Raw genomic sequence first — 1153433 nt, forward strand, 5'->3', positions numbered from 1 at the left:
CACACACACCCATGCCCGAGGCAGGATTCGAACCTGCGATAGTAGCAGCAGCGCGGATCCAGACTAAAGCGCCTAGAACTGCTCGGCCACAGCGGCCGGCTATTTAATAGTCACTAGATGCGAGGCAATACCCTCTACATCAATAAGAATATAATAATTCCAATCCCAAAGAAAGCAGGTGCTGACTGATGTGAAAATTACCGAACAATTAGTTTAATAAGTCACGGATGCAAAATACTAACGCGAATTCTTTACAGACGAATGGAAAAACTTGTAGAAGCCGACCTCGGGGAAGATCAGTTTGGATTCCGTAGAAATATTGGAACACGTGAGGCAATACTAACCCTACGACTTATCTTAGAAGAAAGATTAAGGAAAGGCAAACATATGTTTCTAGCATTTGTAGACTTAGAGAAAGTTTTTGACAATGTTGACTGGAATACTCTCTTTCAAATTCTGAAGGTGGCAGGGGTAAAATACAGGGAGCGACAGGCTATTTACAATTTGTACAGAAACCAGATGGCAGTTATAAGAGTTGAGGGGCATGAAAGGGAAGCAGTGGTTGGGAAGGGAGTGAGACAGGGTTGTAGCCTCTCCCCGATGTTATTCGATCTCTATATTAGGCAAGCAGTGAAGGAAACAAAAGAAAAATTCGGAGTAGGTATTAAAATCCATGGAGAAGAAATAAAAACTTTGAGGTTCGCCGATGACATTGTAATTCTGTCATAGACAGCAAAGGACTTGGAAGAGCAGTTGAACGGAATGAATAATGTCTTGAAAGGAGGGTATTAGATGAACATCAACAAATGCAAAACGAGGATAGTGGAAGGTAGTCGAGTTAAGTCGGGTGATGCTGAGGGAATTAGATTAGGAAATGAGACACTTAAAGTAGTAAAGGAATTTTGCTATTTGGGGGGCAAAATAACTGATGATGGCCGAAGTAGAGGGGATATAAAATGTGGACTGGCAATGGCAAGGAAAGCGTTTCTGAAGAAGAGAAATTCGTTAACATCGAATATAGATTTAAGCGTCAGGAAGTCGTTTCTGAAAGTATTTGTATGGAGTGTAGTCATGTATGGAAGTGAAACATGGACGATATCTAGTTTGGACAAGAAGAGAATAGAAGCTTTCGAAATGTGGTGCTACAGAAGAATGCTGAAGATTAGATGGGTAGATCACATAACTAATGAACAGGTATTGAATAGGATTGGGGAGAAGAGAAGTTTGTGGCACAACTTGACTAGAAGAAGGTATCGGTTGGTAGGACATGTTCTGAGGCATCAAGGGATCACCAATTTGGTATTGGAGGGCAGCGTGGAGGGTAAAAATCGTAGAGGGAGGCCAAGAGATGAATACACTAAACAGATACAGAAGGATGTAGGTTGCAGTAGGTACTGGGAGATGAAGAGGCTTGCACAGGACAGAGTAGCATGGAGAGCTGCATCAAACCAGTCTCAGGACGGAAGACCACAACAACAACAGATGCGAGGCAACTACTTTGTTGACGCTTTTCGACTGCACTCATCTTAAGGATATCTGGAAAAGGTTACAAAAATCAGGAGTAGCACAGAGATGGTAGCTAAAAGACAAGCAAGACAATACAATGAAGAATGCATGAAAACCACGTACCGAGTCAGGGAGAAGAATTTCATGCAGGCAGTATGGGATCGTGTGTGCCGCGCGGGATTAGCCGAGCGGTCTGAGGCGCTGCAGTCATGGACTGTGCGGCTGGTCCCGGCGAAGGTTCGAGTCCTCCCTCGGGCATGGGGGTGTGTGTTTGTCCGTAGGATAATTTAGGTTAAGTAGTGTGTAAGCTTAGGGACTGATGACCTTAGCAGTTAAGTCCCATAAGATTTCTCACACATTTGAACATTTTTTTGGATCATGTGAATATGATAGATTTAAAACTAACCCTCTGCCAAGCACTTAAATGTGAATTGCAGAGTAGTCATGTAGATGTAGATGTAGAAAACGTAAGTAGGTGCACAAGGCACTTAATAATGCCTGAGATGACAAAATAGCCAATAGATGGCCCTAGTGGTATCATATCGTGTATTTATAACACATGGAATATGACAAGAATGGCTGTACAAGAGATAAACGAGAACAACATAAATAAAAGGTAATAAATATACCAAAAAGGACAGTCCTCAGATAAAATGTCCATACTTGCAGTTGCATATGCTGTATGGTGACGTACCCGTGGTCTAGGGGTAGCGTCTTCGATTCATAACCAAAACGTCTTCGGTCCCGGGTTCGATCCCCGCCACTGTCTAAATTTTGATAAATAATCAGCATTGGCGGCCGAAGACTTCCGGCATAAGAAGTCAGCCTCATTCTGCCAACGGCCTTGTCAAAGAGGGCGGAGGAGCGGAAAGAGGTTCCGGGCACTCTCTTGTCCTAGGGGTGGGAAATTGCCCCTAAAGGCGGAAAAATCAGCAATGATTAACGACATGAGGATGCAGAAGGCAATGGAAACCACTGCATTAAAGACACGTAACGTGTATCCACAGGACATGTGGCCTGTAATTGAAGAAGTGTCATGATGATCTCTCCATTGGCAAAAGATTCCGGATCTCCGGGAGGGGACTGCCAAGGGGGAGGTTACCATGAGAAAAAGATTGAATAATCAACGAAAGGATAACGTTCTACGAGTCGGGGCGTGGAATGTCAGAAGCTTGAACGTGTTAGGGAAACTAGAAAATCTGATAAGGGAAATGCAAAGGCTCAAACTAGATATAGTAGTTGTCAGTGAAGTGAAGTGGAAGGAAGACAAGGATTTCTGGTTAGATGAGTATCGGGTAATATCAACAGCAGCAGAAAATGGTATAACAGTTGTAGGATTCGTTATGAATAGGAAGGTAGGGCAGAGGGTGTGTCACTGTGAACAGTTCAGTGACCGGGTTGTTCTAATCAGAATCGACAGCAGACCAACACCGACAACGATAGTTCAGGTATACATGCCGACGTCGCAAGCTGAAGATGAACAGATAGAGAAAGTGTATGAGGATATTGAAAGGGTAATGCAGTATGTAAAGGGGGACGAAAATCTAATAGTCATGGGCGACTGGAATGCAGTTGTAGGGGAAGGAGTAGAAGAAAAGGTTACAGGAGAATATGGGCTTCGGACAAGGAATGAAAGAGGAGAAAGACTAATTGAGTTCTGCAACAAGTTTCAGCTAGTAATAGCAAATACCCTGTTCAAGAATCACAAGAGGAGGAGGTATGCTTGGAAAAGGCCGGGAGATACGGGAAGATTTCAATTAGATTACATCATGGTCACACAGAGATTCGGAAATCAGATACTGGACTGTAAGGCGTACCCAGGATCAGATATAGACTCAGATCACAATATAGTAGTGATGAAGAGTAGGCTGAAGTTCAAGACATAAGTCAGGAAGAATCAATACGCATAGAAGTGGGATACGAAAGTACTAAGGAATGACGAGATACGTTTGAAGTTCTCTAACGCTATAGATACAGCAATAAGGAATAGCGCAGTAGGCAGTACAGTTGAAGAGGAATGGACATCTCTAAAAAGGGCCATCACAGAAGTTGGGAAGGAAAACATAGGTACAAAGAAGGTAGCTGTGAAGAAACCATGGGTAACAGAAGAAATACTTCAGTTGATTGATGAAAGGAGGAAGTACAAACATGTTCCGGGAAAATCAGGAATACAGAAATACAAGTCGCTGAGGATTGAAATAAATAGGAAGTGCAGGGAAGCTAAGACGAAATGGCTGCAGGAAAAATGTGAAGACATCAAAAAAGATATGATTGTCGGAAGGACAGACTCAGCATACAGGAAAGTCAAAACAACCTTTGGTAACATTAAAAGCAACGGTGGTAACATTAAGAGTGCAACGGGAATTCCACTGTTAAATGCAGAGGAGAGAGCAGATAGGTGGAAAGAATACATTGAAAGCCTCTATGAGGGTGAAGATTTGTCTGATGTGATAGAAGAAGAAACAGGAGTCGATTTAGAAGAGATAGGGGATCCAGTATTAGAATCGGAATTTAAAAGAGCTTTGGAGGACTTACGGTCAAATAAGGCAGAAGGGATAGATAACATTCCATCAGAATTTCTAAAATCATTGGGGGAAGTGGCAACAAAACGACTATTCACGTTGGTGTGTAGAATATATGAGTCTGGCGACATACCATCAGACTTTCGGAAAAGCATCATCCACACAATTCCGAAGACGGCAAGAGCTGACAAGTGCGAGAATTATCGCACAATCAGCTTAACAGCTCATGCATCGAAGCTGCTTACAAGAATAATATACAGAAGAATGGAAAATTGAGAATGCGCTAGGTGACGATCAGTTTGGCTTTAGGAAAAGTAAAGGGACGAGAGAGGCAATTCTGACGTTACGGCTAATAATGGAAGCAAGGCTAAAGAAAAATCAAGACACTTTCATAGGATTTGTAGACCTGGAAAAAGCGTTCGACAATATAAAATGGTGCAAGCTGTTCGAGATTCTGAAACAAGTAGGGGTAAGCTATAGGGAGAGACGGGTCATATACAATATGTACAACAACCAAGAGGGAATAATAAGAGTGGACGATCAAGAACGAAGTGCTCGTATTAAGAAGGGTGTAAGACAAGGGTGTAGCCCTTCGCCCTTACTCTTCAATCTGTACATCGAGGAAGCAATGATGGAAATAAAAGAAAGGTTCAGGAGTGGAATTAAAATACAAGGTGAAAGGATATCAATGATACGATTCGCTGATGACATTGCTATCCTGAGTGAAAGTGAAGAAGAATTAAATGATCTTCTGAACGGAATGAACAGTCTAATGAGTACACAGTATGGTTTGAGAGTAAATCGGAGAAAGACGAAGGTAATGAGAAGTAGTAGAAATGAGAACAGCGAGAAACTTAACATCAGGATTTATGGTCACGAAGTCAATGAAGTTAAGGAATTCTGCTACCTAGGCAGTAAAATAACCAATGACGGACGGAGCAAGGAGGACATCAAAAGCAGACTCGCTATGGCAAAAAAGGCATTTCTGGCCAAGAGAAGTCTACTAATATCAAATACCGGCCTTAATTTGAGGAAGAAATTTCTGAGGATGTACGTATGGAGTACAGCATTGTATGGTAGTGAAACATGGAGTGTGGGAAAACCGGAACAGAAGAGAATCGAAGCATTTGAGATGTGGTGCTATAGACGAATGTTGAAAATTAGGTGGACTGATAAGGTAAGGAATGAGGAGGTTCTATGCAGAATCGGAGAGGAAAGGAATATGTGGAAAACACTGATAAGGAGAAGGGACAGGATGATAGGATATCTGCTAAGACACGAGGGAATGACTTCCATGGTACTAGAGGGAGTTGTAGAGGGCAAAAACTGTAGAGGAAGACAGAGATTGGAATACGTCAAGCAAATAATTGAGGACGTAGGTTGCAAGTGCTACTCGGAGATGAAGAGGTTAGCATAGGAAAGGAATTCGTGGCGGGCCGCATCAAACCAGTCAGTAAACTGATGACAAAAAAAAAAAAAAATACTGTATGGTTTTAGCAATGGCGCAAATCATACGCTACTTAGGGTCTCTAATTTCGTAATCTAATTCCCGAATTCGCCATTAACGTTTTACAAACAGCCAGCATTAATTACAATACTGAGTGTGTTTATGTATTACAGTAAACGTAACGGAACAATGCAAAAAAAAAAAAAATGGCTCTGAGGTCATCTGTCCCCTAGAACTTAGAACTACTTAAACCTAACCAACCCAAGGACATCACACACACCCATGCCCGAGGCAGGATTCGAACCTGCGACCGTAGCGGTCGCGCGGTTCCAGACTGTAGCGCCTAGAACCGCTCTGCCACACTGGCCGGCGGAACAATGCAGCGCTTCACACATCGAAAACATCACGCACAAATTGCACGAGACACTAAAAACGTCCCTGAAAATGGGAATGACTTTCGGAAACGAGGAGTGCGAGAAATAAATAAAAAGAAAACCCTTGTTGGCACCGAAAAGCTATTTTATAAAGAAAATGTTGTTTTTATTATAGCTGGACTCACCGACCGTTTACCATTTGTTATCGATAAAATTTGAAAAAAAAACACTATCTTATTGTAACTGGTTATTCGCTTTCACGAGGCTGTGCTGAAAAGTAGCGCCTTCAATTTTTATGTGAAAATTCTTAAAGATTTTTAAATAAAATAAACGTTATTACCATTCTACATCTTTATTCTGCATGTCTACATTTTTATTTCTCAACATAGTCACCCTGGCCATTAACACATTTCTTCCATTGAGAGACCAGCTTGCTGAATACCGTTCCTATAGAATATTTGACTTTGTTGACGAACCCACACCTCACCTCGGCTTGCACCGCTTCGTCACTGTCAAAGTGAAGTCCTCGAATGCGTTCATTAAGTTCTGGAAACAGACAACATCGGATGGGGCCAAGTCGGGACTCTGTGGAAGGTGACGGACGATAGAGAACCCAAGGCGTTTCAGATGTGGCAGTGCTCGAATGTGGCCTAGCATTATTATGCAGAAGGGGAGGGTGCACCATGTGTAGACGAACTCTTCGAATTCGAAACTCGATTACAGAATGCTGTGTCTCACGCACCGATATAGTTACGTTACACACTGACATGTTACACGCCGCAATCCGGAGCCCTCTAGCGGCAGATGCTTCGTATATGTAGACAGGAGGAATAGATGTATAGTGTCAATAACGTTTGTATTATTTAAGAAGCTTTAAGAGTTATCAAATAAAAAATTCGGAGGCATTACCTTTCAGCTCGTCCTCGTAAAAAAAAAAAAAAATACTAATTACGTGCCCAAAAATACTGACATGCTGAGATTGATTTTGATCTCAGTTTGATTTTTTCCCAACCCACGAGAGCAGTTAGGGATGTTTTATAACTTTTTTCTATATAGTCCAATACGGACGAGTTTAAACTGGGCCGTTCATCTGATAATGATTAGAATCATCCAGAAAACCTTAGTCGGAACGGGGTAGGTTACAACTAATTTTATTTTTTTCTGGTCAATGTTGTCCATTTGCTCAGACAAACGAATGTGAGTGTGTGCAACATCTATTACAAAATTATAACAATATTTATTTCTTTTGTTTCCCTATCCGAAGATCTAGAGTCATTATAGAGACCGAATACTTCTGTCCAGATCTCAGAAAACTGGAAATGGAGTTGCTAATTGGAAATATACAAATAGATAATACTAGTTCTATAATCTGCCCTACAGCCAAAGGTAATCTCCAGAAAACCTTCGTCTGAACCAGGAATTGGAACTATTTTAATTTTTGTGACACTATGCACCAGAGAAAAATCTGAAAGCCTAATGTCTGTAAAGGAATCTTATAGTGTATATCACACGGTACGGTCGATAACTTGCTCAACATATAAGGCTGTAGACACATGCAAAGACAAGAAAGTGTCACTCGATTATGTTTCGGGAGTGCAGTCAACTGTCATTTTGTATCACGCGCGATATTGCAACTCGACACCACCACATCTCTTCACATGAGCCGTCGAAGACCGATCTCGGCTGTTAGGTTGAGAAATTTACTGGTGTATCGCGCATGCGTCGAGATCGTAATTGCAAGACCGTCCCTTCAGGCTCAGCGTCTTCGACGGCGGTAAGGCGAAACTCAGATGTGCGGCGGGTTGCCGCTCGCTATCACTCTAGGCGTACACTGTAGTCTCCGTTGATGGCAAATCGTGGAAGCAGTGGCTTTCCTTCTCTTGTGCCTTAGACCAAGCATGTCCGGCCCGTGACTGGTTTCAGTCCGGCCCGCGGAAGAATTCGTGAAAAAGCAAGATGCACGCATTGTACTCCAGTCGTGATACATTTCCGGATATTCGCCATTCTATTATTATTTATCCAGTTTGGCGGCTGTATAATACAGCCATTGTATGATAAGTTCATGCGATTTAGTCTGTTAAACTTTTTAAAATGAACAAAGATATAATGGCATCATTTATTTAGTGTTACAGAAACAACCCTTGCCTATGCGAACAGTCGCAACTATTAAAAAAGTGATTGCTAATAGTGTTTGTGGATATTAACGCACTAAAGTTCAAAAACGCTAAGGACGTGTCTATGGCTGGAAATCGCAAAATTACTCGTAGTTGCTTGTTGACTGGGACTGACTGTCTCATTGCCGTATTTTGTTTTTCTGTTCGTTCTGGTATTAACATTAGTAAATTACTCTTATCCACTTTGGACATATTAGAACACTGCAACAGTTGACACTGAAGGTAATTTGTTACGAATTAGCTGCAACTAGTTACCTTTATACTAGTTTATTTACAATGATGACATCTTTTGATCTTGACACCTCGTCTTCAGATGTTTATTCGCGTGTCGTGAACATTGTTTCTTTGCTAAAGGTGTTGCCGAATTTTGCAATGGGAGTTTTTGAGACAGCTACCACTAAACATTGTAAGTAAAGAACGAATCTTCACGACACTTAAGTAAATGTAAGCATTTGAGGATGGGGTCAGTACAAAATGAATGGACTCTCAAAACCGTAAGTTTTGAGGCATACTTTGCTGGCTTGGGGTATCGGGAAAGGGGTGCCATTCATATCGGTGCGTAACATCGTAAAAATTAACGTCACGGTCATTTTTTGAGGGTGTGAATCAGGCCTGCGGGTTTCCTGTGCCTGCCTTAGACCATTGATGATACAGACTACTCATGACGTCGTTATAATGAAACAAACAGCTCTGTCACTAGTGACAGGCGACTTATGGAATACTTCTCAATAATAATAGCATTTCTGGTAAAGGTTTCTTTACTGTGGTTAAATCTTGTGCAGTATTTGGTTGCAGCGAAAGACATGTGAAAGGAAGTAATATTTTGTTTTGCAGGTAAAGTAATTTTAAAAACAGGATACAGTTTGTGTACACATTTCTCCATATTAAGTCAGTGAATTTACAGGCCGAAGGTGAGGAGTGATATCATTGTCTAGCAGAAGAGAATGGTCTGCTATTTGAGAGTATTTATTTGTGTCTAATTCGAATTAAGTGTATAGGGCCATTACATTTATGTATTTTGCAGTAATACGCTTGTCCTGAGATCTAAAATATGATGAATGAAAATTTTAAAACAACAGAAAATTAACATCCAACTCACTACAAGAATTTTCTCAGTAACCAATGTTTTCTAATATATTATTTTTCTCATTTTGATACTGTTTCGGTATCTGTACGGAATCAAGCAAAAAGTCAATGAAACGTAAAAGCTTATTTTCTGTAAAAACCGGACATTATGGAAAGCATGCCATTTCTTATAAAAGCGTCAAAAAACATTTCACAAGTTTCGTTGAGGTGTCGTCAAAAAACTAAATACTTCCTGCCAAACTGACATTTTGTCTTCTGCTCCTGTTTGTTGCCCTTTCCACGGTGCCAAATGCAAAAAGGATAACCATCGCAGAAGTATTGTGAATTTCGAAGAAATGATGTTAAGTGTACTACTACTAGTATATCAAGTCGATCTGTTGTTAAACTCAGTGCTTGATTTCAGTTTTACACTAGATAAACTGTAACTTTTGGCTCCACTTTGCGTAGTGCGTAATGATAGAAACTCGACTTTTAATCTCCCGTCACGAGACTTAGATGTTGGTTTCAAATCTTAACACGGCGGAAACAGAGCCGCGTGCATTCCTCATGAATCTGTGGTCTAACCGTTACCCAACTAATAACTTGTTCACTTTGGAACATATATTGTGTTCGAACACTATGAACTACCTTAAGCATCGTTCTTGTGAAACACAACTAGCTCTTTACATGATATTTGTGTGCTATTAACAAAGTATTACAAATTGATTCCGTATTTCTAGATTTCCAGAAGGCTTTTGACGCTGTACCTCACAATAGGCTTGTAATCAAATTGCATGCTTACGGAATATCCTCTCAGTTATGTGACTGTATTTGTTATTTCAAGTCAGAGAGGTCATAGTTCGCAGTAACTGACGGAAAGTCATCGAGTGAAATAGAAGTGATTTCTGATGTTCCCATAGGTAGTGTTATAGGCCTTCTGTTGTTTCTTAACTATATAAACGATTTAGGAGACAATCTGAGCAGCAATCTTAGATTGCTTGCAGATGATGCTGTCGTTTGTTGTCTAGTAGAGTCATCTGAAGATCAGAACCAATTACAAAACGATTTAAATAAAATATCTGTATGGTGCAAAAATTGGCAACAATGAAAAGTGAGGTCATTTACATGACTGCTAAAAGGAATCCGATAAATCGACCAAATGTAAATGCCGTAAGTACAACTAAATTCCTAGAAATTACTATTACGAATAGCTTAAATTGGAAAGAATACATAAGAAATTGTGGGGAAGACGAACCAAAGACTGCGTTTTATTGGCAAAACACTTAGAAGACGCAACATATCTACTAAAGGGACTGCCTTCACTTCGTTTGTCCGTCCTCTTTTGGAGTACCGTTGCGCGGTGTGGGACCCGTACCAGATAGGATTAACGGAATGCATCGAGAAAGCACAAAGAAAAGAAACACGTTTTGTATTATCGAGAGGAGAGAGTGTCACGGACATGATACAGAATTTAGGGGTGAACATAATTAAAACAAAGACGTTTCTTATTGCGGCGGGACCTAATCACGAATTTTCAATCACCACTTTCTCCTACGAATGCGAAAATATTTTGTTGACGCCGATCTACATAGGGAGAAACGATCACTATAATAAAATGAGAGAAATGAGAGCTCGCACGGAAATAAGTAGGTGTTCGTTTTTTTCCGCGCGCTGTTCGAGAGTGGAATAATAGAGAATTATTGTGAAGGTGGTTCGATGAACCCTCTGCCAGGCACTTAAGTGTGATTTGCAGAGTATCCATGTACATACATGAAAAGGTTGCTGCCGATTTCATTCCCCATCCTTCCCCGACACCACCTTATGTTGTGTCTTTAATCTTGCTTCCCATTAGTCCTATTCAGAAGAAGCTGACAGCCGACGTGATTCTACGACAGTTCAGCTGCATATGGCACGTGTTGAGTTGAAACATCATTATTCGCGGTGAACGACGGCCAGCTCTACTCTCGAAACATCACTGAATAATCAGTACGACAAGAAAATTTCAAAATTCACACCAGTAAGACTTGGGATACAAAAGATCAAGTTACAGTGAGCCGGAGACTCCTGCGTACAGCAGTGGCGATGAAGCGACAGACTCCGCTGTTGAGCTGGCGCCTGGTTGCGAGGTGGGGAGCCCGTTTCCCTGATGCTCTATTTAGATGGGGGCGAGTCACGCTGTCTGCAGTGCGATGGGAGCAGACGGGCAGATACAAGGAGCGGGTTTGTCCCACTTGCTTTCGCCGACCCTGAAGGCAGGCATTTATATTCCCGCTTCTGCCAACTTTCTAGATATTGGCAGGGATACTCCGATTGGAGACCTCAACAGTGCTGGACGAGTACGTGCAAGAAATAGAACAGGTGCACCGAGATTCTGTATAGAAATCAGACCTTACATACATACTTCTGTTCTCCGTCACTGGGACACGCATAGTAGTCGTCGATGTGGCGCTTTGTTTCAAACATGGGAGGGAAACATTCACCATAGCACGTTAGTGGACGATTCTTTTCTTTTTTAGGGTTCCGCAACTCAATCGCTAAAAACGAAAGCCTCATGGAATCACTTTGTTATCCGTCTCGTGTCTGTCTGTCCGATTGTTGAAAACCACCTTTCTCAGCAACGGGCAGTCGTATCGAGCCACTCACTAATGTCTAATGTCTACAGTCCCCCCCCCTTTTTTTTTAAATCTCATTTTGTTCGTTTTCGTTCGTTGAATCTGCTCGGGGCGGACGTCGCAAGACACCCGTTTCAGTTCGTCGTTGATCCATAAACTCAGTTTTTTTTATTACAGAGTGCAGCTAACCCTCTGACCGAACACGCTGAGCTACCGCGCAGGCTGGCCCTAGGCGATGACAGAAACTGATGCTTCTAAGTCAAAGATACGGCCATTTATGTCAAACTCACTCATCAAACCCCACAGGGTACTTCCTATTGACGTGGAATCACGAAATTAGCAGGAAGCAAGGTTGCATGACACAATCAAAGAAAAAAACCAAAATTGTTAAATTGTACGTATATCAAACAAAAAAAATTGTTTGTCATTTCTTATCCGACTGTCTGTCTGTCCGTGCGTCTGTTAAGACCACTTTTCTCAGGAGTGGGTAGATGTATAAAGTTGAAATTTATGTCACATATTGTGGTGTAAGGTCTCTTGGCAATGAAATAAATGTAAGTCCTTCAGTGAATGCAGTCAAATGATACGGCCATTTACGTCACATATTTTCACGGTAGAAAAATTATTAATCAAAACCCGGTGATCTGGAATCATGAAATTTGGCAATAAACACAGTATAACTAAAGGAACAAATCTTAAAGTGTTAATTCGTAATCATACCACAGAAAAGAACTGCTTGTTTGTCCGTCTGCTATGGCCCATTTTTCTCAGGAGCGAGTAGATGTATCAATTTGGACGTTATGTCAGCTACGGTCTATGGTCCTTGCTGTGGGTAAAAAAGTTAAACTTCCAAAGTCAATGTGACCAAGAGATACGGCCATTTATGGCACACATTTTGTTACTCGCGAACTCACTCGTTAAAACCTATAGGGTACTTCCCGTTGACCTAGAATCATGAAATTTAACAAGAAGCAAGGTTTGAACATAGAAGTAAAGGAAAATCCGAAAATTGTTTATTTTTGTGTGATAAAATTAGAAATACACTCCTGGAAATGGAAAAAAGAACACATTGACACCGGTGTGTCAGACCCACCATACTTGCTCCGGACACTGCGAGAGGGCTGTACAAGCAATGATCACACGCACGGCACAGCGGACACACCAGGAACCGCGGTGTTGGCCGTCGAATGGCGCTAGCTGCGCAGCATTTGTGCACCGCCGCCGTCAGTGTCAGCTAGTTTGCCGTGGCATACGGAGCTCCATCGCAGTCTTTAACACTGGTAGCATGCCGCGACAGCGTGGACGTGAACCGTATGTGCAGTTGACGGACTTTGAGCGAGGGCGTATAGTGGGCATGCGGGAGGCCGGGTGGACGTACCGCCGAATTGCTCAACACGTGGGGCGTGAGGTCTCCACAGTACATCGATGTTGTCGCCAGTGGTCGGCGGAAGGTGCACGTGCCCGTCGACCTGGGACCGGACCGCAGCGACGCACGGATGCACGCCAAGACCGTAGGATCCTACGCAGTGCCGTAGGGGTCCGCACCGCCACTTCCCAGCAAATTAGGGACACTGTTGCTCCTGGGGTATCGGCGAGGACCATTCGCAACCGTCTCCATGAAGCTGGGCTACGGTCCCGCACACCGTTAGGCCGTCTTCCGCTCACGCCCCAACATCGTGCAGCCCGCCTCCAGTGGTGTCGCGACAGGCGTAAATGGAGGGACGAATGGAGACGTGTCGTCTTCAGCGATGAGAGTCGCTTCTGCCTTGGTGCCAATGATGGTCGTATGCGTGTTTGGCGCCGTGCAGGTGAGCGCCACAATCAGGACTGCATACGACCGAGGCACACAGGGCCAACACCCGGCATCATGGTGTGGGGAGCGATCTCCTACACTGGCCGTACACCACTGGTGATCGTCGAGGGGACACTGAATAGTGCACGGTACATCCAAACCGTCATCGAACCCATCGTTCTACCATTCCTAGACCGGCAAGGGAACTTGCTGTTCCAACAGGACAATGCACGTCCGCATGTATCCCGTGCCACCCAACGTGCTCTAGAAGGTGTAAGTCAACTACCCTGGCCCGCAAGATCTCCGGATCTGTCCCCCATTGAGCATGTTTGGGACTGGATGAAGCGTCGTCTCACGCGGTCTGCACGTCCAGCACGAACGCTGGTCCAACTGAGGCGCCAGGTGGAAATGGCATGGCAAGCCGTTCCACAGGACTACATCCAGCATCTCTACGATCGTCTCCATGGGAGAATAGCAGCCTGCATTGCTGCGAAAGGTGGATATACACTGTACTAGTGCCGACATTGTGCATGCTCTGTTGCCTGTGTCTATGTGCCTGTGGTTCTGTCAGTGTGATCATGTGATGTATCTGACCCCAGGAATGTGTCAATAAAGTTTCCCCTTCCTGGGACAATGAATTCACGGTGTTCTTATTTCAATTTCCAGGAGTGTATTTCTTTCGTCATTTGTTCAAAATGGTTCAAATGGCTCTGAGCACTATGGGACTCAACTGCTGTGGTCATCAGTCCCCTAGAACTTAGAACTACTTAAACCTAACTAACCTAAGGACATCACACACATCCATGCCCGAGACAGGATTCGAACCTGCGACCGTAGCAGTCGCACGGTTCCGGACTGTGCGCCTAGAACCGCGAGACCACCGCGGCCGGCTCGTCATTTGTCACCCGACTTTAAACTCAAAATTAAAAAATTCTCGAAAGTCCTGGACTCACCGGGACCGATATCTTACCAGTATCAATGTCGATAACAGGCAAAGATTATCGAGATTCTCGATTCCTTGGATCGATGAACTGTCTATATACATAACTGAGTTTGTACTGAACACTTAGACCCCAGTCCTACTCGCACCGGGCCAGTTTTTTATGAAACTTACTCACCTGGTCATCTATTTGTCTGATACGGCATCTTCAGGTGCCTGTTACCTTTTACAGTAACTGAAACAAAATCGCTACGGACGGTGCTGTTCACCAGAGGTCGATACGTCGGACATTACCCTTGAACATCTGATCCCAAATTTTTCAGTTCTAAGGATGTAGATTTTTTCTCGTTTATTGAATAAGTACATTGAGTCGAAACAATAAGTGTTTTTATCGTAGCTTTTGTCAATTAAAACTGCAGTTTCGAAAAATGAACCTGAATCCTTTTTTCGCTTTCTTGAGCAAATACAGAGTACAGCTCCTATTGGTTTATACACTTTGTTCACCGTAAATTTAACACAGAAGTTAACGATGCACAATGTATTTCCTCACGTTTGTTGTTCCCTTACTGAAGTCTCGTTCCGCGAAACTCGAGTACAGTCACTGAAATCACGGCCCCCCGCAAAGCTGCCATTTCTCGTATTATTCATAACTTCGAAGAAATTTCTGACTGATGCCACATTTCTTCATATCGCCGTCGGCATATTTATTGTGTATCTTAGTTGCTTTTCCTTTGGGGCAAATACTTAAGTACTGCTGATCTCAGCAACGTGTCCCCCGTCCAATAATCTGCACACCATCGACTTCCTTTTGCTTTCACGTTCCACTACCTTTGACATCTGCACTGTCACTATTTTCCCCTCTCGTCGCTTATAATCTTAATTTTGTTACAGCAAGTTTCCACTGTCTGCAGTCACTTCCACAAAATACCCATGAGTAGGCGTACGGAGTGATTCAAAGTGGTACTATTACATAAAGTTAATCATGAGTAAGACAGACGCCAGATTGACATCCATTGAAAGAATTCCCAATAAATGTAGTCCGTCAACAATGAAACGAGCTTATAAAATATTCACTCCTGCAGAACACGTAGCAACTACACAGATTTTCATAGCGCACTCTAAACGGCAGGAACTTGCGTTTACAACTAGCCGAATAGGGAAAGCGACTGTACAAAGCGGTTTAAAACAAGGACCACAAGAGTTGCAACCTTAACACTGTGAAGGGCAAAACCAGTGAAGACTTTCAGTGTTCTGACGTTCCTTATTGGGTCATTCGTTCTAGAATAAGTGGGCCTATTTCCAGTGGCAACACATCTGGTACAGATGCACTGCGCCCGACGATCAATCTTTGATATTGCAGAGAGAGCGCTTGTTTATATTAGGGTTGAATAATGTATAAAAGACTCAAATAGCTGGGCCTAAGACGGTCGAATCAATCTCCACGTGCGTTTCCTGTAACAAAGGAGAATAAGTAGAGCGACTGAACCTCCAATCTGGAATCCGTATCTGATATTTCTTCACTATGCTTCAGTGCGACATTAATATCAACGTTTAATTAGTGATTGTTTGTGTGTATCTGACACTGCCAATTCTGTCCATGTGGTAAAGGCTTACTAGTTTTGCAAATGTTTCGGTAGAGTGCCAGTCTGCTGTTGTGCGCTGATGTGTGACGTCAGTAGGGACTTCTGGCTATCGTGCTTGTATGTTGGGGAATGTGTGATTTCATGAGTGTTATGGTATTCGCTTAATTATGTTTGCTCAGTGAGTGATTTGTAAGTAAAACTGTCCTGAGTGTGAGAAAGTAATGCCAAATCGCGCTGTTGTTCGCTGTAATGCTCATAGGGGTATCAGAAAACGGATTAAAGCAGTGCTTCACGCTTTCTTTTGCAATGCAAGTTCACAAAGGATCTGGCCACGAAGTGTTGAAGTGAAGCCACTGTGATTGTTGCAAACGCTTGAGTATTCTACCCTCAAAAACATGACTTGGAACAAGCATCAAATTCGAAATAATTTTTGCCCAGCTACATGCATACGGCAGTTTGTCCAGAGAAATGGTGTCATTAAGAATCTGTGTGCCAAAATTATCGAGCGTTTCTCCAACGTTTACCACAAATAATTAAAATTTACGACAGTATGCGATGATCTATCCATTTGTCTTGGCTGTTATCGAAACATAAGACAAAGAAAGCAGAGTAAGTTCATCATCTCAAACCAAGGAAGTGGATTTGTCATCGGGTTTGTGCATAAATGAGCAACTTTTGTGTAAATTAAGTTGTTCGAGAACTTAGATTAGTCACAGAAGTCAAGCTCCTCTGTCAGTGTTTGTTCAGCAACATTAGAATCCAACTACCTAACAGGAGGATACGGATACCGATGCCAAGGTTTGCCTTATTTTCCAAATCGCATTCCAGCTTTCCTGAACAGAATTAATGTTTCTTTCAAAATGAATTCTATACAGCTGTTAAAATCATTTTTATGGGTGAATTTCAAGAACATGTGTTAACATTCTCCTTATAAAACTTTCTGGCAGATTAAAACTGTGTGCCGGACCGAGACTTGAACTCGGGACCTTTGCACTTGCCCGCGAACGGCAAAGGTCCCGAGTTCGAGTCTCAGTCCGGCACACAGTTTTAATCTGCCAGGAAGTTTCATAACAGCGCACACACCGCTGCAGAGTAAAAATTTCATTCTGGATTCTCCTTATACTTTGATAAAAAAAATCCAAAGGGTATTGGCGCGACTAAAAGTATAACAATATGAGTGGCAGCGAGATTAACTAATTCAAATGTTTTCTTGAATTACGGCATTTACATAATTAGTTGAGTGAAAATGATAGTGTCCACCTATCAGTTGACGACTAATGAACTTGTGACATAGCCAAAAACTAGTGCGATACCTAGATCTCATTTTCTCGTTAAAAATTTTCGCAGAGACAACTTAGAAAATTTCCTGATCAATTCCAAAATCCAGTTTGACAGAAAACTGCATAAACAGACTACGCATTGCATTTTATGAGCTCCGTATGTGTTTTAAAGAGATGCTTGCTCGAATATGTTTTAAGTCGCCAATGTCTGTTTGAAAAGTGGTCAAGCTACAGAAAGTAACAGCAACGTTCTAGCAGTAGCAGAACAGCAACTTACATTTCACTATTTCAGTAGAAAATGCAGCATTTCAAAGTACAAAGTGTATATGCGCGGCCCAAATTTTTTAGCGCTGCTCGCGACACCGAGTCTGTTCCTCAGTGATGTCACAGCTTCAGCCTGCAGAGCTCAAGAGAAATGCGGGCCCCACAACAAACCAGTGACATTACTCCAGATGCATTGCCCGACATACGTCACGAATGAAATGATGATGAAATCAAGACTCTAAACTGTCAATAGGCGTTGATATACATCAACGGGGACAGTTGAAAATGTGTGCCCCGACCGGGACTCGAACCCGGGATTTCCTGCTTACATGGCAGACACTCTATCCATCTGAGCCACCGAGGGGACAGAGGATAGTACGACTGCAGGGATTTATCCCTTGCACGCTCCCCGTGAGACCCAAATTCCCAACTTAATGTCCACATACTACTTCGTAGTGCCCCTGCCCATTACACTCATTACTCGCGGCAGACAATCTTACCGGGTCCCGTAAGAGTTCGGGAATTGCGTGTGCATCCAGCACTGAAGAAGAAGGTCAATAGCCGGTTAGCCTTAACTGTATGAAGATGGTATCTGTTCTTTCGGACATGTCCGAAAGAACAGATACCATCTTCATATAGATCACGAACGCTCGTCTACGTCCGGGGCCAGTTGGGAAATCAGTATGTAAGTGAAAGGGTACCAAGTAAAGTCCTTTAACTTTGTCATTTGTTATCGAGTGCTTGACAGTATTTAAACTAACAGCTATGAAGTATTAAATTGGTGTGAAACAGTAAGTCACTCTCCGCCGCAGACACTTGTTGCAACTCGTAAGATCTGTAGTGCACGTTTTCCTGCCCACCACAGAGAGTTCGGGATGTATGTTGGGTAAGGCAACTAGTGTGACGTCACAAGATCGTTACGGGGACCCACATTTCCCATGGGCACCGGTCAGCCAATAGCTTACTGCCCAACCTTAATTTTTAATAGGGAACTTGAATTTCAGTTACCTGCACCTCTCTTGTTTACAAAAGGCGTTTGCTTGATGAGGTGCGTTATTAGCAAGTTCCTTTACATCACCTGAGATGCATTTTGAAGGGGTTCACAGCTAGCGCATTAAAAAGGTCAAAACCACGATTTAGAGATGTGATCGAAGTAAACGAAAGTATCCTAGGAGTCACGGACTCTTGAGAATTTCATCACATTTGTAACACATTCGCAGCGTTTCCCAGGACGGAACGCACAATGCACGTCTGGTTAAGCTGCGCGGACGTGACTCGTGAGACAGGAGCGCGGCACGTACCTTGACGAGCTGCTGTATGGAGAGGGAGGAGGCGCTGCGCATGTCCTCGCACGAGCTGTGGTGCTCGGCAGTGAACACCGAGTCGTGCGACACGCTGAGCCCGGCCGCGCCCAGCGGGCCGCCGCCCACGCCGCCCGGCGCGCCGGCGCCGCTCCTGCAACAGACGCCGCCACCTGCTGTCACCGCCGGACCTCGTGATACCATCAAGCCTAATGCTCATTAGGAATCCTCCGATACCAGCGGGTATCGATCACTTCATTTATAAACAACAATAATTTGTGGCAAATCGATGTCTGCGTAAACCATATACACTCCTGGAAATTGAAATAAGAACACCGTGAATTCATTGTCCCAGGAAGGGGAAACTTTATTGACACATTCCTGGGGTCAGATACATCACATGATCACACTGACAGAACCACAGGCACATAGACACAGGCAACAGAGCATGCACAATGTCGGCACTAGTACAGTGTATATCCACCTTTCGCAGCAATGCAGGCTGCTATTCTCCCATGGAGACGATCGTAGAGATGCTGGATGTAGTCCTGTGGAACGGCTTGCCATGCCATTTCCACCTGGCGCCTCAGTTGGACCAGCGTTCGTGCTGGACGTGCAGACCGCGTGAGACGACGCTTCATCCAGTCCCAAACATGCTCAATGGGGGACAGATCCGGAGATCTTGCTGGCCAGGGTAGTTGACTTACACCTTCTAGAGCACGTTGGGTGGCACGGGATACATGCGGACGTGCATTGTCCTGTTGGAACAGCAAGTTCCCTTGCCGGTCTAGGAATGGTAGAACGATGGGTTCGATGACGGTTTGGATGTACCGTGCACTATTCAGTGTCCATTCGACGATCACCAGTGGTGAACGGCCAGTGTAGGAGATCGCTCCCCACACCATGATGCCGGGTGTTGGCCCTGTGTGCCTCGGTCGTATGCAGTCCTGATTGTGGCGCTCACCTGCACGGCGCCAAACACGCATACGACCATCATTGGCACCAAGGCAGAAGCGACTCTCATCGCTGAAGACGACACGTCTCCATTCGTCCCTCCATTCACGCCTGTCGCGACACCACTGGAGGCGGGCTGCAGGATGTTGGGGCGTGAGCGGAAGACGGCCTAACGGTGTGCGGGACCGTAGCCCAGCTTCATGGAGACGGTTGCGAATGGTCCTCGCCGATACCCCAGGAGCAACAGTGTCCCTAATTTGCTGGGAAGTGGCGGTGCGGTCCCCTACGGCACTGCGTAGGATCCTACGGTCTTGGCGTGCATCCGTGCGTCGCTGCGGTCCGGTCCCAGGTCGACGGGCACGTGCACCTTCCGCCGACCACTGGCGACAACATCGATGTACTGTTGAGACCTCACGCCCCACGTGTTGAGCAATTCGGCGGTACGTCCACCCGGCCTCCCGCATGCCCACTATACGCCCTCGCTCAAAGTCCGTCAACTGCACATACGGTTCACGTCCACGCTGTCGCGGCATGCTACCAGTGTTAAAGACTGCGATGGAGCTCCGTATGCCACGGCAAACTGGCTGACACTGACGGCGGCGGTGCACAAATGCTGCGCAGATAGCGCCATTCGACGGCCAACACCGCGGTTCCTGGTGTGTCCGCTGTGCCGTGCGTGTGATCATTGCTTGTACAGCCCTCTCGCAGTGTCCGGAGCAAGTATGGTGGGTCTGACACACCGGTGTCAATGTGTTCTTTTTTCCATTTCCAGGAGTGTATTACGTTCATTGGATATGAACTGAACAATTCTATTGTTAATTAACAAAAAACATAAATACCTTAATGTTATAAAGTTGTTAACTAAGAACTCTGCATTAAATTTTTTGTAACATTTACGTAAAACATGCGTAAAGTAAATTTAAATACATTGTAAGGTTCAAGAGAAAGAGCTTCACAAACTGAGCAAGTCAATAATGCATTGGTACACATCCGGTCCTTACACAAGCAGTTATTCGGTCTGGCATTGATTGATAGAGTTGCTAGGTGTGCTCCTGAGGGAAATCGTGCCAAATTCTGTCTAACTGGTGGGTTAGATTGCCAAAATCCCGAGCTGGTTGGATGGCTCTGCCCATACCACCTATATATAACTCCTACTGAAAGAGCACGTCACAACCTACATACATACTCTACATCCCACCTTACGGTGCATGGCGGAGGGTGTCTTTTACTATTGCCTCCAAATCACTTTCCTGTTCCACTGAAGTGATGGGAGAAAGACGCTTCCGAAGCAGCCCTGATTCTTTTGATCTTGCCTTTCCAGTCATTACCCGGGATGTACGTTACTGTCATCAGAATCATTGTGTAGTCACTTGCTTTCTCAAAAGTGTCTTGCGAAAAGTACGTCTTCTTCACTACAGGGATTCTCATTTGGTTCAAATGGTTCAAACGACTCTGAGCACTTAACATCTGACTTAACATCTGAGGTCATCAGTCCCATAGAACTTAGAACTACTTAAACCTAAGTAACCTAAGGACATTACACACATCCATGCCCAAGTCAGGATTCGAACCTGCGACCGTAGCAGTGGCGCGGTTTTGGACTGAAGCACCTAGAACCGCTTGGCCACCGCCGCCGGCTTCTCATTTGGTTCAATATGGTTCAAATGGCTCTGAGCACTATGGGACTTAACTGCTGAGGTCATCAGTCCCCTAGAACTTAGAACTACTGAAACCTAACTAACCTAAGGACATCACACACATCCATGCCCGAGGCAGGATTCGAACCTGCGACCGTAGCGGTTGCGCGGTTCCAGACTGTAGCGCCTAGAACCGCTCGGCCACTCCGGCCGGCTTTCTCATTTGGGTTCACGGAGAATTTCCGTAGTATTTGCGAGTTGATCGGAGCTACCGGTAACAAATCTAGTGGCACACCTGTCACTTGCTTCGATATCTTCCCTTTATCTGACCTCGTGGAGATCCCAAACACCAGAGCAGTACCCAAGAGTCGTTCGCATAGGTATTCTGTAAGCGGTCTCCTTTAAAAGACGAGCTACGCTTTCCTAGAATTCTACCTATAAACTGAAGTCGAACATTCGCCTTTCCTAAAACCGACCTTACGAGCTGCCGCGCGGGATTAGCCGAGCGGTCTTGGCGCTGCAGTCTTGGACTGTGCGACTGGTCCCGGCGTTCGAGTCCTCCCTCGGGCATGGTTGTGTGTGTTTGTCCTTAGGATAATTTAGGTTAAATGTGTAAGCTTAGGGACTGATGACCTTAGCAGTTAAGTCCCATAAGATTTCACACACATTTGAAACTTACGAGCTCATTCTCCACATCGCTTTGGGAGGGATGTCACAGATAATCGTATTCATGCAGCACACCAGAAATACCGTATCTAAACAATAGAGGATTTCTTAGCTACTCGTCTGCATGACCTTACAGTTTTCCTAATTTTGTGCAATTCGCCATCCATCACACCAAACAGAAATTCTGTCTAAGTGATTGTGTATCATCCTACAGTCAGTCCACGACAACACTTTGCATAGACTTCAGCGTCATCACGAACAGTCGGAGATTGGTGCTCATCGTATCCACCAAATAGTTTATGTACATGGAGAACAAGAGTTCCGTGGGACACTCCTGAGAATATTATTGTCTCCGATGAACACTCGCCGTCCAGTCAACGTAATGGGCTATATTGCTTACAAAAACTTCGAGACACTCACATATCTGGGAATCTATTCCATACGCTCGTACTTTTGTTGTAATAAATGTGACATCGTGTGAAACTCTCTCCGGACATCTAGGAATATGGAATCTGCCCGTTGCCCTTGATCCATGGTTCGCACGGTATCATGTGAGAAAAAGGCAAGCTGAGTTTCGCACGTGCTACGCTTTCAAAATCCGAGCCGATTTGGGGACCGAAGCTATCCTGTCTCAAGAAAATTTATTTTTAGATATTCATTCGACGGGTTTCGGGTGTTTCAACCATCATCAACTAAAAGAAAAAAATAGTAACATTGTTGGTTTAAAAATGCATGTTTCTCATAGAAGACATTCCCATGTACCAAACGTAGGAATAGTGAAACATAAAATGCAACATAATCAGATTCTTACAAACTTTTGAAAAGCTTAGGTAAATTATACACGCACCCCTGATAATTAAGAGGCGACTGACATCCTAGGCCTATGCACTTACAGATGTCCGAAGAGGCGTCCTAGCCAGCAACACCACACCAAGAAACAGCATAAGATTTGTGACGTCAAAATATGGAACGGCATATTTGTGACGTCGTAACATAGAATTTTACATTTTCGAGCACTCCCTAACGTCAAAAACGGAATAACCCACTACAAATTTTCGTTAAGTGCTACAAAAAGTGAATCAATTCGACGTAAGGCTTTACTTTAATGCGCCGGTACCTTGAAACAGCGCAGTATGCAAGCTCAATTATGGGAAACCAAGTACTGGAACCCCGCTGTTTCAAGGTACCGGCGCATTAAAGTAAAGCTCCCATCATTCCGAAACTGATATTCCGCTTGGAACATAGTGTTGCCTTCTTCCAACTGACTTATCCAGATAGCTGTTCAACGTGGACGCTGAACTACTTTGCAAAGAACTGATAAGTGACAAATAAAAATTCAAGAACTGACCGGACTGGCGCGTTAAATATACATAAATTACCTGTCGTTTTGGGTACGATTTGCTACAATAAAATGTTTAAGAAGCGTTAGTGGTTAAAAGTGCTATAGTATCTGTGAATGTAAAATATTGATGGAAATAAAAATCTCTGTTCGCGTTATACTCAACAAATGACAATATGCATCTGCAATGAAAAAAGGCTGAAATACAAATTTTGATAACTATAGCAACACAGCAACACGTGCATGGCGTAATTGGTGGCGTAATCCTTTCGCAACTTCGAAGTCCGAGCTACATTCCTCTTGGAATATGAAAACGAAATTACTCACAGATTTTCTGAACTTTGTTAACTTTTTCGGATATATTACAGTAAATTTCGACAAGGAGGAAACTGAATATTATTAAAGTTTTATTTTCAACGCAGCAAGCGCCTTTAAACGCTTTAGAGCTTCCGCGCTGTTACACAAGGTTTTCTCAGTCCGTCTTCGAAAATCTTCAATGAAATTAACGCAGATGTTTTGCGCATGTCACCGAGCGATGAGGCACAGTGCTAACACATTGGGCTCATTTCTGGAGGACGTCCTGTGGCTGCACGAAAGGCATTATTCAACATGGTGGCGTTGCTGTCAGGGCTGCTCCGAGCCATAATCCGTAGGTAGCGGCCATCCACTTCAGTAGCAGCCCTTGGGCGGCCTGAGCGAGGCACGTCATCGACAGTTCCTGTCTCTCTGTATCTCCTCCCCATGACCGAACAACATCGCTTTTGTTCACTTCGAAACACCTAGACACTTCCCTTATTGAGAGCTACTCATGGCACAAAGTGACAATGCGGCCCCGATCGAACCGCGATATTGACCTTCAAGGCATGGTTGAGCTACAGACAAAATGAGCGGTGTACCTCCTTCATGGTGGAATGATTGGAACTGATCGGCTGTCGAGCCCCCTCCGTCTAATAGGCGCTGCTCGTGCATGGTTGTTTACATCTTTGGGCGGGTTTAGCGACATCTCTGAAGAGTCACAGGGGCTGTGTCTGTGATCCAATATCCATTGTCAACGTCTATCTTCAGGAGTTCTGGGAACAGGGGTGATGCAAAACTTTTTTTTATGTGTGTATTATTTGTTTTTGGATGGCAGGCGCAGATGTGAAGGAGTTACGATGTAGTTGGTACCCATCACGGTGATGCTACCTTTTGGTGGTGAGACGTAGTTGTGCCCGCATCTCGTGGTCGTGCGGTAGCGTTCTCGCTTCCCACGCCCGGGTTCCCGGGTTCGATTCCCGGCGGGGTCAGGGATTTTCTCTGCCTCGTGATGGCTGGGTGTTGTGTGCTGTCCTTAGGTTAGTTAGGTTTAAGTAGTTCTAAGTTCTAGGGGACTTATGACCACAGCAGTTGAGTCCCATAGTGCTCAGAGCAATTTGAACCATTTTTTTGAGACGTAGTTGACCAGAGCTTTGACGACGAGTATTGCCTGCCCTCACGTTCCCATGCAGTTCGACATCGGGTCACTGTCACACCTGAATGCTCCACAAATGTGGATATTGCACGAATCGACAAGCTGGCCAAATGGAGACCCAAAATGAGGTTCCTTTTAAACTATCATGTGCTGACAATGATGTCCCACACGCGTACCCGGCATCTCTCGGTCCGTCACTGCTATCACTCAGCATCTGATGATGTTTACGCCCCTTATATGCCTTTCCAAGACCGATAACAACATTAAAGAAGAACAGCACTAATGCTCTTTGGTGGGTGTTCTACGTGTCACAGAGAATTTAACCATATCCGACTCTGCTTTCTGGTTGCCTGTCGGCCAGTGCATCTGACTTTGACGTATCTGTTGGTGCTACTGTACTGCTACGTATCGGATAACTTGAGAAAATAGTGACTGAAAATAAATCATACGGAATTGGCCTTAAATGTAGAACATTCACATAATCTTTGGCTGATGTAGTACGTTCACCAACATTTGTGCCACTTTTTCAGTATTTTTTGTTTTTACTGTATCCAACCAATGAGGTTTCCCTTTCCCCTTTACCATCTCCTGTAACATATTAGCATGCTCAACACAAACCATATATGTTAACAAGACGTCATTAGTGTCATCGTGATCTAGGGGTGTTTACTTTTGTTGGGATAATGAGGATGATTGAAGTTTCAGAGATTCAAAGTTTCTTTGAGGCCACCCTGCTGAGTGAAAATTGAGTATTTCGATGTTTACAGGCAGTGACAATAAGATACAAGTCGGCCACGTGGCTGTAAAAGGAGACGGAAGTAGATTCTGCTTGTTGTCTACCTAGTTAGTCGGAAAGCGAGAGTATTTATACTAGGTAAATACACTAGCTGTTATCACTTGCGGCTCGTTAACTAGCCCTGTAACCACGCTTTTTAATGTGCCCAAAAATAAACAACTTTGCTGTGGTAGGAGCAGTAGAAGGAAGAAACTGTAGGGGTAGGCAAAAATTAGAGTAAGTAGAGAAAATTTTCAATTATGCTTGGTTCAGCAAGTATATGGAGATGAAGAGCGTAGTACAAGACAGGAAAATGCAGAAGACAATTAATGACTTTCAAAAGAATGCCATTAATGGAAGATGATCGAGAAAGACTCCGTATCCGTGAAGTATGTTCGACCAATTGCTGTAATTTTTACTTGAGACTATGTTCTGCAAAACCCTCATACTATTTCATTTGTTGGGAGAATGTAAGCCATCTTGGTCCAGTCCATGGCCAACTTAGGCAGAGGTGAAATGAGGAGTGTTCGTTTAGCACTCCTTCCACATATGAAGCACTGTGGGTGTAATACGAATATAGTCTTAAGTCGTAATTACAAAAACTGGTCTCAACTTACTTTACCATTCAGTTACAGAATTATAACCGCACGCCGCAAAAGATTTCCCAACATTTATAATTATATCGCTCCGATCCCACATCGATATAAATGTAGAACAAGGAACACTCGGTATCTGTTGATCTTCAGCTGTGAGCACAGTATGATAGTGGAAAACAAATTTCTAATTATAACGTCCTCAGGAGTGTGTTAGCTTCCGTTTACGGAATCTACGAAGCTGTCAGTATTAGTCATCGCAAGTTTCTTTCAGCGGAAAGATATGAACGTTGGCGTAGCTGTAGGACAATGCATTCTTCTGCGAACTTTACAGACTCAGCTAAGTACCAATAAATCATGAAGGAGTTTGTGGTTGACCTGTTTGTGTTATCGTGAATGCTGTACCCATATCGTGCATCACCCCAGTGATATCACATTTCAGGAAATGAGCTGCAACACGTACTCCACGTCTTATGCTATTCCTGCTATTTCGGTAATTTCCCCGCCTCGAAGGCGTTTGGCATCTATATAGTCGCGACCACCGTACGATTCCATGTTACAAAATCACTGTTTCTGCTGTTGTTCTGCTCCTTAGCCCAAAGACTGGCTTGATGCAGCTCTTCACACTAGTCTATCCTGTGCAAGTCTCTTCTTCTCTGCCTAAGTTTTGCAACTGACGTCCACTTAAATTCGCGTGTCCTCTCATCCTATCCCTTCTTTTTATCAAGTTCATAAATTTCTTTATAGATATCCAGTATACCATCTAATCCTCAGCATTCTTCTGTAGCATCATGTTTCACAGCGTTTGAGTCTATTCTTATCTTTATTGTTTATCGTTCACGCTTTATTTCCGTATTACATTACCTTCCAGATAAAATTTCAGAAAAGAATTCGGTCGAAGGTTTATATCCCGAAAAGACTTCTGTCTACAGTTACACTCCAGAGAAACACTTGCAGAAAGATTTCCTGATGCCTAAAATTATATTGGTTTTTAACATATTTGTATTTTTTAGAAACGCTTTGAATGCTACTTCAAGTTCGTATTTTATATCCCTTTTACTTCAGCCATCATCATTTAGTTTTCTCATGAAAAAACAAACAGTTCTACTAATTTTAGTATTCTATTTCCTAATCTAATACTCTCAGTATCATCTGATTTAATTCCACTCTATTCTTACACATTTGTTGATTTTCATCCTATAACCTCCTTTCAAGACGCTATCCATTCCGCCGAGTTGATCATCCAAGTCTGCTGCATCTGACAGAATCACAATGTCATTGGCCAATCTCAATGTCTTCTTCTTACCGAACTTCATTCAATTCATTATGATTCATTAATAAAAACAATGTAGAAAGAGATATTGCCTTTGTTAAATTATCATTTTTCACGATCTTCAGCTGATTGACCAAAGTTTTTCCTGGATAAAATTTCTTCCTTCCTCGCAAATTTGCATGTAATTAAAATATGAAAGCAAGTTAGTATATTCAAATGAATAAAAGTTACGGAACACGCGCTGTCGGATTTTAAATGGAACCGTACACGCAATATTTTCATTTCAAAGTTTTTAACATCCTGAAGAAATAGAACTTGAGTGGATTTCGGAGAAGACATTATCGTGCACCCCATTGACGTATGTGGTTGAAATGCTTTATCAACCTAGAATCTGTGATTACATGTGAAAGACCCGTGATTCACTGTACCGAACCTCATTACTAGAATTTTTGACTCTACAAAACATTCTAAATCGAATTACTTTTGAATACATTATGGGCACAACAGTGATCAATGTCTTATAAATAATTACTATTAAAAACAGTCTTGATCACAATTTATTTAACAAGGTGACCGGTTTCAACCACTACTGTGGTCATCTTCAGACCATTGAGTAGGAACCTCTTTCTTCAAGGAAAGAGGTTCCTACTCAATGGTCTGAAGATGACCACAGTAGTGGTTGAAACCGGTCACCTTGTTAAATAAATTGTGATCAAGACTGTTTTTAATAGTAATTATTCTAAATCGAGTCTTCTAAGTCGAGAGCTGACGATTTTTCGGAATTGTAGACAGTCAATCACACATGGTGTGCAATTCCGTACTGAAGACTAAATATCATGCATAAGCAGGAGAAAATCGCTGGGTAGCCGCGCGGTCTTGGGCTCATTGCCACGGTTCGCACGGTTCCCCCCGTCGGAGGTTCGAGTCCTCCCTTGTCATGGGTGTGTGTTGTCCTTAGCGTAAGTTAGTTTAAGCTAGATTAACTAGTGTGTAAGCCTAGGAACCGATGACCTCAGCAGTTTGGTCCCATAGGAACTTAACACAAATTTCCAAATTTTCCAAAGCGCGATAAGCGAAACATAATAAAAGCAATGCATTTACTATAGAAGACGGTATTTAAACTCATATCATTCGTGAAATCTTACGAGTGTCATTTTTGTGTGTGAATATTAATTGCTAGGTTGTGAAACAGGTTCCAACCACTAATGTGATGATGAACATCTCGTCTGAAACGATGATGTGATTTAAATATTTCATAAATTTACCAGCTCGTAACTTTTTCTTGGTATACAATCACGGTCTCTCGATAACTTGAATTCTCTCGTACGTGGGTCGTATCCGTACTCCGATATTTGTGACGTTAGTCAGAGTAGCCCATCAGTGCGACTATTTAAGTCTCAAAACGTACCGAAAATTTTGAAAGATACTTCCACCGCTATTCCAATATTTTTTCAGAATGTTGTCAAATCATTCTATACGTGCACCAGATGTTTATTGTTCTTACACACATTTTTTAAAAGAGACATAATTTTTTTTAATTTTTTAAAAATTTTCCAGGAAATAAACATTATGATTTATATATTGAAGTTAACAGGTAAATGATGGAAATTTCCATCAATAAAATAAAAAGAAATGGTGATACATAAGGCGAAATTTTTACCTCAGATTACCGGAAAAGTGGCCATATCCAAAGAATGACGGTTTGTTATGGCCGCCAAATTAGAGAAACAACGGAGAGCAAAGCAAATAGATACAAATGGGACCATGTCGAAAATTTAGACGTGCTGTGTTCCGTTACTCTGGACTGAAGAACACGCCAGCTACGAAATATGGTGAGTGATGGGGAGCAAGTGATCTGGTGTATTCTCGTGCACTTAAAAAGAAGCTTTCGTAGTGTTTTAATGACCCAAGCCACACCCAATGAGTTCAAAACACGCGTTTTCCATCGTCCTGTGCATAAGGCCTCTTACGTTGCCGATTATAGAACGATTACATATTGGTAGAAGAGCCAATATCAAACGTTCTTTGTCTTAGAATGTAATCATGCACTCGTAAAAGCTACAAGAAAGACAAGAGCATTTACTTTCCCCCCAAGCAGATGATGGCCGTAATTTACGACTCCAGGCAGTTATTTCCAGTTATTTCCTTCTAAGATTGGTTAAAGAGAGTTAAAAGCACCTAGGAAGGACATGCTGTACGGGTGTGTGCCCAGTAAAGTGAAGGTCCAAGGTGAAGTATTATGACATAAGAGATTTGTCAAGTGAAGTGCGTGCGATCATGAGAATTTTAATTCCAAGTACATCGATGCAAAGAGAAATTAAGAGAAAGCTGGATACCGCTTGACTTTTAAGAATCTCAAAACAGCTGTTTGCATTGCAGGATAAATTGTGATTGCTGAAAACCTCCAGGGAACCGGAGTGACATACAAGAGACTGTCAATATACGGAGTACGTACAGCAGAAAAAACTGTGAGCTAATAACTGGAATACTGAAAGAAGGTGTCGATCTGCGAAGAAATCGAAATTTTTCAAGCTACTGTTATACCCTTAATAGCCATCGGTCAGCGCACAACAGTGCATGGTACCAATATGTTGTTCTATTCATCACATGCATTGACCATTGATCACTGACTTGGTGCATTGACCATTTGTATACCTGTCGGAAGAACGGGCATACTGTAGCTATCCTACAGGAGAGAGTCAAAATTTCAACATTACCCACTTCCTGCCGCCAAGGCGAACTGAGCAAATCGGTTGGTTCTTTTGCATTAGGTGTGGTCTAGGGTAGTCCTTAGGTGGCTTATAAAAGCACCATATGTTCATGGGCACGAAAAGTACCAATTGTTGGGATGGCTACTTCTATCTTTTCTACTCAACGTAGGTCGTCGAATTTTTCATGATATGTTATTCTTAAGATAATGTTATGCAAGAACTTCGAAATTTTTTTCGATTTCGCTATCGTTACCGAGCTCCACCCGTTCAAAGTTAAAGTACTTATGCAGAAAAAATCAAAAGACGAGCGTTTTCCATGAACTGCGATCGATGAGCAAAGTACCCAGAAATGTCTTAAAGAAAACGATTTTATATTTATTCTTCATACATACGTGTCACAGTATATAAGCGTGTCGAAGTATATTAATAAACTATCAAAACTTTACTGACCTGTAAAATTCGTTTCTTATAAACTGTAGATCCGGCCGTAGCAAGGAAAAGAAGGGAACCAGCGGAAAAATGCTGCTGTCAGGGCACAAAAAAGTGGTGAATGTATTTCTCTCACAGAAAAGTAGGAAACCAATTGTCTCAATCCTTATTCCACCTTCCTCACCAAACTTTTATGCTCTTTGTGCTCCAACAGGAGCATTTTTCCGCTTTTGAATAATTGAAGAAAGCCAGTAGGTATGTGTAAGGACCGAATGGTGCCAAGTGTTCCATTATGATTATTACTAAAATTAATTTCATCTGCTAGCAAAGAAAACGTCAAGTAGGATTCCTGGATAGATGTAAGAGAGGACTTAAGGACTGCTCTCACATAAACTAACTAATAAACAACTTTCCCGTCGTTCTATGCGAAATACCATATCAACTAATAAAAAATAACTGCATAAATAAAACTAAGTTTACTATATTAATGATTCGACTGGTCGCGAAATGGAAACCACAGTAAAAATCCGATGAAGTTTTGCACAGGTGTGTTGGGCAATGTCTCTAGTATGCCCGTCGATCACATTACGTCGTTATTTTTAGTTCTGAGCACACAGGGAGCACATAAAGAACAATAGTGTCTCCCGCCAAGCACGAGGGCCTGGTGAGAAATTTCGCCTGAAGCTATGCAGCCAATATTACATAACTGTCGTGCGTTTTCTTCTTCAAGACAATTCTCAGCCGCATCAGCAGGGGCAATGAAGATGCTCCTGTATCGTTTTCAATAGGAAATGTTTGATTACCCACAATACAGCCCGTAATTGTCTCCCTCTGAGTTTCATCTCTGCTCACATGAACCACTGGCTATGAAGACAACATTTTGGCACAGTTAACGAGCTGTAGGCCAGTGTAGAGAAGTGGCGGAAAGCGCTGGCAGCTGATTTGTATAACGAGGATATTGGAAAGTTGGTACAACGCTACGACAAGCGTCTAAGTCGGATCGGCGACTATACAGATAAGTAGCTGAAAGTTGTAGCTAACTTTTTCTTTTAGGTAGAACACTTGGGTTCATGGTTACATCTCCAAGAGATTTATTTCTTTCATTTATTTATATTTATTTCTCTACTCCAGTGGGAAGAGCTGGCCATTTGAGATACAGTTCCTTGCAGAACACGGTTCTTTTCAGAAAACCCCAGCCAACAGGAATGGGGCTAATTACAAATAGAGAATATTTGGGAGGGTATTAACAGCTCCTATCTGCTTTACAATGAAGGGAAACCCTCTTGAAAGCCTTGATCCGAAGCAGATGAAGACTATTTCACATTCTTCTGGAAAGTTCGCACTTCCTCACATTTTGTCACAGGTTCTTTATAATGTATGGTATTTCAATAGTTCTACTCTTGTCGTTTCTACAACCTTCAAGTATGAACCGTGTATCTTGCCGATGTGGATGGCTTGTGCGACTCAACGATACAGACAAACGGAGGTAGGTGCATCCACAGGCGTGGGTACTCTTTGCAGGGGCCTGACAAATGTTCCCTTTAAAGGGTAGTAGTCTGAATGACGCTAACCTTGTAACATTAACCAACAGGAGCTTGCTATGCTGGTTCTGAGAAATTCTGAAACCAAGGGAAAATAACAGTTAAGCTGCCTCCCCCCCCCCACCCCTGTCTCCAGGCATAAGCTATTCTGTGTGGCTTAATGAAAACGACATCCCGTTGACTGAACTATTCCAGACGTAAATTAGTCATCCATTCAGACCTCCGAGTCGGAACTACTCAGGAGATTGTTGTAGTCAGAAAAAGCAAATCTGGCGTCAAGGATCGGAGCGTGGAATGCTAGATACCTTAACAGGATAGGTAGGTTAGAGATTTTGAAAATGGAAATAGATAGATTAAAGTATGATATGGCGGGCATTAGTGAAGTGCGGTGGCAGGAAGACATGATTTCTAACCAAGTGAGTGTATGATTTAAGTACAAACAGAGGTAATGCAGAAGCCCGTCAAACAAAGATTAAGAAAATAGGAATGCGGATAAGCTATGTAAACAGCAAAGTGAACGCATTATCGTAGCCAAGATAAACTAGGGAAGCCAATCCCACCAAAATAGTACAAGTATATACGCTTATAAGACCTGCGGATCATGAACGAATTGCAGCAATGCACGAGGAAGGAAGGAAAAATAATAGTAGAATATGGACGGTGGAGGGGGGGTGGGGGGTGCGGGGAAATGATAGGAGAAACCGCTTGATAGCATTTCGCACAGACTATAATCTGATCGAGCATAATTTAATCATTGCCAACGCTAAATTTATAAATAATGAAAGAAACTTGTATACATGGGAGAGACCTGGGGACAGTGGAAGGTTTCAGATGAATTATACACACATCAAAAAACGTTTCGCATCATCCCGGTTCCTAGAACTCCTGAAGATAGACGTTGACTGTGGATATTATTGCATCACAGACTTAGTCCCTTTGACTGTTCAGAGATGTCACTAAACACGCCCAAAGATGTAAACAACCATGCATGAGCAACACCTATAAGACGGAGGGGGTCCGACAGCCGATCAATTACAGTCATTCCACCAGGAAGGACGTACACAGCTCGTGTTGTCTGCAGTTCAACCATGCCTAGACGGTCAGTACCGTGGTTCGATCTCGTCCACATTATTACTTTGTGCCAGGCAGGGCTCTCAACCAGAGAAGTGTCCAGGCGTCTCGGAGCGAACCAAAGCGATGTTGTTGGATGACCGCTACCTAAGGATTATGGCTCGGAGGAACTATGACAGCAACGCCACCATGTTGAATAATGCTTCTCTTGCAGCCACAGGACGTCGTATTACGACTCAAAATGTGAGTAAAAGGCTGCATGATGCGCAACTTCACTCCCGACGTTCATGGCTAGATCCATCTTTACAACCACGGCACAATACAGCGTGGTACAGATGGGCTCAACAACATGCCGACTGGTTGACATCACGTTCTCTTCACTGATGAGTGTCGCATATGCCATTAACCAAACAATCATCGGAGACGTGTTTGGAGGCAACCCCGTCAGGCTGAACGCCTTAGACACACTGTCCAGCAAGTGCAGCAAGGTGGAGGTTCCCTGCCGTTTTGAGCTGATAAACACCTGCTGGAACGTACGATGCTTATGCAGTATGGCGCTCCACCCCATATTGCTAGGCGCGTGAAAGATCTCTTGCGCGCGTCGTTTGGTGATGATCGTGTGCTCAGCCACCACGTTCGTTATGCTTGGCCTCCCAGGTCCCCAGACCTCAGTCCGTGCGATTATTGGCTTTGGTGCTACCTGAAGTCGCAAGTGTATCGTCATCGACTGACATCTCTAAGGATGCTGAAAGACAACATCCGACGCCAATGCCTCACCATAATTCCGGACATGCTTTACAGTGCTGTTCACAACATTATTCCTTGACTACAGCTACTGTTGAGGAATGATGGTGGACATATTGAGCATTTCCTGTAAAGAACATCCTCTTTCCTTTGTCTTACTTTGTTATGCTAATTATTGCTACTTTGATCAGATGAAGCGCCATCTGTCGAACATTTTTTGAACTTTTGTATTTTGTTGGTTTTAATAAAACCCCATGCCATTCCAAGCATGTGTGTCAGTTTGTACCTCTCTATCTACATTATTCCGTGATTTATTGAGTTTTCGAATTTATACTGACTTTTTGATCACCCGGTAGATCAGGAACAATAGAGGGCCTATAGCACTTCCTTGGGGAATGCTGAGTATTACTTCTGTTTTACTCGACGAATTTCCGTTGAAATGGTTCAAATGGCTCTGAGCACTATGGGACTTAACATCAGAGGTCATCAGTCACCTAGATCTTAGAACTACTTAAACCTAACCAACCTAAGGACATCACACACATCCGTGCCCGAGGCAGGATTCGAACCTGCGACCGTAGCAGTCGCGCTGTTCCGGACTGAAGCGACGACTATTACTACGAACTGTGACCTTTGAGGTGAGTTGCAAGTTTAAAAAAATCGCGAATGTGTTCACACACAACAATTTTTGGGAAAATATTAAATTTGCTGAGGAAGGTAAAGTGAGACAGATGGTACCCCACTTTTCAGTCAGTTTTTTTTATATAAGCAGGAACCTATTGGCCTTTTTTTGGTGCTCCGATAGGAGCATTTTTTTGCTGGACTTGCTATACCGCATTTATTCGGCTCCGTAGGACAGCTGAACGAGTCCTGTGTCTGCAGAGTCCATGGTAACTCACCTGCGGCGTGCGGTGGGCCCATCGGCCGCCAGCAGTTCGCTGGCGGACCGGCAGCGCAGCTGTTCCTGCTGCAGTTGGTCGAGCGGCGCGCCGTCCGCGTGGTGGTGGTGGTGGTGGTGGTGGTGCGCGTGGTGGTGGTCGTGCAGGTGGTGGGGGTGGTGCGCATCCTCCTCGTCGGAGCGGCAGCCGCCGGCCGCCGACCCGGCGGCGCCGCCGCCGGCAGGGGCCGCCTTGCGCCGGAACATGCGCCGCAGCCCTCGCAGCGGGTGGAACCGCCGCCGCTTGCCCTCTGCCAACACACCGGCACCGGCCGCGTTACGACGAAGGCAATGAGCGTACACTGCGCATGCGCGACCGCGTGTCTATGATACTGCTAGGGAACAACGGGGCTAGCGCAAGAAGTGCTCCATAAAATAAGAAGTGCTCCATAAAATTAACTGTAGACGGCAGTGAATTTTTCCCTTTATTGTTTCATCCCCCTCGCCCCATATGGCAGTTGACCAAATGAATGTTAGACACAATAAAAGGAGAGATCGTCAGTTTCATAAGTTGGAATATAAAACGCTCATTTGCTGATTAATTAAAATATTGACATAGATGAAATGGTAAATGAATGCTACACAAAAGTATAAATGACGAATGGACAGTTAGGTAAGTGCGTAAAATCTATGGACGCTACAAATAATGCAATACCTTCTCTTGCTGACAGTACGGGTAATGTAACGGATGATGATAAACAGAAGGTCGAAATTCTAAAAACTCTTTTACGGTACAGTACTGCAGCACCATTCCCCCTTTCAGTTATCGAACAAACGCATGGATGGCTGACATAGTGTTTAGTGTATCTGGGATTGTAAAACAGTTAAAACCCTTAGACGCCAGGAAGGCATCTGGCCCAGACGGTATCCCCCCACCATGAACCATGGACCTTGCCGTTGGTGGGGACGCTTGCGTGCCTCAGCGATACAGATAGCCGTACCGTAGGTGCAACCACAACAGAGGGGTATCTGTTGAGAGGCCAGACAAACGTGTGGTTCCTGAAGAGGGGCAGCAGCCTTTTCAGTAGTTGCAGGGGCAACAGTCTGGATGACTGACTGATATGGCCTTGTAACACTAACCAAAACGGCCTTGCTGTGCTGGTACTGCGAACGGCTGAAAGCAAGGGGAATCTACAGCCGTAATTTTTCCCGAGGGCATGCAGCTTTACTGTATGGTTAAGCAGATTCAGAAGGATGTAGGTAGCAGTAAGTACTGGGAGATGAAGAAGCTTGCACAGGATACAGTAGCATGGAGAGCTACATCAAACTAGTCTCAGGACTGAAGACCACAACAACAATAACAACGCCATAGTCCCGCAGCGATCGTAGGGTCGGCGTGGTTACAACGGATATGGCAACGTTAGTGTTAGGAATGGCCGGATGCCATTCCTGCCGCCACCCCGTACCCCCCAGGACGAAATCAGTGCACCCCCAACTGTCTGCGTCTAGTGTAAATCGTGAAATAGTGCGGCTGTGTTTCAAATGTCTGCGACGAGTGTAACTGAGTCGGAACGTGGGGACCAGCCCGTTATTCATCTATCGGGATGTGGAAAACCGCCTAAAAACCATATCCAGGCTGGCCGGCACACCGGCCCTCGTCGTTAGTCCGCCGGACGGATTCGATCCGGGGCCGGCGTGCCTACCCGAGTCCAGGAAGCAGCGAATTAGCGCTCTCGGCTACCCCAGCGGGTGTAACATTATATGTTGACGATGCTACAAATATAGCACCATTCTTATCCATCATCTATCAGAGGTCACTGGATCAGCGGAAAGTTCCTCGGGACTGGAAGAAGGCCCAGGTCATAGCAATCTATAAAAAGGGTAGAAAATCGGATGCACATAATTACCGGCCAATTTCACTGACGTCGAATTGCTGTAGAATCATAATGACCTTTCTAGACTGTGAGGAGCTCTTCTGCAGAAACCAGCAAGGTTTTAGGAAATAGCGGTCAAGCGAGACACAGCTGGCCCTCTTTCTGCATCATGTACAACAGATTGTAGACGCCGGCTCCCAGGTCGATGCCATATTTCTCGGCTTTCTAAAGGCGTTCGACTCAGTTCCGCACTGTCGCTTGCTCCAAAAAGTGCGCGCTTGCGGTCTATCGGATGGCATATGCGGTTGCATAGACAGTTTCCTTTTAGACAGAGAGCAGTATGTCGTCCTCAATGGGGAGACTTCAGCAGAAACAAGCGTAACTTCAGGTGTGCCCCAGGGCAGCGTAATAGATCCGCTGCTTTTTACCATTTACATAAACGATCTGGTTGATGGTATTGACAGCGGCATTAGACTGTTTGCCGATGATGGTGTAGTCTACAGGAAAGTAGTATCACACGAAAATTGTGAACAAATCAATGAGGATTTGCGGAAAATAAATGCGTGGTGTATGGACTGGCAGTTATCTCTCAATATTAGCAAGTGTAACCTACTGCGTATAACAAGGCGAAAATCCCAATTAAAGTACGAGTAAAAAATAAATGGCTAGTCTCTGGAAGCGGTAACATCCGTCAAGTATCTGGGTGTGACTATTCGAAATGATCTCAAATGGAATGATCAGATTAGACAAGTAACGGGCAAGGCGAACTCTAGATTGCGGTTTATTGGTAGAATCCTGAAGCGATGCAGTCCTTCAACAAAGGAAATTGCTTACAATACTTTACTTCGTCCAGTCTTAGAGTACTGTTCGTGTGTATGGGACACTTACCAGTTGGGTCTGATTCAAGAGATTGAGAAGGTCCAAAGAAGAGCAGCACGATTCGTGACTGGTACAATTAGCCATCGCGAAAGCGTTACAAATCTCATTGAAAGTTTGAAGTGGGACACACTTGCAGATAGACGACGCGCTAAACGGAAGGGGCTGCTCACTAAATTCCGAAATCCGATCTTCGCCGTGGTTGTAGAGCATATACAAGGGCGGTTCAGAAAGTAACCTCCGATTGGTCACAGTGCGGGTTGTGGGGGGAGTAGCGACGCCATCTGTGCGTTCACGCACTCAACAGGTCAGTCTGCATCAAGCTGTGGTCGAGTGAACGTCGTACCTGCGCTAGTTTAGTTTTTGTGGCAGTTTGAAATGTGTGCTGCAATAGAAAACCCCGCCAAATGTGAAGTACGTGCTGTCATAAGGTTTTTTACAGCCAAAGGATATTCTGCAGCAGCTATTCATCGTGAGCTTTGTGCCGTGTACGGACCAAGAGTTATGAGTAAAGGAGTTGTCCGTGAATGGGTACGTTTATTTAAAAGTGGACGAGAAAACGTTCATGATGAAGAGAGGAGTGGTAGACCATCATTGGTGACTGACGAACTCGTTCAGACAGTTGATGCAAAAGTTCGTGAAAATCGACGTTTCTCAATGTCGGAGTTGTCTACTGGTTTTCCACAGATTTCTAAGACTCTCTTGTACGAGATAGTGACAGCAAGATTGGGTTACCGTAAGTTCTGTGCACGATGGGTGCCCAAAATTCTTACCGACCACCACTGCATTAGACTTTCTGTCACGTTATGAGGACGAAGGAGAACCATTGTTAAACAGAATCGTGACCGGTGACGAAACCTGGATTAAGTACGTGAACCCTGAGACAAAAGAACAATCAAAGATGTGGGCACATTCAAATTCGCCTACCAAACCAAGAAAAGCCTCGCAAGATTTTTCTGCCAGAAAACTGATGGCAACGGTGTTTTGGGATGACAAAGGGGTGTTGTTGGTTGAATTCATGGAACGTGGTACGATCAAGTCGTGTACTGTGAAACAATAAAAAAGTTACGACGGGCTATACAGAACAAACGCCGTGGTATGCTGACTTCCGGTATCGTTTTTTTGCACGATAACGCCCGTCCTCACTCTGCTCGCAGAACAACGGCCCTTCTTGAGTCCTTCAAGTGGGACGTTATCAACCATCCACCTTACAGCCCAGACCTGGCGCCAAGTGATTATCACCTCTTCATGCATTTGAAGAAATGGCTCGGGTCACAGCGGTTTGATGACGACGAAGAGCTCAAAGATGCGGTCACAGGCTGGCTCCAGGCACAAGCGGGTGATTTTTATGCAGAAGGAATTTCAAAGCTTGTGAAGAGATACGATAAGTGCCTCAATCGCTATGGAGACTATGTAGAAAAATAGTGCAAAGATGTAGTTGTAAGATGTATATATTAAAATATTTTTATTTAACTTGGTGTATTTTTTAAATCAACCGGAGGTTACTTTCTGAACGGCCCTCGTATTATTATATTATATTATATATTATTATCACCAACTTTCAAATCGCGCAATGACCGCCTCGTACTGAGGCGTTCAGACAGTCGTCTTTCCTCCGCGCGATCCGCGAGTGGAACAGAGGGGGGATATGACTTTGGCGCGAATTGTGCCCTCCGCCACACACCGCTCGGTGGCTAGCGGAGTATATATGTAGATGTAGATAAGTGGGGGAGTGAGAAGTATTCAGCAATACATGAATGCTCTCGGTGTTCACTCGTCTGAGAAAAATTTGCGTGGAGTTACTACCTGCCTCGTCTATTCTGGATGAAATTACCTCTCTCTTGTCTACATAAAAAAAGGAATTCTGCCTTCACCTCTGAACAACGGTATGTTTTAGGCGTCTTCATGTACGCGATTCAGTCATTTTAATGTGACCAATGCCTATGTTCGACGTCACTGCGTTGTATTGCCAGCGGTAATAAAAAGCTTAACAACCAATGAAATTCAGTTTAAGAGAAGCCTAAAGCATTTATTGGTGGCCAACTACTTCTAGTCCATTGATGAATTTCGCACTAAAACTAACTGATTAGTATGTATACATATGTATCAGTTCTTCACAATTTCAGTGCAGTAATGTGTTCGCGTCGACATTGCTAACGCCCTTGAAACGTAGATCCGATCGAAACGGCTCGCGGAGTGGCTAGTAAAAAATGTATATCCTGGTTGGTTGCGATACTTCAGGTCCCATGTATCGACTAATTCCATCCCGTTGACCAGCTCCCTAAGTTCTTGGCTAGTAGTACATATATATATATATATATATATATATATTTATTTATTTACTAGCCACTACGCGAGCCGTTTCGATCGGATCTACGTTTCAAGGGCGTTAGCAATGTCGACGGTGGACGCAGAAATATGGCCGACAGCATTTACAGACCACGAGGCATATATTTGTACGGTTAACCTTGATAGACAGCAGGTTTCGAGACGGCGGGGTACTTGGAAGATGAATGTCTCCCACCTGCGAGATACAGAATGCCGACGCATGGTAGAGGACGCGTGGCATGGCTGCCTCCGTCGACAAAATTCTTTCGCTTCTGTCCTGCAGTGGTGGATCGAGTGCGCAAAGCCAGCTTTACGGAGGACGTTAATAGGTTACGGGAAGGAGGTTTCTCAATGGCAGCGCACGACCACTGAGTTTTACTTTACGGCTCTCCGGGAACTGTTAGCTCAACCACCTACACCAGAACGCCAGACGGCCGTCCACCGAGTTAAGGCGAAGCTGGTACAACTTGCGACGCAGAGGATGGCAGGTACGATGATACGCGCGAGGTCGCAGGATTTCCTGCCCAACGAGGTTCCCTCGATGCATTATGTGATAAAGGAAAGACGAAGAAGACGCAGGAATTTAATACATGAGATCGATCTCGGCGATGGCCGTCGTTTTACAACACAAAGGGGCATAGCACAGGCGTTCACGGATCATTTTAGCAGATTCTATGCGAGCAACGGGGAGGGTCAGAGGGAGCTGGGGAACGTCCAGGAAGAGATCCCAGACGCGACGAGTGTGAACGGGGAAGCGGACGGGTTATCTGAAATTACGTGTGAAGAGCTGGAGGAAGCGATTACACGAGGTGCCTGCAACAAGTCCCCAGGTCCAGACGGATTCCCGTTGGAATTTTACCGTGCCTTTGTGACCATTATGACACCGATGTGGCTATGTATGTTTAATGAGCTTCTGCGGCAAGAAGTACCGGTTCACATTCAATTCACGGAAGGGCTCATGATACCGATACCGAAGCCCCGTGGTTGCAAACGGCCTTGTGATTGTCGCCCCTTGACCCTCCTGGGAAGTCGTATCAAAAAGTCGCTGGAGAATCAAATACATGCCGATCCGACTTGTCTTGGCGGCATCAGTAATATCCACACAGCCTTGGGAGACTATCGTGACATCGTCGCCCTCGCGGCTGCGTGCCGCCTCCGGGGGGCGATGGTTGCAGTAGATTTCGATCATGCTTTTGATCGCGTGGATCATGTGTACCTCGCGACGGTGATGAACAGGAAGGGTGTCTCGCCATTGTTGACCAATGCTGTGATGCGGCTGTTGCACGGTGCCAGATCAGCGATGGTGGTCAACGGAGGGAGAACTGAGTATTTTAAGATCTTAAGATCAGTGAGACAGGGTTGCCCCTTGTTGATCCTCCTTTATGCGATCGCCTTAGAACCGTGCCTCGCAGGCCTTCGCCGCCGTCTTACCGGGATCTCCCTACGGCATTTATCATTCAAATGCAGAGCATACGCGGATGACATTGTGTTCCTCGTTCCTCGTACTGAATGAGGGGGAGGCTCAAACAGCACTGGATTGGCTACAGACGTATGGGATGGCAACTAGAATGTGATCAACTACCGAAAATCACAATTCATGCATGTGGGGCGTGGACTAGAACCAGGGACGGAAAGACCCTTACCTGCGGTGGAAACCCTCCGCTGTTTGGGTATCGCCTTTCATAAAGAGACAGCGAGAACGGCTGCGGACAACTACCGAAGACTGTTACTCAGAGTCCGCACGGCAGTACGACTAAACGCCCTACGGTCGATGGATATGCTGCAGCGAGTGTTACTCGTCAACCTTTATCTCGCGCCCATGATGTGCCACCTGACACACCTTCTCCCCTTGACGCGCACGATGGCTATGAGGATTCAGGCGGCTTTTGGGTACTATGTGTGCCTGGGACAACTCTTTAAGGTACAGTACAACACGCTTACCCTCCCAGCGCGAGAGGGGGGCGTTGGTTTAGTGAACGTGCACGAGAAGGCGTGTGCCATGTATATTAATACTATGCTCAAACGGTGGTGCAACAGGAATCACTCGCTTAAGTGGACGATCATCGAAGAACTCGTACCAACTTCGCATCTTCCTCCAGTCAGTGTCGGCCATATATCGCCCCCTTTAACGTATGTGCGCACGTTCATCGTGGAACACAGTTACGTACGAGAGCGTTTACCGACGACCCGACAGTTGACAGCGAAGGACGTGTACCATCTGCTTCTTCGACAGATCGCCCGGAATAGGGTGGAACGGAAACATCCAGCTGTTAATTGGCACGTGGTGTGGCGCACGGTCCACCACCCCCACCTACCTACAACAGTCAGATCAACATGGTACATTGTCGTCAACCGAAAATACCCTACAAATGATAAAAAGTACGCAATACATTTGGCGGATTCGCCCTTGTGTCAGTAATGCGGCGTGCTGGATACGGACGACCATCGGCTGGTCTGCGGCGAGGCATTGGCTGTCTGGACTCTCGATACAGCGGTCTGTTCTGCCATAGTATTTTTTCCACAGGAAACGTATTTTCCGCGTCATAAGACGAACGCAGTGGCGTGGTTCACAGGTATGACGGTCCATTACTTTTATTTTTTGAATATTTATTTTGGTGGTATTATTTTTCGTTGTTATTTCATGCTGCATGGTAGGACGGCAGCGAGGTTCCTTCCAGGACAGTTATCATGTGTCAGGACGCACTATGTTTATTTTGTGAATAATAAAGGTTTCTGTTTCTCCTGCATTAAAAAAAATAGAAAAAAAAGTGGTCAGCGCGACAGAATGTCAATCCTAAGGGCCCGGGTTCGGTTCCCGGCTGGGTCGGACACACGTACGAACTTACTGAACATCCTGGATTACTGGCAATACTTGCAAGATGGACACACAAAACTATTACGGCTACAAAAGTACAAGGAATGGTATGCCAATTTTCTAGTAACGGTTTTTATGGACCCGCCATATACTTGGGGTGTGCCGGGTGCGCAAAGATGAGCGGCGGTGCTTTCGTTGTGAAACCGACCAAGTAAAGTGATCGACTAAGAACACTATGCGAGTATGCGACCTACGAAAAACTCACGCTTGCACAGTTAGGAAATGGATGTACTTCAAATTTTGTTTTCATATCTATAAACACTTTTCTTTAGGGTGCCGGAGGTGGCCCCACTTTGACTTCGTTGTTATTTCATGCTGCATGGTAGGACGGCAGCGAGGTTCCTTCCAGGACAGTTATCATGTGTCAGGACGCACTATGTTTATTTTGTGAATAATAAAGGTTTCTGTTTCTCCTGCATTAAAAAAAAATAGAAAAAAAAGTGGTCAGCGCGACAGAATGTCAATCCTAAGGGCCCGGGTTCGATTCCCGGCTGGGTCGGAGATTTTCTCCGCTCACGGACTGGGTGCGGTGTTGTCCTAATCATCATTTCATCCCCATCGACGCGCAAGTCGCCGAAGTGGCGTCAAATCGAAAGACTTGCACCCGGCGAACGGTCTACCCCACGGGAGGCCCTAGCAACACGACATTTTTTTTCAGTAAGTAAAAAAAACGTTTTTATTTTAAATTCAGTGCATTAGTATTTGTAAAATGACTCTTTCATATAGCGTTCATTAAAAAATGACGATCATTCCACTTGGGACCTGTGGAATGGTACATTAGCTTATTTGTTTTAGTTGTAAATATTTGTCATGTATTGATGTTTCTCTGACACGTTCCACATCCCGGAGGACCTCCTCACTACGGATCAGTTGGAATGAAAGTAAATCTAATCTAATCTAATCTAATCTGATCACTCACAGACGGCAGGTGGCAGCACTAGTGCTGGCCTGTCGGGCTACCGCAGAAAAAAAGTGCAGTCGTTGTTTTAGTGCAATAAGGAGCAATCTGTCATCCAAACAGGCATGATCATTGGCTTTCACGCAAGGGTGGAAGCACTTACGAAACGGCTTATTTTGTCAACTGTTCGCGCGCCGCCATGGCTAAAGTACATGGTGCGTGGCAAAAAGGCGCTATCCAAAACGTTCAAGAAGCAACTGTCCTGCACCACGAGCCGTAGACGACAGGGGTGTAGAAGTGCAGCGTTTGAGCAATAACCGCTCAGATAAACCAAGAGGCTACCAACAGTGTCTCCTCAACGACTGTACAGCTAAAGTTGCTGCGTACGCTCCGGTGCAGCAGACGTCTGACAGTTGTTCATCGGCGGCGAAAGATGTAATTTGCACGCCAGTACCACAACAGGACCTCCACTGAGCGGTGATAGGTGCCTTTTTCAGATGAGTCACGTTTCATGCTCCATCACCGTCAAACTCTGAAGGCAAACACTCTGCTACAACTGCCACTAGGGTCCTGGCCGGAAGAGGGTCAATTTGTTTTCCTGGGCACGAGGGCTTCTACCAGCAGGACAATGCAACGTCTTATACAGCTTGCAATGTACGTGAGTGGTTCGAAGTGCGCCAAGATGGCTCTACCATACTCCCCTAGCCACCATACATAACAGATTAAAACCCAGTCGAGCATCTGTGGGGCCTCCTCCATCGCACTGTTAGCGCCGAGCATCCTCAACGGATAAACCTAGCGCAGCTGGATACGGCACTGCAGTCGGCATGGCTGCACATCCCTGTCGGTACCTTCCAGAACACCATTGACAGTCTTCTTGCTCGTCTTGCAATGGGCCGCATTGCAAAAAGTTTATATTCCTCCTTTTGACAGGTTATCACATTAATGTGAGTGGGTAGTGTATTAAGGACCTTCAGCTACACCCATCCATGTAATACTTCTTTGGTTCATCAAACATATTTCACTTCGCTATATGTTTGTCCATCCCGTGAATTCCATTGTGGTCCCGGATCCTCCATGTATATACCGGGTGATCAAAAAGTCAGTATAAATTTGAAACCTGAATAAATCACGGAATAATGTAGATAGAGAGGCAAAAATTGACACACATGCTTGGAATGACATGGGGTTTCATTAGAATCAAAAAATTACAAACGTTCAAAAAATGTCCGACAGATGGCGCTTCATCTGATCAGAACAGCAATAATTAGCATAACAAAGTAAGACAAAGCAAAGATGATGTTCTTTACAGGAAATGCACAATATGTCCACCATCATTCGTCAACAATATCTGTAGTCGAAGAATAATGTTGTGAATAGCACTGTAAAGCATGTCCGGAGTTATGGTGAGGCACTGGCGTCGGATGTTGTCTTTCAGCATCCCTAGAGATGTCGGTCGATCACGGTACACTTGCGACTTCAGGTAACCCCAAAGCCAATAATCGCACGGACTGAGGTCTGGGGACCTGGGAGGCCAAGCATGACGAAAGTGGCGGCTGAGCACACGATCATCACCAAACGACGGGCGCAAGAGATCTTTCACGCGTCTAGCAATATGGGATGGAGCGCCATCCTGCATAAACATCGTACGTTCCAGCAGGTGTTTATCAGCCAGGCTGGGGATGATGCGATTCTGTAACATATCGGCGTACCTCTCACCCGTCACGGTAGCAGTTTTGCTATCCAGCGCCACCTGTCGGTCATTTTGTGAACTTTTTTTTTGTTCTAATAAAACCCGATGTTATTCCAAGCATGTGTGTCAATTTTTACCTCTGTATCTAAATTATTCAGTGGTTTATTAAGTTTTCAAATTTATACTGACTTTTTGATCACCCTGTACACTACTTTTCAAAATTTTTCTACCAAACATCCAGGGGGATAGATCATATCGGGGGAACAACTTTGTTCGAGACAAAATGTTCGCTGGCGCTTCCCTACGACGCAATGTATCTCTTTATTCAATTCGCCGGCTCTGGGACGGCGAGGACTAGGAGGATCTACTAACAATGTGTGCTGCATCCGCAAACCATCTACCTCAATAAATTGATAGATTAACAGCGTTGGGTCGACTTTTTGAAACAGTGATGTCGGTTGAAGGTCCAAGGAATAACACCCTGCAACTAGTCATCCTTATAGGCCCTTGTTTGCGAGTAATCGTCGAAAAAAATTTCGTAATTTCGCGTGATGCTATATAGATTTAAAAGTAATAACAATTCACAGCCTGGTTGGGTACCATAATGGTTAAGATACTGGCCTCATAGGTAAAAGGATGTGGGTTCGAAGTTTGTTAGGTGCTTTGCAATTTTTTATTTTTAAACTGTTATCGAAATAACTTGATCATTATTTTTAATAAATTAATTGGTTGAAATGTAATGTTTTTCTACTCCTTGTCACGTCATATTAGTCATCATATGAAATACAACATCTCATTTTTAGTCTTATCAGTCTTTTTCCACTTGCAATCCTTGTTGATGTAATTTGATCATTGTTACGTATTAACTTCGATCTAGTTGCTTCCATTTTGTCATATTACACTTTCATACATGTTATTGCATTCATTTTTTTCTATTTCTGATATTGCTTCAATCTCATTTTACTTGCAGTCCCTCATTCGTTTAAATTATGATTCATGTTGTTTTGACCATTGTGCAGTAAGAATTTACGTTTTAAATGTTTGTATGATGGCTAGCATCCAAAAAGATGTACTTTTGTAACGAAAAATACAGCCTTGCACTGTCCATATAAATACATTATTTCAGCTTTTGTTTTTTAACCAACAGATCGGCATTTCCAAACGTTTAAACATTATGATAGATAAATTAAAATAATTAAATTCACGCGCACAAAGATTCCAAGTAGAAAAAGAATGATAGGAAGAAAAAATAGGAACAATTGAAGAACCTAGAACAACTGAAGAACCTAGACCATTGACTAAAATGATGTCTTAAGAAATACAAACAAAAGAAATTGTGTGTTAATCAGTCACTAGAATAAAAACAGTGATCAAAGTCATTTAGATAAAGATTTAAAAATGAAAAAAATCACTATACGTTACAAAATTCGAAGCGACAATCTTTTGCTTGTGAAGTCATTACCTTAACCATTACGCTACGCAACCAGCCTATGAATTGTTACAATTTTTAAACATGTAAAGCATCACAAGAAATTACTAATTATTTTTCGTCGGTTACTTGCAGACGATGGCCCACCAGGGTGACTGGTTGCAGGATGTTATTCCTTGGACTATAGCCAACATTGCCGCATAGTTTGTTTCAAAAAGTCAATTCCACCGTTGAGGACCTCTCCTTGTAAGTGGAGAAACGTATTTTAGAAGCTTCACCTAACCCCTTGCATGCTGAAAATAGGCAACGCATATTGCATACGAACGCCGGAGAGTGCCTACACCATGGCGCCTCTCAGGGTTATAACTAATAATGAAATACGCCAGCACCGTCGGAAAGCTTCAGTGAACATTTTGCGTCTGACAAAAACTGTTCCCCATGACGTGATCTTTCATACACATTTCATGCAAAGACTTTGAAACACTCTATACTTATGCACATTTTGGGTTTGTCTCTACCGTGACTTATGAAAATCACAGGAAACTACAAATTACGGTCATCAGTCAACATTTATTTTGTATCCAATATGAGTTTCCGAGGGTTAAACCTACATAATCTCTTGAATTTATGTCATTTAATGAGATATATATAAAGTCATAATGGAAATAAAATAATATCCTCTATAAATTAAATCAGACCGTTTAATATATAAAAATTAAACTTGGAAACATTTAATATTTCTAATCAAATAAGAAATGTATTAATATATTTCAGTTTACAATTTCTGTTCAGTTAAAGTGAAACTCATTGTAAATAAGAACACACACACACACACAGACAGAGAGAGAGAGAGAGAGAGAGAGAGAGAGGTGGTGGGGGCAGCATAATTATTAATTACTTATTACTGACTATGGTTCAGCCCTCCGCTGTGCAGATATACAGCAGACGCACATGTAGTATTCAGAAGTCGTATGAGATGCTAATGCATTATCTGCGCTTATCGCAGAAGAGATCTTGTAATATAGAATTCTATACCACAAAAAATATTTTACTGGACATAGCGAACTAACATATTGTCTCTTCTATTTTACATTTAATAGCAGTCTATTAGTCCCTTGCGCACTGTATTGTAATCTTTACGAAGCTGTAGAAGCTTTTTCTGGAATGATTGTCAGGGTGTCAAGAAGTCCTTCCAGGTCCTATCCAAGGCTCATCTCCTCTCTGCGTTCTGAGGAATATTTTGTTTGAGTGTCCTCCTCTCTCTCTCTCTCTCTCTCTCTCTCTCTCTCTCTCTCTCTCTCTCTCTCCCTGTGTGTGTGTCTGTGTGTGTGTGTGTTTGTGTGTGTGTGTTTGTGTGTGTGAGTGTGTGTCTGACAAATGCGCCTATAGCTAGTAGTTTAATCTTCAACATATCAATATGATCAGCTTGTATCACAGATCCACAGTCCATAGGTTAAACAGTTTAATTAGCAAAGATGCTCTTGTCCTGGTCTTGAAAGTCTTGCCTGTTTTCACGCAGCAGACGATACTAGTCCTGGATGTCTATTCATCAGTGTCTGGTATTTGCCCGCCTCTCTGTCATGTTCATCCAGACGACTTCTTTCTTTCCATCTGACATCACGTGTCGCATTGCTGCTATCTCTTCCTGTGGTTTTCTTTAGGGACCTTTGGAAGTCAAACAGTAGTGGCATGTGTCATCCATAATTAATAGAGAAACGAAACCGTATCATCACACAATACAGTAAATACTGCTTGTTATAATAAAGGATGGCGTGTAGAATTTGTCAAGATGATCCAGCAAAATTATATGAAAACAAAGGAGATATATCAATGGTGAAGTAAATAATGTCTGCTACAGTAATGTAAAAGATATTGCAAATATACCGCTTAACAAACCGATTGAGGCGTCAAATAGAAACACAGAAACGGTAAACACGACACAAAAATATCTGAAGTTAATGCTAGTAGATAAGGATGAAGGAGAGTTACAGTTCAACTTCCCGTCGTAGATGGCTAAGGCGTCGGGGTTGGAGTACTTGCTGTGGAGACGTGGAGAAGGCGTGTACTTATCAGCGGAACCATCTCAGCATTTGCCACGAGCGTTTTAGAGAAATGGAAAACATAAATCTCTCCGCTGTATAGTTTCTCTGAGGGTTGTTAGACCCCCCGCATTATGGTATATCCTGTCCCGGCGTTTGGACCGTGGTAAGTTAGTGCTGTCGCCGATCAGGGATGCGCGCTTGCATGACAGAAATGGTAGTGGACTGCCTACGAAAACCGGGGAGTGACGTTCGCGATACGGAATATTGCTTGACTTGTCACACATGTTCATCTGAAAATACCTCTAGCATTCCGTGAAGTAGACTTCACACGTTATATCAATAAATACAATAAACAGTGAAGGATGTAATTATGCATTGCAGTCCAAAACAGCAGTCCCGAGGAAAACGACAAAAGCACGTAGGGGAGGTCCTCACAAACTTTGGCTAATGTTTTTCTGGAACAAATGGCTCTGAGCCCTATGGGACTCAACATCTGAGGTCATAAGTCCCCTAGAGCTTAGAACTACTTAAACCTAACTAACCTAAGGACATCACACACACCCATGCCCGAGGCAGGATTCGAACCTGCGACCGTAGCGGTCGCGCTGTTCCAGACTGAAGCGCCTAGAACCGCCAAGCCACACCGGCCGGCTATCTGGAACAGTCTGGATAGATAACTGCTTAGAATGTAGATGGTTCAAATGGCTCTGAACACTATGGTACTTAAGTTATGAGGTCATCAGTCCCCTAGAACCGCTCAGCCACACCGGCCGGCTTTCTGGAACAGTCTGGATAGATAACTGCTTAGAATGTAGATGGTTCAAATGGCTCTGAACACTATGGTACTTAACTTATGAGATCATCAGTCCCCTACAACTCAGAACTGCTTAAACCTAACTAACCTATGGACATCACATTCATCCATGCCCGAGGCAGGATTCGAACCTGCGACCGTAACTGTCACGCGGTTCCAGACTGTAGCGCCTAGAACCGTTCGGCCACAACGGCCGGCTTTAGAATGTAGATAAGGAAACGCATTCACTCAAGAAAACTGGCAAACTGACTGGCAATTTTAAACAGTGCCACAAAAAGTTGTAAGTTCCAAAAAGAAAAAGAAAAAAAAACAACGAAACTAGAAATCCAACAGAAGAAGAGAAAGAAATTCTGTGATTCGCTTATGCTCTGCAACATCTCTGAGGCGACTGAAACAGAAAACTGATGGAATTTCATAAACGAGGCGTTTTTTTTTAAGCGGGTCATAAGAAAGAGGAGCGGTTTTTTAATAATCCTGCTGATGCACACGTCTAACGATCGCCGGTAGGAGATTATTCGATGAATAGCGCGTGTCGTCATTATCGATCTTGGCTTTCAAGGGTGCGATAACGTTATCGCTTGGGACGTGTTATCAGCAGAAAAAAACACGGTTTCCTGGTGCTTCTCAAAGTGTGATGAGTGTCTGGAACAGGGTCAGACAGCGCTGTTGTAAAGCAAAACCCATTTACTTTTCTAGTTTACAGTAGCTGCTTTTATAACGCTATTCGATCACATTAATTTACAATTGCTTGATTTTCCTAGACCAAATTAATAAAATACTGATAGAGTTCATTCCGCAATGGCCTCAGTGACTCAAAGCCAAAAAACAACAACAAATTGTTTTCAGTTGCTCATAATACAAGGGGAAATATGGCGACCACTCACGGGAATTACCCTGAGCCATCACATACAGGGAGTGGGCACAAATATGGAAATACCGAAGACACGACACATTACCATGCCTAACTCGGTGTAGGAAGACAACTGGCATTCAAAACAGCTTGCAGTGGTCTAGGAACGAATAAATACATGTTCTGTATGTTTTTCGAGGGAATCTTATACCATTCTTCCTGCAAAATCATCGCAAGTTCAGGTAATAATGATGGAAGTGAAAAGTGACCATGCAACCTTCTCTCCGCAGCAGACCAGAAAGACTCGATAATATGGATACCCGGTGACTGGGGTGGCCTGTGAAGACGCGACAATTCATCTTCGTGCTCACAAAACCAATCACGGACGATGCGAGCAGTGTGAAGACGGGCCTCGTCGTCTTGGAACGCAGCGTCACCACAGAAGAACAAACATTGCACCTTGGGGTGGACCACAATGGTCGCATGGTCACAAAGGTCACATAATCCTTGGCAGTAATGCCACTTTGCAAGTAACCATGCTACCAATGGAACACCACTGTATAGCTGCCCAAATCATCATCGTATGCCCGCCATCCTTCACTCTTGGTGCTTCTTGAGACAAAAAACACTTCGGCTGTCGTGGTTACGGAAACACCAGCAAAGTGCCAACTTTCGAAGTCATTTAGCTGCGATGTAAGGCAGTCACAACTACACAGAACTATATTCTGACCACGACGGCAACTTCCGTGTATTGATGACATTGCACAGGTGCCGCTCGTAGTTAAAATAGAGCAGCATAACCTCCAGCTCGGCTAGCATCTGCATTAATAGTCGAGGGCGGATTTCTCGCATTGTTTCTACATTTTGGGCCAACCCCTGCAATTTTAACCACTGATCATCTAAAACTGCCTCGTTAAAGTGTCCAGACAGAAGGTCCTACTCGACAAAGGAAATGCAATAAAGTTCAGCAGCTTGGTGTAATTAACGTCCCTGTTTACTACTAAATGATATCTTACGGACGTTATGGAGCTACCAAATGACGGAGAGCATTAGGGAGTGGTGGCACCTCATCCCGCGCCACTTGCTGGTGATATTGAAAATCTTTGCCGTGTTCTGCCGTCTGAATAGCGCCGGCTGCGGGCCCTGGTAATGACTCTGCATTCACTGCCGATCGATCTGCCACACCAAGACTCAGAATAGAGCTTTCGACGAGCAAAAAGAGAAAAAAAAAAAGAGTCATTTAAAGAGCATACCACTCCGCCAGTAGCATTGATACTGTAAAATGTTGTCGTCATACGTCGTTCACATTCCATTCCGTCAGTTATGTAGAATTTAATAAACATTTTTTATTTTCTTTGCCCTATGGGGCCATAAATTTTCTCTCCTTTTATTTATTTACGTTATAGCAATTACGATTTTGTGAAGTTGCGTCGATCTTTAATGGATTGTAAATGAAAACACAAAAATCCGTTGTATTCGCTCCCCTACGATCGGTACGTCCTTTTACTGCTATTTGACGACTCCCTTAAATATGAAAAAATATACTTAAAAGAGAATACTATTGGAAATTTACTATTTATGATCGTTCTCCATTTAATAACGCCGAGCAGCGTATTTGCCATCTGTTGTTCCATGGTTGATATTCTCCATGCTGAAAAGTTTCAGTAACACTTCCTACATATAAATAACAAAATAATAATAGTAATAATAACAATAACAACAATGAAACAGATATAAATCATTGGAAGCTAGATGTTCAGTCTGTCCTCTTTCCGTCGTATCCGATACATTATTTGTTGCTCCCACTAAGCACCGACTCGCGATACAGCACTTAGCTAGGTATTTCCTCCCTTTCTGCCAAATTTTTTTCCATTCTTTCACGCTACAGTTTTCTTTGTCCCTCATATATAAATTAGCTGCGCCCAATTATCGCCGTTCCTTCAATACTTTAAAGATATCTTCGTTTTAAATGTATTCATCAGATATGTCCATCTGTTTTTAGGTCTTTTGAATTCTTGTTGATCTATTTATTTTTGTTTTCTTTGTTGTTTCCATCGTAAGATGTTTTTGTGAGTTGTGCCTTGGAGTTTTTAGATTTTGCTACAATTCCTCTTCGCTTTTTTTAAAATATGTAACTGCGATTTGCATCTGTTCTCACCTACGGAATTGTTGAAAGACTTTTATTTCTTACTTGTTTCCTCCTCATACGCCTCTGCTTAAGGAGTAGTGATACGTTTTGCTGCGCAGGATACTTACAATTTTGCTATTGCTATACAGTTTCTTAAATTTCGTTTTATGAAAATTAACATTTTATTGCAGAAAAGCGTGTATTCTGTCTAATGTTCAGTGGCTCTGATGGTACTTGCGTCACTAGTCAAGCCATTGGTTTATAGCATTTCTCCAAGATATGAAACGTTTCCATGTCACCAATGTTTCCAAAGTCTGGCTGTAATCTTTTTTGGGTTGTCTGAAACGTTGGGTATGAACTTCCGTTTGGATGTGGGGATCTGTAAGTTTGTTTTCTCATTTTTCTCTATGTAGTGTATTGAATAGTGATTAACTTTACGTCTTTAGGAAAATCAGCTGCACAGTTTACAACACAGGGACACTTTAGTTTGTGGCTGTTTTTTTCGTTTCTAGTTCTGGTGAATGAATCCTGCTTCTTGGAGAGCTTTTTCCAGTTTCGAACGACTTTTTTTTCAAACACTTAACCAAACAGCTAAGCCGACAGTCGCCCTTCTCGTTATGCTCCTGTTTTACTTTCGAGAGATTTAGAAATAAAATTCACGTTAGATTTAGTATTTATGGGAGGTTTTTTTAAACAAAGTCAGAGTGTTAGTGGAGATCATATATGACCAGTCCTTACAATCAAGTTACCTTCTTAAATATAGTCTTTAGTGCAAATAAGGGAGTTAAAAATATGGTTAACGGTATTCAAGGAATCTCAGAAAGAAAAATGATACTTATTTTAGAAATCAACTGTAAATACATAATGGAAATCAACCAGGTCTGTGCACCATTAGGGTCACATCTGAAGGAAAGGTATTGCAGAAGCTGATAAAAGACAGGGGATACCAATATAAGATTATAAAGAGGAATTTTAGAGCAAAAGTATGTCAAAACTAGAGAAAGACCTAGAGTAAGAAAAATAAATGTGACGACAGAAGTGAAAGAAGTCACGCAGTAGTAGAATTTGTCGACTGGAACAACATATTATTTCATAAAGAATAATAGGAAATGGATTTAAAAAAGAGGAAATGAAATTGATTATATTTATCAACAAACGAAGTTATATTCGATGCGACAATATTAAACAGCTGCCCGCATCTCGTGGTCGTGCGGTAGCGTTCTCGCTTCCCACGACCGGGTTCCCGGGTTCGATTCCCGGCGGGGTCAGGGATTTTCTCTGCCTCGTGATGGCTGGGTGTTGTGTGATGTCCTTAGGTTAGTTAGGTTTAAGTAGCTCTAAGTTCTAGGGGACTGATGACCATAGATGTTGAGTCCCATAGTGCTCAGAGCCATTTGAACTCAATATTAAACAGCTATAGAATTTGAAGTTAGCACAGAATAATAAGACGCAGCCCGTAAATAGAGACACTGCTAGAAGGAAAGAAACTAGCAGCCATGGATGAAATTTAGATTCCGAGAATTTATTTACAAAAAGGAAGCTATGCCACATACAGTTAGGCAACAAGATCAGCGTCTTAGAGTGTCAAGATTATACCAGCACAGAAGAAAGGGGTAGTTGTATCAGGAAGTTACTTAGGGAAACGGTAAAAGATATTTCATGCATAAAGAAGTCAAAAGAAAAGCCAGTCACAAATTGAACAAAGTAACTATTGAAGAGAAGACAAATGCATCCAGTACACATTAATAAGCCGAATTAAAAAAGCTATTCAGGAAATCAGAGAAGATATGAGAACATGAAACGAAAGTTTAATAACAATTTATATATATCGTTCAAGACATGATTGAGAAATGCAGATAGTTAATAGGGAAAGCTATGATATTGCAGAAATTTTGCCGGACGACAAATTTAAAGCCATTGGAGGAATGAAGAACGGAATGAAACTGGAAGATGACGATGTTCTAGTACATTAAAGATGGAGAAAAATACATGCACTTGTAAAACTATTTACGGAATGCTCAGGAAAGGTGACGAATCCCAGAATCTGGAATTATGCTGTAATTGTAATATTCACCAAAAAAGGTGACAGAAAATATACAGAGTGTTTCAGATATGGTGTTTTTCCCTGTAACTTACAAAATCATAGCAGAAAGGGATATTTATTTAGATAGGTAAACAAAAGAAACGTTACAGTTTCGACAGAGATATGAACATAGTTCATTTAGTTACTTTTCAGAGAGTCACAGTACAAGTTATAATTTTTGAAACAGAAGATTACTTCGTTTTCTTTCTGATATATTTAAACCAATTGTGTATGAATTAGTTTAAATCTCTTTTCTGTCAGTTACAGGGAGCTAGAAACTGGAGTTTGTTACTTTATCATACCACATGATAGATCTTGCATTGCTCTCCACAGCAACTACTAAACCAACTCCGTTCTTGTATTTTATTATTTTGTCAATTTTTCTCAGGTCATCTTTGATGGGTTGTGTGTTATCTAAGTAAACGCTGGATATGAAAAATCGGATTTTTTTTTTACTATTTCTACAAGTAGTGCATTTTCGTCGGACAAGTGACTGATCATTACGGAATCCAATATCTTTGTTGGTTATCAGTAATGCTGCCCTTTCCCTTGTGTCATCTGCGCTTAATATCTCGTAGCCTCTAGTGATTCCACCTAAGGTTAGTTGATAACAGTATGGTTCTTGTATGAAAGCGATGGCAATCTGATATTGCACAATAAGCTGCATTAGGTTAGCTGTTGCAGCTCAGGAGTGCTGTAGATTTATTTGTATGCACTTGATTTATTTATGAAGAGACCAAGTTGTTCAGCTTGTATTTGGTGTTGCCATTTGTGATAATCAGTGCTCTGTCGGCATTGTGTACTGCTTACTTCGGACATGTCCACGCTACTGCATTGTTCTTGCTCGACTATAGAAGTGACGAACTCGTATCTCATTTAGTGGCCGCTTCTTTTTTAACCGCACTTAACAATCGCTGTAGATGACAAAGTTTGTCGGCTGCTTTGGTTTTTGTAAGTTTTTTATCAATTAATTGTTGCAAAACCACAAAATCTTTAGTGTACTCTTTTGCAATTGGAAGCATTGTTTTGTCGCTTTCAGAAAAGCTTTGAATTCTTTTGAAGATGTGAGGTAATCTTTATGGATATATTCCGCCAGTGGCGCACCACTCATTGAGGAATCTGATGCTGACGAACCACATTCGGATTCCGTATCTATCCTATCATTGGTTTGCTGTGTAGCATCACATGTAGGTAATGTGTCAGTAATAGTTAATGCGCCTGACGCTCTATGAGCTTCAGTAGTACATTCGCCAGTCTCACTAAATTCACATAAGTTGTTAGTTTCCATGAAAAAGACATAACAGTTTCATTTGACAGATTTTTCATTGGAAGAAATGTTGTTAGTGAAGACTGAACTGTTGACAGCATTCTTATTAAAACTGAAATCAGATCGACGTCTTTTAGTGTGTTTAGGTGGTATTTCTGAAATTAGGGGCCAGAGTCAGTTGCGTGTTGCTCTTTTCCAGACCGTGTACGAGGAGGAGGAATTTTATCAACCACTTCTTGTACCGACGGTGATATTTCTAGTACTGCAGTACAAGAGTCAGACGTCTTTTGCTCTTTTCCAGACGCTGTGGGATGCTGAGGAATTTTTGGAGCTGGTTCTTGTTCCAAGGGTACGGATTTTTGTTTTGCAGAGTTGTATACCCAAGAAGGAAATTCGGTATCACCATTTGGAATAGATAGTAATTGCGACTACCTTTCCTGATTTGGCCACTACCTTTGCAGTGATGCCATACAACGTCACCCATGGTAAAACACACTGAAACAATATTCTTCATAGGAGATCTGCATCGTGGATGGTACTTTGCTTAAATAATCGAATATGCATTGAGCAGAGCGAACCGTGGAGTCGGTTGGAATACCTCTCACATGCCCTAGTATACGTCCTCATTTAGACATTTTGCCAACTATTGCAGCATTAGTAATAAATGGAAATACATTAGAAAAAACAACACGGTTACTGGCTTTTTTAAAACGCATTACTGACGTCATTGTCTCTTAAACATACAAGTTACCCTCTTGCAGTAATCAATCCACATTTTCAACAGTTCTTGTAAAAATACGAATCTTGCCTACAGATATGCGAGAGCAGTGCGTAATATTGCTGCCAGAAATTGTCACTTACCAACTTCAGATAGTCACCTATTACGGTATTGAGAACATTGCCGTTGATAACAGCTTTTTCAGGTGAGATCGCGTTATTGGTAGGAAGAGATGATTGCTGTTTCGCTGCAGCAGCCAGTGTTTGTTGAGAAGATTCAGTCGTGGAAGTTTCAATAGCGCGCTCATTTCCGCGCACGTTCGTAGCTTCGGTGTTCACAACAGCGGAATGTAGCACCATGCTGTGACCGTCTAAGGATCTCGTCATGCCGAGCAAGCTGGCCTATTTAACGCGATTACGGAGGAGCGGTGTCCTCTATACTAAAACGAATTGGACGATAGTGACTCTTGTGAATTAGACTATAACACAGTAAAGTTCACGAACCGTAACAGTTGCTTTCAGCCACTGTTTGAAAAACTTGCAACAGCAGACAGACACACGTGTCGTTGCTAGTCAAAGATCTTCAAATGAGGCACATCGTGCTTTATAATATTAGTGGCATATTCTTTTGCCCAAGACGTCAGAGATATCGTGACTTGTGTATTTTTTTTTTTTTTTTTTTTTTTTTGATTTTGTAATGTGTTCGATCTCTACATTTGTTTCGCTTATTGCTAATAAATAGGTAAAAATTCACTCGATATAAATGTGAAATGTGTAAATATTAGCCGGCCGCTGAGGCCGAGCGGTTCTAGGCGCTTCAGTCCGTAACCGCGCGACTGCTACGGTCGTAGGTTCGAATCCTGCCTCGGGCATGGATGTGTGTGATGTCCTTATGTTAGTTAGGTTTAAGTAGTTCTAAGTTCTAGGGGACTGATGACCTCAGACGTTAAGTCCCATAGTGCTCAGAGCCATTTGAACCATTTTTTGTAAATATTAAACGTATTAAGTCTGTTTTGTTTCGCCTAAAAAATTACTGATAAAATGTTAGTTCCTTTTAGGTCGGTCTGTTTCTTTAAGAACGCTACTCGGATCCATTTTTCATGTCAGTCAAAAGTTCTAGTTCTTCTGGAATGTTCAGATATTTGCGTTCATCAGCAGATGAATGACATCGAAATGGCATACACAACTCTTTCTGCCTAGAACGGTAGGAAATTATTGTTCAGCATCAGATGTAGAGTAGCATCTGGGGACAACAGATAGTCTCTCTCTTTAAAAATATTTCTTACCATGTTTATTTAATAAACACATAGTGAAATTTTACGGCTTTCATAATGCAACCGCATTACATTAGTAACGCATCACACTTGTTCTCAAGACCGACTATCCTTATAGTAAATCTGTTACAATAAGGTGAACTTCCCTTACGTAAGTAAACTAGTTCGTCGGGACACTGAAATGCCAGCTGTCATATACATCACAGGAGTAACAATGGCTGCTTTCTCAGCAAACTTGTTACCCTTGGCGGTGCCTTTTATAAGCAGAAACCCGGAGTGGCCGCAGAGGTGGCCTGATGGTTCGCCTCACGTGACAATGTGACCCAAACGCACAATTCCATGTATTGTTTGTCCACAATAAGAAGAGTTTTTGCGCTGGAGTTGCCAGCAGCGGAGGAAATGTGCCAAGTCAGATGACGCATAGATAAGTATCAATTGTCTAGGGATCACGGCGGCTGATATTCACTTGTTCCTGATAGCAGTCATAGCTCAAATTCACTCTGTGTACGACAGAGCTGCAGTAGCCAAAGGTGTATACTGCGAACTGCGCTGTGTGATATTTTCGTGGTTTAATCACCACCACATTTTAAAATAACTGGAGGGACCGTCCTTGGTTCGTGGCGAAGAATTTCTGCTCCGACACTGGAGGCGACCTCTGTCACTTTTGCTTTCGTAGAAACTCGAAATATGGGTGTTGATGTCTGTACTGCGAGCATTTTCTGTGCTATGTCCCTTCATAGCCCCCCTCCTCAACCTGTGGCGGTCACTGTGCGAAGCAAGGTGCGTATCTTTCCGATTCAGGCAGCAGACAGCCGGCTTGTATGAAAAACCTCGCGTTAATCTTTCAACAACTAAACTTCGAAACATTTGAATCATATATTTTAATAACACATCAATACGCTTAGGAAAACACTAAAGATCGCAGGAATTCTTTTTATTCCATGATTACCGGTTTCGGCGAAACTAAAGCCGCCATCATCGGATCTTAGGACACATAGAGGTTACAACATCAAAGCAAACAATGGTGATATTAATAGTTGCCCATAACACGCAGGCCTTACAAAATTGTCGTAAGTAGCACATAGGCGTCCAAGAGAGATGACATGAAACTGTTAAGTGTCTCCTTCACATACAAGGGCAAGCTTGATACTACCTAGTATTTTAATACTTGCGCTTGGTGTGACCCATCTGTCCGCTGTTACAGCCCGTGGTAGCTGACAGAAACCCATCGCAGCAACACGACGCGTTGTTGTGTAATCCTCGGGATATGTGCGATGGATATTGTGGTACGTTGCAGGGCAGCGCTGTATTAGTAGAAAAAAATGGTTCAAATGGCTCTGAGCACTATGGGACTCAACTGCTGAGGTCATTAGTCCCCTAGAACTTAGAACTAGTTAAACCTAACTAACCTAAGGACATCACAAACATCCATGCCCGAGGCAGGATTCGAACCTGCGACCGTAGCGGTCTCGCGGTTCCAGACTGCAGCGCCTTTAACCGCACGGCCACTTCGGCCGGCTGTATTAGTAGAGGCATGAACAATAGGATCGTGTGTACGAGATCAGAGAAACGCATATTACTGATGAAAGACATTTACAAGCCTGGAAGTTAGTTGAATGACTGTCTGACTGGAGCACTGCAAGACGTATTTACAGCGTATTCCCAAGCATCGGAAACAGGCTCAAATTCCGCGACATTGCCTCTGCTCGAGGTATGGTGCACCTATTAACAGGTCAGGGTCCATTTGGATCGAGTGGAATGTAGAAACACACCAATCTGTGATTGTGGAGGGGAAGGTTCCGCTCATCATGTGGTCCTCACGTGCCCCTTTTTCAGATAGCGAGAGACTACAGACAATTAGAGTGCGATCAGCAAACAATTGCTGTCTAAAGTCAGTATGATAGTACATCTGACGTCTAAAAGGCAACTGCTTAACTTTCAGTGTAAAAGATCAAGTGGATGCTCAGAGTATCAAAATAATGTCTTCAGGTCACACGAAGCGTTTTCTCAGTTATAGATAATGATAGGGACATATAGGTCCGCCCCGATAGCTGAGTGGTCAGCGTGACAGATTGCCGTCCTATGGGCCCAGGTTCGATTCCCGGCTGGGTCGGGGATTTTCTCCGCTCAGGAACTGGATGTTGTGTTGTCTTCATCATAATTTCATACCCATCAGGCGCGCAGGTCGCCCAGTGTGGCGTCGAATGTAATAAGACCTGCACCAAGGCGGCCGGACCTGCCCCGTAAGGGGCCTCCCGGCCAATGACGCCAAACGCTCATTTCCATAGACACATATACATTTAATTAAGAGGAACTTCAAATACATATAAAAATAAAAAAATAAAATAAAAGGTAAATAAAAATGCTATGGCCACCCACACCGGAATGCGTGGACCCGAGGATTGCCTTGGCACGCACGTACCAGTGCAGTTGATGTTCAGTAGTGTAGCAACAATAGGTTTAGTTATAGTTAGTCGGCAAAACTTCGAGTTCTTCCGCGGCTTCCAGTAGCATATCTAGTAATGTAAGACGGAAGTCATTCTCTTGGAACGTAAGTCAATTTCCTTTATTTTATGTTTTTTTTACTGATTTTTACTTTTCAAATGTTCAGTTTTATTTCTGCATTAATATTACCAATGGTTGCTGTTAACATGGTTTACTACTACACACATAATATAAAACAGTGGATGTCATCATCATTAAACGAATAGAATATGTACGACTTGTTTAGTGTTTACAGATAACAGGTCTAAAATTCGTAGCGATAAATTGAATTGAACTGTTGCCTACGGAAGTGCAGTATTGGAAATGAGTATAAAGGCAGAGTTCGTATGAAAGTACAGTGTCTGAAGCATACGTGTATCAAATTTACTACGAAAGTAGTATATACACTCCTGGAAATTGAAATAAGAACACCGTGAACTCATTGTCCCAGGAAGGGGAAACTTTATTGACACATTCCTGGGGTCAGATACATCACATGATCACACTGACAGAACCACAGGCACATAGACACAGGCAACAGAGCATGCACAATGTCGGCACTAGTACAGTGTATATCCACCTTTCGCAGCAATGCAGGCTGCTATTCTCCCATGGAGACGATCGTAGAGATGCTGGATGTAGTCCTGTGGAACGGCTTGCCATGCCATTTCCACCTGGGGCCTCAGTTGGACCAGCGTTCGTGCTGGACGTGCAGACCGCGTGAGACGACGCTTCATCCAGTCCCAAACATGCTCAATAGGGGACAGATCCGGAGATCTTGCTGGCCAGGGTAGTTGACTTACACCTTCTAGAGCACGTTGGGTGGCACGGGATACATGCGGACGTGCATTGTCCTGTTGGAACAGCAAGTTCCCTTGCCGGTCTAGGAATGGTAGAACGATGGGTTCGATGACGGTTTGGATGTACCGTGCACTATTCAGTGTCCCCTCGACGATCACCAGTGGTGTACGGCCAGTGTAGGAGATCGCTCCCCACACCATGATGCCGGGTGTTGGCCCTGTGTGCCTCGGTCGTATGCAGTCCTGATTGTGGCGCTCACCTGCACGGCGCCAAACACGCATACGACCATCATTGGCACCAAGGCACAAGCGACTCTCATCGCTGAAGACGACACGTCTCCATTCGTCCCTCCATTCACGCCTGTCGCGACACCACTGGAGGTGGGCTGCACGATGTTGGGGCGTGAGCGGAAGACGGCCTAATGGTGTGCGGGACCGTAGCCCAGCTTCATGGAGACGGTTGCGAATGGTCCTCGCCGATACCCCAGGAGCAACAGTGTCCCTAATTTGCTGGGAAGTGGCGGTGCGGTCCCCTACGGCACTGCGTAGGATCCTGCGGTCTTGGCGTGCATCCGTGCGTCGCTGCGGTCCGGTCCCAGGTCGACGGGCACGTGCACCTTCCGCCGACCACTGGCGACAACATCGATGTACTGTGGAGACCTCACGCCCCACGTGTTGAGCAATTCGGCGGTACGTCCACCCGGCCTCCCGCATGCCCACTATACGCCCTCGCTCAAATTCCGTCAACTGCACATACGGTTCACGTCCACGCTGTCGCGGCATGCTACCAGTGTTAAAGACTGCGATGGAGCTCCGTATGCCACGGCAAACTGGCTGACACTGACGGCGGCGGTGCACAAATGCTGCGCAGCTAGCGCCATTCGACGGCCAACACCGCGGTTCCTGGTGTGTCCGCTGTGCCGTGCGTGTGATCATTGCTTGTACAGCCCTCTCGCAGTGTCCGGAGCAAGTATGGTGGGTCTGACACACCGGTGTCAAAGTGTTCTTTTTTCCATTTCCAGGAGTGTACATATAAGACATAAACATTCAATAACGAATTACATAGTTTCTTTCATAACAGGATTAACAAAATTAGGCGTTTGCATTTCCTGAGTGGAAATCAGTATAAGGTCACTCACTGTGTTAGTGCACTGTTAGTACTCTGTCCGACCTCTGTTCTTCTTAATTACCTCAAAAATGTTGTTCACCATTGCTTTTGTTAGGTTTGTAGTTCTTCAGCTCACACGCAGCCTCAATTTGCCTTACATTGTGATAAACATAGCTTGCAAGCATTCCTCAAAGGTTTTCCACGGGGTTCAAATCCGGGCTGCGTGCAGGACATCGATATCTTTATCTTCGAACCATTATTGGTTGTAGCAGAAACATGAACAGACGCATCATCTTGCTGAAACAGTAGGCTTTAATTCCTCAATTCCTCACACATTCTAATCAATTCTGTCTCTAGCATCTCAGTGTACATGTTAGAGATTATTCTAGCGCTCAGCCAAGCAATGCAGAAGGCTCCGCAATTCATAACACTCCCACCAACAAAATTTCTGCTCATTCTTACCTGCTAGTCTGTTCCCAGACGTGCCAATAACGTTTAAATCGCCCCATTCCATGTAAATTAAACTTCTCATCACTGAAGATCATGTTATTCCATGCTGAATTCCACGACATATGTTATGCAGAAACTTCAGTTTTGCCTGTTCATGTTTGGGTATTAGATAAGGTTTCCGGAGTGGTCTGTTGAACGCAAGTTGTTTGTCATGTGACAAAATTTGTCGTACGTGTCTGGGAATTACAGGCGACTGTAAATCAGGAACAAGTCGAGAAGCATAACGGTTTGTGTCCTTGCTTTGCACGAAAGTGAGTGTTTCGATGCCACAGATAATTTTATACTATGCTCATATTTTCTGTCCATATCTTGCGCCCAATCTAAAGAAATTACCGGTCTCTGTACTTGAACGATTCAACTTCTTGGCGATTAGACAGTCCATTTCCTTTCATGCACCGATTTTTGTTTTTTCATCACACGAAAACAATTTTCCTCGTGGCCTTATCGCAGTGGTGGTTTCTGTACACAACGCACACTGTCAGTAATGGTATCAGTTCCCCATCTGCAGTCGACACACTTACACACACACTGACACTGCACAGAGACGAATTCCACCCTCTGCCACCTGAGTCGTTGATGTCATGCTGTGTTCTGTACTACTGACATCAAACGCGATACCATTTGAATGCAGTTGTCGACATACTGGATCTCATACTATTGCATATACACTGTGCACAACTATTCCAACCACAATGTTGGACCGAGCGAGGTGGCGCAGTGGTTAGCGCACTGGACTCGCATTTGGGAGGACGACGGTTCAATCCCGCATCCTGATTTAGGTTTCTGTGATTTCCATAAATCGCTCCAGGCAAATGCCGGTATCGTTCCTTTGAAAGGGCACGGCCGACTTCCTTGACCGTCCTTCCTAATCCGATGAGACCGATAACTTCGCTGTTAGGTCTCTTCCCCCAAACAATCCAGAAGCACAATGTTAATTTTCCTAAAAATACGGCTGTGTATTGATTTCCACTGCTGCAGAATAGGGTAGCGCCCTTTTTCGGTGATTCACATACTCTTACACGCGTGGCACGGTCACAGGTGAAAAGTGCATTACTTACACGACCTTGCTGGCTGAGTATCGGTGCGACACGCGACCGTGATACGACCATGATCAAATGCGGCGATATCGCGCGTCTTGACCATCCTGCAATCGACTTTCACGCCAACGCCCAGGCCAAGGTGTGACGACATGACAGTTCTGTGACACGGCGAACTGTTCTGTTCGCTGTGTCGACAGGAGCGCATTCTCTCCAGGTCAGCAGTTACTGTACTTCTAGCTCATTTACTTTTTCCTATGATGTGTGTGTGTGTGTGTGTGAGAGAGAGAGAGAGAGGGAGAGAGAGAGAGAGAGAAGGATAATTCTGTTCAACTTGCCGCACCTTTCTTAAATCCTAGATCGATTACGACCGATCGTTACAGTTCAGAACTACTCTGTTCATCATAGCCTAAATTCTACGTAGTAAAAGTTGGTTCCGATGTACCAAATTAGGCTCTTTCGACCAATACAAAAATCGCTTGAACTTATTCGTTCCTTTTCACACTGATCCTTTCAATTATAGTTTCTTTTTCAGGTTTTTACCTATGGCAGAAGTTTTGATTTCTCTTTTAGAAATTATGTCCAGCTTTGCTCAGAAGCGCTAAAGCTCAGAACCAGTTCTCATTCGCAGTGACACAATAACTAATGCAGCAAAGCTTGATATGACAACACTGCTGCTACTTCAATCGAAGTAGGAGGTCAAAATACCTCGCTTCTGACTTGATTATTAAGCTAATTAAAATATTGAAAAATTTATCAATAACTTTTATGACACTTTGCTTAAACAAAATCCAACAACAGTTCTGTAAACCTTTCATGGTACGGGATGGTTTATTTATTTATTTATTTAACCTGGCAAGATTAGGGCCATCAGGCCCTCTCTTACATCTAACCAGGCATTCTACTTATTTTACATTCATATGTTTTAGTAGGCATGTTAAACTACATCTAGTATAAAAAGTGAAATAAACAATTTGAAAGGTACACCTGGAAAAATACATACATATAGAGTTTATATTCTTAGATCACAAGTACTGTTATAATTAGACATTATTGAAGAGACAGATTTTATATAGGAGTGCTGGCAGCAGGGAGTATGAGGGAGACTCATGGTGAAGGGAGGAGAGAATAGAGAGACATGATGAAACATAGTTAAGGAAATATAAAGGAAAAGAAGATTGCGTGGCTAATAGAGATAGATGAAGAGGAAGGCATCTCAGGAGCAAGATAGGAGACGCTAGCTTTGCTATTTGACAGATGAGGGGATTGCCCTTGTACATTAATTTTGTGGAGAACTTTATGAGGATGATAGTAGGAAATGCTTCAACTTCTTCTTAAAAGCAGCAGGAGATTGAATTTTGCGGAAGGTAAGGGGCAGTTTGTTCCAGAGGCGGACAGCGGCAACTGAGAAGGAGTTTGCAAAAGTTTTTGTTTTGTGAGTGGGCACAGTTAGGATACCAAATAAGAGTGACCTCGTGTTTCGATTATGATGACATAACAGGTTTTTAATCTCTGAAGCAAGGTACTGGGGTGCTTGCGCGACGAGGAGTCGGTGGAGTAGACATAGAGTGTGGTAGTCACGCAATTTGTCCGGCCGCAGCCACCCTAGCTCGGAGTATGAAGCACTAACATGATCATATCGGCGAATGTTGCAGGTGTAACGCACACAGGCATTCATGGTTAGCTCTAGCCGTCTTTTGTTTTCACTACTCGTGCCTTGTTGAATCACATCACAATAGTGGAGGTTCGGTAGAACGAGTGCTTGCACGAGCTGGCGTTTCAAGTCCTGTGGAAATATGTTCCGAAACGTTTTGAGAGCATAGAGACAAGCAGACGTCTTTCGGCTCACTGCGACTGTATTCTCCGCCCAGTTGAGATGCTCATCCAAAGTTACACCCAAGTTCTTCACTGTTTTCCGATATGGTATTGGAGTACCGTCGAGCAGAATAGAAGGTAGCCGTTCGCGGAAATCTGAACTTATTAATTTCTGATGGGCTATTAAGATTACTTGCGTCTTTTTTGCATTTAGTTTAAGCCCCAGGTTTTTCGCCCATGTCACTACTGAAGACAGATCATCATTCATCTGAGCGATTGCAGTGTTTACATCTTCAGGTCTGACGCTTAGGTAGAGCTGGAGGTCGTCGGCATAGAAATGATATTTACAGGAGGACAGAACCGACGAAATATCGTTGACATATAAAGAAAACAAAAGTGGTCCTAAGACTGATCCTTGGGGCACTCCCGAGTTTAATGAACATGATAACATTCCTCAGTTTTTTATTTCGTCATTTTTCTAGCGATTCTTATTTTTGTATGTTTTTAGCACTTTCCACACATTTCAACGATGTTTAATCGAAAAATTATAAACACACAGTGCACGCGACCAGAACCGACAATCCATGAAGGATCCCCAGTGTCATTTGGACGCACTGAACTATCTGTATTATAAACCATCAACGGACACGAAATTTGCATGGTAGTTGATTTGACTCAAAAGACAAGTCTTAATTCTGGCGCATTGCTTGAGAGACGCCGTGGCAATGACATCACTAACCAGTAGAATGAAAGCAGTAGCCTCAGCAGAGGTGGGGGGTCTTTTCTGGCAGCATTAAACAATTAATTTATCTTAAACAAACCATGTCAAGAATTAAATCCTTTGAATAAAATCCAGGCGAAAAAGATATGCTACAAAAGACAAAGCATTAAAACAAACAGAAGTTAAGCGCAAACAATTCACAATACAACTCTCGAAACGAGTATCCTGAGAATCCTTTAAACTGTGAACTGCTGAACCTGCACATATAAATAATAACGCCTTAAATTACGCACGAGCCAACAAATGAAGCAGGCTTTGGATAAACTATCGCCAAAATTATCAAAGCAAGTTGTCTTAAAGTAGAAAGAGCAATAATCTTTTCCAAATCAAACTCAAATTCGGCTCACAAACCAGTTAGAAATATAGTTATACAACCAAGTAATCATAAGAACGAACGACAACTATCCGTATCTAATATTGGACTAAAACGAATTAATAAATAAGTACCAGCAGTAACAAGAGTAGCGGAATGAACTAACGCAGAAACAGGAGTAGGAGCAACCATAGCCGCACGAAGTCAAGAATAAAAAGGAATCTCAGTTCTGTTAGTCATAGCTGCCAAAATAATAAATATAGTAATAAGCTTTATTTCAAAAGAATTTGAGATAAAATGGTAATAATAAATATAATTTAAAAAAACCAAAATTTAACATTCAAGCAATCGAAATCAAAATAACAACATCACCGTCCAACTACTTCTTGGTGTTGCCATTTCTTTTCCCGTCAGAGTAAATAGTTCTGGGAATAGTATTTTATACTATTTTGGTCATAAGAACTGTGGAAACGTGGATGTGCGTACGTTTAACATGAGGACATTTCCAACGCTATTATCTGCAAATTACAGGTGTATCGAGAAAAGGACACTCATTCATTTTCATTTTCCGCGAATCCAGTTATGGCTGTTGATGTGTTTGCTGGTGATTGACAGTCATGTCTCGTAATCTGGAAGCGATAAAGTGCTTTGACAGGAGCTGGGTGTGTCTAAAAGAGATCTTGGGGAAATGGAATGATAAAAATAGGCGTGTGACTTCCAGACTGAAGAGCAACATATATCGTTTGCGATGATGTTCTAGAGAGAGCTCTCGGAATGCGTAGCTCCTTGAAACAATTTGTTACATACACTGATGAGGGAAAACATTGTGATCGCTGCCCGCAGCGAGATTCAATGCCCCCTGCTGACGAGGTGAACACGTGAAGCGGAAAGGAATGTACGGGGGAGGACAAAAATATAGAAGCACCGAACACGCAACTCATTACCATGCCTGATACGGTGTAGGAAACCCTTTTGCATTCAGAACAGCTTCCAGTCGTCTTGGAATGGATGAATACAGGTCCTGTATAATTTCAAGGAATCTTATTCTTCCTGCAAAATAGCGGTTAGTTCAGCAAACGATGTTGGAGGTGTGTAGCGATCACTCACCCTTTTCTCCGAAGCAGACCACAGAGGCTCAATAATACTGAGATCGAGTGTTTGTGGTGGCCAGGGGACATGCGACAATTCGTCCTCATGTTTACTAAACCAGTCCTGGACGATGCGAACTTTGTGGACAGGGACCTTGGAACATAGCATCACCATTGTGGAACAAACGTTGTAACGTGGGATGGACCCGATCAGCCAAAATGGTCGCAACGTGACATGAACGCCGCCATATTGAAATGAGCAGTGCGCATGCGCGAATCCGCGTTTAGCGATTAAGTCCCGTTCAATGATACCAATAGAGCTGGCTGGCAATGGATGGGTGGCTGTAGCAATTGTACGGTACCCAGGACACAAAATGTCTAAAGTTGAAGGACTAGAGGCCTTTTATGATAGAGACATTATTGCCTATCGTACATGGTAACGTAGGATGGACCCGATCAGCCAAAATGGTCGCATACCTTGGCAGTAATGCGACCTAGCAGCGTAACCAAGGGGCCGGTGGAATACCACCATATGGCTGCCCAAATTCTCAAATAAACGCCTGCATGTTTCCCTCTTGGGACCTGAACTCGGCCACAAGTTGGAAACAGTGTGAAACAAAATTCATCTGGGCATATGACATTCTCCCCTTGCTCCACTGTCCAAGTTGTATGGCTTTGGCACCTCTTTTGTTATTACGGGCGTTTGCGTCACTGATGGGTAGCTTTGGAATTCCAACTCGCCCAGCAGTTCACTGTTTCTGCACCTTCCTCAGTGTTGTTTCGGTGCTGACAGAGTTTGCGAGTACGACAGTCAGTTCTTCAGTGACTTTTACAGCTGTCGTACTCTTATTTTTCATCACAATCCTCTTCGATCACCATCTGTCACGACCACTCAGACACTTTTCGTGCCGGCCGAAGTGGCCGTGCGGTTAAAGGCGCTGCAGTCTGGAACCGCAAGACCGCTACGGTCGCAGGTTCGAATCCTGCCTCGGGCATGGATGTTTGTGATGTCCTTAGGCTAGTTAGGTTTAACTAGTTCTAAGTTCTAGGGGACTAATGACCTCAGCAGTTGAGTCCCATAGTGCTCAGAGCCATTTGAACCAACACTTTTAGTCTTTTCCTGTAAGCGGCGTAAATCTTCGATACGGTGCCTCTTGAAACACCAAACACTTGGGTTACTTTCATTACGGAAGCACGCACCATACCAGCACCAACAATTTGACTACTTTCGAATCCTATGAGCCCAATATGATATATCCACAACTAAACAGAACAATGTTCTGACGACGACTGACACTTGAGACGTATTCGTGGTCTAATACAAAGGCAAAATTTGCAGGCTTGGATAACTTTTGCATTTATGTTCAAGCGTTCTTTTGTCGTATTGATGTTTTTGTCCAACACGAACGGGATGGCTGAAGAGCGATTTTTACCCGCTGCCGGCCCGCCCCTTGGTGGGGAGTTGAAATAACAGTAAAGATAAAAAAAACGAGAGATATTCTTGCTTCGATACGGGCAGTAAAGAAGGAAATCCACTGCCATAAGCGACTTTAACAAGGGGAACGAGCATCTAAGAAATGGCGAAGGTGGTCGATTGTTCGCGCGCTACTGCCGTGAGGACCAATGGAAAGTTGTTGAAGTTAAAGCCACGAGTAAACGAGATGTTGGACTTGTCCAAATCATCATAGAACATGGAAATCGTAGGCTTGTCCAGTCTGTAAAGCACGATAGGCAGCGAGCCGTAGCGCACATTGTTGAACATAGGATTCCGCCGCAGACGACCCCTTAGCTGACCCAACGACACTGTCAGTTACGGTATTATGTGTCCCGTGCGTACGTGTCTAGTGTTTCATACGTCCCAAAACCTACGAGAAAAAGATGAATCCATGAGACGCAAAACTGCTGCTGTACTGAGTTCCAAAAGTGAACATCACGCTATTAGGCAAGCGGTCATGACGTTTTGGCTCTTCAGTGTAGCAAGGGACTTAATACAGGGTGTTTCAAAAATGACCGGTATATTTGAAACGGCAATAAAAACTAAACGAGCAGCGATAGAAATACACCGTTTGTTGCAATATGCTTGGGACAACACTACATTTTCAGGCGGACAAACTTTCGAAATTACAGTAGTTACAATTTTCAACAAAAGATGGCGCTGCAAGTGATGTGAACGATATAGAAGACAACGCAGTCTGTGGGTGCGCCATTCTGTACGTCGTCTTTCTGCTGTAAGCGTGTCCTGTTCACAACGTGCAAGTGTGCTGTAGACAACATGGTTTATTCCTTAGAACAGAGGATTTTTCTGGTGTTGGAATTCCACCGCCTAGAACACAGTGTTGTTGCAACAAGACGAAGTTTTCAATGGAGGTTTAATGTAACCAAAGGACCGAAAAGCGATACAATAAAGGATCTGTTTGAAAAGTTTCAACGGACTGGGACGTGACGGATGAACGTGCTGGAAAGGCAGGGCGACCGCATACGGCAACCACAGAGGGCAACGCGCAGCTAGTGCAGCAGGTGATCCAACAGCGGCCTCGGGTTTCCGTTCGCCGTGTTGCAGCTGCGGTCCAAATGACGCCAACGTCCACGTATTGTCTCATGCGCCAGAGTTTACACCTCTATCCATACAAAATTCAAACGCGGCAACCCCTCAGCGCCGCTACCATTGCTGCACGAGAGACATTCGCTAACGATATAGTGCACAGGAGTGATGACGGCGATATGCATGTGGGCAGCATTTGGTTTACTGACGAAGCTTATTTTTACCTGGACGGCTTCGTCAATAAACAGAACTGGCGCATATGGGGAACCGAAAAGCCCCATGTTGCAGTCCCATCGTCCCTGCATCCTCAAAAAGTACTGGTCTGGGCCGCCATTTCTTCCAAAGGAATCATTGGCCCATTTTTCAGATCCGAAACGATTACTGCATCACGCTATCTGGACATTCTTCGTGAATTTGTGGCGGTACAAACTGCCTTAGACGACACTGCGAACACCTCGTGGTTTATGCAAGATGGTGCCCGGCCACATCGCACGGCCGACGTCTTTAATTTGCTGAATGAATATTTCGATGATCGTGTGATTGCTTTGGGCTATCCGAAACATACAGGAGGCGGCGTGGATTGGCCTCCCTATTCGCCAGACATGAACCCCTGTGACTTCTTTCTGTGGGGACACTTGAATGACCAGGTGTACCGCCAGAATCCAGAAACAATTGAACAGGTGAAGCAGTACATCTCATCTGCATGTGAAGCCATTCCGCCAGACACGTTGTCAAAGGTTTCGGGTAATTTCATTCAGAGACTACGCCATATTATTGCTACGCATGGTGGATATGTGGAAAATATCGTACTATAGAGTTTCCCAGACCGCAGCGCCATCTGTTGTTGAAAATTGTAACTACTGTAATTTCGAAAGTTTGTCTGCCTGAAAATGTACTGTTGTCCCAAGCATATTGCAACAAACGGTGTATTTCTATCGCTGCTCGTTTAGTTTTTATTGCCGTTTCAAATATACCGGTCATTTTTGAAACACCCTGTATGTACGCTACCAGGATGAAACTAACAGCATTTTCCATAACAAGTCTGAAGCAGAATGTTAAATACCATAACACAGTTCTTAATACAGTTCGGAACATGGCTGTCTTTCAGCAACCGTATACAAGTTTCAGTTGAGAAATAACTCAGCCAACCGGTTGCAAATAACTGTTTAATACATTTACCTAGCTTCGACAACTCTAAGGATGTGTTCATCAGAATGACATTTTAGAAGCCGTAAATTTACACTGCGAGAAGGCAATAGTCGAAGTTTAGAGCAGACATGCCCAAGTCAAAAATTAAAAGCTAAAAACATTCCAGTCTTTGATACGTACGCCTTGCAAGGAACATGTTGTATAGTTACGGAAAATATACAACATGGTCGTTCACTGTCCTACTTGGACTGTAATATGCAAGTGAAATGGAATGATCGTATGGCTTTGTTGGCCGGGAGGCCCCATGCGGGGAAGTTGGGCGGCCGTATTGCAAGTCCTTTTTTTTTTAGTTGACGCCACTTCGGCGACTTGCGAGTCAATGATGATGAACACACAACACCCAGTCATCACGAGGCAGAGAAAAATCCCTGACCCCGCCGGAAATCGAACCCGGGACCCCGTGCGCAGGAAGCGAGAACGCTACCGCAAGACCACGAGCTGCGGACAATATGCAAGTAATAACATATAATTAAAAACTCTATAACGATCTCGTTGTCTTTCCTGCTGATTTGAACTACTATACAGTTCTCAATTTTCACCAGCGCGAGTTTGTTGAAACCGGGCGATGTTTCGACAAGTGCCACTCTCACCATCTTCTGGCGAAGATGTTCATCCGCTTTGAAATCCGAGAAATTTTTATAACTAGCATAACTGTAATATTTATTTTATCGAGAATGGGCTTTCTTACTACGTGTCGAGCACACGCTGCGACGATTACACGTGACAGTTTAAAGCGATGTCCTGGACTGGTACTTGAATACATCCCGGTCTTTCTCTGGCAGTGCTCTACCAATTGCACCATCAAAGTATGGCTCAGGCGCTTTTATTTTTTATTCACTTTATTTCAAATGGATTCGAGTAATGACCCATACAACCAAGTATAAAATTCATAGGCATGAGGGAAAACGAAATTGTGGTTGCTTTCTCCTCATACATAGGACATGATGAAGAAAATTTTTAAAATTAATATTTGTAGGCGCTGTTTTCATGAATATAAAGTCACTGAACATTTTGTCAATCGTAATTAAGCTTTTTTCATGAACTAACAAGTTAAGGAACCAATCAGGTTAGAAACACAAACTTAATGTATTACTAAATATCACTTTTACATAGACTTACAAGTTTATAAATGCATATATAGATACGAGTGTTCAAAAACTCTAAACGAATCGAAAAGTAGTCATCAGTTTTGTGTTCCTCGTAGTGTCTTCACCTTCTGTTTTTCAAATTTTACACACCCTAACAACAGATGCAAGAGGTCATCTTCAACAGTACAGTAACTGCAGTTCAAAGACGGTATTAACTTTAACGGGTGTTTGATTTTGTTGGTAAACATACGGCTACTCGTAATCTGTTAATGATGACAATTTCTTCCGCTCAAGACCAATATTGAGAAATCATTGCTTACGATATATGTTTCATTGGATAGCACAGTGCCAAGTTTCAAAAGTTCCACCTGTTACAAGCTATTCCCCACTCGTTGGAAGCCTCGCAGAGGCCCGTATGTTCCGACAGACAGTTGTTAGCGCAGTGTCCCCGAAAAACTTTTAAAGGGGTAGTCCTGATTGAAAATTTCAACATAACAAAGCGACTTTTTACCTTCAAATATTTTCTGAGATGTCTATTTTATTGTAGTGTTCATCTCAAGTTGGCCAGAAACTCCGTTATCGAGTTCAAAAACTATTTGTGAAAATGTGTCTTCGTGAACCATTCACAGCGAGGAAAAAAAATAGTCGTCATCATGTCCAGTGTAGCAACATGTCATTTCAACGTGCTCGGAACTGAGATGAGACCAGCCTCTTACAACTTCTGCACAAAAGCAGACAAAAAGCGTATCGAGCGAGCAGAACAGCGGATGACAGAAGCTGCCAAAGAGGCCCGCAGGACCACCACGGCCACAATGAAGATGGAGGAGGACCTATATGTTTAACTTAACTACAAAAGGTGTAATTTAAAACTTGGATGTTCTACTCAAAGCCGTATTTTTCACATTGGCAGGACACATAACTTGAGAACGGTACGTAGTGCCTTGTTCGCAATTTGATGCCGGCATTCTAAATTCTCTACCAGTCATACGTAGCCGTTTTGCGATACTTCAAAAGTTTACTTTCAGTGTACGCTTTTGTCTTCAATTTTTGGGAGAAGAAAATGACATTTTGTTAGAAGTTAATTTCTTTAATTATACTAAATGTGCTGACAGAAAGATGCTGAAAATGACTTATACATATTTATTTTGTTACAGATCCAATAGGAGGGCTTCGGGATTGACGCCGGTAACCAATGTTACGACATTCACCTATTTTTCATGCGTTCATTCGTTCGAAGAGTGTGAATCGCGTTAAAAACAGTTGAAATATTTGAATACGTCGAATACATTTCATTTCGTCTCTTCCTCCATCTAAAATTGCATTTGTTGATAATTATATGAACTGATATCTTGAACGCAGATTTAAATAATGAGAGACGACAAAGCAATTCGCTAAAAGATCACATTTTCTGAAATAGTAAACTGCTCTAAGAGAGACGTGCCAATTTTTCCTCGTGACGGCATTCCGTCTGCTGAATACAAAATCCTGTGTTCACGCTATAATGTAACTGCATACTATTATAACAGAGATATGAACTCTGTCGTATGAAATTGTATGCTAAGACACTGCCGAGTTTACTCGTGAAAAAGGAAGGGTGTGAACGAAGCTGAAATACTTTCGGATATTAGTGAAAATGAGTATTCAGATGTTCCTAGTGGGAATAAAGATTCGGATGACTGTGTGAATGAATGTTTTTATGATTCTCAGGGCGATTCCGGTGACAGTGACGTCATTAGACCTGTAAAAAACAGTGGGGCGGCGGCGTTTTCAAGTGATCTCGCCAACAACGGTGTAGCTGATTCTGTTCTTGCGAATTATTTGTTTTGTCATAATGTTAACGGTAAATTATTTATTGTCGATGGGCATCTACGCAGAAATGAATATTAAAGTAATGTTAGTATACACAAAAGAACACACCTGTTCCAAAGCTTTTAAGGTTAACTTTGACGCCAGAGAGTAGGTATCACGACTGTCTTATGTTCCATAATACGGAACAACGGACCATCGGCGCTCTTTGTTCGATTATTTTTGATAGCAGCGTTTTGAACTGTGAAACGTAGCCCAGGATTGGTGATTTTGAAGGAATCACATTAATTCATAGTTTAGAGAAAATTCCACTGGGGCGGATGAGCATGTTTTTCAATCGTAGAAATACAGTTCGCTATGCTGCTGGAGGTGCCAAAGTTGTTGAAATTACGCGCATAACTCGCGTGAATTGATGTTGATGCTGCCATATGTTACGACCGAGAAACGTAAGCCATTTATATATTTCTGTTCGTTGTAGAATATCATTGGTGTAATTATGCGAGCGCAAAAATGATAATATTTAAAATTTTTGCAGCCCTCAGTTGTTCATTAACTTCCCCCAAATTTCAATCACCAATCTTTTGTGCAGTACTGTTGGTATTGAAGCTATTAATAAATAAGCTTCCTGGCCATAGCAAGTAACTGTCATTGTCTGTTAGTTTACTTAACGACAAGAAGTAAGATTCTAATAATTGTAATGCTAAAATTTGTCTGTATGCCCTTAAGTAACTCCCACAGCTTTGGGTAGAGGAAAGATTAAAAGCATGTCTTGCTCTGCTTTGGTATGCTACATTCAGTTTACTAGATAATCATATGTTTCAAATTCATTTCGTCAACAATATTTCTGCTACAGTTTCTGTGACTATCGACACCACAAAGGTACGTAAATCAATGTCAATGTGATTAAGCTTACAGTGGCTTTCGAGTAAATAAGTCATTTATGAGTTGAAGTTTTCGCTCCATTGGCTTTTTTTGCGTAATATTCGACAACAATCAAACTTTGCTTATCTGACGTAATTAGTGTTTCGTTAACAAATTAATGGTTAAGGGACCAGGTGTGTTGTTTTCATAAGTTACATTTTTCAATAACGCAGTAGTATATTTGTTTTCAAACACAGTAAATTTGACAAAATAGGAATTTCTGTGATCATTTACATAACATTTCACGCAACAGCTAAGGTAAAGCACGAAATAACATTTATTTTTTGCTAAATTGTTAAAAAGTTACGTAATCCTTTGCCTGCCGTTATTCCGATCGTTCGTCTGGCGTAACATCTATGAGAAAGCAGTTTTAACTGTTTTTCTGACATACCTTTATTCACAATTCAAAAGCACGTCTTGAGTTCAATTGTTTAATCCTCTGGTTCAAATAATGTCTCTGGCAAACAGCGCTCTAATTTACCAGCATAATAAGCAAAGCTTTGGGAACTGCATATAACAATATTTCTATTAAGGTAACACTTCGCTTCTCACATAAACGGAATAAGAATCTAACTTTACGCAAAACGCCACCTACCGCTACAAAAAGCACGAAAAGATATTGCATTTCTTCACACAATCAAAGGTTTCTGTATTTCATTGTTTCTCCGTCAACAACCTTTGTTCCGTCAGATATAAAACGACAGTGACAGGAGAAGTGCAGTACCGGTGTATAAAAAGCTTGACATTGTTTAGCAGAGTATACATAACACAGCTCCTTTCGACAATAGCTGCTAAACCAGAACATGTAATTTGGACGCACTGAACATTTTAAGTTCTAAGCTTTAACACTTGGCTGCATGTTGCTACATATCTTCCAGTTTTAATTCTTATTCTGCTATGTACGTCTAAAAAATGATACTATTGCTTGGGCTTTATCCGAGCATCCTGTTATTGATGTTTATATCAAGTTAGATGCATGAGGCAGAATGACATGCAGAGGAGAATGAACATTAAAGACAAATGAAGATGCACGAGTTATTCAAGTGCCGTATGACAGTTTAATATTTGTAGGAAGTCATGTTACATTCATCACGTATCTCCGAGCGGTAGAACGTACTAGTATAGGTATTCTGCTGTCTTGCATGCTTATCTTGTTGATTTTTCGATCTAAGACTATAATAGATTTAGTAATATGCCACTAAGTTTTCATTGCTATTTCTGGAGGTAAGCCGACACCTTTAGACAACCTGTATGATCCAGTGCTGTATTTTTAGTTGTTGCAGAGTGAATTCAACAACTGTCGTTCTGGGCCACTTATTTTTATTACCGTATACTGTTATCACAATGTAGGCGATAGATGCAGTGACGCTTAGCTGTCTTAAAGATTTTACCATTTCTCTTCGAAGTATAAGTAGTTAAGAGTATATCGTGACGATGAGAGTGAGTAGGATAGAAGTCACTCACAGACATCTTTCGATTAATATAACGTAGATGACGTTGCTTTCAAACCAAGATTTCCTGTTTTGAGAGTGAGGGAGTTTATCTTATTTAAGAATTGCATAGTATTTGCTGCAAAATGTATCTCTTTTCGTTAACAGTTATGCTACATTTCTGCAGAGAAGCACATCAATCTCATCGTTTTACAAAATTCTATATCAGTATATTTCCTCGTTTATATTTCTGAGAGTACTATATATTGCAGTGTCAAATTAAATTAATGGCTATATTATTTGCGTAATCTTTATGGTACTATGGAAAGAGCGTTGTCTTTGTACTGAAGTGTCAATATTTAAAACGTGATTTGGTCAAATATTTATGTTATTCTATTTAACAGACAACAAAGTCGTCTGTGCACAAAAGAGAACTGTGTACATCAGTCGTAGAGAATTGGGAAAGTTGGAACATTATGTGCAGTAGCTGATCGCTTATGTCTGATTACTGGCACGAGCACTTATTTCAATTTGTCAACTTACCGATAGTAGCTGCACGTTAGATTTTATCGGCACCGGTGACTGCACAGCAAAGAGCGCGGTATCAGGATAGTCCGATAAAAAGCACAAAACACAATCTTCAAGTCAGAGAAAACATTCTGGAATGAGCCACTTATAAGAAAGATTTTGCCGTCATATCTGCATCAGAAAAGGGAAAGCTGCGCTCTAGTTTCGTAGGAACTCTTATTCTCACTGCATTGCCTTGTTTTGACAGAGATGGGTGTTAATTTTTTTTTAAAGGGGGGGGGGGGTTGAATAGTACAGTTTTAAACTGTCGGTTTGAACCTTGTTGAAAGTTTCGGTAAAGAACTTTATTTTACACATTACACGGGGTGTTCCGAAGCCATGTTTTCCTTCCTTCTGTTGCGAATTTAATGAATTAGAATGAGAATTGGGACCATATTTAACCGAGAGGATAGAATTTTTGGCGTTTGAAAACATTGGTGCGGGACAGTGAGTTCAAATATTCATCTCCTCTCTTAGGATTGGACTACACTGTTACACTACGCCAGAGAAATTGATTAAATAGTGTTTAGGGTGGTGTGCATCACTAATTCTTGATTCGAAGTGTTTAATTCTTCAACTGTGTTTTCTGAAAGCTATTCTGATCAGATGATTCGTAAGATGCAGTTTAGCCATAATAATCAGTCACGCAGACAAATCATCTTTTTACACACGGTAACTTGCACGTAGTACTCTGCTAGTTCTACCGAGACCTCTGATATTTTCCGCAATTAATGATGTTGGTAGCGGGTCCTGTTCAGTCACTATCTGACAGGAGCTACGGAGTGGGTCGTCGTACATGTCCTAAGTGTGTGATTGAAGAGGTGACTTTTTTTAAATTTTCGTTGAATATATTCTTTCTGATGTGAACACTTATTTTGTTTGTCTCAGTTTCACAAAGATATTCATCACTCACTTCCAACCTAAACCAAAAAGACAATCCATACTCTTCGGTTCAACGTAGTTGGTCACTAACTCCGGAAACCCTCTTCGCCTTGCTAGTCACACGCTCGTAATAAAAGTTTCTTCCACAAATTTGGTTCGGCTTTTCATGATCCAGACAGGTTTTCTCTGGTGTGTCCATCGCTATTTAGCCACCTCCCCACGTGACAGTTAGGAGAGTTATCTTTATACAGCTCTCATAAAAAGCTTTTATCTTTAATCCGAAGGGCGATAAAATATTAATCATTAAACGAAAACACACAAGGACTGATGATTTTTTGCGTGTATCGCAAATTACGACGCTGCTTTTAATTTTCGGTAGCTCTGCTTATCCTGAGGACCAATTACCAAGCTCTTATTTTGAATCCGCTTCTAGTCAGTCCTCTCAGAGCGCAAATGCAGCACCTAAACTACGTAATGGAAGTAAAGCAAAATAAATTCATAAAAATTACAGATTACCGGAGCGGGAACGTTATAAAATCTCATATTTCTTAACATCTGTACCAAGTGTTTTGCTGCCCAACGACATGTTCATACTTTGCTCCCGAAGTGGATTTATAAAAATATGCCTATAGATTTATCGACTTTCGATAGTATTCCACCAGATCAGACATGGAATAAGCAATTTTGAGGACACTGTGCCAAAAAAAAAAAAAAATAAATAAATAAATAAAATAAAATAAAATAAAAAAAATAAAAATAAATTTGGTATTTTAGTCTCTCTTGGATACGTTGTGATACAGTTAAGGCCAAAATAGTGACTCATTCACAGTAGACAGTTTAGGGAAGGCTGGTAAAGCCTTAGCAAAGCGACCGTTTGTTTACGCTACCGCGTTTCCAGAAGTAGCTACGCATGATGTACAATTTATTTCATTGGTTGCTGCACTGCTTAGTCACAGGCGCCAAAACTTGTTCAAATGTTGCTATTGTGGAGCACACATTTCTGGATTCCATTGCATCACAGGAAACTATAGCTATCTGGAGGTTACTAGCTTTTATTGAGACTGACTACAGGTAAATGAATTACAGCGTTACAGAGACTAATAGTTAGTAAATGTGTACGTACGTGGCAACACAAAAATCGTACAGTTGCTTCCCAGTAAAATGATCTACGGACGTCGTGCAAGAAGCTAGATGCATGTCACACGCATCATAAGTGAACGTAGAGAATGAAATGTTACAAGAGGTGGGCAGATGTGAACAATTTATTCTAGAGCTATGATTAGGTATTCCAGACAGATGATGGAAACATCAGAAAAAGCATTAAATGCTTTACAAAATTTTATTATCACCCATGGAATGGATATAGTGAAAAACCATATAAAATGAAATAGGTTTCATGCAGAACCCTTAAATGTTGTATAAATGGTATTTTTTTCAAAAAACTCGTTATGCATAAACAACTTGTTTGGTGACACTCCTAAATCAATGCGTTAAAATCTGAAAGTGCAACAGCTACGAGTATTTTGCGCTATTTATAACGTAAAGAATAACTTCCCATACATTTTGAGCCGTGCAGCAACAACACTGCGTTTAAAAGAACTGCCCGCAACACTCATACACCGAAAAATAGTAGAATGTAGTGTACAAAATATGAAAATGGTCTATACGTAAGTTACAGACTAATTAACAACAAATTTAATTGCATGACACACATTCCAAAATGCATATAAATCGTACTTCGGTTACGTAGTACTGTTTCTGTGACACTTCGTGTGGGGTAAATATGAGCAGTGCTTTGACACAGGGATTTTGAAAACTTTTTATTAAATCAGAAGTAACTTTAATGGCGTAACTAGGATAACTGACGCCCAAGACTAATCTCTACTTTACGCCCCTCAAATCTATCTATCTACCCATCTACATCCATACTCCGCAAGCCACCTGACGGTGTGTGGCGCCCTCTAAACCCCACCCTTCCTGCCGACATCACCCTATTTTTGTTTAATCCTCATAGCTGCTTAGCCCGTTTATTCGTTTACTGAGTTCAACACAACTTTACGAATAATTAAAAGCTACATTTTTCAGCAATCCTGCTTTGTCTTATTAAATTCAAAACAGGGAACAACAAACAGCCCAACATTGGAACTAAAATGCGATTTTTTTACTATTGTTTAATTTTCGTCAATGCAAAACCGTACAATATAAAGCAACACATGAAAAGTTTATTTTTATATGCTTCCACTGCGTTGGCCCACTTGGAATAATGAGAACGGATCCATCTAGTAGCTCAAAAGAAGGCACGAAAGCCTCTGTAGAAAGAGAAGTTAGGTCTTGTGGAATTGTTGCTCAGTATAGCTCAATTCGAAGCCCCCCAAGACTCCCTTTCTTAAATATCCGTACCCTTCCCATTATAGCACCCTCCATACCATTCCCGTCTTCTTCTTTTTCTTCCCTTCTATTTCCTCATGTTCTTTCCCTTTCCTTTTCCACTTCATATTTTTTTCACTTTTCGCGAAACTGCGTCCCAACAGAAACGGCGCCCAGGGCAGGCGCCCCTGCCAAATTCTAGTTACGGCATCGGTTAATGGCAGTGTTAAGCTCGAAAAGCGCAGTCTCACCTCCACGTACGTCGATAAATTCGTAAGATCGCGACCTCGTCGGCGGAAGCGGCATCTGGTGGAGGTTCCGTTAAGAAATACGCCCAGCAGGTGAACAGAACCGGCGGACGGCCATTGGCGACGGACGCAAAAGTTGCGGCGCCGGGCCAACTGTGGACTGGCGTGGTCAGTGACGAGTTCGATAAAGCACCGCGGCAGCTGTGGCCTATTGGCTGATAACGGCCCATATCTGTGTCTGCGCCGCTGTCGGCATAAAGAAGCCGCACGAGCGCAGGTACTTGAAGCAGATTAAAGAAACACAGTCGCTAATGAGCAAGGCTGAGCTTGAGGTTCAGCAGTAACAAAAACATACTAGGCATCATTCCCAGCAGACACGACTACCTACAGCTGAATACTCAGCGCTGCTGACTCTATAGAAGAAACTTCTCGGTAGAAAGGACTTGGAATGGGTAATGTTACGAAAAAATGGTGAGTGCCCTAAGCACGTGCGACGGATCACACAGAGATCCATCGCGTCAGATATCGCTGCACTCCGTCGCTCGCGGTGAACCCGCCACAGATAAGCGATTTGCCAAGCAATTTTAACCATATTTGCGAGCGCCACGAACAAGCGAACATTCCCATGTGTACATAAATGAATTTGATTGAACTTGACGGGTTTGCAGAGGGATGAAAATAATGCAATACGATTCACTTTTAAGAGGTAAAACTCACTCCGAAAGGTAATTTGGAATGTTAGATTTAGAGGGAAATCTTCGAAATTATTATGGATAAAAGATGTGTTTCATATACAAGTTGAAACGTAACTAACGTTCTTGCAAAATGTATAATAAGTTTTTTAATAATTAGAAATTTTACTTAATACCCCACAACCATTACTTAATTCTGAAAAATGAAAACTTTTGTTAAAACATAAATTAAGAAAGCTTCAATACCACATTCATAAATGTGGTGATACAGCTGTGATTAATTATTATTCGAATTATTTTTTCTACTCTTGTTTTGTATTTTTAACTTTTATTTTACGTTTTAAATTCATATTTTTTTAGTTCCCCGTTTTGTATTTTGTTACTGAAAATACTAAGTATCTCATTATTATGATCCAAAATCATTCCAATAATGATAATCTGCACAAACAATGAACCAAATTTCTTCCCATAATACACGCGATCCAACGCAATATGAAATAAAATTCAGCAGGACTGAAAATAATATGAATTTAAAACATAAAATAACAATTTAAAATATAAAACAAAAATAATTAAAAGATAATTACAATAATAATGAAAATTTAGATACATTAATTATGTTGAAAATACTCTGACAGCACACTGTGGACAGCATATCGCCCAAAAATGGTATTCCAGAAACAAGCTTTTTTACACATGGATGGATGTGGCACGAAGGCTTCTTTAGTTTATGTTCTAATAAAAAAAATTAATTTTCAAAATTAATTAATGGTGATGGGATATACTGCAAAATTTCAAATTATTACAAAGTTGACTATACAGTTTTGAAGAACGTTAATTACGTTTCAACTTCTAACAGAGAAACATTTTTTATATATCACGGTTTCGAAGATAATCCCTTAAGAGCTTAGTTACCAAATTAGCTTTTGGGCTGTGTTTTATCCCTTAAAAGTGAAGCTGCACAAAAAGGGAAGAAATATGTATTGCATTTTTTGACCCCTCAATATACCCGCCTAGTTCCACCATCATCAAGTTCTGGAAAACCAGGGTTGTAGCTTATTGAACTGGTTTCCGAGCTCTTTTCTTGAGAACTCTAGGATACTTTCCAGAACATATTACATTTTTCAGTGACGCCAAGTTAGTAAGGTACATCTTCCCAATGCGCAAATAAAACCGTGTTTTTTCAATTAGTCCTCAATTCCTTTCTCATTAATAATTCTTGTAGTTTAACTGCAAGTATTTACACAATTTGTTTTAAAAGCGGCAGGAATCTACAGAAATATTATCGATTGCAGCACTGCAATTACTGTAACTCTTGCTATATACCGTATAAGGGAGGGTTAGTTTATATGAAATGGCAAAGGACTAGAATATAGCTGTATAACAGATGTGCCTTAAATATCCAAATTAAAATCTCTACTTAGTATTACAGTGCCTCATGCCGTTTAGAAATTATAAACCTTAATAATGCGGGTAAGTGTTTCATAAATAACTTCAGATCAACAGATGGAGCTCGGTGTATTGTGACCGCTACGGTCGCAGGTTCGAATCCTGCCTCGGGCATGGATGTGTGTGATGTCCTTAGGTTAGATAGGTTTAAGTAGTTCTAAGTTCTAGGGGACTGATGACCTCAGCAGTTAAGTCCCATAGTGCTCAGAGCCATTTGAACCATTTTAACATGAGCAAAGTAGAAAGAAAACACACACGCACGCACACACACGATTAATATCTAGAGAACGAGACGCAACCAGACAGCAATATTGCCACACATCACATGCCATTCATCTGATTTCCATGCGATCAGCCGTCAGCGACCGATTGCTGCGATTTGTCCACAAACATTCAGTCTACGAAGCGATAGTATGCCCGTGCTTTGGATCGCTGCAATCCGCCGCTTGTGCGTGGGTTCCTTTATAAAATGAACATCAACAAGAGTAAAGTAAGGGTAATGGAATATAGTCGACATAAATCAGGTGAAGGAAATAGATTAGGAAATGAGAAAGAAGTTATATTAGGAAATGAGACATTAAAAGTGGTAGATGAGTTTCGACATTCGGATAGCAAAATTCCGACCATGGTCGATGTAGAAGGATATAAAATACAGGCTATCAAAGCCGTTCTGAAAAAGATAAATTTATTAAACTCGAATATAAATTTAAGTTGAATGTTGAAATGTGTGTGAATTCCGAAGGGACCAAACTGTTGAGGTCCCCAAACTTACACACTACTTCAGCTAACTTACGCTAAGAACAACCACACCCACCCACGCGCCAGGAGCACTCGAACCTTCGGCGGGAGGGGCCGCGAAAACCGTCACATGGCGCCTCGAACCACGCGGCCACTCAGCGCGGCTAAATATGTTACGCAGTTTTTCTGGAGGTATTTTTCTGGAGAGTAGTCCTGAACGGAAGTGAAACGTGAAAATAAACAGCACAGGCCAGAAGAGAATGTAAGCTTTTGATATGTGTTGCTGTAGAATAATACTGAAGATTATATGTTTGGATCATCTAAGTAATGAGGAGGTACTGAAGCTAACTCGGTAAAAAGAAACAAATAACGCAACTTTACCTGTAGATAGGACAAGCCGTGAGACATCCAGAAACCGCCAATTTGGTAGTGGAGGAAAGTGGTGGTGGGAGGAGGGAAAATTGTAGGAAACTGAAGATCGAATACAATAAACAGGTTCATTTGAATGTAAGTTGCTGTATTTACGCAGTTATGAAGCGGTTTTCACATGATACACCAGCGTAGAAAGCTGCGTCAAGCCATTCGTCGGACTCTAGACCACTACAACAACAAATATCCATGCAGGCGGCAAGTACCACAGCGCACAACGATAACTTCTGAAATAACCCAACCAATAAATAAAACTTCGTAAATCCATTTAGTTCCTAACACCTAGCTGGCCAAAAGAGTCACTCACTCACATAAACTGGACTAGTGTCAGTGAAGCGGGGTACATTAAATTCTTAATATAATTAACATCAAAGATGCTGATTCGTAAATCTTAGTTTCATCGCCTTCAACAAAAACTTAGTTAAACTATCTCTAAATATCACTATAAAGCATAATCTACATCAAGGATTAAACCATCTCTGGTTAGTTTTACCCTCAAGTACTTAACTCTATCCATGCTTTGTTTGGCGGACCGATCTTCCTACATGGCATTTGCTACTACTTAAACAGGGTTTTTTGGTTTTCTGGTTTCTAGCATCCTTGTTGCAAGCTCTTTCTATCTGTTTTAGTAATTCACTATTCCTCATTAAAATTATATATTTTCAACTCTTTCCTGATATCTTCATTTCTATTCCTATCAAGTAATATATCACCAGCTGCCACCTTCAGAATCTGTAATCTAGTAAGCGTTCAACGCTCATATCCATACAACAACGTTGGAACTTCACTACTTTATAAACTTCGAGTAATGTTACCCTTTTACTACTTTTAAACTGCCTTCTGATTATGGCACATAAATACCGGAATACCAGCCTACATCACCGTTTCATATGTACGTAAAACCACACCCAAGAGAATGATTTGTTAACTTGTTATGTTGTTTCGATATGAATGCCTATTTTGACCCAAACTGGCTCACACCATCTAAGTAATAAAATTTTCATTTCTGATGTGAGGGAATTTAAATTACACTTGTCTGCTAGTTTCACGAAAAGGTACAGCCCAGTATAGTGGATCATCTCCAGTCCAAACTAAAATCATTTGCTTGGCTGCAAAAGAGTTTGTGTCTAGCGTAGCGTTATTTCTTTTAACATGTTTTAGCAGTAATTTTTGCTATATAAATGAGACAACATATAAATTAAGGAGAGTCTATTATAGAGAACAGTGTCTAAATACTTGATTTCTCTATGCATTTAATTCAAAATTTTTGTATATCTCCTTTCATAAATACTGTGTATTAGTCTAATTAAATGCTGTGGAAATCCCTAAATTTAGTTCATTGTAGTTTATTGCAGCTGTGAATGAGCTATAGTCGAAAAACATGTCTTTTTTTACAATTAATTTTATGTTTTATTTTTTTAAATGTACGACACATTTAGAGCCTTGGAGTCTCATTTGCAGATGATTAAAATTATTATGTTGTACATATTTGTACTTTCTCACAAACTCAGATATGTGTACGTATATTCTCGTAGTTTTTTGACTTAATATGACTTCATTTAAATGCATAATAACACTGTGAGTTTGTCAAAAAAGCTTATCTAGCTCCAGATCAACATATCAGTTAGTAGCGCCTTTTTTTAAATACATGCACGTAAGGTAGGACAGCACAGTATACCGTCTATTTGTACGCTATTTGATCTGGTGGCTGTATTCCACAGTCATTTTATTGGACATTCTTATGGATGTCAGAAGAAATATATATGTAACTCTGCAACGGATAACACAGCCATACACATTAAACAGCAAAATTAAAGACAACTAATTGGAATATGTGGAACATACATTATTAATCCAAGTCCTTTGCTGTCTCTGACAGGACTTGAAAGAGCAGTTGAACGGAATGGACAGTGTCTTGAAAGGAGGATATAAGATGAACATCAACAAAAGCAAAACGAGGATAATGGAATGTAGTCAAATTAAGTCGGGTGATGCTGAGGGAATTAGATTAAGAAATGAGACACTTAAAGTAGTAAAGGAGTTTTGCTATTTAGGGAGTAGAATAACCGATGATGGTCGAAGTAGAGAGGACATAAAATGTAGACTGGCAATGGCAAGGAAAGCGTTTCTCAAGAAGAGAAATTTGTTAACATCGAGTATAGATTTAGGTGTCAGGAATTCGTTTCTGAAAGTATTTGTATGGAGTGTAGCCATGTATGGAAGTGAGACATGGACGATAACTAGTTTGGACAAGAAGAGAATAGAAGCTTTCGAAATGTGGTGCTACAGAAGAATGCTGAAGATAAGGTGGGTAGATCACGTAACTAATGAGGAGGTATTGAATAGGATTGGGGAGAAGAGAAGTTTGTGGCACAACTTGACTAGAAGAAGGGATCGGTTGGTAGGACATGTTTTGAGGCATCAAGGGATCACAAATTTAGCACTGGAGGGCAGCGTGGAGGGTAAAAATCGTAGAGGGAGACCAAGAGATCAATACACTAAGCAGATTCAGAAGGATGTAGGTTGCAGTAGGTACTGGGAGATGAAGAAGCTTGCACAGGATAGAGTAGCATGGAGAGCTGCATCAAACCAGTCTCAGGACTGAAGACCACAACAACAACAACATTATTAATTCAGAATTTCTTTCAGAGCAAACAAACTGAACAGTGGAAAGTGAATCTCATCAAATTACAGAAAAAGAAGCCACAGCAGACTGAAGAGAGAAATGTGCTGAAACATCTCAGAGAAGTGGTACAACAATGTGTTCTATATCATTTTGAAAATGAATTTAAAGGGCATAATTAAAGAAAATGAAAATATATACGCGCAGATAATTTCATCGCAGATCAGATTCTATTCTCCCAACTTAACTCGTAAGGGTGGATTAAAAAAGAAAACTTCTTCAGCGCAAAATAAACCCATGTGACTAACATCTCTCAAAGGTTGTAGCCGAAGTCCCGAAACACAGGGTACGCTATAGACATAACTACATGGGGAATTAAATCCTTTTCTTCTTCTAGACTTCAAGCAACAGGCATTTCCTTGTTTGGGTACCACCTTTTCCTCCGTCTTTCTTAACACTTTCTCTCTTTAATGTCAAATCTTTGTTGGATTTTGAGAGGTAGTCTTTGCCTATTTATTCTTCTACTGTGATTATTTCACCTTAATCTGTTTTCCCTGATTTTATTTACTAATCTCTAGATGTTAAGTTCGTTCCTGATACCTTCATGCCTGATTCTCCTCTACTAAATGATTTCACTGTTCTGATAAATCACATTTCTCCTGGCTGAAACCTACGCTTTGATTTTTTTACGTATGACTCACACGTTAGTTTCATAATATAATATTTAAGTAACAATTGTGTTAATATAACATTTCAATCTGATCCCCTTCCGTGTTTTGTTTGTCAAACATCTGTCTATGGTTCCAAGTTAGATAGTTAATTGCGCAAAAGTTTCATGCTAGTCTGCATAGTTCAAAAACAGTCCTGAAACTTTCCCGAACAGAGACTGTAGTAACAGTGCGAGGACACGTAAACAATTTAACAGGTTGCTTGGGTGCAATACTTCAGACGCCCTGCAAGTTTGTCCCCCGTGAAAAGTGATCTTGTCTCACAGACGCCTAAAGACACTGGGAAAGACCCTGTATGCAAAAGTAAGAAGTACAAAAAGTTGACAGTGCGGACGTGTGAAAGCACTGTACAGCGTACTTCACGGATGATTCTATTCTGTACTGTTCTGGAGCTCGCCCAGAAGCTGACAAACAGGCAAGCCAAAATGCATTCTGCACCAAAATGCAAAATTGGTTGAAAGAGGGTGAATCCACAGCTACACTGGTGTCCAGTGATGAGGAAACATTCCAGATAACCGGGAGATTCATTATAGTCATTTAGGATACGGAACACAGTAAACCACCATGTTTTTATGGCACAAGAATATGATTCATCAAAAGTAGGTATGTGAACTACACTGACAGAGCTTTGACTCATAGAAAACGGAACTTTTGATACATTAAATCCTACAAAAAAGTAAAAACACTAACAATCGGTTCAAATGCTCTTTATTAAGAAAAAAGTAGCTTCGTCACCGGCTGAGAAACGACAGGATCATTTTGAGACGGCTCTTCACGTTTAAATTTGCATTTAGCTCATGCTGTAGAAGCGACGTTTGCGGTTTTTCATTGTGGCGAAAGTTCTATAGGGTGATTGTGAAATGAAATGAGCGTATGGCATCGTTGGCCGGGAGGCCCCATCCGGGGAACTTTGGCCGCCAAGTGCAAGTCTTATTTCGGTCGACGCCACGTTGGGCGACTTCCGCGCCGGTGATGAAGATGGAATGATAATGAGGACAACACAACGCCCAGTCCCCGAGCGGAGAAAAATCTCCAATCCGACCGGGAATCGAACCCGGGCCCGCTTGCATTGGAGTCGAGCACATTATCAGCCAGCTAAGCAGGCGGACAGGGTGATGGTAACCTACAGCAAAATTACGATACAAGTGAAACGCCTAACAATGAACTAAAACAACGGAACCAAGTGCAGAATTAGTTTTGTGTTACTAAAATTGAAAATCCTGTTGTCATTAAACAGCGCTGTAGACCGCTTTTGAAGAAGTTTGTATTTCATGGAATAGTAATAAACATTAAGCACTTTTCTGAAGTATCAGGATCTTGTTCAGAAACTAAATGCTGCTTTATTTACGATTAGAACAGTATCTGAAATAAGTGACATTTCAACACGAAAAGTAGTCTACTTCGCATATTTTCATACGCTTATGTCGTATGGTATTATTTTTTGGGGTAATTCTTCTGATTCAAAAAGGGTATTTTTGGCTCAAAAACGGGCTGTTCGAGCTATGTGTGGTGTAAGTTCGAAAACCTCTTGTCGACCCCTATTCAATAGTCTGGGAATTTTGACATTTCCCTCACAATATATATTTTCTTTAATGTCGTTTGTTGTTAGCAATATTAGCTTATTCCTAAGAGTTAGCAGCTTTCACTCAGTTAATACTAGGCAGAAATCAAATCTGCATGTGGAATGCACTTCCTCGACTCTTGTGCAGAAAGGAGTGCAGTATTCTGCTGCATCCATTTTCAATAATCTACCACAAGAACTCAAAAATCTTAGCAGTAGCCCAAACACTTTTAAGTCTAAACTGAAGAGTTTCCTCATGGCTCACTCCTTCTATTCTGTCGAGGAGCTCCTGGAAGAGCTAAAAAATTAAGCAAATTCCAGTGTTACATTGTTGATTTTCTTTATTTAAACTTACGACTTCTCGCTTGAATATGTTTCTTATATTTCATTTTATCTGTTTCTACAATCGTGTTATAATTTCATGTATTGACTAGTTCCATGATCATGAAGACTTCTCCTTAATGTGGTCCCACGGAACAATAAATAAATAAATATAAAAACATTGTTAACAATGGCTGGATACTGTTTTTACTTTTTGTAAGAATTAACTTGTGTTTGTATAAATTACGGTCTCAAAAAGCCAGTTCTCGACAAAACAGGAGAAATTTATGAAAACGGTGTGTCATTTCATAATATTATGAATCGGATATGTTATTTTAGTAAAGGCGAAATCAGATTTACACAGCCCTGTCCTTTTCTGACCAGACCTGTACCTTTACGTAGGTGTGAAACATTGTCCAGATGTAGCGCAGATTTCATACTATTTCTAGAATTTATTGACGGCGGGCCAGAACTCCAGCATTTCTACGCGAGACAGTAAACGAAACTGTTGTTGTTGTTGTGGTCTTCAGTCCTGAGACTGGTTTGATGCAGCTCTCCATGCTACTCTATCCTGTGCAAGCTTCTTCATCTCCCAGTACCTACTGCTACCTACATCCTTCTGAATCTGCTTAGTGTATTTATCTCTTGGTCTCCCTCTACGATTTTTACCCTCCACGCTGCCCTCCAATGCTAAATTTGTGATCCCTTGATGCCTCAAAACATGCCCTACCAACCGATCCCTTCTTCTAGTCAAGTTGTGCCACAAACTTCTCTTCTCCCCAATCCTATTCAATACCTCCTCATTAGTTACGTGATCTACCCACCTTATCTTCAGCATTCTTCTGTAGCACCACATTTCGAAAGCTTCTATTCTCTTCTTGTCCAAACTGGTGATCGTCCATGTTTCACTTCCATACATGGCTACACTCCGTACAAATACTTTCAGAAACGACTTCCTGACACTTAAATCTATACTCGATGTTAACAAATTTCTCTTCTTCAGAAACGATTTCCTTGCCATTGCCAGTCTACATTAAATGAAAGTGAAGGTGAACAGTGCGAACAAGGGACTAACATACTGCAGCCAGGTACCAAAAGCCGAACTTGACATAAAATGTGACGAACGCAAACATATAGTGCGACCTATACACAACTGCATTCAAATGTGCTCCTACGAAGTGCGAATATACGGATACAACAATTTAATAAGACATTAAACTAATTTTACATCAGGTACCTTTCAGCCAGAGGAAAAATGCCGAACAACGTCCTTGTTCAGTAAAAGGTGATAAGAGCAGAAAGCAGTATAGCGAGATAAGCGGTGGAATGTCGATTAATTCCCACGCGTCGTAAGTTCCATGAGCGGAATATTTCATCTATGCCTTCACAGTTTCTTCCATCCACTTTTTTACGACAGCGAAAAAAATGTTTTAAGATCGGTAATATTATGAGATATATCACGTTCTACCGCAAAGATCCCTCTGCTAATAGTAGATATTCAGCGACAGCCAGTAGAATGTGTTCGCTCTGGTCAGGGGGAATAGTGAATTTTGGTCTCCCTCTGTTTCCAGTTTGGGAAGTTTTAAATATTTCTGCAACAACACGGCTATAAACAGCTGCAAAAGTTGGGACAGCACGCACTTGTTTATTTTTTGAGGGCAGGCCATATCTCCACAAACGGTTCTACATGAGACAGTTAACGAAAGTTGATATACACTCTGAGGCAAAGGTAAAAGAACTACCAAAAAGGAATTATCAGAATGGGACGGAGATCGGCAGATGTGATTTACATGTACAGACAAATAAATGATTACTTTTTCAGAAAAATTGCCTCTTTTATTCAAGAGGAAGAGCTTCCCAAATTGAGCAAGTCAATAACGCGTTGGTCTATCTCTGATCCTTATGCAAGTAGCTGTTCTCTTGGCATTGATTGATAGAGTTACTGGATGTCCTCCTGAGGAATATCGTACCAAATTCTGTCTTGCTGGTGCATTAGAAATCCCGAGATGATTGGAGAGCTCTGCCAAATGCTCCAAACGTTCTCAATTGGAGAGAGATCCGGCTACCTTGCTGGCCAAGGTAGGGTTTGCCAAGCACGAAGGTAAACAGCGGGAGCTCTCAAAAATGGCTCGGAGCACTATGCGACTTAACTTCTGAGGTCATCAGTCGCCTAGAACTTAGAACTAATTAAACCTAACTAACCTAAGGACATCACACACATCCATGCCCCAGGCAGGATTCGAACCTGCGACCGTAGTGGTCACTCGGTTCCAGACTGCAGTGCCTAGAACCGCACGACCACTCCGGCCGGCGGGAACTCTCATCGTGCCGGGCTGGCATTTTATTGTTGACATGTAAGCTTAGGATGGCTTGCCATGAAGGACAACAAGACAGGCCTAGAATATCGTAGACGTACCACTGTGCCGTAAGGGTACCGCTGATGACGACTAAAGGGGTCTGTTATGCAAGGAAGTGACACCGCGGACCGTTACTCCAGGTTGTCGGGTCGTATGTTGGGCGACAGTCTGGTTGCTATGCCACTGCTGTCCGGGGCGTCCAGAGACACGTCTTCATCCTGGAATCTCATTGTCTGGAGTAGAGCTGTTTCCAGTAGTGAGTCTCACTTCGAACTGAGCCTCGATTACCTGCGATGATGTGTCTGGAGACGGCCCGGATAGAGGTGAGATACCAACCAACGCCGCTATACTGCCCGCCAACCAGGAGTGAATGTTTGGGCTGCCATTTCTTTTTCTTTTGGTTGCCATCCGCTGCATCCGTACAGCACAGCCGCCGGTCCACGATATTATACGCTCCGCTTTATTGCCCTTCTTGGCAAGCCATCCTGGGCTTCTATTTCAGTGAGATGATGCCAACCCGTATACCGCGAAAGTTTCTACTGTGTGTCTTCGTGCTTGCCAAACCCTACCTTGGCCAGCAAGGTCGCTGGATCTCTCCCTAATGGGGAACGTCTGGAGCATCATGGGCCGGGCTCTGCAAACAGCTCATGATTTTGATGATCTATCACACCTGTTGGACAGAATTTGGCACCATATCCCTTAGGAGGACATCCAACAATTATATTAATCAATGCCAAGTCGAAAAACTGCTCGCATAAGGGCCAGAGGTGGACCAACGCGTTATTGACTTTTTCAGTTTGCGAAGCTCTTAGTCTTGAATAAATCTCCATCGTTTGTCTCTGCTTGTACATCACATTTACCGATTTCAAACCCATTCGGATGACTCCTACAGGGTGGCCTTTTTCTTTCCTTTTTCTGTTAGAGTGTATATTGAGCTTATATTCCAGATATAATCAATATTTAATTCAGTATTTCGATTTCTGCGACCTCAGACAAATTGTATTTGACGTCTTGTTAATCTCCCCATTATAAATAAATTTTGTTTCTCGAATCTTGACAAAAGTTGTATCGATTTTTTTGATAAGCTGCCAACTGATTAGAATGAGGGAAACTCCTATTTTGTTTTGTTAATTCAGCATGGAGCACTTAAGTTTACGTAATCTGAATGTACCATTCATTTATCATGTCTTCCTGGTGTTACAGCCTGGCACGTAATACACTTGCTGTTGTCTACAGTCTCGTCATTATCATAGTAGGCGTAAAAGTCTGAGACTGCGCGTTGATTACAGCGAATAGTTTATCGACGGTTGAATATTGCTAACATGGCAATCGCCCCAACAAGTAAGCTAATAATGAGAAAACATTTTGTCAGAGCTTCCACAATAATGTCCAGATTGAGGACAGATAAACAGACGTTACATTACAAGTCAGTTGTAACAGAGTTGAGACAATGTTCATAATTAAGTCCTACGGCAATTATTTTAGCTGCACGCTGTGGTAAAAATGGTTTTAATCATTTTCGTTTTTCATTATCATTACCGATAATATTTTTCAAGAGACGTGATGTCATACGATGGAATGTTGATGTGATGTAATTCTGTGGTCATATTTTCGAAAATAGCAGCAAATGATGTCAATATTTCTTAATCATGCCTCGGGTTAGAACTTTTTTCTGTTACTTTGCAATGTCGTGTGCGTGTCAAAGATGCTTAACTTCAGCCATAGATCGTATTCCACGCTAAACTAACCACTACAAAAAGCAGAGTATATGAGTTTACAGGTCGGATGATCATGGTATTATCAATTTATGTAGCAGCGTACCAAGAGCGCTGGCTTAGTGCCAAAGCCTCGATAATATAAGATCGTATAAAGGAAAATGAATGAAAAAATACCTTAACCAACAAGAGCTCGCGCGATAAATTAGTGAATGCGGGCCCATATGGCCTCACGTGGGATCATATCTAGAGATGCGCTTACGGTGGTCAATTCAGCCTTATAGTTCGACACAGCAATATTTCAAGAAGGCCCTAAAAATTACTGTCTCATTTCATGAGATAAGAAGAATGACGTGAATACATCTACGTCGTCAAGGCTCATATTGTTGTCATGTAATTTTTCTTGCAGTTCAGAAATAATAAGCAATGTAGTTGTCCTTAAGTAAGTATATTTATACCCACATATCACTATAAATTGTGTGCTGATTGGTGCATGGTGTACAAGAAATGATTTTCCCCAGCCCTGTTCTGTTCGAAACGTATGATGGAAGGAATCGAATCATTTGGTCTCGGCACAAAATGGTTCCTTTAATTTTTCCAACAGTATTTTACGAACAGGATGTCTCATTTCTCTCAAAGATTTCCACCTGAATTCGTTAAACATCTTAGTAACACTCTCTTGCAGACAATGGTCAGATTCATCCGCAGCAGCACGATTACTTCGATTTGACCCTTCAGACTGATTTGATAAGTATCCGCACAACTCACGCAATACTCAATGTGGGTCGCACTATGTATCTTGTAGAAATCTTCCAATAACTACAAATCTTTCGTTCTCCTTCCAGGTAACTGGTTATGTATCTTAGTTTCGTATCACGTTTTCCGACGCTACCGAAGAATATTTAAAAGAAAGGAAGATTAGAGTTTAAAATCCAGTCGATGACTGGGGTATTTGAAAAGGAGTTTGGAAATCTTAGAGCAGAAAATGGCCCGTCGGTTTTTCAAAAGAACCATCCTGGAATACATGTTAGCGAATCATAGGGAACCTACGGAAAATCTCAAACTGGACGACATAGATACTTATTGCTGACGATGATACTGAATCGAATATTTTTTTTTCAGTTCATTGACAAGTATAAAAACTAGGATATGATACAAGTACCCCAGTTTATCGACAAAGAATTTATAAAACATGTTTATAAAGACATTTGACTAAAGTTTTAACATAGTTATACAAGCCTAGCTTCGTTACTTTTCGTACACTATCGTTCGAAGGGAAACGACTGGTATTTTTTATAATTTATTTGCTTTCATGCAGCAATCTCTACAGTGAATTGTTAATTATGAAGATATGAACATAATGACAACACAACACCCACTTCTAGAGCCTAGAAAATCTCCAACTCGACAGGGAATCGAGCCCTGGCCCATTTGGTAAACCATCCGCTGCGCTGACCGCGCAGCTGTCGAAATACTTGACGGTTATATGGCTAGCATTAAGCATGTACGCTATCAGAAGGACCCAAGACATGACGTAGACGATGTATGTCCTCATTAAAAGTCATAGGTACGGTTCTACAGATCTCAAATGAGAGGTTATTTGGCTGGTCATAGCATTTGTAATTATCCAGGCTTTGTGTTAACCAGAAGACTACATTTTTTTCCTCCAATTTATTTTCATTGACTTGTACTTACCGGAGTTTAAAGCAGGCTGGTAATCTATATATATATCCCGGCCGTTGCGGCCGAGCGGTTCTGGGCGCTTCAGTCGGGAATCGAGCTGCTGCTACAGTCGCGGGTTCGAATCCCGCCTCGGGCATGGATGTGTGTGATGTCCTTAGGTTAGTTAGGTTAAAGTAGTTCTAAGTCTAGGGGACTAATGACCTCAGATGTTAAGTCTTATAGCGGTCAGAAAAATGTTAAAATATGTGTGAAATCTTATGGGACTTAACTGCTATGGTCATCAGTCCCTAAGCTTACACACTACTTAACCTACATTATCCTAAGGACAAACAGACACACCCATACCCGAGGGAGGACTCGAACCTCCGCCGGGACCAGTGGCACAGTCCATGACTGCAGCGCCTGAGACCGCTCGGCTAATCCCGCGCGGCTCATAGCGCTCAGAGCCATTTGAACCATTTTAATCTATACATAAACCAGGAATACTGTCTGAGTATATCTAATTTCCTTACTTTCCGACAGTACCTGCGTGCACGTTAGAGAATCACTAGTAAGCAGTCATGTGCTGGCTTTTTCATCTGATGCAAGACGAATGTTTGTACTGTATTGTTGTCGGTAACATCTTACTTACCGTTTATTCAGACTAAGGGATGCCATTCGGATAACAAATTGGGTTCTGTGCCAACCATTCTTCCAGTTAACCATTTTTCCGGTCAACCACTTATTTTGTGCCACATTCTATATATTTGTTTCTTTTTCCTGTTAGGCAATAATGTGGCACACGGCTCTGAAATTTTATAGGAATATAGGAAAACGCAATGACCTGCTACCCTGCGTCAACGAAAGCACTTTTAAGTGCTACGAGGAAAGACTTTCGTGCTGGTTGCCCATCTTTATATGGTCTCTGGAAATCCAGCAGATGACTCTGGTTTCAAGGTTACAATGCAACAGCAAAGGCAATGATCAAGTAGTCATACTGTCATTCTGTATCCATGGTCTCAGAACAATATGGAAATAATAATAGCAAAAATAAATCAAGAACTGAGGCCAATTATTATACTAGTGGCTACATGCCTTGCATCATCATATGAACACCTAATTGATGTACAGTTTAAGGGTATTGGTACAAAAGATGGAACGAGTGTGTAAAACGAGCGTTGTTTTCTGTGACAAATAACTGAAATAAATGGCAATACTTCATTTTTCCAGTGGTGATCTGGTAAACAATGAACGTCAGAGGTGAAGGTTTTTGTTATTTTTTATTCGCTCTTAATTTTGAAGTAGTCAGCAACAATGACTCATTCTTTTATCACGTCAGCATAGCATTCGAGCGTTTCTCTTTTTCTGATTTCTCATGCAACAAACCACACAACCCCATATAGAGTCCCGGACACCATACCTCTAAATTTGACAGACAATAAAGATAGTTAAGCGGGCAGAAAAACGAGAAATGAAGATCTAAAAGGCTTCATCTCCATATCTTACTACAAATCAAGCTACGTTCGGAATTACAATAATCATCCATGGAAGTCACATGGTACGGATCAAAACAATGGAATGGATTGGATTGGATTGGATTGTTTGGGGGAAGAGACAAAACAGCGAGGTCATCGGTCTCATCGGATTAGGGAACGACGGGGAACGAAGTCGTTTGGCCCTTTCAAAGGAACCATCCCCGCATTTACCTGGAGCGATTTAGGGAAATCACGGAAAACCTAAATCAGGATGGCCGGACGCGTGATTGAACCGTCGTCCTCCCGAATAACAATGGAATGCTTACCAGTAATACGTCTTTACATTCTTCTTCCGACCTTCTACGAAGTGGAAAGTTTGTGCTTGTATCTTATGAAATGCTTCTGCAATTTAGTGTTGTGTTCCTGTTTATGATGGATATTGGAATATAAGAAGTAGATGCTTAAGGCCGTCGTCTTCGAATAGCCTACTCCTTTCGAATAGCTGAACTGTCTTGTCAAGAGAATCGAATGTAATCGTTCGATGACACTTTTCAGTCTGCACTTAACCGAAGATATTGACAACTCGCCTGGAGAACAACCAATGTGATCACTGTCTTTCTCAACCCCTTCCCTTTCACGAAATTACTCGTATCTTCCTGTGTGAGGACTCGAGGCACTTATCTTGTGGTCCATTGCCACTTAACATGAAAATTCTCGTCATTGAGTCTACCAACGCGGGTATTAATAGGCTGTAAACACACCTTGAGCTGATAAAATGCAGACGGGAAAAAATTGCGTTACAATACGGAATTAATACACTCCTGGAAATGGAAAAAAGAACACATTGACACCGGTGTGTCAGACCCACCATACTTGCTCCGGACACTGCGAGAGGGCTGTACAAGCAATGATCACACGCACGGCACAGCGGACACACCAGGAACCGCGGTGTTGGCCGTCGAATGGCGCTAGCTGCGCAGCATTTGTGCGCCGCCGCCGTCAGTGTCAGCCAGTTTGCCGTGGCATACGGAGCTCCATCGCAGTCTTTAACACTGGTAGCATGCCGCGACAGCGTGGACGTGAACCGTATGTGCAGTTGACGGACTTGGAGCGAGGGCGTATAGTGGGCATGCGGGAGGCCGGGTGGACGTACCGCCGAATTGATCATCACGTGGGGCGTGAGGTCTCCACAGTACATCGATGTTGTCGCCAGTGGTCGGCGGAAGGTGCACGTGCCCGTCGACCAGGGACCGGACCGCAGCGAAGCACGGATGCACGCCAAGACCGTAGGATCCTACACAGTGCCGTAGGGGACCGCACCGCCACTTCCCAGCAAATTAGGGACACTGTTGCTCCTGGGGTATCGGCGAGGACCATTCGCAACCGTCTCCATGAAGCTGGGCTACGGTCCCGCACACCGTTAGGCCGTCTTCCGCTCACGCCCCAACATCGTGCAGCCTGCCTCCAGTGGTGTCGCGACAGGCGTGAATGGAGGGACGAATGGAGACGTGTCGTCTTCAGCGATGAGAGTCGCTTCTGCCTTGGTGCCAATGATGGTCGTATGCGTGTTTGGCGCCGTGCAGGTGAGTGCCACAATCAGGACTGCATACGACCGAGGCACACAGGGCCAACACCCGGCATCATGGTGTGGGGAGCGATCTCCTACACTGGCCGTACACCACTGGTGATCGTCGAGGGGACACTGAATAGTGCACGGTACATCCAAACCGTCATCGAATCCATCGTTCTACCATTCCTAGACCGGCAAGGGAACTTGCTGTTCCAACAGGACAATGCACGTCCGCATGTATCCCGTGCCACCCAACGTGCTCTAGAAGGTGTAAGTCAACTACCCTGGCCAGCAAGATCTCCGGATCTGTCCCCCATTGAGCATGTTTGGGACTGGATGAAGCGTCGTGTCACGCGGTCTGCACGTCCAGCACGAACGCTGGTCCAACTGAGGCGCCAGGTGGAAATGGCATGGCAAGCCGTTCCACAGGACTACATCCAGCATCTCTACGATCGTCTCCATGGGAGAATAGCAGCCTGCATTGCTGCGAAAGGTGGATATACACTGTACTAGTGCCGACATTGTGCATGCTCTGTTGCCTGTGTCTATGTGCCTGTGGTTCTGTCAGTGTGATCATGTGATGTATCTGACCCCAGGAATGTGTCAATAAAGTTTCCCCTTCCTGGGACAATGAATTCACGGTGTTCTTATTTCAATTTCCAGGAGTGTACATGCTGGATTAGAAGAACAATGAAATATTTCCGATTAAAGTCGGATTCTATTTACGTTCTCCAAATAACGGAATCGACATAAGGAATTCAGTAGGTAAGATGAAGATTTAAACTGTTGAAAGTTACACGAACTTTTTAAAAGCACGCAAAATTTCAACCTTGTAGTTGTAGCTCTCTGGTTGCGGAATATACAGCCTAGACAAAATAAAAGTGGCCCGGAAAATATTTGGAATCGACTATTGTTAATAAAGATGAGAACTTTCCATCACAAATAGATGTTGGATTCCGCGAATTCGGTGCATCAACCGGTTGCTGTCAAATGCCTGCGCATGCGCGTCTCCTGCATACCGTATTCCGAATACTTCACTGTGTCAGTAAGTCTAAAGGTGCGAGGAGAGAAGACGTGTTTAGTGACCAGTTGAATGGAACACAAAATGATGCAGCGACAAAATGAGACGGAGCGAGCTACGTGGGGAATAAAAACCGTAACTGTCCGAAAACAGTTTAAACAGCAAGAAACATTGCTCGAGTGAGGAAAGCCTGGAACGAAGTCCGACGAAATCTGAAAGATCTTTATCTGTGCAAGTGGGAATTCAGATATCGTGTCAAAACATTATTAAAAAGGATGTACAATTGTATTCTCACATATTTACTGTTAGAGTTCTACTACCGTAGGCTATCATACACTACCATAAGTGAGGGTAGATTCCGTTTGTTTTCCTTGTAGCCTTGGCCACTTAGGATCATCCTGGTGATTTGCATACCTATCGAGCTTTAACTCATAGCGATCGCTTTGTTTACGTCCGTGATTAGTGTCATGCTAGATTTCCCTAGAAACAGGAAACGGCGATTCGTCTAGAAACTGAATAAGGATATACAAAGGGCCACATAACCCATGGAACATTTTTGTTCAACATACATATCCTTCTGTCTCTTACTTAAAAATAAATATTATTTATAGCAAAAGTGAAACTGTCAATGTTTAATTCAGGTTTTACTCGAAAATTGTTGATTCGCAATGTGAAAAGGAGGGATGTTCAACTAAGAAATTAAAGAATAATACAGATTTGTCATTAGCGCTAGAAAACGCGTTTTTATCAGGGAAATGATAAATCAAAAGAAAAAAATAGACAAATCAACGGAAAGAAACATATCAAACATCGCTTCAATACTTCGTCGAGTTTACATAAAACATGTCCCCGTTATTCATAAACAATTTTCGCATTTATCGACAATAACAGGAAAATCTTACCTTTGATCATGATGATGAACGTTCTATAGAAAACAGACTAACAACAACAATTATATAGAGCTTTTTATATTTGTGCGTTTAGACCATACTTGCATCGAAAATTACTGCTATGGTCACATAAAAGAGAAAAAGTTACGCGATCAGCTAATTTTTATTGCTTACAAAATACTATTTATACTCTGTAAAAATATAAAATACAAAATTTAGTAACATTGAACGATGTGCGGTCCTAATTATAAACAAAGCAAACAACCAACCAAACAAAACAAAAAAAAAAAACAAAAAATCAAAGAAAAATCGTCGGCTTCTAGTTCCTCTCTTACACATTCATTTAGGATTCTCTCCCTACCAATAGTATCGGTAATCGCCCTATTTCCTAAATTATTTATATACTGTAGCTAAAGTACCGTTGTGCATAAGTTAAAACGTCCAGACGAACTTTCGCATGTTGAGTTCTGCCGGCGATTTCTGAGCAAAATGGAATCAAGATCTTTGACTCTTCAGTTTTTCATTTCTGAAGATGGTCTGGTCTGGTTCAGCCTGTCATGATAAGAGAACTCACAGAACACGTGACATTATGCATAAGGAAATCCCCCTATCAGTACTTTGTAGAGCCTTTGCACAATCTCAAGATCGGCGTCTGATGCGCAGTGTCATGTCCACATCGTAACACGATTCTGTCACAAAACTGTTAATGCTAACGGCATGTGTAGAATCTGTTGAATCCACATGTGGATATTTTCAACAAGACAGAGCATAAGCACACAACATCTTGACAACGTTTTCACTGGTACATGCGGTTTTCGGCGACGAGAGAACAATCGGCAGAGGCAGAGCAATCTCCTGGCAACTTGGATCGTGTGATCTCTTTTCCCGTGATTTTATCTCTGAAGTAAAAATTAAATAATCCTACCACCCTGGAATAGCTCCCGCTGAACAATGAAAACGCTATTGCTGCTATCCGACAGGCAGAGATGCTAAGTGTTTTTCACAGTTTGATAAATCGAGCACTGCGTTGCATCGTCGTGAATAGTAGCCATTTCCAACATCTTCTGTGATGTTCATTAACAACAGCCCATCTAGCATCAGTCTTACTGTAATTATCGGGCCGAACGGTTCTAGGCGCTTCAGTCTGGAACCGAGCGACCACTACGGTCGCAGGTTCGAATCTTGCCTCGAGCATGGATGTGTGTGATGTCCTTAGGTTAGTTAGGTTTAAGTAGTTCTAAGTTCTAGGGGACTGATGACCTCAGATGTTAAGTCCCATAGTTCTCAGAGCCATTTGAACCATTTTGTAATTATCTTCCGGGATAGTTTTATTTCGCCAATCTTGTATTAAGGTTGTAGATGAGATGAGTAAGCACACGATATAATTACTTTTGATTTCTGTTCGGTGAAATTACTGACAAATATGGGAAGAGGCTATAAACAGGTACACTTTCCATGATGAAAAGACAAGTGTGCCGCAGAAATATGGCGTTAAAACGAGAAATTTTTGGCCTTGATTACTGCAGTAACCTCTTCGAGCCAACGTTAGGCCCACACACCGTAGAGAGCGTAAAAATGAATTAAAAATGATTACACATTTATTACACATTTTCATGAAACAGTCGAAGAAGGGGACACACACACACACACACACACACACACACACACACACACACACATACATATACGAGTGGTACCCTACCCCTACCCCCACCCCACCCCCCTCCCCAAAAAAAAAAAAAACTGGAATAACACTGCCGTGGGCGGGTCTTGTGTAGTACGTATTTCTGCCGCTAGGCGTGTTTAGCCCAACTCATTTCCAGTTCAGTGCTGCCTGTGTTTTCGATCTGACTTGTTCTGTTCATCTGCAGTGGTTGTTTTTACTAGCGCTGTTTTGTTATTGTTCCGTTTTTTATGATGGCAAGCTTAAGTGAACGTCGTGCAGCTGTGAAATTTTGTTTTCTACTCCGGAAAAATGCTTCTGAAACTGTTTTACTGTTGAAAACAACTTACCAAGATGGCACTATGGGAAAAAATCAGGTGTACGAGTGGTTTGGTCGATTTAAAAATGGCGACATGTCGATTGATGATAAACCTCGTTCTGGACGTCCATAAACTGCCTGAATCGACGAAAATATTGAAAAACTTCGAGCGCTTGTGTTCACAGACTGTCGAAAGACAACTGATCGACTGTTAGAGATTGCGCAACAGTGTTCGTCAAAAAAGACCCGATTTGTGGCAGACAGGAGACAGGTTCTTCCACCACGATAACGCACCTGCCTACACAGTCACCTCTGTTAGTTTCTGGCTAAAAATGGCGTGGTTCCGCTGCTCCACTCGCCTTACTCGCCTGACCTGACTCCCTGCAACTCCGTATCGCGCATGGAATGACACCGATTTGACAGCATTAAAGAAGTCAAGAAAAAACCGAGGGAGCAGCTGTCAGATATTTCTAAAGATGGCTACAAAAATGTTTCGAACAGTGGAAATACTGGTGGGACAAGTGTATTAATTGTAATGGAGTGTATTTTGAAGGGGATAAAGTTGTTTTGCAAACACTTTGAAAATATATGGCTTTTAAAAAAATAATTCCGGATTTTCTTTTTTTGGGTACTCCCTCGTACGTAGGGTGTCTCTCGAAGAGATGTCACGCGCATTTTCTCTGGTGTTTCGGCAGATAGCTTTAATTTCCTGTTTGCAATGCGTGCAGGCGTAAGCCCAAACGCCACTCATCACGCCTTTCATACGACATGTGGTGTTGACAGAAAGCGTCGATTTGTTGCCAGCTACAAAGAGTGTGATTTTTAAAGGGCAATTTTATCTGCCCTTTACTTAAAGCGGTCCCAAAATTAGTCTATTGGAATATTTATTTTATCAGTAAATATTAACAATAACAGTAAAATGCGATGAACAACCAGTACTCCAGCGCGAATGATGGGCGCTACTGTATGACACTAGCAGTCAGGACAGGCCACGACGGTGCTGTTGCCGCTTGGGTACTGGTTATTCTTTGTGTTTTACTGTCGCTGTAAACACATATCGCTAAAAGAAATATCTGACTAGACTAATCTGGCGCCGCTCCACAAGAAAAGCGAAATTGCAGATACCTGTCGAAACACCAGAGGATAAGCGCCTGACGACTCTAAGGAGAGACACCCACTATATAGAGGGTGATTGTTATTAACGTTTAAAAACGCCATAGCGACGACGATGAAGCTGAGACAAGCAGTTTAATATAACACACCGGACCTCAAATGTTGGGAAATATCTTAAAAATAAGTGACAAATGTTGAACATGTGACGTCACATCCGAAGTAGGACGGTATTTTCGAGTCCAAGCGTGAAGGGATAACTGAGTGATGCAGTAATTGCACTCAAGCAAACTGTGCAAATTTCGAACACCTTTTGTAAATGTAATATGTTGCAAATGTAGAACTTACAAAATTATTGTCCTCGCTGTAACCGAGCAAAAGTTGTTCTTATTTTGTGTTTCTTTCCATTTCTCCCTTCTTTTTATATTTAAGGACATTAAGTAGTAAAGAAAGCATGGATCATTTACTTGTAGCGACGCAGTTCGGAAGTTTATACTTATTTACTTGCGACACAAAATGGCTCTGAGCACTATCGGACGTAACTTCTGAGGTCATCAGTCCCCTAGAACGTAGAACTACTTAAACCTAACTAACCTAAGGACATCACACACATCCATGCCCGGGGCAGGATTCGAACCTGCGGCCGTAGCGGTCGCGCGGTTCCAGACTGTAGCGCCGAGAACCGCTTGGCCATCCCGGCCGGCTGTGACACAATACGGTAGCTTTTTATTGTACTGTACTTGCAATAAACCGACTGAGACTACGACATCGGTAAACAAATTAATACCTCAATGTAAACACCCAACTGTCTCACGTAATGAAAAAAATACTGCCTGCTAGACACATGACTCGAACCCTGAGCCTCACACGCTAAAGGTGCGTACGTAGGCGTGAAGCCATAATGAATACTTGATTTGGGTTGAGATGACCATGTGGGACAGATGGATACGCTCAACCGCTGCACGAGCGGTGAGGTACGTCATCTATTGACGGCACATGTTTAACATTTATCATCCACTTTTGGGGTTTTCCCGTCATTTGCGGTCCCATGTGTCTTATATTAAATTACTTGTCTCAGCGTCATCTACGACGCCTCGGATGTTTTTAAACGTTATCAAGAATCACCCTAGATAGGAGAAACACAGAAAAAGAGAGAGGGAAATAGAGAGAGACAACGAACGACGTCACTGGTGTGTTGGTGGGACCACCTTCTTCGTTTACGGTCTGGCGAGAGCTAATAAACTTGCAGTGGCATGGCGATGGTCAGTCAGCATCAACTGCGAAGCGGCTGTAAACACCCACGGCTCACTGAGATCCCTTTGTTGGGGATGCAGTGGCTGCGGCCTGACCACGCAGCTGAAGTAACTTCTTCACTGGAAAGTATTTCAGGAGGTAACGACATGAACAGTAGCGAGTTGAACAGTAACGAGATAAATAATTCGTATAAGACGATAGTACTGCTGTAATCAAGCCCAAAGATTTCTTGCCTTAAAGCTATATTTCTAAGAAATACCTCAATCGTTCCAACTGACAAGTGACATTTGACTCTCTTGTCGCGTAATAATGGAAAGTGTCGAAGTTAATAGTGGATTCTCATATTTGTCAATAATTTCACTAAACACAAAACAAAATTTATTATAAAATGTGATTACTTATTTTAAGAAGAAACAAGAGTCGACAGGGAAGAGACAGGAGAGCCAGTATTAGAGTCAGAATTTAGAAGAAATTTGGAAGACGTAAGATCAAACAAGGCAGAAGGGATACACAGCATTCCATCGAAATTTCTAATGTCAATGGAGGAAATGACAACAAAACGACTATTGATGTTGGTGTGTAAAATGTGTGAATCTCGCGATACATCATCAGACATTCGGAAAAACATCACCACACAATTCCGAAGTTAGCTAGAGTCGACAAGCACAATCAAGTTAACTCCTCATGCATCCAAGTTGCTGAAAAGAATAATGTACAGCAGAATGGAAAAGAAAATTTAGGATTTGTTCGATGACGATTAGTTTAACTTTAGGAATTCAAAGCCAACAGAGAGGCAGTTCTGGCGTTTTGGTTGATAATGGAAGTAAGGCTGAAGAAAAATCAAGACACGGCCATAGGATTTGTTGACCTGGAAAAAGCAAGATGTTCGAAATTCTGAGAAAACTACGTGTAAGCTATATGGAAAGACTGGCAATAAATAATATGTATGGAAACCAAGAGGAAACAATAACTCTGGAAGACCAAGAACAAAGTGTTCCGATTAAAAAGGTTGAAAGAGAGGGATGTAGTCTTCCACCCCAAATGTTCAAACATCGAAGAAGCGAAGACGGAAATAACAGAGAAGTTCAAGAGTGGTTTAAAATTCAAGATGAAAGGATCTCGATGATACGATTCTCTGGTGACATTGCTGTCCTCAGTAAAATGAAGAAGAATTACAGGATATGTTGAATGGAATGGACAGTCTAATGAGTATATAATGTGGACTGAGAGTAAATCGAAGAAAGACGAACGTAATAAGAAGTGAAAGAAATGAGAACAGCGAGAAATGAACATTAGGACTGATGGTCACAAAGTAGATGAAGTTTAGGAATTCTGCTACCTACGCAGGCAAATAACCAATGATGGACAGAGCAAGGAGGACATCAAAAGCAGACTAGCACCGGCAAAAAGGGCTTTCCTGGCCAAGGTAAGTCTTCTAGTATGAAACATAGGCCTTAAAACGAGGAAGAAATTTCTGAGAATGTACGTTTGGAGCACAGCTTAGAATGGCAGTGAAAGATGGAGCGTGGGAAAACCGGAACAGAAGAGAATAAAAGCATTTGAGATGTGGTGCTACAGACGAACGTTAAAAATTAGGTGGACTGATAAGGTAAGGCATGAGGAGGTTCTGCGCAGAAACGGCAAGGAAAGGAATACATGAAAAACACTGAAAATAAGAAGGGACAGGGTGATGGAACATCTGTTGAGACATCAGGGAATAACTTCCATGGTACTAGAGGGATCTGGGGATCTGTGGAGGGTAGCAACTGAGGAGAAAGGAATACACGCAGCAAATAATTGTGGACATAGGTTGCAATTGCTACTCTTGAGATGAAAAGGTTGGCACAGAGGAGGAATTTGTGGAGGACAGTATCAAACCAGTCAAAAAAAAAAAAAAAAAAAAAAAAAAAAAAAAAAAAAAAAAAAACACGTGGTACTATATCTGCCTGCATTTAACACGTATGTTTCCGATATACGCGACTGAGACGGAAATAGCTGATTATCACTAACGATAACTGAATGAAGGGGGATTCTCTTGTATTCAGTTCGGTAGCGAAAATTTTTAGCGTCTAGGCTGGTAGAAATCCACAGGAAGGCCTCAGCCAGTTGTAGGAAAGGCAGTTCTTTCTTCGCTCGCTATCGCTACTTTCATTGTGGATGTATGTGAGTTATGTCGCATGTAGAGTGAAGGTGAGCTTAATGGATGCGTGTGTAGTGTAGCGTTATGTGTGTTGCATGATGATGATGATGATGATGCTGAAAGAAGGGAGAGCGTGCAGATTGAGAGGTTTGGAAGTTAATCCAGCATATTGGTGCAAAGACTGCTGATAACGAACTGTACGCCACCATTTCTTCCCCCTTGTTGGTCAAATACTGGCAGTGAAAATTTTGCCCACCACCTGGATTCGAACCAGCATTCCTCTGAATTGAGGGCCACCACTCAGGCGTGCATTACCTACCTCGGATACAGATGCAGGTCATTATTTATGTGACATAACAAAATCTGTCAATTATTTTGAGTTGTTGCTGTTGATAATTCTCGTGTTTTCTTTTTTTAATGAGATCCACCACTCATTAACACTGTCGTAAGTATTTTGACGGGGACTTATGACCACAGCAGTTGAGTCCCATAGTGCTCAGAGCCAGTATTTTGATGTTGTGTGGTTATTTTAGCATATTTTCTCTGCCAGTATTTGGCCAGCAAGGGGAGGAGAAGTGGTGGCATAAGGTTCCTGATCACCAAATTTTGCGCCAACGTCCTGTTTTAAATACGAAACCTCTCCATAGTGTCTCATAAAGTGACGGCTTGATGGTGATCCGCCCGCCAGTTAGGGACCTTAAGCATGGCGGCCCCCTTGGTGCAATTCGCGAAGAGTAGGCTATATACCGGCACCGGGGTTCACGCTCTTGCTTATCTCAACATCATCATCATCAAACACAAACAGTACACCACACACACAAACATACACACACACAGTACATACATGTAGTATTGCAAATAGCGTGTAATGGAGCACGTTGTAAACAAACAAAGAACTGCAAATTTATAAAGCATTCCGTTCACCAAAACCAACATTTGATTTTGATTGTATGTGTTACGCGGGCTTCTTCCACACTCTGAGTACTTGGCTTTACATTCGCATGTCACCTCACCATAACATATGTAACATTTCTCACATCACTGTCCTGCATGAAAAGCGTTCCTATTTCACAGATTAACTGAAGTTATATTCATATTTTACACTAAGATCAATGTGTGACATTTATATAGTACCAAACAAAATTATTTTAATTTCATACGTCCCTGACAGATTCGTCATACCTAAAACCACCGCGGCTGTGTAGACGAAAAAGTATACTGCGTTGTTGCTATGATTCGCAGTGTGTTAGACATTTTGAACTTTTATTTCCTTCTTCTTTCTGCATTTCCATCCTACCACAAACTTGCTGTGACCTACACGGTTGTAATTTTTTCTTCTCCTTCACGAGTGTCGCGCCATATTCGAACATAAATTCCTTGAAAGTTATTTCTTTGCTGGGATCTTGCCCACATTCTAAATATAAATTAATTTCCTGCACTCATGTCATGCCATAACCGATGCATCATTAGGAAGCAACCGAATACTGTTTTTGTCACACACGGTAAAATAATTGATCATCGAGTAAAAAATAAATTAAAAAAAACATTGGAGTTTATGTCGTCCACGAGGATTTTAGTCATGGAAACGTCTCTATGGAATCAAGGAAATAAAAAGTCATTTTAGTATTTATGGGTTATTTATCTGTCAGTCGTGTCAAGGCTTCATCAAGCGATAGCTTATCGCATTCTGAGTACTTCCATCTAAGCACGCAGTCAAGTAATGAAGCTGTCAAATGCGCTTTTGAGCGTTGATCTCCGATATTTGCTTCTTGTCGAGGGTGGGCGCATTAATTTAGTAATATGCTGTTTTCGTTTGTTTTCTAATATAAATGACATTTCTTTAGAAGCTGATGTTATATGCATAAGTTATTAAAGGTCCTTATTTCTCTTATGACAAGATTTTCGTCATCTCTGTTGTACGAGGGGCGTTCAGTAAGTAATGCAGACTTTTTTACGAAAGCAGGTTGGTTTTATTCAGGATTCCAATATGCCACATTGCTGCCCACTCTTTCAGCTACAAAACCCTATTTTTCAACATAATCTCCGTTCAATGTGATGGTCTTACGCCCCCTTACTATATCGCTGGTGAAAAAATGATTGAACATATGGCATCATTGGCCGGGAGCCAAGTGCATGTTTTATTTCAGTCGACGCCACATTGGGCGAGTTGCACGCCTTTTTGACCGAACGGTTCTAGGCGCTTCAGTCTGGAACCGCGCTGCTGCTACGGCCGCAGGTTCGAATCCTGCCTCGGGCGTGGATGTGTTTGATGTCCTTAGGTTAGTTAGGTTTAAGTAGTTCTAAGTCTAGGGGACTGATGACCTCAGGTGTTAAGTCCCATAGTGCTTAGAGCCATTTGAGCCATTTTTGATTAGGATGAATGATGATGAGGACAACGCAACACCCAGTCCCCGAGCGGGGAAAATCTCCAACACTACCGGGAATCGAACGCGGGCCCACTTACATGGGAGGCTAGCACGCTACCACCCAGTTAAGCAGGCGGACAACGCTGGTGAACTTAACGATATTAAATTTCGCTATGCAGCCCTCTGTGTATATATATGGATACCGTCACATACGTTATACTTCTATTCCCCGCGGCCATGTAGACAACACAACCTACCATGAGATCGACTAGAAGAAGACAGTGTTATTGAGACTAGTCGTAAATAAACAATTGCATATTGCAGTTTTTTGCACCCCATGTCTTCTCTTTTCAAGATCACGGGAGATGTGGAGCACCCACAGTACAAAAATTCTTATACGCGAGTTCTTTTGTTATTTCACACGCACTGAAATCGCCTTCTCTCGCAGAGGATCAGTTACGACGTTCCGTTACGTTCATAGTGTAATTTTATTTTATCTATTATTTTACCCATTATAAGCAGTTGATGAAAGGCTCTGTCTGTAAAAATGGGTTAGTGTGATATTAAAAACTCGTGTTGTTGCCAGTCAAGATTTTCTTTGTTTATTCCTTGCAAGATTCATTTCAGGAAATAATTACCATTGCTAAGTGGACTTTTCCTCTTATACTATGGCAGTTATGTGTGATGTTTTCGATGTGTGAACTGCTGCATTATAACACTATCTTCTTCTGTATAAAATAAAAAAATATGTACAGAACCCATCATGTACGTAATGACAAGCAGTTGTAATGCAAAGATAAGTTTCCACATTCCAAGACGCTGTTTTATCATTTATCTTTTAAAACAAACAAAAAAAGAGCTACTGTACATCTGCCACTATAAGATTGGTGTCACTTTATTCTCTATCTTCCTTGGTAATACAGAAACATTTTGTTAATAGTAATTAATTGTGCAGAGATGTTTAATTTAGTAGATATATTCGAAACACACACTTTTATATACCCTCAGTCAATCACAACTGTAAGTTATTTCACAGTAGGCCGATTTAAGCAAGACTGCAATCGCCATTGTTCAATGACGAAACGATTTGAGCTTCATGTTCGCTCTTTCACTGAAAATTTTGCATCAAAGAAAGAACCTAGCTTTGTATGGACGAAGTCCAACTTCAGTTTCCTTGCTTTTCTTACACTTTCACGGTGTAGAAATTGTATCGAAATTTCACGCACAAAAAGTCGATGAACAACTGATTCGTTGACGCACTGACCTGGACATACAGCGGTGGGAGAAAAGGAATGACGTTATTTAAGGCCCTAATAATTATAATGAGAATCAATCCCATCGCTGTTGGAACATGATTTCATGACATTGCAAAACGTATATGAAATTTTCGAATCACTCGCATATTTAAATTCACTTAGCTGGAGAAGATTTTCTTTGACGTAATTTACATTAACTTGAAGGCACGTATCAGCTTATTTTGCATTATTTTAAAAAAAACCTAAGGGTAACAGAATAATGTAGCACCGCACACAACGAAACCAACATGCATAAAGGCTGTGATACAAGAAAAAAATTGAAAAAAAGTCAAATATTTTGCGAATTTTTTTATCTAAAAGTAAAAAATGAAATACACTTGAGAAACATTTCACATCTTTTGGAATGATGCTCGAAATCATGTACAGCAATATTATGTCAACGGACGAATATCCACTAGTACTCTTTAAAACTCTAAGTTATACGTCAAACATTGAACTTCAAATTCTCAGTCGGCACCTCATTTGCTGTATATGATTTCGAACATCTTTCAAAGGCGTGTCAAATGAGTCTCTAATCTATTTTGATTTTTACTTTTAGACAAATAATTTCACAAAACATCTGACCTTTTACTTTAAAAATTTTTCTTAGTTTCAACTTTTGTTCTTAATTACCCCGATTCTCTTAAGTCATTAAAACTTCTTTACAAAAGTAGAGCTCAAGGTGGTCATTTTGAGACCCAACTGCTCCATTTCTCACACTTCGTTTGCCTATGATAATTCAGACAAAAATCCACTGCGTGATTTCTAGGGAGTGTTGTTTCCACTCCGATCAAACATTTGGCCAAATACAGCACATTGGGAATAGAAATTATATCCCGAAACGCGTCATGCAGCATCAAAGGTTATTAATAAGAAACAAATTCATCGTACAGCGTAAGCTAAAAAAAAAATATTAAATCGTATATGAATAGAGGCTTTCTCTGAAAATTGCACTGGTAAAATCTTCTAAGGAAATCAGGTGAATAGGATCTTCGTTTCGGAGCGAAGTTTCGACAAGTTTCTTACTTTTCATCTTTGGGCGAAGAGCAAAATTATGGAACTTGTAGGAACGTCGCTCTGAAACGAAGATAGTAATCGGCTGATTTAACGAGACGCACTCATCAACATATTAAAACCCTGACTTATCACAATCGCCAGAAGAAGACGACTATAGAAAAGGTAGTTTTCATTATACATCATTTTTCGGACATGAATCCTTCGGAGTGAAAAAACAACAGAAGACTGAATTAACGTACCGGAAGACGCTGTATCTGTTTTGTCGGAGACGATAGAGCAGACCACTTGGGTGACCCAGCGCACGACGCGGATAGCCAAGACCATTGCGCGGTGGTTCGAGCTGCACTGCGCGAGGCACTCGATAGGGTAGGGTAGGGAAGGGCTACTCACCTGGCAGGGATAGCCCTGAGGGCAGCCAGGCGGGGTGCAGGAACCAGGGCTCCGGCGTGACGGCACGCCGCATCGCCCTCCCTCCTACTGTCGCCGAAGCCGACGCACCGCGCAGCCGCTCTAATGGGATCCCGGCCCTTATTGGATTACGGAGCGAGCGAGTCCGCCGCCCGCTGCTGTTTATGCAACAACTGCCTCAGCTAGGTAGTGGCCAGTGTACTTGCAACGTGATGCCCCCAGCACTGACGAATATTAACATCTGCTTCTGATCAATCGTATTTAGACACCCCGGTGCCAACAAGGACGTAGACTCATGCCGACTCCAGTGCCGTGGCGATAGGCTTCTCAGTTGAGGATCCATGGTACGTACAGCACGATCGAGGTGTCTCATAGATTCTTGATCGTGTTTAAGTCAGGGGTGTCTCGTGACCGGGGGAGTGTGGTGAAATCGTCCTGGTGCTCTCTGAACCACACTCATACACGACGAGCTATGTGACACGTTGCTTTGCTCTGTGCCCTGCTGGTAGATGCCATCGTGCCGAAGAAAACCAAACTGCATGTAGGGCTAGACATGGTCCTTAAAGTTGGATGCACACTTGTTTTGATACATTGCCACTTCCAGAACGACGAAATCACCCAGGGAATGCCACAAAACATTCCCCAAACCATAATGCTCCAATTTCTGGCCTAGACCCATCTGACTATTGAAACTGGGTGTTTGGTTTCGGATGTTTCACGCCATACACACCAATGGACATCTGTCTGATGGAGCATAAAACGTGATTCATCTGAAAATGATACCTGTCGCCGCTCAGTGGGCGTCCTGTTACGGTATTTGCCGGTATTAGCATGCAATTCCAGCCTTCGTCGCCGATAAAGAGCAGTCAGCATGGGTGCACGAACCAGGGGCCCTTACGCAACAACTTTCGCTAAATGGTCAATGAGGAGACACTGTTGGTAGCCCTTGGTTCATCTGGGCTGTCAACTGCTCAACAGCTGCACGTCTATTCGCCCGTATACATCTCCGCACACGTCGTTCACCCCTGTCATCTATGGCATGTCGTCCACCACAGTTGCCTCGGCGCCGGGTTTGGATAGCGCCGTTTTGCTATGCACGGAGTTCTTTAAGCACAACGGCACTCGAACTCTTTACAAACTTAGCCGTTTCGGAAATCCTTCCCCCCGTGCCAAAAGCCAATGATCATGCCTTTTTGGACGTTGGGTGAATCCTTCAGTTTCCGCATTACGACAACGACTACACTGTTTTCCCAGTCCCCTAACATGCTTAACATGCTTCATACACTTTCCACTGCTAGCGTTGTCACAGGTCCCCTCAGAGTGGTTACGGTACGCTGACGTCGAACTTAGGTGGTGGTCAAATTAATGTGACTAGACCTCATATGTTGGCAACAGAGAAACAGTGCGCTGAGTGATTTCGGACGTGAACCAGTCACTGGACGTCAGTTGAATAACTGACCCATTAGTGACATTACAACCATTCTAAAGTTGTCCAGGTCGAATGTGTGACGTGAATGTGAAGTGGAAATGCGTAGGAACAACCAGAGCGGAATAAAGACCAGGTAGACAGCACGCACTGAGCGATAGGGACCGTGGAGCTTGCGGTATGTAGTTGTAAAAAATTGCATGAAATGAGCGAAAGGGTCTAATTGTGATTTTTCATGTTCTACCAGACAGTTAGAACAATGACCTGATGAAAAGTGACTGGAAGCAGCAATGCTTGAGAATGGTACCTCTCCTGCTCCTGAAGACGTGGTGAATGCGTATGTCAACAGGAGTAATTTGGTAATTGTCGATGGGAGGATGAATGCTTGCCAGTATGTGGTAAGGATGGTAAAACTTGTTTTAACAGCCTCCATGACCAAGGTAACAAATGGCCTCTTCCAGTAGTGAAATTCAATATCCATCACTTGACGTTATCAAAAACGCCTTGATCGTTGACCGGCCTTCCCACTCTCCTGAATTCTTACTGACGGAGCGTGTCTGGGATGGGCTGAAAAGACGTATACTTTCGTTTCCATCTCCAGCCATCAATCTTCACTAAATGACATAGCCTGTATTTCTAGCATGGTAAGACATTCCTCGTGATAGCACTCGAAGACTGTCTACTTCCATGTCATAGCGAATGCACGACTACATTCGTGCTCGCGGGGGAGACGCCTCGTGCCAATATTGACGATGCGTATCATTTTCGGGTCGCATCATAATTAACTGTTTTCACAATATCAGCCACGCGGGACTGTCGAAGGCCCACAGTCAGTCGCACTGCGCTGTGCAGCGACTAATCCTGTTGTATTATTAGAGTGTGATCGCTGGGAGGTAGACGGTTTGAGGCAGGACGAAGTGTCGCCAACGTTTTTAAAGGTGCAAGCGTGGCAATGAGCGTCATGTCATCAGTAAATAAAGTACCCATTACCAGAAGAATACCTTCCAGCGTATACCGTGGGAGCAGTAGAATACAACATGTAGAGAAAACCGATGGGCACTTTAGATATACTGGTCCTGCTCCTTGTCACTACCGATTTAAGGCACCAGTAAGTGTATACAGAGCGAAGAAGGCGCTACCATGACCAAAACGTTTTCGAGCGCGACATTTGCAGAAGGTGTGGCGCTAAGCTTTAGGCGTTGTCAGTTTGACTGACTTTTAAGTTCAATTTAATGGAAATGATATCGTTTGCAAGATTGTCACTTTGTCATTCAAGTGCTTTCGAGGTTACAGCAAAACATTTCCTTGTACAGCTTCAGTTGCTTTTAATACCCAAGATTGTGGCTCGGCTGGATAACCAGTTTATTGTCCACTTATCAATAGCTTTAGTGCGGAGATCAAAGTTTCCACCAAGTCCTTCAGGGCTGTATGCAGCATCACAGTACAAGAGGAACCAAAGTTTCGGCCACTATTGGAGTGCCATCATCAGCGTTGACTTCTCTTCCTGCCCCTATCACCCGCTGCCAATAAAACTGTGAAACGCGTCGTGTGATTGCACGTCTGGATTGGGGAGGTGCTACGGATCTATGTTGGTTGTAATTTAAGTTTTAATTTTACTGGATTGACATTATGAGAGGGAGCTACATTCTATACCCCGCCGTTTCCGGTGGCTGTCAAGCCTAGAGATCCTCGTGTGCCCGTATATTGGCTACTGCCAGCAGCCGAGACAATGAACGCTTGTAGTCATCCGTCATTGTGATTCATTTTAGCGCACCTGTTAACAAAATTTCTTTAAAAAAAGATTTGCACCAGTGCATATCCGCGTGTTGGCTTTGACTGAAAGGAAGCAGGGAATGAAATAAAAAGCCTTATGTAGCTATAAAAAAAGAAATGGAAAACTTAATAATACTTTCAGTCTGTTGTCTTTTTAAAAGCGTATTCACTTCATCAATATACATTTCGAAATACAGCTTCATCATCATGGGTTCAGCTGATTATCGAAGGACCTTCACTGCGATATCAACACTCCAGGAAAGCCTATTCGTGAATTTTGCTGACTTCTGTTGTGTCTGATAATTTAACGAAGGAAGTTCGACATGATGTATACGATATTGTGTGAAAATACGTACCGAAAAACGATAAGGGTTATAACGCAATATATCCTCGAACTGAGAGACCACATTTCTGTCTACAATGGTAGCAGGAAAACTTAGTATGTTAAGAGATCGCAAGTGAAATCGATAACAGCAAAAGTATGGAGAAAATTCGCCATTCCGAAATAATTTCTCCCAAGAAGACATTACATAATCTTAAAATTCGGAGCACATTTGTGTCTAAGGTGAAGTCAGCAAACAATTACGTCACAAGAGAAATGGGTAATTGCGAAAATACGGATAAAATTCTCCGATTCTAATTCATTTCTCCAAAGGAGGCCTTAGTTCTCCTTCGATCGACTGTCTCATGTATGCGGAAAAGGAAGGCGTAGAAAAAGCAAAATGTACTGTTTCCAGTACCGTATTTGTATTGCCAAACAAAACATTTTCTTTCAAATATTTTTTCATAAATCATGGTGGTAGATATTTTCAGTGATATGCACCATATTGCAGACCAGAAGATGACAGTTACAACTGTCGTAACCGGTTTTCAGTAATTAAGACTAATTTATGTAATCTTGGCTATTGAAAGGTTTTTCACATTTTTGCTAACGTGGGCAATACTTTTTACTGAAATCAGTGGTGCCTCGTAACCACACTTTCGGATTATCTCGCAAATCGTTCGTTTGCGGATCCATGTTTACTGGAACGTATTTGTTTTTATTTACCGTATATTTTCACTCGCGTGAGTTTTCTCGATTAATTATGATACTTTCTGTATACGTCCTGTACTTCTTTATGGTCCCATTTCGTTGAACACCAGCACCACCATTATTTTACAGAAAATCAACATCATAATCTTTTATGTATTTTTAACTAACATCTTGCTGCATAAATATCGCTACTCGTGTCCGTATTTTCTTGAGCAATAATTGTGTTCTTAGACGAATTCTGGAATTAAAGAAAATTTCTTGTTTTTCTCTTTGCCCGTACGTGTAACGGCTAAGAATACGTTCGCGGAGGATACTCTTCTGTGTTGCACTAACATCTACACTGATGAGTCAAAACATCACGACCACTGCCAACCGAGAGGTTGGATGCCGCCTCGTGACGTTGTGGCACGTGACGCACTGTGAAAAGTATGTAAGCATAGCAGAGACGGATGGGGATGCTAGCGAAGATGTAGAAAGCAAATGGGGAAACACACTGAGATAAGCGACTTTGACAAAGTACATGTTATTATTATGTAAAACTTGTGAACCAGTATCTCGAAAACAGCGAAGCTGATCGAATGCTCACGTGCTACTATCGTGAGCATCTACGGAAAGAGGTAGAACCACAATGAAACTACCACTAGGCGCTAAATGGTTGGACCTCCACGACTCTTCACAGAAAGTGTGGGTCGGAGGCTTGTCTGCTCTGTAAGTAGGATATACAGTGATCTATAGCATCTCTGCCGAAAGAGCACCATGCTGAAGCACGCACAAGTGTTTCGGAACACACCATTCGTCATTCATTGTTGAACACGAAACTCCGCAGCAGACCACCCTTACTTGTTCACATATTGACCCAACAGCATTGTCAGTCACGATTGCAGTGGACACGGGATCATATGGATTCGATCGCCGATCAGTGGAAACGTGTAGGCTCTTCGGATGAATCACATTTTTTGCTACATTATATCGCTGGTCGTCTCCACAAACGCCGGGATCGACGTGAACGTCGACTCGAAACGTGCAGCGCGCCACAGACGCAGGGTGGTGGGAGCAATGTTATGCTATGGGAGACACTCTCCTGGGCTTGTATGGGACCTGTCGTAGTAATCGAACACAGGTTGACAGCTGCGAACCACTTGCATCCCTTCACGCTTGATGCCTTCTCCGACGACGATGCCATCTTTCAGCGGTATAATTGTCCGTGTCTCGGAGCCAGAAGCGTGCTGCAGTGGTTTGAGGAGCACTGTAGTGAACTCACGTTGATGTCTCGGCGACCAAATTCGCCTGATGTAAATCCTATGGAACCCATCTGGGTCGCTATCAGGCACCATTATTTCCGCGTACGCGGCCCGTTACTTACGTGGATTACATAATCTTTGGGTAGACATCTAATGCTACATACCCAAAAACATGCCAACAAACGATCGGAAGCGTGATACGCAGAATCAGTAATATATTTCGTTCTAACGACGGAAAAACAAGCTATTAAGAAGGCGATCAAAATATTTTGGGGCCGGCCGATGTGGCCGAGCGGTTCTAGGCGCATCAGTCTGGAACCGCGCGACCGCTACGGTCGCAGGTTCGAATCCTGCCTCGGGCATGGATGTGTGTGATGTCCTTAGGTTAGTTAGCTTTAAGTAGTTCTAAGTTCTAGGGGACTGATGACCTGAGATGGTAAGTCCCACAGGCCATAGGGCTCAGAGCCATTTCAACCAAAATATTTTGGCTCATCAGTGTAACTGTTCATAAATTTACGAAAGGACTGCACCCAACAGAAACTGTAGCGTAAAATAAGCACTCCTTTAGTGAACTGGGCTGCTGAGCAGAGAATGAATTATTGCCGGGTTATCAAGTGTCGCCGTTCCCGTTTGAAACTATCGCTCTGCGTCATTCATACTTACTTGATATATTTACAGTGGCCTCATCCTTCATAATCAATCACACCAAAAAGCGGAAGGAAATGCCAGTGGTACCGATTATGTTTGCTTTAGGATATATTACTGTACTTCAGGAGGTACGAATGGAGTATATGCTATTTGCGCTAATCATACGCAATCACTACATTAAAAGATGAGAGATTTCATGGAGTTACGCTTTTACTTTTAGCTGTCTGATTTTTACAGATGTTGAGGAGGGTGGTTAGGTATCACATGAGGTCATTCCTGGCAGATTTCGAGGCAGATCGGTCAGCAGAAATGGGCTACCCTTTTCTTCTGAGATAGTCATGCGTAATAAGAACATTCGCGATTCAAATTAAAATTTCCTAATCTTATTAAAAAGAGCCAGATGATAATCCTCAATATTCTACAGGGTGTTTCAAAAATGACCGGTATATTTGAAACGGCAATAAAAACTGAACGAGCAGCGATAGAAATACACCGTTTGTTGCAATATGCTTGGGACAACAGTACATTTTCAGGCAGACAAACTTTCGAAATTACAGTAGTTACAATTTTCAACAACAGATGGCGCTGCAAGTGATGTGAAAGAGATAGAAGATACGCAGTCTGTGGGTGCGCCATTCTGTACGTCGTCTTTCTGCTGTAAGCGTGTGCTGTTCACAACGTGCAAGAGTGCTGTAGACAACATGGTTTATTCCTTAGAACAGAGGATTTTTCTGGTGTTGGAATTCCACCGCCTAGAACACAGTGTTGTTGCAACAAGACGAAGTTTTCAACGGAGGTTTAATGTAACCAAAGGACCGAAAAGCGATACAATGAAGGATCTGTTTGAAAAATTTCAACGGACTGGGAACGTGACGGATGAACGTGCTGGAAAGGTAGGGCGACCGCGTACGGCAACCACAGAGGGCAACGCGCAGTTAGTGCAGTAGGTGATCCAACAGCGGCCTCGGGTTTCCGTTCGCCGTGTTGCAGCTGCGGTCCAAATGACGCCAACGTCCACGTATCGTCTCATGCGCCAGAGTTTACACCTCTATCCATACAAAATTCAAACGCGGCAACCCCTCAGCGCCGCTACCATTGCTGCACGAGAGACATTCGCTAACGATATAATGCACAGGATTGATGACGGCGATATGCATGTGGGCAGCATATGGTTTACCGACGAAGCTTATTTTTACCTGGACGGCTTCGTCAATAAACAGGACTGGCGCATATGGGGAACCGAAAAGCCCCATGTTTCAGTCCCATCGTCCCTGCATCCTCAAAAAGTACTGGTCTGGGCCGCCATTTCTTCCAAAGGAATCATTGGCCCATTTTTCAGATCCGAAACGATTACTGCATCACGCTATCTGGACATTCTTCGTGAATTTGTGGCGGTACAAACTGCCTTAGACGACACTGCGAACACCTCGTGGTTTATGCAAGATGGTGCCCGGCCACATCGCACGGCCGACGTCTTTAATTTCCTGAATGAATATTTCGATGATCGTGTGATTGCTTTGGGCTATCCGAAACATACAGGAGGCGGCGTGGATTGGCCTCCCTATTCGCCAGACATGAACCCCTGTGACTTCTTTCTGTGGGGACACTTGAAAGACCAGGTGTACCGCCGGAATCCAGAAACAATTGAACAGCTGAAGCAGTATATCTCATCTGCATGTGAAGCCATTCCGCCAGACACGTTGTCAAAGGTTTCGGGTAATTTCATTCAGAGACTACGCCATATTATTGCTACGCATGGTGGATATGTGGAAAATATCGTACTATAGAGTTTCCCAGACCGCAGCGCCATCTGTTGTTGGAAATTGTAACTACTGTAATTTCGAAAGTTTGTCTGCCTGAAAATGTACTGTTGTCCCAAGCATATTGCAACAAACGGTGTATTTCTATCGCTGCTCGTTTAGTTTTTATTGCCGTTTCAAATATACCGGTCATTTTTGAAACACCCTGTATGTACATTCACAACAACTAAACAAAAATAATATAACAAAAAGGATGTTTTAGAGAAACTCGATAAAATCTTGGGTTTGAGATACCGTACTCAGAAAGACCACGTCTTCCACTAAGGAAAATCGTGTACAGGATGGCGGGTATGGGCAGGCGGTGGGCGTTGTGGAATAATAGGGTAATTTTTAGAGAAAGGCCATTTATTGGCTAAAGCATGATGAAAAGGGGCTACATAGGCCTAGGGAGGTGAGGGTGAGCCAGAGCTTATAATTTGGCGAACATTGTTCGCAAAGCTACCGAAAGTTGTTGTCTGCCAAAACTAAGTCCACAGTGCCGCAGCACCGGGAGAAGCGGGAGATGTTCAATGCTACAGGGCGCGCATCCGACTCGCGGGTGAGCAAGAATACAAGAGAGGGGGCCCGGCGACGGGCGGCCGGGTATATTCGACGCCGGGTAAAGTGGGTTAAAATAATTTTCTTACTACCTATTTCAAGGTAAAGTGTTTCCCCCGACCCGTTGTATGTAGACGGTATTTCCAATGTCAGACGATTTAAGACTAACGGCTGACCTCTCCCACGATGTACACTATCTGAAGCAAAGTATCGTATTAGCGGACGCTAATATGGGGTGCGTCTACCCGTCGCATTATGACGACTTGAATTCTTCCGGCGGCGTTTCCCTTGAAGTGTTAGAATGTCTGTGCAAGAATAGCAGCCCTTTCTTCCTCAAGAGCCGAAACAAAAGAAGGTAGTCATGTTAGACGCTGAGGTCTGGAGCGAAGTCGATGTTGTGTCTCATCTCAAATGTGTTCCATTTGTTTTAGCTCGGAACGCTGGGTCAGCCAGTACATTTTAGGAATGTTATTATCCGCAACCCATTGCCTCACAGACGCAGTTTTATGACAGAGTACATAGTTATGTTGAGACAAAAAATCATCCTCTCCGAACTATTTAACTGTCTGCAACTTTGCTGCAAAATGTGTATTTATACCTCCGCATTTAGCATTTTCTTAAGCTCAGCGAGGAGACCACACTCTACACGAGTAACGCCTCCATATCATAACACTACCTCCTTCGTGCTTCACTGTTGGAAGGCAACGTTCCGCGCGCGTTCGCGAGACCTTTCCATCGGTGATTCACAACTCCGAATCACTTGTTTCCTGACATCCACTGTACAATGGCGTCATTCATTGCACCGCCACAGCGTCGCGTAACACTGGCTACGGCAAAGTGCGGATTATGAGAAGCTACTCGATCACTGAACACCATCCTTTTGAACTCCCTACACACTTTGCTAGCTGTACTCCTTGGAGCACTTTGGAACTCACGAGGGATTCCTTCCGCTGATGCAAGCGATATATTATAATCATCCTCCGCAGTGCTGGACGGTCCCTGTCCGTCAGTGAATGATATCTTCCTGGTCTTGATTTAGCAGTGTGTCTTCGCGTTTCCACTTCACCGACGCGTCACCAACTTCCGACTGGGGCAGCTGTGGGAGGGCTGAAATGTCCATAATGGATTTGTTAGTTAGGTGAAATCCAGTGATCAGTCCGCGTTCGAAGACACCGATCTCTTTATTTATTTATTTACGAGTCAAGTTCCGTTGGACTAAATTAAGGAGCAAATCTCCATGGTCATGTAACGTGTCAGTAAATGAAATTACAACATAAAAGTAATAACAGATAAAAATAAATGTTTATGAACCGGAAAAAAGTCAGTCCATAAGTTTAAGTAAACGCAATCAACAATACAATAAGAATCAGCTTAATTTTTCCGATATGACAACAAAAATATTTCTTTTCTTTCCCAGTGCAGCAAGCGAATAACATAAACAAAACTAGGTCCAACTAAGAATGCTTGTAACCTGCCATCTGAAGATGGATTTGTAATGAAAAATCCGAAACCGGTCATGGTCTGAAGATAATAAACCTTTTTAAACCATACATGTGGCTGGTAGCTGTTTGTTATATAAATTATAAACCTCGTTATATTCTTCTTGAAGTCTGAGGGTATTTCGCCTGTCTCATACATCTTGCTCACCAGATGGTAGAGTTTTGTCAGGACTGGCTCTCCCAAGGCCGTCAGTAGTTCTAATGGAATGTTGTCTACCCCCGGGGCCCTTGTTTCGACTCAGGTCTTTCAGTGCTCTGTCAAACTCTTCACGCAGTATCGTATCTCCCATTTCATCTCCATCTACATCCTCTTCCATTTCCATAATATTGTCCTCTAGTACATCGCCCTTGAATAGACCCTCTATATACTCCCTTCCACCTTTCTGCTTTCCCTTCTTTGCTTAGAACTGGGTTTCCATCTGAGCTCTTGATATTCATACAAGTGGCTCTCTTTTCTCCAAAGGTCTCTTTAATTTTCCTGTAGGCAGTATCTATCTTACCCCTAGTGAGATAAGCCTCTAAATCCTTACATTTGTCCTCTAACCATCCCTGCTTAGCCATTTTGCACTTCCTGTCGATCTAATTTTTGAGACGTTTGTATTCCTTTTTGTCTGCTTCATTTACTGCGTTTTTATATTTTCTCCTTTCATTAATTAAATTCAATATTTCTTCTGTTACCCAAGAATTGTGAGTTAGAAATTGTAAAAACTGAGTCTTACTGTGATTTAGCGTTAGTTTATTTTCTAAAAGCCATGAACTTAGGTCTGTTTGAAACTGAGCCAATGCTGCACACAGCATCCTTTAATACCAAGCTAGTGTCATCAGCAAAAAGAAATATTTTAGAGTTAGCCATAATGCTAGAGGGCATATCGTTCATATAAATAAGGAACGGAAGTGGCCCCAACACTGGTCCCTGCCCCCCCCCCCCCCCCCCCCCCCACTTAACAGTACGCCACTCAGACCCCACATCACAGCCATTATCAACATTGTGAATAATGACCTTTTGCTCACTGTTGCTAAAGTAAGAGGTGACCCAATTGTGAGTTGCTCCCCATACTCCGTAATGGTCCAATCTCTGGAGCAATATTTTGTGATCAACACAATCAAATGCCTTGATTAAATCAAAAAATATGCCAAGCGTTCGAAACCTTTTGTTTAACCCATCTAGTACCTCACAGAGAAAAGAGAATATAGCATTTTCAGTTGTTAAACGACTTCTAAAGCCGAACTGTACATTTGACAGCAAATCGAGTGATATAAAATGATCGATTATCCTTACATACAAAGCCTTTTCAATAACTTTTGTAAAAACTGATGGCATAGAAATAGGTCTAAAATTATCTACATTATCCCTTTCTCCCCTTTGATAAAGTGGCTTTACTACTGAGTACTTTAATCGCTCAGCCGGCCGCGGTGGTCTAGCGGTTCTGGCGCTGCAGTCCGGAACCGCGGGACTGCTACGGTCGCAGGTTCGAATCCTGCCTCGGGCATGGGTGTGTGTGATGTCCTTAGGTTAGTTAGGTTTAATTAGTTCTAAGTTCTAGGGGACTTATGACCTAAGATGTTGAGTCCCATAGTGCTCAGAGCCATTTTTTAATCGCTCAGGAAACCGATCATTCCTAAAGGAAAAATTACAAATATGGCCAAATACAGGGCATAACATGTGTAGCACACTACTTTAATATTCTACTAGACACTCCATCATAACCACCCTGATGTTACTGCTTCTCTACTTATAACACTTCCGTCTGCTACTTCTATACCATAACCTCAAAACTGGAGGCAATTTGCAAATCAGAATAATTTTGTTAGAGTGATAATGGTATAAAGCAACAGAGCAGTGTTACCCTCTGAGAGGAATTTTGTTATGTTGACCGTGTTGTACCTAACGGGGGTGGCTTATCGGGAATGAAAGTCAGAATTACGTAAATATTTGAACAGTACGAACAAAATTTTGCCTATCTGCACTGTTTAACTGAAAAAGAAAACGGTCGCCAGCCTTACTAGGCAAGAGAATGATTAACATCCTCGTTTAAGACAGTAGGTATAAGTAACTATAACGGACAAACACAACCTAGACTTGGCCACACGCGAGTGCAATGAACTCTGACACATACATATGTTTTAAGATTGAAGCTAACAACTGGAGCAGCACAAACTATTTGCAAAATTATAAGAAATACCGAAACACCCTACTACTTTCAGGCTTTAAAGAAATTATGGTTTTTATAATTAGTGGTCTTTCCATTAATTGTTACCGAGCATTAACACAATAGACAAACTGTGGATCCTTTTATACTAGTAATATGCACTTCTAATATACAAGAGAGACATACACTTAACAAACATGAGTATACAAAGTTTCACAACTGCAGTTTTCCACTTCTACTACAGTGAAACACAATGTTGGCAAAATTGCAAGAAAGTAACTCACCTTTTAGAATTTACTACAGACAGCAATGTGATCATTTACTAAGCAAAACTTTATAAGCCTCAGTCTTAAGAACTTTTAATTTGAAGTTGGCAACAACACATTAATAAGCAGTTTTACTAGGAAAATTATTTTCAGCAAGCATCATTAACTTTAACTCACTCTCTTGCCACATTAACTTTAACTTTCTCTTTACTATGTTCAAGAGGCATTAATTAGAAAAAAAGGTCTTTAATGTTCTTTCAGTAGGGACACTCGGATATCACTTTAGCTCAAACGGAGAGGAACCTGAGAGGTGTTATAATAAGGAGAAAAATCAAGGTACGTACTTAAATTCAGATATAAATTACCTTATATTTGAGCACACTAACACATCCATTAAGCTGATCCTTCACTGTACATCATTGTAGTATTCCGATGCAATGATTGCGCAATGTGGTGGCGATTGCATGTTGGCAGGTGGAATGGCAGGTAGAATTGCTGGACTCTGTCATTTCTTGGTGGCGATGATAGATACAAATTCCAGAATAGTTTCAGCTATTTATCCATCCATCCGAGGCATTGGAAAGTAACAGAAAAGCCTCTCTCTCGGAATCAGCACAATATGCAATTTTTACATGGCAGTGCACAGACTCGTAGCTCGTTCCCGACTCGTAGCTCTTCCCCGACTGACTCTTGTTCCACCTTTTCTACATAGGCCAACCACAATTTGCGCGCGCTACACAGTTCTGTTCCCGAGGGGAACCACAACACCTTTTACATACAAACTAACTAAGAACCCTAAGTGAGGATCAGCAGTTTACATAACAGCAACCAAACACACTAAATAAAACAGAACATTTGCACATATCGACATTTCTACAAAAAATTATTCACACAGAAATTACAATTATATAGAGTAAGTTTTGTTCCCTCCAAACGGGACAAAGAATTTAAATGACAGATACGCTACATTGCATAGAATCAAATCATGACATCAAAGTTCTTACAAATAAAGGAGTATACAGTTTTGTGTTATTGATTCAAACAAACACATTTACAGAAGCTCAGCAATGTAACATGAAATGAAACAAAAGCAAAATAAATCAGTACAGCATTAGAGCTATGGTGTTCCATACTGACTGTGCTCCCTGCTTCCTTTCATATTGGCAGGTCCACCTCTCGTGAGATTGCGTGGTCAGTTCCGCATTACATAGCGGTGTCCGGGTACCTTTTGATAAGGTAGTGTAGTTGCAAACATACTGTTGAATTTTTTATTTTATGCAAGAAAGGAAATTGAATCAAAATACGAATATAGGTATGTGTGTGTGTGAGAGAGAGAGAGAGAGAGAGAGAGAGAGAGAGAGACTCTCTCTCTCTCTCACACACACATACTAGAGACAGAGAGAGAGAGAGAGAGAGGGGGGGGGGGGGGGGGGACTGTAATTGTGAAAAACGAAACGCCGTCATTGACGAGTAAGTTTTTTGGGACTAGGCAGTACTTGTTCCCTTTAATAGAAAACTATAGATTTTATGCTCACAAATGGAGTTAGTGCCAGAGTTTAATAATGGTGGCTGCCCTTGTAGTCACCAGGGGAAACATTTGTTTTTGTCCTACCGTGTCGTTCTGTATGTTTGTTTTTTGTTATATTGCTATTTAGCTCCAATATATCGTCATGTTTTGTTGTATATTGTTTCTTCTATTAAGTTTAATGGTTGGAAATATGTCGTTTCCTGCTGATGTCAACTGCTCCAAGGCAAGGCTGTACAGAAGATAGGAATTAGGCCAGTCCATAAGCTCACCCTCCCTCCCCCGAAAGTCACACTGCATACCCAGAAAACCCTCACATAACTATCCTTTCATCTATAAATAATACCTTAAAACTTCTTTCCTTTAATCTTTTGATAACCTGTTCGTTTAATACCACATCTGTGCACTCAGTTTTTACATGGGCGTAGGCTTCCAGTGTCGTTTATATATAGTGTTATTCACGAAGATATGCAAATATTTTAATATGTTATTCTACAAGTAATACCAAAAAAATGTTCGTATAAACATAGCTCCGCAAATGTTTGGTTATAGAGTTACGGCAAATAGAAGATTTTACCTGAAATTTAGGAACTTCGATAATATGAAGCTATCGCAAATCTGTACGAGGTTAAATTAAAGCACGATTTCCATTTATTCTGTTGTTATTGGTCTTATGAATCTAATAAAACATTTCCCAGACGTATATCAGCAGTAGTTTTCCAGAACATTGGGAGAAGCAAATATTACTAAACAAGTAAACGTCTTTACTTTCCATTAAGCAAATAGAAACGTTTATGTCATTGTTGGCAACCGTTAGTGAGTTTTTTCACTCGCTTCCTACTAACCTTGAGCGAGTTATTGTACGTACACTGCACAACTTCCTTAACACTGAGCTCTGCTTTTCCGGTTTAACATGAATTCACGTGTGCTATGGTACTCGTATTAATGAAAACAGATTATCTGACACATTCATACAGTTTCAGTTAACATTATTAACAACATTTTTCCAAAATTAAATTGTCTACAAATTTCTTGAAAACTTTGTACAATTGTCTGGAATTTAAAAAACAAATTGGGGCAACTAGTTAATAAATTAAAATTTTTTCGAAAGTACTTCTTTGCTTGTCTAGATGTCCTGGAAAACTACTGCAGATACACGTCTGGGACATGTTTTATTAGATTCACCAGATCAATAACAACAAAATAAATGGAAATCGTGCTTTGATTTAACTACGTACAGTTTTGCGATGGCTTCACATTAGCGAAGTCACTAAATTTCAGGCAAAATCTTTTATTAACCGTAACTCTGTAACCAAACATTTGCGGACCTATGTTTATATGAACTTTTTTCTTTAGTTCTACTTTTAGAATAACATATTAAAATATTTGCTTATCTTCGTGAACCACCCTGTATATAATTCTTCAGGTGTGAGAGCATGTTGTCGTTATGCATATTAATTTAGACGCCATCGCAGTTAATCGTCATCATAATTAGAATATTTACTAATTTTTAACATGATTGAAAGCACAACATTAATTATTCTTCCATTTTCTCCCTTTCCGATTTTAGCCTAATCCATGCCCCACTTCCATATACACTGATGAGTCAAAACATTATGACCACCGCACACCGCGACATCGGGTGCCACCTGGTGGCGTTGCAGTCACGTGACGCGGTGACAAAAGTAAGTTAAGCGGAGCAGACACGGACGGGGGATCATCCTAGCGAAGATACGGGCTGCAAATGGGGAAATGCATTGAGGTAAGCGACTTTGACCGAGGAAAGATTATTATTACGCAGAGCATGTGAACGAGTATCTCGAAAACGGCGACACTGGTCGAATGTTCACGTGCTACTATCTTGAGCATCCACAGAAAGAGGTAGGACAGCGAAACTACCAATAGGGACGTTTAACTCTTCTCAGAACGAGGGGTTCGGAGGCTTATCTGCTCTGTGAAGTAGGATATATGGTGCTCCCAGCCTAACCTCTCCCTAACTCCCTTCTCCCCCCCCCCCCGAGTCCTTTTGTCTTCCCGTCCTCTGCCTTCCCCACTCCCTGTCGCGTTTGCCCAGCACCCCGCAACCCTCTTATGGGTCCTCATCCTCCATTGGCTCCTTTCCCCCCTCACCCCTTCGCTTTTCCTCACCATCCCCCCTTTTTTTATTTTCCCATCATCTGACCAGTTTCCCCCCACCTGCTCTCGGCTGTGGTATGTCATATTTTAGTGCAGTGTTCCAGTGACTGTCCAGTGTTTGTTTCGTCTTTTCCCGTGTTGCGAACAGACACCATGCTGTCGCTGGGTGTGAATTTTATGTCTTTGGCGAACAGAAACCAGACTGTCGGCGTGTTTTTTAATTGTCTGTCTATTATTTTACCTGTCTGCTTCATATGTACCTTATTAGCATAATCATCCCTTTGTTCTCTGTTTTAAGTTCCACGATTTTTTCGCCATGTTACCCTTTGCCTCCGATTTTGTCGCCTGTTTTTTGTTATATATTATCTTCTCCGTTTTTAAAACAAAGTCTGTAGGCTGAAGGCCGGCATACTAAGCTGCTGCCAGCCCTTCCCCTTCGGGGGGAATAGAAATTCAATAAAGAAAAAAAAAGAAGATAGATGGTGATGTGTGCAATCTCTGGCGAAAGAGCACAACGCTGGAGCATGCACAAGTGTTTCGGAACACTTTGAACATGGAGCTCTACAGCAGACGACCCCTACGTGTTCTCATGTTGACAAAACGACATCGTCAATTGCGATTGCAGTGGGCACGGGACGATCGGGATTCGACCGTTGATCACTGCAAACGTTTCGGCTCTTCGGGTGAAACACATTTTTGCTACACTAGGTCGATAGTCGTCTCCACAAACGCCATCATCGATGGGCTCGGCGGCTCGAAATGTGCATCGTGCCACGGACGCAGGCTACCGGGAGCATTATTATGCTATGGGAGACATGCTTCTCAGCTTGCATGGGACCCGAGGTAGTAATCGAAGACAGGCTGACAGCTGCGAACAATCTGTATCCCTTCATGTTTGATGTCTTTTCCGACGGTGATGGCGACATTCGGCAAAATATTGTCCGTGTCTCGGAGCCAGAACCATGCTAAACTGGTTTGAGGAGTATTGTAGTGAACTCACGTTGATGTCTCGGCGACCAAATTCACCTGATGTAAATCCTATGGAATCCATGTGCGTCGCTATCGGGAGTCATCACCGCGTACGCAAGTCAGCCGATCGCAGAATCAGTCATGTATTTCGTTCCAAAGATGGACAAGCAAGCACCTAAGCAAGTGGTCATAGTGTTTTTGCTGATTAGCGTACATGCTGTGTTACAACTGTATAATGGCAGGAACGTCCATGTCAGTACCAACAAAGCCTCACTTCCTGTGGCAAAGTGTTGCTAAAGTCATCCTTCCACATTCCCTCAAAACTGAGAGTGATGGTTGCACGTAGGGCGAGGGAGCAGCGTTTGGGATGTGGATTGAATATTAATGTCTGTCTCCGTACGTTGTTCTTGCGTAGCTACAGTGCTTTCTTCTGGCTACGTTAACAGAACATGCCATCTAGTGATAACCAAGAAGAGCACCAACGATTACACCAAAACAGAAAATCGCTATCGGGAGTCATCACCGCGTACGCAAGTCAGCCGATCGCAGAATCAGTCATGTATTTCGTTCCAAAGATGGACAAGCAAGCACCTAAGCAAGTGGTCATAGTGTTTTTGCTGATTAGCGTACACGCTGTGTTACAACTGTATAATGGCAGGAACGTCCATGTCAGTACCAACAAAGCCTCACTTCCTGTGGCAAAGTGTTGCTAAAGTCATCCTTCCACATTCCCTCAAAACTGAGAGTGATGGTTGCACGTAGGGCGAGGGAGCAGCGTTTGGGATGTGGATTGAATATTAATGTCTGTCTCCGTACGTTGTTCTTGCGTAGCTACAGTGCTTTCTTCTGGCTACGTTAACAGAACATGCCATCTAGTGATAACCAAGAAGAGCACCAACGATTACACCAAAACAGAAAATATTTACGGCTCACGGTAATTGAAGCCACATTCTTACGTGTTTCGCTACCACGGCTTTATTAAAAGTAATTAAGTGAAATTTCAACTGCAAGAGAGTATCCGGCGTTGATTTTTTTATTGTTTAATATTGAAGTTAATGTCCAATGACGCATTTATGGAGAACTATTCAGGGATGGCTCTTCACTAACGTAAGTGAGCATTCACATGGGAAATGAGTATCGTCCATACGCATGAAAAAGTTTACAAAACATGAAAATGACATATAAATTTGCTACAAACTCTAGAACAGACAAAATGGATTCGTTTAAAACGTCACTATTATCTGTACATGGCAAAAAAAAAATTAATTGATAAGTTATTCTTGCACAAAGTCCATTATTTTCTCTTCCTACAAAGCAAAACAGACATACCGTTTCCACTGAAATTAGGCATGCTTTGCACAGTGATCTTCTTCAAAGTTCAGAAGCATTTCTTTTTTATCTTCTCATTGATTTTGTTTTGTAGTCTGTCAACTATTTCGTTGGCTTGGCTGGTAGCCCAGACCGAGTTTTGCAGTTTTCATTTATTATATGTGTACTTGGTGCGGACTATCTATCTAGGGATTTTGAAGTGTGTTTTTGTTTGATGTATTGTAAAAACTGAAATCTGTACATGCCTATACGTTCAGTTCGTTCAACTCTAACGGGCTCTACGTTTGTGCGTACTTCCTACTGTTTTAAAGGGCAGGTTAACTTCTGCCGCCGGCCGGAGTGGCCGTGCGGTTCTAGACGCTACAGTCTGGAACCGAGCGACCGCTACGGTCGCAGGTTCGAATCCTGCCTCGGGCATGGATGTGTGTGATGTCCTTAGGTTAGTTAGGTTTAAATAGTTCTAAGTTCTAGGCGACTGATGACCTCAGAAGTTAAGTCGCATAGTGCTCAGAGCCATTCGAACCATTTTTAACTTCTGCCAGGGTCAGCGGTAGCTACGGGTATCGTGCGAACAACTGTCAAAATTATGCATGTTTCTGAAGAAGTGGTTTCCAGGTCATTTAAATTATGAACTGAGGAAGGCTGGCAGTCGTATTCACGATTCTTGCCTTCTCTACGCAAATTTCCAACTTATAGCACGCTGCAATGCAGCGTCCCTCGTCCAAAAAAAAATGGTTCTGAGCACTATGGGACTTAACATCTGTGGTCATCAGTCCCCTAGAACTTAGAACTACTTAAACCTAACTAACCTAAGGACATCACACACATCCATGCCCGAGGCAGGATTCGAACCTGCGACCGTAGCAGTCGCGCGGTTCCGGACTGCGCGCCTAGAACCGCTAGACCACCGCGGCCGGCTCTCGTCCATTAACCCCCTAATCACAAATTATTGATTATCGTAAGAATTCGGACGATATTAGTACATCCACACTGAAGGAAATTTTTTGGAAGGTCGTGCTGTCACAGAATTTAGTATCTGTTCTGTCGGACATAGTCGAAAAACAAACTTCTCACGCAAAGAGGTCGTATGTTGAGTACCATCTCTTTACTTCCACCACTCACCCAATTCACTGTTGTTGGATTGCGCAACATGCGTCTGACCTGTCTCTCACTATAACCATTGTGACGAAAGTAGCTTCGAGATGGGCTAATTTAGTTGGCAAACTTTCAGGGTCTGTGATGACATGGATCCTGTGAACCAAGCTACGAAGAACATATTGCGCCGGATGGTGACAACTATCGACCTGAAGGTACAGGTCGGTGTGAGTTGCCTTCCTGTCAGTGGTATGTCCCACCGTGCCATCAGTCTTCTCTCTGACCAGCACATCCATAATGCAGGGCATCTTCGGATGGGTTTAATTCAGATATTCCAAAAAACTGTTTAAATTCTCACTTTCATGAGACCAAACATCTCATTGCAAGTCCCTTACAGAAAAACTGAGCCACACTGCTTCTACAGCCGTCCAGTATTGCGAAAGTGTTGCCGGTGCAAGATTTTGTGCACGAACTGATCCCTCGATTATGTCCCATAACTGTTCGATTGGATTTAAGTCGAAATATCTGGGTGGCGACATCACTCGCTTCAATTGTCCAGAATGTTCCTCAAACCATTTGGATTTAAGTCGAAACATCTGGGTGGCGACATCACTCGCTTCAATTGTCCAGAATGTTCCTCAAACCATATGGATTTAAGTCGAAACATCTGGGTGGCGACATCACTCGCTTCAATTGTCCAGAATGTTCCTCAAACCATTTGGGTTTAAGTCGAAATATCTGGGTGGCGACATCACTCGCTTCAATTGTCCAGAATGTTCCTCAAACCATTTGGATTATGTCGAAATATCTGGGTGGCGACATCACTCGCTTCAATTGTCCAGAATGTTCCTCAAACCATTTGGATTTACGTCGAAATATCTGGGTGGCGACATCACTCGCTTCAATTGTCCAGAATGTTCCTCAAACCATTTGGATTTAAGTCGAAATATCTGGGTGGCGACATCACTCGCTTCAATTGTCCAGAATGTTCCTCAAACCATTTGGATTTAAGTCGAAATATCTGGGTGGCGACATCACTCGCTTCAATTGTCCAGAATGTTCCTCAAACCATTTGGATTTAAGTCGAAATATCTGGGTGGCGACATCACTCGCTTCAATTGTCCAGAATATTCCTCAAACCATTTGCGAGCAATTGTGGCCCAGTGACATGACATTGAGGTATGGGAACATGAAGTTCATGAATGGCTGCAGATGGTGTCCAAGTAGCCGAAAGTAACCATTTAAAGTCAATAATTGGTTCTGTTGGAGCGCAGCACCCAGTCCTTTGCAAGTAAACACAGCCTACACCAATATGGAGCCACCACCAGATTGCACAGTGCCTTGTTAGCAACTTGGGTCCACGCCTACGTGCAGTCCGCGCCATATTCTAACACTACCATCAGCGCTTACCAATTGAAAGCGGGACCCATTTGACCGTGCCACGGTTTTCCAGTCGTCTAGGATCCAACTGATACGGCCACGAGCTCAGGAGGGGCGCTGCAGGCGATGTCGTGCTGTTATTAGCAAAGGCACTCGCGCCGGTCGTCTGCTGCCACAGCCCACTAACGCCAAATTTCGCCGCACTGTCCTAACGGATGCATTCGTCGAGCGTCCCACATTAATTTCTGCGGTACTTTCACGCAGTGTTGCTTGCCTGTTAGCACAGACAACCTTACGCAAACGCCGCTGCTGTCGGTCGTTAAGTAATGGCCGTCGGCCACTGCGATATCTGTGGTGAGAGGTGATGCTTGAAACGTGGTATTGTCGGCACAGTTTTGACCCTGTAGATCTCAGAATATTGAATTTCCAAACGATTTCCAAAATGTAATGTCCCATGTGTCTAGCTCCACCTACCATTCGGCGTTCAAAGTTTGTTAATACCCAACGCGCGGCCATAATCAGCTGAGTACAAATGGCAGCTCCACCAATCCACTGCCCTTTCATATCGTGTGTACGCAATACCACCGCCATCTGTATATATACTTATCTCTACGCCATGGCTTTTGTCACCTCAGTATATTATTGCCAATCTATTTATGGAAGTTTTCGGGGAACGTGTCTTGGAGTAGGCGACAATGAAACAAGCGGATTGATCTTTCGAATTATGACTTGCACTGTCTTAAAGAACGCCAAGGCGAATACAGAAGAGCTACATGTGGTGCTATCAAGAGTATTCAAAAGTGCACTCAAGTCGGTGATGAAATTTATGAAAATCAAGTTCAGTGTTAATCATTAGCCTTTGCTTAACACATTCTGTCAGTGCTTGTTGCTGTGCCTCCGTAACCATCAAAAATTGGACTCACGTTATTTGGAATATTTTGTTCCAACCCGTGTGTACCACCACCTCCTGAAATATTTAGTACTGTCTGACAAATTCGGCATTGCCTGGATATCTATTCTTCCAGTTTTCTACCGAGCGAGGTGGCGCAGTGGTTAGCATACTGGACTCCCATTCGGGAGCACGACGGTTCAACCCCGCGTCCGGCCATCCTGATTTAGGTTTTCCGTAATTTCCCTAAATCGCTCCAGGCAAATGCCGGGATGGTTCCTTTGAAACGGCACGGCCGATTTCCTTCCCCGTCCTTCCCTAATCCGATGTGACCGATGACCTGGCAGTTTGGTCTCTTCCTCCAAACAACCCAACCCAACTCAGTTTTCTAGCAGAAACGAAAACGAAAAATGAACTGTTTTTCTGCCGGCCGAGGTGGCCGAGCGGTTCTAGGCGCTACAGTCTGGAACCACGTGAGTTTCGAATCCTGCCTCGGGCATGGATGTGTGTGATGTCCTTAAGTTAGTTAAGTTTAAGTAGTTCTAAGTTCTAGGGGACTGATGACCTCAGAAGTTAATTCCCATAGTGCTCAGAGCCATTTTCGAACTGTGTTTGTAGTGTAACATCGAAAAAATTTCAGTTCCATATATTCGTAAAAACATCTTTGAAATTATGCAACAGTCGTACAAAGAAATGTGAATAATGTTCAAATGTGGAAGTACAATATCCTAGATAATTTCTGTGGGCTGGGCGCAGCTGCTTCGCGTGTCTACAAGGCGACTTTGGAAACGTCTCTATGGCAATGTCACTTCAGTAGCTCTAGAGACGGCTATTGCTTTCACCTACATCCGTTTGTGTTACGCAGTTCAAAGCTGTCAAAAGAACTGCCAGGTGTCAAGGATTTCCTTTAGTTGACTCGACTGTAGGAGTGTCTTTGTAGTAAAGATAACTTCATGCATCTTGCGGCATTTTTTCTCGCGTCTCAGTGTTTGAACTATGTATCGTACTATAGTATATTTGTGAGGGCATATTCAGCAGCATATTTGTATACTCTTCGCGAAATATGTTGCAAATAGAGCTAGTAGCAACCAAAGTAATAAATTTAAAAGCCATGCTTGACGCGGCCGTTTTTCACGCATTTCAGTGTTTGTGAGCATATCTCTTGAAGTATGTATGGTACCATGATACAATTGTGTACGTGCATTTAGCGTCATATGTGGATACCGTCTGCGAAGTTTACTGCGAATAGAGTCCGTAGCACAGAAGTAATAAATTTAAGTACCACGGATGACGCGGCAGTTTTTCTCGCATATTGTTGTTTATGACGTCATACCTCCTGAACTTTGATAGGTGAGTGGTTCTTTCCACCACAGCGATTGTTCTCTGACGTTATGTGTAGCATGCTTGGTCCAGATCGATCCAGTGATTTACAAGGAGACGTAAAACATACACACATACGTACATACACTATGTGATCAAAAGTGGTATCCGGATACCTGACTGAAAATGGCTTATAAGTTCGTGGCGCCCTCCATCGCTAATGCTGGAATTCAGTATGGTGTTGGCCCACCCTTAGCCCTGATGATAGCCTCCACTCTCGCACGCATACGTTCAGTCAGGTGCTGGAAGATTTCTTGGGGAATGGCAGCTCATTCTTCACGGAGTGCTGCACTGAGGAGAGGTATCGATGTCGGTCGGTGAGGCCTGGCACGAAGTCGGCCTTCCAAAACATCCCAAAGGTGTTATGTAGGATTCAGGTCAGGACCCTGTGCAGGCCAGTCCATTACAAGGATGTTATTGTCGTGTAACCACCCCGCGACAGGCTGTGCATTATGAACAGGTGCTCGATCGTGTTGAAAGATGCAATCGCCATTTCCGAATTGCTCTTCAACAGTAGGAAAAAAAGAAGGTACTTAAAACATCAATGTGGGCCTGTGCTGTGATAGTGCCACGCAAAACAACAAGGAGTGCAAGCCCTCTTCACGAAAAACACGACCACACCACAACACCACTGCCTCCGAATTTTACTGTTGGCACTACACACGCTGACAAATGACGATTCACCGGGCATTCGCTATACCTACACCCTGCCATCGGATCGCCACATTGTGTACCGTGATTCGTCACTCCACACAACGTTTTTCCACTTAAATCGTCCAATATTTACGCTCCTTACACCAAGCGAGGCGTCGTTTGGCTTTTACCGGCGTGATGTGTGGCTTATGAACAGCCGCTCGATCATGAAATCCACGTTTTCTTGCCTCCCGCCTAACTGTCATAGTAATTGAAGTGGATCCTGTAGCAGTTTGGAATTCCTGTGTGATGGTCTGGATAGATGTCTGCCTATTACACGTTATGACCCTCTTCAACAGTCGGCGGTCTCTGTCAGTCAACAGACGAGGTCGGCCAGTACGCTTTTGTGCTGTATGTGTCCCTTCACGTTTGCACTTCACTATCACATCGGAAACAGTGGACCTAGGGATGTTTATGAGTGTGGAAATCTCGTGTACAGACGTATGACACAAGTGACACCCAATCACGTGACCACGTTCGAAGTCCGTGAGTTCCGAGGACGTCCCATTCTAGACTCACATGACGTGTAATGACTACTGGGGTCGCTGGTATGGAGTATCTGGCAGTAGGTGGTGCACCTAATATGAAAAACGTATGTTTTTGCGGGTATCCGGATACTTTTGATCACATAGTGTATGTACTCACATACATACGCTGATGATCCACAACATTATGATCACCTGCCTAATAGCTTGTCTGTCCGTCTTTGAAACGAAGTACATCACTGAACCCGCTCCGACTCTGGCAGTTGCCAACAGATCCGAGGCCTGCAGAAAACTTGCAACTCGTGGAGGTATATGGCATTATATGTCTACGCACAGGTCATGTAATTCGCGTAAATAACGGGACGCTGATTTGCGTACGTGGTGGTGGCGCCCGCTAGCTACCCAGATTTACATCAGGCGAATTTGGTCGCCGAGACATCAACATATCAACGTGCGTTCGCTATAATGCTCCTCAGATCACTGTAGCACGCTTCTGGCTCTGAGACACGGATAATTATACTGCTGAAAGATGACATCATCGTCGGGGAATACATCAAGCGTGAAGGGATGCAGGTGGTTCGCAGCTGTCAGCCTGTCTTCGATTACTACGACAGGTCTCATGCAAGCGCAGGAGAGTGTCTCCCATAGCAGGATACTGCTCCCATCAGCCTGCGTCCGTGGCGCGCTGCAAAAATGGTTCAAATGGCTCTGAGCACTATGGGACTCAACTGCTGAGGTCATTAGTCCCCTAGAACTTAGAACTAGTTAAACCTAACTAACCTAAGGACATCACAAACATCCATGCCCGAGGCAGGATTCGAACCTGCGACCGTAGCGGTCTTGCGGTTCCAGACTGCAGCGCCTTTAACCGCACGGCCACTTCGGCCGGCGGCGCGCTGCACATTTCGAGCCGCCGTTCACTTCGATGGCTGCGTTTGTAGAGACGGACATCGACCTATAGTAACAAAAATGTGATTCACCAGAAGAGCTGACACGTTTCCATCGGTCGACGGTCGAATCCTGATGGTCTCGCGCTCACTGGAATCGTAATTGACGATGTCGTTGGGTCAGCATGTGAACACGTAGGAGTGCTCTGCTGCGGAACTACGTGTGCTCCGAAACACTTGTGCGTGCACCAGCATTGTGCTCTTTCGGCAGAGATGCTATAGATGACTATCTGTCCTTTACAGAGCAGACAAGCCTCCTAACCTCACTTTCTGTCAAGAGTCACGTCGTTCAACCATTTAGCGCCTAGTGGTAAGTTTCAGTGTTTTTCCGCCTCTTTTCGTAGATGCTCACGACAGTGGCACGTGAACATTCAACCAACTTTGCCATTTTCGAGATGCTCGTTCACAGACTCTGCATAATAATAATAATCTTTACTTTGACAAAGTCGCATATCTCAGTGGATTTCCCCATTCGCATCCCACATCTTCGCAAGGTGGTCTCGCGTTCGTGTCTGCTCCACTTACATTCTTTTGTTACCTCGTGACGTGCCCGCAACGCCACTAGGTGGCATACAACCTCGCGGTGGGCAGTGGTCATAATGTTTTGGCTTATCAGTGTAAATACGTACAGCCATTGTTGTAGTATGCATGGATTCCGCCTGAAACGCTACATACACGCAGCCGAAATTGCTGGAGATATTTGAAGCTATTTCGGTGCGACCAATCAAGGAACGCTGTCTTGGTTGCAGCCGTTTGAAACTGGCGTCGTTTTAGGCTCTCATTCGGGGTTTAAAAACATCGATCTCCCACCTGTTATTTCAATTTAGTCAGCTGTGCCGTATAGCAGTTATAATAAATCTAAAGCATACATAATAGACAGCATCGGCGATAAAATCGAACTATGCGGCAGGCTTTATTCGTTCGTACGGGTCCTATATATCCACTCTCTTGGTGTATGATTACACATCCGTTCTCCAGTAAGTAGCTCAGGTTTCTAGTAAATGTCGTCAGAATGACAAGATCGTGTAAATGCGCTAGTTTCAGTATGATAAACATTATCTCAATGCCAGGAGGACCTAATCTTTGAAGTAGCAGCTTACTGCGAGGTCTATAAATTGCTGCCGAGAAGCATGTAGCTACAGCAGCTGTCCGTGACAGCTGTCCGTGACCTAATGCAATTCTAGCGACTATGCCCCTGAGCTACGTATGTTTCACAATCGACGGCGTTTTTCGGTTCGACGGCGTTTTCCGGTTCGTGTTTCAGGCAGCCGCGCTCGACGAACGCAAAGATGAAAAACATAGTGAAACCAGAGTGCGGTATCGCGTTGCCCTGCACGGAGCGTGCCAGTAATTTCGTTCCGGCGCTCTCTGACCCGATGACCTTTCCCAGACCTCTGTGCCTCCGACCGCTGCTCCGACTGTGGCAGGTGCCAACGACTCAGAGGCCTACACGGAACTTGCATCCATTATTTATCATCCCAGTGACGGTAGCGTTCTTGTGCCACGCTTTCGGAACGCTCATAATGCCAGTGGGAATATCTCAACAACAGTATGCACGTGGAGTATTGACAGGGATCAAAATTATAGATTCGATTTGTTATTCAGCAATAAGTTGCGGAGTGTTTCTATAGTTGCTTTTAATTTCCCTTTGTTGGCTCGAATGTACCACGTGTACCGGTATGAAATGAGCGTTAAGATACAAATGTGTCGATAGGGAACATTTGTTGTGAACGAGCCTAACGTTTTTGTTTGTTTGGTTGGTATGACATCCGTCGAAGATATTTAGTATACATCAAGTCATGGAACAAACAACATCATATGTTTTCATCGTGTTAACAATGTCGAATTTTGTACCAGAAAGTGATGATTTGCGGAAAGCATTAATTTTTTGTTTTCATTTAAAAAAAAAGTGCTGCAGAGTCGCATCAAATGCTTGTCCAGGCTTATGGTGATCATGCTCTATCAGAAACGACATGCAAAAAATGGTTTCAACGGTTCAGGAATAATGATTTTGATGTAAGAAATGAAGAACGTGGACGACCATCAAAAAAGTTCGAAGACGCCGAATTGCAAGCAATATTGGATGAAGACGATAGTTTGAGTCAGAAGCAAATAGCAGCAATGCTAAATGTTGCACAACAAACAAAATCTGACCGTTTGAAAGCTATGGGAAAGATCCAAAAGTGTGGAAAAAGGGTGCCACACGAATTGAATGAAAGACAGATGGAAAACCGAAAAACCATTTGTCAAATTTTGCTTCAAAGACATGAAAGAAAATAAATTTTGCATCGAATTGTTACTGGCGATGAAAAATGGATTTATTTTAAGAATCCTAAACGGGAAAAATCATGGGTTAATCCGGGACAACCATCAACATCGACTGCAAAACCAGATCGATTCGGCAAGAAGACACTGCTCTGTGTTTGGTGGGTTCAGAAAGGTGTGGTGTATCATTAGCTTATAAAACCCGGTGAAACCGTGAGTACTAATCGCTACAGACAACAAATGATCAACTTGAACTATGCATTGCTCGAAAAAAGACCAGAATGGGCCAGAAGACATGGCAAAGTAATTTTTTTACACGACAATGCACCTGCACACAAAGCAAAACTGGTTCAGGATACAATCAAAACACTTGGCTGGGAGCTGCTACCCCACCCGCCGTATTCACCAGACTTGGCGCTTCCGACTACCATTTGTTTTCATCAAGGGGACACGCATTGGCTGAGGGACACTTCGATTCCTATGAAGAAGTCGAAAATTGGGTGTCTGAGTGGTTTGCTTCAAAAGACGAACATTTCTATTGGCGTGGTGTCCACAAATTGCCAGAAAGGTGGTCAAAACGTATAGAAAACAATGGTCAGTACTTTGAATAAAATGTTTTTACTTTTCAATTCAAAATTAGTGTTTTATTTTCACAAAAAAACGCTCATTTCATACCGGTACACCTGATAGTTTGAAATTTTGAATAAAACTCTTGTGGGCCAATAATCGCATCATGGCGTAAATAAAACACACATTCAAATTGCTTCATGACGCTCATCTTCTGTTTAACGAAGGCCAACTTCATTAGTCGCTGGAAAGCCGGCGTAGTTTATAGTGTGAGCTCGTCTCAGTTTATGAAGTACTGACCGTCAGCCGGCCGGTTCTAGGCGCTACAGTCTGGAACCGCATGACCGCTACGGTCGCAGATTCGAATCGTGCCTCGGGCATGGATGTGTGTGATGTCGTTAGCTGAGTTAGGTTTAAGTAGTTCTAGGTTCTAGGGGACTGATGACCTCAGAAGTTAAGTCCCATAGCGCTCAGAGCCATTTTTGAACTGACCGTTAGTCGTAATACAAATTTAATCGTAGTCGGGAGATATGTAGACTTTACATGTTTACTCGACAAATCACTCTGCAGTCTCCGGTGGTCAGACGCGGTTCCAATGAGGGGAAGGGACGGGTGTGATTAGGGTGACGATATCCCACCACGCTCCCAAAAAGATTACTAAAAGCGTTTATATTTTTACGTATATAAAATTCATAATTTCTCATCCAATTTCCGGAGAATAAAGTAGAATGGACACTTCTAGTCTCCATAAATGCTAGGAAATTCTAGAAGTTGCTTGCATGAGGGCCTGTCCACGTGGCTGGGCTTTTGGCCTAACCGCCAGCAGGTAAAACTTCAGACAAGAAAGGTGCTCATTGCAGGCTGAGCATACCTACTGTCAACAGCAAATTCAAAATGACCCGTGAGTCCACAGGCAGGAACTGCAAACCACAGGAAGTTGTTGAATAAGGAAACAGATGAAGGAAACAACCTCTGCTTTAAAAAAAAATAAAGAACGGACTTGAGCGAGTAGGACTCAGGTTCTGAGGGGACCATACAGACTTAATTATGTATGTATATAGATAGTTCATGTACAGGTTTTGATGCGTGAGTTTGCGAGTATCAAAATATGTAACATAACTGGCCGTATCGTTTGGTAGCATTGTCTTAGAAGTTTACATTTCTTACACTGCTAAGGAACCGTACATTTTAGTATCTGACATCAATTTCAACTTGGTACCTCACACCGTTCCTGAGAAAAGGGAGCCTTACGGAAAGATGTTCATGAGAAAAACATACTGTTTAAAAGACACACCAAATCCACAATTTTGAAGATAAGGCAATATAATTTTTTACCCTGCTTTACATGAAATTAATACATTTACTGTTAAGTTTCTTGGATTATATATATTTAACTTTTTTATGGAATTTAAAAATTTTATCATCAAATAATAATTTATGTACCTTTTTCCAGAAATGTCTTGAGAGAAATTTCGCATCTTAAAACCCATTCTCTTCCACACCATCATCCTCCCCCCGTTTCCATCATAAGTTGCAGTTCTGACAACTATAGCAGATGATAATATCACAAAACAAGAATTGCTTCTTCATAAACAAAGCAGCTAGTTTGTTATTGTTTCTAAGATACGGAACGGAGTCATAGTTGATCTACGAAACGAAAGAGTATGTATCACAGCCTTCGAGATCCATCCGGTGCAAGTTAGTTTGAAAGTAATCCATGGAATCGTTGTTCAAAGAGCTAGTAGTTAAACATGAAAAGGTTTAAATACCACTACCAGGTACAAACTTTGGTGAGAACTAAATGATTTACTTAGCGACATGTTTCGAGGTGATACTTCATCATAAGGCTATGTCGGCATTACAAGTACTGACGTGTTGCATCAAAAACAGGGCATAGCAGGAAGGTCGCGTCAGATATTTAATTACCATTCAGGCACTTCGGATGTGATTTCATCATTGAAACTTTGGAAATTTATTATCCATGATTTCTACTAAAAACAGATAACAATTTGAAAATTGACGTTTGGTGTCAGTTTCATAAACGTCCCACCTTAACAGATGGACAGACAGACAGACGGACGAAAAATGCAAAAGGGTTTTCTTTGTTGTGATGTAATTACGAACTAACAATTTTCGGATTTTTTGCTTTACTTGTTCTGTGAAAAAGTGATTCTTGTCGAATTTCATGATTCTATGTCTAGGGAAAAATCGTACAGGTTCTGATGGGCCAGTTTGCGAGCATCGAAAGACGTGACATAAATTACTGTACTTTTTATGTGTGCCGGACCGAGACTCGAACTCGGGACCTATGCCTTTCGCGATCAAGTGCTCTGCCACTGAGCTACCCAAGGACAACTCACAACCCGTCCTCACAGCTTTAATTCCGTCAGTACCTCGTCCCCTACCTTCCAGACTTCACAGAAGCTTTCCTGCGAACCTTGCGCAACTAGCACTCCTGGAAGAAAGGCTATTGCGGAGACATGGCTTTGCCACGACCTGGGGGACGTTTACAGAATGAAATTCAGCACACACTCCTCTGCAGAGTGAAAATTTCATTCCACTGACGTGGAAGCTTAACTTTTTTTACACCGCCAAGGGACAGTAGACTGTAGTATATGACCTAAGTTTCACCTTGATACTTAAACCTGTTCCTGCGAAAAAGGGGTCTTAACATACGGATAACGAAGAGATCCTGTAAGGGTTACATTTTCACCGACTGAGGAACAAAATCCTAAAATTACAGAACCACTTTCCCAAAAGACGCGGAAACTGCTCAAAGAAACAGCATTGCATTCATTTACGAGCGCGCGCACACAGACACACACACACACACACACACACACACACACACAAACACACACACACACATAGCTAGAGTCTGCAAACATGTGTGTGCAATAGTGGTGCTATGTGAAATATTGATAATATTGATTATATTGCGAAAATTGTGATGTTGAATTTTACGTACACGGTCTTGACACATAAATGCGACCAACGTCAGTGTTGAACTTCAAGTGCAATAACCACTCACAGACGACAATTGGCAGCACTAGCAGTGCAGGGACACGGAAAACAGTGCGGTCGTTGTCGTAATGAGGGATCGGAGCTATTTATATGACGTCCAAAAGGGCATGATCACTGGCTTTCGAGCCAAGGGTGGAAGCATTTTCGAAACAAATATTTCTAAACGGTTCGCGTGCCGCCGTGGTTAAAAATATACCGTGCATGGCAATATGGCACTATCCAAAATCGGCACCGAGGGCACTGTGGTGCACCGTGGGCCATATATGACACAGGTGAACGGCTGCGGAGAAGTGTACGCGCGAATAGACGTATATCTGTTGCGCAATTGACCGACCAAGTAAACCAAGGAGCTACCAACAGTGCCTCCTGGACTACCGTTCAGTGAACACTGCAGCGTATATGCGTCCGCAGCAGGCGCCCGGTTTATGCACCCATGCTCACTGCTGTTCATCGGCGACGAAGCATGGAATTTTCACGCCAGTACCGTAACTGGACATCGTCTGAGTGGCGACAGGTTGTCTTTTCAGGTGAATCACGTTTTTTGCTCCTTCGGACAGCTGGGCGATAGCGCGCACAGCGGCGTGAAAAGTATGAAAGCAAACGCCCTGTAACAATCGCTAGCATAGCTGCACATATCTGTTGGTACCTTCCAGAACCTCCCTGACTCTCTTCATGCATGTCTCGCAGCGGTCCGAGCTACAGAAAGTGGTTATTCGGGGATTTGACTGATGGTCACGTTAGTATTACTGGACAGCGTAGTTTTCTGTTATTAAAAGGTAAGGTCTGTGGCGCAAGTCCATGATCGGACTACCGGCCTGGCTGCAGATAGAATGCAGCGCTTCCATCTATCGCGGCACTGTACCCTCGCCTCGACTGGCTTTTATCCCCTAGAAAGATCCGAGTTACTCATATTGACAGTCGGCAGAATGGACCTACAGTCGTCTTAGATGGAGAGGAACGAGAAAAAATCCTTGCTCCTATCCAGCATCGAGTCCCTAACCCCCATGGCCGAAGTCTAGTGTTTTACCCGCTAGTCCGCCAAACCCAACTTTTGATTCTACACTGAAGCGCCAAAGAAGGTGATATAGGCATGCGTATTCAAATACAAAGATATGCAAACAGGCAGAATACGGCGGCGATATAAGACAATAAGTCCTTGGCGCAGTTGTTAGATCGGTTACTGCTGCTACATGGCAGGTCACCAAGATTTGAGTGAGTTGGAACGTGGTATTAGAGTCGGCGCACAAGCTATGGGACGCAGCATCTCTGAGGTAGCGATGAAGTGTGGATTTTCCCGTACGACCATTTCACGAGTGTACCATAATTACCAGGAATCCGGTAGAACATCTAATTTCCGACATCGTTGCGGCCGGAAAAAGATCCTGCAAGAACGGGGCCAACGATGACTGAAGAGAATCGTTCAATGTGACAGAAGTGCAACACTTCCGCAAATTGCTGCAGATGTCAATGCTGGGCCATCAACAAGTGTCAGCGTACGAACAGTTCAATGGAACATCATCGATATGGCCTTTCGGAGCCGAAGGTCCATTCGTGCACCGTTGATGACTGCACGACACAACGCTTTACCTCCCTTGTGCCCATCAGCACCGACATTGGACTGTTGATGACTGGTAACACGTTGCCTGGTCGGACGAGTCTCGTTTCAAATTGTATCGAGCCAATGGAGACAACCTCATGAGTCCATGGACCCTGCATGTCATCAGGGGACTGTTCAAGCTGATGGAGGCTCCGTAATGGTGTGGGGCGTGTACAGCTGGAGTGATACGTCCAGATACGATTCTGACAGATGACACGTACGTAAGCATCCTGTCTGATCACCTGCACTCATTCGTGTCCATTGTGCATTCCGACGGACTTGGGCAATTTCAGCAGGACAATGCGACACCCCACACGTCCAGAATTGCTACGGAGTGGCACCAGATTCTCTGTGTTGCGACACGTCTGCGTGCTCGCGGGGGTCCTGCACCATATTAGGATGCACCAGTTTTTTGGCTCTTCAGTGTATTATAAGTCTTAAATCAACTGTGTGATGTATGCTCATCAAAACTGTAATTTCTTGGAAGATATTCTACACAGATATACTAACAAGGGAAAGTTACGGTAATTGTCGCGGAGAATAGAACAAAACTATTTTTGTTTTGTTATTAACTAGAAAGAAAATCTCTTTACACTGTTTAAGCTGCCATGCTGCAACAGTATTGACAGGAGAGGGACGAATATTTGAAGCAGTAATAGGTTTCTCCTCCCTGCCAGAGCCTTCCACTTAGTATCGCTCTGCAGTCAGTGCCGTGGTCACATGGGTTTGTGTTTGCTATTACAGTCCATCAGATTACATATGTTGTGTAAGAGGATTATTACAGAATTAATAAGTGTTTCACCCTGGACAATGAAACATGCAGTAATAGATAAACAGTTGATGGTGTTCTTCGGTACTGCAGAACATGTATCCAGGAGAAGAGCGTCTTATTTATGAACAAATAATGCACCACTTGACAGAAGAGGATGTTGTAATACCACAGGTTAATACATTTTCAATAGACGAAGAGGCATCAGATGAAGAAAATTATAGTGCCTTTGCAGTGAGGGCTGAAGCAATGTCACCAGTGGCTAATTTGAAGGGAAGCAGCGGCTCACCTTATCAGCCATCACATCTAAGAAAACGAACTAAGTTCCCAGAAGGATATCTTGCTGGTGCTTACGAGATACGAACAAAACAACCAAAGGAAAAAAAATGGAAAAGTTTATCCTCCTTGTCTGTGTCATCCTGGATTAGCAACTGATATGACATCGTGCCTGAAAATTACAACAGGCTTGGCACAGAAAAGGGACAATAAACAGGAAGACTATGTTACAAAACTGTGAAAACAGCCTAAAATAAGGTCATTCGTTAAATCCAAACATTCTGCTGGATATGATAAACCGTGAATTGTGTTATCATTTTATAGCAAAGAGAAACGAAAACGCAATAATACAAGACCGCACTCTGTGCACTGAATATAAAGAAGAGAACTGACCGTCACAATTAACTACAGTTCAGAGCTTCCAGCTCTTGGGTAAAAAAATTTCAATGTAAGAATGAGATTGTCGATCGCAAAATAAGCGTCAAAGCTAGCAAGCGGTTGGTTGAAGCAGACGCTGGTTTTCAACAAAAAGCTTATCAATTCGAGAGAAATCAGCTCTCTCACTCAAAAAAAAAAAAAAGTCTGTTACCAGATCAAGATATTAATGATGACCAATCAAGACATAACAAAGAGTTACCATCTGGGCGACTCTCGCAGTGAAGGGAAGCAAGCATGTCTTTTGTGCCGTTGGACCCATTGTGGCAACCGCACATTTTTATATGACAATGCCTGGCACTATGATGAATAGTACGTTGAAGTCTCATTTTTATGTCCTCGTATCGAAGCCCACCGGCTATTTTCCTGCAAATATGAATATCAATTTACCAAAGATGAAGGCGTTTGCTAGCAAATCTGCTAATGTGCCAACGAGGGATTTTAAAGTCTGCGTACAACAACTAATGTGGCGAAATATATAAGAAGAAACTAAAGCCCTTCTTTTGGTTCACTCCTCGACAGCCAGTAAAGATGACGAGCTATACAACCACACATTTCTCGAAATCGTTGAATTCATGCAAGAAGCTGGTTCCAACAAAGTGCACAGGCATTGTGCAAGCTGTTGACGTTTTTTTCTTCCGACCATACAAAACTTTTTTGAAATTTACCGCAGATAGAATTATGGTATCATCTGACAATGAAATTAACATATGTAATAGACCACTCCTCATGCCTTCAATCTGTTGTGTGTTTCCAGTTCTCAGCTAAGTGATTCTCCAACTTAATGAAATTTGCATTTTTTTCTATGAGGCTGAACCAAAATCTTTCCTGGTGTCCTTCAAACATCCTTGGAGTACTGCTTCGAAGAAGGATTAGGGAAGAGTATTTCCATGAGAACTTTAACCAACCCATTTTCATCAAATGTGCACAGTGCGAGAACTGTCTGTGCAGTGACCATGCCGTTATTACTTACCAAGGGGAGAATGTGTGGCCTGGAGGCTCGATACAAGCATTTCAGAAACTTTAGGGTGTTCGAGGAGAATTGTAGTCAGTGTTTTCAACATGTGGCGAAACCAAGCTGAAACCGCGTCCAGACGTCATGGGTTTTGGAGGCTACCCCTCACCCCTCACTACAGATGTCGGAAGTTGTAGGGTGGGCAGACTGGTAAGACAGGACAGTCGGCGAGCTGTGGTGGATCTATCATCAGATTTTAATGCTGGGAAGAGTATAGGTGCGTATGAACACTCCTAACGATGGCCCTCCGCAGCCGATGACCCATGCATGTACCAATGTTAACATAACGACATCGGCAACCACGACTGAAATCGGCACGTGACCATCGGCACTGGACGCAGGTGCAGTGGCAGAGCTTTGCAAAGTCTGATTACTCCCGATACCTTCTTCATAATACCGTTGGGAGGGCACGAATCCGTCGTATTCCAGGGGAACAGCTCCTTGACACGTGTACGGCGGGACAGAGACAAGGCGGCGGCTCCATTACGCTTCGAAAAACATTCATGTGGGCATCTGTGGGTCCAGTGGAGCTCGTGCAAGGCACCACGACGGTCAAGGAGTATCGTGCACTGGTTACAGAGCACGTGCACCCCTTCATGACGATCACGTTCCCCGACGGCAGTGGCAATTTTTAAACAATATAATGCACCATGTCACAAGGCCAGGAGTGTGATGGAGTGGTTCGAGAAACACAGTGGCGAGTTCCAGTTGATGTGCAGGCGCCCAACTCGCCATATTTGAACCCGTTCGAACAAATCTGGGATGTGACTGAACGTGGCATCAGTGATCATCGCCCCTTTCCCTGGAATTTACGGGAATTAGATCGCTTGTGTGTGCAGATGGGGTGTCAACTCCCTCCAGCGACCTACCAAGGTCTCACTGCTTCCAGGCCACGACTCGTCGCCGCTGTTATCAGTGGCAAAGATGCACATACCAGCTGTCAGGTATGTGGTCATAATGTTCTGGGTGACCAGTGTATATTTTGTTGCTATATTAACTGCGTTATTATGAATATAATTTGCGCGAGAACATAACGTGACCTTCCCTTGTAAGCACTATGTAAATACGTAAACTAATCATTCTCATTGTTATTATTACAGCAATAAAATATTTTATATTTTTATTTTTTATTGATATTATTTTTTAAATCTTTGTTACATTAAAAGTATGGGGGATAGGATGCAGTTTGTCCCTTCTTTCTCTCCCTTCCCTTTCCCCCAACCGCAAATAGAATTTGGTAACACCCACTCCTCTCGATCGGCGTACTTTATCCACACCAACGGCTTAGGCTGCTTCGTAGCAACCTTACCGCATTTCTGTTTCGTTCCATTACCATGATGAATGAGGAGAAGAAAGGAATGCCGCGCGAGGTAGCCGCGCGGTCTCAAGCGCCTTGTCACGGTCCGTGCGGCTCCCCTGTCGGAAGTTAGTCCTCCCTCGGGCGTTTGTGTGTGTGTGTGTGTGTGTGTGTGTGTGTGTGTGTGTTGTCAGTTAGTATATGTTAGATTAAGTAGTATGTGGGCTTAGTGACCGATGACCTCAGCAGTTTCGGCCGGAGTGGACGACCGGTTCTAGACGCTACAGTCAGGAACCGCGCGACCGCTACGGTCGCAGGTTCGAATCCTGCCTCGGGCATGGATGTGTGTCATGTCCTTAGGTTATTTAGGTTTAAGTAGTTCTAAGTTCTAGGGGACTGATGACCTCAGAAGTTAAGTGCCATAGTGGCAAACTTCACCAGTTTGGTCCCGTTAGACCTTACCACAAGTTTCCAAAAGAAAGGAATGACAGAAGCAACAGAAACGCAATGAAGAACAAAGCGTTTCGTTAAGGGTTCGTTTAGAAAGTGCGAAAGCGTTAGGGTGGTGGTCCTTCAATTCTAATAGCTTACTCTACAAAAGAGGTGTCATGCACCACGGAGAAGTTTACTGGTAAAACTATGAGAGTGCACATTCAAGGAAGAGTCAGCCAAGGTATTGCTTCCACCTACATATATCTTACTAAAAGATCACAAAGTTCAAATTAGAGTGATTGGAGACCAATAGTCGTTCTTCCCGCGCACCGTTCAAGATTGGCTACGAAGGGAGGGGAAAGGAGGGGGGGGGGAGGGAGGCACTGACAGTGATGCATGGAATTCTGTCTAACTCGACGTAATAAGGAATAAGGCTTGCAGAGACATTTTCTTGGTTTTGAGATTAGAAACAACTTTTGTAGCACAAATTTCGTGAGGTTAAATTATCGTTTGGTGTTACTATTTCCAGTGTTGTTAGGCTTCACCACTGTTGCGAACGACGTGGACTGAAATATGTCGTTATTTCAGAACTGTGTTCGAGTATTTTCTTTTCTTACTTGAATCTGCGTGAAACCTGTGTAATAATAGCAAGAATATCGCTTTAATCAGCCTACAGGTGCAACTGAACTGCATCAACGCTTTTGAACTATCTGAGTCAAGAAATTAATATAATGAAGTCAGAGGCTGTGAGAAATCTTTTATTTACTTTGCAGTGCACTAGTTTCAAATCGGAAAGGAAAGAAAAGAATCACTTAATTTCGCTATGTTTAATTTCCGCGGAGAAAAATAAAGATATTGTTTCGTTCTGCAGCGAATTTTGTATCTCATGTCTTGGCTTTTCCCGGAAGTAGGAATTCATGAGAGACATTCGTGCGAAGTTTTGCAACTGGTCCAACTTGCTGGTCTTGACTGCTACCGACGTATAGCGGTGCCTCCACCCACTGGCGCCCGTGAGTTGCGTAGACAAAGTCCAGCTCACCTCTTGAGTGCGACGAACTTTGTAAACATACGCCAACTAGCGCCCGAATGCGTGTCACTGACCCCAAGCCTCTCACTGCAACACAGTGTTGCTCATGAAATGTACTGCGGTACGCAAAACGTTTTCGTTTCTGATACATCGTGACATTTTCCGAAGAAATACCTTTTGCTCGGAATGCCAATGAAAAGCATTACTAAGAAAAGGTTTAAGAGCAGCGAAGCAGCCTACAAGAAAGAGTGCCTGTGAGCATCGTAAAGCTTCACCTAGCAGTTCGTCTGGAGGAATATAATTCTGAAGAGCATCATTCAGCTCTCTGCGCGGTCAAACATTTAGATTTGCTGCCGTTCCTGTGAATTATTCAAGCTCAGAACAAGTATGGGTCGTTCAAAAAGATCGCGATCTGTTTTGTACACATTGTCCATTTGGGGTACTGCATCGTCTGTAATGATAATAAAATTCCAGCCCCGGATCTACGATATTTCCGAACCGGGGAAAGAACCTGATAAACCCCCCTTTCCCCCCACCTCCTCGATCGTTTGAGATAGGATGTAAAAAATTTGAAAAAAAAAAATCGATTCTTCAAAAGTATTTTCATTCTGTAGCGCACATCTTTCTGAAGAGTTTGATATATAAAACATATGTTCGAGGAAATTTGGGACATGTTATTGGGTCTTAGTGCGTCAAAGTGCAGTTTCACGCCTCTTCACCCAGCATTTTTCTATTGCATAACGCTGTACTTTGCTCTGTGGAATTCAGACGTGTATGTTTTGTAATGGAGGCCATCAAAGCTATATTCAGGGCAGTGGAAATTAGAATTTCATGTGGTGCCTCTCTTGCTCCCAGTCAGCCGGTTGCCGGTTTGACACCTTAACCCCCCTCCCCCCCCCCCCGCCTCCATAAAAAAGCTCTCAATTAATACTGGGTGAGATTGTTTATAGCAGGGAGAATAAGAACGCTTCAGAAAATTTGCGGTCTTTACTGAATGTGACCTAGTAACTTTCTCTTTCTTTTGGTATAAAATTGACTATAGGAAACATAAAACAAGTGAAGACAAGAGACAAGAAAGACAGTACAGAGCCGGCCGCGGTGGCCGAGCGCTTCTAGGCGCTACAGTCTGGAACCGCGCGGCCGCTACAGTCGCAGGTTCGAATCCTGCCTCGGGCATGGATGTATGTGGTGGCCTTAGGTTAGTTAGGTTTAAGTAGTTCTAAGTTCTAGGGGACTGATGACCTCAGACTTTAAGTCCCATAGTGCTCAGAGCCATTTGAACCATTTTGACAGTACACATTTCTGCAATCATTAGGTACCAGCATTTTTTCTCTCTAATCTTGCTACAGCTTTACACACCGTGATTTCCTCTCTGCGAAAGAATCTATTACCTCATTATAGTTCGTCAAAAGTTTTTCTACATGAAAAATCAAAATGTCCTTGTCTAGTATTGAAAAAGCTGTTAATACGTTAGACTGATGTGGTTTCTCGATTTGATTACGTCTATTTTGTCACTGTCTGCTACATAAAACAAAGTAGGTCTTTCTGATATTGCAGCAATTTTAACAAACGCAGACGCGAGACTGTTTTTTTGTACCTCATTTACATAAATAACACGACAGAATATTATTCACGAAGTAGCAGTATCAAATGCCTATTAGTCCTACTACAAGCAAAAAATTTTAGGTTAGGAAATAGTTTTACATTTCATTCATAAGATCCAGTTCCTCAAGCATGAGATCGAAAATCAGTAGTACGAAATTTTTATGTAAATTTCGAATCGTCATTTTCCATATAACTTGTGTGATGTTTCCGTTTCTTCTCCTTCCTCGTTCTAGCAAACAATCTTATCATCACCAATTCTGTAACTATTCCTGACTTTGTCGAAACTCACTCTCCGGTTAACTTCACTAGCGCCGCCAGAATCACCGGTTTAGTTATCCCGCGTCCTTTCTCCGGTTAGTCGTTATTACGTGTTCGTACAACGCGTTTTCCGAGCTATTCCGAGAATAGAATATAAGCGGCTCCCATCCGGGGACTGTAAAACTGGTCCTTGGTAGTGTGGCGCTCTGGCAAAAATTTTCCGTCAAAATTTCAATTTATTGGATACACCGAGAAAGTATCTATAATCTTGCTTATCTGTTATTCCCATTCGTCGTTTATTTCCACTCTGGTAGCCTGAACGTATGGATTTAACTAATAATCATAACAACGCTGATCATTCGCACACCCAATCAACCACATAAACAAACAGCGTTTGGCATTTGCCCTTTCGGGTTTATTCGGCTCAGTCCGTACAGCCGCGTCCCCTTTTTTCTACGGTAAAGTTTATTTCTAGATGCGACGGGGGTTCCCACGGCAGAGATATCACGTATACTATGCACGCATTCAAAAATCAGCTTATGATTCCACTTAGAATGTGTACAAAATGTTCAACAACAAACTGGGATGGGTTACAAAATCATATGAATAATGGATAGACCGACATGCGCTGAATGCTAGGCGCTTTGTGAAATGTTTTTTTCTTCGAGAATATGAATTTGGCGCCCCCTGAAATTGCCACCCGGGGCAAAAATGGTACACCGGTTTGCCCCTCCACTCCCCTCCCTAGATCCTAGGCCTGTGAAAACCCCTGTTTCTCCGTGACTCTGTGCAAGTCTTTAAACTCGACGTCACTTTGCGCTCTTTAGTGTCTCAAGCCTACCTCCGTAATCCAACAGGAGAAAGGAAGCTACAGTTTAACGTGAAATCCGAACCACTTGTCATTCCTGGCGAATCTTGACGAATCAGAGAGGTGAAGGCTAGGTTAAAAGCAAAACGAATACGCCGTGGTCCGGCTGGAATCAATCGCGCGACCTTTCATTTTCCAGTAACGCACTATACCTCCTCGACCACCAGACCCAACAACGCCTCTAATGACGCCTATGGCCTCCGACCTGACGAATTACTGTCCTAACCAATTAAAATAATACATTTCGCTAAATACAGAATCACGAAGGAATTTGGTAGACTAAACTTCGAGATACGTCCTGTAAATGTTCTGGAAAATTGTTCGAAACACCTATATTGAGTGTAAGTGAACTTTGGATAACAGGAAAGAAAGCACGACGACGAAGATCACGACGATAAAAAATAACAGCCGCAGAAACGAAATTTCTAGTACGTGTTACCTATAGACCATATAAACTCCCGTACATCCAAAAAGTTTCGAGAGTGGATTAGTAAAAAAATAGATAAAAGTTTAAACGCTGGATTTAAAGCTTCAGTCTCCCCGCACGTAAGTACAACAGACATAACGTGAGACTTTCAGTCAAGTCCTTGATTGAGAAGGCTCCTGCGTCACATTGGCTCGAATGTCAGTTATGTCGTCATATGGTTGACCTTCATGTCAGTTTATGCATATTGTCGTTTTGTGGTAGATTCGTCACCTGTGATTGTTTTTTCTAGAAGAAAGTTGTCCGCGTTTTTCATTTTAATCAAGTCGCGGCATGCGTTCACGTATCGTTAATTTTATTCGGGAGTAAAGATGTGCCGGACAAACTTTACAAACACTTTTCTTTATTTCGAAACATTTTGGAAAATGTATTGAACACATGATTTAGAGATGTTGCTCTACTGCGATTTGTGCCACAACAGCGTTGACACACTACGGGCGCACGTCCACAACTCAACACTCCTTGCTCGCAGTTGGTCGAAAGCACGCACATCTATTGTTACAATTGTTAGTTCAAGCTAGGAATAAAACCAGCCCGGAAACTTTTTCAGTGGCTAACAGAGAGCATCATGACTGATACAGGGATTAGTGACCACAAGGTGTTGCAGCTAGGCTCAATACCGTTTCTTCCAAATCCACCAGAAACAATCGCAAAATAATTTTATTTAAAAAAGCGGATGAAGTGTCACTAGGAGTCTTCCTAAGAGACAATCTCCATTCCTTCCGAACTGACTATGCAAATGCAGACGAGATGTGGCTCAAATTCAAAGATACAGTAGCGACAGCAATTGAGAGATTCATACCTCATAAATTGGTAAGAGATGGAACTGATCCCCCATGGTACACAAAACAGGTCCGAGCGCTGTAGCAGAGGCAACGGAAAAAGCATGCGAAGTTCAGAAGAACGCGAAATCCCGAAACTGGCTAAAATTTACAGACGCGTGAAATTTGGCACGGACTTCAATGCGAGATGCCTTTAATAGGTTCCACAACGAAACATTGTCTTGAAATTTGGTAGAAAATCCGATGAAATTCTTTGTGTTTTCTGAAATTCCTTCACCAGGGAAGACAATGGAATATTCCAGAATTTGAAACACGAGCAGCTGCTAGCATGAGTTTCTTAGAAGTAGATACCTTAGGGGTTGCGAAGCAACTCAAATCGCTTGATACGGGCAAGTCTTCAGGTCCAGATTGTATACCGATTAGGTTCCTTTCAGATTACGCTGATACAATAGCTCCATACTTAGCAATCATATACAACCGCTCGCTCACCGATAGATCTGTACCTATAAATTGGAAAATTGCGCAGGTCGCACCAGTGTTAAGAAGGGTAGTAGGAGTAATCCATCGCACTACAGACCTATATCATTGACGTCGGTTTGCAGTAGGGTTTTGGGGCATATACTGTATTCAAACATTATGAATCACCTCGAAGGGAACGATCTATTGATACGTAATCAGCATGGTTTCAGAAAACATCGTTCTTGTGCAACGCAGCTAGCTCATTATTCGCACGAAGTAATGGCCGCTATCGACAGGGGATTTCAAGTTGATTCCGTATTTCTAGATTTCCGGAAAGCTTTTGACACCGTTCCTCACAAGCTACTTCTAATCAAGATGCGGGCCTATGGGGTATCGTCTCAGTTGTGAGACTGGATTCGTGATTTCCTGTCAGGAAGGTCGCAGTTCGTAGTAATAGACGGCAAATCATCGAGTAAAACTGAAGTGATATCAGGTGTTCCCCAGGGAAGCGTCCTGGGTCCTCTGCTGTTCCTGATCTATATAAATGACCTGGGTGACAATCTGAGCAGTTCTCTTAGGTTGTTCGCAGATGATGCTGTAATTTACCGTCTAGTAAGGTCATCCGAAGACCAGTATCAGTTGCAAAGCGATTTAGAAAAGATTGCTGTATGGTGTGGCAGGTGGCAGTTGACGCTAAATAACGAAAAGTGTGAGGTGATCCACATGAGTTCCAAAAGAAATCTGTTGGAATTCGATTACTCGATAAATAGTACAATTCTCAAGGCTGTCAATTCAACTAAGTACCTGGGTGTTAAAATTACGAGCAACTTCAGTTGGAAAGACCACATAGATAATATTGTGTGGAAGGCGAGCCAAAGGTTGCGTTTCATTGGCAGGACACTTAAAAGATGCAACAAGCCCACTAAAGAGACAGCTTACACTACACTCGTTCGTCCTCTGTTAGAATATTGCTGCGCGGTATGGGATCCTTGCCAGGTGGGACTGACGGAGGACATCGAAAGGGTGCAAAAAGGGCAGCTCGTTTTGTATTATCACGTAATAGGGGAGAGAGTGTGGCAGATATGATACGCGACTTGGGATGGAAGTCATTAAAGAAAAGACGTTTTTCGTCGCGGCGAGATCTATTTACGAAATTTCAGTCACCAACTTTCTCTTCCGAATGCGAAAATATTTTGTTGAGCCCAACCTATACAGGTAGGAATGATCATCAAAATAAAATAAGAGAAATCAGAGCTCGAACAGAAAGGTTTAGGTGTTCGTTTTTCCCGCGCGCTGTTCGGGAGTGGAATGGTAGGGAGATAGTATGATTGTGGTTCGATGAACCCTCTGCCAAGCACTTAAATGTGAATTGCAGAGTAATCATGTAGATGTAGATGCAGATGTAGAGAGCAGCCAATAGAAAAAAGGAAACACCACCCAGACCGAACTGTATATCTCCTGTTATCAATGACAGCGAAAACTCAACTGATATCAGACGATCGGGAAGCACGTGATGCGTATGCCAGAGATCAACAAGAGGTCAAATATCTATTCTTGAAAGTACTAAGGAAAAGTAGGCGGGAGACAAGGGTTTAACATGTCGATGGCAAGCCACCATCACAGACGGAGCATTAAGTCGGATACGTCCAGGATGGAAAGTTGGAAATTTGTAGCAAGGTCTATGGGACCAAACTGCTGAGGTCTTCGGCTTACACACTGCTTAATCCAGCTTAAATTAACTTACGCTAAGGATAACACATACCCATGCCCGAGGGAGGACTCGAACCTCCGGCGGGGGAAACCGCGCGAACCGTGACAAGGCGCCCCTAGATCGCACGGTTACCCCGCGTGGCCCGGGATGGGAAAGAACTCACTTCGATCTATAGCTATTCTACTTTCAAACTCCCTAAGCTACCTTAGGTGTGTGGCGGAGGGTACATCGGTTCACTCTATCATTTCCCCACTCCCTTCCCATTCACGAATACATTGTGAGAAGAACGACTCTTGGTAATTTCATTTCCCTGTCGTTTCCGCCATCGATATTTAGCGGGATGTATGTAGCAGGAAGTAAATCTTTACCTAATATAGCCGCGTGAGGTCACTTAAATGGCGCGACCTGCCCATCAGTGTCACTCCAATCATCTACGCCAGAGTAGACTCATTACAACGTCGCGCCATTTCGACGAAGTAACCAGGGTGGCAACCGCAGAACGTCATGTAAGTTCAACTCGCCAAAAATGAGAACAAGACTATAATATTTTGATTATTTCTTCTTGCAATGTACGCTCTTGGCGTTTAAACAGTAAACAAACATGGTTCACAACGCCTCTCTTGTACCATGTGGCACTGGAGATAGATGAGTACATTCATGATGCACTAACGATTACAGAATGAATCCGTGACATAATACCCTATTGTTTTTTGAATTTGATAAGGATTCTAAATATTTTAACAATTCCCAAGAATGAATTGCACTTGTATTCTACACGCCGTCTCCTTTAGAGGTGAGCTACACTTTCCCAATTCTACCTGGTAAGTGTACGAAACTAGCATGAAATACTCAAGAACTGGCTGTACGAAGTTTTTGTTTCGTGGGCCCGTTACCTTTCTACATCAAAATACATACTTTGCAGGCCACAGTACGGTATGTGGTGGGGGTTACAACGTACCACTACTTGTCATTTTCTTTCCTGTTCCACTCGCAAATATGCTCAAAACCACGAATGCCGGTTCAGTACATTTCCGCAACAATGCCTCGCGAAAAGAGCGTCGTCTTCCCTCCAGGGATTACCATTTGCATTCACGAACCATTTCCACACATACTTGCATGATGATCGAACTTAACTAGTAACAAATCCAGCAACCCGCCTCTGAATTGCTTCGATGTTTTCCTTTAATCCGACTAGGTGAGGATTCCGAACATTCGAGCAGTGCTAAAGAACAGGTTGCCCTAGTTTTCTATACGCCGTCTCGTTTATGGATGAGCTGCTGTTTCCCAAAATTCTCCCAGTAAAACGAAGTCGAGTATTCGCCTTCCTGCCTACCAACCTGGCGTGCTCATTCTATTTCAAATCGCTTTGCAGTGGTACGCCTAGGTATTCAATCAGTGTGACTGGGGCGCTTAATCAGAATACCACCAATAACATGCAAATATGACTTAATACACTCAGTCACTGGTTGCCAATAGTCTTATCTAAGTCCAAAGACTACAAATTGACATTGTGATCTCTTGCAGGAGCTAAACTGCGGCTCCTTTCCATGTAATGTACGGCTAATGTTACAAAAACAGCAGAAGGACAGAGCTTGGAACAGGAAAAGCGAGATTCCTCTCTTAAAGCCTTCGATGTAAACGTAAATGAAGTTTTTTTTTAAAAAAAAGTTCCTAGATCATTCTACTGTAAAGTTGTCACTCTGTACGTCATCAGATCACACGTGATTGCGTATGACATGTAGTTCTAGTTAGTTACTCTTAATGTTCTTCTCAATTATATTTGCAATACTAGTATCAAGTCCACAAAAATTTGGATGCGTTTGTCATCGGCTGTTTTCTTGGGTAGACCTACTCGTTTTGTGTGTTCTCAACACTTTTGTGTTCAGGTGCAACGTACTTTCGCAACGATATCTTTGTAGCAGGCCCTGCGTAGTGAAAATGCAGACTTAACTGTTGTTGGTCCGATATACAGGCAGTAAATAAATCTCTTCCCAACTCAAAATTCGATGATTATGTTTGGTTTGTGGGGCGCTCAACTGCGCGGTCATCAGCGCCCGAACTCAAACATTAGCGTCTGCTAGAAATGTTTTGATCAAAACCTGCCAGCTTGCGTCCTTTATGGGTGTATCAGTCATTCTAATTATCGTCTGAAGTGTACAAGACATATTTTCTTTTCTATTCAAGAACGTTGGGTGCGCTGATTAATTATACTTTATTGGTTGTATTTCTATCATTTGAGTAATTTCGTATCAGTCGAACTCAAAAAGCTCTCTAGCTGCACACTCTGAGAAGCAAAATACGATCTCAGTATTTTCGGGAAGAGGGCATAGACCAACTATGAATTTCATCAGTCCTATTAAGGAAAATGCTGGATTATGAAAGCAACCTTGTCGTGTAACATATTTCTCTTATTGTTTATTCGAAATATATAACAAAAACAAAGTTAAATTAACGAAGCTAAATCCGTCGTACTACTGGATGGAATACACATTTAAGACCAGAGAAACGTCTGAACACGTTTTCTTGACACTATCCACGAATGCACTGCAACGCTTACTACCTAAAACAACTGTTGTGTGCGTATGATATAAATTAAGAACAAGAAACAATCGTAAACAGCAGTCTGCCAATGTTTTGGTGCATCAAATATGGCGGCGCCGGCTTCAAATCAACCTACAGCATAAGTATGTTGCGCCATATCACCTTGTTACACTTCCGTGGGACATCTCAATTATAGCTATTTAACACTGTGTATACTGAGCTAGGAAAATACGTTGTCAGTGGGATTATCTGGCGTTTCTGGGCATAAGCTATTAAATAAATATTTTACCTTCTGCATTCCCTATCTTGATGTAATTTCAAGCCTTTTATACCCTATTTTCTCTTTGTGTCGACGTTTCAAGTATTGTCAGTGTAATTTGTATACCAACATTCCTACGACTGCACGACTACTGCTAACGCTATCTGCATGCGGCGACTGCGTGCCACTCCGTGGCTCGCGCCATCTGTGAGAGAGCTTTTGAACTACGTCATCGTTGCGCCTGCACTGTCGAGCCATCTGCTCGCGTCTGTTACAGTACCAGTTCACCGCCTTCCCGCGCAGTGGAGTGAGGTTTAATTTTGTCCGGCTGCCGGCATTGAGGCTTATGGACTTCTCCCGTAGACTGGCAATATAAACGTCTCTGGCGTTCGCGAAATTTTCTGCTTTTGAGGAGTTTACTGGGACAAGCTTACTGTTATGGCTTTTCTCAAACCACACTCATGAACCGTCCAGAAGAACTTCAAATGAAAACGAGACAGATGACAAGAAAGTTTTTATTTAAAAAGTAATCGCCGTAACCGTTTATTCATTTTTTTTTCCACTGTGAGACAAGACGGTCAATGCCTTCATGGGAAAATGTTTGTGGATACCTACAGAACCTGATTATACCCATCTGTGCACTTCGTCCGACTTAAAAAAAAATGGTAATCGCAAGACAGGAACTGTATGGAGGATAAGGGCTTTCCAGCGAAACTTCTGTAGCTTACTAGAAACAACCTTGGCAACATATGGACCCGTCTCCTTAGAGTCCCGTGCGATTTACATATTTTTGGAGCCATGAAAAAAGACATTTGTGGATTTGCTTCGAACGAAGAAGAGCACGGCTATGTACGATCATGGTTCCGTAGGCAACAGCAGACATTTTTGCACGAAAGCTATGTCGTCTTGTCTTACAATGGTAACAATGTATAAGCAATTACATCGATTGCTATTGAAATAATAAACAGTTTATTTACTTTTTTCCCATCTCTCTTGTTTTCATCTGACTGTCCCTTATACATTTAGAAATGTCCCTTCATGGGAATCGTGAAGAGTAGGCATGTAGATGTAGCTGTAGCAGCCTAATAATTATTACCACAGAAGCAAATTATTCCTCTTACTTTCCACTACCGAGGTGAAATATTCAACAATAAAAAAATACCCACTCAGTTATCACAAAACTTGAATGTAGATAGACCAAGATCTCGATAGCGCGAAGTAAGGGAACGGTAAGGCACACGATTCGTATTCAGTAATAGGGCGGTCTAGCCATTCAGACCTAGGTTTCCCACATACATTAAGACAAATGCCAGGAGAATTCATTCGAAATCAGCAGACGCACTTCCTTCGTCAGACCGAGCTTCCGTTCCGTCTCTAATAACCTTGCTGTAGACGGGACATGAGTCCCTGACCTTCTCCCTTCTGCATACTAGCGTACTCTAGACAAGAGCTTCCTCTGCTCGGAGAAGCATGCCTACGTGACGAGACATGTATACTACTAGAAAGGCCAACCCGGATACCTGTACCAGTTGGTGTAGTGCCAACAAATACTTGATTTTCAAAATTTCGCGTAATTATTGACCAAATTTAAAAATTAGAAATGCTGTCCTAATCCACTCATTAAGCGGTATAATCTTATGTTAATGCAATAAGACAAGTATTGCAGCTGGAACTGCCTGTTTGTGTTGAGGCAACGTAGCCGATGGCGCCAAAATACGCTGATTTCGTTCGTCTATTGTTTAAGAATTAGAGAACTTAGCGACTCCCGATAAACTTTAACCATGATTTCAAACCTGTACGAGACTTTTTATTGCTGACAAAATGACGAAAGGGAAAAAAATTATCGTTTACTACACGTTCACTGTTAGTTTACCCATGTTGAGCTCGAAGGGAGCAGAAGTTAGTTTTGTGGCGCCCTGGTAGGCATGACATGTTATGTTATGGAAACAATGTTTTGGCGAATTGTGATGTACATAGTAATTTTAATTTTGACGTGCTAACGCTTGCTCATTTCATGTTTTACATACCGGGTGATCAAAAAGTCAGTATAAATTTGAAAACATAATAAACCACGGAATAATGTAGATAGAGATGCAAAAATTGACACACATGCTTGAATGACATGGGGTTTTATTAGAACTACCCTATATTGCTAGACGCGTGAAAGATCTTTTGCGCGCGTCGTTTGGTGATGATCGTGTGCTCAGCCGCCACTTTCGTCACGCTTGGCCTCCCAGGTCCCCAGACCTCAGTCCGTGCGATTATTGGCTTTGGGGTTACCTGAAGTCGCAAGTGTATCGTGATCGACCGACATCTCTAGGGATGCTGAAACACAACATCCGACGCCAATGCCTCACCATAACTCCGGACATGCTTTAAAGTGCTGTTAACAACATTATTTCTCGACTACAGCTATTGTTGAGGAATGATGGTGGACATATTGAGCATTTCCTGTAAAGAACATCATCTTTGCTTTGCTTACTTTTTTATGCTAATTATTGCTATTCTGATCAGATGAAGCGCCATCTGATGTACATTTTTTGAACTTTTGTATTTTTTTTTTTGTTCTAATAAAACCCCATGTCATCCCAAGCCTGTGTGTCAATATGTACCTCTCTATCTACATTATTCCGTGATTTATTCAGTTTTCAAATTTATACTGACTTTTTTATCACCCTGTACATGGAAATTCAATGGAAAAATGTTATGTGTAGCTGGCACTACGGTGGTTTGTAATAACCTTTATGAAGAGCTGAAGATGGTAACCTAGTTTTACCGAACCAAGTAAAGGTTTCTTACAGCGATCTCGGCTAAGAAGTTCTTCTCCTAAGTTAACTTTCGTCATTCATGCAGCAGAATTTCAGGGTCAAGCATGACGTTTTAATTCATAACTTTATCTGCGTCCGTTGCGTCGTGTACGTCATGAAAGGACATTATACATTTTGCTATGAGACCAAGACTCTGCTGTGTTCATTTATGTTGTTTATCACTATAGGCCTATTTCAGTGTGATTGCCATCTTCCGGTTATCTGTGAAAAGTACGTAGTCTGGTACGACAATATTTCAAATGTTGAAGTAGATAATTTAACACACTATAAAATTATCGTTTGCTACGTACATCAGGTGGTCTTGATAGCCATATGACATCGATGTCTCAGTTGCTGGCTCATTACTATATAAGTTTGCTTCTTTGATGTTGACGGTGTCACACCTTTGCTGGTTTAGTTACTTGTGAATTTATCTAATTATGGAAGTTTATTTCACAATGACGTTACTTGATAGCTGCATTGGCAGTTTAGTCAACGAAGTTATATGGTTAAAGGCTATTTGCTTCTACGGTATTCTGTAGTCCATATCTTTGTTCTTACCATATTTGCTTATATGATTCGTGTTTATGTCGCTGTACGTTCATATGTAATTTAATCCACCATACGTAAGGAAATAACGTTAACAAGAGAATTATCAAAAATATATATCCGCTACATGTGTAGGAATGATATCTTACAAAATTACAGCGTTACTAAAACACACTGACATAAAATTTTCATACCAGCCACAACACGATCTTGCAACGCTACTACACTACGGGAAAAAAACAAATATTCAAATCCAGGCTTATATAAAATTAATTGTAAAGGATGTGATACATTCTACATAGCCCAAATTGGACGGAATTTTAATATTCGATGACGAGAACACATCAGAGAGAGCGACGGCAACCGATCAACTATCTCCCACCACTTGGAGACAGAACGACACACAGCAGACGATATAGAACGGGCTGTCGAGGGTTTACACACTGCACAAAAAGGGCCACTAATGAATATTCTTGAAGAGATCGAAATATATCCACACACGCAAAATTACTCTCAAGAAATTCTAAATGAACAAATCGATTTGAAACATACACATTACACAGAAAATTTTATCGAAATTATCCTCCCAAACACGAGATAAGTAGGTAAACAAAATCTGAAAATTTATCAGAGATCATCTCACCATGAAATAAAAAATAACCACTAGAAAGCGTTCGTTTATGAATAAAACAACATCGGGAAATTTTCATAAACCTCGCACAATACGACGCTATTTGACAGAAGAAATTAAAAAAATAATTTAATTAAATGTGAGCTTAGTACCACATAAAAGCGAATCACAAATCGAAAGGAAAAGGAAGAACCTTTCATATATGGTGCAGACGGAAGTACCCTCTGACATGCACTTCACAGTGGTTTGGACAGTGTAGATTTAGGTGTAGATCTCCGGTCATATTCTGTGGCGTCCTGTAGGGATGAATGATTGCTCAAATGCCACTAAGCATGCTGTAATAGTCTAATCTTGTCCTGCTGGTTCCTATGGGAGGGATACAAAACGGGTGGTAGGATATTTCCAGATTCCTCACTTAATACTGGCTCTTAAAACTTTGTAACTAGGATTTTGCGCAACAGATTCCGTCTTCCTTCAAGCGTCTGCCGGTTCAGGACACATTTATTTATTCACTTATTTGTTTATTTATTATGTTCCGTGGGATCCAACGAGCCAATAGGATAATAATGGCTGTAGTGATCAGGGTGGGTAAAATATCCACTTAGTTTCATTCTCTTGGAGACTGCTGCAGCCTAGTAGAAATCATTTAAAACTATTCGAAGAGAGCGAGGTTTTGTCAGCGAGTTTCGTGGTCGTATGTGCACACTACTCTGAACTGAAATATCTTTCTCTACATCTGATCTATGACAACTGACACATCTGTTCGCGCGTATTAAAAAAAAATATGCAACTAGTGATAGTCAGTTGCTACTATACTGGTAAAATGTTGAACTTTAGTCTTATAAACTACATATTTATGAATTGCCTAGGTAATGTAATTTCGTTCGTTACTGCTCGTTGTACTTCCTCGTAGCGGTCGTCACAGAACATCCGTTGAAGTTCGTTGTTAATCCCTTCACTCAGTGTTTTTAATACAGAGACCAGCCAGCTCTGTGACCGAAAACGCCGAGCTACCGTGCCGGCAAATAACTTATGCTCAGAACAACACACACACACATGCCCGAGGGAGGACACGAACCTCCGGTGGGAGGTGCCACGCAATCCGTTTCATGGCGCCTCAAACCGCACGGCCACTCCGCGCGGCAAGGGCGTACTGGCCAGCCGCCACTGTAATGCATTTACTCTGTGTCAAGACAACGGAACTGATAATAAGACAAAAGTAGATCATAAAATAAGTATACTAAGGCATTCCTGTATTGAAAACTTAGTGAAAAGTTAGTTTCTCTTACTACAGTTGTACAAGGGCGTGCTGAAAAAGCAATGGGCCCAGACTTTTTATTCTGTTCACAGTATCGGTTGAGGCATTACATGTCATGCACATTACTCGCCGACTTTCCCGCTTCACTAAGTTGCAACGCTCTGCCGCTAGAGGGCTTCGATCTGTAGTGCGTAACATGGTGGCGTGTAATGTAACTACGTCGGTGCGTGAGAGACAGCATGCTGTAATTGAGTTCCGAATTCGAAGAGTTCGTCCACGCAGGGCACACCCTCTCCTTCAGCATGACAATGCCGTACCACACACGAGCTGTGCACATCTGCAACAATCCGACGCTTTGGGTTCACTGTCATCGATCATTCTTCATACATTCCTGACTTGGCGCCATCCAGTTTTCATCTGTTTCCAAAACTTAAGGAACACCTACGAGGACTTCACTTTGATGGCGACAAAGCGGTGCAACCAGAGGTGATGTTGTAGCTCCGTCAACGAAGACAAACGTTTTACAGTGACGGCATCAACAAACTGGTCTCTCGTTGGTAGAAATGTGTTCGTCGCCAGGGTGACTATGTTGAGAAATGAGTACGTAGACATGAAAAACAAAGATATAGAATGTCTTATTTAAAAAGCTTAGTAGTTGTCACATAAAAAATTCTGAGGCGCTGCCTCTCATATGTTACGATGTCATCAAATTATTTAAGAAAATAACATCAATCTTGGGATTCCCAAGCTACGCAACACACGCTGGATGACGTAAAAAAGATGCTGTTTTTTTACAGCAGCCAAACTATTCAGTGTCCCAAGAAACACTTTTTAAAAAAGAGTACTTAATAAATAACATGATGTTACTGACGACAAGGAGATTCTGGGGATCTTCAGATATGTGTTTGACTAAGAGCAAGAGAGTGTCTTGAAAGGAGAACATCAACAAAAGCAAAACGAGGATAATGGAATGTAGTCGAATTAAGTCGGGTGATGCTGCGGAAATTAGATAAGGAAATGAGAAACTCAAAGTAGTAAAGGAGTTTTGCTATTTGGGGAGCAAAATAACTGATGATGGTCAAAGTAGAGAGGATATAAAATGTAGACTGGCAATGGCAAGGAAAGCGTTTCTGAAAAAGAAAAATTTGTTAACATCGAGTATAGATTTAAGTGTCAGGAAGTCGTTTCCGGAAGTATTTCTATGGAGTGTAGCCATGTATGGAAGGGAACCTTGGACGATAAATAGTTCGGACAAGAAGAGAATAGAAGCTTTCGAAATGTGGTGCTACAGAAGAATGTTGAAGATTAGGTCGGTAGATCACGTAACTAATGAGGAGGTATTGAATAGGATTCGGGAGAAGAGAGTGGCACAACTTGACTAGAAGAAGGGATCGGTTGGTAGGACATATTCTGAGGCATCAAGGGATCACAAATTTAGCATTGGAGGGCAGCGTGGAGGGTAAAAATCGTAGAGGGAGACCAAGAGATGAATACACTAAGCAGATTGAGAAGGATGTAGGCTGCAGTAGGTACTGGGAGATGAAGGAGCTTGCACAGGACAGAGTAGCATGGAGAGCTGCATCAAACCAGTCTCAGGACTTAAGACCACAACAACAACAAAGAGCAAGCGCTCCTTTAAGTTTATCTCATGCCTGCATGCCATGTCCGAAGTTTGAGAGCTTTAGATAATGGATTCCACGGACGATCTGGACGTGTTTCCACCAGAAAGAGTAAATTTGTAATACTGTATATCATGAACTGATATATATATATATATATATATATAATGAATTTTGAATATTATTAAGGTAAATACATTGTTTGTTCTCTATCAAAATCTTTCGTTTGCTAACTATGCCTATCAGTAGTGCCTTCAGTAGTTAGAACCTTTTATTTAGCAGGCAGTACTGGCGCTCGCTGTATTGCAGTAGTAGGAGTAACGAAGATTTTTGTGAGGTAAGTGATTCATGAAACGTATAGGTTATTGATAGTCAGGGCCATTCTTTTGTAGGGATTATTGAAAGTCAGACTGCGTTGCACTAAAAATATTGTGTGTCAGTTTAGTGTTGATCAGAACAAGTAAAGAGAGAACTGTCTGAGTACGTTCAGTTCTGCTCAGCTGTTTGAAAATCAGACATAAGAGGTTTATCAGCACTGGAATTCTAAAATTTTTCTAAGGGGATGTTTCAAAGTGCGTTTTCACAATTCCCATTATTTCAACACGATCCAAAATTATTATTGACATACGTCTACGTGACCACTCTGCAATTCACAATTAAGTGCCTGGCAGAGGGCAAACGTTGTAGTGTGTTCGATCCAACACGATCCACTTCATTATAACTAGTGCCAAATCCTGCATTTGGCACTCGTAGATTGTAATTCAGCTTTAAAATCGAATGTCAGATTCATTCCATTCCATAATAATTTATTTCCGTTTCAATAGCCACTGCAGTTCACACTGACAATGTATTCACATCCAGGTATTTTCGGTCTAATGAAGTTGCCATACATATTGAAACGAGCCGTATGTTAACAAAAGTATATTGCAGTCGAAACGGAAATAATTTCCATGTTACTAACACTACTGTGATTGCTACATCCCAGTCACCATTTAATTAATCAAATTTAGCAATCGAATGTAAACTACTCGAATCAACAATTTGCACGTACTTTAATCGCAGGAATAATTATCGCGATCAACATTATACTGTACCTGAATCTGATGTAATTTTCGTACGCAGTTGAGTCTAGTAATTGACATTAACAAGAGCAGTTGCTACTAAAGGATGCACACAGTATTAAAATTAATCACTCCGACGTAATTCATCTTTTTACGGTCGTAATCCTAATATTTTTAACTGATTTAAATATCGAAACATAGCGAAAAACTGCAATAGCTAGACTAACACACGTATTTGTATACCCTACGTATAGCTTTTGTATGTTCCAGAAAACTTACTTTTTTATTTTTGGGTACCAGGCTGTTACCCTATTTCTTATTACAATAATATAACTATCAAAGATGTTAATGTAGCAATCTAATGTGTACAGAAGCACACATGCTGCAACCGAAGCACAGGTTAAGTCTGCCATCTACTTAACAGACAACATACATTGCCAATGTATCCACGAAAGTAACGGCATTTCTTGAATCTAAATTAAACTGGGGATATTCCACTCTAAACCACTAATTCATCCAGGAGTGTGTTATTATACAGTCTGTCGTTATAGAAGCAGTCAAAAATCTGAACAACTGATGGAACATGTTCGTGTAAGAACAAAATAGATGTTGAATACAACTGTAACAAAGTATGTTCAAACTGAAGGCAAGAAAGCAGTCAGTCGCAAAATCCGTAGTTTATTTCAGATCTAGATTTAAACTATAACATCGTCATCATCAGTGCATTCCCACCGTGTCAGAACAGAAAAAATGACAGTAGCTTTTATGACATTCAATGGATTCCAACTTAGTTAAGAAGTATCTATTTGTCACTGGCCTTAGAAATACACTTTTTTTTGTTGTAATTATTGCTTACCTGTTCCAGTGCATACCGTATTATAGTCGCCAATTGAGTCACGTATTTTGAAGATCAAAATCGATGTGGTATATTTCTGAAAACAAGTCTTTAAACATTATTATCGAATTACTCATTAGATGCCAATGTCGTCTTCATCAAGTTAACCAGTAAGGACCCCTGACAATCTTAGTCTGCCAGTAGTGTTCGTAATCACCGGTAGTAAAAGCTATTTCATTTTCTGAATTTTATCCATAGTAATATGTACAACCTTATAATACAGAAAAAGTGTTGTTTATCTAACAATTATTGTAACGCCGCTTATTGAAAGTTTTACGCATTAACTTGCAAATGATAATTCCTTATATGCGGCGAGTGTTCATTAGCGATTCACAGATTAGTGTCTCTAGCACAGAAACCCAGCAGGAAGTGTTAGACACAGTTGTTAAGGTTGCACGCATAGGCAATGAACCTCAGCGGTACGGTGACACGTAATAAGTATATGAATAATTAAGATGTAGCTGTGGATTCGTGATATGTTAAGGTTCATTAAATGGAAATACAGTATTTAATTTTTTGGAAGTTTTAGACAGTAGATTCGCTCTGGCAACAAACTCAGCAAAAATAATTTGTGCGTTGTACTTTTTAGCGGAAGACAATAAAAGGCGAAGACACCTGAAAGATTCAGAACATGCTACGAAGCGAATAAATTACAAGAAACCACCACGCCTGTCTTATCACCTGTGCTAAGACGCTATCCTTGGTGGGATCGGCCGACGAAATCCCCAACATTTCTCTCTCTGAGCACGTAGTTGCTAACTCTGATAGGATCCCGTGACCGAGGTACTGACAGCCTGCTGCCGATCTTTCAACGTGATCGCCAACAAATATTAATAAGAGGACCTATCAGCCGAAGGGAAACACAAGTTTGTGGGTTGAAGATAGCACGAACATGCATTATCTTACATTAAACAACAAATGGCAGGCAAATCACTGATCAGCTGCTAAATAAAGACGTATAATAGGTCTGCGAAACTTTTTAGAAAATTACTTTTGTCTGAAAAGTAAGTCATGAGTACATTAACAATGAATTTTTTTATGTGAACCCACACCAATCCAAACTGACGCGAATGTGATTTTGAGGAAAACGTTAGATCTCTGGAATAAACAGTACAAATAATGTGTTGTGATTGCGTTGTCATTTAGCCTGATCGCGGACGCTAAAACTCTCATAATAAAGGTATTACACATGGAAACAGAGTATATGCCGTTAAGTGGAGGGGACATGATGGAGTAAAGCTTTGGTCTCCTTATCAGGTCTTACGGATCTCGTAGGATCTGCGATACTGCTTGTGACGGTCTATAGAATTTCACGACTCTTGCGGCTTGGGAGGAGAAGGTAAGTTACGTCGCAGTGCCAAGATTCACCCTCTCCCTTCCTTTCAATCCATATTCACCCGTAACAAAACAAACATAACTCCACAAAGCTCAGGCACTGAACAGGCAGTCAAAACCACACGATAAATTTGACAGTTGGTATACCCCAGTCACCACGTTGAACAAATAAGGGGAACAAAAAAGAAACGCGTTTCTGAAAATGAATCTTTTACTGTCTAATATAAATTTAATTCTCAGAAGTCTTTTTTGGTGGTATTTGTATTGAGTGCCAGTAAGGAAGTGTAACATGGACGATAATCTGTTTGGACAAGAAGACAATAGCTTTTGAAATGTGACGCTTCAGAAAAATGCTGAAGTGAGTACATCGGATGATTAGCAAGGACGTACTAATGACAATCGGGGAAAAAACTTATGGTACAACTTGAGTAAGAATAGGGATCGATAGATAGGACACATTCTGAGGCGCCAGGGAATCATCAAATGGTTCAAATGGCTCTAAGCACTATGGGACTTAACATCTTATGTCATCAGTCCCCTAGACTTAGAACTACTTAAACCTAACTAACCTAAGGACATCACACACATCCATGCCGGAGGCAGAATTCGAACCGGCGAGCGTAGCAGCAGCACGGTTCCGGACTGAAGCGCTTAAAATTGGGGGGCCACAGTGGCCGGCAGGGGATCATCAGTTTGGTAATGTGGGGCGTAGAACCTGAAGAGGAAAACCAAGACGTGACTGCAATAAGCAGGTTCACTTGGATGTATAAGGACAGTCAAATGAAAATGGAACACCTACCGCAACGGAACCATGCAATAGGTCCATTCAAAGGTAATCACCATACGAGTTAAGACATTTACCCAAATGGGACACAAGAATTTAGATTCCTGCTTTGTAGAAGGGGACTGGTCACTGATGGATCCACAACCGCACCCACTCTTTCATATTCTCGTCCGACTGAAACCGAAATTCATGCATGTCTATCTTCAGGTCGTCATAGATGTGAAAATCACACGTGGAAAGATCCGTGCAGTACGGAGGATGTTGCAGTGTTCCCCGACCAAGTCTCTGAAGTGTATCACCACCTCATTGTAGTGTGGGGGCAGGCATTATCGTGCAGCGCGTCGTATTTTCTGCAAAGCGTCTTCATGGCACTGCCTACTAATTGCGGTTGCACGCTCGAGGAGCTCGACGAGGAAAGGGTCTCTGTAATCGAAGGAGGTCATCAAGATCTTACTGCAACCTGTGTCAACACCTGTGGATTTCTTCGGGGTTGGGTTGGGTTGTTTGGGGGAGGAGACCAGACAGCGAGGTCACCGGTCTCATCGGATTAGGGAAGGACGGGGAAGGAACTCGGCCGTGCTCTTTCAAAGGAACCATCCCGGCATTTGCCTAGAGCGATTTAGGGAAATCACGGAAAACCTAAATCAGGATGGTCGGACGCGCTATTGAACCGTCGTCCTCCCGAATGCGAGTCCACTGTGCTAGCCACTGCGCCACCTCGCTCGGTGAATTTCTTCGGCGCTGGCCGGTGTGGCCGAACGGTTCTAGGCGCTTCCGTCTGGAACCGCGTGACCGCTACGGTTGCAGTTTCTAATCCTACCTGGGGCATGGATGTGTGTGATGTCCTTATGTTAGTTAGGTTTAAGTAGTTCTAAGTTCTTGGGGACTGATGTCCTCAGATGTTAAGTCCCAGCCCGCATCTCGTGGTCGTGCAGTAGCGTTCTCGCTTCCCACTCCCGGGATCCCGGGTTCGATTCCCGGCGGGGTCAGGGATTTTCTCTGCCTCGTGATGGCTGGGTGTTGTGTGATGTCCTTAGGTTAGTTAGGTTTAAGTAGTTCTAAGTTCTAGGGGACTGATGACCATAGCTGTTAAGTCCCATAGTGCTCCGAGCCATTTTGTTAAGTCCCATAGTGCTCAGAGCAGTGGATAACGCCCGCCACCACACTGTCAATCGGTCGAATGTTGCCCTTAAGAGGATTGGCTGGGAAACCCTGCAAAATACTCCGTACAGCCTGGATCTTACACCGTGTGATTTTCACTTCTTTAACTACCTGAAGAAAGGTATGCGTGGCCGTCGGTTCCAGTCGGACGAGGAAATGCAAGACTGAGTGCGGATGTGGAACCGTCAGCGACCGACCGCGTTCTACGAAACGGGAACTGAAATTTTCATCACCCAATGGGGTGAATGTCTTTACATATGTGGTGATTACTTTCGAGTGGAACCATTACATGGTCGTCGTGTGGCGGGTGTTCGGTTTTCATTTGATTGCCCCGCATAGTTTACAATAGCTATATAGACTAGAAAAGGCTGTTAAAGGATAGACGATCGCAGAGACATGGGTCAAAAAAATGGTTCAAATGGCTCTGAGCACTATGGGACTTAACTTCTGAGGTCATCAGTCCCCTAGAACTTAGAACTACTTAAACCTAACTAACTTAAGGACATCACACACACCCATGCCCGAGGCAGGATTCGAACCTGCGACCGTAGCGGTCGCGCGGTGCCAGACTGTAGCGCCTAGAACCGCTCGGCCAGAGACATGGGTCAAATCAGTGTTTGAACTGAAGACCGCAACAACAAAAGCTCGTCAAAGGAAGGCAACGGCAAGTCGCTTCTATTAGAGCAGTAACGGTGGATTGTTCAAACGCTCAATGCAGAAAATGGAACTGATGTTAATGACGAGTGATCGAAGATCACAGAAATTGCCATCCGGAGCTAAATACCACCTACGACTGCTATCGCGGAACTGGGTTTATCTCTGACAGCGCTGTGATCCCTGTGGGCTTATGCGGTCTGTAGGGGCGGCGGGGCGCGTGCCGCCTCCGCCGCGAGAGCGCGGCGTGGGTGGGATGAATGAAAGGCGTGCGCCGAATGCGAGAGCGGCCGCGCGCCTCGCGTTGCATGACGTCACACGCCGCAATCGATATGCACGCCCGCACTGCGTAGCGACCAGCTGTTGCTGATCCTTTCAGGAGGTGGCAGCTGGAAGACAGCTTAAGGCTGCGTTCACAGCGGCACCGACAGCAGTCGCCAGACACTGTCGCCAGAGGTCGCCCGATAACAATCGGACGACAGCTTGGTCACAGTGCGTCCGATCCTCTCCGTCAATTTTTGGCGAGATCTAGGGGGTGAAGTTAGTTTGGAATCTATTGTACCGTGTTTTTAAAAAATAATATCGGGGTTTTTAGGCTTTGTGGTTCTTATGACATCCAGTAGAACGTCAAATGAAAGAGAACATGCAACAGTTTTTCTTACAAGTGTTCACACGGCACATATCGACTCGATAGGCGAGTTCTTCCCAAACCTTGATCACTGTGTCTGGAGTAATTGTTGCGGCAACTGCTTCAGTCCTGTTTCTTAAGTCGGGTAGATTGGCTGGTAGCGGAAGCGCACGCACGTGATACTTTATGAAACCCCAAAGGAGAAGATCGCATGGCGTCAGATCGGGCGATCGTGGAGACCATGCGAAGGAAGCTCTGTCATCCGGCCCCCTGCGACCAATCCAGGGGTCGGGTACAACGTCGTTTAACCAATCGCGTACCGAGTTATGCCAGTGGGGCGGAGCACCATCTTCCTGCCAAAGAAAGTTCTGTGGTTCAGGTTGGTTCAAATGGCTCTGAGCACTATGCGACTTAGCTGCTAAGGTCATTAGTCGCCTACAACTTAGAACTAATTAAACCTAACTAACCTAAGGACATCACACACAACCATGCCCGAGGCAGGATTCGAACCTGCGGTCGCTCGGCTCCAGACTGTAGCGCCTAGAACCGCACGGCCACTCCGGCCGGCTCTGTGGTTCAGCTTCTTCCAGTTGAGGTTCTAGTGCCTCATGATGAGAAACACCATTTACGGCTGCTCCACCGAAAAAGAAAGTCCCATAAACTTTCCGCCGGCTAAGGGCACAACAGTACCATTTCGAAGAGATTTGCTGACCTCCACATGCGCACGTTATGTGTGTTCACACTTCCACTAAGGTAAAATGCCGATTCTTCACTAAGACGACACGATCCAGAAAATCTTCGCCGCCTTGCAGCAACATTTCGTTTGCAAAATTGGCACGTAAACCATATTCGGTAAGCTTTAGGGCTTGTAACAGCTGGAAACGATAAGATATATTAACAGAACTGTTTGAGTTGCTCTTCCATTTGATGAATTATTTATAATTGTTAGTTGAACATAATGAACGCTACAAGGCCTTAAAAGCACCATATCCATCTTGGAACGTCCTTTATATATGAGTGGTTTAGATTTTAACTTAGGGTGGAACGGATACTGCGTCGCTTCTGTGCTTGGAGACGACTGCTGCACTGCGGTTTTTGCAATTAAAAAGACGCCGAATTCACGTGAACGAGGTCTGTCTGTCTCGAAAAGAACATAGTGAGTGCTGTAACTCCGTCCTCAGTTATCGGAATAACCAGCCAAGTGTTACAAATATATAAGATGAATGGAGATACGTTCTGTTACATACTCAAGGTGATTCTTGGTGTCCTTGAAAAGCGATACTAAACATTCTGTTTAGCTGTATCTATTTGAATTTGTGCATCATACGTCAGTTAACCTTCAATGACCGTTCTTCAGCATAAGTGCGGATGAAAAGGATAAAGTTTGGAATAAATTACCCTGAACACCTAAAGCACTGAAAATGGAACCACATACAAATTTCAAAACACTTGATACAACAGAATCACCACCATACTGGCACAAAAAACGCAGGTAAGCATTATTAATTAATTAATTAATTAATTAATTAATTAATTAATAATTTGTAGACAGTTAACACCCACCTATCACAACCAAAAAAATATCAGTTACAATACGTAAAGCGTAAGATATGCCACCCTGCTCACTTAAAATGAGATTATAATTTGCTCCTAAAATATCAGATAAAGATTTTGCGTGCTCATTTTTTCCAATAAACTTGCGATTTCGGTCCATAGATTCCAAAGTATATCGCGATTATGATATTTTTCATCCTCAGGATGCCGGAACCTGATTCTTTCTTAGAGAACACTTTTCACCTTCTCACAGTCCATATCCGTATGTGGGAACGTCTGTTGATTTCACCGAAGAAAAATATTGATCTCAATTTCATCGATTGATTTCCGAACTCAGTACGTTTGGGTGATGAGCTCGGCTATTGTGTGACCACGCTTAGTGCCGTATTGATGAGATAGGCAGCCTTCGACCAATGTCGGTCGTCGGCGGAATCGACCGATGTCGGTGCCATTGTGAGCGCAGACTAAACGGTGCGAGTCTATGCTATCTATGCATCCAGATGTCATCACCTTCTCCTTGCGTTGCTACACTGAGGCAGAACATAATGATCATCTGCTTCATAACGAGTTCGTCCACCATTTTAACGCAACGCAGAGGCGATTCTGAGCTCTTGATAGGTTCCCGAGATACATGGTACCCAATGTCTACCTACAGATCTCGCAAGTCCTCTAAATTACTGGCCACTGGTTTGCAGGCTCGAAGCTGGCGCCTGATAGCGTCCGCCGGACGTGTTCATCGGGTTCAGATGCGGTGAGTGTGACGGCCAAGACATCAACGTGAGTTGACTATCAACCTCTGTAACACGATTCTTTGTTACACGGGCACTTATCCTTCTGGAATACGCTATCGCCATCGAGGAAGATATCGAGTATGAGTGAATGTAGGTTGTCCCCAATAATGTTCACATAATAAAATATTTTCGGATGTCGAGCAGTGACGAGTGGTTAACTGCCCACGAACTTCGGCAGTGTGAATTCCGCTGTCGAGAATGTTTTGTTAATGAATATCGTTGCGAGAGCATGTATTCGTAAGATTCACATAGTCCACAACTGTCATGGCGCCTTTTATTAGTGCCACAGGTATCATGTAAGTCTTCGCTAGTCATGGTGGATCAGTTCGGACCAGGACTCATCACTGAAGACAGTTCTACTCCAGTCAACGTGATTTTAGGCAAAAGACGCGTGTGGAGACGTCCTGGACAGCGGAGGGATACCAACCTGACTGTTGCTCCCCATTTGGCCTGACATCCAGGAGTGACGGTCTGGGCTGTCATACATTCATGTTCATAAATTAAGGATAATGCTGATACATGGTGAAACAACACTCTGGTGGGCGGTTTGCGGGTTTAAATCACCTCGGGATATGACCATGCAGTGCATTTGACCTGCGGTCGTCGCACGGTGGCGCTGGCAGCAGTCCACATACACAGAGGTGTGTTGGTGCATGTCAGAGTACGTTGCAGCGAGTAAGTGGGCAGACATTTTCAAACGTGCTTATGGTGACTGTGTGTTGAAAATGGCTCAAAGAACACATATTCGTGACGTTATGATGGGTAGCATACTAGGGCTACTGGAGGCTGGTCAAACACAGCAGGTCGTAGCAGGGGCCCTCCGTGTGCCACAAAGTGTGACCTCAAGACTATGGCAACGATCCCAGCAGACAGGAAACGTGTCCAGGCGCTACAGTACAGGACGTCCACAGTGAACAACACTAAAAGAAGACAGGTATCTCACCATCAGTGCCCGCAGACGGCCACGGAGTACTGCAGGTAGCCTTTTTCGGGACCTTACCGCAGCCACTGGAACAGTTATCTCCAGACACACAGTCTACAGACGACTTAACAGACCTGGTTTATTCTCCCGGAGACCTGCAAGGTGCATTCCACTGACCCCTGGTCACAGGAGAGCCCGTAAAGCCTGCTGTCAAGAACTCAGTACATAGTCATTGGAACAGTGGTCCCAGGTTTTGTTCACCGACGAGTTCAGGTATAGTCTGAACAGTGACTCTCGCCGAGTTTTCATCTGGCGTGAACCAGGAACCAGATACCAACCCCTTAATGTCCTTGAAAGGGACCTGTATGGAGGACGTGGTTTGATGGTGTGGGGTGGGATTATGATTGGCGCACTTACACCCCTGAATGTCTCTGACAGAGGAACTGTAACAGGTCAGGCGTATCGGGACGTCATTTTGCACCAGTATGTCCGCCTCTTCCGGGGTGCAGTGGGTCCCATCTTCCTCCTGATGGATGATAACGGACGGCCCCACTCAGCTGTCATCGTGGAGGAGCACCTTGAAACAGAAGATATCAGGCGAATGGAGTGGCCTGCCCGTTCTCCAGACCTAAACCTCATCGAGCAACGTTCGGTCGACGTATCACTGCACGTCTTCAAACCCCTACGACACTTCAGGAGCTCCGACAGGCACTGGTGCAAGAATGGGAGGCTATACCTCAGCAGCTGCTTGACCACCTGGTCCAGAGTATGCCAACCCGTTGTGCGGCCTATGTACGTGTACATGGTGATCATATCCCATACTGTTGTCGGGGTACATGTGCAGTAAACAGTGACGTTTTGCAGCACATGTATTTCAGGACGGTTTTCTCAACTTCTCACCAATACCGTGGACTTACAGACCTGTGTCGTGTGTGTTCCCTATGTGCCTACGATATTAGCGCCAGTTTTGTGTAGCGCCACGTTGCGTGGCACCACATTCTGCAATTATCCTTAATTTATGAGCGTGAGTGTATTTTGTAATAGTTTTTTGGTTGGGGTGGCACACTTACAGCACAGTGGTACGCTGATGATATTCTGCGCTCCGTTTTTATGCCCTTACCGGCAAGCCATCCTTGGCTTACATTTCAGCAGGATAATGCCCGCCCGCACACGACGAGAGTTTCTCCTGCTGTCGCCGAGCTTGCCAATTCCACCTCTCCCCGAGAATGTTGGGAGCTTGGTGGGAAAGGCTCTCCAACCATCTCGGGTTTTCGACGATCTGTCTCGCCAGTTGGACAGAATCTGACACGATATCCCTCAGGAGGACGTCCAGTAGCTCTATCAATCAATTCCAAGCCGAGTAACTGCTTGTTTAAGGGGTAGATATGGACCAACGCGTTACTGACTTGCTCAGATTGTGAAGCTATTTCTCTTGAATAAATCATCCATTTTTTGTGAAACTGTGATCATTTGTCTGTGCATGTAAAAAATTCTTTGGCTATGGTGAAAAATGAAAGCCTAGGTCGAAAGTAGTCAGCAGAAAACTTCCTTCAGCACAATTTACGCAAAAAACACTTATGCTTAGCAGGAAACAAAAGTAAATAACGAAATGATAATTAAATCAAAACCCTAAGCTGTCGACAGGGGTTGATATACACCAACGGGGGCAGTTGAAAATGTGTGCCCCGACCAGGACTCGAACCCGGGATCTCCTGCTTGCATGGCAGACGCTCTATATTTTTTATTGTTTTTTTTTCATTTTGTTCGATATAGTTCGTTGCGTTTAATCTGGGCGGTCATCACAATACATCCGTTCAAGCTGATCGTTGATTCATTGACTCAATTTTTTTATTACAGAGAGCACGCAGCCCTCTGATCGAACACGCTGAGCTACCGTGCCGGCGAATCCATCTGAGCCACTGAGGGCACAGAGGATAGTGCGACTGCAGTGATTTATCCCTTGTACGCTCCCCGTGAGACCCACATTCCCAATTTAATGTCCACACACTACATTCGCAGTGCCGCTGCCCATTACACTCATTACTCGCGGCAGACAGAGTCCCGTAAGAGTTTGGGCAATGCGTGTGGATCCAGCACAGAAGAAGGTCAATGGCCGGTTAGCCTTAACTATATATGAAGATGGTATCTGTTCTTTCGGACATGTGTAAATAACGTTCAACTACTTTAATTGTTTTTGATCACTGAATTCTATGAAACACAGTAAAGGCTAATAAAGTGCTTCACGGTCCTAATTACGCCTAATAATAAAACCCGGTTTCCTTCATCGTCCATTATGCTGCATGTAATACGTCGGCCGGTTCTGATCAGCGCTGGCGGAGAGAAAGGGTAATTATGAAGACGCAAGTGAGACTGGTTGAGACGTGATAAATCTGGATACGGCAGAGGCAGTCGGTCGAAAGACTGGTGTGACCAGAAAGGTGGCTGTGTGGCTGCCATGTGGGCAGCGAGAGTGAAAGCAAGGCTGCTCCTCCAGTCGGAGACGTACTCGCGGGCTCGGCTAGCGCTTAGTTCCAGGTGGCTGGCGGCTTCTACTTTCTCCCTATGTGTAGGTGCGTTAACCCCTCTTGAATTCATTATACGCAAAAGATATCACTTTTACGATGAGGCAGTAAAAGTAGCGAACTGTTTGATATACAGTAAAGGTGGGCGAGGTACGTAACTCAGTACGTGAACTTGTTTGTTGTAATATAGACGAACTTAGGTTTAAAGCGTTTACAGTCCGATCCTAATGACTTCCACGCTGCTGCGTAAGGCCGTGGCTATGACAGTGTTTACGACTTTTATCGTTTATTCTTTCTTGTTCCTTTAAACAAGCCGGCCGCTGTGGCCTAGCGGTTCTAGGCGCTTCAGTCCGGAACAGCGCTGCTGTCACGTTCGCAGGTTCGAAGCCTGCCTTGGGCATGGATGTGTGTGATAGATTAGTTAGGTTTAAGTAGTTCTAAGTCTAAGGGGCTGTTGACCTCAGATGTTAAGTCCCATAGTGCTTAGAGCCATTTGAACCTTTAAACAAACACCTGGTGACTCAAAAAGAAAGAACACATTTCAGTTATTTATTATAAACAAACTATAAAAGATAAGAACATATCGCGTATGTCAATGGGTAGAGGGAAGTTCACAGTGTAGACGCAGGTGCGTTTTCGTTTATTTGTTCTGAAGTTACGTCTGTCTTCTTCGGCATTCGGCAAGTAAAGACTTTTAGTAACGTCTCATTTGTATTAATAAATCTTTAACTACGCAAAGAATTTGCTCCTGTACTTCATGAAGTAATAATAATGACCGTGAGGTAACGCCAGCGGAGTAAGGAACGTGCTTGTGCAGGTGTTGACCTCTTACGCACGCTGGCAGAGAATTTTCGCTTATAGTGGCTCATAATTCGGCGTTTAAGCGCGAGTGCTTTCGCGTGTTGGCGTTGGCTCTAATGGGAAGGAGGAAAAGATCCCCATTCTACCGCCCCCCTCCCCCTACCGCACTCCTCACTTAGCGTGCGTGAGTTTGCATGGCTGCGTGTGCTAGTGCGTGCGTGAGTGCGGCAGTGTGTGTGTGTGTGTGTGTGTGTGTGTGTGTGTGTGTGTGCGCGCGCGCGCGATGCTTTTATCGTGCCGCGGCGCTATGCGCAGTATTCGCATTCTCCTCACACGTGCTCAGGTGTAAACAAGGCCTGCGCACAGAGTTAATGGCCTGCTGCCACACGTAGTAATACGTGCCACGTGTCCGCGCGACCCGCCGCATGCCAGGCACTCCCAATGACGAATTACGGACGTCGTGTCTCCTGTATACCAGAGCACACGGTGACCCAGTAGCCCAGCGACAGATTACGACAGCGTTACTAGGTGCTTACAGTGCTTTGGTTCACTGTGAAACTAGAGAGTTTGGATAGTTCACCGCCCAGGTAGAGTAAACGGTAAAAATGCTGGAGGGCTTTTGACGATGACTGATGAAGTGTAAGAGTGTATGATTCTCAATTCTGTCGTATGTCATTACGTAGATAAAATTATATGAATTTTCGATAAAAAATCTGAAGCGATACATAGAGTTAAAGTGATAACTATACGAGTTTCCAAAGATTTTGGGGGAATGGGGAGCAGCAGTTGTATCAGTTGGAGGTAAGGAACCATGGTGCCGTAACCAGTGTGTGGAAAATTTGTAATATCTCTTTATATTCGATGAATTATTCTGAAACAATTCTACCCTTGAATGACGTTTACTAATTTTCTATCTTCATACTCGCAGAATCCATGCGCAAAGTAGTTTCATACAATAGCTATGCCATGAACGCATAATTATTCTTTGTAGTACTCTCTCTGGTGGTTGTTAGAAAAAAAGCTTCCGAGATTGTCTTCGTGCCGATTAGCCTGAGCATTGTTTGAAGAATTGTAATCTGAATATTGAGATTTATGACAAAGGTAACTGATACGAAATTGTACGATTAAAAGGATATATATATATATATATATATATATATATATATATATATATATATATATATATATATTGCTCCTTCATACAAAAGGTGTGTAACAATTTACATTATTTGACATTTGAGAATTAATGATATTCATCGATGTATTGCGTAGTTGTTAATCAGAACGGAACTTCCGAAAGACTGGATACGAACCTGCATTTAATAATCTTAGAGCTCCATCAAAGCCAAATATCCACTTAATCTTAGAGCTTCATCAAAGCCAAATATCCGCTTGATCTGAGGTTTCCCGACTGATTATACAACGCTCCCAAAAATACGAGGCATTTCATTTGTACAGATTAGCAGACTGCCGCAAAGCACGAGCCTGCAGAGAAGAAGAATCATCTCGTGATTTCATTCTAACAAGTAAAATTTCTGAATCATTTTGAGTGACTGAGTTATGACTGTGTTTCCTATTATGAATGATTGATTGCTAGAACGAATTGAGAACTACGTAACTACATAATTACATAGATAGGAGGAAAAATTACAAATTGTACACATACATGAGATAATGTGAAATCTTTCATCCTGAAATAAATGGTTGAAATTTCGTCGAAAGTCGATTTAAGAAGTATCCTTAATTTATTGGTGGTGACTAGTTTCGGATATTGTGTCCATCTTCAAACAATCTGTCTTCCTAAGTACTTAAAATACAATCATTTACTGTATTTTAATGTATTTTAAATAGTTATGTAGAAGGATGGTCTGAAAATCGTTGTATATTTCCGAAAATAGGAATGAGATTTTCACTCTGCAGCGGAGTGTGCGTTGATATGAAATTTCCTGGGCAGATTAAAACTGTGTGCCGGACCGAGACTCGAACTCGGGACTTTTGCCTTTCGCGGGCAAGTGCTCTACCAACTTTTTTTTTTTTTTTTATCTCATTTTGTTCGCTTTTGTTCGTTGCATCTGCTCGGGGCGGACGTCGTAAGACATCCGTTTAAGTTCGTTGTTGATCGATTAGCTCAGTTTTTTTTATTACAGAGGGCTGCTAACCCTCTGACCGAGCACGCTGAGCTACCGTGCCGGCAATGTAAAGATATTAAATTTTTCACTCGAGGGAGGAGTTGAACCTAGGACCTCTCGTTCCACATCTGCTCACGCTAACCACGGGACAACGGCGCTCCTGACCAACTGAGCTACCCAAGCACGACTCACGCCCCGTCCTCACAGCAAGGTACTGGCGGAAGTAATGCTGTGAGTCTCCGTTCGGCACACAGTTTTAATCTGCCAGGAGGTTTCATGTCCGAAGATACTTATCACCAATACACAAATGAACGTTGTTAAAGCAACTGTCGAGGGAAAAGTTGTTGATCTATTTCACCTGCAGCATGCTGGACGCCCGTAAAATCGTTCATCTGTTGACGAAGACAAAAATAGTCTCAGTTCACTGATTCCCATAAAAGCTGCAACATCTTGAATGTGGCATGCAACAAACGTCGAATAGACGTGAATTATACCAAGTACTTGACAAGAATATCTCCTTCTCTATGACACACACACACACACACACACACACACACACACACCCTCACTCACACACACACACACTGCAATTTCAGAATTGGAATGTATCTTCCAAATATTCCTTGCCTCACTCCCAGCTCACTGGAATTTTAGCAGAAAAGAACCGAGAGTTTAATAACGCGTGGCCTGAGTTCTTATCTAAAGCATGAAACATGCACGAGAAGACAAACTAGGGCCCAGGCAACGAGCGCACATTCGATTACAGTTCACAGCACCTGACGAAGACAGTAACGTCAGTAGCTGAAATGTTGAGTGCAAAAATGGAATCGTGAAGTCTCCTAAAAACACGCCATCGGTCAGTAAGGAAGTGTGTGACGTCACTCACCCTGGCGGCTGGTCTGGTCGGCGTCGGGCGGCGGCTCCTGCGGCGACGACTCTCGCACGCACGCCATCAGGTTCAGCGAGTGGCCCGTCGCTGCAGACATGGCCCCTCTGTCTTCTGCTCTGTGCCGCGATCACTGCTACACCTGTGGGCAAGACAGTTATCCTGTCATTTCTTTAGTTACTAGTCTATTCCCCGCGGCTTCGCCTATGCGCGCCTATAGAATGCATCTCCTCTCCTCCACTCTGTGTCCACCCCTTCCTCCCTCTCTCTGTCCACCCCATCTTCCCACCACTATATGTTTGTCCCTTCCCACCCCCTCTGTCTCTCCATTTCCTCCTCCCCCTCTCTCTGTCCATTTCCTCCTCCCCCTCACTCTGTCCATCCCTCATTCTGTCTATCTCAACATATCCCCAGTCATGCTCAACAGCAAGTGTAGCCCCTGCAATACAGTTCAATACCAGGCTGATACTACTCCCACAACATGTGTGTCATGCACAGCAGACTACACATAAGGGGCATGAAAAATTATTTATTTGCCCCTGATGTACAGGCTGCCCCGCAAAGCAGGTTGATTTGGCAAATCAATATTATTTCCACACAACATGCCTGTTGTGCAAGACAGCCTATGTGCCAGTACCTGTGAAAAATACATATTTGCTCCTATCTCCAAGCCTATTGGAGCTAAGAGGATATAAACACTACGGTGCTGATGTTCACGATGCCAATTACTTCTGTGCCAGATTTGGTTGAAATCGATCCAGGGGTCTGAGAGGAGCTCCCAGACATACACATGTACACACACACACTCTAACTTATATATATAACTGGTTTATTGCTCACTGCGTTACTGAGCCAGTAATGGTTTATGAAGTAACATACAGTCACTGCAGCAAATGCTCCAATCGCCAAATGGACAGCAATGTTAAAACCCATTTTAAAGAATATATTAGCTGTTCTAGACAGAGCTATCAATCAATTACAGCAAAACATGTAGACGGAACAGGACACAGTGCCACAATAAACGACAGTCTTAAAGTTCTGCATAATTAGGATTAAATCATGGACAGGCAGAGATTCCAAAATCAGATAATGGATTAAGGCGTACCCAGCAGCAGATATAGACTCACGTAAAAATGTAGTAACGATGAAGAGTAGGCTGAAGTTTAAGAGATTACACAGCAATAATCAGTGTGAAAAGAAGTGGGATACAGAAGTGCTAAGAGATGAAGAGAAATGCTTGATGTGCTCTAAGGTGATAGGTACTGAAATATGGAATAGCTCAGTAGGCAGTACTGTTGAAGAGGAACAGACATCTCTAACAACGGCAATTACAGAAGTTGGGAACGAAACCATACATACAAACAAGGTAACTGCGAATAAACCATGGGTAACAAAAGGAATACTTCAGCTGATCGATGAGAAAAGGAAGTACAAAAATGTACAGGGAAATTTGGGAGTACAGAAATACAAGTCACTTAGGACTGAAACGAATAGGAGGTGCAGAGAAGCTAAGGAGAATGGTCACAAGAAAAATGTGAGGAATTCGAAAAAGAAATGATTGCCAGAAGGACTGACTCATTAGATGGGAAGGTCAAACCAGCTTTCGGTGCAATTAAAAGCAAGGGTGGTAACATTAAGAGTGCAATCGGAATGCCACTGTTAAATACAGAGGAGAGAGCGGGTAGGTGGAAAGAGTGTATTGAAGGCCTCTATGAGTGGGAAGACTTGGCTGCTGACAGGATATGAGAAGAAGCAGGAGTTTATATAGAAGATGTATGGAATCCACTACAAGAATCAGAGCTTAAAAGAGCTCGACTTAAGATCAGGACTTAAGCTTTGGAAGACTTAAGATCAAATAAGGTAGAAGGGATAGATAACATATCATCAGAATTTCTAAAATCATTGGGGTAGGTGCTAGAAAATGATTGTTCACGTCGGTGTGTAGAATATATGATTCTGCCGATATATCATCTGATTTTTGGAAAAATACGGTCCTCATAGCTCCGACGACTGAGGGAGACGACAAGTGAGAGAACCGTTGCACAAACAGCTTAACAGCTTATGCATCCAAGTTGTTCACAAGAAGAATATACAGAATGAGAAAGAAAACTGAGGATGTGTTAGATGGCTACCAGTTTAACTTTAGTAAAGGTAAATGAACCAGAGAGGCAATTCTGACGTTGCAGCTGATAACTGAAGCAAGGCTGAAGAAAAATAAAGACACGTTCATAGGATTTGTCGACGTGGAAAAAGCGTTCAACAATCTCAAATGGTGCATGATGTTCGAAATCCTGAGCGAAACAGGGGTAAGCTATAGAGAAAGACGGGTAATATGCAACATTTGCAAGAGCCAAGAGGGAATAATGTGGAAGACCATGAACGAAGTGCTCGGATTGAAAAGGGTGTAAGATAGAAACCGAACGGAATAGAACCGAAGCATTTAAAAAGTGGTGCTACCTACGAATGTTGAAAATTTGGTGGTCTGATAAGGTAAGGAATGAGTGCGCAGAATCAGAGAGGAAAGAAAGATGTTGGAAACACTGACTAGAAGAAGGGGCAAGCTGATAGGACATCTGTTAAGACATCGGGGAATTACTTCCATGGTACTAGAGGGGACTGAAGAGAGTAAAAACTGTAGAGGGAACCACAAACTAAAATACATCCAGCAAATAATTGAGGACGTTGGTTGCAATCGCTACTCTGAGATAAAAAGATTAGCTGAACTTCACTGACAATCATTCGGAGATGTTAGCATGGACGAAAACAAGAAAGAAGTCTAGCAAAAATGGGCTCTAAAGTGCATACATTAAGAGCTATGAGCACTTGCTCATCTTCGCTACTGTGAAACATCCCCCTTTCTGAACAAGTGTTAATAGTTCGTAAAGAACACATTTTAGAGTGCATGTTTACAAGACATTTTTCTTGTTTTGGTCCATACTTTTCCTCCCTCGCCCCCACAAAAAAAGAAAAAAACAAGGAAGGAAAGAGCTTGTAGAGGAAGAGATGCGTTTCTCAGTATCAAAGACGAAGAACTGCTCGTTGCTCTTGAGGTACGCATTTTTAGAGCGCGTATTTGCTAGACTCTTTTTCTTTCGCTAGTACTACCACCTCTGAAAACTTGTCGGTGGAGATATAGTTCATCTCTTTATAACTTTTTAAAATAATGTTTATATAGTTACTGTGAAAAGCAAATTGACGACGTCTCTGTTATTGCAATATACCGGGTGATCAAAAAGTCAGTCTAAATTTGAAAACTGAATAAATCGCGGAATAATGTAGATAGAGAGGTACAAATTGACACACATGCTTGGAATGGCATGGGGTTTTATTAGAACCAAAAAAATACAAAAGTTCAAAAAATGTTCGACAGATGGCGCTTCATCTGATCAGAATAGCAATAATTAGCATAAAAAAGTAAGACAAAGCAGAGATGATGTTCTTTACAGGAAATGCTCAATATGTCCACCATCATTCCTCATCAATAGCTGTAGTCGAGGAATAATGTTGTGAACAGCACTGTAAAGCACGTCCGGAGTTATGGTGAGGCATTGACGTCAGATGTTGTCTTTCAGCATCCCTAGAGATGTCGGTCGATCACGATACACTTGCGACTTCAGGTAACCCCAAAGCCAATAATCGCACGGACTGAGGTCTGGGGACCTGGGAGGCCAAGCGTGACGAAAGTGGCGGCTGAGCACGCGATCATCACCAAACGACGCGCGCAAGAGATCTTTCACGCGTTTAGCAATATGGCGTGGAGCGCCATCCTGCATAAACATCGTACGTTCGAGCAGGTGTTTATCAGCCAGGCTGGGGATGATGCGATTCTGTAACATATCGGCGTACCTCTCACCCGTCACGGTAGCAGTTACAAAACCAGAATCACGCATTTCCTCGAAGAAAACAGGCCCGATAACGGTAGATGTGGTAAATACAACCCATACCGTGACTTTCTCGTCTTGCAGTGGAGTTTCCACGACAGTTCTACGATCTTCGGTAGCCCAAATTCTGCAGTTGTGGGCGTTGACACACCCTCGGAGCGTGAAATGAGCTTCGTCGGTCCACAATACGTTACTCAACCAATCGTCATCTTCCGCCATATTTTGAAACGCCCACACCGCAAATGCCCTCCGCTTCACTAAATCGCCAGGTAACAGTTCATGATGCCGATGGATTTTGTACGGATAGCATCGGAGGGTACGCCTAAGTGCCAACCAAACAGTAATGTATGGAATGCCGGTGCGACGTGCGACTGCACGAGCGCTGACTTCCCCGTGCATAGACGAATCAGCTACAGTCTCCACTTCTTCATGAACTGTCTCAGCAGCATTACGCCTTATGCTCGGTTGGACACTACGGGGTCTATCGTCTAAACAACACGTGGCTTCGAACTTCGAAATCATTCTCGCCACAGCTGCATTTGTCAACGGACCTTTACCCGTTCGAATCCCCTTCCTATGGCGGTAGGATCGTAACGCTGAACTAGCACATTCCCCATTCTGATAATACAGCTTCACTAAAAGCGCCTTTTCAGGTAACGTCAACATGCTGCGACTGTTGGCGCATCTGATTCTCTCTCTCATTACAGCTCCTTGTATACTCGATTGTCACGCGCAGTCTCTGAGGTTTTGCTATCCAGCGCCATCTGCCGGACATTTTGTGAACTTTGTTTTTTTTTCTTTTTTGTTCTAATAAAACCCCATGTCATTCCAAGCATGTGTGTCATTTTTTACCTCTCTATCTACATTATTCCGTGGTTTATTAAGTTATCAAATTTATACTGACTTTTTGATCACCCGGTATTTTGTCGACCAATATCGCAGATGCGACAGCAAAATGCGCAAAAAACATTACAGATCACTCGCATGTAGATTAATGGAAACAAGCTTTGTTATGACAGCCATCTTGTTTTTGATGCACAGGAGAGGTAATTCTCGTTGTGTTTTATGTATCCTTTGCAAGCATGAGGACAGTGGTTAAACAAGATCCAAGGAGCTGCAGCAATGGAGGGGACTGAACATACCACATGAAGTGATTTTTTTAAATTTTTTGTGAACATTATACTAACATACGAAGTGAATATCCCTCACATTGAGTTCTCCATGTCTTTCTCCACAGAATAACCACAGCACATGACAAGACTTTACAGGACAACTTTAGTATCTAGGCTTACTTTTGTTAAATGTTTTTGTATTACCTTTGTAGCCTGAAGATGAGGTTCGTCCTCGAAACACGTTGCTTCATTAAATAATTTAAGTAGTCAACAAATTTTAAATACGAACATTTTAGGTTAGGCTTTACCGTGACTGTTATTGACATTAAATGAAACAACAAGTTTACTATTACCAGTCACAGTTTTATTTATTTCCACGACGCGTTTCAAAGGTTTAAACCTCCATCATCGGGTGCATTTACATTAGTATGAGTGCATGTTCCTGTCTAATGTAAATCCACCCGATGATGGAGGTTTAAACCTTTGAAACGCGTCGTGGAAATAAATTAAACGGTGACTGGTAACAGTAAACTTGTTGTTTCATTTAATAGTCAACAAATTTTATTACTGTTACTGCATTCTGAAAAACCTATTCACTTTTCATTTTCTTCCTTATACTGTATATAAAAGGCTTCAGAACACCTATTTTCCTGTGTAACTTACAAAATAGTAAGTGCAAGGAATATTTATTTAAAAAGATAAAGGTAAGAAATGTTGCTCTTTCTGCTGAGTTATGAAAATAATCCCCTCAGTTATTTTCCAGAGAGTAAGAGAAACAAGTTATAGTTCTTGGGATGTGGTTTGTCTCACTTAACTAAATGAAGAAAGGCTATTTCCTTTTTTTTTTTTTTTTTGTGAAGCGACTTCAGTGGCGATTTGTGATGTTATTACTGCATATATGCCGTCCTGGAGTAATAAGATCACGAATGGCCGCTGAAGATACTTCGCAAGTTAAATGAAGCGGAACGCGTTGTCACGATACAAACAGCCTTTAATTAGTTGCATTAGACAAGCCACATGGCAAAAACATAGAAGTAACTAAAAAGCGACAGAAAACATAAAAAGTGACAAGTTACAATTTTTTTAAATAGAACGTTACTTTCCTTCCATCATGTAACTGAAGTGTTTAAACCAAATGTCTACATTTCGATTTAAATAGTTGCGACATAGTCATGGTTAAACATGGTTAAACATGGTTAAAATCCATAAATTATTTATTTTATTATAAATACAGTCATGGACTACAAATGTTTATTAGTCAGGTTATTAATTTCGGTCAACGATGAACATCTTCAGACCTGAATAAATGCAGTACACTACGCAATTCTTGTCATTGCGTATTTTGATAGTAGAGTCACATTAATTAACCGTACAAGATTCGTCAAAAAATTAAAAATATGAAGAAGCTTATCTGGCTAATTAATGTTACTCTGCCATCAAAATACGCAATGACACGAATTGTGTTGAATACTGCATTTATTCAGGTCTGAAGATGGTCATCGTTGATAGAGTTAACAGCTTGATTAATAAACATCTGTTGTCGGTGACTGGTTCCATAATAAAAAAAATTAATTCAGTTTAAATCAAATTTCTATCAGTTTTAGTTAGAGAGCTAGAAACGTTCATAGTTTGAGCTATGGATGAAACATGCTATACATAAATGGCTTAGTTCAGATGGGAGTTCAGCTGGCGGATAGTTCATTTAAGTGAGATGTTCAAACGACTGCTCGTTTTCCCGAATGCACAAATGAATGCGTTTCCTAAACGACCTGCCCATTTTGGAGGCTTGTCGCTCCGTGTCCCCAACGACTGTACATCTCGTCTACAGGTCGGTTAAAAGCCGCACTGAGTTGTGCATTCAGCAAAAAGTACACTCGCTCGAACACCTCACTTAAATGAGCAAACCCCTACCAGAACATCCATTTGATGAGTTTTGTACATCATCTTGGTTGCACCCGTCCCCAATACTTTCAACGTTTCTAGCTCCGTTAGTGAAACTGATAGAAATTTGGTTTAAATTGATTTGTACATAGCTAGTTTAAATACCTCAGTTAAATGATGGGAAAAAGTAAAATTGTGCTTAAAAATTGCATTTCTTAGGTATAACTTTCCGTAAAATAATTAAAAAATTTAGTTTCCTAATTTTGCTGAAAGACTATCTTTTCTTACGTTTGACTAACTATATAAATATTCCTTTCACTTATTATTTTGTAAGTTACAGGAGAAAACCTGAAACACCCTGAATCTAACCGGAACTGGCATGAGGGCAACAATCAGCTGTGAATGTCGCGAAATGGACGCGCCATACCACGTCCTTTAGTTTAAGACATATCAAGGGTCGCTAGGTACGTTTTAAGAGGCTAACATACTTACGATGTAGAGTAAAAGAGAATTTTTATATTCTTAATCTTCCAACTGAAGCAACCGATAGCAGAAAACACCTAGCGTCCCGTATTTCCACTGTTCCAGTCCTGCTCTCATTCATCAACTACCCAGTATCGAATATTTTTACTTCTTATTTATTCTGGGACCTGTTATATCTCGTTCTTTATCTAAATAATGGCAATCGAGTTGGATTGTGATATAGTTTCACAGCCTCCAAAAGTAAGCTGCACCTGTCTGTGACGGCACTAACATTTGTATGAGTGATACATTTATTTACATATAAGGCTGCTACTCGTACAGCAGAATCAGATGGGATAAATTGCCGAGAAACTTCATAACGCTTTCTGCAATTTAGTCATCATTGCGACTGAGTCTCAGACAATCCTCACAAAACGCAATATTTTTAGAGGTTACATCACTAGCGGTAACACATTAGCCCTCACCCTCAAGTTATCAGAATTTTGGAACCTACGTTCCATTTTTCGACATAATATGAAAAAACGCAATTAATAAACACATAAGCAAATAATTTAATGTTTACGCCCTAGAACTGAAACTTGTCCTGTATGATCAAACTCGTCGGAATATGGAATGTGACCGAATGGTTGGATGTGCACAATTCTCTGAGGCTTCATCAAGACTGAGTTGAAAACTATGACGATGAGTCGGACGCGCTGCAGCTGGTACCGGCTAAAACACTGGACCTCGCTTCCACTGTAGCTATTTGAGGCAACATGTGGCAGTGAAAATGTAGCTTTGTTTTAATACATGCAAAACAGGGCGTAATTACCGCTCCTCTCTCTGTTTCGTGGCAGTATCGTTTCACACGGCACTCAGGAAAATGTAAACATGCCTTCACTAACTACACCATATCGTTGCACCAGCTTAATAAAAGTGAAGCAATGGACTGACTGTTTTAGCTGTGAGACCGGGAGGAAAAATCGTTGAGAAATCTACTAAAAGAACTGTTATACATAAATCTAGTTCATCATCGTCATTCATTACTTCTAGAGCCTGAGTGAACACCAATCCAACCCTCCCACCAAGGAAAAAGGTCATACCGTTACCGGGAACCTAAACTTGGTATTTCGCATGGACATAAGATATGCTGCCCGCTCTGCAGCCAATTAAATGAAATTATAGAATGAAATATTAATGGAGGTATATACAGAAAATAGTAACACAAAATTTGAGATCTGATGCACAGACACGAATAATGTACCACAATTATGAAAGTTGTAACCTAATAGTGGCAACTATTTAGTTACAGCTTATACAAAACAGATACATGTTTCAAATTTTTACTGTCGTTGAAAGTAGTCACCATAATTGTATATAACCCATTGCCATCGACGTGGAAGTTGTGTTGATAGTTCGCGTGAAGCGGTCTATTACCCAACGAACTTCGTAACAATTCTGAAGCGAATGCCGTGAAGTGCTTCCTTCATCTTAGGAATCAACTTCTAGGCACAAAGGCCTAAGTCCGGAGTGTATAGTGGGTCGTGCAACACAATCCAGTCCCACTGATAGAAAAAAATTGTCACAACTTATGCCAAATGTACCCGAGCACTGTCCCGTAAAATTATGTGTGGGCCCTGCAGTGCCATCTCTTCTTTCCTTAAGCTGGTAGCAGGATGTTTTCCAAAAATAAACAGAGAAAGAAGTGGCAACGCTTTCTACAGGACCCGCCCATCAATTTGCAGGACAATGCCCGGAGGCATACAGCGCAAGTTGTGAGATATTTCTTCGTTCAGTGGGGTGGGAGGTGTTGTATCATCCATCGTACTCACCAGCCGTAAGTCCTTGTAATTCAACGTCATTCATAAGATGAGGAAAGCACTTCACGCCATTCGCTTCAGAACTGCTACAAAGATTCGTCGGGCTATACACCCCTTCGCTCGAACTGTCACCACAACTAGGTCTGCTAATGGATCCTACGACTTCCACATCGCTGGCAACGGACTATACGCAATGCTGGTGACTAATTTGAAGGACAGTAAAATCTGAAACATGTATTCATTTATGATAAATTCTAAATAAATAGTTTCTACTATTAAAGTTCCAACCCTCGTTTTAACATAATGAGTATGTGCACTGATCTATTGGAAAAGATGTCACAATTACGTTACAGGAAGTGGAAAACGACGATGTACTAGAAACAACAGGCAGGCAGAATAATGAACGGGTTAGTGCGATATCTGCAACGATATCCAGGAAAAGCCGATGTGGCAGAACTCATTCCTCGTTGAGGAGATTAGCACAATATACAGCCCTCAAAATGATTCATCCGATATCACAAGACTACATTTTCTACTTGAATGAAGTTAGCAACTAGCAGTGTATTTTAACTCACTCATCGGAACTATAAGTTTACCTCGGCGCCAGTTTTAATTTGCCGGTTCATTTGGTTGCCAGAAGGGAACTGTGAACATTCAGCGACAGTGTTGTTCCCGTCAGGACCGACAGCAAACCAGTACCAACAACAATAGTTCAAGTACACATGCCGACGTCGCAAACAGAAGATGCAGAGATAAAGTACATGAGAATATTGAACAGGTAATTCAATAAGTAAAGAGAGATGAAAATCTAATAGCCATGCGTGACTGGAATGTGGTTGTAGAGCAGAAGAAACAAACAGTTTCGGGAGAGAGGAATGAGAGAGAAGAAAGACTGACTGAGCTCTGCAATAAATTTCAGCTAGTAATAGCGAATACTCTGTTCAAGAATCACAAAAGGAGGACGTATACTTGGAAAACACTGGGAGACACGGCAAGATTTCAATGAGTACATCATTGTCAGACAGAGATTCCGAAATCAGATCGGCTATCCAGGAGCAGATATAGACTCAAATCGCAATTTAGTAGTGATTAAGAGTAGTAGGCTGACGTTCAAGAGACTGGTCTGGAAGAATCAGTACGCTAAGAAGGAAGAAAGGAAGGAAGATCGGGTTTAAAGTGCCGTTGACATAGAGGTCATTACAGACGGAGCACAAGATCGGAGTGTGTCAAGGCCGTGCCCTTTCAAGGGAACCATCCCAGCATTTGCCTGGAGCGGTTTAGGGAAATCACAGAAAACCTAAATCTGGATGGCCGGATGTGGGTTTGAACCGTCGTCCTCCCGAAAGCGAGTCTAGTGTGCTAACCACTGCGCCATCTCGCTCGGTAATGCGCAAAGAAATAGGATATGGAATACTAAGGAATGAAGATATACACTTGAAGTTTTCTGAGGCTATAATTCTGCAATAAATAGCTCAGCAGGCAGTTCAGTTGAAGAGGAATGGACGTCTCTAAAATGGGGAATCACAGAAGTTGAAAAGAAAAATTTATGTACGAGAAAGGTGACTGCCAAGGAGTCATAGGTAACTGAAGCATTACTTCAGCCGATGGAAAACAGAAGGAAGTACAAAAATGTTAATATAAATTAAGGAATACAGAAATACAAGTCACTTAAGAATGAAATAAATAGGAAGTACAGGGAAGCTAAGACGAAATGGCTGCTTGATAAGTCTGAATAAATCGACAAAGAAATGATTGTAGGAAAGAGTGACCCAGCATATAGAGAAGTCAAAACCAATCTTCGGTGAAATTAGAAAAAAGGGTTGGGACATTAAGAGTGCAATGGGAATTCCACTGTACATGCAGAGGAGAGAGTGAATAGGTGGAAAGAGACGCTGAAGGCCTCTGTGGGGAAGGACTTGTCTGATAACGTGTTAGAAGAAGAAGCAGGTGTCGACAAGGATAAGACAGAGTATCCAGTACTACAATCAGAATTTGAAGGAGCTTTGGAAGACTTAAGATCAAATAAGGCAGAAGGGGTAGGTAACAATTCATCGAGTTTCTAAAATCATTGAGGGAAGTGGTAATTGACAGCCGACAACTGTGAGAATTATCGCACATTCAGCTTAACAGCTCATGTATCCAGGTATCTGACAACTATAATATACAAAGGATGGAAAAGAAAATTGTGGATGTGTTATATGACGATCATTTGGCCTTAGAAAAAGGTAAAGGCACCAGAGATGCAGTTTTAATGTTGCGGTTGATAATGGAAATAAGACTGAGGAGAATCAAAACACGTCGACCTGGAAAAAGTGCAATATGTTTGAAATTAAGAGAAAAACACATGTAAGCTCTAGGGAGAGACGGGGAATATACAATATGTACAAGAAGCAGGAGAGGACTATAAGCCTGGAAGACAAGAATGACGTGCTCTGATTAAAAAGGGTGTAAGACAGTCTTTCGGCACTTATGTTCAATTTATACATCGAAACAGCAATACCGGAAATGAAAGAAAAGTTCAAGAGTGGGATTAAAATTCAAGGTGAAAGGATATAAAAAAAAATGGTTCAAATGGCTCTTAGCACTATGCGACTTAACTGCTGAGGTCATCAGTCGCCTAGAACTAGAACTAATTAAACCTAACTAACCTAAGGACATCACACACATCCATGCCCGAGGCAGGATTCGAACCTGCGACCGTAGCGGTCGCTCGGCTCCAGACCGTAGCGCCCAGAACCGCACGGCCACTCCGGCCGGCGAAAGGATATCAATGATAAAGTGAAGAAGAATTATAGGATATGTTGAATGGAACGAACAACACAATGGTTACAGAACTTGGATTGAGAGCAAATCGAAGAAAGACGAAAGTAAAGAGAAGTGCCAGAAATGAGAACAGCGAGAAATTTATCATCAGGTTTGGTGGCCGCGAAGTAGATGAAGTTTAGGAATTCTGCTACCTTGGCAGCAAAATAACCATAATGAGGAGGACATAAAAAGCAGACTAGCATTAACAGAAAGGGGCATTCGTAGCCAAGACAGATTACGAGTACAGTTAAAGAAGAAAATACCGTAATTATTTTACATCGATCACCGCTGCAACAAACTACAGTACCACGACCATCGTGGATCTATGTTTACGACGCCGCTCGTTTCACATAGCACACATTCTTTGCTCTGCGTCTTATCAGGAAATTCCGCTGTAGAGTTTCTCGGAAAGAGTTCCACAATCTGCAGATCGCAGCACTGTTGTCGCAATGTGCTTCAAGATTTATGAATCGTCCAGGTCCGGTGAAAGCATAGTTTCCCTCCCGAGTGCAGGCAAAATTTTTGCTGTGAAGTTTCTTTTAGCTTCGCCAGAGACTTGTTTTCGCTGACCTCTTTGAGAGGAAAGACATTCCGTTTAGCGAATGGAATTGTGCTGTTTCCGTTCGTATATAGCTTAAGGCTATAGTGAAACGGCAGAAAGGATAACTGGCCGAAGAACAGGACAGTATCACTGTTGATTTAAATGGAAGAACTATATATGGTAGAACATATAGGGGCAAACAGTTCATGAGAAAAGCACTGCACAATGGTGAAATAGTTAATCTCTTAAAATTCAATCATATGAATGTATCACCGACTTCTCCCTCGGAAATTAAGAAAATTTCGTATTCCTTCAAAAATAAAAGCTTACATGGATTTTGTGGTGTTTCCATCATAGTACAAAAGATGTGTTGTCATATAATAAGCCCTGTCTTATCTGAAACATGTAATGCATCATTTACTCAAGGCATTTTTCGAGAGCGATTGAAATGTGGATTGTTAACCCTCTCAATAAGAAAGGTGACAGGAGAGATGTCAATAACCATCGATCAGTTTCACTACTGAAAACATTTTCCAAAATTTTCGGTAGATGGTGTGACAGTATCGCACAGCAACAATAATATCCTCAGTAAATAACAGTTTGGATTTCAGAGTAGTTGTTCTAATAACAACGCCATTTACATATTAATTCACCAAATTCTACATGCTTTAAATAACACAAGAGCACCTGTCGGTATTTTCTGTTACCTGTCTGGGGCATTTGACTGTGTGAACCACTATATCCTCCTAGATAAACTGTGGGTTTGTATAGTCGATGGTACAGCCAACCAATGGATAATGTCTTTCCTAATCAAAAGAATGAAGAAAATTTTACTTCGTAATTCAACCTGTGTAATCAGTGGAGATACCACTGACTGGGACAAATCAGACTGTTTCTGACCATCCCATGGCTTTAGAAACCGCATTCTAAGAGGACTTGCGGCGTAATACGTACGGCACTGATCAGATCATGAGAAGATAACTACGCTGCAAAGAAGAAGATGTACCACAAAATTTTGCCCCAGTCTACCAAATGTTGCAGGGGAAGAAGTTCAACAAAATCCGTATCATAATTCGGCAGGTATGAACGTTAAAAATTGCTGGCATACCTCAGAAAATGCCACACATCCATAGCTATAAGTTAGCGACATTCGCATCTCGGTATATTGACTCTTCTTTTTTTGGGATTATCCTCTGCCTTCACGGGGTCGGCATGTTATTCTGGATTTAGCAAATATAGTAAAGTAGTGAGTGGTATATTCCTTTCAGATCGGAATTTTATTTCTGGAGGAAGGAAAATTTTTATTTATGCGGTAATGCTCCTAGGTGAATTTTTAATGATTTTAGAAGTAAGATTTATACAAAAACATGCACACTCGGCTTCATTTTATGGACTAAAATAACTAATTATGAAATATTCTCTATTGTAATAAATAGTAAAATGATCAGTCAATAATTTCCATGCAAAATAACTACAACGATATTCAATTGTACAGTGGAACATAGCGAACCAACCACATCCATGTATTCTAGGGGTCACGACCTGCTGCATACTGTTAAGACCTACCGCGCAGAGCTACGTTGTCTTGCTCATATTTTCACAGTGATGTCCAACAGTTGGCAGCACGTGCGCATGATGAAAAGATTGAATATTCACAAAGCTGTATCTCAGGTATCCACTGGGAAAAAATACTTTTGTTGTAGCCAAGACACAGTAAGATTTAATGTACCCAATTGTAGCCAAAGAGTCTGAAATGGACAGGGTGGCCAGATACCCATCCAGTCGCCCTCCCTCTATCCCTTTTGTGTATCCGATCAATCTTGCGTCTAGTGTTTTTTTTTTTTTTTTTGGTCATCAGTCTACTGACTGGTTTGATGCGGCCCGCCACGAATTCCTTTCCTGTGCTAACCTCTTCATCTCAGAGTAGCACTTGCAACCTACGCCCTCAATTATTTGCTTGACGTATTCCAATCTCTGTCTTTCTCTACAGTTTTTGCCCTCTACAACTCCCTCTAGTACCACGGAAGTCATTCCCTCATGTCTTAGCAGATGTCCTATCATCCTGTCCCTTCTCCTTATCAGTGTTTTCCACATATTCCTTTCTTCTCCGATTCTGCGTAGAACCTCCTCATTCCTTACCTTATCAGTCCACCTAATTTTCAACATTCGTCTATAGCACCACATCTCAAATGCTTCGATTCTCTTCTGTTCCGGTTTTCCCACAGTCCATGTTTCACTACCATACAATGCTGTACTCCAGATGTACATCCTCAGAAATTTCTTCCACAAATTAAGGCCGGTATTTGATATTAGTAGACTTCTCTTGGCCAGAAATGCCTTTTTTGCCATAGCGAGTCTGCTTTTGATGTCCTCCTTGCTCCGTCCGTCATTGGTTATTTTACTGCCTAGGTAGCAGAATTCCTTAACTTCATTGACTTCGTGACCATCAATCCTGATGTTAAGTTTCTCGCTGTTCTCATTTCTACTACTTCTCATTACCTTCGTCTTTCTCCGATTTACTCTCAAACAATACTGTGTACTCATTAGACTTTCATTCCGTTCAGCAGATCATTTGATTCTTCTTCACTTTCACTCAGGATAGCAATGTCATCAGCGAATCGTATCATTGATATCCTTTCACCTTGTATTTTAATTCAACTCCTGAACCTTTCTTTTATTTCCATCATTGCTTCCTCGATGTACAGATTGAAGAGTAGGGGCGAAAGGCTACAGCCTTGTCTTACACCCTTCTTAATACGAGCACTTCGTTCTTGATCGTCCACTCTTATTATTCCCTCTTGGTTGTTGTACATATTGTATATGACCCGTCTCTCCCTATAGCTTACCCCTACTTTTTTCAGAATCTCGAACAGCTTGCTTCATTTTATATTGTCGAACGCTTTTTCCAGGTCGACAAATCCTATGAAAGTATCTTGATTTTTCTTTAGCCTTGCTTCCATTATTAGCCGTAACGTCAGAATTGCCTCTCTCGTCCCTTTACTTTTCCTAAAGCCAAACTGATCGTCACCTATCGCATTCTCAATTTTCTTTTCCATTCTTCTGTATATTATTCTTGTAAGCAGCTTCGATGCATGAGCTGTTAAGCTGATTGTGTGATAATTCTCGCACTTGTCAGCTCTTGCCGTCTTCGGAATTGTGTGGATGATGCTTTTCCGAAAGTCAGATGGTATATCGCCAGACTCATATATTCTACACACCAACGTGAATAGTCGTTTTGTTGCCACTTCCCCCAATGATTTTAGAAATTCTGATGGAATGTTATCTATCCCTTCTGCCTTATTTGACCGTAAATCCTCCAAAGCTCTTTTAAATTCCGATTTTAATACTGGATCCCCTATCTCTTCTAAATCGACTCCTGTTTCTTCTTCTATCACATCAGACAAATCTTCACCCTCATAGAGGCTTTCAATGTATTCTTTCCACCTATCTGCTCTCTCCTCTGCATTTAACAGTGGAATTCCCGTTGCACTCTTAATGTTACCACCGTTGCTTTTAATGTCACCAAAGGTTGTTTTGACTTTCCAGTATGCTGAGTCTGTCCTTCCGACAATCATATCTTTTTCGATGTCTTCACATTTTTCCTGCAGCCATTTCGTCTTAGCTTCCCTGCACTTCCTATTTATTTCATTCCTCAGCGACTTGTATTTCTGTATTCCTGATTTTCCCGGAACATGTTTGTACTTCCTCCTTTCATCAATCAACTGAAGTATTTCTTCTGTTACCCATGGTTTCTTCGCAGCTACCTTCTTTGTACCTATATTTTCCTTCCCAACTTCTGTGATGGCCCTTTTTAGAGATGTCCATTCCTCTTCAACTGTACTGCCTACTGCGCTAATCCTTATTGCTGTATCTATAGCGTTAGAGAACTTCAAACGTATCTCGTCATTCCTTAGTACTACCGTATCCCACTTCTTTGCGTATTGATTCTTCCTGACTAATGTCTTGAACTTTAGCCTACTCTTCATCACTACTATATTGTGATCTGAGTCTATATCTGCTCCTGGGTACGCCTTACAATCCAGTATCTGATTTCGGAATCTCTGTCTGACCATGATGTAATCTAATTGAAATCTTCCCGTATCTCCCGGCCTTTTCCAAGTATACCTCCTCCTCTTGTGATTCTTGAACAGGGTATTCGCTATTACTAGCTGAAACTTGTTACAGAACTCAATTAGTCTTTCTCCTCTTTCATTCCTCGTCCCAAGCCCATATTCTCCTGTAAACTTTTCTTCTGCTCCTTCCCCTACAACTGCATTCCAGTCACCCATGACTATTAGATTTTCGTCCCCCTTTACATACTGCATTCTAGTGTTATCCATGTGAAAGTATGACCTTTTCGACTGTTTCCGAATCGTGTAACTGAGGAGACACTGGAACCAGCCCGGTATTCTGATGTGGGGAACCATCTCAAAACTACATCCAAATTGACCATCATACTACAGCTTGTTAATCTGCCGGTCGGATTCGATCTAAGACCGACACACGTCCCCGAACCCCCAGAATCGGCGTACTAAAGCGCACGGTTATCCGATGGCGTCACCTCTACACATTTACTCGCAGGGGATGTATTTGCGTGGCTCCTCTTACCTGCCTCAACCTGTCTAAGATGCACTACATTTTCCAGCAGCTGGAGAACTGCATTCGTACTCCGCATTTTGATTTCATGTACCGTGGGTGGTAGTAATCTGCTACGATGACTCAGCATCGTGAAAGGCGGGAATGGACTCCGCGAACCATACTGTAGCGAAAGTGCAGGATGCGCGCGCGATTAAGGTGATGACGGACGCTTGCTTCTGACCACTCATATAGCGACTGCAGTGGTTCAGCTGGGATGAGAGAGCGTCTACCCGAACGGCGAGGACGCCTCACTTTTACTTAATGCTTCCCGGACGTTCTCACTCATGCTTTCTCCTTCACTAAATAGCGCTGATGTACTACCAGTGGCGAGTTTGTCCTCCATGAGTTCTGTGTTTTCCTCCACCAACAACTTATGGTACGAATGAGCATGCACAAGGTGAAACAGTACCAAGCCGACAAAATTTTGCAGGTTCTTTACTTATACTTCCTGAATATTTTGGTACGAAGGAACCGTTGTCTCCTTTGGCTCGTTACAGAGCAATTGCATTTCGTATGATTTTTATCGACGTGTATCTTCGTATCTGCGCTGCAACAAAAATATCGGCACAGCAGCGCAACTATCGGCTTTTTTCTCGTTCACTAACGGTTCTTGCTGTTGAAAACAGTAATGCCCACTCTACTCGTCGCCCTAAAGCTTGCATTCAGTACTTCTCTCTTCTGTCCCGTTTTAGTGTGAGTTGACATTGACGACGATACACAGGTGTACGGATGGGTTTACTGGTGCAGCTTTGGACGTGTATAGATTCACTGAATGCTGTGGAAGAGCAACATCGAGACGATATCCTGAGTTGTTTCCATACCAACGGCAACCACGTTAGATTATTTCGGCGTCTGTACGCAGGCTCCAATAAAATCACAATCCTGTTTTAGAATGACAGATACCGGTACTGACTGCATACTTTTTGTGTTTTCGATGTTGTGAATGTACACTGAACGAACCACCATAAAGGAATTATCTGAATGGGGCAGAAGTCGGTAGATGTGATATAGGGCCTACATGTACAGAGAAACAAAAGATTACAATTTCAGAAGAATTGGATGATTTCTTGGACAGAAAAAGCTTCACAAGTCCACTTCTGACACTTACGAAAGCAGATATTCCGTTTGATAATGATTCATAAAGTTATTGTATGTCCTCCTGAGGGATATCGTGCCAAATTCTGTCCAATTGGGGCGTTCATTATCAAGTCCAGAGCTGCTTGGAGGGCCTTGCACTAAATCCTTCATACGTTCTCAGTTGTAGAGAGATCCGGGGCCTTGCTGGCCAAGATAGATTTTGGCAAGCACGAAGGCAAGCAGAAGAAACTCTCGAGGGCGGGCATTACCTTGCTGTAAAGTAAGCCCAGGATACACTACTGGCCATTAAAATTACTACACCAAGAAGAAATGCAGATGATAAATGGGTATTCATTGGACAAATATATTACGTTAGAACTGACATGTGATTACATTTTCACGCAATTTCGGTGCATAGATCCTGAGAAATCAGTACCCAGAACAACCACCTCTGGCCGTAATAACGGCCTCGACACGCCTGGGCATTCAGTCAAACAGAGATTGGATGGCGTGTACAGGTACAGCTGCCCATGCAGCTTCAACACGATACTACAGTTGATCAAGAGTAGAGACTAGCGTATTGTGACGAGTCAGTTGCTCGGCCACCATTGACCAGACGTTTTCAATTGGGGAGAGATCTGGAGAATGTGCTGGCCAGGGCAGTAGTCGAACATTTTCTGTTTCCAGAAAGGCCCGTACAGGACCTACAACATGCGGTCGTGCGTTATCCTGCTGAAATGTAGGGTTTCGCAGGTATCGAATGAAGGGTAGAGCCACGGGTCGTAACCCATCTGAAATGTAACGTCCACTGTTCAAAGTGCCGTCAATGCGAACAAGAGGTCACAGAGACGTGTAACGAATGGCACCCCATACCATCACGCCGGGTGATACGCCAGTATGGCGATGACGAATACACGCTTCCAATTTGCGTTCGCCGCGATGTCGCCAAACACTGGTGTGACCATCATGATGCTGTAAGCAGAAGCTGGATTTATCCGAAAAAAGGTCGTTTTGCCATTCGTGCAGTCAGGTTCGTCGCTGAGTATACCATCGCAAGCGCTCGTGTCTGTGATACAGCGTCAAGGGTAACCGCAGCCATGGTTTCCGAGCTGACAGTCCATGCTGCTGCAAACGTCGTCGAACTGTTCGTGCAGATGGTTGTTGTCTTGCAAACGTCCCCATCTGTTGACTGGGGGATCGAGACGTGGCTACACGATCCGTTACAGCCATGCGGATAAGACGCCTGTCGTCTCGACTGCTAGTGATACGAGGCCTTTGGGATCCAGTACGGCGTTCTGTATTACTCTCCCGAACCCACCGAATCCATATACTTCTAACAGTCATTGGATTCCACCAACGCGAGCAGTAATGTCGCGATACGATAAACCGCAATCGCGATAGGCTACAATCCGGCCTTTATCAAAGTCGGGAACGTGATGGTACGCATTTCTCCTCCTTACACGAGGCATCACAACAACGTTTCACCAGGGAAAGCCGGTCAACTGCTGTTTGTGTATGAGAAATCGGTTGGAAACGTTCCTCGTGTCAGCACGTTGTAGGTGTCACCACCGGTGCCAACCTTGTGGGAATGCTCTGAAAAGCTAATCGTTTGCATATCACAGCATCTTCTTCGTGTCGGTTAAATTCCGCGTCTGTAGCACGTCATCTTCGTGGTGTAGCAATTTTAATGGCCAGTAGTGTATGTCCTCACCGGTCATAGAGGCTCACTTCGAAGCGGGACTCATCACTGAAGACAATTCTATTCCAGTCAATGAGATTTCAGGCCGAAGATGTGCCTGGAGACGCCCCGAACAGCGGACGGATACCAACCTCAGAGTGGCCGCCATACAGTCCGACATCCAGGAGTGATGGTCTGGGTAGCCATTTCATTTCATAACGGGATCCCTTTGGTTGTCATCCGCAGCATCTTTAAGTACAGCAGTAAATCGACGATGTTCTCATTATGTTCATTAGGGTGCGTAAGATAAACAATCCTGCAATGTTCGAATACAGCATAAATGGTACGCTGCTTCAATCGGACAAAACGTTGTTAAACGACACGAGATAACAGGTGTATGACACCAGTCCTAGAGAAAGCGGAAGGCTTACTACGGTTTGTTGAGAGAAAGAAGGGAAAGTGTAGAGCGTCTATTATGGAGATCGCATGCAGAGCGCATGTGCGATCCATTCTTCGATACTGCTCGAGTGTTTGGTATCTCCATGAGGTCGGATTATAGACAGCGAAACCATTCAGAGGCGTGCTGACAGTTTTGATCCAGTTGATTTGACCACTACTAGAGCTTTACGGAAGTGTTCTATGAGTACAGATGGGGATACGTGGTGGGAAGATGACGACCTCTCAGCTAAGCGCTGTTGAGGAGGTTTGGAGAAACAGCGTTTGTAAAAGACTTCAGAACGATTATTCTGCCGTCCACATTAACAGCAGTGTACGGCTCTACCAATTCATTTATTTTTTTATGTAATTTTTGTTGAAGTTATTTGTATGTTGTAGGATGTTACTAGCGTGAGTAACATATGCGCGCTTACAATAGTACACAACGAAATTATAGTTCCCTTAAGGACTGCAGTGATTCTACTAATTTCATATGGGCGCTGCTAATCTCGTCGTTGAGCGCCCCTAATTCCCCCCCCCCCCCCTCTCTCTCTCTCTCTCTCTCTCACACACACACACACACACACACACACACACACACTACGGAACCGAGCTTCTGCTACGGTCGCAGATTCGAATTCTGCCTTGGGCATGGATGTGTGTGCTGTCCTTAGGTTAGTTAGGTTTAACTAGTTCTAACTCTAGGGGACTGATGACGTTAAGTCCCATAGTGCTCAGAGCCATTCTCTCTCCCTCCCTCTCTCTCTCTCTCTCTCTCTCTCTCTCTCTCTCTCTCTCTATCACACACACAAACACACACAAACACACACACAAACACACACACACACACACACACACACACACACACACACACACACACGATAGCAACAAATGGTTCAAATGGCTCTGAGCACTATGGGACTCAACTGCTGAGGTCATTAGTCCCCTAGAACTTAGAACTAGTTAAACCTAACTAACCTAAGGACATCACAAATATCCATGCCCGAGGCAGGATTCGAACCTGCGACCGTAGCGGTCTTGCGGTTCCAGACTGCAGAGCCTTTAACCGTCTGGCCACTTCGTCCGGCTCGATAGCAACAGTGCACATAATTAATATTACGGATTTAAGATTTGAGAGTCATTTAATTACAAAGTTCTGAAGGGCAATACTACCGGCTCATCGTTGTTAAGCAAAATAATAATGGCATTTCTTTCAGAAAAAACATCATCTTCAGAGAATAGTTAAGGGAGCGATAAGCAAAAACCGGAAAGGACAAGATAACGTCTCTCTGCGAGAATAAGAAAAGTGTAACCCACAAATGCTTGTGTTGGATCACCGTTACAACACGCCACGACTTTCACAAATAACAAAAAACCTTTCGGTTCATCCTGTTGCTTCCCGTTTCATAGAAAGTAACTGTCGTTCCGGCAAGGTGCAGCGAGGTTTTTCAGATGACCTGTGGTGCCGTTTGGTCACACCAGAAAAAGCTACGATAGACAACACGTCGTGTTAGTTTCTCCTGCTTCTTATTCTCCAGTATTTGCAGTGGAGAAAACTGTGCGCCTATTATAATCAATTCCATTTTCTTGAGCTAGGTATATACTGGCACGACTGGGAAAGGCTGTCCATATCATCACGTAAGTTAATGCCTACTGTATAAAGGGAGGTCTCAGTATAGATATCTCTAAGAATATGCTTCGAGATATAATGTCAAAAATTTCTGTTTCTGACCCTCAACGTTCATCTCAGCCTCCGTGCCCATCGCAGAAAATGACTCTGTTTCTACTTCGTGAAGAAAGACTAAACTTAAAATGAAACGTAATATCTATTGTGAAAATGGACAACACTAAACTGTGTATTCGCTGTACTGTCTTATAGTTAGGTCCAAAGAGATCTGAATACAGTGATATACAGACAGCAGTTGGTTTACCTGAGGATGAAAGTATATCAGTTTACGAAAGAATATGGATGAAGATATATTAGTTTTTAATTTTTTTAATAAAAAAAAGGAAGAAAGAAAGAAAGGAAGATTGGTGTTTACATCTCATCGAGAAGTCATTAGAAAAGGAGTACAAGTTCGTGTTATGGAAGGATCGAGAAGGAAACCAAAGGAATCATCCCTTAAGGGTTTAATTTGGAGGTCCGTACAGCAATTTGAACAGTCGTTCTCCAGAATGAGAGACGGATGTGAAAACCACTGGAATAACTCGATCGTCGTTTCTTCTACGAAGATAGTTTTATGTAATTTATTAACGTTAACTTACTGTTAAAAACATTTTACTGTTAGCTGGAAGATCCGGAGTGACTGGGTTCAGACGCCTAGCTTTAAAGATTTTTTTTCTTCGCTAATAATGCCACCTTTAAATCGGAAAATGTGGGAGCTGAAGTGCGGGTGCTATGACGAACGCATGTCGACTTTTGTTTCGTATTGTTGATGATGAATTATCTGGAATGGTGCAATGATGGCCGTCCATGTGAAAGACGCATCATCAACTGTGTCACGTGACCTCGCTCTGAGACATTGCAGAAACGTCTGAAATTTAAACCAGGATACTGGAGCAATGTCTAGTCATCATTAACGTTGTACCATCATCTCTACTCCTCTCACCGGCCAAACACTGGCGGGGGATATTTGTTTCGCCACCGGGATTCCAGCCGTCTATCAGCGCCAAGCGCAACCGCATAGAGGTATCGGTGACTTCAGTTACCGAGGATGGCTGACAGACTATAAGTAGAACGAAAAATGGTTCAAATGGCTCGGAGCACTATGGGACTCAACTGCTGTGGTCATAAGTCCCCTAGAACTTAGAACTACTTAAACCTAACTAACCTAAGGACAGCACACAACACCCAGCCATCACGAGGCAGAGAAAATCCCTGACCCCGCCGGAAATCGAACCCGGGAACCCGGGCGTGGGAAGCGAGAACGCTACCGCACGACCACGAGATGCGGGCGTAGATCGAAAAGCACTGTTTTATTTTTACTAGGGAACAGCCCTACAGCAATTTTTCCACGTTCCCAGTGGATATAATTCAACAAACAATGGTCACTGGTTCGTAACGATTTCACGCGGACTGAAGAGTTGACAGTGGTTATCTTACGTGCAGCCCTGTCTACAGGGTGGTTAAAATTAAACTTTCGCTATTTGACCCAGTGTAGATGGCAAAGTATGTAACGCATGGTTACCCAAGTTTCAGGAACGATGTTCAGACTGTTCACTGCGTTGTTAGTAGTGTCAGTGTTGTGACTTACCGTTAAGCACCGGTACTGGTACGGCGAAGAAGGGTTGGAACACAAACAGTAGTATGCATTACGGTTGCAGACAATCACGATAGGTCTGTACAGGGTGAGCAGGGCTATACTTGTAATGCTACTTTGTCCAAACAATAACAGTGCTGGTGCTCTTCGCGAGTATAGACGCATTAATGGAGTAAGGGGAGCTCCTCTTTCCGCACTGGGATTGATGCAAAAGTTCGAAGTAACAGGAGATCTGGGAATTGATTGTGGATGAGGCCAACCGCAAATTGTGCCACACGTTGTTAAAGACGTTACTGTTGCAGTGGCTTAGAATGCTGGGCTCACTGTGCGATCTTCAAGCAGAGCACAAGCTGTGTCGCGACAGCCGAACACACCATGATCCATCATTCGAAAAGCACTGCGAACAGTTGTGAAATGGTATCTCTAGCGCAGTTCCAGGCTGTCGTGGACGCAGGTGGTAGTCACATTGAGCAACATTCATAACCTGGAAGGTACACATGATACGCAAATAACAAATAATGTTACCATCTCATGCGGAAATGAAAATGTGTTTCTTTTAAGGATTTATTTGTTGTTTCTCCTCCACATGTCCTCACAAATGTTTCCACGAAATTTCAGTGTTCAATTTAATTTCATCCATATTTTGCAGATTCAAATGTGACTGTAGTCAATACACTGGAGATATGTTGATGATGATTTGCTTCTATGTGATGGAACAAAAGATGAGATCGAAGAAGTACTAGCAGTATTCAATTCATTCCTCAAAAACATAAAGTTCACAATAGAACATGAGGACAACAAAAACATGAATTTCCTGGATCTTAAAATCACCAACCATCAACAAAAACGTAAGTTCAGCATACACAGAAAACACACATACACAGACATAACACTGGACAACTCATCATGCCATCCCACCACACAGAAACATGCTGCATTTAAGTCCATGCTACACAGAATACACTCTCTTGATCTAGAAGGAAACACCCTCAAGAATGAGGTAGATACAATAAAGAGCATTGCCATAAGCAATGGCTACACAGCCAAACCAATTGACAATTTAGACAGACAAATACATAAAAGCAAGACAAACAATGACAGCACTATGAAAGAAGAGAAAATATTCGCTAGTATCCCATACCTGGGCCCCATATAAAAAAGGTAATCTTTTTTTTTAAAAAAAAAACAAATGTAACAGTTTCATTCTCAACTACTAATAAATTAGGAAACTTATTCATCCATAACATAAAATCAAATAAGCAGTCCGCAGCGTGGTCGTGCGGTAGCGTTCTCGCTTCCCACGCCCGGGTTCCCGGGTTCGATTCCCGGCGGGGTCAGGGATTTTCTCTGCCTCGTGATGACTGGGTGTTGTGTGATGTCCTTAGGTTAGTTAGGTTTAAGTAGTTCTAAGTTCTAGGGGACTGATGACCATAGATGTTAAGTCCCATAGTGCTCAGAGCCATTTGAACCATCAAATAAGCAAATATAAACAACAGTGGAGTGTACAAAGTATCATGCCCCAGTTGTACTGCCTACTATGTAGGGAAAACAGGCTAAAACTTCAGAACCCGTTTTCAAGCACATGTAAATGCTTTCAGGCTCAGCCACTCTGAAAAATCAGTCATTGCACAACATATGTTGGAAACGAAACATTTCATCAACAATCTAGAAAACGATTTGGTGGTATTACATAATGAAGCCAATGGTAAGACCCTAATTCTGTTAGAACAACTGGAGATACACTTCCACAAAATCAAAAAACCAGAATGGATGTTAAATGAACAAACAGATTTCGCCAGCAACAGCTAAAACAGTAATTTTAAAGATCTATTCTAAAGTTATTTCCTGCATACGTCAATTGTTTCCTGCATATGTCAATTGTTTAATAACTATATCTTTAGCACTATGAAGAATTCATCCTTGACCACACCATGTGCAAAAACCTCTGTGAAGTGTTTACAAACATGTGTTTGCGAATGTGCCACTTGCATGAAGTGATTTGCTTGAAAACGATGGAGGAAAAAACTTACGCTGTTACTAAAACTTTAAAAACGCTTTTCTTGGATTATTTGGTAAGTTTACACTATTCATTTTTTCCACTGTTTCGCACGTAATTTCCGCGTCTGACTAACGAAATTCATAACCTAACATCAAACCTTTTCGTGACAGGAATATGCATTTCATCTCATTCAGGAGAACAAATAAAGCATGTATTAAGACGAATTACACCTGAAGATGGACCCACAGGGTCCGAAATGCATCGTTTACTGAATAAGACACGAAAAATTGTGATTGAAGGGGTTTTTTTAATTCATACCTCGAGTGTATTTCAGTGTCCTATCATCACTCGTTCGTCATGGGGCCCTCTTAAGTAGTGAAAAGTTTAATTGCAACCCTCTTGTACTTCTGCGCGCTAGCCGGCCCTGTGTCCGAGCGGTTCTAGGCGGTTTGGAACCGTGCTGCTGCTACGGTCGCAGGTTCGAATCCTGCCTCGGGCATGGAGGTGTGTGATGTCCTTAGGTTAGTTACGTTTAAGTAGTTCTAAGTGTAGGGGACTGATGACCTTAGATGTCAAGTCCCATAGTGCTTAGAGCCATTTGAATCATTCTGTGCGCTCGTGAGATTGCGTGTGGTTGGTTTTTGAAGAGTTTATTTCGTAGGCACTTTGCTTTCTTTACCCGTTGTTACAAATTTTTTGTCAACTACTTTTTAAAAAGTTCCAGTGCGCACACGACAGAATGATATGTTATTAGCGATACGGATAATTAACGAAAGACAATAGTACAGTATCTTTCCAAATAACGCACTGAAGGCATTAGATTACTAAATTATGGAGCGAAAACAACGTGGAATGTGTTCCTAACAAACGGGGTAATTCTCTTTTCTAGTTGCAGGGAAGGCGACTGACCGAGTCCAGTTTATTGAGAGAGTTCTAGGAAAGTGTAGCGCACTTAAAAACGGGCCCGTGTGCTGAGCACATGCCTGACACACTTATGAGTGTTGCTCGAGAGTTGGGGATTCTCACAGGCCGGATTAAAGGAAGGCGTTGAAGCAGCTCAGAGGCATGGTGATGGATTTTTTATCGATTGGTTAGATACGTACGAGTTACCTACATGTTCGGTGAATTTAGAGGGGAATCCTTGGAGGGAAGAGGAAGACTTTCAGCGAAACGCTATTCCCGAAGTTTATAATTCAAACACACTAAGGATTAACAGACGAAATTATAAAAGATAAAGGAATTAGACAAGGAGACTCATTAAGCCCACTACTGTTCAACTTAATAATGGGCCACCTCACTGATGCCCTAAGAAAGAAACCACACTATAAAATGGGAAATAAAGTGGTAACTACTATATGTTACACTGATGATGTTGTACTGATAGCAAATAATGAGGATGATTTACAAAGCGCACCTTACGAACTAAATAAAACAGCTAAGCAATATAAAATGGAAATCTCATCTAAAAATAACTAAGAGTGTGATAATACCAAATCACATGTAAGATATGAATTGGAAGTAAGTGGTATGTCAATTGAACAAGTGATGAGATCTAATAATCTAGGAACTATTATCAGCAGCTGTAAAGACTTAACCACGGAAGTGAAAAGCGAAGTAAGAAAGACAGTTTGGGATTCCAGGTGCCTGCAGAATACTGTATGGGGAAACAAGTTTGACAACGGATGGAAAATGGAAATATATTAAACAAGGGTGCATATATGAGCAGAAACTAGAGCAGAAACGAAAAAGATAAAACAAAAGTCAACGCCAGTGGAAATGAAGGTACTAAGACACATCCAAGGCGTAAGCATGTGGTACAAAAGAACAAATGGATCGATAAAGGAGTAGTGTGGAATAATCAATAAAATAAATGGATGAAGACAAGGAACAGAAATTTGAACGCTCATGCATAAAGGATGGACCCCACAAGACTAGCTAAAATCTGTATACAAGGACGCCCGCAAGAGAATCGACTACCCTGACGACCAAGCAAGTGGTGTAACAGCGGTTGAGGCAAACAGGGAAAATTTTAGTCAACAGCAGACAAAGAAGAAGAAGAAGAAGAAGAAGAAGAAGAAGAAAAAGAAGTTCAGCGAACCATTATTTGTAACAGACTGCATAACGATTCTATACTACGAGTGCAGTTCTGCGACGTCAAATTGTTACTGTAATTTGTGAACAGTTAATTAATTGCATCACTTTTGAATCTTTACTTTGTAGTAAAAGAACTGTCTATTAATAGACAGGGTGGCTCACTTAAATGTTTCTGCGCAAATATCTGTGAAACAGCGATAGAAAGTGAGAAACGACTTCTGCAGGTATGAATGTAAGGCAGGGGTCATGAAAGTAAATACTATGAGACATTCTAAAACATAAGAAAATATTATTTTCAACGGAAACTTATGTTTTTTTTTTAAATACACATCCCATGTTATGTCTTACGCAAACAAGAAAAATCGCAATACGTTAACTAAATCCTGCAAAATGCAAAGTGAAGATGACGCTTCAAATAAACGGAATCCTCCGCTGCTGCACATTCCGAGATGCAGGCGTGAACCCCATACTGCTCGTAATCGCGATGTGATTAACGTACTACGATGCAACAAACACTGTAGTTATTGCTATTATGAATTGGTCTGGAAACAATACAGATGTCCAGCCACACAAAATGAAAAATATGGAAAGGGTTTGTTGGTTCATGCTTTATCGATCTTTAGTTCAGTACTAGAATGGACCTAACAGTAACGAAAAACCGAATATTTCCGGCCAGGGTAAACATAATTAACGGCTGACCAAAGATCTAAAAGACAGGTAAATGGCAGATGTAAGTAGTTGTGTGACTGAACGTCTGTATTGTTTCCAGTCCACTCAATAACAGTGCAAATAGCAACAACTACAGCGTTTGTTTCATCGTAGTACGTCAATAACATCGCGTTTACGACAAAGTGGTTCAAATGGTTCAAATGGCTCTGAGCACTATGGGACTTAACACCTGTGGTCATCAGTCCCCTAGAACTTAGAACTACTTAAACCTAACTAACCTAAGGACATCACACACATCCATGCCCGAGTCAGGATTCGAACCTGTGACCGTAGCGGTCGCGCGGTCCCAGACTGAAGCGCCTAGAACCGCTCGGCCACTGCGGCCGGCGTCGACAAAGTGGTGTTCACGCCTGGATCGCGGGATGCGTAAAAGCAGCGAATTCCGTTTTTATTTGAAGCGTCAGCTTCACTTTGCAATTTCTCGGGATGTAAGTGACTTAATGCGATGCAATCACCGCCATTCTCTTTACGATTTTTCGCATTACTGAAGACAAATATGTAATATGTAGTGTCAACTTAAAAAAATGTAACTTTACGTTGAAAATATATTTTTTGGCGTTTTAGAATGTCTCATAACGTTTACTTTCATGAGCCCCTATCTTTCAGTCATACCTGTGAAAGTCGTTTTTCAAAATTTATTGTCGCTCCAGAGATATTTGTGGTGAAACGTGGACCACCTTGTATACACGTAGATCTGTTTTCAAGGCATAAGCATTAATACAAAGTTCTTACACTACAGAGTAAAGATTCAGCTGTGATCCAGTTAGTTATCTTTAATTTAAGCAACGATTTTATTTTTGCATGATCTAAACTGACTACAAAAGATAATGTTAGTGAGAGAATCTGCGACATGCATAACTTATTACTGAGCACTGAACCTAGTACTCTGTGTTAAAAAGTGCGCTGTGGTCTGTGTGTAAGGGTCGGTTTCTGGAGATTACCAATTATGTGCTCTACTTTACCCGCGGTTACTCCTGTTTGAGTGCGTCACTACTTTCATGGTGACGTTTCGTGGGAAGGTAATTTAATTATTGAAGAAACACACACTTAGTCATTAGAGTTGTAAATTTCTATTGTTAACTTTGCATTCTCGGCACCAACTATTAATGTACAAAACTACTAACAATTGTGCAACATTAATTAATCACGTTTGATATTTTGTCGAACACTAACATCATTCCTGTACTTGTTGCATAATTTTACTTTCAACACTCGTATCTTCTTTGGATGGTCGACATTCTGTCCTAAATGTCGACTTTATCAGTACTTTGCACGCACTTCGACATCATGCGTCACCGCCCGGTTCAGTACTACCGCCCGACTCACACTGACTTAAGCTTCCTTCCGCTGGGTTGGTATACTTTCGTCGCACGCTGTGATCCCATGAACAGCCCACCGTGGATAATAACAACAAAATATGCACCCTTCGTGTGGTCGTCAGAGAAGTGCTATACTCTGCTGGACAGTTCCTCTCCTTTTCGATACTACTACCAGCAAACAGCCTCATCAGAGGGGGCACTTATTAAAGGGTGAGTTTAGACATTCATCTACATAGAAAGGGTCTTAATCATTTGCGCATTAATAAAAGTGGGAGGTGAAAATGGTTCAAATGGCTCTGAGCACTATGGGACTTAACATCTGAGGTCATCAGTCCCCTAGAACTTAGAACTACTTAAACCTAACTAACCTAAGGACATCACACACAACCATGCCCGAGGCAGAATTCGAACCTGCGACCGTAGCGGTCGCGCGGTTCCAGATTGAAGCGCCTAGAACCACTCTGCCACACCGGCAGGCAATGTAAGGTGACGTCTGAGGTCTCCGATGATAGGATCACCCTACTAGTCGCCAACGTTCATCTCCCGTAAGGACAAAGTAAAGGGGATAATGGCCCGTACAGAGGATTACAGGCAATATTTTTTCCATCCCTTCATCCAGTGGAACAGAAGAAGGAATTGAAGCTTCCTGACAGATTAAAACTGTGTACCGGGCCGAGACTCGGATTCTGTGCTCTAAGAGCACTTGCCTGGGAATGCAAAGGTCCCGAGTTCGAGTCTCGGCCCGACACACAGTTTTAATCTGTCAGGAAGTTTCATATCAGCGCACATTCCGCTGCAGAGTAAAATTCTCATTTAGGAGAAGGAATTACCAGCAGTAGCACAAAGTAACCTCTGCTAAGCAATAGTTAATGGCTTGCGGAGTAAGTATGTAGCTGAAGATAGCGCAACGCGCGACTGGTGGATCACTGTAAGCCAGAGATCAGGGTTCAAGTCCCAGTCCGGCAAACAGTTTCAACTTGCCACATACCAGCAACATTTTTAGAGAAATACATTTTTGGAGCTTCGCTGTTTTTTTAAACAACGTAATTTCAGGTACAATCTGCGCATTTGTTCATCCTTTAAGAAATCATTAGGTCATTTACACAAAATACATTCATCTTCCTATGCCTGCGGTTCGCCTACATATGCAGAAGGACCAGGCATCGGACGGGCGCTTAACCCCTCTGTAACGTATTGGAGCTACGTGGTAAAAGTAAATTATTGACTAATGTGCAGGAGTGTTATAGGGGTTGAAAGGCTTCTATTTTGAACGGATGGTTTCAATCGCCTTTTGCCATTGTTAGTACTGTTCTGTGTGCCATTTCCATGACAGCTGTTTGAGATTACATTTGCGCATACGTAACTTGATGTTTCATCAGTGAGTACTTCAACTGTATCGCTTAAGCCACTGAAGGCCATCTACTTCTCTTTAATTCGGAAAGACGAGAATATTTTGATTATTTGTGATTGAAAAAGCAACTTCAGTGCTATAGAGAGCAGGAATAGGGCAAAACGCATTAACAAACTTGTTATCAACATAGCCCATGATGTAACGGAATGCTCAAGGAGAAATAAATTCATTTATATGCTTTTTATAAAAGTTCACGCATGCCTTTTGTACAACGAAACGGTATACCTGTTGGCCAAGAATGTTGCTATATACAGAGATTACCTTAGATCCAGTTATCTTTCACCTATTTCTTAAATTAAGTAAAAATGGATTTCAGGCGCTAGTGGAAAGAAAAATAGTAGGGTGGAGTTCAACTCTAACACACATGTAGAGAGGTCCCAACGGGCTTTTCATCTAGCGATTACTAACAAGGAGTTACGAAATGCGAGGGCGTGCTAAAAACTAGTGTCTCAAAATTTTGTATGTGAAACTCGTAACAGCTTTTTAAATAAAACAGACGTTATTAACGTTCTACATCTTTACTCTTCATGTCTACAGATTTCCAGCCTTCTGCCGCTGCATGGTTCCGAACTGTAGCGTGTAACATGGCGCTGTGTAAGGTAACTATGTCGGTGCGTGAGAAAAGCATGCTGTAATCGAGCGTCGAATTCGAAGAGCTCGTCCACACATGGGGCACCCTCTCCAGCATGACAATGCTAGATCACACACGAGCGCTGCAACATCTGCAACTATCCGACTCCATGGGTTCACCATCATCTATCACCCTCCATACAGTCCCGAATTAGCCGCATTTTTTCATCTGTTTCCAAATTGAAAGAATACATTCGATGACTTCATTTTGATAGTGACGAAGAGGTGCAAGCAGAGTTGAGGTTGTGGAACCGTCAACAAAGTCAAACATGCTATAGTGACAGCATCAACAACTGGTCTCCCGTTAGGAGAAATGTGTTCGTCGCCAGGGTTACTATGTTGACAAACAAATACAGGTATGTGAAGAATAAAAATGTAGAATGTTAATTACGATTGTTGTATTTAAAAGGCATTAACACTTTTCGCACAAAATTTCGGAGACATTACTTAGCAGCACGCCCACGTATTTGATTAATATGAAATCCAAGTACAGATTCGAACTGTGGAAAAGATAACGAAGCAAATGACCGCAGCCACGAGTTGACTGTGTGCATAATCAGTGAGATGGCAGATTTGATAGGCAGTTTCCCCACAACAAAAGAAATTTTCTCCGCGATTCCGAAGGGACTGAAGTGTTGCCAGGGATGAGGACCACAGGATGAGAAGATCCTGATAATTTTGAGAGTGCTGAAAATCAATTTTTTTAAAAATAGTCGCAAGACTGTGTGTTCGTTAAGAAGGAAGAAAGGAAGAGTTGCCTGTATACTCGCTTCCTGGGCACACCTCCGCTGAACGATACGTTTTTTTTCTCTGTCTCTGGATTGGTGCCTCTATGACTTAGCCAATGTAAGAAACGTCCACCTTCCGCTCAAGAGCAAAATAGCAGATGATGTTAGCTACGCCTCCCCTGTAAGATTGGCAGCAAGCACTAAATTTTGCAGGGAAGGCTCGCCGAATAAGAAAATAAAACCGACGTTTACACACTCTTGAGGCACTGTGAAGCAGCATGTAGTCGCGGTCGGTTGGTTTCGTTTCATCATGAAAATTGGGGTGCAAGCTGCAACATGTGATGAACTCATTGCCTCGAAGTAAGACGTGTACTGGAAACTCAAGGTAGGAATACAGTCGTATCTCTACAAGATGCACGCGATTTCTGCGATCGCTGTAACAACGCACACTCGCATCCGGTTCTGCAAACAGCCGATGCTTCAGTGGTAAGCGACTCCTACATGGGCCCGCGTCCTCGTTCTCGTCTCTACAACACTCAAGGGTCATTAACTTGTTATTTATTTTCTTCAGACTGGTCTCTCTCTCGATACGTCTAGCAATTTTCGCCAAGTTGAGGAACGAACTCTCCCCGCTATTTTCTTTGTATGCTACTATGTATTATTTTCTCATGGATATCATGCTTGTGCCAAATGTACGCCTGCGACTGCATGCGCTACCCAATATGTTCCAAATCGCCGCGCATAAAAACGGGTGCATACCTCGGGTACTGTTGGTGACTGAAATGTAGGGTCCAGTGTTTTGGATAGCCCTTGGGCTAGGAATCACTTGTATACCCGACAGAAGGATCGTCTTACTGTAATTATCCTGCAGTACAAGGTCAGAAAATATTACGCACTTTCTTCAGCTTAGGCAACTGGAGCAAATCGGTTGGTTCTATTTGTACTAGGTGTGATCCACGGTGCGCCTTAAGTGGCCTATAGGAACGGTTCCTGAGAAAACCCAGAAGAAATGACTCTTGGACACCAGAATCGAGCCTCAGATTCCAAGACGGCTATGCATAGCAAATGGCTGTAATTTTTACGATATATTCCTAAGATTCTGATCTCAAACAATCTTTCAAATGCTCTCGATATCCATTTCCGATATACAGAGGTTCAAAGCTACCTTACTTGTACACATAAGATGTTGTTGTTGTTGTGGTCTTCAGTCCTGAGACTGGTTTGATGCAGTTCTCCATGCTACTCTATCCTGTGCAAGCTTCTTCATCTCCCAGTACCTACTGCAACCTACATCCTTCTGAATCTGCTTAGTGTATTCATCTCTTGGTCTCCCTCTACGACTTTTACCCTCCACGATGCTCCCGAGTACTAAACTGGTGATCCCTTGATGCCTCAGAACATGTCCTACCAACCGATCCCTTCTTCTAGTCAAGTTGTGCCACAAAATCCTCTTCTCCCCAATTATATTTAATACCTCCTCATTAGTTATGTGATCTACCCATCTAATCTTCAGCATTCTTCTGTAGCACCACATTTCGAAATCTTCTATTCTCTTCTTGTCTAAACCATTTATCGTACATGTTTCACTTCCATACATGGCTACACTCTATACAAATACTTTCAGAAACGACTTCCTGACACTTAAATCAATACTCGAAGTTAACAAATTTCTCTTCTTCAGCAACGCTTTCCTTGCCATTGCCAGTCTACATTTTATATCCTCTCTACTTCGACCATCATCAGTTATTTTGTTCCCCAAATAGCAAAACTCCTTTACTACTTTAAGTGTCGCATTTCCTAATCTAATTCCCTCAACATCACCCGACTTAATTCGACTACATTCCACTATCCTCGTTTTGCTTTTTTTATGTTCATCTTTGGATTTTAATACCTACTCCGAACTTTTCTTTTGTTTCCTTTATTGCTTGCTCAGTATACAGATTGAATAGCATCGGGGAGAGGCTACAACCTGTCTCACTCCCTTCCCAGCCACTGCTTCCCTTTCATGTCCCTCGACTCTTATAACTGCCATCTGGTTTCTGTACAAATTGTAAATAGCCTTTCGCTCCCTGTATTTTACTCCTGCCACCTTCAGAATTTGAAACGGAGTATTCCAGTCAACATTGTCAAAAGCTTTCTCTAAGTCAACAAATACTAGGAACGTAGGTTTGCCTTTCCTTAATCTACCTTCTAAGATAAGTCGTAGGGTCAGTATTGCCTCACGTGTTCCAACATCTCTACGGAATCCAAACTGATCTTCCCCGAGGTCGGCTTCTACCAGTTTTTCCATTCGTCTCTAAAGAATTCGCATTACTATTTTGCAGCTGTGACTTATTAAACTGATAGTTCGGTAATTTTCACATCTGTCAACACCTGCTTCCTTTGGGATTGGAATTATTATATTCTTCTTGAAGTGTGGGGGAATTTCGCCTGTCTCATACATCTTGCTCACCATAGGGTAGATACATAAGATACGCACGTAATATCCGGTGTGAGGCGAAAATGTAGTTTGTGAAGTGACGTAGCACGGAGAAATATGCTGTAAGGTGTCTCCGTTATCATCAGAAGGGCTCTAGGTAACCACAAGTTGTACTACTGAAACACGTGCAAAATTTATTTATACATAAAATCAGGGCTGAAATGTAAAATTAGTTTTGCCTTATCTCAGTTGCACATAACTAAACTATCAAAATTTCACAGAACGATTAACTTCTTTTCATATGAGTGATATGTCATACTGGAGCACGGAAAAGAAGAGAACCAGCGGAAAAATGCTCAAATCAGACCACAAAAATGGCGAATATGCTCTCGTCTATTAAAAAGCTCTGACTGAAAAATGGAGTACCAGCTGCCTCATTCTACCTTCCCCAGCACCTTTAAAAAATTTCCAAAAAATTTTGGCATGCGAACATACTCGCAGTTTTTTATGCTATGACAGTAGAAGACAGTGGCAGTGGCAAAGAGACGGAAAAGTTATAATTACTGGAAGATAGCAGTCAGTGGTTCAGTTATAGAAAGAGCGGAGGAGACAATTGCAGTGTGAGAGTAAGAGAGGCACACAGTGGCAGTGGAATACACTCCTGGAAATTGAAATAAGAACACCGTGAATTCATTGTCCCAGGAAGGGGAAACTTTATTGACACATTCCTGGGGTCAGATACATCACATGATCACACCGACAGAACCACAGGCACATAGACACAGGCAACAGAGCATGCACAATGTCGGCACTAATACAGCGTATATCCACCTTTTGCAGCAATGCAGGCTGCTATTCTCCCATGGAGACGATCGTAGAGATGCTGGAAGTAGTCCTGTGGAACGGCTTGCCATGCCATTTCCATCTGGCGCCTCAGTTGGACCAGCGTTCGTGCTGGACGTGCAGACCGCGTGAGACGACGCTTCATCCAGTCCCAAACATGCTCAATGGGGGACAGATCCGGAGATCTTGCTGGCCAGGGTAGTTGACTTACACCTTCTAGAGCACGTTGGGTGGCACGGGATACATGCGGACGTGCATTGTCCTGTTGGAACAGCAAGTTCCCTTGCCGGTCTAGGAATGGTAGAACGATGGGTTCGATCACGGTTTGGATGTACCGTGCACTATTCAGTGTCCCCTCGACGATCACCAGTGGTGTACGGCCAGTGTAGGAGATCGCTCCCCACACCATGATGCCGGGTGTTGGCCCTGTGTGCCTTGGTCGTATGCAGTCCTGATTGTGGCGCTCACCTGCACGGCGCCAAACACGCATACGACCATCATTGGCACCAAGGCAGAAGCGACTCTCATCGCTGAAGACGACACGTCTCCATTCGTCCCTCCACTCACGCCTGTCGCCACACCACTGGAGGCGGGCTGCACGATGTTGGGGCGTGAGCGGAAGACGGCCTAACGGTGTGCGGGACCGTAGCCCAGCTTCATGGAGACGGTTGCGAATGGTCCTCGCCGATACCCCAGGAGCAACAGTGTCCCTAATTTGCTGGGAAGTGGCGGTGCGGTCCCCTACGGCACTGCGTAGGATCCTACGGTCTTGGCGTGCATCCGTGCGTCGCTGCGGTCCGGTCCCAGGTCGACGGGCACGTGCACCTTCCGCCGACCACTGGCGACAACATCGATGTACTGTGGAGACCTCACGCCCCACGTGTTGAGCAATTCGGCGGTACGTCCACCCGGCCTCCCGCATGCCCACTATACGCCCTCGCTCAAAGTCCGTCAACTGCACATACGGTTCACGTCCACGCTGTCGCAGCATGCTACCAGTGTTAAAGACTGCGATGGAGCTCCGTATGCCACGGCAAACTGGCTGACACTGACGGCGGCGGTGCACAAATGCTGCGCAGCTAGCGCCATTCGACGGCCAACACCGCGGTTCCTGGTGTGTCCGCTGTGCCGTGCGTGTGATCATTGCTTGTACAGCCCTCTCGCAGTGTCCGGAGCAAGTATGGTGGGTCTGACACACCGGTGTCAATGTGTTCTTTTTTCCATTTCCAGGAGTGTATAATGACAGTGACAGAGTGGTGCTAGTAAAAGGGTGAAGGAGACAGTGCCAAAGGGGGGGAAGGGAGGGGAGGAATAAAATGAAAGAGAAAGTAGAAGTGGGTGATAACCAGGAATAATGTGAGACAGAGTTCTATGACATTAACAGCAAGGAAGAAAGAGAGAGTCACAGTGAGAAGAGATAGCAGCAGTGGGAAGAAAAGAATAAGATAGTGGGAGCAAGAGGGATACAGTGCCAGTGAGGGGAAACTGTAGTAGTAGAACAGAACGAAGGAGACTGTGATTGTGAGACAGGAGGCAGTGACAGTTAGAGAGACACAAAGAGTTAATGACATGAGTTGGGCTGAATGACTGATTGAGAATGGGTTAATGGGAGTTGATGGATATGAGCGACCTACAACGGTGGACTGGTGGTTGTGACCTAGTTACAGTTAGGGGGACTTGTGGGAGCGAGAGGTGAGTTGCATGTTAGAACGTGTGCGAATACGCTCGCATGTCAAAATTTTTGTGAAAAATTTTAAAGGTGCTGAGGAAGGTAGAATGAGGTAGCTGGTACTCCACTTTTCAGTCAGAGCCTTTTAATATACAGGGGCATATTCGCCTTTTTTACTCCGATATCAGCATTTTTCCTCTGGAATGGTCTATAATAAAAAATTTAAACACACTACTGTTGAAACACCGGTTGTAGGTTGCAAGTTCCAATGCTGAACGGTCAAGGAGACAGATATTTCGAGTCCTAATATATCTGAAAAATTGCAGGAAGGAGTGGCACAGTTGGGCGTAAGATTGTGTCCGTCAGTAGACTTCAAATGGCTCTGAGCACTGTGGGACTCAACATCTGAGGTCATCACTCCCCTAGAACTTAGAACTACTTAAACCTAACTAACCTAATGACATCACACACATGCATGCCCGAGGCAGGATTTGAACCTGCGACCATAGCGGTTGCGCGGCTCCAGACTGAAGCGCCTAGAACCGCTCGGCCCCACCGGCCGGCTGTCCTTCAGTAGGAATCAACACATTAATTTAGAGTTGTCTTATTAAATGTCGCACCGTACCTTTTTCGCTTGTTGATTTCGTCAGAAGTGGTGACGAAGCAATACCGTAAATATGCCCTGGATCATTCCAAGTGAAGATTACAAACTGCACAGACCTCGCGTAACTTTGCCTCATAACACATCAGTTCACCGCGGAGCTATCTTTACAATCATTCTGACGAGTTTCAATCCCGACAGCTTCCCTTCTGATTTATATAGCCCACAACTAACACATTCAGAGATATGCCAATGCAATAATTCAGATGTTGGAGATATTAATAACTTCATCTTCGGTTGTTCCAAGTTCCAGCAACATAGAGAGCTATCCTCTAAGAATGAGATATTTTAGAGTATCAGTCCCTACAAGCACTGCTACTACAGAACGATTTATTTTAGGTAGTAATAATAAAATCTGACCACAATCTTTGAATAAAGGACGGGGGGCGTTGAATAAGTAGTGCAACAATAAGTAATCTTTTCCTGAAAGCAAGTTGGTTTTAAAAATGGTTCCCCTAGACTTAGAACTACTTAAACCCAACTAACCTAAGAATATCACACACACCCATGCCCAAGGCAGGATCTAAACCTGCGACCGTAGTAGTAGCGCGGTTGCGGACTGAAGCGGCTTGAACCGCTCGGCCACAGCGGCCGACGGTTGGTTTTATTCAAGATTCCAATACACGATATTATTCGCCACGCTTTTAGCTACAAAACCCTACTTTTTAGCATCATCTTCATTCATTGCGACGGCCTTAACGCCATCTTACTGGGGTGGACTGCATGTGTGCCAACGTCTTCCTGCATCAATAACCTCTCCGTTGCGCTCGTACTGCTTTCAGCGGAGTTCATCCTTCATTGGGCCAAACAGGTGGTGCGATATTCGGGCTGTATGGTGGGTGAAGAAGAAGAGCCAAATGACGTTTATAAGCTCCTCTCGGTTGTGCAGACTTTTGTGAGACCTTGTGTTGTCATGGTAAAGTTTGTTTACCTTTCTTTGTGTCAACAAACACGCTGAATTCGTTTCTTCGATTTCCTAAGGGTGTCACAATACACTTCAGAGTATCGTTGAACCTGGGGATCGATATCAAACAGCATAACCCCTTCAGTGTCCCAGAAGAGCGTCGTCATTGGTTTACGGGCTTAGTGTGCGCCTTAAACTTTGTCTTCGGGCATAGTTGGCGTGGCGCCACTCAATGGATTGCCGTTCTGTTTCCGGTTCGAAGTGATGGATCCATGTTTCATCGCCTGTGTCCATATTCGACAAAAAAATTGTCACGATCAGCCTCGTATCGCGCAAGCATTTCCGCACAGACGGTCCTTCGTTGCTCTTTATGGTCTTCTGTTACACGGCAAGGAACCCAAAGCGCCCATACTTTTGAGTACCCCAACTGGTGGTCGAATTTGTCAGCACTACTAACAGAGATGTCCAGTTAAAATGTAAATGTCGCGTGACTAGGGCCTCCCGTCGTGTAGACCGTTAGCCTGGTTCAAGTCTTTCGATTTGACGCCACTTCGGCGACTTGCGCGTCAATGGGAATGAAATGATGTTGAAGAACGCACAACACCCAGTCATCCCTGACCCCGCCGGGATTCGAAGCCGGGACCCCGTGCGCGGGAAGCGAGAACGCTACCGCAATACCACGAGCTGCGGACAGATGTCCAGTTGAGCAGCGAGATATTTGATTATGATCCGTCGATCTCCTCGAATAAGAGTGTCTGCACGTTCCAGCATTGCCAGAAGTCACAGCTGTGCGCGGACGCTCGGCACGCGGGAGATCGGACATGTTTGCGCGACCTTGTGATGATGACAAACGTCTCGCCCATCGCTCATAGTGCTTTTGTTCACTGACAGGTCTCTGCAGGCATTCTGCAAGCGCCTATGAATATCTGCGATGCTTCGGTTTTCCGTCAAAACAACCTCAGTGACAGCTCTCTGCTTGGAACGAATTTCCGTTACAGACGCCATTTGAAAGCTACGCTTAGACCCCGCGCATATCGGAACTTCGTGAAACTACAGGAGCTGAGGCGGGAATATCCCACGATGTCCCACAACAAATTCCGCATTTTTTCAACCGAAATTGGCCGAGAAAAAAACTAGTTGAACGCCCCTGTTATAATCATCTTATATTTATAAACACTTTTTTTAGGAAGTAGTTGTTAGTTCTGTGTTTATAAATCAAAAAAACTTCTTCTTTTTTCCGTAATTGAGAAATATTACTTAGTTATTTTAAAGTTTTTTATTTAATTTGTATGTTGTAAAGTAGCTAGGATGATTGCAGGTACTAGTAGATGGGAACAATGGCAGGAGTGTGTCCACAATGAGGAAATCAAAGAAAAACTGGGAATGAACTCTATAGATGTAGCAGGCAGGGCCGACAGGCTTAGATGGTGGGGTCATCTTACACGCATTGGAGAATCAAGGTTGCCCAAGAGACTCATAGGTTCAGCAGTAGAGGGGTAGGAGGAGTCGGGGCACCCCAAGGAGAAGGTACCTGGATTCGGTTAAGAATGATTTTGAAGTAATAGGTTTAACATCAGAAGAGGCACTCAATAGGGGATCATGGAGGAATTTTATAAGGGGGCTATGCTCCAGACTGAACGTTGAAAGGCATAATCAGTCTTAAATGATGATGATGATGTATGTTTTTGAAGAACCAGTTTTTCTGATTGTTGATACCTATATAGCATAATTGTTGAAAGCTCAATACTGTAATTTCTGATGGCTAAATAGTCTACACATGCTGAACGCAAAAAAAGAAGAAAAAATATCTGCAGTGCTTTCATGGCGGTCGTTTGTTGCTGCTGCCTCTTCAGCATTGGTAGCCAGACAGCGTGGTAACGCGGAAGGGGCTTGCCTGCGGAAGACAGAAGAGAGAGAGAGACGGGCAGAAAGAGAGCTAGTGCATAACGGTCCGTCCCTCCCAATATGGCGGCGAGTGCTCCGTGCACTACGAACGACGCACGGCGTCCAGTCGGCGCGGCCCTGGTATAAGCATCCGAGTACGGCTACAGCAGACTGCTGCGCCCCGGAACTACGTGTCTGTGCGTGCGCTGTGTGGCACCAAGCAGCCTGTCCTCGACGTGCATACAAATCCATGAGGTCGTCTGGATCACATAGCAACATATGCTGTTGTGTTGACATCGACGGCTCTTGATCGCGAGTCGAGGTGACGAGCGGTAGTTGTGGATAGGTGTTAGAGGCAAGTAAGTAAGCACTATAAGTCACAGTAGAAAGCCAAACGAACACAAAATGTACGGAGAGGACAGACGAAAGTTCTGTCTGGCGTAGCTCAAGGTAGTGCGAAAGCGCAGCTGCAGATCAAGATTTATACGCCTAGCGGCCGAAAGTCAGAGAAAGGCACAAGGACGCGTGTTGGTCGTCGGCTGTTGAAGCCTATGCGGTACGTTTGTCTCTGTACAGCCCTTCTAGATATGGGTTCCTGGCGCAACACGTTCACATCGGTGAAGATATGTCTCACATCAGATCGTCGATCGCCTCCGTGTGGCACTTCGGGAGGCGACGTGATGCCCTATCAACAAATATTTGTGGTTGTCCTGTGTGTCGGTTTACGCCAACAGAAACATTGTCTCTGCAATACTGAAGTACCGCCCATGGCATTGTTGTTCTCGGATACCCGAATTCTTGTATAATCTTCGATATGCTACGACTCAAGCTTCTTCCACCGACTACTATCCCGTGTTCAAAATCGGTTAACCCGCAACCCTCTACCATGTCCACTAATGTTTTTGTGTAACAGACTGGGAGGATACTGTGTCTATATCCGAGCCATAACCGCACCAAGCTGCATCATTCCGGTGTCATACGCGGCACATCTTTAAACGAGACACCCATTTTGGCTTCTCAGTTTAAATAAGTTGGCCGGGAGGGGGGGGGGGGTTACGTCTATAGTTCTGTGAGGCATTTCACTGATCAACGCTCTGTAGACTCAGTAGGATTGCCTTCTGAGTTCGAGAAGGGACAAAATACAAATTCAACTTTTGCTGAACATTTAATTACACAAGGTAATTCATCTGGCCATACCGCTGTCGTTTTATGCAACCCGCAATGTTATATCTGACCAAGTGCGCGATTTTCACGTTCTCTTCTTCGCTAATCGCAAACAATTAGTGTAACAGAAAAAAATTACTAGGACCTTTCTGCAGGAAATTCACTGTAGTTAAATTGTGTATTGTGACACGTTTTCGTTGGAGGTCACGGTTTTCGACTTATTCACGTAAAACGTTCAAAAATGACCTTCAAATTTACCTCCACCCCTACAGTTGTCTCTCACCAGTCAGGATTTCATTACGTTGTTCGATTCCCTCCTACTACAGTACTAAAATCTCCTTCTACAGGATCTATTCCAGATATTCGCTCTTTGATCTCTATTTATTGGACTATTACGCCATCTGCATAGTCGGCTATTTATTTAACAGTGTTAATTTGAACGTGCCTTTGAGGGTAGTGAAAGACAAATGACTTTCGTAAACGTTACGCTAAAGCTAGTTACGTCGACAGCCGATCCAAACTTAACTCTCACAAACACAGTAGTTTCGAAGTCAGCTGGGCTGACGAATACGACGATGTAATTGCTTGTTTTAAAAAAAACTTAAAACTCCTCCCGAACAGGCCATGAAGGCCCAACGGTACTGACCGACCGCCGTGTCATCCTCAGATCAAAGGCGCCACTGGATGCGGATACGGAGGGGCATGTGGTCAGCACACCGCTCTCCCGGTCGAATGTGTTTCCGAGACTGGAGCCGCTACTTTTCGATCAAGTAGCTCCTCAGTTTGCCTCACAGGGGCTGAGGGCACCCCGCTTGCCAACACCGCTCGGCAGACCGGATGGTTACCTATCCAAGTGCTAGCCCAGCCCGACAGCGCCTAACTTCGGTGATCTAACGGGAACCGGTTTTACCACTGCGGCAAGGCCGTTGTTTGTTTTATGCTGTTAAAATTCATAAAATTTACAGAAAAGTCCATTTTACAATTTGTAAGTGCTCTAAGACAGCAGGCGAGTAGATGAAGACCAAGAAAGGTCGAATGTGGGAAATACTTCGTGTAGTTGCAAATTTTTGTATGGTGGTAGAAGGGAGTGCCACGAACAATGTACTATAAATTCTGACTGATGAGGGGTGTGGGTTGGGGTGGAGATATGTTTGAAGGTCAGTTTTGTAGCTTTTATTTAATAACTAGTAAACCGTGGACTCCAATGAAAATGTATCTCAGTACAAAATTTAACTAAATAAAATTTCTCGCAAAACAGGGCCTGTTTCATTTCAGGGCCTTTTTTTTTTTTTTTTTTTTATTTTATTTTTTTTTTTTATTTTTTTTTTTAAAGGACTAATAGCGTGCGCGTAGCGGGCGAGAAAATATGAAAATCTCTCGTGTGGGTCCACCACTGGACATAGACGAGAGAGGCGAGCGACAGGTGCAGAGATTTGTATGGGGAATCGCCGTGCAGTTGTTGAGCAACTGACGGCCCAGATGAAGCAAGGGGATACCAACAGTCTCTTCTCAACGACCGTTTATCGAACATTGCTGCATATGGGCCTCCGCAGCAGACACCTCGTTCATGCCAATGCTGACTGCATTTCCTCGGCGATGAAAGCTAGAATTTACACGCGAAAACCGCAACTGGACGTCCCAGGAGTGGAGCTAGGTGGCCTTTTCAGATGAATCACGTTTTATACTCCGTCGGATAGGTGGTCGTTGGCGTACACGGCTTGAAACATCTGAAAGCAAACACTTTGCAAAAATCGCCGGAGGAGGCACTCTGGGTGACCTCGTTATTCTGGAAGACACAATGACTTAAGTGTGCATCTGTCATTTGGCACTCCCCCCCCCCCCCCCCCCCCGCAAGCAGTATGATTTTCATCGGCATGATGACATTTACTAGCAGGACAGCAGTGGAACGTGTCACACAGCTCGCAGTGTATGTGCGTAGTTCGAAGAGCACCAGGATGACTTTGCTGTACTCTCCCGGACATCAGACTCGCCTGGCCACCCAACTGATGACCTTGGGCCTACCTCGATCGGGCTTACGAGCCACGGATACTCATGCAAGAAACCTAGCTCAGCTGGCCGCTGTGCTGTAGTCGGCATGGCTCCACGTCCTGGCCGGTACTTTCCAGAACCTCAAAGACTCTCTTCCTGCACGTGTCGCTGCAGTGCTCCGAGCTACAATAGGTGGTTATTCAGGCTTTCGTCAGATGCTCATATTAATGTAGCTGAACAATATAATTCGACGTACAAAAAAGGTCGTGTGACTGGGGCCTACCGGCAGGTAGACCGTTCGCCGGGTTCAAGTCTTTCGATTTGACGCCACTTCAGCGACTTTCGCGTCAATGGGGATGAAATGATGATGATTATGACAACACAACACCCAATCCCTGAGCGGAGAATGGAACCCGGACTCTTAGGATTGACCTGTCGCGCTGACCACTCAGCTACCGGCGGCGGACAATTCTACGTTACATTTTTAACACAATAAGTCAAGTATTTAAGTTAGAAACTGTGTATATCTCTTGAGGCAGCTTAACTCACGGCGCCCAGATTATCGAGGTTCTGTTCACCCAGTATTTGAAATGAGAGCACTTCGCGACTTCCAACAAACTTTACAAGTTGGTTCAAATGGCTCTGAGCACTATGGGACTTAACATCTTAGGTCATCAGTCCCCTAGAACTTAGAACTACTTAAACCTAACTAACCTAAGGACATCACACACATCCATGCCCGAGGCAGGATTCGAACCTGCGACCGTAGCAGTCGCGCGGGAAACTTTACAAGCAAACTTTTTCCACGATGACGACCCCAAAACTAAAGAAAGGAAAAGAGTTACTTGCTTACTACAATTTCACTGTTCATGCAGTAAAACTTCATCAGGCATGACATTTTAATGTACTGCTTCTATAGTATTAGCCTTATTCGCAATACTTACACAGCATATCGCAGGAAAATGGTCAGTATTCAAGGCTTTGACAGGAACGATGATTCGAAGCAAAAAAGTCTGCGAGCAGTGGACTCTAAATTGCAAAAGTTATGACATTCTATACATGGGAGTACGATTCTTTAACTTTCTACAGGTTGCGCGTATGTGTGTCTATTAAGCGGTCGCATCTTGCGCAAAGTACAACACATTGTTTTTCTTCCATATTTGGTTTTACTTCGCATTAAATATATTAAATGACATATTTTAACTATTTTGATCAAAATATAATGTGCTTTCGGTGTATAATTGTATTAAATAAACGGGACTGAAGGAATTTTATGTGTCTTACGACGCAAGTTTATCAAGCAGCCTTCATTCCTACTAGGTTATGCTATCATCAAATCGAAGAACTCCTATATATTACTAGAAACCTGCAGAACTAGTGGCCGCTTTCATAAGTGTTGTTGCTGTCCATCCTTTGCCCACAACACTACCACATTTACCATTCGTCTCTTTCTGAAGCCGATTTGAACAGGGATAGCGATAGTGTTCAATAGCCCTTCACTGGTTAGGGCAGTGCAATCTCAGCATCGAGGATACACCGGACGTAAATTTTCGATTTTTGAATTAGTGTCTCTTCGAATTGCAAATGTTCAAATGTGTGTGAAATCTTATGGGACTTAACTGCTAAGGTCATCGGTCCCTAAGCTAACACACTACTTAACCTAAATCATCCTAAGGACAAACACACACCCATGCCCGAGGGAGGACTCGAACCTCCGCTGGGACCAGCTGCACAGTCCATGACTGCAGCTCCTCAAACCGCTCGGTTAATCCCGCGCAGCTCTTCGAGTTTCATCAGTCACGTTTACATAGAAAAGTTTCGTAAATACATAAATTGGAGGGGCGGAATCTCTTACCACTCTTCTTGGACCAAGTAAAATTTGTACCGTATGTTTCCTAAATTTTTGAAAATTTGATAAACTTGATTTGCACCATTTCATAAATTCATTCTTCCCAACGTAATAATCTTGATCTCTTGTTTCATCTTCCTCCTCTCCGTCACTACCTTCAGCTTCAGTTTCTGAATAGTGGTCAGAATGATATTTCTTCCTTACTAAAATCGCAATCGCTTTTCTCAAAATTCCGAGTTGATCGATTTTGAGCTTTTCTTTTATTCTCTTCTCGTTCCAGTTCTTGCGAAGTCTAAGAATATCTTCAATTTTTACAAGCCTCTAGTTTATAAAAATATCCCGAATGTGTACTACTCTACTGACTAAGATTAAAAATAAGAAAAAAAGAATTGTATCTATATTATGCATAGAACAGCTTAATGAAGAATCAACATGACCGAGAATAGTCTGAATGGGAGTGCTCGTGCGTTGATTCCGTACACACAAGTACTGACTAAGTTGTTTATGGGCAGAAAAGTAGCCGCAACAAAGGGGGAGTGGAATAGTTGGCAAGAGGAGAATAGTCACGAGGAGTAGCTGTCAGCCGGCCTTTGTGGCCGAGCGGTTCTAGGCGCTTTAGTCTGGAACTGCGCGACCGCTACGGTCGCAGGTTCGAATCCTGCGTCGGGCATGGATGTGTGTGATGTCCTTAGGTTAGTTCGGTTTAAGTAGTTCTAAGTTCTAGGGGACTGATGACCTCAGATGTTAAGTCCCATAGTCCTCAGAGCCATTTGAGGAGTAGCTGGCGCTATTATTCCGAGAAACTTACCGGAAGCGATGGGCAGTTAAAACAGGCCAGGTGGTGTACAAAGTACAACGGCGGGCGCGACCAGTGGAGAGTTATTAAAGAATCGTGAGAGAGGGTTACTACTGCCAGCGAAATCGGACTATACAGCGCACACACAGACTTTTAAGCAGTCGTCCTTCCCGTGCTCCACGTGCGAATGACCCGGAAAGGAACTCTTAAAATGAGTTAAAACGTGAAGTGTTCCTCTGTTCACAGCAGTCTGCACAGAATGGATGTAGATGAAGAATGATTCGGAACCCCTTGCGATCTGGCGTCATGCCGCTGACAAAGGAGAGTGCAGTCTGGAGAGGGGCAGTGTGAGCGCTGGGACGCCACGTGGCCGTAACCAGGCCACGGGGTCAAGGCCGGCGCCCCGGCTGCACCCTCAAGGTCGCGGCCGCGCCGGATCGATGTTGCACTCGCCGGAGGCTGCGTCGCTAGGCAACCCGCAACCCGCAACCCGCCCACATCCGTCACAGCCCCGCTCTTCTCGCCGCAACCCGCCTACCGGCAGGCGCAAATCTTCCCCACTTTTCTACACCGCTAGATCGAACACAAACGTAGGCAAGAGTCGACGGGAAAGGGTGACAAGGACACTACGGAGATCAATGACCGGTACCCTGTTTTGTTTGTATCTTGTCGTTCCTCTGCAACAACAGTTATTACTCGACAAAGCGAACCGTAGACCCGACCAAGCGGAAATAAGTTGATCACGTGACTAGGCACAGCCACGATCCAGTTCATAGCAATGGGCGTCGCTACCCTGCAGTACAAGGATGGAAAGTGATGGCAGAAAATACTGTTACGTGCAGCCGTGACGGCTTCTTGTTAACGTAGTTAAATTCGTTTATCAACACAAGGAAAAAAAGAGTGACAGTGCTGACAGAGAAACTTACAGGACATCTTCATACATCTACATCTACATACATACAGGGCAAGCCACTGTATACGAGTGCATGGCACAGGGTACTCTGTACCACGACTAGCCCTTTCCTTTCCTGTTCCACTCGCAAAGAGAGCAAGGGAAATACGGCTGTCTGCATCCCTCCGTACGACCCCTAATCTCCCTAATCTTTTCTTCATGGTACTTACGCGAAATGTAAGCTGCCGGCAGTAGTATAGTTCTGCCGTCAGCCTCAAATATCAGTCCTCTAAATTTCGTCAGAAGAACGACGCCTCTCCTCCAGTGATTTCTATTTGACATACAGAGGGGTCCAAAAACATGTATCCACTGTTTAAAAGTCCATAACTGGCAAACTAATTGACGGAGCTGTCTCATCTTTGGTAGTGTAATAGTTTGTAGTTCCGGCAATCGCCACACAAGCTTTGTATTGCGTTGTTTTGTTTTGTCGATGACAGTCGCCAGATAGTCTGTGTTTTGTTCTTAGTTGCACCTAGTTACTCGAGTAAACATGGCTGGCGCAAGGCATACATTCGATGAAAGGAAGTCAGTTTTGAAGTGGTATTTTGAGTACGAAAACATTGATGAGGTTCAACAACAATGGCGAAATGAGTATCAAACAGAGCCACCGACACGTTTAACGATTCGTCGCATTCGAGACAAATTTGAGGCCGAAGGCTGTGTTAAAGATGTACACAAACAACGATCTGGACGACCTGTAACAGTAACAAGTCCAGCTAACTCCCGTCGTGTGTTAACAACAATTCGCTCGCTCACCACAGAAGTCTGTGAGACAGTGTGGTCGTGAAACTGGAGTGAGTCGCTCAAGTGTTCGGCTAATTTTGAAGACAGCAGAGTGGAAGTGCTACATCCCACGATTGCTACACGCAATGAACGAGGACGACCCAGATCGTAGAATGGGGTACTGCGAGTGGTTTACTAACATGGTGCGCAACGATGAAGAGTTTGCAAAGATGATTGTGTGGTCTGATCAGGCGCAGTTCAAACTCAATTGTACAGTAAATGTTCACAATTGCATCTACTGGGCCGCCGAAAATCCGAACGTCCATGTAGACCAGGGCCGGCCAAACGCTGCACAGTGTGCAGACGTGCGGAAGTGCTGCACATGTGCGCACGTGTACGACAGCAAGCGACAGCGACATCTGTTATTAGACATGTGTCCTAAATGAACGGCGGCGGCTCCACTTCCCTGTTTATGTGGTACAAGCAAGAGCGCAACATACCCAGTCTCGTTTACCCCTGGTGACCGTAACCTTAACAGAGAAGTACTGAGAAATGGCAGGTACCGTGAAAAAGCAAAGGACGGGAGATCTATGTTCTCAGTCGTTTAAAAATGATTGGGAACTGCAATTCTTTTTTGTAGCCGTTGGTGAAAACTCACAGTGTTTGCTGTGCCGCCGAATAACAGGCGGCTAGCGTAAGTTTTCAATTGAAAGACACTACAATACATATCACAAAGACGAGTGTAGTGTACTCAACAGTGAAGAACGGCAAGCAAAATTAAATGTCCTTAAGAAAATGGATGAGACACATCAACTCGATTTTACTGTACGTCAAAGTAACTGATACTTCTTGAACTCTTAGTTTTTTGTGTTACATTTATGTCTATTTTACTGTACAATGTACTGTTTTCAATTTTCCATAATGACAACCACACTAAATCTTCACTGCGAGAAAGCTTTAAAATCGCGTTCAGAATTGCACAATCTGGGAAACCCTTTTCCGAAAGTGAGTTTGTGAAAGGGTGTCTGATTAATGCTGCAGAACTTTGTGTCCCACGAACGTTAGCAGGTTTCAAGAAATCAGTCTATCCAAACAAACAGTGACAAGACGTATCAGTGCTATGGCCGGCGATCTGCACAGGCAGCTGATAAATAAGGCTAAAGACTTTGTTGCTTTCTCTGTTTCGCTCGATGAAGCAACAGATCTTACAGATACAGCCCAGGTTATGATATACATACTAGGTGTCGATAACGCACTTTGTGTAACAGAGGACTTTTGGACTTAGTACCTTCGAAAGGGACTACTACAGGTGCGGACTTACTCCAAGTTGTCGAGCAAGCGATTGATGACGTCGGTATGGACTGGAATCGGTTAGTCTCAGTGACCACAGATGGAGCACCATCAATGCAAGGCCATCAGAGAGGACTCATAGCACGGATGCGCAAAAAGCTAGGGCGCACAGACGAGACGTTGTATGGAATTCAATGCATTCAGCATCGAGAGGCGCTTTGTGCAAAATCAGTAACGTTAGCAAACGTCATGCAAATTGTTGTGCGTACTGTAAACTATCTCAAGACACATGGGCTTACGCATTGCCAGTTTCGCCGGTTCTTGGAGGAATTAGGAGCGGAGTACGGCGACATACCTTACTATACCGAAGTACGCTGGCTCAGCCGAGGTAAAATGCTGAATATATTTTTTTGATTTACGTTTGGTCATGGTAACATTCTTACATGAGAAGGGAAAAAGTGAACCTATGTTGGAAGACCCTTGTTGGATATCAGACCTTGCATTTCTCGTGGACATTACGTCTCACATGAACAACCTGAACGTCAGTTTGCAAGGTGAAAATAATTTAATTTCTGACATGTTGGAAAAAGTAAATGCCTTAGAAAGGAAGCTTGCGCTTTGGGAGAGCCAGCTATTGACAGAAAACACCGCACATTTCCCGACTCTTGGACTGGTCCATGAAAGTGCTAGATTTCAAAAATACGTGTCAATAATTGTAAAAATTAAGGAACAGTTTCGAGCGGGATTTGGGCCGCGCGGGATTAGCCGAGCGGCCTAGGGCGCTGTAGTCCTGGACTGTGCGGCTGGTTCCGGCGGAGGTTCGAGTCCTCCCTCGGGCATGGGTGTGTGTATTTGTACTTAGGATAATTTAGGTTAAGTAGTGTGTAAGCTTAGGGACTGATGATCTTAGCAGTTAAGTCCCATAAGATTTCACACACATTCGAGCGGGATTTGGAGATGTTACGAGTTTGTCTCCTGTTATTCGCCTCTTTGCTCGACCGTTCTCGTCGTCAGTTGAAGATGCTCCGAATGATCTACAGATGGAACTGATCGACCTACAGTGCAATACAAGGACAATTTCTTTGCAGTGCGAAGTACAAAAGAATTCTACGAAAATTTTTCACAACAAGAATTTCCACGCCTGTACCGAGAAGCCGCAAGAGTTATGTCCATGTTCGGGTCGACATATGTTTGTGAAAGATTTTTCTCGGTGATGAAAATGAATAAATCAAGGCTTCGAACAAGCATAAGTTATGAAAATCTTCGCAACTGTTTGCGTTTGTCAATGAGTCGTGCTTTTGCGCCCGATATTAACTATATCATTTTTCATGACCAGTGATAAACGTGTTTGGATTTATTCCTTTCATAATTAAAAATTACTGTTTACTAACTGTGCATTATTGCCTCAAACTGTTCCATGTTACATTATTATCAGGAAAATTGGTCATTAAACAGATTGGTCCAATGTATACTTACATTTAGGGGTTCTTTTTAATGTGTGAAGGGCTACGCTCAGCTGAAGTCGATAAAACATAACATTCATCAATTGTCGGTTATTATACGGATTTCAGACGGAACTGATGAAAGATATAGCAATAATGGCATTGAAATAACAGGTGATCATCGAGAGATCTGCGGTTATCATTCTGTTCAGAGGTCAGTGAGACAGAAATTATGTGGGTGTAACTGAGGGCACCGAGAATTAGTTATAGGAAATCTTGCATTAGTTTAATGTTATTTGAAATCATGAATAAGGTTCATTGGAAGTCGCTAAGTCCTCCTTTTCTTAAATACTAGATCAAAAACATTACGCGTATTTACGCGCCGTCAGTCAAACTGCCTTAATAAAAACCCACGGTTGTTAACTGTATTACTTGTCTTACTGGGTTAAACTGTTAACATAAAAGTAGACGTCTCAGTGAGTAGACTGTGACAGTATTTTAAATGTTTAATACACGAAATACCTTCCCATGGTTGGCTTGCAAGCTGTGGAAAGAGCACTAGAATGCTCCGGTACAGAGTATCCCAGCAAGTGAATAAAGCGACATCTGTGGGTAGAAACATGCACGACATGAACGCTGACGGCTGCGGCGTGCACGCTGTGACCCGGAAGTTGCACATGTGCAGGAGCACCGCACGCGTGCAGAATTTCTGGCCGGCCCTGATGTAGACAAAGCCGTGAATTTACCAGGAGTAAATGTGTGGTGTGGGTTGTCTTACCGGGTCTTGATTGGGCCATTTTTCTTTGACGGCACAGTTACCTTTGAGGTGTACCTTCAGAAGCTTCAGACATCCATTTTACCTGCCATCCGAGACTTGTATGGAGACAGAAGAGTTTGCTTTCAATAAGATGGTGCCCCAGCCCACTATCAAAATCGTTTTAGGGCGTATCTCGACGAAAATCTGCCAGGAAGATGGATAGGCCGTAGAGGTGCTATGGAGTATACACCACGTTCCCCAGACCTAACTCCTCTGGACTTTTACCTATGGGGAACACTAAAGGACGTCATTTATCGACAAAAGCCACGCACATTGGATGAACTTAGAGAATCCATCGTACATTCATGTGCAAATATCCAACTGAATACGTTGCAGTCAGTAGTTCGTGCTGCAGTTCGCGTCGTTTGTGTGTGGATGTTAATGGTGACCATTTCGAACACCTAAAGTGATATCTTAGAGTTGGACTTTAAGCTACACTTTCACCAAAAATGAGAGAACTCCGTCAGTTAGTTTGCAAGTTATGAACTTTTAAACAGTGGATACATTTTTTGGACCCCTCTGTATATGCATGAAGATGGTATCTGTTCGTTCGGACATGTCCGATGAACAGAGCTGCATGGTCACCGATGGTATCTGTTCTTGCGGACATGTCCGAAAGAACAGATACCATCTTCATATAATATAGTTAAGGCTTACCGGCCATTTGACCTTCTTCTTCTGTGCGGACGCACAAACAGTGCCCGAACTCTTACGAGAATCGCCGGCCGAAGTGGCCGCGCGGTTCTGGCGCTGCAGTCTGGAACCGCGAGACGCTACGGTCGCAGGTTCGAATCCTGCCTCGGGCATGGATGTGTGTGATGTCCTTAGGTTAGTTAGGTTTAACTAGTTCTAAGTTCTAGGGGACTAATGACCTCAGCAGTTGAGTCCAATAGTGCTCAGAGCCATTTGAACCATTTCTTACGAGAATCGGCAGTAAAGCCGCGAGTAATGAGTATAATGGGCAGGGGCACCATGAATATAGCGCGGGACTAAGTTGCGAATGTGGGTCTCACGGAAGGCATGCCAGAGATAAGTCCCTGCAGTCGCACTATGCTCTGTGTCCTCGATGGCTCATTTGGATAGAGTATCTATCATGTACACAGGAGATCCCGGGTTCGAGTCCCGGTCGGGGCACACATTTTCAACTGTCCCCCGTTGACTTGTCTCAACGACTGCATGCAGCTAGGGGTATTCATTTCATTCTAATTTCCATTTGAGTCCCCGAAGCGTCCCCGTAATACTTCCGTGTTGTTCGAACAATAAACCGGTAACAATCCTACAAGCCCGCCTCTGAACTGCTCCGATGTCTTCCTTTAATCCGACCTGGTATGGATATCAAACACTCGAACAGTACTTAACAATGGGTCTCACTAGTGTCCTTTATGCGTCTGCTACATAGATGAACCCCATTTTTCTAAAGTTCTCCCAATAAAGGGAAGTCGACCATTCACCTTCGCCACTACAATTCTTACATGCTCATTCCATTTCATATCGCTCTGTAGCGTTACGCCTGGATATTTAATCGACGTGAGCGTGTCAAACAGCCCACTACTAATGCTGTATTCGAACAATATGGTATTGTTTTTAATACTTATCTGCATTAAATTTCATTTTTCTACATTTAGAGCGAGCTGACGTTCACGGCACCAACTAGAAATTTTGTGTAAGTCATGCTGTATGCTCCTACAGCTACTCAACAACGTAACCTTCCCAACACCAGCAGCATCATCAGTAAACTGCCGCAGACTGCTGCATACCCTGTCTGCCAGATTACTTAAGTGTACAGAAAACAACAGTAGTCCTATCATACTTCCCCGGGGAACTCCTGACAATACCCTTATACCCTTACCTCTGACAAATATTCGCCGACGAAGACAACGTACTGAGTTCCCTGATGTATAATTCCATTGGGACTGTATGTTGTATCGGTAACTGCTAAGGTCTCAAGACAGGTTCTTCTGTAATTTCGAAACTATTGTACGGAGTAAAAGTGAAGATATGTGTTGGAAGTTATCATCACAGTACATGTTACACCTCATAGAATATGTTGGATTATTATGATATGGCCCTACAATGTTCGAATAGTTTGCACTAAAGATGATCACACAGTGACCGAAATCGATCTGTAAAACAAAGGATTTCAATCTTTACGACCAATGCTGACATTTATCCAAAATATACTGAGTTCCGTTACTTAAGAAGTCTTCGAGCCCTTTACATACCTGGGAACCTATTTCATATATACTGTACCTTCGCTAACTGTCGGCATTGTGATACCCTGTCAGATGCTTTACGGAAACTAGGAATATGGAATCCGCCTGTCGCCCTTCATCCAAATGCTGTAGATGACGAAGTTGATGGTGTGTAAATTCTGAGTGGAGCTGGATTGAAGTATCTAGTAGGAGAGTACACACAATTAATATCCCATTGACAATATTGCCAAATGTGTTTTTACGCGGTAATTTCTGTGATTTCACGAACAACACACCAACATTTCAAAACTTCAGAGATTTTGCCGCACAGAACTGGACTTGAAAATTAGCAAGGTAACTCAGAGAAAAATGTTCTCTCTATGGCATACATTACCAGAATAAAAAAATCGTCATGTGTGAACAATATGACACAATTTAACAAAAAAAGCATTCCACATTACATTTTAAGAAAATAGTATTTGAATTAACGCAGTTTATCGCGACGAAATATGGAATCATAAACATTACGAAACGTAAAACCCGTCCACAGGCCCCTGCTGCTGCATCGGTACGGACCGACCTCTGTGTCATTCTCTGCCAATGGCATCATCACACTGCTCTCCCGGCCATTGTTAGTGACCTGGAGTACTATTGCCCGGTCAAGCAGCCTTTCAACCATCATCACGAGGCTGAGTGCACCTCGATCCAGTCTTCCCACGAAGGGGAAATCCCTAGCAGTGCCAAGAATCGAACCTTATTGGGGATACTTTCTGTTTCATTCATACATGGAGTGTGGGAAGAGTGACTGCTTAAACCAAATGAAACTATATAGTTCCAGAGACCCTTTCAAGTCTCAAATACCTGTGATGTATATGTTCGGAAAGTGTCTTGAAAGGAGGATATAAGATGAACATCAACAAAAGCAAAACGAGGATAATGGAATGTAGTCAAATTAAATCGGGTGATGCTGAGGGGATTAGATTAGGAAATGAGACACTTAAAGTAGTAAAGGAGTTTTGCTATTTAGGGAGTAAAATAACTGATGATGGTCGAAGTAGAGAGGATATAAAATGTAGACTGGCAATGGCAAGGAAATCGTTTCTGAAGAAGAGAAATTTGTTAACATCGAGTATAGATTTAAGTGTCAGGAAGGCGTTTCTGAAAGTATTTGTATGGAATGTAGCCATGTATGGAAGTGAAACATGGACGATAACCAGTTTGGACAAGAAGAGAATAGAAGCTTTCGAAATGTGGTGCTACAGAAGAATGCTGAAGATAAGGTGGGTAGATCATGTAACTAATGTGGAGGTATTGAATAGGATTGGGGAGAAGAGAAGTTTGTGGCACAACTTGACTAGAAGAAGGGATCGGTTGGTAGGACATGTTTTGAGGCATCAAGGGATCACAAATTTAGCATTGGAGGGCAGCGTGGAGGGTAAAAATCGTAGAGGGAGACCAAGAGATGAATACACTAAGCCGATTCAGAAGGATGTAGGTTGCAGTAGGTACTGGGAGATGAAGAAGCTTGCACAGGATAGAGTAGCATGGAGAGCTGCATCAAACGAGTCTGCGGACTGAAGACCACAACAACAACAACAACATATGTTCGGACTGAAGCGAAGAATGAAATTTTATACCAAGACCAGGATTTGAACCCAGGTCTCCTGCTGACCACTAAGCTACTGAGACGGACCTCACAAACGTCGAATTGTGAATAAATATTTGCAAAGTGATACTGCATGAGGGATATTGACAAACAGCAGCACCAGTTAGTGTTTTGTTGTGTAGGGCACTGGCGTGTAGACGTAGAGGGTTCAAAAATGGTTCCAATGGCTCTAAGCACCATGGGACTTAACATCTGAGGTCATCAGTGTCATAGACTTAGAACTACTTAAACGTAACTAACCTAAGGACACCACACACATCCATGCCCGAGGCAGGATTCGAACCTGCGACCGTAGTAGCAGCGCGGTTCAGGACTGAAGCGCCTAGAACCGCTCGGCCACAGCGGCTGGCTACGTAGAGGGTCTGACAGGGGTTCTCTTGTAAGAAGATCCGTGTGTACGCTGTTACAGCCTCGCCGCCATGTCTGTAGGGCGTAAACAAGACGGTGCTCCTACCCTGGCCGGATCTGCAGTTCGGTTTATCTGGTAACACCGTAAGATTCGAAGATGCATACTGTCAGCACCTCTTTACTGGAGATGAAGAAACAAACAGTATTGGTTGCAGAGTTGTAATTACTATTTATTTACCATTGCGCGCTTCGCATGATTAAGGCATCTTCATATGGGCTGGGATTAAATGTTTTTAGGCACATGGGATACCGAGCACACGAAACGTCGCTGCACCCAAGACTTTTCGCTTCTTCTACCAATAAATGAGATTAATACGATCTAGACTGTTTTTGTAAGTATAATTGTGAAAATTGATTGCTGTTTTTCCGAATAAATTTTCGAAAATGTGTTTGTTTCTTCATTGTATATTACTGATTGCTGTACCATGCCCGCTATGAGTTGGAAAAAGTTCTTTACTGCAGCTTTCTTTCTGACTAGCCTTTGTAAGTTACGGTTCAAGTCAAGAAGGAAAGTAATATTTTTAACTAAAAAACTTTTTATTAGGAGAAAACCTTGCAAGTATTTCCGATGTTCTACGAAATTTCGTTGAACCTCTGTGCACTTGGTCCATTTCTTGACAAGCTTCCAGAATTTTCTGGTAACGTGTAGGCCTACTGCTACTCTTGAGACGCCTCCACTACCTCGCCACCCGACGAAAACTTGGATTTATATTTACATGGAGGCCTACACAACATCAAAAGGCTGCAAGCCATTCAGAAGTGCATGGCAGGGGTACTGAGAAGTGAATCAGTTATTGGGGATTCTCCCCGTTTCATTCATATATGGAAAGGGGGAAGAATGATTGCTTAAAACAAATGAAACTATATGGTTCCAGAGATCTGTTTAAGTCTCGAACATCTATGATGTGTGTATGCAGACTGAAGCGACCAATGTCAATTTATACCAAGGCCAGGATTCGAACCCAGGTCTCCTGAACATTGAGCAGATGCGCCAACCACACCCTGGTTCTGTGGCTTTGTAGAACTTCATGGGCTACCCCAGCACGCCGCCACCCCCCCCCCCCCCCCCCCCGCCGCCCCAGCCCTTTCAAGCCAAATTCCCATTCACATCTAATCTCTCTTGTATTCCTCCAACTTGAACAGCATTGCAGAGGCTCTCCAATGGTATTGGAATAGCAACTATAGGTGATTAGGTGATAAGTTAGTCGGTGTGGTTGTGCAAAGCCACTGTGCCAGGTTGGTGTTAGCGCACCTGTCTAGTGAGCAGGAGACCTGGGTTCGACCTCCGGCCTTGGTACAAATTTTCATTCATCGCTTCACCCTGCAAATATGCATCTTAGAGTGCTTAAATGCCTCTCTGTGAGCTGTAATTAGTCTAATCTTGTCTTCGTGATATCGACAGGAACGAGATTATACGGTTGTAGTACATTTCTAGATTCTTCAGTTAATGATGGTTCCTGGAACTTCTAAAGTAGATTTTCGCCGAACAGTTGTAATCCATCTTCAACTCTCTGCTAGTTGAACACCTCAGTAACGCTCTCCCGCGGGTCCAACCAACAATTCGTGCTGCACATCTTCGTATATTCAGGTCAATTTGTTTGTCCTATTTGATACAGTTCCTACACACGTGAACAACAGTCTAGGATGGATGCTTCGTAAGCTGTCTCCTTCGTGGACGGATTCCTAGTATCCTCTCAATGAAATGAAGTCAGCCACCTGTCATACCTACAACTGAGCCAAAGTGATCGTTCCATTTCAGATCCCTACAGATTCTTACAGCCACTTCCAGTTGTGACTTATTGCTATTGTAGTCATAGAAAACTACATTTTTGCTTTGTTTTCTGAAGTGCACAATTTTATATTTTTGAACTCTAGCAAGTATCCCATCGGGATAATCTCGTGAAAATCACTTCGAGGTAGGTCAAATCTTTACGATGGTTTCTCTAGCAGCTCAAAACCAAGGTTTCAATGCACTTTCTTGTTTTCATAGCAGTATTATGATATTTTCCTGATGCAAAATCAATCGTTTTGGAAGTTCTGCTCTCCTCCTCATTTTGGGTTTGGGTTTCAGATCCCGCTGTAGTTGTCATTACCCATTGTTTGACCTGTAGGAGTTTAACGAATCAGCAGTGGGCGTATCATATCGTAAAATACTGCCATTATCAACTTTCACTGCAGAAGCATGATTTGTGAACGTTTCTACTGTAGGTTAAGATGGACGTCTGCACGCCATGCTTTGCCGCTTTCTCTGTAGTACGTAAGAGTGGACCTGCGTCTCATCAACTGTTACTATGGGACTTAGAATATTTTCTCCTTTCTATTCAAAGCGCGTTAAATGTGGTTTTGCCGCGGTCTAATCGAGTGAGAAACGAGAATGTCCTGTAACGAGTCAATGGGGACCTATCAATCTTTTACAGTACTGAACTTCACATTTCAAAGCGTGCTACTCGTCTTATTGCTGTAATCATCACTGTGAATGTTGCGCATCAATGCAGAGCTGTGCTCGAAACACAAATCTTGATTCTAGTCGTAAAAGCTTATGTTTTGAGCAGAGATCTGTATGATTAAAAAACATGTACAGCGTGGAAGATAGAATCAAACGACAGAAGTCAAGTTGTGACAAAGACGTTTCTCCCCGTTCCTGGTCCCCCCTTTCTCCACTTGCTTGGGTGCACGTATATTTCTTATGGAACATTTTTGGGGGCTTTATGTTATTGGTTCTTACCTGTGTTAATTACTTTTGGTTTACTATTGTCTCAATATGCTGCTCTCCTCTCTTGCCCTCCTGTTATTTCATGCCCTTTCCTACCGCCCTCGAATGAATTATGCGATTTGTTACTGTATTTTTGCGTGTACAATTACAATTTCATGTTGGTGTCAATTTGTTCACTTACCACTGTGAACGCTATTAACGCCACTGCTGTCGTACAACCACGCCACCAAGTGGCAGGTTTCGATAGTCATATTTTGTAACGGCGACTCATCGTTAGTTGAGGACTAATGGTAAGGTCGTACGCATATAAGGCTACACTTTGTATGAATTCATTTTGTATGGTAGACGTATTTTCATTTTGAAAGTTTTTATGGCGCCCTCAATATCTTTACTCTTAATGATTATTCTACCACACGATAGTTCTCTCATCACTTTGTATTTCGTATGATAGACATTCTGACGATGAGTTACACCTGAGACACATCAGATGCAGTATGATTCAGCTACCCCTACCGCTGTGGTTTTATGTACCCCGCAATGTTACATCTGGCCTTCGCAAACAACGCACGAGATTTTCGTATTATCTGCCTTGCTACGCGTAAACTATTAGTCCTATAGTAAAAATGAGCAGGATCTTTCTGTAGGAAATTTAATGTAATTAAATTTTGTACTGGGATACAAGCCGGCTGGAGTGGCTGAGCGGTTCTAGGCTCTTCAGTCTGGGATACGTTTTCGCTGGATGCCACGATTTCCCAGTTATTCACGAAAAACTTGCAAAACTGACCTTCAAACGCACGTACATCTCACACTCACCCCCCACTACCCAGGTTATTTGCTATGTTGTACGTGCCACTCCCTTTACAACTGTACAAAAATTTACGAATACATGAACGACTGTCGATATTCGGCCATTTTCGCTATCTACTGATTATTAATTTAATCCTGCCTGTGAGGGTAATGAAGTACAAACGACTCTTGTAAACGTTACGCTAAAACTAATTACGTTGCAATTCTATCCAGGCTTAACCATTGCAAGCACAGTAGTTTCGTAGTCAGGAGCTCCGACGAATATAACGAAGTAATTGTTTATTTCATGCTGTCAAAATTCACAACATTGTTAAGTAAAATTTACACAAAGTCGCTTTCACAATTTGGAAGTGCTTGCCTAAGCCGATCAGTGAAGTCAAAAATGGTTGCATGTGAGAAATAATTTGTGCAGCCGCAAATTGTGGTACAGCTGTAGGAGGAAGTGCCATGAACAACATATTAGGAATCCTGACCGTTAAGGGCAGAGTGTGGGAGTGGGGTAGTGTTTGAAAGTCAATTTCGTACGCTTTTTCTGAATAAATCGAAAACTACAGCCTCTAACGGAAAAGTATCCCAGTACAAAATTTAACTACATTAAAAGGGCCTGTCCATTTTTTCTGTAGGACTAATAGTTTGAGCGTAGCGAGCAAGAGAATTTGTAAACCTCACGCGTTGGTTTTGAAGGCCAGTTACAACATTGCCGGTTGCATCAAACGACAGCTTATTATCAGCTGATTCACCCCGTTGAACAACAAGTGACCTGCTCACTTCAACCGATCCATTCAGCAGTGATGTAGGAAGTGCTCTCGGAAAGAGCACAAACTTTTAAATTGTGGTGTTACACAAGATGATTGAAAATCTGGTGGATTGATCGAGATAAAGAATGAAGACGATCCTGTAAGAAGTAAAACAGGAAAAAACACGTAATGAATCAAAGAAATAGAAAGATTAGGCACATAAAATGTAAGTCGCTTCTGAAAGATACGGTTGATGGTGGAAGAATAGCAAGAGCAGGCAAGCCTGTATCCTACAGAACCTTAAGGAAATGGTGGATGAGAAGAGATCTTGGATTGTGGGCATGTCTTCCAGAAGTAGAACGGGCCCGCTCGCAAACTGAAAGTCATTAGGTCGTGAATCAGGCGGCGGTATTTCCAGGGGAGCGTGAAAATGCCGCCTTGGCGATTTCGTAATGGCACGACATTTCCGCTGAGTCGCAAATACCGCTGTGGCATCCCCCGCTCCGAGGGTTACTAGCCTCTATGCTCCGTGGAACAGAAGTGCTTTCTCACTATGTCTGTGATTCCGAGCTTCATTTAACGCAGAAGTCTGCACTTACCTTTGATTCGCCGCGACTGTATGAAGCAGAAAATTTATACCGTCTTCACATGCTGTGTAGGTCACGTTCCACAAATTGAATTGTCTCTTGTAAGGTTTTTTAGTCATATTCAGCAGTTGTCTGACTGAACTAGGAAAAGGATTTGCGTCAGTCAACTGCCCTGATAATGGGTCCAGATGTGCTACGCAGAAGAAAACAGAGATTTACGTATTTAATCAAGGAAAAGGATTTGCGTCCGACAAGCGCCCTGATAATGGAACTAGACGTGCTACGCAGAAAAGAGATTTACGTATTTGCTTACGGAAACGAATGTAACAAATACTGAGCGAATAATGAACCGCAGATGCTAGTATACAAATTATTGTTTTGTTTTATCACCCAAACCCGCTTCAGCATAGCTGTGGCATCCTCGGTGTTTTTTAAATATTTTCCTTTTATTTTACAGTGTGTGCGGTTGATTATGGTTGGCAACCACAGGACAAACACACTGTAGAATAAAATAATTTAAAAAACCACTGAGGATGCAACAGGTACTTTCAAAAAGTCGTACCCATCCTTAGTTCATTGCCATTTTTCTACAAGCACGTGAACAGCGCTCAAAACTCCGATGATGATGATGATGATGATGTTTGGTTTGTGGGGCGCTTAACCTGCGTGGTTATCACCGCCCATACAAATTCCCAACCGTAGCTCAGTCCAGACTCGCCACTTTCATGAATGATGATGAAATGAAGAGGACAACATAAACAGCCAGTCATCTCGCGGCAGGTGAAACTCACTGACCCCGAAGGGAATCGAACCCGGGACCCCGTGCTCAGGAAGCGAGAACGCAACCGCGAGACAATGAGCTGCGGACCGAAATTCCGACATGATAATACTAAGCTTCCTAGTCATGTGCTGATGTGAAGTGGGAATTACTCACAGGGAAAAAACTACTCATAGAGGACAGTGCAGCGATGAAATGCTGTGGAACAACTGTAGTTTCACATGACATTCTAGCCAGGAAAGTAATTATGTTGCATCTGTCTGTGGCGTGCGCTTCGGACTGTGTGTTGTACATTTAAAGCAGATTTGATGGCTGTTTACCCATCTTAGCGTTCATTGCCGGTGACACACAGGAAACGTGGCGTGTACTCCAAGATGAGCTGGATGTGATATTGTTCTATCCTGCAAACTTTCCGAGAAAGAGAGAGAGAGAGAGAGAGAGAGAGAGAGAGAAAGAAAGAGAGGGAGGGAGGGAGAACAAAGGAAACAGACAGTAGCAGGTACGGTGTAACCACGCCCGAGGGTTTTCAGTGAAAACACCGGAGTAAGCGATGCGTTACATAGACAGATAATAGTCGTACGTTTACATGGGGGATCCCAAATGCGACTTTCCTAGTACTGCTTCTGGCTGTCTTGTAAACACTCTTAACGCAGATTTTAGAAACGCGGTTCTAGATACAGGGTATCTATCGTCTTCCGTAATATATTTGCGACCCGTTTTTAAAACGTACCCCTGTTGTACGTTTTGTTTTGAAAAATGTCCGTTGATCTGGACTAAGTGACTTTTTGTGCTGCTAAGGAGAAGCGTAACAGGTTAGATTGAGCGAGAAGTTATCTGCCTCTTATACTTAATTGAAGAGAAATATCTATCGTGCTGACAGGACAGCTTTCCAGATGCCATTTTAGAAAAACAGTTGAAGATCGGGAAACCGATTCGTAACTTAACATTCAACATCACAGAGAAGAACGGTTGGTGAAATTCGGTTCTTTCTGCCGAAACGTAAGGACAAGGAGCGTTCAATAAGAATGCAACACTTTTTTTTTTAAAGGTAGGTTTAGTTTTATTCAGAATGTCAAGACACCATACTATTCCCCACTCTTTTCGCTACAAAATCTCCTTTCAACGCGACAGCTTTACGCCACATGATGCCCGCATGGTACCAAATTAGTGGTCGGTGAAGAGCCAACGTCTTGCTGCATCAGTAACTTCACCCTCATCCGCGAACTGCATCCCGTGGTGTGCATCCTTCATTCGGCCAAACAGGTAGTGCGAGATCCGGGCTGTAGGATGGATGAGGAATAACACACCTGTGACGTTTTGAGAGTTACCCTCGGATGCACAGACTTGTGTAAGACATTGCGTTGCATTTGCGTTTGCATTTTTGTGGCGACGAACCCGAAGAAGTCGTTTATTCGATTACCTAAGAGTATCACAATACACTTCAGATCGTTGCACCATGAAGGAGGGCATGAAACAAGATGACCCCTTCAGAGTCTCGCGATCCACAGTGTCAAGAATGTGCCAAGAATGCCAAAAGTCAGACGTTACCTCTCACCATGGACAGTGCAGCGGCCGACAGCCTTTACTTAACGACCGAGAGCAGCGGCGTTTGCGAAGAGTTGTCAGTGCCAACAGACAAGCAAAAATAACCGAGAAATCAATGTGGAACGTGCGACTAACGTATCCGTTAGGACGGGGAGGTGAAATTCGGCGCCGGCCGGGGTGGCCGAGCGGTTGTAGGCGCTACAGTCTGGAACCGCACGACCGCTACGGTCGCAGGTTCGAATCCTTCCTCGGGCATGGATGTGTGTGATGTCCTTAGGTTAGTTAGGTTTAAGTAGTTCTCAGTTCTAGGGGACTGATGACCTCAGAAGTTGAGTCCCATAGTGCTCAGAGCCATTTGAGCCATTTTGAAATTCGGCACTGTTGGGATATGCCAGCAGACGATCGACGTGCTTTTGCTAACAACGCGACGTCGCTTGCGGCAACTCTCCTGTGCCCGAGACTACAGTACATCAGTTGGAGTCAATACAACTGGATAACCGTGGCTTGGTCGGATGAGTGCCGATTTCAATTGATAAAAGTTGATGGTATAGTTCGAATGTGGCGCAGACCTCACGAAGCCACGGACCCAGCTTGCCAACAAGGCACTGTGCAAGCTGATGGTGGCTCCATAATCGTGTGGCCAGAGCTTACAAGGAATAAACTGGGTCCTCTCGTTCATCTGAACCGGAAATGGTTATGTTTGGCTACCTGAAGACCCAAACAACGATAGAATTTTTGTGGGTGACAATGCGCAATCTCACCGGGGCACAGTTGTTGGGAATTGGTTTGAAGATCATTCTCGACTATTCAAGCGACAGATTTGGCCAACCAGATCACCCGACATGAATCCTATCGAACATTTATTGGACATAATTGAGTTGTCAGTTCATGCACAGAATCTTGCACAGGCAACATTTTCGCAGTTGTGGACGGATGTAGAGTCAGAGAGTTAGCATGGCTCAATATTTCTTTCAAATGGTTCAAATGGCTCTGAGCACTATGGGACAGCATCTGAGGTCATCAGTCCCCTGGAACTTAGAACTACTTAAACCTAACTAACCTAAGGACATCGCACACACCCATGCCCTAGGCAGGATTCGAACCTGCGACCGTAGCGGTTGCGCGGTTCCAGACTGAAGCGCCTAGAACAGCTCGGTCACAGCGGCCGGCTCAATATTTCAGCAGGGGACTCCAACGAATTGTTCAGTACACGCCACGTCGAGCTGCTGTATTACGCCGCGCAAATGAAAGTCAGACACGATATTAGGAGGTAATCCATGACATTTGTCCCCTCAGTACAAAATTGTATAAGAGAAACACTGGTCCTCAAGAGAATGAGGCGGTGCTCGTTCGAATACCACCGCGAAGTTACGTGCTAGGGATAGAATTCACACCAGCGATACACCCCTACCTAAGAACAGACGGTTACAGGAGTTTGACGTTTTGTTTTTTCTGTACACCACTGGCTACAGAGTTCAAAGTCAATAAAAAAAACTTAGAAGTAAGCAGATATCTAAAGATTTAGATTATTAACCCATCACCTAATCTCTTGAGATGCTCTAGGAACGCGTCATTGGTACTGTTTTCACTCTGGTTTGCTCGTTATAGAAGTTGGGAAGAAGCCCACCAATGTTTCCTTTTATGTCTAGCAAACAGAACGCAGAAGGTCGTCTTACAGCAGGTGGGATAGCGTACTTCTGAAATCCACTGCTTCTCTTAATACACGGCTAGGATCTGCCTCTAAACCTGACACACTACTTACTTTTTTCTCTTTGTTAGTCACATGTCGTTGTGAAAGACAGGAAAAAGACGGTAATTTTTTTTAGGAAACAGGGACGTTGATACTTGTCGTTTAAGAGATACAGTTAGTCGCTAAACAAATTGTGTATAGATTCTGACATGAACTCCCGTAACGGAGAAATGTCACCACAACACAGCGATCAAATAACCAGGGAAATAGAACGTTTTAAATCCATCACATTCAAGAGAGATCAGATGCTTTGTTGAGATTAATACACTAGGGATGTTGTGCACAAACTGAATGTTGTCATCTTCACTACAACAATAATCTCTCCTGTCGCTGACAGCTAACCACGAAAGTGTCTTTACTTTGACTATTTCCCTACACTGTCTCTTACGGTATCAAATTCCAGTGATTGCTCTGCGCATTCACAAAGATAACAACATCCTAGAAATGGCCGCATGAAGAATTGCGGTTCTAGTTCGCAAACGTTGTGTAGGTCGGTCTGAAATGTCTCGGAATCCGTCTGTGCATGCTCGTAGTTACTTTCTCACGGCATGTACGGTTAAAATGCGAACACATTCAAGAGGACCTGCAGCATTCACTCAGTTGTACGGAAAAGCTGTTTACATCTGGAGTAGACATCGTTAAACATTGTACAGAATGGTGTATTGTATTTCGCAGATACTAATTTCAATAGGCTTCTCGCATATCAGGAAAGCCTGAGTGATAAACTGTAGCTTTTCAAATCATGATAGACACTCTTATTCTGTACAAGAGTCCCTCGAAGTTCAGTATACTCTTTCGCATAATGCATTAGTTCTTGTTATATGCAATCGCAAAGACCTTTCTCCTTGTTTTTTATTTTCTTATAGTTTATTTTTAATTTTTAAATTGTTTGTCAGTAGTCTGTATGAATTATGAAGCGGATTCGCTTAAGATTTTCCTACATACCCTTCTTGCTGTATGTTCCGAGGGCGTACTATAAGTCAACAAGTGACATATTTATGAAGAGTGTCCAGACTCCCTGCCATGTAATATTAATTTTTATTTCTTCCACTTTCACTACAGATCTGCTTCGGCTAAATTGGCATTATTGAGCGACCTGCTGTACAATGAGGGTGACATTATTTTCATTATAGATATTTATTTTATGGTAGAACATTGAGCATGGATTGCTACTCACATATATTTTGTCTCGATGGATCGACATATATAACATCACTGGCAACTGTATTTTGATTGTCGTTCAGCCCGCATCTCGTGGTCGTGCGGTAGCGTTCTCGCTTTCCACGCCCGGGTTCCCGGGTTCTATTCCCGGCGGGGTCAGGGATTTTCTCTGCCTCGTGATGGCTGGGTGTTGTGTGCTGTTCTTAGGTTAGGTAGGTTTAAGTAGTTCTAAGTTCTAGGGGACTTATGACCACAGCAGTTGAGTCCCATAGTGCTCAGAGCCATTTGAACCATTTTTGATTGTCGTTCCACATTTGTTGAATTAAGACAGTAATTAATTTGTTATGACTGTAATTTGCCTACAGTGTCACATGTTTACAAAATATAAGCACTGTTATAAGCACTTATATCTATGGTAGTTGTATGTTTGTGGTAGTCTATGTGTATAGCGATCGTAGGTACTATTACTTTATAGGTGTTTGTTGGGTAGTTTTTTGCATATACATCAAATAAAAAAATCCTCCCAACAAACACCTATAAAGTAATAGCACTTACGATCGCTATAAACATAAATTACTACAAACATACACAAACCATTGGTATACGTGCAACCAAGTAAGTGCTTATACGGTAAACGTATGACATCGTAGCTCTAAAACTGTCAAATTACTATCATAACTAATTAATTACTACTTTAATTCAACAAACATAGAAAGAAGTCAAAATTCATTTGCCGACGATATTATATGTATGTCGGTCCATCTAGACGACATATACGAAAGTTGCAATCCATGCTCAATGTTCTATTATAACATAATTATTTTATAATGTCAGCCACATTATGCCGCAGATCACTCAGTAGTGGCATTTCAGTGAAAATGAAACAAATAAAAATTAATATTACACGGGAACGAGTATGGACGCTCTTATAATTTATATTACCCTGATGCGGCACTAAAAATGGATAAAAGTTAAGCATTCTGCGATACATCTAGAGCGGCTAGACAGGAAATTTAACGTTGGGCGTCCCGTGGCGAGAGGTGCTGGCATGATAATAACGTCAAATATTTGCTCTTCGATAGAGAAATCGATTTGAGCCCCTTATCACTGTCCAACAAGCACCGGATGTGCGTTGCGCACAGAGGGTGCAGCGTTCTAGCCTTCGAATACGGTACCAGTAATAACAAAAGCTTCAAAATTTCGTTAACTGCCTTCTGCAGCAACACTTTTGCCTTTAATGGCGAAAGAACTGCCATTATTGGACAGTTATGAAAATAAATACATAAATTTAATTATTATCGCAATACACAGAGTATAAATTTGAACAAGACGTACCTTATAGAGACAAATTCAACCACAATTTCAAAACAAAGACAATCGTGCACTGCATACAAAAATGGTCTAACTGCGGATATTCGTAACATATGAAGTTGTTCAAGCTGCAACCGTTACGGAGCAGTATCTACTGGAAACGTAAAGTTGGGCTGCAGATGTAGCTACTGTACGTATGCCAGAAATGAGAAAATCGTATGTGGTTTCCAAAGAAACCACGTCGTCGGGAAGGGTTAAAGGTTTAACGCAACAAGTCAAACATTAAAGTTAGAAACTGCGTGCATGTTTTGAGGCAGCATAACGCACGAGGCGCTAATTACCGAGATGACATTCACTCAGTATTTGAGAAAAAGAGCACATAGTGACTTCCGGCAAACTTTAAATATAATTGAAACCCCAAAATACTCAATCGCTTGTCAAAAAAATGTACATTACAATTTGTTGGTAGAGTGTCATCCAAATAGGCAATATTTAGAACAAACAAGAATCTAATGTGACTCCAAACACCAGAGAGAAATTTAACCACAGAGGGAAAGTAGTCCCTAATGAACGAAAATAAAGTTATTCCACTGAGAGGCGGCAGGAATGTCCAACAGTTTACTAACCTGGGCCACACTGGAAAAAGACGAGTATTTTGGGCCACACATAAAGCACTTAACACGAATAATAACTGCTGAAGAATGGAAAGAGAGGGGAGTTATATAGTTAAATTAACTAATTTAGAATTTATTAATTTACGATTCTTTATTCTAAAAATGCAAACTGGGGTTAATTTGACATTTTGTATACGAGATTTCATTACTTTCATAACTCACACAGATGGAATGTTATAGATTTCCTTTTATTCCGAGAGTGTGAGAGATTCTCCTTCTCGGTACTTGTTTTGGGTGGCACGCGGTCCATGGAAAGCGGGCTGGACACCCTTGTGCAAGCATTCTGCGGCGTGGGCAAGCGATGTGTGTTGGCTATAATTCGGTCACCTGTTCCGTGTGAAAGGTCGTACGCCGAGCTTCTGAAATATCTTACTCCGCTTAGAGACACGCGTTCCTAAGATTCTCTTTTTGAAAATCACTCAGTCAATTTACTGGGGTGGATAGTATGGAGATGAAGGACACCTGCTTAGTTGACGCTGCTAGTTCGGTGAAATCGAGGGACTGTAATCTTCCGCCATTTTTGTCTCTGGTTGAAGAATTCGAAATTAAGAGCCACTAGAAGAACCATCCTGAAGAGCTACAGAATAAACTAACAGACATACATTACTCTACACTTCCCAGTACTGCTAAGCCTAACCGATTGCTCAGTGCAAATTTGTTAAGATCTGCCCCACTATAAATACATTCCTTAATTCTTTATTTCAGAGTTCCTTGAGTGTGGATGTGTTTTATATATTTAGAATTAGCAACTATTTTCTTAGGTGACGATAAATTCTTACTATTTACGGTTGTAACAATATGCACAGAGGAATCGTTGTCAGTAGCACTACACATTGGACAAATAACTCGAAGGATATGTCACAAAAACAAATAGCCGGCCGTTGCGACCGAGCGGTTCTAGGGGCTTCAGTCTGGAACCGCGCTGCTGCTACGGTCGCAGGTTCGAATCCTGCCTCGGGCATGGATGTGTGTGATATCTTTAGGTTAGTTAGGTTTGAATAGTTCTAAGTCTAGGGGACTGATGACCTCCGATCTTACGTCCCATAGTGCTCAGAGCCATTTGAACCATTTGAAAAACAAATAATTAGAAAAACAAATGGCAGAAAGGAATGCTCTTCCATGTAGACATCTTGTCTGTAAATGCAGTATCCCAGGAGCGTCCGTTTTCGTTGCCTAGTCAAAGCCTGAGTATAAACTACAGTTGAAGAAAATAGTGTGCAGCCATCTTTTCTAAACGTAGCTGTAAATGCAGACAACAATTCAAATTTGATTTGTAAGTTTGTACCACACATTTCCTACTGACAAGACGAAAGAAAACAAAAGACGCATCACGGAGGAATCCGAATGGGACGGAAATCGGTAGATGTGATGCTGGCCAAAAAATGATTACAATTTCAGAAAAATTGAGTAAGTTAGTACCCCGTTGGTCCACCTCTGGCCCATATGCAAGCAGTTATTCGGGTCGACATTGATTGACAGTTTTTTGGATGTCCTTCTGAGGGATAACGTGCCAAATTATGTTAATTGGTGCGCTAGATCGTCAAAATCCCGAGCTTGTTGAGGGGACCCAGCCCATAATGGCCCAAACGTTCTCAATTGGGGAAAGATACGGCAACTTGCTGGCCAAGGTAGTATGTAGCAGGCACGATAATACGCAATAGAAACTCTCTTCGTTTGAGGGCGGGCATTATCCTCCTGAAATGTGAGCCCAGAGTGACTTGCCACGAAGGGCAACAAAACAGGATGTAGAGTATCGTCAGCGCACTGCAGTGCTGTAATGATGACGCAGATGACAACCAAAGGGGTCCAGAAATGAAATGAAATGGCTCCCCAAATCAGAATTCGTTAAAACCCATTCCTGTGACCACTCCTGTTATGTTTTTAGTGATTATATGTACATAGAACCCGGCGGCACACCGTACGTACGTTTCTGTTAAAGTAGAGGGCGGTGAGGGAGCGGGCGAGCAGTGTGTATACACGAATTATGGTGCATAAAATAGTCTACTCTGTCACTTTTTATGTCACCAGCACGATGCTTTACGCATGTGATTTTAATGACTTGTCCTACTGCTCTTTATTGGAGATACCCTTCTCTTTTTTAAATAGTACATAAACTACTTCATCGTTTCTAATTTGAACGATTTTCATATTTTGCGACACCCTGAGTCACTTGTATTAAGGACTTAGTTGACTGAGTGGCCCTTACGTATTTAGTAATCAATACGGTTGGTAAGGTCTCAGACAGAATACGGAGAATTTGAGCTTTTCAAAGTTGTCAAAAAGTAGCAGAAATGTGAGCATGTTTCGTCCAGGTAAGAGGACAGATTAAGATACTGGTAGGTCGCACAAGGTAAACCAAAATCCATACCAGAATGAAAACCGTCTGTGTTAAAAATTTTGCCTACCTCGGGGATCTCTAGCACGTAGAACTGAGGTCAGATCATGGAATATCTTGCATAAGAGGTGATTAGAGATTGGTATTCTTTGCACAATACATCTGTAAGATGGGAATTGATGACGTCGATAGTTGGAATTCACCTAGTTCCAAAGATTAGTAGGAACTGAGCTTTTCTGCCATCGTTTTTGCATAATTTGTAATCTCTAAAAGAACTACAATAAAAGTGAAAAACTAACCCTGAAGCTTTGTCTGTTTGGCATTTTTTACCCTTTCAGATAAACACCTATGTGTGAAGTTAAATTTTAAATAATGGCATAAATGGCTGACCTTCTGAGCCCGAAATTTTTCTAAATGGCTAGTCCTCAGAGTGTTCAGTGGCTCATCAAAGCAGTTTGGTGTCACAAAGTGTTGCATAATTTCGTCCTAAAACCTTTGACACACTTTGTGGTAGGCAGACGCTTTTGTGTACATTGTGTTAATTTGTAAATGGCGCATTTTTTTGAAGCTGAAGTTTTATTTTGGGATTATTGTCTCGTTAATGTTTTGTTCCTGCAGTATTACGCAGCAGTAGCGCGCTAAAGTAAAACTATTCGTTAGAATATCAGTTCTTACCAACCAAAGTTACAAAAATTTATCTGAAAACTAAATCAATGAAAAATTTTCGGAATTACAAAAAAAAAAAAAAAAAAAAAAAACAGGGTTTCCTCATATTTTTCGGATGAAAAATCCCGTATTTTTCCTGGATTTCTTGGTTGTGCCGCAGCACGGTATCGATACAATATTATTAACTGGTATACTGAGGAAGACTCTATGCACATCAGATGAGATTAACAGTTTAGCATTAGTAGGAATTTTCGCTTTATAAAACTTAATTGTTAAATCTAAACTATTCTTAATAAACTGTTTTGCTTTGAAGTTAAGTTTTTTTTTTGTTGATAACACTACTCTTTCCGCCTACATTGTCTAGTGGGGCTTCAACTGCTGAAGTCACTTGTCGACCTGGATAGTTGTCTTCAAGAAGCTTAATTACACCTTGAAGTTGAGGTACACATTGATTCATTTATCAGAGATGTTGCTAAGAAACTCAAGTCACTTCGCAAAAATTACTTTAACAATTGGCGAAACAGTGTTTTGTTTGTATTTAATCATGTTTCACCGAGTACCCCTAGTGAAACCAACAGAAAATACAGCGTGTTTAGAAAGTCCAGGAACACTTTGAAAAAATGTATTGTAGCCGAATGAGTAGCATTACAATGTAACAGCATGCATAATTTGAAAGAGTGACGTATAGTTCCACATATGATCACTATGTGGTATCGTAATCAAGAACGCGTTTTCTGGAGCTGAGAGTTTCTGTTTGCTGGAATTTGACAAAACAAAGAGTGCAACGGATGTCCAACGAAAATTTTGGATGAAGTACGGGAATACAGCACCAATCAGAAAGGCGATCTACAGTTGGCACCTACAGTTCGTTGGGACTGTATGATCGCGTGACAAGAAGAGAAGTGGTCGATCAGGTGAGAATGCAAACGACATTGAACGAGTGAGAGAAGCTTCCAAAAGAAGTCCGGCAAAATACCTACACAGAGCTTCCCGTGATTTGGAAATGTCAACAACGACTGTGTGGTGTGTTTTGCGTACAAAATTAAACATGAAACCACACAGAATACAGTTAGAGCAAATTTTACATCCTAAAGACAAAGACCAGCGATTCGAGTTTTGCTTTTCCTTACAGGTCGAAGATGATAGTTTTGTCAATTCAGTAATTTTTGGACGAGGCAACATTTCATGCAAATGGAGCAAAAGACAGACACAATTGCAGGATTTGGGGAACAGAAATTTGTTGAACACGAGCGAGATTTTCCGTAGGCCAATGTCTTTTTATTGCGCCATGTTCATATGAAAATTTGTAGATCTTTCTTCTTTGAAGAACAAGCAGTTACTGGTGAGTCCTTCCTCAGATGATGCAGAATTAGTTAATGCCATTGTTGCAAACAGAATCAGAGAAGTTTGTTGTGTTGTTAGATGCAGCACCTACACATTTTCACCGTGATGGTAGGGCGTATCTGAACACAGTATACCCAATCGCTGGCTTGGTCGTGGTGGAAGAACAGACCAATGTGTGCTAAAATGTGTAAGTAGGCTGTTTAGGTTTTTATGTTGGTAACGCCATGTAGCGCTCTATATGAAAATCACTGACTGTGCTGTGTGCAGTCTGTGGCTGGTTTCCATTGTTGGAATATTCGCCATTGTAGCGTTGGGCAGTTGGCTGTTAACAGCGCATAGCGTTGGGCAGTTGGAGGTGAGCCGCTAGCAGTGTTGGATGTGGGGAGTGAGATGGCGGAGTTTTGAGAGCGGATGATCTGGACGTGTGTCCATCAGAGAGAGTAAATTTGTAAGACTGGATGTCATGAACTGATATATATATATATATATATATATATATAATGACTTTTGAACACTATTAAGGTAAATACATTGTTTGTTCTCTATCAAAATCTTTCATTTGCTAACTATGCCTATCAGTAGTTAGTGCCTTCAGTAGTTTGAATCTTTTATTTAGCTGGCAGTAGTGGCGCTCGCTGTTTTGCAGTAGTTCGAGTAACGAAGATTTTTGTGAGGTAAGTAATTTGTGAAAGGTATAGGTTAATGTTAGTCAGAGCCATTCTTTTGTAGGGAGTTTGGAAAGTCAGATTGTGTTGCGCTAAAAATATTGTGTGTCAGTTTAGTGTTGATCAGAATAGGTAAAGAGCGAAATGTCTGAGTACGTTCAGTTCTGCTCCGCTGTTTGAAAATCAAATAATGTAAGAGGTTTATCAGCACAGTAATTTATTAATTTTTCTAAGGGGACGTTTCAAATGGCCTCCCAGGCCTCCAGATATTACCCCTTGTCTTATGTTTAAGGGGCTATCTAAGGGATCTTGATTACGCCCGTTTTCCAGCTAATGGTGTGGAATGGGAAAGGAGAATTGGACAAGCAAGAGCCACAGACTCGGAAGATATGTTGGCCTGGGTGTGGCAATTGTTGGATTATTGTGTCGACATTTGTAGGATCACATATGGTCCCCACATGGTGTGTATGTCACGTGAATGTTGTTGAAAAGCAAGTTTACTCTTTCAGATTATGTATATTGATACTTATTGCTACTTTGTAATGCTACTCCTTCGGCTACAATGAAGTTTTCAAAGCGTTCCCAGACTTTGAAACACACTGCACTCTCTGGGTGCTTTCTTGCTCCGAATTCGACTACAGTTTTGCAACAACTACGATTTAACTATGTTTTTTCAGCGCGGAATTACTGCAAGCGCAGGGCGGACAGTGAAGAGATTCGCCGCTGTTCCGCAGTTAACGGTTCGCCAGCGCCGCTGGCGGCAGAATGCTAATGCTCGTGTATTAGCATGGGCCGACCGGAAGTGGCTGCGGCACCAGAGCGAAGCCCTGCGGCACGCCATCTCGCCACAGACCGTACTGCGCAGCGGACAATGCACTCCCCCACCTACAGGCAACGGCGTGCATCTCTTGTAATGTCAGCCGCCTCACTTCATTCCCTTTTATTACGCTAGTTTCTAACTAACCTCATAAATCTTTTTAACTGTTCTGATCATCTGAAGGCGGGATGTGATTCTTCAATTTCTCCAGGCGTATTTTATGACGAAATAAATCTCGGTGAACAGCCTGGTATGAGTGTGCATAGGACACAATATTTCGGCAGTCGACCACGTTGCCATCATCAGGTGCGCACCTGATGATGGAACGTGGTCGATTGCCGAAATATTGTGTCCTATGCACACTCATACCAGGCTGTTCGCCCGAGATTTATTTCGTCTGAAGGTGGGATTGTTACGTAAGTAAGCTGTTCATGTAAGTAGGCTGTTTAGGTTTTTATGTTGGTAACGCTACATAGCGCTCTGTATGAAAATGAGTGAATGTGCTGTGTGCAGTCTGTGGCTGGTTTGCATTGTTGGAATATTTGCTATTGTAGTGTTGGGCAGCTGGATGTGAACAGTGCGTAGCGTTGCACAGTTGGAGGTGAGCCGCCAGCAGTGGTGGATGTGGGGAGAGAGATGGCGGAGTTTTGAGAGCGGACGATTTGGTCGTGTGTCCGTCAGAAAAACGAAATTTGTAAGACTGGGTGTCATGAACTGATATATATATTATGACTTTTGAACACTATTAAGGTAAATACATTGTCTGTTCTCTATCAAAATCTTTCATTTGCTAACTATGTCTATCAGTAGTTAACGCCTTCCGTAGTTAGAATCCTTTATTTAGCTGGCAGTATTGGCGCTCGCTGTATTGTAGTAGTTCGAGTAACGAAGATTTTTGTGAGGTAAGTGATTCATGAAAGGTCAGTCAGGGCTTTTCGTTTGTAGGGATTATTGAAGGTCAGACTGCGTTGCGCTGAAAATATTGTGTGTCAATTTAGTGAAAAATGGCTCTGAGCACTATGGGACTTAACATCTTAGGTCATCAGTCCCCTAGAACTTAGAACTAGTTAAACCTAACTAACCTACGGACATCACACACATCCATGCCCGAGGCAGGATTCGAACCTGCGACCGTAGCAGTCGCGCCAATTTAGTGAAGATCAGAAAAAGTAAAGTGAGAAATGTCTGAGTACATTCAGTTCTGCTCAGCTGCTTGAAAATCAAATAACGTAAGAGGTTTATCAGCACAGTAATTCATTAGTTTTTCTAAGGGGAGGTTTCAATGTACGTGAACTAAAATCCGCACCTAGATCTCTTGCTACAGTTCTTAAAAATAAGTAAAGCCTCTAGAGCTGTGTCCATAGATAGAGCTTACTTTGAAAACAAGATCATCTGAGACTTCGTCAACGCATCAACATAACGCCAAAATGAAGAAATCTATGATTGACAATATTTTTATAGTACTTATTTGAGTGACTAATCAGTTGTCAATATCACAACTATTTGTCGGTTTAATCCACCATCTTTAAAGTTACATTGACTCGTTTCATGCTTCTAATTTTTTTGTTTCAGAATAAAGTAAAAAATAGGCAAGATGACTCGTTTTGCTAAGTTAGGTAAAGAACGAACGAAAAATGCTTTAAAATGATAGTTGACGGAGAACATGGAGATATCTAATAGAACCAGAAGATGATGTCGCAATGTAACTACATAAAAAATTAGTATGTTTGTACCATTCTTTACTTTATTTCCATCAGTATTCTAAACTACTTGTTTTTGTTGCCAGTTACCATGATGCGTTATTATGATGTCCTCACTCAAACTGTTTAGTCATCAGACAAATTATTTACCTAATAAAGTGCTCGTTTCATGGCACGTTCAGTAAAAAAAATATACACATAGGCCTATGTGATGTATTTAAAAAACGTGTGACTTGTGTAATAGGGGAGGAACAAGAGGGACTGCTAGATACCACTAGGAAATGAAAAGCTAGCGTTAAATGACGGAAGCTTGTTCAGTATTCCACAGTGACAACGTCCAACGTGAGAATTTAATAAATCCACAAATTCTTGAAAAATTCTTTCTTGTCCGCATTTGTCTTCTTCTCTCTTCGGCACTACTGATGGGTGCGGCCCGTCGGGAATCGTAACAGAAACAGGTGGCTTTTGAATGCATCGTGAGTCGCATTGATTAATTAAGTTCGGGATGCCACTTCGTAATTTTATTAAGATTAGTTGCTTTGCTATAGTATGAAAATTACGTCGTTTTAAGAATGGTTGGTTGGTTGATTTTGGGGAGCGGACCAAACAGTGTGGTCATCGGTCCCACTGGATTAGGGGAAGGAGGTCGGCTGTGCCCTTTCAAAGGAACCATCCTGGCATTTGCGTGAAGCGATTTAGGGGAATCACGGAAAACCTAAATCAGGATTGCCGGACGCGTTTTTTTTTTTTTTTTTTTTTTTTTTTTTTTTTTTTTTTTTTTAACCAATCCTTTGCCCGCACCCAGCAGTCCCATACGCTTTAGCAGCCGAATCAGTTTCATAAGACATTTAGTACATTTTACATAAGGACTCGACTTAACGAGATCTGCGAGTCAGTGCTAAGTGACGCTATGGTGCGCAGCAGTGAGGTAAGTACACCCTTCTACATTCAGAAGTTATCAGCTGGTTTCAAATAATTCGACAGATTAGGAAGTTCACGGAATTTATAATATGCTGCCACAATTATGTCTTCTCCTCAGATCTTCTACACATTCTTGTGCGCCCTAAAACACTAATCATCATTCTACACATTCAAACTACAATATATAACTGAGCTGGCAGTCTGTTGCTTCATAAACTGCCTATCGCAAGGCAGGTCTTCCTCCCCCCCCCCCCAGTGTTAATAATTGATCCTAATTATTTTTCTATAAATTGTTATTGCAACGTGACTAGTTTTGTTGCTGAATGTGAGGCTAATCTATCACATGTGCCAAAATAGTTCGTCCCAACTTAAGTTACAGATGGCCTAGACCAGCGGATGAAAAAAATGTCTTTCCAAAGTCATGCTGATGACTAACAGCCACTAGCCGAAAGGTCGGTTTCGTTCGCACAGCAAACCTTATGTTTGTGGTATTCTTCAGTGACGGGCGCATTCCCCTTAGCCAAATTAGAGATGTGCCCGAATGTCTCAGACGAGATTACCTAACTTTCCCTCTTCCACGTCCCCTTCCCTTCCACACCCTATACCCCTCAAGTATCTTACAATTCCAGTATCTCAGTCTGTGTGACGTCTAGGAAAGAAGAGTGTTTGAAAAGTAAAACAGTTTAGAGTTAGCCACATCAGTGTTTTGAAAATCCTTCTTTTGATATCCGAAACTCGCGCCACTGCCCTTGACAGAGCCGCATGCGGCGCCATGACGTGGTGAGAGTCATTTATCAGAACGGCGGCTCACTCGCCCGTCTCTTATCTGCGCACGCCTCACTGGAGGTTCATCTACCCGGCGCCTTGATGCCTGCTCCTATCTCCACATGACGTGCTGCGGCCTCAGTGCCGGACCAGGAGTTCTGTACAGTAATCGCCTGCATCCCACATGCGTTTCCCAGCACGTGTCAGTAACGATCGAGTACAAATATCTAGCCCAACTGACGTAGAGGCAACGCTCTGCAATTGTTATTTACAGCTGTCAGATCACTGTATTACGTACGAGATACAAACAAGCCTTACAATTTAAATCCGAAACAAAATTCTACGTAAAAGTTACGGACAATATTCAGGCTGTATCACAATTAATATTGGAAACCGACCACATATATGCAAACCGTTCCCTCTCTGCGAAGGGTAGCTCTAATCACTCTGAGTTAACACATACGTAAAAAAAAGAAGTACGATCACAGTTACGCATCTCGCCTGTACAAATCCACCTAACGAAAAATTCAAATTTTGTGTTCAGTGTTACAATGAATAGGCAGTTCGTAATTAGGAAACTATCGCCATTAAAAAAAAACCGGAGGAATAAAAACCAATAATGTCACCCTCAAACACACAGCACGTAAGAACAAAATCGAAAGGAAAGACGTGTAAAGCTTCGAACGCAGAAATAATAGTTAAAAATGCTACGAATCTCAAACGCAAAAGATTTATATATTTGACAACACTACGAACATAGAAACAATAATGAATGAAATCGTTTGGAAAAAGAAAATTTGAGACTTATAATCGAGACTCCCGATTCCTGGAATAGATGAACCATCTGTATACATACGAGGGTAATCCCAAAAGTAAGATCTATTTTTTTTATAAGTACATCGACCTGTTTATTTCTACAATGGTTTACATTAGTCTAAAGCTTGAACATTTAGCTATTTTTCGACATAATCACCATTTATGACGAGGCATTTTTGTAGACGCTGTGGCAGTTTTTGTATGCCCATGTTATACCAGCTCGCCGAAATGCTGTTCAGAAAGTTATGAACCTCTTCTTTCACCTCGTCGTCGGAGCTGAATCGCTGGGACCACAATTAACGCTGAAAGGTCCTGTGAGACTCTGAAAAAACTCAAACGGGCAATTCAGAACCGGAGAAGAGGAAAGTTGAGCAAGGACGTACACATTCTCCATGACAACGCTCGTCCACACATCGCTCGGCAAACCGTTACTCTCTCGCAACAGTTTCAGTGGAACATAATCACCCACCCACCCTATAGTCCTCACTTGGCGCCCAGTGACTATCACCAGTCTCCTAGGTTAAAAGAACATTTGGCCGGAAAGCGATTCAGCTCCGACGACGAGGTGAAAGAGATGGGCGTCAGAGACGACTGTCACGCTTTGCCTATATCAACAAGTTCCTAGCGAACATTGTGAAGCTAATTGCATACAATGGACATCTGGAGTCTTGTGCCTCGCAAAAGGCCATTGCTCCCAGTGGCACACAAAGCTGTACCTCATGAATAGGCCTAACACCACACACACTGGGCAGTGGCTGAGTAAAGGAGTGTAATGTTGTCCGGCGATTCGCGATTTGACCTATTTTCACACGATGCGAGCGCACAAGCGCCCCAGTGAGGCGACTGATCCGCATTATGTGAGTCGGGTGTAAATCAGGATGGAGGGCATTCTGTGATGGTTTGGGGGCCCATTCATTCAGATTGTGGTAACCGAAACAGGGATGTTTGTTTCAACATTATCGATGACGAAGTGTTGTTCTTCTTCTACATCTTCATTATTATACTATGGCCACTCCTGGTTTGATGAAGATTCAGGCAACCTATCGCAATTCGACTAGCGTGGAAAATCATCCGAGATTAATGTCGCAGAACACTTCTGGCACTAAACATATCAACAAAAGTTTTGCACCATCCATTTATTTCGGAATAAATGACACAGAAAACCAAAACGTATTTATTTGCAATGAGTCCAGATCACAAAAAAAAGTTTAACGACAAAATGGTTTGTTTCCGGTGGGAGGTTTTTCACAGAACACCAGAGTCACGTCAGTAGGTCGTAGAATGTCTAAGGCTCGGATGCAGTCTTCAATCCGTCGTGGCATACCATCAATGACATCATCAAGCCAGCCCTGGTCCCAATTGCCCCACTCTTCAATATCGATTCTGTGGTATCATTCACAGATCGATCAAAATCGACAACGGAGATCGATACCACAGATATTTGCAATGTCTCACTGCAATCTGAAACAACGAACGCTCAACAGCGCACTCGCATAGAGGTCAATGTGGAGCCGAACATGGAAGCGCCCTGTCCCAGTTCGTGACCTCAGCTGAAGCAATCAACATTATCAATTAGGAATATAGAATGTTATTCAAGTCTCTTATGAATGTTGAAGATTGTATTTCAAGAGAGCAATTTGTTTATTAGTGAATCAACTGATGCTGAACATCAACATGATGACAAATTCAAATGGCTCTGAGCACTATGGGACTTAACATCTGAGGGCATCAGTCCCCTAGAACTTAGAACTACTTAAACCTAACTAACCTAAGGACATCATACACATCCATGCCCGAGGCAGGATTCGAACCTGCGAGCGTAGCGGTGGCGCTGTTCCAGACTGACGCGCCTAGAACCGCTCGACCACACCGGTCGGTCCAACATGATGGCAGTTGTAAGTTATCTTTTTCTTTGTGGACGCATGACTGATTCTCTTTGAGAGACTTTTCTTTTTAGGTGAAGGATGTACATATGAAATATTCTCCGTGTGAAGAAGACTACCACCGTCTTGGTGTGGTTGACGATAACTTCGTTGACAAGTCCCTTGGTGAGCAATTCATCAGTGTGTATGCCCGATGTAAAAAACGCAGTAATATTTGCGTCAAGGCTACAGACTATATGAGGCTTAGTCGGGAGGTCATTGATGTATAGGTTGAAGGGCAGAGGCGAAATAACGGAACCCTGTGGAAGGGTTTCAGTGCAGATCTATTGGCATCAACGGTGACATAGAAAGTTCTTCCTTGCGAAGGCGAATGAGCTGCAACTCGGTGATTATTTTCTGCTAAAAACCGAATTGTTCCGGTAGAATAGTTTCATGGTCCCGGAGGCACTGAGTCAGTTTAGCAAGCAGGACCCTCTCTAGTATTTTTCCGGAGCGTCGGTAGCAGGCAGATGGCGCGGCGATTTGTTGGCTGTACAAGGTCATGGCCAGGCCACGAAATTGGGATGACCGTCTTCTCAGTCTTCTGCTGGAATTTGAATTGTTCTAGCTGAATAATTCAATGGTCCCGGAGGCACTGAGTCAATTTTCCAGGCAATACCCTCAGAAGTATCTTCGTGAGTGCGGTAGCAGACAGATTGCGCGGTTATTTATTGGTTGTTCAAGGTCGTGGTCAGGCTACGGAATTGAGACGATCTTCCCAGTCTTCCAGGAGGGTGGGAACTATGCGTTGACCAGACAGTCATTTATGATTCGTGTCGGGACGTCCACCGTCGTCCGTGAGAGGTGTCGTAAGTCCACATTGGTGATCTGGTCATTTCCTAGCGTCGAGTTGCTCGTCTTACGGATAAATTTGGCCACTTCTCCAGGTGTCTTAAGCTGACATTGGTCCTGAATGGGCTGTAACCGGAACCGTGTAGCGAAGTCCCGAATCCTTTCATCATATTCATTGCCGTCACCACCAGGGTCCTGTTGGTCATTGTTGGGGTTCGTCATGTGCTGAGTGTAGGCGTCGGCGAAGAGTTGCACTTGAAGCACAGCGTCGAAGATAGGTCCGTCAGGAGTAACGATAGCTCGCCTAAATGGCTTCTGTTGCCTCATAATCTGACCTTACGATCGGTGTAGGGTCACAATAGCAACATACCTGCACGATATATCGGAGCGATGCAAAACTTTTGTTGGCGTTTGTATTTGGAGGAGGAGGTGAAACTTAGCAATCAACATTGCTGCAAGTTTGTAGCCCAACGAGATCTAATCACCAGTAACTGGCTCCTGCTGGATATGGCATACCTGAAGGAACTTGTGGACTCTCATTTCTCGTCGAACTGAGTCCATTATCAAGACGTGATGTCAAATACAAAATCAAATAGGGGTAATGCAGGAGTAGGTTTAATGATGAATAAAAAAATAGGAGTGCGGGTTAGCTACTACAAACAGCATAGGGAACGCATTATTGTGGCCAAGATAGACACAAAGCCCATGCCTACTACAGTAGTACAAGTTTATATGCCAACTAGCTCTGCAGATGATGAAGAAATTGAAGAAATGTATGACGAGATAAAAGAAATTATTCAGGTAGTGAAGGGAGACGAAAATTTAATAGTCATGGGTGACTGGAATTCGTCAGTAGGAAAAGGGAGAGAAGGAAACATAGTAGGTGAATATGGATTGGGGGGAAGAAATGAAAGAGGAAGCCGCCTTGTAGAATTTTGCACAGAGCAATTCTTAATCATAGCTGACACTTGGTTCAAGAATCATAAAAGAAGGTTGTATACCTGGAAGAATCCTGGAGATACTAAAAGGTATCAGATAGATTATATAATGGTAAGACAGAGATTTAGGAACCAGGTTTTAAATTGTAAGACATTTCCAGGGGCAGATGTGGATTCTGACCACAATCTATTGGTTATGAACTGCAGATTGAAACTGAAGAAACTGCAAAAAGGTGGGAATTTAAGGAGATGGGACCTGGATAAACTGAAAGAACCAGAGGTTGTAGAGAGTTTCAGGGAGAGCATACGGGAACAATTGACAGGAATGGGGGAAAGAAATACAGTAGAAGAAGAATGGGTAGCTCTGAGGGATGAAGTAGTGAAGGCAGCAGAGGATCAAGTAGGTAAAAAGACGAGGGCTAATAGAAATCCTTGGGTAACAGAAGAAATATTGAATTTAATTGATGAAAGGAGAAAATATAAAAAAGTAGTAAATGAAGCAGGCAAAAAGGAATACAAACGTCTCAAAAATGAGATCGACAGGAAGTGCAAAATGGCTAAGCAGGGATGGCTAGAGGACAAATGTAAGGATGTAGAGGCTTGTCTCACTAGGGGTAAGATAGATACTGCCTACAGGAAAATTAAAGAGACCTTTGGAGAGAAGAGAACCACTTGTATGAATATCAAGAGCTCAGATGGCAACCCAGTTCTAAGGAAAGAAGGGAAGGCAGAAAGGTGGAAGGAGTATATAGAGAGTTTATACAAGGGCGATGTACTTGAGGACAATATTATGGAAATGGAAGAGGATGTGGATGAAGATGAAATGGGAGATAAGATACTGCGTGAAGAGTTTGACAGAGCACTGAAAGACCTGAGTCGAAACAAGGCTCCGGGAGTAGACAACATTCCATTAGAACTACTGATGGCCTTGGGAGAGCCAGTCATGACAAAACTCTACCATCTGGTGAGCAAGATGTATGAGACAGGCGAAATACCCACAGACTTCAAGAAGAATATAATAATTCCAATCACAAAGAAAGCAGGTGTTGACAGATGTGAAAATTACCGAACTATCTGTTTAATAAGTCACAGCTGCAAAATACTAATGCGAATTCTTTACAGACGAATGGAAAAACTGGTAGAAGCGGACCTCGAGGAAGATCAGTTTGGATTCCGTAGAAATGTTGGAACATGTGAGGCAATACTAACCTTACGACTTATCTTAGAAGAAAGATTAAGAAAAGGCAAACCTACGTTTCTAGCATTTGTAGACTTAGAGAAAGCTTTTGACAACGTTAACTGGAATACTCTCTTTCAAATTCTGAAGGTGGCAGGGGTAAAATACAAGGAGCGGAAGGCTATTTACAATTTGTACAGAAACCAGATGGCAGTTATAAGAGTCGAGGGGCATGAAAGGGAAGCAGTGGTTGGGAAAGGAGTGAGACAGGGTTGTAGCCTCTCCCCGATGTTATTCAATCTGTATATTGAGCAAGCAGTAAAGGAAACGAAAGCAAAATTCGGAGTAGGTATTAAAATTCATGGAGAAGAAGTAAAAACTATGAGGTTCGCCGATGACATTGTAATTCTGTCAGAGACAGCAAAGGACTTGGAAGAGCAGTTGAACGGAATGGACAGTGTCTTGAAAGGAGGATATAAGATGAACATCAACAAAAGCAAAACGAGGATAATGGAATGTAGTCAAATTAAATCGGGTGATGCTGAGGGGATTAGATTAGGAAATGAGACACTTAAAGTAGTAAAGGAGTTTTGCTATTTAGGGAGTAAAATAACTGATGATGGTCGAAGTAGAGAGGATATAAAATGTAGACTGGCAATGGCAAGGAAATCGTTTCTGAAGAAGAGAAATTTGTTAACATCGAGTATAGATTTAAATGTCAGGAAGTCGTTTCTGAAAGTATTTGTATGGAGTGTAGCCATGTATGGAAGTGAAACATGGACGATAACCAGTTTGGACAAGAAGAGAATAGAAGCTTTCGAAATGTGGTGCTACAGAAGAATGCTGAAGATAAGGTGGGTAGATCACGTAACTAATGAGGAGGTATTGAATATGATTGGGGAGAAGAGAAGTTTGTGGCACAACTTGACTAGAAGAAGGGATCGGTTGGTAGGACATGTTTTGAGGCATCAAGGGATCACAAATTTAGCATTGGAGGGCAGCGTGGAGGGTAAAAATCGTAGAGGGAGACCAAGAGATGAATACACTAAGCAGATTCAGAAGGATGTAGGTTGCAGTAGGTACTGGGAGATGAAGAAGCTTGCACAGGATAGAGTAGCATGGAGAGCTGCATCAAACCAGTCTCAGGACTGAAGACCACAACAACAACAACATGTCTCCTGGGGTCAGTAATACTTCGTCCGGCGCTCAAGCGCTGACTTTCGCCCCGGCAGGCGACGCCTTGGCAGTTGTCCAGCTCGGCAACTGGGCGGCCGCACGCACCTGGGCCCTGCGCTGCTCACGTTTTACGCGTCGCTCCAGTGTCCGGCCCTGGCCGGTCCGGCGACTTTCGCTTTTCCTCGCCGCAGCGCCCTGCCCTGTACTAAAGGAGCGAGTTTCGCTCTCGCCACAGTGCGTAAAGCATTACGCAGGCGCGAGAACCGCCAGCCACGTTTTGCAGAGCAGCCTCCTGTTAATTACCCGAACACGTATATGTATTTTAACCGAGCTATTTGCGCAACAACAGAAGTTCTAGAGCTATGTTGGCGAGTCAAGACACAGGCTTCTTACTGCAAAGTCCAGTTTCTTATGGTCTCTCACCGAGCGAGGTGGTGCAGTGGTTAGCACACTGGACTCGCATTCGGGAGGACGACCGTTCAATCCCGTCTCCGGCCATCCTGATTTCGGTTTTCCGTGATTTCCCTAAATCGCTTCAGGCAAATGCCGGGATGGTTCCTTTGAAAGGGCACGGCCGATTTCCTTCCCCGTCCTTCCCTCACCCGAGCTTGCGCTCCGTCTCTAATGACCTCGTTGTCGACGGGACGTTGAACACTAATCTCCTCCTCCTCCTCCTCCTCCTCCTCCTCTTATGGTCTCTTGAGTGGGCAGCGTTTCGTGACAGGCAAATACGGAAGCTTATCTAATCAGCTGTTCCAGATTGCTCTTCCGTAGCGTGCATATGGAGTACCATTCTCAGGTGTGCGACTGGATTTTTGATTTCAAACGCAATATTTTTGGAATAACGAGTGGAGCAAAAATTTTTTTTATTCATTTTCACATCCTGGTTCACAGAAATATCACCTGAGATTTAATTTATCTCTAATGGAATGGGAAGAATTGCGCTATAAAAGTGCTTTCTGTGTTATCGTCCAGAGAGCGGTGCCACAGCAAATTCGGCAACGCACATTGATACCACAGGCATTAGCGATGTCTCGTTTAAGTGCGCAACGACGTGTGGGAGAAGCTAAAGAAGACACATCCTCTCTCTCAGCACAGAGTCGCCCTCACATGGAAGTCAGTACAGAGCCGCGCATGGAAGCATTCTGCCCCAGTTCGTGACCTCAGCTGAAGCAGTGAACATCAATGAGTAGGACTAGAGAGTTATTCAAGTCTCAAATGAAAATGTATATTTGTAAATGTTGAACTTTTTACTTCAAGAGAACAATTTGTTAATTGGTGCTAGAAGTGATACTTTATTAGTCAATGACAGATGTAAATTATTAAGCACACCTGTGGCGAAAGATTGTACCAAATTAAGTGAACCTTTTTATCGTTCACGTAACAAAGTTAACTAGTACGCCATGTGTTCAGATGAGCCACCTCCCAGACCAATCAAATCACCCACAGTTACGACCGGACGATTTGTAGTTTCGTCTGGTAATAACAGTTTCTGAGCTCGAATTCCGTCCTGGGAACTTCTTTACTGATCGCTCTTCCGCAACATTAACGTTGTATTCCTATAGCTGGATCTTCATCAGCCTTCCACATATTCAAGTGCCAAGTTCACGCAATGCTGTTATCCGAAGCACATACGGGCAGACTTCATGTCTAATTGTAGAATAATGTAAGAAACTTTCTTTTGTTAGAAAGCCATTTCATTGCCTGTAACTATGATAACGTGGGAAATTTTCATTTGTTAAAGAACCGTTACATTTCTCATAGCTATCTCCTTTCTACTCCACAGCTACAACGCCTGCTTTCCAGCAATTTTGTCCATTGGTTAGCAGGAGTTATTCACTACTTCTGTCTGCTTTTCGTGCATCTGTGGCCAAGATCGCTACATTATCGTATATGGTGCAGCATCCATCCCGATATTAATCGAACCAGTAGTTTAAGAAATTCTTATTGTTTGGATTTCTTCTGCAAGGGGAGAAAATACTTATTTATGAAATTTCTGATAAACAGAACGTAATAACGATGTAATTTTGGTAAAAATCGGGAAACAGTCGTAGTAGCTGTGTAAATATCATAATGTGCTTAAAAGTAGGTTCAGTAACAGTCTTCTCAACGTTTCGGAACCACTTCAGGATCTTTCTTCGGGTTGTTCTCTCGACTGTCCTCTGCATGAAAAACTTGCCTTTGTAAGGTAACAAAGTAGACTTTATGTCAGTGTGCACAAAATTACCAGTCGAAAATAATCCTTGAGGTTTACTTTTGTGGTAACTCCGAAGCGTTGGGAAGATGACGCAACAAAGTTCAAATTTATTAAGTCACTATCACCTGTCACTGAGAACGGAAGAAAACCGGAATGACAAGATAAAGAACTGAATCTCATTTCTTTCTTATGAGCAACCAATCTCGTGCCACTTTTCTCTTTTTATCTGAATAAATGAAATGGTTTTTTGTCTCAAGGAAAAGCAAATATATCGTTGCATTGAACTTACTGTTGTGTAAAATTCGAGAGAAATAGATGTGAGGTCTGTATTTGTGGGACCGCAGACTGATTGTATATTGCTTGCAGAATGCCCCTTTTTTTCCTCCAAGCAATTTTCTTCGCTTTTCGTCAGTGTTTGTGCTACAAAATTAAAACGGTTACTGAATTACTTATCCCCAATTTACCGTTAACTCTGTAATGACCGAGCCTGCCCCTAAAATAGGCCGCATAATCCAGCGCGGTAACGATAGAGAGAGACAGCGTAATCTCAGACGTAGCTGCGCTCGATCTGACGGCAGTTAGCAGCACGCGATGTACTGGGCATCCCCTACTGCGCCGGATCTGACAGCTGGGTAGCGGGTGCATGCACGTAAGCGGCAAAATTCTGCCCTCCTCAGTACACTGCTGTGTTGTGGTACAAAACAAATACAAATGTTGTTCTATTTGTTCCCAATAGAGCGACCAAGAGAAGAATAGCGAACTTCATAATATCAAGAAATAAACACGATGAAAAGCAAAAAAAAAAAAAAAAAAAAGAATTACACACAGATGACATCATTATAATATAATACCTTGTGACACTATCTCTAGTCTCCATGACATCGAAGAACAGAGTCAACAAGTTTCTTCGGATATACTATATCCAGCTGAAGATGCTGATTGGTGATTAGATACCCTTGAGTCCGCATTGTGGAGGATATGACTCAAGCCACAGGAGGCTATGTGATCTTTTGGGAGTGCATTTCGTACAATGACTTTGACAGACACCGTAAGGTACACGTGAACGTGACACAGGTTATTTGTTTCTGTATTATCGGTAATCAAATGTTGCCCTGTCTTCTAAATCTGCATGATAAATGTACTGTGGACACTAGTCACTCCTGCGATGACAACAGCCATACTTGCGGGTATGGTCGCATACATTCGTGGTTTGACAAACACCTAGGCACCTTGTGCTACCTTGGATGGCCCGCTAAAACGCACAATCTTAATTTCATAAAAAAATAAGCCAAATGCGAATAGCACTCGCGCACTGAGGATTCCGTACATTGGTGTGCAAAACTTACACGAAATGTGCCTCAGCCAAGTAACATAGCTCGATGAAACTTCGACCATTCACAGAAACAACTGCTACAGTACAGTACGAGAGTGTACTGAAAAGTAAAACTTCCGCATTTTTTAAACATAATAAACGTTATTAACATTCTACATTTTTATTCTTCTTGTCTACATTGTTATTTCTGTAGTCACCCTGGCATCGGACACATTTCTCCCAATGAGAGACCAGTTTGTTGATACCGTCACTGTAGAATGTTTGACTTCTTTGACGGAGCCACTAGCTTACCTCTGTCTGCACCGCTTCACCACTATCAAAATGAAATCCTCGAAGGTGTTCCTTAAGTTCTGGAAACAGATGAAAACTGGATGGCGCCAGTCGGGACTGTATGGAGGCTGATCGAGACATGACCACAAGGCATCGGACTGGTGCGGAGGTCGCAGCGCTCGTGTGTGGTCTGGCATTGGCATGCTGAATGAGAGGGTGCTCAAATATGTGGACAGTCTCTACGAATTCGAAACCCGATTACAGCACGCTGTTTCTCATGCACCGACATAGTTAATTTATACACCACCATGCAGCACACTAGAATTCGGAGCCCTCTAGCGGCAGAGGGTTGCAAATATGTAGACGCCGAGAATAATATGTGCAGTGTTAATAATATTTATTTAATTTAAAAAGAGTTAAGTGATTTCACATAAAAATTTTGGAGGCATTATTTTTCAGCAAGCTGTTATATAAAAGGAAACTGAAAGAAATTCGCAGTGAGATGACTACAAATGACTCTTTACTCAAAGACAAAGATCACAATGAAGTCACCGCGATTTATGATCGTCCCTTGCACATTACATTCTTAAGGGGGGTAGGACGTCAGACGGGCCGACTTGGAGCAGGAGAGGCACCACAGAACATTTTAATTTCCACTGTCTATACTTTTACAAATAAATTCATAAAACTTTAACAGCATGACCAGGAAGGATTCACGATTCATACTCATAGCAGTGGAAGCTCAACAACGTAACAAAACACATTTCTTTTACATGTGAAATTTCATAATTTTTTCACTTACTAATGGCTGCATTTGTTGCTATAGTTACACTTTTCTTCCTAAGTAAGAGATTCAGCATACAAACCATGGTTACAGGTGTATGAAACTCTAGAAGTTATTTAATTTATGAAAAAATGAATGAACTGTTACATTTTAAACTTCATGTTTAGAAAAAACTCAAGTCTTATAGTTAATTATCTCAATTTTTTCCACAGTTTTTAATAGATTTGGAAAATTCTAGAGTTTCATACACCTGTAACTACTGTTTGTATGCTATGAAATATTTATCGAAGAATCTCTCTTACTTAGGAAGAAAAGTGTACCTATAGCAACAAATGCAGCCAGTAATAAGTGAAAAAATGATGAAATTTCACATGTAAGAAAAGGTATTTTGCTACGTTTTTGAACTTCCACTGCGATGAGTGTGAGTCCTCAACCCTTCCTGGTCATGGTGGCAAAGTTTTATGAAGTTATTTGTAAAAGTATAGGCAGTAGAAATTAAAATGTCATGTGGTGACTCTCCTGCTCCAAGTCGGCCCGTTTGACGTCCTACCTCCCTTAATAGGATGTGAGATCACCACCGACGGCAGTCTATGCTCTACATGCCCACAAGCTGGCTACAAAGTTGATTGAAGTTCTTGTAGTAGGGCGTTCTATTCTTGCACCAGCGTGCTTGAAAAATGCTGGATGGACGTTGGTGCATGTGGACGTGCTACAATAGGTCTCCCCGATGCATCCCACATGTACTGGGTGAGTTTAAGTGGGCGGAATGGGTAGGTCAATCCATTCGCCGAATGGAGCTCCGCCGCCTGGGCATTTCGATGTGGTCGCGCGTTGTGGTCCATATAAAAGAAGCCATAGGTGAAAGAAGATGAGAAAGGAGTACGATGTCACAATAAGGTCGAGGGGAGTGAACCATGTTCAAAGATTTGGAGATCAGTACATCCAGGCGACATTGTCTCCTCACACTGTAACACCTGGACTATCAGTTCCTTCTCGACAGTGTTCCTTGGTGTATTACGTGGTCCCATCTCTCGTCATTCGATAGTACGTATGCACCTCGGAACACTGCCGAACATAATCGGGTTGGTGGACCAGGTATTATGTTGTGGAGAGGCATAACGCATGGTCGTACTAATATCCAAATTTTTGAACATGGTACAGCCACTGGTCAACGTGATTGTGAGACTGTCCTTCTTCCCCATCTGCGTCTCTTCAGGGGTGGATATGGCCCTGACTCCTTTCTTATAGATGACAATGCTCGACCGCGTCAAACTGCGCAGGTGGGGCTCTTGGAACGAGAGGACATTAGGTGAATGGACTGGCGTGACCGTTCCAATCTAAATTCCATCGACCACGTGTGGGATGCATTAGCCAGACGTACTGCATCACGTTCGCATAACCATCGATAATCCAACGGTTGCCAACCACGCTGATGGAGGAATAGAACCCCTTACGACGAGAACTACTTACCAACGTTGTGTCCAGCGTGGCAGCACGTCGCAAGCATACACTGCCGTCCCTAGCGCTCACATATCCATTTAAGAATCACGTCCCGCCTTCTGTAATGTCAAGGGGACCATCATGAATCACGGTCAATCCAGTGTAATTATTGTCTTTGAATAAAAGTGACATTTGTCTTCGTTTTCAGCTTATTTATTTCAGTTACCTTATGTAGCATACTTATCAGTTCTTCCCATGTATGGTCCAAGATTCATCGAGGTATGTTACTTGGTAGTGCCACGTCATGCGGAAGTTGGTTTCGTCCATAAGATTCACATACCAGTATAAAAAAAATCAAGCTTAGGTCACGTTCTCCTGCGAGTCTTGACACCCTACCACTATCTCTTGAGCTTTCGATCAAGGCTGTCTTTTCAGCCCATAGACGCCCTCTACATCTCCTACATTCTTATGCGATTCTAAATCTCTGGTAATTGTGTACCATCTCCCTGAGTTTATCTCAGTTTCCTAACGTTTTTCCTGGAGTTCATACTTTGTAGACCTTATGCGTATTCTTGAAAACATCTCAATTTTATTTCCTTCAAGGTTACAAGTTTCCAGATCCTTTTCATCACCCAGTAAGTGTTTATTCTGTACACATGCCCGTAGAATAGCGGCCTTCTGTTTCTAACTGATGATTTCAATGGCTCTTGCACAGCTCTTGGGTAGCCCGTCAACACATCTGTTGCCTACATAGTTGCCTCAAAATCCTGACACTGGACACACATTCGGAAGGAGGACGGTTCAATCCCGCGTCCGGCCATCCTGATTTAGGTTTTCCGTGATTTTCCTAAATCGGTCCAGGCAAATGCCGGGATGGTTTCCTCGAAAGGACACGGCCGACTTCCTTCCCTAATCTGATGAGACCGATGACCTTGATGTTTGGTTTCTTCCCCCCAAACAACCCCCACCCCTCAAAATCCTGCGTTCTCTTCTGTCATAACTGGCTGCCTAAACCTCTTCCTCCTCAAAGTTTCTGTCTCTGATACATACAGAATGATCCTTCTAGTGTAATTAGGCTCCTATAACGTCGTACGTTATTCGTTTATTTTGTTAAATTCGAGGAAAACTTAAGATGAGGCAAGATTTTCCGAGCGTTTTAGAGGCAGAACATTTGCAGGCGCGGCATACAGCCAACGTAGTTGTAATCTAGGAACCTTTCCATCGTTAACTTCAATAAGCAATACGAAATTTGACTAGATGGAGGCGGACGGGGACATGAATTATTAAAGCACGAAAATTTCCTAGCTGCAGCATTTGCCGCATACGAATTTGCGAAGAAAGTTATATAGTTTGTGATGGATATTAAAAAGGTTATGCAGCATTTGCCGCATACGAATTTGCGAAGAAAGTTATATAGTTTGTGATGGATATTAAAAAGGTTATGAAGTGTATCAATTTACGTTCATACTTTGGACTTTATCTCCAAATACTGTTATACTAGCAGCGAGAGGCAAGTGAAGCAGAGACCGTTTTTTAAATATGTACTTTCTTCATATTTGTTCTCTTTTTCTTTTAAATAAATTCGTCTTATAAAAACATAGTTTCTTTTTGTCTTCAATCAAATATGTATAACCTCAGCTGTAGCATCGTTTGTGGGTTTTCCATGATTTATTTTTTTAGTGCTATTAACATTAATTTCAGAATCGATCGCGAATACATTATTGACGATGTCACAGCAGTGGCAAAAGGTATTTGTCTGATGATGGAGCAAAATTATATTTTTCTTATCTCCAACAAATTTTTAAGTGAGTGCATGGGAAGCTATGAGACCAGTTGCAGGTATTCAAGATGGTTTGAGTTATGTTTCAGTTATTGATGTTTGCTGTGAGAATTCAACATGCCACTGAGTAGCAACGAAAGAAATTATACAAATATGTAAAGATTTCTTTCTAGCTGTGTCCTTTGCAACCTCCAGATGAACACAATATTTTGTGGCAATCATTATATATAGAAAATTAAACACATAAATGTATTTCGTGGAAAACTGTCTTACAATAGCACAGACATAAAATAATATCTGCAGCGTAGTTATTAATAACAGCAACAATAACATAGAAAAAGATTCGTACTGTGAATGATTTTAATGAACATCTGGGTTTTAGTATGCCATATCAACAAAACATTGCAACTATGCTGAACTCTCAGTTTTCACATAAGACAAAACACAAATTTAACGCCTGATGAAATGTTAACGACCTGTTTTTCTTATAGAGCAAAAGCTTGCCGATGAGTTGGTCATCTCTTCAACCGTAAGTTACGAAATAACAACAATCAGGAACTTCCACTGGTGCCTCATTTCATCAAACAAGACAACCTCTGTTTAGAATTGTTTCTATATCGAAAATAAAATGCTGAGAAGTTTGAACTTAACAGTTGGGGTACTCACCTCCCGGCTTAGCTCATCTTGTGTAGCCAGCACGTAGAGACACATTCCCCTGAAACAAAAGTAAGCAAATTCTATAAATTGCTACATATTTTCCTGCAGTTATGGTTCATTAATTCTAACACCTATTATGGATGAAATTATTTAGAGGAACGTTTCCTGCTTGTTGATGTACAGCACTGCGTAAACACAAAACAAAAGAGATAACGGAGAGGATGACGAGAATAGAAACCTGAATAAGATAGAAGTGTCAAGCGAGTGGGACTTGAAATATTTAAATTAGTTTCAGTTAAAAGCAGAAATTAAGAACTTGTTCTTTCATTATTTGGGTTAGGAGGTTTATACTTGTGCAATGTCTTCCTCTTTTACTTGGCCTTTATCCCATATCTTCATAGGGTTAGCATATTAGTCTGGATCGACCAAAGAAAGAGGTAGAGGGGTGGCTGGGTGCCCTCCCTGTCACCAGGCCTTCCCAACTGCCACACTCCCCCCCCCCCCTCCCACCAACCCCTCCTCACCAACTCTCGGAAGCAGCGTTCTAACGCGAGCAACTATCCGTGTGGGTTATACTGGAGCAATAAGAATAAAACATTTGCCACATACGAAGAAGCTTGTCTCGTCCCGACTGACGCATCTGACAGGATGGCACTCGAAAGTCAACAAAGATTACTGCATGATTTTTTCCCTCCTTCCTTACTTGCTACTATTTTGACAATGGGAAAAAAATGAGAGGTAATTAAATTTGAGCGAGGAGAAGCAAGTATCTTCCTGCTAAAATAACTCTTGGAGCGCTCCTTAAAACGTTGTCGGAATGTTTCTTGTAATTACGACCAAAAATACAGCAACAGATTACATATTTAAACATAAACAAAAAAACAAACACCGTCAGAACAGGACTTTAAGGCCCAACGATACCGACGGGCCGCCGTGTCATTTTCAGCCTTTAGGCATAACAGGATGCGTATACGGAGGAGCATGTGGTCAGCACACTGCCCTTCCGGCCTGTCAGTTTTCGTGACCGGTGCCGCTACTTCTCAGTCCTGCAGCTCCTCAATTGGGCTCACAGGGATTGAGTGCACCCCACTTGTCAACAGCACTCGGCAGACCCGGACGGTGACTCATCCAAGTGCTAGCCAAGCCCGACAGCGCTGAAATTCAGTGATCTGACGGAAACCGGTGTTACCACTGTGGCAAGGCCATAAGCCACATATTGGAATACAAGCATTTGTAAAACATATTGCTATTACAGTTAAATTGTTTTCAGAAACGTTCTGATCCACGAGATCGTAATCAAAACTCCCGGACATTTTCAGCTATACTGTAAACTTAAAGTCGGAGCTGGAAAATAATAATAATAATAATAATAACAGAATTTTTTCACTCTTTTCATTAGTTACTCACTATTAGTGATTTCATTGATATTTTTAATTTAATAGGGACGAAAAAACATAGATTTTCTAAAGGGGCAATATCGACTAATGAGTAATAATACAAGCTTTTTTTTTTTATTCGTTCGCAGTTCTATAGAAATCAAATTCAAAAACACACTTCTTTAAACCGTGAAACGGAATTCCAAATTGTGGACTTCGTAAACGGAAGTATTGTAATACACACATAAAAAAAAGTTGTGCATCACCCTGGTTCCCAGAACTCCTGAAGAAAGACGTTGACTATGGATATCGTTTCACAGACACTGTCCCTTAGACTGTTCAGAGAAGTCACTAAACCCGCCCAAAGATGTAAACAAGCATGTATCAGCAGCGCCTATTAAACAGAGGGGGTCCGACAGCCGATCAGTTCCAGTCATTCCATCAGGAAGGAGGTACACGGCTCGTGTTGTCTGTTGCTCAACCATGCCTAGACGGTCAACACCGCGGTTCGATCGCGTCCGCATTGTTACTTTATGCCGGGGAGGGCTCTCAACAACGGAATTGTCCAGGCGACTCGGACTGAACCCAAGTGACGTTGTCCAAACATGGAGGAGATACAGAGACAGGAACTGTCGATGACATGGCTCGCTCAGACCGTCCATGGGTTGCTACTGCAGTGGATGACCGCTACCTACAGATTATGACTCGGAGGAACCCTGACAGCAACGCCACCATGTTGAATAATGATTTTCGGCAGCCACAGAACGTCGTGTTACGACTCAAACTGTGCGCAGTAGGCTGCATGACGCGCAACTTCACTCCCGCGTCCATGGCGAGGTCCGTCTTTGCAACCACGACACCATGCAGCGCGGTACAGATGGGCCAACAACAAGCCTAATGAACCGCTCAGGATTGGTATCACGTTCTCTTCACCGATGAGTGTCGCATGTGCCTTCACGAGACAAGCGTCGCAGACGTATTTGGAGGCCACCCAGTCAGGCTTAACACCTTAGACACACTATCCAGCGAGTGCAGCAAGGTGCAGGTTCCCTGCTGTTTTGCTTTGGCATTATGTATGGCCGACGTACGACGCTGGCGGTCATGGAAGGCACCGTAAAGACTGTACGATATGTGAATGCCATCCTCCGACCGATAGTGCAACCATATTGGCAGCATACTGGCGAGGGCATTCGTCTTCATGGAGGACAATTCGCGCCCCCGTCGTGCACATCTTGTGAATGACTTCCTTCAGGTTAACGACATAGCTCGACTAGAGTGGCCAGCATGTTTTCCAGACATGAACCTTATCGAACATGCCTGGGATAGATTGTAAAGGGCTGTTTATGGACGACGTGACCCACCAGCCACTCTGAGGGATCTACGCCGAATCGCCGTTGAGGAGTGGACAATCTTGACCAACAGTGGTTTGATGAACTTGTGCATAGTACGCCACGATGAATACAGGCATTCATCAACGCAAGAGGACGTGCTACTGGGTATTAGAGGTACCTGTGTACAGCAGTCTGGACCACCACCTCTGAAGGTCAGTTCATAATTTACGTTATTGAGGAGCCTGAAGTAAACAGCGAATAAAATAATAGATCAGGTAAGGTTCCTGTGCTAACAAAAGACTCCGTGGAACCGCAGTTCCACTCTCTTTTCTATTGCTAAAAGGGTTCGACGACGAAAGAGTGCCGCTTGCGTCAAACAGTCGGGATGCCAATACCAGTATTGTGTTAGAAACTCATTCTCACTCCCCCTCTTTGTCGAGCGCATTACGAAGACACTCCAGAGGTCTATAAAATGCGCATACAAATCGTACAGGCGGCATTCTGCTGTGAAACAATCGCGATTTCATACGGCGCAAGGAAGCGAGCGGAACACGTCGCTAGAACCAGCAGACAAGCATTCTGCCTCGCCTCAGGTCCTCGCTCCCTTTCACTTTCTCACAAAACCCTTTCAGTGCGGCCCTGTCGTTCGCAAGGCGAGCTTTCTCTGCCGCGGAAAGCGACGAACAGCCACTGAGGTAATGCGGGACTTACCATGGAGGAAGACACATTCATGGCAAAAGGAACAGATAAAGCTTGGGAAAGTGGAGGGCGAACTCAGTGCTCGAGTCCAATGCTGCTTTTCACAGCGATAGCCTGAATTCGGATGGTAAATATTTCATTGTGTCGGTAGTTCCTACGTTACTTACTTGTCTGTAACCTGGGTTCCTACGTTACTTACTTGTCTGTAACCTGTCCAACCTCTCTGCTCATTGTTATGAATCCGTCGGCGAGAGACACACATTGCGAGGACATGTGGTCTAGTGATTCAATAACAATGTGTCGATTCTCTTCATTTCCAATGAGGACAGCGTGTGTGAGTTCATTGCATTAGTATCATCGCCTTTTTTCCTCGTATGCTGTAGAATAAATTCTTCATTGTACTACGTAATAATATTACTATCAATTTACAGTGTAGAATTTTTAAATTAATAACATGTTACAAACACTATGTAAGGTGTCAGGCAAATCCAACACCTTCCATGAAAACCCTGACATGATAGCAAATCCGACAGTATGTCACATAGTTCCGAATAGATCCTGACATTAAATTAACCAAAGTAATACGATCAACGAGTGAGCAAATGGAATACCACAGACTAACAGAAGAACGCCTAAATACATGTCATACCTTCCCACCGTGAAACAGACGCAGTTCCGAGGGGAGAAACGAGAACAGAAGCCGAGAGCAGAGTCGTGTAGGCTAGGAGGCCCTACGATAAGGGACGGACACCCACATCGTCAGCCGACCGCCAAGACCACCCCAGCCCATGTTAAAAGATAGAGCCCTCCAGAAGAACAGTATTGATCTTACGATAACACTAAAAGGGCCCCACCAGCTGCAAGTTTTAGCGTGAGACTATACGCGTCTCTGTTACGTAGCAAACATTAAAAACATTGCCCCACCACGAAAAGTATAACGTTTCTCATTGGATAGACAGAAGTTTTGTAGGCGGAGCTTAAGGTTAACATTGAGACCCTGATTGGTCAGTTGAAAACACAGCCAGATAGCTTTTCTTAAACTAACTTTGGTAAATTGTAGTAAGGAGAAGTTAGAAGGAGTTGCTTCCGAGACGGCGAGGTGTGTGGAACTGCGCCGCCCACCGCCCCCTGACGCTGCCTAACCAACAACAAGGTAATGAACGCACGCGATGCCGCATAAGAGTGCATAAGGCTTCACTCAGAACTGCAGAGGTCTGATCTGTTACACCCCCTTTTTACGTAATACTAGTGTCGATCATCAATTAAACTTTGTGGTATTCACATTTGCTATTAGAAGTTAAAATCTGAAACGCGATGATTTTTCTGTTATATAATTATTGAGAAGCCACATCAGCCACTATAATTTATGACAAGTTAAATAAGTAATTAAAGATAATTGAGGGTCACTGTAGACCATTTTGATAGTTTTCTCTTTCATGAAACTTAATTTAAACCTAGATTATATATATGTGATATGGCATAGGTTATCCTTCAATCCATTATAGAACTTGAAACCCATTCACGGACTATTTGTTCACATTTTTGTTGAACATAGTTGGTTTTTATCATCCTGTATTAAAATATTTCCTTTCATCAATAGCGCAATTTATAAACAATGTTCTGTGAGTAGAATAAAAATTCCAATGGTAAACTTAACTGCTTTTTCGACGTTATTTTACCAGCTAACTAAAAATAGTAAAGCCTTGAACCCCTTCCACTAAATTTAGTTAGTATTAAGATTCTTTTACAGGGAGTGCAGTGGAGCTGACGCTGAAATCATTAAGTATTTGATTATATCATCGCTAGTCTCACTGAACTCTTCTGAACTCTACACGTCATGTGTGGTCTGGCGTCTCCTTACCAACAACAGGTCCCAGGTTCAAACTAGTCAATTCCCTAAAAAACACGCTCAGAGCGTCGTTGCACGAAAGTGGTAGGGAGACACGACTTAGAACAAACAGAAACCACGCAGAACCTGTCCTACCTCTCTGCTCATTGTTATGAATCAGTCGGCGAGAGAGACACATTGCGAAGACATGTGGTCTAGTGATTCAATAACAATGTGTCGATTCTCTTCATTTCCAATGAGGACAGCGTATGTGAGTTCATTGCATTAGTATCATCGCCTTTTTTCCTCGTATGCTGTAGAATACATTCTTCATTGTACTACGTAATAATATTACTATCAATTTACAGTGTAGAATTTTTAAATTAATAACATGTTACAAACATTATTTTTTCTTTCCATTTTGTGGAAAGAGATACTTCGCAGTTGGTGACATTTGGATGAGAGCAGTCGAACTATGTCTAGCATGTTTACCACCAAATGGAACTGCTACACAACATGGATCTTAAATTATGTCACCGGATTAAAAAAAAAAAGATACACATTTCATACCTGTTAACGTTTGTCTTACAGGTTACAGATAAGCTCTACTGTTTTCATTAATGCTGAGAACTGTAATTTGGAATAAGATGTTATTAACTACCTATTCTTTCCTCGTTGTCTCCTAAATGATCCTAATAGGTTATGTGTATCTCGTAAAATGCAACTGTTTATATATGGCTGAGCTCAGTCTTTACTTATTTGCTTTATCTCGTGAAGGATACAATTCATGTTTTATTTATGTTTTTCTTATGGAAATAATTACGCTGATTAGCGTTTTGGTGCGCGTCAAGCAATTGTGAGGCAACTATAATTTTTTGTGGTGTGGAGAGTAAAATGTGATTACTTATAATTCTAATGGTCTGAATCAGTATTGTTATTTAAACATGGCTATAATTAATCCCTTTTTTCATTTTGTTTCAAGTGAGTAACCATTTTTCGACAAAAGACAGAGCGGTCAGTCCCCTTTAAAGTTACAAAGCAACTGTCATGATGTGAAGAGTGAGAGGAATAATTTTTCTTTCTTTTAACGAGAATGTGATCGTAATGAAATGAAAATTTTTATCCTTTATTATTTGATTATTTCTTGAAGAAAACGTGCAGCCTATTGAACGGTTTACCAAAGCTCTTTCAAAATTATTTATGCCATAAAGATATTTTTACAATACAGAATGTCACAAGAAACAATCTGTGTAATTATCACTGAACTTCGAATCACTCTGAACCCTGATGCCTCACTTTCTTATACCAGCTGGTGCAACATAGAATGGTGAGTACATGTAGCGGAAGTCTCATTACACCACGAGATTCCGCAAAAAAGTTGTTTTATAGTTTCTCTTTAAATGAGAAAGAGTGAGTACTTTGCGATAGCCTTAAGTTAAGGTTCCTTTAAAATAATACCCCCTGATTTTATGCCATAGCCGCGCGGTTTGAGGCGCCATGTCACGGATTGTGCGGCCTCTCCCGCCGGAGGTTCGAGTCCTCCCTCGGGCTTGGGTGTGTGTGTTGTTCTGAGCATAAGTTAGTTTAAGTAGTGTGTAAGTCTAGGGACCGATGACCTCAGCAATTTGGTCCCTTAGGAATTCACACACGTTGGAACATTTTCTATGCCCTGGCAATTTTATGTCACCAACGGTGCCGTTAAGTTGCAGACGGCTAGCAAATAAAGTCCTGGTTTTATGCAGTTCAAATACCCGGCCAAAGGAAACGAACATCGTTTAAAAATAACACTCACAGGAAAGTAGAGTAGTTCTGCTGTATGAGTGTAAAAAGTATTTAATAAAAAAATTGTCCGACTCATTGTGACGCGTTTCTAATTACCGTTTGGGAATCTTAAGGGTGGTTCGCGATGTTATTCCGTGACATCAGCTAAAGCTACTGTCTGATACAAGCGACGCCTCGATCTGTCTATCACAGCCGTGTTTTACAAGAAGCAGTTCAATGGTTACGCAAACACAGGATGAGTACTGAGTGAGGAAACAAGTTACAAACGGTGATTCCTGACAGGAACGAGAATAAAAAAGTTTTATGTCCCGAAATGGATGGTGAGTCTGCAGTAGTACATTACATTACACATTACGTGGTAATAATTTCTTCCACCTTACAAAACCACCATTTGAATGTAAACCAAAAGTAAAAAAGACGGCTGAGATTGCTAAACGCCCGAACAGTTCTAATGGTGATGATGTCTTTAAAACACCAGTGTCATGACTACCTGCTCTCAATTCTACAGAGGACGTTGTATGCGTATGCAAAAGTAAATACAGACAAGGCGCCATTTGGCGAACGCTTCCACCAGTCACGGAAACGGGACTCAAGAGGTAATGGACAACATAAATGACGAAAAATCATAGGATACTGCAAGTTCCACAGTGCACCCGAATGAGTAGTTAGTTTGCGGAAGAAGGCCTCAGCAAGAAGACTGGAACGTCGTATCGGAAAATTTTTCAATGACGACACAGTAACGTTATCAATATCGGTCGCGAAGGCCTACGTTCCGTTATATAAAGTTAAATGTTGCCATTACTTTAACCTGGTACGGAGATTTACAGCTAACTGCAAATGCAAATAAATATGAGCTGTGGACCTCAAAACGTAAAATGTAACCATTGTTTCACCTGCATAATCGGGGAAAGCAAATGTAAAGTTTCGGTTCAAGGACAAGGTGAAAGTTGTTGTTTATGAGATTACTGTGCATTGTATACTGTCATCTTCGTCGTGAAATCACTCCGAAACCATTCCACTCTTAGGGCACTGTTCAAATGTGTGTTAATTCCTAAGTGACCAAACTGCTGAGGTCCCTAGACTGACACACTACTTAAACTTATTTAAACTAACTTATAGTAAGAACAACGCACACACCCATGCCCAAGGGAGGGCGGGAGGGGCTGCGAAAACCGTGACATGGTGCCTCTAACAGCGCGGCCACTCCGCGCGGCGTTAGTGTACTGTATTCGTTGATCAAAACATGTAGATTGAGCCTTACGAAAACTGAATCGCAATTTTGGAAGTGCAGAATGTTGAACCTAGACCGCTGACTAACGTTTTCTATATTGAATTGTTATATAATTTCTCCTACATCATAATTTAGGGAGGAGGGCATGACCAACACATCATCTCAAAACCTGTGCCATGTACGTCGCACGGCCACCTAAAATGTAGTGGTCAGCTTTTAAACTAATTTTTGTCCTCTTGCCGTGATATATTCAGTTAAAATATGGCGTAATGAAAGTTACTGTGTCTTATTTATGAAGAAGAAATTACGAGAATGCATCAGAGAAAATGGTCTATACAGAGGCGAGTTAAAAGGACTTACTCTCTCTTCAGTGACTGGAAAGAACTACGCCACAGTCGGATAGTTGACTTGACCACCCACAGTTTGTTCTTCCGCCTTTCCAGGCAGTCCTCTTCCCAGTGATGCGCTATGTAGCTCACCCCTAGCTAGGTAACAGTGGGGAGAGGAAGCCTTATATTACGCCTATGTATGTACACTACAAGCGTCTTTGTCTCCTGCATCCACCGGTTCCTTGTTCCATCCACTTGTCCTGGTTACCAGCAGAAAGTCACACCTAGGTGTCACTGACTGTAATGCATTAACCTCGATCCTCGACGTTTAAGCTGTGACCACATATCACTTACGTCTGAGATCAACTCAAGGGGCGGCGAGATTTTTAATCAGACAGCAAGTTAAAAAAAAATTAAGGAGATCACAGGCGGAATTGCCAGCTTTATTCTGGCATTGTCACACTGTGAACTGTACCATCTGCTATAAACAGGGTGAACCATCTAAAAATTGCACCGCCAAATTGCGGAAATGGAGAGTAGAGTGCTACTGACGTGCGGTTTTCACAGAATTGATAGTCAGGAGCTGAAATCGATTGCCAATCAAAAGTCTTATTGTTAGCTAGTCAACAGATTGTAGAGGTTGGATGGCGTGTACAGGTACAGCTGCTCATGCAACGCCGGTCAACTGCTGTTTGTGTATGAGAAATCGGTAGGAAACTTTCCTCATGTCAGCACGTTGTAGGTGTCGGCACCGGCGCCAACCTTGTGTGCTCTCAAAAGCATCTTCTTACTGTCGGTTAAATTTCGCGTCTGTAGCACTTCATCTTCGTGGTGTAGCAATTTTAATGGCCGGTAGTGGACTTAGAAAATGCATTTATTGCGCAAACACGTAACTTTTTAATTCGGAAAATACCTACTGACATTAAAAAACTAAAAGCAGGGTAAATTAGAAAGTCAATGGTGTTTGTTGCAGGATTCTAGTGTGAATCGTTTACGGGATGTTGTAATTTGAAACACATCTGTGCAGTCCAACCTGCGTAGTCACTAAGTACGATGTGTTTTGTTTGCTTACAGTTGTAAGTTGTGTGTTGTGTGTTCCTTGAATGCATTGTGACTTGCTAGTCAGTTAGTGCCTGACACTTTAAGCAGCATTTACCAATGCTCATGTGCCCATGTTGTGTGGAGAATGTGGGAATAATGCAATCGTTCTTGTGCAAAGAATGCGGCAGGATATCACAACAGACGTCGTTAAATTATTTATCAACATCTACAACCGGTTACGTGAAAATGGTAGAGTAACACCTATACAACGTAACAGAAGGAAACAAGTGACGACAGAAGAGGGGGAAATTAATGTTCTTGCTGCTGTTGCAGTTAATACGCTCGTTAGCTCACGTGCAATCGCACGAGGAAACGGCGTGAGTTAGGCAAGTGTCCTACACACTCTCCATCCCTATCACGTCTCTCTCCATCAAGAGTTGCACGGAAACGATTGTGAAAATAGTGTTAGATTCTGTAGTTGGGCATTAATACAGGATACTCCAAATGTATCATGTATCTTGTTTAGCGATAAGCCACATACACTAATCATGGCCAGGTAAACCGCCTAAACATACACTATTGGTCTGTTGCAATCCCCATTGGCTTTGTCAGGCGGACCGTCGGCGTCCAAGGAGTGTAAACGTCTGGTGTGGGATGGTGAACCATCAGCCCATAGGCCCGTGTTTCATAGACGGAATACCGAACGCGCACAAGTATCGGAGCCTCCTAACATATCATCTTCCACGGATGCTAGGAGACGTCCACTCGCAGACTAGGAGGAACCTGTGGTGGCAACAAGATGGTTGCCCAGTCCCCATGAAGAACTACAGCATGTCTTAACGAATTGTTTCCAAATCATAGGACTGAAGACAGAGAACCTGTGCCTTGGCGGAACCTTTGCCCGGGTTTGACGCCTGTAGACTTTTTTCTGTGGAGAAAGCTGAAAGACGTTGTCTGTAAGGAAAAACCAGCTACAGCCTATGATAGCAACGACGTATTACGGCATCTTGCTCGGCCATCTCCGCTAAAATGCTAGCAGGTGTGCAACAGTCGTTCCACACCAGACTGGAAGCGAGTATCGCCACTGCCGGTTGTCATTCTAAACACAAACTGTGACGGTCAGTTGTTCCGTTACTGGTCAGAATCCAAATAACTAGTGTATGCACTTGTGTTGCTCTATAGCGTACGCTCACACAGATATTGTACAACTGTCGGTGTTGGAACTTTTCAAAATACGATACTACGTAAACAACTCCCTGTAGAATCTTGCAACATACACCTCTGACGTTCTGATTTACCTTACTTTTTGCTTGTTAATGTCAACAGTCATGGTTCAATTAAAAAGTGTGTATTTGCCCAAAAATACGCTTATTAGAATTATGACAATCTGTTGATTGCCTAACAATACGAGCCGCAGACTACCAATCCATTCTGTGGAACCCGCACATCGATAGCACTTTCCATTTCCGCGATATTTGCGGGGCAAATTTTAGGTGATTCACCCTGTACAGTCATTTGAGTTAAATCTCTGTGATTCGTAGCGTGGGTTCACTGATTGATCACAAAAGCAGTGAGGGCATACGAGAAGAGCTGGGAGTTGATAGCATCATCGATAAAATAAGGAAATACAAGAAAAGCTGGTTACAAAATTTCTTGCGCACGCTGGAATGTAGGGTAGGTAAAACAGTTTGGCAATACAAACTGGTAACACAAAGAGGATAAGGAACCCAGGAAAACGTGGCAGGACGAAAATATTGCTCGAATTCAGGATTTTTCCTCTGTACTGGAATGTAGTAGACAAAAGGGCTTTCCTGAAATGAATAAAGCATACATTGAAGTTTTAATTGATATTCTTATTGAAAGATATTAATGTCTTCACTGAGTAATTGCGGTTTTCCTGAGGCAGCTCTGAAAGGAGGTAGGTCGACTGTTGTCGCTGTAACTCCGTTTGTTGTTATCACTGTTCCTTGCAGATGTAATTTTAGTTCATCGTATGGATTTTCAAACAAGAAAAAAAAGGAGAAATTACATATACTGGGAAAAGTGGCCATTTTTGGATCCCTCTTTTTTGGCCGAAAAATATACTAAATATGAACATTAAAAAAATTGGCTACGATAAACTGAAGAGAATTTCATTTGCTTCAAGGGAGACCAAAAGTCATTAAAATCGGGTGAAAACTGTAGCGTGGGCGACGAAAACCATGCCGAAAAACATGGTTTTGAGGAAAACGCGTTTAAAGTATGACAAGTATTTATCATATACGTTACAAACGAAAGGAGTAACTGGAGGACAATAAAACAAGATAATCATCCTAATTAACATAGGTCCGGAAAGCAATGGTTTCCCCTGTTCGACATATTACCACTGAGTACGTGAACACCTCATAACAGATCCTTGAAGATCCAAATAGGAGATAGGCACTTAAAGGGGAAACACACTACAACAAGTGCTCCAAATGGCTACCGTTCACTGAAGGCCGACTTCAGTACGTTTACCCATCAAAGTCTGTGCACGTTCAAACATGCGTTCACAACCATCTGCGTTGCGTTCCTGGAGTTTGTCGACGCTATCGACAGTACTGGAATACACCAAATATTTAAATATTCCAACACAGAAGCATCCAACGGTCCAAATAGCGAGATCTGTGACGGCATGCCATTGGCGATCAACGATCCATACATCCAATGTCGATTATCTGTCATACGTATACCCAAACATCCACATGAAAGTATGCCGGAGTACAATCATGCATATACCACATACACATCCTTCCATCAGGCATTTAACACATATTCATTCTTTCACCAAAAGGAACATCATCAAAATAGTCGATTAGCTTGTGTTGCAGGAAATGGAAGGTAGAAAATTGGGCTCTAACAGATCATCATCAAAAGCTGCCCGAACTTTAAACGGAAATTTACGGTGATGTGCCGTATCAGTTGTAGCATGTCGGCTTTCATCAGTCCAAACGTGTACATTCGGGTAAAGCATACTTCGTTTATAAATTACACGTGCACAAGGAACTGTGAGTCTTGTGCACATTTTGTAAGAACCCACCGACAAGAAGCAACGCGAACTGGAAATTCGCACGCGACAGGGGGCTTGCTCACTCTGTACATAACATAGGCACAAGTGTTCCCGACCGAGCGAGGTGGCGCAGTGGTTAGCACATTGGACACGTTTTCGGGAGGACGATGGTTCAGCCCCGCGTCCGGTCATCCTGATTTAGACTTTCAGGCAAATTTTGTGATGGTTCCTTTGAATAGCCACGCCCGACTTCCTTCCCCATCCTTCCCTAATCCGATGGGACCGATGACCTCGCTGTTTGGTCCCCTCCCTGAAATCAGCCAACCATCCAACCACGCGTTCCTCATGTAGTATCCACCATATGGTGGAGGACGAAACGCGTTCTGCTACAGCGGTACTTCTACACTGTCCGGCCACATTAACGTGACCACCACCTGCGTTCGACGCCAACGCAATAACCACTCACAGACAGCAGGTGGTAGCAGAAGCAGTGGAGGGCACATAAAGCGTGTCGGGGGGAGTGGAGGGAACACGGTAACGGTCGTAATGCGGAAACGGATTAATTTATCTGACGTCCAAAAGGGCATGATCTTTGTATTTCGAGCCAAGGATGGAAGCATTTTCGGAACGGCTAAGTATGTAAATCGTTCGCGTGCCGCCGTGGTTAAAGTATACCGTACATGACAAAATGGTGCTATCCAAAACCGGCGCCGAGGGAACTGTAGTGCACCACGGGCCATAGATGACAGGGGTGAACGACTGCTGCGGAGATGTGTACGGTAGAATAGACATGCAAGTGCTGAGCAACTGACCGCCCAGGGGGCTACCAACAGTATATTCTCCATGTCCGTCCAGCGAACGTTGCTGCGTATGGACTTCCGCAGCAGGCGCCTAGTTCGTGCACCCATGCTGACTGCTGTCCATCGGCGACGACTGGAATCTGCACGCCAGGACAGCACCTCGTCCACTGAGTGGCGGAAAGTGACCTTTTCGGATGAATCACGTTTTATGCTCATCGGACAGATGGCAGTTGGTGTGAACGGCGTGAAACGTCTGAAAGCAAACACACTGCAACAATTGTGGCCGGTCCAAGCTGGAGGAGGGAATCTTTTCGTGGCAGTCCATGGGTGAGGTCTTGTTCTGGAAGGTTCAGTGTATCAGCACAAATATACATCTATCCTTGGCGACAATGTGCAGCTCTATATGTAGTATTTTTTTTTTTTCCTCTGCACGATTGCATCTACCAGCATGGCCATCCACAGGACAGCTTGCAGAATAGTTGCGTGATTCCAAGAGCACCAGAACTTGCCGTACATTCGTGGACACGAAATCGCGCCATGGATTCTCAGTTGAGAAACCTAAGCGTTGCTGGCCACTGCACTGGAGTCGCCAAAGCTCCACAACCGTGGCAGGACCTTCCACAACCTCACTGTCTTCCTCCACGTCTCGCAACGGTCCGCGCTGCAATAAGTGGCTATTCAGGCTTTTGAGAGTTGATCCCATTAACGTGACTGGAACTTGTAGGACAAGTGCACGGCACTGCTCGGCTTGTAATACACGCTCTTCCATTCGAAATGTCGACACCGTTCGTGGTCTGCCTGCATGCTGCGTGTAGGGTTTTAAACGGTGGTGGAACTTAGTGACCACTACGCTATCTGGCTGTCTTCTCTGAGGATACGCTTCGTGATAATATCTTGCTGCCTACCTTGCATTGCATCAGCATGCCTACACATGAAGTGGATGTCAGCCATTTCATTTGAAAATGCGAATGGAGCCAAGGCAACCGCTTCAAATGCTACACGTGCACAGAGTTTGCTGTTCAGTCTGGGAACTGGTACATAAAACATATAAATTAGCAGTGTTGTAACTGTGGCCTGATTACACACTTGCAAACGTCGTATCACTTTGGTTCAGGACTTACATTTATTAGGATTATTTGCTTGTTACATTAACTTCTGCCTGCCCCTTTCGTTTTACTTATTCAAACGCCCTATAGAAGCGGGGAGGTTAATTACTCAGAGATCTACGAGGGAGAGTCAATATTCCTGAGTTTAGATGTATCGCTTTAATTAGTTTGATAGATGTTTATTCATCCATAGATCATTTACAGGAGGCCTCTTTGTGTTCGCTAAAAGTACAGACTGTACTTGTGCTTGTGTCACGGGCCTCTAGATGTCGGGCGACAATAGCAGCAGCAGCAGTGGGTGAGATGGCCAGCGTAGACAATTGACCGGAGGGTCGTCACTTCCTGATTACCGCCGCGGCGCTACACCAAGGGCCTGTCGGCGCGCCTGGCGGAATGCATGGGAACGCCGTGGGAAATACCACACCGGCTCCGCTTACGAGAGCTGACCAACTAAGAAACTTACAATGTCTACTACTCATTTTTTTATTGAAGGGGGGGGGGGGGGATGTCACGGATTTGGGTTCTAAAAGTCCATTTCTCTAAACTATATTTTCTTCAACTAGAGATTTTAGCCAAAGCACTGAAATCCTGCAAGTATAGGCTTTCCCACTGTGTCAGGAACACTACAGCCCAGTGTGTTTTTAATAGCAAAGACAAGATCCAGTTATTAGCCAACAGTGGGGTATACAGAATCACCTGCTCTGATTGTGACAAATTTTACATTGGTCAGTCAGGCAGAGACATATCAACTAGGCTGGCTGGCTGAACATGAACGCAGCTGGAGGTTGCAGAATTCAGACTCTCCATTTGCTGAGCATGTACTGAGTGAGGGTCACAACTACCAGCCAGTGTCCCATGTACTTCACTTAGCAAACAAAGGCCATAAACTCAACCTGCTGGAAGCCCTGGAAATTAACAAACATCTTGCTCACAGTCCAGATCTCATCCTAAATGACCAGACATAGCTCAACACCTCCCCTCTCCTAAGCTTCATATAATCATCTTTGTTCATTACCTCCCACAGTCTCTCTTCCTACATATTCCCATTTTCCTGTATTCATTAAGTGGTTTTGTTTTGTTGGAGTTGTCTTTGTATTCCACATAGACTGTAGTTTCAATAGTTAAGGCTTTCTTTTAACTGGTACTTGTATTACTGTCCATGTTTAACACCCCTTGTAGTTGTCTCATCAAATACTGTTCATATTTTACTTTGCTCATTTATTTAATGAAAACTGTTACACATCTACTGCTTTGATTATAATGTTAATGTTAAAATGCAGTACCACCACACTCTCAAATTGTAGGTTCTCTCAAACACTTCCATTTTCCTGCATTTATTTATTTCTGTTTATCGTATTGATATTGCTTAAGTTCCTTATGTATTCTGTATTTACATTGATAACTCTTCTTTTAACTGGTTGTGTATCACTCTCCATGTTTCATACCTCCTGATGCAGTCTTGGCTTCTACTAATTTTATTTTATTTTATTAGTTATGTCTATTAATAGAAACTGTTATGTAGGTATGCTATTCCTATTTTGTGCTAAAGGTTTTCCTGTCTACTCCATTGTTATTTATGTTCTGTTCAATTTTTACTTTTTCATTGCAAAGATGTTACTTACTGTATGTTTCTACTTCAGTCTAGATGTGTTACTACTCTTCCAATGTTGTTTGTTAACATTTAACTTCTTTGGTCATAATACTCAGTATATGTCTGAAGATGGCCTTGTAAGCCGACAACCGGTTAACAATAAAAGTAATATTGTAGAACAAAAGCAAACTGGTGCTTTTCATTTATTATAATGTTGTTCTACGAAGAACCGACGTAACATTCTGTTAATATAGAGTTTATTTTATGTTACGTAAAAATTGTCTGGGAGTAGTAATAGAAATACCTTTAAAATACTAAAATTTTTTTATCTGCATTTGTAGCCAAGTCCACCTTTTCAGACATTTGGGAAACTCCTTGTTTCAAGCAGTTTTTTATTAGTGTAAATTCTTTTTCCTTCCGATATCTTTGATTCACAACTACATCTTTCGCTGAAATCTATATCTTTGGCTGACAACTTCCATGCGTGTTGTTTGCTTACGTTTCGATAATACGAACACGTATTTATACGTATATATGGTGAACAAAAATGCAAAACCTTTACGTGGAGCTGGCCAGAGTGGCCGAGGCTTCTAGGCGCTTCAGTCTGGAACCGCGCGACTGCTACGGTCTCAGGTTCCACTCCTGCCTCAGGCATGGATGTGTGTGCTGTCCTTAGGTTAGTTAGGTTTAAGTATTTCTAAGTTCTAGAGGACTGATGACCTCAGAAGTTAAGACCCATAGTACTCAGAGGCATTTGAACCGTTACGTGGAAGTGAACAGATGTAGGTCTTCACAATGGGATGTGGAAAACTGTGTATAAGAAATGTAGGTTCAATGGAAACAGTTTAGAGGCAATAAGGCGTGTTTGGTGTGTAATTTATTTACACAAACTATGCACCGACTAAACGCCGGCGTATAATTTATGCTCAGAAGATGATTTGTGTAAGCATAACATAAGAACTGGAACCTATTCACATAAGCATTCATTACAGGAACCTGTTATGAATAAAATTAAGCTCACATTCACTTTTCTTGCGAATCCTCATATACTGAGAAAGTGTGTTCACGGGTATACACAGAATGCAAATAAACGCCTAAATAATTTGAGTTGGATCAGATGCTCAAAGAGAAAATTCTGTGGACTTAATGAACTAAAAATAGATCTGTAAAATGAAGTTTTATATTTCAATGAGGGAAATGATGGAAAATATGAAATGCTGTGTAGAGCTAATGTTTACTGAAGAAGCGTTTTGCACCATCAATCAGAGCAGGATCAACAAAGCTGACAGAGCACTGTGTGACGTGCAAATACCGGCCATACAGATTACAAGGAGAGAGCAGAGAAACCTCGGGGATCAGGCGAATCAATATAGAAGATTTTAAAATATAGATAAGTCTATTATATGTTGAAATATTGTATATGAACTAAACCTTTACACCACTTTTTCTGTTTTATATTTTTTCTTTATTAGAAACCTTTTCTCACAAAATTTATTAACTAAAGCAATGAAATTTTCAGGAGCTGTTTAAAGCATATCGCTGTCTCATTGGAACTAAAGAATATAATATCCTTTAATTAAATCCTGATTTAAAGGCTGGCAGCTTAGAAAAATAACTTGATTTTGATTGTGCATAATTCAAAACATTGTAAATAATAAAATTTTAAACAGAGATTCATTAAAGTATTTCAAGGATATTACACTCCTGGAAATGGAAAAAAGAACACATTGACACCGGTGTGTCAGACCCACCATACTTGCTCCGGACACTGCGAGAGGGCTGTACAAGCAATGATCACACGCACGGCACAGCGGACACACCAGGAACCGCGGTGTTGGCCGTCGAATGGCGCTAGCTGCGCAGCATTTGTGCACCGCCGCCGTCAGTGTCAGCCAGTTTGCCGTGGCATACGGAGCTCCATAGCAGTCTTTAACACTGGTAGCATGCCGCGACAGCGTGGACGTGAACCGTATGTGCAGTTGACGGACTTTGAGCGAGGGCGTATAGTGGGCATGCGGGAGGCCGGGTGGACGTACCGCCGAATTGCTCAACACGTGGGGCGTGAGGTCTCCACAGTACATCGATGTTGTCGCCAGTGGTCGGCGGAAGGTGCACGTGCCCGTCGACCTGGGACCGGACCGCAGCGACGCACGGATGCACGCCAAGACCGTAGGATCCTACGCAGTGCCGTAGGGGACCGCACCGCCACTTCCCAGCAAATTAGGGACACTGTTGCTCCTGGGGTATCGGCGAGGACCATTCGCAACCGTCTCCATGAAGCTGGGCTACGGTCCCGCACACCCTAAGGCCGTCTTCCGCTCACGCCCCAACATCGTGCAGCCCGCCTCCAGTGGTGTCGCGACAGGCGTGAATGGAGGGACGAATGGAGACGTGTCGTCTTCAGCGATGAGAGTCGCTTCTGCCTTGGTGCCAATGATGGTCGTATGCGTGTTTGGCGCCGTGCAGGTGAGCGCCACAATCAGGACTGCATACGACCGAGGCACACAGGGCCAACACCCGGCATCATGGTGTGGGGAGCGATCTCCTACACTGGCCGTACACCACTGGTGATCGTCGAGGGGACACTGAATAGTGCAAGGTACATCCAAACCGTCATCGAACCCATCGTTCTACCATTCCTAGACCGGCAAGGGAACTTGCTGTTCCAACAGGACAATGCACGTCCGCATGTATCCCGTGCCACCCAACGTGCTCTAGAAGGTGTAAGTCAACTACCCTGGCCAGCAAGATCTCCGGATCTGTCCCCCATTGAGCATGTTTGGGACTGGATGAAGCGTCGTCTCACGCGGTCTGCACGTCCAGCACGAACGCTGGTCCAACTGAGGCGCCAGGTGGAAATGGCATGGCAAGCCGTTCCACAGGACTACATCCAGCATCTCTACGATCGTCTCCATGGGAGAATAGCAGCCTGCATTGCTGCGAAAGGTGGATATACACTGTACTAGTGCCGACATTGTGCATGCTCTGTTGCCTGTGTCTATGTGCCTGTGGTTCTGTCAGTGTGATCATGTGATGTATCTGACCCCAGGAATGTGTCAATAAAGTTTCCCCTTCCTGGGACAATGAATTCACGGTGTTCTTATTTCAATTTCCAGGAGTGTATAACAGTTTTAGGACAGCACAATAAAATTTTCAAATTGATTTCATGATTAGGAATTCAATTATGGATTTTTATAAAAAGGCAATCTAAAATTTAGAATACAGTATTTGAGGTAAAATACTAATCCAGGATATTTTACTATATTTTCCGATTAAAATATAGCTGTTTTTCTTTGTAGGTGCAAAATTTAAGATCTCTACCCTACCAACTGTGACTGCAAAGGGTTTTTAGAGAAACGTTTACATTTTCGGTAGCACTCCCCTTTTTCACTTTTAACGACCGGGACTTCTTTTTGCACCAAAGAACGAAATACTAGTCGCCTCTAGGAGACGGCACGCTAATACTGTGTAACATCGCCTCTAGCTCTAATCATGGCCTCAATTCATCGGCAGCTCGTGATCTAATGGCTAGCCTTGCTGCCCTTGGATCGCGGGGTCCCAGGTTCGATTCTCGACCGGGCTGGGGATTTTCTCTGCCCGGGGACTGGGTGTGTGTGTTGTGCTCATCATTTCATGCTCATCATCATTCTTGACAGTGGCAAAATTGGACTGAGTAAAGAAATTGAACTGTGTGAAAAACTGGGACTTTGTATGGGCACTGATGAAAGCGGGGTTGAGCGCCCAGCAAAACCAGACATCATCATCATCATCATCATCATGGCCTGAATTCAGCGATGAAGGGTGTCCACAGGCTTCTCTGAGTATTCCCTGTCCAGCTGAAGCCACTCATTGTCTGACAGGTTCTGTGGTGCTAAGCTTGAAGGGATGTCGACTACTACGTTCCACGTTTCTCTTCCAAATAGACCCAGACTTTAATGTGGGTTAGGACTGAGTGAGTTAAAGAGCCAATGGACTAGCGTACCTGAGTGTTTGCCAAACCATGAATGTGAGTGTGCAGCCCTGTGACAACGGCTGATGTCATGTGGTAAGACAGGAGTGTCCACAGCATACTCATAGTGAAGATGCAGAAGAAAGGGTAACTCCAAGAACACTTAAATTAAGATCCTGGTTGATGTTAGCGGAATCCTAAAAGAGTAGGCCCAAGGCTCTGTACTAAAAACACCTCCTCATCACCACCTTCGGTCTGAGTCCTACTCTCCACACATCGAGGTTAAACACCTCATTGAGAGGCCCGTGCGCTCGACGTACTGTCAGTCCAAAAGAGGCAAAGAGAGTAACAGTACCCGTCTCCAGTCAACTACCGTCCAGTTCCTGTGTTCTTTACATCTGCATAGATACTACGCAAGCCACCATACGGTGTGTGGCGGAGCGTACCCTGTACCACGTCTAGTCATTTCCTGTTTCACACGCAAATAGAGCGAGGGAGAAACGACTGTCTATATGCCTCCGTATGAGCCCTAATTTCTCGAGTCTTATTTTCGTGATCCTTACGCTCAATATATGTTGGCGGCAGTAGACTCGTTCGTCAGTCAGCCTCAAACGCCGGTTCTCTAAATTTTCTCCATAGTGAAACTTCCTGGCAGATTAAAACTGTGTGCCCGACCGAGACTCGAACTCGGGACCTTTGCCTTTCGCGGGCAAATGCTCTGCCATCTGAACTACCGAAGCAGGAGTGCTAGTTCTGCAAGGTTCGCAGGAGAACTTCTGTAAAGTTTGGAAGGTAGGAGGCGAGATACTGGCAGAAGTAAAGCTGTGAGTACCGTGCGTGAGTCGTGCTTCGGTAGCTCAGATGGCAGAGCACTTGCCCGCGAAAGGCAAAGGTCCCGAGTTCGAGTCTCGGTCGGGCACACAGTTTTAATCTGCCAGGAAGTTTCATATCAGCGCACACTCCGCTGCAGAGTGAAAATCTCATTCTGGAAGCATCCTCCAGGCTGTGGCTAAGCCATGTCTCCGCTATATCCTTTCTTTCAGGAGTGCTAGTTCTGCAAGGTTCGCAGGAGAACTTCTGTAAAGTTTGGAAGGTAGGAGGCGAGATACTGGCAGAAGTAAAGCTGTGAGTACCGGGCGTGAGTCGTGCTTCGGTAGCTCAGATGGCAGAGCACTTGCCCGCGAAAGGCAAAGGTCCCGAGTTCGAGTCTCGGTCGGGCACACAGTTTTAATCTGCCAGGAAGTTTCATATCAGCGCACACTCCGCTGCAGAGTGAAAATCTCATTCTTTCTCCATAGTGTTTCTCGAAAAGAACGTCGCCTTCCCTCCAGGGATTCCCATTTGAATTTCCGAAGCAACTCCGCAACATTTACAGCATATCTGTATGATCTATTACTGTTCATTTGCACTTTGTTATACGTATGTTTATCTTGACATGGTTCTTATATTTTGGGAAATATCATTTTGACTACTGGATGTCATGAAAATGGGTCTCGACCCAAAACGAGTCATCAAGCAAATAAAAGTGAAATTTGCAATTTTGACTGTCTTTTCAGTTGTACTGATTAACACAAATTGCTGCCTGTACAATTACTCCAGCATGTCGGAAATTTATCAACAAGCACTTGTTTTGCGTATAACGTTCGTACAGAAATTATATGCTACTCTTGGACGTGATGTGTACTTCTGTGTTCTGACCTGATTTAGCTACTTTCAATATGAGGTGCAGCAGATGCATTTATAATCTATGTACGACACTTCATGGCTGCAGTCCGGAACCGCGGGACTGCTACGGTCGCAGGTTCGAATCCTGCCTCGGGCATGGGTGTGTGTGATGTCCTTAGGTTAGTTAGGTTTAAGTAGTTCTAAGTTCTAGGGGACTTATGACCTAAGATGTTGAGTCCCATAGTGCTCAGAGCCATTTGAACCATTTTTTGAACGACACTTCATGGAAACCCGAAGACGGTTAGCCTCCAATCGAAGTCTGTTGTCGAAAATAATCTCTGAATATCGGTACACCTGTAGGTCCTTCATATCTACGTTGTATACTTGTATCTTAATCTGGCGTGTAGCTAAAAGCTTTGCTCCGTTTATTCCAGCAGTGCAAAACAAATTTCTTAGTCCCTTAGAATATTTCACTACAAGCAACTTGCGCTACTGGTAATCATACACGTCTTTCAAAATTCTTTTCATGATGTTTTTATTTAGAATTTTATCTGTGCATTCCAGGTTTAATAACATTCCAAAGCGTTTTAGTTGAGTGGTTTATAACAACTTATATTCTTGTCTAGCCTTTTCGAGAATATCACTTATTTTACTTCATTTTCATTTGTTACAGATCGCATTCCATACCGAAAGATTTCGTGACTTGAATGTTAAAAATTTAACCGCCCCACGACGCAGAAATCACAAAAGACGGAACCTTATGCAGAAAAAAAAAAAAGTGGAACGAATGTAGTTACGGTCCGTGTGGAGAAACCATTCCAGCACGCAATTAAAATGATTTAGGGAGACCACGAAGACCTGAAGTTTACTCACACAGAATACTGTACAGCAAAGCGTTCTCTGCTGTGGGGTCAGGCGCAGAGAACAGAAACGTCCCGGGAGATGAAACTTCTGGTTGTTACCGAAAACTCGTTAGAGGTGTACACTATTCATTACAATTCATCATAAATTAAAAGACCGCTTCGCATAGTTTTAGTGAGGCTAAACAGGAATTCTCAGAATAATGAAGCTCGGAAAGCCAGCGAGAATGCCACAAGAACAACAGTTACTCTCACACTGCGTGGCTTTGCGAACAAACTAAATTTGTGGAAACACAAGTTAAGAATTTCTCTGCTTCTTGAGTAATAGAAGTAGACATTCATAACAAGCTAAATTCAATTAAGGGCGTTCTGACAAAACTACAAATGAATCCCCCGGAGGGATGGAATAATGCAGATTTGACAGATAATAAAGCCGAGTTCTTGAGGATAGGGCTGAAGAATGAGATTTAGCAAAGTTAGTGACGCAAGCTTTAGAGTTTTCCACAAAGGAGAACAAATTTCAATGTGATTGTTTCAGAGCCCTCTCGTTAATTAGGAGCTACAACAGGCATCTGGAAACACAAACCAAGACAAATATTGTTGTTATAAACATGCAAAGTGCTAACTACCTCAGGGAGAGCAAGGATAGTGGATGGCAGACTCCGCTCCTGTTTGTGATCCGTGTCTATGAGCACAGTACCACCAGAAATATCTCATGCGATTTCCGCGATAACATATGCGAACATCACTATGAAGCTGACTCGTCACTACACTAAAATAAATTGATTACTAATACAGCTGGTTTAGTTCTTTAAGTACAATGCTGTCAGAAATAAGAAACTGCGCATAATATGCATCTTGTACAGAGTTTTGTGCATATTTAATTTCATAACGAATGTGTAGAGCAAGCTCTTCTACAGCTCTGGGTTCCTTCCAGGTGCATCCCAATACGCTGGCAACAAGGCAAGGGTGTTTAGGGTGTTTCAGAGTTTCCTTAGTGTCTAAAGCGGGGTAGGGTGGAGGGTGGAGTTCGATCTATTGTAATTTATTGCTGGAAGAATACTACTCTAGTCAAAATTAAGTAACTAACTTCCCTTGCACGTAGTTACAGTTATACTTGCGTTTCCGTATAACGAGGAAAACTGGCTCAACGTATACTGGAGTATAATACTCTTTGTATAATTTGTATGTAGATAGACTGGAGTCTATTTAAAATATGTCACACCTTCTCCCCCACCCATCATACCAACGCTTTATTGTGAAATTCTGTATAGGAATACGTCCCTACCTTTAGTAAACTTCTGCAGATTTCTAGCCGCACTAATTCTGTTACCGAGCGAGGTGGCGCAGTGGTTAGACACCGGACTCGCATTCGGGAGGACGACGGTTCAATCCCGCGTCCGGCCATCCTGATTTAGATTTTCCGTGATTTCCCTAAATCAGTCCAGGCAAATGCCGGGATGGTTCCTCTGAAAGGGCACGGCTGACTTCCTTCCCCATCCTTCCCTAATCCGATGAGACCGATGACCACGTAGTCTGGTCTCCTTCCCCAAACCAACCAACCAACTAATTCTGTTTAACGACTTTTAACATTTTATTTTATTTGTTCACTTGGCTTTATAACTTTCTTGTGCAGCACTACGTTTTAGATACCTTGGGTTTCTACATTTTCGTCGTACAATTTTCAAAGTTATTCTTCAGTGTTGTACTGTGTTTCAGGCTTACAGATCGAAACAGTTTTCTTAGTTGCAGCCCATTCTGTAAGAACTGTAGTGTTTGTTAAGGAGAAAGCATACTTCGCCTGAATTAATATCTCATTTCGGGTATCTTTTGTAATTTTTTGTTCTACATTTATTCTTATTTTTTGTTCTTAAGTAGAAACCCGTGCCTGGCAACCTGTTTATGCTATTTCGGAGGTTTGTTTCCTTGTTTCAACTGACTAAGGCGTTGCCTTGAAGATAGCGAAGCAGTATTAAATTCCTTGGCGTCTAAGTTCTTTTTCACACATTTCCCACTTTACGCTGGACGTATTCTGCGTCGAAGAAGGAAAGAAAACTTAATCGCTCTCTTACACGGTCTGCAGCACGCTATCTGATCAAAAGTATCCGGACACCTACTAGCGGACATTGATATGGAGTCCGTGACCCTTCGCTTTTATGACAGGTTGAACTCTGGTGAGGACGCTTACAGTCAGGTGTCCAAATGTCTATGCTGGAATGGCAGCTCATTCTTTCTGAAGACCTGAAACCAGAGAATGTATGGCGCCTGGAGCGAAATCGGCATTCTAATTCGTCCCAAAGGTGATCCATTGGTTTCAAATCGGGCTTCTGCTCAGGTCACTCCATTTCGGGAATGTTATTATCCACAACTATTGCCTCACAGATGTTGCTTTATGACAGGATGGATTGTTATACCAATGTAAACTGTCACCGTCTCCGAACTATTCTTCTGCAACATGCAGTACAAAACGATGTAACATATATTCAAATCCTTCCACATTTAACATCTTCTTAAGTGCAATAAAGAGACAACAACCCAACCACGAAAACTACCCCTATACTATAACACCACTGATTTGTACTTCACTGATGGCACTACCTACGCATGATAGCAAGTATCGTTCTTCAGGTACTGTATGTTCAAAAACACAAACCGCTTCATCGGACTGCCACAATGTATAGGTGAGTCATCACGCCAAATCAATCGTTTTCACTCTTCCAATGTCCAGTGACTTCGCTGTTTTCACCATCTCAAGTGACACTTAGCATCGACTACAGAAATGTGTCACTTACAAAGAAGTGCCCAGCCCGCATCTCGTGGTCGTGCGGTAGCGTTCTCGCTTCCCACGCCCGGGTTCCCGGGTTCGATTCCCGGCGGGGTCAGGGATTTTCTCTGCCTCGTGATGGCTGGGTGTTGTGTGCCGTCCTTAGGTTAGTTAGGTTTAAGTAGTTCTAAGTTCTAGGGGACTTATGACCACAGCAGTTGAGTCCCATAGTGCTCAGAGCCATTTTGCCAAAGAAGTGCTCGACCATTGTTCCCCATTATTTTTAACTCTCTATGCACATTGTGCCGGCTGGACTGATGAAAGCACTTTAGAAGTCTTGAGTGATTCCTTCCGCTGGTTACATGCAATTTTTTAAAACCGCACCTACTGCTAAGCTCGATAGTCTCTGTCTGTCACTGCAGGAGGTCTGCCTGGTCTTTGTTTGTTCCTTTGCGGTTCCACTTCACAGTCACATCACCAACAGTCGAAATGGGTAGCCTTAGAAGGGTTGAAATGTTTCTGTTGGATCTGTTACTCAGGTCACATCTAACGACTTGTGCACTTTCGATGTCACTGAGCTCTGCTGACCTACCCATTCTGCCGTTACTGCCTCTCTACTGATAGCACAATACTCCTCGTGTCTAATTGTATTGGCGGTCCGCCCCCGATAGCCGGCACGGTAGCTCAGCGTGCTCGGTCAGAGAGCTGGTTGGCCTCTGTGATAAAAAAACTGAGTGGAACGATCAACAAACGAACTTTAACGGATGTCATGTGACGTCCGAAACCACCAAACACAACGAACAAAATGAAAAAAAAAAGTGGACAGACTGTCAATCCTAAGGGCCCAGGTTCGATTCCCGGTTGGGTCGGAGGTCTTCTCCGCTTACGGACTGGGTGCTGTGTTGTTCTAATCATCATCATTTCATCCCCATCGACGCGCAAATCGCCGAAGTGGCGTCAAATCGAAAGACTCGCACCCAGCAGACGGTCTACCTGCCTAGGGAGGCCCTAGTCACATGACATTTACATTGTATTGGCGGACGATACTCCTCGTGTCTTATTACATACGGGTGTCTGAACAGTTTTGATCGATTAGTGTACATACTGGCGTTTTTCAAATCTTTTCATCTTTATCAGTCTTCACTGTTGTATAAAATACTGTAAATTACTCATTTGTCTCAATATATTTTCTGACAATTCCGACTGTGGTATCACGTATCGATACTACCCAGCAGGTTCATAGCAACGGAATTGCAAGTTCCCGTTAGATGCCGATAGCGGTCGCGCGGGATCTGGTGGATCCAATGGTGCGCGCCCGCTGCGCCAAACCTGCAGCAGCTCGCTCCCACGTGCGCACTCTGCGGCCGCAGTATAAGACGGCCAGAGACAGCTACTCAGTCCACTCACGCTCGGAGCCACTTCGCTATGCAGACGCCGTCTAGTCGCCACTCCGACGCCATCGTGGTGCTTCAGTGCAGGGAGGCTCCTACTTGTGGATGTTGATGAGCTGGACACTGTTTTGCTGCATCATTTGTTATCAGTCTTTGTTCGCTTGGAGAAACATAAGTTAAATAAATCTTCTGTGTACTATTATTAACTTGTCTTCTAATCATTTCTGCTCCTGCCCAGCTTTCGTATAACAACAGCTGCCGCGCTACCCTGTAGCCCTCCCCACTCCTTACCGTTGTATACAAAAGCATACACAACTCCTGTCTCCTTACATCACTGTCACTAACATAATTATAATGTAAATAACAGGTACCTAGATCAATACTGTTTTTTTTTCTCATACAGTGGTATCAAGTCGCCCATAAAGGTGCTTGCCTTAAGCACAGTTAATGCCATTTTCTACGTTCAATATCGTTATATCGTAACATTGATTCTATCTCTTACACTGAGCTCCAGTGAGATCGTGTGACAGGTAATGCCATTTTCTACGTTCAATATCGTTATATCGTAACATTGATTCTATCTGTTACTCTGAGCTCCAGTGACATCGTGTGACCCACAGTGACTGGACACACTCTGCCTTAAGGACGTGTGGTGCCTGGACTCGGATTAATTTCCATTACTGCAACATTGTGGTTGAAGAAAACCTGCAAAATGAGAACTGAAACACTTCACACACGACCTGCAGCTGCTACTAGCAGCATCTGCCGATAATATCCACCAAAAAGAAAAGACAGGGTAACAGTTGAAAGGCAGTATAGAAAGAAGTCGCACAAGAAACCCACACATAGGTTTTCCAGGGAATGCTTTTCAGAAGTAATGTATGTCGAAGCATGATTGACATGTGTTAAATCTGAGATAAGTTATTTGGCGCTGAAGATGGTTTAAGACTGAGATAGTAGCAGAATAAATATCATTATCACAGACAGCATAGTCTAATGCATTTTGTAAAATGAGAATGCTTCGCTAGCTTCACTTTGACCCACGAGATAGCATTCAAATTATCACTATTCTTATGCGGCTAATAAGCACCTGGCAGCCATCTAGCTGCTTTCAGAAAGACTCCGCGAACCAGTTCTGGAAAATGAGCACTGCTAACACTTCACACACGACCTGCAGCTGCTACTAGCAACATACACCGATAATATCCATAAAAAAGGTAGGATAACAGTTGAAAGGCTGTAGAGAAAATAGTCACACAAAAGCCCCTTACATAATAGTTTCCAGGGAACTGAAATTTTTTGTCTTCAATTACAGCACGCCAGGTCTGCCACTTTTATCAAACGCCACATCCAGTTAGCTGCTTGCTCTGTCTCTGATATGAGGCTTGTGACTGGTGAACACTTGCTCGCTCACTAAATCGATACACTCGTCCAGAAAACTAGAAAAACGGAATATCTCTGCTCGCACACGTGAACAGACTTTTGAATTACGCTGTCTACCCACACCAGTATGACCACCAGTCAAAAGCACAAATAACCACCTTCTGCACTGTGGACCACTGTCAGATGTGAAGGAAAAGTGTCAGTGAGGTTCTTGAAGGTATCGACACGGATGTGGAGCTATGTTGACTACAGTACAGTGACCAGCTGCGCCGGCCGGGGTGGCCGTGCGGTTCTAGGCGCTACAGTCTGGAACCGCGCGACCGCTACGGGCGCATGTTCGAATCCTGCCCCGGCCATGGATGTGTGTGATGTCCTTAGGTTAGTTAGGTTTAAGTAGTTCTAAGTTCTAGGGGACTGATGACCTCAGAAGTTAAGTCCCATAGTACTCAGAGCCATTTTTTAACCAGCTGCGCTAGGTTTCTGCTGAGGATCCACGGCGTGAACCAACCGATCGAAGTGATCCCACAGAGTCTGTAGTAAGGCTAAATACGGGCAGTTTGGTGGCCAGGAGAGTACGGTAAAGTCATCCTGGTGCTCTACGAAGCACACACGTAGATTTGAAGTGTGTAACGCGTTCCATTGTCCTGCTGGTAGATGCCATCGTTCAGAGGAAAAACAAAGTGCATGTTAGGGTGGACATGGTCCCCAAGGATAGATGCAGACTTGTGTCGATCCATTGTACCATCGAGAATCACATCTCAGGCAGGAAATGCCAGAGAAAATTCCCCAAACTACAATGCTCCCTCCTGCGACCTGAACGCTTACGACGATTGTTGCAGCGTGTTTGCTATCAGACGTTTCGCGCTGCACACGCCATCGGCAATCTGTCCGATGAGCATAAATCGTAATTCATTTGAGAAAGACAAATGTCGCCACTCAGTGTACGCCCAGGTGCGATACTGGCGTGCAAATTCCAGCCTACGTCGCTGATGAATAGCAGTCATCATAGGTGCATGAACCACGCGCCTACTGCGGAGGCCCATATGCAGCAACGTTCCTTGAACGGTCGTTGAGGAGATACTGTTGGTATTCCCTTGGTTCATCTGGGCGGTCAGTCGCTTAACAGTTGCACGTCTATTCGCCCATACACATCTCTACAGCTGCTCCTTTTTTTTTTAATTTATTTATTGAGTTTCAATTCCCCCTGAAGGGGGCGGGCTGGCAGCAGCTTAGTACGCTGCTCTTCAGCCTACAGACTTTGTTATAAAACAATGAAGATAATAAATAATAAAAGCAGGCGATAAAATCGACGACTTAAATGATAAAATGGACGAAAACTGTGGAACTTAAAACATAAAAAAACGGTTGGTGATGCTAATAAAATACACAGGAAGGAGACACGTATGATAATAGATAGACAATTAAAAACACGGCGACAGTCTGGTTTCTGTTCGCAAGAAGGATAAAAATCACACCCAGCGACAGTATGATTTCTTTTCGGAACACTTTGGAAAGACGCACAACACTGAAAACTCACTTGAACACTGCACTAAAAAGTTGGCACAAATATGACACACCACAGCCGAGGGCAGACGGGGGGAATCTGGACAGATGATGGGAAAGAAAAGGGGGGAAGGAGAGGAAAAACGAAGTTGGGGGGGGGAGGGGGGAAGGAGCCGACGGAGGACGAAGACACATAAGAGGGGGAGGGTGGCTGGGCAGACGCGAGAGGGAGTGGGAAAGGGCAGAGGAGGGGAATGCAAGAGGACTCGGAGGAGGGGGGGGGGGAGAAGGGAAGCAGAGAGAGGATAGGCAGGGGAAAAACAGGATGGAAGAGGGGGAAGAAGGAGCCTGAGGAAAGGACAGAGGAAAGGAGGGGGAGATGAGGCTAGAGTTGATAGGAGGGATAAATGGAGGGAGAGAGGGCATCATCTGGGAGGGTTAGTTGATGGAAACCACCTTGAGAAAGGAGATGAAGGGTGTAGAGATGGAGGGTAGGGGGGACACAACGGTGAAGGTGTGGAAGAGAGCGGGGGTTGGAGAGGAGAGGAGCAACCAAGGGATGAGGGGGATCAAGGCGGCGGGAGGTGTAGAGTATGCTCCGCAGCCGTTATTCACGCCTGTCATTTCTGGACCGAAGTGCATCACATCTACCTCGGCGCTGTTTTGCCATTCACTGTATACTTCAACCACTGTGGCACACGAACTGTATACATACTTAGCAGTTTGGAAATACTTTCACCCTCATCCTGAAAGCCAATGATCATGCCCTTACGACAAAGACTGCACTTTTTTCGCGTACTCCCGACACGCTTTATATACCCTCCGCTGCTAGTGCTGCCACCTGCTGTCTGTGAGTGGTTACTGCACGTTGACTTCGAACATACGCGCTGGTCACAGTAATGTGATTGAACCGTGTATTTCAAAGCTTTCCGTGGTCGCAGAACAGCTTCACACATCGCTGAGGATCCCTCAGTCCCTACTCGATACAAACAAGGCTCTCACACCATCACCTCCTCCCTACAGGGGCTTCCTACGCTCGCCAGAGCTGTCGGCCGACGTCCTGTTTTCGCGATCTCCCACCAGCTCCGCGTAATTGCTTCAACAGCCTGGACTTTCAGCGAATCAGCCTTCAGAGCAGAATATTGGCAGTCATTGGTGAATTCTTACTTCCGCTAATAGTTTCTCTAGAATGTATTGCTTTCCTCCAGGAACTTTAAAAAGTGTCTTTGGAACAGGTGGTAGAAAACGCCTTCCCTGTGGGAAAGTCTCAAGCTCTTCAGCGAGCCTTGTAAGCCTCAGTTTCAACCCATTTAGGAGGATTACTAAAAAATCGACCCTCCATCTCAAGGCTGGGCAAAGCCCCTCCCTCACGGATACTGGAAACAAACTCAGGCATCCACAAAAGGGCAGAGAAAGAGTCTGTGGCTGCGGCCAGGAATGATGTGTTACTGCCGGCCGCGGTGGTCTCGCGGTTCTAGGCGCGCAGTCCGGAACCGTGCGACTGCTACGGTCGCAGGTTCGAATCCTGCCTCGGGCATGGATGTTTGTGATGTCCTTAGGTTAGTTAGGTTTAAGTAGTTCTAAGTTCTAGGGGACTAATGACCACAGCAGTTGAGTCCCATAGTGCTCAGAGCCATTTGAACCATTTGATGTGTTACAATACTTCCTTGTGCTATGCCTAAGGCGTTTGGAGAATGTAGCAATATTTCATTTTAAGTATCCGCCGGTGATATATGTAGTAGAGGGCTGAGCGGAAAATGAGATGAAGTAGGTTTGGCGAGACGCTGAGAGAGCGACTGAGCGCGAGACGCAGCTATGTATCGTGGCTGTCCTTGAACCTGGCTACCGCTACGGAATGCGCCGTGTGCCGGAACCCGCCTGCCACTGAACACGCGATGCGTATGTTTCTTATCCAGAGCGGCTCGCGGTGGCTGCACCCGCACCGGCGAAGAGGACGAAGGCCGAAGACGACGACAGGTTTCTTCTGAGAGTCGCTCTACCGAAGTATATCGCCCCGTCCCTTGTGCTCAGCAGCGATCTGACTTGGCAGTTTTGTAATGACGTCAGCAGGCATGTCTTTACACATGACCACTCACGCTGCGCGTAGTACTTATTTCAGAGCCGATGTGTAGACAGACAACGTGAATCGAGTGTTGCACGTTGTACTAAACTGAATGGAGACTTGTTTGACTGCCAACTAATGTGGTTCCAGGACTACATCTTGCACAGCTTCAAGAGCGTGAGACATGGATACACCCATACTTTCCGATTCACTGAGAAGGGAACCTCCCCATCGCACCCCCTTCACATTTAGTCATAAGTTGGCACAGTGGATAGGCCTTGATAAACTGAACACAGATCAATTGAGAAAACAGGAAGAAGTTGTGTGGAACTGTGAAAAAATAAGCAAAATATACAAACTGAGTAGTCCATGGGCCACATAGGCAACATAATGGACAATGTGAACTCATGAGCGCCGTGGTCCCGGGGTAGCGTGAGCAGCTGGAGAACCAGAGGTCCTTGGTTCAAGTCTTCCCCCGACTGAAAATTTTACTTTCTTAATTTTTGCATAGTTATGATCTGTCCGTTCGTTCATTGTCGTCTCTGCTCACTGTAATAAGTTTACTGTCTGTGTTTTGCGACCGCATCGCAAAACCGTGCGATTAGTAGACGAAAGGACGTGCCTCTCCAATGGGAACCGAAAATATTTAATCGCAAGGTCATAGGTCAACCGATTCCTCCACAGGAAAACACATCTGATATATTCTATACGACACTGGTGACGGCATGTGCATCACATGACAGGAATATGTTGTCGACCCACCTAACTTGTACACTTGGCGAATGGGTAAAAAGATTATTCTACCTTGCCCGATTTAGGTTTTCTTGTGGATGTGATAATCACTACCAAAAAAGTGATGAAAACATAAGGGTTTGTCACATAAACTGAAAATAAAAAATTAAACTTTTCACTCGATGGAAGGTTTGAACCAAGGACCTTTCGTTCCGCAGCTGCTCACGTTATCACGAGACCACTGCGCTACCGCGTTCGCAGTCTCCTTGATGTTGCATATCTTCGCATGAACTACTCAGTTTGTATATTTTGCTTATTTTTTCACAGTTCCACACAACTTCTTCCTGTTTTCTCAATTGATCTGTGTTCAGTTTTTCAAGGCCTATCCACTGTGCCAACTTATAACTAAATCTGAGGGGGGTGCGATGGGGAGGTTCCCTTGTGAGAAGAGTATGTTAGCGGTTACTTTTCATTTTACCCTGTATTAAAGATCCACCTCGTTTCATTGAATGGTAAATGGGGCGGATGTCTCACTGTACGCCTCTGACCGAGCTCTTAATGGACAAATTTTGAAATTTCCTGACGGATTAAAACCGTATGCTGCGCCACGATTCGAACGTCGAGTCTAACCTTTCATAGGCAATGGTCATACCACTTACTCTATCCCGTTACATAGCACAGCATATTCTCAGCTTCTATTCTGGCAGTACCTTCCTCCTATCTAAATTTGTCTGCAGATCTCTCTGATACTGACAGTTATGAGGAAGAGAGATGATGCTTGAAGTTTTCTAAGCAGGTTCAAAGTCGTTAATTAACTTGTCATTTGCCAAGCCATTCTTACGCGACTTCTTAATCGCATCTCTGCTGTAAAGGCGTCATGTACCAGGTTATCGACTGCCTAATATGTCACACCCTTCGATTACTCGAATAAAGGTATGCCCGCTAGCATATACTTGGGAGGCGGCATTGTGTACGGTCCAGTCAAAGATCTACGTGAGCTTTATCTACATTTTCAACTATACTCTGCGAACCACTGCGAAGTGCATAGCAGAGTTATTAGGGCGTTTTCGCGTTCCATTCACGTATCGAGTGCGGGAAAAAAGACTGTTCAAATGCGTCTATGCACGCTGTAGTTAATCTATCTCATCTTCACGATCCCCGTGGGACCGATATGCAAGGGGTGCAGTATATTCTTAGACTGATCATTGAATGCCGGTTCTTGAAACTTTGTTAGTAGACTTTCTCGGTATGATTTCCGTCTGTCTTCAAGAACCTCCCCGTTTAGTTCTTTCGTCATCTTTGTGACGCTCTCCCACATGTAAGATAAACCTGTAACAATTCATACTCTTCTTTTCTGTATACGTTCAACATCCCTTGCTAGTCCTCTTTGGTACGGATCCTACACACTTGAGCAATATCTTAGGATGCACCGCACGAGTGTATTCTACCAGTAAACCTGCTTTATCTACGACTGAACCTATGCGATAGTCCCATTTCATGTCCATACTAAGTACTCCTGGTACACCCAGATATTTGTATGAGTTTTCAGATTCCCACCGTCTCACTGATACTATGTTCGTAGGTTACTATGTTTTTTCCTGCCCAATTTTACATTCCTGAGCACTTAAAGCAAGTGACCAATCTTTTCACTGCTTTGAAATCTTATCAAAGTCTGACTGAAAATATTACAGCTTCGTTCAGACTATACTTCCTTGTAAATAACTGCATCAACTGCGAAAAATCTGAGGTTACTGTTAATATTATCTGCAAGATCATCGTTATACAACATGAATAGCAAGTAACTCAACACACTTCCCTAGGGTACATCGGAAGTTATTTGTATATCTGTCGATGAATCTCCAGCCAAGATAACATGCTGCGTCATTCCTACCAAGAATAACGTATTTGTAAAGCCCGTTGAGCATGGACAAATCACTCTGCATTCTGCTTTGGATGGTTATATTGGCTGTTGGCTCGTCTCGCCACTTCCACATTTTGCTATGGATTGGTGTGGCAGCTTGCTGGTGGGTTGCACTTGCAGCTGAGCGTAATACTTTATTTGCAACACTTTAAATGTGCTATCACTCGTGCCCGCATCTCGTGGTCGTGCGGTAGCGTTCTCGCTTCCCACGCCCGGGTTCCCGGGTTCGATTCCCGGCGGGTTCAGGGATTTTCTCTGCCTCGTGATGGCTGGGTGTTGTGTGCTGTCCTGAGGTTAGTTAGGTTTAAGTCGTTCTAAGTTCTAGGGGACTGATGACCATAGATGTTAAGTCCCATAGTGCTCAGAGCCATTTGAACCATTTTTTTGCTATCACTCGTGTTCAAACTTCCGTTGTTCAAAAAGACAAATCGCTGTTCATGCACGTAATACAGTTTCGATTTTTTGTGCGTTCATCCGTACGGTAGGCGTACTGGCTGCACATTATCATTAATTCATATGTGACCAGGATTTGGAGATGTGTCTAGAAATTTTCTTGGTTCAATTTTTTATGTATCGTACTCCGTTATATCACGTGTATCACAGAACAAGTGTAATCTCTTCTGTTGTTACTTTTGAGTCTCTATAATCAGAATTTAGCCAAAATAATTACTTGTTTTCCTACCGCTGTCACTTAATGATGACCATGTTATTGTTAGATTGCACACGTGTTTGTGTATTCACTCTCGTATCTGTATTTAATCTGATCAAGAATTTCAGTGTGAAAGCTGCCTTCAGCAAAAATATCAATCAGCGCAAAATCAAACTGCATACAGCAGAAGCCATTTTCCATTTATTTACACGTATTTACAGCCGAGTAATGGTTCAGAGACTCTGCTGTTTACCAGGTTATGTTCGGCGTAATTATTATATTTCATATTCTCGTGCGGGCAGGTGTTAAGCTAAGCTATCGGACTGAGGGTCACATTCTCGTAGGACTTGATTTACTTCCAAGAGAGATCAATCATTGTTGTTGTTGTTGTGGTCTTCAGTCCTGAGACTGGTTTGATGCAGCTCTCCATGCTACTCTATCCTGTGCAAGCTTCTTCATCTCCCAGTACCTACTGCAACTTACATCCTTTTGAATCTGCTTAGTGTATTCATCTCTTGGTCTCCCTCTACGATTTTTACCCTCCACGCTGCCCTCCAATGCTAAATTTGTGATCCCTTGATGCCTCAAAACATGTCCTACCAACCGATCCCTTCTTCTAGTCAAGTTGTGCCACAAACTTCTCTTCTCCCCAATCCTATTCAATACCTCCTCATTAGTTACGTGATCTACCCACCTTATCTTCAGCAATCATATGTCCTCTTAAACAGGTTATTAAACTTCGAGAAGTAATTCTGATCATAAATTCATTCAGACGTTCATACATGCTCCATTTCTTTCCGTTCGCAATGTAAGCATCCCCTACTCTTCAGTATGTTTATAAAATGGTGGTCAGATAGCGTTATAAATTATTTCTTGAGTGAAAAGTTCAAATAAATGTGGCACATATTCAGGGCATTTTACTGTACGTCCCATGTTCTCATGTACTTAGTTCAGTTACAAGAAAGAGTAGGAGGCTTACAATATCACTCACGAAAGTGTATTTCTTAGGGAGTCTGCCACAAAGTTTTCATCATTTATGTTACACTCTCCCCTGTCCTACACTGCTGTTACCATCCGCATCATCTTTATTTGCAGACGCTCGACGTTCCATGTTTAGCCAATCAAAATGTGGGCAGCATTCGAATGTGTTTCGATAGGCGGTACAAGTGTTTTGTATGTAGTCTCGTTCATAGACAAACTGCAGTTTCTCAGTATCCTTAAAGCCATAGCTTACCATTTGCTTTGTCTAAAACCAACCCAATGTGAACGTTCCACCTCATATCACTACACACTGGTACTCAGAAAAATTTATGTCAAGTGACCAATGCTGTACTCATTAATGCCTTGTCAGGGGGTAACATTCGTGAACTGCGTTACATAGTTATCCTTCAACTTATGAGTTAAGTTACTAGTCATTACGGCAGTCCGCCACATAGCCTAGCAAGAAAGTGAGGCACTCAAAAAAGGAGGTGAAAATGAAATGATAACTTCAAGAGGTTGAGGGGGTGTGTGATGTTCTTTCAGTGATTACAATATGGAATCAAATTTACTAAGAATATAACAGTGTGAGTCGACATATTAGTGTGACGTTGCATCGCTTGCGTTAATTCGTTTGCGAAGTGTATCATTAAGCCGTTTTATCTTCTCCTGAGGCAAACTGTACCACAACTGTGGTAACTGATTCCTGATATCCTGGATAGAGGCACTGGGATGTTGCGTTACGAGGTGGCGCCACAATTGTTCTGTCAGGGACAGATCTGGGGGTATTACTGACCACGGGAGTATATCAACATCTCACACTCACGGTTCATAGAGACAAGAGCCGTGTGTGGACGAGCAGCATCCTGTTGACAAATGGCACCATCCTACTAATGATGTTTGGTTTGGAGAGCGCTCAACTGCGTGGGTCCTGCTGACAAAGCGTGGGTCCTGCTAACAAATGGCACCACCCTACTGATGATGTTTGGTTTGGAGAGCGCTCAACTGCGTGGGTCCTGCTAACAAATGGCACCATCCTACTGATGATGTTTGGTTTGGGGAGCGCTCAACTGCGTGGGTCCTGCTAACAAATGGCACCATCCTACTAATGATGTTTGGCTTGGAGAGCGCTCAACTGCGTGGGTCCTGCTGACAAATGGCACCATCCTACTGATGATGTTTGGTTTGGGGAGCGCTCAACTGCATGGGACCTGCTGACAAATGGCACCATCCTGCTGATGATGTTTGGTTTGGAGAGCGCTCAACTGCGTGGGTCCTGCTAACAAATGGCACCATCCTACTGATGATGTTTGGTTTGGAGAGCGCTCAACTGCGTGGGTCCTGCTGACAAATGGCACCATCCTACTGATGATGTTTGGTTTGGGGAGCGCTCAACTGCGTGGGTCCTGCTAACAAATGGCACCACCCTACTGATGATGTTTGGTTTGGAGAGCGCTCAACTGCGTGGGTCCTGCTAACAAATGGCACCATCCTACTAATGATGTTTGGTTTGGAGAGCGCTCAACTGCGTGGGTCCTGCTGACAAATGGCACCATCCTACTGATGATGTTTGGTTTGGGGAGCGCTCAACTGCGTGGGACCTGCTGACAAATGGCACCATCCTACTGATGATGTTTGGTTTGGGGAGCGCTCAACTGCGTGGGACCTGCTGACAAATGGCACCATCCTACTGATGATGTTTGGTTTGGGGTACGCTCAACTGCGTGGGTCCTGCTGACAAATGGCACCATCCTACTGATGATGTTTGGTTTGGGGAGCGCTCAACTGCGTGGGACCTGCTGACAAATGGCACCATCCCACTGATGATGTTTGGTTTGGGGAGCGCTCAACTGCGTGGGACCTGCTGACAAATGGCACCATCCTACTGATGATGTTTGGTTTGGGGAGCGCTCAACTGCGTGGGACCTGCTGACAAATGGCACCATCCTACTGATGATGTTTGGTTTGGGGTACGCTCAACTGCGTGGGTCCTGCTGACAAATGGCACCATCCTACTGATGATGTTTGGTTTGGGGAGCGCTCAACTGCGTGGGACCTGCTGACAAATGGCACCATCCTACTGATGATGTTTGGTTTGGGGAGCGCTCAACTGCGTGGGTCCTGCTGACAAATGGCACCATCCTACTGATGATGTTTGGTTTGGGGAGCGCTCAACTGCGTGGGACCTGCTGACAAATGGCACCATCCTACTGATGATGTTTGGTTTGGGGAGCGCTCAACTGCGTGGGACCTGCTGACAAATGGCACCATCCTACTGATGATGTTTGGTTTGGGGAGCGCTCAACTGCGTGGGTCCTGCTAACAAATGGCACCATCCTACTGATGATGTTTGGTTTGGAGAGCGCTCAACTGCGTGGGTCCTGCTGACAAATGGCACCATCCTACTGATGATGTTTGGTTTGGGGAGCGCTCAACTGCGTGGGTCCTGCTAACAAATGGCACCATCCTACTGATGATGTTTGGTTTGGGGAGCGCTCAACTGCGTGGGACCTGCTGACAAATGGCACCATCCTACTGATGATGTTTGATTTGGGGAGCGCTCAACTGCATGGGACCTGCTGACAAATGGCACCATCCTACTGATGATGTTTGGTTTGGAGAGCGCTCAACTGCGTGGGTCCTGCTAACAAATGGCACCATCCTAGTGATGATGTTTGGTTTGGAGAGCGCTCAACTGCGTGGGTCCTGCTGACAAATGGCACCATCCTACTGATGATGTTTGGTTTGGGGTACGCTCAACTGCGTGGGTCCTGCTGACAAATGGCACCATCCTACTGATGATGTTTGGTTTGGTGAGCGCTCAACTGCGTGGGTCCTGCTAACAAATGGCACCATCCTACTGATGATGTTTGGTTTGGAGAGCGCTCAACTGCGTGGGTCCTGCTGACAAATGGCACCATCCTACTGATGATGTTTGGTTTGGGGAGCGCTCAACCGCGTGGTTATTAGCGCCCACAGAAATACCCAATCTTTTCACTGTCCAGTATCGTCACTTCCCGAATGAAGATGAAATGATGAATACAATACAAACACTCAATTCCCCGTCTGACAAATTGCCCGACGTGGTCGGGAATCGAACCCGGGACTTCGTCATCCAAGAGCAGCAATGCTAGGCATTAAACCACGAGCCGCGAACACTATGATACTGTCGCCTGAGTGCTGAACACATGTGGACGCAGGAAGTCTGTGACGTACCGTTGTGTCGTCAGAGTTTCCTCAGTGACCTGAAATCACACCCGATGGCTACCCACACCGTGACGCCAGGTTTAACACTTCTGTGCATCTCCAAGAATCAGATACCTTTCCAGATCACCGCCACGTTCGCCGATAATGGTGGTCCGAGGTAGTGCTGAACCGCGATTCACTGCTCAACACATCAGCAGTCGATGTTTCCCAGTCATGGTATCACTCCAAACACAGCTATTGTGTTAGGGTGTTAACGGCAGCCTACGCATGGGACGGAAATTCTCTAGTCGGACTGCTGTTAGCCTTAAACCAGTGTTGTGAGGTGACACGGAATGTTGCAAGGATTTCATTACTTTCTCTCTGATGGCACACGCAGTTGTGAAGGAGTTGCGATGTGGGTGGTGCACAATACGGCGGTCCTTGCTTGTGCTGGTCAGACATGGTCGAGAGGAAGCTCGACGAGCAGGCCTATCCCCATTTTCGACGAGCAGGCCTATCCCCATTTCCTATGCAGTCCAACATCGGGCACGTTCACATCTGAATACCCCACAAATCTGAACACTGAACGGCTCTACCAGTCGGTCAAACGCAGATCTAACATGAGACCGTTTTCGAACTACATTCATGTTCAAAAAAAGAAACAGAACACTTTGAACGACCGGAGATAGGACGTTCGTATTCACAGGAAATGTGCATTAGTACGTTCTGCACAAATGATTAGCATTTGAACCATGTCGGCTCGCAGGTTCAAGGACAACATCGATATCTCTGCGCAATAACACCTACCGGTAAAATGTGCCTGTGTTTCTCGTTGTCGCTATAAATCGAAGACGATGGATCAGTGTGATTTGACCAGATGGGCAGGACGTCGCGAAGAAGTACGCGCGAACCGTACCGTCCAAAATTGGTTCAAATGGCCCCAAGCACTACTTAACATCTGTCATCAGTCCCCTAGACTTAGAACTACTTAGACCTAACTAACCTAAGGACATCACACACACCCATGCCCGAGGCAGGATTCGAACCTGCAACCGTAGCAGCAGCGCGGTTCCGGACTGAAGCGCCTAGAACCACTCGGCCACAGCGGCCGGCTGTACCGTCAGATCAGTGAGTTTGAATTGGCATGATATAATGTGATGCATCCATACTGGCAATTGGTGCTCGTGTGGGACGAAATGTTGCGGCAGTGCAACGGGCGTGTTCAGAATGGTTCACAGAACACCGTAGAACACGACGAAATTGGTCAGGTCGCACCACCACCCAACCCCCTCCCCCCCCCCCTTCCGAGAAGATCATCACCTCATCCGGATGGCTTTGCAGGACAGGTCTGCGTCTTCCTCGGCTCTAGTGGAACTGAGTAACACATCGTGCACTATCAGGGGTGACAGTCCGTGGCCGTTTATTAAGGCATGGGTTACGTGCGCGTCGTCCTCTTCTCCACCTATCTTTGAGGAATGCGCGGAAACATGCTAGACGGCAGTGGTGTACGGAACGACGTGACTGGCGACGGGAATGGCATTAGACAGTGTTTTCGGACGAGTCCAAGTTGCGTTTGTTTGAAAATGATGGCCGCATTTTCGTTCGCCTCAGGCAGGGGGAGCGACATCACAGTGACGGCATTCGCACAAGACGTACAGTGCCAACTCAAGGCCTTATGGTGTAGGTCGATATTAGGTACAACTACAGCTCACAGTTTTTGCATGTGCACAGCACTGTGATCGGTCTGACCTACGTGAAAGACATACTGCGACCCGTAGCCGTACACTTTCTGCACGACACCCCAGACACCATTTTTCAGCAGGACAGTGCCCAGAACTTTCGTTTCATATTACGATGTTTACTACTGGAGCCACCCAACTCGATAGGTATTATCAGGTAAAAGTACGCATAAAGTCGTTTACTAGTGGGAGGAAAATTTCTTTTCATAAAACTCAACTAAGTCGCGAGAACGAAAACGAGCAAGTTCTTTACGTCGTCTCAGTCGAGTTCGCGATGCCGACGAGCGAGGACGATGCGCGCGCGGCCGGGGCAGCCGCCTCGGACGCGCCGGAGTCGGCCGCTGGTCGGTCGGTTGGGCCTGGCCCGCCCGACGCCCCAGCGGCCGCTCCACACAGGACGGATCCCAGGTTGACGACCCAGGCTACGGCACCGGTTCATGACAGGATAGAACGACGATCGACAGGCGCTATTCGACCGCAGAAGACTACACACCACACGGCGAAACCGTATTCGGACGTCGGCCATACATCACATCACGATGGACGCAGCAATGAAACGACCGCCAGAACTACGCCAGAAGACTCGATATAAGTCGGGAGGAGGACAAAGAAACGCTGAAGGACATACAACGCCTGATCCGCTATTCACGGGAAACGCAAGAGCAGGATAACGACACCTCTCTGGCATCTCCATCTGTGGACTCAGATGTCGAATAACAGCACTCCCACCAAACGGTCGACGACGCGGAGATGGCAGCGGCCTTTCCAGCAGAAAACGACAACGACTCTCCACACGCAGAGGGGGACTTTACGCTCGTACACAACAAACGGCGCAGAAGCAACGCATTAGCCAAGGACTTAGCCAACCCGGCTAAGAGACGAACGGAGACCATCCCCACAACGAACCGATTCGCCCCACTGAAACCTCAAGCTGCGCCTCCATCACCCACCAATAAGCCACAGGCACAAACTTCTAATGCCGCAGAAACCGTGGACAGAGACAAGAATGTGCTTCGCAAAGTGCCCCCAGTCACAATTCATTACACGAAGGATGACGTTCACCTCAATGAAACGCTCAACGGACTTCTAGAGTTCAACCTTAAAGCTATATACCAAAAGGACCGCATCAAATACCACTTTGAGTCCTTCGAAGACCAAAGACATGCAATAAAATTCTTCACGAACCACAGCTTCTCCTATTTTGCGCATCAAGCACCAGACGACAGGGAACTGAAAGTAGTTGTCAAACGCCTTCCGGCGGAAGTTACCGAAGAACAACTTTACTATGCCCTCAAGGAAAAAGGCTTCAAAGTGCTACAAGTCTACCAATTTAAGGAACGCGACGCGAAGACGAAACAATTGATACCGCAACCTGTGTACCGAGTCACCCTCCCATCCGGAAAAGACAGTGACAAGATATATGATGTCAAATACCTGCTCTACACACGAGTGATAATAGAAACCTATAATAGTAAAGAAGGACCAGTCCAGTGCCGACATTTCCAACGTTTCGAGCATACAGCGAACTACTGCAGCATGCCAGCCCGCTGCGTCCGCTGCTGTGGCTCCCATAAATCATCGAATTGTACCCATCCTAGGACGGCGCCCCCTAAGTGCGCCAATTGTGAACAAGAACATCCAGCGACCTTCCGTGGCTGCCCCAAATTTCAAGAACTCCTACGGAAATATACTAGAAGGACACCAAAGAAGTCGACCCCACAACGGCCTATAATTGTGAAGAACTCGGCCATGGCAGCGATTCCGGCCACCCAACAACAAGCGGCACCTCTCCCTGTGGAAACAATCGCCTCTCGACCACAACCGGCACCCAGAGTGACTCTACGACAGACAAGACAACAGCGCTCTTACTCCGAAGCAATACATGCTCATCCACCGACGCCAACACCTGCGGAGACATCATCTGCCTGGTCGACCACCTTTACACCAGCGTTAACAGAGATTCTTCAACTACTCACCGCCCTCCAGCAGAAGCTGACGTCTATCCTCTCACTTGTAGAAAGCGTACTGTCAGCTTTTCAAACACCCTAAATGGATAGACGGCATCACACGAGGAATCTTAACTTCTGCATTTGGAATGCCAACGGCCTGAAACTGAATAAAATAGAATTCACGTTCTTACATCGCCACAAGATAGACGTAGCATTTGTCTCCGAAACACATCTCCGCGAGTCAACCGACCTCCGCTTGAGGAACATGCACATCTACCGGACGGACAGACGGGACCAACGGGGTGGAGGGACCGCAGTTCTGATCAAAAACTCCAGACTTTAGAGGCCACGGCAGTAACAATCCACACGACGCTCGGAAACATTACCTGTATTGCGGCTTACCTTAGCCCAAAGAAGCCTCTCCACCCAGAAGATCTTTACGCCGTTACAGAGGGTTACGACAAGATCCTCCTTGGAGGGGATCTTAATTGTAAACATGTTGCCTGGAATTCCCGTAAGACTAACCCAAAAGGACATATGTTGTTTGCACTGGCTGAGAATTTACATGTTTCCGTCCATGGCCCACGGGAACCGACGGGGATACCTTACGTCCAGACACAAGACCCTGATGTTCTAGACATCACAATAATCAAGAACATCAACCCGAATCTCCATCTGCGGACGCTGGATGATCTTTCGTCGGACCACAGACCGGTGTTAGGACTCATAGAGAGGGCTACTTTGCAACTCCCACTGCCGACGACAAGAACTTACGACTGGCAGCAGTTCCAAACGTACCTCAACAACAATGTGCGACCAACCCAGGTTGTTACTACCAGAGAAGCGATTGATGTGGCAGTCGCAGTACTCACGAAGAAGATTAACAGTGCGAAACAACGAGCACTCACGGAGCGCCTGCAACCAGAAGTCAATTATGACGAGTCTCCACCACCACTGCAGGAACTTAAGACAAGGCGCAATCGATTTCGGAAACGATGGGTCCGTTACCGCCATCCGTACGATAGACGGGAGACTTACAGACTAACCCGAGAACTCCGGCGGAAGGTTCAGGACTGGAAGCAACACACGTGGGAACTCAAAATGGACAACTTTCTATTACGCACCAAAGATGAATGGTGAATAGTTAAAAGTCTCAGACAGCAACAGCCCCCCAAAAGGGCAATTCGAGGACCCCATGGCCTCTTGTACGACTCACTGGCGCAGGCGGAGCTGTATGCGGATACATACCAACAACAGACGACTACGCCCCCCAAGGAGGATGGAGATGATGCACTCCACCGTGCAGAGGAGGACACAGCGGCGGAATGGGAAGCTATTCGGGACGCCCCGACTAACACTATGCCCCGGCTGACAACGCCGGAGGAAATTCGGAGGATTATCAAGTATAGCAAACACACCTCACCTGGAACAGATAGAATCAGCAATACGGAATTGAAACACCTACCGAGAAAGCTTGTTGTGCTTCTCGCCCGGATAGTGAACAGCTGCCTCAGGACTGGATACTTCCCAGAGGCATGGAAGATTGCCAGAATAGTGCCAGTACCAAAACCGGGCAAGGATCTCTCACACCCTGACAGCTACAGACCCATAAGTTTACTGCCGACGCTGGGAAAGGTACTGGAACGTGTCCTACTGAAACGCATGCTGGACATCCTTGTGGCACACAACATCATCCGACCGGAGCAGTTTGGTTTCCAGGCGAAGCTATCGGCTGAGTTACAACTACTGCGGCCGGCCGAAGTGGCCGTGCGGTTAAAGGCGCTGCAGTCTGGAACCGCAGGACCGCTACGGTCGCAGGTTCGAATCCTGCCTCGGGCATGGATGTTTGTGATGTCCTTAGGTTAGTTAGGTTTAACTAGTTCTAAGTTCTAGGGGACTAATGACCTCAGCAGTTGAGTCCCATAGTGCTCAGAGCCATTTGAACAACTACTGCGCATCACGGAATCTATCCAAGAGAATTTCAACAAGAAACGACATACTATTGGAGTATTTCTCGATATAGAGAAGGCTTACGATAAAGTATGGCGACGCAACTTGATCGTCAAGCTCCGACGTACCACTCCCCTACCAGACTGCTATTTAAAACTTCTCGACAATTTTCTTCAGGATCGCAGATTATATGTTCGCATTGATGACAAGTATTCAACAACACGGCCTGTCCTTGAAGGACTTCCACAAGGATCGGTCATATCTCCACTGCTGTTTAATTTATATATTAACGACCTTCCGACGGTGCCACATGTTACTGCCAGTTTCTATGCCGACGACACAGCGCTCCTGACTGCAGGCACCAGAATGGACCACCTCGTCACGCGGATGCAGCGCCAACTAGATTTAGTGGACCAGTGGACCCACATGAACAAAATAACGGTCAATGCAGAGAAAACCAAAGTTATTTTCTTCACACGTCGGAGACCCATCGTCAGTGAACGCCTACGGATATTAGACCAGCCACTCCCCTGGGCAACAACTGTAAAATACCGTGGAGTGCATCTGGACGCCAAACTGTTGTATAGTCATCACATTATGGAGAAGAAGACGTCTGGCCTCAAAATGCTGGGAGCTCTCCTCCCATTTCTGCCGGCCGCTGGTGGCCGAGCGGTTCTGGCGCTACAGTCTGGAACCGCGCGACCGCTACGGTCGCAGGTTCGAATCCTGCCTCGGGCATGGATGTGTGTGTTGTCCTTAGGTTAGTTAGGTTTAAGTAGTTCTAAGTTCTAGGGGACTTATGACCTCAGCAGTTGAGTCCCATAGTGCTCAGAGCCATTTGAACCATTTGAACCCATTTCTGAAGAGCTCATACCTCAGCCAACGCACGAAACTCCAGTTGTACCATGCCACAGTCGAACCATCTATTTTGTATGGATCGACCTCTTGGGGTACTACGTGTGCCACTAACTACAAGAAGTTACAGGTTGTACAAAGCAGATGCCTACGATGGATCACTGGAACCCAATGGTGGATCCGAAATCATGACATTCATCGAGCCTTAAGCGAATCTTACCTCTCAGACAAGGTCAAGGAGAAGGCACGAACCTTATTTCGGAAGTTGGGCATGATACGTGACAGTACACCACAACTCACCACAGTAGGTACGGTAGAACCCTTACGCAACCACAAATATAAAGTTCCGAAGGCGATAGTATTTGAGCCTCCGTAAATGATATCCCTACGTAATTCTCCATAATTTAAGGACATATAGTCCTTTAACACTTCTACACACATGTTTTCAAACACACACCAAAAGCAACGAGTTAAAGGACCCTTCTGTGTGCCCAAACTAAAGCTGAAAGAAGAATAAATAAATAAAGAAAAAATTTTTACCCCTTCCATTCCCTACAGAAGTAAAAATCAACGAAGTTGATCAGACTTCAGCACCACCACAAAAAAAAAAAAACAAAAAAAAAAACGGCGTCTCCTAGAATGGTTACCGGCGTGTAGGATCACGATAGCCTGACCGCAGAGACACCTATCGGTGCCTCCGGTAGTACGCCGTCCACAGCCAGTCTCTCGAAGCGCGGGTCAGACCCGCAGGCGCGCTGTCGTGCTGTTGTGTCCCTCATCGCCATTGCTGTCGTGACTATAGAAGACAGTGTCTTCAGGGACGCCATTCCGAGCGACAGTTTTTGCGGTCGCGGTTAGCGGCAGGCAGGCAGACGGGACAGGACTGGTGTAGCCCGCCAGCTCGCTCGCGCGCTCGGTCGCTCGGTCGGCGCGCGCCGTTAGCTCCCCCAGCAGTACAACCCGTTCTCGGCAATTAGCGGCGCTCCGCCGTCGCGCCTCGCGAGTCGCTTCTTCCCAGACGCGGCGTGACCCGCTCTCGTTCCTGTCTGCTGCGAGGACTTCCCAGCTAAAGCAGCTGCGCAATTCGACAAGAAGAAACTCACGTGGTCACATAATACCTCTAGAATCTAGAGCAGTGGTTCCCAGTCTTCTCTAGACCGTTACCCCTAAGTGCAGTCACATATTTGCTAATTCACTCCCCACCCCTCCATCTTTTCACTCCCATCACATCACGAACTTAAGTGACTACGTAAGCTTTGGAATGAAAAAATAATTCTCTGTGAACACTTTTAGTTTTAAAATAAAATGATGAAACTTGAATGCTGTTGAGTACTTCTTGGTGTTTTACCTTGAATGCCACATTTCTTTTCCATGTCATGTGTTGTGTTCGTGTAGAAAGACAGAGAGTATGTATGTGTATGTGTTTGAAGGAATTCTTCTTTCATTGGATACTGCCTTTATCCCGCACTGTGCACGGGGTCGGCAGGATTAAGTACGGATGGGCATGGTGAATTTTAAGGGGTGGCCGGATGCCCTTCCTGCCGCCACCCCATAACCCCCCCCCCCCCCCCCCCCCAGGACGGAATTAGTGTCCCCCAGCTGTCTGCGTCTAGTGTAAATCGTGCAATAGTGTGAATGTGTTTCAAATGTCTGCGAGTCGTGTAACTGAGGCGGGACGTGGGGACCAGATCGGTATTGACCTAGGAGGATGTGGAAAACCGCCTAAAAACCACATCCAGGTTGGCCGGCACACCGGCCGTCGTCGTTAATCCGCCGGGCGGATTCGATCTGGGGCCGGCGCGCCTACCCGAGTCCAGGAAGCAGCGTGTTAGAGCTCTCGGCTATCCTGGAGGGATACATGGCAAGGTGAGTGGGATGTAAGTGATAAGGGACGTAGACTGCACGACTTCCTCCATGACATAAGGGAGCGGTTGAGAATGAGACATATCGATCCTAGCCGCGGTATGGTACATTTCTTAACCGGGCACGGACCTTATCCCACGCACTTAAACCGCGTGAGTCTGAGGCAGACACCTACATGCACATGCGGGGAAGTAGGTTCCCCAGAACACACTGTCTTTTTCTGAGGGCAATACGCGAACAATAGACATACACTACACTTAGATTACACAGATACAGACATAGATATATACACCGCAATAAGAGACGAAGAACAATGGGCACAATTAAACGCACTGACAAACAGTATTTCAAAAACAAGACATGAAGAGTATATGCGGACACGACATCACAGACATGCCTATGTGCAGCGTAACAACAATCTCTAGAGGGTGGACAGCGATACCTACAGTGACAGCGAAAATAGTGACAATGAGGAGGAACAAGAGGAGGAAGCTGAGATGTGATAGTAAATAAGCAAATTGATGGCAATCTAGCCAAGAAAACACCAAATGCTGTACATGTATGCACACCTAATGTAGTTAATACATGGGATTAGTAACAAATAGGATAAGAAACAATATTTCTCTATTAATAACCATTTGTGTGTGACTGGCGGTCAACGGCTCGATGAAACCATTCCGAGGTATTCACCGTCAGTCACACTCGGTGATGGTACTAACATATCTCTCATCTATCCTATCTTCTTTTTATATTCTTCTTAAAAACAACAAAATTTTATTTATATTTCAACCTCAAATTATTGTTATTTTGAACCATTCTTTGTACATGTTGTAGATAAAAAAAGGAAAGAAAACTGTAAAAAGATGAAAAACGAAAATTGTAAGATGTACGACCTGTTTTAAACTTCAGGTAACAGGTCTATAATTTGGCAATAAATAAATAAATAATAAAATATCCTGGAGGGTTATGTGTCAATGAATGATGAAGCAATTCCCGCTGCGTCATGAGTGCTACCTACAGCTCCTTCTCAGATAAGAAATCTAAATACCCAGCTATTTCACTGTGAGTGCAGACACTTGTTATTACAAAACATGCTACCCTTGCATTACTCCTCTCCCTGGCGGCATTTGGCCGTTGTGGCCGAGCGATTCTAGGCACTTCAGTCCGGAACCGCGTTGCTGCTACGGTCGCAGGTTCGAATCCTGCCTCGGGCATGGATGTGTGTAATGTCCTTAGGTTTATCAGGTTTAAGTAGTTGTAAGTCTAGGGGACTGATGACCTCAGATGTTTAGTCCCACAGTGCTTGGAGCCATTTGAACCTGGTGGCATTTGTTTCACTTGCACTCTGTATCCCCCATTTAAAATCAATCAAGTTAAAATGTGTGCACTATAATTATTGTGCGTAAATCGCTCGACTGTTGGACTCCTTATTGCTCAAAATGCAGAAATTGGAAGACTTCGGGCTGTTAGTGCTTTGTGCCTGATTACTTTAATAATAATATGTATACAGCACTATATTAGCCCTTATGTGGTTACTGTTGTGTCGTGCTGTCGATTCTGCTCTATTGCAGCATCAATCTACAACTTGGAAAAGACGTTTTCATGCGATATCTCTTACGTGCATACGAGGGGCGTTGGTAAGTAATGCAACTCATTGTTTCTGAAAGCATGTGGGTTTTATTCAGGAATCCAATACACCACATTGTTCCCCACACTTCTGGATAAAGAACCCAAGTTTTGAACATAATCTCCGTACGATGCGACGGTCTTACTCCACCGTACTGGGAGGCCCTCTAAGCCAGCGTAATACCATTCTACTGTTCGACGTAGAAGCCATCGTCTTGCTGCATCGATGATCTCCCCATCAGCCCCACGTACTGCTTCCCGCGGAGTGTATCCTTCATTGAGCGAGATGGCGAGATGGCGCAATGGTTAGCACACTGGACTAGCATTCTGGAAGACGACGGTTCAGACCACCGTCCGGCCGTGCTGGTTTAGGTTTCCCGTGTTTTCCCTAAATCGCCTCAGTCAAATGTCGTGATGGTTCCTTTGAAAAGGCATGACAGATTTCCTTCCCCTTCTTTCTCTAATCCGATGGAGTCGATCACCTCGCTGTTTGGTCCCCTCCCCCAAATCAACCAACCAACCAACCGACCTGTCATTGGGCCAAACAGCTGGAAGTCGGGAGGTGTGTGATCCGGGCTGTAGAGCGACCTTGTTGAAATGATGACAGACGCCTCGCCCAACGACTCACCGTGATTTTGTACACTACCAGATCTCCGTAGACATTCTGCAAGCGCCTATGAATAGTTGTGATACTGTGGTTTTCCGCCAAAAGAAACTTAATGACAGTTCTCTTCTTGATACGCACCTCCTTTACAGGCGCCATTTTGAAGCCTACGTATAGCGCCGGCATCTACCGGGATTTCATGAAACTGTACAGGGTGAAGCAGGAATATTCCACGATGTCCTACGACAAATTCCGCATTTGGCTGATAAGAAAAATGTGTTGCATTACTTATCGAGCACCCCTCGTATCCCAATTTAACCATCATCGATGTATCTTGTAAAGCACGAAGTATGTGTACGCGGGTCACTTGGAAGCCTCTGGTCTGTACTGGTAAATTTAAGTTTGGAGCGTATAGTATGAGAGGACTCACTGTCCTCTCTTTATAGCCATGAGACGGAACACAACTTTTACGTGAAAATACTTTATTCCGTGCTACCTTACAAGTGCACAAAATGATATTCAATAATATCATCAAAAGTTGCCCGCGAGCTGCGAACGTTTACTATCGAGACTTTCGTCTGCTGGCTGCAGTGTCTTCAGGCTACCCGAAGCTCCGCTCTCAACGGATGCTCGCCAGCACCTGCGTGAACAAAGGATCTGGAACTTCCAGTACCGCACACATAAAGTTACAATATTTCCCGACAGGGAACGGATTATACTGGACAGACTGTCCTGCTCGGTTTGCAAAATGCCGCTAGGTGGCACTTGGAGTGGCAAGTGACTTACGGAGCTCAATAGTATATGTGTAGTGGACGAACCTGTAACCTCCGCAACACAGTCTGACGTATTCATACTAGTAACTGACAAAAAAGTGATCGATGATAACTTATATAATCAATGTTAGACTCTTACAAAATTGTGATAACGGTGATGATCGTTTAAACATAATAACAACCAAACCGGTTTGGTTTCTACCCCCTCATAAAACTTAATTTTCCCCTAAGAAGGGTAATTACCCCCAGTTTTGGAGCCACTGCTCTAAAGTCTAGATCCACTAAAAAATACGAACGGTAATCAAGCTCTTAATTATCACGCGAAATAATAAATTTCGGTAGTTTTGTTTTGTTTTGCAGGTACATCCGGGTACATTGATATCACCACACCGCAGTACCGTAGCAAGCCGCTACACAAGCGAAAACAAAATGTTGCAGCCCACTGATAAAGTTGAGAATTGTGCCGCTATTCGTTTTCAGCACATCAAGGGGAAATTCGCTGCAATAATGCAGTATGAGTTTGTGAAAGTGTACGGCAACAGCGCAATATCAAATGGTACAGAGGTTAGCGGGAGCAGATGCTCCCACCAGTGTGGCCCAACTACTCTGAATGTCGAAGAACAATTTGGCAGACCATCTCTCTGTCTCTGAAGAACCGGGAATCCAAAGAGAAGCGGTGGTCCTCGTGCTCGAACACCGTGGTATCATAAAAGCGATAGAGTGGAAAAAGTGAAAATTCAGTCCTGAACCACTTTTCAACGTCTTGCACGACATTACCAACATGAAAGAGGTCACCGTCCACTGGGTTCCGTGACTGCACACACCCTGTCAGAAAGACTGGGTCGGCAAACCTAGATGACTTTTTCAGCCACCTAATCACCAGATAGTGCTGGGTGTATCGCTATGACCCCGAGACAAAACAGTAATGCTAGCAGTTTAAAAATTTGGATTCACCACAGCCGAAGAAGGCGAAGGCCCAACAACCTGCGGGCAAGGTGATGCGGAGTGTTACTTGGGACTGCCACGGTGTGGTGTTAGTAAATTGTGATCGTGAGGGGCCACACACTCATTTAGAAATGCATTGTTTTGATACTAACAGATTAAGATCGTCAGGGGCCAACTGTTACAGGAGCAATCAACCGCAAGCTTCTGACGGGGCTATGGGGGGCTTGTCATGACGAAGCGCCACAGGAAGCTGACCAAGCACGGGTTTTTGCTTCACAACAACGTCCCAGTTCATTTTCCTGCTGACTGAGTCGTACTAGTTGCTTCTTTGAACTATCAAATTTTGCGTCACTCACTCCCCCCCTCCCCCAGTCCCGGTATACTCCTGACATGGCGATCAGTGATTCTTCCTCTTTCCTCATATGGACAAACCGGTGCGTGACAGGCATTTCCCGAATGACGGCGAGTCCTTTTTGAGGTAGAAAATGCCGTGAACAGACAAAATACAGACTTCTACAATAAAGATCTCCGTCAACTCAGTCATCGTTGCGAAACGTAAGCCTCTTTGAAGGGTGAATATGTGGGGAACGTATAACACCATCAGCAACTTACAACGTCGCAGCATGTTACCGAACGGTATTGGTTGGGGTTCAGGCATCGAGTACACACCACTTCATACCTCGCAGCACCTTACGTCAAAAAATGCAAACAACTCAGCTGATTATCCCGAAGCACTCTTTTGATAGACCGTTCCATTTATCGGAAGTAGGAGGGTTACCAGAAGGTAATGAACCGCATTTTTTCTTCAGTGATTCTCTATTGACCAGAAAGAGAATTACACACACGGAAGAATGGTGTTTTATCTACATAGCCTGTATTTTCACGTAATCTCCATCCCGTTCTATGGCCTTCCTCCAGCGCGAAACAAGGGCGAATATGCTCTGTCGGTACCAGTCCTTGTCCTGGTAGCGGAGCCAGTTCACCACTGCGTGAATCACCTCCTCATCGTCCTCAAAGTGTCTTCCACAAATGGCATCCTTCAGTGGCCCAAACAAGTGAAATCCGAGGAGGCGAGGTCAAGTGTGTCAAGTGTGATAGTTGTGGATGGTCTCGCGACCGCTGCAAATCGTGGAGTTCCGCCGAATCGCCTTCTGATGACCTCACCCTCCGTGCCCAGTGACTAACTGCACTTCTGTCGACAACAGATACTCCATAGACTTTGCACAAGTGTTTGTGAACATTCCTCAGTTTCTTTCTCTGCAGTGAAAAATTCAGTGACGACAGAACGTACATCACGTACAGACGCTATTTTGCCCCTGTCCTGCCGCTACGCAATCTGTCGGAAGTGACGGAAACTTGACACGCTCTCACAGGAGACTTATAATAAAACATACGTAATGTTTCGCATTGGTAGCATTGTTTTCGGCTGAGAAAAAAAAAAGAGGAGCATTGCTTTCTGGACAACCTTTGTAGCCGAACTATTATTTCAATATTTACTAGCCAGTTTCGGGCCGTGGCCATGTTCAAATTGCGAAAAGACATTGATGACGTGTATGCTGCCCTATTTAAAACCAATTAGTGTCACTTGGGAACATCACACTGATCCAGTAGTAAATACGGCACCCTCTTGAAGGTCACATGGTACGCAAAGTTTTGGTGTCGACAGGGTGTCTACCAATGGCACCTGCAGGAAACTTGACAGTATGAGCACACTTATCACTTCGACTTTGCAACCCCTCTGAACTGGATGCATGCGGCGTTTCGGTTGGGACGGGTGTCGTACAGCCGTTGTATTCTCTCCTGAGACGAGGTGGCCGACAACTGTTGTAACTGGCCCTTGATGTCATGGATACTGAAACTGGGATAGAGTTGACTTCGGAGCTGGTCCCACGCAAGTTGGAACAGATGTGGGCATCATGCTGGCCAAGGGAGTACCTCAGCATCACGCAGGCAGTTCGTAGACGCGCGTGCCACTTGTGAACGAGCGTTGTCCTGTTGAAAAACGGCACCTCGATACTGTCGCATGAGAGATAACATATGAGGGTGCAGGATGTCGGTGACGTATCGTTTGGCGTAAGAGTTTCGTCAGTCACTCAATCGCTATCACCCGTGTCTTGAAGTCATACTCGATAGTCCCAATGACACCAGAAGTAACGCCTCTGTGCCTCTCCAAAACTATAAGCGTGGAACGTCTCCCCAAGTAGGCCACCACACTTGCCGACAATGGTCACAGGGATAGCGGAGAATCACGATACCTCGCCGAACACAGTACGACGCCATTCCTCACCAGTCCCTGCGGCCTGGTCACGGCACCAGTCCAGTCGTAGCTGTGTTGTGGCGTTAACGACAGCCTACGCATGTGACTGTGATTCCGTAGCCCGGCTGCCGCTAGTCTGCGAAAAATGGTGCTGGATGAGATTGAATGTTACAGGAAGTCCGTTACTTGCCCTTGCATGACAGACACGAATGTGAAGGGTTACAGTGTGCTTGTTGCACAATACGGCGATCGTCCCTTTTCGTGGTAAAACGTGCTCGTCAGAATCTTGAGGGTCAGTGTACCTGTTCTCAAGTTCCCATGAAGTCCCGTACCGTCAGACCCGAACGCCCCACAAATCTGGATATTGCCCGATTCGATCTGCTGGCCAAATGAAGAACCGCAATGAAGCCCCTTCCAAATTCTATGAGGTGGCTGTATCTCTGCCTCAAATAAGTACTCAACATCTCCATGACCTTCCCAGTGATCACTCAACATCTTGTGCTGTTCACGTCCCTTAAAAAGGGTTGTCAGAAACGGTATGAAAAGCTTGTAAGGTTGTTGCAGGGCAGAATGTGCTGAGAAATAACTATTTAGAAAAAAAGTTCGATACGTTCCGGCGCTTCCGATTTAACTAGCATCGAGAGTGTCATTAACCAGTCAGGTCGCTTCGCGCGTAAATTCAAGGAGTTGCACGCACTAAAATGCGGTAATGTACAGACGTCAGTGAGCCCATGAGTTACCACTTATTCAAATGCTTATTACCAGTTAATATGCGCCTTTATTGGAAGTGATAAATTGTAACTAGGTTTTTTCGGTTTGAGGAAACCGAACGAAGAAAACGTTTGGCGACACTGTCTCTGGCAGGCCACTTGAATTTGCGCGCAACGACCAAATTGGCTAACTTTAATGCTGACCGCGCAGCATATCGAATTTTCTTCTAAACAGTTATTTCTCAGCACAAATGACCCTGCACCCTATACATCCTATCAGACCTGATGACAACACTAAACACGATCGTCGGTGATTTGTACGTGTACGAAGATGCATTCCATCTGACCACCTCTTCTGGATGCTCACTTTCTTGTCAGGCACTGTACGTTGCTTCATTGCCACATAGTAGGACATGTTACGTGTCTATTGCCTTAAAAAAAAAGCACCCAGTGACAGTGACAAGAGAGATAGCAGAGAAGCACTTACTTTAGTTTACTTTAACAGGCGTTTCCACTTATCAGCAGTTACCTGCTCTCAGATGCCACAAACTTGTGTTCTACTAATCTCCTTCCGACAGACCTTTCCCTTTCCGTGGCATTGGCTGCCGTTCCCCTCCACGTTGCCCTCGACTTTCCTCATCTCCTTCTCCATGGCGGAGACAAGTTGAGCAAACACTGTGGCCGTCGCCGTTCCTCCATCCGACGGACGTGTCCATACCAACTCAGTGCTCTAGCATAAATCCTATCTGTGACTGGTTCCACTGCATCCGTCTCCATTCTTATGTATTTATTCCTCAGTCTATCCAAGCGGGACGCTCTCATGCTCCGTCGTCATGTACGACATCTTCCATTCTTGGGGCATTTCATCTCTTTGAACCAATTTACTAAAAATATTACTAATGCTGCGATTACTTTAGGTCCTCCACACTTCAATAATTCCATTACTATACTCCAGCACCGGCCGCCTTTCCATTTTTGAAGGGCCTAGCAGAGTTCGTTATCAGCCATTTCTTCCACAGGATCAATCTCAACTTCATTCTGCTCTTTTCGAATCTCTTCCCTATCCTCTGTAAGGAGATGTTTAAAATGTGTCTTCCACACAGAAATCGCAATCATTCCAGCTCTAATTCCAGCAGGAACTCTCACTTGATGTACAAATTTCCAACCTTCTAATGCCCTGTTGTACCCAACTAAATGTACTACTTGGCACGTTTCTTCTCCCACGACGCATTTTTTAGCTCGGAAAACTATCCGTTTCACTTCTGCTTTAATTGTGCTGTAATGATCTCCTTCTATCAGAGGAACAACACGATGCATATTTCGCTGTACATGGCTCTTTGTCAGATGTAGGGCGGGGGTGGGGTGGGGGTAGGGGGGCGGGAGGGTTTGGACAATGGCCGCTTCTTATGGGAGCAAGTGAAGCCAAGACCCTCATGTTCATACTCGGTGGGAAGACAGAGGTAAAGCCAGTCATATGTCTTGCGCAAAATCGAACTTACCAGGAATCTTAACAAAGACAAATTCTTCTGTCGGCTGGAACTTGCTAACAAGACCCGTTGGATTAGCAGCATGGGAGGAGTCACTGCAGGAGATTGTCTGAAGCCAAAAGCACAAGAAAGGGCAACCGTTTTCATGGTAGAAAAGGACAGTGTTACGGAGGAGACGTGTTGTGCGGCACTCTCCGTGAAGGATTGCCTCTGCTTCTAGCGTCGAGTATGTGCGCCACTCAGGTTACCATCGCCGCAGCAAAGCGCGATGCAGTTTGCAGGTAAACTCACAGTGAGCAGAAAAACCCTGGCGTCAACGTACACTGTATAGAGCCACAGAAGGTGGTGCTAAAATGAAAATCACACGAGTAACTACGTGAAAATGGGACGTCGTCGATATCAGCTGGCCGTATGACTGTGTTCATAATACAGGCAAGTCAAAAAGTTGAATTTTAAAACAATGGAAAATCCAGGTTGGAATGTAAGAACATTATGAAAAGGTAAGTTGCTACTCACAATATAGCGGAGATGCTGAATCGCAGATAGGCAAAACAGAAAGCCTGTCACAAATAAATCTTTCGGCCAGTAAGGCATTCGTCAAAAATAGGCGACACACATACACACACACACACACACACACACACACACACACACAGTCTCAGGCAACTGAACCACACTGTGGCATGAGTCTGCTGTCATGTGTGTGTGAGTTGCATTTGCGTGAGTTTGTGTGTGTGTGTGTGTGTGTGTGTGTGTGTGTGTGTGTCGGAATGCAAGTAAACTTGCACAGGAACAACGTTCAGAATTCATCAATCATTTCAAAAACATTACTTCCGTACCGGCAAACATTGTAACGTCCCTGATATGGGGTCAAGTATACCAGACATTTAAGGTCATCAGTCTCCTATTCACCCTTCACTCCGCCCCCTCTCCGGGACAGAGTCAGTGTACCCCATCTGTCTGTGACTACAAGAGAGGTCTCCAGAGGTACGATCGACTTTTTGAAACCATCTATACGATGATGCAGGTTAAGGTCCCAGGTACCACACCCTGCAGCCATTCACCCTGGTGGGCTCTCGTTTGCGAGTAATTGACAAAAAAAATTCTGTGCGATACTAGACAACATTAAAAAGTTTGCGTTACACAGTGTGACTGAGTGCTGTAACACAATGTTTGTATGACGATAATCGTGCAAAAAAATAAAAAAAAATGCACGGCTGGTAACGTTATTCACACCACTGCACATATGTAGGTAGATTATTTTATCTTTTGTTTTTTAAACAACAGATCGTCATTTTCAAGTGCTTAAAGTTTATAATAGATAAACATAACTCAAACACATATCTGCGTGTCAGAAGCTGTGGTGTCCAATATCATCAGGTACAGTGAGTTTTTTTTTATTTTTAAATCTTTATCGAACTGCCTTTGATCATTATTTCTATTGATTTAAATGTAATTTTTTAATTTCATTTCTCTCTCACATAATTTTAATCGTAATATCAATCTCTTTATTTGCACTCATTTTTCTTCCCATCATTCTTTCTTCACTTGAAATCATTGTTCATGTGGTTTTAATTAATTTTATGTATTAATTTTGATTTAATTTCTTTTGTTTTACCTCACTGTTTTTCAATCCACATTATAACATTCATCATATCCATTTCTCATTTCGCGTGAACTTAGTTTTACTTGCAAACCCGTCTTTTATTAAAATTCTTGTCTGTGTTGTTTTGTCCATAGTGCAATAGGTATTTAGGTTATGTTTTAAACGTTTGTATGGCGATCAGCGAGAAAAAAAAAATAAAGATGCACAGCTGGTAACAAAAATACATTTTCACTCCACTGCACAAATGTTCAGATGTACAGGGTGAAGCGAAATTCGTACGCTCGGGCTTCGCAGCGCGACTCCGCAAATGTCAGCGATAAAGAAAGGCCTGTAACAAAATTTCGTCGCGAGTACATGCGTCAGAAAAAGGACGTTAAAGAGTGGCAATAGGGAAACACTGTAACCACATGTATGGTAATTACGTCAGTCAGCGCATACTAGTCATGCTGTATAGTTGGTGCAGTCGATAGAGTTTGGGGGTCGTCATGCAGAAGGTGGAGGGTTCGACTCTGGTTTGGGGCGCATATTTTTTATCTGCTAATTTCATTCCATACTGTAATATACATCGTTTCTTGGGTCACATGTATCCTAAATTTATAACATTTTGTAACGCTGAACATAACAAAAACGTCGTTGATATAAGAAACAGACAGTTGAAACAAATGACCTGTTATAAGACAGAATAACTACAAAAACAATATCAATTTCGAGATGATAAAAATGATAGCACATTACAATAAAACATCATTTAATTGTCATTTATACCACATGTAATATGAGTGCTCAGATGTCGCACATTAGCAACCAGTGACAATAACAATGTCCATATTTATGACTGCATGACCTTCACAACAGAATGCGTTGTCCTAAGAACAACAGATGCTCAAAGCGACCTCCCTGACGTCTAAACATTGATCAACCCTCGGGATCATACAGCTCTGGATCCTTCGCAACAAAGCTCCGTCCACAGAACAAGAGCAGCATAAACACACGCTACCAGTTGCTCCAAATTCATCGGTGGAATAGAGTACACGTGCTCCTTCAGGTGTCCCCATAGGAAGAAATCCAGGGGATTTAGGTCAGGCGAACGTGGTGGCCATACAACTGAACCTCCATGTCCGGGCGAGCCATTTCCCTGGAAATGTTCTGTCCAAATATTGTCGCACATTAATTCCAGAGTGTGAAGGTGCACCATCATGTTGGAACCATATTCCCTGTCGAACATGCAGAGATACATCTTCCAGCGCATCAGGCAGGTCCGCAGCTCGTGGTCGTGCGGTAGCGTTCTCGCTTCCCGCGCCCGAGTTCCTCGGTTCGATTCCCGGCGGGGTCAGGGATTTTTCTCTGCCTCGTGATGACTGGGTGTTGTGTGACGTCCTTAGGTTAGTTAGGTTTAAGTAGTTCTAAGTTCTAGGGGACTGATGACCGTAGATGTTAAGTCCGATAGTGCTCAGAGCCATTTGAACCATTTGAAGCATCAGGCAGATAGTTTGAGAAGAATGCATGACACATTCGTGCAGTCAACTGGTCAGGCAACATGTAGGGGCCTAAACACCTGACCCATCCACTTCAGGTCGAAAGAAAAACCGCTTCCACCTGCAACTGGAAAATCGACCGTGACATCCACACTAGCGCGCAGGACTTGCACACTGATGCGGTCAGGAAACGATATGTCAACAATGTATGTATGAATCTCTCGATACACTGCACAGAATACTGTATCCTCGGGCTGCACTGACACTGTCCAGTCTAGAGTAAACAGCAGTCCAAAGAGCCCAGAAAAGGAGGAAAATGTGAGTGTCTTTTAATGAACTTGTGTCTCTGGCACCCATGTGAAAGAACTAACTCCTCCAATGACACCCGTCACGAGTTGCTCACTATAGTCGCGAGAGTCGACCAACAGTAGCAACAGAGGTGTAAGCGCCTACCCCTGCAGGCTGGGCGCCTGGGGCTTGCCGGGGCGGCTCGTGCGCCATTGTGCGCTTCGTTAGCTTGGAGGATCTCTCGTGCGCTGCAGTGGCCGGACTAACAGGCGGTCGCGCGGCAGGCATGCGGCCAATCTCTTTTATCTCGCGGAGTGCGAGGTTTTAATCAGCGCGGCGCTCATTAGACGGCGACAGCCCGAGCCGCTGGCCTTGTGCTGTGCTCTGCTCAGCCCTGTACAGTACCTACCGACACACTTTGATGTCGCTCACAGCCTCCGTGGGGCGGCGTGACACCCATACCTCAGGAGGCGAGCTCCTCCTGCCTCACAAACATTGACATTTCTGTAGTATTCACAACGTGGGAAAACTGCCAACGCTGCATCCCGACTTGGATCTTCCTCAAAATTCTCTTTCACCCACAGAGCAGTAGAGAAGATGCATATACGAGGGTCGTCCACAAAGTAAGTTCCGTTTCTATTTCTATCCACGGCAGCGCTACGATCGCAGTTCCGAGCATGCGCGGCATTTACTCTGACTCAAGCAGAAGAAATGTACGCCACTTTTAGGTCGCTGCTACCGACGCGTCCTTTGTAGTGCTTCTTTATAATGTCAGCCGTAATCGAAAATGCCGCCACGTGAGAAATCAGATCTGTGATTCGTTTTCTAAATGCAAAGAGAGTTAAATCAAAGGAAATTCATCGGCAAATCTGCGTGGTTTACGGAAAAATGCTATGAGTGAATCAATGGTTACAAGATGGGTCAGACTGTTCAATGGACGTGATCAAGTGCACGATGAAGAACGAAGTGGACGCCCGTCTGTGGTTACTGATGAACTGGTTCGCACAATTGAAGAGAAGATCAAGCACAACCGTAAGTTTACACCTAGTTACCTTGCTATGGAAGTTCCGCAAATATCACGATCACTCATTCATGAAATTGTCATTGAAAAATTGAAGTTTCGAAAACTTTGCTCATGTTGGGTACCAAAAATCCTTACTGAACGACACAAAAACAACGGATGGGCAGTGTACTTCAGATTTTGACACGCTACAATGAAGAAGGCGTTGGTTTACTTTCCCGGATAGCCACGGGGGATGAAACTATGGTATCGCGCGATACCCCTGAAACAAAACGACAATCAATGGAATGGAGGCACACTTCATCCCCAACAAAAGTTAAGCATGAGCAAATCTAAGCAAATCTTCACACCTCGAAAATTCATGTGCACCGTTTTTTGGGACAGAAAAGGCATTTTGCTGATTAATTTCTTACCACGAGACGAAACAATCAGTGCACTTGGTTACTGCAAGACCATTAAGAAATTGCGCCGCGCAATACAGAACACCGCCGAGGATTAATGTCAGAAGGTGGTGTTTTTTTTTTTCATGATAATGCCGGACCTCACAGAGCGAATGTGACCAAACAACTCTTATGGAATTTCACTGGAACGCGTTTGATAATCCTCCTTACAGTCCGAACCACGCTCCTAGCGACTTTCATCTCTTCCTACACCTAAAATCTGTCCTTGGTGGTCAACACTTCGATGAAGATGAGCTGAAAGAACATGTTACCACATGGTTGAATACACAAGCGGCAACCTTCTATGAAGAAGGCGTACAAAAACTTGTGCCACGCTACGACAAGTGCCTACAAAATTTCGGAAGCTATGTAGAAAAGTAGTTTAACAGTTGCAGATTTTTGTACAATAAATATTTTTTTAGTATTTGTTTTATACAACCAAATGGAACTTAGTTTGTGGACATACCCCGTAGAATTGTAACACGAACGATAAATTCGAGGTTTCCAGGCACCTACCCAAAGGATTGTCAGAGGTATATGCTGAGTGAGTCCTCTGATCAACCATATCTCTTCAATGACAATCTGTTGTTGATTTGTTACCCAGCCAAATGAGTGTTCAAGCTGATTTGTAGGGTCTGTGCGTTTGGAGACATATCTTTTAAGGGAAGAAAAAGACGTCACACAACGAATGAATCGGTACATGTGATGTACATGTGCAGACAAGCAAATGATTACAATTTCAGAAAAATTGTATGGTTTATTCAAGAGAGAGCTTCACAAACTGTGCAAGTCAATAATGCGTACTGAGGGATATCGTGTCAAATTCTGTCTAATTGGAGCCTTATATTGTCAAAATCCCGGACTGGTTGGGGTGCCTTGCGCATAACGCTCCAAACGTCCTCAACTGGGGAGAGATCTGGTGACCTTGCTGGCTAAGGTAGGGTTTGCTCATCACGGAAGCAAGCGTAGAAACTCTTTCCGTGTGCGGGCTACATTGAGAAGATTCTACGAGAGTCAGTCGAGCTTATTGGGCAGAAATTTGACGAGAAGACCACCGAATTCTTTAGGCATGTCTTGACCTCAACGTATTTTCTGTTTAATGGGGAATACTACGAGCAAACGGATGGAGTCGCAATGGGCAGCCCACTCTCGCCGGTGGTCGCGAATTTGTACATGGAGCACGCCTTGGCGTCATCCAATTGGAAACCTACTTGTTTCTTCCGTTATGTCGATGACACGTTCGTCATCTGGCCCCATGGTAGGGACAAGCTCCTGGATTTCCTTACCCACCTAAACTCCATACATCCAAACATCAAATTCACTATGGAGACCGAATCAGAAGGAAGAATGGTCAAGAGAAGAGCTGATGGTACCCTGAGCCACGGTGTGTACAGGAAGAAAACGCACACTCACCTGTACCTGCATGCAGACAACTGCCACCACCCTTCTCAGAGGAATGGTGTACTAAAAACACTAGTACACAGGGCGCGCAGCATCTCAGGGGCAGAGAAACTGCCCCAGGAATTGGAACACCTCAAAACCTTGTTCCGAAAAAAAGGGTACTCGGAATGGCAGAATAGACGCGCTCTCCGTCCCACCACCACAGCACAACCTGTGGAGACGAATGAAGTCACGGAAGAAGGGGTAGCCACTGCCTTTATTCCGTACAATAGCGCACTATCGGAAAAATCGGCCATATATAAAAGAAACACCGAGTTAAAACCGCCTTCTGCCCACCCAATAAAACACGGGCATTACTGGGAAGTGTGAAAGATGACCTCGGTTTGAGGAAGGCCGGCATATACCAAATTCCCTGTGAGTGTGGGAAGACTTATATCGGACAAACAGTACGCACCATCGAAGATCGTTTCCGAGAACATCAAAGGCACACTCGACTGAAATATCCAAATAACTCGGCGGTAGCAGAGCACTGTTTGTCCGAGGAACACGAGATGGATTATGAGCATACCAAGATCCTGGCTCAGACCTCTAAATATTGGGACAGCGTTATAAGGGAGGCTATCGAAATTCGCACCAGGGAAGATCTTATGAACCGAGATTGCGGCTACAATCTCATCAAGGCTTGGGACGCGGCATTGAATGTAGTTAAGAAGACTTTCAACAAGAAGTACGAACTGGCGACCAGGGCGGACGTAGCAAGCACATCGACGCTACGACAGATTCTGACGCCCACGTCTTCGCGACCGCCGGCGCGCGGGCGCGGACGGCGTAGAGAGCGGCCCGTGGGTGGAGGGGATTTAAATCGGCCCCCTGCCCTCAGGAGGTCAGTTCGTCAGCGCACCTGACGATGGCGACATGTCTGATCGCCGAAATATTGTGCCCGTTGGACAGTATGAAACGTCAGTATACCCGTGGAATGTTCAAGTCATCAGAGTGTTTATCATTATTCTCGTTAATAATGTATGTTGGAATCATGAGGCAAATACACAGTAACACGTAATTCAAGATCAGAAATGGGAAAAAAAATTTTTTTTTGAGTGTTATTATATTGGAAGCTTGTGGAGCAACAAGACTGATGTAGGTACAGGACTTGTGGGTCATATTGGTTTACGTTTACAACCGGTTGCGTTTATCGAAGTATAGTTAATACAGATAATAAGTGTGTAGATGCCCGAGGCCTAAGGTGCTTCTTCTTCTCCTTATTCTTACAGAGTGATGTAACGCAGCAGTTAAGACGCTTTGTGACGAATATTGCCAAAATAGCCGATCCGACCATCCAGATTTAAGTTTTACGTGGTTTCCTCTAAATCAGTTTCTGGAATGTGGAATTGGTTCTCCGTCGATTGGGTCACAGCCGATTGATCGCCTTATTCTAATTCAGTCCGCCCTTGAGCTCCTTTTACAGTAACCTAGTCGTCGACGAGACCTGAAATGACCACCTTCATTATTCGATTCATTCCGCTCTTCTTCTTGACATTCTTTTTGCTTTTTCGAAGGCCATACATGGTGCATTAGTTAATACAGGGTGTACATAAAGTTCGGGAACACTTTCAGTTATTTATTACACAAGAACCAAACATTGTACAGATATCATACATATGTCATTTTGAAGAGAAAACCTGAAAGTTTTAATATTTAGTTCTTGTGCAATAAATAATTGAAAGTGTTCCCGGACTTAATGTACACCCTGTACTTGTTTTGATGTTCATTTCTGTGGTTCGACTTCCTGTTATTACACTATCACTTCGGCAAAGAGGGGAGACAAAATGACGTTAGTCATTATGCACGTGTGTGTGGATGCGCTGCTAACCTCCGTTTGAGAACTCGATAATTTGTTTCCCCGACATATTATTTTACGTGTCCGATATTAAACTTTTTTATTGTTCACGCATACAGCAACATAATTTAAGACTGAACTAGGTATTCAGAGGCTCCTTACGTTTAAATTATGTCCTTTTTGCGCTTGTCTTCTTGTAACGCAGTGACGCAACATTAAAAATTTTCTCATTTCCGTTACTGCGGATTTACTGCTGCTCTTCGTTAACAGACGTCGGAAAGGCTATCAGCATGAAGTGAGACAGATGTAAAGACGTGGTTATTGAACTCTAACAACTAACCGGAAAGGTGAGAAAATGTACTTAACAGCGAACTGTTACATAAGAGTGGTGTTCAACCCTCATAATAAATACATAATAATAAAAGTGAAGGTTTCATTAGAGGTCATATTACGTCGTAATCGCATTTCCTGTCGTTATACGTCGTATTACCCTCGCATCAGAATACAATGCTTCCATCATACTTGGCTAGGAGTGCTTGAAGCAGCATACGAGTGCAATTACGTGACACTAAATAGTGGTGCATTGTCTCGTACTACTCTGACAGTAAAATCCTTCTGGTAAAGGAATGCATCGTGGCTTATTGTCGTGTATTAAATTCTGTGACACGAATAAAACGTCTACTTTGCATTAACAGGCTTTTATTGTGAAGCTCATTCCTATGTCTGCTTCCTTTGCGAAGAAGTAATGGAGCCTCTGGGACGACAGCTTCTGGGAAGATATAGTTTCTTGTCTATTACAGTAATGAGGAACCGTCGACTGTTTGTAACCCGGCTCTTCCGCGAGGAGAATGCTGCGCGTAGCAGGACGGCCGTCGCTTCGAATGGCACTCCCCTTTGTCAGAGAAGATCCTCTTAATCCTTTTACATGCCTGGTCCCTGTATAGGTCGCGCTGGTAAATGAGATAACGTTCGGACACTAAGCGAAGGAGAAAAGCTAATCTACCGAGTGGGACTCACTTCCCAGAGGGCCGGAGTCTCCTTGATGAAGATTACAGCCTAATTACTTTACCTCAGATGGATAATTGTTTGTCTCATAACTCTGTGGAACCACTTACGTATACCCTCAAGGCGACTTTGTGACAACTACGGACACATCGCCTGCTCAAAGAACATATAATTTGCTACCTAAAATGCCTCTTTCAGTTGTGTCCGACCAGCTGTTTAGTCAAAAACTGACGTCGAGTTTTTGTGTGTAGGAATGACCTTCGGAACAGGATTGTGATCGTAAGTCAGTGGGGGAGTGGATGCCGGAACAAGCAGCTGCATGCGGCACTTCCTGATTCGTGTTAATAACACACAGTGGATGCGTACAAGTGAAAATATGCTCAATTCGCTCGACGACGCTAAGCAAATAACTCTGCCAGTCGAGCCTGGAGGAAGTATCGTATTTACAAAATTATGATCCGTCTCCGCTTGGTCCACTACTGATACTTCTTGTGCGATTTTGTGACCATGAAATAATTGTAATGTGATTCTTGTAACTATAAATTCTGTAGTTTTATGTCCTTCCGATTTGTCATTTATGATATCTGATCAACAGTATCCGGGCACTTGTTAGTAGTGTTAAAATTAAAAGAACTAAACTCCATCCAAACAGGCCACGGAGGCCCAACGGTAGTGACCGGCCACCGTGTCATCTTCAGCCAAAAGGCGTCACTGGATGCTAAAAAAAATGGTTCAAATGGCTCTGAGCACTATGGGACTCAACTGCTGAGGTCATTAGTCCCCTAGAACTTAGAACTAGTTAAACCTAACCAACCTAAGGACATCACAAACATCCATGCCCGAGGCAGGATTCGAACCTGCGACCGTAGCGGTCTTGCGGTTCCAGACTGCAGCGCCTTTAACCGCACGGCCACTTCGGCCGGCGCTACTTCTCAATCAACTAGCTCCTCCGTCTGCCTCACAAGGGCTGAGTGCACCCTACTTGCCCACAGTGCTCGGCAGACCGGATGGTAACCTATCCAAGTGCAAGCCCAGCCCGACAGCGCTTAACTTCAGCGATTTTACAGGAACCGGTGTTACCACCGCGGCTGATGTCCATTAATATGGGATGTGTCTACACTTCACCTTTATAACGACGTGAATTCTGGTGGGGAGACTTTCAATGGGGTGTCTGGATGCCCGTGGAAGAATCGAAGGCTATTCTTCCTCAAGAGCCAAAGCCAGAGAATGTAGTGGTGATTGACGCTGGGGTCTGGAGCAAATTCGACGTTCTCACTCATCTTAAAGGTGTTCCATCGCGTTGAGATCAGCACTCTGGGCAGGCGAGTCAGGATTGTCATTGCCTACAAAACGTTGCCTGACATACGCTACTTTATGACAGGGCGCGTTGTCATACTGATACGGTCATCGTCTCCGAAATGATTCTGTACTGTATGCAGTGCACAGTTCTGTAAAACGTGTTCACATCCTTCCTCATTTAGCGTTTTCTAAAGCACAATAATGATACCACACCTTAAACCTGAAAAACACCCCCATACCGTAACACCACCTCCTCCGAATTTGGCTGTTGGCACTACACATGCTCGCAGCTAGCGGACTTTAGGCATTCGTCAAACCCAAACCCTACTATCGGGCTACCACAGGGTAGAACACGATTTATCACTCCAAATCACTCGTTTACAGTCATCTACGAGGGTGTTTGAAAAGTCCGTGCAAAAATAAAAACTACTTACGTCTTTAGGGTTAACCTTTTTTTATTTTTCGACGTAGTCTCCTTTTAGAATCAAACACTTCGTTCAACGCTGTTCTAATTTGTTGATCCCTTCCGAATAATAGCAATTGTTCAAGTCTGTAAAACAGCTATTAGTTTCTGCAATCACCTCCTCGTTTGAATAAAACCTTTGTCCCGCCATCCATTTCTTCAAATTGGGGAACGAATAACTGTCCGAGGGGGCCAAGTCTGTGGAATAGGGTGGATGTGAAACGGATTGGAATCTTATTTCCATTAATTTTACGACCACAACTGCTGAGGTGTGTGCTGGTGCATTGTCGTGATGGAAAAGGAATTTTTGCGGTCCAATCGCCGGCATTTTTCTTGCAGCTCGGTTTCCAAACGGTCCAATAACGATGAATAATATGCACCTGTAATAGTTTTACCCTTTTCCAGATAGTCGATGAGGATTATCCCTTTCGAATCCCAAAAGACAGTCGCCATAACCTTTCCGGCCGAAGGAATGGTCTTCGCCTTTTTTGGTGCAGATTCTCCCTTGGTAACCCATTGTTTAGATTGTTGTTTGGTCTCAGGAGTATAGTAATGTATCAGTGTTTCACCCACAGTGACGAAACGACGTTTAAGGGCCTGCGGATTCTTCTTGAACAGCTGCAAACCATCCTTTCAACACTTCACACGATTCCGTTTTTGGTCAAGCGTGAGCAGTCGCGGAACTCATCTTGCGGGTAGCTTTCTCATGTCCAAATGTTTATGCAAAATATTATGTACCCGTTCATTCTAGATGCCCACAGCACTGGCATTCTCAGGCACCTTAACTCTTCTGTCATCCATCGCCATGTCAGGGATTTTATAAACGATTTCTGGAGTCGTAATCTCCATAGTGCGTCCAGAACGTTCAGCATCACTTGTGTCCATATGGCCACTCCGAAAATTTTGAAACTACTTATGAACTGTTCTAATCGAAGGTGCAGAGTCACCCTCATGTTTATCAAGCTTCTCTTTAGTCTCATTAGGCGTTTTTCCTTTCATAAAGTAATGTTTAATCACCACACGAAATTCTTTTTTCGTCCATTTTTTGACAGTCACTCGACTTCATTGATTCACACGAATGTCAAACACAAAGAAATATACCAAAACGGCTGAAACTTGGTGTGCGTTCTTTCCAAGGACGCTACTAAATAAAAAATGACCTCGATACGCGCCGGTGATGCCATCTCTCGGACTTTGCATGGACTTTTCAAACGCCCCTCGTAATGTGCAGTGGCGTCGATCTCTACAGTGTGTAAACTATCGTGTAGCTTCGACTACAGAAATGTGTGGATTATGAGGAGCTGCTCGATCACTGTAACACAATTTGTTAATTCCCTGCGCACATTCACCGTGCTAGCTGAATTGCTAGTAGCACTTTGCAACACACGAGTCATTCCTTCCGCTGTCCGCTGATTTCGTGCCTTTTTTTACAACCACCCTCCATAGTGATCGACTGTCGCTGTCCGGCAGTACATCAAGTCTGCCTGTTCTCGGTTTAGCTGCGTTTGTTGCTTCAAGTTCCCACCTTACAATAAAATCACCGACAGTCGACTTGAGGAGCTTTAGAAGAGTTAAAACGCCCATCTTGCATTTGTGGTCAGCTGATATCCAATGACTACTCCACGCTTCATAGTCATCGACCTATTGTGCTTTTTGTGTACTGACGCCACAGTACTTCCTGTCATACTGGCAGACCCTCCTCTCGCGATATCTACGCCGAGGAGCCAAAGAAACTGGTACAGCCGCCTAATATCGTCCACCCCCCCCCCCCCCCAAGCACGCAGAAGAGCCGCAACACGACGTGGCATGTACTCGACTAATATCTGAAGGAGTGTTGCAGGGAACTGACACGACGAATCATGCAGGTCTGCGCATAAATCCGTAAGAGAAAGAGGGTGTGAAGATCACTTCTGAACAGCACGTTGCAAGACATCCGAGATATGCTCAATAATGTTCACGTCTGGGGAATTTGTTGGCCAGCGGAAGCGTTTAAATGCAGAAGAGTGTTCCTGGAGCCACTCTGTAGCGATTCTGGACGTGTGGGGTGTCGCAGTTTCCTGCTGGAATTGCCCAAGTCCGTCGAAATGCACAATAGACATGAATGGATGCAGGTGATCAGACAGGATGCTTACGTACGCGTCACCTGTCTGAGTCGTATCAAGACGTATCAGGGGCTCCATATCACTCAAAATGCACACGCCCCACACCATTACAGAGCCTCCACCAGCTTCAACAGTCCTCTGCTGACGTGCAGGGTCCATGGATTCACGAAGTCGTCTCCATACCGGTACACATCCATGCGCCCGATAGAACTTGAAATGGCACTCGTCCGACCAGGCAACATGTTTCCAGTCATCAACAGTCCAATGTCGGTGTTGACGGGCCCAGTCGAGGCGTAAAGCTTTGTATCGTGTAGTCATCAAGAGTTCACGAGTGGGCCTTCGGCTCCAAAAGCCCATGTCGGTGATGTTTCGTTGAATGTTTTGCACGCTGACACTTGTTGATGTCCCAGCACTGAAATCTGCTGCAATTTGCGGTAGGGTTGCACTTCTGTCACGTTGAACGATTGTCTTCAGTCGTCGTTGGTCCCGTTCTTGCAGACTCTTTTTCCAGCTGCAGCGACGTCGGAGATTTGATGTTTTCCGTATTTGTGATATTCACAGTACACTCGTCAAATGCTCGTACGGGAAAATCTGTACTTCATCGCTACGTCGGAGATGCTGTGTTCCATCACTCGTGCGTCGACTATAACAGCACGTTCAAACTCATTCAAATCTTGATAACCTGCTATTGTACCACCAATAACCGATGCAATAACTGCGCCAGGCACTTGTCTTACACAGGGTGTTACAAAAAGGTACGGCCAAACTTTCAGGAAACATTCCTCACACACAAAGAAAGAAAATATGTTATGTGGACATGTGGCCGGAAACGCTTACTTTCCATGTTAGAGCTCATTTTATTACTTCTCTTCAAATCACATTAATCACGGAATGGAAACACACAGCAACAGAACGTACCAGCGTGACTTCAAACACTTTGTTACAGGAAATGTTCAAAATCTCCTCCGTTAGCGAGGATACATACATCCACCCTCCGTCGCATGGAATCCCTGACGCGGTGATGCAGCCCTAGAGAATGGCGTATTGTATCACAGCCGTCCACATGAAGAGCACACTCTACATTTGGTACCGGGGTTGCGTAGACAAGAGCTTTCAAATGCCCCCATAAATGAAAGGCAACAGGGTTGAGGTCAGGAGAGCGTGGAGGCCATGGAATTGGTCCGCCTCTACCAATCCATCGGTCACCGAATCTGTTGTTGAGAAGCGTACGAACACTTCGACTGAAATGTGCAGGAGTTCCATCGTGCATGAAACACATGTTATGTCGTACTTGTAAAGGCACATGTTCTGGCAGCACAGGTAGAGTATCCCGTATGAAATCATGATAACGTGCTCCATTGAGCGTAGGTGGAAGAACATGGGGCCCAATCAAGACATCACCAACAATGCCTGCCCAAACGTTCACAGAAAATCTGTGTTGATGACGATTGCGCAATTGCGCGCGGATTCTCGTCAGCCCACACATGTTGATTGTGAAAATTTACAATTTGATCACGTTGGATTACATACTGACGAAACTAAAATGAGCTCTAACATGGAAATTAAGTGTTTCCGGACACATGTCCACATAACATCTTTTCTTTATTTGTGTGTGAGGAATGTTTCCTGAAAGTTTGGCCGTACATTTTTGTAACACCCTGTATAGGCGTTGCCCGCCGCAGCGCCGTATTCTACCTGTTTGCATATCTCTGTATTTGAATACGGATGGCTATACCAGTTTCTTTGGCTCTTTAGTGTAGTAGTCAATTCCGCACTACAAGGGGATGTCCAGGTACTTTTGATGCGGTGGTGCGTATGGGAAAGAGAAGTAGAAATAGCCCTGCAAATATGGGTTTGCTCAAAAGTGCAAAATGTTTCATTTCTGTCAGCATTACACGAATATAGTTACATTTTCTGAATTCACACCCTGCAACGAGCTCTAAGAAATAAAATTCTGTAAGGGTCTCTAAATAAGAGTTATGGGCGTTTCGCTGTATTTTGTGATTTGGTTTAGTCTTATTTGCACCAAAGTCGGCATTACTCTCACATAACTAGTGAAACTGCGGCTGCAGAAGATACGCATCAAGAAACAAAACGACAAGATATTCTGAAGCAGACGGATGAAAGCACAGTCTGCATTTTTTAAGCTAAGCGAAAGACACACAAAATTACTCGTTTAAATCACTGACGTAAATTTATAGTGAAATTATCTAACATGTATTGGAGCACATCTGTCTCTTCTTCACATCTGATAAAATGAACCGAGCGTATGGCATCGTTGGCAGGGAGGCCCCGTTCGAGGAAGTTCGGCCGCCAAGTGCAAGTCTTACATCAGTCGATGCCACACTGGGCGATTTCTTCGCCGGTGATGAAGATGTTGATGAGGACATCACAACACCACTCCACTAACGGAGAAAAATCTCCAGCCCGGCCGGGAATCGAACCCGGACCCACTTGCACAAGAGTCATCAACGTTACCATGTAGCTAAGCAGGCGGACTTCTCATCTGATATCGTGTTCTTTACAGAAACAAGGTCTGCCTCTTTTTTTCTTGGTATTCACTAGAAGTGTCATGCGCCACATAACCACTGTGTCATAAAATCTCTTTAAATGCAGAAAACGAATTACTGCTCGAGGCTCCACTTTATGAATGAGCTGCAGCATAAATTATGGCTCTCTTCGTGGTGCGCTACGGTACTATGGTTCGTTGATTTCAGTGTCTACCAGGACTGCAGAAATGTAGCCACAACCAAACGAAAATTAATCAAGTAATTTTATTTTTCCGAAGTGGCTGTTAAAACGTAAATTGTGCCTCTTACATCACGGGTAATGGCTACGACTCCAAATTTAGAGAAATTCGGAATAATACAGAGGGGGAACACACATTCGCGATTTCCGCGCGCTCTTGATGAATGGAGTACTAAGGAGGAGATCCTGAATGATAGTGGTTCAGTATGTAGCAAACAGTACGCTTGACAGCAAAGAATAGATGCGCATGTAGATGTAACTGTGCGACAAAAGTACCTCAGGGTTCTGTGATAGGAAGCCTGCTTTTCTAAGTACTACGTTGACACAAAACGAAACGAAACTACAAAGGGTGGACGAAAATATTCAAACACCAAAAACATAACACATTACCATACCTAATACGGTGCAGGAAAACCGTTGGCATTCAAAACAGGTTCAAGTCTCCTCCGTATGGATAAATATACGAGGGTAAGTCAAATGAAATCCTTAAACTTGTAATAACAAATCGAAATTTTGCGCCATTGTCATGTAAGTTGGTAAGCGTGCTACAAACAGCGTGCAGAATGGCCTGTAGGTGGCAGCATAATGCAGATGCACACATACCGTCGCAGTATCAGTATAAAGATGGCCGCCCCACTTGCGACTTGCACCAAGGAAGAACAGCTTCTGTTATTCGGTTTTTGCGTAGTTAAGGTGTGAAACCTATTGAAATTCATCGACGAATGAAGATTCAGTGCGGTGATGCATGTTTGTCACAGCAGCAAGTCTACGAATGGAGTAGGAAGTTCCCAAATGATGTGACTTCAGTGGAAGATGCTCCTCGTCCAGGCCAGGCACAACGAGTTGTGACTCCACAGAACATTACAGCAGTTGAAGCCATAGTGAAGGAAAACCGCCGAGTGACTCTGAATGACATTGCAGCTTGTTTACAGATTAGTCATAGGTCAGAACACCACATTGTGCATGATGTGCTCCAGTTTCACAAAGTGTCTGCAAGATGGTTGCCACAGCAGCTGACTCCTGAAATGAGAGAACGAAGTGTTGATGCTTGTGAAGAACTTCTTCGGCGCTTTGAATGAGAAGGTGGTGGCTTCCTTGTAAGAATCGTTACTGGGGACGAAACCTGTGTTCACTTCCACCAACCGAAAACGAAGAGAGCGAGCAAGGAATGGCATCAAAACCAAAGAAGTTTTGAACAGAACCATCAGCAGGGAAGGTCATGCTGGCTCTCTTTTGGGACGAAAAAGGCGTCATTTTGGGGCACTACATGCCTAGAGGGACCACTGTCACCAGTGCATCAAACACTGATCTCCTAAAAAATCAAAGCGACGTGGATTGCTGTCAGCAGGTGTCCTTTTGCAACACGACAATGCAAGGCCCCACACTGCCCGTACAACAGTTGCAACAATCATGGACCTGCATTTTGAGTGTCTTCCTCATCCACCATACTCACCAGACCTTGCCCCAAGTGATTTCCATATGTCTGGACAACTCAAAGACGCAATGGGAGGAAATAAGTTCCGTTCTGATGAAGAGGTACGCCACGTGGTGCATGAGTGGTTGCGCGGACTATCAAAAGAATTTTTTTCTAAAGGAATTTATGCACTTTGTAAGCGCTGGAGGACTTGCATTGAGCGTGGGGGAGATTATATTGAAAAGTGATACAGCTTTGTACCGCTTCTGCACAATAAATAATATTTAAAAAGATATTTAAGGTTTTCATTTGACTCACCCTCGTAGATCCTGTATGGTTTTCACGGAAATCTTGTACCATTTTCCCTGCACAATAACTTTTTCAGGTAACTATGGAGGTGGATAGCGATCTAGCACCATTCTCCCTAGAGAGGACCACAAAGAGGTCCGGTGACTGTGGTGTCGAGGGAAGATGCGACTTTTCATCCCCGTGCTCACAAAACCAGTCCTGGAGGATGCGAGCTGTATGAACAGCCCCCCCCCCCCCCCCCCCTCGTCTTGGAAATCACTCAGGAACAAACGTTGTACGTCACTAGTGGGGATCAGACACCGTGCCATGGGATGTACCCGATCAGTCAAAATGGCGACATATTACGTGGCGGAATGCGATGTTGCAGAGTAACCATACTACCACAAGATGGCTGCCCAAATCATAACCGATCCCCCGCCACGTTTCACACCTGGGACGTAAACGCGAACAGAAGTTGGAAACCAGTGTGCAACGAGACTCATCCGACAAAATGACTTTCTTCCATTGTTCTGCAGTCGAGGTTTCATGGCTTCAGCATCACGGTTTTCTGATACAGGCCTTTGTATCACTGATCTGTCGTTTTGGAATCTCATCTCGCCCTGCAGTCTAAGCTTATGGAGCTCCCTTCGCATTGTTTTTGTGCTGACAGGGTTTGCGAGTGAGACATTCATTTCTGCAGTGACTTTTACAGCTGTGGTCCTCTCATTTTCGGTCACAGTCGTCTTCAGTGACCATTGTCACGATCACTCAACACACACTTTTGCTCGCGTTGTGACTTAACAGACGTTTTTTTTCTGCATTCCTTGTAAGCGATATAAATCTTCGATTTGCTGCCTCTTGAAACACCAAATACTTCGACTCCCTTGGTTACTGATGCACCCACCATACGAACAACAATTTGCTCACATTCAAAGTCACTTAGCTCCGACACAATGCACTCACAACTGCACAAAACACTGTTTTGAACACGATTGACACGTGAGACATGTGGAGCGCATTTCACAGGTGCCGTTCGTAGTCAAATACAGCAGCACAGACATCACGCTTGGGTAGCATCTGCATTTATGATCAATCGTGCACCAACCCTTCTACTTTTATTGCTTTCGAATATTTGTCGTGGTGTTTCATTGCTGCACAGATAATGCTGGAGCAGGAAGAAAATTTTGCGACACGCAGGCGAATGTTCGTCGATGGCTTTATTTGAAGAGTACATTTATGAACGCAACTCTGTCCACAAAAATTTCAAGTGGCCTTAGCAGGAAAAGTTGCTTGTATTCAGCAGCAGGTTTTGAAATGCGTGCGAGCGAAACGCAATCAAGGCTCCCACATTACTCGAGGTGTTATCAGAATGAAGGCGCTGGTGGTAAAGAAGAATTTTCCATCTGCAGGCGAGGAATTCAATGCGAGTAAAGGCTATTGTGCCGGTATGACGAAGAGGGAGGACGAAGAGGGAGGACGAAGAGGGAGGGGCTTCCGTAGTGGCTAAGTACAATGGTAGCCCAGCTATTTGTCGCGGTGTTGTATGGGGAGCTAGCTGATTTTCAGCATCAAGTAATCAGTCTAATGAAAAATACCGTGGTCTCCGAGTAAAAACACTCAAAGTGTCATTTATCTCGAGTGTAACCATTCTCGTCAAATCAAAATAAACTGCTGCTTGATTTCGTTTCTTCTTATATTACGATAACTCAAGCAACTAGTTTAAAAGTAATATTGTTACCCTTTTAGGATGTCTCAAAATATTTTATATCAATGGGACAAGTTGTCGGACTGATTGATGAGAGTTCGTCGAATGTAGAGAAAGTAGAAGTCTTCTCAAAGTGCTTTTTTTTTCTTTTTCTTCTTACTTTCAGGTTCGTTTTACTGTCGGCTAAATTTGGTGACTGCGTAGGATCGCAGCTGGTGCACCTGACACTGGCACGAAAGTAATGGATGGTACGACTAGTACCATGCTATCAAACAGCACTGAATTGGCGAATGCTTTGTTCGGCTTTGGTCTGTCTGTAAGTTTTCACAATCCGATCTAGACCACACGATCGCTGTCATTTACCCATTGTTAACCACGAAAATTGAATCTGGGAAGCAGCTTAAACAATAAAAACTAATTGAGACCTCAGGACCAATTGGAGACCATGTCAGCTTCAGTACTTATGCCCCGTCAATTCAAAATTTCGAGGCTGGAACAATAAAAAAAAGAGAAAAGTTAAGACATTTGTCTTACTGCTACAGGTACTCTACGCAGGCTCCCCTCACTTGAGTACAGTGCGCAAAACATTCATACAATCACGTGAAGCCGTCAGAAAAATGCTTCTTCGGGATGTTATTCAGATCGCGCGTCGCAGTGGCTCCAATATCGGCTATGTCATCAAGGCGTTGACCCTCCACTTTGTCGTTCTATGGTAGGTTCGTATTGACTATACCGTTTACTGATCGATTCGTACTGATAACACGAAATCTCGTCACCTTTGGTGATTTTTTCTAAGGAAAAAAATTGTCTGCCTTTTGCATTTCAGTCAAGTCGCTGCTGGCGTCCATGCGACGTTGTTTTTGTTGGGGGGGGGGGGGGGGAGGGGGGGGGGAAGGTTGTATAGGACAAACTTTACACACACTTTTCCCTTCTTTAGAACATGCTGGAGAATGTCATGGACTCTTGATGTACAGGTGTTCCTCAGTTGCGATCTGTGACACAACAACGTTGACACACTACGGCCGCACACCCTCTATTTAAAAAACACTGCCTGCTCACAACTGACTGGTCGGGAAGCAGATATGTTGTTTAACGTTGATAGTTCAAATGCCACCGTAGTTTGACGTTGCTTCTACGACAGGAATAAAATCAAGTCTCGGAAATACTTGGACGGACAGTCTCATGACCGTAACTTATCGCACACATCTCATTGGTAAAAGCAGATGTAGAATATAGGACTTTTCATACTTTTACATATATTTATTTCTACGTTTTTCAGCTAACTTTCGAAGAGTACAGTCTCGTTAGAATTAAGAGTACTGAAAAAAGCAAGAAATTCGGAAACATTAACACAGTTAACATTTCAGTTGTCTCTCAGGCGGGTAGCCCACGTGGACTGGTTCCTTCTGCGCTGCAAAAGTATTCCAGCCAGAGAACGCCTGACCACACCTGCTGCTAACAACGAAGCTGACACGCCCACACTGTTGTCCCGATACTTGCAGTGTAAAACAGATGCAAAGGACAGCGATTTGGGGGGGGGGGGGGGAGGAAGGGGAAGGAGAACTCAAACGAAATGCCGCCGGAGACCGAAGGTAAAAATGGTTCAAATGGCTCTGAGCACTATGGGACTTAACATCTGTGGTCATCAGCCCCCTAGAACTTAGAACTACTTAAACCTAACTAACCTAAGGACATCACACACATCCATGCCCGAGGCATGATTCGAACCTGCAACCGTAGCGGTCATGCGGTTCCAGACTGTAGCGCCTAGAACCGCACGGCCACACCGGCCGGCGACCGAACGTAAATTATGCCAAAATATTCAGAAAAATATACCTGAACAACTTCCAAAAATTTATCGGCGGATCCACTCTGCATAAAACCTAAACAGGCATTAATTGAAGGAACGATGAAGATAAATTCCTTTTATGAACGATTAATCCCGAATTGCACTTTATTTCAGTTGTTGTCTAATATGTATTTAGAAAAGTCAATGAATGAGATCTGTGAGTCTATAAAACCGTGTGTATGTATGTTCCAATTCTCCTCCTAAAAAAGTGGACCGATTTCAGCCAGACTTGGTACACATATCCCGTACTGTCAGGCAACAATCGCTGTGGGAGTAAGAATCTTCTACCCGCCATAGTTCAGGAGACATGACGCCATAAACAGTGAGAAACGTGAAAAACTGATGCATCATGCACGAAGTTTAAATTTTTTACTTCTGTGCTACAAATTCTGTTCAAATGTTCAAATGTGTGAGTTCTTAAGGCACCAAACTGCTCAGGTCATCGGTCTATAGACGTACACACTACTTAAACTAACATAACCTAACTTATGCTAAGAACAACACATGCACACCCATACCCAAGGGAGGACTCGAACCTCCGGCGGGAGGTACGAATTCTATTGTCAATAAATTTCGCAGACAGTATTTACATATGACGCTAAACGCACCAACAAACTTATGTCACTGTATGACACATCAATCGGGAGATATGACGTCATAAATACGGAGATGAGAGGAAAAATGCCGCCTCATGCATGAAGTTTTAATACATCTATTCTGTAGCACCAAGACAGTCTCAAAGATGCGTCAACATAAAGAAATCCCTCCACCTGGCAGTGCTTCTGATAGCTTTGAACTGCGAAGCGAAAACGGATGTATGTGAAAACAATAGCCGTCTATGGAACTATGAAGAAGCTTTGCCGTAGAGAAGTTCACAAAATCGCGTTCTAGGCACGCGAAGTAGCAGCTTCCAGCGCACAGAAACACTATATTTCTTAATTTGGGTACTCTACTTAGACACCTGTACATTATGCATATTTTTTGTATGACTGCTTCATAATCCCAAAGGTATTTTCACGAATACATGCACATGAATTGTTTCCGATAGCACACTGCGACCACAGTTCATTTTTTGTTTTCGTTTCTAATAGAAAATTGGCAGAATGAATACCCCCGGCAATTTCAGGTTCGTCAGTTAGAACGAAATAAAAGTTCACGAGATAACAAATATCAACAGTTAAGTTCGTAGATTCGCAATGCATTCATATTTTTGTAGTGGAATGATTTTTGAGTTGAAGTTTTTCCCATTATGTGCATAACTCATAGTCAAACACCAAGTGCTAAAGCTGACACGCCTAAGATACGGGCGTTTTCCACTCAGCGAAATTTTGAAATTATCTTGTCACAATTGCTGAGCCAACTAAACCAATCAGGTTTATCCGATGAAAGTCATTGGCGGACAGTTGGCTCGTATCCTCTGTTTTTGTAGCGAAGTATCCAGATGCGTAAGTCATGATAAGGATAAGCCCCAACATCATCCCGCGATTGTCACTGTGAGGTTGTTGCGTGTACAGCGGATGTGCATGGCATAAACAAGGGCACTGAAATGGAAACCTTATCTCGCGGGTAGCAGCGCAGCGCTGGCTCCAGGCGGCTGTTACGAGGACGGGGTAGGACACCTGTTGGTTGTCTGAGTCGCCAGTATTCGCCTCGCACAGCACCGTACGTGCTCTGTTGTACTTTCATGTGCTTGGTAGCCCCTAGACTCGAGAATATTAAGAGGATTGGGGCTTAAAGTTCTGCCAACAAGAGGCCATAAAAAGTACAGGGTGACCCAAAAGTCCGTTAACATATGAAAATACACTAATTCACGGCATAAAGTAGGTAGACAGGAAAACTTGACAGAAATGCCTGAAATGACAAGAAGTTTGACTGAAACCAGAAACGAGTGCAAAAACTGGCTAACAGATGGCGCTGGACAGCAACACGTCAGTGACGCCGCGTGAGAACGCCCACATTGCAGAATTTAAGATACTGAAAGTCTTAGAACTGTCGTGGAAACCGCACTGCATGACGAAACAGTCACTATGTGACATGAATTTATCACATCAGTCGTGATACGACCTTTTTTTTTTTTCGAGGAAATGCGGGGTGCTGGTTTTCAGAGTGTCAGCATGAAGAGTGCGAGGTACACCAATATGTGACAGAATCGTGTCGTCTCTAGCCTAGCTAACGACCACCTGCTTGAAAGTACGACTTTTATGGAGGATGACGGTCCACCCCGTATTAATACAAGTGGAGGGATCTCCTGCGCACATCGGTTGGTGAGGATCGCGTGTTGAGACGCCACTTCCGTCATGCTTGGTACCCAGGTCCCCAGACCTCAGTCCGTGTAATTAATGATTGTGGGTAGAGTTGCGCTGTACCAAAAATGCGGTTCGGTACTTTTTGTGCAGTACATAAATGACACAGTGAATGTTAGGAATAGCGTCCATCCTCGCCCGAAGACTACATCAGCACCTCAACCTGCACCGCCTCCTCGCCCCTACCTGATGTGGCTTCCGACCCCCCTCCTCTGCTGACGACCTCCTCCTCCATCTCACCCACCTCCTCTCTGGCCAACTAAATTCCTGTCGCCCTGTCATCGTCGTATCCCTTGACCTCTAACGTGCATACGACCATGTCTGGCATTCTGGTCTCCTTTTCAAGCTCCAAACCTTCGCTCTTCTCGTCAATTATGCCCGTCTGATCGCCTCCTTCCTCTCCCGTCGCCCTTCCTATGTTACCATAAAAAATATTGACTCCTATACTTTCTACCCCTCTGCCAGGGTGCCCCAAGGCTCCGTCCTCTCCCCTATTCTCTACCTCCTCTATAAGGCAGACATGCTGTCACCCCAACCTTCCATCCACCTACTCCAGTTTGCCAATGACAGCGCCTTCCTTGTCCTTGCCCCAACCCTCCAACACTCCAGTGCCTTCTTCCAATCCCACATTGACCTATTCATCACTTGGTGCAACCAGTGGCTGCTCAAGGTCAATCCTTCCCAAACCCAGGCAATCGTCATAGGGATCACGACCCCTTCCTTCTGTATTCAGATTTTTATCTTACCATATATGGCCGCCCCATTAACCTCACCTCCACCCTCAAGTAGCCTACCTAGGTGTCACCCTCGACTGCCGCCTTTCCTGGACTCCCATCTCTGGACAGTCCAAGCTAAGGGACGTACCCGACTCTGTCTCCTTAAACTCCTATCTGGCTGAACATGGCGTTTGGACCCCTCCACTATCCTCCACACCTATAAATCCCTCATCCTCCCCATCCTTTGCTATACCTATCCCACCTGGATTTCCTCCCCTCCCACCTACTATTAGTCCATCCAAATCCTTGAATGCCATGCCCTTCACCTCGCATATTGCATCCGCCTCCCTTTCCCCACACGGATCCTTTATGAGTTGATTCCCTTCCCACACCTTCTCGTTTTCCTCGAACAGATACGGATCCTTTACACCTCCCGCAAGCTCAATCCCCCACACCTATGTGTCTCTCCCTTCCTTGCCCATCCCAGGCCGCTGCCGTGCCTGTATTCTTGCATCCCGCCTGCTCTCCATCTTCATCCTCTCCATACCCTTTCTCAAGGTGGCTTGCGCCAACTCCCCCTCCCTGATGATGTCCTTGTCCCCTCCATCTACCCCACCTACCAGATCTGACTCTCCTCTCTCATTACCCCTCCCCTTTGCTGCCAGGACTCCCTCTCACCTTCCTTTCTCCCTCTCCTTTCTCCCATGTCTCCCACTTCCGCCTCCCTGGGCTTCCAACCCACCCCCTGTCCTCTCTCCCCCACTCTCCCTTCTTTCTCTCACTGGCTCCATGGCCCCCTCCTTCCCAAACATCTACCTTTCCCTTCCACCCAAAGGCAGCCCCCCCCGCCCCCTTCATCAGTGTGTTGGTGAGTGCTCAGTGTTTCCTTGCATCAGTGTTTCTTCATTTTGTGCTACAGTGTTTTCATCAGTGTCCTCCTACGTTCATGTCTCCAACTGGATGCCTTCATCTCTTCTACATCTACATCTACATTTATACTCCGCAAGCCACGCAACGGTGTGTGGCGGAGGGCACTTTAAGTGCCACTGTCATTACCTCCCTTTCCTGTTCCAGTCACGTGTGGTTCGCGGGAAGAACGACTGTCTGAAAGCCTCCGTGCGCGCTCTAATCTCTCTAATTTTACATTCGTGATCTCTCGGGAGGTATAAGTAGGGGGAAGCAATATATTCGATACCTCATCCAGAAACGCACCCTCTCGAAACCTGGCGAGCACGCTACACCGCGATGCAGAACGCCTCTCTTCCAGAGTCTGCCACTTGAGTTTATTAAACATCTCCGTAACGCTATCACGGTTACCAAATAACCCTGTGACGAAACGCGCCGCTCTTCTTTGGATCTTCTCTATCTCCTCCATCAACCCGATCTGGTACGGATCCCACACTGATGAGCAATACTTAAGTATAGGTCGAACGAGTGTTTTGTAAGCCACCTCCTTTGTTGATGGACTACATTTTCTAAGCACTCTCCCAATGAATCTCAACCTGGTACCCGCCTTACCAACAATTAATTTTATATGATCATTCCACTTCAAATCGTTCCGCACGCATACTCCCAGATATTTTACAGAAGTAACTGCTACCAGTGTTTGTTCCGCTATCATATAATCATACAATAAAGGATCCTTCTTTCTATGTATTCGCAATACATTACTTTTGTCTATGTTAAGGGACAGTTGCCACTCCCTGCACCAAGTGCCTATCCGCTGCAGATCTTCCTGCATTTCGCTACAATTTTCTAACGCTGCAACTTCTCTGTATACTACAGCATCATCCGCGAAAAGCCGCATGGAACTTCCGACACTATCTACTAGGTCATTTATATATATTGTGAAAAGCAATGGTCCCATAACACTCCCCTGTGGCACGCCAGAGGTTACTTTAACGTCTGTAGACGTCTCTCCATTGATAACAACATGCTGTGTTCTGTTTGCTAAAAACTCTTCAATCCAGCCACACAGCTGGTCTGATATTCCGTAGGCTCTTACTTTGTTTATCAGGCGACAGTGCGGAACTGTATCGAACGCCTTCCGGAAGTCAAGAAAAATAGCATCTACCTGGGAGCCGGTATCTAATATTTTCTGGGTCTGGGTCTAGTGATGGCCACCTTTGTGTACACAGTGCCTTCTGTCGAACGGCTTCTAATCATGTAATGTTCATCATCATGTATTACCATGCTTTTTATGCCATGCTTTTTATGTTCTATGTCTTCTATGTCTATCTGCTGTATCTATTGGTTGAAGAGCGGCGTATGTAGCACACTGCTGGCCCACCTCACACGAGGCATGAAATTACAATAAAGAAAAAAAAATAGGAATACCAGTAGTACTGCTAGGGAAAGAAATATAAGTAAATGTGATTGTGAAGAACGGAGCGTCGACGATTTTTCTTTGTTTTTGTTTAGTTGTTTGTTTTGCACATAGCTAGAACCGCACATATTCAGTGATAGTCCACTGCTATTTCATGTCCTTATAGAGAATAAATCACATTTTATAAGTAATAAAAATTAGTTGATCGCATAACTTCAGCGCTTTTATGATACTAAAGTGGGTACGTTTGATGCAAATGCAGTTTACATGCATAAACATAGATCTATATCATTCTTGTGGGCTCAGTGGAACGTTGTTCATCATGTTCAAAGGCAAGAGTTTCCTGTTATTATTGATAAAGGTGAAAGTTGTTTATGAGTAACAGAAACACGTTTTATATAAACTCGACGAAGTATTGAAACGATGTTTGATATATTTTTGTTTTGAATTTTTTGAATTTTATATTTTTTGAGGAAATTTAGTTTTCTAGTGCTTTACGATAAATCTGTATTTTTTCTACGGGATCCCTCGGTTTCTTGTTACTAATCAACAGCTTTCGAATAAAACCTGAGTTGAACATCGATGACTTCATTCTTGCGATAAAAACTGACCGCTTCCGGTTTCTAAGAGAATCTAGTAAGACACTGACACATACGTAAACAAAGTGATCGATATGACGTACAGTCCGATAGGTATGCATTACAGACATATAACACACAGGTAACGCGGGCAAAATCTTAACTGACCAGGGCCACTAGGAAAACTATTGTACTTTAGGTTTACTTATATGGTCTATTGTAGCCTACGGTAGTTCTACAACTCTAGACGTGATGTTACGTGAAGACGCTAGTCTACCACGATCATCTGACCTAATTAGGAATTCTAAAAGATATCCGATGGCAATTTCTCACCATATCAACTGATATGCTGAATAGTGCTGTTCACAACATTTCCCCTTGATTACAGGTATTATTGATGAATGATGGACGAAAAGTTGAACACCTGTTATATAGAACTCAGTCTTTGCTAAAAATCAATTTTCATCATACAAAAGCGATAAGTATCATATGAGTACCATCTTTTCGTAATTTTACGCAATTTTTTTTTTTTTGGATTCGAAAAAAAAATGTTCAAATGTGTGTGAATTCCTAAGGGACCAAACTGCTTAGGTGATCGGTTCCTAGACACACTACTTAAAGTAACTTGAAATAACTTACGTTAAGAACAACACACACACACCCCACCCCTTCCTCCGTCGGTAGGGGCCGCGCAGTCCGTGACATGACACCCTAAACCGCGCGGCCACTCCGCGCGGCGGATTCGGTAAAACCCCATGACTCTTCAAGCATGTGTATCAATTTGTAGCTCTCTACCTTCTTTATTCCGTTAAGCATTTCGTTTGGCATTGGAGTGTTGACAATGCGGATATGTGAATTATTTTATTTGATTGTGCATATGATTCCATTTAGTTGGTGGGTCGCTGGAGTGTAGTGGAGGCAGTCAATTTTTGAGGAACGGCGTTACATTGAATATTAATGAATATAAAATGAGAAATTAATGCAGACGATAGATCAGTGGGAGAAACGAGAGGATGCCTATGAACCATTGATATAGATGAGAAAGATAGTAATAAGGAGTGGTTAAGGAAGCAATGATCGGATTTATATTATTGTACCATATTTCATCCAAATTTTCTTGATTTTTATGGGAATTTTCCAGAATGTCACTGTTCCATCCAAAATTTTGTGGTTTTCACGGGGAACATTCTAGAATGACTCTAAGTAGTGTGAAAACAGTACTAAACAATTCTGACGAGTGCCAATGGGAACCGTAACTGTTACGGCTGAAATGTATGTCTAAGTAAAAGTGACTGTATTTACATATCTTGTTCGCAGAGACACTGCACAATGGGCAAAAACTGTCAATGATACGAGAGCCATCATGGACAACAACTGCACAGGCTTCAGCCGCTCAACACTTCCTGCTACTACCAAACCTGACTGACAGCTCAGTTCCAGTTTGGTAAGTTGTGCCCCACTGCAAATCGGGGTTAAATTATTTGTTTATTTCATAGTTCTGTGATTTCGAATGTGTTTCTTTGTCTAGTTAGTATTAGCAATTAATCGCTTGCCGGCCGGTGTGGCCAAGCGGTTAAAGGCGCTACAGTCTGGAACCGCGTGACCGCTACGGTCGCAGGTTCGAATCCTGCCTCGGGCATGGATGTGTGTGATGTCCTTAGGTTAGTTAGGTTTAAGTAGTTCTAAGTTCTAGGGGACTGATGACCTTAGAAGTTAAGTCCCATAGTGCTCAGAGCCATTTGAACCATTTTTTGAATTAATCGCTTTTGCTGTTGATGTTTGTGTCATTATACATACACAAAGGGCTAATAACCCTAAGCTTAGGTCTCAAAAAAAAAAAAAAATAAATAAATAAAATAAAATAAAATAAAAATTAAAAAAAATTGTAAAACAGGTGGGAAAAAGAGTGTGTTTTCTCCGTACCATTTGTTTGTAACGACAGGAACAGTGAATGTTTTTTAATGTGGTCAAAGCATTAAAGATGACAAAGACAACAACTTTTCGAATGTTAGGTGACAATAATTAATACCGTTGCGTTAAACATTTACAAAATAATTTTTCAGCGTGATTCATAATGGATGGGACGAAAGAAAGTATTTCTTCGACTACAGTTATAAACAGTACAGAAATACACATATAGACTGAAAGGTAAACTCTCACAGTTCCTATGGACGTTCACGAATGTTCAATGTGGGGTTTAGTTGTGACACGGCACATGTCTATCTGGTATTGTATTTTCTGCCACATCTGTTCGAATGCAGCTCAATCAACAAAGTTAACTGTACCGACTATCTTGTGCCTTAGCTGCTGAAAGTTCTGCGGAAATGGGCGTAAAGGTCAGACGAGATGGGGGGCAGACGGAGCACAACATGAACGGTACATCATTCGACCTACCCCTATGTAAAATGTTCGTGGAGGTGATTGCGTATGAGATTATGCCAAAGAAGCGGGGTTCCACCCTGCTGCAAAATGAAGTCAGTTATCTCTTCTGTCTACTGAGACAACATCCAGAGAGACAGCATATCGAGATAGGTTATGTCTGTAACGTTAAATACTGTGACGAAGACAAAACCAAAGACTGCGTTTCGTTATGGCACAGAAAACGTTAAGTTTCGGAGAATCCCGTTCATGTTCCAGAGAGGCATCTGGGTTTTATATATCCCAATTCTCAAATTACGGTAGTTCACTTTGTCAGTTAAGTGAAATGTGGCTTTGTCAGAGAACATAAGTCTATCTGCAAAACCTTCCGCCTCCATTCGTGCTTGAAAATCTATACGTAATTGTATCTGATTTGGTTTATCGGCTGGTTTTAGCGCCTGCAACATTTGACTTCTGTAAGCTCTGAAGAGGGGCAGCAGTCTTTTCAGTAGCTCCAGTGGGAGCAGTCTGGATGATTGACTGATAAACCAAAACAGCCTTCCTGTGCTGGTGCTGCGAACGGCTGAAAGCAAGGGGAAACCACAGCCGTAACTTTACCCGAGCACATGCAGCTCTACTCTTTGGTTAAACGATGATGGCGTCCTCTTGGGTAAAATGTTCCAGAGGTAAAATAGTCCCCCATTCGAATCTCCGGTCGAGGACTTCTGAGGAGGATCTCGACATCAGGAGAAACAAAACTGGCATTCTAAAGATCGGAGCGTGGAATGTGAGATCCCGTACTCGGTCAGGTAGGTTAGAAAATTTAAAAAGAGAAATGGGCGGGTTTAAGTCAGATATAGTGGGAACTGTGAAGTTCGGTGGCACGAGGGACAGGACTTCAACGTGAATACAGGATTATAAGTACATAGTGAAATGCGAGTAATGCAGGAGTTGGTTTAATAATGAGCAAGAAAATAGGAATGCGAGTAAGCTACTATGAACAGCATAGTGAATGCGTTATCACAGTCCACGCCTACCACAGTAGTACAAGTTTAAATGCCAACTAGCTCTGCAAATGATAGATTGAAGATATGTACGATGAGATAAAAGAAGTTTCTCAGGTAGTTAGAGGAGATGAAAATTTAACTGTGATGGGGGACTGGAATTCGACAATAAGGAAAGGAAGAGAGGGAACAATAGTAGATGGGTAAGGACAGGAGGAGAGGAATGAAAGAGCAAGCCACCTGGTAGAATTTTGTACGGAGCATAATTTAATCATCGCAAACACATGGTTTAAGAATCACAAATGAAGGCTGTATACGTGGAAGAGACCTGAAGACACCGGAACGTTTCAGATTTATTATATAATGGTCAGACAGAGATTTGGGAACTACATTTTAAACTGTAAGACATTTCCAGGGGCAGATGTGGGCTCTGAATAAAAATGTATTGGTTAGGAACTGTGGAGTAAAAATGAAGAGATTGGAAAAAGGTAGGAGTTAAAGAGAAAGACCTAGATAAAATGAAAAAACCAGAGGTTGCTGAGAGTTTCAGAGGGAGCATTAGGCAACAGTTGACCAGAACAGGGGAAAGTAATACAGTAGAAGACGAATGGGTAGCTTTAAGAGACGAAATAGTGAAGGCAGCTAATAGGTAAAAAGCAAAGCCTAGTATAAATCTGTGAATAACACAAGAGATGCTGAATTTAATTTATGAAAGGAGAAATTTAAAAAATGCAGCAACTGAAGCAGGTGAAAGGGAATACAAACGTTTAAAAAATCATATTTACAGGAAGTGCAAAATTTCGAAGCAGGAATGGCTGGAGCACAAATGTAAGGATTTAGAAGCATATTTAACTAGGGGAAAGATAAATACTGCCTACAGGAAAAATAGAGAGACCTTTGAGGAAAACAGAAGCAGATTTAAGAATATCAAGAGTACAGATGGTAAACCAGTCCTGAGTAAAGAAGGGAAGAGTGAAGAGTGCAAGGAATAATTATACAAGTGAGATGAAGTTGAAAGCAATATAATAGAAAGGGAAGTGGATGTAGATGTAGATGAGATGGGAGATATGATACTGCGAGAAGAATTTGACAAGGCTCTGAAAGATCTAAGTTGAAACGAGGTTCTTGGAGTAGACGATATTCCTTCAGAACTACTGATAGCCTTGGGAGAGCCAGTCATGACACAGCTCTTCCATTTGGTGTGAAAGATGTATGAGTCAGGCGAAATACCCTCAGATTTCAAGAAGAATGCGGTAATTAAACCTGCAAAGAGAGCAGTTGCTGAAAGATGAGAAAATTGCCGAATTATCAGTGTAATAAGTCATGGTTACAAAATACGAAAACGAATACAGAAGTCGACCTCGAGGAAGATCAGTTTGGATTCCGAAGAAGTATAGAAACAAGCGATGTTATACAGACCCTACGACTTACTTGAGAAGGTAGGTCAAGGAAAGACAAGCCTATATTTTTAGCATTTGTAGATGTAGAGAGAGCGTTTGATAATGTTGAGTGGAACACTCTCTTTGAAATTCTGGAGGCAGCGGTGCTAAAATAAAGGAAGCGAAACGCCATTTACAACTTGCACAGAAACCTTAGAGCAGTTACAAGAGTCGAGGGTCATGGAAGGAAAGCAGTGGTTGAAAAGGGAGTGAAATAGCGTTTTAGCCGATCCCAGATGTTATTCAAAGGGTAGGTCTACATTGAACAAGAAGTAAAGGAAACCAAAGAATAATTTGGAGTAGTAGGAATTAAAGTTGAGGTAAAATAAATAAAAACTTTGAAGTTAGCTAATGACACAGACAGCAAAGGGCTTGAAAGGGCACTTGAACTGAGTGGACAGTTTGCTGAAAGGAGAATATAAGATGAACATCAACAAAAGCAAAACAATGACAATATAATATAGTCAAATTAAATCAGGCGATGCTAAGGGAATCGGATTAGGAAAGTACTTGAAGTAGTGGATGAGTTTTGCTATTTGGGCAGCAAAATAACTGATGACGGCCGAAGAAGAGAGGATAGAAACTGTAGACTGACAATGGCAAGAAAAACACTTCTAAAGAAGAAAAAATTTTTGACAACGAATACAGATGTAAGTGTTAGGACGTCTTTTCTGAAGCTATTTTTCTTGAATGTAGCCATGTATAGAAGTGAAACATGGACGACATACAGTTTAGATAAAAACAGAATAGAAGCTTCCGAAATGTTGTGGCACTGAAGAATGCTGAATGGGTCGATCACGAACTAACAAGGAGGTACTGAATAGAATTGGCGAGACAAATTTGTGGCAAAACTTGACCAAAAGATGGGATCGGTTGAATGTTCAAATGTGTGTGAAATCTTATGGGACTTAACTGCTAAGGTCATCAGTCCCTAAGCTTACACACTACTTAACCTAAATTATCCTAAGGACGAACACACACACCCATGCCCGAGGGAGGACTCGAACCTCCGCCGGGACCAGCTGCACAGTCCATGACTGCAGCACCCTAGACCGCTCGGCGGATCGGTTGATAAGACACATTCTGGGACATCAAAGGATCACCATTTTAGTATTGGAGGGAGGTGTGGACGGTAAAAATTGGAGAGGGAGACTAAGAGATGAAGATAGCAGGCAGATTCAGAAATATGTAGGTTGGAGTAGTTATTCGTAGATGGCGTAAGTTTGCGAATCTCTTGTAGACCCCTGTTCACTAGTCTGGGTATTCTGAGATTGGTCTCTCAATACACACATGCTTTATTGTCGTTTCTTGTTAAAAAATATCAGCTTATTCCCAAGAATTAGCAGCTTTCACTCAGTTAATACTAGGCAGAAATCCAACCTGCATTTGGATCGCACTTCCTTGACTCTTGTGCAAAAAGGCGTGTAGTATACTGCTGCATTTATTTTCAATAAGCTACCACAAGAATTCAAAAATCTTAGTTTTCAAATCGAAACTGAAGAGTTTCCTCATTGGTCATTGCCTTAATCCTGTTGGGGAGATCCTTGAAAAATAAAGCTGATTCCTATGCTATATTGATGACTGCGTTTACATAAACTTATGGCTTGTCTTTTTTGGGTTCAAAAACATTTTATTTTAACTGTTATTACGTTTATGTTGTAATTTCATGTACTGACACGTTCCATGGCCTTGGAGGCTTGCTCTTCAATATGGTTCTACGGAACTAGACGTGTTAAATAATAAAATAAAATGAAATAAAATAAAATAAAATAAGAGGCTTGCACAGGTTAGAGTAGCATGGAGAGCTGCATCAAACTAGTCTTCGAACTGAAGACCACTACTACAACACCAACAACAGGCTTTGAAATTCAGACGCTTGTGCAACACGCGCCATACTGTTGACTGCTACACATTCACTTCTGTGCTGGCAGTTCGCGTGGATTTTCTGGGGCTGCTTTCGTATATCGTACGAATGTTCTCCACCACTTCACTCCTGACAGATGGCCGTCCTGTGGTTTTCTTCTTGCATACATGTGCTGTCTCCTCGATTTGCTTTGCCTATCTGGGAATCGTGTGACTGTGTGGTGCCACTTTACCAAACTTGGCCCCAAATGTCTTTGAACAACGATTATTGATGATGTTTTGCGAATTCTGTGACAAAGCTCCTTTTCTATTGTGAATGCAAGTATTTAGAACACTAACGCCGGTGATGACCAACAACGGCAACTTTTAATTGTTTCGCTGTTGCCAACTGAAACTGTGACAGTTAACCTCCAGTCTATATGTGTATTTCTGAAATAAAGTCATTACTGTGGTCACAAGTATACTTTATTTTTGTCCTGTTTATTTTCAAGCACCCTGCTTATTGCCGTCTTGCGGCATTTTCAGGTGTAAATATATTCGTACAACAATGGTGTACAACAGCTTTGTTTAAACCAGGGCGAGTTTACACGCTTATGTTTACACTAAATTGTATCTACATAGATTAAATCGACCGACTGTGAGACATACACTATAATAAGTGCACTTACAAGTGTCACAGAGTTACGGAAACACTTTCTACAGGCATCTTCCTATCGCTTGCGCCGAATTTAGCGCTGAGTGTTGTGTGACATCGCTCACAGCAGAGCGTGTGCCTTGTCGTCAGCGGTCTGTGATTCGTGTAAACAACAAACACAGCTGCTTGTCCAGGATATCACTGTTTTCCTTGCTGATGGCATAGAGAACAATGGGGAGCTGAGTTGCGAAAAAGCTGATGGATTGTCTGTGACTGCGCAGGTCTCTCTGTAAGGCAGCATTGGATTACATCCGTCGATGTTGTCAAGCATTACACTTATATTGTCGATGATTGGTATGAAATGCTACAGCTGTTCAGAACGGCGTAATAAAGTGTTAGCCTTGATAATCTACAATGTAAGATCTCTATAAAACACGGGAATGTCTGCAATCGACACAACATAAATTACGCAGAAGTATATTAAATTTAATATGTAGACTAACACACCCTTACAGCGTGAATGATAAAAGGAAGATAACTGGGCTATCCATGAAAGTTATATGTTTCAATATTTCGCATGTGCAACGTTTCCTCAGCCGTTTTCCATAGACGTTACGAACGATAATCTTAGATTTTACAGTAACAATCTGCATTGTTTGATTGAGTTGTGTAAATACCAGCTTCGTGAGGCTGTTATTGATCCAGACGGGCTGCAATACTCTGCCGTTGAGTACATGAGTACACAAGGCCGAGGGCGGATGTTCATTAGGTCGAAGCTGCGGTACCACGTAATTTTTTGCATAATATTATTTCTTGACCTCAATTTAGCCGCAGTCTTTATGTCCAGTTCTGTGTTGCCTATACTATTACTCTCATAAAAGCAAATGGATTCAGTTTTAGCCGGCCGGTGTGGCCGTGCGGTTAAAGGCGCTTCAGTCTGGAACCGCGTGACCGCTACGGTCGCAGGTTCGAATCCTGCCTCGGGCATGGATGTGTGTGATGTCCTTAGGTTAGTTAGGTTTTATTAGTTCTAAGTTCTAGGCGACTAATGACCTCAGAAGTTAAGTCGCATAGTGCTCAGAGCCATTTGAACCATTTGATTCAGTTTTGTTAGGGATCAGTTTAAGGCCCCAGTAACGAAAGTGTTGTCTCATTTTACTCAGGTAACTATAATCCTTCGTAACTACGAAATATGACCAGAAAATGGGTGACATTGGCGAAACTAGCGACTTTTAAATACAAACAGCGATCGACAGACAGAAAATAAGCCTATTTTTATAAATATCGCGGATAACTCCCTGTAATAAATATGTTCAGTTTTCATTACATTCCTAATTACTGATGGATTTGTCGTTGGTTCTCCAAGAATTTCGTATAATTTTTCGTGTTGCTTTTATCTCATCAGAGACGGACGCTATGTATAAACATAGTCCACGGCCATTAATCACGTTTATGATAAATTAAAAAAAGGAAATGTAAGTGGCATACGGAATTGTTGTCTAGGATATCTCGCGGAGTGGATTCAGCGGCCTGTGGGTCAGGGTGTCCTTCCTCCTCACACACCGACTCCTGTCCTTCAGGATGTAACTGAATTGTATCATACGTAGTCAGAGTGTAGCTGAGTATTATGGATGTGTGTGTGTAGGACACAGATATTTTTGTGTTGTATGATGATGAGAAGGAGGGGATCAAGGTGAAACCTGATGTCGGCACATGGCTACTCTTCTCGAATAGGACCAGGGGGCCTACGAGCCTAACGTCCGCATCCGACTGGCGGATTACTAGCAACAGCGTCACATGTAAATACTTGTTTTGTAAGTAAAACTGCCTTTCCTTGCTGTTACTTACTTTATTTATCCCATACGCGTTTCGCCTTTTCCTGTTCTAAGGCATCATCAGTGGAATCTATAACGATACAGTTTTCTTAGTTATAGATTATCAAACAGTTCACTTCGCGATTTTTTGTAAAAAAAGGTAATTACTTACGATTTGCTGATCTGCGTTTCCTCACATATAGTCTGGAGGTCGCACTACCAGTGCAGTGATAAAAGTGGCAGTGCGACCTCCAGACCAGATGTGAGGAAACGCATCGTAGGTAATTACTTTTTTTACAAAAAATCGCGAGGTGAACTGTTTGATAATCTATAACTAACAAAACTGTATCGTTACAGATCCCACTGATGTTGCCTTAGAACAGGAGAAAGCGAAACGCGTATGGGATAAATAAAGTAACTAGCAGCAGGAAAAGGCAGTTTTATTTACAAAACAAGTATTTATATGCTTGCTCCGGGGGATGGCCACACAACAACCTTGAGCGTCACCTGTCTTCACTTCACGAGATCGTGCAGAGAGGTAAGGAATGTAATCCAGGACATTGGCGTAAAGATGGTCAGGAACTTAACACCATCTTCTCTCCTCTCCTTGCTGGCCAGGTACCGGCAGAGAAAATTCCATCCACCACCAGGAATTGAACGAGCTTATTTCCGAGCCGCGCGCCACCGCACAGGTTTTAGTGACATTAGCTAAGCTTTTTCCTCTTTGCTTCCTCGTCGTCTTTCGTCGTCTGGGAGAGATCGGTTCTGTAGGATTGTCACAAGACGTTTCTGACAGCCCATCTATCAAAACGTTTTTCAGTTTTTAGTTTTCCGTACATCAATCGGTAAAAACGGAAACCTTGTAAGATCACTTTACTGTCCATCTGTTTCTCTGTCGGACTGCTACAAACCCTTTTTTTTTTTAGGAACGGGAAGACGTATCAAGTTGAAATTTATGCCGCACACCAAGGCTATGGTTCCTTGTAAGTCAGTGCAATCTAAAGATACGGCCACTTATGTCACACATTTTAGCCGGCCGCGGTGGTCTCGCGGTTCTAGGCTCTCAGTCCGGAGCCGCGCGACTGCTACGGTCGCAGGTTCGAATCCTGCCTCGAGCATGGATTTGTGTGATGTCCTTAGGTTAGTTAGGTTTAAGTAGTTCTAAGTTCTAGGGGACTGATGACCACAGATGTTAAGTCCCATAGTGCTCAGAGCCATTTGAACCATGTCACATATTTTGATATTCGCAAACTCACTCATCAAAACCCTTTGATCCAGAATCATGAAATTGGGCGAGAAGGAAGGTTTCAGTGTACGACTAAAGGGAAAATTCGAAAATTGTACATCTATAATTATAACACACTAAAAAATTTTTTGTCGTTTGTTAACCGACTGTCTGTCCGTCCGTTTCTTCTCAACGGATAGAGGTATGAAGCTGAAAACTATGTCGAACACTAAGCTCTACGGTCCGTTGGTGGTGTGCGAAATTGAAGAGTCTAAGTCAGTGGTTCCCAACCTAGGTGTAATTGCCTCCCGAGGGGTAAAATAAAAACTGAAGGATTCGATTCTGTTTCGGTCACGAAACTAAATTATTTTCAAAAGATCACTAGTGTTATCACAATTTTGTAAGACTAATATTGATTATATAAGTTATCAATAAACACTTTTTCTTCATTAGCAGCATTAATCCTCTGCAGGTTACAGGTTCCTCACATAGTCCACCCACTACACATATATGTTGTGCTTTGTCCTGTACATTGCTGATGATAAAAGTAAGACAGCCGGCCGGGGTGGCCATGCGGTTCTAGGCGCTATAGTCTGGAACCGCGCGACCGCTACGGTCGCAGGTTCGAATCCTGCCTCGAGCATGGATGTGTTTGATGTCCTTAGGTTAATTAGGTTTAAGTAGTTCTAAGTTCTAGGGGACTGATGACCTAAGAAGTTAAGTTCCATAGTGCTCAGAGCCATTTGAACCATTTTAAAAGTAAGACGCACACGTGACAAATGCTAAATTGTAGGTAGTACCTGCAGTAGTCCAGAAATTGCTTCATTACTGTCTTCGAAGCAGATAAATGAATTAATTGACGACGGCCGCTGTGGCTGAGCGGTTGTAGGCGATTCAATCCGAAACCGCGCTGCTGCTACGATGGCAGGTTCGAATCCTGCCTTGGGCATGGATGTGTGTGATGTCCTGAGGTTAGTTAGGTGTAAGTAGTTCTAAGTGTAGGGGACTGATGACCCCCGATGTTAAGTCCTATAGTGCTTACAAAAAAAAATTGACAGCACGACACAACAATAACTACGTAAGGCTGTACATAGTATTATTGTTATTATTATTGTTATTAGACTGGTTAGACACACAGCATTCAGCAGCCTGAAGTCGTCCAGTTTGTGACACGTCAGAAGTAAGAAGTCCAGCAAACGTGTGATTGACAAACGGTAAGTATAGTACACACATTTGAACTTGGTTTATGTTAAATAGGGTTGCAGTATACAGGTCAGGCAAATGCTGAAATGAAGAAATGAAGAAGAGTAATGCAGGAGAAGTACGTTTCGTAGCACTAACTGTGGGTATTTAGCTTTCTAATCTGAGAAAAAAATGTGGGTAGCGCTATCTTTCATCATTCAATCTAACGCTTCCCCGTCACACACACAAACTAAATGTCATTCATCTTTCATCATTTTAAAAATAAAAGTGTTCCAAGAAGAAAAGTCTTTCATTCTACAGTTTAGTTAGGTGCTAAAGTTGGTGCAGTGGAAGGAGAGGAACAAATAGTAAGGGAAGAGGGGTACTAACGAATGTCTGATTGTAATGTACTCAGGGGTAATGTTCTAAGAAAGGTTGAGAACCACTGGTTTAAGTCAATTCAATCAACAGATACTGCCACTTATGTCACATATTTTGAAAATCGCTAACTCACTTATCAAAAACTATATAATACTTTACGTGACCTAGAATCATGAAATGTGGCAGGGAGCAAGGTTTCACAATACAAGTAAAGAAAAAAAATCAGACAATCAATAATTTGTAATTCGATCACACGGGAAAAATATTTTTTTTTCATTTGTTATCCGACTTCAAACTTAAAACGTTCTCGAAAATCTTGGAATTCCCCGGATTGATATCTTGCTAGTATCCATATCGACAACAGGAAAAAAATCGTCGAGATTCTCGATTCCCTGGATGGATGAACTGTCTCTACATAAATAATTACGTTTGTACGGAACCCTCAGAGCGCCAGTCTTACTAACACCTGACCATTCATTTTATTACAGAGTGTGGGGCTGCACCCTGAAAGGACGCGCTGAGCTACCGCGGCGGCCGGCTACGAAGGCTGGTTACGATAAAGCGTTTTGTTTACGCAACATTCTGTTTCGTTCTATTAGTCGAGTAAAATATTACTGCTCCTGGGAGTGAAGACGCTCCGGTCGGCTTATCGCGAGTGAGCGAGTGACCGAATTCGATAGGTTCCTCTCAGAGAATGCTGATGAAATAGCTCCATATTTAGCAATTACATACAACAACTCGCTCTCAGAAAGACACTTACCTAAAGACTGGAAAATTGCTCAAGTCACATCAATACCCAAAAAGGGAAGTAGGAGTAATCCGCTGAACTACAGGCCTATATCACTAACGTCGATTTGCAGTAGGGTTTTAGAACATATACTGTATTCGAACATTATGAACTACCTCGAAGAAAACGATTTATTGACACATAGTCAGCACGGATTCAGAAAATATCGTTCTTGTGAAACACAACTAGCTCTTTATACTCATGAAGTAATAAGTGCTATCGGCAGGGGGTGTCAAATTATTCCATATTTTTAGATTTCCAGAAGGCTTACGATACCGTTCCTCACAAGCGTCTTCTAATCAAACTGCGTGCCTACGGAATATCGCCTCAGTTGTGCGACTTGATTCGTGTTTGGCCGGCCGAAGTGGCCGTGCGGTTAAAGGCGCTGCAGTCTGGAACCGCAAGACCGCTACGGTCGCAGGTTCGAATCCTGCCTCGGGCATGGATGTTTGTGATGTCCTTAGGTTAGTTAGGTTTAACTAGTTCTAAGTTCTAGGGGACTAATGACCTCAGCAGTTGAGTCCCATAGTGCTCAGAGCCATTTGAACCATTTTGATTCGTGTTTTCCTGTCAGAAAGGTCACAGTTTGCAGTAATAGACGGAAAGTCATCGAGTAAAACAGAAGTAATATCCGGCGTTCCCCAACGACGAAGTGTTATAGGGCCTCTATTGTTCCTGACCTATATTAATGACATAGGAGACAATCTGAGTAGCCCTCTTAGATTGTTTGCAGATGATGCTGTCATTTACCGTCTTGTAAAGTCATCAGACGATCAAAACGACTTGCAATATGATTTAGATAAGATATCTGTATGGTGCGGAAAGTGGCAATTGACCCTGAATAAAGAAAAGTGCGAAGTTATTCACATCAGTACTAAAAGAAATCAGCTAAATTTCGATTACGCCATAAGTCACACAAATCTGAGGGCTGTAAATTCAACTAAATACTTAGGGATTATAATCACAAATAACCTAAATTGGAACGTTCACATAGAAAGTATTGTGGGCAGAGCAAACCAAAGACTGCGATTCATTGGCAGAACACGTAGAAGGTGCTACAGGTCTACCAGACAGACTGCTTACACTACACTTGTCCGCCCTATTCTGTAGTACTGCTGTGCGGTGTGGGATCCGCATCAGGTGGGACTGACGGATGACATCGAAAAAGTACAGAGACGGGGAGCTCGTTTTGTATTATCGCGAAATAGGGGAGATAGTGTCACAGACATGATAAGTGAATTGGAGTGGCAATCATTAAAACAAAGGCGTTTTTCGTTGCGACAGGTTCTTCTCATGAAATTTCAATCACCAGTTTTCTCCTCCGATTGCGAAAACATTCTGTTGGCACCCACCTACATAGTGAGAAATGATCATCACGATAAAGTAAGAGATATAAGGGCTCGCACGGAAAAATTTAAGTGCTCGTTTCTCTCGCGTGCCGTTTGAGAGTGGAACGGTAGAGACACAGCGTGAAGGTGGTTCATTGAACCCTGTGCCAGGAACTTTATTGTGAATAGCAGAGTAATCACGTAGATGTAGATATAAATGCAGAACTGGCCTGAAAGCGTTGATAGTGCAATGAGTTTTACTTTGTCAACACTGTACTTGTTTATTGTAGTAACGTCACAGCGTGTTTCCTACAATGATGAAGATCAATGACATCGTGGTTGAGTAGCAACTGGCCGCCGAGACGTACTTCAGTGACACATTTCAAGTACAGTCTACAGAAGCTGCAGCTCGCTACTAGGGGAAAGCGTGCAGTAGACGTGAATTGCCGTGGCCCCAGCGAGAGAGGGGCGCAGAGGAGGAAGTGTGGCTCGGGTCAGAAAAGGCGTCACCAGCTGCGCGCATTCCTCGGTTGCGTAAGCCCGGCGCGGCAACGCACCGCGCCGCACACGGCCCTTCCCGGCCGCCGCGCCGGCTCGACGCCACGTCGCGGACGCTCAGCTGACTCGCAGGAATGCGGGCCGCCTCCCACGCGACGCGCTGTGCCGTGCGAGCACCGGCAGCACCGGCCTGTCTGCCAAGCTATCGCGCCGTCCAGTCTCCAGGGAGGGCCGAGCTGACTGCCTCGCTACCTGTCGCAACTCTCCAGCTTACTCGTATCAGAGGACATCTTCAGGTGACAACTGACTGTCGCGAACAGAGATAAACATGACGTGCGGCTTGCACAGATCTTATTTGTACAGAAGATACAGAAATGGCACAGTATCATATATAATTGCAGAGACTTCGGTCTAAGACGTGCTGTACGATGTAGCCATAGTTGCATTATGTGTTGAAAATGGTTTCCATGTGCCTCGACGCATGCGGGTACGCGCCGCAGCATGTCCTGTTCCACACTTTCACATCGGCCAGGCCGCATATAAGAGATAAACATGACGTGCGGCTTGCACAGATCTTATTTGTACAGAAGATACAGAAGTGGCACAGTATCATACATAATTGCAGAGACTTCGGTATAATACGTGCTGTACCATGTAGCCATAGTTGCATTACGTGTTGAAAATGGTTTTCATGTGCCTCGACGCATGCGGGTACGCTCCGTAGCATGTTCTGTTCCACACGTTCACATCGACCAGGCTGCATCCGAACAGTGTCAAAGACAGCATGAATACTTTGCTCCAGTGTCTCCACATCTGGAATGGGTTCTCCATACACGATACTTTTGAGATGACCCCATAAACAAAAATCTCACGGAGTGAGATCCGGTGAACGAACAGGCCATGCAACTGGACCCCCCTCGTCCGATCCATTGACCAGGGAAGACACGATTGAGATGCGTCCCGACGTTGATGGCGAAGTGGGCTGGAGCAGCATCACGTAGCAGCCTCAAAACACTTCGAATCATCAGTGGCACTTCTTCCACCAGGGAAGGCAAAGTCACCTGCAAGAAACGCCAATTGTTCCGGCCAGTTAGGCGACGTGGAAGGAAGGCTGATCGCAAAATACTGTCGCCAATCATCCCGCCCACCCTTTGCCATTTGTCTTTCCGTAAGTAAATATAATGTCGGCAAGCTCTCGATTCGAATACGGAACCGTTGTGTACAATGCTGTATCACATACACTACAAGGTGAGTCAGCAAGAGAAGTGAATCGGATACATTACCTATTATTACGGCAGGAGAGGGCGCTAGGGCATGAAGTATGAGGCATAGTACCTCCCTCTAGGAGGAAACCATGCTTACTGTAACTGTGGCACCATGGTACAGCGCGTATTAGATCGCAGTCTCTGTAACAAAGTATAACTGAATAAATGGTCTCTGGCATGGAAACCACGCATTTTCGGACATGGTTAATAAGTTCTTTTCTTTTCCCTATCCTCTCATCGATCAATTCCTAGAGTTTGTACACGGTGGAAAAAAATCACGCTGAATAATGAAGTACTATTGGAAAAATGCTGCAAGAAACTAATTTAGATCTTGATAAGATTTGAGAGCGGGACAAAGCTTGACAGCTTGCTTTAATGTTCAGAAATATAAAACTGCGAACTTCACAAAACGCAAAAATGTGGTATCCTGTTAATTACTACTCTGGCCTTCAGTACAAAGAAATGTTTTATGTAGTTCTCCACGACAGCTTATCCTTATTCTGATGAACATTACACGAGATATACAACGAAGCACATACACAGCTACTTTGAACTGCTTCAACACGCAGTGTGATAAAACAGAGAATGAGTAATTTTGGTGCTATGTACCCTCGGCCATGCACTGTACAGTGGCTTGCGGAGTATATTTGTAGATGTAGAACTGGCACATGCTTGAAAATAGACGTCAACGATTCCGCGTAACGTATTTAGAAATCTTAGAGCACCATTATTTGGTAACACATCTACGTGTAGCAGGCAATGCGGGATGGAGAGCCAGGCTCGACGACGACTCCCAGAATTTTACATAACAGTGCACAGCTGTTCCTTACATACGAAGGCGTGCTGGAAAGTGCTGCCTCAGAATTTTTTATGTGAAAACTCTTAAAGCTTTTTAAGTAAAACAAATGTTCTTAACAGTCAACATCTCTATTCTTCATGTCTACATATCTATTTCTCAACACAGTCACCTTGGCGACGAACACACTTCTCCCTCTAAGACAGCAGTTTGTTAATACCGTTACTGCAGAATGTTTGAATTTCTTGACGGAGCCACAACCTCTCACCTGTGCATGCACCGCCGTATCACTATCAAAGTGAAGTCCTCGAAGATGTTCTTTAAGTTTTGCAAATAGGTGAAAAGCAGATGGGATTGTACGGAGGACGACCAGTGACAGTGATACCAAGGCTTACGATTGTTGCATCAACATAGTTACGTTACACACCGCAATGTTACACGCTATAATTCAGAGCCCTCTAGCGGCAAACGGCTGTAAATATGTCAACCTGAAGAAGACAGATGTTACAATGTTAGTAATGTTTGTTTGATTTAAAAAGCCTTAAGAGATTCATAGATTACTTTTCGGCACGTCCTCGTACAATGCACCATCTGCCATGCATTTCGCAGTGGTTTTCAGAGAACGGATGCGGGTATAGAAGTACTCGGCTCTTCGCTTAGTTTAGGGAAATAGCAGTGAGCGTCGGGTGCAGGAATGCTCGTCTCTTACGTCCAGCCCTTTGTGCGGCACTCAAATGGCGGCGGGTTAAGCTCGAGAGATTGATTGAAACGAGCTTGTGTCGCCTCGATAATTTCCCATTACGTTGAGAATTTCGCCGCTCGGAATCGGAAAAGAGAAGCTCTTTAGAAAAATCAACGAAGAGATGAAATTCCCGCGCAAGTGAGAAATAAAGAAAAAAAGGAATAAAAGTCAAGTCTGCAGTGCGTAATTACTTCGCGGTTGACTACTAACTTGAGAGGGACGCTGGTCAGTTTAGTAGCAAAAACTCAAAACTAACTAACCTTTAGGACGTAGAAACAAATACTGTGTTTTTTTTTTTTTTTAATTTATCTATGTGCGGAATTTTCACGCCAGCACTTTTGGCCAGCTACGTTTCATCCCACGTGTGTTTAATTTAAAGGGAAAGACTTTTTAATGCTTACCAGTACTTCTTCATCAACATATACGACATTGACAGCCACCATTAGTGGAAAAGTAGTACAGCTCCTTGGCACTTTTTTTGGTTGTAAGATCGCTCAGCCTTCAAGCGGAATATAATAATCCAAATTTCAAATAAGACAGGTGTCAGTATTATGGCACCATCGCTTTAATGAACATGACCGGCTGCGAAACACAAACAAGAATTATTTATAGAAGAATTGAAGGACTAGTAGAAGCCGACCTCGGTAAATATCATATCAAATTCCGCAGAAATGTAGGATAAACTCAGGCAAAACTGACCCTACGACGTGTCGCTAAAGACTAGTTTAACAATGACAAACTTACATTTATAGCATTTGTAGATTTAGGGAACGCTCTTGAGTGTATTGACTATAATGCACTCTTTGAAATTCTGGGGGCAGAAGCGATAAAATACAGAGGGCGAAAGGTTATGCAATACTTGTACAGAAACCAATCATAGGAGTCGAAGACACGAAACTGAAGGAGTGATTGAGAAAGGTGTGACAAAGGGTTTTATCTTAAGCCCCCGCCTCTTTTCCTGCTATTCAATCAGTACACTGAGCATGCAGCAAACGGAACCAAAGATAAGCTCGCAAAGAGAATTAATGTTCGAGGAGAATAAATAAACATTTTACGGTTGCCAACGACGCTGTAATTTTGTCATATCTGCTCCACTGAAAGGACGGAACAGTGCATTGAACAGAGGTTTTCAGGTGAACACCAACAAAAATAACAAAGGGGACTAGAGTGTAGTAGAACTAAATCAGGCAATGGTGATGTAATTAGATTAGGAAATTAGACACTAGAAGTAGTAAATGAATTTTACTATTTGGTCAGTGGAGAAGATATACAATACCGACGGACAACAGCAAAAAAGCAATTCTGAGAAACACAAATATTTAAACGTTTAACATAAATTTAAGTACTAAGTTTTTTTTTTTGCAAGTATCTGTCTGGAACGTGAAACGTGGGCGGTAAACAGTTCAGACCAGAGGAATAGAAGGTTTCGAATTGTGGTAGAATAGAAGAATTCTGGAGATTATATAGGTAAACAGAGTAACTAATGAAATGGCACTGAATAGAACAAAGGAGTATAGAAATTTATGGAACATCGTAACTAAAAAAGGGATCAGTTGATAGGATGCTTCCTGAGACGTCAAGGTATTGTTAATTTGGTGATAGAGGGAAGTTGGAGAGCGTGGGGGGGGGGGGGGGAGGAGGCAAAGGGGACATAAATTGTTGAGGGAGAGACCGAGAGTGCCGGCCGGTGTGGCCGAGCGGTTCTAGGCGCTTCAGTCTGGAACTGCGCAACCGCTCCGGTCGCAGGTTCCAATCCTGCCTCGGGCATGGATGTATGTGATGTCCTTAGGTTAGTTAGGTTTAAGTAGTTCTAAGTTCTAGGGGACTGATGACCTCAGAAGTAAGTCACATAGTGCTCAGAGCCATTTGAGCCATTTTTGAGACCGAGAGTCGAATACAGTAATGGCTCTGAGCACTATGGGACTTAACTTCTCAGGTCATCAGTCCCCTAGAACTTAGAACTACTTAAACCTAACTAACCCAAGGACATCACACACATCCATGCCCGAGGCAGGATTCGAACCTGCGACCGTTGCGGTCGCGCGGTGCCAGACGGAAGCGCCTAGAACCGCTCGGCCACATGTTTTCTTCACAAAAATAATAAATCTCAACTGAATATTAAGCCCACGTTAAAACTGATCTAGTATTGCAGCCCACGACCAAGCAGCATTCCGCAGGTAATGGCCTTTCGGACCAACTCACAGTATCAGCTTGTGGCAAATGTCATATAACGAATACTTCTCCAAAGCGCAAAGTGTCAATGAAAAACCTTTGAAATGTGTTTACTTTGCCGAACAGGAAAGCAGTGCCCATTGAGTGTTTGGAAATCGCTCCAGTAAACAGTTTAATAGTGTCACTGTCCTTGAACGCGACGAATTCTACGCTACAAAGCATGAAATATCGTTTCATTTTTACATCTTTTTGTTGATCCCTGGATGCACTTCCTCCTAAATTCGAACTTAACAGTTTGATATTGCTGTATAGCCCGAACAAGACACAGCCAGGTCAAAAGCACAACAAACGCAAAGATGTAAGCTCGTGCCAGTGACATAGAGACTCGCCACTTGAATGAGTTCCACCAGCGCCGCGGGCGGCGCCGAGGATGAAGATATCGACTTCACCTCGGCCAATTGCCGGCCCAGTGCAATCCGCCAATGACTGGACGACAACGGACAGAAGCCTACTCGGAAGACAGAATGGTAGCTCTCCCGCACTTCGTTATAGATCATCGTTCAAGGCTGACTTAGACACGGAACGTCGTTTAGTGAAGTCTTAGGAGTGAACAGACAGTTGCAACTTCATTTGCTATGTACTGTGAAGTTCACCTACAATTATTTGCACTTAGCCATTGAGGGCCTATTTTGTACTACATTACATGAGGTGTTGCAGATTTAATCATTCAGTAAGTCACAAAGAAAAGTAAACCGTTTTAACTCATTTGTGTCACTTTGTTCTAATTTGTCGGAGTGTTGTACCGCCTTAATTCTCCTATTCCCTTACCCAATACTGGGACATAGCTGTGTAACAGTGGCAGGGAGAAATTGTCTTAGAGGTGTACTACAACAGAAACCGTTTCACGAACTCACAAACTCTGCCTCCACAGCAGTAGCTACGAGGCCTTTACAAAAATTGCGACGAGAGTTTACAAAAGACATAAACTTAAAATAGCATGAGCACTCCACTACTAACTAGCTAGCTTCTTACTGGAGTGAGATGTAATGATTTGTTACACAAATGCAGGAGGATGCCTCAAAAAAAAAGTGGCAAAGGCGAAATCAGTGTGAAGAACGGGAGTCTCAATATGACACCATCCAGATCACATTAGATAGCACTGTTGTCGGCTAAACAGAGGACAACTCATATCATGATGTTCTACAATGTCGCTCCATAAGTCGTTTAAAATTCAAAACGACTCCCTTGAATTTACCGTGATCTGCATGTAGTTCTGACTCGTTCACTAAGTAGATCACGAATCTGGACTAGCCTGCGTCAGACAAATCTCCCTATGGACACCACAAATTACGAGGTTATCGTACAGTTTTTAAAATACTAACTGTTAAATATTTGAATGTTTGTCGTAATAGGTCAAATAAAAGCCGGACTAGTGGGAAACATATTTATTAAACACGGTGGCTAGTCTCACAGTATACAACATGTTACACTCATGGCTGCCAACTACAGAGTGACTGCCGGGACCTTTGGACTCCCTCTCACACCACTTGCCTGATGCCACATCCGCCAGCGACGTAGGGTGCGCTCATTGCACCATTGCAACCTAAAATACACCTCTGAACATACTCAGGGTGATTTGGCTGCTGTTACCAATGGGTTTTATGCAACACACAACGCCTTCGAAAAACACGTACAAATTTTTCAGATTCTTTCACTCGCTATGCGCAGACCGTTAGTCCTGCAGGAAAAATGAACAGGACTTTTTTGTACGAAATTTAATGTAGTTAAATTTTGTACTGGGATATGTTTTCTCTGGAGGCCACGATTTCGAGTTGTTCAAGAAAAACTCGTCTGAAGGTCACTTATATACGTTTTTCTTGAATAATTCGAAATCTGTTGCCTCTAGTGAAAACGTATCCCAGAACAACATTTCACTGCATTAAATTTCCTACGAAAAGCTCCTGCTCTTCTTTTCTGTAGAACTCTCAGCTACTGGTACTGAACGAGAGAAAATGAGGCACGGTTTTTGAAGGTGTTGCAGGTTGCATACAACTCATAGAGAGGGGCAGCCGAACCATCCTGAATGTAATTAGACTCACAGAAGAAAGCATCACGCTCAAGGTCAAGATCATTTTATTGAGAAGTGACGTGAGAGGTAAATTCGTCATTATAGGAGTATGTGACAGAATTCTAACCAAACGAAATATACATATCGCGGTAAAGGGTGCCAAAATAGTCGCTTCAAACACACAGCGGCAACACAGTGTGTATTCTCGCACGCAAACGGTCATAAAGGTGCCAAATGACGTTCTGCATCCGAAGCATGTGGCACCTTTTGTTGCAAGTCAGCAATGGTTCTGTAGCCTCCGGAGAACGAAAAGTTCAATTGGCGAGAGATCCGGTAATCTTGCTGATCATGGCAGTTGTACACCACAAAGAGCGCGTTGGGTTGCGGTAGTCGTATGTGGGCATGCATTGTTCAAAAAGAAGCAACACCAGTCTGGCTGAACATGAAAGGAATTGCCACCTCGGACATATTGATAAATCGGCTGCAGCGGAACATGTGTTTCAGGAAGGTGATCATGAAATAAAGTTTAGTGAGACGACCGTCATAGCAAAGACGTCGCATGATTATGCGCGAATGTACAGAGAGGCCACTGAGATTGCCAAACACTGTAATAATTTTAATAGAAAAGACGAAGGCATTAAGCTGGATAAGGTATGGATGTCAACTTTGCAGCAACAGCGTGACAATCGATTAATTTCAATTTAGAAAGTTGGCAATATCAGAGATCATAGCACAGCGATGTCACGTGATTGACAGCGGCACCCTCGGGATGGCTTATATATATGGCGAAATACGGTGCTCATTCGTGCTCTCGATCCTTGAACGCCATGCTCTCCGCCTCGCCTATCGCATCCGTCTCCCCTCCCCCATGTGGATCCTGTACGACCTTATTCCCTTCCCCCACCTCCTCCTTTTCCTTGAACGGATATGGATCCTGTACATCTCCCGACAACTCGATCCTCCTCACCCGCCTGTCTCCCCCATCCTCTCCCACCCCCGCCCGCTGCCGTGCCTGTATTCCCACGTCCCACCCGGTCTCCATCTCTTCACCCTCCTTACCCTCTCCCACGGTGGCTTCCGCCAGCTCCCCCTCCCTGATGATGCCCTCCTCCCCTCCATCTACCCCTCCTACCAACTTTGATCCTCCTTCCCTCTTCCTGTGTTTGTTCCTTTGGGCACCCTCCCTCCCTCCCTCCTCCATTTCTCCCCACTCCTCTCCCGGGCTTCCCCTCCCCTGTCCCTCTACTCCTCCTCCCATCTCCTCAGCCATTGGCATCTTTGTTCTCCCCTCTCCATCCCCCCTCACCCTTCTTCCCCTCTTGGCAGGTCCCTGGACTCGCACACGCTACATGGACTTTCGCGCGCTGGAGATCATCGCCATCAGTGTCTCGTGTGTGCCGTCGTGTTTAGTGTTCAGTGTGCACCGTCGCACTCCATCGTTCACCTGTGCCATCGCCATATTCAGTGTTTGTGCGTCGTGTCAACAGTTTGCAGTGTGGATTATCGTCGAGTGTGAACGGCTCCATGTTTGTCTTTATGTGTCTACTGTTTTATTGCTCGCCGTTCTGTAACTTAGGTGTATTCTTTCTGTTTTTTCTCATTGTGTATTCTATGGCTGAAGAACAGCATAGAATGCTGCTGATAGCCTGCCTGTTGTACAGGTTTTAAAATAACAATAAAGAAAAAACAATCGTGCTCTCGTTGCAGTTCGCCGATTGTCCTCGGAGGCTGCCTTCCGCAGTCGAAGGCGGAACCTCAGGGGAGAGTCTTATGTATTTACCACGGCATCTTTTTAATTTGTTCTTCAACATAATATAACCTCTCCCTTCCTCCAAAAAGCACTGATACCTGCCAATAACAGTACTAATGAAAGTGTTGTCTTGCTATTGTGGTCCATAACATGGACTAACGATAAAACAGAAAAATCGTTTTGACTTGAAGTTATTTACACCCGGAGGGTCTATAACGAAAGCCTAACAACAACATGAGAGTGTAGCACAAGGCAGAATGAATACAAAACTTTACAGAACTAACACTCAGTAACATTTTGATCAGAAATAGTTTTTAACACACAATCTCCTCACCATCAGTATTGTAGTATAGTCGTTATAATCTTTCACACAAACTTTGTTGGAGGAGACTTCAAAAAGTAAACATAAATATCTCTCACGGATTAGGCGTGGCCGATTGCTGTCTACAAGGCAGTACGAGGAGTGACATATAGTTATTACGGGTAGCTGAATATCGGTGTGCATATCGGAGCTCCGGAAGAAATTGGAGAAACGGTGGAGGGGGAGCCGTCTGCGAAAGAGTGACTAACAGTATGCTAGCCGGCCGAAGTGGCCGTGCGGTTAAAGGCGCTGCAGTCTGGAACCGCAAGACCGCTACGGTCGCAGGTTCGAATCCTGCCTCGGACATGGATGTTTGTGATGTCCTTAGGTTAGTTAGGTTTAACTAGTTCTAAGTTCTAGGGGACTAATGACCTCAGCAGTTGAGTCCCATAGTGCTCAGAGCCATTTGAACCATTTTTGAACAGTATGCTAGCGAAACACGACGGACAGACTGCGGAGCACAGACCAGAAGAAGAACAAACAACTTACAAGGGAACCTCCCCATCGCACCGCCCTCACATTTAGTTATAAGTTGGCACAGTGGATAGGCCTTGAAAAACAGCCCGCATCTCGTGGTCGTGCGGTAGCGTTCTCGCTTCCCACGCCCGGGTTCCCGGGTTCGATTCCCGGCGGGGTCAGGGATTTTCTCTGCCTCGTGATGGCTGGGTGTTGTGTGCTGTCCTTAGGTTAGTTAGGTTTAAGTAGTTCTAAGTTCTAGGGGACTGATGACCATAGATGTTAAGTCCCATAGTGCTCAGAGCCATTTTTGAACCTTGAAAAACAGAACACAGATCAATCGAGAAAACAGGAAGAAGTTGTGTGGAACTATGAAAAAAATAAGCAAAATATACAAACTGAGTAGTCCATGTGTAAGATAAGCAACATATAGGGTACAGTGAGCAAAGGAGCGCCGTGGTCCCGTGGTTAGCGTGAGCAGCTGCGGAACGAGGGGTACTGCGTTCAAGTCTTCACTCAAGTGAAAATTTTACTTTCTTTATTTTCGAAAAGTTATGATCTGTCCCTTCGTTCATTGACGTCTCTGTTCACTGTAATAAGTTTAGTGTCTGTGTTTTGCGACCGCACCGCAAAAGCGTGCGATTAGTAGACGAAAGGACGTGCCTCTCCAATGGGAACCGAAAACATTTGATCGCAAGGCCATAGGTCAACCGATTCCTCCACAGGAAAACACGTCTGATATATTCTATACGACACTGGTGACGGCATGTGCGTCACATGACAGGAATATGTTGTCGACCCACCTAACTCGTACACTTGGCGAATGGGTAAAAAGATTCTTCTACCTTGTCCGATTTAGGTTTTCTTGTGGATGTGATAGTCACTCCCAAAAAAGTGATGAAAACATAAGAGTTTGTCACATAAACTGCAACAAATGAATGCAACAGTTTCACAGTCGCACAGTTTTCCATGTGCTCTATCAAAACATATGTTTTTGACGTTTTCCAATTTTTCCGTGTGTAGACCGTCAAATCCTGCAAATGTCCAAGCAAATCTGAACATGTCCTGGAATTTTGGAGCGCGAAGTTGATTATGTGTGAGTGCCTGAACTTGATAATTGTCTGAAAATAAAAAATTAAAGTTTTTACTTGAGGGAAGACTTGAACCAAGGACTTTTCGTTCCGCAGCTGCTCACGCTATCCACGGGACCACGGCGCTCCTGAGCCTAACCTGTCCTTGATGCTGCTTATCTTGCGCATGAACTACTCAGTTTGTATATTTTGCTTATTTTTTTTATAGTTCCACACAACTTCTTCCTGTTTTCTAGACTGATCTGTGTTCAGTTTTTCAAGGCCTATCCACTATGCCAACTTATAACTAAATCTGAGGGGGGTGCGATGGGGAGGTTCCCTTGTTAGAAGACAACGGGTGCTAAGCGAAACCTTCGCCCCAACGATGACGACAAGGTTCAGAGCAGCGGAGAAACAAATCCAAGACGTAAGCAAAGAGAATAACCGGATGACAAGCAAGGTATTTATCAGACAGTCCCAGTAGATTCGACAATATCAAGTGTGGGCACTGAACTGACCAGCTGTTCTTTTTTTGTCCTTTATTGTTATTTCATTCCCTTCGCCCCTTACGGGCGAGGGGTGAGCTGTCAGCGGTGCATTATTCCGCTTTTCAGCCAAGCGAATTAGAAAGTGTAGAATGAGAGAACAAAATTTGTGGCTGTTGTTGTATTTTAAATTAAAAATCAAAGACTAACAGCTGAAGGATGAAAATATATACATTTTAAAAACACATCACAGAAATATGAAATACGTCTGATAATTAAAAAAATAATAATAAAACACTGAATCACTGCACTTGTACTTAAAATCTGAAAGACCTGCGCTGGGGGAGAAGTATTGTGGGAGGAGAAAATATGTTCCATAGTGGTTCAGAGGTGTGGGTAAAGTGGTGGGAAACTACGGAGATGATAGGTAGGAGATGAAGTGGATAGTGGGAATACAGAAGGTGGGAAAGACAGAGAGTGTGGATGAGTAATAGTCTGTGGTGAGGGTAGTAGTACCAGAAGAAAGGGGTAGGCGTAGGTGGAATGGGAACAGGAGAGAGGATCCCTAATGTGGAGGGGATAAGTGGGGAAGAGTTAAGGCGTGGCAGCATACCAGGGTTGGTGATCAGAGGCGAGACACTAAAATTCTTGGAATGTAGTTTTCGGATCCGAAGGTGTTCCATGTGGGTGAGGAGATGGGGTAGGAGGGGGGGGGGGATTTGATAAGACGGTATCGGATTCATGTGGGGGAAGGTAAACGGATGCAGAACGCGAGACGGAGTGCATGGCGTTCGAGGCTCTAGAGGGACTTAAAGATCTTAGTTGGGGCACCGGCTGTGCGCTGGGCGGCTTCCTATACAATCGGCCACGTGGAACGCTATTAGCTGTCGTATTCAGGTGGCGCGAGACGGTGGCGCTCTCGCTGTACGCTAACGATCATTTAAGTCCGTCTCCGCTGGGGGGCATTCAACCTCGCGGCGTTCGATACCAGATCTATGGTGGTGGGACATGTAATCAGCACGTCCCTAATCCCTCCAGCCGTTATTGGCAGCAGATGAATCTTGGTGATGCCGTTACTTCTTTATTCATGTAGCTCTTTTTTTCTGGCCTTATATGGCTGGGTGGAATCCATTCGAGACCTCCCTACCACCGAACAAATCAGAGGAGGCTTCGGGAATGGAACACGTGGCCTTCCGCACCGAAGGCAGCGACGCTAAAGATTCGGTTCGGAGGCGGCCTTCAGAACGTAAATTACACTTTGTTATGACAGGCCAAGCATATGTTACTGGATGCTGTACTACACGTTAGACTGATACAGATACATGACACTATTTTAAAGACCAATTCTCTGTAAACAAAGGTAGGAATCTTTCACCAACCGTTCGCATCATCCACGTCTGTGCGTCATAAGATAAATTAGTGGTACCATTTAGATTAGATTAGATTAATTACTAATTCCATAGAACCACAAAAGAGGGGATCCTCCTGGATGTGAACATTTAATTTTGTCCATATACTGCCAGAATTTCGTATTGAATATGTGTGCAATTTAGATTCTTTGCCCACGAGAATCGGACTGTGTCGCTTACTTCAGCTTTGGAGTACTTTCTCATCCCCATTCTGTGACACAACTTTTATCCGTAACACAGCAGAATGTGTCTGCAGGAAACCCGGAACAGGTGCACTCTTCGGACAATGCGTCACTCGGAAGTCCCTACTTACAAGCACTATTCCTTTTTAATTTTCATTTGAAACCGCATATGAAGAGGGAAAGAGTCGTGGAAGAAGATTCTGTATAAAGTTACTTTTTCTCGTAGCACACGAATATTATATTAAAAAATAGATGCTCTCGATTTTTAAAATGAAGCAGTTCTCTATGTCACCGAAAACAGCGCCATCAAGTAGTATGCTAACAGCGCCATTTTTTAGGTCGTACTCATGTGAATTAAGCTGCACTGTTTCCTTGTTTGTACCTTCCATATTACAGGTTGAAGAAGTTTACATGTAATTGTAAGCTCTTTGAGGGTACTCACCTTGGCCTGCTTAAGATCCCAATTGCTGTCTGGGCATATCCTTCAGCACAGCAACCTGCAGATGAAGAAGGAATGTATTAGTGGAAAGTAAAATCCGGCAGTCGTATACTGTCCTAACTCTAAATCCTCCTTGCTTTTCGGTAGTGGTAGACCGTATAGCTGGTTCATCTATTTCAAAAGACATAGTGCGAACCAGCAAGAGAGTTAACGTAGTACCCAAAGCACTGGAGTAACATTTTGGAGAAGCGGGATACATATCTTCGACCAGCCACTCGCAACTACAATACATATATATTCGCTTAATTTCACTGAACATACGGGAATCCGTCGGCCCATGGCTTGGGCCCTCGTAAGTTCAACTCGATCTCTAAACTGAAGAAAACACTTCACGGCATTCGCTTCAAAACTGCTACAAATTCGTCTGGCAATAGACCGCACCGCGCGAATTGTCAACACAACTGGCACTGCTAAGAGTATTCTACGACTTCCATGTCGCTGGCAACGAGCTATACACAATGCTGGTGACTACTTTGAAAGTCAGTAAAACTTTGAAACACGAATCTATTTTTTACGAGTTGTAAATAAATAGTTGCCACTATTAAAGTTCCAACCCTCGTATAACATCTAGAGGATGGAGTGAGAGCCCGCAGTTCGGAACATCTTTGTAAGAATGGGACTCTGCCGAACATTGGGTCCACAACAACTAAATGCTTATGCAATATAAGATTTGTCGGGACTCACGAATGTAAATAAACAAGAAGTGAGAGAAGGAAATTTGACTGTTTTACTGAGATCCAACTTCATTGGCCACAGGAAGAGATTGAGAGTGAAAGGCCTTTTTTTCAGTACAAAATGGTAGGAAGCACGTAAACTGCCTGAAGCAAAAGACAGGAAAGAGGACCAGCATATCTTAAGGAATCTTTTTACTGGTCAGCACTCAGAATACCTGCAGCGCAACCAATCCGAACAAAGTAAAGAATGCAAATCACATATATATGAGTCTTCTTTTCAAGAGCAGTTGGTTCAACTTCAGACTTCTCCTCCGCCGGCCTCCATAGCGAACAGGGTGCATCTCCATGTAGATTAGCTAAGGTATTTACAAAGATTTCGAGATTTCTAGCTGACTTAAACTTAGCCACAAGCATGGGTCACTGGTGGGCCGCCAGTGACTGATCTGCAGCCGCTTCAGCCTTCACGTACGTACTGATATGGTAAGTTTGAGCCGTAACAGCTAGGTGATCCATACGGACAGTAGGCTTTTTATAGAATTTCAGTAACTTCAGGCTTCACTCTGAAGACTTGCTTTCAGCTTTGTATGACAAATATTCTTTTACCTCTGATAACAGGTGCAACGCATTCCCTTCTCTAGCGGTATCTATCGTTTATACCAACATCACGACAATCGCGGTACAACTACACCGATACAATTGTTTTATTTTGATATATGATTATATTATTTTACCCCATTCTCTTCAATCAGATGTGCCAAGGTTTCACTTTCGAAATGCTACTGCTCGTCCGAATATTTATGACTCACTTTGATGTAATAATTGTGTTTTATATTTCATTTAGTAGTCATTCAATTCCTAATTCTACATTTTGGAGGGTTTATAATTAATCTCTGTCAGATAACAGGGCGAATTAGCACACTTATAGACTACCCAACCCGCATCGACTAACACCTGTCGTAGGCAGTATTCACGAAAGTTTCTCCTAAATCGGTAAAATGCTGTGGCAGATGCCTACTAACGGGAGCTAATTGGAACTTCGTTGTTTTCTTACATTTTGCCTCATTCTTGTAAGTTTAAAATGAATTGTAATTGTCGTTTGAGAAACATTCTTCCCATACTTTTAATTTATTTACCATAAATTCAATTTGGTCTTCCGCTTCAGATATTCGGAAAGCTGCTGTTATTCTAAAAGTTGCTGGTAGTTAATATTCCAATCTATCGACAGGTCGTGAATTTAAATGACACATTTTCTGTTCCCGCAAAACCAACAACATTTCACTTGCCGACATTTGCATGGTCAGCTCTTCTCGCAGAACAGCGAAACAACAAAACCATCGAAGTCAAGACACGTTTCCTCCTTCAAGATATGTTCTGTCTGTATGCTACGTGAATCTAATCCAAACATTTGAACGTATTCGCTAAGAAACGTTTTGGCCTAAACCTTTCTAGATGCAGTTGCTAACCCCTTATACAACTGTCTCGCTCATGCTCCCGGTTAAGAATGTTTGGTCTGGGACGTATTACTTCTGGAGCTTCCGCTATATATAAAAAAATCACCAGAGAGAGAAAACATATCAGTGCTGTACGACTGACAATGCAAAGAATCTAGGAGATGTAGGTTGTTTCACATTGCCTTCAGCCCTACCGAACAGGGCAGTTCCAAACCGAGATTAATTATGGGTTTTCATCCTCTTTTTTCGATATTTGTTAACATCTATTCACCTTGGGAAGTGGCAAGGAAGAACATCCGAATGGATGCTTACAGAAGTGTCCTATTCCTTCACACAGTAATTCACTGAAGACAGCTTTATATAGACGGCGATTTAAAAGTTCTCGTTCGAAGGTCGTGTAGTATAGGACCGGTGTCCCGAACAGACAAAAGTTCCGTGAGCACAGAGGAAATCATCCGATCGACTCACCATGTTGAAGATACCAGCTTGGTAAAACACCGTGTCCTACTACCTGAAGATTCCCCAACTGCAAGCTGTCGTCCGACAGGAGTCGTCGAATCCTGCCTCGGGCATGGGTGTGTGTGATGTCCTTGGGTTAGTTAGGTTTAAGTAGTTCTAAGTCTAGGGGACTGATGACCTCAGATGTTAAGTCCCATAATGCTCAGAACCATTTGAACAGGAGTCGTTGACCCTGCAAGGCCCTTTTCCAAGGGAGTGAAGGCTTGATGGTCGCAAGCGCAGAGATCAGAACTATAGGGCGAGTGCTCGAATGTCTCTCACTTGAATTGGGGCCACTTCTGCGTTCCAGCATTTGCGATATGGGGACGTGCGCTATGAAGAAGCAGCAGCTATCTTTGTGGCAGTTTTCCCAGAAGTTCGCGTTAATTGCTCAAACACATTCTTCATTGTTCGACGGATGTCTACCTGTGTTTGTCCTTCGGCAGCCAAGAAAAGAATAACTGCACGTTGGTCCTGTTTGGAAGCACTTAGTAATGACGTCGCCGTAGTTAACATGTCCGTATTTACCGCAAGCACATCGGAAGGACACGAATGCCACACTATTCCCTTGCCGATAGGTCTACGTTGCATATATACTGGAGCAACATCCTCAAATTGAAACTTTTTGATCGCCCCTTATAATTTAATCTGTTACCCTGTGGCCAGAGGATAAATAAAGAGGAAAGATGAAGACCACCTACAGGAAAATTAAAGAGTCCTTTGGAGAAAAAAGAAGCAGCTGTATGATTATCAAGAGCTCTGATAGCAAGCCAGTACTAAGCAAAGAAGAAAACGCAGAAAGAAGACTGAGAAGAATGTGTAGAAGGATTATACAACTGGAATGAACATAAAGATAATATTATAGAAAGGGAGGAGGTAGTAGTTGAAAATGACCTGATAGACATGATATTGCGAGAATATTTTGACAGAGCACTTACAGATCCAAGTCGCAACAAGACTATGGAGTGCACAATGTTCCATCGGAAGTATTGAGATACTTCGGAAAACCAGCCTTGAGAAACCTATTGCACGTGGTCGGCAAGATATCTGACACAGGCGAAATAGATTCAAACAGTGCGGACAGGTGTGAATGTTCCCGAGCTATCACTTTAATAAATAATGACTACAAAATTCTTATACGAATTACTTACAGAAGAAAGGAAAAACTGATAAGGCCGACCTCGGAGATCAGTTGGAGGTCGATAGAAATTATTACTGACCGTACGACTTATCTTAAAAGGTAGGATAAAGAAAGGTAAACCTATTTATACTAACTGTAGATTGCGGGAAAGCTTTTGACGGTGTTAACTGGAATACCGTTTTGGTATTCTGAAGGCAGCGAAGATAAAATATGGGAAGTTAAATATAATCTACAACTTGTACAAAAACAAGAGTACAGTTACATGAGTTGAATGATATGAAAGGGAAGCAGCAGCTAAGTCCCATTACCAAGACAATTTATTCTCAGGTACATTTCTACATTGATTTCGAAATAAAGCGCCGGATCTAATGTGCAGTTGGAGGTAGCAGTATTCGAGGAGGAAGCTATTCGAAAGTAGACGTTAAAATCATTTTTATGGAGCTACAGTTGACCCGGTATCCCACGTCGTCAAGAGGCTCTGAATCTTGAAACTAATGCCTGTATGAAGCACCTGGAAACACGAAATACGGTGTATCGTTAGGGATTCTCAAGGAGGAAACGCACCTGGAGGATGAAGATGAGCCTAAAGAACATGTAAAACTTTCCAAAAGTGAATATCGTAATTGATGTAGGCTTGCTTGAGGTGAGCTTATTAAGCGAGAATATGAAAGCGAGCACGGGAGACCCGGAAGTTTACAAGCTTTTTCAAGAATGTAACGTCTTATCGCTCTGCTCAAGTATTATTCAGTACGTGTTGAAATCAGAGGACGAAGTGAAACTTTCGTGTCAGTATCCGTTCAACTGACCTATATTTAGCGTCACAGCTCCAAACTTTTTTGAATTATCTCCTTGAAATATTGAATTGCAAACTCTGGTTGCTTCTGTTCTTTAGTATTCAGTCGAAAGTCCCTTCGGCACTGTGATCCTCAGGATACAGGACTACCGTCTTAATGAAGGATTATAAAAACCGTCCTGGCTTGTTCTCTGCAAAACGGAGAGCTTTATGTGGAGAATATCGTAGATTTATATCAACTGTAGTTGAAAGTACTCTATTAATTATATTGACTAGCTGATAATTTACTATAATATAAGGACTTAGGTGAACTAAATTGCAATAGGTTGTTAGTCTAAATGTAGTATAATTTTCTTACAACTTCAGTTATCAGAAGAATGAAAATGCATACCACCCATCCTTTCCCTTGTCATTCCAGATTTATGCATCACAGTACAAAGACGACTCTGCACAGGAAGTCAATGGTAGGTCACCTCGCTCGAGAATTTAGCACGAAAATAAAAAGTGTCTACCACATTGCCAGTGAATCTAGATCTTTACATATTCATATTTTTATATACGTGTATACCTTCTAAGAGAGAACATACCAGAATACCAAAAACGCTAAAAGATTTTTCTGAAGACAAAATAAAAAGTGCAATACGCTGTTACAGGCCCGTAGGTTTAATCCAAGAAGCAGATCATAATAATGACACTGATATAGCCTGGCTACAGGAAGTGGTCCAGGAAAGACGGTGTGCTGTTGTGGAACTGAAAGGTGGCTACACTGAGCCACAGCGCCAGAGATCGCTAGAGAACATTGTTCGCCCGCCTCCACTGGCAGAGTGATTATTGAGATGTCGTAGTAGTCAGTGCTTGTCCAGGACTCGTAGTAGTCAGTTCGTGTTCAGATGTGCTAGTAGAGAGTGCTTGCTGAGATGTGATACTGAAAAATTCTTGTTGAGATGTTGTAATAGCGAGTCGGTGTGGAGATATATTGTAATAATTTGAGTGCTTGTCATCAATATATGAAGGTAACGAAACTTGATTTATTTTTCATTATTTCCATGTTTTAAATAATGCGTCATTACAGGTTCAGTCAACAAAGCATCTGGCTTGTGTTCTTGGATTAGAGTGTAATTGTGGTTCTCTTGAGTAATTATGGTATTTTTATTTCCTTTAATTAATTCAGTATAAATGTTATTTAAAAATTCTTGTGTTGTTGAAGAAGAACCGTGCCAGATGCGTACGTTGAGTCACACTCCCACACACAGAACAGTTACTCTTGTGCTTGTTGTTGCGTTGGTTTTATAGTTGCTGGGGACTTAATTAATTAATTGTGTTAATGAAAATTTCCATTTCATTCCTTGTTGTTGTTCTAAGCAGTCAGATAGCGTAATAATAACAGTCAGGGCCAACCGTTTACGAGACTTCGTAACCGGACAGACAGCTGCTAAAGCAAGAAATCAAAATCATTTTCATTACATTTAATTAAGCCCCCATGCACGTGGCGACCCTGCCAGGATCGTCCCTTGGAATTCTTCTGATTGTGTAGACAGTAGTATTGTTGTAGTAATTTGTAGTTTAGTAATTGTAGTCTATATTGCATGTGTAGATTTGGTAATTAGCATTCTTCTAATGGTATTTTTCAAAATTTAATTTTTATTGCCTTGTATACGCGTTTGACGATTTAGTGCAATTATTTCAATTGTTCGTTAATCGTGTTTGAGGGAAACATTTCGAGTGAATGATTGTTGGAGATAAAGTGTCATTGTGTGCAATTTTCATATAGTGACGAGTTTTGTATATTTTGTAAATGATTACGCGATCAATGAAAAAGGCAAAAATGATGAATAGTGAGAATGACGAAATTGTTAACATGGCGAACTCGCCAACAGAGGAAAACAGTGTGATGAATAATGAAGTGGAAAACAATGTAATAAGTCGGGAAAATAGTCCGGAACCATTTCAAAATTTTTCTCAATCAGAAAATTTACAGAATATGAGATTAACGATAGAAGATTCTGAAATAGTATCGAACACAGATAGCTTTACAGCTATGACGAAGGAAACTGGTTTTGCGGGAAATGTTAGGGGCGAGAAGAATTGCGAACCGGCTACTATGGAGCAGTTGATGGGTGCAATATTAAATCTGGGATCACAAATGGGAACAATGGTAACACAGATGGGAACAATGGAAACACGAATGGAAACAATTAAAACAGAGATAGGAACACTGTTAGACTCACGAGAATCTAAATTAAGAGCAGCGATAAGAGGGTTAGGCTCACAAATAGGAACAAGTAAAACCGAGATGGGAACAATGGAAACACAGTTAGGCTCACGAACAGGGACATGTTTCAAAAACATGAAAGACGAATCAAAGAAAGAAATTAGAGAAGAAGTACAACCGGTTTGGAATGCTCACAATAATAGCTTAATTTCAACAGAAATCAGAAAAGAGGAACAGGACAGAGAACGGGAAGAAAAAGATCGCGTGATAGTACAAAAATTTTCAGAGTTAAATTTACAACGTGCACACGATAAGGAAGAAATATTTGAGAGAATCGAGGAATCCGTAACAAATGACTTAACGCAACAGTGTGAACAGTCAACTACTAAATGTGACAATACCGAAACCCGAGTTGCGACACTGACGGAAGACGTAAACTTATCGCAAAGAGTTGAGGAGATTCCAGATAAATTGACAAGTCTTAACTTAAATGGGGACAGAGATTCAGATGATACAGCACCATTGCCATTTGCAGAAACCGAAGAGTACCAGAACATAAATAAGCATGTTGAAAATCAAGGAAAAGTTAATGAACGCGTCAAAAGGGAATTTGAGGCATTACAAAAGCAAGTCAAACAAATTGAAGGGGAAATCGTAGGAAAAGACAGTAGAAGAAATTTAGAATCACAGATAGCAGAGGGCTTTGAAGAAGATAATTTGTTTCATTTACGGGATGCAGCAAGAGAGCGCCAGGCGCGCGAACTTGACAATAATCGACATTCAAACTGGGACAGACGCGGTAGGTCTTTGTCGCCACGAGGCGGAAACTTTGACTATAAACACTTTTTGACTGTTCGGAAATTTAAGATCTTCTGCAATTCTAGGAATGACATACGTCCATGTTCATGGTTGGATCGATTTACGTGCGCACTTCCGCCAAATGTGCCACTAAGTCACAAACTGAAATTAATGTGCAGCTATTAAAGTCCTCAGGGGATTCACTACTCTAAGTGAATATGTGCCGTAGCGAGCATAGGGCCCCGAGCTGTAGTGGTGTTATTTCCCTTTTAGTTTTCTGCACCGCTGCCTACTCTTTCACTATTCTTTGCATCTATAAAAACAACTCTTCTACTATCCATCTATCTAGACAGTAGGTAAACAATAACCGGATTTGACTGTTTTACCCAAAAGTGACTTTGGAAATTACCGTTTGGATTTACTATATTTTCTGCAGCATTCATTCGTAGCTTAAATGAAATTTTACCTGTTTATCTTCGTGACAATATTACTTCATATGTTAACGATATTCTTATTGCTAAACGTTCCTGGAATGTGCATAACAAAATTTTTGGATTCATTATTACGTATTTTTGCAAGAGTTGGCATCACAGAGAACTTGGAAAAATCTGAATTTGGTGGTCGTTCTCAGGTGAAATTTCTCGGTCACATTATTTCTACAGAAGGTATTCTTCCTGATCCAGAGAAACTAGATGCTATTCGTAATTATGCTGTTCTTACCACAAAACGTGATGTTCGTAGTTTTCTTGGTGTCTGTAATTTTCTTAGACGCTTTGTTAGATTGGACAATTTGGCCACACCTCGCTTATGTGAATTATCTGGAAAAAATTCTAATTGGTGTTGGGATGAGGAAGCTCAATCAGAATTTGAACAACTTCGTGATGCTTTAGTTGCTGCTCCACTTCTTTCACATCCGGATTTATCTAAAGATTTTTGTTTGGCGACGGACTCATCATACAAAGGCCTAGGGGCACATTTATTTCAAGAGATAGAAGAAAACGGCGTTGTAGTACAGAAGACAATTGCATTTGGAAGTCGTGTTCTCTCTAAATCCGAAAAGAATTATTCGATTACGGAACTTGAAGCTTTGGCTGTTGTTTGGGCTTTCACAAAATTTCGCACATTTTTGTTTGGCAGACATACTAAGGTTTACACCGATCATCGAGCTCTGGAATTTCTTATGTCGACAAAATTAACTCATGGCAGATTGTCACGATGGGCGTTGTACCTACACGAATTTGATTTTCGTATTGTTTACATACAGGGATCTTCAAATATTGTTGCTGATGCTTTATCACGTGCACCTATGGGTTTGAAACAATGTGCTGAAGAGGACTGCAAAGAAAACCATTATTGTTTGATGTACATTCAAGGTGTTGCGTTTGAGAACTTTATTTCATCTTCGCTCCAGGACATCGCTAAGGAGCAAAATAAGGATCCAATCTGGAAGGACATTAAGGAAAAGTGGAGGAGAAAGGAAAGCGTAGCGATTAGCCAGCATTATTTAGTTCGCAATGATATTCTTTTCAAACGAAAATCGGTCGACAACTCTGTTTGGTTAGTTTGTATTCCTGATGAGTGGGTCAATAAATTGATTTGGTACACACATTTCAGTTATGCGCACTTTGGTCCCAGAAAATGCTTTCATAAATTACGAGAAAATTGCTACTTCAGTAATATGGAAAAACGTATTCGATCTGTTCTTGCCAAATGCAAATTATGTCAAAAGGCTAAGCCGCCAACAGTTTCGCACAGAGCACCGTTGTTTCCTATCATTCCAGCGAAATTAAAGGACATGGCTGCAGTCGATTTGTTCGGTCCAGTGGTTCGTTCTACTAATGGTTTTGCGTACATTTTCGTAGCAGTGGAACTGACATCAAAATATGTGTGTTTTACACCGTTACGCAAAGCAACAGCTCGTTCAGTATCTAACGCTTTCATCAAACATTTTCTTAAAGAAGTTGGTCATGTTGACAAGGTTATATCAGATAATGGATCACAGTTTCGCTCTAAAATTTGGCTTCGTACTCTACGGCGTCGGAAAATTAAACCAATCTTCATTTCACTTTTTCACCCTCAGTCTAATGCTTCAGAGAGATGGATGAAGGAAATCAATAAATTGTGCCGTCTTTATTGTCATCAGAATCACAGAACTTGGGATCAGTATCTTCATATTTTTCAAAACATTCTGAATGAACTTCCTAATGACTCAACTTCTTTACCGCCTCTATTGATATTAAAAAATAAAGTACCAACAAATCGCATTTCTGAAATCGTTCCTTTTCCGCCTTCACGGAAACTGCGGCATTCTGAAGTTGTCAACCTGGCTCTACGAAATATTGCATCTGCGGCTGCTAGAAGAGAGAAATCAGCTAAACGTCCTGGTCGTTTAAAAATTTTGTCAGTTGGTCAGAAGGTGTTAATTAAGTCTCATCGTTTGTCTCATAAAGGAAAAGGCTTATGTCATAAATTTTTTCTGCTTTATAACGGTCCATATAGAGTTCGCAAAATTATTCATGATAACACTGTTGAAGTAGAAACTCTTAAATCACGACGCTCTAAAGGAATACATCATATATCGAACGTAAAAATTTTTGTGGAATGACATACTTTAGAGAAACTAACAGCTACATGTAAACATGCGGAGAATACAAGGATACAGCGCCGTGTTCCGGCGGCGGCACATACTCAAAGCAACAGTCAGTCTGCGCGCCGCACAAGGCAGTCGTTGACCGCAAACAATCACTTCCTACGTCACGCGCCTACAGCTGATCGAGCGCTCAGTGCGAATGCACTGACAGACGTAAATAAATACACAGTTTAATTTCTCCGAATAAATTCTGTATAAAGCTATAAGGACTTCATAAATTATGTTATTAACGTTCAGTATTTTTCAGGATACGGTTGTATAAAGTATTTAAGACCTTCAGGTAAATTCTGTGCGTGTCCGACGTTAAGACGACTTGCTTTGGAGAAAATTTTCAGGAAGAACGTCATTTCGAAGAAGAAAGTAATAGACAAAAAAAGGTAACGGTTAATTGAGTTTATTTTTCAGGTAACATAATTCCACTTAGGTACGTACTTTAGACGTAATTTGCTGCTCGCGATTACGTGATTCATACTTTGTGCTAATTTAATGTTCTATGAATTTACTAGTGAAGCGACGTGCTTGCGCACATTAACTGATTTTGACAATGATTGACTAATGAACAGGGTTGTTATTTGTATATATTATGCATCGCTTGGCTGCTATGCTTTTTCACTGACGTCATATTTTTTTTTAATTATGTGCCAGCTGTGCTTATTTATTTAAATTATAATTGTCACCTGATTAATTGTGCTGATGTGGTTAGATATGTAAGTTACACTTTGTGATTTATCTGCTTGCGCCTTCATGTTTACTTATTAAGATTACATATGAACATTTATTTGCTTATGTCGATGCGATGCTAATGACCTGTTTATTGTGTAAGGCATGTTTGCTGCTGTGCGTATGGATTGCATATTTACACGTTTCTGTTTTGTTGTCATAACTACTCTTCAATTTAGAATATAGAAATGCTGATATACTGTGTACGTACATAGAGTTTAGGTCACACTATGGTATTAATTGTAGATTGTTCGCTTGGCAGAGCCTCGTTGTAGGGATTGTGCTGCATCCACTTGTTGACATTCTGTTCTCTACTGGTATATTTACTCGCTATTGCATGTTTTGCTTACGCTCAGTGCCTTATATTTTTAAGATAAGAAAATGAACTGCTATAATTCGACGAACGACATTAGTACAAGAAAGTCATAGAAGTCACATGAGCTGAGGTTTTATGGAAGCTGTATAAATTTATGCTAATAGGAAGGAAGCTAACGACATGACATACCAAAACTAGGTTTAGACCATTGACAGTATTACACTGCATTTTTCGTGAGCAATTGAAATAGGAAGTGACACTTGACACAAAAAATACTCCACATGTTTGCTTCTGCTTTGATTCTTGAAGTGGTGTACACACTGTGAAATATTATGATCATTCACACTCCGTAATCGTACTTAATTACTGAGAGTTATTCGAACTAAAGTCTGTTAGAGGTCATGTATGCATTTATTTTATTTAATGATGGACAAGGAACCAAAATGTATCTTATAATTTATAATGAGTAGAAAATTTGGGTCAGATGGATTACACAGAGGTTGTGTGTTGACACTGTATCTTCGGATTGTATGGATGATGAGGTTTGCATTAGGATTTTATCTGTACTGTTCGAGGAGACTGACTAGAGGAAGGAGTTGCTGTGGAAGCGAAATGATATTGGTGCTGAGGTTTATATGTTATCGACGTATTATTGAGGTATTGAGATTGGGTGAAGTTGATGATTATTGGAGTTTTGGTGGATAAGAGGTAAAGTAAGTGAGGAAGATTAAGTGATGATGATTGGAGTTTTGGTGGATAAGAGGTAAAGTAAGTGAGGAGCATATTCTTTTTGTTGGTCCATATGGAACAAGGAGGATGAAGATGGCAGATTAGAACACCCAAGTAGAAAGAAGATTGCCTACACACACACTTTGTTAAATCAATCAGCAGTATACACTTTTTTTTTTGAAGAGAGGAAGTATTTGCATATCTTGGCTCACTGACAGTTGTTCAGCAACAGTACAATGTGATCTGGCTTGGCAAACATTGGTCTTGACATGATGACTATGACGTTGACTTAACTATTATTGACTGTTATACATTGCTGCCACTAGTACTTGGTACACATGATGAACATCAAATCTTGGACAGAGTTACATTTACACAGTTAACACTATTCAATTACACAGTAGTACTTAATGTGGATGAAAGATGAGTGGATGTGTTTTGTGTGTTTTCCTTTTCTAATCCTACCCACCTATCTCCTAAATATTATTTTATTTGTTGGTAGTGGCTTGCACTGACACCCATAAATGTTATAGGTTTACTGGTATTTGTGTATTGTAATAGTTAATGTGACAATTAACTGATATCATTTGTGTGTTTATTATGATTTGTATGTTTAGTGTAAGAGCATTGATTATATTTTGTTAAAGAAATTGTATGTGCATTCAAACTATTGTTCATGACTGAACTGTCTCAGTAGTTATGGTGAATAGTATGGACTGTTACTTGCACCTTTTCTACATGATTGGTGCTACAAGGATATGTTTAATTTCTGCTGATGAACTGTGTGATCAGTGATTGTAAAAAAATTATGGACTGTTACTTGTACCTTTTCTACAATATTGGTGCCACTAGGACATGTTTAATTTCTGCTTATAAACTCTGATGAACAGTGTGATCAGTGACAGTGTATTTTATGGAACTGCTTCTGCTGAGAAATGTGACTTGTTGCTGTGTGTACCTGCTCAACATTGCTGGGTACCACTGATGGACTGCTTCTACTGAAATGGTGTTACTTGTTGATGTCTGCACCTGCTCAACATTGCTGGGTACCACTGATGGACTGTTTCTACTGAAAAGATGTCACCTGTTGCTGTGTGTACCTGCTCAACATTGCTGGGTACCACTGATGGACTGTTTCTACTGAAAAGATGTCACCTGTTGCTGTGTGTACCTACTCAACATTGCTGGGTACCACTGATGGACTGTTTCTACTGAAAAGATGTCACCTGTTGCTGTGTGTACCTGCTCAACATTGCTGGGTGCCACTGATGGACTGCTTCTACTGAAATGGTGTTACTTGTTGGTGTCTGCACCTACTCAACATTGCTGGGTGCCACTGATGGATTGCTTCTACTGAAATGAAGTCACCTGTTGCTGTGTGCACCTGATCAACATTGCTGGTGCCACTAATGGACTGCTTCTACTGAAATGGTGTTACTTGTTGGTGTCTGCACCTACTCAACATTGCTGGGTGCCACTGATGGACTGCTTCTAGTGAAAAGATGTGACCTGTTGATGTCTGCACCTGCTCAACATTGCTGGGTGCCACTGATGGATTGCTTCTACTGAAATGAAGTCACCTGTTGCTGTGTGCACCTGATCAACATTGCGGGTGCCACTGATGGACTGCTTCTATTGAAAAAATGTTACTTGTTGGTATTTGCACCTGTTGACCATTGCTGGGTGCTACTGCTGGAACTGTCAACTGCTTATTCTTGGGCTATGGAAAGCGTTTATGTGAATATTTGTATAAACTGATTTTTTGTGTATTACTGTTTGTGGAAAGTTATGAGACTCTTACTTGCACATATTCGTCATTGCTGACGCTATTGATTGAACTGTTTAACCACATAATACTTGTGTAAACTATTATGTAAAGTCACATGCATGAAAGAATTTGTATTGCTTACTGTATTCTATATAATAGGTTATTGAAAGGTCAGTGCAAAGCCAAAATTTTATCTAGTTATATGGTATTTACGTATTAATATTATCTTTTATTTTTGTCTGTATTTTTTTGACGAATTTGGTGGTATTTTCACCACCAATGCTGGCAAAAAATACCATCAAATTCTAGCCGTGGAGGAAGGGCATATGAAAGGTGGCTACACTGAGCCACAGCGCCAGAGATCGCTAGAGAGCATTGTTCGCCCGCCTCCACTGGCAGAGTGATTATTGAGATGTCGTAGTAGTCAGTGCTTGTCCAGGACTCGTAGTAGTCAGTTCGTGTTCAGATGTGCTAGTAGAGAGTGCTTGCTGAGATGTGATACTGAAAAATTCTTGTTGAGATGTTGTAATAGCGAGTCGATGTGGAGATATATTGTAATAATTTGAGTGCTTGTCATCAATATATGAAGGTAACGAAACTTGATTTATTTTTCATTATTTCCATGTTTTAAATAATGCGTCATTACAGGTTCAGTCAACAAAGCATCTGGCTTGTGTTCTTGGATTAGAGTGTAATTGTGGTTCTCTTGAGTAATTATGGTATTTTTATTTCCTTTAATTAATTCAGTATAAATGTTATTTAAAAATTCTTGTGTTGTTGAAGAAGAACCGTGCCAGATGCGTACGTTGAGTCACACTCCCACACACAGAACAGTTACTCTTGTGCTTGTTGTTGCGTTGGTTTTATAGTTGCTGGGGACTTAATTAATTAATTGTGTTAATGAAAATTTCCATTTCATTCCTTGTTGTTGTTCCAAGCAGTCAGATAGCGTAATAATAACAGTCAGGGCCAACCGTTTACGAGACTTCGTAACCGGACAGACAGCTGCTAAAGCAAGAAATCAAAATCATTTTCATTACATTTAATTAAGCCCCCATGCAGAACTTACCAACAAACATACTATGTTCCTTCTCTGAGGTGGACATTAAGATGGACTGTAAAAAAGTGATATATAGTCGTTTTTCATTTACCCTGGCAAGAAAAATTGCTCAGTTTGCTTTTCTGGGAAACAGAAATCGCCAAGTTGCGCCGTTATTGCCAGAAATAAACGCCGATTGGTGGATGGATAAATCACGAATGTATAAAACGACAGGTGTCTGAATGGGCCACTATGTTTGGATTTAGCTCTGATAATGCTTCAAATCATTCGACGAGTTTCCATTTATCCTATGGAAGGTTGAAGAGAACATACAAGAACACAGAGGTCCCGCGGAAGCAAGGGAGAAAGAAAGCTTTGAGTTTAACGACGAGACGGTTAGTGACAGAAAAGAAGATTGGACTTTGGAAGGGTGCTATGTTCTTTTTAAAGAAACCATCCTGGCATTTGCCTTATTTTATTTTAGGTACTACCACACAAAACTAGAAAAGATAATTTATATTCTGTGTAAAAAGTATGAAAGTCGGTTTCATCAAGAGTTCTCGGAAGAAAAGAGATTTCCGTAGGGATGCAGAGGCAGAGAGGAGAGAGAGAGAGAGAGAGAGAGAGAGAGAGAGAGGAGGATGAGGATGTAGGGCATTGCTGTTAGAGAGATACGTGGGAGCTCATAGCTATGAAATATTAATTTCGAGTGCCCTACGGTCCGTAGTAGTATGGCTACCTACCTGGCAATTTTTGAGAGTACTGGCGCCAGTAGTTTATTCTCGTGTGACTGGCGCGACAATGACAGACGCCTGTGTGCCGCTGTGGAGTGGAACTTGCAGGTCACGGGTTTCAGGCCGTAAAATATTTCATGAAGGAGGCCACGGGCTAGGTGCCGTTGCTGCATAAATGATGGCGACTACAGTACCGGTCCACCCTCTTAGCGGGAGAACAGCCGGTGGTATTGGGGGTGGAAGGGGCAGGGAGGGAAGGAGAGTGGGAGGGAGGTGGGAAGCCAGTTGACCCCCTCCTGCTCCAACCCACGCCAGCAGAGCACGCACCAGCGACAAGCCACGCGCCCCGTTCTTGATGGACTACGCACGCAAGTGCAGCTGGCACTCACGCGACGACCGTCAGCTGCTCGATCGATCACCTTCGATCATGCGACCAGTTCAAAGACCTCAGAACTCAATGCGGCGTAAAGGCAACAGTTACTAAATGGCCATTTGAAACACGGACACAGTCCATGCATTCGAACGTTCGCTTCGTATGGACTATATGTGTAGAGGAATAATTTCGGTGAAGATACAGAATTGCATTGCCAGGTAGTAGTTGTTGTTGTTGTGGTCTTCAGTCCAGAGAATGGTTTCATACAGCTCTCCATGCTACTTTATCCTGTGCAAGGTTCTTCATCTCCCAGTACTTAACTGCAAACTACATCCTTCTGAATCTGCTTTGTGTATTCATCTCTTGGTCTCCATCTACATTTTTTACCCTCCACGCTGCCCTCCAATACTAAATTGGTGATCCCTTGATGCCTCAGAACATGTCCTACCAACCGAACCCTTCTTCTAATCAAGGTGTGCCACAAATTTCTCTTCTCCCTAATTCTATTCAATACCTCCTCATTAGTTATGTGATCTACCCAACTAATCTTCAGCATTCTTCTGTAGCACCACATTTCGAAAGCTTCTATTCTCTTCTTGTCCAAACTATTTATCACCCACGTTTCACTTTCATACGTGGCAACACTCCATACAAATACTTTCAGAAACGACTGCCTGACACTTAAATCTATACTCGATGTTAACAAATTTCTCTTCCAGAATGAGATTTTCACTCTGCAGCGGAGTGTGCGCTGATATGAAACTTCCTGGCATATTAAAACTGTGTACCAACTGAGCTACCGAAGCACGACTCACGCCCCGTCCTCACAGCTTTACTTCTGCCAGTATCTCGTCTCCTACCTTCCAAACTTTACAGAAGCTCTCCTGCGGTTCGCAGAAGAGCTGGTAATTACTTTAAGGATAAAAATATGGAAACACCAGAACACAACATATTACCAGTCTTAACAGAGTGCAGAAAACCGTTGGCATTCAGAACAGCTTCCAATCGTCTCGGAGTGAATAAGTGTCCGTATGGTATTCAACGGTGCCTCGTACCATTCTTGCTGCAAAATAGTGGAAGGTTCAGGTAAAGATGATGGAGGTGGGTAGCGATCATGCACCCTTCTCTTCAAAGCAGACCATAAAAGCTCACCGCGCGGAGTAGCCGCGCAGTCTTAGGCGCCTTGTCACGGTCCGTGCGGCTCCCCGCGTCGCAGGTTCGAGTCCTCCCTCGGGCATGGGTGTGTGTGTTGTCCTTAGCGTAAGTTAAAGTTGGATTGAATAATGTGTAGGCTTAGGGACCGATGACCTCAGCGGTTTGGTCCCATAAGACCTTACCACAAATTTCCAAAAAAATTCCACAAAGGCTCAATGATACTGAGATCGACCGACTGTGTGTGGATAGAGAAGATGTGACTATTCATCCTCGTGGTCACAAAACCAGCCCTCGACGATGAGAGCTATGTGAACACAGATTCACAACTGGGGAATAAACATTGTACGGTGTGATGGACTTGATCGGCCAAAATGGTCACATAATCATTGGTAGTAGTGCGACCTTGCAGAGTACTCAAGGGGTGCACGAAATACCACGATATGGCTGCCTAAATCATCACTGAACCCCTGCCACGTTTCTTTTTTGGGACGCGAAATTGACCAGGAGATGGAAAGTGTGAAACAAGACTCATCCGACCAAATGACATTCTTGCACTGTTACGGGCATTTGCATCACTGATATAACTATCGTCCTCATACTTTCCACACAATCCTCTTCAATGACCGTCTGTCACTTCCTTTCGAGTTTTGATTTAGCGAATGATGTTTTTCTGCCTTCTACGTATGCGGTGCCGCTTGAAACACCAAATACTTCGGCTCCCTTGATTAACGGAAAACCCAGCGACGATTTGCCCACGGACGAATTCACTCAGCTCCGGCATAATGCACCCACAACTACACAGAATATTGTTCTGATCACGACTGACACTTGCAACGTAATGAGGGTATGGGACAGGCGCCGTTCGTGGTCCAATACAGCGGCGTCACTTGCCAGCTTGGCTAGTCTATGCTCAAACATGCATTCCTCGCGATGTTTCCATATTCCTGTCCCACCCCCATAGACCAAGGGAAAGACAGTAAATATTGCTACTCTTCTATAGAGAATTTAGGTTAGGTTAAGTTAAGAGAACAGCAATCATCGGAGTGGATTTTCCTTGTTATTCGACTTGTTTACTGTCAGCTCCAGCCAGCAGATAACTTACGTTACGGTGGGTATTTGTTGTGTGGGTACCTGTAGTGTGTGTTAATTCAGAAGGGTCGAAGTCAGTTTTGTGTTACTTTTTAATGACGTCATGTTCACATGAGTGGCCCACTGTGCTACGTTTCTGAACTGCGTTTGAAGAAGGGAAGTGGATTACCGAAGAAAAAGATGTAGGATTGTATTTTTAAAAATGCGTTCTTCTGTTCATATCTTCATAATGAACAAAGATGCGAGGGGCGTTCAGTAATTAATGCTCCACATTTATTGCGAAAGCAGGTTGGTTTGTTTCAGGAATGCAATACACCATATTATTCCCCACTCTTTTGGCAACAAAACCCTATTTTTCACCGTCACCTCTCTTCAATGTGCCGGTCTTCCGCCATCTTACTGGGAGGGGCTGTACGCCCAAATGATACACCTCGACTGGCCGACGTCGGAGCCAACGTCCTGCTGCATCAGTGACCTCCCCATAATCTTCGTACTGCTTCCTGCGGAGTGCACCCTTCATTGGGCCACATTCCTGGAAATCAGAAAGTGCGAGATCCAAGCTGTAAGGTGGATGACAAAGAGGAGACCAACGAAGTTTTGTGGGCTCCTCCCGGGTGCACAGGCTTGGGTGAGACCTTGCTTTGTCACGAAGAAGTTCGTTCGCATTTTTGTGGCAACTGCTGAAGTCGTTTCTTCAGTTTGCAGAGGGTAGCGCAATACACTACCGAGTTGATCTTTGCACCATGAGGGAGGACAACAAACAGAATAACGCCTTCAGGGTCGCAGAAGGCTGTAGCCGTGACTTTACCAGATGAGAGTGCGATTCAAAATGGTTCAAATGGCTCTAACCACTAAGGGACTTAACATCTGAGGTCATCAGTCCCCTAGACTTAGAACTACTTAAACCTAAATAACCTAAGGACATCACACACATCCATGCCCGAGGCAGGATTCGAACCTGCGACCGTAGCAGCAACGCGGTTCCAGACTGAAGCGCCTAGAACCGCTCGGCCACACTGGCTGGCTGAGGGCGCGGCTTTGAACTTTTTCTTCAGAAGAAAGGTGGTGCGGTGCCATTCCATGGACTTCCGTTTTCCTTCCGGTTAGAAGTGATGAACCCATGTTTCATCACCTGTGACGATGTTCGATAAGAAATTGTCACGATCAGCCTCGCAAAGCGTAAGCAACTCCGCACAGATGGTCCTTCGTTGCTCTTCATGGTCTTCTGTTAGTTGGCGAGGAACCTAGTGGGTATCACCTTTGAGTACCCCAACTGGTGGACGAGTGAGTCAGCACTAACAACAGAGACGTCCAGTTCTGCTACGAGATGTTTGTGATCCGTCGGTCACCTCGACTGAATCAGAATGTCCGCACGTTCCAACACCATAGTAGTCACAGTTGTGTGCGGCCGACCGGCACAAGAGAGATCGGACAGGTTTGTGCAATGATGACCGACGCCTCGACCAACGACTCTCCGTGCTTTTCTTCTCGGCCAGGTCTCCGTAGACCCATAAATATCTGCAATGCTCTGGTTTTCCTCCAAAAGGTATTCAGAGATAGCTCTGTTCCGAAGCTACCTCTGTTACAGACTCCATTTTGAAGGCTACGCGTAGTGCCAGCAGCTATCGGAACTTTAAGAAACTATAGGAATTGTTGTTGTGGTCTTCAGCAGTCCTGAGACTGGTTTGATGCAGCCTTCCATGCTACTCTATCCCGTGCAAGCTTCTTCATCTCCCAGTACGTACTGCAACCTACATCCTTCTGAATTTGCTTAGTGTATTCATCTCTTGGTCTCCCTCTACGATTTTTACCCTCCACGCTGCCCTCCAATACTAAATTGGTGATCCCTCGATGTCCCAGAACATGTCCTACCAACCGATCCCTTCTTCTAGTCAAGTTGTGCCACAAACTTCTCTTCTCCCCAATCCTATTCAATACCTCCTCATTAGTTATGTGATCTACCCATCTAATCTTCAGCATTCTTCTGTAGCACCACATTTCGAATGCTTCTATTCTCTTGTCCAAACTGTTTATCGTCCATGTTTCACTTCCATACATGGCTACACTCCATACAAATACTTTCAGAAACGACTTCCTGACACTTAAATCTATACTCGATGTTAACAAATTTCTCTTCGTCAGAAACACTTTCCTTGCCATTGCCAGTCTACATTTTATATCCTCTCTACTTCGACCATCATCAATTATTTTGCTCTCCAAATAGCAAAACTCCTTTACTACTTTAAGTGTCTCATTTCCTAATCTAATTCCCTCGGCATCACCCGATTTAATTCGACTACATTCCATTATCCTTGTTTTGCTTTTGTTGATGTTCATCTTATACCCTCCTTTCAAGACACTGTCCATTCTCTTCAACTGTTCTTCCAAGTCCTGTGCTCTCTCTGACAGAATTACAATGCCATCAGCGAACCTCAACGTTTTTATTTCTTCTCCATGAATTTTAATACCTACTCCGAATTTTTCTTTTGTTTCCTTTACTGCTTGCTCAATATACAAATTGAATAGCATCGGGGACAGGCTACAACCCTGTCTCACTCCCTTCCCAACCGCTGCTTCCCTTTCATGCCCCTCGACTCTTATAACTGCCATCTGGTTTCTGTACAAATTGTAAATAGCCTTTCGCTCCCTGTATTTTACCCCTGCCACCTTTAGAATTTGAAAGAGAGTATTCCAGTCAACATTGTCAAAAGCTTTCTCTAAGTCTACAAATGCAAATGCTAGAAACTTAGGTTTGCCTTTCCTTAATCTAGCTTCTAAGATAAGTCGTAGGGTCAGTATTGCCTCACGTGTTCCAACATTTCTACGGAATCCAAACTGATCTTCCCCGAGGTCGGCTTCTACCAGTTTTTCCATTCGTCTGTAAAGAATTCACGTTAGTATTTTGCAGCTGTGACTGATTGAACTGATAGTTCGGTAATTTTCACACCTGTCAACACCTGCTTTCTTTGGGATTGGAATTATTATATTCTTCGTGAAGTCTGAGGGTATTTCGCCTGTCTCATACATCTTGCTCACCAAATGGTAGAGTTTTGTCAGGACTGGCTCCCGCAAGGCCGTCAGTAGTTCCAATGGAATGTTGTCTACTCCCGGGGCCTTGTTTCGACTTAGGTCTTTCAGTGCTCTGTCAAACTCTTCACGCAGTACCGTATCTCCCATTTCATCTTCATCTTCATCTTCATCTACATCCTCTTCCATTTCCATAATATTGTCCTCAAGTACATCGCCCCTGTATAGACCCTCTATATACTCCTTCCACCTTTCTGCTTTCCTTTCTTCGCTTAGAACTGGGTTTCCATCTGAGCTCTTGATATTCACACAAGTGGCTCTCTTTTCTCCAAACGTCTCTTTAATTTTCCTGTAGGCAGTGTGTAACTTACCCTTAGTGAGATAAGCCTCTACATCCTTACATTTGTTATCTAGCCATCCCTGCTTAACCATTTTGCACTTCCTGTCGATCTCATTTTTGAGACGTTTGTATTCTTTTTTGCCTGCTTCATTTACTGCGTTTTTATATTTTCTCCTTTCATCAATTAAATGCAATATTTCTTCTGTTACCCAAGGATTTCTACTGGCCCTCGTCTTTTTACCTACCTGATCCTCTGCTGCCTTCACTACTTCATCCCTCAGAGCTACCAATTCTTCTTCTACTGTATTTCTTTCCCCCATTCTTGTCAATTGTTCCCTTATGCTCTCCCTGAAACTCTGTACAACCTTTGCCACCTTTAGTCAGTTTATCCAGGTCCCATCTCCTTAAATTCCCACCTTTTTGCAGTTTCTTCAGTTTCAATCTGCAGTTCATAACCAATATATTGTGGTCAGAATCCACATCTGGCCCTGGAAATGTCTTACAATTAAAAACCTGGTTCCTAAATCTCTGTCTTACCATTATATAATCTATCTGATACCTTCTAGTATCTCCAGGATTCTTCCAGTTATACAACCTTCTTTTATGGTTCTTGAACCAAGTGTTAGCTATGATTAAGTTATGCTCTGTGCAAAATTCTACCAGACGGCTTCCTCTTTCATTTCTCTCCCCCAATCCATGTTCACCCACTATGTTTCCTTCTCTCCCTTTTCCTACTCTCGAATTCCAGTCACCCATGACTATTAAATTTTCGTCTCCCTTCACTACCTGAATAATTTCTTTTATCTCATCATACATTTCTTCAATTTCTTCATCATCTGCAGTGCCAGTTGGCATATAAACGTGTACTACTGTAGTAGACATGGGCTTTGTGTCTATCTTGGCCACAATAATGCGTTCACTATGCTGTTGGTAGTAGCTTACACGCACTCCTATTTTTTTATTCATTATTAAACCTACTCCTGCATTACCCCTATTTGATTTTGTATTTATAACCCTGTATTCACCTGACCAAAAGTCTTGTTCCTCCTGCCACCGAACTTCACTAATTCCCACTATATCTAACTTCAACCTATCCATTTCCTTTTTTAAATTTTGTAACCTACCTGCCCGATTAAGGGATCTGACATTCCACGCTCCGATCCGTAGAACGCCAGTTTTCTTTCTCCTGATAACGACGTCCTCTTGAGTAGTCCCCGCCCGGAGATCCGAATGGGGGACTATTTTACCTCCGGAATATTTTACCCAAGAGGACGCCATCATCATTTAACCATACAGTAAAGCTGCATGACCTCGGGAAAAATTACGGCTGTAGTTTCCCCTTGCTTTCAGCCGTTCGCAGTACCAGCACAGCAGGGCCGTTTTGGTTAGTGTTGCAAGGCCAGATCAGTCAATCATCCAGACTGTTGCCCTTGCAACTACTGAAAAGAGGGCTGCCCCTCTTCAGGAACCACACGTTTGTCTGGCCTCTCAACAGATACCCCTCCGCTGTGGTTGCACCTACGGTACGGCTATCTGTATCGCTGAGGTACGCAAGCCTCCCCACCAACGGCAAGGTCCATGGTTCATGGGGTGGACTCTTATAAATTCCATATGGTTTCTGTACAAACTGTAAATAGCCTTTCGCCCCCTGCATTTTATCCTTGCCACCTTTAGAATTTGAAAGAGAGTATTCCAGTCAACATTGTCAAAAGCTTTCTCTAAGTCTACACATGCTAGAAACGTAGCCTTGCCTTTCCTTAATCTTTCTTCTAAGATAAGTCGTATGGCCACTATTGCCAGGAGCTGAAACGGAAATAATCCACGAAGTCCCGCAACAAATACTTTTCCTACAACCGAACTGTCCGAGAAAAACATGTGTTGCATTAGTTATTGAGCGCTCCTCATACAAGAATGGCGATTATGCTGGTTGTAGCCCTGGCAGATAAACAACATTTGTTTGATACTTTTTTTTATTTTGCTTCTGGAAAAAAGTTGTTTGAGGTGGACAAGATATACGCAACACCATCCAAGATGTTGTTAGTAGTCGTGGCCTTTGTGCCGGAGAGTAGGCACGTGAACAACGCTCCGTGTTCGCCAGACTTGTCCCGTTCGCAGACACAGCCTACAGATCCGTCTTGACGGTTTAGAAAGACACTGAGCAAAGCGCCCAGTGGTCTGCGATTAACAGCGTATGCGCACAAGAGCACGCGCACTGAGACTAAAGCAGGAAAGCTCGCGCACCACAGAGCGGTCGTTGTAACTGCGCAGTCTGCGCCCTGTGTAGCTGTAAGGGCACTCTGTGATTACCCGACACTCAGAGAGTCCAAAGCGCTGTGTGCTCTTCGCCTGCTGCGGTAATCGTTCGTCCTAAATACCCAGCCTCTTATTCTGCTCCAGTAAGAGCCTCATTTCTTCAAAGAACACTGAGCTCTCTACAGTCTTTTCTTTGAAAGCGTCCCTTACAAGTGTAATCTGGTTTCCAACACTTCCGCAGAGGATATTAAAACTGGCGTTTCTAAGTGTGCACCTGGAAACTACTGCAGTGCTCTAAGTTAGGTTTTCTCTTCACAGTTTTATTTTTCAGTGCGCAATGTTAACTCAACATGCAAAAATATTCCGATCATGGAGATATACACACATAAAAAAAGTTTTACATCACCTCGGTTCAGAGAGTTCCGAAACCTGTACAGAAAACTGGAGTAGAGATCAACATAAACATCATTTTCGCCATTTTTATTGCTCATGAAAACCACACATTGCATGTTGTACCACCATACAGTGAGACCTTCAGAGGTGGTGGTCGAGACTGCTGTACACACCGGCACCTCTAATACCCAGTAGCACGTCATCTTGCATTTATGCATGCCTGTATACGTTGTGGAATACTATCCACAAGTTCATCAAGGCACTGTTGGTCCAGATTGTCCCACTCCTCAACAGCGATTCGGGATGGATCCCTCAGGGTGGTTGGTGAGTCACGTCGCCCATGAACAACCCTTTACAATCCATCCCAGGCATGTTCGATAGGGTTCATGTCTGGAGAACATGCTGGCCACTCAATTTTAGCGACGTCGTTATCCTGAAGGAAGTCATCCACAAGATGTGCACGATGGGGGCGCGAATTTTCGTCCATGAAGACGAATGCCTCGCCAATATCCTGCCGGTATGGTTGCACTATCGGTCGGAGGATGGCATTCAGGTATCGCAGAGTCGTTACGGCGCTTTCCATGACCACCAGCGGCGTTCGCCGGCCCCACATTATGCCACCCCAAAACAACAGGGAACCTCCACTTTGCTGCACTTCTCACAGTTGGAGTCGTTACACAACGTCCTGTGGCTGCACGAAAAGCATTATTCAACATGGTGGCGTTGCTGTCAGGGTTCCTCTGAGCCATAATCCGTAGGTAGCGGTCATACGCTGCAGTAGTAGCCCTTGGGCGGCCTGAGCGAGGCATGTCATCGACAGTTCCTGTCTCTCTGTATCTCTCCTCCATGTCCGAACAACATCGCTTTGGTTCACTCCGAGGCGCCTGGTCACTTCCTTGTTGAGAGCCCTTCCTAGCACAAAGTAACAATGCGACTCGATCGAACCGCGGTATTGATCGTCTAGGCGTGGTTGAACTACAGACATCATGAGCCCTGTACCTCCTTCCTGGTAGATTTAAATGATAGGCTGTCGCCCCCCCCCCCCCCCCCCCCCCGTCTAATAGTCGCTGCTCATGCACGGTTGTGTACATCTTTGGGCGGGCTTAGTGACATGTCTGAACAGTCAAAGGGACTGTGTCTGTGATCCAATATCCACTGTCAATGTCTATCTTCAGGAATTCTGGGAACCGGGATGATGCAAAACTTTTTTGATGTGTGTATTATGACAACTTAGCGCTACAGGCTAATACTGTATGTTGCTTTGAAGCCGATGACTTCATATTGGAAGCCCCCAAGCATCAGCAGACCACGACTGCTTCTTGTTCTTAATTTTTGTCGTTTACACGTGACAGTTTCTTCAAACAGTAAATATTCCATGCTCTGGTAAATAACACAGCATCAACAAGGAATTTTAAGACTTTTCCGGTTTAAATGTATATTTGATCCAGTAATACGGCGCATTTTGTCTCGTTAATGTAACTTTTTTTGCGAATTTTATCCATAATGGATGCAGTTGAACTCCGTGACTGTTCTGTTGTAGAGTGTAGAACAATAACCGCAACCAGTCATAATAGAAAGTGATTTTATTTATTGTACGACCCATCACGGGCTTGTGCCCATCTTCAGATTGTTTACACTGAATTACATGTTTCTGTGCTCAATATTGGAGATTACTGTTTAAATAAAAAACAATTAATAACTGATGACTAAATGGACCCAACTGAATTAACTATAAGTTTCTAAGTGGCATGTGTTCTAGGTATTGTAGTGCTTGCATACAGCTGGAGTATCCAAGTCGTTCCCACATTACATTCATCACATTGTTAAAAAAAATTTCGATTTTTACACATTATTATATTAATGCGTAATATACAGTCAATGTCCAAAACATCGAATATTTTTCTAAAAATGTGATGAATGTATGCGGAGACGACATGAATATTCAGCTGTATGTAAGTAGCATAATACTTTAAAACACATGTCACTTCCAGTTGTTTCAGTTAGGTATATTTAGTCATCATCATATTATTCGCTTTTTGTTTAAACAGTGACCTTCAGCACTGAGCACTGGAACATGTAAATGAATGTAAACAATCTGAATATCAGTACAAGCCCGAAACCGGTCGTGTATTAAATAAAATAACCTTTTATTGTGACAGGTAGCAGTTATTATAATACACCCCACAACGCTGTTTCGAATAAACAGTGGGAAAAACATGCAATTTAACTTGGCTTCTTTCGTAGTCTAGCATCTTCCTTAATATGGACTGACGAAACTCTTGTTCGGTGTATGTGTTTTTCCGAAAGTATTGACAACATATCTTCCTATGTTTTGGTCAGTTTAGAAACTTTCATTCTCACTGTGCTCACCCAAAGAGCTTTTAAAGTTGAACTGATAGGAAGCATGAAGTCGAATGACAGAAATAAACCGCTAGAGTGAAAGTTATCAGCGCAATCAAAATTCATGTATATAAAAGAAAATATCGTTTGAACGAGTCAAATTACGAATGAAATGTGATTACTTTACATTTTAGACTTTAATCAGAATAGTGAACCAGTAAATGACGCAAGCAAGCATTTCAAATCAAACCACTTCCACCAGAATATAACGTTTGGGGCAGTCGACATGGTATACGTAGGCTGCAAGGCTGTGACATCATCTGAGATCCCCTTTATGCTTCTATAATTACGATTCGCTGTGTTCCTGTTATTAAAAAACAGTACCAACGAACCTCAACTAACTTTACTTTTATGCACGCCGGTTCTCTTAAACCGCTTAGCCTGGAAAAACGCATCCACCTGATATTTTTGTAGAACTTGTTACTGATTTTTAAATTAAAGTCGTTCTACCTTTAGCACATCAAATATGTTTGGAGATTCTTTACCAGGAATAATTTTTTATTAACTTTTATATTACGTATCACTAATAATGATACCATGAATAAAAAGTCACGATCTTGGGTCTTCTTTTCTTTTAAATTAAACCAGTTTTTAATGCGCAGATTAAATTACGTTCATTAATATTTAATCCTTCAGATTACAGTAATGAATATACTCTTTATTGCAGATCAAAATATGAGACTCAGCCAAAAACATATCTATCAGCGCAGATTGCTTAAAAAATCAGGGATAGAAATGTTCATGGCTCCTCTCTACTATTAAAAATTCAGCTTTGCTATAAGGGGCAGTCAAATGAAGGCGATACAGATGGGAAAACATTAAATAAACTGTTTATTATTCAAAAGTAACAGCAATAATTGTTAGTACATTTATCCCACTGTGAGACAGGACGGTGAATGCCTTCACGGAAAAAGTTTGCGGTTATCTATGGAGCTACGACTGTACCCAGACATATAGTTCTTCGTATTAAGCAAATCGACGGCAACAAATGTCTTTCTACAGGGCTCCAAATATATGGAAATGGCATGGGCAGAAATCGGGATGTGTAAAGGCTTCCCAGTCAAACTTCTGCAGCGTATTCGAAACAATCTTAGCAAAATATGGAGAGATCCACGCTGCAGAAATTTCTCTGGGAAGCCCTTACACATGCAAGTTCCATATTTTTGGAGCCCTGTAGAAAGACATTCGTTGTAGATTTCCGTCGGACGAAGAGGTGCACGTCTCGGTAGAATCATGGTTGCACAGGCAACAGCAAACTTTTTTCCATGAAGGCATTTACTGTCTTGTCTCAGAGTGGGATAGATGTATTAACAAAGAAGTATAATCTCTAATTTTTCTCTCTTCGTTCTTGAGGACCAGTAGGCAGTAGGTTGCGGATCTTATGTTTCCAGACTTTCAAAAAGACTTTCGACGCAATACAACACTGCCACATATTAGACAAAATAAGTGCATACGGAATAACTGAACAGATTTGCGACTGGACTAAAGTCTTGTTAGCAGATAGAAGGCAGTACGTGAAAGGGAGGTGGAGGGTCATCAACGGAAACCGAGTATCGTCCGGCGCTCCTCACAAAAGTGAGATTGTTGAGGGGGCTTCTAAACGACAAAAGTGTGACCGGTGACCGTTGGGGGGGGGGGGGGGGAGGGGGAGGTCGCGATGTACAATATACGCATGCACTGGTGAATAACATACGTAGGCCTGCGAGGCCGTTTGCACATGAGGAGTTCTGCACACAGTGGTTACATTGTTAGGAAACAGTTACGAAAAGCAGAGACCAGTAAATGATTAGCGCCTGATACAGCGCATGAAAAATGACTCTAAACCTAAATACACTATCTGATCAGAAGTATCCGAACACTTATTAATGAGCTTTAATATGGAGAGTGAGCAGGCTTCGTCTTTGTGAGGTCTTAAACCCAGCTGCGGACACTTTCAACTTGGTACCTGAACGTCTGTGGAGGAATGCCAGTCCATTCTTAATGAATAGCCGAAACCACAGGGTAATGATGTTGGACGTTGGGGTCTGGAACGAAGTCGACGTTCTAAGTCAACCCAAAGGTGTTCCACTGGGGTCAGGTCGGGACTTTGAGCAGGCAAGTCCATTCCAGAAATACGTCCACGAACCATGGCCATACTGGATGCCCTATTCCGAATTGTTTCCGAAATAGATCACATTTAATGCTCATTTGTTTTTGGGCTAGTGGCGTGCATGTCTACCCCACCTAAACTCTTTGACGTTTTCTTCTAGTCCAACCTACCTCGTTGCTTTCAACCTGTTCGCTGGTGATGACTTTTTGCCTTAGGAATAGGAGTGGACTCAAAGTTAAATCCTGTGGGACTCTGTTTGCGATATCTCCCCAGACACTAAAATTTTCTAGCTGTCCAGTATTGTTCGAATTATTCAGCATACCTTCTTGCAGTCTGTTCGTTAAGTATGATTCAAGCGAGTTGTGTGTAATGCCATCAGTTCCGTAAATAACAAAGTACATTAAATGTGTTCTATCTCAGAAACCACTCGAAATATGCCCCATGTCTATATGAAGTTTTCTGTTTCAAATCAGTGTTTTGGTCATATCGCTGGATACCGACCATTCCTCCTGGGATACCTCGTATAATCCGCATCGTCTGTGATGTGGGATACGAGAGTATATACTGAAACGAAAGGGTCAATTATCAAGCAGCACGAAGAGAATACTTCCTCAATTCAAAGTCAGAGCCGATAATCCATTTCGCAGAATAGCGTTCGCTCTTTGCTCTTCTGGGCATACTCGCCTGAACGTCAGACGTTGATCTAAAGGAGTGACAATCGCCCTCATGCACTGTAGAGAGATTAATCGCATCCCCGCCCTCTTCGTTAAGGTGGGCATTGACTTCTCCGGCCAAGCGGCAATACCGACACGAACTCCTGCCTTACCGGGGCGTTTCTGAGGCTATACCGTTGATAGCTTCTACACGGATGACGTTCAGATAGCGTCCCATGCTACATTTTCGTCCCCGATGTATTATCTTTCAACTGGCCACCACGTCATATCGGATCACGACCATCGCGTCACGTACTCGACGAATGATCGGTAGCCAAATCGACCGTGAAATCGAGGTACTTTGCGTGCGCAGCTGTTTCTACAGCACAGCCGTCACGCTCCTGTGAAACCAAACGGCGTACCCCTTTCTTCCAAAACTACAGTTGCAGTCAGTATAATCTTGAATACTGTTAGTAATTATAAATCTTTCCATTTCGGACACCACTGGATTCGTTTTTACAATTTCTTGAGAGTAGCACAACATACTTCGGAGATCGGACAGGTTTGCGCGACCTTGTTTCGATGGTGACAGACACGTCACCCAACGACCCACCGCGCTTTTGTTCGCTGCCAGGCCTCCGTAGACACACTGCAATCACCTCTGAATATCTGTGATGCTCTGGTTTTCCGCCAAAAGAATGAGAGCTCTCTCCCTGGAATTCACCTCCACTACAGACGCCATTTTGAAAGCTACAAATAGTGGTGCCATCTATACGGAACCCCATGAAACTATAGCGACTGAAGGGAGAATATATCGCGATGTGCCACAGCAAATTCCTCATTTTTTGAACCGAAACTGGCCTAGAAACAGATGTGTTGCATCACTTATTGAGTACCCCTCGTATGTTCACAGAAGTACAGATTTTTTTTTTAATAAGCTTGGAGTATGGTAAACGCTACACCACAATTAGCAAGTCACCATTTCAATGTCGAACACACCAGACACAACAAAGCAATGAATATTACAGTGCAGTTATTCTACCAGTATACTAATTCAGTGTACATTGATATAATGGATTCTGGTTGTTCTCGTATCTGGAAGCGCCTCATGCGATAACGGCATAATATTGTTCTTTCAATGATACCTCTCTCAATAACAGACCTCTCCATGTAACATCCCCGATGAGTGAATGAAAACATTAATCTTATTACACAGACGTTACAGCGTACATTTACTGAATGTTTGACACAGTTTCTTACTGTGTATCACTTCAATTATATTTGAGTCGGAGAAAATGTTCTTTTTTTAATAAATATGGGTTTTTGTGCAGGTCACTGTTATATCACTACAAAGAACTACAGTTATGACAATGTCGGAGAAAGCTGTCAGCCATGATGTATAAGCAGTTTCTGTTTCGATTTTGATGTCACAAAAAATGATCGTAGATTTTTATCTATTGGTTTCGCATTCCAAGATTGAAATTTTTTTCTTCGCACAACACTGGTCATTAACAGACTTGGATTATGACCACAAGCTACAATGCTGTTTCAGGAAAGTGCAGTAATTCGAATTAGTCGTGCACATTTCGGGGGTCAGTCGTAAAGATCGTCTTATCGGCGAAACAATGAAGAGTAACTCCACGCACTGCATTGTAAAGCAATAACATGTCACTGCGGCATTCGCCAGTAAAAATTTTACCGCCCAGTTTCCCTACAGAACACCGCTGGGCTGTTAAATTCAAGTTGGTGCACTTTCTTGATAAGTCAGAAGCTTGGCAAACCAACAACATACACGAAAACCCAATGTATATATGACACAAACCTGAGAACAAAACATCTGTAGATACAGTAGAGTTTATATGATGTCAACTTCTGTGAATTTTTACGAAACTAAAGAAGGGTGCAGAAAAAACAAATGCAGATAATAGAAAAGTGTATTTTCAAAAGCCGTAAAAAGCGAATGGAGGAAAGGAAATCAAACCTTTGTCGAATGAACTCTACCGTCAACAAGAAGAGAAAGTAGCTGTCTTCTCATGTAGAAAGGAGAAATCAGTGTCGCAAGTGCGTACGTAAAACATCACATCCTTATGGTTTTAACTCTAAAGGAATCGAAATGTGAAAAGCATTATGTATGTAAAACAATTACGGAATCACCACTGATGATGCTTTACCAATAAAGCAAAACACGTCTCGTGAAAATGTTTCCTAATTTACAAGACGCTTAAGACAAGAAAAGTCGATAATAATTGTTATAAAAACAGCTAGTGCTGAGGATGAATTACTGAATGTGAACGAGCAGCGTCATTTTTTCCACCAGCAGGATCCACATATACACTAAGCAATCCACCGAATGTGTTCGGCGCACTGTATTTCTAGTAAGCACTGTCCCCCTTCCCTCTTCCATTCGCCGGCCGCGGTGGTCTCGCGGTTCTAGGCGCGCAGTCCGGAACAGTGCGACTGCTACGGTCGCAGGTTCGAATCCTGCCTCGGGCATGGATGTTTGTGATGTCCTTAGGTTAGTTAGGTTTAAGTAGTTCTAAGTTCTAGGGGACTAATGACCACAGCAGTTGAGTCCCATAGTGCTCAGAGCCATTTGAACCAACCTCTTCCATTCACGAATGGCACGTAGGAAGAACGAACATAGGTAAATCTCCATACGAGAATTAATTTCTCGAATTTTCTTGTAGTGATCATTTCGCGAGACGTTTAAGGGAGAGAGTAAGATGTTGCCCGCCTCTTCCCTGAACCTACTCTGTCGGAATTTCAACAGCAGACCCCCCCCTCCCCTCCCCCCATGATGCACAACGCCTCTCTTGCAGCGACTGCCACTGGATTTTTTTTAAGAGTAAACATCCATTTCACTGCCTATTATATTTATCTTTTTTTACTATCCAGATTTCAACTTTTATGCCATTTTTTGACTTATGCATCTTAAAGAGATGTTCAAAAATGGTTCAAATGGCTCTGAGCACTATGGGACTCAACTGCTGAGGTCATTAGTCCCCTAGAACTTAGAACTAGTTAAACCTAACTAACCTAAGGACATCACAAACATCCATGCCCGAGGCAGGATTCGAACCTGCGACCGTAGCGGTCTTGCGGTTCCAGACTGCAGCGCCTTTAACCGCACGGCCACTTCGGTCGGCTTAAAGAGATGTGTTAGCCTTGTTTATCTGCTTTGGACTGCCTTAACATACATGACTTAATAATGGTCTAAGACTTCTAGCATCGTACTTGATAGGGGCAGAAAAGCCGAAATATGACAGTAAAATATATATATATATATATATATATATATATATATATATATATATATATATATATATATATAATGCACAGCCAAATGGCGGTTTACTCTTTTAAAAACTATTGTGTGACGGTGGATCAATACCATCTAAAACTTTTTCTGCCACTAGAGTTAGTTGAGCATTTGCGTACGTAACACTACGGGTCCGATTGAAAGATCCCTTCTTCGTTGGATCTTGTCTATCTCTTCTGTTATTTCAGCCTGTAAAGGTCATAGACTGATGAGAAATACTCGCGAATCGGTTGAAAAAATGTTATGCAAGACTCTTCTTTCCTAAATAAATTAATTTTTCGTAAGATGCTTCCAATGAAATCAGCCAGCCGCCCTCTTTTACTATAGTTTATTTTATGTGGCCATTCCACTTTAGATCATTTCTGATTTGCTTCCTCCCTATAGCCAACTGCAATGTCTGCAAACAGCCTCAAGGAGCTTCCGATTTTATCTACTAGACAACTTATGTACAACTATCTGTACCCGGCCACGCTTCGCTGCGGCTCACTTTGCTTAAATGGAAAAAAAAGAAAAGCGAATACACACGTTCTGACATGTATGAGAGTTAGACATAACTCCTACTGTACGTCCTAATCTCGTTCCCTCCCCTCTGTCTATCCATCTCTCCCTCCCCCCTCTCTCTCCATCTCCTCCTTCTTCCCCGTTTCTCTGCCCACCACCTTCTCAGCCTCTCTCTGTCCATCTTCTCCCTCTCTCCATGTCCTTCTGCCTCCTCTCACTCCCCCCTTTTCAGTCTGTCACCTCCTTCCTCCTCCTCCTACCACCCCTCTCTCCCCATCTCGTCTTGCCCCCTCTCTCTGTCCACTTCCTACTTCCTGTTTTCTATGTCCGTTTCGTGCCACCATTCAGTCCACCTCCTTTTGCCCTCTCTCTCTCTAAGCCTGAGCGTTGTTTATTGTTATTGCAAATTCAGATTCTTTAGTAGTGTTCTAATCATAAACCAATAATCACTAAATACACTTTCTTGTTTGCTAACAACGTTTCACTATTGTATAATTCACATATTAAAAAGCATATATTCTAAATGTGTCTAAACGTTTATTATGGTATCGTGTGAAAACTTGAAGTAAATAGGAAAGGTATTTATTGAAATTTTTTGTAACAATTTTTCCGCCTTATACATTAAATACTCTTATATTATATATATTAAAAATATACATATATTAAATGATTAGGTACCTAACAACACGAGCGTATTAGGCGTCAACGATGTGTCAAAATTTGAAAGCAATCAGTCAAGAACTTTTGGAGATACACGATTTTGAACAGACGAATATTTGCATTTTTATTTATATAGATGGTCACACACAAAAACAGGAATTTAAAAAAAAATCTATTACAAGAATGGAATACAACAATTATTTATTTTTCAACGTAATTTCCCTCGAATTCTATGCTCTTATGCCAGCACTGGCAAGTCCCTCAATTCCATGTGTAAGGAGTTCTTGGGGGCGTACGTGTAACTAAGCAGTTACGCACTACTGCCTGGATTTCATCATCATCAGCGGACCTTGACCCACTAAAAGGTTCTTTCAGTGGGTTAAAACTGCGTTAATCTGAAGGTGATAGATGCGGGGAATAAGCGGGATGAGGTAAGCAGACGAACTTCAAGTGTCCCCGCATACATCCTTGCGCTTTTCTTTCATTCCTGATGTCAGATATTTTGGAACCCATTCGCGTACACTTTCTCCAACAAAAGTGCGTCATGAACAATATGGTGGGCTCATCCGACACGAATGTTCATCGTCGTTACAATACCACTCACTTGGTTTCCCGTATAAACTCATGAACTCAAGCAATGTTGTTCTCCGTGACTGTGCAGACAGAGTGTTCTGGGTGTGGCGAATATTCCACACTTGTTACATACTGTAGGAACTTATATGAGCACTCGTACACATGTGTTCGACTCACAGAACTTTCATCGTGTTGCAGTGCCATACGACGGTGAATTTCGATAGGCCGGTCGTGTGACCGAGCGGTTCTAGTCGCTTCAGTCCGGAACCGCGCTGCTGCTACGGTCGCATGTTCGAATCCTGCCTCGAGCATGGATGTGTGTGATGTCCTTAGGTTAGTTAGGTTTAAGTAGTCTAGGGGACTGATGACCTCAGATGTTAAGTCCCATAGTGCATAGAACCAGCCAATTTCGATAGGTTCCAACCCTTGAGCTAACAGAAATCTAACGACACTCCATTGTTCCAAGATGTTACAAACCAGCACGCGTGCCACCATTGTCTTTCAATGATTCCCAGCATTCTATTCGCGAGGCAGGCGTGCCAACCCAATTTGACAATAGTTCTAGGACACCAATAAAAACAACAAAGAAGCATAAACTTTCGTATTTTTTATACAACTTTTCCGGTTATTTCTTGAATTGACCTCGTATATTGTAAATAGTATAGGTCCTTACACATTACCTTGGTATACTCCTCAGAATACATTCACATCTGACGATTCTTTTCCATAAAGAGCGAAGTGTTGTGTTCTATCTCCATCCACTTAAAAATCCGTTGGATAGTCGGTAAGCTCGTATTTTGCAGCGATCAGTATCAAATGCCTCCCTTGAAGTCAAAGAACGCGATATCGGCCTGGACCCTGTTACCTATGGCAATCTCGATCGTGAACGAACCGCGCTGAGGAAATCTTCGTTCTCCGAAAACATCATAACGTGTGAGCGTAAAACATGTTCGATAATTATACAAGAAATATAAGACAGTAATATAGGCCTATAATTATACACTGGTGTCCAAAATTAAAGCAACAAACGGAAATTTTGCAAGGCTGCGTTTATGTTGCTGCAAAACAATATAAACTGGTGATAATGTAGAAACAATGTAAGGAATACAGAACGTAAACAACTGCAACATGCATGACGGTAGACAAAAATGTTCTTCATTTTTTTTCCAACATAACGGATTTTTACACACTTTCCGACACCTGGTTAATGTGCTCCGTGTGGGGTGTAATCACTTCTGGCAGCAATAAAGGCTGATAAAGATGGGGCATGCTGCGACTGACATCATCAATCTCATATTGAGGCAATAACGCCCATTCTTCCTGCAGAGATGCTCGCGAGTTGCTTGTGGATGCTGACGTGATGCAAGCATTCTCCCTACTGTATCGCAGACATCCTCTATGGGATTCAAATCGGGACACCGAGCAGGCCACGCCATGCGTGCAATACCTTCGGTTTCCAAGGAAACATCAACCACCCGTGCTCTATGAGGTCGAGCATTATCGTCCATCAGTGCGAAATCTGGGTCCACAGCATCTCGCAACAACCGCTCATGAGGTTCCGAGATCTCCTCACGATACCTGACAGCAGTTAAACCTTGCCGATTCTCCTGTACCAGTTCATGAAGAGGTGTTTGTGTCAACATAATCCCTGCTCATACCATAAGGGATCCTCCTCGATACCAGTCTCTGCCCACAATGTCTGGGTCCCTAAATCGTGTTCCAAGTTGCGCCCAGGTGCGAATCCATCGAGAATCACTCTCCAGACCAAATCGAGATTCGTCTGTAAAAAGAACATAGGTACACTCTTCGACAGTCCAGGGGGCATGTTGACGACTCCACTCTAGACGTTTCCTTCTGTGAAGACGCGTCAGAGGTACACATACAGCAGCTCTCCGACAGTAAAGGTCACTTTCCTGAAGCCCTATGTACATCGTTTGCCTCGTTACGACACGTCCAGTTGACGCTGCGAGGTCAGATGCCAATTGGCGTTCAGTACTAAGGCGGCACCGTCATGCCCTTGCAGCCACATAACTGTCCTCTCTTTCTGATGTCACACATGGTCGGCCCTGTCCTGGTCTTCGGGATACAGTTTCGGTCTCTATAAAATGTTGCAACATCCGAGAAACAGCATAACGATTCACAATAAGTCATCGGGCCACATCAGTTTGCGACTGTCCTGCTTCCATTCTTCCTATGGCCCTCCACAGTAAGGAGTCCGTAGGCGTCTTCTCTGTGCCATACTGCATCGTCTGTACACAACGATTGTGGATGTGGGACTACCCGGCAAACACTAAATCGTTCGACAGGTGCCCTGACGTCATCGCTGGCGTGGCTGTCCGTTGACCGAAATGCCATCTTTCGTGCAGAACACGACCGTAAGAACATCTGTTGACAATTTGTATTATTAAATTATGAAGTAGGCACAGGACGGGAAAATAGCGGTTTGTTGCTTTAATTTTGGACACCAGTGTATGAATCTGTTCTACGAACTTTCTTAAAAATGGGGTGGCCGAGCGGTTGTAGGCGCTTCAGTCCAGAACCGCACTGCTGCTGCGGTCGCAAGTTCGAATACTGCCTCGGGCATGGATGTGTGTGATGTCCTTAGGTTAGTTAGGTTTAAGTAGTTCTAAGTCTAGGAGACTGATGAGCTCAGATGTTAAGTCCCATATGCTTAGAGCCATTTGAACCATTTTCTTTCAAAACGGGGATGGCCCGTGTTTCAGATCGATTCTCTAGAGCTCTGTAGCCACGGCGCTGTAGTCTCAGCTGCGGATGAGTGTAGGCCTATCAGTCATTACAGTGACGAGCCGTCGGCAGCCTGGCCAAGCGATACAGGTAGCAACACAGAGCACAGTGCCTGGACTGATGCTATTCCGTGACAGTAATTGCAAAGTGCTGCGTGTGTGCAACAGTGCCGACGATGCCTCAAAACACGAACGAACGCCCTCCTTTCTGCGCAGTCGTGGAACGTCAGCAGACGATCTCTCATTCGTGCCAACTACTCGTTTCCTTCACTAATTAATGCAAATTCGAAGAAGAAAAATCGGCGATTACACGTTTCAACTTCGTCAATTTATCGACTTGCGTGAAAAGAATACGTGAATTACAACAGTCCTTCCAACTTTCGACAGTTCTGCCGTTCATTATGCTTAATATTACGTTAGACCAGTCACCTGCAGTAGCAATGAAGGATTACATAGATAAAACAGAGTAGGGGTTTGGCAAAAAAAAGTTACACAAATAAATAATAATAATGATTATAAAACATTCCACATAACTACTTCACACTACGTTTTTTTTCCTTTTCTAGAAAAACTTACCCCCAAGCTATGCATTGCACAGTACTAACACCACTTCCTGTTTCTGAGCTTACCATCTCACTCATTATAGAGCGATGCTGACTCAGTTTTTCAGGATAGCAAATGGGAAGTTGTGGTACAGAAAATGGCCCAGAGATCACCAGTGTGTGTGAGTGTGTGTGTGTGTGTGTAGTGAATGAAGTATTATGAAACAATGTGTGTGTAGTGTGTGCAGTGACTGATAGTGAGATAAGACTGAACAGTATGGCATACGCTATTTGTAAAAAAGTATTATATACTAGGAGTAAATCTAATGATTGTCTCTAACTAGAAGTCTGTAAATGTATGTGTATACGAATTAGCTTATTTTAAATTGGTCCAAACTTGTAAATACTTTGACATATCCTATATCCTTGTAAAAAATCTACGGATCAATAAAGCTACTACTACTACTACTACAGATGGGGTTGCGATTGGCACTACCAACTCTATACAACACGATTTTCTGATACAAAGCTATTCGTGCATCTTGTTAATCCTACTGTCATTCGCTTTAGCAAGATCCGCTTCTTTGCATTTTGGAACATACCGTTTCCACCTTTTGTTAAGGTAAGTGGGAGGAGATGAGGGAAAGGGGATAATAATTTTCATGCCCTTGCTCTTACGGCGTACAATCTACTTTTTCTTCAGTTTTTCAACTTAATTTATCGACATTTGGTCCAGCGAAACTTTACAGCCATCATTGAGCGGATAGATAATAAAAATTTCTTAAGGACCTATTAGGGCATAGGTCTCTCTCCTGTCTAGCAGTTCTAATTAACTTCCAGTTCGACACTATTGAGTCTAGATCTACCATTATAGCTTGGGTTGAGCATTAAATCACACAAAGCCGAGAAAATATGTACCTATATGGATTCTATGTGTTAAATTTTCGAGAAGCTCGAGTCACGTGCCAAGTGACAAAAAACAATCTCACATGGGTTACTTGGGGACGTTTGTGGCTATTTTGGTGATTTTGTGCTGCGAGCAAACTATCTGCGACGGAGAGAAATCCTCAGATACACATTTAGTATGCGCCCAAGGAATTGTTTGCCCCACCTCCACTAAAATTTCATATTAATGATTTAGCAGACAGTACTAGCTGCAGTCTCAAATTAAAAGCCAAAATCCTAAAATTGTGGATATTTTACCGTGGTTATTTATTTCATTGGACAGTTTTCATCTTAAAAAGCCGTCAGCAGACTATGATTAACAGTATCACATTGTCAGAGATAAGATATTACCTATGTGAATCTGTCATCCAATAAATCGGTTCTCGACAGTCTGTCAGCCCAGCGAAAAGATTTTCTATGACAAGTTGAAGAACAACAGTATGTGGATACAGCACAATAGCTACTGGAAAAGTATGTTGACCAGCAGGAATAAAATATCACCTGGAAGGATTCTCGTAACTTCTCATTAATGTGGCGCAGGGTACTAAGGTTGTTATTACAGTGCCAAAAATCGCTGACAGAAATTCATAAACGCTTCAACCACATTCCAGTTTCCTTAGTACAACATCCAAGGTTTTTAATACCTACCTCACACATCATCATTAACTAAGATCTTATACAGAAAAAGAACAGCCCAACACACAAAATGAGTATTTGATAGGAGCAACGTTCAAAACTTCGTCTAGACACTGTGTTAAGCTTTCTACGATTTCCCTAGACCACTTCAGATGGAAGCTGTAATGTTTCCAAAGCCCATTCTCAATATCTTCTCCCATCCATGTAACGTATGAGTTACTGCAAAACCACTCGAATTAACTGTAACATCCATTACTTCGTTTTTAATTTACATTTTGAAAAACATTTTCAAGTTTTCCCAATGTTGGCTATCGACTGAAACTACAAGTGACTTCCGTAAAACGAACGCTCCTACTGGGAAGCGCTAAATTCTCGTTACCTATTGTACAAGTCATAATAGAGAAATTGTAAAAAGAAAAAATGGACAAGTACATGAATTTTAAAGAGATTTAAAACTATTCAAAAATTAATGTAGTGGTACACGAACTTAAATTTCTTCTCTTGAATATTGGACGCATTAGGTCTTACTGAAAGATCCTTGAGACTTCTCAAAAATTGTAATAAGGCTCTTTGAAATTTTATTGTTGGGTTAAGCCATAAATTTCCATAACTTTTTTAATACCGAGTCTTATAACTTTCAGGTTTGTTACTTATTAGTAACCACGGAATACGTAACAGTAATTTGTAGCAGTCACTTCCCTCAGGAGGTTTCTCCCATTAGATCGACGATGACCTCTCGAGCACGTAAGGTCGTACACTGCTACGGAACAGGAAATAATCAAAATAAAACTTATTTTACGCCAATCACTCTTCATTATTAGGAGTTCGATAGTCAGTGTTTATTGTTACAAGTTATGAACTATCATATTAGGTAGATAAGGAACGTAAAACATAGTATCATTAGGCATGAAACTCTGCAAAGCATTTGTTTTGCAAATTTACGTTATATTCGCGGCACATTTTGAAACTTTTATTACTACAAAGCCCACATCTTCTTCTGACCTGACCAATGAGAATAATACGTTGACTTTGTCAGGTCGCAGCAGGTTCGTTGTCGATCCTGAGGACATATATGAATTAAATGCTATTAAATCATTTTAGCCTTAAGCCAATGAAACACTCTGATTTATTGACGTTAGATACTTTACTCTGACCTTAAATGAAACAGTCATTAAATAAACTAACACTGCCATCCGTAGACGAAGGTCGTCTCCTATACACTGGTACAATCTCCGATATAACCTTAAGGAATGTTCTTCTTTTTCACTCGACATTTGAAGGAAATAACTGATCACACAGTTACGTCTTTATGAGTCAAAGAATACAAGCAAGGCAAATACTTATCTGCTGCTCATCAGAATTACCTCAGAAATTTGATAGCAACTTAACAGTGAAGATGTTGAACAATCTCCAGTATACGTCTTCAGTGTTCATGTGATGTTGGCGTTGAAGGCAACACAGCCCTTGTATGTAGTTACTCAAATGTGGGGAAGGGAGGGAGAGAGAGAGAGAGAGAGAGAGAGAGAGAGAGAGAGAGAGACAGACAGACAGACAGACAACCTAGACGCTCTTCATCGACTATACAACATCTCGAATTGTGAGGACATTCTGAAACTGAAAATAACATCATCGCAAACGTTCGCTTTTCCTTATAGTTCAACGACTTGTTTTAAAATAAGTCAGTCGTGTGTTTGATAAGTTATATCAGCTCTTCCAAATAAACAAACACCGCTGCAGTCGCCATAGGTCGTTCTCGGCAGTGCGCCAACACTTCTGCACTTTGCGCTGGCGATGACTCAGTAGTGACTTTGTATAGCCAGCTCCCAGTTTGTTCCGTTCTACTCGCGAGTTGCCCGTGAGACGCACGCAGCAGCATGTTCTGAAGTAACGATTCTTTATGCCATGTGACATGAATGCCAATTAAGGCTCAAGAGCAGGATTAAAATTCAGTATGAAAAGATATCGGTGATAAGTTTAGCTGATGACTTGCTATCCTCAGTGAAACTGAAGTAGAGCTGCACGACCCGTTGAATGAAATGAGAGCAAACCGAAGAAAGATAAAAGTAATGAGGGGTAGGGGAAATGAGATTTACGTTAAACATCAAACTTAGAGGCGAATATGTAGACGAAGTGAAGGAATTCTTCTGCTACCTTGGAAGAGTAGTAACACATGACGTACGAAGCAAGGAGCAAGGAGCACACAAAAAGCAGACTAGTCCAGGCAAAGAGGGTATTCCTGGCTAAAAGAAATCTACTGAGTGACGCGCGGAGTGGCTGCGTGGTTAAAGGCGCCATGTTACGGACTGTGCATCCCCTCCCGCTGAAGGTTCGAGTACACCCTCGGGCATGCGTGTGTGTGTGTGTGTGTGTGTGTTGTTCCCAGCAAAAGTTAGTTTAAGTAGTGCGTAAGTCTCGGGATGGATGACCTGAGCAGTTTAGTCGCTTAGGAATTTACACACATTTTTCGACTAACTACCAAACACAGACCTTAATTTGAAGAAAAAATTTCTGAGAATATACGTCTGGAGCTCAGCATTGTGTGGTCGTGAACGACAGGCTATGGGCAAACAGGAAAAGAAGAGAATCGAAGTTTTTGAGATATTCTGCTACTGAAAGACATGAGGAATTAGGACGTTCTCCGTAGAAAAAACGAGGAAAGGATTGTGTGGAGAACGCTAACAAGATGAAGGGACAGGATAGTGGAACATGTTTTAAAGGGCTTGCACGGTTATAATGTGAGCTGTAGAGAATAAAAACTGTAGGTAAAGACAGATATTGGAATACATTCAACAAATAACTGAGAGCATATGGTGCAATTGCAACTCTAAGAAAAAGAGTGGAGGGCTACATCAAGCCATCCAGAAGACTGCTGATGATCCAAAAAATTAAGCATAAAAAAGTGTCACTAATATATCAAAAAGGTCTTTTTGGCTGAAGATTCTCGGGGTCTGTAGGTCACTCTACAAAAAGGTAAGATTGATTATTCAAATAAACTGATCTAAAAAAATAGCGCAGAATATTCGCCTACAGGAACTCAGGAGAGCCTACGGAAGAATTCACGAAAGCTACAACAAACAATGTCCCTCTACACGTACAAAAATATGACAGTACAACGTAGTTATCAAACCAGAAGCCCTGTGTACCAGACAAAAACATACTTCACATAAAATGTAACACGAAAAACATCCTGAAAGTGGAATGCAAAATTACAAGAACATTCTCTGCCCAAACAGAACGGAAGGCGGCTACAGAATAAAATTCCCGAAAACAACAGGAAATTATTCAACCTCGCGGCAAATAGAAATTAAAATTTTGTCGAACATCCGTAAACTCGCAGCAAGAAGACACTGTACAATAAAGAATATTTATTATACACGTAACTCTGAAAACTATATCCTGGATCCGTCGGAAGTTTTAGACAGAAGATCGTACAGCAACAAACTGACAGGTGGGAGTTCAGTCTTAGAACTAAGCAGTGAACGAAACAGTAACAAAACTGACTGACGAAAGACAGAGAATTCGCGGAGAAAAAAATGTAATTTTCGTGACGATGAAGAAAAAATCAATTATACAGCTTTTCTTGATCCAATAGGGCCAAACAACCTATAACAATAAAAATAATAATAATAAGTTGTAAGTTGAAAGCGATAAACGAATAGCTACTACTCCGCGTCTGTAACAAACAGTTGCATTACCTTTAGTTACCATATAGGAAGAATGAAAATCGTGAAGGATTCTGTCACAGCAGTTTCTTCTGTCGCTTATAGGTCAGCTGAAAGCTGCCGCTGGAGCGATCGTCAGATTACGGAAATTCAAGAATGACACCAAGGAAAAAGAAAATGGAAAACGACACGCAGGTTCCATGTTCCTAGATTTGCGGACATCGTTTGAAACGGTGCCCAACTGCAGGTTGTTAGCGAAGGTACGAACATTTGGACTAGGCTCCCAGATATATGTCTCGAAGACTTCTGGAGTAACAGAACCCAGTACGTTGTCCTTGACGGCGAGTGTTCATCAGCGTTAGGTATCGTCAGGAGTGCACAGTGCTATTTTCAAGTTTACGCTTCCAAGTTTGACTTCTGTCTTTCTAACTGTCTGTTCATCCTGCATTATTGTCTTACCCTAGTCGCGTCATACCAGGAGGAATCTAGCAAAGAATTTTCTAGGTCCGTGCATCTGATGATGGTCTTCAAAAATTCAAATGGCTCTGAGCACTATGGGACTCAACTGCTGAGGTCATTAGTCCCCTAGAACTTAGAACTAGTTAAACCTAACTAACCTAATGACATCACAAACATCCACGCCCGAGGCAGGATTCGAACCTGCGACCGTAGCGGTCTTGCGGTTCCAGACTGCAGCGCCTTTAACCGCACGGCCACTTCGGCCGGCGATGATGGTCTCCGCTCATCTCCATTTCATCTTCGAACGGTTACTATTACAACGTAAACTCTTGTCACTGTTCTTTTCCAAAAAAATAGTGTTTCAGTATTTTCTCAATAATCTCAACACACTTTTTTCCACAATTCGTAGAGCAACTCCCTGTTTTTGAGTGGCTGGCGCATTTAAGATACGCGTCTCATTATTACGGATTGCAACTGTCAGTACATACCCTTTAGGAATATCAGAAGACTTATGTGATGTTATACATGTTATTACGATCATGAATATTACACCATCAGTCACTAATAATACGAACCGAAAGAGAATCTCGCTCTGGGGCTCCGACAGAGCAACAGGAAATAATGTTTGAGTGTACCATACCGTCGACATCAATGACATTAGAAATGAAGACCATTTGATCGAGGTTGGTAAATGAATTCAGTAGTGGTCTTGTTTAAAAAATAATCCTAACGTTCGTTTCAAGTGATTTAGGAGAACCACGGGAAAATCAGATCACCTGTAGGTTCCAACGCTGCCATTGGCCTGTCTCTAACAATCTGGATGTCGACGTGACGATACACTCTTAATTCGCACCTTTTGCGGACAAGAGTCGAAAAATTAACAGTACTTCATGTTCACTGGAAGCATTATTCCGAACCGTTTAGCTGACTCCCAGAAGTAAAAGTGTGAAAACTCGCATTTGTCGATTTTTTTGGGAATGCTGCCAGAGATTTCGTTGCTCTCGCACGCAGTGTCTACTTTCGCGCGCTGCTCGCCAGCCCACGTGCGTTACGCAGCACTCGCCGGACAGTGGAAAGTACCGTCGTGTGAACACACTCTCTCTTGCATCCACTGCTCTCACACCAAATATACACTGTGTCCCAGAAATGTTGCGACAAACTTCTAGGGGAGGTGGGGCACACGATAAGGATTGAGAACTGCATAGCAATCCACGGCCGCGAATGTCGTCGTACGCCGGTACGTGGTGCTGTAGACAAGAGTATTGGTGAGGAGCGCCGTTAGATGGTGTTGTACGCGAGAGTACTTGTGAGGAATGTGAGTACATCCTCATTCGAGGACTCGGTTCCAGACATGCACTTAATGTGTTGAATGGCTGACAAGGAACCCATTGAATGTGAGGTCGTAAAAAGGCCAATGATGTTTACAGCATTCGACTCCCCACCTATTGTGTACCATGCAACCGCAATGTTTGCTGCTGATGGCAGTATGGGTCGGGGCTGAAGGTATCCAGTGGTGACAACAGCATCAGACTGCGGAGCGCAGCTGAACTGCTTAGTCGACGAGTAACTCACAACAGTGCTACGGTGATAGTGGTATTGAAAGAAAGCAGAGCAATGGCAACGATAAAGAAAGCAAACATTGCATCATATCTGAAACAGTTGACGAATTGATATTTCGTCAGAAAGGAACCCAAGGAATTTCGCATATGAAAAGTTAGCGTTTCTGCAAGCGTTTCAATGGAATATGTGTCGTATACGATCGACCGTGCGGGGAATGTACACGAGGAGAACAGTTATGACTATACGTGATTAACAAGTGAAAATGATACTGAAACAGGTGTCGACTCAAGTCGTTCATCGTCCTCGGCGGACAGGGAGCCCCAAATTCCGTCTCCAATGAAATGTATTAAGGGACAGTCGTCGTCAAAGGAGCGGGTACTAAACATAATTACGTACACGTAAGATCATCCGCAGCATAGTAAAAAAACAATTATGAATATATTTCGAAGAAGCCAGCAGCAATATGGCCGTGTATTGCATAAGAAAAATTACTGATATTCAAGAGAGAACAAGGCGCATTTGTTACAAAACTGATGTTTGCGCGTTTCAAAGCTGCTCGATACATTTTACAGGATGTGCTTTTTAGTGACCTCCTATGTTATTCACAACATATTGCGCGCGACATAGAATACAGTGATTTCAAGGGAAGCAGTGGACGGTTGCGTAACTTCAGACAGTGTTACAGAATTGGAAGACGTAGGGTAACGAACTTTCGAACAAAGCGTCAAGTTGACGATGGACAGCAAACTGCGGAATCGGCCCGAAAATTTGTAGATGAGATAAACAAACTTATCGCATCGTTTTGTACGGAATTTGTTTTTAGCACCGGCCAGTCGGGATTTAAAGAGGAAATGCGTATGAAAGGAACCCTGGAAATTAGAGGTACCAAGAGTGTTGTATCAAGGTCAACAGACATCAATGCCATAACGCATCTGTATATTATTGTGCCTACTGTTAATCTGGATGGCAAATTGTCTGGAAAGTTATTTACTATGCTGCGAGAAGTTGGAGGTGCTGTCCCACCTACGATTCTTTCTCGTGTGCGTGATCTTGCTAGTGCAGTGGGAGTGGGAAAATGGGCCAAAGTGAACTGCAACTATGGTACGCGTACTGCTTTTGGCCAATAGCTGGTTAAAATAACTTGCTTTCGCTTCATTCCTGGCCTGCGTATAAAAATCGTACTACTGAAAAGTTTGTGACATTGTAGTTCATACCACCTGGAACCACTGGACAAATTTAGCCTCTGAATGTTTGTTTTTTCCGTGTCTAGAAAACATATTATCGCACTATCTACAGCTGCGCCTCAAAGGATAGCCGGTTTCACAATAAGCTCCACGACGTACTGATTCGCATTCGATTGCCATTACATTCCAGCAGTTCGCATCACCCCGTTACACTAACATGATTTTCCGTGCATTCCTTAAGAGTGGATATCTAGCTGAACGTCCTGCTCGTTTATAAGTCCCAAGGAGTTCGCCTTCGATCTTGACGGTGCGAAACTCTATAATCTGTGTGGTGCGCCATTTTTCATTCGGTGTTTTTTGTTTTGATCACTTCCTGATTGTCGATGATGTCCATTTTGTGAATTATAATGCATCAGCCCATAGAAGGTTGATCTCTGTGCCCCCCGGAGACTCATTTTTTGGCGCCCTCCTGAATCACATGGTGAGTCATTAGCAGCTAATATTTTTCATGCCATAATTGTAAACACAACACTTTCAAGTAAGCCTTACTAAAGACTGAACTTGTGACCTCGCGCTCAAGTGGTTCCTTGTGAATGCAATGGACGAGCCGCTGCGTGTATTTATCGAGAACAGTTATCAGGCAGACATGAACGGCACCACAGTTTGTTTGTACATCTAGATCGAAATTTGTACGATTACGGGCCATTAAGAAGTGGCATGGCTAGTGAGAGCAAGCCACGAAGGCGCGTTCTGCCGTTAGGGAGGAAAGTGTGTTCAATGCCGTAGAGACTAATCCAAGTTCCAGCATACATTCCGGTAGTTCTGACTTAAGACTGTACCGTAGCAGCGTCTGGCATGCTTTGAACGCAGTGTCCTTACACGTTTTTCATTTCCATAGGGTGCAGTTCTTGCACCCTGATGACCATCTTGCACGAGTGCGTTTCGTACAGTGGTTTCTGCAACAAATTGGCCGAGATATGAATTTCCCAGCTTATGTGTTGTTCACTGATAAGGCCACATTTACTACGGATGGGGTATTCAGTCACCACAGTGAACACTTTTGGGTACCAGAAATCACCCTCGGTGCGTGCCACCACGCGGCGCAACATCGCTTCACACTCAATGTGTGAGTGGGTTTTATCGGCGACTGCTTAGTCGGGCCGTACGTTTTACGACCCCTCTTGACCGCCGCAAATTATCAGACCTTTCTAGAACAGGTTCTTCCTGGCTTGCATGAAGATGTTTTAGCAAATGTGACGTGCAGCATGTTGTTCCAACAAGATGGGGAGCCTGCTCATTTCGTACTGGCCGTTCGTAGGCACTTCAACAGGTCATTCCCACATGGAAGGAGTGGGCGTGGTGGACCAGTTTCTTGATCCTCATGCTCACCAGATATATATGGAGCCTTGATTTCTTTCTGTGGGGCGCCAGGAAATCTCTCACGCAGCGCGATCCTATGGAGCCAGCAATGTATCTAGTCGCAAGGGCAGTCCGAGCAGCTGCAATGAACCTCTCGGTGCATCAGGCTGCTACAACCAAAGAACCTGCCGGTGTGTCCGAGTGTGTCCGGCAGTCAGCGCTCAGTCGGTGAGAGGCATGCGTTTCATTTGTTGGTGCAGACGTCGAGCATCTGCTGTACCGTTAGGGCTATATTCATGTCGTGCACCATTTGTACTCATTATGTCCAAATGAAACACTCTCTTGCTTTCTTTTCGATCGTCGACCGCTGCTACCACTTATACCTGACGGTTGTGTCTATGGTTTGCTACGTAATTCTCAATCTTTATGATGATCCCCACCTCCCCTAGAAGTTTATCGCAACATTTCTGAGGCAATCTGCATTTGTCTCGGAGTATGCGTATTGCTGATAATGGGTAACCAAGCCTGGAGTGTCACTGAAGCATAGCTAACAAGTTCGAACTTAAAAATTGGATTACGAATCATGGCAAAGGGTGTGGGGCAAATCGTTAGAGGAAGGAGAATAGACTGATTATTATTCAACAACAGCAATTGGTTCAAAATTGACCATGTCGATTTCAGTTAGGGCATTGTGGACTTCTTACCGGAAAGCGAACCGCGTCCTATAGATTTAAAAAGTGTGAAGCGTAGCCACGGAACTATATACCTTGCGGAGAATAAGCTAGCTGCGATCATGCAGTCCTCAACTGTAACAGCAGGAAGAGATACGCTGGAGTTACATCTAACTTCCTGGACGCTATAAGAACCATTAAAATGTGCAGAAATCGAGAGCGTGGCAAACATACTGACGGAAAAAAATCGCAACTCCAGGGAGGAATTGTGTGACATAATCGGAAGTTTGTAGGCGTGTTTCTACATCTTGTAATTTTTCCTCCTATCTATGTAATTATGTAGTTATGTAGTTCTCAATTCGTTCGAGCAATCAATCATTCATAATAGGAAACACAGTCATAACTCAGTCACTCAAAATGATTCAGAAATTTTACTTGTTAGAATGAAATCAGGCGATGATTCTTCTTCTCTGCAGGCTCGTGCTTTGCGGCAGTCTGCTAATCTGTACAAATAAAATGCCTCGTATTTTTGGGAGCGTTGTATAATCAGTCGGGAAACCTCAGATCAAGCGGATATTTGGCTTTGATGAAGTTTAACCTTCCGACGAAGTAATCGAGCTCTTGGATTATTAAATGCAGGTTCGTATCCAGTCTTTCGGAAGTTCCCTTCTGATTAACAACTACGCAATATATCGATGAATATCATTAATTCTCAAATGTCAAATAATGTAAATTGTTACACACTTTTTGTATGAAGGAGCAATATATATATGTTTCCCTTTTAATCGTACAATTTCGTATGTTATCTTTTGTCATAAATCTCAATATTCAGATTACAATTCTTCAAACAATGCTCAGGCTAATCGACACGAAGACAATCTCGGAAGCTTTTTTCTAACAACCACCAGAGAGAGTACTACAAAGAATAATTGTGCGCTCATGGCACAGCTATTGTATGAAACTACTTTGCGCATGGATTCTGCGAGTATGAAGATAGAAAATTAGTAAACGTCATTCAAGGGTAGAATTGTATCAGAATAATTCATCGAATATAAAGAGATATTACAATCTGAAAGAAGAAGTCTATTCGGATTTCACGCCAGTAGTACAAGAGTGACGTTAGAAGCGCCACTATGAAGATACAAATCAGCTTTGCTTTCAATAGAGGCTGGTGAGCGTTTGTTACAATCAGACGTGGTTAGCTGATGTTACTCGAGAGTGCCTTTAGGGCGTCAAAGAAGGCATTACCAACACCTCACTGAATTTGAACGAGGTCGTGTAATAGGGCTAAGAGAAGCTGAATGTTCCTTCTGCGATACTGCAGAAAGACTTGAATGTGGCCACTGTGCTGCCAATGGTGATCACGGGTCTATGCGGTCGCAAGAATGCCGATCTCCGGACGGCCACGTGGCATTAACGAGAGAGAAGACCATCGTGTTCGACATATGGCTGTGGCGCATCGTGCTGCATCTGTAGCAGCAATTTGAGCGGCAACTGGCACCACAGTGACACAAAGAACTATTACAGATAGTTCAATATCAGCTCCGAACAGATGCCCTGTAACGTGCATTCCACTGAACCCAAACCACCGCCACACCACCACGATGTGCGACTTCATTGGTGCCAAGCGAGAGCTCACTGGAGGGCAGCGTGAAGCTCTGATGTGTTTTCTGATGAAAGCCGGTTCTACCTCGGTGTCAGTGACAGCCGTGTGTTGGTGAGAAGGAGGCCTGTTGAGGGCCTGCAACCAACCTGTCTGCGAGCTGGACACGCTGGACCTACACCTGGAGTTGTCTGGAGTGCGGTTTCGTACGACAGCAGGAGCACTCTCGTGGTTTTGCCACGCACTCTGACTGCAGATTTGTACGTCCATCTGGCGATTCACCTGTTGTGCTGCCATTCACGAACAGTATTCCAGAGGGTGTTTTCCAGCTGGATAAAGCTCTCCCACATATCGCTGTTGTAACCCAATATGCTGTGCACAGTCTCTACGTGTTGCCTTGGCCTGTCTCCAGTTGAGCACAATATGGGGCATTATCGGACGACAACTCCAGCGACATCCACAACCAGCGTCAACCGTCGCTGTATTGACCGACCAAGTGCAACAGACGTGGAACTTGGCTCTGAGCACTATGGGACTTAACATCTGAGGTCATCAGTCCCCCAGAACTTAGAACTACTTAAACCTAACTAACCTAAGGACATCACACACATCCATGCAGGAGGCAGGATTCGTACCTGCTGCCGTAGCGGTCAGGCGGTTCCATTCTGAAGTGCCTAGAACCGCTCGGTCACTGCAGCCGGCACGTGGGACTTCAACCCACAACCAGACATAGGGCACAATGCGTGCACGTTTGCATGAATGCAGTTATACCGGTTATTATTGTACCAGAATTTCACATACACAATGGCTTATCTCTCGATCTCATTACCCTGTTTCATTACTCTACATTAATTGCTTTTTGGTGTTGTGATTTTTTTCCATCAGTGTTGAGCCTCAATATGCTACTCAGGACGAAAAGCCACACATACGTTTACGGAATTTCGATCACGCCACACGCAGAAATCAGCGAGTCAGGCATTCTCTGTCATATTATCTTATGGTTAACTAACATGTGAATTATCAACCATCACAGTAATGTACGTCAATGTGCACTTAAATACACCTCATGTCCAGTACTGACACTCTCCAGCAACACGTAAATTCATTTGTATATAGAAAACTGTGTGCCATTCGATTATGAACGATATCGTTCTAAACATAGTTAAATATTTTCGAGGTGATTGAGTGCTAATTTTACTCCGCGTTTTAAGAATTATTGAAATAAAAGCACGATGCCGGTGACTGCTGTGCTGCCTTCGCATTCTCGTGGTCCACAATGCCCATTTAACTGTCACATGGACTGTCTCGACTGTTTTAATTTGTTTGTTACTTCTGAGTGTAATGGGAACTTACGCAAGTTGCATGTTACGCGACAGTTTAACGTAAGCCATGCATGTTAAAAACTTCCGCTTCTTCTAGTCCATTTTATTCCTGCTCTTCTACGACAAGAGGAATAACATAAGCCAGGTATGCAAGATGTAGCAACGGGTCGTAAGTTACGATGTTCCGCCATACATGGTAAGCACATTACCCTCTGTACATGTTTTTTGCAGACTTTGTTCCATAAGCAAAGGATGCTAGAGAGTGTTTTGGTAGAAACAAGGTCCATAACCTCCACTAATTATCCGAATTATCCGCTACATTGATCACAACTGGGAAGTTTAACATACCCCCTTATTTGGCTTTTATTACTACGCAGTTTTTTTAAAATAATTATCAGAAATACGTATCACAGGTAAGTATCGATGAAAAGACATGCAAATTACAAATTATGCAATACATAAAAAATAATTTAAAGGTAATCATGTATAAATGCATGGTAGATTACACCATGGACATCGAAAAGCGTGTGATCATAAGATTAAGAGAGCTGCTTGAAGTAGATCTTATAGATGATCGTCAGCTGTTTATTTTTATGCTCAGTGCTACCGGTGTCGATCAGTAGAACATTGACAAGCCGAAGCAAAGCGTAACCAGCTTGCCACTATAACTATAACATTTGGACGCACATCATTTCTGGAGGTTACCTCTGGATCTTGCGGCTCCAGAGCGTAGGCTATTGAGAGCACGCAGTGTACTCCAATTCTCTTGGCGGCCGGGAGAGATGTTTCTAGATGGTTCAGGATATTGAGAATCGTTTACACCTTGTACTTTCTATATTTACGTTCTTGTTTTGGATGGAGTCGTTTGCAAGGTGGTACTGGTTTTACGTGAAGCTTTCTCTGCACTGCGGTCTCTGGGCAGTTGGTACACTATCATATAACGGATGGCTATGCCTGCGTGACCCAATTTGTTCTTTCCACACAGGCAAGAAGCCCAAGATGGATGTTTGGGAGAGCAATAGCTGCTAAATGTTATACTTTGGTAAGTAGTACAGACCGCAGACATCGGGTGATAACTCCGCACGTTTAATCCAATGGTTTGCCGACTTCTGTGGTTTAGGCGGGTCTGTACCCCACAAGGGATAATTAGCTCGCCAAGGACTAGCAGGCTGATGACGCTGTTGTTCTTAAAATGCGTTGCTGAGGGCCCCATGGGCTACCGACTGTCTCTCTTAATACACTACTTCTGGTTTCCACTTTCAGCTGCGTTTGGCAATGCTGCTTCTAAGTCAAGGTGCGATCAAGTGTGACACCTAAATGTTTTGGGCATTATGAAGGATCCAGTTGTACTTCCTGATATGAGATTACTGATTTTACAAAGCACGTGTCTTTATTTAATATCGAAAACGTATAGCGATTTTTAAGTGGATCTGGACGCAGTTGGCAATTATTGTAATAAATACCCATCTTCAGAGGTCATGTCAGGTGAACTCCCATTGTTCCAAAGGGCTTAACCTGAGCTGACAAGATCATCTGCACAAAGAAAACTCCTAATGTGCTCAGGAATTGGGTGATCCTCTCTCTCTCTTTCTAGAGGCTACATTATGTAGCATAATTTTTTCAATACGAAGCAACCAGTATAAAAAGAAGACTTACATAGTGTAATCCACCGAAATGGACGATCTCGGGGAATTGTGTGTAAGTCTTCCTTTTTATTCTTTCGACTAAACGACGACTGGTTGGTTAAAATGTCATAAGCACCCAGCATAAAGGAAAGGCACTTCCAGAAAACATGAGGCTAATCCATGTAACATGGCCTCTAGCCCTGACAGTAAGCGTAAGTCCGACGAAGTTGAGACTCCAGAAGTTTCTTTATGTGCGTTATACACTCCTGGAAATGGAAAAAGAACACATTGACACCGGTGTGTCAGACCCACCATACTTGCTCCGGACACTGCGCGAGGGCTGTACAAGCAATGATCACACGCACGGCACAGCGGACACACCAGGAACCGCGGTGTTGGCCGTCGAATGGCGCTAGCTGCGCAGCATTTGTGCACCGCCGCCGTCAGTGTCAGCCAGTTTGCCGTGGCATACGGAGCTCCATCGCAGTCTTTAACACTGGTAGCATGCCGCGACAGCGTGGACGTGAACCGTACGTGCAGTTGACGGACTTTGAGCGAGGGCGTATAGTGGACATGCGGGAGGCCGGGTGGACGTACCGCCGAATTGCTCAACACGTGGGGCGTGAGGTCTCCACAGTACATCGATGTTGTCGCCAGTGGTCGGCGGAAGGTGCACGTGCCCGTCGACCTGGGACCGGACCGCAGCGACGCACGGATGCACGCCAAGACCGTAGGATCCTACGCAGTGCCGTAGGGGACCGCACCGCCACTTCCCAGCAAATTAGGGACACTGTTGCTCCTGGGGTATCGGCGAGGACCATTCGCAACCGTCTCCATGAAGCTGGGCTACGGTCCCGCACACCGTTAGGCCGTCTTCCGCTCACGCCCCAAACATCGTGCAGCCCGCCTCCAGTGGTGTCGCGACAGGCGTGAATGGAGGGACGAATGGAGACGTGTCGTCTTCAGCGATGAGAGTCGCTTTTGCCTTGGTGCCAATGATGGTCGTATGCGTGTTTGGCGCCGTGCAGGTGAGCGCCACAATCAGGACTGCATACGACCGAGGCACACAGGGCCAACACCCGGCATCATGGTGTGGGGAGCGATCTACACTGGCCGTACACCACTGGTGATCGTCGAGGGGACACTGAATAGTGCACGGTACATCCAAACCGTCATCGAACCCATCGTTCTACCATTCCTAGACCGGCAAGGGAACTTGCTGTTCCAACAGGACAATGCACGTCCGCATGTATCCCGTGCCACCCAACGTGCTCTAGAAGGTGTAAGTCAACTACCCTGGCCAGCAAGATCTCCGGATCTGTCCCCCATTGAGCATGTTTGGGACTGGATGAAGCGTCGTCTCACGCGGTCTGCACGTCCAGCACGAACGCTGGTCCAACTGAGGCGCCAGGTGGAAATGGCATGGCAAGCCGTTCCACAGGACTACATCCAGCATCTCTACGATCGTCTCCATGGGAGAATAGCAGCCTGCATTGCTGCGAAAGGTGGATATACACTGTACTAGTGCCGACATTGTGCATGCTCTGTTGCCTGTGTCTATGTGCCTGTGGTTCTGTCAGTGTGATCATGTGATGTATCTGACCCCAGGAATGTGTCAATAAAGTTTCCCCTTCCTGGGACAATGAATTCACGGTGTTCTTATTTCAATTTCCAGGAGTGTATGTATCAGAGCTGCTAAATTGAGGGATGTATGTATGCTGCGTTTTACCTGCTGTTCGCAAAGTTTTCTACGCAGTTAATATCAGATGATACACCGTCCAGTCACATTAATGTGGCCATCTGTCAAATGCCTGAATACTCACCGCTACCAGCGCAGACGTGTAAGAAGAGAGTCAGTAAGTTTCTGGAAGGTACCGACAAGGATGCAGAGCCGTGTCGAGTCCAGAGCCTTGGAGGGCTGCACAGATTATCTACTGCGTTTAAATACGGGTGGCCGGAGAGTACGGCACGCTCATCATAGAGCACTTCGAACCACGCACGAATAACGCGAGCTGTGTTGCATCGTCCTGCTGCTAGATGCCCAGGGGTGGATATGGTCCGCATGGATAAATGCGTACTCTTATTGGTCCATTGTGCCTCCCAGACCACCTGTTGCAGTGCCGTACATGCCACCGACCATCTGCTGACCATAAAACGTGGGTTTTCTGAAAAGGCCACCTGTCGCCATTCGTTCGGCATCCAGTTGCTGTGTTGGCGTGCAGTAACAGCCATCGTCGCCGATAAACAGCAGTCAGCATGTGCGCATGGACCAAGCCCCTGCTTTGGAAGCCCATATGCACCAACGTTTTCCGAACAGTCGTTGAGGAGACACGTTTCATAGCTTCCTGGTTCATCTGGGCATTATTTTCTCAACTTTTAGACGTCTGTTCGCTCGTACACACCTCCACAGCCGTCGTTCACCTTTATGATCTATGGTCTGAGCTGGACCACATCTGCCTCGACACCAGTTTTCGATAGCGTGATTTTGTCGTGCATGTATATTTTGTCATCTGTATTTTAACAATGGCGGCACGCGAACAGTTTTCAAACTTGGCCGTTTCGGAAACGCTTGCAACCTTGGCCTGAAGGCCAATGATCATACCTTCTTGGAAGTCAGATAAATCGCTCCGTTTCCGCATTACGACAATGGCGGCACCGTTTTCCGCGTCCCCCTCCTCTCTCCAGTGCTAGTACTGCCACCTGCGCCGGCCGGAGTGGCCGAGCGGTTCTAGGCGCTACAGTCTGGAACCGCGCGACCGCTACGGTCGCAGGTTCGTATCCTGCCTCGGGCATGGACGTGTGTGATGTCCCCCCCTCTCTCCAGTGCTAGTACTGCCACCTGCGCCGGCCGGAGTGGCCGAGCGGTTCTAGGCGCTACAGTCTGGCACCGCGCGACCGCTACGGTCGCAGGTTCGTATCCTGCCTCGGGCATGGACGTGTGTGATGTCCTTAGGTTAGTTATGTTTAAGTAGTTCTAAGTTCTAGGGGACTGATGACCTCAGAAGTTATGTCCCATAGTGCTCAGAGCCATTTGAACCATTTTTGAACTGCCACCTGCCGTCTGTGAGTGGTTATTGCACGGTGACGTGGAACATAGGCGGTAGTCACATTAATGTGACCGGACCGTTTATAACTGGCCACTGTAGTTGTGAGTGTGTGCCTGAGGAAAGTAATTGGGCAGTGTGTGAATATGGCTCTCGTCATCTTGGAATAAAGGGCTATTCGCAGCATAATTATCACTAAGATGTACAAGAAAGAGCGTTATTCGGTTACCGAGAATGTTGAAATAAACGTCCCGGTCCATGTATACGTCAACCTGAATGAGTGGTCCCAAATCACACTACGAAAGGCATCTTAAACACCGGAGAACCCTCTCCGGCCTGAACTACACTCTCAACACACTGCGAGTTAGGCGCCTCGTTGGGCAGTTGGTGCACTGCCCGATGAAGTTATTTTAAGAACTTCTTACTAGTATTTGAAAAAATCGCACAGTAATAAAAGAAAAATGAAAGGATTGTTTATTCCACCCAGTGATGGGTATTTATTTGGCAGAACGGTATCATCCACATGACGACAGGGAATGTTTGCTGTGTCTTACCACCATAATTTTTCCTGTAAGAGACATGGAACATCTCTGGGCTGTGTACGATACACTCTTCCACAGCTTTTCTGGGTTCTTGAGAAATCGTCTTCCCTTGATATGTTCCCTAAGCTTTGGGAACAGATAATAATCTGAGACGGCCAAGTCAGGTAAATTGGGTGGATGTTTGAGGATTATACAGTGAAGATCTGCCAATTCTGGTGTGTGGCGGCCGCCTTGTGCGGACGGACATCGTCTTGCAGATACAAAATTACTTTCCTCGGCTCTCCTAGACGACTGGCGACCAACTATTGCTTCATTTTGTCGAGTAGTTCAGCAAAGTACTTTTTTGTGATAGTTTTACCATGTTGTAAGTAGTCGATAAGTAGGATTCAAACTTTATCACAGAAGATGGCTGCAGCAACTTGCCTGCTGATCTTCGTGTTTTGAACATCTTTACATGTGGACAAACACTGCGTCTCCATTCTTCGAACTGTTCTTTTGTCTCTGTGTCATCCATGGTGACGATACGATCAAACACTGCTATAGGACACCGGCGAAATTGGACCAAAATGGACTGTGAAGCAACCAATCGTTCACGCTTTTGGAGATTTCTCGTGTCCAAAATCTCATGAATAATATGGCCCATAAGTTCTCGGAATATGCACTCCGGGAACCTCTGCTATCTTTTCAGTTGTAATCCCCCGAGTATCCAGGCTTGTGGAATGTTTCCGGAACTGTGACTTGAGTTGGTCTTCCAAGACTCTCTTTTTCTTCAGTGCTGAAATGCACTGCATTAAATGCAGCAACCTAATTCTTGATAGTGGAGCAAAGAGGGCGGTTACCATCTAGTGTACCAGACGTATCATAAACTTGTTTGGTTGAGTTCTTTTTCTTAAAAAAAAAAGATACTTAATCACAGTACGACTCTCTTACACTGTGAAATATTTTCTTCCGCCATGTTCACTTCAAACCTCCACAGAAAAAATATAAACCATTGTTACCGCTACGCAATTACAATCACATACAATGTAAACAACCAGGTTTGATGTCAGAACACCATAATTCATCGGCATCAGTTTTAACTAGGAAAAGCCGAGGTCTTATCAGCACGCTCTCGTACAACAACGTGGACACAGCAGTCTGTGTGATGGCTGTCGAACTGAACTGTCGCATTTGCAAACCCTGGGAAGCTGCTGAATCGTAGGCAAATGCGAAACAGGTTGACGGGGGAATTTGGCATTACGGCGTAGTACACCTGCTGTTGAGGTCGCTATTGAGCGGTGTTGTGAAAGGGCTGCCCGTTACTGATGGCAGCCACTGGTGGACGCAGCCATTGCCGCCCAGACCACACCAAGGTCGACCGGCCATCAGCGGCGACCTTGCTCCGCGCTATTCTGGTTGCCGGACGATGCTCGCGGCGAGTACAAAACCAAGGACGCCCTTCCCATCATGCTCCACAATCGTTCCGAATCACAAACCAGGGCTTCGCCTGCTTCCGCAGCCGAAATGTCCACGTGTGGAAGGGCGAGCCCAGCGAGGGGAACGGGTGAGTAGCTGCCTCCCAGCGCCCCTTCCCCACCCCCTCTAAATTTCGCAAGCCGATTTTGTATCGTTTCCCCCACACGGTCAGACATAACAATTCAGTTTCACTTTGGACAAAGAAGGAATACATGATGGACTGTTACTAGTAACGGGTGTATCCAGAGCCCCAGCAGAATGCACAGAGTGGTTGGCCACAAGTTGCCGACAGCATGGCTGCCAGCAATCCTAGCCAGTAGCCTCCCAAAACCTCGGTACGCTAACATAAACAAGCGTTCACGACAGAACTGCCATTGGCACCGACGTCTTGTCGCAGGAATACGCCGTCCCCGTTCACAAGCTGCTGAATCACTGTTGCCTGCCAGTCACCTGCTAGGTTAGCCGAGGCAACAGCCTTCTGTACAGCCGCTACGTCACAGGCATATCATGACTGAACTGTCCAACGACGTCCAGGTAAACGGTGTAGGCTGTCGCGTGACAACCAGAATAGGGAAGAACAACTGCACGAACCAACAGTTTGGTCGCTCTGAAGAGGAGACCGCTTCAAAGACAGTCGAAACGTCGATTTGAAAAGTATCAAAATAGCGCGTCCTAATGTCGAAAACAATTTATTACAAACTCAATATCAGTTTCAAGAAAGCAATTACGTGTAATGGAAAGTGTAAGGAGAGCTATTACGGTGAAATCTGACTAAAACTGTTTTGCCATTCGTCTCTGTTCTCCTTGCAGCTCAAAATGGGAGATGTCTCTGGAGTCTAAAAGCTCCCTGAAGAGCTGTGCTTCCGTTCGCGAGGTTTCTTTTCGCGTTATGAACTAATGCAAATATCTATGACAACTGGGAACACAGGAAGCATTCACACGTATCTGAAAGTTGTCTACTCTACAGAAACATAATGATCTCATAAAAACTGTTATTAGGTGCTTATGAAATTTATTATGGCCGCAACTCGGCACCAGTTATGTAGTGAGTGTGCTATGCTACACTCCCCGTTGGGCCCCAGCTATGAAATAAATGGATTTTAATAATATGTCCATACTGGGCACCAGTTATGTCGTGGTGGAATTTTAGATTTATTAATTACAATTTAATTGCACACGAGTGCAACGAAAGAAAATTAACAGTAGAGACTAAGATTCAGTATTTTGCTATAAGTTTCGGTCGTTTAGTTCTTTCTGATGAAAGACCAAAGTGGGTGGTGCGGAAATCTAACGATGGATGGTGATCATGAGCTAGATTTTCACTTTCTGATGCTTATAGATTACCACTATTCCTACACAGAATTCCTCGGAGTATCCGGAGGTAAGTTCCGAGCATAACTACAGGTATCAAGGGCTCTACTCTAGTATAAAGTAGAAGTCTTTTCTGTTACTTATTGATTAGCAGTTATGGAATATACTATTTACCCCGTGATTCTGAGTGCATGATAAACTAAGGGTGCCGCTGTAGCTTGCTGAGTAAGTCGAGATAAATATACAAATTGTACAAGAACCAAAGTTGAGTTAAAGGTTGAAGGACATGAAAGAGAAGCAGTAGCAAGGAGGAGGTGAGGCGGGGTTGTATCCAATCTCTGATGTTATTCAGTCTGTGCAGTGGGTATTCTGTGAAGGGAGAAATTTGGAAAGGGTACTAAAATTCTGGGAGAAGAAATAAAAATTTTGAGGTCTGCTGAAAACTTTGTAATTCTGTCAGAGACGGTAGAAGACTTAGGAAAGCACCTGAACAGAATGGATATTGGTCTGGAAAGTGGTTATAGGATGAACATCAACAAAAGAAAAAAAAGGAGGAATGGAATCTGGTCGAATTAAATCATGGAACGTTGAGGAAATTAGACACTAAAAGTAGTAAACGAGTTTTGATATTTGGCCAGCAAAATCATTGGTGATTATTAATGTTAAATAAAAATGCAGACTGGCAATAAGAAGAAAAGCATTCCTGAAAAAGAAGAATTTTTGAACATCGAATGTTAATATAAGTGTTAGCAGGTCTTTTCCGATGATATTTATCTGAGTGTAGGACTGTATGAAAATGAAACATTGTCGATAAACAGTTCTGACAAGAGCAGAGTAGATTCTTTTTGAAATGTTGCGCAACAGAATAATGCTGATGATCAGATGCGTACATCGAATAACTAGTGAACTAATCTAGAGGCACCGTATTGAATGGGGAAAAGGAAATTTATATCACAACGCGACTAAAGTAAGAGCTCGGTCGAAAGGACACGTCTACATATACCGCAAGCTACCTTACGGTCCATGACAGAGCGTACAATATAACACTACTAGTAATTTCCTTCGTTGTTCCACTCGCAAATTAGAGCGAGGGAAAAACGAATGTCTATATGCCTCCTATCTTGGTTCCTCGGTCCTTAAGCTAAATGTACGTTGGCGGCAGCAGAATCATTGCACCAGTTCTCTAAATTTTATGCACAGTTTTTCGCGAAAAGAAAGTCGCCTTCCCTTCATGGATTTCCATCCGATTTTACAAAGAATCCGTAAAACCCGAGTGTCGATCATACCGATCACAAACCTACCTATACGCTTCGGAACTGCTTCGATGTCTTCCTTTAAGTCGACCAGTGTGACCGAGCGGTTCTAGGCGCCGCAGTCTGGGACAGCGCGACCGCTACGGTCGCAGGTTCGAATCCCACCTCGGGCATGGATGTGTGTGTTTGTTCTTAGGATAATTCAGGTTAAGTAGTGTGTATGCTTAGGGACTGATGACCTTAGCAGTTAAGCCCCATAAGGTTTCACACACATCTAAACATTTTGAACAGGAGAAGCTGCCATTCTTCACACCAAATATAAGTTCTGTCTAACTTTCCCGTATCCTGCTATAGTCACTCAACAACGATACCTTCCCGTATACTACAGTGTCATCAGCAAAGCGTCGCAGATTGCTACTGACCCTGTCAATCAGATCATTTATGTATGCAGAGAACAAGAGCGGACCAGCCGTACATCCCTGGGGCACACCTGAAGATCTTCTTGTCTCTGATAAACACTCGCCGTCGAGGGCACATCTCGAGGCACAAACAATCGCCAGTTTGATAATGGGGGAAGGGTGGTTAGTAAAAATTTTAGAGGCAGACCAAGGCATGAATACCGCAATCAGGTTCAAATAGGTGACGGCTGCAGTATGTACGGGATGCCAGCCAGTCAAGAAATATTTTAGGAAATTGGTTTAAGAAATTTGTTTCAAAGGTCTAGTCAAATCTTTACAAGTGTTCTCCCCGAATAACTTACGCCTTCAAAACCGAGGCAGTTCTGTCCAGCTAAAGCGCTGACAAGTGACGCCTTGAGCCCTCTGCTGAAACTGCTAGCTGCCATTGGTTTTAGCCAATAGCGTGCGTGGCATACCGATCACGTATGTGGACTCTGGAGTGTTTTGCGGAGCCGAATGCAGTTGCCTCTCTCTCTCTTCAGACCTCGAGCAGAACAGACGTCTTTTTGGAAGGCAGAGCCTCTGGCTCTGATTTTAACGCCCGGCCACCAACGTAAGTTAACACGAACCGCTTCCCCTTTCGTTGCCCATTTCAATTAATTGTTCGACCTCCTAGACTGGCCTAAACTTGGTAACTTCCGGCCCTAGGCGTGTCCCTTGTACACCGTACATTGAAATACATCCTATTTGTTGTACCTAATTTCCTGTTTTGTCATTTAACGGCAGCCCTGGATGCCCAATCTCAAATCCTTACCGCTCGACCTCCTGCACACTGCCACCACGAGGCATATGTAACAACCGCCTCGCCCCTTTCCCAAATCTTGTATACATTTACAAGTAGTTGCACAGAGAAAAGCAGGCTTAAGGAGAGTGCTCAGAATTCTACACAATGTCTGGTAGTTGAAAGTTATTTGATTATTGATCTGAACTGGCTGAAACTGGTGTTCTGAAAGGAAACTAAACCCTCAGGCTTAAGCAGAGTTGCATTAAACCAGTCCCCCGACTGACCACAACACAAGAAAACAGTTCAAAGTTCTGTGTAGCGCTTCCAATAGGGACAACTGCTGTGTTCAGTCCAACTTTCGGGTTCATGGACGCTTTACCTTACCGTCTCTGACGATACAGCTAATGGCTCTCTCCCCCTCGTGAGATGGGGAGGACTACAGTGCGCGTCCTGTGCAGCCTCGGCACTCGCCAGCTACCAGCTGTTGCGGTGTCTGCGGATGGAATGCGAATGGCCCCGCAAGGTGACTGTTCTGCTCCGAGGCGCCGGCCTCGCTCCGCCGGTGCGCGACTCCGCTGGAGAACCATCCTCTCCAGCTGGAGGAGGCGCCTCCCGCTGGAGCGCTTCCCTTAGCAGCGTGGAAGAACGTTCGTACCGTGGCGTACGCAGTACAGGTGTCTGCGACTAACGCGACCCTGCTACGAGTAGTTAAGAGCCCACTTCTATCAGCGGAGTAATTGTAAAACTCCGGACTAGATCAGCTTTCTGAAATACACTACTGGCCATTAAAATTGCTACACCAAGAAGAAATGCAGATGATAAACGGGTATTCATTGGACAAACATATTATACTCGAACTGACATGTGATTACATTTTCACGAAATTTGGATGCACAGATCCTGAGAAATCAGTACCCAGAACAACGACATCTGGCCGTAATAACGGCCTTGATACGCCTAGGCATTGAGTCAAACAGAGCTTGGATGCCGTGTACAGGTACAGCTGCCCATGCATCTTCAACACGATACCACAGTTCATCAAGAGTAGTGACTGGCGTATTGTGACGAGACAGTTGCTCGGCCACCATTGACCAGACGTTTTCAATTGGTGAGAGATCTGGAGAATGTTCTGGCCAGGGCAGCCGTCGAACATTTTCTGTATCCATAAAGACCCGTACAGGACCTGCAACATGCGGTCGTGCATTATCCTGATGAAATGTAGGGTTTCGCAGGGATCGAATGGAAGGTAGAGCCACGGGTCGTAACACATCTGAAATGTAACGTCCACTGTTCAAAGTGCCGTCAATGCGAACAAGAGGTGACCGAGACGTGTAACCAATAGCACCCCATACCTTCACGCCGGGTGATGCGCCAGTGTGGCGATGACAAATACACGCTTCCAACGTGCGTTCACAGCGATGTCGCCAAACACGGATGTGACCGTCATGATGCTGTAAACAGAACCTGGATTCATCCGAAAAACTGACGTTTTGCCATCCGTGCATCCAGGTGCGTCGTTGAGTACACCATCGCAGGCGCTCCTGTGTGTGATGCAGCGTCAAGGGTAACCGCAGCCATGGTCTCCCAGTTGATAGTCCATGCTGGTGCAAACGTCGTCGAACTGTTCGTGCAGATGGTTGTTGTCTTGCAAACGTCCCCATCTGTTGACTCAGGGATCGAGACGTGGCTGCACGATCCGTTACAGCCATGCGGATAAGATGCCTGTCATCGCGACTGCTAGTGATACGAGGCCGTTGGGATCCAGCACGGTGTTCCGTATTACCCTCCTGAACCGACCGATTCCATATTCTGTTAACATTCATTGGATCTCGACCAATGCGAGCAGCAATGTCGCGATACGATAAACCGCAATCGCGATAGGCTACAATCCGACCTTTATAAAAGTCGGAAACGTGATGGGACTCATTTCTCCTCCTTACACGAGGCATCACAACAACGTTTCACGAGGCAACGCCGGTATGAGAAATCGGTAGGAAACTTTTCTCATGTCAGCACGTTGTAGGTGTATCAGAGTATCAGAGCAATTGCGCGACTGGACTGAAGAGTTTGTAGCAAACAGAACATAGCAAACATAGCATTTGCTTTTCAACGGAGAGATGTCGACCGACGAAAAACAAACGTTTAGCGAACCACAAAGCAGTGCTATAGGACCATGACTTTTCACAACATACATCAACCTTTAAGCTCCCAATTCCTTAAGGAATCTAGCTTTCATGAATGAAACAGCTTCAGACGACTGATTTGTTTACAGATGAATTAATGTATTAAATACACTCTGAGACAGAAAAAGAAGAAAGACGACACACCACGAAGAAATTGTCCGAATGGGACGTAAATCGGTAGATGTGATGTACATGTACAGACAAACAAATGATCAGAATTCCAGAAAGTTAAATGATTTACTCGAGAGAACGAGCTTCACAAATGTCAATAAAGTGTTGGTCCAGTTATTCGGCTTGGCACTGATTGATAGAGCTGTTGGATCTACTTCTGATGGATGCAGTGCGAAACCGTCTCCAGTTGGCGAGTTACATCGTCAAAATACTGAGCTTCATGGAGGGCCCTGTCTATAATGCTCCAGACGTTCTCAGCAAGGGTGATCTTGTTGATCAAAGAAGGGTTTGGCAAGGAAGAAGGCGAGCAGTAGAAACAATCGTCGTGTGGGGCAGGCGTTATCTTGCTGAAATGTAAGCCAAGGATGGTTTGTTATTCAAGGCAATAGAACGGGACGTAGAATATCGTCGACTTCCCACTGTGCTGTAAGGGTGCGACGGATGACAAGCAAACGGGTCCTGCTATAAAATTAAATGGCACACCAAATCATCATCATTCCTGGTTGTCGAGTCGTCTTGCGGGCGACAGTCTGGCTGGTACCCCATCGCTGTCCAGGGCGTCTCCAGACACGTCTTATCAAGAACGCATGTCATAACGTCAGCCACTTCACAGATGTATATAAAGTGTACTAAGCAGCTGTACACAGTGGATTTTTAGTATAGTTATCTGTGAGGCATAATTGGAAACTCTCTGCCAAGGGCATATTGAGTGACAGCATGGCAAATATGCTTAATACAGGGTGATTCAAAAAGAATACCATAACTTTAGGAATTTAAAACTCTGCAACGACAAAAGGCAGAGCTAAGCACTATCTGTCGGCGAATTAAGGGAGCTATAAAGTTTCATTTAGTTGTACATTTGTTCGCTTGAGGCGCTGTTGACTAGGCGTCAGCGTCAGTTGATGCTAAGATGGCGACCGCTCAACAGAAAGCTTTTAGTGTTATTGAGTACGGCAGAAGTGAATCGACGACAGTTGTTCAGCGTGCATTTCGAACGAAGTATGGTGTTAAACCTCCTGATAGGTGGTGTATTAAACGTTGGTATTTCAGCCAATAAAGTTTTTGGTCCCTTTTTCTTCGAAGGTGCTACTGTAACTGGACTACAGTATCTGGAGATGTTAGAGAATTGGCTGTTCCCTCAGCTCGAACAAGAAGCACAACAATTCATATTTCAGCAGGATGGAGCGCCACCACATTGGCACTTATCTGTCCGTAACTACCTGAACGTCAACTACCCGAGACGATGAATCGGCCGCCGGGCAGCCCGTGACAGAGCACTTCATCACTGGCCTCCAAGAAGCCCTGATCTTACCCCCTGCGATTTTTTCTTATGGGGGTATGTTAAGGATATGGTGTTTCGGCCACCTCTCCCAGCCACCATTGATGATTTGAAACGAGAAATAACAGCAGCTATCCAAACTGTTACGCCTGATATGCTACAGAGAGTGTGGAACGAGTTGGAGTATCGGGTTGATATTGCTCGAGTGTCTGGAGGGGGCCATATTGAACATCTCTGAACTTGTTTTTGAGTGAAAAAAAACCTTTTTAAATACTCTTTGTAATGATGTATAACAGAAGGTTATATTATGTTTCTTTCATTAAATACACATTTTTAAAGTTGTGGTATTCTTTTTGAATCACCCTGTATTAAAGATAAACGGGGTCTCTTTTTCTTTTTATAAGTACATAGACCTGTTTATTTCTACAATGGTTTACATCAGTTTACAGCTTGAACATTTAGCTATTTTTCGACATAATCACCATTTCTGTCGATGCATTTTTGTAGACGCTGTGGCAGTTTTTGTATGCCCATGTTATACCAGCTCGAACCTCTTCTTTCACCTCGGCAGTTCGTAATTAGGAAACTATCGCCATTAAAAAAAACCGGAGGAATAAAAACCAATAATGTCACCCTAAAACACACAGCACGTAAGAACAAAATCGAACGGAAAGACGTGTAAAGCTTCGAACGCAGAAATAATAGTTAAAAATGCTACGAATCTCAAACGCAAAAGATTGATATATTTGACAACACTACGAACATAGAAACAATAATGAATGAAATCGTTTGGAAAAAGAAAATTTAAGACTTATAATCGAGACTCTCGATTCCTGGAATAGATGAACCATCTGTATACATACGAGGGTAATCCCAAAAGTAAGATCTATTTTTTTATAAGTACATCGACCTGTTTATTTCTACAATGGTTTACATTAGTCTACAGCTTGAACATTTAGCTATTTTTCGACATAATCACCATTTCTGACGAGGCATTTTTGTAGAGGCTGTGGCAGTTTTTGTGTGCCCATGTTATACCAGCTCGCCGAAATGCTGTTCAGAAAGTTATGAACCTCTTCTTTCACCTCGTCGTCGGAGCTGAATCGTTGGGACCACAATTAACGCTGACAGGTACTGTGAGACTCTGAAAAAACTAAAACGGGCAATTCAGAACTGGAGAAGAGGAATGCTGAGCAAGGGCGTACACATTCTCCGTGACAACGATCGCCCACAGATCGCTTGGCAAACCGTTGCTCTCTTGCAACAGTTTCAGTAGATCAGAATCATCCGCCCACCCTATTGTCATGACTTGGTGCCCAGTGACTATCACCTGTTCCCTAGGTTAAAAGAACATTTGGCCGGAAAGAGATTCAGTTCCGACGACGAGGTGAAGGAAGAAGTTCATAACTTTCTGAACAGCATGGCGGCGAGCTAGTATGACATGCGCATACAAAAACTGCCATAGCGGCTACAAAAATGCATAGACAGAAATTGTGATTATGTCGAAAAATAGCTAAATGTTCAAGCTGTAAACTGATGTAATCCATTGTAGAAATTAACAGGTCTATGTACTTATAAAAAATAGGAGACCTTACTTTTGGGATTACCATCGTAGTTAGTCAAAAAAGTCGTAATTCCACAGTCGTGAGTATTCATCATTATAAATGCAGGAAGCTGTTTTTGTTCTGGCAGCTGTACTAAACGGTTCTCTTCGTGAAATGTTGCACGAAGATCGGCAGAAATCGGCGTAAAGCACCTCAGCCCCCTCAGAGTGACACCGGAAGACTTTCGCCGAACAGCAAAGAATCCTAGCGGTTGGCTCGCTCTCCTCAGGTCAGACAAGAAGTGGGGGGCAACGACCGTTCCAGCTCGCGGCTGGCGCTGTCCGCACAAGTACATGGGGTGCCAGGCACTGGGGAAACACTAATGGTCACCCGAAAGCTGGATCAGCACATTTCCCAGACAGCGTGTACGTTCAACATTCTGCGAAGCGGCGGAGTCCAAGAGACAGTCTGTGAGAGGGTGAGTGCTGGATTTAGAAAGAAAATAGTGAAGGTAGGTCTCGCTACATCAGACACAGCAAGAGTTCAGTTAAACAGTTCTTTTAGATAGGAGCTTACTACGTCCTCCCGGAAGAGGGGTATCGTTCAAAAGCTACCTCGGTCTCTGAATGGTCTCACCATCGACGGAACGTTAGATATAAATCTTGCTTCGTTTTAAAAATTGGGTAAGTTGGGCCTCATACGAAGACTTAGGTGGTTGTGAGGTGAGACTTCTTGCCGGGCTATAATAATTCTTCATGAACCATTTCAGGCGAATATCACGACGATGCCTAGAACAGGGTTATGCCTAGCATAACTACTGCTTGATGCCGTTTTTTCATCCAAGCTTTCCACGACTTCCCTATTTGAGAGCGTCTCTTTTCACTCCTAAAAACCGACATGTAATTAGCTACAAATAAGATTATTTCAACATTTTTTTCTTGAAAAGCGAATACTAAACAAATTCTTGTGTTAACGGTCGTGAAATGGCAGTCGTAACAGAAAAAGCAAATAGGCTTCTAGAGATTAAGCTCCAGATAGCAAACTAACAAGATATGAGGCAGTTGTGTACGCTGCGATAATTTGGACACCTAGTCTTCTACGTGAATTGTCCTACAATATAAATATTGACTAAATTTTTTTTATACAAACTATGGATGTTCTACAACAGCAATAAATTTTTTAAGCTCTATCATCCTCAGAAACAACAGCATGTTGGTGAACAACTTTGATATTTTCCCAAAATTTCGATTTAAATTTAACACCCTTTTCCAAGTAACAGAAGTCTTGAGAAGTGCAACCGATTAGTGGCATACAACGCTAAATGCTATTACTGAATAAATAAAAAGGTAGGGTGTAATGAACAGAGGTATAAATTTGGACTGCAGTATAAAAATACTTTCAAAGTAAACAGAAATTTGTAACTGATTAATTTAACTGTAATAACTCATAAATAAATGGCAGGGCTATATAAATAAGAACTTCCATCTAAACATTTTGTTAAAAGTAAACTAAAAGCCTGTAAGAGTAAATTTTCAAATATTCCAGAACAGTAACAGACAACCAGTTGATAGAGAATGGTACACTTTCAGCTGTTCAGCTTTCATATTGTTGTGTTGGCAGAAGAGCCAACACCGTGTTACGAGAGGAGGCCGAAATGCACGCGTCTTAGCTCACGCAGGCTGGCGTGAGGAAGGAAGAACTATACTGACGTGAGGTCTGGAACATGACAAGGAATTAGAATTCAGAAAGCGGACGAATTTAGGTTGATACCTAACTTTAATCCATTAATGATGAACGTCACTCTTGACGGTACATGAGTCACAATATTATCTGTTCAGAAGACATAGTAACTGACTATGGCGCCTTGCTAGGTCGTAGGAAATGACGTAGCTGAACGTTATGCGAAACTGTCGTCTCAGCAAATGAGAGCGTATGTAGACAGTGAACCATCGCTAGCAAAGTCGGCTGTACTCGTACAACTGGGGCGAGTGCTAGGGAGTCTCTCTAGACCTGCCGTGTGGCGTCGCTCGGTCTGCAATCACTGATAGTGGCGACACGCGGGTCCGACGTATACTAACGGACCGCGGCCGATTTAAAGGCTACCACCTAGCAAGTGTAGTGTCTGGCGGTGACACCACACATATTACATGTGAAAATGATGGCACTAATAAACTGAATAAGTTTAAAATAACATGTCCAATAACGCTTAGAACATTAGGTGGCAAGACAGTAAAGGATACAAATTTAAAATTTTATAACCCAATGCCTGTCTCCATAACAGCACACGGACGTGAAGATGACTTACGATTAAAAAAGAAGAATACAGTTGGTTGAAACAACATTTTAAACAATATATAGAAAGGAAACAAAATGTCAACATATTTGGGGAAGACAAGTAATCAATTAGAAACCAACAGGAAAGACAGACGTATGTCGAGCGAATAACAGATGGCATAAGTGAAGACGAAACAGGGGCTCGGAAACTAGTAAGTGAAGCGAAGAAGAACATGTGACTACACATTTGGTAAAGCATCGTACTATCTGGCAGAACAGAATACGCTGAAAATCAAGAAAGAATTTTTAAAAAATGTTTGAGTAAGATATGTTGGATGTTACGAGAAGTGTAGTGTAATGTCTGAGAGAATTTGGTTAAGTTCAGAAAAAAATAATATTAAGTTGAGTGTGACCGTTCATATGCTTGTTGATCCCAATGACTTTCGTAATTTGTTTCCTAATTGACGGATACGGTAATGTGTCTAGTAATCATGACCTTCGTTCAGTCCATTCTCGGCAAATGTATAGGCCGACTTTGATAACTTCATTCTACGCTCAATGTTCAGCCAGTTTAGTTGCTACAAGGAGCTCTCGACATCCAAACTGTAGAGCTGCTTAAGGAGATTGGTCCTCTTTGTTTGCTACAAGAAAAGTCATTCTCACTCTCACCTTTACAACCGACTTCACCCTGTTGACGCAAAAAGATTAAACCTATTCTTACACCAGGCTGTCACATTTTTTACTTGGGGTATATTGTAACGGAATGAAATTAAAAGTAGTCCCTGTCAGCCGATTCTGACCACTGAGTCCAGGAGGTTTATCTTGGTTGAAAGACACATGCAGAAATTGATAAACCTTCCAAATGTTCCCATTTGGGAAGTCTGCTATTTGGCTGCAAAGTTTCTGAGCCTCCAACGGGTCATTACTCAAACAGCCCACTCTACCTTTGGGGGTGGGGAATGAGAATACAACAGCAACAAATTTCAAACGCACATACACACAGTTTTGATTTTTGACTGAGATAGTGGTCAACACTGACCCACAAAATAAAATAAGTTCAGTCACTCCTAGTCCGACCAAGGTTATCGGAAGGTTTCCCTTGGATGTACGGAAAATGCCAGAAATGGTAATTCGACTTATTCATTACCATTGCAAATCTCTCTGCCATACTTGTAACTCATCTGCTATTTGATTGCTGAAAGGAAGTGAGACTCCATAATGGGGTGGATCCCAAAGAGCATGCTATACACTTTGTAACAGAGAATGAAAATAAAAAAGTGGTGTGATAGTTTCCATTCTTCAGTCCTTGTTTACTGCTACCTTCTAAAAACAGCAATTAGGCAGCGATATTAGGTACAGTAGTGTTCTAGAAAAACCCTTGTTATAGCCGCATTTCTACTTTTTATCTGCGAATTTATTGCCCTAGTGGCCACAGTATCACCTACCTACACCGTTGTTACTATTTTGAGTATCTCTTGTAGTGTCTGGAGAGACATTTCGGGGTAACAATTCGGAACTCCTGAGGCCTCGACTTTCACGGTCCTTCGGAATTTTGGAGACTCCTTACTGGGTTTCGTCGTTTTTAACTGAAGTTCGTTTTTGGTGAGTTTTGTATAGTAACTTGTGTCCGAATAAAATTTTCAAAACACCAGCAAAATGAGAATCTCCCGCAAACATACCGGTATTGGTGAAATTTTCTTTAATACATTGGAGAAAAACGCCTTATTAGTGGATAAAGAATTTTCGAATTTGATTGTTTTCTTATTATAACCAGCGTGTTATGAAAGTACATAGTTTCAAGCAGCGGCACATTGAAGGATTATCAAAAACGTCGTTCTTGGTACTATTCGTTATAATTAAACGTCAGATAATAACGTATCTTCAGTTCAAGCCTTCATGATATTTAAGTTATGTCACAATCGCCAGTTGCATGAAACCACCGTAGTGTAATGGATAAAAACATGTTCGCGTCCTGTTACTTCAAAATCCGTTTTTTTATTCACCTTTGAGTTTCTAAAAGATTGACGTCACACGTTCGTGATCGAACGCTCCACAACGCGTGAGATGGACGTGGCATTCCAAAACATTCGCGTCGGGCTGAAGTAGAGGTTACGCTTTTCCTTCACCACTGAGTAAGTTTAGCTCTAACTTCAGTTGTTTACAAATTTATTAAGTTCTACATTCACGTAGACAGAATTGCGGATTTAAGACAGAGGTTAAAGTTCAAAATGGTTCAAATGGCTCTGAGCTCTATGGGACTTAACCTCTCAGGTCATCAGTCCCCTAGAACTTAGAACTACTTAAACCTAACTAACCTAAGGACAAGACACATACATCCATGCCCGAGGCAGGATTCGAACCTGCGACCGTAGCGGTCGCGCTGTTCCAGACTGTAGCGCCTAGAACCGCTCGGCCACTCCGGCCGGCAGAGGTTAAAGTATTCGCAAGAATAATTCCGAAACGTACTAAAAATGCTGTATTATCAGGTTTTCCTAAGATTCCTTCATCAACCACGAAAGTTCTGACTTACAACCAAAACGCGAGTTGGAGCCTGTCAACATTGAATCCAATAACAAATATATTCAACAGTATTTATTAACTTGTCTCAAGAATACACGTTTATTTTTAGAAAAAGGGAGAAATTATTTTCAGGGGTTTGTAATTTGAGCAGGTGGGATTTTACATATATTTCTTCCAGTACCGGATTAGCGAATCACTTGGATAACTCCTTTTATTATTGTGATTAATGACGTAAAATGCGGTGTCTGGGTGAAAAAAATGAGAAATAGTGTCCTCCATTATAAATAAACTAGACTTTGCGGTCCAGACAATCCCAAATCACGAGAGTCAATAGCAGCTCCTGTAGTTCCCGACACAGCGTGTCTGGTCAAAATGATGTCACGTTTGCCTCAGGTGTTGTGCACTCAGTGTTACCCTGTTACCCGACAGTTCGTAAAGTACTGTATCGGCTACAGCGTTCCCTTTTGTATGTGTGCGAAGTCAGTGGCAGGCAGTTAATCAGGGAAAGGAGGCAGCGGCTGAATGCTCGTGGCACAAAGCAAAGCGAAATGCAGGCTGTTGCGTAAGCCATGTTTACCAACACCGCTCGAGTTCAGGCACCCCGCTCATCGACCAGCGCTGATTCGCCACTGCGTCCCTTCCCACGGCCCCCATATCGCTAGCCTGCCACGGAAATTAACTGCTGAGTCAAAGCTTGCTTTGTCTCACCGAAGCGCGGATAGTTGGAAGAATAAGTATTTGGATGGCAGCGGGGCTTCAGACGTGGCTATACCAGTGATCTCATAGAAAAGAAATTACAATGAAATGAATACCTCTAGCTGCGGGGACAGTTGAAAATGTGTGCCCCGACCGGGACTCGAACCCGGGATCTCCAGCTTACATGGCAGACGCTCTATTCATAGGAGCCACCGAGGACACAGTAACGAGTATAATGGGCAGCGGCAGTATGAATATAGTGCAGGACAATAAGTAGGAAATGTGGGTCCCACGGGAGGCGTGCCAGAGATAAGTCCCTGCAGTCGCACTATCCTCTGTGTCCTCGGTGGCCCAGATGGAAGCCGGCCCGGTAGCTCAGCGTGTTTGGTCAGAGAGCTGGCTGGCCTCTGTAATAAAAAACTGAGTGGAAGGATCGACAAACGAACTTGACCGGATGTCATTTGACGTCCGCAACGGCCAAACACAAAAAAAAGATGGATAGAGCGTCTGCCATGTAAGCAGGAGGTCCCGGGCTCGAGTCCCGGTTGGGTCACACATTTTCAATTGTCCCCGTTGATTTACATCAACTCCTGTATGCAGCTAGGTGTATTCATTTCATTGTAATTTCATTTTAACAAGCTGCATGGTCACCGATGGTACCTGTTGTTTCGGACATGTTCGAAAGAACAGATACCATCTTTATATACCTTATAGAAGAGAGTGAAATAAAAAGCAGGTCGAATTAAAAAAAGAAAAACTTTCTTTCACACTGTGTCTCTTGATTGCCCATAATGCCTTTTCTGGCGTTACAGTAACCAATAAGTAGTGAGTGTGGGTTTAGATGTGACTGGGAATTAGCACTGAGGAGATCAAACGCGCTGCTCACAAAACGTCTTGCTGTTAGCGGTTAAGGATGTTGCATAGCACATACTATCAAAACTATACGGACGCCTATTAGTGGACTTTAATATATGTGTCCGTCCTTCGTCTTTGTGACGAATTCCGCTGGGGATTCTTTCAACGAAGATTTTATAAGTCTCTGAAAGAATGACATCCCATTCTTCCTCAAGAGCCAAAACCAGATCAGACAGTGATGTTGGACGCTGGGATCTGGTGCGAATTCGACGTTCCAGCTCATCCAATAGGTATTTCATTGGGTCCATGTCGGGACTCCAGGGAGACCAGTCCATTTCAGGAATGTTGTTGTCCACAAATCATTGATACACAAATGTTTCGACAGGGTGCATTTTCATGCTGATAAAATCAGTCATGGTCACCGAATTCCTCCTCTAGTGTATGCAGTATACAATGCTATAAAATATGTTAATATCGTTTCGCATTTCGCATTCTCTTAAACGCAATAAAGGGAGTACACCGTAACCACGAAGAACACCAACGACTTCCTACTTCGTACTACAAAGGTGATATTATACATGGTGGCAGGTAACGGTCCCCATGCATTCACCAAAGCCAAACCCTGCCATCAGATTGCCACAGAGTGTATATAGCACGATTCTTCACTCCAAATCATTCATTTCCAATCATCCATTGGGCAGCGGTGTCTCTCTTTACTCCACTTCAGGCCACGCGTAGCACTGACTAAAGTGTGGCTTATGAGGAGCTGCTCGACCACTGTACCCCATTCTAACTCCCTATGCAGTGTCACCATGCTAGCTAGACTGCTGGTCGCACTTGGGACGAGTGATGCCTTCCGCTGATCTCATGCGATATTCCACACCCACTCTCCGCAACGTACGACGACGCCTGCCGTCAGTACATGAGGTCTTCCTGGTCTTGGTTTAACTGTGGTGGTTATTTCGCGTTTCCGCTGCACAGCCACATTACCAGCAGTCGACTAGGGCACCTTCAGAAGACCGAAAACGTCGCTGGTGGATTTGTTACTCAAGTGACATCCAATGACTAGTCCTCGTTCGAAGTCAAAAAATGGTTCAAATGGCTCTGAGCACTATGCGATTTAACATCTGAGGTCATCAGTCCCCTAGAACTTAGAACTACTTAAACCTAACTAACCTAAGGAGATCACACACATTTATGCCCGAGGCAGGATTCGAACCTGCGACCGTTGCGGACGCGCGGTTCCAGACTGAAGAGCGTAGAACCGCTCGGCCACTGCGGCCGTCCGTTCTAAGTCACTGACCTTGCCTGACCGACCCATCCTGTTCTTATTGCTGCCGTATTGGTAACACAACAGTCCCGGCCTCCTTTTATACTTCCACGGCAGCGTCTCGTGGCATCTGGTGGTCGATTCCGCATTACACGGGGCTGTCCGTATACTTACGATCAGGCAGTGTAGGCGCAGCCGCTGCTAACGCCAGATCAGCTGTTATCGGAAGCTTTTCTAATGATTCCTCCTTTGTTCTGTCAACCATTGCACGTGCTCCATGTAACATCAACCTACGCCTGGCTACGGACTTGGATGTTACGAAGGTTGCCCAGAAGGTTATGGACCGCCTTTTTTTTCTCAGCCGCAAACACTGCTACGACAGAAAAACGTTACGTATATATTATTTGAAGTCTCATGAGTGAGCGCGCCAAGTTTCCGTCACTTCTGACAACAGCGTAGCTGCAGGACAGTTTCAAAGTGGTGTCTGTAGGCGATGTATCGTCATTGAATTTCTCTCTGCAGAGAAAGAAACCGTGGGGAATATTCACAAACGCTTGTGCAAAATCTATGGAGCAATTGCTGTCGACAGAAGTATAGTTAGTCGCTGGGAACGTAGGGTGAGGTCATCAGAAGGCGGTTCGACGGAGCTCCACGATTTTCAGCGGTCGGGGAGACCATCCACGGTTGTCACACCTCAACTATCCCCCTCGGACTTCCACTTGCTTGGGCCATTAAAGGATGCCATTCCTGGAAGGCATTTTGAGGACGACGAGGAGGTCATACATGAAGATTACATGGAAAAATAGGGTGTGTAGATAAAGCACCATCCTTTCGTGTGTGTAATTCTCATTATGTTCAGTAAAGAATTGTTGAAGAAAACAAATGCGGTGCTTCACTTTCTGGGCAACCCTCGTAGAACTGTTGTTCTACTAGACGACGTCGCGTGAATGCCTGGTATCTTCTGTCTAGACTATGATTGTGAATTTCCTTTAATCTCCGCTGTTGACGACCCAGATAGCTTACGTTTTATGCTTGCTTAGAGAGAGTTGAAGATCTCAATCCGTGAAGAAACAAACATTTATCAAACGGCTAACGACGACGATGATGCTATGGTCGCACAGATCCTGTTGGTGAATCATCGAAATCTGCGGCCGTAAGACGAAACGACAAGTTTCCATTGTAAACTCCACTCTAATTAGAGGGGCTCGTGGACTAGCTCCAGCGACCTCGTCGCAATAAACGAGCGCCTATCTCCGCCCTTGGATGGTCTGCCTGGCCCACAGAATGGGGATCGATGCTATAGGCAGGGCAGGGCGTGGGCCCTCAATAGGCGACGGCGTGTTTGCCTCGGTTTAATGGAGCGTCCGGGCCGTGGAGGGCTTTGAAAAGCGCGCAGCCAGCCAGCCAGCTGTGAGGGGCTAACTGGGCGTTGCCCGGCCGCCCACCAGCACAAAGGCGCCGCGGTCTGCTCTCGTGCTGGAGTGTCGCCCATTGATGGATGCGGCACTCACGTCGACCTCCGCAGAAGCGCTCTGCTCCTCACGGGAGGCCACTTCCTCCTGTTGCTGCCTCACTCCCCAAACAGAGCAAAAAGAGACAAAGAATGCGAAATCCTGCACCTTTTATAGGCATGTCACCTGTCCTCCAAAATAAAAAAAATGTAAAACCCCTTCAAGCATTAGGTTTCACACCTGTTCCGAGTGGCAGACTCCTTCCTGTAAGGCAGTACAAGGAGCGATCTATGACTGTGCGACATGTGATCATCGTACCCGTCCAGTCATTATTGCCAGTACTTGAATGCTGATGACGCCACTGTTTTTCTCTTCAAGCAGTTCCTCATATGGCATCGCGAACCCAACGGGACCCTGTTCTCGATCCCCCTACCTCAGAATAAATCTGAGGAGCTACTGGTAATTGGACACAGTCCTTGTGAATCAAAGCCAACGACGCTGGCCTACGGCTGTAGAGGCAATTCTAAATAAAAGACATTTCACTAAAAATATTTATACGCTAACCACCTGTCAAAAGCATCAGTAACCACCTTTTGCAGTTCAGTTCGCTGGGAGACTGTCATATAGCTTCTGGAAGATGCTGGCAGGAATGTGGAACCATGCTGACTTCAGTGCCGTGACCAGCTGTGCTAGGTTTCACAACTGAGGATCCATAGCGTAGAGAGCCCAATTGAGTGGTCCCACGGATTCTCGATTGGCTTTAAATCTGGGGAGTTTAGTAAAATGGTTCAAATGGCTCTGAGCACTATGGGACTCAACTGCTGTGGTCATCAGGCACGGTTCCGGACAGCGCGCCTAGAACCGCGAGACCACCACGGCCGGCGGGGGGGGGGGGGGGGGGGGAGTTTAGTAGCCAAGGGAGTATGGTAAACGTATCGCTGAGATCTCTGAAACATGCACATACACTCTGAGTTGTGTGACACGTTGCATCGTCCTGCTGGTAGATCCCATCGTGCCAATGAAAAACAAATGCCGCGCGGGATTAGCCGAGCGGTCTCGGGCGCTGGAGTCGTGGTCTGTACGGCTGGTCCCGGCGGAGGTTCGAGTCCTCCCTGGGGCATGGGTGTGTGTGTGTGTGTGTTTGTCCTTAGGATAATTTAGGTTAAGAAGTATGTAAGCTTAGGGACTCATGACCTTAGCAGTTAAGTACCATACGATTTCACACACATTTGAACATTTTTGATTTGAAAAACAAATTTCGTGTAGGGGTGGACGTAGTCTCCATCGACGTATCCATACTTGTGTTAATCCACAGTACCTTCCAGAATGACGAGATCACCCAGCGAATGCCACGAAAACATTCCCCAAACCATAACGCTCCCTCCTCCAGCAAGGACCCTTTCAACGAAGGTTGCACGGTCTTAGAAATCACATGTTTCATGCCATACCCACCAATGGCCATCTGTCCCATGGAGCTTAAAACGTCATTCATCTGAAGCAGTCACCTGTCGCAACTCAGTGGACGTCCAGTTGCGGTACTGGTGTGAAAATTCCAGCCTTGATCGCCGATTACAGCAGTCAGCATGTGTACATGAACCAGGTGCCTGCTGCAGAGACCTGTACGCAGCAACTTTTGTTGAACGGTCTTTGAGGAGACACTGTTTGTTTACCCTTGGTTCATTAGGGCGGTCAGTTGCTCGTGTAGGGGCGGACACAAAGTAAGAGCATATGGACTATCAGACCAATTGTGTGATTGGATTGAAGAGTTCCTAGATAACAGAACGCAGCATGTCATTCTCAATGGAGAGAAGTCGTCCGAAGTAAGAGTGATTTCAGGTGTGCCGCAGGGGAGTGTCATAGGACTGTTGCTATTCACAATATACATAAATGACCTCGTGGATGACATCGGAAGTTCACTGAGGCTTTTTGCAGATGATGCTGTGGTGTATTGAGAGGTTGTAACAATGGAAAATTGTACTGAAATGCAGGAGGATCTGCAGCGAATTGACCCAAGGTGCAGGGAATGGCAATTGAATCTCAATGTAGACAAGTGTAATGTGCTGCGAATACATAGAAAGATAGATCCCTTATCATTTAGCTACAAAATAGCAGGTCAGCAACTCTAAGCAGTTAATTCCATATCTTATCTGGGAATACGCATTAGGAGTGATTTAAAATGGAATGATCGTTGGTAAAGCAGATGCCAGACTGAGATTCATTGGAAGAATCCTAAGGAAATGCAGTCCGAAAACAAAGGAAGTAGGTTACAGTACGCTTGTTCGCCCAGATAGGGTTGATAGAAGAGACAGAGAAGATCCAACGGAGAGCAGCGCGCTTCGTTACGGGATCATTTCGTAATCGCGAAAGCGTTACGGAGATGATAGATAAACTCCAGTGGAAGACTCTGCAGGAGAGACGCTCAGTAGCTCGGTACGGGCTTTTGTTGAAGTTTCGAGAACATACCTTCACCGAAGAGTCAAGCAGTAGATTGCTCCCTCCTACATATATCTCGCGAAGAGGCCATGAGGATAAAATCAGAGAGATTAGAGCCCACACAGAAGCATACCGACAATCCTTCTTTCCACGAACAATACGAGACTGGAATAGAAGGGAGAACCGATAGAGGTACTCAGGGTACCCTCCGCCACACACCTTCAGGTGACTTGCGGAGTATGGATGTAGATGTAGATGTAGATGTAGATGTAGATGCTGAGGGACACGATCTCCAATAGATGTATCCGAACTTGTGTTGATCGACTGTAAAATAAATGGTTCAAATGGCTCTGAGCACTATGGGACTTGGCCGGCCGTAGTGGCCGTGCGGTTAAAGGCGCTGCAGTCTGGAACCGCAAGACCGCTACGGTCGCAGGTTCGAATCCTGCCTCGGGCATGGATGTTTGTGATGTCCTTAGGTTAGTTAGGTTTAACTAGTTCTAAGTTCTAGGGGACTAATGACCTCAGCAGTTGAGTCCCATAGTGCTCAGAGCCATTTGAACCATTTGAACCACTATGGGACTTAACATCTGTGGTCATCAGTCCCCTAGAACTTAGAACTACTTAAACCTAACTAACCTAAGGACATCACACACATCCATGCCCGAGGCGGGATTCGAACCTGCGACCGTACCGGTCACGCGGTTCCAAACTGGAGCGCCTAGAACCGCACGGCCACACCGGCCGGCGATCGACTGTACCTTCCAGAATGACGAGATCATCGAGTGAATGCCACGAAAACATATGCCATACCATAATGCTACCTCTTCCAGGCCGGACCCTTTCAATGATTATTGCAGAGTGTTAGTCATCACACCATACCCGTCAACGGCCATCTGTCCGATGGAGCATAAAACGTAATTCATCTGAAACGGCCACCTGTTGCAACTCAGTGGATGCCCAGTTACGGTACTGCCTTCATCGCCGATGAACAGAAGTCAGCATGTGTACGAACAAGGCACCTGCTGCGAAGACCATACATAACAACGTTTGCTGAACGGTCTTTGAGGAGACCCTGTTTATAGATCCTTGGTTCATTAGGGCGGTCAGCTGCTCAGCCGTTTTACGTCTGTCTATTGGCCACAGCTGTTTTCCACCCAACATCTATGGCCTGTGGTGCAGCACAGTTGCCTCAGTGCCTGTATTGGGTAGCGCCGTTTTGCCATGCACGGTATACTTTTACCATGGTTACACGCGAACAATTTACAAATGGTTCAAATGGCTCTGAGCACTATGGGACTTAACATCTATGATCATCAGTCCTCTAGAACTTAGAACTACTTAAACCTAACTAACCTAAGGACATCACACAACACCCAGTCATCACAAGGCAGAGAAAATCCCTGACCCCGCCGGGGATCGAACCCGGGAACCCGGGCGTGGGAAGCGAGAACGCTACCGCACGACCACGAGCTGCGGACAAAACAGTTTACAAACTCAGCCATTTCGGAAATGATTCCACCCTTGGCCTGAAAACAAATGATGATGCCCTTTTGGACCTCAGATAAATCACTCCGTTTTGCATTATGACAACGATTGCACTGGTTTCCGTGTCCCTCGAAACGCTTTATGCCCTCTCCACTGCTAGTTCTGATATCTGCCGTCTGTGTGTGGTTATTGCACGTTGACGTCGAACATACACATTAATGAGACTGGACCCTGTATTTCTACATATATCAATTTTCGAATTTCTCAACTAAGTCTAAAAATGCTAACAAGGGAAAGTCCTCATCTCACCCTCATCATATTTAGTGGTAAGATAACCCGTCAAAAACTGAAGGCAGATCAAGCATGAACACAGGAAGAAAGTGTACTGAACTGTGAAAAAAAAGGAAGAAAAATAGAAACAGCGAACGGGCCAAGTTCAAGATATGCAACATCAGTAACCACGGCGTTGGAGTGTGAAGGGGGAGATTCGTGTTCAAATCTCCCTCGTGCTCCATATTTTTTTTCCTCACAGTGTGGCCGTGCGGTTCTAGGCGCTTCAGTCTGGAACCGCGTGACCGCTACGGTCGCAGGTTCGAATCCTGCCTCGGGTTGGATGTATGTGGTGTCCTTAGGTTAGTTAGCTTTAAGTAGTTCTAAGTTCTAGGGGACTGATGACCTCAGACCTTAAGTCCCATAGTGCTCAGAGCCATTTGAACCATTTGAGCCAAGTGTACGTACCTCCTATGTGTTCTACGCAAGTACCACATGTTACGTACGACTCTTGCTTTTCGTTTTGTATGTTTTGACTCTTGCATTCCTTTGTTCTAACATATTTCACACCCGTTTATTTGTTGTTTTCATTTCTGTGAGAGGTCTATGGGGCATCTCTCCTGCTCCGCTATTCACCACATTTACTTGCGACGGTAATATATGTTGTGGACTGGCAAGACAGCCAATCCACAATGGACGGGAGACCGAAAGGCACGCGTTAAGCTCACGCAGGCTGGCGTGAGGTCTGGAACAGTACAAGGGATTGAGTCTAGCAAATAAAGTACAGGGTGTTTCAAAAATGACCGGTATATTTGAAACGGCAATAAAAACTAAACGAGCAGCGATAGAAATACACCGTTTGTTGCAATATGCTTGGGACAACAGTACATTTTCAGGCGGACAAACTTTCGAAATTACAGTAGTTACAATTTTCAACAACAGATGGCGCTGCAAGTGATGTGAAACATATAGAAGAAAACGCAGTCTGTGGGTGCGCCATTCTGTACGTCGTCTATCTGCTGTAAGCGTGTGCTGTTCACAACGTGCAAGTGTGCTGTAGACAACATGGTTTATTCCTTAGAACAGAGGATTTTTCTGGTGTTGGAATTCCACCGCCTAGAACACAGTGTTGTTGCAACAAGACGAAGTTTTCAACGGAGGTTTAAAGTAACCAAAGGACCGAAAAGCGATACAATAAAGGATCTGTTTGAAAAATTTCAACGGACTGGGAACGTGACGGATGAACGTGCTGGAAAGGTAGGGCGACCGCATACGGCAACCACAGAGGGCAACGCGCAGCTAGTGCAGCAGGTGATCCAACAGCGGCCTCGGGTTTCCGTTCGCCGTGTTGCAGCTGCGGTCCAAATGACGCCAACGTCCACGTATCGTCTCATGCGCCAGAGTTTACACCTCTATCCATACAAAATTCAAATGCGGCAACCCCTCAGCGCCGCTACCATTGCTGCACGAGAGACATTCGCTAACGATATAGTGCACAGGATTGATGACGGCGATATGCATGTGGGCAGCATTTGGTTTACTGACGAAGCTTATTTTTACCTGGACGGCTTCGTCAATAAACAGAACTGGCGCATATGGGGAACCGAAAAGCCCCATGTTGCAGTCCCATCGTCCCTGCATCCTCAAAAAGTACTGGTCTGGGCCGCCATTTCTTCCAAAGGAATCATTGGCCCATTTTTCAGATCCGAAACGATTACTGCATCACGCTATCTGGACATTCTTCGTGAATTTGTGGCGGTACAAACTGCCTTAGACGACACTGCGAACACCTCGTGGTTTATGCAAGATGGTGCCCGGCCACATCGCACGGCCGACGTCTTTAATTTCCTGAATGAATATTTCGATGATCGTGTGATTGCTTTGGGCTATCCGAAACATACAGGAGGCGGCGTGGATTGGCCTCCCTATTCGCCAGACATGAACCCCTGTGACTTCTTTCTGTGGGGACACTTGAAAGACCAGGTGTACCGCCAGAATCCAGAAACAATTGAACAGCTGAAGCAGTACATCTCATCTGCATGTGAAGCCATTCCGCCAGACACGTTGTCAAAGGTTTCGGGTAATTTCATTCAGAGACTACGCCATATTATTGCTACGCATGGTGGATATGTGGAAAATATCGTACTATAGAGTTTCCCAGACCGAAGTGCCATCTGTTGTTGACAGTTGTAACTACTGTAATTTTGAAAGTTTGTCTGCCTGAAAATGTACTGTTGTCCCAAGCATATTGCAACAAACGGTGTATTTCTATCGTTGCTCGTTTAGTTTTTATTACCGTTTCAAATATACCGGTCATTTTTGAAACACCCTGTACGTAGCTTCTGGAATACTTAACTTTAATCCATAATTGGTGAACAACTGTCTGACGGTACATGAGTCACAAGATTAATAGCAAATGATAATGGCGCCTTGCTAGGTCGTAGCAAATGACGTAGCTGAAGGCTATGCTAACTATCGTCTTGGCAAATGAGAGCGTAATTTGTCAGTGAACCATCGCTAGCAAAGTCGGCTGTACAACTGGGGCGAGTGCTAGGAAGTCTCTCTAGACCTACCGTGTGGCGGCGCTCGGTCTGCAATCACTGATAGTGGCGACACGCGGGTCCGACGTATACTAGCGGACCGCGGCCGATTTAAAGGCTACCACCTAGCAAGTGTGGTGTCTGGCGGTGACACCACAATATATTCTTACCACGTGACTCATATTCTATAACCAGCGTATAGTATGACAATTCTCAAGACTACAAAAGGAGAACTGACCCGTCAATGACCGGACGGAAAGTTCATAATTTTGTGGAAAAAAAAAAAGACTCGGATACGAGGTAGATTTCAACATGGATTTCCCGCTTTGCAGTTCAGCGCCGTGACCGCACAACCACGATGCCGTGGTTCTTGCATTTCGCTCAATGTTGCACATCTTCAGCTTCGAGCGTTCACTGTTTCTATTTTGCATCTTTTTCACAGTTCAGTACACTTTCTTCTTATTTTCATGCTTAAGCTGCGTTCAGTCTTTGACGGGTTATCCACTGACCCATTTTAGCACTAAATCTGAAAGGGGGGGGGGGGGTGCAAGGCGGAAGCTTCTCTTGTATGGAATTCTAGAAAATTACATGCGGTATTTCTGTTGCTTGTACAGAAACAACACTGTAGTTGCAACAGTCGTAGGTCTGGAATGAGTAGAAGGAACGAAACAGATCTTTGTTTCCTTTCCTTACCCTTTGTCCCATCTGGTATTAGGTCAACTTTTCAGGATTTGGCAAATTTTATTTCATAATATATAACTGTGGTCGGTTTCCTGTCCTCATGCAACAGCTGTCAAGTTAACCTATGGGAAGCCCGCCCGGTTGGCCGTGCGGTCTAACGCACGTCTATCCGGGCGGGAAGCAGCGCCTGGTCCCCGGCACGAATCCGCCCGCCAGATTTGTGTCGAGGTCCGGTGAGCCGGCCAGTCTGTGGATGGTTTTTAGGCGGTTTTCCATCTGCCTCGGCAAATGCGGGCTGGTTCCCCTTATTCCGCCTCAGCTACACTGCGTCGGCGATTGCTGCGCAAGAAAGTTCCCCATGTACGCGCACACCACCATTACTCTACCACACAAACATAGCGGTTACACTCGTCTGGTGTGAGACGTTCCCTGGCGGGTCCACCGCGGGCCGAACCGCACAATAACCCTGGGTTCGGTGTGGGGCGGCGGAGGGGTGAAGTGGATTGCGGTAGTCGTCGTGGGGTTGTGGACCACTGCGGCTGCGGCGGGGACGGAGCCCCTCCGTCGTTTCTACGTCCCCGGCTAACATAACATAACATAACCTATGGGAGGGAAGTCTTGTGCACCGTTTGTCTGCAAGCTTCGTTCTGTATGTTACCATATTTTAACAGTTTGTGTATCGCATTCTCTCAGGCAAAAGTTGAGGACCAGCCCAGCATTTGCCTTAAAGAGGGTGTGAACATGCCTGAAAAACGCAGATAGGCTGGTCAGTGTAGCAGCCATGGTCGTTAAACCGCCCCGCAGATACGATCTGCTTCTGGCTCACATCTCCGCCTCGCAAGCCAGCGCTGTGCGTTGCGCTATACAATGTCAGCTGACTGAAATGCTTATGTATTCAAAAGGCGAATATCAACAGAAGTGAAACAAGAGTAACAGAACGTAAACGAATTAAATTAGACGGCGCTGACAGAATTAGATTAGGAAATGAGAGACTGAAAGTAGTAGATATTTTTTTCTGTTTGGGCAATAAAATAAATGGCGAACGCCGAAGTAGAGAGGACATCAAGTCTGCACTTGATGTCAAAATGTGGCAATAGGAAGAAAAGATTTTCTACGGAAGAGAAACTCGCTAACATCGAATACAAATTAAAGTGTTAGCATGTCTAGAAGTGAAACGTTGTCGATGAACACCGCAGATACGAACAGAAGTACAGGCTGACAATCACTGAACTATGTAAAATAAAATCGTCATTGCTTCTGAACGGTTTGCGTTAGGACGTTCAAACTGCACGGTTGTCCGCGGAACATGATGGCAATTACTATGCGCATGCGCACGTGCCTTGTTGTAGTCGGCCATTTTCATTTGGATGGGTTCGTCAATGAGCAAAATTGGCGCATTCGGGTGGCTGCGAATCCGCATTTCGTGGTCGAGATGTCTCTTCACCCTCAACGGGTGACTGTGTGGTGTGCAACGTCCAGTCACGGAATAATCTGTGCAATATTCCTTGATGGCACGTTGACTACCGAACGGTACGTGAAGGTTGTGGAAGATGATTTCATCCCCATTATCCAAAATTATCTTCACTTCGACAAGATGCGATTCTTGCGAGACGGAGCTCGACCTCATCGAAGCAGGAGAGTGTTTTCTGTCCTGGAGGAGCACTTTGGGGACCGTATTGTGGCTCTGGTTATCCAGAGACCGCTGGCACGGGCCTCGTTTGGCCGCCATATTCTCCGAATCTGAACGCATGCCACTCATTTTTGCGGGGCTGTATTAAAGACATGGTGTACAGCAATAACGCCAAAACCATTGCTGAGCTGAAAAGAGCCATTCAGGAGGTCATCGACAGCATCGATACTCCGACACTTCAGCCGGTCGTGCACAATTTCGCTATTCGTCTGCGCCACGTGATCGCCAGTGATGGCAGGCATATCGAACATTTCACAAACTAAATCCGAATATCTGTAGTGACGTTTACATGTTGAATAAAGTGTGTGCACGCCCTAGTTTGTGATTAATTTACGTTTTTTTCATATAGTCCAATAATTGTACCCTGTGTTTGAACTGCCATAGTATAGTACGTATACAATAGTATAGAACGTATACAAATTATCTCGTTAATAAGTAATTTAAAGCAAATACAATGGTATTATTTTGTGATAAGATAATATAAAAAATGAGTCTCTTATCCGTGATAGACAATTTAGCTTCGAAAACTAGTGAGAAGTAATCGAATCGAATTTGAGAGAAAAGAGGCGATAAGATGAAAATCAACAATAGTAAAACAAGGATAATGAAATTTGGTCGAATTGTATTAGGCATCATTGAAGGTATTTAATTAGGAATATTGCTATTTCAGCAGCAAACTAACCGACGATGGCAAAAGTAAAGAGGACATAAAACGCCGTCTGGTAATAAGAAAATTTACTCATAGACGAGTCCCCTGCCGCACTTTCTGTCAGTAGTTTGGGCTAATTTCTGGAATTCCTGTAAGGATTTACGTAGCGTTTTCACTAACACAGAGACTAGCTAAATCCTCTGATCGAACACGCTGAGCTACCGTGCCGGCAACCATTTGGCTATTCGTACACGCCTTACGGCCACACGCTAACTGCCGTATGTCAACCAGCACGCGTCTACGACCTGTAGTAGTACATTCATTATGTATATTTCCATATAGGTCTGACGTGCTACTGAAAAGTCGCTTGCCCGGTATCGGCAGGTAAATACGATATTGCAGTGCCTGTGTTATTGTGATTACGATACAAAGTCCCTTTGGACATGTATGCATGCTGTGTTATTCTGATTATGATGCAAAGTTACTTTGGACATGCATGCATTTGCAAAGGAAATCAGAATAACACAGGCACTGTCCCAAATGCGTCACAAGGTGGTAGTGGGGTAACGTTCTGGGATGGCATTACTTGTTCGACACTTTCCTTGTCAACTCCTGTTAACTCAGACACTGCTCTGATTGTTAAACGGCGATCTTGTCGAACAAGTTTACCGATTTTTTCAATGTTTGCATCAGTTTTTGCTGACAATGGTCTGCCAGTGCGAGTGTCATCACTGGTGTCTTCGCGGCCATCTTTAAATCGTTTAAACCACTCAAACACTTGTGTTCGCGATAAACAATCATCGCCGTACACTTGTTGTAACATTACAAACGTTTCACTTGCAGATTTTCCTAGTTTGAAACAAAATTTGATGTTAACACGCTGTTCTTTCTGTACACTCAACATTTTCCGACGCACAGACAAAACGTCAACTACTTAAAACAGACGCCACGGGCAGACTGAGTGCAGGAGGCAGATGAAACTCGAGCAGTAGGCGGAGCGAGAGTCACGTGACAGGCCACGCGACTTTCAGCCTTATTGCATTCGTTTTATTGTTTCACCAGTACTAGTCCGGTTTTTTTTCTAGCCACACCTCGTATAGTGCCAGATATCTACATGTGAAAAAAAAAGAAAAGAAAACTAACCACTGGTCTGTTTTGTTAATCGAGAAACATACATAACACAGTTAAAAACACCGATCGTTTTGTGGTTAAATGATATTGATGAATTTTGCACAACCTAACTATCAGACACTTTTTTATACACAGTTAAAGGTCGTAACAGGTTCGCTAACTATTCCGCAAGAAAATCGGCACTACATCGCGCCATTTAGCGTATATTAGTGGAACTTTACCACCAGACAGTATAGTATATTAAACAACCAACTGAGAGCCAGCAGAGGGGCTGTAAAACTTTTTTTGTATGAATGGTCGAAGAACACCCGGTATACAGTAGTGTGTTGTTTCAGCTGGGTACATTAAACTCGACAAGATTGTCGCTATTGACATTCGCAACGTTTAATGGACGAAGTAAAACGGTAGGAAAACGGCAAGGAGAGACGTGAAGCAGAGTTTGAGCTTCAGAGCAGGCCTGCGCGGACGCAGACGGGAACGCCGCAGTGTATCGCGGAATGCCGCCGGCAGTTATGTCAGCGGCCGGGCGAAACCTTCCGGTGTGCAACACGGCTACGGCGGCGCCTGTCTGCTTGTCTGCCCTCCAAGGTCCGCTGGCCGTGTAACAGCCTGGCGCGCCGTGGCCGGCTCCTACCACTGCCGCCCACCGCGTGTAGATAAGAGGCACCGCTAACTTTAGACGCGGCTGCGTGGTCCGCGTTTCCGCCGCCACCGCGCATGTCCTCAGACACTTCGCCACTCAGCGGACACAGTAGTACCCGGTGGTCGTAACTAAAGTGCTGCAACTCATGGAGATCCTTGGTGGGCTGTAATTATGGTATGGCAGGGAAACTTGGTAAATACGCTAAAGCCTCAAACGGCAACCGATTTCCGCTGGAAAAAAATTAGTTCAAATTTTGGCCTCCAGGTGCAAATCTGGCGCTGTACACTGTTTGCATTACGGTATGACATCCGCGCTGTCATTTGAGAAGCCACACGACGGGAATGGAAATGAGCGTTAGGCGTCATTGATCGGGAGGCCCTTTACGGGGCAGGTCCGGCCGCCTTGGTGCAAGTCTTATTCCATTCGACGCCACATTGGGCGACCTGCGCGCCGGGTGGGGATGAAATGATGATGAAGACGACACAACACCCAGTCACTGAGCGCAGAAAATTCCCCGACCAGGCAGGAATCGAACCCGGGCCCGTACGACAGCAATCCGTCACACTGACCACCCAGCTATCGGGGCGGACAGCCATACGATAATTACGGCCCACACCCGATCTCAGTCAGTAGCTGCACTTTAATTATAACCACATAGTACACTGCCTCTTTCATTCAAAACTCAGAATACTCTGAGAACTGAAGCGAGGGCAGTTTCCAGTTAAAAGAACGTAACAACAAAATTTTTGAATTATCACGAGGATTCGCCTGAAACTATGTAGCAGGTTAAGTTTACCGGACCAGGATTCGCGCCTAGTACCTTTCTTTTTGCAAGCAATTCCCTTACCGATTATGCTATCCACGACTCATGCCTCGCCGCCAAAGCTTTACTTTCGCCAGCACCTCTAGCTTCCAAACCTAACTGAAGTTCTCCTGCATACTTTTTCAGTCTCGCAATGAATTTTATCTTTCTCTCAACTATATCGACTACTTTTATGATATTGATAACAAGAGCGATCCTGTCACACTTCCCAGACGTTCTCCTGACGATACCTTTGTCTCTGACGAACACTCGCCGTCCAGACAACGTACTGGGTTCTATTACTTAAGACGTCTTTGAGCCACTCACTTGCAAAAATGTTCAAATGTGTGTGAAATCTTATGGGATTGAACTTCTAAGGTCATCAGTCCGTAAGCTTACACACTACTTAACCTAAATTATCCTAAGGACAAACACACACACCCATGCCGAGGGAGGACTCGAACCTCCGCCGGAACCAGCCGCGCAGTCCATGACTGCAGCGCCTAGACCGCTACTCACCTGCAGTCCATTCCGTCTGGTCGACCTTCGTTGACGGACTACACAGTGTGAAACGCTCGCGGAAAATCTAGGAATATGGAATTTACCTGTTGCCCTTCATCCTTGGTTCGCGGGATATCGTGAGACAAAAGGGCAAGTGGAGTTTCGCACGAGTGATGCTCCGTAAATCTGTGCCGATTTGTCGACGACGTACATATCCTTCGTGGAATCTATTATAAAGACGAGCAATTTTTGCCGCTAACTACAGACAGGTTTATGCAGAAAGTATAATCGACAACATCTTCACTCACATATACTCGTGCTCTCTTACAGGACACATCTATTTCACGTTTGTTCCTCCACAAGGCACCTGGGGGATGCATTTTACGTACCACCACCACTTCCCTCCTTGCCTGTTCCAGGAGCGAATCGTGCACGGGAGAACGATTGCTGGCATGAATCCGCGGAAACTTCCAGTCTTATTGTTCCCTAATGGTTCTTGTACACATTATACAAGGTGACTTTTACGACCGTGTTCAAACTCGATGGACTGATCGATGAGGGGATATGGAACAAAAAAGGTTTACGAACTTATGTTCGGAAATGCATGGTTGCTATGGTAGAGACCATTTGTTCAATCATACATTGTTACAGAGACTGTTGTCTAATACGCGCTGTACCATGCAGCCACGGTTACGGTAAGCATGGTTTCCTCCTAGAGGGTGGTACTGTTCCTCATACATCACGCCCCAGCACCCTCTCCTACCGCAGTAATTGGTAGTGGATGTGATACAGCGTTGTACACACTGGTTCCGTATTCGAATCGAAAGCTTGGCGACATGGTGTTTACTTATGGAAAGGCAAATGGCAACGAGCGGCGGGCAGCAAGGTTGTATCAGGAGACCTACATCGTCGACAACAACCACAGCATTCAATGTTTGCAACAGTGTTTCGCTGTTCATCGTTTCAGGAAGCAGGAAATCATAAAGGACGTACCCGAAACGTTCGGACACAGGCTTGGAGGAAAATGTGATTAACACTGTGGAAGGCGACCGCCGTGTCAGTACCAGGCAGTTGGCGCGCCAGTACAGAGTTAGACAGACGTCCGTGTGGAACATTCTGCATAACAATTGTTACTACCGTTATCTCTCACAGCATGTGCAGGGCTTACTAGCGTAACAGTTTTGAGCAGTTTTCTTACTGATTTCTTCGCCAGGCAACATGAGTCCGGAATTTATGTCGTCCATCCTATTCACAGACGAGGCCACCAAACGCGGAGTGGTATCTTCAACTTTCATAACAGTCATCTGAGGGGTAGTATGCAGAACACCCATGATATGGTGACAGCGTACCATCAGCCGGAATGTGTGAGCCGGGATAACTGGGGACCGTATTTTCGGATCAGTGTTCCTTCCACGTCGGCTAACAGGCCGGAACTATCGTCTTTTCTTGCAGGTGACTTTTCATTCCCTGTTGGAAGAAGTGTTATTGGTGATTCGAAGGGCTATGTGGCTGCTACATGATGGTGCTTCAGCCGACTTCGCCCTTAACATCCGGACACATCTCAATCGTGTCTTCCTGGTTGATGGATAGGATGAGGGGGTCCAGTTACATGGCCTGCTCGTTCACTGGATCTCAACCAGTGCGATTTTTGGTTATGGGACCATCTCAAAGGCATCTTGTATGCCGAGACCATTTCAGATGTGGAGACACTGGAGCAACATATTCCTGTTGAGCCACATGGAAACCATTTACACACGTGGATGTATACAGGGTGAAAAGTATTTAAGCCGGCCGCGGTGGTCTAGCGGTTCTAGGCGCGCAGTCAGGAACCACGCGACTGCTACGGTCGCAGGTTCGAATCCTGCCTCGGGCATGGATGTGTGTGATGTCCTTAGGTTAGTTAGGTTTAAGTAGTTCTAAGTTCTAGGGGACTGATGACCACAGATGTTAAGGCCCATAGTGCTCAGAGCCATTTGAACCATTTTTGAAAAGTATTTAAACCGACAAACTCTGGGAGGTTGTAGGGGACATGAAAACAAATATTTTTCCCTAGTGTCATTTTTTCCTATGAGGATTATTTAAACCATTGGAGGCCCTATTACGCTCTTCAGTTGTTAGAGGCCGTATTACGATCTTCAGTTGTTAGAGGGCGTATTACGCTCTTCAGTTGTAGGCAACTACTGTCTACCAGTGTAGTAGCGCATTGTCTCTGTTTACTAATGTAGCGATACACCTGGAGTGAGTACACTGATATGGTTAGTGCGTACTACGTAGCGCACCACAACGGACGAGCTGCACAGCGGGTTTATCAACAACAATATCCTAATCGCCGTATCCCGCATCATACGACCTTTGCTGCTGTGTACCAACATCTGCGCGAGACCGGGTCACTTAGCAGATTACCTGGACAGGGACGCCGTCGCACGGTAAGAGCGCTGCAATTTGAGGAGGCTGTCTTGCAGCATGTGGAGCGGGATCTTCAGTCAGCACTCATGCAATTGCGCGTAACATGGGGACGAATCAGACGAATGTAAGAACAGTCCTTCGAGAGCAATTGTAACGTCCATTTCACTTACAGCGTGTCCACAACCTGGAACCAGTTGATTATCCACCCAGAGCACAGTTTTCGCAGTGGTACCTGGAACAGTGAGAAATGCATCCTACATTTCTAACCTCTGTGTTGTTTACCGATGAATCAACGTTCGGGCGTGATGAAGTCTTCAAAATGCACAATTCGCATGTTTGGAGTGAGGAGAACCCACATGGCACAGTTACTAGCGGTCATCAAGTGCGGTTCTTCGTAAACGTGTGGGTCGGTGTTGTTGAGGACTGTTTAATTGGGCCGTATCTGCTGCGTAGGCCATTAAAAGGCAGGCACTTTTACAATTTTCTCGCCAGAGCATTGCCAGAATTGCTCGAAGACGTCCCACTCCCTATAAGACAACACATGTGGTTCCAACATGACGGGGCGCCGGCACATTTCAGTCGTCGTGTGTGTCGTTTCCTGGACCGACGGTTCCCAGAAACGTGGTTTGGCAGAGCTAATCCTGTACCAGGGCCTGATCCCCAGATATGTCCCCTCTGGACTTTTTTGTGTGGGGAGAGATGCGCAGCCTTGTTTACGCTACTCCTCTTGCATCAGAAGAGGATCTGGTTGCCTGGATAGTAGCGGCAGCAGGAACAACTCAGGACATTCCTGGTATTTTTGCCCGTATCAGACAGAACACGATCCGACGGTGTAACCTTTGTTTACGAGTCAATGGAGGCATTTTTGAAAATCTACTGTAATTGAAATTGAGTTGTGTTAATGTGTTGTCTCTTGATATAAAAAAAATGGGAAAGTATTTGTTGGTTTAAGTAATTTGCCGCCATAGAAATCTTCCTCTACCGGTTTAAATACTCCTCATAGGAAAAAATAGCATTAGGGAAAAATATTTGTTTTGATGTCCCCTACAACCTCCCAGAATTTGTCGGTTTAAATACTTTTCACCCTGTAGAAAACCGCATATAAGACCGCAGGTCTCTGGCAAGAAAACTATGGATTTCCGGACGTAAGTTCATTAGACATATTTTGTTCCGTATCCTATCATCAGTCAATCTCTAGAGTTTGCACACGATGGAAAAAGTCACCCTGTGTATTATCAGTCTTTCCCTACAGCTTACACCTGTTTCTCTTAGAATTTCGAACACCTTGGAACATTTTACACTGTCAAACTCTTTGGGCTCGCGCAGTGCGCGGAGGCGGTGGGTGGGTGGCAGAGCCCTAGATCGGCCGGCGGAGCGTGATCGCTGGCGCAGACAGGCCCCGTTTCGGCCAGTCCAGTTTTGCAACGCGGCCTCGTTCGAGGGCGGCGCAGCGCAGCGCGGTACGGCACGAAACAACGCGAAGCACACACTGCCGCGCCACGACGCAGCAACGAAACCAGCAGCGGCCACCACTGCGCTCTACTCCCAGGTTCTGTGTCCGCCCGCCGAAGGACGCAAGCGCCCACTGGAAATACGTGGTTATATCTACATGTTGCAGACACGTCTTAATAAAAATTATTACGTCTTACCTACACTCACGCTCTTAAATTAAGGATAATTGCAAAATGTGGTGCCACACAACGTGGCACTACACAAAACTGTCGCTAATAACATAGGCACATAGAAAACACACGCGACACGGATCTTACGTCCACGGTATTTGTGATAAGTTGAGAAAACCGTGCCGAAACACATGTGCCACAAAACGCCACTGTTTCCTGCACATGTACCCCGACATCAAAATGGGATATGATCACCATGCTCACGTACACAGGCCGCACAACGGGTTCGCATACTCTGGATCATGTCGTCGACCGGCTGCTGGGGTATAGCCTCCCATTCTTGCACCAGTGCCTGTCGGAGCTCCTGAAGTGTCGTAGGGGTTTGAAGACGTGCAGCGATACGTCGACCGAGAGCATCCCAGACGTGCTCGATGGGGTTTAGGTCTGGAGAACAGGCAGACCACTCCATTCGCCTGATATCTTCTGTTTCAAGGTACTCCTCCACGATGACAGCTCGGTGAGGGCCGTGCGTTATCATCCACCAGGAGGAAGGTGGGACCAACTGCAACCCTGAAAAGGTGGACATACTGGTGCAAAATGACGTCCCGATACACCTGACCTGTTACAGTTCCTCTGTCAAAGACATGCAGGGGTGTACGAGCACCAATCACAATCCCACCCCACACCATCAAACCACGACCACCATACAGGTCCCTTTCATCTACCGAGCGAGGTGGCGCAGTGGTTAGCACACTGGACTCGCATTCGGGAGGACGACGGTTCAATCCCGTCTCCGGCCATCCTGATTTAGGTTTTCCGTGATTTCCCTAAATCGTTTCAAGCAAATGCCGGGATGGTTCCTTTGAAAGGGCACGGCCGATTTCCTTCCCAATCCTTCCCTAACCCGAGCTTGCGCTCCGTCTCTAATGACCTCGTTGTCGACGGGACGTTAAACACTAACCACCACCTCCAGGTCCCTTTCATGGACATTAAGGGGTTGGTATCTGGTTCCTGGGTCACGCCAGATGAAAACCCGGCGAGAATCACTGTTCAGACTATACCTGGACTCGTCCGTGAAGATAACCTGGGACCACTGTTATGACCATGTCCCACTGTGTTCTTGACACCAGGCTTTACGGGCTCTCCTGTGACCAGGGGTGAGTGGAATGCACCTTGCGGGTCTCCGGACGAATAAACCATGTCTTTTCAGTCGTCTGTAGACTGTGTGTCTGGAGACAAATGTTCCAGTGGCTGCGGTAAGCAAGGCTACCTGCAGTACTCCGTGGCCGTCTGCGGGCACTGATGGTGAGATATCGGTCTTCTTGTGGTGTTGTACACTGTTGACGCCTCGTACTGTGGCGTCTGGACACGTTTCCTGTCTGCTACAATCGTTGCCATAATCTTGAGATCACACTTTGTGGCACACGGAGGGCCCGTGCTACGACCTGCTGTGTTTGACCAGCCTCCAGTCGCCCTAGTGTTCTACCCCACATAACGTCATCAAAATGCGTTCTTTGACCCATTTTCAACACACAGTCACCATTAGCACGTCTGAAAACGTCTGCACAGTTACTCGCTGCACCGTACTCTGACATGCACCAACACACCTCTGCGTATGTGGACTGCTGCCATCGCCACCGTGCGCCGACCGCAGGTCAAATGCACCACATGGTCATACCCGGAGGTGATTTAAACCCGCAAACCATTCACCAGATTGTTCTTTCACCATGTTTCAGCATTACCCTTAATTTATCAGCATGAGTGTATATCTTATTTGGCAACATCACTTTCAAAGTACAGGAGGCGGGCAAAAATACGGAAACACCAAGACACAACACATATGATGTCTAATACGGTGTAGGAAGACCACTGGCATTTAAAACAGCTTCCAGCATCTCGGAATGGGTAAATACCAGCCCTGTAAGGCTTTCAAGGGGACCTTATACCATTTTTCGTGTGAAAAAATGGCAATTTTAGATAACAATTATGGAGGTCGGATAGCAATCACGCACCTTTGTCTCCAAAGCAGTGGCTCAATAATATTGAGATCTGGTAACTGTGGTGGCAGAGAAGAAGCGACAATTCGCCTTCGTGCTCATGAAACCAGTTGCGGGCGATGTGAGCTGCGTGGAAAGACGTCGTGTCGTCTTGTAAAACAGAATTACCACCGGGGATTGGTTGGTTGGTTTGGGGCAGGGGACCAAACAGCGAGGTCATCGGTCCCATCGGATTAGGGCAGTGTGGGGAAGGAAGCCGGCCGTGCCTTTCAAAGGAACCATCCCGGCATTTCCCTGAAGCAATTTAGGGAAATCACGGAAAACCTAAATCTGGATGGCCGGACGCGGGTTTGAACCATCGTCCTCCCAAATTCGAATCCCGTGTGCTAACCACTGCGCCATCTATCTCGGTATCACCGGGGAACAAACATTGTACCACGGGCTGGACCTGATCAGACAAATAGTCACACAATCCTTGGCAGTAATACGACTTCGGAGAGTAACCAAGGAGCCCATGGCGTATCCTGCTGCCCAAGTCGTCACCGAATCCTCGCCATATTTTACTTTTGGTGCGTAAACTCGGCAATAAGATGACAACAGTTTGAAACGACACTCATGCGACCAAATAAATTCCTTCCATTGCTTCAAAACCCCGGCTTTACAGCTTCGTCACAACATTTTCCTGTTACTAGTATTTACGTCACTGACGAGGGTTTTTGAAATTCAAGCTCACCCTGCAATTCCCTGCTTCTGGAGCTCCCTTCGTTTTGTTTTGGCCCCAACAGGATTCACGAGTGCATCACCCAGTTCTGCAGCGACTTTTGTAGCTGCCGTCCACTTATTTTTCATCACAGTCCTCTTCAATTACCGTCTGTCACTACCAGTCAACACACACTTTCGCACGCGGTGTGACGTAGCGGGTGATGTTTTTCCGCTTTCCCTGTAATTGGTAGGAAACTTCGATACGGTGCCTCTTGAAATCCCAAACACTTCGGCTCAGTTGGTTACATAAGCATCCACGATACGAACACGAACAATTTTCCCAATTTCGAATTCGTTCAGCTCTGACGTAATGCACTCACAACTACACAGAACAATGTTTTGATCACGACTGACAATTGCAATGTATTGAGAACATTACATTCGTGCTGCTGGTGATCAAACACAACAGTGCAACCTGCACATTTGGAAACCATCTGCATTTATGTTTCAAGCATCCTTTTCTCGCGGTTTTTCCATTTTTTTCCCGCCGCTGTATCTGGAGACCGGGTATCTCCTCTGCAGGAATGTTGTTGACGACCCTTCTGCTCTGTTGGTACAGTAGAGCCAGAATGTAGTAATTACCAGCGCTCAGGCTGATATCGTGTTCCTTGCTTTCCGGAAGACATTCGACACAATTACGCACTGTTCTTCAATTAACAAAATACGAGCGTGTAGAATATTAGACAAGCTTCCTTATTGGATTCAAGAGTTCCTAGCAGGGAGAGTAGAATTCATACATAAAAGTTGTTTCGGACGTACACCAAGGGAGTATTACAGGACCATTATTATTCACAATATACATACGAGGTGCTATCCAAAATTTTCCGGACTGGTCCTGCCATCTGTTGAGAACCTTACCTTTGAAATAATGGTCACCATCACCCTCGAAATAGTTCCCATCCGCACACACACACCGGTCCCGGCGCTTCTGTCACTGGTCAAACGTTTTCTGGAAGTCCTGTTCTTTGAGGGTGTTTATCACCGCCAGCGATGCTTCTTGAATCCTCTCTAGAGTGTCGAACCGACGGCCTTTCAACTTGAGTTTCAGTTTTGGGAAAAGCGCAAAGTCGCAAGGTACCAAATCTCGCGAGTACAGTGGGTCGGGTACAACCGCCATGTTGTTTTTTGCCAAAAAGGTCCCGGTGAGCAAGGACGTGTGACAGGGCGTGTTGTCATGATGCAGCAGCCATTTCCCTTGACGCCAAAGTTCGGGCCGTGTCGGAGCATATTTTCACGGATCTGTCGCAAAACGTCACAGTAGTACGCGGAATTGACTGTTTGGTTGGGTGGGACGAATTCTTTGTCCACAATTCCCTCGGTATAAAAAAAAAAACGATGATCATGCTCTTCACTTTGCTCTTCACCTGTCTTGCTTTTTTTGGGTCTTGGGGAGCCCAGACTCTTCCACTGGGACGATTGTTGCTTTGTCTCTGGGTCACAACCGTAAATCCAGCTCTCGTCGCCGGTGTTAAGCCGTGACAAGAAGGTTGGATCATCAAATGCGGTCTGACACGCTGTTCTGTTTGCGGATCCATCGTAAAATCGCCACACACCAAACACAGAGTATTACGGAAATCACTGTGGACAAGCAACACGTCCTCGCAGCTGAATGCCACTCTGCAGACTAAATGTAAGTCTCATGTGACTAGGGCCTCCCGTCGGGTAGACCGTTCGCCGGTTGCAAGTCTTTCGATTTGACGCCACTTCGGCGACTTGCGCGTCGATGGGGATGAAATGATGATGTTTAGGACAACACAACACCCAGTCCCATAGTGGAGAAAATCTCCGACCCAGCCGGGAATCGAACCCGGGCCCTTAGGATTGACATTCTGTCGCGCTGACCACTCTGCCACCGGGGGCGGACACTTCGCACACTGAGTCATCAGATATGCAGCTCTCGCCACCTAGCGGTGCAAGGATTTACTACTCCTACTTTCCAGATGGCAGCACCACTCCCGAAAATTTTGGATTCGACCTCGCAGTTCACCTAGTGGGTAATATCAAAAGGTCCACGAGGCTGTTCGTGGATGATTGTGTTGAGTATGGAGATGAAACAAAAATGGAAAATTGCAGCGAAATTCTGGAAGACCTACAGAATGTTGACGCTTCGTGCTGGGGTTGGCAGCTCACTGTCAACATCAACAAATGTAACGTACTGCGCCTAAATCCATTGCCGAACAATCAGTGAAACAAGTCTGGTCAATTATGTTGTTTACGCTTCGCACACGACGGCAAGGAGAGGTGGGATACAGAGTGGTGTGGCAACTGTCGTCGTAGGAAAGCTGGACACGAGCAGAAATGATAAGCGAACAAGTTAACACAGTAAACAGAAGATTTACTTAACTTACATTTCTCCAAATGTACGAGGACTAGTTACACATAACGCAGCAAGAAACAGAGTCCAGCTATCACAATATCAACAAGAAAGAGGCCTTCTAAACTATGCGTAAGTGACGGCGACTGAGCTGCGATAAGATGGTGACTGAGTTGCATCTGTGGTGGAGAGGCTTCAAGTGTGAGTGGGCAGTCTGGCTGCCGCCGCCCGTCCCACATTGTGGCGGAGAGTGCTCGCGGTACCGAGCTGCTCGAGGCGTCACTCAGCAGGCGTGGCCAGCGGGCGCGCTCCACTGGGTCCACCCAGTCCCACACGACAGCTATCGGCGTCTGACGGAAGCTTGCAGTTCCATTGCTTACTTGAAGAAGCCAGTAGAGTGGTATCGCTATGTAACACCACACATTAAATACCTTGGGTCCGCAGCTCGTGGTCTCACGGTAGCGTTCTCGCTTTCCGAGCAAGTGGTCCCAGGATCGATTCCCAGCGGGGTGATGGATTTTCACCTGCCTCGAGATGACTGGGTGTTGTTGCTTCGTCTTCATCGTCATCATTCATCCCCATTACGGCGGAGGAAGGCAATGGCAAACCACCTCCACTGGGACCTTGCCTGGTACGGCGGTGCAGGTCTCCCGCATCGTTCCCCTATGCTCTGTCAAGGAGTATGGGACTTCATCACCATCAAATACCTTGGGGTACGCGTACGGAGCTATTTAAAGCAGAAAGAGCACATAAAAGTAGTCGTAACAAAAGCGGGATTAGTTGGAAGAATCCTTAGCAAGTGTAGCCTCCCCACGAAGGAGACAGGTTACGGAATCCTCGTTCGCCAATACTCGAGTATTTCCCACAAGTCTGAGACCCTTCCCGTATAGGATTGATAGAGGAAAAGTAGAAGATCCAAAGTAGAGCAGCAAACTTCGTTACAGGTTCGTGTTTAGCAAGCATGAAAGCATCACGGAGATGCTCATCCAATTCTAGTGGCAGATGCTATAAGAGAGGGGTTGAACAGGGTCTCCATTAAGTCACTATCATTTCAAATATCGGGAGAAAGCGCAATTTTTTATCTGGTATGTAAAACCGAGATCTGTGACAACGGTACTTCGGAAATATCGACGCCACTGTGGGAGGGAACCATTGGCAAAAACAAGTATAGCCGGCCGTTGTGGCCGAACGGTTCTAGGCACTTCAGTCCGGAACCGCGCTGCTGCTACGGTCGCGGGTTCGAATCCTGCCTCGGGCATGGGTGTGTGTGATGTCCTTAGGTTAGGTTTAAGTAGTTCTAAGTGTAGGGGACTGATGACCCCCGATTTTTAAGTCCCAAAGTGCTTAGAGCCATTTGCACCATTTTTGGAAAACAAGTATAATGAAGTGATTCAGAACTTTAAAGAGACAGGCCACGAAGTGGGCGTCCGCTTGTGTCTCAAGCACATGTTAACAGACTGCGAGCTGCATTTCAACGCAGCCCCCAAAAATCCAAAAATCAATTCGTCGTGCATCACACGAATTGCGGGAAGCTGTAAGTGAACGGTTACCTCTTTTTGCACTCGCCCATTCCATTGTGGCCTCCGTAAATGCTAACAATCACTATCTGAAAAAGTGCCCGTTTTTAGATGAAGCAACGCTCTACATTTCTGGGTATGTGAACAGCAAAACGGTTAGGATTTTGGGCTCCGAAAACCAACACAACACACTTGAGCTTATCGCCGATAGCCCGAAGGTTTGGTGTGGCCTAATTTTCTTCGCAGAAAAATCCTTAACGGGAAATTGTTACCTGGACATGCTCGAACGGTCTCTGCTAGGCACAGATCGAAGAGCTGCAGCAGTTCCAGTATGATGGTGCATCTTCACACTGAACTTCGAACGTGGGGGGTGTGCTGAACGACATATTACATGAGAGACTGGAGGGGTGGCGATGGCCCATCGCATGGCCCTCGCGCTCTTTCGATGTCAGGCCATTATATTTCCTTTTGTCAGGTTACGTCCAAATCTGTGACATTCCTATCGACTCAATGAAGTACTCGAACTGTTTATTCTACACACATAGGCAGAGCTCGAATATCACCTTGATGGTCTACGAGCGGCGAGTGAGGTGACACTTTGACATTCGGGAAGAAGAAAAAAAAAAGCTTCGAGAGCTGCTAAACGTTTACGACATACCACGATCTCTAAGAGAGCCAAGTTATGATTTTTTGAAAACGTAGAAGAACTCAATGGATACCCTGCACATCACAGTGTGGTTTAGGGTTGGGCAGACGACACAGTTTTCCCGATACGTCGCAGCGTTCGATACAATATCGAGCCTGTTCGATCAATTAACATTTGACTCGCCGACCTCCAAAAAAATTACTTTACAGACCTGTTTTATTTGATTATGAGAGAATAATGGTTCACCCTTTTCCCTCACTTAATGACAGGATCTCGGCTTTCTGCCCCGAGTCACGTGACTTACATGTTGGCTTCAGACCTCAACACGGTAGCAGTCTATGTTGTCTATGGTCTGTGTATGGACACGAGGAGTCGTTTCTGAAACATCCCCTTGAGATCGTTGCAACAAATAATTATTTGGCACCTAATTCCCTTACGGCTACTTTAGGCTGCTCTGAACGCACACTTGGCGCAGTCAAACGATAACGGGTCATTCCGCCTGTTTACGCGCAGCGTGCACGGAGCCAAGCTACAGCGAGACGCTGGAGGCACTGGTATCGGAAAGGTGGCGTCGAGGTCAGAGGAGCGCTGGAGGCAGTCGCCGCTCACCGAGCGAACTCTGAGGTGCCGGTTGGCCGTGGCTCGGCAGGGGAAAGCGCGCTGGCCGCAGTTACCAGAGCAGCGGCGTCGTCACGTGACCGGTTGCGTCATCGCCGGCCACGGGCCGACTTGTTGGCAGCAGATCACGGGCGCGCGGCCGACGCGCGGAGCGGCTGGGACCGTGCACTGGGGCCATTTTTAGTCCTCTATTCACGGCTTCGTAACACCAATTCCAAAAATAAGCAGGTACTCGCAAGTGTGAATATTACGATCTATCCGATCAATAAGGCCGGTATTACACTATCAAATTTCTTTGTCCAATATCTTTGTCCAATATCTTTGTCAAAGATATTTGATAGTGTAATAGGGACTTTGTCAAATGTCGTCCAATATTTGATCAAATCTAGGGCCTCGCTGTATATTTGATCAAAGAAACCGCTTGTCTTCTGTTCACTGCAATGTGACATGTTACCACATGGAGCGCTAGCATCGCTGCAGCGTTCTGTCGTCTGTAGTGTTTTTATAACCATTGCCGGTAAATACAATTGGTGTGTGCCGACAACTACAAAATTAATAAAGATGTCTGAAGCTGATGAGACGCTTTACAACGTGAGGCACCCTGAATACAAAAATAGATTAAGAAGATTGGAGACCTGACCTGACCTAACCTAACCTAACCTAACATAACATAACCCTCTCCTGTAGCAAGGAATCTGAGTGTTACAGTGAGCCCGTCTTCTGAAGACGTAGCAGTTCTTAAGTGAATATTGTGCTTTGTGATATTAGGATACACTTCATTGAGCACATACAGAAATGTATGCTCATCCATTCTTAAGTAATTGATGTACGACTTGACGTCTTCCACTGTAAGCTCACGTAACAAGTTTTGTTGAATGCTTTTATCGTGTCGTCGTAAAACCCACGGCTTCACCCAGATTAGATTAGTTTTTCGTTCCATAGATCCGTGCTGAGGAGATCCTCGTGGATGTGGAACATGTCGATTTTTTTTAAGCTGAAATAACAATACTAATAGTATGAATAAATACAATACACCATTTGTTTCTATTGATAAATTTCATTAAGAAGTAAATATACTGAGAGGCAGTAGTTAGTATATCCAGTTCTTTGAAGAGGTTTCTGTAGGACGTCCGTGAATTTACTCCACAAATAATACGTATTACACGCTTTTGGACTCTGAAAACTTTTGTTTGACTTCAAGATTTACCCCAAAATATTATCCCATATGACATTATGGAATGAAAGTAGGCAAAGTATGCAAGCTTTTTCATTTTTATGTTGCCTATGTCTGCTAACACTCGAATTGCAAATACAGATTTGTTAAGGCCTTTTTGCAGTTCTGTGGTGTGCTCCTACCAACTGAATTTATTATCAAGTTGTAATCCCAGGACTTTTAAGAGTGTCGACCTCGTATGTATGGTTCCATTTTTCCCCCACTTCTTTTCCGCATGTGCACACAATGCAAATAGGGTACGTACAACTGCTGCGGTTAATAACAAGTTGTTGTCAGCCATCTTGAACTTTGACGAAAAATTTGATGACAGTGTAATACCCCTTCTAGCGCTACGTCAAAGATCTTTGTCAAATATATTGGACGGAATATTGGATCTCATCTTTGATCAAATCTTTGACAAAGAAATTTGATAGTGTAATACCGGCCTAAGGCATGCTTGCAAAAAGCTGACTACTTTTAGAAGAATGGAAAAATTGGTATAGGTCGATCTCGGGGAATATCAGTTTGGGTTCCGGAGAAATGTAGGAACACGGTAGGCAGTACTGGCCTTACCTTAGAGAACAGACTTGGCGAAATGCTAACCTACACTTATTGCATTTGTAGATCTAGAGCAGCTATCGCCAAACAGTCGGTCGCGAGCTACTAATAGCTAGCGGACACACTTCCGGGAGATCGCGGTAACGTTGAGATTAGATAGCCTGGATTGGTCCACTGAGCTCAGACCGATTTCACGGCGACAACTACTTGCTTCTTCTGCGCAACTGCCGTTGTTAGTCAACAATACTACAGGGTGGGCGAGAAGTCCCCGTACCCCTGTAAACCGTATTTTGTATCAAATGTTCTTGTGCAGGTAAATCGCTATGTTGCTTCTTATCAGTTGTTGGAATCAGTAGTTGGAATTCATGTTTACATGTTTTCGCAATAGCATTCGAGTTTTAATATGTAGCTACGGCAGATGTGAGCGGTCGTAATTATACCACTGACAAGGGGAGGCCGCCAATTGTGAAATTCAGATTCGATTCATACTGCGCATAATAAAAGCTCATGGCCAGAGGTGTAATGTGGCAAAGCACCAAGATTCACTTCTCAGCCGTTGTCGAGAAAATCGACAGTTAAAAGAAACCGTTGCGGTGAAATACTCTCTACGATTAATAATTTTCTACAGCGTCGTGGCGCAGCGGTAAGCTGTTCGGGTTCGTAATCCGAAGGACGCCGGATCGAATCTCGCGCCGTGCAACCTTTTTTTTAGTATTTTTTTGTAATTCAAATATATATATATATATATATATATATATATATATATATATAATTCCCGGCAATCAGTTGCAACAATTATGCATATAATAAGTTGTTTAATGTCGTTTGTCGTGGAAAAACTGGCGACTTCGAACATCATTATGTTTTCCGCAAACAAAGTTGTATTTCACAAATGTTATTAATTGTCTTCATAATGTTAACCACGTACAGTTAACGGAAGACGTAGAAACGATATTCCGAAACGAATACGTATAGCGTAAGTCAAACGTTCGAATTAGATTAGAGACCCCACGAACACAAATTTTCTGTGGCAGGTATGAAATACAAACTCCGTTACTCGCTCGTTACACTTGGACAGATGTTGAATGGGCCGAAACGAGCCGCCGCGTAACAGCGTAGTTGCGTGCTAACTTCGAAAGAAGGTAGATGCGGTCCCTAGCGCAACTTATAACATCGTCGAAAATCAGTGCGGACGGGAGAGCTTTGGTACAACCTGTTAAAAAAACGGAAAAATGGAGGCGGTACAATTGGTGAGCGATCCGCCTTCACCAACATGCATAAGCAATTCATTAATAGTATATATATATATATATATATATATATATATATATATATATATATATATATATATTGCATGGCGCGAGATTCGATCCGGCGACCTTCGGATTACGAACCCGAGCGCTTACCGCTGCGCCACGACGCTGCAGAAAATTATTAATCGTAGAGATTATTTCACTGCAACGCTTCCTTTTAACTGTCGATTTTCTCGACAACGGCTGAGAAGTGCATCTTGGTGCTTCGCCACATTACACCTCTGGCCATGAGCTTTTATTATGCGCAGTATGAATCGAATCTGAATTTCACAATTGGCGGCCTCCCCTTGTTAGTGACAAATGTGTGGGTGCACGAACAACACACAAAGGCAGACCATGAGATACATTATGAGAGCTTTCCAGGAAAGATTAAGTAGGGCTCCACGCGAAAGGCAACATTTCTGGGTTGGGAAAGACGCACTCTTGCTTTTGGCAGTATTAGAGACATGTCGCAGAGTGATAGGAAGAAGAGGCTAGAAGAAACATATCCTGGAGTCTCAGCTGCAGCTGAACAATCACCTGTGAAGTTGACGCATAAACTTGCTTCGGAACACTGTGCACCGAGGAAACAAAGAGAGATCACATGAAACAAGATCTGATGGTCGGACCTTTTCGACTGTCGTTCGTAAACAAGTTGTCGGACACAGACCGGAATGAGCGCATTTCACCGTGCCGTGCTTTGTTAATTCAATTTATAAATGCACTGAACCGTGCCAGGATCATCTTTTCATATGAGCATGCCATTTATCGTTGCTCACGTGCTAGAAAATCCTCATTACACAGTCGAGTTAGAAAAATACCCACCTCACGCAATGACATGGGCACCGTTGACATCACAACGTGTGCCTGCACCGCACTGTCTTGAAGGGACTGTGAATGGCGCATATTATTTGCACATGTTACGAAACTGGTTAATACCTCAGCTTGAGGAAAGGGGTCTAACAGAACGAGACGGAGCTCATTCTCTCTACGCTTTTGGAGTCCGCGAGTTTCTAAGTGATCACTCTGCAGGCGGTGGATAGCTTTTGGTTCATCAGCAACACCAACTCGCTTCAAATGGCCGCCATGAAGTCCTGACCTCACCACACCTGACAACTCGTTATGGTGAGTTATTAGGTTGTATGTATCTGCACGTTGTTATGCCACAAAAGAAAAACTGTGCAATGCTGTTGAGGATGCATTTCGCACTGTGACAAAAAACATGCTCAAATATATGTCAGCAAAATATGGAGGCCTTTGGCAATGTGTTTACAGCAAGGTGGGGAACGTACCGATATATTGAACATATTTGTTTACTTCTGACGTTAACATACGACGCTGCCGCCGTCTCTTGCTTCCATGTTTATGTCCTCTTCAGTACAAGCAGGATTTTAGAACGTCGGCTTAATCAGTTGATCACTTACATAATGGCGATGTCATTAGCGGCAGATTCACACGCCAGCACGTGTCGCGCATGCACCACAGGTAGTCGATACCGACCACCTAGACCCCTACAGTTTCATGTAGGATAGATAGTGTCGCTATAGGTAGCCTTCAAAATGTATGTAGCGGAGGTGCGTTCCAAACACAAAGCTGTCATTGAATTTCTATCGGCGGAAAACCAGAGCATCGTCGCGCGGAGTGGCCGCTCGTTTACAGGCGCCATGTCACTAACCGTGCGGCCCCTCCCGCCGGAGGTTCGAGCCCGCCCTCGGGCATGGGTGTCAGTGTTGTCCTTTGCGTTAAGTTAGTTTAAGTAGTGTGTAAGTCTAGGGACCCATGACCTTAACAGTTTGGTCCCATAGGAATTCACATACATTTCAACATTTTTGAACCAGAGCACCGCAGCCATTCATAGGAGCTTGCAGAATGTTTATGGAGACCATGCACGAACAAAATCTCGATGAGTCGTTGGGCGAGACGTCTATCATCACAAAAAGGTTGCGCGAACCTGTCTGCCGTGCGGCCGCACACTTCTGTGACCCCTGCAGTGTTGGAACGTGCGGACACTCTCACTCGAGGTGACCGACGAATCACGATCAACCCAGTCGCTGCACATCTAGACGTCTCTGTTGGTAGTGCTGACACACTCGTCCACCAGTTGGGGTACTCAAAAGTCTGTGCCCCTTAGGTTCCTCGCCACTAATAGATGAACAGAAAGAGCATCGAAGGACCATGCGTGCGGTATTACTGATCGTAAATTTTTTTTGTCGAATATCGTGGGAGGCGATGAAACATCGGTTCATTACTTCTAACGGAAACTAAACGGCAGTGCATGGAATGGTACCATGCTGCCTCTGCTCTGAAGAAAAAGTTTACGCCGCACCCTCAGCCGGTAACGCCAGGGCTGCGGTATTTTGGTAATCTGAAGGAGTTATACTGTTTGACGATCAACTCTGAACTGTATTGTGCCACCATTAGAAAACTAAACGAAGGACTTCAGCGCCTTCGTCGCCACAAAAATGCAAACGAACTTCTCCTTCTCCGTGACAACGCAAGGCCTCACACAAGTCTGCGCACGCGACAGGAGCTCACACAACTGCAGTGGACTATTCTTCCTCAACCATCCTACAGTCTGTATCTCGCACCTTCGACTTGTGACTGTTTGGTCCAATGAAAGATCCACTCTGCAGGAAATACACTCCTGGAAATGGAAAAAAGAACACATTGACACCGGTGTGTCAGACCCACCATACTTGCTCCGGACACTGCGAGAGGGCTGTACAAGCAATGATCACACGCACGGCACAGCGGACACACCAGGAACCGCGGTGTTGGCCGTCGAATGGCGCTAGCTGCGCAGCATTTGTGCACCGCCGCCGTCAGTGTCAGCCAGTTTGCCGTGGCATACGGAGCTCCATCGCAGTCTTTAACACTGGTAGCATGCCGCGACAGCGTGGACGTGAACCATATGTGCAGTTGACGGACTTTGAGCGAGTGCGTATAGTGGGCATGCGGGAGGCCGGGTGGACGTACCGCCGAATTGCTCAACACGTGGGGCGTGCGGTCTCCACAGTACATCGATGTTGTCGCCAGTGGTCGGCGGAAGGTGCACGTGCCCGTCGACCTGGGACCGGACCGCAGCGACGCACGGATGCACGCCAAGACCGTAGGATCCTACGCAGTGCCGTAGGGGACCGCACCGCCACTTCCCAGCAAATTAGGGACACTGTTGCTCCTGGGGTATCGGCGAGGACCATTCGCAACCGTCTCCATGAAGCTGGGCTACGGTCCCGCACACCGTTAGGCCGTCTTCCGCTCACGCCCCAACATCGTGCAGCCCGCCTCCAGTGGTGTCGCGACAGGCGTGAATGGAGGGACGAATGGAGACGTGTCGTCTTCAGCGATGAGAGTCGCTTCTGCCTTGGTGCCAATGATGGTCGTATGCGTGTTTGGCGCCGTGCAGGTGAGCGCCACAATCAGGACTGCATACGACCGAGGCACACAGGGCCAACACCCGGCGTCATGGTGTGGGGAGCGATCTCCTACACTGGCCGTACACCACTGGTGATCGTCGAGGGGACACTGAATAGTGCACGGTACATCCAAACCGTCATCGAACCCATCGTTCTACCATTCCTAGACCGGCAAGGGAACTTGCTGTTCCAACAAGACAATGCACGTCCGCATGTATCCCGTGCCACCCAACGTGCTCTAGAAGGTGTAAGTCAACTACCCTGGCCAGCAAGATCTCCGGATCTGTTCCCCATTGAGCATGTTTGGGACTGGATGAAGCGTCGTCTCACGCGGTCTGCACGTCCAGCACGAACGCTGGTCCAACTGAGGCGCCAGGTGGAAATGGCATGGCAAGCCGTTCCACAGGACTACATCCAGCATCTCTACGATCGTCTCCATGGGAGAATAGCAGCCTGCATTGCTGCGAAAGGTGGATATACACTGTACTAGTGCCGACATTGTGCATGCTCTGTTGCCTGTGTCTATGTGCCTGTGGTTCTGTCAGTGTGATCATGTGATGTATCTGACCCCAGGAATGTGTCAATAAAGTTTCCCCTTCCTGGGACAATGAATTCACGGTGTTCTTATTTCAATTTCCAGGAGTGTAGTACGTGGACGATGAGCAGGTTACTCATGCAGGAAGACATTGGCTCCGACGTCGACCAGTAGAGTGTTACAACGACATCTACATCTGCATGGTTTCTCTGCAATTCACACTTAAGTGCCTGGCCGAGGGTTCATCGAACCATTTTCATACCATTTCTCTACCATTCCACTCTCGAATGGCGCGTGGGAAAAAGGGACATCTAAATCTTTCCGTTCTAGCTCAGATTTCTTTTATTTTATTATGATGATCATTACTCCCTAAGTAGGTGGGTGTCAACAAAATATTTTTCGCATTCGGAAGAGATTGAAATTTTGTAAATAGATCTCGCCGCAAAGAAGACCGCCTTTGTTTCAGTGACTGCCACCCCAACTCGCGTATCATATCAGTGACACTCTCACCCCTATTGCGCGATAACACAAAACGAGCTGCCCTTCTTTGCACTTTTTCGATGTCCTCCCTCAATCCTACCTGGTAAGGATCCCACACCACGCAGCAGTATTCCAGCAGAGGACGGACAAGTGTAATGTAGGCTGTCTCTTTAGTGGGTTTGTCGCATCTTCTAAGTGTTCTGCCAACAAAGCGCAGTCTTTGTTCCGCCTTACCCACAATCTACATCTACATCTATACTCCGCGAGCCACCTTACGGTGTGTGGCGGAGGGTACTTATTGTACCACTATCTGATCCCCCCTTCCCTGTTCCATTCACGAATTGTGCGTGGGAAGAACGACTGCTTGTAAGTCTCCGTATTTGCTCTAATTTCTCGGATCTTTTCGTTGTGATCATTACGCGAGATATATGTGGGCGGTAGTAATATGTTGCCCATCTCTTCCCGGAATGTGCTCTCTCGTAATTTCGATAATAAACCTCTCCGTATTGCGTAACGCCTTTCTTGAAGTGTCCGCCACTGGAGCTTGTTCAGCATCTCCGTAACGCTCTCGCGCTGACTAAATGTCCCCATGACGAATCGCGCTGCTTTTCGCTGGATCATGTCTATCTCTTCTATTAATCCAACCTGGTAAGGGTCCCATACTGATGAGCAATACTCAAGAATCGGACGAACAAGCGTTTTGTAAGCTACTTCTTTCGTCGATGAGTCACATTTTCTTAGAATTCTTCCTATGAATCTCAACCTGGCGCCTGCTTTTCCCACTATTTGTTTTATGTGATCATTCCACTTCAGATCGCTCCGGATAGTAACTCCTAAGTATTTTACGGTCGTTACCGCTTCCAATGATTTACCACCTATGGCATAATCGTACTGGAATGGATTTCTGCCCCTATGTATGCGCATTATATTACATTTATCTACGTTTAGGGAAAGCTGCCAGCTGTCGCACCATTCATTAATCCTCTGCAGGTCTTCCTGGAGTACGTACGAGTCTTCTGATGTTGCTACTTTCTTGTAGACAACCGTGTCATCTGCAAATAGCCTCACGGAGCTACCGATGTTGTCTATGTGATCTTTCCAATTTACGTTGCTCGTAATTGTAATTGCTAGGTATTTAGTCAAATTGACAGCCGTTAGATTTGTGCGATTTATCGTATACCCAAAATTTATCGGATTTCTTTTACTACCCATGTGAATGACCTCACACTTTTCTTTGTTTAGTGCCAAATGCCACTTTTCGCACCATACAGAAATTCTCTCTAGATCATTTTGTAACTGGAATTGATCGTCTGATGATTTTACTAGACGGTAAATTACAGCATCATCTGCAAACAATCTAAGGGGGCTGCTCAGATTATCACTTAGATCATTGATGTAAATCAGGAACAGCAGAGGGCCTATGACACTACCTTTCCGAACGCCAGATATCACTTCTGTTCTACTCGATGATTTACTGTCTACCACTACGAACTGTGACCTCTCTGAAAGGAAATCACGAATCCAGTCACACTACTGAGACAATACTCCACATGCACGCAGTTTGACTAATAGTCGCTTGTGAGGAACGGTATTAAAAGCCTTTTGGAAATCTAGGAATATTGGATCGATCTGAGATCCCTTGTCAACAGCACTCATTACTTCATGGGAATAAAGAGCTAGTTGTGTTGCACAAGAACGATATTTTCTGAATCCGTGTTGGTTATGTATCAATGAGTCTTTTTCTTCAAGGTTATTCATAATGTTAGAATACAATATATGTTCCAAAATCCTACTGCAAATTTAGGTGAGTGATATGCTTCTGTAATTCAATGGGTTACTCCTATTTCCTTTCTTGAGTACTGGTGTGACCTGTGCTACTTTCCACTCTTTAGGAACAGACCTTTCGTCAAGTGAGCGGTTGTGTATGATTGCTAAGAAAGGCGCTATTGTGCATGCATACTCTGAAAGGAACCTGATTGGTATACCATCTGGACCGGAAGTGATTTGAGTTGTTTCGCAACACCTAAGATATCTATTTTTATGTCACTCATTCTAACAGCTGTTCTGGTTTCGAATTTTGGAATATTTACTTCTTGTGGGCATATAGACCCTCCCTGTAAGATGGCGTAATCCGTGGCACTGAACAGAGATTTTGTTGAAAAATAGGGTTCTTTAGCCAAAACAGTGGGGAATAAAACCAATCTGCTTTCAAAAATAAATGTGTTGCATCACTTGTCCAACGCCCCTCGTATAACCCTCTCCCAGCACGACGAGGTGTAACCGTCACGGTTGGGTTGCACAACACGCGCACTTAGCTCCTCACGGAGCACAACTGCAGTTTCCGCCTTCTAGTGACAAGCAATTACCTCTACAAGACGCACTTAACATACTACTGTGCATAATTGCCGACAGTCTCTGCTCTGGAGAAACGAGGGAGATCGGGCGCGCGAGCACGCAACGCACAACAAAAGCCTGTCAGGCTCGCAGCTCATTCCGCTTCACGACAGTTCTTTCCGACTCGTGTTTTCCCCTTCCCACGTCCTACATTTGTCGCTGGGTACATTATTCATTCGTTCCTCTGACAGGACATCCTAATGTGTTTCCTGCCTCATTCTCTGTACACTTTCACCTTCGTTGGTGTACGAGGGCTGTTTTTTTTTTTTTTAACCTCCGATTGGCTGTAAATAAAAGAAACATGAACAGAAAATAATAATTTTATTACCAAAAGTACAGCAAAGTCTTAACTTATTTTTCTACATAATCGCCAAAACGATTGAGGCACTTGCCACACCGTGACACGCTTTTCGATGCCTTCCTCGAAGAATGTTGCCGCCAGTGAGGACAGGTAAGTCTTGACGGCGTCCTGAAGTTCTTTGTTAGTAGCGAAGCGCTGCCCACCTAACCATGACTTCAGTTCTCGGAACAGGTGATACTCACTTGGTGCTAGGTCCAGGCTGTATGGTGGATGTTCGAAAACTTCCCATTTAAACTTTTTAAGGAGGTCTTTTCTCATGTTGGCACTGTGTGGTCGGGCGTTGTCATGGATCAAGACAACGCCACACGAAAGCATTCCTCTGCGTTTGTTTTGAATGGCTATGCGGAGACGACGTAAAGTTTCACAATAAACTTCCTTGGTTATCGTCGTAGCTTGCTCCATAAAGTCCACCAGCAGCACTCCTTTATGGTCCCAAAACACAGTGGCCATTGTTTTTCTTTTCGTCAGTGAATGTTTAAACTTTTTTGACTTGCTTGGGGAAGCTGTGTGCATCCACTGCTTTGATTGTTCCTTTGTTTCAGGATTGTCATAGAGGACCCACGTTTCATCGCCAGTAACAATCGACTTCAAAAAAACGTTTCCCTCATTGGCATAACGTGTGAGAAACGATAATGCTGACGCCATCCTTTGCGTTTTGTGGTCGGTACTCGGCATTTTTGGGATCCAACGTGCACACAATTTCCGATAGCCTAGGTCTTGAGTCACAATTGTGTACAAAGCAGATCTTTAAATGTCTGGAAATTCATCAGACAGTTCGCTGGTTGTAAACCTTCGTTTGCAAATCACCGCCTGATCAACACGCTCAGCGAGGCCTAGAGTGGCGACAGACTTGCGACCTTGTCCACCTTCACTATGGACGTCTCTTCGTCCTCCTTTAAATTTTCGACACCATTCCCGAACACTACCATCACTCATAACGTTGTTACCATAGATGTTGCTCATTCTGCGATGGATTTCTGCAGCACTACATCCTTATGCTTGCAGAAAACGGATTACACTTCGCAACTCACATTTGGCGAGAGCATCGAGCGTAGTTGCCATGTTTACAAAGACGTAGCTCGGCTACAACTGACAAACTGCAGCTGAAAATGGCAGATGTTGTGGTGGGGGAGCTGCGCAATCGCATGACGCGCAGGTCCGGCCCCTCCCTACCTCTTACTTGCTTATATGGACGATCGGAGGTTGAAAAAACAAAAAACAAAAAAAAAACAGCCCTCGTATAACGCACAGATAGGGCGTAACGGGTATAAGTGCAAATTTTTCAATATGTGACTGAGGACGGTGTAGTGGACACCATTAACTCAGTATTTAGATTATTTTCAGGCTAATAATTATAGCTGTTACAAGAATTATATTTTTAGGTTCGTTATTACCTCCAAGTACATGTGGCAAGGGCAAGCCATTAAAGCTTATTTTCCTATGAGCTGCTGGTCAGGTGTTTATGTGTGGACACGTGGATGTAAAATGGTTAGCCTATACTGACAGGCGTAGTCCACTTAGAGCAGTTACGACTGTGTAGAAACCGTCAGGTCGTAAAGTTCGTGACGTTTTTGTGGGAAGACTGTTCGCACAGAGAAGAGACAATTAACAAACGTGTGTACGTATTAAGGTACACAAATAATAATATATGCACTTACACCCGTTTTATGTGCGCACATTATGTGTGTTCACATTTACACTTAGGTGAAGCCGACCGATATGACCGAGCGGTTCTAGGCGCTTCAGTCCGGCCGCCCTGCTTCGGGCATGGATGTGTGTGATGTCCTTAGGTTAGTTAGGTTTAAGTAGTTCTAAGTTCTAGGGGACTGATGACCTCAGGTGTTAAGTCCCATAGTGCTTAGAGCCATTTGAACCATTTTTGAACTTAGGTGAAACATTGATTCATCACTGACGACGACACGATCCAGAAAATCTTCATCGTCATGCAGCAACATTTCGTCTGCAAAGTTTGCACTTAAGCTGTAGTCTGTAGGCTTTAGAGTTAACGGCTGCAAACGATAAGGACGTAGTTGTAAGTGTCACGTTAAAAGTGTCCACACAACGACACTGGAATAGCTAATTCACTGTCATTGCGAACCGATATCTTGGGGCCACACGTGAGACTTTGTCACTCATTCAACACGTTCTTCAGTCTCGGAATAGAGATGAGAGAATGCATGCGCACTTGCATAAGTATACAAACAACACTGTTTGAGTTGGGATTCCATTTGATGTATATCGTTTACAGTCGTAACAATGAAATGTAGTGGAATTTGCAAATATGGACATCCATCTGCTGTGTAATGGAATGACGACAATGAAAATCTGTACCGGCCCGAGAATCGAACCCAGATTTACCGCTTTACGCTAGAGGTTGCCTTCCCATTAGACTAACGGAGCACACTCATGACCAGACCCAAACTTCCACGGTCAAGAACGTGTGTACAACCTGCACTCATACATTCACTACGTATATTTCTGTACAGGAGAGATATTTTAACTGAAATGTCTTCCCTGTACGGGAATAAAGATAATGAGTGCACGAGTGTAGGTTGTAGTCACGTGCTTGACACCATATGGAACTTTGAGTCTAGCCGTGCGTCGTATTCGGATAGCCTAATGGTAAGGCCATCGCTCGCGTAAAGCAGTAAATCTGGGTTCGAGTCTCGGTCCAGTACAGATTTTCATTGTCGTCATTTCATTATACAGCTGAGGTTGAACATATTCGCAAATGCGAATACCTTTCACGATTTTCGTAACGGCTTTAGTCGCCACAGGACCTCTTCCTTCGGACATACATGCATGCCCGAAAGAACTTTGCATCGCTCTTCCGACCGACACAGGCACTGCAATATCACATGATATTTGTAAGTTGAGTATAACTGATGCTACAAAGCCTTAAAACCTCAGCTACCCATTTTGAAACACACAGTATCACCAATAACTCGTTTTAACATAGTACAGTTAGTAGCCTTTTGGAAAACAGTCGCCGCCTCTAGTTACCGCGTGAAAATTACTCAGACTAACTAGAGTCCAGCCTAACATGTTAGATAACATAAATGGATATTCCTTCAGCGCTGGGCGTAGTATAACAATAATCATAAAAAACACATTCTGATGTGTACCACTTGACTTATTCACGAGCAGTTTACCGTCTTCCCTTGTCATCCTCAGGTAACTATTTTTTGTAATTACACTGAAGAGCCAAAGAAACTGGTACACCTACCTAATATCGTGTAGAACCCACGCGAGCAAGCAGAAGTGCCGCAACATGACACGTGGCATGTACGACCAATGTCTGAAGTAGTGCTGGAGGAAACTGACACCATGATTCATGCAGGGCTGTCCATAAATCCGTAACAGTACGAAGGGGCGGAGATGTCTTCTGAACAGCACGTTCCAAGGCATCCCAGATATGCTCAATAATGTTCATGTCTGGGCAATCTGGTGGCCAGCGGAAGTGTTTAAACTCAGAAGAGTGTTCCTGAAACCAGTCTGTAGCAACTCTGGAATTGCCCAAGTCCGTCGGAATGCACAATGGACATGAATGGATAGAGGAGATCAGGCAGGATGCTTATGTACGTGTCACGTGTCAGAGTCGTATCTAGACGTATCAGTGGTCCCATGTCACTCCAACTGCACACGCTTCACACCATTACTGAGCCTCCACCAGCTTCAACAGTCCGCTGCTGACATCCAGGGTCTATGGATTCATGAGGTTGTCTCCATATCGGTACACGTCCATCCGCTAGATACAATTTGAAACTAGACTCGTCCGACCAGGCATCTTGTGTTGACGGGCCCTTGCAAGGCTTAAAGCTTTGTGTCTTGTAATCGTCAATGGTACACAAGTGGGTTTTCGGCTCCGAAAGTCCATATCGATGATGTTTCGTTGAATGGTTCGTACGCTGACACTTGTTGATGGCCCAGCATTGAAATCTACAACAATTTGCGGAAGGGTCGCACTTCTGTCAGGTTGAACGTGAAATTGTCGTTGGTCCCGTTCTTAAAGGATCCTTTTCCAGCCGCAGCGATGTCGGAGATTTGATGTTTTCCGGATTCTTGATATTCACGGTACACTCGTGAATTGGTCGTATGGGAACATCCCCAAAAAAAATGGCTCTGAGCACTATGGGACTCAACTGCTGTGGTCATAAGTCCCCTAGAACTTAGAACTACTTAAACCTAACTAACCTAAGGACAGCACACAACACCCAGCCATCACGAGGCAGAGAAAATCCCTGACCCCGCCGGGAATCGAACCCGGGAACCCGTGCGTGGGAGGAACATCCCCACTTCACCGCTACCTCGGAGATGGTGTGTGTCATCCCTCGTGCGCCGACTATAAAACCACGTTTAGACTCACTTAAATCTTGATAACCTGCCATTGTAGCAGCAGTAACCGATCTAACAACTGCCCCAAACACTTGTTGTCTTATAGAGGCGTTGTCGACCGTAGCGCCGTACTTGAATACACATGCCTATACCAGTTTCTTTGGTGCTTCGGTGTATTTGGAACCGTATAGTAAGAAGTCTTCAGAGCATCTTCTCTAAATTCATTAAGAAGCGGCCTCTAGATTGTGAGCCGCAACTTATCTCTGGGGCGGTTAGTGTGTCGGCTCTTTCTTGTGCCCGCGCTTTGCCGCGGAGCGATTGGTCGCGATCGCATGTACAGGGTGTTTCAAAAATGACCGGTATATTTGAAACGGCAATAAAAACTAAACGAGCAGCGATAGAAATACACCGTTTGTTGCAATATGCTTGGGGCAACAGTACATTTTCAGGCGGACAAACTTTCGAAATTACAGTAGTTACAATTTTCAACAACAGATGGCGCTGCAAGTGATGTGAAAGATATAGAAGACAACGCAGTCTGTGGGAGCGCCATTCTGTACGTCGTCTTTCTGCTGTAAGCGTGTGCTGTTCACAACGTGCAAGTGTGCTGTAGACAACATGGTTTATTCCTTAGAACAGAGGATTTTTCTGGTGTTGGAATTCCACCGCCTAGAACACAGTGTTGTTGCAACAAGACGAAGTTTTCAACGGAGGTTTAATGTAACCAAAGGACCGAAAAGCGATACAATAAAGGATCTGTTTGAAAAATTTCAACGGACTGGGAACGTGACGGATGAACGTGCTGGAAAGGTAGGGCGACCGCGTACGGCAACCACAGAGGGCAACGCGCAGCTAGTGCAGCAGGTGATCCAACAGCGGCCTCGGGTTTCCGTTCGCCGTGTTGCAGCTGCGGTCCAAATGACGCCAACGTCCACGTATCGTCTCATGCGCCAGAGTTTACACCTCTATCCATACAAAATTCAAACGCGGCAACCCCTCAGCGCCGCTACCATTGCTGCACGAGAGACATTCGCTAACGATATAGTGCACAGGATTGATGACGGTGCCGGCCGAAGTGGCCGCGCGGTTCTGGCGCTGCAGTCTGGAACCGCGAGACCGCTACGGTCGCAGGTTCGAATCCTGCCTCGGGCATGGATGTGTGTGATGTCCTTAGGTTAGTTAGGTTTAAGTAGTTCTAAGTTCTAGGGGACTAATGACCTCAGCAGTTGAGTCCCATAGTGCTCAGAGCCATTTGAACCATTGATGACGGCGATATGCATGTGGGCAGCATTTGATTTACTGACGAAGCTTATCTTTACCTGGACGGCTTCGTCAATAAACAGAACTGTCGCATAAATGGGGAACCGAAAAGCCCCATGTTGCAGTCCCATCGTCCCTGCATCCTCAAAAAGTACTCGTCTGGGCCGCCATTTCTTCCAAAGGAATCATTGGCCCACTTTTCAGATCCGAAACGATTACTGCATCACGCTATCTGGACATTCTTCGTGAATTTGTGGCGGTACAAACTGCCTTAGACGACACTGCGAACACCTCGTGGTTTATGCAAGATGGTGCCCGGCCACATCGCACGGCCGACGTCTTTAATTTCCTGAATGAATATTTCGATGATCGTGTGATTGCTTTGGGCTATCCGAAACATACAGGAGGCGGCGTGGATTGGCCTCCCTATTCGCCAGACATGAACCCCTGTGACTTCTTTCTGTGGGGACACTTGAAAGACCAGGTGTACCGCCAGAATCCAGAAGCAATTGAACAGCTGAAGCAGTACATCTCATCTGCATGTGAAGCCATTCCGCCAGACACGTTGTCAAAGGTTTCGGGTAATTTCATTCAGAGACTACGCCATATTATTGCTACGCATGGTGGATATGTGGAAAATATCGTACTATAGAGTTTCCCAGACCGCAGCGCCATCTGTTGTTGAAAATTGTAACTACTGTAATTTCGAAAGTTTGTCTGCCTGAAAATGTACTGTTGTCCCAAGCATATTGCAACAAACGGTGTATTTCTATCGCTGCTCGTTTAGTTTTTATTGCCGTTTCAAATATACCGGTCATTTTTGAAACACCCTGTAGATTGTGGTAAAGTCTGTTATGTTGTTTCAGGTATGTTGTATAGGCCACCTACTTAAATCAGCTGATAGATAAAATTGCAATGAAAATGTCTTACGTGCTTTAAAATATTGCAGTTTCAATTGAGAACTTCTGGCTTATTGACTGTTTGAAAGGCTGTATGTTAATATCTGATTTAACATCTTGCGTGCAAAAGGTTGGCTGGCTTCACAGTGGGCGTAAAACGAGCCATATTCGAATACTTTAAAACTGTGTACCCGACCGAAACTCGAACTCGGGACCTTTGCCGTTCGCGGGCAAGTGCTCTACCAACTGAGCTACCGAAGCACGACTCACGTCCGGTACTCACAGCTTTACCTCTGCCAGTACCTCGTCTCCTACCTTCCAAACTTTACAGAAGCTCTCCTGTAAAGTTTGGAAGGTAGGAGACGAGGTACTGGCAGAGGTAAAGCTGTGAGTACCGGACGTGAGTCGTGCTTCGGTAGCTCAGTTGGTAGAGCACTTGCCCGCGAAAGGCAAAGGTCCCGAGCTCGAGTCTCGGTCGGGCACACAGTTTTAATCTGCCAGGAAGTTTCATATCAGCGCACACTCCGCTGCAGAGTGAAAATCTCATTCTGGCATATTCTAATAGTTTGTTTGAAGTTATTGTTTTCTAAGCCGGCTGGACTGAGCCCCACGCGTTGCCGCGTTACCATTAAAAGTAGGTGGGTCTACGACAGTGGAAGGCTATTAAGTTTGAGCAGTACTGAGACTGATGCATGTTCAAATGGTTCAAATGGCTTTGAGCACTATGCGACTTAACATCTGAGGTCATCAGTGCCCTAGAACTTAGAACTACTTAAACCTAACCAACCTAAGGACATTACGCACACATCCATGCCCGAGGCAGGATTCGAACCTGCGACTGTAGCGGTCGCGCGCTTCCAGACGGAAGCGCCTAGAACCGCTCGGCCACACCGGCCGGCACTGATGCATGTATTCTACCTTTAAGAAATTTTTTCTGATTTAAATTGTAGTTTGTAAATAACGTTTTTGATATTTTAAACTATTCAAAAGATTTGAGACCGCCAAGCATGTTAGTCCCCTGTAAAATAACTTTGTTTGAATTATTTGTATTGAACAAGTAGAGCATCAGTAGTCTTTTCTTAAAACTTCTTTTTTTTTTAAAAAAAAAAGCTATATTTTGCAACTAAGTTTTGTCACAAGCAAAAGCATAAGTTCCAAGTTAAAAAAAAAAAAAAGCAAGTCACTGCCATTTGTCTTAACATGAAATATATATTCTTAAACGTTAGCCTTGTTGCTCTGCAAGAATTTTTCTGAATTTTTGACTTTGTGTATTATCTGAACAAATAGTAAGTTGTAATATCATCGTGTCTTTGTGCTATTACCAGCGCTGTTTGTGTCGATGCCTGGTGAACAACATTTGTTGTTGGGAATCCTCTACGGACTTAGTCCTTTCACTCCCCACAGCCTTGAGACCTGCTAGCAACATCCGTCATTCATTGCGAAGCGATTTTCTTTCGTTAAATGCGCTATCATGTTACGCTAGTCGGATTTTTGTTTTTTTGATCCATAAATAATATGTGTCACAAGTACATACACTAAACCAATTATTTCTTTTGCACAAATGGAAAGCAAAGATAGTTAGTCCATTGACTATTCTGATGCAGCACTTCGAATTCACTTCAAAAACAATTCGTTCGACCTATCACGCAAGAATGAAAACAGGTATTTCAAAAAGACTAACCTGATTTGACAAGAGTATATCTTCTACATGAATAACGATGGAATAAGGTATCTTGGTCTGATAGTTCATTGAAATTTGACTGCCGATTTTGCCTCCCCAGTCGTCAATAGATATTATGATGGCTGCAAAGCCGAAACTAGTAATCAGTTTTGAAAAGGGAGCATGCAAATGAGACATCGACAATTTGTAGACTAATTCGATACAAAAAGAAAGACGCACAGGTCTCCTTCGCAGATCCACACGGCTCCTTTTCGTTAACGACAGAAACCTGGGATGAATTTTAACTTATTCAGCGGAACTAAAAGTTTACCTTGGTGCCAGTTTTAAACCGTCGGTGGAAGTCTCCCTGGTGTAGCTCGCTTGCTCAATCGTTCACTAACCAAAGTGCGTCGAGAGGACACGGTAATAACGCAGCAGCAGAAGGAGACTTTTGCGATCGTCATTTCAGCCATGCCGTGTGATTTTCGTCGGTAATAAGTCACTGGATCTCCTACAGCTTCGACGGTGGCACCACCAGAATTAAGATACTGGTTGTTAATGTAAGTCTGCACGCCATCGCAGCCGAGAGTTAGCCATCTTCTGCAGCAACGTTTGTGTTTCAAACCGTTCAGATCCCAGCTGCTATGAACCCTTCATGGTGGTAATAAACAGCAGCGTGTTGACTTTTGTGAATTCACTCAGACCAGATAGTTGGAAGATAACAATTTCCTTCCTCGTTTAGTGTGCAATGATGAGGCTGCATTCCATTGAAATGGAAAAGTGCACCGCCACAACGTAAGAATATTAACTACACAGTGTAAGTAGCCTGTTTGTATGTTGGCACCGCTATAGACTGTGTTAATATCGCTGGCAGCGCCCTGCGCCCTCTGCAAGAGATTATGTGGTTGGACGGACTGGCAGTTAGCGAGTGGATAGGGAAGAGTATGGACATGATATTCTTAGTGGAGACCTTGTGTTGGTAGGAAATGCATTGTAAAGTGAGATGAAATGATGTGTTTATAAGAAAATACGCAAGGAAATGTACGACGATGGATGTTTGGTTGATAATGCTTGCGCAGTGGAATTATTGACAACTATATAATTTTTGGAACTGGATGTCACACGAATAAGGTAAAATTTTCTAAATACATTGCTTGCTCTTCAACAAAATCTTTCTTTCGCTAACGACATGCCTTCTAGTAGTTAGTCTATAGTTAGTTAAAACCTTTTATTTAGCTGGCTGTAGTTGCTACTTGCTGTTATTTCTGTTGTTCATGCTAAGAAGATTTTCTGTGAGGTAAGTGAGTTATGAAAAAGAATGGGATCTGAACTTTTGAGATTCGTGACTGAAATGAGTTTAGGCTTTTAGGATTTCTTGTCATTCTTTTGTGTTAATTATTGGAAGTCATGTTGTCAATATATAGCAGTCAGATTGCGTTGGGCTTGTACATTGTGGGAAACAAATGACTTGTCTTTGTCAGGGAAAAGTCTCTAGATCAGTGTTTAATAAAAAATAATTAAAGAGGTAGTTTCAACAGTGGCCAGACACCATGAGAGAGAGAATAAGAATATTGACTACACGTAAGAATGTTGGCTACACAGTAGCCAGATACTACGAGAGAGAGAGAGTGAGTCTCCAAAGCTCGGGTGTTTTGTATCGTTTCCCGATGAAAGACTGGCGGCCCGTTCTTTTTTTGCGGAAAGATGGTTACAGAAATCCTGAGATGTTCAACATCTGGATTCTCCCACAATAGCGAAATCACGCCAGAAATTTCATTCTCTGATAGAATGCAGCATCACCTGGATGTAAGATCATTCCGTAAAAGTGAATTGTTTCAACGGTGGATCGACCGTAAGCAGAATACGCATCTACCATTGCACAGTTGGCTGCCAAGGTCACTTTTTAGGGTATTGTACCTCAATCGTATCGCTTTATTGTCTGTCCCTGTGTCCGTCTTTGAAGACCCGTTTTTCTCAGGAACAGGTATAGGCATCAACAAATATTAAGGTTGAAACGTCCCCTTAGAAAAAACTATGAATTGCTATGCTGATAAACCTCTTACGTTATTTGATTTTCAAACAGCTGAGCAGAACTGAACGTACTCAGACATTTCTCTCTTTACTTATTCTGATCAACACTAAACTGACACACAATATTTTCAGCGCAACGCAATCTGACTTTCAAAAATTCCTGCAAAAGAATGCCCCTGACTAACAAAAACCTATACCTTTCATGAATCACTTACCTCACAAAAATCTTCGTTACTCTAACTACTGCAATACAGCGAGCGCCAATACTGCCAGCTAAATATAAGATTCGAACTACTGAAAGCACTAACTACTGATAGGCATAGTTAGCAAATGAAAGATTTTGATGGAGAACAAACAATGTATTTACCTTAATAGTGTACAAAAGTCATAATATATGTATCAGTTCATGACATCCAGTCTTACAAATTTCGTTTTTCTGACGGACACACGTCCAGATCGTCCGCTCTCAAAACTCCGCCATCTCTCTCCCAACATCCATCACTGCTGACGGCTCACCTCCAACTGCGCAACGCTACGCGCTGTTCACATCCAACTGCCCAACACTACAATAGCAAATATTCCAACAATGCAAACCAGCCACAGTCTGCACACAGCAGTGATTTTCATACAGAGCGCTATGTGGCGTTACCAAAATAAAAACCTAAACAGCCTACTTACATAGTCTATGGCCCTTGGTGGTGCAAAAAAATTTACGTTTGTTAGTTCATTCAAAAGATACCGCCATTTATTTCACATATTTAACAGCCGCAAATTCACCAATCGAAGCCTATATATGAATTACATATCTAGACAATTAAGTTAGTACGCAACCCTCAAAGCACAAGTCCATAGCAATAGCTTAGCAAACAGATACGATCGCAGAAGCGGGACGAGTTTAAACATCTTCTGGATGTTCGTTGTTTGTCAGATGGAGGGTACATTGGGTATCTGTGAAAGCTAGACACAAATTTAGATTGCAAACGCAATTTTAAAAATCACCACAAGGTTTCATGGGCAGGCACTAAAAGGTACACCGTTGTGAAATAAGACCGTTCGTTTGGAGAAAAAAAAAGTCGTTACAGTTCTACGCGTATGTTAAAATTTGCTGCAAGTTTCTTTCTTCTTTAGTTAAGAGGGTATAATCGTGTGGAAACTCGTTGCATTTCGACGTGTACGTACCTACGCAAATCTGCTGGATCTGGTCAGAAATGACAGACGCAAGATATACATAATTTCCAATAGTTCCATGTCGGGTGAGGTGCTAAAGTAGTGCACTCCGGGGCGCTGGAAGACTTCAGCTTTGCCGTCGCCTCCACTGGCAGGCTCCTTCGCGAACGTGTGACCCAGGACGCCAGCTGAGACGAGTCGCTCGCGACTCTGACGTCACCAGCTGGTCCGCGCCTGCCGCAAGTGCGAAATGCGTGCGCCTCTTCGCCGCACGCCGGACACATCTCCTTTAACTCGGCGCGCAAATTTTCGCTTTAAGCGGTTTTCTTTCTGAATGTTAACATCAGATACGTTCGCGTGACTGAGTCGCAGAGTCTTGCACGTTCAACTGTGCTGCTGAACGTTTCACTCAGAGTATTCCAAAGGAAGAGTAATGACAAGAAGTTTCCAGGTTTTCACGTTTTGTTTCTTTTCATTTTTACCATCGAAACGAATTATCGCTAAAGTAGATTACCTTATGAAACGTCGATATGGGTGACAAGGTGCTATGACGCAGGCCCAAAACTGCTCCCTGGAGACCAAATTTTTCTGTAGTATAAAGGTCAAATCAACTATGTGACGTCAAATGAAAATTTGGTAGCGTAACTGGCACACAAATCGCCGAAGTGGTATCGGATGGGAAGCCTCGCGCTAGGCGGGAAGGGATATGACGTTTCTTCTATTTTAGAGAAATGAAGGCAAGACTAAAGTTAAACGTGTGCACCGCTATATTTACAGAACCCTCCATAAGAATTTTTCTAACAACTTTACAATGCATAGTCAAGAGACGAAACATTTGCGAGAGATGTTTACGGTAAATAACACATTTCGAATTAATAACAAAAAAAAATGGCTCTGAGCACTATGGGACTCAACTGCTGAGGTCATTAGTCCCTTAGAACTTAGAACTAGTTAAACCTAACTAACCTAAGGACATCACACACATCCATGCCCGAGGCAGGATTCGAACCTGCGACCGTAGCGGTCTCGCGGTTCCAGACTGCAGCGCCAGAACCGCGCGGCCACTTCGGCCGGCAATTAATAACAGTTCCTTTACTTTAGTCTTCGAGACTACATTCATGCTCATAAATTAAGGATAACTGCAGAATGTGGTGTCACACAACGTGGCACTACACAAAACTGGCACTAGTAGCATAGGCACATAGGGAACACACACCACACAGATCTGTACGTCCACGGTATTGGTGATAAGTTGAGGAAACCGTCCCGAAACACATGAGCTACAAAACGCCACTGTTTCCTGCCCATGTACGCCGACATCAATATGGGATATGATCATCATGCACACGTACACAGGCCGCACAACGGGTTGGCATCAGGTGATCGAGCAGCTGCTGGGGGTTCTTGCACCAGTGCCAGTCGGAGGTCCTGAAGTGCCGTAGGGATTTGAAGACGTACAGAAATACGTCGACCGAGAGCATCTCAGACGTGCTCGATGGAGTTTAGGTCTGATGAACAGGCAGGCCACTCCATTCGCCTGATCCCTTCTGTTTCAAGGTATTCCTTCACGATGGCAGCTCGGTGGGGCCGTGTGTTATCATCCATCAGGAAGAAGGTGGCACCCACTGCACCCCTGAAAAGGCGGATATACCGGTGCAAAATGACGTCCCGATACACCTGACCTGTTACAGTTCCTCTGTCAAAGACATGCAGGGGTGTACGTGCACCAATCATAATCCCACACCATCAAACCACGATCTCGATCATCATCATCAGTTATCTGCTATATTAGCAGGTCCTTTGCCTCTCCATTTTCTGCGATCCACTTCTTCCTTCTTAATGCTGCTGTATGTTGTACCGTCCATCATGTCACCCAGTATCTGGAATCTCTTCCTTCCTCGCTTCCTTTTCCCTTCTACATAACCTTCTAAAACTGTTTTTATCAGTCCGTCATTCTTTCTTAATATATGCCCAATCCAATTTCTTTTTCTTCTCTTTATTACATCTAGTAACTGTCTTTTCTCTCCCACTCTTCTCAGTACCTCTTCATTTTTTACTCTGTCCATCCAACTTATTCTTTCCATCTTCCGCCATGTCCAGATCTCAAAAGCCTCCAGCCTTTCTCTGTCTTTTTTCCTCATAGTCCATGTTTCAGCGCCATATTGAACAACACTTCATACAAGACATTTTATGAGTCTCTTTCTGAATTCTCTGTCCAGACCGCTGCAGAAGATTCTCCTTTTCTTATAAAACGCCTCTTTTGCCATTGCTATCCTTGTTTTAATTTCTGTGGTGCACTTCCAGTCGGTGTCTATCCTGCTTCCAAGATACTTAAAATTTTGCACCTGTTCTAGTGTTTCTCCATTCAGCACAATTTTTATTTCCTTATTTCCTCCTATTGCCAATACTTTTGTTTTATTTGTGTTAATTTTCATTCCATATTTTTTCCCGTTAGTTGCAATGGTGTCCACCACATCCTGTAATTCTTTTTCCCCTGTGGCTAGGAGGACCATGTCATCAGCAAATCTCAAGCACCCTACTCTTCTTCCTCCAATTTCTACTCCTTTGTCATCTAATGAGCATTGGTCAATCATATTTTCCAAGTACAGGTTGAAAAGAGTAGGTGATAAACAGCATCCTTGTCTTACTCCTTTCCCTAGTCTGATCCAGTTTGTACTTTCTCCTCTCACTTTAACTGAAACTTTTTGATTAAGGTATAATGAGTTTATAAGTCTTCTGGTATTCCAGTCCACTCTCTTTTCCCTCATAATAGTCGCCAGCTTGTCCCAAACCACATTGTCAAATGCCTTTTCTAAATCGATGAAGCACATATATAGGTCTCTCCCTTTTCCAATAAACCTTTCTCCCAAGATTCGTAGGAGCCCTATTGCATCTCTGGTGCCCGTATTCCGTCTAAAGCCAAACTGCTCCTCGCCGAGATTCTCCTCTAATACTTTTTCAAGTCTTTTATTAATTATTCTTAACGTCGCTTTGGCTGCATGTGAAATGAGGCTGATTGTCCTGTGCTCGCTGCATTTCTTGGTTCCTTGTTTTTTCGGTAATGGAATCATTACTGTTGTCAAAAAGTCCTCAGGCCATTCACCACTGTCATATATTTTATTACATAACCTCAATATTTCTCTTATTCCATTGTGGTTCAAGCATTTTATTATTTCTCCCGGTATTGTATCTGTACCTACTGCTTTGCCATTTTCCATTATGATGGTCGGTCCTTTCTCTTCATCACTTACAATGTTGTGTGATTCAAGTTCCAGAGTTTCTGGTTTGCTATTTGTGTCATGTAGCTCTTTTATATATTCTTCCCATCTCTGGAGGACATCGTCACGATCTTTGTACACTACCTCTTCGTCTTTACTCAAAATTTCCATAGTAGCACTTCCTGCTCTGTTTTGTTCCCATGTCATAGTCTTTACTCTGTTGTATAGTAAGTCGTACCTTCCCTTCCTGTCCAGTTCTTCAATTTCATCACATTCCTCTTTTAGCCAGTTTTTCCTAGCCTGCTCTGTTTCTCTTCGCAGTTCGTTATTTAACCTTCGGTATATCTTTCTTGCATCTTCAGTGTTCTCGTTTTTCAATTTTCTTCTCTCCTCCATCTTGGAAATCATTTCTTGTGTGACCCATGGTTTTTTTGACCTTTTCCCCTTTTACATATCCTATATTTTGCTGTCCTGCTTTAATGATTCCTTCTTTCAGCATATTCCAGTACTCGTTGGCATTATCAGGTGCTTCTTCGTCTCGTGATGTGCTTAGAAAGTCCCGAGACAGAATTTCTGTAATTTGTTCTTTGTTGGACCTTTGTCTTCTCTAAATCCCACTTCTTCACCATTGTCGCCTTTTTCAGTTTTTTCATTCTTATTTCTATTTCTGCCATAAGTAAGTTGTGGTCACTATTAATATCTGCACCTGGTAATGTGTGCACCTTCTTGATTCCATTCCTGTGTCTTTCTTCTACCAGTATAAAATCGATTTGGTTTCTGTATTTATCCCCTGGTGATTTCCAAGTGTAGAGCCTCCTCTTATGGTTCTTGAACCATGTGTTTGCCGCTATCAGCTGCCTTTCCCTGCAGAAGTCAATTAACCATTCACCTCTGTCATTTCTCTTTCCAAGACCATGACTGCCTACTATGTTTCACTCTTTCCCTTCTCCCACAATGGCGTTCTAGTCTCCCATTACTATTTTGCAGCATTTTTTATTTTCGTCCATTATTCTCTCTATTACACTGTACGTTTCCTCTACAAGTTGGTCATCATGATCTGAAGTTGGCATATACACCTGGACAATCAGTAAATCTTTTTGTGCTCCTTTCAGCCTTACACCAATAACCCGGTCATTTGCATAGTCTACATATTCCACACATTTAGCCAATTCCTTTGTCATAATCATTCCTACTCCATTAATTCCTTTTACTTCTCCTCCTGAGTAGTAGAATACATATTCATCTGACTGCAACTCTCCATGTCCATTCCATCTTACCTCAGCAACTCCTACGAGGTCCATATGATTCTTTTCCATCTCTCTTTTAAGGTTTTCTAGTTTTCCTGCTTGTAGCAGAGTTCTGACATTCCAGGTACCAATTCTCGTTTTGATTTTTTGCCTCCTTTCAAGTTGTCCTCCCCCGGAGATCCGAATGGGGGACTATTTTACCTCCGGACACTGATTTAATATGAGAGGAAGCCATTTTTTGTGCATAAAATGGAGACTGCATTATGCAGGGAAGATAATCTGCGGTGGTATTCCGTTGCCTTTCGCAGTTCTAGAGGCCGCTCCTAACATGGGATACAGACGCCTTTTGCAGCCGCCCGCTCCGGGTCAGACGCTGCATGAGAAGTATAGGTTGGAAAATGAAAGACCCCTAGCCCTCGAAACCTAATAGCGTCAGGGTCGTAAAAGAACAAGAGCTGGCCGAGGGTGGCCAGATAGGAAAGATAAAAGTGAGGAGCCTGGCATAAGTAAGTGGAAGCAATGCCAGGACTCAGCTCGGGGCCCCGTGGTCGCCAGCCACATATCACTAGGTGTGACTCCCTGAGGAGACGATCTCGATACAGGTCCCTTTCAAGGATGTTAAGGGGTTGGTATCTGGTTCCTAGTTCACGCCAAATGAAAACCCGATGAGAATCATTGTTCAGACTATACCTGGACTCGTCCGTGAACATAACCTGGGACCACTGTTCTAATAACCATGTACTGTATTCTTGACACCAGGCTTTACGGGCTCCCCTGTGACCAGGGGTCAGTGGAATGCACCTTGCAAGTCTCCAGGCGAATAAACCATATCTGTTCTGTCGTCTGTAGACAACTATTCTAGTGGCTGCGGTAAGCAAGGCTACCTGCAGTACTCCGTGGCCGTCTGCGGGCACTGATGATGAGATATCGGTCTTCTTGTGGTGTTTTACACTGTTGACGTCTCGTACTGTGGCGCCTGGACACGTTTCCTGTCTGCTGGAATCGTTTCCATAATCTTAAGATCACACTTTGTGGCACACGGAGGGCCCGCGCTACGACCTGCTGTGTTTGACCAGCCTCCAGTCGCCGTAGTATTCTACCCATCATAACGTCATCAATATGTGTTCTCTGAGCCATTTTCAGCACACAGTCACCATCAGCATCTCTGCGTATGTGGACTGCTGCCAGCGCCACCGTGCTACGACTGCAGCTCAGATGCACCACATGTTCATACCCCGAGGTGATTTAAACCCTCAAACCGCCCACCAGAGCGTTGTTTCACCATTTACCAGCATCAAACTTAATTTAAGAGCATTAGTGTAGTTCAACGTCTTCCACAATGTTTCTCCCTCCTGTAAGAAAGTCTTAATTTCTGCGTACTCGTTGCACCCTAAGTCCTTAGTAATGAGTAATAAATCGACACCGATGAGCCGAAACATTATGATCACTGTAAATTTCGAGACTGAATGCCACCTGGACCGTTGTGGGCAGGTGCTGCGGTAAGGAAATGATATACGCGGAGCGGAGACGAATGGGGAATCATTCTAGCGATGACATGGGTCGCAAATGGGGAAACCCAGTGATAAGAGCAACTGTGGCAGGAGCCAGAAATTCGTGGTCCGGCATCTGGGAGACGGCATATCGGAAAAGGCATCCGTCGGCCGTGCGCGTGCTGCTGACGCGAGCGTCGATTGCAAAGAGGTTGAAGGTCGGAGAAATAACAAGGAGGAAACAAGGTGTTTGATGTCCGACCTCATCACAGAACATGGAGATCGGAGCTTACTGACAGAACTGACAACAAAGTAGGCGTACAGTGCTGATGCATGGACAACTGTTCTGGAGCTCGCAGTTCAGCGCAAGTTGTTGAGCATGAGGCTCCTCAGCAGATGGCAGCTGCGGGTTCAAATACGATTACAGTGGGCACAGTATTGTGGAGATTAGAAAGAGGTTCAATGGAAACGTGTCACTGTTTGGATGGATCACATTTCTTACAACAGCAGTGCGGTGGCCGTCTCCGGATACGCCGTCACTCAGTCAACGACTGCTCGAAACAGGCACCGTGCCACCGACACAGGTCGGTGGGGACAGTATTATGGTATGGGGCACATTCATCTGGGCTTCTATGGGACCTCTGGTACTAATCGAAGGGGCTCTGACAGCTGTGGACTACGTGAACATTATCGCGAAACAGTTGCATCCGTTCATGTTCGGTATCTTCCCCGGCGGCGATAACATCTTCCACAAGAAAAATTAATGTACCCAAAGGGGGTCTCACACTGAAGTGGAAACAGTTTACTTAACATGTCACAACTCGGATTCCAGAAGGGCTGCTCGACTGAGAATGCTATTTATACGTTCACTCATCAAATAGTACGAGCCTTAAATAATAATATATGGCCAGTTGGTATTTTCTGTGATCGTTGCAAGGCGTTTCATTATGCAGATCACAGTACTCTTTTATAAAAACTCATGTTTATGGAATTGATCGATTTGCGTGTAGTTGGTTTCAGTCGTACTTAGCAAACAGAATTCAAAAAGTTGTGCTGAGTGATTCATGCTATGTTGGAAGGGTAGAAAATTTTAGTGACGGGGGACAAATCACAGGGTGAGTCCTACTTGATTCAATTTTGAGTGCAATCCTATTCCTTGCATATGTGAATGACCTTCCACTTAACATTCAACAAGCAGAATTGCTACTTTTTGCAGACAATACTAGTGTTATAATAAATTCCATTAAACAGAAAGTAATAGAAGAGATTGTACTTGATAGTATCCAAAGCATTATAAAGTGGTTCTAAGAAAATAGACTTTCCATAAATTTTGAAAAAAAAATTTATATTCAGTTCGCTGTGGCAAACAACTACTACTGATGTAGCACATGAGCGGGGTCAGTAAATACACCAGAATGCTCACAATATTTGTGTATACATGTTCATGAAAACCTGAATTGGAAGAAGCATACTACTGAGCTTCCCAAAAAATTAAGTTCAGCCACTTTTGCTTTTCGTGAAATTTCTAGTCTTACAAAAAAACGAATTGACCTTCTGACATATTTTGCATATTTCTACACAGTACGGTCTTATACACTTACACAAACATGACCAGTAAGAATAATATGTGGTATTCTCTCACCGATACCGTGTAGGTACCTCTTCTATTAACAGGAGCTGGGCATTTTAGCTGTGGCGTCATTGTACATATATTCGCTAATGAAATTTGGCATAAATAGTTCATCCCAATTTGAGAAGAACAATGATGTCCATATCTACAACACTAGAGGGGAAAAATGACCTTTATTACCAATTATTAAAGCTGTCAGTTTCATAAAGGAGTTCCATTTGGGGCAACAAATTTTTTTTGTCATCTGCCCTATAAAATAAAATGTCTGGCGAGCGGCAAAGCAAGTTTTAAATCTAAGTTAAACTCACTTCTCCTGGACAACTTCTGTTCCATTGGCAAATAACTTCTTAAAAACTGTTAGGCAATAAAAACGTAAGTAAAATCTATGTTTGTGAGTGTAGTTGCACGGGCAGGACGAGAAATAAGTATTCATTAATGTCAACACTACATATCCTGAAAACTGACTCTTTCCACATCTTTTTGATAAAAGAATTGTTCAAATGATCTAAGGAACATGTAGCTAACTAATTAGTAGTCTGTTCAGATTCAAAGTTTCGATAGAACGCTTGTAAACCAATATTCAATTTCTTTCCAGTCATTCGGGCTTGGAAGTTGGTTATCTCGTTACTTTTCCACTCACTGGCGTTAATTCGAATATAGGGTGATTTCCTCGTCGTTTGTATACGTATGACCACGTAAAGTCGCATGGTGCGTTGAAGGGCACTTGGGTGCGAAACATGAGATTTTGTATACATTTTATTAACAATATACAGGTTATTCAGTACTCATATAATTTAGAATTCTTAGCAACTCGTTTCTCACCGTTCTGAGCTTCGTTCAAATCATTAGATGCGTCCACTTAAGAACTACGTTTTGGAACGAATTACGTTTTGCTTTCATTAGATTTCAAATACAGAAAGAATAAACTGCCTTTAGAGGTAACGGCACTTTCTTGTTTTTAAATGAAATTTTCAGGTAGCCAGCCAGGTAAGTTGGTGTTGCAGTGGAACTTCATTTCAAATGGACGCAGTGACAGATACTTCGATATTTAGCTATCACACCAGCTCGCATCTTTCCAACGTATAAGATGTTGTACGAGACAGGGTGCAGGTACATTTGCACTGCACGAATTACACCTACATACTATGTGTTCATAGACACAGATAGCGAATAGCTACAGGAGATCTATTGTAAGGATTATGGTTTTATTTTCGCCTCTGTTTAGCTAGCGTTAAACATCACTTTGAACATTATGTTGCTCGTTGACAAAGTTCCTTGTCACTACGAAATCTAAAGCAAAGCAGGATAGCGTTTGTTCTCTTATGGGTGAGATTTCTTGTAAAGGCGACTGCTTACGGTCAATGAAAAGCGGGGTCAGAGTCTCTTATGAACTCACAGCTTAAAGCATAAAGTAGTGAAAGATTTCAGAATGTACAGCTAAAAGTATTGTTACGGAAAATACATGCAACTACGTTTTTCTGCATCTTTGAAACCACGACCCTTAATTACACACGCTTAGAAAAATGGTTCAAATGGCTCTGAGCACTATGGGACTCAACATCTTAGGTCATAAGTCCCCTAGAACTTAGAACTACTTAAACCTAACTAACCTAAGGACATCACACACATCCATGCCCGAGGCAGGATTCGAACCTGCGACCGTAGCAGTCCCGCGCACACGCTGAGACATTGTTTTACCTTTAACGAGTGACACTGATTGAAAACGCATCACGGATAAACAATACAACGTGGAAACTACAACCCCATTCTGTATGCACCTGACAACATAAACACGCATTGTTTACGAAGGTTTGTTAACATCAAAAAAGGTTCAGATGGCTCTGAGCACCATGGGACTTAACATCTGAGATCATCATACCCCTAGAACTTAAGAACTACATAAACCTAACTAACCTAAGGATATCACACACATCCATGCCCGAGGCAGGATTCGAACCTGCGACCGTAGCGATCGCTCGGTTCCAGACTGAAGCGCCAAGAACCGCTCGGCCACAACGGCCGGCCTGTAAACAGTCAGCTGTGTAACCTTAGCCATATGCAAATGGTTTCCGCCAGTAATTTAACACGTGGTCCTTCAGTACTAGTTTATAGCTACTTAGGCATTTTGTGGCCACAGCGTCTCGTCGTACCACTTTCACCACTACGCTGAAGCCAACCAGCGCGCATGCGTAAAACATCTCGCAACGAACGAGAGAAAAAGTGGCTGTGAGGAGAGCAGTGGAGAGGAGGAAAGGAGAGGGGGATTTAATTTCCGGTGTGTCACGTGACTCTTCCCGCTCTCCGTGTCCCACAAAACCAGACGAGGCTCACAGTTTTGAGCGCTGATACCAGAGAGAGAGAGAGAGAGAGAGTATTTGGTTTTTAGCTGAGTTTCTCACTTTGCTCAAAAGAATATGATGAGGTTTTACCCTCATAGGCGGCCTCTGTAATAAGCTGCGTCTACGTGCGCTTTTTAAACTCGGCAGCGAAGCCTCACATTGAAGATCCTACAGAACGTAAATTCTCTTAACCTCTGCCCTTTCTTTTTTGCCCGTCCGCATTGCCCTGTCCCCCCCTAAACCCTCTCTGTAATTATCTACGTCTCTCTGCTTTGATTCAGGCTTCCTCTTCGTCATACACGCACCACCGCCTCTCCTTCAAAAACAGAACGACGTTCTTCTTTTTAGTGCCTTTGGTAGCTAGCGCACCATGCAGCTATCCTCGCAACGCTAAGTATTACCAGAAAAATTCGTTAATACAATATTCTTATGCGTTTTACTGTTTACTGTATTAATGCATTTTACTATTGACGTCACACAGCGATACCTCACAGGCCGATGTAAATTACTTTAAGTTATTGATAAAAACTGATGGTGATTAAAAGGTTATTTCATCGGCCGCGTTTGTTGGTTGTTAAATATTACTATCTTCAAATACGTACGAACAATGGAGCACCACCTGCACAAAACAATAAGTAGTTCAGAAAACCTTTCTGATGTGCAGTTCGATTTATGCGAGATAGTGAATAGACCCACGCAACGACTGTTCATCAATGGCGCAAATGCGACGCACATCAAATCCACTTTCTCGTCTCTCAAGTTGTCACACTGTTTGAATGAAGCTGCTTATGTATTATATAAATTACAAGAACTAAATTTTCAGACCAGTTTCACTATTATTCGTCGCACAAATTTTGTTGTCATGTCTTCCTAGTTTTCATATTGCGTCTGCGATTTGAACAGCAGAATACTTACAAGACAGCTAACGAGAGATTGTAGCTACATAGTACATCACCTGACGACAGAAAAGAGACTTTGCAGTTAAATTATAAAGAAATACTTCCGTAATACTAAAGTTATAACGTGATGGTCTAAATTATCGGAGTGTCCGAGCGGTTCTAGGAGCTACAGTCTGGAATCGCGCGACCGCTACGGTCGCAGGTTCGAATCCTGCCTCGGGTAGGGATGTGTGTGATGTCCTTAGGTTAGTTATGTTTAAGTAGTTCTAAGTTCTAGGGGACTGATGACCTCAGAAGTTAAGTCCCATAGTGCTCAGAGCCATTTGAACCATTTTTGACTAAATTATCATGGGGAAAATCTACAGTGACAGTTTAAGCGAATTACTGCTGTTGGTGCCCTACAAACAAATGTAGAGTAAGACACGAAAATTAATGATAATGAGGAAATCTTCTATGTGTGTGACGGCTATATTCAAAGACCACTAATGGCACTGATGACAACGCCCCCAGTAGCTGAATGGTCAGCGTGACGGATTGTCAATCCTCTGGGCCCGGGTTCGATTCCCGTCTGGGTCGGGGAATGTTCTCCGCCCAGGGTGTTGTGCTATCCTCATCGTCGTCCTATCATCCTCATCGACTGCAGGTCGCCGAAGTGGCGTCAAATTGAAAGACCGGCGCCCGGCGAACGGCCTTCCCGACGGGGGACCTTAGCCATACGATTAAATAAATAAATAAGCGCTCTAAAAATCTAAACACTAACGAAGACGACTAGATTGCGACACTAATATTGTGGTAGTTAGACTTAACATTCCAAAACTATCCAAGAAATTAATTTTGTGACGGAATGCCAAATTAAAGGTACCTTAATTCTTGCTCAGTTTTCTACATCCTGTAACCGAAAATGTTTCTTAAGTTATCGCATAGCCTGATTTTAAACAGCGAGCACTCACTAAAGAGATTCAGAGACTTCATCGTATGTCGTGCATACGAGGGTTGTCCGGAAAGCAAACTACGCTTAAAAAATATTTCAGAACCATTATTTTGAATTAAGGCACTTCAAGAATCTTTAGGAATTTGGCGCCAGGTTTGCAAATGGACTGAAAATTTCTTGACAGGGTGTACGCTGCGTTTTGTCCTCGATATATAGTCATCTGTGTTCACTGAAGAAGTATATGGTTTGTCCCATGCAAGTTTTAAAAAGCCACGACGTGTCACTAACTATGTAATGGTAAATATTAGGTTCAATTTTGTTGTAGATAACGCAGTATTGCCATAATTCAATAATAACTGCCAGCGAACTCTTGATGTTTGTGATACGAAAAGTTGCGCATTTCATGAAACGTAAAACAAGACAAAACATTTACCCTTGGAGAACTGAAACAATGAGTCACAACTGAAGACAGTGTATGAGAGTAGCAATGTGTAGCGATATGAAGTGGAAAGGCTTTAGTGCTAAAGAGTCATTAGGAAGTTTCTTGGAGAAAAAGCTTAGACGGTCATGTTTCGCCAAACCCATTTCGCTACGGTCTTCTGCTGTTGCCACCTCCCTGTAGGCAACATCGCCAAATATGGCCGCAGAAAAGACGACAGAGCGGAATAACTTGGAAATTAAAACTAAAAGCATCGAACAGACACTAATCTTGCAAGTAAAACATATGATTTAAGACAATCTCCATGTGTATCACTAATCTGCAATTCACAGCCAAGTGATTGCAGAGGGTTCACACAACCACTTTTAAATTATTTCTCGATCGTTCCACTCTCGAATAGCTTATGGGGAAAATGAACACCTAAATCTTGCCGTGCGAACTCGGATTTCTCTTATTTAATTAAAATGGTTATTTTTCCCGGAGTAGGTGGGAGCCAACAAAATACTTTCGCATTCGGAGAAGAAAGTTAGTAACTGATATTTTGTGAAAAAATCTTGCCGCAACGAAAACCGCTTTTGTTGTAATGATTAAAACACCAAACGTGTTCTGGCGTAAAGTCAAGCACCGGCACTCCAGGCGGGAACGTTAGAGCAGAGAGGGTTGTCAGGTGACGTCAGTCAATTGCGCGCAGACCGACCCCTCTCCAGGACGATAATGCTACGGCAGCGCCCTCTACACGAAGAGGACATAAGTGCCGCACCATCTGGCCACGGCCCAGTTCTGCCGGTTCTACAAGTTATACAGCTGTGAGTTCAAGAAATGCATCGAGACTAGTTATGGCCCTTGTACTTTGTAGCACTGTCTATACTGAAGAGATTCTTTATTTTGTCTGTCGTCCTTTGCGTGCGACACATCTGTATTTCACAAAGTTAAATAGTGTAATAATTTCCTTTTGTAATAAACTTCATTAATACGAAATATCCACGGGTGTACTGCCGGTCTACAGTGTCCAACGGGCACAATATTTCGGCCATCATACATGTCGCCATCATCAGGTGAACTGACGGACTGAGCTCCTGTGAACGTGCCGGCACGGAGATCCGTACACTATGGCTGCTCAGGTGGAACTGGGTTCGGTCGCGGCGGCGGCGGATTTAAATACCCTCCGCCCGCGGCGCGCTCACTCCGCCGTTCGCGCCCCGCGCCACGGTCGCGCGGTGGAACAGATTGCGACGGCGTCTGAGATGACGTCGGTGTGATGGCTCCGTCCGCCGTGGTCGTCACAACTATACATTTGCTCGATTTACTCTTGATTAACCCAATCGCTGGTTCCCACGCCTTGCTAAGATTATAGCCACAGTCACGATTTATGAGGTCGTCATTGGTGCGAATTTCGATGGCCTCTCTAACAACGCTGTCCCAGTATCTCGACGTCTGTACCAGAATCCTCGTGCGTTCATACTCCATAGCGTGATTTTCCGACAAACAATGTTCAGCGACCGCCGACTTGCTCGGATACATCAGTCGAGTGTGCCTCTGGTGTTCACGGCATCGATCCTCGACGGTACGCATCGTCTGACCAATATACGACTTGCGTTGTTAGAGAGGCCATCGAAATTCGCACCAATGACGACCTCATAAATCGTGACTGTGGCTATAATCTTAGCAAGGCTTGGGAACCAGCGATTGGGTTAATCAAGAGTAAATCGAGCAAATGTATAGTTGTGACGACCACGGCGGACGGAGCCATCACACCGACGTCATCTCAGACGCAGTCGCAATCTGTTCCACTGCGCGACCGTGGCGCGGGGCGCGGACGGCGGAGTGAGCGCGCCGCGGGCGGAGGGTATTTAAATCCGCCGCCGCCGCGACCGAACCCAGTTCCACCTGAGCAGCCATAGTGTACGGATCTCCGTGCCGGCACGTTCACAGGAGCTCAGTCCGTCAGTTCACCTGATGATGGCGACATGTATGATGGCCGAAATATTGTGCCCGTTGGACACTGTAGACCGGCAGTACACCCGTGGATATTTTGATTATCAAATACGCCGGGAGAAACTCAAGAATCACTTCATTAATACGATTTGCTTGAATTGTTGTCTAGTGATCCGATAAAGCAGGTTTCCATATCTGACGAGTCGGCAGGAAACAACAAAATGCGCTTATCATATCCCTGACACTCTCTCCCCTATTTCGCATTAGTACGAAACGTGCTGCCCTTCTTTGAAATTTTTCGATATAATCCGTCATTCCTAACTAGTAGGGTTTGCATACTGCGCAGAAGTACTTCAGAAAAGGACGGACAAGCGTAGTGTACACAGTCTCTTTACTTGATTAATTGCTTCTTCTAAGTGCCCTGCCAGTGACACGCAGTCTTTGATTCGCCTTCCCCACAACATTTTCTATGTGATCGTTCCAATTTAAGTTTTTCGTAATCGTAATCCCTAGGTATTTAGTTGAATCAACAACCTTTAAATTCGTGTGACGTAGGGTGGAACCGAAAATTAAAGAATTTTTTTGTAATTACTCAAGTGGAAGACCACACAACATCCATTATTTAGGTTCAAATGGCTCTAAGCACTATGTGAGTTAACATCTGAGGTCATCAGTCCCCTAGACTTAGAACTACTTAAGCCTAACCAACCTAAGGACATCATACACATCCATGCCCGAGGCAGGATTCGAACCTGCGACCTTTGCAGCAGCGCGGTTCCGGACTGAAGCGCCTAGAACCGCTCGGCCACAGCGGCCGGGATTATTTAGGGTAATCGCCACTTTTCACATCAAACAGATATCTTTTCTAAATCATTTTGCAAATGGGTTTGATTTGTGATGACTTTACTAGAAGGTAAACGACAGCATCATCTGCAAACAATCTGAAAGGGCTGCTCACATCTTTTACACCTATTTTATAGATTAGGAACAGCAGTGGGGCTATAACACGTCCTTGAAGAATGCCAGATACCACTTCTCTTACACTCAAATTCCCGTCAGTTACCACGAACTAAGCGCTTTCTGACAGCAAATCACGAATCAACTCGCACAACTGAGGCGATGCTAGACAGGCATGCAGTTTGATTAGAAGCCGCTGGTTGTGAGCAAAGATGGCAAAAGCCTTGTCGAAATCTACACTCCTGGAAATGGAAAAAAGAACACATTGACACCGGTGTGTCAGACCCACCATACTTGCTCCGGACACTGCGAGAGGGCTGTACAAGTAATGATCACACGCACGGCACAGCGGACACACCAGGAACCGCGGTGTTGGCCGTCGAATCGCGCTAGCTGCGCAGCATTTGTGCACCGCCGCCGTCAGTGTCAGCCAGTTTGCCGTGGCATACGGAGCTCCATCGCAGTCTTTAACACTGGTAGCATGCCGCGACAGCGTGGACGTGAACCGTATGTGCAGTTGACGGACTTTGAGCGAGGGCGTATAGTGGGCATGCGGGAGGCCGGGTGGACGTACCGCCGAATTGCTCAACACGTGGGGCGTGAGGTCTCCACAGTACATCGATGTTGTCGCCAGTGGTCGGCGGAAGGTGCACGTGCCCGTCGACCTGGGACCGGACCGCAGCGACGCACGGATGCACGCCAAGACCGTAGGATCCTACGCAGTGCCGTAGGGGACCGCACCGCCACTTCCCAGCAAATTAGGGACACTGTTGCTCCTGGGGTATCGGCGAGGACCATTCGCAACCGTCTCCATGAAGCTGGGCTACGGTCCCGCACACCGTTAGGCCGTCTTCCGCTCACGCCCCAACATCGTGCAGCCCGCCTCCAGTGGTGTCGCGACAGGCGTGAATGGAGGGACGAATGGAGACGTGTCGTCTTCAGCGATGAGAGTCGCTTCTGCCTTGGTGCCAATGATGGTCGTATGCGTGTTTGGCGCCGTGCAGGTGAGCGCCACAATCAGGACTGCATGCGACCGAGGCACACAGGGCCAACACCCGGCATCATGGTGTGGGGAGCGATCTCCTACACTGGCCGTACACCACTGGTGATCGTCGAGGGGACACTGAATAGTGCACGGTACATCCAAACCGTCATCGAACCCATCGTTCTACCATTCCTAGACCGGCAAGGGAACTTGCTGTTCCAACAGGACAATGCACGTCCGCATGTATCCCGTGCCACCCAACGTGCTCTAGTAGGTGTAAGTCAACTACCCTGGCCAGCAAGATCTCAGGATCTGTCCCCCATTGAGCATGTTTGGGACTGGATGAAGCGTCGTCTCACGCGGTCTGCACGTCCAGCACAAACGCTGGTCCAACTGAGGCGCCAGGTGGAAATGGCATGGCAAGCCGTTCCACAGGACTACATCCAGCATCTCTACGATCGTCTCCATGGGAGAATAGCAGCCTGCATTGCTGCGAAAGGTGGATAATACACTGTACTAGTGCCGACATTGTGCATGCTCTGTTGCCTGTGTCTATGTGCCTGTGGTTCTGTCAGTGTGATCATGTGATGTATCTGACCCCAGGAATGTGTCAATAAAGTTTCCCCTTCCTGGGACAATGAATTCACGGTGTTCTTATTTCAGTTTCCAGGAGTGTATAAATATGGAACCAACTCGTGATGCCCTGTCGACAGCACTCATTCCTTCTGGCATTTCATGACGTTCAAACACCGTATACACTCAGAAATGTTACTGCAAATTGATGTCAATGATATGACTCACTAATTTGGCGGACCACATGAAGATGCTGCAAGTGATCATAACTATGTATTGGATACCAAATAATCTTTGTTTAACCTAGTGTAATGGTATCCGTGGCTTGAAGATGGTCGCTTGACCGCACGTGGTTTTTCATACCGAAATACACGTTACAGAAGCTTTTGTTGGTTTCGTGATGCCGTTATTTTACGACATTGAAATTGTGCAGCACTATTTACGAAAATATTCACTGGAATGGCATACACTGAAGCGCCAAAGAAACCGATATAGGGGTGCGTATTGAAATACAGAGATACGTAAACAGGCAGAATACGGCGCTGCGGTCGGCAACGCATACATGAGACAAGTGTCAGTTGTTAGATCCGTTACTGATGTTGCCATGACAGGTTATCAACATTTAAGTATGAACGTGGTGTTATAGTCCGCGCACGAGCGATGGTACACAGCATCTCCGAGATAGCTCTGAAGTGCGAATTTTCCCGTACGACCATTTCACGAGTGTACCCTGAATATCAGGAATCCGGTAAAACATCAAATCTCCGACATCGCTGTGGCCGGAAAAATATCCTGCAAGAACGGGACCAACGATGACTGAAGAGAACTGTTCAGCATGGCAGAAGTGCAACTTTTCCGCAAATTGCTGCAGATTTCAATGCTGGCCGCCTGGGGTTAGCAGAGCGGTCTAAGGCGCTGCAGTCATGGATTGCGCGGCTGGTCCCGGCGGAGGTTCTGCCCTCCCTCTGGCATGGGTGTCTGTGTTTGTCCTTAGGATAATTTAGGTTAAGTAGTGTGTAAGCTTAGAAACTGATGACCTTAGCAGTTACGTCCGATAAGATTTCACACACACGCACATTTCAATGCTGCGCCATCAACAAGTGTCAGCGTGCGAACCACTCAACAAAACATCATCGATACAGGGTTTCGGAGCCCAAGGCCCACTCGTGTACCCTTTATGACTGTACGACGCAAAGCTTTACGGCTCACCTGGGCTCGTCAGCACCGACATTGGACTGTTGATGACTGGAAACATGTCGCTGGTCGGACGAGTCTCGTTTCAGATTATATCGAGCGAATGGTCTTGTACGGGTATGGACACAACCTCATGAACCCATGTACTCTGCATATCAGCAGGGGATTGTTCATGTTGATGATGGCTCTGTAATGATGTGGGGCATGTGCAGGTGGAGTGGACACAGATGGACAGCAAATGCTAAAAAAATTGTATAATAACAAATTAATATTTAGGATTTTAGCCTTTACTTTTCTGTGAAACCTCTTGCCAAATGTTATGATTCTAGATCAACAGAAAGTACCTTTATAGGTTTTGATGAGTGAGGTTGTATCGAAATAACTGACATAAATAGCGTATCTTTTGTCTGCTTTAACTTAGAAGCTTAAAATTTTCTCGCCGACATGGGACCGTATACTTTAGCATATGATACAAATTTCAACTTGATTCCTCAACCCCTTCCTGAGAAAAGATGTCATAAAGGGGGTAGGACGTCAAACGGGCCGACTTGGAGCAGGAGAGACACCACAGAACATTTTAATTTCCACTGTCTATACTTTTACAAATAAATTCATAAAACTTTGTCAGCATGACCAGGAAGGATTCGGGATTCACACTCATAGCAGTGGAAGTTCAAAAAGATAACAAAATAAATTTTTTCTACATGTGAAATTTCATCATTTTTTCGCTTACTATTGGCTGCATTTGTTGCTATAGGTACATTTTTGTTCACAAGTAAGAGAGATTCTTCGATGAATTTTGCACAGCTACAAAGCATACTTACAGGTGTATGAAACGCTAGAATTTTCCAGTTCTATTAAAAACAATGCTAAAAATTGAGATAATTAACTACAAATTTTCATTTTTTTCTAAACATAAAGTTTAAAATGTAACAGCTCGTTCATTTTTTCATAAATTAAATAGATTGTAGAGTTTCAGACACCTCTAAGTATGGTTTGTATGCTGTGCAAAATTCATCGAACAGTCTCTCTTACTTATGAAGAAAAGTGTGCCTATAGCAACAAATGCAGCCAATAGTAAGTGAAAAAATGATGAAATTTCACATGTAGAAAAAAATTATTTTGTTATATTTTTGAACTTCCACTGCTATGATTGTGAATCCTGAATCCTTGCTAGTCATGCTGACAAAGTTTTATGAATTTATTTGTAAAAGTATAGGCACTGGAAATTAAATCGTTCTGTGGTGCCTCTCCTGCTCCAAGTAGTCCTGTTTGACGTCCTACCCCCCTTAACAGTCGGAGGAAAGAAGGACAACATAGTAATCCTATAAGGGCTCCGTTATATTGGTTGGGGAACGTGACCCTAAAAACGGCAACAAAAGCGTATGACCTCAGTAAGAGGAGGTAATTAACGTCAGCATTGTCTGTAGATGGCAGCGACCATATTCTGGAGTGTAAATTGAGCATACAACGTGCTCTGGCGCCACGGTCGACCCTCTTCCGTAGGGCTGTTGAGCGCCAGCGACCTTAATGACCCCACGGTGGCCAGGCGGCATCTGCGGCGACCCGGCACCGCCTAACGGCCCTGGAAACAGACTGAGACAAGTCTCCGGGCCGGCGCGAACAATGGACGCCCGCCCGCCCGCATCGTCCGGAACACTTCGCCTTTCTCCCCGGACGCTCCGTAACGCTCGTCTACTAGGTAGGTCCTACTTCCCAGTCAATACAGCTCATTATCCTGGGCGGTCGGCTTTTACTGAGCAAAAGACGTGTCAGCTCCAGAAGACGTCACGCTAGTACCGAGTAACACCGCCTGTAGACTGGAGAATGACCTCAATTCGGCGAGGACGAGCGTCCAAAAGATGCTCCAGGTACGTCACGTTCAGCTGAAGCCACTAATTGATTGTTAGATCCCGTAGACCTACCAAATTGAGGGTATGTAGACTGATACGTCTCATCCGCCGTTCCACATAGTCCAGTTATTTTCGGGGTAAGTACCTGGTGATAAGGAGGGCACTCGAAGTACGATGGGGAGCGTGAGATAAGTGTGCGTGCAGCATGTGAACACGACTGTTATCATCTTAGAAGACGGGAGTGTCTACAGCACACTCCTCATGCAGATTGTAACTTGTGTTAAAAAGTAACTTCTTTGTTTTGATTTTGTGAACGAAAGCTTCAACTGACCTTGTTTCCTACTCTTTAACTTCGTCTGTGTTTGTGTTGTACGCCTGAACGATGGTGTAATTACGTAAACGCTATCAGACAATAAGAGTCGCCGAATCAGTCAAAAACTGTATAACTTTATTTGAATAATCTGTTACCAAAATAATCATAAAACATAAAACTTTGTAGTAGATAAGCTCTTCAGTGAAACCCTTGTATTGTGCAGTACTTTGAACAGTACTACTATACGTGATGTCACAGTAAGCGACTTGCCGTTTCAACACACAGAACTAGCGGAATAAAAATTCTACATAAAAATTACAAATCGAATTTCGAAAGAATAAATAGGTGGTGGTGGTTAGTGTTTAACGTCCCGTCGACAACGAGGTCATTAGAGACGGAGCGCAAGCTCGGGTTAGGGAAGGATTGGGAAGGAAATCGGCCGTGCCCTTTCAAAGGAACCATCCCGGCATTTGCATGAAACGATTTAGGGAAATCACGGAAAACCTAAATCAGGATGGCCGGAGACGGGATTGAACCGTCGTCCTCCCGAATGCGAGTCCAGTGTGCTAACCACTGCGCCACCTCGCTCGGTAAAGAATAAATAATCAAAATGTTTCTGTGAGAATGCCCTGTGATTTCACGTAAGCAAACTGACTAAATAAAATTCCAAAGATAAAATAACGTACACACAAATGTAAGACTGCACTGTAACAATGATACTGTCTGTATAAAAAATTAAATCCGAAGTCAGCTTCACCTACACTGAACCTGATAATAATTTCGAAAAGCAACATCTATCTATCTAACTTTGGCAACGGAAACTTGGTACTGCTCGAAAGTGATGAACATAAAAAAGTCAGTGCAACAGGAAACCAGCTAAAGGATGCAGTGCAATCCAAGGACAAGCTACTATGCTAAGCAAATCATTATTCAGTTTCAGCCACTGTGTTCCGCTGAGTGTAATGCGGCGACTCGCAATTGGTACCCAAATTTTTGTGAGGTGGATATTGCATTTACTAAATGATGTACAAGACTCTAACATTCAAAAACTATATCCAACCTCAGATACCTTAACAACTGCCATCATCTTTACAAAACTCACTTATGCAAAAATACAATACTCTGCAATGAGGCTAGTCACTGAAATCGTAAAGGAGAGGTGAATTTCTACCTCTGGGTGCAAACTATGTGAACAGATAATTTTGTCTCACCACGTCTTGACAATTTAACTAACTGACCCGAACCGATAAAGAATAATCTCACTAAAACTTCCCTTTTTCGAACATATCATCAGTTACGTGCAAGCAAGCAAGCTATGTAACAACATTACTTGAATATCTTCACAGTTCACAAATCAATATTTATCAAATAATATTTACAGAATTCAACATACTGTTCGTTTGTACATCTGCGCTCTGTTAGCAATTTCCAGACCGCTTAGTGGCATGAGCAACACCCAACTCGTTCACTTACTTCTCACGGAATGTGACTGGCAACGACAATGCTACTAACAGCAAAAGATCACATTGGTTCAAATGGCTCTGAGCACTATGGGACTCAACTGCTGTGGTTATCAGTCCCCTAGAACTTAGAACTACTTAAACCTAACTAACCTAACGACATCACACACATCCATGCCCGAGGCAGGATTCGAACCTGCGACCGTAGCAGTCGCACGGTTCCGGACTGCGCGCCTAGAACCGCGAGACCACCGCGGCCGGCAGATCACATTGCTGTACTCAGAACCTCTTAGGTGTAAGATAATGACTATTGAAGATTTCTGTTTGAAAAATGTCCAGTGTAAAGATATGAATTTGTGACATTATATATTGAATGAATGTGAAAAATAAACTAGAAACCTTACAAGATGTCAAAGAAGGAGTAACACCTATTCCTCAAAAATGTCGAGATAGACATCCAGGTTCTTGTTCTCAACAACGTGAGTGAGCAGGCGCAAGTCGTGATACGGAAAACTCGTCCCATACAAGACAGAAGCATCTGTCGCCTAAACTCCACGCTCCACACACTCAATTATTTGCACGCTCAAATGGTTCAAACGGCTCTATGCACTATGGGACCAAACATCTGAGGTCATCAGTCCCCTACACTTAGAACTACTTAAACCTAACTAACCTAAGGACATCACACACATCCGTGCCCGAGGCAAGATTCGAACCTGCGACCGCAGCAGCCGCGTGATTCTAGACAAGCGCCTAGAACCGCTCTGCCACCGCGGCCGGCAATTATTTGCAGGATGTATCCCAATCTCAGTCTTCCTCTACAGTTTTCACCCTCTACAGCTCCCCTCTCGTACCGTGGAAGCTATTCCCTGATGACACAGAAAATGTCCTGTCATCCTGTCTTCTCCTTGTCAGAGTTTTCCATATATTCCTTTCCTCGCCCATTCTGTGGAGAACCTCCTCATTCATTACCTTATCAGCCCACCTAATTTTCAACATTCTTCCGTAGCACCACGTCTCAAAAGCTTCGATTCTCTTCTGTTCTGGCTTTCCCACAGTCCATGTATCACTATCATACGACGCTGTGCTCCAAACGTACATCCTCAGACATTCCTTCCTCAAATACTGGTAGACACCTCTTGCCCAGCAATGTTCTTTTTGACAGGCTAATCTACTTTTCGTGACCCTCTTGCTCCGTCGGTCAAGGGTTATTTTGCTGCGTAGATAGCAGAATTCCTTAACTTCATTTACTTCGTGATCACCAATTCTGATGTTAAGTTTCTCGCTTTTATCATTTCTGCTACTTCTCATTACTTTCCTCTTTCTTTGATTTACTCTAAATCTACTTTCTGTACTCATTGGACTGTTCATTCCATTTAGCAGGTCCTGTAATTCTTCTTCACTTTTACTGAGGATAACAATGTCGTCAGCGAATCATATCATTCGTATCCCTTCACCCTGAAGTTTTATCCCATTCTTGTACCTTTCTTTTATTTCCGTCATTGCTTCTTCGATGTATATACTCAACAGTAAGGGTAAAAGACTAAATCCCTTTCCTACACCCTTTTTAATCCGACCACTTCGTTCTTGGTCTTCCACTCGTATTGTTTCCTCTTGGTTCTTGTACATATTACATGTTACGCGTCTTTCCCTATAGCTTACCCCTATTTTTCTACACCTAAGGCGAATAAACCGAGCGAGGTGGAGCAGTGGTTAGCACACTGAAATCGCATTCGGGAGGACGACGACGGTTCAATCCCGCGCCGGCCGCGGTGGTCTAGCGGTTCTAGGCGCTCAGTCCGGAGCCGCACGACCGCTACGGTCGCAGGTTCGAATCCAGCCTCGGGCATGGATGTGTGTGATGTCCTTAGGCTAGTTAGGTTTAAGTAGTTCTAAGTGCTAGGGGACTGATGACCACAGATGTTAAGTCCCATAGTGCTCAGAGCCAGTTTTTTCAATCCCGCGTCCGGCCATCCTGATTTAGGTTTTCCGTGATTTCCCTAAATCGCTTCAGGCAAATGCCGGGATGGTTCCTTTGACAGGGCACGGCCGACATCCTTCCCCATCCTTCCCTAATCCAATGAGACCGATGACCTCGCTGTTTGGTCTCTTCCCCCAAATCAATCCAGTCCTAAGGCGAATAACCATTTCCTAGACCTACACTATCGAATCTCTGTCAAAAATGGCTCTGAGCACTATGGGACTTAACAGCTATGGTCATCAGTCCCCTAGAACTTAGAACTACTTAAACCTAACTAACCTAAGGACAGCACACAACACCCAGTCATCACGAGGCAGAGAAATCGAATCTCTGTCTCTATATCTCTCTCTCTCATATGCTTTGATGCGTCATTAATTTAAGTTTAATATTTAACATTCGGTTCAACATTCTGGTCCGTGATTTGGCAAGCAGTAGTAATACCCCTTTCTAAAAATAGTTGTGTGTAAAATTTTGTGTAACGTTTCCGGACCAAAGAGTCCAGACGTTAGCATTTACGTTAACTGTACAAATAAACGAAGGCGCAGCCTTCACCTTTCCAGGGCAGCTAATAGTTACCTGGCTGTTCACTTGTGTGTTTTGTCAACTCGACCTCGCCATGTAAACAGCATGACTACCTCACACCCGGGAAGCAGCGCTTAGGCCATACGGCGCTCGGCTGCGCGTGAGCCCACGTAGCTCTGAAAAATTTATAACATATTAAGCTAATTCTCAATCAAAATGTACTTTATTACAATACCAGTACACTTATTTTTGTTAACTAGCAATGTACTAACAGTTTCATTTTTCAGTCTTCTGTGGGAGAGACGCCACATTTCGATGTGGCACAGATCAGCCATTGGCGTGACTTTGTTACAAATTTTCAGTATCTTTTTTTCGCTTACTGTACGACCTGAGCCTGCTGTCCGAGAATTTTCACTAATTACACAGCACAGAGCGATTACCAGATCGTGATATGCAACTTACATTTCAATAATTCCACCGGTTCACATCTTCAGTTACGCTGCTCCCAACACCAATCCTGGACAGTTACATCGTACGTTATTAAACAGCTTCGGTACTTATTTAGTGAGCAGAGGTAGAAGCAGACTCACACAGTCCATGTTGACTTACCGGCATCACACGCGATTCACCTTCAGTTGTCTCAACAAAAGTACCCGCCCGTCTGCCGAGATAACTCGGACCCATCCCATGTGGTAACATCTTAGCTTGATGCCTACAAAGGCATCGCCTGTTTGCAGCGAAAAGGTGCCAAGCTGTATCCTTGAAAGACAATTTCAGATAAAACTTCTTCCAATAACGTAAATATTTGGTCATATACCTTTCACTCCAGCGATTTTGCAATTCCAGGTAAAACGCTACTCGGTTTACTACCCGTATATTGATTTTAGTCCGTCTATTCGCAACCAAATTAGACGCTTAATTTTCTATCACTGAATACTGACATTGATGGAGGGTGGCAATTGTTGAACTATATGAAAATAAACATAAATTAGTTACAAACTGCGGCGTGTACACACTTTATTCAACACGTAAACGTCATTACAAAAAAATGGTTCAAATGGCTCTGAGCACTATGGGACTTAACATCTGTGGTCATCAGTCCCCTAGAACTTAGAAGTACTTAAACCTAACCAACCTAAGGACATCACACACATCCATGCCCGAGGCAGGATTCGAACCTGCGACCGTAGCAGTCGCGCGGTTCCGGACTGAGCGCCTAGAACCGCGAGACCATAAACGTCATTACAGATATTCGGATTTAGATTATGACATGTTCGATATGCCTGCCACTATTGGCGAAATTCTGCATGACCCGCTGAAGTGTGGGAACATCGATGACCTCCTGGCTGCCTGTTTTCAGCTCAGCAATGGTTTTGGGGTTATTGCTGTTCACCTTGTCTTTAATACAGCCCCACAAAAAGGAGTCGCGCGTGTTTGGATCCGGAGAATATGTCGGCTAGTCGCGGCCCATGCCAGTGACTTCTGGGTACCCCAGAGCCAGAGTGCGGTCCCCAAAGTGCTTCTTCAGGACATTAAGCACTCTCTTGCTTCCATGGGGTCGAGCTCAGTCTTGCATGAAACACATCTTGTCGAAATCAGGGTCACTTTGGATAATGTGGATGAAATCGTCTTCCAAAACGTCCACGTACCGTTCGGTAGTCACCGTGCCGTCAAGGAATATCGCACCGATTATTCCGTGACTGGACGTTGCACACCACACACTCACCCTTTGAGGGTGAAGATACTTCTCGATCGCGAAATGCGGATTCTCAGTCCCCCAAATGCGCCATTTTTGCTCATTGACGAAACCATCCAAATGAAAGTGGGCCTCGTCGCTACACCAAACGTGCCTGCATATACTAATTCCCATCATGCCCCGCGGCCAACCGTGCAGTTTGGATGCCCTAACGCAACCCGTTCTGAAGTACAACGATTTTATTTCATATATTTCAATAATTGTCACGCTTTATATTGACGGTGATAATACACTGCACGACAGAAAAATTGAAGCATCTAGAAGGGGGACGCAGAAACGAAATGAAGCTTCACGGGTTGAGAAGGTGTGTGATGTCATTTCAGGACTACAAAATCGATTGAAACTTAAAAAGAATTTAGCATATGACCCCATTTATCAGTTTGGGGTTACACCCGTTCTGGCCTCGATACGTGCAGATTCATTTGGGAAGGGTGTCATAAGGCTGTTGTATACTCTCATGAGGCAAAACGGTCCGCACCTGCTGTAAGTGGTCCTTGATATCCTGGATATTGACACTGGGACAGTGCTGACATCCGAGCTGGTCCCACACATGTTCTATCGCGGGTAGATCGTAGGATCTCACTGCCCCACAAGAGTACCTCAGTATTAACCAGACAGGTCATAGGGACAGGTGCCGTGTCTGGAAGCGCACTGTCCTGTTGAAAAATGGCCTACTTTACCGTCGCATGAGAGGTAACACATGAGGACCCAGGATGTCCGTGACGTTCCGTTGTGCCGTCAGAGTTATCCTCAGTCACCAGCCGTGGCTCTCCTCACCATGACGGCATGAGTAGCACCGTAGTGCCTCTCAGAGACAATGGAATAAGAGGATCAGATTGCCGCCAAACCAGCTGGCGATGGTCATCCGAGGTATTGCAGAATCACGATTCTCTGCCCAACACAACGCGACATTATTCATCGACAATCCACTCTTCACAAAGTTCGGCCATCTGCACGATCTGGCAACACTGTATGCTGCGTCACTTCCTGCGGAAGTCTTGCCTCCAGTTCCGGCGAGTTTGTTCCGCCTGTGGCCGTGGTCTAGCGGTAAGATGCGTGACGTGCGAATGCGAGGTATCGCGATCGAGACACGTCCGTCACGGCACCATTCCAAACGCAGCCATTTATGTTAATAGCAGCCTACGCAAGGGTCGGTAATTTCCTAGTCCGGCTGCAGCTAGTCTCTGACCAACGGTGCGGAATGACAAAACGTTGCATTTAGTCTATTATTTGTTGTCGTGTAGCAGACGCAGATGTGAAGCGGTTGTTTTTGGTGGTCGGATGTGTTCGACAAGTGACTTGACGACGAGTATGCCGTGACTTGACGTTCCCGCGGTGCTCGGTATCGGGCGACTGTCAAACACGAATGCCCCACAAATCTGGATATTGCACGATTCGACTAACCGTCCAGAGAGACACAGCGATACCCCTATCAAATTCAGTTACGCACTGACAATGCTGTCTCACGGGAGGACGCTGGATCTCCGTGCTCTTAACAGTGGTAACTCATCCTTTGACGCTGCTTACGTCCGTTATATGCCCTATCAGGCCAGGTAACAACTCTAAACACGAAAAACCCTAATGCACTCTGGTGCACCTAGCGTAAAGAGCACTCTGTCTTCAGGTCACAAGTGGCCCAACGGGACCATCCGATCGCCGTGTCATCCTCAACTGAGGATGGGGATAGGAGGGGCGTGTGGTCAGCACACCGCTCTCCGGGTCGTTATGGTTTTCTTTGACCGGAGCCGTTACTAATCGGTCGAGTAGCTTCTCAATTGGCATCACGAGGCTGAATGCGCCCCGAAAAATGGCAACAGCGCATGGCGGCCAGGATGGTCACCCATCCAAGTGCTGGCCACTCCCGACAGCGCTTAACTTCGGTGATCTGACGGGAGCCGGTGTATCCACTGTGGCAAGGCCGTTGCCCCTAGCGTAAAGAAATACAACACTAACCATTTACGTTCCACTAATGGCGTGAACGTGTACGAAGTTACGTTGATATCCGACTGTCTTCTGAGTGATACACTTTTTTTTATCAGTCAGTTTAGTTGGCTTTTTGATTCTAAATGTTCCAACTTAAACCTTTAAACCTTTTAATAACGATATACTCCCATTTTAATAACAGTGTGGTCCACGCTAGACCGTATTGAAGCTGTGTTCGCCGTTATTACTAAACATTATCTTCCAAGTCGCCACACGTGGCTGTGAAAATAAACTCTGGAACTTGCATGTCACGTAGCGAACTTAAAAATTTACTGTCGGCTGGGACAGAAGGAACTTTGTCGTTGATATTTTTATTAAACTTGAGCCGTTTCGGCTTCCGTCAGGGCGCGCGCGTCCTCGTACTGGCGCCACTTATGCTTGCATTCCATCGACTCTGGCCCTCGCCGTATCGTCTTTGCTGGGTCATACCGGCCGCGGTGGCCGTGCGGTTCTAGGCGCTCCAGTCCGGAGCCGCGCTGCTGCTACGGTCGCAGGTTCGAATCCTGCCTCGGGCATGGGTGTGTGTGATGTCCTTAGGTTAGTTAGGTTTAAGTAGTTCTAAGTTCTAATGGTTCAAATGGCTCTGAGCACTATGGGACTCAACTGCTGTGGTCATAAGTCCCCTAGAACTTAGAACTACTTAAACCTAACTAACCTAAGGACATCATACATATCCATGCCCGAGGCAGGATTCGAACCTGCGACCGTAGCAGTCGCACGGTTCCGGACTGCGCGCCTAGAACCGCGAGACCACCGCGGCCGGCTCTAAGTTCTAGGGGACTGATGACCACAGCAGTTGAGTCCCATAGTGCTCAGAGCCATTTTTTTTTTTTTTTGCTGGGTCATGTGTTTCCTCTGCGGCTGTGTGGTAGTGAGTGGCGTGCGGGACATGGAACTGGACGGGTGTGCCCGAGTACTCGGAGTCCTGGCGATTGCAGCGAGTTAACACCGTTGACCGTTGGGCTATGGGGGCCGCGTTTTCCTGCAGCGTTGACTGTTTCTACCGGCGAGTTCAGTGGACAAGGAGCGGCTCTCGTCGCGTGCAACCTGGTTACGACGTGCATCGGTCAGTCGTGGTGTGCTAAACACGCCGAGATGCATTGAACAACTTGTTAGCAGCCACGAGCAGCAGGGCAGTATTATCCGAGGCCTAACTGGCGTCCCGAAGCTAGTGGCCTCCTTGGCATTTGTTTGAAATTATCTACGAAGATGTCTAGTAAGCACTGTACTTATAGATTGTAAATTCTGCCCGGTGTGAGCTCGCCAGGAATCCAGTTTCTTGTGCTTTTCGGTGAACCCTTTGGGGCTGTGTGTCTAAATCTGGAGGTTTTCTGTATGCGCCAAGCTAGTATTTGGCAAAATTAATCTTGTACTTTAAATCATGATTTGTTATTATTCAGTATTTGATACCTGTGATTATAATTTCTGTTTGTTGCAAACCTTATGGCCCTTCCTGGGACGAGTTCTTGGATTTGGCCAGTGACAAAGTCGTGTGCGCTCACACTAAAGGTACGCACTTATGGGTCATGTGTGTGCGTACTTGTACGTGCACACACTCTTACACCGTCTTGAGAAGCCCTTCGGGTTGTAGGGTACAATTTAACCGGCCATCAGCCATTTGGTGCGTATCCCAATTACAGTGTCTATTAGCCCCTAAGCCGGCATGTGTGGCCGAGCGGTTCTAGGCGCTTCAATCTGGAACCGCGCGACCGCTACGGTCGCAGGTTCGAAACCTGCCTCGGGCATGGATGTGTGTGATGTCCTTAGTTAGGTTTAAGTAGTTCTAAGTTCTAGGGGACTGATGACCTCAAATGTTAAGTCCCATAGTGCTCAGAGCCATTTGAACCATGCTCACCTACAAAACAACGAAAAACTCCCGCAAATCGGACTCATACAACACGTAAAATCGCGAAACTCCCTTACCTTTTGCCATACAAATCTTATTTCGTATTTTCCACAACCCCTCCCCGGCCTCTCACTAATAATACGTAAGAGACTGTATACTAACACTGTTTCTTTGTATTCAGAATTATTCGCAGTTGTGACGAAAGTCTTTACCAAAAGATCTGAATACGAGGCAAAAATTACGACAAAAACAGAGCAATAATAAGAAATGTGATTATTTATTGTCGTTGTATTATACAGGGTGATTCAAAAAGAAAACCACAACTTTAGGAATTTAAAACTCTGCAACGACAAAAGGCAGAGCTAAGCACTATCTGTCGGCGAATTAAGGGAGCTATAAAGTTTCATTTAGTTGTACATTTGTTCGCTTGAGGCGCTGTTGACTAGGCGTCAGCGTCAGTTGATGCTAAGATGGCGACCGCTCAACAGAAAGCTTTTTGTGTTATTGAGTACGGCAGAAGTGAATCGACGACAGTTGTTCAGCGTGCATTTCGAACGAAGTATGGTGTTAAACCTCCTGATAGGTGGTGTATTAAACGTTGGTATAAACAGTTTACAGAGAATGGGTGTTTGTGCAAAGGGAAAAGTTCTGGACGGCCGAGAACGAGTGATGAAAATGTAGCACGCATCCAGCAAGCATTTGTTCGCAGCCCAGGAAAATCGACTCGCAGAGCTAGCAGAGAGCTGCAAAAAAATGGTTCAAATGGCTCTGAGCACTATGGGACTCAACTGCTGAGGTCATAAGTCCCCTAGAACTTAGAACTACTTAAACCTAACTAACCTAAGGACAACACACACATCCATGCCCGAGGCAGGATTCGAACCTGCGACCGTAGCGGTCGCGCGGTTCCAGACTGTAGCGCCAGAACCGCTCGGCCACCAGCGGCCGGCAGAGAGCTGCAAATTCCACAATCAACTGTATGGAGAGTCCTACGAAAAAGGTTAGTTATGAAACTGGAACGTCAACTACCCGAGGCGATGGATCGGCCGCCAGGCAGCCCGTGACAGAGCACTTCATCACTGGCCTCCAAGAAGCCCTGATCTTACCCCCTGCGATTTTTTCTTATGGGGGTATGTTAAGGATATGGTGTTTCGGCCACCTCTCCCAGCCACCATTGATGATTTGAAACGAGAAATAACAGCAGCTATCCAAACTGTTACGCCTGATATGCTACAGAGAGTGTGGAACGAGTTGGAGTATCGGGTTGATATTGCTCGTGTGTCTGGAGGGGGCCATATTGAACATCTCTGAACTTGTTTTTGAGTGAAAAAAAAAACCTTTTTAAATACTCTTTGTAATGATGTATAACAGAAGGTTATATTATGTTTCTTTCATTAAATACACATTTTTAAAGTTGTGGTATTCTTTTTGAATCACCCTGTATTATAGCAAACAAGTATGAAGTCTCTTAAATCCCGTCCGCCCTACCGTTGGTATGACCCAGCTGTTTGTTGCTATGCACGTTTACTGTCTTGCCTGGCACAAGCATGCGGCTCACTAGAGGAATCCTTGGGGCCTACAGAACAGCTCTAATGTACCCTCTGTGCAGGATATCTCAATCAGCCTCACTCATGCTAATTGAGCGTTTAATGAGAAAGCTACGGCCAAGGAGGGCCGTCATGCGATAGCACGTCGGCCAGTCCTCTTTTACGAGCAGGGGTGGGGTGTCCCAGTCCCCTCCTCCCGACTCTCCAAGCTCCACCACAATACCACACAGACTCTTCAGGCACTTGAATACCCACACGCCTCTGGAGCTAGGTAATGGACAGAGGCGCAACGTCTCTTCGCAAATAATGTGACGGCAACAAAACGCTTTGCTTCACGTCCGTGGGATACAATAGCACCAGAATGGTAATAACGTCATATACAGGTCATTTGAGCAGAAAGTTTAAACTGTATATTGAAGAAATTTATTCATATTATAATTTTAGCTGTTAAAGTTGGCTTGGAACGAACGTCAAATTGGCATGAAGTGTATGACATGCTTGGATACGTAAGTAGTAAGCATTTCATCCCAACGGCGTGAAGTAGGAAGGAGCAACATCATCTGTATTATGTCCTAGCCTTTTACACAGATCTGCAACCATGTTCACATACAGTGCATGTACTGCCCACATCTCCTCCTCCTCCCTCTCTCTGCCCATCTCCTCCTCTCTCTTTTCATCCTCTTCTTCCCCCATCTCTTTGTCCATCTTCTCCTTCTCTCTGCTCAGCCATGCTCTTCTACACTTCTAGCCCCTGGGACACGTTCTGAAGCTCCTCATGTTACTCGATAGTCGTGCAGGGCAGCCTAGATGACAGGAGTTACCAACAGCTTTTCACTCCCAACGCTATGGGATCTATGTGACACCCCACTGTACATCTTTCCAGATAATACACTATGTGATCAAAAGTATCCGGACACCTGGTTGAAAATGACTTAAAAGTTCGTGGCGTCCTCCATCGGTAATGCTGTAATTCAGTGTGGAGTTGGCCCAGCCTTAGCGTTGATGACAGCTTCCACTCTCGCAGGCATATCTTCAATTAAGTTTCTTGGGGAATAGCAGCCCATTCTTCATGGAGTGCTGCACTGAGGAGAGGTATCAATGTCGGTCGGTGAGGCCTGGCACAAAGTCAGAGTTCCAAAATATCCCAAAGGTATTCTATCGGATTCAGGTCAGGACCCCGTGCAGGCCACTCCACTACAGGGATGTCATTGTCGTGTAACCACTGCGCACAGGCCGTGCATTATGAACAGGTGCTCGATCGTGTTGAAAGATGCAATCGCCATCGCCGAACTGCTCTTCACAGTGGGAAGTAAGAAGTTCGTTAAACATCAGTGTAGATCTCTGCTGTGATACTGCCACGCAAAACAACAAGGGGTGCAAGCCCCCGATATGAAAAACACTACCACACCATAACACCACCGCCTCCGAATTTTACTGCTGACGTTCCACACGCTGGCAGATGACGTTCACCGGGACTTCGCCATATCCACACCCTGCCATTGGATGGTACATTGTGTACCGTGATTCGTCACTCCACACAACGTTTTTCTACTGTTGAATCGTCCAATCTTTACGCTCCTTACAACAAGCGAGGCGTCATTTGCCATTTACCGGCGTGATGTGTGGCTTATGAGCAGCGGCTCGACCATGACATCCAAGTTTTCTCACCTCCCGCCTAACTGTCATAGTACTTGCAGTTGGTCCTGATGCCGTTTGGAATTCTTGTGTGATGGTCTAGATAGATGTCTGCATTGTGTTTGTTAGGTATGGTTCAAATCAGCTATGTGTAAAACCATCAATTCCATATAACCTGTTTTTTTAAGAGGATCTACACAATCAAACTCCTTGGAAAAATAAAAAAAAATACCAACTGGCGTTATTTTGTGGCTGCCTTGTATGTCTATGGCTGCCCTGAATACCAAATTACGCACCGCATATACTCTCAAATCTACTAGATTTCTACTAGAGATTTTATCATCTATTCTCCCTAGTGAACTATATACGCAATATTATTAAAATTTCGTTATCTGCTATTTGTCCTGATGTTGCAATTTTAACGGCCAGCCGTGTCTATTAAGATCACTGGAGGTCTTATTACGCTTTCTTGTGTTTGCGATATAATGAAGAACTCTCTGCTACCGTTGGGTATCGATAATTTCATTTGTACAACAATCTCATACAAAATTATTTTATATGAAAAATTTCATATTTTGTGCATCACTGCTTACATTCGGCGTGAATGGAAACGTAAGTGTTTATTTTATGTAGTTATTTGCAATATTTCCAATTTATTTTGTCAACTTTCACCCAAAGAATATTTGGCAGTTAATTCAAATACTGTCCCTACCAGCGATGTAAGTAGTTAAATTTTTTCCGTCAGACTTAATCACGACTCCTTCTCGTTTTGTGGAAAGAGCAGTTGTGTGAGGGTATCGCAAAGAAGTCATTTGTAAGGGTGGATATGTTTTGTGTGCAATTTGAGTTTGCAAGTGGTGGGAACAGAACTAAGGTATTTATGTCAAACATTTGTTTGAAGTGTTTAAGAATACAGAAGTTAAGAATGTGAACATATATTATGACGTAGTTAGTCACCCATAACAATTTCACAATCCGGACAATTTCAGTTTTCTTCGTATAGGAGAATCCGGAGAAAAGAGTTGTGCTCCGAAAGCAATGTAGGCAGCATGTAAAACCTTCTAAGTACCAGATACAAAAATAGTTTGACTTGAACATGCCCACTTTTAAAATTCCTCAAGATGACGTGCATCTGTAGTTATATTTGTCAAACGTGGTTTGACCTTTTATTCAATATACCACAGAATCTGCCGGTTCACTTGTTTATCGCTGTTCCGCAGTTGCTACCGAAATAACAGCAAGTGGTTCCCGGCGGCGGGTTCGCGTGCTCCACTTGCACGGACGGCAGCTTCGGCACCTGCAGCCAGGGGGCGTGTCCGTCGCCGGCCGGTTCTCTTATCCCGAGCGGCATCGACACGGCCTGCGCACCGCACCGCACTGCACCGCGCCCTCATTCCTGCCCACGCGATCGACTCCCGACGGGGGCACACCAGGCTCCGACATGCTCACCGCCTGTCTCACTAGCTACTGCAGTTCAGCAACAGGTGGCCCCCGCCCGAGCGTCACCACACCTGCCGGCTGCCCTCGAATCTACTCGGTGTTTCCTACTGGTTTACACTGGGATTGGGCTAAGGCAGTGGCTTTCAACGATTTTCAACTAAGCGTGCCACTGTGCCCTAGAATGGTGCCAAAGAACTCCCCAAACATCCCCCTCTGGATCTCAAGTCTTTCTAAATTAAACACAGTCAAACTTCACCTTCTTCAAAACTCTCGCTACGTAAAATGTATTTCCGTACACACAGCAGAAAACCTCGGATAGTTTTTATGCATAACAACTTTATATTAGTATAAATTAAATATACATGTACAGAAATATTTTTCTTCTTCTTCTTCTTCTTCTTCTGCACTTCATGTTCTAGGCAAAATGCTTGTCCGACTGCAAATTCAGAGTTGTTTTTATCTTTTTTACATCTACATGAAAACTCTACAAGCCATCCTACAGTTAGCTGGCCGGTATGCCCGAGCGGTTCTAGGCACTTCAGTCTGGAACCGCGCGACCGCTACGGTCGCAGGTTCGAATCGTGCCTCGGGCATGGGTGTGTTACTTAGGTTTAAGTAGTGTTAGTCGTGTTACTTAGCCGTGTTAGTGAGCCGTGTTAGTGAGCAGTGTTAGCCGTGTTAGTCGTGTTAGTGAGCCGTGTTAGTCGTGTTAGTGAGCCGTGTTAGTCGTGTTAGTGAGCCGTGTTAGTGAGCCGTGTTAGTGAGCTGTGTTAGCGAGCCGTGATAGTTAGTCGTGTTAGTGAGCCGTGATAGTTAGTCGTGTTAGTTAGGCTTAAGTAGTTCTAAATTCTAGGGGACTGATGACCTCAGATGTTAAGTCCCATAGAGCTCAGAGCCATTTGAACCATCCTATAGTGCCTGGCTGAGGACGCCCTGTATCACTCCATGGCATTTCCTCTCCTGTTCAAATTGCCAGTAGAGTGAGGAAAAGACGGCCGTCTATATGTCTCCGTATGAGCTCTAATTTCTCGTATCCTCTCTCCGTGGTCCTGACGCGAAATGTTTGCTGACGGCAGTAGAATCGTTCGGCAGTGTGCTTCAAATGGCGCTTCTCTAAATTTTCTCAGTAGTATTCCTCGGAAAAAGTGTCGCTTCCCCTCCAAGAATTCCCATTTGAGTTTCTGAAGCATCTGCAATACTTCCCTGTTGTTCGAAGGTACCGTTAACAAATCTGGCTGCCCGCCTCTGAATTGCTTCGATAACTTCCTTTAATTCGACCTGGTGTGCACACACAAACATTCGACCAGTGCTCAAGAATGGGCATTAGCGTCCTATATGCTGTATCCTTTACTGATGAACCACACTTTCCTAAAATTCTTCCAATAAACCAAAGTTGACCATTCGCCCTCGTTACCGCAACCCTCACGTGCTCGTTCCATGTCATATCGCTCTGCAACGTTACACCCAGATATTTAAACGACGTGACTGTGTTCGAACATTATGGGTTTGTTATTCCTTCTCCCTGGCAGTAGCTTATATTTTTCTACATTTAGAGCTAGCTGCCATTCACCACACAGCTAAAAATTTTGTCTAAGGCATCTTGTACGCTCCTGCAGTCACTCAACTTCGACACCTCTCCGTGCACGACAGCATCATCAGGAAATAATTGCAGATTGCTGTATAGAAAGTACTATCGGTCATATCACACTGTTGCCTCGGCTTTATAAATTTTAATTCTGGTGGTCTTTCTTGACTTGTTATTTAACGTCCACAGTGTCATATGTACAACTTACGTGTTTAAAAAGTTGAATTGTAGTTTCTATATCTCGATCTTTAATGTATATTGTATATGCTCCTAGACAGCAGAAACAAAAGACCTGTTCTATGTGTCTTCAGTTCATAACTATCTATGAATGACTGCGTATTTTCCCTGAAATGTCATTAATCTAGTTACAGGTACTGATATTTCTAAGTTATATTATTTGACAATTTGTTCAAGTCTATACAGATCTCCGAAGCTCGTCCTCTTTTACTGTACTGCTATAAGATCATCCACTAACAGTAAAACATTTCCAAAGTTCACATTTTTGGAAGTGATATTGACGGCTCTTTGTTTTCAGCCATGTTGAGAAAATGATTATAAAATTCATTGAGTTTGTCACTAACTAGACACCACAGATTTTCAGCGTGGTCCATCTAATACTGGTAAACAGTACGATAAATTGCACACAATACACATCAGACATAGGAAACCAAATAGTAACGAGAAAGATCAAGTTCTCTCCAGCCACGCAGAATCATTCAGCAGTAGCTTAGTATACGGATAAATATACATGTACAGAACTGCATGGTCAGCTATCTTGACCCATTCCAAGAGTGTTGGTTACCATTGTAACAGAATAAGGACAGAGAGCCGTGTTGTGGTAGGTTTTCTTTTGCAACTGCTTGCTGTTCTTTCTTTCTTTCGTTTTTACATTTTTCTCTTAATAAGGTCTTAGGTTTTAGCTGCACATATTTAATATCGTATATTCAATGTCGTATTGGGAGAAATACAGAATGATACGAATCTAAACTAGTAGTAAAATGTTACAGATATTCGTGAACGTCAGAGCTCCACGAATTTTGCGTTTCGTATAACATCATATTTTTTAGTTGAAAATGTCAAAAAGTTGACTTACATTTCCTATTTTAATCACTATGTCTTATAGCTTGATTTTATGGAATGAATCGCCATCGTGGAGAAAAGTGTTTATTTCGCTGAAGGGTACAGTGGATAATATGTGATGTCTACTCTAGAAACTATTTTAGACAAAAGTGTTTCAGTTTATTGTCAACAATCAAATACGAAAACAACAGTAACACTTACAAATATAATGTCAAAAGGAGAAACGATTTACACTAAGCATCACTTAAACTTAGTGTGGCACACAAAGGAGTGAGGTATTCAGCCATAAAATCTTTGACCACCTCTCTGTGATGCAAATAATGTAATGGATAAGTAAATTAACTTCAAACGCAAACTGACATCATACCTGCTTGACAACTCCTTCTATTCCACACAAGAGTTTCTGAAGATGTGCTATAACTGTAAAACTATCTTGTTCCATATCACAACGAGAGGTCGCCATTACGATCCACGGAACATACAACCAAGTTATTATCGTGCCAACTAATTAAGACATTAAATTCGCATTCATTTTTGTTATTTAGTGTTTAAGAGAACAAAGCAAAGAAAGTCTCCCCCAGGATCTCCTTCTCTTTGCAACGCTCAACTTCCTACCCCTTTTTATAATCATCATTCCCTCGAGAAATGGAAATGTCTCCTACGGGGGCGATAATGCCCGACTGAAAACTGCTGGTAAAAAATTATAATTACGAGTAAATGGTTACAAATTCCAGTTTCAACTAGGTAATACGTTCTATAAGCCTATTAATTGTCTAATACTGTTCATGTGGACCATGAAGTACGCTGCAACCGACGTAACAGTTCACAGTATGTGATGTGTTTCTAAGTGTTTTAAGAGTCTGAAGAAATAGTTTTCAGTTAAGATTTATTTAATAATTCAAACAAGATATTTAGGCTTCCTTCACCAATTAACAGCCACTCATCATGTTAACTGAAAAACATTCCAGGAAAAAGGCACAGCGGGAAAAGTAATGAAACACGATGTCTTTCCGATATGACTGGAAGGAAACACACTGGCTCTCGCGACTTAATAATGGCCATAGTATGTTACATGTACAATTAACTTTTACAGCGTCAATTAGCGCTGCTGCTGTTCCACAACCAAAGCAGATCGTTATTTAAACTGATTTAAAGTTGAAAGAATAATGCTAACTGAGTACTAAACCTTCTGTGACTGCCGAGGGCCACATCTGACTTAATGTTTGTGTTAACGTTGCGGATCAGTCAGTTAGATCTGGCCATGCACAGGGCCGCTTTCAACTTACACGTCAAACGGTCTCGGAAACAGAAATAAGACTGGCAGTGTCCTCAAAACTTTAGAAAACTAGGCTTGTAATTCTTTCAAGGCCTCAACGAATTCTTCAAACCTCGCGTTTTCTTTAATGCCACTAAGGTTAGGGAACTGGATTGTGTTTGTCAGAATTTCTCCCTTCTACAATGCGATTTTATTTTTAAACGCATCCCCAAAAAAATGGTTCAAATGACTCTGAGCACTATGGGACTTAACATCTGAGGTCATCAGTCCCCTAGAACTTAGAACTATTTAAACCTAACTAACCTAAGGACATCATACACATCCATGTCCGAGGCAGGATTCGAACCTGCGACCGTAGCGGTCGCGCGGTTCCAGACTGAAGCGCCTAGAACGCTCGGCCACACCGGCTGGCTATGGCTTGCAGTATTTCGGAAAAGCATCCGTGGTCTGAGAGCAGTACTTCTCCATTCATTCGCTTCGTTATTTTTTGGTCAACCAGTCGGTGTTGTCATTGAGGTCTTAACTTCGAAGGCTATCTTCTGCATGCCTATTCATGCATGCACAGGTATTTAACTCTGTTACTGCATCAAAGCTTTTCCTCGTTCTACGATTTCTACCATCCCATACTTAACTCCATTACCTTTGTAGACAAGTCCTTCTTGCCTCAGGATGTGTCCCATTAACCGATCCCTTCTTTTAGTCACCTTGTGCCATGAATTTCTCTTCTTTCCAATTTTAATATGTATCTCTTCATTAGTTACCCGATTTACTCCTATCATCCTCACCATTTTTCTGTAGCAAAATATTTCATTAGTTTCTATTCTTACACTTTCCAAAACTTGTTAATAGTGTAGCGTTGAAAACTGCAGCAATTCGCGGAAGGGGTGTACTTCTGTCACGTTGAACGATTCTCTTTGGGCGTAGTTGATGCCGTACTTGCAGAATCTTTTTCCGGCCGCAGATGTCGGAGACTTGATGTTTTAACGCATTCTTGATATTCACGGTACACTCATGAAATGGTCGTGTGGGAAAATTCTCACTTCAGCGCTGTCTCGAAGGTACTGTGTGTCATCGCTTGTGCGCCGACTTAACACCACTTTCAAATTCACTTAAATCTTTGTAACCTGTCATGGACGCAGCAGTAACCGATCTAACAACTGCGCCAGACACTTGTTGTCATATATAGGCGTCGCCGACCGCAGAGCCGTATTCTGACGGTTTACATATCTCTGTTTTTGAATACCCATGCCTATACCAGTTTCTTTGGCGCTTCAGTGTATGACGGGCGAAAGACGGCTGCGCACATACGTACGAGTGAACAGACGCGCAATTGTTTAGCAACTGACCACCAAAATGAAACAAGGCGCTAGCAAAAATGTCTCCCTACCGACCGTTCAACGAACATTTTGCGTATGGGCCTCGACAACAGTCGCCTGGTTCATGCACCCATGCTGATTATTGTACACCGGCGACGAAGGCTGGACATGTGCATCTATCACACAGCTCGAAGTATATATGCGCTAAAGTCCCACTCTAGAAGCGACCGATCCGGGCATTTGACCGGAGTGCACAAATTTAGGGGCAGCATTTTGGCCATAAGTGTGAGAAAAACATTGATGTGTTAAGTACTCAGTAATAGAAAAATATTACCATATGCAACGTAAGTTTTAATGGTACGAGAGGTTCCCATCGCATTGGTTGCCTATATTTCCATTATTATAGTGACGCGTCTCGGTACGCATCCTGATTTTTGTATGATTTTCGCCGCTCTGCGCTGGCAAAAGTTCTCCACACGCCCCGAAACACCTTTGTGGCGATTGTGTGACGTATTGTTGCGCGGCTCGTGGTAGACGAGCGGCAGCCAATCGCCACTCCCATACGAATTCGTCATAAGAATAAAAAGTAACTTCTTGTAAGAGGCACCAGATGAACCCATCAATTACCAAAAAAAATGTAATACACATTTCTTTAAATTTTACAATCGATCTTGCACTGAATGCACTAACGATAAATCTGAACAACTTATTAATCACAGTCACTATTTTCCCTTCTTATATAATGTATACCATGTCCACAGAAATGCTCCCTGTGGTGTCACCGCCAGACACCACACTTGCTAGGTGGTAGCCTTTAAATCGGCCGCGGTCCGTTAGTATACGTCGGACCCGCGTGTCGCCACTATCAGTGATTGCAGACCGAGCGCCGCCACACGGCAGGTCTAGAGAGACTTCCTAGCACTCGCCCCAGTTGTACAACCGACTTTGCTAGCGATGGTTCACTGACAAAATACGTTCTCATTTGCCGAGACGATAGTTAGCATAGCCTTCAGCTACGTCATTTGCTACGACCTAGCAAGGCGCCATTATCAGTTGCTATTGATATTGTAAATAATGTACAGACAAGAGCTACGTTCAACATTAATGGATTAAAGTTAAGTATTCCACCATCTGCGTCCGTTTTTCTGGGCTCTGATTTCCTTGTCCTGTTGCAGACCTCACGCCAGCCTGCGTGAGCTTAAACGCGTGCCTTTCGGCTTCCTCTTTTCATACGGGTTGGCTCTTAAGCCAATCCACAACACTTCCAAAACACTGTAAGCATTAAGAACGTATTTTAATTGATGGTGATTCTGTTGGCATAGTTAGGGTAGGATTCGGCATATCTACGCTCTTGGGCAAAAAAGAAAACCTAACCAGTGTACTGAGTTTAATTATAAAGTTAAATTTTGCCCCAAATCTTACTAGTCCTTTAAGAAACCTGACAACGATACCAACAACTGTAGCAAGCGGCAAAGGTAATTTCTCTAAGTTAAAATTAAAACCTTTTTACGTTCGATTACAGAAATCATCTTAATGGTTTGGCCATTTCGGCAGCTGAGCATAAAATTGCTGATCGAAGAAGTATAAAATATGTAATAAGAAAGTTTGCAGAATACAAAGAAAATAAAATGCTTTTTTTATTTTAGCGTAGTTGTTACCTTGTTTTATTTTCAACATAACGGCTTTTAAAAATGTTCAAATTATTTGGTTACCAATTTGTGGCTAGGTACAGATATCTCTTAATTAATTTTTACTGTTTTGTACTGCTTGATTATCAGTGTTATGTTGTACGTGCCTTTTTAAAAATAAGATTTTATAACAATTTAAGTAAGATTATTTGATTTCTATTGGAAATAAAAAGGTACAAGTATGTATCGGGTGAACATGAATAAAACCGACAAACTGGGACGGATTCCCGAAAGGAAAAGAAGAAAAAAAATCCTATGAATATGTGTCCGGAAATGCATCTTGCCACGGTAGATGTTGCTGACGAATGGAAGTTCCTATGGCCATGTGCCGTGGTTTCTTGCATGTTGCAGGCCGTGTGATTGACGCAGCGTAATGTGAGCAACAACAAAAAAATGGTTCAAATGGCTCTGAGCACTATGGGACTCAACTGCTGAGGTCATAAGTCCCCTAGAACTTAGAACTACTTAAACCTAACTAACCTAAGGACAACACACACATCCATGCCCGAGGCAGGATTCGAACCTGCGACCGTAGCGGTCGCGCGGTTCCAGACTGTAGCGCCAGAACCGCTCGGCCACCAGCGGCCGGCAAGCAACAGAATGGACCGGTATTGATGTTGAGAAGAAGCCGATGTGGTGTTTGAGTACGGCCAAGAAGATGGAAACGGTCGAGAGGCAGCACGGCCATACCAAAAGAAGTACGCTCACTGACATCAACCACATCACACAATATATATAAATGGTGTCCTATTTATCTTGATCACCCTAAATAACCGTTTGTTCAGATGCAAATTAAAAAATGTTTCAAGCAAATGTTCTTTAGCCGTCAGGGGGACATCAATCAGCATATATATATATATATATATATATATATATATATATATATATATATATATATATATATAGCCGAAAAACTGCATGGAAGGGTTCCTGACTGGAAATGGAGGAAGGAAGCTCCTACGAACATGTGTCCGATATGGTCCGTGCGCCAGCAACGACAACAAATTGTCCTGGAACACCGTACAGAGCTGCATCGCTTCCATGTCGCAACATATGTTCAAAGCGGCCTCCAGGGGAATCAATCACGTCGCATCATGGACTGCCGCTCTCCGAAGAGTGTCACAGGCGTTATGAACACGCTGTTGAAGAGTCTGAACGTCAGGAACTGGTTCAGCATTTACAGCGCTTTTGAGATGCCCCCAGAGGTAAAAGTGTAGGAGGTTTAAGTTCGATGATCTAGCAGGTCATACTACAGGGCCTCTGTGTCCTACCCAATGTCTGAGGAGATGTTCTCGAGGTGTCGGCGAACTGTAATGTGGAAGTGGGGTGTGCTCCGTTATGCAGAACCCACATAAACTGTCGTATTGCCAAAGGCATATTCTCAACTAGCCAGGCAGAGTTTTCTGCAGGAAGTCCAGGTATGTTCCTCCGTCGAGGAGTTCTGGGATAATGACCGGTCCAAGTATGTGGTCGCCAAGATACCCTGCCTACTCACTGATACTGATGAGACGCCGTAACCATTCCCAGAGGATTGCCTGTAGCCCACAGATGCCGACTATGCACTCTGATAATGCCAGTTCTGATAACGGTTGGTTCATTGATAAAGACGAATGGGGACAGAAATTTCATAATTATGTTGGTCTGGTGCAAAAACCATCGAGAAAATCCTTCCCGTAAATGGAAATCCGCTGCTGATAATTCTCGCACTCGTTGTTGGTGATAGGGATGGTAGCGGTTTTCATGCAGAAGACACATAATCGTACTTTGGCTTACACCATGTTGGCTGGCCACTTCCTGCATCTTGTACTTGGATTCGTCTCAATACGCTGTAGAACCCTTTTTCTCAAAGGCGACGTAATCACTAGAGCGGAGGCTGATGCGTGGTTCGAAGAATACAAGGATAAGTTTACCGTACCCTCCTGGCCACCGGATTCCGCAGATTAAAACCCACTCGAGAATCTGTAGCACCACCTCTATCGGACTGTTAGCGCCATGGATCCCCAACCAAAAGACCTAGCGCAGTTGGCCACGATACTGGATTCAGGATGGCTCACTATTGCTGTCGGTACCTTCCAGAGCCTCGCTCACTCTCCTCCTGTGCGTCTCGCTGCGGTCCACGCTGCAAAAGGTTGTTATGCCAGCTTTTGACAGGTGGTCACACTAATATGATTGGATAGCGTATATTCGATGTTAATCAGTTCCTGTTTTGCTGAAACGCTCTTGTTGCTGTTGCCAGACTGCATTCTATATCTTCAATCTGGCCATCGTCAGACTCATTTACTACTTTTAGTGTCTCAGTTCTTAATCTAATTTCCTCAGCATCGCCCGATTTACTTGGACTAAATTTACTTACCTATGGTTTTATGTTTATTGATGACATTCATCGGCCCTATTCACATGATCTTTCTTACTCCGTCATCGGGGAATTTAAAAACATTTATTTCTTCTCCATGAACTTTAACCCCCTTTTCAAATTTATCTTTGGCTTCCTTTACCATGTGCTCAATGTACAGATCGAATAACATGAGGGGTAGACAATAAATCTGTCTCATTTACTTCCGAAGTACTGATTCCCTTTCACATCCTTCCACTCCTTTCCTAACTTCTACGTAAGTTCTGTATAACCTTTCAGTCCCTGTATTTTATCGGTGCCATCTTTAGAAATTCAAAGAGTATTGTAGTCAACATTGTCGAAAGCTTTCTCTAAATTTGCAAATGCTGTGAATATATGTTTGCCTTTTTTCAGTCCTTATTCTGAAATAAATGGTAGGGTCAGTATTGGTTTTCGTGTTCCTACATTAATTCGGAACCAAGGTAGGTAAGACCTACAGTAAATATAGTAATCACGCTGTAGAATTATACTTATTGTAGTCACGTAATATTTCACTTCAGAAACAGAAATAACGAGCAAACAGCACTTTATATTACAATACTCTGTAAGAATAAGAACTAAATATAATTTTTTAAGATAATGGACTGAATATCATCGATACTGGAGTTTAGAATTTATGCAGAGACTGAGTCATTCGACGGGTGTCAGTAATAGCCGCGTAATATACACGGAAAGTATAACGAGGGCATTATAGGAGGGACATATGGTTCAACTGGACGAAGATGGGAAGGTTGTCTTCTAAAAAATGTCAACTCGTCGTTAGCATATAAAGGTTTAGGGAAACCGCAGAATGCTTAAATGTGAGTCACTGCCCAGGGAGCTGACCCACAGAGCATCTGTAACGACACCTACAGTCAATAAATGAAATGGCGGTTCAGAATAAATTCTGTGACAGCGGGAAAACTTCTGGAAAGGTTGATGAAATCAGGTATACATTGAACAAAGTAACAGACACTACAGGTTATACCATGAGTTCAAGAGGCAGCATGCTAATTTTATACTAAAAGTTTTGCACCGGGTAATTATTGAAACCAGAAACAGCACTGCATCCCTACATCGTGACCATAGTGTTAGACAGGTAACTGTTTAAATGTTTAACTTACGCTCTGTAGAGCAGACACGAAATAATAGCTGTTGATTTAGTCACAGAGAGTCCCGAAGACATATGCAGCGTTGGATGCATATTGCTTTCTGTACCAAAAATGTCGTTCGTATTTAGAGGTGTATCCGTGAATCAGGACTTCGATCTTCCGCGTTAGACAGAATTACCGCAACTTTCTCGTGAGAATAACGTGTCACAGAGAACTTCTAGCACTATTCCTCCCTTCCTTTGAAGTAAAGCTATAGCAGCATATCCTCTGAACATCAGAAGTACAAACACTGAGTGACGCCGTGTTTGCCTACCGACGAGATAGCGGCGCTTGCCCTATCTCCGCCGGTCCTGTGCGGGACATGGTGTCTCGGAACGCTGTTGCAATACGATCTGCAGTACGTTCGCCTCTTTCGCTTAAACTAAGGTACGCAGTCCATCTGCGACTAAATCGACACTGATGCTTCGTGAGTTCAAATGGTTCAAATGGCTCTGAGCACTATGGGACTTAACATCTGTGGTCATCAGTCCCCTAGAACTTAGAACTACTTAAACCTAACTAACCTAAGGACATCACACACATCCCTGCACGAGGCAGGATTCGAACCTGCGACCGAAGCGGTCTCGCGGTTCCAGACTGAAGCGCCTAGAACCGCACGGCCACACCGGCCGGCTGCTTCGTAAGTCAAACGCCTTACAGCGCCAGTCATTTCGCTTCGTCCTCTATTCGCGGAAGAGAAAGGGTAGAATCTCTGTCTACTCGTGAAACTTGCCATTTCATTTCTGGGCTGGGCCATTTTGCTCTGTCTGTGGGTATTGTTTGCGACAGGGTGCAGTAGTCTGGGCATATGAAGCCAGCTCACGATCAAGCGATTTCCCCGTAGATGAAAACTTAGGGAAGCCCTCGCTGGGTTGAAATGGCTCTGAGAACTATGGGACTTAACTTCTAAGGTCGTCAGTCCCCTAGAACTTAGAACTACTTAAACCTAGCTAACCTAAGGACATCACACACATCCATGCCAGAGGCATGATTCGAACCCGCGACCGTAGCGGTCGCGCGGTTCCAGGCTGTAGCGCCTAGAACCGCTCGGCCACCTCGGCCGGCTCCTCGCTGGGAATAGCAACTACAGATGAACTACAAGAGGAAACAGGTAACGGCCAACGAAAATGCCTCTGTTCTGCTCCTGATTCTGATTGGCTGAAGGGAGAAAATGTTAAATAATTTCATGGAGATGCTCGCAGCTCGCGAAATGGGCTAATAGGGAACATTGAACGTACACACAAAAGACCAGTACGAAAGGTCACATGTTTGATCTATCTGAGAGTGCCACGGAGATGCTGAAAGAAGTGAAGTGGCAGACGCTTGAAGATATGTATGGTCCAGTCACATTAACACTTTGCCGTCCGGCGACGCCACAGTGGTGTAGTGTCCATAGTATCGATCACTAGCCGGCGACACGACAATGGTGTCGTGACCATAGTATCGATCAGCGGCCGGTGACAGCACCTTAGTATCTTTTTAATTCTGTTATTGTTTTGTTTAGGTAACAATAAGTTACACACATCTACACGTTTTTTGTTTTTATAAGTACTTGTGCACTTCCATTATGGCAGACGAAAGAGACGATGCGGTTATTCACGATGAATGCACGGACGTCTTGTCTGTCATTCCGGACGACTTGGTGGATTGGGAAGAAAAAAATGAAAGTGAAGCAGAATCGTCGGAAGATAGTGAAATACGTCCAAGAAAAATTCGGCGAACGCTACAGTTGCCAACTGATTCGGACGAATCTGACGAAGAAGACAGCTTATGATTTACTGTGGACCAATAATAAATTTGAAGAATCTCCGGGTCCACACGTTTCCCAAAGATACATAGAGCGTCGTGGATATCGTAGAGTTATATACCGGGAACGATCTATTTGAATATACTAGCAACGAAACCAACAAGTATTACAGTAAAAATTGCAATAGAAGGAAACTGGATTTAAAAAAAAAATACCGAATTTGTTGACGTTACGGGACCGGAACTTAGAAATTGATTTGGGCTTGTTATCCTTAAGGGAACTGTAAAAAAAGCAAGGATCGATGATTACTGGTCAACGAATCAGTTGATAGACACACCGATATTTCGCGAAACGATGTCCAGCAACCGATTCAGAGAAATATTATCATTTTTTCGACAACAACAATAAACCGGATAATGCCGACCGGCTTTTGAAAGTGCATTTCGTAACTGATTATTTTTCCAAAAAGTTTAAAGAAACGTTTAAGTCAAAACATCTCAGTTGACGAAGGAATGATACCGTGGCATGGACAGTTAAATTTTAAAGTTTACAATCCGTCGAAAATTATGAAATATGGCATACTCATTCGGATGCTGTGTGATTCGAGTACGGGATACATTCCGTCATTCAAGATATATACCGGCGCTGGACAACCTTTAGCAAAAACAGTAATGGAACTATCGATACCTTCTTATGGAAAGTGGCATCACCTCTACATGGATAATTATTATACCAGTGTACAACTTGCAGAGAAGTTTCTTGCAAAGAAAATTCGAGTTTGTGAAACGATACGGCAAAATAGAGGATTTCCGGAAAAAATAAACGCGCAAAAGTCAATGTGTTTGAAGCTTGTCATCAACGGAAAGGTGACAAGCGGCCGGCGACAATCTAAGTAATCCGAATTAGCGCTGCCGGAGCCAAGCGAATAAATTTGTACGAGACGTGCGGACGGCAAAGTGTTAATATGACCACCTGCCAAAAGCCCGAGTAAAGATGTTTTGCATTGCGGACGTGCAGGAAGAGAGTCAATGAGGTTCCATGGCGCAAAGGAAGTCCATGGCGGGAACAGACCGATCGAGGTGGACCCGCAAATTACCAAGTGAGCTTAAATTCGGGGAGTCTAATGACCAAGGGAATGCGATAAACTGATCCTGGTGTTATTCGACCCACGCACGTACAACGCAAACTGTGTAGCACGTTGCATTGTCCTGCTGGTAGATGCTATCGTGCCGAGAAGAAACAGGATGTAGGGGTGAAAACGGTTCCCAAGGATAGATTCATGCTTGTGGTGATCCACTGTGACTTCCAGAGTGACGAAATAACCCAGGGAATGTCACGAAAACATTCCGCAGATCATAATGCTCCGTCTTTCGGTCTGTGACCTTCCGACATACGCTGCAGGGCCGTGAATGAGAAAACCCATCTGTAGTATGGAGCATAAGACATGATTGTCCTGGAAAGGCTACCTGTCGCCACTCTGTGGACGTGTAATTGTCATATTAGCGTTCAAATACCAGCCTTCGATGCTGAAGAACAGCAATCAGCATAGGCGCATGAAGCAGGAGTCTGCTGCAGAGGCCCATACGCAGCAGTGTCCGCTGATCTATCGTTGAGGAGACACTGTTGGTAGACCCGTGGTTCATAAGGGCGGTCAGTTGCTCAACAGCTTCACAACTATTCGCCGGTACACATTTCCACAGCGTCGTTCACCCCTCTCATATATGGCCCGTGGTGTATCATAGTTGCTTCAGCGCCAGTTTTGGATAGCGCCATTTTGTCATGAACGCTGTACTTTAACTACGGCCACACGCGAACAGTTTACAGACTTAGCCGTTTCGTAAATGCCTCCACCTTTCACACGAAGGCCAACGATCAAGCCCTTTTGGACGTCAGATAAATCACTTTCAAAAAATTGTTCAAATGGCTGTGAGCACTATGGGACTTAACTTCTGAGGATATCAGTCCCCTAGAATTTAGAACTATTTAAACCTAACTAACCTAAGGACATCACACACATTAATGCCCGAGGCAGGATTCGAACCTGCGATCGTAGCTGTCGCGCGATTCCAGACAGTAGCGCCTAGAACCGCTCGGCCACCCCGGCCGGCTTAAATCACTTTGTTTCCGCATTAAGGCCGTCATTGTAGCGCTAGATAATAATTAATGTAAGTTTTTCTTTATTTTTTGCAAAATATAATAGAAATTGTTATTAGAAAGTGTCTATTATTGACTTAGTTGTCACCTCTCATGGTCGCAACCATTAATTTTCATTAACCAAGTTTTTTACAGAACTTCGTAGTGCAGGGATCTCATCTCCCCTAGCAGGATTTAGTCGTCCATTATGTTGACTGTATTATTTAATTAAAAATTCATGTCATAATATTAACTGTAAATGTGAGAGGTTTCTCTACCTCGATCTTACAATAGTCTCAGAGTTAACAGAGTAAAAATAGATTTCGCTTCTTAATATTTATAATACCGAATGAGTTCAGTATGTTTCGAGTTTGGTCGCCTAACGGCAGACGAGATTCTCTCCATTTTTTGCAAATAATGAACAAGAAATGTTGAAAATATTTGGATTCAATAGGCTCCGCAATATCTCAGTTAACATTTATGTATTTTGGTACATAAATAACCAGAAGCACCTGAGACCCATATTAATAATTACAGTTTGCGTAAGAATACGCATATTTTCTTTTCTAAATAGCAGCGCTCACGCAAGCTACACTCCTAGAAATGGAAAAAAGAACACATTGACACCGGTGTGTCAGACCCACCATACTTGCTCCGGACACTGCGAGAGGGCTGTACAAGCAATGATCACACGCACGGCACAGCGGACACACCAGGAACCGCGGTGTTGGCCGTCGAATGGCGCTAGCTGCGCAGCATTTGTGCACCGCCGCTGTCAGTGTCAGCCAGTTTGCCGTGGCATACGGAGCTCCATCGCAGTCTTTAACACTGGTAGCATGCCGCGACAGCGTGGACGTGAACCGTATGTGCAGCTGACGGACTTTGAGCGAGGGCGTATAGTGGGCATGCGGGAGGCCGGGTGGACGTACCGCCGAATTGCTCAACACGTGGGGCGTGAGGTCTCCACAGTACATCGATGTTGTCGCCAGTGGTCGGCGGAAGGTGCACGTGCCCGTCGACCTGGGACCGGACCGCAGCGACGCACGGATGCACGCCAAGACCGTAGGATCCTACGCAGTGCCGTAGGGGACCGCACCGCCACTTCCCAGCAAATTAGGGACACTGTTGCTCCTGGGGTATCGGCGAGGACCATTCGCAACCGTCTCCATGAAGCTGGGCTACGGTCCCGCACACCGTTAGGCCGTCTTCCGCTCACGCCCCAACATCGTGCAGCCCGCCTCCAGTGGTGTCGCGACAGGCGTGAATGGAGGGACGAATGGAGACGTGTCGTCTTCAGCGATGAGAGTCGCTTCTGCCTTGGTGCCAATGATGGTCGTATGCGTGTTTGGCGCCGTGCAGGTGAGCGCCACAATCAGGACTGCATACGACCGAGGCACACAGGGCCAACACCCGGCATCATGGTGTGGGGAGCGATCACCTACACTGGCCGTACACCACTGGTGATCGTCGAGGGGACACTGAATAGTGCACGGTACATCCAAACCGTCATCGAACCCATCGTTCTACCATTCCTAGACCGGCAAGGGAACTTGCTGTTCCAACAGGACAATGCACGTCCGCATGTATCCCGTGCCACCCAACGTGCTCTAGAAGGTGTAAGTCAACTACCCTGGCCAGCAAGATCTCCGGATCTGTCCCCCATTGAGCATGTTTGGGACTGAATGAAGCGTCGTCTCACGCGGTCTGCACGTCCAGCACGAACGCTGGTCCAACTGAGGCGCCAGGTGGAAATGACATGGCAAGCCGTTCCACAGGACTACATCCAGCATCTCTACGATCGTCTCCATGGGAGAATAGCGGCCTGCATTGCTGCGAAAGGTGGATATACACTGTACTAGTGCCGACATTGTGCATGCTCTGTTGCCTGTGTCTATGTGCCTGTGGTTCTGTCAGTGTGATCATGTGATGTATCTGACCCCAGGAATGTGTCAATAAAGTTTCCCCTTCTTGGGACAATGAATTCACGGTGTTCTTATTTCAATTTCCAGGAGTGTATTTATTAGAAGGCCGTGAGTTGCGCGTTGTGTTTAAAAAATATTATATCGTACGTACTTCGGGGCAGCCGATGTCCGTACGAGTGTTTTCGCGATATAAGTTAATTAAAAGTCTCATGCTAGCCCACAATATTTAAAGCCACCCCAACCAAAATCATAAAATATATAATTATAAAAATAAAAATATATAATTATCACGTGATAAGTGGTAACGTGATAGACTCCATATGAATTAACTATTAGGCCATTCGAAAGAACAGAAAAGTTAAAACTTGCTGTCTAGTGACAATTGGTGCAAGAAACATAGGTCATTGGGCATCTAAGTTTATACAAGAATTTGGATTTGCAGTGTCTAGGATTGATTCCTAATATCGCAGAGACAATCTTTCCACACGCATTAAAACGTCGCACAGGACGGCCTCAAGCGTTTAACGAACGCACGTCATGTTACCTCCACAGAGCCGTAGCGGGCAGTCGGCTATCTGCTTTGAGTAGATCACCACCGGTTTGAACGTGGAGCGTCAATAATCCATTTCTGCTACAAGTGTACTAAGACAAATGCGACGACCGACACGCATCCCTTTGCTCAACACAGAACTCAACATTTGTATGACGGCCCGCATACATCGTCCCTGGTCCGTGGTCCGACGCGTATCGTTTTCAGCTGCTTGCAGCTGATTGGTGCGCGAGAATGTGTATGCATCACACGGTTGCATCCTAACAGGTGGAGGCTATATTCACGTGATCGTAATTGTGCCTCATTTCCTGGATGCAGAAACCAGTACCAGTTCCACATCATGTGGACATTCTTGCAGACCATTTACATCCCATTCCGACACTAGAATACCCTGACGGAGATGTGATGGATTCTATAGGACATGTGTGATGTCATCGTTCTTTAGCTCCCTCCCCCCTCCTTTCCTCCCTCCAGCGAAGCCGGCCGCTGTGACCGAGCGGTTCTAGGCGCTTCAGTCCGGAACCGCGATGGTGCTACGGTCGCAGGTTCGAATCCTGCCTCGGGCATGGATGTGTGTGATCTCCTTAGGTTAGTTAGGTTTAAGTAGTTCTAAGTCTAGGACACTGATGACCTCAGATGTTAAGTCCCATAGTGCTTAGAGCCATTTTTGAACCTCCAATCGAGCGTTTATGGGGTCCTCACAATGCCTGCGTACCCCTCATGAACCCGGTACCAACTATACAAGAACAGTTGTGAGGAGCACTGCAAGATATGGATCAATATCTCTCCAGAAGGATTCCAACATCTGAAAATATGAGGTACCACCAGCATTTTACTTAATATCCACGCCAGTGGTTGTAAACAAAAGTGCGAGCATGTAGAGTATGACGCTTCGTGAATGAATTGAAGAGTTCTTAGTAAGGAGGACGTAGAGTGTTAAAAAAGGTTCCCTTCGAAGACGGTACAGTCCGGAATCGGTATGCCAGTCATGCAAAATTACACCATTCAGGCAGTCAATCCACCGATGCACCAAGTTGAAGATAACCGTTTGGTAAAACACGGTGTCCGGCCGCATTAAGAAGTACAGGTACGTAGTAACTATCTGCTTCACATCCTCGTCTGACAGGAATCGTCGAGCCTTTAAACCTTTTTTAAGGGTCCGAACGCATGATAATGGCATAAGGAGAGATGAGGACCATAGGAAAACTGCTCAAGCGCCTCCCACTTGTGTTTACGTAGCTTCTGCTTTCGACATTTCCGGTATGGGGACGTGTGTTATCATGAACAGGCGTGCTGTCCCATCCACATTCTTCACTCTTTGATACATATCTAGCGGTGTCTGTCCTTCAGCAACCAAGAAAAGGATAACAGCACGATGGCCCTTTGTGTACGCATTTGGTAATAATGTCGCCATAGTTCACAAGTCCGCATTTACGGCACGCACGTCGGAAAGAGACGAATGTCACACTGAGCCCTTGGCTACATGTCGGTGCTTATGTTCTCGTATCGGAGTCGCGCTATGTTGCACATACGCTGTAACAACGCCCTCAAACGGAAACTTTTTGATCACTCCTTATAGCTTTGCTAAGTACGACATGCTAATGTTGCTGTTGGTAATAACTCTTCAAACCACTTCCAAAGCTACTCTGATTTTTCGAACCCAAGTACACTACTGGCCATTAAAATTGCTACACCACGAAGATGAAGTGCTACAGACGCGAAATTTAACCGACAGGAAGAAGGTCCTGTGATATGCAAATGATTAGCTTTTCAGAGCATTCACACAAGGTTGGCGCCGGTGGCGACACCTACAACGTGCTGACAAGAGGAAAGTTTCCAGCCGATTTCTCATACACAAACAGCAGTTGACCGGCGTTACCTGGTGAAACGTTGTTGTGATGCCTCGGGTAAGGAGGAGAAATGCGTACCATCACGTTTCCGACTTTTATAAAGGTCGGATTGTAGCCCATCACGATTGCGGTTTATCGTATCGCGACATTGTTGCTCGCGTTGGTCGAGATCCAATGACTGGTAGCAGAATATGGAATCGGTGGGTTCAGGAGGGTAATACGGAACGCCGTGCTGGATCCCAACGGCCTCGTATCACTAGCAGTCGAGATGACAGGCATCTTATCCGCATGGCTGTAACGGATCGTGCAGACACGTCTCCATCCCTGAGTCAACAGATGGGGACGTTTGCAAGACAACAACCATTTGCACGAACAGTTCGACGACGTTTGCAGTAGCATGGACTATCAGCTCGGAGACCATGGCTGCGGTTACCCTTGGCGCTACATCACAGACAGGAGCGCCTGCGATGGTGTACTCAACGCCGAACCTGGGTGCACGAATGCCATAACGTCATTTTGTCGGATGAATCCAGGTTCTGTTTACAGCATCATGATGGTCGCATCCGTGTTTGGCGACATCGCGGTGAACGCACATTGGAAGCGTGTATTCGTCATCGCCACACTGGCGTATCACCTGGCGTGATGGTATGGGGTGCCATTGGTTAAACGTCTCTGTCATCTCTTGTTCACATTGACGGCACTTTGAACAGTGGACGTTACATTTCAGATGTGTTACGACCGGTGGCTCTACCCTTCATTCGATCCCTGCGAAACCCTGCATTTTAGCAGGATAATGCACGACCGTATGTTGCAGGTCCTGTACGGGTCTTTCTGAATACAGAAAATGTTCGACTGCTGCCCTGGCCAGCACAGTCTCCAGTTCTCTCACCAATTGAAAACGTCTGGTCAATGGTGGCCGAGCAACTGGCTCGTCACAATACGCCAGTCACTACTCTTGATGAATTGTGGTATCGTGTTGAAGCTGCATGGGCTGCTGTACCTGTACACGCTATCCAATCTCTGTTTGACTAAATGCCCAGGCGTATCAAGGCCGTTATTACAGCCGGAGGTGGTTGTTCTGGGTACTGATTTCTCAGGATCTATGCACCCAAATTGCATGAAAATGTAATCACATGTCAGTTCTAGTATAATATTTTTGTCCAATGAATACCCGTTTATGATCTGCATTTCTTCTTGGTGTAGCAATTTTAATGGCCAGTAGTGTATTTTGTTGATTAGTTTTAAGCATCTAGGAATATACTACGGTTCTCTACGTATTGCTCCGGTACCGCGAATACAATGTTAAACTAATTACAAGATGCACAGTATTATTTAAGCAATCATTCTTCAAGTGATCCATACGCGAATAAAATGGGTTGAAACCCCCATATGGGAAGTACCCTCTGCAGTGCACTTCACAATGATTTGTAGAGGACAGATGTAGAACTGAATTAACAATTCGAGTCTTCTCCTCAGAAGACGGCCAACAACTACTACTCTCAAATGTTGTTCCAGGAAACGGACGGATTCCCGCTGACTGTGCTGACATACGCGAGAGCTGTGAGTATACAGAGACGCCGCTCCGACCAGGCGGAGAACGCAGTGTCCGAGCGAAGCGACCGTGAAATAAGTTAGTCCGGGAAACAGGCGCCCGGCGCCGACTGGGATTTTTCATTAAGGGGGCGCCCACGCCGCTGATGAACGCCCGTATTGTGCTGCGACACGCCGCCGCATACCACACGCGGCCGTAGCTCCTCGACGCGCCGCTTTTCATCTCCCCCCGCCGTCCGCCGCCGCTACTGCGTCTAGTTTCTGCCTTTTACGGCAAGCTGCTCTCGGTCGCTGCGGAGGCGAGCGGCGGTGTCAGCGAACGACGCACTGCCGCTGCTGCCCGCTTGCCACTACAGCGATTCCGACAAACAGTGACGACTTTCGCACTTTCAGCTTGGTACGAGACCTTCGATCTGATGCCGTTTTGAAGCTTGTCTGCCAGATTCGCTGCTTATTTTAGAAGTGGCGTTTTATTGGAGCGTCAGAGCTCAATAGACACCCGTTCAAGGCTTTTACAAATTTTCTCAGGAGGTAACAGTCTCGTTACAGTATACAGGGTGGTCATTGATCGTGACAGGGCCAAATATCTCACTACATAAGCGTCAAACGAAAAAAATGGTTCAAATGGCTCTGAGCACTATGGGACTCAACTGCTGTGGTCATCAGTCCCCTAGAACTTAGAACTACTTAAACCTAACTAACCTAAGGACATCACACACATCCATGCCCGAGGCAGGATTCGAACCTGCGACCGTAGCAGTCGCACTGTTCCGGACTGCGCGCCTAGAACCGCGAGACCGCCGCGGCCGGCAAGCGTCAAACGACAAAACTATAAATAACGAAACTTGTCTAGCCTGAAGGGGGAAACCAGATGGCGCTATGGTTGGCCCGCTAGATGTCGCTGCCATACGTCAAACGGATATCAACTGTGTTTCTTTAAAAATAGGAACCCACATTGTTTATTACATATTCGTGTAGTACGTAAAGAAATATGAATGTTTTAGTTGGACCACTTTATTCGTTTTGTTCAAAAATGGTTCAAATGGCTCTGAGCACTATGGGACTCAACTGCTGTGGTCATAAGTCCCCTAGAACTTAGAACTACTTAAACCTAACTAACCTAAGGACAGCACACAACACCCAGCCATCACGAGGCAGAGAAAATCCCTGACCCCGCCGGGAATCGAACCCCGGAACCCGGGCGTGGGAAGCGAGAACGCTACCGCACGACAACGAGATGCGGGCTATTCGTTTTGTGATTGATGGCCCTGTAATAGTCACAAACATATGGCTCACAATTTTAGACGAACAGTTGGTAACAGGTAGGTTTTTAAATTAAAATACAGAACGTAGGTATGTTTGAACATTTAATTTCGGTTGTTCCAATGTGATACATGTACCTTTGTGAACTTATCATTTCTGAGAACGCATGCTGTTACAGAGCGATTACCTGTAAATACCACATTAATGCAATAAATGCTCAAAATGATGTCCGTCAACCTCAATACATTTGTCAATACGTGTAACGACATTCCTCTCAACAGCGAGTAGTTCGCCTTCCGTAATGTTCGCACATGCATTACAATGCACTGACGCATGTTCTCAGGCGTTGTCGGTGGATCACGATAGCATATATTCTTCAACTTTCCCGACAGAATCAAGTCCGGGGACGTCAGATCCGATGAATGTGAGGGCCATGGTATGGTCCTTCGACGACGAATCCACCTGTCATGAAATATGCTATTCAATACCGCTTCAACCGCACGCGAGCTATGTGCCGGACATCCACCATGTTGGAAGTACATCGCCATTCTGTCATGCAGTGAAACATCTTGTAGTAACATCGGTAGATCAGTACGTAGGAAATCAGCATACATTGCACCATTTAGATTGTCATAGATAAAATGGGGACCAATTATCCTTCCTCCCATAATGCCACACCATACATTAACCCGCCAAGGTCGCTGATGTTCCACTTGTCGCAGCCATCGTGGATTTTTCGTTGCCCAATAGTGCATATTACGCCGGGTTACGTTACCGCTGTTGGTGAATGCCTCTTCGTCACTAAATAGAATACGTGCAAATTAATCTGTCATCGTCCCGTAATTTCTCTTGTGCCCAGTGGCGGAATTGTACACGACGTTCAAAGTCGTCTGCATGCAATTCCTGGTCCATAGAAATATGATACGGGTGCAATCGATGTTGATGTAGAATTCTCAACACCGACGTTTTTGAGATTCCCGATTCTCGCGCAATTTGTCTGCTACTGATGTGCGGATTAGCCGCGACAAAAGCTAAAACACCTGCCTGGGCATCATCATTTTTTGCAGGTCGTGGTTGACGTTTTACATCTGGCTGAACACTTCCTGTTTCCTTAAATAACGTAACTATCCGGCGAACGGTCCGAACACTTGGATGACGTCGTCCAGGATACCGAGCAGCATACATAGCACACGCACGTTGGGCATTTTGATGACAATAGCCATACATCAACACGATATCGACCTTTTTCGCAATTGGTAAACGGTCCATTTTAACACGGATAATGTATCACGAAGCAAATACCGTCCGCAATGACGGAATGTTACGTGAAACCACGTACTTATTCGTTTGTGACTATTACAGCGCCATCTATCACAAAGCGAAGTAAGTGGTCCGACTAAAACATTCATATTTCTTTACGTACTACACGAATATGTAATAAAAAGTGGGGGTTCCTGTTTAAAAAAATGCAGTTGATATCCGTTTGACCTATGGCAGCGCGATCTTGCGGGCCAATCATAGCGCCATCTGGTTTCCCCCTTCAAGCCAGACGAGTTTCATTCTTTGTAGTTTTTTCGTTTGATGCTTATTTCGTGGTATATTTGGCCCGATCACTATCTATGGACCACCCTGTAGAGTATGATCCTTGCCGCCATAATTGGGTCGAAAGTAATGTTACACGCTACCACACGTCTGTCACATTAATGCGACCACCACATATGTTCGCCGTCGACCACTAACAGACTGCAGGTGGCGGCACTAGCAGTGGAGGGTATAGAAAGCGTTTCGGGGAAGGACAAGGAAAACAGTGCAGTTGTGTCGTAATGTGGAAACAAAGCGATTTATCTGACGTCCAAAAGGGCATGATCGTTTGCTTTCGGGCCGAGAGTGGAAGTATTTCCAAAACGCTAAGTTTGTAAACTTCGCCTGCCGCTGTGGTAAAAATATACTAAGCATGGAGAAATTGTTATCAAAAACCTGTTGAGCCGTGCACGGCTCGTGTTCATGGCATTTATTGTTTGTCATCTTCTATTACGGTACTGCCGCCTCGTTTTCTTATTCCATTCACTGGCGTCACTATTTCCTGCCTTACTTGTCCGTGAGTGGCAGCAGCAGCGCTAATCGATAAGTGCACTGTCGTACCATCTCTGGAGCGACCAATAGTATTTCCGGGTCGTCGTGTGTCTGGCAGTCAGCTGGATACGGATCAGCAGTGCAGTCGGGACGCAGCAGCAGTGAAGTCGGGGACGGAGTGCCGGTGAGGCGCGGACAGCCAGTGCTCGCCAACCGCTGACGACACACATGGACTGGATTGGAGTGGGACGACCGTTAGTTGGTCGTTCGGCTGGTCGTTTCATCGGCCCACGTATATTGGGTCCTTTCACCGTTTTCGGGCCGGCCGGTGTGGCCGTGCGGTTAAAGGCGCTTCAGTCTGGAACCGCGTGACCGCTACGGTCGCAGGTTCGAATCCTGCCTCGGGCATGGATGTGTGTGATGTCCTTAGGTTAGTTAGGTTTAATTAGTTCTAAGTTCTAGGCGACTGATGACCTCAGAAGTTAAGTCGCATAGTGCTCAGAGCCATTTGAACCATTTTTCACCGTTTTCGGGCCTGGGCAGTCGGTCGGTTGGCGTGGAGCAGCACGGAAGTCTCCTTCGTGCGTACACTGGCCGGGACCGCTGGCGGTGTGCACGCGTGGTTGGAGTGTGAGGTGCCGCTTGCGAGTGCTACGAAGTTCGTCGCCCACCGATCTTGGACATGAAAGTTGAGTCCTAACTAAACCTACTAGCCTCAACTGTTTACATTTTTTCGTTTGATCCTGGTTGTCGCTTTTGGGACATTCCCGCGAGCAACAACGTGTGTGTATTCAAGTCAGCTAAGATTCCAGCCGTCTTCCTGTGGAGTTTAACTTAATTTATTCCCTGTTATTGAAGTTGACCAGCGGTATCTTCTGCCTTGTGGTCGTTGACGTTCCGGTTACCTGCCCTGGTTGTTGACGTAATTTTCGGCAGTGAATTTTCCTCGTCGTGTCGTTGCTGTCCAGCGCGGCGTGTAGTTCGACAGCTGAGGTGTTGTTGATCGTTGTGGGCACCAATATTCTGTGTGTCGTTGTATTGAAATCCTGTGGTCGTTTTGCTAACCAGCGTGGAGCGGAACTGATTTTGTTGATTGGTTGGTCGGCTGTCTGTCGGTTGGGTTGCCTTCAGATTAAGAAGTTGTTAGACAGGCTTCCTGTCTCACCTGCACGAGCGTTAATGTTACAATGCCAGGACGACCCTTGGAAACTTCTGAGCGCCGTTCCTTGTGTGTTACATAGTAATTTCCCTGTTTGGGGTTCAGTTATTTGGTTAATATCTCCTAAAGTAATGTTCTTGTCTTGCCCTTAAGGCATAAGATTGTTATGCTTCTGTATGGGGCCTTCAGCCGAATTTTGTATGAAATGTTTTAAGATAAGGCCTTCTGCCTTTTGATTGAAACTCTTCTTATTGCTTAATATGCGGCCTCCAACCAATTTCCATTAAAATTAAATTGCTAAGGACTCAGTCTGTATAGATTGAAGATTTAGGAAATATTTTTGGGTGAAACCTCCAGAAGAACCGTGTATTTCAATTTCTTGCTTAGGCCTTGTGTCTTGGATTTTGATTGTGGCCTTCAGCCGATCTAAAGTTAATCAAAGGTGGTCGATTAAAGTTTTGAGTGCTTTGCATCCTTGTTGTAATATTTTGTGTTGATAAATAAAGTTTGTATGTTGAGTGCAATTGACAGCAACTTATTTCGGCCCCTTTCCACAACCTAATTCGCTCTGTCCTGCTAGCCCAGGCATTTCACCGGTGTCGAGGCAGGTGCGGTGCACCACGGGCCATTGATGACAGGGGGATGACAGGGGTGAGCGAGGGCTGCGGAAATGTTTACGGCGACTTTTTGGCAACTGTCCCCCCAGGCGAACCACGGAGCTACCGACAATGTCTCCTTAACAACAGTTCAGCAAGCTTGCTGCGCATGGGCCTCCGCTGCACGCTCCTGGTTTATACTCCCAAGCTAACTGCTGTTCGTTGGCGACGAGGGCTGGACTTTGCAGGCCAGTAACGCAAGTGGACGTCCACTGAGTGGCGGCAGGTGGTGGAATCGTGTTTTAGGCTCTATCCGACAGATGGCCATAGTGTACGCCGTGAAATGTCTAAAAGAAAACAGTTTTCAACACTCGTCTGAAGGGTCCAGGCCAGAGGAAGGAGGGTTGTATTAGCGGGAATGTTTTCGCGGACGCATCTATCATTGGGGACCATGTCAACCCCTACATGCAACCTGTTTTTCCTTGGCACGACAGCATCTACCAGCAGGACAACGCGTCACACAGCCCGTAGTGTACTTGTGTGGTCTGAAGACTACCATGACGAGTTTACCGTGCTTCTCTGGTCACAAAATTGCCTGGATTGGAACCCCAGTCAACATTCTGTGGAACCATCTCGAACGGGTTGTACGTGTGATGGATCCCCAAACGAGAAACCTAGCACAGGTCGCCACGCACTGGAGTCGGCATGGCTCCACACCCTGTCGATACCTTCCACTCACTCTTCCCGCACTCCTGGAGCAGTCCGCGCTGCAAACGGTGGTTCTTCACGCTTTTGAGAGGTGGTCGCATTAATGTGATCGGACAGTGTAGATAGGTGTCACTAACTCGGACGGTGAATCACGCGTGTGTTCTAGATACAGTGACTGAAGTCGGCGATGTGGGCCCCACTGCACATTCGGCCGATGCATGTCCGCGTATTATTGTGTGTCGGACCCTAATACAAAAGAGGCACCACATTATGCTACGAAACGCGTACCGTGTGTGGAAACTGAGATCGATACTAAGTTGATGACCGAGAACGCAGTAGAGAAACAAGATTACGACTGCAAGTAACACGACAGATAGAATCCTCTCTAACAGCAATGTACAATCACATCGATTTCCACGTCAGAGTTCGTATTCTGAGCCGGCCGGTGTGGTGGAGCGGTTCTAGGCGCTACAGTCTGGAACCACGCGACCGCTACGGTCGCAGGTTCGAATCCTGCCTCTGGCATGGATGTGTGTGATATCCTTAGGTTAGTTAGGTTAAAGTAATTCTAAGTTCTAGGGGACTGATGACCTCAGAAGTTAAGTCCCATAGTGCTCAGAGCCATTTGAACCATCAGATTCTGAAAGCTACATAAAGTTGTATTCGGCAATTGGCGTGCAGAGGCTTCCGTAACGAGATACAAACTGCCGATCCACCCTTTCTTTTTATCTTACACGATTATTTACATTCTTCCTACTGGGGAGCGACCTGACGGTGTTAAAAATGCGGCTCTTCATCCGTTAACTATAAAAAGTTGCAATTTGCATATAAAAATGTCAGAAGGTAAAATAGATAATGATAATGACAAGACGATAGTAATTTGATGAACGTTCTCTTTATTGTGGACGTGATAACAATGAGGGCTCTTGTTAACTGTGTGTAGGGTTTTGGGAACGGTGAACAAACAGGTAGATGGAATTTAGGTGTTATGGGGTGAATGCGATGCTAACTGGTCACGGAAATGGTAGGTTCAAGCCGTCATTTGGGATTGGCTGGGCTATGGTTGGAAGGAAGGATATATTACAAGAGTGAATTCATGGTGTGGGAGACCAACCTAGCCACAAGGGCAACCAGCAGCGGAGTTGCGTCAACAGAAAACGAAACTATGTGCCAAACAAATACATTAGTATGGCAGGCACTCTCCGAATCTGTATCTGCAGTATATGGCTGGAGTGAATGGTTCAGTTTTGTCTTCTGCTCTCATGTATCCTGTTTAGCGAGGAGTTACGATGAATGTGTAGCTTCACTGCACACGTCGTAATTACAGTCATCTGTTCTGTGGAGAAGTTCCAGACTCGAATATCCAGACTTCCAACCTTAGTCAGCTCTAGGAATTTCTTCTATCATTTGTCGCTTTTTCATCACCATTGGAAATGATTACGTAATTTGAAATGTCCCAAGCTGCATTGTTAGTGGCGCATGTTAACCTGTACGTTACGCTATAACTTGCTACGTGAGTCAAAGAAAGACAGCGGCAATACCACCATACCTACTGAGGAATGGCATTGTTCAAATCAACTTTCGCATTCAGAATAGCTAAACAGCAGGTTATTAACTTAAAAGTGTAAATGGAAAATAGAGTTTTTATGTTCACTTATGTATTATTCAATTTTATGCATTTAGTAAGCTCATTCTTATGACTTTTTTCTCTGTTGTGATTTTTATGGTCGGAGATTTCTGTTCTGAAGTAATGTGCTAAGTTGTTTCCAGGCTTCTTTCTACACGAACTACATTTAACACAACTCTCACATTTTCAGATGCCCCTCCCACCACTCCCAAATGTACTAGCATTAGTACTGGATTAAATACTGCTTCTTTTATCTTAATACCTATAAAATCAGCAGTGATACCTATTAGTCGATAGTTTCACAGCTTATTAATAATTATCTGGTTACTGGTATCGGAAATATTGAATGGCGTTGGGAAAAATGTTACTTCTTACTGTTAGTTTGATGCCAACGAACATGTTAGCAGGCTGCTCTGCATGACAGGCATGTTGTGTGGGAACAGTATCAGCCAGCAAAATCAACCTATTTTGCAGCATAGCCTACATGTCAGGGACAAGAAACGGTTTTCGATGCCCAACATGCAGGCTGCCCTGCATAACAGATATGTGAGAGTAGTATCAGATTCCTTTATTGAACTGTATCGTAGGGACTGCACATGCTGATGAATGTGTCTGGGGACAGTTTGAGATGGATAGAGGAGGGGATAAACAGAGGGGGGGGGGAGAAGGAAATTGACAGAGAGAGACAAGGAGGGGAGGTGGATAGGCAGGTGGAAGGTGTAGAGGGGTGACTGACAGGTGGACAAGGAAGATGGGAAGGTACAGATGGAAAGAGAGAGGGGGTTTGTCAGAGGGAGGGGGAGGAAGATATGGTCAGAGAAAATGGGTGGAGGAGATGAAAAGACAGTGTTTCCGTTTGAAGGCTTTACAAGAATCGGTTATGCCAATGAGGCACAATCGCCATAAGGTTTGAGAAAATCATCTCACCGAATGATCAGGTTGAAGATAACGATTTGGTAAAGCACGTGTTCCGCCACGGGAAGAAGTCCGCAATGTTATGCTGCACATCATCGTCCGACGGGAATCGTCGATCCATCGGGGCGTAACCGAAGATGTGATACTTGCATGGGGAGAGATCAGGACTATAGGGCGGGTGTTGGAGCAACGATTCGGCCCAATCCAAAATCATTTCGGATAATGTGATTTTACAACGAGTTTTATCCTTCATTTATCTGGAGGGTGAAATTGTCCTAAACACTTATAAAGATCTAGATGTATAAAGGTTATATTTGGAAATATATGGGACACATTATTAATGCATTTAAAAATAAGACCATGGTTCTTACAGCAGTTCTACATGGTAGCGAGTGCTGGTTACCTACAAAAAGAGCACTGGATAAAAGAAGCGAAAGCTTACTGAGGAGGAGACCACATAAAAAAATAAAAATAAACGAAAGTGTGATAAGAAGTAAAGAAAAGCCTGTTGAAAACAGAATAAGCAAATACCGCAACACTTGACACGCATGCAAGAGTGTACAGTAAACCACTTCCCAATCTAGCTTTAGCTTACAAACTGACACGAGGTAGAGATGTTGAGAGAGCTAAGAACAGATGGACAGACAATTATGTCAGGGACAAAAAAAAATCGATAATCGAATGTACGTTACCCGCGCAATTTGAAAAGTCACCTTACTTTTTGAACAGTCCTCGTATAGCACTGTACTTCCATATGCACAAAATAATAGTTCTAAGCCATACTGAGATAGTATAGTAATGCCTCACTCTCAAAAAACTATTCTACTGTACTGACTCCATATTAAATGCCTTTATTTACGTTGTCAGTTTACTGAGAGTGATTAGTGACACATTTTTGTGGCTAGAGACAAGCTTCAATGATTATGTGCTATGTTTGTCTTCACTTTTGACAATGTTGACTGGAGAACTCTTTTTCAAACGCTGAATATGGCAGGGGTAAAATACAGGGAACGAAAGGCTATTTACAGTTTGAACAGAAACCAGGTGGCAATTGTAAGAGTCGAGTGCACAAAAGGGAAACAGTGGTTGAGAAGGGAGTGAGACAGGGTTGTAGCCTATCCATGATGTTATTCAATCTGTACATTGAACAAGCAGTAAAGGAAACAAAAGAAAAAAATGGAGTAGGAATTAAAATCCAGGAAGAAGAAATAAAAACCTTGAAGTTTGCTTCTGACATTGTAGTTCTGTCAGAGGCAGCAAATGACTTGGTAGAGCAGTTGAACGAAATGGACAGTGTCTTGAAAGGAGGGTATAAGATGAACGTCAACAAAATCAAAACGAGGATAATGGAATGCAATCGAACTAAATCGGGTGATGCTGAGGGAATTAGATAGGAAATGAGACACTTAAAGTAGTAGGTGAGTTATGCTATTTGGGCAGCAAAGTAACTGATAATGGTTAAAATAGAGAGGATGTAAAATGTAGACTGGCGATGGCAAGGAAAGTGTTTCTGAAGAAGAGGAATCTCTTAACAGCAATTCGTGGAGACGGAACAGCCTCAATAGTTAATCCATGAAGTGAATTGTAGGTGAAGCAGAACATACTGAAGGAAAGTTTTAAAAAGCCACGCTTGCTGCGATAGTGTCGGGGTGGATACGTTCACTCCCATTTTATCAAGATGCCTATACAATTTTAGCTATTGGTATTGACATCAAATACGTGTCGAATTTGGGATTGGAACGCTCCTACACGGAACTACACTACTGGCCATTAAAACTGCTACACCACGAAGATGAAGTGCTACAGACGTGAAATTTATCCGACAGGAAGAAGATGCTGTGATATGCAAATTATTAGCTTTTCAGAGAATCCACACAAGGTTGGCGTCTGTGGCGACACCTACAACGTGCTGACATGAGGAAAGTTTCCAACCGATTTCTCATACACAAACAGCAGTTGACCGGCGTTGCCTGGTGAAACGTTGTTGTGATGCCTCGTGTAAGGAGGAGAAATGCGTACCATCACGTTTCCGACTTTTATAAAAGTCGGATTGTAGCCTATCGCGATTGCGGTTTATCGAATTGCGACATTGGTGCTCGCGTAGGTCGGGATCCAATGACTGTTAGCTGAATATGGAACCGATGGGTTCAGGAGGGTAATACGGAACGCCGTGCTGGATCCCAATGGCCTCGTATCACTAGCAGTCGAGATGACAGGCATCTTATCCGCATGGCTGTAACGGATTGTGCAGCCACGTCTCGATCCCCGAGTTAACAGATGGGGACGTTTGGAAGAAAACACCCATCTGCACGAACACTTCGACGACGTTTGCAGTAGCATGGACTATCACCTCGGAGACCATGGCTGCGGTTACGCTTGACGCTGCATCACAGACAGGAGCGCCTGCGATGGTGTACTCAACGACGAACCTGGGTGCACGAATGGCAAAACGTCATTTTTTTCGATGAATCCAGGTTCTGTTTACAGCATCATGATGGTCGCATCCATGTTTAGCGACATCGCGGTGAACGCTTATTGGAAGCGTGTATTCGTCATCGCCATACTGGCGTATCACCCGGCGTGATGGTATGGGGTGCCATTGGTTAAACGTCTCGGTCACCTCTTGTTCGCATTGACGGAACTTTGAACAGTGGGCGTTACATTTCAGATGTGTTATGACCCGTGGCTCTACCCTGTCATTCGATCCCTAAGAAACACTACATTTCAGCAGGATGATGCACGATCGCATGTTGCAGGTCCTGTACGGGCCTTTCTGGACACAGAAAATGTTCGACTGCTGCCCTGACCAGCACATTCTCCAGATCTCTCACCAATTGAAAACGTCTGGTCAATGGTGACCAAGCAACTGGTTCGTCACAATACGCCAGTCACTACTCTTGACGAACTGTGGTATCGTGTTGAAGCTGCAAGGGGCAGCTGTACCTGTACACGCCATCCAAGCTCTGTTTGATTCAATGCCCAGGCGTATCAAGGCCGTTATTACGGCCAGAGGTGGTTGTTCTGGGTACTGATTTCTCGGGATCTATGCACCCAAATTGCTTGAAAATGTAATCACATGTCAGTTCTAGTATAACATATTTGTCCAATGAATACCCCTTTATCATCTGCATTTCTTCTTGGTGTAGCAATTTTAATAGCCAGTAGTGTATTAGCCCGTGTCACAGGCTATGACACACCATCGTTGCGCAAGGGCGCCGGATTCTTACGAACAGCATTTTGTGCGTTATGGGCTCGCAGCATGTTCTTCAGAGGGACCGCAGCACGCGCCTTCGTGGCCACTCGGAGGTCTTCCTGGAAGGGCGGCTCGGCGCAGCGTTGTAACATGTGTGACGGACGAGTCGGCACACAAAACACAGCGCCTCGCAGCAGGGCAGCTGTCGGCCCCTCTCCCAGTAACGACACAATGGGCGCCCATCTGCGCCTGCCCACCGATACGTCGCTTACTCTGCGGGCCCACCCTCCGATAAACCGAGGGCCTCAACTCAATACACCGGTCCTGAGTGTGCACGATGACGCATCTGTGCACGGAAGCAGGCGCACGAGTAGTGTTTAGTGACCTCTGACCACATGCGGGAGTCACCCTCATCATTTCCCATACCATCAATTTCTCTCAACAATGGAGAATAAATGAAGCGATCGGCTGCTCACGAGAGCATAATACTGAGTTATTGAGTGTTACATGTCAGTTAAATCCAAAGACAATAACAGTAACACAATAAAACACATCATTTCATATGGCAGACAGTTTGTTCGAACGGTTCAAGTGGAAGTACGAGGGTGGTTTGAAAAGTTCTCGGAACGGAATAGAAAGAAAGTGCTTACAACACTGAAACTTTTCTTATTTTTCAAAGTAGTCTCCTTGTAAATTAAGGCACTTGGTCCAACGATGTTCAAGTGCCTTGATCCCATCTCGAAACTAAGTTTCCTCCAGCCTGCAAAACAGTTGTCAACTCCGGCTATCAATTCTTCTTTTGAAGTGAATCTTTGCCCGCCAAGAAAAAAATTTTTAGGAAGAGATGGAAGTCCGACGGAGCCATATCAGGTGAAGAAGGCACGTGTGGCAACAATTCATACCTTAGATCGTGTAATTTTGCCATGGCGACGACAGATGTGTGCGGACGCCCATTGTCTTGATGGAAGATGACTTTCTTCCTTGCTAAACCTGGCCTTTTTTCGCGTATCTTTTGATGAAATTTGTCCAGGAGGTTAGCATAGTATTTTCCAGTAATTATTTGCCCAGTGGGGAGATAATCTACAAACGGAACCCCTTTCGGATCCCAGAATACTGATCCCATGACCTTTCCCGCCGAAGGAATTGTCTTTGCTTTCTTTGGTGACGGAGAATCAACATGTTTCCACTGCATTGGCTGTTGTTTCGTCTCTGGGGTATAGTAATGTATCCAAGTTTCATCTGCGTTCACAAACCGGCGCAAAAAATCCTGTTCGTTTCTCCTAAAATGGGCCAAACATTGTTCCCATATGTCCATTCTCATGCGTTTTTGACCCAGCGTCAAGAGTCGTGGCACTCACCTTGCAGATAACTTTCTCATTTCTAATTCTTCAGTTAAAATGATGTACCCTTTCAGATGACATCTGGTAAGCGTGAGCAACATCTGGCAAGCGCGTGCAATTTCACGCACTTTCAATCGGCGATCCTCCATGGCCATTTTGTGCAGTTTTGCAATGATTTCTGAAGCATTGACACATCTTGGCGGATCCCTGCACGGATCATCAGCCGGCCGGAGTGGCCGTGCGGTTCTACGCGCTACAGTCTGGAGCCGAGCGACCGCTACGGTCGCAGTTTCGAATCCTGCCTCGGGCATGGATGTGTGTGATGTCCTTAGGTTAGTTAGGTTTACTTAGTTCTACGTTCTAGGCGACTGATGACCTCAGAAGTTAAGTCGCATAGTTCTCAGAGCCATTTGAACCATTTTTGAACGGATCATCATCTAAGCTCTCCCAACCAAATTTAAATTCATTTGTCCACTTGTGCAACAGCTGAATATGAAGGAGCAGAGTTCTCCAGTGTATTCTGGAAAACGGCATGTCATACCTTTCTTTGCGAGGTACTTAATTACTGCTCGAATCTCGATTTTTTTTCCTTCTTCGCAGATCATTATGCGGGAACAACAACAGAGCCACGTCACTGCCACAGCTCTCTTCCAAGAGCACTGACATGGCACGTGTTTACAGGCAACACTTCAATAAATATCACGTGAACAAACAGCGCTGATCTCTCGTGGTGATTCCGATAACTTTTCAAACCTCCTTCATACTCTCTTGTAACGTATGGCGCATTCGTAAACAAATCAGGTACCGTGATCAGACAAATCCCAGCTGAATTCAGGGTTAGCACTTCCTTCCACGAACCCCATTCCAATTTATTTTAGATACTCGTATAGTTTTTATATATATAGAAGAAGCTATTGATGAATTTCTGAAAAAGTAAACTCTAGGACCCTAACAAATGGTGCAGGGGTTGCAGATGTGAACGGTCGCTGTCACCGCGTTCGGAATAGTACCTTAAGAGTCTGGATGTGGCTTCGAGAGAGATCCTGATTTTCGATTTCTGTAATTAGCGTGAAACGTTCCAGGCGAATACTTATATTGTTCTTGTAGCAAGACTTACTTCGATGATCACTGCGGTAGGTAGGGGATAGCCTGCCGTTGTGGCCAGGCTGAGATATTCCTATTTTTAGGCCCATTAGCAATAACCCGAAATGCATCGAAATAAGCGACTATGATCTAATTGCTTTAAACAAGCACTACACGTATTTAGTTGTAAAACATGATCCGAACTAAATTATTTATGATTTTCTCAAATAAAAGTCAAACTGCTTTCTTCAACTCCTGTAGAGAGTTCATGGACCCAGAGGGAGCACAACTGGCCTTGAATTTGAAAATTTTTTCTTCGCAGTACGCGCACTCTCTGTCTTCATCGTTATCGTCAAAAGCAACTCCTCTACCGCTAGGTTTCCTGGTCTTCGTACTCTTCTTTTTACTGCCTTTCTTCCCTCCGGCAACTTATGTTTTCCTTTCTTTTTTAATTTCGTTTTCTTCTCTTTTTTTATTTGCCTCTTCTAGTTGACGCGTATAAGGACTTGGTGTAAGTATCGCCGCGAAGACCTTCTTTCGCCCGCGGCTCCCATGTTTCCCCCGCCCACTACACAAAGTGGCCAGAAGCCACCTCCAAAATGGCCACTTTGCCCGCATTGACGCCATTACACAAAAGGTGTATACCCTGTAATAGAATGACCGAACTTTCAATAACTAAAGTAGTACTATGCAATTAAGATATGGCGCTGTCAAAAAGATTGCATAAAAATACATGTCACGTACCCTTTCCGCAATAAATACACAAACTGACCACTTGCCTTACATCAGGATAACTAAAATCCACAAATATTATTATAACTCTGAGGACCGTCATAGCAGTCCGGTTAGACTTCATGGGGTGAGTGGGCCCTCCAGGAATAATAAGTTAAAGCATTTTCCGCAGCATGTCAGCAACTTATAGCTCACAAAACCCCAACAGCCACTTTGCCGGCCATCTTTGGGCAGCTCATTCCTACACTGCGTACATGAGAAAGTCATCAGCTTCACAGTTTTCGAGGAACAGAAACAGATATACTAACATATGCCAGACTTTCATATTCTTGTCTCTGATAAAAGCAGTCTAATCCCCTTTTCCGACCAAGATTTTCGGGTGTTTTCTCTTGGGTGTAAAGCCACCGTCGCAAATGGTAATGCCCCCTTCTCCAAGCCCAGCCCCTCCAAAATGGTTCAAATGGCTCTGAGCACTATGGGACTCAACTGCTGAGGTCATAAGTCCCCTAGAACTTAGAACTAATTAAACCTAACTAACCTAAGGACATCACACACATCCATGCCCGAGGCAGGATTCGAACCTGCGACCGTAGCGGTCGCGCGTTTCCAGACTGTAGCGCCAGCGGCCGGCCCCAGCCCCTCCCAAAAAATATATGTGACCCCTCCGCCACTTTATGAGACCGTCTAGTGTTTGGCTGAGAAGAATCGAGACTCTGTAGACCACCGAATTTCACACAGCCCGCTCTACCAGTGGGGGAAGACAATGACAAGTGTTAAAAAGAAACGAACTTGTGCTCCTTTTCTAACAATGATGATGTTATCAAACAGTTAACCAGTCACCACAGACGCTACAGCCGAATATTGTGAAATTCTGGTGTTTTTCATGTACATCTGATTTCATTTGCTCATTTTTAAGGCCTCAGATTCCTCACCCACTAAATTAAAAATATTCTAACTTTTTACAGTATGTTTATGACGCTATGTTTCTGTAGAAAACAGAACGACAGAAAATTTGTACATTTTGCTTGCCTAATGTTACATATAAATAAAGCACATCGACATGAGTTCCAGTTTGTGCTCCTCGAACCGCTGTAGCATGATTGTGGCCTTGTGATAGCGACTGTTACCCTGACAGAAGTTCCCATCGTTGTCGGAGAAGACTTCAAAAGCATGTAGAGATACATGAAGGGATGCGCAGTAATGCTCACGGAGCCCACAGTTCTCACGGTGCCTTCGATTAGTACGGCAGGTCCTTTGGAAGCTCAGATAATGTGTCCCATAGCTTAATATGTCCCTTCCGCCCTGCGTCTATTGCTCGGTGAATCTTCCGAGCGACCGTTTACGTGGATTACGGCGAATATGGACACGATCTTACAAGGGAACCTCCCCATCGCACCCCCCTCAGATTTAGTTATAAGTTGGCACAGGGATAGGCCATGAAAAACTGAACACAGATCAATCGAGAAAACAGGAAGAAGTTGTGTGGAACTATGAAAAAAATAAGCAAAATATACAAACTGAGTAGTCCGTGTCCAAGATAAGCCACATCAAGGTAGGTGTACACTGATGAGCACCGTGGTCCCGTGGTTACCGCGAGCAGCTACAGAACGGAAGGTCCCTGGTTCAATCCTCCCTCGAGTGAAATGTTTTAATTTTTTATTTTCAGACAATTATCAAAGTTCATGCACTCAGACATGATCAACTTCGCTCTCCAAAATTCCAGGACATGTTCAGATTTGCTCGGACACATGCAGGATTTGACGGTCTACACACGGAAAAACTTGAAAACGTTAAAAACGTATGTTTTGACAGAGCACAGGGAAAACTGTGCGACTGTGAAACTGTTGCATTCATTTGTTGCAGTTTATGTGACAAACTCTTATGTCTTCATCACTTTTTTGGGAGTGATTATCACATCCACAAGAAAACCTAAATCGGGCAAGGTAGAAGAAACTTTTTACCCATTCGCCAAGTGTGCAAGTTAGGTGGGTCGACAACATATTCCTGTAATGTGAAGCACATGCCGTCACCAGTGTCGCATAGAATATTTCAGACGTGTTTTCCTGTGGAGGAATCGGTTGACCTATGACCTTGCGATCAAATGTTTTCGGTTCCCATTGGAGAGGCACGTCCTTTCGTCTACTAATCGCACGGTTTTGCGGTGCGGTCGCAAAACACAGACACTAAACTTATTACAGTGAACAGAGACGTCAATGAATGAACGGTCAGATCGTAACTTTGCGAAAATAAAGTAAGTAAAATTTTTACTCGAGGGAGGACTCGAACCAAGGACCTCTCGTTCCGCAGTTTCTCACTCTAACCACGGGACCACGGCGCTCCTCAGCTCATACAGTCCTTGATGTTGCATATCTTACACTTGGACTACTCAGTTTGTATAATTTGCTTATTTTTTCATAGTTACACACAACTTCTTCCTGTTTTCTCGATTGATCTGTGTTCAGTTTTTCAAGGCCTATCCACTGTGTCAATTTATAACTAAATCTGAGGGGGGTGCGATGGGGAGGTTCCCTTGTTAGTAAGAAACATGTTTCATCTGTTCAAGCGACACGTTTCCACTCACGGTCCAGTTTCTATGGCCCCGAGCTCGTAACGGACGATGTCTTTAGGCTAACATGGGGGCACGTAGGTATCTTCTGCCGCGGAGCCCACATTCGACAATGTGCGGTGAACAAAGTGCGCCAAAACACTCGTGCCTGCACCAGCATTGCGATCTGCCGTGAGATCTGACACAGATCTCCACCTATCCTGCTTTACAGAATGGGCAAGCATCCGACCTCCACGTCCTGTAACGAGGCGTGAAATCGCAACACCTTGTCTCCCATTCAGCTTTCACAGTCCTTCAACCACTTTTCATAGTTGCTCGCTTCTACAGCACGCGATTAGCGGAGCAACTTCACCGCATCCGTGATTCTCGTCCCCAGGCGTCGGGGCATAAAATTTTTATCAGAATCGCTTATATCAGTGAATTCCCCCTTTTGCCGCTCGTACCGTAGCTGGAATGATTCCCGTTTTGTCTCTGTTCCGTCGATATTCTTTCTTGACGCTTCCGCGCCAGTAACGACATCATTAAATTTCGCGGCCGGCAGCAATAATAATGTTATGGCCCATCAGTGTAGTCTAAAAAAGAACTGTTTGAGTTTGTGAATGATGCTAGTCAAAAACCTTTCGTACACGTTAGTTTCGTTACCATAGTGTACTGCATTTTTGAGTTATCTTGTTTGTAAATAAACAGTAATTTGGAACAATTTTCTTACAAAAGCAGACTGCAGTCACGTTAATGTGACAACCCGTTAAACATTTTCCAGCGAGGACCGCCGTGAGAAGTACAGGAAGAGAGTAAATGAGGCTGCGGAAGGTACTGATACGGAGCCATACCAACTCCAGGAGCATGGCCAAGTGTTCTAGGTTTCTCGGTTGAGGATCCACAGCGCGAACAGCCCGATCGAGGTGGTCCCACAAATTTCCGGTTGGGTTTAAATCCAGGGAATTTGGTGGGCAGTGGAGTATGGTAAACTCATTCTGTGGCTCTTCGAAACACGCACGTATGCTGCGAGATATGTGACATGTTGTTCTGTTGGTAGATGTCATCGTGCCCCGGAAAAACAATATGAATTTAGAGATGGACGTGGCCCCAAGGTTAGATGCATACTTGTGTTGATCCATTGTGATTTCCAGAATGATGAGGCCGCCCAGGGAATGCCACGAAAACATTACCCAGACCATAGCGTTCCCCTGTGATTGCAGAGTGTTTGCTTTCAGACGTTTCACGCAGTACACACCAACGACCATCTGTCCGATGTGATTCTTGTGAAAAGGTACCTGTCACAACCCAGTGGACGTCCCGTTACTGGCGTGCAAACTGCAGCCTTTGTCGCGAAGAATAGCAGTCACCAGCGGTGCGTGAACCCGGCACCTGTTGTGGAGGTACACAGTAACGTTCGTTGAACGGTCGCTGAGGAGACTATTGTTAGCCCCTTCGTTCATCAGGTTGGTCAGTTTTTCAACAGTTACACGTCTATTTGCCCACACACGTCTCCGCAGCCTTCCTTCACCTCTGTGACCTATGGCCCGTGTTGCACCACAGTGGCCCCTGCGCCGGATTTGGATGGCGCCATTTTTCCATGCACGGTATACTTTAACCATGGCGGACCATGAACGGTTTACGAACTCAGCCGTTTCGGAAAGCTTTCATCTTTGCCCCGAAAACCATTCTGGACATCAGATAAATCGCTCTGTTTCCGCATTACGACAACGACTGCACTGTTTTGGGCGTCCATCCGGCACGCTTTATATACTCTCCACTGCTAGTGCTGCCACCTACCATGTTTGAGTGATTATTGCACGTTGGACGTCAAACTTACAATGTGAAAATCATTGCACTATATGAAATAAATTCGTCATAACTTCTGAACGGTTTGCGTTGGGACGTTCAAACTGTACGTTTGGCCGCGGGGCATGATGGCAATTAGTACTCGCTGTAGGATTTGGTTTAGCGATCAAGCCCACTTTCACATGGATGGGTTCGTCAATAAGCAAAACTGGCGCATTTAGGGGACTGAGAATCCTCATTTCGCGATTGAGAAGTCTCTTCATCCTCAACGGGTGACTGTACGTTGTGCAATGTCCAGTCACGGAATTTTCGGTAGGATATTCCTTGATGGCATAGTGACACCGAACGGTACGTGAAGGTTTTGGAAGATGATTTCATCCCCATTACCATGCGATTCATGTAAGACGGAGCTCGACGCCATCGAAGCAGAAGACTGTTTGATGTTCTGGAGCAGCACTTTGGGAACCACATTCTGGCTCTGGGTTCCTAGAGGCCATTGGCACTGACCTCGATTGGCCGCCATATTCCCCGGATCTGAACGCATGCGACTCCTTTTTGTGGGGCTATATTAAAGACAAAGTGTACAGCAATAACCCCAAAACCATTACTGATCTGAAAACAGCCATTCAAGAGGCAATCGACACTTCAGTGGGTCATGCAGAATTTCGCTATTCGTCTGCGCCACATTATCGCCAATAGTGGCAGGTATATCGAACATGTTTATAACCCAAACCTCAATATCTGTAGTGCCGTTTATATGTCGAATAAAATGTGTGCACGCCGTAGTTAGAAACTAATTTACGTTTTTTTCATACAGTTCAATAACTGTCACCCTATGGGTGATGAGCACATTAAAGTGACTCAACCGTGTATTTGAACCGTGTATTATCCATCTAAGCTGCAAATGTGGACGTAAGGTCACCATATCCTATATGTACAACAGCGCTTCCAATTTCCGGTGATCACTGAAACTGTATTCCCAACTCAGCTTAGTCGAACGCTATGACGGTTAGGTTACTTAATCGGTCATTTCCCGTCAGCCTTCCCCAGGGCAATGTTCAGTCTTGCATTATCACGCCATCAATAAGGCTTTGAGCTCCAGTCTTCTTACCTTACATTCAGAGTCAAGTAGTTAGTACGGCTAGGATCGTGACTTTGCACAAAGGACATATCTCAATAGTAGTGCACTATCATTTAATACCGCCACTACACGAAGTACATACTGTAGCTCGCTTGGAAACTCCGTTTCAGTGGCAGAAGATAAATAACCTGCCAGAGAGATTCAGCAGTGGTAAAAGCAAGTGACAGTTTTCTGTCGGAAACATCATGTGGCACATTAAACTACTTATGTTCGTACAGAGGCGTCGTATGCGGTGGCATCAAGTGCTCATTCATAAAAACATAAAAAAGAGAATTAAACCCGAATATGTTGATGTAAAGTGATTTCGCGTTAACCAAGCGCCAAACAACTGAGAATTTATCTTTATAGTATTTATATTCAAGGAGCATATAATAACGAAAACTCTTCACAGGTATGGTCTCAAGAGTTCAAAACCTAGTAACTTTTAAGTATGAAAAATCTCATCGACTGATTTATTGTCTGTATCTGTAACGTCCCCTTAGAAAAATTACAAATTACTATGCTGGTAAACTTCTACGTTATTTGCTACAAAGACAGATGAGTAAAACTGAACGTACTCAGACAGTTCTCTCTGTACTCATTCTGATCATCACTAAACTGACACACAATATTCTTTTTTACCGCAATGCAATCTGACTTTCAATAATCCCTACAAAAGAATGGCCCTGAGTAACAGTAACCTATACTTTTCATGAATCACTTACCTCACAAAAATCTTCGCTACTCGAACTACTGCAATACAGCGAGCGCCAATACTGCCAGTTAAATAAAAGATTCTAACTGCTGAAGACACTAACAACTGATAGGCATAGTTAGCAAATGAGAGATTTTGATAGAGAACAAACAATGTATTTACCTTAATAGTGTTCAACAGTCATAATATATATATCAGTTCATGACATCAAGTCTTACAAATTTCCTTTTTCTGACGGACACACGTCCATATCGTCCGCTATTAAAACTCTGGCATCTCTCTCGCCACATCCACCACTGCTGGCGACTCACCTCAACTGCGCAACGCTATGCACTGTTCACATCCAACTGCCGAACACTACACAAGCGAATATTCCAACAGTGAGTCGAACCAGCCACAGACTGCACACAGCACAGTCAGTGATTTTCATACAGAGCGCTACGTGGCGTTACCAACATGTAACCTAAACGTCCTACTTACATATCCAGAATTTACTTTAGGTAAAGGACGATCAATAATTTTCCGTTTGAGGCTGTTGCTGTAGTAGTGCGACTCCTATGCAAGTATATAAGCACCGATATGTAGGCAGGGTATTAGTGTGGCATCCGTGTCTTTCTGACATGCGTGCGGTAAATGCAATAATGTGAAAAAACAGGACCAACGCGCTGTTGTTATTTTCTTGGCTGCCGAAGGACAAACACCGGTAGATATGTATTAAAGAATGAAGAATGTGTCTGGGGCAGTATGTCTCTCGTGAAACCATCGCTGTGGAATGGTGCGTCAAGTTCCGTCCTGGACGCGACTCAAAACGCCGGTCTATCTGGGAGGCCAGCCTCATACATTATGGATGATGCCAACTTAAGTGGGAGACACTAGAGAACTCGCCCTATAGGCCTGCTCTTTACCGATGCGATTATCACACCTTCGGTCTCTTTAAAAAAGGCATTGAAGGTCGACGATTCGTGTCGGAAGGGAATGAGCAGCAGGTAGTTACGGACATTTTCACGCAGCAGGACACGGTGTTCTGCCAACCAGGTATCTCCAATCTGGTACGTCGCTGGAATGATTGCCTCAGTGCTCAAGGGAATTTTGCTTGATTGGTATACCGATTCTGGAATGCACAGTCTTCGAACAGAAACATTTTGATCGCAGCTGATGTATGAAACAATGGTGACATCGTCGGCTTCTGTAGTGGGCTCAATGCTGTTATCACCTCAGCATCTGATGCTAGTACTTGGGCTCGTCGACTGACATCGGTATTTCTGTTTATTGTGACCCCTTCACATTATACTCGTCTGGCGTAATCTAGCATCAGCCCAGCAGCGTCTGGAGGCCTCTGAGTACCGGTATTTTACGAGGAAGTCGGGACTCTGCGGCATTTTGCTGCGTTGCAGGGATGCAGATTACGCTAAGTGATTGAGCGTATGATGTGCAGAAAGCAAGAAGGAGCCGTCACACAGGACACTGTTTACCGTCGGGTCGGCCGCACAGTACGGCTGCCTCACGCACGATCTCTATCACGCGAGCCTTCACGTCCATGTGAAAAGGCCAGACCGACAAGTCGCGCCTTCGGTAGCGGATTGCTGTTCCCGTTACAGGGCTGCAGTTGGCATGTTGCGCGAGCCGTTGCAAGCGTGTTCAGCCCCGGCGGAAAGCTTGTCCGTAAGAGAGAGAGAGAGAGAGAGAGAGAGAGAGAAAACGGCAGCACGACTTTGACACCGAATGGTTAGCAGCCGGTAGAACTTCATTACGTTTCAGGGACAATGTTTTTGCTGCGTTTGTCACTATGTTGTAATTACTTCTCGCTTCCTTTGGCGAGGTCTCTATCGGAGGCCTGTGCGGTGACATCCACTCCGAGGTGGCCAGACCGAGCCGGCCGAAGTGGCCGTGCGGTTAAAGGCGCTGCAGTCTGGAACCGCAAGACCGCTACGGTCGCAGGTTCGAATCCTGCCTCGGGCATGGATGTTTGTGATGTCCTTAGGTTAGTTAGGTTTAACTAGTTCTAAGTTCTAAGGAACTAATGACCTCAGCAGTTGAGTCCCATAGTGCTCAGAGCCATTTGAACCATTTTTTTGGCCAGACCGAACCTTGGTAGTGGAAGAAATTTCCACTACAAGGACTGTTTGATCAATAACTTGGTGTCACACTCAGTCGGTTTTTGACACATAAGACATTTTGATAACATTAGCCAAAAGCTAAGAACCCGAAATGACAACATAAACTGACTGGCACAATCTGGGGTGCTCAAGCTTCCACTCTAAGGACTACAGCTTCGACAAATGTGGTGTCACCGCTAGACACCACACTTGCTAGGTGGTAACTTAAATCGGCCGCGGTCCTGTAGTACATGTCGGACCCGCGTGTCGCCACTGTGTAATCGCAAACCTAGCGCCACCACATGGCAGGTCACAAGACACGGACTAGACCTCGCCCCAGTTGTACGGACGACATAGCTTGCGACCAGACGTACGAAGCTTTCCTCTCATTTGCCGAGAGACAGATTGAATAGCCTTCAGCTAGTCCATAGCTACTACCTAGCAAGGCGCCATTTGTATCAGTGCTTATAGCTTACTACTATTCAAGAGATGTATTCCAACAAGAGAATAAAAGTTAAGTAACATCTACGTACTTTTCTTCTTATTCATTAATAAGTCTCATGTTCCAGAACTTCAAGCCCGTCTGCGTTAGTTTAGCGTGCACCTAGCTACCTCATTGTGTCTATGCTTTATGAGCTAGACACAACAACAATAGTATACCCAGTAGCTGAATACTGTGCCCTAATACGGCAGTCCGGCGCTCATACAAGGAAACTAGACATCCGTCTGACTGAATCAATGAGAATTATTAAGGGTGCACTAAATCGACACCGACAACTTGGCTGCACACCATCAGTAACATTCCACCACCTAAACAGCGATGAAAAGAAGCAGCCAATCGAGAACGTAGGAAGCTGCATCTCTCCGACTACCTCCGAGGCCTTCCAATGCATACAGGCTTAAATGATCCTCCTCCAGACCGCATTATATCATGCACTTCACTGTGCATAATGGAAGAAACAACAAGAAGTTTGACATTAAAGAAGAGTGGTGCAAGAGATGGAATGCTGCAACAGTAAAACATCAATGTGTTAAAGAGCCATCTGCCAGCCGTCTAGAATTTGGTCTGAAGAGAAGTGAGTGGACAACATTGAACAGCACAAGAAGCGGTCACGCCAGGTGCAATGCTATGATGAACAACTGGGTACTCCGAAACTGTCTAGCCTGTGATTGTGGGGCCCAAGAATAAACCATTCAGCATATTATCAGAAGCTGTCATCTGAAAAAGAATCGAGGACCATTTGGTGACTTCATTAATACGGCTTGCTCTGCCATCACAAATGGCTCTGAGCACTATGGGACTTAACTTCTGAGGTCATCAGTCCCCTAGAACTTAGAACTACTTAAACCTAACTAAGGACATCACACACATCCATGCCCGAGGCAGGATTCAAACCCGCGACCGTAGCGGTCGCGCGGTTCCAGACTGTAGCGCCTAGAACCGCTAGGCCACCCCGGCCGGCGCTCTCCCATCAGCTGGCAACATTCACTAGAGGTTGGATTTTGACTAAACCTATTTTAATGAACAGTCCTAGTTTAAATGGTCTCCTTTCAGTATTACTGAATTATTAATTTTTAAACATATTACTTAAATGTATAATTGCAAATCACATGTATTTCATAATGACACTGTTGCTTGTGATCCATCAGTCGGATGGCGACCCCCTTGGTGCAGTTTGAGGAAAAGAGGCTATGTACCGATACCAAGTTCCACCGTCTCCCTTCTCTCATCACCATAGAACTCAAATACCACACCATACTGGGCACGCATCCTTTACAGTGAGCCACACTCAACAGCTACACTTAAGATCCAGATGTCACAAATTGTATGGAAAGGGACCACTTGTGCTTCCCGATGACATGGCTGTATCTATCCCTGAGGATCTCCTAGAAAAATATATCTTTCGCCTCTTTTTTCCTCTATTACTAATTTTTGATTGTCAAATGGTCCAAATGGCTCTGAGCACTATGGGACTTAACATCTGTGGTCATCAGTCACCTAGGACTTAGAACTACTTGTACCTAACTAACCTAAGGACATCACACACATCCAAGCCCGAGGCAGGATTCGAACCTGCGACCGTAGCGGTCACGTAGTTCCAGACTGAAGTGCCTAGAACCGCACGGCCGCACCGGCCGGCTTTTTGATTGTCACAATGCGTTTTGAGAGCATGGTATTATCGTCAGGTGCCTACACAATAATGACCACATAGTGACTGCTACACGTTGTTTTTAATTTTTTTTTTATTTTCCTGCTTTCTAATTTAGGTTCCACAATTTCATTCTAAACACGGAAGTGTTTTGGTAAAAAAAAAAAAAAAAGGAGAAACAATATAACACGAAGACACCCGATAAGAGGAACGTATCTTCTAAATGCGTCGTGCCAATCGAAAAGTGTCAATGAGAAGTGCTTGACACCTTAAAATGTTTTCATTAATTCAGTTATACATACTGTCACGTACCTCGCAGTCTCCATAGATACTTTACAGATGTGAGCTTCACCCTGGAATCACATTATGAAGATCGCCTTCTAAACAGAATGGTTACATGATGTGTTACATGTCACGTGATGTCTCTCCCTTGTTGTCATCACTCTTCTGACTGGACGATGGAAGTTATCCCTTATGTCTTAGCGGATATCCTACCATCCTCTCCCTTTTTCTTGTCAGTGTTTCCCATATATTCCTTTCCTTGCTTATACTGCGGAGAACCTCCTCAGTTCTTACCTTATCAGTCCACTTAATTTTCAACATTCTTCCACAGCATTACATCTCAAACGCCTCGATTCTCTCCTGTTTCGATTTCCCCACAGACCGCGTTTCACTACCATACAATGCTATGCTCCAAACGTACATTCTCAGAAATTTCTTCCTCAAATGAAGGCCTGTGTCTGGTTCTAGTAGACTTGTCTTGGGCTATCTCCATCCGTCAAGGGTTATTTTACTGCCTAGATAGCAAAATTGGCTAATTTCGTCTACTTCGTGATCCTCAATTCTGATAAGTTCCTAAGTATTCTAATTTCTGTTGTTTCTCATTACTGTCGTCTTTCTTCAATTTACTTTCAATCCAACAGACCATTCTATTCAACAGATCCTATAATTCTTCTTCGCTTTTACTGAGGATTGCAATGTCATCAGTAAATCTTATCATTGATATCTTTCCACCCTGAATTTTAATCCTACTCTTGAACCTTGATGTACACTTGGATGTACAATTGGGAAACAGATTTTTTAATTTTGCGTGAATGGTATTCCCTAGAACTTGCGGAGAGAGGTCTTTGGAAAGTGGAAAGAATTGAACGACGTGCATTTTATTTAAGTGCGATAAAACCGCTTGTCCTAACTTTGCGAAATATTGTGATATTACAGTATTGGCATAAATTAACTTATAATCCAACACACAAATTGTAAGAATCCATGTGAAGATGGTCCTCAGTAGAGCTAAAAGGAGTTATCCATTAGAGAATTACACATCTCAATAGAAGTTTGGAATATCATAGAGTGTACTACAATGACCTCTTATAATACATCCATTGAGGTTTATACTATACCTCATTAACTAAATAAACTTAATTCCTTCTGAAAAAAGAACGATTTAGGTTAGTTACAAAAAAATCTTTACAAAACAAAGTAGGCTCTCTCCTAAGTGTGCTTCTTGAAGCCGGCCGAAGTGGCCGTGCGGTTAAAGGCGCTGCAGTCTGGAACCGCAAGACCGCTACGGTCGCAGGTTCGAATCCTGCCTCGGGCATGGATGTTTGTGATGTCCTTAGGTTAGTTAGGTTTAACTAGTTCTAAGTTCTAGGGGACTAATGACCTCAGCAGTTGAGTCCCATAGTGCTCAGAGCCATTTGCACCATTTTTTTTTGCTTCTTGAAAACAAAAACAGTGAAAATCTTTCTCTCATCATGATGATTATCAGTCTTTAGCAGTGAGTATGCCATCCCCGCACGTGGATGAGTTCTTCCACTCTGCGAGGCATGCTCTGGATGAGACTATCAAAAATGGTTCAAATGGCTCTGAGCACTATAGGACTTACCATCTGAGGTCATCAGTCCCCTAGAACTTAGAACTACTTAAACCTAACTAACCTAAGGACATCATACACATCCATGCCAGAGACAGGATTCGAACCTGCGACCGCAGCAGCCGCGTGATTCCGGACTGAAGCGCCTAGAACCGCTCGGTCACAGCGGCCGGCTGAGACCATGAAGTTTGTCTTGGGGTACGAGGTTCCACTACTGAATAACAGTTTCAGTGAGGTCCTAAAGATTGTCAGGTGGATTCGGACGCTGTGCAATGGCCACTTTCAACAGGTCCCATGCATGCTCAATTGCATTCACGTCTGGGGACTGTTCTGGCCAATGCATTAGGTTGATGTAGCATCTCTGAAGGTACCGAGACACTGCTAGAGTGCGGTGTATTTGCATTGTCATTGACTGGGATGAAGTTGTCATCGATTTCACGTCTGTAAGAGCTTACAATCGTTTGTAGGACCTCTTGGAGGTATCGGGAACCATTCAAATTGCCGTAGATGGGAATGAGAATGGTCACCGTCCCATAATTTTTGCCATCCAGAACATTACACTTCCACCTGCAAACGAATGGACTTCCTGAACCTGTGGCCGTGCGGATCTAGGCGTTTCAGTCTGGAACCGCGCAGCTGCTATGGTCGCAGGTTCGAATCCTGCCTCGGGCATGGTTGTGTGTGATGTCCTTAGGTTAGATAGATTTAAGTATTCTAAGTTCTAGGGGACTGATGACTTCAGATCTTAAGTCCCATAGTGGTCAGAGCCATTTGAACCATTTGAACTTCCTGAACGTGTCGTCGTTCCTGGTGTCGCAGCGGTTCTACAAACCCTAGGACGTCTTCTGACGGTCGCAAACCAATCCTGGTCTCGTCAGCAAACATGACATTACTCCATTCTGCAACGGTCCAATGTTGATGTGCAAAAGCCCTGGTCCTTCGTTTACGTCGGTTCCGTTGGTTCAGTACAAAACTTCTCATGGGTCTTCTGGAATGAAGACCACCCTTCTACGCACTGTTTAGTTTGAGATACGAATCCCTGTTACCCGAGAGATGTCATTTGCAATATTTCTGGCAGTTAATGTTAGGCCCCTGAAAGCCCACAGTTAGAGGAAACGATCCAGCATTGGTGTTGTCATACGAGGACGACCACTGTGAGGCCTATCGTTCACATTTCCCATCTCTCTGCACTTTCTTCACACCTTAGACACACAACTTTGAGTGATATGTAAACGATCGGCGACATCTTGCTGTTTATGATGTGCTGAAAGTAAAGGCACTATCCTGACTCTATCAAAGTGTTGTATGGCTCTAGGTGGCATGTTACTGCAGTGATGAACACAAACTGAATGAAGCTGTCTTAAACGCCACTATATTTCCCAAAATACCGCAATAAGTTCTGACAGGTTACCCAACACCTCTGTCGCCGTTAATATGACTTCTTCCTATACTACTGTTAAATCCATGAAATTTTTGTAAGGTTCTTTTTGTGAAAATAGATGTTAGTAATGACATCAATAGATCCCACCACTATTCCTTAAAGAATCGCTCTCTCATGTATAAAACAGCTTCAAACGTCTGATTACTTTACAAATGAGCTGATATGCTAAATATTTGACGTTAAGCATGTAAAACGATTATAGTTGAAGATGCGAAACTTTCAGCGGTATATGTGGATACTGTCTGCAAAATCTGCCGGCCGGAGTGGCCGTGCGGTCCTAGGCGCTACAGTCTGGAACCGAGCGACCGCTACGGTCGCAGGTTCGAATCCTGCCTCGGGCATGGGTGTGTGTGATGTCCTTAGGTTAGTTAGGTTTAATTAGTTCTAAGTTCTAGGCGACTGATGACCTCAGAAGTTAAGTCGCATAGTGCTCAGAGCCATTTGAACCATTTTTTTGCAAAATCTGTTGCGAATGTTATGCTTGACGGTACAGTTTTGCTGCATGAGGAATGGATATGTAGTAAGCGATAAACTCGTTTTCTCTCACTATTTTGTGAGGGGGTGGGAGAAGGGTGTACGAGAAAATGTTTCGAAAGGGTTTGAAATAATGTGTTAGGTTGCTATGTGCTCTCTTTCTCTGTAAGTGTTATGACTAGCAAAACTACAATCGTGGAGCCATAACTGTGCGTTCTTTGATTTCTCTAGGAGATGGCTCATTGGAACTATAACACATGTAATATTGGTTCAGTTTATTACATGAAAGAATAAAAAAAATTACTTAACTTGATGTAGTCCTTCGCCAAAGGAGTGCTTTATAAGTTACAGCTGTCACTATTACAGCATCAGCTGATGCATAGAAATACAAATCTTTCCTTGAAGTGCAGTGTTCAACATCCAGAAAAGCACAGTCCCATCTGAGACTTGAATAACTCTTTAGCCCTAGTCGATGATGTTGACTGCGTCAGTTGAGGTTACGAACTGGGCGGAGCGCTTCCATGTTCGGCCGTATATTGACCCCTGTGCGAGGGCGCTGTTGCGATGAGAGAGAGGGCGTTTCTTCTGGAGCGTCTTCCATTCGTCATTGAGGATTGCAGCGGGACACCGCTAACGTCTGTGGTATCGATGCGTGTTGCCGACTGCGGTGTGGTACCGCGAGTTTTGATCGCACAAAGAATGTTGAAATAGGCCTAAAGGAGCAGGCCCAAGTCATGGGACGAAAAGCATCCCCTAAAGCTCACAAAATCACCTCCGACGTGCATTACACTCTCCACACACTGCAGGTTGTACGCCTCATTGCGCTGTTGCTGCACTCGATGCCTTGCAGCATTTGAAAAAGAGGAAAAAAGGCGACTAGTCGGATGTAACTATACACTTTCAATCAGCTACTGTCGAACTTCTGTGTAATTGGTCCATCGAAGTAGTTCTGCTTTTAAGTGTCACCGTGAGAAACGGACTTTCTCGAAGTACTCGACTTCTAATGTCTCTTGGAGTGCTGTCCCCTTCGCAAAGATCGGTTGGAAACTGGTTGGGATGGACATGGATTCATTGAAGACAGCAGCTATTGTCGAGAGTGGAACCGATTGTCTCTGGGAACAACCTATCGACTAGGATTTTTTTCTGACCACTGTTGACACACCATGTTACAACGCTGCGACTGGTATAACATTTTTTGTTAGAGAGTTTCGGCAACCTGTGCTAACTTCATTCGCGGTGTGGTCATGGGCACAAGCGATGGTGTGGCTCCTTTGTGCGATTCACTCAGGTCTCGACGCCAGCGTATCTAACTGCACTGATTCCGTGCAACCGACTCTCAGATACCAATCATTTCACTGCCAAGACGTATGCTAGCAGTGGAAGGTCACGTCTGTGCATACCGTCCCCCTGACATAACTGGACGAAACATAATATATTTCTTCTTTCATTTTTCTTTCCTTCAGCAGGTTTATTAACGTAATGGGAATGAGTTATGAATGAATATTATAAAATATTTTAAGATTCAAAAATTTTTTTTCTTTGGTATGTAATTGCATGGGCGTGGATTATCGGAAATGTGCTGTTATCAGACGATTGAGTTGTGCTCTATGAATAATGTGATGAAACAATGCAGGCAGCAGAAAGCAGCACTGGAACCTGAGAGAATGAATCTGGGAAGTGGAATTTTTGACTTCAAGCAGTACTAGGGGCTCAAGTAATTTTTATAAAGGAGTGAGGTTAAAAGGGACCTTGTTAACATCATGGTGTTAATAAGGTGTCTTTTAACAGAAACGATAATGTGAGGATAAATTTAAATAATGTATGCTACTCTAATTTACAGCGTGATCAAAAAGTCAGTATGTCCGCAGCTCGTGGTCGTGCGGTAGCGTTCTCGCTTCCCACGCCCGGGTTCCCGGGCTCTCTGAGCACTATGGGACTTAAGATCTATGGTCATCAGTCCCCTAGAACTTAGAACTACTTCAACCTAACTAACCTAAGGACACCAGACAACACCCAGTCATCACGAGGCAGAGAAAATCCCTGACCCCGCCGGGAATCGAACCCGGGAACCCGGGCGTGGGAAGCGAGAACGCTACCGCACGACCACGAGCTGCGGACCCCGGGTTCCCGGGTTCGATTCCCGGCGGGGTCAGGGATTTTCTCTGTCTCGTGATGACTGGGTGTTGTGTGATGTCCTTAGGTTAGTTAGGTTTAAGTAGTTCTAAGTTCTAGGGGACTGATGACCCTAGATGTTAAGTCCCATAGCGCTCAGAGCCATTTTTTGAAAAAGTCAGTATAAATTTGAAAACTGAATAAATCACGGAATAATGTATATAGAGAGAGTACAAATTGACACACATGTTTGGAATGACATGGGGTTTTATTAGAACCAAAAACATAGAAAAGTTCAAAATATGTCCGACAGATGGCGCTTCATCTGACCAGAATAGCAATAATTAGCATAACAAAGTAAGACAAAGCAAAGATGATGTTCTTTACAGGAAATGCTCAATATGTCCACCATCATTCCTCAACAATACCTGTAGTCTAGGAATAATGTTGTGAACAGCACTGTAAAGCATGTCCGGAGTTCCGGTGAGGCATTGGCGTTGGATGTCGTCTTTATCATCCCTAGAGATGTTGGTCGGTCGATCACGATAGACTTGCGACTTCAGGTAACCCCAAAGCCAATAATCGCACGGACTGAGGTCTGGGGACCTGGAAGGCCAAGCATGACCAAAGTGGCGGCTGAGCACACGATCATCACCAAACGACGCGCGCAAGAGACTTTCACGTGTCTAGCAATATGGGGTGGTTCTAGTAAAACCCGATGTCATTCCAAGCATGTGTGTCAATTTTTACCTCTCTATCTACATTATTCCGTGGTTTATTAAGTTTCCATATTTATACTGACTTTTTGATCACCCGGTACTTATACCTGAATGTTTTTAAAAAAAGCTGTATTTCCAGTTATTAACAAATGTTGATAGATATACATTCTTTTTTATTTTAATTGGACCCTCCACCAATAACTGTATCAAGTGAACTGGAATTGTATTTTTTTTTTACGTTTGGAAACATCGAAAAAAAACTTTCTACCAAGGCGCTTTGGGTTGGACGAATCATCGTAAGCATGGTCTAAGAACACTGCCTTAAATACGCCGTCTTCTAGACGTAGTGAAGACGAGCTTTCGATATAGTAGAATCACAATGCACCTTTGCGGCGGAAAATTTGAAGCAGATTGTAGTGCAACCGAGATTCGATACATCACATGAGCGAATAGGGACAGTACTGATTCGATGTTTAAGGCTAAATCTGAGAGTCCAGAGTTAACAGAAACTCAGAGTGTCGCTACGTTACTTCACTAGTGTTTCCGCTAGCTGCGATCGACGGGCGCTCTACGTAACGGCGAAAACTGTTGCGAATTTATCATAAATTCGGTTGATACGTGATAAGGTCACAAGACCGCCTGGTACCAGTTCTCCACCGTCTTCAGCGCTCGAAAGCGACCGCTGCGTTCTTTTAAGGCGGTGACTAATTACTTATCGAGTGAGCTTACGATTCAGAGAAGTCTACGGATAGCGCAGATTGCGGTGTGTCACACCCACCATACTTGCTCCGGACACTGCGAGAGGGCCGTACAAGCAATGATCACACGCACGGCACAGCGGACACACCAGGAACCGCGGTGTTGGCCGTCGAATGGCGCTAGCTGCGCAGCATTTGTGCACCGCCGCCGACAGTGTAAGCCAGTTTGCCGTGGCATACGGAGCTCCATCGCAGTCTTTAACACTGGTAGCATGCCGCGACAGCGTGGACGTGAACCGTATGTGCAGTTGAAGGACTTTGAGCGAGGGCGTATAGTGGGCATGCGGGAGGCCGGGTGGACGTACCGCCGAATTGCTCAACACGTGGGGCGTGAGGTCTCCACAGTACATCGATGTTGTCGCCAGTGGTCGGTGGAAGGTGCACGTGCCCGTCGACCTGGGACCGGACCGCAACGACGCACGGATGCACGCCAAGACCGTAGGATCCTACGCAGTGCCGTAGGGGACCGCACCGCCACTTCCCAGCAAATTAGGGACACTGTTGCTCCTGGGGTATCGGCGAGGACCATTCGCAACCGTCTCCATGAAGCTGGGCTACGGTCCCGCACACCGTTAGGCCGTCTTCCGCTCACGCCCCAACATCGTGCAGCCCGCCTCCAGTGGTGTCGCGACAGGCGTGAATGGAGGGACGAATGGAGACGTGTCGTCTTCAGCGATGAGAGTCGCTTCTGCCTTGGTGCCAATGATGGTCGTATGCGTGTTTGGCGCCGTGCAGGTGAGCGCCACAATCAGGACTGCATACGACCGAGGCACACAGGGCCAACACCCGGCATCATGGTGTGGGGAGCGATCTCCTACACTGGCCGTACACCACTGGTGATCGTCGAGGGGACACTGAATAGTGCACGGTACATCCAAACCGTCATCGAACCCATCATTCTACCATTCCTAGACCGGCAAGGGAACTTGCTGTTCCAACAGGACAATGCACGTCCGCATGTATCCCGTGCCACCCAACGTGCTCTAGAAGGTGTAAGTCAACTACCCTGGCCAGCAAGATCTCCGGATCTGTCCCCCATTGAGCATGTTTGGGACTGGATGAAGCGTCGTCTCACGCGGTCTGCACGTCCAGCACGAACGCTGGTCCAACTGAGGCGCCAGGTGGAAATGGCATGGCAAGCCGTTCCACAGGACTACATCCAGCATCTCTACGATCGTCTCCATGGGAGAATAGCAGCCTGCATTGCTGCGAAAGGTGGATATACACTGTACTTGTGCCGACATTTTGCATGCTCTGTTGCCTGTGTCTATGTGCCTGTGGTTCTGTCAGTGTGATCATGTGATGTATCTGACCCCAGGAATGTGTCAATAAAGTTTCCCCTTCCTGGGACAATGAATTCACGGTGTTCTTATTTCAATTTCCAGGAGTATATATATATATATATATATATATATATATATATATATATATATATATATATATAACTGAGTGAACGGATTAACGATAAACTTGAACGGGTGTCAGAGACGTCCGCCCCGAACAAATGCAACGAACAATAACGAACAAAATTAGATCACTAAAAAAAAAACTAGATGCTGGTGCGACCATTAGAGCAGACACTGTAAAATTCGATCCGACGTCCCTTCGGACTTGCATGTATGTCCGCAGGAACAGACACTCCTGACGATTTATAGCCGTATTAAACCGCGAAATGCATTCGCAAATCGAGAATACGGGACTACCACGGCTATACTTTTTACTGGAAACCAATGAAAATTTGTGTTGGACCGCGACTCGAACCCGGATTTCTCGCTTTCCTTGAGCGGTCTCCTTAACTTCTTCGGCTATCCTAGCACGCTTCATATACAGGCCCAAACTTCTATATGTGCCAGTGTCTCCTTCCCATAGTGCTCCCACAATTATGTGATTCCAGCACAGGTAGCCACCCGTTTACTTCTCTCGTCAGGTTGTCTTGGCTTTGGCATGAAATACATTTTGGTCTGTCCGTAAAGCGTGCTTGGTTAGCCGAAGCGCTTAAAGCAAAGCTCGCGTAAAGTGGGAAATCCGGGCTTGGCTCCCAGTCCGATACAAATTTTCATTTGTTTCCATTAAAATGAATAGCTGTAATGAGAACATATTCGAAATTTGTGAATGCATTTCAATGTTAAGTATGCCTACAAATCGTCAGCAGTGTATATCCGAAATATCATTGCAAATGGTTCAAATGGCTCTGAGCACTATGGGACTCAACTGCTGAGGTCATTAGTCCCCTAGAACTTAGAACTAGTTAAACCTAACTAACCTAAGCACATCACAAACATCCATGCCCGAGGCAGGATTCGAACCTGCGACCGTAGCGGTCTTGCGGTTCCAGACTGCAGCGCCTTTAACCGCACGGCCACTTCGGCCGGCAATAACATTGCATCGAACTATACAGACACTGTACTAATTTTCATTCCAGAGCTAAGACAGACTGACGAGAAAACTAAATAAGTCTTTCGCTGTGTGGAAATCACAATTGTGCGAGCATTTTGGGACATGTGGAAGTTAGGGGTCCGTCTCTGAAGCCTATTCCGGTAGCGGAAGTGGTTAAGGTAACCGCTCGAGTAAAGCGGTAAATTCGCGTTCGAGTGCCATTCCGGTATAAATTTTCATTTGTTTCCGGTAAATTGTATACCTATGGTGGTACTGTATTAGCAAGTGCTTTGGTATGAAAATTTTTTCAAAGTTTCCAGACAATAAAAAATGTATACAATTTCAGTTCACTTGGTATAGTAATTGCTGGATGGGTCTAATTAAAACAGAAAAGAATGCATATTTTTCACCATTTATTACTAACTGGAAATACAGCTTTAAAAAAATTTAGATATAAGTGAATAAAATAAGCCTTGGATACAGTATTTCCATTTGTCCTTACATTACCAATAACGTTTCTGTTAAGACACCTTATTAACACCAGGTGTTAACAAGACCTTATTTAACAAATACTTACAAGCTAAGGAGCACCAAGAATACAAGATTTTCAATTACGATTATGTTCCCATATCAAGTTTTCAGCCTTTTTTACAGTTAGTTTGTATTTCTCCAAGTCCACTTTCGTTGTAGAACAAAGCAAACTTACTCCTTTATAAAAAGGAAACCATTATAACGACCGGGAGAGCGGTGTGCTGGCCACACGCCCCTCCTATCCGCATTCTCAGCGAGGATGACACGGCGGTCGGATGATCCCGATGGGCCACTTGTGGCCTGAAGACGGAGTGCTATTTAACAAATACTTACAAGCTGTGGAGCACCAAGCATACAAGGTTTTCAGTTATGTTTATGTTCCCATATCCAGTTTTCAGCCTTTTTTACAATTAGTTTGTATTTCTCAAAGTCCATTTTTGTTCTACAACAAAGCAAACTTACTCCTTTATATATAAAAAAAAAAAAAAACATGGAGCCCCTCATTTAGCGTAAAATCGAAAATTCCGCTTCCTAGTTTCATTCTCTCACGGTCCGCTGCTGGTTTCTGCTAGTAATTTGTTTTTAACTTCTCGCACACACTGTTCCATGACGTTTTTTATAAAGCGCAACTCCATCCTCTGATAGCAGCATATTTCGACAATCCATGCATTTCATGCTATACCGGGTGATCAAAAAGTCATTATAAATTTGAAAACTTAATAAACCACGAAATAATGTAGATAGAGAGGTAAAAATTGACACACATGCTTGGAATGACATGGGGTTTTATTAGAACTAAAAAAAAACAAAGTTCACAAAATGTCCGACGGATGGCGCTGGACAGCAAAACTGCTACCGTGACGGATGAGAGGTACGCCGATATGTTACAGAATCGCATCATCCCCAGCCTGGCTGATAAACTCCTGCTGGAACGTACGATGTTTATGCAGGATGGCGCTCCACCCCATATTGCTAGTCGCGTGAAAGATCTCTTGCGCGCGTCGTTTGCTGATGATCGTGTGCTCAGCCGCTACTTTCGTCATGCTTGGCCTCCCAGGTCCCCAGACCCCAGTCCGTGCGATTATTGGCTTTGGGGTTACCTGAAGTCGCAAGTGCATCGTGATCGACCGACATGTCTAGGGATGCTGAAAGACAACATCCGACGCCAATGCCTCACCATAACTCCGGACATGCTTTACAGTGCTGTTCACAACATTATTCCTCGACTACAGCTATTGTTGAGGAATGATGGTGGACATATTGAGCATTTCCTGTAAAGAACATCATCTTTGCTTTGTCTTACTTTGTTATGCTAATTATTGCTACTTTGATCAGATGAAGCGCCATCTGTGGGACATTTTTTGAACTTTTGTATTTTTTTGCTAAATCCCCATGTCATTCCAAGCATGTGTGTCAATTTGTACCTCTCTATCTACGTTATTCCGTGATTTATACAGTTTCCAAATTTATACTGACTTTTTGATCACCCGGTATGTGCTTGTGCTTAAAAGCACTCTTTCCCACACATCTCAGAGCGTCGGCTACCGGCTCCTCCGTTGTCTCCCGCCAGCTGCTCTGGCCTCCTGGGCGATGCCTTTGGTACTCGCTTCACTGGCGAGACTGTTGTTAAGCCCCCTCGCGCCTCGCACTCTTCTCTCTCCAGGCCGCACTTTCTCCCGCTCGACACTTTTCTCGCAGCAACTGGAATGTGGAGCGGACCGGCCGGCGGCTGACGCGGCCGTGTATAAGGAGACGGCGCCCAGCTCAGCTGTGGGCGCTGGCCACGCCCCCTCCCTGCCGGCGCTGCCAATAACTGGGCGGGAATGCGCCGCGCCAGCATTCCACGGCGCCCGCTCCAAATGCCAGCACCGAGCGTCCAGCAGCCGGCTGCCGGCTGCGTCGTAATCTGCAGCGGGCATCGCATAGCTGCAGGTGCCGCCGGTGACTAGCTGCGCCCACTCCCCAATCATGTCGCCGCTGACATTTCAGCCGCCTAGGGACTCTGTCGCCTCGCTGCCGTGTGAACTTAACGCGCTACGGTACAACAACCTTCATGAAAAACCGAAGAAATATTTGGAAAGAAACTTTTTAGACTCTTGGAGATAACATGAAATGCATTCCCAAATTGTGAATACGATTGTACAACAGCGATACGATTTACTAGTAACATGTGAAAATTTGTATCGGAGCGGGATTCGAACCCGCATTTCCCACTTTTTCGCGAGCAGTCGCCTTAACGGCTTAGGCTATCCGAGCTCGCTTCCAGGACCGACTTAAACCTCCATATGTCATAGCGCCTACGACCCATAGTGCTCGCACAAAAATCGTTTGCTTCCGGCAGTGGGAGTAATTGCTTAGAAGAATAACTTCCTAGCCCGTATCGCTATAAAAACTTTATTGTACACTACTGGCCATTAAAATTGCTACACCAAGAAGAAATGCAGGTGATAAATGGGTATTCATTGCACAAATATATTATACTAGAACTGACATGTGATTACATTTTCAGGCAATATGGGTGCATAGATCCTGAGAAATCAATACCCACAACAACCACCTGTGGCCGTAATAACGGCCTATACGCCCGGGCATTGAGTCAAATGCAGCTTGGATGGCGTGTACAGGTACAGCTTCAACACGATACCACAGTTCATCAAGAGTAGTGACTGGCGTTTTGTGACAAGCCAGTTGCTCGGCCACCATTGACCAAACGTTTCCAGTTGGTGAGAGACTGCAGAAACTGCTGGCCAGGGCAGCAGTCGAACACTTTCTGTATCCAGAAAAGCCCATACAGGACCTGCAACATGCCGTCGTCCATTATCCTGCTGAAATGTGGGGTTTCGCAGGGATGGAATGAAGGGTAGAGCCACGAGTCGTAACACATCTGAAATGTAACGTCCACTGTTCAAAGTGCAGTCAATGCCAACAAGAGGTGACCGAGACGTGTAACCAATGGCACTCCATACCATCACGCCGGGTGACACGCCAGTATAGCGATGACGAATACTCGCTTCCAATCTGCGTTCACCGCGATGTGGCCAAACACTGATGCGATTATCATCATGCTGTAAACAGAACCTGGATTCACCCGAAAAAATGACGTTTTGCCATTCGTGCACCCAGGTTCGTCGTTGAGTACACCATCGCAGGCGCTCCTAACTGAGATGCAGCGTCAAGGGTAACCGCAGCCATGGTCTCCGAGCTGATAGTCCGTGCTGCTGCAAACGTCGTCGAACTGTTCGTGCAGATGGTTGTTGTCTTGCAAACGTCACCATCTATTGACTCAGGAATCGAGACGTGGCTGCACGATCCTTTACAGCCATGCGGATAAGATGCCTGTCATCTCGACTGCTAGTGATACGAGACCGTTGGGATCAAGCACGGCGTTCCGTATTACCCTCCTGAACAAACCAATTCCATATTCTGCTAACAGTCATTAGATCTCCACCGCGCGAACAGCAATGTCGCGATACGATAAACCGCAATCGCGATAGGCTACAATCCGACCTTTATCAAAGTCGAAACGTGATGGTAGGCATTTCTCCTCCTTACACGAGGCATTACAACAACGTTTCCACCAGGCAACGCCGGTCAACTGGTGTTTGTGTATGAGAAATCGGTTGGAAACTTTCCTCATGTCAGCACGTTGTAGGTGTCGCCACCGGCGCCAACCTTGTGTGACTGCTCTGAAATGCTAGTCATTTGCATGTCACAGCATCGTCTTCCTGTCGGCTAAATTTCGCGCCTGTAGCACGTCATCTTCGTGGTGTAGCAGTTTTTATGGCCAGTAGTGTAGATAAACGGTTTCGGTAAAACTAAGTTACCATCTTCAGATCTTTCTAAGGGTTATTACAAACATCTTGTGCCATCTATACACGAAATTTTTCCATTGAATTGCCATGTGTTACGTTATGGGAACGATGTTTTGGCGAATTGTGACGTACATAGTAATTTTAATTTCGAGGTGCCGACGCATCGCTCATTTCATGTTTTATGTACCTGGAAATTCAATGGAAAGATTGTGTGTGTAGCTGGCACAAGATGTTCATAACGTGTATCAAGATCCAAAGATGGACACTTAGTTTTACCGAAAGCAGTTACCTACAATAATGCTTTTTAAAGTCTGGAACCGCATAACCGCCTCGGGCATGGATGTGTGTGTTGTCCTTAGGTTAGTTAGGTTTAAGTAGTTCTAAGTTCTAGGGGACTGATGACCTCAGATGTTAAGTCCCATAGTGCTCAGAGCCATTTGAACCATTTGTTTTTTATAGCGATATCGACTAAGAAGTTCCTCTTTTCTTAAGTAATAATTACAGATCGCCCCTACGAACTCAATGTCAATAAACTAATGGGGAAGAAATTATTTTACACGCTAGATTGGCATGCTTTGGCAAGAAAGGCAGTAGTGCATTGTCCGTATTTTACAGTGTCGGTTTCGGTTGATGTAATGGTCCTATTGATGATTGACAGCAGTATTAAATTATGAAATGCATTCGCAAATTGCGAATACGATTGTAAGGCTGCTATAAATTTACTGACATTAGTAGTAACATATGGAAATTCGCCCCAGACCGATCCATTTCATAATTTAATACGCCTGTCAACCTTCAGCAATCTCTGTTCCTTCGGACATATATGCATGTACGATGGACCTTTGCATCGAACTAAACTGAAACTGTAAAATACAGACTCTGCACTAACGTATTGTCGAGATACACTAAAGTGACTCGATACCATAGGCTAACACAGATAATAAAATGACAAGGTTTCCTAGTGGAAACACGATTAAGACAAGGACATGGGTTATCCTCTGCCGTTTTCAATCTTCCACACGAAAATGTAACGCGGGAGTTCAACAAGGAGAATTTTGAAGTCGACAATGAAAATATTCCCTATCTGGCTTTCGCAGATGCCATTGCTCCACAAGCATGTACACAAGAAGAACAGAAAATTGTAAGTAGGCTGTTTAGGTTTTTATGTTGGTAACGCCACGTAGCGCTCTGTATGAAAATCACTGACTGTGCTGTGTGCAGTCTGTGGCTGGTTTGCAGTCTGTGGCTGGTTTGCATTGTTGGAATTTTTGCTATTGCAGTGTTGGGCAGTTGGATGTTAACAGAACCGCCAGAACCGCTATCAGTGGAGGTTGTGGGGAGAGAGATAGCAGAATTTTGAGAGCGGACGATCTGGACGTGTGTCCATCAGAAATAGTAAATTTGTAATACTGTATATCATGAACTGATATATGAGTACTCAGACCCCTGAATTACTGGCTCGAGTTACAAACTAGTACCGGAAAGACTGACTACACGTCCATACGGAAGAAGATCCGTAACTGCCAAGATCTAACGGGGAACTGTACCAGGTAGAAGCGTGTGAAAGAGTTTAAATACGAGGGCGTGCTGAGAAGAAATGTCCCTGAATCTTTTTATGTAAAAAACCTTAATGCTTTTTAAATCAAACACACCTTATTAATATTCTACGTCTTTACTCTTCACATCTGTTTTCAGCCCTGTGCCGCTAGAGGACTCCGAACTGTAGCGTATAACATAACTATATCGCTGCATGAGAAACAGTGTGCTGTAATCGAGTTTCGAATTCGGAGAGTTCGTCCACACATGGGGCACCCTTTCCTTCAGGATGACAATATGCCAGACTACAGACGATCGCTGCGACATCTGCACCAATCCGACGCCCTGGGTGCAAAGTAAAATATTTTATAGTGACGGTATCAAAAAACTGGTCACTCATTGGGAGAAATGTGTTCGTCACCAGGGTGATCATGTCGAAAAATAAATATGTAGACATGAACAATAAAGATCTAGAAAGTTAATAAAGTGCGTTTTTTTGAAAAGTTTTAAAGAGTTTTTATATAAAAAATACGGAGGCATTACTTTTCAGCACACCCACGTAAGTATAAGGGAACGCGTCTAGTTATAAAATCTCATAACACTTTGAAAACTTAAGGACAAAAAGTAATCATCAGAATACCAGCGACAAACGCACCACCACTCGCATCTCGCGTGATGCAGTCGGGAGGAAATTAACAGGAAAACTAGCTCGTAGCCGCCACAGTGGACGTTGTGGTGTCCTGGACCACCGTGCTTCACGATTCACTTGCCATCTGGCAAAGCTCCACGTAACTCATTACGCATGTAATCAGATTCTGGCAGCGTGAGCGGAATTCTGTCCTGTGGGAAAGGAAGTAACGAAAACAGTGGACCCCCAGGAAACTGCGGCAGTCTTAGACTTGCTGCAATAAGCGTCATACATTAGTGACGTTTAAAGATGCACAGTACAGCTACATCTGAAAGAGAGAATGGTTACTATGTTAAACAGTCTTTCGGCTAGCTTTACCTTCTCCTTCCTTTGCTTTGGTACTAGACCAATATCTCAGGTTACGTACGATACATGGTCAAAAGCATCCGGAAACCCCGACGTAACGCGGAATTGACCAAGAGACGTTACGACGAGAGACTGACTAGCTAAATAGAGGTGGGGAACAGTGTGTTGTCAGTAGAGATGCAGTAGAGCAGAGTGGCTCCGACAGGACAGCTCAGTGACATTGAGTATTGACTAGTCATTGGATGTCACATGAGTAACTAATCTGTCAGGGACTTTTGAACCCTTCTAAACCTGCCCATGTCTACCGTCTGTAAACGATTGTGAAGAAACAACCAGAGCTAATCAAAGACCAATCAGACGTCAGTACTCACGGACATGTATCATCGACCGTTGCAGAAGGTGGTTGTAAATAAATCGCATGAAATCAGCGGAAGGAATCGAAGTGACAGCGGCCCAGCTAGCACAATGACTGTGGAATGGGAGTTAAAAAGAATGGGGTATAACGAGCGAACAGTTCCTCATAGGACACACATTTCTGTAGTGATGCTTAGCGGCGTTTTACGTGGTGTAGAAGGCGACGCCAATAAACAGTGGATGACAAGTAACGGATGATTTGGAGTGATGAATGGCAAACCGAAAGAACGGTTTGGGTTTAGCAAATGCCTGGAGAAAGTCACATGCCATCATGTGTAGTGCCAACAGCGAAATACATAGGAGGAGGTAGAGTTACGTTATGGGTGTGGTTTTCGTGGTTAGGTTGTGTGGCCCTCTTATTATGCACAAGAAAATACTAATTCCGGAAAGATACGAACACTTTTTACAGCACTGTGTGTTGTGTACAGTGGAGGAACCGTTCGGAGACGATCATAGTTTCTAGCAGCGTGACAGTGCACCCTGTCATAAAGCATCATTTATGAGGGAATGGTTTGTAGATAGTAACATTCCTGAAACGAACTGCCGTGCCCAGGGACCTGATCTGAAGCCAATGGAACATTTTTGGGATGATTTAGAATGTCGAACGATTCAGAACCCATCGTCAATCAACGCTACCATCTCTGCTTTCGGCTCTTCAGGACGAATGGGGCGCCACATCTCTACAGACATTCAGACAACTCATTGAAAGTGTTCCCAGTCAAGTCGTCATGAAGGCAAAGTATGAACACACTCGATATTTATGTCCACTAATATGTGTTCAGATACTTTCACCAAACAGTGGATACCTGTTCAAGCAGTGTTCTTGGTAATTTCTGCTGTACATCGAATTTGTTTTATATTTGCCACTCTGCAATTTTTACATTCCTCAGGTCTTCCCTCTAGAGCCACGTTAGCTATTCCAGAGGCATCAGTGCACGTCCTACCAATCTGTGCCCGCTTCTGCTAAGGATTTTACACAATTTTCATTCTAAATTACGTTGATTCAATCTTTTTCCTTTTTGCCCTACAACATTTAGACTAGTTCGTGATTTAACTGCGTACTGGCGTGGCATGCTGATAGATTGCGACGTCTATTTTCTTATTCAACTCATCACAAAAAAAAAATGGTTCAAATGGTTCTGAGCACTATGGGACTTAACATCTGAGGTCATCAGTCCCCTAGAACTTAGAACTACTTAAAACTAATTAACCTAAGGACAGCACACACATCCATGCCCGAGGCAGGATTCGAACCTGCGACCGTAGCGGCCGCGCGGTTCCAGATTGAAGCGCCTAGAACCGCTCGGCCACACCGGCCGGCAAATCATCACAAATACAGTTGTTGCAACGAGCTGGTCTTAAGATAGTGGACGAACTGAAACTGCGGCGCTTGCGCTTCTTGAAACCACATACGACTATCAAGTATTAACAAGAAATTTTTCCGAAGTTGTGGGAGCATATTTTCAAGGAAAATTTAGTAGTTATCTTCGTTCAAACTTTCTCGTTACTCATTAATATATTTGTTATTCCAAATCATTAAGAGAAAAAGAGAGCAATGATGAGTTCATTAGAGACGAGATCTCATCACGAAAACATCATAAAATAATCTCTACAAACCGTCTCAAGGCTGAAAAAACCGACTGAGAATGCCGCCGCAAGAGTTAATACGTCTTCCACTAAAATCGATCCATATAGTCCACTCGTAGGTACCTCCTTGTCAGGCGGAGCTGCGTGTAGCATGTTTCCACCTGTTCCGGCGGCCAAATCTCTTCGAGTAGAGACAGCTACTGCCTTCAGTAATAATTAATGTATGAGGGCGTGCTGGAAAAATAGTGCCTCCGAATTTTTATGTGAAAACTCTTAAAGCTGTTGAAATAAAACAAACATTCTACATCTTTACTCTTCATGTCTACATATCCGTAGCCATCCGCCGGTAGAGAGCTTAGAATTGTAACGTGTAACATGGGGGTGTGGAACGTAACTATGTGGTTGCGTGACAAAGAGCGTGCCGTAATTGAGTTGTCGCTAGTGGAGCACCCTCCCCTTCAGCGTGACAACACCAGACGACACACGAGAGCTGCGACATCTACAACAATCCGAAACCCTGGGTTCACTGACATCCATCATCCTCCATACAGTCCCGACTTGGCCCCATCCGATTTTCATTTGTTTACAAAATTTAAAGAACGTAGCGGTGGAAGCAGACGTGAGGTTGGGGCTCTGTCGACGAAGTGAAACATTCTACGCTGAGCCGGCCGCGGTGGTCTCGCGGTTAAGGCGCTCAGTCCGGAACCGCGTGACTGCTACGGTCGCAGGTTCGAATCCTGCCTCGGGCATGGATGTGTGTGATGTCCTTAGGTTAGTTAGGTTTAAGTAGTTCTACGTTCTAGGGGACTAATGGCCACAGATGTTAAGTCCCATAGTGCTCAGAGCCATTTGAACCATTCTACGCTGACGGTATACACAAACTGGTTTCTCGTTGGGAGAGATGTGTTCGTCGCCATGCTATTGTGAGAAATAAATATGTAGTCATGAAGAATAAAAAAGAAGAATATTAATAACGTTGTTTTATGTAAAAAGCTCTAGTTTTCACATAAAAAATTCAGAGGAATTACTTTTCAGCCCTTGTACTTTCCAATCTGGACGTAATAGCCTACAGTAATGGTTCATGACAAATAGATCGCAGTCTGTTTTATTCCTTATCATCATAATCAGCAGAGTTCACCTAAGCTCAATGGATAAAAAATTAGTGAAAATGGTTCAAATGGCTCTAAGCACTATGGGACTTAACATCTGAGGTCATCAGTCCCCTAGACTTACAACTACTTAAGCCTAACGAACCTAAGGACATCACACACATCCATGCCCGAGGCAGGATTCAAACCTGCGACCGTAGCAGTCGCGCCGCGCCTAGAACCGCTCGGTAAAAAAGTAACCCATAGAGAAATAACTACACAGATCATCTAGTTCTGCTCCTGGACTTGATAACCACCTGAATTCGGTTAGGGTGTGAGCCCTAAATGTTGTTCAGGAACGTCGCATCCAGTTTCAGCCGCTCGCTGAGGATTTGATCACGCAGTTCCACCAAAGTGCGGGGGTGCTCTTGTCGAGGTTTTACCCGTTGTTGCAAGATGTTCCACAAATTTTCTATGGGGTTCAAGTTAAACGATTTTGCAGGCCAGTCGTGATGTAATAGAGTGCGAGAGTGTTCAGAAAATCGGTCATATGTTCATCCAGCCCGTTGGACTTTGCTGTTGTCCTCTTGAGAAATAGGGGTATCAGTAGCATCACGGAGATGTTGACTGTAAGGCAACAGCTGATCATTCAGCATGTTTAAAGAAATATGATGGTTCATGAAACTTCCTGGCAGATTAAAACTGTGTGCCAGACCGAGAAGTTTCATATCAGCGCACACTCCGCTGCAGAGCGAAAATATTATGATGGTTCTTGTTGGTGGTCACCTCAGTGAGCGGGCCCAATTCATGATGAGACAGGCACTCCCAAAAAGTTACAGACCGATCTATTATCGCTTGAACCTGACCCCGCACACATTCAGGACGAAATGCTTCATTTGGAATTTGGACATTTGAATATAGAGAAAAACATGACTCGTCAGACCACATTATATTCTGCCAGTCAGCTACAGTCCACGTTCAATGATTTCTAGCTCACTGAAGACGTGCAGCGTTACGTGCCTGAGTGAACAGTGGTCTCTTACAAGCTGACTACAAACGTTCATTACATGCAGTTCCCGTCACAATGTTCTCTCGGTAACAGGTTGAGATGGACCTTCATTCATTGCCCACCGCAGTTCCTCTCGGGTTTGGAAGCGATTTTGATTCACAAACCGTGTAACGAGTCTCCTGTCCCTCTCAGCCAAGACCTTTTCCGACCACAATTCTGACGTCGTGTTTCGTTGCCACGTTTGTAGGCACGTACAACATGCCGCCGCGAAACACCAAGGAACCCAGCTACTTCAAGCACTGTATAGCCACTGGCACGGCCAAATACGATTGCCCCTTTTTGCCACTCTGTCACGTCCTTATATTAATCCTACATTTACGTACACCGCCCGTTTGAAACATAAGTGGCTCACTGATCGCTATTTCCTTATGCTCACGTAGAGGCAGTATGTGCGCGGTTGAGCACTTTAATTGATCGCTGTGCCCTGAGCAGTCGGCCAGATTATGGCAGGGTTAGGAAAGAAATCAGTTATAGGTTGGCGCAACAACACAATTCAGTAATCGCAGCAAGCAACTGGAGACACAGTAGAAACGCCCCTGCCACTGGGGTGGCTGGATGGCCGTGAAGGGCTGGTACTGCTGCTGCTGTTGCTGCTGCCTGCCAGGCCGCCCTCGCTTCCTGGGCGGACGTCCTGCCACTGGGGACAGCAGGCGGCGATAGCCGGCCCTTTGCGGCGATCCGCCCGCGCTTCCGCCGACAGATACGAGCGACGAGATACGGACTGGCTGCCTGTGTCACCAGGACACGTCTGCGGCCTGGGAATGCTTCACCGCCTGCGTGGAGGCTGCGGCTGGCTTGTGGTAGCTCTGCAGCGTCGATGTAGGCTGTTGTACACCCTTCACCCACTTCTTCAAGTCTACTGTGTCTCATTCATCTCCTTCTTCTCCTTTGGCTTTCTTCTCCTAAGTTCTTCTCCTATTGCATTCTACTATACCAATGCACTTATTAACTTTACTAGGTTCTATTTTCACTTCTCTTCTCCCTTTCTTCTTCATTCTTTTTCTTCCTTAATGTTCGCTATCTTCCTCAACGCAAACCTCTCCCTCTACTATTTCTTATTTTTCTTATTTACTGGGCACTACTCTTTTTTTTTTAGTTCCTCCTCTTTTCTTTCCATCGCTATACTACTCATTCATCATTACCGCCATAATCCACATCATCATCATCATCAACATCTTCTATCGTTACTGCTACTACTATTACTACTACAACTAACACACTCTGAGACAAAGGAAACCGACGCACCTCGAAGGAAACTTCCGAATGAGACGGAAAGCGGTAGATGTGATGTGCATGCACACATAAGCAAATAATTACCATTTCAGAAAAATCAGATGATTTATTCAAGAGAAAGAGCTTTACAAATTGAGCAAGTCAGTAGGGCCCGCCCGGTTGGCCGTGCGGTCTAACGCACGGCTTTCCGGGCGGGAAGGAGCGCCTGGTCGAGTCGAGGTCCGGTGAACCGGCCAGTCTGTGGATGGTTTTTAGGCGGTTTTCCATCTGCCTCGGCGAATGCGGGCTGGTTCCCCTTACTCCGCCTCAGTTACACTATGTCGGCGATTGCTGCGCAAACAAGTTCTCCACGTACGCGTACACCACCATTACTCTACCACGCAAACATACGGGTTACACTCGTCTGGTGTGAGACGTTCCCTGGGGGGTCCACCGGGGACCGAACCACACAATAACCCTGGGTTCGATGTGGGGCGACGGAGGGGTAAAGTGGACTGCGGTAGTCGTCGTGGGGTTGCGGACCACTGCGGCTGCAGCGGGGACGGAGCCTCTCCGCCGTTTCTAGGTCCCCGGTTAACATACAATACAATACAATACAATACAAAGCAAGTCAGTAATGTCAGGTCTAATTCTGACCCTTATGTAGGCAGTTATTCGGCTTGGCATTGTTTGACAGAGTTGTTGAATGTCCCCCTGAGAGATATCGTGATAAATTGTGCCCAATTGGTGAGTTAGATCGTCAAAATCCCGAACTGATTGGAGGACCCTGCCCATAATGTTCGAAACGGTCTAAATGTGGGGAGATCTGGCGACCTTGCTGGTCATGGTAGAGTTTGGCAAGAACGAAGACAAGTGATAGAAACTTTCACCGTGGGCGGGCGGCCATTATCTTGCTGAAATGTAAGTCCACCATGGGCTGCTATGAGGGGCATCTGAATGGGGCGTAGAATAACGTAAACGTACCGCTGTACTCTAAAGGTGCCGCGGATGACAACGAAAGGGATCCCGCTATGAAATGAACTGACGCCCCAGACCATCACACCTGGTTGTCGGGCCGTATAGCTGGCGACAAACAGGTTGGCATCCCACGTCTCTGCTGGTCATCGGGGCTCATCACTGAAGACAATTCTACTCCAGTCAATGAGATTCCAGGCCGAAGATATGCCTGGAGACGCCCTGGACAGCGGTGGGATACCAACCCGATTGTCGCTTGTACGGTCCGACAACCCCAGGAGCGGTGGATGTGGTATCATTGCGTTTCATAGGAGGGTCGCTTTGGTAGCCATCCGCTGTACCCTTACAGCACAGAGGTACATCGAACGATATTTTGGCTATTCAAATGAGTAGAATTTCAGGGCAACCATACAATCTTCTCCTCTTTATCTATGAAAAGATGCCAACTTCACAGAGAAAAAGCTTACTATTCAACAGGCAGTCCACATATCCACAGGCATGTTTTGACGCAGGAAAAATGGTGATCTATATTATGACACCTCGGAACATACGTCCTATCCGCTAAGCTTGACCCTTTCGAATTTCCAGTTCATTCTCAGAATCAGCCAGTCTGTCGGTGGTTTACGTTTCCCTTGAATCCATGAAGTCGGCTGTAAAGGAATGCTTTGCAGACGTTAATCAGGTGGTGACAGCACTGAGCATCGCTGGGTTGGGTTGTTTGGGGGAGGAGACCAGACAGCGAGGTCATCCGTCCTATCGGATTAGGGAAGGACGGGGAAGGAAGTCGGCCGTGCCCTTTCAGACGAACCATCCCGGCATTTGCCTGGAGTGATTGAGGGAAATCACGGAAAACCTAAATCAGGATGGCCGGACGCGGGATTGAACCGTCGTCCTCCCGAATGCGAGTCCAGTGTCTAACCACTGCGCCACCTCACTCGGTGGCATCGCTGGATGACGTGGGTTACTGAATAAGGAAATTGTGTGCAAAAATTACAAATCTTCTGAAATTATACATATAGATAGAATAAATTGTAGAAAGCTCTGGTATGTGAAAGGTGCACCAAGTCTTTAGCGTTAGCAATTCCCTTCAGAGTACCATATAGCTACATACTTCTTTCTTGTATTTAGTGCGCGTTATGGATAAACAGCTCATACGTAAATTGTCCTAAAATTTTTTACCATCCCAAAGCCCTACTTTTCTTTCCAAAACGTTTTCTTATGATTTTGTATGATATAACAGGAACGTAAGTTTGCAGAAAGCAATGGAATAAATTTTAATGTGAAGATCATGTTTTACTGATACTGCGAACCTCCTCCGTAGACATAAACTGCATTATGATGATAAATAAGCGTAACATCAATTTTAACCGCTTGATTTCATCTCTCACTGACAGTGACAATCGGCAATTAATTCCTTGAGTTACGTTTTAGAAGTACTGGTGAAAAAGTCAGGTCATTTACTGTGAGCACTGTCTCATCTTTCGACGGAAGAGCTTTGTGGAAATTTGAAAAATATATAACTGCGCAACATTTGTCTTGCACTATTCAGATGCACCTTGAAAAGAAAAGTGAAGGAACAGGGCGGCTTTACTTTGACCTTTCTTGGCGATTTTCCTGTCCCCGTACTCAAGCAAATGAGTAATTCTATTGTGGCAGACCCAGGATTGTAATCTGCCAGAAGTGTTCGTTTCAAGATAAGCTCCACTGAAGAATAAAAGATTCACACTATTAATGAGCACAGAATAGGGATTGAGCGTGAACCACAGAAAGATAAAAAAGAATGAATGGCAAGGGAAGTGACATTAGCGATACTCTTAAGACCAGAATTGGGTATTACGTAATAGATTGAAGAGTAGGAATTCTGTTACCTAAGAAGCAAAACAACGTACAACTGACAAAGTAAGGAGGAGATAAAAAGCACATTAGTGCAGGCAAAGAGGGCTATTCTCGCTAAAAGTAGTCTACATAGATCTTAATTTGAGGAAGAAATGTCTTACAAGGGAACCTCCCCATCGCACCCCCCTCAGATTTGGTTATAAGTTGGCACAGTGGATAGGCCTTGAAAAACTGAACACAGATCAATCGAGAAAACTGGAAGAAGTTGTGTGGAACTATGAAAAAAATAAGCAAAATATACATACTAAGTAGTCCATGCGCAAGATAGGCAACTTCAACGACGGTATGAAGTCAGGAGCGCCGTGGTCCCGTGGTTAGTGTGAGCAGTTGCGGAGCGAGAGGTCCTTGGTTCAAATCTTCCCTCGAGAGAAAAGTTTAATTTTTTATTTTCAGACAATTATTATCTGACAAACTCTTATGTTTTCATCACTTTTTGGGAGTGATTATCACACACACAAGAAAACCTAAATCAGGCAAGGTAGAAGAATCTTTTTACCCATTCGCCAAGTGTGCAAGCTAGGTGGGTCGACAACATATTCCTGTCATGTGATGCACATGCCGTCAGCAGTGTCGTATAGAACATATCAGACGTGTTTTCCTGTGGAGGAATCGGTTGACCTATGACCTTGCGATCAAATGTTTTCTGTTCCCATTGGAGAGGCGCGTCCTTTCGTCTACTAATCGCACGGTTTTGCGGTGCGGTCGCAAAACACAGACACTAAACTTATTACAGGGAACAGAGACGTCAGTGAACGAACGGACAGATCATAACTTCGCGAAAATAAAAAAATTAAAATTTTCACTCGAGGGAAGACTTGAACCAAGGACCCTTCGTTCCACAGCTGCTCACTCTAACCACGGGACCACGGCGCTCCTGTGCTAACGCGGTCATCAATGTTGCCTATCTTGTCTATGGACTACTCAGTTTGTGTATTTTGCATATTTTTTTCATAGTTCCACACAACTTCTTCCTGTTTTCTCGATTGATCCGTGTTCAGTTTTTCAAGGCCTATCCACTGTGCCAACTTATAACTAAATCTGAGGGGGGTGCGATGGGGAGGTTCCCTTGTTAGAATGGACGTCTGAAGCATGGCTTTGTATGGAAGTGAACCGTGTCTTTTCGCGAACCGGAATAAAAGAGAATCGAAGCGTCTGAGATGTGGTGAATATACTGCAAAGATAAAAAATGAAGTTCTCCGCAAAATCGTCGAGGAAAGAAATGTTTGAAAAACGCTGACTCGATATGAGACAGGTGCTAGGACATTTGTTAAGACGTCAAGGAATAGCTTCCATGTTACTACTGGGAACGGTAGAGGGGAAAAACTGTAGGGGAAAATAGAGACCAGAAGGTGCAACTCAGATAGCCGCGGAAGCTGGGTGTAACTGCTACTCGACGTGCTCGTACAGCGTCATTCGCAGCGCGCTACCTTGCGAGAGAGGGTGGTGAGTCACGACACGTATCGAATCCGTGAGGGATTAGTGACCGTGCGCTGGTATATCGGCCATCACGAGTGTGGTTTTTAAGGTGGTTTCATAATCTCTGTTAGGCAAATACTGGCTGGTCACCAAACCCCGCCTCTGATACACGAACAGTTAAAATGTGGCAACACACAAGCAAAATGTTTCACGATTCACGACTGTGTCGTCTGGAAGCTCATCCGGTCGCAAAATTAAATAACAAAATAAAATTTGTCACATCGTGGAAGACGATTCCATCACTTGACAGGACAAACGATAGAGAAAAGAAATAAGAAGCAGCTGGGTGTAGTTGCTAATCTAAGATGAGAAGGTTGGAACGAAAGAGGAAGTCGTGGAGAGCGGTATGAAAGTCATCAGTCTGACAGGAAAGATTCGTTTTAATTTGAGGCGAAAGTCGCTGTTATTTTTTGCCAAATATAGTGGCATTTCTTGTCAAATTCGGTGCTATTTTGTCTAGATTCGTTGTTATTATTGAGAAATGTCTGTTGTTTTTTGCCAAATTCGGTGATTTTGTGAAATTCAGTGTTCTTGTCGCCAATTTATGTGTTTTTGAGATATTCGGTTTTATTTTTTGTCAAATTTTGTGATTTTTTTTCACATTCATTGTTAGTTTTTACCAAAAGCAGTGTTATTTTTTTGCCAAATTCCGTGAATTTATTTCGAAATTCGGTGTCATTTTTTGTCAACTTCAGTGCTTTTTTACCAAAGTTCGTGGTATTCTTTTGTCGAATTCAGTGTATTTTTAGCAAATTCGATCTAATTTTTCGGTAATATATTTTGCTAATATCGACGATGTTTTCGTTTTGCCAAATTTTGTGTTATCGTTTTGCCGAATTCTGTTTAATTTTTTGCCAAATTCGGTTTTATTTTTGCAAGATTCGTCTTTTTCGCCAAATTCGAAGTTTTCACTAGATCCGGTGTTTTGCCAAATTTGGTGTTTTTATTTTCGCCAGTTTTTGCTAAATTTGATATTTTGCACAGATTTCCTGTTTTTTGCCAAATTTGACATATCTGGCTAAAATCGTTGATCTTTCCTTTTTGCCGACTTCAGAGTTACTTTTTGCCAAATTCGGTGCTGTTTCCGTCGTCACATCAAAGTTTTTCCAGAAGAAATGAACCGCTGTTTTAAGATACAGGAACCTCAGCTTTGAGGAGATTAGTAGACAAAATGTAATTTAACTTTCAGTAAATATCAGTTACTAATATTAGTAAACTACTCTTGCCCTGAATAAATAATTAAAGACCTCCACATGCTGACGGTTCGTTTGAACGCTACATTTCATTATGAAACGTGGTCATATTGGGGGCGATATGTCTCGCCTTCCTTCGAGCTTTGAACAATTATTGGCATGTACAGTTTAATCTGGACTTCTAACCAAAGTGCAATTTGACACTTTTCACATTCACAAATAAATGCCAAAGGTGAGAAAAGGGGTAAGGACAGAAAAAATATCTCTGAGCCTAACAGATATCGAACCTCGGACTTTCCGATTTGTAATAGAAAACAATTTTTTTCTCCATACATTGTGCTTTGATATCATTTCCCCATGACATAGACAGAGCTACATACCATCCATCTCAGCTCAGTCCTTTCAGTACCCTTCACAACAGGGGCTGCCAAGAATTCGGATAGTGAGACGTGGCCTGCCACGAATGCCCTAGTGCTCAGCCTGTTTGCTTACCTCACCCAACGCCACAGCACGCTGTCAGGACGTGAGGGCGGGGAAGAGGGGGAAACTGCGAACGCAGTGCATTTAAATGGTAATGTAGTTGCACTGCATATGACTTGGTTCGTATTTCACATATCTCTACAACATAGAAATAAGAACAGATTTCCATTATTATTTATTTTTGACGTGCTGAAGACATAACATAATTTTTATATGGTAGAAACTGTCGATATACGGACACACGCACACAATTTTGCAAATTTCTGCACTCAGCTTGCCATGCAATAGTAACTTATTTAGTTGAAGACATAATATAATTTTTATATGGTAGAAACTTTCGACATACGGACAGACGCACACAATTTCGAAAAATTTCTGCACTCAGCTTGCCATGCAAGTTTTGTAATCGAAAAAAAGTATTTAGCAAACACGAAATATTGTAGCACTTTTGCAACCTCGTTATGGAGACTTCGAAACTCTGCCTGAGGAAAACAACATCCTTGACAGTTTTAACGTAAAAAGATTTGTCTTCAAAACGGGGACCACGTTGCGGATCAGTCAGTTAGATCTGGCCATGCACAGGGCCGCTTTCAACTTACACGTCAAACGGTCTCGGAAACAGAAATAAGACTGGCAGTGTCCTCAAAACTTTAGAAAACTAGGCTTGTAATTCTTTCAAGGCCTCAACGAATTCTTCAAACCTCGCGTTTTCTTTAATGCCTCTAAGGTTAGGGAACTGGATTGTGTGTCAGAATTTCTCCCTTCTACAATGCGATTTTTTTTAAACGCATTCCCAAAAAAATGGTTCAAATGGGACTTAACATATGAGGTCATCAGTCCCCTAGAACTTAGAACTACTTAAACCTAACTAACCTAAGGACATCACACACATCCATGCCCGAGGCAGGATTCGAACCTGCGACCGTAGCGGTCGCGCGGTTCCAGACCCAAGCGCCTACAACCGCCCGGCCACAACGGCCGGCAATGCATCTCTAGTAAGTCACAAATAGGCTGTTTCTTACCTTGCAATATCCTACAGTTGGCAGTGTGCACTCAAGTCCACTTAAAATATGAGATTTTAAATCCATTCCAGATATTCTAATTTTCGTCCTTGCACTCCTCTTTCCTTCATATATTCAACAGTAGCGGGTTTTAAATCTAAAAATCGTTCCAGGCATGCCCCTTGACTTATCTAACGTATTTTGCAGTAACATGTAAATTCTCCACACTCCTTGTTCAATTCCATCGAAAGCTGTTGTAACTGACAGTGGAATAAGGCGTGCGACTTCAGAAATTTTAATATTCGTACCACCTGTTCTTCACGTGCTCCACACCTGCAAATTTACTGCAAGTACTTCTTGATGTATAGAACAATGAATCCCCTGTATCAATTGTCGTGATTTTTGTTTCCTCATCGTCGACTAAATCTTTAAATTCTTTCTGCATGGTATTGTACTACAGTTTCGTAGCAAATTTGCAGTACTCGTCGATTATGCTACCGCATTATATATGCTGAGATTTATCATCTGTCTGTTCTGTCATTGCCATTCAGTTTTAAAGGCTAGACTGCCTCTTTTTATATCAACAGCCACTGGGCCAGTGGATCTCCTTCGTACCATAAACAAACAGTGAAGGGAAAACAGAGCTGACACCAACATTCTGCCGAATGGAAAAGAGTTGTGTCGGCCGAAAAATGCAACACCGTAATACTAAATAAATTGTCGCGCTGTACCGAATACTTTCGGGAAGGAACGAACAAAGCCGGGACACGCCGAACCTTGGTCCACCCGTGACCCGCAGACCCGGCACACGTGCTGTTTGGCACGCCGCGGCTGGCCATGGTTTATATCATTTGTGGCAGCATCATAAGTCCCCCTTTCTTTCATAGCGTTAAGCTCATCGTAAGCTGTGCGCTGTTTCCATGATATCAAAAATTTATTCTGTTTTAACTTGGTGACTGTATGTGCTTCCTGTCGGCACAGAGCTCAGTTAACCTAAGAGAAGGAAGCCGTGTGCAACATCAGTGTGGGAAGTACACTTTGTTCTGGGTGTGATCGTATTTTAATTGTTCATTTATCCGTTTTCTGAGGCGGTGATTGGAGATCCACCCAGCCCTTGCCTGAACGAGTGGGGAAAACCACCTAAAAAGAAACTTATGGTTGATATGGTCGGTGTATCAGACCAACGGTCATCAAACCTCTTCTTTACTACTTCTTATTTCGTATAGGCCACCTGAGGGTCACGATATTCAAAAACTGTGTTTGAAGTAGGTTTTGTTGTAAATCCCATTAGTTGTGCATCCTCTGGTTGTGTTGTTCCTTCATCTCCTTTGCCCACAGGACATCCGTCTTCTTTCTTGGTGGTCTGTCCTGGAACTTCATTTGCTTAAGCGTTCTCCTGAGAAATGTCTGGTCTTTTAAGTCCCTTTCTGTACCTCCCAGTGCCGGCCGCGGTGGCCGTGCGGTTCTAGCGCTGCAGTCCGGAACCGCGGAGCCGCTACGGTCGCAGGTTCGAATCCTGCCTCGGGCATGGATGTGTGTGATGTCCTTAGGTTAGTTAGGTTTAAGTAGATCTAAGTTCTAGGGGACTGATGACCTAAGATGTTAGTCCCATAGTGCTCAGAGCCATTTGAACCATTTTTTTGTACCTCCCAGTACCTCTAGATCTTTTATCGCGTCCATCAACCGTGGTGACTTACTCCTTTGCTGTCGTGCGAGAAGCTGACTGTTCAGTCTACGATGAATCATACAGATATATTGGTACAAGGCAAGACGTATCTTCCTAGCCACGTCCGTGATTCTTTCAGAGTATCTGTAGAATTTCTGGTTTTGGTCGTCTTTTACAGTCGTTTCCTTTCTTGACTGGTCCCAGAATCTCATTATGTTTCTCTCCTGGATTTTAAGTCTGCCTGTGACACGCGTCCTGTTGAGTGCTAGAAATGTGAGGCATACAGCGATTCAGGGCGAATGAGTATCTGGTAGTGCTTCATTTTCCTGTTACGGGAGAGACACTTTTCGCTACACGTGCTCTTGGTCAACTGGTATGCTAGTTCCAGCATGTTTATTCCAGTTGGGTATTTCATAATACCGTAACCGGTTTCGACGACCAGTGGTCATCTTCAGATTGTTAGTACATTAAAAGAGAAGATAATCATTATCGAATCTATAAAACGTGCTGAGTAACCCTCTACGTAATGATGAAACAGGATTAAAAGTCATTAATACATCGCGCGGAATCGGTCCAGGTTTGGCCCATTTCCCGGTCTCGAAAGCGGGGTAGCACTGCATGCATAAGTGTGGAAACAGATTCTCGATCACTCTGCTTGGGACTCGAACCAATCTAAGCCATCGATCCTACAGTAGTCCTGATATCGAAAAGTTACACAGGTGTCGGGTGAAAAACAATGGTAAACAAAAGTCTTCATTTTTTTTACCTTGGAGGACGCGCTTGAGTTTGGGCTAGTGGTGCTACCGCCAACCACACTGAAGGGACCACGGGGGAGGTAAACATTTGCCCGCTTCTGCGGAGCTGCGCGCTCCGTAGGTACAGCTCACCCGCTGTCCTTGGCGAAGCGGTCAGACGGGTTAGCCTCCGTTCTCCGAGGTCCCGAGCTCGAATCTGGGCCACCGAGTGCGCTCACTGCATTGTCTATGCAGTAACCTGCAACGAGCCAGTCGCAGTGCGCTGCCGACCAAATCTGTATTTTCTCACCCACTAGTTACTCCGTGTAACATGAGGTGGGACGCAGGGTTCGAAACGCAGACGATGAACACATATTGATGACAAATACAGAACATCTAAAGCCTTAACGGTCAGAGTCGTGAAGATGGCCGATACTTCCGAGGTAAAAAACTAATGGTCAGAAATGAATATTTAGTTTCCTGATGTACCTTTAAGTAACAAAAAATAAAAAATTAAAATGTTCAAATGTGTGTGAAAATCTTATGGGACTTAACTACTAAGGTCATCAGTCCCTAAGCTCACACACTACGTAACCTAAATTATCCTAAGGACAAACACACACAACAATGCCTGAAGGAGGACTCGAACCTCTTCCGGGATCAGCCGCACAGTCCATTACTGCAGCGCCTTACACGGCTCGGATAATCCCACGCGGATTTAAGTAACAACTTAAGCAACTTTTCAGAATGATGATCGCAAGTCTCAACATATGCATTACAACGACGCATAAACTCTGTGTCACTCTGAAACGTCCCCTTTGAACAATTATACAAGACTGTGCTTAAACTGACACACAATATTTTTAACGCAACGCAATCTGACTTTCAAAAATCCCTACAAAAAAATGCCCCAGACTAACATTAACATATACGTTTCACAAATCGCTTACCTCAGAAAAATCTTGGTTACTCGAACTACTGCAATACAGCGAGCGCCACTACTGCCAGCTAAATAAAAGATTCAAACTACGGAAGGCACTGATAGGGATAGTTAGCAAATGAAAGATTTTAATAGAGAACAAACAATGTATTTACCTTAATATCATCAAAAGTCATAATATATATAGCAATTCATGACATCCAGTCTTACAAATTTCAAAACTCCGCCATTTCTTTCCCCACATCCACCACTGCTGGCGGCTCACCTCCAACTGCCCAACGCTACGCGCTGTTCACATCCAGCTGCCCAACGCTACAATGGCGAGTATTACAACAATGCAAAGCAGCCACAGACTGCACACAGCACAGCCAGTGATTTTCATACAGAGCGCTACGTAACGTTGCCAATAAGAAAACATAAACAGCCTACTTACAACTCTCTCAAATTTCCCTGTTTGTTACGCAATGAGACGAGCAACTAGGAACTTATCAACCATTTCCTCTTAAGTTTCTGCTTTTATTTTATACACAATCTGTTCAAAAGTATTCAGGCAGCCCTACGTAGCCACGCATTTCTGTTGTCAGTGATAATTGACGGTTAAGGTGGTGTAGACTGAGACGCCACTGGACGATGGACATGTGATCTGGCGCAGTCAATCGCACTATACTCTGTGGCAATGCGATGGAAGGGTTTGAGTCTGGCGCACTCCTGGACAACGTTACTTGCCGTTGCTGTGGCTTCCGAACAAGACACAGCCAGGGGAAAAGCACCACAGGCGCAAAGATGCGAGCTGGTTCCAGTGCCATAGAGAATCGCCACTTGCCCGAGTTCCTTCAGCGCCGGGGGCGGCGCTGAAGATGAAGATATCGACTTCGCATCGGCCAATTGCCGGCCGAGCACAATCCGCCAATGACGGGACGACAACGGACAGAAGCCTACTCGGAAGATGGAAGAGCAGTTCTCACCCACTTGGCTATAGATCATCGTCCAGGACTTGCTTAGACAGCGAACGACGTTTAATGAACTCTTAGAAGTGAACAGACAGTTGCTGTAAATTCCATTTGCTACATACTGTGAAGCTTACCTATGATTATTTGCACTTAGCCACTGAGGGCATTCTTTTGTGTTATATTACAAGCAGTGTTGCAGACTTCATTATTCAACTAATCACAAGTAAGCCTTTTAACTCATTTGTGTGCCTTTGTTACTAATTTGTTGGAGTGTTGTAGAACCTTCGCTCTCCTATCCTGTTACCTGACCCTGGCGCACAGCTGTGTAGCAGGGAGAAATTGTCTTAGCGGTGTACTGCACCAGAAGCCGTTTCACGAACTCACAAACTCGGCTTACCGTAACAACAGTGGCGACTCGGCCTCCACAGCAATAGCGATGAGTGCTTTACAAGTGGTTCAAATGACTCTGAGCACTGTGGGACTTAACATCTGAGGTCATCAGTCCCCTAGACTTAGAACTACTTAAACCTAACTAACCTAAGGACATCACACACATCCATGCCTGAGATAGGATTTGGAACCTGCGACCGTAGCAGCAGCGCGGTTCCGGACTGAAGCGCCTAGAACCGCTCGGCCACAACGGAGGGCTTTACAAAACTGGTGACGATGTTTACAAAAGCTGTCATGTGTACTGCTAACAGTGAAGGACAGAGGGCCTGCTGTTACGGTATGGGTGTGTGTTTCGTAGTTATGGTGTGGTCATCTGGTCATCTTACTGCGCTTGAGAAAACGCTAAATGCGGAGGGATATGAACACATGTACTGTGTACAGTAGACGAGCACTTCGGCGATGATGACAATCAACCTTGTCGTAAAGCAGCATAAGGCAATGGATTGTGGATAATACTCCTGAAATGAACTGGCCTCCCCAGAGTCTCACCTGAACCCAATGGGATCCTTTGGGATGAATAGAACATCGATTTCGTTCCAGACCCTGGAATCTAACATGACTACTTTTCTGGTTTCAGATCTTGACGACGAATGGAGTTTTACTCCTCCACGGACATTAAGACACATCACTGTAAATGCCATAAAGGCGAGGAATGGACATACCGGATATTAATGTCCATTAATACATGTCCGGATACTTTTCATCAGATAGTTTAGATCTCAAGCGGGAGCCTTATCATATACTCCTTATTCCTGAGAATCTCAGTGTCTGAACTTTCTGAGCCGGCCGAAGTGGCCGTGCGGTTAAAGGCGCTGCAGTCTGGAACCGCACGACCGCTACGGTCGCAGGTTCGAATCCTGCCTCGGGCATGGATGTTTGTGCTGTCCTTAGGTTAGTTAGGTTTAACTAGTTCTAAGTTCTAGGGGACTAATGACCTCAGCAGTTGAGTCCCATAGTGCTCAGAGCCATTTTGAACTTTCTGTGTTTGGTCGTCCAAACGTGTCTTCCGCGCTGCTAAATATAAGAGCACGAAGAAGTGAAAAGATATATTCTGAAATGGCTTATACATGAAGGCATAACATTCATTTTAGTCATATTTGCTGTTTTTGGTGCTGTAGCACCCATTACTGGGTTACAACGTGAACGACTCTTTTGCTCGTGCCAGAAAGTGGAGTGGTACTGTGGAACAACGATATTGCCAGGCCGTCATTTCTTCCAGGTGTTGTGTTGGAGCTGAAGTGCCGCTCGTCGTAGCTCGAATTGCCACGGAAACGTGGAGGAGGGATCGACGCGAGTCGTACGCGGCAGACCACTGAAAACACGCAGCCGCCCCTACCCGCACATAGCCGCAGGGAGCAGGCATTTCAAAAAGGCGACGCTTGCAGGCGGATGCAGACGCCGCCAGGAAACTGCTGCTCCGCTGTCACGCTTTAAGAGCACCGCCCACCTGCCTGCAACGTCTACCTAGCGATTAGCAACAGCCGCCTGACATGTGCTAATAAGGCAACGGAATTAAACGCTTTCTCAGCTACACGCCCAAATAACCGGGCAGCACATGCAGTCCTATTTCGAAAATCGTATTAGGATAATTTTTGGCACTATCCATCACAATTCCAAGACTGGTAAAAGAAGTCCAGTGCATTATCTATAATGTGCAAGCCGTTTTTATACCGTCCCGTGTATGAAGGGTTGCTGAACGAACTGCTCAAAATAATGCAAACCGAGAGAGGTGGAGCAGTGGTAAGGCACTTAACACGTATTGGAGAGTAGGGTGGTTTAAATCTCCACCCGCCCTTCTACTAATAGTTTTTGCAAGATTTCTCTACATCGTTTAAGAGAAATGTTGGAATGGTTCCTTCGAAAGGGCATGGCCGATTTCCTTCTTCAAGGCGAGGATGTGCACCCTCTCTAAGGACCACGTCGCGTAAAAGACGTTAAATCCTAATTTTCCTGATTCTCTAAATGAATCACACAGTTCATCGACGCAGAAAAAAAGATGCATTACCATTTCGTGCGTGCGTATGGATGTGGCTCAGTGATCAGTCTGCAGGAAGTGTATTCTCATACCGTATCATTTCTGCAGCTACATCTATCTCCACATCTATACAGAGTGTTAAAAAAAGACCATATCACATTTTTAAGGTGGCAGTACCCACCAAAACAAGACAAAAACGTCCAGTAAACATGGACTTTAAAATGCATACCTTAAGACCTGTAAACACTTGTTCATCTTCTCTTCAACTGAACCACTGTTCTTATATCTTACAGCTTGCGTTTTAGGGCCCATATTTAGTAAACGTTTTTTGATTGGTCCTTACTACCGCCTCTCAAAGTACGGAAAGCAAAGAGCCTGTAGCAGAAGAGATGTATTTTGCATCTGCGAAGATGAACAAGCGCTCTTAATGGCGGATGTATGTAAAGTTTGTTAAATATGATCAATGTTTTTGGCCACCATATAGTTCTGCAGCATATCAGAGACATTGTCTGCAATTTTCAGAGTTTAAGTCGAGCTAAAAGTGATGTTAAAGTGACCTTGTTTCAACCAATGCACAGTGCCACGCCCCATTTTCTGCACGACTCTGTCCTTGTTCGAGATATTTTATTATTTCCTGGCATCAGAAAATACATCTGTAGAGTATAGAAGTCGGTGGGCTCACATATGATGCAATTAATTCCGATTTATTAAAGAAATGGTAGACACAAAACGCTAATCACTACGTTAATAACCTCAGATTCAAAGAAAACATTTTATCCATCTACTGTTGTTAAAATTTCCACACACGACGCTTGTCTGGTGTTCAGTGATGGTAACACTGGAAGAATCGGGATGCTTATGAGACTAGTATTTGATGTAGTTCGCCTCCTTTAAAACCTATTAATGACTGGTGATGATGTGCGTATGCTAGTTCTGAAATGGCACGCTAGAAGGATCAGACTGGATAAAAAAAGCTACAGGCTGAGAAAATCTTTTTTCTTTCCAACATCCACTTTTCAATGTACAAGGAACATTTTCTGTTGAACCATTAAAAGATGAAAAACATGAAATTTGCTACAGTCTTTGTACTTTGCTACAGTAAAACACAATTTCCTGTGGTACGAAATTTTTCAAAATGTTTTATTGCCAAATATATTTAAATTTTTGCGAAATAAAAGTTATGTATCATAAACACAAATTTAAAAAAAAAACTGGTGCGAGGATTCTGAGACTGATAATAAAAGACAGGTATACATATTTGTCTATCGAATTGCTGAGAATAACCTATTACATTTTGAACGTGCTGAGTGAGGTAATTTCCGAGAAAACATTCCTCGTGTGATAGTATGTGTTTTAAAAGTATCCAGCGAGGTAATGATTAAATTATTTGACGAAAAATTGAAAAAAAATGCAGATTATAGTCTATAACATAATGACAATAAGTGCAAAATTTTGTTTACTTATCTCTCACATAGTAAAGGTTACATTAGCTTATAAGTACCCGTGGTTTTCCTCATAGGTACCCCCTTAAAGTATGCATTTTAGAGCCCATGTTTACTGGATATTTTTTCTTGGTTTGGCCCTCTCAAAATGTAGAATACTTTTTTAACACACTGTGTATTTGCAAGCCACCTTAGGGTGTGTGGCGGGGGGTACTTTCCGTGCCGCCATCGCTCCTTTCCTGTTCCTGTCGCTAATGGTGCACAGAAAAAAAAGTTTGTATGTAAGCACCGTGTGATCTTGATTCTCTCTAGTTTTACCTTCATGCTCTTCTTACGAGATATGTGAAGGAGGAAGCAATATATTGGTTGACTCTTCTCGGACAATACGCTATCAAACTTTTAGCCGTATAAGCGAGCCTGTGACGAAATGCACATTGTACATCACTGTCACTTCTCCAACCGTGAAGGCGGTGCGAGACGAACTATAGTTGGTACGCCTGTATGTGAGCTCAAATATCTATAATTTTATCTTCATGGTCTTCTAGCGAGCCACGCGTGGTTTCAGCAATACATTGGTAACTGTTCTGTCGATTTTTGGTAGATTTTTTTTATACATTATGAATAAAAACAAACACTACGTAAAAACAAACATTACGCGCCGCGCGGTGTAGCCGCGCGGTTTGGGGCGCCATGTCACGGATTGCGCGGACCCTCTTGCAGGAGGTTTGAGTCCTAACTCGGTTATGAGTGTGTGTGTTGTTCTTAGCATAAGATAGTTTAAGTTAATTTAAGTAGTGTGTAAGTCTAGGGACCGATGACCTCAGGAGATTGGTCCCTTGGGAATTAACACACATTTGAACATTTTTTGAAACAGTATTCTGCAACATTTTTCGGCTATTACGTCACCATCAAGTACAAAATAAATATGTGGTGCAGTGAAATTTTGTTTGATCAAAGATTTTAAACTAGTGTACCTCTAGAGTATCTCCAATTACAGAGAGGGGAAAATGTTAACGTTACTTTTATGAGTAAAACAAGAGGGATTATTTCAGTGTAAATGCCATGTAAGATTATTTAGCTACGATAAAATATGACACATTAACTAATGAACAATGTACAACTTACAACCGTTGTTCACAGAAGAAAGTAAACTGAAATAAACTTTGGTGACATGATCCAAGGGTGTGACTGAACAAAATAACATTGTCTTTAATAGGCTCTAAATTACAGACAGATAAGTTATACTAGCGATATTAAGCAGGTAAGTGAAGCAGCTGTAATTATACAAAGAAAAATTTTTGGAGACAGCAAGAGAAATTATAGTAACTGAAGTAATGGAAAAGTGGAGCATGTGAATAAGACGGTTAATTTACAAACTGGCCTGGTTGGGATTTTCAGTGGTATCTTAAGTTAGAGGTGGTGGCTAATAGAACTGGAGAACTGTGTCTGGTCGTTCAGTACCAAGCTTGGCCTTATGGAAAAATGTTTATTAATTTCCATTATTTCAAGATAGTTCATCTTCTTTCCTTTATGTATGTGGTGTTATACTTCATGTTCACTTTATAACTCTGGCCCTCTATAAGCAGGTGGTCTGCAAAAGTAGAGTCTTCTTTTCTTAGTTTCTGTCGCGTTCTTTCAAGCGCATGCATGCTGCCCCGCCAGACTTTCTATACATAATTTGCCACAATTACAATTAAATTTGTGTATTCCATTCTTTTCCAAAGCTGGAGTGCTGTATTTACCATTGGGCAGAAAGTGTCCTGCAGCGTTCTGCAAATTAGAAATATGCTATCGGAATTTCAGTAAACCATACCGCAATGCGCAACACTTCTCATTTGCAAGGTCTCTCACTAGAGTTAGATGAACATCTCTGTCACCCTTCCGCTTTTAGTGAACGAACCTGTGACGAAACGCGCTTGAAATTACTCTTTCCTCTATAAATCCTGCCTGAAAACTGTCCCATGAGGTGCGATATTCAAGTATCGGGCGAACGAGGGTTCTGTCAGTTACCTCTTTAGCCAACGGCTTTCATCTTCTGAGGATACTTTCAATGAATGTGAAGCCTGGCGTCCGCCTTTCCTACGTTTACTTTTATGTGATCGTTTCACTTTAAATTGATTTGTGCACATAATTAATGAATGTGGCTGCTTCCTGTGATCGTTCGCAAACAGCCCCATGGAGCATCGGAGGTCACAGTACGGCACTGACGGCCCATATACGAGGTCAGTTCAATAAGTAATGCAACACATTTTTTTCTCGGCCAATTTTGGTTGAAAAAACCGGAAATTTCTTGTGGAATATTTTCAAACATTCCCGCTTCGTCTCGTATAGTTTCATTGACTTCCGACAGGTGGCGGCGCTGTACGGAGCTGTTAAAATGGCGTCTGTAACGGATGTGCGTTGCAAACAACGGGCAGTGATCGAGTTTCTTTTGGCGGAAAACCAGGGCATCTCAGATATTCATAGGCGCTTGCAGAATGTCTACGGTGATCTGGCAGTGGACAAAAGCACGGTGAGTCGTTGGGCACAGCGTGTGCCATCATCGCCGCGAGGTCAAGCAAGACTGTCTGATCTCCCGCGTGCGGGCCGGCCGTGCACAGCTGTGACTCCTGCAATGGTGGAGCGTGCGAACACACTCGTTTGAGATGATCGACGGATCACCATCAAACAACTCAGTGCTCAACTTGACATCTCTGTTGGTAGTGCTGTCACAATTGTTCACCAGTTGGGATATTCAAAGGTTTGTTCCCGCTGGGTCCCTCGTTGTCTAACCGAACACCATAAAGAGCAAAGGAGAACCATCTGTGCGGAATTGCTTGCTCGTCATGTGGCTGAGGGTGACAATTTCTTGTCAAAGATTGTTACAGGCGATGAAACATGGGTTCATCACTTCGAACCTAAAACAAAACGGCAATCAATGGAGTGGCGCCACACCCACTCCCCTACCAAGAAAAAGTTTAAAGCCATACCCTCAGCCGGTAAAGTCATGGTTACAGTCTTCTGGGACGCTGAAGGGGTTATTCTGTTCGATGTCCTTCCCCATGGTCAAACGATCAACTCTGAAGTGTATTGTGCTACTCTTCAGAAATTGAAGAAACGACTTCAGCGTGTTCGTAGGCACAAAAATCAGAACGAACTTCTCCTTCTTCATGACAACGCAAGACCTCACACAAGTCTTCGCACCCGAGAGGAGCTCACAAAACTTCAGTGGACTGTTCTTCCTCATGCACCCTACAGCCCCGATCTCGCACCGTCGGATTTCCATATGTTTGGCCCAATGAAGGACGCAATCCGTGGGACGCACTACGCGGATGATGAAGAAGTTATTGATGCAGTACGACGTTGGCTCCGACATCGACCAGTGGAATGGTACCGTGCAGGCATACAGGCCCTCATTTCAAGGTGGCGTAAGGCCGTAGCATTGAATGGAGATTACGTTGAAAAATAGTGTTGTGTAGCTAAAAGATTGGGGAATAACCTGGTGTATTTCAATGCTGAATAAAACAAACCCTGTTTCAGAAAAAAAATGTGTTGCATTACTTATTGAACTGCCCTCGTAGCTCCGTCCACAGTGTTGGCTCGACGTTGGAGTCCTGCAGCGGATGTGGACCCGTCTGATAAGGCGATTCGGAGCTATCAGCTGTGGGATGGACTGGTAGCACTCACACCATTATGTCTTCTGACACCGTTTAGAAACAGAACGCCTCAAAATGATGGAGGCAACGCTGAACACAGCTTTCGCGTCATGAGTGGCAGTGCTTCAACCTGTCTGACAGTGAAGGCTAATACACATTTCGCGCCACGGTTGAGACCGCTATCTGAAAGCTGCGCTGTTCAAGCTGTATAGAGAAGAAACGCCAAGTGTTATGCATTTGGGAAGCTAACAGATGCGACGTATGACCCTAACTCGTTCGCACTAAGGGCACTCTAAACAGAAATCATCACGTCGGAGACGTTCTACGTCCCTACGTAAAGTAGGTAGCCAGAAAAGTGCCTGCTGTGGATAAGGTAGTATTCGGGAAAACAATCCTTCCCATCGCCCACTTCCACGCCGCGGCTGCCTACAGCCAGTGCTAACGACTGCCCAAAAAATATTGCCCTCCTAACAGACTTCATTGTCACCTTGCTTTTTCTGTTCCCGTAAAAGACGTATGTAATGTACACTGATGGAGATGAATATCTTACTAGCAATGATAACTGTGTATTCAGCTAATAAATGCATTTTTATCAGTATACCTTTTTCAGTTTATTCACCCAAAACTTGTCAGTGGAGATGCTCTAGCTTCTGTTTCTCAATTTTACACGAATTTTACCTTCGACGCCAGTTTTATTGCCCAATTTTTAAATACAGCACTACTGGCTAAGGAGAAAATTCTTTTAAAACACGCATGCGGATATGAAATACTCCTTGTGACCAAGTTAACATGTCATCTCTTTTGTATACGAAAGCAGATGTGATAAGTGGAGCTAACGACACGCGAAAAAAAAATGCATTACAGCGAAGACAATACAGAATGGTGACAGCAGTATCAATGTACTGACTGCATGGTACGTTGGGCTAATGTTTGCAGCCATCCAAAAATAAGCGAACATCAGCCTATTCTGTTTTGCGGCTGTTACTAATCCTGCTTCTCCCCAAGGCGAGTGTCTTCACGATGAGTGGGATTCGTCTGAACGCGCAGGTTGCGGGATCCATTCTCAGTGAGCACGTCATGGTCTTTTTTGTGGTTGAAAAGTCTTGAAAGGGCTTCAGTCGGCGTCGTGAACCAAACGTAAAGAAAAAATGGTTCAAATGACTCTGAGCACTATGGGACTTAACTTCTGAGGTCATCAGTCCCCTAGAACTTAGAACTAGTGAAACCTAACTAACCTAAGGACATCACACACATCCATGCTAGAGGCAGGATTCGAACCTGCTCCGTAGCGGTCGCGCGGTTCGAGACTGTAGCGCCTAGAACCGCCCGGCCACCACGCCCGGCCAAACGTAAAGAAAGTTGGCACGAAAGCCTTCGTAGTGATGTCAGATCGAAATGTTTGTAATCAGCTATGTATTTCAGGTGCTCTGGTGGCAGATCACGTAGTTTTTTAATCTTTATAAAATCACCAGTCTTCCAATCGGTTTGACGGTATATTCCATCTTTCTCCTATTTTGTGCTTACATTTCCACATCTAGGTAACTATCAAACACTCAGCACCCGCCGTAGTCTGTTTCACATACTATAATCTTATTTGCCCTTATTGTTTCTTCCCCATACTGCTTGTTCCAGCTCTAGGCTAATTATTCCCAAATTACGTGCATATGTCGCAGTAATCAGTGTATAACTGGCTGACTACATGCGCTGTACATATGGGTTTTTTATTCCCCATCAAATTATTATCTTAAAACGTGTTATTGGAAAGATGCATTCGAAGTGTTCTTCAAGTGCTGCAATAAAGACTGCCAGAAAGAAAAAGTTGTGTTAACATTGTATTATTAACTGTTTCCGGGGAAAAAAAAGTTGCATGTCAGCCGGCCGTTGGGTGGCCGAGCGGTTACATGCGCTTCAGTCTGGAACTGCGCGACCACTACGGTCGCAGGTTCGAATCCTACCTCGGGCATGGATGTGTGTGATGTCCTTAGGTTAGTTAGGTTTCAGTAGTTCTAAGTCTTAGGGGACTGATGACCTCAGATGTTAAGTCCCATAGTGCTCAGAGCCATTTGAACCATTTTTGTTGCATGTCGTCGACAACTCTATCACATAAAAAACGACGCCCCACGAGGTAATTACCCAAAGGGGATGGAATTCGGTAGAAGTGGTGTACGTGTACACAGAAACAAATGATTGCAATTTAGGAAAAAAAATGGAAGATTTATTCAAGAAATAGAGCTTCACAAATTGAGTAAGTAAACAACGCGGCCGCGCGGGATTAGCCGAGCGGTCTGGCGCGCTTCAGTCCTGGACTGTGCGGCTGGTCCCGGCGGAGGTTCGAGTCCTCCCTTGGGCATGGGTGTGTGTGTGTGTGTGTTTGTCCTTAGGATAATTTAGGTTAAGTAGTGTGTAAGCTTAGGGACTGATGACCTTAAGCCGTTAAGTCCCATAAGATTTCACACACATTTGAACATTTTTAAACAACGCTTTGGTCCACCTCTGGCCTTTATGCTAGCATTTTTGGACAACATGGTTGTGGAGATGAAGCAGCGATTAGTATGATTAATCAATTATTCAAAAACAGTCTTAATCGCATTTATTATTATTATACCGCCAACCGGTTTCAACCCGACGTAGGGGTCATCTTCTGGGCGTTTACATTGTGAAATTATAAATATCCTTGAGAAAGACTCCATTACACAACAGCTAAAATTACGTAAATTTTAAAATATGTTACCCAATGGTCGACTGTTGGTGGTGTCACTCCTGTCTACATAACGGCAGGAAACTATGCGAGACTAACCCTTCGTATGGGCTTAAATAGCGTGCTGAGATCACGTTTTCTGTTTATGTTAAACCAAGGTGACTAGTAATTACATACAATAAACTGTATTAAATGCCGTTGATCGCCGCTGGGGGTGTTGCCGTCTATTCTAGTGATCTCAGCACGCTATTTAAGCCCATACGAAGGGTTAGTCTCGCATAGTTTCCTGCCGTTATGTAGACAGGAGTGACACCACCAGCAGTCGACCAATGGGTAACACATTTTAAAATTTACGTAATTTTAGTTGTTGTATAATGGAGTCTTTCTCACGGATATCTATAATTTCACAGTGTAAACGCCCAGAAGATGACCCCCACGTCGAGTTGAAACCGGTTGGCTGTATAATAATAATACATGCGATTAAGACTGGTTCTGAATAATTGATTTATGCTAGCAGTTACTCGGTTTAGCACTGATAGGGCTGTTGGATGTCCTAGGGTTATCGTTCCAAATTCTGTCCAACTGACGCGTGAGATCGTCAAATTCCCGAGCTCGCTGAAAGACCTCGCCCATAATGCTCCACATGTTCTCTATTGGGGAAGGGCCCGAAGACCTTGCTGGCCAAAGTAGGATTTGGCAAGCATCGAGACAAGCAATAGAAACTTCCACTGTGTGCGGGCGGGCATTATCTTGCTGAAACGTAAGCCCAGGATGGCTTGTCTTGAAGGGTAAGAAAACGGGACGTAGAATATCATCATCGTACTGCTTTGCTGTAAGGGTGTCGCGGATGGCAACCAAAGAGGTCCTGCTACGAAATGAGATGGCAGCCCAACCGTCACTCATGGTTCTCGGACCGTACAGCGGCCGACAGTAGATTGGTATATCACCGCTGCCGGGGGCATATCCAGACACGTGTTCACTGGTCAACGGACCGCCACTCGATGCGGGCCTCGTGAAAGATGAGCGTTTTCAGCAGGGCTCTCCAACCAGCTCGGGATTTTGACGAACTGAGGCGCTAGCTAAAGAGAATTTGGCACGATATCCCTCACGAGGTCATCCAGCAACTCTGTCAATCAGTGTCAAGCCGAATAACTGCTTGCATAAAGGTCAGAAGTGGACCAACGCGTTACCGATTTGCTCAATTTGTAAAGCTCCTTCTCTTGAATAATTCATACAGTTTTTCTGAAATTATAATCATTTATTTATCTGTAAATGTTAATCACAACTACCGATTTCCATGCCATTCGGGTAACTCCTTCGTGGTGCGTAGTTTTCTTTATGTGATGGAATGTAATTAATTGTGGCAGATCAGAATATAACAGTAATTTTGTGTGGCTCAATGGCGTGGTAGAAGTCTTTCAACTGGACATCACTTCACTGACCTGCGTGTCCCTAACCTACCACAGGGAAAGAGGATCTACAGTTTAACGTGGAATCCAAAACATGCGTCGTTTCTTGCGAAACTCCACGTCATTGAGAGGTGAACATTACGTTAAAATGCAGACCCGACAATCCGTGGTCTAAATGGGATTCGATCCTGCGAATTCTTGATTACCATGCGTGCATATTACAGCTTCGTAAGAATATTAGAACCTGAGATTGTTTGATTTTCACTTAAAGGGAGTCACATATTACGTTGAGCAACCAATGTATTTTGATCTGATGGTTCAAATGACTCTAAGCACTGTGGGACTTTACATCTGAGCTCATCAGTCCCCTAGACTTAGAACTACTGAAACCTAACTAACCTACGGACATAACACACATCCATGCCCGAGGCAGGATTCGAACCAGCGACCGTAGTAGCCGCGTGGTTCCGGAATGAAGCGCCTACAACCGCACGACCACAGATGCCGGCTTTGATATGGAAAAACGTATTTACTGTTCAGAATTTCATTGGTTTTCATTTACAGTATGTGATGAGGGGATTTGAATGATTGTTTGGTGACTTATTTTTACGAATTACAGAGAAGTGGAGTAATTTTACTTATGATTATCATACACAGTTCCATAATCTTAATCGTTTATCCATTATGGCGTTCATAAAATGTGGTACAAAGTTCGTTTCAGTCATCTGCTTTTTCCTTGGTGTCCCATTATTCACAAACATTGGTATACAATGGTTGTGATTAACAGCGTTTTATGCTTTGCTCCGTTCCTGTAAGTACTTCGCTACATTTTTCAGCGACAAACAGTTTTATACTGTACCAATGAGAACACTGTGACAGACAAAGCATCTGGCTGAAAAACGGCAAAAAGTGGAACGGTACTTATGTATCCGGATGAAAGAAGCGCCCCACATGTGAACACGTGGTCGTCATGAGCCATGTACCCGCTGCGTCGCATGTGAGATACGGCCTTAACCCACTTCGAGGGTTAGGATAAACAGTTGCCGGCGTGAGATTTGTGTCCTCTCCAAAGGACACTTTCGCTCCAAATACCAAGCATCTGGTTTTCAGCCTATCAGTATTCTATATACTTCCTCCCAATGCGTAACTAGACGATTGCTTTAGCGTCCTCTTCACCAGTGACAGGACAAACAGTGAACAGTGCTGTAGCAACAGCGTACGGGTTTTGTCTGCAGGCTGTTACCTTACTTACGAAGTCATTACGTACATTTTACGTTCTTTTTGGCCACACAGTCCTAATTGATCGATTTACTGGGATCTCGATGTAACGCGATCGCTGAGACATGCCTAGCACACCTGATAAAATAACTAGATAAAGAGGCATAGAAGGCAACAGGCTCTTCGTGACCAACAATTCAGAAAAAACATCCGTGAACGATTTCTGAAAGTAAATGTTAACATATAATTCCAGTTATCTGCGACTTGCATGCATGAAAGGTCGACTGCGTATGCAAGGTCGATAACTGATTGGATACTACGGGTTAAAATATCTTTGGCTTGTAACTAGAGGCTTGCGCAGGTGCCGATATCGGCAGTGATAAATGCTTCGCGAATGAAAGCCTGTACCGATGTATTTGCGGATACCCACAGTAATAACTACTTTGTGATTTAGAGTTAAAGGATTGAGTAAACGTTACTATTGTCGTCTATTTCCATTACATGCGATGGATAGTTACAGTTATCGTTAAGTCACTGTTGTTACCCTTTTGGGACGGAGACCCACTACACTGACTTCAGCGAGCAGTGTACTGGAAACTGGTTACGGTAGTTGCATTGTTGATGTCTGCAATGGCTAAATATGGTGACAGGCCCTTCTCCTGGCTTTCCGAGCTATTACACGTTTATTCTGTTCCCGTAGGTCCAGCAGCTTACCTTAGATTGATTCCTATTTTGTTTGCAGTTAACACAACTCAGGTTCGCAGTTACTGAAAGCAGCCACAAACCAATACTTGCGCTGCTATGCGACAAGCCAGTGTATACAATCTTCACCACATACGACATAAATTATTTTTCGTATAAAATCGTGTATCTGCACACTTCCTCTACAATATTATTTTCAAGAACACAATGACACGCTTGTAACACTGAGAAGTGTAGCTACGTTAATATGATTAATACAGCACTGAATGACGTAATTTGATAAATAAACTATATGACTAAATTTTCGCAGTATGCAATATGTGATTGCCTACAGGAAAATTAAAGAGACCTTTGGAGACAAGAAAACCACTTGTATGAACACCAAGAGCTCAGATGGAAACCCAGTTCTAAGCAAAGAAGGGAAAGCAGAAAGGTGGAAGGAGTATATAGAGGGTCTATACAACGGCGATGTACTTGAGGACAATATTATGGAAATGGAAGAGGATGTAGATGAAGATGAAATGGGAGGTACGATACTGCCTGAAGAGCTTGACAGAGCACTGAAAGACCTGAGTCGAAACAAGGCCCCCGGAGTAGACAACATTCCACTGGAACTATTGACGGCCTTGGGAGAGCCAGTCCTGACAAAACTCTACCATCTGGTGAGCAAGATGTATGAAGCAGGCGAAATACCCTCAGACTTCAAGAAGAATATAATAATTCCAATCCCAAAGAAAGCAGGTGTTGACAGATGTGAAAATTACCGAACTATCAGTTTAATAAGCCACAGCTGCAAAATACTAACACGAATTCTTTACAGACGAATGGAAAAACTGGTAGAAGCTGAGCTCGGGGAAGATCACTTTGGATTCCGTAGAAATACTGGAACACGTGAGGCAATACTGACCTTACGACTTATCTTAGAAGAAAGATTAAGGAAAGGCAAACGTACGTTTCTAGCATTTGTAGACTTAGAGAAAGCTTTTGACAATGGTGACTGGAATACTCTCTTTCAAATTCTAAAGGTGGCAGGGGTAAAATACAGGGAGCGAAAGGCTATTTACAATTTGTACAGAAACCAGATGGCAGTTATAAGAGTCGAGCGACATGAAAGGGAAGCAGTTGTTGGGAAGGGAGTAAGACAGGGTTGTAGCCTCTCCCCGATGTTATTCAATCTGTATATTGAGCAAGCAGTAAAGGAAACAAAACAAAAATTCGGAGTAGGTATTGAAATCCATGGAGAAGAAATAAAAACTTTGAGGTTCGCCGATGACATTGTAATTCTGTCAGAGACAGCAAAGGACTTGGAAGAGCAGTTGAATGGAATGGATAGCGTCTTGAAAGGAGGATATAAGATGAACATCAACAAAAGCAAAACGAGGATAATGGAATGTAGTCGAATTAAGTCGGGTGATGCTGAGGGAATTAGATTAGGTAATGAAACACTTAAAGTAGTAAAGGAGTTTTGCTATTTGGGGAGCAAAATAACTAATGAACGTCGAAGTAGAGAGGATATAAAATGTAGACTGGCAATGGCAAGGAAAGCGTTTCTGAAGAAGAGAAATTTGTTAACATCGAGTATAGATTTATGTGTCAGGAAGTCATTTTTGAAAGTATTTGTATGGAGGGTAGCCATGTATGGAAGTGAAACATGGACGATAACCAGTTTGGACAAGAAGAGAATAGAAGCTTTCGAAATGTGGTGCTACAGAAGAATGCTGAAGATAAGGTGGGTAGATCACGTAACTAATGAGGAAGTATTGAATAGGATTGGGGAGAAGAGAAGTTTGTGGCACAGCTTGACCAGAAGAAGGGATCGGTTGGTAGGACATGTTCTGAGGCATGAAGGGATCGCAAATTTAGTACTGGAGGGCAGCGTGGAGGGTAAAAATCGTAGAGGGAGACCAAGTGATGAATACACTAAGCAGATTCAGGAGGATGTAGGTTGCAGTAGGTACTGGGAGATGAAGAAGCTTGCACAGGATAGAGTAGCATGGAGAGCTGCATCAAACCAGTCTCAGGACTGAAGACCACAACAACAACAACATGACATAATTTCACTTCTCAATGTCACGGGAATATTCCGCAGAAAATTTACAAAATCCATTTCATATATTACGACGGAATGTAACGTATGGAACATATCAAGAATATGACAGGCTGTGCTGTATCAAAATATGGTTGTGATCGGCCTGTACTTTCTTAGTCAACTGGACATAATTTCTTCATGTCCTGTTTCACAGCCTCAATGTATCGTCTAAATGATGGAACCATTTTAACCATTGTAGGGTGTTAGTTTTATTCCTTCAGTGCATCGTGCATTTAAATTACATTTCGGGCCAGTTTCAGCCTTAGGCCATTATCTAATGCCTGCAAATAACACCGAAAGCACAGTAAATATTAGTATCCATTTGAGAGAAAGCAGCTACTCTACATTAGACGTAAACAAAATATCAAAAATATTACGCAGAGCAGATAAGAGAAAAACAATGGATATCCTGGAAGAGATTGAGATATATGAGCACCTCATAAAGCCAATAGAAATGTCAAATGAGCATACAGACTTGCGTAATAGAAGATTTTTAGACAATTTTAATCGAATTCTACGAGCTATGTGAATTAGGTTATAAGAGTGACTGATCTCACCGCTATGAAATTTGGTTGGTGGTTGCAGAGCAGTACCGTATCGCTGATTTGTAATTTTACTAAAGACGAAAATTGTTAATCTAAATAAATTATTTTAAGAGTACGAATATGTGAGACCACTTCAGCGAAAAATATAGCCAGAAGACTCTTATTTTCACACAGCAATAACGAATGTAAATCATTTTAGTATTCGATAGTAGTGTAAACAATTTTAACAGTATTGTGAATAATTTTGTAAGTTTACAGATCAACGTGACATTAGACTGTGATCAACTTTAAGGACTGTTCACTACGGTAGCGAGAGACAGTAATGTTGTGACACTTTATAATTTATGTAATGACAACAAGCACAAAGGCTATTTTCAGCAATGGAATATTCAACTGAGGCCATTTTAATTATGCCTATAATGATTACAAGTATTGTCAAAGTCCGTAATCTACGAAGTTTAATGAGAATTAACTTGTATGTAAGACGATGATCACGTGACTGTAGCTCCCCCTGGCGATAACTTTGTCTCTGCAAAACGACAGGCCTCAGCATGCTCTTCGAGTGATACATGTTTCGAGCGATTTGTAACAGTTACGTGTATGTATGAGTGCGGAAAAGTGCACGGTATACTGAAAAACGAATGTGCAAGAGTTAATAAGTTACCTGTGATTAATGTTTTTGCCTACATGATGTGTTCTGAAAGTTGTTCTTGTCCGCTGACTGATATGTGCAAGACCATATCTGTAACATTCGACAGGTGTACATTCACCTACAAATCCCTCATCCGTCCTATCCTCTGTTATGCCAGCGTTGCCTGGATCTCCGCCCCCACCCGCTTTTACAAGGCCCTCCAAATCCTTGAACGCCATGCGCTCCGCCTTGCCTTCCGTATCCGCCTTCCTTCCCCCACACGGCTCCTGTATGCACTGATCCCCTTCCCCCACCTCTTCCTGTTCCTCCAACATCTCCGCATCCTTTACATTGTTCGCAGGCTTGATCCCCCCCACCCTCTGGTTTCCTCCTTCCTCTCCACCCCCCGCCCGTTGCCGCGCCTCTATCGCTGTATTCCTCCCTCTCTCCACCTCCACACCCTCCATCTCTTTCATCAGGGCAATTTCCAACGCCTCCCCCTCCCGGATGACGAACTTCGCCGTGACATCTACCCTTCCTTCCAACTATAACCTGGCCTTGTTCCCCCCCCCCTCTCCCCAGGGCCCCCTTTTCCTCTTTCCTCCTTCTCCCAGAGCGGATTTTCCTCCATCGCCCCCTCCCCTGAGACCCTGCACCCCATACTTGCCTCTCTCCTTCCCACATCCCTCCCTACCTGGCCCTCTTCCGCGCGCCCCCCCCCCCGCTCACCTCTCCCATCTCTTCCCCTCCCTCCCTTCTTCAGGTCTCCCTCATCTGGCAGATCCTCTGTATTGCTCTTCATCAGTGTGCCACATCAGTGTTGTTTAGTGCTGTTTCTCGTGTGCGTCAAGAGGTGTGCTTTTAATTGTGTCCTGCCTTGAGGTTCGCCGTCAGTGTTACGTTATGTGCTATGCCATCCGTCGCTACCTTTATGCTCCAGTCATACTGTGCCTTGTGTTCTTTTAACCGTCGCAGTGTGTGGCTTTTTGTGTGTGCTACTTTTAAACAGCTTTTTTTTATCTCCATTTTACAGTCACCCCGTTTTTTGTCTATTGTCTTCCATGATGTTCCCCTTTTTTATATCTATGTTCACCTTATTCTCTCCTTTGCTGTTTTTAAATGTCTTCTATTGTTTTGTTCTATGTCTTTCGGCTGAAGAGCAGCGCCTATGCTGCTGCCAGCCCGCCCCGATGGGGAATTGAAATATAATAAAGAAAAAAAAAAATGTGTACGTTTGGGAACTCGTCTCTCTCCACATAACACGAAACAAATATTTTTAAATGTGATTCACACATCACCAATATCATGTAAATAACTTAAACAACAATTATAATGCACGTGCTTAGTATTATCCACTAAAATCAATTGCAATGCGCAAGCGTAAAGTTATTGACTAATATGTCTTACCTATGTACTGTGCTTTTGGTATTACTTCCAGCCAAGTGATAATGACTTAAGGCCGAAACTGGCCAGTAACATAATATATATGCATGGTGCATTAAAAGAATAAAACTGACAGCCTACGGTGGTTAAAATGGTTCCATCATTGAGATACCTGAAAGTAAATTACGATGTCTGACTATTGCAAACCAAAATTTAGGTCACGAACAAACATCCCACCAAAGCTCTGGCGTACCAAATGGATATAAATGATTTTCAAAATTTTAATAAATGCGATTTCGGGTAAACGATTTCCAATGCGAAACTCTCTTCTCTCAGACTTTTACTTAAAATTACGTTTAAATAATATTTCAATTCAGTTTTTATTTCGGACAACATATAGTTCTGATAACAGATTAACTTTACTTGTTAGTTTCTAATTTGTTTGATACCGAACACAGTGAATACACTTACTTGTGTGGGTATCCATGATTGAATCCAACATACACGTTTAGTTCTTTGTTGTATGTACCCACAAAAATATAATAACAATACTGTAAAATAGCAATAAACATAGTTCCAGATGACACAACAGGCTTTGCAAGGGATAGCTCCATTAAGATGATCCGTCATACTTGATGTGTCGATAAGTGTTGATCGAATTACATAATTTTGATAACATTACATGTGAGTGCTACTGCAAGCGACGCAGGATGTCCGACAACCTTATTACAGGCGATCGAATGCTAGTATAAGGCTATATTTTAATTAAAACTGAATTAATTAATATAGCCATATTAAAGCAGTATTCAGTTCACGAACATTCATCAAAGATAGTTTCACTGTGGCAAATAACCATAATACACAAAACGCAAGTGAATGGCATGCGTCTGTAAATTAATTTGATAATTTTAAAGTTTTCGTAAAAAGTAGCTGTTTTTATTGTTATCCATATCGTCTTCTTCTTGGAAATTCAGTTCAACTAAATGAAAAAAGAAGTGGCTCTTGGTAAATATATTATTTAAAACTGAAATCTATTTATTTATAACTGAATCTGATCTTAAGTCATCAATAATGTTAAATAAAATGCTTTTTTGAGTTATAAATGACGAAGTATATACTGCAATCCTTAAAGGGAAACTCAGCAGAAGTAGACAGTTGACCTGCACTCGACGTCAACGTGCAATAACCATTCACAGATCGCACGTGGCAGCACTGACACTGGATGGCATGTAAAGCCTGTTGGGGTGGGGGTGATTTATCTGACGTCCAAAGGGCGTGATCATTGTCTTTCGGGACAAGGGTGGAAAAATTCCGAAGAGACTAGGCCTGTAAACAATTTGCGTGTCGCCGTGGTTAAAATACACTGTGGGGGGCAAAATGGTGCTACCCAAAACCGGCGCCTATGCAACTATGGTGCACCACGGGCCATAGATGAGGGGGGGGGGGGGTGAACGGCGGCTTCGGAGATGTGTTCGGGAGAATAGACGTGCAGCTGTTGAGCAACTGACAACCCAGATGAACCAAGGGGCTACCAACAGTGTCTCCTCAACGACCGTTCAGCGCTGCGTACGGGCCACCGCGGCAGACGCCTAGTTCATTCATCCAGGCTGACTGCTGTTCGTCGCCGACGAAGGCTGGAATCTGCACGCCAGTATCGCAACTGGACGTCCACTGAGTGGCGACAAGCTGTCCTTTCAGATGAATCACGGTTTATGCTCCATCGGCGTTAAACATCTGAAAGCAGACGTCCTGAAACAATGTTCTGGAGGTTCGAGGCCGGAGGAACGAGTGTTATGGTCTGGGGAATAATTTCGTGGCGTTCCCTGGGTCATCTCGTCATTCTGGAAAGCACAATGGATCAACAAAGGTATGCATCTATACTTGGGGACCATCTGCAACGCTTCATGCATTTTGTTGTTTCTCGTCACGATGGATTCTACCAGCAGGGTAATGCAACGTGTCACACAGCTCGAAATGTGCGTGCTTGATTCGATAGGCACCACGATGAGTTTACCGTACTCCCCTGACCACAAGACTCCCTGATTAAAACCCAATGGATAATCTGTGGCCGGTCGCTGTTGCCGAACGGTTCTAGGCGCCTCAGTCTGGAACCGTGCTGCTGTTACGGTCGCAGGTTCGAATCCTGCCTCGGGCATGGATGTGTGTGATGTCTTTAGGTTAGTTAAGTTTAAGTAGTTATAAGTCTAGGGGACTGATGACCTCAGACGTTAAGTCCCATAGTGCTTCGAGCCATTTGAACCATTTGATAATCTGTGGGACCAGCTCGATCGGGCAGTTTCTGCCGTGGATCATCAACTGAGAAACCCAGAGCAGCTGGCAACGGCGCTGAAGTCGGCTTGGCTTCACACCCACGCCAGGCACCAAGATGGTGATTCAGGCTTTTGGCAGATGGGCACAATAATGTGACTGGACAGTGCATTAAATATCTGTTATGTAACGACACAAAGGAATTAAAGTCATTAGCTGCGAGTGGGAACTGATTTAATATCAGTGGAAAAAGTTGAAAAATTGCACATGACTGGGATCTGAACCCAGGTCTCCTGCTTACTAGGCAGATTCACTGACCATTACGTCATCCGGGCGTAGTGAGCATCACAACTGCACAGGCTTCCCTAGCACGCCTCGCATCACACACAAATTCTCAACTTATCCACACACTGCTGATGTAGTGCCCCTTGACATTATCCTTATTTGAGATCCCATTCTGCAAACATCCCCCAGGCTGTGTGGCTAAGCCATGTCTCTCCAATATCCTTTCTTCCAGGAGTGCTAGTTCTGCAAGGTTCGCAGGAGAGTTTCTGTGAAGTTTGGAAGGTAGGAGACGAGGTACTGGCAGAACTGAAGCTGTGGGGCGGGTCGTGAGTCGTGCTTGGGTAGCTCAGATGGTAGAGCACTTGTCCGAGAAAAGCATAGGTCCCGAATTCGAGTCTCGGTCCGGCACACAGTTTTAACCTGCCAGGAAGTTTCATTATTCTAATCATTCGCGGCATTTCGGCGATTTCCGTAGGAGTTAGAGCTAGGTGTGCATCTGCCCTGGAGGGATCACTGGTCGCCCACGCGTTAATTGTATATCTTTTTTGAAAGTAGGACGTTTTTCCGAGTTAACTCAAAGATACCTAGCTGATTCAGTGTATGGAATATGGAAATCCTGTTTAGAGGTCCACATTGCTATGCTATCTCGCCGAATCGCAAATATCTCCACAACTGCTTTCGCTATATTACGAGATGTTGCCAACTGTATTTTCCCTTTCTTCTACAATAATTTCCCCGCCTTTCGCTTTCACCCGTTATGTCTCAGCTGGTGACGGGTTCGTATTTCGTTCTGGAAAGCGACGGCGTCCTTTGCAGCTGACAGCCAGCAGTTCTCCTGGGAGGCGATTCGGTCGCCCCAGGCAGCGGTGAAAAGATCCACGTCAGACAGGTTCCTGGCGGAGCTGCCTGAAAGCGAAAACTGCAGGCGCCGGCCGCCTCCTCGGCGGGCTTACTACATTACAAGGCGAGGGTCGAGGGCTGATGCTCTCCCGACAGAGAGAAAGGGAACGAGGGGCGAGGGAGGGGCAAGGCAGAATACCGTTACAGTGCATTCGTGTTGTCCATACTGAGATAGCCTCGCGGAATAAAATATCAGTCAGCCCCATGCACGGGCTCTCTGATCGCTTTGAAGCACTCTAGATGGTCTACACCTGGTACCAAGCGATTATGTGACCGTTCAATGACAGTGGAGTGATGCGTATGTGCCTCTTGGTTGAATTGAATCAACGTAGTAATATGGGTCGACATGGAGACTTGATAGAATGGCACAAAGTAGCTATCGTGTTTGGTCAGGCCCATTATCATGCCGTAAATGAAGTTGGCCAATCAGAGTATTAAAGCAGCCGTCCAACGTGTCTATAAGAAATGCTGTACTACTCATACTTCTGTAGCACAGCAAACGCACAATGGCCTTCGAAAGATGCTAACTGAAAGAGACTTTGTCAATGACAATCAGTTTCTAGTTCTTCTTCCTTTTCTTCCCTCATGCGTTAGGCCTCGCTCGACCTGTTGCAGCTACATTTCGTCCTTCCATCGTTTTTGCTGGTTTTCCAGTGCATCTTTTACCTTGATGAGGATATTGCCAAATATGTACTGCTGGTCTTGACTACTCCATTCGCAACAGATGCCACAAAAAATGGCATATCCATTTTTGTCTATTTCATTCAACCTTTTCATTTACATCAAACATAAGAGGCGATCAAAAAGTTTCCTTTTGAAGGAGATAGAGGCAAGGATTAGGGTGGCATCCGTGTCATTCCAACGTGCGTGCGGTAAATGCATGTCCTTAAAAATGTTTCCACAAAGTATCATTGTCCTACGGTCACTTATTCTTTAAGTAGCGAAAGTTTAATTATAAGCACCATGTATATGTAAATGTCCTAATGGATAATGTCAGAGGCTTCATGGCGCTATTTGCGGATGATAGACTCGTATATGAAGAAGTGGCAACTAGGCAACGATAGAAAATTGCAGTGGAACGCAGGAAGATCTGCACAGGATCGATGCTTTGTGCAGGGATTTGAAACAACTGATACTGCTGAACGATGCTGAATTAACTAACGCTCAGTGACCGCCATCCAACGGGCAACACAAGATAACACAAGTATCTTAACGTCAACTAAGACGTAATGTACACATTCATCTTGTGTGATTCACCGCCACCACCAGTAAACCAGTGCAGAGCACCAACTTTCCAGCTAGCCAGACGTTGCGTATACTCAAGAGAAGCTGAGCAAACTCTTGTCCCGACATTATATCCTGGATGGAGGATTTGTTAACGATTCCCACTTCGCGTCAGGTTGGTATATCCAGCAAGACGTGCCATGCAGTCCAATTTGAGACAACTTGGAAAGCATGTCGGGACATGAGCCTGCTGGATGTGTGTGATGTCCTTAGGTTAGTTAGGTTTAAGTAGTTCTAAGTTCTAGGGGACTGATGGCCTCAGAAGTTGAGTCCCATAGTGTTCAGAGCCATTTTGAACATGAGCCTGCTCTGCTCCTCTTGTCTACAAGCGACGATAGGCTTGCTAGAAAGTCGCTACAGTGGCAACCTGCACTGGTTTACTGACGCTCGTGTTTAATCACATAACGTGAATGTATACATTACAGACTGCATTCACTCATCATTAGAAATTTGTGTTACCTTGTGTGGCCTGTCGGACGGCCGTCACTGTGTGTTAATTCAAGATCATTCAGCAACGTCAGTTGCTTCTAAGATTCATTTTGGTAGCTGTATATTTTCCTGTGCCTCTTTATTTAAATTGAGGTTCTATCACATATGACGTGGAGGCCGATTGGAAGTGATTGGTTTAGCTGTCAACTTGGTATTTAAATTAGATGAGAGTGTTATGTACTGTTATTGTTGTAAGGCGTCAGGTTATGTCTTTAATTTGGTTCTTGCCTTGAAAGGGTTGCGCAACTTCTTGCGTAATAGTATTTTCTATTGTTTAAATTATTGTAAATTTTGGGGTTCACTATGTGAGGTCATCATAAATTCCTGAGCTGTGCTATTTGTATTGCTTTAAATGGCTGTACATTTCGGGAACCACTGTATAAGCTGACTGTAAAACTGTAATTTTGCGGCTCGCCTCTTGATTGGATATACACCTTAATGCTTTGTTTTTTTTGTGTTGTCAATAAAAAGTGATTGTTTGTGGAATGTCGTTATGCAAACCTCTCGAACACAGCACCACCACTCCCTCTACTGTCACAATTACTAACAATCATTGTTCGCCCTGCGCACGCTTCGTGACTGGAATAGATCATCGAGTAAGTAAGTGACAGTACCCTCCGCTACACAACGTAAGTTAGCTTCCGGAGTATAGCTATAAATGTGTCAGCCTCTATGAGATATCAAATGAGTTACGAGATTGAGGTCCCTGTTTACAAAGTTAGTTACATACATGTTCCTTAAATCACCTGAACGATTCTGTGTTATCGAAATAGTGTGGAACGAGTCAGTTTCTAGGATATGTATACATGACGAGTGTTAACATTAAAGATCAGATTACTGTTTATCCTGCTCATGTAGCTACACAGAAAAACATCGTTTTGTTTTTGTTTACACACAGTTGCGTATAGGCCAAATTTGTGTAACCATATTTTCGTGTTTATCTGTAATTTAACTGACTTATTCTTAATAAACTATTACGTTTATCATGAGTGAAAAGTGCTTGACTTGCCGTAGAATTGTTAGGTCGGGGCTTTGGTGTGATGGGTGCTGTAGTTTTTTCCATGTGGGTGACTGTAGTGGCGTGGGAATAGGGGAAGTAAATGAGACTCATCAGTGGTTTTGTAGGATTTGCAGTAGAGATAGGAAGATACTAGAACAGGAGGGGAAAATTGCCGCCCTTCAGGCTGAGTTAGACAAGGCCAGGGGAGATCTTGACAGGTTAAGGAGGGAGAAGGGTAAAGAGAGGTGGGAAGTGGCAACAGGCAACAGGAGGAACAGGCCTAGAACTTTGTCTGACAGCTTTATGGTGAATGTGGAAAATAGATTTGACCTGTTGCTTCAGTTAGAAGCTGGTGAGCCTCAAGCAGTTGCAGGTGTAGACAGGGCACAACAAACTTTCAGCAGCAAATTGAAAAGTAAGAATGTAGGGAAATCAGTAAAGAGAAAGAAAGTGTTGTTGTTAGGTAGTTCCCATGGAAGAGGTGTTGGCCAACTTTTGCAGGATGAACTAGGATCAGAATACCAGGTCACCAATTTTTTTAAACCTAGTGCTGGTCTGGAGCAGGTGACAGAGGATTTAGGATCACTTTGCAAAGATTTCACTAAGGAAGACACCGTGGTTATAGTGGGTGGGGCAGGTAACAGTATTGACAGAGATCCTGGGTACAGTATAGAGTGTGACCTGGCGAAGATTGCGTCAGCATCGAAGCATACTAGTGTTGAGTTTGTATCTGTTCTTGGGCGCCATGACCGACCTCATTTGAACTCTTCTGTCAAGAGAGTTAATTTGGAGCTGGAACGGCTGCTCATGTCGGGTGCGGGGTCACACATTGGTGTGGTTCCTGTTGATTCTCTCAGTAGGTGGGATTATACTAGGCATGGCCTTCACCTCAACAGGAAGGGGAAGGGTAAATTGGCTGGGGAAATAGCAGGAAAGTTAAAGGGGGGAGGCACTATCATGAGTGGTAAAATACCAGTGGTTATAGGATTCAGAAAAGACCCTTTTTTAGGGTAGGGAGGACAGAAAGAAAGCAAATTTTAAGAGAGGTTAGAACTGAGACAAATCTTCAGTTTGAGAAAGAAATCAAAAAACATAATTCCAGCTTATTACATCAGCATAAACAGCCATTGGTTAAGAATTTTCAACTGTCAGCAGATATTTTAACTCCACCCACTCTTAACTCAGTCAATGAGAAATGTCAGCTATCTTTATTGCATCAAAATATTCGAGGACTGAGAAATAAAATTAATGAATTAACTATCTGCATAGATGAATTAGAGTCTTCAAACCCAGCTGACATAATCTGCCTCTCTGAACATCATGTGACCACTGGTATAGAACTTTTAAGTGTTACAGGGTTTAGGTTAGCATCTCACTTTTGTAGATCAGAAATGGAGAAAGGAGGAGTTGCCACATTCATCAGGAACTGTCATAAATTTAAGAACATAGACATTCATAAATTTTGCCTAGAACAGCATATGGAAGCATGTGCAACAGAATTAGAATTTCACAAAAAATCCTTCATAATATTAAGTGTATATCGAGCACCTGCAGGTAACTTTAATCTGTTTGTCAACCACCTTGAAGCTGTACTGGCCCATTTAACAACCAAAAACAAAGAAATAGTGGTTGCTGGTGATTTCAATGTAGATTTCCTTAAAGACTCTCCCAATAAGAACTTGTTTGAGTTAGTAACACTATCATTCAACTTAATTCCCACAGTAAAGTTCCCCACTAGGATAGCCACTTGCTCACAAACAGCCATTGATAATATCTTTATAGAAAAGTCCAATGAACAAAATTATATTACAAAACCAATAGTCAATGGCCTCTCAGACCATGACATGCAGTTCCTTCTGTTAAATGTTAATACTGAACAGGATATAAAATCTGTTAAATCTGAGCTCAAAAGGGTAATCAGTAAGCCAAAAATTGATTATTTTAGGACACTCCTCAGAGACATTCACTGGACTGATGTTTACAGCGTTCATGGCATGAATGAAAAATATAACATTTTTGCTAATAAAGTGCTTACCTTATTCGAACACTGCTTTCCCCCAAAACTTACCAAGGTTAGAGCAAAGTCTACAAAGAAGCCATGGATTACTCGAGGAATAGGGGTATCTTGTAAAACAAAAAGAAAACTGTATCTGTCACTCCGAAACATTTCAAATGTTGATGCTATAGCACATTATAAGAAATACTGCAAAATATTAAAGACTGTAATACGGATGTCAAAGCAAATATATTACAAGGAAAAGATAGTCACATCAGATAACAAAATAAAGACAATATGGGATATAGTGAAGGAGGAGACCGGTAGAACCAGGCATGAAGAGGAACAAATAGCATTAAGAGTAAATGATACATTGGTGACAGATGTGTATAGTGTTGCAGAACATTTTAACAAACATTTTATAACTGTTACTGACAAGATGGGGTTGTCAGGTTCGGTAGATGCTGCTATGGATTACCTTAGACCAGACATTTCAAGTAACTTCCTTAATATGAATTTGACCCTCACTACCCCAACAGAAGTAATGTCCATCATAAAATCTTTAAAATCAAAAACATCTAGTGGGTATGATGAAATATCAACAAAGTTAATTAAAGAATGTGATTCTGAGCTAAGTAACATATTAAGCTATCTGTGTAACCAGTCGTTTATTATTGGAATATTTCCTGAATGGCTGAAATATGCTGAAGTTAAGCCACTGTTTAAGAAGGGAGATAAAGAAATAGCATCAAATTTCCGTCCAATTTCACTGTTGCCAGCATTCTCAAAAATTTTCGAAAAAGTAATGTACAGTCGTCTTTATAACCATCTTATCTCAAATAACATACTGTCAAAGTCACAGTTTGGATTTCTAAAAGGTTCTGATATTGAGAAGGCTATCTACACTTACAGTGAAAATGTGCTTAATTCATTAGACAAAAAATTGCAGGCAACTGGTATATTTTGTGATCTGTCAAAGGCATTTGACTGTGTAAATCACAATATCCTTTTAAGTAAACTAGAATATTATAGTATAACAGGAAATGCTGCAAAATGGTTCAAATCTTATATCTCTGGCAGGAAACAAAGGGTGTTATTAGGAAAGAGACATGTATCAAGCTATCAGGCCTCATCCAACTGGGAACTAATTACATGTGGGGTCCCACAAGGTTCCATTTTGGGGCCCTTACTTTTTCTTGTGTATATCAATGACCTTTCATCAGTAACATTATCAGATGCCAAGTTTGTTTTGTTTGCCGATGATACAAACATTGCAATAAATAGCAAGTCAAATGTAGTCTTAGAAAGATCAGCCAATAAAATATTTGTGGACATTAATCACTGGTTCCTAGCCAATTCTTTGTCACTAAACTTTGAAAAAACACACTACATGCAGTTCAGAACTTGTAAGGGGTGTCCCAAGAGTATATGTCTAACATACGATGACAAGAAGATAGAAGAAGTGGACAGTGTTAAATTCTTGGGATTACAGCTTGATAATAAATTCAACTGGGAGGAGCACACCACAGAACTGCTGAAGCGTCTTAACAAATCTCTGTTTGCAATGCGAATTTTGTCAGACATAGGGGATATAAAAATGAAAAAGCTGGCATACTATGCTTACTTTCATTCCATAATGTCATATGGGATTATTTTTTGGGGTAATTCATCAAGCCAAGCTAAAGTTTTCCGGGCACAAAAACGTGCAGTGAGAGTTATATGTGGTGTGAACTCAAGAACATCCTGCAGAAGCCTGTTTAGGGAACTAGGGATACTAACTACTGCTTCCCAATATATTTATTCCTTAATGAAATTTGTCATTAAAAATATATCACTTTTTCAAACCAACAGCTCAATTCATGGAATCAATACTAGAAATAAGAATAATCTTCACAAGGATTTAAAGTCACTTAGTCTTGTACAAAAAGGTGTGCATTATTCAGGAACACACATTTTCAATAACTTGCCAGCAGCCATAAAAATCTTAACAACCAATGAAATTCAGTTTAAGAGAAGCCTAAAGGATTTATTGGTGGCCAACTCCTTCTACTCCATTGATGAATTTCTTAGTAAAACCAACTGATTTGTATATAAGTACAACATAACTTCTGCACAATTTCAGTGCAGTAATGTGTTCATTGAAAATTTGTGTGTGTGTGTGTGTGTGTGTGTGTGTGTGTGTGTGTGTGTGTGTTAGTATAATCTAACTTCTGCACCATTTCAGTGCAGTAATGTGTTCATTGTAAATAAGTATTACAGTAGTTGTATTACCTTATAAATAAATAAAAAACTTTTTTATTTTAAATTCAGTGCATTAGTATTTGTAAAATTACTCTTAGTGTTCATTAAAAAATGATGATCATTCCACTTGGGACCTGTGGAATGGTACATTAGCTTATTTGTTTTAATTGTAAATATTTGTCATGTATTGTTGTTTTTCTGACATGTTCCACATCCTGGAGGACCTCCTCACTACGGATCAATTGGAATGAAAGTAAATCTAATCTAATCTAATCTGAGGCTACCGTTTTTTAAACAGAAATGTAGCTACATCCATGGAATGGAAGGAGTTGTCCAGGCGAATGATTTTATATTACATTTACATTTGCTTTGATGCCTGTCAGACATTTTATGTCACTGGCAAATAAACATAAATTGTTGTTGCTGAGTATTGAGCTTCTTTCTGAGCCACTGTTGGCTTTAATAATAGTTAATAAAGGATACTCTTTCCTCTAGTGACGTAGTACGGACATTGTTTTTCTCAAATTGCGATGGACTATTTACGATAGATTTCATTGGCGAATATATGTACTGTGTTGCTGCAGTTAAAATGCCTATTGAAGAGGTACCAACATGACGACCACTCGTGAACACCACACATTAATCTTGCACCTCGCTTTTCAGCGTATAATACTTGCTTTTAAATGGTGAGTTACCACAGAAAGTTATTCCATAACGCAGCACTGAGCTGAATCACGTGAAATAACTCTGGAGAATGATTCGTTTGTTTCCGGACTAGCAATTATACGAAGACCAAAAGTAGTTGAACTTAATTGGTTGAGAAGCTTTTTACCATGCTTCTTCTACTTTCATCAGTATGTACACCCAAAAGCTTGGAGCGGTCTACCCTTTTTAGTGACACCTGCTCATGTGCTGATCAATTGTTAGCATGACTTTGTTGCACAGAACTAAATATAGTTTGCTTTTTTTCACAATTAAGAGAGTTAATTTTTTGAAAACGACTTGAAAATTCTTTGGAAAATATCATTTTCCAGCTCTTCTGTTGCTTTCTCTCTAATAAGATTTATTGTAACACTAGTAACATCAGCAAAATGTACCAATTCTGCTTGGTGAATGGTAAGTGTAAGATCATTCATATATGCAAGGAATAGGAATGGCTCCAAAATTGAACCCCTGCGACTCCATTTGTGATTTCTCCTCATTAACTAAAATTTTCTACCCTTCCAACATTGATTGAAATATTCAGCACAATTTTTTGCATTATGTTTGTGAAGTATGATACAAACCAGTTGTGTGTAATGCCGTCCGTTCCACAAAACTTGAGTTTTTGCAAGTGTGTAACATGGTCTACACAATTAAATCCCCTGGCAAGATCACAAAAGAACTCCATGTGACGATATTCGATTGTTTAAAGCTTGCAATATTTGACGAGTGAGTGTATAAATGACATTCTCAGTCGAGCAACCCGTCTGGAACGCTTACTGTGATATGCTAAGTAAACTGTTTCTGTGGGACTATTCTTGATTACGTTAGTTTTTAGAATGTTTTTGGAAAAAGACGTCAGTAAGGAAACCGGACGATAATTATTTAAGTCTTCTTTGTCACGTTTCTTTTGAAGTTCAACAGGTGCATATTTTTATCTGTCTGGAACGATTTCCTGTGCCAGTAATACATGTATCGCTAGGACAACTATCCAGAATTTTGTTGGAAAAATTCATCAGCACCATACGAGCATTTTTTTTTTAATTTTTATAATTCTGTTTGTGCTGTAATATTATTAATACATTCTTTTGCTTCTTCAACTGAAACTTCCTTTATTTCATAAAAAAAATTGCTGCTTTGGTCGCCACTCTAAAAAAACAACACACATTTTCCCGCGATGCGTCCACAGTGCAAGTTAAACTGTTTACACCCAACTGGCTGTTATCTTTTTCCATCTGTACTCTTAAAATATTAAAAAAACTGCTTTTATTTTACATGATAGGTAGATTTGTTGTTTCTTCTGTCTGGTATAAGACTAGTTACCCTAAACAATAGTTAATAAAGAAATGCTTTCAACACTTTTTCATTTGTAGTATTTAGTGCTGCACCATACAGTGGTGTTATCGGCATCCCTATAACTTCATGCATCATTCATATAAGACATACAAATACTCACAGTTTGTTTACTTTACGTTGCAGCCATAACTCACCTGAAACAAGATAAGAAAGTAGTTTAGCCCAAATTACGTTGGGTATGCTGTTTACAATAGTTAATTCTTAACATGGTTATTTGGTTGTTGTTAGTAATAACTTTATCTACGGGAAGAAGAAACTGCGCTGTAACACTATGACAGTGTGTAGTGCAGTGGTAAGTTAAAATTTTATAAACAACGCATAATGGTATGTGTTCTGGCGTAACCACAAGCACCCGAACGAAGAAAAAGAAAGCAAGACCAGAGAAGGCGGTGGGGCGAGTCGGCCAATAGCGAACTGATCAGGACGTCACCACAATAGGAGCGGCGTCTACCCGAAGAGAATATAAGCGCCTCTCCTGCCAGCCTCGGCCGGACATTAGTGGACAGTATTCGCCGAGTATTAGCACGGCCTAGCAGAGTGTGCTACGAAAGCAGTTAGTAGTGATTCGTATCAGTTGCTTACTTCGACAGTTTCTGTATGCTGTTTGCATGTCGCCCATCACTTGCGACTACTCCTTGCAAATCCCAAAGTTAAGTATTGTCAAATCTACTTTACTGAAATAAAATTACTACTGTTATTTGCTTGAATTATTGCATAGTATTCCGAGAATGCAGCATTCTTTAGGAGCCCTAAACGAGACGAGTGGGCAATACCCCACAGCACGTGAAGCCCAAATCGCACAGACACACGTAACGATTGTATTCAGAAACAGTTAGTTATTTGGCAAATATAGTGTCGGTACACAATTCAAAATCTTGTTCCCCAATTTTAATAGCCTCGTCCTTCTAAACTAGCATGATCATTTTCATCATTGTTTGCTAAGTATTCACACTGCGGAAGACTGCAGTAGACATGTGGAGTCGAGTACCAGGCCGAAGGTCAAAGCTCACAGAGACACATTAACTGCACAATTTCAATAGGCCAGACAACACACAAACTGGACTATAGTTGGGTAGAGGCGCAAAGTGTGGTTCGATGAGTTTTCGTTTTGCCACTTTTCAAGCGATGGAAAGCGTTGAGTGACCCGACGGACCAATGACGTGTTAAGTCCACAGTGTGTCGAGTGCCTGAGGTAGTTGTGCGATGTTTTGAGGGTAGCTTTCGTATCATGTCCTCGGCCCACTCATCAGGTTACCGTGATCATGAGCCGAGATGTTTATTTTAACATTCTGGGATACCATATGTTGCCCCTTCTTCCACCTTCATGAGGAATACGCTGTGGACACTGGAAAGTTCCAAGATAACAACTACGGTGTGGTTATAGTGCTGCATATACACGTTGCTGGTTTCACGAACGCTCAGGCATGCTGTCGCACCTCGACTGGCTCAGCAAACTGCCCGATCTTAAAAACTTAGGAGATGTCTAAGGCTATTTGCAACAGCGGGTCAACGTAACAGTCATCACACCACAGCGTAGTACAAATGGTTCAAATGGCTCTGAGCACTATGGGACTTAACTTCTGAGGTCATCGATCCGCTAGACTCAGAACTACTTAAGGGGCTCCGGAACGCCCTATACTTGCAATGTTGAAATAACGCTTATAAATTACATCTTTCCTCACAAAGTATTTGAGGTAGGAAGTTGAACTTTTTACAGATTATTTATTGGAATATGGGCTACAGCTTAACACAGGGATTTTACACAATTTTAGTTCAGTTATTAAAGATGACTTTTTTTCAATTGTAATGAAAATTCACAACTTTTTTTGCAATTTTTTATTTATATATTCAAAAATATACAGTTTTTTGGAAAAACGCTGTGTTAAATTATGCAGAAGGTACTGTGTAACATTTACTGAAAGTTTGAAACAAATATGTTTGGAAGATCCTTAGAAAACATGTAATTAGTATGAGAAAATAAAAGTTTTGGGAATCGAGCGACAAAGATTGGATTAACTTTTTAGTGCATTCCAGGTCCATAGGATGGATTATCTTCATCCTCTGCAAACTCCTCCTCCAGCTTCCTCTTGTTCCTCCTCCTGTTTACTCTTGCTTGTATTTCTAGACTCTTTACAGCCCTGTCTGCAGCCCGAAGGCGTTCCTTGCCTAAAGCAAGCATCGCTCGTACCATGTTAGAACCTATCTTCATTCCCATATTTCTAAATACCTTGCACCTTACAATTTTGCCATCATTGAAAGTCGCAACAGCATCACACACACCAAAGTGAAGTGTTTCTATTCCAACAAATACAGTCTTGGGGATTCTCGACCATATAACACTATTTACACTTTGATTGGGGTTTTGAGTTTTTCCGTGAATACACTTTTTCAACAGTTCAGGTGCTGCTAAGTCTCTGAAAATAGGTTTTATCACCTCCATTATTGCATGAGGCAGACTATGCTTATGAGTGTACACTTCACCAGTTAGCAATCCTTTGTTATATTTACACCAACTGTCTTCTTCTTTGGGACACAAGCTATGTTGGGGATTTTCATCGTCTTTATTGTTACAGTAATAACACATACCTTTGGCTTTCCAACATTTCTCCTTTTCTTAAAAGCCTTCAGAGGATTTCTAATAACTTTACTTTTACTCATTATTATACTTCAACAAAACAGAGACTCAAGAAACAGAATTAATTACGAATATTTTCGAGATAACGACAGAGTAAATAAACATGAAACAATCGACAATCACACCAGCGATATATATTGAACCATCACAGGTTAGCCACAACACATACTTTATCTCACATCACTAAAATGTACCTGATGAACACGGACGTTAATAATAACAGCATTTGACAGCAGTTTAACAGCGCCACAGTGGGTCACGCCCATGTAGAACACATTTCAAAAAATATTTAAAAATAGTTGTAGTCTTCGGAATTGAATAAATTATATATCTATTAAAAGGTAATAGTCTGCAGATGCAGAAAACGCAAAAAAGTAAAAATTGAACTTTTCATGATTTTGAGCCTTTCCGGAGCCCCTAAACCTAACTAACCCAAGGACATCACACACATCCATGCCCGAGGCAGGATTCGAACCTGCGACCGTAGCAGTAGCGCGGTTCTGGACTCAAGCGTCTAGAACCGATCGGCCTCCGCGGCCGGCCCACAGCGCAGTAATTCTAGACGGTCAACATCTACATAAATACTCGCCAAGTACGGTGCATGGCGGAGGGGACCGAGTAGCACTACTAATAATTTCCTTTCCTGTTCCACTCGCAAATAGATCGAGGGAAAAACGACTTTCTATATGCCTCCGTATGAGCCCTAATTCCTCGTATATTATCTTCATGGTCCTTATGCGTGATATACGAGGACAGTTCAATAAGTAATGCAACACATTTTTTTTCTGAAACAGGGGTTGTTTTATTCAGCATTGAAATACACCAGGTTATTCCCCAATGTTTTAGCTACACAACACTATTTTTCAACGTAATCTCCATTCAATGCTACGGCCTTACGCCACCTTGAGATGAGGGCCTGTATGCCTGCACGGTACCATTCCACTGGTCGATGTCGGAGCCAACGTCGTACTGCATCAATAACTTCTTCATCATCCGCGTAGTGCCTCCCACGGATTGCGTCCTTCATTGGGCCAAACATATGGAAATCCGACGGTGCGAGATCGGGGCTGTAGGGTGCATGAGAAAGAACAGTCCACTGAAGTTTTGTGAGCTCCTCTCGGGTGCGAAGACTTGTGTGATGTCTTGCGTTGTCATGAAGAAGGAGAAGTTCGTTCAGATTTTTGTGCCTACTAACACGCTGAAGTCGTTTCTTCAATTTCTGAAGAGTAGCACAATACACTTCAGAGTTGATCGTTTGACCATGGGGAAGGACATCGAACAGAATAACCCCTTCAGCGTCCCAGAAGACTGTAACCATGACTTTACCGGCTGAGGGTATGGCTTTAAACTTTTTCTTGGTAGGGGAGTGGGTGTGGCGCCACTCCATTGATTGCCGTTTTGTTTCAGGTTCGAAGTGATGAACCCATGTTTCATCGCCTGTAACAATCTTTGACAAGAAATTGTCACCCTCAGCCACATGACGAGCAAGCAATTCCGCACAGATGGTTCTCCTATGCTCTTTATGGTGTTCGGTTAGACAACGAGGGACCCAGCGGGAACAAACCCATGAATATCCCAACTGGTGAACAATTGTGACAGCACTACCAACAGAGATGTCAAGTTGAGCACTGAGTTGTTTGATGGTGATCCGTCGATCATCTCGAACGAGTGTGTTCGCACGCTCCGCCATTGCAGGAGTCACAGCTGTGCACGGCCGGCCCGCACGCGGGAGATCAGACAGTCTTGCTTGACCTTGCGGCGATGATGACACACGCTTTGCCCAACGACTCACCGTGCTTTTGTCCACTGCCAGATCACCGTAGACATTCTACAAGCGCCTATGAATATCTGAGATGCCCTGGTTTTCCGCCAAAAGAAACTCGATCACTGCCCGTTGTTTGCAACGCATCCGTTACAGACGCCATTTTAACAGCTCCGTACAGCGCTGCCACCTGTCGGAAGTCAATGAAACTATACGAGACGAAGCGGGAATGTTTGAAAATATTCCACAAGAAATTTCCGGTTTTTTCAACCAAAATTGGCCGAGAAAAAAAATGTGTTGCATTACTTATTGAACTGCCCTCGTATGTTATCGGCAGTAGAATCGTTTGGCAGTCAGCTTCAAATGGCGGTTCTCTAAATCTTCTCAATATTGTTTCTCGAAATGAACGTCGCTTTGCCTCCAGGGATTCCCATTTGAGTTTCTTGAAGCATGTGCGAACGCTTGCGTGTTGTTCGAAACTGCCGTTAACAAATCCAGCAACCCTCCTCTGAATTGCTTCGATGTCTGCCTACAATCCGATCTGGTACGGGTCCCAAATACTCGAGCCGTACTCGTGAAGAGCTTCCTCCAGTATCCTATATGCGGTCTCCTTTGCAGGTGAAACAATCTTTCCTAAAATTCTCCCAATACACTGAAATCGACGATTCGCCTTCCCAATCGCAGTTCTCACATGCTCGTTCCATTTTATATCGCTTTGCAACGTTACGCCCAGATATTGACACGACTTGACTGTCAAGCACATCACTAGTAACACTGTACCATTCATCACACAGTGCCCGGCCAGATTAATGTGACCGCCTGTCAAAAGCCCAACTAACTACCTTTTGCAGCGCAGACCATTGCGAAAGGTGCAGGAGGAATGTCAGTGAGGTCCTGAAAGATGCCGTCAGGGATGTTGAGCCATGCGGACTCCAGTGCTGTGAACAGCTGCGACAGATTTCTCGGTTGAGGATCCATGGCGCGAACAGCCTATTCCAGTTTGTCTGACAGATGCTCGATTGGGTTTGAATCCGGAAAGTTTGGTTGTTACGGGAGTACAGTAACATCGTCCTGGTGCTCTTCGAACGACGGTCGAATACTGCGAGCTCTGTGGCACACTGCATCGTCCTGCTGGTAGGTCCCATCGTGCCAAAGAAAAACAAACTGTATGTACGGATGGACATGGTTCTCAAGGATGCATGCATATTTTTGATGATCCACAGTGCCTTCCAGAATGACGAGATCATTGGGGAATACCACGAAAACACAACAATGTTCACGGAACAGTGGTTGATGTGACAATGTTGGTAGCCATTTGTTTGATCTGGACGGTCAGTTGCTCAACAGTTGCACGCCTATACTCCCGCACATATTTTCGCACCGTCAGTCACCCGTGTCATCTATGGCCCGTGGTACATTACAGTTACAGTGACGGCGGTTTTTGATAGCGCCAATTTTCCATGCTCAGTATTCTTTAACGAAGGTGGCAGGCGAATAGTTCACAAACTTTGCCGTTTTGGAAATGCTTCCACCCTTGGCACGAGAGCCAATGATTATGCCCTTTCGGACGTGAGATTAATCTCTCAGTTTCCGCATTACGACAATTACTGCACTATTTTCCCACTTACCCCCGACGCAGCCCTCGGCTGGATATAGCATGTCTGAAAAAAAGGGGGGTGGGCGGGACTTGTAAACTCTCTTCCTCTTCGAATTAAGGCTGTTATCAAGAGTTTATGCGGTGTTACATGGCGTTAGCGTGATGTCTTCTGGGAATTTTTTGTTCATTGTGTTTTTCTGTAAGGTATCCCGAATTGAAAAGGAGACTTTCGCTGTAGCTGCAATGTGCGTATGTGATCCTAGTGGGCGATTGTTTCTACCGAGAGATGGTGTGGTGGTATTCTCAGTTGCACAGGCGCTGTTAACGGTTTCGCAGCAATTTTCTATTTCTGGAGAGTTGTTTTCCCACTTCGTTGTACTATGGATTCCTCCTGATCAGCAAAAAGAAATGTTATCCAACGTCTTCGCGCAAAAGGGAAGTATGATTCACAAATGTATCCCAAGACGAAAGAGGTATATGGGGAGCAGTGTCCCGCACGGTGCACAATATTCCTGCGGTGTCACCGTTATGAGGCGGGATATATGGCCAAGAAGACCCTTGAGGTCCTTCAGAAATTTCTATGGAAGGTCCTGGAACATCCCCCTTTACAACTCCGATATCTCCCCATGTGACTCTCGTATCTCTGGCCCCTTAAATCAATCTCTGGGAGGTCAGAGGTTCACTTGCGACACAGGAAATGCAGGACACCGTGGAAAACTGAAACTATCAGCAACCCAGGAGTTTCTTCAAACCATCAACTCCCAACATACCTGGTGGGATCGGTGTATCAGTCTCAATGACAGTTGTGTGCTGTTGACCGTTCCAGATGAACTGAAATTGTAGTATTGTTATTAAAATTTCTTAACATATAACTGTAGTCTGCTTTCTAACTGGGCACACCTTACACATTACTGAGTAACCAGGTTCAAGGTTCATGGTTCACCATCCGAGGTGCTGTTACCTTATCGAATGGGTTCCAGAGGCTGCAAAAATTTGATTTTCAGTATTTCAAATCATTATTGGCCGAATTTAAAAATTTAAACTGCTGTCAGAATCTATTCATTAAGAGTTACAACTTTATGTTGAACCTTTAAAGCAGTAAGACAAGTATTACAGCTAGAAATAGTGTATAAGTCATGAGGCAGTGAAATTCACGACGCGCAAATTATCCAGACTGTATTCATCCAGTATTTGAGAATGAAAGCACTTAGCGACTTCCAACAAACTTTAAACATAATTTCAAACCCTTACACAATTTTTCCTCAATAAAATGTGAAAAGAAAAAAACTTTTACCGATTCTTACATTTTCATTGTTCCTGTCGTAAAACTTTTACATTAGGCGTGACGTCTTACTTTACAACTTCTTTACTAACAGATTTATTCGCTAAACATTAGGAGGCGGTATCCATATTTACCACTGAACATACTTGAAAAGTTACAACATTGCACGACACATATTTCAGGACAAGCGACGTCATAAACATTGAGATGCTCTTGCTTAAAGTCGAGAGCAAATTACCCACACTACAGTGCGATTCAAAAAGATGGGCACAGTTTCAATTGGCTATATTTCCTGCATTATAAATTGTATTTTAATTCTGTCGAGTATATTTGAATGAAGATGTTGTCAAGTTTCGAAGTACTACCGCCAGAGCGCTCCAGCACCGTACTGCCCGTAGAATACATGGCGTCGGTCGTAAGCGAGATGACTCCTATGCAATACGAGGTTTCTTGCAGTCCTGAATTCAGTAAAAGTACATCTGCGACTGCAATGCAGCATGTATTTCAGGGTAAGTTTAACGTTGAGCCTCCAACGAGGAAGAGAACGGACCGCTGGAATAAATTATTTGACGAAACTGGCTCCGTCTGTATAGATATAAACCCAGGCCAAACGTGTGTATTGGAACATCATGTGGAGAGATTTTGAGTGAGCTTTGAACGTAGCTTTTTCCTCAAATGAATGAAGATTCAGAAGATTACATTTTCCAGCAAGACGTACCTACACCCCACTGACTCCTGAATGTTCCACGTTTTTTGGATGGGTCTCTACCTCAACGATGGTTACATCGCATGGGGAATGAAGACCTAGCACTTCTCTTCTGGTCACTAAGTCCCCTGAATTCTCACCCTACGATTTTTTCTTGTGAGGGCTCGTGAAAGATATAGTTTTCATTCCATTTTTCCTACGGATTTAAATGACCTAAGAAAGCGCATCACAGCTGCGGTGAACTGAGTGACGCAACACATTTGTCATGGAGTGTGGGATGAATTCAGCTACCGTCTATGTCTTATCTTTGCAGATGGAGGGGGATATATTAACTATCTGAAAACTTTTATGTATGTTTTATAAAACGTTATTTACTAAATGAAAATACAGTCTATAGTTCAGGAAATACAGCCAACCGAAACTGTTTCCATCTTTTTGAATCACCTGGTATATTCAACCAGTGTTTGATAATGAAAGTATTTAGAAACATCCAAAAAATTTTAAAGATAATTTCAGGCCTCTTCTAAATGTTATCTTGCTTACATGCTTAACGTCAAATACGAGGCGCGTTTTTAAAGTAAGTACTGTTTTGAAATTTAAAAAAAGACGTGCTGAGATATCTCAATAATTTTATTTTTACATGAAAGTCTGTACCTTAATGTACGCACTGACGACATTACAGTCTGATTCTTCCTTGTTTACGTTGTGTACTGAGTGTTTAAGATGCCTCCAATAATCGTGAGTCCCGTCGACTGTTCCAATGCGTGTGAAATCTTATGGGACTTAACTGCTAAGGTCATCAGTCCCTAAGCTTACACACTACTTAACCTAACAAACACAAACACACACACACAGACACACACCCATGCTCGAACCTCCGCCGGGACCAGCCGCACAGTCCATGACTGTTGCGCCTAAGACCGCTCGGCTGATCCCGCGCGGCCCGCCGACTGAAGTACGGGCTGTTATAAGATTTCTTAGTGCTAAAGGCCTAAAAGCAATCGGTATTCATCATGAGATCTGTGCCGTTTACGGAGAAAACATTATGAGTGATGGAATGGTAAGAAAGTGGGTGAGAGCATTTAAAGATGGCCGCACAAATGTGCATGATGAACAACGGAGTGGGCGTCCTTCGGTCGTTAATGAAAGTTTTGTGCAGGAAGTGGACAATAAGGAGAGAGAAAACAGACGCTTTACGATTACCTCCTTGCAGGATGACTTTCCTTATGTTTCTCGTAGTGTTTTGTATGGCATTGTGACCGAGCACTTGAATTGCCCAAAATTGTGCGCACGTAAAATGTTGACGGATGTGCACAAAACCAAACGTTTAGACAGTGCATTGACTTTCCTTGAGCGGTACCACAACGACGGTGATGATTTCTTAAGCCAAACTGTTACGCGTGAAGAAACATGGGTGGCCTACGTCACACCAGAATCAAAGCAACAGTCCATGGAAGTTGAGCAAGGGCATTCTCTTGCTGCAAGGCAATGCCCGTCTGCACGCGGCGAATCAGACCAAAGATCTCATCACATCTTTTCGATGGGAAACTCTAGATCATCCTCCGTACAGCCCGGATCTTGCGCCCAGTGACTACCATCTGTTCCTGCGCTTGAAGAAACACCTTGGCGGTCAGCGCCTTCAAGGCGATGACGAAATCAAAACAGTGGTGATGCAGTGGTTAACAAGTCAGGCGGCAGACTTCTATGAGGAGGGTATTCAAAAACTGGTACAACGCTATGACAAGTGCCTCAATATTGACGGACATTGTGTAGAAAAGTAGATTAAGGTACAGTCTTTCATGTAAAAATAAAATTATTGAGATATCTTAGCACGTCTTTTTTTTAATTTCAAAACGGTACTTACTTAAAACACGCCTCGTATTTAACACATCAACTGATTTGTGAAGTAATCAGTCGTTTGAAGCTGATTGATGGATGAGAGTTCGATTCTTTAAAGAATCGGTGGTTTACTGGTATCTACTGAAGTATTTGTGACTTTTCGAGTCAGTCAGTACATTGCTGGAGATCAGTACTTCCTGTTGGCCCTTCATACTTCATTTACGGCACTGTCTAATGTACCTCTGGGCTAGGGAAAGTATTAACGGTGAAAGATGGACCAGACAATAGAACGTAGTGCGCGAATCCACTGAATCTGACAGTGTTTCTTGTCTCCCGCTCACCCGTGTCGTAACATCGGCACGAGGCCGTTGATTACACGTCATCTTAGTGTTTCATCTGGGACTCTCGTCAAACACTGTCGGCTTTTAGCGTGTCATATCTGCTACTACCGGCTGAGCGACGCACGTGTGTGTGTGCCGGAAAGCGGCGGAGGCCCGACGCACGTGCGTGGCTTTCGTACGGCTCTGGGAACGCGTCACTGGAGGGAAGTTCCCATTGTGTCGCCCCCCGGCGCCGCTGTTCAGAACAATCGCCGGCGCCGACCCTCGGCGGATGGTCGACTGCTCTCCATCCCCAGACCCATCCCTTCCGCCGTTTTGTTCCCGTGAAAGCCACCGCCCCAGCCACAGGGGTGGATGGCTTTTTATCAACACCGCCATCACTAAGTCGCATCTTATGCTGGAACTGCAGTCAGCAATTTTGCTGTGTTTCGAAGAAACTCCGGGAAAAGAGCAAGTGGTTGATACCTCCTTCTTCTTTCGTGTAATAAGATGGAACACCTATAGCCGTCCTTACGATGTTATTTTTTAAATGGCTACCAGTTTCGCTGCTTCAGTACACCATCTTCAGGCCTTAACTGACGACTTAACTTCAATCGTATACACAATTCACCAGTTTTATTTTTATTTTATCGTATGGCTAGGGCCCACCTAAGGGCAGACCGTTCGCCGGGGACATATCGACATATCGACAAATCGGCAGTAGCGGAACATGTTTTTAAGGATGGAGATCACGAAATTGGTGAAACAAGCGTGCTAGCGAGGACGTCGCACTATTATACACGTGTGTATAGAGAGGCAATTGAAATCCACAAACATCAATACAATTTTAATCGTAAAGAAGAAGGATTAAAATTGGATAAGATATGGCGGTCGACGTTGCATCAATCACGTGACAATCGATTGCCTGCAATCGAGAGAACAGACGATAGCCAGAGATAGCTGCACATCGACGCCACGTGACGTGTCGTGGCGCCCCCTACGATCTCCATATAAGCGGCGGCCCCAGCTGCTAGCAGCCAGTCGTCGACTCACCTCGGAAGATGTTCTCTGTAGTTGAGAACGAAACGTCAGGGAGAAGAAGTTCTACAGATCGACCACGGCAACTTAGCCCGGAAGTGTTTACTGATGATGATGATGACGAGTCAAAACTGCTATGCATGACTGAACCAGTTATATACGGTGCCAAGCTACCCTAGAGGTAGTTGATGCATGCATAAAGCGCAGATAATTATACAAAGTAGTTAAAATGGAGTTCATTTAAAAGTACATTTCATTAAAATATTCTCATATGAATAGTTTAAAACAAGTTTAATCATGTGCCCAAACATGTATCCGACTTATGACAGTTTAAAGCTGATCAGAATTCAATAAGACATTCAAAAAACAAAAACTTACAACCGAAAACATTCTAAAATTGAATGTATTGCGTTAGTTCTAAAATTAGTCTTACAAAGGGAGCACAATAAATATCGAGAACATGCATTATTCCGCAAAACACGTAATTTTCGTCTATACACCATTATTTTATTTTAAAATTTTTCTTGTGATGCGTTTAACATCGGCATTAATAAATCAACAAAGAAAACAAAGAGTGTTAGATACTCTTTGGACTGTTGAGGTACTTCGTAGAGGTTATCATTATTCACAATGCTAAAAGAAACACTTTCGTCTTGAGCTTGGAGCGAAAAGTACGTGTATCGCGATTAGTTTTATTTTACGTAAGGAAAGCACTGGTGCAGGGCACCAGCCATTGATAATTTTTCGAGTTGTTGGAAGTTATCTAACTTTGATTCTCGTCGACGCAAATGGCGACAGATATTTGTCTGTCTACGAGCCAATGTAAAGGCAGTTGCAGAATACTATATTTGTCAGTTTGAAAAGATTCAGTATAGTTTACTTTACCCAGAACCATTATCGTGGATAATGAGTCTGTTAGTATTGATGATTACTGGATGCATAGAGCGGTCGAACATGCACACACGGTAATTAATTCTTTGCGAATTATTGTTATCCCGTTTCTGATGTATGAAATCCTATGCGCGCCGAAATATGTCATCCAAATCTCATCAAACAGCTGTACTAGCACTTATAGACTCCTATCACTTTATGAGGACGGATAAAACTGACACTTTAGATCACAGGTGCACAAGCTTTTCTAGCATCGTCGCTGAGGAACCACGAGACTCGACTGAGAGCATGTCGACGACTCATGGCATTTTGAGCTGTTAGTGAGCTTTCTACAGGTATCGTCGTTCGTTAGTTAAGTTAATGCTCTTTAACTAATATGTAATGAGAGATCTACATAACTTCTAGTTCTAAACTATAAAACAAACAAAAGTTCTTTAAATAATAATTCTTAAAATAAAAAAGAATGTACTTTAAAGCCAGTCTTGGACCAAAGACTACTACCGCATCAAAATGTTCTTTGCAAAGGATTCCTCACGCCTAACGTAAGACTTTTAGGAATGATAGAAAACCTTATGGTTCAAATGGCTCTAAGGACTATGGGAGCATAACATCTGAGATCATCAGTCCCCTAAACTTAGCCTACTTAAATCTAACTAATCTAAGGACATCACACACATCCATGCCCGAGGCAGGATTCGAAACTGCGACCGTAGCAGCAGCGCGGTTCCGGACTGAAGCGCCTAGAACCGCTCGGTTACAACGGCCGGCAGAAAACCTTAATCTCAATGGCCGAATGGGTGCGTGAATTCCTCCCATCATTCCCCCCCCCCCCCCCCCCCCCCGCCCTCGATTAAATTATGAGCTAAGCTGTTACTTCTGAAGTCAACAAGAAGAAGGTGCTTCTTTCAAAGAATCCCTCTGGGAATTTGACGTCAAACATTTTGGCAAATCATTGAAAACTTCTTACTGGATTGCCGAATGAGTCCTCTTCCCCCACCCCCCCCACCCCCACCCCTCCCCTGTAGGCACCGAAATGAGAGACGGGAGTCCTGAGAGTCCAGTTTTTAACCACGAAACGTAGGTGTGGCGCAACTGTGGAGTCATGGAATGAGTGGTATTTGCCACCAGTCAGATGAGAGGCAGCTACGTGGTGCCTGTGAGTGTCTTCTGGAGCGACGTGTCAGCGGCTGGAAGCGCGAGGGGGCAGGCTCCAGGCTCGAGGATCCAGGCAGCGGAGGAGAAAGTGCCGGCGACCGGTCTCTGGCAACCGTGACCTTCTCCCTCCCTCCCCCCCCCCCCGCCCCCCTCACCGACCCCTTCCACTAGCTGCGTCTGGCCGACGCCCACCGCTGCCTGCCTCTGTGTACGCTACCTCAGCTATGCCGCTGGTAAATAAGACTCGACGCTGCCCGCGCATGCCGCGTACACAAGTCGTTACGGCCAGCCCGCCACTGGTAAGCGCGCCCAGATGGGAACATGCGGCTGCAGAGAGACTTTCAAAGCGGACATGACACGTAAACGATTACAGCCACAGGTGCACTGTGAATGGGGTTGGTTAAATACTACTTCGACTCAACAGACTCAAGACTGGCCGCATTACAACGGAACGACTTGTCGCGACGTAATAGTACGACTCTGCATTGGACCTTGAACTGTCTTCTTAACCTGTGGAACATTTAAATTTTCACCCCAACTCTAGTACTACACCTTCACGTACATCTCTACTTACATCTACATCTACGCTCCGCAAGTCACCTTGCAGTGTGTCGCAGAGTTGTGAAATCAGTGAACAGTGGTGAAGAAGTCCAAAAGAGCCGTGGCAATTGTGATGCCTCAATACATCAGAAGAAAATTGCCAAGCCACGAGAGTGTTTTACAAAATTCTGATGTGGACAGAAGACCAATACACTAAGTGACATCGCCTCTTACTTGGTTACCCTTCTCTCTCTCCACAGGATGATCACAGCAGTCATATAAAGAAGCTGTAGTAGCTGCATAAACGTGTATTAAATGTTTTTGGGATGCAACTATAGCCTGATGACGAGGTTCATCTCGAAACATGTCGCTAAATGAACAATTTATTTGTACAAATTTTGTGACTGGTAGCGCTATTTGCAAATCTTTTCTTATTTTTGAATCAATCACGGTCGATTAACAGTCAGTATGTCTTCAAATTACTCTCTAATTCTACCTACATAGTTTTTTCGTGAGATGTACACTGGAGTGAGAAATATATTCGTTGACTCATCTAGCAACGTACGCACTCTGGAGTGCCAACATTGAATCACACAGTGATGCACACCATCTCTCTTATAGCGTCTGCCACTGGAGTTTACTGAGCATTTCCGTGACGCTTTCGCGGATACTAAATCAACTTGCGACGAAACGTGCTGCTTTCCTTTGGATCCTCTCTGTTTACGAAAAGTATCCAGTATGGCTACCAAACTGACTGTCAACAGTCAAGTATCGGTCGAACGAGTGTTTCGCAAGCTCTCTCGCTATATGCAACACCTGTATATGAGAGCCGGCCGGAGTGGCCGAGCGGTTCTAGGCGGTATAGTCTGGAACCGCGCGACCGCTACGGTCGCAGGTTCGAATCCTGCCTCGGGCATGGATGTGTGTGATGTCCTTAGGTTAGTTAGGTTTAAGTAGTTCTAAGTTCTAGGGGACTGATGACCTCAGAAGTTGAATCCCATAGTGCTCAGAGCCATTTGAACCAATTGTATATAAGAACGTGTCATGGGGCTTCCGAAGTTCTTCAGTAAGTGACTTACATATATTGCGAACAGTAAAGCTCAGGTATCACTTTCCTGGCGTACGCCTGAAGTTACTTTTACGTCTGAAGATGTCTCTCTCTCTCTGTTGCGAATAACATGTTGTGCCCTATTTCCTAGTAATTCTTCAATCTAATGACAAAACTTGCCTGATACTCCGAACGATCGTATTTTGTTCTCTAGGCGGTAACGAGAAACTGAATCTAACGCCTTCCAGAAGACGGGCACCGGTACCTTCTGGCTTGTGGGAGTCGTGTACGAACAGAGGAATCTGAGTGTCACACGATCTTTTTGGTGGAATTCATGTTGATCCCTTCTTGACAGGTCATAATACAATTGAAAACACTGTGTTCTAAAATTTTACAACGGACTAACATCGGAGATAAAGGTGTATAGTTTTATGCGTGTGTTGGACGATCCTTTTTGGAACCAATATTTCCAGCATATAATCGGTCACAAATTTAATTGTAGGCATTCGAACCTAATTTAGTTGGAGGGTAGAGCTCGCATACTGGTAAACAGCGGAATGTTAAGAACTGTTGCCCTGTGGCTAGCGTCCCAGACCTGTCATTGTTTCGATTTAAATACAGTTTGATCATCAGCCATTTTTAATTGAAAAAGTCGATAGTACGAGAATGGTTAGTACTGTTTACCCCAGAACAAGCAAACTACGGAAATAAGCATGGCAGGTGTCTCTCCTATGGGTCCTTCAGACGCATTTTCGGTTGTGTTTCGGTAGATATTTGCAGTTTAGTTTTTGCAATGTGTAGCTATAGTCATACCAAAGATATCTTGCTCATGATGTCTCTCATCCATTACAAACAAAATGATTTCTAAATTGGAATTCGATGTGCCCAGTCGATAGAGCGGTCCCAAATCAGTCTAGTTCGTTACTCATTTTGTGGATGACTGAGCACCGCTTGTGCATGGCGGTAGCAGTCAGCGCGCACGGCGGCGATGCTCTCACTGCTGGAGTACTGGTTTGTTCTTTGTGTTTTACTCTTCCCGTTAATACACATCGATGAAGGGAATGTCGTACTACAGTAATTTGGGGCCGCCCTGGGAACTTAAAATATCACTTTTCAAATAATTTTACTTGTAACGAGAAAAGAAAAGGATGCTTTCCATCGACACTGGGCTTCCACGGCTATATAGAGAAGCCATCGAAATATACAGGGTGTTACAAAAAGGTACGGACAAACTTTCAGGAAACATTCCTCACACACAAAGAAAGAAAATATGTTATGTTGACATGTGTCCGGAAACGCTTACTTTCCATGTTACAGCTCATTTTATTACTTCTCTTCAAATCACATTAATCATGGAATGGAAGCACACAGCAACAGAACGTACCAGCGTGACTTCAAACACTTTGTTACAGGAAATGTTCAAAATGTCCTCCGTTAGCGAGGATACATGCATCCACCCTCCGTCGCACTGAATCCCTGATGCGCTGATGCAGCCCTGGACAATGGCGTATTGTATCACAGTCGTCCACAATACGAGCACGAAGAGTCTCTACATTTGGTGCCGGGGTTGCGTAGACAAGAGCTTTCAAATGCCCCCATAAATGAAAGTCAAGAGGGTTGAGGTCAGGAGAGCGTGGAAGCCATGGAACTGGTCCGCCTCTACCAATATATCGGTCACCGAATCTGTTGTTGAGAAGCGTACGAACACTTCGACTGAAATGTGCAGTAGCTCCATCGTGCATGAACCACATGTTGCGTCGTACTTGTAAAGGCACATATTCTAGCAGCACAGGTAGAGTATCCCGTATGAAATCATGATAACGTGCTCCACTGAGCGTAGGTGGAAGAACATGGGGCCCAATCAAGACATCATCAACGATGCCTGCCCAAACGTTTACAGAAAATCTGTGTTGATGACGTGATTGCACAATTGCGTGCGGATTCTCGTCAGCCAACACACGTTGATTGTGAAAATTTACAATTTGATCACGTTGGAATGAAGCCTCATCCGTAAAGAGAACATTTGCGCTGAAATGAGGACTGACACATGGTTGGATGAACCATTCGCTGAAGTGTACCCGTGGAGGCCAATCAGCTGCTGATAGTGCCTGCACACGCTGTACATGATACGGGAACAACTGGTTCTCTCGTAGCACTCTCCATACAGTGACGTGGTCAACTTTACCTTGTACAGCAGCAACTTCTCTGACGCTGACATTAGGGTTATCGTCAACTGCACAAAGAATTGCCTCGTCCATTTCAGGTGTCCTCGTCGTTCTAGGTCTTCCCCAGTCGCGAGTCATAGGCTGGAATTTTCCGTGCTCCCTAAGACGCCGATCAATTGCTTCGAACGTCTTCCTGTCGGGACACCTTCGTTCTGGAAATCTGTCTCGATACAAACGTACCGCGCCACGGCTATTGCCCCGTGCTAATCCATACATCAAATGGGCATCTGCCAACTCCGCATTTGTAAACATTGCACTGACTGCAAAACCACGTTCGTGATGAACACTAACCTGTTGATGTTACGTACTGATGTGCTTGATGCTAGTACTGTAGAGCAATGAGTCGCATGTCAACACAAGCACGGAAGTCAACATTACCTTCCTTCAATTGGGCCAACTGGCGGTGAATCGAAGAAGTACAGTACATACTGACGAAACTAGAATGAGCTCTAACACTGAAATTAAGCGTTTCCGGACACGTCCCCATAACATCTTTTCTTTATTTGTGTATGAGGAATATTTCCTGAAAGTTTGGCCGTACTTTTTTGTAACACCCTGTATAAACATGGGGATAATTTTAACAGAAAAGAAGCCATGAAACTCAGCGATATATGGAGATTGGCGCTACAGAATCGATGAAAAGTTTTTATCTTTGACGTACTATGATCGACAGTCATATTTTACCTTTGACAAGGTTTATCTCTGCTATCACGTGAAATCCAGACCACGCCCACTTTCCACGGTATTTAGGTCGCTCTTCGACGCCCGACTCTTCAGTCGGCAAGAGTCAACACAACCAGGAGCACCTCCGAAGATGTCCAACGTAGCTTTGGACGAAACGTCAGGGATAGAAGAGTTCCATGGACCGCGGCCATACAACCCGGAAGAATTCTCGGCAGCTGAAGGCGTGATTGTTTAGGCTAACTCCAGCTACACAATGCACGAAGGAAATGACAAGCACCTGGTGAAACATCAGACAAAGTGCTCCTGACGACACTTAGGAGAGACACGGTGTATATTTGACGAGACTTTGTACTCTAATATTTCAAATTGGTACTTACACTCGTTATACTATTACGATCCAGTACCACCTTTATTAGTTTCACCGCGAGCAACTGACTGCAAGAAGAGGAAAGTTGGTGGTATCAAGTTCCTGATCATTAATCTTTTGCGCAGATGTCCTCGGTCAAAGTGCAAATCCTTCTGCAGTGTCTCATGAAGTGAGGGCATGTGACAGTGTTGATGGGGTCCGTCGGATGGGGAGGTAAGCTGGGCGACCCGCTTGGTGCTATTCAAGTGGTGTACACTGTGTAACGGCACCTGGTTTCACTCTCTCCCTTCTCATCATCATCATCATCATAACGAACGTGACAACACAGGACATCCAGTACGGTAGCCTACACGCAACAGACATACTTAAGACCCAAAGCAGACACACTTATCATTGTTAGCATAGATCGCTGAACGCACCCCTTTGGTAGCTCCAGGCACCAACGCCACACGAATATCTTCTACCACTTTCACCATAGTTAATATCATTCTGGTCTATTCTCAGTGAAAACCACGAAACTTTAGCTGAAGCATCGCATGTGACGCGCTTTTAATAACTTTAACCTCTTGAGCCACGTTTACTTTTTTAATAACTCGCTGTTCACAATCTTTTCATTCTTATAACTAATTAATAATCCTTATCTCATCACATTCCTCCTACTTTGCATGTCGTCTACATTAGTTGCGTAGCTAATATATTCAGCACTGTTCCACGTAACGCCAGTCCTCTAACTTCTATCTACTCAATGTTTCACTGTTATTAATATTGTAATCAATGTCATTCCAGAATATACGCATCTGAACACACAATGCATTTACAGGTTATGCCCTCTCACCGGGGAAGGTTTCTGTATCAAAGGACGGGGTCGTATTGTCAATCGTGCTAATGTCACTTCTTTCCTTCTGCGTGACTCGAAGAATGATCGCCATGGCAAGCACGCTTTTCTGCCGTAGGCACTGGTCTCCATGAAGTGCAATCGATGTGATTATTTTATCGTCTCATCTCAATCACTAAATGTCCTAAAGCCCATTCAGCAAATGCAACCAGCAGACAAAGAGGTCCAAAACATACAGGATACCCTACACATGTCCAACGACAATCGGAGAAGTATCATCCTGCTGGACACCGGAGGATGTGGGATTCCAGGAAGCAAGCGGATTCTGTTGAGCAAGACATCTGGCGTTCTTGCCTTCCCGCAGAGGGTAAGGACACGCTTGTAGTATAAATATGAGCCACTGCCACGGAGTTGATTTCATTTCGACGAAACCTGCCACAACAGGACGACACAGGCCAACGTCGGAAAACAGTCACGTGCTACCACACTTGTCTAGTGCAGATAAGCGTGAAGGACTTAAGAGCTTGATAGAGCATGTGTCAAAGTACGCTTGAAAATCGGTTATGGTAAGACACTACAGTTGAGCAGTCTGCGTGTCTGACTGCCATGTAGAAGACCCGGTTTCAGTATCGACCTATCTGTGAAGTCCAATTACTTAGTGTACTTTGTGACTGATAATCGTTTGAAAGTGGAGGTCTATTCAAAAGGAGTCTCATTAAACAAAATTGCAGTCACTGAATTTGTTTTTGAAGTTTTATTGGTAACAGAAAATTGTTTGAATACAACCGACTGTGAGGTACATGCCTCAGTGGTTTTATATAAAAATTTTATTGGTTAATGTCTGACTGTTTTACCAAACAACTGCTGAACACTTATAAAAACTCCAGATGCTCATCACAGTTCCTTCGCACGTTAACAACGCATTTTTTTTTTCAAAGACGTCAGCCGCTTTGTTTATAGATGTGCTAGTCATGTTGTATATGATGTGCACGAACTTAATCAGTGTTACGCGTTCTTAATTGTTTTTGCCACATTTCCATATGAACGACTACATGAGTTTTCTCTGTTAACTAACCTCATTCACGTATCAACTAAAAAATCGCTAACTTTACGAGCCACACAACTCTTTTTGTGTTGGTTGCTTTGTATTATGATCGCCGCTTGGCTTTGACGTCACGATACGGTTGTTTGGCCTTGTCGGTGTTGCTTGCCCTCAGCCTCATGAGGACAACTGTGGATCTACTTGGGTGGTAAGTGGCGGCTCCAAGTCCTGGAAATTTGGCGACGGCCCGGAGTCCGGTGTGCTGATCCCATGCGCCTCCATACCTCACAACGCTTAATAGCATATACAGGGTGTTACAAAAAGGTACGGCCAAACTTTCAGGAAACATTCCTCACACACACATAAAGAATAGATGTTATGTGGACATGTGTCCGGAAACGCTTAATTTCCATGTTAGAGCTCATTTTAGTTTGTTCTTCCACCTACGCTCAATGGAGCACATTATCATGATTTCATACGGGATACTCTACCTGTGCTGCCAGAACATGTGCATTTAACAAGTACGACACAACATGTGGTTCATGCACGATGGAGCTCCTGCACATTTCAGTCGAAGTGTTCGTACGCTTCTCAACAACAGATTCGGTGACCAATGGATTGGTAGAGGAGAACCAATTCCATGGCCTCCACGCTCTCCTGACCTCAACCCTCTTGACTTTCATTTATGGGGGCATTTAAAAGCTCTTGTATACGCAACCCCGGTACCAAATGTAGAGACTCTTCGTGCTCGTATTGTGGACGACTGTGATACAATACGCCATTGTCCAGGGCTGCATCAGCGCATCAGGGATTCCATGCGACGGAGGGTGGATGCATGTATCCTCGTTAACGGAGGACATTTTGAACATTTCCTGTAACAAAGTGTTTGAAGTCACGCTGGTACGTTCTGTTGCTGTGTGTTTCCATTCCATGATTAATGTGATTTGAAGAGAAGTAATAAAATGAGCTGTAACATGGAAAGTAAGCGTTTCCGGACACATGTCCACATAACATATTTTCTTTCTTTGTGTGTGAGGAATGTTTCCTGAAAGTTTGGCCGTACCTTTTTGTAACACCCTGTATAAACAGTGAAAGTTTTATATAGATCGTCAAATAAAACAAAGCTATCAACAGTAACAAACAATGAAACCGCTACCTGATAATGATTTACGTATTTATCGGCCTTACTCGAGGAATGAGCTATGCAGGAACACGTGAAACTATTGGGAGCGTCGTATGGCCTCGAGAAAGCCCTGCCTATACACATGCAATGCGTGTCTCTATGTAGAGTGCATGTATAATAGAAAAGGCTGCTGCAGCCGGAGTGCATAGGTCCCAGCTCGAACCGCTTTCGCCTCTACTGTATCGGTAATGCGACAGCCTCTGCAAAGAACGGAATGGTTGGCGGGAGAGGATGGCCTTTGTTGCCGCATGCGGGAGAGAATAATGTCGGACAGAGCAGCCGGCCTCTTGAAAAGAGATCTGGGGGTGCGAGCAGCATGTGCGTGCGGGCAGTGTGCAGTGTGAGAAACAGGAGTACAAATGGGCTGCAAGGTTTCCAGGCAGCACGATTCAAAATAACGTGTGTGACAGGGTATTCGTGACACAGAATTACTGAAATTATTAAAGGGATTTGCTCGTATATATGAGAAACAATTATTCCAAAGAAACTGTTGTTGTGCTCTTCAGTTCGAAGACTATTTTGATGCAGTTCTCCACGCTAGTGTATGCTATACTTCATTTCTGCATAACTACTGCAACCTTCATCCATTTAAACCTGCTTACTGTATTATTCAGTCTCCCTCTATAGTTTATACCCCCCACATACACATTTCACTTCACTACCAAATTACGGATTTCTTGATGCTCAGGACGTGCTGTATCAAACGGTCCATTCTTTTAATCAAGTTGTGCCATAAATTCAATTTCTTTCCAATTCGATTCAGTACCACTTCATTAGATCTATTCATCTAATCTCCGGCATTCTTCTCTAGCACCACATTTCAAAATCTTTTATTCTCTTTTGTCTGAACTATTTATCGCCCACGTTTACATTCCGTAGAAGCCTCTGCTCCAGACAAATACCTTCAGAAATGACTTCCTAACAGATAATTTATTTGTTAACAAATTTCTCGTTTCCATTACTATTGTTAATGAAACTAACGAAATTTAAATGACCTAGTAGATAGTGTCAGAAATTCCATGCGGCTTTTCGCGGATGATGCTGTAGTATACAGAGAAGATGCAGCATTAGAAAATTGCAGCGAAGTGCAGGAAGATCTGCAGCGGATAGGCACTTGGCGCAGTGAGTGGCAACTGACCCTGAACATAGATAAATGTAATGTATTGGGAATACATAGAAAGAAGGATCCTTTATTGCATGATTATATGATAGCGGAACAAACACTGGTAGCAGTTACTTCTGTAAAATATCTGGGAGTATGCGTACGGAACGATTTCAAGTGCAATGATCATATAAAATTGTTGGTAAGGCGGGTACCAGGTTGAGATTCATTGGGAGAGTCCTTAGAAAACGTAGTCCATCAACAAAGGAGGTGGCTTACAAAACACTCGTTCGGCCTATACTTGAGTATTGCTCATCAGTGTGGGATCCGTACCAGGTCGGGTTGACAGATGAGATAGAGAAGATCTAAAGAAGAGCGGCGCGTTTCGTCACAGGGTTATTTGGTAAGCGTGATAGCGTTACGGAGATGTTTAGCAAACTCAAGTGGCAGACTCTGCAAGAGAGGCGCTTTGCATCGCGGTGTAGCTTGCTGTCCAGGTTTCGAGAGGGTGCGTTTCTGGATGAGGTATCGAATATATTGCTTCCCCCTACTTATACCTCCAGAGGAGATCACGAATGTAAAATTAGAGAGATTCGAGCTCGCACGGAGGCTTTCCGGCAGTCGTTCTTCCCGCGAACCATACGTGACTGGAACAGGAAAGAGAGGTAATGACAGTGGCACGTAAAGTGCCCTCCGCCACACACCATTGGGTGGCTTGCGGAGTATAAATGTAGATGTAGATGTAAGTATCAGTGAAATTTAAAATCTGTGAAAAGCTATCTAATGCCCAACTATTTTTTGAGAATTGCGACGAAAGACTTGGAAAAAGACAAATAGAGCCCGTTGCCTGTGTGAGGCAAGGAGTATTTGTGTAGCGTGAGGTTAATTGTTACGATGAGCGGTAAGGATTCGCCAAAGACTTTCATACAGTGTGGATGAATATTGTTTTATTGCCATTGCTCTCTGGAGGAAACGGTTTGGCTGACGTGGACGTTATCGGGACGCTGCTAACAAAGTAATTCATTGTTCCGCCTTCTGATATAGCTTATTATTTGAGAGGTACGAATCTTATGTCTTTGAATACATTCCACTATGTGTGGCACCGTTTCTGCGATTTGCTGATATACAGGGGTTGGAGAAAAATATTGAAACAGTACGAGAGATGTATGCTTGAACATAAATGGAGGTGACAGACAAGCGGCAGGTTGCGCTGTTGTATTTGAGCACGAACCGCACCTGTACAATGACTTAACAACGTTGCAAGTGTCCGTAGTGGTCAGAACAGAGTTCTGTGTAGTTGTGGGTGCCGTATGCCAGAGCTGTCTGACTTCTAACGTGGGCAATTTGTTGGTGCTTTCACGGTGGAGCTTTCCGTAATCAAGGTAGCCGAAGTGTTTGGTTTTTCAACAGGCACAGTATGGAAGATTAATACCGCATAAAGGGAAGTGGAAAAACATCATACGCTAAGTCACAACGCGGACGAAAGGGAATGCTGAGCGATCGTGACTGATGTTCACTGAAGAGGATTGTGACAAAAAATAAGTGGACTACAGCTCCAATGTCACTGCAGAACTGAATGTCGCATTCACGAACCCTCCCTGCACCAAAACAACACGAAGTTAGATCTGTAAGCAGAGTATGGCAGGGAATGCTGGATTTCCAGAACCAGTTATCAACGATGTAAATGCCAGAATCAGGAAAACTTGGTGCCGAGCCACAAAACCTGGACTGTGGAAAGTTATTTGGTCGGATGTTCGGCCAAGTTTAAGTCCGAAGAGCGAAACATAGCGGGTGTTTGGTGATGATTTTGGCAGGCGGTACTCTATGGTTATTCTGAAAGGTCGCATTACTGCTAAGGATTACGAGACCACTTTGGCTGATGCAGTCCATCCCATGGTACAATGTTTGTTCCCCAGTGATTATGCTGTGTTCCAAAACGAGGGGGCCGCTGGGCATACAGCTTGCATTGTGCAGGACTGGTTTTCTGAGCACGGGGATGACTGTCGTATCTTCGACGACCATTAGTCACTAGATCTTAATGCTACTGAGCCTTTGTGATGTACTTTGGGGAGAAGGGTGCTTGATCGCCATCCACGTCCATGGTGACCTGAACGTTCCATTATTCTGCAGCAAGAATGGTGTAATATTCCCTTGAAAACCATGCTAGACCTGTAATCATCTGTTGCGGGACGACTGGAAGCTGTTTTGAGCGCCAACCAGTTTCTTAAGCCGTACGAGGTGCATTCAAGTTATAAGGCCTCCGATTTTTTTTTCTAATTAACTACTCACCCGAAATCGATGAAACTGGTGTTACTTCTCGACGTAATCGCCCTGCAGACGTACACATTTTTCACAACGCTGACGCCATGATTCCATGGCAGCGGCGAAGGCTTCTTTAGGAGTCTGTTTTGACCACTGGAAAATCGCTGAGGCAATAGCAGCACGGCTGGTGAATGTGTGGCCACGGAGAGTGTCTTTCATTGTTGGAAAAAGCCAAAAGTCACTAGGAGCCAGGTCAGGTGAGTAGGGAGCATGAGGAATCACTTCAAAGTTGTTATCACGAAGAAACTGTTGCGTAACGTTAGCTCGATTTGCGGGTGCGTTGTCTCGGTGAAACAGCACACGCGCTGCCCTTCCCGGACGTTTTTGTTGCAGTGCAGGAAGGAATTTGTTCTTCAAAACATTTTCGTAGGATGCACCTGTTACCATAGTGCCCTTTGGAACGCAATGGGTAAGGATTACGCCCTCGCTGTGGTGGCGGTGAATCTGTGTGCTTCCATTGAGCTGACTGGGGCTTTGTTTCTGGATTGAAAAATGGCATCCACGTCTCATCCATTGTCACAACCGACGAAAAGAAAGTCCCATTCATGCTGTCGCTGTGCGTCAACATTGTTTGGCAACATGCCACATGGGCAGCCATGTGGTCGTCCGTCAGCATTCGTGGCACCCACCTGGATGACACTTCGCATTTTCAGGTCGTCATGCAGGATTGTGTGCACAGAACCCACAGAAATGCCAACTCTGGAGGCGATCTGTTCAACATTCATTCGGCGATCCCCCAAAACAATTCTCTCCACTATCTCTATCATGTCGTCAGACCGGCTTGTGCGAGCCCGAGGTTGTTTCGGTTTGTTGTCACACGAAGTTCTGCTTCATTAAACTGTCGCACCAACGAACGCACTTTCGACACATCCATAACTCCATCACCACATGTCTCCTTCAACTGTCGATGAATTTCAATTGGTTTCACATCACGCAAATTCAGAAAACGAATGATTGCACGCTGTTCAAGTAAGGAAAACGTCGCCATTTTAAGTATTTAAAACAGTTCTCATTCTCGCCACTGGCGGTAAAATTCCATCTGCCGTACGGTGCTGCCATCTCTGGGACGTATTGACAATGAACGCGGCCTAATTTTAAAACAATGTGCATGTTTCTATCTCTTTCCAGTCTGGAGAAAAAAAATCGGAGGCCTTAGAACTTGAATGCACCTCGTATTAGACATGGGCATGTGATGTGTCTTTTGTGTTTCCATATTTCTGTCCACCTCCCTGCAGGTTTCTTGTATATATGGGCTGTTTCCGTTTAGCGCATACTTCACCCAGTTTGCCCTCTGGGAAGATTATGTGACCTTACCGGAAATATATTAATCACTAAACTAAAAGAGCGCATTGGTTGCTCTGGAGCGCTGTAGGTGATTTAGAACTGGAACCAGGTGGTCATGTAACCCATAGCTGCTGAAGTAAGTCTTGGCACTGAAGTGGTACGTATGTGGCAGTTGGTTGTAGAAAAACAGCACAGCAAGATGGGTCGACAGTAAGATCCTAACGAATAGATGCCAGAGACGAGTGTCATCTCCAGTCAATGACAGCTGGTTTCAAACTCGACAGCAGTTGCTGCTGTCGGAGAATCAAGGTCCATCTCAGACAGTTTCAACTGGACATGTGGAGTCGGGTACCTAAAAAAAGGCCTTTCCTCATATAAAACTACATCCCTTCAGTGTACCGAGCAACACACAAATTGGACAGTACCTGCCTGGAGATGGGTAGTGTAGTCCAGCGTGTCGCGATTTTGCCTCTTTTTAAATGATGAGCGCCGAATACATTGACTCCCCAATGAAGCACTTAACCTGGAGTGTTTTAGAGGGCGTAATTCAAGTCGAAGGTGGTTTTGTGATGTTTATGCAGTGTATTTTATACCATGACTTGGGAGTCGTAGTACCATCCAAAGAACGCAATGCCGCACCAAAGTCGTTACGTGCGTCGATACCACATACATTCACGAAGTCGCTGCAATCCGCAACGACAAGTGGGACACGCTTCTGAACACACGCACTCTTTCTAAACACCACAGCACCATCGCTCAGAGGTCGAGCATGGAAGTGCTTTGCCCAGTTCGTAATCTCCGATAACTGGGACGCCAGCGTTTTTCAAGTCCGAGATGGAATTGTACTTTTTTGAAAGTTGAACTTGTGCCTCAAGAGAAGATTTTGCAATTGTGTGCATCAGGTTACGCTTTACTGTTCAAAGACAGCTGTAAATATTCGACATAATCCTGTACCAATGGATTGCATAAAGCTAAATGCATCTTTTTATTATTCTTGCGATAAAGTGAACTAACGTTTTATATGTTGTAGTTCCGATCAGCCGTCTCTCAGAGCAATCAAAGAACACACAGTCGTGTTCAGACGATTGGTTTCGTTAGGTCATAAATCCTACGACCTTAATCCATTAGAAAATGCCTGGGACTGTTTTAAATAGCAAGTGAAACGTCGCAGATTATCTATTGTGAAGCCACCGTCCAGTTGTCTCACGAATCGATATTGAGAACTCAGTTGTTAAATGTGTGATATTTTTAGCACAACATGTTTCTGGACTACGTTATCCCATTGTCAAATGCTATAAAACAAGGAAACCAATAAATAAACGGCAATACGACGCGTACTGAACAACCATATAAAAATATTCATGTCGCCCTGTAGTACAACAAGCCTTAGAGCTTCTATGCCATTTGGCACCGTCAAAAGTAAAATCCAGCAGTAAACATGCATTGTCAGACGTAAAACTCTTCCCAGAACTTCTCATGTTTGCGCGTTATACACTCAAGGTACAGTTGTACACTAAAGGCAGCCACTTTCACCCGCCAAGGAAATACTATCCTGCAACGCATGTCACAGATACTTTCTATCAGAAGATCTACAACCGTTATATGCCAAGTCCTAACGAAGTCTAAATAACAATACTACACCTATGTTGCATCTTGTGCATCCATATAGAATGGCCAACTGAAAACCATAAAACCTAACGCAACTAATCCGACAAAGTTGGTGGTTGCTTCCCAAGGAGCACATCGCTAAAGTGGGCCAGAAACACCCCTTTGACACTCCCGTCTTCTCATTTAACATACCGACGCTATTTAAACTTACTAGGGCTAGACATATAATGGTGATAGATTTTATGATAGAAAGTAGCAAGCTGAGGGTTCTGATATGCGCTGCAGAATAGTACTGTTTTTCGTAGGTGATAGCGGCTGCCTTCAGTTTACAACTGTGCTTTGAGAGTATAACAACCCAACATGAGATCTTCTAAGAAGAATTTTACGTTTGAGAATGCATGTTCGCTGCTGGTTTTTTACTTTTGACGGTGCCTGATGACACGGAAGCTTCAACGTATCTTATACTACAGAACGGTATCAGTATTTGTAGTGGTTAGCACGTGTCACACAGCGATTTATTGACTGGTTTCCTTGTTTTATAGCATTTAATAATGGGATAACGAAGTCTTGAAACATGTTGTGCGAAAAAATATCACACATTTGACAACTGGTGGCGTAACATTCTCAGTACTGAAACGTAGCAGTCAACATGCCCGCAGTTACACATTTCTCTGGGACCTAGACTATCACGACCGGATCCCATAGTTGCTGCCAAACCTTTTAAGTAATATGGTCATTGCCCATGAAACTTTTTCGTTCCCAGCCTTTCGTCCTTCTACAATGTTTTAGTTAGGAGGCAGACCGATGAAAGTTTCGAACATAAAGTTCATCGTAAAATCACACATACATATAGATACTTACGCACGAACTCCAACCATCATCCACGACAAAAGAGGGCTATCATTAAAAGTCTTATCGACAGCTAAAAGAATTTCACGCCGGAACACGCCGAGACCGAGAAAAATGGCTATTCGGGAAAACAAGGAGAGTTCTAGGACGAACAAACAGCAGGTAGAAGGACAAGAATTATTTATTTACCTAACAATGGCAATACAAACTGACCAGCAACTAAAATTCATGAATTGCTTTATTTTACAAAATATATTTAAACAACTAAATCTATAAATTAATATCTAAATTTTCAATTATTTCGAGGGTTGCCTTTGTCACTTCGAAGAAATCTCATAAATTTCCTGGATAAGCTCGTGTTCGATGGTCTGATGTCCATTGCCAGAGTCACATTGAGAAGAAGAACACTTTCCCCAACGGTGGAGGCTTTCCGAATAGATGCTGTGGCCTGTACTGCTCCTGTTAATTGTTTTCCATGTGCATCGTGGTAATTCCATGCCAGCTGGTGTTGTGCCAAGTATTACGAGAGTCTGATATTCCTCAAGGTCTGTATTACTCCACGTTTCTGACCACTTTCCGCTCCAGCTGAAATCCATCTGTGAATATGATAGGTGCTGCCTGGGTTTAATCGGCTCGATCTAAGTGCATGCAGATCAGAGTGGATTGAGGGCTGAGAAATCTTAATTCATTTTTCATATGCCTTTGGAAGGGCATTCTGTCTTCGAAGATTTTGTGGCGCAAGGTCAAGGAATTTCTCAATGATGGAAGTACATAATTTCTCGCCCTTTTATTAAAAAAGTAACTGATCAGATAATGAAGAGATTACAGAAATACAACATTGGACTGGATTTTAGACTAACGAAGAAAGTATGTCAAACCCCAAACTGTAAAGGTAAAATGTGAAGTCGTCATCGTTGTGTGGAAACGGAGCGATTTATCTGACGTCCATAAGGGCATGATCATTGGCTTTCGGGCCAAGGTTGGAGGTATTTGCGAAACGGGTAAGTTTACAAAAAGCTTGCGTTCGTCATGGTTATAATATATCGTGTATGGCAAAATGGCGCATCCAAAACCGGCGACGATGCAAGTTTGCTCTTATATGATAGGGGTGAAGGACGGCTGTGGAGAAATGTACGGGTGTACAGACGTGCAACTGTTGAGAAAGTGTCCGTCCAGATGAACCAAGGGGCCACCAACAGCGTCGCCTCAACAACCGTTCAAAGAACATTAATACACATAGGTCACCGCAGCAGGTGCCTGTTTTATGCACCCACGTGACTGCTGTTCATAGGCGACGAAGGCTGGAATTTGCGCGCCAATACTGTAACCGAGTGGCGACTGGAGACGTTTTCAGATGAATCACCTTTTATGCTCCATCACAAACACTGTCGTTTCCATGTAGGCCTACGTCGTGAAACGTCTGAAAACGAACACACTGAAACAATCATCGGCTGGAGGAGGCAGTATTATGGTCTGTTTCCGTGGCGTTCCCTAAGTGATCTCATCATTCTGGAGGGCATAATGGCAGGTGATCAAAAAGTCAGTATAAATTTGAAAACTTAATAAACCACGGAATAATGTAGATAGAGAGGTAAAAATTGACACACATGTTTGGAATGACATGGGGTTTTACTATAACAAAAAAAAAAAACGAACAAATTTCACAAAATGTGCGACAGATGGCGCTGGACAGCAAAACGCCAGCGACTGCGCATGACAATTGTGTATAAAAGGAGCTATAATGAGAGAGAGAATCAGATGCACCAGTAGTCGCAGCATGTTGACGTTACCAGAAAAGGCGCTTTTAGTGAAGCTGTATTATCAGATTGGAGAATGTGCTAGTTCAGCGTTACGATCCTACGGCCATACGAATGGAACTTACAAATGCAGCTGTGGCGAGAATGATTTCGAAGTTCGAAGCCACGGGTTGTTTAGACGATAGACCCCGTAGTGACCGACCGAGCACAAGGCGTAATGCTGCTGAGAAAGTTCAGAAAGAAATGGAGACCGTAGCGGGTTCGTCTATGCACGGGGAAGTCAGCACTCGTGCAGTCGCACGTTGCACCGGCATTCCATACACTACTGTTTGGTTGGTACTTAGGCGTGCCCTCCGATGCTATCCGTACAAAATGCACCGGCATCATGAACTGTTACCTGGCGATTTAGTGAAGCGGAGGGCATTTGCGGTGTGGGCGTTTCAAAAGATGGCGGAAGATGACGATTGGTTGAGTAACGTGCTGTGGACCGACCAAGTTCATTTCACGCTCCGAGGGTCTGTCAACACCCACAACTGCAGGATCTGGGCTACCGAAAATCATAGAACTGTCGTGGTAACTCCATTGCACGACGAGAAAGTCACGGTATGGGTTGGATTTACCACATCTACCGTTATCGAGCCTTTTTTCTTCGAGCAAATGCGTGATTCTGATTTTGCAACTGCTCCCGTGACGGGTGAGGTACGCCGATATGTTACAGAATCGCATCATGACCAGCCTGGCTGATAAACACCTACTGGAACGTACGATGTTTATGCAGGATCGCGCTCCACCCCATATTGCTAGACGCGTGAAAGATCTCTTGCGCGCGTCGTTTGGTGATGATCGTGTGCTCAGCCGCCACTTTCGTCATGCTTGGCCTCCCAGGTTCCCAGACCTCAGTCCATGCGATTATTGGCTTTGGGGTTACCTGAAGTGTATTGTGATCGACCGACATCTCTATGGATGTTGAAAGACATCCGACGCCAATGCCTCACCATAACTCCGGATGTGCTTTACAGTGCTGTTCACAACATTATTCCTCGACTACAGCTATTGTTGAGGAATAATGGTGGACATATTGAGCACTTCCTGTAAAGAACATCATCTTTGCTTTGTCTTACTTTGTTATGCTAATTATTGCTATTCTGATCAGATGAAGCGCCATCTGTCGGACATTTTTGGAACTTTTGTATTTTTTTGGTTCTAATGAAACCCCATGTCATTCCAAGCATGATGTACCTCTCTATCTACATTATTCCGTGATTTATTCAGTTTTCAAATTTATACTGACTTTTTGATCACCCGGTACATCAACACAAACATGGAACTATCCTTGGGCACCATGTCCATCCCTACATGCAGTTTGTTTTTCATCATCACGATGGTATCCACCAGCAGGACAATGCAGCGTGTCACATAGCTTGCAGTGTACGTGCGTAGTTATAGGAGCAACAGGAGGAGCCTATTGCACTCCCCTGGCCACCAAACTCAACGCATTTAAACCGAATCAGGAATCTGTGGGACCACTTCGATCGGGCAGTTCACGTCATGGATTCTCAACCGAGGAACCTAACGTAGCTGACCACCGCAAAAGGAGCCAGCATGGCTCCTCATCCCTGTCGATACCTTCCAGGAACTCACTGACACTCTACTTGCACTTTCTGTGGTGTCACCGCCAGACACCACACTTGCTAGGTGGTAGCTTAAATCGGCCGCGGTCCATTAGTACATGTCGGACCAGCGTGTCGCCACTGAGTGATCGCAGACCGAGCGCCACCACACGGCAGGTCTCGAGAGACTGACTAGCACTCGCCCCAGTTGTACGACGACGTTGCTGGCGGCTGCACTGACGAGGCCTTTCTCTCATTTGCCGAGAGACGGTTGGAGTAGCCTTCAGCTGGGTCCATGGCTACGACCTAGCAAGGCGCCATTTGTAACATAGCTTGTATCTAAAGAGTCTCACTTGTGTCGCCACAATCTCCAGATGTCTCATCAAGAACGATGTATACAAAGGATGGATTAAAGTTGAGTAGTCCAGAAGCTACGTACTTTTCTTTATAGCATTCATCGAGTCTCCTGTTTCAGACCTCACTCCATCCTTCGTGAGTTGGCGCGTGCATCTTGGCCGCCTCTTTCAATTGGTGTGCGTGGTGTTGGCGGGTCTGCCGACACTACACTTTCACCCTTCAATAGATGGTTATTGAGGTTTCGACAGGTGGTCACGTTAACCTGTCTGGACCGTGTAAATGCACTGTAGTGTGTTAGAAGTTCCTTTCGAAACTCTGCAGATAAGGCTATTTATTGCCAACTGTAGCTGCCAAAAAACTTGAAGCTGGTCCATTTTTTATTTTCCATCGTAAATGTATAAAAATTTCCTATCTTCTAATCCGAGATGAAATGGTATTACTAGCGAACTAGTGTTGTAGCACACAATACACATTATATCTCGTTAACAAAGTGGATGTATGGGCAATGGCCGAGAAAGTAGGCAGGACACCCAGCTTGTCGATAGTGAGCAGTTTTTCCTCAATATTTCACGCCTCTGCGTGTTGGATCTAACGGGGCCACCTCCACACCTACACCCTTGCAAAAGGATCGAATCAGGGGAACCAGAGCCGGAATCTCTCAATGGCTTTTATGAGCAGGGCCGGGTCGCCCACTGCGACACTTAAGTTGCAAGTGAAATCTGCTCCGGCGAATTTGCTAAGACCCACAATTTGTATAAGGAAACTGGGAAAGTTTGAATGTGCGAAAGAGAATGTGTCTCGCTTTATTAAAGAAACTGGTCGCGACTTCTCACTGGTACGCAGTCGATCGAAGTAGTTTAGATTCAGGAAGGAGGATTCAAGTTTGGATGACCTACTGATGAACGTGGACTACCATTTACCGATTTTCGTAAGAAGTATGTATAAATGATAACAGGAATCGTCATACAGGATGACAAGACAGTCCCTCTGCACGTGTTCAAGACAACCGTGTGTTCACCGCCATTATCCTCGCATAGCTCCATATGCTTCCATGTCCTATTCATCCACTTTAGCAGCGCGGTGTCCATTTGCGTGTGAAATTGCATTGTGTTCCTTTTAATTCCACCTTCTGTAGCTTGCATTCTAGCCGTCTCCGTAGTGTGAATGCATCAGTGACCATTGACGCGTTAACTTCAGCACACGTATCCCTTCGGGTTGATGGAAGACCAGAGCGGCTGGGTGAGTGAGGGGAGGAGCGGGGGACATCCTAAAAACACATCCGCGCCGCGGCGAAGAGCTTTCTTCTCTCACGTGAAGAAAGTCTGACGATTTGATGGCTCCTTACCGAATCGTTCACGAAACCTATCCACCACTTGTGTAAAAACTTTCGTTTTCGTACTTCCGCTCACACACATGTTCCACTAAGCGCTCCTACAAAGTGAAATTGCTGGTATTTGCCATTGTTCCTCACCAAACACGAGAACACGATTAATGAACTGGTCAACACACAGACTTTGTCCTCCTCTCCGGGAGTTAAGCGGCAATGATATTGCAATTCATATGAGTAGCACTTTTTCCATGTCAGTGATCAGGATCCGACGTTCAGATGTGGAATATCTCCCGTCTTACACTGTTAAACATTTGTTACAGGTGTAAAGGGACTTCATAAACAGACTGTATAATTAAAAGGCTATTAGTAGCAATGTCTTTCTCTGAACCTTGGCTACGAGAGAAAGACCTGTCGTCCTTTTAATTGAGAATCTGTTACTTAGCGATAACTAGAATTCAGTTCTATATCTAAATCTACATCTATATTCCGCAAGCCACATTCCGGTGTATAACGAAGGGTACTTTGCGCAACAGAGTCATTGCGGCGAATAATTCCTTACGATCATTTTCACTTCCCTCTTTTCCTGTTCCAATCGGGGTGCGGAAAGATGACTGCTAAGAACTAACAAGCCTCCGTGTAAGCTCGACTCTCTTTGATGATACCCTCATGGTCTTGCGGCGACGCATATGTAGGAGGGAGCAGTAATATATTGGTAGAACATTCTCTGAATGTATGCTCTCGGAATTTTGACAGTAATTTTCTTCGTGATGCACAATGCCTGTCTGATACAGTCTGCCACTGGGCACGTCTTAATTTATCCTAGTCTTTACGGAGAACATCTATAGATCCTACGGCTGCCGCTGAACAATGTCTGCATTATTATACAGGGTATATCAAAACTACTTTTACAAACTTCGGGTACAGGTTTCTTACACCAAAACAAAGAAAAATTTCCAGATAAACATAGTCCGAGAATCCTTCGCTTTCGAGTTATTAATGAAAGTACATAATTTTGGTGATTGGGGCTTATCGATACGTAAATTTTCAATAAATGCTCGAAATGTTCTTTTGCTTCTAAACGTTCATGCACGCGTCGAATCGTGGACTGCCGCACCATTTCAAATACTTGATGACGTTTTCTAACGGTTTCGCAAGCTTCCATGACACGTCGATGGAGGGTTTCTGGATCCGGATGGTCTGCTGCATCCAGAGGTGGGGGAACGTGCAGGCCATGGAAGTGGTCCTCTTCTACCTATCCATCTGTCATGGTAAACATCAACCAGTGCAACTAGAAAACTGAGACAGAAATGTGCTGGAGCTCCATCACCTTCTTATTTGCTGGGGCACATCTTGTCGTAGAGTTGTTCACAACCTTTCTTAGACCGTTATTCCTGAGTGCAATCAGACATTAGCTAATATCCTCGCCTTCCCCTCCCCTCCCCCTCCCTTCGACCTGTTGCCCCGTTCGCTCCCCCACATTATCACCAAGCTTAGCTCCTTATTAAACCGTAGAATGATAGGCTCTTCTTGGAACACTTTTATTTTTAATATGATGAAAGATAAAAGATATTTAGTTTGTGTGTGTGTGTGTTTTAGATCGAATGACGAAGGAATTTTCGATACATCGCAAATGCTACGCACAACTCCTTCTCAGAAAAGAAAGCTAACTGTCCACAGTGAGGGTACACACACCTGTCACAAAACATGCTTCCCCTGCATTACTCCTCTCCATAGCGGCACTTGCTTGACTGCACACTGCAACTCCATTTCAAATCAAACAATTTCATTCTGTGCATTATACTTGCTGTTCGTAAATTATTTCATTGCTCCACTCGTTACTTTTGAACTGGCGGAAATTGGACGACTTCAGGATGTCTAACTACTCTATTATTATTATTATTGATAAATAACTATGTACCGCACTATAGTGACCCTTATACAGTTACTGCTATGTCGTGCTGTCAAGTAATTCATTTACCTGTTCGAAGCGAGTAATGAAGCAATTTCTGGAGTACTGGAGAAGGCATTTTCTCGAGACATTTAGCATTTGTTACGTATATGCCTCACTTTTATCATGAGGGATGTACGAAACAAAGCACAACATATATATGTAGTGGGTCGACTATGTGAAGAAACGTAACTTCTAACACATTAATGCTACTAATTGAGAAAAAATAATTATTTATAACTTATACAATCAATATTAGAGTCTCAAAAAATTTTGATAATAGTAGTGATCTTTTGAAAATAATTTAATATCGTGAATGAAACGGAAACAAATTGTTTGGTTTTAACCCCGCACAAAATTTTATTTTACACCTCAGGGGGTAATTTTGCTCAGGTTGGGAACCACTGTTCTAATAAGTCTTAGAGGATGTCCCTGTAGGCAGCACCTGTAAGGCAAGCTGGGAGAACTTATGACCCTACAAGACAGCCACCTACAGTTCCAGCCCACACGTTAAACTGATGCATCGGACCTAATGTGCTGGTTGTGGAAATTTGTTATTCCATCTCTTATAAACTCTGCTTCGTCTGTAAGCAAAACTGAAGAAACAAGCAGCGGATTGGAAGTTTGTTTAACAAATCATCGACAGAAGTTCACCCGTGATGGGTGATCGGCAGGTGCAAGGCCCTGCACACCTTGAAGACGATATGGATACATGATTGTTCGTGAGGTATCCTCCATGTTGAATTTGTAGATGTACCACATGCCGGGGCCACTTGTCTTGCACTGATACCTGGCTCTTCTTCGTCAAAACTGCACGTGCAAGCGTACGAGAAACACGTGGTCTTCCTCGATCAGTAGTCTGTGGTGCTACAAATTCTCTGTACTCTAAGTGACGATACTCAGCACCCAAGGGCGGGTGACGCGGCTGTCTTCGGTCTGGAAACGCTGTCTGATACAGCTGTGCCGCTACATGTCCATATCCATTCGCGCCGCCGTACATAAAAGTAATGAAGATCTGCCTGCTCACTAAATGAATATCCTGCCATGTTTGAACGGAACAATTCCAGTTAATGCATTACCTGTAGTACAAGTACACAATGGGATATGTTGACGACGGACGAGTGACAAATGTAAACAAGTCCTTGGCAACACAACGCCATCTGAATACAATGAGTCAAGCGGGTGCATAGCAAAGTGCAGCTGTTGGACGTCAACTTTCATCAAGAGCGTGAAAACGAAGGATGCCCTTACAAATGTCCATATGAACTTTTTTTGTTGTGGCGTAACCTGTCCTCAGAGTTTGTAAAAGTATTTTGTAAACAGCCTGTGAATGGTACTCTATGCAAAAATGGTTATCCTGGCATTTTATTTAAAAACGTATAAGAGAGTTTTTACTTCTTTGCAAATTGTTATTCTTCGATAAAATTTCCAGTCAAGAAAAGTAAATTGACAACTCAATGAAGGCAGCTTATGGTATGCCGTCACACAGATGGATGGATGGGAAATTAACAAGATCTTAGATAAGAGGAATGTGCGATACAGATTTCTCCATTTTTTTCGCATGTATATACCTCAAAAGAACTATAGTATTCAAAAAGATGGTTAAGTACGTACTGCCCCTGATTCCACGGTCCGCTTAAACCAGGCAAACGTATCGTTACACTTGGCATGCCCCCATAACAACCACGTAACCTCGGTCTCACCTTCCAGTACAAGTCTGAAAATGGCGTCAGCAAGGCACGCCTAGAGGACTGTTGCCAAGAGACCGAGCAACGTTTCCGCATTGTTCACTCGTAGGCGTACAGTGCAGATAATCCTAGTCGCATCCTGTGCCTATACTATTAAGACTCTGTTACAATTAGCTGGGGAACCAGAAAAATTCAAATGCCTTCCCCCCCCCCCCCCCCCCCCCCCCAAGCCGACTCTGACGAAGCCAAGTAGGTCATGTGAGTTAATAGGATGTAAAATCCTGGAATGTGGGCCAGTAAACGTTTATCCAGCGTGATCGTAAAGATTTGTTTTACGAGCAGTTAAAGCTCTCCATCCAGTGAAGCAGGGGAAACGGGACGGGTCGTTCACGAGCAGCACTGAGATTAGTAGCGGAACTCTAGACATTTTAAAACAGGAAGTGTTAGTTACTACAACAACTCGTGTTGCAGTTCCGTTAAACTCAATTGGCTGATAAATGATATGAGCACCGAGAGAAATTTATGGGGGTAAAGAGGCGACAGAGAAAGGGAAAGTGAAACGAAACGCGAGGAAATGACGATTAATAGTGCCGATGTTCACTTACATGCCATAGGAGAACAACAGCCTAATCAGTGTGGCATCCGCCATGCGCAATCGTGAGCGTTAAGTTCAAAGACGGAACCTTCATATCTCTGTAAGGACCGATGGGAACCTAGAGAGCGCCACTTCATTAAGGTATTACTGTTAATGCCAGGTTTATGCGTAAAAGTAAATAATGAGATGCTTGTGATTCACACAAAATGGACTCCCCCTATGCTACAGTGAAGGTGCTTGATTGGAAAAACATTATACAGGGCTGTCCTAATAATTTGATTTAATATAGAAGGGCAATATGGCTGAAAACACGAATCGAAACACTTTAAGAACGAGAGACATCTACCGCAAACTGATGTAACTTCCCGCTTCCTTGACTCCCAAGGGTTTTTAGTAAAAAGACCTTGGAAACATATAACATGTTCTGCAAAATTTTCGATCAATGACGAGTTGAGTCTTTAGCGTATACAAGCTGCGCTGTGTAATGCATTGCTAGTGCGTGTAAATGGCAATAACCAGAAGCATCTGAGACACTAGGATACTTTTCTTAGGGTAGACAAAATTGAAAGATTAAATGGGAACTCCTTGCGTATCACAACTGTTGTTGCCCAATAACGACACTGTGTTCTAAACAGCACATTTGGTGGTGATAGTGCAAACATCCAGAGTTATCTTACAAGGAACCCCTTGAGTGCGACAACGCAAAAGGCCAGTGATGTTTACATCATTCGACGCCCCACGTATTGTGTGCCACGCAACCACAATATTGGCTGTTAATGGCAACAGGGGGCGGGGCTGGAGGTATCCAATGGTGAGCACACCATGAGGCTACGGAGGGTAGGTGAAGTGCTTAGTCCTTGTAATTTACAGTAATGCTACAATACTAGTGGTGTTGATACAAAGCAGAGTAATAATAATAATGGCGTGTGACGAGGGCCTCCCGTCGGGTAGACCGCTCGCCTGGTGCAAGTCTTTCGATTTGACGCCACTTTGGCGACTTGCGCGTCGATGCGAATGAAATGATGATGATTACGACAACACAACACCCAGTCCCTGAGCGGAGAAAATCTCCGACCCAGCCGGGAATAGAACCCGGGCCCTTAGGATTGACAGCCTGTCGCGCTGACCACTTTTTTTTTAAATCCATTTTTATATTTTTTTTATTAAAAAATTACATCCGTAGCAACAACAAAACAAGAGTTCCTTCTAAACTATGAAAAAGAATTTGAAACTAATGGTATGATGATAGATAATAAAGAAAGAAAAATGTAACCGAATCCCGCACGCCATTCCATGTGCATGGCCCATCTGCGTACAGATTCCATGTTCCAAATTGGTACAACATTTCGCAGCGTGTGGAGCCCCATGTCGGCGGTCATCCTCTGCCCGGTACTCCCCAACTGTGAGGGGGGGGGGGGGGTTAACGAAGACACTGCGCAAATAGTTCGCAAATAGTTGTCGGTATCGGGGTGTACACTCAAGTGTGCTATGACTGTCCTGGAGAAATTGCCAGTAATCAAGCACCATCTTCTCATTATCTCGAAAGAGGTAGTATATGGACATGCCTTTAAACCATGTGAGAGCGTGAGTCTTCGCAGGTGGGAAATAAGTATCCTCTGGACAAAGGAGGAGCCGTGGCTCAATTGTGCGAGGCGCGATACGTAGGTAGCAGGCGAGGATCTTCTGCACTAGCAGCCATACCTCTAATGTTAAGCGGTGTTCGTCAGTATCCACGAGGTGGCAACGTGGGCAAAGGGGGGAATCCGTCATCCCAATAGCGTGCAGCCGTTGTCGTGTTACAACCTTCCCGTTCACCATCTGGTACCACGCGGCTCGTACCCGCGTGGGGAGGAACGGCTTCTGGACCGCTCTCCACACTGCAGGCCATAGGGTCGTAGGGCTCTTCCTCTCAATCACATTCCGAGGGATGGACCTTAGCAGCAGTCTGTAAACGTCTCTCGCCTTGGGAGTGCGAGTGTTGGGAAGCTCTGGGTGCACGTAACTATACTCAACAATAAATGCCGAGAGGTGCGAGAGTGAAGGTGTAATGTGCGCAACCGTGACAGGTGGCAGAAGAGACGCCGGCAGCAATTCCTCTAACAGACGTCCCGTAAGGGAAGCATCTTTGTGGGTCCACAGTTTCATCATTGTGCACAAGTATAACGCTGTAGCTCTCGCTCGTACATTTATAAGTCCCAGTCCGCCATCACGCGGAGGGAGGGTGAGTGTTTCGTAGCGGACTTTGAATAGGTGTCCGGCGGTATGGTAATATCCAAACGCTGCTTGCAATCTGTGTGCCATCGCTGTCGGTATCGGTAGGACCTGAGCCATGTGGATCATCTTAGTCGCTACACGCTGTAGGAGGTCCATCCGTCGAAGTAAGTTCCGGCGAACTTCTGTGCGTATTGCCTGTAGTAATCGTGCATAGTTCATGGCAGCCGTGCGGCGCACATCCTGTGTAAATGTTATGCCCAAGAACCGGATCTTGTTAACTAGTGGGAGTGGGGCTAAAGCGTCCTCCTGTAGACCTCTCCCAATGGGCATCGCTGCCGACTTGGCCACATTCATGAGGCTGCCTGCTGCCAACCCATAGCGATTGATTCATTGCATCACCGAGCGTACCTCGGATGGATGGAGCCGCGACCCAACAGTGGATGTCGGCTGTCGTGGTGAAGTGGTAGCTGTCGTGAGGGCTGCTGTATAAGTCACGGGAAGCAGCGTCGGCTGCGATGGCGGGTCTGCGTCAGCCGGTGGCAGTTGAGTGATTCGACGTTGGAGACATTCTGATCTGAGGTGTCCCTCCTTCCCACAACCAGAGCAGGTCTTCGGTTGCCCATCGTAGATGACGATGGCACGGCAGCCACCGATATTCAGATATGAAGGCACATGTCTTTTAAGTTCTATTCGGACCTGGCGGACTCCGTTCAGCACAGGATATGTCTGGAATTGCGTCAATTTTTCCGCAATATGATCATGGACCGTGCCGTAGGGGCACAGCGCTTTCACGACGTCCTCCGCCGGTAGTTCGAAAGGAAGTTCGAAAATTCTTTCTCAAACTGAGAAAGAAGTGGCCGATGAAATGTTAGCGTTTCTGCAAGATGAGTCAGTGGAGTGTGTGGTGTCGTATACGCTCGACTATGCGGACATATAGAGTACATATATGATGTCAGTAGCAAACTGATAAAATTTTATTGTTTTGTTTTACAGGGGGACAGAGAAGGATCCTGGTTGAAAATTAACCCTAGCGTTTAGGCATTTTTTTCTGTGAAATATAAATGTTGTGTGATTGAATATAATGTCGAGCTGCCAATAATAATTGTACGTAACATCTATTATCGCAGTTATGGGGATCAAAAATGAGATGTGAGTGGGAACAGATTCAAACTTGTGGTCAACAGAAAATTTAGCTTATTAGCTTTCTAAAAAAGATACTTTCGGACTATCAACATTCGGAACAGACACGCTCGTAAAAGCTTTTTATTGATTAAATTTTTATTTTTATTTATTTATTTGTTTATTGAGTGGGTGATGGTGGTGTAGGGTGGGTGAGAGAGTCACACCAATCTTCTGACCGGTTTGATGCAGCCCGCCACGAATTCCTGTCCTGCGCTAACAACTTCATCTTAGAGTACCACTTGCAACCGATGACCTCAATCATTTTCTGGCTGTGTTCCAATCTGTGTCTTCCCCTGCTTTCTATCTTCTACAGCTTCCTCAAGTATCATCGAAGTTATTACTTGATGTCTTAATACACGTCCTATCGTCCTTCTTCTCACTTCACCGATTCTGCGGAGTACCTCCTCATTTCTTATCTTACCAGTCCACCTGATTTTCAACATCCTTGTGTAGAAACACAAAAAATGCTTTGATTCTGTTCTTTTCTGGTTTTCCCAGACCATGATTCACTTCCATATAATTTGTGTCCCAAACGTACGTTCACAGATATTTCTCCCTTAAATTAACGCAGACTTCGTTTGGCCATTAACACCCTCTTTGCCTGTAGTAGTCTTCTGGTTATATAAAAGTATAGAAAACAAAAAATTACCTCGAATCAGAAACTAGAAAAGCTGTCAAAAAATTTAGTTTTAGAGCTGCTGCAGTGACAGATTTCAGCTTTCTATGCTTCCGTCTTTCCTTTTTTATTTCTTGCTACATTTTATACGCTGCCTGGAATATCATCCTCCACATCACCATCATTATCGTCACCATTACCCGCCATTTCACCGAGCGAGGTGGCGCAGTGGTTAGCACTCTGGACTCGCATTCGGGAGGACGACGGTTCAATCCCGTCTCCAGCCATCCTGATTTAGGTTTTCCGTGATTTCCCTAATTCGTTTCAGGCAAATGCCGGGATGGTTCCTTTGAAAGGGCACGGCCGATTTCCTTCCCAATCCTTCACTAACCCGAGCTTGCGCTCCGTCTCTAATGACCTCGTTATCGACGGGACGTTAAACACTAACAACCACCACCCGCCATTTCCGTATCTACCGCAGGATAAAGGCCTCCTCTAGATTTTTCCACAGTTCTTCTACATGTTTCCTGATGCTGACTATTCACATCTATTAGATCTTCGCTTCGGCCTTTTCAAATATCTCTGACTCCAACACAGACATTCCTTGCTTCCTCCACCGTCCGCTAGCCCGACTACATGATGTTCTCCTACTGTTATTTCATTTTCATTGAATAATTGCACTTTCCACTCCATTTTGTTCTCTGATATATTTGTTCTGATTGCCTATTTCTCTTAAAAATCCTAAGACTCATCTCTCCATCGCTGGGCTCAGCATTCATCACTTTGAATGGCCTTAGAATTAAAAGCTCACTTCTCAGTGCCCTAAATCTTGTTAACACACATTTAATCTAAACATGCCCCTTATAGAGCAGAAGTACCTCATTTGCATGTGACTTTTGACCTGACGAAGATTCTATAGTACTAGTTTTAAGTTGGCCAGAAAGGAACGAGACGCACTGTGATGATGAATAGTTACAGATCTCTTACTGGAATTACAATTTTAAGTATGATCACAAGAAATTTGTGTGTTTTACAATTGTCGTAAAATTCTCAGTGCATGATTCATTTCCCACTACCCCTGCTCCCAATCTCGTCCCTCCCTCTCTCCCCGCCACCAAGATTACCCTTCGAAGGATGGTTCGTTGTGAGAATAACTTCGTCCGCATCCTCCATAATGTTTCACCCTCAAGCTGTTCATTCCGAACCACCACTCCTGTACACTAATGTTGTTGTTATGGTCTTCAGTCCAGAGACTGGTTTGATGTAGCTCTCCATGCTACTCTATCCTGTGACAGATGATGATACTGATGAGCCAGTATCCTGTAACCCAGTAACCCTGCTGCTTGTGAGCGCCTAAGGAATTGGCGCAGCTGTGCGACTCTTGAACTTCTGTCACACGACACAGCAGTCCAATTACTTTTTTTTTCACAACGACTCATCTCCATATCTCGTTCATTTTATAGTTACAGAAATTAATATTTTATGTTACTAGGACTATTTGAACCGGTTCCCGTCGGATCACTGAAGTTAAGCGCTGTCGGGCTAGGCTCGCACTTGGATGGGTGACCATCCGGTCTGCCGAGCGCTGTTGGCAAGCGGGATGCACTAAGCCCTTGTGAGGCAAATTGAGGAGCTACTTGATTGAGTAGTAGCGGCTCCGGTCTCGTAAACTGACATACGGCCGGGAGAGAGTTGTGCTGATCACATGCCCCTCCAGTCCGCATCCAGTGACGCCTGTGGGCTGAGGATGATACGGCGGCCGATCGGTACCGTTGGGCCTTCCAAGGCCTGTTTGTACGGAGTTTAGTTTCTTTGTTTTAGGACTATATGAAATTCAAAACAAGTCTATTATTTTCTTTCTTCTGCAACCTTATAATTTTGGACTGGAAAGGGCGAAAAATACTGAAACCCTATTGGGGATAATAGGTAAACAGAAAGTGTTGTTACTGCTGCGACTCTTTAACCATCATGGGCATAGGGAGTTGTGATAGCATTAAGCGCTACTGCGAAAGGGCAAGCAGTCCTCATTCCCCACGGACGCGAATGTAGCGTCATCTCGCTAGCCTTGCAGTCAGGCAGCCGGCAAATGTAGAGGTTGGAGTCAAATTATTACTCGGCACGTCAGGTACGTCACAGGATGACAGTTTATGGCCAGAGTGCACTATTGCTGCGGAAGCATCAATGACTTGAGGGGAGTTTTACTGCCGAACATGGAAATCGCAGAAGTCCAACACATTTTCACAAGAAAAGAAGCACTTTTTATACAGTGGCCAGTCACGTTAATGTGATGACCTTTTAAAAGCCTGAATAGCTACCTTTTGCAGAGCGAACTTTGTAAACGGTGTACTGTCAATAAAAGACAGCCTAGGTGGCTGACTAGTGGGATAAGGATATCATGTAGAACCAAGTGGGAATTGTTTCAAAATGTTAGAAGTTGTCACAATCAAGCTACAGTAGCCCGTTACAAACAGTAATGTAAGATGCTTAAAAATGTTACAAGGAAGGCAATGAGTATGTGGTATGCAAATAGAATAGCTAATTCACAGGATAAAATTAAAACTATATGGTCAGTTGTGAAGGAAGTGACTCGTCAGCAACACAAGGTCGCCAATATAAAGGCAGTTCGTTGTAAAAATATTTATCTTACTGATAAACTAGATATATATTCAGTATTTAACTAATATTTTCTGAGCATTGCCGGTGAATTAAATAAAAATTTAGTTTCTACATGGAATCATATAACTCTCTTGGCAAATGCCTTTCCGAGATTGATGTTTGAAATACTCCTCTGTGATACAGACAAGGGGGAGATTGAATTAATAATTAAATCACTGAAGACTAAGGGCTGTCATGGATACGATGGAGTGCCTAGCAGGATATTAAAGTACTATTCTGCACATGTTAGCCCTGTACTTAGCCATATTTCACCTTTGGAATGGTCAGTTTCCTGAACGATTGAAGTGCGCAGTAGTAAAGCCGCTTTATAAAAAGGGAGAAAGGTATAATGTTGACAATTTTCAACCTGTTTCTATGCCACCAGTCTTTGCTAAAGTTATTGAAAAGGCTGTGTGTGTAAGGATAATTGATATTTTGGTATCACATTATTTGCTATCAGATGTACAGTTCGACTTTAGAAGTCGTTTAACAACTGAAAATGCTATATTCTCTTTTCTGTGTGACGCACTGGATGGGTTAAAAAAACGTTTTCAAACACTTAGCATATTTTTTGATTTAAGTAAGGCATTTGATTATGTTGATGACAAAGTATTGCTCCAGAAGTTGGACCATTACGGACTGCAGGGAGTAGCTCACAATTGGTTCACCTCTTTCTTTAACAACAGACAGCAAAAGGTCATTATTCACAGTGATGAGAATGGCTGTGATGTGGGGTCTGAGTGGGGTACTGTCAAGTGGGGGGTGCCGCTCCTGTTCCTTATTTACATAAATGATATGCCCTCTAGTATAACTGGTAACTCTAAAATATTTCTGTTTGCTTATGACACTAGCTTGGTAGTAAAGGATGTTGTGTGCAACATTGACTCGGTCTCAAATAGTGCACAACATAAGTTCATGGCTTGTAGAAAATGAAACTAACACTAAATCACAGTAAGACGCAGTTTTTACTGTCTCAACAAAACCCGACATTTTAATTTCACAGAATGGGCATATGATTAGTGAAACTGTACAGTTCAAATTCGTAAACTGTCGTGGAAATCCCACGTTCAGGATGTTGTTCAGAGACTTAATGCTGCCATTTTTACTATTCGGTAGGTATCTGAAGTAAGTGATCGTTCGACACGAAAATTAGTCTACTTCGTTTATTTTCATTCGCTTATGCCATATAGTATTATATTTTCGGGTAACTTTTCCCATTCTAAAAGGATATTTTTGGCACAGAAACGGGTGGTTCGGGCAGTAAGTGGTGTAAATTCGCGAACCTCTTGTCGACCTCTGTTCGAAAATGCTTCCACCTTTGGCCCAGAAGCAAATGATCATGCCCTTTTGGACGTCAAATAAACCGCTCCGTTTCTGCATTACGACAACGCCTGCACTGTTGTTCGCGTCCACTGACACGCTTTACAAACCCTTCACTGCTGGTGTTTCCACCTGCCGTCTGTGAGTGGTTTTTGCACGTTGACGTCGGAAATAAATGGTAGTGACATTAATGTGACTGGTCCGCGTATAGTACGTCCATCAGTGACGGAAATTAGCATCTGAAAATATACAAATAGTTTAACTTTCTTATCTATTCAGATATGGAACCGCAGGTATGTCGCATTAATATTCTCCTCTTCTACAAAGGCTATCGCGACCTATAGGATTAACAATGACGTCACAGAAAGGAAGACTTTGAAGACGAGCGTAATGGAATCCTTATAACGATATCTACGGATCAATAAAACACAAGTGACTTTTAATAAATCCGCTTAGGGCTTTTGAGACGAGGTAGAGAATCTTGACTTTCGCAACAGCCTTACTCGTTTATCGAGGAAGATACCTTAAAAATGACAGAGTGATAGATGTTCAGTCTTCTTCTGCATAAAAATATTCGTTTTGTTTCATCTTTGACTATGGTCTTGTGGCTCAGTGGTTCAAAAAAGTCAAGATTTAATTCCCAGAGGGCTTTTTTTCCGCAACGGTTTACACCTGTTAGAAAGTGCCATCGACTGCAGGAACACTTTATCTGCTGCAGTGAAACGGTTCACAAGCCAGTGGGTGCAGCTTTCAATAGAATCTTTACGAGCGCCGCATTTGCTGCTAAACTAGCTTTTATTTGTCTGCCAGTCCTTCAGTAGATGAGCTAGGTGTCTCAAGCTGGATGTTCGTTTCACAGCAAATACAGACCGAAATCTCCTCTTGAAAACCGCAAAAATATTACTTTCATCACTACATATCAAATTCGCCTTGATGAAGCAGTTCCTAAGGGCTCTACAACAACACAGATCCCGTTTAAAGTACCTTTCTATGAAATTTACCACTATCAGTCAATCAGAATTAAAGCTACTATTTCTATTAGTCCTTAATTTCAGAAACCGATGTATGTTCTCGAATTTGAGAACACATTGAATGCTAGAGAAAAAGCTGCATCCACTACCATCAGCTATTTTACTAAAAATTTTTCTTGGTGATAATAAACATCCAAATTAAAAGAACGATGTCACACATAAGTTGGAAAATTTCAGGAAGTCACTTTGTAATACAAGCGTAATAGTCCACTTCCTACATTCACACATTGACTGATTCCCTGAAAGTCTAGGACCAAATGGTGCGGAGCAAGGAGGGCGCTTCCACCAGGAACTTAACGAGGTGGAGAACAGCAGTCAGGGAAGATGGAATGAAAGTATAATGCCTGAGTATTGTTGGATGTTGACGAGGGGCAGTAAGGATTAAGGCGGTGCAAGGAAATAAAAAAAGAGAACGTTACAAAATTAAATGTAACAGAGTATTCATAATGTTGCTAAGACAACTGTTTGTAGTATTTTATTATATGCGTAAAAGTTATAAAAATATTGAGCTTGATTGTAAATTTTTTTAATATTTATGCTTCAATGTCCTTAATGCTGAAATGCGAGATCTTATTTTGATTAAAATCCTGATGTGTTGGAAAAGGATGAAAGTAATTTTCAGAGTAAGGATTATAAAATGATTCTAGAAAACCAATTTTTGAGAAAAGTATTTGTTTTAGTCTGTAGCTGCAATTTTTTTTTGCGTTCTGTCTAACTATTGGGTACAGAGTAGCATCTTCAGACAATCCTATGATCAAAAAACCGTATTATGTAGTTAAAATAATAATATGAGATACACAAAACTTTTCTCTCTATAATAACATTCTGAAAATAGATCGATTCGAGGAGGACCCCTAACTGTGAATCAGCAAGGTTTAACTGCTGTCAGGTGTCGTGATGAGATCTTGGGTCCTCATTTGCTGTTGTTGCGAGGTGCTGTGGGCCCAGACTTGGTATTGATGGACGATAATGCTCGACCTTATAGAGCACGGATAGTTGATGTTTTCTTGGAAACGGAAGATATTGCACGCATGGCGTGGCCTGCTCGCTTTCCCGATTTGAATCCCGTAGAGCATGTCTATTATGCACTAGGGAGATGGCTTGCACCACGTCAGCATCCACAAACCACTCTTCAAGGCTGCGAGCAGCTCTGCACGAAGAATGGGCGTTATTTCCTCAACATGAGACTGATGACATCGTTCACAGCATGCCCCATCGTTGTCAGGCCGTTATTGCTGTCAAAGGGTGTCACACTCCTTACTGAGCACATTAACCAGTTGTCGCAATGTGTGTGCAAATCTGGACGGAGAAATGAAGCACATTTTTATCTATCGTTATGCATGTTGCTATTGTTTTAGTTCTGAATTCTATGCATTCTTTCTACTTTACCATCACCTGTTTATACTGTTTTGTGGCAACATAAACGCAGCCTTGCAAAATTTCCGTTTGTTGCTTTACTTTGGGACAGCAGTGTATATTTGTGAATTACGAAGTCGTTTCTGAAAGTCTTTTTCTTGAGTGTAGTCCAATATGGAAGTGAAAAGCCGTCGAGAAGCGGTACAGATAAGAAGAGAACCTTTGAAATGTGGTGTTACATAAGAATGCGATGATTAGATAGATACATAGTGTTACCAGTGAAGAGGTACTGAAATGAATCGGGGAAAGGCAGTTTTAGGGCATAAATCGACTAAAGGCTGCTGTAGGTTGATAGGACACGTTATGAGGATTCAAGAAATAGTTAATTTGGTAATGGAGGGAAGTTGAATGGGTAAAATTTTCAGCGGGAGATTTAGGCCTGAATACAACAAACAGATTCAAATGAACGTAATTGTTGTGAAGAAATAATGAGACTTTCATCACGGTAGGCTTGCACGGAGAGATCCGCCACACCAGTGTTTGAGCTGCAAACTTCAGCAAAATGAGATCAACTTTGAACATACAAGCTGAGAGAAAGAACAGAACAGAATGGTTGAGGAGGAATTAGTACCTGGCACGTGAAAGACTTGTCTAAAAGCTAATCTTTATAAATATCGACGAGTAGTGAGGTCTTGCTGATCTAACAACAGTGGGTACCGAAACCAAACTGCCAGATATTTGTATCAAAGCAACCGAACGACGTGGCACAATAGTTATGCTACTGGGTTCGGGAATCAACTAAGGAAACTGTAAGATATTTCACGTTAAAAATACGGACCCGATACACCTTTAATATTTGTCCAGTTCTTGTTTCTGTTCCGTCCCTGAAGACATGGTCTTCGAAGAAACTTTAAATCAAACTATTACTTCCTTCCTTCGAAGCAAAAAAGGAGAGTTAATGACTTTCCTTCAGTTGATCGCTTGAGTAATAAATTGTTTATGTACAAAGTTTCACGAAAGAAATGGCATCTGGATAAAGCAATTACTGTAATTACATCCCACGAGACCGAGAAGTCTGACTATTTCCACGCTTCGCAGCCGGAACTGGTTGACCTAGGCGGGAAGAACAGGAGGGTCAGAGAGGAGTAACGTTTTCCGCGGGTCTCGAGTTTCCCCTAAGTCTCCAGTTTCTCGCGAGCGCCACGTCATCGCCCAGCAGGCGTCAAGTGGCAATAGGGTCGCAACGTACTGGCCAGGCGAGGGCCCCGCCGGATTGCGCCAATGCGTCGAGCCAGTTTTGACCTTCGTTTGCTCGAGAGCACACACGACTGTTGACTGCAGCAGGCAGCGTGGATGGCTAGCTCGCCTGCCGAGGATTCGTTCGGTGGGTGGTCTGCGATGACAAAGGATACCTCTCCAAACAGTATGCTGCATATGACCTACAACTACATCCACGTCTACACATATACTTCTCAAGCCACCGTACGGTGAATGGCGGAAGGCAGGCTGTACCACTACTTGTCATTTCCCTTCCTGTTCCACATGCAAACAGAGCGAAAGAAAAAGACTGTCTATACAGGGTGTTACAAAAAGGTACGGCCAAACATTCCTCACACACAAAGAAAGAAAATTTGTTATGTGGACATGCGTCCGGAAACGCTTACTTTCCATGTTAGAGCACATTTTATTACTTCTCTTCAAATCACATTAATCATGGAATGGAAACGCACAGCAACAGAACGTACCAGCGTGACTCCAAACACTTTGTTACAGGAAATGTTCAAAATATCCTCCGTTAGCGACGATACATGCATCCACCCTCCGTCGCACGGAATCCCTGATGCGCTGATGCAGCCCCGGAGAATGGCGTATTGTATCACAGCCGTCCACAATACGAGCACGAAGACTCTCTACATTTGGTACCGGGGTTGCGTAGACAAGAGCTTTCAAATGCCCCCATAAATTAAAGTCAAGAGGGTTGAGGTCAGGAGAGCGTGGAGGCCATGGAATTGGTCCGCCTCTACCAATCCATCGGTCACCGAATCTCTTGTTGAGAAGCGTACGAACACTTCGACTGAAATGTGCAGGAGCTCCATCCTGCATGAACCACATGTTATGTCGTACTTGTACAGGCACATGTTCTAGTAGCACAGGTAGAGTATCCCGTATGAAATCATGATAACGTGCTCCACTGAGCGTAGGTGGAAGAACATGGGGCCCAATCAAGACATCACCAACAATGGCTGCCCAAACGTTCACAGACAATCTGTGCTGATGACGTGATTCCACAATTGCGTGCGGATTCTCGTCAGCCACAACATGTTGATTGTGAAAATTTACCATTTGATCACGTTGGAATGAAGCCTCATCCGTAAAGAGAACATTTGCACTGAAATGAGGATTGACACATTGTTAGATGAACCATTCACTGAAGTGTACCCGTGGAGGCCAATCAGCTGCTGATAGTGCCTGCACACGCTGTACGAGGGCAGTTCAATAAGTAATGCAACACATTTTTTTTCTCGGCCAATTTTGGTTGAAAAAACCGGAAATTTCTTGTGGAATATTTTCAAACATTCCCGCTTCGTCTCGCATAGTTTCATTGACTTCCGACAGGTGGCAGCCCTGTACGGAGCTGTTAAAATGGCGTCTGTAACGGATGTGCGTTGCAAACAACGGGCAGTGATAGAGTTTCTTTTGGCGGAAAACCAGGGCATCTCAGATATTCATAGGCGCTTGCAGAATGTCTACGGTGATCTGGCAGTGGACAAAAGCACGGTGAGTCGTTGGGCAAAGCGTGTGTCATCATCGCCGCAAGGTCAAGCAAGACTGTCTGATCTCCCGCGTGCGGGCCGGCCGCGCACAGCTGTGACTCCTGCAATGGCGGAGCGTGCGAACACACTCGTTCGAGATGATCGACGGATCACCATCAAACAACTCAGTGCTCAACTTGACATCTCTGTTGGTAGTGCTGTCACAATTGTTCACCAGTTGGGATATTCAAAGGTTTGTTCCCGCTGGGTCCCTCGTTGTCTAACCGAACACCATAAAGAGCAAAGGAGAACCATCTGTGCGGAATTGCTTGCTCGTCATGTGGCTGAGGGTGACAATTTCTTGTCAAAGATTGTTACAGGCGATGAAACATGGGTTCATCACTTCGAACCTGAAACAAAACGGCAATCAATGGAGTGGCGCCACACCCACTCCCCTACCAAGAAAAAGTTTAAAGCCATACCCTCAGCCGGTAAAGTCATGGTTACAGTCTTCTGGGATGCTGAAGGGGTTATTCTGTTCGATGTCCTTCCCCATGGTCAAACGATCAACTCTGAAGTGTATTGTGCTACTCTTCAGAAATTGAAGAAACGACTTCAGCGTGTTCGTAGGCACAAAAATCAGAACGAACTTCTCCTTCTTCATGACAACGCAAGACCTCACACAAGTCTTCGCACCCGAGAGGAGCTCACAAAACTTCAGTGGACTGTTCTTCCTCATGCACCCTACAGCCCCGATCTCGCACCGTCGGATTTCCATATGTTTGGCCCAATGAAGGACGCAATCCGTGGGACGCACTGCGCGGATGATGAAGACGTTATTGATGCAGCACGACGTTGGCTCCGACATCGACCAGTGGAATGGTACCGTGCAGGCACACAGGCCCTCATTTCAAGGTGGCGTAAGGCCGTTGCATTGAATGGAGATTACGTTGAAAAATAGTGTTGTGTAGCTAAAAGATTGGGGAATAACCTGGTGTATTTCAATGCTGAATAAAGCAACCCCTGTTTCAGAAAAAAAATGTGTTGCATTACTTATTGAACTGCCCTCGTATTACAAAGTGCGTTGGTTACGTGAAGGAGCACGTCTGAAACGATTTTTCGATTTAAATCTTGCTGTTGTTAAATTTATGAAGGAAAAAGGAGTGCAGGAAAGAAAATTAGAACATCAGGAATGGATGCAGAATGGATGAACCATTCGCAGAAGTGTACCCGTGGAGGCCAATCAGCTGCTGATAGTGCCTGCACATGCTGTACATGGTACGGGAACAACTGGTTCTCTCGTAGCACTCACCATATAGTGACGTGGTCAACGTTACCTTGTACAGCAGCAACTTCTCTGACGCTGACATTAGGGTTATCGTCAACTGCACGAAGAACTGCCTCGTCCATTGCAGGTGTCCTCGTCGTTCTAGGTGTTCCCCAGTCGCGAGTCATAGGCTGTAATGTTCCGTGCTCCCTAAGACGTCGATCAATTGCCTCGAACGTCTTCCTGTAGGGACACCTTCGTTCTGGAAATCTGTCTCGATACAAACGTACCGCGCCACGGCTCTTGCCCCGTGCTAATCCATACATCAAATGGGCACCTGCCGACTCCGCATTTGTAAACATTGCACTGACTGCAAAACCACGTTCGTGATGAACACTAACCAGTTGGTTCTACGTACTGATGTGCTTGATGCTGGTACTATAGAGCAATGAGTCGCATGTCAACACAAGCACCGAAGTCAACATTATCTTCCTTCAATTGGGCCAACTGGCGGTGAATCGAGGAAGTACAGTACATACTGACGAAACTAAAATGAGCTCTAACATGGAAATTAAGCGTTTCCGGACACATGTCCACATAACATCTTTTCTTTATTTGTGTGTGAGGAATGTTTCCTGAAAGTTTGGCCGTACCTTTTTGTAACACCCTGTATGTCTCCGTACGAGCTCTAATTTCTGGTATCTTCGTGGTTCTTATGCGAAATGTACCTTGGCGGCAGTAGAACCGTTCTGCAGGCAGTTTCAAATGCCGGTTCTCTAAATTTTCTCAATAGCGTTCCTCGAAAAGAACGTCGCCTTTCCCCCAGGGATTCCCATTTCAGTTCCCGAAGCATTTCCATAATATTTGCCTGTTGTTCGAACTTACCGGTAACAGATCAGGCAGTTCGCCTCTGAAATTCTGCGTTGTCTTCCTTCAATCCGACCTGGCGTGGATCCCAAACACTCTGACAGTACCCAAGAATGGGTCGCACTGGAGTCCTGCATGCGGTCTCCTTTACCTTGTAACGGAACATATTAAAGGCTTTACTTTAATGAAGTATGCGATACCCTCCAAATTCAACCAGTTTAACGAGTATTTATGATTATAGAAAAGTTATTGTGTATGTTAACAATGATTGCACAACATGTCTCCATAAACAGTCAACCCATTAAATTATACTGAATAACTGACCCACACAAAAGTTAATATCACTTGATCACTGATACAGCAAATGTCATCATGTAAAAACACTAAGTTTATCTTAAATAATTAATATGAAGTACGAAAAATGGTGGCCAACTTAGGTATTTTGGATCTCCTTAAATAAAAATCACCCAGTGAAACGTATTTGTTCACTAGAAGCGTTTTCACTCAGTATTCACGTAATCAATCCTATTTTAGACGAAAACCAATGTAATTCTTAATCATTCATGTTACTTAATTATTTATGCAAATTAGAGAAGTCAATTGACGAACTTCTAAAAAACGGCCTTTTTGTAACAAAGAATTATTCTGTCAAGTCAACAAATCTGTCTGTCATTTTAATAACATGTTAAATTATGTCACTCGATACAAATTAATAACTTATCTGCACAAATTATGATTACAGATGTACATGTGACTTATAAACTATATCTCTTTTTAGTAGTTCTTTGACAATGTTATAAATACAAGCAGCAAGAAGGGTCGAGGAGGCAGTCGGAACGTCACTTTAGTAAAGTGTGTTTGTGTGTTATTGTTTGAGGTGGATAAACAATGCAAAGAACATGTAAAGGAAGTGTCATGGTCTTTGGTGGACAGTGGAGTTAAGATGGCCACCAGAGTAATAAATATTTGAAGTTTGCATATTTGTTGGTTTCGCTCGTTCTTTATTATCAAAAGCACATAAAAAACACGGGACCTCATGTTTTTAACCCTAGACAACCAGATTTAGAGCCAGCATCAACATCGAGACACAGCAGCGATCCAGCAAGCAGCAGAGATTACCACAATGCATTTTAATGGTGCCAACCAAACATCAAGTGCTAACAAGCTCCGTAAATTGGAGTGAAATAGTGCGATTATAGCAATTAGGAATATCTACGACTAGGCGACCATTACAACCTATAAACCAGACTTCCCTAAAAGTCTCCCAATAAACCAAAATCGACCATTCGCCTTCCCTACTAGAGTCCTTACATGCTCGTTCTATTTCGTATTGTTTGGCAACGTTACTTCTAGACATTTAATCAACGATACCATGTCAAGCGGCACGCTACTAATGCCGTATTCGAATATTACGGTTTTTTTTCCTAAGCAGCCTCATTTACTTACTTTTTTCCATATTCAGGGCTAGCTGCCATTCATCACACTAACTAGAAATTTTGTCTAAGTCATCCTGTATCCTCCTACAGTCACTCAACGACAACGCCTTCCAATACTCGACAGCACCAGCAGTTAACAGCCACAGATTGCTATTCACCCTGCCCGCCAGACAGTGTGTGGACAGCGACAATGACCCTATCACTGGGCCACTCCTGACAAAGGTCTGGCAGCATCACGTATGCCAGACGTGTCTGTTTTCAGTGCTAAGCGACGCTTAAGGTGGCGTAATGGGTGACGCCGCTGGGCAGCGGATGACTGGAAACGAGAAATTTAGAGTGATGAATTGCGCTATACCCCGAGGCAATCCGATGGAAGGGTTTGGGTTTGGCGAATGTCTGGAAAACTCTACCTGCCATAATATGTCGCACCAACAGTGAAGTACAAAGGGATTAGGATTACGCGATGGGGTATTTTCCGTGGTTAGGATATGGTCCTCTTATTGTGCTTAAGAAAACGCTAAATGCGGAAGAATATGAACACATTTTACAGTGTTGTTTATTGCGTATAGTTGATGTACAGTTCGGGGACAATGACTGTTTTGTATCAGCTTGACGGTGCACCTTGTCATAAAGCACCATCTGTGAGGCAACGTTTTGTGAACAATAACATTCCTAAAATGGACTGTCCTGCCCAGTGTCCCGACTTGAACCAATGGAACATCATTGGGATGAATTAGAACGATGACAGCCCCAGATCCCTAGCGTCCAACATGACTACCTCCATGGTTTCGACATTTGAAGAAAAATGGGCTGCCATCCTCCATAGCCATTCAGACACTTCACTAAAAGTGTCCCCTGCACAGATCAACTCGTCATAAAGGCAACGGGTCACACACCTCATATTAATGTCCACTAATAGCTGTCCGGGCACTGTCGACCAGATAGTTACGCCTCTAGAAGAGGCAAACAGTTGATTGGTTTCTCCGAAGTATATCTCGCGAAAGGACCATGGTTGGTTAAATCAGAGAGGCCTACCGACAATCGTTCTTCCTGGCCACCATTCGTGGCTGAATCAGCAAATGCTGAAAGTAACAGTGGTACACGAAGTACCCTCCGCCATGCACCACAAATTTACTTTAGGAGTGTATACGTTGGCGGAAAAAAGTCATAATGGCGTAAATAATAATTAATGTAGAGCAATGAAATTCCGGGAATGCATATGTATAGGTAACATATTAAAGTCATTAACGGTCCAAAATCACAGGTAAATCCAAGCGCGAGATAAGCCATTGCAATGTACCAATGCTGGGACATTCAAAACGGTGTAACCTACAAATGTTGAATTCAAGCATACCAAAGTGCATGCGTTTTGATGTACGGTTGCCAGATGTCAGTTTGTGTGATGGAGTTCCATGCCTGTTGCACTTGGTCGGTCAGTACAGGGACGGTTAATGCGGTTTGTGGATGACGCTGAAGTTGTCGTCCGCTGAAGTCCCATATGAGCTCGATTTCACACAGATCTGGTGGTTGAGCAGGCCAAGGCAATATGGTGACACTCTGTAGAGTATGTGGGCTTACAACAGCAGTATCTGAGCGAGCGTTATCCTATTGGAAAACGACCCCTGGAATGCTGTTCATGAATGGCAGCGCATCAGGTCGAATCACCAGACTGACGTTCATATCTGCAGTCAGAGTGCCTGGGGTAACGACAAGAGCGCTCCCGCTGTCATACGAAATCGTTCCCCAGACCATAATTCAAGGTATGGGTCCAGTGCGTCCAGTACGCAGACATGTTGGGGGCAGCTCCTCAACTGGTCTCCTCCTAACCAACACACGGCCATCGCTGGCACTGTGGCATAACCATCTTTCGTCAGAAAAGGCAACAGACCTCCACCCTGCCCTCCAATGAGCTGTCGCTTGAAGTCTCAAATGGCGGTGCTTTGGGGTCAGTGGAACACACGCTACAGGGCGGCTGGCTCGGATTTATCCTTGAAGTAACCGTTTTGTAACAGTTTGTTGTGTCACTGTGATGCCAACTGCCGCTGAAATTGCAGTTGCAGTACGAGGCGCCAGGTTCATACACCGAACACGATGGTCTTCACTCTCGGTAGTGCCATGTGGCCGTCCAAAACCCGGTCTTCTTGCGACCGTAAATGATTATGAGCAACGCTGGAACCAGTCATGTACAATGGCTACATTCCTGCCAATTCCTGTCAAATGGTGTTATTATTAACGTCCGTGTTCATCAGGTACATTGTAGTGATGTGAGATAAAGTATGTGTTGTGGCTAACCTGTGATGGTTCAATATATATCGCTGGTGTGATTGTCGATTGTTTCATGTTTATTTACTCTGCCGTTATCTCGAAAATATTCGTAATTAATTCTGTTTCTTGAGTCTCTGTTTTGTTGAAGTATAATAATGAGTAAAAGTAAAGTTATTAGAAATCCTCTGAAGGCTTTTAAGAAAAGGAGAAATGTTGGAAAGCCAAAGGTATGTGTTATTACTGTAAACAATAAAGACGATGAAAATCCCCAACATAGCTTGTGTCCCAAAGAAGAAGAAAGTTGGTGTAAATATAACAAAGGATTGCTAACTGGTGAAGTGTACACTCATAAGCATAGTCTGCCTCATGCAATAATGGAGGTGATAAAACCTATTTTCAGAGACTTAGCATCACCTGAACTGTTGAAAAAGTGTATTCACGGAAAAACTCAAAACCCCAATGAAAGTGTAAATAGTGTTATATGGTCGAGAATCCCCAAGACTGTATTTGTTGGAATAGAAACACTTCACTTTGGTGTGTATGATGCTGTTGCGACTTTCAATGATGGCAACATTGTAAGGTGAAGGTATTTAGAAATATGAGAATGAAGATAGGTTCTAACATGGTACGAGCGATGCTTGCTTTAGACAAGGAACGCCTTCGGGCTGCAGACAGGGCTGTAAAGAGTCTAGAAATACAAGCAAGAGTAAACAGGAGGAGGAACAAGAGAAAGCTGGAGGAGGAGTTTGCAGAGGATGAAGATAATCCATCCTATGGACCTGGAATGCACTAAAAAGTTAATCCAATCTTTGTCGCTCGATTCCCAAAACTTTTATTTTCTCATACTAATTACATGTTTTCTAAGGATCTTCCAAACATATTTGTTTCAAACTTTCAGTAAATGTTACACAGTACCTTCTGCATAATTTAACACAGCCTTTTTCCAAAAAACTGTATATTTTTGAATATATAAATAAAAAAATTGCAAAAAAATGTTGTGAATTTTCATTACAATTGAAAAAATCATCTTTAATAACTGAACTAAAATTTTGTAAAATCCCTGTGTTAAGTTGTAGCCCATATTCCAATAAATAATCTGTAAAAAGTTCAACTTCCTACCTCAAATACTTTGTGAGGAAAGATGTAATTTATAAGCGTTATTTTAACATTGCAAGTATAGGGCGTTCCGGAGCCCCTTAAAGGCATTCTTGACTAACATCAACTCACCATGTCCAATGTCAAAGGTAATTAACATTCAGGACCGTTACAGCGTAAATTTAGACCGTATTTGATTTGCGTCCCCATAGCGGTGTTAGTGGTCCCACTCCTATGTGACTGGAGCGAAATTTGAATGGACATCATATTTCAGATGCAGAAACACGCCTGCCAATTTTCGTTTATGCCGCACAACCCTTCTTGGTGTTGTAATTTTATTTTGCGTTAGTGTATGTAGGCTAGATGCAGCTGTAGCGCCTCTCTAGCGTGGTTGCTTGTGGCGTGCCACCGACTTGAAGGTTGTAACATCATACTCTGGCATACTTCCTATAGAGCGGTGCAAAGACAATAGCATTAAAATAACACCGGAGTTCGACCCGGAAACATATGAAGCTATTTGCAGCCAAACAGCATAGCTTCAACGGTGTCCGCTTGGGAGCCATCAAGTGCATTTACTGTAAATCCTACTTCCGGTATCACGGGCTTACAACATTTACGAGTCCGACAGCACCCGGCTAGCGTGACGTCAGATAATGGCCGCTAATGGCGATGACACCTCTCGCAAGTGCCCTCAATTACCAACACGCACCAAGCTGTAGAGCAACGGCGGTCACCGGGCACTGCGCCTAGTGACAAACTGGGTCACCTCGGGTGTGACCTGGCCACTCTCGTTCATACAAAAAGTGATGGCCTTTAAGGGGCTGTACAAGTGGATGGATGCTTTAATGGAAGCTATATGCTTGTAAAAAGAGATTTAGACTCCTTCATCTTCTCACAAGTGCAGCCGAAGTCGTTAGCTCTCGTCGCGCACACTCCACCCCACCCAGAGATGCCCGCTTCGATACTTGCTGCCCGCATCTCGTGGTCGTGCGGTAGCGTTCTCGCTTCCCACGCCCGGGTTCCCGGGTTCGATTCCCGGCGGGGTCAGGGATTTTATCTGCCTCGTGATGGCTGGGTGTTGTGTGATGTCCTTAGGTTAGTTAGGTTTAAGTAGTTCTAAGTTCTAGGGGACTGATGACCATAGCTGTTAAGTCCCATAGTGCTCAGAGCCATTTGAACCATTTTTGATACTTGCTGTGTAAGAAATTTTGAACGACAGTAGACCACTAGACCACAAATACTAAAACAGGATGGTTTTGGTACAGTCCTCCACGTCCCTGTCCACTGAAGAATCTCTTCCTGTTGGTTACATCTCAAGTGTCCTGAAGCTTGAAATTGTTCCAAGACAGCCATGGATTAAATCCCGCGGGAATTCGAACCTTGGGCGGACAGAATCACAAGAAAGACGGCAACTAAGCTATCCTCCTTACGATCTTGGCAAAGAAAAACAAAACAGTTCAAAACAATGAAAATTTTCGAATCTTCCTCTCTCTCTAGGATTCTAACCCAGTACAATGGTAGTGACATAGCCTCTCCAACAGTATCGTAGCTAATACGACTAAGAGCTCTGTGGTGGTCAAACCAAGCTTCCGTCTGATGACAACTTTCGCTTTACTTATAGTAAAAAGAAACAATAATAGATTTTTGAAAGTTCAGTATCCGGACGGGCAGACAGCTGTTAAAGCCGAGCGAACCTGATAGTCGTTTTTGAAGAAATACAATCTCTGATATACATTTACACAACTGGCCATTAAAATTGCTACACCACGAAGATGACGTGTTACAGACGCGAAATTTAACCGACAGGAAGAAGATGCTGTGATATGCAAATGATTAGCTTTTCAGAGCATTCACACAAGGTTGGCGCCGGTGGCGACACCTACAACGTCCTGACATGAGGAAAGTTTCCAACCGATTTCTCATACACAAACAGTAGTTGACCGACGTTGCCTGGTGAAACGTTGATGTGATGCCTCGTGTAAGGAGGAGAAATGCGTACAATCACGTTTTCGATTTTGATAAAGGTCGGATTGTAGACTATCGCGATTGCGGTTTATCGTATCGCGACATTGCTGCTCGCGTTGGTAGAGATCCAATGACTGTTAGCAGAATATGGAATCGGTGGGATCAAGAGGGTAATACGGAACGCCGTGCTGGATCCCAACGGTCTCGTATCACTAGCAGTCGAGATGACAGGCATCTTATCCGCATGGCTGTAACGGATCGTGCAGCCACGTCTCGATCCCTGAATCAACAGATGGGGACGTTTGCAAGACAACAACCATCTGCACGAACAGTTCGACGACGTTTGCAGCAGCATGGACTATCAGCTCGGAGACCATGGCTGCGGTTACCCTTCACGCTGCATCACAGACAGGAGCGCCTGCGATGGTGTACTCAACGGCGAACCTGGGTGGACGAATGGCAAAACGTTATTTTTTTCGGATGAATCCAGGTTCTGTTTACAGCATCATGATGGTCGCATCCGTGTTTGGTGACATCGCGGTGAACGCACATTGGAAGCGTGTATTTGTCGTCGCCATACTGGCGTATCACCCGGCTTGATGATATTGGGTGCCACTGGTTAGACGTCTCGGTCACCGCTTGTTCGCATTGACGGCACCTTGAACAGTGGACGTTACATTTCAGATCTCTCACCAATTGAAAACGTCTGGTCAATGGTGGCCGAGCAACTGGCTCGTCACAATACACCAGTCACTGCTCTTGATGAACTGTGGTATCGTGTTGAAGTTGCATGGGCATCTGTACCTGTACACGCCATCCAAGCTTTGTTTGACTCAATGCCAAGGCGTACCAAGACCGTTATTACGGCTAGAGGTGGTTGTTGTGGGTACTGATTTCTCAGGATCTACGCACCAAAATGTAATCACATGTCAGTTCTAGTATAATATATCTGTCCAATGAATACCCGTTTATCATCTGCATTTTTTCTTTTTGTAGCAATTTTAATGGCGAGTAGTGTATGTATTCTGAAAGTATTTGTCTCGAGTGTAACCTTATGTAGAAGAGAAACGTCGACGATATCGGTGCAGACAAGAGGACAGAGAAGCTTTTGAAATGTGGAGTTACAGGAGGAAGTGAAGATTGGATAGATACATGGGACAACTATGTAATGTGCTGAACTGAATCAGGGAATGACAGTTTTATGGCATAAATTGACGAAACGAACGGAACACTTGATTGAACACATCCTAAGAGACCAAGGAATTGTTAATTTCTTAATGGAGGGAAATGTGCAACTAACCCGTGCGTGAAATTTCTCTTGAACTAAAATACAAATATCTTATCATGCGAAACAAACAAACGATGAGCCACACTCGCTGAAAACAGTGGAGTGCGCAGCACACTGTTGTGAGTAAGCTGTCAGTTGTTACTAACTGCGTCTGCTGTCCCTCGAAAGTCAGAGACTTGGTGTACCACTTTGATAAGGAACTGCCGTTGAAAATATGGATGTATTAAAAACTATTACTTTTAAGTAGGGGAGATTCTTCTACATTAACCCTTTGACCACCGCAGGGATCGTGTGTCCCACGATAACTTATCATGCACGTTATTACCATGTATCATTGTCACATTGGTAAAGGGAAGCGCACCTTCTTTTATCATAGTTGTTGTAGTTGCAGATTGCACCTGTATGCTGTGCTTTGTCTAGTTCCATTGTTGACCCTATTCTCCGTATTGTCAGAGCGAACTAGTTTGCACCCACATAAAGGCAACCTAATTACCAAATTCGCAAAGTGGGCTGCCCTCTCGCCTTCCCGGAAACATCACGCCAACGACTTGGGCCAACGAACTGACGCTTGCCGCATCTCAAACGAAGCTGGTACTAAGTACCTGTAGCGCGTCTCTTTTCAGTATGTCTTGTATGTTTTGCGCGGTAATCTGCTGAAATCCTGGAGTACTTATGAATAATTCTGTATATTGTATCCCCCAACCCTATTGGAAAACGAAGAGGTGGAAAATATTCCTTTCATATTGTTACTTCTGAGTAACAGAGTAAGTAAAATAACTATACATTAATGTTTTTGACATAAAAATGGTAGTCAAAGAGTTAAACCACTTTTCGAACTTCCGCACCTTGTCAGCCTTGTAACATGAATTTCATATATTTTCTTATTCCATTTTGAAATGATAGCAATCGCTATATGTGTGCTGCAGTATTTTTGTGAAATGACAAAAATTATTCTGCAAAATTAAGGCTTTTCCAGATCTGAAAACCTGTTCCTAGGTACAACGTGGTCCTGTACTTAGGAACAAATATTTCATTCAAATTCGAAAGTAATGCCCTCGAAAAAGTCTTGTTAGTACTGTACTTAATAGTCTATGTATTACTTTATTAATCTACAACACATCAGTAACTAGTAAGTGAAACTAAATTCAGAAGAACTATCATCAAAAACCAGTTACAAGTTAAAAACATAGAAGCTATTGGCTACTGAGACAAATTTCCATTTTGAAGACAGGGATAATTGTCAAGACGTTAAAGAAACTCAAATCATTTGCAAATATCAACTGTTCCATCGTAGAAGACCTTCTTCCTTTCCAAGATACGAGACGGTGCACGAAAGACGATGTATGGCTTAAAGATTCAGACGTTATGTAACCAGTCTTTGAAATGTATCGAATTTTACTTCCCACAAAATTCAGCGATTGAAGAATTGACGATATTCTCCGAATATAAATATTATGTCATTCCAATATGTCAGGGTGCCACAGCAACCAGTTTCGAATTATTTCAGAATGAAAATAGTCTCGGCTGCGAAATTATTTAATGTTAGTGACGCATTTCACCCTTTTGGAGCATCATCAGATTTAGCGGGATGTGTAACCCATCCATCCTAAAGCTGTACAAAATGGAGAAAAGACGCAACAGTAACTGTATATCCCGTTACTGTTGCGTCCATTTTTCATTTTATGTGGCTCTATGAAATATTGGTTGGTTGGTTGATTGGTTTTGGGGAAGGAGACCAGACAGCGTGGTCATCTATGAAATATTGGTTTCATATTCAACTACTTTTACACAATCTGATGACGCCCCAAAAGGACGGAACGCACCGCTGATATTAAATAATTTCACAACCGAGATTATTTTCATTTTGAAATACTACAAAATAACTGTACAGCACTTAAACATGTAGAACTCGTAATATTTACAAACTCTGCACAAACACAACCTCATGCCTCACAAGTAGAAAATGCACGAAACTGCTTGTGGCGGTTTCCAGTCCCCAACCCTTCAATGATTATTAAAAAAGTCACCAAATTATAACATCGACCAGGAAACATGTGTTCCTAGGAACATTACCCTCCAGGTACAACACTGCCCCCTGCTATCAGAGAATAAAGGGTCAACTAAGAAAGAATGTGTGAAATAAGGAAACTGTCACCAGAAATGTGAATCTAAGTGATTATGACCCAGTACTTAGAACAGAATGCTCATGTGTGTGCGAAAATTTAAAAGTTGTTTACATGCTAGACTGACTGGACCCATCTAGAGAGATGATTTGCAAGAAAAATAATGGGTGCAGTACAAACAAAGGATGAAAGGAATTAGAAGTATGAAGAAATGTATCACAGTATTCAGAGATCTACAATAGCCTGAATCAAAAATGTAAATAGAAATGATATTCAAGAAATGGAAGAAAGAAATTCTTCGGAAATGGATGGTACGCTTATAAGGGTTTGAAAATAGGGAAACCGTGATAACTTAAACAGTATTCAAACAGATGTACCAGGAAGTATTTGCTGCGCTCCTTACAGACAATGTCGTAGCGTCCGCAGTTCGCCACAATACCACTAGAGTTAGTGGTCCACTGGAAACAAGACATTCCAGGCCTTCGTGATGGTCCCTCGAGATTAGCAAGACAACAGCCTTGAAACAATGCGGAAGAGTTTTGGAGAGCGCTCTCGTGGGATTCTGGTGCCCCTATGAACGGGCTCAGCTTCCCGGCATTTGCAGCTCCACTTGAGCTATCCGTGCGAAAATCTTCCCACTTACGTATGCGACAAGGAGACTGGCACAATCATGGGAGCAGAATGTGCGGCCAGAGACGAACACGCTATCCCGTTATTGCAAAGCCGTTTTCCTCCGACAGTCAGAAGACCTTAGGAACTTAGAAAACTGGAAGGGAACAGTCAGAATGATGTGTAGTGCAGAGACCCACACCGGGCTTCAATAGTCTCTCAAGAACAAGTACTTTCTTTCACGCATAACATGGGCACTTTCTCTCGCAAGAAATGACTATTGTTGTTTCCGTTGACTTCAAAGTCAAAGACCTTGGACCTTGTATTATAAGACGCTGCTCCTCAAGCTGAATGTCCCGTCGTCATAGTATCATATCGCCAGTGTTATTTGTGCCTGTCGTCCCTCTCGCCTTCCATTTTTCCATCCTCTTCTATTGATACAGTCTCTTTCCTGAAATACAGGAAATATGAACCATCTTCGGCTGTATATTGGAATGATAACAGTTAAAATGTGTGCCGGACCTAGACTCGAACCCGGATTTTCTGCTTCACGCGAGCGTTCGCCTTAGCCGGTTCTTCCAACCGAGCACGAATCACAGCCAGACCCAAACTTCCATATGTCGTCGTCCATGTGTCACAATCTGCATTCGTACGTTACGTACACTCATGCTCATAAATTAAGGATAATTGCAGAATGTGATGCCACACAACGTGCCACTACACAAAACTGGCGCTAATAGCATAGGTACATAGGGAACACACACGACACAGATCTGTAAGTCCATGGCATTGGTGATACGTTGAGAAAACCGTCCCGAAACACATGTGCTACAAAACGCCACTGTTTCCTGCGCATGTGCCCGACATCTATCTGGGATACGATCACTATGCACACGTACACAGGCCGCACAACGGGTTGGCATACTCTGTATCAGATGGTCGAGCAGCTGCTGGGGTATAGCCTCCCATTCTTGGTCCAGTGTCTGTCGGAGTTCCTGAAGTGTCGTAGTGGTTTGAAGACGTACAGCGATACGTCGACCGAGAGTATCCCAGCCGTGCTAGATGGGGTTTAGGTCTGGAGAACAGACAGGCCACTCCATTCGCCGGATACCTTCTGTTTCAAGGTACTCCTCCACGATGGCAGATCGGTGGGGTCGTGCGTCATCATTCATCAGGAGGAAGTTGGGACCCACAGCACCCTTGAAAAGGCGGACATGTTGTTGTTGTTATGGTCTTCAGTCCTGAGACTGGTTTGATGCAGCTATCCATGCTACTCTATCCTGTGCAAGCTTCTTCATCTCCCAGTACCTACTGAAACCTATATCCTTCTGAATCTGCTTAGTGTATTCATCTCTTGGTCTCCCTCGACGATTTTTACCCTCCACGCTGCCCTCCAATGCTAAATTTGTGATCCCTTGATGCCTCAAAACATGTCCTACCAACCGATCCCTTCTTCTAGTCAAGTTGTGCCACCAACTTCTCTTCTCCCCAGTCCTATTCAATACCTCCTCATTAGTTACGTGATCTACACACCTTATCTTCAGCATTCTTCTGTAGCACCACATTTCAAAAGCTTCTATTCTCTTCTTGTCCAAACTAGTTATCGTCCATGTTTCACTTCCATACATGGCTACACTCCATACAAATACTTTCAGAAACGACTTCCTGACACTTAAATCTATACTCGATGTTAACAAATTTCTCTTCTTCAGAAACGATTTCCTTGCCATTGCCAGTCTACATTTTATATCCTCTCTACTTCGACCATCATCAGTTATTTTACTCCCTAAATAGCAAAACTCCTTTACTACTTTCATTTCCTAATCTAATTCCCTCAGCACCACCCGATTTAATTTGACTACATTCCATTATCCTCGTTTTGCTTTTGTTGATGTTCATCTTATATCCTCCTTTCAAGATACTGTCCATTCCGTTCAACTGCTCTTCCAAGTCCTTTGCTGTCTCTGACAGAATTACAATTTCATCGGCGAACCTCAAAGTTTTTACTTCTTCTCCATTAATTTTAATACCTACTCCGAATTTTTCTTTTGTTTCCTTTACTGCTTGCTCAATATACAGACTGAATAACATGGGGGAGAGGCTACAACCCTGTCTCACTCCTTTCCCAACCACTGCTTCCATTTCATGCCCCTCGACTCTTATAACTGCCATCTGGTTTCTGTACAAATTGTAAATACCCTTTCGCTCCCTGTATTTTACCCCTGCCACCCTCAGAATTTGAAAGAGAGTATTCCAGTCAACATTGTCAAAAGCTTTCTCTAAGTCTACAAATGCTAGAAAAGTGGGTTTGCCTTTCCTTGAGCTATTTTCTAAGATAAGTCGTAGGGTCAGTATTGCCTAACGTGTTCCATTTCTACGGAATGCAAACTGATCTTTCCCAAGGTCGGCTTCTACCAATTTCCCGTTTATGCTGCATAAATCTTCGATACTACTCCCTTGGTTACGGAAATGCCCACCATATGAGCACCGACAATTTGTCCACGTTCGAATTCTCTTAACTCCGACATAATGCACTCACAGCTATTCGGAACACTGTTCTGAGCACGACTGACACTTGTAACCTTATTTAGCCTGCCGGAGTGTCCGAGCGGTTCTAGGCGCTTCATTCTGAAACCGCGCGACTGCTACGGTCGCGGGTTCGAATCCTGCCTCGGGCATGGAAGTGTGTGATGTCCTTAGGTTAGTTAGGTTTAAGTAGTTCTAAGTTCTAGGGGACTGATGACCTCAGATGTTAAGTCCCATAGTGCTCAGAACCATTTATTTAACCTTATTTAGGGTACTGCACGGTTACCATTCGTGGTCAAATACAACAGCGCAACCTGCAAGCCTAGCTAGCATTTGTATTTGTGTTCGAGCGTGCATTAATCACGGTGTTTTCTTATTACAGCTGTAGAGCACCACCTTCGCTTACTTGACGATATTTCATGGAGGAGGAGAGAATTCGATTCGCCGGAGGAGGAAGCGCCATGAAAGCAGAGGTCGTTGTGGAGGCCGCCTACCTCTGTGTCTTCCTACAACAGCGTTTGTGCGAAGGATGAGCGCGGAGCCCGAGGAAACCCTGCCAGAGCAGGAAACCTAGCGGAGACGTCTGCACTCGTCAGGTGACCTCCCTCGCCCGCCTCGCTGGAGGTCTGTTGCGCTCGCGGCACGGTTCTGCGTTTTTGCACTTGCTGCTCGCCGTGCGGTCCCGTTACTGGCAGCGGGTGAGGCGCCGTGGCTGCCGCCGGAACAGGCGGACAGGACGACACGGGCCAGGCAGTCGGCTGACGTCTCTCGACCACCGACTGAACGCTGCGCCGGTAGAGACAGTGCGCATCAAGCGGAACACCTTCGATCGGTGACATTTCCTGGCATATTAAAACCATAACCCGTACCGAGACTCGAAGTGGAAACCTCGCCTTTCGCGGACAAAGCACTCAGGACTCTCAAACCGCCCTCGCAGCCTCATTTGGTTGGTTAGTTGATCTGGTGGTGGGGACCAAACGGCGAGGTCATCGGTCCCATCGGATTAGGGAAAGGTGGGGAATTAAGTCGTCTGTGCCCTTCCAAAGGAACCATCCCAACGTTTCCCTGAATCGGTTCTAGGCGCTTCAGTCTGGAACCGCGAGACCGCTACGGTCACAGGTTCAAATCCTGCCTCGCGCATGGATGTTTGTGATGTCCTTAGGTTAGTTAGGTTTAAGTGGTTCTAAGTTCTAGGGGACTGATGACCTCAGATGTTAAGTCCCATAGTGCTTAGAGCCATTTTTCTCTTACTATCCTTATGTCGCAACCACTGCGTTGATGAAAAACAGACAAGTGGAATATGTTTTTCATGGTTGTCATATGAGCGTATTCAAGAAACTTGGACAGGTTAGTGATACATGTAGAACGTTGAGATTGACACATCTGAAGAACAGTAATGTCTCAGTAACAGTATTAATAGAATCAACTTCACAGGGTTTACAAAAAAGAGTATAGGCCGCATTTTTAGTAAGCATTCACATGCATCCAGTTATCAAAAGTGTGTTAGTAACATGCATCATAAATGATGTTTGCCTCAATACTAAGGCATCACGCAGCAAAATGTTATAACGAATTATTGACCAGAAACCACATTTGCCAGCATGCAAAACATTAAAAGAATTGTATAATTTTCATAAACTTATTTACAATTTGACACTGATATCTGTCGGTATTGTTCATAATTATGAGGCACCAGAAGATGCTCCATATACCAAAACTAATAGGAGATTTTAATAAAGTTTATACTGTAGTTGACGATATAGCTACATAATTATATCCTTCATTAAACATACAGAAAGTGAACAAAATATGGAAACATAGAAAAAAAACATTACCATGGCGGTTAGGGAAAACGGTTGGCATTCAAAACAACTTCCAGTCGTCTCAGAATGGATAACTGCAAGTCCTGTATGGGTTTTAGGGAAATCGCGATCGTTCACCTTCTCTTCAAATAGACTACAAAGTACAAAATTGTTAAGGCTTCCGTGGCCACTTGTTGACAAACTGCCTATTGGCTTCTGTCTCGGGTTCTTCGGCCGACGTTCATGTAATGATTTTACTGGCCATTTGAACCATACGAACCGAAAACCTAAATCAGGAAGGTCGGACGCGTGTTTGAATCCATTGTATTCCCAAATGCAAGTCCAGTATTCTAACCACTATGCCATCTCGCTCGGTAGTTTCATTCCCCCAAGTATAGTAAACTTCAACCAAACGCGTCTTCACAAGTTCGGGTTTCTCGGCAATTCGGCTTTTACTGTGCCACTTACCTGACTGGGTGAAAAGATCAAGATTTTCGCCACCATATTTGGAGCTGGCAAAATGACGGGCCAAGCACAAGAAGTTTCCAGCGAAGAATGAGATGTCGCTGATATTAGAGAATGTAAGGTAATAAATCAAACTGTCAAAGGCTAAGGGAAAATTACGATACACTTATCAAAAGCATTACACGCATACCAAAAGTATTACACCAAAAGAGATGCGAAAACAAGTAATAATAAAACAGTGCACAAAACACTCCAGCCTAAAATAAGGCCGGCCGGGGTGTCCGAGCGGTTCTAGGCGCTACAGTCTGGAACCGCGCGACCGGTACGGTAGCAGGCTCGAATCCTGCCTTGGGCATGGATGTGTGTGATGTCCTTAGGTTAGTTAGGTTTAAGTATTTCTAAGTTCTAGGGGACTGATGACCTCAGAAATTAAGTCCCATAGTGCTCAGAGCCATTTGAACCCAAAATAAGCTTCTTTTTTGAAGCCATAATCAACAAACATTGAGTACGAAAGTATTTCCGTGGCGTGAATATCAGGTAACTGCATCGTTTTGACTTCTGTGGACAACATCACTGGAAAGCCAGATCACAGCACCAAGTAACTGGTACAATACGTACCAATGAACGTAGCACACAAATTTACAGTACAAAGCAGATTTTAATTTTTAAAAACATACAGTAATGCATGCAGGGTGTTCGGGAATTCCAGTTACAGACTTCTAGGACTTGTAGAGGGGAGTGAGTACATAATACTTTGAACAGGAACCCACTTCCGGAAACGTACCGTTTGAGTTCTACGATGGTTTCAATCCAGATGTTTAACTCATCAACTTATGCATGAGGATGTGAATTAGGTCCGACACAGTATAACTATTAGCTTACAGTTCGAAAGAAAAAACACACACACAAAAAAAATTGCATCACTTCGGTTCCGCGAGTTCCGGAACCTGTACATAAACTTGGAATAGAGATCAACATAAACATCATTTCCGCCATTATTGCTCATGAAATCCACACATTGCATGTTGTACCACCACACAGTGAGACCTTCAGACGTGGTGGTCCAGGTTCCTGTACAAAAAATGGTTCAAATGGCTCTGAGCACTACTCGACTTAACTTCTGAGGTCATCAGTTGCCTAGAATTTAGAACTAATTAAACCTAACTAACCTAAGGACATCACACACATCCATGCCCGAGGTAGGATTCGAACCTGCGACCGTAGCGGTCGCTCGGTTCCAGACTGGAGCGCCTAGAACTGCACGGCCACAGCGGCCGGCTGTTGCTGTTCACGCCCGTACCTCTAATACCCAGCAGCACATCTTCTTGCATTGATACATGCCTGTATTCGCCGTGGCATACTATCCACAAGTTCATCAAGGCACTGTTGGTCCAGATCGTCCCATTCTTCAACGGCGATTCGGCGTAGATTTATCAGAGTGGGCCGCGCGATGTGTCCCTGTCTCTCTGTATCTCCTCCATGTCCGAACAACATCGCTTCTGCTCACTCCGAGAGGCCTGGACACTTACCTTGTTGAGAGCCTTCCTTGAACAAAGTAACAATGCGGACGCGATCGAACCGCGGTTTTGGCCATCTAGGTATGGTTGAACTACAGACGACACGAGCCATGTACCTCCTTCCTGGTGGAATGACTGGAACTGATCGGCTGTCGGACCCCCTCCGTCTAATAGACGCTGCTCATGCATGGTTGTTTACATTTTTGGGCGGGTTTAGTGACATCTCTGAACAATCAAAGGGACTGTGCCTGTGATACAATATCGACAGTCAACGTCTATCTTCGGGAGTTCTGGGAACCGAGGTGACGCAAAACTTTTTGTGATATGTGTATAACAAAATACATATTTATCACTTAAGCACATTTATTTGTATTAATACTTAAACGTTACTCCCTGCACGTACAATATGCTGGGTTCTATTTTGTTTTGGAATAACATAATATGTGATGCATAGGTGTTAATACAAAAAAATGTAATTAAGCGATAAATGGATGGTTCGTTACGTTTCCCTTCGAACTGTTACCTAATAACTATACTGCGTCACGACTAATTCAATGCCTCAAGCAGAAGTGGATGAGTTAAAAATCTGAACTGAAACCGTCATAGAACGGAAACGGTACGTTTCCGGAAGTGGGTTGCTGTTCAAAATGTTACGTACGTACTCCCCTCTATAAGTCCTAGAAGTTTGTAACTGGAATTTCCGAACACCCTGGATATACAGGGTGACTCCCTGATGATGGTACTGACTTTCAGGGAAGATGGAGAAGGGTAAATGTATCAATTTAACGTAAGGGGCCCTGGTCCAGAAACGACCGAATCGAAAGTTATAAACGAAACTCGTTCTGATTACTTTGACAGCGGACCTCTTCTACCACGAGCTCTTTGCTTTCCATGTTTTGGGAGGAGGTAGTATGGATCAAAACAAGAAAGAAGTGTCCAGTTGACATCGGCTCCAAAGTGCACATCTTAAGAGATATGGGGGCTTGTTTATCTTAGATGCTGAACAAGTGCTCGTAGCTCTTAAGGTATACATTTTAGAGCCTATAATTACTGCACTTTTTTTTCTTTTTTTGCTTCATTCTACCTCGACCCAAAATACGAAAAGCAAAGAGCGAGCAGTGCTGTTCGTATAAACTAAAATTACGCCACTTTTATAGAACACAGCAGTTTATGTTTTTGTGATCTGAGGACTAGTGGTGTCAGAAATACACACTTTATGTAGGGTAGTAAACTGGGTACTTCAAGCTAAGGAGCTGACGACGAGAAATTAATATTTAGTTTTTTTATCACTTTAAGGTACTTTATGGCAGCTGTTGAAAGTTGCAGTGTTATTCCATGCATTATAACATAATCATTGACGGAAATGATCCACAAATTCCATATCATTTGACGTCCTTCTTTGCAAAAGTTATTTATGATAATATTGTAATTGGTATTTAACCTGTAGTTTGCACAGTACATTTCTTGAAATTTATATTTACTGGTAGTTGAGAGTTGTTGTGGTTGTCGTTGTTGTTGTCGTCATCTCGTTGTCTTCAGTCGGAAGTCTGATTTGGTGCGCCGGCCGCTGTGGGTGAGTGGTTCTAGGCGCTTCAGTCCGGAACCACGCAGTTGCTACGATCGCAGGTTCGAATCCTGCCTCGGGCATGGATGTGTGTGATGTCCTTAGATAGTTAGGTTTAAGTAGTTCTAAGTATAGGGGACTAATGACCTCAGATGTTAAAGTCCCGTAGTGCTTAGAGCCATTTGAACCATTTGAATCTGAACTGATGTGATGCAGCTCTCCACGCTAGTATACGGTGTGCAACCCTCTCGGCAACCCTCTCCATCTCTACGTAGCTACTGCAGCCTACGTGCATTACGAACCTGCGTACTTTACTATAGTAATGATCTTCATTTAAATTGTAAATGAAGTTCAAAAAATGGTTAAAATGGTTCTGAGCACTATGAGACTTAACATCTGTGGTCATCAGTCCCCTAGAACTTAGAACTACTTAAACCTAACTAACCTAAGGACATCACACTCATCCATGCCCAAGGCAGGATTCGAACCTGCGACCGTAGCGGGCACGCGGTTCCGGACTGAAGCGCCTACAACCGCAGGGCCACACCAAATTAAGTTCAATACTAGACGAAAGTAATTTACTATTTAATTTACTATTTAACCCCCCCCCCCCCCACTCGTTGTTCCAAAACCCATAACTGAGATGAATTATTTCTTGATGCCTCATGACGTAAAGGTAATGTATCAACGTACCCCTTCTTCTAATCAAGCTGTGCCATAAACTTCTTTTCCCCCTAATTCGTTTCAGTATCTGCTCACAGGCTATTCGATGCACCCATGTAATCTTCAACATTCTTCTGTAGCATCTCATCTCAAAAGCTGTTATTCTCATCTCGTGTGAACTGCTTTTATCGTCCGTGATTCACTTCGGTGCAAGGCAGTATTACATACAAACATATTCAGATTCCTAACACTTAAATTTATATTCGATGTTAACAAATTTCTCTTTTTCAGAAATGCTTCCCTTGCTATAGCCAATATGCATTTTGTACTCTCTCTACTTCGGCCGTCGTCAGTCATTTTTCTGTCCAAATAACAGAAGTCAGCTATCAGTTTTAGAATCTCGTTTGCTAACCTAATTCTATCACAATCACATGATATAATGCGAGTACAGTCCATTACCTTTGTAAAATCTCTTTTCAAGAAGACATTGTCTGATCTTCAAAGTCCTTTTCTGTCTCCAACAGAATTACAGCTCATGGCAAATCTCAAAGCTTTTACTTCAACTCCCTGAAGTATAATTTCCCTTCCTATTTCCCCTTGGTTACTACTTGCTCAATGTAGAGATAAAATAATATCCCTTTTCACTTGCAGTCTGGTAGGTAACGCATCGCCCTGTGAATTTTATGTCTGCTACTTTCGGAATTTTAAAACTTTTAGTCTAGTCAAAAGTTGAGGGATACCTTTTGATAAACCTTGTCCCATACGATCCACCACCATTTCCTCGAGTTATAGTGTATGAGAAATTCTGTGTTGTATTACATGTTGTATTAAGAGAGCGAATAGTTTATATAATCTCGTAGAAATGAGCAATGCGTAAGAAAAAAGTATCAAAACTGGATCTATAGAGCGTGCGAGACGTCTTTGGGAGTAATAAAGGGTGGAGTGCATCCGGCTATGCAAGCGTCACCGCAGCACCTGTATTTTTTAGTGCTGAGCATACCTTGAATATAGATGGATACGACACTGTAGGTGACTGTGGCAACGATATTCACGGCGATAGGGGGCGCAGAAGAGCCCCGGAAGATGTAAAACGTGATGAGATGCTACAACAAGACATAAGTTTGACGATAAAGTAACTACTGGTGTGTACTTTAGACTGCCTATCATAACAGCACTGTAGTCCCTGTCTAAACATACGTAAAAACCGGTTTTAAGGAATTTAAAAATACTCGTAGTACAAGGGCTATCCACAAAGTACATTACGTTTTGGAATTAAAAATAAATAAAGTATTGGAAATATTTTTTATTATAAACAGATGAAAGCCACACTTAAATACTACTTTTCTACATAGTTGCCATTTAAATTAAGGCACTTATCGTAGGAGGATGGACGAGCTTGGAAATTCCTTCGTCGTAAAATTCGGCCGCATGCGCCTTCAACCACGTGGTTACCTCTTTTGGGACAGAAAAGGTGCGATTTTTGTGGATTTCCTGGAAAGTGGCACTACAATAAACTCTCAAAGGTATTGCCAAACTCTGCACAACCTCAGAAGAGCAATACAAAACAAGCGCAGTGGAAAGTTTGGCTCAAAGATCTTGCTGATTCACGACAACGCCCGGGCCCACACAGCAAATGCCACCCATGAAGTTCTCGAATCTTTTAAGTGGGAGTTGTTTCCTCATTCGCCGTATAGTCCCGACCTGGCACCGAGCGACTTCCACTTATTCCCAGCAATGAAGAAGTGGTTGGCTATGCAGCGTTTTGATGACGTCCCCGGGTTCCCGGGTTCGATTCCCGGCGGGGTCAGGGATTTTCTCTGCCTCGTGATGACTGGGTGTTGTGTGCTGTCCTTAGGTTAGTTAGGTTTAAGTAGTTCTAAGTTCTAGGGGACTGATGACCATAGAAGTTAAGTCCCATAGTGCTCAGAGCCATTTGAACCATTTTTTTGATGACGACGCACAGCTTCAAGAAGAGGTAACCATGTGGTTGAAGGCGCAGGCGGCCGAATTTTACGACGAAGGAATTTCCAAGCTCGTCCATCGCTACGATAAGTGCCTTAATTTAAATGGCAACTATGTAGAAAAGTAGTATTTAAGTGTGGTTTTCATCTGTATATAATAAAAAAATTTCCAATACTTTATTTATTTTTAATTCCAAAACGTGTTGTACTTTGTGGATAGCCCTCGCATTTAATGACTTATTCGAGTGTACTACTACACATCTGTAGAGATGTGCGAACTGAATAAGAGCCTGAGAAAGAGTTCGCAGGCAGTGTGAATGGACTGTTGGAGAAAAAGTTGTGGCATTTCGAGGAAGGACCATGTGAAGATCAATACGATCCTAGGAATATAGGAATATGTGACTGTCTTGGCTGATAAGGAGCATCCCTTGGTTCAATATCTGTTCTCCAATGGCAAGGCTGTGTTCCAAGCCGACAGGGCGGCTCTTTACACAGCTCGCATCGTCTAGGACTGGTTTTGTGAGCACGAGGATGAACTATAGCATTTCCCCTGGCTACCACAGTCATCAGATCTTGATAATATTGAGATTTTTACTCTATTTTGGAGAGAAGGCGCGAAATCGCGATTTCCCTAAAAACGATACAGGACTTGCAGTTATCCATTCCGAGACGACTGGAAGTTGTTTTGAATGCCAGCCGTTTTCCGTAACCGCATTAGATGTGCTAATGGGTTGTTTTTCTATGTTTCCATATTTTGTTCACTTTCCGTATCTTTAATGAAGGATATAATTATGTAGCTATATCGTCAACTACAATATAAACTTTATTCAAATGTGCTATTAGTCTCGGTATATGGAGCATCTTCTGGTGCCTGATAATTATGGCCAAAACAGACAGATGTCAGTGTCAAATTGTAAAAAAGTTTATAAAAATCATACAATTCTTTTAATGTTTTGCATACTGGCAATATGTGGTTTCTGGTTAATAATTCGTTATAACATTTTGCTGCTTGATGCCTTAGTATTGAGGCAAACATCATTTATGTTGTATGTTACTAACACACTTTTGATAATTGGATGCATATGAACGCCTACTAAAAATGCGAAGTTGATTCTATTAATACTGTTAGTGAGACATTACTGTTCGTCAGATGTGTCAATCTCAACGTTCTACATGTTTCACTAACCTGTCCAAGTTTCTTTTATTACGCTCACATGGGAACCATGAAAAACATGTTCCACTTATATGTTTTTCATCAACGCAGTGGTTGCGACATGAGCGTAGTAAGATAACTTGAACAGGTTAGTGACGCATCCAGAATGTTATGATTGATACATCTGAGCAACAGTAACACCCCAGACGATGGTTTTCGTGCAGTATTAACTTCAAAGATCTTACAGGAAGCGTATGTGCCGCAGTTTGAGCGTAAGTGTTTTGCGCTATTATGATTGCTTTAAGCACAGGGTTTTTGCACTGTTGAATGAAAATTTAATGATGCACTGACGTTACTGAATCACGTATAATTTCCCTCCTACGGTATTGATATACTGTCCCTTTGTTTCTCTCTATTAAACTGTCACTTGTGGAAGAAAGCAACGTTTTGCATGCAAATGACAGAGATCATTGGTTTTTTTTTATGATCAAGGGTTATTCTAAGCATGGCTTTCTGCGCTTCCGAACGTTAGAAGTTGAAGGTGTCCCTTGTGAATACCTTACCACTGTGCCACGTCGCTCGTTCGAATAATTAATTCGAGGGTGGAACCACTGTCTGTAGCCCTCCATGCGACCTTCAAGCTTTCTGAGATCACCGTCGCAGTCATATAACGAGAGGGAGTAAACTGCTGCGCATATCTTCTCCGCACGTGCAGTGAGGAATTTCAACAATAAACCTCTCCGTGGTGCACAATGCCTCTATTGTACCTCGGATTCTGCCGGTTACTTACACCTCTGTGTATTCGAGGCCATGTCTGCCATTGGAGTTATGTGGGCATCAGCCTGAGGTTTTCGCGCTTATTGAGCGCACTCGTGACGGAAAGCATCAATCTTCTTCGGATAGTCCATGCATCGTTTATTAATACAGGCCTATTACAAATGATTGAAGCGATTTCATAAATTCACTGTAGCTCCATTCATTGACATAAGGTCACGACACACTATAGATACGTAGAAAAACTCAAAGTTTTGTTCGGCTGAAGCCGCACTTCAGGTTTCTGCCGCCAGAGCGCTCGAGGGCGCAGTGAGACAAAATGGCGACAGGAGCCGAGAAAGCGTATGTCGTGCTTGAAATGCACTCACATCAGTCAGTCATAACAGTGCAACGACACTTCAGGACGAAGTTCAACAAAGATCCACCAACTGCTAACTCCATTCGGCGATGGTATGCGCAGTTTATTAAAGCTTCTGGATGCCTCTGTAAGGGGAAATCAACGTGTCGGGCTGCAGTGAGCGAAGAAACGGTTGAACGCATGCGGGCAAGTTTCACGCCTAGCCCGCGGAAGTCGACGAATAAAGCAAGCAGGGAGCTAAACGTACCACAGCCGACGGTTTGGAAAATCTTACGGAAAAGGCTAAAGTAGAAGCTTTACCGTTTACAATTTCTACAAGCCCTGACACCCGATGACAAAGTCAAACGCTTTGAATTTTCGGCGCGGTTGCAACAGCTCATGGAAGAGGATGCGTTCAGTGCGAAACTTGTTTTCAGTGATGAAGCAACATTTTTTCTTAATGGTGAAGTGAACAGACATAATATGCGAATCTGGGCGGTAGAGAATCCTCACGCATTCGTGCAGCAAATTCGCAATTCACCAAAAGTTAACCTGTTTTGTGCAATCTCACGATTTAAAGTTTACGGCCCCTTTTTCTTCTGCGAAAAAAACGTTACAGGACACGTGTATCTGGACATGCTGGAAAATTGGCTCATGCCACAACTGGAGACCGACAGCGCCGACTTCATCTTTCAACAGGATGGTGCTCCACCGCACTTCCATCATGATGTTCGGCATTTCTTAAACAGGAGATTGGAAAACCGATGGATCGGTCGTGGTGGAGATCATGATCAGCAATTCATGTCATGGCCTCCACGCTCTCCCGACTTAACCCCATGCGATTTCTTCCTGTGGGGTTATGTGAAAGATATAGTGTTTATACCTCCTCTACCAGGAAACGTGCCAGAACCGCGAGCTCGCATCAACGATGCTTTCAAACTCATTGATGGGGACATGCTGCGCCGAGTGTGGGAGGAACTTGATTATCGGCTTGATGTCTGCCGAATCACTAAAGGGGCACATATGGAACATTTGTGAATGCCTAAAACAACTTTTTGAGTTTTTGTATGTGTGTGCAAAGCATTGTGAAAATATCTCAAATAATAAAGTTACTGTAGAGCTGTGAAATCGCTTCAATCATTTGTAATAACCCTGTACTTCGTGGTAAGGCACCAAGACTGACAAGCAGTACGCAAGAACCATTCGAATGAGGGTCTTGCAAGTCACCTATCCGCAGACTAAGTGAATTTTCTTTTAATTTCTTCCACCGAATGTCAGACCTGGAAGTGCCCATCGTATAACTAGTTTTATGCGATCGTCCCATTTCCAGTGCCTGCGGTCGCATGTCCGTAAATATGTAATGGTTGTCGTCATTGTCATTGAATAAATCGCCACTATTGTAATGAGACAGTAATGGTGCATTACGTCTGTTTATGACAATGCCGTGAGTCCGACTGTTATGTCTACGGTAAGCGTTAAAGAAGCTAACCTATACATACGCATTTCGATGCTCCGTTTCTGCAGAAGGCTAATTTCTTTCTGAATTACGTAAACTGCCAACAGTACACATATACAGCAGAGAAAATGGCGCCATCCTGACGCACAGTATTGCGGGCAGACCACAGCTGACACCGGGAACCGTCGCTGCCTTACTGAAAAAATTCGCTGACTACAGAACACACTGCCACAGCAATGCAACGCGGTAGTCGAGTCGCGCCATGTACACGAACCACTTACGAAGGCTCTTACGCGGCAGTAATCGAAACAAATACAGGCTACACAGTTCTACAAACGAGGAGCACTTCTACCAGCAAAGCTAAAAGAGGACTCCGTGCACAGGATGTACATGAATTTGAACAAAATACAACGTACATGTATGTGAGTACACTAGTAGTCTTTTGACTGATATACATCCGTAGGTTTTCAAATCCACATATGTATTTCACAAATCACTGTACAGTGTCCGAAGGAAGATGTAGTGTTCCTGTATAATTCCACCCGACCTCCCACCCTCACCGGAATTTTTTACAATCCTTTCGTGAACACTTTTTTTCCCTATCCTTGTCCACTTCTAGACTATGATGTCAGTAGTGTATTAAACACTATGTAACTTCCCTTCAGCTGAGCGGTCTAAGGCGCTGCAGTCTTGGACTGTGCGGCTGGTCCCGGCGGAGGTTCGAGCCCTCCCTCGGGCATGGGTGTGTGTGTTTGTCCTTAGGATAATTTAGGTTACGTAGTGTAAGCTTAGGGACTGATGACCTTAGAAGTTAAGTCCCATAAGATTTCACACACATTTGGACATTTTTGAACAATTTCCCTTCCTTCCGTCAAGAATCATAAAACGCTGCTTAAATTGGAGTTTCACTTCTCCTGTAATAAAACATCAATTGTTCTCTTTGGCAGTTTGCTCGAGAGGTGTGATGGGAGAAATGCCGAATGGGAGTCGTGTCGCAGAACCGAGTTACTTTGGCTCAAATGGCTCTGAGCACTATGGGACTTGACTGCTGAGGTCATCAGTCCCCCAGAACTTAGAACTATTTAAACCTAACTAACCTAAGGACATCACACACATCGACGCCCGAGGCAGGATGCGAACCTGCGACGGTAGCGGTCGCGCGGTTCCAGACTGTAGCGCTTAGAACCGCTCGGCCACTCCGGCCGGCTCGAGTTACTTTGTAAAATCTTTTGAGCGAGTAGAACTTACCTCAAATTTTCTGTGCTGACGAAGAAATGCAGCGCGTAATGATCTGGAGTATCACAGAGATGACTTCCTCAACAACGCTACTAAAAAAGGTTCCCACAAATTATCTGCAAAAATTTGTCATTGTGTCTTACCACTTTACATCAACAAACTTTTCTTCCTTCTGCGTGCTTTATCCGTCATTTATGACAACTTTAAATTCGAAGTCTGTAATCTAAGGAGGGGAGAGAAAGTCGTTAAACAATGAGGTAACTTACGAATCCTACTGTTTGAAAAACAAAATATGAAGCGTATCTCATGAGCGGCTATTGCATAAAGTGAGAAAATAAGTAGTCTCGAATGAAAAACAGCCCACAATTGCACTAATTATGTTAATTCTAAATCTTGACCATGGTCTCAACTATGATAATATAGCCTTCTTCAGAAGTCCTAAAAGTGAAGAAAATAATATCTAGACCAGTAATACAATCTCTACATAAACTTCTAAAATTACGTATGTGATAACATGTTACTTACACAAGCCTTTAAAAATGAAAAACGTCTTAGCCCAGCGGCTGCGTCAAAATCAATGAAATAAAAATACCTTCAACAGACATAAGCCTGTTTCGATCACAAGTAAAACTACGTATGGCACCGTATGTCCTCCGCTACAACGTCTGTTATACTAGGCGCACGTTCGTCAAATGTGCTACATCCTGCGCGCCATAGGTGGCGCTCTCCACATTGAGCTACAACGCACCGTTGATCAGGAAACTAGTTGATGTCTACGATTAAATAGTAATCACAAGCCTACAAGTGCAACCGAAGGACCATACACTTATTAATACGACTGCCCAACAGTTAAAATGCTGCTGCATACTATCATTAATGTGGTCAAACATTGACAAATTCATATAACAAAGTTTGCATCACTATTTGAAGCATCATTCAAAAACGGGCCCGTATTGGGTATAGCAGGTAGGCGCTAGTGGTGACTCGATTGTGCCATAGTGAAACTCAGTTGACAGTGATAGAACAGAGCTACGAAAAGAGTGAAGAAGACAGTGCCAGGGAGGAGAGGCGGAGGTATATACATAAAGTTGAAGTGGGTGAGAGCCAGTGATAATAAGACAGAGTATATGACAGTGACCACAGGAAGAGAGAGGCAGTGACAGTGAGAACAGACAGCAGGAGCAAGAAGTGTGGCGTAACAAGCTAGTCACGCCACATTGAGGAGGAAGCCGAAAGGCACGCGTACACACACGCCGACTGGCGTCAAGTCTGGAACAGGATACGTTATGACTGCTATAAAGAAAATACGTCTGTGGAATATACTTAACTTTTAATCACTCCTTGTGGTACATCTCTCTTGACTATACAAATGAGACTCGTAAGATACATGCACTGATACAATTGGCGCCTTGCTAAGTCGTAGCCATTAACTTAGCTGAAGGCTATTCTAACTGTCTCTCGGCAAATGAGAGCAAAGGCTTCGTCCGTATAGTCGCTAGCAACGTCGTCGTACAACTGGGGCGAGTTCTCGTAAGTCTCTCGAGACCTGCCGTGTGGTGGCGCTCGGTCTGCGATCACACAGTGGCGACACGCGGGTCCGACATGTACTAATGGACCGCGGCCGATATAAGCTACCACCTAGCAAGTGTGGTGTCTGGCAGTGACACCACAAGAAGGAAGGAGTGAGGTTTCAGCAGTGAGAGCAAGAGAGACACAGTGACAGTCAGAGAAGACAGCAACAGTACTCGTAGAACAGAACTATGGGGACTGTGGCTGTGAGACAGGAGACAATGAGAGAGAGACACAAAAAGTTAATGGCAATAAGGTGGCCTGAATTTATGAGAAAGGGCGACTGGGATTCGATGGATATGAGCGACTTGCAGCGATGGACAAGTGACTGTGATTGAGTTACAGTTAAGGTAACTTGTGGGAGTTTGATCTGAGTTGCACGTTAAAAAAGCGCAAATATTTTCGCATGCCAAAATTTTTGTGAAAAATTTTAAAGATGCCGAGGAAGGTAGAATGAGGCAGCTGGTGCCCCACATTTCAGTCAGAGTCCTTTAAATAAACAGGATCATATTCGCTATTTTTGTACTCGGTTGGAGCATTTTTCAGCTGGTATAAATAAAACTGGAATAGTTAAAAGCAAATATACGAGTACGAGTAAAATCTTACAATAACAAGTTAATATCACTCATCTATGTAATCGAATATATGTATTTATCGTATCTCTTAAGAAACGACGTGTTCCCTGGGCATAAAATTCTGCCCCATGTGACTGGAAGTTCTTCGTCGTAGTCAAAGCGTTGGAAAGCAAGCTACTTTTCTGTGTGTATGAAGAGGATGCAACTATGGGCTGTAGAGCGGATGTTAAAAACGTCCCACTTAAAGTGACACGATAATTATTGTGCTTGCTGGTCAGTGTGTAATCAAGCATTGTTGTGCTAAGCACTAGACCTAAAGTCCTTCATTTTCAATAGCTCTTCTAAATTTTCTTAATGCCTCACAGTAGCTTCGGAATTGATAGTTCTTTCACGGCCCATGAAATCCACAAACAAAATTCCTTTACCGCAAAAGAAAAGAGTTTGCCGTGCCTAATTTTTTTGCTGGGCGAGACAGTATCTCCCCCCCCCCCCCCACCACCACCACATGACTGCTGGTTTGTCTACTCTTTAGCATAGAAACCATGAAGACTTGCCCATCCACTTTCAAACAAACAATAACATTGACGTCCAACTACACTCATCACATTCGGTCCTCATAAAACGCAAATTTCGAGATCAATGCTAACAACTTTGAGATTTTGTGGCACTAAATATTGTATTACTCAATGGATTTCACTTTTCGTGGGGTTTAAAAAAAAAGTTCAGATGTGTGTGAATTCCTATGGGACCAAACTGCTGAGGTCACCGGTCCCTAAGCTTACAAACTACTTAATGTAACTTAAACTAACTTACACCAAGTACAACACACACACACCCATACCCGAGGAAGGAGTCGAACGTCCTCCGACTGTGGGATTTGCAGCTGGAACCCTCATTCTGGGTACTTTCTGTAGGGACAATGGATTTCACTTTTCGTGGGATTTTCAATTGGAACCCTCATTCTGAGTACTTTCTGTAAGGATACAATCTTTGAAATTGTGAAGATAGGAGGAATAAAATACAGATACAGATACTACAATGAAAAAATCTATAAAGGAAGGTCAAGGCATGACTATAATAAGTAGGTTGAAATGGATGTGGAATGCAGCTCCCGGTTCTAGGCGCTCCAGTCCGGAACCGCGCTGCTGCTAGCGTCGCAGGTTCGAATCCTGTCTCGGATATGGATGTGTATGATGTCCTTATGTTAGTTAGGTTTAAGTAGTTCTAAGTTCTAGGGGACTGATGACCTCAGATGTTAAGTCCCATAGTGCTCAGAGCCATTTGAACCATTTTCTTTTGGAATGCAGTTGTTATGCAGAGAAGAGGCTTGCACAAGATAGATTGGTGTGGAGAGCTGTAACAAATTATTGTCTTCGGACTGAAGTCAGAGCAGCAGGAACCACAAGGTAGACAAACGAGAAGCGATGTGGCTTTCTAGCTATCCCAGCTCTAAGCGCAGTGACATAAGACTTGAGTCAGTGTAGCGATTGTTCCGTTTTCCCCACTACTTCACGTCCTAAATGAAAACGGAAGATACTTTCCGAATAACCCTTATAATTGGGTACGAGGAGTAGTCATGACGTTTCAATTATTACCTCGAAAAAATAAAGTTATGTACCGGCATTCAATATTTTTGTTTGGTTGGAGGTACACTTCTCAGACCTGGCACACAGAGAAATTCCCGAGTACAGTTCAGTATCACGCTTCAAGATGAACGGAAACAAAAACGGCGCAACTCGTTGACAAAGTGTGGCGTCCCAACAGCAGCAGCAGCATAATGCCGCAGTGACGTCAGGCGGGCCGTTCCAGATGGCTTAAGAAGTCACTGGCCTGGCACAGCTGCGACACATCCGCTGCTGCCGAAAACCAATAACTGCACGCTACTCTACGTCATCAACGGGCTGCGCCATCTTGTTTTACCGCCCCTAGCAGCTTGTTACGGTCTTGTGTCCGGACATTTCAATGTGCACCTTGACCACGGGCATCATCGCTGGAGGGGAGAGGGGCTGGGAGGGGATCGGGGGAACATGTCACCTCCAACATTTTTTGAAAAGAACTTTCAATTTTTTGGGTCTTGGTTAACAAAAAATGACACCACTGAACGCATGTATACAAGCGTAATTAATTATATACAATGATCAGCCAGAACATTGTGGCCACCTATCGAACAGCCCGTATGTCCACCTCTGGTACGGATAACGGCGGCGATGCGTCGTGGAATGGAAGCAATGAGACCTTGGAAGGTCTGTGGGGGCAGTTGGCACCACATCTGTAGACACAAGTCACAATTCCCGTAAATTCCGGGGAGGGGGGCGTTGAGCTCTGACAGCACGTTCATTTACACAGATGTGTTCGATCGGCTTCAGATCTGGCAAGCTGAGGGCCTAGCACATCAAATGGAACTCGCCACTGTGTTCCTCTAACCATTTCATCACACTTCTGGCCTTGTGACATGGCTCATTATCTTGTTGAAAAATGCCACTGCCGTCGGGAAGCATGTTCGTCATGAAAGGGTGTAAATGATCTGAGACTAGTGCATGATACTCCTTGAATGTCTCCACTGGACCCATGGATGTCCACGTGAATGTTCCCCAAAGCATAACGGAGCCGCCGCCAGCTTGTTGCCATCCCGCAGTACAGGTGGCAAGGAGCTGCTCCTCTGAAACTCGACGGATTCGTTCCCTCCCACCGGCATGATGAAGAAGGTATCGAGATTCATCAGACCAAGCAGCGTTCTGCCACTGTGCCAACAACCAGTGTCGTTGGTCAGTTGCCCATTTCAGTTGAAGTTGTCGATGTCGTGGTGTTAACATGGACACATGCGTGGCCCGTCGGCTGCGGAGACCCATCGTTAGGAGTGTTCGGTGCACGGTGTGTTCAGACAAACTTGTACACTGCCCAGCTTTAAAGTCTGATGTTAGTTCCGGCACAGTTCGCCGCCTGTCCTGCTTTACCAATCTGCCCAGCCTATGACGTTCGACATCTGTGATGAGAGGTGGGCATCCAACCCCACGACGTCTGGACGTGGTTTCACCTTGGTTTTGCCACGCGTTGAAGACACCCACTACAGCACTCTTCACACAGCCGATAGGTCGTCCAGTTTCCGAAATGCCCGTGCCGAGCCTCCGAGGCATGACAATCTGCCCTCGGCCAATCTCAGATAGCGCGCATTTCACATTCTACACTCGGACAGCACACTCACTCACTGATACTACAGCCGCGCGGAGTGGCCGCGCAGTTAGAGGCGCCAAAGCACTGACTTCGCGGCCCCTCCCGCCGGAGGTTCGAGTCCTCCCTCGGGCATGGGACTGTGTGTTGTCCATAGCATAGGTTAGTTTAAGATAGTTTAAGCAGTGTGTAAGTCTAGGGATCGATGACGTCTGCAGTTTGGTCCCTTAAGAACTCGAGCACATTTGAACATTTTTGAACTGATATTACACATACCGTGCGTGTGTCTGACTAGCAGTCATTCCTCGCCAGGTGACGCTGCTGTCGCGTGGACGGGTTTACATCGATAGTAAGTCGGTGGACACAATTTTGTAGCTGATCAGTGTATACTAAAAAGCTCTCGTGCAGTAAGAATTAATGGTTTGTAGGATTTACTACCTGAGCCACTTTGGTGCTGACTTGATCTTTAGTGGGATAGCTCGGTTTGATTTCACGTGTGCTATCATTCACTTAAAGTTGGCAGCGGCCGCTCTTGTAACACAGCCGTGGGTTTTGGCGAGATTCTTCTACACTCCTGGAAATGGAAAAAAGAACACATTGACACCGGTGTGTCAGACCCACCATACTTGCTCCGGACACTGCGAGAGGGCTGTACAAGCAATGATCACACGCACGGCACAGCGGACACACCAGGAACCGCGGTGTTGGCCGTCGAATGGCGCTAGCTGCGCAGCATTTGTGCACCGCCGCCGTCAGTGTCAGCCAGTTTGCCGTGGCATACGGAGCTCCATCGCAGTCTTTAACACTGGTAGCATGCCGCGACAGCGTGGACGTGAACCGTATGTGCAGTTGACGGACTTTGAGCGAGGGAGTATAGTGGGCATGCGGGAGGCCGGGTGGACGTACCGCCGAATTGCTCAACACGTGGGGCGTGAGGTCTCCACAGTACATCGATGTTGTCGCCAGTGGTCAGCGGAAGGTGCACGTGCCCGTCGACCTGGGACCGGACCGCAGCGACGCACGGATGCACGCCAAGACCGTAGGATCCTACGCAGTGCCGTAGGGGACCGCACCGCCACTTCCCAGCAAATTAGGGACACTGTTGCTCCTGGGGTATCGGCGAGGACCATTCGCAACCGTCTCCATGAAGCTGGGCTACGGTCCCGCACACCGTTAGGCCGTCTTCCGCTCATGCCCCAACATCGTGCAGCCCGCCTCCAGTGGTGTCGCGACAGGCGTGAATGGAGGGACGAATGGAGACGTGTCGTCTTCAGCGATGAGAGTCGCTTCTGCCTTGGTGCCAATGATGGTCGTATGCGTGTTTGGCGCCGTGCAGGTGAGCGCCACAATCAGGACTGCATACGACCGAGGCACACAGGGTCAACACCCGGCATCATGGTGTGGGGAGCGATCTCCTACACTGGCCGTACACCACTGGTGATCGTCGAGGGGACACTGAATAGTGCACGGTACATCCAAACCGTCATCGAACCCATCGTTCTACCATTCCTAGACCGGCAAGGGAACTTGCTGTTCCAACAGGACAATGCACGTCCGCATGTATCCCGTGCCACTCAACGTGCTCTAGAAGGTGTAAGTCAACTACCCTGGCCAGCAAGATCTCCGGATCCGTCCCCCATTGAGCATGTTTGGGACTGGATGAAGCGTCGTCTCACGCGGTCTGCACGTCCAGCACGAACGCTGGTCCAACTGAGGCGCCAGGTGGAAATGGCATGGCAAGCCGTTCCACAGGACTACATCCAGCATCTCTACGATCGTCTCCATGGGAGAATAGCAGCCTGCATTGCTGCGAAAGGTGGATATACACTGTACTAGTGCCGACATTGTGCATGCTCTGTTGCCTGTGTCTATGTGCCTGTGGTTCTGTCAGTGTGATCATGTGATGTATCTGACCCCAGGAATGTGTCAATAAAGTTTCCCCTTCCTGGGACAATGAATTCACGGTGTTCTTATTTCAATTTCCAGGAGTGTAGCAGTGAGCTCAAGCGCTCGCGAGGTGTCGGCCCGGGAAGCGATACAGTCAAGTTCTGATCCATGGCTGTGAACTGTTGTCGGCATCAGTCAACGTTTATCTGTGGAATTGCGTGCAGGCCGGCCGAAGTGGCCGCGCGGTTCTGGCGCTGCAGTCTGGAACCGCGAGACCGCTACGGTCGCAGGTTCGAATCCTGCCTCGGGCATGGATGTGTGTGATGTCCTTAGGTTAGTTAGGTTTAACTAGTTCTAAGTTCTAGGGGACTAATGACCTCAGCAGTTGAGTCCCATAGTGCTCAGAGCCAATTGCGTGCAGTGTCCGTAAGTAGTATAGGCGTAACCGTGGTAACGCTGATGTCCGACTCTGATAGATGCAAGGGGTAAACCTCATTCTCGCTCTGCTATGGACAGCTTGTGTCTCCTCGTGTCCGGCATAACTTGTGATTTTACGTGTCGCGATGCTTTCTTGGTGGAGCTGAGTCATTCGTTGGACTCGAACGTACTTTGTTATTTTGGGACGAGGTGAGAGCTGGTATACTGTGCAGTATGGTGGCCGCAGATCAAGGAATCATTTGTGGAAACTGTTGATTCATACCGCTGGATGCATCGTTTTGCAGGGTGCTGTTAGCAAAAGATGAACATCGCTTGCGTTTGACGCTTGAGCTGTTCCCTTGAAAATAAACTGTTTGCCTGGGCCACTTTCTCCGCATGTTATTGTCGTAATGAATCTTCTTGAATACCGTTTGTATATTTTATTGCGGTTTTAATTATCAGTTTCTGATTTCCATATGTTCTCTGTTTAACTTCTGAGTTGTCGAACACCAGTCTTACCAATGCCTGTAAGTTTTGGAACCCAAATTTCTTCCTTACCTAGTTGTGAACTGTTGTGCGCTGTCGCATGTACGTAACCTGTTTGCCATAAATCATTTATCTGTTGTGGTTCAACAACATAATTATTGAGTTTGCTGTAAAGTTTAACTTAGATAAATTCATGAAGCTGTAGTTTTCCAGTTGTTGTTGTTGTGGTCTTCGGTCCTGAGACTGATTTGATGCAGCTCTCCATGCTACTCTATCCTGTGCAAGCTTCTTCATCTCCCAGTACCTACTGCAACCTATATCCTTCTGAATCTGCTTAGTGTATTCATCTCTTGGTCTCCCTCTACCATTTTTACCCTCCATGCTGCCACCCACTACTAAATTGGTGATCCCTTCATGCTTCAGAACATGTCCTACCAATCGGTCCCTTCTCCTAGTCAAGTTGTGCCACAAACTCCTCTTCTGCCCAATTCTGTTCAATACCTTCTCATTAGTTATGTGATCTACCACCCATCTAATCTTCAGCATTCTTCTGTAGCACCACATTTCGAAAGCTTCTATTCTCTTCTTGTCCAAACTATTTATCGTCCATGTTTCACTTCCATACATGGCTACACTCCACACAAATACTTTCAGATACGACTTCCTGACACTTAAATCTATACTCGATGTTAACAAATTTCTCTTCTTCAGAAACGCTTTCCTTGCCATTGCCAGTCTACATTTTATATCCTCTCTACTTCGACCATCATCAGTTATTTTGCTCCCAAATAGAAAAACTCATTTACTACATTAAGTGTCTCATTTCCTAATCTAATTCCCTCAGCACCACCCGATTTAATTTGACTACATTCCATTATCCTCGTTTTGCTTTTGTTGATGTTCATCTTATATCCTCCTTTCAAGACGCTATCCATTCCATTCAACTGCTCTTCCAAGTCCTTTGCTGTCTCTGACAGAATTACAATGTCATCGGCGAACCTCAAAGTTTTTATTTTTTCCCTATAGATTTTAATACCTACTCCGAATTTTTCTTTTGTTTCCTTGACTGCTTGCTCAATATACAGATTGAATAACATCGGGGATAGGCAACAACTCTGTCTCACTCTCTTCCCAACCACTGCTTCCCTTTCATGTCCCTCGATTCTTCTAACTGCCATCTGCTTTCTGTACAAATTGTAAATAGCCTGTCGCTCCCAGTATTTTACCCCTGCCACCTTTAGAATTTGAAAGAGAGTATTCCAGTCAACATTGTCAAAAGCTTTCTCTAAGTCTACAAATGCTAGAAACGTAGGTTTGCCTTTCCTTAATCTTTCTTCTAAGATTAGTCGTTGGGTCAGTATTGCCTCACGTGTACCAACATTTCTACGGAATACAAACTGATCTTCCCCGAGGTCGGCTTCTATCAGCTTTTCCATTCGTCTGTAAAGAATTCGCGTTAGTATTTTGCAGCCGTGGCTTATTAAACTGATAGTTCGGTAATTTTTACATCTGTCAACACCTGCTTTCTTTGTGACTGGAATTATTATATTCTTCTTCTTGAAGTCTGAGGGTATTTCGCCTGTCTCATACATCTTGCTCACCAGATTTTCCAGTAAGTATGTATTATTTAAATGTTCTTAAGGAGTTTGTTACCTACAATTAAGATAGCAAGTCTCAAAATTTAATTGTTGCCTAGTTTTTTTAGGTTCCTTGTTTTAAAAAGTTTTTTATTGATCAGAGTTAAACTTTAAAGGTTTCATTATTTAAGGTATTGTTGCTCAGTTGTTAAAAGGGATCCTTAGAATTCCGCTATGTAGGTTATTTGTGGCCAATTCTGGCTGCCCTTGAGATTTTACAATGTACCTTCTGAGAAACTGCCTGCTGGTTTCTGCCTCGGGTTCTTCGTCCGACCTTTGACTGATGATTTTTCTGACGTTTCGCCAGCACGAGATGGCTGGCATTATCAAAACTGGGTCCCTTTCCTCCTTTGCCGATCTTATACACTTGCAATGTCGGAAATACACCGCATATCATGCACCTGCGGAAAAGTTTATATTGGAATGACTGGACAGTCAATCGACATCAGGATTACGTAATAGGAGTGGCATTGCAGGTTGGGGCAGGTGGAGAAATCGGCCGTGGCAGACCACGCGCTATGTGAGGCCGACCACATAGTAAAATTCGCCGGCACAGAAGTTCTGGCTGTCACACCCGCTTGTTCAGAGAAGCTATAGAAATACGCAAACATGAGAATAGCTTCAGCAAGAAAGAAGAAAGCCTGAAGGTGCACGGATCCTGGATTCACGTGCTGCAACAAACGACCCTTGCAGGTAGCAAGAGGAGAAACACACTGGAAATGACCGCGGAGAAGCCCTTGGACATTGGTGCGCCATATACGTATAGTATGTGGCCGCGAGCTCGGCTGCAGACCACCACCAGCAATGGAGGGTGAAGCTTTGACAATACGAGCCACTCGTGCTGGCGAAACACCAGAAATAATCATCAATCAAACTTCGGCCGAAGAACTCGAGAGAGAAGCCAACAGACAGTTTGTCAACAAGTGGCCACGAAAGCCTTGACAAGTTTGTAATACACCCAGTTTAGTTGTGCCTTAACTGTCCAAGGGGCCAATCTAAGACTCCATTGCCTGTGGGTCGGAACTGCATTATTATCGCGAAATATGGGAGACAGTATCACTGAAATGATACAGGATTTGGGCTGGACATCATTAAAACAAAGGCGTTTTTCGTTGCGACGAAATCTTCTCACGTAATTTCAATCACCAACTTCCTACTCCCAATGCGAAAATATTTTGTTGTCACCGACGTACATAGGAAGAAACGATCACCACGATAAAATAAGGGAAATCAGAGCCCGTACGGGAAGATATAGGTGTTCGTTCTTTCCGCGCGTTATACGAGATTGGAATAATAGACAATTGTGAAGGTGGTTCGATAAACCCTCTGCCAGGCACTTAAATTTGAGAGTATCCATGTAGATGTAGACTGCTGGTGACTTTGAACGCCGTCTTGCATCTAGTAGGCCACGCTCCTCTTCACGAAGCAGAAAATCTCACTTGTATTAGCCAGATTTTAGAAATGGTTCAAATGGCTCTGAGCACTATGGGACTTATCATCTGAAGTCATCAGTCCCCTAGAACTTAGAACTACTTAAACCTAACTAACCTAAGGACATCACACACATCCATGCCCGAGGCAGGATTCGAACCTACGACCGTAGCGGTCGTGTGGTTCCAGACCTAGAACCGCTTGGCCACACCGGCCGGCCAGATTTTACACTTCGAAATGCTGTGGAACGCGATATTCCGTGTTGTGGCGTAACAAAAGCTCGACGAACTCAGCGCGTTCCAGAGTGCTTTGACGTCCCGTGTGATGGCGGCTTTTAAAGGCCTCCTACGCCTCCCTCTGGCCGAGGTCGGCGGGGTTCGAGTAGCGGCGCCGCGTTCGACAGGCGCGGTGTGGTGGGCGAGGCGGAGCCTGAAATAGTGGCGGAAGTCGCGGGGCTGGGCGTGTCTGCAGACCCTGACATTGGCCGCCCTGTCCTGGAAACGGAGTAAACAGGCCAGGCGGGGGCGGCGGAAGGCCGGGCCCGACACGGTGTTTACCGCGCCCCGGCAAGCAGCTGTGTCGCGCGCGCCGGCCCGCCGGCGGGCAGATACGTGCCCAGCCTGCGGCGCTTCCGCCTCAGTCCGCACGCGCGCAGACGAGTTGCAGCCTCTTCCCTAGGCAGCGTGTTGTTCTCATTCTGTAGGAGTCACGTCAGCAAAAAATCTATTTCCGTTTCGAATTTTATGTTCAGCTACCTGGTTTACAAAACGCTCTAGGAAAAGCAACAAAAAAGAGAGAAAAATAAAAATCGCCCGTCTCCACTTGACGGGACACGGGCAACGGTATGTGCAGATGGGCGTGCTGGAGGGAGCAACTGGATATAGCGACCTAACTACGTTTACATGGTTGTGCCGTCGGAAGAACGAAGTGCAGTGGCAAAATTGGTACCTAACAAAGGAACGACAGGTAAGCTCAGTCGCTGCCAGACGCAGAGACGGATGGGAGACGTCGGCGTCGTCACGCTCTCAAGAATTCGATACGCCGCCTCTGCAGCATGCTTGCTTAAGGAGGAACGACAGGCTGACGTTACAAAATACTCGAAATTCTTTTATTACGGAATTTGAATGTATATACATTGAAGAATTATTCCCCAAAATATTATGCGCTAACTCCAAAAGGTAATGATTATGTGAGCGTTTGAAACCGAGCGTGCACAATACAAAACGCAATTGCCACAAGTCTTTATCGCTGCCGTCATCCCCATCTACATCGATTTGAGTACACTTGATTTGCTGGAGCGTTCTTTGGGCAGGTTTACTCAAAATGTGAACGGAAGTTTCAATATAATCTCACTTGGAGATACGATCCAGAAATGACATCCATTCGCTGAGAAATTGTCAAAAAAATGTTGAAATGTGTGTGAAATCTTATGGGACTTTACTGCTAAGGTCATCAGTTCCTAAGCTTACACACTACTTAACCTAAATTATCCTAAGGACAAACACACACCCATGCCAGAGGGAGGACTCGGACCTTCGCGAAATTGTCAACGTTGCTTCAAACTTGGCCGTATGTCTATTTCATTTAGGCCATAGTGCATTACTGCACGTGGTAAATGCCGTTCAAATCAAAATCGGCAATGAAATGCGCCGATTGTGTGAAGATAGACATGCCAACGGCGACGCGCTCAGCGACGAAAAGGGCTTTGAGGGCGAAAGTGAGAGTTTATCAAATCAAAGTAGCAGAATGCGGCCATTCACTAGGCAGGGCGATAGTCATTATGAACCAGGCAGGCATCGATAAAACCCCTGTAAGTTTCAAGCTTTGCCCCTTTCTTTTTATACGATAAACACTTGTCAGACTGTAAACGCATTCCTCTAAACCATGTTTTTCGGCATGGTTACCGTCGTCCATGCTACAATTTTAATCCTATTTTAATGATTTTTGGTCTCCCTTGAAGCAGATTTAATTCTCTTCAGTTCATTGTAGCCGTTTTTTGTATGTTGATGGTATTTATTTCGGCCAAAATAGAGGGTTTCAAAAATGGCAATTCTTTTCAAATTCTATAATTCCGTCAAAAAAAATTTTTTTGCAGGTCCCTACGACGAACCAAAATCACATCTGTAAGGATCAGGGTGATGTTAATTTCGTGTTTCAGATAACCACAACAGCGACAACGGTCGGTCTACCTCCTGTCAGAGCTGCCTCGGGAAAATCCTAATTACACAGTGTAGATATTAATATTTGTCAATAAAAATAACAATAAAACTTGAATGTCTGCTTTGTTCATTGCTCCAAACCTCATTTCTCTACCTCATTCCAGTACGCAGAAAAAAAATTCTGAATCTGAGCAATATTCTCGTCCGTCATCCTGTCGTTCCCCCTTAAGTGAGAACGGATTACCGCTCAGCCCCACTTTGCTATAATTGCCGAAGACGACAGTATCGTCTCTCTGCAGCCAGCAGAACGAGAGTTCTATTGGACAGAAACGCCGGCCGCGGTGGTCTCGCGGTTGTAGGCGCGAAGTCCGGCACCGTGCGACTGCTACGGTTGCAGGTTCGAATCCTGCCTCGGGCATGGATGTGTGTGATGTCCTTAGGTTAGTTAGGTTTAAGTAGTTCTGTTCTAGGGGACTTATGACCACAGCAGTTGAGTCCCATAGTGCTCAGAGCCATTTGAACCATTTAGACAGAAATATCTGTATCAAGTGATACGTTAGTGTTCAGTGACTGTAATAAATGGACGTTACATTCCTGTACCCATGCAGTATTCCATCTTGTTCATGTTATAACAAAGTGAGCCAATATTTTGTTTAGGTTATAGTATCAGCTCGGCCTCCTTCAGAAGTAACTCTAAGAACCCACCATTGTGCTGACGAGTGTTATTTCGTCCGGCACAACATACATCATTAATATGACTAGTCTGGAATTCGCAATGAAGTGCGTGGCACAGGGCCGATTGAACCACCTTCGGTCGGCTGTTGTGACCGAGCGGTTCTAGGCGCTTCAGTCCGGAACCGCCCTGCTGCTACGGTCGCAGCTTCGGATCCTGCCTCGAGCATGGATGTGTGTGATGTCCTTAGGTTAGTTAGGTTTAAGTAGTTCTAAGTTCTAGGCGATTGATGACCTCAGATGTTAAGTCCCATAGTGCTTAGAGCCATTTGAACCACCTTCAAGCTATTTCTCTACCGTTCTACTCTCCAACAGCACGCTGGGAAAATGAACACTTAAATCTTTCTGTGCGAGCTCCGATTTCTCTTATTTTATTACAATGATCATTTGTTCCTGTGTAGGTGGAAGCCAGTATAATATTTTCGCATCTGGAGAAAAAACTACTGACTGAAATTTCGTGGAAAGATGTCACTGCAACGAAAAATGCCTTTATTTTAATTATTTCCATACCAATACACGTTACCGATTACCTCAGCAGTTTGGTCCCATAGGAACTTATCGCTACACAATACACGTATCATGTCCGTGACATTCTCTCCTCTATTTCACGATAATGCAAAACGAGCTGTCCTTCTTTAAACTTTGTTCCATGTTTTCCGTCAGTAGCCTACTATCCGACGCGGATCCCACACCACCCAGCAATACTCCAGAGGAGTACGGAAAAGCATAGTGTAGACAGTCTCTGTAGTAGATCTGTAGCCTCTTCTGAGTGTTCTGCCAATAAATCACAGCCTTTGGTTACTTTCTGCCACATTTTATCTGTGTGATCGTTCCAGTTTAAGTTATTCGTAACTGTAATCCCTAACAAGGGAACCTCCCCATCGCACCCTCCTCATAGTTATAAGTTGGCACAGTGGATAGGCCTTGAAAAACTGAACACAGATCAATCGAGAAAACAGGAAGAAATTGTGTGAAACTATGAAAAAATAAGCAAAATATACGAACTGAGTAGTCCATGTGCAAGATAGGCAACATCAAGGATAGTGTGAGCTCAGGAGCACCGTGGTCCCGTGGTTAGCGTGAGCAGCTGCGGAATGAGAGGTCTTTGGTTCAAGCCTACTCTCGCATGAAAATTTTAACTTTTTATTTTCAGTTTACGTGACAAACACTCATCTTTTCATCACTTTTTTGGGAGTGATTATCACCACCGCAAGAAAACCTAAATCGGGCAAGGTAGAAGAATCTTTTTACCCATTCGCCAAGTGTACAAGTTAGGTGGGTCGAAAACATATTCCTGTCATGTGACGCACATGCCGTCAGCAGTATCGTATAGAATATATCAGACGTGTTTTCCTGTGGAGGAATCGGTTGACCTATGACCTTGCGATCAAATGTTTTCGGTTCCCATTGGAGAGGCACGTCGTTTCGTCGACTAATCGCACGGTTTTGCGGTGCGATCGCAAAACACAGACACTAAACTTATTACAGTGAACAGAGACGTCAATGATCGAACGGACAGATCATAACTTTGCGAAAATAAAGAAAGTAAACTTTTCACCCGAGGGAAGACTCGAACCAAGGACCTCTCATTCCACAGCTGCTCACGCTAACCACGGGACCACGGTGCTCCTGAGCTCACATTATCCTTGATGTTGCCTATCTTGCACATGGACTACTCAGTTCGTATATTTTGCTTATTTTTTCATAGTTCCACACAGCTTCTTCCTGTTTTCTCGATTGATCTGCGCTTAGTTTTTCAAGGCCTATCCACTGTGCCAACTTATAAATAAATCTGAGGGGGGTGCGATGGGGAGGTTCCCTTGTAAGTATTTAGCTGAATTCACAGACTTTTGATTTGTGTGATTTATCGTCTAGCAGAAATCTGGCAAATTTCTTTTAGTACTGTGGATGGCTTCACACTTTTAATTATTTAGGGAAAATTGCCACTTTTCGCACCACACAGAGATCTTGTCTAAATCGTTTTTCAATTTAGTTTTCATTATCTGATGACTTTAAGCAACAATAAATGACAGCGTCTTCTGCAAACAATTTAACTGGGCTGTTCATATTGTCATTTATACAGATTAGGAACAGCAGGGGCCTATAAAACTTCCTTGGGGAACGCCAGATTTCACTTCTGTTTTACTCGATGGTTTTCCGTCAGTTACTACGAATTATGACCTTTCTGACAGGAAATCGCGAATTCAGTTGCGCAACAGCTCTGATACTCTGTAGGCACGCAATTTGATTGGATGCCGCTTGTGAACAGCCTGCTGTAAATCTAGAAATACGGAATCAGTTTGAGTTCACCTGCCAACAGCACTCATTACTTTACGTGAATAAAGAGATAGTTATGTTTTACGAGAACGATATTTTCTGAATCCGTCTTCACTATCCTTCAGCAAATCGACGTTGCTGATACGGGTCTGTATTTCCTCGCATTACTTCTACTTCTTTTCTTGAGTGCTGGTTGGCATGTGCAAATTCGTTAACTTTAGCTACGAATCTCCTGTCGAACGGGCTACTGTGTGTGGTTTCAAGTATGGAGATATTGTATCAGGCTTGAAGAAGTCAGGTGGGGGGATATTGAAAATAAAGTAGCAAGTGAAAGAAAATATCGGAAAAATTTGTGAACTCTCTTCGCTACATTCAGATTATTATGAAGGCAAGAGCCAGTGTTACACGGGAATAGCGCGATGTATCTCGAGGGTGACTAACTTTTTGTTTCTTCTTTCTACCTGTAGTTCTTGATCTTCAAGAAACCGCAGAAATAATGTGCCTGTGTCCACGCCCACACGTTTACCTAACGTCTGCACAAAAATATTTTATTCTTTCTTCCTTTCTTTCCCTTAGAACATCGACAGCGCTTGTAGCCACTGCAGAAAAAACTAGGGTGCAATTATTGAGGTCTACGACCTACCTCCCTACTGGCTGGAAAAAAGTTATAGAAATGCTGTCTCGTGGTTGTGATGAGAAATGGAGGAGTTGGACGTTCCTGAATAGGCTGTGATATGGAATTGTCAGACTGTGGACACCAAAACTGATTTAGCACCAAAGTATCGTGTACATGAGTTACAAAATCAATTTAAATTGGCGTTCAGAAACTTGAGCACACGTAGTCAATGGAAATACCAATAAAATACAGCGAATAACAATATTTTGACTTTCTCTCACGTGTGTCTTCCCTGTCCCCGAAAGACAGCGTCGAAGTGGAACACTGTGAGACTACAAGATATCAAAACATCTTGCTCGATCTCTTAGTTTCAAGACGCACTGCATGAACTGCAAATCAGAAGTTTCCACAGGGAACACTCTTCTATGGAAACTGGTCAGTTCACAGTGGAGAAGTCAACCTGAAACTCTACGAACCTCTGCAATAGCACGACGCAACTCTGCGACAGAGTATGCGTGTCATGTTTGGTACAATTCAACACATGCCAAACAGGTCTACATACAGCTCTTAATGACACCTGCAGAATCGTATAGGGTTTCTCGAAATCTACTCCAGTCGAATGGCTTTACCACCTCGCAGGAATAGCACCACTTCCTGTTCGAAGAAAGAGAGTGGCGCAGGAAAGAACGCATCCTCTGTATGGGAACGAATCGCAGCTGCAACGAATGATGGAGAAGTTTCCTTAGAAAATCGACGGCACTCAGAACCACTGGAGAAAAATCTAGGTTGCAATCATGGAGAGCTACTACCCACCTTCCCTCTGGCTGGAAACGAGTTTCAGAAACTCTACCTACTGGCTGTGATGAGAAATGGACGAGTGAAATCTGGAATTGGCAGATAGAAGGTTAGTTTGGCAAGATGAGGCTACACTGATCAAGATGATATTCAGTGTAGCTGTGGAGAAGACCAAACTACGTGCTTCAATGCCTGCTGTGTCCACTGTCATGCACAGAAGATGAACTTCACAAAGAAACAAAAGATGTACTGGAAGCGGCCAAGTTTTGAGGAAAAATAATATGTACTTTTCAGACACGAAAATAAACAAATTCCCTACAGATCCTTAGAATATTAAGTCAGAAACAGTTGAGGATTATGCTTATGTTTGCATGACGTATTCCCTTCACGTTGAGCCATATTTATCCGTCTTACAGCATGTCCGATTGTTTTTGAGACACGTTGTACATCGGGTGATCTAAAGGTAAAGTGCGCTACACCTAAGTACAGGTGTTGCTCGGATTGTAAACTGAACGTACCAAGTAGTGAACCTTTTCAGCAAGCTTGGGAGTAATCCAGCTACAAGACTGGCGCAAAAGCGAAACCTGGAAACTTTTTGCCACCCGCGTGTGGGCTCATCCTCAAAAGGCTGCGACGTTTTATACGAACTCCGGTTGTAGCTGTCTGCTGTCTAAGGATTTATTGTAAATGATTTCATAAAGCGTTACGGATTCTTGGAAGACGTTATAAAAAAGTTGAGCAAGAACCGTCGCTGACAAGCGCGGATAGCCGAACTCGTTAAGATATCGCTTCCGGGATTCGAGGCGACGCACCGGCCCCGGACTGAATACACCCGGCGGATGAACGACGAGCGTTTTTGGTGTCGGCCAGCTTTAATTTAGTTTTTAGTCGGTTTCCCACATCCGAATATGTAAGTACCGTATCGGTTGCCAAGTACCGCCTCAGATACGGGATGCGCCATTATACACAGAACGATCTCCCACTTGAAAATGTGCTTTACACTACACAGACACACGGGCACACAAATTCCTGGCCCCTGATGAGGGTAGTGGTAGGAGCGGGCGTCCGGAAGGGCATCCGAATATTCTTCATTGTCACTGACATTGCTTCAAGCTGTGTAAGAAGCCGAGTCTGTAATCGAAAGGCACTGGACAGGAATGATGATGATGAAGAAGTAGAAGAAGCACTGTCTGTGACAGATAAAGAATAAAGAATATTACGACATAAATTAAGAGGGGTATATCCTAGTCCGGAAACGATCGAGTCGAAAGTTATAAGATAAAATCGTTCCGATAATTCTGACAATGGACCCCTTCCACTGCAAGTTCTTTGCTTTCCGTATTTTGCGAGGAGATACTATGGACAAATACAAAAAAAAAGTCCAGTAAACAAAACATGGACTCTAAAGTGCATACACTAAGAGTTATGAGTAGACGAGATGTGTTTCACAGTAGCGAAGATGTACAACTGCTCTTAGGTCTTGAGATATGCACTTTAGAACCCGTGTTAACTGGACACATTTTCTTGTTTTGGTCTATACTATCTCCTCTTAAAATATGGAAACCAAAAAGGGCTTGTAGTAGAACAGCTCCACCTTCAAAGGTTTCAGACCGATTTTTGTTTATATCTTTTGACTCGGTCGTTCCGGACCAGGCTTCCTTGCCTCAAATTGAGACATTTACCCTTCTCCATCTTTCCTGAAAACTTGTAACATCATCAGGGAATCACATTCTGTAGAAAACTGTGAATGACACTGGCGCTTTCTTATGTTTTCCACTTTTTACCCGTAACGGTAGCGTGGAGTGCTCCAGTTCTGACACACAAAGTCAATCTCTTTCGGGACAAGTATTAGGCGACCTTTTAGTTGGGCAGAGGCAGCCCCAATTGGGAATATTTTGTAAGTGGATTCCTAGTTTCGACCGTTACATTAATACCAAGGGAAATCTCCCGAAAGCCTTGGTCAGAACTGGGGAATGGGGCCCACGATTAAGTTAATCGTGGGGCAGTATCTCCCAAACAAAAAAATATGAAAGATTATTGTACGTCTAATTGTGTTTGTTTGTATGTACACAGATAAACGTCGATGAGTTGCTTCACATGTGTAGTGTACCTAGCGTATCTGTGAACTATTGATTACAATATACAGGTACAAGCTGAGGCAGCTAGTTGCAATTATCCAAAAATGAAAAATCTTGTACAGAATTGATTACCCGGGGGAGTTGCATCAGATTAGTCTTTGGTGTGAAGACCACAACAACAACACAACATCAAGTAGTTCCATAACGATAACTCCAAACGTAGAAGTTTGGGGAGCGTGGAGGATATATCTGTGGGAAAGACTGTATACTGCCGCACGTCGGTGGTGAGACTTTCTTCATGTATGTTGAACCACGGAGTGTTTGCCATTTTAGCAAAGAGATAATTATACTCTATCTTGTTAACAGCACGTTCAGGTTCAATAAAAGAAGTTCATGCAGAAAGAGTAACGGGAGTATTCACTATACTACGACAAGTATTTACGACCCACCGCAAAATCAGATTGACCAGTGTTCGCAGACAGGTCCGCTATGAAGAGCGACAGCCCGTAGATCTCTCCCAATGATGACGGGCAGCTGCTCCGCCACAGTGCAGTACCACTCGTTCGCAAGAGAGTCAACTGTTTTGGCACTAAAGCTTTTTCACCACTCAACAAAAACCGTGCATCTGCCAGAGTATTTCTTTGGAAAGTGCTGTACCGTCCATTGTAATCTTATTATCATCGATTTTCAGGCCGACTCTCGAACTTTTCTCCATTCAGGTTTTCTATTCCTTCTTGAAGTTCACCTGTACTCCAGACAAAAAATTTGAGATCAGTAACACTTAGGTGGATCAAATATCTACCACCTTCGTGTACTTCTTCTTTGTTTTCGCTTTTATAGAGATCTGGTAATCTGCTCTAAGACTGCTGTGAAAAATTTTGATAATACGGAATTTCCTTGCCTGCCTCATATTTTAAGTATGAATTCCCAAAGTTTTGTTAATACGGAATTTCCTTGTTCGAGCTACCCCAAAAGATATTTTAAAATATATTTTCAATAATATTTTACAGAATTTAAATTATCAAGAAATATTTCGAATATGTTCCACAACTGTGAACAAGCCTAAAGGCGTCGTACACAATTTTTATGTTCTACTGTTTACAAAGAAGGGGAATCAATAGAGCAGCTGAACCCTCAGTCTCAAATTCCCCTCCCTGTGTGTGTCTGTTCTGTGCTTTGATCGGTCATTAACCAGAGTTTAATATTAATGTTTTGATAGTATTAAAGATGTTTTTGTTTCTGGTGTTGGTAATACTATCCAACAGATAAGACATGCTAACTCTGCAAACGTTTCACTAGAGTGCACTAGAATACAGTAACATGTCACCACGTAGCGCGTTCCAATGACCCAGCGCTACTCCAACTTGGGAGCCTTTGTGTATGGTGCTATGGATTTCGGGGTTCCCTCTCTTCAAGAGAACAAAAGACGAAAAAATTACAACAAATTATAGGAGAGGAGAAGTACGCAGACAATGAAGTGGAATAAAAGGGACTAGAAAATGACTGATGAGATAAGTGAACACCAGTGTAGAGGCGAGGAATGATTGATCGAGGAGGGACAAAGCCAGAGATCAGCGAACGGAATAATTAAATAGGAGATGAAAGAGGCTGTCTTCTGCCTCGGAAATGACTCATGGATAAACTGGAAGAACCTGCCGTCGTACAGCAGGAGGTTCAGAATCACGAAGCCTGCATTAATAAGCGTAAAGAGGATTATCGTTAGCCGCACTTACAGGGTAAAGGATGATCATGCGACAATAGCTACAGTTTACATGCATGGTTCTTTTCATGTGGATGTGTAGTATTTATATAATGAGTATCCGAAAACATGTGATATCTGTGACACAGTGAGAAACTGTTACAGTAAACGAAAAGTGAGCTAAACAGCTTACCACCTCCGAAAGATCTGGATGCATTTCTAATGGCAACCATAGAAATGGAAGGAAGATTAAGATCGTCACAGAGGGCGTACAAGCTCATAATTGGAAAACTATGGGTGAAGCACACTGTCCGATCACCAATCGAAGTGTTCACACAGATCCTCGATGATGTTTGAATGCAGGGAGTTTGGTGAGCTGGCGAGTATAGTAAAATCATGGCTGGCACTCTTCGAACCACACACGTAGTGCGACCTGTGTGACACGTTGCGTTATCCTGCTGGTAAATGCCATCGTCCCAAGCAAAAACATATTGCATACAGATGTGGACACGTTCCCGAAGGATAGACCCATACTTCTGTTGATCCACACACAGGAAAGTTCGCGGAACGGTCGTTGAGGTGACACTGTTGGTAGCCCTTTGGTTCATCTAGGCGGTCATTTGCTCAACAGTTGCACGTCTATTAGCCAGTGCACCACAGCTAACTTGGCGCCGATTTTGGATAGTGCCATTTTGCCATGCATGGTACACTTCAATCACGGCGGCACGTGAACAGTTTACTAGCTCAGCCGTTTCGGAAATGCTTTGACCCTTGGCCCGAAAGTGAATGATCGTGCCCTTTTGGACGTCAGATAAATCGTTGCCTTTCTGACAACGACTGCGCTGTTTTCCGCGTCGCCTCCTACACATTGTATATACCCTCCACTGCTAGTGCTGCGACCTGGCGACTGTGAGTGGTTACCGCACGTTAACGCCGAACGTAGTGTGCGGTCTTATTAGTGTGACTGGATCGTGTAAATCTTAGACGTCTGCCTTGTCATCTGCAGAAGTCTACCACGCTAATTGCGTAACAAAACGAAAGAGTGCAGAAATATTGCGAAACAAAAATAGCGCCAGAAAGTTAATTTTTAAATATGCAGTTGGAATGACGTATACGGGTCGGACGTGTCTAGGAAGGTTTGGAGAATCCAACAAAGGAAAAAATCCAGCCGCTGTCGTGCTGATTCCTACGGGGTATTACACCGCGGAGTTTCGCAACGGCAAAGTGTTTCAGATCCGTGTGAATTCGCGGAAAGTGCAGTAAACGGGTAATAGCTGCGCCAGTGTCAGTAGGTCAACTCCAATTTAAGCGAGCGTGCTTGCGGCGGGTCGTGAACTCTGCAATTAAAGACGTCGCTCCAACTCCCTAGGCAAGCAACGTCGCCTCCGCATAGATTACGAGCCAGTGCCGAGCCGTAACAAGCAAGCCGTGCGCAGTCGGCCTTCCAAGAAGCCGCGACTCGTACGTTAACGTTGAACGCCGTTCAGTGCTTTTAGCTCTGCGCTCTGACCTCACTGGATTCATCGCTTGCTGCGTACTAAAGCTCGTTAGTGATGGTTGCTGTGAGTTTCCATATCAATAGTACATATCTGTGGAGATGATGGATAGTATGTAGAGTTTGGAATGCGGAAGTTTATTACCAACTCGGATAAAATCCGATACATGTACGTATAAATGGTTCATTCGTTTTCAAGTTTCTATATTTTCGTAAGTGTTACATGGACAAATGTGGTTGACGCATGAACAGAGCCGTTAACTAACCGAGTTTTCATTTTGCACCCTACAAGTGTTTTATGACTGCCCCTCTGGTAACCCGTCACGCGTTCAAGCTGTAGTCAAGTTGGCCGGCCGGGGTGGCCGAGCGGTTCTAGGCGTTACAGTCGGGAACCGCGCGACCGCTACGGTCGCAGGTTCAAATCCTGCCTGGGGCATGGATGTGTGTGATGTCCTTAGGTTAGTTAGGTTTAAGTAGTTCTAAGTTCTAGGGGACTGATGACCTTAGAAGTTAAGTCCCATAGTGCTCAGAGCCATTTGAACCATTTTTTTGCAGTCAAGTTCGTTCCATACCGTATGTAGCAACATCCAGTCAATGGTTCGCATAGCATCATTGATGCGATCTGTGAGCTGTTACATCGTCCAGGTGGTGGGGATACGTAAACACGGTCCTTAATGAACCTCCAAAAAAAATCACAAGGCGTTAGGTCAGATAACCTGAGGAGTCAAAGAAACACAGCCACATCATCTTCACCTCTACGCCCAATCCAGCGATGCGGAAGTTCGCCATTTAGGTAGCAACAAAAATCGATGCTCCATGAGGGGGTAACCCGTCTTGTTTGAATCAGCGGCCAGTTGTGGAAACAACGACAACTACAACATATCGGCGGATTTCGTTCTTGCACCACATTTAGTTTCGGATTTTCAGTGCCCCAGACTGTCACGTAGCGGCGATTATTCTTTCCAGATAAACGGAAGGTTGTTTCGTCGCTGAATATGAGCTTGGAGCCATATTTGTACATGTAACACTTTTGAAAAATACATAACTCTGAAAACAAACGAATAGTTTATAGTAGCCGTGTGTATTATTTTTTTGAAAGATTCATCCTGTTTCACAAGACGATATCTTCCACGAGGGGACTGGAAATTGGAAATTGTGGTAAGGTCTTATGAGACCAAACTGCTGAGGTCATCGGTCTCTAAGCTTACTCACTACTTAATCTAACTTACACTAAACGCTATGGACAACACACACCCGTGCCCGAGGGAGGATTCGAACCTCCGACGGGGGAGCCGCGCGGACCGTGACAAGACGCCTCAGACCGCTCGGCTATCCTGCGCGGCACGAGGGGACTTCAGAAAGTACGTTAGACATCCTTATTGCAGGTCAAGCAACTTGTACAGTTTGCTGCACTACACTTCAGTATGACAGACATATATTGCACTACTTTTCAGCACAGTTAAAACAACTACCAGAGTTCTTTTTACCAGTTGTTCAGTTCCTAGACGATAGAAATCCGCACCTTTCTCACGGGGACATTCGAGTACTTGTGTGTAAACACCTTCATCATTGGAAACTGTCTTCCCCTCCCTCTGCCCCCCCCCCCAATACCCCCCAGATGTTCTTTTCTTTCAGCCTGGTCGTGCCCAATCACCATCATCGACGTGTGTGCGGTCTTGGTCAAATCGTAGTTAACATTTCATTACGACATTTCATTTAGTCCACATGCCGCCAGAATTTTCTGTTCAGCTGTGTACAAAATGGTTCAAATGGCTCTGAGCACTATGGAACTTGACATCTGTGGTCATCAGTCCCCTAGAACTTAAAACTACTTAAACCTAACTAACCTAAGGACATCACACACATCCATGCCCGAGGCAGGATTCGAACCTGCGACCGTAGCAGTCGCGCGGTTCCGGACTGAGCGCCTGCAACCGCTAGACCACCGCGGCCGGCAGCTGTGTACAATTGAAACGATTTGCCCTCAAGAATCTTATTGTCCCACGTACTTCAACTTTGGAATACGTTTCCAATTGTCGCGCCATTTCAGTCGCGCTGAGAAGCATCCATTATCGAAACGGCAATAGATCTGTATTGCACGAACCCAGAAAATTTACTCACTTCTGCCAACGCGCGAATCTTGTTGCGCAACGATCTTAGTGTGTAACTACATGTATAATTTACTTTCGTAAATCCCTATGCGCATACACGAAACTAGGTACGTGAGGTAAACGTTGCCTTAAGTACAGGACTATCGAATTTCACAAGGGTATACATTTAAATGTGTGCATATATAACTTCGGGATATCTTTTACAATTACATTTAGGGCCAAAATAAATGATCAAAATCGCATAATGTGAGGCGTGTTGGAGAGCAACAGTGCAATACCAGATTTCTATGGTCCTTGTTGTTTTTCCATAGTTGAGCTACAATAACTGACAACCGATTCTGAAATTATATCGTAACAGGCAGTAAGTACACTGGAACAACCTGGAGACACGCATTCCTATGCCACATCACATCACATGGCATGATCCAGTGATCTCCATAATTGGATACATGTAGTGATTTCTGAAGCAGGATAAAGGTATCCATGCAAACACAACAATCCAGTGTCATTTTCGGTGTACACACTTGCAGCATACACTCCTGCTATGTTCTTGCTGACAGCCTACAGCGTGAGCTTGAACTTTTTTTTTTTTTTTTTTTTTTGTGTCTGACTGGCTGCATTTCTCATAGCAATACAATACACTTGGGCTTGTTCATAGACTTTTAGTATTTCACAGCATTCATTCTTCATGCAGTCACAGCCAGCCAGAAGATTGCGTTGTATGCCAAACTCTCCAAGTGTACAAAACTTGTGTCTGAGATCTCCTCCCAAACCCCCTGGGTGATTTGAACCAAATTTGGCACAGAAACTACTCACCCCACAAATATCAGCACTGTAGGGTATATAACCTCCCAGCTTCAGTAGGAGCCGAGGTACAGGCAAAACATATTTTTCCCCAGCCCCTAGTCTGTAGGTCAACCTGAATGACAGGTGTATTGTGTGGGAAAATTATTGATCTGCCAAATCAACCTGCTTTCCAGGGCAGCCTACATGTCAGAGGCACAGAACAGTTCTCCAGGCCCTGACATGTAGCCTGCCCTGTATGTTCTGTTGGAATAATATTGGCCTGATTTACCGAATTGTATTGCTGGGCTATATGTGCCAATGATCATTACTGGGGACATGTTGCGATAGAGAAGGGGATGCACAGTATAAGGAGGGGAAAAAAATGACAGATGAGGGAAGGAGGGGGAAATGCATGAGGCAGGTGGAAGGTGTAGAGCAGGGCTGGCCACTTCATGTATGCAGTGTGTGCGGGCCACTTGTGGTCCAAGGCCTGGCATGGCACTTGGCTTTGCTCGGTCCCGGAACGGCGTGACATTTCGTTTAGCATTGCAATGCGGCATTTCGCGGCCGGTACAACCATCTGAGTTCGGCAGAATCACGCCAAATTCATATTCTTCAAGAAAGAAACCTTATTTCACAAATCGCCTAACATCCACCGCACGTTGGTCTATCGATTATTGATATGATTTTAAAGCGAATCCCAGTTGGTTTCTGAACATTTTTCAACACATTCTACGCTGATTTCTAAACGAATTGTAAGTTGATTTTTGAATGTGTGCGTAGTGTACGTGATGTCTCTGCCAGGGAAATCCCTGTCGCATCTAGAAATAAAAAAGCTTTCCTGTAGACAAAATGGGACGGGGCTATACGAGCTGTGCCGAATAAACCCGAATTGGCGAATGCCAATCGCTGTTTGTTTGTGTGATTAATTGGATGCGCGAATGATCAGCGTTGCTGCAATTATTAGCGAAATCCACAGATTCAGACTACCGAGTGGAAATAAACGACTAACAGGAGTAACGGATAGTAAAGATTACATATTATCTTCTCGGTGTATTCAAGAAAATGAAATTCTGACAGAAAATTTTTGCCAGATCGCTACGCTACCAATTGTACACTCACCAGTTAGCAACCGCTTTAACTTCTATTCTCGGTATAACGCGGAAAACGCGTTGTACGAACACGTAATAACGCCTAACCAGAGAATAAATGCGGTATAACTGAACCTGTGATTCTGGCAGGGCTAATGAAGCTAACCGGAGAATATGTTTTGACAATGGCAGGAATAGTTACAAATTAGTGATGACAAGATTGTTTGTTAAACGAGGAAGGAGAAGAAACGAGGACATCACACAAATTATACGGAAGAGTATGACGATCCCAAATATATATATAAGAATTTCGTACTGCTACTTTTCGATCTCATGGTTGAGAAACTGGAGCTTATGAATGAAATGTGAAACTATTTCCCAACATTAAACTTTCTGCTTGCATTAGGCCTAACAGGCATTTGATATTGGTACATCGCGAATTACGTTCTGTCGTGCTATTTATGTAAGTGAGGTACACAAAAATGACTATTTGGGCCAAAACAGTCTCGTTCATTTGGCGTGTGTCACAACTGCTGCAATGTTAAAAAGGCGTATTTCGTTTTATCTAGCAGATAGTGACAAAATAGATGTAATCAAATCGAGAAACCACGTCGGTCTTGGGTACTATTCGAATTAACAGCTTTGTCAGTTTCAGACAACGAAATTTTGATTTTTCATGTAGCAAAACCTTTGACGAACTTTGATGAGGTAATAGATTCTTTCGCAGAAAGGAAAGTACGCCGTGTAAAGCTGTAGCAAGAGTAGAGAGTAAAGAATGCTGGGAATTATGGACTGAAGAAATGTGTACTGTCTTGCCTGCCACTTGTCTTTACTGGTTTTACGTTTCCTATACTTAATTTTGTACTACAAAAGAGAACGTTATTAGCCAATAGGCAATAAAGAGTGCAAATTTTCTGAAGAGTTCTTATTCTCCTGGTCACAAATAATCTCACCCAGCATTAATTGTGAGTTTTTTTTAAGGGGGGGGGGGGAAGGTCAAACAGGCCGACTGGGAGCAGGAGAGACACAACATGACATTTTAATTTCCACTGTGCTAAATATATGTTTGATGGCTTCCGTTACAAAATATACACGTTTCAATTCCACAGAGCGAAATACAGTGACGTGCTATAGAAGAATACTGTGTGAGGAGGCGTGCCAAAGACCGAATAACAGGTCCCACATTTCCTCGATCTCATATTTTTATACATGAAACTCTTCAGAAAGATGTGCACAACAAAATGAACTGTTTTTGACGTCCTATCTCAAACGCTTGAAGGGGTAGGGTACCACTTTAAATTTTTGCCAGTGGCTGTTTGCCCAAAAAGAGGCAGTCTAACAATCTATCATCACAATACTTTAAAATAAATGGGAATGACAGATGATAGGGATGAGAATTCTCAGTTCGCATAAGTGATGGGTACCGATTATTTATTACGAAACAACCATTATAGTGCAATGCAGAAAGAATTGAAACTTTTAGATGACAGTTAAACAGCAAAACATTACAACAATCGACAGACGGGATTCATTGTTCTGTACATCATGAAGAACTTTGTGCTTAATTTGCAGTTATGGAGCATGTGAAGGAACTGGTGGAACCAATAGTAAAAGTTTTGATGTCGCACGTATATTGCATTTTCATTTGCAACAGTTATCAATGGAAATGAACGAAGAGTATGGAGACTTCATATATTATTACAAAGTGCGTTGGTTACGTGAAGGAGCACGTCTGAAACGATTTTTCGATTTAAATCTTGCTGTTGTTAAATTTATGAAGGAAAAAGGAGTGCAGGAAAGAAAATTAGAACATCAGGAATGGATGCAGACCTCGCATTTTAAGTGGACTTGACTGCACACTGCTCACAGTAAGACAGTGCAAGGTAAGAAACGACTTCTGTCTGATATGACGGGGGCGCATTCAAAAAGAAAATCGCTCTGTAGCAGGGACACATTCCCACAAAGACAATTCAGTTCCCTAAGCTCACTGGCGTTGAGGAATGTGCGAGAACTGAATAATTCATTGTGCCCTTGCAAGAATTACAACGTGAGTTTTATAAAGGTTTTGAGGACGCTGTCTATCTTACATCTGTTTTCGAGACCGTTTGCTGTTTCAGTTGAAAGCATTCCTGTGCATGTGCAGATATAACTGATAATTCCAGTATTATTACAAATCTTTTTACGTTAAATCTGTCCAGGACGTCTACATTACTTTTCTCAGATAGATTTTCTAAGTCTCCATAGTGAGGTTGCAAAAGTGCTACAGTAATCCGATAGAAATATTTGCGTGAAATACCTGTTATGAATCTAAATAAGTCACGATTACGTGGGAAAATGAGTGTGAAACTCCGTGAAATTGTTTGTATCTGCCATTTGCCGACAGTTTGTACCATATGAAAATTATAATATGTCTTCAGCGTGCCAAAAATAATTAATTAATATTGGAAACTTGTTTTGTTTCTGATCAATGTTGTTGAGAAATGTGAAGTATAAAACCAAATGATATGCAATACGACTGTACTGTCTGCACTGCCATTTAAATGTGGCGCGTTCGCTGTTATCCCCGTCTTGCCCCTCCACAAGCTCAGACAGCGCGGTGTGGCGGTGGGGAAATGTGAAACAAGGCTGAGAGCTTTGGCACTCGGCCCCAGTCATGGCCCGCGAGTCGAAATCTTGGCCACTGTGGGGTAAGGGGATGGTGGGCAGATGGAAAAGGAAGAAGGGAAGATGGGGATAGAAAGAGAGAGGAGGAGAAGTATATGGTCAGAGAGTGGAGGAAAGTATGGTCAGTGTGAAGGGTTGGAGGAAATGGACAAAGAGAAGGGGATGAGGAGATATATAGAGAGAATGGGGAGAAGGAGACAGGTAGAGGTGGGTGGATGAGGTGGAGAGACACAGAGAAGAAGAGGTGGACATAGGATGGGGAAGGAGTAGATGTGTTAAATATACACTGACGCGTACGAGAATGCGTATTTAAATACAGAGATATTTAAACAGGCACAATGGAAAATTAGAAAGATTTAAGTGAATTTGGACGTTGTGTTACAGTCGGCGCACCAGGGATGGAACACAGCAGCTCCGGCGTAGCGATGAATTGGGGATTTTTCCGTACGACCATTTCACGAGTATACCGTGAATATCAGAGATCCGGTAAAACATAAAATGTCCGACATCGCTGCGGCCAGGAAAAGATGCTGCAAGAGCAGAACCAACGATGACTGAAGAGAATCGTTCAACGTGACAGAAGCGCAACCCTTCCGCAAACTGCTGCAGGTTTCGCGCCGGGCCATCAACAAGTGTCAGCGTGCGAACCATTCAATGAACCATCATCGATATGGGCTTTCGGAGCCGAAGACCCACTCGTGCACCCTTGATGACTGACTATACGACACAAAGCTTTACACCTCGCCTGGGCCTGTCAAAATCGACATGGGACTGTTGATGACTGGAAATATGTTGCCTGGTCGATCGAGTCCCGTTTCGAATTGTATCGAGCGGATGGTCGTGTTCGGGTATGGAGACAACCTCACGAATCAATGGGCCCTGAATATCAGCAGAGGACTGTTCAAACTGGTGGACGCTCTGTAATGGGGCGGGGCGTATGCAGCTGGAGTGATATGGGCCCGTGATACGACTAGATACGACTCTGACAGGTGATGCGGAGGTAAGCATCCTGCCTGATCACCTGCAGATATTCGTGTCCATTGTGCATTCCGACTGACTTGGGCAACTCCAGCAGGACAATGAGACAACCCACAAGTCCAGAACTACTACAGAGTTGTTCCAGGAACACTCTTCTGAATTTAAACACTTCCGATGGCCACTAAACTCCTCAGAGATGAACATTATTGATCATATCTGGGAAGCGTTGCAACGTGCTGTTCGGAAGAGATCTCCACCCCGTCGTAGTCTTACGGATTTATGGACAGCCCTGCAGGATTCATGGTGTCATTTCCCTCCAGCTCTACTTCAGACATTAGTCAAGTACATGCCACTTCGTGTTCAGGCATTTCTGCATGCTCGCGGGCGCGCTACATGATATTAGGCAGGTGTTCCAGGTTCTTTGGCTCCGCAGTGCATGCATCAAACACATACACGGACAAAGCAATTGGGAAAATGCTAGTTATAAATAAAGATAAGAGAAAAGGTGCAACGAACAGTTTCAGTAGGCATCACACATTGTGTGATTTTATTTTAATACGAGTTATATGTCAGCAAAGGACTTGGAAGAGCAACTGAACGGAATGGACAGTGTCTTGAAAGGAGGATATAAGATGAACATCAACAAAAGCAAAACGAGGATAATGGAATGTAGTCAAATTAAATCGGGTGATGCTGAGGGGATTAGATTAGGAAATGAGACACTTAAAGTAGTAAAGGAGTTTTGCTATTTAGGGAATAAAATAACTGATGATGGTCGAAGTAGAGAGGATATAAAATGTAGACTGGCAATGGCAAGGAAATCGTTTCCGAAGAAGAGAAATTTATTAACATCTAGTATAGATTTAAGTGTCAGGAAGTCGTTTCTGAAAGTATTTGTATGGAGTGTAGCTATGTATGGAAGTGAAACATGGACGATAACCAGTTTGGACAAGAATAGAAGCTTTTGAAATGTGGTGCTACAGAAGAATGCTGAAGATCAGGTGGGTAGATCACGTAACTAATGAGGAGGTATTGAATAGGATTGGGGAGAAGAGAAGTTTGTGGCACAACTTGACTAGAAGAAGGGATCGGTTGGTAGGACATGTTTTGAGGCATCAAGGGATCACAAATTTAGCATTGGAGGGCAGCGTGGAGGGTAAAAATCGTAGAGGGAGACCAAGAGATGAATACACTAAGCAGATTCAGAAGGATGTAGGTTGCAGTAGGTACTGGGAGATGAAGAAGCTTGCACAGGATAGAGTAGCATGGAGAGCTGCATCAAACCAGTCTCAGGACTGAAGACCACAACAACAACAACAACAACAACAACATATGTTCCTATTACCGTGTACTGTAAGTGTGGAAGGCTACAAAGGAACACCCCTGCACCATTCACAAAGGCAGAAAAATGACATGCAGGACACTATTGAGTTTCAAGAAGGAAGGCTCTTGTGGCTGCTGGGGCGCCCAACGGCAGCCGGTTAGCAATTCCAGTGCTGTCACGCACGACTCAGGTCCAATTTAGGCCGGGCGCCTGGCGGCCTGCGGTAATGGCTGTCCGCACTCTCAGGAGGCGCTATGACCCTGCGAGCACCATACTGCTGGCCCAGCAAGCACAGCGACTCACTGCTGTAGGTTCAGTCGGCGGTCAGTAAGAATGCTTGCAGTACCGTCATCCGCTTCTTCAGTGCATCAATCGCCACTCCATTGCTATATAGTTCCAAAGGGCTGTGACAGAGAAGGTCTTAACGTTGTGGGTACAGCCTGCAGCTCTACTGCAATGCGCAGGTTTCATTATATCGGAGTCCTCTTCTCAGTGTATGAGCACAAGTCTTCATAACTTCTTTTCGATCGATAACAACAACAGTCCACTTGTTGTTAAAACTATTCTATTTGTGCGTTTCGGGCATAGATCTTCATTTGAATACCTAATAAAATACCTTAGAGAATCGTGTCAAGTCACATCTGTTGTAATATAGCTTACAGATGAACCGAGTTGAGCGCGAATGTTAAGACAGTTATCACTTGGTTTCTGTTTTGGAGGTCCGGCCGCGAGCCAATCTACATGGGGAATGCCTCAGGCAAGCAGCTGAAAAGTATCCTCCACTAAAAGCAGCATTCAGTTTTGCAGAACTTCTTGCCATTTTCGAGACACTTAGTTTTCATGCGGGCTACTCTCCAAAAATTAGGTGAATAATTTGAAAACTGTTATGTGTAAAAATACAAATACATTTAATTAAATGACATGACTTTCGCCCCCCCCCCCACACTCCTCGCCACCCCTCGCCGTGGATCCGCGCCTGACATCTGGAGGTGCTCGCGTCTACTGAGCAAAACTACACTGCTCTGCAAAACTTAAGGACTATATAGATAAGGTAAAGTAACATATTAACTTCTGTTTTTTGTTTTTTTAGGACATCAGTCTTCTGACTGGTTGGATGCGGCCCGCCCCGAATTCCTCTCCTGCGCCAACCTCTTCATCTCAGAGTAACACTTCTAACCTACGTCCTCGATTATTTGCTGGCTGTATTCTAGTCTCTGTCTTCCTCTACGGTTTTAGCCCTCTACAGCTCCCTCCAGTACCATGGTAGTCATCCCCCCATGTCTTAACAGATGTCTCATCCTTCCCTTCCCCTGGTCGGTGTTTTCCATATACACTCCTGGAAATTGAAATAAGAACACCGTGAATTCATTGTCCCAGGAAGGGGAAACTTTATTGACACATTCCTGGGGTCAGATACATCACATGATCACACTGACAGAACCACAGGCACATAGACACAGGCAACAGAGCATGCACAATGTCGGCACTAGTACAGTGTATATCCACCTTTCGCAGCAATGCAGGCTGCTATTCTCTCATGGAGACGATCGTAGAGATGCTGGATGTAGTCCTGTGGAACGGCTTGCCATGCCATTTCCACCTGGCGCCTCAGTTGGACCAGCGTTCGTGCTGGACGTGCAGACCGCGTGAGACGACGCTTCATCCAGTCCCAAACATGCTCAATGGGGGACAGATCCGGAGATCTTGCTGGCCAGGGTAGTTGACTTACACCTTCTAGAGCACGTTGGGTGGCACGGGATACATGCGGACGTGCATTGTCCTGTTGGAACAGCAAGTTCCCTTGCCGGTCTAGGAATGGTAGAACGATGGGTTCGATGACGGTTTGGATGTACCGTGCACTATTCAGTGTCCCCTCGACGATCACCAGTGGTGTACGGCCGGTGTAGGAGATCGCTCCCCACACCATGATGCCGGGTGTTGGCCCTGTGTGCCTCGGTCGTATGCAGTCCTGATTGTGGCGCTCACCTGCACGGCGCCAAACACGCATACGACCATCATTGGCACCAAGGCAGAAGCGACTCTCATCGCTGAAGATGACACGTCTCCATTCGTCCCTCCATTCACGCCTGTCGCGACACCACTGGAGGCGGGCTGCACGATGTTGGGGCGTGAGCGGAAGACGGCCTAACGGTGTGCGGGACCGTAGCCCAGCTTCATGGAGACGGTTGCGAATGGTCCTCGCCGATACCCCAGGAGCAACAGTGTCCCTAATTTGCTGGGAAGTGGCGGTGCGGTCCCCTACGGCACTGCGTAGGATCCTACGGTCTTGGCGTGCATCCGTGCGTCGCTGCGGTCCGGTCCCAGGTCGACGGGCACGTGCACCTTCCGCCGACCACTGGCGACAACATCGATGTACTGTGGAGACCTCACGCCCCACGTGTTGAGCAATTCGGCGGTACGTCCACCCGGCCTCCCGCATGCCCACTATACGCCCTCGCTCAAAGTCCGTCAACTGCACATACGGTTCACGTCCACGCTGTCGCGGCATGCTACCAGTGTTAAAGACTGCGATGGAGCTCCGTATGCCACGGCAAACTGGCTGACACTGACGGCGGCGGTGCACAAATGCTGCGCAGCTAGCGCCATTCGACGGCCAACACCGCGGTTCCTGGTGTGTCCGCTGTGCCGTGCGTGTGATCATTGCTTGTACAGCCCTCTCGCAGTGTCCGGAGCAAGTATGGTGGGTCTGACACACCGGTGTCAATGTGTTCTTTTTTCCATTTCCAGGAGTGTATTCCTTTCCTTTCCGATTCTGCGCAGAACCTCCTCATTCCTTACCTAATCAGTCCACTTAATTTTCAACATTCGTCTTTAGCACCACATCTCTGATGCTTAGAGTCTCTTCTGTTCCGATTTTCCTGCAATCCATATTTTGACGTACTCCAGACGTACATTCCCAGAAATTTCTTCGTCAAATTAAGGCCTGTATTTGATAGTAGCAGACTTCTCTTGGTCAGAAGCGCCTAGGTAGCAGAATTCCTTAACTTCATGTACTTCGTGACCATCAATCCTGATATTAACTAAGCGGTGGAATTGGAAGAAAGTGCGGGAGAATGTTGCCAGACATCTCGCACTCGTAGACAGAAAGTTGGACGTCACACGGCGTGAGGTCAGCGTGACAGTAGCACCAAATGGCCGCACGACAGGAGGCAGTTGAAGGAACGAGAAAAGTCAGCCTGTGCCGATCAGCGAGCAGTCACGGGGCAATGTGGCGGCCTTCTTCATTACAACAAGGTCGAGGAACAACATTAAGACGACTTTACTCACTGAAGAGTCATAGAGAAACTGGAACACAGACGAAGTGTGAAGAGCGTAGCCCAGAATTTTGGTATTGCTCGTAGCATTGTTTTCAGAGGATGTGGAGCGTTCCAAACCACAGTCACTGCTTCCAGAAGGAGAGGAGGTGGTCGACCACGATCAACTACAACAGCAGACGACCGATACATCGTGCAACAGGCAAGACGGAACCCAAGTCAGATGGAGGGTGGCATTGAAATCACATCTGACACAATTGCAAATGGTTGAAATGGCTGTAAGCACTACGGGACTTAACATCTGAGGTTTTCAGTCCCCTAGAACTCAGAACTACTTAAACCTAAGGACATCACACACATCCATGCCCGAACACAGGGTTGGTTCTTTGCCGGACGACCAGTACGCTGTATTCCGTTGACACCTCTGCATTGGAGGCACCGTTTGCGATGGTGCACAAAAGTGCAGGAACATGACCAAAGGGGAGTAACATCGCGTACTCTTCTCGAATGAGAGCAGGGTCAGACTGAGTAGTGATTCTGGATGTACCTTCGTATGGTGAGAGGTGCAAATACGTAATGCACTCAGAAACATTGTCGAGTACGATGGTTTTGGTGATACAGATGTTATGCTGTGGGGAGGCACGTTGTTGCGTAGACGTACTGATCTCCAAATCTTTAAACAATCACGGTTTACTCATTAGCCAACGCTACTGCGACACTGTACTCCTTCCCAACTTGAGTCTTTTCAGCACTGCACTCGCCCCCAACTTCATTTTTATGGATGACACTGCGCGACCGCATCGAACAACGCTGGTGGAGGAGCTCTTGGGACGAGAAAATATTGGGCGAATGCACTGGCCTGCTCCCCCCCCCCCTTCTAGACTTAAATCCCCCTTGAGCATGAGTAGGATGCGTTAGGAGACGTATTGCAGTACGTTCACATGCACCAGCGACCTTCCAACAGTTGTCAACCGCGATGGCGGAGGAATGGAACATACTACCGCAAAAACTCCTTAACAACGTTGTGGCCTGCAGGCGAGCACGCTGAAGAGTATGCATTGCTGTCCGTGGTGATTACACGCTCCATTCAGCCATTCAGAACCATTTCCCCCTTTCTGTAGTGTCCAGGGGACCATCATAAATCGCGATGATTTCAGTTTGAGTGTTGATGTCTTCTTTGTTTTACAAACACTAATGGAGTTTCAAAAAACACTGCATGAGTCCAAAGACCCACAACACTCACCACATATTGTGGGGAAGGCGAAACATAGACTGCGCTTTGTTGGCAGAACACTTAGAAGATGCGACAGACCCACTAAAGAGACAGCCTACATTACACTTGTCCGTTCTCTACTGCTGCGCGGTGTGGGATCCTTACCAGGTAGGATTGACCGAGGACATCGAAAAAGTGCAAAGAAGGGCAGCTCGTTTCGTGTTATCGCGCAATAGGGACGAGAGTGTCACTGATGTGATATGCGAGTTGGGGTGGCAGTCACTGAAACAAAGGCGGTTTTGAAACTTCCTGACAGATTAAAACTATGTACCGGACCGAGACTCGAACTCGGGACCTTTGCCTTGCGCGGGAAAGTGTTCTACCAACTGAGCTACCCAAGCACGACTCACGCCCCGTCCTCACAGCTTTAATTCCGCCTGTACCTCGTCTCCTACCTTCCAAACTTCACAGAAGCTCTCCTGCGAACCTTGCAGAACCAGCACTCCTGAAAGAAAGGATATTACGGAGACATGGCTTAGCCACAGCCTGGGGGTTGTTTCTAGAGCTTGGGTAGCTCAGTTGGTAGAGCACTTGCCCGCTGAAGGCAAAGGTCCCGAGTTTTGAGTCTCGGTCCGACACACAGTTTTAATCTGCCAGGAAGTTTCATATCAGCGCAGACTCCGCTGCAGAGTGAACATTTCATTCTAAAGGCGGATTTTTATTTGCGGCGATATCTATTTACGAAATTTCAATCACCAACTTTCTTTTCCGAATGCGAAAATATTTTGTTGACACCCACCTACGTAGGAAGAAATGATCATTATAATAAAATAAGAGAAATCAGAGCTCGAATGGAAAGATGTAGGTGCTCCTTTTTCCACGCGCCTTTCGAGGGTGGAATGGTAGAGAAGTAGTATGAAAATGGTTCGATGAACCCTCTGCCAGACACTTAAGTGTGAATTGCAGAGTAACCATGTAGATGTAGATGAAACACGCACACCAACAACAATACCATAACACGACAAGGACACAGCACAGAAACTTATCTCCAAATCTTCGACCACTCACAGTAAACTAAGTGGTCAACGTTATTGTAACACTGTACTCTGGGTACATACTCACGTACAGAAACGAACTGACACACAGAATTGGGAATATCCTCAAGAAACAAAAAATAGCATAGCAATCGTTCAATGCAAGACTGTCTCGAGAAGGGAGATGACACTGACATACAGCAAAAATATGGCATTTACCAACACTAATGTAACAGTTGTGATGCTCTATAGTTGGGCAAGACAGTACAACATTCGAAATAGGATATAAAGAACATTAAAGGGCATGGGAATGTGGCACCAGCCTTTCCTTTCTAAATTTGCATAACACCTTCAAAAAGAAAACCATCACAGTACCACAATATTAAAGACATAAAAATAGTCTGGTTCAGTAACGAGAAATATCTCCTGACCCCACAAGAGAACATCCAAATCCAAAAGGCAGTAATAGAAAAGTAACCAAACTTTATTTAAACTAATAAAGCATGTAGTAAACAAGGAGCAGCACCCCTCAGACAAAAAATGGTTCAAATGGCTCTGAGCACTATGGGACTGAACTTCTGAGGTCATCAGTCCCCTAGAACTTAGAACTACTTAAACCTAACTAACCTAAGGACAACACACACATCCATGCCCGAGGCAGGATTCGAACCTGCGACCGTAGCGGTCGCGCGGTTCCAGACTGTAGCGCCTAGAAACGCTCGGCCACCAGCGGCCGGCCCCCTCAGACACAACAAAAATTCTATCACACCAACAGGGCACTACATCCACCCTAGATTACCCACCACTGTACCATAGTAAAGCAGTAATTTCTATAAACAGATGTTATGACATATTAGCTCTCCTTACACACACACACACACACACACACAAACACACACACATGAGGATGTATCATTCGTTGTTATTGTTGTTGTTGTTGTGGTCTTCAGGTCCAGAGACTGGTTTGATGCACCTCTTCATGCTACTGTATCCTGTGCAAGTTTCTTCATCTCCAAGGAACTATAGAAACCTACATCCTTCTGAATCTCCTTAGTGTATTCATCATTTGGTCTCCCTCTACCACTTTTACCCTTCATGCTGCCCTCCAATACTAAATTGGTGATCCCTTGATGCCTCAGAACATGTCCTACCAACCGATCCCTTCTTCTAGTCAACTTGTGCCACAAATTCCTCTTCTCCCCAATTCTGTTCAGTACCTCCACATTAGTTACGTGATCTGCCCATCTAATCTTCAGCATTCTTCAGTAGCACCTCATTTCGAAAGCTTATCTCCTTAAAAAAAGAAAAATCTACACAGGGTGTTCTGTAAATTTTGCGACAAATTTTAAGCGGTTGTAGAATGCGTCTTGAGGAACAAATCGAGGACTGGTAAGTCATCCAACGACACCACAGAGCTTCGGAGTTACAGGGGCTGGCGCCTGCCCCTCGAATAGGCCGGCACTTTCGCAGCAAAACTGACTTTGGCGCTGACGGACCGTAGGCGAAACGTCTCACAATGTAGTTTGTTATTCGATGATCGTGACTGATTGCCATGATCGCCAGTGGAGAAGATGGAGGCAACTGCCGTGTAGAATGGCCTTGTCTCCTACGAAAGCCTTGGTGGGCGACCGTTTTGGACATGGGTTCCCATTTCTAGTTTATTTTTCTGCTGTATTACTAATAAAACTGGAGACGTTAGAGAGTTCAAGGCTAAAAAATTGCAGATGAAACCCGTGTCCTCGACCATCATCCAGTGAGGTAACAAAGCATGATGTTCATAGGAGACGAGGCCTTTCTATACAGCAGCTAGCTATTCGTCCCAGCGCATATTTCTTTCATTTAGCTTCCGTACTATACTGTAGCGGTTCTTTCTGTGTACGGTCCCATTTCATCGAGCGTTGTTACTGGTCAGTGACATCACGCATAAGTTACTTCGTCCTTGAGTTCTGCAGAGCAGTGCAGTAATAACTCGAATAACACGCCATTACTGGCGGTTTCTCGGTACATTCTGTCTTTCCGTTACTGGATTTCATTATTAGTTGGCAGCGTAACATCGCAGTCTGTACGAGGCACTTCCGGACGGCAGGAAAAAGAGTGCTATGACGTCGCTCAGGCGGAGGTAGCGAGCGCGCGACTGCACTGTCAGCATCCGGAACAAAGCGACGTCGCCTCTGCGGGTTACGAGTGCCTCCTGCGGCAGCCACTTTCGCTTGCCCGATCTTCGACGCCCCCCCCCCCCCCTCCCCTCCAGTGATCGGCTGAAAGTGGCGGTCCCAGCCGCGCCGTTTCTCTCATTATCCGCAGCCCCGCGCTCCAGAAAAACTCAACCGCGGAGGTTCCGGGTTACACCAGAAAAAGACGAGACTGCCGCCCACAGCTGCATCATGTTACGCGCCTCGTTCTCCTCACTGGGAGCGCATACGTGGACTGTGGGGCGCCGAGGGTCTGCAGCCGTTCTCACACTACATAGTCAGCTGCGTCACAGGCCAGTCTTAGCCGAAACACATTTTCTTGCCATGTTTCTTGATTCACCAACTGAAAACTAAAGTGTGTCCCGTGAAGAATATACAGTGCCTTGCCAGCTACAAAAGCTACATTTAATAACTGTCTGAAAACTTTCCTGATTGACACCTCTTACAGCCACATACGCTAATTTTTATTTATATATTTGTATAGATTTATATTATTGTATAGAAGGTCTATACAAGGGCATTGTTCTTGAGGACAATATTATGGAAATGGAAGAGGAGGTAGATGAAGATGAAATGGGACATATGATACTGCGTGAAGAGTTTGACAGAGCACTGAAAGACCTAAGTCGAAACAAGGCCCCGGGAGTAGACAACATTCCATTGGAACTACTGACGGCCTTGGGAGAGCCAGTCCTGACAAAACTCTACCCTGTGGTGAGCAAGATGTATGAGACAGGTGAAATTCCCCCACACTTCAAGAAGAATATAATTATTCCAATCCCAAAGAAAGCAGGTGTTGACAGATGTGAAAATTACCGAACTATCAGTTTAATAAGTCACAGCTGCAAAATACTAACGCGAATTGTTTACAGACGAATGGAAAAACTGGTAGAAGCCGACCTCGGGGAAGATCAGTTTGTATTCCGTAGAAATGTTGGTACACGTGAGGCAATACTGACCCAACGACTAATCTTAGAAGAAAGATTAAGGAAAGGCAAACCTACGTTTCTAGCATTTGTAGATTTAGAGAAAGCTTTTGACAACTTTGACTGCAATACTCTCTTTCAAATTCTGAAGGTGGCAGGGGTAAAATACAGGGAGCGAAAGGCTATTTACAATTTTTACAGAAACCAGATGGCAGTTATGAGAGTCGAGGGACATGATAGGGGAGCAGTGGTTGGGAAGGGAGTGAGACAGGGTTGTAGCCTGTCCCCGATGCTATTCAATCTGTATATTGAGCAAGCAGTAAAGGAAACAAAAGAAAAGTTCTGAGTAGGTATTAAAATCCATGGAGAATAAATAAAAACCTTGAGGTTCGCCGATGACATTGTAATTCTGTCTGAGACAGCAAAGGACTTGGAAGAGCTGTTGAATGGAATGGACAGTGTCTTGAAAGGAGGGTATAAGATGAACATCAACAAAAGCAAAACGAGGATAATGGAATGTAGTCGAATTAAGTCGGGTGATGCTGAGGGAATTAGATTAGGAAATGAGACATTTAAAGTAGTAAAGGAGTTTTGCTATTTGGTCGAAGTTCAAATGGTTCAAATGGCTCTGAGCACTATGCGACTTAACTTCTGAGGTCATCAGTCGCCTAGAACTTAGAACTAATTAAACCTAACTAACCTAAGGACATGACACACATCCATGCTCGAGGCAGGATTCGAAACTGCGACCGTAGCGGTCGCTCGGCTCCAGACTGTAGCGCCTAGAACCGCACGGCCACTCCGGCAGGCTAGATGTTCGAAGTAGAGAGGATATAAAATGTAGACTGGCAATGGCAACGAAAGCGTTTCTGAAGAAGAGAAATTTGTTAACATCGAGTATCGATTTAAGTGACAGGAAGTCATTTCTGAAAGTATTTGTATGGAGTGTAGCCATGTATCGAAGTGAAACATGGACGATAACTGGTTTGACAAGAAGAGAGTAGAAGCTTTCGAAATGTGGTGCTACAGAAGAATGCTGAAGATTATATGGGTAGATCACATGACTAATGAGGAGGTATTGAATAGAATTGGGGAGAAGAGGAGTTTGTGGCACAACTTGACCAGAAGAATGGATCGGTTGGTAGGACATGTTCTGAGGCGTCAAGGGATCACCAATTTAGCATTGGAGGGCAGAGTGGAGGGTAAAAATCGTAGAGGGAGAGCAAGAGATGAATACACTAAGCAGATTCAGAAGGATGTAGGCTGCAGTAGGTACTGGGAGATGAAGAAGCTTGCACAGGATAGAGTAACATGGAGAGCTGCATCAAACCAGTCTCAGGACTGAAGACCACAACAACAACAACAACATATTTGTAGCACACGGTGTTTGCTAAACATCCGTCTGATATCACAAGACTATATCTTTCACAGAAGACAAAAATTTGGTATAAATTTTAACTTATGCATAAGTCTAGTAACTTTTTATTTTCCGAAGGATCATCCGATTTTACAGGTATATATATATGTTCCAGGTACATGCCTACATTGCTTGGGGTAATTCTTGTTATTACATTTACAACAAGATTTGGCATTCTCCTTTCACAGATGTTCAATGTGCCTTCCACCAGATGCTCGACAAACGTCCAGATGGTAGTCAGCCTCGTCCCTTACTTTCGCAATCTTGTATTCACTTACTGCTGTTGTTGCGCGATGGCATATTGCACCCAAACTTGATGAAAGAGAAATACCGACGACAGCCGCAGGAGGACACTGGAATATTCCAACGGCCAGAAGTGAAAATTTGCGCCGGACCGGACCTGAAACCGGATTTCCCGTTTCACGCGAGAGGTTGCCTTAAGCGCTTCGGCTATCCAAGCGCGCTTCTCTTCAAATTGAAATTTACAACTTGTCGCACGTTACTTCCGTAGCGCCCCGTCCCCCCTGTCCATTTCCCTCATTACTCGCGGAATTTCGCATGATTCGCACAAGATATCGGAACTTGGGGGCAGCCACACTGAAGATGTCACGAAATGCCGATAAGGCTGAGATGTTACTATTATATGTGCAGTTCATAAAGATTTAAGTGAGTTTGAACTTGATGTTATAGTCGGTGCACGAGCGATGGGACGCAGCATCTCCGAGGTAGCGATGAAGTGGGGATTATCCCGTACGACCATTTGACGAGTGTACTGTGAATATCAGGAATCCGGCAAAACATTAAATCTCCGATATCGCTGTGGCAGGAAAAACACCCTGAAAGAACGGGACCAACAACGACCGAAGAGATATAAGTGCAACCCCTCCGCAAACTGCTGCAGATTTCAATGCCGGGCCATCTGCAAGTGTCAACGTCCGAACCATTCAACGAAACATCATCGATATGTGCTTTCGGAGCCGAAGGCCCACTCATGTATCCTTGACGATTGCACGACAGGAAGCCTTACGCTTCGCCTGGTCCCGTCAACACCGAAATGGACTGTTGATGACTAGAAACATGTTGTCTAGTCAGACGAGTCTCGTTTCAAATTGTGTCGAGCGGATGGACGTGTACGGGTGTGGGAACCACTTCATGGATCCTGGATGTCAGCAGGAGACTTTTCAAGCCGGTGGAGGCTCTGTATTGGTTTGGGGCGATACTGGACCCCTCATGCATCTAGATACGACTATGACAGGTGACACGTACGTAAGCATCATGTTTGATCACTTGCATTCATTCATCTCCATTATGCATTCTACGTATTTCGGCAATTCCAGCAGGAAAATGCGACACCCCACGCGTCCGGAACAGCTGCAGAGTGGTTTCAGGAACACTCTTCTGAGTTTAAACACTTCCGCTGGCCACCAAACTCTCCAGACGTGAACATTATTAAGCATATCTGGGATGTCTTGCAAAGTGCTGTTCAGAAGAGATCTCCACTCCCTCGTACCTTAAGGATTTACGGACAGCCCTTAAGGATTCACGGTGCCAATTCCCTCCAGCACTACTTCAGACATTAGTCGAGTCCATGCCACGTCGTGTTCCGGCACTTCTGCATGCTCGCGGGGAGCCTATGCGGTATTAGGCAGTTGTACGAGTTTCTTTGGCTCTTCAGTGTATGTCTGACATGTTCGAAAGAACAGACACCGCACATTTAACAGTAATGACCTAAAGTTGTTGGAAGGGGACCCATAGGGACAGACAATTTCACACACCCCTAAAAAAAAAAAAAAAAAAATAAAAATAAAAAAAAAATAAAAATCTGTTGGTGTGAGCCAGTAGTCCACTGCGAGATCCTTACGCCCGCTACGGCTGGGTAGCTCATCCATTTTACTAAACGGCTAACCCGGTGCACAGGCCTGTCTCGAGGCTGCGTAACTGACAATGTGCAAATTATCCAGACTGTATTCATACGGTATTCGACAGTAAAAGCTCTTGGCGTTATCCAAAAAACATTACGCACAATTCAAAACCTCTACGAAACTATTTCTCGCTGACCGCAAAGATGATGAATCGGAAAAGAGTTTGCCGCTTACTACGTTTTAGCTGTTGATGCAGTAAAATTTCGGTATCAGTTATGACGTTTTAATTTATTATTATTTTTCCACCAACTCTATTCGCAACACACAGTATCTACACACATGGGCCAATCAGATTAATGTGACTACCGCCTATGTTCGCCGTCGACATGCAGTAACCACTCACTATGGCAGGTGGAAGGTATACAAAAGGTTCCGAGGAAACGCGGAAATCCGTGCAGTCGTAGTAGGAAGACGGAAACGAAGTGATTTATCTGACTTTCAAAAAGCTTGAGCACTGGATTTTGGGCCAAGGGTAGAAGCATTCCCGAAATGGCTAAGTTTGTAAACTGCTCGGTTTCCGTCGTGTTTAAAGTACTGTATACCGTGAATGGCAATATGGCTAAATCCAAAATCAGTGCTGAGGCAAGTGTGGTGCAGCACGGGGTGTAGATGGCAGGGTGAACAACGGCAGCGGAGACGTGTACGGGCAAGTGTCGAGCAGCTGATCGCCCAAATGAACCAACGAACTACCAACAGCGTCTCCTCAAAGACCGTTCCCGCGTATGCGCCTCTGCTGCAGGCATCTGGTTCATACACTTATGCTGACTGCTGTTCACGGCGACGAAGGCTGGAATTTGCACTGCAGTAACGCGTCTGGACGTCCACTGAGTGCCGACAGGTGGCCTTTTTCAGACGAATCACGTTTTAGGCTCCGTTGAACAGATGGCTGTTGGTTTGTACGGCGTGAAAAGTCTGGAACGAAACATTCTGCAACAGCCATCGGAGCGTTATGGTCTTGGGATTGTTTCCACCGGCCGCGGTGGCCGTGCAGTTCTAGGCGCTCAGTCCGGAACCGCGCGACTGCTACGGTCGCAGGTTCGAATCCTGCCTCGGGCATGGATGTGTGTGATGTCCTTAGGTTAGTTAGGTTTAAGTAGTTCCAAGTTCTAGGGGACTGATGACCTCAGATGTTAAGTCCCATAGTGCTCAGAGCCATTTGAACTATTTGATTGTTTTCGTGGCATTTCCTGGATGATCTTGTCATTCTGGAAGGTACAATGCATCAACACAAGTACCGCATCTATTCTGTGGGCCATGTCCAATCCTACACGCAGTTTGGTTTTTCCTCGGCACGATGGAATCTACTGCGAGAGCAGTTCTACGTCACATGCAGCTCGCAGTATACGTACGTGGTTCGAACCGCACCAGGATGAATTTACAGTACCCCCCTGGCCACCAGACTCGTATTAAATCACAGCCGCAAAATTGTGGGACCACCTCGGTTAGGCTATTGGCGCCTTGCATAGTCAACCGAGAAACTTAACGCAGCTTGCTATGGCACTTGAGTCTGCATGGTTCCAGATGTCAGTCGACACTTTACAAAACCTCAATGACTCTCGTCCTGCACTTGTCGCAGGGGTCTGCGCTGCGAAAAATGGTTACTCATGGGTTTACAGGTGGTCACATTAATGCGACTGAATAGTTATCACCACTGAATGCACCAGCAAAATTGTATCATTGTACAGTCCATAGTTCAGGAGATATGACGTCATAAACAATGTGATTTGTGAAAAATTACGAGGGTTATTCGGAAAGTAGGGAACGATAGGTCGCGAAATGCAAACCACAGTGAAAATCTGATGAAGTTTTGCACAGGTGTGTTGGGCAGTGTCCCTAGTACGTCCATCGATCGCGTTAGATCGTTCCTTTTAGTTCTGAGCACACAGGGAGCACATAAAGATACCTAGAAGAATAGTGTCTCCTGCCAAGCACGAGGGCTTGGTGAGAAATTTCGCCTGAAGCTATGCAGCCAACATTACATAACTGTCGTGCGTTTTCTTCTTCAAGACAATTCTCAGCCGCATTCTGCGGGGGCAGTGAAGATGCTCCTGCACCGTTTCAAAATGGAAATGTTTCATTACCCACAATATAGCCCGTAATTGTCTCCCTCTGAATTTCATCTCTGCTCACATGAACCGCTGGCTATGAGGACAACATTTTGGCACAGACAACGAGCTGTAGGCCAGCGTAGAGAACTGGCGGAAAGCACTGGCGGCTGCCTTCTACAACCAGGGTATTGGAAAGTTGCTACAACGCTACGACAGACGTCTAAGTCGGTCCGGCGACTATGGAGAGAAGTAGCTGAAAGTTGTAGCTAACTGTTGCAAATAAAAGTTTTGATTTTCACTGTGGTTTCCATTTCGGCACCTATCATTCCTTACTTTCCGAATAGCCCTCGTAGTTTTTGCTGAAAATGGAGTGCGAATTACCCAGACTGTATTCATCTGGTGTTTGATAATTACTTAGGGGCTTCCAACAAACTTTCAATATAACTTCAAACACTGTTTTAACTTTTTCTCGTTTACAGCTTAACGTCAAATACTTACTCATTTGTAAAGTAATCAGATGTCTGAAGCTGTTTTATAGATGTGAGTCTTATTCTTTAAAGAGTCAGAGTTGCTGTTAAGACGTGTTCTATACGCAAATGCCACGTTGATGTTCAGTCTTGTTGAAAAAAAAGTCTTCGATATATTCTTGCAATTATGGAAAAAAGCCAGATCTTCAACGTATCCACATAGGTAATTACTGTAGGCGAGCTCGCTCCGCCAGGGAGACCCTTTACAGGGAACCAGAAGAACCGGAAACTTACAACTGGCTCCAAGGTAAACTTTTAGTTTCGTTGCATAAGTTCAAATTCACCTCAAGTCTCTACTTTCGGCCAAGTAAAAGGTGCAGTCTTGTTAAATAGGATGAATATTTTCCGAACACATTGTACAGTATATAGGGTGTACAAAAAATAACATGCATGCTTGTTGTAGTTTCACTGTTCGGCTTACTCACCTCAAAACATGCACCATCTATCTTCTTATAAAACAGAATTATGACAAAAGCCTTTAAAGTGACTTGCCTCATATGTTGTCGCTCAAGTGGTCTACGGTACATATACCTAACTAATCGCTGTCACGTATGGAGTGCTTCGCATACTTCCCGCCGACAAGCCGAAGCGCACACTCATTCATGCTCCGTCCATTCACTGGTTGCCCATTAGCCACTATGTTGTGCCAGACGCCTCCGCAGCAATGCATCCTGAGTTCGACGCCACAATGGCCCGTAAATCTCGCCTTAATAACTCGCCGGACATGATTTATTTCTGTACCGCGGCCGTGTTCCTGTCAAATAACTGTCGGCTGAGGTCACAAACGAACGCGCGGAAGGAATGTCGGTCGCCCGTTGCATTCACTGCACTCCTAAAAGAAATGAGATTTGCTGTTACGCTTACGCTGTACAGGAACCGTGAAAAGGCAATTCATGTGCTACTGCGACGTTGGGCGTGTCATGATGAAGCAGTATAAGTCAACCTGCAAAACATACCACTGGATGAGACACTCTGTCTCCAGTTTTTAAAATTGGCGTCTGGAAAGCTTACTCTTCGGTAGAACTGTGCGACCTTGCGAGACTAATCATGCATGATACGATAGTAAAATTCATAATAATAAAATAAAGATGGATATAGTTACAGCCACAAAAGAATCAAGGCACAGTGCCAAATCAACACACTTTAGTGGACGTCAGACTAAAGACACCTGCAAGTAATCAAACGATTTGTCAAACTTCACTTGTTGGTTAAATTATGATGTGCGACTGCAGTCTTTCTTGGCGTATTCCACTGATGAATTCTTCTCGGGTTATCAGCCGAGAGGTGGCGTTTAAACTCATTGAAACGTTTCGACAAGACGACGCCACCACTCGGCCGATAACCCGAGAAGAATTCATTTGTATGATGTGTATTTCACTCGTTTGATAATTTCCCAGAAAGGTGGACTTCGTTTGTGTTGATGTCTAGTGAGAAAAGGTTTTTTTTTAGAATTACTGTACCAACAATTTACCCTACTGTGTTGTGAGTTTCTACAATTTTGGAAATACCGATCAAGGATAATAGCACTTACAGTTATCAAAATGGTACAGATATCGCAGTTTTCCCAGTCATATGTAGGATGCCCCAGAAATCTTGCAACAGGCTTCGAGGGGCAATACAGGAACCCATGTCTGGAAACGACACTACAAAGCATCGAAATCATAGGCTCCAGCGCCTGCCATTAGGCCACCCCATTGGCAGCAAACGTGACTTCGCACACTAACAGACTGTACACAATGTACGCAATGTTGTTTGTTTTTCAGTGAACACTACTGACTACCACGATCGCCAGTGGAGAAAATGGAGCTATCTGCTTCATGGACAGGCCTTGTCTCCTACGAATGCAATATGCTCTGTTGTCTTGGTGAATGACAGTTTCCGACACAGGTTCCCGTCTGCAGATTATTTTTCTCATGTATACCGAAAAACACTGGAGATTTTAGAGGATCCATATATGTTTCCGGGCTGTGGCATGTAAAAGAAATATATTTTCGCATAATTGTGTCTTCAAAAGGTTCAAATGGCTCTGAGCACTGTGGCACTTAACATCTGAGATCATCAGTCCCCTAGAACTTTGAACTACTTAAACCTAACTAACCTAAGGACAACACACACATCCACGCCCGAGGCAGGATTCGAACCTGCGACCGTAGCAGTCGCGCGTTTCCGGACTGAAGCGCCTAGAACAACTCGGTCAATGCGGCCGGCAATTGTGTCTTCTTTTTCAATGTAAGTGTGAAATAACTCGAATAATCATTAAAAGTGTTATTGCCCATTCGGAGATAGTTAATGTAATCATCAGGTTCTAAGTGCAATATTTCCTTTAGCAGATTTTCATTTATCTCTCAACTAGTAGCTCAGTCCGGCTTCACACGGGCTGGATTAAGTATCAACGGCCAGACGATTTGTGTAGCACAGCGTTGTTTTATCTGCGTGCCAGTGGGTAGAGTTATGAATAAATTTCTGACAACAACGTTATGTAACTGAATATCATCACTGTCACATAACTCACATGTTGTAAGCAGCGCTCAGCAGGAAAGTTGCCTGACGGCATGATTTTTATGTCTTGCACATTGAATTGACGTTTGGAGTGACGTCATGGCAACGATCGTAGCTCATCGTGATGTAAGTTATGTTGAGTACACCCAATGTTAATATTGTATGCGAATCATGGACGTGTGTGTGTCTGTGAGTGATTCAGTATGTAGCGGAGGCTGGCTGAGGTGGCACAAATAAAAGATACGCATGATGTTCACCTTTAGCTCGCTCTCCTCTTGAGACGCTTAGTACGCACTGTGAAGCATTGTTGAGACTTTTTGTCGTGGACTCTTTATCGTAGACTTTTTAGCAATGCCGCGCAGAGAATCGTAGCCACATGTACACTCCTGGAAATGGAAAAAAGAACACATTGACACCGGTGTGTCAGACCCACCATACTTGCTCCGGACACTGCGAGAGGGCTGTACAAGCAATGATCACACGCACGGCACAGCGGACACACCAGGACCCGCGGTGTTGGCCGTCGAATGGCGCTAGCTGCGCAGCATTTGTGCACCGCCGCCGTCAGTGTCAGCCAGTTTGCCGTGGCATACGGAGCTCCATCGCAGTCTTTAACACTGGTAGCATGCCACGACAGCGTGGACGTGAACCGTATGTGCAGTTGACGGACTTTGAGCGAGGGCGTATAGTGGGCATGCGGGAGGCCGGGTGGACGTACCGCCGAATTGCTCAACACGTGGGGAGTGAGGTCTCCACAGTACATCGATGTTGTCGCCAGTGGTCGGCGGAAGGTGCACGTGCCCGTCGACCTGGGACCGGACCGCAGCGACGCACGGATGCACGCCAAGACCGTAGGATCCTACGCAGTGCCGTAGGGGACCGCACCGCCACTTCCCAGCAAATTAGGGACACTGTTGCTCCTGGGGTATCGGCGAGGACCATTCGCAACCGTCTCCATGAAGCTGGGCTACGGTCCCGCACACCGTTAGGCCGTCTTCCGCTCACGCCCCAACATTGTGCAGCCCGCCTCCAGTGGTGTCGCGACAGGCGTGAATGGAGGGACGAATGGAGACGTGTCGTCTTCAGCGATGAGAGTCGCTTCTGCCTTGGTGCCAATGATGGTCGTATGCGTGTTTGGCGCCGTGCAGGTGAGCGTCACAATCAGGACTGCATACGACCGGGGCACACAGGGCCAACACCCGGCATCATCGTGTGGGGAGCGATCTCCTACACTGGCCGTACACCACTGGTGATCGTCGAGGGGACACTGAATAGTGCACGGTACATCCAAACCGTCATCGAACCCATCGTTCTACCATTCCTAGACCGGCAAGGGAACTTGCTGTTCCAACAGGACAATGCACGTCCGCATGTATCCCGTGCCACCCAACGTGCTCTAGAAGGTGTAAGTCAACTACCCTGGCCAGCAAGATCTCCGGATCTGTCCCCCATTGAGCATGTTTGGGACTGGATGAAGCGTCGTCTCACGCGGTCTGCACGTCCAGCACGAACGCTGGTCCAACTGAGGCGCCAGGTGGAAATGGCATGGCAAGCCGTTCCACAGGACTACATCCAGCATCTCTACGATCGTCTCCATGGGAGAATAGCAGCCTGCATTGCTGCGAAAGGTGGATATACACTGTACTAGTGCCGACATTGTGCATGCTCTGTTGCCTGTGTCTATGTGCCTGTGGTTCTGTCAGTGTGATCATGTGATGTATCTGACCCCAGGAATGTGTCAATAAAGTTTCCCCTTCCTGGGACAATGAATTCACGGTGTTCTTATTTCAATTTCCAGGAGTGTAAATTTCAGTGAAGGAGGGCAGAAAGCTAAAACTTGAATCTTCTGTTGCTCGGCTGAAAGTACGTACTATATGTAAACAAATCAAAGTTGCTGCAGCACTATTTTGGATTCACCTGTTCTGAAACGATTGCAGGGAAGATTACCTAGCAGGTGGCTATCTATTTGTTACTAGACTTTTCATTACGATACTTCAGTTACTCACTGCCCATTGGTTGGAGAATATGAAGGATGAAATGTGATTGACAATGTGAGGGAAGCAGAAACTGTCAGTCTGAAAATCCGTCATATTTCGAAATACGTATTTCCATATCATTGAGAGGTGAAAAGGTGAGTGCCAGGTTAAAAGGCAGAGTGAAAGTAGGTGACCCGGCCAGGATTGGACCTCACAACCTTTCGGTTTCCAGCCGTGGACTCAACCGTTAGACGAGCGCACCAGATGTAAATTACATCCCACTTGCTGTATACTAGCAATACTACTGCTCTCTCGAGTTTTGGCAGATCTTCACTAGGTGGCATTGGCATCGTTTTTACAATTTAACTTTAATTCATCGTACTTCAGACATTGTGAATTAGTGCTCCTATCAGTAAAACCGGATCAAAATTCCAGAGCTCCTGTCATTAGCCTGGATATAAAGAAAGATGCGAGAAAGTGACTTCAGTTTGCGTATATAGAGAAGAGATTTCAACCAATCCATAGACCAACATCATACTTTCTTTTTCTTCTTTACACACAACGCTGAGGCCAGTGCAAGAAATGCTTTGCCTGCTTTGGTAGCCATTTCCACTCCTGTCAAATACTTCTAGATATGATACGCACGGCTTGACAGCTATTTTAAGAATGAAGCCAAATTAGACAAATTTTGTTGTTATAACCGTGAACGTGTTCGAGAAGCACTTGGATAGGGAAGAGCGAAACAGCGCATTTCACAGACCAGTTTTATCGTTTGCAGAGACCTTAAAGGTAACGTTGTCATCGGGCCATTGGTTGGTTTGAACATCATAGTTGCTTTACTAGGCACGGTCCTATTGGAAACAGCAATCCGTTGCCTTCAAAAAATGGTTCAAATGGCTGTAAGCACTATGGGACTTAACAGCTGAGGTCATCAGTCCCCTAGACTTAGAACTACTTAAACCTAACTAACCTAAGGACATCATACACATCCATGCCCGAGGTAGGATTCGAACCTGCGACCGCTGCAGCCGCGTGGTCCCGGACTGAAGCGCCTAGAACCGCTCGGCCACCGCGGCCGGCTCAGTTGCCTTCTTCTATCCTAGAAATCGACTTACCCAGCCAGTTATAGTGGAATCTACAGTTCACCATGGGCTCCGGACCTCGGTGCAATGAGCATTTCCACATGAAGAAACAACGCGAGACGTGATGGAAATGATAACAGAGATAAAAGTCGTAGGACTGCCAGGGATCGAAACCTTGACCTTTGGATCCTTAGTTCGGCACTTAACCACTGAAACATCCAGCTGTACTAAGTTAAATAATCGTAAAAAATTTATTTCATGCGTCACGGGTTACTTAAAGTTCTTGCCATTTTGTAACGGTCAACGTTTTGAAGTGATTGGTTAACGTGCAACGAAGTTGATGCAAATGTTAACATCCACGTTTGAAGTACTATTTTTTCCCAGAGTGGTTAGAGATAATGATTTATATCCACGTTAAAATAGCGCTTTTAAAACATTGCAGATTAAAGTTACTATTTTAGATTCTGTACGTCTTGACTTTATTTGGGATTATATTTAGGTGATGGTGCTTTACAATATACGATTACAAATTAACGTGTTGTGAGCATGTTTCAGCCAATGGCCATAAAGAGTGATTGTTTTTCGGTACGGAAATGCCGGTTTATCACCACAGAAGTTACGGTTCAGCAAATGTCGAAGTGGTGGTGAACAACGATGCCATTCAAGATTTCTAGATTACAGATAGAATTTATGCAAAAAATGTCTTACAAAATGATCATTTAAAAAGATATTCAATTAGACAGGGCAATAAGTAGCATAAAATACCATAGAATTTTACAAAATGAAGTACGTTACACCAGTTTAAAGTCTTTACTTTCGTTACACTGGTATCACAATCCAGCTTTATTCCTAATCCAATAATGCGACTAAATCACATTTATAAGTTTAATCACCTTAAAATCTGATCACATTAAAACTCTCGCATTTCAGAAGAACAAGCTATCACCTTCAGACACACAAAAACACAATAATTAGGGTATTCTGGTTAATATTCCCGTATCTACTGCTTTCAGCGTTATCCACTTACTGGAATTCACTAATACAAAATGCAAGAGGCCCAGTTACGTGTCCGAAGACTCTTTTCATTCGAATAGTACCGGTACTTTTTATATTTTCTTTTTGGCTGTATTTATGTTTATGTCTCACCGGAGCAACAAGCGCCAGGAAGTTACAACTTCTCTTCAGCAAAACTTATTATCACCTCGAATTATGATGCAAACATTTCCTCAACTTCCTTGACGGTGCGACTGCTCTGTCACGGCCATCCCACAATTTTTACTCTCAGAGCAAACACATGTCAGGCGACTATCAGAAACGAGAAGGTGTAGATCCCAAAATCAAGAACTAAAATTTTTTCGATTTCAGTTTTCTGGATACAAAAAAAAATGGCTCTGAGCACTATGGGACTTAACGTCTGTGGTCATCAGTCCCCTAGAACTTAGAACTACTTAAACCTAACTAACCTAAGGACATCACACACATCCATGCCCGAGGCAGGATTCGAACCTGCGACCGTAGTGGTCACGCGGTTCCAGACTGAAGCGCCTAGAACCGCACGGCCACACCGGCCGGCTTTTCTGGATACAAAACACAGCCTAAAAAGTCATATTATCATGCCGAAACACGTATCAAAGTCATTCTTAAAGAAAAATGTTGAACTAATTCTGGTCAAGTTGGCTGCTTATTATTATGCCCTCATGATGACTGGGTGTTGTGTGATGTCCTTAGGTTAGTTAGGTTTAAGTAGTTCTAAGTTCTAGGGGACTGATGACCATAGATGTGAAGTCCCATAGTGCTCAGAGCCAGTTTATTACTATGCACAACAAAATCCTTTAATAATTAATATGGAATTGTTAAAAAGTAAGTCACAGCTTGAGTTCTATTTCATTTGTAAGAACTTCAAACAACTTATGGAATTGGTAAGTGTAATAAATTTGAATTTGAGATGTTTATGTGTGTTTTTTTATGTCTCATTGCGCGCTGGAAGATGTAATCGTGGCGGATAGAATGATTTAATCATAAAATAACGATTTTAGATTCTGAATTGCAGCGATCTTGCAACATGTATAGCAAATTACTTGATGACAACAACGTAACGTCTTGAGAAGGCAACAGAATCGAAAGTGTGTAATTAGTGTGATAACAGTAGACGCTGATACTCTCCAACCCTACATGTCTAATGTCTCGGCAACTGTCAAGCACTTTCTCCGCAGTGAATGACGCGCAGCAAGGCCACATCTTGCGTAACACACACGATAACATCTTGTAACATATGTAACTTACGGTCGACTTTCTGTATCTCTCGTGGAAGTGCACGTCATTCCCTGGCCTACGTTCAAGTACATTTACTACATGCCGATGACAGTCTCACTTCGTCAGCATTAAAGTAAAGCGCAGTGTTCTGAGAATTCACGTAAAAGGTGGACTAGTTAACTGCTTTAGCGAAAGCACCTCTTTAGAGGATTCTGACTCTTTTTCTGTGTTTACGTCGCAGAATTGACATTCCAGCTCATGGATAAAGTACTGGCCAATTGTAGCTCGTCTTCGAAGCAATCTGCTTGCAAACATTTTCTGCGGTCTTTTCTGGAATATTGCTAGTGTATTGAAGTAGCAGTATCGAATATGCTTGGAGGAAGAGAAAGCACAGATAAACATCAGTTTGTCCAGAGTATTACTTAAATGTTTAATAACTGTGTTCAGCATACTTATGAAAATAGAGCTTCAATGCGCCCTGCACGATTGTTTATAGAAATTTACAAAACCAGTTTTCATTGAATTATTTCTACATTAATACGCACAGCAGTCACGCACTAATTTCGTTTCTTTCCACATAAATAAAAAACAGTTATAATAAAAAATAGTTTTGAATTTAGTTGATAATCATGCAATTGCAGGACTGCATAACCTATACCGTCTGTATCTGCAGTCAGATTCGTAATCAAGGAAACAGACGGATAGATACAGTGTATTCTGTTTTATCTGTTACGAAGATTGCGTTTGTTATGTTGTTATAAGGCGCACTCTCTGACACACATTCGCTAACTTCAGTAGCATATTCCTAAAGGATGTCGAACAGGCAGTTTTAATAGACCACTTTCGTTCTATTGACGTGAGGGTCGACTTTTCAATTGTAATCCAAGACCTCACATTTACGGTTCGCAAAATCATTCCATAGAGTTACACAGCAGGTTCGGAATAACAAGACCGCCTTCTCACTCGTTCAGTTATTCACGATCTATGGTTTCCAGATGCATGTTCACTAGTTTGTAGTATTAAGGCGTACTATATATTCACGATCTGTGGTTTCCAGATGGACTTTCACAAGTTTGTAGTATTATGGCGAACTATATCAGCAAAAAAGTGTGCCGATAGAAAATTTGTAAGTATTGAAACTCATAGGATAAGCTGCATAAGATACTGCTACAACTACGAATCATCCACGACTGAATAGGTGTCTTGTTTGTGATCCGAGAACGTGGAAGGAAAGTAAGTAGTTGAAAATATTTGCTTGTTTGGGATTTTAAATTAGAAAATGAAGCTTTAGTAAGCAATATCCCAGATCAAATAATAAACGTGTTCTAGGATATTAGGTAGAGCGAAAGAAAGCTAAAGAAAACGTTTTAAGCAGCAGTTAAAACGAAAGACACTATAACGTTATTGTATAATCACGTAAGTTGTTTGTTGTCATTCACCAGCAATTTACTACAAACAGCTCAATTTTTTAGAGTCACTTACGGCCAGTAATTCAACGGAAAAAGAAAAGCAATAGAAAAACTCAGTTTCGTTACTCCGCTCACAGAAAAATCTTTCTATTGGTTTTATTCCGAAGACAACAAACTCCAGGATTTTACAGAAATAAACACACACAAGAATTCTGCATTTGCAGTTTGATTTTTTACAACTTTTAGAATAAATGGAACCACTGTGACAACCTACACTTCCTCTTCGTAAATCAACAAATTACATACTTAATTGGCGCTAACATATGTCCCCTCTTACTTCATCGTATGTTGTTTTTTTCTTATTTATTTATTTTTTGAAGTTGCTGGTGTTATGGCCCATTGCTGCAACGTCTGTCTTCTTTCGTCCGCGAATATACATGCCCAAAATTTATGCTATATAAAACAACAGTTAATATAGACAATAATCTTAATGCTATACTTGTTCATAATTTTTGTAAGCATGTTCATAACTCAATAGTAACGTTCTTGTGCACTGATAGAAGGTGTACACTAGCGCATCGCTTATTGAGGAGAATTAGTTGCTGCTTCATCAGAAATGATGTCCGGGGTACTGAAAGTTTATGAGCGAACGAACCCACAAAAAGTAAATACTGCATGCTGTAGTTTTTTATGCAATACATTGGCATTTACAGCCCCGTTACCCAGCCGCTGTAAGGTGAAATGTCAGACGGTGAAAACTGTGTAAAATGTCACAACCTAACTTTGATTTACGGAACACCATTACGACATTTTGTTGCGCAAAAAGCTCTACGTGGAGCATAAACATCCGACGTGTTTAGCTATGCAATGGTTGGATCTGGAGCCGGTATACCGGAGACCGCCACTTTTCTCGATGCTAGAAATCTTTACCGTACTTGCGAGGCACTAGTCAAGCTACACACTACTCTGCGTTGTTCCTTTTCCGTTTCCCAGTGTAGTACTACTAGGGAGCAGTAGGCTGTTTTCCGTCGCCCTGAAAGCCGTTAGCCGAGAAGCACGTCATGGCCACGGCACATCGAGAACACGTCAGTCACGCTACAGGTAGCTCTGCGCTCGCATCCTTCCAATTAAAGGCGAGACGACCGAGAGCTCTTGTGCTCTAAGCAATCAGACAGGTACTGCTTTAACTGCACTCACCGATAGCCGATGCTCGCTCCCAGCCGCAGGTGTGCTTCGTAGTCTGCGCTGCCGGATTACGCTCGACGGAAGTGGAGAAAAACAAAAACAAAGGGAGAGAGGAGATATGTATATATACAGCTTCCAGTCACTGGGCGCGAAGAAATGCGGGACAGACACTGAACAGCACTGGATCACTACACTCGGCGCCGGCTTGGGAACAACCGCCACCCAACAAGTGGTAAAAAAATTCGAACGGCGACGCGGCACAGACCGGGAGGCTGATAACGCGAACTAAACCTGCGACGTCACACCACCGCACGGCCGACGGACGGTCGCGGAATGTGGAGCCGCAGGACTCGCGGCTGCTGGCAGGGAAAGTTCAGCCCCTCCCCTCCACCCCATCCCCACCACCCACTTATCCTTATTCCCCACCCAAGGATCAGCGGCGCGTACCCCACCACAGCAGCTGCCGATGACCTGTCCCACGCAGTTGCCGCGTATGCCGACAGATGGCAGGCCTCCAGCTACGTTACCATGGAAACATAACAGCGCCAGAACGCAGTTAATTCATCACTTGAAAAGAAGTTATCAAATGAACTCATTTCAGAATACGTGAACTGCTATGTATGAACTAGTTACGATCCAGCAATACTCCTACCGCAGTGTTCATTGAATACAGCCTTACATGACCACTAAAACAGGGGTGTTACTAACATCAGTTTTTCCTAATACTGCCCGACCACGATATTATTGCACTTTGCTTTCCTTGGTCGTTAACGGGAACGCGTGGTGACATATGGTAAACAAGTTCAGTGGTGAGTAAAGGAAACGCATCGCGATGTCAATGCTGTCAGCTCAGTAGTGTGCCCGCTGTCAAGTGGTTCAGTGTGTAAAGGCAACAGTGATGAAATCTAAATAGAATTTTTATACTTTATGAAGTTGCCAAGACCATTAATAGTTAACATGATGTAATATCTTAAAAAAATTGTTTTTTTTTTGTTCTTTGGTAGCAAAGATTCTGGGATAGCTGCTAAGCAAAAAGTCAATGAAAAAGTCTTAAAGAGGCCAAGTGGCGTGTGTTCTTGGTGATTTAAAATTAGACTAAATATCGTCAAGCAACTTCTTTTGGGAACTGCGGCAAATATTACGTTACAGCAGTTATATTTGGTGACCCCGACGTGATAATAAGAAGATATGACGACAAACGGGAGCGTTTCCGAAGATCCTGGAAGCAAACAATGTTAGCATCAAAATTCCGCCTTTTTGGAGTGAAAAACCCGAAATTTGGTTCTATCAAGTAGAAGCACAGTTCAGCATTTGCAAAATTGTGACAGAAGAAAGTAAATTTAACAACCTAGTGTCACAATTGGAACCAAAATACGTCGAGAATATGTGGGACATTATTTGCGGCACAGATGCGAATAAATATTCGTTGGCTCAGGAATGTCTACTGAATATTTTCAAAGAATGTGAAGATAAGCGTATTGAGAGATTAGTTACTGGAATTGATTTGGGAGACCAAAAACCTAGTCAGTTATTACGCAAAATGCAGGCCTTGGCAGGTGTAGATGTGTCAGAAAAAGTCCTAAAGACACTTTGGCTAGAAAAACTTCCGGATTCTATAAGGAACATTTTAATTGTCAGTGACGAGGGACTCGAAAAGGTGGACTAAATCCTATGTCAGTTGTCAGAAAACCAAGGCCACTCGCCAAACAAAATCACCGCTAGAGAAGTTTGAAGAACCTGATGTACGTTTCAGTGTTGTACACATTGACCTCATCGGACCTTTTCCTCCTTCTAATGGCATGACTTATTGTTTAACTTCTATTGACCGTTTCACATCTTGGATGGAAGTCATACCACTTGAAGATATTTCAGCTGAAAAAGTGGCAACAGCCTTCTACCAGCACTGGTTTGCAAGATTTGGTGTACCATCACAGGTAATCACTGACCAAGGAACAGAGTTTCGACCGCAGTTGTTTAATAATTTGGGCATAGTATGTGGAATGAAAATTCAGCACACAACGCCATCTCATCCTCAATGCAATGGTAAAATTGAGCGACTACATATAACTCTGAAGTCTGCAATCAAGGCCCATAACAGTTCTAATTGGACAGAAATTCGGCCTACTGTTCTATTGGGGTTGTGCACTGCAGTGCGAGAAACATCGAACCACTCCATTGCACAGATAGTATATGGAAAAACTATAAGACTTCCTGGTGAATTTTTTGAAGAGCCCACTACAAAGATTGACCTTGATTCATTTGCATCTAATTTGCAAAAGCAAATGCTTCATCTGAAACCTAGTAGGCCTACACAAAGCAAATCAAGATCAGTGTTTGTTCCAAAAGATCTGCAAACCCGTTCCCATGTCTTCCTGAGATGTGACAGGGTTCTACATATGATGGTCCCTTTCCTGTCATTTCAAGACATGAAAAATATTTCGCTATTAAAAGGAAGTGCAAACACATAACTGTGTCAGTGGACAGACTTAAACCAGCTTATCTCCTGCAAGAAAAATGGGAATCAGAGAAAGAACTTCCAAACTTTTCCAAGGACACTGAACCACAACATCCCACAGAGGAACCATCTCCAAATATCAGAGTATCGAAGTCAGGACGGATTTTAAGGTTCCCACCTCAATTCTTAGAGTAGTTGTCTCTGTGGAGAATTAATCAAATATCATACCAGACATTGTAAAAAGTTTTTGTAATTATTTTGTATCATATCTTTTGTCATTCCAATATTTTTTTGTTTTATTGTTTTATGTTAATGTTGTGCAGATTGATTTTTAAGAAAAATCCTTCATCACCATGTATTAATTCGTAACCATGTTACTGGTGGGGGAGTAGTGTAAATGCAACAGTGATGAAATCTAAATAGAATTTTTATACTTTATGAAGTTGCCAAGACCGTTAATAGTTATAGTTCATTACTGATAACACGATGTAATATCTTTAAATTTTGTTTGTTTGTTTATTCTTTGGTAGCAAAGATGTGATGATTCTGGGATAGCTGCTAAGCAAAAAGTCAATAAAGAAATCTTAAGCAGGCCAAGTGGCGTGTGTTCTTGGCGATTTAAAATTAGACTAAATATCGTCAAGCAACATCTTTTGGGAACTGCCGCAAATATTACGTTACAGCAAGCAGTGCAGTGCAGTGTGGTGTTATCCATAATCACGAACCCTCCTGGGAAGGGAAACAGAGAAAGATGACGCGAAAATGGACACATTCAGGTGAAAAAGAGCATATATTCAAAATTGCACAATTTCGCCAGAAGCAAAAGAGGAGGCTCTGTAATGATACCTCAACAGAAAGCAATCTTGTGGGCAGCAAAAGTGGTAAGAAGTCAGAACGAACAGTAAAATAGATTTTGATAGATTTTTGAAAAGCGTAAGAAACCGGGAAAGTAGTTACAACTCCGCCGGCCGCTGTGGCTGAGCAGTTCTAGGCGCTTCAGTCCAGAACCACGCAGCTGCTACGGTCGCAGGTTCGGATCCTGCCTCGGGCATGTATGTGTGTGATGTCCTTAGGTTAGTTAGGTTTAAGTAGTTCTAACAAGGGAACCTCCCCATCGCACCCCCCTCAGATTTAGTTATAACTTGGCACAGTGGGTAGGCCTTGAGAAACTGAACACAGATCAATCGAGAAAACAGGAAGAAATTGTGTGGAACTATGAAAAAAATTAGTAAAATATACAAACTGAGTAGTCCATGCTAAGATAGGCAACGTCAAGGAGAGTGGAAGTCAAGGAGCGCCGTGGTCCCGTGGTTAGCGTGAGTAGCTGCGGACCGAGAGGTCCTTGGTTCAAGTCTTCCGTCGACTTATAATTTTACTTTCTTTATTTTCGCAAAGTTATGATCTGTGCGTTCGTTCATTGACGTCTCTGTTCATTGTAATAAGTTTAGTGTCTGTGTTTTGCGACCGCACCGCAAAACCGTGCGATTAGTAGACGAAAGGACGAGCCTCTCCAATGGGAACAGAAAACATTTGATTGCAAGTTCATAGGTGAACCGATTCCTCCACAGGAAAATACGTCTGATATATTCTATACGACACTGGTGACGGCATGTGCGTCACATGACAGGAATATGTTTTCGACCCACCTAACTTGTACACTTGGCGAATGGGTAAAAAGATGTTTCTACCTTGCCCGATTTAGGTTTTCTTGTGGATGTGATAATCACTCCCAAAAAAGCGATGAAAACATAAGAGTCTGACACAAACTGAAAATAAAAAATTAAAATTTTCACTTGGTGGAAGACTTGAACCGAGGACCTCACGTTCCGCAGCTGCTCATGCTAACCACGGGACCACGGAGCTACTAAACTCTAATTGGCCTTGATGTTGCTTATCTATCACGTGGACTACTCAGTTTGTATATTTTGCTTATTTTTTCATAGTTCCACACAACTTCTTCCTGTTTTCTCGATTGATCTGTGTTCAGTTTTTCAAGGCCTTTCCACTGTGCCAACTTATAACTAAATCTGAGGGGGGTGCGATGGGGAGGTTCCCTTGTAAGTGTAAGGGACTGATGACATCAGATGTTAAGTCCCTTAGTGCTTAGAGCCAGTTACAATTCCTAGCAAACAAAAGGCGTTCTAGAAAAATAGCTTCTCTAGAACACTTCGATATAACATTTATTGGATGAATGTTTTGGGAATGGAATGAGCAGAAGAAGGAAATGCCAATGTTGCGAAAGCTATTTATATTTTCAAAAACTGAGATAAATTTTCAGGAGGAAAGAGAAACATTGCGGAATGTCTTGAAACAGGTGGGATTTCCTTTTAAACAATGTAAAAATAAGAGAACTGTCCTAACAGAATCTTTCGATATTGCTGCAAAGCATGAGGAATAAAACGTGTGAAATACTGGAGAGCAATCAGAAATAATAAAAGGGGGCAAGTAAACCAATGGTATTCACAGACGAAACTTGGGTGCATACGCATTACACCATGAAGAAGTGCTGGCTGTATGAATATATTCCTGGTGTAATGACTGACAGCAGTGCAGGCCAACGAGCTATTGCTGTCCACGTTGGAGCAGCAGTAGGTTTCACAGTGGGAGTATACTTAGTTTATGGTTGGCAATCTAAATTCCGAGATTATCACGATGATATGAATCAGGATAATTATGACAAATTGTAAGAAGAGAAACTGCCTCTTAACATCCCAGCTGGTAGTACTGTTGTTCCCGATATCGCACTGTACCATCAGAGTCTACTTTGCATTGCCCCTTACACACGAACAGAATTGCCGAGACTCTCCATGTTTTTTAATAGTACCTCAGCCTCGAAGTAAATGGGGGAGCCAGCCTGAAACCCAGGTGTGGGTACTTACACAAATGAAATGACACAATTACAACGCAACTGTCTAGTAAACGGGAGACAGAGGTTCGATTCCCGGCCTGGGTATAAATTTTAATTCGCTGCTTCAGTGTATATACATAAAATGGTATCTGTATGAGGCCAGTAAAGTCTCTGAAATTGTGTCATTTCATAGATAAAAGCAATACTCATGCTAAATTGTGACCTGACCTCTTACTTGCAGACGACGTAGGAGACAAAATGCATTTTTCAGTTCGTCGCTAAATATGTTGCAGCGGAGACCGTACTTTTAACAATAATCCCACGAAAGAATATTTAGAGGCATAATAGTAGACTGTTTTATTGTACAACTTCGTCCTGCTGTATGTTACTCACTACAACATTTTCTTCTCTATCTGCTCTTACTTCTTCCCCCGCAAATCGTTACAGTATGCTAACCATTGTTGTTCTCATACTGTCAAGAATCGTTACCAGACTTCTAAGATGGCCCGATACCATGTTAGATGTGCTCTGGTACCGATGTAGTGTCTTTCAGGGTGGAAATGTAAGTGTCTCGTCTTTCCTGATGATTGTAGAGGATAACATACAGCAGGAATAGGTTGTACAAGCTTTAATACAGGAAATAAATTTACTGTTCAGTCAATACATCGAAAGAGCAGTGAGAGAAATAAAAGGAAGTTTCAGTAGTTGGTTTAAGATTCAGGGTGAAAGGATATCAATGTGAAGATTCACTGTTGACGTTGCCATAGTTAGTGAATCTGAAGAAGAATTGCAAGATATTTTGAATGCAATGAACAGTTTAATGAGTACAGAATATGTATTGAAAGTAAACTGAAGAAAGACCAAAATAATTAGAAGTAGCAGAAATGAGAACAGCGAGAAGCTTAACACTACAATTGCGGATCACGAAGTACACGAAGTTAAGGAATTGTGCTATCTAGGCAGCAAAATAACCCATGACGGACGGAGCAAGGAGGACATCAAAAGCCGGCTAGCACTGGCAGAAAAGGCATTCCTGGTCAAGAGAAGTCTAGTGGTATCAAACACAGATCTTAACTTGCAGACGAAATTTCTGAGAATGTACGTTTGGAGCACAGCATTCTACGGTAGTGAGACATGGACTGTGGTAAAACCGGAACAGAGGAGGATCGAAGTATTTGATATGTGGTGCTACAGAAGAATGTTGAAAATTAGGAGGCTTGATAAGGTAAGGAATGGAGAGGTTCTTCGCATAATCGGCGCGGAAAGGAAAATATGGAAAACACTGACAAGAAGAAGGGACGGGATAGTAGGACATCAGTTACAGCATCAGGGGATAACTTCAAAGGCAGAAGAGAGAGAGCTGAAGAGGGTAAAAAGTTAAGAGGGAGACAGAGATTGGAATACATCCAGCAAATAATTGGGGACGTAGGGTTCAAATGGCTCTGAGCACTATGGGACTTAACATCTGTGGTCATCAGTCCCCTAGAACTTAGAACTACTTAAACCTAACTAACCTAAGGACATCACACACATCCATGCCCGAGGCAGGATTCGAACCTGCGACCGTAGCGGTCACGCTGTTCCAAACTGCAGCGCCTAGAACCGCACGGCCACACCGGCCGGCTGGGACGTAGGGTGCAACTGCTGCTCAGAGATGAAAAGGTTGGCACACGAGAGGAAGACATGGCGGGCCGCATCGAATCAGTCAGGAGACTGATGACTTACATAAATAAATGAATTTAATAAAGCTTCAGACAGTTAGAATATTAACGGTAAATTACTTAAACACCTACCAGATAAAATGATCAAAATATTTTCAACATTTAAGAACGTGAGTTGGAGAAATAAATAGTACATTCCACTGCAGTTGAAGCAGGCAGCGATGCTCCCTATATTCAAGAAGAAGAAACCTCTCAAAATGAGAAGAAGATAGAGGAATAAGCTTACTCAATATAGCCTACAAAGTTTACATCAAAATCGTTGCGAGAAGAATCAACAAAACTGCTAGTGCCATCTTTAAAGAATAGTCTGTATCACAACAGAAGGGCTCTGCACTGACACCAGGGGTTTCTCTAAACATTTAATAGAAGTCAAAAAAATTACGTTCAGTGTGATGAGGCACAGTTATCTGATAACGTACAAGGGAAAGGAATAGAAAGAGAGAACATCCATCTAACGCAAAAGTGCAGTTTATCACCGGCGTTTCTTAATATCTAGATAAACAAAATATATTTGGAATAAATACACTCCTGGAAATGGAAAAAAGAACACATTGACACCGGTGTGTCAGACCCACCATACTTGCTCCGGACACTGCGAGAGGGCTGTACAAGCAATGATCACACGCACGGCACAGCGGACACACCAGGAACCGCGGTGTTGGCCGTCGAATGGCGCTAGCTGCGCAGCATTTGTGCACCGCCGCCGTCAGTGTCAGCCAGTTTGCCGTGGCATACGGAGCTCCATCGCAGTCTTTAACACTGGTAGCATGCCGCGACAGCGTGGACGTGAACCGTATGTGCAGTTGACGGACTTTGAGCGAGGGCGTATAGTGGGCATGCAGGAGGCCGGGTGGACGTACCGCCGAATTGCTCAACACGTGGGGCGTGAGGTCTCCACAGTACATCGATGTTGTCGCCAGTGGTCGGCGGAAGGTGCACGTGCCCCTCGACCTGGGACCGGACCGCAGCGACGCACGGATGCACGCCAAGACCGTAGGATCCTACGCAGTGCCGTAGGGGACCGCACCGCCACTTCCCAGCAAATTAGGGACACTGTTGCTCCTGGGGTATCGGCGAGGACCATTCGCAACCGTCTCTATGAAGCTGGGCTACGGTCCCGCACACCGTTAGGCCGTCTTCCGCTCACGCCCCAACATCGTGCAGCCCGCCTCCAGTGGTGTCGCGACAGGCGTGAATGGAGGGACGAATGGAGACGTGTCGTCTTCAGCGATGAGAGTCGCTTCTGCCTTGGTGCCAATGATGGTCGTATGCGTGTTTGGCGCCGTGCAGGTGAGCGCCACAATCAGGACTGCATACGACCGAGGCACACAGGGCCAACACCCGGCATCATGGTGTGGGGAACGATCTCCTACACTGGCCGTACACCACTGGTGATCGTCGAGGGGACACTGAATAGTGCACGATACATCCAAACCGTCATGGAACCCATCGTTCTACCATTCCTAGACCGGCAAGGGAACTTGCTTTTCCAACAGGACAATGCACGTCCGCATGTATCCCGTGCCACCCAACGTGCTCTAGAAGGTGTAAGTCAACTACCCTGGCCAGCAAGATCTCCGGATCTGTCCCCCATTGAGCATGTTTGGGACTGGATGAAGCGTCGTCTCACGAGGTCTGCACGTCCAGCACGAACTCTGGTCCAACTGAGGCGCCAGGTGGAAATGACATGGCAAGCCGTTCCACAGGACTACATCCAGCATTTCTACGATCGTCTCCATGGGAGAATAGCAGCCTGCATTGCTGCGAAAGGTGGATATACACTGTACTAGTGCCGACATTGTGCATGCTCTGTTGCCTGTGTCTATGTGCCTGTGGTTCTGTCAGTGTGATCATGTGATGTATCTGACCCCAGGAATGTGTCAATAAAGTTTCCCCTTCCTGGGACAATGAATTCACGGTGTTCTTATTTCAATTTCCAGGAGTGTAGATGAACTACCATTTTGCTTTCTCACTTGGATGATGCTATTTGCAGACGACCAGATAATGATTGATAACAATGATAATTGTCAACAAAGAGCAGGATACCAACTACAAAGAATTTCTGCTTCGTATAACTTTCAGATATCAGATAAAAAACAAAGATAATGACATTTTATGGAAAAATACAAAATTAGGTCCTAAATTGTAATTAACAGTAAAATAATAGAGCATTTGCAGTACATCACATACAGATGAAACTAATTTTCAGCGTAAGATTGAGAAATTTAACTTAATGAATGATACTTTTAGAAATGCCTTACAAAGAGATGTACGGAAATATACAGTTACGAAAATTTTATAAAACACTGTTGCTTCCCGGAATGTTTCAAAACGAGACATTAATAACAAAAAAGGACACACTCAGAATCCAAAGTGCGGAAATGAGATTTCCCAGATATGTAGCGGGATTCACTAGGCAAGAGGAAAGTGAAATACAGAAATAAGAGCAGAATTAAGTTTAATTCCAAATGCAATTAAGAAAAGAATACAGAGGGAAATGGAAAGACCACGGTAGTAGGAAGAGGGATGTCAGGCTATCAAAAACACCACACAAAATACAAACTCACAGACCAAGGAAACACAGGAAAACCAAAAACCGGATGAAAGGAGTTGAACTAATCTCTTTAAGTAGTCGTACGAGACAAAGTGTAATACGTGCAGAAGAAGGTGATAATGAACAGAGGACTGATAACTGAGAACGGGAACAGACAGCAAGACACAAAGACCAGTGCAATAATACAGGGTGTTTCAAAAATGACCGATATATTTGAAACGGCAATAAAAACTAAACGAGCAGCGATAGAAATACACCGTTTGTTGCAATATGCTTGGGACAACAGTACATTTTCAGGCGTACAAACTTTCGAAATTACAGTAGTTACAATTTTCAACAACAGATGGCGCTGCAAGTGATGTGAAAGATATAGAATACAACGCAGTCTGTGGGTGCGCCATTCTGTACGTCGTCTTTCTGCTGTAAGCGTGTGCTGTTCACAACGTGCAAGTGTGCTGTAGACAACATGGTTTATTCCTTAGAACAGAGGATTTTTCTGGTGTTGGAATTCCACCGCCTAGAACACAGTGTTGTTGCAACAAGACGAAGTTTTCAACGGAGGTTTAATGTAACCAAAGGACCGAAACGCGATACATTAAAGGATCTGTTTGAAACATTTCAACGGACTGGGAACGTGACGGATGAACGTGCTGGAAAGGTAGGGCGACCGCGTACGGCAACCACAGAGGGCAACGCGCAGCTAGTGCAGCAGGTGATCCAACCGCGGCCTCGGGTTTCCGTTCGCCGTGTTGCAGCTGCGGTCCAAATGACGCCAACGTCCACGTATCGTCTCATGCGCCAGAGTTTACACCTCTATCCATACAAAACTCAAACGCGGCAACCCCTCAGCGCCGCTACCATTGCTGCACGAGAGACATTCGCTAACGATATAGTGCACAGGATTGATGACGGCGATATGCATGTGGGCAGCATTTGGTTTACTGACGAAGCTTATTTTTACCTGGACGGCTTCGTCAATAAACAGAACTGGCGCATATGGGGAACCGAAAAGCCCCATGTTGCAGTCCCATCGTCCCTGCATCCTCAAAAAGTACTGGTCTGGGCCGCCATTTCTTCCAAAGGAATCATTGGCTCATTTTTCAGATCCGAAACGATTACTGCATCACGCTATCTGGACATTCTTCGTGAATTTGTGGCGGTACAAACTGCCTTAGACGACACTGCGAACACCTCGTGGTTTATGCAAGATGGTGCCCGGCCACATCGCACGGGCGACGTCTTTAATTTCCTGAATGAATATTTCGACGATCGTGTGATTGCTTTGGGCTATCCGAAACATACAGGAGGCGGCGTGGATTGGCCTCCCTATTCGCCAGACATGAACCCCTGTGACTTCTTTCTGTGGGGACACTTGAAAGACCAGGTGTACCGCCAGAATCCGGAAACAATTGAACAGCTTTAGCAGTACATCTCATCTGCATGTGAAGCCATTCCGCCAGACACGTTGTCAAAGGTTTCGGGTAATTTCATTCAGAGCCGGCCGGAGTGGCCGTGCGGTTCTGGGCGCTACAGTCTGGAACCGAGCCACCGCTACGGTCGCAGGTTCGAATCCTGCCTCGGGCATGGATGTGTGTGATGTCCTTAGGTTAGTTAGGTTTAATTAGTTCTAGGTTCTAGGCGACTGATGACCTCAGAAGTTAAGTCGCATAGTGCTCAGAGCCATTTGAACCATTTTTTAATTTCATTCAGAGACTACGCCATATTATTGCTACGCATGGTGGATATGTGGAAAATATCGTACTATAGAGTTTCCCAGACCGCAGCGCCATCTGTTGTTGAAAATTGTAACTACTGTAATTTCGAAAGTTTGTCTGCCTGAAAATGTACTGTTGTCCCAAGCATATTGCAACAAACGGTGTATTTCTATCGCTGCTCGTTTAGTTTTTATTGCCGTTTCAAATATACCGGTCATTTTTGAAACACCCTGTACATACAACGATTCCTCGGTCTAAGTAATTACTTTTCCACTCAACTTCGAAGCACATGAGTTCTTTGACAGACAGAATCAAATGCAACCACGTGCTAGGATCTACCGCGAGTATCGTCGATTCAGAGGAAACTGGCCCCGCCATAATCACCTGTGTTGGCCAGCAATGTGTAAGTGACAAGAGTCGTCGTTGATTATCGCGTGACTACAACAGCGGGTAGATGGTCCAAAGGGAAACGAAACAGTCTGAGTTCTGGACAACAACAACAACAACAACAACAACAACCGATGATCAGAACATCAGACCCACATCCTTCCTGTGGGGGTGCAGAAGCCGCTATCATGTATAGAGAACAGAGATGACAAAATTATCGATATATGGACTTTTCGAGAAGTCTCTGAGAGATATCGATGCTGAATAGTTTTCTGAGTCAAGATCTGCTCCTGAGAACTCCGTACAGACCAATCTCTGACACCGAAATCTCTGTTTCAACTTAACCTTTTCCAAGTATAAAGCCACCTCTCGTAATTTTTGAACAGTGTGTTTAGCATTAGTAGCCGAAATTTATTACAGAACTCAGTCAGTTTTTCTCCTATCTCAGTCCTGATACCGAGCCTTTAGTCTCCCATAGCTTTGTTTTCTATTTTTTCCTCTACTACAGCGTTCCATTGGCCCATGATATTCACGTTGCTTGACATACTAAATTACCTGTTCAGTGTTCTGAAAGACTTCCATTTCTTTCATTTTCTGCTTGTCATATCGGCTTGTGTGCCTGAGCTAATTTTGTTGACACCCGTTTGGCGTCGGTTTTGATGAGAATAATCCTATCGTTGAACTGTTCACAGTAACTCTCTCTCTCTCTCTCTCTCTCTCTCTCTCTCTCTCTCCCTCTCTCTCTCTCTCTTTTGCTCAGTTTCACAACTAGTCATACTCCCTTTACAAGGATGTTTCAAAAAGAATCATCTGATTCTGGACGGTAATAATTAGCGAAACATGAGACGCACCAGCGAGAAATGTGAGTTGTTTGAATGGACTTGGCCTAAAAAATCGCCGTTAGATGCTCCTTCTCAGTTTGCAATCAGTCAGAAGTAAGATAGTGTCCGCCCAATAGAAGGCGTTTTGTGTGCTGCAGTTTGCAAAGAGTGAGTCAGTGATTTCGCTCCAGCGTGCTTTTCATCGTCGTTTTGGCATTGATCCGCCTACACCCAAAAACATTCGTCGTTGGTATCGCGAATTTAAAGAGACAGGATGCTTGTGCAAAGGTACAGACTACAATTAGTGCAAGCTCTTCGATCTGGTGATAAAATGACACAGGTTGACTTCAGCAGGTCGACCTCACACTTCTGATGAAGTGGTGGAAAGAATTCGGCAAACGTTTGAGCGGAGTCCACGAAAGCCTACTTTCCGTGCAAGCAAAGAACTGGCAGTGCTTCATACGACTGTCTGGCACTCATTAAGGCCTCGTTTGGTCTCTAAACCGTACAGACTACAATTAGTGCAAGCTCTTCGAGCTGGTGATAAAAGGACACAGGTTGACTTCAGCAGCGTTCTACTAGAGGAGATGGAAGCCGATACTTGTGTACCGTAGTTAATTTTCAGTGATGAAGAAACATTTCATCTTAGCGATAAAGTAAACCGACATAACTTGCGCATATTTGGCCTCCAGAACCTTCATGACATTACTGAGCACGAAAAAGACTCCCCTAAGTGGCCGTTGTTGGTGCCACTTCTCGTGAAAAAGTGTACGGTACCTCCAAGAGGAAAACACAGTAACTGGAATAAGTTATCTTCAAATACTGCAGAACTGGCTTTTCCCACAATTTCAGGAGGACTCCGATGACTTCGTTTTCCAACAGAATGGAGCACCAACACGCTGACCAACAACGAACGTTAGTTTCTAATGACACTCCATCTCAACACTGGGTAGGGAGCACGAGATCCCGAAACACGGTCCTGCGTTCTTGGCCACCAAGAGAGCCAGACATGACCCCATCAGATTTTTTCTTGTGGGTATATGTGAAGGAAAGTATGTTCATCTTCCCTTTACCTCTTGACGTAGCCAGAAATGAAGAACACAATAACAGCTGCCATAATTTCTGTAAAGCTAGATTCATTGGGTAAACTTTATGATGAAATTAGCTGTCGTCCAGATGTTGTTCGTGCTGCTGCTGGACTCATAGAGGATTTGTAACAGCACAGCTAAAATTTTAAGATTTTGTGGGTATATTTTCAATCTGTCCCATGCTTGTACAATGTTTTTATCAATCAATATGGAGTTCGGTGGCAGGAGGAACAAGACTTTTGGTCAGGTGATTACAGGGTTATAAATACAAAATCAAATAGAGGTAATGCAGGAGTAGGTTTAATAATGAATAAAAAAATAGGAGTGCGGGTTAGCTACTACAAACAGCATAGTGAACGCATTATTGTGGCCAAGATAGACACAAAGCCCATGCCTACTACAGTAGTACAAGTTTATATGCCAACTAACTCTGCAGATGATGAAGAAATTGATGTAATGTATGACGAGATAAAAGAAATTATTCAGGTAGTGAAGGGAGACGAAAATTTAATAGTCATGGGTGACTGGAATTCGTCAGTAGGAAAAGGGAGAGAAGGAAACATAGTAGGTGAATATGGATTGGGGGGAAGAAATGAAAGAGGAAGCCGCCTTGTAGAATTTTGCACAGAGCATAACTTAATCATAGCTAACACTTGGTTCAAGAATCATAAAAGAAGGTTGTATACCTGGAAGAATCCTGGAGATACTAAAAGGTATCAGACAGATTATATAATGGTAAGACAGAGATTTAGGAACCAGGTTTTAAATTGTACGACATTTCCAGGGGCAGATGTGGATTCTGACCACAATCTATTGGTTATGAACTGCAGATTCAAACTGAAGAAACTGCAAAAAGGTGGGAATTTAAGGAAATGGGACCTGGATAAACTGAAAGAACCAGAGGTTGTAGAGAGTTTCAGGGAGAGCATAAGGGAACAATTCATAGGAATGGGGGAAAGAAATACAGTAGAAGAAGAATGGGTAACTCTGAGGGATGAAGTAGTGAAAGCAGCAGACGATCAAGTAGGTAAAAAGACGAGGGCTAATAGAAATCCTTGGGTAACAGAAGAAATATTGAATTTAATTGATGAAAGGAGTAAATATAAAAATGCAGTAAATGAAGCAGGCAAAAAGGAATACAAACGTCTCAAAAATGAGACCGACAGGAAGTGCAAAATGGCTAAGCAGGGATGGCTAGAGGAAAATTTAAGGATGTGGAGGCTTGTCTCACTAGGGGTAAGATAGATACTGCCTACAGGAAAATTAAAGAGATCTTTGGAGAGAAGAGAACCACTTGTATGAATATCAAGAGCTCAGATGGCAACCCAGTTCTAAGCAAAGAAGGGAAGGCAGAAAGGTGGAAGGAGTATATAGAGGGTTTATACAAGGGCGATGTACTTGAGGACAATATTATGGAAATGGAAGAGGATATAGATGACGATGAAATGGGAGATACGATACTGCGTGAGGAGTTTGACAGAGCACTGAAAGACCTGAGTCGAAACAAGGCCCCGGGAGTAGACAACATTCCATTAGAACTACTGACGGCCTTGGGAGAGCCAGTCCTGACAAAACTCTACCATCTGGTGAGCAACATGTATGAGACAGGCGAAATACCCTCAGACTTCAAGAAGAATATAATAATTCCAATCCCAAAGAAAGCAGGTGTTGACAGATGTGAAAATTACCGAACTATCAGTTTAATAAGTCACAGCTGCAAAATACTAACGCGAATTCTTTACAGACGAATGGAAAAACTGGTAGAAGCGGACCTCGGGGAAGATCAGTTTAGATTCCGTAGAAATGTTGGAACACGCGAGGCAATACTAACCTTACGACTTATCTTAGAAGAAAGATTAAGAAAAGGCAAACCTACGTTTCTAGCATTTGTACACTTAGAGAAAGCTTTTGACAATGTTGACTGTAATACTCTCTTTCACATTCTAAAGGTGGCAGGGGTAAAATACAAGGAGCGAAAGGCTATTTACAATTTGTACAGAAACCAGATGGCAGTTATAAGAGTCGAGGGACATGATAGGGAAGCAGTGGTTGGGAAGGGAGTGAGACAGGGTTGTAGCCTCTCCCCGATGTTATTCAATCTGTATATTGAGCAAGCAGTAAAGGAAACAAAAGAAAAAGTCGGAGTAGGTATTAAAATTCATGGAGAAGAAGTAAAAACTTTGAGGTTCGCCGATGACATTGCAATTCTGTCAGAGACAGCAAAGGACTTGGAAGAGCAGTTGAACGGAATGGACAGTGTCTTGAAAGGAGGATATAAGATGAACATCAACAAAAGCAAAACGAGGATAATGGAATGTAGTCAAATTAAATCGGGTGATGCTGAGGGAATTAGATTAGGAAATGAGACACTTAAAGTAGTAAGGGAGTTTTGCTATTTAGGGAGTAAAATAACTGATGATGGTCGAAGTAGAGAGGATATAAAATGTAGACTGGCAATGGCAAGGAAATCGTTTCTGAAGAAGAGAAATTTGTTAATATCGAGTATAGATTTAAGTGTCAGGAAGTCGTTTCTGAAAGTATTTGTAATGAGTGTAGCCATGGATGGAGGTGAAACATGGACGATAACTAGTATGGACAAGAAGAGAATAGAAGCTTTCGAAATGTGGTGCTACAGAAGAATGCTGAAGATAAGGTGGGTAGATCATGTAACTAATGAGGAGGTATTGAATAGGATTGGGGAGAAGAGAAGTTTGTGGCACAACTTGACTAGAAGAAGGGATCGGTTAGTAGGACATGTTTTGAGGCATCAAGGGATCACAAATTTAGCATTGGAGGGCAGCGTGGAGGGTAAAAATCGTAGAGGGAGACCAAGAGATGAATACACTAAGCAGATTCAGAAGGATGTAGGTTGCAGTAGGTACTGGGAGATGAAGAAGCTTGCACAGGACAGAGTAGCATGGAGAGCTGTATCAAACCAGTCTCAGGACTGAAGACCACAACAACAACAACAACAACAACAACATGGAGTTTTGAAATCATATCATACTTTTTGAAACATCCTGTACTGTTTTCTGCTGCTGTTGATGTTACACCATATTCATCTACTATTTCCAATATGAGCCTTCCCATTTTTCTTTTCAGGTTTTGTAGCTTCCGTGTAACTTTAAGATTTCTGATATTCCACAGCCAGGTGCTGCCGTTTTGTTGATTATTCAATATTTTTCTCTTGCTCATCTCCTTTCCCTCCACCCCCTCCCTTCACGACGCATGTCGCGTTAATATCGAGTTTGTATGCAGACATACCTTTTGTCACTTCCTGTTGTTTGCCATCGTTTGTTTCGTAGATGAATTTTTCGTTCATCATAGGACCTATGAGCGTCGTCTGTTGTCCTTTTTCTTTTCGTAATAATACTTTTTATATCTCTGCGTCATTCTTTTAAATACCATTAAGTACTATATTTTATTTTACGTCCAAAGCATTTTTTTAACTGTTACTTCATCACTTGCCTCTGCCTGCTTGTCTACCAGCCCTCTACAGGCCACCCCTGTAATTTACCTCTACTCTGGCGGGTCTCAGAAGTCTTTCGGTGTTCTCCCAGGACGCCTGACGTGTACGTTCGTGTGACATACGTTGATTTGGTAAAATGTAAACGACTTCGTACAGTATTTATGTTAATATGGTATCATTATGCAGTTTATTGGTAAGTTGTTTTCCAAGATTATTTAGTTTACTTAAATATAAACTACTGGCCATTAAAATTGCTACACCAAGAACAAATGCAGATGATAAACGGGTATTCATTGGACAAGTGTATTATACTAGAACTGACATTTTATTATATTTTCACGCAATTTGGGTGCATAGATCCTGAGAAATCAGCACCCAGAACAATCACCTCTGGCCGTAATAACGGCCTTGATACGCCTGGGCATTGAGTCAAACAGAGCGTGGATGGCGTGTACAGGTACAAAATGACGTTTTGCCATTCGTGCACCCAGGTTCGTCATTGAGTACACCATCGCAGGCGCTCCTGTCTGTGATGCAGCGTCAAGGGTAACCGCAGCCATGGTCTCCGAGCTGACCGTCCATGCTACTGCAAACGTCGCCGAACTGTTCGTGCAGATGGTTGTTGTCTTGCAAACGTCCCCATCTGTTGACTCAGGGATCGAGACGTGGCTTCACGATCCGTTACAGCCATGCGGATAAGATGCCTGATGCCTGTCATCTCGACTGCTGGTGATACGAGGCCGTTGGGATCCAGCACGGCGTTCCGTATTACCCTCCTGAACCCACCGATTCCATATTCTTCTAACAGTCATTGGATCTCGACCAACGCGAGCAGTAATGTCGCGATACGATAAACCGCAATCGCGATAGGCTACAATCCGACCTTTATCAAAGTCGGAAACGTGATGGTACGCATTTCTCCTCCTTACACGAGGCATCACAACAACGTTTCACCAGGGCAACGCCGGTCAACTGCTGTTTGTGTATGAGAAATCGGTTGGAAACTTTCCTCATGTTAGCACGTTGTAGGTGTCACCACCGGCGTCCATCTTGTGTGAACGCTCTGAAAAGTTAATCATTTGCATATCACAGCATATTCTTCCTGTCGGTTAAATTTCGCGTCTGTAGCATGTCACCTTCGTGGTGTAGCAATTTTAATGGCCAGTAGTGTATCTATTTTAATTGAAGACGAGATCACACTGCATCATTTTTAGTTTGTTGTTTTTATGAATTGTGTGAACGAGTTGTTTTGAACATTTATTTAGATGTATAAGTTAATTACCGTCTTTTACAACTGTAGTGAATGTGTTACTAAGACCAAACGCATTTCGCATTCTTCTAAAGCATCTTCAGTGGCCACTGTAACAATATGGTTTTTTCTGTTACAATTTTGTTTGCTAGGATCGAGAACAGTCCCATGCTTTACTTATTACAATAAGCAGTATTAGTTCTTATCGTTACTAATTCTTATCGTCGTTACTAATTCTTATCGTTAGTCACGAGTTTTTGTTGTTTACTTCATTCTTTCTGTTCTTTCACGTGTATGTGTTGGATTTTAGCACACACCACTTTCTCTGCACTAAATACATTCACGTTTCTGTGTTGTGAAGAACCACGGTCATTTTACTATTTCGTGCGCTTTGTTTTTTTGTTGTGGAATGTGTTGGTCTTTTGATTGTTTTGGTAAATATATCCCAGGTTGCCTTACTAAGAGGGTTGTTAACCTTGTGTGTGTGTGTGTGTGTGTGTGTGTGTGTGTGTGTGTGTGTGTGTGTGTGTGTGTGTGTGTGTGTTTGAAGAGAGTCCTAATTACTGTGTGTTTAGGTTATTGCTTTACTGTGGGACAGTGGTGGACGATGTTGGGTGGGGAAGGCGTAGTTTGCAATATTACTTTGTGGTGTCTAGAGGGTTTGTTCTTTCTCTACAATATGTTTTATTAGTTTGAACAGGATAAAGCTGCTAATGTTCGTCTGGTCATTTTTTGAAATTTCTTTTCTGTCATTGCTTTTTACATTTCGAGGGTCTCTTGTAGATTTAAGAGAAGTTTCTTGTTGCTGAATCTGACTATTTTCACGTTCTTTTCTACTGTGGTAGGGTGCTGGTTTTCTTATAGGTAGTGCTCTGCAAATGTTGAATGGCTGGTTTCATACTTCCATTCTGTTTTGTGTTCCTTACACCTTATTTAGAAAGTTCAATCTGTAAGAGGAAAAAGCCTTGCTGTTACGGTGACCACTGTAGATAATTTAGCATAAAAAGAAACACGTTTGGTCTTCATAAGACTTTCATTACAGCTGCAAATGACAGTAATTAACATATATAACTTGTATATCTGTAACTACGAAGAGGCTGAAAAACAGAAGACAACATTTATTTAGTAAATCTGTTGGTGATGATGTCTACTGCCACACTCTTCTCCAGTTGAAAAATTCCATTGTATTTTGTTGTTCGATACCATGCAGACACAGCTGGGTAATGACGTTGAGATCTGAAACACGTCATGATTTTTAAAAATAAAAACGAAGGTGCCTCCGATGCTCACATTTTATTAGAAAAACACATACTACCTTTTAAGTGTTTTTGGTGATACTATGTTGGTGAATCATTGCATATACGTACATCCACTTGTTACTATGGCGTTCTGCCCCCTGTCCTCGATTTTGTTTTATTCTCTGCATTGTTTTATCTGCAACCGCGGGAGCCAGTGGCCCTACATGCACTGGAAGTATGGGAGATTGGGGTAAGACGGAGCATCGAGGTAAGACTGGGTACCTGACATAGGTCAGTTAGTGCTGGGAGCTAGTGGAAAATGCCCTTACTGCTAGAAGGGGTGGAGAAGAAGATTACATATAAGTGGCAGCTATTCTGAGTTGTAAGTTTAGTTTGTATACATGAGCGTCTCTCGGTTGGCGTTATATTTTCTGCAAAGTTTCCTTGTGGAGTTGCAGTTTGGTACTGAATACAAGTAACATACATTCATTAATCAAGGCGAAGTATATATCGCCGAAACATGTTTGTTTTAGTAGTTATTTTGCATAGGCTATAAATATTCTTAGTCGAAACCTTACCTAAAACGAAAAATAGACCAGTTAAGGGAATAAAATTTGGTTACTGATTATTTCGATATAATAAGTACACCGTAACGAATAGGTGGGGCGAGACAGGTTTTTCTCTTTGGAGCATTATGGGGAAGTACCCCACTTCCGCTTTTATAGGTTATCTGAGACGGTACAGACAAGACTGACTGAGATGAGTGGAATCCAGAGTTAGTGAAAAAAGTTATTGCAGCCATTATTACAAGTGGGACGGATTATAAAAGAGAGACTATTTCTTTTCATGATCCACAAGCAATTGTAGGAAGAAGAATTAAACTAAATCGTGAACAACCTGAGAAACCTGAAAGTATATTTATTGCGTCGACGAAAGGAAAGTTACGTCCAAATAAAACACCTCCCATTTTGGACAACGGCGTAGACCCAATTACTACTGTTTTTACATCAGAGGAAAAGAATTTATTGGTCGAGTATTTATTAAAAATTAAAGAAAGTTTGTTTGGTTTGACACCATATGACCTCAGATGACCTGCCTTTCAGTGTGCAGAGAAGCTGTGTAAGAACAACACATTTCCTCAAGCAAAACAAGAAGCTGGCAAAGATTCTGTCATTGGATTCAAAGCCAGACATCCCTAGATAATTCTCAGAAAACCAGAGAGCGCAAGTGTGGCACGAGCAGCGTCGAGCAGACCGAATATGGCTAACTTCTTCGATTTGCTAACTCGACTTGTTGATGCATACAAATTTAATCCTGACAGAATACATAATTGTGATGAGACAGGGTTAACCATAGTACCAAAGCAATGATCAAACATCCTGTCTTTCCAAGGTATGAAATAAATTGGGATTTATCATCTGCTGAAACAGACAATTCTATAACAATGGAAATACGTCTCAGTGCTGCCGGGTCGTATATACTTCCTCTATTCAGCTTGCCACGGGTTCAAAGTAACGATCAGTTAATGAGTGACAGTCATCATGGATCCTGGGTGGCGTATCACCCAAGCTGTTAAGTGCAATGGAGTCCTGCAACTAACGTTAGGCCAGTTCTGCTTCTCGATGAGCATTATATCCACAACAAAGGCGTGGATTTTAGGGAAAAATGATGTAGTGTTGTTTTGATTCGCACCCCTACGGTGGATAAAGTCAAATCCGGCCGTGTTGTGTCTGTATTCGAAATATCTGAGCTACATGGAATGGCTATGTTCAAGGGGATTAAACGATTTTACAAGACTAGCCTTTGGTATGTTAAGCAAGGAATTTTCTATGACCATGCCAACAACCTACCGCAGTGGTTACACCAGTCCCCGTCAGATCACCGAAAAGCACTGTCGGGCTTGGCTAACACTTGGATGGGTTCTGAGAGATGGGGCCCCTCCACGCCCGCACCAACGTGGTGACCAAACCAAAAGTTCTACTGTCACCTCTGTCAACATGTTAGTTATCTAGAAAGTGGATCACATGATGCTGGGCTGTTATGTTATCCGTGCGTCTGGGTAAGACTTCGCATTAACACGGTCCATCAGGTGATAGATAGTGGACGAAACGCGAGTGAGGGTAGCGATTTGAAGAGCAGAGAGAAAAAAGTGCCAAGGCTCGTGCCGTGGGAAAAAAACCTCTCCGACAGTGGGATGGGTAGTAAGAGCAGTAGTGGCTTACTAGCTGCGATAGCTCATGCAAGGTTGGATTTGTTAGTATGGGTATCATGCATCATTACCGTGGCAAGCGATGGCGATGTATCCCAGTTGCTGCAGCCGCTACATTCCTGGAACAATCAAGATCGTTACACAGTAGTGGGAGATCGGCCATAGATTATCTCACTGTGTGGGGGATGTGTGGAGCCGGGTGATCATCCGGGCCTAACGAGCGCTATTGGTAAGCGGGGTGCACTCAGCACTTGGGAGGCCAATTGAGGAGCTCTTTGATCAAGAAGTAACAGCTTGGGTCACGCAAACTGTCAACAGCCAAGAAAGTAGTGTGCTGACAACCTGCCCGTCCACATCCGCATCCAGTGACGACTATCGGATAAGGATGACACGGCGGTCGGTGGGTACCCTTGGGCCTTCCAAAGTCTGTTCGGAACGAGTTCAGTGACCGTGATTACACTCCATTTGAAACACAGACAGGCCACTATCTGTGATAGATAATGAACATTCAACGTTTGGGGCTACGAACACACACCAGCTCATGCTGCTTTAACTCAACTCAGCCCGCTGTTGCCTCCTGTTCACCTCAGTCCGCTGCTACATCTACGTGATTACTCTGTTATTCACAATAAAGTGCCTGGCAGAGGGTTCAATGAACCACCTTCAAGCAGTCCCTCTACCGTTCTCTAGAACGGCACGCGGGAAAAATGAGCACTTAAATTTTTCTTGCGAGCCCTGATTTCTCTTATTTTATCGTGATGATCATTTCTCCGTATGTAGGTGGATGGCAACAGAATGTTTTCGCAATCGGAGGAGAATACTGGTGATTGAAATTTCATGAGAAGATCCCGTGCTGAATTCTATATCACTCCAGCTGTTGCCTCCAGCATCCTCCATTTTATTATCTCGTGGAATCAGGTGTAGTGCCGGTGGTCTGCGTCTTGCCAACACAATATTCGACGTCATGACTCGTCGTCTTCATCGGGTGTTTCTTGAGACTCGCAGAAAACACCTAACGAAGGCTCCGAGTTAGGACGTCGAAAAATATTTCGTCGGGAATACGCAGACTCCCGGCAGCACACCCGATTTCACGAGAAGACAACGAATCGCCGGGAAGTCTAAGAAATTACATTCTCCATGTTGATGGTGCACATAAAATACTTCAGTTTGTTGCTCCGGTAGAGCATCTTCAGCCTGTTTCTACACAAATTAATGTCACTCCAAGCACTTGAAAGACCGTAACCTTTTCCAACAGCAGAGGCCATTCTAACGATTTCCTCTTGAAGTGGCCTCCATTTGATAAAGAAGAGCTGAAAGCAGGCCAAAACACGTTTCTATCGAGTCCCCCTAGATAAATGATTTGCAAGTAGAAATGAATTAAAAAAGAAAAAGAAATGAAGAAAATGGAAAAGCTAAGCTAAACTCTACCAGAGATTTGTTTAAACTAAGGAAAATGATACTAACGCCAAACGAGCATTGCAAAAGAAGTTGAGTAGTGAGAAGGATGTGCAGAGAAAAGGCAAAGAAACTTACAGAACTAACTGTAAATGTAAGCGGGTAATATCTTCATCAGAATTTTAACACTCTCTTTACTGTTGCTACTTTTAGTCACACGCTACTGAAGGATGGATTCTGTGCTGGATATTCAAAAAATCGGCTCATTGCTCCTGTGCAGGAGACGAAGATATAGACGATGAGGTAGGCTACGTTTCTGGGCTACGCAAAGACTCACCCCATCTTGCTCCCATCTGTCTTCCCTCAGTATGGTGGGCAAGATGAAGTATCGTCGTTTTATTAAAAAAGACAGCTTTGTACATAACTGAACACGTATACCAAATTGTTTGTACTTCACTACAAACTGTACTAGCGTATAGTTACCACTTAATTTTTGCAGTAACTTCTATTTATGATTCTTAATTTTATGGTCCTAAATATTTCAAGCATCCCATCTCATCTTACCTCACTCTCCCAACCTAACATTACAGAACCCAGCGTGTGAGAGAAATGCCACATCTGTCTAAGCCTGAAATTAACGGAAAATCAGGCACACCTTTGAGACCCAGTACTAAAGTTAGTGTGCGCATTTACTAACGCTTTAATTGATGGCGCCAGCGAAATATCTGAAAGTGGGGAACTGACATAATATCATCATGAAAGGAATTGGTTATGATAATGAACTGAAGACTGAAATAACAGTATAGTTTGTTATCAAAAACATTTAAGTATTAATGCGCTAAAACAGTTATGATGACGGGAACGTTACAAAGCTGTACTGTACTAATGTATTGCTAACTATCACTCTGAGTTGGCAAAGCTACTGAAAGAGGCGGAACTCCATCAAATCTCGGATCTAATTCTGTGAAATCGGCACAGTAGCCAGCCTGTGATGATCACAGTTGTAGATTGTCTGGAACCAATACTTAAAGATCCCACAGAACTGTGAAGTGCTGATAAATGAGTCAGAAGCAGCTGACTTGCAATTAAACTACAATAGTCTCGGTTCCCTACTATGTCGGAGTTTCACTGAACTGTGACCAGAGTGGAAACACAGCGACTCTCTGACACACGAACGAAGCCGCAGTCTGGCCTTCACGTCTCTCGATCGGTCCTTCTCTTCCGTGTCCGGACAACGACTTTCCTCATCCATGTCTTCCTATCGATTCTCTTCGGTCTCGTATTCCCATCGATACCCTTTCTCGCGTCTCTAAAAGGGAAGCTTGCTGCTGCCTTTCCACCAACACTACGCATCCACCAGTTCTCTAAAAAATTGCCCAGCGGCTAATTGTTTCATAGGCAAGATTTCGCGCCCAAAAATCCCGAAGCGGCAACGGGCCAACGAATCACATTTATTTCTCTCTGTTTTTTTTAAAAAGAACTTGTTGCCATGTATTATGTCCACATGTCGTGACAACTAACAGGCTAATCGGCGCTCATTCTGCCATCAGCTACCTTCGTATTACAGGTCCCCGTGAGAACGTAAAAAGCTTGCTAAGAGGCTAGTAGCGGACGGTGCTACAGGGCCCATGTGTAAAGCAGGTCAGAGCCATTTTCGAGTTTTTTGGAATGAATGCCTATTTATCTCGGCTGCCGCTGACCGTTATGACAGCGGCTTGCCAGCCAGCGCTCCGTCCGTTCAACCGACCTTCAGCCCTGGGCACGAGGCGGGTGTCCCACCTGCCATTCTTCCCTGTTTCTGCAAAGGGCCAGAGTTGCCCCGCCCCCCAATGGCTCATTTCACCGGACCTCGCAAAATGATGGTAGTCTCATGTTCGCAGAACTCCTCGCTTCTAAAATAAACCCAGAAAGCAATTGAAAGTACCCACCAACGAATTAGATTATAAGAAAATTAAGAAGGGGAAGTGAATTTATAACATCACATTACTGTGATAATATATATCCCGTCAACCTAATTTAACTATCCTAGCTTTGCATAGTTAAAGGAACCCAAAGAGAATGACAAGACGCTTGCCAAAGGGCTTGCTGTGTTTCACCTTAACTTTATCTTCCTCCACGGAAGGCGTATCATATAATTTCCTACAGTTTCTCAGCGGTGGTAATTTTCTGTGAGCAATCATTTCACCTGCAAACAGACTAGTGGGAAAGTACTATAATGACACCAACATCGACAGAAAGGTAAACCTTAACCTTTCTCCTTCCAGTGGGAATGTACGCTGATGAGCCAAAAAAGCCCACTAAGAGGTTGCATGCCGCCTGGTCGTGCTGCAGGCATGTGATACAGTAAGGAAAGAACACAAACAGAGCATAGACGAATGGCGAATCCTCTCATTCGCCACATTCTAACATATTCCATGGCTAGCAGAGAAACTCAGCGTTGTATTTGTTTATAGCTACATCCACGATTTCGTAAGTGTGGAACTTATTTTTTACTTATAAATCTTCTTTGTACACAACATTTCAGTAGTATGTATGATTGAGGGCATGAACGAAGAGTTTGTTTGCTTCATTAACACGGGGAGACCACTTAAATCTAGTCATGCGGAAAGAACTGACAATAAGATCCTCGTCCGCAACACGTAGTGTCTGGCCTTGTGTTTTATTTATGATCACGGCATAACACAAGCTCGCGGGGAATTCTACCCATGTAAAGCCAAACGGTAAATTGTTAGCAATAAGTGGCATTCGGGATTTAAAACTCACTCACCTGCGCCACTTCTCGTCAAAATTATCGTGTTACGTAGGAGACAAGCAGCTTAAAGCTTCTGAGTTATGGGTTTTGAGGAGCGAGATAATGTTAATGAGTTAAGTTTTTCCTTGATTTCGGAAGAAGTTCACAAAGAGCAAGATACAGCCTGGCGTTCTTGAGCTGCAGAAAGTCTCATCTCACGATCTTCGTGAGATCCTTGAGACTGCACATTCCTCAGTCATATAGCCGTTCCAGTGTACACAACGTCTCGACCGTTTCTAGGCAGTTTTATTCGAAAACAAAACGAAATGTAATAAGTAAGCACCAAAGTCGCAAAGCAAACGCAATAAATCCGCTTTTCCTGGCAAAGAATATGAACAAAACCTAACGAAAGAAGCAAAGGAATGTCGTTAATTTTGTGATATGCAAAGCGAAATCGGTAAATTCATATACTCAAGTAAATTAATGATAGTTCGTATTGGTAAAAAGAAGATTGCGGTGCTTAATTCTGCCACTAACCTAAACTTCCGAAAATACAGCTGTCACCGAGTTAAAAAAGAAAAACTGACAGCGGCATCTATGGTACTTTGGTGTACTACGAGACTAACAGCGCCATCTATTATTTCTCTGGCGTACTTCGAAACTAACAGCGCCATCTATTGATTCTTTGGTGCACTAGGAATTAATGATTAAACATCTACTAAGCTGAGCAGACGATTTTAGATAAAATTTAAATTACGATATCTTTCTTCCGGGACTCGATTTTGATTAAATGAAGCCTATATGTTGCTCCAAGCTAAGCTCCAGTTACTTGCGAAAACCACGTGAGAAATCATTTAGTAGTTTTGGATATTAATGTATTCAGACACACAGACATACTCGACAGGTTTATATAAAACTTTAAAGCACGATATTTTCTTTCGTAATCTGATTTTGATGGAGTGAAGCTTGTGGGTTGCCCCAAGTTACGGTCAAGTTACCTGTGTCAGCCCCATGGAAGTCCAAAAAATTCAAATGGCTTTAAGCACTATGGGACTTAACAGTCCCCTAGACTTCGAGCTACTTAAACCTAACGAACCTAAAGACATTACACACATCCGTGTCCGAGGCAGGATTCGAACCTGTGACCGTAGCAGCAGCGCTCTTCTGGACTGAAACGCCTAGAACCGCTCGGCCACATCGGCCAACCATGGAAATTCATCTAGTAGGATTAGAGATTGACGTGTTCAGACGAACAGAGAGTCACGTGGGTTTTCACATAAAAATTTAAATCACAATTTTTTCCCCCGTGATCTGATTTTGATTGAACGAAGCTTATACGTTTCCCCAAGCTACGATCAAGTTTCATGTGAGATACCCCAGAAAATTTGTCTAGTAGTTTTACACATTAGCATACTCAAACAGTCATACAGACAGAAACGTCGGTTTTGCAGTTTTATTACTAGTGCAGATTGCCTGGATCTATGTCTCTCGTTAATTCTACAAATCCCTTGAAACCCTGGAAAGACATGCACACCGCCTCATGTTTAGCTTCTACCTACCTTTCCCAAGTGGTACCCTGCACCAGCTTATCCATTTCCGACACTTTCCTCTCGTCTTTGAGTACTCTTGGGTCCAATATATTAACCACAGAACTCCATACGCGGTATACTATCGCTAATAAGCAATACCGGTATCCTGCTGTGTCGCTACATATGTATACCACTTTCCGTGTGCCTTTGGGACTTACCCATCCTCTGCCGCCAGAACTTCAACTGATTCCCACTACTCAGTGACGAAAACTGCCCCCAGATATACCCTTCTTTCCAGCCCTTGTGACAACGCTCCAACTAACACCGTACTTCCACTTCCCCGTCTCTCCCTTTCTCCCCCTCAACGACTTGTAGTCGTTACCTGTGGTAATCATCACTGATTATATTTTAACTATAATAAAATCACCTACGAAGTTTTAACAACCATAAAAATTGTCCACATAATTAAAAACCATTTATTTTCATTTGTTTTTTTACATGTTTCTAAAGTATGAAATATATATAACTCGCCTGGATACTCCGAAAATTACCTTTACATCTGTCAAATTTGTTCCGTTAAGAGTGACGTATTGAGTTCTAGTTGAAAGTAAGTGTTATATCCTGTCGCAGATCTGGTCCGATATTTTTCTCACTAAGTGACAGTGCGGGACGGTGTCAAATGCCCTCCTGAAGTCAAGGGACGCAGCATCAACCTGAGCGTAGATTTCTACAGCGCTATTGATTTCAAGGAAGAGCATTGCGAGGTGAGTTTCGCAAGAGCTTTGTTTGCGGAATCCGTGTTGATTTTTATATAGGAGGTTTTCGTTCTCCTTAATAACCAACCAGAAGGCGTGGGAGAGAACCCATGTGACTGCCTCCCACGTCTGCCTGCACAGAAACGCTTCTGAGACTCGCTGTCTGTGTTTTAGCTCTTCCCCTGTCCCTGCTGTAACGTGGACCTGCCTCATTCTCCTTGCATTGTTCTGCATTCACCCTATACCATCTCTGCTGCTTTCTAGCATCTTTTAATTTTTGCACCCTTGTTGCCTGGGTGATTGGCATATGAGGTAGCTGATATCCGTCCTGGGGAGTCGCATTATACTGTGAATCTTCAATAAATGCAGACATATTCATTTAGTATGACTCTCATTCGCCCATAAAAATCCCGTTTCCTCCATACCGTCCATAACCCATTAGGATCGCCCCGTAGAGGTTACCAACACAGTCCTGCCTCGGGCATGGATGTGTGTGATGTCCTTAGGTTAGTTAGGTTTAAGTAGTTCTAAGTTCAAGGGGACTGATGACCTCAGCTGTTAAGTCCCATTGTGCTCAGAGCCACTTGAACCGTTTTTGAACACGATCCTGACAACGTAGAGATGTCTTCGCTTGGCATCCCTACACTGCGCTCGTTAGTTTCCTTTGGCTTCTGTAACACTGCACCGTTATTCTAAACGTGTCTTCGGTGCTGTGCGTGTCAAAAAGATGGAGGAAATGGAAGAAGCAGGCGTTTCTACAGGAGGGCAGCCACAAGAGGATCCGTCAGAAGTAGAGGACTCTGATGAGCAATCGAAGGACGAGCTCATTAACAGTATCAGATGTAGCAAAGATTGTTTCACGATTTAAATATTCTTGCAAATACACCTCCGAGCAGGATTTACGCTAATTCCATTGCAATTTGAGATGCGACATCCAGGGAAATGGAAGATCTATTGGTCGAAAGACGGATAACGATTTCGAGCGATTTAATGGACGTGATCTATTCTGTAACGAACGAAATATACATTTGAGGAAACTTTACTGTGATGCTTGAGATATTAACGAAATTACTACGGCGAAAACGACTGTTTTTGAATAATTCTGCGTGACGTATACCATGTGTTTAATAATACTCTGTACGATAAAAGTAAAAAAAAACTGCTTGGGCACGATTTGAACCTTTTTTTGTAACCATGGATATTTATTTACATATATTAACAAACGATGCATTTAAATAAAGAAAAATTTCATTCTATTAACCTATTTCTAGAGTTGGTTAACATTACTGTCATTTTATAGGATTTCGTTTGTATACTCTTTTCGTTTTTAGTTTTTCTCTTATTGTTGTTCCTTGAACCCTTTTACATGGCCATTTGTCGTCTTTTTTTGTCTGGGTAAAGTATTGCAGGACAGGCATAATAATTTATACGTAGCAAATGGTTCAAATGGCTCTGTGCACTATGGGACTTAACTTCTGAGGTCATCAGTCCCCTAGAACTTAGAACTACTTAAACCTAACTAACCTAAGTACATCACACACATCCATGCCAGACGCAGGATTCGAACCTGCAGCCGTAGCGGTCACGCGGTTCCAAAGTGAAGCGCTTAGAACCGCACGGCCACACCGGCCGGCCTATACGTAGCATCGACACATTGATTTTGAGTTCAAATTTCTGTATGTCATGCACTTGTGATACCACATTCACATTGTGTACTCTGGTTTGATCTCTTCCTCTAGTTTGCACTGTTAGGTGGGACAGTATGAGGGAAAACATCAGCATAGATGGAGCAGAAGTGGAATAAAATTTGTTTACATGTACTACAGATTATACATAAATTGACGAAGAAAGAAAAAATTATATTATATCAGAGAAGCAGAGAGGAAAGTGTGAGTAAACAACAGAAATTTTATTGGGCACATAGTATAGGAAATCATTCAAAAAAATTATGAGTAGTTGGCACTTTCCACTAAGTAATGCTTGTATCCTAGACAATATAGTAGAAAAATGAGGAAGAAGGAAAAAAAATCACTGTTAGTACTACTAGCCATGCTTTTGACACTGATTTGGCTGTGAGCATGGCAGATGTTTGGTGAGAAGCACTTTGTATCACTGATTTCACTTAGAAGAAACACTTTATACTACTATACTTCACTATTTGAGGCGAGGCGAGACGAGAAAGCACTTTATCTTTTCTGTTGCATTTATTTTCTATCACTGCACACGTTCTTCTTACGGTGAGTATGATGAGGTGGCTGGTGGTGGTGCTGAGGGTCACAGGCTGGGAGGACTCTGGCGATCGCTGTCTGCAGTGGAATCTGCAGGAAGTTTCTGAAGTTCTCGCTGTAGCGCCTGTGCTGCTGGGCAGTCTTGTTCTCCTCCCAGAGGTCCATCAGGAAGGCCAGCTGGTCGGTCCGCCTCCTCGCTATGATGGCGTGTGCTGTCATGCTGAGGATCCAGAGAGTCGCCAGTCGCTTGGGTCGTGGAAATGGGTTGGAATCTGGGGCGGTGATTGCTTCCTCTGTGATGCTTCCCGGCGCCATTCTGTTGATGTGGGCCACCATCTGCTGGCACGCTTCCCATATGTTGGTGGCATTCCCGTAGGTGAATCGGTGCTCGAGGGTGTCGGTCATGGCACATACGTCGCACTTGTCACTTGCGTCGAGTTTTATCTCCGCCAGTCTTTGGTTGTTTGGTTGGTACCGTTCTGTTGACTATTTTGTACCATGTCTCCTTCGCATGTCTAGGCAACACGTTTTCCGAGACGTTTCCCCATATTTGTTTTCAATTGTATTGCGAGATTTTGTGTTCAATTTTGTTTTTCGCCGGCTTCCCCCTGAGGGCCCAGTATATTCTCTTGACTGTCCTGTGGCTGGGGTTCGCCACAGTGTCCATAACGTAACTTTTGTTGGCGTAGTGCAGCCTGACGTGTCGCATTCTGAAGGGAATGTGCCGAGTGTCGACCGGCGCTTCTTATGATGCGGGCTTGTATCCTGCAATTATCTTGGCTGTGACGCTGTCAGGGCTATTGTCCTGGATGGCGAGCGTTCGTTTTAGTAGAAGGGCTGCACATTTGGTCTTTATATCAATTAGACCTAGTCCACCTTCTTTCACTGGCAGCGAGCACGTTGCTTGCGCCACTTTGAATATATTTCGACGCCACAAAGGTAGTACACTGCTCTCGTAAGTGCTCTCGCAATTTCTGCCGCGATGCTTAGGATTTGCGCCAGGTACCATGCTTTCGACAGGATCATCGTGTTTATCAGGTCAATTTTCTGGTGGGTTGTTAGTTTCCGGTTCGCGTGCTGTCTGGAGAGACCTCTTATGGTGTGTAGCACGTCTCTCCAGTTGTATGTGGCCATTCTAAGTGGACAAGACTGTATAAATATTCCGAGAACTTTATGGCTTTGTGCAATTTTGTACTACTGCCTGTCTACTTTGAGTCGTTGATTCCCTATCGGCAGTAGCACTGTTTTTTCTGGGGTTGGTTTGGGCGCCTGACGCTTTTTGGAATGTGTTCATGATGGTTTCTACTCTCCCAATATCCTCCTGATCTTCAATAAAGATGCCTAGGTCCGGACCACGAATATGGTAGCCGTGAATCTTAGCCGCAGCGCTACACTCGCTGGTCAAACATGAGGAACGTTACAGCTGTAAGGGGTAAAATGAAAATCCGCTAGATTACTATTCAGGACAGGTCTCTCTACAACGCACCTAAGACTCATGAGAATCGGTGATTAAAGCTCTGATGGTCCCATTACCAGTGTCACTTTCAGGCAACAGACGGTAAGCACTGTCTTGAGATCTAAAAAGACAGCGAAGTGGTGATTTCTCTACCATGGACGCCAAAGCAAATTTCACAGCGAGTATCGGAAAAGCACGCGACCGTGCAGTTGTCTGGTTTGGTGCTCCACCGACACGCTCCGCTCGGGTTGGCGGGTGTGTGGCAGACCGGAGAGGAGAGAGTTATCGCCCGTGGCCCGCCAGCTGCCAGCTGCCAGCTGCTGACAGAAATAGAAGCGCCGGCCGGCGGAGGCGGCACCTGTCGCCGTCTCCCCGTCTCCTTCGCCTCTGTGACTCATCCCACGCCCTCCTGAGGACACCCCTGCCGGCGCCCGTTATCAGCCAGCCATACCCGACCGAGCCCGTCGAGCTCTGCGCTCGGCGATGTAACGGGTGGCTGTAGGTGGTGTGTACTGATGCCAAAGTTAGCCGATACCCACAGTAATAATTACTTCGTGGATAAACATCAAAGTCGATGCGGAGATCCGTGAGTATACTTGAAAACTGGCGATGCCGGCAATGGCGTGCAGTTGCTACAAATTTATGGGAATCTTAAACTCTCTCCGTCTGTCTCGTCCAGCCCCGTCTCTTGTTCATCCCCTCTTCATCCTCTCCCTCTCTCCGTCCATCTCCTCCTCGCGCCTCTATGTCCCTTTCCTCCCCTCCCCAACCTCTCTCTGATCTTGAGCCTTCTTTATTGTTATTGCAAACTAATCCTTAATTGGGAACTAAAATCGCTTAAAATAAATGGACAGATCGGTTGGGGTCATTGGTACACGGGATATGAGGCAGAGCTCCCTGCAGCTGGACCTGTGGGGACAGTAGCTTCAATGACGATATTTTACATCCTTCTAATCTGCGAGTGGGTAGGATTCCGTAGTCTCGAAAGATTCAGATTCCGTAGCAGTATTCTATCTTACGAAGATAGAAATCGGTATGAACAGGAAACCGGTACATTATCGTTCAAAAAAAGAAAATATGTAGCTATGCCCGTATGTAAGTTTAATATCGTATCGTGGAACAATTCGAAGTAAGCAAAAAAACTTCTCGAGATTTTTGGTAACATAGTTTCCTCCTTATGCATTGCATACGTATATATGTTTATTATATAAAGACTCAAGAGCCAAAGAAACTGGTACTTCTGCCTAATATCGTTTAGGCCCCAGCGAGCACGAAGAAGTGCATCAACGCGACTTAGCATGGACTCGACTAATGTCTGAAGTAGTGCTGGAGGGAACTGACACCATCAATCCTGCAGGGCTGTCCATAAATCAGTAAAAGTAGGAGGAGGGGGGGGGGGGGGCAAGGCATCACAGATATGCTCAATAATGTTCATGTCTGGGGAGTTTTGTGGCCAGCGAAAGTGTTTAAACTCAGATGAGAATTCCTGTAGCCACTCCGTAGCAATTCTGGACGTTTGTGGTGTCGCATTGTCCTGCTGGAATTGCCCAAGTCCGTCCAAATGCACAATGGACATGAATGGATGTAGGTGATGAGACAGGATGCTTACGTACGTGTCACCAGAGTCGTATCTAGACGTATCGGGGGTCCCAAATTACTCCAACTGCACACATCTCACACCATCACGGAGCGTCCAGCAGCTTGATCAGCCCCCGCTGACATGCAGGGTCCGTGGATTCATGAGGCTGTCTCCATACCCGTACACGTCCATCCGCTCGATACAATTTGAAAAGACTCCTCCGAACAGGCAACATTTTTCCACTCATCAACAGTCCAGCGTCGGCGTTGACGGGCCCAGACGAGGCGTAAAGCTTTGTGTCGTGCAGTCGTCAAGTATACAGGAGTGGGCCTTCAGCCCCAGAAGCCCTTATCGATGACGTTTCGTTGAATGGTTCACTCGCTGACTGCTGTTGATGGCCCAGCATTGAAATCTGCAGCAATTTGCGGTAGGGTTGCATTTCTGTCACAGTGAACGATTCTCTTCAGTCGTCGTTGGTCCCGTTCTTGCAGGATCTTTCTGCTGCCGCAGCAATGTCGGAGATTTGATGTGCCGGATTTCTGATATTCACGGTACACTCGTGAAATGGTCGTACGGGAAAATCCCCACTTCGTCGCTACCTCGGAGATGCTGTGTCCCATCTCTCGTGCGCCGACTGTAACACCACTTCGAACTCACTTAAATCTTGATAACTTGTCATTGTAGCAGCAGTAATCGATCTAACAACTGCCTCCTGCCCAACTTCCCACTTCTCAAAATTCACAGGTGGAGTAGCTAATTCTACAATATTGGTAATGTGACAGCAGCGGTATGCTACAAAAATTTCGAATAATCTGGGAAAAGAGAGCAGACTTTGTGATAGATCGTATTATATTTTATTCTTGAAACGTCCCCTTTGAATAATTTTACAAGACTGTGCTTAAACTGACGCACAATATTTTTAGCGCAACGCAATCTGACTTTCAATAATCTCTACAAGAGAATGGCCCTGACTAACATTAACCTGTACTTTTCACAAATCACTTACCTCACAAAAATCTTGGTTACTCCCACTACTGCAATACAGCAGCGCCACTACTGCCAGCTAAATAAAAGATTCAAGCTCTGGAAGGCACTAACTACTGATAGGGATAGTTAGCAAATGAAAGATATTAATAGAGAACAAACAATGTATTTACCTTGATATCATCATATATATATATATATATATATATATATATATATATATATATATATATATATATATATATATATATATATATAGAGCAGTTCATGACAAATTTCAAAACTCTGCCATCTCTCTCCCCACATCCACCACTGCTGGCGGCTCACCTCCAACTGCCAACGCTACACGCTGTTCACAGCCAGCTGCCTAACACTACAATGGCGAGTATTACAACAATGCAAAGCAGCCACAGACTGCACACAGAACAGCCAGTGATTTTCATACAGAGGTGGTGTTACCAATAAAAAAACCTAAACAGCCTACTTACATAGCCCCCATGCTCCCCACAAAAAATTTTACAAATTGGTTTGGGCAGTGGCCAATACAGATTTGAAAATATTTTTCATAATTACAATAACAAAGAAATCAAATGCACACAGTTATTGATACAATGTTGGTCAAAAGCTAAAATTTTCTCACAGTCCATAAAGACAGTCCTGATCATTCATCACATTGCAGTGTTTTTCTCAAAGTCTGAGCAGTAAAAAAAAAATGCACACAGAAGTAGTGGATTTCCATGCAGTCTTGAAGAAGTAGCGTTGTCCATCCAACGGAAAGACAGTGCTGACTCTTGACATGCTGACAGGTAATGGGCCACAACAGAGCAAACCCACAGCGGAGTCAGTCGAAGTTTTGAAGAGTATTGGTGGGTAGGTCATCACAGAGCAGACCCACTGTAGTCCTGGTAGAGATTACGGTATTGGTGGGCCACCAGAGGCGCAGACCCACTGTAGTCCTTGTAGAGATAATGGTACTGATGGATCATCAAAGATGTAGCCCCACGGTAGTCCTTGTAGAGATAATGGTACTGGTGGGCCACCAGAGGTGCAAACCCACTGCAGTCCTTGTAGAGATGGCCAGCAGGCATCTGTTGTGACTGTGCAGGTGCACAATCACCATTGAAGAGTCTTGCAGATAATATAGCAAGTCCATAAACCACCACTTGTGCACTCACAAAGTTTTTTTTTAAATGTCCTTAGAACCAGCAATGCTGTTATCCAGTCCCTTGCTGAATTATTAACACACATACAAACACTAACAGTCCCTACTTCTCACATATTGTCCATATACTATGACCAACAAAAACGTGCGCAGTGAAATGTAACTTACAAGTTAATAATATGATGAACTGGTGACAAGTACAATTTTATAACATAAGAACACAATAACAAAGGTACAAAATACATCATTAAAGAACATAACAATACAGATAACATTTGTAGGCTTTACAAAAGAATAGAAATAAACATATACATCAGTGTTACAGGAATTATGACATGAGTAGATACATAAAAGATAAGAATAATTATTGAAACATCGACTTCACACATGAGCATTAAAACAAAACAGAATAAATAATGTCTAAACATCTTTACAAGGTAAATAACATATTATTAATGCCAATTATATTTGAGGATAACAGTATTCCTCATCATAGTGAATGTAGCTTAGTATTAGAAGAAGAAAAAATTCTATGAAACTACACAGAGACAGGAAGAAAACAAACACACAAGGGTACACAAACACATAGTGGGATAACACAAGGGAAGGACAGGGTTTGTTTTACTGCAGTATTTTGCAAACAAAACTTTCTTTACTTCTCGGAGATCTCCCTTCGTTCTTCATTATTTCCAAAAAGTCCTATCTATACCTGCTTTCTGTACTTTTTTTGTATAACTTCTCAATGCATTTCTTCCAATTCATCGCAACGCAGTCTCTTATATAGTCTACCCCCTCTTAAGCTAACTTAAATCTACTGAGCTCAGATGCTAAACTAAGGGACGAGGCAATGCAGCAGCACAAAACAATTAACACAAACAGCAATGATCAAAAATACAAATGGCGAAGCAAGCAACATAAATTATAACTAATATAAGGCAATGAGCAGCAAACAAGAAAATTAAATCAGTAGTAAAACTGGCTTAACAGAGTAACACAAATTAAAATTCAGTAGCACTATGCCTGGCAAACAGCAGCAGCAAATGCTATAATTAATACCTAAGCATGGCAAAGATCAAGCAGAAAAAAATAGTACACTAAAGACAACAATGCATATAAGGGAAATGTCTATTCACATCTTAATGACTCTGTAATTAAAGTGGTGCACCACAACAACTTATTGTAAAAAAATATTACCATATGCTTGAAAAGAAAATTATGTGTGCAGTTACTGTTACTAGTCCCTTCTTATTGTTCTTTCCTTTCCAAGAGCTCCTTTTTCGAAGAATGTGGATCATAAAATAATAATTTAATAGATCTGTTGACAGAAAGTTTTCACATTAGCAAATGCATTTAAGTTTATTTTATAAAACCAATGCTGCAAGACAGCTGGAAACCAGATATCAAATGAAATAAGCAACTATGTACAAAGCAAAGCATAAGAACATCATTCAATAGTCATGTGGCATTTCATAAGTAGTAAAAAAATCTCTCGTCTAGAAAGACAGTAGTCATAATCAGGTGTACAGACATAAAATATTTCTCGTCATTCCATTAGACTTTTCAGTAAATATAATAAATTAAGAGCGCCACAGTGTTATCATACGTTTTCAAGTTCGACCGTGTCGTTTTTGCGATGCTCTCTACAAAGGAACGTCAATAGCGAGGATAATGGCCTCCCTTTTTTTTTCTACCTGTGCCACTGAAAAGGGCTCGCAATAATGGCTTTTTCTCCAGGCGTCTGACACAGCTGGGTGCCCGCGACGCATTACGTGCAGGTGGTCACTTAACTTTCGTACGGAAATATTTACGACAGCAGTTTCCGCTACAAAGACAGTCTCATATAAAAAATTTCACAGGTCAAGAATTAGCGTTACAAATCTGTAGAAACAAAATCTTATTGATATAACAGTGTCCAAAAAATTTTCGTCGGCATTGTGATACATTCACGCATTTACACACATTTCATAACTCTTAAAGTACGATTCTTGGTTTCCAACATCCTTTTTCACAAACCTAACCACTACTCATTATTCCTTACCTTATTACACTTATACATATTCGTCGACACTTCTTCAGTGTTTCATCATAATAAATAAATACCATAATTAACATTCCTCAACAGCATAATACACATCGTCGTCGTAATAATAACATCATAACACCTCAGTCAAATCTCAAAAACGTCGTAGCTTTCTGCAATAATGTCAAAACCTGAAAAAATTCTCTGTTCATTTCAATAGTGTCATCTACCTCAAACGTACTTTAAAAATCATGATCCCATACCAAATACATCATTCAAAGCTCTCATAGTATCACAATGGTTCTGAAAAAGTTCACAAAGTACAAACAACATACAATTTCGTAAGTGTGAAGTTATCCAACTGTGTAATTACGTAAACATCTGTCATTGACGTAGTAAAATCAATGTTTCTTTCTCTGTTAAATGATCAGGTAGCTGTGTAATTTATGTGTTAGAGAAATATGGTACCGATGTGTAAAGTTGTATAAGCAAATACCATATTAGCTAGGGCTCCTTGTGCTTGCCAAACACATGGTACACAAAGTAAGCGTGTACCCCCCTGAGGATTAATGTAATTATACCCTCAGGTGTTACAGATTACAGCAATGGAATGAAATGTATCACGGAAAACCTTTATATCATTGTACTTCAAATATCTTTAAAAAATAAATGTTTTAAGTACAAAATTAATCACTCAAATACGTGTCCTATAGCGCTAAATGTGCATCTTGCTGTAAGATGATTCTGTGGAAGTGTCGTAATTATCGTCCTCCGAAAGCTAAGTTCTGCAGAAGTCAATGTACTTACCTGATGATAAACAAAAGTGAAATGCTTTGCATATGGATACCATAGTTATTACGTACCTTACCGTGATAAAGAAAGCACTATAATGTAACGTATTGTTGTGCTACGAAAAAGGCTGTCTCATTGTAGCTATACCACAAAAGTTACTACTAAAACATGTTTTACTTTCCAGAATAACACAGAAAAACTGTGCAGAAATAAAACAGAAACACTGCAAAAGCAACATTGTATATTGTCACTCATTAGTAGCGTCGTGATAAAATCGTGTAGCTGTCACATAAACTAACCACTGTGTCATCTGGTATCTCACAGAAAGTACTTTAAATCCAGAATGTATTTTCAAGTAAACGAAAATGTTGCATTAAAATCTCATTAGCAGTACCAGTATGTATCCTAAGTATGTAAGCCTGATAGTCGTTACGTAATCGTGCAACTAACAAGCAAGAATGTACAAATACAACACTGTGTCGTCTGTTCACTATAACAATGCATTCGTAATTTCTGTTTAAATAAGTTCTCTTGGTTCTTGACTGGATGTTTAACTTCAAACATTGTTGCATTGTAACAGATTCTAAGTCTGACAATGCATACTAGAAATGTGAAGTGAAAAGTTTTATGGCAAAGACAAAGTTAAAAAGCAGATTATCTTTCAATAAACGGTTTTACATGTGAAATGTGGTGTAACCCTTTGCTCTTCCTAGTACGCAGAGTTTCAACTTTAACGCAATTATCATGTGGTATACGTCGGTAAAGAATACTGGAATTTTTCTCAGGGTTAGCGTCTTATGTTATTTTTCTCGGAGCCAGCCGGCGCACGCGGCTCCCTGCGGTGCGAGTCATTGTCTGTTCCCTTGTTGGCGCGCGTCGTTATTGGGATTAGGAGACCTAACTTCTACAAATTCACCGTGACGAGAGGGCCCTGCCCTGTTTAAATCCCGACAGTTCTGATGCAATTCAGGTCTGTCGTTACGATCACATCGTCTGTCGTCATGTTGGTAGTTCCTGTAGTTTCTTTCTTGTCGGTTAAGTGGTGGAGAATTTCTCCCTGAATCGTAACTGCGCGCTGGACCGTTGCGTCTAAAGTTATTCTGTCTCCTTTGATAATAATAGTTCTGGTTACCATATAGTCTGTTTCTCTGATTGTCTCTGTGATAGTCATTACCGCGGAAAGGTGATCTTGGCTCTGAGCACTATGGGACTCAACTGCTGAGGTTATTAGTCCCCTAGAACTTAGAACTAGTTAAACCTAACTAACCTAAGGACATCACAAACATCCATGCCCAAGGCAGGATTCGAACCTGCGACCGTAGCGGTCTTGCGGTTCCAGACTGCAGCGCCTTTAACCGCACGGCCACTTCGGCCGGCAAAGGTGATCTTTCCCTGTAATTATTATTCTGCCAGCGGTTGTCATAAGGGTGGTGTCTGTTTTGGTCACGAATTGTGTTGTGAGAATAGCCTTGTCGTGTCCAGTTATTATTTCTTTCATCGTGGAATTGCGACGGATGTGATCTGTAATTGTTGTGATCCTGCGTTCCGCGATTGTCAGTGTCAATTTCCAGTTCTTGTAACAGTCCCTGAAAAGCCTCAATGTCTTCTTTGCAACGTCCTGCTAAAATAATATGTCGTAAATGTTCAGGTAATTTGATTAAGCAAATGTGGATGAGTTCTGAGGGGCTGTATGGGTTTGACAGGTACTGATTCTTGTGCAACATGTCTTCAAAATATTTCACAAGACTGGAGAATTCAGATTGTTCGAAATGTTTCATCATTATGATGCCATGTTTTACTCGGTCTTGTGTGGCTTGAGACCAATATGCTGAGAGGAAGGAATGGTAAAATTCTCCTTCACTGTGGCAATCGTGAATGACCGATCGCATTCTTACAGCTGGTTCATTCTCTAAGTAGCCACACATAAATTCTAATCTGTGCTGCAATGACCAGTTGGGAGGAAAACAATGAGAGAATTGATGGAGCCACGCTTGTGGATGAATGTCGTTGCCAGAATTCTTAAACGTTTTGAATTTACGTGTAGTAATGAACAGCTTATAGTCAAAATCATCATGTCGGCGAGTCGCATGTCGGTCATTGTTACGTCGTGTCGGCTGTTCAATCTCAAAATTCGGTGCACATTGCCAATTTATTTCATAATTTCCGAAATGCGCTGTGTTATTATTTTGTGGCTGTTCCGTATTTCTATGTCCCTCTTCCCGTATTGGGGCGCGAGTGTCCTCTGAAATACGTAATTCTTGTACTACTTGTGCCAACTGATCTTGCACTTCCCGGATTTCTCTTTTGTACTGTGTATTGATTTGATTTTGATTTTGTTTGAATTTTCTAATTTCTTCATACTCTTCAGTGTCAGTGAAGGCTACAGGTGTTGTGTCATTCAGATCATCATCTACCTTTGTAGATAAGTTAGTAAACTGATCTGAAAGTTCGGCTACTTTATCCGATAGTGAAATTATTTCCTCTGTATGTTTTTCTGAACCAAGTTTCAGAGTGTCCATTTGTGTTGAAATCGTATCTACTGTGTCCTTTAAGTTTTCCTGAGTTTTTGCAAGTTGCGTAACCGAATCGGTAGATGCAACTGAGTCAAATTTAGCTTGCAAGGTCTCATGATTTTCATGAACAGTAGTTTGCAGTTCTTTTATGGCTGCTTCATGATTCTGTAGTGAATTTTCATGACGCGAAAAAATAGGTTGGAAATGCTCACAAATTTGTGTTTTTACGTCATTACAGACTTTTTGACATTTCGATTCAATGTGATGTACTCAGTAGTTAAATCCTCACGTGTTTGTTCAAGAGTTTGCTCCAATGAGTCTAACTTTTGAAGATTTTGTTCCATTGCGTCTAACTGTTGCTGTGTTCGTCTCTGATTTTGTTCCACTGTGTCTAACTTTCGAAGATTTTGTTCCATTGTGTCTAACTTTTGAAGCTTTTGTTGTGTTTGTCCCATTTGTTGTATTAATTGTAATAACAATGCACTGGTGTCTGGAACATGTTCCTCAGTGCTTTTCGGCAGTGAATTTGCACCGGAAACATTCACATTTTGACAAGCAGAAAATGTGTCTTGACTTGTTTGAGAAAACGGTGAGGATCCAAAACCTGAATCTACAGTATTTGCGAGATCGTGTCGTGTCATTTCGGATTCCTGAGCCGAGCTATTCCCGACCGATCGATCGATAATGCTTCCCTCTTCACTAATTGTTTCACTGTCCACGCCATTGTTTGCCGCCCGCTCCATTTCCCTATGCACAATTACCAAATTACTACTTTGAACATTAGTTAATTCATTACTCTGCGGCGCTAACACACTGCTTTCGTCTTCACTGTCATTTCTCAGTTTACTTTGGAGCCTAGTATTACGTTTTTCACACGCCATTATTGTCACAGTATTTCACACGACAACACAGAAAAACACAATTTGAAGAGCAAAAATAAGAGAACACATTAACATAACACTGAAAATAATATCTAGTTAATTGCAGCTGCGAAATACTTGGTGCAAATCTACATGCATGCCACACCTGTTTTACTGTACAACAATGAAAGACTGCAACTACAAAGGAGATTCTCTCTACAATTACGCGCTAGCAATAAACAAAATCTACACTAATTACACAAACTACAAGAAAAAAATCAGAAGATTCCAGTGAGGTATCCTAGGCTAAGGGTCGACATATGAAACGTCCCCTTTGAATAATTTTACAAGACTGTGCTTAAACTGACGCACAATATTTTTAGCGCAACGCAATCTGACTTTCAATAATCTCTACAAGAGAATGGCCCTGACTAACATTAACCTGTACTTTTCACAAATCACTTACCTCACAAAAATCTTGGTTACTCCCACTACTGCAATATAGCGAGCGCCACTACTGCCAGCTAAATAAAAGATTCAAACTATGGAAGGCACTAACTACTGATAGGGATAGTTAGCAAATGAAAGATATTAATAGAGAACAAACAATGTATTTACCTTGATATATATATATATATATATATATATATATATATATATATATATATATATATATATATATATAGAGCAGTTCATGACAAATTTAAAAACTCTGCCATCTCTCTCCCCACATCCACCACTGCTGGTGGCTCACCTCCAACTGCCAACGCTACGCGCTGTTCACAGCCAGCTGCCTAACACTACAATGGCGAGTATTACATCAATGCAAAGCAGCCACAGACTGCACACAGAACAGCCAGTGATTTTCATACAGAGGTGGTGTTACCAATAAAAAAACCTAAACAGGCTAGTTACATTCTTCTCTCTACTCGCAGGAGGACTGACGCTCCACGTTAACAAATTGAATTCTGGTAGACGGCGATAAAACCAATGGAAAAGTCTCCTCCAAAACTGTCACTCGGGAACTTATGAATATTAAATATTGCAACCTGTCGCAACATTAACAAGATAAAATCATAAACAAATAAACAGTTCAATGGCAAACTGTGGCAACTTTACTCTAATATTCTTATTCGACATGCAAGTCGGGGGGAAAAGCTGATAATCTAGCAAGAAATTTACTTATAATCGCGGAAGCCTTGTGATTGTCATAAGGTTCATGAGAGTCATACTACAGAAGGAAAAAGCGTCACACCAGGAGGGAAAGTTGAAAGCAATTTCCCTACACCTCATCTAGCATCTGTAGCACGATCTCACCATAGTATTGCAAGTGATGATTCAAGGGCCTGCGGAATAGAGCATTGGTGGAACCAACGACCCTCGTCAGTGGCGTTGTTCAAATTAGCCCAGAATGGTTCAAAGTCCCCAATACATCAGCTCAGAAGGGTCTGCAGCTGCTCCAAGCATCGAAGTCAAATGACGGTGGCTCTGATTCTTGATCTTTATCTCAGAATTTTACTTTCCCCTCTGTTTTCTAATAGAATGTGAACTAAGAGGAAACATCACCCAGCGACATTTTGCGTCTCTCACAGGATTTGATTGGCTCGGATCCGAATCTTACGAGCACTGACCGATCAAATTGCTTGTTACAAAAACTTCCCTCCTTCCCCTGACTGGTTAATCAATGGTTTCGCTGTCCGGAGTGTCTTTGAAACTTAGAGTTTGCTTACGTTAGTCAGCAGCGGCAGGTTTCACATCAAATTATTTCTGCAAAGCCAGAGTGTTCAGCAGTCTCCCACATTTCCCGAAGTCCAGGACCAAGCGTCTCCTTTACATCACTGAGATGTCTATCTTTAGTTTTCTGTGATTTTCTGGGGAAGCCAGCAGCTTTCGCCGTCTCTTGTACAAAGGTGCATTCTAGCTGAAGAAGGCGAATCCCCACTCCATTTCCTAGTCATAAAACGTTTTCGCCAGGCGTTTCTCTACGAGACATGCTATCTGCATACCTATACGATGGCTCGACTTCCTGCGGCACCACGGCCTGGCAGCAGCCCAAGCCTGGTGGCCAATGAACATTCAAACCGCCCCACGATTACCTTCCCGAGTACTTGTCCCTGGGGTGTGAGTCTCTTCTGCCTTCTGACAGCGTGCGTTCCATCTCATCGCCTTGTGCTGCTTTCAACGTTTCCCACTGCTACATCACATGCAAATACGAATAAAAAAGTAAGACAACTGTAACACTGCAGCAGTTATCTAATGACAATCGCTAGTGCTGTGGTGTATCAATTTTATCGACAAAAATTAATTATTTTGATTATGTGGGAGTTTCATTACCTGTCTGCGTATGTGGCGAGACTGTTTCCGAAATAGTGTTCCATCACAACGCTCCCCTCTCTGCATACACAAAGTGAAGTGTCGGCAGAAGTGCCAACACCGTGTTGTTTGAGGAAGCCGAAATGCACGCTATAAGCTCACGCCGGATGGCGTGAGGTCTGAAACAGGATACTTAATGAATGCTATAAAGAAAAGTACGTAGCTGCTGGAATACTTAACTTTAATCAACAATTGGTGAACATTGGTCTTGTTACTGTACATGCTTCATTAGATACATAGCAAAGGATAAATGGCGCCTTGCTAGGTCGTAGCAATTGACTTAGCTGAAGGGTATGCTAACTATCGTCTCGGCAAATGAGAGCGTAATTCTCAGTGAACCTTTCCTAGCAACGTCGGCTGTACAACTGGGGCGAGTGCTAGTAAGTCTCTCGAGACCTGCCGTGTGGTGGCGCTCGGTCTGCGATCACTGACAGTGGCGACACGCGGGTCCGACATGTACTAATGGACCGCGGCCGATTTAAAGCTACCACCTAGCAAGTGTGGTGTCTGGCGGTGACACCACACAAAGCACATTTAACCTTCACAATGTTGACACTGGACTGAAAGCAAACTACGTTTGATTGATCAGTATCTCTACGTCCTGCACTATGCGAGCCAGTGGAAACTCATTAGCCGAATCATTTTGAACGAAAAAGAAGCTTGTGCTCCAATGTTTCTACTGGCGCCAGGGCTTCGGTCCTCAAGACGCAAGCACAGAGTAACCTGATTATCGTACGCACTTATCTGTAGGGCTGGTGGGCAGACAGTGACCGCGTCCCGTTGGCGCTCCTCACCAACACGCAAAAGGTGGTAGTGTGGGAGGTTAAGTCTGACATCGATACTAGGACAACCAGAAGGCGGACGTGGTTTTGCAGTGAGATTTAGGATACATTTCTCTTTCGCTACAATAGGACCTCTTCGCCATCCCGTGTCCACTAGCTCGAGGCGAAGCTTCTCTTGCAACGTAAGTCAACAAAAATAAAAAAAAATTTAAAAATGTTCAAATGGCTCTGAGCACTATGGGACTTAACATCTGAGGTCATCAGTCCCCTAGAACTTAGAACTACTTAAACCTAACTAACCTAAGGACATCACACACGTCCATGCCCGAGGCAGGATTCGAACCTGCGACTATAGCGGTCGCGAGGTTCCAGACTGAAGCGCCTAGAACCGCTCGGCCACACCGGCCGGCCATAAGTCCACAGACCAACAGCGAAAAATGGAACAATATGCTGACTCCGAAATGAATACATATTGCAAATCGATATGTGACAGTACCGTGGCAACATTTGTAGGTGATTTGGGGGTATACGATGTGTACACAGACCAGGTACCTCAGGCAATAAGAATGGCTCTAAGCCAGCTCAGCAGTGGATCGAAATGTGCTTGAATGACAGATACGGGTAAGTCGTTTCATTTTTCTTCGGCTCAGACTTCATCAATGGTATTTGATGGTGAGTGGTGGTGCACCCGACCCTCAGCAACCAATGAACAGTTGCATTCAGTGGGTGAGAGACTGGAAAACGCACCGGCCAGTCCAACAGTCGAACGTCTCTGCATAGAGATAGCTCAGCACGGCACTGTAACACTTGCGTTATCTTGTCAAAGATGGCTTTTGGAGACTTTGATGATAGAACACACATTAGAAACGTAACGCCTGCCTTCCACATTGCCGACTGCAGTAACCAGCACTAACGAGTGTGTTGTGTACCTGAAGGTAGCCCATATAATCACGCCAGTTGCTGGGGCCCTGTGGGGAAGACCAGTACAGTCTAGTGGCACTCGTTCTCCTCAGAGTCTCCACAGATGGGTACGTTAATTTGAAACGTCCCCTGTTGAACAATTTTACGGGACTGTGCTTAACCTGACACACAATATTTTTAGCGCAACGCAATCTGACTTTCAATAATCTCTACAAGAGAATGGCCCTGACTAACATTAACCTGTACTTTTCACAAATCACTTACCTCACAAAAATCTTGGTTACTCCCACTACTGCAATACAGCAGCGCCACTACTGCTAGCTAAATAAAAGATTCAAACTATGGAAGGCACTAACTACTGATAGGGATAGTTAGCAAATGAAAGATATTAATAGAGAACAAACAATGTATTTACCTTGATATCGTCATATATAAATATAGCAGTTCATGACAAATTTCAAAACTCCGCCATCTCTCTCCCCACATCCACCACTGCTGGCGGCTCACCTCCAACTGCGCAACGCTACGCGCTGTTCACAGCCAGCTGCCTAACACTACAATGGCGAGTATTACAACAATGCAAAGCAGCCACAGACTGCACACAGCACAGCCAGTGATTTTCATACAGAGGTGGCGTTACCAATAAAAAAACCTAAACAGCCTACTTACATAGCCCCCATGCTACCCACAAAAAATTTTACAAATTTTTTTTGGGCACTGGCCAATACATATTTTTAAAATTTTTTTTCACAATTACAATAACAAAGAAATCAAATGCACACACTTATTGATACAATGTTGGTCAAAAGCTAAAATTTTTTCACAGTCCATAAAGACAGTCCTGATCGTTGATCACACTAAAATTGCCGTGTTTTTCTCAAAGTCTGAGCAGTAAAAGACAATGCACACAGACGTAGTGGATTTCCATGCAGTCTTGAAGAAGTAGTGTTGTCCTTCCAACGGAAAGACAGTGCTGACTCGACATGCAGACAGGTAATGGGCCACAACAGAGCAAACCCACAGCAGAGTCATTCGACGTTTTGAAGAGTATTGGTGGGTAGGTCATCACAGAGCAGACCCACTGTAGTCCTGGTAGAGATTACGGTATTGGTGGGCCACCAGAGGTGCAGACCCAATGCAGTCCTTGTAGAAATAATGGTATTGATGGATCATCAAAGATGTAGACCCACTGTAATCCTTGTAGAGATAATGGTATTGATGGATCATCAAAGATGTAGACCCACTGTAGTCCTTGTAGAGATGGCCAGCAGGCATCTGTTGTGACTGTGCCGGTGCACAATCACCATTGAAGAATCTTGCGGAGAATAGAGCAAGTCCATAAACCACCACTTGTGCACTCACAAAGTTTTTTTTAATTGTCCTTAGAACCAGCAATGCTGTTATCCAGTCCCTTGCTGAATTATTAACACACGTGCAAACACTAACAGTCCCTACTTCTCACATATTGTCCATATACTATGACCAACAGAAACATGTGCAGTGAAATGAATGCTTACAAGTTACATAATTTGATGACCTGGTGTCAATTACAATTTTATAACATAAGAATACAATTACAAAGATACAGAAAACATCATTAAAGAACATAACAATACAGATAACATTTGTAATGCAGGCTTTACAAAAGAATCGAAATAACATATACATCAGTGTTACAGGAATTATGACATGAGTACATACATAAAAGATCAGAATAGCTTTTGAAACATCAACTTTACACATGAGCATTAAAACAAAACTAAATAAACAATGTCTAAGCATATTTACAAGGTAAATAACATATTATTAATGCCAATTATATTTGAGGATAACAGTATTCCTCATCATAGTGAATGTAGCTTAGTATTAGAAGAGAAAAAAATTCTATGAAACTACACAGAGACAGGAAGAAAACAAATACACAAGGGTACACAAACTCATAGGGGGATAACACAATGGAAAGGACAGGGTTTGTTTTACCGCAGTATTTTGCATGGAGATCTCCCTTTGTTCATCATTATTCCCAAAAGTACTATCTAAGCCGGCTTTCTGTATTCTAACCATATTTCTTTCAAAATAAATATGGCTCATTGTACAATACTCATTTAGGCCCAAATCGTTTTCATATAACTTTCAAAGCATTCTTTCCCTATTCTCCATAGTTACGTTCTTATATAGTCTACCCCCTCTTGAGCTAACTTAAATCTACTGAGCTCAGATATTAAACTAAGGGACGAGGCAATGCAGCAGCAGAAAACAATTAACACAAACAGCAATGATCAAAAATACAAATGGCGTAGCAAGCAGCATAAATTACAACTAATATAAGGCAATGAGCAGCAAACAAGAAAAATAAATCAGTAGTAAAACTGGCTTAGAAGAGTAACACAAATTAAAATTCAGTAGCACTATGCCTGGCAAACAGCAGAAGCAATAAATTATATCTAAACATGACAAAGCTCAAGCAGAAAAATATTACAGTAAAGACAACAATGCAGACAAGGGAAATGTATATTCACATCTTAATGTCTATGTAATTAAAGTGGTGCACCACAAAAACTAATTCTACAAAAAATTACTAAGTACTAGAAAAGAAAATTATGTATGCAGTTCCTGTGAAGGTAAATGTCTTTTTGTGCTCCCTCATTTTTTTGGAAATATATCAAAAACTATTATTTACTGGATCTCTAGACAGAAAATATTTATATTAGTACACCTATAAAATTTTATTTTAACCAATGCTGCAGTGCAGCTAGAAACTAGATATTAAACAAAATGAGTAAATAAATACATAAAGCAAGCCATATGGCATTTCTCTCAATTAGCAAGACAATAGCTGTGAAATGTTTCTCATAGTGTCATTAGGCATTTTAGTAAATATCATAAATTAAGAGCTCCACAGTCTAATCATATGTTTTCAAGTTCGACCGTGTCGTTTTTGCGATGCTCTCTACAAAGGAATGTCAGAAGCGAGGTTAATGGCCTCTTTTTTTCTCCACCTAATGGCTTTTTCTCCGGGCGGCTGGCACAGGTGGCCGCTCAAGACGCATTACGTCAAGGTCACTTACCTTTCTTACCGAAATATTTACGACAACAGTGTCCGCTACAGTGCCAGTCTCGTATAAAATATTTCACAGGTCAAGAATTTGGGTTACAAATCTGTAGAAACAAACTCCTATAAATATAACAGCGTCCAAAAAATTTTCGCCAGCATTGTGATACATTCATGCATATACACACATTTCATAACTCTTAAAGTACGATTCTTGGTTTCCAACAACGTTTTTCACAAACCATAGTCCCTAACTTCTATTCATTATTCATATACATATAAACACGTAATCACATTCCTTATATAGCATCAGCTTATTGATCATAAACATACCTCAACAGCATAATACACATCGTCGTCGTAAAAATAACATCATAACACCTCAGTCAAATCTCAAAAACGTCGTAGCTTTCTGCAATAATTTCAAAACCCTAAAACATATTCTCTGCTCATTTCAATAGTGTCATCTACCTCAAACGTACCTTAAAAATCATGATCTCATACCAAATACATCATTCAAAGCTCTCATAGTATCACAATGGTTCCGAAAAAATATGAACAGTTTACAAAGTACAGACAAAATACAATTTCATGAGTGTGAAGGTATCCAACTGTGTAATTGCGTAAACATCTGTCACTGACGTAGTAAAAAAGATGTTTGTCTCTCAGTTAAATGATCTGATAGCTATGTAATACTGTGTTGGAGAAATATGGTACCGATGTGTAAAGTTGTATAAGCAAATACCATATTAGCTAGGGCTCCTTGTGCTTGCCAAACACATGATACACAAAGTAAGTGTGTACCCCCCTGAGGATTAATGTAATTATACCCTCAGGTGTTACAGATTACAGCAATGGAATGAAATGTATCACGGAAAACCCTTGTATCATTGTACTCCAAATATCTTTAAAAATAAATATTTTAAGTACAAAATTAATCACTCAAATACGTGTCCTGTAGCGCTAAATGTGAGTCTTGTTGCAACATAATCTCTGTGGAAGTGTCGTAGTTATCGTCCTCCGAAAGCTAAGTTCTGCAGAAGTCAATGTACTTACCTCATGATACACAAAAGTGAAATGCTTTGCATATAGATATCGTAGTTATTACGTTTATTGTTGTGATGAAGAAAGTACTGTACTGTAACGTATTGTTGTGCTACGGAAAACCCTGTCGCATTGTAGCTATACTACAAAAGTTACTACTAAAACCTGTTTTACTTTCCAGAAGATTTCAGAAAAACTGTGCAGATATAAAACAGATACACCGCAAAAGCAACAAGGTAAATTGTGTCACACATTAGTAGCGTCATGATATAGTCGTGTAGCTGTCAAATAAACTAACCACTGTGTCATCTGGTATCTCACAGAAAGTACTTTAAATCCAGAATGTATTTTCAAGTAAACCAAAATGTTGCATTAAAATCTCAAGTTAAAAAAGCACATTATCTCTCAATAAACGGTTTTACGTGTGAAATGTGGTGTAAACCTTTGCTCTTCCTAGTACGCAGAGTTTCAACTTCAAAGCAATTATCATGTTGTATACATCGGTAAAGAATGCTAAAATTTTTCTCAAGGCTAGCGTCTTAAGTTATTTTTCTCGGAGCCAGCGGGCGCACGCGGCTGCCTGCTGTGCGAGTCATTGTCTGTCTCTTTGTTGGCGCGCGCCGTTATTGGGATTAGGAGACCTAACTTCTACAAATTCACTCTGACGAGAAGGCCCTGCCCTGTTTAAATCCCACCAGTTCTGATGCAATTCAGGTCTGTCGTTACGAATATATCGTCTGTCGTCATGTCGGTAGGTTCCGTAGTTTCTTCCTTGTCCGTCACGTGGTGGAGAATTTCTCCCTGAATCGTAACTGTGCGCCGAACTGTTGCGTCTGAAGTTATTCTGTCTCCCTTGATAATAATTGTTTTGGTTCCTATATTGTCTGTTTCTATGGTAATCTCTATGATGTTCATTACTATGGAAGTGCGATCTTTCTCTGTACCTATTATTCTGCCAACGGTTGTCATATGGGTGGTGTCTTTTTTGGTCACGAATTGTGTTGTGAGAATAGCCTTGTCGCGTCCAGTTATTATTTCTTTCATCGTGGAATTGCGACGGATAGGACCTGTAATTGTTGTGTTCCTGTTTCCGCGTTCCGCGATTGTCAGTGTCAATTTCTAATTCTTGTAAGAGTCCCTCAAACGCTTCAATGTCGTCTTTGCAACGTCCTGCCAAAATAATATGTCGTAAATGTTCAGGCAGTTCGATTAAGCAAATTCGGATGAGTTCTGAGGGGCTGAATGGGTTTGAAAGATACTGATTCTTGTGCAACATGTCTTCAAAATATTTCACAAGACTGGAGAATTCAGATTGTTCGAAATGTTTCATCATTATGATGCTATGTTTTACTCGGTCTTGTGTGGCTTGAGACCAATATGCTGAGAGGAAGGCATGGTAAAATTCTCCTTCACTGTGACAATCGTGAATGACCGATCGCATTCTTACAGCTGGTTCATTCTCCAAGTAGCCACACATAAATTCTAACCTGTGCTCCAATGACCAGTTGGGGGGAAAACAATGAGAGAATTGATGGAGCCACGCTTGTGGATGAATGTCGTTGGCAGAATTCTTAAATGTTTTGAATTTACATGTAGTAATGAACAGCTTATAGTCAAAGTCATCATGTCGGCTTGTCGCATATCGGTCATTGTTACGTCGTTTCGGCGGTTCCACTTCAAAATTCGGTGCACCTTGCCAATTTCTTTCATAATTTCCGAAATGCGCTGTGTTATTATTTTGTGGCTGTTCCGTATTTCTATGTCCCTCTTCCTGTACTGGAGCGCGAGTATCCTCTGAAATATGTAATTCTTGTATTACCTGTGTCAGCTGATCTTGTACTTCCCGGATTTCTACTTGGTGTTGCGTATTAATTTGATTCAGATTTTGTTTCAGTTTCCTAATTTGATCGCTCTCTTCTGTGTCATTAAGGACTACCGGTTTTGTGTCATTCAGATTATCATCTACCTTCGTAGATAAATTATTTAGCTGATCCGAAAGTTCAACTACTTTCTCTAATAATGTACTAATTTCCTCCATGTGTCTTTCTACTGTGTCCTTTAAGTTTTCCTGGGTTTTTGCAAGTTGCGTAACCGAATCGGTAGATGCAACTGAGTCAATTTTAGCTTGCAAGGTCTCATGATTTTCATGAACAATAATTTGCAGTTCTTTTATGGCTGCTTCGTGATTCTGTAATGCATTTTCATGCCGCGAAAAAATAGGTTGAAAATGCTCACAAATTTGTGTTTTTACATCATTACAGACTTTTTGACATTTCGATTCAATGTTATGTAGCTCGGTAGTTAAATCTTCACGTGTTTGTTCAAGCTTATTTTCCACTGAGTCTAACTTTTGAAGCTTTTATTCCAATGTGTCTAATTTTTGAAGCTTTTGCTGTGTTTGTCTCTGCTTTTGTTCCATTGTGTCTAATTTTTCAAGCTTTTGCTGTGTTTGTCTCTGATTTTGTTCCATTGTGTCTAATTTTTCAAGCTTTTGCTGTGTTTGTCTCTGATTTTGTTCCATTTGTTGCATTAATTGCAATAATAATGTATTAGTGTCCGGAATCTGTTTCTCTATGCTTTTTGGCAGTGCATTTTCACCGGCAACATTCACATTTTGACAAGCAGAAAATGTGTCTTGACTCATTTGAGAAAACGGTGAGGACCCAAAACCTAAGTCTACAGTGTTTGCAATATTGTGTTCTGTCATTCCCGATTCCTGAGGCGAGCTGTTGCCGACCGATCGATCGATAATGCTTCCCTCTTCACTAATTGTTTCCCTGTCCACGCCATTGTTTGCCGCACGCTCCATTTCCCTATGCACAATTACCAAATTACTAATTTGAACATCAGTTAATTCATTAGTCGGTGGCGCTCACACATTGCTTTCATTTTCACTGTCATTTCTCAGTTTACTTTGGAGCCTAGTATTACGTTTTTCACACGCCATTGTTGTCACAGTATTTCACACGACAACACAGAAAAACACAATTTGAAGAGCAAAAATAGGGGAACACATTAACATAACACTGAAAATAATATCTAGTTAATTGCAGCTGCGAAATACTTGGTGCAAATCTACATGCATACCACAACTGTTTTACTGTACAACAATGAAAGACTGCAACTACAAAGGAGATTTTCTCTACAATTACGCGCTAGCAATAAACAAAAGCTACACTAATTACACAAACTACAAGAAAAAAAATCAGAAGATTCCAGTGAGGTATCCTAGGCTAAGGGTCGACATATGAAACGTCCCCTTTGAACCTTTTATACACGACTGTGCTTAACCTGACACACAATATTTTTAGCGCAACGCAATCTGACTTTCAATAATCTATACAAGAGAATGGCCCTGACTAACATTAACCTGTACTTTTCACAAATCACTTACCTCACAAATTCTTGGTTACTCCCACTACTGCAATACAGCAGCGCCACTACTGCTAGCTAAATAAAAGATTCAAACTATGGAAGGCACTAACTACTGATAGGGATAGTTAGCAAATGAAAGATATTAATAGAGAACAAACAATGTATTTACCTTGATATCATCATATATAAATATAGCAGTTCATGACAAATTTCAAAACTCCGCCATCTCTCTCCCCACATCCACCACTGCTGGCGGCTCACCTCCAACTGCGCAACGCTACGCGCTGTTCACAGCCAGCTGCCTAACACTACAATGGCGAGTATTACAACAAAGCAAAGCAGCCACAGACTGCACACAGCACAGCCAGTGATTTTCATACAGAGGTAGCGTTACCAATAAAAAAACCTAAACAGCCTACTTACAAATTGTAATGCTGTATGTTGAAGTGGAAATCGTCTGAAAAGACGACGTGGTGACTACCACTCCTATGACTGCACTGCCGTCGGAGTGACTCTTGTCTCCTGCCGCGTCCAGGGAAACCACAATAATGATACCCGTGCTGACATGTAAAGTTTAGCTCTGCAGGGGACAAATAAATAGTTTTTCTGTTAGCCTATTATTTTGTTGTATTCATTATGTATACAAACAAAAATTAAATGCTGTTCTTTGGTAAGCGCTTCAGTTGAGAACGGTTGGATTTATTTGGATTTTTTTAAATGTTCGTAGTAGTGCGATTAAGCTCTTTAGTGAAACAAAAGTTGGAAAAGTTGCACGAAAAATTGGGAAAATTAGAAAGTACTTTCTTTCTTTTTTTAGTATGACGGGAAGAACATAACTCACGATTCGAACGATGGAAATGCGTAATTCTTTTCTCGTTTTGTTCGTTATAGCCTTGGAAAATTTTTCAGATAAGAAAGTCGGAACAGTTACGAAGGAAAGTGTTGAAGTAGAGTAACGTTGAGCTTCTGTACCTGGGAAAAGAGTAAAGATATCAAGAAAACTTTCAAGACAGTTCGAGATATGGATCTTAGGAATATATCAAAAAAATTTCAGTCATGTGGTATGCATACCCTTCTTGAAATCCACGGCTCGGTTTTGGTAACCAAAAACGATGTTTTTCGGGTTTTCTCTGGACCCACCCATGAACTAAATGGTGGCTCCATGAGCCCCTTGAGACGAAAAGAACCAGCCTATTTTCTCCATTTGCCTAAGGAGGATGGAAGTGTGTAATATGCAAACTAAATGCTTGTGAATTCCTAAGGGACCAAACTGCTGAGGTCATCGGTCCCTAGACTTACACACTACTTAAACGAACTTATGCTAAGAACAATACACACACCCGTGCCTGACGGAGCACTCGAACCTCCGGTGGAAAGAGCCGCGCAATCATTTACATTGCGCCTCTAACCGTGCGGTCACTCCGCGCGGCTAATATTCAAATGTTGATGCTGTACTGAAAGATAGAATTAGACGAGCCTTCTGTTGGGTATACAAATGGTCCCTTGCGCAAAGGCTGTACATTCTATTACCAGCGGACCCTGAGGTATGTGATCCAGAAAAGTCGTGTTTTTGTACGCAGTGTTTTGGAACATATTAGGTAGCGCACGCTGTCGCACGCATACGGTAGGTCTTTTCTCTAGGATTCTGGTTGCGTAGGACCATGAGATGGAGCAAGGCATTGAGACTGACACTCCCGAACGCATCGGTTCCATATTAGTATGAGAATTGCGGGTTCTCGACTAACGCAAGCAGCAGCGTCACGGAACAGTAAGCCACAATGGCCGACGCACCACGAGAAAACTGCTGTACCATTGTTTCTTATATACAGAATGTATCTAACTTGTGTGGTTCCACTGAAATGCTAATTATTTGAACATCAGGGCATGTTGTATACTTCATGCCAGTTTGATGTCTGTTTCATACTGTGGTTATTTTAGTGGACAGCAGTGCAATAATTGTTATGTTTCAAGTCACTACTATTACCACTGATTCACGACAGAATGCCACTACGGTGGCTGGAAAGTACAGTGACCCGGAGAGGGTAGACCCGTTGTTGATACAGGCAAGAGCTAAAGATGGCGATATGGCATTCTTCCTCCTTTCCGGTGCATTTACAAGCAGGCTACATCGTATTTCCGTCGTACCAACACCTGCCATAAACCTGGCTCATTCCTGTTTTGTTTGCATTGAACAGCTGTCACTTAATTTAGTTACCGAAAGCTGCCACAAAGTGACTTCAAAGATGCTTCAAGCACTGTCATTCTGAACTTATTCCTTATTCTGACTGCTATTTGTATTTCACATACGACATAAACAATGTAGGTTATAAAATCTCTCAACATTTTTCTTACTATATTTGCAAGTACTTATTTCTAAGATTTATTAAATTGAGAAGTGATGGTCATTAACATGATTTAATATTAAACTGACGGGGCAAACGTGATGGCACAGCGACATGCACATATACAGATGCCGGTAGTATAGCGTCAACATTTTTCTTACTATATATGCAAGTACTTATTTCTAAGATTTATTAAATTGAGAAGTGATGGTCATTAACATGATTTAATATCAAACTGACTGGGGAAACGTCATGGCACAGCGACATGCACATATACAGATGCCGGTAGTATAGCGTCTACAAGGTATAAAAGGGCAGTGCTTTGACGAAGCTGTCATTTGTACTCAGATGATTCATGTGAAAGGTTTCCGACGTGATTATGGCCGTACAACACGAATTAACAGACTTGGATCTCGGAAAGGTAGTTCGATCTAGACACATGGGTCTTTCCGTTTCGGAAATCGTTAGGAAGTTCAGTATTCCGCAATCTACAGTGTCAAGAGTGTGCCGAGAATACCAAATTTCAGGCATTACTCCTCACGACGAGCTGAGGCGTATGCGTAGAGTTGTTAGTGCGAACAGACAAGTCACACTACGTCAAATGACAGCAGAAATCAATGTGGTACGTACGATGAACGTGACAATTAGAACAGTGTGGCAGATTTGGCTTTAATGGGCTATGGCAGTAGACGACCGACGAGAGTGCCTTTGCTAACAGCACGACATCACCTGCAGGGCCTCTCCCGGGTTCGTGATCCTATTAGTTGGACCATAGACTACTGGAAAACCGCGACCTGGTCAGATGAGTCCCCATTTCAGTTGGTAAGAGCCGATGGTTGGGTTCCAGTGTAGCGCAAGCCCCTCGAAGGCATGGCCGCACGTTGTTAACAAGGCATCGCGCAATCTCGCGGCGGCTCCATAATGGTGTGGGCTATGTTTACATGGGGTCCTAGTTATGTTCGGCTACTTGGAGACCATTTTCAGCCTTTCATGGGCGTCATATATTCAAACAACGAAGGGATTTATTTGGGTGACAATGCGCTATGTCACCAGATCACATTGGTTCGTGATTCGTTTGAAGAACATTCTGGAGCGAATTGTTGGCCATTCAGATCGCCCGATGTGAATCGTATCTAACATTTATGGGGCATATCTGATAGGTCAGTCCCGCACCAGCAACACTTGCGCAATTATGGACGGCTATAGAGGCAGCATAGCTCAGTATTACTGCAGGGGACTTCCAGCGGCTTGCTGAGTCCCTGCCACGTCGAGTTTCTGCACTACGTCGACAAAAAGAAGGCCTGAAACAATATTAGGAGGTATCCCACGACTTTTGTCAGCGTGTAGTGAACTAACGTACATTTCTTGAGCGAAGTACATGATTAACATTTGACCGTACCCAGTATGTGATAATTTCATTTGATTTCCCATTGCTCGATAGGAAAATTCATAAAATCTCTTTCAGTAATTCTGAGAGAAGACTAAAAGTTATCGGGCGTATCAGAAATATGACAGGCCCTGTAGTATTAACTCTTTCGCTGCTGCATCGATACTAGCAGTACGCTCGTTGCTTGCGGCGTGTTTCACGCCATTTTCTGCACTGCTGGCCAATTCTACTCTTCCCCTGCCGCTGAAAATTGTCCAAAGACCATAAGCCAACTTTCTCTGTCCATTTCCTACTCTCGAGAAGGCGACAGTGGGAAAAGTGAAGAACGATTACCTTGGTCTTTAGAATACCAGGCCCGACGATAACGACGGTATCCTCATTCTAGGTCGACAGAAAAATCAGATTCATTATCACTATCACTATTCACAACTAACCTTTCTACTTCCGCTTTTGATATTCCGCACTGGCATATCCTGAAACTCCTTCACAAGACGCCCTAGTCTGTAATTCCGCCAAAATAAGCGAGAGGGAACTAGCTCTGCTGTTTTGACATCTATAAACAATTATTAGGTTCCTCTACATGGAAAACTCGATCGACAACGAAAAATGGTAGAAACAGTTCAAAATTCTGAGAAAGATATGAGCAAGGGAAAAGATGATGATATACCGGGCGATCAAAAAGTCAGTATAAATTTGAAAACTGAATAAATCACGGAATAATGTAGATAGAGAGGTACAAATTGACATACATGCTTGGAATGACATGGGGTTTTATTAGAACCAAAAAAATACAAAAGTTCATAAAATGTCCGGCAGTGGCGCTTCATCTGATCAGAACAGCCATAATTAGCATAACAAAGTAAGACAAAGCGAAGATGATGTTCTTTACAGGAAATGCTCAATATGTCCACCATCATCCCTCAGCAATGACTGTAGTCGAGGAATAATGTTGTGAACAGCACTGTAAAGCATGTCCGGAGTTTTGGTGAGGCATTGGCGTCGGATGCTGTCTTTCAGCATCCCTAGAGATGTCGGTCAATCACGATACACTTGCTATTTCAGGTAACCCCAAAGCCAATAATCGCACGGACTGAGGTCTGGGGACCTGGCAGGCCACGCATGACGAAAGTGGCGGCTGAGCACACTATCATCGCCAAACGACACGCGCAAGAGATCTTTCACGCGTCTGGCAATATGGGGTGAAGCGCCATCCTGCATAAACATCGTACGTTCCAGCAGATGTTTATCAGCCAGGCTGGGGATGATGCGATTCTGTAACATAACGGCGTACCTCTCACCCGTCACAGTAGCAGTTACAAAACCAGCATCACGCATTTCCTCGAAGAAAATAGGCCCGATAACTTTTTTTGTTCTAATAAAACTCCATGTCACTCCAAGCATGTGTGTCAATTTTTACCTCTCTATCTACATTATTCCGTGATTTATTCTGTTTTCAAATTTATACTGACTTTTTGATCACCCGGTACATTATGTACAAAAACCAAGAGGAAACAATAAGACTGGCAGGCCAAGAGCGAAGTGATCAGATGAAAAAGACTGTAAGACAGCGGGCATTCTTTCTCCCCCGCTGCTCACTGTACACGTCGAAGAAGTAATAACAGAAATAAAAGAAAGATTCAAGAGTGGTATTAAAATTCAAGGTGAAAAAATAACAGTGATAAGATTCGCTGATGACTTTGCTGTCCTCAGTGAAAGTGAAGAAGAGTGAACAGTCTAATGTCTGCAGAATATAGATTAAGAGTAGCCCGCAGAAAGACGGCAGTAATAAGGAGTGCTCTAAACGAGATTAACGATAAACTTTTATTCAAAATTGGACTACGGAGCAGACCAGTTTAAGAAATTCCGTTGCGTTGAAAGCAAAATAATGCATTACGAACGATGCAAGTTGGATGTAAGGAGTAGACTAGTAGAGGCAAAGAGTGCATTACTGGCCAAAAGAAGTCTATTAGTAGCAATCATAGGCTTTAATTTGAGGAAGCAATTTCTGAGAATGTACGTATCACAGTGAATCATGGATTACCGGCCGGCCGGAGTGGCAGTGCGGTTCTAGGCGCTACAGTGTGGAGCCGAGCGACCGCTACGGTCGCAGGTTCAAATCCTGCCTCGGGCATGGATGTGTGTGCTGTCCTTAGGTTAGTTAGGTTTAATTAGTTCTAAGTTCTAGGCGACTGATGACCTCAGAAGTTAAGTCGCATAGTGCTCAGAGCCATTTTCGCCATGGATTACTGGATGAGTGGAAAAGAAGATAAGCGAAGAATTTGAGAAGTTGTCTGTGCAAGGATGCTGAAAATTAGTTGGGATGATAAGATAAAGAACGAAGAAGTTCTCTACAGAATCGACGAAGAAAGGAACGTATGGAAAACACTGACAAGAAGAAGAGACTTGATTGATAGGTCATGTGTTAAGACATGAGGAAATAATTTTCACGGTAACAGAGGAAGCTGTTAAGGTTAAAAACTGTAGGGGAAGACCGAGATTGGAATACATTCAATACAAAATTGAGGACGTTGGATGTATGTCCTTTTGTATCCCGCCTGGAAGGCGGCGCGTGGGTCTGCTGCTGTAAACTGAAGGGTAGGCCGAACGTGGGAAGTGAGTAGGAGCAGGAAAAGGTGAAAATCTCTCGGTACTGCTCTTAGAGATGGTTTTACTAGATCACAATATTAACTGAATACATAACTTTGCACTGAGGTGCGCAGCCTTAGACCCGTCGTAAGTAGTGCATAGTCTCAATAGCAAGCGAACTGTCCCGGCCGTCTGCTCTTCATCAAATGGGGAGAATCTGGAGCGGAGCTCGTAGAGCTCTCCCGCTTCGGCTAGAGTGCGCTGCAGTCGGTGTCTGTCGTAGTGCCAACCTATCAGAGCGCACCTACGTTGTGGCACCGTAGCCATCGATACCACATGTCCTACTCTGGGCAAAACAGAGGTGGACCGCATAAAACGAGTCAAAGGATTGATGACACCCACTCCCCAAGGAAAAGGGGGACGGGGGGGGGGGGGGCGGATGCAATACGTTACACTCAGTGGAACGTAAATTAAAAGTTCCGAAAAGAAGAAAATTCAGTTCAAGTATTAGTCAAGCATTCCAGAAAATCTAATAAACTAACTAGTTTGCTATCTCATTATGGTGCAAGAAAATGTTTTCACATACTGAGTCAAACTTCTTATTACTTCAACATTGAGAAGTGTATTCATCGTTTTTCTGCTAAATGCAAACTTTGTCAGAAAGATAAACCATTCAGTCTCACACTTTGCTTGCATTTTTACGTCATCTCGCCGCAGTTGATATACGGACCAGTCCCAATGACAAAACGTGGGTTTTCTTCCAATTTCATTGCATTAGAGTTAACGTGTGAAATTGTTTCTTTCACACCTTTGCGAAAATCAACAGCCACAACAATATCTGCAGTCTTTGTTAAGAATTTCTTACGAGAAGCAGCTCGTGTAGACAAAGTAATTACTGAGAATGAACCACAAATTCGATCTAGTTTTTGGATTCACATTTTGAAAAATAGAAAAATTCATTCCATCTTTATTTCCCAGTACCACACACAATCAAATCCCACAGACGTATAATGAAGGAATTAAAGAAATTGTGTAGAATGTACTGTCACAGGAAACATACTGAATGGGATATATATTCCAGGAAATCATAAATTCTTTGCCATACGACTGCACACTGCTGTCTCTTCATTTAGTGTTGAAAAACAAGCTGCCACCATTATTCATTTTCCTCAGTAACAACGTTTAGGACATCACGAAGTCAGTGACATTGCTATCAAGAACATTAATAAAGCAGCAGAAAAGAGGAAAAGTTCTCAAAGATAAAAAATGAACAATAAAGTATTTCAAGTACGTCAAATGGTTCGCTTGCATCGTCTATTTCACAAAGCTACAGGTCAGTGTCAGAAATTCTTTCTGTTGTACGATGGCCTTTTTTGCATTCGACTGATCCCCATCCGAATGCAGTTCACGCAGGAATGTTGCGAACCACATTTCCGACGTTAAGAGTTTTACAGCCATGTCAGACGAGGAAATCTTATTGAAGAAAACAGAAAGATTTATACATGTTTTACCACATTTACTTCTTATGCAATGGAATTTCATTATTATGGGGGAACTGTGTGCTCTCACACATGACTTGCCATAAAGTATTTTACTTGTATTTTAATAAACAGTATTTTATGGACTTTTATTTGTAGGCTTAAGTAGAGTTCGGTAAAATATTCCTATTATTACATCTATTACTATGAGAGAATGTTAGATTCTGTACTCTTTTTCACATCGGAAATTCATAATCACATACGTACTTTTACTATTGCAGAGAATGACCATACCATTTTAACTGAAGACATCTTCAAAGAGGAATGCTATCTACGAATGAAGTTTTCTTTCCAGGAAAAGATAACATCAAATATGTGGCAGATATGGGAAGAATCACAGCTTTTTCTATCACGTTTGTCTGTATAGATGTATAGCGTTTGCTGTGTTTAGAATTGGAGATGGATGGTTGAAGGAGGTAATTTTGTATTGGATGAAAGATCTTGTAACAGAGTAGGACAAGGTCGAGGCTACAAGCTGAGAGTAATAAGGAATTTTTTTACTAGGTGGAATTGACGATGTTGAAATAGGTATGTTACGGATAGAGACAATGATGATGATTGTGATGAATCCATGACTGAAGATTTTGCCGAGAAAATGTTACATAATTATGAAGTTATATTACGATATGTTCCTGACGAAGATGATGAGAGATATGAAGCTGAGTTAGGGACTGTAGGGACCTTATGATGATTGATTTGTAGTAAATACTTTGAAATACAATAAAATTCTTCAGGGTATCAGACCGCATCGTCATAATTTAAAATGCGCCAACGTTTCGGCCAGCGTTGCAGCTAGCCTTCATCAGGGCCTTACGTTAACTGCTAAATGAACACACTTGGTTCCTTAAATAGCTGCACGAGAAAACCGTGTCGTTACTTGATTGGCTGTAAAAGGAGGAGGAGGAGGGGTGAAAGGTATGCTTTATTGCTCAAGCACTCTAGAATCAACCTCGACAAGGCCAGAAGATTCATCCCGCAAGTTACACAGGCACCAAGGATATATGGTGTACCAAAGGTACACAAAACCGACTTCCCCTTAAGGCCCATAGTAAACAGTATAAATTCGCCGACCTACTACCTAGCGAAAGAACTGGCACCTAGGCTCCGACACCTAGTGCATCAAACCGAGTCCTACGTTAAGGATTCCACTCACTTCGTGTCTCTCCTAAAGGAAATGCGTGTTACGGACCAAGATCTGATGGTTAGTTTCGACGTCAAATCCCTATTCACGAATGTCCCAGTGTCAGATACTGTGAACATCCTAGAAGAACGCGTGGCACCTGATATATGTGAGCTTGTGCGCCACTGTTCGACGACCACCTATTTCAAGTGGAGAGGTCAATTTTATGAACAAACTGATGGTGTAGCTATGGGCTCACCCCTATCGCCTATCGCAGCAGAAATTTTCATGGAGGCATTTGAGGAAACAGCCCTCCAGTCCGCACCATTACGTCCAAATTGTTGGCTTCGCTATGTCGATGATACTTTCGTCATCTGGCCCCACGGAGAAGAGGAGTTACAGAACTTCCACAAGCACCTTAACCAACAGCATAGGAAAATTCAGTTTACAATGGAAACAGAGAAGAATGGGGTGCTGCCTTTTCTCGACGTGGAAGTTTATCGAAAACCTGATGGTAAACTTGGCCACAAAGTGTACAGGAAACCAACCAATACGGACAGGTACCTTCACGCCTCCTCCCACCATCACCCCACGCAGAAGAAGTCCGCCCTGCACACGCTAACGAAGAGAGCGTAGAGGATAAGCGACGAAGAACATCTGAAGACAGAACTTGAACGCTTCAGGTCCATCTTCGGAACTAATGGCTATGGGAAGCAGATGATAGACAGCACCATGTCGACAAGGGAGAAAACTAATAGGGAAGAGGAGAAGGAGGCACAGAGCATTGCTGTGTTACCATATGTACAAGGGGTCACCGAACGTATTGGCAAAATTCTACGAAAAGCCGACATCAAACCAATTTTCCGAAGCAGAAACAAAATATCAGACATGCTCGGTTCTACCAAGGATGCAGTTGACAAACTACACACAGCTGGCGTGTATGAAATTGGTTGTGCGTGTGGATTAGTCTACATAGGTGAGACGGGACGTCCGATTAGCACAAGGCTCTCGGAACATGAAAGATATATCCGCCTGAAACAACACACTAAGTCAGCAGTGGCGGAACACCGAGACGAGTGCGGGAAACCAATATTTTTTCAAGAAGCCCGCGTCCTGGCGAAACAGCCTCTCACTTTCAAAAGAAAGATCAGAGAGGCGATAGAAATAGCCAAAAGACTCGCCAACATGAATAGAGAGGACGGGTACAAGCTTCCGAGGTCTTGGCTGCCTGCAATAGCAGGGCTACGGAGCGGCGGCAGAGCCGTGGCGGCCCATGCAGACACGCGGAGAGCCGCAGTAGTGGTCGCGAGCACACAAAGCAATGTCACGCCGCAGCCGGCTTTTGGACAGCATGGAAACAGTGTGACGTCACAGCCATCACCTGTTCGCTATTCGTCCGTCTCTTCCAATGGGGTGGATTAATATAAAGACCAATAGAAAACAGCTATTTCAGCCAATGACAGATAATAAAGGAAACACCAATAAAGCATACCTTTCACCCCTCCTCCTCCTCCTTTTACAGCCAATCAAGTAACGACACGGTTTTCTCGTGCAGCTATTTAAGGAACCAAGTGTGTTCATTTAGCAGTTAACGTAAGGCCCTGATGAAGGCTACCTGCAACGCTGGCCGAAACGTTGGCGCATTTTAAATTATGACGATGCGGTCTGATACCCTGAAGAATTTTATTGAAGAAGACAACGGCCGCGGAAGCCTACGCTTACACTTTGAAATACAGTTACGCAATATTCTTCATATGTACAGGGGAGTTTCCTTTAGTTATGGGATGATGTTTCTTTTCACAGCCTTGCTATTTGCTCTACTGCAGTCGATGTGTAATAATATATTTTGGTGTTGTACTTCAGTAATAAGTATTTTCTTCTATGTGCAAGGCAGAATTCTAGTAGACACACACACAGATTGATGTGATGGAGTTTACCTGCGATGAAAACTTTTGTGAATTTATTTCTGTTTGTTCTTACACCTTTTTCTCCTAGGTAATTATAGCAGAGAATGTAAGACAAGATGAATAATATGAAATAATGTGACAGAAGGCAAGTTAGCCTTTCCTTACAGAGGGCGGTACCACAGAAATTTTACCACATAACGTCAGGTAGTGAGCAACATGAAAATTTGAGATGTGTTATCCCATAAGTTATTATCCTTTCACACGTTTCTGTTTTTGTTTACTTACTGTTAGATAGTGAATTAAGTTTATAGTCATTCAGGGGCACAAATATTTAACTCTGTCTGTAACGTTAAGGCCTGTTTGACCTAAACTTCTTTATTATGTAAGGTTGAATAAGGATGTTAATGGCAGTTTAATATTGCTAGTAGGCAGGTGCATAGGTTAAGAATTTAATTTTGTTACAGCTGTATTGCATATATGACTCACAACTGACTAACCTTAATGATTACTGCCCCCCATGAACCATGGACCTTGCCGTTGGTGGGGAGGCTTGCGTGCCTGAACGATACAGATAGCCGTATCGTAGGTACAACCACAACGGAGGGGTACCTGTTGAGAGGCGAGACAAACGTGTGGTTCCAGAAGAGGGGCAGCAGCCTTTTCAGTAGTTGCAGGGGCAACAGTCTGGATGATTGACTGATCTGGCCCAGTAACACTAACCAAAACGGCCTTACTGTTGTGGTACTGCGAATGGCTGAAAGCAAGGGGAAACTACAGCCGTAATTTTTCCCGAGGGCATGCAGCTTTACTGTATGATTAAATGATGATGGCGTCCTCTTGGGTAAAATATTCCGGAGGTAAAATAGTCCCTCATTCGGATCTCCGGTCGGGGACTACTCAAGAGGACGTCGTTATCAAGAGAAAGAAAACTTGCGTTCTACGGATCGGAGTGTAACGCACGCGCGTGGGGCACACGATACTCCTTAAAGCCTGTACTACGGTAAATTGACGGGCTTCACCTTATGAGAAAGGATTTTTGTATAGATATTGACCGCGTGTACCTGAATGGAGGCAAATCAGACTTACACTCTCTTTGCAATAACAATGGTACGTCAAGCAAGTCCGAAATGCAACTACACGTCAGGACGGACAAGAAACAACACAGAAGATGTTACCAATTTGTTAATAATATGGTCGCCAGCCTAATTAGGCATTAACTGAGTTTCTTCGCTGTACAAGTTGATGTACGTGCATGCAAAACAACACGTAATAACATTGCATAATATGGTAAATTTTAGCCGGCCTGGGTGGCCGAGCGGTTCTAGGCGCTACAGTCCGGAACCGCGCGACCGCTACGGTCGCAGGTTCGAATCCTGCCTCGGGCATGGATGTGTGTGATGTCCTTAGGTTAGTTAGGTTTAAGTAGTTCTAAGTTCTAGGGGAGTGATGACCTTAGAAGTTAAGTCCCATAGTGCTCAGAACCATTTGAACCATTTTTTTTTTTTTGGTAAATTTTAGAACCAGAAAATCTACTGAACTGATAATTTCACTTTCTGTACTAATATGGATAAACCATAAATACATAACATTACACTATAATGTTTACTACAAAACTTCGTACCGTCTATTGATCTGATTAAAATCGGGCATAGGTTACCCTAGAAATAGCACTTTCGAAACACACACACAATGTCAATTTTGATAAAGGTAAAACACTGATAAATTTTGGTTTTTATATTGACTTTAACTTTGCTGGTCAAATCAGTTTAGAACACTTCAGAATTCAAATGAATAAAAAAGAGGGGGGGGGGGGGGACCCTGGAACTGTTATGATCACTGTATTAAAACAATTAATTACTGAATACATTATGCCCTCAAGATTTCCAATATATGTTTTACTACTCTTTTTGTCTTATTTCCTGCTCATTTAAATACCATTATATCTGTCTCGAAATAATTAAGCTTCATTACTAAATCAATATCAAAATTATCTTCCAACTTTGTCAGACCATTGTTATTCGTCTATTAGTTCATTAACAAAAAAAGTTCTTTAAACATCATTCTAACATAGCTAGGTCTGCAGGTAATTATTATTAACATAAACTTTAATTCTTCATTTCGCGACACTCGGATTGCACAACATTTGGAAAGGACCCTGTCTAGGTTAGGTGTGAGGATAATTAAATGATAGGACAGTTCTGGTAAAATTTAAGTTGTTATTGAACAGTAAGGAACAAAAGTAACACTGGTCCATACGAATACAGTACTAAAAAGTTCAACCTGTTCGTATCGATGCGGCAGTTGGCAGGCGGCGAGATGGCGAGGCACAGAGCACACATTCAACCACAGCAATGGCTCTTGACGTATCGGCACTTTACTTCTTCATAGCGTCGCAATACTTTTCCATTTAGAGCCTATGGAATTTTGCCATCCTGTATAGATGTCTGAACGGCACATCCGAGGCTCAATGAGACTACGTCTTCCAGGAGAGCCTCCTCGATCCAGAACGTGTTGCTCAGACCAATGCCCAACTCCGACTACTACTGCTGAGCCCGTTATACCGTGCAGCGCCCGTGTGCATTTTCCCGCGCTCGCCTGCCATCCTCCTTATACCGCTCCCTTACAAGTCGGGTATTCACCCGAGGTTTTCCACTCTACATATCCTAACACATTGCCTACGTATCGACCAGACGCACAGTTACAATTTTAAACATGTTACAATAATTTCAACGTTTCTTACATTTCAATTCTGTTATAATATTGCTTGAAATTTGACATAAACATTAATATTCTCATCGAAATTTGTTTACAGTTTTCTTAACACAACGACATGAAAAAAAGAAGAAATGAAATCGGAACATCGATTACACTAATTTATCGAAAATCAGAAGAAAAAAATATTATATGTACAGTAGTACAGCGTTGTTGTTGTTACAGGAGCGTAATGTCAGATCCCTTAATCGGGCAGGTAGGTTAGAAAATTTAAAAAGGGAAATGGATAGGTTAAAGTTAGATATAGTGGGAATTAGTGAAGTTCGGTGGCAGGAGGAACAAGACTTTTGGTCAAGGGAATACAGGGTTATAAATACAAAATCAAATATAGGTAATGCAGGAGTAGGTTTAATAATGAATAAAAAAGTAGGAGTGCGGGTAAGCTACTACAAACAGCATAGTGAACGCATTATTGTGGCCAATATAGACAAAAAGCCCTCACCTACTACAGTAGTACAAGTTTATATGCCAACTGCTCTGCAGATGATGAAGAAATTGATGAAACGTATGATGAGATAAAAGAAATTATTCAGGTAGTGAAGGGAAACGAAAATTTAATAGTAATAGTCATGGGTGGCCGGCCGCGGTGGTCTCGCGGTTCTAGGCGCGCAGTCCGGAACCGTGGGACTGCTACGGTCGCAGGTTCGAATCCTGCCTCGGGCATGGATGTGTGTGATGTCCTTAGGTTAGTTAGGTTTAAGTAGTTCTAAGTTCTAGGGGACTGATAACCACGGCAGTTGAGTCCCATAGTGCTCAGAGCCATTTGAACCATTTTGAAGTCATGGGTGACTGGAATTCGACAGTAGGAAAAGGGAGAGAAGGAAACGTAGTATGTGAATATGGATTGGGGCTAAGAAATGAAAGAGGAAGCCGCCTGGTAGAATTTTGCACAGAGCACAACTTAATTATAGCTAACACTTGGTTCAAGACTCATAAAAGAAGATTGTATACATGGAAGAAGCCTGGAGATACTGACAGATTTCAGATAGATTATATAATGGTAAGACAGAGATTAAGGAACCAGACCGGTCGCGGTGGCCGTGCGGTTCTAGGCACTCCAGTCCGGAGCCGCGCTGCTGCTACGGTCGCAGGTTCGAATCCTGCCTCGGGCATGGGTGTGTGTGATGTCCTTAGGTTAGTTAGGTTTAAGTAGTTCTAAGTTCTAGGGGACTGATGACCACAGCAGTTGAGTCCCATAGTGCTCAGAGCAATTTGAACCATTTTAGGAACCAGGTTTTAAATTGTAAGACATTTCCACGGGCAGATGTGGACTCCGACCACAATCTATTGGTTATGAACTGTAGATTAAAACTGAAGAAACTGCACAAAGGTGGGAATTTAAGGAGATGGGACCTGGATAAACTGACTAAACCAGAGGTTGTACAGAGTTTCAGGGAGAGCGTAAGGGAACAAATGGCAGGAATGGGGCAAAGAAATACAGTAGAAGAAGAATGGGTAGCTTTGAGGGATGAAGTAGTGAAGGCAGCAGAGGATCAAGTAGGTAAAGAGACGAGGGCTAGTAGAAATCCTTGGGTATCAGAAGAAATATTGAATTTGATTGATGAAAGGAGAAAATATAAAATGCAGTAAATGAGGCAGGCAAAAAGGAATACAAACGTCTCAAAAATAAGATCGACAGGAAGTGCAAAATGGCTAAGCAGGGATGGTAGAGGACAAATGTAAGGATGTAGAGGCTTATCTCACGAGGGGTAAGATAGATACTGCCTACAGGAAAATTAAAGAGACCTTTGGAGAAAAGAGAACCACCTGCATGACTTTCAAGAGGTCAGATGGAAACCCAGTTCTAAGCAAAGAAGGGAAAGCAGAAAGGTGGAAGGAGTATATAGAGGGTCTATACAAGGGCGATGTGCTTGAGGACAATATTATGGAAATGGAAGAGGGGGTAGATGAAGATGAAATGGGAGATACGATACTGCGTGAAGAGTTTGACAGAGCACTGAAAGACCTACGTCGAAACAAGGCCCCGGGAGTAGACAACATTCCATTAGAACTACTGACAGACTTGGGAGAGCCAGTCCTGACAAAACTCTACCATCTGGTGAGCAAGATGTATGAGACAGACGAAATTCCCTCAGGCTTCAAGAAGAATATAATAATTCCAATCCCAAAGAAAGCAGGTGTTGACAGATGTGAAAATTACCGAACTATCAGTTTAATAAGGCACAGCTGCAAAATACTAACGCGAAATCTTTACAGACGAATGGAAAAACTCTTAGAAGCCGACCTCGGGGAAGATCAGTTTGGATTCCGTAGAAATGTTGGAACACGTGAGGAAATACTGACCCTACGACTTATGAAACTTCCCCGCGAAGGCCAAAGGTCCCGAGTTCGAGTCTTGGTCCGGCACACAGTTTTAATCTGCCAGGAAGTTTCATATCAGCACACACTCCGCTGCAGAGTGAAAAATCATTCTGGCCTACGACTTATCTTAGAAGAAAGATTAAGGAAAGGCAAACCTACGTTACTAGCATTTGTAGACTTAGAGAAGACTTTTGACAATATTGTTTGGAATACTCTCTTTCAAATTCTGAAAGTGGCAGGGATAAAATACAGGGAGCGAAAGGCTATTTACAATTTGTACAGAAAGCATATGGCAGTTATAAGAGTCGAGGGACATGAAAGGGAAGGAAGGGTGGGGAAGGGAGTGAGATAGGCTTGTAGCCTCTCCCCGATGCTATTCAATCTGTATATTGAGCAAGCATTAAAGGAAACAAAAGAAAAATTCGGAGTAGGTATTAAAATCCATGGAGAAGAAATAAAAACTTTGAGGTTCGCCGATGACATTGTAATTCTCTCAGACACGGCAAAGGACTTGGAAGAGCAGTTAAACGGAATGGACAGTGTCCTGAAAGGAGGGTATAAGATGAACATCAACAAAAGCAAAACGAGGATAATGGAATGTAGTCGAATTAAGTCGGGTGATGCTGACGGAATTAGATTAGGAAATGAGACACTTAAAGTAGTAAAGGAGTTTTGCTATTTGGGGAGCAAAATAACTGATGATGGTCGAAGTAGAGAGGACATAAAATGTAGACTGGCAATGGCAAAGAAAGCGTTTCTGAAGAAGAGAAACTTTTTAACAACGAGTATAGATTTAAGTGTCAGGAAGTCGTTTCTGAAAGTATTTGTAATGAGTGTAGCCATGTATGGAGGTGCAACATGGACGATAAATAGTTTGGACAAGAAAAGAGTAGAAGCTTTCGAAATGTGGTGCTACAGAAGAATGCTGAAGATTAGATGGGTAGATCACATAACTAATGAAGAGGTATTCAATAGAATTGGTGACAAGAGGAGTTTGTGGCACAACTTGACCAGAAGAAGGGATCGGTTGGTAGGACATGTTCTGAGGCATCAAAGAATCACCAATTTAGTACTGGACGGCAGCGTGGAGGGTAAAAATCGTAGAGGGAGACCAAGAGATGAATACACTAAGCAGATTCAGGAGGATGTAGGCTGCAGTAGGTACTGGGAGATAAAGAAGCTTGCACAGGATAGAGTAGCATGGAGAGCTACATCAAACCAGACTCTGGACTGAAGACCACAACAGCAACAATAACAACAATGATTACTGCATTCTTCTACCGTAAACAATTTGTGCACAAAGCCTTTCTTTCCCAGAACTGATCCTCTATATTTAAGTAATAGCTTGAACTCTTGCGTACTGTAGAAAGTAATACTCTGAATTGTCGTCATTGCTGATCTATTTAGCTTCACACACCAGACTTTCGCACACGCAAATACAACTCGAACGCTGTTTTTTGAATCAACATTTTTGTATACAGCAAAGAAAATTTTGAACATGACTAAAGCCACAATGTTTTGTGGAATTTTATGCCCATTTTCCTCTACACGTTTGTGTGTAAGAAATAATTTTGTCATAAATTATTGCCACGCAGAAGTTTTGTATTAGTTTGTGAATATGTATATAACATTTTCTTTCCTATGTAATTTCTAAGTCTACGTTTTGCCGCACTGCGGTGCATAATGACCATATATTACACATTTTCTGTAATTAAGATTTTGTTTGGTTCGTCGGGAATAACTTGTCTACACATTTTAATACTATTTGTAGCCTGCTTTCAATCATTTGGGTCATTAGCACAGTGACATAGCTATAAGACACAGTGTAAGCAAGTAGCACACTTTTACCGAAGAAACTGTCACGTTTATAGCAAAATGCTGCGACTAGTTTAATAATTGCACGCGAACATTTAGTGGACTGGCAGATCGTCTAGTTCTCAATTTTCTTTACACCATGCAGTCTAACTGACATACATTTGAGCTTTGAGCTATCAGCGGAGATCTAGTGACTGGTACCTCATCCTCTGAGTCTGATCTTAGCAACGTTGTATATCATGTCTACCAATAATTACAAGACGCTTGATGGACTGGATCTACAATTTTTTACTTCACTTCGTGCCGCACCACGCTTCATAGGTAACAATCATTTGGAGGTCTGAGTTTTCAGAAAGATGCATACATGAAATGATTTTTTTTACATCCTCTGAGCCTTCTCTTACACAACTCGTCTGTGGACCAAGTTTACACACGCTTCTTTGTGGATGTCAGTGGAGCACGTCTAGAATTCAATCGCACACTCTATCTTCGGTGAAGGTTACTATGATGATAATGCGCTACGCCCTTTCGTGATCTTCTATGAACTTCAATTCTGTTAGCAGAAAATTCCACGAAAATATAAGTTTTGTAATGCTTGTGTTCTCTATGCACTTCAAACCTCCACTCAACTTAATTATATATATATATATATATATATATATATATATATATATATATATAATATACACTTATATAGTCCTCCCCCATTAATCATGGACCATACCGTTGGTGGGGAGGCTTGCGTGCCTCTACGGTACAGATAGCAGTACCATAGGTGCAGCCACAACGGAGGTATATCTGTTCAGAGGCCAAACGTGTGGTTCCAGAAGAGGGGCAGCAGCCTTTTCAGTAGTTGCAGGGGCAACATTCTGGATGATTGAGCTGGCCTTGTAACACTAACCAAAACGGCCTTGCTGTGCTGGAACAGAAAACGGCTGAAAGTAAGTGGAAACTACAGCCGTAATTTTTTCCGAGGGCATGCAGCTTTACTGCATGGTTAAATGATGATGGAGTCCTCTTGGGTAAAATATTCCGATGGTAAAATAGTTCCCCCTTCGGATCTCCGGGCGGGGACTACTCAGGAGTACGTTATCAGGAGAAGGAAAACTGGCGTTCTACGGATCGGAGCGTGGAATGTCAGAACCCTTAATCGGGCAGGTAGGTTAGAAAATTTAAAAAGGGAAATGGATAGGTTAAAATTAGATATAGTGGGAATTATTGAAGTTCGGTGGCAGGAGGAACAAGACTTTTGGTCAGGTGAATACAGGTTTATAAATACCAAATCAAATAGGGGTAATGCAGGGGTAGGTTTAATAATGAATAAAAAAAATAGGAATGCAGTTAAGCTACTACAAACAGCATAGTGAACACATTATTGTGGCCAAGATAGACATGAAGCCCACGCCTACTACAGTAGTACAAGTTTATATGACAACTAGCTCTGCACATGACGAAGAAATTGATGAAATGTATAATGAGATAAAATAAATTATTCAGATAGTGAAGGAAGACGAAAATTTAACAGTCATGGGTGACTGGAATTCGATAGTAGGAAAAGGAAGAGAAGGAAACGTAGTAGGTGAATATGAATTGGGTTTAAGACATGAAAGAGGAAGCCGCCTGGTAGAATTTTGCACAGATAATAGCTAATACTTGGTTCAAAAATCATGAAAGAAGGTTGTATACACGGAAGAAGCCTGGAGAGACCAGAAGGTATCAAATAGATTATATAATGGTAAGACAGAGATGTAGGAACCAAGTTTTAAATTGTCAGACATTTCCAGGGGCAGATGTGGACTCCGACCACAATCTATTGGTTATGAACTGTAGATTAAAACTGAAGAAAATGCACAAAGGTGGGAATTTAAGGATATGGGACCTGGATAAACTGACTAAACCAGAGGTTGTACAGAATTTCAGAGAGAGCATAACGGAACAATTGACAGGAATGGGGGAAATAAATACAGTAGAAGAAGAATGGTTACCTTTGAGGGATGAAGTAGTGAAGACAGCAGAGAATCAAGTAGGTAAAAAGACAAGGGCTAATAGAAATCCTTGGATAACAGAAGAGATATTGAATTTAATTGATGAAAGGAGAATAAAAATACAGTAAATGAAGCAGGCGAAAAGGAAAACAAACGTCTCAAAAATAAGATAGAAAGGAAGTGCAAAATGGCTAAGCAGGGATGTAGAGGCTTATCTCACTAGGGGTAAGATAGATACTGCCTACAGGAAAATTGAAGAGACCTTTGGAGAAAAGAGAACCACTTGTATGAATAACAAGAGCTCAGATGGAAACCCAGTTCTAAGCAACGCAGGGACAGCAGAAAGGTGGAAGGAGTATATAGAGTGTCTATACAAGGGCGATTTACTTGAGGACAATATTATGGAAATGGAAGAGGATGTAGAGGAAGATGAAATGGGAGATATGATACTGCTTGAAGATTTTGACAGAACACTGAAAGACCTAAGTCGAAACAAGGCCCCGGGAGTAAACAACATTCGATTAGAACTACTGACAGCCTTTGGAGAGCCTGTCCTGACAAAATTCTACCATCTGGTGAGCAAGATGTATGAGACAGGCGAAATACCCTTAGACTTCAAGAAGAATATAATAATTCCAATACCAAAGAAAGGAGGCGTAGACAGATGTGAAAATTACCGAACTATCAGTTTAATAAGTCACGGTTGCAAAATACTAATACGGTTTCTTTACAGAGGAATGGAAAACCTCTTAGAAGCCGACCTCGGGGAAGATCAGTTTGGCTTCCGTAGAAACGTTGGTGCACGTGAGGCAATACTAACCCTACAACTTATCTTAGAAAATAGATTAAGGAAAGGCAAACCTACGTTTCTGGCATTTGTAGACTTAGAGAAAACTTTTGACAATGTTGACTGGAATACTCTCTTTCAAATTCTGAAGATGGCAGGGGTAAAATACAGGGAGCGAAAGGCTATTTACAATTTGTACAGAAACCAGATGGCAGTTATTATAGTCGAGAGACATGAAAGGGAAGGGATGGTGGGGAAGGGAGTGAGATAGGGTTGTAGCCTCTCCCCGATGCTATTCAATCAGTATATTGAGCAAGCATTAAAGGAAACAAAAGAAAAATTCGGAGTAGGTATTAAAATCCATGGAGAAGAAACAAAAACTTTGTGGTTCGCCGATGACATTGTAATTCTGTCACAGACAGCAAAGGACTTGGAAGAGCAGTTGAACGGAATGGACAGTGTCCTGAAAGGATGATATAAGATGAACATGAACAAAAGCAAAACGAGGATAATAGAATGGAGTCGAATTAAGTCGGGTGATGCTGAGGGAATTAATTAGGAAATGAGACATTAAAGTAGTAAAGGAGTTTTGCTATTTGGGGAGCAAAATAACTGATGATGGTCGAAGTGGAGAGGATATAAAATGTAGACTGGCAATGGCAAGGAAAGCGTTTCTGAAGAAGAGAAATTTTTTAACATCGAATACAGATTTAAGTGTCAGGAAGTCTTTTCTGAAAGTACTTGTATGGAGTGTAGCCATGTATGGAGGTGAAACATGGACGATATATACACTCCTGGAAATGGAAAAAAGAACACATTGACACCGGTGTGTCAGACCCACCATACTTGCTCCGGACACTGCGAGAGGGCTGTACAAGCAATAATCACACGCACGGCACAGCGGACACACCAGGAACCGCGGTGTTGGCCGTCGAATGGCGCTAGCTGCGCAGCATTTGTGCACCGCCGCCGTCAGTGTCAGCCAGATTGCCGTGGCATACGGAGCTCCATCGCAGTCTTTAACACTGGTAGCATGCCGCGACAGCGTGGACGTGAACCGTATGTGCAGTTGACGGACTTTGAGCGAGGGCGTATAGTGGGCATGCGGGAGGCCGGGTGGACGTACCGCCGAATTGCTCAACACGTGGGGCGTGAGGTCTCCACAGTACATCGATGTTGTCGCCAGTGGTCGGCGGAAGGTGCACGTGCCCGTCGACCTGGGACCGGACCGCAGCGACGCACGGATGCACGCCAAGACCGTAGGATCCTACGCAGTGCCGTAGGGGACCGCACCGCCACTTCCCAGCAAATTAAGGACACTGTTGCTCCTGGGGTATCGGCGAGGACCATTCGCAACCGTCTCCATGAAGCTGGGCTACGGTCCCGCACACCGTTAGGCCGTCTTCCGCTCACGCCCCAACATCGTGCAGCCCGCCTCCAGTGGTGTCGCGACAGGCGTGAATGGAGGGACGAATGGAGACGTGTCGTCTTCAGCGATGAGAGTCGCTTCTGCCTTGGTGCCAATGATGGTCGTATGCGTGTTTGGCGCCGTGCAGGTGAGCGCCACAATCAGGACTGCATACGACCGAGGCACACAGGGCCAACACCCGGCATCATGGTGTGGGGAGCGATCTCCTACACTGGCCGTACACCACTGGTGATCGTCGAGGGGACACTGAATAGTGCACGGTACATCCAAACCGTCATCGAACCCATCGTTCTACCATTCCTAGACCGGCAAGGGAACTTGCTGTTAAAACAGGACAATGCACGTCCGCATGTATCCCGTGCCACCCAACGTGCTCTAGAAGGTGTAAGTCAACTACCCTGGCCAGCAAGATCTCCGGATCTGTCCCCCATTGAGCATGTTTGGGACTGGATGAAGCGTCGTCTCACGCGGTCTGCACGTCCAGCACGAACGCTGGTCCAACTGAGGCGCCAGGTGGAAATGGCATGGCAAGCCGTTCCACAGGACTACATCCAGCATCTCTACGATCGTCTCCATGGGAGAATAGCAGCCTGCATTGCTGCGAAAGGTGGATATACACTGTACTAGTGCCGACATTGTGCATGCTCTGTTGCCTGTGTCTATGTGCCTGTGGTTCTGTCAGTGTGATCATGTGATGTATCTGACCCCAGAAATGTGTCAATAAAGTTTCCCCTTCCTGGGACAATGAATTCACGGTGTTCTTATTTCAATTTCCAGGAGTGCAGTTTGGACAAGAAGAGGATAGAAGCTTTCGAAATGTGGTGCTACAGAAGAATGCTGAAGATTAGGTGGGTAGATCACATAACTAATGAAGAGGTATTGAATAGAATTGGGGTGAAGAGGAGTTTGTGACACAACTTGACTAGAAGAAGGGATCGGTTAGTAGGACATATTTTGAGGCATTAAGGGATCACCATTTTGGTATTGGAGGGCACCGTTGAGGGTAAAAATCGTAGAGGGAGACTAAGAGATGAATACACTAAGCAGATGCAGAAGGATGTAAGTTGCAGTAGGTACTGGGAGATAAAGAAGCTTGCACAGGATAGAGTAGCATGGAGAGCTCCATCAAACCTGTCTCTGGACTGAAGACCACGACAACTACAACAACACTTATATATATATATATATATATATATATATATATATATATATATATATATATATATATATATATATATATTCGTTATTGTAATTTCTGTGAAAACAAAAATGTACCATACATTTCAATGTGATGTGCTACAGTCATAAATATGTTGTATATGTTACACTTCTTGAAGCATGTGCTTCCACTGTCTATCTTCCAAGGTTACTTGTATATTGAGAACTTTTTCTGCCACTCTGTAGCTTTATTTTAACAATTGTATCAGTTCAATTCTGTACGCAATAGAAGTTTTTTTCCACAACACTTTTTGCGAATTTTGCAGACTAAGCGTCGTTGTGTTCAAAACTTAATCAGCAAAATTCTGTCCGGAGAGGCCAGGGGGTTGTGACAGTGGTGTTGATATTTGTTCACTGTTAGCTTCCCTTATAACTTGTACTTACAGATAAGAGTCACGCTGACTTTGTTTCTCAGACAGCACACAATATCATCTGTGACATTGTGCGTCTACAGTAACATCTCTACGTCGGCCGCTTCTCACGGGTGCTGGTCGTAGAAACAGACATTCCGCATTGGGTGACCGTAAAGTACCGGCCAACAAAGCGGCATGACAAGAATGATGCTAACATCTTTACCACAAGAGAGAAGATTTTTTGATTGATTTAATAAGGTAATATTAATTTTCTTTGTCTTAATTGCGTGCGAGATGCTGCCTGCATACTAATATAACACTGAAGTATCCAACGTAGAACATTCCCCTTTTCTTAATTAGCAACATTAGCGACATTTAAGGGAAAATTAACTCAGTTAACACAACCTTATGTAATCTACGATGGACATACATATTTTGTAATAATTCTTTGAACGTGACGCTATTGAGCGAGCAACGATAAAGAATTTTCAGAGTTTGTCGTTTCTTTGCGATTCTTGATTATAATTTTGTAAAGTGACTTTTCTAAATTTGCTAACACACGTTTTAAAGGAATTAGCATTAACGTAATTTAGCACGTCATCACTCATTTCCCAGTCTTTTAGAATCGCAATTTAAAATGCAGACACATTACGTGGAGTTCACCTGTAGACAGTTTGCCACCCAGTAAATGACACGCGCCCTTTTAGTAGCTTTCAATGGCAACAGCAGCAGTAGCAGAAGTTTCCAGAGAGCACTTGCCTGAGCGTTACTCGTTGCCACAAGTAAGTCAAAAGAAATAAAAAATACATTACAGATTTCGAGGGACTTCTTTCGTACGACTCGAACTCAGTGAAGGTTTTGTAAGATTTCCTGTCGGAGAAGTAAAGAAGTATGAAACAGTGTTACGATTTATGAATAGAACTTAGGTAGAATCTGGTTTTCTTTATTAGCTGACTGAGTACACTTTTTTGGAAATCACGCAGTCAGATTAACTTCTGTTTCGATTCATTGTTTACAATGGATGCAACTTCGCAAACGACCTTTCAGACAATCCAAGCAAAGCTATTGCCAGTATTAAATCAGTAAATAGAAACTATGAGTCAAACTAATAATTTTGTAAAGAAACTGTCTGGGCTTTCAGAACACTACTACACGAAAACTGCAAGACATACAGAAAAGCAGCACATGTCAGATAGGCGTTCAGAAGGAGAGTGGGAGGAGGGGTGTGGCAGATTGGGCACTTTCCCGCTTTTTATTAATTTAAGAATTCTCACAAACATCTAGAAAAGATTGTCTCAGATTCCACTCAACAGCAGATTCAGAACAACGGAATGATAAGAGAAACTGTGATTTTCGTAAACGTTAGATTATTTGGCGCCCACGTTGTTCACGCGAAATATACCGATTTCTTGTCTGGTCGGTGGCTGCAGTCCTGGCGGATGTGAAACTTTACAGAACATTGCCGAAATAGAATATCTATCTTTTCTCAGTCGCTCCCCTGTACGGCCCTTAAGAAGCCATATAAAGGGACGCTTCCAACACTCAGCTCAGTACAAAAATAGCAGCAATGTACCTTCCGGACCCGTCACCAAATGCCGCAAGAACTTCCCCTACGCCTGCCGCAAATCTTCTCGTCAAGAGTAGATTTTCATTTGACCTGTCAAGGCTTGCCGAGACTTCATTCAGTTTTACACTGTAGAGCGACTGTAGTAGAATTTGAAGAACACGGTCATGGTATACTGTAGGTTTGTTTACTTATACATCTATGGACCAAAAGGCCGAAGGTATATCAGTTTCTGCGCTGGAGATCGGGAAAGATGATGTGTGAGAGTCGAAAAGGTGTCAGGGGCTATCTTAAACGATATGGTTCTTAAGCTATGTGTTATGCAAACCAGTGCGTCAACCATAAACAGAGTTATGGTTTCTGTAGTCTAGTTGCCATGGCTACACAATTACGCTGCTAATCAGGGAGACGAGGACCATTTTCGGTCAGTACTACGCTCTTAATACTTGTTTATACCGACCAATTTAATAGTTGTTTTCGAAGGTTTACTACATCCAATATCATATTAATAACTTGGTTGTTTTGAAAATCAGCCTTATGCAGACACAATTAGTTTATTTTTATATTTACCCAGACATGTTTCGACACATGTGTGTCATCTTCTGTGGATCAAATTTTTTTTTATCGCGAATTTTGAATGTTTCGTCAGAACTGGAGCCACATCACTCTAGTTCTTACGATACCTTGAAAATTAGCGATAAAAAATTTGACCCACAGAAGATGACACGTAAGTGTCGAAATATGTCTCGGTAAATATAAAAATAAACTAATTGTGTTTGCATTAGGCTGATTTTCAGAACAACCCAGTTTTTAAATCGCAAGCACGGAAGAACATAAAGAGGAGCTTCAAACTTTAGTAAAATGAGCGTATTAATAATATAATAAAATGTACTTTTGATATACTAATGAACTATGCTTACTTTTAAGGTATAACAGCGATCTGAATCCAAAAAGAATTGAATGGATAATTTCCAATGTTTGAGATATGGTAAGAAGCTTTGTGTGTGTATTGTGTGTTGTGTGTATTGAACTGGGGATCTAGAGACGACGGAGAGGCTTCGTCCCGCCGTTGTCTTCAGTGGTTCACAATCCCACAACAGGCTATAGCAGCCACTCACCCCACCGCCGCCCTACACCGAGCCCAGGGTTATTGTGCGGTTCGGCTCCCAGTGGACCGACCCTCTCCTCCCGGGAGCGTCTCATACCCGATGAGTGTACCCCAAATGTTTGCGTGGTAGAGTAATGATGGTGTATGCGTAGATGGAGACAGTGTTAACGCAGCAATCGCCGACATAGTGTAACTGAAGCGGAATAAAGGGGACCGAGCCCGCAAGCGCCGAGGCAGATGGGAAACCGCATACAAACCAACCACAGGCTGGCCGGCAAAACGGACCTCGACACTAATACGCCGGGCGGATTTGTGCCGGGGACCGGCACGCCTATCCGCTCGGGAAGCAGCGCGTTAGACCGCGTGGCTAGCCGCTTGGGCATAAGCCTTGTGTACTTCCTGATAAATTTATTTTTGGGGCACGACACATCCTCAAATTCAACTATTCAGTTATATCAAAAGTGACACTTTTGGAAGCTGCCCCCTTCTACGATAAACTTTGGCAGATATCCATGCATATCAGTGAAGACATCATCTGTCCAAGTTTCGATTCGTAATGCGGTCCATGGCGCAGTTACAGAGCGTGCCAGCCCGCATCTCGTGGTCGTGCGGTAGCGTTCTCGCTTCCCACGCCCGGGTTCCCGGGTTCGATTCCCGGCGGGGTCAGGGATTTTCTCTGCCTCGTGATGGTTGGGTGTTGTGTGCTGTCCTTAGGTTAGTTAGGTTTAAGTAGTTCTAAGTTCTAGGGGACTTATGACCACAGCAGTTGAGTCCCATAGTGCTCAGAGCCATTTGAACCATTTTTTTGAACAGAGCGTGCCACTAGGGGGCAGGCGTGTCAGAACACATAGCCTAATCATCTGCACCGCAATGTTGCATCAAATTAGTTCGCGCCTGCAGGTAGGCAGTCCAAGCGGGCAGCTCTCGTTACACACACACACATGTGGCGCGCACACACACACACACACATGTGGCGCGCGCGCACGCACGCACACACACACACACACACACACACACACACGCACACGCACACACATGTGACACACACAAACAGTACACGCATTTGGTACCTGCAATGTGAGTTAAAAGCTTGGAGAGATACTCTGTCAACTGGTATGTGCGTATTTTACGTACGTCTTGTAGCGTTCGCCCAGTTGTCTTCTGATACCCCAGAGCTACTTACGAATAACCCTGTAAAGGGGTGACAGCTCTATCTTCTCACCAGTTCCACTTCAAAACTGAAGACGGCGGCCAATTATAACTCCGAAATAATTGTTACTTCAAATTCTTTCAATGTGTGTATTCCAGTCAACACCGTTGGAAGCTTATTCTAAATCTAAAAACTAAACTCCTCCCGAACAGGCCATGAAGGCCGAACGGTTCCAACTGACCGCTGTGTCATCCTCAGCCCCCAGGCGTCACTAGATGCGGAGATGTGGGGCCGTGTGGTCAGCACACCGCTCTCTCGGCCGCGTGTCAGTTTACGAGACCGAAGCCGCTACTTCTCAATCAGGTAGTTCCTCAGTTTGCCTCAGAAGGGCTGAATGCACCCCGCTGCCCAACAGCGCTCGGCAGACCGGATGGTCACCCATTCAAGCACTAGCCCAGCCCGATAGCGGTGGTCTGACGAGAACCGGTGTTAATACTGCGGCAAGGCCGCTGGTTATTTTAAATGCTACAAATGTAGGTCTAAGATAAGTCACAGTGTCAGTGTAGCCTCCAGAACATTATCGGATCTTCCCCGAGGTCGTCTTCTACAAGTTCTTTCCATTATTCTGTAAATAATTCATGCCAGTATTCTGCAGCCGTTGTACAGCAAAATTCACACATGTTGTCACCTATCTCCCTTGTAACTGAGGTTATAATACTTTCTTATAATTAGAAGGTATTTCCCTTGTCTCATAAATCTTGCATAACAAGGGAGATAGTTTTGTCACAGGTGGTTTTTCGAAGTTTGTTAATACTTATTGCCGCGCGGGATTAGCCGAGCGGTCTCTGGCGCTGCAGTCAAGGGCTGTGCGGCTGGTCCCGGCGGAGGTTCGAGTCCTCCCTCGGGCATCGGTGTGTGTGTGTTTGTCCTTAGGATCATTTAGGTTAAGTAGTGTGTAAGTTTAGGGACTGATGACCTTAGCAGTTAAGTCCCATAAGATTTCACACATATATTATTAATAATTATTAGGGATGATTATTATATGTGTAACTTATGTCTTTATCTGTTTCATTTTTGCCATAATAGGATTCGGATATCCTCGGGTTCAACAACGAGTGAGAGAGATCCATCAGATCCATCTCATGTATAAAAACATATTTCCGCTTGTGAGTATTTCTTGTATCTGTTATCTTTCTGTGCCACTAGCCTCTCGGAAAGATGTGTGTCGTTTCCATTCTTTATTTTATGTTACCACAAATGGGGCACCTGAATTAGTCCCATATTCTTGTTTCATCACTTAAACTGTGCCGGCCACTGTGGCCGAGCGGTTCTAGGCGCTACACTCCGGAACCGCGCGACTGCTATGGTCGCAGGTTGGAATCCTGCCTCGGGCATGGATGTGTGTGATGTCCTTAGGTTAGTTAGGTTTAAGTAGTTCTAAGTCTAGGGGACTGATGACCTCAGATGTTAAGTACCATACTGCTAAGAGCCGTTTGAACTTAAACTGTTGTGCTTGATTGAAACGGGTAAATTAGCTGAATGTCTGCTGCTGCAGTGTCGTCTGCTGCTCCGGTTACGCCGCTAGTTTTAGTGCAAACAGAAAGGCAGAGAAGTCTAGCTGGTCCATCAGAGCTGTTACAGTATCAAGTAAAAGAGCTAAGTTGGAAGTTAATGACGTTCGCATCTTTGGGGGACTCCTCCACCATAGAGGAGCGCAAGCGGTTAGGCTCTTGTGCGAAGACGGTTGCTGTTCTGCAGGAGCTTGGGGAGTAGGAGCTGATCTCTGGGCACTTCATGCGTGGAGATATCTGACTTATTGTGTGAATTTCAATCTTTTTTTCATTTCTTTTGGTAGTCAGGAATAGTGATGCTAGATATCGTGGGAATAATGTCATGTTAAGGTTTAACATTGTTCTTGAGTTTCGTGCTTTTTAGTACGACTGAGAGCTGGCAATACTCTCTTAGGATTTAAAGGTTGGCTACAGCACGCATACACAACCTCTAGAATCTAAGATATTGTTGTCGTGCTTCGCAGCGCACGGATTAATTAGTGGCAGTTTGGAAGCCAGTGTAGGAGCCCGCCTGCTGTGGTGCGCACGTGTGTTGGGCGAGGGGTCGTCGCCGAGCTGCCGTACTGTCGTGTCCGCCAGCAGCATTTTTTTATAATTTGCAGCGCGCTTATTAATATAAAGAAAAGGGTTTGTGTATGTGCATAGCAGCAGACGGTAATTCTGATAATGATAGGAGTTGAATACTTAAGGGAAACCATTGTTAGGCGAATATATTAAGTATTGATTTTTGTCATTGATTTCTTTTGTAATTCTCAGGGAATTGTTTCAGCATGTATTTAATTGAGAAGTATTTCCGTCTGTCTCAAGAGTTTGATTAATATGTGATATTGCTTTAATGCCACTGGGGGCAGATTTACATCCGAAGCGATTGTTCAAAGAGCTTCCAGCGTTTTGTTAATTCAATGAGAAAGAATCGCTTTCAGAATATAGTTTTTGAAAAAGGGAATTACTTGTTTGGGTTATCATTTATCGAGTTTATATTTGACCAAACTCTTTCTCTTGAATTATATGTAGTTGTAGTAAGCAGCAGCAGCCGCAGCGACAGCAAGAGACGCCATACAGAACATGCATGGCACTCAGCATGAATAATAGGTTTTTTATGTTTTTGTTACATAATGGAATGCAGCAGATCAAGCAGTGGCAGCAGAAAGACCAAATAAGTTATCTGTTGCGCACAGGACCAACTAAAAAAAAAGTTTAGGCGATCTCTACAATAGTAAAGCTAACAAGAGTACAAGCACGAGATTTTCAGTAGAAAACACGAGATAAGAAGATAGAGCTCGCGACTTTCACGACTGCTTCGCGTATGAATGAACTAGGCTCCATGTGTAGGGTAGGACAAACAGACTTTGGCTTTCCAGACCAGTAATGTAGTGGATTCAATACCAATGTATGGGGTAAATATCTTATGAGGGATGCGAGACTGAATTTTAGGTCGTTCGTGAGTGTTTCGAACTCGAAAGTCGGTTGCTTCGTGGAGCCACTGTGGAACGTGTTCAGTGGTAGAGACTAACCCCTTTCGTTGTTGACCTACAGAAAATGTGTGCTCCTTCAGTGGTTGAGTGTTGTATGAAATGCATTCCAAGTTTCTACTGAATTTTTTTGTGGTAAATCAATGCTTTTTCACTGTGGGAATCTGGGTTTCTCAACCAGGTAACGGCAAACAAAGTGAATTCCGTCTTTACAGTCAATCAGTAGACTGAACTCAATCTGTAGTCTGGAATAAATACTTTCGCGGTTAGCGCAGTTTAGTCGCATTTAGTTGGTTGCTTCATTAATTAAAAAAAAAAATTCTCTTCTTTAGCGTTCGTGGATTGTTTGTGCGCTTTATGATAGTCAAAGCTCTAACCGGGGCTTTTCTTCTAACTTCTACATCTACATACATACTCCGCAATCCACCATACGGTGCGTGGCGGAGGGTACCTCGTACCACAACTAGCATCTTCTCTCCTTGTTCCACTCCCAAACAGAACGAGCGAAAAATGACTGCCTATGTGCCTCTGTACGAGCCCTAATCTCTCTTGCCTTATCGTTGTGATCTTTCCGCGAAATATACGTTGGTGGCAATAAGATTGTACTGCAGTCAGCCTCAAATGCCGGTTCTCTAAATTTCCTCAGTAGCGATTCACGAAAAGAACGCCTCCTTTCCTCCAGAGACTCCCACCCGAGTTGCTGAAGCATATCCGTAGCACTCGCGTGATGATCAAACCCAGCAGTAACAAATCTAGCAGCCCGCCTCTTAATTGCTTCTATGTCCTCCCTCAATCCGACCTGATACGGATCCCAAACACTCGAGCAGTACTCAAGAATAGGTCGTATTAGTGTTTTATAAGCGGTCTGCTTTACAGATGAACCACATCTTCCCAAAATTCCACCAATGAACCGAAGACGACTATCCGCCTTCCCCACAACTGCCATTACATGCTTGTCCCACTTCACATCGCTCCGCAATGTTACGCCCAAATATTTAATCGACGTAACTGTGTCAAGCGCTACACTACTAATGGAGTATTCAAACATTACGGGATTGTTTTTCCTATTCATCTGCATTAATTTACATTTATCTATATTTAGAGTTAGCTGTCATTCTTTACACCAATCACAAATCCTGTCCAAGTCATCTTGCATCCTCCTACAGTCACTTAACGACGACATCTTCCCGTACACCACAGCATCATCAGCAAACAGCCGCACATTGCTATCCACCCTATCCAAAAGATCATTTATGTAGACAGAAAACAACAGCGGACCTACCACACTTCCCTGGGGCACTCCAGATGATACCCTCATCTCCGATGAACACTCACCATCGAGGACAACGTACTGGGTTCTATTATTTAAGAAGTCTTCGAGCCACTCACATATTTGGGAACCAATCCCGTATGCTCGTACCTTAGTTAGGAGTCTACAGTGGGGCACCGAGTCAAACGCTTTCCAGAAGTCAAGGAATATGGCATCTGTCTGACACCCTTCATCCATGGGTCGCAAGATATCATGTGAAAAAAGGGCGAGTTGCGTTTAGCAGGAGAGATGCTTTCTAAAGCCGTGCTGATGCATGGACAGCAGCTTCTCTGTCTCAAGGAAATTCATTATATTCGAACTGAGAATATGTTCGAGAATCCTGCAACAAACCGATGTTAAGGATATTGGTCTGTAATTTTGAGGATCCGTCCTTCTACCCTTCTAATATACAGGCGTCACCTGTGCTTTTTTCCAGTCGCTCGGGACTTTTTATGTATTGTGCCATGCGCGACCACATGTTGATCAGCCCTTGCCCTGTCTCACTTCTCTAGCCAAGATACTCTCTGATGAGTAGCCATCAGCTTTGTGGTAATTTTGGTGGTAATAATGCGGGGTTTATTTCGGTTTTTGTGGTATGAGAGAGTGAACGAGAGCTAGATTCGCTTACCTAATTCCATCGATATTCGAACCACCCCACAATATTGTTGCGACGTGGTGCACTGGTGTATTTCGTTGAAGCCTCGTGTAGAGTGGAAGGTCCTACTAAACTTTATTTTTGTACGTGCTGTTGTTTTGTCTGTTCTTGGTGCTCGTGGAATCAAATTGTGTTACAAACCATTCGAACCATATGTTGAAAAGTAATTCACGATTTCTGTGTTACAGCCCGATCCCTCATGCATTATTTTTGGAAGAAAGAGTTTAAAACCTCATCACTAGACATCCTATTCTGTCTTCATGGTTAACATATTGAATGTAGAAGATAACATCCCTTGCGCATTCCTTTTAGATTATTACCAGATGCAATTTGTGAGGGGGGGCTAGAGTTAAATCTTGCAGGAAAGGAACTGTCTCCAAACTGCAGTAATTATTCTAACATATCCTGCATTTGCACAGTTTTTAGTAGTATCGCAAGTATCACTGAATTATCTCATACGATATTTTTTGCTTGATTATTAATGAGTTTAAATTGTTGTAAGTGAAACCATGACGACTTTTTAGTAAAATAAGTAGCCGATATAATTTGTCTCTCACCATCGATCGTTTATTTAAATCCTCTCTCTTGACAACTCATTTCCATTCAATTAATATGTAATAGGAAAAGACTTTCGATCGCTCGTTAACAACTCCATTTACAGTTATCCATACCAAGGAGATGCAAAAGCTACCACTCTGTTCCGTACATGGATATGTCACAATAATTTGTATTAAAGAATAACTAGCGCACACAGCGCATTTTACAGTTGCGACATAATACTCACACAGGGTGGTCGGAAATTCCCGATACAAACTTTTAGGACATGTAGAGGGTAGTGAGTACATAACATTTTGAATAGGAACCCATGTCCGGAATTGTATCTTTCCGTTCTACGACAGTTTCAATTCAGATGTGCACCTCGTCAACGTCTGCTTAGGGCAAGAGAAACGTCGAAGAGTTCCCTGTGCTGGTATGCAACAGGGTAGACACGATGACGTATACTACGTCAAACGATCCCCAGATGTCACTTATTGTCCGCTTCGCTGTGAGACCGAGTCAATACCTGTGCATCACCGATAGAGGAATCTTGGTGCAGGACACGTTTGCGGAATACACAGACATGCTCCTCGAGTATGGCGAAGCTGAAGGTAACGGAAGAGCTGCTAGTCGGCTGTATCACGAACGTTTCCCACACCGTCGCACTCCATCGCACAAACTGTTTTCCCAAGTTACACAACGGCTACGAGAAACGGGTACCTTCGCCGTGAGGAGGTAGGACTGTGGTGCTCCACGGCGACGCGGCACTCCCGACTTTAAAGAAGGTGAACTGCGTCGCACTGAAGGTAGCCCGTCAACGAGTTCGCGAACAATTGCGCGTACAATGGCTGTTAGTCACAGTACCGTCTTGGACTTACTGCACGGGCAACAACTACATCCGTACCACTTACAGGGGGTACACGCTGTGGATCCAGCAGACTTTCCACAACGCGTCGCCTTCTGCACGTGGTTTTTGCATCGACGCACCCCTGTTTCCACTTCGAGTTCTCTTCACAGATGAATGTAGGTTCACAAGGGATTGTGTTCTGAATGCTCGAAATAGCCATGACTGGGCATACGAAAACCCTCATGCCACGCATGTTCACGGATTTCAAGACAGGTTTGCAATTAACGTCTGGGCAGGTTTTCTGGACGGTCATGTGATTGTACCATACCTCCTTCCATCCAAGTTCACGGGACCCGCATGCTTAGTCTTCCTACGACACGTAATGGACCCGTTCTTGGAAGCTGTGCCATTGAATGTCCGTCAGGAAATGTGGTTTCAGCATGATGGACCACCACCTCACTTTTCACTGGCTGTTCGGAGACATCTCGGCAGACGGTATGGTGAATGATGGATATGCCGTGGTAGTCCAACCGCGTGGCCGCCACGATCGCCGGATTTAACCCCTATGGACTACTTCTTGTGGGGTGGTATGAAAAGCCTAATTTATGAGACACCTGTAGAGACAGAGGAAGATCTGCTAGCACGGGTTCTGGCCGCTGCACAAGACATTGAAGAGCCACCAGGTGGGATGGAGAGAGTGTACCAGAGCATGCTTCAGAGGTTCAATGTGTGTAATAACGTTGGTGGTCGCCACATCGAGCCGCTGTTGTAATGCGTCGGTACGTTGCGGCTGGTGCCGTAGATGCTGGGTTCTTGTTGTTGTCGACTAATGTAAATCATAAGGTGTAAGTTGTAATGCAAATGGGTAAGTAAAAACGAAGCGAGTCAGTACTCTTTTCAAATGGATTGCAACAATTGTACTGGGTCATGCCTAAGTACATTCCTCACGTGGGTGTGTATGAGATAATCATCTACATTGAAACTGTCGTAGAACGGAAACGATACCTTTCCGGACATGGGTTCCTATTCAGAATGTTATGTACTCTCTACCCTCTACACGTCCAAGAACTTTGTAACGCGAATTTCCGACCACCCTGTATAATAGTTGATCAACCAATGGCGCACCACTAATATACATAATTACCAAGATCGATAGTTTTACGTAAACATACTGAAATGTCAGATCACACAAGAAAAGGTGATTTTATAGTTTAAAGCCCAGTGCAACGGTATGTCGGTTTGGTCACCTGCGTCTGCGCGTGATCGGCGCCAGCGCCACACTGTGACCTCCTGACTGGAGACTGTGGCCTTTCGCAGGCAGTGAAGATGGCTCCAGCGATCGAAGACGCCCGCGCTCCTCCACCTCCTTCCCATTTTCCTCCCGCGGGACTCCGGCGTAGGCGGCTCACGACGGCGGGCTGTCAGCTGACAGGAGGCGGAGCAGGGTCAGCCGGGACGTACGAGCGGCCCGGGAATTTCAGTGACAGCCGCCAGAATAACATTTGAGAGGATGGAAAATAACTGCCAGAGGAGCCGTATAAACGTGTGGCATAGAGTGTATGATTTCCAGAAATTATTTTTTCCTGTAACAGTCAGTCACAAATAAACTCTTTCAAACACTAGGACGGCAGAAGGCGGTCCTCTAATATACTGAAACATCCCCTTTGAACAAATTATGCAAGACTGTGCTTAAACTGACGCACAATATTTTTAGCGCAACGCAATCTGATTTTCAATAATCTCTACAAGAGAATGGCCATGACTAACATTAAACTATACCTTTCACAAATCACTTACCTCACAAAAATCTTCGCTACTCAAGCTACTGCAATACAGCGAGCGCCACTACTGCCAGCTAAATAAAAGATTCAAAGTACTGAAGGCACTAACTACTGATAGGCATAGTTAGCAAATGAAAGATATTAATAGAGAACAAACAATGTATTTACCTTGATATCATCATATATATATATATATAGAGCAGTTCATGACAAATTACAAAACTCCGCCATCTCTCTCCCCACATCCACCACTGCTGGCGGCTCACCTCCAACTGCGCAACGCTACGCGCTGTTCACAGCCAGCTGCCTAACACTACAATGGCGAGTATTACAACAATGCAAAGCAGCCACAGACTGCATACAGCACAGCCAGTGACTTTCATACAGAGGTGGCGTTACCAATAAAAAAACCTAAACAGCCTACTTACATAGCCCCCATGCTCCCCACAAAAAATTTTACAAATTGGTTTGGGCAGTGGCCAATACATATTTGTTAAAATTTTTCATAATCGTAATTACAATAACAAAGAAATCAAATGCACACACTTATTGATACAATGTTGGTCAAAAGCTAAAATTTTCTCACAGTCCATAAAGACAGTCTTGATCATTCATCACATTGCAGTGTTTTTCTCAAAGTCTGAGCAGTAAAAGAAAATGCACACGGAAGTAGTGGATTTCCATGCAATCTTGAAGAAGTAGCGTTGTCCTTCCAACGGAAAGACAGTACTGACTCTCGACATGCAGACAGGTCATGGGCCACAACAGAGCAAACCCACAGCTGAGTCAGTCAAAGTTTTGAAGAATATTGGTAGGTAGGTCATCACAGAGCAGACCCACTGTAGTCCTGGTAGAGATTACGGTATTGGTGGGCCACCAGAGGCGCAGACCCACTGCATGCCTTGTAGAAATAATGGTATTGATGGATCATCAAAGATGTAGACCCACTGTAGTCCTTGTAGAGATAATGGTACTGGTGGGTCATCAAGGATGCAGACCCACTGTAGTCCTTGTAGAGATGGCCAGCAGCCATCTGTTGTGACTGTGTAGGTGCACAATCACCATTGAAGAGTCTTGCGGCTAATATAGCAAGTCCATAAACCACCACTTGTCCACTCACAAAGTTTTTGGAATTGTCCTTAGAACCAGCAATGCTGTTATCCAGTCCCTTGCTGAATTATTAACACATGTGCAAACACTAACAGTCCCTACTTGTCACATATTGTCCATATACTATGACCAACAGAAACGTGTGCAGTGAAATGATACTTAATTTGAAGAACTGGTGTCAATTACAATTTTATAACATGAGAATACAATTACAAAGGTACAAAATACATCATTAAAAACATAATAATACAGATAATATTTGTAGTAATATGGGCTTTACAAAAGAATCGAAATAACATATACATCAGTGTTACAGGAATTATGACATAAGTACATACATAAAAGATCAGAATAACTTTTGAAACATCAACTTTACACATGAGCATTAAAACAAAACAGAATAAATAATATCTAAGCATATTTACAAGTTAAATAACATATTATTAATACCAATTATATTTGAGGATAACAGTATGCCTCATCATAGTGAATAGTATTAGAAAAAAAATTCTATGAAACTACACAGAGACAGGAAGAAAACAAATACACAAGGGTACACAAACACATAGAGGGATAACACAAAAGGAAAGGACAGGGTTTGTTTTACTGCAGTATTTTGCAAACAAAACTTTCTTTACTTCTCGGAGATCTCCCCGCGTTCTTCATTATTTCCAAAAGGTCCTATCTAAACCTCCTTCCTGTATTCTATTCATATTTCTCTCAAAATAATTATTTCTCATTGTACAATACTCATTTGGCCCAAATCTTTTTCATATACCTTGTTAATGCATTGCTTCCAATTCATCATAGTTAGTTTCTTATATAGTCTACCCCCTCTTAAGCTAACTTAAATCTACTGAGCTCAGATATATATACCAAGGGACGAGGCAATGCAGCATCACATAAAACAATTAATATAAACAGCAATGAAAAAAACGCAGATTTGCGAAGCAAGCAGCATTAAGAAATTAGCAAAGCAATTGTAATATTACAACTAATCTAAGGCAATGTGCAGCAAACAATAAAAATAAATCATTAGTAAAACTGGCTTAACAGAATAATACAAAGTCAAATTCAATAACACTATGCCTGGCAAACAGCAGCAACTTATACCTAAACATGACATAGCTCAAGCAGAAAAAATATTACAGTAAAAATGGCCATGTTTAATACCTATGTCACATCTTAACACTAGAGTGATGCATCACGAGAACTTACACTAGCAGATAAGTTACCAAATCGTAAAGAAATTATTTATGCAATTCCTGTGAAGGGAAATGTCTATTTATGTGCTCTCGTTTTCTTGGAAGTAGATCATAAATTTCTTATTGACTCGATCTGTAGGCATAAAAAAAATGGTTCAAAATGCTCTGAGCACTATGTGACTCCTGCTGAGGTCATTAGTCCCCTAGAACTTAGAACTAGTTAAACCCAACTAACCTAAGGACATCACAAACATCCATGCCCGAGGCAGGATTCGAACCTGCGACCGTAGCGGTCTTGCGGTTCCAGACTGCAGCGCCTTTAACCGCACGGCCACTTCGGCCGGCTGTAGGCATAAAATAACTATATTAGTACATATATTAAATTTTATTTTAACCAATGCTGCAGTGCAGCTAGAAACTAGATATTAAACAAAATGAGTAAATATGTACAAAGGAAGGCATGAAACATCATTCATTAGCCATAGGGCATTTCATAAGGTAGTACAGAAAATCTCTCAACTCTCGTAGAAAGACGCTTGTCATAATCAGGTGTGCAGATGTAAAAATGTTTCCAAGTTATTATTAGCGTGTCGTATTTACGATGCTTTGTACAAAGGAACATCAATAGCGAGGATAATGGCCTCTTTTTTTTTTCTACCTGTGCCGCTGGAAGGCACACGCTAATGGCTTTTTTTTCTCGGGCGGCTGTCGCCCATCTGGGTGCCCACGACGTATTACGTGCAGGTGGTCACTTAACTTTCTTACGGAAATATTTACGACAGCAGTTTCCGCTACAGTGGCAGTCTTATATAAAAATATTTCACAGGTCAAGAATTAGCGTTGCAAATCTGTAGAAACAAAATCGTATGAATATAACAGTGTCCAAAAAATTTTCGCCGGCATTGTGATACATTCACGCATTTACACACATTTCATAACCTTAATGTACGATTCTTGGTTTCCAACATCCTTTTTCACAAGTCAAGAGTCCCTAACTTCTATCCATTATTCATATACATATAAACACGTAATCACATTCCTTATATAGCATCAGCTTATTGATCATAAACATACCACAACAACATAATACACATAGTCGTCGTAAAAATAACATCATAACACCTCAGTCAACTCTCAAAATCGTCGTAGCTTCCTCCAATAATATCAAAACTTAAAAAAATTCTCTGCTCATGTCAATAGTGGCATCTACCTCAAACGTACTTTAAATATTATGATCCCATACCAAATATATCATTCAAAGCTCTCATAATATCACAATGGGTCCGCAAAAATATGAACAGTTCACAAAGTACAGACAAAATACAATTTCATAAGTGTGAAGTTACCCAACTGTGTAATTGCGTAAACATGTGTCACTGATGTAGTACAAGCCGGCCGCGGTGGTCTCGCGGTTCTAGGCGCGCAGTCCGGAACCGTGCGACCGCTACGGTCGCAGGTTCGAATCCTGCCACGGGCATGGATGTGTGTGATGTCCTTAGGTTAGTTAGGTTTAAGTAGTTCTAAGTTCTAGGGGACTTATGACCACAGCAGTTGAGTCCCATAGTGCTCAGAGCCATTTGAACCATTTTTTTGATGTAGTAAAAAAAATGTTTATCTCTCAGTTAAATGATCAGATAGCTGTGTAATTTTGTGTTAGAGAAATATGGTACCGATGTGTAAAGTTGTGTAAGCAAATACCATATTAGCTAGGGCTCCTTGTGCGTGCCAAACACATGGTACACAAAGTAAGCGTGTACCCCCCTGAGGATTAATGTAATTATACACTCAGGTGTTACAGATTACAGCAATGGAATGAAATGTATCACGGAAAACTTTCTTTGTAATTCAAAAATCTTTAAAAATAAATGTTTTAAGTATAAAATTAATCACTCAAATACGTGTCCTATAGCGCTAAATGTGCGTCTTGCTGTAAGATAATTATGTGGAAGTGTCGTAATTATCGTCCTCCGAAAGCTCAGTTCTGCAGAAGTCAATGTACTTACCTGATGATAAACAAAAGTGAAATGCTTTGCTTATAGATATCGTAGTTATTACGCTTATTGTTGTGATGAAGGAAGTACTGTACTGTAACATATTGTTGTGCTACAGAAAAGGCTGTCTCATTGTAGCTATACCACAAAAGTTACTAATAAAACATGTTTTTCTTTCCAAAAGAATTCAGAAAACTGTGCAAATATAAAACAGATACACCGCAAAAGCAGCATTGTAAATTGTCACTCATTAGTAGCGTCGTGATAAAATCGTGTAGCTGTCACATAAACTAACCTCTGTGTCATCTGGTATCTCACAGAAAGTACTTTAAACCCAGAATGTATTTTCAACTAAACCAAAATGTTGCATTAAAATCTCATTAGCAGTACCAGTATGTGTCCTAAGTATTTAAGCCTGATAGTCGTTACGTAATCGTGCAGCTAACAAGCAAGAATGTACAAATACAACACTGTGTCGTCTGTTCACTATAACAATACATTCGTAATTTCTGTTTAAAAATGTTCCCTAGGTTCTAGACTGGATGTTTAACTTCAAACATTGTTGCATGTTAACAGTTTCTCAGTGTGACAAATTGTACTAGTAGCGTGAAGTGATAAGTTTTATGGCAAAGACTACGTTAAAAAGCAGATTATCTTTCAATAAACGGTTTTATATGTGAAGTGTGGTGAAATCCTTTACTCTTCATAGTACTCAGAGTTTGAACTTGAATGCAATTGTCATGCGGTGTACGTCGGTAAAGAATACTGGAATTTTTCTCAAGGTTTGCGTCTATGTTATTTTTCTCTGAGCCAGCCGGCGCACGTGGCAGCCTGCAGTGCGAGTCATTGTCTGTCTCTTTGTTGGCGCGCGCCGTTATTGGGATTAGGAGACCGAACTTCTACAAATTCACCTTGACGAGAAGGCCCTGCCCTGTTTAAATCCCGCCAGTTCTGATGCAATTCAGGTCTGTCGTTACGAATATATCGTCTGTCGTCATGTCGGTAGTTTACATAGTTTCTTGTTTGTCGGTCATGTGGTGGAGAATTTCTCCCTGAATCGTAACTGCGCGCTGGACCGTTGCGTCTAAAGTTATTCTGTCTCCCGTGATAATGATAGTTCTGGTTACCATATTGTCTGTTTCTATGATTGTCTCTGTCATATTCATTACTACGGAAATGCGATCTTTCCCTGTAATTATTATTACTCTGCCAGTGGTTGTCATATGGGTGGTGTCTGTTTTGGTCACGATTTGCGTTGTAAGAATAGCCTTGCCGTGTCCAGTTATTATTTCTTTCATCGCGGAATTGCGACAGATGTGACCTGTAATTGTTGTGTTCCTGTTTTCGCATCCCGCGACAGTCTGTGTCAATTTCTAATTCTTGTAAGAGTCCCTGAAAAGCTTCAATGTCGTCTTTGCAACGTCCTGCTAAAATAATATTTCTTAAATGTTGAGGCAATTTCATTAAGCAAATGCGGATGAGTTCTGAAGGGCTGTATGGGTTTGAAAGATATTGATTCTTGTGCAACATGTCTTCAAAATATTTGACAAGACTGGAAAATTCAGATTGTTCGAAACGTTTCATCATTATGATGCTGTGTTTTACTCGGTCTTGTGTAGCTTGAGACCAATATGCAGAGAGGAAGGCATGGTAAAATTCTCCTTCACTGTGGCAATCGTGAATGACCGATCGCATTCTTACAGCTGGTTCATTCTCTAAGTAGCCACACATAAATTCTAACCTGTGCTCCAATGACCAGTTGGGAGGAAAACAATGAGAGAATTGATGGAGCCACGCTTGTGGATGAATGTCGTTGGCAGAATTCTTAAACGTTTTGAATTTACGTGTAGTAATGAACAGCTTATAATCAAAATCATCGTGTCGGCGAGTAGCATATCGGTCATTGTTACGTCGTGTCGGCGGTTCCATCTCAAAATTCGGTGTGCCTTGCCAATTTCTTTCATAATTTCCGAAGTGTCCTGTGTTATTATTTTGTGGTTGATCCGTATTTCTATGTCCCTCTTCCCGTATTGGGGCGCGAGTGTCCTCTGAAATACGTAATTCTTGTATTACCTGTGTCAGCTGATCTTGTACTTCCCGGATTTCTCTTTTGTACTGTGTATTGATTTGATTTTGATTTTGTTTGAATTTTCTAATTTGTTCATACTCTTCTGTGTCAGTGAAGGCTACAGGTCTTGTGTCATTCAGATCATCATCTACCTTTGTAGATAAGTTAGTGACCTGATCCGAAAGTTCAACTACTTTCTCTGATAATGTACTAATTTCCTCCATGTGTCTTTCTGCTGTCTCCTTTAAGTTTTCCTGAGTTTTTGCAAGTTGCGTAACCGAATCGGTAGATGCAACTGAGTCAATTTTAGCTTGCAAGGTCTCATGATTTTCATGAACAATAATTTGCAGTTCCTTTATGGCTGCTTCGTGATTCTGTAATGCATTTTCATGCCGCGAAAAAATAGGTTGGAAATGCTCACAAATTTGTTACGTCGTTACAGACTTTTTGACATTTCGATTCAATGTGATGTAACTCATTAGTTAAATCCTCACGTGTTTGTTCAAGTGTGGCGTCTAACTTTTGAAGATTTTGTTCCATTGCGTCTAACTGTTGCTGTGTTTGTCTCTGGTGTTGTTCCATTGTGTCTAACTTTTTAAGATTTTGTTCCACTGTGTCTAACTTTTGAAGATTTTGTTCCATTATGTCTAACTTTTGAAGATTTTGTTCCATTATGTCTAACTTTTGAAGCTTTTGTCCCATTTGTTGCATTAATTGTAATAACAGTGCACTGGTGTCTGAAACATGTTCCTCAGTGCTATTCGGCAGTGAAGTTGCACCGGCAACATTCACATTTTGACAAGCAGAAAATGTGTCTTGACTCATTTGAGAAAACGGTGAGGACCCAAAACCTGAGTCTACAATATTTGCGAGATTGTTTCCTGTCATTTCGGATTTCTGAGGCGAGCTGTTGCCGAAAGATCGATCGATAATGCTTCCCTGTTCTCTAATTGTTTCACTGTCTACACCACTGTTTGCCGCCCGCTCCATTTCCCTATGCACAATTACCAAATTACTACTTTGAACATTAGTTAATTCATTACTCTGCGGCGCTAACACACTGCTTTCGTTTTCACTGTCATTTCGCAGTTTATTTTGAAGCCTAGTATTACGTTTTTCACACGCCATTATTGTCACAGTATTTCACACGACAACACAGAAAAACACAATTTGAAGAGCAAAAATAGGGGAACACAATAACATAGCACTGAAAATAATATCTAGTTAATTGCAGCTGCGAAATACTTGGTGCAAATCTACATGCATACCACAACTGTTTTACTGTACAACAATGAAAGACTGCAACTACAAAGGAAATTTTCTCTACAATTACGCGCTAGCAATAAACAAAAGCTACACTAATTACACAAACTACAAGAAAAAAATCAGAAGATTCCAGTGAGGTATCCTAGGCTAAGGGTCGACATATGAAACATCCCCTTTGAACAAATTATGCAAGACTGTGCTTAAACTGACGCACAATATTTTTAGCGCAACGCAATCTGATTTTCAATAATCTCTACAAGAGAATGGCCCTGACTAACATTAAACTATACCTTTCACAAATCACTTACCTCACAAAAATCTTCGCTACTCAAGCTACTGCAATACAGCGAGCGCCACTACTGCCAGCTAAATAAAAGATTCAAAGTACTGAAGGCACTAACTACTGATAGGCATAGTTAGCAAATGAAAGATATTAATAGAGAACAAACAATGTATTTACCTTGATATCATCATATATATATATAGAGCAGTTCATGACAAATTACAAAACTCCGCCATCTCTCTCCCCACATCCACCACTGCTGGCGGCTCACCTCCAACTGCGCAACGCTACGCGCTGTTCACAGCCAGCTGCCTAACACTACAATGGCGAGTATTACAACAATGCAAAGCAGCCACAGACTGCATACAGCACAGCCAGTGACTTTCATACAGAGGTGGCGTTACCAATAAAAAAACCTAAACAGCCTACTTACAATACTCTAATACTGTCCTCTCCTCTCTGCGTTCTACAGACGAGAAACGCGAACCCCCAGCCACAAGGACGGAGTTCAAATAACGTCTCAATGTAAGTACAGGCAGAGGAAGTGCTCTCAATTACTGAACACTGCGGACTCAACGACGACTTTCAACCCAGAGGTGAAGTCCAGAATCGTATTGGTTCGCAACGGTACAGTGCCTAACTGTTCTAACTATAAACTCTCCTGAGTGCAAAGACAGCAAGTGTGTCTGTAACAAACAAAGCTGATATCGAGCGACCGCCGGCCAGGGTGGCCGAGCGGTTCTAGGCGCTACAGTCTGGAACCGCACGACCGCTGCGGTCGCAGGTTCGAATCCTGCCTCGGGCATGGATGTGTGTGCTGTCCTTAGGTTGGTTAGGTTTAAGTAGTTCTAAGTTCTAGGGGACTGATGACCTCAGAAGTTAAGTCCCATAGTGCTCAGAGCCATTTGAACCATTTTTATCGAGCGACAGTCACACACGGGCGCTCACATCGGAAGACCTCGTCTCTCCACCGCTGGCCTCCCAGCAAGGCTCGGCTCCCCACCCTCGTAATTCCGGAAACTAATCATATTCCCGAAATCACGGAATATTCTCCCTCTCTACAGATTCTTCCGAACGCCGACCTACCACATTTTAGTCTTTTGTCGTCCAGCGAGGAAAGTTTGCGGGGAGAAACCTATACTCGTACAATGGTACGCTTCTCAGTAAAAATCAGCGGAAATAAACCATCCTGCTTGGCTTTCGAGGTGCCGCTTCTTCGTTCCTCTCACCTGCGTCCAAGATTTGCGGAGTTCGGGAGTATTATCCGGTTATCCTTCCGGCCCCTACTACAAACGCGGCCGGTCGCGACTCTACTGTGCCCCAGCGCTCAAGTGTTCCAACGTCCGTCTTGCCACTTCCTGTGTTTAAGCACGACCAACACCTGTGTGGGCCTTCCACCCAGGGCTTGAGTTCTGCCTGCTGTTTCATTTCCACTGTCACTCCAACCTCTACTAATATGATAATAAAGACGCTCCGTCACCTTCCATGCAATAAGCGTTAACAATTATTTACAAGGCGTACATGACAATGTCAGTCTCCTTTATATATTCATATATACGATGTACAACCTCTCACGTGATATGTACTAAGATGGTATCTGTTCTTTCGGACATGTCCGAAAGAACAAATACCATCATAGTATATATATACGAGGGCGGTTCAGAAAGTAACCTCCGATTGGTCACAGTGCGGGTTGTGGGGGGAGTAGCGACGCCATCTGTGCGTTCACGCACTCAACAGGTCAGTCGGCATCAAGCCGTGGTCGAGTGAACGTCGTACCTGCGCTAGTTTAGTTTTTGTGGCAGTTTGAAATGTGTGCTGCAATAGAAAACCCCGCCAAATGTGAAGTGCGTGCTGTCATAAGGTTTTTTACAGCCAAAGGATATTCTGCAGCAGCTATTCATCGTGAGCTTTGTGCCGTGTACGGACCAAGAGTTATGAGTGAAGGAGTTGTCCGTGAATGGGTACGTTTATTTAAAAGTGGACGAGAAAACGTTCATGAAGAAGAGAGGAGTGGTAGACCATCATTGGTGACTGACGAACTCGTTCAGACAGTTGATGCAAAAGTTCGTGAAAATCGACGTTTCTCAATGTCGGAGTTGTCTACTGGTTTTCCACAGATTTCTAAGACTCTCTTGTACGAGATAGTGACAGCAAGATTGGGTTACCGTAAGTTCTGTGCACGATGGGTGCCCAAAATTCTTACCGACCACCACAAAACTCAAAGAATGGCCTCTGCATTAGACTTTCTGTCACGTTATGAGGACGAAGGAGAACCATTGTTAAACAGAATCGTGACCGGTGACGAAACCTGGATTAAGTACGTGAACCCTGAGACAAAAGAACAATCAAAGATGTGGGCACATTCAAATTCGCCTACCAAACCAAGAAAAGCCTCGCAAGATTTTTCTGCCAGAAAACTGATGGCAACGGTGTTTTGGGATGCCAAAGGGGTGTTGTTGGTTGAATTCATGGAACGTGGTACGACCATTAATCAAGACGTGTACTGTGAAACAATAAAAAAGTTACGACGGGCTATACAGAACAAACGCCGTGGTATGCTGACTTCCGGTATCGTTTTTTTGCACGATAACGCCCGTCCTCACTCTGCTCGCAGAACAACGGCCCTTCTTGAGTCCTTCAAGTGGGACGTTATCAACCATCCACCTTACAGCCCAGACCTGGCGCCAAGTGATTATCACCTCTTCATGCATTTGAAGAAATGGCTCGGGTCACAGCGGTTTGATGACGACGAAGAGCTCAAAGATGCGGTCACAGGCTGGCTCCAGGCACAAGCGGGTGATTTTTATGCAGAAGGAATTTCAAAGCTTGTGAAGAGATACGATAAGTGCCTCAATCGCTATGGAGACTATGTAGAAAAATAGTGCAAAGATGTAGTTGTAAGATGTATATATTAAAATATTTTTATTTAACTTGGTGTATTTTTTTAAATCAACCGGAGGTTACTTTCTGAACGGCCCTCGTAGTTAAGGCTCACCGGCCACTTGACCATCTTCTTCTTCTGTGCGAATGCACAAACAGCGCCCGAACTCTTACGGGAATCGGCAATGCGCCGCGAGTAATGAGTATAATGGGCGGGGGCACTACGAATGTAGTGCAGGACAATACGTTGAGAATGTGGGTTTCGCGGGAGGCGTGCCAGAGATAAATCCCTGCAGTCGCGCTATCCTCTGTGTCCTCGGTGGCTCAGATGGACCCTAACCCTCCCGAGGAGCAGAGGGGGTTTAGGCCTTTGTCATGTTCAGAACAGAGCGAAGGCCCTGTTCGTCAGCTGTCACCTGCAACTGTGGCGACGAAGTCCAACGTGCCTCACAAGTCTCTTACTGGAAGCCTTACGACCAACCTCACTCGCACCTCCTGTGATGATATCGGACATCCCAGCACCTTTCTTCTACATTAGCCAATTCTTCTTGAATTAAGCTACATCCGCACCGCACTACTACCCACACGCATGATGATGACGAGGGCGATATATGCTGCCATACAAATGAACAGGACGCCGAATGTGATTGAAAGCAAACACCCTACTACAAAGTGGCGCGCTGTGTGGCAGGCAGTGAATGCCACCACCCTTGATACTGACGTCCAATCTGCATGGTACGTAACTGTTAATGGGAAATAGTTGTGCTAGTCCCGCCTACATCACATCCACCACGCTGATTCACCCTTGTGTGCCACATGCCAAGTGATTGACACGGATGAACATCGTTCCGAATGCTGCTCGGCAAAGGACGTTTGGTATTTGGTGCGTCACATATTGGCTTTTCTCACACGCAATACTCCCTTAGAGGATAACTGCCCGATCACTTCTTTTCCCCGATGAGATTTATTTCCCAAGAGCAAAAACGAACTCTGTGACGTGGATCAGCGGTCACGGTGTTCACTACCTATTCGGTAATGGCGAAAAGACAGTACCCGATTTTTGGTATTACCTCAACGAATGACATTGTGCGATCTTCAAGAACCCTAAATATAAACAAAATTTTTCTAATTTTCTTTGGAGCGATTCCATAATCCGCCTCGCAGCTGGATTATCGATGACATGAGAAGATAAACATAGCACCTCTTCCCACTTCCTTTTTTTTATGAGATTGAACAAACAACGGAAACAACACAGCAACGAGAGGACAGTCATTGAAAAATTCGCAGCGGGCTATAGTATGGAGCATCCTTTGTCGTAACGAGACGACTTCCTATTATTCTGTTTATGTAGCCGAAGAGGAACGGCCTTCCTTTTATCCATTTGTATAAAAATAAAATAAAAATAAAAAAAGCGGAAAAACAAACCTCTGTCCCTGTTGACATTTGTCAACGCCTGTAAGCAGCTAAGGGTGTTCATTTCATTGTAATTTTTATCACATGATACCTAACTGCGTTTGTAGATCACGACAAAGTATGTGGATGGGTGTTTGTAAGGTGCGAAAGTATAGCCACCTTACAATGTACGTGCAGTGAAAATCCGAAAATACAGCAGAAAGGTGCTTCTTGGTTCAAATGGCTCTGAGCTCTATCGGACTTAACTTCTGAGGTCATCAGTCCCCTAGAAATTAGAACTACTTAAACCTAACTAACCTAAGGATATCACACACATCCATGCCCGAGGCAGGATTCGAACCTGCTACCGTAGCGGTCGCGTGGTTCCAGACTGTAGCGCCTAGAACCGCTCGGCCACTCCGGCCGGCGCTGCTTCTTGTTCAGTGCTTATTGCTAATAATGTGATGTGATTGTGCAATGTACAGTAATGGTTCGTAATTACCTTTCCTACAAAATTATTTTTGAATATGTGTAAGAAATCCGATGTATCGATTAACAGTCAGAGATTTCATGTGCAATTAAAGAAGATGCAGCCTTCAGAGTTTTTAGAAAGCACTTAGGAGAAGCCTGGCTGTTGGCAGTCGTCTTTCCATGCTACGCCATCAGAATGCATCGTGGCCTGTAGGTATAAATAATTTCTAATGCTAGGAACTGATAAGACTTTGCAACGTGTTGTATCTTCAGTAATACGCTAGATTATGTGTTTATCTCAATATTTATTGTGATACGAGTTTTATTTTTCAGCTTTTCTCGCGGGGAGGACAACACTTTCAAGTGGCACTTTGCAGTGGTTACAAATCTACAGTGTTAATTTTTGCTTATCGTACGACCAGAGCCTGCAGCCATTCCAAGAAGAAATCGTAGATCTTTTATTCAATCATACGACATGGAGCTGTTATCAAATCTCGATATGCAGTTTACATTTTCTAAAATTTCATCGGTCCGCATCCTCCGTGTGCTCCCAAAACCCATCTGCGACACTTACAAACTTCATTCTGGTAAAGTTTTATTTGAAACATTTGAGCGAGCGGAGGTGGAAGCCAGCTTACAGGTTTTACCACGAAAATGTGAAAATTAAGATTGGAATCGCAATTCCACCATCAAAAACATGATGCCCAACATCACAACAACAGTGGACGTCACTTTCTCGCGGCCCAGTAGTAGTTTTCATCGGGGCACTCAAAGTTACGTCAGCATCACACGTTCATACCTTCATGACCAGAGCAAAGTGGTTCCTCTGTTCAGTAGGTTTGGCCGGTCATACCTTGTCTAACTTTCGCATCTCTGCGTTAACACTTAAATCGTGATTTTCCGAAATTTTCAGAATCTCTTAAGAGAGTTAAACTCACTCTCCGTCCGAACAGGCCTCGGAAGGCCCAACGGTGTAAGTAGACTGTTTAGGTTTTTATGTTGGTAACGCCACGTAGCGCTCTGTATGAAAATCACTGACTGTGTTGTGTAAAGTCTGTGGCTGGTTTGCATTGTTGGAATATTTGCTATTGTAGTTTTGGGCAGTTGGATTTGAACAGCGCGTAGCGTTGCACAGTTGGAGGTGAGCCGCCAGCAGTGGTGGAAGTGTGGAGAGAGATGGCAGAATTTTGAGAGGGGACGATCTGGACGTGTGTCCATCAGAAAGAGTAAATTTGTGATATTGGATATCATGAACTGATATATATATATTATGACTTTTGAATATTATTAAGGTAAGTACATTGTTTGTTCTCTATGAAAATCTTCCATTTGCTAACCATGCCTATCAGTAGTTCGTGCCTTCAGTAGTCAGAATGTTTTATTTAGCTGGCAGTATTGGCGCTCGCTGTGTAGCAGTAGTTCGAGCAACGAAGATTTTTCTGAGGTAAGTGGTTCATGAAAGGTATAGGTTATTGTTAGTCAAGGCCATTCTTTTGTAGGGATTTTTGAAAGTCAGATTGCGTTGCGCTAAAAATATTGTGTGTCAGTTTCGTGTTGATCACAATAAGTAAAGAGAGTAATGTCTGAGTACGTTCAGTTTTACTCAGCTGTTTGAAAATCAAATAACGTAGAGGTTTATCAGCACAGTTATTCATTAATTTTACAAAGGGGATGTTTCAATGGTACCGAGCGATCACCGCGTCATCCTCCGCCAATAGGCGTCATTGGATGAGGATGTGGAGGGGCCTGTGGCCACCACACCCGATCACCCAGCCATTATTAGCTGTCGCGACCGGAGTCCCTACTTCTCGCTCAAGTAGCTAACTGGCCTCACAAGGGCTGAGTGCACTCCACTCGCCAACAATGCCATGAAGCGACACTGCGTCATATAATTTTTTTGTTTACTCTAAGCCTTAGTGACCACGACCTTGGCACAGTGGTAACACCTGTTCCCGGTTCGCGTCAGATCACCGAAGTTAAGCGCTGTTAGGCTTGGCTAGCATTTGATTGGGTGACCGTCCTGTCTGCCGCGCGCTGTTGACAAGCGGGATACACGCATCTCTTATGAGGCAAATTGAGGAGCTATTTGACTGATAAGTAGCGGCTCCGGTCACGAAAACTGACTACGGCCGGGAGAGTGGTCTGCTGACTATTCGCTCCTCCATTTGCGCATCCAGTGACGCCTAAAGGCTGAGGCTGACACGGGTTGGGTTGATTTTGGGAAGGAGACAAAACTGCGACCAAACTGCTTAAAACACCAATGTAGCCCCCCCCCCCCCCCCGCTCCCCCACACCCCAACAGACGAACCGTCCTAAAACAAGCCAGTGCGGACTGGAACAGATATCAGGACGTACTGATCGAAGAACATTCCGTCCCCATGACCATCACTGATGACAGTGACTTGCAGCAAATGATCAACAGACTCGAAACAGCAATCAAAAAAGGAGCGCAGGAGAGTGGAGACCATCTATCCTCCAAAGCAGCAGTAGTCCTAATTCGACAAAAGAAGCAACTACAACGACAAATGAGACTAAATGACAACCCTGACTTAAAAAGACAATGGAACAGACTCAACGCCAGGATTAAAGGAATGATTCCCGAACATAGACAACAATAATGGGGCGATACTTGCGGTTGACTTGACTACAGAAATGGAGGAAATTTTTTGAGGTGATTGAGAACGTTAACAGGGTAACGTCAATCAGTCACCAACACCCTAACTGTAAACTATGAACCCACAACAAACCCACTCGAACAGGCAGAAATCTTTAAGCAAGTCCTCCAGGAAGTCTTCTCCACCCCCAACGTTAATAAATTCGATGGTCGCTTTAGGTTCCAAGTAGACACCCAACTGTCACTGCTGCTGGATACCCCAACCACTGAAACCGAAGAGCAGCAAGCTCTCACCAAAGACATATCAGACACAGAAACTGAGGATGCAGTGTACTCTAAACGCAAAGAAGCCACAAGAAAAAAATACATTAGACCTCTACATCTTCAAAACGCTCCCTCCCATCCTGTCCCTCATTTTCAACTATTGATTACATAAAAGCAATTACCGACTAACATCGGTATCCCAGCTAAAATTGTCACACTGATCAAGGCCTGCGTTACCCAGCAGACCTACAGAGTGTGTGTAACTAACCAAGCTTCTGTAGCCCACACCACACGAGCTGGCGTCCCTCAGGGTTATATCTGCCCCCCCCCCCCCCACTCCTATACACCTTATACAGAGCTGATGTACCTACCATAACGGCTCAAAACGAACCGACAGGACTATATACAGGTGACACTACCTACTGTTTTACAGTGCTACCAACAACAACCATTCAACATAAGACTCACTCATACCTTGAACACCTAGAAATATGGATGGCGAAATGGAAGATACGACCAAACCCGAGTAAAACTCAGACAGTCCTTTTCAGACATAGACATAAAAAAGACAACCACACGAAGACGACATCAGACTTACGTTATGGGACACCCCTTAAACCACAATCACACAGGTAACAAAGGATCTATCTGGACTAACAGCTCAACTGGAAGACGCACCTGACCCACTCCTGTAGAGTTCCAGACTAAGACAAAACCTAATTCGACAGGTACAAGGTCGCTTCGACGGCTCCAGCACACAAACTGCAGTCCACATCTATATTACATTCAAACGACCGGTAATGGAGCATCAACAACCCCCCTGGGAGACATACACTCCCAAATAGCTACCAGGGAGAGGAGACTCCTGTGCAGTACTCCCGTATCTCACACCAAGCAACGAGGTCTCCCTGATCTACCTAACATCGAAACTCCCGTACGTCACACTAAGCAAATAAGTCTACCGAACATCCAACATAGACCGTTTTAAAACAGCCTGCTCAAGCTAAGAGCACTTTACACAGACAAATATTGAACATAAAACCTGATATGTGAGACCTCGTCTCCACCAACAACAGGACCCGACGAAAACCCAGTGTCAAGCACATCACCTCTTCCAGCACAACAGCCCAGAGAACTGCCAAAACCTAGTCACCACGTGGAACAACACTGCTATCCCACCTCACCTAGACGATACAACAGATAATTCACATACATACATTCTCTCTCTCTCTCTCTCTCACTCTCTCTCTCTCTCTCTCTCTCTCTCTCTCTCTCTCTCTCTCTCTCTCACACACACACACACACACACACACACACACACCACTACAAACCAAAACACTACGACGACCCTCTCAAGGAGCTTCCACTAGCTCTAAGTAATTACAAATTGTAAATAGTAGCTAAGAGTCTTCAATCTGTGTCACACAATATTACCTGCAATCATTTCAAAAATATAAACTCAAACGTTATGATGTAAATACTGTACATACTGATGGAAACACAAAGTCAACTAAGGGGCCACTATCCCTAGATATTCTAGATATTCAAATTTACCTTTACTTGCAAGTACCTTCTGCTGCTCTCACTTCCCTCACTGGGCATAAGTTTGGTCCCACCTTCTCTCTTCCTATTGCCCTCCCTCCTCTCCAAACTACTATCTAACGCTATATGTACTGTGTAACATTTTTGTATTGTAATTGTACAAGATGTAAATTATGTCGGAATGAACAATGACACTGTAACAATATAACAATGAATAATGAAAATTGTAATGTCAAAATTACCGTCAGAAAACTCGATTTTTTGAAGATGCAGGATGGCTTTTGATACAATTAATGCGTAGGGGCTGGATATTCTCTGGGTTTTTGTCATTCTGAAATTGATTGAATTTTCTCATTCTGCGAGAGCTGAAGGGCGATCTGTTTAATTGTTAAAAACCATTCAACAGCGAAGATCGCATAAAATATGTTTTTAAATTTAAGACAACCGGTTTCAACAGACAGTGCTGTCATCTTCAGGTCTTGAAATCTCTTTGTTGTAAATCATGTTCCTTTTGAGCGGACCTCACGCGCATGATGTCAAGTGGATAAAAATAGCACATCATAAAAAGTTTGTTATCGTTAAAACTGTACGGTTTACGGTATAACATTAATGCTGATGACCTTAGTGGTTTATTTCCTCAGGAAGCTATGATGCACCTTCAGTGCTTTAAGCTCACTACCCCTTATGTAATGGTGATTTTGTCACGGTGTATGTTGGCTACTACATCGGCCTTTATGTGATTTTGCCTGGCTCTAAAATTTTGTTTTTCCTGTGAATGTGTATTAACAGGATCGTGTACCAGTGTTCGTAATTCTTTCTTGACAAGAGCCATTATTGTCAAGTTTAAAGTTCTGACATGTATACCGTTTGTGTGCTTCACTAATATAGTAATGTAATTTTTATATTTTGGCTGTATATGCCACTGGGCGTAAGTTTCTCGGCGTAAGCGCCACCTGCCTTTTTTGATGTATAATTACATTACTTGTACCAATGCTCCCACACTGTTATAACGGGAATGTTAATTTCCTTCCTTTTTTATTGTTACTCTACCTAAGGACGTTATTAATACTGATAATTTACACGTTCCCTTTGTACGCCAATTGGCACATGTTTCTCGGCATGAGCGCCACCTGCCCTGTTTTCAGAGTAATTACGCTCGCTGATTACACTTAGTCGGTTGTGAGCTCTGCAAGATCCATAAGCTATTTTATATTAACGTGACAAACCCTAATTCTAGGACTATATTTTATTTTTGACACATGGATCTATGCTGACAATTGTAAAAACGGCGATGGTGCATTAGTCCTTACTAATGTAAAATTGTAAGTACCAGTCGTCGTTATCATACTTCTTGTTGTGTACATAGTTCCGCGTAGTCAGCACATACACAACTTCCCCACTAGAGCGCGCCCCACTAAGCACAACAGCGCAGGCGCAGCGCTCGTCCGTCTCCGCACTACGAGATGGCGCTGCCTTAGAGACGGACCAAATTCTGCTTCCGCCGATCCGCGTATTAATATGTAACACAGCCAATGGGATTGCTGCTAATGTAGAACCTTTTCTCCTCACGGATCACACTCGCGCAGTTATACCTGAACGCGCGAGCTATTATAACGAGTGTACAGACCTCCGATTAGTCAGTCTTCATCAGTCTGTATAAGTTGTAGAATGAAGGCTTTCACGACCGGGTGACATGGCTGTTGATATACTTTTCGGGATGTGAGGTCGTGGTCCAAGAACTTTTCTGCTCCTTACGTTTCGTCCAGAACTGCGCTGGACTTCCTCAGAGGCGCTGCTCCGCTGAGTCTTGCCGACTGACTGGTCGGGTGTCTGAGAGCGACTTATATATTGTGAGAAAGGGGGCGTGGTTCAGGTGACACGTGATGAGCAGTGATAATCCATAGCAAAGATGAGGTTGACTATCGATTACCACCTTGTCAAAGATAAAAAATTATTAGCAATTTTGCAGAGCCACTGATAATCCATAGCAAAGATAAGATTGACTATCGATTACCACCTTGTCCAAGATAAAAATTGTTAGCAATTTTGTAGAGCCACTGTCCATATATCGCTAAGTTTCATAGCCTCCTCTTTCCTATTGAAATTATCGTGATGTTTATAAATTTCGATAGCTTCTCTATATAGCCGTGGATAGTAATTTAACGTTGTAGATAAAACTTCGGTATCCGAAAACTTCACTTGGTGGTTGCCTGGTTGAAGAGCATGTTCCGCTACAGCTGACTTTTCTATTTTTCCAAGTCGACAAAGACTTTTATGCTCTTTCAGTCGCGTGTTTACGCTTCTTTTGGTAGTACCAATGTAAACTTTACCGCAGGTACATGGAATTTTATACACCCCACATGTCGACAGGGGAGGGCGTTTATCCTTCACAGATCGTAGTACTTGACTTATTTTCTTTGTTGGTTTAAAGATCGGTTTTATGTCATGTTTTCGTAAAATCTTACCGATCCGATCTGTTACTTTTTTAATAAAAAGGGAGAACTACTGTATTTTTCTGTCGTTGTGGTTCATTCTTATCTTTTGGGTTTCTGTTCCTTGGACGCAAAATTCTATTTATCTCTATCCTTGAGTACCCGTTTTTTTCAAAAGCCTGCTTCAGATGTTTCACTTCAGCATCCAAATGTTCAGGTGTACATATCCGTTCCGCTCGATCGACAAGACTTTTTATGACACCTCTTTTTTGTTGAGGATGATGATTAGAATTTTTATGTAAATATCTGTCCGTATGTGTTGCTTTCCGAAAAACTTTATATTCCAAGCTTCTATCGGACCGTCTCATAACTAAGACATCCAAGAAAGATATTCTGTTATCCTGTTCTATTTCCATGGTAAACTGTATTTTTGGTTGAATTTTATTTAGATAATCAAAGAAATCGTCCAAGGCCTTTCTGCCATGGGGCCAAACCACAAATGTGTCATCTACGTATCGATACCAACGAGATGGTTTGTTATTAGCTTTGTCTATGGCTGATTGTTCAAACTTCTCCATATAAAGATTGGCAATCGCAGGGCCTAATGGATTACCCATTGCTACTCCATCAAGTTGTTCATAAAATTCATTATCCCACTGTAACTGACTTGATGTAAGACAATGTCTGAAAAGAACAGTCAAATCTTCTGGAAAAATATCCGCTATGAAAATCATAACTTCGTTAACAGGAATCATTGTGAATAAGGACACAATGTCAAAACTTACAAGAATATCTTCAGGGGCCAGAGTTAGTCCCCCTAGTTTTTCAATAAAATGACGCGAGTCTTTTATATATGAGTCAGTTTTTCCAATGACTGGTTGTAAACAAGTTGTTAAATATCTTGCTATTTCATAAGTGGGAGAGTTGATGGCACTGACTATGGGTCTTAAAGGAAAATCTATTTTATGAATTTTAGGTACACCATACAATCGAGGACACATGGCCTCACTTTTCAATAAAGTTCTTTTATCTTCTTTTCGGATAGAGGTAGATGACTTAATCAAATTATTTGTTTTCCTAAGTACACTGGCTGTAGGATCCCTTGCAAGTTTTTTGTACTGTCCTGACGTTAAAAGGTTCAAAATTTTTCTTCGGTAATCTTCTGTATTCATAACAACAGTAGCGTTCCCTTTATCTGCGGGAAGAACAACTATTTCTTCATCTGCATTCAAATCCTTAAGAGCCTTCCTCTCACCTTTTGTTAAATTACTTTCTAGAGGTCTGCTGTGGCTTAAAACTCTAGTGGTTTCAATTCGAATTGCATTCGCGGTTGCCTTAGGGATATTTCGTATACCTGCTTCTATATTCGCGATAATATCTTCAAGTGGTACTTTTACAGGTGTTATAGCGTAATTTCCTCCTTTTGCAAGGACGGAAATCTCATCTTGAGATAACACTTTCTTTGACTTGTTTATAACAGTATCAGTCATCATCGTATTACTTGTAGTTGTTACATTAGCTTGTAACTTTCCAAACTTTTTCTTATGTCTACTAGTAGTCATTTCTATCGTAGCTTCCATAGTTGTAAACGTAAGATAATCAAATTTATTCCACAGGTCTATCTGTATCTTACAAGCTAAGAATAAATGAAGCTTCAGTAACTCACAGTCAACAGAATCCATTTCTCGTCTTGTGTAATGTATCCTTTCTCGAAGTAGTGCTCTTTCTGTATAATCATAAATCCGATGTACACGAGCTGTCCGGAACATCCTCTTCAGCTTTAAAAAGTTCGGTATAGAAGACGAGTCTCTACAACGTAACAAAAAGTTAAACTACAAATTAAATGTGCTCTCTTCTTACGTAAAAATTCCAGGCGCCTGACTGATTTTGAGAAATCCTCCCCGTAGAGTCTTCTGATTGTAGAATGAAGGCTTTCACGACCGGGTGACATGGCTGTTGATATACTTTTCGGGATGTGAGGTCGTGGTCCAAGAACTTTTCTGCTCCTTACGTTTCGTCCAGAACTGCGCTGGACTTCCTCAGAGGCGCTGCTCCGCTGAGTCTTGCCGACTGACTGGTCGGGTGTCTGAGAGCGACTTATATATTGTGAGAAAGGGGGCGTGGTTCAGGTGACACGTGATGAGCAGTGATAATCCATAGCAAAGATGAGGTTGACTATCGATTACCACCTTGTCAAAGATAAAAAATTATTAGCAATTTTGCAGAGCCACTGATAATCCATAGCAAAGATAAGATTGACTATCGATTACCACCTTGTCCAAGATAAAAATTGTTAGCAATTTTGTAGAGCCACTGTCCATATATCGCTAAGTTTCATAGCCTCCTCTTTCCTATTGAAATTATCGTGATGTTTATAAATTTCGATAGCTTCTCTATATAGCCGTGGATAGTAATTTAACGTTGTAGATAAAACTTCGGTATCCGAAAACTTCACTTGGTGGTTGCCTGGTTGAAGAGCATGTTCCGCTACAGCTGACTTTTCTATTTTTCCAAGTCGACAAAGACTTTTATGCTCTTTCAGTCGCGTGTTTACGCTTCTTTTGGTAGTACCAATGTAAACTTTACCGCAGGTACATGGAATTTTATACACCCCACATGTCGACAGGGGAGGGCGTTTATCCTTCACAGATCGTAGTACTTGACTTATTTTCTTTGTTGGTTTAAAGATCGGTTTTATGTCATGTTTTCGTAAAGCAGGTATACGAAATATCCCTAAGGCAACCGCGAATGCAATTCGAATTGAAACCACTAGAGTTTTAAGCCACCATATGCTCGTACATTAGTTAGGAGTCTGCAGTGGGGCACCGAGTCAAACGCTTTCCGGAAATCAAGGAATATGGCATCCGTCTGGTACCCTTCATCCATGGACTCTTCCGACGATTGTTGTAGGGTGTTTGCTTTCATACATTTCACCGTGTACATGCAAACGACCATCTGTCAGATGGAACATAAAACGTGATTCATCTGAAAAGCTCACCTATCGCCACTTAGTAGACGACACGTTGCGGAATTGCCGTGCATATTACAACCTTCGTCGCCGATGAACAGCAATCAGCTTAGGCGCATGAACCAGACTCCAGCTGCAGACACACATACACAGGAACGTTCGCTGAACGGTCTTTTTGCTACTCTGTTGGAAGCCCTTTGGTTCATATGGGCGGTCAGTTGCTTAACAGTTGCTCGTGTATTCGCCCGGAAGCCGGCCGTAGTGGCCGTGCGGTTAAAGGCGCTGCAGTCTGGAACCGCAAGACCGCTACGGTCGCAGGTTCGAATCCTGCCTTGGGCATGGATGTTTGTGATGTCCTTAGGTTAGTTAGGTTTAACTAGTTCTAAGTTCTAGGGGACTGATGACCTTAGCAGTTGAGTCCCATAGTGCTCAGAGCCATTTTTTTATTCGCCCGGACCAATCTCTGCAGCCGTCGTTCACCCGTGTCATCTATAGCTCGTGGTGCACCACTGCTGCCTGGACACCGGTTTTGAATAGCGCCATTCTGCCATCATACATAGTATACTTTAACCACGGCGGTACACGAACAGTTTACAAACTTAGTCATTTCACAAATTATTCTATCCTTTGCCCGAAAGCCAATGACGATGTCCTATTGGACATCAGATAAATCTATCCATTTCCGCAATACGCAACGACTAACTTTTGTGTCCCCCTCTGACAAGCTTTATGCACCCTCCACTGCTATTGTTGCCACCTGCCGACTGTGTGTGGTCACATTAAAGTGTCTTATGTGCTTATACCACTTTAGGTTGCTCCAGATGGTGTAAGTAGGCTGTTTAGGTTTGTATGTTGGTAACGCCACGTAGCGCTCTATATGAAAATCACCGAATGTGCTGTGTGCAGTCTGTGGCAGATTTCCATTCTTGGAATATTTCTATTGTAGTGTTGGGCAGTTGGATGTGAACAGCGCGTAGCGTTGCACAGTTGGACGTGAGCCGCCAACAGTGGTGGATGTGGGGAGAGAGATGGCGGAGTTTTGAGAGCGGACGATCTGGACGTGTGTCCATCAGAGACAGTATATTTGTAAGACTGGATGTCATGAACTGATATATGTATGATGACTTTTGAGCATTATTAAGGTAAATACATTGTTTGTTCTCTATCAGAATCTTTCATTTGCTAACTATGCCTATCAGTAGTTAGTGCCTTCAGTAGTTAGAATCTTTTCTTTAGCTGGCAGTAGTGGCGCTCGCTGTATTGCAGTAGTTCGAGTAACGAAGATTTTTGTAAGTTATTCATGAAAGCTATAGGTTATTGTTAGTCAGGGCCATTCTTTTGTAGGGATTGTTGAAAGTCAGATTGCATTGCGCTAAAAAATTTTGTGTGTCAGTCTAGTGTTGATCAGAATAGGTAAAGAGCGAAATGTCTGAATACGTTCTGTTCTGCTCAGCTGTTTGAAAATCAAATAACGTAAGAGGTTTATCAGCACAGTAATTCATTAATTTTTCTAAGGGGACGTAACAATGGTATTTTACGATAGTTATCGTTTCAAGTGATTTGTCACCAATGGCAAACAGCAAGTATCTCTTCGCCTATTTATGTGCGATATGTTACATTTATTTACGTTCAGGGTCAGCTGCCAGTTCCTGCACCAGTCGTGGAACGTCTGCAGGTCTTCTCGCTCTTACTTTGTTCGATAAACAACAGTGCGGGACTGCACAAAGGGTCTACTTGAAGCCAAGGTTCACAGCGTTAACTTGGGCGCCGATGCCTAAGGCGCTCTGAATCTCATGGACGAGCAGAGAGCAGACTAAGGTTAGCACGATTTCTGTTTGCGGAATCCTTGTTGATCATTATAGAGGCAGTCTTTGTTTTCCAAAAATGTCATGAGTTTTGTGACGGCTCCCAAACCCAAGGTCCTCGGCGGTACTTTTGGGGCAGCCACCACAAATTGTATAAATCGTGGGTAGTGACCAGGATGCAGCTATGTCTGTTGGCCGAAAAATAATTAATAACAAGAATTGCGCCAGCTAGAATGAAGAGATAACTTATCTTTATTTCTGACGAAACGTGCACCAGCAATACAAGTCCATGTAATATCCAAGAGTAATCCGTGTACTGAACCTAGTCGAATACAATAGCAATTATCACAATGGAATGGCTCCGCTATAAACTCCACAAAAGGCTAGCAATAGACAATCGACAGTAGACTGTCCGTCTCGGGGCCAGCGCTCCTTCTTATATGCAAGAGGCAGAGGGCGCTGCGGACCCGAGCTCAGCCATGGTGCGACCTCTTCCGTCGGCGGTAACGCCGAGACGCCGACGGCCGCGACAGGAACTGTGGCCAGCGATGTCACGGTCAGGGCGCGCGTGCGCGAGTTGGTTGGGTCCGTGGATACAACAATGAGTGTACATGAAACGTCTTCAACAATTTTGTAACAGACTGACGTCAGCACTATAGGCCTGTGAATAGACGCGTATGTCCGGAGACTTCTTGAAAGCTGGAATGGCCTTATCTCCATCTACATGACTATTTTGTAATTCACATTTAAGTAAGTGGCAGAGTGTTCGTCGAATCACCTTCAAACTATTTCTCTACCGTTTAAAAAAGATCGTAGCAATGGTTTTTATTTATCGAAAAAGTATTTGCTTGGAATGTATAATTTAAATGTTCTTTGCAAAAAAATGAAAAGGCTGATTTCGTTGACTGACTTAAAATATTACTTAACAACATGGAAGTATGAGTTCAGTTAATTTTATAACTATTTAACTTGAAACCTCCCCTTAAAAAATTAATGAATTACTGTGCTGATAAACCTCTTACGTTATTTGATTTTCAAACAGCTGAGCAGAACTGTACGTACTCAGACATTTCTCTCTTTACTTATTGTGATCAACACTAAACTGACACACAATAATTTTAGCGCAACGCAATCTGACTTTCGACAATCCCTACAAAAGAATGGCCCTGACTAACAATAACCTATACCTTTCATGAATCACTTACCTCACAAAAATCTACGTTACTCGAACTACTGCAGTACAGGAAACGCCAATACTGCCAGCTAAATAAAACATTCTAACTACTGAAGGCACTAACTACTGATAGGTATAGTTAGCAAATGCAAGATTTTGATAGAGAACAAACAATGTATTTACCTTAATAATATTCAAAAGTCATGATATATATATATCAGTTCATGATATCCAGTATTACAAATTTACTCTTTCCGATGGACACACGTCCAGATCGTCCGCTCTCAAAATTCTGCCATCTCTCTCCCCACATCCACCACTGCTGGCGGCTCACCTCCAACTGCGCAGCGCTACGCGCTGTTCACATCCAACTGCCCAACACTACAATAGAAATATTCCAACAATGTCAACCAGCCACAGACTGCACACAGCACAGTCAGTGATTTTCATACAGAGCGCTACGTGACGTTACCAAAATAAAAACCTAAACAGCCTTCTTACAACCTGACCTAAAGAAAGAAGCATAAGATCTGATGTCTTGAGTTGGACTAGCCCCTTTTTATAGTAAATTTATAATTCTTGAATGTCACAGTCGCCCTAGATTTGTAGAGCCGAGAGCAAAAAATTGTACAATTCGAGGATTCTCTTCGGCACAGCACTGTCGTTGCTGCTGAGCTCTCTAGATATCTGTAACTCAAGTTCTTGTTATTCAAGATTCACGCTAGACAAGTCGGAGACTGAAGGAGTAGGTGCAATGTAGCGCCCCCCAGTGAAAATTGAAAGCAGTTTTCCGATTGAGAGAAAGCTTCACTATTTGAAGATAGTCCAGTTGAAAAGGGATCTAATTCGTTGGAACTGGACCGTGTGCAGGCTCGAACCGACAATCAGTCTTCATTGGAGCCATCTGTCTATGCATACACGTGTAGATTCTTACACACTCCGTCGGTCTTCAGACAAATGATACGTTTTCTACCTTTTAACGTAAGTTGTTTATTTGAACCCTTTACAACCATCTAAAAACATTAACTTTCTTTTTTACTACATAAACTTAAGCCGTAGCCTCTAAATAAATTTCTAGCCGTAAATAAGTCAGTCATTTCTGTGCTTGAGAGATAAAGAGTAACTAGGCGCGCCACAGTTTATCCGTTGTTCCTAGCAACCGATAACATTCAGATGATATTTAAAATTCTGTAATGATGCGAACAAACACGTGCCTTTCACACAGTTTAACATTAATTACCCAACACTGTTGAGCTGTGATATGTTCCACTCTCACACGGCAATCTGAGAAAACGAACACTTGAATCTTTCCGTGCGAGCTCTAATATGTCTTATTTTATTACGATGATCATTTCTCCCTATGCAGTTAGGCGCCAACGATATATTTTCGCATGCAGAAGAAAAAACTGGCGATTGAAATTTCATGAGAAGATGCTGCCGCAACGAAAACGTCTTTGTTTTAATGGCGGCCACCCCAATTCCCTTATCGTATCCGTGGAACCCGCCCCCCCCCCTTCCCCAACACCAGCACAGCCAGCATCATTTATCACTTTACTCCTTTGATTCTTACAGGTCAGTGGAATACAATTCTATTTCATGTTTAATCTTGAATGCACAATATTTTCTTTAGACATGGTGTACTAACCACATTGTGATGGAGTCGAAAATGCGCTTTCCTTAAATGTTGCTGGAAATCCTACCAAAACATTTCTCCAACAAACGCACACGGCAACGGCTCTGAAAAATCATAATTTCGTAGGATCGCCAACAATACTCAAAGATAGGGCACTTATCATTCCATCACAAGGTGATCTTATACGAAATATACAGAAAATATTTTGCATTCAAGAGTAAGGACAAAATAAAATATATTACTATGTAGTTGTCCCGGAAGAACCGTAAAAGTGAAGAAATGATATGACATGAAAGAGATACATTGGCCATTCTCATAAGTGAAGGGGTAATGTTCTTTTGTTCGTCCTTAGAATAGCCAACTTACACGGGAACTCTCATGTTACTTGATGTGAGATTATTTCTTGGTAATAGGCTTGGCCTTCAGAGGTTCATACAGGAAAATTGGATATCCAAATAATGGAAATTTCCTCGGGATATTAGAGCTCTTGGGTCTCCATGATCCAGTTTTTGCAAAGCACATTAGCAAGTTCAGAGACGGACAAATGCTGGAAAGCGTTTACGAGTGGATTATTTGTCAAGTGAGCGAATGAATTTATTTATAGTTGTTCCCATCATGTCAGGAGTGCCATCTTGGAACAAACGGAAAAAATGAGAGGTATTATTCAACTCCTGATTCAAATCATATAAGACAGACAAAATGCATCCTACGTTGTATTTAATTCAATATGGGAGCATTTAATTCGATCAGTGATTGTGAAACCCTGTGCTCCCATCGTTGAATACTGCGGTCAAGGTAATGTGGGAGGGGTCTTATTAAAGAGCTAAAGCATCTTTTAAAGTGGAATGCGCTCGCAACGTTTTCTACGTGTACTCGTCAGAGACTTAACTTATGTAGAGGACATGCAGCTGATGGTTGTCATGAAGCAGTATTTTTTTTTTTTTTAGTGCTTCGTCTTCTTCACAACTTGTTCGGTTTCAGTCCATAACGATGAGAAACTGTTTTCCACGTTTGGCATCAGCTGCGGTGAGAGTTAATGCTGCAAGACCAGTTGCAGCTCACTTGAATGAGATTCCCATTGCTCTAGAAGGTATCAATAAGCTAAACACGTTATCTGAAACTCGTTCGACGGTAAGGTGTGTTTTGGATTACGTGATATCTTTCAAGTATTTAACCATGACGTCAATTAGGCTACAGTTGTTAGCACCAAACAGACTACAGAATAAAATTACACTACTCGCCATTAAAATTGCTACACCAGGAAGAAGAAATGCAGATGATAAACGGGTATTCATTGGACAAATATATTATACTAAAACTGACATGTGATTACATTTTGCCGGCCGCGGTGGTCTAGCGGTTCTAGGCGCTCAGTCAGGAACCGCGCGACTGCTACGGTCGCAGGTTCGAAGCCTGCCTCGGGCATGGATGTGTGTGATGTCCTTAGGTTAGTTAGGTTTAAGTAGTTCTAAGTTCTAGGGGACTTATGACCACAGCTGTTGAGTCCCATAGTGCTCAGAGCCATTTGAACCATTTTTTGATTAAATTTTCACGCAATTTGGGTGCATAGATCCTGAGAAATCAGTACCCAGAATAACCACCTCTGGCCGTTGATACGCCTGGGCATTGAGTCAAACAGAGCTGGGAAGGCATGTACAGGTACAGCTGCCCATGCAGCTTCAACACGATACCACAGTTCATCAAGAGTAGTGACTGGCGTATTGTGACGAGCCAGTTGCTCGGCCACCATGGACCAGACGTTTTCAGTTGGTGAGAAATCTGAAAAATGTGCTGGCCAGGGCATCAGTCGAACATTTTCTGTATCCAGAAAGGCTCGTACAGGACCTGCAACATGCGGTCGTGCGTTATCCTCCTAAAAAGTAGGGTTTCGCTGGGATCGAATGAAGGGTAGAGCAACGGGTCGTAACACATATCAAATGTAACGTCCACTGTTCAAAGTCCCGTCAATGCGAACAAGAGGTGACCGAGACGTGTAACCAATGGCACTCCATACCATCATGCCGGGTGATACGCCAATATGGAGATAACGAATACACGCCTCCAATGTGCGTTCACCGCGATGTAGCCCAACACGGATGCGACCATCATAATGCTGTAAACAGAACCTGGATTCATCCAAAAAATTACGTTTCGCCATTCGTGCACCCAGGTTCGTCGTTGAGAACACCATAGCAGGCGCTCCTGTCTGTGATGCAGCGTCAAGGGTAACCGCAGCCATGGTCTCCGAGCTGATAGTCCCTGCTGCTGCAAACGTCGTCCAACTGTTCGTGGAGATGGTTGTTGTCTTGCAAACGTCCCCATCTGTTGACTCAGGGATCGAAACGTGGCTGCACGATCCGTTACAGCCATGCGGATAAGATGCCTGTCATCTCGACTGCTAGTGATACGAGGCCGTAGGGATCCAGCACGGCGTCCCGTATTACACTCCTGAACCCACCGATTCCATATTCTGCTAACAGTCATTGGATCTCGACCAACGCGAGCAGCAATGTCGCGATACGACAAACCGCAATCGCGATAGGCTACAATCCGACCTTCATCAAAGTCGGAAACGTGATCGTACGCATTTCTCCTCCTTACACGAGGTATCACAACAACGTTTCACCAGGCAACGCCGGTCAACTGCTGTTTGTCTATGAGAAATCGGTTGGAAACGTTCCTCATGTCAGCACGTTGTAGGTGTCGCCACCGGCGCCAGGCTTGTGTGAATGCTCGAAAAGCTAATCATTTGCATATCAAAACATCTTCTTCCTGTCGGTTATATTTCGCGTTTGTAGCCCATCATCTTCGTGGTGTAGCAATTTTAATGGCTAGTAGCGTACTACATGTTCGAAGTATTAACACCGACATTGAGGTAGGACACAGAGCTTATTAAATGATTAAAACTATTTTAGCGGAAATTGAGACACCCTGCTCGCTGAATCAAAAGTTGTAGCTAGTGCAATTAATATCGATTCTGAATTTCTAGAAGTGCACTCTAGGAACAGGAAATCATTTCATGATGAAACCAAGAATGAAGTGACAGATTTTAATTCAGAAGATATATTTTTATGTCATTATTGACAGTCTAGTGCGTAACTGGAACAACAGACATTAAACAAAGGATTTTAGATGAAACGTTTTGGTTTTTATGGAAATATTCAAAGATAACTGATGTGAGGTCGCTGCGATATGCATCTTATTTACCATTGAATAGCATAATTACGTCACAACAGTTTTAGAAGAGGAAATGAAACACCTAAAAGCAATCCATACTCCAAACTTTGAATACATTAAAATCTTCACATTTAGAGCTTACTTCCGACTATATACACTACTGGCCATTAAAATTGCTACACCATGAATATGACATGCTACAGACGCGAAATTTAACCGACAGGAAGGAGATGCTGTGATAGGCAAATGATTAGCTTTTCAGAGCATTCACACAAGGTGGGCGCCGGTGGCGACACCTACAACATGCTGACATGAGGAAAGTTTCCAAACGATTTCCCATACACAAACAGCAGTTGACCGGCGGTGAAACGTTGCTGTGTTGCCTCGTGTAAGGAGGAGAAATGCGTACCATCACGTTTCCGACTTTTATGAAGGTCGGATTGTAGCCTATCGCGATTCCAGTTTATCGTATCGCGACATTGCTGCTCGCGTTGGTCGAGATCCAATGACTGCTCGCAGAATATGGAATCGGTGGGTACAGGAGGGTAATACGGAACGCCGAGCTGGATCCCAACGGCCTCGTATCACTAGCAGTCGAGATGACAGGCATCTTATCCGCATGGCGGTAACGGATAGTGCAGCCACGTCTCGATCCCTGAGTCAACAGATGGGGACATTTGCAAGACAACAACCATCTGCACGAACAGTGCATGGGGGCTTAATTATAATAAAATGCAAATACTTTTAAATTTTTTGCTTTAGTAGCTGTCTGTTCGGTTACGAAGTCTCGTAACGGTTGGCCCTGACTAGTATTATTACGCTATCTGACTGCATAGAACAATAACAAGAATGAAATGGAAATTTTCATTAACACAATTAATTAATTAAGTCCCCAGCAACTATAAAACCTACGAAACCAAAGCACAAGTGTAACTGTTCTGTGTGTGGAAGTATGACTCAACGTACGCATCTGGCACGGTTCTTCTTCAATAACACAAGAAATTTTAAATATCATTTATACTGAATTAATTAAAGAAAATAAAAATACCATAATTACTCAAGAAAACCAGAATTACACTCTAATACAAGAACACAAGCCAGATGCTTTGTTGACTGAACCTGTAATGACGCATTATTTAAAACATGGAAATAATGAAAAATAAGTCAAGTTTCGTTACCTTCATATATTGACCAAAATCACTCTAATCATTACAATATATCTCCACACCGACTCGCTATTACCACATCTCAACAAGAACTTTTCAGTATCACATCTCAGCAAGCACTCTCTACTAGCACATCTCAACAAACACTCTCTGCTACGAGTTCTTAACAAGCACTGACTACACGAGTTCTCCCAAAGCACTGTCCACTACGAGTTCTCAATAATCACTGCCAGTGGAGGCGGCGGAACAATACTCTCTAGCGCGATCTCTGGCGCTGTGGCTCAGTGTAGCCACCTTTCATATGCCCTTCCTCCACGGGCTAGAATTTGATGGTATTTTTGCCAGCATTGGTGGTGAAAATACCACTAAATTCGTCAAAAAAATACAGACAAAAATAAAAGATAATATTAATGCGTAAATATCATATAACTAGATAAAATTTTGGCTTTGCACTGACCTTTCAATAACCTAATACAGTAAGCAATACAAATTCTTTCATACATGTGACTTTACATAATAGTTTACACAAGTATTATGTGGTTAAACAGTTCAATCAATAGCGTCAGCAATGACGAAGATGTGCAGGTAAGAGTCTCATAACTTTTCACAAACAGTAATACACAAAAAATCAGTTTATACAAATATTCACATAAACGCTTTCCATAGCCCAAGAAACAAGTAGTTGACAGTTCCAGCAGTAGCACCCAGCAATGGTCAACAGGTGCAAAAACCAACAAGTGACATTTTTTCAGTAGAAACAGTCCATCAGTGGCACCCAGTAATGTTGAATAGGTGCAGACACCAACAAGTAACACCATTTCAGTATAAGCAGTTCCATTAGTGGCACCAGCAATGTTGAGCAGGTGCACACAGCAACAGGTGACATCTTTTCAGTAGAAGCAGTCCATCAGTGGCACCCAGCAATGTTGAGCAGGTGCTGACCGCAGTCCATAAAATTCACTATCACTAATCACACTGTTCATCAGCAGAAATTAAACATGTCCTAGTGGCACCAATCAGGTAGAAAAAGTGCAAGTAACAGTCCATAATACTCCCTATCACTAATCACACAGTTCATCAGCAGAAATTAAACATGTCCTAGTGTCACACATCATGTTGAAAAGTGCAGCACCATCACTAATCAGACAGTTCAGGCATGAACAATAGTTTGAATACACATACAAATGCTTTTACACTATACATACAAATCATAACAAACACACAAATGATATCAGATAATTGTCCTATTAACTATTACAATACACAAATAACAGTAAACCTATAATATTTATGGGTGTCAGTGCAAGCCACAACAAACAAGTAAAATAATATTTAGGAGATAGGTTGGGATCACTTCTCTGGGATTATAAAAGGAAAACACACAAAACACACTCACTCATCTTTCATCCACATTAGTGCTACTGTGTAATTGAATAGTGTTAACTGTGTAAATGCAATTCTGTCAAAATTTTGTGTTCATCATGTGTATCAAGTAGTAGTGGCAGCAATGTATAACAGTCAATAATAGTCAACGTCATAGTCATCATGTCAAGACCAATGTTTGCCAAACCAGATCAAAATGTACGGTTGCTGAACAACTGTCAGTGTGCCAAGATATGCAAATGCTTCCTCTCTCAAAAAAAAGTATGTACTGCTTATTGATTTAACAAAGTGTGTGTAGACAATCTTCCTTCTACTTAAGTGTTCTAGTCTGCCATCTTCATCCTCCTTGTTCCATATAGACCAACAACAAAAAATATGCTCCTCACTTACTTTACCTCTTATCCACCAAAACTCCAATAATCATCATCATCACATAATCTCAATACTTCAATAATACCTCTTCAATACGTCGATCATCAATATCATTTACCTTACCTCTTGTCCACGAAAACTCCAATAATCATCAACTTCACATAATCTCAATACCTCAATCATACCTCTTCAATACGTCGATATATATAAACCTCAGCACCAATATCATTTCACTTCCATAACAACTCTTTCCTCTAGTCAGTCTCCTCGAACAAGTACAGATAAAATCCTAATGCAAACCTCAATTCATCATCTCATACAATCCGAAGACACAATGTCAACACACAACCTCTCGTGTAATCCATCTGATCCAAATCTGCTACTCATTATAAATTATAAGATACATTTTGGTTCCTTGTCCATCATTAAATAAAAGAAATGCATACATGACCTCTAACAGACTTAGTTCGAATAACTCTCAGTAATTAAGTACGATTACGAAGTGTTAATGATCGTGATTTTTCAGTGTGTACACCACTTCAAAAATTATGGCAAACAGAAGCAAACATGTGGAGTATTTCTTGTGTCAAGTGTCACTTCCTATTTCAATTACTCACGAAAAATGCAGTGTAATAACTGTCAATGGTCTAACCTAGTGTTGGTATGTCATGTCGTTAGCTTCCTTCCTATTAGCATAAATTTATACAGCTTCCATAAAACCTCCAGCTCATGTGACTTCTATGCAGTTTCTTGTACCAATGTCGTTCGTAGCGTTATAGCAGTTCATTTTCTTATCTTAAAAATATAAGGCACTGAGCGTAAGCAATACATGCAATATCGCGACAATATACCAGTAGCGAACAGAATGTCAACAAGTGGATGCAGCACAATCCCTATAACGAGGCTCTGCCAAGCTAACAATCTATAATTAATACCACAGTGTGACCTAAACTCCATGTTTGTACACTGTACATCAGCAATTCTATATACCAAATTAAAGAGTAGTTATGACAACAAAACAGAAATGTGTAAATATGCAATCCATACGCAAAGCAGCAAATATGTATCTTACATAATAAACAGGTCATTATCATCATATCAGCATAAGCAAATAAATGTTCATATGTAATCTTAATAAGTAAACATGAAGGCGCAAGCAGATAAATCACAAAGTATAACTTACATACATAACCATATCAGCACAATTAATCAGGTGACAATTATAATTTAAATAAATAAGCACAGCAGGCACATAATAAAAAAATATGACATCAGTGAAAAGGCATAGCAGCCAAGCGATGCATAATATTACATAAGTAACAATACTGTTCATTAATCAATAATTGTCAAAATCAGCAAATGTACACAAGCACGTCGCTTCACAAGTAAATTCATAGAACATGAAATTAGCACAAAGTATGAATCACGTAATCGCGAGCAGCAAATTACATCTAAAATACGTACCTAAGTGGAATTATGTTACCTGAAAAATAAACTCAATTAATAGTTACCCTTTTTAGTTTATTACTTTTTTTTTCGAAATTACATTCTTCCTGAAATTTTCTCCATAGCAAGTCGTCTTAACGTCGGACACGCACAGAATTTACCTGGAGGTCTTAAATATTTTACACAACCGTATCCTGAAAAATACTGAACGTTAATAACATAATTTATAAAGTCACCATAGCTTTATACAGAATTTAGTTGGAGAAATTAGACTGTGTATTTGTTTACGTCTGTCAGTGCATTCGCACTGAGCGCTCGATCAGCTGTCGACGCGTGACGTAGAAAGTGATTGTTTGCGGTCAACGACTGCCTTGTGCGGCGCGCAGACTTCACTGTTGCTCTGAGTATCTGCCGCCGCTGGAACACGGCGCGGTATCCTTGTACTCTCTTCGTGTTTACATGTAGCTGTTAGTTTCTCACAAGTATGTCATTCCACAAAATTTTTTCAAAAGTATATCATTCCACAAAAATTTTAACGTTAGATATATGATGTATTCCCTTAGAGCGTCGTGATTTAAGAGTTTCTACTTCAATAGTGTTATCATGAATGATTTTGCGAACCCTATATGGACCGTTATTAAGCAGAAAAAATTTACGACACAAGCCTTTTCCTTTGTGAGACAAACGGTGGGACTTAATTAATACCTTCTGACCAACTGACACAGTTTTTAAACGACCAGGACGCTTAGCTGATTTCTCTCTTCTAGCAGCCGCAGATGCAATATTTTGTAGAGCCAGGTTGACAACTTCAGAATGCCGCAGTTTCCGTGAAGGCGGAAAAGGAACGATTTCAGAAATGCGATTTGTTGGTACTTTATTTTTTAATATCAGTATAGGCGGTAAAGAAGTTGAGTCATTAGGAAGTTCATTCAGAATATTTTGAAAAATATGAAGATACTGATCCCAAGTTCTGTGATTCTGATGACAATAAAGACGGCACAATTTATTGATTTCCTTCATCCATCTCTCTGAAGCACTAGATTGAGGGTGAAAAAGTGAAATAAAAATTGGTTTAATCTTACGACGCCGTAGAGTACGAAGCCAAATTTTAGAGCGAAACTGTGATCCATTATCTGATATAACCTTATCAACATGACCCACTTCTTTAAGAAAATGTTTGATGAAAGCATTAGATACTGAACGAGCTGTTGCTTTGCGTAAAGGTGTAAAACACACATATTTTGATGTTAATTCCACTGCTACGAAAATGTACGCAAAACCATTAGTAGAACGAACCACTGGACCGAACAAATCGACTGCAGCCATGTCCTTTAATTTCGCTGGAATGATAGGAAACAACGGTGCTCTGTGAGAAACAGTTGGCGGCTTAGCCTGTTGACATAATTTGCATTTGGCAAGAACAGAACGAATACGTTTTTCCATATTACTGAAGTAGCAATTTTCTCGTAATTTATGAAAGCATTTTCTGGGACCAAAGTATGCATAACTGAAATGTGTAAACGAGGTGTGGCCAATTCATCCAATCTAACAAAGCGTCTAAGAAAATTACAGACACCAAGGAAAATACGAACATCACATTTTGTGGAAGGAACAGCATAATTACGAATAGCGTCTAATTTCTCTGGATCAGGAAGAATACCGTCTGTAGAAATAATGTGACCGAGAAATTTCACCTGAGAACGACCAAATTCAGATTTTTCCAAGTTCTCAGTAATGCCAACTCTTGCAAAAATACGTAATAATGTATCCAAAATTTTGTTGTGCTCACTCCAAGAATGTTTAGTAATAAGAATGTCGTCAACATATGAAATAATATTGTCACGAAGATAAACAGGTAAAATTTCGTTTTAAACTACGAATGAATGCTGCAGAAAATATAGTAAGTCGAAACGGTAATTTCCAAAGTCACTTTCGGGTAAAACAGTCAAATCCGGTTATTCTTTACCTACTGTCTAGATAGATGGATAGTAGAAGAGTTGTTTTTATAGATGCAAAGAATAGTGAAAGAGTAGGCAGCGGTGCAGAAAACTAAAAGGGAAATAGCACCACTACAGCTCGGGGCCCTGTGAACGCTACGGCACATATTCACTTAGTATAGTGAATCCCCTGAGGATTTTAATAACTGCACATAAATTTCAGTTTGAGACTTAGTGGCAAATTTGGCGGAAGTGCGTACGTAATTTGATCTAACCATGAACCTGGATGTATCTCATTCTTAGAATTACGAAAGATCTTAAATTTCCGAACAGTCAAAAAGTGTTTATAGACAAAGTGTTCGCCTCGTGGCGACAAAGACCTACCGCGTCTGTCCCAGTCCGAATGTCGATTATTGTCAAGTTCGCGCGTCTGGCGCTCTCTTGTTGCATCCCGTAAATGAAACAAATTACTTTCTTCAAACCCCTCTGCTATCTGTGATTCCAAATTTCTTATGCTGTCTTTTCCTACAATTTCGCCTTCGATTTGTTTGACTTGCTTTCGTAATGCCTCAACTTCCCTTTTAACGCGTTCATTAAATTTTCCCTGATTTTCAACATGTTTATTTATGTTCTGGTACTCTTCGGTTTCTGCATATGGTAATGGAGCTGTATCATCCGACTCTCTGTCCCCATGTAAACTAAGATTTGTCAATTTTTCTGAAATCTCCTCAACTCTTTCCGATAAGTCACCTATTTTTTCTTTCTGTTTATTTACGTCTTCCGTAAGTGTCGCGACTCGGGTTTCAGTATTAACACATTTGGTAGTTAACTGTTCATATTGTTCTGTTAGGTTATTTATTCTGTCATTTGGTACGGATTCCTCGATTCTCTCAAATATTTCTTCCTTATCGTGTGCACATTGTAAATTTAACTCTGAAAATTTTTGTACTATCGCGCGATCTCTTTCTTCCTGTTCTCTATCCTGTTCCCTTTGCCTAATCTCTACTGCAATTAATCTATTATTGTGAGAATTCAAAATCGGTTGCACTTCTTCTCTGATTTCTTTCTTTAACTCATCTTTCATATTTTTGAAACATGTCCCTATTCGTGAGTCTAACCGTGTTTCCATTGTTTCCATACCAGCTGTAATTGTTCCTATTTGTGATCCCTGTGAGTCTAACCGTGTTTTTAATTCAGATCCTTGTGAGTCTAACCGAGATCCCAAATTTAATATTGCACTCATCAACTGCTCCATATTAACTGTTTAAAAATTCTTTTCGCCCCTAACATTTCCCGCAAAACCAGTTTCCTTCGTCATAGCTGTAGAGCTATGTGTTCGATACTATTTCCGAATCTTCTATCGTTAATCTCGTATTCTGTGAATTTTCTGATTGAGAAAAATTTTGAAATGGTTCCGGACTATTTTCCCGACTTCTTGAATTGTTTTCAACTTCATTATCCATCATACTGTTGTCCTGTGTTGGCGAGTTCGCCATGTCAACAATTTCGTCATTCTGACTATCCATCATTTTTGCCTTTTTCATTGACCGCGTAATCATTTACAAAACATACAAAACTCGTCACTATATGAAAATTACACACAATGACACTTTATCTCCAACAATACCATTCACACGAAATGTTTCCCTCAAACACGATTAATCGAACAATTGAAATAATTGCACTAATTGTCAAACCCGTAGACAAGACAACAGAAATGAAATTTTGCAAAATAAATACCATTATAAGAATGACAATTACCAAATCTACACATGCAAAATAGACTACAATTACTAAACTACAAATTACTACAACAATACTGTCTACTATTTTTACAATCAGAAGAATTCCAAGGGACGATCCGAAGCAGCGGTCGCCACGTGCATGGGGGCTTAATTATAATAAAATGCAAATACTTTTAAATTTTTTGCTTTAGTAGCTGTCTGTTCGGTTACGAAGTCTCGTAACGGTTGGCCCTGACTAGTATTATTACGCTATCTGACTGCATAGAACAATAACAAGAATGAAATGGAAATTTTCATTAACACAATTAATTAATTAAGTCCCCAGCAACTATAAAACCTACGAAACCAAAGCACAAGTGTAACTGTTCTGTGTGTGGAAGTATGACTCAACGTACGCATCTGGCACGGTTCTTCTTCAATAACACAAGAAATTTTAAATATCATTTATACTGAATTAATTAAAGAAAATAAAAATACCATAATTACTCAAGAAAACCAGAATTACACTCTAATACAAGAACACAAGCCAGATGCTTTGTTGACTGAACCTGTAATGACGCATTATTTAAAACATGGAAATAATGAAAAATAAGTCAAGTTTCGTTACCTTCATATATTGACCAAAATCACTCTAATCATTACAATATATCTCCACACCGACTCGCTATTACCACATCTCAACAAGAACTTTTCAGTATCATATCTCAGCAAGCACTCTCTACTAGCACATCTCAACAAACACTCTCTGCTACGAGTTCTTAACAAGCACTGACTACACGAGTTCTCCCAAAGCACTGCCCACTACGAGTTCTCAATAATCACTGCCAGTGGAGGCGGCGGAACAATACTCTCTAGCGCGATCTCTGGCGCTGTGGCTCAGTGTAGCCACCTTTCAACAGTTCGACGACGTTTGCAGCAGAGGCTATCAGCTCGGAGACCATGGCTGCGGTTACCCCTGACGCTGCATCATAGACAGGAACGCCTGCGATGGTGTACTCAACGACGAACCTGGGTGCACGAATGGCAAAACGTCATTTTTTCGGATGAATCCAGGTTCTATTTACTGCATCATGATGGTCGCATCCGTGTTTGGCGACATCACGTTGAACGAACATTGGAAGCGTGAATTCGTCATCGCCATACTGGCGTATCACCCGGCGAGATGGTATGGGGTGCCATTGGTTACACGTCTCGGTCACCTCTCGTTAGCATTGACGGTACTTTGAACAGTGAACGTTACATTTTATATGTGTTACGACCCGTTGCTCTACCCTTCATTAGATATCAGCGAAACCCTATATTTCAGCAGGATAATGCACGACCGTATTTTGCAGGTCCTGTACGGGCCTTTCTGGATACAGAAAATGTTCGACTGCTGTCCTGGCCAGCACATTCTCCAGATCTCTCACCAACTGAAAACGTCTGATCAATGGTGGCCGAGCAACTGGCTCGTCACAATACGCCAGTCACTACTCTTGATGAACTGCGGTATCGTGCTGAAAGTGCATGGGCAGCTGTACCTGTACACGCCATGCAAGCTCTGTTTAACTCAATGCCCAGGCGTATCAAGGCCGTTGTTACGGCCAGAGGTTTTTGTTCTGGGTACTGATTTCTCAGGATCTATGCACCTAAACTGCGTGAAAATGTAATCACATGTAAGTTCTAGTATAATATACCTCTCCAATGAATACCCGTTTATCATCTGCATTTCTTCTTGGTGTAGCAATTTTAATGGCCAGTAGTGTATGTAGCTATGCGCCTCTTTAATACTATTCCAGCGACGTAGCTAAAGCAGAAATGTCATTAAATACTCTGGCTCATGTTAAAAACTGTCTTAGATCAACGACGCATCAATAGCGTCTCTCAGATTTGAGGACCTTGGCAGCTGAGTATTATTTGACAAGGAGTGCCCCAGGGAAGTGTGACAGGACCGCTGTTGTTCTCTATAACATAAATAATTTGGTAGATAGGGCGGGCAGCAATCTACGGTTGTTTGCTGATGATGCTGTGATGTGTAAGGTGACGAAGTTGAGTGATTGTAGGAAGATACAAAACGACTTGAACAAAATTTCTAGTTGGTCTGATGAATGGCAGCTATCTCTAAATGTGGAAAAATGTTAGTTAATGCGGATGGGTAGGAAGAACAAACCAGTTATGTTCGGGTACAGTATTAGTAGTGTCCTGCTTGGCACAGTGAAGCCGTTTAAATATCTGGGCGTAACGTTGCAAAGCGATATGAAATGGAACGAGCATGTGAGAAATCTGGCAGGGAAGGCGAATTGCCGACTTCGGTTTATTGGGAGAATTATAGGAAAGAATGATTCACATGTAAAGGAGACCGCATGCCGGGGTGGCAGTTCTAGGCGCTACAGTCTGGAACCGCGAGACCGCTACGGTCGCAGGTTCGCATCCTGCCTCGGGCATGGATGTGTGTGATGTCCTTAAGTCAGTTAGGTTTAAGTAGTTCTGAGTTCTAGGTGACTGATGACCTCAGAAGTTGAGTCCCAAAGTGCTCAGAGCCATTTGAACCATTTGAACCGCATGTTGGACGCTGGTGCGACCTATTCTTGAGTACTGCTCGAGTGTTTGGGATCCGTACCAGATCGGATTGAACGAAAACATCGAATCAATTCAGATACGTGCTGCTAGATTTGTAACCGATAAGTTCCAACAGCACTTAAGTGTTACGGAGATGCTTAGAAAACTGAAATGGGACATTCTTTTCGAGAAAAACTGATGAGAAAATTTAGAAAGAACTGGCATTTAAAGCTGACTGTCGAACGATTCTACTGCCGCCAAGATACATTGCGTGTAATGACCGCGAAGACCAGATACGAGAAATTGGGCTCACAGGGAGGCATACAGATAGTAGGTTTCCCCCACTCTATTTGCGAGTGGAACAGGGAAGGGAATGGCTAGTAGTGGTACGTAGTACCCTCCGCCACGCACCGTACGGAGCGATGGCTTGCGGAATATCTACGTAGATATCGAACTAAGTGATTGAAACATGTACGGAACGAAAGGCTCACAAAATGCCATTGAAAGTGTTATAGGCAAGTACGTTATAAAATGCTAACCGTTATACTTTGATGCGCCAGAGAAACTGGTATAGGCATGCTTATTCAAATATAAGACATATGTAAACAGGCACCATACGATGCTGCGGTCGTCAATGCCTATATAAGACATCAAGTGTCTGGCGCACTTGTTAGATCGGGTACTGCTGCTACAATAGCAGGTTATCAAGATTTAAGTGAGCTTGAACGTGGTGTTAAAGTGGGCGCACCAGTGATGGGACACAGCACGTCCTAGGCAGAGATAAAGTGCAGATTTTTCCTGTACCACCATTTCACGAGTGTACCGTGAATATGAAGAATCCGGTAAAACATCAAATCTCCGACATCGCTGCGGCCGGGAAAAGATCGTGCGAGAACGGGACCAACGACGACCGAAGAGAATCGTTCAACGTGGCAAACTGCACCCGTTGCGCAATTTGCTGGAGATTTCAATGCTGGGCCATCAGCAAGTGTCAGCCTGCGAACCATTCAACGAAACTTCATCAATACGGGATTTCCGAGCCGAAGGCCCAGTTGTGTACCATTTATGACTGCACGGCACAAAGGTTTACACCTCACCTGGACCCGTCCACACCGATATTGGAGTTTTATTTGATGACTGGAAACATGTTGCCTAATCGGACGAGTGTATTTGCAGATTGTATCAAGCGTATGGACGTGTACAGGTATGGAGACAACCTCATGAATCCATGGACCCTGCATGTCAGCAAGGGACTCTTCATGCTGGTGGAGGCTCTGTAATGGTGTGGGGCGTGTGCAGTTGGAGTGATATGGAACCCCTGATAGGCTACTTCTAGATACGACTGACACGTCACACGAATGTAAGCATCCTGTCTGATCACCTGCATCCGCTCATGTTCATTGTGCATTCCGTCGAACTTTGGTAATTCCAGCAGGACAATGTGATGCCTCACACTGCCAGAATTGCTACATAGTGGTTCCAGCCTAGTAATGTGCTGTTCAGAAGAGATCCCCAACCCGTCGTACTCTTACGGATTTATGGACAGCCCTGCAGGATTCATGATGTCAGTTCCCTGCAGCACTACTTCAGACGTTAGTCGAGTCCATGATACGTCGTGCTGCAGCACTTCTGCGTGCTCGTAGGGACCCTACACGATATGAGGCAGGTATACCAATTTCTTTGGCCCTTCATTGTATGGCCCACTGTAGTTTACACTGAAGCGAGCTGATGTTTATTTATTGGAAAATGTCTGGGCACGCCAGGGAATGAACGGGGGAAGAAGACTCTACATCGCATTGTTACTGGTGAAACGTGCCCTTAGAAAAATTTAATGAATTACTGTGCTGATAAACCTCTACGTTATTTGATTTTCAAACAGCTGAGCAAAATTGAACGTACTCAGACATTTCTCTCTTTACTTATTCTAATCAACACTAAACTGACACACAAGATTTTTAGCGCAACGCAATCTGACTTTGAAAAATCCGTACAAAAGAATGGCTCTGACTAACAATAACCTATACCTTTCATGAATCACTTACCTCACAAAAATCTTCGTTGCTCGAACTACTGCTACACAGCGAGCGCCAATACTGCCAGCTAAATAAAACATTCTGACTACTGAAGACACTAACTGCTGTTAGGCATAGTTAGCAAATGAAAGATTTTGATAGAGAACAAACAATGTATTTACCTTAATAGTGTCCAAAAGTCATCATATATATTTATATATCAGTTCATGATATCCACTATTACAAGTTTCCTCTTTCTGGCGGACACACGTCCAGATCGTCCGCCCTCAAAATTCTGCCATCTCTCTCCCCACATCCACCACTGCTGGCGGCTCACCTCCAACTGCGCAACGCTATGCGCTGTTCACATCCAACTGCCCACCACTACAATAGCGAATATTTCAACAATGCCAGCCAGCCACAGACTGCACACAGCACAGCCAGTGATTTTTCATACAGAGCGCTACGTGGTGTTACCAACATAAAAACCTAAACAGCCTACTTACACTGGCAACAGAAATTTCATCAGTGTAGAGATCAGTACAATATCTATCTTTGTTGTAAAGTGAAGTTAAAGTAAAATACATAATTTAAAAAATAAAATTAAACTGTACATACATAAATTTTACAACATTTCATTATTAAGTCGCATCTAAAGTCGAACTTGTAATTCGACATTCCTATCAGTGTTGTTTCTCACCGTGTAGAGGTCTCGGCCAAGCTGTCATCCGGTTCCCAGTTGTGCCAGTCTTGGGTTCATGATACCCAACTTCGTCACTACTCTTCAAATTACTGTACTTTCAGTCTTCTCCTACTCCATGAAAGTGGCGTGACACAGTTATTCTTTCTCGACATGTTTAAGCTTTGCACACTCATTCAAAATCAATCCGATTGGTGTGTTAGTTCTTTCAAAACCAATGTGGGAAATTGGAGACATGGTTTATGACTACTTTTTGTTTTACTACGTTACAAATAATTTTGCTTGTAGTGTAACATAGCTATTCCTAATTTTCTGAAATAATGAAGGCATTAAGTTAAACATTTTTCTTAGATGTACACACTGGCTGCCTACGGACAGACGCAGTTTACCAGGTAATCATGACTTACTCAGTTTCATAATCGAAAAAAGCCTTTCACACACATATGTAGATCAAAAAATTTTATCACATTTTGGAGACGTGGAAACCGTTCCCTAAGAAAACAAAATAGACGTTCTGGACATTTTTAAGCTAAAGAATTTGACTTTTAAACGGGAGTTACAGTCTAGATCAATCAGTTCCATCTGCACATGCACAGGGGCACTTTCAACTGAAAGTCTCGAAAATAGCTCAGATGTAAGCTTAGCAGTGTCCCCAAAACGTTTAGAAAACTATTCTTGCAATTATTTGAAGGCCACAATGAACCCTTCAGACCTCGAGTTTCCTATAACGCCAGTGAGCTTAGGGAACCTGACTGTCAGAATTTGTCCCTTCTACAATGCGATTTTCTTTTTAAAAGTGTCCGCATCAAACCAGACGTAAATTTTCTCTCACCGTGCAGGGGTTTACTGTGGGCTCTGTGCACTTAGATGCATATAAAATGCGAGGTCTACAATCCATTCTAGATGCTTCAATTTTCGTTTCTGCCCTCCTTTATCTTTCGTAATTTCAACAATAGCGGGCTACATATCAAAAAGATCATTCCGGGCAAACCTCTTGACTTGACCAACGTACTCTACAGTAATACATCAAGTCCTCATGCTCTTGTCAGTTGCATCGAAAACTGATGCATCTGCCAGTGGAACAATGAGTGTGACTTCAGAAAATGTACTATTCGTACCAACAATTACATCACGAGCTCGTCGGCCGCGGTGGTCTAGCGGTTCTAGGCGCTCAGTCCGGAACCGCGCGACTGCTACGGTCGCAGGTTCGAATCCTGCCTCAGGCATGGATGTGTGTGATGTCCTTAGGTTAGTTAGGTTTAAGTAGTTCTAAGTTCTAGGGGACTGATGACCACAGATGTTAAGTCCCATAGTGCTCAGAGCCATTTGAACCATTTGAACAACACGAGCTCCATGCCAGCAAATTTAGCACGAAGTGCTTCTTGATGTAAAGAACGCGGAATCCTGACTATCGGTCATTGCAGTTTTTCGCTCTTTCATAGTCAGCTAAATCTATAAATTTTTTCAGCGTTGTGTTCTAATGTTCTGTAGAAAATTTGCGGTACGTGTCCATTATGCGACTGTACATCGCCTAATAAATATTGAAAATTTTTGTCCTCTTCAGTCATTCCCATTCACTTTTGAAAACTTCTGGCGATAGGTTGCTAGACTTCCTGTTTCATACGAAAAGCTACTGGCCCTGTGAACTTTCATGCTACAAACAAATAGCGAAGGTTAAACAGCGCTGACACCACGATTCTGACGACTGAAGAAATTAGTACACACAGCAAACTGCAGCACTATAATGCTAGATAAAATGGCGCGGTGTACCAAGAACTTGTGAGAAGTTGTAAGGTGTCAGGCAAATCCAACACCTTCCATGAAAATCCTGACATGATAGCAAAATCCGGCAATATGTCACATAGCGCCGTATAAATCCTGACATTAAATTAACCAAAGTAATACGATCAACAGTGAGCAAATAGAATACCACAGACTAACACAAGAACACCTAAATGCATGTCATACCTTCCCACCGCGAAACAGACGCAGGAGAGAAATGAGAACAGAAGCTGAGAGCAGAGCCGTGTAGGCTAGGAGGCCCTACGATAAGGGACGGACACCCACGTCGCCAGATAACCGCCAGGACCACCCCCCAGCCCATGTTAAAAGATAGAGCCCTCCAGGAGATCAGTATAGATCTTATGATAACATTAAAAGGGCCACATCAGCTGCAAGTTTTAGCGTGAGACTCTACGCGTCTGTTACGTAGCAAACATTAAAAACGTTGCCCTACCACAAAATGTATAACGTTTCTCATTGGATAGACAGAATTTTTGTAGGTGGAGCTTAAGGTTAACATTGAGACCCTGATTGGACAGTTGAAAACACAGCCAGATACCTTTTTCTTAAACCAACTTCGGTAAACAGTAGTAAGGATAAGTTCGAGAGAGTTGCTACCAAGATGGCGAGGTGTGTGGAGCTGCGCTGCCAGCCGCCCCTGATGCTGCCTAACCACCGACAAGGTAATGAACGCACGCGATGCCGCATAAGAGTGCATAAGGTTTCACTCAGAACTGCACAAGTCTCATCTGTTACATCCCCTTTTTACATAATACTAGTATCAACCATAAATTAAACTTCATGGTATTCACATTTGCTACTTGAAGTTAAAATCTGAAATGTGATGATTTTTTTTTGTTATATAATTATTGAGAAGCCACATCATCCACTGTAATTTACGACAAGTTAAATAAGTAATTAAAGATAATTGAGGTCACTGTAGACCATTTTTGATAGTTATATGTTTTATGAAACTTAATTTAAACCTAGATCATAGTTACGATATGGCATAGGTCATCCTTCGATCCATTATAGAACTTGGAAACCCATTCAGGGCATATTCGTTCACATTTTTGTTGAACGCAGTTGGTTTTTATCATCCTGCATTAAAATATTTCCTTTTATCAATAGTACAATTTATAAACAATGTTTTGTGAGTAGAATAAAATTTCCATTTTACCAGCTAAGTAAAAAGAGGAAAGCCTTGAATCCCTTCCACTAAATTTAGTTAGTATTAAGATTCTTTCACAGGGAGTGCAGTGGAGCTGACGCTGAAATCATTAAGTATTTGACTATATCATAGATAGTCTCACTGAACTCTTCTGAACTCTACATGTCATGTGTCGTCTGGCGTCTCCTTACCAGCAATAGGTCCCAGGTTCAAACTAGTCAATTCCCTAAAAAACACGCTCAGAGCGTCGTTGCGCGAAAGTGGTAGGGAGACACGACTTAGAATAAACAGACACCACGCAGCATGTTACAAAGTCCCGATAGAAGTCTAGACAAACCGAACCTCAGCCGACAAACACATGCGCAGCTGGGAGTGGTATGTGCTGGACCCGATGGCTATTGACCCCTGGGGCGTTCCTTATAAATTAATGAGAGAAAAAATTAAGTCGCCCATAGTGCTGTCTACCGACAGGGACGGGACAGGATGACGAAGTCTTGGCGGGAAACTGCTGAGGTTCTGTTCCGGTCCTTGTTGCCTGACGATGCGGAGATAGATACGGATGACCAAAGTTGCAAAGAAGGTCAAACAGAATATGTTAACAAAGGTGTGGCATATCACTTTGAGGAAGAGGAGGTGGCCGCGTAAATCAAATCCTTAAAGAGGTAAAGTCCCATGGCCAGACGGCATCATAATGGAGATGATGCAGTTCCTCGCCCCACAGCTAGTTGCGCCCCTAATAAGGCAGCACAACGAATGCCTGAGGCTACACAAACTCCCGACCATCTGGAAGGAAGTAAATGTCGTAAGAAAAAGGTCCCGACAAGGATCCGATGCTGGCAGAACCATACAGGCCTATTTGCCTGCTAGATATTCTTGGAAAACTCTTTGGAAAGCTGTTAGCTGACAGACTGGCAGCACGCAGAGTGCTGTGCGGTATGAGCGACAGGCAGCTCGGCGTTCGACCGGGCCGATCAGTGTCTGACTTGGTGGCCGAGGTCTGTGGCTCATCTCCTCACAAGTGTATTTTCGGCATCATGGTGGGTATCAGCGTCGCCTTTGATTACCTGTGGTGGCCTTCGCTCTTCTGCTTGCGGGAGAAGTGTCCAGTGCCACTATATGGCTGTGTAAGGAGCTATTGTCAGGGGGTGGCAGTGGGATATCAATATGGAACCTCTATTGGACGGATTAAACAGCAGTTATGATGTGCTAGAGGTGACAGCGTATGCAGACGACCACCTCCTGCTGGTAGGCGACCGTAGCCGCGAGAACCTGGGACAAAATATAGAACGTGCAAATAGCTCTGGTATCTGAGTGGTGTTGGAAAGCTAGGATGATTGCCCCGAATAAGTCCACGTATGTACTGTTATGACAGTTATAAACCCAATCGTCAGAATCGATCGCTCGTCATTTCTTCTGCGAAGAGAGGCTCGATGTATGAGCGTCATCGTAGACGAGACATGGAACTTCGCCACATATCGAGACGGTGACCTAGAGATCGATTGAGGTACTGAAAGATCTCATTAGAGTTGGACACAAGATTTCACATGCCAGCCATTTTAATTCGACTGTATCACAACAGTATCCTTAGCTCGATAGTGGGTTACGGCTCTGGAGTGTGGGCTCACAGACTCACGAGGGTTATGCCTCCCACGGCCGTGTGAAGAATGAAGCGGAACATGCTGATGACGTCAAGTGGGGCATACACAACAAATCTAGGTGGGGCCCTGCTAGCTATAATGGGGCTCTACCCAACTGACATTAAAATACGGGAGCAGGCAGCCTGGTACTGGGTAAAGAGGGGAAAAATTGAAAAAACAGCAGAGATTATGGGGGTTCAGATACGGTGAGAGGCACCCACATGCCTTGCTCATACTGTGGCATCAAGCAGTCCGGCCTGCAAGATGAGTGGTCTGCCAATCGAGTGGATTTATTCTTATTTATCGAGTAATATCAATGACTGATTATGAGCTCTAGTACTCACAATTAAGCTTCAAATTGTTCTCCTGTTTGCATATTACGCAACGGAAACGGATAACGCACATCTGACTATTGGAAATTTATACAACTCTGATTGTTCACTACGCTCTAGCAATACCACATTATCTTTCTTACCCAACGGCTTTGATCAACACGTGGCCATCGCAATGAATATGAATGGCGCACACATTATAATAAATCCTGGTTATCATGACTACTCACTATTCGAATAACAAGGCCACCAATCTTTTTCTTTTCACTATCTTTTTTATTCCGATAAATTCTATTATGATTCAAAGATAACCTAAACGCACCGTTACATTTTATACAACAATTACACATGAGAAACTCCGCCCAGTGGGCATGGCTTTACATTGGTGATTCTCTATCTTATGGTCTCGTAATTATCTAATGCTACAGTGCACTTTCTGGATAGGGTGGTGGATCTTTTGCTATATCTCACACTTCGACTCTCACACCCATCATCACGAAAATTTACTCCAGACCGAGCGGTACAAAAAGGAACATGCATAACCCATTGCCTCTGAACCTATCTTGCTACTCTCCCATGCAAACCACACATACTTAAATTACATGAAATACATCACACTGGCAACATAGAATACATCACAAAGAATAGTCACAATGTTAGAATCACTTCACTTTCAGCTTTCCCACTTCAATTAGTATTCATCCCAGTTTCACACGACACTGCCCCACTTCGTAACTTTTCTTTCCTACTACGAACTCTGAAGGATAAATGAACGTCTTCCTGTGCAATGCAAGCCAAGTGGCTTTGCTGAATAGACAGCTGACTCACCTTGCTTCTCTCTCAGAGTATTAGAGTTTGAATCTAGCGTCACATGGAAACATAACACGCAAAGTAATATTAAGATCATATTCGTCACACACGCGATTCCTCAACTGATACCTTGGACGAGTACTTCTCTTTATCCTTTGTATCATACACAGATTGAGACTCACACAGTACTCACCACGTGGAAGTGCTCGTCTCTAATTCCAAGTCCTGCACACGCCATTTCTTAAATATTTCCAGCTTATAGTACACACGCCAATAATTCAGATTAACTTTAGCACTCGCACATATTTCAAATTATTGGTACACGCGGTTTCATTGTGACCGTTGGTCACTTCCGAAGATTACTATGATCCGCTTAATATTACCTGCCTGTCATTTAATTCTCCCCCCAAAAGTTCCTGAAATAGAGAAATAATTATTGCAAACTACTCTTAAGTATTTCACATGCATACCATCTCTCCACTCTTTTGTCTTTACGGAGCACACCTAAGACAGGTCTTACCAACACAAGATCCAGCGGCAGAGAGTTGAAACATGGCCGTTCTTCAGGTCATCTCGCACCTCTGCCGAGGTGGGGGAGCACCATGCTGCCGTATTGGTCAGCCATATTTCAGGCACTCAAAGCTCGGGTAAATTTCATCTCTTTGGTTCAACCAAGGTGACCAAAGGACCGTCTCAAAGATGATCATATAGTGCACATTCACTATCTGCGGTTGACGACCACACATTCATTCATTTCACAGATCTCACCAAATTGGATGCAGGGATTTATTTTGTGGGAGTGCACATGTGATCAGTTAAATAAATAAATTGTCCTTCTTTCCTACACTGGTATCCGGCTTCGGTGTACTAAGTGAAATTGAGTTATTATTACGAAAAATATGTTGTTCTGACAATAGTAACGAAGAATGTTGCACCTATTTTCAATGTCGGGTAGTACTGTACCCTTTCAACGGGAAAAAATTTCAATCAGACGACGATGGGGGTGGGGATTACGGCAAGAGACCTGAGAGACTGGACGCAGGATATATCAATTTTTACCAAGCATTTCGGAACGACTGAAACTTAAGTATCTTCAACCTAGGAGAGGTCTGTGGCACTTTCTCACAGGTCATGGGCACTATCCGGCATACCTGTGTCGGTTTGAAAAACGGACAACGTCTTCGTGCGACTGTGAAACCTACGATGGCACACGGACCACGTGGTCTATGAGTGCCCCATACAAGAGTATGTAGCAGTCGAGTATCAAATCACGACACGTATCACATACTAAGGCATCAGAACACCTTTGAGATCCTCAACAGCTTGGCTGACGAGGTTTACACCAAGATATTAAGGGAATATCTGGGGGATAATCTATGAAGGTAAAGAATTGTTGGAAGAAGTAACTACGCACCTGCCGTAAACTGCCGGGAAGTGGACTGGCCGACCGCCGTTAAGGTCGGATTCCGCTACGTCACGGGTTGGGAGGATGGTGCGTGTCACACCGATGAACATAGCACTAGGTTATTAAGATAATAATAGAAGTAGCTTAATTGAAATAGATCTTTGAAACCAATAATTGGGATAATTAATGAGGAGGTACTGAATAGAATTGGAGAGAAGAGAAATTTGTGGCACAACTTGACTAGAAGAAGGGATCGGTTAATAGGGCATATTCTGAGGCATCAACGGATCACCAACTTAGTATTGGAGGGCAGCGTGGAGGGTAAAAATCGCAGAGGGAGACCAAGAGATGAATACACTAAACAGACTCAGAAGGATGTAGGCTGCAGTAGGTACTGGGAGATGAAGAAGCTTGCACAGGATAGAGTAGCATGGAGAGCTGCATCGAACCAGTCTCTGGACTGAAGACCACAACAACAACAACAACAATCGGGATCGTGCAGCTATAGTACAGTTGTTAGGGCCATCCCAGTACCAGGTGCATGCCCACTGGGGTTAGCTCGGTGGGCATGATCACAAGAGTAGGTTAATAGTTCTGCTGGCACACATGTAACGCTGCAGGTAGTGTCGTGCAGTAGAATAGTTATCTAAGTCGTAGTTCCCAGTAGAGTAAATAAGGTAGTTAGCTTGCCCATTAGAATTAATCAAGCCCTATCGTAGCTGCATGTGACGTAGTATATTGCAGGATCCACTAACTAGTTAGGTAGTGGGTTATTGGTGTATGATGAACATTGTAATTTTTTTTTTTAAATAAAGACCAGCGGTTGACAAGAGAGTAACAGCATTAAGTGGAAGGGATAGGCGTGAGGAGGTAGGCGTAATACAACAGTTCTAAGCATAATTTTATTGTATCTAACCATCCAGTAAAATCTACTGATACTCTTAAAACAAACCTTTAAAAACACGAAATAACTTATTTAAAACAATATGTCAAATAAACTTTACAATGAAACGTTTAATTTAATTTAATGTGGTACCTTGGCAAAGAAAAACTTTACAACCAGAAGTGAATATAACACATGCGCTCATCCTATCAAAATTTACTGCATTTCCTCATTCGTCTATCTCTGTTCAATGCAAACAGTTACAAAAGGAAACAACTATCAGAATGTGTCTCTGGAAGGGACACGAAAATAACCATCATGATACATATACATATGAGTAGCATAACAAGTTTTCGGATTCCCCCTCCCGCAGAGTCCTTTTAGTTAAATATACGCCACATAGAACACTCCCGGTATTCGGATCCCTCGACGACGACCATTCCAATCACCACAGCTCACTAAATCAAAAAGGTACTATCCACGGTGTCACCGATTCCGACCAAAGGCATCTTCGGTCCGGAACAAGTCATGTAACAGGTTGACGCAGTCCGGGGCTCCGCTCTTCCATCTCGCTTCCTGGTTGCAACCGTTCTCCTCGTAGCTGACTCTGGCCGTCCATCGTGGCAGTCGGCAGAGGGCGACACCTTAGTGGCGCTGTAGTACCCGCACGGGAAGGTTGCGCGCCGCATTCTAAGACGTTGGACATGGGGCGATGATAAATGGTTCAAATGGCTCTGAGCACTATGGGACTTAAACATCTATGGTCATCAGTCCCCTAGAACTTAGAACTACGTAAACCTAACTAACCTAAGGACAGCACACAACACCCAGTCATCACGAGGCAGAGAAGGGCGACGATACCATCGGCACATCCTCCCCCCACCAATACCAAGTCCACCGGAGTTGGGCACCTCTGAAACTTGGACCATGCATTAGCCTCACCGGCGTGATTGGTAACATATTCGGAGAGTAGTCTGAGCAGGCTAAGTGCATGATCAAATGACTCCACATGAAATGATTCACATTGTAGACAAGGTGTATTGAGAATCTCTTCGGGTATCTTTGATTGAGGGTCAATGATAGCAATGTTTAAATTCACTTTGCGCAGCTAAGCATGACTCAGTCCACTACAACACACAGTATTGTGTATCCCCACGAACGTTATGTTTTAAGAGACTAATAGACTCTAAGGTATCCACACATTCAAGATTCACAATGTCCAGCATAGAAACGTTACAAAACTATTTGGTTGTGCCCAGCCCTAGCGTAGGGCTTAACCTGCAATATGTGACTCGAAAAATTATTTTGCACCAGCATGGTGACCGGGGTGACGAAGCGCAAGATTTGTACATTACTGACGAACCGGGACAACAGTTTCCCCGTAATTTCATCCGCCGCCCAACTTTCTGCCCCAAAATTATTTACCCAATCCAGGTCGCTCGCCTTCAGTGTGATCGGCCGTCTAACAGTATTATAACTTTCCATTTGCTCGTGACTCTTCCGCAAATTCTTGCTTGGACGCTTCCAGTTTGCGCGTATTTGTGCACCGTTCACACTTTCTGGCAACAAATAAAGTGACAACAAATTCGCCAGGGGTGAATTAGGTTTAGAGGCAAACATTAACCTCGCGCGGGTGGCCTTATGGGCCTCATGGCTAGCAGTACTGAAGGCATGTCCTCACCATGGCAAGGAACTATCCCAGAGAGCGTAATCATCATGGTGGAATGCGATCAGCGCTGTCCTCAAGTTCCGATTCACCTGTTCTGTCATAGACGGTGATACGTGTTACAAGCCGGACACAATAGGAAGGACCAGGCCCCATTGCTTTTTTCTTTTATCACTCGTTTATTACATCACAGAAATACACATTTTAAGACAAAATTTAACTACATGAAATATTGCTCCCAGTAAAGGTTAACATAAGCAGTGACAAAACTTAGTTCTCTTAAGGGTTTCTACTGGCAACAAATTTTAAGGAGGCAATGTAAAGTTTATATCCATTTAGGTCAAACACGTAGCTCGTGATTGAATCACAACACACACACTTTAACATTTTCGGCAACAAATAAATAGTGTGACTTTGTACTCACAGTAACCAACTAATCAACAGCCTTGCCATTGAATAAGTAGTAGGCCATTTGGAACGAATTAGCAACACCCAGCAACTAGGGCAGTTAATACCAACAGTCTTCAAATGTCTTGCTCCCCATTAAACAAACAAACTTACAGTAACTAAATGAATAACAAATCAATCACACTACGCTCCACTCAAACTCTTCAGTGGAAGCCAAGTCAAAATGAAGATTCCATTAACTGACTAGCACTGAAGTCACACTGAAGCTCATCTCTGTGTTCCCAGACACACATGGGGCAAACTTATACAAGATTTTGAAGGGAGCACATCAGTAAAACCGGCAGTGGAGCCAACTCGTGTCACTGAAAATTGAGGTACCAGACCGGGGAACAAGGTGGTATACAATGAGGTTTCCCTAGTGCTATACTGCGCTCCAAGATATTAATTCAAATGGTCAATTCAAAATTAAGTACACATAAACCAGCATTAATTAACGAGGAGTGACACCAGGTCGCTCGAAGGGATGACAACACTTAATTGAAAAGACGAATGCCGGAGGTGGCAGTAACATCAAACACCTTCGAGTTTTAACCAGGAGTCACTTCCCGGTATACAAGTAAACATTTAACCAAGCACAAGGAAGGAACCCCAAAGAGAAAATTCAAATAAAACCCTCAAAAGCTTATAAAGGACAGGGAACCCCAACTATTTACATTTAAAAGAATTAGCTCTCCCCAAGGGCAGTGTTAACGCTATGGCCACACTTAAGAGGCCACCAAAATTGGTTAAAAAAGTCTTATACATGTGCTCCTTTTTTAAAAAAGGAACACAAGGCAGCTTAACTTCTGCTGGACGTCCGGTATGGCTAGTGTAGGATACACCAGGCAGCAACCCAAGCTAGGCGGTCGCAAGGCACAGCGAGCAAAATCAGGAGAGCAGACAGGCAGGTAGCCAACACATATCCTCCATCCTGAACCGGCAGACCGCGTACAACCAACTCCACATATACGTGGTTGCTTCCCACCTCGTATCTCGCGCGTCTCAGCAGGTAGCCCGAGCAAACGTCAACTGCCACTCGCCCCGCGAATGCGGAAAACAACAAGCCAAGCAAAGATAAGAAACATCGAAGGATCGATAATGGACATCCAAGAGACTGGCGCGCCAGTAACGAGCGCTACGGCTCAGACGGGTTCGGATAATATGGTGTGATAGTATGAGCTATTCCCACTTCGAAACAAAACTGAACTTAAAGCACGTTGCACTGTCAGAAGCCAACACAGGACAGGGTCCAAAGACCCCCAAACATACTCTGTAAGCACCGTATTGAGGCTTGCGAGGTTACATTGCGGGAAGACATCTGCCAGCAAAAACGCGTGAACGCATCCACACAAACAAAGATATAACGGTTTCCAACTTTCGAACGCGGAAAGGCTCCTGCATAACAATATACAACCTCTCCACGGGCTCCCTCGCCTCTTCCGGAACTGAGAACCCCTGGTTGGCGCTCCCCACTCTAACAATACCACCACTTGCAAAGTAGGTTAGAAATCAGATTAATAATATTGCTCATGCAACATTTGTTCGCAGATTTCGTCTAAGTTGTTATGGCTCATCTTGTTGATTCTAGGGTGATTCCACTTTGACTGCTAGAAGGTCCAGATCTGTATTTCAGCAATATTTGAAGACCTAACAAATGCGTTTTTCAGGAAATTCTTAATCATCAAACAGTCCCAGATCAGAACAATGGTATGATAGAAATAATTTTTGATTTGGTGATCACGATCCACATTTTTATTAAACTTCTTGTAAATTCACATATAAGCACTCCGTCTTCAGGCCACAAGTGGCCCATCGGGACCATCCGACCGCCGTGTCATCCTCAGTGGAGGATGCGGGTAGGAGCGGCGTGTGGTCAGCACACCGCTCTCCCGGTCGTTATGATGCTTTCTTGGACCGGAGCCGCTACTAATCGGTCGAGTAGCTCCTCAATTGGCATTACGAGGCTGAGTGCACCCCGAAAAATGGCAACAACGCATGGTGGCTGGATGGTCACCCATCCAATTGCCGACCACGCCCGACAGCGCTTAACTTCGGTGATCTCACGGGAACCGGTGTATCCACTGTGGCAAGACCGTTGCCTAAATTCACATATACTTCTTCTTAATTGTCACATCATCAGGAAAACAGTTTTGTATCAATCATCATATATTTAATTTCCAGTTTAACCAAACACAAGACTTGACTGTTCTTTTACAAAGCGAAATAACAACTTAACTTCTGCAAGTGAAAGAAAGACTGCTCTGTGCGCATTCACGCCAAAACGGTTACAAGTAAGTCAAAGATTATGACAGTCTCACAGAAATGAATACACACAAGAACCATATAACTGTAATATATTGATACGTCGGAGTTCTTATACATTAATAAAACCAAATGTGAATATTGTCACAAAAATATGTCTGTTACTTCGCAGAAAAGTAGTACGATATTACTGGTATCGAGAACTGGGGTTGGAGTGCAGTAATGATCACGTAAATAAAGAACCATTACACCACTGGCTTGCTAAGCCCACACGTTTTACCCTCTGATACCATTTGCTTAATCTGCTGCTCCATGCTTTTACAAGTAAAGTGCTTCTTACTTTTCATGAGAGTCTTAAAAAACCCCAACTGTCCACCTACTGGTGTTTCATGATAGTATTTGAAGACCATAGGGGTCAAGTTTGAGGCAGCACTACCTTGTGGTCACCCTTCTCACGCGTCACACAGCAAAACGTTCCCCTTTAGGCAACAGGACCTAACAACCTCCCTGCGGTGTATACTCTGTTTAAGCTTATGGAGTACAGGGTGACATCATTGAACAGCAATGGAAACCCGCTCAAAATGGCACAACGGAGCTCACTGAACTCTCGCGACAGAACCCCATCATCCAGAACCACACAGTTGCAGTTATCAAAACCGCTGACCTCTCCGAAACCTTCATCTTCGACCTGCTGCTCCTCTAACTCCGTCTCGAATACTCGGCTTAAGCTTTCAGCCACAACTTTCTCCGAGCCCCTAATATTCTTAACCCTGAACTTGAACGCCGAAATTCGTATCGCCCACCTCGCTATACTGTCCGTCTCAGTTTTGCAAGCACCAAACCAAGCGCTTGATTGTCCGTTCCCAAGAGAAATGGTTGGTGTTCCATATATAACTTAAATTTTTTGAGCGCGAACAGGACTGCTAAGAACTCAATTTCGTATACGGAATACTCTGCTTCTAACGGAGAAAGACAGCGTGAAGCGTAAGCTATAGGGCGTCTTCCCTAGTCGTCGCCTTGCTACAGAACTGCAGCAACTCCCGACATGGAGTCATCAGTCTGAACTATAAACTCCTTGTAGAAATTGGCCATCGCTAACAGGGGCGGTGGCCAACACTTTCTTTAAAGCTTCGAATGATGCCTGCTGCGAAGGTCCACACTCAAATTTTCTCCTCTTCTTCTGAAGCTCGTTTAAGGGGGGCAGCTAACTGGGCAAAACTAACAATGCATTTGCGAAAGAAATTTATCATTCCTTTAAAACGAGCCACGGCCTTCACATTTTTAGGGGTTGCGATCGAGCGAATGGCCTCAGAGGTCCCTGCTTGGACCCTCTCATACAAATAAACTAAGTTTGAGTAGAAAATGTAATGACAATTATAAAAGTAAATTCAGTTGGAACAGAAAATGTAATATCAAACTCAAGGAAGGCAAAACCAATGGTCATTTATTAATGTTATACCTTGTAAAGCCCACATTTATTTCCTGTGTAATTCGCTAAATCAATATCCCATTGGTGTGTATGTGTGTGCGTGTGTGCGCACGCGTGTGTGTGTGTGTGTGTGTGTGTGTGTGTGTGTGTGTGTGTGTGAGAGAGAGAGAGAGAGAGAGAGAGAGAGAGAGATTTGCAGAATTTCAGTATTACAGGAATCGATAGCGTCTGCTGGACAGAGATGTAAGGGTGCTCGAAAGAGAGCAACAGCTAGTCGAAACTTCAGGTCTTGGACAAGCAGAGATGAGTAAGGTTGGCAGTAAGAGGGGAGATTCTTTTAAGATGCTTTGGAGGACTTCCAGGGCCAACAAAGAATTCTGGGTGATGTGCTGTTCTAAAGCACTCTGGCAGCGGACTTCATGGTGAGTGGACGTGTTGGGTAGCTCCGCTAAGAAAGCGTGGCATGGTTGGTGAGTTCACCTTCCACAACGATAGTAACTCTTATTACAGCTTTAGGAAATCAGGATAGGTTTTAAATTAAGATGCATGTGTGAAATATTTAAGAATCTTTTGAATATTTTAAGATAGAGTGTGAAGCTTTGTAATACAAAATCTCTGAGTCGTGTTGCACAAGAGGACGATGAAATGGTAAAACACAGCTGGTAAAGCTTAAGGTCAGGATATACCTTAAATTAAGATGCGTGTGTGAGATACCATTCGTGTTTTGAGATTGAATAGAATAACACGTGTGACTTACGGATTCGTTGTGCACGAGCGCTCCAGTGGCGAGAACAAGACGTGTGCAATGTGTTTCCATGTTTGTGAAATTGTTATGTGTTCTCGGAATTTGTGTATCGTGAAAGAAGGGAACAGTAATCACGATCCCGAGATTTAATTTGAATAGTAGGCTAACACGTGGACTTGGTGGCCACGTGGTAGGCAATATGTTGATCCACCGTTTGCTTAATACAGTGAATTAGTTAGGATGCTAGAGAGTTTCTTCTTGTTATTTAAGTTGTGAATTAATATACTGTAGGGCGATTCTAATAATCATTATGTGAGTAATGTTTATAAAGCTTCCAAGTAACGCGTGGGTTCGATCTTATAGTCCAGGGAATGACACGTGCCGTACGTGAATTAGCCTGTCTTATTAGCGTTGTGAGTAGCGAGAGCATATTCCATTCTTGGACAGTTTCTCTTAGTTAACGTACACGTGCGGCTTCACCGCAGGAACAGACCCTAGTCGGCAGTTTGTTTAAGGAACCCTCTTAGCGTTCGAGTCTGAAAGGGTTGTGCTGTGAGGTAAAGTTCCGCGTTGTGCGCCGGACCGAATTCTGGTCGTTCTGGGGAAATCCGCCGTCTTGGAGGCGAGCAAAAGGGGGCCCGCTAAGCGATGTGTAGCGGCTCGTTAGTGTGCGGAGCTTTCGGCCAGACCTCCGCTAATTTAGAATCGCGGAATGCACCTTAGCTCGGAACTTCATAACCAAGTCCAGATAGCGTTGGACTGTGCTGCATTACTTGTAACTTGTGGCACCATGCTAGTCGTGATGCATGAAATACACTACTGGCCATTAAAATTACTACACCAAGAAGAAATGCAGATGATAAACGGGTATTCATTGGACAAATATATTATACTAGAACTGACATGTGATTACAGTTTCACGCAATTTGGGTTCATAGATCCTGAGAAATCAGTACCCAGAACAACCACCTCTGGCCGTAATAACGGCCTTGATACGCCTGGACATTGAGTCAAACAGAGCTTGGATGGCGTGTACAGGTACAGCTGCCCATGCAGCTTGTACACGATGCCACAGTTCATCAAGAGTAGTGACTGGCGTACTGTGACGAGCCAGTTGCTCAGCCACCATTGACCAGACGTTTTCAATTGATGAGAGATCTGGAGAATGTGCTGGCCAGGTCAGCAGTCCTACATTTTCTGTATTCACAAAGGCCCGTACAGGACCTGCAACATGCGGTCGTCCATTATCCTTCTGAAATGAAGGGTTTCCGCAGGGATCGAATGAGGGGTAGAGCCACGGGTCGTAACACATCTGAAACGTAACGCCCACTGTTCAAAGTGCCGTCAATGCGAACAAGAGGTGACCGAGACGTGTAACCAATGGCACCCCGTACCATCACGCCAAGTGATACGCCAGTACGACGATGACGAATACACGCTTCCAATGTGCGTTCACCGCGATGTCGCCAAACAAGGATGCGACCATCATGATGCTGTAAACAGAAACTGGATTCACCCGAAAAAATGACATTTTGCCATTCGTGCATCCAGGTTCGTCGTTGACTACACCTGTCTGTGATGCATCGTCAAGGGTAACCGCAGCCATTGTCTCCGAGCTGATAGTCCATACTGCTGCAAACGTCGTCGAACTGTTCGTGCAGATCGTTGTTGTCTTGCAAACGTCCCTATCTGTTGACTCAGGGATCGAGACGTGGCTGCACGATCCGTTACAGCCATGCGGATAAGATGCCTGTCATGTCGACTGCTAGTGATACGAGGCCGTTGGGGTCCAGCACGGCGTTCCGTATTACCCTCCTGAACTCATCGATTCCATATTCTGCTAACAGTCATTGGATCTCGACCAACGCGAGCAGCAATGTCGCGATACGATAAGCCGCAATCGCGGTAGGCTACAATCCGACCTTTATCAAAGTCGGAAACGTGATGGTATGCATTTCTCCTCCTTAAACGAGGCATCACAACAACGTTTCACCAGGCAACGCTGGTCAATTGCTGTTTGTGTACGACAAATCGGTTGGAAACGTTCCTCATGTCAACACGTTGTAGGTGTCGCCACCGGCGCCAACCTTGTATAAATGCCCTGAAAAGCTAATCATTTGCATATTATGACATCTTCTTCCTGTTGGTTAAATTTCGCGTCTGTAGCACGTCATCTTCGTGGTGTAGCAATTTTAATGGCCACTAGTGTAAAATCCGGTGTGCAGTAAATGTATGACTAGCACACCAGTACTAGCATGAATGTGAATACATCCAGTCCTCATCCATTACCTGAGTAATCTTGGCTTATAATTGTAAAGGCACCCAGGAGATTGTCATTATTATCGAGATGTTAAATGTTGCAATTAGTAAAATAAATTAATGTTTAATTCATTGGATTGCTACTGTCCCAAAGAATTAAAATAGAATCCCGTATTTATAATGAGAATGAAAATCAGAAGTAATCATCAGAGAAAAGGAGTGAATGATAAATAAGCTAGAAGCATTAGAAGGAGAATCCTTTTATTAACCCTCCACATGACCAGGAATCTTTCTACTTGTTCCATTATCAAAGATATTTTCATGAAACGAACCTTCCCCGCAACAGGAGCCTTTCAATTATGTACAGGAATCATTCATCAGTACGACTTTGGTCATTTCGCACTCCGTTCTGGGAGACAATATGCCCCAGAAAGAATATTTCAGGCTGCGCGAATTTAGATGGTTTGACAGTACATCCGGCTTTTCGCAACTTTTGTAGTACCTCGCGAACATGCACATCATGCTTTTTACCAAATGATTCAAATAATGATACACACTCCCACTTAACATCCGAAAAAAACTGTCGAGGATACCGGACAACACAGCTGCACCTGTCGATGACCCAAACGGATCTATTGTACTCAAGTGTCCAGTCGGTCGCAAAGACTGTCACCAGTTTAGACTCTTCCGCTAGAGGCACTTGAGAATACTCCTGGTTCAAGTCGAAGGCACTGAAACTATTTGCCTTGTGGAACTAGGAAAACCACGATTGCAAATCAGGGAGAGGTATAGAACATGGCACAAATTTTTTTATTAAGCGCCCTATAATCCACTACCTGTGGTTCGGGCACAACAAATATAGGAGAAGAGTATGGAGATTTAGATGGTCTAATCACTCCGTCTTGCAACATTTCCCCAATAGTTTCCCTTAACGGTTTCATACGAGTCGGGGATAATCTATATGGTGGGCACCTTACGAGAACGTAATCCGTTAATTCGATCTTATACTGCCGGCCGCGGTGGTCTTGCGGTTCTAGGCGCTACAGTCCGGAACCGCGGGATTGCTACGGTCGCAGGTTCGAATCCTGCCGTGGGCATGGATGTGTGTGATGTCCTTAGGTTAGTTAGGTTTAAGTAGTTCTAAGTTCTAGGGGACTGATGACCTAAGATGTTAAGTCCCATAGTGCTCAGAGCCATTTGAACCATTTTTTGAACCGATCTTATACTCGGTTTCTTTAATCTCACCTAACTGATCGGTTAGCGCATCACCGAAATCGGTACACAACTCGACAATCTTCTGTCTCTGCTCTGGCAACAAATGCCCCAGGTCATTCACAGAAACGGTTTCCACTGTGTTCATTACGCGTCGAACCGTTAGGCCTACCCAGTATAGCCGGTACCGAGAGATTACGCGCCGCTTGGACAGGAAATTTCCACGTAAACTCACCGATTCGGATTTTAACCTTAATTGTCCCCAAAATTTGCATTTGCTCTGAGTTGGCTAGTAGGCAATAGCCAATTTTGTCTGATAATTCCTGCAACTTGCCGTGTCCGTGGTGTGCGGGCACCCATGTTTATCCACTAAAGATGTGGAACTACCTGTGTCCAGCAGAGCACACAGGTTCCTCATTTAGTGCTGCGCAAACAAAACTATCTTTGGGAACCGCTTCAGTTCTCCAACAGAACCCCCATCAGGCGATTCCCACTTACAATACCGTCATAAATTCTTCTCCTCCGCCTTTTAAGGGCAATTCTCGGCAATATCCCCCTGTTCTTGCACTTGAAATCTTACTGTAGGACAGTTCCTAACAACATGCCCACTGCTCTTACACTCAAAGCATTTGAGTCACGTGGAACCCGCCTGTCGTAGGGGGCTAAAATTATCCAGCACTTCATGTTGAGAACCTTTTCCCTTTCCCCGTTGTTAGTCGGCGTAAACGAGAACTTTTACCCTGTTTTTACCCTATTGATCAATTCATCTAATTGCCTACAGCTCTGTGGGCGTTCACAAAACAGAGCCCAGCAACGGTCACTAGGACGCATCCCTTTGAGAATATTCTCGACTTCCTCCGCTTCACTATTGTAAGTAGGCTGTTTACGTTTTTATGTTGGTACGTCACGTAGCGCTCTGTATGAAAATCACTGGCTGTGCTGTGTGCAGTCTATGACTGGTTGGATTTGTTGGAATATTCGCTATTGTAGTGTTGGGCAGTTGGGTGTGAACAGCGCGTAGCGTTGCGCAGTTGGAGGTGAGCCGCCAGCAGTGGTGGATATGGGGAGAGAGATGGCATAATTTTAAGAGCGGACGATCTGGACGTGTGTCCGCCAGAAAGAGTAAATTTGTAATAATGGATATCATGAACTGATATATATATTATGACTTTTGAACACTATTAAGGTAAATACATTGTTTGTTCTCTATCAAAATCTTTCATTTGCTGACTGTGGCTATCAGTAGTTAGTGCCTTCAGTAGTTAGAATCTTTTATTTTAGCTAGCAGTAGTGGCGCTCGCTGTATTGCAGTAGTTCGAGTAACGAAGATTTTTGTGAGGTAAGTGATTCATGAAAGGTATAGGTTATTGTTAGTCATGGCCATTCTTTTATAGGGGTTTTTGAAATATTGCGTTGCGCTGAAAATATTGTGTGTCAGTTTAGTGTTGATCAGAATAAGTAAAGAGAGTAATGTCTGAGTACGTTCAGTTTTGCTCAGGTGTTTGAAAATCAAATAACGTAGAAGTTTATCAGCACAGTAATTCATAATTTTTTCTATGGGGATGTTTCACTATAATTAAGAGAGAAGCCTCTGGCACTATCCTATACTCTTTTATCATACTTCTCTAACAGCTCGTTGTGCTGGACTTCAAGATATCCCCTGCCAATACCTTCGTGTCGATCTCGGGGGGGGGGGGGGGGGCAAATAATTAAGGTAGATTAACTGCCGAAATGCACTTAACGACAACCCACAACGTCTAGCGTCCGTTAACAGTTGTTCCAGACGCCCACTCACTATTGGACTCAACAACTGGTAAAGATGACAGACAAGTCAAAAAATTCCCCTCTATCCTTAAACCTTGACAGAAAATGCAAAGCGCTAAGTACCTGATCAAATAAATCTAATAACATACTTGCCTCCCGTAGTAATTTTTCTAAAGGGTTGGGCATCTTAGCGAAAATATCAGTACCTTTTATAGAAGGAATATAAGGGGCCTCGCTCGCAACTTGTCTTAAGTTAGGCTGATAATTCCCCGCCCATGGCTTCTCCGCGTACTAACATCACCTGGGTACGTCTTAAAAAAGCGGTTACCTATTCAGAATTCTTTACACTGGGTGTTGGACGGGTTGACGTACACAGAACCTGCGCCCTACCAATATAGTGTGTAATCCGAGCTCTCACTATTAATGCGTGACCGTGACGGCTCACTGAATGCAAAGAAGGAAACTATTGACTGTAAATCGCCTAGCGCACACTTAATGCTGGATACAGCGTCACTCACCTAGCTACGGTGGTACAGTACGCTTACTTTGTACAACAGTTCCTCCCTCCGCAACTCCAACACCCTAATCACCTCCGTGGCTGTCATGCTGAAACAAAATATAACGCAGTTAAATCTTAGGGAACTGTCATTTAAAAAAACGTACTTCGTACCATCCCTACGTCCTCACACCACAACCACGCTCTGCTACCACAATTTAACAGAGCATTATGTGGTAGGGGCTAGGGGTGGGGAGGTAGGCGTAATACAACAGTTCTCAGCTTAATTTTATTGTAACTAACCATCCAGTATAATCCACTGATACTTTTAAAACCAAACTTATAAAAACACGAAATAATTGATGTAAAACAATATGGTAAAAAACTTTACAATGAAACGTTTAATGTGGTACCTTGATCAAGAAAATCTTTACAACCAGAAGTGAATATAACACATGCGCTCATCCTATCAAAATTTACTGCCGCTCCTCATTCGTCTACCTCTGCTCAATGCAAACAGTTGCAACAGAAAATAACTATCAGAATGTGTCTCTGGAAGGGACACACAAATAACCATCTGGGTACATTACATATGAGTAGCATAACAAATTTTCGGACTTCCCTCCCGCAGAGTTCTCTTAGTTAAATATACGCCACAGCTGAGCCACATAGAACACGCCCGATATTCAGACCCCTGGGCAACAACCGTTCGAATCACCGCAGCTCACTGTAACTCAAAAAGGTTTATGATCGGTACTATCCACGGTGTCACCGATACCAACCAAACGCATCTTCTGTCCAGAACACGACATTTAGCAGGTTGACGCAGTCCAGGGCTCCGCTCTTCTGTCTCTCTTCCTGGTTGAAACCATTCTCCTCGTAGCTGACTCTGGCCGTCCCTCATGGCAGTCTGCAGAGGGCGACACCAAAGTGGCGCTGGTCGCGCCACACTGTAGTACCGGAGCAGCAAGGTTGTGCGCGGCATTCAAAGGCATCGGACATGTGGCGATAATACATCTTCGGCGGAGCTCGAGACAGTTTCGTCCATCAAGAGTTGTTGACCACAATCGTTGAAGTGCTAGAACTTGTCACAGGTGCAGCAGCTATCATCGCATCCAGCAGCCCAGCAGTGACGCCAGCACCACGTCCAGTTTCGAGCTCCGGTAGCGCCAGCAGCCCAGCCGTTTTCCAGCCATGCCAGCTGTGCCAGCCGTGCCAGCCAGTTCCATCTACGCCAGCGGCCCTCACCAGTTCCAGCAGCCCAGCAGCTCACGCCCTCGTCTTCGTAGTCCTCATCTTCGTGTGTGATTCGTTACTGTCTTCATCCCTTATTGTTCCAGTTCTCCTGTGCTGTTTTTCCCCTGGTAATCCCTCACCATGACACCCCCACCACCACTGCCACCACAACTTCAGTAGTATACACCTCCCCATCAGCCACCACCATCACCATTAATTGGTGCCCGCAGTCGCCCCCTCCCCAATACATCCCCCCTCCTCACCCTTACAACCCCTACGCCCTTTCTTGCCCTGTCTCCTGCTCCTGGTTCCGCTCCTGCTCCTGCTCTAGCTCAACAAACCCCTTCGCCCTCTTCTGATCCCTTCCCTCCACTTTCCCCCTCCCCCTATGTCAGCTACTACAGGCCCCGCCAGGATCGGCGCTCGACTGGCCACGGCCCACACTGCCATCACACCATCACCGGGACCTGCCACCTCCTTCCATCTCCCAGTCGCTACGGTCCCCAAAACCTCCTCTCACCCCTTCACTGCAGTTAAGCGCCTCAGCGCAGCCCCCACCTCCTCCAAACCTAAAAAATCGCAGCCTCTCCCTCCTCCCCCACCCCCTGACACCATGGACGTCATGCCTCCCGCCACCTCCTCCCCCACCCTCCCCTCAGCCTCCTCCCCTACCTCTGCCTACTGGTTTGTCCTATCCAATCCTGACCCATCCCTCCTGGAAGTCTGTAACCTTACCATGCTTCTCCGGAAGTACTATCCTAGTGCCTCTATATCTCTCCTTACCCCTCGTATGGACATTGTCCTTATCTCCTCTTCCAGTCCCACCCTCCTTACTGATATTCTGGTCAGAATCCCTCATATCCACTTTGGCCCCAATGCCTCCCTCACCCCTGCTCCATCCTTCCCCTCCTCCCACCAACCCCAACGCCCGCAATGCCCGCAGACCCTCACAGCTCTGATCACTCGGCTTAGCCTGGTGATCATGGAGGAGGAGCTGTTGGCGGAGCTTAATGCCCATCCCCATCTTGAAATCCGTGTGGCCCACCGCATCCATAATTCCACTGGCCCCACCTTCCTCTTGCGGGTCTTCTCTGAGTCTGGCCCCTCCATTGACCATCTCCTCATACAGGGCGCCCTGTTGTACAACCGCCGCTACAAAGTCGACCCTTCCCATTCCCCTCCCCAGTCCGTTCGCTGCCAGAGGCTCCTCCAGTACAATGCACACCATACATCCGAGTGTCGCAAAGGCCCCGTCTGCCCTCACTGCAAACGCACATTTCCTCTGACAGTGTCCTAACCTCGAATCCCCCTCTCCCACGTACAACACTGTAGCCCTCCTCACCCCACCTACTCCCAAAAATGTAAGGCCTGGCACCCTCCAGTCTCTTCCGAACTCATGGTCCTTGTCCATCCCATTGATGATCCCACCCCTCCTGGTAACACCCTTCGCCCCCTCCCCACAGCCAAGGATATCATCAGATTCGTCACCATTGTCCTTCAAAATATCCACCCCTTTCAGCGCTCCCATACCCTCCAACAGATCTCCCTAGCTGCCCGTTCCGTCTTTCACCTCAACACCTTTGCCACCTACTCCCATAACCTAGCCCACTTTACTTTCTCCCACCCTGACACCCTCATTTAAACCCCACCATGGCACGACAGCACCATATCTTGTTCAACAACATCTGCTTCCTTCCCGTTAACAAGAACCTCCTTATGCATACCCTCATGACCTTCCTCCTGAACGAAACCTTTTTCCAGCCCCAACATCCCATACACATGTTGCCTTACCTCCTTCACCACTCCGATGATCCCCTCCCGATAGCTCGTGGCAGGGTAGCCATTGGCCACCACCACCAGATCCCTGTTCTGCTCCAACCCCTCCTTCCCAACCCCATGGAACACCTGATCCTCAGTCTCTTCTTCCCTGGCCTTACCATTACCTGCGCCACCATCGATGTCCGCCCCTATGCCCCTATACTTTTCAACTTCCTTTCCCACATAGTTCATGCCTTCTCCTCCTACGTGATTGCCGTTGATCTCAAGATCCATAGTCGTTCTGCCACCCAGCTATGGCGGTGGCATTGGTTCCTCACCACCCTCCAAGGTGACCTCGTTCCCATTCCCCAACACACCTGCCCTGAATCCAATACAACTCCCAATGTCGTCCTGGCTTTCTCTAACCTCCTTGGCCACATGGGGGTGGACATCCTCGACCCTATTGGCAGTGACTACCTGCCTGTCCTCCTCACCATATTGGACGGTCATCGCGCCCGTCCCGACCCTTATGTCAACCCTCCCCCCGAAGTATGTCCACGATTATTCCTGTGCCAACTGAAATGCCTACCGGGATACCCTCACAACCCAGATCAGTAGCCACCCCCTCGCCTATCACCACCCTCATGGCGTTACCCATGCTGCTTCCTTTCTCCAGCAGACCTTGTCTGAGGCTGTAGAGGCCCACATCCCTACCGTCACCATACACCCGCACCATCCCACATTACTCCCACAGGCCATCCTCCTCCTCCATGAATCCTGCCATCTCTACCATGCATCCCTTCACAAGCATGACCGGGACACACAACGACGCCACCAGCAACTCCAATGACACGTCCAAAACTTGCTTGCGGCCAAAAAACACCGGCATTGGCGACAGACATGCACCCATCTTAATGCTAACCTACCTATCAACTCATCTAAGTACTGGTCAGCCTTCCGTCACCTTACTGGATCTAACCCCCTCCCTATTACCCTCTACTTCATGATGACCACCGCTTTTCTGATAACGTTAGTAAGGCCAACCATTTTGCTTCTTACCTCTCCAATGTCTTTATCCTCCCTGATGATCCCCAGTTTGATTACTCCCTCTTCCCTGATGTCCGTGATCGAACTGACATCTCTGCCCCTCCAATTGCTCCTGGCTTCCAGTACTTGGACAACACTACACACACTGAACTCAGTGCCCCAATCACTACTCAAGATATCATATCTACACTCTGCGCAAAACGTAACACCACTCCCGGTCACAACTCTGTTACCTATCATCACCTCCCTGAAGCTCCCGCCTCCTACCTCTCCACCCTGGCCAGACTTTATAATATGGTCTTGTCCACCAGCTTCTGCCCCAACCTGTGGAAAACCTTCTGGATGGTGATGTTCCTCAAACCTGACAAACCGCCATCCACTGTCTCCTCCTACCGTCCCATGAGCCTTACCTCAGTCTTCAGCAAAATCCTGGAATCCATCCTCACCTGACGCATCCACCAGCATCTCCACAAGCACCGCCTCCTTCCTGCTACCCAATGTGGCTTTCGGCCATCCTTCTCTGCTGATGACCTTCTCCTTCACCTCACTCATCTCCTCTCCAAACTACTCAACTCCTGTCACTCCGCCATCTTCCTCTCCCTTGATCTTGAACATGCCTACGACTGTGTATGACATTCCTGTCTCCTCTTCAAGCTCCAAACCTTCGCCCTTCCTGTTAACTACATCCATCTGATTGCCTCCTTTCTTTCCCACCGCCCTTCCTGTGTCACCATCCATAACACGGATTCATACATCTTCTACCCCTCTGCCAGTGTCCCCCGAGGTTCTGTCCTCTCCCATCTTCTCTACCTTTTCTATATGGCGGACTGCTGCTGCTTTCACCCCCATCCACCTTCTCCAGTATGCCAATGACACTACCTTCCTTGCCCTCGCCAGCATCTTCTCCAATCCCATCTTGACTGGTTCACCACTTGTGTGTAACCAGTGGCTGCTCAAGGTCAATCCTTCCAAACCTCAGGCAATCATTGTGGGCAAAATGACCTGTTCCTTCTGCCTCCTTCATGTTTATGTCACCATCCATGGCCATCCTATTCACCTCACTCCCACCCTCAAGTACCTTGATGTTAACCCTGACTGTCGTCTTTCCTGGACCCCCCCCCCCATCTCCGGACAATCCAAGCCAAGTTATGTTCCCGACTCTGCCTTCTCAAACTCCTTTCTCGTGGAACATGGAGCCTGGGCCCCTCCACCATCCTCCACACTTATAAATCCCTCATCCGCCTCATCCTCTGCTATGCTCATCCCACCTGGATTTCCACCCCTCCCGCCTACCAGAAGTCCCTCCAAATCCTTGAATGCCACTCGCTCTGCCTCCCCCATGTGGATGCTATACGACTTGATTCTCTTCCCACACCTTCTCCTTTTCCTCGAATGGATACAGATCCTTTACACCTCCCACAAGCTTGATCACCCACACTCACTTGTCTCTCCCATCCTCGCCCATCCCAGCCCACTGCCGCACCTTTATTCTTGTATCCCCCCTGCTCTCCATCTTCACACCCTCCATACCCTTTCCCAAGGTGGCTTCCGTCAACTCCCCCTCCCTGATGATGTCCTTGTCCCATCCATCTACTCCTCCTACCAGCTCTGACTCTCCTCTCCTGTTCCCCCCTTTCCCCAGGGCTCCCTCTCTCCCTCCGCACTTTCCTTTTCCCCCACTTCCTCTCTCCCACGTCTCCCACTTCCATCCCTCTCCCTGGGCTTCCACCAACCCCTCCGTCTCTCCTCCCCCCACTCTCCCTTCTTTCTTCCAGTGGCTCCACCCCCCTTCTTCCCGCCCCTCTACCTCTTCCTTTGTCCTGGAGGCAGCCCCCCTCCCCCCCCCCCCCCGCCACATCGTCAGTGTAAGTGCTTTGCCGATGATCATCGCTAGTGTTTTCCATGTGTTAGTGTCTCTCAGTTTGTGTACAGTGCTTTCACCAGTGTTTTCTACAACGTTCGTGTCTCCACCTGGATGTCTTCATCTGTTCAACTGGTGCCGCTCTTCATGTACATTTTCTACCATCGAATGACTTCTAATTTATTGTGCAGTGTTCCTCATATGTTTACCACGCTTTTTATGTTTTCTCTGTTTTCCATGTCTATATGATGTATCTTGTGGCCGAAGAGTGGTATATGTAGGCCGCTGCTGCCTGCCTAAGCTGAGACATGAAATAACAATAAAGGGAAAAAAAGGCGATGATGATACCATCAGCACAGGAGTAAGACAGGATTGCAGCCTATCCATGGTGTTATTCATTCTGCACATTGGACAAGCAGTAAAGGAAACCAAAGAAAAATTTGGAGTAGGAGTTAAAGTTCTCGGAGAAGAAATAAAAGCTTTGAGGTTTGCCGATGACATTTGGAAGACCAGTTGAACGCAGTGGACAGCATCTAGAAACGAGGATTTAAGATTAACATCAACAGAAGTAAAATAAGGACAATGGAATCTCATCGAATTAAGTTACGTGATGATGAGGAAATTAGATTAGGAAACAAAACACTTAAAGTAATAGATGTGTTTTGCTATTTGGGCAGCAAAGTAACTGATGATGGTGGAAGTAGAGAGGATATAAAATGTAGACTGGAAATGGCAAGAAAAACGTTTCTGAAGAAGAGAAATTTGTTAACATAGAATATAAATGTGTTAGGAAATCTTTTCTAGAAGTGTAGCCTTGTATGGAATTGAAACGTGGACGATAAATGCTTTAGACAAGAATAGATCAGAAGTTTTGGAAATGTGGTGCTGCGTAAGAATGTTGAAGATTATGTGGGAAGATTGTGTAACTAATGAGGAGGTCTTCTGACTCATCAGTTTTCTGACTCGCTTGCTACAGTCCGCCGCCATGAATTTTTCTCCTGTGCCAACGTCTTTGTCTAAGAGTAGCACTTTCAACCTATGTTCTCAGTAATTTGCTGGATGTATTCCAATCTCCGTTTTCTTCTACAATTTTTACCCTCTACAGCTCCCTCTACCACCATGGAAATTATTCCATGATGTCGTAAGAGGTGTCCTACCATCCTGCCCTTTTTCTTGTCAGTGTTTCTCATATATTCCTTTTCTCACCGATTCTCTGGAGGACCTCCTCATTGCTTACTTTATCAGTCCATCTAAGTATCAACATCCTTCTGTAGCAGCACGTATCAAATGCTTCGATTCTCTTCTGTTCTCGTTTCCGCTACCACACAATGGCGTGCTGCAAATTACATTCTCAGAAATTTCTTCCTCAAATTAAGGTCTATGTTTGATATCAGTAGACTTCTCTTGGGCAGGAATGCTCTTTTTGCCAGTGATAATCTGCTTCTGGCGTTCTCCTTGCTCCGAATGTCATGGATGAGTTTGCTACCTAAGTACCATGATTTCTAAACTTCTTCTACTTCGTGATCGCCAATTCTGATGTTAAGTTTCTTGCTGTTCTCATTTCTGGTACTTCTCGGTATTTTCGTGTTTTGCGCTTTATTCTCAATCCGTATTCTGTACTCATTAGACTGTTCATTCCATTCAGCAGATCCCGTAACTCTTCTTCACTTTCATTGAGGATAGCAAAGTCATCAGTAAATCTTATCACTGATATCCTTTCACGTTCATTTTTAATTCTTACTTTTATTTCCGTCATTGCTTTTTGGATGTATAGATTTGACAAGAAGTACAAAAACCTAAATCCCTCTCTTACAGCATTTTTAATCCGATCACTTCTTTATTCGTTTCCCACTCATTGTTCCCTCTTGGTTCTTGTACATATTGTCAGTCACCCGCCACTCCCTGTATTTTCGGAATTGTGTGGATGATGTTTTCCCGAAATGGTTCAAATGGCTCTGAGCACTATGGGACTTAACTTCTGAGGTCATCAGTCCCCTAGAACTTAGAACTACTTGAACCTAACTAACCTAAGGACATCACACACATCCATGCCTGAGGCAGGATTCGAACCTGCGACCGTAGCGGTCTTTCCGAAAGTCAGATGGTATATCGTCAGATGGTATATCGCCAGACTCAAACATTCTACACACCGATGTAAATGTCGTTTTATTGCCACTTTCCCCAATGAGTTTAGGAATTCTGACAAAATATTATAGTGCCTTATTTGATCCTAAATCTTCAAAAGTTCTTTTGAATTTTGATTCTAATACTAAATTCCTTATTTCTTGTATATCGACTCCTGTCTCTTGTTCTGTCGCGTCATCTGACCCGTCTCGCCGGCCGGTGTGGCCGTGCGGTTTCGGCGCTTCAGTCTGGAACCGCGTGGCCGCTACGGTCGCAGGTTCGAATCCTGCCTCGGGCATGGATGTGTGTGATGTCCTTAGTGTTGTGGCGTAGCAAGACAACCACGCCACTCTGAAGTAGCCGAAAGGCACGCGTTAATCTCACGTAGGCTAGAGAGAGGTCTCAAACAGGATACGTAATGAATGCTATAAAGAAAAGTACGTAGCTGCTGTAATACTTAACTTTAATCCATCATAGTTTTACATCGCTCTTGACGATACAAATGAGACTCTGTCTTGAAATGGTTAATGGCGCCTTGCTAGGTCGTAGCCATGGACTTAGCTGAAGGCTATTCTAACTGTCTCTCGGCAAATGAGAGAAAGGCTTCGTCAGTCTAGTCGCTAGCAACGTCGTCGTACAACTGGGGCGAGTGCTAGTACGTCTCTCTAGACCTGCCGTGTGGTGGCGCTCGGTTTGATCACTGACAGTGGCGACACGCGGGTCCGACATGTACTAATGGACCGCGGCCGATTTAAGCTACCACCTAGCAAGTGTGGTGTCTGGCGGTGACACCACACTTAGGTTAGTTAGGTTTAAGTAGTTCTAAGTTCTAGGGGACTGATGACCACTGCAGTTAAGTCCCATAGTGCTCAGAGCCATTTGAACCATTTGACCCGTCTCCTTCGTCATAGGGGCCTTCAATGTACTCTATGAGGAGAACAGAATTGGGGACGCAAGAAATTTGTGGCACAATTTGACTAAATAGGAGACGTTCTCGGGCACCTGAGGGTCATCTTTTAGTAGTGGAGGAAAAAGCAGGGTGTAAAAATTTTAGAGGGAGAACAAGACATGAATACAATAAGAAGATTCAGGAGGCTGTGGATTGCAGCAGTTATTCAGGGATGAAGAGGCTTGCGCTGGAGAGAGAGAGAGAGTAGCATGGTAAGCAGTCTTTGGACTGAAGACCACTACAACACACACAATATCACAGGGTAGTATTAACCCTTTCGTGAACCATGGGAAACATGCTTCCCACTACAATGAACTCGCTCCTAGTCCCGTGGGATTCACAGTTCCCACCTCTGTACGGTGCTACCACCTAGTGAACAGTATAGGGTACTACTTCCAATCGGAAGTTCCCGCCGTTTTTGCTGTACCTTCACGCAGAGGCAGAGTATAGCTGAGTGCTGCTCTGTAGAGGAGCCTTTCAGTGCCGTTTGCGTGACATTTTGTGATTTTTTCCTCAAAGCTATAGTATTTACCCAAATTTATGAAGGAAAACGTAAAATTGGGACGAGGAGAATTCCAGTTTGAAACAAAAGGAGCCATTTCTGCAGTAAAACGGACGGATAACCGTCCAGTCACTTTCCTGTCCTCAATTCATAACCCATGAGAAACAGCCCCAGTGAAAAGAAAAAACAAGAATGGTACTAGTACAGAGATTTCTTGTCCTGAAGTTGTGGCAGAATACAACAAAATAATGGGTGGTGTCGAAAAGTTTGATCAATTACGAGAAAGGTATGCTATTGGCAGACGTTCTGTAAAATGGTGGCACAGAATATTTTATTTCCTGGTGGACGTTGCTGCAGTGAACAGTATTATCCTGTGGAAAATAAGTGAAAGAGAAAATGGACAGCATGATCGGCTCACATACAGAATCCATCTAGGCAGACAATTGATCGCTGGCTTCTCATCCCAAAAAAGGCATGGACAAAAATCTGTCCCTCTGGCAAAAAGGGGTAAAGTACCTGAAGATTTTCGTCATGTGGCTGTAGGGGAGCATCAACCCATTTTAGGAGAAACCTACTGGACGTGCCGTCATTGTTGTGCCAAAGCTGCGGAAAAGAGCACTCGCTGTATTTGTACATATTGTCAAATACCACTTTGCATAGACCCATGTTTCAGAAAATTTCATGGCAAGTAATTGTGAACAATTATTGTAGCAAGAGAAGTAAATTTATCAAATAAATATGACATATATTGAAAAAGTTGTTTTTGTCATTTAACTCCAAGGAAGGGCAGTGGGAAGAATACTTCCCACCTTGTTGTGTGACCTCACTTTCACAGTTGGAGCAAATTTGATATTCTGTATGATAAATATACCTATCTGTTAACTACTATCTGCTCTCCATTCCTTAAAAAAAAAACTGCTCAATAATTTTGCCCACGAAAGGGTTAAAAAAATAGGAGGGGTGCTTGAATCCCAAGCATTTCCTCTTTAAAACTTGCGTCGCAGTTCCTTCATTTACATGCTCGTACCGAGATTTAAATGCTTCAAGTTCCTCCTTGAAAGGTGGTTTGGATGCAGCAAAATGAAGCGTAGTGAGGCGTTCGGCCGCGTCCTTGAAGTGGAAGGCGAGACTACTTGTTGCAATCCAGCACATCGAGCTCGGCCGCCCCTCTGTGAAATGCCAGCTGCCGGCGGGCAGAGGGTGCGGCGCGCGGCCCACTGCTCCAGAAACAGCTACCGCTCCCCCCCCCCCCCCCTCCTCTCTAACCGCCCTTCGACGCAATGGCTGCTCTCGTCGCGGGGCGAGGGAGAGACAAGGGCTTGCCCTTTTCCGGTGGCGGCCCCTCAGGGCCTTGTGATCTCTGCTCTGCTCTGCGCTGCCGGGGACCCTCCACTCCACGCCTGCCACGCCAGCACTTCTCAAATCCTGCCACTTCGCGGTGCTACAGTATTAAAGTCCGAGACGCGCCCTCACTTCGGTCTCCGAGGACGGGGAAAATTGCCCGAGCAAGCCTTATCACCCAGTCATTCATTTCTAAATCTGCACCTACATCCATACTGTGAAGTGAATGGCAGACTTCTCATTGTACCCGCGTAAGCACACGGGATCAAAAATTAGTCACCGTCGCGCTGATTCCTTGTAACCGTGTAGCAGCAGCCGCGGAGTCGAGCTGGCGCGCCTGCAGCAGCTGCATTTTCTCTTTAGCTACACGATTTAGTTTGCTATTTTGTTCTCCTGTGCTTCTGCGAAGAATTGTATCTGTGTATTTTACTGTACTGATTGGTGTGTACCAACTTATCGTAAGATTTCTGCGTAACATTTAGAGTGTCTCCTTGCTATGAAATGATCTGGAGTCTATTGAAACCCAGAAGTAGTGTAACAGTACACTGTGTGATCAAAAGTATCCGGACACCTGGCTGGAAATGACTAACAAGTTTGTGGCGCCCTCCATCGGTACTGCTGGAATTCAATACGGTGTTGGCCCACCCTTAACCCTGATCACAGCTTCCACTCTCGCAGGCATACCTTCAATCAGGTTCTGGAAGGTTTCTTGGGGAATGGCAGTCCATTCTTCACGGAGTGCTGCACTGAGGAGAGGTATCGATGTCAGCCGGTGAGGCATGGTACGAAGTCGGCGTTTCAAAACATCCCAAAGGTGTTCTATAGGATTCAGGTGCAGGCCAGTCCATTACAGGGATGTTATTGTCATGTAACCACTCCTCCACAGGCCGTGCCTTATGAAAAGATGCTCGATCGTGTTGAAAGATGCAGTCGCCATCCCCGAATTGCTCTTCAACAGTGGGAAGCAAGAAGGTGCTCAAAACATCAGTGTAGGCCTGTGATGTGGTAGTGCCATGCAAAACAATAAGGGGGGCGAGCCCCCTCCATGAAAAACACGGCCACACTATAACACCACTGCCTCCAAATTTTACTGTTGGCACTATACATGTTGGCAGATGACGTTCACCGGCCATTCGCCATACTCACATCCTGCCATCGGATCACCGCATTGTGTACCGTGATTCGTCACTCCAAACAACGTTTTTCCACTGTTCAATCGTCCAATGTTTACGCTGCTTACACCAAGCGAGGCGTCATTTAGCATTTACCGGCGTGATGTGTGGCTTATGAACAGCCTGTCATAGTACTTGCAGTGGATCCTGATGCAGTTTGGAATTCCTGTGTGACGGTCTGGATAGATGTCTGCCTATTACACATTACGTCCCCTTTCAACTGTCGGCGGTCTCTGTCAATCAACAGACGAGGTCGGCCTGTATGCTTTAATGCTGTACGTGTCCCTTCATGTTTCCAGTTCACTATCGCATCGGAAACAGTGGATCTAGGGATGTGTGGAAGTGTGGATATCTCGATTACAGACGTATGACACAAGTGACATCCAATCACCTGAACACGTTCGAAGTCCGTGAGTTTCGCGGAGCGCCCCATTCTGCTCTCTCACGTTGTGTAATGGCTAGGTCGCTGATATGGAGTTCCTAGCGGTAGGTGACATCACAATGCACGTAATATGAAAAAAGTATGTTTTTGGGGATGTCCAGATACTTTTGATCACATAGTGTATGTAACATCTTGTGTGCAGGGAATAATGATCCAGCCCTACAAAACCACCACTCGTGATAGGATTAATGAATGGTTTGGGTATGATTGATCATGAACGTACCTGCAGCTCGGTCAGTACCTCCTGTATTTTTTTAGATAAACTAGCTGTAAAACACAGTGATGCCCAGTTATTTACTTACTCTAATCTTCTCTTAGTCCATCTCCTCCTCATCCCTCTCTCTCTCTCTCTCTCTCTCTCTCTCTCTCTCTCACTCACTCTTCATCTCTCTTGTCTGTTCTCTCTGTCTATCTCCTACCTCCCCTTCTCTCTAACCATCTCATCCTCTCCCATCTCTCGACCTATCACCTCCTTATCCACATCTCCTCCCTGTCTTTCTATCCACCAACCCCCTGTCTCACTCCATCACCTCCACATCTCCGTCTCTCTTTCCATCTCCTCCTGCCCTTCCCAAAAAATATCGATACCTCAAGTAGAATCGATATCTCGCAATATATACCTTAAATTGTAAAGCATCTACCTCGAAAAATACATCTATCGAAGATTATAGACAACCAGAAAAATATCGATATCTCGATACCAAACAATCTCGAAATATATCGAAACCTTAAAGACATTGATACCTCAAATGATATCAATACCACAATGGAGACCGAGAAACAGACAGATATCGATATCTGGAAATATATCTATACACCGAAAGAATTAATACAACAGATATTGATACGTCACAAGATATCGAGCACTCGAAACATGTCGATATTGAAAGATACAGTGAACTACTTAGATATCGATACCTCGATAGTTATCGATAATTCGAAATATATACACACATCGAGAGATATTGAAACTTAGTAAGATATCGAAAACGCTAGAAATATGTACATACCAATATTATCGATACCTCGAGAAGCATCGATACTTCGAAAGATATAGCTACCTCTACAGATATGGATAGCTCGAAGAATATCGATACATCTAAAGGTAACGATTCTCACTGAGGTAGAGGTACATCGAAATATATCGATACCACAAATCTATCTTCCCCTCGAAAGATATCGATAGTTGATATATGTCAATGGATCTACATCTCTAGAGATATCGATATCCTCCAAGTCATCGTATATTTTTTGAAAGATGAAATTTTTGGAGAGATCGAAATTATTTGGGAGATCTATATTTCCGAGAGATAGGTAACTTTAGATGTATCGATATAGTGCAAGTTGTAGATATATTTCGTAGTATAGAGATCGTTTGTGTGATTGTGTCTTTTGACAGATCGATATCTTTCATGAGAATGTTATTCGTTGGATCGTTATGCTCCTGGAAACGATATCTTGCAAGATATCGATATCTTTCCGGAGGCCGGTATATTCCGAGGTATCGTTATTGTCCGAAATACAGTTATTTATCGAGGAACCGATATTTTCCGAGGTACCCATAATTTCGGAAATCTCGATATTTTCCGGAATAACGATATTTTGCAAGGTACCTATACCTTCCGAAATATCGATATTTTTCGAGGTATCGATATTTTGTGCAGTACAAGAATCATCAGCTTTGTCGATATCTGTCTAGTTATTGATTATCTTCGTGCGATCGTTATTTTCAGGAGACTATGTATTTCGAATTATCGATAGTTTTCGAGAGTTCGATCATATCCGAGAGAGGTATCCCAATGGGTATCGATATTTTTGGAGCTATTGATGTTTCTCGATGCGTCAAAATTTTTCGAGAGATAGATATTTCTCGAAAGTTAGATTTTTCCTGAGAGAGATTTTTTTCAAGAGAGATATTTTTAGAGAGAGGCTTTATCAAGGTACCGATATTTTTTGAGGTATCGTTATTTTCCAGGTATCAATATTTTTTGGGACAAGGATGCTTTTCAGGAGATCATAAGTTTCGAGAGATCTATACCTTTTGATAGATCGATATCTTTCAGGAGATCGATGTAGTTCAGGAGTTTGATATCAGTCGAGTTATCATTATCTTTCGAGGTATGAATAACTTTGGAGGTACCGATATCTTTCGAGGTATCGACACCTTTTAAGTATATTTCCTCTCATGTATCGATATCTTTCTAGGTGTCGATGTCCTTTGTCGATGTCTCTCTAAAACAGAGTACCTCGTAATATTTGGTATCTGCATAATATCGTTATCACGAAAAACATCGAAAGGTTGATAATTTTAGAAATCGTTAATTTTCTGGAGGTCTACATTTTGCGAGACATCGATATTTTTTAAGGATAGATTCCGCTTCGAGCGCCGAACGGGAAGGTTCTTGTTTACTTCACTTGCCGCAGCGTCGCTTGTGTGAAGTTTTCCTCGTTAGCATTGTTCAGTCTGCCGAGTGTGTCATAGCGCCTCCGCTTCGCCTTACTGTCTGTGTTTGACTACTTACAGCGGCGTCGACGCTCCGCTATGGCAACCATGGTTTCTGTGTGTATTCCACGAGAAGGTATTGTGAGCTTTACTTTCGATAAAACAGTACGACATGTGCAGTTCGCGTCTATAGAAATCCACTATTGGCTTGTCGATAAAATTCATGTGAACTCTGATCAGGTCCACACCGCTTATATGGTGCAGACGAGTAAATGGTTTACGTGAAATCCCCTTCACGTTGAAAGATTACTGTCGCGTCATGGTTCACAACTTCCGTTCAAGCATCGCGATAATTCCGTTAGTATGGTCTCACTCGTAGATGCTAATATTGACTATACTAATGTTCGAGTGTTCAACCTCCTCCCGGAGGTTGATGACAACTTTCTAAATGACATATTGACTCCTTATGGTAACGTGCAAAACGTCCGTCGTGAACACTGGTCTGCTCAACACAGATTACAGTGTTTTAGTGGAATTCGTTCCGTGGAAATTCAATATTCCGTCACATTTACGAGTGTGTGGTTACCCCGTTCGTGTCATGTATACTGGTCAAGAGAGAACCTGCTGCTTATGTAATGAAAGTGGACATGTTCGGTCTAACTGCCCGCGGAGGAATGTTTGTATTAAAGCCGCCGCGCGCAGTGACCGCGCGGTTTGAGGCGCAATGACACGGATTGCGCGTCTCCTCACGCAGGAGGTTCGAGCCCTTCGGGCATGGGTGTGTGTGTTGTTCTTAGCACAAGTTACTTTAAATTTGCTTAAGTAGTGTGTAAGTCTAGGGACCGATGACCTCCGCAGTTTGGTCCTTAAGGAATTTGAACATTTAATAAAGCCATCATTAATGCAGCGTCGCAAACTGACGTTTGCTGATCTGGTTCCTTCCACTTCCGACGTCAGACCTACTTCTGCTTCAGAGCATAATTAACAAAATGTCAGTGCTGATAACCGTTTAAATGAATACCACCTTTACCTCCGCGACAGGTTCAGAATCCTATTGCCTCCAGGATAGAAACTGTGACAGTAACAAACAAGGTACATCGCTCTCAAGATGGTGACGGTGAGGGTTCGACTGTGCCTTCTGTCCCAACCTCCTCCACATCGATTGTGCCCACTGCTCCTCTCGATGTTACGATGCCTCCCGTCCGTGGCACGGCGAGTGGCGAAGAAGTTATCTCCAGCAATTCTCCTGCTCGCGAAGTGGCTCCTTCTGAGCTGCCTGTGTGTGTAGAGGGAGCGGAGTCTCCCCCTGCGTCTTTGTGTCCTCCGTTACAGTCTGAGACAATGCAATATCTTCCTGTTTCTTCGTCTTCAGCCACTGACGTTTTCCCAAATTTGCCGCCTACAGCAACTCCCAAGTATCTCTTATTGCATCGCTAGTTCCACAGAATGCTTCCGCCCTAGTGACTGGACCTGTATTATATGTCCCTTGTTCTGAGGGGCAGGAAGCTGTGCCCTTATCCCCTCCCACACCTCCGTCTGCAGAGCCCACCACGCCACGTAACCGACAGAAACAGCGAATACAACCTGAGCGTGCGGCGGCACTCAAGAAATCTATGAAAAAAGGTTATGATGACGGGAGTTCTGGTGTCCCGATGTCTGATTCATCTGTGGACTCCGCAATGGACCTTAACGCTCAGTTCTCTACCTAATTCTGCTCGATACGTTCCTTACATCCCGGTATAGCTGTGCTCAATGACCCAAGCCTACATCTTCCTTTCCTTAAATGTTAATAATGTGGAATCAAAACTGCGATTGGCTTCGCTGCGTCAATTCATTTATAATTAATGTGCGGACATAGTGTTCTTTCAGGAGGTGTTATTTAGGAATTTCTTCTTACCTGGTTTTCGTATGATCTTTAATGTAGCACCCGAATATTCTATGGGGACACCCTTATTCTTTCACGAAGGCATACCTATTGCTGAGGTGGAAATGTTGAATTCTGGGAGGGCCATGAGTTGTCAACTTTTTAATCTTACCTTGGTTATTTTATATGCCCCTTCTGGCACTGGTCGCACAGTATACGGTTTGCGTTTTTACAAAGGGGAAATCGTTTATCTGGTGCGTAAGAGTCCTTCGGATATTCTGGTGAGTGGTGATTTTAACTGTGTGTTGCGTCTTGCAGATCAATCTCCAAATTTTAATTTCTCTCGTGACCGACATGAATTGGTCCGCTCCTTTCGCCTTTAGTTAAATTTACCCACTTTACTGCGACTTCTAGTAGCAGGTTAGACAGGTTTTACTTATTAAACTGCCTGAGCGATAGTATTCTTAATGTTTAAATCATCCCAGATTCCTTTATGGAGCACTGTGATGTTACTACAACTCTCAATCTTGAACGGCAACCAGTCAAATTGTTTCGCCCTTCGTTGACATTAGATGCCGCACACCTAGCTGACCCCACTCTCGATGACGTGATGCGAGCCGTGTGGGAGCGTACTCCACGGTCCATTGAGAAATACTCTTCCACGCCTGACTGGTGGACACAACTGGCAAACCCGAGGCTAAGACAAACTTTGATACTTTTCTATGCTACCAAAGCTCAAGACTTTCGGAGAACTTACGATAGTTACTATTCCATCCTACGTGAATTGTATGCTGCTTCGGATCACGCCCCTCTGCGAATTGCGGGTGTTAGGCGTGCAAATTGTTGACCTCGAAGAAAATACAAATGGAAGGTTTGAAAATCCGATCGAAGCCGCGTTCATTGGTAACGTAAGAACTGACTTCCTTATATCATTTACTTCGGCATCAGACGCGTCGCTTACGCGCTTGTATTCATTCCCTCACGACAAATAATGGACGTATAGTAATGGCGCAAGCTGAGATAGTGTGTATCTTACACCAGTACTATGTAGATACCTACGACATCGTTGCGTCCAGCGAAACATTTTACGACCCACTAGTCAGCATCTTGGATACGACAATTACACCCAAATATAATGCAACGCTTTTAGCTGTCTTTCAGCCTGAGGAAGTTTACAAACTTATTGTGGGATCGCCTTCACAAGAGTCCCCGGGTCTGGATGGACTTCCCATGGAATTTTACGTGCGCTTTTGTCCGTTGTTGGTTGCTACCTTTACATCCCATTTGAAGAAGTGTTACATCGTTCAAAGTGAGAAAAATTATTTTAATCCCGAAACGTCCTGGGCCGGCTGCCCCTGTTAGCTTTCGCCCAGTTACTTTGTTAAACTTTGATTATAAGACTGTGGCGAGGGTAGTTAATAGTAGGATGTCGGCTTTGATGGAGACGATTGTCGCAAAACAATAAGGCTGCGTATGTGGTCGTACCATTCTTACTCCTAAAGTCGGATGTCGTGACGTGCCTTCGGTAGCTGCTGTAACGTCCGCCCCTTGTGCCCTTGGTTTTCTAGACTTCGATAAGACATTTGATGGTGTTAATCACGACTTTTTCTTTCGGATTCTGGGGACAGTTTGTTTTACTGTTGACACACGGCGAGTGCTCTCAAATCTATTTACAGGTATTTCGGCTTCGGTGGTTGTTAATGGCCAACTGACGCTCCCGATAAATATCCTTAGGGGAGTGACTCAAGGAAGCCCGCTGTCAGTGACTTTGTTTGTCTTGCCTCTGGAGCCCCTACTTGGGATGTTAGCATCGCAGCTGACAGGTTGGACGCTTTCCGGCGGGACTATAGCTGTTCGTGCATACTTCGATGGTTCTACTTCGCAATCCCTCGGAGATACCTCGACTAAAGGCTGTACTCGATGATTTTTGTAGGAGCAGGTGCACTACTTAATGAAGGTAAATGCAGGCTTCTTACATTGCGAGGTTTTGATGACGCGGCTGTTCCGTGGGCTACTGCGTTGGATCGGCATACGTCTCTCGGTAACATCATTGATCATTGTCCACTCAAAATGGGGGTGCTCAACTGGAAGTCTGTTACGGAAAAAATTCAGGGAGCTATACTAGAGCATGAAAGGCGTGCTATTACTCTACTCCAGAAAGTCAGAATACTGGATACACATGTCTTATGCAAAGATTATTATTTGGTCCAAGTTTGTCAGCTTCTCTCGATAATGGCGAAGAAACTGGTCGTTTCTTATGGAAAAGACATATATTTCGCTTACGGTATAAGGTGATCACGAGGCCTTGTTCCTTTGGGAGGTTTGGCCTGACTGATAAACGAAGGAAGACGCAGATGCTATATGTGCGTCGTGCTGTTTTGACAATGGCTGAAGAAACTCACACATTCACGTCTCGTTTAATTACCTGTGTCCGTCCTGCTAGTCATGAACCCCTATTAATGCTGGTAGCATAAATTATATGTTAAAACACATTCGTGACTTCTATCTTGTGGTGAGCTGTTTAGCGGCTGACATTTTATGGAGACCCGTCCTCACCACGAAATTCCTAAAGACTCGATGTGAAACAGTCCCTTGCCCGAACCTCGTTGAAAGAGAATCACCGCATACAACTTGGACGACAGTTTGGTTCAATATCAGTCTTCCGATTTTGCCGATTCACGTAGCGTGTTCGTGGTATATTGTAGCAAATAATTTGATTCGAACGAACGAGCGACTTTTCCGTATTGGAAATAGCGACACGGATTTATGTAGTCGTTGTACGTTCACAGATACGATACATCTTTTTACTTGTGGAGGTCATATGACAAATTGATCTTGGATTAGGACACAATTGGCCTTTCTTACTCGACCTTCTGAGACTGTATACACTATGGACATCACATGGCGCTCTTCTTTCCACGGTCGAAAACCCAAACCGTTATGTGGTTGCTAGGACACTTCGTTCATTATGTTGTAGAAGGCGATGGGGAAGATGACATGAACTTCTTGCAGTACATGATCACTGCCTATTGGACATGCTTGCGAATGCCTTGATATCGAGACCTCTTCGCCAATATGTTAAATCTTGATTTCCGTCGGCAAGGTGTTGGTTAATTTCATTTTTCTGACGATAGGTGTTTTTCTTTGTCATGTATGTTCCCATCTGATTTGCTTCGGATTGTTTCCTCCTTGGTTCCCTGTTCGCTTCGTTTTGTGTCTTGACTCAGCATCGCTCCAGTTCTATTGTAAAATGTGTATATCTGAAGTGTATATACAATCCTTGGAATCAAATAGGGATCTTCCTTAGTTTGCTATTTAGAATATAATCTGATTTCCTTGTCCTTCTGCGTTGAGATTCTACATAAAATCTAAAAATAAGAAATGCAAAATAAAAAATTAAAAAATACTAAGATCTAAAAATCTACATAAAAATTGTTGTTATGTATCATGACAGCTTCTGGGTGGTTTGTTGCCTAAGTCTCTTTTTTTTCCTTTCTCCTTTTATTTATTTTTCTGTTATCATAATTAATTTTTTCTTCCATTTGCACCTTATATTACAGGATGATTTGACTATGGTCTACTGTAGTGTCATGATAATACCAAGTAATTCTGATAAAAAGAAAAAGAAGGTTACAGCACTTGCCGGTGAAAGGGGAAAGTCCCGAGTTCGAGTCTCGGTCCGGCACACAGTTTTGATCTGCCAGGAAGCCTCTACCATCAGTTCTTACCAACTGAAATCAGGACTCTCCTGGTCAAACCACGGTTTTCCAATCGCTTAGGATCCAACTATCATCCCGCTTTCAAAGTCTGTTAACTCCCGTCAAGCGGCCGTAATTACATCGGACACTTTTTCACGTGAATCACCCGAGAACAAACAGCAGCTCCACCAATGCTCTGCCCTTTTATACCTTGTGTACGTGATACTACTGCCATCTAGTATGTGTGTATATCGCTATGACATGACTTGTCACCTCAGTGCACGTTGCACTTGTTATGCAGATTTGAAGAGGGTCGCATAGGGTAGACTAGCACGGAGAGGTGCATCCAATCAGGCATCGGACTGAAGGCTAACGACAAAAGCAACAACAAAACAACAGCAAAAACCTCATTTTCAGAAATCCCGGATTCTACGAACCGCGATGGCGTTGACCTGGATCCGTCGCGTGGGGTAGGTAGCGACGAGCGTACTTGACAGCCAGCAGCAGTGCCATCGGGTTCAAGGCTTCCGTTGCCAGACACCAGAGAGGCACTGGGATCCGTGCCTGGCACCGTGCGTCGTATCGTGACGTCACAGACCTGCGGAGATCGATACGGCAGGTGGGGGCTGGGCAGAAGGCAAACAGTTGCTGCCACCTCCGAGCGGGAGAGGAGACGGTAGTGGACACGGAGTCAGTGTCCAGTGTCACGCCTGTGCCAACAACGCATCACGATCCTCGATTCAGCACAATGGGTACCCCTATACTGGCGAGCTACTGGATGCATTGAGAAGTAGTACCATCACAGAAACCAGCCATCCACCTGAAGAACTGTTGACAATAGGCATTTTACTGTGTAAACACTAAATCAATACAATGGACGCTTTTGAAAAGTGGATCACCTCAAGGATCACTTCCAGTTTTCAAACAGCTGAAATGCTACGCGCAATATCATATAATCTTCTGGCTACAAGCGGAACGGCCAAAAATAATGTTTGAAGTATCACTGAGGGTGTGTCGACAGTTCACTTTGCTATGTTGTTCTGTTGGTCCCGGGTTGTATGTGATTCTGGAGGTAAACAACACACAGCGACACTTTCAATGCCCCTGTCGTGTATTGTAATATTTTTATTTGGTTCAAATGGTTCTGAGCACTATGGGACTTAACTTCTAAGGTCATCAGTGCCCTAGAACTTAGAACTACTTAAACCTAACTAACCTAAGGACATCCCACACATCCATACCCGAGGCAGGATTCGAACCTGCGACCGTAGCGGTCGCTCGGTATCAGACTGTAGCGCCTAGGCCGGCCGGAGTGGCCGTGCGGTTCTAGGTGCTGCAGTCTGGAGCCGAGCGACCGCTACGGTCGCGGGTTCGAATCCTGCCTCGGGCATGGATGTGTGTGATGTCCTTAGGTTAGTTAGGTTTAATTAGTTCTAAGTTCTAGGCGACTGATGACCTCAGAAGTTAAGTCGCCTAGTGCTCAGAGCCATTTGAACCATTTTTTGTAGCGCGTAGAACCGCTCGGCCATCCCGGCCGGCATATTTTTATTTATTTTACATTTAGGTCATGTAGCAAGCATAGAGTCTTCAGGTCCTCTCTAGCGTCTAAGCAAATATCCTTAGTTAATACCGCAATGCCACGGTACGTGATCCCTACGTAAACTACTACAAAAAATTGCCGTAGTAATATTTATATTTATGAATAAATGGTATCGCAATAATATCAGTCCCATTAGCATTCTATTAACCAATTTTCGTGTAACATAACGCTCCTGTAGAATTGGAACAATGACATAATAACAAAAATCAAGTAGAAACAGTACAGAAGGTATCAAATGTGCAAGTCGACTGGTCGGGGGAGGAAACAGAAAAAAACTAAAGTTAGCAGTTGAGACGGAAGGAAAGAAACACAAACAAATAAAGAAGAGGAGCTGAGATAGTTCGACATAGCACACAGGCTAGCAAAAGATTCTAATAAAAACTGTTCCATCAGTGGGATTTGGTTTTAAAAGGTGCCTAAATAATGTAGTGATCTTGCGTGAACGAAATAAACACAAGATAAGACTTTTTAAGTTAGATTACGTTTTTTACGAAAAAACAAAGAATCAGAATTAAAGCGACCAGTGGTTTATTTAGACGACACGTGGATTCATACATATTACATTGTGAATAAATGTTACTTAAGTGTCAGTATGGGGAGAGCAGTTATTGTCAAACATCAGAGCCAGTCAACGTTTAATTATGTGTGGTCTAAGGCGCAGCAGTCATGGACTGTGCGGCTGGTCCCGGCGGAGGTTCGAGTCCCCCCTCGGGCATGGGTGTGTGTGTTTGTCCTTAGGATAATTTAGTTGAAGTAGTGTGCAATCTTAGGGACTGATGACCTTAGCAGTTAAGGTCCATAAGATTTCACACACATTTGAACAATTATGTGTGAATTTCGCATGATATCTGTTGTTTCGGCCATGTTGTCAATGCAGGAAATGATACGAAATTCGTTTCGTGTTCACTTCTCCTGAGCGGCTGTAACGGTAAAATTTTAGACTGGCTTCCAAAAATGCACAGAAGAAAGTTAAACATTTGTAGAGAACGAAAGCCGAACCTTTTGCATTAATCATTGAGCACCAACCATCTCTTATTTACTCCATCGACGAAGGTTTCTAACAAACTTGTTCCCCTACTGCTACCGCGTTACCATCTACACCGAAATGCCATACATCTGGTCTGTAATCTTGAAAAGAATAAGTTGTGTAGTAATAATATGTCAAGCATCTTGCTCTCTAATCTGAAACAAATAACAGCTCAAGTTTCTGCTGATAATAAATTAACTTGGTGTGTAAAGCAGCCAGGTGTAAGTGCTTCGACTTAACGCCACCTCCATGAATTGCGTGTCAGCTTCGCTGATTTATTTTCAAGAATTGTCTCATTCGGCCTCACAAGGCTTCGTCGACCTTCTAGACGTTTACACCAGAGAAAAAGTTGAGGTGATCACCAGAAATCGAACACAGAGAATAACGTAAACCTCTGGGACATACAGTAAGTTCGCTTTATTTGCCGTGACAGTAGCGTTTGCTGCTGCGAAATTAGAGGACTAGCAAAATTGTATATGACGCAAAAAAACTGTGTGAAAACTAGTGGAGTATAGATACTTAGGCGGACTAGGAAACAGAAAGTGCAGAGTGTTTCATACACACATGTTTAAGAACCTCTCAAGTTCAGATTACTGATGTTCAATACGTCCTCCAGCAGCTACACGAACACTATCACATGGATACTCAAATTCCTCCCATACTAGAGTAAGCACATCCTTCCCTACTGATCCTATGACAGTACGGATCCGGTTCTTCAACTCTTCCAGGTTCTGGGGGGTTGGGGGCACATACACGTTGTCTTTAACGAAACGCCACAGGAATAAGTCAGAGGGTGTCAAATCCGGTGACTGTGGAGCGCAGCTGAGACATGTCGAGTCGCCAGCTCCTTGACGACCAATCCAGCGGTTCGGTAGAGTTTCAGTCAGATATTCACGCACTTGGCGACTCCAGTGAAGGGGTGTCCAGTCTTGTTGAAAAATGAAGTTGTCTTTGTGCAGCCTCGGAAACAACCAGGTTTGTAACACAGCGATATACTGCTGACCTTTAACCGTGTTTCCATGAAAGAAGAATGGGCCGTTAACAGATGATCGTAATATCGCACAAGACACGTTGACTTTAGGCGAATCTCGTATATGTTCAGTGGCTGCCAGTGGGTTCTGTAGGCCCAAAATTCGAACATTGTGTTTGTTTATCTGACCACTAACTTCGAAAGCCGCTTTATCACTGAAGACGATGCGTTGTGCAAAGTGTTATAATTGTCAATAGCATCAAGAATCTCGTTACAAAACGCCACACGTTTCCGTTTGTCATCAGGACGCGGAGCTTGTAGCAGCTGTAACTTGCACGGCTTCATAACCAACCGATGTCTCAAAACACGCCAAATTGTTGCTGTAGGCAGTTGTAAATCCCGACTGGCATGACGAGTTGATTTTGAAGGACTACGTTGGAAAGCAGTTTGAATTCGTGCAACATTTTGTTCAGGAACACGAGGCCGGCCAGGACTTTACATACACATCCTGTATCCAGAAACTGTCGATACCATCTGCGAATGTTCCACCCATTCGGAGGATCAATTTAGTACCTCAGACTGAAACGTCTTTGCACTTAAGCACGGAATTGCAGTTTGCAAACTCGAGAACGCAAAATGATTTCTGCAGTGGAGTAGCCATTTTAAACATACGACGGTTACCAAGCAAAACAGAAGACAACCATCTAGTGGCTATTAATATAAACTAGGCTATGTATTCGTTTCTCCAATATCCGAGAAGAGGCGCCGCGATTGATAATTTGGACAAAATAATACTTTGTAATACGTGTATTCTTTTTGAAACATCCTGTATGACAACCATTCTACAGTATTGGAACAAAACGCCGGCTTTATCATCTGCAATTATAACAGTATGCGATAAATCAATATACACGACTACGCAAAATAGCGACTTCACGTATATTGCCAGCGACGCGTCATAAACAGCCAAGGTGAGATACACGGGTTGGACAAATATATGGAAACGCTGCGAGATATGCACGTTTGAGCATAAATGCAGATTTTAGCCAAGCCTGCAGGTTGATGTACTTTATGTGACCACGAACGAAACTTGTGAAATATTCTCAACACTTTGCAAGCCTCACTCGTGATCAGAACAATGCTCTGTAAGTAAATTAGGACTTGGACAAATTGTTGATATTCGTCTAGCGGATACTTATGTAACCAAGGGAGCACAGGGTGTTTGGTATTTCAAGAGGCACCGTATGGAAGATTTATACTGTGGTGTCACCGTCAGACACCACACTTGCTAGGTGGTAGCTTAAATCGGCCGCGGTCCTCTAGTACATGTCGGACCCGCGTGTCGCCACTGTGTTATCGCAGACCGAGCGCCACCACATGGCAGGTCTCGAGAGACTGACTAGAACTCGGCCCCAGTAGTACGGACGACCTAGCAAGGCTCAGTTATCCATATCTGGAGAGAGTCTCACTTGTGTTCACCATAGAGATGTACAAGAAGAAATTAAAGATAAGTATATGAGAAGCTCCGTTCTTTTCTTTATAGCTTTTACCACATATCCTGTTTCAGATTTAACGCAAGACGGCGTGAGTTGACGCGTGCCCTATCGGCTACTTCATTGTGGACTGGCTGCTCTTGTCAGTCCACAACATATACCACAAACAGGAAAAGTGAAAAAACATCATCCGCTAAGTCACAACGCGGACGAAAGTGCGTGTTGAGTGATTGTGACCGTCACCGACTGTCGTTGAAGAAGATTGTGACCAAAAGAGGACCACTCTTCAGTACCGAAACAACACGAAGGGACCTCCATAATCTGGGAATTCCAGGGATAAGTGGAATTGCAAAGTAGCAAATCAGTCGTACAAATGCTCGCAAAAGGAAAACGTGATGCCGAAGCTTTGAAACCTGGAGTATGGAGCAATGGAAGAAAGTCATTCCGTCGGATAAATCATGTTTCACACTGTTTCCAACTTCTCGCCGAGTTTACGTCCCAAGAGTGAAACGCAGCATGGGTTCGGTGATGATTTGCAGAAATATTGTGGTATTCATTGCGCCTCATGGTTACTCCGCAATGTCGTATCACTACCAACGAGTAGGTGACTATTTCGGCTGATCAGGTCCATCCTATGGTGCAACGTTTGTTCCCCAATGGTGCTGCTGTGCTCCAAGATGACAGGGCCCTTTTTACGATGCTCGCATAGTCTAGGCTGAATTTGTGAGCACAAAGATGGACTGTCGCAACTTCCCTGGCCACCGCAGCCGCTAGACCTCAATAGTATTTAGTCTTTGCGGACTACTTTGGAGGGAATGGTGCGTGATCGCTCTCCACCTCCATCACCGTTGCCTGAAAACTTGCCACTGTTTTGCAGGAAGAATGGTATAAGATTCCTTTTAAACCATAGACGACCTGTATTCCACCATTCGAGACGAATGGAAGCTGTTTTGAATGCCAACGTCTTTTCTACACCTTATTAGGTATGGTAATGTATTGTGTTTTAGGTCGTTCCACAATTTTGTCCACCACTCATATAGTACACGTCCTTTCTTTTTTAAATTCTAAGTAGGCACTTCATTCCGTGGCGTGTTTAGACGTTTAACGTGTGGCAGTGCTCCACTTGTAACATTACTGAAGTGTACGCACTCCATCGTCAGGCCACGAGTGGCCTACCGGGACCATCCGACCGCCGTGTCATCCTCAGTGGAGGATGCGGATAGGAGCGGCGTGAGGTCAGCACACCGCTCTCCCGGTCGTTATGATGGTATTCTTGACCGAAGCCGCTACTATTCGATCGAGTAGCTCCTCAATTGGCATCACGAGGCTGAGTGCACCCCGAAAAATGCCAACAGCGCATGGCGGCCTGGATGGTCACCCATCCAAGCGCCGACCACGCCCGACAGCGCTTAACTTCGGTGATCTCACGGGAACGGTGTATCCACTGGGCCAAGGCCGTTGCCGTCACAAAATCCGCTGCCTGCTTTTCGGCCGTGTTGCTTCCATCGCGGCCAGGTACTCAGTTCGCTTTGTCATTTAAGGGACGTCACCCCGTCGAATACCGTCGGAAACGGTTATGTAAATATATACAGGGTGGTCCATTTATAGTGACCGGGCCAAATATCTCACTAAGTAAACATCAGACGAAAAAAATACAAAGTACGAAACTCGTCTAGCTTGAAGGGGAAAGCCAGATGGCGCTATGGTTGGCCCGCTAGATGGCGCTGCCATAGGTCAAACGGATATCAACTGCGTTTTTCTAAATAGGAACCCCCATTTTTTATTACACATTCGTGTAGTACGTAAAGAAATATGAATGTTTTAGTTGGACCACTTTTTTCGCTTTGTGATAGATGGCGCTGTAATAGTCACAAATGTATAAGTACGTGGTATCACGTAACATTCCGCCAGTGTGGACGGTATTTGCTTCGTGATACATTACCTGTGTTAAAATGGACCGTTTACCAATTGCGGAAAAGGTCGATATCGTGTTGATGTATGGCTAATGTGATCAAAAACCCAACTGGCGTGTGCTATGTATGCTGCTCGGTATGGTTCAAATGGCTCTGAGCACTATGGGACTTAACATCTGGGGTCATCAGTCCTCTAGACTTAGAACTACTTAAATCTAACTAACCTAAGGACATCACTCACATCCATGCCCGAGGCAGGATTCGAACCAGCGACCGTAGAAGCAGTGCGACTCCAGACTGAAGCGCCGAGAACCGCTCGGCCACAGCGGCCGGCGCTGCTCGGTATCCTGGACGACATCACCGAAGTGTCCGGACAGTTCGCCGTATAGTTACGTTATGTAAGGAAACAGGAAGTGTTCAACCACATGTGAAACGTCAACCACAACCTGCAACAAATGATGATGCCCAAGTAGGTGTTTTAGCTGCTGTAGCGGCTAATCCGCACATCAGTAGCAGAGAAATTGCGCGAGAATTGGAACTCTCAAAAACGTCGGTGTTGAGAATGCTACATTAACATCGATGGCACCCGTACCATATTTCTATGCACCAGGAATTGCATGGCGACGACTTTGAACGTCGTGTACAGTTCTGCTACTGGGCACAAGAGAAATTACGAGACGATGACAGATTTTTTGCACGCACTCTATTTAGCGACGAAGCGACATTCACCAACAGCGGTAACGTAAACCGGCATAATATGCACTATTGGGCAACGGAAAATCCACGATGACTGCGACAAGTGGAACATCAGCGACCTTGGCGGGTTAATGTATGGTGCGGCATTATGGGAGGAAGGGTAATTGCCCCCATTTTATCGATGACAATCTAAATGGTGCAATGTATGCTGATTTCCTACGTAATGTTCTACCGATGTTACTACAAGATGTTTCACTGCAAGACAGAATGGCGATGTACTTCCAACATGATGCATGTCCAGCACATAGCTCGCGTGCGGTTGAAGCGGTATTGAATAGCATATTTCATGACAGGTGGATTGGTCGTCGAAGCACCATACCATCGCCCGCACGTTCACCGGATCTGGCGTCCCCGGATTTCTTTCTGTGGGGAAAGTTGAAGGATATTTGCTATCGTGATCCACCGACAACGCCTGACAACATGCGTCAGTGCATTGTCAATGCATGTGCGAACATTGCGGAAGGTGAACTACTCGCTGTTTAGAGGAATGTCATTACGCGTATTGCCAAATGCATTAAGGTTGACGGACGTCATTTTGAGCATTTATTGCATTAATGTAGTATTTACAGGTAATCAAGCTGTAATAGCATGCGTTCTCAGAAATGATAAGTTGACAAAGGTACATGTATGACATTGGATCAACCGAAGCAAAATGTTCAAACGTACCTACGTTTTGCATTTTAATTTAAAAAACCTATCTGTTACCAACTGTTCGTCTCAAATTGTGAGCCATATGTTTGTGACTATTGCAGCACCATATATCACAAAGCGAAAAAAAGTGGTCCAACTAAAGCATTCTTGATTCTTTACGGACTACACGAATATATAATAAATTGGGGTTCCTATTTAAAAAAACGAAGTTGATATCCGTTTGACCTATGGCAGTGCCATCTAGCGGGCCAACCATAGCGCGATCTGGTTTCCCCCTTCAAGCTATACAAGTTTGGTTCTATGTAGTTTTTTCGTTTGGCGCTTATTTCGTGAGATATTTGGCCCGGTCACTTTCAATTTACCACTCTGTATAAATGAAGAAAGTGTATTCCATGTGGCACATAAAATATCGGTCATTGTGATTGAAGTTGTATTTGGTTGATAAAATTTTGTACTTTCTGTATTTTTAACTGAATATGGATGTTCCGCTATCGTATGGTGCGGCAGTCAATATGTGAACCTAAGTGCCACAGACGTCTGCATCTTTGAGCCTCATGTTCATCTGATTCTGACACTGATAGAACTCACCACACAAAATATAACATTGTCTCTGCACAGAAATGCGTTGTCGTCCTGACTGCCGGGAGTATCTATCCCACATAACGTTTCAAAACGAAAAGCAACCGCCATTGTCAGACCCTGTACTTAACACCGACCAGAAGTCAGCAACTTTTGCTCCATCGCTTAACTGAAGAGCATACGTCCGTCATAGGTTGAGTCTCTCTCAATAGTGATCTATATTGCAGAGTGCAAGCACACAGGTTCATCACACTTGAACGGTTAGTTACTTGACAGAGGGACAGAAGCACATATTCGTTCTTCCATTGCTCCATATGCAAGTGGAGCAGCAAAAGGGATCGACTGGCATCGATATAAGATATTCTCAACAATGTGTTGTATTTATGCTTGCAGATTTATACCTAGTCGTCTTTCTAAGATTTGAGGCTTAGCAGAAACAGCATCAAAGTCTCTAACACCACACACAGCAGAAACCGCACATTATACATCTATTTTCTGATGAATTTTAAGGGTGCTTGAACAGGAGAATATTCTGCAAATAGTTCATACAGACATGGGGGTCGCTTTGGCTCAGTTGGTACAGTACCATACTAGCGACTGTAGTAGTAATTGTGGTTAGTTAGTTCCATCGATCATCTTCCACGACAAATCGTAATAACATGGAACGAGTCATTTTACGTCCCAATGCAAATTAATAAGTGAATACGATTACGTGCTTAGAATTTACACTGAAGCACCAAAGAAACTGCTATAGGCACGCTGTGGCCGGCAACGCCTACATAAAAAAACAACTGTTTGGCGAAGTAGGTACATTGCTACTTTGTACAATGGCAGGTTATTAAGATTTAAGTGAGTTTGGACATGGTGCTGAAGTCGCGCACGAGCGATGGGCCAAAGGAAGTAGGTTACAGTACACTTGTTCGCCCACTTCTTGAATACTGCTCACCAGTGTGGGATCCGTACCAGATACGGTTGATAGAAGAGACAGAGAAGATCCAACGGAGAGCAGCGCGCCTCGTTACAGGATCATTTAGCATTCGCGGAAGCGTTTCGGACACAGTAGATAAACTCCAGTGGAAGAGACTGTGCAAGAGAGACGCTCAGCAGCTCGGTACGGGCTTTTGTTGAAGTTTCGAGAACATACCTTCATCGAGGAGTCAAGCAGTATATTGCTCTCTCCTACGTATATCTCGTGAAGAGACCATGAGGATGAATCAGAGAGATTAGAACCCACACAGAGGCATACCGACAATCTTTCTTTCCACGAACAATACCAGACTGGAATAGAATGGAGAACCGATAGAGGTAATCAAAGTTTCCTCCACCACACTTGCGGAGTATGGATGTAGTTGTAGATGTAGATGTAGAGGTAGCGATGATGTGGGGATTTCCGGTACGACCACTTTACGAGTGTACCGTGAACATCAGGAATCCGGTAAAACATCAAATCTCCGCCATCGCTGCGGACGGAAAAAGAACCTGCAATAACGGGACCAACGACGGTTGAAGAGAATCGTTCAACGTGACAGAAGCGCAACCCTTCCGCAAATTGCTGCAGATTTCAATGCTGGGCCTGCAACAAGTGTCAGCATGGGAGCCGTTCAACGAAACATAGTTATGGGATTTTGGAGCCTAAGGCCCATCGTGTACCCTTGATGACTGCACGACACAAAGGATTACGCCTCGCATGGGCCCGTTAACACCGACATTAGACTGTTGATGATTGGAAACATGTTGTCTGATCGGACGAGTCTCGTTACAAATTATATCTACCGGATGGACATATACGGTTATGGACACAACCTCATGAATCTATGGACCCTGAATGTCAGCAGGGGACTGTTGAAGCTGGTGGAAGCTTTGTAATAGTGTTGGTACGTGTGCAGTTGGAGTGATAAGGGACCCCTGATACGTCTAGATACGACTCTGACAGTGACATGTACGTAAGCATCCTGTCTGATCACGTGCATCCATTCATGTCCGTAGAGCATTCCGACGGACTTGGACGATTCCAGCAGGACAATGCGACATCCCACACATCCAGAATTGCTAGAGAGTGGCTCCAGGAACACTCTTCTGAGTTTATACACACACTTCCGCTGGCCACGAGAGTCCGCAGACATGAACATTATTGAGCATATCTGGGATGCCTTGCAAGGTGCTGTTCAGAAGAGATCTCCACCACTCGTACTCTTACGGATTTATGGAGAGACCTGCAGAATTCATAGTGTCAGGTTCCCTCCAGCACTGACTTTAGTCGGGTCCATGCCACGTCGTGTTACGGCACTTCTGCGTGCCCGCAGCGGCCCTAACGATATTATGCAGGTGTACCAGTTCTGTGACTCTTCAGTGTATAAACTTACTTTTTTAATTTTTTCAACATACAGGTGTGAATTAGTAAGTCTAACCATCACATTTTATACTTATAATAATAGAAATTCCTCCACAGAATACAAGAAGTTGTCAAGGAGACACTTCCAGTTTCTTTTCGTATTTCACATTGCTGTCTTTCACTCATTTTGTATCGCTTGGTAAGTGATTACAAATTTTAGTTGCTTCATTGTGCACCCCTTTTGTGGCAAAGACTACCTTAATGTGGTGTAATTAATATCATTTATTCTTGTGGTATTGTAATTATGTACACCATTGTTCCTTTTGAACTGTAGTGAATTGTTTACAACTTTGTGAGGGAATAAGTATACTGTAAAGCAGCAATCAGAATACCCAACTCCTCTAACAACTGTCTACAAGATGATCGTGGGTGAGCACCGCATATTGTTTTTACTGCATGTTTTTGAACAACGATGAGTTTCTTTCTTAAAAATCAGCTACTCCAGAAGATTAACCCATACTACATTATTGAATGAAAATATGCAAAGTATATCTACTTAGTGTTTTGTGTTTCCCCAAAATATGAAATGCTTCTAAGTGTAAATATGGCTGAACTAAGTTGTTTCAGTAATTCCAGTTCAAATTCTCATCAATATGGACACGTAAGAATTTTGAAGTTTTTACATTATTTATTATTTCCTCACCACGTGTTACACTTGTCACTGGCGTAGAGCTGTGTAGAACTGAAAACGTGTATTTTTAAAATTGAGGGTGAGACCATTCATGAGAAACAGTCAATGATACTTTTAAGAACATTGTTTACCATTTCTTCTGTTTCTGCCTATTTTTGGACTGATTACAACACTAGTGTCGTCTGAGAAAAGAACTAATTTTGCTTGTTGTATATTAGATGAAATAGCGTTTACATATATGAGGAACAATGGTGGATCTATGATTGAGCCTTAGGGAATCATATATGTGATTTCTTCCCGGACAATATTTGTTGAATTCTAAGCACAACTTTCTGCATTATTCTGGTTAGATCTGACAGCCGTTGGTTGTCTATGCTATCAGTCTCATAAAACTTCAATTTATCTTGCAGAATACTGTGAATCACACATTCAAATGTCTTACACAGGTTGCAGAAAATACCTACTGGCGCCATTTTATTATTTAATGCTTGTAAAATTTGTTGAGTGAACATGTAAATAGCATTCCAAGTAGAGAAACTCTTCTGAAACTCAAACTGTTATTTGCTGTGAGTAATATTGTTGCTAAGGTGAGCTGCTATTCTAGAAAACATCGCTTTCTCAAAAATTTTGGAAAATGATGTCACCAATGAAACAGATTGGTAGTTATTATCATCTCTCTTACCGCCTTTCTTAAAGAGGGATTTAACAACGGTGTATTTCAGTTTCTCTGGAAAAATACTTTGTGGTAGCAATGCATTACGTACACGTATTTCAGATAAGACTGGGCCTGTTATATGGAAGCAGGTCTTTAGCACTGTAGTGGAAACACCGCCAAAACCAGGTGAGCTTGGAGAGAATGTATAATTTTCTTAATTTCAAAAAAAGCTTTGAAACATTCATATGATTAAATTTTATGAGACCACTTTTTCAACACACTACTGTGATTTTTGTCTTTAGATGTCTGTCCCTACTGTGTTTAAAAATGTTTGTTACATATGTTTGCTACCTGTGACTATAGATTCAAACAACAGACCAAGGCGAATTCAGATCGCAATATGTTCCCAACTAACTGTAGGATTTTCAACCATCCATACCAAACGCCTCACACACTCTTTTGAACAGTGGCAGTACGCTTTTTTTTAACTAACACCGATTTTCGCCGTAAGTACGCATTGGTGTGATGGAAATTTGATATCGATGAAACGTTGAGCTCCAACCATCATTCCTATAAACAGAATGGGATCTAATGTTCTGCCTAGCACTGCGTTTTTAAGTGATTCCTCACGTAAGTTATAAGTGTTTTACTTTTTACATAAGACTTCTAACATTTCTAACCGTTTTCTATCCACTACTCACCAGGCTTACTACCCATCAGGAATATATCAGGCAACTTGACCACTCTGATATAAGACTCCAACTGGGGAAGTTCGGCCGCTGTATTGCAAGTCCTTTTTAGTTGACGCCACTTCGGCGACTTGCGAGTCAATGAGGAAGAAATGATGATGAACACACAACACCCAGTCATCACGAGGCAGAGAAAATCCCTGACCCCGCCGGGAATCGAACCCGGGACCCCGTGCGCCGGAAGCGAGAACGCTACCGCAAGACCACGAGCTGCGGACGCACTGGTGGTACTCACAGATCATCAACTAGCACTCTAAAGTATAGGATGCTCGAGTACAGAGGATGCTAATGATGATGACGGTAGCTGTAGCTTGGGAAGCATTCTGCTACAGTTGAAGTGTATTTTACTGTACATTTTCTGGACAGTTTGGGGACATTTTGATACAATGTACTTTGATGTAACATGTATGGGGTAAAATGTTAGTGGTCACCATTAATCAGTTTCCTGCTTCATATAAATTCCTAAAAGTATAAACTTAACTTCACCCGAAACATTTCATATTTATCAGTACACTTCAGTACCTGCTCTGAATTTCTAGCGTGTTATTCACATGTGACATTCTTACACAGTAAACCACTGAGCAGAATACGGTATTTCTATGCTGTCGCCCTACAGGTACTAACCTGCCGCTGAAGTCATGGACTGTGAGGCTGGTCCCGGCGGAGGTTCGAGTCCTCCCTCGGACATGGGTGTGTGTGTTTGTCCTTAGGATAATTTAGGTTAAGTAGTGTGTAAGCTTAGGGACTGATGACCTTAGCAGTTAAGTCCCATAAGATTTCACACACACATTACTAACCTGCACGGTTCTAAGTTTACAATCCCTAACGTCTTCGATGACGTCATAAATGAAGATGGCCACCTGAAGCTACGGGTGAAGTCCAGAGTAGTAGTTCCAGTTCCTGTAGCGCTGCAGTCGTCTGCCGCCCATCTCTCATCCTCATTGTACAGGTTTACTAATCATTAAGGAGACCCTCCACTTATGCTCCTTATTCCATGGCGGAAAGTTGATCATCATCATGAAGCGTCATCAGAGATCGAGCATCTCCAGGTAGAAGAAACTAACCACAAACTGGATTGTAAGTATTAAATCAGTCTTCTCTCTCTTCTCTTCCACTTTTTCCTTTCTTCCTAGGCTAAAGCCTGTTTCCTTCAGTGTCACACAGTAAACCTTGATGTTGTCACGCCATCTTTCCCTTAGAAAGCCAATCTTTCTTTTAGAAGCTACTGATTCATTTCTTACGATTTTCACAACATTTCACTCATGTTTTATCTTATGTACCTCTGTATCACAAAGTCCCGAGTTCGATTTCCGGCCAGATTGGGGATTTTATCCGCCCGGGGCTGGATATTTGTCTTTTCCTCATCATTTCATCATCATTCGGGAAAATGGCGAGACTGGACAGAGAAAGTATTTGGAATTTATATGGGCTCTAATAACCATGTCGTTAAGTGCCCCACAAACCAAACATTATCATCGTCTTACGTACCCACTCATTAAGAGAGTCCACTTTAGATCCTATTCTAAAGCTTTCACTTCTCTCTCTAACTCTCAATGTTTTCCCTGTAATCCTTCGCAGAATTTTCATTTACGTGGTTTCCAAAAGTCTTTCTCTTTTAATGTTTCTGGTCTTGTCTCAGCTGTGTATCTCTTAGTTAGTCTAGCTATTGTTTTGTATAGTCTGCCTTTCGGTCTTTTCCTGTATGGCTGTTTCTCCATATACTGTCATGTAAACATCGTGGCACTTTGTTTGCTTTCGCTACTTGTTCTCTAATTTCCTTCTCAACATTTCCATTGTTGGACTGTTCAGTATCAAGATATTTAAATGTCATTGCCTGTTGAATAATAGCTTCATCCACCTTCAGTTTGCATCTAATTGGTTCCACAGGTGTGATCTTACATTTGGTTTTTTTGAATGGATATGACCATATTTTGGTTTTTAGCTAACACGTTAAATACATGCAGAAGTTCCTGCAAGTTATCTAATCCGTTTGCCAGCAGAACTGCATCGTCACTGTAATATGATTTTTATTTCTTTGTCCCCTATTCATAATCACTAACAAACAATACGTTCTTTATCACCTCATCCATGACTGAACTAAAGAGTACAATACTGCAGTGTCTGTTTTATTCCAAATTACCAGCGTTTCTCCTGACATGCAAGTTTTTTTTTTTTTTTTGTTATTCGTATATTTTTTGGTTTCATCGACTTGATTTAGCAGCTACCTTTCAATAATTTGCTTAATTTTTAGTGTAAGAAAATTCATATAAAACGATTTTCGTGTATCTTTCATATACAAAACATTACATTTACGAAAGCTCTAATTATTTTCAAGTTTGGTTGTTTCCAATTTGCATTAACTGCTAGTTTGGTTTCTTTGAAAAAAAAAAGTGGGTTGTGGGTCATTTTGGCTCAGTAGGAAAAGCGGTGCCTCTCCATTTGAAAAGACATAGATTGCCATAAAATCGTATTTACTTATTATCGCAAAAACATTTGTTCAGAAGGAGGGATTTTCTCTGCCTCGTGATGACTGGGTGTTGTGTGCTGTCTTTAGGTTAGTTAGGTTTAAGTAGTTCTAAGTTCTAGGGGACTGATGACCATAGATGTTAAGTCCCATAGTGCTCAGAGCCATTTGAACCATTTTTCAGAAGGAGCTTTCAAACCAAAAACTTTATTATTGCGAACTTAATTATTATTGTTATTGCTGCATTAACTTTAATAATGCAACATAAAAACCTAATTTTTACTAAGCTAGTGACGCAAGTATGAGAAAACCACATTTTATTTTATGCTGCCATAAAGTCTCTACTTCACCTACGAACTCAGAGACAACGTGAAACCGAGCGAGGTGGCGCAGTGGTTAGCACACTGGACTCGCATTCGGAAGGACGACGGTTCAATCCCGTCTCCGGCCATCCTGATTTAGGTTTTCCGTGATTTCCCTAAATCGCTTCAGGCAAATGCCGGGATGGTTCCTTTGAAAGGGCACGGCCGATTTCCTTCCCCATCTTTCCCTCAGTCGAGCTTGCGCTCCGTCTCTAATGACCTCGCTGTCGACGGGACGTTAAACTCTAATCTCCTCCTCCTCCGACAACGTGAAGTATATATAGCGTGTAAACGATTATTGTTTACAACGTAGCATAGGTATGTAGTGGAAGTAGAAACGAAGAATTTTATACAAGACATTTGTGGTCTATTAAGTTGGGAAACAGCCACCAACAGGTTTACAAGACTGTATGAGCTATAGCCCATGCGCGTCGCGTGAGATTTTCATGTTCCTTTCTCCAGCTCTCTAAACATCGTCATCGATTGTTTGGCAATTGTTGCTTGCATTAGCTTGTTATTTCTTCACTGGCTAATTATTACATGTTTGTCTGTTTGTTGTATCTGCTCGTAACGGGCAACACATCGTCCGTAATTGGCGAGCAGTCTGTACTCGGGGCCGGTTTTCCTTGCACCACCCTATATTATTTCCCTGCGATCAGCCACACAAGGCTACAGTTGGCTAAACGAGAGGTTCTGCAGAATCACAGAAATTACTTCTAAAAGTGTGTAAGAATTCTGTAATGAATCAAAACTCTATACTCCAGGGGGGAGTCAAGTGCCCCCTCTTGGCACCCTCCATCCTTCAGTCATCTACACTACTAGTTTTCAGTTTTTCATAAGAACCATATGCCAAGTACAAATGAATGTCGAACGAGTAAAAATGAACGGTTCCCGAAAAAGAACGATCAGCGGTGAACTAGTTTCCAAGGATGAACGAGTTTGCCCATCTCTAGTGAGAAGACGGGGGATGGGATAGGGCTTCACTTTGCCAACCTGACCTTGGAGGGAAAGGGCCCGGCGACAGACAGGCTTGTTCCCCGTCGTCAGCGCCAGACGGCAGCCGGCTGCGTCCGTTACCTCTGCTCCCGTGCTGCGGCAGCTCCGGCCCTCGGCCGTGTTGGGCGCGCCCAGTTAGAGCTGGACCCCATGCGGGTCACGTGCCGCTGGGCAGCGCGGGGGCCATACAGATGAGCGCACACCTCATCGCCAGTCGCCGGCGGCCGCGCCGATGCCAAAGTTTACTGGCCGCGCCGACGCTCGTCTGACGTCACACCCCGTGGCAGGTCTGCATTATCCTCTGCTACGCGTCTTCTCGTGGAAAAATCTGGATCGTCAATTTTGTTCTTTATTTTTACGTACGAGGGTACGTTCAATAAGAAATGCATCACATTTCTTTTTCGGCCAGTTACGGTGGAAAAAAGCGGAATTTGCTATGGGACATGGTAAAATATTCCCTCTTCAGCCCCTGTAGCTTCAAGAAGTTCCGACAGGTGGCGGCGCTATCGTAACCTTCAAATTTGTGCCTGTTACGGACGTGCGTTGCAAGCAGAGAGCTGTCACTGACTTTCCTTTGGCGGAAAACCAGAGACGTTTGTGATTCATATGAGTGTTCCCGTCATGTCCCCCAAATACTGACCGTTCCTCCTTGGCCATAGGAGCTATGAGAACCTACAAAAATTGTAAAAAAAAATGTATCAGTGCACCAAAAAACTGTGATGATACGCCACTAGTAAGTAAACAAACTAGCTACTCAATATTGTCGCAGTTGTTTTAACGATAATCTTTTTAGAGCGGTGCCTAATATTTCTTCATTGACATTCTACTAGCCATTTTACAGTATGTGGCGGAGAGTTCAAAAATGGCTCTGAGCACTATGGGACTTAACATCTGAGGTCATCAGTCCCCTAGAACTTAGAACTACTTAAACCTAACTAACCTAAGGACATCACACACATCCATGCCCGAGGCAGGATTCGAACCGGCGACCGTAGCGGTCTCGCGGTTCCAGACTGAAGCGCCCAGAACCGCTCGGCCACACTGGCCGGCCTGGTGGAGAGTACTTCTGTTACCACTGCCCTAAGCTGTGATGCCGCACTCCCCAGCGCTAGCAAACTATTATCACATGATCTGAAGTAGGGTAATTACAGCTTAATACATCTTTGAGGCTGTTAAAGATATCCCTATATAAAATAATTGACATTAACCGTAATCTATTTCGTGACTTTATGTGTGTAGCGAGGGCAACGAGAGATACCAACAGAAATTAATGAAGTATTGTCCGTAAATTTTGCATGTCGTGATTGCCATTAATTCATAAGCTGCTAATATTCGCCAGGGCGGCGTTGTCGGTTATCAAAGAGCCCTCTGTGTCCTAGTTTGAACGGTCCTTCGCGCATGGATATACCACAGAGGCACCACAGAAGCGATCCTGACGTTAGCGGAGGGCAATGCTTGCCAGCCTATTTTGTAACTGGCCCAAAACTGTGCAGATGAGCACAGTTGGGATCGGTATGAAAAGCAGAGCCCTCCGCACAGATGGATGGTTTCTCCCAAAACTGTGGCGTTAAATAACTCCCACTGCAAGTTCTCTGCCTCACCAGAATCTTACTTTTCCTCCAGTCAGGACGTGTTTCTGTGGCTGGTAAAGACAGTCTCATGACAACATTGCCCTACCGTTCAGGTGCAGATAGTTTAACTGAGTACTAGAGGCATCATCAGGTCGAAGAAATACTACAGGTTAGTCGGAGAATCTTGTTGCCCGTTTGCTGACCACCTCAAATTACGATGTCCACTCGTAATTACGATCGCAGCTCGACCAACGACACCACCATCCCGCCCTTAAGGTTCAAATGGCTCGGAGCATTATGGGACTTAACATCTGAGGTCATCAGTCCCCTAGAACTTAGAACTACTTAAACATAACTAACCTAAGGACATCACACACATCCGTGCCCAAGGCAGGATTTGAACCTACGACCGTAGCAGTCGCACGGTTCCAGACTGAAGCGCCTACAACCGCTCGGCCACAGTGGCCGGCCGGTCTTAAGGTAATCTGCCTTGTCTGCTGTCGTATACCCTCATTGGCAGTAAATCTCCCGCTCGCCATTACGTCTTTTTTTCTTTCTTCTATATGTGTTCTTTCAATATTTTATGTGTGCAGTTTTTCTTGACTGACCGAGAGTCGTCTCCCAGTCCTACAAACATTGTTTTGCATCCATGCACTCTGCCGCCGATTTCAATACCTTCTAACTTTGTGTAGCTCCATTATTCATGTAACTGTGGTAATTTATTTCCAAATTATAGCTGCTTAAAATAGTCTGTAGTCAACTATTACACAGGCCACTCACATTATAGTGAGCGCCATCTACGTTCGGCGTCAACAAGCAATAACCGATCTCAAACGGCAGGCGCCAGCACTAGCAGTGAAGGGTATATAAAATGTGTTGGCGTGCGGGGGAGCTGCCCTCACCCCCTGGTTGCTCCTCTCCTCTCCGATCCCTGCCCCCTGCCCCGTCTTCACCGTTGTGTCCCCCCTGCCCTCCATCTCTACACCCTACATCTCCTTTCCCAAGGTGGCTTCCATCAACTCCCCCTCCCGGATGATGCCCTCTCTCCCTCCATTTATCCCTCCTATCAACTCTGATCCTCACTCCCCCTCCTTTCCTCTGTCCTTTTCCCGGGCTCCCTCTCCCCCCCTTACATCCTCTTTCTTCCCCACCTCCCCTCTCTTTGCCCCCTTCTCTCCCCCGCGTCCTTTTACATTTCCCCCCTCTGCCTCCTCTCATTCCCTCTCGCATCTGCCCTTCTCCCCCTTTATTAGTCCTCTCCCTCCTTGTTTCCCCCCCCTTTCCTCTTTTCCTCTCCTCCCTCCTTCCTCGTTTTTCCCCCTCCTGCAGGTCCCCCCCCCCCCATCTGCCTTTGGCTCAGGAGTGTCGTCTTTGTGCTGCCACTTTTGTGCAGTGTTCTACAGTGAGTGTTCTCCAGTGCGTGTTTTACAGTGAGTGTTCCGTGTTGTGTTTTTTGGGACTTGTTGCGAACGGCCATCATACTGTCGCTGGGTGTGCCTTCTATCTTTTGCGAACAGAAACCAGACTGTCGCCATTTTTTAATTGTGTGTCTACTATGTTACTTGTCTGATTCCTGTGTATTTTATCTACATTGACAACCCCTTTTGCTTTCTGTTTTAACTTTCCGCAATTTTACGCCATTTTAACTTTAAATCACCATTTTATCGCCTGTTTTTCCTTGTTTCTTTCTTCTTCCTTTATTTAAAAAAAGTCTGTAGGCTGTAGAGCAGCGTAGTAAGCTGCTGCCAGCCCGCCCCCTTCGGGGGGAATTGAAAATCAATAAAGAAGGGAAAAAAAGGGGGGGAGCTGGGGGGGAGGGCGTGGAAATGGCTAAAGCGTGCGCCGTGGTTAACGTATACCGTGCGTGGCAAAATGACTCTACCCAAAAATGACGCTGTGGCAAATGTAGTGCACTACGGGCCACAGATAACAGGGATGAACGACGGCTATGGAGATGTATACGGGAGATTAGACGTACAATTGTTGAGCAACTGACCGTCCAGGCGAACCAAGGGGCTACCAACGGTACCCACGCTGTGACCGTTGCTGCGTGTGGACCTACAAAGCAAGCGCCGATACTGACCGCTGCTCATCGGCGACGAAGCTTGTAACTTGCGCTCAACTTCCGCAACTGGACGTCCACTGAATGACAACAGACGGGAGCCGGCCGCGGTGGTCTCGCGGTTCTAGGCGCGCAGTCCGGAACCGTGCGACTGCTACGGTCGCAGGTTCGAATCCTGCCTCGGGCATGGATGTGTGTGATGTCCTTAGGTTGGTTAGGTTTAAGTAGTTCTAAGTTCTAGGGGACTGATGACCACAGCAGTTGAGTCCCATAGTGCTCAGAGCCATTTGAACCATTTTTGAACAACAGACGGGATTTTCAGGTGAAACACGTTTTATGCTCCATCGGACAGATGGCTGTTGGCGTGTATGGAGTGAAAAGTCTGAAAACAAACACACTGCATGTGTTAAGGTCTCGGAAACGGCTTTGTAGCATCCTCCCGGGAGATCTCGTAATTCTGGATGGCACAATGGATCACCAAGAGTATATATCGATACTTGAGGACCACGTCCACCCCTACATGCAGACTGTTTTTCCTCAGCACGATGGCATCTGTCATCAGCTTAATGCAGGGGTGCGCAAATAGCGGCCCGCCGGCCACATGTGGCCCGCGGAGGGGTTTTGTGTGGCCCGCCAAGACATTTACAAAAATCATAGGAAAAACAAAATTTCCCTTCCCCGCGCTACTAAAAAAATCGGCGAGCGTCTGCACTACTTGGTAATGCGTACTACCGATAAATGTCTCTACAGTCACGCAAGCAACCTAGCTGCATGTGGGCGCGGTGGATTATGGGAGCACTACCATCAGCCACCACGGGTAGGGAAAAAAAGCACTGTGCATCCTGCTATTGGCGCAAACGCGGTGGCTGATGGGAGTGCTGTATTTCTCCCGCGCCGAGTGAATAGTACGACGTTCAGAGCAATTTTCTTCTTCTTCGTGTGGTTTACTTGTGTTTTGTCTGTGCAGCAGTACAGCGTAATATATATATATATATATATATATATATATATATATATATATATATATATATATACTTCAGTACAATCATGATTCCTAACAAGGGAACCTCCCCATCGCACCCCCCTCAGATTTAGTTATAAGTTGGCACAGGGATAGGCCATGAAAAACTGAACACAGATCAATCGAGAAAACAGGAAGAAGTTGTATGGAACTATGAAAAAAATAAGCAAAATATACAAACTGAGTAGTCCGTGTCCAAGATAAGCCACATCAAGGTACATGTACACTGATGAGCACCGTGGTCCCGTGGTTACCGCGAGCAGCTACGGAACGGAAGGTCCCTGGTTCAATACTCCCTCGAGTGAAAACTTTAAATTTTTTTATTTTCAGACAATTATCAAAGTTCATGCACTCAGACATGATCAACTTCGCTCTCCAAAATTCCAGGACGTTTTCAGATTTGTTTGGACACATGCAGGATTTAACGGTCTACACACGGAAAAATTTGAAAACGTTAAAAACGTTTGTTTTGACAGAGCACAGGGAACACTGTGCGACTGTGAAACTTGCATTCATTTGTTGCCGTTTATGTGACAAACTCTTATGTTTTCATCACTTTTTTGGGAGTGATTATTACATCCACAAGAAAACCTAAGTCGGGCAAGGTAGAAGAAACTTTTTACCCATTCGCCAAGTGTGCAAGTTAGGTGGGTCGACAACATATTCCTGTAATGTGAAGCACATGCCGTCACCAGTGTCGTATAGAATATTTCAGACGTGTTTTCCTGTGGAGGAATCGGTTGACCTATGAATTTGCGATCAAATGTTCGCGGTTCCTATTGGAGAGGCACGTCCTTTCGTCTACTAACCGCACGGTTTTGCGGTGCGGTCGCAAAACACAGACACTAAACTTATTACAGTGAACAGAGACGTCAATGAATGAACGGTCGGATCGTAACTTTGCGAAAACAAAGTAAGTAAAATTTTTACTCCAGGGAGGACTCGAACGAAGGACCTCTCGTTCCGCAGTTACTCACTCTAACCACGGGACCACGGCGCTCCTCAGCTTACAGAGTCCTTGATGTTGCATATCTTACACTTGGACTACTCAGTTTGTATAATTTGCTTATTTTTTCATAGTTCCACACAACTTCTTCCTGTTTTCTCGATTGATCTGTGTTTAGTTTTTCAAGGCCTATCCACTGTGTCAATTTATAACTAAATCTGAGGGGGGTGCGATGGGGAGGTTCCCTTGTAAGAAGAAGCGTAAAGTCGATGATAAGTGCCGTCTGTTTAATGAAGACTGGACGACCAAATATTTCTTTATTGATGCAGGAAATAAAGCCGCATGCTCACTATGCCGTGATATAGTTGCCGTGTTCAAGGAGTACAGTCTGAAACGACATCACGAAACAAAACACAGTGACTTTGGCTGCAAGCTTTTAGATAAAGAACGAAAAATAAAAGCAGCGGAGTTCGTGAAACGCTTGAAGAAGCAAACACCGCTTCAAAATAGTGCTACAGAAGCAAGTTTCATGGTCGCCTTTAACCTTGTTAAACGAAACGAACCTTTTTCGGATGGCGAGTTTATTAAACAGTGCATGGCAGAGTGTGCAAGTGTATTGTGTCCTGAGGTTAAAACCAAATTTGAGAGCATTTCATTGTCAAGGAGGACTATAGCGCGGCGCATTGATTTAATTAGTGACGAACTTGCAGACCAGCTAAAGACTGGGAGCGAAGATTTTGTTTGGTTTTCACTGACAATGGACGAAAGCACAGATATTGAAGACACTGCACAAGTACTCATCTTTATCCGTGGAATTAATGAACATTTCGTCATCACCGACGAATTACTTGGTATAGTATCCATGAAAAATAGAACCACTGCTCAGGACTTGTTAGAATGTATTGTTAATTGTGTGGAAACAAGTGGCTTATCCTGGAACAAAATGGTAAGCATTAAAACAGATGGGTCCAGAGCTTTCTGTGGGAAAAATATAGGTATGGTGAAACTTTTAAAAAACAAGTTACAAGCCGAAGACACAGACACTGATATTTTGGATTTTCATTGTATTTTACATCAGGAAAGCCTCTGCAAGACTGCACTAGACTTAAAGCATGTGGTAGATCCTTTTGTTGGTGTTGTGAACACAATCAGAGTAAGGGCACTCCATCACAGACAGTACAAATCTCTTCTTGAGGAGGTGGGGGCACAACATGAAGATGTAATTTACCATAACAGTGTGAGGTGGTTGATCTTGGGCAAAGTATTAAAAAGAGTCTGGGCATTACAGGATGAAATTATTTTATTTCTGGACCCTAAGGAGATATTTCATGATTTTGTTGCAAAAATAGGATGTGAAGAGTGGAGATATGAGATGATGTTTGCAGCTGATATTTTTGAAAAACTGAATGAGCTGAATGTGACATTGCAGGGAAAGGGGTTGTTTCCTCATGAAATGTGAACACATGCCAATGCATTTTTAAAAAAACTAGATCTGTTTTGCAAGGCAAGCAAATGAAGGCAAATTTTGTCATTTCCCTTTACTAGGGAAGCAGAAGGTACCTGGAAGTATTTCAGCTAAGATTAGGGATTATCTGCAGAGTTTAGAGGCTGAGTTTACTACAAGATTTCAGGATTTTAAGAAAACTGAGCCTCAATTTAATGTTTTATCGTATCCCATCACTGCTGATTTTGACACTGCACCACAGGAGCTGCAACTTGAAATGATTGACATGCAGGCAGATCACACAGTGAAAGAAATGTTTAATGCTGTAACTTTAGTTGACTTTTATAAATCTTTGTCAGCTGAAAAATTTCCATGTATCAAGAAATTTGCAGGCAAAATGTTCTCCATATTTGGATCGACGTGTATTTGTGAACAAATTTTTCTTGCTTGAAAATCAACAAAAGAAAATACCGAAGCTGTTTACAGACAGTAAGCAAATTACAGACAGTAATTTGCAGACTGTGATGAGAATATCAACTAGCAGTCTGACTCATGATTTCAAAAAAAAAATATGCAAAATTGTGATAGGATGCATTTGTCCCATTAAACTTGTTTTAAAATTTAATGTACTTGGAGATGATATTAAATTAGCAAAATAAATGAAATTGAACACAACTGTCTTATTTGAGGATGTCAGAAGGAAAGAGGTACAAGTGACTTTAGTCTTATCAAAATTATAAAAAGTATACTTATACCCCTTTGCTTCTGACTCTTTCATTTATGTCAAATGATTTTTATAATACCTTTTATGAAATGTAAAGCTAATTAATCAATGCATTTTAACGCTTTCACTGCTACACTCGAAATTGCAACTCTGTGTGTGACATGTGATTAGAAATAAAGAAAACTTGCATTTTCATAAAATTTTTGGGAATACTGCACACACACACACACACACACACACACACACACACACACACACACACATATATATATATATATATATATATATATATATATATATGCCGCCAGGATATATACGGCATTAGAAGTGAAAGGTTTATAAGGTGCAACCCTCCGCGAACCTCTGTGTCTATAATGTGGTCCCTGAGCCAAAACAATTGCCCACCCCTGGCTTAATGGAACGTGTCACACAGCTCACAGTGTACGTGCGTGGTTCTAAGAGCACCCGTGTTTAAACACAATCGTGTACCTGTGGGACCACTTCGATCGGGCTGTATGCGTCGTAGGTCCGGAACTGAGAAACCTTGCGCACCTGGCCTCGACGCTGGTGTCGGCATAGTTTCACATCCCTGTCTGTACGTTACGGAACGTCGCTGACTCTCTTCTTGTACATCTGGGGAGTTCTGTTACCACCTTCTGTCCTTATCCTACCATCGCGTATACAAGGTATAGTAGGAAATGTAGTAGGAAATGACTTTGATACCTTGGGTTCGGTCAGCACAGGGAGGAAGGTAGTTTGTGCTTGTTTCCAAGTCGTACATCTGGCAACACGGTTCCACCTTTCCACGAGATCGCATAATATTCGATCTCATGTGAGCTGGATCACTATCTGTTCCATCCATCCTCCTCTCTGTTTCATTCACCAATGGCGCATGGGGAAAATGATTATTGGTAAACCGCCGTATTAGCTCTAATTCTCGGGTTTTCTCGTTGTGCTCATTTTGCGAGACATTTTCTCTCGGAATTGTAATAGTAAATGTCTCCACGACGCACAACGCCTCTCCTGTAGCGTCTGCCACTAGAGTTTGTTCAGTGTCTCCGTAACGCTCTCGCGCCGACTAAACGATCTCGTCACGAATGCTCCGCTCTTCGTTAGACGTTCGCTACCTCTTTCATTAATCCTGTTTGGTGAGGTCTAAGATTCATGGGCAATACTCAAGAATCGGCCAAAAAAAGTGTTTTGTAAGCCACGCCTTTCGTGGATGAGTTCCACTTCCTTACGACTCTTCCTATGAATCTCAGCCTGGCATAAGCTTTTCCTACTATTTGTTTTATGTGATTATTCCACTTTATCTCATTCCGCTTTTAATCCTCTAGATATTTTATGTTAGTTACTCTCTCCACTGAGTTGTCGCCAATAGTGTAATCGTACAGCAGTGGATTTATTCGCCTGTTATGCACAATAATAGCAAATGGGGACGTACTAAATCGACATTGGCAAAAAGAAGTTTATGGCACAACTTCGCCAAAAAAAGCGATCAAGTTGATGAGGCTCATCCTGAGGCTTAATATATTGTCAGTTTGGCAATATAAGGAAGTGTGTGTGTAGGGGGAGGGGGGTAAAATTGTAGAGGCAGGCCGGCCGAGGTAACCGAACCGTTCTAGGCGCTACAGTCTGGAACCGCGTGACCGCTCCGGTCGCAGGTTCGAATCCTGCCTCGGGCATGGATGTGTGTGATGTCCTTAGGTTAGTTAGGTTTAAGTAAGTCTAAGTTCTAGGGGACAGATGACCTTAGAAGTTAAGTCCCATAGTGCTCAGAGCCATTTTTTTTATATCACTTTCATTTACATTCAAGGTCAGCTGCCATAGAATGAGTCTTTCACTCTTCCCCAGAGTGTGCTTTATTTAATGGCGGAGTAAAACTATTTTCTGGACTGGGACTCGAACCCGGTACCTTGCTCATCGCTGACAATGTTGGCAGTAAGTTTCCAGATAGTGAACAGTCCACTGCGGAGAGAAAAACTCATACTTAAGCAACTTCTTAAGATGTGGCTAAGGCATTTCTCCGCAATATTCTTCCTTCCCCGAGTGACAGTCCCACAAGGTATGCACGAGAGCTTCTGTGAGGTTTGGAAGATAGCAGATGAGTACCAGCGGAAGTAAAATTGGGAGAGCGGGTCGTGAATTGGGTCTGAATGTACACCGCCAGACAAAATAAGTCAGGCACCCAGAACATACGGTCAGATATCATTGTAACTTCGTAAATGTACAAACCATCGACAAATATCTAGGAAGGTAGAATGGTCACCAGACTACATTTCTAATGTTCGTGATTAGTGTTGTTACCAGGCTGGTAGGTTATATAAAAGGCGTGAACCGCGTCAGATCTTGAGTGATCACTGTAAAGGACATGAGGATACCGCGTACTCGTGTGAGGCAGCGTAATCAGCAGCTGATGGAGTTTGGAAGGGGCATAATTATGGGTCTCCTTTTTCGTCGCTGGTCGAATCACACATCGTCCAGATTTGTGGCTTATTCGGATGTGAATCACATGGGAATGTGAGGGCGGGCAGACTCGTCGCCTAGGTTACGGTCGACCCCGTCTGACCGCCACAACGTAGGATCGCCGTATTGTGCACATCATAACCCCCTTAAATCTACGCCTGCAATCTGAGAACAAGTAATGGACTCTGTGCCCCACATTGTGTCATGCTGTAGCACTGGTGGGACAGTAGTAGCAGTCAGACTACGGAATTTCTGTCCCGTGCGTAGTCTGCATTAACACCACAACACAAACGGATGCGTTGCTGATGAAGGGTGTCACATGGTTTTCGGCAAGGAATCGTGGTTCTGCACTACCCTGGACGTCCATCCTTGGCGAGTATAGTGGTGACCGGATGGGCAGGGGGGAAGGGGGGCGGGGGTCGCATTCTCAATGTTTTCGAGAGGCACAGAGCGGTCTTACTGCTGGAGTACAGGTGAATGGTGTGGGGAGCCATTGGGTATGAGTTTAGGTCACGGATGTTAGTAATTGAGGGAACACCACAATGGCAGGTCACGGGCATCTTGCGTCCTCATGTCCTACCTTTCATTTGACAGCATTGTGGTCCCATTTTTCTACATGACATTGCTCTGTGAACCATGTGCGTGGTGTTCAGGTACTACCGCGGCCAGTAAGATCCGCAGATCTCTCCCTAGTAGGATATGTGTGGGATCAAGGACGTCACCTCTGCCATAGTTCCATTATCCAGGATATCAAGGACCAGGTACCAGAGTTGTGGGCCAGTTTGCCTCAGGAGAGAATACAACGGTCTTATCACACACTGCCAGTCGAATCAGTGCATACATCACTGCCAGAGGGTTTGGATCGTCATACTGATAAGTGGGATCGTACTACCCAGTTGTTTGTAAATTTGACTCGATTTTGTGATCAAAGAGATCACATCGCTTACCAGCTCAACTTCAAGTCTCTGAGAGTCCATTTGTATACAGATGGTTGCGGGAGTGATGATCGAACGGATCGCTGTGCCAAGAATCTACGACTACCAGTCACTGAATGCTAGCCCACAGGTTGATTGGATTAGGGGTGGGAATCCTCCTACATGTCTGTCAGGGGGGCCTGTAGATGGCGAAACGTAGCGCCGAAACTGGTTGCTTAAATAAAATAACAATTGAAAATTGAGACGGCTGGAAAGTGTTTGATTCGACATTCTATGATATTTCAATTCGTTTCGTCCTCCCCTTCTGGATGCTTTACTTATTTGTGCAGGAAATGTATGTTACTCTAGACTAAGTTACAATGCTCACTGAACTGCTTACGCTCTCTGTCTCCAGGATCGGACAGTACATGCCTGGTCTAAAAAAAAAATAAAAAAAAAATAGAGAGAGCGAGAGAGAGAGAGAGAGAAAGAGAGAGATATGTTCATGGAAATGGGTTGCTCAGGACTGTGTATGAGCCTCGTAAGATATACAATGACGGAGAAAAAATCGCAAAACCAAAAAATAATCAATGTAGAGTAATGGAGCTTCGGGAATACATTTGTTTAGGTAACATATATACGTGATTAATATTGCAAGATCACATGATAATATAAGTGCAAGATAAGCATTGCAGATGTGAAATGCTGGTACATTAATAACCACCAAATTGTTGAATGCAAGCATGCAAACGTGCATGCATTGTGCTGCACATGTGCCGGATGTCAGTTTGTGGGATCGATGCCTGTTGCACCCCATTATTCAATACAGGAACGGTTAATGCTGTTTGTGGATGACACTGGAGTTGTCCTCCAATGATATCCCACATGTGATCGATTGTAGACAGATCTGGTGGTCAAGCAGGCTGAAGCAACATTTCGGTACTTCGTAGAGCATGTTGGGTTACAACAGTGGTATGTGGCCGAGCATTATCCTGTTGGAAAACACCTCCTGGAATACTTCTCATGAGGCAGCCGCCTGGCCGAGCGGTTCTAGGCGCTTCAGTCGGGAACCGCGCTGCTGTTAAGGTCGCAGGTTCGAATCCTGCCTCGGTCATGGATGTGTGTGATGTCCTTAGGTTAGTTAGAAAAATAATGAATTACTCTGCTGGTAAACGCCTTACGTTATACGATTTTCAAACAGATGAGCAGAAGTGAACGTACTCAAATATTTTTCTCTTTACTTATTCTGATCACCACTAAACTGACACACAGTATTTTTAGCGCAACACAGTCTGACTTTCAATAATCCCTACAAAAGAATGGCCCAGAATAACAATAAACTATACCTTTCATGAATCACTTACCTCACAAAAATCTTCCTTACTCGAACTACTGCAATACAGCGAGCGCCAATAGTGCCAGCTAAATAAAAGATTCTAAGTACTGAAGGCACAACCTACTGATACGCATAGGTAGCAAATGAAAGATTTTGGTAGATAACAAACAATGTATTTACCTTAATAATGTTCAAAAGTCATTATATATATATATATATATATATATATATATATATATATATATATATATATATATATATATCAGTTCATGATATCCAGTATTACAAATTTACTCTTTCTGATGGACACACGTCCAGATTGTCCGCTCTCAAAATTTTGCCATCTCTCTCCCCACACCCACCACTGCTGGCAGCTCACCTCCAACTGCGCAACGCCACGTGCTGCTCACATCCAACTGCCCAACACTACAATAGCAAATATTCCAACAATGCAAACCAGCCCCAGACTTCACACAGCACAGTCAGTGATTTTCATATAGAGCGTTACGTAGCATTACCAACATAAAAATCTAAACAGCCTACTTACATAGCCCCCATGCTCCCGACAAAAAGTCTTACAAATTGTTTTGGGCAGTGGCCAATAATGATTTGGTAAAATTTTTCATAATTACAATAACAAAGATATCAAATGCACACACTTATTGATACACTGTTGGTCAAAAGCAGAAATTGTTCTCATGAAGACAGTCCTGATCTTTCATCACAATAGTAATTACAGTTTTCTCCTTTTTTTCTCAAAGTCTGGTACAGTAAAAGAAGATGTACACGGAAGTAGTGGATTTCCATGCAGTCTTGAAGAAGTAGTGTTGTCCTTCCAACGGAAAGACAGTGCTGTCTCTTGACATGCAGACAGGTAATGGGCCACAACAGAGCAAACCCACAGCAGAGTCAGTCGAAGGTTTGAAGAATATTGGTAGGTAGGTCATCACAGAGCAGACCCACTGTAGTCCTGGTAGAGAGTATGGTACTGGGGGGCCACTGCAGTCCTTGTAGAGACAGCCAGCAGCCATCTGTTGCGACTGTGCAGGTGCACAATCACCATCGAAGAGTCTTGCGGACAATATAGCAAGTCCATAAACCACCACTTGTGCACTCACAATGTTTTTGGAATTGTCCTTAGAACCAGCAATGCTGTTAACCAGTCCCTCGCTGAATTATTAACACATGTGCAAACACTAACAGTCCCAACTTCTCACATATTGTGCATATACTATGACCATCAAAAACGTGTGCAGCCAAATGAAACTTAATTTGAAGAACTGGTGTCTCTACAATTATAAATTTACAACATAAGAATACAATTACAAAGGTACAAAATACATCATTAAAGAACATAACAATACAGATAACATTTGTAGTAGTACAGGCTTTACAAAAGAATAGAAATAAACATATACATCAATGTTACAGGAATTATGACATAAGTAAATGAATAAAATAATGAGAATAGTTTTCGAAACATTAATTTCACACATGAGCATTGAAACAGAACAGAATTAATAATGCCTAAACATCTTTACAAAGTAAATAACATAGTATTAGGAAAATTCTACAACATAACTCTTATCAGATAAACATACTAAGATAGGAAGAACACAAATACGCAAGGGTACACAAACACATAGCGGAATAACACAAAAGGAAGGGCCAGGGTTCGTTTTCAGTGAGACATCTGGTACTGCAGTCCAACCCAAAACTTCATTCCATAGATCTTTCCTCTTATTTCAACATTTGCTCCTGCAAAAATAATCCTATCCAAACCTGTTGTCCCTAAAAACTACTATTTTGTTCATATCCTCTTTCAAAATAATTATTTCTCATTGTACAGTACTCATTTTGGCCCAAATCTTTTTCATATAACTTCTCAATTCATTCTTTTCCTATTCTTCATAACTCATTCTCTTATATAGCCTACACCTCTCAAGTTAACTTAAATCTACTGAGCTCAGATATATGTACTAAGGGACGAAGCAATGCAGCACCAAAAAAAAAAAAAAAAAAAAAAAAAAAAAAAAAAAAAAAAACCAAATTAACACAAACAGTAATGACAAAAAAATGCAAATTGGCAAAGCAAGCAGCAGTATATCTAAATTAGCAAAGCAAATGCAACATTACAACTAATATGAGCCAATGTGCAGCAACAAGAAAACTAAATCAGTAGTAAAACTGGCTTAACAGAGTAATACAAAGTGAAATTCAGTAGCACTATGCCTGGCAAACAGCAGCAGCAAATGCAATAACTTATACCTAAATATGACATAGCTCAAGCAGAAAAAATAGTACATTAAAGACAACAATGCAGATAAGGGAAATGTCTATTCACATCTTAATGGCTATGTCATTAAATTGATGCACCACAACAACTTATTCTACAAAAAAATTACCAAGTACTTCCCAAAAGAAAATTATGCATGCAGTTACTGTTATTACTCCCTTCTTATTGCTCTTTCCTTTCCAAGTGCTCCTTTTTCGAAGAATGTGGATCATAAAATTATTATTTAACAGATCTGTTGACAGAAAGTGTTCACATTAGCAAATGCATTTTATTTTATTTTATAAAAACAATGCTGCAACACAGCTGGAAACCAGATATCAAATGAAGTAAGCAACTGTGTACAAAGCAAAGCATAAAAACATTATTCAACAGCCATGTGGCATTTCATAAGTGAGTAGAAATTCTCTCAACTCTCGTAGAAAGACACTTGCCATAATCAGGTGTGCTGATGTAAGAATATTTCCCATCAATTCATAAGCATTTCAGTAAGTAGCAGGAAGTATGAGCTCCAAAGTGTAATCATATGTCGTATTTGCGATGCTTTCTACAAAGGAATCTCAATAGCGAGGTTAATGGCCTCTTTTTTCTCCACCTAATGGCTTTTTCTCCAAGCGACTGGCGCAGCTGGGCGCCACAATGCATTAAATCAAGGTCACTTAGCTTTCTTACCGAATCATTTACGACAGCAGTTTGTGCTGCAGTGACAGTCTCATATAAAAAAATTTCACAGGTCGAGAATTTGCGTTACAAATGTGTAGAAACAAAATCCTATAAATATAACAGTGTCCAAAAAATTTTCGCCAGCATTGTGATACATTCATGCATGTACACACATTTCATAACTTTTAGCGTACTATTCTTCGTTTCCAACATCCTTTTTCACAAATCAGAGTCCCTAACTCCTTATTCCTTACCTCATTACGCATATGCATATTCATCGACACTTCTTAAATATTTCATCATAATGAATATGTAGAATAACCAAATTCCTCATTTAGCATCAGCTTATTGATCATAAACATACCTCAATAGCATAATACACATCGTTGTCGTAATAATAATATCATAACTCATCAATCACATCTCAAAATCGTCGCAGCATCTTTCAATAATTTCAAAACATTCAATAAAGTCATCTACCTCAAACGTACTTCAAAAATCATGAGCCCTTACCAAATACGGCATTCAAAGCTCTCATAGTATCACAATGGCTCTGAAAAAATATGAGCAGTACAGACAAAATACAATTTCATAAGTTATCCAACTGTGTAATTGCATAAACATGTGTCACTGACATAGTAAAAGAAATGTTTGTCTCTCTCAGTTAAATGATCAGATAGCTGTGTAATTCTGTGTTAGAGAAATATGGTACCGATGTGTAGAGTTGTATAAGCAAATACCATGTTAGCTAGGGCTCCTTGTGCTTGCCACACACATGGTACACAAAGTAAGCATGTACCACTCTGAGGATTAATGTAATTATTTCCTCAGGTGTTACAGATTACATCAATCGAATGACATGTATCACCGAAAACTTTTCTTTGTATCTTTGTGATTCAAAAATCATTAAAAATAAATGTTTTAAGTACAAAAATTAATCAATCAAATGCGTATCATTTAGCGCTAAATGTGCGTCTTGCTGTTAGATAATTCTGTAGAAGTGTCATAGTTATCGTCCTCCGTAAGCTAAGTTCTGCAGATATCAATGTACTTAGCTCATAATAAACAAAAGTGAAATGCTATGCGTATAGATATCATAGTTATTACGTACATTACTGTGATCAAGAAAGTACTATACTGTAACGTATTGTTGTGCTACGAAAAAGGCTGTCTCATTGTGGCTATACCACAAAAGTTACTACTAAAACATGTTTTCCTTTCCAAAAGAATTCAGAAAAACTGTGCAGATGTAAAACAGATACAGCGCAAAAGCAATAATATAAATTGTGTCACTCATTAGTAGCGTTGTGATATAATCGTGTAGCTGTCAAATAAACTAACCGCTGCGTCATCTGGTATCTCTCAGAAAGCACTTTAAATCCATAATGTATTTTCAAGTAAACCAAAATGTTGCATTACAATGTCATTAGCAGTACCGGTATATGTTCTAAGTATGCAAGCCTTATAGTCGTTATGTAATCATGCAACGAACAAGGAAGAATGTACACAGAACACTGTGTCGTCTGTTCACTTTAAAAATGCATTCGTTATTACTGTCTAAATAAGTTGCCTAGGTTCTTGACTGGATAGTTAACTACAAACATTGTTGCATGTTAACAGTTTCTGAGTGTGACAAGGAGTACTAGTAACAGGAAGTGAAAAATTTTAAATCAAAGGCTAAGTTAAAAAGCAGATTATCTCTCAATAAACGGTTTTACATGTGAAATGTGGTGCAATCCTGTACTCTTCCTAGTACGCAGAGTTTCAGCTTCAACGCAATTATCATGTGGTGTACGTCGGATTCTGTAAGGTCCTTTGTAAATCAGAAAGAATTTGTGACTCAAGTGTTTCTTCTTATGTGACAGTGAATGAGCTTTAATGAGAATTTCTGACCAATATATAATTTCTTTGCATTTGCTTTACCGTGTAGTTTTCTCCTTTTGTCTGCTGCAGATTTTATATTTATAATAGCCTAATCAATTATGTCTTTGTGTCGAAGTTTACGTGTATTCGGGAAAGGTACAAAGTTCTCTGATTCTGTTCGGTGGTTCTTCGTTCTTCAGTATAAGAATAGGTAGTAAAGCAGTGGAGTCATGAGGCATTTCATTCAGCACGTTTTGAAATAAGTGTAAATATCTGTCCCAATACTGATGCTTTCTGTGACAATAAAGTCTGCAAAGCTTATTGATTTCTTTCATAATCCGTTCAGACGGGTTACAATGTGGTGAGTACAATGAAATAAAAACAGGTTTGATTTTATGATTCCGAAGCATGCATGACCAGACAGTAGATCTGAACTGCGGTCCGTTATCTGAAATGACTTTACTAACGGGTCCAACTTCACTTAAGAAATTTTTAACAAAGGCGTTGGATACAGACCGTTCAGTGGCTTTACGTAACGGAGTGAAAGAAACAAATTTTGAAGTAAGCTCAACAGTGACTAGAACGTACGAAAATCCATTCGATGTTCTGACAAGGGGTCCCAAGAGATCAACAGCAGCAAATTCGTTTAATTTAGAAGGAATGATAGGAAACAACGAACAAATAGACAAGACTCTTCGAATTCTCTTTTCCATATTGTTAAAATAACAAGTCGTCTGAAGAATATGATAACATTTTCTTGGACCAAAGTGTGCGTAGCTGAAATGAATGTACCAGATGAGCTTATTAACAAAATCGTCTGGAATGCAAAGCACCCATAGCTTGTCATCAACAGTGCAGCGTTTGAAGAGTATGTCGTTTCTAACCAGATAATGATGCCGATCCCGTGTGTGTGTGTCTTTACATGCCATTTGCTTTTGATGTCTTTCCAAATCGGAACTTTATCTTGTTCATGAGCAATGTCCTTTAAAGATGTGGTGATGAAGTTTTCAAAGGCGACTTTCTAAATGTAAAGAATACTGAAATTTTTCTCGAGATTGCCTTCTGTGTTACTTTTTTCAAGCCCAGCCGGTGCGCGTGTCAGTGCGTCCGCAACAATGTTCTCCTTGCCGGGAATGTAGACTATTGTGAAGAGGAATTCTTGCAGGAACAATGCCCAACGTTTTAACCTGTCATGATTTAATTTTGAAGACATAAGAAATTGTAATGCACGATGATAACTCTATACTTTTACGTGCTTACCATAAAGAAAGAAACGGAACATGTTAAATGCCCAAACGATAGCTAAAGCTTCTAATTCAGTAACGGAATAATTTTTTTCATATTTTGTTAGCACTCGGCTAACAAAAGCAACGGTTTTCTGAATAGCAGTGTCATTTTCTATGTCTTCTTGAAATAAATGGGCACCAAGACCGACTTCAGAAGAATGCGTGCTAAGGCAGAAATCTTGTGACAGATCTGGATGAGCTAGTATTGGCGCGTTAAGTAGCGCTTATTTCAAAGAATTGAATTCCAACTGTGGCTGTTCGTCCCAGTTCGAAATGGTATTTTTTCCAGTGAGAGAACAAAGTTTAGGTGTAACTAGAATTTGCATATTCAGTAAACGACGGTAAAAATTTACGAGACCTAGAAAACTGCGGACTTGATTTTTCGTGGATGGAACTGGAGTTGCTCTGACTGCTTCTAACTTTTCAGGATCCGGCTGAATGCCTTCAGAAGAAATAATATGTCCCAAAAACTTCACCTTGGTCCTACCGAATTCAGACTTTTCCAAGTTAACTGAAATTCCAGATTCTGCAAAAATACGACATACACTGTTGAGGATGCGATTATGTTGTTCCCATGAGGCTTCTGCTATCAGAATATCGACCACATATAAGGTGATGTGACGTTTTAAGAACTCAGGTAATATGGAATTTGGCCCACGAATGAATGCTACCGAGGAAATGTTCAAACCAAAAGGAAGTTTCCGAAATTGATAACAAACTCCGAAACAAAGAAAAGCTGTGTATTTTCTACATTCTGGATGAAGTTCGATCTGATAAAAGCTGGATCCGAGATCAATAGAAGACAACACTTTCACACAATTAAAATTTTGAAGAAGTTTGTCCAACGTTTGCGGCTTGTCTGTTTCAGGAATGATGATAGTATTTGTAGTGGACTGTTAAGGCAGCCAGTCCACACTGAAGTAGCCGAAAGGGCACGCGTCAACTCACGCCGTCTGGCGTTAAGTCTGGAACAGGATTCGTAATGAATGTGATAAAGAAAAGAACGTAGCTACTAGAACACTTAACTTTTATATTGTCCTTTGGTATACAGCATTCTGGATGATACAAGTGAGACTCTATCTTGAGGTACATGCAACGTTACAAATGGTTAATGGCACCTTGCTAGGTCGTAGCCATTAACTTAGCTGAAGGCTATTCTAACGGTCTCTCGGCAAATGAGAGAAAGGCTTCGATCAGTGTAGTCGCTAGCAATGTCGTCGTACAACTGGGGCGAGTGCTAGTAAGTCTCTCGAGACCTGCCGTGTGGTGGCGCTCGGTCTGCGATCACTGCCAGTGGCGACACGCGGGTCCGACATGTACTAATGGACCGCGGCCGATTTAAGCTACCACCTAGCAAGTGTGGTGTCTGGCGGTGACACCACAGTATTGATTTGTCTCGAATCTAAGACAAGCCTGATCGATCCATTTTTCTTCTCAGCAACATGTAATGGATTGTTGTATGAGCTTACTGCAGGCTCAATAATGCCCTCGTCAAGCGTAGATTGTATTTCTGTTCTAAGACGGTCCCTATAATGTGCCGGAATTACGTATGGTCTAACACAAAATTTAGTATATTCACGAACACGAAATTGGTATTGAAATCCCTTGATTGTTCCCGTTTTATGAGTGAAAACTGTGGAATATGCTTGTAAAATCTCAAAAAGGTCCTGCCTATCAGTGTCATTACAATTCTCAATTGTTTGAATTTTATTCTGAATTAATTCATTAGCATCAAATAAGGTGTCGATATCATCCCTGTCAATACCTGCGGAGTGACTGTTAGTGTCAATTTCCGTTGAAAATTCCAAACTGTTGTCTAACAGGAGGTAAAGCCGATTAATGTCCTCATCATGGTTTGAGAGCCAATCTTCAAATTTCAAAGCTATTGACTTACCTTCTTTCTCTAAACTTATTTCAGCATTGTGAAAGTTTAAGATTGCTTTGTATTCATTCAAAAAGTCTAGTCCCAATATAATTTCCGTCGATAATAATGGAACAATAACAAAGTTCATAAGAAGCTGTGGCTTTGACAAAGGAATTGTAAGTTTATTTGTTGACGTACATCTACACTTTTTCCAACGATTGCACCTTGTAATTTAATCTTACGTAACGGAAGAGTGGGGCAATCGTTAGATTTGTTGCATTTGCTAAAGGCTGTTTCACTAATTACTGAAATGGGACTGCCAGAGTCTAGTGCTGCCGTAAATTTTACGTCATTTACTGTAATGTGAATTGCAGGATATGCAATGTAGTTATGTTTTACGTCGTGTTCATGGAGTATGATGTCCCTAATGCTACGTCGTCAGCTTCATAGGTACGTTTTGTGGCTGCCAGCGGTGTGAGTCATTGCCTACTGTCTCTTTGTTGACGCGCGTCGTTATTGGTATTAGGAGACCTAACTTCTACAAATTCACCTTGTCGCGAGGGCCGTGCCCTGTTTGAATCCCACCAGTTCTGATGAAATTCAGGTCTGTCGTTACGATCATATCGTCTGTCGTCATGTTGGTAGATTCCATAGTTTCTTTCTTGTCGGCCACGTGGTGGAGAATTTCTCCCTGAATCGTAACTGCGCGCTGGACCATTACGTCTGAAGTTATTCTGTCTCCCTTGATAATAATTATTTTGGTTCCCATATTGTCTGTTTCTCTGATTGTCTCTGTCATAGTCATTACCGGGAAGAGGTGATCTTTCCCTGTAATTATTACTACTCTGCCAACGGTTGTCATATGTGTGGTGTCTGTTTTGGTCACGATTTGTGTTGTAAGAATAGCCTTGTCGTGTCCAGTTATTATTTCTTTCATCGCGGAATTGTGACGGATGTGAGCTGTAAGTGTTGTGTTCCTGTTTTCGCGTCCCGCGATTGTGAGTGTCAATTTCCAATTCTTGTAACAGTCCCTGAAAAGCTTCAATGTCGTCTTTGCAACGTCCTGCCAAAATAATATGTCGTCAATGTTCAGGCAATTTGATTAAGCAAATGCGGATGGTTTCTGAGGGGCTGTATGGGTTTGAAAGATACTGATCCTCATGCAACATGTCTTCAAAATATTTGACAAGACTGGAAAATTCAGATTGTTCGAAATGTTTCATCATTATGATGCTATATTTTACTCGGTCTTGAGTAGCTTGAGACCAATACGCTGAGAGGAAGGCGAGATAAAATTCTCCGTCACTGTGAAATCGTGAACGACCGATCGCTATCTTACAGCTGGTTCATTCTCTAAGTAGCCACACATAAATTCTAACCTGTGCTCCAGTGACCAGTTAGAAGGAAAACAATGAGACAATTGATGAAGCCATGCTTGTGGATGAATGTCGTTGCCAGAATTCTTAAATGTTTTGAATTTATGTGTAGTAATGAACAGCTTATAGTCAAAATCATCATGTCGGCGAGTCGCATATCGGTCATCGTTACTTCGTTTCAGAGGTTCCATCTCAAAATTCGGTGTGCCTTGCCAATTTATTTCATAATTTCCGAAGTGCCCTGTGTTATTATTTTGTGCCTGTTCCGTATTTCTATGTCCCTCTTCCCGTATTGGAGCGCAAGTTTCCTCTGAAATATGTAATTCTTGTATTACCTGTGTCAACTGATCTTGTACTTCCCAGATTTCTCTTTTCTACTGTGTTTTGATTTGATTTTGATTTTGTATAAATTTTCTAGTTTGTTCATACTCTTCTGTGTCTTTGAAGGCTACAGGTCTTGTGTCATTCAGATCATCATCTACCTTTGTAGATAAGTTAGTGAACTGATCCGAAAGTTCGGGTACTTTCTCTGATAGTGAACTGATTTCCTCAGTGTGTTTTTCTGAACCAAGTTTCAGAGTGTCCATTTTTGTTGAAATCTTATCTACTGTGTCCTTTAAGTTTGCCTGAGTTTTTGCAAGTTGCGTAACCGAATCGGTAGATGCAACTGAGTCAGTTTTAGCTTGCAAGGTGTCGTGATTTTCATGAACAATAGTTTGCACTTCTTTTATGGCTGCTTCGTGATTCTGTAATGCATTTTCATGACGCGAAAAAATAGGTTGAAAATGCTCACAAATTTGTATTTTTACGTCATTACAGACTTTTTGACATTTATATTCGATTTTAAATAACTCTGCAGTTAAATCTTCACGTGTTTGTTCAAACATTTGTTCCATTGAGTCTAACTTTTGAAGCTGTAGCTGTGTTTGTCTCTGGTGTTGTTCCATTGTGTCTAACTTTTGAAGATTTTATTCCATTGTGTCTAACTTTTGCTGTGTTTGTCTCTGATTTTGTTTCATTTGTTGCATTAATTGCAATAATTATGTATTACTGTTTGGAATCTGTTCCTCTGTGCTTTTCGGCAGTGCATTTGCACCGGCAACATTCACATTTTGACAAGAAGAAAATGTGTCTTTACTTATTTCAGAAAACTGTGAGGACCCAAAGCCTGAATCTACAGTATTTGCAACATTGTGTCCTGTCATTTCGGATTCCTGAGACGAGCTGTTGCCAACCGATCGATCGATAATGCTTCCCTGTTCACTAATTGTTTCACTGCCTACACCATTATTTGCCGCCCAGTCCATTTCCCTATGCTCAATTACCAAATTACTACGTTGAATGTCTGTTAATTCATTACACGGTGGTGCTGATAAGCTACACTCGTCGTCACTATCATTTCTCAATTTACTTTGGGGCCTAGTGCTACGTTTTTCATACGCCATAAATATCACGTATTTCACACGATAACAAGAAAAGCACAATTTGAAGAGCAAAAATAAGAAAACACATTAACATAGCAATGAAAATAATATCTAGTTAATAGGAAGCGCAGCTATGAAATACTTGGAGCAAATCTACATGCATGCCACAACAGTTTTACTGTACAGCAATGAAAAACTACAACTACAAAGGAGATTCTCTCTATAATTATGTGCTAGCAATAAACAATAGCTACACTAATTACACAAACTGCAAGAAAAAATCAGAAGTTTCCAGTGAGGTATCCTGGCAGGGTCGCCATATGAAATGTCCCCTTAGAAAAATAATGAATTACTGTGCTGGTAAACCCCTTACGTTATTTAATTTTCAAACAGATGAGCAGAACTGAACATACTCAGACATTTCTCTCTTTACTTATTCTGAACAACACTAAACTGACACACAATATTTTTAGCACAACGCAATCTGACTTTCAATAATCCCTACAAAATAATGGCCCTGACTAACAAAAACCTATACCTTTCATGAATCACTTACCTCACAAAAATCTTCGTTACTCGAAATACTGCAATACAGCGAGCGCCAATACTGCCAGCTAAATAAAAGATTCTAACTACTGAAGGCACTAACTGCTGATAGGCATAGTTAGCAAATGAAAGATTTTGATAGAGAACAAAGAATGTATTCACCTTAATAATGTTCAAAAGTCATAATATACACTCCAGGAAATTGAAATAAGAACACCGTGAATTCATTGTCCCAGGAAGGGGAAACTTTATTGACACATTCCTGGGGTCAGATACATCACATGATCACACTGACAGAACCACAGGCACATAGACACAGGCAACAGAGCATGCACAATGTCGGCACTAGTACAGTGTATATCCACCTTTCGCAGCAATGCAGGCTGCTATTCTCCCATGGAGACGATCGTAGAGATGCTGGATGTAGTCCTGTGGAACGGCTTGCCATGCCATTTCCACCTGGCGCCTCAGTTGGACCAGCGTTCGTGCTGGACGTGCAGACCGCGTGAGACGACGCTTCATCCAGTCCCAAACATGCTCAATGGGGGACAGATCCGGAGATCTTGCTGGCCAGGGTAGTTGACTTACACCTTCTAGAGCACGTTGGGTGGCACGGGATACATGCGGACGTGCATTGTCCTGTTGGAACAGCAAGTTCCCTTGCCGGTCTAGGAATGGTAGAACGATGGGTTCGATGACGGTTTGGATGTACCGTGCACTATTCAGTGTCCCCTCGACGATCACCAGTGGTGTACGGCCAGTGTAGGAGATCGCTCCCCACACCATGATGCCGGGTGTTGGCCCTGTGTGCCCCGGTCGTATGCAGTCCTGATTGTGGCGCTCACCTGCACGGCGCCAAACACGCATACGACCATCATTGGCACCAAGGCAGAAGCGACTCTCATCGCTGAAGACGACACGTCTCCATTCGTCCCTCCATTCACGCCTGTCGCGACACCACTGGAGGCGGGCTGCACGATGTTGGGGCGTGAGCGGAAGACGGCCTAACGGTGTGCGGGACCGTAGCCCAGCTTCATGGAGACGGTTGCGAATGGTCCTCGCCGATACCCCAGGAGCAACAGTGTCCCTAATTTGCTGGGAAGTGGCGGTGCGGTCCCCTCCGGCACTGCGTAGGATCCTACGGTCTTGGCGTGCATCCGTGCGTCGCTGCGGTCCGGTCCCAGGTCGACGGGCACGTGCACCTTCCGCCGACCACTGGCGACAACATCGATGTACTGTCGAGACCTCACGCCCCACGTGTTGAGCAATTCGGCGGTACGTCCACCCGGCCTCCCGCATGCCCACTATACGCCCTCGCTCAAAGTCCGTTAACTGCACATACGGTTCACGTCCACGCTGTCGCGGCATGCTACCAGTGTTAAAGACTGCGATGGAGCTCCGTATGCCACGGCAAACTGGCTGACACTGACGGCGGCGGTGCACAAATGCTGCGCAGCTAGCGCCATTCGACGGCCAACACCGCGGTTCCTGGTGTGTCCGCTGTGCCGTGCGTGTGATCATTGCTTGTACAGCCCTCTCGCAGTGTCCGGAGCAAGTATGGTGGGTCTCACACACCGGTGTCAATGTGTTCTTTTTTCCATTTCCAGGAGTGTATATATCAGTTCATGATACCCAGTATTACAAATTTACTCTTTCTGATGGACACATGTCCAGATCGTCTGCTCTCAAAATTTTTCCATCTCTCTCCCCACATCCACCACTGCTGGCGGCTCACCTCCAACTGTGCAATGCTACGTGCTATTCGTATCCAACTGCCCAACACTACAATAGCAAATATTTCATCAATGCAAACCAGCCACAGACTTCACACAGCACAGTCAGTGATTTTTATACTGAGCGTTACGTGGCGTTACCAACATAAAAACCTTAACAACCTACTTACAAGATATAAGTAGTTCTAAGTCTAGGGGACTGATGACCTCAGATGTTCAGTCCCATAGTGCTTAGAGCCATTTGAACCAATACTTCTCATGAATGGCAGCCCAACTGGTGGGATCACCAGACTGACGTACAAATTTGCAGTCATGGTGCGTGGGATAACCACGAGAGTGCTCCTACTGTCGTAGGAAATCACACCTCAGACTACAGCTCCAGGTGCAGGTTCAGTGTGTTAAGCACGCAGACAGGTCGGCCGCAAGCCCTCAACTGGCCTACTTCTAACCAACACACAGCCATAATTGGCATCGAGGCAAAACCAACTTTCATCAGAAAACACCACAGACTTCCACCCTGTCCCCCAGTGAGCTCTCGCTTGACACCAGTGGACTCGCAAGTGACGGTGGTTGGGGTCATTTGTATGTACGCTACAGGACGTTCGGCTCAGAGCTTCCCTGAAATAATCAATTTGTAATAGTTGTGTCACTGTGGTGCCAACTGATGCTCAAATTGCCGTTGCAGATGCAATACGATGCGCCAGATCCATACTCCAAACACGAAGGTGTTCCCACTCGACAGTGCCAACGTGACAGTTTGGAGCCCAGTCTTCTTGCGACCGTAATTTCCTGTGACCACCGTTGCCAGCAATCATGTGCAGTGGCTGCATCCCTACGAAGTCTTTCTGCATTATCGTAGAAGAAACACCCAGCTTCTCGTAGCCCTATTAACCATCTCGTTCAAACTTAGTGAGGTATTGATAATGGTGTCTTTGTCGTCTTAACCCTCGCATCACCAAGCAGGGTATTCTGACTACCCCAGATTGATTTTTTCCCTATAATAATATCTGAAGGGCCACATGCCTGTGGTTTCATGACTTTGTACTAAAATGATTGACGTTGAATTCACACTCACGACTGTCCGATTTTTTTGGCTTTATCATTGTTATTCAAGTCAGTTATTGGTGGGATTGTGAGACTACCCAACTTTGTATGAAACGTCTTATTTTCTTATTTGTAGAAAAAGAAGATTTTGGGAAATATATCTGTCTTTCATCTTCTTTGTTGAGTTTTGCCATAGATCCAATGTTTATCATTGTTGCTGGTTACTATTACTGAGTTGAATTTAACGTTCACTGTTGAGCTGACATTGTAAGTAGGCTGTTTAGGTTTTTATATTGGTAACGCCACCTAGCGTTCTGTATGAAAATCACTGGATGTGCTGTGTGCAGTCTGTGGCTGGTTGGCATTGTTGTAATATTCGCTATTGTAGTGTTGGGTAGTTGGATGTGAACAGCGCATAGCATTGCGTAGTTGGAGGTGAGCCGCCAGCAGTGGTAGATGTGGGGGGAGAGATGGCGGAGTTTTGAGAGCGGATGATCTGGACGTGTGTCCATCAGAGACTAAATTTGTAAGACTAGGTGCCATGAACTGATATATATATATATATATATATATATATATATATATATATATATATATAATGACTTTTGAACACTATTAAGGTAAATACACTCCTGGAAATTGAAATAAGAACACCGTGAATTCATTGTCCCAGGAAGGGGAAACTTTATTGACACATTCCTGGGGTCAGATACATCACATGATCACACTGACAGAACCACAGGCACATAGACACAGGCAACAGAGCATGCACAATGTCGGCACTAGTACAGTGTATATCCACCTTTCGCAGCAATGCAGGCTGCTATTCTCCCATGGAGACTATCGTAGAGATGCTGGATGTAGTCCTGTGGAACGGCTTGCCATGCCATTTCCACCTGGCGCCTCAGTTGGACCAGCGTTCGTGCTGGATGTGCAGACCGCGTGAGACGACGCTTCATCCAGTCCCAAACATGCTCAATGGGGGACAGATCCGGAGATCTTGCTGGCCAGGGTAGTTGACTTACACCTTCTAGAGCACGTTGGGTGGCACGGGATACATGCGGACGTGCATTGTCCTGTTGGAACAGCAAGTTCCCTTGCCGGTCTAGGAATGGTAGAACGATGGGTTAGATGACGGTTTGGATGTACCGTGCACTATTCAGTGTCCCCTCGACGATCACCAGTGGTGTACGGCCAGTGTAGGAGATCGCTCCCCACACCATGATGCCAGGTGTTGGCCCTGTGTGCCTCGGTCGTATGCAGTCCTGATTGTGGCGCTCACCTGCACGGCGCCAAACACGCATACGACCATCATTGGCACCAAGGCAGAAGCGACTCTCATCGCTGAAGACGACACGTCTCCATTCGTCCCTCCATTCACGCCTGTCGCGACACCACTGGAGGCGGGCTGCACGATGTTGGGGCGTGAGCGGAAGACGGCCTAACGGTGTGCGGGACCGTAGCCCAGCTTCATGGAGACGGTTGCGAATGGTCCTCGCCGATACCCCAGGAGCAACAGTGTCCCTAATTTGCTGGGAAGTGGCGGTGCGGTCCCCTACGGCACTGCGTAGGATCCTACGGTCTTGGCGTGCATCCGTGCGTCGCTGCGGTCCGGTCCCAGGTCGACGGGCACGTGCACCTTCCGCCGACCACTGGCGACAACATCGATGTACTGTGGAGACCTCACGCCCCACGTGTTGAGCAATTCGGCGGTACGTCCACCCGGCCTCCCGCATGCCCACTATACGCCCTCGCTCAAAGTCCGTCAACTGCACATACGGTTCACGTCCACGCTGTCGCGGCATGCTACCAGTGTTAAAGACTGCGATGGAGCTCCGTATGCCACGGCAAACTGGCTGACACTGACGGCGGCGGTGCACAAATGCTGCGCAGCTAGCGCCATTCGACGGCTAACACCGCGGTTCCTGGTGTGTCCGCTGTGCCGTGCGTGTGATCATTGCTTGTACAGCCCTCTCGCAGTGTCCGGAGCAAGTATGGTGGGTCTGACACACCGGTGTCAATGTGTTCTTTTTTCCATTTCCAGGAGTGTACATTGTTTGTTGTCTATCAAAATCTTTCATTTGCTAACTATGCCTATCAGTAGTTAGTGCCTTCAGTAGTTAGAATCTTTTATTCAGCTGGCAGTATTGGCGCACGCTGTATTGCAGTAGTTTGAGTAACGAAGATTTTTGTGAGGTAAGTGATTCATGAAAGGTATAGGTTATTGTTAGTCAGGGCCATTCTTTTGTAGGGATTATTGAAAGTCAGATTGCGTTGTGCTAAAAATATTGTGTGTCAGTTTATTGATGATCTGAATAAGTAAAGAGAGAAATGTCTGTGCTCGTTCAGTTTCGCTCAGCTGTTTGAAAATCAAATAACGTAAGGGGTTTATCAGCCCAATCGTTCATAAATTTTTCTAAGGGGGCGTTTCAACATTACACGATTCACTATTTCATCTGCAAGTAAGAAAGTCCAAAGGACTTTCTAGTGAAGAGATCATGGAAATTCTATACAATTCTGATGTCAGTGACGATGAAAATGAATGAGACATTGATAACGAATGAATGTATATATGGAACCTCTTCACGTGAACAAGTAGAAAAAGAATACGAAGAAGAAAAAGAAGAGGATGATGATGAAGAAGAAGAAGACGAAAACACTGGAGTTTGTTTGTTTCTAGAAGTGGACTACAATTTTCTAGTGAACCACCAGAAGGTGGGCGGCGTCGATGTCGCAACATTTTGAACGTAACACCTGGCCCAGTGAATGATGGAAAAACAATCAAAACAATAACAGTCATTTTTATTATTTATCTCAGCGGAAATCGTGAGCATCATTGTAGAAGAAGCGAACAGGAAAGCCAAGCGAGTAATTTCTTTGTGGAATGCAGCTCATTCTTCGAACAAAAGGACGTGGAGAGATATAAATGCAACTGAAGTGTACGCTGTATTAGCAATTCTACAAGGAGCTGGTTGAACTCATGGACATCGCCCAAGTGCTTCTGATCTGTGGGGAGGTAATGTTGCCTTTCGGCAAACATTCTTTTCAGCTGCCATGTCAAGCAAGCGATTTTTGTCTATACTGAAATTCTTGTGATTTGGTAACAGAGACACAACCGCACAGAGAATTGAAGAAACCAAGGACAAGCTACAAGCCATCAGGGAGTGTTCGGCAAATTTCAGTCTAACTTGTGCAAGAACTTCTATCCTTATGAATATGTGACTATTGATGAACGATTAGCAACGTACCGAGGAAACTGCCCTTCTAGGGTTTATATGAAGAGCAAGCATGGAAAGTATGGCATTTAAAATTTGGGTTTGTACTGATGTGAAGACATCTTACTTATTACGGATCCAGATTTACACAGGAATGGTGGGGAATACTCGGGAAGTGAATCAAGGACAGAGCCGTTTTGGATCTGATGGAACCATTTCTGAATAACGGGCATGGTGTAACAACTGAATTTTTTCACGTTTTCCATTGGCTGCTGAACTACTGAAACGAAATACCACATTGATTGGTACCTTGCGTTCCAATAAGGAAGAGATTCCGAAGGAATTCTTGCCAAACGGAAGTTCACTCTTCAATGTTGGGTTTCACAAATGACTTGACCCTAGTTTCCTATGTTCCAAAGAAGGGAAAGGCAGTAATACTACTCGCTACTCAGCATAATGAGAGACAAGTGAGTGGTGAAGAAAGTGAACACAAACCTGAAATCATACTGCACTACAACAAAACCAAAGGTGTTGTAGATAATGGAGACAAAATGACAAGGGAATACAGCTGTGTTCGAGGAACGAGGTGGTGGCCACTAAGAATCTTCATGGAAATGATAGACATTGCAGCACTAAATGCATATATTCTGTACACTCAAAGATTTCCTGAATGGCAGAAGAATAACGAAAGCCGACGTAAACTCTTCATGACTGAACTGGCATTTGGACTCAGCAAGGGCAACATGGAAGAAAGAGCCAAAAATATCAATGGTCTTCATAAATATCTACAAGATGCACTGAAAGCTTGTGGTATTGCAATTCCTACAGCAGTGATTCACACCCAGTGTTCCAAGTCATCAACGCCACAACGATGTCAAAATTGAAAGAGAAACGAAGATCGGAAAACAAGATTCTGTTGTGTAACGTGCAAGAAACCTGTTTGTAATATATACAGACAAGAAATTGTTACTGTGAATTACATAAGTGCAAAAATGTACTTGACTGAAAAGTTGAAAAAAGTCTTGTGTTATTTTATTGCAGTGATTGTTGAGGTACATAGATTATTCAAATGGTTCAAATGTCTCTGAGCACTATGGGACTCAACTGCTGAGGTCATTAGTCCCCTAGAACTTAGAACTAGTTAAACCTAACTAACCTAAGGACATCACAAACAGCCATGCCCGAGGCAGGATTCGAACCTGCGACCGTAGCGGTCTTGCGGTTCCAGACTGCAGCGCCTTTAACCGCACGGCCACTTCGGCCGGCATAGATTATTAATTTTCTGTTCGTTGAGTACTGAATTTAGTGAAAGATATAAAACATTTTTTGTACTTTGTATCTGTGATCTGATTAAATACTTCTAATAACCTGAAAAGCTGTTTTTCAATACTAAATAAACCCATTCAATGGAAATAACGAAATCTGAGAACAAATATCACAATAAAACACAAAACTCTTTTGGGGTAGCCCAAATACCCCGGTTGGATGAATAGAGGTGTGAAAAAGCTTGTTAACGGGAGGGTTAAGGGCATTCTTGACCAACATAAACTCACCACGTCCAGGAAACTAACGCTTACAACAGTTACAGCGTGACTTTAAAGCATATGTGATATGCATCCTCATAGTGGCTCTACTAGCGCCACTCTTTTGCGAAATTTGAATAGAAATTATCTTCTAGTTGTAGAAACAGGATTACGAACTTCTGTTTATGTCGCACAATTCCTTCTTGGTGTTGCGATAGTTTTTCCGTGAGTTTACTTTAGAAAGTTGCGCATGTGGGTGAGGAAGAAAACCATTTGTGAGAGTCCCTCCCATACAACAGAGTCGTACGACGGTGCATGCCACAGTCCAGGAAGTTGAACCATAAATATCTCAGCGGAACCGAAGTGACGCTGGAGGCGCTCAGGGATATCCGGTTACCTGACACGGAAATGGACGCCTCCTGGGCGCAGGTCTGACGCGTGGAATTGAACTACGGGAGCGACGGGCGCGAGCGACGCTCCGTATTATTTATGAAGGCGTCGCTCCAGCAGGCTGGCTGTCTTCCAGGAGAAGGCGCCGCGATCAATCACTGATGGGCTGAGTGGCACAGGTGGCGCCTGCCCGCAATCTGATCAGAGTCTGTGTGGCTTGCAGGTCAGATGATGTCATTATCCTCGCGTCGCTCACCTTGGTGGTGACAAGCAGACGGTACAGTAGAGCAAGTGAAGTATAGAATCAAATGTATTGCACTAGGCTGCTTTCTGTGTGCGAGGTACAACGCTTTTAAGTAACATGTTCCCATCATCAGGTACTGTGGGACACGGCTGTACTGAGGGGGTAGCGAGATAGGTACTCGCCAAGGGCCCAGGCACTTAGAGGCGCAAAAACTGAAAAAAAAAACGGGACAGGGAAGATGGTGTCGGAATTAACAGAGAAATCAGGAAGATGTATGTGAGTTCTTCTATCTTTCATGTCTACGATAAGAAGCCTTTCGGTCGACCCACGGCTCCGAGCGCAAGCTGGTGCTGCAGTAACAATTCTACAGCGTGATGTCGTCCAATAAGTAACCAGAGCCATACCGAGAGAATCCACCCCTGACAGAATTGCGTCCTGTACCTCCACCAACCGTATAATTACACTACTGCGCATTAAAATTGCTACACCAAGAAGAAATGCAGATTATAAACGGGTATTCATTGGACAAATATATAATACTAGAACTGACATGTGATTACATTTTCACGCAATTTGGGCGCATAGATCCTGAGAAATCAGTACCCAGAACAACCACCTCTGGCCGTTATAACGGCCTTGATACCCCTGGGCACTGAGTCAAACAGAGCTTGGATGGCGTGTACGGGTATACGCCGGCCGAAGTGGCCGTGCGGTTAAAGGCGCTGCAGTCTGGAACCGCAAGACCGCTACGGTCGCAGGTTCGAATCCTGCCTCGGGCATGGATGTTTGTGATGTCCTTAGGTTAGTTAGGTTTAACTAGTTCTAAGTTCTAGGGGACTAATGACCTCAGCAGTTGAGTCCCATAGTGCTCAGAGCCATTTGAACCATTTTTGTGTACAGGTACAGCTGCCCATGCAGCTGCAACAAGATCCACAGTTCATCAAGAGTAGTGACTGACGTATTGTGACGAGCCCGTTGCTCGGCCACCATTGACCAGACGTTTTCAGTTGGTGAGACATCTGGAGAAAGCGCTGGCTAGGGCAGCAGTCGAACATTTTCTGTATCCAGAAAGGTCCGTACAGGACCTGCAACATGCGGTCGTGCTTGATCCTTCTGAAATGTAGGGTTTCGCAAGGATCGAATGAAGGGTAGGGCCACGGGTCGTAACACATCTATAATGTAACGTGCACTGTTCAAAGTACCGTCAATGCGAACAAGAAGTGATCGAGACGTGTAACCAATGGTTCAAAAATGGCTCTGAGCCCTATGGGACTAAACATCTGAGGTCATCAGCCCCCTAGAACTTAGAACTACTTAAACCTAACTCACCTAAGGACATCACACACATCTATGCCCGAGGCAGGATTCGAACCTGCGACCGTAGCGGTCGCGCGGTTCCGGACTGAAGCTCCTAGAACCGCTCGGCCACTCCGGTCGGCTGTAACCAAGGCACCCCATACCATCACGCCGGGTGATACGCCAGTATGGCGATGACGAATACACGCTTCCAATGTGCGTTCACCGCGATGTCGCCAAACACGGATGCGACCATCATGATGCTGTAAACAGAACCTGGGTTCATCCGAAAAAAATGACGTTTTGCCATTCGTGCACCCAGGTTCGTCGTTGAGTACACCATCGCAGGCGCTCCTGTCTGTGATGCAGCTTCAAGGGTAACCGCAGCCATAGTCCCCGAGCTGATAGTCCATACTGCTGCAAACGTCGTCGAACTGTTCGTGCAGCAATTTCCCTCCTGAACTCACCGATTCCATATTCTGCTAACAGTCATTGAATCTCGACCAACGCGAACAGCAATGTCGCGATACGATAAACCGCAATCTCGATAGGCTACAATCCGACCTTTATCAAAGTCGGAAACGTGATGGTACGCATTTCTCCTCCTTACACGAGGCATCACAATAGCGTTTCACCAGGCAACGCCGGTCAACTGCTGTTTGTGTATGAGAAGTCGGTTGGCATCTTTTCTCATGTCAGCACGTTATAGGTGTCGGCACCGACGCCAACCTTGTGTGAATGCTCTGAAAAGGTAATCATGTGCATATGACATCATCTTCTTCCTGTCGATGAAATTTAGTGTCTGTAGTACGTCATCTTTGTGGTGTAGCAATTTTAACGGCCAGTAGTGTACCTTCCAGGCAATTTTCTACGCAGATTTGGCAAATTTTATAATTTTTTAAGTTTGTTTTATAAAGATTAAGCACGGGTGAACAAAGTGTCGAGTGATATTTGATACAGGACCTATAAGACGCGATCAAAAAGTGTCCGCTTGAGGTCGTCGCTGTAGCGTACATGCAGCGTAACGCAACTCCGTTGCGGGTACATAAGCACCGACATGTGGCAAAAGATTAGCGTGGCATTCGTGTATTTCCTATGTGAGTACGGTAATTGTGGAAACGTGAACTACGGTGACTTTTCTACCAAAATTGTCCAAACAGGACCACTGTACTGTTTGTCTCTTCTTGGTTGCCGAAGGTCAAACACCGGTAGACAACCACTGGAGAATGAAATGAAATGATCGTATGGCATTGTTGGCCGGGAGGCCCCATGCGGGGAAGTTCGGCCGCCGTATTGCAAGTCCTTTTTAGTTGACGCCACTTCGGCGACTTGCGAGTCAATGATGATGAAATGATGATGAACACACAACACCCAGTCATCACGAGGCAGAGAAAAATCCCTGACCCCGCCGGGAATCGAACCCGGGACCCCGTGCGCGAGAAGCGAGAACGCTACCGCAAGACCACGAGCTGCGGACCACTGGAGAATAAAGAATGTATATGGAAATTAACGTTTGGCGTCACTGGCAGAGAGGCCCCTTACGGCGCAGGTCCGGCCGCCGTGGTGCAGGTCTTCTTACATTCGACGCCACATTGGGCGACCTGCGCGCCGGATGGGGATGAAATGGTGATAAATACAACTCCCAGTCCCTGAGCGGAGAAAATTCCCCGACCCAGCCGGGAATCGAACCCGGGCCCGCAGGACGGCAATCCGTCACGCTGACCAATCGGCTGTCGGGGCGGACAAGAATGTATAAGAGGCGGTATGTCCATGCTGATCGCGATTTGACAGATGACGCCCGTCGATCTGGCAGGCCAGCCTCAGCTGGAAGACAGGTTGGAGACACTCGAGGACGCGCCCTACAGTCCTGATTTCTCCCCATGTGAATATCATGACTTCAGTCCCTTAAGAAAGGAGGCCTTTAAGGGTCGATTATTTCTGTCTGACGACGATGTGCAACAGGCGGTTACGCAGCAGGACACGGTGTTTTCCCAAATGGGTATCTTCAACCAGGTACGTCAGTAAAAGGATTGCCTCAGTACTGAGCGCGATTTGGCTTGTCTGGGACACCGATTCCGAATGGTACGGCCTTGGAATGGAAAATTTTTAATCACCTCTTTCGTGTATAATAACGTAGCACTTCGACCGTTCAGCTCGGAGATGGCAAAGCGCAAGGAAAAGGGGCGTCACGCAGAAGCAATACGACTGAATTTGGAACTAGAAGATTATCTGCAAAACTCATTCGATTTTGCCTCGAAGGGTAATAAAGCGTGCTTTATAGGCTCGACATGTGCAGGACAAACGTATTTCTCATTGGTTGCCTACATTACCTAAACTCATTCGATATTGCCTCGAAGGGTAATAAAGCGTGCCTTATAGGCTCGACATGTGCAGGACAAACGTGTTTCTCATTTGTTGCCTACATTACCTAAACTCATTCGATATTGCCTCGAAGGGTAATAAAGCGTGCCTTATAGGCTCGACATGTGCAGGACAAACGTGTTTCTCATTTGTTGCCTACATTACCTAAACTCATTCGATATTGCCTCGAAAGGTAATAAAGCGTGCCTTATAGGCTCGACATGTGCAGGACAAACGTATTTCTCATTTGTTGCCTACATTACCTAAACTCATTCGATATTGCCTCGAAGGGTAATAAAGCGTGCCTTATAGGCTCGACATGTGCAGGACAAACGTGTTTCTCATTTGTTGCCTACATTACCTAAACTCATTCGATATTGCCTCGAAGGGCAATAAAGCGTGTCTTATAGGCTCGACATGTGCAGGAGTAACATATTTCTCATTTGTTGCCTACATTACCTAAACTCATTCGATATTGCCTCGAAGGGTAATAAAGCGTCCCTTATAGGCTCGACATGTGCAGGACAAACGTGTTTCTCATTTGTTGCCTACATTACCTAAACTCATTCGATATAGCCTCGATAGGTAATAAAGCGTGCCTTATAGGCTCGACATGTGCAGGACAAACGTATTTCTCATTTGTTGCCTACATTACCTAAACTCATTCGATATTGCCTCGAAGGGTAATAAAGCGTGCCTTATAGGCTCGACATGTGCAGGACAAACGTGTTTCTCATTTGTTGCCTACATTACCTAAACTCATTCGATATTGCCTCGAAGGGTAATAAAGCGTGCCTTATAGGCTAGACATGTGCAGGACAAACGTGTTTCTCATTTGTTGCCTACATTACCTAAACTCATTCGATATTGCCTCGAAGGGTAATAAAGCGTGCCTTATAGGCTCGACATGTGCAGGACAAACGTATTTCTCATTTGTTGCCTACATTACCTAAACTCATTCGATATTGCCTCGAACGGTAATAAAGCGTGCCTTATAGGCTCGACATGTGCAGGACAAACGTGTTTCTCATTTGTTGCCTACATTACCTAAACTCATTCGATATTGCCTCGAAGGGTAATAAAGTGTGCCGTATAGGCTCGACATGTGCAGGACAAACGTGTTTCTCATTGGTTGCCTACATTACCTAAACTCATTCGATATTGCCTCGAAGGGTAATAAAGCGTGCCTTATAGGCTCGATATGTGTAGGACAAACGTGTTTCTCATTTGTTGCCTACATTACCTAAACTCATTCGATATTGCCTCGAAGGGTAATAAAGCGTGCCTTATAGGCTCGACATGTGCAGGACAAACGTGTTTTTCATTTGGTGCCTACATTACCTAAACTCATTCGATATTGCCTCGAAGGGTAATAAAGCGTGCCTTATAGGCTCGACATGTGCAGGACAAACGTGTTTCTCATTTGTTGCCTACATTACCTAAACTCATTCGATATTGCCTCGAAGGGTAATAAAGCGTGCCTTATAGGCTCGACTTGTGCAGGACAAACGTGTTTCTCATTTGTTGCCTACATTACCTAAACTCATTCGATATTGCCTCGAACGGTAATAAAGCGTGCCTTATAGGCTCGACATGTGCAGGACAAACGTATTTCTCATTTGTTGCCTACATTACCTAAACTCATTCGATATTGCCTCGAAGGGTAATAAAGCGTGCCTTATAGGCTCGACATGTGTAGGACAAACGTGTTTCTCATTTGTTGCCTACATTACCTAAACTCATTCGATATTGCCTCGAAGGGTAATAAAGCGTGCCTTATAGGCTCGACATGTGCAGGACAAACGTATTTGTCATTTGTTGCCTACATAACCTAAAGACGAGAAAACAGAAAGCTGGTGTGAAGAAAGCAATAATTTACCGTGACGTTGCTTCCGCCGCCGTATAATTCAGCGTCTTCTTACTTGGAATGCTAAACTGTCTCGCGGAAAATAAATGCAAACACTGCAAACGTGTGTAGCGTAAGCGGTGAGGAAAATGCAGTGCAAGTGAATGGAGTTCACTTTTGTATGGAACCAAGATTAAACACTCGAAAATGGAGGTACGGTAAATGTGGTATAATTTGTGAAAAAACGGAGTTGTAAGACAGTGGTATTCGTGAAACCCAAATGTATGAAAAACGCAGCATAAGAAAAAAATATCTGATGTAAAACTATGGTAGCGAACAAACGTCGAGTTAGAAAGTTTATCTCTCCCGAACATCATGGCACAACAGTGAGTAAAAATAACGTTATACATTGTGTTGCGAAGCAGTTGAGAACCTGAACAAAGTCCACAAGTAAAAGGCAACGCGAAAAGGACACAATTTTATCTAATTTCAATCTTTTTGCGCCTTCCAGGCATGTGAATACGTCTCGAACACTCGCAGCTTACTGCTAACACCCCATAATGTTGAAAATTGTGGTCTAATGCGCCCTTGTAAAATACATAAGATAAGTGTCTGGCACCGAGCGAGGTGACGCAGTGGCGTCCGACCATCGTGATTTAGGTTTTCCGTGGTTTCCCTAAAACTTTCGAGGAGAATGTCATGATGGTTCCCTTGAATGGGCACGGCCGATCCTCTTTCCCCATCCTTGAAACAATCCGAGCTTGTGCTTCGTCTCTAAGGACCTCGACGTCGACGGGACGTTGAACCCTAATCTTTCTTAACTATGCTTCGGCATGCTACCCATATTTAGAGACAAGACGAGAGTGACATCACGTTTCAAACTGCCTATGGGGACCTACCGAAATATGCGCTCCTAGAACTGTGATTGGACGGCATTAGCCAGAGCTGTAGCCTTGCAGTAAGAGATCTCTCCTGCTTCCTGCTTCTGAAGAAATGTTTCGATCTCTCGAACAGGGACGGCTAGGAATGACTGTGAATCAATAAATGATTTATCGCGTAGTGCCAGTGGGAACCGCATTAAAGGAGCTCGCTACAAAGCGACCGCGTTTCAATGTGTTGGCAGGTTGCAAGTCGACCCTTCTTTGCTGAGAAAACAGTCACAAAGATTTGCATCCATGTCCTAAATTTCTGCTAGTATTTATTGGAGTGTGGGTCAGTGAACGACCCTGACGACAAAGTCCGTCTCTACAGTCACAGGTGTGGGTCATCCACTGCTATGATGCCGTAATAACAGCACCAGCTGTTTCTAATAGCTTTTGACAGACAAGCATTGATAGCGCACATGAAGTCTACGTGTATTGCAATAATTGATAAATAATAAAATAATTTAAATAAAATGAGACATTCAGTGGATACTTTTCTTTAAGCGGATTTGGTGTGGTTAATTTAAAGGGCGGCCGGATAGCCTACCTGTCACCACCTCATTATGCCACCACCCCTCCGCCCGCCACTCTTTGCTAACAAGAAGAATCGACACATCGATCTCCTATAAAAAAAGATATAAGATTAGCCTGCCTACAAGTAATCCATTAATTAATATTAATTTCACCTTAAGTCAAAGAACTGAAATCGTGGCAAGCGTATGTAAGACTGTGTGAAATAGCTAGTAGTATTGGGGAGCTTCCCCAGTTCAATCTGCTACCTGGGAAGCGAACAAAGTCCAAGTCTTGATTGTATATTATTGAAGAAGTTCAAGAGTGACCCTGCTTCACTATTAGCTAAAGTTCATCAAGAAATAAATTAACATTCGCACCGCATTAAAGTTCCCCAGTTGCGAAAGCATACATCACACCAAATAATCGTCAAAATCCCCAAGCGCTGCTCAAACTCCGTCGCATGCAAAAATTCAAAGCTTTGAAACGGCGCGGCTGACATGCTGCCCAGAAACTATTGTACGTTCAACTCCTGCCGAAAACCTACCCAGGCTCACCAATCAACGCAAACGCAACACACTGGCTGCCTGGAACAGACAGAAACGAAAACGACTGCGAACAAAAGACCACAAGGCGCAGCAGTAATTCATATGTAACACCACGGAAACGAGACTAGGCTATTCATTTTCGTAACTTATAAATAAGTTAAAACGACAAAAATTCGAAAAACATTGTTTTCTTACAATCAAACGTACTGAAATGAACGCCTCCTAATGTTAGTTGTTTTACGATGTTACAAAACTTTCTAACAAACATATTACAGCAAATAAAATTAGAAACACAATACGAAGCCATTACGAACATCTCTACAACAAGAAATTACGAGTAAATATTTATATTATATATACACAGTTGTGTCGTGTTATACTAGAACGCAATTTCCTTCTTGTTTATGTGGTGCTCTCTGGTTTTTTTTTTTTTTTTTTTTTTTTTGTTATGATGGAATAGAAATATGGTCCCACAAACTTCCCCTTTCATTGTGGCAACAAAACTATACACACTTCCAGAATTATGTAGCATTAAGGTAGAGAGAGACCAAGGGATAAATACACTAAGCAGATTCAAAAGGATGTAGGTACTGGGAGATGAAGAAGCTTGCACAGTAGCATGGAGAGCTGCATCAAACCGGTCTCGGGACTGAAGACCACAACAACAACAAGGTAGAATTGGGTTACTCTTTCGCCTGAGATCATTAAGTTTGCACTTATTTAACACGCTTTACCCTGACAATAACCTGTACAAATCAGAGATAATCTCCAGTAAAATTTTACTTCAAACAACCTCAAGACAAAATGTTATGATACCTCTCGTGAAGCAAGTAGTTTTGAAAGCAACTTTAAACCAACAAACATTATTCAAGTTAAAAAAAAAAAAATGGTTCAAATGGCTCTGAGCACTATGGGACTAAACATTTGAGGTCATCAGTCCCCTAGAACTTAGAACTACTTAAACCTAACTAACCTAAGGACATCACACACATCCATGCCCGAGGCAGGATTCGAACCTGCGACCGTATCGGTCGCGCGGTTCCAGACTGAAGCGCCTAGAACCGCTCGGCCAAACCAGCCGGCTATTCAAGTTCAAAAAAATGGCTCTGAGCACTATGGGACTTAACTGCTGAGGTCATCAGTCCCCTAGAACGTAGAACTACTTAAACCCAACTAACCTAAGGACATCACACATACCCATACCCGAGGCAGGATTCGAACCTGCGACCGTAGCGGTCGCGCGGTTCCAGGTCTGTAGCGCCTAGTAAATAGTAAATAGTAAAATGATCGTTCAATAATTATCATGCGAAATAACAATAACAACATTTAGTTATACAGTAGAGTATAGACAACCGGCCACATCCGTGTATTCCGGTGGTAACGAGCTGCTGTGCACAGCTACAGTGACTGGCTGACATTTTCATGCTGTTGCCCAACAGTGGGCAGCACTTACCATGATGAAAAATCTGAACATTCAAAAAGTGTACCTCCTGTTTCCATTGAAAAAAAAACTTCTGTTACAGCTGAGAGACAATTTAATGTAGACAATTGTAGCCAGAGATGGCCGGCAGTTGTGACAGAGAGGTTCTAGACGCTTCAGTCTAGAACCGCGCTACTGCTACAGTTGCTGGTTGGAATCCTGCCTCGGGCATGGATGTGTTAGTTAGGTTTAAGTAGTTCTAAGTGTAGGGGACGGATAACCTCAGAAGTTAAGTCCCATAGTGCTTAGAGCCATTTGAACCATTTTTGTAGCCAGAGATTCTGAAACGCTTATTTAACTACTATGGTCATGAGTGAACTCAAACAGCAAAAGATTATGAGTTTAAGGTATTGAAATGCGAATCCAACAGATGAATTAGAGGATGTAAGAGGTATGCGCTGCCTGCGATATGTAAGTTATAAGAGACTCTGAGACCAAAGAGCAGTGTTGTATGCAGTAGGAACTGTGTAGCAGTAAGTTGTTGCTAGCGAGCATTCTGGTGTATCGTGTTGGCTGGACCGGTCGTGGTGCAGCGATGGCGGAGCCTGAGCGTTATTGTATAAGGTAAAAGCAGCCTCGCGCATATCTAGTAATGATATGTGAACTCCCATGTAAATCTTTTAAAAATGTCCTAATAATAATCTTTGTCATATAAAGTAATTTCTAACAACCATTCATTTCAATTTAAAGAATTTACTAATTTCTCCAATCCATGATCATTCCGATTGTTGCAAAAGAAAATCAGTTGCTTCCTTTCATAAATGACAAATGTATAGGCCAGCATTGCACAGAGCTGCGCCGGAAAAAGCTATTGTAAGAGCAGATAGTTGCCGATTTTACCGAGGTAAGAATTTTTGCTTTTTTTCAGAATGATCTTACAGGGCCATGACGCAGCACTGCTGTCGTCCAAAATTTACCAGGTTACTGAATTTTTTTTATTATTATTATTACGAGGATTAGGAATTTTTCTGTTTCGAGCTTACATTAAATGAGAAAAGAATTTTGTGGGTATATTAAATGGGAAACAAATTTTGTGTGGAGGTTAAATGTGAATGAACTTCTGTAGGGAGGTCATAAATGGGAACCAATTTTGTTCAGAGGTTACACAAAAATTAGAATCATTAACCAAAATAATTTTTATTTATTTTAATTTATTTGTGGGGTGGTTACACTTGGCGACAACCGGCCAGGATCGTATTTCTTTGTGAATCTCTGAGAAGTAGTCATATATCTGCTCTTATTTACTTAAATGTAGTTTGCATCTGGCGCAACGCATTTACTAATTTGTCACTCTTTCTTTCACAGATCATCGGCAATTTATTGCTTGTTGTTGTAATTGTGTTCGTTCCATTTTTGCTTTGTCTTTGTTTCATTTGTGCTTAATTTTGATTTGTGAAAAATGCCGCGAAAAACTGTTAACAGTACATCGCGATGTGCAATGAGTGAAATAGCCGATTCGAATAATTTGACCGATAATACTAGCGACACTCAGTGTCTTAATGATAATCCTCCATTTACAGACAATCAGTGCGTACCGACCACTAGTAATGATTCTAATGCTAATGAGGAGCAAACAAATTCAATTGTGTCCTCTGTTAATTTAACGACAATTGATGACGCGACACGTTCTGTTACAATGAACGCTGCCCAGTTTAACACACCTGATTTGCAAAATTTACTCTGTGAACAGATAATTATTTCTAACGAAGGTGAACAATGTACTCAAAATATGTCAGTTTTGTTTGATTCCGATTTAGTGACCAATAGTGCACATCTGATTAGCAAACCTTTTCAAGAATCAGAGAATGAACAAATGGTTACACAAAACGCGACAAAAGCAGATACAGCATCACACAGCACAGAGAATACAGTAGCTAATTTTGGCATGGATCGAGTTATAGCATGAATGCTACAACTTAATGAAAATTTCAAACAGTCAAAAAAAGAACAAGACAACAATCACAAACAACTTAGTCAACAGATTAAAGCCATTGCCGTGCAATGTCATGATACTAAAGAACAATTACGTGAGGAAATTAAGGCTTGTGCTAGGAACAGTAGTGAAGAAATTAGATCTGTGGCACAAGAATTAAATAATACACATGCAGCTACAACTAAATTACTTAGAGATGAAATTAGTGCAGTCGCTAAACAATGTTCTGAGAACGCAACACAGTTACGCGACGAGTTTAAATTAATGTCAGCAGAACTTTCACGCGCACTGGATGCGAAAGTAGACGCGAAATTTGACCAACAGAACAGCCAAATTGACGATCGTTTTAATCACCACCTACAAAACAGTGAAACGCGTTACCGTAAATTTATACAGGAACAGAATAAAGTACAGCAACAAGTCATGGAAACAATTACTGCACAAAGACAGGAAGATAAGCGTAAATTGTTTACGAAAGCAAAAACATACGTAGACAACAATATTGCTACAGTATCAGACGAAATTAATACTATCAAACAATTGAACACCGAGTTACATGATGAAATCTCTGATCTTAAAACAAAAACAGACACACACACAGTAGACTTTCAGACAGTGACCGTCAGACTTGAACAATTAGAACTAATACAGGATCCCGATGCCATCAAAGCAAACGTTAAGAAATTAAACAAAACCACACGTAAAATACAAGAACAAATTAATGGTTGTGATACTAGAAACGATGATCAGGTAAAAGTACTGACTGAAAAATATGATGAATTGGCCAGTCGTATTGATGTTATCGAAAATAATAATGACACTAAATCAGACGATACGTCACCAGTTTCGCTTAATCAAACACCCGAATTCCAAAATTTACAGCAGACGATCAGTGAGATAGGTTCGTCCAATAATACATTACGTAGAAAATTGTCAACTTTACAGCAAGAAGTGCCAGAGATGAAAAATGTTTCAGCCTCTAACACGGCACAGCATACGCCACATTCCGAACATTTCTCACACTCACACACCTTGTATAATTGAGGTAATTTACAGAGAGTACGTGAGTTAGATTCAGAACACTCACAGACAAACAGACTAGGATACAATCATGAACCTGTTCAGACATTCAGAGACGAGAATTTTGATTACAAGCACTTTCGATCCGTGAGAAAATTTAAGGTATTTAAAAATGACAGAACACAGATTCGCCCTTTGGATTGGATACAACAATTTAGATTTGCTTTTCCACCGACTTGGCCTGTAACACACAAACTTGAATTTATTTGCAGTTTTTTGGAAGGCGAACCGGCAACTCGTATGAGACCGATCGCGAGACAATGCTACTAGGTAGAAGAATTTCAGAATGCTTTTCTGTCAGCATATTGGTCGAAGACGACACAGCGCGGAATCAAGGATCAATTAATTAGTTTACCGAATTATGAGAACTCAAATTTTTCCACTGTCACGCAATTTTTTGAACACATGGTCCAACAAAACCAGTACTTAAGTGAACCATACAGTGAATCTGCACTTATTCAATTATGTATTTCTAAATTACCACGATCATTAAGAGTATCGCTTTTAACGGGTCAGCAGAAAGAAAATATTTCGGCATTCAGAGATCTGTTACAGCCTTTGGAAGTGCAGCAATCAGATTATTCCTTCATAAACAAACATTTTTCATATAATAACCAAGGTCAACAAGGATACAGCAATTACGATGAGCCACGCTATGTCAATAGCAAAGCTAATAGACGCTTCAGGAACGACAACCACCAGAACTTTAATAACAGACAAAATTTTAATTATCAGTATCGTCAAAATTATCAGCAACAGGAACCACATTTTGATAACAATAGACGCTTTTCACCGCAACAGCATCAAAGCCTGCCGGTTAGCATACCTAACCAACAATGTAATGTACAAGGTCAACCAAGCTTTAATGTTTCGCCGCCTACACGTATAGCGTCGGCTCCACCAAATAGTAACGCACCGCAACAAGGAAATCACTACGTACAGAAAACACATCATTTCAATTCCTATCGCAACGCGCCATATAGGAATGACTATCATGACAGACGTAAAAACAATGAGCACAATTTTCGGTGTACGTTTAATAACAGTCGATCTTACCAGCAACAAAATCATCCGCACCAACAGATTATCATGAATGAACCAGGCAGTAGATATCATCCCGAACGTAATACGTCAGGAAGAAATAACAGAACAGTACAAATAGTGGAAATGCCACAGCATCCTCCAGAAAATAATAGCACGTCAGATAGAATTTGACTAGATACAGTACAGGTTGCATCTTCCAGCAACGCAAGCAATACTTTTGACACACAGAATCTTGTTCACGAAAATGTTATTACTTTTGACGACATTCGAGACACTCTTTTGCAGGAAAGACCAGTTATTCAAAAAACCATTTCACACCCTATCATTGAAGTAAAGATTGGATCATCCAAATTTTCAGCAGTAATCGATTCTGGATCACCTATGTCAGTTATAAATGAGGAAACTTTCAACGAATGTAACAATGAGAATACCTATCCTACGTTACCATTAGGCAAAACTAAAGTAAAAGGAGCAGTATCTGGTAAAGCAGTAGATGTAAAATTACATACACATTTATCATTTTGTATTGCAGGTCATACATTTCACTCAAATTTTTGGATTGTTCCCTTATTGACAACAGACGTTATTTTAGGTTCGAATTTTCTGGTACAACACAACGCAATTATTGACTTTCAAAACTCCTGTTTAATGTTAAAGGATGAAAATGTACAACTGGCTTTAGAATTTCAGCACTCTTTATCTGTAGAAGAACAAACAATTAATCGTACAGAGGTCATTTCCGCATCACGTAATATAGACTGTCATTCCACATTGTTCACAGATATGTACGTACACAACTACACTCCTGGAAATGGAAAAAAGAACACATTGACACCGGTGTGTCAGACCCACCATACTTGCTCCGGACACTGCGAGAGGGCTGTACAAGCAATGATCACACGCACGGCACAGCGGACACACCAGGAACCGCGGTGTTGGCCGTTGAATGGCGCTAGCTGCGCAGCATTTGTGCACCGCCGCCGTCAATGTCAGCCAGTTTGCCGTGGCATACGGAGCTCCATCGCAGTCTTTAACACTGGTAGCATGCCGCGACAGCGTGGACGTGAACATATGTGCAGTTGACGGACTTTGAGCGAGGGCGTATAGTGGGAATGCGGGAGGCCGGGTGGACGTACCGCCGAATTGCTCAACACGTGGGGCGTGAGGTCTCCACAGTACATCGATGTTGTCGCCAGTGGTCGGCGGAAGGTGCACGTACCCGTCGACCTGGGACCGGACCGCAGCGACGCACGGATGCACGCCAAGACCGTAGGATCCTACGCAGTGCCGTAGGGGACCGCACCGCCACCTCCCAACAAATTAGGGACACTGTTGCTCCTGGGGTATCGGCGAGGACCATTCGCAACCGTCTCCATGAAGCTGGGCTATGGTCCCGCACACCGTTAGGCCGTCTTCCGCTCACGCCCCAACATCGTGCAGCCCGCCTCCAGTGGTGTCGCGACAGGCTTGAATGGAGGGACCAATGGAGACGTGTCGTCTTCAGCGATGAGAGTCGCTTCTGCCTTGGTGCCAATGATGGTCGTATGCGTGTTTGGCGCCGTGCAGGTGAGCGCCACAATCAGGACTGCATACGACCGAGGCACACAGGGCCAACACCCGGCATCATGGTGTGGGGAGCGATCTCCTACACTGGCCGTACACCACTGGTGATCGTCGAGGGGACACTGAATAGTGCACGGTACATCCAAACCGTCATCGAACCCATCGTTCTACCATTCCTAGACCGGCAAGGGAACTTGCTGTTCCAACAGGACAATGCACGTCCGCATGTATCCCGTGCCACCCAACGTGCTCTAGAAGGTGTAAGTCAACTACCCTGGCCAGCAAGATCTCTGGATCTGTCCCCCATTGAGCATGTTTGGGACTGGATGAAGTGTCGTCTCACGCGGTCTGCACGTCCAGCACGAACGCTGGTCCAACTGAGGCGCCAGGTGGAAATGGCATGGCAAGCCGTTCCACAGGACTACATCCAGCATCTCTACGATCGTCTCCATGGGAGAATAGCAGCCTGCATTGCTTCGAAAGGTGGATATACACTGTACTAGTGCCGACATTGTGCATGCTCTGTTGCCTGTGTCTATGTGCCTGTGGTTCTGTCAGTGTGATCATGTGATGTATCTGACCCCAGGAATGTGTCAATAAAGTTTCCCCTTCCTGGGACAATGAATTCACGGTGTTCTTATTTCAATTTCCAGGAGTGTATAATACTCCAGACGAATCCGACTATGACGTTATGCAAATTACGAGGGCCGTTCAGAAAGTAACCTCCGGTTGATTTAAAAAAATACACCAAGTTAAATAAAAATATTTTAATATATACATATTACAACTACATCTTTGCACTATTTTTCTACATAGTCTCCATAGCGATTGAGGCACTTATCGTATCTCTTCACAAGCTTTGAAATTCCTTCTGCATAAAAATCACCCGCTTGTGCCTGGAGCCAGCCTGTGACCGCATCTTTGAGCTCTTCGTCGTCATCAAACCGCTGTGACCCGAGCCATTTCTTCAAATGCATGAAGAGGTGATAATCACTTGGCGCCAGGTCTGGGCTGTAAGGTGGATGGTTGATAACGTCCCACTTGAAGGACTCAAGAAGGGCCGTTGTTCTGCGAGCAGAGTGAGGACGGGCGTTATCGTGCAAAAAAACGATATCGGAAGTCAGCATACCACGGCGTTTGTTCTGTGTAGCCCGTCGTAACTTTTTTATTGTTTCACAGTACACGTCTTGATTAATGGTCGTACCACGTTCCATGAATTCAACCAACAACACCCCTTTGGCATCCCAAAACACCGTTGCCATCAGTTTTCTGGCAGAAAAATCTTGCGAGGCTTTTCTTGGTTTGGTAGGCGAATTTGAATGTGCCCACATTGATTGTTCTTTTGTCTCAGGGTTCACGTACTTAATCCAGGTTTCGTCACCGGTCACGATTCTGTTTAACAATGGTTCTCCTTCGTCCTCATAACATGACAGAAAGTCTAATGCAGAGGCCATTCTTTGAGTTTTGTGGTGGTCGGTAAGAATTTTGGGCACCCATCGTGCACAGAACTTACGGTAACCCAATCTTGCTGTCACTATCTCGTACAAGAGAGTCTTAGAAATCTGTGGAAAACCAGTAGACAACTCCGACATTGAGAAACGTCGATTTTCACGAACTTTTGCATCAACTGTCTGAACGAGTTCGTCAGTCACCAATGATGGTCTACCACTCCTCTCTTCATCATGAACGTTTTCTCGTCCACTTTTAAATAAACGTACCCATTCACGGACAACTCCTTCACTCATAACTATTGGTCCGTACACGGCACAAAGCTCACGATGAATAGCTGCTGCAGAATATTCTTTGGCTGTAAAAAACCTTATGACAGCACGCACTTCACATTTGGCGGGGTTTTATATTGCAGCACACATTTCAAACTGCCACAAAAACTAAACTAGCGCAGGTACGACGTTCACTCGACCACGGCTTGATGCCGACTGACCTGTTGAGTGCGTGAACGCACAGATGGCGTCGCTACTCCCCCCACAACCCGCACTGTGACCAATCGGAGGTTACTTTCTGAACCGACCTCGTATTTCTGATAAAGTTAAACAGAGCAGTGGAAATACAGACGACGAACGCACGCAACTACGCAAAATTCTTTTACAACAAGCTCCAGTTTTTGACAACGTGCCTGGTACTATGTCCGGTTTTATGTATGAATTTCAAGTTAAACAGCACGACACATTTAAAGCCAAACATTATCCGATTCCTTATATTCACAGAGAACAAGTTAAGAAAGAATTGCAAGCTATGCTTGACCAAGGTATTATTAACTGGCAGTTAGTCTGTATATAAACCCACTCCATGTTGTTGAGAAAAAGGATGGTTCACTTCGTTTCGTACTTGATTCGCGTCACATCAACGACATTATTATTAATGAAACAGATCGCCCACAGACACTAGAAGAACTTCTACAGAAATTTCATGGTACTGCTATTTATTCCACATTAGATTTGAAATCTGGATTTTGGAAAATTCAGCTCCATCCGGACTGCAGAAAGTACACGGCTTTTCTCTGTTTTGGTGACTGTTATCAATTTTGTAAATTACCGTTAGGTTTAACTATTTCTTCAGCAGCATTTATTCCCGGTTTGAATTCTATACTCCCGACAGAACTTAAAGACAGAATCACAACGTATGTGGACGACATTCTTATTGCAGAAGCTAACTGGTCTGAACACAATCTGATTCTTGAACAACTGTTACGAACTTTTCGTGCACAAGGACTCACAGTTAATCTCAGTAAATCGCACTTTGGCAAGACTTCTATAAAATTTCTTGGACATGTAATTTCAGCAGAAGGCATTGCGTCTGACCCGGAAAAACTTCAAGCTTTACGTGACATTACTGTACCTACGACGAAAAAACAACTACGCAGCTTTTTGTGTTTAATTAACTTTTTTCGTAAATTTATTCATTACTCTGCTTTAGACACCCCTAGATTACGTCAATTGACTGGTAAAAACACTATTTGGTCCTGGGATAGCCAAGCACATTCTGAATTTGTCAATCTGAAACAAGCTTTGTTGAATGCACCACTTTTATCACATCCAGATCTTACTAGAAATTTTTCCATTGCCACCGACAGTTCTAACACCGCTTTAGGCGTACACATTCTTCAGGAAATTGAAGAAGATGGTACTACAGTAATTAAAAACATCGCCTTTGCGAGTCGCATTCTGTCACCTGCTGAACGCAATTATTCTGTCATAGAACTTGAAACATTATGTGTTGTATGGACATTTACGAGATTTCGGCATTTTCTTTATGGAAGACATACGACCGTTTATACAGATCATAGAGCTATACAGTTTTTACTTTCCGCTAAATTTACACACGACAGATTAAGCAGATGGAAACTTTATTTACAGGAATTTAATTTTACAATTCTTCACATTCCCGGAACACAAAATATTATAGCAGACGCACTATCCCGTTCTCTCAGCAACAATCAGCAAGACATCGCAACCAACTTCTGCCAAGCAAATTTCAGCGTCATGTATATTCAACAAGTTGCATTTGAATATTTCATTTCGTCATCATTACGAGACATAGCGCAAGAGCAGAGTAAAGACAACGTGTGGAAAGAAATTAAACACCTTTGGCAAGATAGGAATAATGTTACCATTAGAAACCATTACACTGTACGCAATAATATTCTGTTTCGCCGCTCTCACCCTGACAGCAACAACTGGTTATTATGTATTCCTGACGAGCTTATTAACAAATTAATTTGGTATACTCATTTAAGTTACGCACATTACGGAGCCAGAAAATGTTTTCTTATACTGAGACAGAACTGTTATTTTACCAACATGGAGAAACGTATTCGACGAGTTTTAGCGTCATGTAAAATCTGCCAGAAAGCTAAGTCAGATACGACTTCACATATTCCTCCATTACATCCCATTGTACCTGTTAAATTAAGACATATGGCCGCTGTAGACATTTTTGGTCCGATTCCCAGAACTAATAGAGGTTTTTGCTACATCTTTGTCGCTGTTGAACTCACTTCATAATTTGTGACCTTCACTCCGTTACGCAAAGCTACTGCTAAATCTGTTTCGAAAGCATTTATAAAACATTTTCTATTTCATGTAGGACATGTATTGAAAGTAATTTCCCACAATGGATCACAGTTTCGATCTGCTATATGGACACGTATGTTACGAGCTAGAAACATTTCTCCGATCTATATATCCAGGTACCATGCTTCTTCGAACCCTTGTGAACGACTAATGACAGAAATTGGTAAACTATGTAGAATATACTGCCATAAAAAACATATTGATTGGGACACACACGTACTCTCATTCCAGGATGTAATTAATTCCATACCAAATGAATCTACTATGCTATCTCCGACTGTTATACTGAAAAATGTTGAACCACCTAACAAAATTAAAGTATTAGTATCGTTTCCTACATCTCGTCGACTACGACACCATGAAATAATTGACATTGCGCTGAACAACATCAAACGTGCCGCTGAGCGCCGGAGAAGACAGCAAAAACAGGTTTGTACACGCCGTGACTTTCACATTGGACAGAAGATATTAGTACGCACACATTATTTATCCAACAGAGGAACGAGTAGATGTAGTCAATTTGAGCTTCTATACGCAGGTCCATATCGAATTCGCAGCATTCCTCACCCCAATGTAGTACACGTCAAAACTTAGAGAACAAGAAAAAGCAAAGGGAATCACCATGTCTCCAATATTAAACCCTTTATTGAATGACCATACTTTATGATTTATCACACTGTGATGCCATTTCCTGATTTTTATATGACCAATGATGCAATTATATTTATGTGACTACTTACTGATGATTATCATATTTTTTCTTGGCAAGTGCCCGCCAAGGTAAGGTTAGCAAGTCGCTTTTCTTGTCGTTACACATCAGACCGTGCACATTTTTCCAGATAAACTTACACATTTTATGACCACTTATGCAATTATATTTATGTGACTACTTACTGATAATTATCATATTTTTTCTTGGCAAGTGCCCGGCAAGGTAAGGTTAGCAGGTCGCTTTTCTTGTCGTTACACATCAGACCATGCACATTTTTCCAGATAAACTTACACATTTTATGACCACTTATGCAATTATATTTATGTGACTACTTACTGATGATTATCATATTTTTTCTTGGCAAGTGCCTGGCAAGGTAAGGTTAGCAGGTCGCTTTTCTTGTCGTTACACATCAGACGTGCACATTTTTCTAGATAAACTTACGCATTTTATGACCAATTATGCAATTCTATCTAGTGACATATTAATTTTATCAAATTCCATTAAAGTCTTCAACTCTCGCCTCTATCAACTACACAACATATAAGCTGAACACAAAGAAAGTCATTTCTTGTCGTTATATATCAGACCGTGTACATTTTTCATTTTTTCATGTATGTATGATTGTTTTCCTGTTTGTTTGTATGCACTATGAAATGTTTAAGATGTAACAAACACCAGTTGACTTTGACATTTTGCCTTATGGTATCTCAACATCGTGACTATTTTACATTTTTTTTGCTACTACATTATGATACTCTGTGTACATTTTAGCACCTGAACACTGTCTATGTTTTTGACATAATACGTTTTCTGTCATGCTATGCTGTATGCTTAATTATATCACTAGAAACCAGTTTTTATTTAATGGGTATATGATGTAAATGCAAGATTTTAATTCTTATTCAACATTTTCAGAAAGCAATAATGTGTAAAAGAAATAAATTAAACAAACCACAGTGGATTACTATGAAATGGGAATTTCACTTTCGGAATGAACGAAGGAAGACGCAATACCTCGTCACAAAGAGTAAATGGATAAGAATTAACAAACACTAACAAGAATATACTATACACATCGTATGATAGCAGTCTTAACTAATTTTTTCTTTCAGAATACGAGGCGATTGGTGCAGGCTGTCAGACAGAACTACACATCTTAGTTTTAGTGATAAAATATGCTAGAATTAAGAAACTCTATACTATGAATAGTTGTGTGAAGTAAATGGTAATATGAATAATAAAGTGTCTATTTTTTTTTTTTTGAAGATGATAATGAATGATGATGAATAGTTATATGAAGAATATGATAATATGAATAATGAAGTTTTGCTTTGCAGTTGATGATAGTGACCAATTTTATATGGCCACTTAACGCACCACTTTTCAGTTTTCCTTTGCAGATGAGAATAATGATGAAGTTTATATATTTACTGTTAGTTAAGAAATGCTATGTAGTTATTTAAGTATTTGTTGCAGTTCGTTTTGACAGTATGTCTTATGTCGCATGGTAAAATGACTGAATGTTTTGGGAAGGACAGCTAGGGTACATACATATTGAGTACACGTTTCATTACCTGTTAATTCGAAGTTCACTACTTTTCAGCATAATATGCGTTTCATCTTTCAGCTTAATAATTCATTTTGTATTTTTTCCAGGAGAAGCTATTCATGAAATCAATGTGCTATAAGCAGTCAGTTATTAAACCTGTTCTAGTACATGCATTTTTTTTACCCATTTGTGTGTGTCATTCACGAATGTGATCATATATACTCTACTTGTTTCATAACCTTGCTACAGCTGACTCATGACAAATGACGTTACTAATCCTTATTTGCAGCAATAAGTCAAAAGCAAATATTTTTATGCCCCAGCAATTAATTATCGATCCCAACGCAATGCATTGCTAGCACAAAAAAAGTATTACCAGTCCCAAATAATGCTACCAGTTTAAGAGAGTTCTGAGTAATACTGAATGATGTTTTCTAACCACAGACCTTGAGTAATAGTTACAGTGTGTTACATTTTAAATATGTCGTATGTCACTTGAATGATGAAAAATGTTTTGTAATATTCAATACTTGCTATATGTTTAGTAACTGGCCAATGAATGCCACTGTTTCTTATATTTTAAATTTGTCTTATGTTACTTACATACTATTATATATGAATACCAGTAGCTTGATGCTACAGTCATTAACTCCTGTTTTGAATGATGACTTCTGAATTATGCATAAAAATGGTTTGTAACTGGCCAGTGAGTGCCAATAATTATTTTTAAGTATGTCGTATGTCACTTGAATGATGAAAAATGTTTTGTAACATTCAATACTTGCTATATGTTTAGTAACTGGCCAATGAATGCCTTTGTTTCTTATATTTTAAATTTGCCTTATGTCACTTACATGCTATTATATGCTTGATACTTGATGCTACACTCATTAACTCCTGTTTTGAATGATGACTTCTGAATTATGCATAAAAATGGTTTGTAACTGGCCATTGAGTGCCAATGTTCACTGCAATCAGATGACTTATGAATAATATCCTGTAATACTCCATACATAGTACAGAAATATTTAGTAACTAGGCAATGAATGCCACCAATTACTCAAATCGGTTGATAGACTAGTGTAATTCTCAATGATGACTAGCATACGACTTAATGTCCTTCACCTTCTGACCTAATTACCAGAAATTACTGCCATATCCGTTTGTCCTGTCCATCCTCATGATCATGGAGCACTATACTTGGTTTTTGCACTAATTCTACGTTGGTGAAAGAGTACGGATTCTGCAAGAGTATAGTGTTGACACATCATGCTATCCACCACCTTGAGCGATGGAGATGTTATTATGGTCCCACTGTTTGGTGTACCTAATGTACTACCAAAATGATAACATTGAATATTAATACGACATTTCAGTGTCCTGGCTACACTGATTAATACCTCAGGGAAGAGAACTTCAGATTGTCTCACTTGGTGTTCTGCTTCTGTAGAAAGATATGGACTTTCAGTGCAGCTACGTGCAACCTACTGTGCTACAACCATGATGTAATCCTTCCCTTTCCTATCCTAGTTCTTATAAAATGGTAAAAATATATACAGTGCGTATGCACTTTGTCATTTGTTAATATGATTTGTACTCATTGCGTATACATTTTGTCATTTCTTGATATGTTCTGTACTCAGTGCATGTGCACTCTATTTCATTTCATGTTCTGCACTTATATATATATATATATATATATATATATATATATATATATATATATATATATGTGTGTGTGTGTGTGTGTGTGTGTGTGTGTGTGTGTGTGTGTGTGTGTGTGTGTATGTGTGTATGTGTGTATATACTCTGTGACTGTCGTCTTAATTAAGTAGATTTTAGAAAAAATTGTTGCTCATGGCAAGTCCAATTGACTCACCATCGCTGCCAAATTTTTGCCCCCCCCCCCCCACCCAGTGGAGGGTTATGTAAGAGGTATGCACTGCCTGCAATAGGCAAGGTATAAGAGAATCTCTGACCAGAGAGCAGTGTTGACTGCAGTACGAACTGTGTAGCTGTAGCAGTAAGTTGTTGCTAGTGGCTAGTCTGCGCTTGTCTGGTCTGCAGTCTGCTCTGGTCTGGAATAGTGTATCGTGTTGGCTGGGCCGGTCGCGGTGCAACGATGCCGGAGCCTGAGTATTATTGTATAAGGTAAAAAGCAGCCTCGTGCATATCTAGTAATGTTATCTGAACTCCCATGTACATGTTTTAAAAATATCCTAATAATAATCTTTGTCATATAAAGTAATTTTTTACAAGCATTCATTTCAATTTAAAGAATTTACTATTTCTCCAATCCATGATCATTCCGATTGTTGCAAAAGAAAAATCAGTTGCTTACTTTCATAAATGACAAACCTATCGGCCAGCATTGCACAGAGATGTGCCGGAAAAATTTATAGTAAGAGCAGATATTTGGCGACTTTATTGAGGTAAGAATTTTTCCTTTTTTTATTCAGAATGACCTTACAGGGCCGTGACGCAGCACTGCTGTCGTCCAAAATTTACCAGGTTACTGAATCTATTTTTATTACGAGGTTTAGGAATTTTTCTGTTTTGAGCTTACATTAAATGAGAAAAGAATTTTGTGGGTACATTAAATGGGAAACAAATTTTGTGTGGAGGTTAAATGTGAATGAATTCATGTAGGGAGGTTATAAATGGGAACCAATTTTGTTCTGAGGTTACACTAAAATTAGGATCATACTCATACTATTATTATTATTATTTTTATTTTTTTGTGGGGAGGTTATATATTAAAAATTTTTGTGGGGAGGTTACAGCGTACCCAAGAGGAGATATAGACTCAGATCACAATGTAGCAGTGATGAAGAGTAGGCTGAAGTTTAAGACTTAGTCAGGAAGAATCAATATGCAAAGAAGTGGGATACGGAAGTACTAAGGAATGAGGAGATATGCTTCCAAGGCTATAGATACAGCAATAAGGAACAGCTCAGTAAGCAGTACAGTTGAAGAGGAATGGACATCTCTAAAAAGAGCAATCAGAAAAGTTGGAAAGAAAAACATAGGTACCAAGAACGTAACAGCGAAGAAACCATGGGTAACAAAAGAAATACTGCAGTTGATCGATGAAACGAGGAAGTACAAAAATGTTCAGCGAAATTCAGGAATACAGAAATACTAGTGGCTAAGGAATGAAATAAATAGGAAGTGCAGTGAAGTTAAAACGAAATGGCTGCATGAAAAATGTGAAGAAATCGAAAAAGTAATGATTGTCGGAAGGACTCACTCGGCATATAGGAAAGTCAAAACAACCTTCGGTGATATTAAAAGCAAAGGTGGTAACGTTAAGAGTGCAATAGGAATTCCCCTCTTAAATGCAGAAGAAAGAGCGGATAGGTGGAAAGAGTACATTGAAAGTCTCTATGAGGGGGAAGATTTGTCTGATGTGATAGAAGAAGAAACAGGAGACGATTTGGAACAGATGAGGAAGCCAATATTAGAATCAGAATTTAAAAGAGCTTTGGAGGATTTAAGATCAAATAAGGCAGGAGGATAGATAACATTCTATAAGAATTTCTTAAGTCATTGGGGGTAGTGGCAACAAAACGACTATTCACGTTGGTGTGTAGAATGTATGAGTCTGGCGACTTACCATCTGACTTTCGGAAAATTACCATCCACATCATTCCCAAGACTGCAAGAGCTGACAAGAGCTAGAATTATCACACAATCAGTTTAATAGCTCATGCACCTAAGATGCTGACAAGAATAATATGCAGAAGAACGGAAAAGAAAATTGAGGATGTACTGGATGACATCAATTCGGCAATAGAAAAGGTAAAGGCACCAGAGAGGTAATTATGGCGCAGCGGTTGATAATGGAAGTAGACTAAAGAAAAATCAAGACACGTTCATAGATTTGTCGACCTAGAAAAAGCGTTCGACGCTGTGAAACGGTGTAAGATGTTGGAAATTCTGCGAAAAATAGGGATAAGCTATAGGGAGAGACGGTTAATATACAATAGGCACACGAGGCAAGAGGGAATAGTAAGAGTGGACAACCAAGAACGAAGTGCTCGGATTAAAAAGGTTGTAGGACAGGAATGCAATCTTTCGCCCATACTGTTAAATCTGTACATCGAAGAAGCAATGATGGAAATAGAAGAGAGGTTTAGGAGTGGAATTAAAATTGAAGGTGATGCACTTCGCTGATTACACTGCTATCCTGACTGAAAGAGAAGAATAATTACATGATCTGCTGAATGGTATCAACAGTCTAATGAATACAGAACATGGATTGAGAGTAAATCGAAGAAAGACGAAGGTAATGAGAAGAAGCAGAAATGAGAATAGTGAGAAACTTAACATCATGATTAATGGTCACGAAATAGATGAAGTTAAGGAATTCTGCTACCTCGGCACAAAATAAGCAAACAGGAAGGATGACATCAAAAGCACAATATCACTGGCAAAAAGGGCATTCCTGGCCAAGAGAAGTCTTCTAGTGTCAAACATAGGCCTTAATTTGAGGAAGAAATTTCTGAGAATGTACTTCTGGAGTACAGCATTGTATGGTAGTGAAACATGGACTGTGAGAAAACCGGAACAGAAGAGAATCGAAGCGTTAGAGATTTGATGCTACAGACGAATGTTTAAAATTAGGTGGGCTGATAAGGTCAGAAGACTGATGACCCAAAAACAAAAAACAAAAACATTAGTAGCACGTATTCTCTAACAAGGGAACCTCCCCATCGCACCCCCTTCAGATTTAGTTATAAGTTGGCACAGCGGATAGGCCTTGAAAAACTGAACACATATCAATTGAGAAAACAAGAAGAAGTTGTGTGGAACTATGAGAAAAATAAGTAAAATATACAAACTGAGTAGTCCATGTGCAACATATTCTACATTGAGGGTAGTGTGGGATTAGGAGCGCCGTGGCCCCGTGGTTAAAGTGAGCAGCTGCGGGACGGGAGGTTCTTGGTTCAAATCTTCCCTCGAGTGAGAAGTTTAATTTTTTATATAGTCAACTTTGCTCTCCAAAATTCCAGGACACGTTCAGATTTTCTTGGACATATGCAAGATTTGATGGTCTACGCACGAAAAAACTTGAAAACGTTAAAAACAAATGTTTTGACAGAGTACAGGGAAAACTGTGCGACCGTGAAACTGTTGCATTCATTTATTGCAGTTTATGTGACAAACTCTTATGTTTTCATCACTTTTTTGGGAGTGATTATCACATCCACAAGAAAACCTAAATCGGGCAAGGTAGAAGAATCTTTTTACCCATTCGCCAAGTGTACAAGTTAGGTGGGTCGACAACATAATCCTGTCATGTGACGCACATGCCGTCACCAGTGTCGTATAGAATATATCAGACGTGTTTTCCTGTGGAGGAATCGGTTGACTTATGAACTTGAGATCAAATGTTTTCGGTTCCCATTGGAGAGGCTCGTCCTTTCGTCTACTAATCGCACGGTTTTGCGGTGCGGTCGCAAAACACAGACACTTAACTTATTACAGTGAACAGGGTCGTCATTGAACGAACGGACAGATCATAACTTTGCGAAAATAAACTTTTCACTCGAGGGAAGACTTGAACCAAGGCCCCCTCGTTCCGCAGCTGCTCACGCTAACCACGGGACCAGGGCGCTCCTGAGTTCACCCTATCCTTGATGTTGCCTATCTTGCGCATGGACTACTCAGTTTGTATATTTTATTATTTTTTTCATAGTTCCACACAACTTCTTCCTGTTTTCTCGATTGATCTGTGTTCAGTTTTTCAAGGCCTATCCACTGTGCCAACTTATAACTAAATCTGAGGGGGGTGCGATGGGGAGGTTCCCTTGCAAGTAGACACATTCAAATGCATTTACGGGCGCTAACACGGAGTGACAACTACTGCCAACTAGAAACGGCTTGTGCTAGCCGTTCCAGTGAACTTTTCCACTATTAACACAGTGTGACATTTATACTTGAACTTGTAACAAATGTTCAAATGCACTGACGTGCACTAACACACCGTAGCAGTTACTCTCAGAACAGATACAGTTTTATAATGGCCATCCGACTGATATTTCCGGCAACTAGCACACTGTGACATCCGCTCTTTAACTTGCAAGAAATGTTCAAATATATTTACGTATGCTAACACACTGTGGCAGTTACTCTCAAAAAAGATACAACCTTATACTGCCTATTTAAAAAAACATTTCCAGCCACTAACACACTGTGAGATTTATGCTGTAACTTGCAAGAAACGTTCAGATATATTCACGTTCGCTAACACACGATGGCAGTTGCTCTCAAACTGATACAGGTTTGTACTGGCTGTTCAAATAAAATTTTTGAACACTAAACACTGTGTAAGTTACTAAACCAAAAAGAAGGAGACAAACCAACGAACAATCATGGCAAGCCTCCGAACCTTGTAGCCAGCTTTAAACTGGACAGTGAAAGATACATAACTTAGTATATCACCCTCTGTCCTCGGCTCGGAGTATGTTGTGCCAGGGTCCTGCCGCATCAACCCAATTGCGCTTCCTGACTGTGACGGCCACTGCCGTTTCCTCTCTGTCGCTTCGCACACAAGATCCCAGCCGACTGTGTGTTGTACTTCAAAACGACGGGTCCATCAGCTCGTCGTTCGCACACGCGACTGCTTCCACTGCCCGTCACCAACCAACTAACGCTCGTGACATGCATAAAATGCGTTGGTGCACCTCTGGCTCTTACGCAAGCAATTGTTATTCGCCTTGGTATTGGCTGGCAGAGATGCTGGATGTCCTCTTGAAGGACAAATTCTGTCCAATAGGCGCCTTAGACCGTCAAAATCCCGAGCAGATTTGGAGGGTTCTGCCCATAATACTCCAAATGTTCTCAGCTGGGAAGAGATACAGCGACCTTTCTGGCCAAGGTACCGTTTGGCAAGCACCATACAAGCAGCAGAAGCTCTCGCCGACTGCGGGCGGGTGTTATCTTGTAGACATGTAAGCCCAGGATGGCTTGCCATAAGGGCAACAAAACGGAGCGTAGAATACCATCAGCGTACCACTAAGATGTCAGGATGCGGCGGATGACAACCAAAGGGTTTCTACTATGAAATGACACTCCAAACCACCATTCCTGAGACAGTCAGGTAGGTATCGCACCACTATATAGAGCGTCTCCTGGTCATGTGGACACAATTCGAAGCGGAACACATCACTCAAGGCACATCACTCAAGGCATTTTCTATCCTGTTCAATGAGATTTCAGGCCGAATGTGCCCGACACCATTGCAGTCGAGGCTGTTAGCGTACAGTCGTCAATGGTAGTCGGCGCAAGGACCGCCTTGAGATTAGCCCTCTTTCTGTGAGCTGGCTATTAATGGTCCTTGTGGTCACTGAGGCACCAGATGCACGTTGGATGGATGATAATGATCAATCCAGGGCTCTGAATGCCTCTCTGACGATTGCTCGGTCCTCACATTCTGTCGCCTCTCTACGTCGCCCACCTCCTTCTTCGCGTTAGTTTTCGGCCATGGTTCACCCATTCATGCCAAGATTGTCGAAAAGTAGCATCGCTCCTGTTCAAATACCGAGCGATTGGCCGACCACTTCAATCGGCTTCTTTGAGCCCAACACGACGTTCACTCTCCATTGCTGACATCTACGTGCATTATTCATGCGTCTGCCTGCAAAGCACAATTACTGTCCAGCTGAGTACACGGAATGAAATTCGCAATAACCCTGGCATCTACGCTAAAGCGCCAAAGAAACTGGTATAGGAATGCGTATTCAAACACAGATCGCAGCACGGGGTAGCCGTGCGGTCTAGGGCGCCGGACCGCGCGGCGGCCCCCGTCGGAGGTACGAGTCCTCCCTCGGGCATGGATGTGTGTGTTGTCCTTAGCACAAGTTAGTTTAAGTTATATTAAGTAGTGCGTAAGCTTAGGGACCGATGACCTCAGCAGTTTGATCCCGTAAGACCTTACCACAAATTTCCAATTTCCTATACAGATATACGGGGTGTTTCAAAAATGACCGGTATATTTGAAACGGTAATAAAAACTAAACGAGCAGCGATAGAAATACACCGTTTGTTGCAATATGCTTGGGACAACAGTACATTTTCAGGCAGACAAACTTTCGAAATTACAGTAGTTACAATTGTCAACAACAGATGGCGCTGCGGTCTGGGAAACTCTATAGTACGATATTTTCCACATATCCACCATGCGTAGCAATAATATGGCGTAGTCTCTGAATGAAATTACCCGAAACCTTTGACAACGTGTCTAGCGGAATGGCTTCACATGCAGATGAGGTGTACTGCTTCAGCTGTTCAATTGTTTCTGGATTCTGGCGGTACACCTGGTCTTTCAAGTGTCCCCACAGAAAGAAGTCACAGGGGTTCATGTCTGGCGAATAGGGAGGCCAATCCACGCCGCCTCCTGTATGTTCCGGATAGCCCAAAGCAATCACACGATCATCGAAATATTCATTCAGGAAATTAAAGACGTCGGCCGTGCGATGTGGCCGGGCACCATCTTGCATAAACCACGAGGTGTTCGCAGTGTCGTCTAAGGCAGTTTGTACCGCCACAAATTCACGAAGAATGTCCAGATAGCGTGATGCAGTAATCGTTTCGGATCTGAAAAATGGGCCAATGATTCCTTTGGATGAAATGGCGGCCCAGACCAGTACTTTTTGAGGATGCAGGGACGATGGGACTGCAACATGGGGCTTTTCGGTTCCCCATATGCGCCAGTTCTGTTTATTAACGAAGCCGTCCAGGTAAAAATAAGCTTCGTCAGTAAACCAAATGCTGCCCACATGCATATCGCCGACATCAATCCTGTGCACTATATCGTTAGCGAATGTCTCTCGTGCAGCAATGGTAGCGGCGCTGAGGGGTTGCCGCGTTTGAATTTTGTATGGATAGAGGTGTAAACTCTGGCGCATGAGACGATACGTGGACGTTCGCGTCATTTGGACCGCAGCTGCAACACGGCGAACGGAAACCCGAGGCCGCTGTTGGATCACCTGCTGCACTAGCTGCGCGTTGCCCTCTGTGGTTGCCGTACGCGGTCGCCCTACCTTTCCAGCACGTTCATCCGTCACGTTCCCAGTCCGTTGAAATTTTTCAAACAGATCCTTTATTGTATCGCTTTTCGGTCCTTTGGTTACATTAAACCTCCGTTGAAAGCTTCGTCTTGTTGCAACAACACTGTGTTCTAGGCGGTGGAATTCCAACACCAGAAAAATCCTCTGTTCTAAGGAATAAACCATGTTGTCTACAGCACACATGCACGTTGTGAACAGCACACGCTTACAGCAGAAAGACGACGTACAGAATGGCGCACCCACAGACTGCGTTGTCTTCTATATCGTTCACATCACTTGCAGCGCCATCTGTTGTTGAAAATTGTAACTACTGTAATTTCGAAAGTTTGTCCGCCTGAAAATGTACTGTTGTCCCAAGCATATTGCAACAAACGGTGTATTTCTATCGCTGCTCGTTTAGTTTTTATTGCCATTTCAAATATACCGGTCATTTTTGAAACACCCTGTATATGTAAACAGGCAGAACGAGGCGCAGCGGTCGGCATCGCCTATGTAAGACAACAAGCTTCTGGCGCAGTTGTTAGATCGGTTACTGCTGCTACAATGGTAGGTTGTCAAGATTTAAGTGAGCTTGAAGGTGATGTTATAGTCGGCACACGAGTGATGGGACACAGCACCTCCGAGGTAGCGTTGAAGTGGGGATTTTCCCGTACGATCTTTTCAGGTGTGTACCGCGAATACCAGGAATCCGGTAAAACATCAAATCTCCAACATCGCTGCGGCCGGAAAAAGATCCTGCGAAAACGGTACCCACGACGAATGAAGAGAATCGTTAAACGTGACAGAAGTGCAACCCATGCGCAAACTGCTGCAGACTTCCATGCTGGGCTATCAGCTTGTGTCAGCGTGCGAACCATTCTACGAAACATTATTGATACGGGCTTTGGGAGCCGAAGGCCCACTCGTGTACCCTTGATGACTGCACGACAGAAAGCTTTACGCCTCGCCTGGGCCCGTCAATAGACCGCTGCTTTAAGATGGCAGAGTCGCGTCGATGTATGTTACGGAGCTAGTAATATAGATGAGTTGGCACTGTTCGTTCCATTTAGCACTAGGGCTCACAACTTGACCAATTTGAGTCCTTCTGTTCTGTTGATACTGATTTCGTGCTTTTGAATTCCTGTGGCGTCCCTGTACATCCTAGCGCAGTAATTATTAGCTCTTGCTAAAACTACAATGCCAGGGAAACGAATTTGGTGGTCTGATGAAGTCACGATGCGCGGATAAATATAAGCATTTCGGATTGCTGAGCTTGGTTTGGCTGTAACAACTTTCTGAGGCATTAGAGGCTCTGATGACGTCTCGAGCAGTGGAAGACGAAACGTTAGGTAGAGAATTATTTCTTGGACCATTGCCTTATGCCCATAAATCAGATATCAGCCATATTAACAATGTCTAGTTGGCTGTAATGGACGGTCTTACGTCCCAAATTGCCAGAATAGCAACGAACTAAGTAAATAAATAACTCTTTGGTTCATAGCATAGCATATTCTTCCAGAAAAGTATGATGGCTCTGATCCTATCATAGTTTTACCTTACTGTCGTGTGGCTCTGTAATCAATAGCGACGTTGCTGCTTAATGTAATTACGGTGCGGCAGTGATGAGTCATATGAAGCATATCAATTCTTCCGCCACCACTGATGGTGAAGTGCTAATCTCTCTAAAGGCTCGAGTGTAAATTTCGTTTTGGATTCACCTCGCCATTGTGCTTAAGGCCGGAAGACTTCGCACCAGGAAGTAAGATTTCGTGAATGGCTAGCAGTAGTGGCGCCAGCGCATTCGCTATACGTAAACCCACCTACCTATCCACTGCGTACCTTCACGTCGCGCAGCAGTAAAACGGGACTCCTTATATACAAATGCCCTTTGTGTTACTTTACGGCGACGAACTACGCTAATGCTGTCGTTGGAGAGGCGACACGCTGACGACTGTGTATCGTAAATCATTGGTTTTATGACACAAGAGTGAGGGACCACACAAAAAGAGGAGCTGAAGCGGCCGTATGTGGCTTAGTGCTCATGCGTGATCCTCTCCAAAGGAGTTTTACGCTCGCAGCTATAACCAAAGGAAAGAGGCTTGGTCGTTTTCATTGTCCGTCTCTGGGAAGAACACTGTTGTAGGTGGTGAAGAGGGTAGGGTAGCATGCAACATATCATTTCCGAACGCACTGACCCGCCTGTGCAGTCCAGGTTATTAAAAATCGCCTTCGTGATGACAATAGACTCAGTAGTCGGTTCGAATCCCGGTGCTGGAAGAAAGCTTCAGCAGTCTGATGATGTGAAGTTCCCTACCATCAGAATTCGCGCCAGTGTCCTGTTTTACATTACAGACCTCACCGTCGCGTATGATGAAGTTAGGGCATGTAACACTGTTAATGGTGATTATAGTGATTCGTCCATCGGATAGGAACGTTAACTTCAGCGATCCACTTGGTACTTTTCGAGAGGGTTACTATATGCACCAAATTGCATAGCACTGCTATCATTTGGAGATAAAAAGTAAAAAATGTAATTTTAATATTACAATGTGTTTTTCTGTAGAAAATAATACCTACGCCGTTCTGTGATGCTGGGTTACATAGTCAAAATGTGTGTGTATGAGTAAGTGGGATACAGGGGTTATTCCAGAAGAAATACTTTAAGGCAATTACCAATTCTGCGTATCTATCACAGAGCGGCTCTGAAGTTTCTTGCCACTTCATAATGGCTGGTGATCGTCTTGCTCCTGGCTTACCATTACCGACGAAACGAGCTGTGCGCCACTTTTTGATTTTTAGGATAAGTATAATCTGTCTCCAGATTCTCTTGTGACAGTCAGCAGGAAATTTGTGCCACTTCATATCAGTCTAACAGCTTAGTCTGTATTTTGAAAATGATATACGCTACCGGTCAAAAGTTTTCGATCACCCACGATAAAAGGTATATACTTTATTTCAGTGTATAAACACACAGCAAAAAGTAAACAGACCAACAAAATAGATATTTTATCTCTCTGTCATTAAGTACAATACAATATGGTTTAAATTTTAGGCTCATCAAAGAATTTACACTTTGCCCTCAGAACAGCTGCATAAACTCTTGGCATTCTGGGAATAAGATTTTGTAGCGTTTTTGCGGCTATTGCAGTCCAGTACATCTGTAAATTATTCCACAGACCTTCAACATTAGATGACCTCAGTCTTCTGACCTCCCTGTCATGTTCATCCCAAAGGAGTTCAGTGGGATTTAAGTCCTGTGACTGACTTAGCCAAATAATATTCTCCCACTTTCTTTTTTTATATGGAAATACCCTCTGCACAATTTAGAAGCATGTTAGCGATCATTGCCCTGTTGCAGAACAAACCCAGGTGCAATAAGTCTCCTGCTAGATGGAACGCATTGTTGATCAGTATTCTGTGCTATCCTTCCTTATTTAATCTTCCACGAATTCTCTGTAGATCACCGCCTCATCACCCGCAAAACATCCCCATACAACGACAGACCCTCCACCACGCTTCACCGTTGGCGTCACACACTGACTCAGAACCATGACGTCGACGAACAAACATTCGACGATGTCTTCCAAATACTTCAAACTTAGATTCGTCCGTGAATAACACCTTGGACCTCTGTTGCACGCTCCTGTTTTTATGTTGCAGTACCGACTACAATCTTTTCACCTTACTCTGTTTGCTTAAAAAGGCTTTTTGGCCGCTTTGCACCTCTTTAAACTGTGTTCATGGAGACGGTGTTGCACTGTTGAGACAAGAGATTGGAGCTACTCGCATACTATCTACAGGGTGGCGCACGAAATGTGTTACCAATTGTTTCTTTCACATTTTACGACGCACGTTAGATATCCCGTTGGGATCTCTACAGCAGTACCAGCAGAGCTTGGAAAAACAAATGAGTTGCGAAATAAAGTGTAATTCACGATACTGCCGCTAGGAGACTAGTAAGCAGCAATGACTGACAATGGAAGACTGACGACACAGCAACGATCGACAATTGTGTTACTTTTTCATGAAACGAAAAGCCCTGTTGTGACTCAGAGGCGTTTTCGACAACAGTTTAACACACGATGGGTCCCTTGCAAGAAGACCATCCTCAGGTTGTGCGATAAATTTGTACAGGAAGGAACAGTATTGGAAGCGAACTGACCTCGACCTAAGCATGGTTGTTCACCAGAGATTATTGAAGCGGTACGAGTTGCTATACAGAGAAGTTCCGGGAAATTGTGTAGAAAGGCAGCAGTGCAACTGGGAATATCCAGACGCTCCGTTCAACGCATTCTTAAAAGTGACCTCCATATGTACCGATACAAGATGACCTTTGCACAGAAGTTAACTGAAGAACACAAGCAGCAGACTACTGTTTGCTCAGTGGGCGGAGAATAGGGAAAAAACTCTCAACAACGTTTGGTTTTCAGATGAGGCGCATTTTCATTTAGACGGTGTGGTTAACAAACAAAATGTACGCTTTTGGAACACGAAAACCTACAAGTGCTTCATGAACGACAACATTATGCTCCGTGGAGCGTGGGCAGCAATTTCCAGTCACGGACTTATGGGACCCTTTTTCTTTGAAGAGACTGTGAACAGGCCGCATCTCGTGGTCGTGCGGTAGCGTTCTCGCTTCCCACGCCCGGGTTCCCGGGTTCGATTCCCGGCGGGGTCAGGGATTTTCTCTGCCTCGTGATGGCTGGGTGTTTTGTGCTGTCCTTAGGTTAGTTAGGTTTAAGTAGTTCTAAGTTCTAGGGGACTGATGACCATAGATGTTAAGTCCCATAGTGCTCAGAGCCAGAGACTGTGAACAGCGAGCGTTATCTGAACATGCTTCGCAATACCTTCATTCGACAGCTTCTTGCTACTGCCTTGCCCTTCAACACGCAGTGGTTCATGCAAGATGGAGCAAGGCCACATACTGCAAACACTGTGTTGGAGTTTTTACACGAGCATTTCGACATGCGGATCATTTCACTCAGGTTTCCAGGTCGCTTCAATGAAAGACAAAATTGCCCCCCCCCCCCCCCCCCCCCAATAGTCCAGACTTCAATCCATGTGACTTTTTTCTTTGGGTGTGCCTAAAGGAAAAAAATTTCCCGAAACGTCCACGTGATTTAATGGAGCTCAGAAGACTTATTCTTCAAGCTTGCAGTGAAATTAAGGAAGTCATGTGCCGTAGGGTAATCACTAACTTCAGTGTTCGTTTGAAGGAAGTTAGGAAACGAAATGGTGGACATATTGAGCATGTGCTGAGTTAGAACAAATCTCCATGGACGGCTCTTCATTGTGTTATATGTTCCTTTCAGATTGTATTGACAATAAAGTTTATATTCAAAAACAAAATGGTAACACATTTCGTGCGCCACCCTGTACTTCCTCGCGAACTTCAGGTGCAATACAAGTCCTCTGATGTTTACTCTGTACTCATGGAACTGATCTTGCATGTACGATGCTACTCGGGATCTTCCAGACCGCGTAGCACTTGCATCGGCACCAGTTTGATTGAACTGCTGCAATGTGTATACCACTGTAGATTGGGCTACGCCAACTTTTGTTGCTATTACGATATTGAAGTGCCTGTGTTATTCTGTTTATGATACAAAGTTCTTTTGGGCATGTATGCATGTCCAAAGGAACAGCCACTGCGGCGACCACAGCCGTTGCGAAACACTTCAAGTAAATTCGCAGTTGCTAATAAGGACTACCGTCAGCTGTAATATGGAATGTAAGGCGACCGCTCGCATTAAGCGGAAAAACCGTGTTCGAGTCCCGGTCTGGCACAAATTTTCACTGTCGTCATTCCATTGTACAGCTGATGCAAGTCCTTATTCGCAATTCCGAATTCATTTGATGTGTTTGTTGCTATTGTTCTAGTGGAAGAGCCTTCCTGATGCTGAGCAACAATATTATTACAGCGCGTTTGCCAATGCCAGTCTCCTGCTTCCGTCCCATTAGGAGGTAATAAGATATGAACCTGATGAGAGACACAAACACACTGTCAGATGCACACAATGTACTGGAAACTAATGCGAACTGATTGCTACACAAACAGCTCTATTCGAATGGAACCGTTTAGGCAAAGGCACGTCAGTGTTCTTGTAGATGCTCATCACCCCCCCACCCCCCTCCCCCCCGGTCTATGCGCACAATGAATACACTCAGAACGGGGAACGATAGTACACTCAAAATAAAATCCCTGTGTTAACTACAAATCCATAGTTGTGAGAGGATGAGAGGAAATGGAAATCTTCTGACACGTAGTGTAATTTTACAAACGCTGCAGCCAGATTTTATAAAATCAACTAATATCTGCTACATGCATAGTGTGTATAGTATCAGTTCCTTACATCATAGAGTTTACTGATTTTAACTCTTTTAAATTAAGCGAAAATTGGTGTGTACGTCCCGGCGGGGTCAGGGATTTTCTCTGCCTCGTGATGACTGGGTGTTGTGTGATGTCCTTAGGTTAGTTAGGTTTACGTAGTTCTAAGTTCTAGGGGACTAATGACCATAGATGTTAAGTCCCATAGTGCTCAGAGCCATTTTTTTGGTGTGTACGTCATCAGAAAACAATAAAATTGACGAAAAAGCGCTACAAATTATCTGTTGTCATTTCTAGAAGTTGTTTATTAGTTTCTGCAATTATTTTATCTGACAAGGTATGAAATTTAGGTAGTCTCTTACCTCTTATCTGTTAACCACAAAGATTTTTTTTTTCATCAGGTTTCGTGAAGCGCAGTATAGAATTAGTTATATACAATAAGAATAATATAACTTAGCTATAGGCATAATTATTACAATAATGCCAAGTCTATTAATGTTGTGATTAATACATTTATCTGTCAGGCAGCAGTAAAGGCATAAGAGCAATTACGCAAGAAAAAAATTTGGTGAAGAAATTAATTAAACTGCCATAGAACGAGAAATAATAGACTAACTTTATTTTTATTCATTTATTTATCGGCGTTTTGGAGCACAAATACCGCCAATCCAAACTTACAGTGCGCTTCTATAATTTTTGATGAATTTAAAACAGATTTATTTGAGATGGATAACATGTAATTGATTGCAGTGGTATCTTAGGTTAACCAACAGATTTGATATAAATCAGCTGAAGAGTTAATCAATAAAGAAGAATGAGAACGGCAAAAAGGCAGGAGGAGACAGATGGTAACAGGAAGAGCAAAGTTGGAAGCATGTTGTGGCATGGGGATGCTTATAGTGGCTTGTTTGGCAGTGGAAGGGAGTTTGGATCTAACGAGAGGAAAGCAATGGGAATGACAATACGAAATGCTGAAGTCTTCAATACAGAATGGTTTGATAGTTTCTTTCACAGACGTATAGTTAAAATGGCTAAGGAGGTACAATAAGATTGAAAGTTATTCATAGGCACAGTCAATATACAGATACTGGCGTATGTTATGCAAGGAGAGGTACTGAGGTTTCCAGTGAGGAAAAACAGATGTGAAACATGAAGATTAAGAACATCATGTCGCTGATACGATCGCATGCACCCTTATTGTAGAAGTAATGTTAAAATCAACATTAAGTGCAAATACGGTGCGCTAAATGTGAGAAAAGCTTCAAATGGGAATAAATAATAAATTGCAGAACTGTAACGGACTGACAGGAAGGGCTCAAATATTGAAAGGGAAGAATGTGCAATACGAAACTAGCGCACTACTAATGATAATTAAAAATTAAGAAGCACAGAGAAGTGGGCTTCATTGTATCCATAGCAAGTATTTTCGTATCTCCCAAGGACTCGTAAATTAAAGAATAAATTACTTTCAAGTCTAACAATATTTTCGATACTACATAAGCGAAAGTACCTTCCACATTTCTTTGCCTTCTTCAAAGCCATGCAGTTCTTTTCCTCGATTGAAAGGTATGTCATTAAACTACACGTCGACTCATTTTCAGGGGAAAATTACAGCCAACTTGAGTCTCCAGAATTTTTTATCTAGGAGAAAAATGTGCACCCATTAAAAAGTTAAACGACTATTTTCTGGTGTACTGTCGGTGGCATAGTTGTTCTTTGATTGGCTTAACCTTTTTCTTACAAAAGGAAGCAAGACTTTCTCCTCTGTGAGATACGTTAAGAATATTTGTTATACTGAAATAATCTTTCTCGAATAAAGGACACGGATTTTGAAAATGTTTAAGCCGATTTCACACTACTATGTGTTCTGCATGAATGAAGACAGGAACTTGGTTTGTATTTTAACTTACGAGTAGGACGACAAAGCGTTTTGTTTCAAAGGAACGCGGGCCGATGTGGCCGAGCGGTTCTAGGCGCTACAGTCTTGCACCGCGTTACCGCTACGGTCGGAGGTTCGAATCCTGCATCGGGCATGGATGTGTGTGATGTCCTTAGGTTAGTTAGGTTTAAGTAGTTCTAAGTTCTAGGGGACTGATGACCTCAGATGTTAAGTCCCATATTGCTCAGAGCCATTTGAACCTTTTTTTTTTTTTTTTTTTTAATCAAAATATCCACGGGTGTGCTGCCGGTCTATAGTGTCCAACGGGCACAATATTTCGACGATCATACATGTCGCCATCATCAGGTGAACTGACGGACTGAGCTCCTGTGAACGTGCCGGCACGGAGATCCGTACGCTATGGTTGCTCAGAGGGAACTGGGTTCGGTCGCGGCGGCGGCCGATTTAAATACCCTCCGCCCGCGGCGCGCTCCCTCCGCCGTCTGCGCCCCGCGCCACGGTCGCGCGGTGGAACAGATTGCGACGGCGTCTGAGATGACGTCGGTGTGATGGCTCTGTCCGCCGTGGTCGTCACAACTATACGTTTGCTCGATTTACTCTTGATTAACCCAATCGCTGGTTCCCAAGCCTTGCTAAGATTATAGCCACAGTCACGGTTTATGAGGTCGTCATTGGTGCGAATTTCGATGGCCTCTCTAACAACGCTGTCCCAGTATCTCGACGTCTGCACCAGAATCCTCGTGCGGTCATACTCCATGGCGTGATTTTTTTTTTCAAAGGAATTATCCGATTTTGCAATGGATATCTTTTATTCACATTCAACTGCGACATTTACGTACTCCATACAAATACGTTAGCATCGAAGTTTTCATTTAAATCTCCCAGATATTTGATGTGCCTTCCATTTGACGCACGAGGAACATCCTGACGACAGTCAAACTCTTCCCATAGCTCATACAGTATGTCTGCTGTTGCTCCCACCCTTGCAGCGTCGCAGTTCACGCAAAACTGTTGGAAGAAGAGACACAAGGACTGGACTTCCAGAAATCCCCATAAAAAGTCACATTTCGAGAGGTGAAGCAACCTTGAAGGTAAATGGTGCAGTGGGAGACCCATACGCCTATTATGGCCGATCCATGATTGAGGCAAGTCTTATTAAGAAATCGCTTTACAAGCATAGCCAGAGCAGTAGTGCTCCGTCCTGTTGGAGAACGCAATTTTCGGCATGTTCTCGCCATTGTGGAAAAAGCCTGATCTCCCACTTGTCCAGGTATGTAATTACTGTAACCGTCTTGTCGCAGAAAGAAAAAAGAATGGCTCATAAATCATTTCCCTGTAAACGGAGCTAAAAGCAATAGCTTTGGAGAGACTCACTTGTGTTCGACCATAGTATGTGACTGCTGTGTTCGCCATATTCTTGCGTTGCAGTGGATCACTTGTGACGTGACTGTTATGTATCGCTACCATATTGTTTCATTTTCTGACACTATTTCCTGGTTATTTTATTGAGTGCCTAGGACGGTGCGCTCTCGGTGTGGTCTCAGTTCGTATTTGTCGTCAGGAGACAGCCAATGAGTCTCATTAGAAGAGTGAGCATCACCGGATAGTTTTGTGGTTTTCGCAGAAGTTGGGCTGCGGCCTGCTCCGTGCTTTTGTTGGCAGTGGAAGCCGTTCGCTACTGCTGTGCGCAGAGAATAATTGGGCATAACTTGTTTGCCTTTTCCATATGTACATCAAAGTATGGGACAGTGTGGCGCCACCAGACCAGTGTGGGGAAGTCGGCTGCTTTCGCTGCAACATTTTGGTGTATCCAATCAAATGAGTCACTCCCACCATCATGGTTGGCGTGAAGGAACTGACCTATCGAGGAGACTCTGTTTCAGAGGAATACCAAACTCATGTTTGTTAATGTGCCTTTTATACCCAACACTGAGTCACCCCCTTCATTAAGACTTTTTTTAAAGTTACCAGTTGAGTAATTACTAATGAGTAATTTTTAGAACACTTATCTTGGAGAACAGCGACCTAGCAGAAAGTAGCTTGAAAATGAACACAAACAGTATCGACCGCAAAAAACCTGTAAATAGGCTGTTTATGTTTTCTTATTGGCAACGTTACGTAGCGCTCTGTATGAAAATCACTGTCTGTGCTGTGTGCAGTCTGTGGCTATTTTGCATTGTTGTCTGCCATTGTAGTGTTGGGCAGCTGGATGTGAACAGCGCGTAGCGTTGCGCAGTTGGAGGTGAGCCGCCAGCAGTGGTGGATGTGGGGAGAGAGATGGCGGAGTTTTGAAATTTGTAATACTGGATATCATGAAGTGCTATATATATTATGACTATTAAGGTAAATACATTGTTTGTTCTCTATCAAAATCTTTCATTTGCTAACTGTGCCTATCAGCAGTTAGTGCCTTCAGTAGTTTGAATCTTTTATTTAGCTGGCAGTAGTGGCGCTCGCTGTATTGCAGTAGTTCGAGTAACGAAGATTTTTGGTGAGGTAAGTGATTTGTGAAAGATATAGGTTAATGTTATAGTCAGGGCCATTCTTTTGTAGGGATTTTTGAAAGTCAGATTGCGTTGCGCTAAAAATATTGTGTGTCAGTTTAAGCACAGTCTTGCACAATTGTTCTAAGGGGACGTTTCAAACCTTTATTTTGTGGTAACCGGTTACAACAAAATAAAGGTTTTCTGCTGTCGAGACTGTTCGTGTTCATTCTTAAAGTTTTGGACTAATAGTCTGAGTAATTTGTCTCCCAGCTGCCGTCTGGTGCTGATCGGTGCAAACCAGCTGATTTCTGGGGAAATGTGTGCCAGTTGCGGTAGCTCGAACCATATAGTGAGCAGCACGCTACTTACTTACTTTGCTATACAACTTCTGTTGCTTCATTGGTTACAATTTGTGACCTCCTTTGCCTCGTTAACATTGAATTCAACAGCTCGCCAGGTGAGGAGATATTGATGTGTTTTCTCTGTCAAGTCTGCCATATAATTTTCACCTGTCACAGTATTAGCATCGTTTTGTAATTTCATTTGGGCTTTTAGAGAACTTTACTGGCTGTTGATTTTATGTGAATTGCAGTGGTCCAGTACAAGACAACTACGGTTATCACGATTGTGCTGAGCTGGGTACGACGAGGAGGATGTACTCACGCTCGGGAGTGTGAAGTAAGCATTAATCACATTGCAACATTTAGATACATCAAAAAAGTTTTGCATCACCCCGTTTTCCAGAACTCCTGAAGATGGACGTTGACTTTGGATGTTGTATCACTGACACAGTGTCTTTGACTGTTCAGAGATGTCACTAAACCCGCCCAAAGATATAAACAACCATGCATGAGCAGCGTCTATTAGACGGAGGGGGGTCGACAGCCGATCAGTTCCAGTGGTTCAAAAATGGTTCAAATGGCTCTGAGCACTATGGGACTTAACTTCTGAGGTCATCAGTCCCCTAGAACTTAGAACTACTTAAACCTAACTAACCTAAGGACATCACACACATCCATGCCCAAGGCAGGATTCGAACCTGCGACCGTAGCGTCAGTTCCAGTGATTCCACCAGGAAGGATCTACGCGGTTCGTGTACTTCAACCATGCCTAGACGGTCAATAGCGCCGTTCGATCGCGTCCGCATTGTTACTTTGTGCCAGGAAAGGCTCTCAACAAGGGACGTGGCCAGGAATGAATCAAAGCGATGTTGCTCGGATGTGGAGGAGATTCAGAGAGACAGAAACCGTCTACGACATGCCTCGCTCAGGACGCCCAAGGGCTACTACTGCAGTGGTTGATCGCTACCTACGGATTATGGCTCGGAGGAACCCTGACAGCAACGCCACAGTGTTGAATAATGCTTTTCGTGCAGACATAGGACATCGTGTTACGATCTAAACTGTGCGCAATATTCTCCATGATGCGCAACTTCACTCCCAACGTCCACGGCGAGGTCCATCTTTGCAACCACGACACGACGCAGCGCGGTACAGATGATCCCCACAACATGCCGAATAGACAGCTCAGGATTGGCATCACGTTCTCTTCACCGATGAGTGTCGATGTGACTTCAACCAGACAATCGTCGGCGACGTGTTTGGAGGCAACCCGGTCAGGCTGAACGCCTTAGACACACTGGCCAGCGAGTGCAGCAAGGTGGAGGTTCCCTGCTGTTTTGGGGTGGCATTTTGTGGGGCCGACGTACCGATAGTGCAATCATGTCGACAGCATATTGGGGAGGAATTCGTCTTCATGGACGACAATTCGCGTCCCCATCGTACATATCTTGTGTGAATGACTTCCTTCATGATAACCACATCGCTCGACTGCAATGGCCAGCATGTTCTCCAGACATGAACCCTATCGAACATGCCTGGGATAGACTTAAAAGGGCTGTTTAAGGACAACATGACCCACCAACCACTTTCAGGGATCTACACCGAAATGCCGTTGGAGAGAGAGACAATGTTGACCAACAGTGCCTTGATGAACTTGTGGATAGTATGCCACGACGAATACAGGCATGCATCAATTCAAGAGGACGTGCTACTGGGTATTAGAGGTACCCGTTTGTACAGCAGTCTGGACCACCACTTCTGAAGGTCTCACTGTATGGCGGTACAACATGCAATGTGTGGGTTTGATGAGCATTAAAAAGGGCGGAAATAATTTTGATGTTGATCTCTTTTCCAATTTTCTGTGCAAAACATTTTTTGATGTGAAACTTCCTGGCAGGTTAAAACTGTGTGCCCGACCGAGACTCGAACTCGGGACCTTTGCCTTTCGCGGGCAAGTGCTCTACCAACTGAGCTACCGAAGCACGACTCACGCCCGGTACTCACAGCTTTACTTGTGCCAGTACCTCGTCTCCTACCTTCCAAACTTTACAGAAGCTCTCCTGCGAACCTTGCAGAACTAGCACTCCTGAAAGAAAGGATATTGCGGAGACATGGCTTAGCCACAGCCTGGGGGATGTTTCCAGAATGAGATTTTCACTCTGCAGCGGAGTGTGCGCTGATATGAAACTTCCTGGCAGATTAAAACTGTGTGCCCGACCGAGACTCGAACTCGGGACCTTTGCCTTTCGCGGGCAAGTGCTCTACCAACTGAGCTACCGAAGCACGACTCACGCCCGGTACTCACAGCTTTACTTGTGCCAGTACCTCGTCTCCTACCTTCCAAACTTTACAGAAGCTCTCCTGCGAACCTTGCAGAACTAGCACTCCTGAAAGAAAGGATATTGCGGAGACATGGCTTAGCCACAGCCTGGGGGATGTTTCCAGAATGAGATTTTCACTCTGCAGCGGAGTGTGCGCTGATATGAAACTTCCTGGCAGATTAAAACTGTGTGCCCGACCGAGACTCGAACTCGGGACCTTTGCCTTTCGCGGGCAAGTGCTCTACCAACTGAGCTACCGAAGCACGACTCACGCCCGGTACTCACAGCTTTACTTGTGCCAGTACCTCGTCTCCTACCTTCCAAACTTTACAGAAGCTCTCCTGCGAACCTTGCAGAACTAGCACTCCTGAAAGAAAGGATATTGCGGAGACATGGCTTAGCCACAGCCTGGGGGATGTTTCCAGAATGAGATTTTCACTCTGCAGCGGAGTGTGCGCTGATATGAAACTTCCTGGCAGATTAAAACTGTGTGCCCGACCGAGACTCGAACTCGGGACCTTTGCCTTTCGCGGGCAAGTGCCCCCCCCCCCCCCCCCCCCCAGGCTGTGGCTAAGCCATGTCTCCGCAATATCCTTTCTTTCAGGACTGCTAGTTCTGCAAGGTTCGCAGGAGAGCTTCTGTAAAGTTTGGAAGGTAGGAGACGAGGTACTGGCAGAAGTAAAGCTGTGAGTACCGGGCGTGAGTCGTGCTTCGGTAGCTCAGTTGGTAGAGCACTTGCCCGCGAAAGGCAAAGGTCCCGAGTTCGAGTCTCGGTCGGGCACACAGTTTTAATCTGCCAGGAAGTTTCATATCAGCGCACACTCCGCTGCAGAGTGAAAATCTCATTCTGGATTTTTTGATGTGTGTATGAATCAGAAATACAAAATTGTCTTCCCCAGGCTCTAGAAGTTCAGTCGGGGTAGTAGTGTGCGAACCCAGTCAGCAATAGCGGGCGCGCATCGCTCAGCAGTTCTGCTACATCGTAGAACGCTACCATGGCAGCCATTACGTCATTAGTGGTTGATGGTCTCCCAGCTGTGACATATGGCGGGACCTCGATGGACGGCAACGGACAGCAGCCTCTGCGAGCCGATCTCCGAAGCGTTCTCGCTGAGGACGTGCCCCAGGAGACTCGTGGACCCACCGTCTCCACTTAGGAGTCAGGGGACGGCAGCATCAGTGTCGGCTTTATCAATGGGGCGATCAGCAACAGTGGCTCTCCCCCATGGTGGCCGATGCTGTACAGCTTCTTGGCTTGGTTGGTCAAGCCTCCAGTAGGTCTGCACAATGACTGTGGTCTCTGCACCACATAAGTCATGACTGGGAAGTTGGCGCTGCAGCACCACAGATGACCGTAGACGAGTAACCAAGCACAGGGTCGACTAACATAGTCTTCTCTGTACCAAGAGACAGCTGCAGCTGAGAATGAGATTAAGAGAACCATAACCTGGCACTTGCCGTGCGCTCTGCTGCAGTGGCGGTAGCACTGACTTCATGTGTACTAGTTTTCTCGTGTGATCAGCTCTCCCAGTGGCTTCATGACCTTTGTCTTTCAGAGGCTCTCTTCTGCTGCATCTGTGCCTGAGTGGTCACTGTTGCTTTATAACTGTACTTTCTTGCGACACTCTGCTCTGTCACCAGTATGAAGGTATCTGTCTGTTAACATGACGTCATTGCGCTTCGTTTTCGGACTGGGGCGCTGGGTCAGTCCCGCTCGCCGCAATCACTCCGTGTTTACCTCGGGCTGCTCAGCATATCCTCCAAACCTGCAGTTTGCTGGTCATTGACTCAGGCACGTGACTTCTGGTGTCACCAGTAAAGAATTTTAACAAATTTTTAGTGTTAGCCTGCGGTACTATTTCGGGGTGCAACAGAAAATTATGTCAATCATTAAGAGCAAATAAATATCTATTGCCCTCAGTTTTGACTTGGACTTCAAAATACGTTACTCTTCAAGTTTTCCATGGTTAGGTGACTAGAAATAATGACTCTAACCTATTGTGTTTCTAAGCTGTTGATCTCACTATGATGGTGTCTCCGTTGTGCACAGGAGCCAAATTGAGCGATCATTTATTTAAAAATCAAGGAGAAGGGGATGAGCGCGGCCCTCGCTCGTCCTGTATGTTTATACATTTCTTTAGTGATCGCATGCATTTACCTGCAGGGGAACAGCGGCCATTGGCAGTTAAAATTCTAAAGTAGCCACAAGTCGCATTGGCACGAGCATCTCCAGAGCTGTTGAAATACAATGTGTTTCACCCCCAAACAATAAGATAAATTCACCAATTTAACATACAGTGTGATAACTTACAGTACGTAGCCGAGGCCACACGCTACAAATTCGGGCTCTGTATAGCGCAGCCATCACATATACAATGGAATAAGTTGGTTGTGTGCAGTTAATGTGAACTCTCTGGTCAAGTACATTCTAAGATTAAACAGCAAGACATATCACTTCTTGTTGAGTGAGACAAAGCCATATCGATATGCGCTTTTGGTTGAAACTACCTCATGAAGCCTGATGTGAATCAGTCTAATACACAAAACACTAAGTCACTAAACTATGGCAAATATCCGCCGGTCTTTCGGGCGTTCACACATACGGATCTAAAAAACATACCTGTTTATTAAAATAATTATAAAAGACTGTATAATCAAAAATTCAAATTGTAATTGCCACTTTTACAGAAGTTAATATCCATACTTTTTAGTATAACAGGTTGTTAATGCCGTTAAAAGTTACCTATGGTAACGTAGATTGAACATATCATTCAGATATTGTGACATGATTATTGTAACGTCTACGACTATTAAAGTGCAATGTATGGAGAGGAAGGTGTTTACAACATACATATTTATTTACGTTACACGTATTGGCACTTATATGTATTTGCGTATAGTCATGAAGGTAACGAATTTCAAATTGCATCTAATTTTGGTACTTAAACCAGACGGTAATTAGAAAGATCATTCATGCTGATCCTGCTAATCTCATAAAGATGATAAAGAGTCGTTCCTTTTATGGGAATGAAAGAAAATTGCATGTGAAACTGTTCTACAATTTTAATCGATTTGTATAGTGACCAGAGAGTGGTTTCGGTTATCCCTTGGTCTGTAACAGCGTTTTGGGTTGTTTCATGATACTACCACTAATGAACTTTAAGGAGATCATAGCTTTCACACGTTTCTGCCCAAATCGAATGTGGACTCATCGATCAGCACTTAACGTGACCAGAATGAAATTTTAACTCTGCAGTGGAGTGTGCGCTGATATGGAACATCCTAGCGGGTTTAAACTGTGTGCTGCACCGAGACTCGGGCTCGGGGGCTTTGCCTTTCGCAGGCAAGTGTTCTACCTCCCCCAGTACCTCATCTCCTACATTCCAAATGTCACAGAACTTCTCCTGCGAAACTTGCAGGACGAGCACTCCTGGTAGAGCACTTTCTCGCATAAGGCAAAGGTTTCAAGTGCGAGTCTCAGGCTGGCACATATTTTTAATCTGCCAGGAAGTGCACCAGCCGAGAACGAGTTACAGAGCTCTACATGTTCGTATTATCATAATAATGAAGGGCTTGTAGGAAATTAACTTTTACGACTTAATGTCCTTAGTGATTCTTTTTTTGCATTAGGACGCGGTGCAATGCATATTTATATTTCTCTGTCTGTTGTTTCATCTTCCAATAGTGTTGTGCCTTAGACGAAGCCAAATGCCCCCCCCCCCCCCCCCGACCCCCGCCCAAAAAAAAAAAAAAAAAAAAAAAAAAAAAAACCACCAACGACGCAAATAACGCACTGGAAAGCTTGCATTGTATGACTGAATCTTTTGTGGTGTGAAACACAACTATCATCGCAGACCTCGCCAGACAGACGCTTGAGGAATGGCTAACTCTCGGCAGACTTCTATGTACTGTGTGAATGTGTGTGTTGAATGTGCTCTAAGTCCGGAGCGAGCACACGAAGGCGACTAACAGATTTCCTCTTATATAAACATCTAGTAGAATTGCTAGTACTCTCGCGCCATGCTTTGAGCTATAGGAGGCGCCTGCACTCTCGATGAAAATCACGCTGCAACGGTAGTAAATGAATCGCTCCTCTTCAAATGTAGAACTCAAGGCGCCTTTTGTTGCTGTGCTGTCGTCCTCTCGACTCGACACACACTAGGTAAAGAGCGATAGTGTGCGTTTTGTATCTTCCAGATGGCACCTAGATAAACATTGAGTATGGGTGCATAAGTAAAAATACACCCGAAGCACCTTTCTTCACTCATGTAGCTGCAGTCTTGTGAAATCAGATGAATCTTTTACGAACTTCCTGTATTATGCATATGCTTTTGGGTGGAGTCCGCCTTTAGCAAAACACAATTTTTTCCTCATCTTCTTGACTGCCAAATTCTGTGTGACAGTGATAACTCACTACACAGAACTTGACAGTCAAGAAGATAAGGAAAAAGAAAACATGACAAACTGTAAAGGAAAACAGACAGTGTAAAAACGTAATACGGCAGGAAAACCGCACCATGCGGTAAGAAGCCACAACATTCAAAATGTTCAAATGTATGTGAAATCTTATGGAACTTAACTGCTAAGGTCGTCAGTCCCTAAGCTTACACGCTACTTAACCTAAATTATCCTAAGGGCAAACACACACACCCATGCCCGAGGGAGGACTCGAACCTCCGCTGGGACCAGCCGCACAGTCCATGACTGCAGCGCCTAAGACCACTCGGCTAATCCCGCGCGGACACACAAAATAAAAAACCCACTGATGATGCTGCATCTGCAGTGAAACACTTCTGGGACAAAAAACAAAATTGTGTTTTGCTAAAGATGGACCCCACCCAAAAACATAGGTATTGTTAAAGCAAACGCAGACAAAAGAACTTCAACGTCAAGATGATTTCAAAAATGGTTCAAATGGCTCTCAGCACTATGGGACTTAACTGCTGAGGTCATCAGTCCCCTAGACTTAGAACTACTTAAACCTAACTAACCTAAGGACATCACACAGATCCATGCCCGAGGCAGGATTCGAACCTGCGACCGTAGCGGTCGCGCGGCTCCAGACTGAAGCGCCTAGAACCGTTCGGCCACTCCGGCCGACAAGATGATTTCCTGTAATATGCATTGATCTGGCGATGTTAAGGAGACCGAAAGGACGACCGACATAGTTAATTCTTCTTAGACTGCCCCATGGTCTAAGTAAAACTGGGGGCTGGTAGCTTACACTTTGTGATGCGGTTCTGACTACTGTCCACGCTATAGTAAACTATACTCTCAAGAAAATACTTCTACTGTTATGGTATTCATTTTAGTTTTAATATCTTTCCGTTTACTTAAAGGATGTCAGACTCAAGTGAACAGTGATGTGATCAGGCATGAGGGAATTATAAATAATAATTTCCACGTAGGTGTTTCGTTCTCGTCAGTGCCTAAAAAATGGGGTAGAAAGTTCTCAGAAACTGAAACGGTTTTTAAAACATTTCTTACCATGCATTACTCCTGTAAACTTTCTGAGTATATGTGATTCATAATCTCTGTAAATATTATAGAAAACAGTAGTAAATTAAGCTTCCATTGTTACACTACACTGATACACTCATAAAGGTAAAATGAAATGTAGCTAAATACTGTTACTGTAGAAGCAGCACCTTTTCTCAAAGCAATAGTACTTGTGGGAGTTAACTGTTTCGTTGCAGCCTGTTTAGTCTACACAAAATAAAAAGAATGTGCTTGGGTTGATATCACAAAAACATACAAGCAAAACCATCAGCTGCCAGTTAATGGAACTTACAAAAGCAGCAGGTAACTGCTTTTCGTTTTTAGTGTTCTCTGTAACTTGTTCCTTATCTCCATTGACTTTCCTTCATTGAGGGATGGAATATGAAAGAATGAACGTGCTTCTAAAATTTTAAGCAAATGAAGATCTTCATTTAAAATAACAATTCTCTTTAGTCTAGTCTGCTCAAAATGGCGTTAGGCAACGTAAAGGTTGAATGAACACATGGTACAGGGCCTAATTGTACACTTTTTTTGTTAACAAAACAGCCTTTTTCTTTACTTATCATAATTATTGTTTGAGGTCATACAAAACGTCGCGCCGTCCCTTTAGGAACGAGCTTGTGCTGCGACCAGCCACAACCACATGATTTGGACGTGGACAGAATTTCGCTGACCATTGGCCCGTTTGTTGCGAGGTAACCGAAAGTCTGTTCAAAGGGGATGGTCACAGATGACTCCGTTGATTTGTGTCAGATTGTGTTGTTTCTACTTTTCACTGAAAACAATAAGTTATCTTGTATGGTGGATTAATAATTTTTCCCTAACATTTCATTTAGCCCTAAGAAAAAATCTGAAACACTGTTATAGTTGCAAAAAATTATATAATGCCTCAGGTATCTTTCGAAAGAATCAACAGGTGTTCTGTCCCCAGAATTTCAGAAGACATTTTTAGTTTCGTTTTTGTAATGTGTAGCTTGATCGTTTTCGTAGATGAGTGATTCCCAAGCTTTCTGAGACGATTACCACTGGGTGTAATCAGATGTTAGTAAGTCGTCCCTTCCCCCTCTCAAACCCCACCAACATCAATATTAGCGCCTAACTAAGCCTTAGAATGAAACAAAAAATATTTTTAAAAATGACGAAAGGTAAATGATATTTAGTTTTTGTTCATATTTTATTAAACCACCAACTAGTGAGTCGATGAGACAATTGGTACTGCTGGTTCCTAACCTTTTTTGTAGAATAATGAAGCAATTGTCAGTGCATCAGGAGTGCTACATACAACTCCTTCTCACAAACGAAAGCTAATTATTCACATTGAGGGTACGCTGTTGTTCAGAAACATTCTTCATCTGCATCACTCCTCTCCCTAGCGACACATGCTTCACCCACACCCTACACCCTCATTTAACAGCAACCAAATTAAATTGTGTGCGCTATACTTACGCTACTGTTTGTTAATCACTTCATTGCTGATCTCCCTACTTCTCAACTGGTAGAAATCGGAAGATTCCTGGCTGCCAGTGTCATTAATATGAGTAATAGGAATAATAATAATGATAATCATAATGACGATAATACAATGGAGACCTTACAGCTGTAGAACCCATTACATAATTTCAGTTGTGTTGTGCTGCCAGTTGGTACGCTGATTGTTTCGAAGTGAATAATGAAGCAATTCTGGTCTATAGTGGGAACTATGTACAACTTGGAGAAGGCGATTTCATTAAATATTTGTGATGCATGTGTTTCGTGGTTACTGTCAGAGATGCATGGTGCAAAGTGTGTGTGTAGGGGTGGACTATGTAGGAAGACGACCTTCATACATTCGTCTCACAAACTGTAACCACCATCATCTGGTGTCGTCGCACGTTAATGCTGTTACCTGAAAAGTATTACAGATATTTCCTAAGACTGTAATACTGATTACAGAAGTTACCAGTAATTACAGTCTTAGGAAATATCTGTAATACTACTGATCTTTCAAAAATAATTAACTTCAGCACCGAAATACAAGCGAACACTTTTGTTTTTATCTCTCAAGAAATTCTGTTTTAACCCTAGGGGGAAATTACTCCGACGTGGGGAACCATTGACATAGATGGACTCTACCCTCAAAAATAGTATTTGGGGGTCATACACCACAAACAGAAAAGTCATATATGTTACCATTACAAACAAAAAAGTTGTTCCAAGGGCAGTTGCATGTGTAAAATTAATAGAGCAATCTGAAATTGCTGTAGTCCGATATTGGGCACTTATGCAGTTTAGCAGGTACGGAAAAAATTTTTCATTTTTTTTCAAAATTTGATCGATTATAGTCAAATGTGATACGCTGATTACGAATACGATATTTATTTTCGCCCCAGTCAATTATTTACATCAAAAAAATTGTTTTAAATTTTTTTTAAAGTTTTTTTTTTATTTTTTCAATATTTTGTCGATTACAGTATACGTTCATTTTAACGGAACGGTAGGTACGTATTTTTACTAATTAGCCACAATCAAACGCCAGTGCAAAATTAACAAACTTTTAACTAAATTTAGCAAAATAAAAATAAAACGTAATCACTGTGCTGCTTCGGGATACACTAAACGAACGTGCTCAACCAAGTTATGAAATGCATCCTTTTGAAAACGCTGACGCCACAAAAATTCTGCCAAATAGTTATCTAGCATAGTACGATGGGTACCGAACCTGCGTTTGTTTTTTTCCTTGGCTTTCTGCCAAACAGATTCTACGTGATTGGTTGTAGCGTGAGTAAGGGGGTCAACGAAATTAATCGAATGGTTTACAGTCAAATGCTGATATCCCAGATTACCCACTGTGTTGTATGCTGCCCACAAATCCGAGACAACAGTAGTACCAGGGAGCACGAACTGTTGCAAAATAGGCAACAAAGTGCCAGCATCCCGTCTGTCTACAGTCACCATGAAACTTTCCTTTGTTTCCACATCGAAACCACCAAAAACCCATTGTTCTCTAACGCGATGACCACGTTCGTACTTTCGACGAACAAAACAACTTTCGTCGATCTCCACAATATGACCTCTGCCTCCCAGAACGATCGGATTGAGCAAAAAATATTCGTGACAAATGTCCCTACAAAATTGTTTCCAATCAACAATCGTATGGGCACTTCCGATTTCCAACTCCCTCTGTAAAAAGTCCTGCTTATCTATATCATAAGCCCACAGATACATCAGTTGCAAGATCTTGGAAACTTCAATATGGCTTCCTGAAAAGAATGAAAATCTTCGAATTGATGCTTGTTTCCTACAAACTCGACCTGCTGAACAACGCCAGATGACACCATCCATAGAATTATTGTTTTCCAATCGCATTTCGTTGTATCCCACGCACTTGCCATCACAAATCATCACACTTTTCAACAATCCGTGTTGTTGAGCCCAGTTAATCGCCTCCCTATTAGTGGCCGATATTTCGAATACATTTTTGAGGCGAAATTCCGTAAGATTTGGAAATCTATTTGCCACATTCAAATGAACCTTTCAGAATATTGTCGACTAGCAAATCGTGTTCAAAGCAACGAATTCGACACGACAGACTACCAGTGTATTTGTTTCAGTTTAAACCTTTTCTTAGTTTAAACCTTTGCTTAGCGTATCCCGAAGCTGTAAACTAATCCGTTTTGTTTTTATTTCTACTTATTTTCGTTTAAAATTATGAGCAGCATATTCTCATCATCAACTCATTAAATGAAAATGGATGTTATATGGTGAATGATCACCAGTTCAATATTTTCGAATCATAGGCGGCCGCTGCCGCGGCCGCATTCCAAAAAAAAAAAAAACTCTCAACCTAACCTCAAGTGGGCTACGCTACAGATGTGTAAATATACAGTGGGGGGAGTTTATTAAAAGTTTGTTAATTTTGCACTGGCGTTTGATTGTGACTAATTAGTAAAAATACGTACCTACCGTTCCGTTAAAATGAACGTATACTGTAATCGACAAAATATTGAAAACTCAAAAAAAAAAAAAAAAATTAAAAAAATTTAAAACAATTTTTTTGATGTAAATAATTGACTGGGGCGAAAATAAATATCGTATTCGTAATCAGCGTATCACATTTGACTATAATCGATCAAATTTTGGAAAAAAATCAAAAATTTTTTCCGTACCTGCTAAACTGCATAAGTTCCCGATATTGAATCCAATAATATGTATTGCCTTTGTTAATAAAACACAAAAAATAATCGGGGTTCATTATAACGACTGTTTATGACTGTTGTGATGCACCGCACTATCTCCACATTCCTGTCCTGTCGCGCAGCCACTAAACTCCATCACTGATGAAGTGCCGGCCGGAGTGGTCGAGCGGTTCTAGGCGCTACAGTCTGGAACCGCGCGACCGCTACGGTCGCAGGTTCGAATCCTGCCTCGGGCATGGATGTGTGTGATGTCCTTAGGTTAGTTAGGTTTAAGTAGTTCTAAGTTATAGGGGACATGACCTCAGCAGTTGAGTCCCATAGTGCTCAGAGCCATTTGAACCATTTTTGAACTGATGACGTACTGATTATTCTTTGTATGGAACTGTCAACTTCTATAAAAATATTTTGAGAAGATATCACAACAGACTTCAGTTTTTGGCTGCTGGTGATTCATACACAAGTTTAATGTACTTCTTTAAAGGGCGTTTCTCATCGACCATGGCTCTTGCTTCCAAAAGTTTGCAACGTTTTTACGAGAAGTGTCAAGGAATTCATTAATCTAAGTTTGAAACAACTATTGAAGATGTATGTTAATGTTTATTGCCGTTCACCAGTACCGTGCGATAGCTGCGATTTTCGTGAAGGCGATACCAGAGATACAGCACATGGAACGTCATGTACGATGTACAAGGATGCTAGAAGTGCAATAAAGCTTCCTGACAGTTTACAAGTTTTAAGAACCTAAGCAATTGTTGATGCCTGCTGCAGATCTACGATCTTAGTAGCGAGAAGATCCTTTTTCAGACTGTGATGTTTTGTATGCATTACTTTATATTTCCCTTGCGTCTGGTCGTGGACGTACGCCTTTTATGAAACCTATGTTCTCTCGTGGTCCATCTCTCCATTTCCGTAGATAACAAAGAAATCGAATGTTTCTATGCACCAACTCAAATTTTCTAGCTGAAGCGAAACCGTATTGTTTCATTGCTCATAATACGGAACCGCATCGTTGTCGGCATAAAAAAGAGGAGACGAAGGCGAGAGTGAGAGGGAAGCATTTACAGCCATTGACAGATGCGGGTATGGCGCAGTCACACGAAAAGTTCTGCGTGCGAGGGACACGACGCTGGCAACACCTTGGACACATTCCGACAACTGCTTGCTACAACCTCCTACATGGGCAACACATTACAGCTACGTTGAAGGCAACACTATCACTGCCACACATTACCGTCGAATATGGCTTCTGTAAACGCACTTTAGCAGAAGCACGTACTGTAATATGTGATGTTGTGTATGATGTGTCGGCAGCTGGGCCAACACCTTGTAAATAGAGGTGGCTTAAAGGGCACGCGAAACTAACGCAGACGGGCGTGAAGTACTGGAACAGGATACGTAATTAATGCTATGAAGAAAAGAACGGAGCTTCTCATATACTTATCTTTAATGTCTTCTTGTACATCTCTATGGTGAACACACTTGAGACTCTAATTACAATCATTGTAAGGCTAATGGCGCCTTGCTAGTTCGCAGCCATTAACTTAGCTGAAGGCTATTCTGTCTCTCGGCTAATGAGAGAGAAATGCTTCGTACGTCTAGTCGCTAGCTCTGTCGTCCGTACAACTGGGCTGAGTTCGAGTCAGTCTCTCGAGACGTGCCTTGTGGTGGCGCTAGGTTTGCGATCACACAGTGGCGACACGCGGGTCCGACATGTACTACAGGACCGCGGCCGATTTAAGCTACCACCTAGGACGTGTGGTGTCTGGCTGTGACACCACAGTGTATACATAAGAGCGCTCTCTTTCAGGTAAGACTGCTCGATTTTGTGAAATTGCTAGGGATCATGAATTACAAGACGGCTTTCTAAGCTACTATGTCTCAATCGCAAATCAGTGTTTATTTATTTGTTCCCAAAAACTTTCCAGACTGTGGAATACAAATTCGTTTGTAAATATTGTGTACACTTGTACACACACACACACACACACACACACAAACTCGCGCACACGCACACGTGCACTCACGCACACATTGTTTACATGAATCACAGAAAATTTAATAGTAGTATGCCAGTAAATAAATGAATATGTTTTTTCTTTATCTACAAAAGAGTTTGCACTACCTGCAGCACGATATTTTGCACTTTCTTGTTTAAAGTTCTGTATTTCACGTGTTCTAAAAATTCTGCTGCTGAACAGAAACAATAATCTAATAAGAATGATCTTAGGGTTTCACTAAAAAGTGGCAGTGATGAAATAATTACTTACCTTACGTATTGTAAATTAGTATCGCACAACTTGCAAAAAAATGCTTCAAATGGCGCTGAGCACTATGGGACTTAACAGCTGTGGTCATCAGCCCCCTAGAACATAGAACTACTTAAACCTAACTAACCTAAGGACATCACACACATCCATGCCCGAGGCAGGATTCGAACCTGCGACCGTAGCAGTCGCGCGGTTCCGGACTGCGCGCCTAGAACCGCGAGACCACCGCGGCCGGCTGCACAACTTGCAATGGAAGACTTAAACGCTGATGTCCTTGCTGACTGGACATGGAACTACTCTTTTCGCCTTGTACCGTTTTCGTGGATATTGGAGTTTTTATTAATGCATACTAAACACAGAATGAAATATCCAGCATATGGACACAGAAAAGTATGTGCGTTTCAATTTTGCGTAGCAGCTTTCAGCACGTCCATTTTCGTAAGAAAACTGTGTGGTATGCGTATAAGATACAGCCGACAACTACCACTGCAGAGCGATTAATCGTAAATTGCGATAAAGAGAACGTTGCTTGTGATGTATCGGCTCGTTTCTGAGCCTGTACCAACATTGATCGAAACCGTTTGCTGTGCTTCGCTATGCGAAACACGTCCAGTGGAAGGACAGCTAAAACACTGAAACGTGGTTGTATAAAAAGTGTTACAGATCTCTCTGTTAGCGTTAAGAGCCCAGTTAGCGCCGGCACAAGACCGGAAAGAGGAAGTAAACCACGGAGGTATATAATCAACATACCTTACAGTGCCTTGGGTGGCAGCAACAAGTAACACCGGCCGCCATATTTAGTTAAGTCGGGCGTACTGAATATGTAAGTTGGGTGGGTGCAACAGATATTGGAAAATCCTATATTTTTGTGATTAAAATATAACTTAAAAGTACTTTTACTGTTCATAAATAATGCCCAGTATATGTTCAGCGAAAAACTGTAGTAATGAGACGGTGGAGTATTACATCTCAGGTGTCAAAGTCTTTTCATTTCTGTAATTTTTCGTCTGTAACTTTTGCACTTAGAAATTTCTATATTTTATTTTCTGGGTCTTCAAGGTCATCTGGAATGCTAGACAGATGACTTTATTAACGCATCCCTTATCTTTCTACTAAAGTTAGTGATTGAATGTGTCTCAATGTATGGGCAATATATCTGTGGGCCCAGATTAAAATTGCGTTTATGCATACTGTAACTAAGTTAGCGTTTTTTTATTACTCCTCTGAAAAACGAGGAGTTATCAACGATGGATAGTCAATACAAAGCGGGATAAGAGGTGACCTACTCAGTATAGTTATATACCTCTCACTTGAAGGTAGATTTAACGATCATTTCTGCAACGTAATGGGGGTAAGAAATGAAAGAGGAAGCCGCCTGGTAGAATTTTGCACAGAGCTTAACTTATTCATATCTAACACTTGGTTCAAGAATCATAAAAGAAGGTTGTACGCATGGAAAAGGCCTGGAGACACTCGAAGGTTTCTGATAGATTACATAATGGTAAGACAGCGATTTAGAAACCAGGTTTTAAATTGTAAGACATTTCCAGGGGCAGATGAGGACTCTGACCACAATCTATTGGTTATGAACTGTAGATTAAAACTGAAGAAACTGCAAAAAGGTGGGAATTCAAGGAGATGAGATCTGGATAAACTGACAGAACCAGAGGTTGTAGAGAGTTTCAGGGAGAGCATTAGGGAACGATTCAGAGGAATGGGGGAAAGAAATACAGTAGAAGAAGAATGGGTAGCTTTGAGGGATGAAATAGTGAAAGCAGCAGAGGATCAAGTAGGTAAAAAGACGACGACTAGTAGAAATCCTTGGGTAACAGAAGATATGTTGAATTTAACAGACGAAAGGAGAAAATATAAAAATATAGTAAATGAAGCAGGCAAAAAGGAATACAAACGTCTCAAAAATGAGATCGACAGGAAATACAAAATGGCTAAGCAGGGATGGCTAGAGGACAAATGTAAGGATGTAAAGGCATATCTCACGACGGGTAAGATAGATACTGCCTACAGGAAAATTAAAGAGACTTCTGGAGAAAAGAGAACCACTTGTATGAATATCAAGAGCTCAGATGGAAACCCAGTTCTAAGCAAAGAAGAGAAAGCAGAAAGGTGGAAGGAGTGTATAGAGGGTCTATACAAGGGCAATGTTCTTGAGGACAATATTATGGAAGTGGAAGAGGATGTAGATGAAGTTGAAATGGGAGATATGATACTGCGTGAAGAGTTTGACAGAGCACTGAAAGACCTAAGTCGCAACAAGGCCCCGGGAGTAGACAACATTCCATTAGAACTACTGACGGACAAGGAAGAGTCGTCCCCGACAAAACACTGCCATCTGGTGAGCAAGATGTATGAGACAGGCGAAATATCCTCAGACTTCAAAAAGAATATAATAACTCCAATCCCAAAGAAAGCAGGTGTTGACAGATGTGAAAATTACCGGACTATCAGTTTAATAAGTCACGGCTGCAAAATACTAACGCGAATTCTTTACAGACGATTGGAAAAACTGGTCGAAGCCGACCTCACGGGGAAGATCAATTTGGATTCCGTAGAAATATGGGAACACGTGAGGCGATACTGACCCTACGACTTATTTTAGAAGCTAGATTAAGAAAAGGCAAACCTACATTTCTAGCATTTGTAGACTTGGAGAAAGCTTTTGACAGTGTTGACTGGAATACTCTCTTTCAAATTCTAAAGGTGGCAGGGGAAAATACAGTGAGCGAAAGGCTCTTTGCAATTTGTACAGAAAGCAGATGACAGTTATAAGAGTCGAGGGGCATGAAAGGGAAGCTGTGGTTGGCAAGGAAGTGAGACAGGGTTGTAGCCTCTCCCTGATGTTATTCAAATTGTATATTGACAAGCAGTAAAGGAAACAAAAGAAAAATTTGCAGTAGGTATAAAAATCCATGGAGAAGAAATAAAAACTTTGAGGTTCGCCGATGACATTGTAATTCTGTCAGAGACAACAAAGGACCTGGAAGAGCAGTTGAACGGAATGGACAGTGTCTTGAATGGAGGATATAAGATGAACATCAACAAAAGCAAAACCAGGATAGTGGAATTTAGTCGAATTAAATCGGGTGATGCTGAGGTTATTAGATTAGGAAATAAGACTCTTAAAGTGATAAATGAGTTTTGCTATTTGGGGAGCAAAATAACTGATGATGGTCGAAGTAGAGAGGATATAAAATGTAGACTGGCAATGGGAAGGAAAGCGTTTCTGAAGAAGAGAAAGTTTGTTAACATCGAGTATAGATGTAAGGTTCAGGAAGTCGTTTCTGAAAGTAGTTGTATCGAGTGTGGCCATGTATGGAAGTGAAACGTGGACGATAAATAGTTTGGACAAGAAGAGAATAGAAGCTTTCGAAATGTGGTGCTACAGAAGAATGCTGAAGATTAGATGGGTAGACCACATAACTAATGAGTAGGTATTGAATAGAATTAGGGAGAAGAAAAATTTGTGGCACACCTTGACTAGAAGAAGGGATCGGTTGGTAGAACATGATCTGAGGCATCAAGGGATCACCAGTTTAGTATTGGAGGGCAGTGTGGAGGTTAAAAATCGTAGAGGGAGACCAAGAGATGAATACACTAAGCAGATTCAGAAGGATGTAGGTTGCAGTAGGTACTGGGAGATGAAGAAGCTTGCACAGGATAGAGCAGCACGGAGAGCTGCTTCAAACCAGTCTCTGGACTGAAGACCACAACAACAACAACAATGCCAGCATATCTGGAATTCTCATCAAAAGCAACGACAACGAATTTTTTTAACAAAATGTGGACAGATCACAACAATTTTCTTTTTTTATGTATTTATATATTTTTATTAAAATATTAAGTACAAGCCACTAATTAACGGTAATTAAGGGTTAGAATCACGTCTTTAAATGTTTATTTACTTCTATTACCGTTTGTCCTCTGTATAAATGCCGAAGTCCGAAGAAGTATATAAGCATATTTTAGATATATATGCTGTTTAGATAGGTCGTTGCCACTTCCTAGTGTGAGGCACGCGAAACATGATTCGATTCATAGGTAAAAATTATAAGTGAATTCACCTTTATCTACAGCGAAAGATACATAGATAATTACAAAATTACTTTTGTTTACATTAGGTTAAAAGCGCTAGAATAATGCAACAGCTGGCACATCACGAATCAAATCCGTGGCCGGGAGAAGCAGATGTTATTCTGTAACAAACAAAACCATATAATTCTGTGCTAGCTGACTACTACCATCAAATGGTCAGATGGTTCAAATGGCTCTGAGCACTATGGGACTTGACGTCTGAGGTCATCAGTCCCCTAGACTTAGAACTACTTAAACCTAACTAACTTAAGGACATCACACACATCCATGCCCGAGGGAGGATTCGAACCCGCGACCGTAGCGGTCACGCGGTTCCAGACTGTAGCTCCTAGAACCGCTCGGCCACTGCGTCCGGCTACTAGCATCACTCAACACGACGTAGCAGAACATGTTGGATAAGAATCCAATTAGTTTCAAGTATGGAGGCACTTTAGCCAGTCTGTAGGTCGGTGGAGTTAACTGTACCTTTGCGAGGGGGTGCGACGCTCTCGCCCTTCCCGGGGTGAGCCGTTGAGAGGGGCGCTGCGCTGCGCCGTGCTGTTTGGGCGCGGCGCCGCGCGCTGGCGAGTGGCGGTATTTTTACCCCGCATTCCTCCACTCCGTCTCTTCCTGCCTGCCCGCCCGCGAGCGCAGCCACAAAAAGTCGCCGAGACACTGCAGCAGCAGCCGCGGTTATCGGCAGCTCCCGTAGCTGCTCAGCCCGGCACCAATGTCTACACTTCCGGGAGCAGCTATTTGCAGTGGGGTATCCGGCACGATACACGAAAACTACGTCCAGAGAAATTTGCGCCCATACAAAAATATGTGAAATTTGCGTTAAATTTTCCTGCTCACTGTGTCATGGCCAATCTGCAAGTCGAAAATCTTCGTGCTCTGAGCCAGAAGATGTCTTCAGGATTCGCCTTCTCTATGAATATGTAAGGTGGTATATTCGGTTTTTCTTGTTTTATGACTGAGGACAACTGTGAAAGTTGTATTGACTCGTTTAATGTCGCAATATTTACATAGAAATACACGCTTTTACACAGTTTACAATGTGACAATGTTAAAGCAGTTGTCAGGATAACATATCTCGTCAACATCAAAAAGTGAAATAATCCTAAACACAACAGTATTAAATATTAACTATCAGAAAGTTAAATTATCCTAAACACGACAATATTAAAGTTTAACTAGATGTTTCTTTACAAAATTATTCTTACGATTTCGTAATGATGTTGGTCAGTACTACAATAAATAATCCAATTCCGGTTCAAAGTTCGGTACTATTTTTAGGATGACAACCAAGTCTACAGTGAATGGTTAGTTAAAAAAAAATGTTCAAATGTGTGTGAAATCTTGTGGGACTTAACTGTAAAGGTCATCAGTCCCTAAGCTTACACACTACTTAACCTAAATTATCCTAAGGACAAGCACACACACTGTAACACCTCACCCGTCACTTATCTGGTTTTGACGTGTGTTCACCCCAACAGATCAACAGAGAGTGCAAAACTGCCGCATTATCGGATAACGCAAAAAAATAATATGGCCCTGTGACTCCTGATTAAACTGCGGTGGCAGTGTTGACATTAATTGGTTCAGAATTGATCCCTTTTTAATTAAAAAGGGGTGCACATTGATGTTATATTCAGCTATTGAACACCAGAGGCAAATGTAAACATAAAATTAATTAAGAAAGTGACTTGGGATTTCAACTACTTGACTGAAAACAGATGCAGTCGATTAGCACAGATTTATTTTAACTCACGACCTTCAATCATCACATTACATGACTCTCCTAGCAGGCAGTGGTAATAAATTGCGTTTGAGTGGAGTAAAGCACAATAAATCAAATGTAATTCCTACTGACTGACCCAGGCGTAATGCGAAGTGCGAGAAGAATTCTACAATACACGGCCCATCAAACCCTCGTGGAAACTTTGCCGACGTGATCCAACAAATTAATCAGTGGCCGGAGCGGGCGCAATATCACCGAATACAGCGTGGCGGAGCGGCGTCGTTGTGTGGATGTCGGCCGACCTAGTGGTGCTGCAAGGCTGTGCTCATCTATTCACTCCTAGCTATCGTGCTCAGTACATAGCAGAACCAAAACTTTCTATCTCCAAGCTCAATTGTTCCATTTGCTAAGTCCTAAACTGCAGAGATGCTCACTCTTTCTCAAGCAAGCTGAGTAAAGAACGCCACGTCCGCACGCTAGGCAAGCTGGGAGTGGAAGAGCTCTACTGACACTTCTGCCAGTCCGCTCTTCGCCTCGGTTTCCCCTCCAGCAAAATCACTTATGCCAGTTGCAGCGCAAGTCGCGTTAATTATGCGTCGCTTCCCAGTGCTGACCAATCCCTGCTCTGGGAAGTGAACAAATTCCCACAAAATTTCCCTTCTTCTCAACTTCTTCTATTTAGCTCCCCCCAGGCCACCCATCAAGGTTAGCATCTGTTTTCCGGAATTCTGACTCCCAGGAGAGTACTTCAAATTCCTTGGTCCTATGTTCCCATCGGAGGCTTGCGTGTTTCATGCTGTCGCTCATCACCTGATTTACCTCAGGCTCTGCGGACAGTTAATTCAGCGTGAAGTTGCTATAGTCACGAACACGCATATTTTGACCTCTGTTGACCGCTCCACCATAGCTTGCGCGGCTTTGTCACATGTTTCACAGAAAACAGGACGACGGACATTTATCAACAGGTGTACAAATTCTCCGTCTGTTTCCCGGTATACCAGCATGGAGTCGGGGTCAACAACCCACTCACTGTCACTCATCTTAAGGCAGCTGGTGGCTGAGCCACGTTACCGCTTTCTCAGAGCTTGAGCCACGCTAAGCTGCCTATTGTCGCTTCCCTTAGCCGCTCCCCCGGCCGGCCACAGTCAAATACTTCCCTGGGGTAAAGTAGCGTCCAGTAAAGCAACTCGTTTCCACAAAGTTTTCGTGTCGTGTGAATTATTTTAAAACCATCACCTGACATTAATTATTCCACTATGTCCATACTATACCCTCTAAAAGATGCATTGTGCCTTGTCAGTCATTTTGTTCAGCCCTACTGTTCGCTCAACATGAGTTAGGTGATCTTTAATGACTTCATGTAAGGGGCATAGTTCTTGCCATCTTACAACACCCACGCCCGAGGGAGGACTTGAACCTCCGCTGGGACCAGCCGCACAGTCCATGACTGTAGCACCTTAGACCGCTCATCTAATCCTGTGCGGTGAATGGTTAGTTATGTGACAAATTGAGCTAAAGATTATCCAAAGTTGCTCGAGTTTACAGTGGACACAAGCTGGTAAACGAAGAAATTTACACCTCTGCAGGTGGTATTTACCTTAAGCTGCAATGAACTGTCGTCTCTTAGGCCACTCTCCCATCTGAAAATCCTATAAAACTAATTAAAACCTTTGCTGAATTTTTTTTCATCAGAAACTCTCCCTACGTTTCCCATTATACGAGAAAACATGTACTCATCCCTGGTCTTAGAATATGGCTATATACACGCGAATGGCTGAAGCAGCACGCATATTACAATGCCCTCTCAGTTAACTACTTGACTCGTTCATTTCTCCACAGTTGGAGCTAAACGATGCTACAGCTAATTTCTAGCTGGATGTCAGCTGCTGTGAATGCAGTTTTCACCCAAACTTCTTCGCTGCGTCACGCAGAGCGTTATGTGCTCCGTTCTGCACTTGATACCAGTTCAGAGAAGAATCCCCCCCCCCCAAATTTTCGTCTTGTCTTCCTCATAGGCGACCTGTCTCCCCCCCCCCCCCCCCGCCGGGTTCTTTCGTTCCTCACGTCACAGCTTTTTTCGACCAATGGGAGTGTTCCTGTTATTTTGTGGAAACCCTCTCTACCAATCGCAAGGGCCCTACCATTAAAAGGCGTCGAAACTTCGGCTCTTTACTTCTTCCTAGTGAGTTTCCGTCATTCGTACGTTTTGTGCCCATGCCAGGCGTCAAAATGCGTACATTGTCTCTGACGTGTGTACCACTCGCTGGACAGGTGATCGAAAATAAGTCACTGGTCTTGTTAGTATCCATTTGGAATTCTGAAACACAGTTTTAAGGGCTTTCTTTCCTGTCCTCCAGGCTTGGGACACCCCTTTAAATGATTTCCATTGTACCTCTCATGGCGCAAACTTGCCTCTGCTCTCACCCCTCTGAATTCCAAACTAAAACGTCTGTCACTGCTTGTAGCACCTTCTGCTCATAGTGTAAGTAGGCTGTTTAGGTTTTTATATTGGTAACGCCATGTAGCGCACTGTATGAAAATCACTGGCTGTGGTGTGTGTAGTCTGTGGCTCGGTGGCATTGTTGAAATATTCGCTATTGTAGTGTTGGGCTGTTGGATGTTAACAGCGCATAACGTTGCGCAGCTGGAGGTGAGCCGCCAGCAGTGGTGGATGTGGGGAAGTGAGATGGCGGATTTTTTAGAGTGGATGATCTGGACGTGTGTCCATCAGAAACAGTACATTTTGTAAGACTGGATGTCATGAACTGCTATATATATTATGACTTTTGAACACTATTAAGGTAAATACATTGTTTGTTCTCTATCAAAATCTTTCATTTGCTAACTGTGCCTATCAGTAGTTAGTGCCTTCAGTAGTTTGAATCTTCTATTTAGCTGGCAGCAGTGGCGCTAGCTGTATTGCAGTAGTTCGAGTAACGAAGGTTTTTGTGAGGTAAGTGATTTGTGAAAGGTATAGGTTATTGTTAGTCAGGGCCATTGTAGGGATTTTTGAAAGTCAGATTGCGTTGCGCTAAAAAACATTGTGTGTCAGTTTAAGCACAGTCATGTATAATTTTTCAGAGGGGACGTTTCATATGTCGACCCTTAGCCGAGGATACCTCACTGGAATCTTCTGATTTTTTCTTGTAGTTTGTGTAATTAGTGTAGCTTTTGTTTATTGCTAGCGCGTAATTGTAGAGAGAATCTCCTTTGTAGTTGCAGTCTTTCACTGTTGTACAGTAAAACAGGTGTGGCACGCAGGTAAATTTGCACCAAGTATTTCGCAGCTTGCAATTAACTAGATATTATTTTCAGCGCTATGTTAATGTGTTCTATTTTCTGTGTTATCGTGTGAAATATTGTGACAATAATGGCGTGTGAAAAACGTAACACTAGGCTCCAAAGTAAACTGAGAAATAATAGTGACGACGAGCGTAGCTTATCAGCACCACTGTGTAATGAATTAAAAGACATTCGAAGTAGTAATTTGGTAACTGTGCATAGGGAAATGGAGCGGGCGGCAAATAATGGTCTAGACAATGAAACAAGTAGTGAACAGGGAAGCATTATCGATCGATCGGACGGCAACAGCTCGCCTCAGAAATCCGAAATGACAGAACACAATATTGCAAATAGTAGAGACTCAGGTTTTGGGTCCTCACCGTTTTCTCAAATGAGTCAAACCACATTTTCTGCTTGTCAAAATATGAATGTTGCCGATGAAAACGCACTGCCAAAAAGCATAGAGAAACAGATTCCAGACACTAATACATTATTATTGCAATTAATGCAACAAATGGAACAAAATCAGAGACAAACACAGCAAAAGCTTCATAAGTTAGACACAATGGAACAAAATCTTCGGAAGTTAGACACCACACTTGAACAAACACGTGAAGATTTAACTACTGAGTTATATAACATTAATTCGAAATGTCAAAAAGTCTGTAATGACGTAAAAACACAAATTTGTGAGCATTTTCAACCTATTTTTTCGCGGAATGAAAATGCATTACAGAATCACGAAGCAGCCATAAAAGAACTGCAAACTATTGTTCATGAAAATCATGAGACCTTGCAAACTAAAATTGACTCAGTTGCATCTACCGATTCGGTTACGCAACTTGCAAAAACTCAGGAAAACTGAAAGGACACAGTAGATACTCTGAAAATTGGTTCAGAAAGACACATGGAGGAAATTAGTTCATTATCAGATAAAGTAGTTGAACTTTCGGATCAGCTAAATAATTTATCTACGAAGGTAGATGATAATCTGAATGACACAAAACCGGTAGTCTTTAATGACACAGAAGAGTGCGAACAAATTAGGAAATTCAAACAAAATCAGAATCAAATTAATATGCAACACCGAAGAGAAATCCGGGAAGTACAAGATCAGTTGACACAGGTAATACAAGAATTACATATTTTAGAGGACACTCGCGCTCCAATACGGGAAGAGGGACATAGAAATACGGAACAGCCACTAAATAATAACACAGGGCACTTCGGAAATTATGAAAGAAATTGGCAAAGTAGACCGAATTTTGAGATGGAACCGCCGAAACGACGTAGCAATGACCGACATGTGACTCGCGGACATGATGATTTGGACTGTAAGCTGTTTATTACTACACGTAAATTGAAAACATTTAAGAATTCCGGCGACGACATTCATCCACAAGCGTGGCTTCATCAATTCTCTCATTGTTTTCCTCCCAACTGGTCATTAGAGCACAGATTAGAATTTATGTGTGGCTATTTAGAGAATGAACCAGGTGTAAGAATGCGACCAGACATTCACGATTGCCACTGTAAAGGAGAATTTTATCATGCCTTCCTCTCAGCATATTGGTCTCAAGCTACACAAGACTGAGTAAAACATAGCAATATAATGATGAAACATTTCGAACAATCGGAATTTTCTAGTCTTGTCAAATATTTCGAAGACATGTTGCACAAGAATCAGTACCTTTCAAACCCATACAGTCCCTCAGAACTCATCTGCATCTGCTTGATCAAATTGCCTGTACATTTACGACATATTATTTTGGCAGGACGTTACAAAGACGACATTGAAGCTTTTCAGGGACTCTTACAAGAATTAGAAATTGACACTGACAATCGCAGAACGCGAAAACGGGAACACAACATTTACAGGTCACATCCGTCACAATTCCGCGATGAAAGAAATAATAAATGGACACGACAACGCTATTCTTACAACGTAAATCGTGACCAAAACAGACACAACAGACACCACCCGTATGACAACCATAGGCAGAGTAGTAATAATTACAGAGAAAGATCACATTTCCATAATAATGAATATGACAGAGATAACCATAGAAACAAACAATATGGGAACCAAAACAATTATTATCAAGGGAGACAGAATTACTTCAGAAGCAACAGTTCAGCACGCAGTTACGATTCAGGGAGAAATTCTCCACCACTTAACCGACAAGAAAGAAACTACAGGAACTACCGACATGACGACAGACGATATAATCATAACGGCAGACCTGAGTTTCATCAGAACTGGCGGGATTCAAACAGAGCTGGGCCCTCTCAGCAAGGTGAATTTGTGGAAGTTAGGTCTCCTAATCCCTATAACGACGCATGCCAACAAAGAGATGGCAGACAATGACTCGCACCACAGGCAGCCACGTGCGCCGGCTCGGCTTGAGGAAAATAACATAGATGCTAACCTTGAGAAAAATTTTAGCATTCCTTACCGACGTATACGACATGACAATTGCATTGAAACTGAAACTCTGCGTACTAGGAAGAGTAAAGGATTGCACCACATTTTACATGTAAAACCGTTTATTGAGAGATAATCTGTTTTTAACTTAGTCTTTGCTATAAAATTTTTCACTTTACATTAGTAGTATGCTTTGTCAGACTTAGAATCTGTTAACATGCAACAATGTTTGAAGTTAAATATCCAGTCAAGAACCAAGAGAACTTATTTAAACAGAGATTACGAATGCATTGTTATAGTGAACAGAGGACATGGTGTTATTTTGTGTGCACATTCTTGCTTGTTATTTGCATGATTACATAACGACTACAAGGCTTACATACTTAGAACATATACTGCTAATCAGATTTTAATGCAACATTTTGGTACTTGAAAAGATACTCTTTATTTGAAGTACATTCGGTGAGATTAAAGATGACTTAGCATTTGGTTTCTTTGATAGCTACACGATTATATCGCGACGCTACTAATATGTGACACAATTTACATTGTTGCTTGTTCGGAGTATCTGTTTTATATCTGAACAGTTTTTCTGTATTATTCTGGAAAGTAAAACATGTTTTAGTAGTAACTTTTGTGGTATAGCTACAATGACACAGCCTTTTCCCTAGCACAACAATACGTTACATTATAGTACTTTCTTGATCACGGTAAGGTACGTAATAACTACGATATCTATACGCAAAGTATTTCACTTTTGTTTATGACTTCAGCAGAACTTTGCTTACAGAGGACGATAACTACGACACTTCCACAGAATTATCTTACAGCAAGACGCACATTTAGCGCTACAGTACACGTATTTGAGTGATTAATTTTGTACTTAAAACATTTATTTTTCAAGATTTTAGAATTACAAAGAACGTTTTCCGTGATACATTTCAGTCCATTGCTGTAATCTGTAACACCTGAGGGTATAATTACATTAATCCTCAGGGGGGTACATGCCTACTTTGTGTACCATGTGTTTGGCAAGCACAAGGAGCCCTAGCTAATATGGTATTTGCTTATACAACTTTACACATCGGTACAATATTTCTCTAAGACATAACAGCTATCTGACCATTTAACTGAGAGACAAACATTTTTTTTTCACTACATCAGTGACACATGTTTACACGATTAAACAGTTGGATAACTTCACACTTATGAAATTGTATTTTGTCTGTACTTTGTGAACCGTTCATATTTTTTCGGAACCATTATGATACTATGAGAGCTTTGAATGTCGTATTTGGTAAGGGAGCATGATTTTTAAAGTACGTTGGAGGTAGATGACACTATTGAAATGAGCAGAGAATTTTTTTTAGGTTTTGAAATTATTGCAGAAAGCTACGACGTTTTTGAGATTTGGCTGAGTTTTTATGATGTTATTATTATGATGACAATGTGTATTATGCTGTTGAGGTATGTTTATGATCAATAAGCTGATGCTATATGAGGAATTTGATTATGCTATGTATTTATTATGATAAAATATTGAAGAAGTGTCGATGAATATGTATATGTGTAATAAGGTAAGGAATAATGAGTAGTGGTTAGGGACTCTGACTTGTTGAAAAGGATGTTGGAAACCAAGAATCATACTTTAAGAGTTATGAAATGTGTGTAAATGCATGAATGTATCACAATGCTAGCGAAAATTTTTTGGACACTGTTATATTTATAAGATTTTGTTTCTACAGATTTGTAATGCAAATATTTCGACCTGTGAAATCTTATTTGTATCAAACTGTCACTGTAGCGGAAACTGATGTAAATATATCGGTAAGGAAGGTAGGTCACTGTAAGCACCCAGCTGTGCGACAGTCGCCTGGAAAAAAGCCATTAGTGTGTGCCTTTCAGAGGCACAGGTGGAGAAAAAAAAGAGGCCATTTTCCTCGCTATTGACATTGCTTTGTAGAAAGCATCGTAAATACGACACGCTCATTACTTGGAAACATATTGTACTTTGTGCTACTTACTGAAATGCTTATGAACTGATGGGAAATATTCTTACATCTGCACATCTGATTATGACAAGTGTCTTTCTACGAGAATTGAGAGAATTTCTACTAACTTATGAAATGCTTCATGACTACTGAAGTGATATTTTTATGCTTTACTTTGTACATAGTTGCTTATTTTATTTGATATCTGTTTTCCAGGTGTGCTGCATCATTGGTTTTATAAAATAAAATTAAATGCATTTGCTAATGTGAACACTTTCTGTCAACAGATCTATTAAATAATAATTTTATGATCCACATTCTTCGAAAATGGAGCACTTGGAAAGGAAAAAACAACAAGAAGGGACTAATAACAGTAACTCCATATATAATTTTCTTTTCAAGTACTTGGTAATTTCTTTTGTAGAATAAGTTGTGGTGCACCACTTTAATTACATAGACATTAAAATGTGAATATACATTTCCCTTATCTGCATTGTTGTCTTTAGTGTAATATTTTTTCTGCTTGAGCTTTGTCATGTTTCAAATGGCTCTGAGCACTATGGGACTCAACTGCTGAGGTCATTAGTCCCCTAGAACTTAGAACTAGTTAAACCTAACTAACCTAAGGACATCACAAACATCCATGCCCGAGGCAGGATTCGAACCTGCGACCGTAGCGGTCTTGCGGTTCTAGACTGCAGCGCCTTTAACCGCACGGCCACTTCGGCCGGCTGAGCTTTGTCATGTTTAGGTATAAGTTATAGCATTTGCTGCTGTTTGCCAGGCATAGTGTTACTAAATTTCACTTTGTATTACTCTGTTAAGCCAGTTTTACTACTGATTTATTTTTCTTGTGGCTGCAGATTGCCTTATATTAGTCGTAATATTGCAATTGCTTTGCTAATTTCAATTTATGGCTGCTTGCTTTGCCAATTTGCATTTTTTTGTCATTGCTGTTTGTGTTAATTGTTTTGTGCTGCTGTATTGCCTCGTCCCTTAGTTTAACATCTGAGTGCAGTAGATTTAAGTTAGCTTAAGATGGGGTAGGCTATATAAGAGAACGAGTTGTGATGAATTGGAAGAAATGCATTGAGAAGCTATAAGAAAATGGTTTAGCCAAAAAAGTATTTTGAAAGAGGATATGAACAAAAAAGTAGGGTTTAGGGACAACAGGTTTAGGTAGGATTTTCTTGAAAATAAATGATTAGGTAAGATAATGGAAAATAAATAATGAGGTAAGAAATATGTGAACATATAAATACAGAAAGCATGCTTGGATTGGATTTTTTTGGTGTAAACAAATGTTGAAATAAGACGAAGGATCTATGGAATGAAGTTTTGGGTTGGACTGCAGTACCAAATGTCACACTGAAATCAAACCCTGCCCTTTCCTCTTGTCTTATTCTGCTATGTGTTTGTGTACCCTTGTGTATTTGTGTTTTTCCTGTCTTTATGTGTTTAGCTACTAAGAGTTATGTTGTAGAATTTTTCTAATAATATGTTATTTACTTTGTAGAGATGTTAGAAATTATTTATTCTGTTCTGTTTCAATTCTCATGTGTGAAATTAATGTTTCAAAAACTATTCTCATTATTTTATTTATTTACTTACGTCATAATTCCTGTAACACTGATGTATATGTCTATTTCTATTCTTTTGTAAAGCCTGTATTACTACAAATGTTATCTGTACTATTATGTTCTTTAATGATGTATTTTGTACCTTTGTAATTGTGTTCTTATGTTATTCAATTGTAATTGTCACCAGTTCATCAAATTAAGTAACTTGTAAGTTACATTTCACTGCACACATTTATGTTGGTCACAGTATATGGACAATATGTGAGAAGTAGGGACTGATAGTGTTTGCACGTGTGTTAATAATTCAGCAAGGGACTGGTTAACAGCATTGCTGGTTCTAAGGACAATTTAAAAAAAAAACTTTGTGGGTGCACAAGTGGTAGTTTATGGACTTGCTATATTCTCCGCAAGACTCTTCGATGGTGATTGTGCACCTGCACAGTCGCAACAGATGGCTGCTGGCCGTCTCTACAAGGACTACAGTGGGTCTGCATCTCTGATGGCCTACCAATACCATTATTTCTACAAGGACTGCAGTGGGCCTGCACCTCTGGTGGCCCACCAATACCATAATCTCTACCAGGACTACAGTGGGTCTGCTCTGTGATGACCTACCTACCAATATTCTTCAAAACTTCGACTGACTCTGCTGTGGGTTTGCTCTGTTGTGGCCCACTACTTGTCTGCATGTCAAGAGTCAGCACTGTCTTTCCGTTGGAAGGACAACACTACTTGTTCAAGACTGCATGGAAATCCACTACTTCCGTGTGCATTTTCTTTTACTACTCAGACTTTGAAAAAAAAATCACTGCAATTTTACTGTGATGAATGATCAGGACTGTCTTTATGGACTGTGAGAAAATTTTAGCTTTTGACCAACATTGTATCAATAAGTGTGTGCATTTGATATCTTTGTTATTGTAATTATGAAAAAAATTTTCAAATCTGTATTGGCCACTGCCCAAAACAATTTGTAAAACTTTTTGTGGGGAGCATGGGGGCTATGTAAGTAGGCTGTTCAGGTTTTTATATTGGTAACGCCACGTAGCGCACTGTATGAAAATAACTGGCTGTGCTGTGTGCAGTCTGTGGCTGGGTGGCATTGTTGTAATATTCGCTATTGTAGTGTCGGGCTGTTGGCTGTTAACAGCGCACAGCGTTGCGCAGTTGGAGGTGAGCCGCCAGCAGTGGTGGATTTGGGGAAGTGAGATGGCGGATTTTTGAGAGCGTATGATCTGGATGTGTGTCCATCAGAAACAGTACATTTTGTAAGACTGGATGTCATGAACTGCTATATATATTATGACTTTTGAACACTATTAAGGTAAATACATTGTTTGTTCTCTATCAAAATCTTTCATTTGTTAACTATGCCTATCAGTAGTTAGTGCCTTCAGTAGTTTGAATCTTTTATTTAGCTGGCATTAGTGGCGCTCGCTGTCTTGCAGTAGTTCGAGTAACGAAGATTTTTGTGAGGTAAGTGATTTGTGAAAGGTATAGGTTATTGTTAGTCAGGGCCATTGTAGGGATTTTTGAAAGTCAGATTGCGTTGCGCAAAAAAATATTATGTGTCAGTTTAGTGTTGATCAGAATAGGTAAAGATCGAAATGTCTGAGTACGTTCAGTTTTGCTCAGGTGTTTGAAAATCAAATAATGTAAGAGATTTATCAGCACAGTAATTCAATAATTTTTCTACAGGGACGTTTCAATAGATATGCATTATATAGGAACGGTGTGTTAATTACTGTCGATTATCATCCCTTTTTGCATTGCATACTGATAGGCAAATTTGCTCATAACCGCCGAATTAAGTTAGGTGTCATAATCACCTTCCCGTTGCGATGTATAAAGCTCTCATGTAAGGTGCGAATCTGACCTTCATTTATTCTGCCACTTTGCAAATACACTGTATTTATCATACAGCTCTGTGCCATCCTAAAGACACTCGAGCAGTCTTGAAGGGCAACAGTTTCCTAACTGTTCCGATTCACATAAGTGACGAACACTGAGGTGACAAAAATCGTGGAATAGCGATATGCACATATGCAGATAGCAGTGGTATCGCGTACACAGGGTATAAAAGGGCAGTGCACTGGTGGAGCTATCATTTGCACTCAGATGATTCATGTGAAAAGGTTTCTGACGTGATCGTAGCCGCACGACGGAAATCAACAGACTTTGAACGTTGAAATCGTTGATGATGATGATGAAGTCCCGTACTCCTTGACAGAGCATAGGGGAACGATGCAGGAGACCCACACCGCCGTCCTAGGCAAGGTCCTAGTGTAGGTGGTTTGCCATTGCCTTCCTCCGACAGTAAAGGAGATGAATGATGATGATGAAGACGACACAACAACACCCAGTCATCTCGAGGCAGGTGAAAATCCCTGACCCCGCTGGGAATCGAACCCGGGACCCCGTACTCGGGAAGCGAGAACGCTACCGTGAGACCACCAGCTGCGGACCGGAAATCGTTAGGGAATTCATTATTTAGAGATCCACAGTGTCAATAGTGTACCGAAATATCAAATTTCAGGCATTATCTCTCACCACGGACAACGTAGTGGCCAACGGTCTTCACTTTGTATGTATAGAGTTAACAGTGCTAAAAGACAAGCAACATTGTGTGAAGTAACCGCAGAAATCAATTTGCGACGTGTGACGAAGGTATCCGTTGAACCGTCCCCTTAGAAAAATCAGTGAATGACTGTGCTGATAAACCTCTTTCGTTATTTGATTTTCAAACAGCTGAGCAAAACTGAACGTACTCAGACACTTCTCTCTTTACTTATTCTGATCGACAATAAACTGACACACAATATTTTTAGCGCAACGCAATCTGACCGCAATCTGACTTTCAATGATCCATACAAAAGAATGGCCCTGACTAAGAATAACCTATACCTTTCATGAATCACTTACCTCACAAAAATCTTCGTTACTCGAACTACTGCAATACAGCGTGCGCCAATACTGCCAGCTGAATAAAAGATTCTAACTACTGAAGTCACTAACTATTGATAGGCATAGTTAGCAAATGAAATTCTCTGATAGAGAACAAACAATGTATTTACCTTAATAATGTTCAAAAGTCATCCTATATATATCAGTTCATGATATCCAATATTACAAATTTAATCTTTCTGATGGACACACGTCCAGATCGTCCGCTCTCAAAATTCTGTCATCTCTCTCCCCACATCCACCACTACTGGCGGCTCACCTCCAACTGCGCACCGCTACGCGCTGTTCACATGCAGCTGCCCAACACTACAATAGCGAATATTCCAACAATGCCAACCAGTCACAGACTGCACACAGCACAGCCAGTGATTTTCATACAGAGCTCTACATGACGTTACCAACATAAAAACCTAAACAGCCAACGTACTCCGTTAAGACAGTGCGGCGAAATTCGGCGTTAAAGGTATATAGTAGTAGACGATGGACGTGAGAGCCTTTGCTAACACCACGACATCGCCTGCAGCGCCTCTCCTGGGCTTGTAAACTGATCGTTTGAAACGTGGACGACCGTGAAACGGTGCCCTGGTCAGATTTCTGATTCCAGATGATAAGAGATGATGGTAGGATTCGAGTGCAGCCGCCACGAAACCATGGACCAAAGTTGTCGACAAGGCACTGTGCAAGCTGGTGGTGCCTCCATAAAGATGCGCGTTGTGTTTACATGCAATGGACTGGTTTCTGTGGTCCAACTGAACCGATCACTAGCTGGAAATGGTTATGTTCGCACAGTCAGAGATCATTTACCCCCAAACAACGATGGAATTTTTATGGATGACAATACGACATGTCATCAGGCCACAAATGTTCGCAGTGGTGTGAAGAACATTCTGGACAAATTCGAGCGAATGATCTTGCCATCCAGATCGCCTGACACGAATCCCATAGTGCATTTATGGGACTTTATCGAGAGGTCAGTTCGTGCACAAAATCCTTCACCGACAATACTTTAATAATTATAGACGGCTGTAGAGACAGCATGACTCAATGCTTTTGCCGAGGACATGACTTGAGTCTAGCCACCTCGAGCTGCTATACTACACAGGGTAAAAGGAGTCCCGACACGACATTGGGAGGTATCCCATGACTTTTTTCACCTCAGTACACAATTATTCCAGAACATATAGGCAGCAAAGAAGCGATCCATCTAATACACAACCAACTGTACGTTCTTCAACAGTGGAAAAAGCACCAATCATTCTGCTGGGTACTGGAGCTTGTGGAAATTTACTGAAATGAAATGGCGAGCCAAGCCGCTATGTAGACTTGATGGGAACATGATGTAACACAGTGTGCCATTCCTCTGCAGGTTGTCATTTCACTGTATGAAACGTCCCCTTTGAAGAATTATACAGGACTGTGCTTAAACTGATACACAATATTTTTTTAGCGCAACGCAATCTGACTTTCAAAAATTCCTACAAAAAAAATGGCCCTGACTAACATTAACCTATGCGTTTCACAAATCGCTTACCTCACAAAAATCTTGGTTACTCGAACTACTGCAATACAGCGAGCGCCACTACCGCCAGCTAAATAAAAGATTCAAACTATGGAAGGCACTAACTACTGATAGGGATAGTTAGCAAATGAAAGATATTAATAGAGAACAAACAATATATATATATATATATATATATATATATATATATATATATATATATATATATATATATATATATATATAGCAGTTCATGACAAATTTCAAAACTCCGCCATCTCTCTCCCCACATCCACCACTGCTGGCGGCTCACCTCCAACTGCGCAACGCTACGCGCTGTTCACATCCAGTTGCCGCTGCCCAACACTACAATGGCAGACAACAATGCAAACTGGCCACAGACTGCACACAGCACAGCCAGTGATTTTCATACAGAGCGCTACGTAACGTTGCCAATAAGAAAACATAAACAGCCTACTTACAATTGTTACGTCGAAGATCCATCCAACTGTGGGAATAGGAGCGATAGGCAATCAGAGATAAGAACCTGCGGTCGAAGACGCCATCTGTCAAGCGGTGAGGTTCCTCTTGCTGGGCACTGAGGCAGCATAAAGTGATCCTGACTCGCTTCCGAACTGGCCACTAACCTCCTCATGCAGGGATTCACTCTCCGGCAGGAGGATGCCCAAGTCTGTGATGCCAGTGGCGTGCAAATCACTCTACACCACATTTTAAGTGAATGCATTTCTACATTGTGACGATAGGTCGAAGCTCATTTCCCCCTGGGGTTCTGCCCTCTATTTTAGAAGACTAGGAGATGAGTTTGGTAAAGGTTTTAAAGATATGTTAAGTGTCTGGACTCCAGCCAAAGTATTGGGCTGGCCATTTTAGTTTGTTGCAGAGAGGCTGCCTCATTCTGTTTATTCCAGCCATCAGTCAGCCACAACGCTCTGCTGTATTACAGGGTGTTTCAAAAAGAATATACGTATTTCGAATGCATATATTTATTAAACTTTAAGACATACGAATATGGAACTTTACACACATATTTACTAACCTCTCATTACCGATGTTCAATATGTCCTCCATCAGCGACACGAACAATATCACATTGATACTCAGATTCCTCCCATACTAGGGCAAGCATGTCCTTCGTCACTGATGTTATGGCAGCACGGATCTGGTTCTTCAGCTCTTACAGATTCTGTGAGTGTGGTGGTACATAAACGTTGTCTTTAACGAAACCCCACAGGAAGAAATCAGAGCGTGTCAAATCCGGTGAAAGTGGAACTCAGCTGAGACATGATAAGTCGGCCAGCTCCTTGACCACCAATCCAACGGTTCGGTAGAGTTTCATTCAGATATTCACGCAATTGGCGACTCCAGTGAGGGGGTGCCCCGTCTCGTTGTCTTCGTGTAGCCTCGGAAACAAGCAGTTTTGTAAGATAATGAGATACTGCTGACCGTTAACCGTGTTTCCATCAAAGAAGAATGGGCCAAAAACAGATGATCAGGACATCGCACAAAACACATTGACTTTGCGCGAATCTCGTACATGTTCAATGCCTCCATGTGCGTTCTGTGCCGGCCGGTGTAGCCGAGCGGTTCTAGGCGCTTCAGTCTGGAACCGCTACGATCGCAGGTTCGAATCCTGCCTCGGGCATGTATGTGTGTGATCTCCTTAGGTTAGTTAGGTTTAAGTAGTTCTAAGTTCTTGGGACTTATGACCTCAGATGTTAAGTCCCATAGTGCTCAGAGCCATTTGAACCATTTTTTGGGTTCTGTAGACCCCAAATTCGAACGTTGTGTTTGTTTTCCTGACCACTAACATGGAAAGTCACTTCATCACTGAACACGATACGTTGTGCAAAGTGTTATGATTGTCAATAGCATCAAGAATCTCGTTACAAAATGCCACACGTTTGCGTTTGTCATCAGAACGCAGAGCTTGTTACAGCTGTAAACTGTACGCTTTATAACCAACCGAAGTCTCAAAACACGCCGAATTGTTGTAAGCTGTTGTAACACCCGACTGGCACGACGAGTTGATTTTGAAGGACTAAAGTTGGAAAGCAGTTTGAATTCGTGCAACATTTTCTTCAGGAACACGAGGGCGGCCTGGACACTTTCCTTTAAATACACATCCTGTACCTATAACCTGCCGATACCATCTCTGAATGTTCCACCCATTCGGACGATCAATTTAGTACCTCAACCTGAAACGTCTTTGCACTGTAATCACGGAATTCCACTTCGTAAACTCGAGAACACAAAATGATTTCTGCTGCGGAGTAGCCATTTCAAATATATGACAGTTACCAAGCAAAGCAGAAGACAACTGATATCTAGCGGCTATTAATATAAACTAGACTTTGTATTCGTTTCTCCAATAGCCGAGCCAGGGCGCAGCGATCGATAGTTTGGACAAAATAATACTTTGTAATACGTATATTCTTTTTGAAACACCCTGTATTTTAATTCGTTCCATTGCTTTTTTCTTTTTCCTCTAAATTTTCACTCTGACACGTCATACTTGGTTTTCCTAGTTGTGTGTGTGTGTGTGTGTGTGTGTGTGTGTGTGTGTGTGTCTTGCGCGCGCATGTTTTAGGGTGTTCCATTATTCCTTGTATTTTCAAATTTAATAACTTTGTTCCTTTATCCACACTTGTCTCACAAAATTTTACCGAGCGAGGTGGCGCAGTGGTTAGCACACTGGACTCGCATTCGGGAGGACGACGGTTCAATCCCGTCTCCGGCCATCCTGATTTAGGTTTTCCGTGATTTCCCTAAATCGTTTCAGGCAAATGCCGGGATGGTTCCTTTGAAAGGGCACGGCCGATTTCCTTTCCAATCCTTCCCTAACCCGAGCTTGCGCTCCGTCTCTAATGACCTCGTTGTCGACGGGACGTTAAACACTAACCACCACCACCACCACAAAATTTTAATGCGGACGCTAAATATCTTCCTGCCGTGCACATACCAACATATCATAATAATCGTCATTATTGTCCTCTGGAAACGTTCCCTGTGAGTCACGGTCTACCTACGCAATTCCACGTCCATACCAATGGTCATCTTGAATAATTGCCCTTAGTACGGCTTTAATTTTCGTAGTGTGCCGTATGTGTTTGTAAACTTATAGGTTCGACTTGAAAGTGTCAACGACAATTTGGGGTCAGCCATGCGGCCAGTATGAAAGTTACTCATACATCACAAAGAGAACCGAAGTAGATGGAACTGTGATTTGGCACTATTCAAAAAAGAAATCAACGCATTGCTGAATACTCAAGACCAAAGTTTGCAAGTTGCTTAGTTCATATGAAAGTCCATGTGGAGCAACAGAACATTAGGTTGACATATTGATGAGGAGAAACCTAGTACAGGTAACACTGAAGAGGAAAACGAAGTGATGCAGAAAGTAAAGCAAGCGGGCGACTCGACGCTTTAGAAAATTGAGGGTCCACGTTGTAAAAAGAAAGGGGTCAGACAGCCTATATAGTGAGGAAAATTAATTTGTTAGTAATGCCTGTTTTAACATTTATGATCATCTACTCGACTCGGTTTGGATGGTCCTCACCGTGAAGCCGAATTTTCCTTGGAACAGAAATTTTACGTCGCGTTATACGCAATCCGCCCGTGTAATTGCGCCGCCAACGATGAAAAAAATAGTGAAGGTGTTTTCCGATAGAGCGCAATGCATAATGCACCAGCGACTTACTCAGGAATGAGAGGCCATCTGATTATGGAAGAGACTAATGTGTTGTAAGCTGCGTTCTAGTGATGCAGCTGCTGCAAATCATGTATAGTTCGTGTCCACAATGGCTACATCTACATACATATTCCGCAAGCGGCAGCACCTTGCGTAGTGGAGGGTACGTTGTACCACTACTAACTATTTCCCTTCCAGTGTACATGCCGCGTCAATTCAGGATAAAACTCCAAGCTTTCGACCACTACCTCCATGGTCGTCGTCAGGGCTAAAACTGACTGTCGTGAACTAGCGAGGTTCCCACTTTTATATGCAAAGGACGGCTTCTGATTGGCTGGAATACGTCAGCGATATGGCGCGTAGTAAAGTGGTGCCCTCTACTTCCATAGATGTAGTTGCTATCCCGCGTTGCTTGCAGCGCCATCGGCGGGATAGCAACTACATCTATGGAAGTAGAGGGCACCACTTCACTACGCGCCATATTGCTGACGTATTCCAGCCAATCAGAAGCCGTCCTTTGCATATAAAAGTGGGAACCTCGCTAGTTCACGACAGTCAGTTTTAGCCCTGACGACGACCATGGAGGTAGTGGTCGAAAGTTTGGAGTTTTATCCTGAATTGACGCGGCATGTACACCGAGAGATTTTTACTCAAGAAATACGTCGCGAAAGACTTCGTAGCCACATTTCCCTTCCAGTTCCACTTGCAAACTGAGAGAGGGGAAAACGCCTGCCTACATGCCACAGAGCCCTAATTTCTCTTGTATTATGTTCATAGTCCTTACGCGAAATGTTGGTTGGCTGCAGTCGCTCCGTTCTACAGTGAGCTTCAAATGAGGGTTCTCTAAATTTTCTCAACCTCGGAAAAAAGTCGCCTTCCTGCAAGATTCTCGTTTGAGTACCAGAAGCATCTCCGCAGTACTTGTGTTGATCGAACCTACTGGTAACAAACCTTGCAGCCCGCCTTCGGATTGCTTCGATATCTTCCTTTCATCTGACGAGGTGGGGACCACAAACATTCAAGCAGCACTCAAGAATGGGTAGCACTAGTGTTCTATACACAGTCATCTTTACAGATGGTATATACTATCTTAAAAATCTCGCAATAAACTGAAGTCTACCGTTCGCCTTCCCCACTACAACCATGCCATGCTCGTTCCATTTCACATAGCTTTGCAGTCTTACGCCTAAATATTTAGTCGACCTGAGTGTGTGAAGAGGCACACTACTAATGCCGTATTTGGACATTACAGGATTGGGTTCCTTGCTCATCTGCATTAACTTACATTATTCTGCGTGTAAAGCAAGCTGCCATTCATCACTACAACTAAAGGACTGGTTCACCAGAAGAAGTGGTGATGAAATTAACGCCTTTTGCCGCCAAATACCCCAGGGTTTACAGAATGCCGAAGGTATATAAGTAGAAGTCCCTCTTAGGCCCATTGCTAGCGCAATCAGTTCGCCCACTCGCAGACTGGCAAAATATGTTGCTGAGTTATTAATGCCAAAACCGGGCCATTGCGAGCAACAGGTTGTAAATTCACAGGCATTTGTTGAAGTGCTCAAGAAAATGAAATTGGCCGAAAGGACGTAAAGGTTAGCCTGGACGTTGTGTGCCGGCCAGGGTGGCCGAGCGGTTCTAGGCGTTCAGTCCGGAACCGCTCGACTGCTACGGTCGCGGGTTCGAACCCTGCCTCGGGCATGGATGTGTGTGATGTCCTTAGGTTAGTTAGGTTTAAGTAGTTCTAAGTTCTAGGGGACTGATGACCTCAGATGTTAAGTCCCTTAGTGCTCAGAGCCATTTGAACCATTTTTTTGGACGTTGTGTCACGTTTTTACTAGGATGCCAGTACAAGACATGCTGGATCTTTTGGCCCGACAGTCTCCACCTGGAAACGTCAAGTCGTTCCGTTATGTTTTAACTTAACCTACTTTTTGCGTGTCAATGAATGTTATAAAATGACGGTGGCACAGCCATGGAATTACCACACTCTCCGCAGTCGCGAGTTTCTTCATGGAACACTTTGAGGAACAGGCTCTGAACTCAGAGCCGTTGCGTCATCTTGCTTCCTAAGGTATGTTTATGACTCCTTCCTAATATGGGCTCTCGGTGAAAAAACACTGCAGACCACGTGAACGGGGTCGGTCCCAACATTAAATTTACCATCGACATGAGGAAGGACCGCAAGCTACTTACTGTTTCTGGATATTTTAGTTGAGCTGCAGGCAGAAAGCCGGATTCGTCATTCAGTGTACAGCAAACTCACGCACTCTGATCACTACTGAAACGCCAATATTTTTCACCACCCTTTAGACAAAAAAGCGGTCATGAACGCGGTAGCACACAGAGCAAAAGTTATTCCTGATGGCTAACAACTACCGTCCGACTTGCAGCACTTGAGACACGTGCTCATGGAGAATGGTTATAACAAGAGAGACGCTGCAAACGCTTTCAGTGCCACTGAGGAAAAAAGCCCTGTAATTCGGCAGAAGAAGCCAAGCCGGCTGCTTCCCTGCCATACTGTGAGGTAACGAGCAGCAAGCTAGGACGTGCGCTGCAGAGACATCGCATAAGACCTCAGTGTTCCGCTCCTCCCCCACGATACGACATATTCTTGCTGACTCTTGACCGTTTACTAATACACTTGGAAGCTATTCAAAAAAAAATGGCGCCGGCCGAAGTGGCCGTGCGGTTAAAGGCGCTGCAGTCTGGAACCGCAGGACCGCTACGGTCGCAGGTTCGAATCCTGCCTCGGGCATGGATGTTTGTGATGTCCTTAGGTTAGTTCGGTTTAACTAGTTCTAAGTTCTAGGGGACTAATGACCTCAGCAGTTGAGTCCCATAGTGCTCAGAGCCATTTTTTGAAAAAAATGGCTCTGAGCGCTATGGGACTTAACATCTGTGGTCACCAGTCCCCTAGAGCTTAGAACTATTTAAACCTAACTAACCTAAGGACATCACACACATCCATGCCCGAGGCAGGATTCGAACCTGCGACCGTAGCGGTCACGCGGTTCCACACTGAAGCGCCTAGAACCGCACGGCGGAAGCTATTCGATCGTACTTGCTCTCTCTGGGTGAAGAAGAGATCAACCCTTTAACATGGACTTTAGTGAAACGCGTGGACGAAGAAGATGAATGGTCACTTCCCTTTTTTTATATGCAGTTCATACATAAATTTGGTTACATAAATAATAGTACAACTTTAAAACCGGAAAACACAACATGCAGATCGTTTTAATGTATTAGAATTCATGAAGAAAAACTGAATCTAGATGAAAAGATTTTTTGTATTGTTTTAATGTGAATCGAATTGAGCATATTAGACCAGAACAAATTTAGGAAAGATGCTGCTAACTTTTATCAGAGAAACTAAAACTAGTAAATAGGCTGGGTCTCCACCCCTCCCCCTATGACATCGTGGATTACATCATTTGTAAGGGATCGGATTCCCCCCACCCCTCGTCTGACAAAGGCCATTGCCTCATACATAAAATGGGAGAAAATTAGGAAAAATGGAAGGAATTATGGAAGTAGGTTACTTGTGCTAGATGCAGAATTCAAGATAGCTTACCTGGAATACTGGCGCAGCTGTATGATGTCAGATTCGAAGATGCTGGAACAGAGGGGAGTAACTTGCCTGTTAAATGTGCCCATTCCTTTAGAAATCTGTAGCGCTATTTATAACAATCAGGTCACTTCTTCTAAAGGTGGAATTCCAGAACTGACGCCGTCCGCAGTGGCCGAGCGGTTCTAGGCGCTTCAGTCTGGAACCACGCGGCCGCTACGGTCGCAGGTTCAATCCTGCCTCGGGCATGGATGTGTGTCATGTCCTTAGGTTAGTTAGGTTTAAGTAGTTCTAGGTTTAGGGGACTGATGACCTCAGCTGTTGGGTGCCATAGTGCTTAGAGGTGTAAGGCGATGAGGTTTTGTACGGGGAGAGATATGGAACATGCATGGCTTGCATGTAACACAAATGTTATGACTGATGTTCATGAGTGTAAACTAACGCCAGTGTCTGAAGCAGTCAACCTTAGCCACCTTAGAATGTACTTGCCCAAGGCGGTAAGTATATTACAGCCAAACAAGAAAAATCTAATGGGAAAACACTGTGCTTCCGTGGCATTTGATTGACAAATGAACAAAATGAAAGCCACATATTTTAAACCTCTCCACTGGAGAACGCATCATAGATGAACCACTGAATGTAAACAAAAAAAAAAAAGGAGAAATGGAGAACTCTTCGGCAGAAAGTCCTGTTCGGTTGGAGTCGTGGAGAAGAAAACTTGGACAGAGTTCTGTTCTTTTCTGTTGGACTCTTGCAGGAGTCAAGATAACAGACTAATCGCTAGTGCTTTGACACGATTATCTTGCCAGTGTCTACCATTGCTACCTTTTCCACAGTTTTCTACTGACGACATTTAGTTATTCCGTTCCTATGGTCTGAGATTCACCACGCCTGGGTCAGGACATGAACCACACAGGCCGTCACTGACAGGCTTCTGCCAGTCATCAGACGACTTGTTGCTACCTGCGTCTCTATGGTGTGCCGTTTATAGTGTTGCCACCAGTCCCGATTGCGCAAATTGTCCCAATTTTTCGATTTCTAATTACTCATCCTGCGTAAGCCTTACACAGGACGTCAAAAATCCCAACTTTTGGGCATTGCTAATATTTCGAACGATAATGCGTGTTCACTTCAAAAATGGTTGACAACATGAAAGCTCCGAAATGAAGAAAGAACACGGTGCCCCAGACGGTCGTGATCAGCCAGTGGACTGAAGCAGGGATGCACAGGATCGGCCAGTGGGCCATATGCGACCCACCATTGATCTGATGGCGTGCGGCCTCTCATCATTCTTTTAATTTTTTTTACTAATCTTTCATTTCCTCCCGGAAAGGAGAGGGCGGGCCTTTAAACTTAATTCTTTCGAGCCATGTATCCATAGAAGCAATTGTAAGCTATCGGTAGATAATGCCTTAATATGTGCTAACTCTTTGGTTCAGCTTATACGCATGGAGAAACGTTTTCTGTAATGAACGTCAACAGATCAAAACATAGGGATCGCTAGGCTGGATGACAATTTAGAATCTGCCATTACACACGATGAAAGAGGCATCGTGTGGACATACACTATGTGATCAAAAGTATCCGGACACCAGGCTGAAAATGACTTACAAGTTCGTGGCGCTCTCCATCAGTAATGCTGGAATTCAGTATGGTGTTGGCCAACCCTTAGCCTTGATGACAGCTACCACTCCCGCAGACATACGTTCAATCAGTGCTGGAAGGTTTCTTGGGGAATGGGAGCCCATTCTTCACGGAGTGCTGCATTTTCATGTCACAGACAGCGCGGCCCCTCCCGTCGGAGGTTCGAGTCCAACCTCGGGCATGGGTGTGTGTATGTGTGTGTTTTGTTGTTAGCATAAATTAGTTTAAGTTAGTTTAATTAGTGTGTAAGTCTCGGGACCGATGACCTTAGCAGTTTGGTCCCTTAGGAATTCACACACATTTTCACATTTGAGTGCTGCATTCAGAAGAGGTATCGATGTAGGTCGGTGAGGCCTGGCACGAAATCGACGTTTCGGAACATCCCAAAGGTGTTCTATAGGTTTCAGGTCAGGACTTCGTGCAGACCAGTCGATTACAGGGATGTTGTCGTGTAACCACTCCGCCACAGGCCGTGTATTATGAATAGCTGCTCGATCGTGTTGAAAAATGCAAACGCCATCCCCGAATTGCTCTTCAACAGTGGTAAGCAAGAAGGTGCTTAAAACATCAATGTAGGCCTGTGATGTGATAGTACTAAACAAAACAACAAGGGGTGCAAGCTCCCTCCATGGAAAACGCGACCACACCATAGCACCATCGCCTCCGAATTTTACTGTTGGCACTACACACGTTGGCAGATGACGTTCACCGGACATTCGCCATACCACACCATGCCGTCGGATCGCCACATTGTGTACCGTGATTCGTCACTCCATACAACGTTTTTCCACTCTTCAACCGTTCAATTTTTACGATCCTTACATCAAGCGAGGCGTCGTTTGGCATTTACCGGCATGATGTGTGGCTTATGAGCAGCCGCTCGACCACGAAACCCAAATTTTCTCACCTCCCGCCTAACTGTCATAGTACTTGCAGTGGATCCTGATGCAGTCTGGAATTCCTGTATGGTAGTCTGGATTGATGTCGGCCTATTACACATTACGACCCTCTTCAACTGTCGGCGGTCTCTGTCAGTCAACAGACGAGGCCCGCCTGTACGCTTTTGTGCTGTACGCGTCCCTTTACGTTTCCACTTCACTATCACATTGGAAACAGTGGGCCAAGGGATGTTTAGGAGAGTGGGAATCTCGCGCACAGACGTATTACACAAGTGACATCCAATCACTTGACCACGTTCGAAGTCCGTGAGTTCCACGGAGCACACCATTCTGCTCTCATGACGTCTAATGACTACTGAGGTCGCTGATATGGGGTACCAGGCAGTAGGTGGCAGAACAATGCACCTAATGTGAAACACGCATGTTTTTGGGGGTGTCCGGATACTTTTGATCACATAGTGTACCTTATAGACTAGGTGGGGTCAAGTCTTGCGCGCTGCATGAACAACATAGCGTCCATAGGGCCACGCCCCATGGCAACAGGTACATTACTGCCTCGGCAACGCCATTCCAATTCCTATGCTATGTGTTTGTTACTACTTTCTAACTGATCACTTTTCGCACGTAATAACCCAGTATTTCAAACACCCGAACGAAAAAACATTACTCTTTACTTTTTTAAAAACGTTTTATATATAATTAAAAATTTTAGCAGCGCTGCTATGGAAAATTGATAAACATATTTTTATATACGTTTAGTAGTGGAAAATGAGGAACACTGTCATGACTGAGACCAAACAAATACCGAAAAAGACCAGTTATTCAGAACTAAAATACCGGTATCGCTTTTAACAGGTCTGTTTTTCCCATCTTTACTCCGGAAACGACTGCAATTGCACTACTCAGTTGCTGCTAGAGTTCTTTTCTTCGTGCTTTACTGCCTTGTTAATATATGTCCATAATACGAATATCACACTAGACTAATTTGGGACCGTTCTACCGAATGGGCGTGCAAGAGTCCGCAAAAATTTGCAAATATATTTGCTGCCGAATTAACAGAGAAAACACGCCCGACGGCGCTTAGGAAAGACACCCTACGTTGCGTCCGTATGTGCTCACGGTGAGGGGTTTGTAGCCCGCAGTAATAGGAAATCTGTACACCTTTGACGGGAACTAAAGGGACGCCTCAGCGCCTGCTAAGACTGTACGCCTCGAAAACACTCAGCCGCGTGGATTCCATTGTTGTACTATTACCAGCATGCCGCTGTTTTCGACATTGTTTAAACTTTCTCTCCCTCTCACCTTTTGACTGACCGCGACTTCATTTGGAGCGCCAAACAATACTTCCATTCCATGGCAGAGATCTTACCTCGCGGCCGCGCCGCTTGTTCGTTTCGTGCTTTCGCCTACAGTGAGAAACAAACCGCGTGCGGCGAGTGACTTCGGCCTGTGCAATACGCTAGGCGGTGTTCTCAGTTCATTCCATCTGCGGGAATACGAAACGTAAATAATTCATCGGATGTGTGTCTATTTCGCAACTCAGAAAATGCAAATAGTGTGAATGACCTACAGCTAGTTTGGTCGAGTAAGTAAATATACTAACAAGCCTAAATATCGGCTCGTCTTATGTTTTAAAATGTCATTCGTACTCGTAAGAAACACAAAGCATGGAATTCTTCATTGCGCGTGTTCATGTTTCCTTTTTAAGTTAAAGATACTCTGTAGACGAGCTTATGAGTCATAGGTGTACGGAAGACTGACGAAAAGTCATTTTTGTGCAAAATGTTGGAAATTTTACTTATACTGCAGATGTTCAAAGATGCACATAACAATGAATTTAATTGCTCTAATATTATGAGAGGGAAAGCTGCGATTACCCATATAGCGGAGATGCTGAATCGCAGATAGGCGCAACGAAAAGACTGTCACAAATAAAGCTTTCGGCCAGTAAAAAATAATAAAAAATTACACGAAAGACACACACAGACTTTTGAGGAAGGCCTTACTGTCCGAAAGCTTTATCTGTGACAATCTTTTTGTAGTGTCTATCTGCGATCAGCTTCTCCCCTATATGGTGAGTGGGAGCTTTCCTTTCCGTAATATTGTTACATTCCAGCCTGGATTTTCCATTGTTTAATTTATTTGCTCTGTTACAAATCAGAACGATAAAAAATACAGCCCTCACAACGGTCATTGTTTCTCCAATCTATTATGTTTCCACGAATTTGAAAATAGGCACGAATTCCTGTAACTATTCGCTGTGTAACCAAGACAGTGTCTGCTATGAAGAAAGCATTGTAACTAAGGGAACCTCCATTAATTACGTGAGTTCAAAATGGAAGTGTGGGGAGGTGTTCGGCAAAATCTAACTCAACGGCGGGAGGGGCAAAAAAAGTCTCACGCCAACTTTTTAATTCAGAGAATATACGTTATTATAATGGTTAATATTTTGTTTTGTATAATTAATTCCGAGTGAAGACAATATTGGCGTGACCACCAACCCTTATGGCATCTCTGAACTTAAGTGAATATTTGATTCTGAATACTTTACACGTCTGTTGTTGTTGTTGTGGTCTTCAGTCCTGAGACTGGTTTGATGCAGCTCTCCATGCTACTCTATCCTGTGCAAGCTTCTTTATCTCCCAGTACCTACTGCAACCTAAATCCTTCTGAATCTGCTTAGTGTATTCATCTCTTGGTCTCCCTCTACGATTTTTACCCTCCACGCTGCCCTCCAATGCTAAATTTGTGATTCCTTGATGCCTCAAAACATGTCCTACCAACCGATCCCTTCTTCTAGTCAAGTTGTGCCACAAACTTCTCTTCTTCCCAATCCTATTCAATACCTCCTCATTAGATACGTGATCTACCCACCTTATCTTCAGCATTCTTCTGTAGCACCACATTTCGAAACAATCTATTCTCTTCTTGTCCATACTAGTTATCGTCCATGTTTCACTTCCATACATGGCTACACTCCATACAAATACTTTCAGAAACGACTTCCTGACACTTAAATCTATACTCGATGTTAACAAATTTCTCTTCTTCAGAAACGATTTCCTTGCCATTGCCAATCTACATTTTATATCCTCTCTACTTCGACCATCATCAGTTATTTTACTCCCCAAATAGCAAAACTCCTTTACTACTTTAAGTGTCTCATTTCCTAATCTAATTCCCTCAGCATCACCCGATTTAATATGACTACATTCCATTATCCTCGTTTTGCTTTTGTTGATGTTCATCTTATATCCTCCTTTCAAGACACTGTCCATTCCGTTCAACTGCTCTTCCAAGTCCTTTGCTGTCTCTGACAGAATTACAATGTCATCGGCGAACCTCAAAGTTTTTACTTCTCCATGAATTTTAATACCTACTCCGAATTTTTCTTTTGTTTCCTTTACTGCTTGCTCAATATACAGACTGAATAACATCGGGGAGAGGCTACAACCCTGTCTCACTCCTTTCCCAACCACTGCTTCCCTTTCATGCCCCTCGACTCTTATAACTGCCATCTGGTTTCTGTACAAATTGTAAATAGCCTTTCGCTCCCTGTATTTTACCCCTGCCACCTTCAGAATGTGAAAGAGAGTATTCCAGTCAACATTGTCAAAAGCTTTCTCTAAGTCTACAAATGCTAGAAACGTAGGTTTGACTTTTCTTAATCTTTCTTCTAAGATAAGTCGTAAGGTGCGCGCCCATGATTTCCGGATTTGGAACAAGTGCCGCGCAAGTGTTAGATTTTATTCGGGGAGTTATCTGTTGCACCGTTCGAAATGGGTGTGTGGCAGTCATTGACTCAGTCGTGATATTCTGCTATGGATATAAAGCCGATATTATATTGTGTTTAACAAGAATTTGTATAAAAACTTTTACAATGTGTATGTTAAGCGACATGCCGACAAGTCGAATCACACCTGCGAGCAAGAAGCTAATCGTTATGGAAGGAAGCTGGCCTGAAATTCACCGGGAACAATTTTCTTATTGAGTATATAAATCAAGAGATTGAAAAGCTATGCAATCATACGATTCGAAGGAAAGTTCAAACTGTTGTCTTTCACCTGCAAATTAAGTAAAGCTTCAATCACATTTAATGTATGTAATAAACTAACAAATAGTAAATTATTTAGGGATATGTCAAAACGGTTAATGCTGTTTTGCGTGGAGCCTTTTTGTCCGTCTGTCTGGCTGTTTGTCCATCAAAATACGACTACTGGGTGGCGTGTTTAAAATAGTGTTTTCAACCAGGTGTTAAAAACTCACAATACACTTTATAAATAAAACCTGTTTTAGTCAGTATTTAAATTAAATAAATAAGAATTCATTTTTGCGTATTTTTACCCGCCTACAGGGTAAACATCACGTGAAGAGGAAGGGTTCTACCACGTCTTACCAAAGGCAGGGGACGAGGTTCGAATTTCAGAGAAAAGCCCCTCACGTAATTATAAACAATCCTGTCGGAGTAACATCCGCAACTGAACATTATACCAGCGGCTGAAAATACCGCTACAGTTGAAAGGTTCTTTCATTTGGGGCACAGCCGGTTTCGGGCTCTTCAGGTGTCTTACACCCATCTTCGGGTGTCGTACTGAAAATAGCAATAGACGGGAGATAATTTTTACACGCACATAAAAAACAAAAAAAAATTGCAAAAGGAAATTTTAAAAACCACCGGTCGGCCTAAGTGCTGTGAAACCTAAGTCAATGCCAAAGTAACACCAGACAGTACTACGGACGAATGCATGGGTAAAGAAATATACACTCCTGGAAATTGAAATAAGAACACCGTGAATTCATTGTCCCAGGAAGGGGAAACTTTATTGACACATTCCTGGGGTCAGATACATCACATGATCACACTGACAGAACCACAGGCACATAGACACAGGCAACAGAGCATGCACAATGTCGGCACTAGTACAGTGTATATCCACCTTTCGCAGCAATGCAGGCTGCTATTCTCCCATGGAAACGATCGTAGAGATGCTGGATGTAGTCCTGTGGAACGGCTTGCCATGCCATTTCCACCTGGCGCCGCAGTTGGACCAGCGTTCGTGCTGGACGTGCAGACCGCGTGAGACGACGCTTCATCCAGTCCCAAACATGCTCAACGGGGGACAGATCCGGAGATCTTGCTGGCCAGGGTAGTTGACTTACACCTTCTAGAGCACGTTGGGTGGCACGGGATACATGCGGACGTGCATTGTCCTGTTGGAACAGCAAGTTCCCTTGCCGGTCTAGGAATGGTAGAACGATGGGTTCGATGACGGTTTGGATGTACCGTGCACTATTCAGTGTCCCCTCGACGATCACCAGTGGTGTACGGCCAGTGTAGGAGATCGCTCCCCACACCATGATGCCGGGTGTTGGCCCTGTGTGCCTCGGTCGTATGCAGTCCTGATTGTGGCGCTCACCTGCACGGCGCCAAACACGCATACGACCATCATTGCCACCAAGGCAGAAGCGACTCTCATCGCTGAAGACGACACGTCTCCATTCGTCCCTCCATTCACGCCTGTCGCGACACCACTGGAGGCGGGCTGCACGATGTTGGGGCGTGAGCGGAAGACGGCCTAACGGTGTGCGGGACCGTAGCCCAGCTTCATGGAGACGGTTGCGAATGGTCCTCGCCGATACCCCAGGAGCAACAGTGTCCCTAATTTGCTGGGAAGTGGCGGTGCGGTCCCCTACGGCACTGCGTAGGATCCTACGGTCTTGGCGTGCATCCGTGCGTCGCTGCGGTCCGGTCCCAGGTCGACGGGCACGTGCACCTTCCGCCGACCACTGGCGACAACATCGATGTACTGTGGAGACCTCACGCCCCACGTGTTGAGCAATTCGGCGGTACGTCCACCCGGCCTCCCGCATGCCCACTATACGCCCTCGCTCAAAGTCCGTCAACTGCACATACGGTTCACGTCCACGCTGTCGCGGCATGCTACCAGTGTTAAAGACTGCGATGGAGCTCCGTATGCCACGGCAAACTGGCTGACACTGACGGCGGCGGTGCACAAATGCTGCGCAGCTAGCGCCATTCGACGGCCAACACCGCGGTTCCTGGTGTGTCCGCTGTGCCGTGCGTGTGATCATTGCTTGTACAGCCCTCTCGCAGTGTCCGGAGCAAGTATGGTGGGTCTGACACACCGGTGTCAATGTGTTCTTTTTTCCATTTCCAGGAGTGTACAAAGAGTATCAGGACACTTACACTTGGTGCTGTGACTTTGAGCGCCGCAATGGACGAGTAGAAGCAGCATCCCCTGTATCATATAGAAAGCTACATGAAGCGCGTTATGCGTGATAAAGGAACATTTTGAACAGGGCATTACAGAACTGTAGTAAAACTGAGTGGAAGCTGGCGACATAAAATTTCTGTATAAACTGTAAAATGCAATGAAATTTTTCTCTTCACACGAGTGGCATGTAATTTTTTTGTATTTAGTGGGGATCTGTATGTGGCGACGTGGAAAAATACGCCAAAGTCATCAGTTAAAAGAACATACACATGTGTCTCTCCTATTTACAAGCATCTCGCTTCTGACCAAAAGGCAAAGTAGCGAAACCTTACAGTCCACACTGTCAGAAACTGCTATGCCAGTTAGTAGCCAGCAGGTTTTTAATTGACCCAACTTTTAATGTGTCCTTTTTTTTAGCGCTGTTGCTGAAGCTTACAACTGTGGCGGTATTTTCAAGCTCTGGCCTCGCATAATCCCGTAATGGCGCTGCGGCGCGCGCAAATCTTAACTACTTCAGTGAGTAGCTGTAGTCTGTAAACTCAAGAGCGAGCAGTGCTTTTGGTGGGGGAAGCGGCCTTTCCCAGAAGAACCCTGCCACTGGCCTACAGGGGCACCCAAAATCAGTTGCCCGTTACCTGCCTAGCGGAGTAGATCAGCGAGCAGAGATACACGTCGTTCTGTTCGTGGGATCTTAATTGCCAGTGTCAGACAGTTAATTTTGTATGCTTACTGATATACTTCGGTATCCGGAAGTGATGGATAATAGCCCTGCATTGCAAGAAAATGTGCAGAATATGGAGAAGAGGAGCTATTTATGGAGTAACGAACGTTCGATTGTCTGTAATGTTACAACATCATGTGTTAAAGAGGCGGCACAAAAGAACTATGGGCTAATATTACCAGTCCCAATCAGAGGGCTGCAATTTATGCAAACGTCAGCCTCGCCACAATAGGACGCATAAGGAAGAAAGCGAAAATAAACCGCTTGGTTTACTGGGACCGCCACGAAGGAAAACTGATAATTTTGGGAGGAAACTCTTCGTTATAGGCAGTTTCACAAAATCGGTCATTCGACAAACGATGGAGGACTTTCACATAAACCAAAAAATAATAACGACATTATGGACATTACTTACTGCCGTCAAAAAAAAAATCTGTTTTCTTTGGCAGAAAGATGTTTTACGTAAGACACAGCGTAAAATGGGATTTACCTGGAAATTTCTACCTTTTAATAGAAACATAAAGTAAGAACAAGGCTTAAACTCTACAGATTGATTGCACCATACGGGGTTCGTTTTACGAATAGCAGTAGAGGGTACATACATTCACATGAACAGGCATTCGGTTCTGTATTTGTAGCAGAAACCTGACTTCCGTTCCTACGTTAATATTACTTACTCTACAATGTTGTGTTTCGGAAGAAGCTATCGTCTTTTGGATTCATTATGGTCTTAACGCATTTGTCTAAGAATAAACGCTGCCAGGACGAATCTGTACACGGCGTCGACAAAGATTTAAAACGCGCGCCGCGGCAGGACCGGTACTAAGTTGTGAAACAGCCTGTAGAAGCGCCTCGTGACGTAGCTGGGTAGGCAGAGTGGGGACTCGCTCGCTCGCTCTTCAGTTTACCGACAGACTATAAAAGCAGCATAACATTCACACACACACACACACACACACACACACAGATGTAGGAAACTCTAAGGAAAGCGTAAATTTTGCTTGCAAGTTCAGCTGTGCTTACTTTTAGGTCCTTAAAGTTCTATTTCCTGCAAAGTGGATCAGGACCACCAGCCGTTGACGACTGTCGGAAGCCGTTAATCCTTGTCCTTTACCGCAAGCTTCTCGTCATGCTGTAACAAAGAACTGGTAACCTGTATAACATGTCTGTAGTGTTTGAAAGGTAAAATGCCCTAGGATAATTTTGGCCATGTTTTTTATATTCATTTCCAATGATTCAACACGTGACACCACGAATGTTCCATTGCCAGATACCCTTTATTTCCTTATCACTTTCGTGACAGTTTGTCTTTAAGAATTGTAGCACACTGTAATATATTTTAATTTGTTTGTAGTAACTAGCCTAGCGCCATTGTCAGTAAATTAAACAAATCTTTTAGCGTAAAGTAACCCCATATGAATTTTTTATGGTATAAAGTAAAGTCGTTTGCGTTTTACGAAGTCAAAATATATTTGTCAGAATGACAGAGATAACAGTGTTCAATGAGATATTGTAGTTTACTTTCATATTATTTGCGACTAACTTAATTTTATCCCTTGCATATGTTTATGTGCCTTGATAGATGATTGGCAGAGGCCTAATAAGAAAATGAAAAAAATAAAAATACCAAATATATAAAAAATGCTAGTTTATCTCTACTCATCGTCATCGTTTCATAATTATTCTAGGGCTGGCATAGTCTCATAACTATGCTGCTTGTGGATTTATTATGGCCCATTTTATTTGCAATGGCTTTCGAACCAACCACAGGTCCATCTTTTGAAACTTTAGCACTGGTACCGATGTGATCAGATCACGCAAGTGTATCTTGTTCCTGCACTTACTTTAACAAGATCGATTGCGGTGAAATATGGGTATCACATCGATAACAGTGCTTGTGTTTCTGATTATGAAACTGAAGCTTCGAAATTGATACCAGATAAATTGAAATAATATACATAGCCGAATGGAAGACCAGTAATTTGTTCTTCGTTACAAAACATTTCACAGCTGACTTCCCCAATTTCCATAGCCATGGAAGTAAATAATATTGCGTACCGGTAACACGTATGTGTGCAAGAAGCGATAGCAGTTTCGCTGTATTTATTTTGTGTCTGTAGTATTTCTTGGAACGTCAGTTATAGTCACAGATTCATATGAGGAGCGGCTCTAGTTTTGTACTAGGCTTAAAGCTGACAGTCGGGTTGTCAATCGGCGAAACAACGCGTGTAAATTATGTACTTTTGCTTTTAGTGTTTAGCGTTAGTTAATTCTCATTTCTTCAGTTATTATCAAGCAATCTGCATCAGGAAAGTTCCTAACTTGCATAGGTTTACGAACATCTACAGACCATTGCAAGTACCGGTATAATAACTCTTCTATAGATCGCTGCAGATATGACAGAACTATGTTACAGTAGTTCGTTATCAGAAGACTGAAACTTCTCGCCCACAGTACTTAGAAATTTGAACTCGACTAGCTGTTTGAAATAAAGTTTGCATTTTAAGGCTTGTAATTGCAATGGATAACCCCATTTAGGTTTAAAAGTACCTGTATGTATGTATATCCTGACTGTCGATACCAGCGAGCTTACCGATTTGCTTGCAAACCTGGAGAAAAAAATTGGTTTATTTTAAAGCACGAGTTCCGTACTACCGGTGGACCGTGAATTACAAAAATAGAAGCTATAGCTGTAAAAATAAAGTATCGTAAATAATACGAAAGGCTAACGTTTATCAATGGACTACATATAACTAGGCATGCGGTCCCATGGTGTAATGGTTAGCACTCTGGACTCTGAATCCAGCGATCCGAGTTCAAATCTCGGTGGGACCTTCAAATTTTTGTCCGCGTAGTTTCACTCAGTTTCATCAGCATATAGTACTTCTTTACTTATATGATTACTATATGCAGATAATAAACTCTCTATCTCATGAAATATGAAATTACTTTCCTCGTATACTTTCATTTCACGATGACTTAACTCCCAACTGATTTTTCCATCGTTTTAAAACAAGATTTGTATCGAAGGGCGGATGAATGACTACGATACAGCTGGCGTCCGGTTGAAATAGGTTGGAAAAATATGGTGCGAACGTAAAATTGGACTACGCTGCGCGTGGGCAAGACGCATAAGTTTTAGTGCACTCGTAAAAATAAGTTGCAGTACTAAGATTGTAACAAACGTTAATTTACTACTGATTACTCAGCAATTACAAGTACCGTATTGTAGCATTTTTTAAGCTTGCTATTAAAGGTTTCACTTTTCTTTATGTGTTTCTCCAGAATACGCGAAAAGATCGTAAAGGTGGATGGTGATCGTATTTTTATTTACATTTTGCCGCAGTAAGCTTAGAGAATTGCGTTTAATTGTTCATTTTTTTCTTTCCGAAATTATGTAGTTCATATTTACGGAATGTATTTTAAATTAGTTACATTCATAAACTTTGCCACTAGTAGTTTGTTTACATACATTTGCCAACAGAACAAATTTGTGTGAACGTGTTTGTTTGTTAGTAACGTAACTGATTTATTCTTAGTGAAGTATTATTTTTATCATGAGTGAAAAGTATCTGACTTGCCGTACAGTTGTTAATTCCGGGGTTTAGTGTGATGGGTCCAGTAATACTTTCCATTGGGATGACTGTGATTGTCTGGGAATCAGGGCACAAATGATGCTTTTCAGTGATTTTGTAGAATATGTAAAAGAGACGTGGGTAGATAGTGGAATGGAAGGGGAAAATTGCTTCCCTTCAGGCTGAATTACAGACGGCTAGGAAAGATCTTGGCAGGTTAAGGAGGGAGAAAGGTAAAGAGAGATAAGAAGTGGCAATAGGTAACAGAAGCAATGGGCTTAGAACTTCGTCTGACTGCTCGGTGGTAAATGCGTACCTCTTGACCACTTGTTTGAATTAGGAACTGATTAGCGTGAGGCAGATGTAGGGCACAACAGATTGAAAATTAAGAGTATAGGGAAGTCAATGACGGTCTTCATTAGAACCTGATTTACTCCCACTCTTTCGAGACATGAAACCATTGGCCAAACCTGATCAGTTCATATGTAAATATCCTAGAAGTTTCTCAAACAATTTAAAGCAACGTTCGCTCAAACGGCTTGGCCAATCACAGGCCTTCTGGAAACAGCAGCAGGAAAGTGCTGCGCATTCTGTGTGGGAAGAATTCATAACTGTTGACTCCTGGGCACCTGGGTGCGGCTGTAGAAGCACTCGAACGGCGCAGAAATAAACCTGCACGCTGTTCTTGTTAGTGTGTCCTTTCAACTTTCGCCTGCATCTCCGACAACAGGAAGCGGTGCTTACCGGGTCTCTCCACGGGACAGTTTTGTGGCGGGCTGTAAAAATTCTGCCCTTCAGCTACTGAGCAAAACCTGCCAGCTCGCCTCCGACCTGCGCGAAGTCCGTCGCTTCCTCAGCCTCTCTCACTACCATAGCCAGAGCAAAAATTACTTTCGTAAAGGTTTCGGTACTACATTGTTAGTGTGAAGCTGCCCAATATCAACTAGCACAATTAATAAACTGATAATCCTACCTAACATTCGATCTCAAATGATATAAATATGTTATTCTAATCAACCAAATTGATTATGTTAACTGACCGTGTAAGGAGCCAAAATACCGCGACCTTACATCTGTTACAGTTACGAATGTTTTGTGAGAAGAACAATTGCTGGTATGTCTCCATGTCAGCTCAGATTTCTGTAATGTTATCTTCATGTTTACATACACTTATTGACTATTCTATAAACGTACGCTCTCGGAACTTTAAAAGTAAACTATAAAGTGACGCTGAATGCCTCCCGTGCAGCATCTGCCACTGCAGTAGTCACAGTGTCTCCATCACACTTTCGTCCTTGTACTGTATTGTATTGTATGTTAACTGGCGACCTACCACTGCAGCCGCAGTGGTACACAACCCCACGACGACTACCGCAGTCCACTTCACCCCTCCGTCGCCCCACACCGAACCCAGGGTTACTGTGCGGTTCGGCCTCCGCTGGACCCCCCAGGGAACGTTTCACACCAGAAGAGTGTAACCCCTATGTTTGCGTGGTAGAGTAATGGTGGTGTACGCGTACATGGAGAACTTGTTTGCGCAGCAATCGCCGACATAGTGTAGCTGAGGCGGATAAGGGGAACCAGCCCGCATTCGCCGAGGCAGATGGAAAACCGGCTAAAAACCATCCACAGACTGGCCAGCTCACCTGACCTCGACACAAGTCCGCTGGGCTCGGCTAACCAGGCGGGCCTACTTTCGTCCTTACTAAATGAATCTGTAACGAAACGTGTTGCTCTTCTTTGTATCTTCTCTGTTTTCTCCATGACTTATACTATTCCACACTGAAGAGCAATATTCAAGTATGGGTCGAACAAGGGTTTTGTAATCTACCTTCATTGTGAGTGGACCAAACTTCCAGAGGCTTCAATCCAGTGAACTCAGTTTGGTACTTGCCTTACCTGCGATTATTTTTATGTCGACATTCCACTTTACATCACTCTGTACGCGTAATCCTGGATATATTATGAGTTACTGCTTTCACTGACTTGTGCAAGCGCGTAATCATACAACAACTGGTCATTCTGTGTGCTTATGCGCAGTACGCTACTATTTTTTATGGTGAGTGTCAATCGCCAATCCCTGCATCAAGCGTCGGTCCCCAGCAGGCCTTTCTGCAGTTCGCTACAGTTTTCCAGCGTTGCAATATCTGTGTATAGAACAGCATCAACCACAGAAAACCTCATGGAACTTCCGACGTTATCCACTAAATCATTTACATATATTGTGAAAAGAAATGCTGCTTTAACACTCCCTTGGGCTGCACCCTAAGTTAATATTACGTCTTAAGACTTCTCTGCATTGAGAGTGACATGCTGTATGTTTTTCGCTAGAAACACTATGTTACACGCACACAGCTGGTCTGATAAGCCGTACGATTGTATTTTGTTTATTAGGCGACAGTGCGGAACTATAACGAATGCTTCCTTGTCAAAGAACACAGAATCAACCTGGTTGCCGGTGTCTACTGCTTTCTGGGTTTCGTGAACGAACAAAACTAGCTGGGTTTCACAGGATCGTTGTTTATGGGATCCATATTGATTCCTACAGAGGAAATTTTCGGTCTCCTGAGTATCATAATACGTGAGTATAAAACACGTTCAAAATTTGTACAACAGATCGACTTCAGAGATTTAGGCTCATCTGTCCGACAACCCTCCTTGAAAACGATAGTGACCTGCGCTTTTTCCCGATCATTAGGAGAGACAGGGACAAAACAGATTAATCAATTATCAAACTAGGTTGGTAGATGCTATGACTGCAATTAAGGTGAAGTAGAGGTGCGCGGGAGATACAGGGGTGAGGAACGAATGATAGGCTGCTCCAAGATGTTCTTTGCAGGATTTTGATAGACAAGAAACGACCAATTGCCCAACTGGAGGTGAAACGATAATACACTGAAGAGCCAAAGAAACTAGTACACCTGTCTAATATCATGTAGGGCCCCCACGAGCACGCAGAAGTGCCGCAACACGATGTGGCATGGACTTGACTAATGTCTGAAGTCGTACTGGGGGGAAATGAGCCATGGATCCTGCAGGGCTGTCCATAAATCCGTAAGAGTACGGGGGGGGGGGGGGGTGTAGATCTCTTCTGAACAGTACATTGCAAGGCATCCTGGATATGCTCAATAATGTTCATGTCTGCGGAGTCTGAGGCCAGCGGAAGTGATTACACTCAGAAGAGTGTTGCTGGAGTCACTCTGTAACAGTTCTGGACGTGTGGGGTGTCGCATTGTCCTACTGTAATTGCCCAAGTCCGTCGGAATGCACAATGGACATAAATGGGTGCATGTCATGAGAGAGATTGCTTAAGTATGTGTCAGCTGTCAGAGTCGTATCTAGACGTATCTGGGATCCGATATCACTCCAACTGTACACGCCCCACACCATTACAGAGCCTCCACCAGCTTGAACAGTCCTCTGCGCCCATGCAGGGTCCATGGATTCATGAGGTTTTCTCTATTCCCGTACATGTCCATCCGTTAGACACAATTTGAAGCGAGACTCGTCCGACGAGCCAACATGTTTCCAGTCATCAACAGTCCAATGTCGGTGTTAACGAAACCAGGCGAAGCGTAACGCTTTGTGTCGTGCTGTCATCAAGCGTAGACGAGTGGGCGTGGGCCGTCGGCTCCGAAAGCACATATCGTTGATGTTTCGTTGAATGATTCGCACGCTGACACTTGTTGATGGCCCGGCATTGAAATTTGCCTAAGGGTTGCACTTCTGTCATGTTGAATAATTCTCTTCAGTCGTTGTTGGTCCCGTTCTTTCCGGTCTTTTTTCGGCCGCAGCGATGTCGTTGATTTGATATTTTACTGGATTCCTGATATTCACTCGTGAAATGGTCGTACGGGAAAATCCCCACTTCATCGCTACCTCGGAGATGCTGTGTCCCATCGCTCATGCGCCGACTGTAACACCACATTCGAGTTCACTAAAATCTTGATAACTTGCCATTGTAGCAGCAGTGAGTGATCTAACAACTGCGCCAGACACTTGTTGTCGTTTATGGGCGTTGCCGACCGCAGCGCCGTAATCAGCCTGTTTGCAAATCTCTGTATTTCAGTATGTATGCTTCTACCAGTTTCTTTGGCGCTTTAGTTGAGAAAAATTACAGGGACAAAGGGATGTGTATAGATGATGACCATAATGCAGAGAAACGTCTGTTGTAGTCCTTCATCGAGCAGTGATGTTTGCTGTTACTTCCACTACTGCTGCTGATGCTGGTGATGGTGACGAAGTAAAGTATTACAGTTTGAGGTTAATACGTGCAGATTATTGCCTCACAATCAGTATTTTCCGTATTATCATTGGCTAATATACAGGTCGTGTACATAAATATGGAAGCGCCAAAAACACATTACCATACATAATATGGCATAGAAAACCCGTTAGCATTCAAAACAGCATCCAGATGCCTAGAACGGATAAATACAGGTACTGTATGATTTTAAGGGAAATATTAATATGATTTTTTCCTGCAAAATAGTGGTGATTTCAGGTAAAGATGACGGAGGTTGATAGCATTCACGCATCATTCACTCCAAAATAGGCCACGAAGGCCCAATAATGTTGAGACCTGGTGGCTGTGAAGGCGAGGGGAGGCACGACAAATCATTGTTTTGCGTACAAAACCAATCCAGGATGATATGATGTGAGCTGTGCGAACAGGTACCTCTTCTTCTTGGCACAAGCGTCACCACTGGGGAACGAACATTGTTCCAGGGGATGGACCTTATGAACCAAAATTGTTGCACAATCCTTGAAGGTAAAGCGACCTTACTGAATAACCATGGGACCCATGGAGTAGCACGATATGGCTGCCCGAATCATCACCGAACCACCACCTTGTTTTGTAACCTCCCCACAGAAATAAAAGAAAAATATTTAAATGTTAATGGGCATCGTGCTGTTAAACGTAACCTCCCAGCAGATTTTTGCAAGACAATATAAATGTTAACATGAATAGAGCCTAGTGTGACCTCCCCACAGAATTTTGAAAAAGGACAATAATTAAATGTAAATGGGCATAAATCCTAAGTGTGACTTCCCAACACAAATAAAAGAAACTTAATGATAATGAAAACGTGCCAAAGGTTAATTCCCCACAAGATTACTGAATAATAGCGACCCATATGTTGTTGAACTCCCACAAAACATCGTCAAATTGAAATAAAAGCGACTGTAGCTTCGTTACAAAAATATTGAAAAACAATGGCGCAATGTAAACTCGACACAAAAATTGAGAAATGAACATTAATCATTAAACCCACAATAATAGGGCAGCATCGCTGACCTTAGACCCTCTGCAATAATTAATCTGATATATTGATTCTGGGAGGAAAAGCATAGGAAATATTGTTTCAATTGTAATGATTCTTTTCTTAAAAACGATTGCTTTGAAAACAAAATTATTATTGGGGCATTTCTTGAACAAATTAATTACAATTAACAGATGTTATTGGCTGAGTGCAATGCTGCTTCATTACCTTATTTAACAATATACCTCGTCCCGAACCTTGACCAGAGACCCATGTCGACGCCCGCCGACTCCTCACACACAACTCCGACTGAGTACAACTCGCAACTGACTACTAGCACTGACTGAGTGCAACTAACAACTGAACTCTCGCGCAGTCAAGCGCAGACTAGCAACGATAAACAACTCTCTGGTCAGAGATTCTGTCATGCCTCGCCATCGCTGGTGCTGAATACATACGCGTTTCAGTTTCAACCTTGTGACGTAATCTCGGGCCGCATGGGTGTATGTGTTGTCCTTAGCGTAAGTCAGTTTAAGTTAGATTAAGTAGTGTGTAAGCTTAGGGACCGATGACCTCAGCAGTTTGGTCCCATAATACTTACCACAAATTTCCTATTTTCGTAAATTCGTCCAGAAGTTGGAAACAGTGAGAAACAAGATATATCCGACGAATTTTCTCCGTTGTCCGGGTTTTATGGCTTCGGCACTGTTTTCCTGTTAATTACTTTGGCTACCTTGGTTAGGGAAGTACACAACACTCGAGCACGAACAATTTGCCCACAGTCGAATTCACTTAGCACTGGCATAATGCAATCACAACTAAACAGATGACTGTTCTCAACACGACTGACACTTCAAACATTTTGGGGATATCGCACAGATGCTGTTCCTGGCCAAGTACTGCCAGCATCCGCATTTATGTTCAAGCATGCATTTCTCGCGTTGTTATCATATTTTTATCCAATGGCTGTAAGAGTTCCTAAGACATGCAACGCTGAATTTGCCTTTCCTGTATAACAAGTTCAGATTTAGTCCAGTCTTTAGAATTGCTCAAACATTAAGTCGATTCGAAACAAAGGGAATAATGTCATTTGACAACTGACTAAAATGTGTCCCTTATAGTTTAGTACCACTGGAATATGGCTGGTACGCACTAGTGGCGTAAGGTTGCCTGGTAGTGGAAGGACCGGGCAAAATAAGGACTGAATATTGTAGTAAGAAGATTTTTATTAACGCTCCTCAGGAAAAGTAACTTTACCAATTAGCTGAACAGGACTTTGACATATTAAGACAAAACCATCCAGGTAGATAAAACAATTCAAGAAGAATTACCAATAATCGATAAGACAGTCTCTTCAAACGTTCTTTTTCGTTATGAGAAGGGTAAACGAATTACTGCAAAGCTCAAGAATGCTCCAAAAAACAGTGTTTTATAACAAATATAACAAGATAGGAAAACAGGCAATAAACATCTTAAGAATGTGTTTGACTAAAATACAACAAATAATTCAGGTTAACCTAAGAGAAGTTCCTTAAAAGAAAACAATTAAAGGTGCTTCCTATGAAACCACCATAGCCGGCCGAAGTGGCCGTGCGGTTAAAGGCGCTGCAGTCTGGAACCGCAAGACCGCTTCGGTCGCAGGTTCGAATCCTGCCTCGGGCATGGATGTTTGTGATGTCCTTAGGTTAGTTAGGTTTAACTAGTTCTAAGTTCTATGGGACTAATGACCTCAGAAGTTGAGTCCCATAGTGCTCAGAGCCATTTGAACCATTTGAAACCACCATACATGCGCAATGCGGTCCGGATGAACGGCACAAAATTACTTAGGGCAGCTCCAATAAGCTGCTCACCACACTCACTCCTTTTCTAAGCAACCAACAGGTACGCGCCCCAGGGCACAAACGTACAATGATAGCCTGATGAACAGAGGAGTAACTTTCAAGAAAAACTAGTCATCAGAATACACGCTGCCAGCGTAGACAAAACAGTTGTAATAAGTCGCTTAAAGTGATGAGGTATCTGACCAGGGCAACCACGCCCTTTTACACCTGATTGTAAAGAAGTTCGCCGGCCGGAGTGGCCGTGCGGTTCTAGGCGCTACAGTCTGGAACCGAGCGACCGCTATGGTCGCAGGTTCGAATCCTGCCTCGGGCATGGATGTGTGTGATGCCCTTAGGTTAGTTAGGTTTAATTAGTTCTAAGTTCTAGGCGACTAATGACCTCAGAAGTTGAGTCGCATAGTGCTCAGAGCCATTTGAACCATTTTTTGTAAAGAAGTTCCGACTTGAGCACTGCGTACCAGGCATATACTGGAAATGGAAAAAAGAACACATTGACACTGGTGTGTCCGACCCACCATACTTGCTCCGGACACTGCGAGAGGGCTGTACAAGCAATGATCACACGCACGGCACAGCGGACACACCAGGAACCGCGGTGTTGGCCGTCGAATGGCGCTAGCTGCGCAGCATTTGTAAACCGCCGCCGTCAGTGTCAGCCAGTTTGCCGTGGCATACGGAGCTCCATCGCAGTCTTTAACACTGGTAGCATGCCGCGACAGCGTGGACGTGAACCGTATGTGCAGTTGACGGACTTTGAGCGAGGGCGTATAGTGGGCATGCGGGAGGCCGGGTGGACGTACCGCCGAATTGCTCAACACGTGGGCGTGAGGTCTCCACAGTACATCGATGTTGTCGCCTGGGACCGGACCGCAGCGACGCACGGATGCACGCCAAGACCGTAGGATCCTACGCAGTGCCGTAGGGGCCGCACCGCCACTTCCCAGCAAATTAGGGACACTGTTGCTCCTCGGGTATCGGCGAGGACCATTCGCAACCGTCTCCATGAAGCTGGGCTACGGTTCCGCACACCGTTAGGCCGTCTTCCGCTCACGCCCCAACATCGTGCAGCCCGCCTCCAGTGGTGTCGCGACAGGCGTGAATGGAGGGACGAATGGAGACGTGTCGTCTTCAGCGATGAGAGTCGCTTCTGCCTTGGTGGCAATGATGGTCGTATGCGTGTTTGGCGCCGTGCAGGTGAGCGCCACAATCAGGACTGCATACGACCGAGGCACACAGGGCCAACACCCGGCATCATGGTGTGGGGAGCGATCTCCTACACTGGCCGTACACCACTGGTGATCGTCGAGGGGACACTGAATAGTGCACGGTACATCCAAACCGTCATCGAACCCATCGTTCTACCATTCCTAGACCGGCAAGGGAACTTGCTGTTCCAACAGGACAATGCACGTCCGCATGTATCCCGTGCCACCCAACGTGCTCTAGAACGTGTAAGTGAACTACCCTGGCCAGCAAGATCTCCGGATCTGTCCCCCATTGAGCATGTTTGGGACTGGATGAAGCGTCGTCTCACGCGGTCTGCACGTCCAGCACGAACGCTGGTCCAACTGCGGCGCCAGGTGGAAATGGCATGGCAAGCCGTTCCACAGGACTACATCCAGTATCTCTACGATCGTCTCCATGGGAGAATAGCAGCCTGCATTGCTGCGAAAGGTGGGTATACACTGTACTAGTGCCGACATTGTGCATGCTCTGTTGCCTGTGTCTATGTGCCTGTGGTTCTGTCAGTGTGATCATGTGATGTATCTGACCCCAGGAATGTGTCAATAAAGTTTCCCCTTCCTGGGACAATGAATTCACGGTGTTCTTATTTGAATTTCCAGGAGTGTATATACTAAGGAAAGGCACACTTACGTTCATAGCATTTGTAGACTTAGAGAAAGCTTTTGACAATGTTGCCTCTCTTTCAAATTCTGAAGATGGCGCATGAGCAATATACAGGTATCGAAAGGCTATTTGCAATTTGCACAGAAACTAAATGGCAGTTCTAATAGTCGAGGGGCATGAAAATGAAGCAGTGATTGAGAAGGGAATGAGACAGAGCTGTTGCCTATCCTCGACGTTATGTCATCTGTATATTGAACAAGCAGTAAAGGAAAGAAAAGAAAAATTTGGATTAGGAATTAAAATCCAGGGAGAAGAAATAAAAACGTGGAGGTTTGGCAATGACTGTAATTCTGTCAGAGGCAGCAAAGGACTTGGAAGAACATTTGAACGGAATGGACAGTGTCTTGAAAGGAGGATATAAGATGAACATCAACAACAGCAAAACGAGGATAATGGAATGTAGTTGAATTGAATCAGGAAATGAAACACTTAAAGTGGTAGATGAATTTTGCTATTTGGGAAGCAAAATAACTGATAATGGTCGAAGTAGGGAGGATATAAAATGCAGATTGGCAATGCCAAGAAAAGCGTTTCTGAAGAAGAGAAATTTGTTAACATAGAGTATAGACCTAAGTGTCAGGAAGTCTTTTCTGAAAGTATTTATCTTGAATGTAGCGATGTATGGAAGTGAAATATGGACGATACAGAATTTAGACTAGAAGAAAATAGAAGCTTTTAACTGTTGTGCTACAGAAGACTGTTGAACATTAGATGGGTAGATCACGTTACTAATGAGGAGGTACTGAATAGTATGTCAACCCCCAGTAGCTGAACGGTCAGCGTGACGGATTGTCAATCCTCTGGGCCCGGGTTCGATTCCCGGCTGGGTCGGGGAATTTTCTCCGCCCAGGGACTGGGTGTTGTGCTGTCCTCATGATCATCCTATCATGCTCATCGACTGCAGGTCGCCGAAGTGGCGTCAAATTGAAAGACGGTCACCCGGCGAACTGTCTGCCCGACGGAGGGCCCTAGCCATGCGAATAAATAAAATAACTGAATAGTATCGGAGAAAAACGAAATTTGTCGCACGACCTGACTAGAAGAAAGGATCGGTTGGTAGGACACATTCTGAGACAGCAAGAAGATCACCGATTTAGTGCTGGAGGGAAGCTTTGGGGGTAAAAATCGCAGAGGAAGACAGAGATGGATACAGTAAGTAGATTGAGGAGAACGTACGTTGCAGTAGTTACTCGGAGATGAAGAGGCTTGCACAGGATAGAGCAGCATGGAAAGCTGCGTCAGAGCAGTCTTTGGAGTGAAGAGCAACAACAACAATAACGAGTGGCACGCCGTCTCAGATCTCCTGGCCAGATACACGAACAGGTAACAACAACAATAGGAGGCTGAACCGTGTCCGATATGAAGCAGCAAAACACAAACACGTCGAGGAACTGAACCAGTCACAATTATCACACTCACAGCGGGGAGCAAGGTAAGTCTTTACGAACGCCGCGTGCTCGGCACCGAAGCAACGAACTAAAAGTAACTGATTGAGCACCCAAACCCGCTATGAGGTGACAAACAGTGTAAAAGCTTGGAGCCGCCAGGATATGAGTGGATGACGACGACCCGCTGCCCGCCTCCAAAACTGGTCAGCCAGAGGGTTAATGTGTCCACCCGGTGCACGTCTCTCGTATCCGGAAGATGCACCGCCAGACAAATTGGGTAGCCACATGTGTGGGAGAACAAAACAGCCAGCCTGCTTCCCCGCGGATCTGCGCTGTCCGTGCTGCCTCTCCACTCGCTGCCTCTCCCGGGAAACTGCCTACCACCACACGCGGCAAATGTGCCATGCACCCTTCACGCCAAGGATTGTGTTCCAGGAGGCGCGGTGTATGAGCTATCGATCGCGCAACGGTTCAGTGGCATTACATCAAAGAGCATGGTAGCTTATGGTGAAGAAATACAAGGTACCACTTATTTTCTGCCTTAATATTGTCGCAGAAGAAGCTGAGTAGCACCGTCACTGTGAATGTTGGTCTGTCTCCACCACTTCTAAAGAAAACGATTGCCGAAGGTATGACGCGAGCCACCGCCCTGTTGTCTACCAGCACGGTGACCTCGTCTGGATCTTCCCTCCTGTTCGGAAGGCTGGTCTCTCTGACAAGCTCCTCAGGCGCTACTTTGGACCTTATAAGATTATAAGACAGTTGTCTGATGTTACTTATGAAGTTGAAGATTTCGACCCCAACACAGAACGACGGAGGATCAGAGACATGGTCCACGTCCTTCGAATGAAGCACTATAAGGATTCTGAAACCCAGGGTAAATTCGAAGCTCCAGCTACAGGCAACAAGCGGAAAGGTGACGAAGGGCGTAGCGGCAAAAGAAGTTCTAAGAAGATCACCGTCAGGGCGAACATCAGTCATCGGGAGTCGGAGTTTGCAGGACCGATGACTTGTTCCCCGACTAGGAGGTCGTAACACCGAGACGGCGCTGTTCTCTTAAGGAGGTAGCAATGTCGCAGAAGAAGCTGAGTAGCACCGTCACTGTAGTGATGCAGGCACGGTAGCTCAGCGTATTCGGTCAGAGGGCTGCTCGCCCTCTATAATACAAAACTGGGTAAAGGAATCAACGATCAACTTGAACGGATGTCTCGTGACGTCCCCCCAGACCAAACGCAGCGAATAATACCGAAAAAAATCGTTTATGATACTCGACTAGTGCATGGAGGGTCGTGAGTTCAAAACTCACCTCAACTGAAAAATTTTAATTTCTACAGCATGTTACATGATAGAAGGTTGTATACATGGAAGAACCCTGGATATACTAAAAGGTATCAGATAGATTATATAATGGTAAGACAGAGATTTAGGAACCAGGTTTTAAATTGTAAGACATTTCCAGGGGCAGATGTGACCTCTGACCACAATCTATTGGTTATGACCTGTAGATTAAAACTGAAGAAACTGCAAAAAGGTGGGAATTTAAGGAGATGGGACATGGATAAACTGAAAGAACCAGAGGTTGTACAGAGTTTCAGGGAGAGCATAAGGGAACAATTGACAGGAATGGGGGAAAGAAATACAGTAGAAGAAGAATGGGTAGCTTTGAGGGATGAAGTAGTGAAGGCAGCAGAGGATCAAGTAGGTAAAAAGACGAGGGCTAGTAGAAATCCTTGGGTAACAGAAGAAATATTGAATTTAATTGATGAAAGGAGAAAATATAAAAATGCAGTAAATGAAGCAGGCAAAAAGGAATACAAACGTCTCAAAAATGAGATCGACAGGAAGTGCAAAATGGCTAAGCAGGGATGGCTAGAGGACAAATGTAAGGATGTAGAGGCTTATCTCACTAGGGGTAAGATAGATACTGCCTACAGGAAAATTAAAGAGACCTTTGGAGATACGAGAACGACTTGTATGAACATCAAGAGCTCAAATGGAAACCCAGTTCTAAGCAAAGAAGGGAAAGCAGAAAGGTGGAAGGAGTATACAGAGGGTCTATACAAGGGCGATGTACTTGAGGACAATATTATGGAAATGGAAGAGGATGTAGATGAAGATGAAATGGGAGATACGATACTGCGTGAAGAGATTGACAGAGCACTGGAAGACCTGAGTCGAAACAAGGCCCCCGGAGTAGACAACATTCCATTGGAACTACTGACGGCCTTGGGAGAGCCAGTCCTGACAAAACTCTACCATCTCGTGAGCAAGATGTATGAAACAGGCGAAATACCCTCAGACTTCAAGAATAATATAATAATTCCAATCCCAAAGAAAGCAGGTGTTGACAGATGTGAGAATTACCGAACAATCAGTTTAATAAGCCACAGCTGCAAAATACTAACACGAATTCTTTACAGACGAATGGAAAAACTAGTAGAAGCCGACCTCGGGGAAGATCAGTTTGGATTCCGTAGAAATACTGGAACACGTGAGGCAATACTGACCTTACGACTTATCTTAGAAGAAAGATTAAGGTAAGGCAAACCTACGTTTCTAGCATTTGTAGATTTAGAGAAAGCTTTTGACAATGTTGACTGGAATACTCTCTTTCAAATTCTAAAGGTGGCAGGGGTAAAATACAGGGAGCGAAAGGCTATTTACAATTTGTACAGAAACCAGATAGCAGTTATAAGAGTCGAGGGACATGAAAGGGAAGCAGTGGTTGGGAAGGGAGTAAGACAGGGTTGTAGCCTCTCCCCGATGTTATTCAATCTGTATATTGAGCAAGCAGTAAAGGAAACAAAAGAAAAATTCGCAATAGGTATTAAAATCCATGGAGAAGAAATAAAAACCTTGAGGTTCGCCGATGACATTGTAATTCTGTCAGAGACAGCAAAGGACTTGGAAGAGCAGTTGAACGGAATGGATGGTGTCTTGAAGGGAGGATATAAGATGAACATCAACAAAAGCAAAACGAGGATAATGGAATGTAGTCGAATTAAGTCGGGTGATGTTGAGGGTATTAGATTAGGAAATGAGACACTTAAAGTAGTAAAGGAGTTTTGCTATTTGGGGAGCAAAATAACTGATGATGGTAGAAGTAGAGAGGATATAAAATGTAGACTGGCAATGGCAAGGAAAGCGTTTCTGAAGAAGAGAAATTTGTTAACATCGAATATAGATTTAAGTGTCAGGAAGTCATTTCTGAAAGTATTTGTATGGAGTGTAGCCATGTATGGAAGTGAAACATGGACGGTAAATAGTTTGGACAAGAAGAGAATAGATTGTTTCGAAATGTGGTGCTACAGAAGAATGCTGAAGATTAGATGGGTAGATCACATAACTAATGAGGAGGTACTGAATAGGATTGGGGAGAAGTGGAGTTTGTGGCACAACTAGACCAGAAGAAGGGATCGGTTGGTAGGACATGTTCGGAGGCATCAAGGGATCACCAATTTAGTATTGGAGGGCAGCGTGGAGGGTAAAAATCGTAGGGGGAGACCAAGAGATGAATACACTAAGCAGATTCAGAAGCATGTAGGTTGCAGTAGGTTCTGGGAGATGAAGAAGCTTGCACAGGATAGAGTAGCATGGAGAGCTGCATGAAACCAGTCTCAGGACTGAAGACCACAACAACAACAGCGTGTTACAAAAAGGTACGGCCAAACTTTTAGGAAACATTCCTCACATACAAATAAATGAATGATGTTATGTGGACATGTGTCCGGAAACGCTTAATTTCCATGTTAGAGCTCATTTTAGTTTCGTACACCTACGCTCAATGGAGCACGTTATCATGATTTCATACGGGATACTCTACCTGTGCTGCTAGAACATGTGCCTTTACAAGTACCACACAACATGTGGTTCGTGCACGATGGAGTTCCTGCACATTTCAGTCGAAGTGTTCGTACGCTTCTCAACAACAGATTCGGTGACCGATGGATTGGTACAGGCGGACCAATTCCATGGCCTCCACGCTCTCCTGACCTCAACCCTCTTGACTTTCATTTATGGGGGCATTTGAAAGCTCTTGCCTACGGAACCCCGGTATCAAATGTAGAGACTCTGCGTGCTCGTATTGTGGACGGCTGTGATACAATACGCCATTCTCCAGGGCTGCATCAGCGCATCAGGGATTCCATGCGACAGAGGGTGGATGCATGTATCCTCGCTAACGGAGGACATTTTGAACATTTCCTGTAACAAAGTGTTTGAAGTCACGCTGGTACGTTCTGTTGCTGTGTGTTTCCATTCCGTGATTAATGTGATTTGAAGAGAAGTAATAAAATGAGCTCTAACATGGAAAGTAAGCGTTTACGGACACATGTCCACATAACATATTTTCTTTCTTTGTGTGTGAGGAATGTTCCCTGAAAGTTTGGCCGTACCTTTTTGTAACACCCTGTATATTCCGTTCGATGACATTCTAGTGCATCCACAAACATCAAGAATCATTGTACTGGAATGTTCTGTAACTGTATATATACCGTATGTGTTCTGCCTGGAGGCAGTTCGCTCCGCGCTCTTGTATGTGCAAGTGCTGAATAAACCTTTGTTGAAGTTAGTGTCCGTCACTCATCTAATTATACCTTCTTCTACGTTACAATATAATTCAAATCGTAATCCATTTTGGAGTGACATCACTAAAGCATAGCCATTTCGGCGATGATATTGTTGCGAAATGTTAATCGTTCCTTTGGTTTATTTAGCGGAAATGGTTTACATTCTTAAGGATTGAGTCATTCTTCCGAAATTTCTTGTAACTGCTCGTATACGACTTCATGCAGTTCTCTTTAAATATGTGACTAATCACCTTTTGCTTTTTTTGAACACATGATAAGCATATCACCCGATTAAATATTGTCACCCTGTAAAATAGTACTGAGCGCTTTTGGGTTCTGTGGATGGTGTAGAACTGGTACCAGCCGGCCGCGTAATCCTGCACCGCCGACATGAGCAATGGTAGTGTAATGATGAGTACGTGTCACTGGATTGTATCGAATTAGCGAAGTTAGTTAGGTTGACGCGGAGACATGGCAATGGGAGAAAGGGGCTATCGTGTTTGACCGTGACAAGGCCGTACTGTGAATGAAGTTGCCCGATTTCTGGTGTGTCTACAAGGAGTGGTGTACACTTCGCAGCCTTGTAACGCGGCATAAGAGCAGTGATTGCAAAACGATCCTAACTGACAAGAAACTGGCACTAGTGACGCGCCTTGTCGGTGACAATTGATTACAAACTCGGCTGGAGTTGCTGGTGTTAGTGAATGTTGGTCTGTCTCAGCCAGTTCTCGAGTAAGAATTTCGAAGGGAGACCGACGAACACACCACTACTAGGGACAGAGAACAACAGCTTGCAATAGATACGTTTACCACATGCCGTTACATTTCAAATACAGGGTGATTCAAAAAGAATACCACAACTTTAGGAATTTAAAACTCTGCAACGACAAAAGGCAGAGCTAAGCACTATCTGTCGGCGAATTAAGGGAGCTATAAAGTTTCATTTAGTTGTACATTTGTTCGCTTGAGGCGCCGTTGACTAGGCGTCAGCGTCAGTTGATGCTAAGATGGCGACCGCTCAACAGAAAGCTTTTTTGTGTTATTGAGTACGGCAGAAGTGAATCGACGACAGTTGTTCAGCAACTCAGTATGAACGTGACTCGCCTAAGGTGAACGTTTTCTGTGCCATTTCAGCCAATAAAGTTTTTGGTCCCTTTTTCTTCGAAGGTGCTACTGTAACTGGACTACAGTATCTGGAGATGTTAGAGAATTGGCTGTTCCCTCAGCTCGAACAAGAAGCACAACAATTCATATTTCAGCAGCATGGAGCGCCACCACATTGGCACTTATCTGTCCGTAACTACCTGAACGTCAACTACCCGGGGCGATGGATCGGCCGCCAGGCAGCCCGTGACAGAGCACTTCATCACTGGCCTCCAAGAAGCCCTGATCTTACCCCCTGCGATTTTTTCTTATGGGGGTATGTTAAGGATATGGTGTTTCGGCCACCTCTCCCAGCCACCATTGATGATTTGAAACGAGAAATAACAGCAGCTATCCAAACTGTTACGCCTGATATGCTACAGAGAGTGTGGAACGAGTTGGAGTATCGGGTTGATATTGCTCGTGTGTCTGGAGGGGGCCATATTGAACATCTCTGAACTTGTTTTTGAGTGAAAAAAAAACCTTTTTAAATACTCTTTGTAATGATGTATAACAGAAGGTTATATTATGTTTCTTTCATTAAATACACATTTTTAAAGTTGTGGTATTCTTTTTGAATCACCCTGTATAGCTTACATACTTTACGGAGAAAAAGTTTCGAAAGCAACGACTTCACGGATGCTGTGCAAGAACGAATCCACGTGAGAGCTCGAATGGTATATGGGTTACACGCTTACAAACTCCCCCCTCATCCATCCTCCCTCAAACAAGCAAGTAGAGCGCAAGAATGCTGATACATACATGGCACAATTTTATAAGGTGGAATCACGGCTTCATCTCGACATGTGAGCGGTAACGAAGCCGAAGTGGGAGGCTCCACCAGAAGAAGCAACAGGTGGCTCTGTAAGCCTGCCCGGAGAACAAAGGAACGCAAATCTTGTTGCCTCCCGTTGAAGCGGCTTCCCACACAAAGCAGACGAGAGGCGTGTGTCCTCCTTGCAGCGACTGCATCACCTGCGAGAGTAACTTCAGGCTTGATCGTTGTTCCCTTCTACTCCCCTGCATAAGCTGCTCGTCAGTTGAAGGGTTACATTGTTCTGGTGGATGAAACAGACGTTCTCTTACTTACATGAAATCGAGAGAGTGGTCTCAATACTAAAACACTCCGTTCATGTTGATGTTGGCTCAGTTAATACTTTATGTTCTACCGTATTTTATCACATAAGCTCCCCCCTCGCATATTCCCCTCCCCTACAAATTTTTCATCATTAAAAAATTATTTTATTAATATCGCGCATAATTCCCTCCTCTGGTTCGTTCTTATTGGAGCGGCTTTGACATGACTTGACAATGAACAACAATGGACACAGCTGTGGTTGGCATAAAAATATTTCCATTGTCACAATGTACCGTAAATTTGAAAAGTGAAGTTGCAGATGTATTTCTAGGTCAGTTTGATACAAGTCGTCATAATGTCGGAATATTCAAACTACATGGCAAAATTTATATTAAATATGTTATCTTACGCCCATTCAAATGGAGAAAGCTGCAGTCAGGCATTCCTCCCTTAATCCTAATGCAGTACGGTGTTGGCGGAGACAAAACGATAAACTCATAGCTGCAAAGGCAGTCTCCAAATCTTTCCATGGGCCTAAAAACAGGGAAATATTCCGAAATTGATATCGGTGTTATTGTTTATGTCAGCGAACTTGGGAATGACGGTTGTGCCGTGTCTTACGAAATGATTAAGAACGAAGCTCACGAGATAGCTGCCATGCTCAACATTGACAGAAAGGATTTTAAAACAAGCATTGCATGGGTGGTTCGTTTTATGAGATCTACGAAGGAGGATATGTTTGTGCTAGCGTTTACCTCCAGACTGCACGGTTAAGGTAAAGGAGTTCCTTGTTATACAAGTGCGTCAGCATAGTGACTATCTGCTCTCCCAGATTGGTAACTCTGACCAGACGCCAGTATTTTGTGATATGCCTTGTGACGACGACTGGAACGGAGAAACTAAGATACACAGTGATGCTGTGCATTACAGCAGACAGCAATACACTTCCACCGTATGCCGTCTTTAAAAGGAAGACATTACCAAAAGAGACTACCCCACATGAAATTCACTTACGAGTTCAGGAAAAGGGCTGGATGTCAGCAGATTTGATGGTGAACTGGTTACAGAAAGTCTGGGGAAGATGACCAGGGGCATTATTACATAAGAAGTCCCTTCTTGTCGTAGATGGTTTCCAATGTCACCTTGTGGAAGCTGTAAAGAAGAAAATGAAATGGATGAAGTCCCGTACCGTCATCACCCTTGGAGGTTTAACGTCAGAACATCGTCGACGTCTGTGTTCAGAATGGATGGCGGCCGGATCTCATCAGCTGACTCCAGGAGGCAAGATAAGGAACTCATCAATACCGACGACGTACAAGCGGATAATCGATGTATGGGAGACAATTATTGTCGATATTGTTACGAAGAGTTAAAAAAAAACTGGAATTTGGAATTCTTTGTCCCATTGACGTTTCCGAGGACGACATGTTCTGGAATAGTGAAAATAAAGAAAATGATGTATTATTTCACAAATTATCGTAAATATAACTTTTCTCTACCTAATACAGCGTTTCCCTTCCCTTTATGAAGTACCACTCTACTACTCGCCTGATTCTCTCCCTAGTGTTTTCAAGAAAATTTTTCGGGAAAAAAAGGGGGAAATTACGCACAAAAATACGGTATTCCATTCGCGAGAACAAGAGACTATCTGTAAGCCTCGGTACTCCCCGTTGTTGCCTTTATCGTATTCTCACGATCCCTATGCTGTCTGTACAATGGAAGCAGTGAAGCCGGCCGTTTTGACCGAGCGGTTCTAGGCGCTTCAGTCCGGAACCGCGCTGCTGTTACGGTCGCAGCTTCGAATCCTGCCTCGGGCATGGATGTGTGTCACGTCTTTAGGTTAGTTAGGTGTAAGTAGTTCTAAGTCTAGGAGACTGATGACCTCAGATGTTAAGTCCCATAGTGCTCAGAGCCATTTGAACCATTTTGAAGCAGTGAAATGGTTGCAGTGTTGCTCGAATGCAGATACATCACAATTACGAATCAAAGTTCTGCTAGAACAAAGTCGCCACTTCCAAAGATACCCATTGACTATACAAACTTTTTATGATACTAATACCGAGTCTCTGAATTCGTTCTATATCTGCTATCATGCCTACTGATAAACACTACGAATAAGTTTTTTAACCGTCCGCCTGCATCTACATATATACTCCACAAACCAACTTATGGTGTGAGGCAGAGATTACTTTGTGTAAGACTGTCACTTCCCCCTTTACGATTCCAGTCTCGAATGATACGTGGGAACAACGTTTGTCGGTATCTTCCGTGTGAGATCGAATGTCTTGAATTTGACATATGTGATCTTTTCGGGTCATGTGCGTATGAGAAGCTATATATTAGTTGACTGTTCTAGGAACTACGCTCTCGGAATTTTAAACTCACACCGTCATCCACAACGTCTCTTCTAGCAATTGGCACTGAAGTTGGATGAGCGTGATTATTTCGCTTTCTTTGAACGAACTTGTGACGAAATGCACCGTTCTTCTTTTGCTCATTTCCACATGAATCTTATCCGGAAGGTCCCAGACCGACAAGTAACACTCAAGTGTTGTCGAACGAAAGTTTTTACAGCTAACAGCTCCGCTGTTGGACGACTCTCCCAGAAGATGATTCTTTCCTGTGAATGTCAGTCAGGCATCTGTCTTACCTATGAAGAGTTTTATGAGGTCGTCCCACTGCAAATATTTCCGTAAGCATTAGGTATTTAATGCTTGCATTAATCGTTAGGAAATCGTGTAAACATATAATAACGGATCTTTCTGCCTGTTTAAGCGCCATACGTTACATTTGTTTATGCTGAGCGTCAACTGCCAATATGTGTACCGACTGTCAGTCCTCTGCAGCATTTCGCTACAAGTTTCTAAAAATGGTTCAAATGGCTCTGAGCACTATGGGACTTAACATCTGTGGTCATCAGTCCCCTAGAACTTAGAACTACTTAAACCTAACGAACCTAAGGACATCACGCACATCGATGCCCGAGGCAGGATTCGAACCTGCGATCGTAGCAGCCGCGCGGTTCCGGACTGAACGCCTAGAACCGCTAGACCACCGCGGCCGGCCACAAGTTTCTAGCGTGGCCACTTCTCTATACAGGGTGTTACAAAAAGGTACGGCCAAACTTTCAGGAATCATTCCTCACACACAAAGAAAGAAAATATGTTATGTGGACATGTGTCCGGAAACGCTTACTTTCCATGTTAGAGCTCATTTTAGTTGTATGTACTGTACTTCCTCGATTCACCGCCATGATTTCATTAGGGATACTCTACCTGTGCTGCTAGAACATGTGTCTTTACAAGTACGACACAACATGTGGTTCATGCACGATGGAGCTCCTGCACATTTCAGTCGAAGTGCTCGTACGCTTCTCGACAACAGATTCGGTGACCGATGGATTGGTACAGGCGGACCAATTCCATGGCCTCCACGCCCTCCTGACCTCAACCCTCTTGACTTTCATTTATGGGGGCATTTGAAAGCTCTTGTCTACGCAACCCCGGTACCAAATGTAGAGACTCTTCGTGCTCGCATTGTGGACGATTGTGATACAATACGCCATTCTCCAGGGCTGCATCAGCGCATCAGGGATTCCATGCGACGGAGGGTGGATGCATGTATCCTCGCTAACGGAGGACATTTTGAACATTTCCTGTAACAAAGTGTTTGAAGTCACGTTGGTACGTTCTGTTGCTGTGTGTTTCCATTCCATGATTAATGTGATTTGAAGAGAAGTAATAAAATGAGCTCTAACATGAAAAGACTGGGTGTTGTGTGATGTCCTTAGGTTAGTTAGGTTTAAGTAGTTCTAAGTTCTAGGGGACTGATGACCATAGATGTTAAGTCCCATAGTGCTCAGAGCCATTTGAGCCATTTTTCTAACATGGAAAGTAAGCGTTTCCGGACACATGTCCACATAACATCTTTTCTTTATTTGTGTGTGAGGAATGTTTCCTGAAAGTTCGGCCGTACCTTTTTGTAACACCCTGTATACGACAGCGCCATACACGAACAGCAGCATGAGGCATCAGACGTTAGCAAGTAGGTTATTTGTACGTATTGTGAACAGTAAATGTCCTACAACAGTCCACTGGGGTACGCATGATATTCTGTTTAGATATGAAGACTTCTCTCCGTTCAAAATGACATGCTTAGTTCTATTTTCAAGGAACTTTGCAGTCCAATCAGTAAGTTAGTCTGAGGTAGTACTCCAGAAGTAATTACAGTATCGTCTTTTATGATATGCCCTTCACACAGGTCTGGCATTCTCCCAGAACCTTATCGATAAATCTGATCCATCTGTGTCCTTTCTAATCTGACGCATTTGTGCCATTTCATATCGTTTCTACGCATTAGCCTTAGATGTTAGAATGGTATCGGAATCTTCAGGGATTTATAACTATACCTGTCGACTTACGCTATTGGATTCTATCTCTCTGTTATGAAATGAAGGAAGGATTTAGGTTTAATGTGCCGTCGACGACGAAGTTATTAGAGACCTATAACAAGCTGGGATCGGGGAAGGATAGGAAGGAAGTCGCTCGTGTCATTACAAAGGAACCATCCCAGCATTCACCATAAGCGATTTAGATCAGCAGCAAAAGTGAATATGGCCGGTCGGACAGGGATTTAAACCTCCTCCCTCCCGAATATCAGTTCCGTCTTTTAACACGGAGCCTCCTCACTCGGCACTCTCCATTATGGGTATTGCATTGTCTGGCTTTCGGGCCTAGGGTGGGAACATTTCCGAAACGCTAAGTTTGTAAACTGTTCGTGTGCCACCATGGCAAAATGGCGCAATCCAAAACCGGCACCGGGACAACTGTGGCGCATAGATGACAGCGGTGGACGGCTCCTGCGGAGACGTGTACGGTCTAGTAGACTTGTAACTGTTGAGCAACTGACCGCCAAGATGAACCAAGGGGGCCGGTCGCTGAGGGCGATCGGTTCTAGCCGCTTCAGTCCGAAACCGCGCTGCTGCTACGGTCGTAGATTCGAATCCTTCCTCGAGCATGGATGTGTGCGATGTCCTTAGGTTAGCTAGGTTTAAGTAGTTCTAAGGCTAGGGGACTGATGACCTCAAATGTTAAGTCCCATAGTGCTACAGCTATTTGAACCATTCGAGGTGTGCGACACGCTGAATTGCCCTGCTGGTAAATGCCATCGTGCCGAGTAAAACCAAACTGCATGTATGGGTGGACATAGTCCCCAAGGATAAATACCTAGTTGCATTGATCCATTGCGCCTTCCAGAATACCGAGATCACGAAAGGAATTCCACGAAAACATTCCCCAGACGGTAATGGTCCCTCCTCCGGCCTGGATTGTTTCATGGTGTTTGCTTTCAGACGTTTCACGCCGTGCACGCCAACGGCCATCTGTCATGTGAGAAGCCCACCTGTCGCCACTCAGTGGACGTCCAGCTGCGGCGTTGGCGTGCGAATTCCAGCTTTCGTGGCCGATGAACAGAAATCAGCATGGATGCACGGATCAGGCGGCGGCTGCGGAGGCAGCAACGTTCACAGAACGGTCGTTGATAAGACGCTGTTGGTAGCCCCTTGGTCCATCTGAGCGGACAGTTGCTCAACAGTTGCAAGTCTACTCGCCTGCATACATATCCGCAGCCGTTGTTCACCAGTCATCTAAGGCCCGCGGTGCGCCAGAGTTGCCTCAGTGCCAGTTTTGGACAGCGCCGTTTTGTCATGCACGGAATACTTTAACCACGGTGGCACGCGAACAGTTTACAAATTTAGCCCATTTGTAAATGCTTGTACCCTTGGCCCAAAAGCCAATGATCATGCCCATTTGGACGCCATATAATTCGCTCTGTTTTCGCTTTACGACAACGATTGCACTGTTCCGTATCCCCCTGACATACACTCCTGGAAATTGAAATAAGAACACCGTGAATTCATTGTCCCAGGAAGGGGAAACTTTATTGACATATTCCTGGGGTCAGATACATCACATGATCACACTGACAGAACCACAGGCACATAGACACAGGCAACAGAGCATACACAATGTCGGCACTAGTACAGTGTATATCCACCTTTCGCAGCAATGCAGGCTGCTATTCTCCCATGGAGACGGTCGTAGAGATGCTGGATGTAGTCCTGTGGAACGGCTTGCCATGCCATTTCCACCTGGCGCCTCAGTTGGACCAGCGTTCGTGCTGGACGTGCAGACCGCGTGAGACGACGCTTCATCCAGTCCCAAACATGCTCAATGGGGGACAGATCCGGAGATCTTGCTGACCAGGGTAGTTGACTTACACCTTCTAGAGCACGCTGGGTGGCACGGGATACATGCGGACGTGCATTGTCCTGTTGGAACAGCAAGTTCCCTTGCCGGTCTAGGAATGGTAGAACGATGGGTTCGATGACGGTTTGGATGTACCGTGCACTATTCAGTGTCCCCTCGACGATCACCAGTGGTGTACGGCCAGTGTAGGAGATCGCTCCCCACACCATGATGCCGGGTGTTGGCCCTGTGTGCCTCGGTCGTATGCAGTCCTGATTGTGGCGCTCACCTGCACGGCGCCAAACACGCATACGACCATCATTGGCACCAAGGCAGAAGCGACTCTCATCGCTGAAGACGACACGTCTCCATTCGTCCCTCCATTCACGCCTGTCGCGACACCACTGGAGGCGGGCTGCACGATGTTGGGGCGTGAGCGGAAGACGGCCTAACGGTGTGCGGGACCGTAGCCCAGCTTCATGGAGACGGTTGCGAATGGTCCTCGCCGATACCCCAGGAGCAACAGTGTCTCTAATTTGCTGGGAAGTGGCGGTGCGGTCCCCTACGGCACTGCGTAGGATCCTACGGTCTTGGCGTGCATCCGTGCGTCGCTGCGGTCCGGTCCCAGGTCGACGGGCACGTGCACCTTCCGCCGACCACTGGCGACAACATCGATGTACTGTGGAGACCTCAAGCCCCACGTGTTGAGCAATTCGGCGGTACGTCCACCCGGCCTCCCGCATGCCCACTATACGCCCTGGCTCAAAGTCCGTCAACTGCACATACGGTTCATGTCCACGCTGTCGCGGCATGCTACCAGTGTTAAAGACTGCGATGGAGCTCCGTATGCCACGGCAAACTGGCTGACACTGACGGCGGCGGTGCACAAATGCTGCGTAGCTAGCGCCATTCGACGGCCAACACCGCGGTTCCTGGTGTGTCCGCTGTGCCGTGCGTGTGATCATTGCTTGTACAGCCCTCTCGCAGTGTCCGGAGCAAGTATGGTGGGTCTGACACACCGGTGTCAATGTGTTCTTTTTTCCATTTCCAGGAGTGTATTTACATATCCTCCACTGCTAGTGCTCTCACCTCCCATCTGTAAGTGGTTATTGCACGTTGACGTCGAACGTAGGTGGTGGTCTCATTACTCTGACTGGATATATTGCAGGATTTTTCACTGTTCTGAAGGTACGTATTTTCACAGAAACGACAACTGGAATAACGCAGTGAAAATATAACACTTGCTACTCTGCACCGAGCCACCGGAGGTAATGGGTGCCTTATACCCAAATATTCCTGAAAAACCTCTGAAATTTTTTTTCGGTGGAGTTCGAATTCACCCTGTATAATTCCTTAATGTGTGGAGTCAATTTTAAGGGAACTCTCAATCAGCAAAGCAGGAGTAGAAACTGAACTACTCAGCGTCTCGTTAAGGCCACTCAGCGAGAGTGCTTCCTTGTAGACAATAGGATCGTTAGCGAACAGGCTGACAGTACAGCTGCATTAACTGATTTTCATCGCCCCTCCCCCTCCTCCCACCCGTTCTCCCGCCCCACTTTTTTCACTACTAAGCACGATTTATTTCTTGTGTGTTCACAAGAAACAAGCAAGCGAGCTCGTAAGCATTTTCGGAACATTCAGGAAGGCTTTTAAATGCGTAACGGTGTGAGAATGTTGAAATTCGTAGCGGAACTAATGAGACACTCTGGCTTCCCTCGCTTCTTAACAGTGCCGGAGCCCCTATTGATCTTAAAGGCAGCAACACCAACCTACACATTCTCATTACAATTTCCACTATTCCTGTCCCATCCTGATATTCATTAGCACAGAGTGATATAATTAATGTAAGAGTCAAATATAAGAAACAGTGATTCTTACTTTTCTTTCTGCTTTCTTAGCTGAGCAAACATTAACCTCAATTGTTGCTATTTGTTAAACATGCCATGACGGCTTCATTTTCTTCTCTTATCGGACCTACCTGCACTATAATAGTCTCAGGATTGTGTGAACATCTTTTGTCCTCGACAGTGTCTCGATTAACTTTGACGCTGTACCTGCAATCTTAACACTGCAATATAAATTCACTAACTTGGTCCGGTAAAAACACTTCTGCGAACATCTGATAGTTTCTGTTAATTGACTTCAATTCATTACAGGATGCCTGCTGCTTCGTAATCCTCAGAATTCGTACTCCACAGACTATGAACGGTCGGTGGCGGAGAGTGTATTCTGCACCTGTGTAATTTCTCCCCTCGTATTCCATTTCCGGTCGATACATTGCAGGAAATAAGCTTCATACCTTCTGCATGGGCTCTCCACAAGACACAACGCCTTTGTTGTAGTGTTTCTCACAATAGAGTTGAACATTTCTTGGACATTTTAGCAGTGACTAAACAAACCCACAACAAACCGTTCAGCTCATCCTTAAATCTCTTCTATGTCTTTGGTTAAGAAATGGAAGAACGAAAAACCTTCGTGAACGAGCTCCTTCGTGAGTGATTTAAACTTCCAGAATCTGGAAATTGTCTTCTCACCGTCTGAAGTAGATAGGATCCCACCTTAAATCACTTCGGACGGTTGAACTCCTAGATACCTGCATAATGTGACTGGTTGTAGCGACGCATTGCTCATCGCATAGACTAAAGATGATGGTCCTTTTCGTATATTTACACGCATTACTTTGCAGCTATCCATGTCTGAAGTCTCTTGGTAATCTTCGTAGCAGCACCGATCATCTGCAAGCCTCTCCTCATTTTGTAACAAACTTCTGTCCACGTCACCTTACTGTGCACAACTGCGTCTTCCGCGAACGTGAGATGAAGAACTCTCAAAATTAAAACAAATACAATATTTCAAATAACTTCCGGGAATTCAGGCAGGTAACACTTTCAGCGACCGCCGATATTTCGGCGGGAGAACACCCCGCCATTTTCAAGGCAAACTGCAACGGACAGGCGGCGTACATGCAAATTTAATACCTCGGTTCTCGGACTGATGCAGGAAAGATAACACACACACACACACACACACACTGAACACTAGTGCCACCAAAGATGACCAAAGTCAGACACGTCGAGAAAGGGAAGGCAACCATCCTCTTCCACCTCCATCGTAAAACGAATGTTCGGGTGGATCGAGTTCAGATGTTCTAGAAAGACATTCAAATTCTCCCTACCGTGAGGCCAAACAACGAAGGTATTGTCAACGTATCTAAAGAAACAGGCGGGTTTTAAAGGCGCCGACTCCAATGCACGTTCCTCGAAGTCTTCCATAAATAAATTTGCGATCACAGGAGACAACGGGCTACCCATCGCAACTCCATCTGTCTGCTCGTAATACTGGTCATTAAATAAAAAGTAAGTGGATGTCAACACATGCCTAAAGAGATTAGTTAAATCAGCACCAAACCTGGCTTCAATTAACCGCAACGAATCAGACAGAGGAACACGAGTGAAGAGAGAGACCACATCGAAACTCACTAAAATATCAGAGTCTACTGCCTTTTTGCCTTACGTAGGAAACACGTCCAATAAGATCGGTCGTATTTTACGGAAATACGATGTGAAATGTGTTTTCCGACCTCCATCTAAAATTAGAGCACTTTTGAGTTCCGTTAAGGATGATCTTGGACTGCGTAAGGCGGGTGTATATCGTATTCCTTGTAGCTGCGGCATGGCATATATTGGTCAAACTATCAGGACCGTGGAGGACAGATGTACTGAGCATAAACGGCACACACGATTACAGCAGCCAAATAGATCTGCTATTGCCGAACATTGCTTGGATACTGGTCACCCCATGTTATATAATAACACCGAGATATTGGCATGCACGTCCAGCTATTGGGACAGTGTCATTAGGGAGGCAGTTGAGATTAAACTAGCGAGCAACCTCGTTAACAGGGATGGAGGTTTCTGTTTAAACTCTGTTTGGAATCCGGCTCTCTCCCTTGTCAAAAAAACAGAGGAACAGAGTCAATGCTGCCTCACCTGCGAATTCATAGTCTCACTATCGATAGCTCTGATGGTTCAATTGGCTCTGAGCACTAAGGGACTTAACTGCTGTGGTCATCAGTCCCCTAGAACTTAGAACTACTTAAACCTAACTAACCTAAGGACATCACACACAGCCATGCCCGAGGCAGGGTTCGAACCTGCGAGATAGCTCTGACTTTGGTCATCTTTGGTGGCACTAGTGTTCAGTGTGTGTGTGTGTTATCTTTCCTGCTTCTGTCGGAGAACCGAGGTATTAAATTTGCATGTACGCCGCCTGTCCGTTGCAGTTTGCCTTGAAAATGGCGGGGTGTTCTCCCGCCGAAACATCGGCGGTCGCTGAAAGTGTTACCTGGCTGAATTCCCGGAAGTTATTTGAAAGTTGTATACGCCAGGAGAAACTCAGGTCTCACAATACAATATTTGTTCAATGATGTTCAAAAGGTATACACACAGAAATGGAGTATTTCGCACCTTGCTGACTCTGCCACGGCAGGACTACTCGTAAGTGATTTTTTCTTCATATGTGTTCAGTGATATCGAGTATTTACATCGTTGCAACTATTTTATTTATATTCCCACCAGTGTCGTTATGACAACATTTACCGACAGTTCTGTTTCTATTTACAGGATGTTCAAAAATTCAGTACCCAAACTGACAGATATTACAAGGAGAACGAAGAGATTAGTGCTTAACGCCCCGTCGACAACGAGGTCATTAGAGTCGGAGCAGAAGCTCGGACTAGGGAAGGATTGAGAAGGAAAGCGGCCGTGCCCCTTGGAAGGAGCGGCCCCAACATTTGCCTTAATCCATTTAGGGAAATCACGGTAACGCAAAGCAGGATGCCCGGATATAGGTTCGAATCGTCGTCCTCCCAAATGCGAGTTCAGTGTGCTAAGCACAACGCTACCCCGCTCGGTACAGATACTGAGATCAGCCAGTAGCAAATATGTTTCTTTAAGCAACCAACAGTGTACATTAATCGTATGCAAGTATGCTCGTGGTGAAGGAGATAAAAAACAGCCTATAAAAAATCTCTGCTAGGACTATAGCAGGATCGAAAAAAATGAAACAGTTGTTGAAGCAATAGATTCCATTCTAAACTATGTCCCCTGTGGCCCAATGCAGCGTATACATGCGTTATTTTTGTGTTATTCAAATTGTACTATGAATATTGTTAAATTTAAACTGGGATTAGCAGAGGTTACCCATAAATAATAGATATGAATGGTCAATAATATAATGTAGTGATCCCATTAAAGTGGATCACCGTTATTTCAACAGATTTACGTAGATGGATAAAACTGTGGACTGGCAATTAAATTTCTTCCGTGTACATTTCTCACTTCATGTAAACATGAACGCTGTGAATGCTACTACACTACTGTACACAAACCTGGAGCAGCTGAAATTAAACATTGTGGGAATAAATTCTTCAAAACTGATATCTAAAAATTTGCTTTTTTTGCATTACTGTAAAAAATCCCATCACATTACTGTTAAAAGTTCACGAATTTTGATTCTTCAGTTTCTTATTTTTGAAACGCCCTGACCACGATGAATATTATGTACTGTTAGTATTGGTTAAGGGTTATTTTGTGAAGTTAACTCATCTAGTGTTGGAATTATTCCATTATTCGACTTGAAAAGGTATGTTATCTTAAATATATTTGTTAAACATAAATAACTTCAGTTTAGTGTGACATTCGCAATCATTGTGCAATATAAAGATTTGGCATGCTAGCTACAGAAGTGTAATTAATTACAATAGCTTTTACTTCCACAAAATTTATCTCATTCTGAACTACATTGAACTGATTGCACCTACTCAGTTCTTGAGCGTTGCGTCGGATAGCGTCGTGAAAACTATACGATGTTTTACTGAGGCAGCTGCTCGTGTTCATTGATGCAACTGGGTAGAACCCATTTATATATTGGTTCGCCGTAAAAGCGCAGGCACCACGAGGCTGTGCTGTAAGGAACGTTTTATTCGTGTCTTGTATGACATACCGCCGCAGTAAGACAAGATTGATTCAAATGGCTCTGAGCACTATGGGACTTAACTTCTAAGGTCTCAGTCCCCTAGAACTTAGAACTACTTAAACCTAACTAACCTAAGGACATCACACACATCCATGCCCGAGGCAGGATTCGAACCTGCGACCGTAGCGGTCGCGCGGTTCCAGGCTGTAGCGCCTTTAACCGCTTGGCCACCACGGCCGGCTAAGACAAGATTCCCCAAGTGTTTCGCTTAGCAGCATTACGAGTAGCCAGTGGATATGGAGAGCTCGACAAGGATGGTTTCCCTGCCTTCTGCTCTTCGGCCAGAGCGCAAACGTTGCATGGGGGCTTAATAAAAATATTAATGCAAATAATTTTAATTTTTTTTTTTTTTTTTTTTTTGCTTTAGTAGCTGTCTGTCCGATTACGAAGTCTCGTAACGGTTGGCCCTGACTGTTATTGTTACGCAATCTGACTGCTTAGAACAATAACAAAGAATGAAATGGAAATTTTCATTAACACAGTTAATTAATTAAGCCCCCAGCAACTATAAAACCAACGCAACAACAAGCACAAGAGTAACTGTTCTGTGTGTGGAAGTATGACTCAACGTACGCATCTGGCACGGTTCTTCTTCAACAACACAAGAAATTTTAAATATCATTTATAGTGAATTAATTAAAGAAAATACAAATACCATAATTACTCAAGAAAACCAGAATTACACTCTAATCCAAGAACACAAGCCAGATGCTTTGTTGACTGAACCTGTAATGACGCATTATTTAAAACATGGAAATAATGAAAAATAAATCAAGTTTCGTTACCTTCATATATTGACCAAAATCACTCTCATAATTACAATATATCTCCACACCGACTCGCTATTACCACATCTCAACAAGAACTTTTCAGTATCACATCTCAGCAAGCACTCCTTACTAGCACATCTGAACACGAACTGACTACTACGAGTCCTGGACAAGCACTGACTTCTAGCACATCTCAATAATGACAGCCCGTGGAGGCGGCGGAACAATGCTCTCTAGCGATCTCTGGCGCTGTGGCTCAGTGTAGCCACCTTTCATATGCCCTTCCTCCACGGCTAGAATTTGATGGTATTTTTGCCAGCATTGGTCGTGAAAATACCACCAAATTCGTCAAAAAAATACAGACAAAAATAAAAGATAATATTAATACGTAAATATCATATAACTAGATAAAATTTTGGCTTTGCACTGACCTTTCAATAACCGATTATATAGAATACAGTAAGCAATACAAATTCTTTCATACATGTGACTTTACATAACAGTTTATACAAGTATTATGTGGTTAAACAGTTCAATCAATAGCGTCAGCAATGACGAATATGTGCAGGTAAGAGTCTCATAACTTTCCACAAACAGTAATACACAATAAATCAGTTTATACAAATATTCACATAAACGCTTTCCATAGCCCAAGAATAAGCAGTTGACAGTTCCAGCAGTAGCACCCAGCAATGGTCAACAGGTGCAAATACCACAAGTAACATTTTTTCAATAGAAACAGTCCATCAGTGGCACCCAGTACTGTTGAATAGGTGCAGACACCAACAAGTAACACCCTTTCAGTAGAAGCAGTCCATTAGTGGCACCAGCAATGTTGATCAGGTGCACACAGCGACAGGTGACTTCATTTCAGTAGAAGCAGTCCATCAGTGGCACCCAGCAATGTTGAGCAGGTGCACACAGCAACAGGTGACTTCATTTCAGTAGAAGCAATCCATCAGTGGCACCCAGCAATGTTGAGCAGGTGCAGACATCAACAGGTGACATCTTTTCAGTAGAAGCAGTCCATCAGTGGCACCCAGCAATGTTGAGCAGGTACACACAGCAACAAGTCACATTTCTCAGCAGAAGCAGTTCAATAAAATACACTGTCACTGATCACACTGTTCATCAGAATTTATAAGCAGAAATTAAACATGTCCTAGTGGCACCAATATTGTAGAAAAGGTACAAGTAACAGTCCATAATTTTTTTTTACAATCACTGATCACACAGTTCATCAGCAGAAATTAAACATGTCCTTGTGGCACCAATCATGTAGAAAAAGTGCAAGTAACAGTCCATACTATTCACCATAACTACTGAGACAGTTCAGTCATGAACAATAGTTTGAATGCACATACAATTTCTTTAACAAAATATAATCAATGCTCTTACACTAAACATACAAATCATAATAAACACACAAATGATATCAGTTAATTGTCACATTAACTATTACAGTACACAATAACAGTTAACCTATAATATTTATGGGTGTCAGTGCAAGCCACAACAAACAAGTGAAATAATATTTAGGAGATAGGTTGGGATCACTTCTCTGGGATTATAAAAGGAAAACACACAAAACACACTCATCTTTCATCCACATTAGTGCTACTGTGTAATTGAATAGTGTTAACTGTGTAAATGCAATTCTGTCGAAATTTTATGTTCATTATGTGTATCAAGTAGTAGTGGCAGCAATGTATAACAGTCAATAATAGTTAGTCAACGTCATAGTCATCATGTCAAGACCAATGTTTGCCAAGCCAGATCAAATTGTACTGTTGCTGAACAACTGTCAGTGAGCCAAGATATGCAAATACTTCCTCTCTTCAAAAAAAAAATGTATACTGCTTATTGATTTAACAAAGTGTGTGTGTAGGCAATCTTCTTTCTACTTGAGTGTTCTAGTCTGCCATCTTCATCCTCCTTGTTCCATATGGACCAACAAAAAAAAAATATGCTCCTCACTTACTTTACCTCTTATCCACCAAACTCCAATAATCATCACTTAATCTTAATACTTCAATAATACGTCGATACATATAAACCTCAGCACCAATATCATTTCACTTCCATAACAACTCTTTCCTCTAGTCAGTCTCCTCGAACAAGTACAGATAAAATCCTAGTGCAACTTCAATTCAGCATCCCATACAATCCGAAGACACATTGTCCACACACAACCTCTGTGTATTCCATCTGACCCAAATTTTCTACTCATTATAAATTATAAGATACATTTTGGTTCCTTGTCCATCATTAAATAAAAGAAATGCATACATGACCTCTAACAGACTTAGTTCGAATAACTCTCAGTAATTAAGTACGATTACGGAGTGTGAATAATCATAATATTTCACAGTGTGTACACCACTTCAAGAATCATGGCAGAAGCAATCATGTGGAGTATTCCTTGTGTCAAGTGTCACTTCCTATTTCAATTGCTCACGAAAAATGCAGTGTAATACTGTCAATGGTCTAAACCTAGTTTTGGTCTGTCATGTCGTTAGCTTCCTTCCTATTAGCATAAATTTATACAGCTTCCATAAAACCTCAGCTCATGTGACTTCTATGACTTTCTTTTACTAATGTCGTTCGTCGAATTATAGCAGTTCATTTTCTTATCTTAAAAATATAAGGCACTGAGCGTAAGCAAAACATGCAATAGCGAGTAAATATACCAGTAGAGAACAGAATGTCAACAAGTGGATGCAGCACAATCCCTACAACGAGGCTCTGCCAAGTGAACAATCTATAATTAATACCACAGTGTAACCTAAACTCTATATTTGTACACAGTATATCAGCATTTCTATATACTAGATTGAAGAGTAGTTATGACAACAAAACAGAAATGTGTAAATATGCAATCCATACGCACAGCAGCAAACATGCCTTACACAATAAACAGGTCATTAGAATCACATCGCCATAAGCAAATAAATCTTCATATGTAATCTTAATAAGTAAACATGAAGGCGCAAGCAGATAAATCACAAAGTATAACTTACATATCTAACCACATCAGCACAATTAATCAGGTGACAATTATAATTTAAATAACTAAGCACAGCAGGCACATAATAAAAAAAAATATGACGTCAGTGAAAAAGCATAGCAGCCAAGCGATGCATAATATACGCAAGTAATAACACTGTTCATTAATCAATAATTGTCAAAATCAGTAAATGTACACAAGCACGTCGCTTCACAAGTAATTTCATAGAACATAAAATTTAGCACAAAGTATGAGTCACGTAATCGCGAGCAGCAAATTACGTCTAAAGTACGTACCTAAGTGAAATTATGTTACCTGAAAAATAAACTCAATTAATAGTTACCCTTTTTAGTTTATTAGTTTCATCTTCGAAATGACCTTCTTCCTGAAAATTTTCTCCAAAGCAAGTCGTCTTAACGTCGGACACGCACAGAATTTACCTGAAGGTCTTAAATACTTTATACAACCGTATCCTGAAAAATACTGAATGTTAATAACATAATTTATGAAGTCCTTATAGCTTTATACAGAATTTAGTCGGAGAAATTAGACTGTGTATTTGTTTACGTCTGTCAGTGCATTCGCACTGAGCGCTCGATCAGCTGTAGGCGCGTGACGTAGGAAGGTAATTGTTTGCGGTCAACGACTGCCTTGTGCGGCGCGCAGACTGACTGTTGCTTTGAGTATGTGCCGCCGCCAAACACAGCGCGGTATCCTTGTACTCTCTCCATGTTTACGTAAACTGTTGGTTTCTCACAAGTATGTCATTCCACAAAAATTTTTACGTTAGATATGTGATGTATTCCCTTAGAGCGTCGAGATTTAAGAGTTTCTACTTCAACAGTGTTATCATGTATAATTTTGCGAACTCTATATGGACCGTTATAAAGCAGAAAAAATTTGCGACACAAGCCTTTTCCTTTATGAGACAAACGGTGGGACTTAATTAACACCTTCTGGCCAACTGACAAGATTTTTAAACGACCAGGACGCTTAGCTGATTTCTCTCTTCTAGCAGCCGCCGATGCAATATTTTGTAGAGCCAGGTTGACAACTTCAGAATGCCGCAGTTTCCGTGAAGGCGGAAAAGGAACGATTTCAGAAATGCGATTTGTCGGTGCTTTATTCTTTAATATCAGTGTAGGCGGTAAAGAAGTTGAATCATTAGGAAGTTCATTCAGAATGTTTTGAAAAAGATGAAGATACTGATCCCACGTTCTGTGATTCTGATGACAATAAAGACGACACAATTTATTGATTTCCTTCATCCATCTCTCTGAAGCATTAGATTGAGGGTGAAAAAGTGAAATAAAAATTGGTTTAATCTTACGACGCCGTAGAGTACGAAGCCAAATTTTAGAGCGAAACTGTGATCCATTATCTGATATGACCTTATCAACATGACCAACTTCTTTAAGAAAATGTTTGATGAAAGCATTAGATACTGAACGAGCTGTTGCTTTGCGTAACGGTGTAAAACACACATATTTTGATGTCAGTTCCACTGCTACGAAAATGTACGCAAAACCATTAGTAGAACGAACCACTGGACCGAACAAATCGACTGCAGCCATCTCCTTTAATTTCGCTGGAATGATAGGAAACAACGGTGCTCTGTGAGAAACTGTTGGCGGTTTAGCCTTTTGACATAATTTGCATTTGGCAAGAACAGATCGAATACGTTTTTCCATATTACTGAAGTAACAATTTTCTCGCAATTTATGAAAGCATTTTCTGGGACCAAAATGCGCATAACTGAAATGTGTGTACCAAATCAATTTATTGACCCACTCATCAGGAATACAAACTAACCAAACAGAGTTGTCGACCGATTTTCGTTTGAAAAGAATGTCATTGCGAACTAAATAATGCTGTCTAATCGCTACGCTTTCCTTTCTCCTCCACTTCTCCTTAATGTCCTTCCAGATTGGATCCTTATTTTGCTCCTTAGCGATGTCCTGGAGCGAAGACGAAATAAAGTTCTCAAACGCAACACCTTGAATGTACATCAAACAATAATGGTTTTCTTTGCAGTCCTCTTCAGCACTTTGTTTCAAACCCATAGGTGCACGTGATAAAGCATCAGCAACAATATTTGAAGATCCCTGTATGTAAACAATACTAAAATCAAATTCCTGTAGGTACAGCGCCCATCGTGACAATCTTCCATGAGTTAATTTTGTCGACATAAGAAATTCCAGAGCTCGATGATCGGTGTAAACCTTAGTATGTCTGCCAAACAAAAATGTGCGAAATTTTGTGAAAGCCCAAACAACAGCCAAAGCTTCAAGTTCCGTAATCGAATAATTCTTTTCGGATTTAGAGAGAACACGACTTCCAAATGCAATAGTCTTCTGTACTACAACGCCGTTTTCTTCTATCTCTTGAAATAAATGTGCACCTAGGCCTTTGTATGATGAGTCCGTCGCCAAACAAAAATCTTTAGATAAATCCGGATGTGAAAGAAGTGGGGCAGCAACTAAAGCATCACGAAGTTGTTCAAATTCTGACTGAGCTTCCTCATCCCAACACCAATTAGAATTTTTTCCAGATAATTCACATAAACGAGGTGTGGCCAAATTGTCCAATCTAACAAAGCGTCTAAGAAAATTACAGACACCAAGGAAACTACGAACATCACGTTTTGTGGTAGGAACAGCATAATTATGAATAGCGTCTAGTTTCTCTGGATCAAGGAGAATACCTTCTGTAGAAATAATGTGACCGAGAAATTTCACCTGAGAACGACCAAATTCAGATTTTTCCAAGTTCACTGTCATGCCAACTCGTGCAAAAATACGTAATAATGAATCCAAAATTTTGTTATGCTCACTCCAAGAACGTTTAGCAATAAGAATGTCGTCAACATAAGAAGTAATATTGTCACGAAGATAAACAGGTAAAATTTCATTTAAGCTACGAATGAATGCTGCTGAAGATACAGTAAGTCCAAACGGTAATTTCCGAAACTGGTAACAGTTACCAAAGGCTAAAAAAGCAGTATATTTTCTACAATCAGGGTGGAGTTCTATTTGCCAAAAACTTGCGCGCATATCAATCGTGGATAAAACTTTAATTCCATGGAAATGTTGAAGAAGTTCATCTAAATTTTGTGGACGGTCAGTTTCAGGAATAATAATATTATTTATCTGTCTGGAATCCAGAACCAAACGAATTGACCCATCCTTTTTAAGAACAACGTGTAATGGGCTGGTATAAGGACTGACTGCTGGCTCAACAATGCCCTGATCTAACATGTATTGAAGTTCATTCTTAACCTTGTCTCTGTAAGCCAAAGGAATAGCGTACGTTTTTCCGCGAAATGGTGTGTGTTCTTTTACTTTAAATAAATATTGTAAGCCTTGTATAGTTCCTGTGTGATGACTAAACACTGTAGCATGTGAAGTCAAAATATGGTGCAGCTCTTCTCTTGCAACGTCATCTGGCACTTCAGCTTTCTTAACCTTTTCATTAATTAATTCTTCGCTATTAATTACATCATCCATCGCGTCCCTGTATCTATTGTCATTGTCATGAATAAACACACTGTCGTCATAATGCTCAACAAAAGCATCAGAAGTAAGAAACCTTAAACATTTTGTATCTGATTCAGATCTTGCTAAACACTCGAAAAATTTCAAACATTTCAGCATTCCGGCAACAGTCAAATTCACACTTCCTTCTTTAAAGTTCAAAATTGCCTTATGTGCGTTAAGAAACTCCATACCTAAAATAATCTGTGTACTGAGTAATGGAACAATAATAAAATTAGCAGAAAATTCGTATCCTTGACAAATGAAATTTAGGTTGGTCTGTTGTTTAACTTCCACACCTTTTCCAGAAATCGCTCCTCGAATTGTAGTTTTAGAAATAGGTAACACGGGACAGGCAATAGTTCTTTCACATATACGAAAAACTGATTCACTAATGACGTTCAATGGGCTCCCAGAATCTAAAACTGCAGTGAACTTATTCTTACCCACACATACTTCAATAACAGGATGTAAAAATGCGTCTACATTAGTTTCCTTTTCGTCTAACAAAATGTTTCTCATGTCTTCCAGTCGTACGTAGTGTAAAGTCGAAGTGTCATTACTTTCTGAACCGTCTATATTGCTGCCAGAAGCCGAAGCTGCTAGTCATTGTCGATTGTTTGCGTCACGTCTTTGATTATTCCCGACATTTCGCGGATCAATTTCTACTATTTCCACTTGTCTCTCTGAATTTCTGTCACGCGGAGGATGCCAATTAGGTCCTTCCTGTCTGTTAGATGCAAATTCTTGGTTGTGTCTGTTATTAAAATTTCTGTTTTCCTGTCTGTCTGCATAATTACTTCTTGTATAATTTCGACTGTCACTTCTGAAATTATTGTTAGACCTACTACCCTGGTTATTTCTGTAGTAAGAATTTCTGTTACTGTATGAATAATTTCTATCTTGATGATACCGATTACTGTTTCCGTATGGTTGATCATTCCGGTAGGAATTACCGTTATTATAATTGTCTGTGTAATTTCTGTTAGAACGTCTGTTATTGTCATAAGGCTGGTATCTATTGTCCTGTCTGTTACGTCTGTCATTCTCAAAGTTACCCAAATAACGTCCGTTCCGATCACTATCCCTTTTCTCTGAAAATGTATTGTAATTACTGCTACTGAAAAAATTACAAGAAGTCCCGTCGTCGTTGTCATACTCAAGTTCTTGTAGCAAAGTCTTAAAAGTCTCAATGTCGTCTTTACATCTTCCGGCTAAAGCAATTTGTCTTATGGATTGTGGCAGCTTAGTTAAACAAATGCGAATTAATTCAGTCGGACTGTAAGGGTTGGAAAGGAACTGATTCTTTCGAATCATGTCTTCAAAATATTCTGCTGGCGTGCGGAATTCAGACTGTTTGAAATTACGCTGCATAATAAGACTGTGTTTGACTCTGTCTTGCGTGTTTTCGGACCAATATGCCGATAGAAATGCATGATAAAAATCATTCAGATTATTACAATCTCTAATGAGTGCACGCATCCGCGTCGCCGGTTCGTTTTCTAAATATCCACACATAAATTCCAGTTTGTGACTTAGTGGCCAATTTGGTGGGAGTGCATACATAAATTGATCTAACCATGCACATGGATGTATGTCATTTTTAGAATTGCGGAAGATCTTAAATTTCCGAACAGTCAAAAAGTGTTTATAGTCAAAGTTTTCGCCTCGTGGCGACAAAGACCTACCGCGTCTGTCCCAGTTTGAATGTCGATTATTGTCAAGTTCGCGCGCCTGGCGCTCTCTTGTTGTGTCCCGTAAATGAAATAAATTACTTTCTTCAAACCCCTCTGCTATCTGTGATTCTAAATTTCTTCTGCTGTCTTTTCCTACGATTTCGCCTTCAATTTGTTTGACTTGCTTTCGTAATGCCTCAACTTCCCTTTTAACGCGTTCATTAAATTTTCCCTGATTTTCAACATGCTTATTTATGTTCTGGTACTCTTCGGTTTCTGCAAATGGTAATGGAGCTGTATCATCTGAATCTCTATCCCCATTTAAACTAAGACTTGTCAATTTATCTGAAATCTCCTCAACTCTTTCCGATAAATCACCTATTTGTTCTTTCTGTCTATTTACGTCTTCCGTAAGTGTCGCGACTCGGGTTTCAGTATTAACACATTTGGTAGTTAACTGTTCATATTGTTGTGTTAGTTTATTTATTCTGTCATTTGGTACGGATTCCTCGATTCTCTCAAATATTTCTTCCTTATCGTGTGCACGTTGTAAATTTAACTCTGAAAATTTCTGTACTATCACGCGATCTCTCTCCTCCTGTTCTCTATCCTGTTCCCTTTGTCTAATCTCTACTGCAATTAATCTATTATTGTGAGCATTCAAAATCGGTTGTACTTCTTCTCTGATTTCTTTCTTTAATTCATCTTTCATATTTTTGAAACATGTCCCTATTCGTGAATCTAACCGTGTTTCCATTGTTTCCATCTCTGTTTTAATTGTGCCTATTTGTGATCCCAACTGTGATCCCAGTGAGTCTAACCGTGTTTCCATTGTTCCCCTATCTGTTTTTAATTCAGATCGTAACTGTGATCCCAGTGAGTCTAACCGTGTTTCCATTGTTCCCATCTGTGTTTTAATTGTTCCTATTTGTGATCCCAAATTTAATATTGCACCCATCAACTGCTCCATATTAGCTTGTTCGCAATTCCTTTCGCCCCTAACATTTCCCGCAAAACCAGTTTCATTCGTCATAGCTGTAAAGCTATCTGTGTTTGATGCTATTCCAGAATTTTCTATCGTTAATCTCGTATTCTGTGAATTTTCTGATTGAGAAAAATTTTGAAATGGTTCCGGACTACTTTCCCGACTTATTAAATTGATTTCCACTTCATTATTCAACATACTGTTCTCCTGTGTTGGCGAGTTCGCCATGTCAACAATTTCGTCATTCTCACTATTCATCATTTTTGCCTTTTTCATTGATCGCGTAATCATTTACAAAATATACAAAACTCGTCACTATATGAAAATTACACACAATGACTCTTTATCTCCAACAATACCCTTCACACGAAATGCTTCCCTCAAACACGATTAACGAACAATTGAAATAATTGCATTAAATTGTCAAACGCGTATACAAGGCAATAAAAATTAAATTTTGAAAAATACCATTAGAAGAATGCTAATTACCAAATCTACACATGCAATATAGACTACAATTACTAACTACAAATTACTACAACAATCCTACTGTCTACTATTTCTACAATCAGAAGAATTCCAAGGGACGATCCGAAGCAGTGGACGCCACGTGCATGGGGGCTTAATAAAAATATTAATGCAAATAATTTTAATTTTTTTTTTTTGCTTTAGTAGCTGTCTGTCCGATTACGAAGTCTCGTAACGGTTGGCCCTGACTGTTATTGTTACGCAATCTGACTGCTTAGAACAATAACAAAGAATGAAATGGAAATTTTCATTAACACAGTTAATTAATTAAGCCCCCAGCAACTATAAAACCAACGCAACAACAAGCACAAGAGTAACTGTTCTGTGTGTGGAAGTATGACTCAACGTACGCATCTGGCACGGTTCTTCTTCAACAACACAAGAAATTTTAAATATCATTTATAGTGAATTAATTAAAGAAAATACAAATACCATAATTACTCAAGAAAACCAGAATTACACTCTAATCCAAGAACACAAGCCAGATGCTTTGTTGACTGAACCTGTAATGACGCATTATTTAAAACATGGAAATAATGAAAAATAAATCAAGTTTCGTTACCTTCATATATTGACCAAAATCACTCTCATAATTACAATATATCTCCACACCGACTCGCTATTACCACATCTCAACAAGAACTTTTCAGTATCACATCTCAGCAAGCACTCCTTACTAGCACATCTGAACACGAACTGACTACTACGAGTCCTGGACAAGCACTGACTTCTAGCACATCTCAATAATGACAGCCCGTGGAGGCGGCGGAACAATGCTCTCTAGCGATCTCTGGCGCTGTGGCTCAGTGTAGCCACCTTTCAACGTTGCGTAACGCGACCTAGGACTAGGAGCCAAGGTATACATGAAATCCTGTGTTAGTTTGGGAAATAATACACTGAAGTGGCAGAGAAACTGGTTAAAGGCATGCGTATTCAAATACCGAGACATGTAAACAGGCAGAATACGACGCTGCGGTCGGCAACAAGTGACGTGCAGTTGTTAGATCGGTTGCTGCTACTACAATGGCAAGTTATCAAGATTTAAATGAGTTTGAACGTGGTGTTACAGTCGGCGCACGAGCGATGGGACACAGCATCTCCGTGGTGGCGTTGAAGTGGGGATTTTCCCGTACAACCATTTCACGAGTGTACCGTGAACATCAGAAATCCGGTAAAACATCAAATCTCCGACATCGCTGTGGCCTAAAAAAGATGCTCCAGAACGGGACCAACGACGAATGAAAAGAATAGTTCAACGTGACAGAAGTGCAACCCTTCCGCAAATTACTGCAGATTTCAGTGCTGGGCCGTCAGCAAGTGTCAACGTGCGAACTATTCAACGAAACATCATCGATATCGGCTATTTTAGCCGAAGGCCCACTCATGTACTCTTGATGACTGCACGACACAAAGCTTTACGCCTCGCTTGGTCCCGTCAACACCGAGATTGGACTGTTGATGACTGGAAACATGTTGCCTGGTCAGACGAACCTCGTTTCAAATTGTATCGAGCTGACGGACGTGCACAGGTATGGAGACAACATCATGAATCCATGGACCCTGCATGTCGGCAGGGGACTGTTCAAGCTGGTGGTGGGTCTGTAATGGCGTGGAGTGTGTGCAGTTGGACGTGGAGTGTGTGCAGTTGGATTGATATGGGACCCCATATACGTCTAGACACGACTCTCACAGTTGACACTTATGTAAGCATCCTGTCTGATCACCTGCATCCATTGATGTCCACTGTGCATTCCGACGGACTTGAGCAATTCCAGCAAGACAATGCGACACCCTTCACGTCCAGAATTGCTACAGAGTGGCTGCAGGAACACCCTTCCACTGGCCAACAAACTCCCCAAACATGAACATTATTGAGCACATGTTTGAGCTCATGTATGACGCCTTGCAACGTGCTGTTCAGAAGAGATCTCCATCCCCTCATACTCTTACTGATTTATGGACAGCCATGGAAGCAAGATTAATGGTGTCAGTTCCCTCCAGCACTACTTCAGACATTGGTCGAGTGCATGCCACGTCGTGTTGCGGCACTTCTGAATGCTCGCGGGGGCGCAACACAATATTAGGCAGGTGTACCGGGTTCTTTGACTCTTCAGTTTACATTGGCCAGAGGAATCACATTCTTAAAGAGTGATGTGATGAACACAGACTTCACACCAGTTTGAGTCAGCCAGAAAAACCTGCTGTTGCTGACCATTATTTAGATACGAGTCATGGCAGGAACTGTGTAATTAACTCCTCACGTCCGTCTCCAACTACTGGTACTCTTTCATTAAGACTGCACTCGAAATAGCATATAGCAAACGACTTAACTAACAGAGACACGTGAGGTCAGCTTAGCAATGCGTGGTAATGTTCATTGGGATCACTGAGACGTCTCCTGCCTCAGATAAATGAATTCAACGTGGTCGTACCGGCGGGGCTCGTAGCATGTACAGCTAGGCCCAGCTGCGATCCGCGATGTGTGGTCGCACGTTCCTGTGTGACTTGTGGTTGGACTACGACTCGTCTTCTAAGCAGTGGGCACTGGATGTCACTTTCCACGGGACCCACAGCAATACTGGCTCCGCAACGAACTTGCGACGTCACACCAGTTGCCTTGTCCTACATACATCTCGAACGTTCGGCAAGGTCTGGGGTCAGGCGGGAAATCAGTATCTCATGGAAAGACACTTACTGAAGTCATTAACGTTATCATGTATTATCAAGAGCGTGAGAGTATTTCAACAGACAGTTACGAAGTATTAAACTGTTCTAAAATAGTAATTCAGTCCTCGCAGCAGATGGTCGCTGCAACTCGCGCCACAGGGCCAGTATACCTCACTGACCCGCCTCCTCTGTGATGACGTTGTATCTCCGCCTCCTGGATCCTACATTTTTCCAGCGAACCATAGCTTCCTCGCAGTCGCACCTCAAGATGACGAGTAGCTGGCTAATTGAAAATACAGGGTGATTCAAAAAGAATACCACAACTTTAGGAATTTAAAACTCTGCAACGACAAAAGGCAGAGCTAAGCACTATCTGTCGGCGAATTAAGGGAGCTATAAAGTTTCATTTAGTTGCACATTTGTTCGCTTGAGGCGCTGTTGACTAGGCGTTCGTTTCAAAGATTGTGTTTAGTGATGAAGCAACTTTCCCTCCTAACGGGAAAGTCAACCGTCACAATGTCTGTATATGGGGCACTGAGAATCCACGGGAAACAACTAAGTATGAACGTGACTCGCCTAAGGTGAACGTTTTCTGTGCCATTTCAGCCAATAAAGTTTTTGGTCCCTTTTTCTTCGAAGGTGCTACTGTAACTGGACTACAGTATCTGGAGATGTTAGAGAATTGGCTGTTCCCTCAGCTCGAACAAGAAGCATAACAATTCATATTTCAGCAGGATGGAGCGCCACCACATTGGCACTTATCTGTCCGTAACTACCTGAACGTCAACTTCCCGAGGCGATGGATCGGTTCTTATGGGGGTATGTTAAGGATATGGTGTTTCGGCCACCTCTCCCAGCCACCATTGATGATTTGAAACGAGAAATAACAGCAGCTATCCAAACTGTTACGCCTGATATGCTACAGAGAGTGTGGAACGAGTTGGAGTATCGGGTTGATATTGCTCGAGTGTCTGGAGGGGGCCATATTGAACATCTCTGAACTTGTTTTTGAGTGAAAAAAAAAACCTTTTTAAATACTCTTTGTAATGATGTATAACAGAAGGTTATATTATGTTTCTTTCATTAAATACACATTTTTAAAGTTGTGGTATTCTTTTTGAATCACCCTGTATATGCATTTTCGCCATACCATCCGATGCGAAAACCTCAATCATCAAATTTGTAGGACTTATTCTGAAAAAATTAAATTTTCCCATACAATAAGAATAAAAACAAAACATAATATGTCCATTTTGTTAATAATCATCTGAGAGACACTTTCCTGGGTGTTAGTCATTATTTTGAGACTAAGAGAACACTGGCAGGTGAACTTCTATGGAAAGATTGCAGTGCACTTTATTACCAGATGACGTACAGTCAGCTTTTCGGTGTCAAGTGACTTTCTATATGTGTATAATCACAGACGGTAGTTACTGATTGGTTCTACTTAGCAGAAATGATTGTCTGACAGTAATTGCTTACATCAGACGTTTGCGTGGTCTTCTAGTAGAAACGGTATTAGCAGTGGTCGACCTCAGGCCTATTAACAGATCCCAGTAGGACTTCAACTCTCCCCTAGTACTATGTAACATTTTCATTGGGCATGTCCTTGCATTTGATTGACACTTTCTTGCTCTCCGTTTCACTGATCAAATAATTTGTTATCAGCTTTCGTTGCTGTTGCATAATCCCCTCAATTCCTCCATTGAGAAGCAAATACTTCGTTGTGAAAAGCTTGCATTCCTCTTGGACTCTATAACATCCGAGTCATTTTGGGTTGTACGATTCATGTGCTCCGGCACGTCTATTGGGTGCTATCTTCCCAAAAAAAACTGCTGAAAACAACAGAGATTCATTCCACAATTACCGTACGAGGTGCGACAATAAAGTAATGAGACTAATGTGAAAAAATGTTGCTTACCATTTTAGTCAAGTTTAGTGTTGCCTCCATCAAAGTAGTTCCCTTCTGATTGTACAAACTTTTTCCAGCGCTTCTGCCATTTATGGTAACATTTCTGGAACTCATCTTCTGTACTATCCTCCAAGACCCTCGTCACAGCTTTTTGGACATCTTGTGTTGTTTGAAAATGGTGTCCCTTGACCGCCGTTTTGACTATTGAAAATAGAAAAAAGTTGCACGGAACGATATCTGGTGAATAAGGTGGCTGTGGTAGTACTGAAATTTATTTTGAGGTTAAAAATTGATGTACCGACAGAGCAGTATGGGGTGGCGCATTATCATGATGCAGAATCCAATTATCAGCAATGTTGGCACGAACACGAAGAACTCTTTTACGAAGTCTTTCTAAAATCTCTTTGTAGTAACATTGGTTAACTTTTTGTCCAGGAGGCACCCACTCTTTATGAACAATTCCATTGGAATCAAAGAAGCACACAAGCATGCATTTCACTTTTGACTTTGACATGCGAGCCTTTTTTGCTGGGTGATCCCTTTGAGTACCATTGCGAACTTAAGCGTTTTGTCTCTGGATCGTACTGAAAAAACCAACTTTCATCACCAGTGATAACACGAGTCAACAATTCTGGATTGATTTCCGTTTGCTGTAACAGATCGGCTGCCACATTTTTCCGTGTTTCTCGCTGTTGTGGTATGAGATTTTTGGGGACCATTTTTGCACAAATCTTTCTCATACCAAGATTTTCAGTTATTATTAGACGAACTGTTTCTCGATTGATGTTCAGTTCTTCTGCAATCATTTTCACGGATAATCTTCGATCAGATCGTATGAGTTCACGCACCCTGGCCAAGTTGACATCCGTCCGTGAGGTTGATGGTCGTCCACTGCAGTCTTCATCTTCAACATTCGTTCTGCCTTCACTAAACATTTGATGCCAGCGAAAGCTCTTGAATATTGACATAACCTCCTCTCCAAAAGCCTTCTGAAGCTTACCGTAAGTTGTCTTCGCGTTTTCACCCAATTTAACGCAAAAAGAAATGGCATACCGTTGCGCAATATTATGCGGTTCCATTTCCGTGACGATAGACACAAACACGTATTAACTTACTACAGCACAAATCACGACTGAGTAGTTGCATCGATGTGCCGCTTGGACTAGAAGCAGCTTATAGACCAAGGTTAAAGATATTGTGCCTACGAAAGCCTGCAGGGTTACTACATCTTGCAAAGAAAATCAGTCTCATTACTTTATTGTCGCACCTCTTATATTGGCTTGGGGAAGACTTTATCACTGTGTTTCGTCTTGACAGCTACTTTCCGTGTACGTGTCTGGACGATCCCGTTTCTGACTGTCATACTAGAAGTAAGTTTCCTGTGTCCACTTTTCATCCAGTACTTCAGCTTCAAGACAGGAACCGCCGGCCGAAGTGGCCGCGCGGTTCTGGCGCTGCAGTCTGGAACCGCGAGACCGCTACGGTCGCAGGTTCGAATCCTGCCTCGGGCATGGATGTGTGTGATGTCCTTAGGTTAGTTAGGTTTAACTAGTTCTAAGTTCTAGGGGACTAATGACCACAGCAGTTGTGTCCCATAGTGCTCAGAGCCATTTTCAAGACAGGAACCATACGGAAGCAACAGTGCTGAAACTAATACATTGATGAGCCAAGACATTACAACCAACTGTTTCAAAGCACGTTGTTGGTCCACATTTGGAACGCAATACTGCAGCGAGACTCCGTGGCATGGATCCGACAAGTCGTTGATAGGTTTCCAGGGGTATTTGGCACCAGACCTCTGCGCTAAGGTCATTCAGATCTCGTAAATTACGGGCTCCTGATTTGTAGGCATAGAACTGGCATCCGTGATGTATTCCATCGGCTTCAGATCAGGCGAATTTGGTGGCTGAGGCCTAAATGAGAGTCAGTACCACGCTCCTCAAAATACCGTAGTGTGACATTTCTCTTGAAGATACTGACAGTGATTCTGCTGGAGGATTCCGTTGCTGTCAGGGAGGACATCAGTCACGAACAGATGCATGTGGCCTGCAATAATGTTCACGTAGTCCTCTGCTGCCACACTGCCTTCGATTACCACAACTGGTCCAGCTGAATCCCAGATGAATGTCTTCCATAGCAAAATACTACTCCCACTGACATGCGCCAGCGGTGTGGTGAATCTTTTGGGCAGCCGTTCACATGGATGAAGGCGTACTTGGACACGACCGTCGACCTTGGCACAGATCACTGGCTATCCTGCTTCGCAGAGCAGGCATGCTTCCGATCCACAAAGTCCTGCGTGGACGTCACAAACTATTGTCGCGATTTTACCGTCTTTCACCTTCACCACATCCCATAGATACTCATGATAGAAGCACTCGAACTTCCTAACGACTTCGCCATTTGAGACATGCTCGTTCCCACGCGCCGGGTCATAACAATATGCTGTTTGCCAAAGTCACATATGTCAATGGATTACCCCATTTGCATCCTGTATTGTGACTGGGTTCAAAATGGCTCTGAGCACTATGCGACTCAACTTCTGAGGTCATCAGTCGCCTAGAACTTAAAACTAATTAAACCTAACTAACCTAAGGACATCACACACATCCATGCTCGAGGCAGGATTCGAACCTGCGACCGTAGCGGTCGCTCGGCTCCAGACTGTAGCGCCTAGAACAGCACGGCCACTCCGGCCGGCAGTGACTGGGATGATTTGCTCATTTGTTTCTGCTCCTGCATACAGCATGGTCCAGTCGCATTAACTGTTCTTCGCCCTATGTTCAACGTCAACGTCGACGGAAAGTGGCAGCACTGGCAGTGGAGGGTGTATGAAACGTATTGGGGGGATGTGGATGGGCAGTCTTTATTATGCGGACACGAAGCGTTTATTTGATGTCCAAGGATAGAGTTTATTACGATAAAGTTTATAAATTGTTCGCTTGCCGCTCTGGTGTATTGCAAAATGGTGCTATCCGAGATGTGCACAGGTGAATAGATGTGTCACACTTGAACAACTGACCGACCAGATGAACCAAGGGACTACCAACAGCGTCTCCTCAACGACCATTCAGCAAACGTTAGTAGTAGGGCAAGGTTCGTGTCAGCGCACTCTGCATTGTTGCCAAATTTATTCAAGATGGCGGCGATGACGTCATCCAAGGTCGCGGCTGTTGGCGGGAATATAGGCCAATTGTGGTACGTCCACTAACCTAACGTCCAGAAAAAGTGGCGGGAAGTTTTAATTTTGGCGGGAAAATAGACCAATTGTGCTATGTCCACTAACCTAAGCCTCCAGAAAAAATAGGCGCGAAATTCAAATTCCAACAGGATAACACATGCAAAACCGTACTTGTCTTTATTATCATTTATTATCATTCATTATATTTTATTATCATTCATTATCATTTATTATTATTTATTATTATTGACCTGCCTCCACTAGGAAATTCCCTCCAAATTCAAATTCCAACACGATAATGGCTGCAAAACCTTACTTTTGTTTATTATTCATTATTATTCGTTATCATTTATTAACATTCATTATCATTCATTGTCATTTATTATCATTATTATTTATTATTATAGGCCTACCTCCACTAGAAAATTACGCCAAATTCAAATCCCAACACGATAATGTCTCTTAAACTGTACTTCTATTTATTATTATCATTTATTATTCATTCAAGATGTCCGATTTTCTCGGCGAGAAATCCATTTTCCTTACATCCATAACAAAAATCTGTCACAAGTTCAAATCCCAACACCATAATTGATCACACGAACTTTCTCCGTCACTTATCTTTTTTCACTGATAACCTATCAGAATCGCGTCAAATAATAAATTGCACTTATAGTAACCTAAGTCACGTACTTTGATTTTGCAGGGGGGGAAGGGACTGAAGACTTTATTTCAAGCAGTACGGTCACTTGTTCTCCAACACAATCAGCACACATCTTTGATATCGCAGTGCAGTCGCCACGACTTCCGCGCTCCAACTGAATTAGTTCAAATCCTCGCCACCCTCTGGCCAGCGCGCGGAGCCACTGCCGCTCGCGCTGGGGGGCGAGCCCAGCGATCGCTCCCACTTCGTAAACATGTTTTCGCTGGACACGCTGGAACTTGCCGAGTTAGAAGTCACAGCGGTCCCTTGTCGCTCACCCCGTGTATTCGTCGCCTCCGCATGTTTCCCGCCAAAATTGTTTGCCTCGGAGCTGAATCACACAACGGTTGGCCGTTCCCTGCCACACTTTTGGCGCCAAACTCTATTCATTTTTTCGAACAACTTATTTAGTGTGTTCTCAATGATTACACGCGCCTGCAGCGCAGATCAGAGTGATTGGTTTTCCATCACCATCTCGGTTGCATGTGAGTAGTAGATGTTTTCCCGGCCGCGTTAATCGTGTGTGTCATCGAGCTATGGACTATTCTGACAGTAGACATGAAGGCAGGTCCAGACCTGAGACGCCGGCTGTGTACATGAGAAGAACAATGCAGCTCTGACGTGTGTCAGAGGAGAGTGCCCTTTCTGGTCGGCTGTCACGAGCGCTCGGAAGCTGAACTTGGCTGGAGGCTCTGGAACCCCTTACCCCGCCGACCGCACGCGCACGCAGCCTGCTTTGGAGCGTAAGACCAAGGCGCTTGGGCGATATCAATTTCTCCGGTGTCAGGCGCAAATGCGACTGTGTTGAGGTCAT

General features: G+C 43.5%; 2 protein-coding genes, 1 non-coding gene and 2 pseudogenes across 3 annotated transcripts; 2 read left to right on the forward strand and 3 right to left on the reverse strand.

Moving 5' to 3' along the window:
* Positions 1–34938: 34938 nt before the first annotated feature.
* Positions 34939–786913, reverse strand: LOC126199637 (alpha-2C adrenergic receptor-like). The gene is made up of 5 exons (XM_049936562.1): positions 786608–786913; positions 384991–385045; positions 274482–274530; positions 181747–181888; positions 34939–35231 (listed from the first exon to the last, which is right to left on the reverse strand). The coding sequence occupies exons 4-5, from the start codon at positions 181844–181846 to the stop codon at positions 34939–34941; spliced, it is 393 nt and encodes a 130-aa protein (XP_049792519.1). The 5' UTR covers positions 181847–181888; positions 274482–274530; positions 384991–385045; positions 786608–786913.
* LOC126200002 (5S ribosomal RNA) lies at positions 534579–534696 on the reverse strand (annotated as a pseudogene).
* Positions 786914–931148: 144235 nt separating the features above from the next.
* Positions 931149–931265, reverse strand: LOC126200087 (5S ribosomal RNA; annotated as a pseudogene).
* Positions 931266–982839: 51574 nt separating this feature from the next.
* Positions 982840–984066, forward strand: LOC126199638 (general transcription factor II-I repeat domain-containing protein 2-like). Its single transcript, XM_049936564.1, has one exon. The coding sequence runs from the start codon at positions 982840–982842 to the stop codon at positions 984064–984066; it is 1227 nt and encodes a 408-aa protein (XP_049792521.1).
* A 119308-nt stretch (positions 984067–1103374) lies between these two features.
* Positions 1103375–1103446, forward strand: Trnaq-cug (transfer RNA glutamine (anticodon CUG)). The gene has a single exon. It is a non-coding gene; the product is annotated as a tRNA-Gln (tRNA).
* Positions 1103447–1153433: the final 49987 nt, after the last annotated feature.

Source organism: Schistocerca nitens, chromosome 8, assembly GCF_023898315.1.
Source record: "Schistocerca nitens isolate TAMUIC-IGC-003100 chromosome 8, iqSchNite1.1, whole genome shotgun sequence".
NCBI lineage: Eukaryota > Metazoa > Arthropoda > Insecta > Orthoptera > Acrididae > Schistocerca > Schistocerca nitens.

Excerpts from the sequence above, each read along its gene's own strand:
- LOC126199638 (XM_049936564.1), top strand. The coding sequence starts at position 982,840 with ATGGGGAGGTTCCCTTGTAAGAAGAAGCGTAAAGTCGATGATAAGTGC.
- LOC126199637 (XM_049936562.1), bottom strand. The coding sequence starts at position 181,846 with ATGTCTGCAGCGACGGGCCACTCGCTGAACCTGATGGCGTGCGTGCGA. Across the intron at positions 35,232-181,746 it reads CGACCAGACCAGCCGCCAGG|AGGGCAAGCGGCGGCGGTTC; the intron begins GTGAGTGACGTC and ends GTGTGTTGGCAG.